Source organism: Orcinus orca, chromosome 9 (genome assembly GCF_937001465.1).
Source record: "Orcinus orca chromosome 9, mOrcOrc1.1, whole genome shotgun sequence".
NCBI lineage: Eukaryota > Metazoa > Chordata > Mammalia > Artiodactyla > Delphinidae > Orcinus > Orcinus orca.
The window spans coordinates 24,351,278-25,504,710 of record NC_064567.1 but is presented as its reverse complement, the minus strand read 5'-3'; the positions used below and the strand labels follow the sequence as shown (position 1 = coordinate 25,504,710).

At 38.4% G+C, this 1,153,433-nt stretch overlaps 2 protein-coding genes, 1 non-coding gene and 2 pseudogenes across 5 annotated transcripts; 2 read left to right on the top strand and 3 right to left on the bottom strand.

Moving 5' to 3' along the window:
- Nucleotides 1–329,314: 329,314 nt before the first annotated feature.
- Nucleotides 329,315–1,104,321, bottom strand: GRM8 (glutamate metabotropic receptor 8). 3 transcript variants are annotated; one of them, XM_049714479.1, is made up of 11 exons: nt 1,103,846–1,104,321; nt 1,093,242–1,094,064; nt 961,991–962,207; nt 762,350–762,485; nt 761,727–761,881; nt 760,519–760,656; nt 626,211–626,411; nt 490,863–490,999; nt 435,412–436,347; nt 336,384–336,685; nt 329,315–329,895 (listed from the first exon to the last, which is right to left on the bottom strand). In XM_049714479.1, exons 2-10 carry the CDS (start codon nt 1,093,749–1,093,751, stop codon nt 336,389–336,391), a joined length of 2,727 nt encoding a protein of 908 aa, XP_049570436.1. In that variant the 5' UTR covers nt 1,093,752–1,094,064; nt 1,103,846–1,104,321; the 3' UTR covers nt 329,315–329,895; nt 336,384–336,388. The 3 variants fall into 3 exon arrangements, with proteins under 3 accessions (XP_049570436.1, XP_004265530.1, XP_049570435.1); XM_004265482.3 differs by having other exon boundaries at nt 336,439–336,685; XM_049714478.1 differs by lacking the exon at nt 1,103,846–1,104,321 and adding an exon at nt 1,103,179–1,103,706 and having other exon boundaries at nt 336,439–336,685.
- On the bottom strand, nt 551,974–552,107 carry LOC117199796 (small nucleolar RNA SNORA43). The gene has a single exon (XR_004481134.1). It is a non-coding gene; the product is annotated as a small nucleolar RNA SNORA43 (small nucleolar RNA).
- On the top strand, nt 835,482–836,672 carry LOC105747773 (ATP synthase F(0) complex subunit C2, mitochondrial-like; annotated as a pseudogene).
- Nucleotides 875,257–877,434, bottom strand: LOC117199769 (translation machinery-associated protein 7-like). Its single transcript, XM_049714492.1, has one exon. The coding sequence runs from the start codon at nt 875,821–875,823 to the stop codon at nt 875,581–875,583; it is 243 nt and encodes an 80-aa protein (XP_049570449.1). The 5' UTR covers nt 875,824–877,434; the 3' UTR covers nt 875,257–875,580.
- On the top strand, nt 1,003,956–1,004,595 carry LOC101279622 (chromobox protein homolog 3-like; annotated as a pseudogene).
- Nucleotides 1,104,322–1,153,433: the final 49,112 nt, after the last annotated feature.

Genomic DNA, 1,153,433 nt, shown 5'->3' with positions numbered 1-1,153,433 from the left:
ATTTTTCTTATTTCTATTTTAGCTATATATTTTAAATTCTTAGATTATGATGTGAAATGTGTCTGATTTACTTTATATTTATTACAGCTTATGCCTTATATGTACTGAAGCTAAGTTATTAGGTGTATAAAGATGTTTGATGTTTAATTTATTCATGCCTTTTTAATTATAAAGCAATATTTTATAATGTAATATATTGTTAATAAGTTTGTTTTATCTAATAATACTAAGATATATGCGCCATATTTATCCTTTTCTTATATTCTCTCTTAAGATATCTAAATTTTCTGTTTCCAAAGAATTTAAACTCCCATGTAGATGACAATGGACATTCAAATTGGTTTTGAAATGTGAACACTGGTTTGATCAAAATTAAATATTCAGATGATGAAAATAACGTGCTTCAATACATATTTAATTTAAAATGCCCTTATATTTTTCTTTCATTTTCATGTGTAGCCATTTTCATATTTTTTAATCAAAACTGAAGATTATTTTCAAATTTGAGTTGCATTTTCTTTAGCCTCACCCCAATGATGAAGTATAGAAATGATTAAAACAAATGTCATTTATATATTTATTTTAAAACATCTATCACAGCAGAAACTCTGAATTTTAAAGTGGCATAAAGGTAAGACATCCATTACAAAAAAAGAAAAAAGATCTGTGTTCATTAGAAGCATGTTTTCTTAAATATACTCTTTTTAATTGGAGAAATATTAATTCACTGAGATTAGTAGAAAATAGGAGCAAATTGTCAGGATTCTTAAAATAAGGGTATTGTTATAGCTTTAAGACGACTTAACTATTAAAATATTTATATACTGCTTGTAAACAGTCTTCCTGCATTAAATATGTTTAATATCGCTTCTGCTTACATGCATACATAATTAAACACAGACACACACACACACTGTGTAGCTTACTAAAGAAAGTAACTAGAGGAGATTGGCTCAAGATGGCGGAGTAGAAGGACGTGTGCTCACTCCCTCTTGCAGGAGCACCAGAATCACAACTGACTGATGAACAGTCATCAACAGGAAGACACTGGAACTCACCCAAAAAGATACCCCACATCCAGGGGCTTCCCTGGTGGCACAGTGGTTGAGAGTCCGCCTACCAATGTAGGGGACACGGGTTCGTGCACCAGTCTGGGAAGATCCCACATGCCGCTGAGTGGCTAGGCCCATGAGCCATGGCCGCTGAGCCTGCGTGTCCGGAGCCTGTGCTTCGCAGTGGGAGAGACCACAACAGTGAGAGGCCCATGTACCATAAAAAAAAGAAAAAGAAAAAAGATACCCCACATCCAAAGACAAAGGAGAAGCTGCAGTGGGATGGTAGGAGGGGCGCAATCACAATAAAATCAAATCCCAGAACTGCTGGGTGGGTGACTCACAAACTGGAGAACAATTATACCACAGAAGTCCATGCACTGGAGTAAGGTTCTGAGCCCCACATCAGGCTTCCCAACCTGGGGGTCTGGCACCGGGAGGAGGAATTCCTAGAGAATCAGACTTTGAAGGCTAGCAGGATTTGATTGCAGTACTTTGACAGGACTGGGGGAAACAGAGACTCCACTCTTGGAGGGCACAGACAAAGTAGTGTGCCCATCAGGACCCAGGGCAAGGAGCAGTTACCCCATAGGAGACTGAACCAGACCTACCTGCTAGTGTTGGAAGGTCTCCTACAGAGGTGGGGGGTGGCAGTGGCTCACCACGGGGACAAGGACACTGGCAGCAGAAGTTCTGGGAAGTACTCCTTAGTGTGAGCCCTCCCAGAGTCTGCCATTAGCCCCACCAAAGAACTGGGTAGGCTCCAGTGCTGGGTCGCTTCAGGCCAAATAACCAACAAGGAGGGAACCCAGCCCCACCCATCAGCAGACAAGCAGATTAAAGTTTTATTGAGCTTTGCCTACCAGAGCAACACCCAGCTCTATCCTCCACAGGTCCCTCCCATCAGGAAGCTTGCACAAGCCTCTTAGATAGCCTCATCCACCAGAGAGCAGACAGAATAAGCAGGAAGAACAGTCCTACAGCTTGTGGAGTGAAAACCACATTCACAGAAAGATAGACAAAATGAAAAGGCAGAGGACTATGTACCAGATGAAGGAACAAGATAAAACCCCAGAAAAACAACTAAATGAAGTGGAGATAGACAACCTTCCAGGAGAAGAATTCAGAATAATGAGAGTGAAGATGATCCAGGACCTCAGAAAAAGAATGGAGGCAAAGATGGAGAAGATGCAAGAAATGTTTAACAAAGACCTAGGAGAATTAAAGAACAAACATGTAGAAGAATTAAAGAACAAACAAACAGAGATGAACAATACAATAACTGAAATGAAAAGTACACTAGAAGGAATCAATAGCAGAACAACTGAAGCAGAAGAACAGATAAGTGACCTGGAAGACAGAATGGTGGAATTCACAGCTGCAAAACAGAATAAAGAAAAAAGAATGAAAAGAAATGAAGACAGCCTAAGAGACCTCTGGGACAACATTAAACACAACAACATTTGCATTTTAGGGGCCCCAGAAGGAGAAGAGAGAGAAAGGACCCAAGAAAATATTTGAAGCGATTATAGTTGAAAACTTCCCTAACATGGAAAAAGAAATAGCCACCCAAGTCGAGGAAGTGCAGAGTCCCAGGTAGCATAAACCCAAGGAGAAACATGGCGAGACACATAGTAATCAAATTGACAAAAAGACAAAGGAAAATTATAAAAAGCAACAAGGGAAAAACAACAAATAACATACAAGGGAACTCCCATAAGTTTAATGGCTGATTTCTCAGCAGAAATTCTACAAGCCAGAGTGCGTGGCATGATATATTTAAAGTGATGAAAGGGAAGAAACTACAACCAAGGTTACTCTACCCGGCAAGGATTGCATTCAGATTTGATGGAAAAATCAAAAGCTTTACAGGCAAACAAAAGCTAAGAGAATTCAGCACCACCAAATCAGCTCTACAACAAATGTTAAAGGAACTTCTCTAAGTGGGAAACACAAGAGAAGAAAAGGACCTACAAAAACAAACCCATAACAATTAAGAAAATGGTAATAAGAACATAACATTATCAATAATTACCTTAAACGTGAATGGATTAAATGTTCCAACCAAAAGACACAGGCTTGCTGAATGGATGCAAAAACAAGACCCATATATATGCTGTCTAAAAGAGACCTACTTCAGACCTAGGGACACATACACACTGAAAGTGAGGGGATGGAAAAGGTTACTCCCTGCAAATGGATATCAAAAGAAACCTGGAGACCGCCTGGAGGGGTGGGATAGGGAGGGTGGGAGGGATGGAGATGCAAGAGGGAAGAGATATGGGAATATATGTATATGTATAACTGATTCACTTTGTTATAAAGCAGAAACTAACACACCATTGTAAAGCAATTATACCCCAATAAAGATGTTAAAAAAAAAAAAAGAAACCGGAGTAGCAATACTCATATCAGATAAAATAGACTTTAGAATAAAGACTGTTACAAGAGATAAGGAGGGACAGTACATAATGATCAAAGGATCAATCCAAGAATAAGGTATAACAATTATAAATGTTTATGCCCCCAACACAGGAGCACATCAATACATAAGGCAAATGCTAACAACCATGAAAGTAGAAACCGACAGTAACACAATAATAGTGGGGGACTTTAACACCTCACTTACACCAATGGACAGATCACCCAGACAGAAAATTAATAAGGAAATACAAGCTTTAAATGACACAAGAGACCAGATAGATTTAATTGATATTTATAGGACATTCCCTCCAGAAACAGTGGATTACACTTTCTTGTTAAGTGTACACAGAACATTCTTCAGGATAGAGCACATCTTGGGTCACAAATCAAGCCTTGTAAGAAATGTAAGAAAATTGTAAGAAAAAGTGTAAGAAAAATGTAAGAAAATTGAAAAATGTAAGAAAAAATGTAAGAAAATTGAAATCATATCAAGCATCTTTTCCGACCACAATGCTATGAGGTTAGAAATCAGTTACAGGGGAAAAAAACGTAAAAAACACAAACACATGGAGGCTAGACAATACATTACTAAATAGCCAAGAGATCACTGAAGAAATCAAAGAGGAAATCAAAAAATACCTAGAGACAAATTACAATGAAAACGCTACGATCTAAAAGTTATGGGATGCAGCAAAAGCTCTTCTAAGAGGGAACTTTATAGCAATACAAGCCTACCTCAAGAAACAAGAAAAATCTCAAATACACAATCTAACCTTACACCTAGAGGAAGTAGAGAAAGGAGAACAAACTAAACCCAAAGTTAGTAGAAGGAAAGAAATCATAAAGATCAGAGCAGAAATAAATGAAATAGAAATGAAGAAAACAATAGCAAAGATCAGTAAAACTAAAAGCTCGTTCTTTGAGAAGATAAACAGAATTGATAAACCTTGAGCCAGACTCATCAAGAAAAAGAGGGATTGGACTCCAATCAATGAAATTAGAAATGTAAAAGGAGAAGTGACAGTGGACACTGCAGAAATACAAAGCATCATTAAGAGCCTAGTACAAGCACCTCTGTGCCAATAAAATGGACAACCTGGAAGAAATGGACAATTGTTTGAAAGGTATAAACTTCCAAGACTGAACCAGGAAGAAATAGAAAATATGAACAGACCAATCACAAGTAATGAAATTGAAACTGTGATTAAAAATCTTCCAACAGGGTTTCCCTGGTGGCGCAGTGGTTGAGAGTCTCCCTGCCGATGCAGGGGACACGGGTTTGTGCCCCGGTCCAGGAAGATTCCACATCTTCCTGGAGCAGCTGGGCCTGTGAGCCATGGCCGCTGAGCCTGCGTGTCCAGAGCCTGTGCTCCACAACGGGAGAGGCCACAGCAGTGAGAGGCCCGCGTACTGCAAAAAAAAAAAAATCTTCCAACAAACAAAAGTCCAGGACCAGATGGCTTCACAGATGAATTCTACCAGACATTTAGAGAAGAGCTAACACCCATCCTTTCCAAACTCTTCCAAAAAATTGCAGAGGAAGGAACACTCCAAACTCATTCTGTGAGGCCATAGTCACCTTGATACCAAAACCAGACAAACATTTCACTAAAAAAGAAAATTATAGACCAATATCACTGATGAATATAGATTGAAAAATCCTCAACAGATACAAGCAAACAGAATCCAGCAACACATTAAAAGGATCATACACCATGATCAAATGGAATTTATCCCAGGGATGCAAGGATTCTTCAGTATATACAAATCACTCAGTGTGATACACCATATTAACAAATTGAAGAATAAAAACCATATGATCATCTCAATAGATGCAGAAAAAGCTTTTGACAGACTTCAACACCCATTTATGATAAAAACTCTTCAGAAAATGGGCGTGTAGGGAACCTGCCTCAACATAATAAAGGCCATATATGACAAACCCACAGAAAACATCATTCTCAGTGTTGAAAAACTGAATGCATTTCCTCTAAGGTCAGGAACAAGGCATGGATGTCTACTCTTGCCACTATTATTCAACATAGTTTTGGAATTTTTTGCCACGGCAATGAGAGAAGAAAAAGAAAAGGGATTCAAATTGGAAAAGAAAAAGTAAAACTGTCACTGTTTGCAGATGACATGATACTATACACAGAGAATCCTAAAGATGCCACCAGAAAACTACTGGACCTAATCAATGAATTTGGTAAAGTAGCAGGATACAAAATTAATGCACAGAAATCTCTTGCATTCCTATACACTAACAATGAAGGATCAGAAAGAGAAATTAAGGAAACACTCCCATACACCATTGCAACAAAAAGAATAAAATACCTAGGAATAATGCTGCTGAAGGAGGTAAAAGACCTGTATGCAGAAAACTATAAGACAGTGATGAAAGAAATCAAAGATGACACAGATGGAGAGATATACCACGTTCTTGGATTGGAAGAATCAATATTGTGAAAATGACTGTACTACCCAGAGCAATCTACAAATGCCATGCGATCCCTATCAAATTACCAGTGACATTTTTACAGAACTAGGACGAAAAATCTTAAAAGTTGTATGGAGACACAAAAGACCCCGAGTAGCCAAAGCAGTCTTCAGGGAAAAAAGATGGAGCTGGAGAATTCAGACTCCCTGACTTCAGACTACACTACAAAGCTACAGTAATCAAGACAATATGGTACTGGCACAAATACAGAAATACAGATCAATCGAACAGGATAGAAAGCCCAGAGATAATCACATGCACCAATGGTCAACTAATATATGACAAAGGAGGCAAGGATATACAATGGAGGAAAGAGAGTCTCTTCAATAATTGGTGCTGAGAAAACTGGACAGCTACATGTAAAAGAATGAAATTAGAACACTCCCTAACACCATACACAAAAATAAACTCAAAATCGATCAAAGACCTAAGTGTAAGACCAAACACTATAAAACTCTTCGAGGAAAACACAGGAAGAACACTCTTTGACATAAATCACAGCAAGATCTTTTTTGACCCACCTCCTAGGGTGACGGAACTAAAACCAAAAATAAACAAATGGGACCTAATGAAACTTAAAAGGTTTTGCCAAGCAAATGGAAACTATAAGCAAGATGAAAAGACAACCCTTAGAATGGGAGAAAATATTCTCAAATGGATCAGTGGACAAAGGATGAAATTCCAAAATATATAAATAGCTCTCATGAGCTATTAACTCAATGAGCTATTAACTCAATATTAAAAAAACAAACAACCCAATCAAAAAATGGGCAGAATACCTAAATAGAGATCTCTCCAAAGAAGACATACAGATGGCCAAGAGGCACATGAAAAGCTACTCAACATCACTAATTATTAGAGAAATGCAAATCAAAACTTCAATGAGGTATCACCTCACACCGGTTAGAATGGGCATCATCAGAAAATCTACAAACACAAATGCTGGACAGAGTGTGGAGGAAAGGGAACCCTCTTGCACTGTTGGTGGGAATGTAAATTGATGCAGCCACAATGGAGAACAGTATGGAGGTTCCTTAAAAAACTAAAAATAGAACTACCATACGACCCAGGAATCCCACAACTGGGCATATACCCAGAGAAAACCACAATTGAAAAAGACACATGCACCCCAACGTTCATTGCAACACTATTCACAATAGCCAGAACATGGAAGCAACCTAAATGCCCATCAACGGATGAATGGATAAAGAAGATGTGGTACATATATACAATGGAATATTACTCAGCCATAAAAAGGAACAGAATTGGGTCATTTGTAGAGACGTGGATGGACCTAGACACTGTCATACAGAGTGAAGTAGGTCAGAAAGAGAAAAATGTATGTGGAATCTTGAAAAATGGTATAGATGAACTGGTTTGCAAGGCAGAAATAGAGACACAGATGTAGAGAACAAATGTATGGACACCTAGGGGGGAGAGTGAGTGGGGGATGAATTGGAAATTGTGATTGACATATATACACTAATATGTATAAAATAGATAACTAATAACCTGCTGTATAAAAAATAAATAAAATTCAAAAATTCAAAAAAAATGTAACTAGAAAACATGTGAAACATCCCTAAATTTTTAACATCTCACAGTCACATGCTTTGATGCAGATTTAAATGAAGTATCAAGCTTCGTGGAACTCAGATCTAATCCTTGTTTCATTTGGCTACTGAGCCAGTATAAGAAAAAGAAAGGAAATAAAGGGAGAGAAAGGATATAGAAAGGAAAAGGAAAGGGAAGGAAAAGAAAGGAAAAGAAATGATAGGGTGGAAAAGCAATGATAGGGTAGAAAAGGAAATGAATTTGTAACGAATTTATGTAACTGAGGTTAGACTAAATATTTATAACATCTGAGGTTTATATGTATATACATATTGGTATATTTTGTGTTGCTATGTATTTTGCATTTTACTTATACTTAATATTTAATGATACATTATTTTTTGAGAATTATATTCGATAATAGGTTAAATATTTATTATTCACTGTATTTCTCATATCTACTGAAAATTAGTCACTGCAACTAAACACAACGTAGACTCGTACATCTACTACAGAAGTACAGTGATTACAAAAATGTTACCAGGATAATTCAGTCTCCAAAGTGTACTTCTTCCAAAGTCAAAAATAAGATGCAGTAGAAATGTGAAAATAAAGGAAAAGAGATAGATCATTTTCATATAGGAGATAAGAATACATATGTAATATAACCATTGTATGTTCTATAAAGAATCCTTTATCATTCAAGTCAAACTCCACTTAAGGATTATCTTTGTATCCTCCTGAAGTGAGAAATATAAAAATCCATATTCTGAAGGGAACAGAAGCTTCTAACTCAAATAGCTAGACTTGCTTCGGTAATTTTCTTTATATCTTTTGAACTTGCGGAAGTCAGTTTTGGTGCCCCTGAAGTAATCACACAAAGAAAAGTCTCATCTGTTGATAGTCAGCCACAATTCAGGGAGACTCTTTGTATAATCTTGTTTTAGGATGGCAGAGTTTCTACATAGTGTATTTCAGAAAATGTCCCAAAAGGCAGTTTAGCAATAGCCCCTGCAGCAAGTCAATACAGCAGTCGGCAAAGAAAGTACAAACTGTTGGGTAGAATTGTTTTCAAGAAGCTCTTTACTTGTTAGGTAAAGAGATTTGGAATGCTTTGGTTTGTTTTGCTTCTTTAGAGTAAACATGTTTATTTAGTTTCTGGCATTCAGTTGTCACAGGAAATGCCTTGGTAAACTTTCTCAATACCCTTTGAGGTAAGAGTGTATAATTTCAGAGAATACATAATTAAATTACATTCAATTATTGTGAGAATAATTATCTGGTTCAAAATCATAATTCTAAGTCATGTATCAGTATATGTGATTATACATTCTCAGCTTATTATACCCTCTTTAATCTAAATTAATTAAATGGAAACATTGAGTAAAATTAGTAACTCAGATGAAGCAGCCCTAGAAATAATCAGGTTCTTCAATAAGCTTGAGTTCCTAACATTTTGGAGAAAGACCCCGAACTTCTAAATAAATAATTATTTTAATCTTCTTGCATATAATTTTCTATATAATATATAATTGTCCTACTTATTATACTAAGTATAATTTACTTTTATTGTATAAAACTTATTGACAACCTCTTTTAATGGAAATAACTAAAGTTCTAGTTGATGTTTAATATACTCAGTGGACAAATTTAGAAAATGGAATGGAACTATTTTACAACACTTGGTAATGGATAGCACTTATATTTATATTAAAGGATGACAGTGTTACATTATTATATTTATATCCATGTGTATGCTTTTCTTATGTAATTTTTCTGGGTTTAGAATTTCTGCTCACACCATAATATGTTGTGCTAATCACAGACTTTATGATGAGCTTCTACTGTGTTTTGAATTCTAGGGTAAAATATTTTATCCATAATTAATAAGTAAATTCTTAAATGCTATTTGAATGTCAGTGGATTTTATGCACAGCTCTGTAATGTTTCTGTCATTCAAGACATGCATCATTGCCTATTCTTTCACTGCTCAGAATACTCTAAGATGTTAGGCTTTTGATTTATTTCATAATTTTACTGGTCTCAAATAGAGGTTTGTCCATTAATTTCCCTACTTCAGGTAAGTAGGGAAAATAGTATTTGTATTAATTGAAAATTATTTAACTACTGTGTTCTCAGATAGAGGAGAATTTTGTTGGAACAATTGAGATTTGTGTTTCTGTCTTAAGATCATGTGGCTCTAAGGAAGAGTGGAATCAATAGTATGGGTGTTGGATGGATGGGAGGGAAGAATGAAAATGACACAAAAGAAGTTTCCAGTTTAAGAGTGTATCAAATACAGTTATCCAGTTTGGAGTACAGAAAAATAAGCACTTGTATCTTTGTTTAAATGTCAGTGATTTACCACTGAATACATTAACCAGTCTTGAGCACATTTCAGGATTCTGGTGCCTTACAGTAATAAAGCAATAACATTTTCTCAAGGTGCAGCTGTGTTCCGTTGAATAACACAAACCAGATACTAGATTGTGGCACTTTCAGAGAAATCTGCATTGGCAGCTTTATGTTTGTTTTTTTTTTAATTCCACAATCTTGAATTTGCAGTAACATTTTAATCATACAATATGAAAACATTTGAAGATTTGGGTTTGCGACTATATGATGTGTATGTAAGGAGAGGGAGAGGCAATGTGAAAACAGTCTAAAGCATGAAAATACTCAGGGGATAGTGCAGTGTGTTGTATGATATGACTGAATAACCACTTAGGCAAGCTTGGAAGCTATCACCATGCATACCTTAATTTAAGTACTAAAGAAATCTTGTCATTTTAAATTCAATCTGGGATTCCAAATGTGAAAAAAAAAAAATCCCTAGGCACAGTTTTAAAAAATTACTGAAATGAATTTTGAGAGAATCCTATCTGTGATTTTTGAGGAATCATAAATCATAAATCATTCTTAGTTCTCTCACGGTGTTGATGTAATTTGTCCCTTGTAAATCACTTAGACCATGGACCGTCATTCATAGGGGTAAACAGCCACACTCTCAACAGTGATTCAGTGGTTTGTTTAAAATCAAGTTTCACCCATTGAATGCCACATTCTTAGCACTCTCCCCTCCCCATGCCACTTCATGAATATTCAGCTAAGTGAAGCAAAGTTAACACAGGAGTTATTTCACAGTCAGAAAATGGGAAAAAATTATTTCCTTCAACTTGTGAAATTTTAAAAGCTTAGGAGAGGAAAGGGGAATATTTAAGCATGTGAGGCAAAGGAAGGGTTTCTAAAGCAGACTACTTCCATTGTCACTGTTCTCAACATACACATTAACTATTACATTATTCTCCATAAAATCTGTATTTGGTATACTGTTTGATGTTTTACAAATGCTTTTTCCTGGTAAGGATATTCTTTTATGAATTAACAACAAACTTCCTAAAACGTCTAAAACTTTTACCATGGAAAATTAAGATATATACACAAGTAGTGAGTAAAGCAAAATAATCTCCCATGTAACTATCACCAGTTTAAACAATTATTGTGCAATAGCCAATCTTATTTCATTGATACCCCACCCAATAAATCCCTTGGAACACTGGAAGCAAAGGCCTGGTATTATTTAAATTTAACTCTACCTCAGTGTTTATTGCTAAAAGATAAGAATTATTTTTTCTTAAGTAATACCAAATTCCTAAGAAAATAAGAATAATCCTTTAATGTCATTAAGTATCCAGTCAGTGTTGGCATGTCCCCAGTTGTCCTAAAAAAGTTTTTTGTTCTGCTTTACTTTTGTATTTTTAGTGTTTTGAGGTTCATATATTATGTCTAACGTTTTTAACATTTAGGTACTCTCTCTACCATTTGAAAGTAAGTTAAAACATGATACTCCATTCCCACTTCATAGTTCAGTGTATATTTCCTTAGAGCTAAACACAGTGAAATTTTTTTAAAAAATAAGAAAAGGAACATTGAGAGAATGCTATGATGTAATGTACCAAGACTCAATATCACTAACAGTCTTTTCTTTATAGGAATACCAAAATTTGGGTCAGGGTCCAATCCAGTAGAACATATTACATTTAGTGGTCATGGCCTTCAGTCTCTTTTAATCTGGAGTACTCTTTCTTAGTCCATGATGAATTTGAAACTTGGAAAAGGACAAACCGGGCTTTACTCTTTTTTTTTTTGGTAAAAATCACTCAATTTTGGTTTGTGTCATGTTTCCTTATGAAGTGAAAAAACTCATGCATTCTAGTAGAAATACAAAGATGATGTTTTATGCTTCTTAGTACATTGGGAAACATGATTTTTGGATTGTCCCATGACTGATGATAATAACTTTGATCACTTGGTTAACACAGTGTCTGCCATTCTTTCCATTATAGCATTACTATTTTTCACTTTTTAATCAATAAAGAATCATAAGAAGGTACTTGAGACTATGCAAAATGCTGTTTCAGATCAAACATTCCTCACTAGATTTAGCATCATTAATGATTCTTGTGTGAATCAATTATTACTATGATGGTTTAAAAATGGTATTTTTCTAATTTCGTCAAGTGGAATTAGGGATGCTGGTAATCAATATCTTTGACATTGGTTGACATTTTATTATAAGGAAGAACTTGTATTTCCCCTCCCTCAATAATTTACAAACAATTTTTAGTTTTTTTTTAAATTTCCATTTTCTTTATACTGAAATAAACATCTCAGTATACTTAATTATTAATAGCCTTAAATACACAGAAAACTATCTCAAAGCTGCTAACTCACAGGACTCAAAATCAAAAACAACCTACTATTTAGAGTTCAATATTTGTTTATAGTTTTCTTTTTTCCTTTGGTCCAGAGGTGGTATACAGTCAAAATTCATTGTTCAAAAGTGATTTGGGTTGCTGAAGTCTATCATTTTTCACCTTGTTGAGGACTTTGCTCTTGCAGTTATACCTTTGTACCTGCATGTATCCATTTTACCTTGTCCATTTCTATCAGTATACAAGGGCACTTTATTTCTCTCATTTTAAAAATGAAAAACAGTGACAGTTTTGCTATTTCCCTTCCAACTTGGATGCCTTTTGTTTCTTTTTCTTGTCTGATTACTATGGCTAATATTCTATTCAATGCTGTGTTAAGTACAAGTGGAGAGAGTAGGCATCCCTATCTTGTTCCTGATTTTAGGGGAGAAACTTTCAGCTTTTCAACATTGAGTATGGTGTTAGCTGTGAATTTGTCTTACATGGCCTTTATTATGTTGAGATATGTTCCTTCTATACCAACTTTTATGAGAGTTTTTATTATAAGTGGATGTTGAATTTTGTCAAATGATTTTTCTGCGTTTATTGAGATGATCATGTGATTTTTATTCTTCCTTTTGTTAATATGGTGTATCACATTGATTGATTTGTGGATATTGAGCCATCCTTGTTGCATCCCTGGAATAAATCCCACTTGATCATGGTGTATGATCCTTTTTAACTACTGTTGAATTTAGTTTGCTAATATTTTGTTGAGGATTTTTACATTTATATTAATCAGAGATATTGGCCTTTAATTTCTTATTTTTGTAGTGTCTTTGTCTGGTTTTGGTATCAGGGTAATGATGACCTCATAGAATGAATTTGAGAGTGTTCCTTGATTCTTTTTTTTTAACCATATCATTATGACAGTTAAACATTTCTATATCTAAATGTTTCAGTGCTCACCTGAAAACCTTGAATACAATATTTTTTCCTATTTATGTGCTATTTTGCTCCTCATTTTAGAACTATAGGCTTTCATACATTCTTTGAATGATATAGGACTTTCTTCAAGTAAATTCTTAGGAATGAAATTTGAGAAATGTATGTGTAACCATTGTTCCTCCAAATTAATGGAGTCAGTTGGATTTGCAAGAAATTCCTCCATATCTTTCAATACTATAGTACTCTCTTAGGTAGGAGAATAATGTATGAATTCTTGGTGTCCTTCACCAATTTTATCCAATATATACAGTGTTTAGCAAATGTTTTTCTCAGTCATGGTTAGCACCATTTCTACTCATTTTATTTCAACACTAATTGAGGCCAATCCATGATCCCATCTCAATGCTGCTTCTCTTTAGTCATTTCAGTTAGCTTCTAATGTATAAGTTGGAAGCATACTTGACTCTACCTTATTTTCTAGAGATCGGTTTTTAAGTTATTTTTTTTCTAAGTTTCAATTAAAACTATATATGGATGTCTGTATTATGGTTATTCCATTTCCCATAAGCCCACAAACAGTGATATAGCCACAAATAGGCTGAATACAGATACCAAAGTGACCATGTAATTGAAATGAACACAAAATTTTATTAAAAAGAAAAAGTTTCTTGTTAGAAAAAAGTTAGTAGCGCTTCCCTGGTGGCGCAGTGGTTGAGAGTCTGCCTGCCGAGGCAGGGGACACGGGTTCGTGCCCCAGTCCGGGAAGATCCCACATGCCGCGGAGCAGCTGGGCCCGTGAGCCATGGCCACTGAGCCTGTGCGTCCGGAGCCTGTGCTCCACAATGGGAGAGGCCATAACAGTGAGAGGGCCGCGTACTGGGGAAAAAAAAGGTAGTAAAATATATGTATTTTTTGTTTCTTCAAAAAATCATTTTTTCAGCCTCACAGTGTTTTAATCTCAATTTAACTGAGATGATTAGTCTATATTGTGAATGGGCATGTCTTATTTTCTTTATACATCTGTATCCTTGTACTTTTATGTTTTTGGTTTTCTTTGTAGACTTATTTGTTCTAGGTCCATTATGAAGTTGTTTTGCTTTGCTTCACCATTATGAGGAAATACAACTACTCATCTCTGCAGTTAGTTCTTTTCTGTCTGACAGCACAGAGGCTCATATTCTTCAGGGAGCATTGTTAGAAGCAGATACATAATAAAAACCGTACCAACAGGCTCTTAAATATGTGAAGTTCCGAGATGATGTATGGCCAAGAATTCAGAGATCAAAGAAATGACCTCGAAGAAGATTCATTTGCAAATACTGACAGGTGTCCTTTCAAAGCCGATTTTTTAATTCATTCATAGAGATGAAGATAGGAGATACCCATGAGTAAGACAACAACATCAATATCCGAACCATTATACCCTAGAAAAAAAATAAGTTCTCCTGTGATATGGGTAAGCAGAAAACAGAAGTAGAAGGTACAGAGTCTGTGCCAAGAAAATATTTGAAGTCTGTTACCTCCTTTCTGTAATTAATGCATAGGTCAAAAATGAGGTAATGTGGAACTGTTCAACAAATACACATTAGACAGCTGATAAAATGCAGTCAGCAAACAAATATTTTGACTTAACTTTTAATCTTCAACACATCAAGCCTGGACCCAGGCACTATTTTGAACATTTCAGATTTGGGCACATTATAGACATTTGATAAAAATCTGGATGAATTGATGATAGGATATACTGATCCGTAAAGTTATATTAATTTTAGATAATCTTCAGTTTCTCCAATGAATGGTAGAGGATCTAATTTTGAGAATTTTGGAGAAAGGCAGAAGGAATAATTTTTAAAAAGCAGTGATTTAAACTTCCTGAAGAAATGTTATGAAAGAATCTTTATTTTTATGGATCTCAGTTGCCTTTCATATTTGAAATCGTTTGATGCTTTCATAAGCCTGTCTACTAAATACTTAAGCAAATCTGACCTTAGAAAGAAATGCTGTAAGATTGGAAAGAAGTGAATAGTTTCTAAGACATCAGTAGCATAGTGGAAAGATTTTAAGACATTTAAAATAACTGTATCCCATTGCTTTTAACTCTCAGATACTGTAGATGGCAGCTAGATATTCATTTAAAAGAATTCAAAGGTAAAAATATGGCTGAGTGAATGTCAGTCAGTAACTGACTGAATGCTACTGGACCTGCCGCATCTAATTCTAACAAAACGACCTTGCAGAGAGTGAATTGAGTATTGTAGAAATAGAGTCATAAGTGTTCATCGTTTGATATTTTCATTATGATATTGTATCGACTAAGAAATCATCCTATCAGGCCACAGGAGGGGAAGCGAGAGCTGCTGATTCTAGTCCAGGGCAACTGCATTTTTAAATGAAGCACCTAGGAGTCTGAGCCGAGAATTAATTTTAAATTCAAAACAAAACAAAATAAGATTAGAAAATGCCACTGTGTTTTTATGTTTTTCTTTGCCAGACATGTAAATTAGAGGAATTATTGTTAAAGTATCACTGTCTTTAACTGTGATCGTTATCCTTAATTCAGCAAAATAGCCTTTGCAAAAGAATTCCCACTTAGAAATTGAAGGGAAAAGTGTGGCTGCTTGCTACTGCAGAAGGAGTTGATAATTTCCAGTGGTCTTGCTACGTTCTATATAATAAAAATTGCTCAGTGTTAATAGAATCAGTAATTGGTTTGAATAATGAGAATTGAAATATCCATTTAAAAGAACATATCTTTACTACAAACATATCTCTAAAACTCTAAATTAGGTGTTCAAAAACACAATCAGGTGATGTAGCTAAACAGTATTTGACAGCCATTGTGACTTTTATTTCCACTGAATTTTCTGATTTAAATTGGTGGTTGTCATATGAGCATAATATTCTATTAATGATAAACTAAAGTTTCTGGAATTCCAATTCGTCTCTTAGCACAATAGTTCATTTAAAGCTGGCACTTTATAAACTTTTGTCGAATAGATGAATAACTGAACATAGTGAGTACGTGAATTGATCTTTCCTTGCATTGCTGTTCATCTTTCCTTGCCTATGTGACTTTATTATGAAGGAAAACTCAGATCATTATCTGGATGAGATACATAAATTTAAATTAGAGCCTTTTTAATTTACAGAAATAACCTCATCCTATTTTTTAAAAGGTGTATCCAAAGCTAACATGTATTACCCCGCAAAGTAGAGACTGTAGGTTTGTATGCTTGTAGGTGGGGAGGGAGTTTTATTGCCCTGGATAGTTTCATTGAACTAGACTCACACACGAATTAGAGATGGACAAGTGAAATGATAAAATGTGTCCAAAAAAGATGGGTACATGAAGGCTTGGAGAAGCTTTACTCATAGTAGCCAAAACCCAGAAGCAACTAGAATGTCCATCAATGGAAGTATGAATACACAGCATTAGTATATCCATACAGTGTTGTACTACTCAACGATAAAAGGCGCTTATCTTCCGATAACACACAACAATATAAATTCATGTCAAAAATATATTATTCTGAGCAAAAGAAGCCAAGCACTAAAAGTTTATATGATATGACTTTATTTATATGAATTCTAGAACAGACAAAATGTGTCTATAGTGATTAAAAATTAAAACAGTGTTTTCCTGTGAAAACAGGCGGGGATGACTGGAAAGAAACAAAAGGGAATTTTTGGCAGTGATGATAATGTTCTGTATCTTTAACGTGGGTGCCAGTTATGTGGGAATATACATTTGTCAAAAAGCATTGACCTGTGTGTACAGTTGGCATGTATGCATTTCACTTTATAGAACTAGAAATACAGATTAGAATCACCTGGCAATCTTGGAATAAAGAATGAATTACTGATATACACATCAATCCAGATGGATCTCAAAAAATATTGAGTGAAAGAAGCCAGGCACAAAAGAGTATATTATTTATGATTCTATTTATAATAGTTTCAAGAATATGAAAAACTAACCTGTGGTGATAGAACACTAGTTTATCAGTGGGAGTGAGGGGACCACTGACCAGAAAGAAACACTAGTGAACATTTTGGGAGGGTGAATATGTTTTATAACTTGGTTGGAGTGTTGATTTCATGGGTAGATACATTTGACAAAACATTTCATTGTACGTAAAAATTACCTTAAAAGTTAATAATAAAGAAATAAAGCAATGTATTGCAGAAAAATATGTATGATGGCTGATAGTGGGAGATTGATTTTCTCTCCCTCTTACTCTCCAGTTATGAACATGTCATATCCTTTACTGTGAGGATGCCCTCATCATATAGGTGAGGACTCCCAGCCACCATTCCCATTAACCAACAGCTCATTTCTACTCCAACTTTGGATTCATACAAGCTGTAGTTAGGATGTCACGAATTCTTGTTTTCATCAAGTAAACCACATCTACAAAAAAATATAGAAACATAAGGGATAGAATTGGCATTATTTTAGAGTAACTAGCCACGTAAAAATTGTACCAGAACAATGATCTGTTGAAAATATTTTCAAGAATAAATCCCCACATTCAGGCCCAAGAATGAACTAAATGAAGGCTAATTTAATATGAACTAATTTTTCTAAATTAAGAGTATATACTCAAGAATATGTTGAAAAATCATCTTTAAAAAAGAACAAACTATAAAATCTGTATTGTCTGATCTCTGTCTCTGTAGGATTTGTTTTATTTTTCTCCAGCTCTCTTGATATACTAGTAGATAGCAATCAAAAGCTCAGCTTAGGTTCAGTTAGTAACAGGACTGTAGCAAACACTACTTTCACTATTTTTTTCTTCCAGTCCTCCAGAGACCAACTGGCAACAGACCCAAAAATAATAATAATAGTAATGAAAACTTATAGATAATATTGAATGTATCCCTCTGTTAACGTATATTGTGGCTCTGGTGAAGCAAAAAATACCAATTTACAATCGACAGAAATGCCACAAAATGCCTAACTTGAAAATTAAATACACATTCCCCTAAACAAAACAGGAGAAACAAAACATGACAAACAAGCAAACAAAAAAATGTTTTCTGTTTATCACTGTGCAAAACCTAGCCCAGTACAATTCCTGAACTCAACTATTTTCTGCTCCCACACCTTCTCCACCCAGTCACTCATTGCTTGTTAGAGAGAGAGCGCGCGCATAACAGAAATAAGAGAGGCAGAAGGAGAAAAAAGGACAATGTATACGCGCTAGAAACAGGGGCATGTCATTGTAACAGAAGGAGAATCAAAAAGAGCAATGTTCTACTGCAGTCTGTTTGATATTGTTTCTTTTTGATAATTACTTCTTGGATTAGTGTATTTTCTTATATGTATATATGTACTAAAACTTAATACATGTTTATGTATTAAAAGCATTCTGTTCTGTTCAAAAGAAATATCAAAATAGGAAATTGGTTATTCTTAATTATTCACTGATGAAGCATAAAAATTTCTATTGCTAAAAAAACACCCAGTAGGATGATGGTTAATGGTTTCATCTCTGGGGGAAAAGATGAAAGGAGTGTTGTAGAACTCATTTACAAAAAAAGAAATAATAATGATTTCTCTCCAAGAATGACTGTATCAGGCAGAGTAACCAGGTTTCGTCATATATTTCATCCTTGTACAGAAATAGATTATGAAGAAAAACACAGCGTATTGTCAGGTTATGCATTTAAACTGACATGGGCTTAAAACAGCATATAATCTGTATTTAGATTATTTTTATTATTATTAAATAGTATAACTCATTATATTATTCTCTGCATAGCATGACATGACACCACAGATCTCCACCACAGTCTCTGGGCAGTTTCTATCATGAGAGCATGACTGACTGGAGCATTTCACCTTAGCCATGAGGTCTCAGTATAACTCAGAAGATGTTTATTTTCTGTTAATAATATTTTTCACTTGATTGTTGTACTTTATTCAAACATGTTCAAAGGTATAGAGATAAAAAGGGAGGGAGATGGTTTGAAACATCTACTTGACTTATTCAATACCTGACATCACATCACATAAACCCAGCACACTCCGTGTTATATCTATTTAGTATGAATCACAAGGCATGTTTTTTTTAAATCCTTTTAGTAATTACGTGTATCTTTCTGTTTCCAAATGCTTAGTCAAAATAATATGTTCTCCTAAAAGATATATTTTTTCTAGTTTTACTTGTTAATGTCACTGATGGCTTTATTAGAAAACCTCAGATCAACTTCTCTATCTTCAGTTTCTACAGACCTTGCCCACCATAAAACTTCTCCATAACTTTTGCCAGAAATCTCACCTGAGAGTTTTTATCATGAAAGGTCTTGATTTTTATCAAATGCTTCTGCCTCTATTGAAATGATTATGTGATTTTGAAACTTTTTTCTGTTACTGTGGTGTATCACATTAATTAATTTTTGTATTTTGAACTGTTTCTGCATCCCTGAGATAAATCCCACTTGGTCATGTATGTGATCCTTTTAATGTGCTGTTGAATTCAGTTTGCCGGTATTTTGTTGAGAATTTTTGTGTCTGTTCATCAGAGGTACTGACCTTTAGTTTTCCTTTCTTGTGGTGTCCTTGACTTTGGTATCAAGGTAAGGCTGATGTTATAAAATGAGTTTGGAAATGTTCCATCATCTTCAGATTTTTGGAAGAGTTTGAGAAGGGTTGGTATTAATTGTTCTTTAAATGTTTGATAGGATTCACAAGTGAAGTCCTTTGGTCCTGGATTTCTGTGTTTGGTTTTTGATTACTTACTCAATCTCCTCACTTCTCATTGGTCTGTTCATATTTTCTGTTTCTTCATGATTCAGTCTTGGCATGTTGTATTACTAGAAATTTTTCCATTTCTTCCAGGTTATTGATGTATAATTGTTCATAGTAGTCTCTTATGACCCTTTTTATTCCTGTGACATCACTGTTATGTCTCCTCTTTCACTTCTGATTCAATTTATTTGAATCTTCTTTTTTTCCTGTTCTAGCTAAAGGTTTGCCAGTTTTGTTTATCTTTTGAAAGAAAACAGCTCTTAGTTTCATTGTTGTTTCTATTGTTTTCCTACTTTCTGTTTCATTTATTTTGCTATAATATTCATTATTTCCTTCCTTCTGCTAGTTTCATGTTAGTTTGTTCTTTTACTTGATCCTTTAGGTATAAAGTTGGGTTAAGGACTTGAATAGATCTTTATCCAAAGAAGGAATATATCCAAAGAAGCCAACAGGTATATGTAAAGATGCTCAACATCACTAATCATCGGGGAAATGCCTATCAAAATCACAATGAAATATTGCCTTGCACCTGTTAGGATGACTTTTATATTAAAAAAAAAGATAATAACTGTTGGCAAGGAGAAATTGGACCCTTGTACACTGTTGGTAGGAATGCAAAATGGTGCAACTGCTATGGAAAACAGTGTGGAGGTTCTTCAAAAATTTAAAAATACAACTGCCATTTGATCCAGGAATCCCACTTCTGAGTATTTATCCAAAAGAACTGAAATCAGATCTTGAGAGCTGTTAGAACTCTCATGTTTATCTCAGCGGTATTCACAAAGTAAAAATGTGAAAACAACCTCAATGTTCTTCAATGGATGAATGGATAAAAAATGTGGTATATACATTACATACAATGGAATATTATTCAGCCTTAAAAAAAGGGAAAATCCTGCAATGAGTGGCAATATATATGAACCCTGAGGACCTTATGCTAAGTGGAATAAGCCAGTCACATAAATGTTGCAGGATTCCACTTACATGAGACGTCAAAAATAGTCAAACTCATAGAAGAGAAAACAAAACGGTGAATGCCAGAAGCTGGAAGGAGGGAGGAGTGGAGAGTTGCTAATCAGCAGGTATAAAATTTGAGTTATGCAAGATGAATAAGTTCTAGAGATCTACTGTACAACCTTCTGCCTATAGTCAAAAGTACTGCATTATACACTTAAAAATTTGTTAAGAGGGTAGATCTCATGTTAAGTATTACTCTTACAAGAAAAGAAAAGAAAGGAAATCTTAGCTGTTCTCTCTGTGTAGCCTGGTAATGGAGGGCGTGGAAGATGGGAAAGCCATAGTCAGTGCCCTGGTGTTAGTGGAAGAAGATACTGGTAACTTACTTAATTATTGTCAAAGATCCACCTTGCCTTCCAGTATCCAGCCACAAAATGAAGATACTTTAAAGGCAACTGTACCTTAAAATGCATAGCTATATTTGCTGTGTATCTAAAAATTTCCAAAATTTTTTTTCAAAGGGAAAATATATAACTATGTTGTAACGAAGATAAAAATTAAATAGTGTAAAGGTAGTGGTTATTGAAAATAATTGTGCAATTAACTGCTAACTTTTAATTCATTTGCCTGATTTTTAATTTATAACTGAAAAAAAGTAAATACTTGAAACAAAATCTAAGCAAACACAAAGCAAGGAAAAATATTGGTTGGCTAAAACAACTTATAGAAAGCATATCGACTTTGTCTCAAAGAATGGTGCTTAAATCCCTAGTCCAACTGGAGGGCTTGTCTTCCAATGTCTCCTGAGGTTTATAAGCCATGCAACTAGCATGCATGAGATGCAGTTTTGCAGGTAGTATGGGAAGGGGATTAAGTCTGGGCCAGTGACCTGGGAAGGTGGCAGGGCTTTGTATGCTGTGTGGGGTTGGGATGTGCTTACAGGATGGGTGTGCATGTTTGTCGCAGTGGCCTTGGGAAGACAATGACAACATGGTCACTAATGTACATTGTATATAAGTCATTAGGACACCTTGAATCTAGGAAAGACAGCAGACGCCCCCAGCCACTGGCTGCCATACTTTGGCCTTTAACAATGTCTCCATTTGTTTTTTATTATTATATTACATAAAGTGAAATCTGGAAACTTAAATGCTAGGTTTTACTTTATGTAAAATTTCTAAATTTTCCATTACAGCAATAAAATTAGATAAACCTAGCATGCCCATGTAAAATATATCTAAGCATTATTCAATGGAAACTCAGAATACACTCTTCTTTAAAAGCTTTATCAACTCTGCTTTTTTAGAAAGGAATTTAAGGTTCCTGAATTATTGGAATAGTTTGAGAGCAGCCTAAACATCACCTTGGATATTTCAACACCATTGTCATAGCAAGAAATGAAAAGTAGAGTGCTTAGTGGGGAGGCATAGTGGTGCCTTGTCAACTCAGAAAGTGCTTCTCCTGAAATACCACGCTTCAAGGTAGCATTTCCAAATGGGTTTGAGAAAAAAAAAAAAAAAAAAAAAAAAACTTCCTGAGAATGTACTTTGGTAAATAAGCAATGGCTGTTTTCAATCAAAATCTTCTCTGAGAAATGTTCCTCTTTTTTCCCTCTTAAAGAGATTTTTTTATGCACCTTGTCTATTTGCATTTTTAGATACAAGAAGGAAAATAGAAGTAAATTGACATACCTAGTTTGAAAAGAAATTGCAAACACATAGTGACATCTCAAGTTAGATTTTGAAAAAGAAAAATGCAGGTTTAATTGTTTACCATGGTCTTCCAAATTAGATGCTTTTATTTTAATTTGGAGAGTTCCAGAATGAATTTAATAGTCTCTTATCAAATTCAATTCCAGTGTGTAAAGATATGAAATACCTTTGTCCTAGTCAGTGATTAGCTTTCTTAATCTTTTTTTTTAAATTGATGGCTCATAAAGTAAAGCTTTTTGTTGATAAAATAAAACTGTGCTACCAATCTCCATGTTAATAATTTCATACGGCAGCTTTGTCTACCCATCTCTCAAGTCTACCATCCGCTCTGATAATCACCGTAATTCTGTTTTTGATTATCTGTGGCCCAAGTTTTCCAAAACAAATTTTATAAATGGGCCACCAAATTTCTGTATCTGAATCTGAATTTGAGATGTCCCTTTTTCTTCTGCATGATCCGGTGAGAGAAATAATATAAAACTCAAATGATGTTTTCAACGAATAAGGAAATAAAGAATGCCTCCACTCTATAATGTACCTAAAATTTGATTTGAATGAGCAGTTGGTTAGATAATAGAAATCAGTAATGTCATAGATAAATTTTGGATTCCAGACACCACTATGTTTTGTTCAAGATAGAGGAAAGTATTGTTACTAGGAAAATAGCTGCTGGCCTCAGTAACGAAAGACACTTAGAGCTACATTCTAACTTTTCTTGGTAATGGAGAATAGAAAACAATCACCTCTGCTACCTCAATTCATACCTATTATTTGTTGAACTTTGTTCTGGAGCAAAGTAAAAACAACGAGAGGATTATCGGGCTGATGGTATGAGCAGGCCACAGTGTTCTGGTTTGTGTCGTGTGCTTGCCCAGTGTGGATTGGGTACGGGAGGCAAGGGGGCCAGCCATGTGGAGGAAAGAAGAGAGGCTCAAACTTTTATTAAGCCAAACTCTACGCTGGACACTTTACATATGTTAGCTTACTTATTCCTCTCTATAACCTAGCAAAGTAAGTTTAACTCATGAACCTATATCATGTTTCACTCCCCACAGAAGATGGTAGATATCAGAACTGGAATGTCAACCCAAGACTGAATTCTGTCCATTAAATGCAACTGTCTCCCTGAGACAGCTCTGTCGTGAGCTACAGAAATGCACTAATGTCCTTTGATTGAAGAACTCTGAGTATCACTGCAGTGAACATGATAAGCAAATGAGTTAGACACATTAAATCACTTTATACTGAGATATTATAGCATGTGTATCCCCTGAGTTAGAAAAACTACAGGTCTTAAAGTCCGAAGACTAAGATTTGATCCCTGCTGTATCATTAATTGTGTGCACTTACACAAATCAACTTCTACTATCCCTTCTTTGACCTTCAACGTTCCCTTCTTGGCCCTGTTGTGAGGAACAAATGAGATATCATGCTAAATAGGATTTTTAAACCATAAAGCATTATGTACATCTTTATTATGAATAAAGAATTGTTATTGGAGCAGTAGTCTCATACTCAAATGCCTATAGCCGAGGTATTATAACGGTACCTTAAATATTATTATCTCAACAGTGGATGCTTTTAGCTTGAGTATTAATATGAAGGAATATTCTTCACTTACAAAGAGATACATGGTTTCCCTCAACTCTTTTGTAGAATCATGCTATGCTTTAGGTGTATTTTTACTTTACATTTCTTGATAGAGATGTGTTTGTCATGCAGGAAACATCTTTTTTCCCTCTTGTTTTTACTATGAGAAAAATGGCAGCATAGTATAAAAGATGAAAATCGGCAGCTGGGCGGCTTCCCTGGTGGCGCCGTGGTTGAGAGTCCACCTGCCGATGTAGGGGACACGGGTTCGTGCCCCGGTCCGGGAAGATCCCACATGCCGCGGAGCGGCTGGGCCCGTGAGCCATGGCCGCTGGGCCTGCACGTCCAGAGCCTGTGCTCTGCAACGGCAGAGGCCACAACAGTGAGAGGCCCGCGTACTGCAAAAAAAAAAAAAAAAAAAAAAAAGGCCTCATGATAAAAATTGGCCGCTGATACCTGTCCTCAGAGTTAGGACACCACAGGAATGGCTTGACACATGGGCAACCTAAAAATCACATGCCCTGTGGCTGTGTGGGAAGAAAGAGCCAATTTAGTCAGATTTCCCAATTTATAAAAAGGAGTCTCTGATTGAGAATTTTTGCAATAAAGTCTAAAAACTAAAGATTACCAACTAGTCATTTATATGTGTATATTTATGTAAATGTATGCATATATTTATATATAATCATTGTGAAATGACAGGCAGTGGCAGTGATGGGAATCTAGGCCCAAAACTCAGCAATAATCTCACAGAGAGGTGGTAAGTAACCCAGGCACTAAATTGAGAAGAGTAAAGAAAGGCTGAAGCACATGGATTTGAGATATTTTATTGCAGAAGTAGAACTAATACAACTAACTGATTAAATGCAGGGATGAAGGGGAAAAAGTCTTAAAAGTTGACTGTGAGGGTTTGGGCCTGAGCATCTGGATAGGTGGTACTTCATTTTACCAACATTGGGAACATTGAAGTGAAGCAGATTTAGAATAGTGAGAAACAACTAGTGTTTGTTGTGGCTGTGTTAAATTTAAATGCACATCCATTATACAGTTGCAGAGTGTAAATTTATATGAGTATGTGTGTGTGTGTATCTGTGTGTGTTTCTAGTAAATGCCAAAAATGTACGGAACTGCCTTTCCCTTAACAGCTAGTCTGATGAGGATAGAAATGGTCATTTAGTAACATAAAGGCTTGTGTCAGGTTACTCAGCCTTAATTTAAGATGGTTACAGAGCTGTGTATGGGTTTCAGAGGCTTGGTTGTGTGTTTCATGATTGTGGGAACAGGCCCATTTTTTGGCACTTTTCGGCCAGGCCAGCGGGAGCTCATCATGGGAACATGTTCTTTCCTACTTGCTGAATGGAAGGCTGTGTTTGAGTGTCCCATTGAGCAGTGTCTCCAGGAGCAAAATCAGAAACGACTTGGGCCAATGAAAATCTCCCTGCTTTGAATAAATGAAGCCCAAAGAGGATATTTAGCCAGGGGAGTGGCGACTTCCATGTATTTTATACCAAAAAATAACAATACAAGAAATTGGAAGCTGAAAAAAGTTGGATCTATTGACAGAAAAGGGGTCTGAGAGGCCACTGTACTATTCTTTAAAACAGGAAGTGCAGAAAGCATTGGAAACTGCTACCAGTGATCTCATCTGCCTGCAGCACCAGAGTAGCTACTTCACAAGGAGACGCTCTGAACCTGTGGGCAAGAGTTCTCCTTGGTTGTCCCCTGAAGCCTGTGTCCTGCCCACTTCTGCAGCAGAAGCAGTACTGGCTTCTGCTTCCCTTTTCCTTTCCACATATCAACAAGTGGCTGTTTTGGCAAAACCTAAGCTGGAACTCTGGCCGCAAAGGAGTTTGGGGAAGGATAGGCGTGGAGAAAAACAAAGAAGAGTTGGGGTGAACGTTATAAACAATATGCAGCATACTCACCTGTATGACCAACACCATGCTCTGGGAGAGTGAAACCCTCCCTTCCTTCACAGGCATTGCATTTTAGTGGGAGACTGTAGGCAATAAAATTATAAACAAATTAATGTGAAATATTAATAGCCAGGCAAAGGTGAGTGCTATAAACAAAATACAGCAGGATAAAGGATGTGAGAGGGTTGAGCTGGGGGTGTGGATGTGCTTCAGTAGTTAAGGTGTCAGAGAAGACTTTTCTGATTTGGCAGCTGGTATAGACTGAATTTGGGTGACCCCCCAAAATTCATTGAAAGTGAACACCCAATGTCATAGTATTTGGAGGTGGGACCTTTGGGGGTGATTAGATCACGAGGGTGGAATGCTTGTAAATATGATTAGTACCCTTAGAAAAGAGATCCCAGAGAGCTCCCTTGCTTACTGCTTCCATGTGAGGACACAGTGAAAAGACTACTCAATGAACCAGGAAGCAAGTTCTCACCAGTGGGGGCACATCCAATATATTATCACTCCACATACCATAGAGCAAGATGTTTCTTAATAAAGTTTAGCTATGATTTGAACTGAACAAGGCATTTAAATTTCTCTAAACGAGATGGATAGCACTTAACCTGTAGGAATACTATAAAAATAAGTGCAGTGGGTGCTTGAGAGACACTGTATATATACTTTCTGTAAACTACAGAAACGGTAAATTCTCCGCAGCACGTGTTCCATATAAAGCGATAATATTGACAAATTATTGTAAGATTGCTAGAGTTCTGTTTAATTACTCAACTTCTGTATTACAATGCGTATTTATTATACTTTTAAAACTGCAACCTGGGCTTTAATGCCTTTTAACCAAACTACAAAAGATGCAGACCACCATAGAAATCACATATCAATATAATACCATTTTAAGAAGCAAATGTCTTACTGATGCCTTGCTTGAGTAGACATTCATATAAATGTATATTTTGTACCGTAAGTAATTTAAAAATTTTCTTCGACTTAGAACTATCTGGACTTAGTATAGGGAATGAATTAGTGTGAAAGAATATAATTCTATATTCAAGAGGCACATGTATATAAGATCTTTGAACTATGACCATATCACCAGTAGCCCAGCACACATGTATTTTGAATCTGTTTTTTTTTGGTTTTGTTTTTGTTTTTTTGCGGTACGCGGGCCTCTCACTGTTGTGGCCTCTCCTGTTGCGGAGCACAGGCTCTGGACGTGCAGGTTCAGCGGCCATGGCTCACGGGCCCAGCCGCGCCGCTGCATGTGGGATCTTCCCGGACTGGGGCACGAACCCGTGTCCCATGCATCAGCAGGCGGCCTCTCAACCACTGCGCCACCAGGGGAGCCCTTGAGTCTGTTTTTTTTTTTTAGAGTTCAAATTACTTGCACTTTATTATTTATTTATTTATTAAAAATAATTTTTATTGGAGTATAGTCGATTTACAATGTTGTGTTAGTTTCAGGTATACAGTAAAGTGAATCTGTTATACATATATCTACTCTTTTTGAGATTCAGTTCCCATATAGGCCATTACAGAGTACTGAGCAGAGTTCCAGGTGTGCTATACAGTATGTCCTTATGTTTTGACCCAAACACCTCTTTCTCATGACTAATGGAACATATTGGCAAGTTCCCTAAGTTTGAATGTATAATCTGTGACCAAGGAAATAAGAATTAAAATGGCTTCAAATGAGATAGCCATTTACTATCTACTACCTTAGTTTGATTAGAACTATATTTAATCAATTTACGTAATCAGGAGAAGGATAAAATAAAATTTAAGTATAGCTCTGCAAGAAAAAAAAATACTACTGAATTTCTGCATTCCATTTTATGAGAATTGTGTAATTTCCCATAATTTGCATTATAAGAATCTGTATTGCTTAATACTCTAAATATCCAAGGTTCAGTAAATATTATATCTAAGTCTCTTCAATGTGAAATTAATAACAAAAATAATTCAAAAGAAATGCAATATCATTGTTCTGATATAGAAAGTTTTTACTATATTCCTACTTTTATATCGTGTTTTATGTCATTTTTAGTGTTATTTCAAATGTGAGTTTTTTTATGAAAGGAGTTCTCTAGAACCATTTTCAGTACAGTTGAAGAATTCTTATATTTTTATGTAATGCAATTTATTAGGGAAGTAAAAGGCATTAAAATTTTTCAATTTGAAGAAAAAATAGGGCCCAGCTTTATTTCAGAAGAATACATCATTTTGAAAATTTCCTTCTTTTACATCTTAATAAACTGAATTTTATACAGTTGGCCCTTTGTATCTGTGGGTTCCGCAGCTATGGTTTCCACCACCCACAGATCAAAAATATTTGAAAAAAAATTCCAGAAAGTTCCAAAAAGCAAAACTTGAATTTGCCTCATGCTAGCAACTATAGCATTTCCATTGTGATCGGTATTATAAGTAATCTAGAGATGATTTAAAGTATATGGGAGGGACTTCCCTGGTGGCGCATTGGTTAAGAATCCTCCTGCCAATGCAGGGGACGTGGGTTTAAGCCCTGGTCCGGGAAGATCCCGCATACCGCGGAGCAACTAAGCCCGCAATCCACAACTACTGAAGCCCGCCCGCCTAGAGCCCATGCTCCGCAACAAAGAGAAACCACTGCAATGAGAAGCCCATGCACCACAATGAAGAGTAGCCCCCTCTCACCGCAACTAGAGAAAGCCCGCGCGCAGCAACAAAGACCCAACGCAGCCAAAAATAAATTAATTAACTTAAAAAATACTTGAAAAAATAAAGTATATGGGAGGATGTGCATAGGTTATATGCAAATACTGTGCATTTTATATAAGGGAATTGAGCATCCGTGGATTTTATTATCTGCTGGGGGTCCTGGAATCTATCTCCCACAGATACCAAGGGACAACTGTATCTATCTCTTCCATAATTAACATATTTTAATCTGGTTCTAGGATTCTATAGATGTGAGGAACTCACTAGTAAAGCCAATAATTCTCACTCAGAACATAGATTGATAAAGGTCTTTGTTTAAATAAGCTTAGAAAATTTCTAATTATTTCAGTGTGGTTTTGACATTAACTTTTGTTCCCAAGAAAGATAAATACCAACTGAAATTGTGTGGAGGATTATCAACATTCTGTTGTCCAAGCTGGAATGATCACAGAGGATTTGTGAATAGGGCATTAGAAAAGAAAGATACAGAAAGTCTCTCATTGGTCACGAAGACAGCCTCAGGAAGGAAGACTATGTCTCAGCTTGAGTTTATTGGAAGGAAATAAGTACTGTTCCAATAGTGTATACTTTTTTAAAAATTAGTATCAATACTTAGTTTATCTTTAAAATGAAATTATCTCAACAAATCCCCTGTGTAACCCACTGACAGACTAAATTTTCGACCATTTCACTTTCAGTAGGCCAAGCCCTGACATAAGAATGTGTAATGTCTCCCAAATAAGCATTTTAACAAGTTGAACTGATATTTATATCTTCTATTTTTATTAGGTGAGATTCTTCACTGTCCACTAACAAACGTATTTCATTTAAGTAATATATTCCGAGTGAATAGTATGTTCCAGAAAGATACGAAGGGGCAGGTCTTGCAAAGTTATATTAACTATATTAAAGAATATGTACACTGTCCTAAGTGCACTGAGAATCTTGATTTTTTTTGAGGGAAGTAGGAAAATCAAAATATAGAATTCCCAACTAATATCTTAGTTGGAAAAAAAGACAGTCTTCATTTCATATTTGAAGAAGTTTCTATCTCTTTCAGCTTCAGGTCAAATAGGGCTGAGGATTGAGACCAAAATAGAATTCTACAGAGATATAAAAATAAGTGAAAAATGTTTTATGAACTGCTATGGAGTGATTTATAAAATGTATTTTTAATAGAATAAGCCATAATAAAAGAATATATACAATATACCATCATTCGCTTAAATAAAACTAAATAAGAATACGTATATATTTTCTTATTTTTGTAAAAATAAACGAAGAAGTAATGCACCAGAAACTAGTCACATTGATCGTGTATGGTGGATCGAACTGATATGAAACGGATAGGAGAGGAAATATGGCTTCTCTGCCTATACCTTTGTTTTACATATTCAGATAATAAACTTAATTCAATAAGGATTAAAAATAAGTTTTTAGATGTGATTATCCCAATGCAGTACAGCTGAGAAGAGAAAGAAGAATGGTAGCATGCAGAAAAATGTTTAATGGGCAGTCAGAAAGGAGTAGGAGGATGTCGGCAGAGTTCTGTGATAGAAATCAAGGGAGGGAGGGATATTTGCCGTTCAGTGCTACAGGGAGGGATAAATAATAAATGCTAGGATGATCCGCTGGATTTAACAATTAGGGGAAATGATTAGCCAAAAGCTCGAAAGGAATTGGGTGGGAAAAAGGGAAAGGGAAAACTGTAAATCAAAGAAGGAGCTCAAGATGTCTCTCGAAAGCACATATTTCTTCACCATTTTGCCCAAGGCTCACTCCAGAATTAATATATTTGATGTACTGGTTTAATTCAGTTCTTCAATGTTAATACAAATAAAGAAGGCCAGTGTAAAACAAAACCAACAAAACAAAAAAGGAAGAAAGCAAACAAGAAATCCCCAGATGATTGTTTAACTTAATCTCTTAACAGGGTTTGTTTTAGTTTTTCTTTGTTTCTGTGTGTTCAAATCTGAGTCTTTTGCAGGAAAGCATGTATAGGGCTAGAACAATTCTCCAAAGGCCCCGGCATTGGAAATCCTTTCAGGATGTTTTAGTCATTTTCCCGTGCATGGTGTTGTGCTTTGCCTCTGAGCCCATTGTTTGAAAAGCCTATTGCTTTTTAGGTCACAGAGGAGCAAATCTTTCAAAATGGCCATGCTGGCTTAGCCTGTGGAGAGGGAAGCCAATATACACGAAGTTCAATTACTGTGAATTTAAAACAGAAAAATGTTTTTCTAAAGTCACTGTTACATTCAACTAGAATGTATCCACAGCTCAAAAATGGCATTTTTTCTGTTTTAAATTTACAATCATTGCTATCCTGCTGCTCTCCCAGGGGCTGAGCCAGTGCTACCAATTGCATTGCTCTGCTCTGCTGTGAGCAGAATAGTCATGGTGACTTCACATGAGCTTGCCATAAGTAGAGCCAGATACGTTAAAAGAAAAAGCTCTTCATATATGAACCCCAACATAAAGCACTGATGAGGATATAAAGAAAATAGATAGAAAGATGGATACACACACACGCACATAGATGGACAGACAGAAGGAGAGGAAATTAATGCTATTTGAAGCCTTCATAGGAGTGGAAACTATGGGGTTTTTTTTCCGCCTCATAGAATTAGGAGTATCTCTTAATAGAGGAGGCAAAATCTAACCCTGAAAACAAAAAGCCACATTCCTTTTGGAGCTTAAGTATGGACCTTACACTCAGGACATTTTGAGAAGCAAAGAAATGTTTAGTTACTAATGGCATTGTCCATTAGTAACTAATTGTTACATTAGTAACATTGTCCATTGTCCAAACAAATTTTATAGCTCCAGGCCTAATCCTTAGCATTGCCAAAAATCCTACCAGAGCCTCAGCTATGTCCACAAAAGGAAAAGTAAGTACAAAAGACAAAACTTGGTTCAATCTTGCCTGAATGTCACTCATTCTATACTAGTTTTATATGGTTTGAATGCTCATGTAACTTTTCTACAAATTGAGCCACTTTTGAGAAAGAATAAACTGGAGGGAACAAATGCTAAAATATTGATTTTCTCTGTACTTTTCTCTCGAAACTGCCGAATTTCTTTCTCTTTGATTTATTTGTTCAGATCTACGAGAAATATTAATGAGTCTGCTTGCTGTAGAGTCACTATCCACAAAATTAAGAGATTATATCCCAATAGTTTCGTGGCTTCCCTCTCCTTCTTGAAGAGTAATATCAGGATGAGTCTAAGATATTATCTCTTTTCCTCTTTCAATTGTGTTCTGGCCTCTGCCATTGTATATAAGTCAGGACCACCATAGTAAATAATTATCAGACTCAAATTAGGATAATTTAATAATTAACAAGGGACTATCTACAATAGTTTGGACAACCTGTACCACAAGGGACAGTGCAGTACCCGGGACTAGTAATGATAGACAGTTACCACACTCAAACCTAAATGGAGGAGGAGACAGAGTGATAGATAGAATCTAGAAAGATAGAGTCGTGCTGCTAATACTCCAAAGCTCAAATGGATGATGGCCGGGAGCAGTTACCTAAACCCAGCAGAATCATATAGAGTGGGCCAACTTGAGAAGAGCTATGACCTTCATTGGAAAGATACAGCCAGGGACTTCCCCACTGGTCCAGCAGTAAAGAATCCGCCTTGCAATGCAGGGGATGCGGGTTTGATCCCTGGTCAGGGAACTAAAATCCCACATGCCGGGGGGCAACTAAGCCCACACGCCAAAACTACTGACCTTGCGCTCTGCAACCAGAGAGCCCGCGTGCCCTGGAGCCTGCGTGCCACAACTAGAGAAGGGAAAACCCGCACGCCACAACTAGAGAGAAGCCTGCATGCCACAATGAAAGATTCCACATGCCTCAATGATACTGCATGCCTCAACGAAGACCCAGTGCAGCCAAAAATTAATTAATTTTTTAAAATCCGCTAAAGGATGTTTAAAAAAGAAAGAAAGAAAGAAAGAAAGAAACGGTACAGCCAACCTAAGGAGAGCAAAAGAGAAAAGGTCAAGAATGGTATACATCCCAGTATCACTCAGTAATTATTCTTCCCTCTGATCTCCTCTCAGGGCTCACCATTGACTGAACGAAACTGAAACCAGACAACATGGGAGCCATTTCATATAGTCCATACAAGTCAGTTCCCTAAGACAAAGAGCAGGAGGGGAAAAAAGTGGAGAGAGGTTCTGAGGGATAAATGGAAGATAATTGCAACAGTCTATGTCTTTCACCCTTCAGCAGCCACTCTGTCCTTTGTGTAGTGAAGCATTTGTGTCTCGGTCACAGAAGGTCCACAAATTACCATCAAGATATGACATCATCTCAGGGTTATAGCAAATGTATTATACTCCAAAATTGAAATATGCAGCATTAGTCACACGTAAAATTTTATTCTATAAAAAAGCCCATCCTCTGGTTGAAGGCAGTATTATTGATATAGCAGATGCCATGGCTGTGTATTAAGCATTAACAGTACGGATAGAACCACTACAGAAGGGAAAGGCAAATCCATAGCTGGAATATACGTGTGTTCTGGTAACAGTAAACTGCCATGTCTCTGTGAGAGGAGGGGTCTAACATGGTGAACCTATCCCTGTGAAGCTAGTTGGTTTCCCCAGAGAACGGTGATATACTAGGGATCAGCCTTTGCCTCTGATCTTGGCAGGTTTGGGTACTCAAGCAATCTCTTCCTTCACATTAGGTGACCAAACAGTTTGACCACCAAAGTTGTGCCGAGTGAAAAGTGTTCCCTTCAGGGTGTAAGGATAAGGTCACTGCTAAGTGAGGCAGTAGTGTGAAAGCCATCAACCTCAGCCTGGGTCAGAACACCATGAAGGTTTTCCCATAACCTTGGCCATTGTTTTTTTTCTCTTAACTGACCATGGTTTGAAATAGAAGTAGTGAAGTAGTTAACTCTAGGAGAGTCTGTGCTCTGATTCCTCTTTGGGATTTTCCAGCATCTCCTACAGTATAATTATTTGCCTTAGGACTTCCTGTATGACCCTCTGTGGGGTCATATGATCCGAGTGGTAGGGTATCTTGTACACTCTAAAATCTGAGTGGTCTCACAGAGACTGTGTCTCCTGCTCTTGATGGGTGGTGTGAGGTGAAGCAAGGTTGCTCTTACTTTCATAGGAATATCCGTGAATGCTCCATACCACTGGATCCTTACAAACTTCACCAATAACGTAGGTCTTAAGTCTTTGAGGGTTTATTTACCACCTTCTCGGAAGCATATCTAATAGTAAGGCTTCTAGTATTCTTACTACTCTTACTAGATCCAGTTAACAATATTTTCAGCCTAATGAATCAGCAGGATATTATGAGGGATATCAAGATGACCAAAAGTGTTTTAAATAACATTATAACAGAAAGAAAGTGCGAGGCAGTAAAGGTGTACTCTTGTCCTCACTACATACATGCAAACTGCTTCTGATTTTCCGTACTTATGGGAACGTAGCCAGCAGCATTTGGCAGGCCTGCAGCTGTATACCAGGTGCCAGAGTTAAGATTATTTTCCCCAGTAAAATATTGTATCCAGTACGGCAGCTTCCATTGGCATTACCATCTCATTAAGTTTATGGAAACCTGCTATCAACTTCCCAAGTACATGAGACTTTGTACAGGCCAAGCAGGTGATATAAATGGGGATGTGACAGGATTCACCATCCCTGCATCTTTCAGATATTTGACGGTAGTTCTATACTCTGTATTTGCCCTAGTGAAGCTATATCGTTTTGATTTACTATTTTTATAGGGGTTGGTGGCATTTCCAGGACTTTTACTTTTCCCCTTCCTGCCATAATGAGTCTCACTTCACAAGCTAGGAAACAATACAAGGAATCTATCTGTTAACATCTATTTCCCCATTCAGTCCGGAATAACCACAGGTTGGGTACAGAATGATACTATCTCCTCTTGAAGCTAGACATTTTTTTCATTCCAGGTTACGGTAGGAACTGTGGTGAACCCAGCCAAAAGTGACCTCCAATGAGCCATGCCCTTATGTAATTCACTCCCCTTGAATGGTGGTGGACTCTGTAACTTGCTTCTAACCAATTGAATATGGCAAAGGTGATAGGATACTACTTTCATGGTTATCTCATGCTTTATGGTAAAGGAGAATGGATTTTACATATGTAATTAATGTCCCTAATCTTTTATTAACTTCAGTTACCCAAAAGAGAGATTATCCTGAGCGGGCTTGTTCTAACTGGGTGAGCCCTTTACAACAGAGCACAAGCCTTTTTGAAAGTTACAGACTTGAAGAAGATTGTGTGCATGTGTCTGTCTGTCTGTCTCTCCATTTTGGCCCTGGATTCTATAGCCACCATAAAACGAATTCTGCCACCAACCTAAGGGAGCTTGGAAGTGAACCCTTGTCCAGTTGAACATCCTCATGCCACCGAGCTGGCACCTTGATTTCAGCCCTATGAAATCTTGAGTAGAGAACTGAGAACCCAGCTAACCCAAAAATCTAATCTATAAAGGCTGTGAGATTATAAACAGATATTTTTTAAAGCCTCTGTTAGTGGTCATTTGTTTCACAGCATAGACAACATATATAAAAACTCATACTGTGGTCCTAAGCTCAGGATTTCTCAACTTCAGCGCTCTGAGATTTTTGGCCAGATAATTCTTTCTTGTCAGGGATTTTCCATGAAGGATGTGTAGAAGCATCTCTGACATGTACTCATACATGCCAGTAGCACCCGCCTTCCCAGTTATGACAACCAAGAATGTCTCTAGACACTGTCAGATTTCCCCTGGAGGGGACAAAAATTACCCAGGTTCAGAACTACTGCCATAGAGGCAACAAGGAGTAGCAGGGATTGGTCCATAACAGAATCAGCATGCTCTTGTTAGGTTGTGCAACAGTCATCAAAAGCGCAACCATTAAAAGCATTTTTTTGGTATGTAAGAGGATGGGTTCCCTCTATAACAAGTAAGTGTCAGGGAAATCGAAACTTTCAAATATGTTCATGTCACTCATATCTTTCCACAAGTCTCTATGCCTCGAAAACCCAACAATGCCCTTACTGCAGGCTTAGAAGACTTTTGGTCTTTCTATCCTATCAGACTTTATAGAGAATTTGGGAAAATTAAAAACAATGTTGCCACAATTGACATCTTTCTTGAATCTTTTTAAAATGCAAATTTCATATCAAGTTTCACTAAGTTCTGAAAAGATCACACTGATCAATCAGAAGCAGCTGCTTTTCCTACTTCCAAACTTAAACAAATATCACAAACACTTTACATTTTGACATGTAGCCTGCGGAGTGGATTATCTGGGAATGACCCAAGGAGAATACTCTATGTTACCTGAACAATGAGTCACCTGCAACCTGGGGCCCACTTTTCCATGGAAGTGTTTGTACCCAATCTCTGCTTTTCTAGTGTCTAGTGCCTTCCTTCTCCTTGCAGGAGGTGTTGTTCCTGAGCCCAACTTCCCATCGGTCCCAAAGTACTCCAGATAATGGGCAGATGTTTTTCCCAGGCAACAACTCTGAACAGCTGGAACTGCAAATCAGACTGCTTAGTGCCCAAGGTAAGAGTTGTAGAATACTTCCTTTTACTGTTAAAAATGAAACATGTCACTGCATATCCAGCAATTTCCTTGATCCTGCATGCTTCACATGAGATTAATGAAAGGATTGGGAGTGAAAAAAAAAAAGTACCTTCTCTTCTTATTGGACACCTGCCTTGTACATTTTCCCTGATAAAATCCATTCGTTAGTTCATGTCATGCGTTATGGAATTGGCCTGATGAATGACAGGTGGTGACCACAAAGGGATCTGCCTTACTTAGGTAAATGTCCAAAATAAATTCCAGTACTTTTGAACCAGATAGAAACAGATAAATCCCTCTTTATTCAAATTGGAAAATATGACTTCAGTTTAACAGGTCCTCTAAGTATATATTTTCAGTGATCAAACTTTCAAGCAAACTCTTCTTATGATTTATTACTCAGTTGAAAGCTCTCCAGTGCTAATATATAAAGCATTTACAAAGAAAAAAAGCATAGTATATTATACTGCTATATACTATATAGATGTATATGTCCTACATTATATAATACATTGCACTATGAAGATATTTTATGTAGATACTTTAATAGACTAAGCTATGGAGACATCTTTAATTTTGCTGGCATATTATTTACAAGTCAGAAATATAATTGCCTTTCTACAGTTTCTAACCTTAGCAACTTAAAAATAAGTTGTTCTTTATTCAGTGATGGCAAACAAGCTCTAATAAATGAATTGCACAGGCATTACAGATTGGAAAAAGCAAGTATGGGTTTTGCAGTGTCAATTCTATTCTGTGTCTGTTTGATAGCCAGAGGCAGGCTTGAATATCTTACTTGCATTTGAAATTGACCAGTGATTTCAGATTGATTCATTCCCTGGTGCCACCACCAGCAACGCTGCTACCACTACATTTATGCATATATAAATTTAAGCTCTTTAACCTAGTGGTGGAAGCAAGGTTCTCACAAACTATAGCAATGTTTCACAAGTTAATGTGTGGTTATCTCCATTTCAAGCATGAGTTATAAATAGAGAAAAAAGGAAAAAGAGATAAATCAGAACCACCCTGCAAAACAATTCCATAATTCCCATCTAAGCCCTTAAGCATAAGGTCTTGAAAATTCCAGTATGAAGTTCACTATCTGTTCTTTCTGTCTCTATCTATACCAAGTATTTCCCCCATTATCTACACAAGAGTCTTATTGCTTGTATACAGCTATTACTTCACATGGTCAGTGAGTGAAGGAATGAATGAACATCAATGACAATATGTTTATGAAAGTACTTTAGGTATCTGCTATTTTTTTTGTCTTCTCCATCTCTTGTCTTTGGGTACTGGCCTTCCTGAACAAGTACTGAAGTACTTGACTCATACCAGTCAATCAGAGAACTTTATCCTCCTGGACCAAAATTTTGCTGTAGGAGTATGCATATGGCTCAAGTAGAGTGAATTGGGGATCTTTTGAGGAGATTGATAAAAGAGATGGGAGATAGCCTGTCTCTTTCCTTTTGAGAGGGCAAACTATAAGGGTCATGTAAAGCCTGAGTGGCTGAAGAATTAATTCCAACCGTGAGCAAAGCTCTCACTGGGGAATGAAGCCAAATAACTGAAATCAGAGGTGAAAAGGTGAGTAAGAAACAAGTGACACCATTTGATAACAGTCAATATATTTTATTCTGTTTTTTTGTGGTTTTAAAAGTCATTTTGAGTTGTTTATGACGTTTGGAACTGAAAGATTTCTGATTAATATAATTGTCCTGTATAATTTAGTATAAATTTCATCCCTACAAATCAGAATTGCATTTTGGCCTAGTTCATTTTTTAAGAGATAAAGACTACAGTAGTTAGGCTTCTGGCAGGAAAAACATTTGGCATTCCCAATGGGTAAATTGAAAATAATTGTTGAAGAGACTATTCATAGAGGTGTGGCAGGGTCAGAGGAACCAGTAAAATATGATGAAGCTAAAATGAAAATGTCCTGAAGTTCATAATACCTTAAAAGTCAGCATATTCTTCATATATACAAGACATATTTGGATTTTTGGCCTTTTCCTCTCACTAGTAAAAATTTTATAGAAAGAACATAATGATAAGCTTTTTAATGCATTTTTGTAGACTCCTCCTAAAATTTCAGTTGCAGTACATTGAAATATTTATTGAAAAATAGTTTTCTACTCAAGAAAATGCATTTGCCAAATCTAGAAAAAGAAAAAATGAAACAATAGTCAAAAGGTTAACCAAATTAGAATCTTTCCAACATTATTGATTTCTCTTTTCACAGTATCTGCCCAGAAGGCATATGTGAATATTTAGAAAGTTTTTGTGAAGATATAGTACATATTTTTAGATAAGTTCCTTAGACAATGAAAGAATGGCCAAATTTTCCTTAAGCCTGCTAGAAATTTCTGTTGTAGCTTACATGAGAAAAGAACACTCCCAGGTAAATAATATTTATTTATTTTAAGGGTAGAATACACAAATGGTTGAATCATTCAATAAATATCTACTTAAATTTCAAAGGCCATTCTATAAATAAAATGATTTATTTTGTCATAAGTTATATTTACAACTTGATACTAGCTTGGACTGGAAATAGTCTCAGTTATCCTTAGGTAACTTTTAGGGATATATTTTTAGAAACAAGAAAAAACACAATTATATTACATATGTTTTCTAAACATGCAGGATCTATTAGATTCACATTTTAATCACTTTAGAGGCACAACCTTTGAATTATTAGAATATTTGATTGGCTTCATTTGCTTTTTTCTCTCAATTCTCTCAGTCTAATAGTAACAAAAGCTAATGAGTATCCAGAAATTTAGTTCAGTGTATTGGAGCATTGCTGTTTTATAGGCGCTGTTGTGTTAACATCAAAGTGGATTCTTCCTGCAAGCCACATGTATTCCTGGTATACACTTAGTGCTGAGTTCTATGTCAAGATTAGAATTGGATAATATTAGAGTTAAGTGAACACGAGGAGTCTGTCTTACTTTAATATTTATTAAAGTGAAGTTCAGATAACTTAAGGAACCTGTTTAAGAGCACATAGCTACAACAATAAACCCAGAACTATAAACCTAGATGTGAACTAGGAGTTTGTTTTTGGATGCTTGGTGGAGACGTTACAAAAAAAAATACAGCTATTACAGTGCAGCTATTATTATTATTATTATTGCTTGATTCCTATCATTAGCAATAGGCTAAGAATCATTAGGTTATTGTAGTTTCTCTTGTAAATTTTATCACTTGTATTAGCCTCAGTATGCTGGTTTTAAGAATGTGCCATGCGTGGTGCACATCTAGGGTTTCCCCAGTACTTGTGGTAGTGGCTTGTACTTCATAAATATTGAATAAGAAGCTATACTTTGCATCAGTGTAAGCCTTCCCCAAGCTCAGAAGTTATGGCTATAACTGTTGGGTCCATGTTTAGCATAGCTCTCATCACTAAATCACAGTTATTAAATCTCAAAATTGACTCTGCCCGGTGTCCTTTTCCCTAAACAAGGATACCATCACATGTTGGTAATAATTTATTTTGTTAAGACATTGATTACTAAATACTTTGAACCATGATTTCCTAACTGACAGTAGTGAATATATTCTTTAATGACAAGGAAAATGTAGCTATGTTTATGAGACAGAAATACTTCATTCATAGTGGTTATAAAATGATACTGTATATTTCAAAATGTAAGCTGCAAATTTTTGGTCAAGTCAGGGTGGAATTCAAATTGCTAAAAATTCTGAAATGATAACTAGAATGAAACTTCAGTTTTTCTTAAAAGCATTTTGGAAGTTGGAGAACTGAAAGTTTCCCATTAACACAGTGATATTTGTGCAGCAGGAAATTGGGTCAATAGCTTGAATTAAACTTTCTTCTTTCGTGAAAAGAGAATAGAAATTCGATTTATAGTTGTAAAATAGAGATGTACTTCCTACTTTTTGCTGGATTCTGGGGAGCAGAGGATTCCCTAGAGAAAATTCAATACGAAACTGTTTTCAGAAAAAGCTTCTCAGTCATGATGAGGAAATTGTTGAACTGTCATTTAAACTGCATAGGATTAAAGATGCAAAAGCAATAACAGATATGGTAATACACAAAAAGAGTTCAGTGAGTGTTGGGGCATCATGAAATGTTTCAAGCAAAGATAAGCCTGAAGCCGTTACTCGAGGAATAGTTATAATTTGAACTCAGTTTGGTTTAAGGTATCCTGGATGCAAAAATATTTACTGATGATCCTTTTAGTGCCCCTAGAACAAACATCCAATTTTTAGCTATCTTTTTTTTTTAATTTGAGGATTACTTAGTCATTATCAGTAGAAAATAAATTAAGCAACACTTATTTAAGCAATAAGCAGTTAAGTATATTTTCTTTTACAATTAAACATAGCTTGAAGGATTTTGACCCGAAGCACTTCCTAAGTCCTCAAAGCAATAATATGAAAGATTAGCTTCTGAACCAGTTGTATTTAATGAACTACTCCAGCAGGTATCATTTTTTGGCTCTTACATTAAAATTAGAATGATTTTATGTCACTGAACTAGAATATGATTTTAAGAGCCCATGGAACAGGCCCAAGGACATCTACTGTGTCATCTATTTCTGTCAAGTGGGGAAATCCACCTAACTGATTTATATTGCAGCATATTTAAAAATAAAAACTGAGTGAAATGACTAAACTATCTGGCTTCTGTGAGAGAAGCTAATGTAAGTCTTTAAATAAGGATTATATTTGCTTAGAGGATTGAAACCTTGTTTATCTCTCATGGCAACACTAAGCTAAGAATTACTCAGTGATGCCTCCCAGCTCCATTTTAGGAGGTGGATAGAGTTGTGACTGACGCATTTGTTTCTCTCCATAATGTTTCTAATAAATACAGCATACTCAAAAGCAGCTGAGCCTGAGCCTGCCGCTGAAGCTGGGGAATAAAGCATGTGATTCCATCATTCTTAAAAGGCATAGTAGCTTTCTGTAAAACCCCAGAGCCCTCAACAGGGTTTCATTTCACATTCTTTTCTGTAGGTACTGTTCTCACCACGAAGCAGTTCCAAACGATATTAGAACTGTGAGATTCAGGAAACCTTTGGATCCAATAGTTACCATTTCCTTCATTATATATTAATTCAGGATGGTTTCCCTTTTGTTTCTTAAGCATAAACGGTGCTGTATTTTTTTTTTTTTCTGAAACAGTTGAAATATGCGTCTATTCAAGGTGATCTGCAGCTGCTTCAGCGACCAATTCGTTTTTTTTTCCCTTGAGTAAATGCTGAAGGGCATTATTTGGGAGTGAGAAGACAGATAGGGGCGGGTGATTTCCAAATAGTCTTCTATTCAAGAATGTCATATATTATTTCAACATATTTCTAGAAAAGAGGTATTCAGTACTCCACTTTTCACATAATGTTTCCCACAAGGTCACAATAATATAATAAAACATATGTACACATACACACATTGTTCATGAGGAAAATAGAACAAAAACCCACATGATTGCAGGTCATGTTTTTTCATGGTAGTTTTTCACCAAAAATAAGATTTATAATTTAAGATTTAGGCAGTCAACCAACATGCCTGATTATATAGTATAACTTGTTATTGTACCTCTGTGTGAGGTAATTGGGAAAGGATATTAAGTAAAAAGGCACAATCCTTGCTCTTGAGCAGGATACAATCCAGTGTGTGAGAAAGATAAGCAGACACAATCATAACACAATGAGGTGAACGCTGTAGTGGAGGCACACGGGAGAGGAGAGTAGAACTGGCATTCCAAGAGGTAGTGGATTGTGGTTAAACTAAACCTTGAAGAATGTGTAAGGAATCGTTTATCCAACAAGGAGGAGAGACATTTTAGAGAAAGCTACCAGCACATGCACAATTCTATAGACCTGAGAAAAAAGGGCATGCAGGTAACAGAAGGACATTCCTTTAAAAAAAATACCAAACAGGTAGATCTCAGAGGGTGAAAAGTGAGGTCACTAAGCACTGATTAGAGAATAAGAAAGACAACTATGGCCGTTTTTTAAAACAAGAAAACCTGAAGGTTAGAATTTTAAAATGATGAAAACAAGTTTCAGTCCAGACCACAGAGATAAGTATCTGAACATTCAAGTAAGGAATTTTCTAAACTAGAACCAGAGTAGAAACCTTGTGACAGAGGTAGCTTAAATAATAGAATATTGAGGCATAAGATCTAGTAGTCTAAATTTGCTGGGCCTTTGCCTGGAATCAGCCAAATAAAATGTTTTATCATTTAGAATAAATATCCACGTGCATACCTAAATTTGCGTTTGTAATATATTTTTTAGAGAGGGCATCCAGATTGTATAAGCTTTGGGCCCCACAAATCCTGGATTCTCCCCTGCCTAGAGGGTAAGTCCATGAAAGTGCTGAAAAAGTCATAACCAGAAGTCAGGACGTCAAAGTAACTGACTTAATTTTGGAAACTAATTAAATTATAAAGAAGAATTATTGGTTCAGGTATACATGAAGGACAAAACATAGATATGTTTTTATCCTCACCTCCAAACAGGAAGTGTTTTTTTCTCACCAATGGGGATTTAAATGCTGCCTTCAACTACCCATCCCAGCCCCAACTTGGGGAGAAGTCTGCCACCGATCACACGACGTCTGTTCTCTGATGATTCCTCAGAGATGTGGTGTGCACAGGTTAGAGCCAGTGCACAGGAGTTCTGAAATGTGGTTGGTCCATGACAAAATTACACAGAGCATATAGGAAGGAAGCAAAATCAATACAATATCTATTCTACTATTTAAAAAACTGCATAAAGAAAGGATCATTTTAGTTAAAAAAAAAAATGTTCTGAGAAATGGAGAAATGGAAATACTAGTGCAGAATAGACCACATGAGATAATAATGATGAGAGCTCCACAGGAAGGGGAATAAGATCAGATGACCCCAAAAGGTTCAGGATCCACATGCCAAGGGATTGTATCAGTGACACTAAGCATACTAAGCATATTTTAAAGAATATTCTCTTTTATGTCCTGAATTTTCTATAATTGTGTTGCTTATTGGATTTAATTATTAGGATCAACTTATACAAAGCTGGGATGACCTTACCTATTGAATCTTGCATGTTAAACAAATGGGGGCACCTATCATCTAACAGGTCATAATTATAGCATACATACAGGTAACAGGCATATCTATATCTTCATATATGTAAACTCAGTTAATTTTCATAAAGTGTGTGCCCCTGTGTAATCAGCGCCCATCTTTTAAAAAGAATATTACTGACACCCCAAAAAGTCCCCCTCTGTTCCCTTCCAGGCACTATTCCTACCTAAAGTAACTATTATCCTAACCAGTCTTTGGGATAACTTGAGATATTAGTGTTGTCTGCTTTTGAATCATACAGTACTACTCTTTTGTATCTGATTTATTTGTTTAATTGAATATCAATATGATTTATCCCTGTTGTTGAATATCGTAGTGGTTTATTCATGTTTACTTCTATATTGAATTCCATAGTATAAGTAAATATTTAAAAATACATTAATCTTCTCCACTGTGGACTGACATCTGGGTTGTTTTCAATTTGGAGCTAGATGAAAGCTCTGCTATGAATATTCTTGCTTATGAATGTTAGTGAATATAACTAACACTTCCATTAGGTATATAGCTAGCAGTGGAATTGCTGGGTTGTAAAGTAGCCACATATTCAATTTTAGTAAATAATGCCAAACAGAATGCTGGTCAAATTTATACTCTCAGTGGCAGTGTATGAGAATTCTGGTTGCTTCATATATCTTTAATTATTGCCATTTTGGTTGTTTAGTAGTATCTCATTGTTGTGATTTTTATTCCCCTGGTAATTAATGAAGTTTAGTGCATGTCCAAATGTTTATTGGTCATTTGGATATCCTCTTTTTTGAAGTGCCTGTCATTAGTTCATTGTCCTATTGCAACATCTGTTTTCTTCTTTTTAATCTGAAGGAACTCTTTATACATTGCGGCTCAAAAACTTTGTCAGATAAAGGACACAAATACCTTCTCCCACTTGGAGGCTTGCATTCTGTTGTCTTAGAAATACCTTTGATGAGCAGATGTTCTTAATTTTAATACAGTGTACTTACGTTTCTCTGATTTTTGTGACCTTCAAACAAACCTTTTGGTTTAGGTAAAGAATATGTTGTCCTGAATGTATAATATATCAGTGAATTCTATTTAGAGAGTGACTCCTAAAGTTGAAACAAGTAACTCATGGTCAAGAGAAAATGTTTTAGTTACATATGGCAAAACAAGTAGATAAGTAAACGTATATTTTTAGATAATTTAAATTCTCCCTAAATAACATCATTGATTTTTGTTTACTCTGAAAGGAAGATTACACCTTGGAAACAAACTTTCTTTACCATGTATATCTCTGCATGCTCTATATTACTTTTATTTATTTGTTTTTGTATTGTGTATATCTATGCATATACATATAAAAGTATATTTGTTATTTGTGAGAGATATTTCTCTTCGATTCAATTCTGACTATATATAAAAAAATGGCAAAAATTCAAAGTAAATTTACAGTCATATTTATACCCGACTAAAACATTGAATTGGTTTATCTGTTGCTGTCTAAATGTTAACACAGAAAGAATAGAATTTTAAGAAAAGTAAGTTAATTCAACAGTATTTACTCTTTGGTGTATAACAATGGAAATACCAAAATGAAAAGGAGAAGGAGAAAGAAAGAAAGAAGAAAAACAAACAAATGAGGGGGAAAATATAGTTCTCTTGATTTGTGAGAACAGGGAAAATAGTGTTTGTACAATTATGATAACCCCCTTTCATAGTGATATAGTTCTTTTATCATAAAACACATATTCAGCCATCTGCTTGAAGATTAGAAATAAGTGCTTGAGCCACAGCTGCTGCAGTAAATGCTCTTTGTGAGTTGAGTTGGTCTGATCGTATTGTTCTCAGATTTAAAAATTCACTCTGGATGACACGCACCACTTTATGGACACACTGAAGCAATATTAAGTAATTACGTGGCAGAATGTTATCTCCAAGTTTTTCTCCCACCATTCATAAACACGGTGCCTTCATGTTTATACCTTCAATAATCAAGACCAATCCTGATAGAATTCTGGCTTTCATCTAATGTGAGAAGTATGCTTAGATTCTCTGTTCCATCCTTATAGTGACAGATATTGGGATATGTTAATTAGCTTGATTGTGGTGATCATTTCACAGTGTATATCAATTATATATATTTGTACACGTTAAATACATATATATATTTGTACACCTTAAAGATATATAATTTTCCTATGCCAGTAATATCACTCAATAAAGCTGTTTAGAAAAAAAATTAAAAACTCATCAAATCCCAACATTTTCCTTGAAGCAGGTGAAATGACTAAATTATCTAAGTCAGAGTTGTCATTCTCTGCTTAATGAACTCCAGGAATAAGTCCCCTCAAGCGCTCTCAGTAGAACTTCCAGGATTTTATTTCTCTTATCATCTAATATGGCTTTTCCTAATGTTTAACTGAATTGATTCTGGCTATAGTATGAAATTTCATAGTTGTAATTATATTTACATAAAATGTCTTATTTTACTTGTATCCACCAGTTAAGTCAGCCCATTGTATTTAAAACTTTTTACTTCCTTTAAGCTAGATAGATCTAAGTACTGTGCGCTTTCCACATAATATGTGAATTCCATTCACTTGGTGATTTTCCTTTTAGTGTTTGTGAATCATCATCATTATCTTTTCTGAATTAGCCACAATATTTTTATTCATTTCTGAAACCCGTTGGATTTCTCTAGAACTTTAAAAAACTCTCTTACACCAAGAGTTTAAAAAGTGTAATTCTAATAAAGAGAACACTACTCATACTCAATACTCCCTCTGTTATTTCCCATTGTGTGACTATGTTTTGTAGTCATCAGTGCTCAACTAGTCTTTCACCATTGTTTTCATTTTCAGTAGGGGTCAACCTTCAAACTCATCTAAATTGAGTTTAACGCTTCAAAATGATACATTTTGATAAGTGGGGTGTATATCTGAATACCAGTGTTTTATTTTCAAGTTTGATGACTTTGAACAAAGATACTAAAAATGATTATGCAAGGGTCAAGGAGTCAAAGTGCTCTGTGTGTGATCTGAAATTATCTTCACCAAATCTTATGCTCTTTATCAGTGTTTTTTAAAATAAGTTCCAAGTATTCTTCATTCCTGGATTCAAAAAGTCACACCACAACTCAGGTAGCTCTAGATAAGTTTCCCACTCACAGGCCTCTAGACATTTAAGTCAGTTCCTTCCATCTGAAAAATCTTCATACCTCCATGGCAAAAACCCTACACCTGCCCCTCCTTCTCTGACAAACTCAACTTCACAGCCACCAGCAATGCTTATGACACTAAGGACTGTTGTTATATGACCTTTATCTCTGTACACCCCAAGAAGACAAGAATTCCCACTATTCCTCCCTCATTCTCTGATTGTAATCTATATAAGACTGTGTTGGAAGTGAGCAAGTAACCTTTACACCATACCCCATCATGATTCCCTACTTTATTTCTGTAAATAGCACTATCATCTTGACATGTTATATGTTTTATTTATTTATTTTTTCTCCCATTACTTAAATGTAAGCTCTAGAAGGGCAGAGATTCTTGTCTGTTTTATTCACTGATATATCCCAAACAACTAGTACAGTGCCAGACACTTAGTAGGTAAATGTATGCTAAGTTAATATATAAATAGAAATAAATTTAAAATAATCATTTAAATATGTACAAATATATGAAAATTGTAAGTCTGAGTAACTAATTTATATTGCCAGTGCACATTATTTATTCACAAATAATCAGGTCTAGACAATTTTATATTGATTTGCTTGTATTAATGTGTTACACAGCAATAGAAGACCAGTACAACTATGAAGTCCTCAAGAACTATATTTATCTATCAGCCAAAAAAAAGTATGAATACATGTATGCCCAAAATATGTGAATATCAGAGTAGTTCTTTACCTAAAGGCAGATATATCACTATTTATTAATAGTAATTTTTTTTCCTTAGAATAAGCTGTCTCATCTTGTATTAGGAACAGTTAATCCTCTTGTTAACATTGTTTGCATTCTGTTTCTTGCTAAAAAAAAAAAATCCTGGCTTTATCACTGTCGAGAGTTCTGCCTTTTTTCTGGGAATTTTTTTCTTTTAAAATGCTTCCATAACTGGGAACATTTCTGCTTGAACCATACCAGATAATGGCACCATCCCAGAGTTGTCTTAGATCTTCATATTGAAAGAGAAAGAGTAGGAGGGGGAGAGGAGATGGAGAGGGAGGGAGGAAGAGAAAAGAAGAGGAGAGGAGAGGAGAAGGAAAAGAAGGAGGAAGGAGGAAGAGAAGGAAGGAGGAGGAGCAGAGAGGGATTTGGGGTGATTGGAACCAGATTATAGGAGAGGACAAAAGAGACCTGAAAAGTAAAATGAGTAAACATTGAAGAATGAATCATGATAGAAGAAATCCAGCAATTTTTACTGAAATGAGTAGTGTGCTCCATTTATCAGAAGAACACAAAGGGAAGCCTGGATTTGCTAGAGACCTAAAAGATGAAGGAGATGGTAGAGGAGATGGATGAAGGCGAATGGAAATGAGTAGGTAGAAAGTGAGGAAATGTGGAATATAAAGCTGGCTAGATGAACCATATGTAGAGGACCACATGATTCAGTATTCAGTAGTGAATACTACTGAATGGTGTAGTGAAAAATGTAAAACAATCTGATATGTGTTTTATGAAGATTATCCGACAGCAAGGGGATGATGGCTAGGAGAATAAAAGTGGATACCAGGAGACTAGTTTTGAGGTTTTGGAGATAAGGAGGCACATATGACTGTAACTTAACCTTATGTGATGGTGATGGTGATTGACAGATATAAACATTTTACATAATAATTTCCCAAATAATGGTCTTATCCTGTTCTATCATGATTTTGTCATGGTTTTATTGTTACTTTCATATACTAAAACTCAAGAATAAACTCTTCCTAAGTTATTATATTGTAAACATTTTTATTTTTAAGTTTGACTTTGTTGTCAGCTTTCCAACACCAGGGTATAAAAATACTAATTCCCAATTTCCAAACAAATCTCTCTGGCAGAGTAAAAGCATAGTACCTATGCCATAAATTCAATTGTCTGCCTTTATTTTCTCAAGAAGACAGTAAAAAATATCACTTTGAATATCTTTGGAATTATTATTCATTGTCTTCATTCAGGTGAATAATGACAGTTTTAAAAGCACACAGTACATATTTTATGATAGCATTTTATAAACTTCCACAGGGCAAAACTATTTTATTATTAGTTTTGTACACCCCTTCACAAATTCTAGATAGCATTATTCTCCACCTCTTTAAGTGCTACCCTTTTCCTATCTTCCCTCATGTGTCAAGGAAACAACAAGAAAAACAAACTCTTGCGTTCAATTCAATGACCATTTATGTAACTGGTCTCATGTGCAAGGGCACATGCAAGGGGATGTGATAAATTAGAAGCCTTGGTTTTTATGTGAACGATTAACTTTATTTAATCCTGGCTGAGTGTAACATACAGGCAAAGTGCCAGTGTGTAAGTTTTGGGTCCGAATGTGACAGGCGCTAGATTGGTGATGAAAAATGCTTTGAGATTACATAGAGAAGATGCGTGTTATATTTATTGTGAGGAATGTGATAAAACTTTCTGGAAGAGAGAGCATTTCCATTTGTCTTAAGAACCACATCAACTTGGGAAAGCCAAACTACTACATCATGAAAACAAACTGTCAGTCTAAGTGGAGAGGACAATAAGAAATAAGAATGAAGGCAAAAATAGGAAAATGTTAAGCATGGAGAGAAAACTGAAAGCAGCTCAGTGGGGCTAGAAAAAGAAAATCTGTGGGCTTTCATGCTACTATGATTTGAAAATATAAGATTTCCACATATGTTAGAAACCAGATTATGCAGTGCCTTCAAACTGAGGTCAACATGTTTGGGTGTTAATTTCTAGGATGTAAAATTTCCAAGTTCATTTTAATTTTACAAAAGCATCAAAACACATTTTTCAAGAAAAACGTGCAAATGTCAACAGTGAAACCAAGGAAAGTGAAGTTGCCCAATTTGTTATAGAATTGGAAGAAATGGGGATAGAATCACCAGAACTAAATCTGTGATTGGGTATAGCCATGAGGAAACAAGAGAAGGGTACAGATGAAATAAGTTTTAAGTTTTGAAACAGGCTATAGACTGCAATTTGGAAGGGCTGACTTTGTATGCATGGTGGGTATGTATGTGAAAAGAATGAATTTAACTTCAGTTGTGTTGTGTTTGAAGTTCTTAAGTGGGGACCTTTAATTCAGGAGAGATTTCTTGAGAGAGGTATGTAAAGAAATACTTATTACCAGCTAGCACTTGGTATTGTCAATTTTGTTCATTATAGCCATTCTACTAGGTGTAGAGTGGTATTGTTATCTCCTTCTGATTTCGATTTAAATTTTCTTATTGAATAGTTAGGTTGAACATTTTTCCTGAACATATTTGTCATCTGCATATCTTCTTTGGTGAAGTTACAGTTCAAATTTTTATCCATTTTTAAAATTGGGTGGTTTGTTTTCTTATTGTTTTATTAAAGTCCAGCTTTCCTTTAGTGGATTTTGCTTTTGCACACATATATAAGAACTTTTTGTGTAACTCAAGATCATTGAGGTTTGCTCCTATGTTTTATTTAATTGTTTAATAATTTTACATTACACCTTTAGATACATGACTCATTTTGAGTTAAGTTTTGTAAAGGTGTGAAGAACAAGTCAAGGTTCATTTTCAAGTGTATGTCCAGTTGTTCAAACATTCACTCAACACTGTTCATTCTCCATTGACTTTCCTTTGCCACTTTTCAAAAATCAACTGGCAATATTTGTGTGGATCTATTTCTAAACTCTGAATTCTTTCTCACTAATCTATGGGTCTATCTTTGCTATAATACCACAAAGTCTTTGTTATTGTAACTATAAAGTATTCCTTAAAATCATATAGTGTAAGCCCTCTCAACTTTGTTTTTCATTATCAACATAGATTTGACTATTATTTGCATTTTCTTATATATTTTAGAGCAGCTTCTTCATGTTTAGAAAAAATATACTGCTGAGATAATTTTGAGGGGATTATTTATTATTTATTTATTTGGTAGTATGGTAGTATATTTTAATAAAAAAATTTAGTTGCTCCCCATATATTTCTATTTTATGAAAATATTATGTATCATGAAAATTTTCTGTTCCTTAAAAATTTTTAGTAAGCCATTTGCCTTGAAGTCTTGCCCTGGAGGAAATGTTTTGGTTGCATTTCTACCCTTTTTTAATTGCATTAAATCTATACATAAATTAGAGGACTTTCATCAGAACTATGCTGTGTCTTCCAATTCATGAGCTTGGCATATCTTTTTTGATAGTAAATCTTTGATTCTTTTTATCTGCATTTTGTGTTTTTAGCATACAGATATTGCATATGTTTTATTAGAGTTATATACATTAGTATTGCAGTATTTTAGAGATATAGTAAATGGTATGAGAGATATATTGGCTTCCAATGGTTGATTTCCCAATATACAGAAATAAACTTGATTTTTGTATGTTGACTTTGCACTCTGCAACATTCTAAATGCACCTGATTTAAGGAGATTGCCTGTAGAATTCAGAGATTTTCTAATTTGTTGTAAACAATCATGTTGTCTGCATATTGACAGTTTTCTTACTTTAGTTCCAATATTTCTGATTTTTATTTTTCTTATTTCATTGGTTGGGACTTCTGGTATAATTCTGAATAGGAACAATGTCTCCAATTTTATGGGGAAGAATTCAGATATTCACAATTAAGAATAATGTTAGGTCTTGGTAGACGCCATTTATCAGGGACTTCAATGTGGCAGAGTTTTTAACATAAATTATGTTGAATTTTTTTCAACTGCATTTTGCACAATTGATGCGATGGTTTTTTTCCTGCTTTACTTTCTTACAAATGATGAATTACACCGATTTCTTTTTGAGTGATAAACCATCATCTGTTCATTACTGGGATAAATTCCAGTTGGTCATCATGCATTTTCTTTTTGTTTGTTTAGTTGTTTAACTAGTATACGTCGCAAATTCATTTTTTACTTATATGTATTTCTCTGTCCGGTCATTAGAATATAAGCGTTTGAAAGCATAAATTCTATATGACCTTTTCAAAACCATTTTATGTACTGTATTTATATCCCAATACTTGGCAAAGATTTGGTGGTTCACATATTTCTGAGAGAAGGGAAGAAAGGGTAAAAGAAAATAGAAATAGCAAGGAAATTTGTGTTTCAGTGACAATATATCTTCAGTCAGCTATGTGATTAATATTCTGTTCTCTAAATTGTGTGTAAATATCACCTGCCAGAAGCCAAGTTGAAGTTCAGTCAGTTTAAGCAATTAATTAAAATTGTGATATCTAATAATACAATAGTTGAATATCACAGATAACCATATTCTAAGACATCCAAAAAATTATCTTAGGAAACATCTTATACCCATTTTTGAGAACAATTCTCAATGTAGTAACAGTGAAAAATAAGTAAATAATATGAGATTAATAATCTTTCTTTTCTTTCCCAATTAGAAAAAAAGATATGGTAGAATGAATTGTTAATAAAATATAATGCATTATTAATTCCTCAGTGAAGTGTCATTTAACATTATTTTTAAAAAGTCTATGTCACATCAACTGATTCACACATACATACACACATATATTACATATATAGTGTTTGTGAACGTAACTGTGAAATTCAGACTATATAAATATTGATTATTAATCAGTTGTTAATTATTGTAAACATTATGTTGTATAAATCTATCTTATTAATCTTAGATTCATACTACCGCTCCCTTTATTTCATGATTACATAAAACTATAAAGTGTGGAAATATTCTGACAGTGAAAAAAAAGTCCCATCTTATATAATAATCATATGTACATTGCATCCAATTTTTCATATGATCTCCATTCCCACCTGATTAGCCTTTGTCATAAAACAAAAAACCTACTGTCTATTGTTGAAGAACAGTCTCTCCTTAATGCTAAATCACCATAATCAATTTAATGCATAAACACCAATGACATTTAATTAAATTATTTTGCATATGCTATAGAATAGAATCAACCTAATATCTTTAAAACTTTGAGCACTAGATCCATATAAGTAGGAATTTTGTATGGGAACGACACAGTTAGAATTTTGTTTCTTTGGTTATAGGCTCTATTTATCTACAAGTGAAAACACTCAGTAAAAAAAATGCATTAAATATTTTCTAACATTTATTTGACATAATAAATTAGTGTATAAAACCTTCAGCTGAAGGAAAGATTATCAAAATTGGAAGGGAGCAGAGAAGTTACTGCCATAAAATGGGTCTGGAACTTTCTAAGTTTAACTTTATGTTAAAATTTGGTCTTATCTAGGGTGGCAGGTAGCACAAATGTTTATAATGGGGGAATAACTGGAATTGACCATCACTAGCATCTTGTGGAATTTCTTTGTGAAGTGTTAAAATTCACTTTTAAAAATCCTGTCACTGCAATTTTTAGATGAAAAGTTGTGGGTGACTTTCATTTTTCCACTTGGGACCAGATGGAATGGTATGCACTTTTAAAAACCATCTGTCATGCAGCACCTTAATCTCCTTACATCAACTAGAGGAGAATAAGAACATCTGACTTTGTGGAGATAAAGTTAACATGACAAGATGTCAGCCAGATTCTCATATGGTGCTTCCAACATTTTGTCAAGTCACTTTGAGATCTTTTCAGTTAGCTGTGTTATGCGCTTAAGAAAACAGAGAACACAATGCCTATTTCAGAAGCTGGTAAATGTCATTGCTTTCTTGCCAGTATGTTTTTTGTTTTTTTTTTTTAATTCATCTAATTCTCCAGAAGGTCAACCTGAGCAGAATTTTCCCTCCTTGGAAGTGACATCGCATAAATTACGTTTATTTAAGCATCACCAACTATAAAGCTTACCATAAATAATATTGTATTGATATCAAGTACAGATGTTTTCTTTGAAAAGAAACTTGGGCAAGACTAAGTATTAAAGAGGTAGACTGTGATCATCTTTTCATCCTCTACTTATAACATTGTGTAATTTAGGGTCCCCAAAGAAAAAAGTTAGCACTAGAGTAAATGAGGGGACTTTAACGAAGGGACAACTTTATTTACAAAGATGAGAAGAAGATTTATGAGAAAACGTCAAAGGAAACAACCCAAAGGTAGCAAGAGCTGAGAGGGTTCAGTGCTCCTAGTCCCAAAGATACTAAGGGAGGGATAGGCTTCCAGAATGCAGCCAGAGCTAGAGCTAATTTTTTTACATGGGCCATTTGACCCTAAAAAGGAGCTGTGGCCTTAGGGAGAGAAAAGCAGCCACTTTCAGTTTAAGCCTATGAGGAAAGGAACTAGGGGCAAATATACTCTGACCTCGCCTTTCCCCTCTTTCTTATTTTGGCTAAAACTACACAGAAGCTATATGGCATGAAGCCTAATTGATGCAAGTCAAATAAGTCAGCTTCTTGAAGCATATTAAATTATAAGAAATGGTAGAGAGTGGTTTGTAGTGATAATTAGAAAATAATCTAACACAATAATCTATTGTAGGTGTCGACTAAAAAACTATTCACAACCTAAAAGTTGAGAGTTATGTTTTATTCGGCAGGGATTTTTAGGACTTCAAGCCCAGGTGGCAGCATCTCAAGTAACCCTGAGAGAACTGCTCCAAGGGGGCGGGGGTGGGGGTGGGGGGACCAGGTTACATAAAAGTTTTGCAACTTTTGTCTGAATGTCAAAAGATTATTGTTAGTTAAAGAAAACCAGATATCCCAAGTTAAGGAATTTAGTTCTTTTCTATATATAGGAAGATGCAAGAGTCTGGGCTTACTGAAATCCCTCCTGTGATGTGCACCTCAGCTGTCTGGGGCCAGTATCCTGTGTTTTCACATCCAGAGTTTCCTCAGGGCTCACTGTAGGGAGGGGCTGCAGTCTGCTGGCTGCTAGATGGGAGGTATTCTTTCCTTCCTGAGTTCCCTCAGGGCTCATCCGCTCACATTGGAGGGCTGCAATCGCTGATGACTGTGACATGCTTTGTTTACCGATATGGCAGGCAATATTCCATTTATCATAGGCATTGCACTCCCTGTCACCTTTACACTCACCATTGAGGACAGAGTCAGTATTGAGGACAGAGTCAATCAGTCACCCTATGTCTTTTGATGGGGGTATTTAGTCCACTGATACTTAAATTGATTATTGATAGATATGTACTTATTGCCATTTTGTTACTTGTTTTCTGGTTGTATTTGTGGATCTTCTCTGTTCTTTTCTTCATTTAGTTTCTTCCCTGTGGTTTGATGATGTTCTTTAGTGGCATACTTGTGTTCCTTTCTCTCTAGTTTTTGTGTATCTGTTGTAGGTTTCTGATTTGTGGTTACCATGGGGTTCAAATATGTTGACTTATAACTATATCTACTTGTTCTAAATTTATAGTCACTTAAGATTAAACACATTCCCAAAAATCCACATTTTTTTTACTCTTCACCACGTTTTGTGTTTTTGATGTCATCTGTTACATCTTCATATTTATTCCTTCACTGCTTATTGTAGTTATAGTTGATTTTACAATTTTTGTCCTTTAATCCTTGTGCTAGCTTATTTAAGTGGTTGATCCGTGGCCTTTACTATATAGTTGTCTTTACTAGTGAGATTTTTCCCTTCCTATAAATTCTTCTTATAGTAGCCTTTTCTTTTCCACTTAAAGAAGGCCCTTTAACACTTCTTTTTAGGATCAGTTTAGTATGGATGAACTCTTATAGGTTCTGCTTGTCTGTGAAGTTATCTCTACTTCAATTCTGAATGATAATCTTGCAGGACACAGGTTGTACGTTTTTCACTTTCAGCACTTTAAATATATCATGCAAATATCTTCTGGACTGCAAGTTTTCTTCAGAAAAATCAGCTGATAGTCTTATGGGGGTTCCCTTGTATGTAACTCTTTGCTTTTCTCTTGCTGCCATTAGAATTCTCCCTTTAACTTTTGCCATTTTAATTGTGATATGTCTTGGTTTGGATCTCTTTGGGTTCATCTTGTTTGGGACTCTCTGTGATTCCTGTACCTGGATATCTGTTTCCTGCTTCAGGTTTGGGAAGTTTTCAGCCATAATTTCATCAAATATAGTTTTGACCCTGTCTCTTCTTCTGGGACTCCTATAATGCAAATGTTAGTGTGCTTGATGTTGTCCCAGAGGTCCCTTAAAATGTTCTCAGTTTTTAAGTTGTTTTTCTTTTTTTTTTTTTTCTGTTTGAGCAGTTTGTATTGTTCTGTCTCCAGTTCTCTTATATGTTCTTCTGTATCACCTAGTCTGCTATTAATTTGTTCTAGTGTGTTTTTCATTTCAGTTATTATATTCTTCAGCACTGACTGGTTATTTTTAATATTTTCTAGTTTCTTGTTATAATTCTCACTATGTTCATCTATTTTTCCCTAGTTCCACTAGCATTCTTATTACTAATACTTTGAACTCTTTATCTGGTAAATTATTTATCCCTGTTTCATTAGTTGTTTTTTTCAGGGTATTTTTGTTGTTGGTCTTTCATTGAAACAAATTCCTCTGTGTTCTCTTTTTGCTTAACTTTCTCTATCTCCATGAAATTAGGAGAAACAGTTACCTATCTTGGTCTTGAAGGAGTGTCCTTTTGTGGAAGCATCGCTATGCAGCCTACATGTGCCCAGTGGCTTTGGTAAGAGAGCTGGATCTGAAGTGAGCACAGGATATGTCTTCCCCTGGGGTGTGTTGGCAGCTACCACCTTGGTGAGAGGTGGGGCCCAAAATGGGCGGCTAGGTCCAAAGCCAGGTGTGAGCTGGAGCTTCTCCGCTCCGTGGCCAACACTGCCCTATCAGAGATGCAGTCAGTCCCAAGGTGCTGGAGCCAAAGCCCTGAGAGTCAGGTCTGAGCTGGTTCTAATTCCTCTATGTGTGCATTCTCCCCCACTGCCAACATCAGTACCTTCACTCATGAGGGCAGCAGTGCTGGAGCAAGAGGGGCCAGAGTGGGTGCCCAGTGCAGGCCAAGGCACACACTGGTGCAGTCCCAGCTCACCAGTCACAGCTCCAGACCACTCCCAATTTGCTGACTATGTGAATGCCAGTAATGGCTGTCCTCACCGGTTCAGATGTAATGCTGGGTCTCTATAATAGTCTCCTACCTCGCTCCTGGTTGTAAGCAAGCATGTGTGTGCTCTTCACAAGTGGAGTCTAGGTTTCTTACAGGCCTCCTGTTAGTCCCACTAGTTTTCAAACAAGCTAAGGGGAGTCATCTTCCTGGTTTTGGACACCAGGGCTAGATTGCCCAGTTTGTGATTCAGACCACTCACTAGCCAGGGAGAATCTCTGAGCCCATGTAATTCCCCTCCTAGGAGCACAAGTCCCAACATAATTGCTCCTCCTCCCTTCCCACCTGACTCCACGTGGATCTTTCTTTATTGTCTTGGTTGTATAAGAGTCTTTCTGCCAGTCTCCGGTTTGTTTCCCTTGAGAATTGCTCCTCAGGTAGATTTTTTTTATGTATTCGTGGAGGGAGGTGAGCTCAGTGTCCTCCTACTCTGCAGTCTTGATCTCCTTCACTCTCTTTTCACGGTTTCTGATGAGAAATCAGTAAGGAGTGGAATTTTTGGTACCTGAGATGCAATGCGTCCTATTTCTCCAGCTGCTTTCAAATTTTTGTTTCTTTAATTTTGGTTTAATAGTTGATCATATGCTTCTAATTATGACTTTCTTCATATTTATCCTGCTTAGGTTCCCTGAAGTTCTTGAATTTGTAAGTTTCCATTTTTCACCAAATTTGGGAAATGTCTGCACATTCTGTTTTCAAACACTATCTTCCCTATTCTCTTTGTCCCCATTTTATTTGACTCCAGTCATACAAATGTTAAGATAGTTTCACGTTGCTCCACAAGAGCTCTGTTGCTCCAGAAGCTCTGTTCATATTTCTTTTAGTATTTTCCTCTCTATTCTTCAGATACAATATATTCTGTTGATCTAATTTCACATTTACTGACTTTCTGTCATCTACTTTTTCTAGTTAATCTCATGAAGATACTTTTATTTAAGATATTTTATTCAGTTCTAGATTTTATATTTGATTATTTTAAATTTCTATTTTCTGCTAATTTCCAACTTTTTCATTCATTGATAGCCTATTTTAATTTATTTTATTGACCATAGCTTTAATAGCTGCTCTAAATTCTTGCCTATTAATTCCAACATCTGGTAACCTTGGAGATAATCTTGACTTGATTGTCTTTTCTAAGTGTGTCATATTTGCCTGGATTTTCATGTGGATTGTATCCTGGACATTGTGGGTGATATTCTTGGAAATTTTGTGTCTGTTATGCTCCCCTGAGGAGTTTAGATATTTTTTGATGTAGCAGGCAATTAATTAGGTTAGACTCAAATGCCAACCTCTATCTCTAACTTCATAATCCAAATCACATTACCCTTACACAAACACAAATTACACAAATTGAATTTAACTGTGCTTCTTCGAGTCTCCCTATGCATGCATGAGTCATGGCTCAGCCAGTGACTAGGGCAAATTCACTGACAGCATATGAGTGAAAGGCTAACTGTGAGAACCAAAGGCTCTCTTTGGGAGCTTAAATAGAGTGGAAGAACAGATACAGCTGACCATCAGACAATATTTGATAGAGTCAAAAAGCTACAGAGATGCCGAAATGTGTCATCCAAGGATGATGTGCTCATCTAAGATAATAGTGTTGTGGTAAGATCAGAACCCTGATTGAGAAAACCTGGAAGCCTCAAACATGACTTGGGGACATCTAAGTGGATGCCGCTGATTATGTGACTCCTCTTAACTAACGGTTTTCAGAAGTAGCCCCGTCTTCCCTAGTAAGAGGTAATGCTTTCACCGTGTTAGGAAATGCTACAAAGCCCTCTCCTGAGCAATGCAACAGATGCCTTTCCAAAGTTCCTCCTGTTTCCTCTTTCGGGTGCTACAGTGATAATTAGGGTTAAATCCAAGCATATACTGGGTCTGGTAAGGGAAGAAAAGATATACACCAGAAGAGCCACAAGAATTAGCTACCAGATACTGTCAGGAACAAGGACATTATCCTTGGAGTTGGAATTGAGGACACTTGATCAAGGAGGTTGAACTATAATACTGAATAAGCAAGGATTCACTGTCTCTGGGCATTCTTTCAGGACACAGGGTGTAATAGCCTGGAAAGGACTGGAAAATGGAGCGGATTTGCTGGGTAGGGTGACTCTTAGAAGCCTGTAAACGTGGTGGCCCTGCTGAGGGAAGTGTAAATGCCTGAGCTTCCTGGAATATAGTAATGAGAAGAATAAAGTGGCTGTGAGCAGTATTCATACTTAAATAGGATGAAACCAGAAAAAACAGTAGAGGATTGTTTTTTACAGGAGGGTACAGAAAATATAATTCACCAAGGCTATCTGGGATTTTCTGGTCAAAGGGGAACCAGCATCATTGAGAACTTCAGTGGTAACTCCCCTCTGTAGTCTAAGGTAGGTAGTAGGAGAAATTGTTAACAGAGCAGGGCTGGTTAAAGACCAGTTAACACTTACAGAAGCAAAATAGTTGGGCAGGCAGCAAAAAAGGACCTACTTAACATACAAAACTAGAAAACTACTTAATATCCAAAACCAGAATAAAAGCAAGAATGGATAATAGGATGATGAAATGGTCACCTGAGGAAAAGGTCACAATCCTTTGCTCAGTTTACAGAGAGGAGCCACTTTTAAAATCACCAAAGAGGTGGCTGGATCATAGGAGAAAGGATGCTGCAATGTCACATCAAGTATATACTGTAGTGAACAAAATTTTATAAGCATAGATGCAGGACAAGACTAATTACTTTCAGAAGAACAAAATCTGTCTCAACTTGGGCTCTTTCTATGCAAATAAGTGATAGGTTATAAAAGTGGGTAAAATAAAATGCTTCCTTTCAAAACTTTTCTTCTGTGGCAAGATGTCTTTCATATGTGAATATGATGGGAAAATATCAGATAAGCAACGGCTCAGAATATATAGAACTGAGTTGTATTTCCTTATAAAATGAAGTGGATACAATATTAATGAGTCATGTCTCCAGCTGAAATCCTTTTTTACTGAAAGATTTTTTATAAGAAATCTGGAGGTTCAAAATTAAGGAAAACATTTATTTCATTTGTGTAAATCAATCAAGAATACATTATTAAGGAAGTTAGACCAGAATAGTTATACTTAAAGGAATATATGATTTCTGAATTTAAAACCAAGATGAACACAATAAACATGATGGATAGCTCAGAAAATCAAATTAACAAGTTAAATGGCTAATATGAGAAATTTATTCTAGAGCCCAAAGAAACGTTTGATACAATACAATGAACAGGGAAGTGAGATGAAGGAGAGATTGAGATGATTCACTTTATGCTTAATAGAATATTCATTAATTGTACAGAAATAGATTAGACAGGAACAGGATTTACCCTGTACTAAGCAAAATTAATAAGTTTTTAAAATGCAGATACTCAGACCTAATCTAGAGTATTTAAAAATGTCACGTATAATCAAATCATTTTAGGATATTCCAATTGGGAACAATAAGTTGTTACTAATAAATGAACAAAATGCATCCTAGCTTGAGGCCCTCCTCACATTAGTAAATGTATGATGGTAGAATTGTATTTACAAGGTCTTAATGAGAAAAAAAGATGATAACCCAAAATTTCTGTAAACAGTCACATAGCCATCACTCCTGAGGGCACCTCAATGATATCCCCATATATTTGAGACTTCAGAAATTGGAATAATACTTTATATGTTCCCCAAAACGTATTTTTTTCAAATATTTGTTCTAGAACACTGAAGATAAACCAAAATGAGGAACTAAAATTATAAATTAATAAAGAAAAAGGGTTGGCAGCAGAGAAAGTAGCTAAATTTAGTGCTAATCCTGAATGAATCTAATATTGTAGATTTTATTGGCAAGACTTGTGAATATGTGAGAAAGGTAAGGGGTGGCAAGTAATAATATGTGAATTTTCTTATCAGATCCATGTTATACAGAAAGATTACCAAAATACACCATTTTCACTTAATATCAGTAAAACACTAGAGAAAGATAAATATCAAAATATGTTTAAAATTAAAATTACTTGCACAAAATATAATATTTGAACATCCAAATAACTGTAGAAAAGAAAACAGCAGGTAAACAAAAAAACTATTAAAATACACACATAAGGTTGCCTGTATATGTATATACATACACACACACATTCACGTATGGAAGGAAATAAACAAAATTTTCAGATGTCATCTCTTTGAATGGATTGGAAGTGAGAAGTGATTGAAATGTTTTCATTATAATTTTTATATATGTACAGTATATTTTATCTTTTGCAGAAAGGTTATTTATTGCTTCTGTATTTTATAAAGAAAATAAGTATGATGAAAGAAAATATGAACTGAGGTCTGAAATAAGGCCTCGTAGACGGATGTAATCCTATTACTCTTTCCTTGATACACCCATGTTAACAGCTGGATGCTGAGCAGTCATGGACAGAGGCCCCCCCACCCCCCGCCTAAATCTCAATCTATAACCATGAATTTATATAGGCCTCCAGGTTAAAGGAGCTGAGACTCTCAACTCCTTTGCTTTGAATTTCGAAGTTATTAAAGTAACTTGGTTATTGGCCTAACCCAAGCCTAACAGACAATGCTGTAGGTAATAGTCAGCAAGCTCCCTATGGCAAAATTCACCAGGAAGTTAGAAGAACTGATCTGAAAGTGTGTCCTCCACACCGAGAACCAAGGATTTAGGGGGAATAATGTGGTTTCTAGTTTGCGAGGCAGCTCGTAGAGAACCTGCTATCATGGTGGAAGCTTTGTATTATAAAGGCGGTGACTATATGACGTAATCTAGAGCTGTAAGTGTAGGGACCTAAACAAATTTGAGCTATGGCTACACTTGGACGATTGTAAAGAGAGAAAATATATGTCCCCCCTCACAACTCGACCGATCACCGTGGCTGAAGTGAGCTCTGCATTGTAAATATTGGCAGAGCCTGAATCAGGTGGCTCAGCTGGAATCACACGTCTGCTGTAACTCGGGTGTTATATATAATAGCAATAACCAAAACACATATAAAATATCATGTGTCCGGTCCACTTCTGAGTTCTTTAAATACAAAGTTCATTTAATTCTCTAAACAACCCTATAAGGCAGTACTATTATCTCAATTTGATAACAGAGAAAACTGAGACACAAAATGATTACAGACTTTGATCAAGTGGTGGAGCAAAGCTCTGTATTAAAGCAGCATCATTCAAGAGTCTGTGGGTTCCGTCACTACACTATGTCGATGGCAGCAAAGGTTATAGATAAGCCTCTGGGGATTGCATTACCCATGTGTAAATGATAACATCAAAACTATCCTTAATCTCTAGTGTGTTGAAATTAAATTCATACTAAGATGGCAAGGTGTTCTATCAATAGACACGTACAGATCCATGGATTATAATGATGACACGCACATTCCCTTTAAAAAGAAGTGCCCAAATCTATCCCTGCCACGGGGCCCTTATTTTTCTTTCATTTTAGTGAGATTTAGTACCAATATAAGCCTCTGTGAAGACCCACAAGAAAGGACCCTCCAGTCTAGAAAGTGACTGTCAAGAGAAGCTGATATTTTGTGCTTCAAGTAATAGCTATTTATATTAGCCTTTATTATTTTCTGCTGCCTTACCGGAAGCATTTCTGACCAATCAGACAAATTTGTATTTGACTTGATTACCCAATCTGTGCATTAACCTATGAAAGCAGAGATCATCCAGCAGATCCTCAGCAGTAAAATAGTGGTTTTAAAATATTCAGAAGGGATGGAGATGTTTCATCCGGAGCATATATACTCATATACTCATATATATACTCATATACTCATATATATACTCATATACTCATATATATACTCATATACTCATATATACTCATATATTCATACTGCATCCAGAGCTGTATTCAAATTCTGATACCTAATTTTGTTAGGTATAATTATTTTATAATAATCAACAACAATTACACCTTTTCTTCTGGGAAAAGTAAGATTCAAGATTCAATTAGTGATATAGTTCTGAAATACTAATTAGACTCATAAGTTTCAAATAAACTGATCAAACAAATTTCAAAAAGTGAAAAGAGCTATTTCAATCCATAAGTTGTCAGGCACAGGGTAATTGATTAACGCAGATATTTACAGAAGCTACCAATTACTGCGCATTCCAGTTCCTCAGTGAAATGTATGAAGCCTGGAAGACTTTTCAAGAAGGTTTGCTTTTCTTTTATTATTTTTTTCTCCCATGTTTTCAGATAAAAATGTGTGATAGAGGGATAATAAATAAAAATTAATACAGAAATACCCTGGAAAGTAAGTCATGGGAGAGATCTCACAGGGTATATTCAAATATAATTAGGCTTCTAGCTTTAGTTTTAGTGGTGGAATTTTATGCATTATCTGAAATCCTGTTCTTGAGGAGATTGATAAAGGTTTAGATTGGAATAAGTAGGTGAATTCCATTAATAATGTATTTTTCCTCCAGTTGTTTCTCTTACTTTTTGTCTGTCATGATAATGATGCATTTGTTCCTCATTTTAGGGAGGAACAAATATAAATAAAAGTTTATAAAACTTTTATAAATAAAAGTTAAACGAAAACATTTCTGAACCTGAGGAGAATTTCCCAGTGGAATGTTTCATTGAGGAAAAGGATAATTTAATTATACAAATATTAATTGTATTCTGTGTTTTACTACTTTTAGGTTTTACAAGAAAAGGTTGTCTTGATACAAAAGAAAACGGTTAAGAAAACAAATATACAAAAAACTCCAAATGACAACAAAAATATCAATGTTACCCAGTGTTGATTTCACACACAAAAAGTCTAATCAATGATTTGTTTTACTCTCAGCAAAGGACTCTTCTTACATAGCATGTGTCTAATGATTTTAGGCTCATCTCTTGTTTAGTTTTGCTGCATAATTATGTAGCAGAGTCAGAAGTGCTATGAGGAATTGAACTCTGCTTCCCTGGTCTGCAATACATTTTCTGTGCACTTACCCTGCTGTTTCTTGCTCTGTCACATACGGTGGAAAATCATATCTGTTTAGAACTCCTAGGATAAAAGGTCTTCTGCAATAACCCAACAATAGTAATAAGACAGAAACACCAACATGAAATGGATAAACATTTTACTGATGAATCGTTGTGCATTGAAAGAGGGAGTGAGTTAACACTCAACCTGTTCCATTTCTAGACATTCAAGATGAGAATTCAACATCTGGACTACAGAGACCAGATGGTTACAGTGTGAAAATTTGGCAACTTAAAGCCTTCAGAAGACTAAGAGCTCCCCAGCAGAGGGAAAATGATAAAGATTGCTAGAGCTGAAATTCATCTAAAACTATAAAGTCACAATTTTCTTTTATGGGCACAAGTAGAATTATGGGTAACATCAAGAGGCGCATGAAGCACTTTATATGGAGACAGTTGGGCCATTTTAATTCCTCTTTTAGTAGTTTCAATATTGATAATAGATTACTAACCTGTAAACTCCATGAGGTTTGCAACCTTCTAAACGTAGTTTCCAGCAGAGTGTTTAGCATAAAGCAGCTTTTCAGTACATATTTGATGAATGTAAGAATGAATGAATGCATTGATGGAAGTACCTGCATTTACAGATTGTTAAGAGTACATATTGTTCACACAATTACTAAGTTCATGTTACAAGAGAAGCAAACTATTAAATCTTCCCTTTGCTAGATTTAGAGAAAATTTTGCTCACTCCATATTTCAGTAGAAACTTTAGATTATTTCTTCAGTTCTTCTGTATATTTATCTTCTTTTCAAAATCTATACATGTTCAAAAAATGTGTTGTCTACTTCTCAAGTTGTTCAAAGAATTCATTCCTCAGGTTGCCTATCTATTTTAGCCAGTCTACAAAAATAAAATGTGAGACCTGCATTAATGTCAGTGACATATTGTTCAATGTAGAGCAAAGTATAGAAGTAGTGGCATGACATTAATTATTGGACTATAACAAATGAACTTATTGACCAATAAGCATCACTTGTTTACAGACTCTGCACGCACATACACACACACCCGTCCCCTGCTGGAATCCTCAGAGCAGGAGGAGGACAGTCCCCAGGAGTTTTGCTGCATGCAGCCTCATTGCCAAATACCAGATAATCTATAAACAAAAATTTAACTTTATCACAAACTGGCTACCTAATGAGATCTTCCCAAAAAATCAAATTATTTTTGTATGTAAAAAGCCTTTCGTCAGTAGGCTTAAATTGAGAATCCCATAATAATGGATTTACAGTAATGCTTGCACAATCTCAGGCAACATAAAGCAAACTCAATGGAAAATGTAAACTTTTTTCTCATTCAAATAATATTATTAAATTCTTTTTAAAAATAAATTTATTTATTTATTTTTGGTTGCTTTGGGTCTTCGTTGCTGCGCACGGGCTTTCTCTAGTTGCGGTGAGCAGGGGCTACTCTTCGTTGCGGTGCGCAGGCTTCTCGTTGCGGTGGCTTCTCTTATTGCGGAGCACGGTCTCTAGGCACGCGGGCTTCAGCAGTTGTGGCTTGCGGGCTCTAGAGTGCAGGCTCAGTAGTTGTGGCACACGGGCTTAGTTGCTCTGCTGCATGGGGGATCTTCCTGGACCAGGGCGCAAACCCAGGTCCCCTGGTACCACTGTGCCACCAGGGAAGTCCTAAATTCTTATTTTAAAAATACACGATTTGTCTTTTGGTGACTAACATTTCACTTAGCATAATGTCCTCGAAGTTAATCCATGTTGTAGCATGTACAGTATTTCTTCTTTGTTCACTGAATAATATTCCACAGTATGTATATAACACATTTTGTTTATTCATTCATACATCAGTGGACACTTGGGCTGTTTCTACCTCTTGTCTATTGTGAATAATGCTGCTATGCCCGTAGGTATACAAATATCTCTTTGAGGTTCTGTCACACTTAAAAATGGCTAAGGTGGTAAATTTTATGTTATGTCATTTTTACCACAGTTTAAAGTTTAAAAAGATATGTAGTCCACATCAAAATGTATTCTCTAACTCTGTGTATGCTTTGTTCAAAGTATTCAAAAGTCTATTCATCGAAAAAGAAATTTATGAAAATAAAAATTTGTAAGCATAAGAAGTCAAACTCATCAATGAATTTTTCTATGTACTTAAAAATATTTAACAATTAAAATCTCAGAAATACTATTTTATACTTGTTCTTGGTATTTAATTCCAGGAACTCAATATTCTAGGACTATTCATGATATTTAAAATACCAAAGTCTGTGCATTAAAATATAATGTGATAGTCAAACAGTGTTGTAGCTATCTCTTCATAGGTACTATGACATGTTTGAGATAAGGACTTGAGAGAAATATTACTACTTTCTTGTTTTGTTTAGATATTTATAGATGACAACTTTTGAATGATGGAAGTGTCTAAAATTAAATAAGTTCAGTTATCCAAAGTGTTATTTATGAAAAGTGAAATACATACTGGTGGATGTAAGGTTTTATTTTCTTTTTTAAAGTTCTTTATTGAAGATTTTTTTTTTTTTTACTTGACACCATAGTAAGATTGAACCTAGATATGAGAATCAAGTTCACTTATCAGTATATATAAAACTGCAAAACCTGTGGGACATTAAAGAAATTTTAATAAAAAGATGATCCATTTCCCTAAGAAATCACGTCTCTGTGGAATAAATGTAAAAATCTCATTGGGTTAAGGCCCATGGAATCTGGGTCTTTACTTTTGTTTAGCCAACCATTAAAGTATATTGTGATGGATAGCAAATCACATACAGCCCCGAGCTTCAGTTTCACCTTTTGTTATCTTATTTCACTGAAAGCATAGATAATCAGAATAAGAAATCAAAAAGAATTTGAAAACTTAAAGTGTTAGAAATTATCATTAGGGAAAATGGGACATATATGATGTCTTATCTCATGATTCATTTGATCAAATTTTCCTTGCTGAGTAAGATATTCCATTAAGGAATGAGCCACTAAATTATTTAAGAGGGTTGTGAGTTAATTTTTCAAAATGTCTTATGATTCTGGTACTTCTACAGTTAAGTTGGACATTAACAAATTCTAAATTAGTCAAAGGCATAAAGCAGAACTACTGGAATTAGCGTAATGCTTGAACATTATGGACCCTCAGTAAGTGTTTGCTGGACCAATATTAATTGGAAATATGAAGCATTTATACTTGTACAGCATGCAAGTAACTGTCTTTGTGAGAACATATTTATACAGTTGTTTTGCTTTGATAGACATAGCAGTGATGTAAAACAGTGTTCTGGAAAAAGCACAGGATTCAGTGTCATACAGACTTATTTGAATCTATTTCTTTCCCCAAACATGTGGCAGGAGCAAATGATTTACTTCTAGAATTCTCACTTACTCATCTACTAAAAGAAATAATAACAATATAGTTTTTTTAAAAAAGAGATGTAGATGTAGTGTTATCAAAACTACAAATTGAAACCAGCCATACATTTTTTACATCAATTGAAGAAACAATTTTATGAAGATAAAGAGGCAGTGGATATATTAATTTGAATTATATTAGTGGACAGGATGTTCTCCAAAGGAGTTTTTTGGTAATACTAATAATCTGAGATTCTGTTATGTTAGAAATTAAATTTAATATGAATGGCAAATATGTTTCAAGTAAATTTTAGCCTACTAAAAAGTCCAAAACTAGAATAGATCTTCTTCCTATTTTAAAAATAATCTTTTTGGAACCACAAAAGACCCCCAGTAGACAAAGCAATCTTGAGAAAGAAGAACAAAGCTAGAGGCATCATGCTCTCTGATTTTAAACTATGTTACAAAGCTGTGGTAATAAAAACAGTACAATATTGGCATTAAAAACAGACACATGGAACAGAATAGCCCAGAAATACACCCACATATATATGGACAGTTAATTAACGACAAAGGAGCCAAAAATATACAATGGGGAAGGGACAGTTTCTCAAATAAATGGTGTTGGGAAAACTGAACACCCACATGCAAATGAATGAAACTGGACCACTAGCTTACATTATACCCCCCCAAGTAGCTCAGAATGAATTAAAGACATTGAACGTGAGACCTGAAACCATACAACTCCTAAAAATTGTTTCTTGTTTCTTGGTCATAGCCACGTTCACTTTTTCCTCTAGCCATTTGAATATATGTAGTACATGTATATATTGATAATAGTTCTTTTAAATGTCCTAATCTCCTAACTCCATCAAATCTGGCATTTTTACTGTGTTTTTCCTTCTGATTATTAACCATATTTTCCTATGCATTTGCATGTGCAGTGTGATAGAGATACTCTTGAGGTAGCCCTCACAATCACCACTTTCCAGTGTTCATGCTTTTGTGTGATCTCCTCCTTGTCCGTGTGGATGAGTCCTGTGGTTTGCTTCTAACCAGTAGAATACAGCCAAGGTAACAAGATATACATGACTATTTACATGGAATTATGTTACATAAAATGGTAGCTCTCTTGCTGAGTTCTCTCTTTTTGAGTTCTCTCTCTCTCTGAGTTTTCTCTGTCTCTCTGTCTCTCTTTCTGTCTGTGAGGAAGCATGTAGCATGTTAGGAAGCCCCACGTGGTGAGAAACTATGGTCAGACTGTAGAGATTGAGCATAACCTCCCACCAGTTGAGAAGACAGGAAAAAACCTGAAGCTATTAATATGACAACTGCAAGGAACTGAATGTTGCCATACACCACACAAGTGGGACAGTGACTCCTTCTCCAGTAGAGCCTCTGGATGAGAAACTAGCCCTCATTGACGCCTTGACAGGGGATCCAGATAAGCCAAGTCTGGACTCCTGACCCAGAGAAACAGTGAGAAGACACATGTGTTGTTTTAAACCACTAAGTTCATGGTAATATTGTTATGCAACAGTAGATATTATAGATGTTGGAGTTGGGGGGCAAAATGGAGACAGCAACCATTTGGTGGCACACTCATGTTGTTAGTGATCTGCTGACTCACACTGTTGGTGTAAAGCAGCAGCTGGGTCTTCAATGACTTTCCTTTCCTCCTGGATATTCCTTCAGTTTCTCTGACTCCTGAGTAACGGTGTGTAGCCAGCTCTGGGATAAATGGTCCTGGATTATACAAGATACCATTTTCCTTGTCTCTAGGGTCAGAGGCAATGAGAGTGGACATGAGTGTCATTCTGATCACATGGGACCCCAGACTGTTTGTAAGCTTCCCTTTCTGTCTGCTTGCCTGCCTATGGAATTTTGGGTTCCAGCATTATGAGTAGAGACAAATTTGAAGAAACTGCTTAGCCAGATTTCATAATTATATAATTTAATCCCTTGTGAAATATATTTATTATATATAACACTATATGTGAAGATATAAATAAATAAATTACATATATAATAGGTTGATTTCCTACTGGTTCTATCCTTTGGTGGAACACTGACTCACTGACTGATACACCTGGTAATTGGTGATTGAGTGCTGAACATTGTGAATCTTGAATCTGAGTCATGGATTTTGTTGTATTCCTCTAAATTGTGTTGGATTTAGCTTGGATGCAATTAAATTACTTGGATCAGTTGAATCCTTTTAAGGCTTGCTTTAAAATTTGTTAGAGTGAGTACACATCAGCTGTTACTGTGGACATAATTAAGCCCCATTATTAATTTAATAACTCTCAAACCTTGCATGATCTATGGGTTAGGTCTTTCTATTCTGGCTGATGGGAAGATAAATTCTTCCCAGCCCTGTGTGAGCTCCAGGAATTGATAATCCTACTATGTCAAGTAATTTTCTCCTGCCCTTGTGTAATTTATTTTTATATATAGCCATATTAATACTCAACTAAAACTTGAGGAGGCCCCTTTGAATATCTGTGTAACTCCTTTTTTTCCAATATTCTGCCCCCCCCAGTTCTGTCTGCATTAGGCTGCCTGAATTCTGATATTGATCTCTTCAACAGAATAAGATCTCTGGATTCTGTTTGCATTTCCCCTCCCTGCACAAGGCTTACTTCCTTTGTTTCCCTTCACTCAGAGATCACACAGACCTGTCTTACGTATTGTCACACGTATGAAAATCATAATTTCATACCTACTGTTCAGTTTTCTAGTATTTTAAAGCACTTGGGACAATCCAGTCTTTGTTAGTCCATCATGGTTGGAAGCAAAAGTCCTATTGAATCTGTTATGCATTTCCTCTTCTCTTCTTTTGTACCACCATTTATTATTGTAGGTAATTAGCTCTTTGTGATGATTACTATGCTGCCTAGCCTATTCATATTTACACCTATTCATATTTACCTGTTCATATTTACAGATAGATGTAAATAGATACAATCCTGATACTTTTTAAAAAATCTGTGGTAAAATCTTGAAATAGAAAGCAGAGATATTTACTGTCAAGTGAAACACTTCTTATGACTGTCTATATATTTGTAATCGGCTGTTATAAACTGACATAAGCCAGTTGTTCATTTTGTAAATGACAGGTTCTCTTGGTAAATATCAGGAGCCTTTGATGATTGGATGCAGCTGGGATCTGAATGTATTGTACATATCTCTGAATGCTGCTATTAGGTTGTGCATCACAATGAAAGCAAGTATGTATTTTGCAATTCTGCCAAGAGAGCAGGGAAACACAGTTTTGCATATTGTCTGTAGTTCAAGGTGATCTCTCTTTCTTTGACCTCCAAATCACAGACTAACACCTTGAACAATATGATAATGTTTTTATATTAGGAATAACCCTGTAGTTGAACTAGATGACAACGTCCTTCCATGAAGTGGAGGCATTATGGACCAATGTGGCCTAGATCCCAAGTGCTGAAATAATAGAACCCTGAGATTACCCACCAAGATACACCAGTCTGGGACCCCCTCAATCCCCACACGTGGCAGGGTCTGGAAGCTTGCAGGCCACTAGGATCTCCCATATTCTGCCGTGGGGTACATTCTGTCTGACGCTGAGAGAGTTACAGGAAGCTGCGACTTCGGTCTCCTTGACACCCAAAAGCAGTGTGGGTCTCAAGGACCATCATGGTCACTCCTGAGTGCAGAGAGGTCCCTCTGCATCCCTGGGGCAGGTATCCAGCTCTGCTGGGCCTCCACCCTTGGAAGAACACCTAGACTCTTGTGCCACATCCAGACCTTGTAAGGCCCTGGGGCAGTGGGAGACGGAGATGGAAGTTTGCCAAGGAATCTGTCCTTATTGAGAGCTGGGACTGTGAGAGCAGGAGCCCGGGCCATCCGAATTTAAGCCCTTGATGAGAAATGGGGTGGTTCCTTCCTTGTGCCTGGGCTGTGCCTCTGAACAGAAGCCTCTGCTCCTGGAGGGACACTGTCTGAGAGGATGAGGGGGAGCGTGATAGCCAGCTGTCCCTGTTTGCCAACTGCCTGCCTGCTGCAGGGCTAGCACCAGCAATGTCCAGATTCTCTGCTGGGAAGGAGGCAGAATTCCAGGCCTAGGGCCTTAACTCCAGTCCACAGCAACCCACCATTTTGCCCCTACAACACCCACCTGCTGGCTCCTCTGGCTTCTAGGAGTTGGGGCACAACAGCAACCTCTGGAGACTCAAGTCCCAACTGCTTTCACACAGCAGTGAGGTCACTGACCCCCACCAGGCCACCTCTACCACCTCCTACTCTCAGAACTGCCAACTCCCCAGACACCCAGAAAGTCAAGTATTTAAATCTATAATATATCCAGTGGAGATATAGCCTATAAAGAGAAAAAAGGAGGTGAGTCATGTGTATAGCTCTGTCAACGAAATTGTGTCCCAAAACAAAGTCCCCTGTGCCCATCATCAAGGAATTGCACTGTCTTCAGCATGTGTTCAGATGCTTCAAGTCTTTCTCAATCCTTTCATGGAAGGCAACTCATACTTTAACAGTTTAGTAAGTTAAAACGATACTATTTTATCTACTTAGATAAGGATTCCAAACATGATTCCAGACATTGCCAAATACCCGTGGAACTGGGGACAGATGACCCCTAATTGAGAGCCACTAGAACTACATATTAAAAAAAAAAAATTTAATAAAAGAAGATAACCTAGAATAGCCAAACCAAACTTGAAAAATAAAAACAAAATTGGAAGACTCACACTTCCTGTTCTCAAAACTGACTGCAAAGTCTCATTAATTAAAAGTGTGGTGGTGACATAAGGACAGACACAGACCAATAGACTAGATTGAGAATACAGAAATAAACCCTCCCAGTTACAGTCAGTTGATCTTTGACTAGAGTGCCAAGATAATTCAATGGGGAAGGAATATTCTCTTCAACAAATGTTGCTGGATTAATCACATGCAAAAGAATGAAGCTGGACCCCTGCCTCACACCACATACAAAAATTAACTCAATATGGATTAAAGACCTAAATGTAATAGCAAAACCTATAAAACTGTTAGAAGAAAACATAGGGGAAAATCATCATAAGCTTGGATTAGGTTATAGTTTTTTTTTAATTTTAATTCCTCATTTTACTTCAGAAAATAAAGATTCACTGGAAACAACTGCCTACCAGATTAACAGTACCTGTTTAGCCTTATGTTGTTTTGCACACCAAGATGACACAAAACATTCCGGGTTCGTGTCCATGCTTTTGAGGCTGGAAGCCACCCGAGATGCCTACTGCTGGTTTTTCATCCTCAGAAAGGAAAGGATGTTGAGGCTGGTAGCAGCTGTCTCCCGTGGCTTTGCCCTTTGATGACAAGATGCAAGTAGCCATCCATTGGGCATCTTGATGCTCCTGCAGCAGATATCAGAGGGCTGAGAAGTAAGTTCCAGTGCAGAGCCACGCTGCTGGAAATAGAGCGAGACTTGGGCTTGTTGTCTTCATTACAATAGGAAAGCTTCACCTTCCAAGCAAAGAAAGATACGAAGTGGCACATATTCTGAGTGGCTGTTAATCACCTAATCTTACACTCAACAATAGCTTTTGAGTCCTGTGTTGCATTTCCAGATGCTAAGGGGATAGAAGATAGGACGCATCAGCTCTTATAAATTCTACACAGGAAACTTTGTGTTTCAAGATGAATCAAAGACCCAAAAGAGCACAAACAATGAAAACCCAGACTACCAGAGAGACTTCTTTGATACATATTTCCATTTTCAGATCACATCTGATCTCTATGTCAAAAGAAAATGATGAAAAACTCATTAACTAATTTCCTGTTATTATTTCTATCCTGGCCTATCCTTAGCAAAGATACTAATTTTTTCCAGCTTTATTGATGTATGATTGACATACAAATGTATATATTTAAGGTGTAAAGTAATGTTGTCCTGCGTCTTTCTCTCTCTCCTCTCCTCTCCTTGGTTTCCCATTTCATGTATGTTTGTTCATGTGAAGGTGTTCCATAGGTTTAGAGTTTCTGTTCATCTTTCTTCATTCTATTCTGTCTAAATTTGGAAGCTGCCTTAGGCAGTAAGCTGAGGCAAACATGAAAGTATGAGACTCACCTTTCTTGTTCCCTTGTCCTTCAGAATTCACTAGCTGTTGCCCAATGACAGAAGACTATCATTTCATCATTTCATTTATATTGTCCTATTTTCTATGTGTGGATGGTGAGAGGATAATTCTCAAAGCAGTTAGTGATACTTAGGTCCATTTTTTACTATGTGAATATTACACATTTGTATCCCTGTTTCTCTATTCTAAAACATGGTACCTATATTATTTCAGTATGAATAAAAAATTGGGTTCTGCTGTATATGGATATAAGAAAAAAAAACTTCTGCATTTAAAACGAATGCATAACAATACAGTCACAGAAATAAGGATTTTCATATGTAATTTAAGCAAATTTTTACTTTATGGAAAATTAAGGGTCTAAATATTATATAAAGGCAAAATTGGCACCTGTGAAATACTGATTTAAATTTCATTTCAGTGCTTCAAGTGAAAAACATACATAAAGAATAACGGGTGCAAATGATGTGTTTTTTCCTAATGATTTGTCATCCCGTGGCCTCATTGACTTTCCTACCATGTGATGTTACCACTCTCTCATATAACCTACCTACCATAATAATGTGAGTAATAATTATATCCCACTGGCTTCCCTTGCAGTGCTTTCATGTGGCTAGTCTTTTATTGTTATTTCTTGCTGAGCTTTTCTTCCAGCCTTTTAAATTCCCCACTGCCTTAATTTAAAGTTACTGAAGCATATAAGGAAAAATATCACTTTCTTTGAAAATAACTTTTTGAGGCTAGTAAAAACTCCAAATCTCTTACTCATTTTTTGGGAAGAAAACCCAAACTAATTCAATATTATTAGCATAACTCTTCTAATAAAAGACTTGTTCTTAAAATATATAGCAGTTTGGAGGACTACCCAGAACTTTGTAAAACTAAGCTCTGGACAGGTATTATCTTACATTGTGAATGAAATATTACTGCATAGAGCATGCTAGAATGGCTTAAAATATTTGCACAGCAAGGAGAAAAATAGTATAGGTTTTATCACCATCCAATTGAAAACCAGCTTTGGGGATTTATATACTTTTATTCTTCCTAAAAAAACAAAAATAAATATTGTCTGTAAGGACAAATCACAAGTGGCCATAAGTCCTCTTGAAGACATTCCTTTGAAAAGGACAACTTACAAAAGAATTATATTCAAGATCCAGAGATTTTTTTTCCTGAAGAGTTATTTGGTGATAATACTGGAAAATCAGCAGACATATGTAATAATTACACTCATTCCTAAAATGTTATATTCAAACACTAGCAATCTTAAAGCATTCTTTCTTCGTAATAGCTTCATTGAGCTATAACTCACATACTATAAAGCTCACCTTTTGAAAGTATAGAATTCAGTGTTTTTTAATATAATCACAAAGTTGGGCATCATCACTGCCATCTAAATTTAGAATATTTACCCCCCAAAATCCCATACCTATTAGCAGTCACACTCCACTTTCCCCTCCCCCATGGCCACTGGAAATGACTAATCTAGTTTCCCTCCCTGTGGATTTTCCTATTCTGGACATTTCATATAAATGGAATCATACAGTATACGGCCTGTTGTATCTGAATTCTTCCAATCTGTCCCCATGTCACAAAACTTCAACCTCCAAAGTACTCCACCAGTATATTCTCCAATACTACTATTCTCTCCAATACTACTACTAAAGATTTATTCAAACTGTCATAATTTCTTATGTAATTTGTTGTATTCATCTACTGAATTGTTTATTATCTGTCCTTGTTTACAGTCAGTCTTTGGTACTTCTCAATAAGCTCAGTGAGAGAGAGGGAGGGGCAGAGAGAAAGGAGGATGAACAGAGAGAGAATGAATGCTTGTTTTGCTTTTATTGTACCTTCATCATGTGTTGCATTGAGCTACGCAATAAGAGGTAATAAATAGTCACTCATGCTTTGAATATATATATGAGTGAATGAATGAACGAAAGGTTGCATGCGTGACTGGAAGGCTTACACTCTGTTACCATAGTGATTTTTCTAAATGTAAATATAGCCACATCACTCTTAAGCTTAAAATCTTTCACTCCGTGACCTTAAATATGAAGCCCACGTGATGTGGAATCTAAGAATATCTGTTGCATCAGTTTTCACCAGTCTTTCACATACCAGTATTTAGCTTATATTCAACCCTTTGATTTTTTTTTTTGTCCTTCTCTGAAAACACCATTTTATCGATCTCCATGTCGTTATGCATAATAAAGACATCTATAGCACTTCTTTAGACATTCGCTTCCTGAAGGAAGTTGAGCACATTGCTTACCTCTATCACAGGGCTATTAAATTCCATTACGATTTTTGGTTTAGTATTTGCCATCTCTGCTTCCCTTTAGAAGGTGAAACTTACCAGGAAAGGATGGAGTCTTTGTATGCCCAGGGTCTTGTAGACTCTGCACTCAGTAGACACACAATATATACTATTAAATTTTTTTTTTTAATTAATGAGCTAAGACAACACAAAAAGTGTGCTGGTGCATTCAGGTACTTGCATAAGGTTTAATTTGGGCTAGACATCATTAGATTCAAAATCTTTTTTCTTCTTCTTTTTTTCATGTATCCAGAAAAATTGTAGACTTAAAGTAAGAGAGCTGATACTTTGAGACTTGAGGAAGCTGGAAATGAATATTTTTGCCTTGCTATGTATTGATAAGTAAAAATTATAGGAATTTCCACAAAGGGGGAAAACATGGCCACAGAATTTTCTAAAAAATGGTACTTATCGCCTATATATTTGAATATGCATATCTTACTTTACAAGTATTAACAGTTTTAGATACATATTCAAACATTATTATCTGTATCTTACACTCAAGGAAATTGAGGCTCTGAGATGTTAATTGACTTGTCCAATTTCATACAGAGAAAATAGCAGAGTTGCCAAATTCCTCTGTATCTTTCTAGACCCAGAATAATGGAGAACCCACTGTGTTAAACTTTGGTGGCCTCTACAGCACAAAGAAAAGTGAGATGTCTGGAGACTTACGCCAACAGTTTTATAGATGCTTTGCCTGGGAATAACTCATGTTACTTCCACTAACAGCTTATTGACTGGAATCAACCACGTGGCCACATTTAGATGCATATATTGTTTGTAACTGTTATGTTTTCCTAAAGACCCTTTTATCATTATAAGATCTCCTTTGTCTCTAGTAACACTTTTTGTCATAAAGACTGTGATATTAGTGAAGTCTGATATTAATATAGCCATACCAGCCCTCTTCTGGTTACAGATGGCATGGTATAACCTTATCCATCTTATTATACTCAATCTATATGTCTTTGAATCTAAAGTATGTCTCTGGAAGACAGTATATAGTTGTGTAATGGTTTTTAATCATTCTGCCATTCCCCAGCCTTTAATTGGAGTGTTTACTCCATTTACATTTAATTACTGAAAAGATTATATTTGTGTCATCCATTTGCTATATATTTTCTATGTGTATTATATCATTTATTTCTCTTTTCCTCCTTTACTGCTTTCCTTTGTGTTAAATAGATGTTGTATAGTACATTGTGTAAAAAAAATTAATTTTACCTAAAGAGAGATCTGGCCTCTGCCCTTAGTTCCTGGGATATAATATCTAAGCCCTTGGAATGTATGGTTTGATAATAGTGTATTTGTTTATGTGGGGACTTTGAGCCACAGAAGATAGTAACTATGTGATTTATTGTGAGGATTTTGGGTCATGAAGTATCAGCTTGACCTCTGAAGGGGCTGGAGGCAAAGATTAGCCACACGTAATCAGCCACATCTACGTGACAAAGCACCAATAAAAACTCAGGGCACCAAGACTCCAGTGAGCATTCCTGGTTGGCAGTGATGCATGCATATTGTCTGCCACACATTGTTGCTAGGAGTCAGTGCTCTCCATGACTCTGCTGGGAGAGGAGAACTGGAAGCTCTGTATTTGGAACTCTCCTAGACTCTTCCCCATGTGTCTCTTCCCATAGTTAATTTTGATCTATATCCTTGTACTGTAATAAACTGTAGCAGTGAGTGTAACTGCTTTTGGTGAGTTCTGTGAGGGCTTCTAGTGAATTATCAAGCTGGGAGTAGTCTTGTGGATCCCTGAATTTGCAACTGGCGTTAGAAGTGAGGTAGTCTTATGGCTGATTTCCTAACTTTACAGTGCCATTTTAATTCCATGTTTCCTTTATTATATTTAAAGTTACCTAATTACCTAAATGTAATCCCCATGGGGATTATAATTAACATCTTAATTTAAAGCAATCTAGTTTGAATTAACATCTACTTAATTTCCATAGTACACAAAATTTTGCTCCAATATAGCTCTGCTCCCCTCTTTTATAGTATTATTGCCATACAGGTTACATCTTTATACATGATAAAGCCATTAATACAGTTTTATATGTATTGCTTTATGTAGTTGTTTTCTATATCAGAGAAGAGAATTATAATGTCTATACTCTTTTTAATAGTTAACTATGTAGTTATCTTTACCAGTGCTCTTTTGATGTAGGTTTGAATCACGGTCTAGTGTTTCTTTTTTTTTTAATTCAGGCTGAAGGGCTCTCATTTTTTTTCTCTCATTATTTATTATAAAAAAAAATGTCTGCTAGTGACAGTTTCTCTCATTTGTTGATCTGATAATAGCTTAATTTATTGTTCATATATTAGGAATAGTTTTGCTGGATATAGAATTCTTAGTTGACAGTCTTTTTTTCCTTTAGCCATTTGACTCTGCCATACTATGCCTCTGGTCTTCATGATTTCTGGAAGGAATTCAACTGTTTTTCTCATTGAAGTTCCCTCATATTTGATGAGTCACTATCTCCTGTTACTTTCAAGATTCTATTTTTAGTTTTGACAGTTCAACTGTGATGCAACAAGGTGTATAATTCTTTGAATTTATTCCAATTGGAATTGATTAAGATTTGTAGATGGGCAGATTAATTATATTCACTAAATTTGTGACTTTATTGGCCATAACTTCTTCAAATAAACTTTCTGCCTCTTTCTCTCCACTCTTATGAGATTCCCATTGTACATTGGTTGGCATACTTGATGGTGTCTCTCAGGTCCCTGAAACTGTGTTCATTCATCTGTATCTTTCCTTATTTCTGTGTTCCACTAGATAACCTTAATAAATATATCTTCATGTTAGCTGATTCTTTTTTGTGTGTGTGTGGGTAGTTCAAGTGAAAGTACAGCTTTTTTATTTGTTTTTTTATACTGCAGGTTCTTATTAGTCATCAGTTTTATACACATCAGTGTATACATGTCAGTCCCAATCCCCTAGTTCAGCACACCACCATCCCCACCCCACTGCGGTTTTTCCCCACTTGGTGTCCATATGTTTGTTCTCTACATCTGTGTCTCAACTTCTGCCCTGCAAACCGGTTCATCTGTACCATTTTTCTAGGTTCCACATACATGCGTTAATATGTGATACTTATTTTTCTCTTTCTGACTTACTTCACTCTGTATGACAGTCTCTAGGTCTATCCACATCTCTACAAATGACCCAGTTTCGTTCCTTTCTATGGCTGAGTAATATTCCATTGTATATATGTACCACATCTTCTTTATCCATTCATCTGTCCATGGGCATTTAGGATGCTTCCATGACCTAGCTATTGTAAATAGTGCTGCAATGAACATTGGGGTGCATGTGTCTTTTTGAATTATGGTTTTCTCAGGGTATATGCCCAGTAGTGGGATTGCTGGATCATATGGTAATTCTATTTTTAGTTTTTTAAGGAACCTCCATACTGTTCTCCATAGTGGCTGTATCAATTTACATTCCCACCAACAGTGCAAGAGGGTTCCCTTTTATCCACACCCTCTCCAGCATTTGTTGTTTTTAGATTTTCTGATGATGCCCATTCTAACTGGTGTGAGGTGATACCTAACTGTAGTTTTGATTTGCATTTCTCTAATAATTAGTGATGTTGAGCAGCTTTTCATGTGCTTCTTGGCCATCTGTATGTCTTTTTTGGAGAAATGTCTACTTAGGTCTTCTGCCCATTTTTGGATTGGGTTGTTTGTTTCTTTAATATTGAGCTGCATGAGCTGTTTATATATTTTGGAGATTAATCCTTTGTAGCTGATTCTTTCTTCTGCCAAGTCAAATCTGCTGTTAAATTTCTCTAGTGATTTTTTCATTACTGTTATTGCACATTTAAACTCAAGAATTTCTGTATTATTCTTTTTTAAATTTTTATGTATTTATCGCTATTCTCTATTTGTTGAAGCATTATTCTCATACTCCTTTAATTTTCTAGATATGCTTTCTTTAGTTATTTGAGCATATTTATAATAGTTCACTTAAACTCTTTCTGTTATAAATTCTACATCTAGGATTCCTCAGAAACAGCTTTCTTTTTTTCCTTGTATATAGGCCACACTCTTGTTTCTTTGTGCATTTCAGGTTTTTTTTTGTTGAACATTGGATATTTTAAACAATAGAGTGGGACATCCATGGAAATCATATTTTACCTAATTCGTTTGGGTTTGTGATTATTATTGGCTGTTGTTGTCATTGAAGGGTTTATTCCTGATAATTATTTGTTTAACACTCTTCCTGGACTAATTCTTTATAGCCTCTATTCTTTGTCAAGTGCAGCCACTGACTTGCTTGATTACTTAGTGGTCAGACAGTGATTAGATAGGGATATCTTTAAATACTTTGAACCAGTAAGTCTCCCAGTCTTTGCCTGGGAGCTCTGCAGGCTGTGGGGAATGTTTTTAGTGCTCTAGTAGGAAGCGTACAACTCCAACGTAGCCTTCATCTTCTGCTTGCACAGACCCTCAAGGTCAGCCACAAGTGAAAATTTAGGCTCTTCTCAGTACTTTCCTGTACATGCACACAGCCTTGCACCTATATGTGACCGTGACAATCCCAAGACTATGTCAGAGCTTTAGCAAGCTACTTTTCAGTTAGTCCTCTTAAGACTTTTGGTCAGACTGTTGTTAGCCCCAGTAGGTAACATATCAGCTCAGAGTGATGTGAAACCACTGCTGCTGATTGTTTTCAACAAGTGTCCTAGAGAAAGGGCAGTTCAAACACAGTTCAAACAAAGGTGTTTCTAAGTCAGATGAAGTAAAACAAAATTCTGATAATGGAACTTGTCAAGGAATTGCCAGCCATGTCAAATGGTGAGAGTTCTCTCCAAACCTATCTTGCCATTTATGGTGACTGCTAGGTTCCTGTGTTTCATAGCTACCTTACTTACAAAACTGTTTTCAAGGCTACCACTGAGCTGAGAAGAAAAGTATGGGAATAGGATAAGTTAAAATGCCACAAAATTCTTTATTCCTTTTTTTTTTTTTTTTTAACCGAGATTTAGCCATTCTCTGGATTGTTACAAGCTTTTGGTTAATTTTCATAGTTCTGAAAAGTATTGATTTTGATCGTTGTTGTCAGTGTTGTCATTGTTTTTGTGGAGAAATGGACTTTCAGAGGTCCTATCTCCGCCATTTAACTAACTTTGCATATAACATAATTTGAGCTAAATATGAAACATGAGCTTTACATCCAGCACTATGAATGGTGCAGACTGGAAGAAATTAAAATAACAGGAAAAATAAGAGAAAAGTCAGATTTTGAGGGCTGATTTTTATTGCCAATTTCAAAATGAGTGAAATTTTAAAAATTAATCAGTTTTAAGTGTGGGGGGGGAGAGAGAAAGTGTGTGTGTGTGTGTGTGTGTGTGTATTTGATTCACCAGGCATTGGACTTTGTAAAACAGTTTCTGAAGAAAAATAAAATTAATATTTGTCATGATTTCATTATCCTGAACCTTTCAGAGGTTAATGGGATGTGTTTTATAAGAACCTATTTTATGTCATGTTTATATTATCTGCTAGTCTAATAGAAATACACAATGGCTGGTTCCCCTGTAGTCTCCCAACAGTCAGCAATGCAGTGGAATTTCAGTTAGTCAAGTGACAGTCAGCTGCAGCCCCAGAGGAATGAGATCAGATAATGTAAGGACAATGTCCTTATGTTGGTTGGAAAAGCTTAATTATGAACACCAGTTATTTATTTGGTCATTGTATTATTAATGTAGCTGCTGCTTTATCAGTGAATTCTGGAAATATTATTTTCACCCCTTGGATATGTCAGTGATCTTGCATCTCGGAGTGTGTTTCAAACAGCCCAGGATTCTATTGGAAATGAGAAAGAGAGAGCAACAGGCAAACTCTTATGCCAACAGTCCTGAGACTCTTCAGGAAAAGACATCTCCTTTCATTTCCTACATAATAACTGTGACTTTCATTTTATCACACATGGTATTTAATTCATCTGGTGGTTCCTGCTCTAATCCAGTCGGTGACTAGACTATCAACTTGATAAGACAAGGTGAAAGAGGTTAGGAAAAAACCTTATATTGCTATTATTTATGAATGTTTAATTGGAGAAATCTCAAAGAGAAACTTATTTTTCTTTTTCTTTAAGGAGAGGTATAGTTTATTATGGTGACTTTGATATTTTTTAAAAATAATGTGTTCTTTGCCCATGTTTGATACTAAATGAAGATAAATGTTCTATCTGTGTCTAATTATATTATGTTCTCTCTACTACACCCCAAGTAATTTTGATGAATTTACATTTATCATTGTATTATCTTAAGATAGAAATACATATGTGAAAATGTAACCAAGTAATTTAGATTTATAGAGATTGATTTGCAATGGCTCTGCTTCAAGAATCCTAATTTTCCTTACATGCCTAATTTAAATCAGACACATTTTTTAGATGCCATGTTTAACAGCAGTGGTGATGATAAAAATCTCAAAGTGCAAATCCAGAAATCCTTTATTTCACAATGGCTTGTTTTAGCCAGTTAAATGTAAAATGCCGTTGAAACGAGTAACACATGACATCTGCTAATAACCACGTTTGGGAGCTTTACCTCTACCACTGTTATCATTTACCAGATTCTTGCCCATGGTCTCTTCCTATTTTTTACTTGAATTCATGGTGTGGCTATAATGAACCTAAAAATATTGATCTAGCATAACAGCTCTGTAGAATAACTTTATACTTAAAATAATTTATTTCAACATAAAACCTGTAGTGGTACCTGAATTCACTGTTTTAGGATCCATTTAATGAAATGTCTTATGATTTTTTTTTCAAACACAAATCAATACGAGCCACATTCTTATACTATCAGCTAAAGAAATTGAGTTTTGAGTCAGCACAATATGTCCTTGCCTTAAGAGTACATATTACAATCCTTGAATTTGAACTCTAAACAGGACAATAATTCCTTTTGCTTTGTTCACTGCATTGCTTGTGCAGTGTATATATGTATGTTTATAGTTGTGTGTGTGTATATGTATTGCTAGATTTGGTGTTAGTTAATAATTTCCCAGACATTCTGTGATGATTTTTAGAGCTATACTTTTTCTCTAGATTAATTAGTAAATAAATTAGAGAAATATTTAAGAAATTCTAAAACGGTTACTTATTCACACACACACAAAAAAGAAAACAAAACAAAAACCCTAGTGAATTGGTTTGCTTGTCTCAGTGTATCTATATGAGGACTTATTTTTAATAATTATATGAAATATCTACATCATCCATAAATGATTTATATTTATATTCATAACTGTATATAATGGTGACTTAATTTATAGAAAAATTTGAACCTTAAGATGTTTAAAAATGTGACTAATACACCACGGATAATGTGTAAGACCAAAAACAACAGCTAAAAGTCCTCAGATAATATTTTATGACAGTGTTCTGTACTGGTAATGTATTTCTCTCCACCACACCAGAGCGAGAGAAATCGCTGACACACTGCACCAAATAATTGAATAATATCGTCCATGTGACTTCACCAGAAATACACATATAACTGTTTACGACTGTTTAATACACATTTAACTGTTAAATATTATAGCTAATATTTTAATATAAAGTGCCATTTTAAAAATCACTTAAATGAATTATAAAATATATTGGATTTCAATTTGCATGATTTTCTACAACCAGTAAAAAGATTGTCATATATCCTTTTTAGCTTTCTCAGTTATATATACATGTTTTTTGACCAAATTTCTTTGACTACTCCTTCAAGAAGCCATAATTAATCTTTCATGTTCTCTTGGTTCAGAGGACTATCATCCTCTATGAATTTTATTTTTTTGTCTCTTAATCAGTTGGTTTTCTCTTCTGTTGATTAAACTGAACATTTCCTCCCAGGGCAGCATGCTTATTAGTGATTTTATTTTCACATTCTCATATTAAATCCAGTATTTCTAAGGAACTGAAGCAGTTTTCAAAACCAAATCAGCTTTGTCTGTGTTTGAATTTTAAATGCATGAACGCTACTGTGTTTGGGTATGAGAGTGTATTAAATTACTGCTTATCTTGCTATTTAACAAATTTATATTTTTCATGGAAAACAACTTCTGACAACTTTAGCATTGATCTAAATTGATACCAGTGTTTGGAGAAAATATTCTCATTCATCCACACAACAATTTGCCAAAGTAGCACTTAACACTTGGTGGCACGGGACAGTTTCCCAAGTCTGTAGTATGATGACATCTTGAGTCTTGCAGAATTAAATTCTTTGGGGTTATACTTTAAAACCATAAGAAAATAGTAAGTTAATTTAGGTGTAAATTGTGACCCACACTGAAGGCTGAGGGTAAGTAAGAGGTAGTGAGAAGTATTTGAGCCCTGTTATGAATGAATTGGATGGCGATTCTACATTTTTTGTAATATAAATGAATTCGGTAAAATGAGTTAAATTCTGTGACAATTATCTAACCTGACCTGAAAGTTTTTATTATCATTGATTTTATTACAGCATTTAATTTAGTTTTAGTTAATTATTTATTAAATATTTTAATATTTTTGAGTGCCCGTTACCTACAAGGCCTGTGCTAGGCACTGGACATTCAAACGGGACCCTGAGCCAAAAAAAGAGAGCTCATCATAGAACTTGCAATCTAGTATCAGAGAAGGAAATTAATCACGTAAATATGTGAATAATTGTATACATATAAACCATGGTTGGTTCTGAATAAAATCTGATTTGAGATAGTGATGGAGAGGAGAAAAACCATAAATTATCTTCCTTCACTGGTAACATAAGGTATAGAAAAGTAAGGTTAGCCTCTGATTCAAAACAGCAGTTTCGTTGATCACAAAAAAAAATAACAAAACCCAAAACTCAAACTATATATAGAGTCTCAGTTATTTCCTAGGCTTCAGAAGCCAAATTACAAGAACATTCAGTAACTAACTAAATAATTCAGCGAAAGGAAGGAAGGAAGGAAGAGGGAGGGAGGGAAGAAACCTAAACTGTCCTGGTCAAACTATAAAAGGGAATTTTTAAGTAATTTTTTTTTGCAGTTATTACATCACTCAAGATTATATTTGTATTCACAGACTCACTTCTAATAAACTTCCATCTAATAAATTTCTATTTATGTCTAAGCATTATGTAGTGTGTAAAATCAAGTAGGAATCTGTAATTTGGAGATGATGATAATGAATAAATTATATTTTGTAAGACAATACTAATTGCAGACCTGCTAGATTCAGCAATTTCCTAATATCAATTAAAAACTGGACTATAATATTTACATAAACTGAAAACATAGTTTATGGACTTCTCATTCTGTGATCAGCATTCCAGGAATTATCTTTTCTATTTTCCCATTATTTTTCCCCCATTGTTCAAGAAGATCCTGTTAGAATTCAACTGTAAAGCCATCTTTTTTTTAATTACTGCAGAATGATTTATACATGTACTGTTTCCTTTTTAAATTACAATGATTATGAAATCAATACAATCAGATTGTCATCTTGCAGATTCTAATAATAATTGGTCAAATGACTTAAATATCAGAATATTACATTTCATCTACTTTCAGAAGGATAAGGCTCCATTTATTTTAGTATTCACTTGTTAGATTCATGGTCAGTTCTCAATATTCTGTTCTATAGCAGCAGTAATTTTGCAAAGATAAAAATGAAGACAAGATTCTAAGGATTTTTAAATGTATACTTCTGAATGTATTAGGCATTGATAACATGATACATTAATTCTAGGATACAAATTAGCTATCTGATTACACTGATGGTAATCAGAAGAAGAAAGCCATCTATGTACTTAACCCTTGCCCTACAAATGAAAAAGAGAGTATCTTCAAAGTATATGAGTTTATAAATTCTAGATACTCCAAAATAATATTAATAATAATGGTAACCTGGAAAGGATAAGTGCAATCAAATAGCATTTTCTAATGCTGCTCCCAGATTGCCTACAGGATTACTCTCTGAGGGATAAAAAGGAAAGTGCAAAAAAATGTTTGGCTTCACCTGTAATAGATTGTAATAGGTAGTTTCTGTCAATAAAAATAAATGGAATGGACTGAAATTAAACATATGAAAGGCAATACAGACCTGTAATTTGAATTTACATCCTTAAGAAATACAGGAGTTACACATATCAATTCACAACACAGGCAAAAATTGTTTAGTGTAAATGAATTCAGTAACAAGGTGGTTCTGGGAATTCTGCATTTTTCAAATAAGAATTTAGTTGACAAAAATATTTATCAACTATCTGTGTGTGAAAGATACCAAGCCATGGACTGTAAAAAGAAAACCATCACATTCAAGTATTTTTTCCCCAAGTAGCCTATAACCTGATACATTATACATGAATAAATGAAATTTCAATCTTTGGGTTAAATATGGACAGAAAAATTAGAATACGTGAATAAAAATTTGTCAGTGTTCAAGATTTTATTCCATGAAGTCAGGTAAAGTTGTCATTATAATGCATTGTTTTTATTGTCTACATATTTTCTCATTTCATAAGCAGTAACTGTGTGCTATATACAAATAAAAAAATAATTAGGGAAGTAAAAGAAAAATGTTATAAACATAATTGCACCATCTAACAATAAAAAAAAAGCTTTGGAATAAAAATACTTATTTACTTCTATTACTCATTAATACAAGTAATTCTGAGTTCTCCAGCAGAAGCTATGTTTAAGAAAGAATGAGTATAAATAGTGTAATATATGTCTGATAAACCATTCTATATATAAAAGATTGAGAACAGAGTATATAGGGGGTGTAGGAAAAGATTAATATCAAGAAATGGAATTAACTTGCTTACACTGGTTGTTCTGTATTCAACAAAATTATTCCCCCAAATAAATGATGGAATGGAAAAAAATCAGAGATGAAAAGAGAATGCAGAGATGAAGGGAATAAATTTAATTAGACAAGTTTCTAAAATGTTTATTTTACATTAAGAGAATTAGTTCAGGTTTCAGCTCTAACATGTAGAGATTGGAAGTCATCAACCTTATCCTTAAAATAAAAATCTGAATGAACTGAAGAGCAGTGATGTTTCTTGGATCCATCAGTGCACTGAGGTCACAAGGCAAGCTACCATGCAAAAAACTGGAGAGACAGGTGCAACCAGAGAGACACGGCGTAGACCTGTTTACATGGAGAAAACACCCCTAGAGCCACATACTAGTAGGAATGCTAGAATGGTCACTTTCATGAATCGCTGGAGATTGTGGACTACCATGAGTGAGAAACCTCTGGGGGTCTGTAGACTAAGGGGAATTCCCACATGGCATGGGTTTTTCTTCCAGGAATTCCAACAGGTTCCCACACTGAAGAACCTAGAAAAATCTCTTCAGAGTTCTGATAGGAGCAGGAAGGGAATTAAAACATGGTTAATAGGGCCCAAGGCTTCAAGGAAATTGAATGGGAATGCTGCAGCCAGGGAAGGGAGTAGGGGTGAGGGCAAAAGTATACACTAAAGGAACACTTGTGAAAGTTATACCCTTGAGACACAGGCTCACTAACCAACTGGATTTAATCATAAAATTATTGAATGTTTCTCCCCACGCCTGACTACCACATCAGCAAGAATTTAGTATAATGATAATGGATTACAGCTAAAAGAGCTTATAAGACACTGACTGTCTCTGACGAGTAGTATTTAGGGCAACAAACTCAAAAGGGGAGGCAAAAATAAGGACGCTAGGCACCCATAGCTACTGAAAACATTAAGCTGAAGTCCTAGCCAGGTTTAAATAAATCCTCACACCAGTGGTCTAGTTACCTTAATTACTATTGTCTAATAAAACATGTCTGGCTTTCAACAAAAAATTTACAAGGCAGGCGGAAAGAGAAGATAAAGCACAGTCTAAAGAGACAAAGCAAGCATCAGAATCAGACTCAGATACAACACAGGTGTTACAATTTACAGACAAAAAGTTAAAACAACTATGATTAATATGTTAAGGGTTCCAACGGAAAAAAGTCTACAGCATGCAAGAACAGATAAAATGATGTAAACAGAGAGATGGAAATTCTAAGAAAAGAAATGCTAGAAATCACACTGTAACAGAAAGGAAAAATGGCTTTGATGGCTTCATCAACAGATTATATCCAAAGAAAGAATTGATGACCTTGATGATAGGTCAGTAGAAACTTCCCAAATTGAAATGCAAAGAGAAAAAGGATGGAAAAACAAAACCCAGAAGACCAAAGAGAAAATTGTGGAAAACAGGAAAAAAAAAAAAATTAGCCATGCTAATTTCATAGTAAATAGAGTTCAGAGCAAGGACATTTGTAAGGAATAGAGGTCATAGCAGGATGATAAAGGAGTCAACTCTCCAAAAGACTTAACAATCTTAAGTGTGTATGTACCTAACAAAAGATTGTTAAAATATATAAGGCAAAAACTGGTAGAACAACAAGGAGAAATAGATAAATCTGCTGTTATGTTTGGAGACTTCAGCACCTTTCCATAGGTAACTGATAGATTGTAAAGGCAGATGATTCATAGGGACATAGATGACTTGAACAGCAGTATCAGTCAACTTAACCTATTTGACACCAAAACAATACTCCATCTAACAACAGGAGAATATCTGTTCTTCTCAATCGCACAAGAAACATTTCCTAAGATAGACCACATTCTAGGCTATAGAGTAAACCTTAACACATTTAAAATAATAGAAACTGTACAAAGTAGGTTCTTAGGAAATATTGGAATTAAACTAGAGATCATTAACAGAAAGATAGTTTGAAAATCCCCAAATATTTGAACATTGACATCCATCAATGCAGAAAAACATTGCACAATACAACACGCACTCATGGTAGAAACTCAGCAAACTAAGGATAGATAAGAACCTCCTCAGCTTGATAAAGAACATCTGCAAAAACTTTATAGCCAACATCATACTTAATGATGAGAAACTTGATATTCTTCCTCTCAGAGTTAGATTATGAGTATATTTTGAACGTAGAAATAACAAGGATATCCAGATGGACAGAGAAGCATCTTCTCAAAAAAGAAGCTTTTTTGAGAAGCATCAAAAAAGAATTCAGGATTTTTAATTTGGGCAACTAAAAACAGAGAGTTGCTCTGTATTGAGGGAACTGTCTACCACTGAACCCATCAGATGGCATAAATGGAGGCTTCAGTGCTTGCTTCATGTCTCAGTAGGCTCCTGTCATCTGTGTGTGGCTATACCTTCCAATTATTCTTCCTTTTTTGATTTACCTCTTACTCTTGAGGGTTCTGAAGAGATGCCAAGTAAATGTTTATGCTCACTTGCCATTTTGAACTGGAAACCTAGTTGTTTTTCTTTACAATGTAATTGATTGTGTTGGTAGATACACAAATATATAAACTTGTCCAAGCTCATAAAATTAAATACTTGAAGTATATGCAAGTATGTATATAGTATGTAAGTTATGTTTCAAGAAAGTTTATTAAAATAATCAGGTAAAATAGATGACAGGCTTAGTAGGACAATTATGATTAGGCTCTTGCAGTAATCAGTTCACCCATATGAATAAATTGGTTTGTAAATAAGTTGGATTACTTTTTTCTAGCTTCTCAAAAAGACTAGAGTGATGGGTAAAACAGAGTTCTCGCCTCTCAGAATTAATAAAGAGTTTTCTCTTTGAGATCTGCCCAAGAGTGGTAACTGATAGTTTAGGTGATGAATGGTACTCATCTATCACAGTACTCAGCTTTCAAGGCTCTGCCAACGTAACTCAGTAGGGAAACAGCAAAAGAAGTAAACCAGTTTGTTTTATTAAAGAAACATAATCCAACATGCAGTGCTCCAACTTCAAATAGGTAACTCTGAATTATTTCTTAAGAAGTATACTTTATTAAATTAAAATTCTGTACAACATATCATTAGAAAAAATGTTCATCCTTCAAAATGTATCATCTTTTCACAAAAATTGTAAAATCTTCTTCAAGTTTATTTTATAACAAAAACCCCTTCCTGTTTTCATCTGGCAACAGAACCCTTTTTTCTAATACATAACATGTTCAATATGCTTTGATTGGTGTTGATGCTTTTACTTACCAGGAGAGGTACATGACTCAGACCTGGCCAGTTACAGTACAGCACCTGAAAAGCCACCATTGTCACAGAGTTTTAAAAGGTGGAAAAGAGAACAGTTTTATGATAGCATCTGAACTCCTCAATTATCAGTACCTGAAAGCTCCCAGAACTTCCTGGTTAAATGAGTTAATACATCATCACCTCTTTAATCTACATTGAGTTGGGTTTCTTCCAATTACCAACAAAAACTAGTGTATAGATACAAATGGTTCATTTGTCAAATAACATTGCAAAGACTATATGTAACATAAGCATTTGGAACATTCAGAGAAACCCATTAGAAACTCTCAGCAATCCAGCTTCATTTTGTTTTATCCAAATGTATTTGACAAAAAATTACCCTTCTTTTTTTTCCTGCAAAAAAACCTGTTTGTATTTTACAGGGCTAGTTTTTGACATGACATTGTTATATAAATTATATGACAGCTTTTAAGTGGTGTTTTTTTAATTTAGCCAGTGATAAGAAAAATACATATAATGAATGTAAAAGAAAATATTACTTTGTTCTAATAGTTATTAATTGATAAGAGTGGAATGAAAAGTGAGGTGCTCTATCCCATATATAAAACCATGGAAATATTTATACTTCGGTGCCCTTTCTATCAGAGAGAAAATTAATCATCTTTAGCAGTAACCCAGAAGGCTACCGATAAATGAGAGGCTGAAGAATTCGTGGGCTATCTAAATCTCCATTTGAGATAATGTGAGCAACCTTATGAAAGCAGGAGTAAAATAGGATTGAATTCAATATAAGAGTATTTTGTTTAGTATGTCTATGTCCATATTCATGAAGGATATTGGTCTGTAGTTTCCTTTTCTTACAATGTCTTTGTCTAGTTTTAATGATGGCTTCATAAATTTTTTTTTGAAATATTCCCTCCTCTTCTGTTTTCTGAAACAGACTAAATAGAGATTGTATTATTTCTTTAAATATTTGGTAAAATTCTCTTGTTAAACCACGTAAGGACTGTTGATTTAATTTTCAGGAAGTTTTAAATTATGCATTCAATTTCTGTTATAGGTATAAGATTATCCAGGTTATCTATTACTTCCTGAGTAGGTTATGGTAGTTTTCTCAAGGAATTGGTCCATTTTGTCAAAGTTTCTGACAGTAGAGTTGTTACAGTATTCTCTTATTTTCCTTTTCATGTCTGTGTGGTCTGAAGTAACGTCCTCTTTCAATACTACTATTAGCCATTTTTGTTTAATCCTCTTTTTACTGGTCATCTCTCTAGAAGTTTACCAATGTCCATGATCTTTTTAAGAAGCCAGCTTTGAATTCATTGGTTTTCTGTATTATTTTCTTGTTCTTAGTTTTATTGATTTCTCCCCTTATCTTTGGTATTTCCTTCCTTTTATTTTTCTTTGCATTAAATTTGCTCTTAATATTCTAGGTTCTTAAGGTGAAGCTTAGATTATTTTGTTCTAATACAAGATTTTAATGCTATAAACGTTTTTATCTAAAAGCACTGCCTAATTGTATCATCGTGATTACATTTCCATTCAGTTCAAAGCATGTTTTGATTTCTCTTGAGAAATCCTCTTTGACCCATTTGTTATTTAGAAGTGTATGATTTAATTTCCAAATACATGGTGATTTTCCAGATAATTTTTCTTATTATTGATATTTTAGTTTAATTCAATTCTGACATGAGAACATATTTTATACGATTTCTACTCTTAAACATTTTAAGGTTTCTTTTATGGTCCCAAATATGATCTTGGTGAATGTTCCATGTGCACTTAAGAAGTATATGTATTCTTCTGTTGGGTGGAGGAGCTTCCTATAAATGCTAATTAGGTCATATTGAATGATAATGCTGTTTAGATCATCATACACTTACTGATTTCATAATTACTTGTTCTGTCAATTACTAGGAGATGGGTGTTGAAGTCTCCAAATATAATTGTAGATTTGTATATTTGTGCAATATGTCATGTCCCTCAATATCTCAGATAATATTCCTTGTCCTGAAGTCTGCTTTTTCTGAAAATAATGTAGCTACTACAGCTTTCTTTTGTTGCTATTTGTGTGATACATCTTTTTTGACCTCTTTACTTTTAATCTATCTAATTTAGTAAATCTAAATTTAATGTGTTTCTCGTAGGTGGCACATACTAGGGGCTTCAGTTTTTTTTTATGTAACCCTCCAATCTCTGCTGTTTAATTGATTTTAGAGTCTTTATATTTAAAGTTATTGTAGCAATTGAATTAAAAATTTAGCATTTTGCTAGCTACTTTTTGTATGTTCCATTTCTTTTTGTTTCTATTATCCTTTTTTCTGTCTTCTCTCAAGTTAATTTACTATTCTATGATTACATTTTATCTTCTATTTCTTATTTTTTACTGATAACTTAAAGTTTTTTAATATATATGCTAGGATTACTGGTAGACATCTTTATTTAATCATAGTATAGCATCAAATACTATTATGTGGATTCATGTGAGTTTCTCACTACAGTATATTCTCAGTTCCTTCCTCCCGTCTTGTAGGCTATTGTTGCTGTACATTTTAATTTATCGGTGCTATGTCCTATAGCACATTGCTATTTTTGTTTCAATAGATATTTTTACATCAAATAATACCTTTTATTTTACCTTCATTTATTTAATTTTTATGGTTTTTCATCTATGTGTGTGTGTGTGTGTGTGTGTGTGTGTGTAGATTCTAGTTTCTGTATAGTAACATAATCTTTGGCCAAAGGGGAAAAAAACTTCTTTAAAACTTTTATGGTGTTAAAAGTCTACTGGGAATTAGCATGATTTTTGTTTCATTAAGGAAGTCTATCTTTCAGCTTCATTTTTGAAATCATAGTTTTACTGGGTAAAGAACGTCGTGTTGGCTGAATTTTAATTCCTCTCAGCACTTTAAAGGGTTACTCCAATGTCTTCTAGCTTGCATGGTTTCTGACCAGAAGTCAGCCCTCTCAGCACATTGGCTTTTGAGACCACTTGGTGGAGTCTGTAACAGGATAGCCTGGGAGAATGTCCAAATTCTGCTGTATCTTTGGCTTCTAGTTCTTCCTTTATTTTGTACCAGTTCACAGTTGCCTCCACTAATTTGTTAACTACTGTGGCTGAATTCTTCTCATCAGTGTGCAGCTATGGTTCCCCAGTTAAGTGGCTCCAACCTGCCTTTCCCTGTAGGTGATTGTCTCCTTATATTTTGGGACAGTAGGTTGCCCTGTATCCTTCACTCTCAGAAAATATATACAAATTTGTGTTTTACAGTATGGGAAAGTCTATATAAACATAATGTGGGTTATCAAGCCATAAAACGGATTACTAATAGAATTCACTAACCACTTGTTAGGACTGCTAAATCATTGTGATTTCTCACTTAGCAGTCAGATTTTTAGCAAACAAGTTGTTAGATTGATAGGCACTCTTGGAAAAATGGGGCAAGGAGTTCTTTGCCAGCCCAGGATAAAATTATGATTTTTATTTGTCTGGGTTTTCTGCTGCTGTTATTGTGTGAGCAAAAAAAAAAAAAAAAAAAAAAAAAAATTGGGGGGCATTATTCTACATTCTAACTGGAAGTTAAAGTCCACATTTCTTTAAGAGGAGTACACAGAGGACTCAATAAAGTTAGATGGTTGGCAACTAAGTACTGAATTTACTTTTTCTGATTCCTTGAAAAGTGCTCTTTAGAGCTAAGCAAAAGTATCTGAGTGCTGTGTTTTTCAGAATTTTATATCTTACCTGTGTATAAAGAATCTAACTTATTAAGGGAGGACTCTATTATCTAAGAACTCAATTATCTAAGAACTCTTTGGCATGCTTACTGAGTTGTCACCTTAGTCTCACAATGAATAATGTTGTCAATCAAAACAGACTGTTTTCTAAATTGTCTCTTTAGATATTGCTAATAAAAGGAGGTATTGTAGAAAAGCAAGCTCTAGATATCAGATATCTTTACTCTTTTCTGAAAGAAAGCTTTCCAAATACCTGTCAAAAAGAACATATAGGTATATCTTTGATATTTAGCTCGTCATAATCTACTTGACAATTCAAGAAGGATGAACACAGAACTTGATGGAAATGAATTCTTTCAGCATTGCTCAGTTGGAAAACAATTTAGAATGTTATTACTGCTTCAATTAATTGATCTTTCACTTTAAAGGACAAAATAAATGCACAACTGATTAATAAAGCATTAGTGCTCTTAATAGTGTTTAGACAATGGCTCTCATCCACTTAGTGAATTCACTGATATAAAATGGAAACATGTTCTGTACTGAATGTACATAAAGAGAATTAGATTTGATTACAAGAGTAAAATAGAGGATGTTTTAGAAATGGATCTCTTTGTTTCTCACATTCTCAAATGAAAGAATAATTATTGCTTTAAAAGCATAAATTATTCAGGTTAAATATGCTGAGGGTGGAGAATTGGAAACAGTAAACTAGGCATTTTTAATTTGTGCTTATTCAAACTTTTTTAAAGAAAAAATTATTCAATCACCCTGGACACTATTCTGGAGTTTAGTGTTTTGGAAAAGAAATTAAGCAGTCAAGTTATGGGTTAGAACTCCATAATTTTTTTTATCATTTATTAGTTTTTACTTTACACTGGTCACTGTTTGTAGGGTTTTATATGCATTATCTCATTTATGTAAAAGACATGATATCAGTTAATTACTTTTGAAAGTGGATAGTGGCCTGGTAAAGGAAAAAGTTATTATGGCAATAGGGAGTTAACATAAACAATAAGTAGCTTTGAAGATAGGTTTTGAGAAGGTCAGTATTAAAATGCTTTAAAATTTTGCTTTTTTATATATAAAAATGTGGATTGTTAGAGAAAATTGTCACCATATAAAAGGAAAGATGCTTAAAAACAATTGCATAAAGGTAAAATAAATTCTCAAGCCTTTTTGAAAAAAATAAAGGCTGTATGTGGCTTTTACATAAATGGTATTTTAAACAATTAAGAACTTGATTTCAAATCCAGCATCTTCTTTTTAATGAAACAAATTAGGTGGAGAAAACATTATTTTGTGGTATGGGGAGATATTAAAGTACTCTAGCTCTTTTGAAACAAATTCATCACCTCATCACCTTTTTGAGAGGAATTTTGATGGGCTCTGAGAGATTACAAAATAGTGGTCTCAAGAAGTTTGTGTTTCAGTTGGGAGGACAGAGATTAATATGATGAATTTATGAAACATCCTATAACTACTCAAAATATGTCACAAGTGACAATGTAAGAAACTTCTAAACGCAAATGTCTGAGCAGAGAGTGCTGTGGATTCTGGACTAGCCAGCAGGTACTTCTATATTTTACATATAGATAAGAGGAGAAAGAAAAGAGATTCTTCTGTTGCAGGTGACCTGGCAAGGATATGTAGCAATGTATTTTGTTCTTCTCAAAGTTCTTAATTGTGGTAAACATATCTGAAACTTTGTAAGCTACTAAATTTATTTGAAAGTTAAGTTGACCTTTGTAAATTTACTGTGGCTATCATTTGATTTTAAATAAAGAAAATTTGTGTATATTCTCATATCTGATGGACTGTTTTGTAAAAACTAATTAGGGGAGAGCTCAATTTAGATTATACCAGTTTTCTTGTTTTAAAAGAAGTGTGATATTTATATACAAGGTACAGAGTTTGGCAGTTACCTTCAGTCTTTAATATGTATAATAGTGCATAAACTATCATCCACTACTTTTTTCCGTGACTGAATTTGTAAGATTTTTAGCTCTTCCTTTTTTTTGCTACTAACTTTAATATTCAAGAACTGCATAAAGACCAAAGTTTGAAATAATAGCTACACTAAGATAGGAAAATTTCTTTAGCTATAACATCTACATACTGGGTAAATAGAAGAGCAAAAGAATGTATTCAGGTTGATTTATGGACACAGTAGGCATGAATTGTCTAATTAGAGGAGGAATCTTGTATATTCACATTTTTTCTCTTTCACAATCCCTTGAACATTAGTACCCATCTATATAATATATAATTATTTTTCTGAGTCTTTTTCCCTTTTTTAATTGAGAATTGGTTGAGATTGAGAAAAACGCTTGTGTAGTTCATATCAGCAAGGAGAAAACAAATTTAAAAAATTGCAGTTTTCCAATAGAATCAATTAAATCATACTTGAATGCCAACCAAATTTCCATATTTGTAGATTAGCCAGTTAAATGATAAAAGTAAAAATAAAAGGTAATAATATGCATTCCAATTTTAATATCCCAGAGCTCAGAGACGATGCTATTATAATGGAAGAGTATTAGACCTGAAATCATAACACTTAAGTTTGTGGACTGGTTTTACCATTTCCTGGGTTTCCTTAGTCACTGAATGACTGTGAATTTGTTTTCTCATTTGTATAATTACACATCTCATCATTTGGTACATTCTTAATAATTTTTTGCATATATTAAATGAGGTAATAATATATGTAAAGTTAAAGATTCCTAGACAGAAGCTTCTTTAAGGCATTTGTGTAGATAAGTGAACATCATCTCTTTTGAACTTCACCTATTATTAAAATTCATTTTTGATTTCCAAAGTTGTTCTTATCTCAAGCCTTCAGCATTGGAATTATAGTATTTTGTTGTGTTTATCTTTTTCTCTTATTTTGTGTGACTTTTTTATTCATTATATTGCTTTCCTCTCAGAATATTTATAAACTCACCTAGTGTAAAGTTCAGTACATGTAATACATCTATAACAATTTATTTTTATACTGCAGTGGTAGGAAAATGTGACTTACCACCTCCTTTGTGAAAGATGATTATTTAGTGCCTCACACTTCTTCCATATTAATTATGAATGTACTCAGCAAATGAAATAAAAGTAGAAATAGTTTAATTTTTTTTATCTGGGAATGGGCCTGAGGATGGGAAGACATGAAATGAGTGTGTCTTGCTTTAAATTATAAGTTTTGCTTTTTAAAAAAATATCTTTTCATCTGCATTTGTTACTTTGACAAAAAGAAAATTTAGAAATAATATGAAAAAGGAAAAACTCCCTTTCCTATTAGAAAACATGACACCATTGATCAAGTGGCATAGACCCAGCACTTGAATTATTATGACATGAAACAGTCAGTATTCCAGGACATTTGGTGTGTATGGGGAGCAGTGAAAGCAGTTTTGTTTAGGGCATTTATTTACACAAAGACAAAAATTGTTGTGGAGCTTCACTGATCGGTCTTATCTGTTTTTATCCTTAATCTATTCAGAAATAGATGAAAGTGGAAGGATGTATAGAAATATTTAACTCAGTTCAACAAATCATTTATTTATCACCTACTGTATGTTGTCTGTTGTATTGTCCTGAGTATTGGAGATACAGAGATGAAAAGTCATGGTCCACAGCCCCTAGGCACTTAACAGAGAAAAATACGTGGAAGTGTGCAAGCTTCCATTTTATCATCTATATTTCATGTTACCTTCAGAATCCCACAGAAAATCTGAACTGCTGTGTGATGGAAAGGGAAGGGATGAGGGAAACTGTGATGGATGAGGTGGTCACGGAAGGGGGAGAACTGACGTTGGGGAGATGAGTAATCCCCAAAGAATGAGAAACTGCCAGCCATGTGAAGAACCAAGAGAAGACTGAGAACAGGAAAGTCAGAGACCCTCATTAATTAATACCTTTAACATTATCCAGAGAAATAATGAAGAGAAGCATAGCACGTGGAGAATCAACCGAGAGTGGTTTGAGAACAAGTCTGAGAGGCAGGCAGGGGCCAGACTCTGCAGGACCATGGAGGCCATGACAAAGAGTTTCTATACTGCTCTAGGGGAAAAGAAAAGACAGTGGGAAAGAAAGGGTTACGGCTTAGTGTTCATTCAAAAGATGACGCTAACTGTAGTAAGGGGAATTGGTGGTGGGAGACACGTGAAAGCAGGCATATCAGCTGAAGGCATATTGCCTTTAGTCGGCTACACTGGTCAGGACAGCACAGCCGATCCTGTGATAAACACCACCACCAACGGATTGTTGCTGGGAGTATCAGTGACTCCCAGCAACAAAGGTTTATTTTTCACTCACACAGCATTTCTGTTGTGGGTTGTTGAGGTTACTGTGTACATAGACACCCTCCCTGGGCTGGGATCCAGGTTGATGAAGCATGCATTCTCTGATAGATTGTCAATGACTGTTTCAAAAGGGAGAAAGACAGGGTAAAGCATAATTATCTCTTAAAACTTCTAGGGAGTGGCAAGTTTCACTTCTGCTTACATTTCATTTGCTAAAGCAACCATATGATCAAACCCGACTTCAATGGAGCAGGGAGGTATATTCTCCCCCAAGTTAGGGAAATTGATATTGATGAAAAGTATTATTGTCTGATATACCAAACAGGAGATGGTGGTGGCTTTTCTCAAGGTAATGACTATGTGATAGAAATAAGTGGAAATATTCAAGATATATATTTGAGGCTTGAGCTAACAGGACCTGATGACGAATAAGAGAAGGGAAGGAATGAGCTGACCCAAGAATGAATCTTTTGGCTTGAATACCTGTGAAGATAGTTATAGGTCCATTAACTGAGATGGGGAAGAGTGGGAGGCCAAGATTAGAGAATGAAGAAGATATGAGTTAGATTCCAGCATGTCTGTAACATATGTAACTGCAAAGATCATCTTATATCTATATCTATCTATCTATCTATCTCTTCAGTTCTGAGCTCCTCCCTGGCTCCATACTTAATATATTTCATTAGAATATCATTCGAATATGAGATTTAAGGCCATGGGACAGAATGAGATCAATGAAGAAGACAGTTCATATAGACAAGAAAAGAGGGCGCGGAAAAAATGCCTGAAGCATGCACAATTTACGGGACACAGGAAGAGCAACTAGAAAAGAAAACTAAGTTGTAGCCATCAGCTTAAAAGGCTGAAAGCCAAAAGAAAACCAGAAAAAAGTGTTTCAAAAATAACGGATAAGCCCAATGAGCGAAAATGCTACCGTGAGACCCAGAAAGATGAGAACAGAAAAGAAGTTGCTGCATTTGGCAACATAGAAGGTGTTAGCAACAGTGACAAAAGCAATTTCAGTGGTTTGAAGGGGGGAGGGGTTTGAGCTCGATAATGTGGATACGCAAGAAGTTAGAAGACATAAACAAACCCACAGGTGATATTTGAATCCATGAGATTGGATTAACTAATTCATAAAAACTATTTAGAGAGTGAGGGCCAATGGAGCCCAGTTTAGAAAGCTAAGAGGCACTAATATTTAAGAGGAAAGAAGAGGAAGATGAGACAAACAACATGAAAATAGAAGATAGAGAAAAATTAACAAAATGTAAATAATATACTATCAGAAACCGGAAGAGTAGAAAGTTTCAACAGAAAGAGAATAAACGAAAGTATCATAAGTGAAGCACAATCAGATAATAAAAGGAGCTGATGATCAATGGGATCTCAACTTAGAGTAGTTGCAGTTATGAGGCAGAGTTCAGCTTTGGCTGTGTCGGAGAGTAGGACTGGAGGGAGCTGTCAGCACAGATAAAAACCGGGAGGAGGAGGCCAGCAACGACTATCTTCATATTGCAGGGAGCTGGAATATAGGGGAGGGTGGAGGGTGGGACTAGCAGCAGGTGCCAACATAAGTTGTTTAAGAGAAAAAGCTATGATCTGGGTAGCAACGTTGAAGATGCCAAACCATGAATCAATTTTGAAGGGACAGATACGTTTGCACACAAAGATGCAAGGTTAGGGTAAGGTAACTGCCGATTCAGAGTAACTTCTTACGTTCTGAGTTTCTCTAGTACTTTTTGTCTTCCTACTGCTCAAAACTGATTCCTCCCACAGTACTCCGTTCCCTGCCTCCCTCTGCTCATCCTATAATGCATCTTTATCCTGCCTAAGGTGCATCTTATACATCTGATAGTCCACTGAATTCCATCTGGACTAGAGCATAAGGTTGCAGACGATTGGATTGTAATTGCAGATAGTAAATTGAGACCATATTGCAAAAATCATTGAAGAAATAAAAAATTATTAATTTTAGGTATTGAGTATGTCATAGGTGGGTAGCAGGAGGATGTCTTTGGCATCTCAGAAAAGATTTAAAAGTAGAGGTAACAGAGAAGGAATTAAATACTAACTATAATGAGAGAGAGGTAAAAGGCACGGATATAAGTTAAATATTAAAATTAAATTAAATTTTCGATCAGTTGAAATTGAGTGTAAATATTAAGGGATAGACCCTGAAACATGTATGTGTGAGATTAGATGTAGAAAATATATGAAGAAAGAATAGAACAGTATAAATACAGAAATCCAACAATTATAATGAAAAATTATTATACACTATGGTATAGTTTATAACCAATATAAAATGTTTTAGAATTTAAGTGGAAGGATGAGAAGAGTAGCAGAAAGCTTTAAGTCCCCTCCCCATGGGTTAAAACCCAGTGCAATTTATTTACATTATTCAAATTCACCAAATAGTTACCTAAGGGGAAAGGATTATGTATTATATAAATGTCCATAAAATAAAATATAAATAAACTGATATTTCAAACTTGTAATCAAAATCTAATCTTAAATTTCAGAGAAAGTATACATTACTGTCAAGGGGTATTTTTCTGATCATAAAACATACTTTAAAGACTTTAAATATGACAGTGCGTTTTGTTACTTCTGTCCCCTCTGGATCCTTTCATGATGCTAAATCCCATTTGCTAAAATTCCTTGATGTCAGTGAAATTAAACTTATACCAAAACAATACTAAAGCATTCAATGAACTTCTTTTGAGTTATATGTTGCTTTTTGTTACTGAAAGTTTTGATACTGGCACCAGAGTACGTTCCAAGTTTCCTCTCTTCCTTTCCAATAGAGAGGGTAGAATTGCACCATATTACCAATTCTCTCACTTCAGCTGTTTATTATGAAAAATAATTACTTTAAATGGTTAGTTCGTGAAAAGTCAAAGACCAGTGAATAGAACCAAACAAATTAGCTTTCATGGAGATGAAACTTGTGCTTGTTTCTCTCTTGGTATATTCTAACTAACTGAGCCACATAATGTAAGAACAGTCATAAATTATATAATCGAGATTGGTCTAGGTTCAAAAAGATGAAGCATAACTATGGAAGAGTGATTAATTCAGAATAATTTTTGATCCATTTACATAAAATATCATAGAAATAATGGCAATCTCATGAGTCATTGGGGTATACTATTTGAGCACACTAGGAAGACAGTAAATAGGATGTATTCTGAAACTTGGAGAACTAAATTCTTAGACCAAAGGGCCATATTATAGTTCCTCAGAATGACGAATCAAACCAACATCATTATTTAATTCCTCCAGCATTTTGCTTATATAAAAATTGAAAATTAAACCAATTGAAATTTCTTTTATTTGGTATGTATGGGAGAAAAGTAAATAGAGAAGAATAATCGTACTTGTTAAATAATAATAGAATGTAAACTTTCAATTTGAGATTTTTATTGCCGTTCAGCAGTGAGTCAATAAATATTAGTATTTTGGGTTCTGCACCCTATTCCAATGCATGGAGGGGTTTTTCCCCCAACACTATCAAGCAATGCTCAGGACACCAACTGAGTATCCTACAATTCAACTCAATTCTGACACTGTTAACCAGGAGATGGCATCAAATTCCAGAGGTAAAGGGCTCAGTCACACAAGACTGCCCTCCACTTCAGAGATCAATTGCAAGCCCAGGTTGTTAGCTGTGCTTCTAACCACCAGACTGTAGATTGGAGGTTCCCATGAGTCTCTCCTTGGGTTCAATTAATTTGCTAGAGAGGCTCATAGAACTCAGGGAACCCATCTACTCACTAGATTACCGGTTTATTGCAAGGATATTAAAGGATAAAAATCAACAGCCAGATGAAGAGATACATAGAGCGAGATCTCTAACAGAAGAGCTTCTGTCCTCATGGAGTTTGGGTCCCAGGACTGTAGTACGTGAAGGGTTCTGGTTCCCCAACGTGGAAACTCTTCGAACCCATCCTTTTGGAGTTTTATGGAGACTTCATTACATAGGCATGATTGATTAACTTATGGGTCATTGGTGATTGATTAAACCTCTAGCCTCCTGCTCCCCTCCTCAGAAATCAGGGGGTGGGACTGAAGGATTAGTTCTCTTGGCAACCGGCCTGAATCCTTAGGTGCTTTTCTCTTAGGTGCCAAGAGAACTAATCACCTTGTTAGTATAAACCCAGTTGTATGGAAGGGGGCTTATTATGAATAACAAGGAACCCATTTCACCTTCATGGGTCTGAAGCGTTGTCAAGAGACCAAATATTATAACTAAAGATGCTCCCATTGCTCTTATCACTCAGGAAATTCCAAAGTTTGAGGAGCTGTGAGCCAGGAACTGAGGATGAAGACCAAATATATATGAGAAATATGTATCTGAGTTATCTGAATGACCAAATATTATAGTTCATATAAATCACAATATGACAATTAGTAATTAGTTGTGTTGAATTAAGTTTTATTATAATAAATAAGTATAGATAAATATATATGATAAATATAGATACAGATAATATATATGATGTATTTATAACGCCCCCAGTTAGACTCAGAAGTTAGATGAGATTCTTGTTAAAGCTAAACTATGTACAAACGTTAGAACCTATCAAGTGTTTGATGCATATGACATCCATTAGACTATTTTGGTATTGCCTGAAGTCTGAGCTCATCTGATGCAACTAGGAAAAAGAAAACAGGTCAGCTGTATGGAAGGTGACTCCTGCCCATTTGTTTCAGCTCTTGTACTTTATCTAAAGTGGACCCTTAGCCTTCATTACTTTTACATACCTATAGTGCATAAATAGCCCGGAAGTATAAAACATGGCGCTAGTAATTAAGCAAAGTTTGAAATATTACTTTGATGAGACCATGGCTTGGGTGAATGGGTTCTAGTTTTTTAAATGAATTTATTTCCATATAATACAATACCTCTGTCATAGTGTCTTCCAGTATGTTGTCCAGTGTTTCAATTGCTGCTATTTCAGTGAAAAATGAGTACATTATCTGCACAAGAATTCTCATTTTCAAAGCAAGCAAAACCTCACCTAGCTAAAACCAATCCCTTCATTTACCAGAAACTGCCAGAGAATAAAAATAAAAACGGATGGAAAGGATGATTTGATATTTTGACATCCCACTTTACTCAAGATTCAAGATGGCTAAAGATCTGACAGGAAATAAAACAGTTTTGAAAAGTTGGATATGGTGACAAAATTGAATCAGATGATAACATTTATAGAAAGTAGCAACTTCTGTGAATGACCATTCATCAAAAGGGATTGACTCAGTTTAGTGAGCATGTCCAGGATATGAAACATTGAAATAGTAGCAAATGCGCAGAAAAAAAAAAATTCTCACAAAGAAAATTTGGGATAATTTTTGGAAATATTTTTAATACACTGTTTCAACATTTTGGGAAAGCAGTATTGGGAACAAACATCAACGGTTGTGACTACTTAAAAAAAAGCAATGATGGTTTTTTTAACTTGCCAGAATCTTCAGATCTTAGAAAATACTTTCCTTTTACACTTTATCTGCAACTGGTGAAAGTGTAGCCATCTGTTTCAAGTTTATAAAACTATGGCTTCAGTCAGTAGGTTCTTGTTATATGTGTACTGTGTGCCTAACACACACACACACACACACACACACACACAATTAAAACCTTAGTTAACTAGATTTTTTTATATTTCTTCCTCAATAAAAATGATCCCATAAAATATTTTAAATTTTCTTTAGTGAGTGAGATATATGTATTGCTAAAGGGTGACTTTTCTAAACACCAACGTTTACAATTCTAGAAATGTAAATATGTAAGTTGACTTATTAAATGGAGCTGATAATGACTGATCACATTGTTTTACATTACTTCTTTCTTTCTTACAAGTCAGGAAAAGAATAAAATTTGCTCTTCCCTATCCAAATCAAGTTAAGAAAATCATGGCAGTTCTTCAAGAAATTTGTAATTTGCACAGGTCAAAAATAAAACAAAACATGGACAATAGAAAAATTATATAGAAGCAGAAATGGTTTCACAGAAAAATGTGGAGTTGAAAATTATTCTTGGCTCTCCAGAACCTGCTGTGATAGCACCCATTTCCCTTTTCTTGATATGCTTCTCCTTTTTAATCAACAGAACTTGGACTGTTCATATTTTATTCTAAAACTGATTTTAGTTGACTATGATATAATGATAAGAGAAGGTAAGACTCCTTCTGAGTGTGTTTGCGTTAAATAAGAATGCCTCAAAAAGATTGAAAAGCTTCTGGAACCGTCACAATAAAACAACAAAATTGATGGAATGAAAGGATATGATAGAAATTCAGGTACAGGGAGTCCCACCTGTGATCTCTTCATATCACACTCAAATTACATCTGCTGTTAGGACAGATTGTATTAGGAAGGACTATTCATCAGGCTAGAAAGAATGTGAAGTAGTTGTTAAATGCAAGGAGAACTTAGAGAATAAATAAATCATATGTTTACAGTGTATAGGAAAAACTTAATAAATACTCAGAATATAAAGTATGTCAGGTGTATCTTCACCTCAACAAATCAAAATGTTGCCATCCTTGGGCATCTGAGATAGGGACGTTCTGAGCCCCTGAGAGAGAAGTAGCTCTGATCTCAATCTGCAATTCTGGAGAGTTTGACTTCAGACAGAGAGTACATGTGCTGCCTCTTGAGAGATTTTGAGAAACTGCAGGAGATCTTCTGTGGTTTTTAGAAGGATCTTGAAGAAATGTTTGAGTGGCTGTGAAAGACTTTAACGAAAATCAACAGAAAGCAATTGAAATACTGACAGTGACAAAGAAGGAATCTTTTCAGTAATTCCGTGAATGACAAATTTCAAACCCATTAGAGGAATTTCAATGTGCAGACAGTCTGCACATCCTTGATATCAGTGGCAGGAGGCAGAGCCAACACAAAGTGTAGCATAAACAGAGAACAAGCATATAAATGGCCTTCAGTTCCATGGCCTTCAGGTTCTGTTGGCCTGAGTCTGTGCCCCAAATAATTGGTGGTCTAATCAGCAAGCCATAGAAAAAGACTTGGTTCAGAGTTCACAAAAACCATGGTAAGTAAGTTGATACCTTCCACTGTCATCTTCTGAAGCTGGTCAGCTTAGGGGCCTTATTTATTATGAATTTTTTTTAGCATTGAGCTGTATGTCTCTAGGTGAAGTCAGGTCTCTACGTGTCATCCCTGTATTGGCCAGGATGATGTTAAGGAATTAAGGTGAAAAGAATGTGACCTGGTGGCTCATTATAGAACAAGAGGCACAGGACAATGGACAAGTAGTAGAACTTCATTACATATAAGATACTGTTTACATTAAACACTTCTGTAAATCCACTTTTATCAAAAAGATTTTTCGTCTCAAATGAGAGACAGAAAGCAGGCAAATTTTCCAAAAGCAAATTTTTGTTATTTGAGGATGGAGGTTGGGACTAATAATGCAATATCCAATATATAGCAGTATCAATAGGAAAGACTTTTAAAAAGCAATGTATAAAAGTCATTATGGAAAACATATTCAGTTGAGAGCTTTCCATTCTTTCATTAAAAAACTAGCTACTTAGAGAAGAACTTCAGTCAACAAAGCACTCTTGAAATCTGATTTTTACTCAGTATAATTAAATTAGAAGTACGCCTATAGACGTTCTTATGCCATACACAAAAATGAACACAAAATGGATTAAAGACTTAAATGTAAGACCTGAAACCAATAAGCTTTGAGAAGAAAACAGGTAGTATGCTCTTTGACAGTGGTCTTAGCAATAGTTTTTGGATATATCTCCTCAGGCAAGGGAAACAAAAGCAAAAATAAACAAATGAGACTACAGCAGACTAAAAAGTTTTGCAGGGCAAAAGAAACCATCAACAAAGCGAAAAGGCAACCTACTGAATGGAGAAGATATTTGCAAATGATATGTTTGATAAGGTTAATATCCAAAACATACAGAGAACTCAAACAACTCAATATCAACATCTTATCCAAGAATGTTCATAGCAGCCTTATTCATAGCCACAAACTGGAAACAACTGAATATTCATCAACAGGAGAATAATGTATCCTTGAAATGGAACACTACTCAACAATATGTAAAGGAACAAACTACTAATAAGTGCAGCCACAAGGATGAATCTTACAAACTTCATGCTTAGTAAAAGGAACTACACAAAAACTGTATAATATATAATTCTATTTATATGAATTTCAATAACAAGTAAAACTAATCTATGTTGATAGAAATCAGAAAAATGGTTCCCTGAGGTAGGAGAGACTGTGGGTTTTCAAAGGAACACAGACAACCTTCTGGGGTTAAATTAATATTTTTAAATCTTAATTGGGGTGTGGTTATATGAGTGCATGTTTTTATCAAAATTCATAAAAACATTCATTTAATGTCTGTATTTCACTGTCATTTATATATATATTTTTAAAATAAGGCAACTTTTAAGATTCACTTCATTTAGTTTAGGTAACTTCTAGAAACCAACAATAATATGGAATATATAGTATGAAATACAAGCTGTAAGGGGAGCTAGAGCAGCTGCTAGAGCAGCACCTCTGCATGTAATGATACTGTAACAAACACTGAATAATTACTTCAAAGTTTCTGCATGGCTCAGGACAGCCGGGAAATAGCATCTCCAGGCAGGGCACACAGATGTACAGTGATCAGAGGCAGGATAGCTCATTTCAAACATAGAACCGGAAAGTAAACTTCAGTAAAGTTTTTGCTCAACTGAAAAAGCTTTTTAAAGGACTATGAAGAGGAGAAGTAAAGCTATTAGCAGCTATACATTAAACAAAAACTTTTTTTCAGAAGACACATAAACCTTTTGGGTTTTCAGCTAACTTATGGTTAGTAATAATCACATCCAAATATTGTTGATCTTATTACTTTAACAAACATTCATTAACTCACCCGCAATAAATGTTTATCTAGTTAATATAGATGGATAAAATTCTGCACTGAATCGTGAAGAATTACACAGTTATAAGATGGCTTAATTGAGGGGAGAAATAGTACTGTATATTTTATTTTGTTTGGGACTGTTCTAATTCTATTTATCAACTTCTGAAAGTGGATAAACTTTCTAAAGTGCCCATACCTAGTTTCTTTACAGTATTATAAGGTTTAGACCCCACTTCCTTTTTGTAAATGGAATAAAAGGCATTGGAGCTTAGATTTCAAAGGGGCAAAGTCATTTCTGATACCTGAGTCTGCTTATTATTACCTCCCTATTTAGTCTCTTATGCTTTCCTATTATTTGCTTTTCTTCTTTTACTCTTAGAAAAAACAGCTGATTTTCTGATTTCTCTTAAAAATTTTCATTTCATGTGTGAAGTACTAAGGAATAAGTTCCCTAAGACACTTGCTATTCTGTCCAGCCAACACAAAGCATAACCTTTAGTACGTAGTGATAATTTTAGAAGATTATTAAAGGCATTCATATATGAATGACTTCAAATGAGCAAATTAATAAATAAAAGTTTAAATTGTACACAGTCATTTCTTTTTTGTGGAATAGTTTTTATTTATCTGAGAAAATAAAAGTCTTTTATTTTTACTTTCAGTCTAAATTAACTAGTTTTTCTTATTTTTAGTAAAAGTAGGGAAAAGCCAATTAACGGCATTGAATGAAGCAAAGTCCAGAATCATTTACTTATTCATTCAGTAAATATTTATTGAGAGCTTAGTATATGTAAAGTGCCAATCTATATGCCTAGGATATATTGGAGAACAATATGGATAAATATTTCTACCATTATGGATCTCACTGATGAGGAAATCAGCAAAAAAGTAGCCCCAACTTCTGTATCTTCTGTTGCCCACATCTAAAGTAAGATACAACGAAAAGTGAAAGTGAACATGCTGAATTGATGCAAGATATTTTGTGAAATAAAATTAAATACTGCACCTACAAGATAGGGAAATAAACAGATGCTTACAGAAATTTATAAACAATAAGGATTAAAACACATAGAAGTTTAGCTTAATCAGCAATATCCTTAACAAAAAATACATTATTACACATTTTAATTCATATATATTGCAGCTTTTCTCTTCTGATGGAGTAAAGTAACCATATTAGAGCCGTTGACTAAAAGTGAGAGTGGAATAAAAGAAAAAGAACTACAGAAATTTGTCATTAGATCTTAGATTTGACTGATACAAATCCAAGTGCTCATATCATAATCTAATTTATATTAGTCATGATCTAAAGAAAATTTTAGTATCATGCATGTTTAAAATGGTCTTATCTTTAATATATAGTAATATGTTAATTATTTTTAAATTTTGCTAAGTTATTTAGACTTCTAAGCTTACAATAATCCTGTTTTATGTCCACAGTCAAAATATCTAGGAGAAAATAAAAACAATGATAGTGATATCTCTTCATGGAGAAACTGTCAACTGAACTTGACTCATTATGTAATACTTATAAATAAAAATGGTATTATGCATGTGTCAATGAAATGAGCATCTATATGTTTAACAAAGATTGTCCTATATCCCCAATTTCTTATACCCCCGAGAGTTTGACCTGATTTTTATTCCTTATGTCAGCTTGCATTACTGGTCCTTCTCATCAACTGTAATGCCTGAAAAGGAAAGTCTAGAACGTATGTTCTAGTACCTGTTATAGGAACTCTCATTCATTGCTGGTAGAAATACAAAATTGTACAGCTACTTTGGAAGATACTTTTGCAATTTCTTATAAAGTTAAACATAGATTTACCATACAGTACAGCAATTGTATTCCAAAGAATTTACCCAGCTGATTTGAAAACCTATGTCCAAACAAAAACCTGCTCAAGAATGTTTATATCAGCTTTATTCATAATCAACAAAAAACAAAAGAAACCAAGGTATCTACGATAGGTCAATCTATAAATAGACTGTGGTATATCCACAAGATAACATACTATGAATTTATAAGGTATGAATTCAAGCAAAAATTAGGGAAGAATGTAAAATGCATTTTACTAAGTGAAAGAAACCAACCCCCCAAAGCTACATACTGTATAATTCCATTCATACCACATTTGGAAAAGGCAGAAATATAGGGATGGAAAACAGATCAGTGGTTCCTAAGTGATAGGGTAAGGGAAATTGTTTGACAAGGGGAAGCACAGGGAAATTGTTTGACAAGGGGAAGCACAGGGAACATTTTAGGGTAAATGTGATATGAATGGACAGTATACCTAGTTCTTTAAGTCATACAGACTAGAGCTTTTCCCTCAGGTACTCTATGTGCTCAGTAACTCCAGCATCCCTGACATCATTGTGTTCCTAAATGTAAAAATTATAGGTCGATTATGAAGATAATAAAAAAGCCTCAGACACAAGTTGCCAGGAATCACCAAGCAGTAGTGAGGTAATAGATCTAAGTAGAAATGAAACCTTCGCTCTCCAAGATAATTCACATTCAAGAAGAAAGAAACGTGATTTATGACATTCAACTTCAAGCAGAATGAGAATTTTTAAATATTTCTAAAAACCTTTGAAAGTGTGACACCTTTGACTCTACACATTTTTTAATAGACTTTTAAAAAATATATATTTATTTATTTATTTTTGGCTGCATCAGGTCTTCATTGCTGTGCACTGTCTTTTCTCTAGCTGCGGTGAGCCGGGGCTACTCTTCGTTGCGGAACACAGGCTCTAGGTGCGTGGGCTTCAGTAGTTGCAGCACACAGGCTCAGTAGTTGTGGCGCACAGGCTTAGTTGCTCTGCGGCATGTGGGATCTTCCTGGACCAGGACTTGGACCCGTGTCCCCTGCATTGGCAGACGGATTCTTAACCACTGCACCGCCAGGGAAGTCCAACTCTACACATTCTATTTCACTGTTTTAATCCAGAGGTGACTTACTTTTGTGATCTTTTCTTAGAAAAATGATACCAGTAAATAAGTAGTGAAATGAGAAACTAAATGAACCTATATCCTTAAAAGCTTCTTTTAGGTGAGAATAGAGCTCATAAATTTGTACATCTTATTTTACCACCTGCTTTTTAAGACAAATAGAATTAGGATATCACAACTTGCATCTGAAATTTATTAGCCTAATAATTTCCAGAAATCACTAAACTGAGTATGATGTAGCAAATGGAGTATTTTATCAAACCAGTGAATCTTCTAGTACTGTGGAAGATTCACTGGGTCTTTAAATGTAGCCTAAGAGAGTGTGTTTGGCCAAGAAAAGAACCACTAATTATCTGTAAACTCACAATGATCTTTAAACTTTCAAAGTAAATGGTTCTCAGGGGGACACTTGCCCTTCCAGCTCCAGGTGCTCTAAAAACTAACAAACTGCAAGTAGTCAGGTGACTCCTGAGAAGTATGTTAAATTTGGGTTCATATAAGTATAGGATAAATCTTGGAAGGAATATCTTCACTCCCCTCAGCTAGGTACAAATAATATTCAGTCAGTTATAAAATACTTAGAAAAATAAGACACCTTTTCTCTCTCCTTGGTACAGAAGATTGATTTTTCTGTGATAATATACCAAACGTATTGCCCATTATCCAGCCAGTATCCAGCTCTCAATAAATATTTTATGAATTAATCAAGGAATGCACAGCTGAATATATTGCTATCCCTATCTTACATAATCTTAATCTAAACTCAGCAGTTGAACAATAAACAGTTATAAGGTATTTAGCACATTCCAGGCACTGTGCTAAGCTCTAAGAACATGGAATTGAATGAGAGTTTTATTAGCCCATTTCAGAAAAGAAACTGCTTTTCATAAGAAATTCATAATATTTCATAATGGCTAATAGCTGATGGAAAATGAATATTTCATATGCCTGCTTTCAATAAGAGCTCAATGTATTTCTACTTACCTCAGAAAAGGACAATTGAGAAAATATTAGAAGTGCTTATGATAGATCTATTGCCAGTGTCAGTATTATATGCTGGTTAAAAGTAAGCCTCTGGGGCTTCCCTGGTGGCACAGTGGTTGAGAGTCCGCCTGCCGATGCAGGGGACACGGGTTCGTGCCCCGGTCTGGGAAGATGCCACCTGCTGCGGAGCGGCTAGGCCCTTGAGCCATGGCCGCTGAGCCTGCGCGTCCGGAGCCTGTGCTCCGCAACGGGAGAGGCCACAACAGTGAGAGGCCCGCGTACCACCAAAAAAAAAAAAAAGTAAGCCTCTGAGTTCAAATTCTGACTTCTTTGCTAGCTGTGTGGTTTAGATCAAGTGTCTTGGTATTTGTAAACTGCAACTTCCTAAGTTGTAAGGTGGGGAAATAATGATAGTGCCTGTCTCATCGAGTTGTTGTGACAATGAAATGGGATCATCTATATCTGAAACAATTAAACACTTAGTAAAAGCTACTACTATTGTATTCAGTGGTGGGGCCAGCTTTATGAAACAGGGAGACTCAAAGGTGGTGATTGCTTTGCAAGTATATAAAACCAGTTTGAGGCTGTGTTTGCAGAGCGATTTACATAAGATTGAGAAAATATCTTGGGTCTTTGTAAGTATCAAAGAATAGGAGACTTTTTATTTCCTTAAATTCCATATATATATATTAGCATACGGTACTTGTCTTTGTCTTTCTGACTTACTTCACTCTGCATGACAGACTCTAGGTCCATCCACCGCATTACAAATAGCTCAATTTCGTTTCTTTTTATGGCTGAGTAATATTCCATTGTATATATGTGCCACATCTTCTTTATCCATTCATCCGATGATGGGCACTTAGGTTGTTTCCATCTCCTGGCTATTGTAAATAGAGCTGCAATGAACATTTTGGTACATGACTCTTTTTGAATTATGGTTTTCTCAGGGTATGACACAGACCTACTAGAGAATGGACTTGAGGATATGGGGAGGGGGAAGGGTAAGCTGGGACAACGCGAGATAGTGGCATGGACATATATACACTACCAAACGTAAAATAGATAGCTAGTGGGAAGCAGCCGCATAGCACAGGGAGATCAGCTCGGTGCTTTGTGACCACCTAGAGGGGTGGGATAGGGAGGGTGGGAGGGAGGGAGACGCAAGAGGGAAGAGATATGGGAACATATGCATATGTATAACTGATTCACTTTGTTATAAAGCAGAAACTAACACACCATTGTAAAGCAATTATACTCCAATAAAGATGTTAAAAAAAAATAGGAGAAAAAATCGATGCATCTTATGGGTATCTAAAGTGCCACCAGAATCTTGGCTGCTGTCACCATTAGTATTTATTATTTTATGTTACCACTTTATGAGGAGTAAGGAAAGTATGTCACACTAAATTCTGTTAGTTGCCAAATTTTCCAATTTTTTAGTATTGTGGAAAGAGAACTGATAATTGAACATAAAAATTACTCCCTTCACACAGTGGATTTAAATGAAAATTCTAAGGAATGTGAGAAGCCTCAGTAGGAAATCTCACTGCTAGCACTCATTCATTCATTCATTCACTTACCCATGTATTCATTTGCATATAAAAGAGTAGTGATGTCTATGAGGAGCATTTTTTTTTTTTTTTTTTTGCGGTATGCGGGCCTCTCACTGTTGTGGCCTCTCCCATTGCGGAGCACAGGCTCCAGACGCGCAGGCTCAGCAGCCATGGCGCATGGGCCCAGCCGCTTCGCGGCATGTGGTATCTTCCCGGACCGGGACACGAACCAGTGTCCCCTGCATCGGCAGGCAGACTCTCAACCACTGCACCACCAGGGAAGCCCAGTGAGGAGCATTTTTTGAGAAGCACATATTTCTGTCTCACACCAGTGCTATTGTAATGATCAAATTAAAACTGAATTTATGAAAAACGAAGTTCTTTTTAAACCAACTGCTAGGACGGGAAAGAAAAGCAGGTTGCTGAGTAAGTTGTTTCCTGAGAAATAGAAAAAGACAATGATAAGTCTATGACAGTCAGCAGGTAATTCCGTCAATGACCTTGTGTGATTCGTGCAGTGGGGAGCAGTAACAGTGTAGAATTTTAAATTAAACATAGGTTGATTTTCTTGAATATTTTTAGAACATTCTTCGTAATTAAATATAAATGATGAGGAGGGTGGGAAGGGCAGAAATGGTTAGAAACTACAAATTGCAATTTAAAATTATTAACGACGTTGCAGGCTTAAATGTGGTCCATGTAAATGCCCTGTAGTATAGGGAAGTCTCTCATGAGGTCATATCACTGCAACAGTATCCCTCTTTTTACTCTATAATTGTATAATTATCATTTGCCAGTGTCCAAAATATATACATTGATTTAGTTTTAACCTGTCAGTGTTGCCTTGTCATTCATTTCTGAGCCCTATCACTCAGGCAGTAAATTACTAAGAATTACCAGCTTAGCCACCATCACCAACTACTAGTGTACCCTGAGCTTCCCAACCATTCTAAACTTAGTGTACTCTTCTGGGAACACATTAGCATTATGGGTCCCTACTTTGAAATGACAAAATCTGAGCACAGTCGGAGCAGCATTTGTAAACCTCTGCATTCTCCTGTGATTATTTTCCCCCGTTGTTGGTACATCTTGTTAGTGCTATGCTTGAATCCACACCATTAGAGCAGTAGCCCAGCTGCTGTCATTCTCAGTTATCTACAGCTCCTGCTAAGACAGACCAACTCTGAGAAAATGTCTCTTCCCCCTATTGTATCACCCAGAGACAAAACCTTGAAAACATACAACCAATTATTTGAAGTCTCCCCAAGGCTCATAGGATAGAGCGAACTGCCCTCCCAAACTGAGAAAAAGAGCTGAACTAAGGTGGATAGGACAGGTCAGGACTGATCAAAACTAACATTCAGACAGGAAGGACCAATTAAGACAACTGCCGGAACGGAATGCAAGATACCAAAGAAGCAAGTGTTTCATTCATTTTTTCTTTGTCATTTGACAGAATTTTAAGTAAACATTTCCATGATAATCCACAATTCAGTAAGTTTTGGTTATAATTTTAAACATATATCCCCTATATCATTTCAGGCAACAAAACAGATTACGCTCAAGGTGTGTGCAGTGAATTAAAGAGTGGTAAAATTTTCTTTGAATTAGCAAATAATACACTTTTGATTATAAGAGTTTTTCGCTAATTTGGAAGGTAGTTTCTTGCATTAGATTAGTTTTGAGATTAAAGATAATTTGAATGTTCAAAATTTGGGTAGGGGAGGACTTCAGCTTTTGACTCTAAACATTAGTTCTCAAACATGGCTATACTTCAGAATCATTGGGGAGCTTTAAAAATTATTTTATGCCGGTATAAGAGTAAAACACTAACAATTAAATGATCACTCATCATAAATTGTAAGTTGCAGCCCCACGTCAGAGAGATTACATATGGAAAAAAAGGGGGGTAGAACTGATAATGACTGTAAAGTTTCCTTTAGAGGTTATCAGCCAGGGGAATGATCTAATTAAACTTCTCCGAGCATTGGGAAAATAAGCACAGGAATAGTAAACATAAAGCCAAAATAACTGTGAAGATCTTATTTGTCTCTCAACTGTGAAGTTCTAAAGGAAAACACTGATGACTAGCTAAAGTTCAAGGGATTTTATGATACTAGTTGGAGAAATAACAATCATATAAACAATGTGATTATGATTACTTCTGTGATTTTTTCTTTTGAGGGAGTCTATAAATGATAACATTTTTCTTTAAAAACTATGCATAAATGATTTGAACTCTAAAGGCTAATATATTCCCACATATTGGGGGCAATTTTTACAGGCACATAAAATATGTGGGACAAAAATGTCAAGGATTTACATAATGTGTTACATTGTGATCCATTTCTGTTGGTATATATCTTTTTCTATCACTAATTCATCACATTTGTTGACATGGTATTTCTTCATTAAAGAAAATATTTGTACTGTGCCAAAACCTAGGAAGCTATCATTTGTAAACTTTCAAGATAAATATTTACCTATGCACTAAGTATACACGCATATTCGATTCTTAAAGCCATTCTAAGAATTAAAATATTGAAAGAAGGAAATATAATGTTTACTTTAAATTTTCTGTGCGCTTTGCTTCAAGACTTTCATGAGTAGAGTAGGAATTTATACATTCATGCATCACGTACTTGCTATGCACCAGATAACCTAGCCTAGTAAGTGCTAGGTATTTAGCAATGAAGAAAAACTAACTCCCTATTCTCAAGTTTTCCTGATCCTACACCTCACATAGTTAATCAAAGAATATGTCTTTGTTTTTATCTGTTAATAACAGAACACCCCACTCAAGCTGGTTTAAACAGAAAGGAAATGAACTTGCTCACATGACTGGAGATTCAGAGGTAGTGCAGGTGTCCTCGTTGAGATATCCTGTGGCTCCAGCTTGCGTTGTCTCTTGTCTAAGACCCCCTCCCTGTGAGGTTATAGCAGTCCTGAGCCTCATATCAATGATAGGAAAGTCCAAAGAAAAAGAGAAAGACGGACAGTGGTTTCTGGAAGTATCCCAGAGGATGTCAAAGAACTTTCTCAGGAAATTGCTCTTAGCATCTCTGCATGCCCAAATGGGTCCAGTGCTTAGCCAGTCACTACCAAAGTGATCAGGATTACTTTTAGACCAATTATATGCACTCAGGCTATGAATATAGTCGCCTTTAGCTGAGACAGAGGGTCTTAAAGGAGAGAAGTGGATTTCTGAACGTAATTATGATTCTCTTAGGAAGGCAGATGGAAGAATGGATGTTTGATGGGCAAAAAACAATGTTCACTACAAGGAACAATCAAGGCACTGGGGTTTGCAATAGGTAAACATTGCAAACAACTTACATGTCTGTCAGAGGAGGTTCTAAAAAGTATCTTATATCCAATACAGATAAACTCTCTGTACTAAGATGGAAGATAACTATTAGTTCCTAAATAAAAAACAACATTACTTTATGTTTTATATAAAACATGTAAACAGGATGTATATCTAAATATATCAAAATATATACATATGATATCTACAATACATCTATACAAATAGAGATATATTGGAATTTAGGGAAGTAGCAACAAATGTTATTTTTAAAATATAAGTATTCTGGACTATCTTAGAGTAAAAAAATCTAGGTAATTTATATGTTAAAATATATGAAATAATTGAGTTTAGTTGTACATTTAATATTGAAAAAGCAAAATGTTTCAATAGCTTAATAATTTTAAAAGCCGTTAATTTGTATAAAATGGTTGTTAATAACTAAAATAGTTAAATAATGAAATAGATTGACTGTTAGTATGAATAATACAAAAGCACCTGTACTAGGTAATTTTAGAAGGAACACAATATCCCTGTCAAGTCAATAAATCTATTTAAATTATTTCAATAATAATGCAATCCTGAAAAACAGGTATTAAATATCATAATTCTATTTTGTTGAAATGCTAAATGTGTTTACATCAATGCTATAATATGAAATATGTTAACACTTACAAACTGCATTTAATATCTAGTTGTTGAATTCAATTTAAGGTATTAGTTATAAGGAAGAAAATCTCCAAAATCATGAATACCAACATCATAATAACAGCAGTAATAATGTGAAGAGTTTTAAGAAAAGAAAACCAGTATTAGAAAAAAATAAAATTAACCCCACTCTACTAAAATCTTTCACTTGTACTAATATCTGGTAAAACTGAGCCTCTATTTTATTTTGTAAATGTATCAATAAGATATAAGGACCATGGGGTCACTCTTGTATAAAATAGTGCTGAGAATTTATTGTTCCAGCATTATAATTTCAAACATTTGAATGTATATAACTAAAATTTTTAGTAATAAAGTTAAAATAATTATCTTAAGTAAAATTTATTCTTGTGTTATAGAAGTTCACTCTACAGTGATGATATTTGGCTTTGGTCTTGGTTTTGGCTAAATACTTATGCCAATACTTGACTATCTTCCATGGGACCAAGTGGTACTTGGAGAGACGTCTGTTATGTGTGCATGCCTGTGTATGTATGCATGTACATATATATATATATGTATATCTTTACATATGATGTATATTTGTGTGTGTACATATATGTATATGTGTATATATGTGTGTAAGGAGAGAGAAGAAATTCTAGAAAGCTCTGTAAACTTTTAATGGTAAATATCTCTGCAGGGTGTCATCAGTGGAGCTCTTATTTCCGGAACATATATTTCTATTTTGAGTGTTTTATTTTTAACATTGATTACATCTCTAATAAGGAAAGTTAAATGTAGGGAAAGCACAGTAGACTTTTGTTTTAGGAAGTAAAGATTAAGTCCTTCTTAGGGAACTTATTAGATTATATTCACACTGGAGCAATCATCCAATGAAGACCGAGAGTAAGGTTAAATCCCATTAGGACAATTACTTAGTTAATTACTCTGGTGTGAGCATAGCCTTAGTTTAAGAAACATAGAACATGAGCCTGTATCTAAGGGGAAGGAGGTCAGGGCCATTTCCCCAGCAAACCAATTTAGAAGATTTAAGTGAGCTGTTCCGTAAGCCAAGAAAGAATCACTTTTTGAAAAATTAGCATTTAAGAGGGGAGTACCCTTAATTAGTACTGGACACAATCCCTCAACACAGACTTATCACCAGAGAGAGATGTCAAAAGTGGAGGATTTTTACAGTCAGATGGCCATTGGAACAGTTTAGCATCTTTGTCATGCCAAGCACAAATTATATGTAAAGTCATTCATTCACTTACTCTTTTCTTTATTCACTGTGTAAATATTTATTGGGTGTCTAATAACATAGATAAAAAGTGTCTGCAGTTTTAATGTGCTGGCCAGGCATGAGGGAAGGGTCAGAGAAGCCAAGAGATGGAATGGGTATTTTCTGCAGCAATGTGAATTGTAAGGATCCATAAATGCCGTTTGGAGTCGTGGATCCGCAATCAGTCTTGAGTAATGACCGCGATTGTTTCCTTTATTCCAAGGACTTTTATTTTACTGTGTTTGTATCTTCTTAGCTATTAAATGGCATCTTTGTGATGCCCACCTCTGGTCCCTTAATACGTAAAAACCGAAGCACTACTCAGTCATGGTGCAAAAACCCATATGCTCGTTCCGATATACCACATGCAGGATTACACAGTTCAGCTCCAGGAACATTTGCCTCGTCTCTGCAATGCCATTAAAATCCCAAACAAACCAAAGATACTAGTGTTGCATTATTTTCCCTCCTTCCCTTCCCCCATCCCTACCTTGTGAGTCTGGCGTTGGATTCGCAAGGATAAGCAGATGGGGTCTTTTTTTCATCTTTCTACATCGCTGAAAAGTTCATGGAATGAAATGGATCTGTTTCCCAAAAGGGGAAAATCAGAACTCTTTTGTTTTCTTGCACTTGCGAAGCTGCTCAAGCATGGGGCTCTTCTTATTGCATTAAAAAGAGTCTCGGTTTATTCTGGGTTCTCGAGATACAAAACGGGGAGAAACATGCTGTCTGTTAACGAAACTATGTGGGTGATTCATTTTTAGCCACTGTAATCATGGTCCCTATAGAGTGGAATTAAGTTTATTTCCAAATTTATATTATAAAATTTATAAGAATATTGGTCTGTTATAGCGTTAATTACAAATTTTAATCTCATGTTATTAGCTATTGTTATTAGCTAATAACATGTTATTATTAGCTAAGATATTGTGTTATTAGCTAACATAATCTCATGCTATTAACTTATGTTATTAGCAAAGATATTACTTTACTGAAGTTTTAGTATATTACTTACTAAAGTACTGAACACAGTTTAAGTCTTTCCTAGGATCCTGAAATAGAAAATAGCGCCATGCCTCTAAATCCCATGGAGTATTTAATCTTTCCCAGAATTTTGGCCCTGCCCCAAATGCTGTAAGCAATCCTGTTCCCAGACAGGAAGAGTATAAGACCCTTTCATCAGTAATCCACGAGATCAGAATTAAGTCCAAATTGCGTCTCCTACTCTGATGTTTTAACTTCTTTCTGAGTAATCTCCTGCCTCGTTCACCTGTATCAAAGGGAGTATTTGAACCTCACTTCCAATAATAGTCTTGTCTTTCTTATCTCCTTTTATCCAAGTAGATTGGAACATCATATATGCAATTAGTTCATGTAATTTTGATTATGTGTGTGATTTTAAAAAGTACCCTAACTTTTTTGCATATGTACTTTTATGTATATATTACATATAATGTTTATGCTGTACATTATTTTATATAGTATGTATTTATAGGTGAAGATTAATTTATAGGATCATATAAATCAGATTATGTTTACTATACTTTATGAGCCATATAAGATGTTGTCAAAGTCAGTGTTGACTTATTGAATTTTGCCTTGTGTGCTGAATTTAGGACCTAATTTCTAACATATATCTTCTGTATTAATTTTCTATTGTTGCTGTAATGAGTTACCACAATGTTGTTTTACCATATTTTTATAATGTTGAATTACCAACAATTGTTTTAATGGCTTAAAACAACACAAATTTTCTCTCTTACAATGCTGTAGGTCAAACGTATGACAAGGGTCTCATCTGGCTAATATAAAAGTGTTGGCAAGGCTACATTTCTTTCAGTATATTCTGGGTAGGATCTGTTTCTTCACTTTTTTTGGCTTTTAGAGATCGCCTGTATTCCTTGGCTAACAGCCTCCTTATATCTTCAAAGCCAGCATTGACAGTTCCAGGCTTTTTCACATTGCATCACTCTGACCTTCTCTCCTGCATTCTTCTCCCATTTTTAAGAACCCTTGTAATCACTCTGGGCTCACCCATATAATGAATGATCACCTCCCTATCTCAAGGTCTATACCTTTAGTCATATCTGCAAAGTTCTTTTTGCCATCTACGGTAACATTCTGGAAATTAGGATATAGGTCTCTATAGGAGTCATCACTCTGCCTACTACCTCCATTGTATGTTTCTAGCAATATAGTTACCATGGAAATTGAATTGTCTTGCCTTTCACAAGAACTTATAAGGGTCATTGCCCCTCAGCTAAAGACACATTTATGTCTCCTCCAGTTTCTGCTGAATTTCCTTGTTCACAAACCTGCACCATTTCCCAAGGTCTGCTACTTAGAATTCCTCAGATCACTGGTGCTGTCCCAGAGGGGTGACAGGACTTGACATCTCCAGCATAGTAACCAACCTCTACTGCACCCTCAATTTTCCCAGACACTTCTATAATGCGTATTTCATCCAGGTTTTCCGATTATCATCTTCCAAACCTTCTCCACCATGCTCAAGTCTCCACTCATATCACCTCTGTGATGGTCATTGTGATATGCTCCAATTCCTCTTCAACGTAGGACCTGCAACTCAACTGCTGGGAGTGTGGTTGGCAGCATCATTTAGTTGTCAGTCCCAATTCAGCTGCCTCTCCTTTGGGGGGCTGCCCCCTCATGTGGTGGCACTCATGTAATGATTGATTGACACGAGGTATAAAGCCTAGCTCAGAACAACCCTGACCGTCCATTCTAGTTCCAGAGCTCCCCATGGAGTAGGCTAAGTCTGTAATTGGACCTCCATCACACTTGGACTTCATCCTTTACTCTGTCCTGCTCCCTTCCTTTGCTTTCATAGGGTTTGATCCCAAGAGCACCCCATTAATAAACATTCTGCAAGCTAGTATCTGTTTTAGAGTTGGCTTTACAGAGAACCCAAATTGTAACACCCTCTCAGAAAATGAGTTGCCTTACACACATACATATTTTTATTTTCCTCATAAGTTTCAACCCAAATATTTTTCTCTTGAGATCTTTCATAACGCTTCTAGGCAAACTGAGTTATTCTTCACAAGCTCTCCCATAACCTAGAACATAAGACTTTTATCATAAGCGGTTAAATACTAAATTGGTAAATATTACTGTTCCTCTTTACCTACCACAATGTGTGTTCTCTGAGAACAGGCATTGTGTCTTTTTCTTGTTAGCTCTCTAATGTCTGATACACAGCTTGGCATTGAGATGTTTAATAGATATTTTTAATGACTGTATGAATAAGCAGTCTCTTCTGCATCCATTGAAATTCCAGTTTAGTTAGGGTTCATCATATTACTATTCATACGAGTTGGCACAGCATATCAAATCTTCTTTGCACTAAATACATACTCCACCCTTGTTCTATCCCCACACAATCATGCTCTACTACATAATTTAGAAAAATAAAAAGTTCATAGACCATGATAGGTCGATTAAATTTCTACCATTTAGAATGCTTTTTGCAATTCTTCTCCCCAATTGTTTTCTTATAGGTTGCTCCCTAGTTCTCAATCACATTGTCTTTCCTGCCTATCTATCTATGTAGGCTGCACCTAGCCAGGGTCCAATTATCAGGAGGTGGTCAAAATCTGTAATACGAAGTCGATCATAAAAAATAAAAATCGCGTGAGTATTACCTACCTATGAGTAGAACTGGAGTGCTTTATATTCTTAATGGGCCTGCTTCCTTGGAGAGGGATTTGTAGTCAATCAGAAAGAGTGGCATACCAGCGGAAGTTCATCTTGCCCACTTAAAAACGTTCTCAAGCCCCTAGTTCACTACAACTTTTCTCTTCATATCAATTGCTTAAGAATTAGGAATTACCTTCTATTTTAGGACATATATATGTCGTATATAACATATATATGCCATACATAACATATATAGTCATATATAACATATATGTCATATATAACATATATATATATAAATAAAACTTATTTCCTCTCCTTGGCATAGTTATGTTAGTCTCTGACTTTTGCAGCACTGTTGAGACTTTAATGCACTTACCCATTTATTTGTGATCTTTGCCTGTTTATTTGTGAGTATGCTGGGATCAGGGAGATGCAGAAACAGCTTTAAATCCCAGTGCCTGATATTTGTAAAATCCTGATATCCAGACTGTTTTCTTCATTCATGATCCCAGGTTGTGACTTCTTCTGCTGGTTGGGCTTTGATCATGCTTCTTTCCCAGTTTTACATATTTAATCTAGAACACCTAAAAATAAATGTCAGTACTAGACTCAGAAACAAGTCTGGGAGGTATATGGTACTTCATGGAGTCTTATGTCAATGGTCTCATGATAGAACTACCATCGTGTTGTCAACTTGATATTTACCTAGATTGTAGTGGTTATACTGAGTCTAAACTTCAATTCCAGCAAAAGTGATAGCATTTTTCCCTTCATATTATCCCCAAAGTTTAAGAATGCTGCTTTTAAATTTATCTGTTAATGGGCACATTTTGAAGTGTAAAATGTCAAACTAAGTAAAACCATACAAAAAATATGTGTTGGGTACTTCATATAGCATGAAAATAAGAACTGTAGTCCACAAATATTATGGAACTGTCTTATTTGTATATAACTTATTTATTAAATTGAAATATTACTCTATAAATAAAGTAACACTGAAGTCAGAACTAGAGGGGGATAAACAAGTATAAAATTCGATAAACAGACTTCCTAAGAATGGAATTGATTTAGACAGAAAACGCTGAATTATTAAGAGAAATGGCAATCAGAAGTAACTGACAAGACTGAGAACTCCTTCAGTTGTATGTTAAATTATTGCTGTAACATTCACAGAGTGTTTGGACAGAGAAATAATCTGTTGTGGAATGAGCTAGAGATAATGATGAGGCTGCTGATGAATGATACGGATAAATTATATCTTTTCTATGTAAAGACGGGGCTATAGATGGTATTACTGACTTCTGGATATAATAAGAATGATGGAAAATAAGCATTGGCGACCTAAAGTTCTTTCCATGCTGAGTACAAATCTGTCTTACTGATTCAGTCTGTTCATAAAGACCTTGCTGTTGGTAGCTTTCTCTTTTGGACTCAGAAGCTGCATGACACCTCACCAAAGCAGGCTTCTTATTTATGAAATGTGCATTTCAGAGTCACCCAATCATAACTGATCCTGAATTATTACATCAAGGACACTCAAGGATGTCCTCCTAACTATACTAAAGGAATTTTTCAAGATAAAGAAATTTAAAAAATAGAAATATAGCCTCATATTTGTTTTCAGATTCCTTATGTCATCTTCCACCTGAATTGAACACACATGCTTGGGTTTACTAGAACACTAGAACTTACTACTTATTTAAAATACATTAATTTTATATAACTAATCTTATTCGGTAAAGCTCTAATCAACTGTGTCTGTCTCAATCACTCAAGAACAACATCTTGGGGAAACAGTATTCACAGTAAGTTGTCTTGGGAAATCACAGCATTTAGAGATTTTAAAAAAAATTCAGGAATCACCTGAAAGATTTGCATCTTTTTATTATGTCATCTTATAATAATAACATAGCAGTGGAAATTTAAGGTCAACTGATATGTGAAATGTTTGGCATAGAGTAGCTGCTAAAAAAATAACAGTTTTCTTCCCTTTTAGGGTCCCAAAGCAGGTAACATTTGTAATTGAGGAGGTGCAAATTAGATCGTACTTGACAGCATCAGGGATTACTATAGTTTAATTGGAAAGTACTGGCCAGAACTGAGACATGAAATTGTCCTATTTGCTTGTGTAAGGGGATGAGGAGAAACCTCAAACCTGGTCTAGGACAGAGGCAGTGGGTAGAGAGCCAAGGATGATGGTCATTTGGATCAAGAGTGATTTCTAGATATCAGTTCTCCACACTTGTGGAGATTTTAAGAGATGTTCTCTTACAACTTCATTTTTAATATGGAAATTCGTTATGTTATTTTTTATTAATCTACTCATCAAATACTTATTGAAAATTACTAGGAAAAGGATTGGACATGATGATATAGTTACTCTCCTGCAGAAGCTTATAGTCCAGTAGGTGAAATGGCATGGATACACTGATAGAGAAAGAGAAATAAAAGGACACGAGACAGGATAGAAAGGATAAGCAGAGTTAAAGAAGTACTCCTGGAAGCTTCATGGCATTTGAACATATCCTTGAACAGTATGTATTATTTTAACATACAAGGATGAAGGTCGTGTCAACCAGAGGACACAGCACAGATCAAGGCATTTAGCATGTTCAGGGAAAACCAAGTAGTATAATTTTGGTACAGGAGACTTGAAATGTAGTCTTATAAGACGGTCCATTTTAACATCAGATTTTTCAACAACTTGATGAGTCTAGATAAATATTTTTGTAAAACAAAGAATTACTGATGATTTATAAAAGAAGATTGAGTACGTAATCAGAATGGTAACTTAAGAAAGAGTATTGTGGTCATTTCCTGAAGGTTGGACTAAACAGTGAAATGGACAGAAGACAAGAGACCAGTTAACAATAATCCAGGTGTCAGGAAATGAGAGACTTAAACTAGAATGAGAACAATAGGAATCACAAAGAGATTTCTGGCATAAATATTAAAAATGAATAAAACAAGACTTGCAACTCACTGGATTTAGGGGTTAGTGCTAAGGGTGAAGGAATAATGAATGAATAATTTGAATTTTCAAGGTCAAGAGTAATAACAAAATGCAGAAGCCACAGGAGGAGTTACTTTACAACTGAACTCTAAGTTTGAAATGTGTGGCTTGAGCTTGGGAGGGAGGTTGGGAATGAAAGTACCGATTAGGAATTTAAAGAGAGGTGGTAACTAAGCCTGTACAATTACAACATCAATAAAATGTCCACAGAGAGAAGGAAAATGACCTCAGTGGAGGTAAGAAACAGTGGCTTGGGAGGTAAAAAGGAGATGAAGAAATCAGAACAGTATAGAGAGAACCTAACTAAGCACTGCATCCAGCAAGAAGAGTGTTCTTAAGGGTGACTTGGTGAATAACAGGAAATGCTACAGAGATAAAGAAAGGTGCAGCTCCAGCAAAGGGCATAAGCTCAGCAACCCTGCTGTGCCTGTGTGCACTCAACCGTGACTCCAGGGATGCTTTCCTCTGTCCACTGTCCTCTGGTGTCAGCATTTCCCTTGTGTCCACTGCCAACCCCAGCCTCCATTACCAGATACAAAAAGTTTAGAGATTATGAGTCCAGGTTTTAAACTGGGCAAAAATACACAGGTGTACATTTTTTTTGCTTACTATGGAAATATCATCATACTATTCCAAAAATGAAGGGAATTATTTTCTATCTCTTATGCAAATGGTCTATGCAGGCTTTCTTACCCCAGCTCTGATATTGTAAGATCATCATAGGTTTATCTACTAAATAACAGAATACACCATGAAGGGCCACTCTGGTAATTTAAAGAGAGATTTTCAGGATAGAAAATAAAAGGTATAGATTTCTCAATAGATGGTAAACAACTTAGGGGTTAATTTTTTTTTTTTTTTTTGCAGGAGGCAGTCTTACAATATACTTAACTATAGTCAGAGTCGCCGTGAGCTGTACTAGACGTTATAAAGTACGCTGGCATCTTTAAGCATTTAAATATGCTCTTTTTATTCGAAAGAGCCAGCGTCAATTTGTCAATTTCTGTTGTTATGCAGTGCTAGTTGTGTCTAGGTGCATGCTTGAGAGGGGTGTGTGTGTGTGTGTGTGTGTGTGTGTGTGTGTGTGTGTGTGTGTGTGTGTGTGTGTGTGTGTGTGTGTGTGTGTGTGTGTGTGTTTGTGTGTGTGTGTGTGAGAGAGAGAGAGAGCGCAAGAGAGAGAAACAGAGACAGACTAAGAAGCAGCAAGAATAGGAGGTAGAGGAAGAGAGAGAAAAAGAGAAACAAAAGAGAAGAACGATTAAGGTACTCTGCTATTATCTCAATGTGCTTATTTCAAAATGGTATAATTCTAAGAATTAGGACTGTGATATCTTAAACAATCCTTATCTTCACAAATTCTCTATGCATGAAATGAAAAAGAAAACACACTTCTAACTGGGGCTGGTTGCCTGAATACACACAGAAGGGAGGCTATTCATTTTCAGTCATTTCTGTCCTACAACACATTTTGTAATGAAATAAGGCCAAGGAAGTGACTGGTCTCCGACACTCAATTGGCCCTCCTGGGTGCTCTTTCCTGTCTCACAATCTCACTTTTATTCCAGATCCGCTTCTCTGAGCCGCTGTTCTGCCCCCTCCCTCGTTTCCTTGGCCTTCACTGAGCAGTGACCAGTGATCAGATAGTAAGCCGCATTTCTTCCGGCTTGTGAAAAGATCATTTATTCACCCATTTAAGCACCACTTTTGTAAGTCATATAGTTGGACGAAGGCAAACAAAAGTGTGAATGAGCTACTTAGACTAGACCTCTGGATGTAATTATTTATGATTTCTTGATTACGGCTGTTTTTTTCCTGTCTGCATCCCTTCTTTTCTCTTGGCCTGACACACAAAAGAGATTAAATCACATTTCAGATAATTGATACCTCTACTTATCTTGGCAAAAGAAGGAGGACATTTTAGTTATCTCATTACAATGTGAAAAAGAAATACGATTGAGGATGTGGAAGCTATCTCAGCTCAGCCTTCTGTAACTCTTCAGATGATCTGAAAGCTGGTTATTAAAAGCATTCACTCATTCAAAATGCACACACATTCTTACTTTCAACGGTTTTATATCCTGTGCTATCTACCCCATCATCATAGGTACAGAACGTTAAAGTACATTGTTATTTTTACTTATCAGAATAATTCATTTTCTAATGGAAAAACTAAGACCTCAGTGTGAAATTAAATGACGCTGTGTAATACTCAGAGGACATATTTGGGGGCCTCATGAAGTATAAATCCTGGGATAAGATATCCGTGCTACAGAGAGGAAGATAACTTCATTCCTTGTTACCATTACGTGCCTTCCCTGACCTAATAGTAATGCATTAGGGGTTTGTTTTCCAACAGTGTCAGGTGTCTTCTTGTCTTATCTGAGTTTATATGCAGGAAGCATTGGATGGTTAATATGTGCATGTTTTGAGAAATATTGGTTTTTAAATGGAGATTTTAAAAATTAAAAAATTAAAAAGCTCCCTACAGTACGCGGAAGTTCTACCATTTCAGACTGTTCCCTTGGGATTAGAGTTTTCTGTAAATATAGACTAGAGGCATGGATAAATAGTGGATTCGGGCACAGGAGAAGTGGTTTCAAATTTCATCTTTACCAGGGCAGCTCACTATGTACCTTTAGACATATCCACTCTTACTACAAGTCCTTAATCCTTAAATGCCAAGTATCTTTTGAAGACACTTTCAATATTTTGCTGATTTTCCGTTTTGTTCATCCTACCTCAGCAAGGTAGAAGTCTGAATTTGCCTCTCCAGCCTTGCTTAGAGATACAATATAGGTTTGTGTGTGGCTTAGAATCCTTCAAAGCATCACTCAGAAGAACGTAACAGGAGGATGGTGGCCTTGAGCAGATTCAGTATGGCTGGAGAGGGTGGTGGTGTGCTATCAAAAAATTAAAAGCTCTCTGCAGTAGTGCCAGAAGCCCAGCGACACCACTGCAGGCCTCATGACACAGCGTCAGATGTGGAGCCCATGCAGAAGGAGGAGAACAGCTCCCATGATCAGCCTACAGGTATGATCTGGCTGTTGTTCTTGGTGGCATAGCTACCAAGCCAGATTTTTGGCTTCTCCTACAGTTTATGAAAACTATCTACTCTCTGTTATCAAATAGTTTTTGCTAAATTTGTTAGACTAGGTTCTGACGTTTATAAATCAGATCCCTAACTGAACTGAGCCCTAACATACTAAGGAACTTGCAGTTTCTCAGACCTGTAGGCTAGCATTCAAATCTCAAATGACAATGAGAGACAGATCTTTGAAGCAGAGCGGACCCAGTATAATCCGTTAGTGAGTGATGGGGAACTTAATGATTGGGGCTTTGCCATACCGCCTCTAGTGTACCCAGCTCTAGCTATTAGGTCATGCTGTTACACTGGCTGAGTCTTCTAGCTTATGAAAGAAACTGGAAATATATTTTATTACTTAAAATCTTCCAACTTTATATTGTCCGTTAATAAAAATGTTTTAAAGCATGGTGGGATCAGAGAAAACATATCTATATTCTGGATGGGGCCTGTGGGCTTCCAATTTATGAAACTAAAATGATTTTTCATGCTGCTACCTTCCTCTGGGATATTAAGCTGAAATGATTCCTTAAGTAGTTCCTGACCACCGCCCATGTATACATGCACACACACGTACATACATACATAACACATACATACATGCCAGGGGTAGGAAGCTGAACTTATTCTTCTAGGGTTAAAGATAGAAATTGGAGAAAAAAATAAATTTACCGCCTTCTTATACCTCAAATAGTACACTAATAAAGAAATAGAGTCCATATTTCTTGTTGACCACTGCATCCCTAGTGCCCCAGCTGACTAGAAACTCAATATTTGTTAAATCAATTATCATGTATTTATGGGTACACACTTCAGAATAAAATGTGCACGCTCTACTGGAAGAACTATGTGTTTAGTAGAATTATTGAACAATAGCCATGTAGAACCAGAGAAAATTTTAGACATAATCCAGTCCATCTGTATCAGTTTACCTATACGAAACAGAGACACAATGAAATAAGTCAGCTTGCCAAAATCATAAATGTTCCTGTGGCAGAGCTAGGACAAAGCCCCACAGACTCTAGATCACAGACCCAACATGGCTATAGAGCTGGAGTTTGTGATATGCCCTATAAAAACTAAGTTATTTTTAAACAAGTACATATTTGTATCTTGACTTTAAGGCCTTCTAATGGAGAATATACAAATCCAGACACTTTATATATGTACAAAAATTGAAATACAGACATGTATACCTTTATGCCTTGTGTTTGGTTTAGCTCCATTTTAAAAAGCTATTTTTCTACTGTTACTCTGTATATGATGTTTAAAATATTAGAGTTCATCTACATAAAGTTTGAAAATAGTTTTAAACAGGAAATATCCTGTTTAGTAAGAATGTTTCAGAGATTTTCTGGAATGTTCTTTAATTATGCCTCTGTGTTGCCATTTTCACATATTTTTGCCATGTGCTCTCCTGGTGATTGCTTCTCTTCCAGATAATGGGAAGCAGTTTCCAGCCATGCATTTGCTGCACAGTTGTATATGAGATGCCAATATACACAGCCAAGGGCTATGACTACTATGCTGGTGATTTCATTAAATGGAGTCCCCATGTTCATATTCCTCAGCCTCTCTAGGGACCATATACCACTCCCACACCCATTCTTTTCACATAAATTTTACAATTTTATTTTCAAATTATATATTTTCTATTTCTTCCCACATTGTTAAAATCTAGAAAAATACCTTAATTTCCAAATAAAACAAGATCATCTACGTGACAGTTAGACTCCTACATAACACCAGTTCTCTTCTAAAACTATAGTTGCTCGCATCATCAGCGTTCATTGTACTCTGGCTCCATTATACACCAGCCTGCATTGTGGAGGTATTGATCTTTCACAAGCTCCTGGGATTGAGACCTCACCCCTCCTTGACACGGTAGACTAGCTTAGGAAGAAACAAGTTGAGTTTTCTAGTTAAAGCCCTAGACTTTCATTTAGCAATTAGAGGAAGAGAGACTCTCTACTTCTGGATGTTTTTAACATTAGCCAAATCGAGGACAAAGCAAAAACATGGAAAAGAGCCTGTATAAGAGAAGTACAGAGAAATAATTTTAATATATTGTTGGTGAGCATTTTATATCAATGCGTAACACTGAATCAGGGCAACAGACTGCAAGTAATTTAATCATATTTATCTTATTCAGCATCTACACCATTTCCTAATTTTTATGCTTTTTTAAAAAGATACTGAAATATATATTTTTTTGCCTGTCTTTTTCTTGTTTCCTTGAGTTTGTTTCCCGGGAGTCAAATTATTGGGCTAAATAATATGAATGTGTTTACAGTCTTGTAACATATTTTCACAGTGCTTTCCCAAACTGTTGTGACCATTTATTCTTCTCTTTACTGATGTGTGAGAAAGCGTGTTTCTCTGCATTTTGTCCACCGTTAGGAATTATCTTTAAAAATCGTTTTACAGAATTGACAGGCAAGAAATGTTCCAAATCATATATTAATTTATGATTCCTTAAGAGTTGATTAGTTGAAATGTTTTCTTTAATATGCTTAATCATCATGGCATTCTTTCTTTCTTAAAAGGGTCTTTTCGAGATTTGAGAGCAGGATTTTTAAATAATGATAAATTAAAAAGGCAAAATTTTAAAAATGTGTATAACATGTAATTGCAACTAAGTAAAAATCAGCTAGTCATAGGAAAAATACTAAAAGCAAACAGAATTGGGTCCTGGTTTTTGTCCTTAAATTGCTGTACATTAAACTTCCTTAAACTGACTATGTTCCATTAATATAAGATTTTAAATTAATGAAATTACATGAAACTTTAAAAAATAAATGTTAATGAATATTGGATTTTACATTTTTCACAGGGCAATTATGAACTTCTTTGTAAACCACAAAATAACAATGCTAGTTTTTGTATCACTGTTACTACTACTACTGCTAATAATAATGTGATGACGATGATGACGCTAGACCATTTGCTAAACAATTATGACAAAAAACCTAAGATTGAAAACTTCCAGTCAAATACCTCACACAGTTTAAAGGAAAAAATTATTGCTTGAAGATTGCTTGGAAACGAACTCCATAAATATATAAATAGACAAGTGAATTAAGAGATAATTATATCTGAATAATCACTTAGTCTAATACTGTATATGAAGCATGCTTTAAGATGCTTGAAAAAGTAGCCAAAGAATAAATATCAAGATATTTTAGCACATTTTAATATTGAAGAATTAAATCTTTAGTCTCTCTAAAAATGCGCATGGCAATCATAAAATCGTATTTAAACTCTACACGATCCCAGCTGTTACCGCACAATGCCCACTCCTGTCTACAACCAAAGGTAACAAAACACATTTTCTCTTCATCTTAGGAATGTCATGTGAACAAATGAGTCATTCCCTCAAAATAAATCGAATGGAATGTAGGTACAATTCTAAAATTGATATTTCTGGGGTTTTATGAGGAAACTCTCACTCGCTCGCTCTCTTTGTCTTTGGCTCTTGCACTTGTTCTTTCTTTTCTAAAAAAAGAGTTTTTAAGAGAATTTAAGTTGCATGAATTCATATCTACCAAAATCCCCACAGCTGGGAGATGGGGAGATTTCTGGAAGGACAGAGAATAGAGATTCTGAGAAGGAAGGGTAATGAAATGTATTCTTTTTAGTGTTGATGATTGTGCATGGACGGATGATTTCAAAACTAAAGAGACAGCAGTCATTTTGAGAAAACCTGTGTGGAACCAGTTAGGACTATAATTTGAATTTTTTTTTTTTTATAAAGATCATGTTACTCTCTCCATGTTTTGACTGCTACCATGGCTCCCCCACTACTTCATAGATTAGCACACTGAGTGTCCTTTGTCTGTTTGAAGAGGATACAAGAGATCTAGCTGCTAGTCGAACTTGTCATATACAGTCTGGGAGACCTTAGTTTTTTAGTTTCCCATTATGCATAAGAAGCCCATATGTTCTGAACAAGAACACAATGAAAACTCAAAAAGATTAAAATATTCCACATTTTGCACCCTTGTTCTAAAGATAACATTTCCTTTGAATGAGTTGACAAATTTGAAATGATTGGGGTGGAGCTAGTCCAATTCTAATTAGCAACATAAACCTCCGGTAAGGTTTTATTTAATGGACTGTTTCTGATTCTTTATATGGTGCATTTCCTAGGTAATGTTAAAGAGAAATATGTAAGTGATGCACTTTTTAAAAACTTCTGGTGAATTAAATGAACAAATAATTTACAGACATGAGTCCAAAATCATAGATATATTTTTATATAAAAATAAAAGAAATTTTAAAGTGACTACTTGATCCCAGTTGACATAAGTCTAGTAATTACTAGACTTACCAAGTCTAATAATTTAGTAAATTTTATTGTAGTTTAGCTAGATCAGTTTTCCATTTTCAATCCATTTATTTAAAAAAAAGCAAAAATCTAAGTGGCTATTTTAGTTATGTAGGAAAATTCCTGTGGCTTGTTTCCATTGAAATTAAGAGTGGGTTATTAAAACATTCTTTATATAACTCATCATGATAAAAATTCTTCTGTAAGAGCTGAAAGGAGAGGAAACTTTCTTATTCTGTTTTATTGCAGGGTACATGTTACTTAATTCAAAATATATATCACATTAGCCATATTAAATCTGCTATATGATAAGAAATATGTTTATGTGTCTATACATAATTAATTTATGTAAATGTATATATAATTGACTTGCGCAATAACTACTTATATATGTCAAAGACTTAGCTACCATCAATCTAAATTATCTTATTTATTTAGTAATGCACATACATGCACACACACAGAGGTATGAAATTCAGACTGTCTTTCTGAATCCAGAATTTGGGAACTTCAAAAGCGAATTTACAAATGGTTGCACTTAGTGGAATACAAGAGAAAAAAATTTCCAGATTTGTGTGACATTCTAAATCTGTGATTATTAAAAACATCTCAGGGATATATTTACCATAATTAACTATAGTGCAGAACAAAATAAATTAAAATCGATAAACTCAGACACACAAAAATAACAATGAAACACTCTCAGACATAATTAACACCAAACCCTTTGGGATTGGTAATGTTGTTGTATCTTGGTCTATACAGTGATGAGAGAGAAAAGTAGCCTCTAACATCTGGAAGCTGTCTGGACACTCACAGACAGACTTTCATGTACTCCGAGTGAGGATAAACAACTTTATAAAACATCAACATCAGACAAGGCCACTCCGTGATCATGGAATTAGACAGAAACAAGACCCCTCAGAAGTCACATCTAAACACAGAAAAAAACCTGAGCAATTTTCATACGACAGAAAACAGCAATATCCTCCTATCTTGGCAAAGATGAGTGATTGCTACTTCTTTACCAGTTACAACTTTAGTCTCACTCTGTTCTTTCCTCCCTCTAGAAAAGATTTGTTAAAGTGATCAATCGTAGCATTACCCCTGCTTCCTGACATGATCCGATTCAGAGTAAAACCCCATTTCCTTAAAGCCTTCCCCAAATCACCAACACAGGCCCAAATCCTACAATAACTCCTCTTTAACACCCTCTTAATAAGATAACCAGTGGTTCCCCAAGGAATGTGTTCTCCCTCAATGCAGTGATTAATAAGCACTACCTGTTCAACCAGTAATCGTTAGCAAGAGAGCATTGACAGAGAAAAATCATCAGATAGGCATTTATAGACATGTTATACCTGACATCAATTGTATTATTTATTAATGTTCTTGCTATTTATTTTTATAATATATTCTCAGATGCTAAAAGTATTAAAGTATCCATAATTCGGCTCACCATTTTTGGTTGAGAAGGGTTTACATCATATTTATTTAGATAGATTGTTTTGAGTTGGATGCACAACAGGTTTAGGATGTAAGTATATAAAACCACACATGATAACTAAAGTTAACCATCTAAAGTTAGAAAAAATGAAATATTGTTTGTATATGACATGTCAACCTAAATACTTAGCATTATGAACAAATGTTTGGTGATATAATAGACTAACTGGAATCTATGAGAACTAATGAGATAATTCAAACATTCAAAAATCAACATTTTCTTACATATCTAGGAGACTAGAAAATAGAACAGTATCCCCATATGCAACATCAACAACAATAAATAAGTGGGAATAAGCTCAGTAAGAAATATTTGGAACATATTTGATGGAAATTTAAAAATTTTATACCCACATTTTTATAAAGATTGAATGGAGATGTGTGTAGGAGGGATGTTAGTTCCCCTTGTACTAATTTACAGGATCTATGCAATTCAAATTAAATATATAAAGAATGTTTCTTGAACTTAATTAGTTGTAAAACAGTTTCTAAAATAAATACATGAGAACATTTTGAGAAATAAAAGCTAAGATGATACACTAAGGCCTGCCAGATTAAAGTGTAATATAAATCATCAAAATTCAACATACTATGGCAGGAGTGGACATACCAGACCAGTAGAATAGAGTGAAAGCCTCAGCGATAGAACATGGTATGCAAAAAAAAAAAACTTACCAGAATGTAGTAAGCAAAATGATGCCCCCCCTCCCAAAAATGTCTGTGTACTTCTTCCTAGGATGGATGAACATGTTACCTTATGTTGCAGAAGAGATTTAGCAAGTGTAATTAAGATTATGAACCTTGAGATGGGGAAATTATCCTGGATTGTTCAGGTGGACTCCATCTAAACACAGGAGTCCTTAAAAGCACAGACGCTTTCCTGGCTCTGGGGAGAAAGAGAATCAGTGATGGAAGGGTCAGATCAATGCAACATGAGGAAGATTTGATTCAACCTTGTCTGCTTTGAAGATGGAGGAAAGGGGCCACGAATCAAGAAACGCAGGCATCCTCTAGAAGCCGGAAAAGGCAAGAAAACAGACTATTCTCAGAAATGAATGCAGCCTCGCAGATACTTTAGTGTTAGCCCAGTGAGACCTATATTGGACTTCTGATTCACAGAATCGTAAGATAATAAGTGTGCGTTAATTTAATCCACTAAATATGTGGTAATTTCCTATAGCAGCAAAAGAAAGCAAATGCACAGAAGATATTGTAGCTTCATAAATCCGTATGGCAAAAGTGTTATCGAATTAGTGGCAATGAGACAATAGGTTAAATTATGTTAGAAGAAGCAAAATTATAGATTTCCATCTCATACCTTACAATGACAAAATCCATATCAATTATGAAATCGAACAAAAAAGAAACCGTCCAATTAGAAGATGATGTAAGGGCCCATTTATTTACTCCTAGGATGGTTAGGATCTTTTAAAGCACAATAGCAATTGCAAAAGTAGTAAAAGAATAGAACAATACTCCATGAAAGTTATAATGGCTGGGTATCAAGAAACACGGTGAGAAAGTACTGAAAGGCAATGAAAACACTAGGGGACAATAACTTTAAAATAAATATAACAAAAGGTTAGCTTTCTTAATAGGCAAAGGGCTCATATAAATGAATGACGTCAATACAGTCTGCCCTCCACATCACCTAGATTTTGAACCTGAGGATAGGGAGGACCGACTAACTGTAAGGGATTTGAGCGTTCAAGGATTTTGGTTTCCTTGGGGGTCCTCAAATTATTACCCTGCAGATACAGAAGGATGACAGTATTCCCAATTTAACATGGTCAGACCCATAAATAATTTGGAAAAGAAGAAAAATATTATGAAAACTGGTTAATTATGACTTGTCAATTCCATATTTGTGAATTCACCTACTTGCTAAAATTTATTTGTAACCGTAAAGTCAATATTTGTGGCACTTTTGCAGTCTTTTTTTTTAATAAATTTATTTATTTTATTTTATTTATTTTGGCTGCCTTGGGTCTTCGTTGCTGTCCATGGGCTTTCTCTACTTGCGTCGAGTGGGGGCTACTCTTCGTTGTGGTGCGCGGGCTTCTCATTGCGGTGGCTTCTCTTGCTGCGGAGCACGGGCTCTAGGCACGCAAGCTTCAGTAGTTGGAGCACACGGGCTCAGTAGTTGTGGCTCGTGGGCTTAGTTGCTCCACGGCATGTGGGATCTTCCTAGACCAGGGCTTGAACCCGTGTCCCCTGCATTGGCAGGCGGATTCTTAGCCACTGTGCCACCAGGGAAGCCCCCTTTTGCAGTCTTTTATGGAATATGCAGAACAGTGAAAAATTTGAGTGACCGAATGCACACATTCCTAGCTGAGGTCAAACAGCTGACCTCTACCTTCTTGTTGCAGCTCTCATACTGTAAACAAGTATCCTTTCCGTGGTCTATTTAGTGCCACATTTTTCACATTTTTATGCTTTTTGTTGGTGATTTCACTATGTAAAATGGCTCCCAAGTGCTGAAATGCTATCTAGTGTTCCTAAGTACAGGAAGACCTGATGTGCCTTATACAGAGAGAATACATGTGTTAAATAAGCTTCATTCAGTCGTGAGTTACAGTGCTATTGGCCATTTTGAGTACAGTGTTAACGAACCAACAATATATATTTTAAAGAGTGTCTTTAAAGAGAAGCGTACATTACAAATATTGTATAATGATCAGTTGATGAAAATGTTTGGAACTCAGGCTTCCATGAACGTAATTCTGTATTCCCGCTGGGAGCAATGGTTCAGTATTCACTATTTCAGTGTTCACAACAACTTTGTAGAATTAATTACCATGAATAATAAAAATCAATTATAATTAATACCATGAAAAATATTCATTCTCACTAGTAAAGAAAAGATGCACTTAATAGAAGTAAAATATATTTAAAATTTCAAAATGAATGACATTATCTCTTTTTTAAACATTGTGTTAGTGTCAGGTGTACAGCATTGTAATTTGACACCTGTACACACTACAAAGCAATCATCACCACAAGTCTAATTACCTTACAGTTGACCTCCTTCACCCATTTCGTCCACCCCAGAAATTATCTCTTCTTAAATACTTAAACTTAATGTAAAAAAATAGTAGATAAGATATGCAAATATACACTGTGTGTGACAGTGGAAATTAGTAAAGTCTTTCCATCAAAAAAAGATGCCTTTAAAATCTCTGTGTACCTTAATATACAAATCCTATTTCTAGTAATTTATTCTAAAGGTGTAATCAAAGATGCAGATTCATATAAGTGCCTCTTTATTCCAACAATATTATAAAAGTAAAAAATTACATCTTAAATAAATGTTTCACAATAGGGTAGTATGGTACACCTATAAAATATAAAGTTTAGAGAGCAATAGAAAATGTCCAGTTTATTACCTTATTAGAAAAGTAAAATACAGAACTGTATATTCAACATTATCTAATTTTTTAAAAAAACATACATGTGATGTATGTATGTTTTGTATGTTTTCTATATATATTTTATATTTATAATAACCTAAAAATTATCACAAATAATATCTTAAGAATTAATATTATTTATTGCTAAAGTGACCGTGAGTGATTTTATATTCTTCTTTTTAAATGTATTTTCTAAATTTTCTTCAATATGCATATATTTTGGAAGACATTCCATAAGGCCTATTCAATCTTTAATAACCTGAAGAATCAGCTGTTATAACATCAATCTGAAGTTTTATTAAACTCCTGTGGCACTTCCCGAGTGAGACATCACTCTGAATCTATCACATTTTTGTCCTCTTACAAGAGCTGAAAAAGCATAAGTGATGGTATCTACACTATTTTTCCCATTTGAGTATTTTGGGTAAGATTCCATCTTTATACATTGCCATTATTGTTGTTTCAGTTGGTGCTTTTTTCTAACTTTCCATTTTCAATCTTTGGGAGTCACTTTGATCTGGGTATGTAAGCCACGTAGAATTGGTTTGCTTTGTTATCAACCTTGAGAATTATTTTTCTTTTAATAGGCAAGTTTAACACATACATTTATTAATATTACTGACAGTTTTCTTCTTATCACTAACATTTTTTGATGTTATGTTTTCCTTTTAAGTTTTTGTTTTGCATAAGTCTTCATATATATAAGAAATTTCGTATTTTTGTTCTAGTGGTTGTTTTAATATAATAGTTGAGCCCTTTCCTTTTAAACAATATCTATGTCTTGCCTATTCTATAAATAATTATTGATTTTGCCTTTTTCCTCCCTTTCCCCCTTTTCACATCCAATTTAATCAATAGTATTATTTTTCTTCATCTTTACCTTTGTACTGTTAATGTGCTTATATCTCTACGATGAGATTTGTGAGTTATCACATATGAGGCAATCAGCTAGATTATTCTACTGACCACCTTATTCCCCTGACTCCATCTGCCAACTCCCATTATTATTATTTATGCTATTTCTATACTTGCTGGATATATAACATCTACATTATATTCTGTTACCATTACATGCACCTTTGTTTCAGATTTGCAGTAAAATATATCTGGATCTTTTGCTGAGACTCCCCTCAGTAACTTTTTGCTTGAAGTTTATCATCTAGCTGTTTCCTAAGAAGAACTCATGTGAACAATACCCCGTGAGTTCTTACATGTTCAAAATTCTTTGGTTGTAGCTTTCATCTGGTAAGCACTACTTGACTTGATATAAAATGTGTGGCTTACACAGTCTTTCCTTGAGTATATCATAAGTGTTCTCTTCTGTTCTGATTGTTTATTCTTAAATGTAAGGGAGAGATTCTGATCTACATTGCCTACAGTCTCAACACAAGCTCTGTAGAGAAAATTTTAATTAAATACATTTCATTCTCAAAATAAGGAACTGTATCTGTTAGGAGAAAAGTCACAAAGAAAAGTATGTCTCTGATAAGACAATCACCCTAAAGCCTTTTCTTCTCTGAGGAATGGCTTCACACTGTGCTAATATACGTACAGCAGAAGCATTCACAAGCTGTTAACTAAAATCATGTTTGATTTTCCTATATTTAGATATTTAGCATGAAAAGCATTATCAAAAGAATCTCAGTTTACCATAAAGTGAAAATTCTGGCTGTATAATCACGTGAAATGTCTTTAATTTCATTTATAATACACTGGCAACCCCTATTTCCTCTGTAGCAAGTAAGCTGTTACGTTATTTCTGTGGCATCATACGTTCGAATAAAAAATTAAAGCCTCCTGTTAGGAATGTCTGTTTATGTAGATAAATTGACAGGCCGATTGACATTTACCCAAGAGTTTTGAAAGAACTCAAGGGTAAAATTAGGAAACCACTATCCAAGATGCACAAATTTTAATTATAAACAACTATATTATTGAGGAAAAAGATAAGTTTTTAATCAGATTTTCCATATACAGCAAAGATGTAAAAATCACCCTTATTTGCAGTGACTTTCTTACTGATCTCCCTCCTTTTAGATGATGTTCCTATAGTTCAGCCCATACACAACCACAGGAGTTCTAATCCTCAAATATTGTTTTGTGTATCAATCCCTGGCTCAGAAACCACTTACTGTATAAAAGTCAGACTCCTCCATATTTAACACCATACTCAGTATGATATCCATCTGTTCTTCCAATTATCTCTCTCATAAATTTCTCTTAGATTAGACCTCTTTGAAAGATCTAATCGTTGCTCATGGAACATATAAAACAGAGTTCTGTCTTTGCTTACATCCTTTGCTATTTTTTATCCCTAAATTACCCTTTAGGATTTCATGCCATCTTCTCCCCCCTTCTTTCTGTGAATATCCATCAATTCATTGAACAGCCAGTACAAATCGACAACTTCTGTGAAACTTTGTCCAAATGTTGCCACTGTTCCTTGAAATTCTATAACTCCTGTTGAAAGAGAGACAAATGGACACTAGATTTGGAAGAGAAATACGAAAAGGGGCTGCTTGGACTTGTATATCATGTTTTTAAATTTTAGAGGAAAATAAGCACATAATAAAATTTCTAAGGCTGTGTGCTTTTATTTAGCACCATATTCATCAGATAAGGACCAAATAGGGTTTAAGAACCAAAGGATGTTTAAATTAAGAAATCCATTATTATACTTTACAACTTCAGTAGGTCAAAGGATGAATTTGTCCTATCCAGAGGTACCAAAATAGTTGATAAACATATAATTTCTGATAATAGCTCTTAACAAACTAGGACTAGAAGGGTACTTTCTCAGCATGTATCTCAAAGTAACTGTAGATAAATGTCACAAAAGTCATCAGTGACTTTCTGAAGATATTTCTGTTAGGTGAGAGACAAGATAAGAATGCTGCTAGCACAACTTTTAAAACACTTTTCTGGAAGACCTAGACAATAATATAACAAGAATAAAGGTAAGAAACCAATGTATCTTAAAGGATATGATAAACACAACTATTTGCAGGTGATAGAATTTTCTGCCTAGGAATCCCAAAAATATTAGTAAAAATATAATGCATATTAAAAATGAATAAGCAAAATAAAACAAGTCTCCTTGGTATCAGTGAAAAAATAGTTCCAAAATATAGGTTAAAATTATAATGTATTAATTTAATGCAGTTGAAATAAAAATTAATAAGAAAACGTTAAATCAATATAAAAGGGTATAATGGCATGAAAAATACTCATTCACTCTTAAATAAAAAATATCAGTTTAATTAAATAAATACTATTGTTTTGTTTAGAGAGTAAAAATGAAAGTAATTGTACCGAGTGTGGAAATAAACAAAGATCGCACAAATTAGAACAGCAAAGTTTACTTATTCAGAGCTTTCTGTAACAAGGGAGTCAGCCACCATCACTTGATGGGTCCACATTAATGATACTGGGCCATGTCCATAAAATAGGATTCATTGGGACCATTCATGAAGATGATAGTTTTGATATAGAAAGATGATCAAGTGAAAATAGCATTATTACAGTATTATTCAATTTTTGTAATATACATATATGTATGTATGTGCATAGAAAAAGTCCGAAAGGCTATAAAACAAAGTATTACCAGTTGTTATCTCTGAATGATAGAATTACAAGATTTTTTTTAATGCTTTTTGGTAAACTATGGGCATTTTACAGAGAAAATATATGACTTTTGTAATCACAGAAGCACAGGTGAAACTGGTTAATAAAATATTAATCCAGAGAAACCCCTAAATCTACAAAAAAAAAAAAAAAAATCATGGTGTTAAGCTATTAGGCAACAGAGAGGTATTGAGAAATACAGCTTTATATGTACTTTAGCTTTTTTATTGCCCTAGCCAAATGGTTTTCAGTATGGGCAACACAAACTGATAGAATTTCGGTTAAGGAGGCACTTTGGATCTATAACTGGAGTAGAACTGTGACTTTGTTTTGTCTCCCCTATACTACTCAAACCCGCAGGGCAGTGGTCCTTCAATCTGGTTGGTTAGGTATACTTTGGAATTCACTGAAAAGGACGAAGGAAGGAAAGAAGGGAGGGAGAGAAGGAGGCACAAAGAAAAGAAAAGGGGAAGGAGGGAGGGAGGAAGGGATCCAGCCACTGCCACTTTCATTTGACAGAGCCTCAAAGGCAGGCAGAAGAGTGGGAGAGCTTTACAGTAGACAAAAGAGAAGACTTCAGGTATGCCCCGTTGGAGGTTATTAGCATGGGGAAATTGTGGGCAGGCTAACTAGAAGTGGGTCTTCCTACGTGATAGGCTATGGGTGGATATTTGGCTTTCTCTGGTTGGTTCTAAGTTCGAAGCAGGGACAAAAGTTAGAAAAGTTGTCGGTTATTCTTCAAGTCCCGGTCATTCAGGGCCAGTTGTTACAGGGCTGTTGTTTGGCTTCCTAGACTGGCTTTCAGAGCTAGAGGTCTGACTTTCTAACATGTCTGACTTACAGTTAGTAGATTGGCTTCCTAGGATGATTCCTGCAGGTTGTGGGTCAGCATTCTATTTTTATGTATGGTCTGGCCATTGTCTGATTATATATTCAGTTTCTCTCCAATGTCACAATATTCGACTAGCAGTAGGACGCACATACACTGTCAGTGGATGTACAAATCAGTAACATTCCAGGAAGACAATTTGGTATTTTACATTGAAAGCCTCAAATTTCAAACTATATTTGAAATGGTAGTTCCACATCAGAATTATGCTACAGAAGTATTGATGATTCATGTACAGAGGTACTTACTGCAGCATTGTTTAAAGTAATTAAAAATTAAGAGGAAAAGCTAATGTCCAACAATGGAATGAGGAGGAGGGGAGCTGAATAACTTAAGTTAATTAAGTTAATAAATTAAGTTATATTTAATCTATAATTAAAATATTACTCATTTACTAAAAATTAAAATCATGTAAAATTATTTGTTTGCAAGAGGATTTTTTAAAGAATGTATGTGAACTTTATATAAGCAGTCTGAAGAAAGCAAACTACAAAATATCATTATAGATAAAAGGTGAAGAGAGAGAGACCAAAAAGGAAAGAAGTTAGAGAAAAGGGAGGGAGGAAGGGCAAGAATTAAGATACATTTTAAAAGGAAAGTAATAATCTTTGGATCCTCGTAACTAAAATAGAATTTTACTGTTTACCAGGTATTCTTCTAAGCATTTTACCTGTGTTAACTCATTTATTTTTCATCTTCGGCCCAGAAAGACTAAAACCCTTGCCAAAATTACAGAGCAAGTAAATAGTTGGCTTGGAATTTGAACTATTATTGACTGACCCTGGATCCCAGCATATAATTTTCTCCTTTATGCTTTTTGATGTTGACCAAATGTTCCACAGCTATTTATTAGTTCCAACCCTCTTTAGAGATTTTTTTTTTTTTTTTTTTTACTGAATATAAAGCCTTTTCTCATTTCAAGTATATGGTGCTGTGCCCTTCTATTTATTTCCAGTGAATAGGGTCTCTCTAGAAGTACATTTTTTTATATTCCTGTAGTGCCTTTAGCATAAATAATAGCAGTAGAAATTAAAGTATTTATGGAAATTACAGTTAATTATTGTACATGTGTTTAAAATTAAAGGACATTGTCCCTAGGGCACAGTAAGGACTAAGATTGTAATAAATGATAAATAATGATTAAATAATAGATGAATAACTTTACGTATCTACTAGTCAATAATAGTAACTAATAGGAAAAAGGTTTCATAGGAACTCTCTACTTTTGGATAGCTGGGGAACCTCTCTATATACGTTCCTACTATTTATTCATATATTGAATAATGATTAAATAGCAGCTAAAAATACTCAGAAATTATAGAATCAGCCGTATTATATGTGTGAAACCTTGCTACTGTCCATGTAACTTGGAGCCACTTAAGCATATTACTGCTTGGTTTTTGTATATGTATGTTGGGAAAATATACCTATGCCAAGGGGGTAGTGATTTAGAAGATTAAATAACATTATATATGATTCCTACTGTAGTATTTGTGAATTAAATGAAGGATAACCTCCTCGTACTACTACTTATCACCATAATTATTATTATTCTCTTCATAATCATAAATATTATTATATATTTACATAATCAACATACATTTATTTTTTTTCATAATACATATCAGGAGCAATACTGGGTTAATACTAGTGGTTAAGGTGTGACTAAAATTCTGGGCTTCCCTGGTGGCACAGTGGTTGAGAGTCCGCCTGCCGATGCAGGCGACACGGGTTCGTGACCCGGTCTGGGAATATCCCACATGCCGCGGAGCAGCTGGGCCCATGAGCCATGGGCGCTGAGCCTGCGTGTCCGGAGCCTGTGCTCCGCAACGGGAGAGGCCACAACAGTGAGAGGCCTGCATACCGCAAAAAAAAAAAAAAAAAAAGATGTAACTAAATTTAAACCAAAGCCAAATCTACAACCACAAGTCGAAATATTGGTCTATCCAGGAAAGATAAACTATATTTCAGAATGCCTGAACAACACACTAACACTTAAATCAATTATTTAAATAATTTACTCTCAGGATCTAACCTCTCTTTGAAGAACTGGCCAGAAGCCTACATCAGATGATCCTGGAGAAAAAGAGCAGGCTTCCATGATAAAATAAGTTGGGAAACACTGTATTATGTCTCCTTTGGAAATTCGCAATGTGTAGTAGCATATTAACACCTCTGGGAAGTTTTTCAGAGAAACACTATTTAACTGTATTTATCCCCAGAGCATTAAAAAAAACATTAGACTTTGGAAACCTTTTTAAGTTACGACTTTTGACGTCCTTTGGAGCTACTTTATGTCAAGGTACCTAATTGTTACTCAATAAATTATTGGTAAAATTAATTAGACATATCTAAATAAGAACTATATAAACCTTCAAACGTCAAGTCCCTAAAAAAGTTTTACAATATAAATAATATCTGCGTGCATGTGTATATATGTATAAGTAAACACATATTTTAAACCTGTAAATCAGTTTTAAAGAGTGGGATTACTGGTGATTTCATTTTTTAAATACTTTTTCAGTAATCCATATTTTCTACATTGAATAAACATTTCTTAATCAGGAAAATTAACAAATAAGGTATAGACTTATTGTAATTTATCTGAATATTAAAAATTAAAATCTTAATAATTATTATACATGTCCTAGTATGAGGATTGTTAGAAGACACAAAATGAGTTTTATGAATGAGCTATAATTATCTAAATATTTAGTATTTATATAATTTAAAATTTATGCCTTCCATTGTCTATTACTCATATAAAGAGATCGGTGATTCTCTAATGATCCCCACATTCTAGACACTATGCAATTCAAAGGCAACTTAAAGTATTGATCCATGAGTCTCAGATAGTTACTTTTTAACTGTAACACTGCCTTAATAACATAGAATAAAGTTGCCAACTTAAATATGACACAACCATGAGGTACACATATGACAATAAAACAAACATATTGATTCCATTGATTACTGAAATTGAAGCACATACAGGTTTTTCATGTGCAAAAAAACATATAAAAAAACAAACAGGGAATCATTCACTTTTATACTAAGTTTTAATTCATTAAAAACCTTTTTGATTCAATTTTATTTTAATTAGCTTTGTGGTATTATTTATCTCTAGTGAAAATTAAATAGAGCTGGTTATTTTTCCCTGGAAAAAAATTATAGCCAAAAATTTATTTATAGCAAAACTTTGAGGTGCTTACAAAAAACAAAGCATTACATATAATAAAAAAGATTTAAATGTAATCTTTTTATATAGTTCGGTAAATCAAACGAGCTGGACTATGTTGCCAGGCACTGATAGAAATTCACTCTCTAGTCAGTCGACAATATTTACGGAATGCCCAAAATTTTGCAGTTCCCAGATATAGGACAATAGTATTGTTTATATTTATTTTCCTGTAATTCCTTCACATCTTCATTCTTTAAGGCATGTAATCACTCTAGGAAAGATACGAGATTTTTCGCAGCTATTCAATTCACACACATGTGATATCTAGAAGCAAAATTCATTTCTTCTACATAGGTGTAAAAAATATCTTACATATTTTAGGTCATCAAGATCTTGCACTGAAATTCTTGATCAGTGAGTACTTCTTAGCTCAGCAGTCTGTTAGATCTTTTCATAAGTGCCTTGCAACTGAAGGAAAAGCAAAGGAAAAACTGGCACTCTGCTCCTCTGATAATTTTTAGAATTGCCATTAATGAGGAAAAATATTTGAGAAGTTGTCTTCCACTACTCTTCTCCAATATTAAGGTTAAATGAGTCAAGAGTGTGTGTGTGTGTGTGTGTGTGTGTGTGTGTGTGTGTATGTATCACAGGCAGGGAAAGAAGTCAGGATGCATCATTTCTACAACACAAGGATTAGAATCAATCTTCTCTGTGAAGGACTTGAACTTTGGACTAAAGTGTAAATCAACATTGATTAAAAATAACTGAAATCCAAAAAAGCAAAGAAATTTTGCAAGACCACTTCCCTGCTATAAATGAGTTTAATTTTCACTGCCAAGGCAAATGTACTCCAAGGCATTGTGGTAAGACACAGATGAGGAGATGTCAGTTACTCTTAAGAAATCACAAACTTTCTCAAAGATATTGAGAAAATTTAAATTACAGAAGGAATAAGAAGATGGGGTGAAAAAAAGCTAATGAAATTTGGTGCTAATTTTGTATTTTTTTAATTTTATTTTTTATTGTGGTAAAAACACTTGAGAGATCTACCCTCTTAAAAATTTTTAAGTGCACAATACAGTATTATTAACTATACACAGAGTGTTGTACAGCAGTTCCTTAAGACTTACTCATCTTGTATAATTGAAACTAAGATTTTAAAGTGAATTAGTAAAACGATAGTTTGTGAGCACTTTGAATGCAGTAAAATTCATGAAGACCAAAGAATGTATTCACTAGGAACAAGTAACAAGAAGAGGTTTATTACCATTTTTTGCCAGAGTTTCTAGATTAATATATCAAAGAACTGTGGTAAAAACAGTTTATCTGAATTTCAGCAAAAGATTCCATATGATTATTTAAGTAAGGGAGAAGATTTGGTTGAATAACCCATTTCAGAGAGGTGGATTAACAGACTGATTTACTTAGAAAAGAGGCATCTTTTGGCATTATGTAAGAGCCCAGTCTCAGCCCTTTCTTGATTCCTTATTAAGCAAACATTTATCACGTGACAGCTATATGCCAGCCAATATACTAAACACCTAGATAAAACGGGCATACCATCAACTGGGGGAGATTTGCATGTAATCAGGAAATGACAGCATTGGGGGCACATGGAGGGGATTCAAGGAAAGTCTGTAGAAAGTCATATACTGAGCTGAGTTATTGAGTAAAATCAAAGTTAGGATTACTTGCAAACTAAGAAGAGTGTCACTGGGAGAACAATTAGCAAGTACAAATAAAATAATAGCAAAAGGATGTACAGTTCACAGGAGAAATTGCGCGTAAAGCATAAAGCAGGGGAGAAGGTGGAAAAAAATGTGAGCCTAGCATTATGATAAGAATTCAGAAGAAAAAATGGACATAAGTCATGCTGAGAAGTTCACACTTCATCTTGAAGGCGCTAGGAAAATGTTTAAAATATATAGATGGTATCTGTTAACTTGAAAGATTATTCTAATTGATGGGAGGGGACTCAAAGATGGGAAGCGGGAAAAGCAGTAGGAAGTCATTGCAGTCATTCAGGTAGGAGAACACGATGGCCTCAGACAAAGTCATTGAGGATGGAGGGACAGGGGCATCTTTTAAATATAGAGGTTGATGATTCATTGAACAAATTTATTGAGTATTTATTAGGTATATGCAGCTAGGCACTAGGACTTTAGTGCTAAATATCACTGATTCCATTTTTGCCCTCATGAACCAACAGCTGACAGGTAGTGAGTGTTTACCAGGTGCCAGGTACTGTGCTGAAAGCATATTCTCAAATTATCTAATTCTATTTTAATCCTCACACCAACCTGTGAGGCAGATATTACAATTCCCAGACACTGAGATGAGGAAAAATAGACTCCAAGAGTCTCCTCTGTCCAAGATCACTAATGATTATAAAGATGAGGAACATCTGGCTCTCAAGACGCCATATCCTTTTTAACCACTGAGATAAGTTTGAGAGATGCCCAAAGATTTTATCAAGCAGGTTTCAGTCCGTGAAAGGGCGTTCATTCCAGTTAGTTAAATTGAGGGATAACAAATTAATTCAAAAGGTGATTGAGGAGAGGAGAGGACAGAAAACAAATGGGATGTAGTCCAGAGATTAGCCATTGAAAGAAATCATTACTATCCTAGGGCTGGAGGTCCAATAAAGAGAGGAGGGACCCCTGCCACAGCAAAGTCAGGGCTATCACATTGGCAGCTGACACCACAAAGGAGTTGCAGTCATTTTAAAGACAAAAGAAGAGGTATTTCTCTCCTGACTTCTCCTCTTCTTCCAACGTGCCTCCAAGTCTTGCCCCTACCCCCCACCCCCCGCCCCCCAACCAGTGTCTCCCAATGACTGAGCCTAGCCAGAAGCAGAGGGAGCTGGTAAGAGAAACAGGAAAAGGGAGTGTCCAGTATTGCCCAGGTTGGACTTAATCCATAGATGTTTGAAAATGTCGTGATTTTCCTAAAGTAAGCGGTGGGTTAAGATTTGTGTTTTAGATGGATCACATTCCAATTGTAGTATAGGTAAAGGAATTGAAGAATGCAAAACAAACCAGAGAAGCCAATGGAAGACTTTTGCATTAGTGCAGGAAAGAGAAAGGATTCAAGGGCAGCGGGATACCATTAATTCAGAAAGAGAACGGGGGAGCAGCGGTAGATTAGGCTGAGGAGAGAAGGTGGTGGGTTTAGAAAAATACTAAGTTTAAGTTGCTCCAAAGGAGAAGTGCAGAATAGAGAGTCTGTAGCTTAAGCACTGTCAGAAAAGAACATTTTATTTTTGAAAGCCCTTGGTTAATATAGATAGTAGTTGAAGCCGTGGGTGTGGTGGAGACAATTTAGAGTGAAAAGAGAAATAAAATGTCAGGATGTCCCCAGAATGATATCATCAATTCTAACTAGTGTAAAGGAAAATCAAATAATAAACCTCTCCATAACATTTTGTAAAAATATAACTTATATGGATCAATGGGCAGAGAGCAATGGAGGTGAGCTAAGTGGTCTGTGAAGGGCACTCTTTGCCCATTTAGTGCCACTAATGTGCACTAAGTAAAGGCAGGAAGCAGAGGTGGATAAAATCTCAACCTTTTTAAATAGATAGAGGGTGGCTATCAAGTGTGAAGTGTGTGAAATATATATCCTAAAAAATAAATTCCCTTCTGAAATTTTAGATTTTAATATGATTCAATGGATTTGTATTTCTGTAAACTAGATAAAGCCTGTACTTTGTCCTATGGATAATGAACATGTTCATAGATACAAAGACGTTTTAATTCACATCTTGATAGAATCAGTTAATACAAATCAAGAATTTTAGCTATCAAAGGGATTATATACATATTAACCATGTGCAGCTGAATATACACCATTAAAGAAGTTTGCCTCGAACAATAAATTTCAGTGATATGAAATGTCCCACAATAACCTGAAGCAGATGCATGATATATGCCAAAAGTTATAAAGGGAACATTACTCAGTTCAAAACATTTAAAATGTCTCATATAAGTAACACCTGAAAATTAGTGAAAAAAATGTAGAAGGCTATATATTTATAATCATAATAGTGAAAACCAGAAATTTATCTTATTACTTGATGAATCACAGAATATTTTTAAAATAACTGGGAAATCACCAGGTGAAGAAAACACCCTTCCCATCAGAGCAGTTTTAAAAGACACTAATATGCAAGTTATTTATACACACTCACCAGATGTATATTTTAAGAACTACTCGATATCTTAATAGCAATCACAAAATCAGTCTTCAGCTTGTAACCTCATCTTCATTTTAATGATTTCAAAATATAGCCACGTTATTGGGCTTGAGGTTGCATATTGCTGCATTTCTCGTTTCATAGCATTGTGGCTTTCCATCGTGGTAGCAATAAATTCTAGTAAACAGAGCTATCGACAGCATTTTTATAGGGTCAGATGGAGCTCTGGCACTAGAAGTGTGGTGCTAAGTAAAATTTGAAGGCTACTATGTTATACTCAATTATTTATTAAGGCATTAAAATCAGGTCTTCCCAGGGATGTCTGAACGTTTTTCATGATCTTTTCTCCCCTTGACAGTTCTAGCTTTTATGTGGCGATTTGGAAAAAAAATGATTACCTAAGATTTCACAGAGTTTGAAGTTCTCATTAAAATAAAAGCTTTACAAAAGAATATTGCATTCTAAATAAAAGTAATTAAAACTAGGTGTTAAGTAAAAATGCTCATGATCATATTTAGAAATCTGTATGTTACATTAATAGTTTGAGTACTCATAATAATGATTTTGAATATACATAAAATATGGAGAATCTTTAATTAATAAAATTCATCAAAATTGGGATGCCCTAGTTCTCCAAGAATGTGTCAAGATAAGTTTTGTCTTAATAAATTGAAATACCAATATAATGTTACCCTATAAAACCATTCTTTATTTGGGAAAATTGTTCTTCACTCACCTAAGCATCTTTTCAGGTTGTAAAAAAAAGTGTGTAATAAAAAGTTTTATTGCACACATGTAATTTCATGTGAACATAAAAAACATATAAACTATTTTCTATTATGACTCTTATTTTGAACACATAAAAATAACTTATTCCTTGAAATAACAGACTACATAGTTAAATCTTAAATATCTTATAATATCAATTAGGTTTTAACGTAATTTGGAAAGATACTAGTGTTGAAACAAATTTCGTGCTGTATTACTAGTGATATGGGAGATTAGTTTGTTCATAGGCAAACATTTTATATACGCAAAATGTGTTTATTTTAATCCAAATTAGAAAAAAATACGAGTCAAATTTCATAGCTACTACTATTTGGGATGAGGATAAAGTTAGAATATAAGTTTTCGAAACTGTTGACAAAATAATATTCATTAAGTAATAGCAAAAATGGCACATAGATATGACGAAAATCTTGAAGATGATATGTGAATAACTGATATCAGAGAAACACAGATGTAGTCCATTCTTAGATGATTCACACAATTTAGCAAAACTCTTAACTACAAACGCAAGTCAAATTACCCACCTTCTAGTACAAGCCCTTCTGTTACAGGACGATAAACCACCTCCCCTCTGCTATCCCCTTCACAATTGCACTAACTGGAATAGAACTGAGTATAAAAGTTATGAGTGCACCCGTATAATAACTCTTTTAAGAAAAATTTTAAACACTGATTCAAGCAATCAACTAAAAGCAAACCTACCCATAGATACATACCCTGGCACTTTCTAGAAACAAAAGGAGTGACACATTGTCTTAAATCACCTATACAGTTTTTGCTATGAGAGTGGGCGGTCATATTTTACTAAATTTTGGTAAAATCATTTTTGTATTAATTCTCTTACTAAATTTAAAGTAAGCATTTGTTTAAAATCTGACTTTCCACCTCTTTACCTGTTTTGTTCTGGTACCTTTGTACGCCACTTCATACATAAATATTTCAAAAAATGGTCAACCCGAGTATAATTTACATACACTTATGCTTTATATGTATAAGACTTACTTTAAGCACAGTGATTTGGGTTATGCTTACATTATTGGTGTGTATTCACTACAAAACAAATGCAAGACTAAAAATTCAATAGGTGGCTAATAGCATTTGTACTGCATTTTCTATAAACTTTTCCCCATGGATCCTAAAGAAATTCTTTGTAAGATAATTTTAAAAGTGTTCTTCTCTTCTGGGGGATTATAATGAGCTATGCTTTCATTAAGATGTCTCTCAAGATGTGCAAGCCTTTAATACAATCATAAATTTTGGTAATCCATTCCCAACTAGTAGAACTTAGTAGATTTTAATGTAAAGAAAAATCTTCTTTTTAAAGTTCATAAAAAGAGAAACTTTTAGTGGGTGTTTGTTCTTTTATGTGTCTACCTATGAAGTCTTTTCTAAGATCTGTTCCCTAAGTATGTTCCCTCATTGTCAGGGAAAACTGTTCTTATTCGAGTAAGTTATATTTATATGTGTCATGTATATAAAGAAAATCTACAGTCCCTTTGACAACTTCCCGAATATTCAAAATCCAGTTATATAAGTTGTTTATTATGAAAGTCCCACCCTTTTTCTCCCCTTCTTCAGTGTGGTAACCATTTTATGTATGACACACCTATAGCAACAGAGAAGAAGATGGAATACAAACTTAATCCCAGTATTCGATCACTGATTAACATGGCATTTAACCAAACTTTCCAAAACTAAAATGAAAGATTTCAGTGTAAGAATTCCATATATGGACTACCCACAGCCTCTTTCAGGAAGCCAATTAAAATGTTATTGTAACTAATTAAATTCAGGAGACGCTACCACACACCTTTTAGAATGTCTTTAAAAATAAAGTGACCGTACCAAGTGCTAGTGACGATGCAGAGTAATTAGAACTCACATACATCATTGATGGGAAGATAAAGTGGTATAGTTACTTTGAATAATAGTTTCTCAGTCTTTTATGAGGTTAAACCTACACTTATCATCTGATCCAGAAATTCCATTCCTAGATCTTTACCCAAGTGAGAAGAAAAATTTCTTTACACAAAACATTACGTGAATGTTCCTAGTGTCGTACCTCAATTTAGGAATGGATAAACACTCAGTGATGAAATACTTCTCAGCAATAACACAGAATGCACTAATGTTATACCAGTAACATCGGTGAATATCAGATCTGCCGTGTTAAGTGAAAGAAGCCAGCTTCAAAAGGCTGTGTACTATATGGTTAGTGTATACAACATTCTAGAAAAGGTAAAACTGTAAGGACAGAAGACAGAGCAGCAGTTGCCATGGACTGGGAATGGAAAGCAGGATTGTATACAAAGGGCAGAGGGAAATTTGGAGACATGATGAAACTATTCTACATGTGGATTATAGTGCTGGGTACTTGAATGCATTAGTTTGTCAAAACTTAACAGAACCGTACACTAAAAAAAATGTACTGTATAAAAATTATACCTTAATAACAATATGGAAAATTTTCCCTGTAGAAGTGTTGGAAGTGGTGTAGTGGAATCAGAGCCATACTTGAAATAGTAAGTTCTGGCTTTGACACTGATTCAACTCTTTGATAGAAGTATGTCCTCAGAAAGTTACTTCAACTACTTGGGTCTCAGTTTTCTCATTACATGAGTGTAGGTTTTAACAACTTTAATAATATTAACACAGATGTCTATTATAAGGGTGAAAATGATATCACAGATGTGAAAGTACCTAAAATGAATTGGATTTCCTAAAATAATATTAGGGTGATGAAGCTTTACCGCTGTCCGCATCCATTAAATACTCCAGTGTTTCAACAAAAATGATGGTCTCATAATACATGGCAATAAAAGTAATGTTTTGGTGGAATCATCTACATTTTATCCATCAGCACTCAACTACGTGAACTTGAAGTAGAACTAAGCAAAGGAAATGAGAATGCAGTATATTTTAGGCTTAGACTAACACTAACTTACAGGATTTGAATTTTTTTTTGGAGAAAATAGTCTTGCTTTGTGTTCCCACGCAATGTGGTACATAATGTTTTAGAATAATTAGCATACTGTTCAGAAAGAAATGTCTTGTATTCTTACCTGCCACATGGAAATTTGCCCAATCTACTAAGTGATTTGTCATTAAATAAGTGAGTTAGACATTAATTTAAATTTTTAACTGCGCTATGGTGGCCTTTAAATCTCCATATTTACATCAATTCCTACATTTGTGAAGCTGTTGATTCCATCCTGCCATGCTTAAAGGGGAATTTAAAGTACCCTTTGAGTTTATTTTTCTGAACTTGCTACAACAAAACATTTTGCTGCTGTCCTGAAGCAGGGGAGTACATTTCACAATACCATGGGGTCTTCCCTTGAACTAAATACCATGTGATCCTTGCATTCTTGAATTTAATATTGAGCAAGTAAAACATTTTACAGCTGATATATCAAGTGAGATAATGTAGCCAAGGCAATATCCAGATTTTTCTGGACTTTTTAAAATTAGTTTAAATCCCACCCTGAGATAGTTAATACAATTATATAGCTTTTCATTACTGTTTCAAACCAGAGCATGGCCAAAGGAAATCAAAAAATTGTTTTTATTTTAAAAACATTTCGCCAAACTCCTCACACAATGGTCATTGTAAAATTGGGGGTTGTGCATATTATTTAAATGTCGCTTTTTGCATTCAGTTTTTCTGCACATTAATGTTATGAAACTAGTATTCAGTAAAATAGAGTAAGTTAAACTGGAATCCACACTTGTGAGGTGACATTTCTGTGCTTACCCTGGTCTCAGGAGGGCATAATGCTGTACATCCTCTATTATTGTTCGTTCATTTGTGACAGGCCCACGAGGCTTAGATGTGTACTCTCGCCGATGTACGCAATTGCCTTCAAATAGCCCCACTTAGATCTCTAATAAGCATTTAAAACTTACATGTACAAGGCCGAACTGTTGATTTGTTGCCCCCAAACCTACTTATCCCCCAGTGTCCTCCACCTCAAGTTAAAAAAAAAAAAAAAAAAAAAAGGGATTTAACTTTGACCTTCTACTTTCTCTGTTATCCTCCATCCAGTGCATCAGGAAATCCTTTCAGCCTTACCTTCACAATTATCCCGAATCTTACAACATCCACCATTATTATTAATTCAGGTTATCACTATCTCTCACCTGCAGCAACCGAATGATGTCCTCACCTCCCAGTAGCCTTTCTATAATCTGTTCTCCACAGAGTCCTGATTTTTAAATATAAATTAGATCATAGAATGCTAAGTACCTCCCCAAAATTTTCCATCTGAGGTGACGGTCAGATTGCAGCTCTCAGATCCCTGACTGCAGGGATCATGATGGACTGATGATGGCCCCAGCTTCTGCCTCTGAAATCCATCATCTCATTGAGACAGAAACTAGGTTTTTCACGGTCCACTCCCAGCCAGTGACTCAGCACCACAGAGATACTAATGCAGGCTCTTTCCCAGGCATCTGCAAAAACCAACACGGAAAGAATTATCCTCAGTGGTGAAGAACTAAAGCCTTTCCCCTAAGATCAGAAAAAAGGCAAGAGTGTTTACTCTCACCACCTCTTCAACATTGTGTTGAAGGTCCTGGCACTGGAAATAATACAAGAAAAAGGAATAAGACATTTAATTGGAAAAAGATACATAAACTGTCTTTGTGTACAGATGACATGAATGTCTATATAGAAAATCCTACGTCTATGAAATGTTACAAAATCTAAAAAAATGTACTTAACAATTTTATAGGATACAAGTTCAATATATGTATAAAATCTATTGAATTCCCATATTGCAGCAACAAAAAATTATAAATTAAAACATTTTAAGTATCATTTAAATGTCTTTAAAATAGAAAAATTTTAAAGGGGTAAATTTAACAAAATATATGCCTGACTTGTTCAATAAAATATACAAAGAAATCTTAAAAACCACAAATAAACATAGCAATAATAACAAACATGTATCTAAGACTCAATATTGTTAAAATGATAGTTGTTCCCAAAATTAATTATAGATTAAGTAAATTCCAATTAAGATAACTTTTTTGTAGGAACTCACAAACTAAGATTTTACATGTAAATGCAGTGGATCTAAAACGGACCAAGTGTGAAAAACAGCAACAAAGTTGGAAAATTTATACTCTGTGATTTTAAAGCTTATACTAAAAACTATAATAATCAAGACAATATAGTTTGATGTCAAGAAAACATGTAGATCAATGGAACCGAATAAAGAATCCATAAATAGACACACACATATATGACCGATTGATTTTCAACAAAAGGTGCTGAGGCAGTTCACTGGGGAAGAACAGTCTTTTCAAAAAGCCGTGGTGGAATAACTGAATAATGCAGAAACATAAATTCTCAGCCTTATCACACATAGTGTTTAAAAGTTAACGCTAAATGTGTCAAGGACCTAAACGTAACAGGGAAAACAACACAACTTCTGGAAGAGAACACTGAAGAAAGTCTAAGTGGCTTTGAGTGAGCAAAGATTTCCTGAGTAGGACACAAAAAGTAACTTAGGCTTCATCAAAATTTAAAACTTGTGTCCTTCTAAAGATACTGTTTAAAAAATGGAATAGACTGGGAGAAAGTATTTACAAACCATATATCCAGTGAAGGACTTACATCCAAAATATATAAATAACCCTGAAAACTCAAGAATGTCCAATAAAAATTTTGATTTATAGCGATATTTCACCAGAGCACAAAGAGAAATGGCAAATAAACACACGAAAAGATACTCAACATAATTAGTCATCAGGAAAATGTAAATTTGAAATTAAAAATGCTTTTAAATATACACTAAAATGACTAAAATGAAAAAGACTGACAAAACCAAGTGTTGGAGAAAGATGTTTTGAACTGAAGCTCATCCATTGCTAGTTAGAATGCAAAATGGTAAATCACTCTGGAAAACATTTTGGGAATTTCTTATAATGTTATGATTTCATTTACCATATGTCCCAGAAACTCCACTGTTAGGTTTTTTACCCAAAAGGAAAATACATATTCACACAAAGATGTGCACATGAATGCTTCTAGAAACTATAGTCTTAAGAGCCAAAAAACTAGAAAGAACTGAAATGTTCATCATCTGATATATGTGTAATCAGGCTATGTTATAGCTAAACAATAGTACATTACTCAGCAAGAAAAAGAAAACTACAAATAGATGCAACAACATGGATGAATTTCAAAAACATTCTAAGTGAAAGGAGCCAGATGCAAAGAGTGCAAAAGATATGGAATCCTAGAAAAGGCAAAACTATCTATCCTGTTACAGAGGAGATTAAGGAACTTCTGGGGGTGATGGAAATGTTCTGTGTTATGATTGTGGTGATAGTTACACAACAGTACACATTTGGCAAAATCACTGAATTATATGGCTAAAATTGATAAATTTTAGTTTTGTAAATTATATCTTAATAAAGCTGACAAAAAACAAAGCAAAACAAAAAATTATTGAGGATGCAAAATAGCTTTTGTTTTCATGGGTTATATCTGTTGATATTTTATTATGAATTAATACTGTAAAAAATTTAAATATATATTAATTTATTAGAAAACAGTTTTTTCTATAAACAGTGTTCTGAAATAGTTTATTAATTAAAATATACATAATGTACAGAGATTATGAACAGAAATAAAAATATATTTCACTGTCTTTCAAAAAATAAGTCTACTACCCTTTAACATAAAAAAAGATTTCATGAAAAAACTATATATTTCAAAACAAAATTCTATGAGAAGAATAGCATTATTTTACATTTTGCAAATCTTTTTAATGTCTGGCTTAATAGGTAGCTGGATTTTTATGTCTACTTCTGTATTTAATTTGTTGTTATATGCTTATGAAGAAAATCTAGTCTTACACACGCAAGTATTTTGAATTGTGAGGAATATTTTATAGCCTTTTCAAGGGATAGTTTCTTAAATGTGAGTTACATTGTAGAATATGAAACCCTATAAATCAACTTTCTGTATTGTTGCATTGCACTTTTAATGGATCTAGTATTATTACCCATGCATGCAATACCAAACATTGGCTAAGATATAAAGCTGTAAGACCTGGCAAGCATTCCTGGTGAGGGAAAAAATGCTATGTGCACACAGTGAAAGCAATTTGACATTATCTTTTAAAATGGAACAGGTATGGACCTTAGAAAAAACTTCCACACCTGTGCCCATACAGACAGGTATGAAGATATTCACAGTGGTATTGTTTGTAATATCAAAAACCTGGAAACCTCCTGAATACCCATCATAGAATAATGTATAAAATATAACATAGCATAGTCATACAATGGAATATAATTATATAGCACTGATGAAGATTGACCAAAAGCTGTTCAACAACATATACAGATTTTACAAAAGTACTGTTGGCTGAAGAAAAATAAATTGCTTAATAACATGTATAATGCCATGTTAAAATCAGGTTTAAAAATAGGTAAAACTGCACGAAATATTGTTTAGGGATATATGTATTGTGACAACTGATAATCACAGCAGTAAATAAGGAAACAATTCAAAATCATGAGTACCTCTGAGGGGAAAGCATGAGAATGGAATTAGGGAAGAAATCAGTATCTTCACCAAAGAGTAATGTTTTATTTCTAAAGTTGATGTTTGTTTTATCATTAGTCATGATTATGATTCATAACTTACATATAACTTGCACATGTTATGCATTTTATCTATGTACATGTGATTGGATTAGAGAATCCTTTAATCTTGAGGTAGGCCTAAGATACAACAATGGCCACTTCCATGATGTTATGTTTTCTGAAGATTTTTGAGAAGAGGACTTTGCATCTTCTTTATAGTCTACGGAGATCTCATATGGTTGCACTTATTTAAAGTGGGACGTAACATAAAGTAGTATCATATATGATAAGATTTTACAAATAGTGTGATCAAAGAAAAAAACATATTGGAACCATGTAGATTTTTTTTCAAAAATCTACGTAATATGCACACATGTAGACGTATACCACACAATTAATAGTCTTATGACTCTTAACACAGTTGAGACCAAATCAGTGACCCATATTCTTTCTTTCTATTGTTCCATTGATTTCTATTCTACACAAACACAAGCAGTGCCTTATATGAAATATGCCCAGGAATTGCCCCACAAACACCCATTCTTGTGAAAACAAATAAAAATCAGAAGCAAACCAAAGAGAATCTCTCATGCTATTCACTGCATTTCATTTTGGCTTCTGAGGGGTTCTTTTTAGACCCGTGCAAATTCATTTAAGCTCTGGTGATGCAATACAACATTTATTTTCATGACTTCCCTATCAGATTTAACAATCAGGCAGTAACAAGAGACTATATATTTTCATGGCATTCTTTCAGGATATTAAAATATAATAACTTTGAATTCTGACCTTATTTTCAAGGTCAGATATACGGTTCATGAAAATAATATTTATGGTTCTGTAATAGAATATTTGATGTTATGCAGAAAAAATTCTCTGCAGGATTTTATAGGGAACTATCATGAACATATTTTATTTAGTAAGATCCATTGTTGAAAGTGAAGTGATATAAAGAACAGGCTCTTACTTGATACACAGCCTCAGTGGAATGCTCACAATTGCTATTTGGGCAACGTTAGTAATGCTCTTTTTTTTCTGATTATCTAGCCCTTAATTTTACTTTGTATTGGCTTTAATGTCTTTCAGGTTTAAGACAGCTTTGTAAAAGAGTTAACGCACTCTACCCTCATTACAAAGGTGTCTTTAGGAGTCATATTTTGATCATAATAAGTAGGCTGTATTATGTTAAGGATAATTATCACTGATAAATTTACACATTTGGAAGCCAAAAATGAACCAGTAGTTTTATATAATTACAAATGCTCTGAAAGGAAAAGAATATGTGTTCTTTAATTGATAATACACCTTTCTTTCTTGAGTCTCAGTAATAAGAGAACACCAGAAGAATTATAATGTGTTGAACTATTTTTTCATTTTAAAAGATTTCCTTTTTATGTGCCATCAATAGAAGAAACCTATTTTGATAAATCGTTATTGCTATTTATGTTTTTATAATATATAAAATATTGATTTTATTATCAAAACACTATAATCCTACATCATTAAAAAGAATACCATTCTTAATTACAGGATATCCACCTATTTTATTTTATCTTGCATAGATATAGATAGTAATAACAAATGATGTATTACCTTTATGTTCTCCATACTCAAAATTTTCATTCAAATATATAAAATGTCTCAATACTAATTATTTAAGAGTTATTAAACTTCTGGCACCTTTGGACTTTATCCTCACAGGCCATACCCTAGAAGACTGGAGTCAGGGATGCCTGATTACCTTATATTCTCTGGTTCAAAGCGAAATGTTATAAAAAATAATTCATCCACATATATTGCAGTTACCTCAATTAGGGAAAGACAAAACACAACCACACTTAGATACTAAAACCCCTAAAATAGTAAAGAATAATGGATCTTCTTCTTACTAGTACAACAAATACTCAGTACTTTCAAGTTAGGGATGCTTGAAATATCTTCCCCAGTTCTTCCATAATTGTCTACACTTCTTCATTTGTAATCCCTGAGCTTGTTGTAATGCTGGATTTAACCCAATCACTAGTGTTCACCAGTCATATAGATGGCAATTTGGAAATTAGGCTGTGGAAACTGTATCCTGAACTTGCATAAACTAAAATGAAATTGAAGAAGGCTGGAGATATGAAAGTTGAAGAAGGTAACATAGCACCAGAAGTTTCAATCTTATACCTGTTACAACTACTCTATTCTAGATCTAACTGAAACAATTGACATTTTCCTCACTGGTATCTCAAAACCGCTATCTAAAACAATATAATTTCATCTCCTAACAAATATGCACATCATTAAAAATGAAAAATTGGGTTGTACATTTTTCTAACTGGTATTTCTAATTTGAAATAAATCAGAGGTTGGTGCATATAATGCCAAGTACAAAGGTTTTACCTAAGTCCATTTGAAAAATAAAAATGTTTTAGAATAAAAACACTGGCAAGACATTTGCCTGGATTTTTCAACTTCTTAATTATAACCTTTATTCCTCACCTTTCCCTGCACACCCTAACTCTTCACACTTGCCAAGTGACAGAAATAGACAACCATAAACTTTAAGATTTTCCTATGAGTATAGGATGGGGCCCAAAAGTGACATAAGGCTGGGGAAGGTACAGTCATCTCTGACTTGAAATATTTCTTACTGGCCAGTGGAACAGTCTCACATCAGGCATGCAGTCCCAATGCACACAGAAGATTATTTTCAAAGTAGCTTAGACTTCTTCCTAAATAAACGTTTGGAGGCTTGATCTCTGCAGAATTAAACTCTCTGAGAGGCACAATATGAAAGGTCCTAAATAAAAGCATGGCACAGGGAGAAAAAAAAATGACTTATGTCCAATTTCTCTCTCATTTTTTGATTCTCCATTTAAAAAAGTAAATACACTTCAAAAATTCTACTAAAAAATAAATGAGAATTCTAAATAATGTCAAAAGGTACTTTTTTTTTAAGTATTTCCTGAATTTGAAGACTTGTATTATGTTGTTTCATATACCTATTTTTATACAAATTTTTATCCTTTTGTAAGAGTACAGAGTTAGAATAGTCGAGTGCATCTTGTGAAAAAGTAAATAAGGTATATTTAGATTTTATAATAAATATATAATTGTGAATAAAAGAGTAAAAACATAGGCTGAATAACCATTTACCTAAAAGTCTTATTGGAAAAGTCATAATTGGTAAAAAACAAAACAAAACCAATCTGGATCTACTTGTCTTTTGCAAATGAACTAATCAAATTTATCTGATAATTTATACCATACCACAGTGTTTCTGGAAGAGTATATATAAAATTGGGCACAGAAAGATTTTCTTTATCTCAAGAGACATTAGAATAAAATTTAAGACATCAGTAGGACATATTTTTCATTGTACTTACTATATCTCCCTTAAGATAATGAACATTTTGGTAGCTTGAATCCAAAGGCTGGGATGAGATCCAGGGTGGGAGGCAAGATGTAGGACAAATGTCTTTGTAGGTTAACATCACGCCAAAACCCTGCAGAACTGGCTCGTGGGTTTTAGTGCATCAGAGCCAGTTCTCCTGAAGCTGACAGAAATCTCTGTATCTCCAATTGTTATATAATTGCAGAGAAATAATATCACCCTGTTTTGATTTAGCAAGTGGAATTTTTCCAGCAAACTCCATATCCAGGTTCAGTTGAAACAGCTGTGCAGCTCTTACATGAACCAAACAAAAGCAGACCTTTAAAGCATAGACAAAATTTCACACTTTCTAAGCTCCTTTGACATGGAAAAGAAGCCTTTTCTTCCCAATATGAATAATATGATATCCTCACAAGGTCATTTTCAATAAAATGAAAAATCAAGTTACAAGGGGATTTTTCCACTTTTCTCCTATGATGATCAAAATATATGACTAAAACTGAGCAGAGGGCAGGAGTCATCTGCAGTGTTTACACCACACCCACTTTGTCACAGTGTCTCCTGCATTATCAATTTATAAAGCCCTCAGTCATGCAGTTCAGACCATGGTGAAGAGGCTCTTTGTAAATATGTGTTGAATTATTCTTGGACTTCTTTTTTGAAAATCACTTTTGCTGAACTCATTTTTAGCATAAGTAAAAATTACTTTTGACTACATTAAAAATTTTTGGACAGTGTTGAACAATTCCTGATATAAAAGATGGAAAAAATTAGCACTCGTATGCCCTACCTAACATCTCCAAGCTTCTTGATTTTTAAATTATACTTTTCATATTAAAATGTCTCAGTTAAATAAGAACTCAATTAAGCCACAAGTTATACAGTTCTCTGGGTTACAAAAATGGGTGTAATGTAGCCCTTAAGATCAAAGAGCCTCATGTGGACAAGAACAAGTAAGTCACAGCCTAAGATGAGAGAGACTAGATGAGGTAGTGCAGGGCAGAGCAGCTTGTGGAATGTGTAAGACTTTCCACCAAGATACACAGAATGTTGTGCTGCCGTGGCAAGTAGGACCTCATAACCCTACTTGTTGGGAGAAAATGAGAACATGTCAATATTAACCTGTACTCTTTTTGTGGCTTTAACTCCCAACTTTAGCATTTCTATCCACTCTGTGAATCTTTTTGAGAAAAATGTCAAAGGACTTGGAAACTAATAGAGCAAGGTTTAACTGGAGACTAAACTTTGAATCAGTCATATCTATAGATGTGGAAACATATTTAAACAAATGAGGTTAATACAGAATGATAAAATCTATATTACTAAATATAACATTAATTAAATATAGTTAATCTAAGCAATTGTTTATATGCAACAAGTCATAAATAATACATAGTGAGAGGCCGATATAATTTACCACATTTCCATATTTACCACGTTATAAACTAGAGAAAATCTACCAAAGTATGACTAAGGAAAATATTTCTCTTCTTGTCTAGCTTTTATTTTCTTCTCCCTTCATCACCAATAACTCCAGCTTTCTTTTGATTTCCATTTGCATGGAATATCTTTTTCCATCCCCTCACTTTCAGTCTGTATGTGTCCCTAGGTCTGAAGGGGGTCTCTTGTAGACAGCATATATACGGGTCTTGTTTTTGTATCCATTCAGCTAGTCTGTATCTTTTGGTTGGAGCATTTAATCCATTTACATTCAAGGCAGTTACCAATATGTATGTTCCTATTACCATTTTCTTCATTGTTTTGGTTTGTTTTTGTAGGTCTTTGCCTTTTTTGGTGTGTTTCCTGCCTAAAGAAGTTCCTTTAGCATTTGTTGTAAAGCTGGTTTGGTGGTGCTGAATTCTCTTAGCTTTTGCTTGTCTGTAAAGGTTTTAATTTCTCTGTCTAATCTGAATGAGATCCTTGCTGGGTAGAGTAATCTTGGTTGTAGGTTTTTCCCTTCCATCACTTTAAATATGTCCTGCCACTTCCTTCTAGCTTGCAGAGTTTTTGCTGAAAGATCAGCTGTTAACCGTTTTGGGGATTCGCTTGTATGTTATTTGTCACTTTTCCCTTGCTGCTTTTAATATTTTTTCTTTGTATTTAATTTTTGATAGTTTAATATGTGTCTTGGCATGTTTCTCCTTGGATTTATCCTTTATGTGACTCTCTGCACTTCGTGGACTTGACTGACTGTTTCCTTTCCCATATTAGGGAAGTGTTCAACTATAATCTCTTCAAATATTTTCTCAGTCCCTTTCTTTTTCTCTTCTTCTTTCAGACCACTATAATTGGAATGTTGGTGCATTTAATGTTGTCCCAGAGGTCTCTGAGACTGTCCTCAATTCTTTTCATTCTTTTTTCTTGATTCCTCTCTGCGGTAGTTATTTCCACTATTTATCTTCCAGGTCACTTATCTGTTCTTCTGCCTCAGTTATTCTGCTATTCATTCCTTCTAGAGAATTTTTAATTTCATTTATTGTGTTGTTCATCATTGTTTGTTTGCTCTTCAGTTCTTCCAGGTCCTTGTTAAACATTTCTTCTATTTTCTCCACTCTATTTCCAAGATTTTGGATCATCTTTACTATCATTACTCTGAATTCTTTTTCAGGTAGACTGCCTATTTCATCTTCATTTGTTTGGTCTGGTGGGTTTTCACCTTGCTCCTTCATCTGCTGTGTATTTCTCTGTCTTCTCATTTAGCTTAACCTACTGTGTTTGGGGTCTCCTTTTTGCAGGCTGCAGGTTTGTAGTTTCCATAGTTTTTGGTGTCTGCCCCCAGTGGTAAGGTTGGTTCCATGGGTTGTGTAGGCTTCCTGCTGGAGGAGACCGGTGCCTGTGTTCTGGTAGATGAAGCTGGATCTTTTTTTTTTTTTGGGCAGGACCACGTCCGGTGGTGTGTTTTGGGGTGTCTGTGACCGTATTATGATTTTAGGCAGCCTCTCCGCTAATGAGTGGGCTTGTGTTCCTGTCTTGCTAGTTGTTTGGCATGGGATGTCCAGCACTGGAGCTTGCTGGTTGTTGAGTGGCACTGGCTCTTAGCATTGAGACAGATATCTTCTGGGAGACCTCTCGCCGATTGATACTACACGGGGCCAGGAAGTCTCTGGTGGTCCAATGTCCTGAACTTGGCTCTCCCACCTTAGAGGCTCAGGCCTGACACCCGGCCGGAGCACCAAGACCCTTTCAGCCACATGTCTTACCTGTAAATGGGTTAAATTCTCCAATCCAAAGGCACAGGGTGGCCGGCCTTCTTTGCTCTGCTTGGTCCTCCAGCCAGCTGTTGTCCTCCAGGCCTGGTTGTTATGGAGAGCCTGCTTTGGATCCAGGTCCAACTTCTTTCCCTAGTGTCTATAAGAAGCAGCTGAGCCCCCCATCCTTCCCTATCCCTGCTGCAACTCGTCACGATCCTGGAGTGCCCGAGGCTCCGCCCCTCGATAGATCATTCTTGACCATCATCTGTCTCTTCACTTAAAATTTACAAAAAAATGGGTAGAATCAAGGTTAAGGTATTTTTCATGTTTATCCAGATTTAAGAAAAAATTGTAACCATCGAACACAGCTGTGATTTCTATCATGATTTGTTATTTTTATATGCGATTCCAGAATTTGTAGGTTAGTCATGTTTGTAAGCTTATGAAGATTGCTTTTTGCATATTTGAGAAGTGCTTTGCAATCCATTTCTGTGTTACCATTTCTGTGAAAATGTCTACTAGGCTGCTGTCACTCTTCAGTCTGTTGCCAGAAAACATGCATTGCTCTGAGACATAAATCTCCATCTTCAGTGGTGTAATGGGTTATGGATGAGTAATCTAAATTTTTAAGCTGAGAAAGCAAGTAAAGACCTATTCCACAAAATGTCATAACATGCTGTATACCTGAGAAAGATCTCTTATGGAACCCCCTTCATCATTGTAGCAACTGTGATTGTAATCACAGTTTTAATTGATGTTTTCCACTGAAATGGATTGATCACACACTTTATGCAAAGTTAGAATACCCAAATATATCTCCTTGTTTTGTCATCAGATGAATGAAAGCTTATCTGCTGCTCTTCATGAAGTCTAAAAATATTCTATACACCTCATCAATGTAAAACAGTGTCTATCCTTGAGACCTAGTCCTCAATTACTCAGCTGTGATCCATATGTTTGATGCGTCCCTTAAAAGTAACAAACTATAAATACATGTAAATGACATGTAGCTTTAAAAAAATAATTCTAAAACTTCCTCATTAATTATGGCAATATTCCACTCTTCATAAACTTGAATCGATATGAGAAGGTAGTATTTTCTCTCTTAAAGTATTTCTAGAGAACTTCTAAATTTTCTCTATCTCTTTATCCATAAATTGGAATGCATTAAATTATTTCTCTTGGGTTGAGGATACTACTGTCTTGTCACTTTGAAAACTATAACGGGGCAATAAAGGTGATGTATCTACTACGTGTCTATTCTACAGAACTGGAGTGTATAACTTCAACAGAGAATATTCTTGCAGCATCCATAGAATCATGACTTTCTTCTGAAAGTGTTCACACATGTAACTATGAACTAGATCCACCCCTATAAGAATGGTCCACATCTTTGCCTAGAGAAAGTTAAGTGTGCCTACTTGAGATTCAGTACTTCCTGCACTCACCCTTCTTTTGACGCCAGCCACACAGGTTATAATGTGTCTATCTTTAACCACATTTCACAGGGTGTCTAATTCTCCTTGAAATTACCTTTGTCTTTACTTTTTATCATCCACCATAGCCTATTGGTTTAGAACCTGGAGTCACCACTAGCTTCTGTCATGTTCCTTCTCTGTAATTTGGATTCTGATTTAAATTTGCTTTCTATCTACTTCTGACCTTAGACTTACCATTGACAGAGAAATCCTCATGGGAAAATTTGTGTAAGATGATTACTATCCACAAAACTGTCAAATTTTCAGCTGTCACCCAGATTGCCTACTAAACCCTTCTTACCTACTTTTCATATCACAGCTCTCTGTGTGCTGAACTGCCTGTCTCTGCTCTTTTTTGGCTGTGTTTTTGAATTTGGGTTGGTTATTCCAGATCTGTTCCTAGAGGCAGATTTCCACCCTGGTTTCTGATCATCCCTTCTCCCTGATGGAGTTGCACTGATATGAATTTCTCCATACTTCATGCTTACACCTGTCTGGTGGCATGAACCACAGGAATAACCCACTGGGACTGGACTTGAAATTAATGATCTTAACATATATTTTATGCACAGAGACTGTGGGATGTTGCTAAGCATAAATCACATGTATTTATTATATTTTATTGCATTATTAAAAAACATAATTGATGCAAAGGCATGTTAATAAAGCAATGAATAGCTAAATTCCAAACTAAATAACATGGATGCTTACTGTTTTTGTTTATATAATACATAATAAACTTATTATGGCTGTTCTTATATTATCATTATTGAAATCTTTAAGTCCTTTATACACTAAGTCTGAGATTTTAGCAAGGCCTCCATCTAAGTAGCCTAATTTAGATGCAAATCCCATTTTGTTCTCTTTGAAACTAACTGCTTTTTATCATCTCTAACTTCTTTTAATATATTTCATTGTTTCTTGTAATTTTATTTTGTTAATTTGTAATGTAGATTGCCTATTATTAGAGTCATAAAATAACTATCACTAATTAAATATAATTTGGCAATAATATAATCCATTTTAATTTGCATACCTTTAGGAGATAAGTATTTTAAATGCTATTATGTAACGTAAAGAAACTGTAAGTTGGAGAGAGAAATTTCTTGTCCTAAGTTGCTAGGTCAGACTGCAAAATCCATGCTCTTTCCTCTCTTCTGTCGCCTTTTAAAACAAGCCTGGGCACCTTGTCCCTTTTTTATCCTCTTCTACACCTGTCGCCTTTATTCACAGGCTGATAATTGCTTCAATTCTACTTAAGAGCTTATCTAGTTATTTATATATGAGAGAGTATGGGGATGGTATTGCCAGAGCCAGACAATACAAACAAAGGCTTAATCTTGTGCTTTCCAAAGTATCATCCACCTTAATTGGAACCCCTTTCAAACATCAACATATTTGGGGGCCTTTACATTGTGCCAATACCTCCAATATTTACAGAATGAGGAAACATATGGCTAAAATCAAATTATGTATTCCATTACACCTTTTCCTGTTTTTATTATATTAATCTACCTAGTATATACACATTCTAAAAGTTTTTATAGATTAATATTTGAATTATGTACATTATAAACACTAGTGCTATACACATGAGAAATATATAGCACAAGTACATTATTATACACATTATACATATGTATATATAATTTCATGTAACAAATTATATATAACTAGTAGACATAAGTATATATTAACATATGTGTATATATTAAAGTGCTTTTTAAAATTCTGTTTCCAGTCTTGAATTTTCATGACACTCAGAATGATACTGTCCTTTCCTTTCTCCCACAAACCCATTTTCTCAACACACATACCTACAGGTACACACACATACACACACACACAAAAAAACAAGGGTGAGCCAGAAGTATGTTTTCTCTAAGGATTAACTAACTTGGTTAAGTTATAAGTGTATGTTCTTTAGTGATTCAAACATTTTTCTCTTCTAGAATCCACATTATTTATGCCCACTTGTTTATAGTAAATGCATAACATCAGCGAGAACCTATCACCTCTAAATAAAGAAAACTCCTATTTAAATTGTCTTAAAGAAATATTAAACTCATTGTGTCAGAAACAGTAACATACTCTTCAGAGAAAAAGAATTAAGAATCTCTACAATTTAACAGTAACAAACTAGATATAGAAGTAATCTTCCTCATCTTTATCTCTGTTAAATACTAACATATTCAACAATGAAAGACTAAATTCTTTCTACCTAACTTCAAGAACAAGGCAACAATGTCTATTCTTATTTACTCTATTTAATATCATAGCCAGTGCAATAAGGCAAGAAAATGAAATGAAATGAAAAATGATTGGGAAGAAAGAACTTAAACAGTCATTATTTTCAGATGACATGATCACGTATAGAAAACCCAAGAGGATCTACAAAAGGCCACAAATTACTGGAACTAATAAGTGAATTTAGTAAGGATACAGGATATAAGGTCAGCATAAAAATTAATTATATTTCTATACTAGCAATGGGCAATTAGAAGATGAATTGTTAAAACATCCTCATTTATATATAATAACATCAAAATATTTATGAATATATTTAATGATAGATGTGAATGGTCTGCTCACTACAAAAGATTGCAAAGGAAATTAAAGAAGATCTAAATATTGGGTTGGCTAAAGTTTGTTTGGGTTTTTCCGTAACATCTATGGAAAACCCGAATGAACTTTTTGGCCAACCCAGTAAATGGTGAGCTGTATTGTGTTTATGCATGGGAAGACTCAATATTGTTAAGATAGTGATGTTGCTAAGTCAAAGACATCACATACAAAAGAGTACATATTTCATGTGGAATTCTAGAAAAGGCAATACAATAGTGAGAGAAAAACACTAAAAATAGCATATTAGTTCTGGAGATTTGGAAGGAGCATCATGCTTGGAGAGGGAAAGGAGGCTCCCTATCCTTTCCCACATACCTTGCTTTATGCATCTCTTCCATCTGACTGTTGATTCATATCCTTTCATATCCTTTGTAATAAACTGTTAATCTAGTCAGTAAAATGGTTTCCTGAGTCCTGTGAGCTGCTCTAGCAAATTAATAGAACCCAAAGAAGAGGCTGTGGGAACCTCTGATTCATAGCCAGTTGGTTAGAAGCACAGGTATCACCCTGGACTTGGAATTGATATCTGAAGTGGAGGGTAATCTTGTAGAACTGAGCCCTTAACCTGTGGGTTCTGATGCTATGTCTGGGCAAATAGTGTAAGAATTGTGTTGAGTTGTAGGATACAAATCTGGTACCAGAAAAACTGCTTGATGGTGTGGGGAAGAACACACCTACACACATTGGAATTGGTGTCAGAATCTTTAGAAACCACGTGTGATTTTTACTTGAATCAATTGTTAATACAGAAGTTGCAAAATGGTGTTTTTCTCCCTCTGTTATTCCTTCTACATTTCTTATTTTGCATTTTACTGTAAGGAAGAGCTTTTCTTATTCCTCCACTTAAGTGTGTATATATGTGTATATGTGTACAGCATTTTTAAAGTAACACTATAGATTCCTGGATTGTATTTTAATTCAACATAGTTCAATCCATTATTGTACTACTCATTTTGATGTTCTTCCTCTCTTTGTATGTGTGTATATTTTTTTTTTAATTTTGCCAGTGTGAACTCCTACAGTTTGGCTCCTGTGTACTTCTGAAATGTCCCCATCATTTTGTGAGCAATATCTTACTTTATAGAACAAAAAGATCTCCCAGACCCTTCCCCTTCCCCTTCCCCTTCCCCTTCCCCAACCCTAGAATCATCCTGTAAGGGAATTATGTTGATAGAAACCAAGATTTGGGAACTAGCTGTGCTCATTGGCCTAGGGGTGTCATAGATTCTAGAAAACAGAGCTAGTATATGTATATTCAAATCACTAGTTCATCCTGATACCTCAAATTTCAGTCCAGTACAACAGGGTACGTTCTTTTCTTCCCTCTTTCCTTAGTTATATCCCCCTCCTCCCACAATGAAAACCCTGACTCTGAAGAGCAGCAATATATTTACTCATTTGCTGAATCCAGTGGTACACACACACACACACACACACATACACACACAGCTTTAGAATGCTGGATAACAGCAAAGACATTAAGTACACTTCAAGATGTTTTTCTACTTTTTTTTGTCTTTAGACTGAGCTTATACTGCAATTACTTGGAATAGGTTATTTTGTTCTGACATGTGGTTATGTTATCAAGTGGATATACAGTTAGTTTCATGTTTTATCTGTTTGTTTTAAATGTATATTTGTTACCATCCCTGTTGATTATGTTTATTTCTAAACTAAGTAAAACTTTAGCAAAATGGTGGCTTGAGAAGACATAACTATTCAGAAATATACACATATATACACAGTGTATTGTCACTCCTCCCTATGTCTGTTCCACACTCTTCCTGTGTTCCACTCTGTTGCCAACAAACTTTATTCGTTTATTCATCTTTTGTTTTTTCAAACACAAGCACATTTCTGCACACCTACACACTGGAAATAACATCAGTTTATTAATAGCTGTACTGTACTGTATTACATGAAAGTGAAATAGTTCAATCAGTTATTTTTATGTCTAGACATTTAGGTTATTTCCACTATTTTGCAATTATTTTAAAAATGCCTCAATAAATACCATCATGTATATGTGTGGATATATTTTGTATGATTGGATGTGTCAGTTATAACAAGTTCCTAAAAGTAAGGTTGGTGGTGTCTTAGTCTGCTCAGGCTGCCATAACAAAATACCACACACTGGGCAGCTTAAACAGCAGCAATTTATTTCTTACAGTTCTGCAGTCTGGGAAGTCCAAGATCAAGGTGCTAACCAAGTAGCTGTCATTCGGAGTTCTCTCCTCTTTGCTTGCAGGCAGCCACCATGACCTTTCGTACTCAGTGACCTCTTCTTTGTGCATGTGTGATGAGAGTGAGAGATATTAGACTCCCTGGTGTCTCTTCTTATAAGGACACTAATTGCATCAGATCAGGGGTCCACCCTTATGATCTTACTTTAGTTACTTCTTTATAGGCCTTGTCTCCAAATGCAATTTCATTGAGTGTTAGGGCTTCAACAAATGAATTTGGGGAGGACACATTTTAATACATAGCAAATGTGCCAAAGGGTGTTTTTTTTCCTGCCATTGTTTAGATTTTCTATCATTTTTTTCTTTCATCTTTCTTTTTGTAAAATGTATATATGATAAAATGTAAAAACCTTGATTATTAGTTCAATAAGTTTTAAATTATCCAATGCAGAATATAGACCATTTCCATCACTTTAGAGATTTCACTCATGCTCCTTTCTGGGACATTTACCCCCTTCCAGAGGCAACCACTTTCAGGCTTCACTTAGCATCATGTTTTTGAACTATAACTGTTAGTGTGTATATTCATATTCCACTCCTATTCATTCAAGATAGTGTTATTGAAATTCATCCATGTTGCTATGTGCATCTGTAATACATTCCTTTTCATTGCTAAGTATCATTTCATTGTATGAATATAACACAGTTTGTTGATTTAATTTCTAATTGATGGATATTTATGTTATGTCCAATTTGGGGCTACTATAAATAAGGCTAATATGACTTTTTGAGAACATATATTATCATTTCTCTTTAATAAATACATAGAAGTAGGTATGTAAGCGTTATATCATAGAAATGTGTTTCATTTATAAGAAATTTCCAGCTTTCCAAAATGATATACTGTCTTACGCTCCTAGCAATGTATGGGTATTCTAGCCATTCCATTTTTTACCAACATTTGTTATTGGCAGTCTTTAATTTTAGCCATACTTGTGTATTTTAATTTGCTTTCTCTAATTAATAATGATTAATATTTTTCACGTGCTTATTGCTTTTTATTTATCTTCTTTTTTGAAACATCTGTACAAGTCTTGTGCCTGTCTTTGAGGGTAGTTTTCCTTTTCAATGTTGTTCTGTAAGATTTCATTATATAGACTAAATACAAATCCTTTGTCAGATAAATGTAATGTGAATCTTTTTTCCAGTCTGTGGCTTGACTCATTTATTTTCTTTATGGTATATTTTAATTCAGTTGCTTGCTTTGTCTCTGAAAGCCTGGTTTAGATTTATCCCATTGAGTATTACATAGTGCAAACATCTTGGCAGCTTCTCAGAACAAAGAAGGGCAGGTAAGGGCAGCCGGAGCATGGGTTCACTCCTGATAGATCCTGGAGGTGTAGAATCACTTCCATTCAAGCTGCCTTGACCTTAAAGTAAGTGCTGACCTCCTAGTATTGCCCAAGACACCCTCATCATGACAGAGAATGTGTATACCTTTCTTCACTGTTGGATCACTAAAATAAATTTACTAGTCTTAAAGCGCCGTTTATGCAGTTATAATATTTACAGTTAATTGATTGTTATAACTATACACTGTATATTATCAAAATGAATAAAATGATGTGGAGGAGGTTTGTTTTCAGTAAGCCTCTTTTCTTTTGCGTAACCAAAAAGAATAAAGGAATGTGAGGTGTGTACTAGTAAATCTCTGGGTTTCTGTGGGATTAGGTTTAGACATAGGTTTAGACTTTTTTTTTTTTAATCACTAAACTTTTTCTTGTGTATAGCCCTGGTCACAGGTGAATTTGCCCTTTGTCCTCCAAGCTGGACAATGTGAAGAATTCTAATCAAGGGATTCTTGAAGAGCTTCTGTTAAGTTTCCCTAGCTGCAACCAGGGGAGAACACAGCATGGAGCTTGTTAACTGCCTCTGATTGCTAACAGTGTGTGCCCTGAGGGAACAGTGAGGAGCTCTGTCTCTGAATAATGCCTCCAGCTATGTAAACCTCCTAAGATGCTTCATTTGATATTAATGGCTGATTCAAAACTCTTATTTACTGTAAATCCTCTTTTAGCCACTTGAAGATGGAGAATTTAAAAACTTTTTTAAGAAGTCCCTACCATGTCTAGGGCTTTTCCATTTTCTGTCTTTATCCATTTCAATTTGAAAGTCAGGGTCAGGTCAGCCTGAAATGAAACGGTAAGCCTACATATTTCTCTCCTTCTTTCTTTTCTTTTTTTTTTTTTTTTAAGCTACAGTGACTGCTAAGTATCTTTGTTACTCTTAAGACCAAAAAAAAAAAGGAAAAACAAAGCAAAAAAAGCACCATATACTCTTAGAACAATTAACCTTACAGCTCCATTTCTTTGAAGTATATACGTATGAAGTATACACATATTTTTGTTTATGTATAATGCATAAATATATATTATCTTATGTACATGTAAATGGCAAAGATTTAACAGTCAAAATTATAGCCCCAATGGCAGAAATTAATGATGCTAGTTATGACACATTTTGGCATAGCTATCCCTTTGAAGCCATTTGATATCGTAGTACACAGACCATAAAGTTCAGTATTTATGGTCTATGCCTTTCTGAGCCCTCTCCTGAATGAGGAGAGGGTAAATGCAAAAGTAAAGCCTTTTCGCTAGCAAATAGTTTACAGAGTTGCTAACAAGAAGTCACATGCAGAATGGAGTTTTATCTCAGCTCACATCCCTCCCTCTTGCTTATACTCTGATGCTAATGAGCATGGCAGTGGCCAAAAGGTCAGAAGCAAGAGCCAGGAGAATGCGGAGTAGGGTCCTAGATGAGAAGATTTGAATAGATGGTTATTGAACACTCAAGTTTTTCCTTTAGGTTATCAAGTATGAACATACCCATATTCTGTCTGCAGCGAAGAAGGTAGCTCATGTTATCTAGGTAGTTTATTAATCCAAATGCACAGGGTTATTAATTTTGTTTGTGCTTTTGTAGCAAACAAAGCATTCTAGCCCACTGATAGGCTACTACCTAAACAGTACATCTTCGATACTTTATATTTGTAAAATACACTCACGTGTAGAATATCATTTAATGTGTTTTACAATACTTCTTTTCTTTCGTAACTGAGGAAACAGGCTTGGAGAAGTTCTGTAGTTCTTTATTTTATAAGACTAGTAGTATCAGGTTATTGATACAAATATGTCATTTAATCTGTATTTATAATAACTCTACAATATCCATATAATAAATAATGCTGAAAATTAGGTCTTCAGTAATTAAGATATAGGCAAAGGGAAAACATCTGATATCAGTGGGTTGTGGTTAAGGACACTGTCCCTACAATTACACTGGAAAGCCATGACAGATGGGCTTAAATTATTGGATCTGGTCTGGCAGACAGAGCCCCTAACTGGAATTTCTAAGAAAGGTGCATTTTTGAGGTATAGTGGATAGCAGCATCATGGAGCAGGGCTCATCAGAGGGGAGAGTGAAGGAGTGGAGAGATAGGTAGCTAGGAGTCTGGGCCTCATCAGAATGTTTTGGGTCTCAGGAGTTTTCAGTGTACATTGGTGTTAATTGAAAAAAAAAAAAAATCAGAAGCCAATTTGAATGAAAATAGACCATGGAGAGTTAGGAGAAGGTATACCACATACTTAGGTACAAATATTTGGAAAATAAGAGAGGTTGGAATTTCAGTTATTCTAATGTGGTAGAGACACATCATGTAAACAGTTGGTTCTCAATAGTTGACTCCTCAAAAAGGCTACCAGAGACATCTGTTTGTTTGTTTTTTTAAGAAATTTATTTTTATTTTTAAATTTTTTTATAATTTTTTTTATTTTTGGCTGCATTGGGTCTTCATTGCTGCGTGTGGGCTTTCTCTAGTTGCGGTGAGCGGGGGCTACTCTTCGTTGCAGTGTGCTTCTCATTGCGGTGGCTTCTCTTGTTGCAGAGCACAGGCTCTAGGCACGTGGGCTTCAGTAGTTGTGGCACGTGGGCTTCAGTAATTGTGGCACACGGGCTCAGTATTTGTGGCTCGCGGGCTCCAGAGCACAGGCTCAGTAGTTGTGGCACACAGGCTTAGTTGCTCCGCGGCATGTGGGATCTTCCCGAACCAGGGATCGCACCCGTATCCCCTGCATTTACAGGCGGATTCTTAACCACTGAACCACTGCGGAAGTCCTGAGAAATTGGTTGATCAAGTTAATTTTATTAGATTTACTACAGTAAGGGAGAACACAACCTTGACAGAGTCTTAATAGTCTCAAAAGGGAAATTAAGGCAAGGGATTTATAGAGTTCTAGGGACTGAACTGGGTGATCTTAAAGGGGTCTTGCAAAACTAGAAATTAGTTAGAATTTGGTAACATTTACGACTAACCTTGGATTGCTGGGCATATAGAGGCAAGTCTTGATCAGGAAGCTATTAGACTTGGTAAGTAATCCATTTAGTTGGTTCTTACTCTTATCTTCTAGAAGCAGGTATTCCCTGGAGCAATTGGCTAAATTATTTTTGCTTGGTTTCAGCATAATTTAATACAAGGAGAGGAAATTATCTTGGGTTCAATTCTCATAGCCTAGAAGAAGTGAATTCCAATGGCCCTGCGTGTGTGTGTGTGTGTGTGTGTGTGTGTGTATGAGAAAGAGACAGAGAGAAGCTGAGAGAAAATTATAATTTAATTAATGTGATAGTCGTCATCTCCCAGTTATACCTGAGAGTTCTGAGATGAAGAACATAACTCTGATATTCCTTCAGTTATCTCAGTATGTTGAACATACGATTCGCAAATCTAAGGTATTTTTCATAAATTAGGACTTATAAACATAAATAAGTTGATTGGCCTGGTACTCAAATGAAGAAATGGAACTATCTTTCAGTCTTTGAAGGTTTAGAGAATTTTCAAAGATCAATTTCCTATCAGTAACTTTCACTTTACCAGTTAACCATAGCATCCCATCCTGCATTACTTACCAGTTAACCATAGCATCCCATCCTGCATTACTTATCAGTTAACCATAGCATCCCATCCTGCATTACTTACCAGTTAACCGTAGCATCCCATCCTGCATTACTTACCAGTTAACCATAGCATCCCATCCTGCATTACTTACCAGTTAACCAAAGCATCCCATCCTGCATTACTTACCAGTTAACCATAGCATCCCATCCTGCATTACTTACCAGTTAACCATAGCATCCCATCCTGCATTACTTATCATTCACTCTACCAAAGTATATGGCACTTGGTTTCATTGTGATACCTACTGTGGTCAAGGGACACCCAGGTAGGTCCAGGGAGCTTATAGCTATCTACCTAGTCTTAGGAATTCCAGCTAATTAGCGATGGAGAAGGGGGAGCTGACCTTAGTTAATATTTATAACCATTACTAAGTCTTTTCAAGGAGGCAGACAGAGGTAAGGAAAAGAATGCTTCATAGACAGGCAAATTTAACTGCGTTTAAAACAGAGGTTTCAGGCACATTAAAACAGCAACATATTTTTATAGCCTGGCACATTTCTCTAGATGCCTTTGCTTTTTTGCCTAAAAATGTATGAAGGAAACTAAGGTGTAACGAACATCAGCAACTTACTTCACTGATGACTATGATGATTCCACATTTCTATCAAATATTTTGACACTTAGACTATGCTAATTGTTGGTGTTTCATATATTATCAAATATTAAAGCATTATAAAAGCTAGCGTTTATCCACAGTTGCTTCACATGCCCCTAAAATATCTATCACCAGATTATTTTTTGACAAAAATAAGCTTTACATATGCTCCCAAATTAAGAAAACTAGTATCTGGTAATATATTGATTTTATTCTGAAAATAGAAGCTCGGATTTCTTAACTACATTATTTTTGTCTAATTTCTCATGGAATAGTCAACTTAGAAGGTTCTAGTGAGAAGTCTTTGTATTACAATTAGAAAGCAATACTGAAATATTTTTTTAAAGTTAGAACCATGCAAAGATAGAATAACTGCTTTGTGAGATAATCACTTTAATTGTCAGAGCTGATAAAGAATTTTGTGAATGACTGACTCTCAGAGTCAACCAAGAAGGAATTCCTACACTGGGAGAAAATTTGGAGTAGATGACATCTGAAATTCTTAGCCTTTCCTAAAGAGAGTTTAGTGTAAGAACCAGCTCTAAAGCTTTGTTAGATAACTTGGTATGGTGTCACATTTCAAAATACTATTTTATACTGACCAAGGTAGACTTAACGTTTCCCTCAGCTTGACCAAGCTTTAGACGGCTTCTTCCTACTTCCAGGTCCCTGGCCTCCCTTTCCTTAGAGCATTTACTTTGGAAAACTGTACTTGTAAATTCTGCCCCTTTGAGATATAAGCTTTTTAAAGCCTCCTGTCAGTTTTACAACCCAGGACTGCCTTTCTCAAGGACATGGGAGTGATCCCTCTGAAACCTGATCATCAAGGAAGATGGTGCTCCATCACCCTGTCTCTTTGGGAGGATAGGACGAGCCTAACTCCAGTAGCAGCCAACTTCAGGAGGCACCTTGGTCCAAGTGGTGCAGTGTAACTAAAACAAGGTTTCCTGAAGGCAAGTAAAACCAGAAAATTAGGTTGAGCTAAGTCTTGGAGGGTCTTGATCACCAAGCCAAGGATTTTGGATTTTATTCTATGAATAATGAGAAGCTGTTGAAGTATTTTAAATTAGAGAGAAAAGTGGTCATATTTGCATGCCAAGAAGTACAGTTGGCAATGATGCAGTGGGTTTTTTGTTTTGTTTGGTTTGGTTTTTTGTTTGTTTGTTTTTGCAGTACACAGGCCTCTCACTGTTGTGGCCTCTACCGTTGCGGAGCACAGGCTCCGGACGCGCAGGCTCAGCGGCCATGACTCACGGGCCCAGCCGCTCTGCAGCATGTGGGATCTTCCCAGACCGGGGCACGAACCCCCGTCCCCTGCATCGGCAGGTGGACTCTCAACCACTGCACCACCAGGGAAGCCCGATGCAGTGGTTTTAAAACATTTTTGTGTAAATATTCCCTAAAAAATATTTTGAAAAAAATATGGCAGCTCATAAAGACCTTTTCTCAAGACCAACGTTTTGAATTGGCATCTTGTGAAGAGGACATGGGAAAGAAAAACCAGCATGATGCCTTGATCACAGGAGCATTCTCAGGCAGGTCAATTTTGGGAAGAGGAACCCATGGAATTAGAGGATGTGGAAAATGATTCCCTTAAAATTATCTGGCCTTTTTCTTGGTAAATCCTTGCCATTCCCATCAATACGAATACAGCATTTTGAAGACTGCTGAGGGACAATGCAATGGAGAATATGAAGACTAGAGACAGAGCAAGAGAATATTTTTATATTAGTCCAGACAAAAGTTGTTTAGTACAGAAAATTGGGCAGGGGAAGTGGGTTTTAGCTATTGCTAAATAAAAAAATCACTCCAAACTTATTGGCATAAAATAACAACCATTTGTAGTTGCTCATGAATCAGGTAAAGTGGATGGTGTTGGCTGATCGTGGCTTGACTTACTCATGCATCTGTAATGAGCTGACAGGCTGGGCTTCCCTGGTTTGAATGGCCTCATTCACAAATATTGGCTACCTGTCAGTTGGGAAGACAAGGGTAACTGGGGCATGTGTGTTTCCTTATCCATCAGGCTAGTCCAGATTTGATCATGTGGAGGTGGCAGAGTTGCAAGAGAGAGCAGAAACAAACAAGACATCTTGGAAGCCTAGGCTTGAAATTGGCACAACATCACATCCGCTACATTCTATAGACACAAATATGTGGCAAGACCAGCCCAGAATTAAGGGGTCAGGTTGTAGACACTAACCTCTTGCTGAGAATGATTACAAAGTCATATTTCAAGAAACGCGATCACAGAGAAGGGTTACTTTTGTGGTTCCTTTTGCAATCAGCTGCAATGGTAATATAGAGGGCCCTTCTGAGATTTTAGAATGGGACTACTTTAAAAATAATATTCTTGCGAGAACAGGTAGGTTTTATCAGTGGAAAGAGTCTAGAGTATGGAGATGAATGAAATAGCTGAAGTTTGGTTGGTCTAATGTCGTAAAACAGACTTGGTAAAGAAAGAGGATTGGGCAAATGGTTGGCTATAGGAAGACTAAAGTTCTTACTAAAATTCATTGTAGTTGAATTTTATTTAAATATGGATTTCATTAAATTCACTTTAATTGAAAAATCCTTAGTCAATTAATCTGTACTTAAATTTGGCCAAATTTATCATCGATTCAGAGAAAAATTGACTACTAGTCTTTGAAAAGACCTTCGAAGACATCTAATCCACTTTTCCTCACTTAACAGATGAAAAAATAGAATATATTATTCAATAATACATAGAAATGATATTATTTTAACCCCAAAATAAAGAGCATTTGATAACACAACTGAGTCCAAAACCAGTGGTAATAGAGACCAAGTAATTTTCAATTATGTGTTCCAAGAAGTATTGTCAAGGTATAACTAAAAGAAATATACAGTGAATGTAAAATTCAGTTTTCATCATTAACTGCAACCACTTTCCTTTTCAAGTGTTTAATAACTGTTCTGCATGTTATCCTGCATCATAATATTTAAGAATGAAAAAGACCTTGGGGAAAATCTAGTCTAGTTCTAAAATTATGTTTTTAGGGCTTTGCAGATGTACCTTATGTGCTGCTGAGAGGGCAGGACTCCAGACTTAGTCTAGAACCCAGAGCAGTTTTCCTGTTATCTGCCTTCCATTCAGTCATTGAGTGTAGTTTTTTCAGGTAAGGTTTTTTTAAGGATACAACTGCTTTTCAAGAAGTTAAACCACACAGTGGTCTAGTCCAACACACTTTCACATGAGGATATTGAAGTGTAAGTAAAGTATAAGGTAAAGTCACTTGCTGAAGGTAATAGAGCTAGTTGTTGGCAGAGCTGGGGCAAGGACTCCTTTTCCCAGCTGCCGGCCTCCTTCCTCTACTTTGAGGCAGGCAGAGGAGCAATGGCAGTGAAAGGAGGAAAATAATAAATGGTATTCAAAGGCAGAACATGAATCCCAGCTGATTGCCTGAGGAATATAGATATGACTGCAGCTAGAACACACATTTGTTATGTAAACAGAAGGAGTGTTCTCTCTCTCTCATAAGATGCAGATCTTTGGACTCACAGGTATATGAAAAGAATGCATCTGTGAATCTTGTATCATACCCATTTTTTTCCTCATTCTCTTCATCAGATATGATCAGTTGGTGGCTAATCAGTGTTCTGTTTAAGCAGGTCTCCCGATTAATAGTAACTGTACATATTTTGCAGATAATTAAATTTCCAAACACTAGAATTCAAGTAAATACCTTTGACATTAACCCAGTACCAAACAAAATATAATTTTTCTTTGTTGAATCAGCAACCCTAGTAGTTCAGGGTTATTATGATGAGCTTCATCATCACCTTACTGCTTAATTGCCAAAGGGTCTATCCACAGAGTTCCCGGAGCTCCGGAATACCACACAGTAGGCACATCGTGCGTAAAAGACGAGAGCAAAAGAGATTTCCCTTTTTCCACATCCTGCATAGAGTCTCCTGTTTCTGTTTATAAATTTTACACATTTGCAAGTGTTCATTTTAGATAGCAAATAAAGACTGAGGAAGAAGCCCGTTAGCATCCTGGTAGTTACAACAGATGGCATTAACCGTGTGGGGATGCTTGAAATACAGAAAAATAAATTGTTACATAGCGAGGGCTCAGTCTTACACAAATGCTTGGTATAATGCAAATCAATTAATTCTTATAGTATTTTAAAACAACATCTAGTGAAAAATTTAGTTACTAAGAATTAGGGAATAGTATTAAAATGGTAGGTATTGAGCAAGTAATTTAAATATTCATTCTGGATGCAAACAAAATAATAGAATCTGGTAATCCTCAGTCTTCACATATTTTCTGAAGCTAAATTTGAAAAGGCAATATGATCTCTGAAGCAGACAAGTTTTATTAAAACCATTCAGAATTTTCCTGTGACTAGAGAAGAAGAAACAGAATTTTCCTGTGACTAGAGTATAAGCTATTAGGAAAACCTCAAGGCAAAAATATTTTTCAAAACCAGTTTCTCCTACAAGGTAGATACAGGAACAATAAGAAGCTTTCAAGGTCGAAGAAAGAGTCATATATATAATTATTTTCAAAAATGAAAATCAGATTTCTGATGGGGTCTTTGTAAATTGCAAAATAAGCTTATGCCCAAGGATATGTGTGTTTGTGTGTGCATGTACAAGTTATTTTGTGTATGTCTTATTGTGGAGGAAAAAATTGTCGACTATCTTATCAATGTCCAGGATTACTTATTCATTCAAAAAACCTTCACTGCATGCCCGCACTGTGCCAAGCGCTGTACTAAGCGCTAGTATGTACCAGTGGTTTCCATGAATGGGTCAGTGTTGTTAATCAGATATCAGAGAGGCCTGGATTGACCTTGTCATTCTGGAGACCTTTGTGTCTCTATATGTTCTTTTTTCATTCACCAAACATTGCTATAGTTAAATATCTAAAATCAGTATAAAATTTTAGTGGTTTTAGGAACAGGATACCAAGATCAGATACTTTGCCAGTTATCCTTCCGGTCAAATGCCAATAGAAATACCAAATCTTCCCTACATGTAAACTCAGCTTACAAATTCCATAAATGGAGCCTGAGATCTTGCTAGTCATTGGTCTAGACCACTGGTCTTCAAACAGTTTGCTCATATACATTGTTAAAAAGATTCTTAAACTATGTATTCCCCAATGAATTTTAATTTTGAATCTCAGATTTTTGTCACATTTATTATAGCTGAAAAAAATGTAATTTCTTTAGAATTACAAATAAATATGGCCCCATCTACTCTGCAGAGAGTCGACACCCACAATCCAACTTTTTAAAATACACATGATCAGAGTTTCTCTAAATGGTCAGAAATATCATATCCTTTCTTTATTATGGGTGTGCTGAGAATGTATTGCTATATAGGCACCACTAACCTCATCCTTTCCAATATGTGCAAAGGCAGTGAGGATATGATTATGATGAAAATTAAGAAGAGACAACAGAACATTCCATAACAATAACACATTCCAAAATAGAACCACTCTGAAAGGCAAAGTACAAATCATTTAAGAAAATGACTGTACCTCGTTTAAAAATATCCAGGGGCAAAATGGATAAATTCTTCTTTAGTGATTTTTTAGAATTTATGAACAGTCTTTTGGAACCCAAACCACTATCAGGTAGAAAACCTTCTGTATTTACAAAAAGGCAATGGAAATAAGGAACGGTTCATTAATAACCAGTGCCCATTATTCCAAAGATCGGACTCTTCAGTAATCTGAACTAGAATAAATAGTTTAGACACTAGCTAATGGGCTTCTGCCATTTCTCAAACTTAAAGCCTTAACACTAACCGGTACCAGTAACTCCAAAGCACCTAACAACTTGTGTAAGAGAAGAGAGAAATAAGCTGATTTGGATTCAGCTTTCTCCATCTGCCTTGTGAGTGTGGAGAAAGACTCTGAGGTCACCATACTCATGTATGACATAATTTAATGTGGAATAATCTTGCCCATGTAAAATTATTCTAACAAAAGCTCAGAATATGACTAAATCATGTGAGTATTTCATCCTATTAAGTAAGAGTGAGGAGGTGTAGAGAGAATCCCCCCATAATGTAAGACAGTAGATCGACGTAAGTGCAAAGAATTACCAACTTCATCCATTCCAGGTAGTAGGTCTGGCTGTCCAATGTGGTAACTAATAGCCACATGTGACTATTTAAATTTAAATTAATTAAAAGTTAAAAAAAAATTAAATTTTAAGTTGTTCAATCATCCTAGCATGTCAAGTGGTTAATAGCTCCATGTGGCTAGTGGGAATCACATTACACAGGACAGATACAGAGCATGTCCATCATGGCAGGAATGTTGCATTAGGCTATCGTCAAACAGGTGGAAAACTGGTTTCGATTTTTTTTTTTTATAATACACACATGGCTTCTTTGTAATAAATATTAGAATATTTAAATGTTACAACATATAAAAGATGTATGCGTAATATTATATGGCTCACCCCAATAGAAAGGAATAAATGATTTATTTTAATAGACGTTAGCACCTTTAAAATCACACGAATATCATTTGATGTGTGAAAAGATGAGATTTTTGTACTAGCCTGCAGTTTAATAAATTTCCAAAATTGAGCAATTTATAGGAAAAGGTCAGGTCTCTAGTGTTTAAAGCAATCTCATTATGCAAAAATAATTTGTGCCAAGTCACTCGTCTAATACTGAGAAGTAGATAATTAACACAGGTAATTGAATAGTCATTTTAACTTGACTTTAAGCCTTTAAAATAGGCGTATGATTATTATATTGTGAATAGATGTAGGTGTGTGTATGCATGTATGTGCATTCACATGTGTCTGTGTACGTTAGGGTTTTTTTTTAAATCAAACTTTATACTTTACATACTGACCCATTTATGAATTTTGAAAAATGTATGGTTATGTAACTGTACCACAATCAGGTTATAAAATATTTCCATCATCCCCAAAGTTCCTGTGACCCGCTTTGCAACCCTTCTCTACACCAACACCAGTCCCTGGAGACCGATCTGCTTTATATCACTGTAGATTAAACTTACAGTATGTACGCTATCATGTCTGGCTTCTTTCATTCAGCATAATATTTTAAAGAATAATCCGCTTTGTTTTGTGTATTAATAAGCAATATTTTGATACTGAGTAGTTATTACATTGTGTACTGTACTTCATGTAATCATTTTTTTAACACCTTTATTGGAGTATAATTGCTTTACAATGTTGGGTTAGTTTCTGCTGTATAACAAAGTGAATCAGCTATATGTATACATCCCCATATCACCTCCCTCTTGTGTCTCCCTCCCACCTTCCCTATCTCACACCTCTAGGTGGACACAAAGCATCAAGGTGTTTCCGTGTGCCCTGCAGCTGCTGCCCACTAACTATCTATTTTACATTTGGTAGTGTATATATGTCAATGCTACTCTCTCATTTCGTCCCAGCTTACCCTTCCCCCTCCCCGTGTCCTCTTGTTCATTCTCTACGTCTGCGTCTTTATTCCCATCCTGCCCCAAGGTACATGAGAACCTTTTTTTTTAGATTCTATATATATGTGTTAGCATACGATATTTGTTTTTCTCTTTCTGACTTACTTCACTCTGTATGACAGACTCCAGGTCCATCCAGCTCACAAAAAAAAGTTCAATTTTGTTTCTTTTTATGGCTGAGTAATATTCCATTGCATATATGTGCCACATCTTCTTTATGCATTCATCTGTTGATGGAAACTTAGGTTGCTTCCATGTCCTGGCTATTGTAAATAGAGCTGCAATGAACACTGTGTTGCATGACTCTTTTTGAATTATGGTTTTCTCAGGGTATATGCCCAGTAATGGGATTGCTGGGTCATATAGTAGTTCTATTTTTACTTTTTTAAGGAAGCTCCATACTGTTCTCCACAGTGGTAGTATAGTCATTTTCACAATGTTGATTCTTCCAATCCAAGAACATGGTGTATCTCTCCATCTGTTGGTATCATCTTTAATTTCTTTCACCAGTGTCTTATAGTTTTCTGCATACAGGTATTTTGTCTACTTAGGTAGGTTTATTCCTAGGTATTTTATTCTTTTTGTTGCAGTGGTAAATGGGAGTGATTCCTTAATTTCTCTTTCAGGTTTTTCGTCATTAGTGTATAGGAATGCAAGAGATTTCTGTGCATTAATTTTGTATCCTGCTACTTTACTAAATTCATTGATTAGCTCTAGTAGGTTTCTTGTAGCACCTTTAGGATTCTCTATGTATAGGATCATGTCATCTGCAAACAGTGACAGTTTTACTTCTTTTTTTCCAATTTGGATTCCTTTTATTTCTTTTTCGTCTCAGATTGCTGTGGCTAAAACTTCCAAAACTATGTTGAATAATAGTGGTGAGAGTGGCACCCTTGTCTTGTTCCTGATCTTAGTGGAAATGGTTTCAGTGTTTCACCATTGAGAATGATGTTGGCTGTGGGTTTGTCATATATGGCCTTTATTATGTTGAGGTAAGTTCCCTCTATGCTCACTTTCTGAAGGGTTTTTGTCATGAATGGGTGTTGGATTATGTTGAAAGCGTTTTTCTGCAACTATTGAGATGATCATATGGTTTTTATCCTTCAACTTGTTAATATGGTGGATCACTTTGATTGATTTGTGTGTATTGAAGAATCCTTGCATTCCTGGGATGAACCCCACTTGATCATGGTGTGTGATCCTTCTAATGTGTTGTTAGATTCTGTTTGCTAGTATTTTGTTGAGGAGTTTTGCATCTATATTCATCAGTGATAGGGGTTTCTTTTTTTGCAATATCTTTCTCCGGTTTTGTATCAGGATGATGGTGGCTTCATAGAATGAGTTTGGGAGTGTTCCTTACTCTGCAATTTTTTGGAAGAGTTTGAGAAGGATGGGTGTTAGCTCTTCTCTAAATGTTTGATAGAATTCGCCCAGGAGGCCATCTGGTCCTGGGCTTTTGTTTGTTGGAAGATTTTTAATCACAGTTTCAATTTCAGTGCTTGTGATTGGTCTGTTCATATTTTCTATTTCTTCCTGGTTCAGTCTTGGAAGGTTATACTTTTCTAAGAATTTGTCCATTTCTTCCAGGTTGTCCATTTTATTAGCATATAGTTGCTTGTAGCAATCCCTCTTGATCCTTTGTATTTCTACAGTGTCTGTTGTTACTTCTCCTATTTCATTTCTAATTCTATTGATTTTGAGTCTTCTTGCTTTTTTCCTTAATGAGTCTGGTTAATGGTTTATCAATTTTGTTTATCTTCTCAAAGAACCAGGTTTTAGTTTTATTGATCTTTGCTATCATGTCTTTCTTTTCTTTTTCATTTATTACTGATCTGATCTTTATGATTTCTTTCCTTCTTCTAACTTTGGTTTTTTTTTTTTTTTTTTTTTGCTGTTCTTCTTTCTCTGATTGCTTTAATGTAAGGTTAGGTTGTTTATTTGAGATGTTCCTTCTTTCTTGAAGTAGGATTGTATTGCTATAAACTTCCTGCTTAGAACTGCTTTTGCTGCATCCCATAGGTTTTGGGTCATCATGTTTTCACTGTCATTTGTTTCTAGGTATTTTTAAATTTTCTCTTTGATTTCTTCAGTGATCTCTTTATTACTTAGGAGTGTATTGCTTAGCCTCCCTGTGTTTGTATATTTTACAGTTTTGGGTTTTTTTTCCTGTAATTGATATCTAGTCTCATAGCATTGTGGTCAGAAGAGATACTTGATACCATTTCAATTTTCTTAAATTTACCAAGGCTTGAGTTTTGACCCAAGATATGATCTTTCCTGGAGAATGTTCCATGTGCACTTGAGAAGAAAGTGTATTCTGTTGTTTTTGGATGGAATGTCCTATAAATATCAATTAAGTCCATCTTGTCTAATGTGTCATTTAAAGCTTGTGTTTGCTTATTTATTTTCATTTTGGATGATCTGTCCATTGGTGAAAGTGGGGTGTTAAAGTCCCCCACTATTATCATGTTCCTGTTAATCTCCGCTTTCATGGTTGTTAGCATTTGCCATTTATATTGAGGTGCTCCTGTGTTGGATGCATAATTATCTACAATTGTTATACATTCTTCTTGTATTGATCCCTTGATCATTATGTAGTGTCCTTCTTTGTCTCTTGTAATAGTTTTTATTTTAAAGTCTTTTTTGTCTGATATGATAATTGCTACTCCAGCTTTCTTTTGGTTTCCATTTGCATGCAATTTCTTTTTCCATCCCCTCACTTTCAGTCTGTATGTGTCCCTAGGTCTGAAGGGGGTCTCTTGTAGACAGCATATATACAGGTCTTGTTTTTGTATCCTTCAGCCAGTCTAGGTCTTTTGGTTGGAGCATTTTATCCATTTACATTTAAGGTAATTATCAATATGTTCCTATTACCATTTTCCTCATTGTTTTGCACTTGTTTTTGTAGGTCTTTTCCTTCTCTTGTGTTTGCTGAGAAGTTCCTTTAGCGTTTGTTGTAAAGCTGGTTTGGTGGTCCTGAATTCTCTTAGCTTTTGCTTGTCTGTAAAGGTTTTAATTTCTCCATCAAATCTGAATGAGATCCTTGCTGGGTAGAGTAATCTTGGTTGTAGCTTTTCCCCTTCCATCACTTTAAATATGTCCTGCCACTCCCTTCTGGCTTGCAGAGTTTCTGCTGAAAGATCAGCTGTTAACCTTTTGGGGATTCCCTTGTATGTTATTTGTTGCTTTTCTCTTGCTGCTTTTAACATTTTTTTCTTTGTATTTAATTTTTGATAGTTAGATTAATATGTGTCTTGGCATGTTTCTCCTTGGATTTATCCTGTATGGGACTCTCTGTGCTTCCTGGACTTGATTGTTTTTTTCTCTTCTTCTTCTGGGACCCCTATAATTCGAATATTGGTGTGTTTAATGTTGTCCCAGAGGTCTCTGACACTTTCCTCAATTCTTTTCATTCTTTTTTCTTTATTCTGCTCTGTGGTAGTTATTTCCACTATTTTATCTTCCAGGTCGCTTTTCTTTTCTTCTGCCTCAGTTATTCTGCTACTGATTCCTTCTAGAGAATGTTTAATTTCATTTTTTTGTGTTATTCATCATTGTTTGTTTGCTCTTTAGTTCTTCTAGGTTCTTGTTATACTTTTCTTGTATTTTCTCCATTCTATTTCCAAGATTTTGGGTCATCTTTACTATCATTACTCTGAATTCTTTTTCAGGTAGACTGCCTGTTTCCTCTTCATCTGTTTGGTCTGGTGGGTTTTTACCTTGCTCCTTCATCTGCTGCATATTTCTCTGTCTTCTCATTTTGTTTAACTTACTTTGTTTGCGGTCTCCTTTTCACAGACTGCAGGATTGTAGTTCCCGTTGATTTTGGTGTCTGCCCCCATTGCATAAGGTTGATTCAGTGGCTTGTTTAGGCTTCCTGGTGGAGGGGACTGGTGCCTGTGTTCTGGTGGATGGGCCTGGATCTTATCATTCTGGTGTGCAGGGCTGAGCCCAGTGGTGTGTTTTGGGGTGTCTGTGACTGTATTATGATTTTAGGCAGCCTCTCTGCTAATGAGTGGGCTTGTGTTCCTGTGTTGCTAGTTGTTTGGCATGGGGTGTCCAGCACTGGAGCTTGCTGGTCTTTGAGTGGAGCTGGGTCTTAGCGTTAAGACGGAGATCCCTGGGAGAGCTCTTGCCAGTTGGTATTACATGGGGCCAGGAGTTCTCTGGTGGTACAGTGTCCTGAACTCGGCTCTCCCACCTCCGAGGCTCAGTCCTGACACCCAGCTGGAGCATGAGGACTCTGTCAGCCACATGGCTCAGAAGAAAAGGGAGGAAAAGAAGAAAGAAAGAAAATAAATAAAATAAATTTATTAAATAAAACTATTATTAAAGTCAAAAAATTTAAAAAGTAATAAAAAAAGAGAGCAACGAAACCAATAAACAAATCCACCAGTGATAAGAAGCGCTAAAAACTGTACTAAGATAAACATAAAAATCAGAAACTAGTCTGTCATGTACAGCACACCCCAAGTCTACTGTTGCTCCAAGAGTCCATGGCCTCAATTTGGGATGATTCGTTGTGTATTCAGGTATTCTACAGGTGCAGGTACATCAAGGTGATTGTGGATATTTAATCTGCTGCTCCTGTGGCTGCATGGAGAGATTTCCCTTTCTCTTCTTTGTTCGCACAGCTCCTGGGGTTCAGCTCTGGATTTGGCCCCGCCTCTGCATGTAGGTCACTTGAGGATATCTGTTCTTTGCCCAGACAGGAGGGGGATAAAGGATCGGCGACTGGGGGCTCTGGCTCCCTCAGGCAGTGGGAGGGACAGGACGGTAGCTATAATTGGAATGCAGGCGAGCCTGTGGTGGCAGAGGCAGGCATGACATTGCCATAGCCTGAGGTATGCCGTGTGTTCTCCTGGGGGAGTTGTCCCTGGATCACGGGACCCTGGCAGCGGTGGGCTGCACAGGCTCCTGGGAGGGGAGGTGTGGATAGTGACCTGTGCTTGCACACAGGATTCTTGGTGGCTGAAGCAGCAGTCTTAGCATTTCATGCCCATCTCTGGTGTCCGCGCTGATAGCTGCGGCTCACGCCTGTCCCTCAAGCTCATTGAGGTGGTGTTCTGAATCTCCTCTCCTCACACACCCCGAAACAATCATCTCTTGCCTCTTATGCAGGTCCAGGCTTTTTCCTGGACTCCTTCCCGTCTAGCTGTGGCACACTAGCCCCCTTTGTGCTGTGTTCACACAGCCAACCCCAGTCCTCTCCCTGGAATCCAACCTCTGAAGCCCGAGCCTCAGCTCCCACCCTGCACCCGCCCTGATGGGTGAGCAGACAAGCTTCTCGGGCTGGTGAGTGCTGGTCGGCACCAATCCTCTGTGTGGGAATCTCTCTGCTTTGCCCTCTGCACCTGTGTTGCTGTGCTGTCCTCTGCGGCTCCGAAGCTTTCCCCCTCCACCAACCGCAGTCTCCGCTGCGAAGGGACTTCCTAGTGTGTGGAAACCTTTCCTCCTTCACAGCTCCCTCCCACTGGTGCAGGTCCCGTCCCTATTCTTTTGTCTCAGTTTTTTCTTTTGTCTTTTGCCCTACCCAGGTATGTGGCAGTTTCTTGCCTTTTGGGAAGTCTGAGGTCTTCTGCCAGCATTCATTAGGTGTTCTGTAGGAGTTGTTCCACATGAAGATGTATTTTTGATGTATTTGTGGGGAGGAAGGTGATCTCCACGTCTTATTCCTCTGCCATCTTGAAGGTTGTAATGCCTGTCTCTAGGGTTTTGCTTATTAACCATTTCACTGTGCTTGAATGAACTTAGAACTTCTTTTCCTCTAAGCTTAATATTACAAACCACAATTCTAGCATAGTGTATCATCATGCAATTACCTTTCTTCACAGCCTTACACTATAAGTGAGTGATATTTCAATGCAATTATCAGGAAATGTGAGAGAAAAAGAGTACTGTCTGATTGGGTATCTGTGTGGAACGGAAGGGGTCTCTTGGGATTGTGACTGATGAACTTTCTCTGAGATGCTGCTTTGCTCACATTTTGAAGGAAGTACAACTTTCTTCAGTGTTTTTAGAGCAGAAACGTGAAGAATTAGGACACCAAACTTCTGAAACAAACATTTTGACTTAAACCTCCCACTTAGGGGAAGAAATGAGTTAATTTTGCAAAGCACTGGAGTGTATTTTGGGGCATTTATTGAGATAAACACCTTTAATTAAAGCTTGAAATATAGAATACTATCTTAGTTGCCATAAATTAAAAGCAAATTGTCTGAAATTTCATTGTGATAAAATACTGAGCAAGTGCCAATCTTATGGAAGTGACCTCAGATTGTAATACAGTAAGCTTTTAATCACTATTCTAATTGTAAGAAAGAAATATAGTGTGTATAGATGATGCCAAAGAATATGTATTTGTTAAAGCTTAGGTTATAGAATGAAAAGCATATATCACTAAATACTTAATCACTAAAACTAGATACAAATATATCACTATACATAATTATTTAAACTTGGTGTAAGCAAGATGCTTAATAGCAAATATTGGTTTTATCAAAGTAGAGATCTTATTCCATCATGAATTCCACTTGCTTAGGTATTGGTAAGACTAACAGGCTCTTTAAGATGAGAATCCTTAAAGCTATTTTTTCTGGTTACGATAAGCAGATAAGCAAGTTTAGATGATAAAGTAGTATTAGGAGTAGCAACAATTAATATTTATTGAGCACTTACCAGGTGCCACTTTTCTAAGAATTTTATATATGCTAACTTATTTATTCCGTTTTGTTATTCTCATAACAACCACTTGAAGTATACATTATTATCCCTCTTCTGCAGAGAAAGAAACTGTCTTCTGATTTGCCCAAGGTCTTGTAGCAATTAGATAGCCTATTAACACAGAGTCAGACTCAAGAGCCTGGCCCTCTTAACCACTACACTGTACTTAATTATATCAGTGTATACATGTTTGAAATGGCCATGAGAAGCTAACTTATTATAGGCAAAGCTCACAAGAGAATAATTTCCTATCCAGGTGCTAATTCATTATTTGATAACTTGCAAGCTAACTTGGATAATTCCGTCCTCACACAGCTCTTTCTGATGGAGAATTTGATACAAACTCCAAATTAGGTTGGATTCTAATTGTTTTGTGAATATAGAATCAGAACAAGAGAGGCTAGATATTATTATGGGTGTTTCTGTCAAGTTTCAATAATATGAATAGGTCATTCATTTGGGGGTATTTTTAAGAGAAATAGAACTATTAATCTATGGTTATTTCTGGGTGACACTTTTTCTCTAGACATCATAATATTTTCTCCCTGACTGATTCATTTGTCACTTCTGACCGCTTTAAAATAAATGATTGAAGATTTTTTTTTCTTTTCTTGTTTAAAACTTTCCACTTTTGGCAACAGAATTTGAATTCATTTTTATTAGCAATAGTTTTAAGTATCATTATCCTTGACTCTCATTTTTATAGCACAAAAAACTTATTATGCTCCTTCATACCTTAGAAAGTCAATATAATTCTATAGATTGTGGATGAAATTCAGAAAATATTGAATCTGAAGAATAGAATGAAAATTATGCTGAAATACCAAGCTAAACATTTATTTGTGACTCAAAGTCTTCGAACTTATCTCAAAATTAACAAATTATGGAAAATTAAGAATTACTAGGATAATGAGAAAAGTAGACAATTGTATTTAGTAGAATAAATAAAATAATGTAAAAATCTGTATTACAGTTTGAAGTCCCATGCCAGATTCTGAATTACCTATGACAGAGGGCACATGTGATTTAGTAATAAGAATCGAAAAAACAACCAGAAAAGGGCAAAGTTAAGTAACATCAAGGAGATTACCATTAGTTTTTCTTCCTTCTAAATTTAGACGCACTTTTCAGAAGCCTATGGGCTTCTAGGAATATCTATTAATAATTTTAACTATTCTCTACAACAGTCTCAACTATGGCTTTCTATTTTAACCCACATTTTTCATGTTATAAACAATATATATCCGTTATATAAAACTGAAAATTTTGGAAATTTTTAAAGCAGAATCTCTAAAGCACTCATATTTCTTTAATCAACATAAATTCAAAGTTTTGATGTATTTCCTGTCTTTTATATTTAAGTTAATGCTTGGTTTGTACTTCATATGTTATTTTATAGTTTGCTATTTTTTATTTTAATATTATTTTCTAAGTAACTTTCTGTGATATAGATCTTCATAAAACAGTCTGCATAATGGCAGCATAAGGTTCTCATTGAATAGAAAGATTATTTTTTGAGGATTTTCTTATTGGATATTTTGATTCAGTAAAATTTTCATATCTATAACTAATAATGCAGTGATTGGTTTTTAACATTTGTAGTGATACACATTTCTGATTACCACTTTAGATTCTTAGAGATATAACTACTGGGATAAAGGATATGCCATTAAAAGATCATATTCTTTACTATTATATGAAAGATGTTTTATTTCACACTCCTTCCTGCAATGTATGAAAGTGCCCAATTCACTACATCTTCAGTAACATTGAATATTTGCATTAGTCATGTTTGTCTAGAGAAAGAGAGAGAGATAAAGATACATGAGGAGGAGAGAGAGAGAGAGAGAAAGAGAGAAAGGGGGAAATTTATCAGGAACTGGCCTGTGTGATTATGGAGGCTTTTATATTCCGTGATCTGCCACTTTGCAAACTGAAGACCCAGGAAAGTCCGTGGTGTAGCTCTAGTCCAAGTCTGAAAGTATAAATCTCAATCCCAAGCTGAGGGCAAGAGAATACTGATAGCCTAGCTCACACAGACAGAGAGAGAGTGAACTCTTCCTTCCTATTTTTTAATTTTGTTCAAGCCCTCAACAGATTGGATGATGCCCACCCACATTGGAGAGGGCAATTTGCTTTACTCAGTCTTATCGATTAAAATGCTAAACTCATCCATCTAGGAACACTCTTACAAACACACCCGGAAATTATGTTTAGCCAAATACCCCATGATTCAGTCAAGTTGACACATAAAATTAACCATCACAGCCTTATTTTTATTTTTCTCTTTTCTGACTTCATGGATGAAAACTGGTCTTCTATTTTTTTAGTTTGTTTCATTATCATATTTTAGAACTTATTAGCAAATTGTTTCTCTTCTTATTTCAGCCTAACACTTCTTTTTTTTTTTTTTTTTTTTTTTTTTTTTTTGCGGTACGCGGGCCTCTCACTGTTGTGGCCTCTCCCGCTGCGGAGCACAGGCTCTGGACGTGCAGGCCCAGCGGCCATGGCTCACGGGCCCAGCCGCTCCGCGGCATGTGGGATCTTCCCGGACCGGGGCACGAACCCGTGACCCCTGCATTGGCAGGTGGACTCTCAACCACTGCGCCAGCCACCAGGGAAGCCCAACACTTCTTTTCTATAGAGGTGTTAGTGTTCTTTTTATTTTTATTAATCCTTTACATTCTAAAGGTAACATATAGCTATGTATGTTCAAATATTACTTTCCATTTGTTTAACATTTCTAATAATTTTGTGTGTAATTTTAATTGATGATTATATTTTAAGCATGGTGCCCCCGGGGAAGAAGGCTATCTTCATTTCATCTTGACATTGTAGAATGAGTAATGTCTGGTAACTTTTGAGAGTAGTTAACTCTATTTATAGAGTGTGGCTCTGTGTAGTTTCGGCATTATGTTGTGGCACTTTTTGAAACTGTCTCTACACTTTTTTCATTAGCCCCTTGTTTGTGTTCTATGGAATCTATGCCACACAAGCTACTTTCAGTGTGGACATAGTCAATAAAGGCAAAGAAAATATTCACAAACAAAAGTGTGTAGAGTAAAAGGGATGCTCGTGGGTGGATGTGGATTAATGAAGCTTGACAATGGACCAGCTCATCTGAGGGCAGTTCAGCTTACCTCTGAGAAACGTTTTGTGGATAAACTCAGACCTCAAACTTGCGCTATACCACCATTATCCTGCCTTCTCTTTGCCCTGTTTCTTCTACTCAAGGAACAGTCAGAATTTGTCTCAAAATAACATGTGCCTTTATCTCATTGCAAATAATTTATGTAAAAGAAACCATAATAATATGTATTTTATGGAAGAAAATTTAAAGCTTGTGCCTGAGAGCACAAATGAAGTACTATAATAATACCCAAAGAAACAAAACACAGATCGGTCCTACTATTCCACCTGATTATGAGCTCTGAATTTCTCTTTGTGTAAATATGTTTGTAGCTTTCTGTTTCTTCCCACTTGTGTCTGTACACATAGGTATACTTTGTTGTTATGGCAGAGTTCCTGGCATGGATCAGCAAACTGTGTTTACTAAACTCAGTGTGCAGTCCATGAGACAGCACTGGAATTATTACAGAATCATCAGTGCTGCTCTGTGCTTATCCTGTTCATTTTCCACAGCTTTCACTGAACTCTCTGGAGTCACTGGAAAGAAGATATTTTTCACAGCAGAGCCTTAATGAAATCCAGGAAAGGAATGGTCTCTGCTGAGGTGACTTAGGATACCTCATCTCAGGGGACCTGTAGGCTTACCTGACAGGCTACTTGCAGAATTTCACCTTAGAGGAAAGGAAGAAAATCTTGAGAATGGGTTTTAATTTTTCTCTTTATTTTAAATATTTTCATTTTCTTAAAGAAAATTGTATAACATACTCCATGGTTGTTTAAAGCCATTACTCAAGCTCTTTAACAATTCACTCAGGCATAATCCTTCCCATGATATATCTGAAACACACAAGAAACCTTTTTATTTAGTAGATATTACCAAAAAGTCTTGTTTACCTTGATGTTTAAAATAATAAAGCCCATAGCTAAGCTGCCAGGCTTTAATGTTTAGATGTGGAAATAGATGAAGCTAGAGGAAAACCAGTGTTTGAAATGAGAAATAGTATATACGGCGTGGATTGATGTTATTAGGAAGTGATCCAGCCATAAAACCTCCCCCATCTTACTGATGCCTGACAGTTCACTGTTAGACCTCTGACTTTTTTTAAGTTTAGAAAAAGTAGAAGTTTCCCACTTCCTTCTGAGAAAGTTCAAATGCCTTGCTGTACCCATAATACAGTCCCTGCCTATCTCTTTAACCTCATCATCCATCTCTCTCACATCTTTTCTGTGCTCAAAGTGATCATATAATGTCCAAACTGAACATCCGTGACCAAAAGCGAGTATTGTTCATTATGCCAGAACAAGTATGAGCTAGGAGGGCCCCAGGAAATTTGAGACATTGTTACCATGTCACTTGCTCTAGACTTCATGTCACTTATAATTTCCCAAGTGGATCACTGTGCCCACTTCCATATCACTAATCATGCTACTCCTTCTGACTAAATTGTATCCCCCCTACCCCATTTCAACATACCCACAGGGCAAATCTACCTCAAGTTCATGTGAAGCCCCTTTCATAACACTACTGTGTCCAGTACGTGGCTCTCAATGCACACATGGTATAGCGAGTAGATTGTATAGCATTTGTCCCATTAGAGATGCCCACCTAATAAATAGATGGAAATACTCTGTGCATTTGTTAGAATTGTAACTCACGTATCTCAGAGTATTGATAAATTTACCTGTCGCCCTGAGAGAGTATTTCAATGAAGAGAAGAAGAAGAAATGTGGATGTTGGTTGCCTTGCAGAAAATAGGAAAAGGAGCATCATTTTTAAATGGAAAAGAGTTCAGTAAAACAACATTATGCATAGTGAGAAAACTTTGCCTTCTTCAGTTACACAAAGGTCCAGCCCCACGTGAAGCTAACTGTTAGGTTCCAGGAGTTGGTTTATTCGTAGAATGAAGTGTTTTGTTTTAAGTGTATGAGCCTAGTACTCATTGTGCATTTAGAACTGATTTCTAAATTAATTTTTTCATTCCCTCTTGTCATCTGAAAGCATCTAAGTTAATGCAATTTCCAACAATTAAAAACACATGGCTGCAATTCAACTGCCCTATATTTTATGCCTTTTAAAAAATTAACTGTTATCACAGCTCAATGTGCCAAATGTTGTCACCCTTATCAAATTTCTCAGTGCCCAAGAAAATGAATGTAATTGCTTCCTCTCTATGATATATTATACATAATTGGCTACCTATCACAAAACAGCTGGAAAATATTCACAAATTCTGAAAGAAGTCTGCATTTACATTTAGATCATAGGCTCAAATGTGTATTTTCACTGGAATGTAAGTTGTGACAAAAGCAAAAATAAAGTTTTCGTTGATATAAGGAAAGTAACTAAAACAAATAGAAAAATCATCAATACTTTTGAAGAGTATTTTTTAAAAATAAAGCTACTGAGGTCAACTCTATAATGTCTCTGACATTTTATAATCCTATTAATGTAATTGCAATTGCGTGTGACTTCAAATGTTCTAACATAAGTAAAAGTGTTAGTATTGAGATTTAGATATTTTCTGTACCACTTAGAAACCCATGTGGAACATTGATTACAATAGTGATGTTTATTCAGCTATCATTTATGGAGCACTTGTAGTTTGTCAGGTCTCCTGAATGAGAGCTCGTACCCCTTATTTGCTTGATTGTACCCCTATCATATTAACTACTAGCATGCTCCAGGTACCTCAGATAGTGACACCGGGGAACCGGCTGGACTCCCCTGTGTGAGATGCATTGCTTATCTGCTAAGGGAACATAGTTGGCTAATGGACCCAGCTGCTGTACTGTGGATCCATCGTTGTATTTATTCCAAGGTCATGCTTATCACTTGCTGCTTCCGGTCAATGTAAAAACATAGCAGGGGTACCAGAGAGGTCCATTCTTGCCCAACCTGGTCTGGCTAAATTTTCTTAGAATTCTGCTGCAGTTTGACACTCTTCATACACATTCTTCTTCCATTCTTCCCCCTCTCCTTCACAGGTATCAGACCTGCACAACTTCCAATAAGCTCTGTCTTTCTTCTCCTGGTCCGTCTCTTTTTCCTTTACCGGCACTTCTCCCAGTATCTTAAATGTCTAATTGCTTCTTGACATCTGTTCTCTAAAGCCCCTGAAAACACATTGTTTACCCTTGCCTTGAGGATTTATATCTCATATACTATCTGTTCTTGGGCCCTATTGAGTAGAACAGAACCAGGCACAAACCTTGGGAACCATACGAATCTGGTGGCCTAGATCCCCACCAGGTTTGAGCAAGTACAGGCCATGTACTCCTGCCTCTGGGCCCCATTCTGCCCCTCTGCCCCTACTTACTTCCCAGTGCAGTGGTCTATAAAATTTTTTTGAGGTTAGTGGCCTCTTTGGAAATCTGATGAAACATATAGACCCTTTCCCAGAGAAAAGTACACATGCACACAAATACAAAATATACATTTTCAGAGCTTTTATGTATTAAGGACCCATAACTAAATGTTACTCTTCTAAAGAAAGAAAAAGCAATTGTAATTATACTTAACTATAATTATAAATTGGCAGGACATTATTGAGATAACAGGTAAACTCTGAACAAGGTATATAAATGAGGTAATAGTATTATATCAGTGTTAGTTTCCTGTTTTTATAATTACACTGCAGTTATGTGAAAGAATATATTAGTTTATAGGAAGACACATTGAAGTATTTAAAGTTAGGGGGCATCATGTCTGCGACTTACTCTCAAATGGTTCAGAAAAAATTAGATTTACATAATAATAGAGAAGGATATGGCAAATATAAAATGTTAACATTTGAGAACTCTGAGTGAAGAGAATTCTTAGTTATCTTGCACATTTCTGTAAGTCTGATACCTCATAAAAAGTTTTGAAAAAATTAATCCCAAGTGATAACCAAAAGCATATTTTTTAGTATTTTATTTGAGGCATATGGGACCAATCACCGTTATTCATTATACTAGCTAAAAATACACATTGTAACATTGTTGCTGTTGTATTCTACATCTTAATCAGTGAGTTAATAGCTAATAACTCTAGATAAATAATTATAAGCTCTAAAAAAGTATAAACTAAAAATAATAATTAAAATGTTTTAATTAAAAATAAATAAGTCCACAAGTAAACATCTGCTATTGGTAATTATGTTTAGAGAAATCAAGATTCTAACTAACAGGCTAATCTTTGATCAGTAAGCATACATGGATGAGGGTGATTGTGTGTTCCTGTGTGTTGAGTGTAATAGAGACAGACTTTCTAACAAAAGTGTAGTGTTTATCTCTGTCTTCTCTTTCTGAGCTGTTGTTCTTCAAGCCTTCAACGATATCTCTTGGCACCATGGTGATATCACTGGGATCTTATCCAATATACAGCATCCACAAAATAGATGACTATCAAAATTACATACATTAAAACCAAAATATAAAAAGAGAGAAGCCTAAACTTTGTGTAAGAAAAGGAGATCACAAATTTTGATCAGCACACTACTTGGTAAATAACAGGACCAGATGTAGAACAGCATAGAAGAAGTGCACACAAAAGAAGATCTGACTCCAGATTTCTGCCTGTTCATTGGGGGGCTGGGGGGAAGGACTTCTTCAATTCTAATTGAGCCCATTCTCAAGTAGCCAAATGTGTCTGTACTTATAATTTCCATAGAGAAAATTGTACAACTTGCATACTGCTTCATGCTCCAAATATACCATCTGTTCTCAATACATATGCTCATATAGATGTGACTCTTCTCTGAAATTACGCATAGACTTGGGATAACTAAAGCAGGGGGAAATTTTTGGTTGTCTTCAGTGTAGAGGCTATATGGCAGTACATGAAAATAATACATAGTTTGTGATATGGAGATAGAAAGAAGGGCAGTCTTTATAGAAATAATAATCCAAGTTAAATAAGTTGATTGTAGATTTTCCACAGAAGCAGTATGGATCAGGTCCTAATGGATGCTGTGCACTGCCATCCAGATCCTTCTTCAAGCCTGAAGGAATTATTCCCCAGAGGCTGGATAATAGATCTCAGATATCAGTCCTCTCAGCTAATTGCCCTCTGCTGAGGAGTTACCTTCCCCAAAGAAACACACTCTTCCTGAAGGTGTGACTGGTTGATGTGAGAATGTAAAGGTCTAGACTTATTGCCCTATCATGGGACAACTCTAATGGGCCAATCCAGCTTTAAGGTTCCCACGGGTCAGCTGAGACCTTGTTGTGACTGCACTATGGCCCATCTTCTACTCTGTTCATTTCCACTCTCTTCCATTTCTACACAGGTATTATTTCCAAGAGCACTCATCAGTTAACTTCTTGCATGCTAATGTGTGTTTGGAATCTGTTTTCCTGGAAACCCAACCTGCTACAGTTGCTACTGAAAGTGGTTAAGGAAACAGATTCTAAGATGAAATTTTGGGTCTGGGTCACACACTGCCTGCCTAGCAATGAGGGTCCCTTCCTGGCAGCAAATGGAGTACTGACATACCATGATATACTGATATACAAGGTAGTTGTGTAGTCTTAAAATTATCATTAATGGCAAACTCGGATGGTATCCTGATGGAAGGAAATACACTGTTTCGTAAAATGTATCAGGTGGTTAAAAAATAATATAAGATGGCCAGAGATGAGCTGAATCTGCTAAAGGGGGAATGGGAGTAGATGCTGAAGGAGCTATAGGACCCAGCCAACTTGTGAGGGCAGGAATCATGAGAGTGTGTATGGGACTGGATTCTGAAAGCACTAGAGCAAGAGGGCAGGAAGGGCTTCCCTGGTGGCGCAGTGGTTGAGAGTCCGCCTGCCGATGCAGGGGACACGGGTTCGTGCCCCAGTCCGGGAAGATCCCACCATGCCGCCGAGCGGTTGGGCCTGTGAGCCATGGCCGCTGGGCCTGCGCATCCGGAGCCTGTGCTCCGCAACGGGAGAGGCCACAACAGTGAGGGGCCCGCATACCGCAAAAAAGAAAAAAAAAAAAAAAAAAGGCAGGAAGAAGATGAAGTTAGATGAGGGAGAGTTTATTAAGATGGAAACACTCTCCTGAGATCTGAATTTAACATCCTGATGTGGACCCTAGAAGACACCGCAAACTTGCTGTGAGAATGGCTCCTAAAAGCTTGAAGAAACTGATAGCCACACCCAGTGAAGGAGAAATGCCAGAACTGCCATGACAAGCAAGGGAAAGAACAGACCAATCTCTGACTTTTCTTCCTTTGGTTGCTTAAGTACACAAAGATGTCATGAATTCTGCAAAGACAATTGGGAGATAACTCAATTCAACCTCTTCCCAATGTAGGTACTTTATATACATCACAAACAATCATTACTGAGAATCTACTTGACACTAAAATTAGAAAGTGCTATTTATACTGAAATACGTAAGTTATAGTAAAACAGACTCCTTAAAAATAATATTTCTTTTGTACTTAGGGTATATATTAAGAATCCTTTGGTAAATCAGAAAACTAATCAACACCAGTCTTCTATTTAAATCAAGATTTACCATTAACACACACGCACACGCGCAAAGAGGGTGCTTCTCAACAGGTTAAACCAATTATTTTTCTGGAAAAAATACTATAGTGTTCCTGTGGCAAACTGCCTTTTTCTTGTAGTTTGCCAGCTAGAAAGTAACATGTATCACTCTCTTCTTACTGGAAAGATTAAAGTAAATACAAATAGAGCTGAGGAGTCTCCATTTCCTCCATACATTCATATATCTTATACCTGTGACATTTTGGAACCCTTCAGTAAGAGCGCTGAATGTGAAAGTGGAGGTGATGACTGAAGGGCCAAAGTACAATGCTACTGCCAGACATAAAGGAAAGCTAGAGTGTAAGATGATAAGGGATTCAGGGAGACTCATCTCTCACCTCTAACAGCCTACTGGACAGAAGTATAATCAATCATCAGCCTTAGGTCAGAGAGAAATTTGTTCAGGCCAAAGGCTGGAGAGATCTTATGAGAGTCACCAGTTCTGACTGGGTTTAAAGAAGTTCACAGCCAGCCCACTTCACCTCCAATAATCACACCCACAAACACACACATACACAGGCATGCACACACACCCATCACATCTCTCCAGCTATAGGAAGATGGATGGTTACTATTCAATAAATAATTCTCTCTCCTCTCTTGTCAAAGAGCTGATAAATTAGGATCTTCATCTTCCTTTATTTTCTTTGATGTTTTAAAATTTCTTTTAAGAAGTGTGTCCTTCTACATAAAAGATGCAATTATCTTTAAGTCTTAATGAGACAGATATGTGCTTAGCATCTTTCTAAATAAAATCCCTCACTTTTTTATATAAAAATTATTTGTGAATATTGAGATTAACTTCAGTAATTAATCATGTCCAAATCCAGACATGCAGGGAATTGGGGAGGAGCAGATCACAGTTAGAGTTCACTGACGTTTGGTAGTCTGGTGATCAACTCAGTTAGTGTTGTCAGCTGAACTAGGAATTTTTCATTTATCTCTTGAATTAACCTTCTCCTGTAGCCCATCAACAATACTCCATTGAAACACTGTCCGGGATAGGAATATTTTAACTAACTGCTTCAATATTTTGATGGAAATCTTTCCCTAAGATTTTATATAATGATGATTTGAAAGAAATGTTTAGATATGATGCTTTAGTAAAGAGATTTGTGGTCTAGTGGATAACAGCGCAGAAGAGATGGGAGAGCCAGATTCTAGCTGTCTGATTTTCAACTTCGGGCAAATTCCTGCAATTCTACATACCTCATTTTCCTTGACTATAAAAGAGAGATAATAATAGTTCCTAGTTTATAAATTTGTTACAAGAATGAAGCAGATTGTTGTATAAAAGCACTAAGACCAGTGCCTAGAACATAGTAAATTTTCAATGAACATTGTTATATTTTATTTCTCAGTTTAAATAATACGAAATTATTTCGAAATAATACGAAATAATACGAAATAATACGAAACCAATTTCATGATGAAAATGGTTTATGAAACTGCTCCATGCTCTGGAGGCTGGGTAGAGCACTAGAGTCAAATGCGCGTAGTCATACTCTCCTCTCCATACAGTGGAAATCGCTAGCTTGTCTAATCCTCCCTGCCCTGTGATACCCCAACCTTCTTCTCCGTAACCTGGATGTCCACATGGATAGATGGTTCTTGCTGTTCTCACATCCATCTGCCAGGAGTGAACGCTTTATACAGATTGGTTGAATAAATAAATAGTGAGTAAAATAATTGATGTATTTTTGTGAATGTACACACACACACACACATGCCTGCACTGAGAGCATAAAATAAGGTATATTTGTGTGTACATTTATAAAGATCACATCATTATGTCATTCTGAACTCTTTTTCTAAACATTACCAACTGGAATGGTATTAATACTTTGAAAAACTCTTTGTACATTGTTTGGGTTTCAGGTATAATGAAATATATCCCAAATGTAAAAACAAAATTAAAATTAGATTTCTGCCTGTCGTTTTCAGTTGTTGAATCAACTTGAAGCATTCAGATGAATAATCACCAAATTTGCATGGTGTGTTTATAGAATAGGACATGTATGAAACACAATTCTATTTCAAGTTTTCTTGGTGAACACCTCAGAGAAATAAGCAGTCATTTTTCAGAAGATGAAAAATATGCTACCAAGGTATGCCTTCTGACCCATAGTGACATCCGTATAAGTCATGACATCATGAACATGATGGTTACTGAAATGTGTGTATATTGAGAGCAAGCAAAGTGAGGACTGCCTTATTTAAGATGTCTTTTAGATAGCCCCATGTAGATGACAAGATAAGCAATTTTGAAATTCAGGGAAGAAATCTTGCAAGTGAAGAAAACCAAACCAAAATTTGGAGTTATTGAAAGCAGGAGGCAGACAAAAGTTCTGGAGCAACTTTAAGATTTTACTGTCATGTTTATAATGTATTCCAAATACATAGATTTGATGTTTTATTCCAAACATTATATGTCAGGGATCTTTACCTAACTTGAAAATTATGATGTCCAAGTTTATGTATTCTATAGAGCACTTAATGATTTCCAGCCACATTGTTAGTGATGAACCTCCCAGGCCTTGGATTTATACCTTCTAAATTTATACCTTCTAAATTGATTAGACCGTAGAGCACTGTATGATTGTCTAGGAGGATGCAAGTATGAATTAAGTAGTAACTTGTATCGGGTCACTTTATTCTTTGATATAATGCTTCATTTTAAGAAATTACATTGTTGGTGTAGTCAAAGAGAATTCAAGAACTTAACTAAAATGCTCCAAAAACATTTGTCCGAATGTGTCACAGAAGGGAAGAACCTTCAAATCTCCACAGCCTGTTAGTTCCGGGAAACACAAATCCAAGAAATGTGCCTGAGCTACCTCAGTGTGTGTAATAATTTTCATAGAGAGTATTTAGTGTAGCTTTAGGAAAAAGTAAAACCAGATGAAACAAACTATTTTGCCTTAATGACTACTTAAGAATGGCTACTTTTAAAACTCCCCATTTGTATTCTCATCCAAAAACTATAGATAAAACTTTTTTAGGCATGGTGATATTAATACATGTTGAAATGTAGCCTTATTCTTACACTAAGAAATTTGCTGTGTCTTGATCTCAATAACTCAGTATCAAGGATCAGAGTATCTAGAACATGCTCTGTAACACCTTGAATGAAAGGGGAACATATTCTGGGATTTTAGGCAATGAACTTTGTTCTTCTTCCTATCTGCCCACCCCCCTTATGGGGCATGTTGATTTGGGGCACCACTGTCCGACAAGTAATCCTCAGTATTCTCCTATGTCTGATTTTATCATGTTTCTTTCCTCCTCATGGTGCCTCTTTCCCTTCGATTCCTGAAGATCTTTATAAGCTACATCCTATCTGAGGTTCCTTCCCGTGAAGCTGCACCTTATCTTTCTCTACCAGGCAGACTTGCCATATTCTATATCGTCCCTCCTTCATTTGCTCCCTTCAAAATGTACTTGGCTTGTCCCAGTGCTTAAAAATTGATATAATAAATGGTTAATAGCTAATAATAGATTAATACCTCTATGAAGATTTGCATTGTAATCAGAAACCACTGTATATATAGTTCAATCAAAAGGAATTTTGCTCTAGTGGTGGTATTTCCACCACCATGGCTGACTACATGGGAAGATATACTGATTAATAACCTGAATCACTGTGCAGCTGGTTTCCTTAGCAACCACTGCAATAGGTTCTCCCTTTAAGTTTTTTTTATTTTGTTTTGTTTTTTTTATCCCTAGTCTAAAACTCTGAGAGAGATCTTGAAAAATTTCGCTTTTGTAAGGACATTGGTGGGACTTTCCCCTGAATTTGAAATCAGAAGTCTCAGAGCTTAAAGGCAACGTCAAGGTCATCTAGGCCTTGAGACCCAGATAGGATAGATGACTTACACAGGGCCCCCAGATTTCCTAATAGAACTATGTCTTAAACTCCTAGTCTCTCTGTCAGGCCTTTCTCAAATGTAGAAAATATGTAAAGCATGGTTTAAATACAGAGCTTTACACAGTGCCCCCATAGTTGCCAGTGGAATATTGAATGCTATAAACCCTCAATAGGTGAGGGCTGAGCTTCAGGGATGGACTACAGCTTCAGGGGTCGCTTGGGTTGGATTGTCATTGCTGTGGGGAGCTGCCATCACTCAGCATTCCTTTATGCTACACAACAAGGAAGAGACTTCAATCAGAGTTTGAATTTTAACAGTCAAGAGCCTGAGCTCTCTCTGTGACTAGGCAGTATAGGAGATGAGTAAACCAAGGTTAAGCTCCTGAAGAGTGAGAAAGGCACCGAAGACAGGTTGATATTGGGACCAAGGGCCCAGGACTTCCCTCTACACAAAATATGCAGTGAGCACCTAGACCAGGATTCTTTATTTTTCCTGATGTGCAAAAAATACTCAGGGTATTCTAGCATGTGAATATAATTCTGAATTGTTTAGGTTACAGCTCAACTCAGAGCACACCCCACAATTAATGAGGCCAAGGTCACAAGTTTATTCCTTTGAGGACAAATTTAATTCATTCTGTTCATGCCCTTTGACTGCAAACTGCCACAGATAACCGGAGACTATGTTCCCCCGTCAGAAAAAGCACGGGATCATTTATACATTGGCCTCGGGCTCATTTTTTTCCTGAATAATCATTTAATTTACACCCAAACTCAAGTGAATAGGATGGTTTTGTTGCACTTCATTTTAGACAATCAACCCAGTTGTATAAGGAGAACTATATGAAATAAGTAGAAGGAAAAGTCAAATTCTAGTTTTGAAGACTAAGCATATAAACAGGCATTTACAAATATGTTGCTTCTGACTTCTGTTGCTTCAGGATCACCTTAACACACGTATTTTGACTCATTGCAAATGCAGTGATGATCGACACTGCAACTGGATTGAGCAAGTGTTTTAGTTCTCTTTGTAAGTAGCCTAAATCAATTGCCAAAGAAGGAGGAAGAGAAACACAGTGAGGAGGAGAGGGAGAAGGAGAAAGAAGAGGTGGGAGTCCCAAGGACCTTTTTTTACCATTTTCTTCTATTACCTCCGTAGTTTCACCTTAAGATCACCTGTAGTTTATCTTGAAGTGTATTCAGTCTAGCGTCTCCTTATGTCACAGTGTTAGGGAGGAAGCCAGTGATGTTTAAGGAACCAGCTCCCCATCAACATCTAGTAAACTCTTCTGCTAAATTTTTAGTTAGCCGTTCATGTGCCTTTATTCCTCCCTGGATATTTTATGATAAGTTTATCGAATTTCACAAAACAACTTCACTGAAAATTTTACAAGTTAATTTTATGAAAACAGACATCGTTACAAAATTAAATTGTACCATCCAAGAGCATCATGACATATCTCTGCATTTATTCAGAGCATTTCCTACGTCCTTTACTATAATTATAAAGGTTTCCTCATTCTGTGTTAAAGTAATTCCTGTGGTTTGCTTTATACAAATATTGAGGCTTTAATATTTTAATAGGAAAATACATTGTCGGTCACCCTTAAATTGCTTTCCAAACTCCTGTACACTGTCGGTATAATTATTAAGCCAAACACACTGGGAACATTCCTTGAATAATTATTTTGAGGCCTTACTACAAAGATGGAGCCCCAGAGTTGGCTGTACTCTACTTGAGTACAACGGCTGAGACATAAACCCAGTACAGAATCTTGAAGCGTTCAGTGAGACTGCCAGTTTGCATTGCATCTGAGAGTTGCAACAAATCTCTGGTTTGGGTGGATGCTTTATCACCAAATGAAGAGCAAATGTAGTTCCTGATAAAATTAACATAATAGAAGCCTGCACGCATCTATAGAACTGATGTGATGGTTAGTTATCGTAGATTTGGATTGGGGAAAACATATGCATCTAAATGTATTAGAAAATATACGAATAAAGATAACCAAAGTATAAATCCAGTCAGAAAATTAAAAGATAACCAAAGTATAAATCCAGTCAGAAAATTAAAAGAAAATTAAAAAATTAAAAGGCACAGAAAATTAAAAGGCTTGATATAAGACCTGTGCTTCATACTTTAATATTTTAAAAAGTAAACTGACAAAAATTGCCTGTTAATTGTAATTGGGAGCAAAAAAGAAGGAAACTTTATAAAAATTAATGCTACTGAATCCCTGAGGCAGTAAGTCTCAAATGAGAGGGCCATGCATTTCAGTATTTCATAAAGTACTTGGTATTATTATAAGGTAAACAAAATAAGTGATTACTGAATTTCTTGAAATAAAGTACAATAATAAATTAAAAATACTAAAGATATGCTATGTAAGACAAATAAAGTAATTATAGAGATGTTAGCCTCAAAATCTCCAGGATCCTAAGATGCTTTCTTTTTACCTGCAATTTTCTTTTTTTGCCCCAGTTCTCCTTCCCTTAGTTTCCTAATTAACTCTTACTCCTTTATCAGATAACAGTTTAGATTTAACTCCAACTGAGAATCCTTATTAAAAACAGTTGCTTGATAGCCAAGCTTCGATTAATATTTGTTTAATGAATGAATGAATGAATGCCAAGAAGCGGAAAGCCCAGGAATTGACTCATACCTTCCTTTTTCTCCCCTTCCTTCTACATCCCCCTTATCAATCCTCAAATCAAATTATCTGGTACTATGATTGATCTTGTCCAGGTTATGTCAAGACTATTTTACAGAAATAACTGGCTAAACTAATATCATTTTAAAATCCCATTATGAAACATGGTAAAGCTATGGGTGCAATATACCCTTCACCTTTCAAAGGTATATCAGAGCTCAAAAGAAAGTGATACATATATCAAGATGAATGAAAAGTGAGTAGGAAGCAGAAAGTAAGCACGGTAAACTGGGAATGATATGTCAGTTGATTACTTGCTGACCTCAGTAATAAGGAGCTTTGGTTCTAACATGAATTAAGGGACAAGAGACAAGTTTTGGGCTGATCTGTGTTGGGAAGAGGGAATAGCTGCTCACACAAAGCCTGGATTCTCAAATGATAACAATCTCAATAAATGGATAGACTAGAAACAAACAGTTTAAAAATTTATTTGTGGAGCTGGGGGAAATGGAGAGATATTGGTCAAAGGGGATAAAGTTTCAGTTATACAGGATAAACAACTAATGGAGAACTAATGTACAGCATGATGACCATAGTTAATAATAACGTATTGTATACTTGAAATTTGCTAGAAGAATAGATTTTAAATGTTTTCATCACACACACATAGAGTAACTATGTGAGATGATGGAAGTGTTATCTCACAGTGTATATGTATATCAAACATCATGATGTACACTTTAAATATATACAATGTTTATTTGTCAATTATGCATAAATAAATCTAGGAAAAAATGAGAAACAATGAGCCTTCAAGAACAAAGAACTCCCCTTTCATCTTTAAGTTTCTAGGCTTCTGTGATTTCTTAGCAAGGTGTGAATGTACATTTTGCTACCTATGTCTTCGTTTTGTTTCTTTTTTCTTCTTCTTTTATTTTTTTTTAACATCTTTATTGGAGTATCATTGCTTTACAATGGTGTGTTAGTTTCTGCTGTATAACAAAGTGAGTCAGCTATACATATACATATATCCCCATATCTCCTCCCTCTTGTGTCTCCCTCCCACACTCCCTATCCCACCCCTCTAGGTGGTCACAAAGAGCCAAGCTGATCTCCCTGTGCTATGCGGCTGCTTCCCACTAGCTCTCTGTTTTACATTTGGTAGTGTATATATGCCCAAGCCACCCTCTCACTTCATCCCAGCTTACCCTTCCCCTACCCCGTGTCCTCAAGTCCATTCTCTACGTCTGCGTCTTTATTCCTGTCCTGCCCGTAGGTTCTTCAGAACCTTTTTTTTTTTTTTTAGATTCCATATATATTTGTTAGCATACAGTATTTGTTTTCCTCTTTCTACTTACTTCACTCTATATGACAGGCTCTAGGTCCATCCACGTCACTACAAATAACTGTTTCGTTTCTTTTTATGGCTGAGTAATATTGCATTGTATATATGTGCCACATCTTCTTTATCCGTTTGTCTGTCGATGGACACTTAGGTTGCTTCCATGTCCTTGCTATTGGAAATAGTGCTGCAGTGAACATTGTGGTACATGACTCTTTTTGATTTATGGTTTCCTCAGGGGATATGCCCAGTAGTGGGATTGCTGGGTCATATGGTGGTTCTATTTTTAGTTTTTTAAGGAACCTCCAGACTGTTCTCCATAGTGGCTGTACCAATTTATTTTCCCACCAACAGTGCAAGACGGTTCCCTTTTCTCCAAACCCTCTCCAGCATTTATTCTTTGTAGATTTTTTGATGACGGCCATTCTGACCGGTGTGAGGTGATACCTCATTGTAGTTTTGATTTGCATTTCTCTAATGATTAGTGATGTTGAGCATCCTTTCATGTGTTTGTTGGCAATCTGTATATCTTCTTTGGAGAAATGTCTATTTAAGTCTTCTGCCCATTTTTCAATTGGGTTGTTTGTCTTTTTGATATTGAGTTGCATGAGCTGCTTGTAGAATTTGGAGATTAATCCTTTATCAGTTGCTTCATTTGCAAATATTTTCTTGCATTCTGAGGGTTGTCTTTTCATATTCTTTATGGCTTCCTTTGCTGTGCAAAAGCTTTTATGTTTCATTAGGTCCCATTTGTTTATTTTTGTTCTTATTTAGATTTCTCTAGGAGGTGGGTCCAAAAGGATCTTACTGTGATTTATTTCATAGAGTGTTCTGCCTATGTTTTCCTCTAAGAGTTTTATAGTGTCTGGCCTTGCATTTGGGTCTTAATCCATTTTCAGTTTATTTTTGTGTATGGTGTTGGGAAGTGTTCTAATTTCATTCTTTTACATGTAGCTGTCCAGTTTTCCCAGCACCACTTATTGAAGAGGCTGTCTTTTCTCCATTGTATACTCTTGCTCCCTTTATCAAAAATAAGGTAGCCATACGTGCGTGAGTTTATCTCTGGGCTTTCTATCCTGTTCCATTGATCTATATTTCTCTTTTTGTGCCAGTACCATACTTTCTAGATTACTGTAGCTTTGTAGTATAGCCTGAAGTCAGGGAGCCTGATTCCTCCAGCTCCATTTTTCTTTCTCAAGATTGCTATCGCTATTCAGGGTCTTCTGTGTTTCCATATAAATTGTGAACTTTTTTGTTCTACTTCTGTAAAAACTGCCATTGTTAGTTTGATAGGGGTTGCATTTAATCTGTAGATTGCTTTGGATAGTATAGTCATTTTCAAAATGTTGATTCTTCCAATGCAAGAAAATGGTATATCTCTCCATCTGTTTATATCATCTTTATTTTCTTTCATTGGTGTCTTATAGTTTTCTGCATACAGGTCTTTTGTCTACTTAGGTAGGTTTATTCCTAGGTATATTATTCTTTTTGTTGCAGTGGTAAATGGGAGTGATTCCTTAATTTCTCTTTCAGATTTTCACCATTAGTGTATAGGAATGCAAGAGATTTCTCTGCATTAATTTTGTATCTTGCTACTTTACCAAATTCATTGATTAGCTCTAGTAGTTTTCTGATAGCATCTTAAGGATTCTCTATGTATAGTATCATATCATCTGCAAACAGTGACAGCTTTATTTCTTCTTTTCCAATTTGGATTCCTTTTATTTCTTTTCTTCTCTGATTGCAGTGGCTAGAACTTCCAAAACTATGTTGAATAATAGTGGTGACAGTGGGCATCCTTGTCTTGTTCCTGATCTTAAAGGAAATGGTTTCGGATTTTCACCATTGAGAACGATGTTGTTGGCTGTGGGTTTGTCACATATGGCCTTATTTTACTGAGGTAAGTTCTCTCTATGCCTACTTTCTGGAAGGTTTTTATCATAAATGGGTGTTGAATTTTGTCAAAAGCTTTTTCTGCATCTATTGAGATGATCATATGGTTTTTCTCCTTCAATTTGTTGATATGTTTTATCACGTTGATTGATTTACATATATTAAAGAATCCTTGCATTCCTGGGATAAACCCCACTTGATCATGATGTATGATCTTTTTAACGTGCTGTTGGATACTGTTTGCTACTATTTTGTTGAGGATTTTTGCATTTTATCCATCAGTGATATTGGCCTGTAGTTTTGTTTTTTTGTGACATCTTTGTCTGGTTTTGGTATCAGGGTGACAGTGGCCTCATAGTATGAGTTTGGGAGTGTTCCTCCCTCTGCTATATTTTGGAAGAATTTGAGAATGATAGGTGTTAGCTCTTCTCTAAATGTTTGATAGAATTCACTGTGAAGCCATCTGGTCCTGGGCTTTTGTTTGTTGGAAGATTTTTAATCACAGTTTGAATTTTAGTGCTTGTGATTGGTCTGTTTATATTTTCTATTTCTTCCTGGTTCAGTCTCAGAAGTTTATGCATTTCTAAGAATTTGTCCATTTCTTCCAGGTTGTCCATTTTATTGGCATAGAGTTGCTTGTAGTAATGTCTCGTGATCCTTTTGTGTTTCTGCAGTGTCAGTTGTTACTTCTCCTTTTTCATTTCTAATTCTATTGATTTGAGTCTTCTCCCTTTTTTTCTCAATGAGTCTGGCTAATGGTTTATCAATTTTGCTTATCTTCTTAAACAACCAGCTTTTAGTTTTATTGATCTTTGCTATTGTTTTCTTCATTTGTTTTTCATTTATTTCTGATCTGATCTTTATGATTTCTTTCCTTCTGCTAACTTTGGGGTTTTTTTGTTCTTCTTTCTCTGATTGCTTTAGGTGTAAGTTTAGGTTGTTTATTTGAGATGTTTCTTGTTTCTTAATATAGGATTGTATTGCTATAAACTTTTCTCTTAGAACTGCTTTTGCTGCATCCCATAAGTTTTGGGTCTCCATGTTTTCATTGTCATTTGTTTCTAGGTATTTTTTGATTTCCTCTTTGATTTCTTCAGTGGTCTCTTGGTTATTTAGTAGTGTATTGTTTAGCTTCCATGTGTTTGTACTGTTTTACAGATTTTTTTCTTGTCATTGATATCTAGTCTCACAGCGTTGTGGTCGGAAAAGGTACTTGGTATGATTTCAATTTTCTTAAATTTACTAAGGCTTGATTTGTGACCCAAGATATGATCTATCCTGGAGAATGTTCCATGAGCACTTGAGCAGAAAGTGTATTCTGTTGTTTTTGATGGAATATCCTGTAAATATCAATGAAGTCCATCTTGTCTAATGTGTCATTTAAAGCTTGTGTTTCCTTATTTATTTTCATTTTGGATGATCTGTCCATTGGTGAAAGTGGGGTGTTAAGGTCTCCTACAATGATTGTGTTATTGTCGATTTCCCCTTTTATGGCTGTTAGCATTTGCCTTATGTATTGAGGTGCTCCTATGTTGGGTGCATAAATATTCACAATTGTTATATCTTCTTCATGGATTCATCCCTTGGTCATTATGTAGTGTCCTTCTTTGTCTGTAGTCTTTATTTTAAAGTCTATTTTGTCTTATACGAGAATTGCTACTCCTGCTTTCTTTTGATTTCCATTTGCATGAAATATCTTTTTCCATCCCCTCACTTTCAGTCTATATGTGTCCCTAGGTCTGAAGTGTGTAGACAGCATATATACGGGTCTTGTTTTTGTATCCATTCAGCCTGTCTATGTCTTTTGGTTGGAGCATTTAATCCATTTACATTTAAGGTAGTTATTGAAATGTATGTTCCTATTACCATTTTCCTAATTGTTTTGGGTTTGTTATTGCAGATGTTTTCCTTCTCTGTGTTTCCTGCCTAGAGAACTTCCTTTAGCATTTGTTGTGAAGCTGGTTTAGTGGTGCTGAATTTTCTTAACTTTTAATGGGTGTAAAGGTTTTAATTTCTCTGTCGAATCTGAATGAGATCCTTGCCGGGTAGAGTAATCTTGGTTGTAGGTTTTTCCCTTTCATCACTTTAAATATGTCCTGACACTCCCTTCTGGCTTGCAGAGTTTCTGCTGCAAGATCAGCTCTTAACCTTATGGGGATTTCCTTGTATGTTATTTGTTGTTTTTCCCTTTGTGCTTTTAATATGTTTTCTTTGTGTTTAATTTTTGATAGTTTGATTAATATGTGTCTTGGCCTGCTTCTCCCTGGATTTATCCTTTATGGGACTCTCTGTGCTTCCTGGACTTGATTGACTCTTTCCTTTCCCATATTAGGGAAGTGTTCAACTATAATCTCTTCAAGTATTTTCTCAGTTCCTTTCTTTTTCTCTTCTTCTTCTGGGACCCCTATAATTCAAATGTTGGTGAGTTTAATGTTGTCCCAGAGGACTCTGGGACTGTCCTCAATTCCTTTCATTCTTTTTTCTTTATTCTGCTCTATGGTAATTATTTCCACTATTTTATCTTCCAGGTCACTTATCCGTTCTTCTGCCTCAGTTATTCTGCTATTGTTTCCTTCTAGAGAATTTTAAGTTTCATTTATTGTGTTGTTCATCATTGTTTGTTTGCTCTTTAGTTCTTCTAGGTCCTTGTTAAATGTTTCTTGTATTGTCTCCATTCTATTTCCAAGATTTTGGATCATCTTTACTATCATTATTCTGAATTCTTTCTCAGGTAGACTGCCTATTTCCTCTTCATTTGTTTGGTTTGGTGGGTTTTTACCTTGCTCCTTCAGCTTCTGTGTGTTTCTCTGTCTTCTCACTTAGCTTAACTTACTGTGTTTGGGGTCTCCTTTTTGTCAGCTACAGGTTTGTAGTTCCTGTTGTTTTTGGTGTCTTCCCCCAGTGGGTAAGGTTGTTTCAGTGGCTTGTGTAGGCTTCCTGGTGGAGGAGACCGGTGCCTGTGTTCTGGTGGGTGGGGCTGGATCTTGTCTTTCTGGTGGGCTGGACCATGTCCGGGGTGTGTTTTGGGGTGTCTGTGAACTTATTATGATTTTAGGAAGCCTCTATGCTAGTGGATGGCATTGTGTTCCTGTCTTGCCAGTTGTTTGGCATAAGATGTCCAGCACTGGACCTTGCTGGTCGTTGAGTGGAGCTGGGTCTTAGTGTTGAGATGGAGATGTCTGGGAGAGCTTTTTCCTTTTGATATTGCATGGGGCTGGGAGGTCTCTGGTGGACCAGTGTCCAGAACTCGGCTCTCCCTCTCAGAGGCATAGGCCTGACACCCGGCCAGAGCACGAAGATCCGGTGAGCCACACAGATTTTGGGAGGTCTGAGGTCTTCTGCCAGTGCTCAGTAGGTGTTCTGTAGGAGTTGTTCCACATGTAGATGTATTTCTGATGTATTTGTGGTGAGGAAGGTGACCTCCATGTGTTACCTCTCCGCCATCTTGAAGGTCTCTCCCTCACCAAGGTAATTCTGATGAAATGCAACAAAGTAGGAATGCTTGAAGAATTAGATATCAAAATTTATTATGTAACTGTTGTGAAGGCAGTGTGATGGAAACAGAGTACATCGTCCAGTGGATAAATAAAGATCTCAAGAATAGAGCCGTAGGTAAACTCTATATGTGATCAAGGTGACTATATCAATACCAATAGGGAAGGAACAAATTATTAAATAATGGCTTCTAGACAATTGGATGTTTATATGTAAAGTTTTAAAATTGAATCTCTGTCTTACAAAATATGTAAAAGTCATTTCCAAATAGATTAAAGCGTAATTTGGTCTTATTTAGTAATAGCAAGTAGTGAATATTAAAAGGCCCTAAAATACGACTGAAAATTATATATGGAAGGAGAAAATCTTACACATTACCGAACACAAGTTTGTGTGCCCAGTGCACGGTGAGGCCAAACGAACTGAAATATCGGAGTTTGGGGCAGTAAACGGCTTAACACAGGGCCATACAAGGAGACAGGTTGCTTGTGCCCCCAAAACCCCAAACTGCTTGAAGCGTTTCAACAAGGCTTTTTTAAGGCAAGGTAAGGAAGAGGCATGGTTAGTTTTTGCAAACTTCTTGGTGTAGGAATCCTTTATTCTTGCAGCTGTCCATGTAGGTCAGGTCACGATGCTCCTGTAAATCTCCAGCAAGACAAATGTTATTCTCTGTTCTACAACTTTTTATCTCTGTGTGAATGAATTCAAAGGTCAGATCCCTGAGAATAGGCTATCCTGTATATTTCAGGCTATAGGTAACATTCTTTAACAAAAGGTACAGAGCCAGCATGTAAGCACAGGCAACAAAGCACAAAGGTTTTAGGAAATGGAATAGATCTAATATGGAATCAGATTTGTTCTTCCCTATTACACACATAGTTATGCAGCTAGTTGTATAAGTTTGTTTATATTTATGTAATAATCAAAAACGGAAAAAAAAAATCCAGCAAAAGAAAACTGGACAAATAAGATTGCAATTTATTTAGACAATGAAATAATTTGCAGCAGTGAAAATGAACAAATCGGAACTACATGTAACATTTTGGATAATGCCAATAGATATAAATATGACCAAAAATAAAAACAAGTTTCAGGAAGAAAAATATGGTAAAACACAATTTATATAAAATATATTTGGGGAGGACATAAATGCACATGCATATATGCATGAGAAAGATAAACAGCAACATCAGGATATAAAATCATTATTTCTGTTCACCAATATTTCTGGTTTATATGCTTTTCAGGTATTGATACATGGCAGGTCTGTACTTTCTCATGCTTTTTGAGTTAATGGGACTACATGATCTGTTCCAGCCAATGATCTGTTAGTGGAAGTAACATAATTTCTTTTCAGGTTAAGCATTTGTTGTTGGTGTGAGACTCTACAGCAATCTCAATTTTCTTACTACTATGAAGGCTATCCAAGTTCAAAAGAGTAGGTACTCTGTTATTCTGGGTCCCTGACTGCCTGCCCACATGAACTTTTACCATGAGTAAGATATAAATGGTTGTTTTTTTTTACATTACTGTGGTTTGGGACATAGTTTATTATCTAGTCTATCCTCACTGATGTACAGGTATAGTTAGCTCTGATGTGACTGTAGAGAGATAGTGATATTCAACTATAATTTTAATGTTTTATTCCTTAAATGGAATTATGAAAACAGTTTCCATTATTTTTTCTCAGTTATATTTGGTTTGAAACATTTTTGACAAAATGGCAAAATGAAATATTTGATAGATTTAGCCTTAAAAAATGTTGATAAAAAGTAAGTTGTGTAGTGAAGTAAAGAATTCACGGAATGATTTTGGAATGAACATTTCTGATATACTTTAGAATAAAAGCATATACTTTAATTCTACTTTTCCCTTTCTTTTCATTTTCCTTTCTCTCTCCTTCAGTTTCTTCATTTTCCTCCCCACACCCTCTCCTAGACTAAAACAATTTAGAGTAAGCATCGTTCTGCATTACAAGGTGGCACATTCTGTCCACAGCTCCTTGTACAGGAGCATGTGTGGGTAGACTACTGAAATGGAATCCATACAGTTTTCAAAAAATTACAAGGTTGATAGTGATGATGCTGTTGATTCCCAAATAGTACCACACTAAAAGAAATTGCAAATGATGAAAATTTAGTGTACCTCAGAGAGACCCTGAGGAGGTATTAGTCTTTTCCTTGAATAACGTTTCATAACTCTTTCCCTCACTGTGGATAGAAAAATAACCAGTTAAAAGTGCTTCAAGAAATAACAAAAGCAAAAAAGAAAAAAACGTGTCAGTAACACAACTGCATTTCAGAAGATGAACTGATTTTAGAAACCGAGTTTTTGAGTCACAAAACACATTCCTTCACTCTGCAGAACACAGCTGAAATAATGTTAATTACTTGCCTTCTACTCAGAATATTTCAATTTATTTTTATAGTGTTATGTTATGGTGGTATATGAACTGAATAAATAATAGAATGTTAACTCCCCATGGTAAATTAAGAAAGAAATCAGTGTAATAGCCCTCTTCAAGGAGAAGTGATAGGAACAGTTATACAATCCATTAATGAATCATATTTATTAGCTTCTCAGGAGGGACTTCTATTTAAAAATCAATACTTTCTTCCCAGTATGCACAGTTACCTAGAAATTAGTTATACTACGCATGGAAGGTTTTGTCATAGGAAGTTTTGTCGTAATATAGTAGTCAAGTGGATAACTTTGGAATCTGTCTAACCTGTACTCTAATCCGATCACTTACAATAAAATCTTAAGTGGTTATCTTTTTATGCCACATAAGAAGACGATTATTCATTCAGGTGTTTGGAGAGTTAAACAGGTTACACCATGTGCTTATCATAGAAGCTGGCACATAGTAGTTGCTAAATAAATGACATAAATATCATCATCATCACTGACTTTGTGAATTAAATGTTATTATCATTAGTTGACACTCAAAGAAGTTGAGGATCTGAGAAGTTAATTAGCTGGTCCAATTTCATATAGATGTAAGGAGAAAACACTAGTGCTGCCAAATTCTTCTACATCCTTATGGAGCCAGATTATTCATTTGTAGCTTGAATATGCACCTAAAACTGTCAATAGTACTTTTTGAGTAAGACGTGCAAATTCAAATATATGCAAGTAAGCACAATAAATACCATTTTCTGAGAAAAATCCTGTGTCCATGTTATCCCAAACCTTGGTTAGAAATATCTCTAGTTTTTATTTATCAATCTAAATCAAGGTTGAAATATTAAATCTCAGCTTCCTCAAATCTCAGCTGTCAGCTTCCTTACTTTCAAACTACTACTTAAATAACTGGGTAGTGGAAAAGAGAAAAAGCGAACACTTCAGCCCAGTGATAGACGTCGACCCCAAATTAAACTTGATACAACTGCTTGAGGTCACCAGTGTACCTTTCGTGGTGGGTGTCATGGTTCATTCATTTTTTTTTCATTCAGTAAATATATATCAGACGTCTACTAAGCAGGGAAGTGTATAAGACTGTGCGCACACAGAAAGTCTACCCTTACCTTGGGAGGAACTCACTTTCCAAAGTGGGAGGACAGTAAGGAACCAAATTCACAATAGATTGAATAGTCCTGGGGCTTCCCTGGTGGCGCAGTGGTTGAGAGTCCGCCTGCCGATGCAGGGGACACGAGTTCATGCCCCGGTCCGGGAGGATCCCACATGCCGCGGAGTGGCTGGGCCCGTGAGCCATGGCAGCTGAGCCTGCGCGTCCGGAGCCTGTGCTCTGCAACGGGAGAGGCCACAACAGTGAGAGGCCTGCGTACCGCAAAAAAAAAAAAAAAAAAAAAATAGTCCTGTGATAGAGGTAGGTAGCATGCTCAACTTCCTTCATGAAGTCATTGTCTAAAAAAATGCTGTGAATGGATTTGAAAATAATATTATGCATGTAGACATGGAGATGAGAAACAAAATACTGTTTTCAGAGAAGGGCAAAAAATCAAATGGTTGAAAGTGGGATAGACACTAGTTACAGGAAAGAATGGTGAAAACTGACTTAAAAGATGTTCTTAAATTCCACATCAGGTAGGCTTCATATTTATGGCCACAGAGTAAATCAGAGTAAATCAAGGATGAGAGTGACATGTTTAGATTTATATTTCAAAAACTCACTATAACTGCAACCTACAGGATGGTAGGCTGAATACATCTACCCAGTCATGCACACAGCCCCTTATTCATTTATTCACATGCGTAGTGTTCAAGCATACGTTTTGCTCCTCTACTACACATCAAGCGATGTTACACATGCTGGAGATGCAGTGAAGAAGAGAACAAGCTTTTATTCTCTTTTCCCCCCTCCTCCTCTTTGTCTCCTTCCATCTCACTCTCTCACAAATCCTACTGACAAGTGCTAGAGACTAATAGTAAACAAAGATGGATAATGAACAGAATAATCTAGTAGATGAATATAGTAAATCACGTAAGAAATGCTGGGGGTTTGAAATAAATCTCTAGTAGTAGGATTGGAGAGGCATGAGGAGATTGGAGAAGCATTTAGGAGGTAGAATTTATGGGACACGGAGACTGATTGAAAGTAAGAGACAGAAGAGAGAAATGTTTAAAAGGACTCTAAGGTCTCAGTTCTGAAATTTTGATGAAGCCAAGCCACTGGCCTATTTTTTTCCTTTACCAAATAGGCAAAGTCAGATTGTTTGGTACAACTGAAGGCAGCCATTCCTAGTTTCAGGCATCTGTTTACAGGAAGCCTTTCACTCATTTGGCAGGATCATTAATTCACGCTTTATACCAGTGCTCACACAGATATATTTAGAGAAGAAATGGATACCTTTTTGAGTTTTCTGTACCAACTCTCTTAAGCTCACAGTCACCTACGAAACAGTGGACCCAGCACATAGTGTGCAAGTCTGAGACCACAGCCACCCCAGCTCAAGGTGGGATAACCAGATTGTTGTGCTGGCATTAGGCCTGTTGGGGAAAGAGGAGGTAGTAAGGAGAGTGGGAATTATAGAGCATTTAAAAACATCAAGTAAGTGAAGGAATCAACCTAACTGGAAGCCCAGGTCATGGTTTGTGAACACAGCCATGCGTCCAAGTGTGGGTTTCCATGGGGAAGATTTCTTCCTTAATGGGCACAGCCTAGAAGCAAAGGAATCTTCACATCAGCCCATGCACTCATCTATGTTAGTCAATATTTTAGTTACAAATGACACTCTTAAATATGGTGCCTCTGTGCAGTGTACACACCCTAGAACCAGATACAGCTTGTACCTTTCTAATTTCCTTTATAACTTGGACTGCAGTTTTTTTTTTTTAAGAAAAAGCATTTTTACTCAGCTAAAAAAAATCTTGGACAAACTCAAATTTTGGACAAATCCTTCATCCTTAAATAACTCTGTGGCTTTCACATTGGCCACTTACTCCAGAGCCAGAGAATCAGGGATGTACTGTTTTGCAGCCTGTTCACCACTCTGTTAGGGACAGAAGAGAGAGGAGTGAAAAGGTGCTTGAGTTCCTGTTGGGGGTCATTAATTACTACTTGGAATGGTCCACGCTGCTCTATTTATCCCAGTCTTCTCCTTTTGCTTCCATCCGCCGTTCCTTCTTCAGCCACTCCAGTGGTCTTCCACAAAGCCCTGTGGAGCAGACTGCCTTAGGGAGTTAATGGGGAGACCACACTGGTGCCCCACATATTGTGGGGTTCATTTTCTGTCCTCCTCTCTAAGGAAGATGAAATAGCCATCTGCCTCTCAGTTCTTTGCCATGTTGACGTTCAAGAGGACAAGTTACTTATAGCAGTAGCCAGAGCAGCATGTTCCGAGTTTGGCCACCATTTCTGAATTGTCAGGAAAAGTCCTTGAAAAGAATAATAATAATAATAATAAATCATAACAGAAATATCTGAGAATAAGATAGGACATTTCCCAGTTTTTGAACTTGAGAATTAAAGGAACATTTCTAGAGAAATGAATTGACTTTATACCTTAAATGAGGGATAGAAATACACAGAGATTATATATGCAAATATAAACATGAAATGTAACTATTATAGATGCAATCTAGCTCTGATAATTAATACCTTCAAGGTAAGTGGCAATGAATATGAGAACTGATTTCCTAAGTAGAATTTTAGAAGTAACTGACCTACACTTACCATAGAAATGCTTTATTAGTTCAGGTTCAACACATCACTTTTATATTTCTGTACCCTGTTTAATATGTGGTGAGAGATAGCCAAACTCTATAAAGCAAGGTGCCCAGATACTACTACAATGAGCACACCACCAGACAGAGTCTACAAGAGGTATTATTTCCATAAGGCATTACCTGCTCTATTCCAGACCTGACTAACACTTCAAGCAAGCCTGGGTTGCTTTGGGTCACAGTAATTAAGCTAATTAACAAAAGCTAATGCAAATATGTAAAAAAAAAAAAAAAAAGTATCACCTCACAGAACATTTTTATTCACCCTGGAAGCAGACAGAGAGCACATAAATAAAACAATTATACTGGTGGGCAATGATTCTTCACTTATCATCTACTTAATACCATTCTTTAGAGTGAACCTATAACACTTGGGAGTTTTCTGTTTCCCTTCAAAGCAAAGCTAAGGATAGTTATCTAAAAAGATTCCTGAATCACTAATTCATAGAACTTCTATTAGGATGTCCTATAATATCATGTGGGTATCTGTTATTTTAAAACTCATATGGAGGGGGTCTACTTGGTTAAAAGCACTATGCATTATAGTTACGTAAAGGAGAACAACAGAATGCTTAAATTCATTCAGTAAGCATTTCTTTCACATATACTAATAAATGTTTTTCACCGCCAGATAGTATATAAGCTAAAAGAAAGATAGTCACTTTATGAAAGTTAATAGTATAAAATAAAACTGAAAGAAATGTAATAAGGCACATGTTTAGATGGTGATATAGGAAATAAGTTCAGAGAAGGAAAGATTACAGCAGAAGGCAATCAAGAAGGCGTAAATTAACAAGTATATACTAAACTCTAACCATAGTGCATGTAAGGGATTATGCCAGATAACACTGATTGCAGAAAAATATACCAGTAGTTTAATTTTGTACAGGATGTAATCAATGTCAATGGACAAAAATACAATGTGTGATAAGTGCCTGAGCACAAGGGAAATAATTTCTACAAAAATTTAGAAGAGGCAAGTCACCTTTTATGATGATGGAAGATTTTATGTAGGAGGTAAGGTTTGGATCAAGCCTTGTATAATAGTTATAATTTTTAGAAATGGGGTATTTTAGTTAGAAGGGCTGTTTTCAGCAAAAGTCTGTTTCACCTAAATGAAAGTTAGCATTTGCCTTGGCAATGACACCGGAATCTAGGTCCTAGGATCGTTTCCATATGCTCAGAAATTTGATTTTGTCAGCATTCCAAGAATGCGTCCATTGCCAAGGATGAGATTCACATTAATCAAGTTTCCAGAGCCTGAAGTATAAATGAGAATATGAATTTATTAATTTACAACACAAGCAGAAGTACTTGGGGAGCCAACTTCTGATAAAAAGTTTGCCTGGTGAGCAAGAAACCAGAGGAAGAATGTCAGAGAATTTTGCTGTAAGTATTCGACGTTGGGTTATGTTAATCACTTACTTCCATCTCCAGAATAAATAAATTCCTGACAAAATTAAGCCCTTGAGTCTGCAGGCCAGTCATATGGAGGAGTTGCTTGGGCAATCACATGGATGGGTTATTTGTCTTGCTCGGTCCCATTTATCTGTGTCTTCACAACAGGTCTGCTCAACAGCCTACTGAAACACATTCTTTGTTGAGGAGGAAATGTGTCTAATTGTTATTTATTTTTTTTTTTTGCGGTACGCGGGCCTCTCACTGTTGTGGCCTCTCCCACTGTGGAGCACAGGCTCCAGATGCGCAGGCTCAGCGGCCATGGCTCACGGGCCCAGCCGCTCCGCGGCATGTGGGATCTTCCCGGACCGGGGCACGAACCCGCATCCCCTGCATCAGCAGGCGGACTCTCAACCACTGTGCCACCAGGGAAGCCCGTGAATGTGTCTAATTTTATCCCAAATTTGTATTGCTAGGAAATCCAGTTAGAACTATAGACTATTAGAGCATTTAACTCACTACTATACAGTAAGTAGTCTTTATTAAAAAGTAATATATGGTCATTATAAAAAATTTCGGAAAATACTAAAATAATAAAAATAAAAAATAAAAGTCTCCTTCCTATACCTACTGCTGCCTTAACTCCTCTCGTCAGCTGTGGTTATTGTTAGTAGTTTGGGGTGCATTTTTCTAGCGCTTCTTTGCATGCGTATGCAAATAAAAAAGCATGTGCATACGCTATTTTTAATGTAATCAAACTACATATACTGATCTCCACTTGCTTCTTTCACTTAGAAATAAAATTATGCATAATCTTCCTATAGCAAAACTCATAGCTATAACTCACTCTTCATTAATGGCTCCATAGTACTGCTTCTTAACTATGTAGCCCAGTTTATGCATCCAACCCAATATCATTCCTTTGCAATGAAAATCCTTGTACATTTAATGGGCACTTAGGTTTGTCACTCCCTATCAAAATGAAAATCCTTATACATTTAATGGGCACTTGTTTGAGTAAATCTTATCATAGACTACATTTCAAATGACATAAATAGTTTATATTTTGAAAAATTTCGAAGTTTCCCTACAAAAATTGTATGAAGCATCTATACACTTCTGGCAAAGGGTGTACTGACTTTCCCATGCTTTAAATAACATGGAATTTTATAAAGGTTTACAATATTTGCAAGTCTAGTTGGTAAAGAAGCAGCTAAATTTTGTTTTATTGGCATATTTTAATTAAGTGAGGTGAGCTTTTATGTATACTATTAGTCATTTATATGATGTACGTGTGTGTGTGTGTGTGTGTGAGAGAGTGAGAGAGGAGAGAAAAATTGGCATTCCAGACCCTTTGCCCATTTTATGCAGTTGTTCACTTAAAAAAATAAATCATTAATACTTATTTATAGATTAACAAAATTACGCCATATGTATTGTAAACACTTTTTTGGTTTGTTTTTCAAATTTTGTTGAAAGTGAATCATTTGGAGTTTATTTTGTTGAGAAAGGTAAGGGTCCAGCTCTTTTTTCTCAACACATAGCTAGTTATCCTAATCCAATCTGTTGAGTAATCTGTTTCTCCATCACTGAGTTTTGAAAACCTGTATTTATCATGTACTAAATATCCCATATAAACGGTTCTATTTTTGTCCTCTATTCTGTTCCATTGATTTGTCAGCCCATAAGCCATTATTGCATGGTTTTAATTAGTACAGCTTAGTGTATACTTGACAGGAGTAGTTCTCTACCATTAAAAAACCTTTTTTGGCTTTTTTCCTCATCCTTACACATTTATTTATACACACAAATGTTAGGAAGTTTCTTTTTCTCAGATTGAAATCAAGAAGTAGAATGAGGAAGAGGAGAGAGAGGAGGATAGAGAGTTACGATACCAATTTATTTAGATATGTTCAATTTATATTTGTATTTACAGTGAACTGATGGGACTATTTCTATGCAAGCAGAAAGTATCACACTCTAGTTATTAAATTTTTCTTTCATGTCTCAATGAACATTTAAATTATGTATGTATATATCCTGCAGATTTCTTGTTAGGTTTCTTCTTAGGTGTTTTGTGCTTTATTATCTTTTTAAAAGGCATCTTTTCTATATAAGAAAACTACTTTTGGGTTAATGTTTATTGTTCACATTTTTTAATTAATTAATTTTTTATAATATAGCTATTTGTTCTCTTTCTTTTTTTAACATGTTTATCGGAGTATCATTGTTTTACAATCGTGTGTTAGTTTCTGCTTTGTAACAAAGTGAAACAGGTATACATATACATATATCCCCATATCTCCTCCCTCTTGCGTCTCCCACCCATCCTCCCCGTCCCCCCCTCTAGTGGTCACAAAGCACCGAGCTGATCTCCCTGTGCTATGCGGCTGCTTCCCACTAGCTATCTGTTTTACATTTGATACTGTATATATGTCCATGCCACTCTCTCACTTTGTCCCAGCTTACCCTTCCCCCTCCCTTTGTCCTCAAGTACATTCTCTACATCTGAGTTTTTATTCCTGTCCTGCCCCTGGGTTCTTTGTAACCATTTTTATTTTATTTTTTTTTAGATTTCATATATATGTGTTAGCATATGGTATTTGTATTCCTCTTTCTGACTTACTTCACTCTGTATGACAGACTCTAGGTACATCCACCTCACTACAAATAACTCAATTTCATTTCTTTTTATGGCTGAGTAATATTCAATTGTATATATCTGCCACATCTTCTTTATCCATTCATCTGTTGATGGACACTTAGGTTGCTTCCATGTCCTGGCTATTGTAAATAGAGCTGCAGTGAACATTGTGGTTCATGATTCTTTTTGAATTATGGTTTTCTCAGGGTATATGCCCAGTAGTGGGATTGCTGAGTTGTATGGTAGTTCTGTTTTTAGTTTCTTAAGGAACCTTCTTACTGTTCTCCATAGTGGTTGTATCAATTTACATTCCCACCAACAATGCAAGACGGTTCCCTTTTCGCCACACCCTCTCCAGCATTTATTATTTATAGATTTTTTGATGATGACCATTCTGACTGGTGTGAGGTGATACCTCATTGTAGTTTTGATTTGCATTTTTCTAATGATTAGTGATGTTGAGCATCCTGTCATGTGTTTGTTGGCAATCTGTATATCTTCTTTTGAGAAATGGCTATTTAGGTGTTCTGCCCATTTTTGGACTGGGTTGTTTGGTTTTTTTTTTTTTTTTTTTTTTTTTTTTTGCTATGTGGCTGCTTCCCACTAGCTATCTACCTTACGTTTGGTAGTGTATATATGTCCATGCCTCTTTATCGCTTTGTCACCGTTTACCCTTCCCCCTCCCCATAGCCTCAAGTCCATTCTCTAGTAAGTCTGTGTCTTTATTCCTGTTTCACCCCTAGGTTTTTCATGACATTTTTTTTTTCTTAAATTCCATATATATGTGTTAGCATACGGTATTTGTCTCTCTCTTTCTGACTTACTTCACTCTGTATGACAGACTCTAGGTCTATCCACCTCATTACAGATAGCTCAATTTCGTCTCTTTTTATGGCTGAGTAATATTCCATTGTATATATGTGCCACATCTTCTTTATCCATTCATCCGATGATGGACACTTAGTTTGTTTCCATCTCTGGGCTATTGCAAATAGAGCTGCAATGAACATTTTGGTACATGACTCTTTCTGAATTATGGTTTTCTCAGGGTATATGCCCAGTAGTGGGATTGCTGGGTCATATGGTAGTTCTATTTGTAGCTTTTTAAGGAACCTCCATACTGTTCTCCACAGTGGCTGTATCAATTTACATTCCCACCAACAGTGTAAGAGGGTTCCCTTTTCTCCACACCCTCTCCAGCATTTATTGTTTCTAGATTTTTTGATGATGGCCATTCTGACTGGTGTGAGATGATATCTCATTGTAGTTTTGATTTGCATTTCTCTAATGATTAGTGATGTTGAGCGTTCTTTCATGTGTTTGTTGGCACTCTGTATATCTTCTTTGGAGAAATGTCTATTTAGGTCTTCTGCCCATTTTTGGATTGGGTTGTTTGTCTTTTTGTTATTAAGCTGCATGAGCTGCTTATAAATTTTGGAGATTAATCCTTTGTCAGTTGCTTCATTTGCAAATACTTTCTCCCATTCTGAGGGTTGTCTTTACATCTTCTTTATGGCTTCCCTTGCTGTGCAAAAGCTTTCAAGTTTCATTAGGTCCCATTTGTTTATTTTTGTTTTTATTTTGATTTCTCTAGGAGGTGGGTCAAAAAGGATCTTGCTGTGATTTATGTCATAGAGTGTTCTGCCTATGTTTTCCTCTAAGAGTTTTATAGTGTCTGACCTTACATTTAGGTCTTTAATCCATTTGGAGTTTATTTTTGTGTATGGTGTTAGGGAGTGCTCTAATTTCATTCTTTTACATGTAGCTGTCCAGTTTTCCCAGCACCACTTATTGAAGAGGCTGTCTTTTCTCCATTGTATATTCTTGCCTCCTTTATCAAAGATAAAGTGACCTTATGTGTGTGGGTTTATCTCTGGGCTTTCTATCCTGGTCTACTGATCTATATTTCTGTTTTTCTGCCAGTACCATGCTGTCTTGATTGATAACTGTAGCTTTGTAATACCGTCTGAAGTCAGGGAGTCTGATTCCTCCAGCTCTGTTTTTTTCCCTCAAGACTGCTTTGGCTATTCGGGGTCTTTTGTGTTTCCATACAAATTGTGCAATTTTTTGTTCTACTTCTGTAAAAAAATGCCATTGGTAGTTTGATAGGGATTGCACTGAATCTGTAGATTGCTTTGGGTACTATGGTCATTTTCACAATGTTGATTCTTCCAAACCAAGAACATGGTATATCTCTCCATCTGTTTGTATCATCTTTAATTTCTTTCATCAGTGTCTTATAGTTTTCTGCATACAGGTCTTTTGTCTCCATAGGTAGGTTTATTTCTAGGTATTCTATTCTTTTTGTTGCAGTAGTAAATGGGAGTGATTCCTTAATTTCTCTTTCATATTTTTCATCATTAGTGTATAGGAATGCAAGAGATTTCTGTGCGTTAATTTTGTATCCTGCTACTTTACCAAATTCATTGATTAGCTCTAATAGTTTTCTGGTAGCATCTTTAGGATTCTCTATGTATAGTATCATGTTTTCTGCAAGCAGTGACAGTTTTACTTCTTCTTTTCTGATTTGAATTCCTTTTATTTCTTTTCCTTCTCTGACTGCTGTGACTGAAACTTAAATTTGACCTGGTCACAGTACTGATTGCTTTTAGCTAATAGTCATCATCCATTTCACTCTTTCCCCTTATCTCCCAAATCCATGCATTTGCCAGTTCTCTCATTAATGCCTCCTAAGTACAAATAATGTTGAAATCTGTTTTGTTTTCTCTATTGCTATAAACCATGCCCCAATTCAAACTTGTTCTTTCCTAGACTACGTCATGCTCAATTTCATCCTTTACTAAAGTATGAATATATATATTTCACTTCCATACTTAAAATTCTTCAATGATTTCCATACATAAAAGGAAAAAGAAATTCTAGGTTTTTTACACTTGCAACACTGTCTCTCAGTCCCCTTCACTGCCTCTCCATAATGCTCATTTTATATCCCAGTCAGCACCTGATCAGGCTCCCTAAGGTCTGTGTCTCTGGACTTTGAACTTCCTAGAGCACACCCTCAGTTATCTCTCCTCTCACTGGAATAGCTCTGTCTACCCCTCTAGAGTAGGCATAGTATCTTCCTCAAAGTTTTTCCAGCCCCAGACAGAATTCTGCGTATTTCTTCAGTGCTCCCATAATACTCCGTGTACAAACCTATTTCATATTACACTTCATCTTATAATTATTTGTTTAAACATTTGTCAGCCAAATATATGGAATTTTTGAAAGCAGATTTTGTTTCTCATTTATCCCAGAATTCCTCCCATATGAACTTAAGTGAATGGATGAATGAAAGATCAAATATTATTGAAGGTCTCTTATGTGTCAGGCACTCAATTCTAGGTGCTGCATATACAACAGTGAACAAAACACAAAAATACCTGCCTTCATTGATGTTACATTGCAGTGGATTAAGAGTCCATCAAAAAATAATTAAGTAAATATGTATTATATTGGGGATTAGTAAAGCTTAAATAAATGGAGAATATAGCATGGCATGGGAAGTTTCAGTTTTGTAATGATAGAATTATCTCAAAACTGATCAAGGGATTCATTTCAATTAAAAATACAACTGTTTCATTTTCAAAATTGAGACATTGCTTCTCTGTATTTCATAATAAAAATAAAAATTTAATTGAAATTTCAGAAGATGGTAGCACTAATGAATTGTAGATACTTGTCAGGTTGAAAAATTATTTTAGTGAAGGTACTAGAGGGAATAATATGGAAAAGGGCATAAACATAAGTTCATTGTTTATTATTATTAGATTTAATGGATATTTAAAACAAACCTGTCAAATTGTTGCAAAAGTGTGTGAATGGCTACTCTCAATTTTTGCTCTGACCTCACCATGGATGAGCTACACGTGGCAGTGAGGAAGGATGATCAACTTATCCTGGTTTGCCTGGGATTTTCCCAGTGGTCCGAGAATGAGGTAATTACAGATATTGGTAACAACAAATTTTAGAATATCTTCAGAGACTTGGAAGTCTCAGGAAGAGTCAAGAACAAGATTATTATAGGTCAAATACCTAAGAGTCAAGGTTATTGGAAGAATCACCTACATGGATATTAAAATTGCCATGGCAGGAGCAATTTTGGAGAAAATAATAGAGAACCAGGAGGTAAAATCCTTAAAGGATGAGGAGGAATAATCTGGGGTTGTGTGAAAAAGTGTTCCTCAGAATGTGGTCCACAGTTTTTTGTTGCTCCTCCACAGTGAGGATCATTAAATCTAATGATACTTTTTAAATGAACTTATGTTTTATGCCCGTTTTATTTCATTGTCTATAATTTATTTTTTATTGTATTTATTGTTCCAAAATAGAATGGAGAGAAAAAAGGCTGATCCATCCCCACAGATAGTTTGATAAGGACTGGTATAGTTGACTGTAACAAGAAGGTTTGTGGGTAGTATCCTAGCAGTGGAGATTTGGTGAGACGTCTGTTCTGAATAGACAGAGTTGTCCAATGGAGGGAATATTTCTGGTAACTGATGATGAGGCCTTCTCCTCTGGATGGTGCTGAAGAGACATTGACAGATTCTACTTTCCAGCTTTTCATTTCTCTAGACTCCATGGGGACTATCAACTTTCAGTCTGCATTAGTTATTACAAGATCATTCATTCCACATTCCATTCAGATTACCTTTTAGGATGACTGCTCCATGATGACATATGGAGATGTACCTTAATATTAACTCTAAGTTGCTTAAAATGGCACCGTGGTATCAACTTCCTCTGAGAAGCTTTTCAGCAGGCAGAATTGAACCTCATGGATTGGCAGCTAAATTCCACACATGTGGTACACAAGCAGTCTTATAAACTCCTGTCATAGAGGGTAGCACCGTCTGCCTTATCCCAAAATTGAATGTCCTACCTTAATACCAGTATAATTACCTTTCTGTAAATAGTAAATTCCCATATATGCAATTCCTACTCCCAGTTCATCTTGTTAAATTGCAAATAAAGCTGTAACATTCTAGCTTAGGTGATGCCCTGCAGTACTTTATGGGCGATATTGGCAGTGCTTCTCAAACTTTAATCTATATGTGAATTATCTAGAGATCTTATTCAGAGTCATAAGATCTGTTATCATGCAGATTCAGCGGGATTGGTGTGGGCCCTGAGAGTGTACAGAACAAGCGTTGGAGATGCTGTCTGAAGACCACACTTAAGAGTAGCAAATGTTTAAGGGCTTTGTAACTAGCATCATCTCTAAGTAATGCTTTTTGAGGCTTCATAGTAACAATTGCTCCCACCAAAGGAATTCTACTATTGATAGTTCTCAGCAACTTAGTCTCTCTGCAGCAGACCCTGCTACAGAAATTTTCAGTCAGATTCTTGCTATCTTTTGCCCCTTAGTAAAGTTCCTTTGAGCAGATGGATAGCTCAGGGAAGCACAGTTGTTAAGAGCCTGGGCACTGCCATTTAAATGCAGAGTGACTTTAGGCAATTTTCTTAATTTGTATAAAGTCTCAGTTTCCTCAGTAATAAAATGGATGAAATAATAATAATGATGATAATAAATAAAATATCATATAACCCCTAGGCGTGTAATCAGGATGAGATGATGCATATGAAATTTCAAATATGTAGCACTCAATACATATACTTTATTATTACTATTATCTGATTTTGTGTTGTCTCATGGAATTAGTGTCATATCTGCCCCTCAATACTTTTCTAAATTCTGGGTTATCTTGTCCAGTTTAGCTTAAGGTGAGGTTTCATTCCGTCCCAAGGCTATACAAGAGACTTAGACTGTAGTATCGGTCAGTACCTCTTAGCATTATCTGAATTCAGACCTCAGTGAAGCTTGGAACAAGCTCCAGAATCTTCCTGATACTCTCAGCCCACTCAAAAGCTTAGAGTACCCATAAATACAAATTTTAGAAATTCCATAATTTTCCAAGGTACAGCTAATATACTTTAAGTTACTTAGGAAAAATACAATTTTTTGCTAAGAGCAGAATCCATCGTTCAAAGCACGTGTTTGACAGCTGCTAGGTGGTAGCTGGGTGTTAAGTGAGAGAGGTGAGTTAGCATGAGATAATTCTGTTTCTTAGACTGTTTGCCTATGATTAGGTTGATCTTTTTTTCTGTATTTAGCAACTAAAAAAGAACTTCCGGAATGGCTTAATTAATCCTTGAATCATGTCAGTTTTACCCTCCACTGGATAGGCACTAAGAATTTGTGTTTAATGAAATTCCTTTTCTCTTAAATCACCTACCGATTCCTGCAGAAGACCTACTTAGCCCAGTAATTTGTATTCCTATTTAAAATTATGTATAACCAACATTTAGGTGACTCCTCTTAATAGAAATCTCCAGGTGTAGGAACAGAGAGATTCCTTCCGTTTAGCTACAGTGTACACTTTTGCTCTCACTATCAGCAATTTGAAGTTCACAGATTTGCTTATCTGTACGTTTCCTGAAGAGTTTTGCCATTATCCTAGGAGAGGAATATCATCTGGGCGCCACAACGTTTTAGGTAGCATAATATTTTGTTTTTTGAAAAATCACTTCATTTTTGGGCACAGCTGTTCCTGGTAAGTACGGTGGACATTTTCCCCAGTAAGCAATAAATTATCAGAAACTCTGAGACATCCCACACTGTTTAATGTAATTACCTACCTCAAAGTTATTTACTTTCTAAGACAAATAGAAGAAATGAATACTATGAAACAAAAGACTTTGGAATTTATGGTGGGAGAGGTAAAATTGGCTTGATTCATAGAGAAATTAGGCAGTCCTGAAGCAAGTGGTTTAACTGTCACAAGTTCCACCTCAGACTTTCTGGGCAACTGATGAAATACAAAGAGCTGTCAACTCAATCATCTTGTTAAGAAGTCCAACAAATCACTTAGGTGTCAGATTAAGTACCTTTTATTCTGTCCTCACCTCCCAGCCAGATTTATACTGAAATCAGTCCAGTAAATGAACCCATGGAGAGGAATTTTACAGAGGTGAGACTGTGATCTGATATCCTAAAGGGGAGGTCTCACCCACTCTTTTTTTTAATAGTTTCAATTTATTATTATTGTTGTTATTATTAATTTTGGCCGCGCTGTGCGGCACACGGGATCTTAGTTCCCCAACCAGGGATCAAACCTGCACCCCCTGCATTGGAAGACGAAGTCTTAAACCACTGGACCACCAAGGAGGTCCCCCTCACCCACTCTTAGTATGCAGATATATACCTCGTTTTGGGATCTTATCCCATCTTGTGTCAGTGGCTGGGAAGACTAGAGGCTAATGCCAGTCCAAAATTGCTGTCATTGTATTTCCTCAATTCTGTGTCCATAGGCTCTAGCCAACTGACCTCCTCAGTGCTGCTTGGAACATTTCATTTACTAAGAAAATTTTGGAATCATTTTAGAACAACATACAACAGTTAGTACCACGTTTACCACGATTAGATACTCAAATATAAAAGAAAATGTTTTTAGAAACAAAATTATCTTAACTGAAATAGCCATTCATTGTAGATTTTCCAATAATTTAACTGACTGCATATTTTTACAGAAATTTATTATTAGGTTTTAGGATGTTTTGACCGGCATTTTTTAAGTCTACTATAAATATCGGTATTCTCTCCCAGAGAGATACGATCCTAGCATCACTAAAAAAATGTCAGTCACGCCTGTGACTGTGTAGGTACACGCAGAGTAGTTGAGTTTTTGACAGATTTGTCTATTGTAGGGATTCAAAATGATCCAGGTGCTGCAATTTTCAACATGGCCTATGTATCAAATGTCAGACTCAGTTGAAAATGAGTATACTTTCGTAGCATCACTAACAGCTATATTAATAAAGCTGCCAACATGGCCAAATATAGCTTGCTGGTATCTGAGAAATTGGAGACATGGAAGGACTTAGGGTACACATCTAGAAGCAATTAGAGAAATACCACATGGTATATTAATTGGATTTGCTGTTTTCTCATTTGACACTTGATAAATGAGTTGTGTTTTCAGTGCTTGTTCTACACTCAATAAACTAAAATTATGAGAAAGAAGTTTGTGATATCCCTGTAAGGGGTGAGAGTGTGTGTGTGTGTGTGTGCGCGCGCGCACAGCACTTTGAATTAAAGTTACACTTTCCTGAGTTCTTCCTGTGTGAGTTATATGATTCACATGTTTTCTTTTCTTCACAGTACACACACACACACTCACCCCTTAGTGTACTATAATTATAGTGTACTATAATTTACTTAACCATTTTCTTCTCATTGGTCATTATTTCCAGGTATTTTTGCTATTAGAAACAAAGTTATAGTGAAGATCCTTGAGCATATATCACGGCATAATTTTGCAAGTGTATCTACAGAGATAATTCCTATCCATAAAATTGCTGGCACAAAGAGTATGACCATTTTTCAATTTGATGAATATTGACTAGTTGCCCTTCACAACATTTATACTAATTTAAGTGTCTGTGGTGCATCTACACTCATACTGTTATTAACTGTAGCCCAACTGATCAATTAGAATAGTTAGGGAATTTCTTTCAATATATTTCTGGGTAGTTGAAATCAGGATTTGATAGAGAAACCCACAACCTAACTCTAGGTCCAAGATTCCTGGAAATTGTGTGTTTATGTGGGCAACTTCATCTTTCCCTATGGAAAAATTCCATAGCTTTAATCCAATTTTCAAAGGAGTTTTGTGATCCACCTACATTCACAAAAGTCTACCTATTTCCAGAAAAAGTTTAAAAAATACAATCATTTGACTTATTTGTCTTTACTAATTTAATATAGTTCTGAAAGTAATTTTTATTTTTTTTAATTTTTGACTTTTTTTTTTAAAATTTTTGACTTTTTAATCTTGCTTATAGGGGAAAAAAACACCCCCCCCCCCAAATAAAAGAATGTGATATCACTTTGGTCATTATTTAAGGCTTTTTTAAATCTTAGAAAAGGCCTTACTGATTGCAACAATACCTGAACCAAGACTGAATCTACAGCATCCTTCCCTCTTCCCTCCTTTCCTCTATCCGTAACACAGCCCCTCTTTCCAGCCACCATTTTATCCCTGCAGCCTTTGTAGATGATGCTGATTTGCTGTTTCCTGCCTACTCACTTGTTTTCATCCAAGGTTATGTTAGTATATAAAGCAGTCATCTCTGTGGTATGACTTTAGGGTAATCCTGAATTCGTCAGGATGGGTGAGTTTATGTGGCAGCAACGATAACCCCGAAATCTCAAAACACAATCTTCCTTCAGGCTGCTTGAGTTTCGTGGCTCTTCCATCTTAACATAGCCTTGTGATCTCTGTGGCAGGACAACAGAGAGCATGCAGAGTTGAATGATAGCTTTTTAGTTACAGCCCGTAGGTTAGAACTCATCCTATGTCCCTGCCTAACCGTAAAGGTACTGGGAAATTCAAGAAACCAATGTAATATGTGAGAATAGTGACTGCCTCTGCCACAAATATCCATCGAAGAATTTTTTTTTAGTTACAAATACTTAACAGTTATGATTATCATGTGTCAGATGCTGTTCTAAAAGACTTGCATGTATTATCTCATTTAATCTCATGAAAATCTTATCATAAACTTGAAAACTGAGTTACAGAGGGGTTATAAAACTTGCTCAATATCATCCAGAGATTAAGTGGAAGATATAGGAATCAAAACTTAGCAGGGCACCTCCAGAGCTCCTGATTTTACCCACTATGCACACTGCCTTTTTCATCTCTTCATGTATTCCATAAATTCTTACCGAGAACCTGTGGTATATATGATATGGCAGTATGTGCTGATGAAATACCAAATCCTGGTCCCAGGGAGCTTATAGCCTTATGAGGGTCATAGGTCAATGGGGAAGTTATTCAAGGTTAAGAGACTCGCATATGCAAAAGTAAAGAGATGTGAGCGTGTGTGGTGAGTTAGGAGAGACTGGAGTGTAGAACATGAGGGGAGGAGTGACAAGATATATGACTGGACAGATAGGCAGGAACCAGCACTGTAAGAGCTGCTGATGCCTGAAATTAGCTATGCAGTACCAACTGTGACATGATAAACGCTGTTCCCTTTTTGCATTGCTGTGTTAAAGTCCAGGTCCTCTAAAGGAGTAACCTCCTTTAGGAAAATAATGTTGACTTCTTCCACTGTGATGGGTCCCTCCCATGTTAGTCTACAGGCACTTTCCTTGAGGGAAACCCCTTCATTGTACTTACTTCTCAAGACTCATCACTGTCTTCCACTGGACTGTAATGATTGAAGGACATGTGTGGTCATGTTCATCTTGGATCCCCAGCAGGAAGGTCAAAGTGCCATGAAAGCATTTAGCTCTTCATTTTTACTCTCTCTGTTCTGTTGAATAACAGGATATTTCCCAAAGGCTTGGTTGTCTTAGTCCAATCATAAAATACTTCTTTATTAAAAAAAAAATCTTCTTTCTTGCTGCTAAAATTTGGTATCATAGACAATGAGTAAAAATATGCAATGTGTTAGCTATTCCCCAATCATGAAAAGAAAGACATAAGGGTAAATAGAGCCCCCCAAAATGCACACTGCCTGGAATACCTATCTCTCTGGATTTAACAATACTTTTTACTCTTTGAATATAAAGAAATATACACAGATTTATAACTTGCCAAGTTATAAATCAAATAAGTATCTTGTAACAGAACTGAGGTGGTAGCTGCTTCTCTAAAAGATCATGGCCTGGTACATCATTAACCAGTTTTACTACTTACCAATTTCTGAACTGAATACCTTGCCCCAAATAATTGGTGTAAGGAGAATAAGGTTCTTTCCTGGATTATCAGCATCTGTCATGTTGAGAAATATCAGTAAGGTCTCAGATAAATTCAAAGATGCAATTTGAATTTACTTAAACTTGTCTATAGACCAGAATGAGTGGTTACATTCTCAGGTTCTATGAACAAATGCAATTTTAACCATCTTCTTCTTTAACTTAAGGTTTAACTTAATTTTCTTCTCCAGTGTATTTATTTAAATCGTCAAAGACCTAAAACTAATTCTAGTGCATTGCCTTCTTGTACTTTCCTAACGCTTATTTTTAAAAACATACTGGTTGTCTGAACTTTCAGTGTTCCTGATGCTTTTCTCAATGGGCTTTGATGATAATGTTCCAAAGATGAGTCTGCACCATTTGTAGTCTGTACCAGTCTTCCCTGAACTTCCCGGCTCTGGAGACATCTCTGTGGAATAATGGAAACCTGAATTGTATTTAGCCAGTTACCTCCAGCTGATTTTTGTGTTGACTTGACATATCCTGCCTTTTATATTGTGTTATTTTCCCTGTTTCTGTTCAACTGTTTGTTAAGAGGGAAATCTAGTTCCCCTGGCGGGTTTTTTTTTTTTTTTTTCCCCTTCTCTTTCTCAGGAGCATAAACATAGCCACAGTGTTGGCACCTTTTCTCTCTGAGTCTCACTTCGGTTCATCTGATCAGTGTATATATGTCTGACCTTTACCATTTCTCATTGGTATTCTTCTATCTTTGTAATACCTAGTGAAGATATTCTGATTTATCTTACCCCTAAGGGATTTCTAAAAGAGTCATAAGTGATAAAATGCTACAAACAGGTGTGACTTGGTTTACTGATATATTTCTTTAGCTCTGAGATGCTGCCTGGAGAATCTTGGCACTGGAAAGGGCTAGCAAACGTGAAAACAACAGCCACATTTTCCAAATAAGTGAACGGTGGCCTGGAGAGTATAGCTGATTTATACCAATTTCAAGGCGGACGTGTGAACGAGAGCCCAGGGAGCCAGAGTCACTTCCACACCATACAGCTTCCCTCTTCTGGAATTCACTCTAGTGAATATTTGACTTTGGGGGTGACCAGAATTCATACTCAGGTGTGTGGGTATCCAGAGGAAGACAAGAAGCAGATACAGTGCCACATATGGAGGCTGAAAAGAGGGTAGATATTCCTTTCCCCTCAGCTTCTGTGTGACCTCAGCATAACCAGTTACATGACCTTGTCTTGATTCTTGAGGGAGTGAAGCAAAAGGAAGGGTCAGTGAAGAACTTTTTTGTGGTCCCTACAGTGGAGTGGAGAGCCCAATGTTGTGACAAGCGTTCAGAGTGCTGGAGTCTGGTAACCAAAGGATGACTAAAGGCGATGCCAGTTGCAGAAGTGGCAACCTGTCATCGGTGATGTTGGCTCTGATGTTGTCTTGGCCTTGCCTCGCTTGGTTTATGCCATAGCCTGTATCTGGCTGTCCTGCAGGGTCTGTGAGATGTCCCCCACAATTTCAGCACACTCATTTTCTACTTAAGTCACCCAGAGTCCATTTAGTTATTTGTGAGGAATAGAGTAGCTGTAATAAACACATGAGGGATGCTGCTGCTAATTTCCTTGACACAAAGCCAATTTCTCTTTCTTCTTATCTATTATCAGATCTCACTTTGTTTTCATTCAGATTAAGTCCCCTATCTGTTTCACAGCACCTGATACTATAGATGTGCTAGAACAGCAATTGTAGAAGGAGAGATGAAAGGGATAAAAAGGGAGGAAGGAAAGAAAGGGTGGGAGAGGGAAATGGAAGGAAGGAAATGGGAAGGAAGAGAGGAAGGAGGACAGAATCTTCCACATTTTCACATTTCTGAGGCTAATCCTTCAGTAAGAATCATCAGAGGGGTGACCTTCAAGATGGCGCAGGAGTAAGATGTGGAGATCACCTTCCTCTCCACAAATACATCAAAAATACAGCTACATGTGGAACAATTCCTACAGAACACCTACTGAATGCTGGAAGAAGACCTTAGACTTCCCAAAAGGCAAGAAAATCCCCACATACCTGGGTAGGGCAAAAGAAAAATACAGAGACAAAAGATTAGGGATGAGACCTGCAACTCTGGAAAGGAGCTGTGAAGGAGGAAAAGTTTCCACACGCTAGGAAGCCCCTTCACTGGTGGAGAAGGGGCGGTGGGCGGAGGGGAAACTTCGGAGCCATGGAGGAGAGCACAGCAACAGGGGTGCAGAGGGCAAAGCGGAGAGATTCCCGCACACAGGATTGGTGCCAACCAGCACTCAACAGCCTGAGAGGCTTGTCTGCTCACCTGCTGGTGGAGTGGGGGCTGGGAACTGAGGCTCAGGCTTCAGAGGTCAGATCCCAGGAAGAGGACTGGGGCTGGCTGCCTGAACACAGCCTGAAGGGGGCTAGTGTGCCCAGGCTAGCAAGGAGGGAGTCCAGGAAAAAGTCTGGACCTGCCTAAGAGGCAAGAGACCATTATTTCGGGTGCATGAGGAGAGGGCATTCCTTCCCTGTCTGCCCACAGAAGGCAGAGCACAGCCTAAACGAGCTCCAGAGGCAGGCGTGAGCCGTGGCTATCAGCTCGGACATCAGAGACGGGCATGAAACCCTAACACTGCTACTGCAGCCACCAAGAATCCTGTGTGCAAGCACAGGTCACTATCCACACTGCCCCCCTGGGAGCCTGTGCAGCCCGCCACTGCCAGGATCCCATGGTCCAGGGACAACACCACCGGGAGAACACACAGCGCACATCAGGCTGTTGCAACATCACCTCTGCCTCTGCCACCACAGGATAGCCCTGCATTCCATACCCCTCCCTCCCTCTGGCCTGAGTGAGCCATAACACCCTAATCAGCTGCTGCTTTAACCCCCTCCTGTCAGGGTGGAGAACAGGTGCCTGAGGATGACCTACACACAGAGGTAGGGCCAAAAGCAAAGCTGAACCCCAGGAGCTATGAGAACAAAGAAGAGAAAGGGAAATTTCTCTGTGCAACCTCAGGAGCAGCAGATTAAATCCCCACAATCAACTAGATGGACCCTGCATCTGTAGAATACCTGAATAGACAACAAATCATCCCAAAATTGAGGCGATGGAATATGGGAGCAAGTGTAGACTTGGGGTTTGCTGTCTGTGACTGACTTCTTTCTGATTTTTGTTTCTCTTAGTATAGATTTTAACCCTTGTTATCACTGGCGGATTTGTTTATTGGTTTAGTTGCTCTTTTTTTATTACTACTTTATTTTTTTATTTTAATCCTTTTTTAATTTTTTATTTTAATTATTTTAATTATTTTATTTTTTTAATTTTCAAAATTTATTATTATTTTTTCTTTCTTTTATTCTCACTTTTCCTCTGAGCCATGTGGCTGACAGGGTCTTGGTGCTCCAGCCTGGTATCAGGCCTGAGCCTCTGAGGTGGGAGAGCCGATTTCAGGACATTGGACCACTAGAGACCTCATGGCCCCACATAATATCAATCGGTGAGAGTTCTCCCAGAGATCTCCATCTCAATGCTAAGACCCAGCATCGCTCAAAGACCAGCAAGCTCCAGTACTGGACCCCCCATGCCAAACAACTAGCAAGACAGGAGCACAACCCCACCCATTAGGAGAGAGGGTGCCTAAAATCATGCTAAGTTCACAGACACCCTAAAACACACTGCTGACATGGCCCTGCCCACCAGAAAGACAAGATCCAGCCCCATGCACCTGAACACAGGCACCAGTCCCCTCCACCAGGAAGCCTACACAAGCCATTGAACCAAACTCACCCACTGGGGGAGACACCAAAAACAATGGGAACTGTGAACCTGCAGCCTGCAAAAAAGAGACCCCAAACAAAGTAAGTTAAACAAAATGAGAAGACAGAGAAATATGCAGCAGATGAAGGAGCAAGGTAAAAACCCACCAGACCAAACAAATGAAGAGGAAATAGGCAGTCTACCTGAAAAAGAATTCAGAGTAATGATAGTAAAAATGATCCAAAATCTTGGAAATAGAATGGAGAAAATACAAGAAATGTTTAACAAGAACCTAGAAGAACTAAAGAGGAAAAAAACAATGATGAACAGCACCATAATGAAATTAAAAATTCCCTAGAAGGAATCAATAGCAGAATAACTGAGGCAGAAGAATGGATAAGTGACCTGGAAGATAAAATAGTGGAAATAACTACTGCAGAGAGAAATCAAGAAAAAACAATGAAAAGAATTGAAGACAGTCTCAGAGACCTCTGGGACAAAATTAAAGGCACCAACATTCCAATTATAGGGGTCCCAGAAGAAGAAGAAAAAAAGATAAGTCCAGGAAGTGCAGAGTGTCCCATACAGGATAAATCCAAGGAGAAACACGCCAAGACACATATTACTCAAACTATCAAAAATTAAATACAAAGAAAAAATATTAAAAGGGAAAAGCAACAATTAATTTACAAGGGAATCCCCATAAGGTTAACAGCTGATCTTTCAGCAGAAAATCTGCAAGCCAAAAGGGAGTGCCAGGACATATTTAAAGTGATGAGAGGGAAAAACCTGCAACCAAGATTACTTTGTCCAGCAAGAAACTCATTCAGATTCAACGGAGAAATTAAAACCTTTACAGACAAGCAAAAGCTAAGAGAATTCAGCACCACCAAACCAGCTTTAAACAAATGCTAAAGGAACTACTCTAGGCAGGAAACACAAGAGAAGGAAAAGACCTACAAAAACAAACCCAAAACAATTAAGAAAATGGTAGTAGGAACATACATATCGATAATTACCTTAAATGTAAATGGATTGAATGCTCCAACCAAAAGACACAGACTGGCTGAGTGGATACAAAAACAAGAGGTGTATATATGCTGTCTACAAGAGACCCACTTCTGACCTAGGAACACATACAGACTGAAAGTGAGGGGATGGAAAAAGATAATCCATGCAAATGGAAATCAAAATTAAGCTGGAGTAGCAATTCTCATATCAGACAAAATAGACTTTAAAATAAAGACTATTACAAGAGACAAAGAAGGATACTACATAATGATGAAGGGATCAATCCAAGAAGGTATAACAGTTGTAAATAATCATGCACCCAACACAGGAATACCTCAGTACATAAGCCAAATGCTCACAGCCATAAAAGGGGAAATCGACAGGAACACAATAACCGTGGGGGACTTTAACATCCTACTTTCACCAGTGGACAGATAATCCAAAATGAAACTAAGGAAACACAAGCTTTAAATGACACATTAGACAAGATGGACTTAATTGATATTTATAGAACATTCCATCAAAAAACAACAGAATACAATTTCTTCTCAAGTGCTCTTGGAACATTCTCCAGGATAGATCATCATATCTTGGGTCAAAAATCAAGCCTTTGTTAAGTTAAGAAAATTGAAATTGTATCAAGTATCTTTTTCCAACCACAATGCTATGAGACTAGATACCAATTACAGGGAAAAAACTGTAAAAAATACAAACACATGGAGGCTAAACAATACACTACTAAATAACCAAGAGATCACTGAAGAAATCAAAGAGGAAATCAAAAAATACCTAGAAACAAATGACAATGAAATGCTGATGACCCAAAACCTATGGGATGCAGCAAAAGCAGTTCTAAGAGGGAGGTTTATAACAATACAATCCTACCTCAAGAAACAAGAAAAATCTCAAATAAACAACCTAACCTTACACCTAAAGCAATTAGAGAAAGAAGAACAAAAAAAAAACTCCTAAGTTAGCAGAAGGAAAGAAATCATAAAGATCAGATCAGAAATAAATGAAGGAAATGATAGCAAAGATCAATAAAACTAAAAGCTGGTTCTTTGAGAAGGTAAACAAAATTGATAAACCATTAGCCAGACTCATCAAGAAAAAAAGGAGGAAGATGAAATCAACAGAATTAGAAATGAAAAAGGAGAAGTAACAACTGAAACTGCAGAAATACAAGGATCATGAGAGGTTACTACAAGCAACTAGATGCCAATAAAATGGACAGCATAGAAGAAATGGACAAATTTTTAAAAAGCACAGCTGTCCGTGACTGAACCAGGAAGAAATACAATATATAAACAGACCAATAAGAAGCACTGAAATGGAAACTGTGATTAAAAATCTTCCAACAAACAAAAGCCCAGGACCAGATGGCTTCACAGGTGAACTCGATCAAACACTTAGAGAAGAGCTAACACCTAACTTTCTCAAAATCTTCCGAAATATAGCAGAGGAAGTAACACTCCCAAACTCATTCTACAAGAGCACCATCACCCTGATACCAAAACCAAAGATGTTACAAAAAAAAGAAAACTACAGGCCAATATCTCTGATGAACATAGTTGCAAAAATCCTCAACAAAATACTAGCAAACAGAATCCAACAGCACATTAAAAGGATCATACACCATGATCAAGTGGGGTTTATCCCAGGAATGCAAGGACTCTTCAATATACACAGATCAATCAATGTGATAAACCATATTAACAAATTGAAGGATAAAAACCATATGATCGTCTCAATAGATACAGAAAAAGCTTTTGACAAAATTCAACACCCATTTATGAAAAAAACTCTCCAGAAAATAGGCATAGAGGGAACTTACCTCAACATAGTAAAGGCCATATTTGATAAACACACAGCCAATATCATTCTCAATGGTGAAAAACTGAAACCATTTCCTCTAAGATCAGGAAGAAGACAAGGTTGCCCACTCTCACCACTATTATTCAACATAGTTCTGGAAGTTTTAGCCACAGCAGTCAGATAAGGAAAAGAAATAAAAGGTATCCAAATCAGTGAAGAAGAACTAAAGCTGTCACTTTTTGCATTTGACATGATGCTATATATATAGAATCCTAAAGATGCTACCAGAAAACTACTTGTGCTAATCAATAAATTTGGTAAAGTAGCAGGATACAAAATTAATGCACAGAAATCTCTTGCATTCCTATACACTAACAATGAAAAATTTGAAAGAGAAATTAAGGAAACACTCCTGTTTACCATTGCAACAAAAAAAATAAAATACCTAGGAATAAAGCTACAAAAGACCTATATGCAAAAAACTATAAGACATTGATGAACGAAGTTAAAGATGATACAAAAGATGAAAGATGATACAAACAGATGGAGAGATATACCATGTTCTTGGTTTGGAAGAATCAACATTTTTAAAATATCTATACTACCCAAAGCAATCTACAGATTCAATGCAATCCCTATCAAACTACCAATGGCATTTTTTACAGAAGTAGAACAAAAAATTTCACAATTTGTATAGAAACACAAAAGACACCAAATAGCCAAAGTAATCTTGAGAACGAAAAATGGAGCTGAAGGAATCCAGCCCCCTGGCTTCAGACTATACTACAAAGCTAGAGTAATCAAAACAGTATGGTACTGGCACAAAAACAGAAATATAGATCAATGGAACAGGGTAGAAAGCCCAGAGATAAACCCACGCACATATGGCCACCTAATCTTTGATAAAGGAGGCAAGAATATACACTGGAGAAAAGACAGCCTCTTCAATAATTGGTGCTGAGAAAACTGGACAGCTACATATAAAAGTATGAAATTAGAACACTTCCTAACACCATAGAGAAAAACAAACTCCAAATGGATTAAAAACCAAAATGTTAAGCCAGACACTGTAAAACTCAGAGGGAAACTTAGGCAGAACACTCTATGACATAAATCACAGCAAGATCCTTTTGGACACACCTTCTAGCCAAATGGAAATAAAAACAAAAATAAACAACTGGGACCTAATGAAACTTAAAAGCTTTTGCACAGCAAGGGAAGCCATAAAGAAGACGAAAAGACAACCCTCAAAATGGGAGAAAATATTCGCAAACGAAGCAACTGACAAAGGATTAATCTCCAAAATCTACAAGCAGCTCATGCAACTCAATATCAAAAAGGCAAACAACCCAATCGAAAAATGGGCAGAAGACCTAAATAGACATTTCTCCAAACAAGATATACAGATTGCCAACAAACATATTAAAGGATGCTCAACATCGCTAATCATTAGAGAAAGGAAAATCAAAACGACAATGAGGGGCTTCCCTGGTGGCGCAGTGGTTGAGAGTCCACCTGCCTATGGAGGGGACACAGGTTTGTGCCCCGGACCGGGAAGATCCCACATGCCGTGAATGGCTGGGCTCATGAGCCATGGCCGCTGAGCCTGCGCGTCTGGAGCCTGTGCTCCGCAACGGGAGAGGCCATAATAGTGAGAGGCCCACGTACCGCAAAAAAAAAAAAAGAGTCATGTACCACAATGTTCAATGCAGCACTATTTACAATAGCCAGGACATGGAAGCAACCTAAGTTTGCATCAACAGATGCATGGATAAAGAAGATGTGGCACATATATACAATGGAATATTACTCAGCCATAAAAAGAAACGAAATTGAGTTACTTGTAGTGAAGTGGATGGACCCAGAGTCTGTCATACAGAGTGAAGTAAGTCAGAAAGAGAAATACAAGTACCGCATGCTAACACATATATATGGAATCTACAAAAAAAAAAAAAATGGTTTTGAAGAACCTAGGGGCAGGACTGGAATAATGACACAGATGTAGAGAATGGACTTGAGGACATGGGGAGAGGGAAGGGTAAGCTGGGACGAGGTGAGAGAGTAACATTGACATATATATGGTACCAAATATAAAATAGATAGCTAGTGGGAAGCAGCTGCGTAGCATTGGGGGATCAACTTGGTGCTTTGTGACCACCTAGAGTGGTGGGATAGGGAGGGTGGGAGGACGACCCAGGAGGGAGGGGTTATGGGGATATATGTATATGTATAGTTGATGCACTTTGTTATAAAGCAGAAACTAACACAACATTGTAAAGCAATTATACCCAATAAAGATATTACATTAAAAAAATTAAGAAATAAAAAAAATTAAAAAATAATTCATTCAATAAATTAAAAAAATAATAAAAGAATCAGCAGCTCTGATCCAGTAGTTCCTGATTATCTTAGGATCATGTTTCATTGTTTATATTTTATTATCTTTAATCTCTTCCTTCATTGGTGCCTTCTCTATAAACTTCACACACATTTAGTTCTTTGTTAATCTTAAAAACCAACAAAGCTTTCTTTACCTTGCCTCCTTAAATTTCCACATTATTGTTTTCTTTTCTCCTTTTCAAATATGAAGTCTTGAAATATTAATATTTCTGACATAGCCATTAATCCTCTACAAACTGCCTTTTTTTCCTATTATTTATCCATCTTTCATTTATTCAACATATATTTATTGGGGATTTACTGTGCTTCACACATTGTTCTAGTCAGTGGCAACACAATATAATTGCTTTTAAAAAAATTTCTCTTGAAATATTGTTGATTTACAATGTTATGTTAGTTTCCAGTGTACAGCAAAGTGATTCAGTTTAATATATATATATATAAATTTATGTATATATGTGTATATATATATAAACTTATATATATATGTGTGTGTATATATATATATATACACACATATATTCTTTTTTTACATTCTCTTCCATTATAGGTTATTGCCATAACTGCTTTTTTATAAGTTACCCTGGGTGGAGAGAGTACATAATCAAAAGAAAAAATACTACTAATAAACAAAAAATACAGTGGGTATACAGAGTAACAAAAGTGGGTGGCCACTTCTGACAGAGTGGTCAGAAAAGATCTATGTGATGTGATGATTTATAAGCTGTGTGTATTGTACAGTGAGTGATGGGGAATTGCGTTGTGGGGAACTGCTTGTGGAAGGCGTGAAAGTATGTATAAGGTTGTTGAAGTCACCCATCGAAGATACTGTGGGGGGTTTTGGACAAGGAGGATAGTACTTGAGATGGTGAATAGTGGAGGAACTTACGATATATTTCAAATATAGAAGCCTCAGAACTTAATGTGGGATGTATTGGATGACATGGAGTGGGGAAGAATATAATCAAACTTACTTCTTGACTTTTGGCTTGAACAACTGGGTGGGTATTGGCTGGATGTTAAGCCCAGTTGGGAAGACTCTGGAGAAGAAGACTGTGTATGGCAGATGGAGCACAAACAAACCCAAACTAAGATTTGGATATGATAAGTGTGAGATGCCTGTTAGCCATCCAACTAGCTCTATCAAGTTCATAATTGGGCAACTTCTTATTATAGATACAGTTAAGAAGTCATTAGCACATAAATGACATTCTAAACCAAGGTACTAGGCAATATTATCTAAGGAGAAAGAATAAACAGAAATGGAAAAGTAGCCAAGACCGAATCCTGGATACACTCCTACGTTTATATTTCAGGTAGGGGAGGTAAGTCCCGTGAAGAAGACAGAAGGAACAGCCAGCGAGATAGGAGAAAGAAACAGAAGAGTGTGGGATCATAGACGCCAAGAGAGGAAAGGGGCAGTCAGCTGTGTTGAAGGTCAATGAGAGTTCACATAAGAGAGGGCAGAAAAGTAACCCCTGGATTTGGCAACACCCATATTATTGGTCACCTTCATCAGCACATATATTAATGGCCTTCATCAGTGTGCTTTCAGTGGAGTGGTGTAGAGGAAAGTCTGATCAGAGTGGATCAAGGAGAGATTTATAGATAAATTAATAGGAGTAGTAACTGCAGGCAGCTCTTTCAAGATACGCTTGTCTGTGAAGAGAAAAGGTAGGACAGTAAGCATAGAGAGGTGTGTCATTGTTAATGTTCCCCTTAGAGTGAGGTCTGTGTTGTCCTCCTAACCCTACCGAAGCCACCTTCTATCATCACTTTATTGTCAGTGCTCTCCAATATGTAATTTACAGGCTCTTCATGAACGATTTCATTCATTTGGATTGCTTTGACGAATTCATACACTTACTTCATACACTAAGTTCCAGCTGCCTCCTTTCTTCTAAACACAAAAGTCTTTCAAGCCTCTCAGATATAACAGCTTGTCTCAGGGCAGCCTCACGCTGGCTTTCTCTTTTGTGTGGTCCATATCCTGCCCACAGGAAACACTCACATCCTTTGTCCTGACAAATCCTACGTGTGGAATGATGACTCATTCTCAACTCAGCAATTTCTTCTTTGCTCTGCTGGTTACAGTTAACTTGCTTATCTCTTAGCTTTTATATATATATTTTATTATTTTGGTATATTTATAAACTTGTATTTATTTTATTATGTTTAACATACTGCCCTCTTTAGTGGTAGTGATGGGGGTAGGGTTAGGAATTATGACACATTTTAAAAATCATCCTCAAAAATGTTCCTTACCAACAATAGCTGAAGCTTTTATACTTAAGACATGGGGAATGTATTCAAAAGCCATGAAACCTGGTTTAGCTAAAGCCTTAGAAAATGTGTGACCTTTGCACCTTTTTTCGATGGTTCTCTTTATTATATCTTTTACCTCAACAAATACTTGCCTGTAACATCCTTCCATGTCCTATTTTGTAAAGCCAGGTTTCTCATTTCGTTGGAGTCCTGGGACTACTCTTGAGTCATTTTTGTGCTTACTGAGTGACAAGCAGCAGAAGCTAAGATAAGACTAGACAGTACCTAACCCAAAAGAGGAAGTCCAATTCAGTTAGAACTGTCCCTCCCTTTTAGACCCCATAACTGATTAGTTATGAAAGTTGATCATTTTTCCTGGAATACGTGTCTCAAATCTGCCCTCTCCTCTTTATCCAGTCACTGTTGTCCTTCATGCAGGCCCTCAGCTGTACCACTGAGGTCCTCTTGATTACTTCCTCCAGCCTCAACCCTCCAAGCCATGGTAATTAGCTTTCAAAGTCTCGTATCTGGACTTATCCCTTCCTTGCTTAAAAATCTTTCAAAGACATCCCATTGCCTACTGAAGAAACTCTAAACTCCGTCGCAAATTATTCTCTAATTCCTTCTCCAGAATTATGTCCTGCCAGCTCTTTTTCATACATACACATCTGCAGTGATACTGAACTATAGCCTGTACATAGGGGTGACGGCAGGGCACTTTTTAAATAGTTGGAAATAAAGGAAATAAAATTATCTTCTCATAACTAAATTATAAAATCATACCACAGTAGAAAAGAGCAGAGAAATAGAAATTCACTTTAAGGAGAGAGCATGATTTCCATTACAGTGGGTTTATTATGCCAGCAGACCAGAAGAGGAAGAACAGAATTACTGGTAGTAGTAATTGTCCCTGATTTTCACGAGGTGGCAGACTTGCTTCCTGTATGGAGTATAGAACTCAGGAATTGATTCCCTGGGGAGTTTCCTGGTGCTTTTTTAACTGGTGGTAACCATAACTGGCCAACTGCAGCAACAGATCCCCAAGGGCATGCTAATCAAGGGCTCAGACTCCTCAGGGATAAAGAGCTGAGGACTGGTGAAAAATGAGAGGAACTTACAATGACTGGCAGAGAAGGAAGATGATCAATATCAATTCCTCAGGAAAGACTGCAGCTGCAGGTATATCTTACCCTGCTACAGTTCCTTTTGTAAGTCTTTCTTTTCTTTTTTTTTTTTTTTTCTTTTATTTTCCCAGAAATTGTGAGTGACCACCAACTTTAAGTACCACTGACAGGACAGATTGAATCTAATATGGGTCAAAATTGGATCTGAGGGGGTACAAGGGGTTTATCTTCTCTGCCCTCAGTGCCTCAGCCATCACCACTATCCCAGGGCTCACAGAGTCTCTGACTAATGACATTTGATCTTACATAAGTTTGCCTTGGACCGAGGAACCCACTTTACATTCAACAATGGGCACATAACCAGAGAGAATCCACTGGTGCTACCGTACGTCCCAGAAACTTCCAGCCTAATAGAATATTGGAATGCCTTCTTAAAATACTTTGAAATGCTAGCTTGAGGATTGGATGTGATCACTCAAGGTGCAGTGTACACTTTGAACCAACCAGGATTTAAGAGGCGCCGTATTCCTTATAACTAGAAGACCTGGGTTTGGAACCAAAGGTAGATGTAGGAGGAAAGCTCATTGTCCCTCCTCGTGAATCTCTTGAGGACTTTGTGCTTTCCTTTCTTACAACTTTAGTTTTTATCAGACTAGAGGTCCAGGGATGGAAACGCTTCTACCAGAGAACCTGGTAAATGTTCGTTGGCACTTAAACTTAAGACTGCAGCCTGTTCAAACCACACCCATTCAATGTTCCCATCCCCAGTCTCAGGCCCTGAGGTTAGCAAAGACTAACCAGGGCTCCAAATTCAGACCTGTTTGAAAATTCCCTAATCTCACAATCTTATCTGAAACCTAAGTTTTAGCTCATTCTGCCCTCTGGTTATAAAATAAGAATACCTCTTTTAATGGTGCCCCAAACCCTCTGGATTTCACACCACGCCTTGAGTTGGTAGTTGAGTGACCTGAGCCTTTAATGGTGCCCAAAACCCTCTGGATTTCACACTATGCCTTGAGTTGGTAGTTGAGTCACATGTTTTCCCTTCAATGTTTCAGTGACACTTGACAACAACCTTCTGACTTCTCAAACCTTGAAATTGCCATTGCCCCAATATTTCACAAATACTAGAGGTATGTAAACAGTGCATCTCCTACCAATATCCCAACACAGTGCAGCATGGGTGAGCATCTTAATAATTGTGATACCACAGCATGCCCACTTAACATCGTCAATGCTGGCATCCCTTCCTGAGGATTTGAGTATGGGGAACTGGAGCTTAACCTAGCTGCAGGAACTCTGGGAACTAGTGTAGAACGTGCTCCTCAGGGTTGCCCCACTATACAGGCAAGGGAGCAGTACTAATTAAATACCAACTCCTAAGAGCGTTGGTTAAGCAATAAACTCAGGAAGCAGTAATTCCCCAACCTTTTCAGCCTGCTGTACTCACTGGCAAAGCAGGCTTCAGGGACAAAAGAGCCTTCCAACAAAGAAACACAGGTGCTGGCAGCTGGCATCCTTTCAGTAGACAGGACAGAGTAGAAAGGCAGGGCAACAAAAGCATTTGTTCTTAGATCAAAGGCCTGGAAATTTTGAAGTTTTCAAGATCTTTGGTCCTTGTCAGTTATCTCTCCTCCCAACAAACTCATGACTTGCACAAACCCTTTGTTTCAAACTCCAAAAGAACTATTGGAATTTTCCTGATGCTTCCAGGAAATGAACTGCTCCATGCCTTTATAAACTATACATGGAATGGATTAGAATGTCCTCCTCTGATTCCAGCCTAGACAACTATTCATCATTCCAGAGAGTTTAGACTTCCCCTCCTCTCAAAAATACTATGTTTCCCTGGTTATCCCTATTAATCTGCCTTTCTACTTCAATGGAACTTCCTGCTTTTCTTCACTATGGTTCTCATCATACTGCATTGCCACTAAGTGTGTCTTGCCAGCTGTGCCAGGAGGTTTTTCGTGGCCTTACTTATCATGGCTTAGCCTAATGTCTGGTATACAATAGACAGTTAAACAGTGGATGAGGGAAATTAAAGAACTCCATTAACCTTGAGAAGTATTTTCTCCTTTGGTTTAGGAATCTCCATGAAAAGATGAGAAGATAGGGATGATCCAGAAGCAAGCAAAAGTTAATTTCATTAGAAGCCAATTACTAAGTCATCATCATATATTACAGACACATTTTTGGAAAGGGTATATGAAATCAAATTACAACAAAATATGCAAGCAAAAAATATAATTGAGGGCTTGATCTTTTGAATAAAGACAATTAAATTACTAGATAGTAACTGCTACTATATTTCCTCCCATGCTCTACAGTCCTGTCTTCCTCTTTCATTTTATTTTTCTCTTTAGATCTTGTAACTCTAGCATCTGAGCCCCAACTAGAATATAAGCTCATTCAGGATAGGAGTTTTTTTTTTTTTTTTCATTAGTGAATTTCTCAGTGCATAGAAAAATCACCCAACTCACAGTAGAAGCTCAAGTACTTCTTATTAAAAAATTGAATAAATTTAACATTTTAAGCAACATCCATGTGATGTATTACTTTGATTAAAAACTTTTTAAAAAAGAAGAAACACAAAAATTAGAAGGTTTAAAAATGGTGTTGCTATAGACAACATATAATTTGTGTGTTCAAGGTAACAATTTGAGTTATTTTAAAATTAAAATATGTATCAATTCAATTTTTAAAATACAAATACTGGAGGAAGTATTTTGGGGGTGGTCTTTTTAAAGCAATAGGAAAATTTAATTGGAAATATTTGTACTATGGAATGTGATAAAGAATTACCATACACACACACGCACATAATAAAATCGAGCTATTATATAGCATCTATTTAATTCCTCATTATTACAGAATTGTTGAAATTTGTAACCAAAAGTGACTAGGGAACTGTATGTTTTTATTTGATTTCTCCTTCAGCTATGCACTGTATTGTTATTTATACCATTTAATCTATAGCGAGGTAGCTTCATTGAGTTAGAGCTTCCCATTTATTCATAGAAGTATCAGCCTTTTGTCTACCTTTGCTAAGAGTATATTTAAAGTATAATCTTGATCAGCTATATATTTGTCACTCCATCTCTGCTTGCTACTTTACTGCCGATTAATTGATACAATACTACTTAAAATATCATGACTCTTCAAAAAAGAAAAGAGAGATTTCACATAGGCACATGCTAGTAGAGGGAGAAGAATCTTTCTGGGCGGTAGCTCTTGTCTGTGCTTTGCTATCCCTGACCTGCTTGCTCCTCCTCCAAGCTGCAGCAGTGGGGTGGGGAATATAGGCTTCTCTGGATTGTGACACTACTAAGTGATTCCTACGTCTGAATCTCCCTGAAGTTATTGCCCTATAACGTTTCCTGTGTCACACCATGAAAGGCAGCCCTCTGTGTTACAACCCAAGATTTTGTGATTAATCACCAGCTCTGGATTCCATAATTGTTGCTTCATCTCTTGGTTGGAAAATAGTGAGGCAGGTTTTCCTTCCAGCCTTATATCCCTTTTATGAATGAAGAGGCTTGAGTCAACTGCTTGGTAACATCATGGGCTTCGAAGTAAATTTCCCGAACTGAAGCAGGAGTAAGAAATCTGGAAGGGGCTTCTGAATTCATCTTTTAGAAGGACAGGAACTATTAAACTCTGGAGAAAACAAATACCAGCTACCAAAGGTATGGAGGACTCCAGATTGGATTAGAGATGTCAGAAATAACTAAGGTGTTCATTTAAGGGCAACTAAAGGAAAATAAAAGGATTTGGGTCGTTTGTCTTAGCTGAAAGCACTTTAAATGGAGAAAGGCAGCTTCAGCACTTATTTATGAGCTTAGGTAAAGAAAACTTGAATTTCCTTGGGTTCTTTGATAGTTCTTTCCATGGACTTAGCCTGTATTTTATTGGATTTCATTCTAAGACTATCTTTTGACCAAATAAGCTTTTCCAGTTAAACTATTTTAAAGTGGCATCAGCCCTGCCTTTCTCTAAAAGATGTTTCTTCCCGTTCACTACCGTAATGAATAGGTACCCTTTTCATCTGCTCCTTTGAAACAGTCACATGCTTAGTTACATAAAAATAATAATTTTATTTATTGCATGTCCTTGTGCTATGCATTATATCATTTGATCTTCACAAACATTTGGGAAAGGGTCAATATTTTCTGTAGTTTATTAATGAGGGTCAGAAACGTTAAGGGACTTGAGGATAGAAAACTCTTCGTTGATAGCAAAACTAATACTTGAAGTCAGAACTAGTTGATTAGTGGTAATTAGCACTCAGGAACCAGACTTCACCAGGCGTATACATCAGAATCAAATGAGCGGCTTTCCAAACCCGTAGCTCAGGCTCCATCACAGACTTAGGACCAGGACTTTGAAAAAGCTGTCTGGGTAGCTAAAATCCATGGCTCTAGAGAAGAAACCCAAGTCTCGTCCCACCAATGTCCCTGTTTGCAAATAGTACTGAAGGCAGCACTCCAAGCCATGCATACTCACATAGGATAATGACAGGAACTTCTGGCCAGAGTTCTACTCGCCTTATCACCGTTCAGTGCCTAGTGAGTGTAAGCTGAGGGACTGTTTCCCTCACCACTGAGGAGTGAGCAGTGCCAAAGGGTTGGGGCCAAGTTTTATTTACTCCGTTGAGGAAGGGAAACAACAGATCCGGAAAAAGTCCCAAAAGAAGATGGAAAAATCCTTTTCTTGAATAAAGTTCTGGAAAATAAGAAAATTTTATTCTAGCCTTTCTTCCTGAAATCATGGCTCCTAATTAAAGAGATCCAGGATGGCTTGAACAACATGGCCCAGGATGGTCACTGGTACCCTAATCAGTGGAGAACAGACACAGCTAAAAGAAGGTACTGAATCATCACAGGGTAGAGCCATGTAGTGGAAATCTCCTGGGGTAGGGGGCCGGGGGGCACTGCTAGGAACAGAGAATGGTATAAAAAACTACTGAAGCAAAAGACAGTGAGTCGTCTCTGGTAGTTTCTCCCAGAGGAAATAATTCCAGCTAGGGGCTTTTTATGCATTTACTCATTTATTAAACCAACATTTACTGAGTATCTTTTCTGTACTTATGCTAAGTCCCTGGGATGCAGAGTTGATTAATCCGCCTAGATTTCAGGGAGGGAAAGAAAGCTTTCAAACCAATGGGTGTGCCCAGCTTTGAATTACAGATAATTCATCTTGTATTTTATTTTCTGTTATTTTAGAGAAGCTCTTCCGCCCATTCCTGGAAGTGGGAAATATATCAGGAAGTAAAAAAAATAATAATAATGCCTACCACCAACCAGGATGGGAGTAAAATCTTTCTGCATCTCAAACCTGGATGACTTAAGGTTTTGTGCTCTAAGAGCTGAGGTCTCTTTATGATGGTTGATCAAGCATTTTTGGATGATCATCAAGCCCAATTAAGGGAAGGGAAGTGAAGAAACAAAATTACAGAAGAAAGATGCTTTTTTTTTTTCTCCTGTGCCCTAATAATATACTGGGAGGAAGTGACAGGGAAAAGCAATTTGGGTCCTAGAGTTTAAATCCTTGGGTTCCATTCCTGTGATAGCTCTCAGTCTGAGAGTGGGTCCAGGAAGAGCTTGCCAGGAGGATGAATTACTCTCAGTTACTGAGCCAAGGTAAATCATATTTTGAACTCTGTGTCTGGAGTGATAAGATACCATGATTGTTAGTACAATCAGACCATGACCAGAATGGGGGAAAAGGAATGGTTTCCCAAAGAAAAGTCCGTAGGACAGATCTGGGCACTGGATAAATTGATGTTAGCTGGACAGTCAACCCAATTGGGGTCTACTGCATCTCTTGCCAAGACATATTACATTATCTGTCCATTCATAAAAATACAGAAAATATATTAGTCCTTTATAAGAGCTTAATAAATAGGAATACAATTAATGTAAATTGAGGTTAAAAACTTTTAGGTATATGCAATATGTCTGTTCTTAAACTTGAAAACGTTGGTTTTAAAGGAAATTATTTTTAAAAAGCATGTTAAGAGCAGATGTGGAATATTCAATAAATGGTGTTAGAACAACTAGGTAACCTTCTGGAAAAAGTAAAGTTCTTTCATAACTTGCAGCATAAGAAAATAGGTCAAAGATATGAATCCTGAAATCATAAAAATAGTAAATAATCCATGGAAGAGTAAAACTATATTAGTGAATATTTTCTAAATATGAAATAAAACCCTAAATTCAAAACAAAAAATTTGGTAAACTTTACATTAAAAAAAACATACATTAAAAAAAAAAAACTTACATTGACAAAGAAAAGCCAAAAGAAAAATAATTTGTTTCTTTAGAAGATATAAAACATTGATATATCAATGAGAAATTCTTCATCAACCCAGCATGAAGAAACATGAGCAAACAGTTGGGAGGAAGAAGGAAAGAAATAAGGAAGGAAAGACAGGGAAGAAAATTCACAGAATGAGAAATACAAATAACTTTTAAACATATGAAAAGATTCTCAATTTCACTTATCCCAAAAGATATATGAATTCAAACTAGGATTCCACTTATCTGCTATCAGGTAGATAACGTTCAGTAACATACTGTATTTACAAAGGTATGTTGAAACAGGACTTGCAGACATGGAATATAAATTGAAACAACTTCTATGGAGTCTAACTTAGAAATAGCAGTCATAATGTAAAACACACATTCCCATTGAATGGTTAATGCCATTTCTTAAGATTTGCCCCATATATTAACTGACGTGTGTGAAAATTGGCACTTATTCAAGGATATTCACTGTAGTCTTATTTGAAATAGCAGAAGCCTTCAAAATGTGTGATGATGGTTTAGTGATATAATGGGATATTATGCAGCTATGAAAAAAATTTTGAAACTGAGTAAGCTCTATGTACTGATATGAAATGATTTTATTTTTTAATGAGAAAAAGTAAAAATCAAGGTACATGTATTATGCTAGCTTTCTATAGCTGCTGTTGTGACAATTAAATGCAAATTTAGAGGCTTAAAACAACACGAATTTATTATCTTACAGTTCTTCAGGTCAGAAGATTGGCATGGGTCTCACCAGGGTAACTCAAGGTGTTGTCAGGGTTACAGTCCTTTCTGGAGGCCAAAGAGAGAATCTGTTTTTTTGCCAGCTTCTTCAGGTTCCCCACATTCCTTAGCTCATGGTTCCCTTCTTTCATCTTCAAAGCCAGCAACATCACACCACTCTGAATCCTTCTCTGTAGTCACACCTCTCTCTGATCACAGCTGGGAAAGATTCTCTGATTTTAAGCATTCATGCAATCAGAGTGGGCTCTTCTGAGTAATCCAAAATGATCTCCCCATCTCAAGTACATACCTTTAATCGCATCTATAAAGTCCCTTTCTCTATGTAAGGTAACATAGTCACAGGTTCAGGGATTAGGGATGGACATCTTTGGGGAACATTATACTCCTTCCATTATACACATTCATGTGAATAAAATGCTAATGCTTCTTTTTAAATGATAAAAAGAAATGGTCCTAGAATTTTATGAAAGATCATTAATAATGGTTGCCTGAGGGGAAGAAGAATGACATAGACCCGAGAGGGAGACTTCTCCTTGTGTTCTCTTCTGTACTGTTTGAATTTTGAATTATGTAAATTATTATCCTACAAAGCCTACATGCTTTTTAAAGGATAAAATCAAGCCTCTTTGCAAAATATATAAAATGAAGATACATGCCGATTGATTTCACCCCAGTCTGGGACTGTGAACCCTAGTATTTGATGAATAATAAATGTGCCTTAGAAACACCCCAGGGCACTTGTGAAGGGGAATCAGGGGTGAGGGGGTGAGGGGAAGAGCTAGAGTGTGGCCACCAAAACATGGCAGGAATAGCAGGGGCTGCTTCATTGACCTATTCCTGCTGTTAAAATCTCCCCGTATTATATGTCAGCAATTCCACAAGAGCCTGAAGAGAAACTTGCATCACAACCAGCCATAGGGGAGAAATTAAAAAAAGGGGAGGGAGATTCTGCTCCTTTTATTAGCATTATCCCTTTCAGACTCAGTGGTGGTGGATGTGCTGATTATAAAAGACAGATTACAGGGGGCAGAATGAGAAAAGTTGGCCCCTCTCTCAAGTTTTTAATACTTGAAATGGTGGCCTGGAAACAGCTTTTTTTTTTTTTTTTTTTTTTTTTTTTGCGGTACGCGGGCCTCTCACTGTTGTGGCCTCTCCCTGCGGAGCACAGGCTCTGGACGCGCAGGCTCTGTGGCCATGGCTCACGGGCCCAGCCACTCCGCGGCATGTGGGATCTTCCCAGACCGGGGCACGAACCCGTGTCCCCTGCATCGGCAGGCGGACTCTAAACCACTGCGCCACCAGGGAAGCCCTGGAAACAGCTTTTTATATAGGAGGTTAAATACCACTGATATGGTAGCAAAAGATCGCCTTATGGAAATTTAGTTAGTTAAAATTGACTAGAGATATTTTCTAATAAAGAATGAAGTCCCTTCCAAACAAGCATTAAGAAAGTGACAAATAATTGACTAGAAATTTAGGCAAAGATGCCAATGGGAAATTCAAACATGTGAAAACCTTTGAAGGTTAAAAAAAACACATGAAAAGTTTAGCCACAATGTTGGCGAAAATTATACACAAATCGAAGTAAAAAGAAATTCCATTTCACACTTAATAGATTGACAGTTTTTAAAATTTGGCAATGCTAAGTGTTGACAATGATGTGGTGAATCTTTAACTTTTCAGTGCAATTTGGCAAAAACTAGTAAAGGTTAACACACGCATACACTGTAACATGGAAACTCCACCACCAGCTATGTACTGATGAAACTGGCATTTGTCAACAAAACGATGTACAAGGTTGTTCATAACAGCTTCAATTTGTATATGAAAATAATAGAAACAATGTAAATAACCAGCAAAGTGAAAATAGATAAGGGAATATAATATAGTACCTAATGGAATACTGTATCAGAGTGAAAATGAATGCACAAAAGGAAAGAATATAATCATGGATTTATCTTTCAAACAATGATAATTAGAGAAAAGCAACTTCCAGAAGACTATATACAGTGTGGGTCCTGTCTTACTCTGCCTGGGCTGTTACGTCAAAACACCATAGACTGAGTGACTTAAACAGCAGACATTTATTTCTCATAGTTCTGGAGGCTGGGAAGTCCAGGATCAAGGTGCCGGCAGTTCTCACTGTATTTATATTCATGTGCTTTTTAAAATTATTATTTATTTATTTATTTTTGGCTGCGTTGGGTCTTTGTTGCTGCACGCGGGCTTTCTCTCTAGTTGCAGTGAGCAGGGGCTACTCTTCATTATGGTACATGGGTCTCTCATTGCAGTGGCTTCTCTTGTTGTGGAGCACAGCCTCTAGGCGTGCAGGCTTCAGTAGTTGTAGCACACAGGCTCAGTAGTTGTGGCTCGTGGGCTCTAGAGCACAGGCTCAGTAGTTGTGGCACATGGGCTTAGTTGCTCCGCAGCATGTGGGATCTTCCCAGACCAGGGCTTGAACACGTGTCCCCTGCATTGGCAGGCGATTCTTAACCACTGCTCCACCAGGGAAGTCCCTGTATTCTTGCGTTTTCTTTTTTTTTTTTTTAAAGAAGATGTTGCGGGTAGGAGTTTATTAATTTTTATTTATTTAGTTTTGCTGTGTTGCGTCTTCATTTCTGTGTGAGGGCTTTCTCTAGTTGTGGCAAGTGGGGGCCACTCTTCATCGCGGTGCACGGGCCTCTCACTATCGCGGCCCCTCTTGTTGCGGAGCACAGGCTCCAGACGCACAGGCTCAGTAGTTGTGATTCATGGGCCTAGTTGCTCCGTGCCATGTTGGATCCTCCCAGACCAGGGCTCGAACCCGTGTCCCCTGCATTAGCAGACAGATTCTCAACGACTGCGCCACCAGGGAAGCCCTCTTGTGCTTTTAATCTTGGTTCATATTTTGGTTGGCTGAAGTAAGTTTTTCCAAGGTCACCAAAGGCATGTATTTCTGAAATAGTTTATGTCTAGAATTGTTTTCTATTTCTATCTTACATGAAAACAGTCCTCAAGAATATAAAATTCTTTACTGGTGATCTTTTCATCTCAAATTTGTACTGATCTGTGGTTCTGAACATTTTTTGGTTTCAAACATCTTTAAGAATTTGATGAAAGGTGCAGGCCCCTACAGAGAAAACAAGCGTTTATCTATTCAAAATAGTAGCAAAATTTAACAAAGGCTTTTATAATTCAAGAGCTGCCTGAAGCGCATACCTTAATCTTCAAGTTAAGAATTTCTGAAAAGATGTTTCTACGGGACAATGAAACTAATCTTCCAGTCCTTTGTAGGCAACATGTTTTACCTACCTAAATATTTATTTGCAAGATTTTATCTTCATCATAAAAATCCATTACTTTTTCATTGTTTATGTTGGGTTAGAGTTGTCGTTTGGATTGTTTTTAATTACCCCTGCCCTGGGCCCTAGGAGTAGGACCTACTTTATAACACTGCATCAATGGCTCTCTTGCCCTCTGGCTTTAAGCTGGATTCTACTCTACATAAGCGAGCACCGGTAGGAGGAATGTACCCCACAGGCTCACTCCCTCCATTCTGGGTTGTTTGCTGTAGGTTGGGTGCCTCCGTCCACTACAGCCCACAGCTCTGGACAGTGGCCTCTCTCCAGACAGATACTTTCTTTGGGTTCAGATAGCCACTCTCTCACTTCCTTTCAAGCCTAAGGTGACTGCACCAGTGTTACCAACCAATTATCTATCTCTCATGATTTCTGTTGCTTTACGACCTCTGTTGATGCATGCTTTCTATTTACTGCATTTTCTCTATTTGTCTTTTAGCTTCTGCCCTTTCTTCTGTCGGCTTCCTTCTCTGTGTATTTCATAAAGGAGGATAAGAACTGCCAGTCAGTATCTACCACAGAGCAACCTCCTATCCCCTACCAGCTTTCAGTGGCTGATATGGGAGACAGGCAGCAATCACTGCCCCAGTCTCCTGAGAACAGGTAGGTGGAGTCACATGATAGAGTGAAACATTTAATAAGGAACCTCTCAGAGGTAGCCTAAAAGCAAGGTAGAAACACTGTAGATGAAGAGAATAGAGCTCCTATCATACAGCGTTCTTACTTTTCTAATACATCAACTTAAGTTACTCTTTTTTTGTTCATTATTGATCTAGAAACTCCTGGATTGGAGTTCTGATGTTGCACACCAATGTAACTTTTCGCATACTTCCAAGATTCTGACTACTCCTCCAGTCACATTCCCTACTGCAGATATGCACAAACACGTACACTAGAGTGCACACATTACCCCCAAACAGAAAGGCCTCCAGTCTTAATTTATTTCTGTGCCCTAAATTTAAAACTTTCTGTGCCTGTGTAAATTTACAGCTTTTCATTTAACCTGCTTTTTCCTGTGTCAGGGAACATAACATTTGGAGCAGGGGCAGGGGAATGTATCACTTTTTTCCATTGATTTTACATGGAAACCAGAGAGGAGTTTCTGAAGCATTTGAGTGATTTTTGTTCTTTTCCTTTTGTGATTCGCATTAGGATTTTTCCAACCATAATTTGATTATTGCTTCCATTCCAAATCTTTGGCTTTCTTTCTCCAGAAAATGGATTATTCTTGTTTTTATCCCTATTCTCTGTCTTCCAAAGTAAAAATGGTGTTTCTCATTATTTTCTTGTCTAATCCTTGACGACTTTCTTTGAGAATCAATTCTGCTGCTTACAGCTGCCAATGAAGATTTTAATTCCATCATCATGATTTCAATTCCTTTCAGACGTTCTCACTCCTTTTCTCATTTTATTCCCTTTTTATCTCAGTTTTGTTGCCCTTGCCTCTTACTTTGTGGATTTTTAAAAAGTTCCTCCCATTGTATTGTATCTCAGTAATTATTTTCCTGTGACTCTCTGCTCCAGCTTTATAGATAATTCATTTTCATTAACTTCCAGGTACCAGTTTCTGAAGTTTCTTCTACTCATCAACTTACTAATATTTTTTTAGAATTATGTTATTCCTTCTCACTGTGTAACTCTCTTCTGATACTTCACACATTTTGTTTAGTTTTTTGTTTAGTTTTCTTCAAAAGACAAGGGCTCTGGCCACGCTTGGAATCTGCCAACTGGGAGAAATTTGGATTGCCTGTGTCCCTCCTCCTTTTTCACTTGGGTGCTGTTCAAATCTTGTTCTTAGACTTACAGCTGGAGCAGTGGTATCACTTCCTTAACCAGTCTTAGTAGGCAGAACTCCTCATCTCCTCTCCTGCATATCTGCTGGCCCATAGTGGACTCTCTCTGGGAGCTTACAGTCTCTACCATGATGCAGGCAACTGGGGAAACAGGTTTGACAATCTTACAGCAGCAGAATGTTGAGAGGGAGTGACATAAAACTGGAAACAATAAAGGCAACATAGAAATATTTTCCGTGTAATAGAGGGAGGACTACCCATCTTTCTGACTGGTACAAATCGGTTCCTATGAATTAGTGGGCAGAAAGTAGGAGAAAGCTAAATTGTCTCTTCTATATTACTTATAGATGGTGGTTTGCTCTTTTCATGAGATGAAGCATAGGCAGGCCACAAATAGTTTTTCTCCAACAACTTGCATCATTTACAGTAAGTGAAATTCCTCTGAGATTTGGGCATTTTGTTGGTTTTCAGAGTTAGTTGATATTTGAATTTTCTTTTACTCATCTTGAGTTTCAAATGAAAATTTGAAGGTTTTCAAATGAAAGTTGAAGTCTGCTAACTATACACAACTTTCAAAGGAATTGAGCTGATATTCTTACAAAAAACAGTGTATTTGTGCTGGACAAGTTAGATAGATAGATAGATAGATGATAGATAGATGATATAGGTATAGGTATACATATAGATACTTTTCTTGCTACCAACTACTTTTATTTAAATTGTGTTTGGCTCATAAAAAGTTCATTATTTTTATGAGTAGATTTTGAATATTTCCTATGACATGTTATCATGCTGGAAGAGCTCGTGGTTTTTACAGTAGCATGGTGTACATCTAGACGTAGCCCACTAAAGTTGCTGCAGTAGGTTTTATATGTAAAAGTAACTTAAATAAGTATTATAAAAATTGCATGAGACTTGTGAGTAATCTAAAGATATATGTTTTCACTCTGCTTTTGTTGGCAACTAACTCTGTAAGCTTGAGAAGATTGTTTAATCTACAGACTTATCAACGTCTCTCCTCTGAAAAGTAAAAATATCTCCCGAAATTATTTTCCAGAATTGCGATCACACAAAACATAGGGAAAGTAAAGCGGTTGACAACTGCAAACTACAATAATTGACTCAATCGTCATTTATTTCAGATACCTCTAAGTGACATTATGTACCCATAATTTGTTTATTTACTTGTTTAATGCTTATCGCTCCTGATTAGAATCTAAACTCTATAAAGATAGCCTTTTTACTGTCATGGTCTCTTCTGTATCTCAAGACCTGATACTACTCACTGCCCCATAATGGGTACTGAGTAATTGTTGAATAAACAAATGAAGGAGCCAGCAGGGTATTGGTGAAATAAACATAAACAGTTTACAGTCCTTGACCTGCTGAGTCTCACATTAGCCATAATTATAAATTTAGAACATTCTGCATAAATGTGTCCAAATGGAAGCTCATAAACATAAAGTAAAATGTGCTCATTAAGAACTAATTCAAATTCTGAGAAATAATAGGCCCGAGGTACTTAGGCCAGCTCCTCTTTTTTTTCTTGGAATAATTTTACTTCGATTTCAGTTTCTTACTTAAATGTCCACTCAACTACTCTTTATTTAAAAGAAATACATTATCTGGTTCTTGCAAAATTTATTCACCATATATAAGCTACTGACTTCTTAATATGCATGATTCTTCTATGCTATAAACCCAAGAAAGACTTGAAGTTGAATATCAGACTTACTCATAATATCTCACTTTGAGTCCATTTTTCAGAAAGTATTTTTGATCTGAATCTAACTCTCCTGAAGTGTAAACAGCTCAGAATCTTTATTATGCTGGGAAGTTAACAACTGTCCTTCCCTCTTCAAATCGTGTCAGTTGTTTAAGAGATCTGTTTGTTACATATGTAAATGTTTAGCAGTTTGATATGGAAAAGCAATCTCAAATTTTAAAAAAATTCCAAATTAATTAAATAAGAATAATATGTCATCCAAATAAGTAATGTAAACCAACATGTCCTGCAGACAGATTGCTATGTTTCCAGACCCTGACGCTTACTTCACAGTTAATTATCCTCTCTAAGCCTCAATTTCCTTATCTGCAATTGAGAATAATGTTGATACTTAACCTCCTAGTGTTTTCAAAACTCAAATGAGAAAATGCAAGTAAAGAACTATAGTTCATAGTAATTGCATTTTTGAGTGCTTACTTCCTGCCAGGCACTCTTCTGTGTGTATATATATGTCATTGATTTAATCCTCAGAAGGATCATTTTAAGTAGGTGCCACTGCTATAATCCCCAGTTTACATGTGAAGAACTTGAAGTACAAAGGGTTAAAGTGTGTGTCCATAGCCAGATAGTCAGGTTAGGATGTAGGCATCTTTAGTGGAACATTATGCTGCCCACCACAGGCACTGAAGATAAAATGCAAAGTACTAGGTGACTGATTAGGTGAGAAAGGAGGAAGTAAAAGGCGTGGAGGATGATTTGTAGGTTTGTACCTGGTGGGAATAGATAAGTAGATTATTACAAGTGTCTAAAATGCTATATGTAGAGCAAGGAGCAAAGGGCTGTGTTATCTCGGAGTAAAAAACGACTCACTGCCTGTAAAAATTGGATCCATTTACCCAGAGGAAATGGAAATGTCCTGGATCTTCAAGGGTTACTGGAAGCTTACCAGGCAGAGAAGTATGGGAAGGGTGCGTTAGAAACCAACTGGGCAGTGCCAAGGAACATAATACAAGCTACCAATTCCCTGTGCAATTCTAATTTTCTGTTTAATCTAGTTATTCAAGAGCAATGTTAAAATAGAGTTTAGCTGGATCTTGAATTCAAACCCGAAGCAAATTGTGAGCTATTCCAGGGACACCAAGACCAACATTACATATTCCATATGCTCCATTTCACTACAAATGAACAGCTTTAGACTGGACTCCCTTGAGAGTCTTCAAATAGAGGTTTAATTAGAAGGCATTAGAGAAACTCATCCTGAAATAACAAAGGCAGTGGTAGCCCTAGAAAGACATGACCCTGGTGAGAACTTGGTGTACTCACTACAGATACTATTTACAAAAGAGGCAAATGAGAAGATTATCTCTGAGGACAGAATTTTGCAGTATCACAAGATGTATTGGTACATATAAATTTATTTTAGGATGATGAATGTTGCTAAATGTATTTCTTTTATTAAAACTTATTTTCTTAATGTCTGCATTATCTGTGGAAACCTATCAGAAAGACGGTTGTAGGAGATACAGCAAAACAGAAGAGAGCTCTCTGAAAATGATGATTGCTCTTTCTGTAATTATGAGTAATTTATTATAATTAAAAATCTGCCAGTGTTTATAATAAATATTTATAAATATGTTCTAAATTTTTTATTGATAAATGACTGATATACCTATTGATGATTTGATCTTAATACTGTTGATATAATTTTCTAAGTTTATATGATCTCTTCAGAGCCAAGTATTCATTATGTAAACAGTACTAAAATGCATATATGCATGAGGTTGCAATTGCTATCTATTCCAGAATCACAGATAAGCTCTATTTTAGGAATAACTGATTTTTGTCTAACAGTAGAAATGAGGGGTACTTAAATGTCTTAAATCACTTTTCCTCATATATAAGGTGGAACTAACTGTGGGCCATTGCATTTTGTAATCTTTGGTCTAAACAGCTCTTGCCTAGAGTTTTTTTGTTTTGTTTTGTTTTTGTTTTTGTTTTTTCTGTTCGCGGGCCTCTCACTGTTGTGGCCTCTCCCGTTGCGGAGCACAGGCTCTGGACATGCAGGCTCAGCGGCCATGGCTCACGGGCCCAGCCACTCCGCGGCATGTGGGATCTTCCCGGACCAGGGCACGAACCCATGTCCCCTGCATTGGCAGGCGGACTGTCAACCACTGCGCCACCAGGGAAGCCCTAGCCTAGAGTTTTTAATTCCTAGGCATGTAAATGTCTGAGTCTGATGAAGCCCATATTTGAAATGAAAAAGTTTTTCATCTACTGACTCATCAATGAAAATTAGGGTTTGGTAGAAGAGCTAATAGGGTGCATGGTAAGAAATAAGTTAGGGGGAAGTGGTTCTTAAGATGGATGATCATAATGAGAAATAAAGGAAAAAGAAGGAAGAGAAGGAAAAAAAAGAGTGGTAGCACACACACAGAGACGTACACACAGGACCTGTTAATAATTAGGAATTATACATGAGCTTTCATATTAAGCAAATATTTGAGCATTTCCTATGTGCCAGGCACTGAGGATAGATACAACAAGGAGCATGTGTCTCTGCATTCATAGTCTTATATTCTAGAGTGGAGAGACAGACAATAACAAGAGGAAATTAGTATTAAGAGAAAAATAAAGCCAATAAAGATCATAAAGAAGTGAGCAGGGAGTAGCACTTTTGGAAACTCTCACTGATAAGGGGTCATATCAGCAAAGATGTGAAGTAGTAATTGCAACCCATAAGGGTATTTGATGACAGAAATAATAGCTACTACAAAGGTCCTGAGATGCCTGCAGTGTTCCATAAAGAGTGGGAAAGCGAGAGGGCTAGAGTGGATGAAGTGAGGAAAAGGACTGTGAGAAATGAGGGCACAGGGTTTATAGGATGCTGGATCATGTAGGTCTTGTCGATTGTACTAAGGACCCAGGACCTGTGCCATGCAGTACTGTTGTCACTGACCAAATGTAGCTCTTGAGCACTTGAAATCTGGCTAGTGTGACCAAATATTAAATGAAATTAATTTAAGTTAAATTAATTTAAATTAAAAAATTTTAATTGATACTTGATTCAGTTATTGGGAAGCTTTTAAATATGTTTCAAACAGCTTGAATGTGTGGATATACTTTTTAATTGTAAATTTAATCACTTCTAAACATGAATCAAGTATTTTCAATTAAAATTCAGTGTCTTACTTGAGACGTGGTAGATATATAAAATACACACTGATGCAAATATTTCATACACAAAAAAGGCTTGAAAATATCTGAATTTTGATAACCATAGTAAATAGTCATGTTGATTATAGGTTGAAATGACCATATACATAATCTGATTATAAACCATCCTAATAGGCAGAGGAGTATTATTAACTGTGTGAAAAGTTAATACTGATACATTTCTATTGGGATTATATATTAGAGCACTTTCTGGGAAATATTTTGAGAAAATACAGCAAAAACTTTATTAAGCAATTTCACATGTAGAAATATGTCATACAGGAGTAAATATCACAGAAATAAACTATAAACATGCTACTTGCAATTTATTTTAAAAGGAACCAAACTAAATAGCCTCAAATAGGGGACAAATTAAATTAATAATGATATATTCATACAGTGAAATACTAGGAAGTTGTTTAAATTATAAATGTATGTGTATCAATATGTAAGGGTGGTCATAAATTATAAAGTTGGAGAAGCTGATTACCAGTCTGTACATACACATTTTTATAACATATTATAAAATTTCATAAAATACAAATTATAAATAATTTCATATTTAGTTTATCATATTTTAATTTAACTATATATTTTAGCTGAATTTCTATCTTTCTGAGGGCTACATGCGAAAATTTTAACAGTGTTTTTTTTTGTGAATTATAATAATATAGGTAATTTTTAATTGTTTTGGTTGTGCCGTGGGGCTTGTGGGACCTTAGTTCCCCAACCAGGGATCGAATCCGGGCCCACAGCAGTGAAGGCGCATAGCCCTAATCACTGGACCGCTAGGGAATTCCCTGTGGGTAATTTTTATTTTCTATACTCTAAACTTGCATACATTTTTGTAACATAAAGATGTTAAAACTGCAGTGATAATCAATAATGTGAAAAACTGTTCATTCTTATTTTTTTGCTGAGAGACTTTAAAAGTACAATTTGGAAAAAATGCATATATGTTTCAAAATCACAGATCGTTGCTGAAGTTTAATGGTCTCCTTTTAGTCACGGAGATGAAATTTTAATAGGTGACATCACTGGTAATGATCCCATTTTTTTATAGTTGAATGAGTTTTAAAACACATCTTGTTAAATAACTTTCGCCTATATGTCAATGAAGTACTAAGGAAACATTTCTAACACACTACTATGTAAGCTATTATTCTATAATTAATATAGGTTATATTAAAAAAGAAATTGAAAAAAACAGGAAAAAATCCGTTTCTAGTTCAGAAGAATTCCCTGGTGCCATGAGCTCCACCTTAAGTGAATCTAAATTCTGCTAGGCTTAAATAGACTGCTTTATTTTATTTTGTTTCCTGTTGCTGGCTGCGCAAAGTCCAATTTTAGATGAGTAAAATATCATTATGACTTTTTCAGGGGAAAAGAAAAGTTCATTCAAGGTGTGGAACATATTATTAAAGATTACAAGAGGCATAAATGAGCCTAGTACAAGGAAAGGACGTTGATGTGGCCTTGCCGACACAATTTAGAAATAAAAAGCGTGTGCAGGTAAAAAGTGGAAATGGTTGATGGAGATCCTCGAAGATCAGCACTGAGGCCTTATGAGACCTCAGTAAAAACCTGTGAAGGCTGCAGATCAGGGGAGGAGTCTTGACAGTCTCTTTGGAGATTGAAGCGATCACTACTAGAGTCATTGAAATTAGTACGACCTAAAGACCTCTCTTAGACCTTGGAGTCTGCATCTCTTTATGTGTCAACATACGTGCACGTGCTCATGCCCTGCTCAACTTCACAAGCCCAACAATTTTACAGTAGGATAAGCCAGCACTTAAATAAAATGCTACTTTTTATTTGCAGTAATGCCCTTCTAGTGTGCTGCTGATACAGGTCAAGGATCATAGTCAATCATAGGCCTCCCATGAAAGAAATACATACTTTATATATTCAAAGCTTGTGCAATTGACCCTCAGCTTGACCCAAACGATAGGACGGTGGGATTGCTTATACTAGGACGTATCTTTCTGATTTTCTTTAGGTAAACACTAATGTCCATCTTCTAGGGAAAATCCTTTCAGATTTTGCTTAAGCCCTTTTGATCTCCTTTACCGTAATGGTCTTTTAAGAGAAATCACTCTCTTTGAACCATTCTCAGTGAGTTATATAAACCATACTTACAGTGTAGGATCAGATACAGAATGTATAAATGGCACCAAGAACACATCTTAACTTCTCAATTTACTAAATTATTTTGAAGGTTAGTAAATGTGATAGCATAGATTCCACTCAAACCAGCAAAAGTGTTTAATTAAAAAGAGCACATAGTTTAAATTTTAGTCTTATTCCATGAACTATTTTTTACCTTTTTCTGTGAGAGAGAAGAGACAAAAAGAAAAAAAGAGGAAATGGGTCTTTCAATTCTGAATATGTTTGTGTCGTTTGCGTGTAAAATGCAGAATAAACTTGGGGTTTAAAAAGTAAAAGAAATAGTATTTGCCGTAGTTTTTGTTATGACATGAGGCATCACAATAAATGACTTTGCCTAAAGACTGAATGAGCCATAACACGATCCCCGCAAAAAAAAACACAGTAAATTGCTTAAATAATCAAAAGACTCAAGCACTGAAGATCACTGAAAAAAGACTCAGAGTTTTCAGAAAGGCCAAGGAAACGCTTCCATTTTCAGTCTCTAATATTAAAAATGATCTCTGTCCTTGTAAGCTTCAAAAAAGCTGTGACTCCAATTCTATGGCCCAATAACCTTGTTAGCTGCCTGAGAGAGTTGGGTCAGAATTCTCACCCAATCCACCATTAATTTTTGCTATCACCATGACAACTTAGTGCTGGTTAAAAGGGCTCCGAAGGCCTGTTAGCAGAAAATTAAAGTAATGAGTTCTTCATTTTCCTTGTTGAAGTAGTTCCTAATCAGTTCTCTCAGCTATGACCACTCAATCATAATATAGTTTTAAATAGATTGGATGTCTCACTTAGGAGCAAATAGGAGTTCAAATGAACTCTATTTCTGTTTGGGACATTAATAACAATAAATCCACTGCAATAGCAGGGACTTTATACAGATCCTTCTTGTGGAGAAGCGCAATGCATTTCACATTCCTTGAAAAATATATTGGCAAAAAGTTTGCTCAGAAGTAGCCAAGAGCTAATATTGAGCATTGTGTTGTTCAATATAATTATTTCATATATACCTCCTCTCTAGCTATTACTCATCTTATTTAGTGCTTTAAGCATGTCAAATATAGTCTCAATATCAACTTTATTCAACCTTTTCACACATGAAATTTTACTGAATATTATTTATCAATACATGTAGATTATTTTATTCGTCTCTCTCCCTCTCTGAGAAATAATGATACAGTCTATTAAAAGACTGTGCCTCTTATATAAGAATCAATTATACGTGGAATCTGAAAAACCTGAACTCATAGAAATAGAATAGTGGTTACTAGGGGCTGGGGGATGGAGGAATTAGGGAGATGTTGGCCAAAGGGTACAAACTTCCAGTTAGAAGATGACTAAGTTCCGGGGATCTGATGCACGACATTGTGATTATAGTTAACAGTACTGTGGTGTATACTTGAAAGTTGCCAAGAGAGTAGGTTTTAACTGTTCTTGCCACAAAAAAGAAATAGTATTTATATGATGTGATGGTGATAATCATATTGCAGTGTATCAGGGTTAGCAAATCAATAGGTTGTACATCTTACCCAATGTTATTTGTCAATTATACCTCAATAAAGCTGGAAGGGGTAAAAGAAGGAATCACTTCTGTATTGATTATCTCCATTCTTTTCCTCTAACTCAAGTTTGTCTGCCGAAGTCATTAATTATCTCTTCAAACAAAATTCTTCACTCTCATCTCCAATCCTTTGTTAGATTTCCCTCCCACTAGATTTGGTAAAGATTTCTCATTTACTTCATAAATGTTTTGGTCCTGAACATCACTTTTATCCTGCACCCAGTTCCTCCTTGTGGATTCTCTTCTGCACGTACTCTACACCTGCTTCCATCTCTCCTAAGAGCTGAATGTCCTCTGCAGTTCTCTTGTGGCTGGACCAGCACACAACCCCATTTAGAATATTCCATTGATTCTTAGTCATTTCAGCAGTTTCAGACTTGAAGTTTTCTGATTTTCAGTCAGGCAATAGTTTCTCTGAACAAAGTTTTGGGTACAGATTTCTAAGAAATAATAATTTAAAATATCTAAACTGCTTCACTGGTTTGCAGATAATTAGAAATATAATATGATCTCTAAACTTCTGGGAAACTACTTGCTCACTTTGAAATATCAACTTCCAAATACGTTCTTCTATCTCTATATCTAAATATTATCTTAGAAATTCATTCACAAATATAAAATCCCTTTCATAGCTATTTATTCGTTGACATAAACTGGGAGTACATAGAACTAAAAATGTCAAATATATTTAAAGGCAGGTAGTCTGATAAACCAACAATATTACATTCAAGGTGGATAATATGTTTGCTTATTTAAAAATAAATCAATACATCCATCACATACGTATGCTTGAATAAATTTGATCGACTATTCAGCCATCTTTCTGAGTATCTAAGCATTTTTTAAAAGCTTACTCTCAAGTATTCTCTAATATTCTCACTCATTTCCTAATTTCTAAGGATATGCAATTTATTGAGTCTAAGCCTCTTACAGATATGTGTGTTGCAAAGATATATGTCGAGGAAGCAGGGAAGAGTCTCCAAAATACAGATTTCTTTCTTATGGGAAAGAATGGAATCTATAAGATTAATTTTGGGGTGTTTTTTTTGTTACACAGTTTTGAGAGTAGTGTTGCACAGTTTTTCTATTGAATGGACTTCAATTACAGTTGGTATCTTTTTTGTTGTTGTTGTTGTACGCGGGCCTCTCACCACACTGTGGCCTCTCCTGTTGCGGAGCACAGGCTCCGGACTTGCAGGTTCAGCGGCATGGCTCACGGGCCAGCCGCTCCACGGCATGCGGGATCTTCCCGGACCGGGGCACGAACCCGCGCCCCCTGCATCGGCAGGCGGACTCTCAACCACTGTGCCACCAGGGAAGCCCTACAGTTGGTATCTTTATATGACACTTAAAGATGCTTATCAACTCACTACAGAACTGCCCTTGGTTTTTAGAATAACTGTTAAAATTTTAGAAGAGTTGAAGCTTGTTTTTAGCATGACCATTCCTCATAGTCTGTGTTTTTCTCTCTTCATGCTGACCGACCATTCTCTGTTTTTTCCCTTACTCCGTCCTTCCACAAATATTCTCAATCTATTCAGGACCCTGAGGTTTACACGTATTTATTTATTCAGAAAGTATAATTTGGAAAGTTTTAAATACCCTTTGACTTACTGATAACACTCATTGTATTACCTTCTACTATAGACTATTGAATTTAACAAATGACCCAAGACTTCACCTAAAATAACGTAGCTCGAAGAGAGAAATCTCATGTTTTAGTAAAGGGATTTGAGGATAGGGTGGGAAATAAAGGAACTCTACTATATATATATATATATATATGTAACTAAAGCTAATCTCAGCCCTACAGCTTGGAGCACACATGATTGCTTAAGGATAATACTTCAGGGAAAATATGTCACTCCAAGCACATTTTTCATATCTCATGAAAAGATATAGATCATTAAACCATGTGAAAGGATTTTAAATCTCTCAATTTAATATCATAGCAGTTTTTTTTTCATTTGTGAAATGAGGGTAAACATATAGGCTAAAGTATATATTATGGAGCTATGAACGTGTAATAAGTGACCTTAAAGTGCCATGTTGCATAAACAGTAACAAGGCATTAACCTATGTTAACCAAAATATTAACCTGAAGTTTGTTTGCTTAATTAAGAGAGCATTTGTCTTTTCAAGAGTCTTCTTCCTTTTCTTCACTTCCTTTTCTTGCCATAAGCCTAATCTCATAATGTCAAAGCATGTTCTCAGTAAAATAAAAGCAAATGGCCTATGATAGAAAATGGAAAATAATGAAATGAAAAGATTAATGACTTTGCGCTTCTCTGCTGACATAGCACGTTATATTTTACACGTGTCTGGGTAAATACTGCTAGCTCATTGCAGAATGCTTTCATGAGTGTGGAGGAGAAGCCCAGCGTGCCTCTTTCCAGCTTCGGTGGCTTCCAGCAGTCCTTGCTTATGACCACATCTCTGTCTCAGTCTTCACAGTGCCTTCTCCACTTTGTGTGTGTGTGTGCATGTGTGTGTATGTGTGTAGTCTCCATCTGCCCACATTTAGAACTCAGGGCATTTAGAGCACACCTGGATAACACAGTGTAATCTCCCTATCTCAAGATTCTTAACTTAAAATACCCTTTTCTGTTCTGAAATAGAAGGTTCCAGGGATTAGGTATAGATATCTTTTGCCCCTGGTGTGTGGGCGTGGGTGGAGGCAGAGAGGGAGTTCATTTTAAAGCTTGCCACAGAGATATATATTGTTTAGATTATTCCCCCCAGTTCCATGTGGAACCATAAGCCCTATGTTTCTGTAATAGAATCTTAGTTGTTTTCCTCCAATTTCTCCAGTTTTCCCCATCTCTCCTCAGCAGTCATTCTTATTTCCGCTAATAGGAGGAGAGAAGGGCTAAAGGTACCACCTTAGTCTTTTTCTCTAATTTAGAGAAAATAAGTGTGATAGACACAGAGTTACATACCTGACATACATCCCCTCTTCTTTGTTAAAAGAATTCATTTTGATTTTAAAGATGATGCACCTGGTCCCAGACAGAGAATCATGATTTGTTGAAACCAGCCACAGGGCTGCCGTCCTCACCCTTTCCCAGACTTCACGCACCCACATTCGACCAGTGGTATAAAGGAAATCAGCAACGGTCATTCCAGGAAAGGACTGTGCTTTCCTAGTAACAACTTCAAGCTCTGAAAATATGTATCCAGGGAGACAAGAGGTAGGCAAAGGGGAAGGATCTGAAGTCAAACCATTTTGACCCAAACTGCTGCTTTTCACTGGTTAACAATTTTGAAATGTATGGTTTAGAAGTGTTATGATCAGTTTACTGGCAATGAATTTCTTTTGCTTGTGTTTCTAATTGATATTAGTTTTATTAAGTATTTGCATTAAGAAATTTTTATGATCTTAGCTTTGCTCTTCCACATTTAGTTGAGATATTCTGCTTGATTTTATTTTTATTTTTATTTATTTATTTATTTATTTATTTTGCAGTACGCGGGCCTCTCACTGTTGTGGCCTCTCCCGTTGCGGAGCACAGGCTCTGGACGTGCAGGCTCAGCGGCCATGGCTCACGGGCCCAGCCGCTCCGCGGCATGTGGGATCTTCCCAGACCGGGGCACAAACCCGTGTCCCCTGCATCGGCAGGCGGACTCTCAACCACTGCGCCGCCAGGGAAGCCCTCCGCTTGCTTTTAAATGGATGTATTTGTTACTGCTTGTGTTGAGGTCAAAAAACCAAAAAGTGCATCTATGTGGTTTTATGCCTCACCCAGTTTTGGAAATATGCCATTATGAACAAGTATACCTTTGAGCTGTGATAAAGGAGATAAAGCAATTTTCTTTTGATGCTCAGAGTTTTAAAATATTGAATCCTACTAAAAAATCTAGAGATGGTGCTAAAAATTGAACTACTGTCCAAGCAGAAAGCTAAATTCCTGAATAATGGTATAGTGTTTTGATATTCATCAAGAAATGCCATCTGGGGAATTCCCTGGTGGTACAGTGGTTAGGACTCCGCCCTTCCACTGCAGGGGGCCCAGGTTCAATCCCTGGTGGGGGAACTAAGAACCCGCATGCTGTGCAGTGCAGCCAAAAAAAAATATTGGTATAAAAAAGAAATGTGGTCTGCATTGTCATTTTCAGAAGTAAAATCAAACAGTAAATAAAAGGTAAACACAACGTTAAATTCTATAATTTGGAGCAGTACAAGGACAACCTGAAGGGTGTGGTGTACATATAGTCTCTTCTCATGTTGCCCTCCCAAAACTGGATCAAAATTTGGATCAAAAAGGTTGGATCAATAATCCAATTATTTTATATTATCTGTCACGGCATAGTGAGGTCTTAGTGATCTAGATTGCTACTGTTGAAGTACAAGTGCTCTAGTTTGTATAATAGTGAATAGCCATATCTAATTGAACATGCCTATTTTATTTTCTATTCCCTTAAAACAATAAAAATCAATGAGAACTCTCTAATGGCAAAACGTCAAATGATGCTGATAAGGCAAAACTGGAGTGACTGGGGAAGTCCAGAAACTGTAAGTTAAATTCAAAAGGCTTTACGCTTGCTGTGTAAATTGGCTGATGTGGCAAATCACGTTTAATGCTGACAACTGTTAAAAATAATGGTAGGGCTTCCCTGGTGGCGCAGTGGTTGAGAGTCCGCCTGCCGATGCAGGGGACACGGGTTCGTACCCTAGTCCGGGAAGATCTCACATGCTGCGGAGTGGCTGGGCCCGTGAGCCATGGCTGCTGAGCCTGCGCGTCCGGAGCCTGTGCTCCGCAACGGGAGAGGCTACAACAATGAGAGGCCCAGGTACCCAAAAAAATAATAATAATGATAGAGACCAAAAATAAGCAGGTAAATGAAGCAAGCAAACCAGAGTCGCTGAGCTCCTAATAGATGACAAAAAGTTCTGACATGTGTTGAAATCCTTTGAATGGTAAGAAATGTGGGAGGGACGACGGAGAAAACTGATGTACTAATAGCATGAGTTTGAATCCTGAGTGTGTAGATTGTTTCCACATTAATATTTTATCCTTCTAATCTGCCCCAAGTTGCGTATGAAGTAGTATTAAGATACAGATTATATACTTTTTTAGATAAAGAAATACTCAAATTTATAAACTCCTAGACAAAAACTGGTTTGAAACGGAAATGGTTCAGCCTTATTTTTAAAAGCAAATTTTATAGAAAACATCCCAAAATAATTGACACACCTTAATGTTTTTCCCATTCCATCCTGAAACTGCCTAATATTTCCAAATACGGAAGTTAGAAGTCTTGTCTTATAGGTCTTGAGATTAAAAGAGCATCCCAAGCCCAATTCATACTGAGACAACTATTGTACCTGGTCCAAACACTGTCTTTCACATTCATGGCAAAAAGAAAGATATTTGTAGGAGCAAATGAACGGTTTTATGAGTCAATTCAGTATTGTAATAGGAATTAATGATAAACTTTCTCAATCAGTTCTAAGTAGGCTGTGTTGCAGGAGAGTGTATCAGATAACAGGTATACATGTGCATAATAACGATTTTAATCAGGTCTATTAAAAATAACTTCATTGGGGTGATTGCATATTTCTACCTGCTAGATCAAATGTCTGTGAAATGTCTGTGAATGCGCTTTGTAAGCTTCAAGTTGGTTTAGCAATATGAAAGAGCATGTGGCATGAAGGAGTCTGGACTGGTTTTCTCTGCCCAGAAACAGCCTTGCCCATTTGCTCTATGTTGCTACACAAATATTACTATTTTTTTTCTATATGTCATGACGTCAGAATTGGGGAAACAATAGAAAAGCTAACATAGGATTGCAGAATGGATCATAAACAGAACACTGAATAGCAAGTCCAGAATTTGGCTGAGAGGACAAGGTTGGTCATTGCTGCTAGTAGGTAGCAATATAATTTATTTTTGTATTTTGATCTTATATCCAACCATCTTGCCAAACGTATTAATTCTAATGATGTTCTGTAACTGAAATCTTTTTAATGAAAAGAATTCCATCATACAAGATAACGACAGTTTGGACTTGTTTTTTTCCCTTGACTAACCATGTATCTTTTTTTTCTGTCTATTTAACTTATATACTATTATTTGCTGATGCCACCAGTAAAATAGGAAGTAGATATGGTGATAGATGATATCTTTGCTTGTCACTGATTGAACGAGAAAGCTTTCAACAGTAAAGACATTTTTGCTATAGAATATTGGTAGATAATTTAACACATTTAAGAAGGTTCCTTTTCTCTCTAAATTACTAAGCATTTTAATCATGAATGCTTTTCCTGTATCTTTTGAGGTAAGATGATTTTCCTTTCGTCTGTTACTATAATGAATGTCATTTATAATTTTTTTTCATAACCACTTTTGTATTGCTGTAATGATATTTAAAGTTCCTAGATTTGTTGTTTTCATATTTTGCTAAAGAGTTTACAAATAATTTGATGTATATATTGTTTACCTTTCATATCATCCTTCCTCGCCTGTTTTTAAGGTTCTAAGCTAAGCCAGCTCACAGTTGAGTAATGTTTTCTTTATTGCCCATGCTCTGCAAGAGTCTTCAGGATACTCATCTCTGACATTTCTTGAGGCTTGCTTTATGACCACGTACATGCTCAGTTTTCACGTGTGTTTCTTGCGTGCTTGGGGAGAATGTGGGTTCTCTCATTGTTGCATGCAGGGCTCCATATAGGTGCATTAAATTAAACTTACTGACTTTCCTGTTCAGCGTTCAATTCCGTCACTAATATATGCTGTTGTTTTTAAAGTGATTCTCGGCATGACTACGGTAGTGAATTTGGCAACTTCTCTTTATGGTTCTATCAAGTTTGTCTTTACATATTTTGATTTCATTAGATGTATTCAAATTTAGAATTTTTATGTCACTCTGGTGAATCAAAAGTTTTATCACTATGTGGTATATCTCTTACTCATATAAAGTTTATTGTGGATTAGGCCTCATGCTTGGGTATAAGGTGTCTTGGAGATACAGATTGCTACAATATGGTGGTGACAACTCAATATACAGTTTCATTGTCATTTCTTTCTGTTTTCTTTTTCCAATATTTATTTATTTATTTATTGGCTGCATTGGGTCTTAGTTGCGGCACACAGGATCTCTTCGTTGAGACAGGAAGGATCTTTCGTTGCGGCGTGCCGGCTTCTCTCTAGTTGCAGTGTGCGGCTTTTTCTCTCTCTAGTTGTGGCGCACAGACTTAGTTGCCTCACAGCATGTGGGATCTTAATTCCCCTACCAGGGATCAAATCCATGTCCCTTGCATTGGAAGGCAGATTCTTTACCACTGGACCACCAGGCAAGTCTCCATTGTCATTTCTTGAAGGAACAGTAGAGAGGGAAAGAGGAGGCTCTCTAGTTTCAGCCTGGAAGGGACTCATGCCATTTCTGCTCATGTTTCATTGGTCAGAATGAGTCACAGGGCCACTGAGGGTCAACTAGGGCTCTGCCCCATGTCATTCTCCCTGTACCTGGCAGAGGGAAGCCCCATCTCTGAGCTTTCTTAACTATGAAGGTGTAAAAAGGAAAGATGGAACATTATATATTGACTTTTAAAGCTTTCACCTGGAAGCAACAGACATTATTTCCACTCACATTTTATGGGCCAAAGAAAGTCACATGGCTATGCCTAACTTCAAACGGAGTGGGCAAATACATTTTTAACAAGCCCCGGGAAGCAGACAGCTCAAAATACTTAGTGAGCATAAATATTGACTAGCATATTAGTTAAGAAATAATGATTATGTGGACTGAGAAAGTAGGAGAGATGGACATAAATGAATGAATTCCTTTTAATGTATTTGCATGTACAAGCAACTGAATTTGCTGAGTGATTAGGTAATGAAGTAAGTGACATTTTCAACATGCTGCCTGACTGGGTGGTACTGTCAATTAGAGTTATGTGGAAGAATGGGGAGAAACAGGTTGTATTCTCATTGAGGCAGCAGGGAAAATCAACTTTGTCTTTAATTATAGAAAGTAAAGCCAAAATAATGGGTTATATAAACACTATACATGTTTTTAGTTCACTGCTTCTCCTTTTCGTAGTTTGGATATGCAAAGCTCTCTAAGAAACTGTAAATAAGAGGAAAAAACCCTAGTTCCTGAAATAGACATATGAGAAAGGAGCTGTTTAGAAAAGGAAAATTTCCCCCCGTTATGCCCAAAGCCAAACCAGCGTCTATCGTTTGCACTCGCAGTTCAAAGTCCACTTTTTCGGTGACTCTTCTAAGAGGTTCTTGTCAGTTTAAATTTCTTGGCTGTCAGGTACAATGGTGATGTGTTTCATCTGGCTGTGTCAAGCACATCACTTTATTCCTGTTCATGATGAAGGGAGTTCAGCTGGAAAGTCATGCTTTGGGGAAGACTTCAAACCAGCTAAAATCCAACCTTACCATTTAAAAAGATTCAAATTAAGCTTGACGAGAAGCATGGCATCCTGGACCATTCAGATTGCAATTAACTGACAATGTTCAATTGATTACACCTTTTATTATCATTATACAGAGACTGTGTTGCATATTAAAATTTCCAGGATGTTAGCTATCCAAAATTTAGGTCTCCTTTATGTCCAACTGCAGAGGTATATAATTTGACATTTGTCATAAAAATATTTATTCTTCACATAAAAAATCATAGATGTCTCCACAATGCTTAGAAGAAAACTTTTAGTAAATTCAAAATTATTCATTTTTTTTTTAGCTCAAACCTTACTTTCTAGCCTTATTTTCTCCCACACTACTACATAAGTTGACACATGCCAATATCCACATGCTCTTAATTTCAATTTATCTAGGATTAAACAAAAAAATAAGTTGAGACTGTTAAGAGAGCTCCAGTTCTGTTTCTCTATCATCCTTTTGGCCACACCTTCTTCTAGGGCACTCCAACCAAGCTCCCTCGTGGTAGCTCTGCAACATTCCACCCAAACAGAAGCATCTCTTCCAGCAGCTCCTCCAGAAGAGAAATGAACCTCATAGAAGTCACATATCCAGAAAACACCTTCTGTAGTCTATTTTACCCAAACTGGGTCAAATTTTTATATGAGAACCATTCTCTGTGATTGGAATATGAGAGTTTGGCTTTATCCAGTTAACGTCACTGTCAGGAACACAGAGTGGGGGTGATTGAGGTCAGATCCAACCTAATGTCATGTCTGAGGAAGAGGAACAGGAGTTCCATCAAAGGTGATACAAGTACAGTAACTACATATTATTCATTTTTTTAATCTTGCTGTATAGTATTCATAGATATTCAACAAAAATTTAAAGGGTGAAGGGACTATAGTCCTTTACATTTTAAACTTTCATATTACACTAAATAGTAGGTTTAAATTATGCAAAGGAAGAAAAATGGATAAAGGCCATAACCACTGAAAGTATATTGAGCAAAACTGAAAACTTGTCTTCGTGATATTTTTTGCTCAGTGTACTCCTTCCCCTTTATTTTGCTGCCCATCGCTTTCTTCATAGCTTTCATAGCTATTCCCACGCAAAGCCTTCTTTCAGCTACATGTTTACTGTTGACTCACGAGGTGACTTCTGTGAATTAGGAAGTTTCCATTTTATCCAGTAGAATCCAACCCTACTCAAAAGATGCTGGGATGCATGGCTCAATAACTAGAGAATGTGCCAGATTTCAGCCCCCACTCTCCTGCAGCTCTCTTCCATGACCCTTGTGCAGTGAACATTCTATACAACCGTTACATTTAGGAAAAGTAAACAACTCCCTGACTTTTTTAGAACCTTATCCCTCACATAATAGTTGCATTTTAAAAGAGAAGAGGAGGTCAGATCAGTGCCCAGTGTGTGTACATACATATATATACATAGAGAGAGAGTGGGAGTCATACACATATTATATGCATTGTATATGGTATATATAATTGTATATATATACACATATGCATATATTAGTATATACATGATATCAGTGATAGCATATACAGTATTATATACATTGTATATATATATATATTGTGCACTATATATTATGTACTGGTATATAAAAATTATATCCTAAATTATATATAATGTATTATATCTAATTACATATTAGATATATATTATGCATTATATACATTATATATTATGTGTGTTATTATATAAAATTATATACATTTTATGCTATTATTAAACATATTTACTTATGGTTGAAAAGAAAGAAATAAAATACCTTTATTCAGAGACAATAAGATTGTGTAGGTAGAAAAGCCTAATGATTCTACCAATAAGCTACTAGAAATTATAAGTAGTTTATGAGCACAGTAGGTAAATATAGAAAAGTCAATCATATCTTTATAAACTAGGCAACAAATAAATTGAAAATGAAGTATAAATATATCATTTGTAATACCATTAAAAACAAAATTATTAAAAAGAATCTTAGTAGAGATATGCAAAGCCTCTACCCTAAAACCCACAAAACACTGTTGAAGGATATGTTTTATGTATGTAAATGGAGAGAGCTTACATGTGCATGGGTGAGAAGACTCAATATTATTAAAATAGTTATTATTCTAAAATTGTTCTATATTTTCATTGTAATCCTAAAAGGCTATTTTTGGCAAGGGGAGAATTGGCAAGTTGATTCTAAAAAGTATATGGAAATACAAAGGATATAGAATAGCCCAAAATATATATATATATATCTTGAAGAAGAGCAAAGTTTGGGGACTTAGATCAGCTCAATTCAGGACTTACTCTACATCTCTGATGGTCACAATAGTGTGGTACTGGTGTGAAGATAGACAAACAGATCAATGGAACAAGACAGAAAGTCTAGAAATAGACCCACACATACACTATCAATTAATTTTCGTCAAAGGTGCTCACCCAGTTAAATGGGAGAATAAAATATTTTCAACAGAATCTGCTATAACTAGTTAACCATATGGAATAAAGTTACTTTTCCCTATTTCACTCCATCCACATATCTTATTCCTATGTGAATATCAGCTCTAATCGTAGATGCCAGAGTTGTAAGTTTCCAGAATGATACACTGAAGGGAATATCAGAGAACGTCTTCACAACATTGGAATAGCACTAGATTTCTTGGAGGGTACACAGAAGCTCTAACTATAAAAGAAAAAATGAATATGTTGAAATTGACTAAAATGTAAAGTTCTGACCATCAAAAAACATGATTATCTTGCCTGTGTAAGGAGGAGGTTACAGCCTGACTGGGGCAACTCCATGCTTATATCCAGGATACCCGCAAGTCTGGTACTGACCCTTGGCCAAGATAAGGATGAGATGTGTTGATAAGTGAATTATACTGTGCTATTCAAAGTTTGAAACATCTCTGGAGACACGCAGTACTAGCGTGTCTATGTTGTATACTGAAGTATGGATTGATAGTTTTCCAATGACTTAATCAGTTATACCCTGGCTTTAGCTACCTGATGAGATGAGTGTGAAAGACTCTGCAGCAAACTCAGATTTGGGCTCCCATGAAACTGACATGCCTCATACATATATCTTGGGTTTCATAATCCAAAGAAGAACAAGAGCTGGGGACTTCTCCTGACAGTTTTCAGGGCTCTCTGTGGTTGCCTGTGTTTTCTTTCTCCTGTTATGCTTTATTGGATGGTAGGAAATAATGCTCAAAAGTAATTTTTACCAGTTATTAACCAGCACCATAGTTAACTGAATGTTACAGCACCTTTTGTTGCAGATACATTCCTTTACCATCCTTGAGTTTTATTTAATCCTTAGGTAAATACACCCTATAGAGTCTTTTGTAAAAATTTTTATTGAAATATAGTTGATTTACAATGTTGTTAGTTTCAGGTATACAGCAAAGTGATTCAAATATATATATATATATATATTCTTTTTTAGATTATTTTCTATTATAGGTTATTACAAGGTATTGAGTATAAGTTCCTTGTGCTATACAGTAGGTCCTTGTTGGTTATCTATTTTATATATAATAGTGAGTATATTTTAATCCCAAACTCCACCCTATAGAGTCTTGTGAGTCCTCGTTTTATTGTGCTTCACAGATGCTGAGTTTTTTACAAATTGAAGGTTTTATGACAACCCTGCATTGTCAGATGATGGTTAGCATTTCTAAGCAATAAAGTATTTTTTAAGCTATGTACTTTTTTTAGATGTAATGTGACTACACACTTAAAAGACTGCAGGATAGTGTAAACAAAATTGCTATATGCACTAGGAAACTGAAAAATTTGTGTGACTCACTTTATTGTGATATTTGATTTATCTAACCCACAATATCTCTGAGGTATGCCTGGATCTGATCCTGAGTAATAACTCCTCTCCTGTTGCTGCAACACTGAATATAGTACTTTGGATACGAGCATAGACTTGGCCTACAATTTCTGCTTTGAATCCTTGTTATTCCAGTTACTAGATGTGAGTTTAGAGACCAGTTGTTTACATTTCTAAGCTTTGTTTCCTCATCTCTATAATGAGTGTAATTTTAGTACCAACCTTCTGGGTTTGTTGTGAGAATTAAATGAATAATTACATGTAAGGTGTTTAAAATTGTGCTCAAATAGCTATTATTTTTATTTATTGCAGCCACCATCAACACTTCTGCTACTGATACAACTACAACTATTACTGTAATTATTATCTTATTATAGATTTGGGAATTGTTCACACTAGCCTTTTGTTGAATTTGATCCTCTATTGTCTATTCTAGTCTGACTCCAAATTATATTTAGAATATTTTGCCCCTGACTTTTTAAATTCAAAGTTACATTGTTAAAAGAAATTACCATTCAAACTCAATTACCCTAGCAAAATATCTGTCTTGGCTTTTGTCCTCTTAACTGTGGTACATAAAATTCTGTATCGAATATGCATGCAACTCATTCTAGGCTATCTTACCCGTATTTCCAGCATAGTTTACAACTCAACTCCATTTTCAGAGGAACAAAATAAATTCTGGATAGCTTAAAATGAAAAAGTGGGACCAGATGTGAACTAATTTTGGAGGATATGAGAAAACTTTCACTATCCTAACTCAGATAAAGGTTAGGAATGTGTCAAAAACAACCATGATCTAATTAAAAATAAAATAATGTTCCAGCATTTTCCCAGAAATGGATAATTTAAAATAAAGAGAAGATAAAAATATTCCTCATAGCAGCTTTAATATAGTTTAAATTAAGAGCAGAGAACCCAGTATTTCAGTTGCTGATGTATAATATTAATACCTAAAACAAAAGTCAAATCAGTGGTTAGTACATAGATTTGCATAATTTAAAAAAAATGTCTTAGGTATTTGTTTATAAATCATATGCTATTGTATTTATGATTTAATATATTATAAAATATGTAAAAATATAAATTAAAAAAGAAAGATAAAGTATTTCAAATTTTGTTTTATTTATTAATGATTTAAAAAACATTTCCCTCACAGATACTATGATAGAAAATGCTTTGGTAATTTTGAAAATCTAGTAAAGCTCTTTGAGTCCACAAATTCAAGGTTTGATTCTTAGTTCAGTTTATATAAATAACTGATTTTAATCACTGTTGCTGGTAAAAAAAGATGTCATAATGAGGTTATTTTCAAACTGAAGAAGTACTGTCAACTGTGCCTACCACATCATGATATTAATATTTCAGTCACACTCACAAATTCTGTCAACGTTTTTACTGAAATTGATTTGGTAAAATTTCATTTTCCCTAATACCCAGTACTTCTTTTAAGCTGATAAGAAAATGCTGCCTTTTAATATTGTTAACAAGTAGATTGAACAACCATGGAACCATTCATTTGGAAGATTTTTAAATATGTTAGAAAATTTTATTTCTGAGTTTGAAAAATCTGAATATTTTTATAGATGACACACATTTATTTTCAGCAACAAAATTGTGTAATGGAAATAATCACCGAGAAGCCATATCAAAAATGTTTACTCTATACCCCCAGTTTCTTTCAAAAACTCAAAAACTACCCATTCACTGTTAAAATTCTACTGCACTTTGAAGGGTCACATTTTCTCTTTAACATTTGCCTGAAACCATATGCGAAAACTTCCTCGTATTTGGAAAACTTTTTTTCTCTAAAATAAAAAATGTGTAGCTCAACTCTTAAGTTTTTGTGACAAAGCAGCCAGCACATTTCTAAGTAATACATGTGATCTTCAAGGTCACATCTCTTCTCATTATGAGCTATTTTAAAGAGTTTATTATGTATTAATTTTTTAAATGAATAATACTGACATAGTAAAGCATTTTGTGCACTGCTGCCGTTATTCTCCTTGCTTTAATAGCTTGGCTATAAATAATGTAATGAATGCATTTCATGCATGATGCAGCTTCCTCAACGTTGTCTTCCACTCATTTAAAAAAAACTGCAGTCAAGGTAATCAGCCTATGGTGGTTACATTTACATATTTTTTCTAATTAATTAAAAGAATTATTTACTGTTAATTAAAAGAATTATTTACTGTTGAAACATTATCCAATGCATATTCTTTTGACAGGTGCACAGACAACTATAATCTGAGTATTTTATCATCTATCAAATTTCCTAAGGTAAGACTTGTTAGAAATATGTTCTTCCATCCAACTATATAGCAAACTCCCACACTAAGTAATTTGATCTATTAGTTGCTTTTCTAAATCTTCAGCAATATTTTCTATGTATCTTTTAACAGTACTTTCTAATAAAAGAACACATTTTAGTTTAAGATCAGATTATTTTTCGTGTATTATTTACAACAAGTTTCACTGTGAAGGGAATAACAAGTGTTTCTCCAATTATATCTGATTATTCTTTTTCAATACTAAGAATTCTCAGAAAAGACATCTAAATATTTACCATTATGTTGACATTCAGTGATATTTTATAAAGTATTGTACTGAGCATTAATGTTTAAAAAACCACTGAAACTATTGTAGATATTTTTATTCCTATTTTGTATGCTTAGTTTTAAAATGTATCTTGTTATTCATGATGAATTCACATGATAATTAATATCTAAAAGTAAAATATTTACTTAAGGTATTGAACATTTTAAGAATAATGTTATAAATCCATGTTACAAATATTATCTTTAAATGTGAATGCAGAGAAAAAACGTCTGTTCACATCTGATTAGTTTATCATTGTTTTAATCTTGTGCTGTGACTAATGAAGTGACAGGCTAGATTCAGAAATGTCAGGTCTGCGAATTTGACATACAGACTGAGTGAGAATGCTAGTGACAATCTGTATCAAATATTAATAAAGAGAAAGGGGTAGAGTTATTTGAAGAAATTATGGTCAGAAACTTGTAAAAATTGATGAAAAACATTAATGTACACAACTTGGAAGCTCAACAAATTTTACGTAAACTCCAGGAGATCCACATGTATCATAATAAAACTGATAAAAGTCAATGACAAAGAGTCTTGAAAGAAGCAAGACTGAAGAAACTCATATACAGGGATCCTTAACAGAATTAACAGCTGGTTTCTCATTAGAAACCATGGTGGCCGGAAGGTAGTTGTCTTAGTTTGGGCTGCTATAACATAGTACCATAGCTGGGGTGGCTTACAAACAGCAGAAATTTATTTCTCACAGTTCTGAAGGTTGGAAAGTCCACAATCAAGGTGCCCAAATAGTTAGTGTCTGGAGAGGTTTTGCTTCCTGGATCATAGATGGCAATCTTCTCACTGTGTCTTCAAAGAGAGCTTTCTGGGGTCTCTGTTATAAGGGCCCTAATCCCAATCATGAGGACTCCATCCTTATGACCCCACAAAGACCCCACATCTTAACGCCATCATATTAGGGGTTAGGGTCTCAATATATGAATTTTGAGGGTCCATAACAGTAGTAAGATGACATATTCAAAGTTCTAATAGAAAAAAGCTGTCAACCATGAATTCTGTGTCCAGCAACTATCCTTCAAAATTAAAGGACAAAATAAGCATTGTCAGAAGAACAAAAAGGGAAAGAGATAAAAACTATAGGGCTATTAGACTTTCCCTACAAGAAATGCTAAAGGGAGTTTTCAGGCTGAAATGAAAAGATATAAGAGAATAAGTAGAACCCACAAGATATATAGGAAAACAAGTTTTGTATACTATTAAAATTAAATCAGTATTAATTCAAACTAGAGTGTTAATTTATTGTTGATTAAGATTCCCAAGGCAACCACTAAGAAAATAACGCAAAAATAAATAATATAAAAACAATAAGAGAATCTGATAGATAAGAAGATATCTATTTAATACTTATAAGGGGGAATTAAGGAACAGAAAAAGATATAGCATAGAGAAAACAAACAGCAAATTGGCAGAAGGAAGTTCTTTTCAGTAATTACTTTAACTGTAAATAGATTAAACTCTCAAGTTAATAGTTAGCAATTGTCAGAATACTGTTATTCCCCCTAAGATCAGGAATAACAAGAATGTCTGCTATTACCACTCCTGTTCAACATTGACCTAAAATTCATATGGAAATACAAGGGATCCTGAATAGCTAAAATGACCTTGAAAAAGAAGCAAGTTGGAGGACTCACACATGATTCCAAAACTTACTACAAAGCTATAGAAATTAAAAGCATGTGGGGACTTCCCCGGTGGTGCAGTGGTTAAGAATCCGCCTGCCAATGCAGGGGATACTGGTTTGATCCCTGGTCCGGGAAGATCCCACATGCTGCAGAGCAGCTAAACCCATGTTCCACAACTACTGAGCCCATGTGCCACAACTGCTGAAGCCTGCACACCCTAGAGCCTGTGCTCTGCAACAAGAGAAGCCACCACAATGAGAAGCCCGTGCACCGCAGCGAAGAGTAGCCCCCACTCACCTCAGCTAGAGAAAGCCCACACAGCAACAGAGACCCAACACGGCCAAAAATAAATAAATAATAAATAAATTTTTAAAAAAATTTAAATCCCATATTAAAAAACAAAAAAAGTATGTGTTACTGGCATGAGCACAAATGAATATATCAATGGAATAGAACTGAGATTACAGACATAAACCCACGTATCTATGTTCAGTTGATTTTAGACAAGGATGCCAAGACTATTCAATGGGGGAAAGAATAGTCTTTTCAACAAATGGCACGGGGACAATTGGATATCCACATTCAAAATAATAAATGTTATCCCCCTACCTCATGTTATATGCAAAAATTAACTCAGAATGGATCAAAGGCTAACTATAAGAACTAAAACTATAAAACAGAAAGAAAACATAGGTGTAAATCTTCATGACTTTGGATTAGGCAATACTTTCTTAAACATGACACCAAAACCACAAGAATATTAAAAGATAACTATTAGAATGGGAGAAACCCTTTGCAAATCACGTATCTGAGAAGGGCCTGAATATATAGAGAATATTTAGAGTGCCACAATAAAAAGATAAATAACCCAATTTAAAAATGGAAAAAGGATTTGAATAAATGTTTCTCCAAAGAAGATATACAATGACTAATAAGCACATGAAAAGACATTATTTTAAAAACATAAATAAAAAAATAACAAGTGTTGGTAGTGTCAGTAAGTATGTGGAAAAGTGGGACCATCATATATTGATGGGAATGTAAAACGGACAGCAACTATGGGGAAGTTAGGCAGCTTCTCAGTAAGTTAAATATAGAATTACTGTATGACCCAGTAATATCGCTCCTATGTATATACCCAGGAAAATTGGAAACATATGTTCACACAAAAACTCGTACATGAATGTTCATCGCAGCATTATTCATAATAGCCAAAAAGTGAAAACAATCGAAATGTCCATCAGATGATGAATAGATTAAAAATTGTATCTGCACAATGGAATATTATTCAGCCATAAAAATGAATGAAGAAAGTGCTGATACGTACTGCAGCATGGGTGAAGCTTGACGACATTCTGCTAAGTGAAAGGAGCCAGACACCAAAGGTCACCTACTGCATGATTCCATTTACATGAGATGTCCAGAATAGACAAATCCGTAGAGACGGAAGGTAGATTAGCGGTTGCCAGAGGTGAGGATGAATTGGGAGGTTTAGGGTTTCTTTTTGTGTCTAAAATTAGATAGTGGTGAGGGTTTCACAACATTGTGAATATACTAAAAATCACTGAATTTTATACTTTAAAATGGTTTAAAAAATAAAACTATCCTCATCATTACTATCCCATATCCCCCGAAGTACATTTTCACAATCTCACCTTTGGGAGATGACCCCTGTCCAGAAGGATCCTATTGCAATGAAAGATGCTCCTATGTATGCTGGTCCATTAAAACCCACCATTGCAAATGTAATTAATCCTCTGCCCAGAGTAAGGCAAGTGGACAACAGCAGCTGTGAGCATAGAGAAATGATGATGTGGTCAGCTCCTAGACACATTATCAGTTAACCTCTGCACAAGGAAAACGTAAAATAAGTGCAGGAATAGAGGGAATGTCAAAGTGCTGCAGGAAAAAGGCTTTACAATAGAAGCAGCGTTTTATAGGAAACTTGAAATTTAAGGGGAATGTAATATGAAGTAATACAAGGGATCCTGAGTGGACATCAAAAGTGGAGGCAACAGCGTGAGCAAACATCAAAAGTGGAGTGGACATCAAAAGTGGAGGCAACAGCGTGAGCAAACATGGAAGAGTGACTAAGAGGTATGATACAAAGAATACAGGTTTCCCCTGCTATCTGAAAGGAGAGTGTTCCTGTGAAAACTTTTGTAAGCTGAAATGGTGTAAAGTGAAGAAACAGTTACCTCAACACACATCTTGATAACGGATGCACATAATAAACTGAGATAAAGCACAGACGGTCACAGACACAGTTCAAAGCTATGGCGGCTTGATGCTGAGATGCTGAGTGTAGTTCCCAGGGAAGGAGCTTGGCGGGGCCACTCTCACTGCTTTGGGTGTGTGCTGCCTCTAGGATGGCTGGCTGCAAAACAAACGCGTAAAAACAAAAAGCCTCTTTGGATTTCTTTCAGTTAGTGAAAACAGGTACTAACGTAGGTCTTCCGTAAAAGCAAAGTGGCATAAACAGAACTTTTGAAAAGCAGGGAATACCCGTATATACTGATGCAGGATAGGTACAACTCATCAGAATGGACTATGAACTTATGGCAGCATAACAAATTCAAACCATAAATTTAGATTGGTCCTCATTACTATTATTGTTATTGTTACTACCATTATTATTGTTTTAAGCAAAGAATACAAAATTACAATAGCCTCATTTCTTTTGTAGAATGTCACTTGTGGGGTTGATACCCAGCCATCAATGACTCTGTACCAGAAAATTAGGAATATTTTAGATCTGGAAATCTTAAATTTTTGCCCTATCCCAGTATTTTTATAATTTGGATTCTCATCAGTTTTCAGGGGGAAAAAAAAAACATTCAATCAATTTATGCTTTCAATTGGAAAAATTACAGACACCTGGGCTTTCTTACCTTATGCTCACATTGACAAAATCATATTCTGTTTTAAGGAAAAAGCAGCTTCAGTGCCTGGCATCCCTTGTTCCCTTTCTCTACTCCCCAGCTGTCCAACCTTCCAGAAAACTATTTACTTTCAAAATCAGGATGAAACCAAATGACTGAATACCTTCAAAGTTACACTAAGAGGTTAAATTCCTTACATAATGATATTCAAGAAAATTAAAGAGGAAGGAAGTGCTATGATTATACAGGTGGATGATAAGAAAATTTAACAGTGTGAAAGGCTAGATTGTGGGGCAATATAGGAAATGGATAGGAGGGCATTGCATGGTCAATGTGAGCGTTGATGAGGGTATGAATTAAGGAACTGGCAGTACAACTGGAAAGGGGAAGTGGAAGTAGGGACCACTGCACAGGTGGTTTGGTAGATGATTGGCTGTAAGACAAGACAAGGAAGTCAAGTTTATAAGCCAGGGTGTTGGGAATAATGGAGGGACTATTACACAAAGGAGCGATGAGAGGAACAAAGGCATATTTCAAGAAGATAATGATTTTGATTCTGAAGCATGCATAGTTGAATTTTCACTGGGAATTCCAGTGGTAGGTACCCAGCAAATAATTGTTAATTGGCATCTGTTACTCAGAAAATGAATTAGAAAGATGATTTTGGATTTGAGACATATCAGTTTAGAAGCAATATTTGTCTATTATAGTGGAATAGAATATTTAGGAAAAGAATTCAGTAAAAAAAGTGTCCTCCTATCTCTAAACCACCATAATATGCTTATGTAACATAAACCCCTATAACCATAAAAATGAATCCCCGAAGTGCCTAAACTATTCCAAGCAAAAATCATAGACTATTCTGCTTCAACTTGTCTTCCTCTCATTCCTGTTCTGTTTTCCCATGGATCTGAGTTAGTGGACCCGTATGTCATTTACACAGCTTTACTTGGGGTGTGCCTTTCTAGATCTTCCAAATGGATAATACAACATGGAATTTCTCCCTGATTTCCTTCAAGAATTTAGCTCTCACTTTCCCTGATGGCAGGTCTTTCTTCAGTTTAATATTTGTTGCCACATTTCCCTCTCTCTCCTTTTTTTTTTCTTTTTTAACTGAAAATCTCCTTGAATGCTATTCATTACAACCCTGATCATTCTCTCTTGAACCTACACCAAGCAAGCTTTTGTTTCCAACATTTGAATAAAATTTTTCTTGTTAAGGTCATGAATGACTTCATATTGCAAATCCAAGGATACTTTCTAAGTGTTCATCTTCCTTGACTTTCTCAAAGCACCTGGCACGGTTCACTCTTGCAAACCTTTCCTTACTTGGCCTCTGGGAGGGACACATCATTGTCCTCTTGCTGTCTCCCTGTCTTCACTTTTTCAGTAGGCTTCATTGGATTCTTCTCACCAGTACTCCATTTGGGGACCTCTTCTCTCCTCTTCACTTTTCCTCTCTTCTCATCTACATTCAACCACTGGTTATTCCATTCAGACTCACACTTTTAAATACAATTTGGAAACTGATGACTCCCATTTTTACAATTCCAGACCCAACTTCTTCCATAACTCAAGACTTTTATCCAACTCGCTATTTAATATCTCCACTTACATGTCTAATAAACTCAAATGTATCTTAAACTGAACTCAATTCTCCCCTGCTCTGTTTCTGACTCAGTTTCTCTATGTGAATAGATGTCACCAACATTTACCCAGCTGCTCATGTCAAAAACATTGGAATTATCTCTGTTGCCTCTTTTTTTTTTTTCCCACATTCCTCATCTACTGCATTAAAGTCCTTCAGTTATACATTTAAACTATTTTCTGAAGTCAGATCTTCTTACCACATTTGCTGTTCCTCTCCTAAACTGGGTCCTCTTATCTAGTCTAGGCCATCATAATAAATAACTTGGATTACTGATATCATATTCTACCTGGTCTCCCAGCTTCTACTTTTGCCATACTCATTCCTCCACCACCACACACACACACACACACACACACACACACACACACACACACACACACACACACACACACACACACACACACACACACACACACACACACACACAGTTGACTCTCCATATAACAGCTGAAGCAACTGAAACGACTTCTTTTGATGATCATGCCTTTCCCTTCATGAAATCTTCCCATAGAATATACCATAAAAGCAAAGAATCTACTGTGGCTTTGAGGTCTTGTGTAATCCAACTCCTAGCTACCTTTTTGCTCTAATTTCCAGCCACTCTCCCTCCATCCAGCTAACTTTCCAAAAATGTCAATATACATTCTTCCTTTAAGCCTCTGTTTGTCCTGCTGCCTAAAAATACCTTTCCCCAAATATTCACCCCGTTTACTCCCTCACTTAATTCAGGTCCAAGATGATATTATAGCGCTGGAAAAAACCCTCATAGATACCGTTTAATCTTCTCCCCTTACTTTGCTTTATTTTTCCCTTTTCTTTTTCTTTTTAATAATTTTTTTCTTTTTTTTTTTTTTTGTCCGCTCCAAGTGGCATGCAGGATCTTAGTTCACTGACCAGGGATCGAACCCACACCCCCTGCAGTGGAAGCTCGGAGTCTTAACCACTAGACTGCCAGTGAAGTCTCTCTGCTTACTTTTCTTTACAGTACTTTTCAACATCTGATATTTTATTATGAATTAATTTTTCCTGTCTTCCAGACTTTAGCAGCATGAGGACAGAGAATCTCTTGTTTTGATCCCTACTTTATCCCTAATACCCAAAATCTTGTCTGCTACAGAGAGGGCTCTCAACTTTTGTTGAACAAATGGAGGAACAAGAGGATTATCGATAGTGTGAATTACTATAAAAAGTGTAATGAAAAGACTCCACTTCATTTGATAGACAAGAGGCCTTTTATGATTTTAGAGAGGGGAGTGGTAATAGGGGAAGAAATTAGAAGAAACTGAATGTATTTTTGTGAATGTTCCTAGAGTGCTTGGAGGAGGAGGTAATAATTTTGAGGGTGCTAAATATGCTATTTTAGATAGAATAATAGATAATTTTAGAAAAAAAATGCTTTCAGTAATTTAATTTAATTTATTTAAATTTATAATTCATTTCTTGTCATACTCGATTATTACATCTGTAACAAAACATTAAAACTTGAGGTAAGCAAACATTATTTTGAGTTTTTAACATCCAAGGCAATCCATGGGACAATTGTCAAAGGGATAATATCACTATAAGTCTCTCTTCAGTGTAAGTTTGGACATAATCCAAAATATAGAGCTTAAAGTATTAGGTTTTTATCAAGTTCTTAAATAGGAATTCTTGTTCTTGGAATGTGACAGAGATGTAAATTATTGTTTTTCTTCAAAGGGAGAGAATAGTCACTGATGAGACCGAGGGACTTCATGAACATGTCTTAGCTCAGAAGAGCAAAGTAAATCATAGAATTTGGTAAATTAGTTGTGCAAGAAATTTCATATACCCGGGAAGAGTACAGATTACCGGGAACATATAAACTGCCCTAATGTAAATAAATAAATGTATTAGGACTTAGACCTAAGCCTTTTGGCACTTTTTCTGGTCAGTGCTTTTTGACATTACAATGAGTCATGAACCCTTCCTGCTGTCATTCACAGTGAGCTTTTTCATAACCTGCAATTTCAGCCATTCTGGAACTTTTGCCGCTGCTACAGGGAGTGGTCATTGAGTTTATAAGTATCTATCTTGGGAGCAAAAATGACAGCGTTATGAGTGAAAGAGAAAGTTACTTATTATAGCAATGTTACTCCTCATCTATACATCCTCCCTCCCCCAAACACAAACACACACATATTAGCAAGAAATATCCAAAGGACTATAATTACACCGAGGCAAACAAATATTGACTTCAAAAACAGCTTTATCAATGCATGTTTCAAACAGAGTACAAGACCACGTGATGTTTGACTTTGCCCTGGTTTTGCCCCTCAGAATAAAATCATTATGATTAGGGCCTCTTTCTTTGGGCCTTTGATTCTCACTACCATTAACTGCTTGGGTGCTGGCACACTGGAAATATAGTTATAGCTAAGGCAACTTCATCAGCTGAAAGGCATTTTAATTTTCTTTTCAAGACAGAAATATTACTGCACTATTTTTGTATCTGCTCATTAAACAAATCAAATTTTGTTTGAACAGTACTTCAGATCACATTATTAAAAGATCATGTTACAGCACAAGCTGGTCATTTGGGGACAGAGGAAGCAAATTAGATTGTAATTCAATGCAGGCTGATAGGTTTTAGATCAAAGACTGGTTTCTGGCAATTTTTGGAATTATGAAACTATCTATAAACATGAGGCTGGCGATACTTAATTAGAATTCAGCATGGACCACTTTCTCCTGGTGTGTATAGAAATGTATCACTTACTTTTAAATGAATAAACATGACTTTAGTAATGAGTTCTTGCATTAAATATTATTCTGATTATTCTTTTAAAAATCACTTGTATTTCAATAAGTTCAGTTTGTTAGAGCATAGTGTTCATGGGAGTCAAGTCCCTAGTATGGACCAGTTAGTTTCCCTTTGCTCCATGGTTTTAGATAACATGCTAAGCCTGGCTTGTTAGTACAGATTATTATGACTTTTCCTAAGGAGGATCAGGCTAAGACTTTACATCTTTTAGGGTAAACTCAGCCCTTTGAAAGGGAAAGAAGAGCAAAGTTCACTATGGAAGATCAATGTGTCCCTAACCCAGATAAAGTTTTCCTATTGTCATGCCATGCTTTACACGTTTGGTATTCACATTGTATTGGAATGGAACTGTGACTAAGAGAACATTGTGAAATGGTTCACTGGGAAAGGAGTTTTTTCTTTGTTATATGTTCTGTAATCAGAACAAATACTTTGGAGGTAAGTTAGAGAAAGCCATGTCCCAGTTCCTATTTGTCTGGGAAATATAATATCAACACTTTCCTGAGATGCTGGTATTCAAACAAATTTTTATCCTCTTTTATAACACTTCCAAATGCCAAAGTGCCATACACAGTGTCAGTAATCATCCAAAGTAATTTTTATTGGACATCTAGTACACAGGGCTTTTGGCTCGTAGGAAGAAAGCATCTGTAATTGATCAATTTGTATTTATATTTTAAAAATCAAGATAATAGTCTATGACCTCAAGTGCCTGGTCTGTGATGCTGGGTTGAAGAATTAACTTATGGCAGGGGGTGGGGGCGGAATAGCAGTTTTAGATGATTTGGGGTTTAGAATAGAGGAGGGAATGGAGAAGTTGGGAAAATAAAAAGATGAGAGAGGTGAGGGAATCTGGAAAGAGCATGGCAACGGCGCTGCATACTTTGTGAGTCTCCCTAAAACGCTTTGTAAAAATGGGTAACCAAGCAGCAAAACCCCAAAACCAAGGTACAACACTTACAATTAACTAGGTGACATGATATCCTCCGTGAACTCCAAAATACGAGTGGGAGGGAAAACATCTCCCACGGACTCAAGATGCCCATGTGTGTTAGTATCTGTGTGGGAAGGAGCAGAAAGAGGCTGAGGTATGGGACAGATCTAAGAACAGAGTCCATAACAGCCAGCATGCCTGCACTGAAATGCATATCATGCCAAACTAAGAACAGCAGCTTCTACAAAGAGGGGTTTAGATAAATCCAGTAGCTGGTATGCCAGGGGCTTGCTGTAGAGTGTGAAAGCTGGAGCAGTCTAGATCCTATGATTTCAAATCTGACCAGCCCAAACTGCCTTCCTGGACAAGGCTAGGCAATGGGAGGAAAATTCTGGAACATGATTAGAATTAAGCACAAGGGGGACAACAGAAAGGAAGGAAGAGAGGACTCAGATAAAGATAGAGAAGGGAAAATCACAGGGAGCCATGAAATCTCAGAAAGCTGTTGTGAATACCACCTCTCTCTAAAACCTTAGGAGAACTACTTTACAAAAATATAAGCAACAAAAAGGGTTGTAGTCAAATTCCATACAATGTTACTATAAGAAAAAAGAAAATAGAAAACACATCCATGAAATTAAAACCATCTTAATATTTTTCAAAATGAGCTAAAAAATTAAAATTGATACAAAGTATAAAAGAATGACATAAATCAAAATTTTTAAACTCTTAAATAAGATAATGGAACTTAGAAAAGAATTACAAATAAAGGGAAAAAGTTCAGAAATGAGGAATAAATCAGAAAGAATGAGAGAGCAAATGAACACAAGAGATAATGACTTCAGAGAAAGAAAACTGTGAAAAGAAACAAGATATTAAAAAGTAAAATGAAATAAATAGATGAAAATGATTCAGGAGAAAAAAACGTATATTGAAAATACATGGAAAAAATTAGTATATGGATAATAGGAATATCTGAAGAAGAAAACCAAAGCAAGAGAAAACAAATACTAAAAATAATTAAACTTCCTTGAAATTAACAACAAAAAAATTGAAACTACATATTCTCTGCATACCAGAGAATATTGACTAACAACAAGCTATAACTGGTAAAATTACTGAGTTTTATAGAAAAGGCCAAAAAAAATACTTTAGGAATCTAGCTAAAAGAGTATGTGATGTTTAAGAGAAAGACAGTTAGGTATGTGGTAGATTGTTTGCAAAAATGGACCAATAATTCTCATCCCATTTCCCACTCTGAGGTGGTTCTCTCTCAGTGAACCTGGGTTTGCCCATGTGACTTGCTTTGGCTAATGAGACTTAAGAAACTTAATAAATACTTGCACATTGAAGTGTGCCGTCTCTTGTGGCTCTTTGGAACCCTACAGCCACTCTGATGATGTCTGGGTTAGCCTACTGGCTGAGGAGAGACACATAACCCAGTCATCCTCATCATCCCATTTGACAGCATCAAAAGCCAGACACATGAGTAAGTTTCCTGCAGGTCAAATGTAGGACGATTTGAACTCCAATAAGGATAGCAATAGCAATGAATTGAAATCCGTTTTTATGGACTGAACGTTTGTGTCCTCCCAAAATTCATATGCTGAAATCCTAACGCCCCTAATGTGATGGAGGTAGGGTCTTCGGGAGGTGATTAGGTCATGAGTATGGAGGCTCATGAATGGAATTCGTACTCTTAGAGACTCCAGAGAGCTATGTTACCCTTTCCACCATGTGAGGACACAACGAGAAGTCCTCAGTCTGTGAGCCAGAGGAGAGCTCTCACCAGAGCCTGACCATGCTGACCCCCTACTCTTGGACTTTCAGCATCCAGAATTGTGAGATATACATTTTTAGAAGCCATTCAGTCTATGGTATTTTGTTACAGCAGCCCAGTCGGACTGACACTCATAAAATATGTGTAAATCCATGAATTGATAATGGTGCAAAAAAAGGATAAAAGAACTAATTAGTTACTTTCAGAAGGTGTTTGGGGACAAATTCATCATTGTGGGAAATGGGAAATAGAAGGAAAAAAATAAAACATTTATCTCGCCTTACCAATATGATTGGGTACCAAAATAACAGTTGAGGGAGACCGTCTACGTATAGAATTATTCCATCCAGACAATGAAAAATAAATGGCAACAATGGAATATCACCATTTTATAACTCCCATCAAATTAATGCATCTAGTCATAGCATTCACAGCTGCTAATATCACAAAAAAGAACAACCGAATAGCATGTGCCTCCTAATGAAAGAACACAATAGAACTTGCGGTGTTGCCAAAGGGACTGAGTCTGAGTCTAATCAAACCTCTGCATCACCTGTCAAATTGTGGGAAATACAAAGGATGGGCATATTCAAAACTACAGGTCAGATGGACCTATGTTTTGAAAAAATAAATTGTAAGAAAATGTAAGGATGGAAGGAAAACATGTAGAATAATGGTGACTTAAGAGACATATCCCCAAATCACCCCAGCCCCCCAACCCCCCAAAAAAAACCCTAAAAACAGGAAAGATTAAACAGTTTCTAAGGATGTATACTTGAGGAATGCATCTTCAGTGACTTGTTTAGGAATTTATTGAGTACATGCAATTTGCAAAGCTCTGATCTAGTCCCTAGAATAACAATGTGATAAGACTATAAAGAAATGCAAAGAGATAATTACTATAAAAAAATTTTAAATGGCTACTTTTGTGGGCAGGGAAGTGATTATAATGAGATGGAGCACATAGAGGACCTTCTGGGGTTCTGGGCATACTTTAGTTTCTTGACATGAATAGTGTGTACTCGGGTGTTGGTCTTATGATAATTCATTAAGCTCTATGCTTGTATTGCATATTCTTCTGTATTTGTATCTTACTTACATTTTAAAAGTTAAAAAAAAATAAATTCTGTAGGTTACTAATTCCGTGGTGACACCTAGAAATAAAGCATGAAATTGCCATTTTTATTTTCTTGGCCCTTTCTATCCAGGGCGACATGGTGCCAGTGCAGGTACCCAGAGCTGAGCTCTTATTTCCAGATTGACTACCTGCTTTAGTTTTCCTTCTGTATCTCTAGGAATCAAAACAGAGACAGACTAGCACATATTAGGTGCTCCATAAGCATTTGTTGAATGATTAATATCTAGGTTCAAAGTTTTTAACACCTCTTAAAATAGTTAAATCTCTTTTAATGTTAGCTGAGGAAAAGCTGTTCTTTGCAAGATTTAAGAGGAGCTGGCCTCTTAAAGGCAGGCCTCTTTGGACTCTTCATCATAATAAGATATCCATTAAGATGCTTACATGAATGTGCAGTTCCTATTTTCCTGGTAAGTTTCCAGATCACCTTTATTATATTACCTTTTGCTTACATAAGTAAAAAAGACTAAATCATTGGTTTTGTAAAATTTAGGTGCGTCAAATGAATCATGGTACAAAATGTCCCTGATTCAAAGCTAAACAAATTACAGCTGAAATCTGGTGAGCATACACATCATAGGATCAGAAAACAACATTAAGCCAATGATCTGTAATTACTTAATTTTAAAAATGTAAAGTGGCTTACTTATTTTCAATTTAATGCTGGGAAGATTCACTATCAAATCATTATTTTTGTTATCAATTTCCAATATCATTTCATATATAAAATTTATACACAGATATGAGTTTTGTTATTCGGGTGCATTGGGATTACAGACACCATTCCCAGGCTCTTAAAAGCGAATAAAAACAAAGGGCAATATACACTGGTAAACTTTAACCTTTTCCCTTTCTATTCCCATACTGAGGCTGATAATACCCAGAACAAAATGATAAGAGGCTTCAACAGAAGTACATGCTTTTAATAGCCTTGATCATATCCAAAGTTTCAGTTTCCCACGTCCTAGAAATAATGGAGTAAGGGCATAAATGGAAATTAAATGGGGAAAAAAATCAAAGCAAATGTCAGAGGAACTTTTCATAAAAAATTAGAAACACTTTAAAATATAGAAAAAAAAAAAACCCTACAAGCAAGGTTGTTAAAATCACTAGAGCTATTCAAAAAACAATTAAATAGATGGCATCCTGAGGGGACCAGAGAACCTAAACACAAAAGGATAAACCTCTACAGGTTGAGTGATCCTCACATATTAAGCCTTTCCTTGTTCTCCCAAAGATTCATTTGTATTTAGATATTGGTTACTGTGTGTCAGTCCACGGATTAGGTAAATACATCTTGCTTCTACAGTTAGAATTACACAGCATAGGAAAATAATGGAAGCATTCATAAAAGCCTTAAAATGGCTCTGATTACTTGTAGTTACTAAAAGGCCAGGAAGGGGTGAAGCCAAGACCGTAACATCTTTGAGTCATTGCCAGCCTTTGATTTTTTTCATTCTAAGTGAACTTTCTCTTGCAATTTGTCTCTACCGTAAGTGTTGTAAAAATGAGAGGCTCACAAAATGACAGGACTGGGAAAAATCACTCAAGTCCCCTTCGGACGGCTGATCCATTTAGTAGGTTTCGGCTCCCTGTACAAGGTTATGCAATTTCTGAGGTAGAAAGACACCTCTCAGTTTCCCCGGATACTCAACCTGTGTTTCAAATCTATTAGAATCCCAATTTTTCTGATGTCTCATAGGCATGACTCCAGTACCAATGTAATCTGTGTTCATATATATCCTCCACGAGGACACTAACTTCTGATTGATGGCATTTAGAGATTCTACTAGGTTTTTGACACAGTTCAGTAAATACCAGCAATATTGTGTTAGGAATAGACCTCTCCCTAGTGATTTCTTCCTGGATTATTTGTTTACTTACAAAATAAATGTGATCAGAATTCTATTTTGAAAATTATGTGCTTTCTTTACTGCATTTCTTTCTCTTTGATGTTCATCTAAGGCATCCATCTTTCCAGGGTTTCATTAAGTTTCCCTAGGGATACTTAGAGTAAGAAATGAAGTAATATTTCGCTTTTGGCATTCAAGATAGGATTTTGTAGTGAAACAATGGCCCTCCTAGCAAGGGACATTTTCTTGAGAGGAGATTTTCCAGCTTCTTTGATAATATTCAGTACATTAAGGGTTAAATCTGGAGGACTCAGTTCACAGAGTTCTCCAGTAAGAATGAAGTGGTTGTCTGGGACCATGAGGTCACCAGGCTTCCTGATCAAAGGGAAAAGGAGGCTAAGATGTAGGTGAAAGGCTGAGAAAAAAAAAGAATAAAAACAGACTATATCTGGCCCTAAGGCATGGTACAGAGGGTGGTGAAAGAGGCAGATATGAGGGTCAAGGCTTATCACACACACTTGGCATTGTCTGGGGACAGGAAGAAGTAACAATTAAGTAACCAAGGGAAAAGGAGAAGTCTTGACCCCATTCCCTGTTTGGAACCTTCAAAGGAGGCTGTCCTCATTACTAGAGGTTCAGGTTGAAGTTTAACATACAATAAGTTCTTTGTCTCTTTCTCACCCTTCTAGAGCTAAGCTTCAGGTCAGGCAGACACCTTACAGCTGATTGTACTGGATCCAACAGCTTAGGGCAAGTATTTTAAGACCTCTGAGCTTCAACTTCTACATTAATAAAAAAAAAAAAGATATTGGGCAAAATCCTTTCTGATCTGCAGCTTTAAAATCTGATGATGGGTTTGCTTAAAAAAAAAAAAAAATCTGTGGTCTCAGTTTGCTTTTCAAAAAGATGTTTCTGCTAAACCTGTATTATTTCTTTTCTCTTGTATCTCCCTATTACTTATACTTATCTTTTAACGAACAATGAGAGTTAGCTGGATATATTGAACGATAGTTTTATTTTGTAAGAAAGAAAAAATGCATGAAAGCTATAGAATTACAATTTATAGTAATAAAGCAAACAACATTTCTTCAAGAATCTTATAAAGTACAGAAGTAGAGATGGGTCAACAAATCACGTAGACTGCAGAGAAAATAAAATAGGATCTGAGCAAAAAAATTATCTAGATTAAGAAAAGTTACAAATGCGAATGTCTAAACATATTTATGTTTTACCACCAGAAATAGTTTTCCTCTATAGACTACGTACTCTTTCCATTTGAGGAGAAATAGTTTTCCTCTATAGATTACATACTCTTTCCATTTGGGGAGAAATTTCTCTTACAAGAGTTTTATGACCCCAGAGGGGAGGGCAGGCAGGGGGTAGCATCCCTACCTTTTCTTTCTATTACTCTCACCATTTCCATGCAAACAAGAGAAAAAGGAAAATCAAATACTATTAGTATTGGATTATTTCTGCCCCCAGGCTAAAACATTTTCCTAACTACAGCAGTGACGCTTTTTCCTTAAATGTCTGCATGATTGAGTTGTCATATGTCTACCTTGTAATCTACTCAAAATAAGTGATATATTTCAACAAAACCTAAGGGGTTCCTCCATAAATATCTCCTGTTCATTTAATGCTACTTAAGCATTTGGCTTATCTTATTATCATTACAGCAACAAAAGACTTTTCCTAATGACCACATAATTGAACTTGAGGAGCATCTCTGGACCCTACCTCTGCTATGAAAGTACAACTCTCATTCTCATGACTTCATTTGTCCTTCTCTTGGTCCTTGGACTTTCAAGGAGGAGAAAAAGACATGACCTTCATGGGGCTGCAGTTATCTGACTCATACTTACTTAAAATAGCACTTTTATCCACCACTTGTCCTGGTCACAGCAAACATTGATGGAGATATACTTAATTGAAGGAACTGAAGGCTAATTAAGATAAATGTATAGGCAAAGAAAATGAAAATTTTATGGAGGAGATAAAGTGGGATTTAAGACAGGAAAATATGTAAGATTTTCATCGAAGAAGGGAAAAAACGTCAGATAACTGAAATGATACATATTTTATAGGAAAAGAACAATTTTTGGATGACCACCAGCAAAGACAGGACATATGGTAGAAAATCTTCAGAAATTAAATACCTAACCTACAGAGACAAAAATGAACTAATTCAAGAAAAGTCATTCACACAAGCAGAGTAAGATAGCGAATGCAATTATTTGAATGATTAAGAACAATTACAGACAAAAATACTTGCTGTTGAGAAAAATAAAAAGATTTTCCCCATAATATCCAGCTTGACTGGCTGCATTAATCTAATTCACAGGATTGATAAATCACTTGGCTTTGTTCTTATAAGCACAGCCCTGGTGTCCTAAAGCCTTAAGCTCTGTAGGGTATACTTTAGACTCATTCTCTTCAAACTGAATCTTTGAATCAATTAATCACAGAATGCTTACTTATTCCACTCCATGCATTTGTGTTCCACAAATAATATCATTTGTGATTAAAATGTATCTTTCATATGTCAGTATACCAAAACTCAACATGATTGTTTTTAAAAAAATTTTAGCTTAATAAATAATAACATATTTATTAAACATCAATTAACTATATACTAGCTCCTTTTTCACTTTAGTAATGAACTTTTTGGGGAAACAAACACTGCAGTTCATTTTCAATAATTTATCTTTTAGCTAGGTATTCCTACATAACCCATCTTCAACTTCTCCAGTCTTAAGAGATGATCCTTTAATACCCAAATTGCCTCTATCTTGATCAGAGGAAGCCAAGTCTTTGCCCCTATTTTTGAGTGCATTTGTGTTACATGCAGCCTGATGGCTTCTTATTTCCCCTCTTCCAGTAGTCCTCTATTCTGTCAAGTTCAGATATCGTCTCTCTCCCACACTATGTCATCCTAAAGGACATCATCAACCCTTCTCTTAGCTCTCCAAATAAACTGTCACACCTGGCTATCACTTGTAGTAAAAAATTCACCAAAATCTTGGGCATAACAGAAAGGTAAAGCAGTGCACAGAGTAGATTAAGAATAAAGAAATGGATATTCCTAATCATGGACCTTCACAGGTTCTCTTACTGGATGGATGTGGCTCTCAGCTCAAGCCTACCATGATTTCAAGAGGCCAGTTCACCGGCCACATAGGAGGCCCCCCCCTCTCTCAAGTCACACTGCCTGAAGATTAAACCCTTATATTTCTGAAATTCCTAGTGAGAAAACAGGCGTTCTTCTTCATGGTATTATGCTGTTTCATTGTTTTTATTTGCCTGAATGTAAACCGTGCCACAGATGCAACTTCATCTAAAAGAAAACAAACTTTTCATTATTATGCATATATTCATCAATATTCAGCTTATCCTTACCGCTGAATGTTCCCTTCCAGACTAGGATAGTGGCCTTTACATTGGAAAATCAAAAGACCTATGAAGGCCATTCCCTTCTTCCCCAAAGTTAAGGTAAAATCTGCTCTCAAAATTGAATTCAAAATGTCATATTCTAGAGAACATGAAAAAAAAAAAATGACAACTTTAGAGCTGCTGGGTTTTTCCCCACAACTATTTAGGTTTTAGTAAAATCTTGGATCTCATCCCTGCTATGGTACTCTTACTACATTAGAAATTATTTACTAGCTAGTTAGTACCCGGTTATTCCTAAAATTAATCGTTGTACAAATGAAATCAGTAGACAATTTCCCAACCAACTTGGCATGTGTAGTTCAGTAACATGTCTGAGTTTACGGATGTTTTGACAGTGTCCTTCCTTAGCCCCATATGTTGGAAACTTGAAAAACACAGGATGCATAATTGATTTTAGTTGAATATTGCTGGAATGTATGGAGCTGAGTCAGATAATTTGTTATCTAACTGAATCTCACCTTTAAACACCATGTGGGAATTGTGCAGAGCACCTTAATTATTTTAAAGCATAGAAAAAAGCCCTGTATACACCCGACATTGAATTGTTCACTTAATCTCCTTTCTTCCAAAAAAGAAAAAGAGAAACCATCCACAACTTTCACATAAGACAGTGAAGTGCAACTAATTTAAAATCTTAGATACTTTTGGAAAAGAGCCAAATATGTAGTCTTGTCATCTAGAACTAGCGCCCATCCCACATAATATTAAAATTTCCAATTTACATGAAAATGAAGTGGGGATTTACTCAGTGGCAGAATCTAATTGATTCTAATCCAAAATTTGGAAATAAATTTTGGTTGGAAATTCTTTTACAGTTAGCACAGAATGCGATGACCAAGTCCTCAAAGCCCCTGAATGTTATATCCACGATTTGTGAGAGCCTCAAATAGATTAGGCGCAAAGATAATAGGACAGTATTTGTAGAGTATTTGCTTTCTGTGTCACGATTATTAGAAATTTCTTATAAACCAGATCAGGAAAATGAAGAAACTATGATGTTAATAACAAGAGGGGAAATTGTACAAAGAACCATTTATTTTAACAATGAGGAGTTTAAAATGTTTAATTATTTACTATATGCTAGTATACTTCCCAAATATCCAGTTAATTTTTTAAATTGATTTTCTCAAACTAGTTTATGCTTACACATAGCCCAATTCAGGCTTTTCTTATCCAGCAATCTGTTGTAGATTTATGATGGATTTATAATTTTTCTCTCCATGGCTAGTTCCTTCATTTCCTCATACCCAAATTTCCCTAGAAAATAATTAGCCAATCTTGCCCAAACCCTGTACCATATTTAGTAGTTTATTATTCTATATAAGACATGCTGAGATTATAGCTAGCTTGTTGACAGGGAACAAACTCCTGCCACCACCATTTATTTTCTTCATGCATACATTTATGTATTCATTCAACAAAAGCTTAATGAATGGGAATGATGATTCTGGTGGGTTTATTTTCTGCACTTAGAAAATAAACATGAAAAGAACAAACCGTATCTGCTTAGATGAAGCTCATCATTTACCAAGGGATTCTTACTGGTTTAAGTACTGAAATTTTAATGTATTAATTATACAGAGAATATTGACATTTTATTATTAAAGGTGCTAGTAATGTAACTGGTTAATGGGACCAATTAAATCACTTTTCTTTGTTCTTTCTAGAAATTATGACTCATCATAACCGAAATAGGTTTGAAAAAGTAGATAGATAGACATGACTATTAGGTAGCTGTATTCTGTTAGGACAGGTTAAGAACTCAGTACTTGATTGAGATAATCAAACTGTCCTGAGCTGTGGGGACATTTTATTAACCCATTCATTGGGATGGTTTACATCTTCTATGATCTTTAGGTCTTCTAATGAAAATTCTCTCTTGGTCAACAAAGCATCCAGAGTTAAGCTGGAAATGGAGGTGATTTGTAATATCTGGTACTCTGGACTATGTGACATACACTTAAAGGGTATTTAGGATAACAATGTAAAACCCTTAATTTGGGAGTCATATCTAATTCTAATTAAAAGGATGAAAGGTGAAATAGTTACAGGGATGAAATCTACTCAGTGAAAAATGATCAGAATCACAAACCAGGGACATTTAACATGAAGATGATGCTGAGAGTGTCAGAGAGATGAGGATACTACAGGGCAGCTTTCCAGGAACCTGCAGCCCCCATGAAATAGGCCACTTTGTATGGAAAGGTAGACACCAAGGATTCTATCTTAAATGCCACCATATTGATAGGATAGTCTTTTGAATGAGCTCAGTTTTCTAAATTACAATCTAGTAAAGAAAAAAGAGTGAGGTAACAATTACAAGGTCATAAAATATTGAAAGTATGTAGTTAAGTGTGTGAACGAGGATGCTCTGAGGTCTGGCTGCAATATGAATCTGAGTCACTTAGCTGCCAAAAACATTATCCTAATCCAGAGACAGACAGTTACTAAGCCTTGGGAGTTGAGTTTGCATGGTGTAGGTAACAATCCATGAGCTCCTGAAATTAAATCTTCTCGTCCCATATTACACTCTCAGGTTAAAGAAAGAGAGAAGAAAACATAGTATATGTACCAGTATTACAAGTATTGGTATGATAATGGAATTCATTTAATTGTGCATTTCATTTTTTTCTGATTCATTTTATTAACCTCATGACCAGGAATGTTTTATTTAAGCTTTTTAAAATTTTGAAATAGTTATAGACCCAGACCCACAGGAAGTTGCAAAAATAGTGCAGAGAGGTTTTGTGTACCCATCACCCAGATGGTACCATCTTATATAGCTATAGAGCATTATCAAATGCAAGAAATTAACTGGAACAGTACAATAAACTGTGCTACAGACCTTACTCAGGTCTCATCATTGTTTGCATGCACTCATTTCTGTATGTCTTTTTAACTAATTCTATGACAATTGATCACATACATTTGCTTTGTATAACCATCATCGTAATGAAGATACAGAACTGTTCCATCACTACAAAGTGCTTCACTCATGCTACCCCTTTATAGTCACACCCTACCTCCTCTTGCCTATCCCCTGGCAACAGCGATGTTTATAATTTGCCGTTTCAAGAAGGCTGTATAAATGGAATCATACACTATGTGTGATTTGAGACTAGCTTTTGTTCTGGCAGCAGAATACCCTTAAGAGTGAACCAATTTGTCTCACATATCAGTAGTTCATTCCTTTTTATTTCCAAGTAGTATTCCATTGTCTGGATACACCACGGTTTGTTTAACAGTTCACACTGAAGGACATTTGAGTCATTTCCAGTTTGGGGCTATTACAAATAAAGCTGTTATGAATATTCATGTACAGATTTCTATATAAACATAAGTTTTCATTTTCTAGGATAAATGCCCAGAAGTAAAAGTGCTGGGTCATATAGTAAGTATATGTTTAACCTACAAAGAAACTGCCAGACTAATTTCCTGAGTGGCTGTATCATTTACATTTCCACCAGGAATATATGAGAGATCCAGTTTCTTCACACCCTCACTGGCATTTGACATTATCAGTATATATATTTTTTAATTTTAGCCATTCTGATATATATGTAGTGGTGTCTCATGGTAGTTTTGTTTTTTTGTTTTTTTTTGTTTTTTTTTTTTCGGTACGCAGGCCTCTCACTGCTGTGGCCTCTCCCGTTGCGGAGCGCAGGCTCAGCGGCCATGGCTCACGGGCCCAGCCACTCCGCGGCACGTGGGATCTGCCCGGACCCGGGCACGAACCCATGTCCCCTGCATCGGCAGGCGGACTCTCAACCACTGCGCCACCAGGGAAGCCCTCATGGTAGTTTTAATTTGCATTTACTGATGGCTAGTGTTGTTGAACATCTTTCCCTATGTTTATTTGCCATCTGTATATATTCTTTGATGACATGTCTGTTGGAATCTTCTGCTCATTTTCTAATTGGATTATTTGGTTTCTTACTGTGGAGTTTGGAGGGTTCTTTCTATATTCCGGATATGAGTCCTCTCTGATATGTGATTTGCAAACATTTTCTCTAAGTCAGTGGTTTGTCTTTTCATTTTCTTGACATACTTTTTTCACAGAGCAAAAGCATTTAATTTTAGGGAATCCAATAATTGAGGGTTTTTTTAATGGATCATGCCTTTGGTATCATATTGAAGAATTTGTTGCCTAACACTAGGTCATGAAGATTTTCTCCTATATTCTTTTCAAAACAGTTTTACAGTTTTACACTTTACATTTATATCTGTGGTTCATTTTGAGTGAAATTTTGGGTAGAGTGTGGGCTTAAGTCAAGGTTCATTTTGGGGGGGAAATTGATGCAATTGTTCCAACAGTGTTTGTTCAGAAGACTCTCTTTCATTGATTTTTTTTTTCCCTTTGTCAGAAAGTCACTTATCTCATGCTGGATCAGAGTAAATGCACTTGCGACTTTTCTTAAAGAATTTAAGAACAAAAGTTATTTAAGGGAGAATAAGATTTAAAGCCCTCAAAAGCACAACATTAACTACATAGCACCGTTTTTCTTCAAGAGACCTAGTTTTAGAACAAACCATATGTTGTTTTATTTTTGATAGAAATGAGTCTTTTCTAGAGCTGTTTAATTGTACTGGCAAAATTTGGCAACTCCATGGGATTTTGATTTCCATAGTAACATCTTAGTTTCCTGTTTAACATATATAAATAATCACTTTTATAAAGAATAAAAAACTCATGATATCACCATAGCTTTAATGTATTAATATAAGATTTGGCACACATTAATCATTGTTCCTTTTCATGAAAAATTTCAATGGCCCATTGAAGTGATCAAAATGATTGCCAGGAGATCCCTCTCTATCTATTGTTCTTGAACTGTACATGTATTTTGAAATGGGGTGAAAAATATAGAAGTTATTTCTCAGGTCTTATTATAATGTTTCAGTTTCTCCATATAGAATAAAAATTATCCAAAGACGTATCTCACTTCTGCTTGTCCTCTTGTCACATCTATTCTTCTCACTAATTTTTCCTTCTTTCTTTTTCCCTTGCCTCCCCATCGCTCACTTTCCGAATACAATAGGAAACAGAGAGCCAGGCACACCTGATTTACACAGTAATCAGAGGAGAAAACTTCATTGTCCTCTTATCTCAGTCCCCAAAAGCAGATATATATGTGGCTGTCGATCAAGTTTCATGCTTTGTAAACTATTCAACTATTTAACTTTTTATCTTAATATGTTGCCCAATGCAAAAACTATCTCCTGTAGTCATTTATTCATAATTAATTGACACAGCTATTTCTCCACTGATAGCTTCAAGAATCATACACTATTCCCAAAAGCAGTGTAACATTTTGCCTTTCACTAGCAAAGCAAAGCAGAATCTACTGAATTCACAATAATCTAATTCATAAATTCAGATACCTTTGATCCAAAACTTTTTTTTTTTCCTTCTGCTTGAACTATCTAGATTGGCTGTATCTGTAGCACCAAGATGCTAAGAAATTGGGCAGCCCTCTGCTTTGACGAATAAATATTGACAGTGTTAACATCACTGATAGTCAAAGATGTCTTATTCTGGCAGGGGGCAGGAATATTGGGGAAATCAGCGGAATCTGTAATCTGATGCTCATTCAGGTTGCCAGACTATTTTCACTGAAATCAGATAATTTAGTCTTAAACCAGTCACATCAATCTTCCTACGTATTCTCCTCTGCCATAGATCAACAAGGGAATAGGTTTATGTGTGTAGTTGACTCCATCAGGTCAGATTTTGTAGGTTATGGAAACAGAACTGCCTTCAGCATTTGAGGTTCCTTCCTTAATCTAGAAACCCATGTAGAAGGAAAAATGATAGGGTAACACACTGCTGTATTTTAACATTGACACGATTCTGCATAGCAATGATCACGTTTAGGTTGAAAATATTGTTATTATTCTGCTGCGATAGCCAAAGAGGAGTTTTGACCGAAATATTTGAGTGAGTACACCATCTTTGGCCAATCAGCCTCCTATGGCCCCTGCTCAGTTCAACCCAAGCCCAAGAAACAGGTGTCTTATTTGGTGGGTTCCTTGGCTGGATCTCAACTTTCTTAGCATCTGTGAGCCTTCAGTTAGGAGTTGATGATACATACATTTGAGTTTATCAGACTTATGCAATTGTGTGTGAATCTATATCATTTGAAAAACTAAAGCAAAAAAAAAATAGGCTTTAAAAATCTTTTTCCTTTTAGAAAACAAAGGAGCATAGCTTCAACAAGTAGTATTGGCAAGAGCTACTAATGTGAAGGGAACTATATAATCTCTTTTACTTGAGTTTATTTTGACCTTGCTATTTTGTGCAGTTTTTTCTTTTTTTTTTTTTTTTTTGGTCTTATGATATTTTCAAGAAACAGTTCATTTTCTTAAATGAAGAAAGAGATTGTGACAAGCAGTCATTCTAAACAGTCTTCAGAACACAATTTCAAGCTACTGGTCCAAAGTATTTGGCACGTTAGGTAATAGTTTATAATCCTTCATTAGACCCTGCCATTTGAAATCATCACAGTTTTGTTATTTTATCTTGAAAAGAAAAATGCAAATAAAACCAATCATTCTGTCATTCCCTGTTCTGCATCTTAGCGGAGATGATAGTGACAGATGAAAAATCTTTGAAAGAAGGATTGCCTGTGTGTATCAACCCAAACGTAACTTGTTTTGCATTGTCAGATAACAATGCTGACTGGAGCAATGAGAAAATAAACATGGACAGGGGCATCAGTGGAAAAGTCCATCACTCAGTTTCTACCAATAATAAATAAATGGAGAAAGAATACATATTCATTACATGGTTGAGAGACCCGAAGCCCATAACATTTAGAAATGCAATTTCCAAACGTCCTGTGAGCATTTTCAGAAGCTGTAGCTGAATATCAATAGGGTATTTGTTCATCCTCAAAGTCATGTTGTTATTATTTTTTCTTCCCCATGTTTCAGCATGTCGTACTTCCTTTGTTGATCCAGTTAAACATAAACATTGACAAGGAGTGGGTCAGAGCTACTATAAAATTGACAGGTCTGTTAGGGATGGAAGAAATTGGTGAAAGTAGGTATCTGTCATGGAGAGACACACATACTGAGGTTAAAGCATTTTTCAAATCTTCCCAATTAGAGAAGTTGTGCTGTTAATCAGCTGACATTGTTATTAAGTCAAGATTCCCAAAGTTTTGCAACCATCTTAACAAGACATGCTGAAGTGAACTGGAATGATGAATGTCCGATAAAAGGTCATAAAATTGCTGGAAACACTGTTTTACATTTTGAGGACTGTATTCTGGATCTAAATATATAAATTAACTGCATTTTTGGACTGATCTTACCAGGTTAGCCAGTCAGTAGTCAGACCAACAATCAAAACACAGAAGTCAGGCTTCGTGATTTGTGTCCAATCTTCTCCAAAATCTCGCAATTGAGTGACACATGAAAGCAGAATACTTAATAGACAGTGGGTATACTTTCAATTTTTACTTAAAATGAATTTATTTTCTCTACCTACTGTTTCATTTTCCTCAAAATGAAAACAGTCACCTGCCTCTCAGGATATACATTGAGTATATAACTTTTCCAATCTTAATGCTTACAGTATTATTCTCAGAATTTCTTTCTACTTCTTGCCTGTTTTATAACGTGGAGCAAAAGAAATTGTCTTAAGGTATAGAAGTTCCAGAGAAGTCAGCTGAGTCTTGAAATTAATCAGGATGCTTTTTTTCCAGCTCTCCAACTTTTGTTTGTTAAGTACCCCATGATATTGGGCAATGTAAGAACTAACCTTACTTCCCACTTGGTCATCTGTCATTATGATTTTTCACAGGAAATGTATGTTTAGGAGCATTCAACCTTGCCAACATCTGGCCGAAAGGTCCTTGGCTTCTCGCCTTGCTCTTGCCACAAACCATCTCTAGGTTAACAGCAAGACAATTGGAATTGTGAATATTGCAGAACTTTTTGTGTGTTATTTTCTTGAGTTATAAAATTAAAAGACCAATATGAAGGTTTTCAGATTAGATATAAAAGGAATCATTATCAAAGAAATTTCCAGTGTCTTCCGTGATAGAAAGCAAATCACAAGAATTTTGCTGTCTTTTAGGTTTGAAGAAATAACAACTCAGTCCAATAAGAAATAGGCTCTAATCTCTTCATTCCTCTAGATTAATGTCATATGTTGCGTATAAATTGCAAGGAAACTAAAACTGTGCATATAACAGCAGAGGTTAGAGAAGGAAGGGACCCTCAGAGATGATAGGATTGAAACCCCTTACTGGAGGTCAGAGAGGTTGTAAAACAGTCAGTTGAAGCAGAGCTGGGACTCTACCACCTGTCTTCTTTCTCAAGTATGCTTACTGGAGATGTTTATCCAAGAAGAGTGATATTAATTCAGATTCCATTAACTTGAAGTATGTTATCATTTGACCTTGTCTTTATGTAGTTCCGTTTTATGCTCTCTCTTAAAAAGTGAAACATAAAGAGTATTATAGAAAATATGTTTAACCCATTTGAAAGAACTATGTTTAATGACTTTATCACATTAATTAGTTTTGTATAACTAGATGTTGCTACTTACAGACCATAGAATCATAGGTCACGATCTGAAATGATCTTGAAAGTTCATCTGGTTTAGCCCTCTGTCTCCTAACTAATGAAATCCTCTTCTATCCTTTTTGCAGTAAAATCTGCTAATGAAAAGAGGTCAGTTGATACTTTGTAAGCAATTAGTCTTATTGTCATGATTATTGTTGTTTCTCCGGGTATAACAAGACTGCATTCTTAAAATATTCTATAATTCAGATTTTCTCTCAGATGTGATTATCCTGTCTCCCATTTAGTGCCATTTGGAGGAGTCTTACTATGTGTGTGTCTGCTTTTTCTCAGTTTTACGTACAGAATTATGCCCTAACTTGTCTAAGTCATCGTTGCTGTATTTTTGTCTATTACATTTAAAACCTGTAGTTGGCTTTGTTTTATAAGTGATCAAGGCATTTTTCTTTTTATTTTTATCTGATAAATTCCTGGACCATGCTGTTAAAATATGTTGTACTCTATATGAATGACAAGTAGCATAAAGCCAACATGGAAAATATATATAGCTATAAGTTAATGAGATTGATGGGGTGTGTGACTTGGGAACACAGTGTTGTAATTTTTATAACCCTTATATGATTATAGATTTATTTCCCCCCAAACAGTTAATATTTACAAGAAAAACTGCCCTTCAATCTTTTTGGAAACAGAGTTGCTGATAAGTAAATTCAGAAATATAGCACTGCATAATGCTTTGCAATCATCCTATTCCAGGAGTGGATCCTGTAAATTGGACTGGACTGGCTGAGCTCATAAAAGACCTTCAAGCCAAATAGGCAAAGAAAAAAACCTGCCAAGGCAGCTACTCGTACTTGCTAAATGATTTTCGCTCACTATTCTGCATATAAAGTTAACCCCCTTCTTCAGCCACCTGTCCTTCCTCCCGTGCACATCTGAAAGAAGGGTTGGAAGGAAACTTGGAAGATAGGCTGACCTTCCATGTCTGTTAGGCAAATGAGTCCTGCTTTACAAAGTGAATTGGTACAATGACCGGGAAAAGAGACAGTGGAATGAATACAATAAGCTAGAGTTAAATAGGCATTTAATACTATTTCTTAGTTATGTTTGTGTAATTGTGATTACCCATGATCAGGGTCTTGGATTACAAAGTAAAGGAAGGACCAGTGTAGAGAGTAGCATAGGGAGTAGCGCTGGTGACGAGAGAGAGTCAGTGGCTCTCTTGGGTGATGATACGGCAGAACCCTGCAGCATAGAGAAGTTGATCACGTAGGAGTCTGTGATTATAAAGCTGTGTCTCAAACACCTAAAGGCCTAGGGTGCAGGATGCCTTTTTCCATTGAATTGGCCTTCGACTCAGAAGCGTTTGTTCCGTATCTGAATACGCTACTTGGCATCTATATGTCACTGTGTCACTTCCCTAGGATGGGACTTATTCTCGTTAATATTAGATTATCTCCACACCCTTACCCCCTAACTGTCCCTCTAACACCTCCAGCTGTGCAATGATGTTCTGCACCTTCACTGTTCAGTATTGCAGCCACTAGCCACTTGTGGCTGCTGAGCACATTAAATGTAACTGGTACGACTGAAGAACTGAATTTTTAATTAATTTAAAATTGAACAGCCACCTGTGGCTATGGCTTGGGAATAGCATTGTTTTGGCAATGTTACAAGCTACATTAGTTTTGACTGCCTGAGAACATAAAAGGTGCCCACCTCTAGGGGGAGCTCGAGACCTTCGCTCATACATCTGACTTCTCACCAAGGATTAAAACAATTCCTAGTCAGAGCCTCCCTACCCAATGAGATCATGTGTTACTCAGGGTTGAGAATACAGATTTGAGCACTGAATGTGGAGAAAAAAGATCATGGTGACAGCATATATGTGTTAATATCCACACATGGATATTAACAGGAGGCAGTCAATGCCTGAGGCCCAGAAGGGAGAAGACTTGCTGGCTATCTCCCACAAGCCCCCTGAGTGCACTCTTTCTTTTCTTTCCTCTCACCTCTATTCTAAGACAAGAGTAAGATATTTAGAAGCCACACACACTTAGAGATTATGGTGTTTCATTCATGGATCACTGTAAAGGAAAACAAATTTAGAGAATAAACTGAATGTAAAGAAAGGGTAACAAAGTTTTTTCAAAAATGCTGTTGCGAAGAGCTTCAAGATGGTGGAAGAGTAAGACGTGGAGATCACCTTCCTCCCCACAAATACATCAGAAATACATTTACATGTGGAACAACTCCTACAGAACACCTACTGAATGCTGGCAGAAGACCTCAGACCTCCCAAAAGGCAAGAAAATCCCCACGTACCTGGGTAGGGCAAAAGAAAAAAGAAAAAAACACAGACAAAAGAATAGGGACGGCACCTGCACCAGTGGGAGGGAGCCGTGAAGGAGGAAAGGTTTCCACACACTAGGAAGCCCCTTCGTGGGCGGAGACTGCAGGTGGCAGAGGGGGGAAGCTTCAGAGCCACGGAGGAGAGTGCAGCCACAGGGGTGCGGAGGGCAAAGCGGAGAGATTCCCACACAGAATATCGGTGCCGACCAGCACTCACCAGCCCGAGAGGCTTGTCTACTCACCCGCCGGGGTGGGCGGAGCTGGGAGCTGAGGCTCAGGCTTTGGTCGGAGCGCCGGGAGAGGACTGGGGTTGGCGGAGTGAACACAGCTTGAAGGGGGCTAGTACGCCACGGCTAGCCGGGAGGGAGTCCGGGGAAAAGTCTGGAGCTGCCGAAGAGACAAGAGACTTTTTCTTGCCTCTTTGTTTCCTGGTGCTCAAGGAGAGGGGATTAAGAGCACTGATTAAAGGAGCTCCAGAGATGGGTGCGAGCCGCAGCCATCAGCGCAGACCCCAGAGACAGGCATGATATGCTAAGGCCACTGCTGCCACCACCAAGAAGCCTGTGTGCCAGCACAGGTCACTATCCACACCTCCCCTCCCGGGAGCCTGTGCAGCCCACCACTGCCAGGGTCCCATGATCCAGGGACAACTTCCCCTGGAGAACGCACGGCGCGCCTCAGGCTGGTGCAACGTCATGCTGACTTCTGCCGCCACAGGCTTGCCCCGCATCCGTACCCTTCTCTCCCCCCAGCCTGAGTGAGCCAGAGCCCCCAAAGCAGCTGCTCCTTTAACCCCATCCTATCTGAGCGAAGAACAGATGCCCTCAGGCGACCTACACACAGAGGCAGGGCCAAATCTAAAGCTGAACCCCAATAGCTGTGCGAACAAAGAAGAGAGGGAAATTTCTCCCAGCAGCCTCAGGAGCAGCGGAGTAAATCCCCACAATCACCTTGATGTGTCCTGCATCTGTGCAATACCTGAATAGACAACGAATCATCCCAAATTGAGGAGGTGGATTTTGCGAGCAACAATATATATATATTTTTCCCTTTTTCTCTTTTTGTGAGTGTCTATGTGTATGCTTCTGTGTGTTATTTTGTCTGTATAGCTTTGCTTTTACCATTTGTCCTAGTGTTTTGTCTGTCCATTTCTTTCGGGTTTTTTTTTGTTTGTTTGCTTTTTTTATAGTTTTTAGCGCTTGTTATCATTGGTGGATTTGTTTTTTGGTTTGGTTGCTCTCTTCTTTCGTTTTTTTTTATTATTAGTATTTAAAAACTTTTTTTAATATTTATTTTTTATTTCAATAGCAGTATTTTATTTTACTTTATTTTATTTTATCTTCTTCTTTCTTTCTTTCTTTTTTTTCTATCTTTTATTCTGAGCCGTGTGGATGACAGGCTATTGGTACCCCAGGCAGGCGTCAGGGCTGTGCCTCTGAGGTGGGAGAGCCAACTTCAGGACACTGGTCCACAAGAGACCTCCCAGCTCCACGTAATATCAAACGGCCAAAATCTCCCAGAGATCTCCATCTCAACGCCAAGACCCAGCTCCACTCAACGACCAGCAAGCTACAGTGTTGGACACCCTACGCCAAACAAGTAGCAAGACAGGAACACAACCCCATCCATTACCAGAGAGGCTGCCTAAAATCATAGTAAGTCCACAGACACCCCAAAACACACCACCATATGTGGACATGCCCACTAGAAAGACAAGATCCACCAGAACATAGGCACTAGTCCCCTCCACCAGGAAGCCAACACAACCCACTGAACCAACCTTAGCCACTAGGGACAGAAACCAAAAACAACAGGAACTACAAATCTGCAGCCTGCGAAAAGGAGACCCCAAACACAGTAAGTTAAGCAAAATGAGAAGACAGAGAAACAGCAGATGAAGGAGCAAGATAAAAACCCACCAGACCAAACAAATGAAGAGGAAATAGGCAGTCTACCTGAAAAAGAATTCAGAATAATGATAGTAAAGATGATCCAAAATCTTGGAAAGAGAATGGAGAAAATACAAGAAACGTTTAACAAGGACCTAGAAGAACTAAAGAGCAAACAAACAGTGATGAACAACACAATAAATGAAATTAAAAATTCTCTAGAAGGGATCAATAGCAGAATAACTGAGGCAGAAGAACGGATAAGTGACCTGGATGATAAAATAGTGGAAATAACTACTGCAGAGCAGAATAAAGAAAAAAGAATGAAAAGAATTAAGGACAGTCTCAGAGACCTCTGGGACAACATTAAACGGACCAACATTCAAATTATTGGTGGTCCCAGAAGAAGAAGAGAAAAAGAAAGATACTGAGAAAATATTTGAAGAGATTATAGTTGAAAACTTCCCTAATATGCGAAATGAAATTGTTAAGTACAGGAAGCACAGAGAGTCCCATACAGGATAAATCCAAGGAGAAACACGCCAAGACACATACTAATCAAACTATCAAAAATTAAATACAAACAACAAATATTAAAAGCAGTGAGGGAAAAACAACAAATAACACACAAGGGAATCCCCATAAAGGTAACAGCCAATCTTTCAGCAGAAACTCTGTAAGCCAGAAGGGAGTGGCAGGACATGTTTAAAGTGATGAAGGAGAAAAACCTACAACCAAGATCACTCTACCCAGCAAGGATCTCATTCAGATTTGATGGAGAAATTAAAACCTTTACAGAAAAGCAAAAGCTGAGAGAGTTCAGCACCACCAAACCAGCTTTACAACAAATGCTAAAGGAACTTCTCTAGGCAGGAAACACAAGAGAAGGAAAAGACCTACAATAACAAACCCAAAACAATTAAGAAAATGGTAATAGGAGCATACATATCTATAATTACCTTAAATGTAAATGGATTAAATGCTTCAACCAAAAGAGACAGGCTGAATGGATACAAAAAAAAAAAAGACCCATATATATGCTGAATACAAGAGACCCACTTCAGACCTAGGAAGAGAAAAATACCATATGCTAACACATATGTATGGAATCTTAAAAAATAAAAAATGGTCACGAAGAACCTAGGGGCAAGACGGGAATAAAGCCATAGACCTACTAGAGAATGGAGTTGAGGTTATGGGGAGGGGAAGGGTAAGCTGGGATAAAGTGAGAGAGTGACATGGACATATATGTACTACCAAACGTAAAATAGCTAGTGGAAGCAGCTGCATATCAGAGGGAGATCCACTGGGTGCTTTGTGACCACCTAGAGGGGTGGGATAGGGAGGGTGGGAGGGAGGGAGATGCAAGAGGGAAGAGATATGGGGTCATATGTATATGTATAACTGATTCACTTTGTTATAAAGCAGAAACTAACACCATTGTAAAGCAATTATACGCCAATAAAGGTGTTAAAAAAGAAAAAAATGCTGTTGCACTAAGCACAATTGTGGATCTGCTTTTAGATAACCAGGGACATCCATGTCTCCATCCCAAGCACTCTTCTGTCAATCCAATAGCTATTGCCCTGTTTTGGCAAGACCTCTTGGTGTTCTGGGCAGACAGCCCAAACCAACCCTCTAGCGTCCCTGAAGTAAATGCTTTCTCTTGTTCTGTCTCTCACTCCTTTTCCTCTAAGTGTGGGTCTGCCTCTTCCCCCATTCTGAATTAAAAACCAAGGACCAGGGATAGACTTTGGGGGAAAGTAGAGAAGGAAGAGCCAGTGACCATGGTTTATGTTGTTCCTTTAAGTCTGTGGTTCTTAAACTTGAACGGCACATCAGAATCACCCAGAGGGCTTGTTAAAATGCGGTCTGCTGGGCCCCATTCCAGAATGTCAGACTTAGTAGGTCTGGTGTGGGACCTGAGAACTTGCGTTTCTAAGAAGTTTCTGGGTGATGCCTACGATGCTGGTCTAAGGACCATACTTGGAAAACAACTGCATTAGTTCTTGCTTTAGAATTTAGGGTCCAAACTCCAGCTGGTAACAATAGGTTGTCTCAGCTTCTCCGCCGGCTCTGTCCTGTTTGTGTGTTTGTGTATATGTGTGTTTATATTCTCAGGGAACTCTTAGAGGAGCCGTTGTGGTTGAGGGCAAGATCCAGCTTTTCTGAATCCCCTGACCAATTGCAGCCTTTAAGATAATCTTTTAATGGTGCCCAAGAACGGGACCCAAATACTGCTTTTATTTTCTATTCTCTGTTCTTTTTCCCATGCTGCCATCTTTCATTAATTCTACTCTACATTGGCGATCCTATGACTTTTTATTTCCTGAACTGTAGTTCAGAGTCGAGGATATTGGTTAAAACAGAAACAAGCCAACCAGCCACTCCTATAAGAGATAAGAAATCAGAACCATCCCCCATGACACGACATTATCGTTTTTTCCCCGTGCCTATATGGGAGAGGCAGAGCCTGGGGTGGTGGTTGCAGTGTTGATGATAGGTCTGCAGGACCGAACTTTCTTCTTCGGCAGGGAGGAGTTAAGGTTGAACTGGAGGTCTTAGGAGGCAATGGAGAAAAGATATGAGGCTGCCTAAGAGCAATTCCTAAACAGAGAATTAATGCTGGGACCTTGGACATCACAGCTCCAGTGGAACACATCCGTGAATGGGCTGCTCATTGGTGTTCCCTGTGGGGCCTCCTCAAAATACAGCAGCCTGGACCTCACTCCTAGAGGGTCTGATTCCGTGGGTCTCATTTCGTAAATGAGACACCTGAGAAGATTTATTATCACACCTACTGGCATAGATGGATTTGAAATTCAGTTGCCTGAAACAACAAGTGCTGCTTCCCACATCTGCTGCCTCTTTTTAAATTAGGTGACACTAATGATTCTCCCCCAGAAGAGAAAGGTCTGTCTTCATCCCCTCACTTACAAATGGCAGCGTTGCTGGTGACTGACACTGCAAGGGAAAAGGAGTTTTATCCTTCTGACCCTAGCACAACGTTAAAAAGCTGTAGAGGGCTTCCCTGGTGGTGCAGTGGTTGAGGGTCCGCCTGCCGATGCAGGGGACACAGGTTCGTGCCCGGGTCCGGGCAGATCCCACGTGCCGAGGAGCGGCTGGGCCCGTGAGCCATGGCCGCTGAGCCTGCGCGTCCGGAGCCCGCGCTCCGCAACGGGAGAGGCCACAGCAGTGAGAGGCCCGCATACCACAAAAAAAAAAAAAAAAAAAAAGCTGTAGAAACAGGAGGAGTGTATCATGCTTACCTCTTCTATGAGATTAGTCCACTTTTGTAAATAGTCCACATATCTTAGGGCTCCAAAGACACACTTTATAAAAATCCAGATGTTCACAGACACTGCAATCCATTGCAACGCTGGATAATTGCACTCTTCCTATTCAAGGGCAGTTTCAACAGGATATGATATATTTTGTTTTTAGTTGCTAAAAACTGACCTCCAGGGAGCTCAAAACATTTTGTTATTTGTTTCTTACTAGTTATCAAAATGAAGGTCTTCTGGAGGAGATAGAAAGTCTTACTGCCTCCCTTTTACAGATAAAGCAGTCAAGGCCCAAAGGCTAAATGATTGTTTTGTAGCCTCACAGAAGCTGGAGCCCTTATGTTTCTGGGGTCAGGGGTCTAAGATCTAGAAATTAAAACAAAAACAAAGTCCTGCCGCATGAAATATTTGTCTTGTCATTTCCTAACGTAAAAGAGAGTAGAACTTTCTTTCTGGCAAACCTGTCATCATGTATACTTGACTCACGGAATAACAAAGCATTTTTCTTTCTCCTCTCATTTTTTGCTTTTTTAAAAAGTAGATTTAGGCCTGAGATATTAAAATATCAACTTTTGAAAAGCTGAACATGTGTTTCCTTTGTGTACAGAATCAGCTGTGTTCAGAAAAATCTCCCTGGATGTGAAGCTTTGTGAAAGCATAGATCGGACTTAGAAACTCTGTGCTTCTCCACAGGTTTCCTCTTTATTCTCTCCTGTCTTTGTGACAAGTGTGGCTGTGTGGAGACACTGACAGTCCAGAGGAGGAAGAAGCGACTGTAGGTTAGGTCCTCCTGTTTATCCCCAGAGATTCCCAGGCTTGCTTCTCACATAACACCCTCCAGCCCAGCTCACCAGTTTGAAGTTACCTCTTTACTTGTCTGAGTTCCTGGCAGGCAGAAACTGTTCCTTTATCTTTGTACCCCACGTACATAGAAGAGAGCCTTGTACATATGAGGTATGTGCGCCTGATCTATTCCATTTGCCTCGCTAGAAACCTTATCTTTAATACTCTGTCCTGTGCCTGGTAGGCTAACCCATATGGAAGCCAGCCAGGCACTGCCTTGGGTTTAGCCAGTAGGAGGCAACCGTAGGAGATTTGAGGACAGGAGTGTTAGGCCAAGGTATATTCTTCTGTCTCCCTCTTTCCTGGGTTGCCATGGGTAGTTCTAGCCGTCGTGATAAAAATAAAAGCCACGTGACAATGTCCAAAAACATTTCATGACACTTTGGACAGAAATGACAGACTTAAAAAATGAAAAGAGAATAGAAGAAAACAAAACCAAAAAAAGGCAAACTTTTTAAATGCTGTCCTTTCCAGAAACCTGAAATTTATACTAGGCTGAGTGTCAGACAACTAGTTAAGGTAATTAATATGGTTTGCTGTTAAAATACAGATGAATGAGACTTTCAGATAAGTTCTAACATGTTCATATTTGCATTTCACAATGCTTGTTTTTATTTATCAGTGAATTATACACATGTATACCTGGAAGAGACCTGCTTCAGGCTGATACATGATTAGTCATCCTGAGCAGATAATTTTTTTATTGCTTTTTAGAAACACCTACAACCACTCATAGTTACCAGTACCAGTCTCTGTGGTCAGGGTATACTTGCTAGAGTCATAGGGGACTTCTCTGCTATCCATGATGATTTGGTTCCAGGTTACTTAGAGTTGACAAATTTTGAATCCTTGTTTTATCTTACTCAATGCAATGTTAAAAACTGTACGATGATAAATCTCAAAAGGCACCCACAAATCAGAGATTATTAGAGATGAAATGTTTCCCAACTTTGAAACTCTGTAGGGATATTTTGCTTTTCTTCTAACATCTATCACAGTTGAGACCACAGATGGTGTCTTTATTTCTCTGTGTTCTTTGCAGCCCTTGGCCGGATGGCTGGCACATTGCAGGTACTCAGCCCATAATTGCCGGGGGGTCATCTAGTCGCACCTTATGATTTAAAGCAAGAAACTTCTGCACATCATTTCTTAGAGATGGTCATTTAACTCCCATCCGAAACCTTGTCATATTGCAAGGCAGTTTCAATCTGCCTTGATAATTTGACCAAATTCAATCCTAAGGACAGCCCATGAATCTGAAGTCAGTTATTTTGCATTTTCTCTTTACTTAAGTCTTCTCTTTTAACTTAACATACGTAATTCATTATTTTCTTTTCCAAAAATCCTACCGTATAATGATTTCAATTCATGTTCATTTAATTATAGTCTAATTTGTTACTATTTCTCTTCAACTATGACCCCAGATATAAACCTATAAGATTTGGTCTGATTAATATGGGATGTGACAAACTCTCCCTCTTATATTCTGAACACTATGCTTATTTTAATGCTGAATGAGATTCCGTTGCCTCCAAAAAGTGAGTTATTGCATTTTAGTCACCTAAGTGAAAAGACAACTGTTAGCATTTTTGAGAAGACAGTGGCATGCCAAACAACACACCATTATCCAATTAGTCAACTAGAAAAGAGATCCTTTTCAAGAGGGTTTTTGAGATCTGACTTCTCAACAGAGAAGTTGTTTAAACAGTTGTTTAGTCTTCATCCTGTGTCACAAAGAGGCAAGGTGCTGGAAAAAAGACATCATGAATACATAAGTTTTTTTTATTTGTGCAAAAATGCATTCCATAGACCATTAAAAACGACAATTTTGATAACACGAGGCAGTAATGTGGACCTATAAGAGATGACATTTTTAGAATTCTTAAAGAGTAATTAGTAATTTCCATAAAGTGGACTCACTGTCTATTACTGTTACAGCCAGTAGTCAAATTGAACAAATTTTGCATGCCGTATTTACTACTCCCTAGGAACCCATGGCATGATAAATTATATCTATTTAGTTTTTTACTCCTTGCTTAAGGTACAAGACCAAAACATTGGTGGGAGAATGACCCCTATTATTCATGTGCATGTTTATATGCAATTCTACTGATTGAATCGGGAGTGGTGAGTAGAGTAAGATTAGAGTGAAGTCTTTTCTAGGTTGCCAGACTGAGAAGTACATGTTATTGGCCCTTGAATTTATTAAATAGAAAAAAAGTAAATTTATTAAAGGTGCGTTAAAGACTTTTCATTTAGATCAAAGAAAAAGCCAAGGTAGATTCTTCATATCATATAGGAACTATATCTGGTCTTGGCCATTTAAAACTCTCTACTGTAATTTCATAGTCAGTTAAAACTTTCATATACTTATAAGTAATTATATTATGGTATGAAGAACCTATAGAATTGAGGCTAAATAATAGTAAAATTTGACAGGAAAAACTACCTGAAATGCACTGTGTATCACGGACCATTTATGGGAGAAAGTTTCTCCAACTCATCCCTCCAATCCAATGGTTCGCAAACATACTGAGCACAAGTACTCATTTAAAAATGCAGATTCTCAAGACCCATACCCTGAAATTCGAATTCGATAGGCCTCTAGCAGGGCTTCATAAACTACATTTTAAACCACATCCCTATGGACCCTGATACAAGTGGTGTTCAGCCCACTCTTGGAGAAACTTTGGATTAAACCTATCCTTAAAGAATTTTCATTTTAGTTGATTTCTGAAATAATTGTGTTCTATTGACCATCAAAGTAAATATCTAGCGTTAGTGGGTACTAATCAGAGAAGAGAGGTGAGGCAGATTTATGGATATTTAAATGACTTCTTTTAAACTAATTTTAGACTTACAGATTTATAGATTGTTTTTAAAGGCCAGCTCTTAAATGGTCCTTCTGTGATGCTGAGCATGATGAAATGGTAACATAAATGTGTGGTAGAAACACAAGGACTGAGCTCCCTGTTTGCTTCTTGCTTATCTTGTAAAATGATTTGCCCATGTATATTTATATAAGCTTTACATATTTTAATTTAGAAAATTGTCACCATTTACTGATATACAGTGTACACTCTTTTTTTGTATTTTTATGCTTCAAAATATGATGCCAGTCAGCTTAGTCGGTAGAGGGACCGTACCATATTCACAGTATTTAAATTAAGCCCTAAAACTATACAATTTTAGAACATACTCTGAATATTTACTGCTAAATTTTCCATTAGAAAAACTCTCTCTAGTCTAATAAATAATACATAAATTTTATCTAGCCATTCAAAAGTTCAAGAAAAATCTTTATCAGCATGTAGCTATGTTGGTGACCTGTGCACAACCTCTCAACAAAGTACCTCCATTAAATATTTCAGTTCCATAGTATGGCTGAATTGTGTCACGCTCGAAGTGATTTTAAATATTTATTTAGCTTAATTCAGCATGAGTCATTTCATCCTGGATTCTAATGCTAACCTCAGAACATACAATGATTGAAAGAAGGAATCATTATTATGTATTAATGGTGAAAATTAAGTTAAAATGTATTTTAACACACTTGTGAATTTCTAAAGCTGACAGCAATAAGGAATATACTAAGAAGACATTTTCTCTTTATTATTCATATTAAATATGCCACTTTTATATTCTGTAGGTAGAATGAGCCCCATAAGTACGGTAATTATATTTGAATACTATGCAGTCAATACACTCAGAAATTAAATATGTTGAAGCAGCCAGATTCTTCTCTTGTTGGTTATTAGTAAAGAGATAACTCCTCTGTGGGGGACAGCTGTCACTGTTAGTTAAAAATCCCTACTGTGTAAATTGGTATAGATACTTTCTGAAAAGTGAGGGTTTTTCTACAGTAGGCTATTATAGCTTCTTCATAAGCCAATCACATCAACCATCTATGTTCTGGTTCACTGACCTATTCCATAAAGCCATTATGGATGACTGTGTCTGTCCAGCAGCCCTAGGGCCCCATTAAAGATCTATTTCAGGTCTCAGATGCCTGCTGATAGACGACATATATTCTCAAACTCCAGTTACAAGGCATGAACAGGTGTAACAGTTTTTGAATTTAAAATTTCCATTTTACATAACACAAACTTGGTCTAGTTTTTGCTTCTTAGAAATCATCATAAATGTTGCTGTGTTGGGGGGAGGCGTGGGGGAAGTAGGGGAAAACTGGATAGGACTCAGACTATTACAGCTTTAAAACACCTGAAAAACCTTTGTCTTAAATTGCACCTTGGATCCAGTATAGTGCTAATAAAAGTGCTTGTCAACTGACTATCCAAACACTTTCTCCCTCGCCTCTGACCTAGAAGATTGGACCTGCCAGTGAAAATGCAGCAAGGTCTCTGCCAATTCCGCCTTTTGCTCTGCCAAGAGTTTCCACTGTAATAGACTCCAAGACTATAGACAACTTCTGCTAATGGCAATGCTAAGGTTGTGGGCCTAGTAAATAGCCATTAGGTAATAACACTGATAAAGACAGAAAGAGGATGGCTGGGCTCAGTTTGGCCTAAGGGGTGTTACCCCAGCATTGTGGATTGTACATTTCTATTCTTGGCTCAATTAGTGATGGGTGATTTGACACTGAACTTGAATAATCTTCAGCTTTGGTCTTTCTGTCTGTAAGACATTATCATAATAATGTCTATATCTTAGGAAGGAGATCATGCACTTATTACTAAAGCAACTGCTTGTGCATGAAAGAAACAATCATGGGTTGCCAACCTAAAAATATAATAAGAACACATTTACAAATGATTTGCATGAACTTCTGAATAAAATTACCCTGTATATAACAATTATAAAACTAGGTTGATTTGTGTGAACTTACCGGTAAGTTGTAAATACACCCCTCAAGTGGTCTTTTCATTTTTTTTTTAAATTTCTTTCATAGTATTTGAAAATTTTCAAATGAGATATAACAGATCATAAACCATGAAGAAAAAGGCCTACATTCTGTGTCTGGTCGTATGATGTACATGGATAACAGTAAAAATTGCACATTAGAGGCAACTCAGAATAAAAATTAAAACTCTAAAGCAAATTAAAAAGTTAGCACTAGCTTGAATTTATCCAATATCCCTCAACAGAAGACATTCCCCAGAGTTGGGAAGGATGGATAGCTCTCCAAGAACAGATATGACACACTAATATCAAATGCTAAATCAAAGGATTCCAGGAACAAGAATAGACTTGTGCCTAATATTCCAGCTGACCCCTGTAGTATTGTGTCCTCTCAGGTGACACATTCTCTCCAATACATAGCTCTGTACAAGCTCCACACCTAGGTGCTATATGATCTCCAGCAAGTTAGCTAATCAATCTTTGTCTGTTTCATCATCTACAAACAGGGGTAATGATAGTACCAAACCCACAAGGCTACTGCAAGATTTGTTCCACTGCAGCACTTAGAAAGCTGTCTGATATAAGGGTGTCATAATCTTAGTGATTATAATTTTTATTATAATTATTGTAGTTGCTATTATCATTAGGTGACTTATCATCTCTCCCAGATTGTAAGCTCTTTGCATCTCCACACAAGAAATAATATATGATTTTCACATTGTTCTTACTGAAAGAATAAGTGAATGATTGAATGAATTAAATAATGAATTTTTTAAAAAGCAAGCCCTTGAGAAACGGGGAGCTTGTATACTAGCAGAAAACATAACTAAAGTATTATACTCATGCAGCCCCTTAATATTGATTATGATCTCAGGCAATATTCCCTTTATTTACTTATTCTATATTTCAGGCACATAGATATGTTTCTTAAGAAGGAAATGGACCTCGGACAAAGAGTTTTGATTGGGATAAAAGATTGGGGGTAAAAAATAATATTCCTGGGGTAGACTCTGAGGAGCACTATTCACTTTAAAATAACTCAGAAGCCAAGGAAACAGAAAGTTAGAGATTAAAGTTGATCCAAAGACCCACAGGCCATTCCTGGGAAAACAACAACACAATATCAACAATGACTACAATAATCAAACAAAATTTAAAATACTGTAAAAGAACTGGGATAGACCTCAGGAGGTAGATAAATGCTATTGAGAGAAGCTGGAAAGAAAAAAAAAGTCAGCTCAGGGTTCAGCCTGGAAGAGGAAGTTTAGAGAAGAGAGAAGAATTTGGTGACATCAGGAGATGATCTGAGACCCTGCTGGAAATACTGCAGGGGGAACAAATGCTCATTTTCAAAGTATTTCCTGTCACCAAATTTATCCCAGGATTTCTAGAGTTATTCCGGTTAGTGATCCATGCATCTTTAAAAATGCAAATCAAGGAGCCTGAGTGGGAAGAAACATTGGACATTCATACTTTAGTATGAATTATATTTCCTTCAATTCATTCTTCTCACAGTCACTTCATCTCCATAAATAGCAACCATCCTTTCAGCTACTTAAGTAGAAAACCCTGGAATCACCCTTTTCTCTCAACCACCTCTATGCATCAGCAAATTAGTAAAATTTTCTGTTAAAATATTGAGAGAGTTTAACCACTTTTCATCACCTCCACTGCCTTACTCAGCCCACTCCATGGTCCTGTCTACTCTGGATCATCCAAGAGTGTGTAACCAGTGTCTGTATTTCTGCCATTGCCTCCTTGAGGCTAATCTCATCTCATTACAGAAGTCATAAAGATGCAGTTAAAATTAAGACCCATATGTCATTCATTTGCTCAAGACCCTGTGAGGGTCTCCCATCAGTCAGGGTAAAAGTTCCAGTTCTTTCAGTGATCTACAAGGCCCTTCAAGATCTTGTTCTCCACCCCACTCCTCCCCTTTACCTTACCCTGCTCTAGATATGCTCATGCCTCAGGATCTGTCTCCTTCCTGTTCCCTCTGCCTTAGAATTCTCTTCCCAAAGACATTGTATAGATCAATCCCTCCTTTTCTTCAGGCTCTTAATCAAATGTCATCTTCCCTAGTTACCCTACCTAAAATTTCAACCCTGTACTCTACAAATGTTACTTCTTAACCTATTTCTTATCCATTTTCTCTGATTTATTTATTTTTCTCATCACTATTTATCACTATCTTACATACTCTATATTTACCCATTTATCTTGTTTATTATTTATCTCTCACACAGAAATATAAATGCCTTGGGGACCAGGGTTGGTTTTTTTGTTGCTGTCGTTGTTTTTGTCCACTGTTATATTCTCAGCGCCTACAACATCTGCTACATAGCTGGTCCTCAGTAAATATTCTAAATAAAGTGAATAATTAAACTATCTTAAAATATGTTTTCTTACTTAAAATCCAACTGTAGTAGCTTCCCTAGGGACCTTTGATATGCCTATTTGATATCTGTATTGGGGATGGGGACAACTTTGACATCGAAAAGTAATTTGGGATTGAGGCATTGGAGCATGGCAAAGTACTAGTGGGTCCAAAAATGGAAAATGGGAAAAGAGGACCTCTGAATACCTAGAATGTATGTAGAGGCTATCAGTCAACTGGATGACATCTTCAGGAGGTACAGAGAAGTTCAAGAACATGATGAGAAAAACAATAAGTACAGAAACCATGTCTCCTCTATTTTATAATTTTGCTTCCTACAGGGTGCTTTTTCTTCCTTCTTCCAGATTAGTGAAGATTCTTATTGAGCTCCAATGCTACTAGTACGCCATTCAGAAAATTGAAGTGAGGGGGTACATGGGCGTTCATAAATTCTAGGATATTTGTAGAAAAGCAGAGCTCTATTCATCATACCTCTCCCCTTGCCAACTGCAGCCCTTTGACAGGGAAGAACTCATTCTTGATTCTCTTGCCTGGAAGATGCCAGTGGCAGGATCTGAGAAAAGGCCTTGTTGGGGTGGGCAAGGGTTAATAGCCAAGGACAACTAGAAGATATGCATGGATATGGGATAAATTATCCATGGTTTGTCATCTTTGGGGATGCTCTTGAAAAACTAATTTGCCCTTTTAGTGTAATATACTACAGAAAAAGGGAGACGAAATACCCCCTAGAGATGACAATACCTATGGGACAAAAGGAAGAAGTCAGGCTTTCACAGATTGTTTGTGGAACTGCCAGATAAGGAACTGTTAGCAGAAGGCAGCTACACACTTATTCACATCTGTCCTCCGTATCGTCTTATTCAGTCCAGCCTCTGAATTGCACACACAGTAAAGAATAAAGATAGGACAGAATAATTAAAATACAGTCCCATCCCAGAGCTCTTCCAGTACTAACTTGGATTATCTTAATATGATTTTAAGCACATTTGTGATGTTTATTATTCAGATACTGCCAATGCAGTGCTTGACATTAGGGGAAAGAAAACAATAAAATATAACTTAGAAAAATTATCCAAAACATGGAAATAGGCAAAAATGGTGATTTTTTTTTTTTTTCCAGCACAGTGCTACATTTGAATTTCTATCAACATGGTTATTTTATAGCTCTGTAGATACAGGGGTTAATTTGTCAAACTTTATCCAGTAGTTTCAAATAATGTCTGTCCAGTGGAAGAGATAACCTCTAAGTTTACTGTTTATTACACCTTAAGACACTAAACTAGTTTTATATCTAATCCTCTGATTTATCCCAATATTTATTTATATATTGAATATGTAATATACATCATTAGCTCCTCAAATGCTCTTTGTGCTAGTTTTAACATCTTACTGGTTCCCTAATTAATAAATGGATTGAATAAAATCCTTGACTTTTTCATTTTACCTCTTTATGAAAGTTGTATCAATATTTTTTTTGTATCAATATTTTTTACTCTTTTAGAATGATACTTTAACATTCTGATAATTTTCATTAGCTCTCAAGATCATCCTATGTTCTAGTGAACTTACCTAATGAAACTTAGTTCATTGGTAAATAATCTTATGTGCTTACTTCAAAATCTGATACATCACGTGGATGATTTGCCTTTCCTGTTTTCTATAACCACATCACCCCTACCTCCTATCCAAGTCATTACATGGCCGATTCTTATTTTTTAATAGGTCCCAATCCATGCTTGGCCTTCATGACTTTGTAACAAGTTATTTGTGAAAGTTAGCTTTGCTAAAACTACTTAATAAGGCATCACACAATTAGAGAAATATTTAATAGGTCAAATTTCTTTTCCTCTATCCTTATCACTCTGAAAGTAGCCAAAATATAGTACAAGGCTTTACATTTATAATACACTGAGTTCAACAGAGAGAAAAATATTCTGAATGTCCCAATGAAGGGTTAAATTAAATAAAAAATAATGGCACCCATAAGTCATAATATCATTAAGTTATGCTACAAAAAAATTTTTGTAAGAAAAAAACTGAAATAGAACATAGACAATAGTTTTTTTTTTTAAACAATAATTGTTCTTTTTTTTGCTACTATAATATGACACTTTCCAAGAATGACAGCAAGTTTCTGAACATTCATAGGCTTCATTTTTTCTTAAGGAAATCTTTTCTTCTAGCTAAAGCCAAGTGTTTCTTCATTATTCATATCTCCGTTAAAGGAGAACCATAATAAAAGAAAAAAGAAGCATTTCTAAACATTATTTTGTATGATTAGAATGTTCTATAATTTGGTATTATTTCTTATTCATCCTTTCATGCAACCTTATTGTTATTTTTAGCAATTTTATTGTAAAAGATAGATGAAACACTGACATTAAATAAATGAAATGAGAAAAATTGGTAAGGTTGCATAATAGAGTTTAAGAATGTCATTTCATCCACTTGCTGAATAAATAAAATATCAGCACACATTGCCAACAAACACATGAAAGGATGCTCAGCATCACTAGTCATTAGAGAAATGCAAATCACAACCACAATGAGGTCTCACCTCACACCAGTAAGAATGGCCATCATCAAAAAATCTACAAAGAATAAATGCTGGAGAGGGTGTGGAGAAAAGGGAACCCTCCTGCACTGTTGGTGGGAATATAAATTGATACAGCCACTATGGAGAACAGTGTGGAGGTTCCTTAAAAAACTAAAAATAGAACTACCATACAACCCAGCAATCCCACTACTGGGCATATACCCAGTAGTGGGATTTGAACCATATTATGAACCATATTATGAACCATTATGGTTCTTTTTGAACCATAATTCAAAAAGAGTCATGTACCACAATGTTCATTGCAGCCCTATTTACAATAGCCAGGACATGGAAGCAATCTAAGGGTCCATTGACAGACAAATGGGTAAAGAAGATGTGGCACATATATACAATGAAATATTATTCAGGCATAAAGAAACGAAACTGAGTTATTTGTAATGAGGTGGATGGACCTAGAGTCTGTCATACAAAGTGAAGTAAGTCAGAAAGAGAAAAGCAAATACCATATGGTAACACATATATATGGAATCTAAAAAAAAAAAAAAATTGGTTCAGATGAACCTAGGGGCAGGACAGGAATAAAGACGCAGACATAGATAATGGACTTGAGGACACGGGGAGGAGGAAGGGTAAGCTGGGACAAAGTGAGAGAGTAGCGTTGACATATATACACTACCAAATGTAAAATAGCTAGTAGGAAGCAGCCGCATAGCACAGGGATATCAGCTTGGTGCTTTGTGACCACTTAGAGGGGTGGGATAGGGAGGGTGGGAGGGAGACGCAAGAGGGAGGGAATATGGGGACATATGTATATATATAGCTGATTCAGTTTGTTATAAAGCAGAAACTAACACACCATTGTAAAGCAAGCATACTCCAATAAAAATGTAAAAGAAAAAAGATAGACTCAAAAAAATAAAAATAAATAATTAAAATATCAGTGTTGGCTAACATAATGTAGAAAATTGATGATATTCTTTCTTCACTGTCATTGGTAAATAATAGAGAATATAGAGTCAAAGGGGAAGGAAATAAGATGACACAAACTTCTGTTCTTAGTGAGATTTCCTGTAACATGGTATTTAATTTGAGTTAGAGAAGTAAAATCCTGTTCATCTGAAACGTTAAATTTTCTGTAAAAGTTTCTGATAAACACTAAAAATAAAGCTTAATCATTTAGTTCCTATTCATGTTCCAACGGTCTTCCCTGAAGCTTACATTTATGATTAGTTTTCCTTAAAAATAAAATGAGTTTGTGCCAGATCAACCATCGTGGATTTAGGTGCCTTTAGATATTAGCTAGCATAAGCTATTTTTTTTAAAAAATTGAGGTCAGATTTGGTTGGCCCAAGGTCACACTGATATATCGCTTATTGTCTACTAGTGGCATTTGCTGAACATTACCTTAGGCTACATTTTTAGTATTCCCTCTGGCATGCTGAGATTAGATGTGACATTTCTTGGCCAGAATAAAACACAAGGTCGATTCTAAAGACTATAATACTATATTTTTTCCCTGCAACTTCGCATTTGCTTATCTACAGTACACAGCAGTTAGTTTTAAAGCGTGGGACTTATGAACCACTACTGGCACATGCTAAATCCTTCTCCTTACAGGATGCCTCCCCACACTGTCCCAGCATGTATAACTATCTCCTGAACCCTCAGCAAAATCCCTGAGAAAATAACCACAGCGGAGGTCAGAATGCTCCAGCTCCTATTGTAAGAGGTTGAGGGAATTTATCCTCCCACTGCCTGGGGAAGGTGACAGTTTCATCAAGAAAATCTCCCACTGAGATAATGTTATAAAGGATGATTGGCATATGAAAATCTATGAGGACTATTATTCAACTCTATTATGAGTTAAAAAGATTTTGTAGAACACCAAATAATTATCAATTATTTATAAAAGTACTTAGGAAAGAAAACCCATTGGTAAGTTTGTAATAGGAAGAACAATTTTGAAACGTCATGAATTTTGCTTAATATTTTATTTTTCTTCTCTAAAGCCTTAGAAGAAAAAGTAATAATAATAAAAACCCACCTTTGGCCTGAAAGCCAGCTTTGCTCGCATAATCACCCTGTTGTATCCACTTACCCTGACTAAAGTCAATTAGTAAATGAAAATATTAATATGTACTTGAATTTCTCTCTGAATGAAATGCAAGGCTTGTAAAATTCAAGCATTTTTCTCAAGCAAACATGTATATACTTACTAGTTTAAAAAAAAATCTTTAAAATGACTAATAATCTCCAATACAAAGAGAACTGTCAGTTTAAAAATTAAAATACAATTATAGTTACTTTTCTTGGTATGGCTATTGGTACTGAGCTACATGGCACAATAAAATATACTAAATGTGCAGTTATGAGTTTCCTTCACTTTAAACTAGGTCTTATCTAGAAAGGCACACCTAGAGGTGGGTTTATGATCCTGATTACAGGATTGTATTTATCAGTAATTCAGATAATCTGAAAACTTGAAAACAATACTCTCACTCTTGATTTAAATATTATCTACGAACAACAAATAACTATTAGGAGAAACTCAACAAGAGGCCAATAAGTACCTATTTCCTTCTGTATGTAGCTCTCTGTCTGGGTTGGAATCTAGGAAATGCTGCTCTATGCTGAAGGAGCCTAAGCTATGCTACTTCAACTCTGTGTTAAATAAAGTGACTGTCAATATCTGGGTTGAAGCTACAGAGCACAGATAGCTCTTTGTATCTATAAGGGATGCAATGAGCTGTCCAAGCTAACTCAGCAGAGAGAACATTTACTAACAAAATGATTGTAGAGAACCACTGACTTGATGGATGTCGGGGACGGTGTAGAATGGAGGCGCCCAGGACGAAAATGGGAGCAGATTTGAAAGTCTTTAACAGGCTCCTCTTACCCATCCTAGTGTGGTTTATTAGCATGACACAGGCTCCCTGTTTTCTCTCTCTTTAATGATACTGTTCTGTGAACCAATGAATGTTTTCATTTGGAAAATAAGAAAGCTCTGACATGTTATCTGGACTGTGGTTTCTTTAGTGATGCAAAGGGAATAAATATGCTAATTCTGTGCTTTAAGGAATGTATTGGGTAAGGCCCGTTACTTCACTGCTTTCAGTGCATACTAGGCCCAGGTGAGAAAAAGTTAGTATTACACACCTTGGAATATTTCATTTTGCAAATGTTTAGCTTAGAAAATGGAGAATTTCAGTGACACTTGGATATACTTTTAGATGGTGATTTTCAGATTACATTCTCCCAAGTTTAACTCATCATTTGTTAATTACGATACCTGAAGCAATTGACCTCAAGCTACTGCTTGATTCTTCATAAAAGAAGCAATTACTCTGAAAAGCTACCACATAAATCTTGAAATATTCACAAAAATCTTACACAAATAATATTTTCATAGAGAAATGAAAGACCGTGTTCTTCACATACACGCAAACGTACAAAAAGACATTCCTCGAGGAAATAGTAGTTTCTTGGCACACCAGGGCTTTTACAGCAGCAGTTAAATAACAGCAGCAGTGCCAACTGGAAAGAGTTTTCCCTGGCTTTAAAACTGGAACGAAACAACTCTCAACATTTGCAAAACATTCCTTTATTATTAGAAATAAATTATTTGTATAAAAAATTGCATGCGTCAACCATTGCATTTATTTTTTAGCACAACCCAGGGCTTCAATCTGGTCAGCCATTACAAGAAACAGACTCATTGTCTTATACAGGTTGAACAATGTGGGACAGGAACGGGAGTTCTCACAATCACAGAAAAATACTTACAAGAATAACATCAGACATGGTTTATTTCAACAGCATTTTTTTTTTCACAAGCTAACATTAGTTATCCTTTTGTGATTTTTTTTTTTTAACTGCTCATGAGGAAGCAATACTTTAGCTTGACACTCATTGGTTGTATTATATAAAATGGGTTTCTTCACTCCCTGTTATTGATACTTTTGGCTTGTGGCTACTTTTTGTTCCTTACAAGATTGACTATTGATTTGATTGACTGTAGTCTACAGAGATCTCCAGGAGTGAGTGTTGGTGGTGTCACGTTCATTGTTTAAGATCGCATACCACATTTCTTCATATTGTATCATTTCCCTGTTTCAGATTGAATGATTGCTGTAGCTGATATATGTCGTCTTGGTAGAGGAAGCTGTTAAGACAAATTAAGACAAATTATAGTACAGAATAATAAATTAGTTCATTAAAATGATTTTAAAATTCAAATATTGCAGTGACTTTTTATGATATGTGGTCTTTACAACCTGTTACTTATTATTTTAAGCAGTATAGTAGGATTTTAACAATTGTAGAAATAAAAATGCAGCAGAATTTTTAATCTATAAAACCACTAGTCTCATTTATAGTGTAGACATTTGGCAGAAAACTAAAAATGTGAATGCTCTGGTCTTTAATATATTTAGGTGAAATTCAATTTAAATGTGCATATTGACTAACAGATTTACGGTATAAAAAATGAAAGAACAGATGAAATTCTCTATCCTGCAAAATGAAAAAAGAATTTTTTCTTACAACCCACGTTAAAGACCTCAATTCTTTGAGTCTGATTTGATGACCAAGAAAGGGTTAGTCATAATTAGTCATGCTTTGAGAATGAATATATCTTCCATTTAAAAATAGTACTTTTAGACTCTAGAAGTGAACACAGTACAATATCAATGTGTATTGCCAACACATATTTATGGTCTGGTTTCATCCAAAGGATACAAATGGAGATGTTTAAAAAATAAATAAAGACTCAAAGAAGGAACTTATCATGAACTAAACCCATTATTGTAAGATTATTAGAAAAGTATGAACAAGAAAATATCCTAAGTCTAAATATTCTAATTCTAAATATTTCTAAGTCTAAACTTAGAAAATATTCTACGTTTAAGTATATTCATACTTAAATTTCCAGAAATACAAATCTAAATCCAAATAATTACTTTGCATTTTTGAAAGATGTGATGGAATAAATCTGTTTTAAAATTCAAAAGTGATATCTTATTTTTTTCAGTGCAACTCTGGAATGAAAAATCATAAGAAGAAAGAAGAAAAAGTGCAAAATGTATGTATTTCACTATATAAATCCAATTCAGGGTGAAACAGATTTTTAGAGAATAATTTACTTTTGAACATTGAATAAGGAAATTGTAAAGTTTCTTCTCCGAAATAATTGGCAGTTAGACTCATTCCATTGTAGTGTACATGAATACTGGTAATTGACCAGGCAAGTTCTTACCAGAGACCAGGATCAGACAAAGTCCACAGTCACTAAAATTAATACAGGGAGCCCAGGAAGTGCTAGCTGTAGAGGTTTTTGCTGTTTTTTATTTCATTGAATATTATGAGCTTCATGCCAAAAACAGGTGGGTCATATCTGCTTATCTTTCTATGTTGCTCACATTAGGTTATTATTGAGGGACAGTGGAAAGGAAGTAGATCTTAGACTTTTTTTTTTAATAGATCTTTATTGGAGTACAATTGCTTCACACTACCGTGTTAGTTTCTGTTATACACCAATAGACTTGGTTTTAAATTGCATTCTCTTCTCTACAAAATGAGTGAAAAAAAGTCACTGAACCAGGTTATGGGGCCTCAGCTTCATCACTGGTCCACAATCCACAACATTGTGTTTTTGTGAGGACAGAGGCACAGTAGATTTGTGGGGAATGGCTGTTGTCTTAGAGAGTCCATATGGAATGCTACTTTTCTATTTATGCTTCTAAAAGGTAGGGTGTCTGTTACCTTTGGTTTGGTGTGAAGTGAAACACAGTGATTTTTATGGTCTTTATTTTTTAATTTTTTATTTCTAATTTATATGATGCTCTCATATGCCTCTAAATATATTCTAAGAAAATGAAATCTGTGCTTCAACTATGCTTTTGAAAGACTTTCATATGATCTTTGTAGACAAGATGGAGAAAAATTATGAGTTAGAAAAACGACCCTTTAAAAGATTGCTCAACTTCCTGCCCTATTCAGTATATTTAACAGCAACTAAAAATGTGAGAAATATCTACCAAATTTGCAGATAGCTAGAAAGAAAAATTATGGTTGTAACAGAGGAACAAGAGCCTAAAGACCTTAACGAAGATGATATTCAGATGTTAATCTTCAAGGATCATTCCAACATCAAGATTCTAAAGCTCTTTAGAAATTATTTCATTGTTTGAACTCTTAGAAGTAACCTCCAGGGAAAAAGATGTAGAATTCTACTGAGAACTAAGACTATAATTTACAAAAAGAAAGTAATCTTAATTTGTCTGATTAGAAAAAGGATGTAAGGCTTTGGAAACATAATTTAGTCAACACTGAAACGATGTGAATGGCAGATATCTTGCAAGAATCTTCCCTTTTCTTTTTTTCTTCCAAGAAGAAAGAAAGATGGATGCTAAAATAATAGAATTTTTGAATTTTAAGTCTTATCTTTTCTATTAATCACAGACCAATCTAGATTTTGTGGGTTAGGTTCCAGACCATTGCAATACAGTGAATATCACAATAAAGCAAGTCCCATGAAATTTTTTTGTTTCTCAGTGCATATAAAAGTTATGTCTACACTATCCAGTAGTCTAAGTGTGTGATAGCATTATGTCTAAAAACACAATGTACATACGTAAATTAGACAAAAATACTTTATTGCTAAAAAATGCTAACCATCATCTGACAATGCAGGGTTGCCAGAAATGCTCACTTTTGAAAAAAATGCAGTATCTGGGAAATGCAGTAGAGTGAAGCACAGTAGAACGAGGTATGTCTGCATATTTTCACGGCAGCAGTGATACTTTTATCTTTATCCCAGAAGTGTTACAGAACAAAAGGGATCAGAGATGTACATATACGCTAATGTAATACTTCTGCTGATGAATATGCTTATGTGAAAATCAGCCTTGAATACAGCAACAATGAATTTCCTCTGCACACCACACTATGTTCATAAGCTAGAGAAAGGAGATCTACCTCCAGAAGCAGCTGTTTTCATGAATTATGCATAAATAGAGCTTAAGGAATACCGTGTTACAGCATTCGTTAATTGGGTACCGTTGATAAAATTCATATATACCAACTTTGTTTCTAACTCTCTTTCCACACTTGTATGAAACAACACTTGACCTTTTTATGTGTGAAATGTAGTATTCTGCAAATTCAGTCATTAACATGGAGTCATTTGGTCTCCCTTCTAGCTTCACATTGCTTTTATTTATTCTGTGTACCATTAGAAGCTTTCCTTAAATATGTGATCAGAATTTCTGGCATTAACAAGTCATCTTTAAGATGAAATTTCTAAGAATGATGGACTTGTAGAACTCCATAGCTATGAAAGAAAAACATTGCATGCATATCATAAATACAGTTAATTGGTCAGGAAAAAAATCCTGAATGTAGCATAGGAGCCATAATTATCAAAATCCTCCACATATTAAAAAAAGGGAGGGACTTCCCTGGCGGTCCAGTGGTTAAGACTTCGCCTTCCAATGCGGGGAGTGTGGGTTCGATCTCTGGTCGGGGAGCTAAGATCCCGCATGCCTCGGGGCCAAAAAACCAAAACATAAAACAGAAGCAATATTGTAACAAATTCGATAAAGACTTTAAAAATAATGGTCCACATCAAAAAAAAAATCTTTAAAAAAGGGGATGCTAAAAAAATAGTTTTTGAATTTTGTCTTCTTTTTTGTTACTCACAAACCAATCTATATTTTCATGGGAGCAATGATACATTTACCTTTATATAGTGGTTTATAGTTTACAAAACACTGTCCTGTACGTCATTGTCAAGTCATTGTGGTAATGGTGATTTATCAAAAGTCTGGTAGCAGAAAGTATGAGGATGCGGCAACATGGACACTGTTCCAGTGGATTAACTAGTCCTGGTTTGATTGAGAATAGGCTCCACGGGTTTTGAAAGGAGGTATTTTAAATCTGAGGAGGCAAGGTACTAGTTACAGAGAGTTGAATGGCAAAAGCTTTCCAATATTCAATTATACTTCTAGAGACATAAGACACACTTTTAGAAGAAAAATATTGCATTTAAGCTCTTCAAGTTTTTGGTAGTTTTAGAGAGTTTGTGATTTTGGAAGACTTTTTACTTTTTCCATTCAAACCACTGGTGCATTTGGTAAAGGGAACAAGCACACAAGGGGTACATTGTAGCTACTCCTTAAGTGAACAAAGGTTAACAACTGTTACCAGGAGTGGGATTGCAGAAGGATGTGTGAGGATTTCCTACTCTGTCTCTCCTGAATGTGTAAACTGTAATCACTTTATCTGAGCCTAATTTATTCAACCCAAACCACTCCTGTAAAAGATGAATAGTACAGTAAAATCCCCGAAGTACAATGTAACCTTCTTTGAGGTCATAATTGACTTTATCTTGATTCACCTTCTTAACTTTCTTTTACCTTCCAAAGGTGAGCATTCAACTCCTCCAAAATATTACAGGCTTAGCCATCATACAGCCTTCACATTTGTAATCTTTCATTCTTATTTTCAGAGAAAAGAGGGAAACGTACACATGCTATGAAATTTCCATTTCAACAGCAACAGAAAATAATAAAAGGAAAACAAAATGTATAAGACTTATTTCTATAGCATGGGATTAGTCTTTGTCAATACAGCACATTTTCCCTTCAGGGAACTAACTTATTTTTTAAAGCGGTGGAAAACGTTTATTAATTTTTTTCCTTACCACATTTCAGAGGTGAGTCCAGGATAACTGGTATTTATTTCAGTGTACATTTGGTTGTTTCCACGTGCAACCATATTATATAAGGTTTTCTGGATTGCTGCTAAAAACCAAGTACAACTATAGACTCTGGTGAGTCATACTGAGAAGTACCAGTGTTCAAAGTGTATCACTGGCCAAAAGTAGTTTATTGGCATCCTACATTAGGTTTTAACTTCCTGCACTGATGATTTCAAGGCAGAAGAAACAAATAAAATTCTGCCCTGAAATCACAAGCATTCTACACTGATGCCTTTGAGAGTAGTTACAGCACAACCTTTGCTAGGAGCCCAGATAGCCCCACCATTAGTCAATTGCTTATCTATAATCAGAGATGATTGTAACCATTTGATACCAAAACCCATCCTTATTGTGCCTCCACTTGCACTTCCTCAAGATTTCATGTTTGCAGAAGAGTGACTATGTGGGGAATGTCTGTGAAATTCTTAAAAGACTTCTTTCTCTACAAGTAACTAAATTTGATATTTACGAGCTGAAGGTCATCTTCCTAGAGGACCTGGCCAGTCATTCCAAGAAGTCTGATAGTAATTGAAGCCAATAGGTTTAATTAATCAATACTTATCTTCTAAGGATAGTTCTGCATGTGGGGCATTAGAGTAGACAGTGTTCATCTGGAACTCTTGATGCAAGGGAAGGTTTGTGAATCTAGTGAAGACTATAAGTTGTTATAATAATTAAATCAGATAAAGTCATCTCAATCTTTCCTGTATTTCATGTCAAAAGTACAGAGAGGGGCTTCCCTGGTGGTGCAGTGGTTGGGGGTCCGCCTGCCGATGCAGGGGAAACGGGTTCGTGCCCCGGTCCGGGAGGATCCCACATGCCGCGGAGCGGCTGGGCCCGTGAGCCATGGCCGCTGAGCCTGCGCGTCCGGAGCCTGTACTCCGCAACAGGAGAGGTCACAACAGTGAGGGGCCCGCGTACAGCAAAAAAAAAAAAAAAAAAAAAAAAAGTACAGAGAAAAGGAGATACAGCCTCCTGGCAGAATCCGAGAGGAAGAGGGCATTTTTGCGTAGGGTTTTATCCTTAATGCCTGTGTTATATTGAACCATATACAGAATCTCGTAATGTATAGGTTATACACACACACACACACACACACACGCATATATATATATATAATTTTTTTCACTGTATTCAGCTTTCTGGTATTTTGCAATACATAACTTCAATCTATTTGCTACTCTTCCATAGAGTCCAAGATGGACTTGAACAGCTCAGTTAACTCTGCTGGCTTAGTTTGGTACCAGTATGTTGTTATGTGCTTCTTCAGGGATGAGTATAGAGAAGATAATAGGTGAGGAAAGGAAAAGTGGAGTGGTGGCTGTAGAAGGGGTCCTGTTTTCAGGGTCATGAGGCTTTCAGAGAAGAGCTCTAATTATCTTAATATATCCAAGAAGGGAAATCAAGGGAAACCAAAGAAGGGGACCACGTTGGGGAAACAAATATAGACTATGACTTAACCTAACATGTTAGCTAACTAGTTTTCTCATTTCCCTAAATATCTGAATAACGTATCATTTATTTGTGTAAGATCTTTGGTAGCATGCTTTATAAATACTAGTTAACTATCAATTCTGTAAAGAGCGACCAGTATTGAACTGAAAAAGATTGGAGAGTAGTTCCTAAGAGCTAAAGGATAATTTTATAAATGGAGCACAGTTCCAAGCTTCAAGCTCTGTAATGCCTCAAAAGAGAGACTCGAGCGTCACACTTTGTAAAAGAGATTTCGTGTTTATGTTCATGCTCTGGAGAGGAGCCACTTGCCTTGAAATCGTTTGGTTCTAACCAAATGGTTCTAACTGCTGTGATGGTCTCATGGTGTGCGAGTACCACCAGGCCCCTGGAACCACGTAGCACAGTCCCCAAGACCAGTAGAAGAATGTTCAACGTACATCTATCAGGAAGTGTTCCCACTCTTGACCATCGGAAAGTCTACGGATGACTTACTGTTGGTTTCAAGACTCTCACAGAGTTCGCTTTTCACCTCGCCATTTGGTCTGTCATTTCCTTTTTGGATCAGTTTGCTTTGCATGGTGGCAGCTGTCACCACAGCTTTGAAGCTCCTCTTGCGTTTTTGAACATTCTGCTCTGGATGAAAAATTATAATATAAACCTTGGGCATGTAGAGCATGCCCAGAGACACCGAAGCACTTAAACTCATGGAGACAGTAAGTGTTGTAGTCTGGATGTACATCTGAAGAAGGAAAAAAACATAGAATCAATGTTGGTAAGCCTGACCTAAGATAAAGCAAATAATATAACCGTTTTCTGAGATTATTCCAGCTTCTCTGCTAACAGTGCATTAGAAGGCACTTATTAAAACTGCCCTTAATTATAGTGAAACGTTCCTTTATCCCCACCTGCAAATGTGGGTAAAGTTGTATTGTTTATGAAGCCCAATTTTTTAAAACAAGCAAAAACAAACAAGTAAGCTGATGGAGCTTAGTTTCCTCTTTAGATTATAATTAAGCATATATAAGGAAGGGAACAAAATCAGTCTAGCAAAAGACTAATATTTTATGTCACACAAACCTTATTCAGGGAGGTATCACAAGGTCAAATGTTATTCTTTCAACAGGAAACCTAACCTAGAAGGTAAATTATATATAGTGGAAATAGAGTGGGAGTGAAATAGTCCAGATCATCACTATTGCACCCCATTGCTTGGATAATGTGAGTGTTTGCATCTTCACATAATTACTTAATTCCAGCTTCCAAATTGGATACATCACAAGCATGCCATAAGGGCTTGATATTTTTTAATAGCCCTCCTAAAGGATAATTCCAGAGGGTTTCTAGATGATTGCGTCAGATCAAAATAAATGTGGGTGCTTTTAGAAAATACGTATAAGACTTCCTCCTTCCAAGACTGAAATATGCCCTTTGGGGATTGGTCCTGACATCTGCATTTTGAAAAATTCTCCCCCTGTGCTCATTCCTTATCCTTATTTCACTGAAATTGACTGCTCTGGTACTTACAAAGAGAAGTCCCTCTGGAAGATTTTTCTTCCTGCAATCTAGAGGTTAATGAACTGAAAAAGTCAAACCTAAAATCACTGCTTTAGCTCTTTTCATTATGTTATGAAAACAAACATGACAGTATTTTAATCTTTTTTCTTCCCCAATGTTATTGCGGTATAATCAAACAATAGAAATTGTATATATTTAAGGTTTTATCAAAACTTGATGTTTTGATAAACATATATTATGAAATGATCATCTCAATCTAGTTAATTAACATATCCATCACATAGTAACCATTTTCTTTCTTTCATTCTTTTATTTTATTTTATTCTTTTGTGGTGAGAATGCTTAAGATCTCTCTTCACAAATTTCAAGTAAACAATACATTATTGTTAACTGTAGTCACATATTCATCTTGCATAACTGGAAGTTTGTACCTCTTGACCAATATCTCCCCAGTTCCCCTTTCCCCTGCCCCTGGTAACCACTATTCTGCTCTCGGCTTCTATGAGTCTATTTTAGATTCCACACATAAGTAAGATCATGCAGTATTTGTCTTTCTGTATCTGACTAATTTCACTTAGTATAATGTCCTCCAGGTTCATCCATGTTGTCACAAATGGCAGGATTTCCTTCTTTTTTTTTAAAGAGTCAATAATATTCCATTGTATGAATATTTCACCTCTTTAAAAATAAAACCTTTTATCTGTTTACATTTTTCATGTCCTGAGCTGAAAATGTAATTTCTCCCAAATAACTTGGAATACTGAGGTTACAAGGTAGCCATGTTTTAAGATGATGAAGAGAGCCCTTTATCATCTCCATGATTTTTTTTTTTTTCAGGCTTCTTTTGCTCAGCATAGTGTTTTTTTTTTTTTTTTAAACATCTTTATTGGAGTATAATTGCTTTACAATGGTGTGTTAGTTTCTGCTTTACAACAAAATGAATCAGTTATATATGTACATATGTTCCCATATCTCTTCCCTCTTGCGTCTCCCTCCCTCCCACCCTCCCTATCCCACCCCTCCAGGTGATCACAAAGCACCAAGCTGATCTCCCTGTGCTATGCAGCTGCTTCCCACTAGCTATCTACCTGACGTTTGGTAGTGTATATATGTCCATGCCACTCTCTCACTTTGTCACAGCTTACCCTTCCCCCTCCCCATATCCTCATGTCCATTCTCTAGTAGGTCTGTGTCTTTATTCCTGTCTTACCCCTAGGTTCTTCATGACATTTTTTTTCCTTAAATTCCATATATATGTGTTAGCATACGGTATTTGTCTCTCTCTTTCTGACTTACTTCACTGTGTATGACAAACTCTAGGTCTATCCACCTCATTACAAATAGCTGAATTTCGTTTCTTTTTATGGCTGGGTAATATTCCATTGTATATATGTGCCACATCTTCTTTATCCATTCATCCGATGATGGACACTTAGGTTGTTTCCATCTCTGGGCTATTGTAAATAGAGCTGCAATGAACATTTTGGTACATGACTCTTTTTGAATTATGGTTTTCTCAGGGTATATGCCCAGTAGTGGGATTGCTGGGTCATATGGTAGTTCTATTTGTAGTTTGTTAAGGAACCTCCATACTGTTCTCCACAGTGGCTGTATCAATTTACATTCCCACCAACAGTGCAAGAGGGTTCCCTTTTCTCCACACCCTCTCCAGCATTTATTGTTTCTACATTAATGTCTGTTCATTCTAATGATACCTCTGAAAATGTAAAGTTGTCAGATTGCATCCAGCAATCCCCAAATTAATTGTGTCCTTTTTAATAAAGACTCGAAATATATTTACCTTCAAGAGTAAATATCTGAATCAGCCTTATGGCTTCCTTTTCCTAGGGGAGACTGTTTCTCTTAACAGATGACAAAGCCTTGAGGTGAGAAACTGTCTGAAACATGAAGAGAACTTCAGGCACTAGTAAAAAGACTGTCCTTGTCTGAAAAATCATATCCTGTGGATTACTAAGTTTACTGTTCAATTTATCTACCACTAAGGCTGTCGTTTGCTTAAGACCCTATCGTGAGTATGGGAACACCCTTCAACAAGGTGATATTTAGGATCGATTTGTTTCAAAGTTCACCTCCTCCAGGAAGTCCTCCATGATAAATCCTGATTATAATGTCCTTATTTTACTTCTAAGCACTAGTGCATTAAAAAATAAATACAATGGAGCACTTGCTAATGTATAACTATGTGATTATAACAATTTATATGAACTTTGTAATAATTCATAAAAAATGCACAACCAGGGTATAAACTTCCCTAGCATCTGTAATCTACATTTCTTCTTATATACCTCTAAGAAATCACACAATAATTACTCAGATACCACTCATTATTTTTAAGTATATGAAGATCTTCAAGAAACCCTTAATTTACACAAATCATACAGAATATGCTTTCCATAATTTTCCACTCTGTCAAATGGACATCAGGGTTGATGACATTTTAAGTAAGAAACACAAAGAGATGAGGTATGAATCCAGATTCTAGGTTGGGCTCATGTGTACCATCCTCAGTAGAGATGTGATTCAGATACGTCCCTCGGCAGAGTGATAAATTACTACATGCCATGACCTCTCAGGCTACCTGTTACGTTAAATTTGAGAGAACTAATCTACTGCAATTAAGAAGGTCCTGATAAAATGTGAATATGTGCCTTTAAACCACACGAACCTCCCTAAGCTTTGCCACGTAGTTTTAAGCAACTTATTATTATGAATACTCATAAGCTTCTTATACAATAGTTAATCCTCTTTGAATTCCTACTTATTCTCCAGCTAGCATTGCTGCAGAAAGGCTATGCAGAAAGTGGGCTGCAGAGAAAGGATGTAATGATAAGGAAAGGATAGAGCCAAAATGCAAACCACACATAAATATTCCAAAGCCACTCAAATAGGGAACCATCAGTTTTGTCCCAGTCAGACCCAGCCAAGTCACTTTAACTTAAAAAACAAAAACCAAACAAGGGCTTCACTGGTGGCGCAGTGGTTGAGAGTCCGCCTGCCGATGCAGAGGACACGGGTTCATGCCCCTGTCCGGGAAGATCCCACATGCCGTGGAGCGGCTGTGCCCGTGAGCCACGGCCGCTGAGCCTGCGCGTCCGGAGCCTGTGCTCCGCAACGGGAGAGGCCACAGCAGTGAGAGGCCCGTGTACTGCAAAAAAAAAAAAAAAAAAGAAACCCCTCCAGAGGTATAGCCATGAAATGATGGGAACATCCACATTGATTAGCTGGGTTCTTTTTATATGTCTTAACCTGTTGGTCTTGCTAAAACATATAATACTAGTCCAAATAATTCATAAATACCTTTCTAGTTTGAAAATCTTATAAATTTTATCCACTACCATAAATGTAAGTGATAATTTTCTCCCCTTATTCAGAATAATTTCTGTAATATATAGTAAACTTGATTTTGTTAAATATTAAGCATGAAGAAGATTCTGGAATGCTAGTTTCCACGTTAAATATATTACTGTAGTCTATCCTCTTAGCAAGCCAACTCAAAAGAAGATATAATAAACATAGACATTAGGATTAAACAGTACTATGCTTAGTGTTCCAAGCCCTCCATTAGACACTGTGATTGCAAATTATAGATCTTATGTGCTCTCTTACAACAGCTTCTGAAAAATTTTAATGTGGGTTTAATATATAAAAAGCATCTATACAAAAATCATACCCTAAAATCTAAAACCTTACAGTGGCCAAGGCTTTGTTACAGGACTTCAGACTGTGAGTAGACTGAGTTTTTGAACTTCCTCTTTGAATATTTAATGAAATAAAAATTTCGTATATATTATAACCTCAATGAAAGCAGTAAGAGCAAAATAAGCAAAGAAATGAAATGCCACCTACTGTCCTTCTAGAGAAGTTAATTTCTTAGCATCATGGATTACAGGATTTTCAGTATCTCCCATATTTAAGAAGAAATGGAAAGATTATATTAAAAGATTGAAAATGAGCACTCGTTTCCAAAAAACTCATGGATTTTTTTATACCTGTTGAATATTCTAATTACTTGAACCATGTAAGGAAGAAACATGTTCAAGCAGACCTGAGCTTGAATTCCAGCACCGCCACTTCAAATTCTTTTTAAAGATAAAGAAGTTTACAGAGAAATTCTGGAGTTGCCTTGTGGATGGTAAAAGGCCCTAGTCGACCCACCAGGTGACAATCTGAACTCTAATAAAACTTCCCTGGCAATTGAACAGTTGTGAGATCTTATTTTCCTCTCTGACCTTTAATTTATTACCTATGGAATGGGGGAAAATAATACTTTTCTCATAGAAGGGTTATAGGTGGAATGACATAATCTTTATAAAATGTCTCAAAGGTGCAAAACAGTAGTAGCTCAACAAAGATTATTTTCCCTACAACTTTGAATCTAAAAGGCTGCCAACAAAGCATCCTTCCAGGTATATAGAATAAGAGAGGGGCCTATGAGCCAGTTATCCAAAGTTGACAGTTTAGTGAAGAGCTGACAGCCCTGCTCTCACTATATGATGTCAAGGAAAATGCTTTTGTAATCTTACTTCAAAGTAGGCAGAATAAGATTTTGCCCAAAAGTCAACTCCCATTTGCTGATAGGGAATAGAATAGTGCACTGGTTCTCTGTATCAAAGTTACAGTTCACCAGAATGCTGTAACTATATTAGGAGGAAACTATATTAACTCCCTGTAACCAACATAAATCCACTGAGAGATGCTGACAGTGGTACTGGATATATTAATGTAACCTTCTTTTTTCCATCCTTCTTTTATGCCTCACCCTCTGCCCCTTGTCACTCCAAAATATTAGTACCTAGAGGAAGAGGAGCGTCTTTTCTATTATGTCCATTGATAGCCTGTCACTTCCTCTGCCTCCACAGCCACTGGACATTTCGAGGCTGAAGCAGTCACATGCAGTGAAGCAGACGGAAATGATCTCTGGCTAAGCCAGGGAGGAGATGGCACGATGGAGCAATATTAACATGACATCTTTTCTGGGACCTATTACAGCTTCCTCTTCATTCTCTGCAGGAGGCATTTGTGCACATCCAGGGTCTACTGAACGTAGGTCCTGGCCTGGAATCACTAAAGACTCTAGGAAGGGTAAGGAGGGAGGAGATTATATTACTCCAGGAGAAAGGTCAGTCTTTTACTTTCAACCAGCTGCCTGCACACAGAACTCCACAGATATCCAAGCTGGTGAGTTTTCAACCCCTGTGTAACCAATGTAACCTGTTAAGAAACCTAACACCCCAGACGGATTTGTGCCATGTGATAAGAAACAGATGATTTATTCCTGTCGGCCTTGCCCTGGATGGTTTCATCTCACTTTTTGCTGCAGTCAGCCAGGTCCCGTTTGTCTGCTTCACATAGTCTGACCAGTGAGAAAGCTCCGTTTACACTTAAAGCCTGCCTTTGCCTTTCTCTGCTTCTGTTATCTATTCCCTCATCTGTGTGTCCGCCAAAGTGTCACCTGCCTCCACAAATGGACCTTCTGCTTTTCAGAAGGGCTTCAGCCAATGGATTTCAAAATCTCATTAATTACTAGAAGTGATTAAAACAATTTTTTTTTTAAGATGGAGAAGTTTACAAAGAAATTCTGGAGTTGCCCTGGGGGTAGTAAAAGCCTCAAATCAACCTATCATGAAACAATCCAAGCTAATAAAACTCCCCTTGCAATGGGACACCAGAGGGGATAACACACAGCACCCCCACCAGCTCTTTGGATGAGCCTGGATACTAATGAACCATCCCAAGTCCATATCAAACATTTTATTATTGTTTCTGTTTTGTCGAGTTCAAATACCTTGCTGGCTTCTCCTCAGTCAGTTCTGAGGGGTCCTCCTCATTCTCTCTAACATCTTTACCTTGAAGTATCCCAGACCTCAGTCCTTGGATATCTATCTGCCTATCTATCTATCTATCTATCTATCTGGCCACATTACTCTCTTGATGATAACATTCAGATTTATGGCCTTAAAGCAGGACCAGCTTTCTGGGCGCACTGCCTGTACACAGGCTCCTTCACTCAGAAAGGCCTCACGCTTGGTTTAATGTTCTTCTGTCAGGGTTTTGAAATTCTCAATAATTTTTGAATAAGGAAGCCTACATTTTCATTTTTCATTGGGCCTCACAAGTTATGTAGGTAGCCCTGCCTTAAAAACTATATGCTGACTAATTCCAGGCCTCCCTCAGGAAACTCAGTTGCCTTCTGGGTAGCTCCCCTTAGATGTCTGACATATACGATCCAAAACTAACAAGCATCTGAATCCCATCTTCATTCCTAAACTTCTTCTTCCAGTGGTCTTCCTTGTCTTCAGTCCATCTTTCCCGTTGTTGGGATGAAAACAAATAGAAATTGTCCTTGACTCTTCTCTTACGCTCTATCTGTGACTGAATCCTGTTGACTCTACTTCCTAAATTTGTTCATATATGTCATTTTCCACTTCTCCCACTGGTACTGCATTGGTCCTAGCCAACATCATCTCTTATTTGTATTTTCACTATAGATGTCCTGTTGACATCTGTACGTTTCTCCTCTTCCGCTCTTATTCTCTTCTCTCTGATCATCTGATTGATTTTTAACACAGGTAGCTAGAATTTAATCCCATTATTCATAAATTGGGTTCGGTCACCCCTACCCTCAAAACTCTACAGTGACTTCACATTGATGGTGTCCCTATAATGGCCTACAAGGTCCTCTGAACTGATCTGGCTTTACTCTTTCCCTCATTCATTCTCTTCTCATCACACTGGCCTCCTGGCTAATCTTAGAAGATACCAAGCATGCTTCTGCTTTGGGGCTTTTATATTTGATGAACTGACCCTTCACTTCGTTCAGGAAGTGTTCCTTTCTGAATGGTTCTTTCTCAATGAGACCCTTTCCTAAACATGAAATTAAACATTGTACCCCCCATCCCTCCACCTGCATTTATTTCCCCAGCTTTATTTCACTCCTCAGCATCTATTTTCTAGCATAAAAGTCTATATATTTTACTAATTTATATATTGTCTCTTTCCCTTAACTAGAATAAAAATTCCATGAGTCCAGGGATTTTTACCTGTTTTGTTCACTGCTATAAACTCAACACCTAGAACATTGCCTGAATATGTGAATTTTCTGGTCTTTGAGGCAGTGTGGATCCTTACTCTTGAATTTGACATTTAAAGGAAATAACCCATGTAGTTTCAAGAGGAAAACAATAAATCAGGTTCTAAAGCTAGACAGTCTATGAAAATTTGAGGGCCCCATACCCCTTCAAATCAATACCCAGGCTGGGACAGAAACTCCTGGATAGATAAACATGATGATCATTTTCTTTGGCCTTGCTGCACGGCATGTGGGATCTTGGTTCCCAGACCAGGGATCAAACCCACACCCCCTGCAGTGGAAGCGAGGAGTCTTAACCACTGGACCAACAGGGAGTTCCCAACATGATGACCTTTTAAACTATAAATATGACAATTAAAAGTCAGTGGCCTCCACTTGGGAACATGAGAGCTCTGGGCTCTGCCCTGCATCCCTCCCCCACTTAAGAAATGTACAACTGAGGATAAGGCACTCACACTATTTATAAACGTCCATAGACTTAACTAAATGAATTTAAGGAGGCAATGTATGTAAAATATTGGCACAGCACCTGGCATACAGTAATCAGTCAACAGCAGCTATTGCTGTTATTAATTAGCCTTGATTTTACTCTCTCTGAATCCTCCTCCATTCCTCACACAGTAAAGACGTAACGGTACTGCTCTCTCAAAATCAGCCACACCTTTTTTAGCCTTTCTGATAAGGAACATGCACACATAGAACTATAGGCACAAAATATTTGTTCATAAGGAAATATATTTTATGCTTGTAGGAAACACATTCAAAATGTCATAGTCTAGTATCATTCTGGAAAAAACTCACAATCCTGAGTGTCCCTTGTGTCAGGTAGAAATTGTAGGGTTGCTGACCCATCGGCAGGTCAGAGACATTACGTTGTGTTTTCATTAGTGGAGATGGAGACGGGTTTGCTCTGATCCATTTGCTGTCTCCCTTTTGGCCCCTTTTAGCCAGGACACATGTTAGCAAAATGAAGAGTCAAACCAAAGGGCGAAGACTATGGATGCAGAACTGGGCTGGTTCACATGTGAGGTCTGAATCCTTAACCTTGGACCTATTGAGAATGGTGGAAACCAGCTTCAGAGAATAATAAAGCATACACCAATAAGTGAGCTATCAGCTCTGCTGAGGGTAGCAAAGGACAAGTGTAAGGAAGCTCAAGATCCTCTAAATATGGCAGGACAGATATTAGATTTATAATGAGTATTTATAATTAAATATACATGATATTTAATATTTGGACCAGGAAATAAATTTTCTATTAAAGCCCCATAGACATTTCTTAAAGTAGATGTTTCAAAGTAGAGCATTATTAAATAAAATGTAGTCTTTAGTTTTCAATTATCCTCCATAAGTATTATTTATAGAAACATAATAAAAACAGTGTCTCACACAATGGTGCCATGTTTTCGACCGTGACGTATGCAAATGAATATGAAACATCTGCTGTTGACTGCTTATCAGTTCCTCCTTTACGTGTTATTTTTCCTCCATGTTTCCCTCCATGGATTCCTGCTTCCATGCCACCTTTTAGCCCTTTATCATTTTTCAACAGTATGGTCAAAACTAAGAATAAGAATAATGGAGATACCTTTAATTATTATAATTTTAAAAGTATTTATTTGAACAGATACAAAATATAATAAAGAGAATAGTTACATGAAGAGACCAAATAAAAGTTAAAAATTTTTTAGAAATAAAAAAAAGGAGAAGAAACAATTATTACAAGAACAAAATTTATCTAAGAACTGTGTAATTACACACACACACACACACACACAGACGGTCCCCAACTTAGGATGGTTTGTACACACACACACACACACACACAGACGGTCCCTAACTTAGGATGGTTTGATTTGGAATTTTTTGACTTCGTGATCGTGAAAAAGTGATACTCAATAAGTAGAAGCCATCCTTCAAATTTTGAAATTTGATCTTGCCCAGGGCTAGTGTTATGTGGTGTGGACACTCTCTTGTGATGCTGGGCAATGACCTTGCCACAGCTCCGGGTCATCCACGCAATGAGGAAGGTAAACAGCCAATACACTTACAGCCATTCTGTACCCACACAACCATTCTCTGTTTCACTTTCAGTACTGTATTCAATACATTACATAAGATATTTAACACTTTATTATAAAATAGGCTTTGTGTTAGAAGATTTTGCCCAACTGTGGGCTAATGTAGGTGTTATGATGTTTGGTAGGTTAGGTGTATTAAATGCATTTTGACTTACAATATTTTCAACTTATGATGGGTTTATACGTAACCCCATAGTTAGTTGAGGAAGATCTGTATATCTATCTATCTATCTATCTATCTATCTATCTATCTATCATCTATCTATAGTTATCCTATAGTTATCACTGTCTGAAGACAGAAGGTTTGCTGGAATTTAAATTTCAGGAGACAGTTATTATGTAGGTTGTGTTATTAAAGGAAATTGGTAACATTATGGAAATAGTTTCAACCATAGTTTTCGAAAAGGTACTAAATCATTGTTCAACTGGATACTTCCTATACAACACTTTCTAAAGCCAAAAGAATTAAAGCAGTACCTCAGTGCAGGTACTTTTGTGGAGGCATAAGATGTTGTATAAATACTAATTTTTTCCTGGTGATATTACTTAATGCAGGAAGAACCAAGAGTAATGGTATTATGGGCTGAATTCTGGTCCCTCCCTCCACCCCAATTCACACGTCCAATTTCTAGCCCTTAGTACCTCAGAATGTGACTGTATTTGGACATAGGGTCTTTAAGTAGATAATTAAGTTGAAATGAGGTCTTTAGGGTGGGCTCTAATCCAATCTAACTGTTGTCCTTATAAGAAGAGGAGGTTAGGACACACAAAGTCACACCAGAAATGTGTGTACACAAAAAAAGACCCTGTGAGGACCACACAGAGGGAACGTGGACATCTAAAAGCCAATGACAGAGGCCTCAGAAGAAACCAACACTGTCAATACCTTGATGTCAGATTTCTAGTGTCCAGAACTATGAAAAGATAGATTTATGTTATTGAGGATCAGGTATCATCATTACTGCCAAACATTTTATGGACATTAACCCTTCACAGTAATCCTGTAAGTTAGGAATGGGTTCATCCTGGAGAACTTAAACAATATTTTCAGAGTCACACAACTCATGAGGATAAAGTGGAGGTTTAAACTGAAGTTTGTCTGACTTAAAAGCTCATATCTTTAGCACACACCATATGGCTCCCATAGATATACAGAGATGTGAAAGAGCAGGGTTAATATGACTTGAATCCTTACCAAGTCAGAAAATCATCCTTTTCTAATAGAGTTGGGCCAGATTTCTTAAAAATAACAGAGTCTCAATTAAAACACCTGAATTAATGTTTAATTGAGAACTCAGAGGATTTTTTTAGATTGCTGTTATCCATCAGCTACTTTCCTCATTAAAAAAAAAAAAATCCAAAAAAGAAGAAAAGAAATCTCATTGTGGATCCTGGAGAAGCTCTTTCTTAGAACTATATATTGTTGAACTTAACAGAATCATCTAGCTGGAAATACAGACTTAAAGAGATGGATAAGTTCATCTTTTTAAATGAAGATACTTAGCACCAAGTTTGCACTGGCCAGAGGAGAGGAGTACCCAACAGAACCACTGACCACCAGAAGGGACAAGGATTCCCTACATTCAGAAGACAAATTGCTGGAACATTGTTCCTGCATAGGCACTGCTCCATTTCCACAGCCATGAGAGACAGGCTATTGACAACACAGTAGGCAAGCAAACTGGGATTCACAAATACAGATGAAAAGACACCAAGAATTAGCAAATACTCAGAGAAAACTGACACTGTAAAAGAGAAGCATCAAAAAGAAGGATAAAAATCCAAGAAGATAGGTCCACTAGAGTTAGTGGAAGACGTTAGAGATAAAAATAATTATCTTCGCAAACTTTTGAAAGAAAAAGTATCAAATAAATACCATAGAAACAATTTTTTATCATTAAAATTAAAATCTCTATAGATGAAGGATTTCTCATTCTGGCTATGCTGTCATCAAACCAATTCACCCACTGAGAATAGCTATAAAAGAATCATAAATTTAAAAAACGATTGCTTGGAGGCATCAGAGAAAAATCAAAGCAGCCAGGACTCAGGAGGGCCAAGATCTTAGGACACACACACACACACACACACACACACACACACACACACTCACACTCTGATGTGAGTCAGGCATTTTTCACTGCTTTTATCCATTGGGAGTGTGCTGATTCATCGCATGGGTGTTAGAGGGCAGAAATCTTTAGACATGCTTTTCAGCAGTCTCATGGGGCTGGGAAGACAAAAAATGGAATTCAGGGTTACCAGTGCAGCCAGGACTTGAGGACCCAAGATTCCAGGGTATTACAGACAAGTGAACCTGAGATTTACACCATTTTTTTTTTTTCTTTAGACTTTGGTGTACCTTAAGTGGGAGGGAGCAACAGACTAAAAAAAATCAAACATAATCCAGATTCAGAGGCTAAAAAGTTAAGCAGTGTCATTATGCTTGGGAAACAAAATTTGGAATTTGTGTCAATTAAGGAGGATGGGTAATTATAAACACCTTGGACTTTTAGCTGATATATCTGAAGGGATATCCTCCAAGATAAATGAAATATCAAATATGGACAAACCCACAGAAAGCCTAAACCTAGTCTCAAATTATCCCAATCCTGGATTACGTCAAGGTGAAATGCCTCTGCTTTAACTGTAGACAGGTAGAAAACTGCAGCTTCTCTGGAGGAAAATGGCAACATCTATAAATCTACATTTTTAAAATGTACAATGTCAGGTATTCAATAAAAGATTACCAGCTACCAGCAAAACATGGTCCAACATAAGAACAAATTACCAAAACCAAAGGGAAAGGGAAAAAAAAAAAAAAACCCAGTATATAAGATTGTGTCACAAATGATCAAGATACTGTACTTCTCAGACAGAAGTTTACAAAAGCTTGAACATAAATGTATTGAAGAAAATACATAATAAGATAATGAATTTAACTGAGGAACTGGAATATATATATATATATATATATACACACACACACACACACACACACATACATATATATTTAAAAGTTGAAACAAAAATTATAGGGCAGAAAAATATAATAATTGAATTCAATAGATGAGTTTAACAACAGATTAGATGATGTTCAGGACATGACTAACAAATTGAAAGATCTGTAGAAAATATCCATATTGAAGCCTGGAGATAATAAAGAATTTAAAAATACAGAACAAAATTATTAGAAATATATAAAACATAATAAAAATTTTGAATATGTATGAATTTGGAGTTTCAGAAACAGAAGCAATATATAGTAGACAAAAAGAAAAAAACTTAAAGAGATACTGGCCAAGAATTTTCAAAAACTGAATGAGCATAATCTATAAAATTGCACAGAGAAAAGGTATCAGATGACCTTATTCTGTGTAGTCTTAACAAATTTCAAAGGATTGAAATAACAGAGTATGTAATCTGACTAATGTGGAAGAAGGATAGAAAGTAGAGTTAGGATAGAAATAACAAAAGTAACACGAAAAGTATCAAAGATTTGAAAATTAAACAACACAGTCCAAAATCACTTATGAGTCAAGAAGAATTGACAGTGAAAATCAGAAATTATTCTGAACTGAATAAAATGAAGTGGCAACATATTAAAAGTCATGGGGTGCAGCTAAAACAGGCTTCATCTATATTAGAAAAGAAGAAATTGTGTTATAATTATCCATCTCACAAACTAAAGAGAGAGAGAGAGAGAGAGAGATTAAATCCAAAGAATATAGAAGGAAGGAAATAATAAGGATGAAAGATAAAAGTCAATAAAATAGAAAACAAATGCAAAATAGGGAAAAATCAACAAAGCCAAAAATTCCTTGAAAAGACTGTAAAATTAACAAACTGTTCACAAGGCTGACCAAAAATAAAAGGACAAGACATGGTATAAAGTCAACAAAATATACCAGTAAACTAGTTCTGGATGTCCTTAGCAAAAAAAAAAAAAAAAAAAAAGAAAGAAAGAAAATTAAAGTATATGCTTAAAATTTAAGGGCAACCTAAAAAAATTAAAATAAGACCTAAAATTTCTGAACTATCAAAATGGAAACAAAATGAAAATTTGATCAGTTAAAAAAATGGAAAGGAAAAGAACAGAAACACGAGAGTATAGTAAATAGAAAATAAACTGGCAAATACAAACCAGTGATTTTCATGATATAAATTAAATTCCCCATTTAAAAAATACACAGGTTATCAGATTGGATTTTAAATGTGATTCTAATAAGGAGAAAGTTATATGTAAAGGCTGAAAATAAAGTAACTGGAAAAGATGTACCAGAAAAATGTAAACACAAAGAAAGATGGAATAGTAATATTATTATGGGACAAAATAGAATTTAAGATAAAATCTTAAGTTATACAAAGAACACATCTATCTATGTAGATAGATCACTAACAATACATTATCACAATGTGTGATGCAACAAATCATAAAAATACAAGAAGAAATGGACAAATTCATAATCATTATGAGGGATTTTAATTCATCTTTTCAGGTTTAAATTTAAACATACAATATAAGATTAAGGTTAAAAATAGTTTAACTCAAATAACAAAATTGCCATTTTGATTGCATTATTTTAAGACCTAATGGACTCTTCACAGAAATCGATCATGCATTAGATTACCCAAAAACAAAAATGAATACAGGGAACTTACAGGCTACATTCTTTCCCCTCAAAAGGCAATCAAATTAGAATTAAAATTAACAAATAAATAAATATTGGTTTTTATTTGGAAACTAGATAGCACCCCTATAAGCAACTTGCATTTAAAAGGAAATGACAAACTATTTACAATCATGAGAACAATACCTGTGAAAAACGGTGGATGCAACCTAAATGCTTGAAGGAAAATTTAAATCTAAAACGGCAATGTTAGGAAACAGGTAAGTCTCAAAATTAACCATGAAACTACTCAAAGTAAAAAAAAATTAAATTCAGTAGATGTAGAAGAAAGGAAATATCTGAGATAAAAGAAGAAATGAATGAGACAGAAAGCTAAAGCCAGCAGATGTAACTAACAAAACCAAGTCACATTTGGTAATATTTGATTTAGAAAAGGAGATACAACATGACTAATTAACATAGAAAGTATAAAGAGGATATAAATATAGATACAAATTAGATTTTCAAATTATAAGAGCAAATTATGTATAACTTGATGTCACTAAATCTACACATCTAGAAAAAATGCATTATTGCCCTGTAAATAGATATAAAAGGTTAGGAAAAAAAAAATACTGGATAGACTGAGAACCTTGGGGGAAAAAAATCAGAAAGGTAGTACATTATTGACAGAAGGATGGTAACCCAGCACTGAGGAAAGAGCCAGTGTTGCTTGTACTATGCGCTTGGGTGAAGTGAGAATAAGGAAAGTGCCCACCCCAGTTCCCATTGTGTTCCCACCTCTCACCTAGTGACATATGTACATCTGCACTTCTTTGGTGCTTTTGCTCTTGTTTTAGGTAGGGCCTAAGACCTTGGAAAGTTTACAGTCCCTTTCAGAATTAGAGATTCAAGTGCTCATGAGATATACTGGCAGAAACAAATTTTCTCAGGTTCAATCTCCTCTAAATCTCCCGTCATGCCTCACTGCTATTTGAAAGAAAGAACACGGCCAAGAGCCTCCTTCTCCCAAGTGCTGAAAAGGATACAGTGGTGAAGCAGGATCTCCACTCACCCCCTTTATCTGTGCACTATCTCTGGGGAGCATGAATATTTATAATGAGTGACACCTTTACTAAGATCAGCCCTAAGATAAGGTGAGTTGGGGAGGATATAAATGTAACTCTATCCGAAAGGGTGACAAATCCACATTCAACTCAGCCTCAAAGACTCATAACCCTCTCTGTGTTCCAGACCCTAATGAATAGCATCTTCTGTAACTTAGGGACCATGACTTCTCTGCCCCATCAATATTTTTACCTACTCTTGTTATGTACCTGCTTGGCAGTTCTGGACTCATCACATCACCATTTCTGAGATAATCTATATAGGGACACCTTTGTTCCCAGGACTAGTGCTTCTAGAAAATACAGATGAAGGTCAAAGTAGCCAGGTTTCTATAGATGAAAAGCCTGAGACCTAATATTGCTTTACTTTGTGCAACTGTCCGCTACCATGTCTGATATTGACACATGGGTCTTCCTGGATGCCAGCTATGTCTGAAGCTTTCAGGAGAATTAAAATTTTACCTATACGTATGTTGACTTCCCCAGGTCATCATGCCTAGCCATGGTGAAGATGCTGCCCATATCAGACCAGTGATCTGCTACAGCAGTGTACTGATCACACATATGGGCACTAGTACCCGGTTCTAGTGCCCAGTTCTGTCACATTGGAGACCCAGTTCTATGTGGTAATGAGAGCTTTCAGGAAAAGACAATTATTTCAAATAGGTTCAAGACATTGAAACACCCACCAATCACAGACTAAAGAAGTCATGGGTGTCCCAACCAGTGAAAAGCGGAACGTGCTTTCAGCAGGTCACAGCTAAGAAGTCCTTTTCTAACAGGTATAAACTCTACAAAGTGAAAGAGAGCTTGGCTGTTCTGCCATCTCACCTGAAGCTGAAAAACCTCATCCATCTTTAGCAAAGGTACATACTCTGAATGAAGCATGTAGCAGCGATTTAAGATTACCACGGCTAGGCACCTGAAGAGGCTAAATGCAGAGAGTGAAGGTGAAGAACCTCTGTACAATCCTCTATGAGAGACCAACCCAAGGTCCCTCCCACAAAGTTTGATCCGGCCCCCAGGGCCGTTTCTTGACATTCACACTATGGTCCTGGTAGTCCTGCAAATGATACAAGTTCTCAGAACAAGAGACTTATGAAGCATAGGCTAGAACCAAGAAACTTTAAAGCATATTCTAGAGCCAAGAATCAATTAGAACTCCCCAGTATCTAACTCTCCTGGGATACTGAACCCAGAGCTTATTTTAGATTTCTCTCTTTCCAAAGAGCTTAGTGCCATAATAGGCTTCAGTGATAAACTGCATGCAGATGACCCATTTTGACCTCACACAGGTCAATTGGACCACTGCGTGGGTCTTGAATGGCCCGACCTGTTGGTATGTAACTGAGTCTTCTCCTGCTGGGGCCCATGTTGTTCCGTTGAGACTACAGCCACTAGATTATTCCTGTAATTATCAGTCCGCTTCCAAAGCAATGCAGCTCTGACATTAAATATTCTTTTTTTTAATTGAAGTATAGTTGTTTTACAGTGTTGTGTTAGTTTCTGGTGTGTAGAAAAGTGATTCAGTTATATATATAGATAGATAGATTCTTTTTCATATTCTTTTCCATTATGGTTTATTACAGGATATTGAATATAGTTCCCTGTGCTATACAATAGGGCCTTGTTGTGTATCCATTCTATATATTTAGAGCGGTTGTGATTCCTATTCCACATAAACTCCCCTGTATCCCCAGTCTCTTCTCCCGGCCTCCACCCTGTGGTCTCAATTGAAACTTCTCTCTTCCTAAAAGTATTATTTTCTCTGCAGTCTCTTAAGTGATGGTTGCTTTTATTCTCTGAATCCATATTCCTCATGGATGGTAATAAAGATGGGGAATTGCTTACTCCCGTTTGCTGCTTCTGGATCATTATAGACTCATCTTTTTCCTCAATGTCCTGACTTTTAAGCTATCACAGCCTTCAGCTGCACATCCTCCCATATCCTTGTCACTTGCTCTGCCATCATTTGCCCTCATGCATTGGACGTTCTGGTCCTGGCCCACAGTCGTGCTCTCTATCCCAAGTGATGTGGGTGTTTTGGATGAATTCTACATCCGTGTACATGATTGCTCCAGTCCCCTGATCTATCATTTCCTTAACCTCCTCATTTCCAATGATGTCCTTTACTCCATCTCAGCCACTCTCTTTCATGATTGCAGTGTGGATCTTAAAATACTGTTTTCACTTCTTGTTATAAATTCTGTAAAATACTTTTGGCTTAATATGTTATTTTTTTGGTAAGAGATTATTTACAGTATCTCATATTTTCCCCTAAGCCATTCCACTTTTCACTTATAATAAATAGAGAGTTATGTTCACAGGCCTTAGTGACGTCAACATTGTTGTTGCCCATGCACTCAAAAAGCTAAAATTGAGGAGGGATGGGTGTTTCTCATTTCACATAATGCAGGTTTCCATATGGAAAGAGTTTACCAGGCAGACTATTAAGGTACCAGAATTAATGTAAATGAATACAAGCATCTTTTGAAATAAAAGTCGTTATGACTTGTGCCAAGTATTTAAAAACTGGGGTTGTTAACTTTGACCATACTTCACTGTGATAGAATGTCAACTCTTCCAAATGTGAAAATACAAGTATTAAATAGTATAACTTGTATTTTCCTAAATAATAAAAAAATGAAGCCAGCTATTATCAAATAAAGTGCATGCAGTTATAACAATAGCTGTTTTATACATTATAGTGTCAACATTTTTAATTAAACATTTTATATTCAGAAAACAACTTTTCATTCCTAGGTTTTTATGTTAACTACCAACATCACAACAACAATATTTACTACAGTTTTTATAGCAAAGGTCCTGTATCTAAATTAGATGATAGGTTAAATAGGCTTTTAATGGATGGCATAAAGACAATCGCCATATGTAAGACTGCAAATTAATTTATAAACAGAATTTTAGAACATAAACCATTCTTAAGTTTGAGGACCATCTGGATGTTATTATTGAAACTTTTTTCCTAGGAGTAGGAGTAGAGAATTATGTGGATAAATTATTCCACTGGTAAATCTGATAGACTGAACTCCAAGTATGTTCAAACTATTGATGCTTTCAGTCTTCAGAATAATTACACCCAAGTGAAAACTTTAATTGCCATGGAGGAAATAGAATTCAGTGTACTTTCTTTTTTTTTTTTTTAACATCTTTATTGGAGTATAATTGCTTTACAATGATGTGTTAGTTTCTGCTTTATAACAAAGTGAGTCAGCTATACATATACATATATCCCCATATCTCCTCCCTCTTGCGTCTCCCTCCCACCCTCCCTATCCCACCCCTCTAGGTGGTTACAGAGCACCGAGCTGATCTCCCTGTGCTGTGCGGCTGCTTCCCACTAGCTATCTATTTTACATTTGGTAGTGTGTATATGTCCATGCCACTCTCTCACTTCGTCCCATCTTACCCTTCCCCCTCTGCATATCCTCAAATCCATTCTCTACACTTTCTTTTAATGTTATGGAAAAAAATAGTCCTGTACTTCTTTTTCTTTTACTATTTTTACCAAGCAACTTTAGGAGCAAAGTTATAACTAAAACAGCTTTTCAAGGAGAAGATTATGGGGAAAAAACAGACATTTTTATTGGAAAAATGGGTGTGGCAGGGGTATCAAAATGGGTGCCCCTCCTTCCATTGCATGGAATTGTTTCTGGGGAGTGCCTGACCGGCCAGTCCACTCTGACTAGAATGGGTGTGGCCATTTGGCTAGTCTTCAACCAATATCATGTGAACAAAAATGACCAATGTCAAAAAAAGTGTTTCACAAAATTTATTATAAGAAACTAAGAAATATTCCCCCTTGTTGTTGACTGGGTATTTATGATAATGAGGCTGATAAAGCTATAGGATACAAGAAATAGGGGTTCCTGAGTCACTGCATGGAAGGGAGCGGCCAATCAGAAAGTCTCACACTGTTGCTTGAGTGGGAAATAAAATTGTATACTCAGATCATATGCTTTGAATTATTTTTCTATGAATGGATTTGTATTGCACAGTACAAATGTTCCTCTGCCCCTCTGACTAATGTGTGATGGCGGAGCAGCGTGAAGGATAATGTTTACGGCTATGGCAGAAAAACGAAGTTACGATATCCTCAGATAGATTGTAACTACTGACCTGATTCGCATCACTACCATGTTCTGACAAAGTGTCTAATCTGTCAAATATAATCCCAAGCCATTAAATTTATTCCTAGGTTCAGTCACCTCGGTCTTTGGTTAGGGAAAGAATCAAGCTGGGTTTTCTGTTACATTTTCAAGAAAGAATCATTTCAGGCACTTTATATAGGTTTCAGTACCTGAAGGAGTTTACAGGAAAGGAAGCCTATGTAACTCAGCACTTACAAAAGGAGGTTGGGCTGTCAGATTAATAGTCTAAAATTCCTAAGTCAGCAGTTTAGCACTTGTGCCTGATGTACAGCTTTCTCCTTGGACCTCTTTCCCTCACATAGTTTATATCTGACACTGCCCCTAATCAACTTCTTTGTCACTGGAAACAACTATCTCTGAATACCTAAGAAAAACAAAATTAAACTACAGAATTATCCCTGAGAACTCTTCTCTCACATGGTAAACTCCTTCCAAAGTCTATTATTTTTAATTTTTCCTTTTTTTTTTCCCAATACTGTTATAATTTTTACATGTCACCTTTTGTTGATGAAAAATTGACATTTTTTAAACATCTTTATTGGAGTATAATTGCTTTACAATGGTGTGTTAGTTTCTGCTTTATAACAAAATGAATCAGTTATATATATATACATATGTTCCCATATCTCTTCCCTCTTGCTCTCCCTCCCTTCCACCCTCCCTATCCCACCCCTCCAGGTGATCACAAAGCACTGAGCTGATCTCCCTGTGCTATGCGGCTGCTTCCCACTAGCTATCTACCTGACGTTTGGTAGTGTATATATGTCCATGCCTCTCTCTCGCTTTGTCACAGCTCACCCTTCCCCCTCCCCATATCCTCAAGTCCATTCTCTAGTAGATCTGTGTCTTTATTCCTGTCTTACCACTAGGTTCTTCATGACATTTTTTTTTCTTAAATTCCATATATATGTGTTAGCATACGGTATTTGTCTCTCTCTTTCTGACTTACTTCACTCTGTATGACAGACTCTAGGTCTATCCACCTCATTACAAATAGCGCAATTTCGTTGCTTTTTAAGGCTGAGTAATATTCCATTATATATATGTGCCACATTTTCTTTATCCATTCATCCAAAGATGGGCACTTAGGATGTTTCCATCTCTGGGCTATTGTAAATAGACCTGCAATGAACATTTTGGTACATGACTCTTTCTGAATTATGGTTTTCTCAGGGTATATGCCCAGTAGTGGGATTGCTGGGTCATATGGTAGTTCTATTTGTAGTTTGTTAAGGAACCGCCATACTGTTCTCCACAGTGGTTGTATCAATTTACATTCCCACCAACAGTGCAAGAGGGTTCCCTTTTCTCCACACCCTCTCCAGCATTTATTGATTCTAGATTGTTTCAGGATGGCCATTCTGACTGGTGTGAGATGATATCTCATTGTAGTTTTGACTTGCATTTCTCTAATGATTAGTGATGTTGAGCATTCTTTCATGTGTTTGTTGGCAGTCTGTATATCTTCTTTGGAGAAATGTCTTTTAGGTCTTCTGCCCTGTTTTGGATTGGGTTGTTTGTTTTTTTATTAAGCTGCATGAGCTGCTTATAAATTTTGGAGATTAATCCTTTGTCAGTTGCTTCATTTGCAAATATTTTCTCCCATTCTGAGGGTTGTCTTTAGGTCTTGTTTATGGTTTCCTTTGCTGTGCAAAAGCTTTCAAGTTTCATTAGGTCCCATTTGTTTACTTTTCTTTTTATTTCCATTTCTCTAGGAGGTGGGTCAAAAAGGATCTTGCTGTGATTTCTGTGATAGAGTGTCCTGCCTATGTTTTCCTCGAAGAGTTTGATAGTTTCTGGCCTTACATTTAGGTCTTTAATCCATTTTCAGCTTATTTTTGTGTATGGTGTTAGGGAGTGCTCTAATCTCATACTTTTACATGTACCTGTCCAGTTTTCCCAGCACCACTTACTGAAGAAGCTATCCTTTCTCGACTGTACATTCCTGCCTCCTTTATCAAAGATAAGGTGACCATATGTGCGTGGGTTTATCTCTGGGCTTTCTGTCCTGTTCCATTGATCTATTTTTCTGTTTTTGTGCCAGTACCATACTGTCTTCATTACTGTAGCTTTGTAGTATAGTCTGAAGTCAGGGACCTGATTCCTCCAGCTCCATTTTTCATTCTCAAGATTGCTTTGACTATTTGGGGTCTTTTGTGTTTCCATATAAATTGTGAAATTTTTTGTTCTAGTTCTGTGAAAAATGCCAGTGGTAGTTTGATAGGGATTGCATTGAATCTGTAGATTGCTTTGGGTAGTAGAGTCATTTTCACAATGTTGATTCTTCCAATCCAAGAACATGGTATATCTCTCCATCTATTTGTATCATCTTTCATTTCTTTCATCAGTGTCTTATAATTTTCTGCATACATGTCTTTTGTCTCCTTAGGTAGGTTTAGTCCTAGATAGTTTATTCTTTTTGCTGCAATGGTAAATGGGAGTGTTTTCTTGATTTCACTTTCAGATTTTTCATCATTAATGTATACGAATGCCAGGGATTTCTGTGCATTAATTTTGTATCCTGCTACTTTACAAAATACATTGATTAGCTCTAGTAGTTTTCTGGTAGCATCTTTAGGATTCTCTATGTATAGTAACATGTCATCTGCAAACAGTGACAGCTTTCCTTCTTCTTTTCCAATTTGGATTCCTTTTATTTCCTTTTCTTCTCTGATTGCTGTGGCTAAAACTTCCAAAACTATGTTGAATAAGAGTGGTGAGAGTGGGCAACCTTGTCTTGTTCCTGATCTTAGTGGAAATGCTTTCAATTTTTCACCATTGAGGGCGATGTTGGCTGTGGGTTTGTCATATATGGCCTATATTATGTTGAGGAAAGTTCCCTCTATGCCTACTTTCTGCAGGGTTTTTATCATAAATGGGTGTTGAATTTTGTCGAAAGCTTTCTCTGCATCTATTGAGATGATCATATAGTTTTTCTCCTTCAATTTGTTAATATGGTGTATCACGTTGATTGATTTGCATATATTGAAGAATCCTTGCATTCCTGGGATAAACCCCAGTTGATCATGGTGTATGATCTGTTTAATGTGCTGTTGGATTCTGTTTGCTAGTATTCTGTAGAAGATTTTTGCATCTATGTTCATCAGTGATATTGGCCTGTAGTTTTCTTTCTTTGTGACATCCTTGTCTGGTTTTGGTATCAGGGTGATGGTGGCCTCATAGAATGAGTTTGGAGTGTTCCTCCCTCTGCTATATTTTGGAAGAGTTTGAGAAGGATAGGTGTTAGCTTTTCTCTAAATGTTTGATAAAATTCGCCTGTGAAGCCATCTGGTCCTGGGCTTTTGTTTGTTGGAAGATTTTTAATCACAGTTTCAATTTCAGTGCTTGTGATTGGTCTGTTCATATTTTCTATTTCTTCCTGATTCAGTCTTGGCAGGTTGTGCATTTCTAAGAATTTGTGCATTTCTTCCAGGTTGTCCATTTTATTGGCATAGAGTTGCTTGTAGTAATCTCTCATGATCTTTTGTATTTCTGCAGTGTCAGTTGTTACTTCTCCTTTTTCATTTCTACTTCTATTGATTTGAGTTTTCTCCCTTTTTATCTTGATGAGTCTGGCTAATGGTTTATCAACTTTGTTTATCTTCTCAAAGAACCAGCTTTTACTTTTATTGATCTTTGCTATCGTTTCCTTCATTTCTTTTTCATATATTTCTGATCTGATTTTATGATTTCTTTCCTTCTGCTAACTTTGGGATTTTTTTTGTTCTTATTTCTCTAATTGCTTTAGGTGCAAAGTTAGGTTGTTTATTTGAGATGTTTCCTGTTTCTTTTTTTTTTTAACATCTTTATTGGGTTATAATTGCTTTACAATGGTGTGTTAGTTTTTGCTTTATAACAAAGTGAATCAGTTATACATATACATATATTCCCATGTCTTTTCCCTGTTGCGTCTCCCTCCCTCCCACCCTCCCTATCCCACCCCTCCAGGTGGTCACAAAGCACCGAGCTGATCTCCCTGTGCTATGCAGCTGCTTCCCACTAGCTATCTACCTTATGTTTCGTAGTGTATATATGTCCATGCCTCTCTCGCGCTTTGTTACAGCTCACCCTTCCCCCTCCCCCTCCCCCTCCCCCTCCCCATATCCTCAAGTCCGTTCTCCAGTAGCTCTGTGTCTTTATTCCTGTGTTATCCCTAGGTTCTTCATGACATTTTTTTTCTTAAATTCCATATATATGTGTTAGCATACGGTATTTGTCTTTCTCTTTCTGATTTACTTCACTCTGTATGACAGACTCTACGTCTATCCACCTCATTACAAATAGCTCAATTTCGTTTCTTTTTATGGCTGAGTAATATTCCATTGTATATATGTGCCACATCTTCTTTATCCATTCATCTGAAGATGGGCACTTAGGGTGTTTCCATTTCCGGGCTATTGTGAATAGAGCTGCAATGAACATTTTGGTACATGACTCTTTTTGAATTATGGTTTTCTCAGGGTATATGCCCAGTAGTGGGATTGCTGGGTCATATGGTAGTTCTATTTGTAGTTTTTTAAGGAACCTCCATACAGTTCTCCATAGTGGCTGTACCAATTCACATTCCCACCAGCAGTGCAGGAGTGTTCCCTTTTCTCCACACCCTCTCCAGTATGTATTTTTTCTAGATTTTTTGATGATAACCATTCTGACTGGTGTGAGATGATATCTCATTGTAATTTTGATTTGCATTTCTCTAATGATTAATGATGTTGCACATTCTTTCATGTGTTTGTTGGCAGTCTGTATATCTTATTTGGAGAAATGTCTGTTTAGGTCTTCTGCCCATTTTTGGATTGGGTTGTTTTTTTGTTATTGAGCTGCATGAGCTGGTTGTAAATTTTGGAGATTAATCCTTTGTCAGTTGCTTCTTTTGCAAATATTTTCTCCCATTCTGAGGGTTGTCTTTTGGTCTTGTTTATGGATTCCTTTGCTGTGCAAAAGCTTTGAAGTTTCATTAGGTCCCATTTGTTTTTATTTTGATTTCTCTAGGAGGTGGGTCAAAAAGGATCTTGCTGTGATTTATGTCATAGAGTGTTCTGCCTATGTTTTCCTCTAAGAGTTCGATAGTTTCTGGCCTTACATTTAGGTCTTTAATCCATTTTAAGCTTATTTTTATGTATGGTGTTAGGGAATGATCTAATCTCATACTTTTACATGTACCTGTCCAGTTTTCCCAGCACCACTTATTGAAGAGGCTGTCCTTTCTCCACTGTATATTCCTGCCGCCTTTATCAAAGATAAGGTGACCATATGTGCGTGGGTTTATCTCTGGGTTTTCTATCCTGTTCCATTGATCTATCTTTCTGTTTTTGTGCCAGTACCATACTGTCTTGTTTACTGTAGCTTTGTAGTATAGTCTGAAGTCAGGGAGCCTGATTCCTCCAGCTCTGTTTTTCGTTCTCATGATTGCTTTGGCTATTCGGGGTCTTTTGTGTTTCCATACACATTGTGAAATTTTTTGTTCTAATTCTTTGAAAAATGCCAGTGCTAGTTTGACAGGGATTGCATTGAATCTGTAGATTGCTTTGGGCAGTAGAGTCATTTTCACAGTGTTGATTCTTCCAATCCAAGAACATGGTATATCTCTCCATCTATTTGTATCATCTTTCATTTCTTTCATCAGTGTCTTATAATTTTCTGCATACAGGTCTTTTGTCTCCTTAGGTAGGTTTAGTCCTAGATAGTTTATTCTTTTTGCTGAAATGGTAAATGGGAGTGTTTTCTTGATTTCACTTTAAGATTTTTCATCATTAATGTATACGAATGCCAGAGATTTCTGTGCATTAATTTTGTATCCTGCAACTTTACCAACTTCATTGATTAGCTCTAGTAGTTTTCTGTTAGCATCTTTAGGGTTCTCTATGTGTAGTATCATGTCATCTGCAAACAGTGACAGCTTTCCTTCTTCTTTTCCGATTTGGATTCCTTTTATTTCCTTTTCTTCTGATTGCTGTGGCTAAAACTTCCAAAACTATGTTGAATAAGAGCAGTGAGAGTGGGCAACCTTGTCTTGTTCCTGATCTTAGTGGAAATGCTTTCAGTTTTTCACCACTGAGGATGATGTTCGCTGTGGGTTTGTCATATATGGCCTTTATTATGTTGAGGAAAGTTCCCTCTATGCCTACTTTTTGCAAGGTTTTTTTTTTATCATAAATGGGTGTTCAATTTTGTCAAAAGCTTTCTCTGCATCTATTGAGATGATGATATGTTTTTTCTCCTTCAATTTGTTAATATGGTGTATCACATTGATTGATTTCAGTATATTGAAGAATCCTTGCATTCCTGGAATAAACCCCCTTTGATCATGGTGTATGATCCTTTTAATGTGCTGTTGGATTCTGTTTGCTTGTATTTTGTTGAGGAGTTTTTCATCTATGTTTATCAGTGATATTGGCCTGTAGTTTTTTTTCTTTGTGACATCCTTGTCTGGTTTTGATATCAAGGTGACAGTGGTCTCGTGGAATGAGTTTGGGAGTGTTCCTCCCTCTGCTATACTTTGGAAGAGTTTGAGAAGGATAGGTGTTAGCTCTTCTCTAAATGTTTGATAGAATTCGCCAGTGAAGCCATCTGGTCCTGGGCTTTTGTTTGTTGGAAGATTTTTAATCACAGTTTCAATTTCAGTGCTTGTGATTGGTCTGTTCATATTTTCTATTTCTTCCAGATTCAGTCTTGGCAGGGTGTGCATTTCTAAGAATTTGTGCATTTCTTCCAGGTTGTCCATTTTATTGGCATAGAGTTGCTTGTAGTAATCTCTCATGATCTTTTGTATTTCTGCAGTGTCAGTTGTTACTTCTTTCTTATTTCTACTTCTATTGATTTGAGTTTTCTCCCTTTTTATCTTGATGAGTCTGGCTAATGGTTTATCAACTTTGTTTATCTTCTCAAAGAACCAGCTTTTAGTTTTATTGATCTTTGCTATCGTTTCCTTCATTTCTTTTTCATATATTTCTGATCTGATTTTTATGATTTCTTTCCTTCTGCTAACTTTGGTTTTTTTTTGTTCTTTCTGTAATTGCTTTAGGTGAAAGGTTACGTTGTTTATTGGAGATGTTTCCTGTTTCTTAAGGTGGGCTTGTATTGCTATAAACTTCCCTCTTAGAACTGCTTTTGCTGCATCCCATAGGTTTTGGATCGTCGTGTCTCCATTGTCATTTGTTTCTAGGTATTTTTTTATTTCCTCTTTGATTTCTTCAGTGATCATTTCGTTATTAAGTAGTGTATTGTTTAGCCTCCATGTGTTTGTATTCTTTACAGATCTTTTCCTGTAATTGATATCTAGTCTCATAGCATTGTGGTCAGAAAAGATACTTGATACAATTTCAATTTTGTTAAATTTATCAAGGCTTGATTTGAACCCAAGATATGATCTATCTTGGAGAATGTTCCATGAGCACTAGAGAAAAATGTGTATTCTGTTGTTTTTGGAAGGAATGTCCTATAAATATCAATTAAGTCCATCTCGTTCAATGTATCATTTAAACCTTGTGTTTCCTTATTTATTTTCATTTTGGATGATCTGTCCATTGGTGAAAATGGAGTGTTAAAGTTCCCTACTATGAATGTGTTACTGTCGATTTCCCCTTTTATGGCTGTTAGTATTTGCCTTATGTATTGAGGTGCTCCTATGTTGGCTGCATAAATATTTACAATTGTTATATCTTCTTCTTGGATCGATCCCTTGATCATTATGTAGTGTCCTTCTTTGTCTCTTCTAATAGTCTTTATTTTAAAGTCTATTTTGTCTGATATGAGAATTGCTACTCCAGCTTTCTTTTGGTTTCCATTTGCATGAAATATCTTTTTCCATACCCTTACTTTCAGTCTGTATGTGTCTCTAGGTCTGAGGTGGGTCTCTTGTAGGCAGCAAATATATGAGTCTTGTTTTTGTATCCATTCAGCCAATCTGTGTCTTTTGGTGGGAGCATTTAGTCCATTTACATTTAAGGTAATTATCGATATGTATGTTCCTATTCCCATTTTCTTAGTTGTTTTGGGTTCGTTATTGTAGTTCTTTTACTTCTCTTGTGTTTCTTGCCTAGAGAAGTTCCTTTAGCAGCTGTTGTAGAGCTGGTCTGGTGGTGCTGAACTGTCTCAGCTTTTGCTTGTCTGTAAAGGTTTTAATTTCTGCATCAAATCTGAATGAGATCCTTGCTGGGTAGAGTAATCCTGGTTGCAGGTTTTTCTCCTTCATCACTTTAAATATGTCCTGCCAGTCCCTTCTGGCTTGCAGTGTTTCTGCTGAAAGATCAGCTGTTAACCTTATAGGGATTCCCTTGTGTGTTATTTGTTGTTTTTCCCTTGCTGCTTTTAATATGCTTTCTTTGTATTTAATTTTTGACAGTTTGATTGATATGTCTCTTGGCGTATTTCTCCTTGGATTTATCCTGTATGGGACTCTCTGTGCTTCCTGAACTTGATTAACTATTTCCTTTCCCATATTAGGGAAGTTTTCAACTATAATCTCTTCAAATATTTTCTCTGTCCCTTTCTTTTTCTCTTCTTCTGGAGCCCCTATAATTCAAACGTTGGTGCGTTTAATGTTGTCCCAGAGGTCTCTGAGACTGTCCTCAGTTCTTTTCATTCTTTGTTTTTATTCTGCTCTGCAGTAGTTATTTCCACTATTTTATCTTCCTGGTCACTTATCCGTTCTTCTGCCTCAGTTATTCTGCTATTGATCCCATCTAGAGTATTTTTCATTTCATTTATTGTGTTGTTCATCGTTGTTTGTTTTATCTTTAGTTCTTCTAGGTCCTTGTTAAATGTTTCTTGCATTTTGTCTATTCTATTTCCACGATTTTGGGTCATCTTTACTATCATTATTCTGAATTCTTTTTCAGGTAGACTGCCTATTTCCTCTTCATTTGTTAGGTCTGGTGCGTTTTTATCTTGCTCCTTCATCTGCTGTGTGTTTTTCTGTCTTCTCATTTTGCTTATCTTACTATGTTTGGGGTCTCCTTTTTGCAGGCTGCAGGTTTGTAGTTCCCATTGTTTTTGGTGTCTGTCCCCAGTGGCTAAGGTTGGTTCAGTGGGTTCTTTAGGCTTCCTGGTGGAGGGGACTAGTGCCTGTGTTCTGGTGGATGAGGCTGGATCTTGTGCTTCTGGTGGGCAGGTCCACATCTGGTGGTGTGTTTTGGGGTGTCTGTGGACTTATTATGATTTTAGGCAGCCTCTCTGCTAATGGGTAGGGTTGTGTTCCTGTCTTGCTAGTTGTTTGGCATAGGATGTCCAGCACTGTAGCTTGCTGGTCGTTGAGTGAAGGTGGGTGCTGGCGTTGAGATGGAGATCTCTGGGAGATTTTTGCCGTTTGATATTATGTGGAGCTGGGAGGTCTCTTGTGGACCAGTGTCCTGAAGTTGGCTCTCCCACCTCAGAGGCACAGCACTGACTCCTGGCTGCAGCACAAGAGCCTTTCATCCACACAGCTCCTTAATTTGGGATGATTCGTTGTCTATTCATGTATTCCACAGATGCAGGGTACATCAAATTGATTGTGGAGCTTTAATCTGCTGCTTCTGAGGCTGCTGGGAGAGATTTCCCTTTCTCTTCTTTGTTCTCACAGCTCCCCGGGGCTCAGCTTTGGATTTGGCCCTGCCTCTGTGTGTAGGTTGCCGGAGGGCGTCTGTTCTTTGCTCAGACAGGATGGGGTTAAAGGTGCAGCTGATTCGGGGGCTCTGGCTCACTCAGGCCGGGCGGGAGGGAGGGGCACGGAGTGCAGGGTGAGCCTGCGGCAGCAGAGGCTTGCATGACGTTGTACCAGCCTGAGGCGCAGTGTGTTCTCCCGGGGTAGTTGCCCCTGGATCCCGGGACCCTGGCAGTGGCAAGCTGCACAGGTTCCCCGGAACGGGGGATGGATAGTGACCTGTGCTCGCACACAGGCTTCTTGGTGGCGGCAGCAGCAGCCTTAGCGTCTCATGGCTGTCTCTGGGGTCCGCGCTTTTAGCCACGGCTCGCGCCCGTCTCTGGAGCTCCTTTAAACAGCGTTCTTAATCCCCTCTCCTCGCGCACCACGAAACAAAGAGGGAAGAAAAAATCTCTTGCCTCTTCGGCAGGTCCAGACTTTTCCCCGGACCCCCTCACGGCCAACCGTGGCGCACTAACCCCCTGCAGGCTGTGTTCACGCCGCCATCCCCACTCCTCTCCCTGCGTTCCGACCGAAGCCCGAGCCTCAGCTCTCATCCCCGCCCGCCCCGGCGGGGGAGCAGACAAGCCTCTTGGGCTGGTGAGTGCTGGTCGGCCCTGATCCTCTGTGCGGGAATCTCTCCGCTTTGCCCTCCACACCCCTGTTGCTGTGCTCTCCTCCGCGGCTCCGAAGCTTTCCCCCTCCACTACCTGCAGTCTCCGCCCGCGAAGGGGCTTCCTAGTGTGTGGAAACTTTTCCTCCTTCACAGCTCCCTCCCACTGGGGCAGGTCCCATCTCTATCCTTTTGTCTCTGTTTATTCTTTTTTCTTTTGCCCTACCCAGGTACGTGGGGGTTTTCTTGCCTTTTAGGAGGTCTGATGTCTTCTGCCAGCGTTCAGTAGGTGTTCTGTAGGAGTTGTTCCACGTGTAGATGTATTTACGGTGTATCCAATTTTTTCTTTTAATGTTTATACTTTGTTTCTACTGCAAAGACCTTCCCCTGTATCCTTTTCAATTCATGAATTTCTGTGGTATACTACATTATTGCCCTCGATTATTTACTCTGCCCTTCCTTATAATAGGATTACACATCTTTGCCCATTGTTGTATGATTTCCAGAACCACTTCTTGGGGAAGGGCTTTCTTCTCCATCCCATCCTTGCCAAGGTTCATCATGTGATATGTTTTAAACAATGAGTTGTCAACAGAAGTAATGTATACCATGCCTACGCAGAAGCATTAAGCATCATTGAGTGATTAGTCCTTGCTCTTTCTCTTGGCCAGTAGAATAGCATCTTTCGGATGGAGGCTGTCCATCAGCGATGCAACTGTAATCCCTGACATGTAATACAGGCAAGAAATAAAGCATTGTTTTGGCAAGCCACTGATTTTTATGCTGCTTATTACAGCAGCACACACTAGTAAAAGCTGACTAATATATTATGGACACTCAATTTCATGAACTTGAAAGGCCATTCTGTTGAGAGAGTCAGAAAACCAATGCTGAATGCTTGACTTTGTCACCCCTGGATATGGTAATATATTAACTTCTATGAGTCCCTTCCTCTCATATGGAAAACAGGAAACATTTTTTCCTGACCTGATAAACTAACAGGGTTGATTGTGAATAATGTATAAAAAAGTGTTTTGAAAGTACCATTGGGTGTTAATATTATTCAGGATTGATATCTTCCCTCAAGTATTTCTGCCTCCAGCTTGTCTGTCAAATATAAGGTGTTTGGGGACATATTGCTTTCATGAAGTGTTGATAATGGGCAAGAAGAATGAAACAACACAACCAAACCAAAGAGGTAATTAGAGAAAAAGATTTGGTCGTCCAGCTGAGACTATGATCCAGCTAGGAATTCAGAAAACCCTAGACAAGGTGGGGAAAGTAAGACTTTCCTGCCATAAAGACTGGAGAAAAGAAAAAAGACTGAGTACTAGAGAAGGGAGGAAACTTCCAAAAAACCTGAGATAATAAATAAAGTACATTTTTACAATAGTGTTTACTATGTACCAGGATCTTTGTAAGCACTTACAGGCCTTCTCACTTTATATGAATTCACACAACTCTTTAGGGGAGTACTATGTTTATTCCCACTTTACAGTTAAAGAAATGACGCACAGAAATGTTAGGCCACTTGCCCAAGGTCAGAGGGCTAGTGAGTGGCACAGCTGGAATTCCAAACCAGGTAATCTGGCTTCGGAGTCTGTGTACTTCCCTTTAACCAGATTCATGATTCCATGACTCTAAAAAGGAGAGGGTGCAAAGTTCCACAAATTTTGAAAACCTCATTGAACTCAAGGGAAGAATATAAAAGAAGATGGATAATTAATTAAAGTAAATCTACCCATTCCTTGCTAAGAAAACTTATTGCCATCGATGCTTAAAATATGAAGGAAAGTAGAAAATTTTAGTGAAACTGTTTATTGTTATTCAAGCCAGAAATGTCTCATTAGCAAAAAATATTCTATTTAAAATAAATAAAAAATCAGATATTTTGGACAGATTTATTCACAAAGATGTTCATTAGGAATTACTTATTAAAAATTAAAATTTAGCATAGCCCAGGGACCAAAAATATAATGAATACAGAAATCACAGCACAGCCACGATTGATATTTATGCAGAAATTTTAATGACATGGGAAACAATATAATTTAAAGAATAATATATGTTGAGACAGAACTGTATCTATACTATGATCTCTAAGGCCAAAGTTAGAAGGAAATAAACTAAAACATTAACCCTGATTGTTCATATGAGGAGGAATCATGAGTGATGTTTATTTCTTTCAGGATTTTTGGTCTACATGTTTAAAATTTTCTAAAATATGGACAAATTACTTTTATAATATGAAAAAAAATAGTGGCACTTAATCAAAGGAGACACAGTCTTCCTTTTATAGATGCGTGAATGTATATGTGTGTGTCATTAAAAACAAACCAACAACTAATGAAAGGATAGAAATGAGATCAATGAGATAGGAAGTGAGATGAAGTGAAGTGAACTAAGCAAACCATATTCACTCATTATCCCTTATTAACCAAATTCAGAGAAATATGAAGGATTTGTGTGACTCTTTGAACATGACAAAGAATGAAACAAATTGCCATCATAGAGAATTACTCCTGTCTTTGATAGAGGAATTAATGAATTATAAAACAAATTTTTTAAATCCATAATTTTTAACTTTAAGAATATAATAATTGAATAGCTCTGCAAATATATACCATAGACATATGTATTTATTTATTTACTGTTAATTTTGCAATCCATTTGAATGCTAGTTTGCATTTATCAATATATTTCTATAAGGTCAACAAAAATTTCTTTATAAAATGTATCTTACTTCAAAAGAACTATACATTATAAGCATTCAGTCCATTAATATGTATATAATCTACTTTCCATGCTTATTTACATTTACTGCAAGACTAGGCAATATGAACTCAGGCGTTCAGCAATGCCCAATTGTTGATGAATTTTGCTGAGCCACAAGATATACAATTTGTTACCAAATATTTTCCTTTTATTTTAGGAAATTATAATCTTTCCATGAGACTAATTTCTATTTTGGAACATTAACTCATTTTTAGCAAGAACATTCAGTTGGTACATTTAGTATAATAAATTGTATATTATTTTAAATGAATACATGTTTTCCATAATTAGAATGGTGTGAATATTAAGTGTTTGACCATAGACAGTTAAAAGTACCTCTTAGATATTTTCCAGATTTATTAATCTAATTTTAATAGCCACCTGATTTCAATTCTGTTGACAACATATATTAAAATAATATCCTGATGTTACATATTTAGATTTTTGTTTCTAATTTGGTGACATATTATCTAAAATTAAACTGTACTCTCTATCCTTACTTCAAAGCCTGAACTTTTAGCCCCTCATAACCTCCTGCTTACTGTATACCTTACATTTCCTCCACATATTTATGGATATCTTTTCTCAGGTATGTTTACTTCAAATATAACATTTCTTTAGAATTATTCTTGGAATGGATTTATTTAGTCCAAAATATTTATGGATTTATTAGTCAGGATTCAACCAGAGAAACGGAACCAACTCCTAAGATACAGGTAAATAGATGATAGCTAGCTAGATGGATAGCCTTCAATATTCTTGGTCCTTTACAATTCCATATCAATTTCCATACAAATACACCAATACACCTACATTCATACACACACATACTCACCCCTACCAGGATTTTGATTGGGATTGCATTAATGTATAGATCAATTTGGGGATGTGATATCTTTACAAAATCAAGTCTTTCCATCCAGGAATGTTTTATATATTTCCATTTATTTAGGTCCTCTTTAATATATTTCTATATTATTTTGTAGTTTCAGTGTAGACGTCATGTATTTATTTTGTTAGATTTATTTCTAGGTATTTAATATTTATGTTATTATAAATGGTTTATTATTAAAATTTCATTTTATATTTATTCATTGCTTCTGTATAGAAATACAGTTAATTTTATATTTTGATCTTGTATACAGTGACCTTGTTAAATTTACTTATTAATTCTAATATCACATCTGTAGTTTCTTTTGGAATACCTATGTCATCTGAAAATAATAGGTTTTTTTCCTTTCTTTCTAAACGTTATGCCTTTTATTTGTCTTTCTTCTTATCTTGCACTGGATAGGAACACCAGTACCATAGTTAATAACAGCAATAGTGGGCACTCTTGTTGTTTTCCCAAATTCAGAGAAATCATTTTGAATAATTCAACATTAAGTATATATTTGCTGCCTTTTCTGAACTACTCATTATCAGATTATGGTAGTTCTTTTCTATTCTTAGTTTGATAATTAAGTTATAAATGGATATAGATTTTAATGAATTTCAGTTAATTTAAGAATTGGCATTTTTGTACTCTTTCTTCCTGTCTACACACTTCATTTATTCAACTCTTGTTTTCAATCTTTCAATGAAGTCCTGTAGTTTTCTTAAAATAGGTACTATGCTTTCTTGTTAGAATTATTCTTGGGATTTTAAGGTCCCATTATAAATAGGGTATTTTTTATTCATTACATTTTCTAACTGGTTATTGTTAGGATACAAGAAAAATTGATTTTATTTTGCTATTCATGATGTGTCTAGTCATTGTATTGTGCTCTGAAATTTCTTATTAACATAAGATGCATTTATTTGATGTCTTTTGATATTCTAGGGATATGATAGGATGGTTGGGAAAAAAGATACTTTTCCTCTTAAAAGATACTTTTCCTCTTGCTTATCAAAAACTAGAACTCTTAATCCTGTTTGATGTCTAATTGCATTACCCTAAATTTCTGGAAAAATTATAAACAAAACGGATGTGTATTCCTTATTTTGTTGCTGATTTTGTAAAGAATGCGTCTAGAATCTCATCATTATGAATAATTCTAATTCTGTTTTAGATACATATGCTTCATTATAAAATGGGAGCATTTCTCTATTATCAGTTTTCTCAGACTTTTTTTTCTTTTAAAAAAGAAAAGATATTGAAAGTTTCATGGATTTTTTTCATAATCCATTGAGAGGATCATAAGGCAAGTGTTTTAATGTTCTGTTGAATAGTTGCTCCCTGTATTTTATTTGCTCTTATATACCTATATTCATAAGAATAGTTAGTCTAGCACCTTTTAAAAAACATGTACATTCTTAATAACATATTGCGTTACAATAACTGACATCTCAGGAATTACTAAATGTTCTTTAAAAATAAAAACACTTAGTGTTTAAGGACAGGAGAGAAACAATATGAAAGTATATTCTTTTTTTTTTTTTCATTTTAACATCTTTATTGGAGTATAATTGCTTTACAATGGTATGATAGTTTCAGCTTCACAACAAAATGAATCAGTTATATATATACAAATGTTCCCATATCTCTTCCCGCCTGCGTCTCCCTCCCTCCCACCCTCCCTATCCCACCCCTCCAGGAGGTCACAAAGCACCGAGCTGATCTCCCTATGCTATACGGCTGCTTCCCACTAGCTATCTACCTTACGTTTGGTAGTGTATATATGTCCATGCCTCTCTCTCGCTTTGTCACAGCTCACCCTTCCCCCTCCCCATATCCTCAAGTCCATTCTCTAGTAGGTCTGTGTCTTTATTCCTGTTTCACCCCTAGGTTTTTCATAACATTTTTTTTTCTTAAATTCCATATATATGTGTTAGCATACGGTATTTGTCTCTCTTTCTGACTTACTTCACTCTGTATGACAGACTCTAGGTCTATCCACCTCATTACAAATAGCTCAATTTCGTTTCTTTTTATGGCTGAGTAATATTCCATTGTATATATGTGCCACATCTTCTTTATCCATTCATCCGATGATGGGCACTTAGGTTGTTTCCATCTCTGGGCTATTGTAAATAGAGCTGCAATGAACATTTTGGTACATGACTCTTTTTGAATTTCGGTTTTCTCAGGGTATATGCCCAGTAGTGGGATTGCTGGGTCATATGGTAGTTCTATTTGTAGTTTTTTAAGGAACCTCCATACTGTTCTTCACAGTGGCTGTATCAATTTACATTCCCACCAACAGTGCAAGACGATTCCCTTTTCTCCACACCCTCTCCAGCATTTATTGTTTCTAGATTTTTTGATGATGGCCATTCTGACTGGTGTGAGATGATATCTCATTGTAGTTTTGATTTGCATTTCTCTAATGATTAGTGATGTTGAGCATTCTTTCATGTGTTTGTTGGCAGTCTGTATATCTTCTTTGGAGAAATGTCTATTTAGGTCTTCTGCCCATTTTTGGATTGGGTTGTTTGTTTTTTTGTTATTAAGCTGCATGAGCTGCTTATAAATTTTGGAGATTAATCCTTTGTCAGTTGCTTCATTTGCAAATATTTTCTCCCATTCTGAGGGTTGTCTTTTGGTCTTGTTTATGGTTTCCTTTGCTGCGCAAAAGCTTTCAAGTTTCATTAGGTCCCATTTGTTTACTTTTCTTTTTATTTCCATTTCTCTAGGAGGTGGGTCAAAAAGGATCTTGCTGTGATTTATGTCATAGAGTGTCCTGCCTATGTTTTCCTCTAAGAGTTTGATAGTTTCTGGCCTTACATTTAGGTCTTTAATCCATTTTGAGCTTATTTTTGTGTATGGTGTTAGGGAGTGATCTAATCTCATACTTTTACATGTACCTGTCCAGTTTTCCCAGCACCACTTATTGAAGAGGCTGTCCTTTCTCCACTGTACATTCCTGCCTCCTTTATCAAAGATAAGGTGGCCATATGTGCGTGGGTTTATCTCTGGGCTTTCTATCCTGTTCCATTGATCTATATTTCTGTTTTTGTGCCAGTACCATACTGTCTTGATTACTGTAGCTTTGTAGTATAGTCTGAAGTCAGGAAGCCTGATTCCTCCAGCTCCGTTTTTCGTTCTCAAGATTGCTTTGGCTATTCAGGGTCTTTTGTGTTTCCATACACATTGTGAAATTTTTTGTTCTAGTTCTGTGAAAAATGCCAGTGGTAGTTTGATAGGGATTGCATTGAATCTGTAGATTGCTTTGGGTAGTAGAGTCATTTTCACAATGTTGCTTCTTCCAATCCAAGAACATGGTATATCTCTCCATCTATTTGTATCATCTTTAATTTCTTTCATCAGTGTCTTATAATTTTCTGCATACAGGTCTTTTGTCTCCTTAGGTAGGTTTATTCCTAGATATTTTATTCTTTTTGTTGCAATGGTAAATGGGAGTGTTTTCTTGATTTCACTTTAAGATTTTTCATCATTAATGTATAGGAATGCCAGAGATTTCTGTGCATTCATTTTGTATCCTGCTACTTTGCTAAATTCATTGATTAGCTCTAGTAGTTTTCTGGTAGCATCTTTAGGATTCTCTATGTATAGTATCATGTTATCTGCAAAGAGTGACAGCTTTCCTTCTTCTTTTCCGATTTGGATTCCTTTTATTTCCTTTTCTTCTCTGATTGCTGTGGCTAAAACTTGCAAAACTATGTTGAATAAGAGCGGTGAGAGTGGGCAACCTTGTCTTGTTCCTGATCTTAGTGGAAATGCTTTCAGTTGTTCACCATTGAGGACGATGTTGGCTGTGGGTTTGTCATATATGGCCTTTATTATGTTGAGGAAAGTTCCCTCTATGCCTACTTTCTGGAGGGTTTTTATCATAAATGGGTGTTGAATTTTGTCAGAAGCTTTCTCTGCATCTATTTAGATGATCATATGGTTTTTCTCCTTCAGTTTGTTAATATGGTGTATCACGTTGATTGATTTGCGTATATTGAAGAATCCTTGCATTCCTGGAATAAACTCCACTTGATCATGGTGTATGATCCGTTTAATGTGCTGTTGGATTCCGTTTGCTAGTATTTTGTTGAGGATTTTTGCATCTATGTTCATCAGTGATACTGGCCTGTAGTTTTCTTTCTTTGCGACATCCTTCTCTGGTTTTGGTATCAGGGTGATGGTGGCCTCGTAGAATGAGTTTGGGAGTGTTCCTCCCTCTGCTATATTTTGGAAGAGTTTGAGAAGGATAGGTGTTAGCTCTTCTCTAAATGTTTGATAGAATTTGCCTGTGAAGCCATCTGGGCCTGGGCTTTTGTTTGTTGGAAGATTTTTAATCACAGTTTCAATTTCAGTGCTTGTGATTGGTCTGTTCATATTTTCTATTTCTTCCTGATTCAGTCTTGGCTGATTGTACCTTTCTAAGAATTTGTCCATTTCTTCCAGGTTGTCCATTTTATTGGCATAGAGTTGCTTGTAGTAATCTCTCATGATCTTTTGTATTTCTGCAGTGTCAGTTGTTACTTCTCCTTTTTCATTTCTAATTCTATTGATTTGAGTCTTCTCCCTTTTTTTCTTGATGAGTCTGGCTAATGGTTTATCAATTTTGTTTATCCTTTCAAAGAACCAGCTTTTAGTTTTATTGATCTTTGCTATCGTTTCCTGCATTTCTTTTTCATTTATTTCTGATCTGATTTTTATGATTTCTTTCCTTCTGCTAACTTTGGATTTTTTTGGTTCTTCTTTCTCTAATTGCTTTAGGTGCAAGGTTAGGTTGTTTATTCGAGATGTTTCCTGTTTCTTAAGGTAGGATTGTATTGCTATAAACTTCCCTCTTAGAACTGCCTTTGCTGCATCCCATAGATTTTGGGTCGTCGTGTCTCCATTGTCATTTGTTTCTAGGTATTTTTTTATTTCCTCTTTGATTTCTTCAGTGATCACTTCGTTATTAAGTAGTGTATTGTTTAGCCTCCATGTGTTTGTATTTTTTACAGATCTTTTCCTGTAATTGATATCTAGTCTCATAGCATTGTGGTCTGAAAAGATACTTGATACAATTTCAATTTTGTTAAATTTACCAAGGCTTGATTTGTGACCCAAGATATGATCTATCCTGGAGAATGTTCCATGAGCACTTGAGAAAAATGTGTGTTCTGTTGTTTTTGGATGGAATGTCCTATAAATATCAATTAAGTCCATCTCGTTCAATGTATCATTTAAAGCTTGTGTTTCCTTATTTATTTTCATTTTGGATGATCTGTCCATTGGTGAAAGTGGGGTGTTAAATTCCCCTACTATGAATGTGTTACTGTCGATTTCCCCTTTTATGGCTGTCAGTATTTGCCTTATGTATTGAGGTGCTCCTATATTGGGTGCATAAATATTTACAATTGTTATATCTTCTTCTTGGATCGATCCCTTGATCATTATGTAGTGTCCTTCTTTGTCTCTTCTAATAGTCTTTGTTTTAAAGTCTATTTTGTCTGATATGAGAATTGCTACTCCAGCTTTCTTTTGGTTTCCACTTGCATGAAATACCTTTTTCCATCCCCTTACTTCAGTCTGTATGTGTCTCTAGGTCTGAAGTGGGTCTCTTGTAGACAGCAAATATATGCGTCTTGTTTTTGTATCCATTCAGCCAATCTGTGTCTTTTGGTGGGAGCATTTAGTCCATTTACATTTAAGGTAATTATCGATATGTGTGTTCCCATTCCCATTTTCTGAATTGTTTTGGATTTGTTATTGTAGGTCTTTTCCTTCTTTTGTGTTTCTTGCCTAGAGAAGTTCCTTTAGCATTTGTTGTAGAGCTGGTTTGGTGGTGCTGAACTCTCTCAGCTTTTGCTTGTCTGAAAGGTTTTAATTTCTCCATCAAATCTGAATGAGATCCTTGCTGGGTAGAGTAATCTTGGTTGCAGGTTTTTCTCCTTCAACACTTTCAATATGTCCTGCCACTCCCTTCTGGCTTGCAGAGTTTCTGCTGAAAGATCAGCTGTTAACCTTATGGGGATTCCCTTGTGTGTTATTTGTTGTTTTTCCCTTGCTGCTTTTAATATGTTTTCTTTGTATTTAATTTTTGACAGTTTGATTAATATGTGTCTTGGCGTATTTCTCCTTGGATTTATCCTGTATGGGACTCTCTGTGCTTCCTGGACTCGATTAACTATTTCCTTTCCCATATTAGGGAAGTTTTCAACTATAATCTCTTCAAATATTTTCTCAGTCCCTTTCTTTTTCTCTTCTTCTTCTGGAGCCCCTATAATTCGAATGTTGGTGTGTTTAATGTTGTCCCAGAGGTCTCTGAGACTGTCCTCAGTTCTTTTCATTCTTTTTTCTTTATTCTGCTCTGCAGTAGTTATTTCCGCTATTTTATCTTCCAGGTCACTTATCCGTTCTTCTGCCATTGATGCCATCTAGAGTATTTTTCATTTCATTTATTGTGTTGGTTTCATCTTTAGGTCCTTGTTAACTGATTCTTGCATTTTGTCTATTCTATTTCCAAGAGTTTGGGTCATCTTTACTATCATTATTCTGAATTCTTTTTCAGGTAGACTGCCTATTTCCTCTTCATTTGTTAGGTCTGGTGGGTTTTTATCTTGCTCCTTCATCTGCTGTGTGTTTTTCTGTCTTTTCATTTTGCTTATCTTACTGTGTTTGGGGTCTCCTTTTTGTAGGCTGCAGGTTCGTAGTTCCTGTTGTTTTTGGTGTCTGTCCCCAGTGGCTGAGGTTGGTTCAGTGGGTTGTGTAGGCTTCCTGGTGGAGGGTACTAGTGCCTGTGTTCTGGTGGATGAGGCTGGATCTTGTCTTTCTGGTGGGCGGGTCCACATCTGGTGGTGTGTTTTGGGGTGACTGTAGACTTATTATGATTTGGGGCAGCCTCTCTGCTAATGGGTGGTGTTGTGTTCCTGTCTTGCTAGTTGTTTGGCATAGGATGTCCAGCACTGTAGCTTGCTGGTCGTTGAGTGAAGCTGGGTGCTGGCGTTGAGATGGAGATCTCTCGGAGATTTTTGCTGTTTGATATTATGTGCAGCTGGGAGGCCTCTTGTGGACCAGTGTCCTGAAGTTGGCTCTCCCACCTCAGAGGCAGAGCACTAACTCCTGGCTGCAGCACCAAGAGCCTTTCATCCACACCGCTCCTTAATTTGGGATGATTTGTTGTCTATTTATGTATTCCACAGATGCAGGGTACATCAAGTTGATTGTGGAGCTTTAATCCGCTGCTTCTGAGGCTGCTGGGAGAGATTTCCCTTTCTCTTCTTTGTTCTCACAGCTCCCAGGGGCTCAGCTTTGGATTTGGCCCCGCCTGTTCGTGTAGGTTGCCGGAGGGCGTCTGTTCTTTGCTCAGACAGGACGGGGTTAAAGGAGCAGCTGATTCGGAGGCTCTGGCTCACTCAGGCCGGGGGGTAGGGAGGGTCAGGGAGTGCGGGGCAGGCCTGCAGCGGCAGAGGCCAGTGTGACGTTGCTAGCCAGAGGCGTGCCGTGCGTTCTCCCGGGGGAGTTGTCCCTGGATCCCGGGACCCTGGCAGTGGCGCACCGCACAGGCTCCCCGGAAGGGGGTGTGGATAGTGAGCTGTGTTCGCACACAGGCTTCTTGGTGGCGGCAGCAGCGGCCTTAGCGTCTCATGTCTGTCTCTGGGCTCCGCACTTTTAGCCACGGCTCGTGCCCGTCTCTGGAGCTCTCTTAAGCAGTGTTCTTAATCCCCTCTCCTCGTGCACCAGGAAACTAAGAGGAAAGAAAAAGTCTCTTGCCTCTTCGGCAGGTCCAGACTTTTCCCCGGAGTCCCTCACGGCCAGCCGTGGTGCACTAACCTCCTGCAGGCTGTGTTCACTCCGCCAACCTCAGTCCTCTCCCGGCGCTCCGACAGAAGCCGGAGCCTCAGCTCCCAGCCCCGCCCTCCCCGTTGGGCGAGCAGACAAGCCTCTCGGCTGGTGAGTGCCGGTCGGCGCCGATCTTCTGCACTGGAATCTCTCCGCTTTGCCCTCCGCACCCCTGTTGCTGTGCTCTCCTCCGCGGCTCCGAAGCTCCCCCACTCCGCCACCCACAGTCTCCACCCGCGAAGGGGCTTCCTAGTGTGTGGACACTTTTCCTCCTTCACAGCTCCCTCCCGCTGGGGCAGGACCCGTCCCTATCCTTTTGTCTCTGTTTATTTTTTTCTTTTGCCCTAACCAGGTACGTGGGGGGTTCCTTGCCTTTTGGGAGGTCTGAGGTCTTCTGCCAGCGTTCAGTAGGTGCTCCGTAGGAGTTGTTCCACGCGTAGATGTATTTCTGGTGTATCTGTGGGGAGGAAGGTGATCTCCGAGTCTTACTCTTCCACCATCTTCCTGAAAGTATATTCTATAACTAAACTAAAATGTGTTACAAAATTTAAAAATAATTCATTTTTCTTATCATAAATTTCCATTGCATAAAAATGGTCACACAAAGAAAGACTTTTTTTTTTCTTTTTTCTTGCGGTACGCGGGCCTCTCACTGTTGTGGCCTCTCCCGTTGCGGAGCACAGGCTCCGGACATGGAGGCTCAGCGGCCATGGCTCACGGGACCGGCCGCTCTGCGGCATGTGGGATCCTCTCGGACCAGGGCACGAACCCGCGTCCCCCGCACCAGCAGGTGGACTCCCAACCACTGCGCCACCAGGGAAGCCTGTAAAGACTTTTATTAGAAACATCAAAGAATAGTTTTCATACTTAATAAATGTCTTCCATTTACCATTCTCAAACATATCCATGTGGAATATGTTCGCATGAAAAAACATTGTCATTTCCTAGCCATACCAACTTTGGCAAATGATTTAATAATATCAAACTTCAATTTCCACATCTATCAAACTGTTGTAACAATGCTATCTCTAATTGCCTCACTAGATAGCTATGAAAACAAAATGAGACAGTGCATGTGAAATTGCTTCGGAAACCATAAAGACTACATGTAAAGTGTTGTAGGACATTTCAGATATGTGGGGTTGACCATAAAATTTCAATATCTTCCCCTGTCACTTGCCTACAATCAAAGAGAGACAACTGATGCAAACAAAATTAAAATGCCAAATAATAAGAGAAAGGACAATGTATCATTCATATAATATTGGAGACTTATCAGACTGATTATTTCTCTCTGTATTCCAGGATTCTTGCTGATATCACCATCTACATTGATGGTCCAACCCATTCCATGGCCTCTCAATTTCTTGCATTCCTCACTTGCAGTAATCAAGCCCTGCATCTCAGTTGTTTTAACAATAACTGCACACCTGCCAGAGTTTCAACTTCAAGCATCCTAAGCTCTGTCTGATAAGCCTACTCTTTTAAGCCTATTCCTTTCAGTACCGATGTCAACAATTCTTCAACCTTACAATTTCCTCCAAAACACCAGTGCTGAAGTCCTCTCTTACTCCTCTCTTCCTTCCTTACCTGTCTTAGATATCACTATCATTAAGAGCATTGCTTTGAAAATATCCTCTACTTCCCTGTTCCTCTCTCCTGTCATTGCTTGTGTTCAGAAAATATAATTCCAACTCGGTTTAAGTATAACTCACTGCTGCTTCTGTGTCTGTACCGATTGGAAAGCTAAGAGTGAGCTTGTTGTAAATTAACCTCATTTTAAATTGTTAATAATAATACTCAACTGGGCCTCAGTTAGCCTTCAATTCTATTAGATTGTCCTCCTCAATTCACTATCCCATTTTTCAAAAACATGACTAATTCACATCTCTTTCCTCAAAACTGCAATACCCATTCTTCTCCTCACGTTCTTTTGGTAGCTAGCTTTTGTCTATTTTTTTTTTTTTTGGCCGTGTCACATGGCATGCGGGGTCTTAGTTCCCCAACCAGGGATCGATCCCGTGCCCCCTGCAGTGGAAGCGTGGAGTGCAAAGCTCTGGACCGCCAGGGAATTCCCTGATAACTAGTTCTTATTTCACTGAGAAAACAGAAAAGACAATTAGAGAACTTCCACACACTTCTGTACCACTTTGAGTAACCTACTGGCTTCTATAATAATCATTTCTGTCTTTTCTCTGGTTACTAAGGCCAGCTCACCACTTGTACACAAAATTCCATCTCTTTCGCCCCTTTCAGCACTTCTGATGATTTCCCCTCTCTCACCTACATTATCCATTTTCCCACTTCTACTAGATTATTCTAATAGAAACAGGCTCTCATATCCCATTTTATGACACTCCTTCTGTAATTCCCTCATTTCCAAACATTAAAAGATACTTGTTTTCATCATTTTACAGTAAAATTCAGTGCAACTGTTGTCTCCATTTGCTGAATCCACTTGCCTTCCGCTCAGTCTCTCCTGAACCCACTCCAGTCAGGTTTTATGAAAATTGTTTTTGCAAGTTTACATCCATGTTGCCAAATCGAAATGACCGTTTCTCACTTTTATCTTGATTTATCTCTCAGCAACATTTGACACATTTAATGAGCCCAATCAATTTCAGCTGCTGTCCTAGGACAATTTGGAATATTCTATTTTCCACATTCCAAAGTGAAATGTAGACCTCCAACTAAACAGAATTTGTAAAGGAGATGTTCAAAAATTGTATATATTTTTAATACTTAGCTGACCACCCATCTTCATTCTCAAAAGAAGTTTGAAGAGGTCGAGAGATGGACCAGAGGTTGGATAGACAATTTTCTTGGAGAATTGTCTTCCAGTTCTATAGCTTTGTCCCCTGCTGGCCTGCTAGGGGAGAGTTCCTACACCTCCTGTAAGACTAGTGTAAGAGACGACACAGAAAAATTGTTATGTTTCCCTTGCAATTTGAGAGACATAGAAGAGTGATGCCTGACACCTAATGGGCAAAAGCCTGACTGAATTGGCCTTTGACAACAGAGAAAACACTTAGAATTAAAGAAGTTATTAATTCCCACCAGAAGAAGTAAAGAATACATTTTCTTTTTCTTTTTTTTTGTAAGCCAGATGTGGGCAAAGAGAGAAAGAAGAAATAGGAGAGAGAAGGCAAGTTGCTCTGAAATCTCCTTAAAGGTATTTTATCCTAAACGGAAAAGGGAAGAAATGGGACTCCAAGAGAATGTCTCCACAGAGGACACCTGCCCACAGGTAAGCACCTACCAAGTAGTTATGGTAGTTGGCTGAAGAGGCAACTCGCATGACATGAAGTCAGGATGAGATGTTTCTAGTGATGGGGAACTCTGAAGATCCCACATAAATGCCCGATGAGAAATGAGTCAACTCAGAGTAGGAACAGCAGCTCATAACAGTACCAGCCAGGTAAGACCTCTCCTGCCCTCTCACCTCTCCTTCCTCCCATCCAATAACTTTTGGACCTGTGAGGTATCAGAAACCATGAGGCATCAAAAACAACCTGCGAGGGTGTGGGGAAGGAACTACATTTGTTTTAAGTATTCTCAGTGATGGTATCAATCACTAAAATACCCATTGAAAATTACTGGTTTTCTCCATTATCATACTCGAGTTGCATGTAGCTGTAAGAGCATGAACTCAGAGGAGACATGTAAATATCTGAATAACTAAGTAAGTGGAGGAGAAAGGACAGCTCTTCCTTAAAGAAGAATTCCAGCTAATAAATGGAGAAGGAATGAAGGAAATAGAAAATCATCTTTAGAACGTCACAGCAGTAATTGCTGCAGGCAACATTCAGTTGTGAAGGCTAAATATTTATTTGGGGGAGATACTTTGAGACTATGCAAATATGTGTTTAAGAAAACTAAGAAAAGCATCTCTTCCAAATAAAGATTTATTAATTACAGTGGGAAAAAAATGGGAACTTTATAGTGGGGAAAGCCAGAAGAAAACTCCTTAATCAAATTATCAAGGTTATTAATTCACTAGTAATAAGACATATTACTACACATCTCTACATATTACATAAGACATCATATCCCTGATATGATGCAATGATAAGGGCATATTACCTGTGTTAATTTCTTTCCAATGATGCATAAATTTAATATAGTCAAGAGAAAAGTAAGGGATATTTTACATAATGTCTACAAGTGCTACAAGTAACTGACAAGTACTGTTCAACATTCTGTGTCCTTAAAGTTGAAGAAAGCCTGAGGAAGTATCACAGATTTAAAGGGAACCCTTGTACACTGTTGGTGGGAATGTAAATTGGTGCAGCCACTGTGGAAAACAGTATGAAGGTTCCTCAAAAAACTAAAAATAGAACTGTCATATGATACAGCAATTCTCCTCCTGGGTGTATATCTGAAAGAAACGAAAACACTAATTCAAAAAGATACATGCACTGCAATGTTCATTGAAGCATTATTTACAACAGCCAAGATACAGAAGAAACCTGTATCCATCAATGAACAAATGGATAAAGAAGATGTGGTATGTATATACGATGGAATACTACTCAGCCGTAAAAGAGGATGAAATTGTGCCATTTGCAACAACATGGATGGACTTGGAGGGTATTACGCTTAGTGAAATAAGTCAGAGAAAGACAAACACTGTCTGACAGCACTTATATGTGGGATCTGAAAACTACAACCAACTAGAGAATATAACAAAAAGAAGCAAAGATATAGAGAACAAACTAGTGTTACCAGTGGAGAGAGGGAAGTGGGGTAGGTCAACATAGGAGTATTAGATTAAGAGGTACAAACTACTATGTATAAAATAAGCTATAAGAATACAGTATACAGCACAAGGAATATAGCTAATATTTTATAACAACTGTAAATAGAATATAACTTTTAAAATTGTGAATCACTATGTTGTACATTTGAAGCCTGTGTAATATTGTACAACTATACCTAAATACAAATTTTTAAAAAAATTTTAGAAAGAGATTAAGGAAGCATGACAGCTAAAGGCAAAGTGGGATCCTGGATTAGCTATTGGGCACAAAAATAGATATTGGTGGAAACGGTTGAGATCTGAATAAAGTTGGTAGCTTACTTAGTATGTTAATTTATTAGTTTCAGTAATTCTACCATAGTTATATAAGATGTTAACATTAGGAGAAGTTAGGGGAAGGGCATATGGGAACTCTCTGAACTAATTTTAGAACTCTTCTGTAAGTCTAAAATTATTTCAAATTAAAATATTGGGGGAAAAACAAACAAACAAACAAAAACCAAACAAACAACCTGATTCAAAAATGGGCAAAGGACTTGTATGAACAGTTGTCCAGAGAAGACATACAAATGGTCAATAAGCATGTGAAAGCATGCTTACCATCACTAATCATTAGGGGAATGCAAATCCAAACCAGAATGAGATACCACCTCATACCCAGTAGAATGGCTACTATCAAGACAACAGAAAAGGGGGCAGAGGGGAAGATGGCGGAAGAGTAAGACGCGGAGATCACCTTCCTACCCACAGATACACCAGAAATACATCTACAAGTGGAACAACTCCGACAGAACACCTACTGAATGCTGGCAGAAGACCTCAGACCTCCCAAAAGGCAAGAAACTCCCCATGTACCTGGGTAGGGCAAAAGTAAAAAAGAAAAAACAGAGACAAAAGGATAGGGGCGGGACCTGCACCAGTGGGAGGGAGCTGTGAAGGAGGAAAGGTTTCCACACACTAGGAGCCCCTTGGTGGGCGGAGACTGCGGGCGGTGGCGGGGGGAGCTTCGGAGCTGCGGAGGAGAGCACAGCAACGGGTGCGGAGGGCAAATCGGGGAGATTCCCGAACAGAGGGTCAGTGCTGACCAGCACTCACCAGCCCGAGAGGCTTGTCTGCTCATCCGCCGGGGCAGGCGGGGCTGAGGCTCCGGCTTTAGTCGGAGCGCAGGGAGAGGACTGGGGTTGGCTGCGTGAACACAACCTGAAGGGGTTAGTGCACCACGGCTAGCCGGGAGGGAGTCCGGGAAAAGGTCTGGAGCTGCCGAAGAGGCAAGAGACTTTTTCTTCACTCTTTGTTTCCTGGTGCTTCAGGAGAGGGGACTAAGAGCACCGCTTAAAGGAGCTCTAGAGACTGGCGCAAGCCGCAGCTAAAAGCGCAGACCCCAGAGACGGGCGGGAGATGCTAAGGCTGCCGTGACCAACAAGCCTGTGTGCGAGCACAGGTCACTCTCCACACCCCCCTTCTGGGGAGCCTGTGCAGCCCGCCACGGCCAGGGTCCCGTGATCCAGGGACAACTTCCCCGGGAGAACGCACGGTGGGCCTCAGGCTGGTGCAACGTCAGTCTGGCCTCTGCCACCGCAGGCTTGCCCCGCACTCCGTGCCCCTCGCTACCCCTGGCCTGAGTGAGCCAGAGCCCCCGAATCAGCGGCTCCTTTAACCCCGCCCTGTCTGAGCAAAAAACAGACACCCTCCAGCGATCTACACGCAGAGGCGGGGACAAATCCAAAGCTGAGCCCCTGGGAGCTGTGAGAACAAAGAAGAGAAAGGGAAATTCCTCCCAGCAGCCTCAGAAGCCACGGATTAAAGCTCCACAATCAACTTGATGTACCTGCATCTGTGGAATACCTGAATAGACAACGAAATTGAGTAGGTGGACTTTGAGAGCAAGATTTAGGATTTTTTTCCCCTTTTCCTCTTTTTGTGAGTGTGTATGTGTATGCTTCTGTGTGAGATTTTGTCTGTATAACTTTGCTTCCACCATTTGTCCTAAGGTTCTATCCGTCCGTTTTTTGTCTTAATAATTTTTTAATTTAATAACTATTATATTTTATTTTATTTTACTTCATCTTCTTTCTTTTTTCCTTCCTTCCTTCCTACTCGTACTAATTCTTTCTCTCTACTTTTTCTCCCTTTTACTCTGAACCGTGTGGATGAAAGGCTCTTGGTGCTGTACCCAGGAGTCAGTGCTGTGCCTCTGAGGTGGGAGAGCCAACTTCAGGACACTGGTCCTCAAGAGACCTCCCAGCTCCACATAATATCAAACGGCGAAAATCTCCCAGAGATCTCCATCTCACCACCAGCACCCACCTTCACTCAACGACCAGCAAGCTACAGTGCTGGGCACCCTATGCCAAACAACTAGCAAAACAGGAACACAACCCCACTGATTAGCAGAGAGGCTGCCTAAAATCATAATAAGTCAACAGACACCCCAAAACACACCACCAGACATGGACCTGCCCACCAGAAAGACAAGATCCAGCCTCATCCACCAGAACACAGCCACTAGCCCCCTCCACCAGGAAGCCTACACAACCCACTGAAACAGCCTTAGCCACTGGGGACAGACATCAAAAACAACGGGAACTACGAACCTGCAGCTTGCAAAAAGGAGACCCCAAACAGAGTAAGATAAGCAAAATGAGAAGACAGAAAAATACACAGCAGATGAAGGAGCAAGATAAAAACGCACCAGACCTAACAAATGAAGAGGAAATAGGCAGTCTACCTGAAAAAGAATTCAAACTAATGAGAGTAAAGATGATACAAAATCTTGGAAACAGAATAGGCAAAATGCAAGAAACATTTAACTAGAACCTAGAAGACCTAAAGATGACACAAACAATGATGAACAACACAATAAATGAAATGAAAAATACTCTAGATGGGATCAATAGCAGAATAACTGAGGCAGAAGAACGGATAAGTGACCTGGAAGATAAAATAGTGGAAATAACTACTGCAGAGCAGAATAAAGAAAAAAGAATGAAAAGAACTGAGGACAGTCTCAGAGACCTCTGGGACAACATTAAACGCACCAACATTCGAATTATAGGGGCTCCAGAAGAAGAAGAGAAAAAGAAAGGGACTGAGAAAATATTTGAAGAGATTATAGTTGAAAACTTCCCTAATATGGGAAAGGAAATAGTTAATCAACTTCAGGAAGCACAGAGAGTCCCATACAGGATAAATCCAAGGAGAAATATGCCAAGACACATATTAAACAAACTGTCAAAAATTAAATACAAAGAAAGCATATTAAAAGCAGCAAGGGAAAAACAACAAATAACATACAAGGGAATCCCCATAAGGTTAACAGCTGATCTCTCAGCAGAAACTCTGCAAGCCAGAAGGGAGTGGCAGGACATACTGAAAGTGATGAAGGAGAAAAACCTGCAACAAGATTACTCTACCCAGCAAGGATATCATGCAGATTTGATGGAGAAATTAAAACCTTTACAGACCACTAAAAACTGAGAGAGTTCAACACCACCAAACCAGCTTTACAACAAATGCTAAAGGAACTTCTCTTGGCAAGAAACACAGGAGAAGGAAAAGACCTACAATAACGAGCCCAAAACAATTTAGAAAATGGGAATAGGAACATACATATCAATAATTACCTTAAATGTAAAAGGACTAAATGCTCCCACCAAAAGACACAGATTGTCTGAATGGATACAAAAACAAGACCCATATATATGCTGTCTACAAGAGACCCACTTCAGACCTAGAGACACATACAGACTGAAAGTAAGGGGATGGAAAAAGATATTCCATGTAAATAGAAACCAAAAGAAAGCTGGAGTGGCAATTCTCATATCAGACAAAATAGACTTTAAAATAGAGACTATCAGAAGAGATAAAGGACACCACATAATGATCAAGAGTTCGATCCAAGAAGATATAACAATTGTAAATATTTATGCATCCAACATAGGAGCACCTCAATACATAAGGCAAATACTAACAGCCATAAAAGGGGAAATCGACAGTAACACATTCATAGTAGGGGACTTTAACACCCCACTTTCACCAATGGACAGATCATCCAAAATGAAAATAAATAAGGAAACACAAACTTTAAATGATACATTAAACAAGATGGACTTAATTGATATTTATAGGACACTCCATCCAAAAACAACAGAATACACATTTTTCTCAAGTGCTCATGGAACATTCTCCAGGATAGATATCTTGGGTCACCAATCAAGCCTTGGTAAATTTAAGAAAATTGAAATTGTATCAAGTATCTTTTCCAACCACAGCGCCATGATACTAGATATCAATTACAGGAAAAGATCTGTAAAAAATACAAACACATGGAGGCTAAACAATACACTACTTAATAACGAAGTGATCACTGAAGAAATCAAAGAGGAAATAAAAAAAATACCTAGAAACAAATGACAATGGAGACACGACGACCCAAAACCTATGGGATGCAGCAAAAGCAGTTCTAAGAGGGAAGTTTATAGCAATACAATCCTACCTTAAGAAACAGGAAACATCTCCAAAAACAACCTAACCTTGTACCTAAAGCAATTAGAGAAAGAAGAACAAAAAAACCCCAAAAAGCAGAAGGAAAGAACATAAAAATCAGATCAGAAATAAATGAAAAAGAAATGCAGGAAACGATAGCAAAGATCAATAAAACTAAAAACTGGTTCTTTGAGAAGATAAACAAAATTGATAAACCATTAGCCAGACTCACCAAGAAAAAAAGGGAGAAGACTCAGATCAATAGAATTAGAAATGAAAAAGGAGAAGTAACAACTGACGCTGCAGAAATACAAAAGATCATGAGAGATTACTACAAGCAACTCTATGCCAATAAAATGGACAACCTGGAAGAAATGGACAAATTCTTAGAAATGCACAACCTGCCACGACTGAATAAGGAAGAAATAGAAAACATGAACAGATCAATCACAAGCACTGAAATTGAAACTGATTAAAAATCTGCCAACAAACAAAAGCCCAGGACCAGATGGCTTCACTGGCGAATTCTATCAAACATTTAGAGGAGAGCTAATGCCTATCCTTCTCAAACTCTTCCAAAATGTAGCAGAGGGAGGAACACTCCCAAATTCATTCTACAAGTCCACCATCACCTTGATACCAAAGCCAGACAAGGATGTCACCAAGAAAGAAAACTACAGGCCAATATCACTGATGAACATAGATGCAAAAATCCTCAACAAAATATTAGCAAACAGAATCCAACAACACATTAAAAGGATCATACACCATGATCAAGTGGGGTTTATCACAGAAATGCAAGGATTCTTCAATATACGCAAATCAATCAATGTGATAAACCATATTAACAGATTGAAGGAGAAAAACCATAGGATCATCTCAATAGATGCAGAGAAAGCTTTTGACAAAATTCAACACCCATTTATGATAAAAACCCTGCAGAAAGTGGGCATAGAGGGAACTTTCCTCAACATAATAAAGGCCATATATAACAAACCCACAGCCAACATCATCCTCAATGGTGAAAAACTGAAAGCATTTCCACTAAGATCAGGAACAAGACAAGGTTGCCCACTCTCACCACTCTTATTCAATATAGTTCTGGAAGTTTTAGCCACAGTAATCAGAGAAGAAAAGGAAATAAAAGGCATCCAAATCGGAAAAGAAGAAGTAAAGCTGTCACTCTTTGCAGATAACATGATACTATACATAGAGAATCCTAAAGATGCTGCCAGAAAACTACTAGAGCTAATCAATGAATTTGGTAAAGTTGCAGGATACAAAATTAATGCACAGAAATCTCTGGCATTCCTATACACTAATGATGAAAAATCTGAAAGTGAAATCAAGAGAACACTCCCATGTACCACTGCAACAAAAAGAATAAACTATCTAGGAATAAACCTACCTAAGGAGACAAAAGACCTGTATGCAGAAAATTATAAGACAGTGAAGAAAGAAATTAAAGATGATACAAATAGATGGAGAGATATACCATGTTCTTGGATTGGAAGAATCAACATTGTGAAAATGACTCTACTGCCCAAAGCAATCTACAGATTCAATGCAATCCCTATCAAACTACCACTGGCATTTTTCAAAGAATTAGAACAAAAAATTTCACAATGTGTATGGAAACACAAAAGACCCCGAATAGCCAAAGCAATCTTGAGAAAGAAAAACGGAGCTGGAGGAATCAGGCTCCCTGACTTCAGACTATACTACAAAGCTACAGTAATCAAGACAGTATGGTACTGGCACAAAAACAGAAAGATAGATCAATGGAACAGGATAGAAAGCCCAGAGATAAACCCACGCACATATGGCCACCTTATCTTTGATAAAGGAGGCAGGAATGTACAGTGGAGAAAGGACAGCCTCTTCAATAAGTGGTGCTGGGAAAACTGGACAGCTACATGTAAAAGTATGAGATTAGATCACTCCCTAACACCATACACAAAAATAAGCTCAAAATGGATTAAAGACCTAAATGTAAGGCCAGAAACTATCGAACTCTTAGAGGAAAATTAGGCAGGACACGCTATGACATAAATCACAGCAAGATCCTTTTTGACCCACCTCCTAGAGAAATGGAAAGAAAAACAAAAATAAACAAATGGGATCTAATGAAACTTCAAAGCTTTTGCACAGCAAAGGAAACCATAAACAAGACCAAAAGACAACCCTCAGAATGGGAGAAAATATTTGCAAATGAAGCAACTGACAAAGGATTAATCTCCAAAATTTACAACCAGCTCATGCAGCTCAATAACAAAAAAACAACCAACCTAATCCAAAAATGGGCAGAAGACCTAAATAGACATTTTTCCAAAGAAGATATACAGACTGCCAACAAACACATGAAAGAATGCTCAACATCATTAATCATTAGAGAAATGCAAATCTAAACTATAATGAGATGTCATCTCACACCAGTCAGAATGGCCATCATCAAAAAATCTAGAAACAATAAATGCTGGAGAGGGTGTGGAGAAAAGGGAACACTCCTGCACTGCTGCTGGTGGGAATGTGAATTGGTACAGCCACTATGGAGAACAGTAGGGAGGTTCCTTAAAAAACTACAAATAGAACTACCATATGACCCAGCAATCCCACTACTGGGCATATACCCTGAGAAAACCATAATTCAAAAAGAGTCATGTACCAAAATGTTCATTGCAGCTCTATTTACAATAGCCCGGAGATGGAAACAACCTAAGTGCCCATCATCGGATGAATGGATAAAGAAGATGTGGCACATATATACAATGGAATATTACTCAGCCATAAAAAGAAACGAAATTGAGCTATTTGTAATGAGGTGGATAGACCTAGAGTCTGTCATACAGAGTGAAGTAAGTCAGAAAGAGAAAGACAGATACTGTATGGTAACACATATATATGGAATTTAAGAAAAAAAATGTCATGAAGAACCTAGGGATAAGACAGGAATAAAGACACAGACCTACTGGAGAACGGACTTGAGGATATGGGGAGGGGGAATGGTGAGCTGTGACAAAGCGAGAGAGAGGCATGGACATATACACACTACCAAACGTAAGGTAGATAGCTAGTGGGAAGCAGCCGCATAGCACAGGGATATCAGCTCGGTGCTTTGTGACCTCCTGGAAGGGTGGGATAGGGAGGGTGGGAGGGAGAGAGAGATATGGGAACATATGTATATGTATAACTGATTCACTGTGTTATAAAGCAGAAACTAACACACCATTGTAAAGCAATTATACCCCAATAAAGATGTTTCAAAAAAAAAAGGACAACAGAAAAAACACGTGTTAGCAAGGACGTAGAAAAATTGATTGTACACTGTTGGTGGGAAATGTTAAATGGTATAGCTGATGTGGAAGACAGAATAGGAGTTCCTCTAAAAATTAAAAATAAAATTACAATATAATTGACCAATTCTACTTCTGGGTATATATCCCAAAGAATTGAAAAACTCAAAGTGACATTTGTACATCCATGTACATAGCAGCCTTATTCACATTAGCTAAAACACGGCAGCAGCCCATGTGCCCATCAATAGATGAATTGATAAGCAAAATGTGGTATATTCATACAATGGACTATTATCCAGCATTAAAAAGGAAGGGAATTCTGATATAAGCTACAACACTGATGAAAGTTAGGACATTATGCCAAGAGAAATCAGCCAGTCACAAAAATATAAATATTATGATTCCACTTATATGAGGTACTTAGAGTAGTCAAAGTCATAGAAACAGAAAGTACAGTCATGATTGCTGGGGACTGGAGGGGAGATGGTGGAATGGAGAGTTATTGTTTAATGGGTAGAGAGTTTTAGTTTTGCAAGATGAAAAGAGCTCTGGAGATGGATGGTGGTGATGGTTGCACAACAATACGAATATACTTAATATAACTGAACTATACTCTTAAAATGATTAAAATGATAAATTTTACATTATGTGCATTTTATCACAGTAAGAAACATTTTCAAAGTTAGGGGAGAAAAACATGACTAAAGGCAGGTATTTGTGAGATGGCAAGTGTGTTTAGGAGTTTAATCTCAGAATAGAGGACTTTGGCAACTTCTATAAAAGTTTTATATGGCAATTTCAAGACTTTGCTCACAGTAAGAAAAATGTTTATATTTGATCCAGGATGTATAATATATACATAGAACTACAATTACAATTTCATGAAACAGAACTTACCCTTAGCACCTACTACACACTCTTTTACATTCTATTCCTGCTCTCTTTCCCCTTCCTTACTTTCTCCCCCCCTCCTCCCTCCCTTGGTTTCTCTCTATATATCTCTCTCAGTCTCTCTGTCTCTGTCTCTGTTTCTCTTTCTGTCTCTGTCTCTCTTTCCTTCTTTCTTTCTCTCAATTCTGGTCATGACTCAATAAAGAGATTTTGTGATCGACTGAAAGGATTACAACAACCACTAATGTGACCCTATCCAAAAGCTGAAAAACAAAATTTGGACCAGAGCATCGATAATGACAGTTCATTATCTGTTTATCAAATTTTCATTTTTCCAAAACCCTTTCATCCATACTTGAGCATCAGCCACCACAATGTGTATCTCAGGTACTTTAGAGGAGTGTTCTGCCTCAACTATAATTACCCTATCAGAAGGCCTCAATTTACAAAGCATTTAATTACTTAGTGCTTATGATGTAAATGTCACTACTGTTCAAGTACTTGATGGAGAAAAATATTAAGCGAAGTGCACTTGTTTTGAAGATGATTTCATTTAACGTCTCCAAAGTAGGGCATAATTAAGTTATTCTGTCATACAAAATGATGGAGGCTTTAAATAAGTAACAGCCCGTTACCCCAATGATGGAGCAACTGCAGGGCAGCCCTTGGCAAGAAAGCTGTGCAAACTCAACGGGGGCAGTATGCTAATAGACCTACATTAGGACTAAGGAAGTAGCTGAAATGGAAGGACACCTGGAAAAGCAATCAGAGAAGTCCCTGTAGCTCGGAACATGCATGTCAATAGAACTCGTGTAGAAATATTAGTAATAAGTTCTTATCTATCATTACTGTACTCAGATGGGTGTCTTATATCCAGAAACATTTAAAGTTGGTCATTGCAAGGCAATGAGCGCATTTGTTAAAAAGTGTCCTCATTTTTAAATGTAACTACTATTTAAAGACCATATTCAATCTAAACAAGAAATGAAATATAATTTATTCATTACTTTAATATTAGAATTTTTTAAATGTTATGATAACCTTATTCCAAACCAATCTGATTTTTATTTCTTTGAAAACTCTTGCACAGATTTTTATGAAACCATATTTGCAACAATGACCTTAAAAAGTTTAGAGTTGGCCTTCATAAAACAAATGTGATTAAAAATATTAAATAATCACCTCCCTTTCAGAAAAGCTGAGTAAAGCTGCAGTTGCATGGACCTACTGCTAAATTTTTTTTTCAAAACTTATTACTGTCATTTGATCTGTATGTCAACAAGGAGAAAAAATGAGTTTGATTTATGTACTTGTTTATTTGTTTGTTTACCAGAATTCTTAAGTTCTATCGTTGACCTTTTTGACTTGAAATCATTTTGAAAGCAGTTACCAGATTAACACTAATTAGTATTTTTATTATATAACTTATTAAATAAGAATTTACAGTACTATTATTTAGCAAGCAAATTTAAATAAACAAGCACTTTAAAGTGATAACCATGCATTAATTAGGTCCAAGGTCTCTATCCGCAAGAAGCTAACTAGTCATGAGATAAAACAGATACAGAAACAAGAAGTATCACAATAATATGCTAAATGCTTATGTTGAGATATAGGGGCATAAAGAATCAGCACAAGACCCAGACTGGGAGTTCAGTTACAGTTTCCTGAGGGAGATGTGCCCAATCTAGGTCTTGATAGAAAAGTCAGATATAGGCAGAAAAAAAAATATGCATGGTTTCCAGCCAAGGGAAACAGCAGGAGCAGAGGCATGAGCGTGTAACACAGCATGACAGGGTGTGTTTTATCCCCATGAGTAATAGGTAAAATGGCGAGTGGTGTCTGGGGAAAGAAAACGAAAGAATTTTCATATAGGTCTTCATATGAAATGTTGAAGAATGTTAAAGAGCCTGGTCTTTAGGGAGATTTAAAAAGGAGTTAGAAACAGAGCTTTATATTGGAGGGTAAAGGCTGTAAGGGAGACAAAATTGAAGACTCAGAAATCTTCTGTGATTACCCTTCTGCCAGCGTAGCAGATCTCACCCTTTTTGGTATTAACACCTCCTAAAAATTTTAGATTACTGAGGATACCTAAGTGCTTTTGTTTATGTGGGTTATATCTATCAATATTTATAATGTTTGAAATTAAAATAGAAATTTTAAAAATATCTATTTATGAATTCATTTTAAACAAAGATTTAACAAGATTTAGCCCAGTATTTGTTTTAAAAGTAACACATTTAAAAAACATATTTATTCATTTTATATTTATTTAATATATAATAAATATTTATTTAAAATATTATTAAGCAGTGACAGGGTGTTTTTTTTTTTTTGGCAAGTATTTTTAATTCTTGGTTTAATACACCTGGGTTCTTTTATTTTCTTCTGTATTCAATTTATGGTCCTATGTTGTGTTGGTTAAAATGTGTAAAGAAAACAGCCTCGTGCACTAATATAGTTGGAAAATGAGGTGTATTCTAATAACCTTTTCAGATAATTATAGATATTTTTCTTTGATACTACCCTATTACTCGACTGTAGTAGTTTCTTAAAGATTAGTGGTAATGTGGAAACCAAAGAAATATCACTGAACTTCCATATGCTACTACATTAAAATCCGTTGGTCTATTTTGCATTCTGAATGAATCTTTCATCCATTCATGATCTTGTAACATGATGTATTTATCATCGGGTAAATAGTGGTTCACTAAGCTATACAAGCCTTTCACGTTGACACATTTCATTATACAGTATTGAAATTTACATTTCTTAATATCACCGTTGGTCTCATCAGCTAAGTCTTTAAGAATTGAAAATCTATGAAGTTCACATTCATAGTAAAAGTGTTTTTTTGCTTGAAAGCTAAAACTTTATCATTGGCAACAAATATTGTCAGTTGTTCTCCTTGAAGTGACAAGCTCATTCTAGCCATTTCAAGGAAATATCTGCTGTGTACTTAAGTTTGCATAACCATAATTTTTGTCAGTCAGCCCTTGAAGGAAAAAGGGCAATGCATAAGAAAAGCAGCTAGTTCAGGTTCCCACTCAATCTCATGAGAGCTTTTCTTTGAGACAACAATCATACTTTGGTAAGTATTAGAAGTGCTCTTATTTCATCATATAGAAACCTGGTAGATTGGGATTCAATAAAATTAATAACTCTAGTGACTGCTCATCAATAGGTCTAACTGAAACTGTATTTTTCTTTTTTTCCCTAAATGTAAGTGCATAGTGGTGAAGAGTACAATGACCAATAACACAGTTTTGGTGTGGGTGTCTTGATTCATGTTAAGATGCTAGCAGTTGTAACAAGCACTTTTGTATCAACTGTACAGATATCAATCCAAACTTTTAAAACATGGTATCTTCGTATTATGATGAAAATAGTTTTTATGTCACAGACACCTAAGAAGTTTTGGGGGAATCCCCAAATGTCTTCAGGCCACATTTTGGAAAATGCAGTGCTAAAGCCTCAAGTCCAAACTCCTACGGCTAAAATCCATACATAATCGGGTTCCACTCTACTGTTGAATTGAACCAGTTTTACCATTTTGAAAACAACTCTTTTCCTCACCTCCTAATTTCATGTATTTTTCCAGTCTTCATCATGTATAAACCCTTTCTTCTTTCAAGATCTAGCCCAGTTCATTTCTATCTCACATGTTTCTGTAGTATCGGATTAGGCACACGATTATAGGCTGTGATGGATAATTTGATGTCAACTTTACTGTGCTAAAGAATGCCCCAGATCACTGTTAAAACATTATTTCTGAGTATGTCTGTGAGGGTATATCCAGAAGAGATTAGTATTTGAATCAATAGACCTCATGAGTAAAGAAGATCGCCTTCACCAATGCTGGTTAGCATCATCCAATCTGTCGAGGGGCTGGAGAGAACAAAAAGGCAGAGGAAGGATGAATTTGTTCTTTGTTTGTGCTGGTATCTCCATCTTCTCCTGTCCTTGGACATCAGCACGCTTAGTTCCCGGGCCTTCAGATTCAGACTAGGACTTATCTGATCCAATCCCCCACCCCAACCCATTCTCAGGGCTTCAGGCTAGGACTGGGCCTTTAGACTGAATTACACCACTGGCTTTCTTGGTTCTCCAGCCTGTAGATGGCAGATCATGGGACTTCTCGGCCTCCATAATTGTGTTAGCCAATTCCTATCATAAATCCCTCCTATCTATTATCTATCTATCTATCTAGCTATCTATTATCTATCTATCTATCTATCTGTCTATCTATCATCTGTCTCCTGTTGGTTCTATTTCTCTGGATAACCCTGAATAATACATATGCTATTTTTTTTTCTTGGGGAATTAGAATTACATCTCAAAGTAGACTGTAAAATCTCCAAGGTGAGTACTGTCTTATAGTTCGTCTGACTAGACTATAGTACTTTGCAGAGAGTTGAGCATATAATAACAATGATATTAATAATACCTTGAATTTTATAAATCAATCTTTTTAGAGTATGTCACAAATACACATGTGCCTCTGTATATGTAAATATTTTTATATAGAAAACATTTTAAAATTATTTTTGTAATATCTTCTATTTTAGGTCATCAATAATAACAAAGATATACTTAATATGGAACATCAATTTATGAAGTAATGTAAAACTCATAGTATACAAATATTATGATAATGTAGCTATGTATAGCGGGAAAAAAGCTGGACTAGTAGAAAGAAAATCTACGTTTAAGTGTCCACACAGTATGGACTTAGAAAACCATATGGACTTAGAGTAGCCACAAACCTTGTGTCCCAGTGTCTACAACATATCTATAACAGTGAAATGCTCCCCCTTACTGTGATATTTAAATGAGAAATTTTATGAGAAGGTGTTCTTTTGGTAAACAAAGTAGTATTCAAATGCAGTCTTTTGATGTCAGTATTACCCTAGGACTTGGACATTTACTGCAAACCAGTATCAGTTACGACTAGATGCACAGCACAACAATTAGGAGGACTTAAGACCTGTAACTGACACATCTTTGAGAATTAAATCCACAATACTCCACTTAGAGGATGACTTGAATATTAGTTGAGTACTAGGTGTGTACACATCTCATATGTAACCCATACAAAGCAAAGAAGCCTTATGGTCCAGTATTAACAGTTTAACTTTGAAAGCCTTGAAGCATAATAAGGCTCTGAAAAGAAGATATAAATGTATATTTGTATCTGCATCACTACAAAGAAAGGTTTCATAAAAAATTTTAGAGAGGACGAGGGGAAGATGGCAGAGGAGTAAGACGTGGAGATCACCTTCCTCCCCACAGATACACCAGAAATACATCTATACCTGGAACAACTCCTACAGAGCACCTACTAAACGCTGGCAGAAGACCTCAGACCTCCCAAAAGGCAAGAAACTCCCCACGTACCTGGGTAGGGCAAAAGAAAAAACAGAGACAAAAGAATAGGGATGGGACCTGCACTAGTGGAAGGGAGCTGTGAAGGAGGAAAGGTTTCCACACACTAGGAAGTACCTTAGCGGGCGGAGACTGTGGGTGGCAGAGGGGGAGAGCTTCGGTGCCCCGGAGGAGAGTGCAGCAACAGGGGTGCAGAGGGCAAAGCGGAGAGATTCCCGCACAGAGGATCGGCGCCGACCAGCACTCACCAGCCCGAGAGGCTTGTCTACTCACCCGCCGGGGCGGGCGGGGCTGCGAGCTGAGGCTCAGCCTTTGATCTGAGTGCAAGGAGAGGACTGGGGTTGGCTGCGTGCACACAGCCTACAGGGGGTTAGTGCACCACGACTAGCTGAGAGGGAGTCCGGGAAAAGGTCTGGAGCTGCCGAAGAGGCAAGAGACTTTTTCTTCCCTCTCTGTTTCCTGGTGCGCTAGGAGAGGGGATTAAGAGCGCTGCTTAAAGGAACTCCGGAGACGGGCGCGAGTCACGGCTAACAGCGCGGACCCCAGAGATGGGCAGGAGACGCTAAGGCTACTGCTGCCGCAAACAAGAAGCCTGTGTGTGAGCACAGGTCACTATCCACACACCCCTTCCGGGGAGCCTGTGCAGCCCACCACTGCCAGGGTCCCGGCATCCAGGGACAACTTTCCCGGGAAAACGCACGGTGGGCCTCAGGCTGGTGCAACATCATGCAGGCCTCGGCCGCCGCAGGCTCACCCTGCACTCCGTGCTTCTCCCTCCCCGCCCCGGCCTGAGTGACTCAGAGCTCCCGAATCAGCTGCTCCTTTAACCCCATCCTGTCTGAGCCAAGAACACACGCCCTCAGGCGACCTACATGCAGAGGCGGGGCCAAATCCAAAGCTGAGCCCCTGGGAGCTGTGAGAACAAAGAAGAGAAAGGGGAATCTCTCCCAGCAGCCTCAGAAGCAGCGGATTAAAGCTCCACAATCAACTTGATGTACCCTGCATCTGTGGAATACCTCAATAGACAACGAATCATCCCAAATTGGGGAGGTGGACTTTGGGAGCAAGATTTAGGATTTTTTCCCCTTTTCCTCTTTTTGTGAGTATGTGTATGCTTCTGTATGAGATTTTGTCTGTATAGTTTTGCTTCCACCATTTGTCCTAAGGTTCTTTCCATCCATTTTTTAAAAAATGTTTTTCTTAATAATTATTTTTTAATTTAATAACTATATTTTATTTTACTTTATCTTCTTTCTTTCTTTTTTCCTTCCTTCCCTCCTTCCTTCCTTCCTCCCACCATCCCTCCCTCCCTCCCTCCTTTCTTTCCTTCTTTCCTTCTTTCCTTCCTTCCTTCCTTTCATTACTTCTTTCTTTCTTCCTACTTCTACTAATTCCTTCTCTCTACTTTTTCTCCCTTTTATCGTGAGCCGTGTGGATGAAAGGCTCTTGGTGCTGTACCCAGGAGTCAGTGCTGTGACTCTGACGTGGGAGAGCCAACTTCAGGACACTGGTCCACAAGAGACCTCCCAGCTCCACATAATATCAAACAGCGAAAGTCTCCTAGAGATCTCCATCTCAACACCAGCACCCAGTTTCACTCAACGACCAGCAATCTACAATGCTGGACACCCTATGCGAAACACCTAGCAAGACAGGAACACAACGCCACCCATTAGCAGAGAGGCTGCTTAAAATCATAATAAGTCCAGACACCCCAAAACACACCAATAGACGTGGAACTGCCCACCAGAAAGACAGATCCAGCCTTATCCACCAGAACACAGGCACTAGTCCCCTCCACCAGGAAGATTACACAATCCACTGAACCAGCCTTAGCCACTGGGGACAGACACCAAAAACAACGGGAACTACGAGCCTGCAACCTGGAAAAAGGAGACCCCAAACACAGTAAGATAGGCAAAATGAGAAGACAGAAAAACACACAGCAGATGAAGGAGCAAGATAAAAACCAACCAGACCTAACAAATGAAGAGGAAATAGGCAGTCTACCTGAAAAAGAATTCAAAATAATGATAGTAAAGATGATCCAAAATCATGGAAATAGAATAGACAAAATGCAAGAAACATTCAACAAGGACCTAGAAAAACTAAAAACGAAACAAACGATGAACAACACAATAAATGAAATGAAAAATACTCTAGATGGGATCAATAGCAGAATAACTGAGGCAGAAGAACGGGTAAGTGACCAGGAAGATAAAATAGTGGAAATAACTACTGCAGAGCAGAATAAAGAAAAAAGAATGAAAAGAACTGAGGACAGTCTCAGAGACCTCTGGGACAACATTAAACGCACCAACATTCGAATTATAGGGGCTCCAGAAGAAGAAGAGAAAAAGAAAGGGACTGAGAAAATATTTGAAGAGATTATAGTTGAAAACTTCCCTAATATGGGAAAGGAAATAGTTAATCAAGTCCAGGAAGCACAGAGAGTCCCATACAGGATAAATCCAAGGAGAAATACGCCAAGAGACATATCAATCAAACTGTCAAAAATTAAATACAAAGAAAGCATATTAAAAGCAGCAAGGGAAAAACAACAAATAACACACAAGGGAATCCCCATAAGGTTAACAGCTGATCTTTCAGCAGAAACTCTGCAAGCCAGAAGGGAGTGGCAGGACATATTGAAAGTGATGAAGGAGAAGAACCTGCAACCAAGATTACTCTACCCAGCAAGGATCTCATTCAGATTTGATGCAGAAATTAAAACCTTTACAGACAAGCAAAAGGTGAGAGAGTTCAGCACCACCAAACCAGCTTTACAACAAATGCTAGAGGAACTTCTCTAGGCAAGAAACACAAAAGAAGGAAAAGACCTACAATAACGAACCCAAAACAATTTAGAAAATGGGAATACGAACATACATATCCATAATTACCTTAAATGTAAAAGGACTAAATGCTCCCACCAAAAGACACAGATTGTCTGAGTGGATACAAAAACAAGACCCATATATATGCTGTCTACAAGAGACCCACTTCAGACCTAGAGACACATACAGACTGAAAGTAAGGGGATGGAAAAAGATATTCCATGCAAATCGAAACCAAAAGAAAGCTGGAGTAGCAATTCTTATATCAGACAAAATAGACTTTAAAATAGAGACTATCAGAAGAGGGACACTACATAATGATCAAGGGATTGATCCAAGAAGAAGATATAACAATTGTAAATATTTATGCACCCAACATAGGAGCACCTCAATACATAAGGCAAATACTAACAGCCATAAAAGGGGAAACCAACAGTAACACATTCATAGTAGGGAAGTTTAACACCCCATTTTCACCAATGGACAGATCATCCAAAATGAAAATAAATAAGGAAACACAAGCTTTAAATGATACATTAAACAAGATGGACTTAATTGATATTTATAGGACACTCCATCCAAAAACAACAGAATACACGTTTTTCTCTAGTGCTCATGGAACATTCTCCAAGATAGATCATATCTTGGGTCACAAAACAAGCAGTTCTAAGAGGGAAGTTTATAGCAATCCAAGCCCACCTTAAGAAACAGGAAACATCTTGAATAAACAACCTAACCTTGCACCTAAAGCAACTAGAGAAAGAACCAAAAAAACCCAAAGTTAGCAGAAGGAAAGAAATCATAAAAATCAGATTAGAAATAAATGAAAAAGAAATGCAGGGAACGATAGCAAAGATCAATAAAACTAAAAACTGGTTCTTTGAGAAGATAAACAAAATAGATAAACCATTAACCAGACTCATCAAGAAAAAAAGGGAGAAGACTCAAATCAATAGAATTAGAAATGAAAAAGGAGAAGTAATAACTGACACTGCAGAAATACAAAAGATCATGAGAGATTACTACAAGCAACTCTATGCCAATAAAATGGAAAATGTGAAAGAAATGGACAAATTCTTAGAAATGCACGACATGCCAAGACTGAATCAGGAAGAAATAGAAAATATGAACAGACCAATCACAAGCACTGAAATTGAAACTGTGATTAAAAATCTTCCAACAAACAAAAGCCCAGGACAGATGGCTTCACAGGCGAATTCTATCAAACATTTAGAGAAGACCTAACACCTATCCTTCTGAAACTCTTCCAAAATATAGCAGAGGGAGGAATACTCCCAAATTCATTCTACGAGGCCACCATCACCTTGATACCAAAACCAGACAAGGATGTCACCAAGAAAGAAAACTACAGGTCAATATCACTGATGAACATAGATGCAAAAATCCTCAACAAAATACTAGCAAACAGAATCCAACAACACATTAAAAGGATCATACACCATGATCAAGTGGGGTTTATCCCAGGAATGCAAGGATTCTTCAATATATACAAATCAATCAACGTGATAAACCATATTAACAAATTGAAGGAGAAAAACCATATGATCATCTCAATAGATGCAGAGAAAGCTTTTGACAAAATTCAACACCCATTTATGATAAAAACCCTGCAGAAAGTGAGCATAGAGGGAACTTTCCTCAACATAATAAAGGCCATATATGACAAACCCACAGCCAACATCATCCTCAATGGTGAACAACTGAAAGCATTTCCACTAAGATCAGGAACAAGACAAGGTTGCCCACTCTCACAACTCTTATTCAACATAGTTTTAGCCACAGCAATCAGAGAAGAAAAGGAAATAAAAGGAATCCAAATCGGAATAGAAGAAATAAAGCTGTCACTGTTTGCAGATGACATGATATTATACATAGAGAATCCTAAAGATGCTACCAGAAAACTACTAGAGCTAATCAATGAGTTCAGTAAAGTTGCAGGATACAAAATTAATGCACAGAAATCTCTGGCATTCCTATACACTAAGGATGAAAAATCTGAAAGTGAAATCAAGAAAACACTCCCATGTACCACTGCAACAAAAAGAATAAAATGTCTAGGACTAAACCTACCTAAGGTGACAAAAGACGTGTATGCAGAAAATTATAAGACAGTGAAGAAAGAAATGAAAGATGATACAAATAGATGGAGAGATATACCATGTTCTTGGATTGGAAGAATCAACATTGTGAAAATGACTCTACTGCCCAAAGCAATCTACAGATTCAATGCAATCCCTATCAAACTACCACTGGCAGTTTTCACAGAACTAGAACAAAAAATTTCACAATGTGTATGGAAACACAAAAGACCCTGAATAGCCAAAGCAATCTTGAGAACGAAAACGGAGCTGGAGGAATCAGGCTTCCTGACTTCAGACTATACTACAAAGCTACAGTAATCAAGACAGTATGGTACTGGCACAAAAACAGAAACATAGATCAATGGAACAGGATAGAAAGCCCAGAGATAAACCCACGCACTTATGGCCACCTTATCTTTGACAAAGGAGGCAGGAATGTACAGTGGAGAAAGGACAGCCTCTTCAATAAGTGGTGCTGGGAAAACTGGACAGGTACATGTAAAAGTATGAGATTAGATCACTCCCTAACACCATACACTAAAATAAGCTGAAATGGATTAAAGACCTAAATGTAAGGCCAGAAACTATCAAAATCTTAGAGGAAAACATAGGCAGCACACTCTATCACAGAAATCACAGCAAGATCCTTTTTGACCCACCTCCTAGAGAAATGGAAAGAAAAACAAAAATAAACAAATGGGACCTAATGAAACTTCAAAACTTCTGCACAGCAAAGGAAACCATAAACAAGACCAAAAGACAACCCTCAGAATGGGAGAAAATATTTGCAAATGAAGCAACTGACAAAGGATTAATTTCCAAAATTTACAAGCAGCTCATGCAGTTCAATACCAAAAAAACAAATAACCCAATCCAAAAATGGGCAGAAGACCTAAATAGATATTTCTTCAAAGAAGATATACAGACTGCCAACAAACACATGAAAGAATGCTCAACATCATTAATCATTAGAGAAATGCAGATCAAAACTACAATGAGATGTCATCTCACACCAGTCAGAAGGCCATAATCAAAAAGTCTAGAAACAATAAATGCTGGAGAGGCTGTGGAGAAAAGGGAACACTCCTGCACTGCTGGTGGGAATGTGAATTGGTACAGCCACTATGGAGAACAGTATGGAGGTTCCTTAAAAAACTACAAATAGAACTACCATATGACCCAGCAATCCCACTACTGGGCATATACCCTGAGAAAACCATAATTCCAAAAGAGTCATGTACCAAAATGTTCACTGCAGCTCTATTTACAATAGCCCAGAGATGGAAACAACCTAAGTGCCCATCATCGGATGAATGGATAAAGAAGATGTGGCACATATATACAATGGAATATTACTCAGCCATAAATTGAAACGAAATTGAGCTATTTTTAATGAAGTGGATAGACCTAGAGTCTGTCATACAGAGTGAAGTAAGTCAGAATGAGAAAGACAAATACTGTATGCTCACACATATATATGGAATTTAAGAAAAAAAATGTCATGAAGAACCTAGGGATAAGACAGGAATAAAGACACAGACCTAGTAGAGAATGGACTTGAGGATATGGGGAGGGGGAAGGGTGAGCTGTGACAAGGCGAGAGAGAGGCATGGACATATATACCCTACCAAACGTACGGTAGATAGCTAGTGGGAAGCAACCGCATAACACAGGGAGATCAGCTCGGTGCTTTGTGACTGCCTGGAGGGGTGGGATAGGGAAGGTGGGAGGGAGGGAGAAGCAAGAGGGAAGAGATATGGGAACATATGTACATGTATAACTGATTCACTTTGTTATAAAGCAGAAACTCACACACCGCTGTAAAGCAATTATACCCCAATAAAGATGTTTAAAAAAAAAAACTTTAGAATTCTCTTTCTCCTTTTATAGTTTTACCCTCATCTTCTGCAACACTCGTCTCTCTGGAAGTTTGCCTTGACAGCATGCTGTGTCCTAGTCAATTACTCTTTCTCCTCCTACCCAGATTCTCTAATGTGACCACCCCCTTCACTTCAGCCAGACCCCTGATAAGAGCACTTTTCTCCCATGCTGAGTACTAGACTCTTGAAAATGGTAGCAGTGTTCTGCTGAATAGAGGCTTGCATCTTGTACATAAAATCCTGAAGCCTTAACAATGGAAACTCAAGCCTCAGAGAGCTTTTGCAGTCAATAATCACAGCACCTTGACCAAAAAGGGTATAAGTTGTGACGTTTCTTAACATGAAGTTGGAAAAGTAAATCCTTACAGAATAGGAGCTATGCCAGTGGACAAACGTTCTGGTCCCTCCTCTTATGAAGGTGGATAAATAGGGAAGGTAGTTGATGTTTTCAGAGGTCCCAGTGGGAATGGGGCCCTCATGGACTCCAAACATACTCTTCGCTACCATGCTCTCTCATTCCTCCTTGCTAGTATTTCTGCTCAAATAAACTGTCTGCGTTCAAGTCTCTGTCTCAGCCTTCTGCTTTCAGAGAAATCCAAACACACAAGATCATCATCTTTTATGGAAAATGCACTACATTCTAGACTCTTCATGTAGATACTCTCTAATCCTGGAAGAAGGCTGAGAAGGCTGGGAAGTCTCCACTTTAAAGATAAGGAAATGGTAATTCAGGGAGATTAAGTAATATGCCCAAGGCTGTACAGCTAATGTATAACAGAATCAAGATGTGAGTCTATCTTTGAACCATTTAACTCTAACGTTACACTATTTTTTCTATGCTATGGCGGTTTTCTCAATAATTGCAAACATGAGTTGAATAACTCCTATATGCAGTTTAAGTTCATTATTTACCTTATCCATCGTGAAGTCTGAGGTTATACGTCTCTAACCAAATTGGCTTATTTTGACTTTTCAAAAGAAAGCATTACTCTACAAGCACTAGTACCATCTTATGAATTTCATGAAATTATATACCATTTCACTAAATCGTAATTTCCCTCTCTATAGACTCCATTTCTCAATGGAGCCCATCTTCTTGTTTTATTTTAATGAAACTTAATTCAGCGCTATTGTAAATGTTCAAAAAGTAAGCAAGTTCTAAAATAGTGTGTTCCTATTAACTTCATTTTACAGACAAGAACAATGAAATGGATATTGTTTTTTGTCATTTAAGTTTTCATAAATACTTTATGTACTTCTTCAAGGAGTTTCAGCTTAAAGAAAGTATTACAAATTTAGAGCACTTGCATTTTATAAGTATGTAAATGTAAATGCAAGAACTTAACAACTTTCACAAAATTTCATACTGTGAGAGGTAATGAGGTGTCATACAAATGACAATGAACAAGAAATGAAAGGCATGTGGATTCTCCTTATTCTTGTCCTATAGCGTCCATGAACCTTTGGTCAATATATTTTATTTATCCTTAGCAACAGTTAGCCTTATTTGTAAAATAAGGCTAACAATCAGAAGGACTATTGAAAGGATAAGATAAGATAAAGGTTAAAAATAACTTTAGAAATATAAGAAAATAATAAATCAGTGGATGTGGAAAGATTCTGTTTCCAGTCTAGCCTTCAATAAATTTCAGATTATCTGACTCATCCATACGGATTATATATGTTTCCACAAGACCTGTTTCCTTGTTTGTTTGTCTTTTTGAATTGGCTTCTAAATAGGTAAGTTGACTTTAGAGAGAAATAATAAGACAAACTATCCTTTCTTTCACTGTATAGTTTTAATTATACAATAATTACATAATTCTCTTTAATGAAGCACTCTTTATGCGCCAGGGTCTGTGCTAAGAACTGTACATTCATTCTTCTTTTAATTTAAAGTAACACAGCCAATGAGTCAGATCTTATTATTCACTTTTCAATCATGAAGAAATTTGAGCTATGCAGGGGCTAAATGACAAGTGCCACACAGAGGACCTTACAGCCAGTGTCCATCCCAGGTTTACTGCCTCCTAAAGCCTTCTCCTGCTCTTCACCCCATACTAGTTCTTTATTAATATGGTTTGGTCTTAGCAACTATATGGTAATATTTAACAAACCAGAATTATTTTCATAAAAATTAGATTTAACTCATATATCGAACTTAGGTGGTTTTATTATGTGACAATCATTGATTTTATAGGTAAAGATGTAGACAGATTTATAGATAGGTGTTCCTTATATGCAAATCTCAAAGTTGAGTAATTCTGTCAGGTGGACACCTTTTCCTTGGGAAAGCTGATATACAAGCTAGAATTCTGAATATCTGTCTGTCAGAATAGGAACGCACGCAGAAATCACAAATGAATGCTTTTAGTGACCACTTGAATAGTGCCTGAGGTGCTTCTCAAAGTCCATAAAAATATCTGTGCTAGAAGAAATGTGAAACATATCAGAATAGGCACCAGTATGTATGGGGAAGGGAAGAGGGCATTGGGAATGTGTGTTAGTTGGTTTATTTTGCTGGAGAAGCTTTTTGAGGGTTTTGTTGTTTATGTTTTTATTAGAGTGGATGAAATATTTTCACCGAATGAAATTGTTCTACTGTGAAATCCCCTCTGCCTTGTTAAAAAAAAAAAGCTAATTATCTTAATATATTTAAGAAAGAAAATGGAGATGAAAAAGCATCTGACGTTAAGAAACCAGAGGCTATGTTACTAAATGCAATTGCATCTTGACTAACAGCAGGAGAGACAGGGAGCCCGTGATCAGATCCGGAGCACAGGCTATCTGCCATGTGGTGAGACGGGGCAGGAGTGGTACTGGAGGGGAGGACAGAGCAGAGAACAGTGACCGTAACACTAGGGTAACCCTGGCTCAGAGACATTGACTGAAGTTTCTGCCAGACAAGGAAGAGAGCAGCATGTACCAGAAGATTCATAAGAATATGCTAAGAGAGTAATGCTTATCTTTCCCCGAAGTACAGATTTTAGCAGAAGATGGGTTTGAGCTGTTAAAAAAAAATCCAAAACACAAAAACCCTATGGCAGCCTCCGTGTGAGAAGAAAATGAGCAGATGTTTGCATCAGCACCGTTTTATAGCTGTGCCGCTTTTGACAACGGCAGCCTCGCTGAATGGAACATCTAAAGCTTTGCTCCATCAGTTACTAGTTCCGTGACACTGACCGAGTCTCTAATCTCAGGCTGCTTTCTCGTTTTCTAAGTTGGAATAATAAAGGCCACCTTAAAGTTTTCCACCATCAACTCTATATGGAGGCCTCGCTAATCTCTCTCTAGTCCCGACACCTCCCCTATGGCTCCCTCTGGAAGAGGGAGTGATTTATCTGATGGATAAGATTAGGCAAAGGCACTAAGAACGCACAACTCAGCTACTTCCAGGCTCTCTTTTTGGAATCAGCTGGCTGTAGGAGGCACATTATTCTCTCTGCAACTGCTGTCATGAGGAACGGCTTCCCACGGCATGACTGACAGGGGAAGTCTCGGCGCTGCAGGCCCGCTTGCTCTCATAATGAGTCTCAAGGACATATATACACTACCAAATGTAAAATAGATAGCTAGTGGGAAGCAGCTGCATAGCACAGGGAGATCGGCTCGGTGCTTTGTGACCACCTGGAGGGGTGGGATAGGGAGGGTGGGAGGGAGACGCAAGAGGGAGGAGATATGGGGGTATATGTATACTTATAGCTGCTTCACTTTGTTATACAGCAGAAACTAACACACCACTGTAAAGCAATTATACTCCAATAAAGATGTTTAAAAAAAAAAAAAAGAACCAGACTTGATGGCCACTGGGGAAGGGCGGGGTGTTAGGAAGCCAGAGTTCAGCTCTCAGATCCCACCTGTATTTTCCAACCTAATTTACCAGTAAGAATACGATCATTTTCTTACTTATTTATAACTGTATTAATCTTGCAATTGGTTTAGAACCTAGAGAGAGGACGTGATTGTGATTCTCATACACTCACAAGTCTTTTGATGGAAAGTTCTGTTGTCATCACCTTTTAAAGAAGCAATCTAACCCTTAGCTCAAACAGATGGGCCTGCTGCTTAGTATTATGGAAACTGAACGTCATTTCAAACGATCTTAGAGAATTCTATCTGCAAATCACATGCAGCTGAATTGTCAATGTCTTACACTTGATTGTAATGATTTGGGGGGGCACCTTTAATAACCCCATTAATCTACCACATTATATTATATATTTATATGTTATATTTATATATTGTATATTATATATAAATACTTAAGTAAGTTTGTTCATAATTTACACTTTTATCTCTTTAAACAAATAAATATAAACCAGTAGTACAAGGAAGTAGCACAGTAATTGTTTGCAAACCCTTAGGTAAGTCCTCTTGAAGGAAATGTCTGGGGAAGACAAGAAAACTCATACTCTACTTTGTTTTCCTTTATTTCAAAGAGCCCCTTTTTTTGTGTGCATCACACACACACACACACAAATAATGAAAGAAGGAAGGAAAAACAACTCAAGAAGTCTTCAAAAATAGAATTTGAATGCCACTGCCACTGTTTGAAAATTCAGAATTTCAAACTGCACTTTTCTTGAAAACATGTTACTCCTCTGATGAGCTAGGTGACTAAAATCACAAAAGGTAAGGTTTAAGAATGTACAAAACACCGTCCCTTCAAAGAACGCTGAACACTGGGAAATACTATATGCTTGATTAAAATAGATGACTGCTGGTGAAAAGTGTGCTCAGTTCACAGCATAAATAATTTCCTGTGAGCATTTACTAATGGGCTTCTTAGAATAACAAAAACGTTCAATTAAAAATCAATTATAACCAACAAGGACCTCTGTGTATAGCACAGGGAACTATACTCAATATTTTGCAATAACCTATAAGGGAAAAGAATCTGAAAAAAATAGATATATATGTATGTATAACTGAATCACTTTGTTGTATGCCTGGAGCTAACACAACATTGTAAATCAGCTATACCTCAGTAAAAAATCAATTAAAACAAATGTGACCTATATATATATATTATATAATATATAAATTACATATATGATATATATATATTATATAACTGGGAATTCTTTCAAGTGGATATGGCCCATTAATAATAAAACATTTGCAAATTGCACTGCAGTCCTGGGGCAGAGACTGTGGCTCTAAGCCAAAGGTCAGGAAAGAAGTGAGAATATGATAATCCCACAAGCAGGACGCAGTGAGACATCTGAAAACTTGTGGCCTCGGAAGCAGAGGTCAGTCGGTGGAGGGCTTTAGAACCAAAAGCAAGCCAGAGGTGGCTCACACCTCAATGGCAAAGTCAGAGACCAGAAATGTAAGTAGGAATGAAGAAGATCCAAAGATCTTAACACTAAGTGGGGTGAGCAGATTAAAATCCATTAATTGGGGGATGCTACTAACACTGCAGCAGTGATCGTACAGCAACCAGAAGAGATCTGACACATCCAAAGGTCTTGATAATTTTTCAGTCGAAGTTTGATAATTAACTGTATGTGGAGTAGAAGCCAGCTAACCACACACTTAAAAGCAGAATAGTAACTGAGGTCCCCAAGCTGGAGAAAGGAGTGTATGAACAGACAGGACCTGCAGAGTAATACAAGTTTTAAGTGATTCTGTCATCCAGTCTTCTTCGTTAGGGCTCCTTAAAATGCCAAAAGCTGTGTTCCAAAAGAAATCAACCCTCAGTTAAATCATATGGAAAACTAACGTGTGGAGATCAGCCCAGCCCTTTCACGTGACAGCTGTTGACAAATGTCCTGATGATGCGTATCAGCAAACGTCCTCATAACTTTCTGCTTTGTAAGCCAATATTTAAATCTACATGTATGTGTTTCTATGTGTGTGTATCAATGAAAACTCACGCATGAGGTGACTAGTGGTTAAAATATCCCATTTCTGACCAGGCGTATGTGCACAGTGGCAACACTGTTTGCACAATAACTTTTGGTCAACTCAGTCATCCCTTTAGAGTCCAAGTCCAAAGCCAAAGGCTACAAAATTGAAGGGACTGAATTAGGTGGTCTTCTAACTGGCTTCCACAGGGCTGAGGAGTTCTAAGGTCCTTCATGATTACTGGGGTGGGGATAGCAAGCTGGAGTGGCCCTGTGGCCAGAGCCTTGCCTCGTCATCTTCAATGGTTACCTCACAAGAGATTTCATTTGTGAAGAGGAGTTTTGGTATTAAAAAAAGAAGGAAGGGAGGGAGGGAGGGAAGGAAAGGAGGAAGGAAGGGAGGGGAGGGAGGGAGGGAGGGAAGCAAGAAAGGAAGGAAAGGAAGGGAGGGAGGGAGGGAGGGAAGGGAGGGAGGGAAGGGAGGGAGGGAAAGAGAGAGAGAAAGGGAAAATCTACAGATTTTATAGATTAGGCACTTGAGGTCTAGGAAGGATAAGCGACATTTCACACCTTCGTGGCACAGACAGGACTAAACCCAGGCCTTCTGACTCTTCCACTACAAGAAGTATTGGTGGCTGCATTTGTGCTTTTATGAGAAGAGTTCTCTGAGGTTTTGACCCAAAAGTTTCAATAGTTCCACTGTTGTGAAACCAGGTCACACCTGCTGCTTCCGTTCAGGTGCTAGCAGACTTTTCTAAATTAGGAAATGTCCAGTGGGGCCAATTTTCTTGCAGTTGCTCTTTCTGTAATATCTGTAATTTGTCAGCCTCTCCCTCTGGGAAGTAAAATTGCCCAGAGATCTGTTTCACTTATATGCCTATCACTCACTAACTCTGTAGCCTTGGACAAGTCATTTCACCTCTGAGCTTTCTGTTATAGACCTAGTAGGATAGTTGCAGGAGAAATTGGGGTTCTGTAATTACATAGAGCAGTATCCTCTCACCTACTGGCCTCAAGGAGTCTTTTTAGACACTTTTTTCTAATCTTCACAATGAAATTTTAATACCCCAGATACACTGTGTATTTCTCTATGTGTTACATGCATATTAGTGCTTTATGCGTACAGAGAGTACTGCCCCCCAAACCGATTTACATACGCTTGGGACCAATATCGCCTCCATGGAGAATGCATGACATAGGGTAATATTAAACACCAGGTACCCAGAAGGAATTTAGTAAGTAATGAGAATGGTGATTATGGCCAATTTCAGCATGAAGAAGGAATCAAAGAGCAGCACAGTGTCAACATACCCCCAGAATAAAAGAAGGAGCAGAGTATGTGGATAGAAGATGGGGGCACACGGGAAATGTTACTGTTTGTTACATATTTACCTGTGTTTGAACTTTACATTTGCTATTTCATGCATTTTCATAACAGTCTTATGAAGGTCTTTAAAGATGAGGCAACTTGGGCGCAGCTAGTATTGTGTACATGAGCTGCTTAAGGTAAAACTGTGGCTGGAGGGGCCATCCTTCAAACCTGGGTACGTCTATCTTTCAAATCCAGGCCCTTTTCATTAGCACACTGTCCCCTAACTTGGCATTTTTAAGATACATCAGCCTGAATTTACTCATCTATAAAGAGAGATTAAGCATTAGGCAGGCGCAGCTAGAATCACCCATCCTGGGCAGTCTCCATGGCCTGTTGATGTCCTTACCCCAATTCAATCCTTGCAACAACTCAGGAACTAGTTTAACATCTTAAAATTATTGTGGGTGGAATGTTTGCTCTCCCTTCTGAAGAAATCACAATATTTCTGTATGCCAATATACAATACTGGTATCTGTGAAACTTTAGAGTTCCTACCAGAATGTGGGATTAAAGCTGTAGGTTCTGAAGTAGAAAGGTGAGTCTTAAATGATAAGCGACTGTAGGGAATGATGCTGAGTGCCCTGACACAAAAGGCAGGGAGGACTGGCAGTCAGATCTGCGACCAAGGAGGAGCATCAACGGGCCATGGTCAGTAGAGTGGCGGCGTGAACTTCCTGCTTCTTGAATGGAACACAAAGTTCAAGGGAATGATAACAGTATAAAGCAGAAGATTTCTTTGAGGCTAAGACAAAGCTAAAAATTGAGGCTAAGACAAAGATTTCCCTTGACCCTGAAATGTGTCCTAGAGAAGACAGAAGACCCATTCTGGAAGTTAAAATTAGGCACAGACCCCCCAAGGGTTAGAAGATTTCATAATGAGAGGAGAGCCCTGAGGCCGTAAACATTCTCAGGATTTACCACAAGACACCAGAGTGCTGTGTATTGGGAGGGATAGCTTTGCATATTGAAGCTGCAACTACTCATTTGTTTTGTTTTGTTTTTTGGCCTCGTTGCACGGCTTGTGGGATCTTAGTTCTTAGTTCCCCAAACAGGGATTGAACCCGGGCCCTCGGCAGTGAGAGTGCAGAGTCCTAACCACTGGACCGCCAGGGAATTCCCAAAACTCAGCTGTTGTGATGCTATATTTTTTCCTAGAATATTTTCTCTTATATTAACAACAGCAACTGCAAAACCTTGGCTGCCCATGCATACTGAATTGTGTTGGATGAAGTAAAAGGAAGATAGTATCCAGGGCCAAAGAGAAGCCTAGCTCCTGGGCAAGCCCACAAAAGCAGAGTTATTAGCATTTTGACCTCTGAGCATTGGTAGGGCCTCAGGAGATCTGCTTCCAGCAGGAGCGCCTAGTTTCCAGGACCCCATGGTATTAGACCTCATCTTGGGAAACCCCTTCTGGCACATCCCATGGGCAACTGAAAACTCTTCTGCAGGAAACACTCATCCACACAAGAGACGCTGTGTCTCCAGAGAAGTGGGGGGAAATGGCACTGCTGGCTGGCTCTAATATTTTTGTCTGATTAATGAGTTGGCAGTTAATATTAAATATTTTATAGGATAATTTACTTCCTCATTTTCCACCTTACTTCTGCCCTGTTCTATACCAACGCATACAAGCTTCAGTTTGGCAGTACATGTAAAAGATGAGCTCTGATGGCTATAATGTAGTTATGGTGTCCAATTAGGTAGTTTGGGGTCTAATACGAACACAGAGTTAGAAGAGTAGATGTTCAGATTTCAGATGGAGCAGCACTGAAGTCCCCTGGCCAGAAGAAGGACACAGATAAAACACTCCCGACACAATCACGAAGCCACCACAGCAGCACATATTTATCTATTGCTGCACGACCTGTTTGGCGGAAAGCAGAAGCCCTTCTACACTCTTTCCTAAGATATACAGAAGCACTTTCAAAGCAGGAAAAGACTATGCAAATGGATCAGCAGCAATACACTTAAAAAAGACATGGGTTCTAGTTGAAAATAAGCTCAATTTGATTCAAGAGTTGATACAGTTTCCAGATAAAAGCTGACGTGATCTGAGTATTCATTAAGAAATTCATGGAATAGAGCTCCCCATCATAAGTGACCTGTGCTATTCTGATCTCTCCTGGCATACTGTGTGTCATTCTTGTCAAAAGATTTTCAAAAGGGACTTACTGAACATGTGAAATTGGAAAAACCAGAGTATATGTGAAGGACTTTTGAAGGAAATAAACACATTTAAAATAAAACCAAAATTCAAAATAATGGTGGTGGCTGTCCTCCGATATGTAAAGGATTAATTGATTGCCAGGTGGAAGATGCAGAATTAGTCTTGAAGTTTTATAATCCCATCAGTATAAGTTAAATAGAGATAAATTTTAACTCAACCTAAGGAAAGGATTAGAGTCATCACTGACAACTGCTATAAATTAGCTTGAAAGATAAGGAGCTTTTAGTCACCGAAGGTGTCCAGACATCAGGTGGACATACATTGGTTGGCATCAATTCTTGATAGGCAATTGAATTCAGTGAGTTTTAAGATATCTCGCAATGCTGACACTGATTTGTACATACTCCTTCACTGTCCCCTTTTTCACATTGATACATATTTACGAAATATTTTGACCAAAGTTTGCAGCCAGTCTTTAGACATGACTACCTTGAGAATCTTCATTAGAGTCTAATCTGAGAGATTTAGCCTGTGGCCTTGGACTCATTAGTATCATATCCTCCAAACCTGAACCTCTTACATAGCTACGGTTGAAGAGTGTTGATGAAGGAAACAGGTAAAAAGCCATATAGAGATATTCTTAAAATTCATACATGTCAACATATTGAGAAAATTCCCCTTTTTTCCTATGGAGACACCCACAAGCAGTCCTCCTTGGTTAGGGCGTGGGGCATGGGAAGATCAACACTGCCCGTAGGAGCTGCCATGGTCTCCACGGATGTAGGGAGACTCAGGTGTCACTAAAGGCAAGCTCAGTGGAAAGCTTAGTATTTATTTCAGGGCTGTGCTGTCCATTCAAGTCTGCTACAATATGACCACCTACCACTTCCTGGTTTATCCAATGTTAAATTCCAGTAGTCAGTGATGTACACGATGAACTCTGACATGATGACGGGAAAGCGGATTTGAATTAAGTGGTCTTAGCAAGACTTCTCCTTGAGAATTTTAGAATGGACAAATCCATAGACGACCAGACAAATATTTGTGGAATCTGTCTTTCCTCCAAGTGGATTGTGATGAGAATGGCTCTATGTGGTATGCCTTTTATCCCGTTGAGGGTAAGTTCCCATAAGGCCACCACAGGAGTATCAAGATGAACAATAAATGCCTCAGTGGACAACTGTGTTAATTGTGCGTTATAGGATCAGATTCGAGGAAGAGTGGGAAATTAAATGTGGGCGAAGGCCAAGGAACGTACAAATGTGAATTTAGAAAACATTCAAAAGAATGTGGATAATTAATAAGAGAAATAATTTTCAGTCAATGTAGTAAAACTTTAAGTGTTTATGGAATGGGATATCCCAGTGGGAAATTTCTCAGCTTTGGCTGTGAGTTAAAAAAATACATAAGAATGCCAACAAGGCCAAGGAAGAAATAAATGGGAAAGAAATTGGTGGCAAGATCACATGTGGGGTTGGATCTAGAAGAAAGTTGAGCACATCGAAAAGACTGAGTTAAAACAAAAATTTGAGATCCTGAAAAGGGGAAAAAAAAGCCCGTATAAGAAGATAAATCTCTAGATTAAGGATCTTGATAATGCCACAGAAGTGAAAAGTTAAAGAAGGACTTTTCTCCATGTGGATTAATAACTAATACCGGAGGATGGGAGAAGCAAAGAATTGGGAGTCATTCATTTCTCTTCTCCAAAAGCAGAGAGGTAGAAAATGGGTCGTAATGGTCTCCAAGCCACTATACCCCTTCCCAGAATAAGTGAGAGAATAAGATGGGCCTGATCAACTGTATATGCAGCTGGAATAAGATAGCTCCTGGCCAATCACATTCTCATCTGTGGCTGGTGGCTACTTTGTGCAGGTGAACCTATAGGCTCAGTACAGATCTCCATATTATTCAGCTAACAGGTTGGGTCAAATAAAACCTAGTATTAACTGGCAGAAATGTAGGAGAACATGATTGACAGAGTGCTATCTGCCAATCTGGGCCATGCCCAGTCCCTCAACACTTGGCCTCAACTCATGACACTCCAGCCTCTTGTGCCTCCCTCTTAGTGCTTGTATTCATCAGGCCCACTACCGTGCAGAACTCTACCATCCAGTATCTGCTCTGGCTTATCAGGTTATGGCTCTGCCTGATGCCCAAAGCTCGTGATACAGCGCTGCAGACACCAGAATCTATAGCTGCAACACAGGCATAGGAAACCTTGGCCATTTCCATGCTGACCCTGCACTCTTTAGGAGCCAAATAAAAGAATGAGAAAACATTTATCCTGATCATGCAAACCACACATTCAAAGTTGATAAATGAATGTGAACTTGGGTGAAACCTGTTTCTAGGTTATGAAATAAAGATAAGTAGAAACATTGAGAAAGTGGGTAGCAAGCAGAGGGAGATTTAGAGACCTTGTTGGTCCACATTAAATCTCAATCGACCTAAATGCATTAAATACGTATGCTTGAACCCACTCAGGTAATCCAGGATAATCTACCTATTTTAAGGTCAGTTAATTAGCAACGTTAATTCCATCTGCTATCTTAACTCCCCTTTGCCATGTAATATAACATATTCACAGGTTCCCGTGATTAGAATGTTTGCATCTTTGAGAGGCCTTTATTCTGTTTACCACAATTATTAGCCATTGAACTTTTACGCCATATATCCAAGGCACATTGGCTTATTTTGATATATCTTTTCTTATCATTTAAATTTATATTTGCACTGTAAATTAAAGTTTTGTGCCTTAAATATATACGTAAAGTTGTATTAAATTCTTATAGCAAACAATTTGAAGATTTCAACCTTTTGTTTGTTATTTACATTCATCTCATAAATCTAGTCTTATCAACCTAGTATAGAGTTGCCTGACAAAATACAGGACACCTATTTAAATTTTAATTTGAGATAAACAACAAGTAATATTTTAGGATGTCACAAATATTGTACAGGACATAGTTATACAAAATAATTATTCACTGTTTATCTGAAATTCAAATTTAATTGAACATTTGTATTTTTATGTAATAAAGCTGGCAACCCTACCCTAATAACATTTTTTTAAAGTAACTTTGGGAAATGATGACTTATTATATACTGAGTTGAGATGTAAAATGGAATAGTTTTTGCTTATCAGCACTCCACACAGAAACAGAATATTTTAATATTATAAATATTAATAATTTTCCTTCTATACATATTAACAATTCCAAATTTGCTTTACTATTCTAGGGCACTGAGATTTCAGAATGTTATGATAAAATTATATTTTAAAATATAGAGCTCTTCTTTTGACATTATGATGCATGCGGCATTTCATTTCAATAATGGGAGAGATGACTTGAAGGGGACCAACTATTCCAGAATAAAGGCAAAATACTGGAGTTGTGGAAAAAGATATGAAAAAGGGAATGTAAGTTATCGAGAAAAATGAGCAATTGGGTTCATTGGTAAGTTGCGCTTCACTCAGATATACACTAATGGAGGAAACTCTGAACTAAAAGAGGAAATGGAATTATTTCTCTGGAGAACTGAAAGAGAATTTGTAGGATCATCTGGTAAGACCTCTTGCGGGAAACTAAAACCCAAATCGAATGCAATTAACGATGTCAGAATGGTTTCAAATAGAAGATGAAGTTTGTTCAGATTTTTAAATGACTGAAAATAAATATTTGGTTAACAGGATTAAGTAGGAAGCATGTTGTTATGGCACATGGGACTAAACTGAGCAAGCATCTACGTCTTCCTGATACAGAGTATGAAATCAGTAGTGGAGTGATGAGAATGAGAACCCTTTGGTAAAATACCAGATCATATAGCATAGCTTTAAATTATTGTAATATTCTGAGAAAGGACATGTGAAACAATGTGAAAAAGAGGCCATGCTTTAGGAATTTATAATATAAGGAGTTCAAACTGAAAAATGTCATGACTTACATATACTTAACTTTATCTAAGATATGTTTTAGAAATGATATTAAAGTGAATTTCACTATACATTTTCCCATTGATTAACATTAAATTGAGGCTGTTTTTCTTCAGAAAATATATTGTTCATGATTTTTAACCGTACATTACAAACATAGCAAGTTTTCAAGAATCACACAGTTTAAGAGTATTTTCTGATAGAACATATTATTAGAGTGTAGGGAATAGGAAAAAAAACTTATATGCAAGTGTTATAACTTCTCCTCCGCTTCTTAGAGTTGTATTACAGTCATAAAAATAGTCATAGGGCTTCCCTGGTGGCACAGTGGTTGAGAGTCCACCTGCCGATGCAGGGGACACGGGTTCGTGCCCCGGTCCGGGAAGATCCCACATGCCGCAGAGCAGCTGGGCCTGTGAGCCATAGCCGCTGATCCTGCGCGTCCGGAGCCTGTGCTCCGCAACGGGAGAGGCCACAACAGTGAGAGGCCCATGTACCGCAAAAAAAAAAAAAAAAAAAAGTCATAAAAATAATTTTACTTTTAATACAAAATCACATCATAATTGATATTAAATAATTAAGCTCTACTCTATTAAAGCAGCTGAAACTGTGAAACATTTAGTGTCTGTTTGGGGCTAGGTCTACACTTAAAGAATAGGGTGCTATAGTTAGGGTAGATTTGTATAACAAGAATATAAATTTAAAATGTCTCAAGTACCCAAATGCATCAGCACAGAAAGTAGGGAAGCTAGAAGATAGAGAACGTCAGAGCCATTCAGGTTGGTTGGCTGTAGGAAAGGAAGGATCCCTATCTCACCATCACCACCATCACCAACACTGGAATTATAGGAAGCAGTACTCTTATATAACAGTCTAATCTCGTCTGCTAAATACTGTTGGTATCCCCATTTTACAGAGAGCTGAGGCTTAGAGGACAACGTATGCTGCACATAGTACACATATGGAGCACAGAGCACTTGTCCGAACCAGTATTCGTCCACCAGATTTGTAACCACTACTCCATGCTGCCTCCATGCAATTAGACCGAACACAATTCAACTGCTCATGGTATTACTTAAAATAGTGTGCAATGTATAACTATTGCACCTCGTGGTCAGTTACCACTGATCCTAAAATGTTCTGCGTGTTAGAAATATGGCCCTTATTTTTCAAAATAAATATGTATTTCTCTTTTTGCCTTATAAGGTTCTCAACAGGAAAAGAACCTACATGGTTATCATGCTTGAATTAAGTTTTAAACTAGAATTAATTTCTTTTCAAGAAAATAACTTTTGTTTGCAGTTACAAAAGGACGTTAAAGCACCAGCTTTCTCTCAGGGTCCAGGATGAAATTAGGGGGAAAAAAATCAAATGAGAGAAAAATTCAAATGTATATAAGGGAACTTAACTGGTTCTTGCTACCAACATTCTATAATTTGTCATGAGAGGGCTGCTTAGTAGACGTAATTTCCTTCTCTCTTCATAAGGCATTGTGGCAGAGCAATTTATGATACTACACTGACTACAGGTACAAGGAAGATGTGGTAGAAGGGATAACGAACTCACTAATGTGAGGTGAAATCAAAATCAGTCTCTAACAAGAGATTACACATTAACTACTCTGGGGTCACATTAAAGTCTTCCAGCCAGTGGTTCGTGTATTTCTAGCAAGGGAAAAATAATCTGACAGATAAACTAGGAGTAAGGACGAGTAGACTGTGCCAAAGAAAAGCTAGCTAAACTAGCAAAATCCGATGAACTAGGAAATGTCTGTGGTCAGCTATACCTTATATATCTGTTTCTTTCAACCGGAGAGGAAAGAAATTTAGAAATTAATGTGGGGGATTGAGTACTGAGTGCCTTTCTCATTTTCCTGCCTAAGATATCTCAGTAAAACTGAAAGAAACATATGGTGTGAGGACATGCGCCACAGGGCTTTTTGGAAAAGTAATTTAGACTCTGGATCACACGTTTGTATCATGCTATGTTAGCGCACTTGATTATGGCTTATGAGACTGATGACTGCCTCAAGCACATTTATCTTCTAAAATGCTTCCTGCATTCATTTGCATCCTTCTCTACATATGCATAATAATTTTCATGTGCATTTGCTTAAAATTAGGTCATATCTCTGAGTGGTTGACCATTTCCTATGTAGCCGGCAATTTTCTCTACAAGAGCATCTTAGAATTAGACAAGGTCTTAGAGAAATTGTGAGGAAATCAAATATCCTGGAGGTAATTACATTCCCTAGGCTCTGACATTCCAAGTGAGGCTGGAAGACAGACCACCTAGTCAAGCCCTATTTTACAAGTGAGGAGGAGATAACTCGCTTTATCAAGGCCACAGAGACCTTAATGGGACAAGAACCATTTCATCCAAACTATTTTCCCCATTTTTGTTTAAACTCACTTTCTGGCACACATTGACTCAGAATTGCCTTGAAAATGTTTACCACTTTCCTGTTCATCTAATTCAACAAAAACCTTTTTAGCTGAGAACTATTTGCAATGTACTTTGTCAGGCATTGTGGGGCTAGCGAGCAGTAAGAGTCAGGAAGATCATAAAAGAATTATGATTATCTTTTCTGAATGTCCAGAGAGAGTATATCTCTGTTCAGAATCTGTAATGTTTTGTAAGTTAGAGGACAATTCACAGGTTGGTTGATTTGCTAAGAAAATTGGGTTCAGTTAAGTGAAGGGCTGTGAAAGACAAAGTTTAGGTTTGAGCTAATTGTCAATAAGAGATCATTTTAGTTTAAGAAACCTTCATAGCATCTTTGATAACACCTATAAGAATATTTATTGAGCAATTATTCTATAATTATCCGTTTAAAATCTACCAGAATTCAAGCTCCATGAGGCCACACTGAGCTCAAACAATGCTGTCAGCACTGAGCAGAGTGAAGGTGCTAAATAAAAATTGGTTGATTGAGAAAATATCTAAAAATCAACAAAGCAGAAGTGTGTGGACTAACTTTATGGCAGAAATCCAGAAGACATTCTTGAGGAGCAAAGAGCAAAGAGCATCATCACAGAAGCCCAGACTTAGACTAGGGAATTGACCTTGGAAGTGGGAAGGAAAGGATGGGTCCAAGAAAAGTTTCAAATGAATACTATAATTTGCTGACAAAGAAAAAATAAGAGTGAAAGGGAAGAGGAAGTCTATGTTAACTTGAAAGTTTGGATCTCTAAAGAACAGAGATACTGTTGATAGAAAGGAAGAATTAAAATAAAGATTAAGCAGATTAAGCATAATGGAGAAATATAAAGTAGCTGCTAAAAGTGTGAGATCTGTAGTCAAATGGGATAGGTTCATCCCAGGTCTACCTCATAGTAGCAGTATGAATGTAAGAATTATTGACTTAATTTCCCTGTCGCTGTAAAATTCATCTCTTAGAGATGAAAGATCGTTTCTACAAAAAAAGCTTAGCCTGGTTTTTGGCACACACGAGGCATTCAATAAATAATGTCTATTTCAAATATGATAAAGTTTGGTTTCAGATATCTTAATTTCACAATTTCGGTTCTGGATTGCTTAATTTCACATCTTTGTACACGTGAAAGAGCAGGGATTAAGAAAGCAGTGTGAAAAGCATGAGTGTAGCATTTATAGCAGAAGCCACTTGAACCATGACTACTTCAAGGGAGTGGTGCCTGGGAGAAAGGCCAAACTCACAGGTGAGCTGAGGAGAAGGAAGATGAGATCAAGGAGACAAGAAACAAAAAGAGATTGAAAGCAATATGGTTTCTCAGAGTATACGGGAGGGGAAAATAGCAGATGAGGGTGGAGGGGTGCAAAGCTACATGTATTAGCAATTACAAATGTATGCGTGTTCTGTATATAAAATACACTGTAAAATAATAAGCAAAGTAGAAATAAGTAATTTGAGGGCCTTCTTTGGAGACATGTATTTTATAGTCCTATGGTATTTTATAATCCTACGGTGCCTCTACTCATTGCCTCTTTTCTTGCTACCTTCTACACACATTTTTCTTTTTCATTCCAAATGTAATTATTTATTCCTTGCTTGTCATTGTCAGTTCTTAACAATAAGTAGGCAATATAACCAAATGTTCAATAAATTGTGGTGTGATTGGATGTTTTAGCATGGCGAGAGTGTTTTGTTGAAGAGAGGGCAGTGCTACCGTGATAAGCTGCCTGCTGATGTAAATACTTTATGGTTTTATGACAGGCTCACAATCTACCAACACTATTTTCAATTCAATTCGTGTGAATGAGGATTTTAGAGAAAACAGCTGGCAGGAGAAACACGTGACATTTAATCTTGCCTGAGAACATGAAATTCTTTACAAGGCTATATGTATAGGTGTGTGTGAAATGTGTATGCTTGTATCTACTCACAAAGGTTATATAGGGAGCTGTATTTTACAGAATCTGGGCCAACAGATAGCAGAAAACATCACATTCCTTGGCATTTTTCTGTAGATACACTTGACTGAGCAAATAACTCGGTGAGTCTAAAATTCCGATGAAAACATTCAACTGATTGCAATTTTTGAACTAAAAAGCTTTTTTTTCAAAATGAGAACCTGAAGTCATCCTTAAAACAAACAAAAAACCCTACAATTAATATTGTAAGTTTTGATGGATTCAAAACTACTACCTGTGAATAAGATACTGAACACTGATAAAATGCAGAACTTTGCAGCTTACCTTAAGAAATCAATACATGACTTTTTAAAAATGATTTTAAAGAGAAACAACAATATAACTGAAAATTGATTTATTCTAATTTTATATGAAAGGTGCCCAAAGTTGCACAAAACAAGATATATAATAAGGAAAAAAATATTGATTGAATTTGGTCACGACCATGACAAGCAGAGAAAATCAAGATTACCCTAAAATTTGCCCAGGATTACCAGAATATAAAATCTGTCTAATGTCCAAATGTATATAATGGCAATGGTGGTTACATATTTAAGTTGGAGTCGTAATCATTTAGAAATGATTTGCCTTTTATTAATAAAGAGCTTGCCTTTTTATTTCCACTATCAAAATTCATTTGAATATTAGTTAGCAGAGTTGCTGAAAATCATAGTCTACCAGATATTTCTTGTCCTTGTATTCTTACCTTTGCTTTTATCCACACACTGATTTTTACACAACTTTACTATTTTAGGACCCAATATCCTTCTCCATACTTGGCTACGGGCAGTCATCAGCAGTTTAAAAGAATTGCTTTCTCTCCATCAGCCCAGACCAGAGGGAAAGCTACAGGCTCTTTTTTTTTTTTTTTTTTTTTTTTTTTGCGGTACGCAGGCTTCCCACTGTTGTGGCCTCTACCGTTGCGGAGCAACAGGCTCCGGACGCGCAGGCTCAGCGGCCATGTACGGGCTCTTTCCTGAAGTCTGATTAGATAGAGTCCTTGTGGCAGCCACAGAGAAGATTCAAAATCACACAGAGACACAGACCACACAGTGCAAGCACCTCACCTCCCACTCTGTCTTCTGTTCCCAATTCAATTGGAAATGAGTCTCTTCTTTCCACTGCCACAAGTCAAGCCCCCATATTTCTCACCTGTATTTCTTCAATAATCTTATCATCGTCTTTTTGCTTATCCTTGCACACGACAACTCGGCTGACTCACCACTGGCAGAGAAATCTCACAAAATGGGACTGTGTTGAGAATCCAGCCATTCTCAGAAAGATTCAAATGTACTCAAGTCCCTCACAAATGAAGTACCAACTTGGCATAAGTTCCATGGCGAATGGCTGCCAGTTATCTGATGAGCCTTATTTTGTAGATAACCATATAATTTATTGCTCTCACTGGGAAATACATTTTCAGAGTAAAAGGAGTGCTATTAACAACGGGGCAAATCGGGACATATGGCCACCCAGCTCTCCCTGTGATGTGTCAAACTCAGAACTGCTCTTCAGTCACAGATTTTACACACAATGCCCTGACTTTCCCTTTTCTGAAAGTTTAAACCCACTGCTCCTTTTGCCTGGAAGATGGCTTCCATCTGTTTCTCTCTACCCTTTGAGGTCGATTTAATCCCCACGTCCTCATGGAGACTTTCTCAATCTCTCAAGAGGACAGGCTCCCTTCCTTCTTTCTCCATCCCTGGCCCCAAGACTTCATTCTAGGCACTTAGCCTGCATTATGTTCCTCTGCTTTGTACCTGAGCTCTATGTGCTTGGGTTGGCTCCGTACTTGACCCTAAACAACTTCTTACTCATCTTTGCATATTTCTAAACACCAAGCAAAAGTCCTTGTGTATAGCAAGCATTTCAAAATGCAATCACCAGCTGATAATTAAATTGTGACCCTTAAAAATTATTTATTTAGTAATGGCATTAACCCTAAAGAGGAGGAAATTCATAAACCATTTGTGACAACCAAAGATCTTGAGTCATTTAAACAAATTCAAAATCACTCACCCATTTCTGTATCTAAAAGATTTTCTCAAAGTACATATTACACACCCAAAGTCCCTTAGAGAAGGTATATTCATGTTGTCTTAGAAAATTTTTCCTGAGACTTTCACTTAAACCATTCTATATGCAATGATTTCTATTTTTATTATAGATTAGTTTATTAGAAAAATAAAACCTAAGTATTAAATAAAATTAAAACCCTGCATCACCAATCTCCCTATATCCTAATGCTATTCTATAGAGTTAACAAGTTTGAACAGGTTTTATTATTTATTTATCTATTTATCTATATATTTTATATATCTAGTTATTTATTTGCTGCTGTTTAAATAATGCACTTGTATCTCTTGAGTTACCAATTTTAGATTATATTTGTTGACTACTCACAGTAAAAGGTGAGTGATTGAGGTCCTTACACAACTCCCCTCTCTATTGCCCATCCTTAAGCACCTCTCAATTTTTAAAAAATTATATTAATACTATTTTTAATTTATCAAGTTTATAATATTTACATTCACTTCAGTGGATAAATTAACATTTCTGTGTTTTGTTCCTAGATTCCTTCTAAGTGTAAGACCAATACAGAAAGCAATTTCAGTATTATGGCTACTAAATATTATTCCCTTCAGATTCATCCAAGTATCATGACTGGACTCACAGAGAAGGGATAAATATAATTATTAAAATCCTGCCTTTTAAAGGGTAATTAGACACTAGGGTCTAATGTATCTTTTACAATTGCTTTTAAATTTTCTTTGTTTTTTTCTAGGTCATATGCGATTGCCAATGTTATCCATCTCATATCAGATATGCTTTTTTATTTTGTTGGATTATATCTAGAATAATTCATAGATAAGCTACGTAGGCACCAGGTTTTCTGAGCCACATTCATTTTTAGCCTCACGTTGATTGATAGTTTGGCTGGTTCTATAGTGTTACTTTTCCCTCAGAAAGTCTTGGCTCATTGCCTTCTAGAATCCAGGGAGGCACATGAGGTCCAGTTTTCATTCCTTATAGGAGTAGTCCCACCCCAACCCCCAACCAAAAAAAAAAAAACTCATAGAATGTTCTCTTGGTTAGTAAAATTTTACTAAGATGTGTGCCCCTTTCAGTTTTAAGAGCTGCCTGTCTTCAGTTTGTGAAACTTTTTTTTTTTTTTTTTAGATAATTTATTCCCCTTCTTGTTCCTCTTTCTTCTTCTCAGATGTTTTTTAGATATATGTTGGGATCCTGGGTCTAGCTTAATGTGTTCTAAATGTGCCTCATATTTTCTTTTTTTCACTTTTCTCTTTGGTTTTACCTTTTATTTTATCCTGCAGATCATCACTCTGGTCTTTAGCCCTCGCCACCCCATGTTTAAGATGTTCAGCTTTTTATTTTCACGTTCATAATTTTAATTACTAGGGTCATTTTCTTATTCTCTGATTGGTCTGTTCCGTGACCACCTATATATATGTGTGTGTATGTTCAATATTCTCTTGAATTTTTTCTTGAAGAGATGCTAATTAAAATTCTATTTAAAAAATTCTCTTACATTTTCTGAATCACCTCTGGCTTTGTTTTTATTGTGTGTGTGTATGTGTGTTTGTCTTTTTAAATTATGCTATTGGGCTTCTTCAGCTCTCATGACATCTTTGGTTGTTGATGTATAATTATGATTGAAGGGTCAGGTTGATTGATAAGGATTACTGGTGGGGTACATTTTCCTCGGATGGACCGGCAGACTATGGACCTGTGTAAATTAGTGAGTTTCATCTGACTGGCTTCTCTTAACGATGCATGGATACAGGCAAGCAAGCAGACTGGGGACCCACCCCTGGAGAAACTTATTCTAAGAGTGGAGAAATTTATTATAGTTCTATCTTGTATAGAAACTGCATTTCCTATTTCCCACCTGTCTATGGCTGTCTGAAATAAAATTACTTCAAATTCTGCTGTTTTCCTTCAAATGCCTTGTGCCCACACTAGGAGCATAAGATAATCTCACCATCAGATAAGTCCTCTTCTTTAGAGTAGAATTCTGTAATTTTAACCTAAACTCTCTCTACACGTAAGGTTAGAGCAGAAGGGAGAAGCGAGGGGACCAACTGGCCCAGCTATTTTGAAATTCAGCTCTTTAAATAATTTTCCTGATGGTTACTTCAAGGCCTGCTTCAAGTCTTCATGTTGACTTTAGGTTTAGGAATTATTTGGTATTTTCATAGTAAGAATCATTTATGTCTCTTGAGCTGTTCTCTCCCTCTTTTAATTTCTCTGTAAGTCAGGCCCATTCCACCTTTATTTTTCAGGATTTTCTCAAATTGTTTTACCTACTGTTGGCTCCAAAAATATACAGGTGTAACTTGTTTACTGCACTTTATTTTGTTGCAGTTTGCAGATATTGCATTTTTTACAAATTGAAGGTTTGTGGCAACCCTGCATCAAACAAGTCTGTTGGCACGGTTTTTTCAATAGTATTTGCTCACTTCATATCTCTGTGTCATATTTTGGTAATTCTTGCAATATTTCAAACCTTTTCACTATTATTTGTTATGATAATCTGTGATCAGTGATCTCTGATGTTACTATTGTAATTGTCTTGGGGTACCACGAACCACACCCATATAAGACAGAGAACTTATATCGATACATGTATGTGTTCTGACTGCTCCACCAAGCAGCCCAGCCATTCCCCTGACTCTCTCCCTCTCCTCAGGCCTCCCTATTCCCTGAGACACAACAATACTGAAATTAGGCCAGTTAATAACCCTACAATGGCCTGTAGGTGATCAAGTAAAAGGAAGAGTTGCAAGTCTCTTACTTTAAATCAAAAGCTAGAAGTGATGAAGCTTAGTGCAGATGCCATATCGAAAGCCAAGAGAGACCAAAAGCTAGATCTCTTGTGCCAAACAATTAGCCAAGTTGTGAATGCAAAAGAAAAGTTCTTGAAAGAAATTAAAAGTGCTACTCTAGTGAATACACAAATGATAAGAAAGTTAAACAGCCTAACTGCTGATATGGAGAAAGTTTTAGTGGTCCCCAAAAAAGATCAAACCAGCCACAACATGAAGCCAAGGCCTAACCCAGAGTGAGACCCTAACTGTCTTATATTCTATTAATGCTGAGAGAGGTGAGGAGGCTGCAGAAGGGAAGTTTGAAGCTAGCAGAGGTTGGCTCATGAGGTTTAAGGAGAATATTGGAAGAAGATGCCATCTAGGACTTTTCATAGCTACAGAAGAGAAGTCAATGCCTGGCTTCAAAGCTTCAAAGCACAGACTGACTCTCTTGTCAGGGACTAATGCAGCTGTTGACTTTACGTTGAAGCCAGTGCTCACTTACCATTCTAAAAACCCTAGGGCCCTTAAGAATGACGCTAAATCTACTCTGAAGCCGTGCTCTGTAAGTGGAACAACAGAGCCTGGATGACAGACAATCTGTTTACAACTTGGTTTACTGAATATCTTAAGCTGACTGTTGACGCCTACTGCTCAGAAAAAAAAGATTCCTTTCAAAATATTACTGCTCATTGACTATAAACCTGGTCACCCAAGAGCGCTGATGGAGATGTACAAGGAGATTAATGTTATTTTCTTACCTGCTAACACAACATCCATTCTGTAGCCCATGAATCAAGGAGTAATTTCGACTTTCAAGTCTTACTATTTAAGAAATATATTTCATAAGGCTATAGCTGCCATAGATAATGATTCCTCTGATGGATCTGGAAAAAGTAAATTGAAAACCTTCTGAAAAGGATTCACCATTCTAGATGCCATTGAGAACAGTCCTGATTCATGGGAATAGGTCAAAATATCAGCATTAACAGGAGTGTGGAAGAAGTGGATTCCAACTCTCATGGATGACTTGGGGTGGGAGTTCAAGACTGCAGTGGAGGAAGTAACTGAAGATGTGGTGGAAATGGCAAGAGCAGTAAAATTAGAAGTGGAGCCTGAAGAGATGAACGAATTGCTACAATCCTGTGTTAAAACTTTAATGGCCAAGGAGTTGCTTCTTATGGGTGAGCAAAGAAAGTGGTTTCTTGAGATGAAATCTATTCCTGGTGAAGATGCTATGAAGATTTTTGAAATGACAACAAAAGATTTAGAATACTGCATAAATCTAATTGATAAAGCAGCAGCAGGGTTTGAGAAGATTGACTCTGATTTTCAAATAAGTTCTACCCCGAGTTAAAAGCTATCAAACAGCATTGAAAGGAAGAGTGAATCAATGAGGCAAACTTCAGCGCTTTCTTATTTTAAGAAATTTCCACAGCTCCACCCCAACCTTCAGCAGCCGTCACCCTGCTCAGCCAGGAGCAATGAAAATCAAGGCAAGACCTTCTACCAGACAAAAGATATGATTCTCTGAAGGCTCCAGATAATAGCATTTTTTTAGCAATAAAGTATTTTAAATTAAATAATGTACATTTGTTTAGATACAATGCTATTGCACAGTTAATAGACTACAGTGTAGTATCAACATAAATTTTATTCACGCTGGGAAACCAAAAATAGCTCTGTGACTCGCGTTGTGTTATTTGCTTCATCATGGGGTTCTGGAACCAAACCTGCAATATCTCCGAGCTATGCCTATAATGACCCTCTCTCTCTGTCTCTCTCCTTCCCTCCCTCCCTTTCTCTCCCTCTCCCATCCCCCTTTGCTTCCCTTATTTTCTTTTCCTTTTCTTTCCTTCTTCTTTTCGCTTCATTATCACCTTAGAGGCAATCGATATATATGTTTGTGCCAGCCCGTATCTTGAACCAGAAGCCAGACTAAGTATTCTTTATATTTCTTTTAATGATGCAAATAAATCTGCTTTGCACTCATTTTAAATGGCCTGGAATTTATACTAATATTTGGTTAAATATTTCTCTACACTTTGGGATGGGTGGTACTAATCCATGTGATACTGTATTTAGAGATTTAAAAAAAAATTTCCCAACCTAAAAATGTATATATGGTTACAGCCAAAAGGAACTATTTGCTTGCAATCTGCTCTTCCTGGCACCCTGTGTGCTCCAAGAGATATAAGCAGCTACTGAATCATGGAAAATGCAATTTGAAGTTACATAAGTAAATTAGTCACTGTGTTCTGTACTATGAACAGTCTGGGATGTCATTCAAGTTCTGCCTATATAGAAAAAAAATAAGTCTATTTGTATGGTATTCCTGCTAAACATTTTGAAATAAAGTCATGGTCAGTATGTCTCAGAAGATATTCACATTTTGGTCTTAATCAAATCTAGTTCTACAGCATTTCAAAGATATTAAGAAGGCCAAACCATTTTAGTGAGATATGTGAACTCTAGGACTAAATTCCCAGGTTGACTATCTAAACTGTCTAATTGATTAATTTATTGTAACCTGGGTATAGAAAATTCAAACCCTTTGTAAATTCAATTTCAATTAAAGAGAGAGAGAGAAATGTGCAAATACCACAATCTCACCAAATGTTTCAATTAAGTATCCCCAGACCACACAGCTTCATCTGAACCCCCAAAAAGTGGGATCTTGGAATCTAAGCAAGGTTCATGGAGCAAACATTTCTTTGTGCTGTCCAGTTAGATAGGCATCCCCCCAAAGGGTTGCCCTAAATGTGTAAGTTGGTAATATTCTGCAGCAGTAATATGTAACACAAAGGGAAGAAAGTAATAAGCCTGGCTAAGGCAGCCTCCTCTAGAAGAGCTACTCAACAGATTTGCCTACACTGTGCCCTAGAATCTCCTTAATTTCATTTTTTTCTTCTATACCTTCACAAGCATATCATTTTTACTGAGTGCATAAATTAGATCCTATAAATGTTTTCTTTTCCAGTTTTTTTTTCTTTTTCCTTTTTTGTATTTGGTTTTTCCTTCCAGAGTTGATTGTAACAGGCTGGTATGATTAATCTTGCCTGGACACAATCCACCATAATACCTGAAATAGTTCTGTAACCTGAGATTCCTTTAAAGGAATCAGCTTCAAATGACTGTAAGTGAACAAGGAAAGAAAACGCTCTAAGGTTTACAACAATTACAGACACACAAGATGGTTACTGATCATTGTTTCCATTTCCCTCCTTTCCACAGAAATGGAGAAAAGTTAGGAGACAGTTATGGGTGGTCTGATCTCTTCTGAAAATTACTTCCATTGCTATCTAGGTTATATTGACACTCTTACCACAGGTTTTCAGGCTGTTCTTTTCTCATCCTTAAAGCAGGGATTTTATTATTGTTTTCAGAACTACCTCTCACAACTCTTGTTAGAGTTATTCAACTTTTCAGTTTTAACCCAAGTATTCCAGCAACTGCTTTCTGATGACACTTTCCTCTCCTCTAGTATTTTCTGCTAAGTATATGGAGGCAGTTACATTACTGCCTCAGGAACAACACTCTCTTCTCTTTCTACCTAGTCCTTCAGATTCTTGTCTCCATCTTTAACTTTTGTAATCTTGTGTACTCTACCCTCAGGCAAGCCCCTGTGTTTGCGAAAACATGTCTGGTTGGGATGCTCCGCAGACGGCTGGAGAAACTGATGCAATTATCTGGATAATTTTAAATGCATTCAACCATTAAACAAATATTTTTGGAGAACCCATTCCGGGCACGGTTTTATGCTAGGTGTCAAGGAGATGATGGTGAGCGAAATAAAATAAGATCCCTGCCCGCGTGAAACACAGCCTAATTGTAATAACAGACAGTATCTATTGATTGCCTATTATGTGCTAAACATGCCTCATGACTCATAGCCTATAACTCTCAGCAAAACTACCATGAGGTATCTATTAATACAAAAATACACCATAATGAGACGAGAGGATTTTTTAAGTCAATCATCTTCCTGCCCTTTCCTAAATGGTATGAACTCAAGTCTGCTTTAGTTTGTGAATAGGGCTGGGCACAGATGGCAGGCAAATGCTTTATGCTGCTTTATATCTGAGTTTGCATTCCCCAGGAAATGTATTTCTATCTGCACAAATTTAGCCTCTTAACTGAATTTTCTCAGCTAGTTTAGCAGAGCTGCAGGATTTGAACCCACATCCTCCCACTCCAGAGCTTATGCTCTTCCTTACTCCACTCATTCACCTTATAATCGACAGAGTAAAAGAATAAGGGAGAGGGCTTCCCTGGTGGCGCAGTGGTTGGGAATCTGCCTGCCAATGCAGGGGACATGGGTTCGAGCCCTGGTCTGGGAAGATCCCACATGCCGCGGAGCAACTAAGCCCGTGAGCCACAACTACTGAGCCTGCGCGTCTGGAGCCTGTGCTCCGCAACGGGAGAGGCCGCGACAGTGAGAGGCCTGCGCACCGTGATGAAGAGTGGCCCCCGCTCGCCGCAGCTGGAGAAAGCCCTCGCACAGAAACGAAGACCCAACACAGCCCAAAATAAATAAATAAATAAGTAAATAAATAAAAAGAATAAGGGAGATACTTTTGACATGGCAAAGCACCTGGAAAACAGCATCAATTCTCCTTTGTTTTGTATATTTTAGACAAAACTAAGGACAGCTATTAGAATTCCTTTTCATATTTCTCCTTAAATATTTAGCAGTCCTATATCAGAATAAGTGATACTGACAAAATTTTTAAAAAGAAATGTATTTGGCCCATCATTCAAAGGAGAAAACTTATTTTTTCAGAAAAAAAAAGTTGCAGTGGGGATCACAATATGATGACTATATAAGGTTACCATTATGCCATATTCTAACTTAAATAATAAGGATTTTTATTATTATAGTATGTCATTATTGTGCAAGGGACTCTATTTACTCATTCAATAGGTATTTATTGAGAATATATTGCATGAAAATCTCTATGTTAAGAGATGCATTCATTCAGATATATATCAGACAAACATGGCTTACCCTCCATGAACTGATACAGGATGACATTTGAAGGTGAGAGGAGGTGAGTGTGAGTACAGGGAGGGGTCTAAGATAACTCCAGGTTTTGTATTTAAGCTCCTACATAGGGGCTACACGACTTATCCAGAAGATGAAAGAAGAAAGGCTGGTTTAGCACATATGGGGTGCTTGACAGTTTGGAGTTTTATTTTCTTTTCCGTTTTGAGGGTGTTTTGTTTTGTTTCCATCCTATGCTCTGGTTGAAGCACTGTGCTCCTTGGAGCTTGGCAGTGTCATAACCTTTGTCTGATTATCTAGACTTTATGAACCCAATTAGGGATGGTAAGATACGTATTTAAGAGACTTCTGCCATCCTAACAGCCCCTAACCATCCCTGGGGATTCTCTTCCTATTACATTAATTATATTTTAACTTTTTGTCTTTTCAACCCAATTAGGAAAGTTTGAGTTGGTCCCTGTCTGTGCCGCAGTGTGTCTGCCCTTCCTTCACACCACCTTTTTATAGGAAAAAAGAAAGTGCATTTAAACTATGAGTTAGTAAAATGCTGTAGTAGATACAAAGCTAATAAATGATGTCATTAAAATCTATAGGAAAAAACATGATTCATCTTGATTTTGAAATCTGAAAAAAAAGAATGTGGGAAAATTAAGTGGTGTTTTATCATTGGATGGAGACATACTTTGGAGAGCTGTCTGTCCTCATGAATGCTACAAATGTCCCTTTATAACTTGATTTTACTCAGAGGTTTTCTAAAACATCTGTCTAAATTAGTCAACCAATTTTACTTTTTATTCCTACTTCTCTTGTAATTTCAAAGAGACCTGTGTGGCTAGATGGGTTTTTTTCCTGTAGACATGACTCCGTGAAACATAACTAAATGCATACTGGAAGAAATTTTGCTCTTCCGTGTTATAAATTCTATGTCACTGATGCATAGTTACAGGATGCACAGTTCTTTTCTTCGCTTTCTCGTCTCACATCTGACTCCTCACCATCTCCCCCTGCCCTTGAGCCTGATCTTCTCCTGCCCTGGAACCTGGTACTTGCTGGTGATGACAGGCATCAGGCAGCATCAGCTGGGAGACAGGCTGCGCCTTTGTACGAGGAAGGCTCGGGGATACTGACCGACATGGTTCAGTAATTAGCACAATGCTGGACACAGTGCTCAATACGGATCTGCTGAATTAATGGCTGTGTGTGCCTCCTCACTGTTGCACACACTTCGAGCTGATAACGTGGGGTTAACTGGCTGAGCATCATAAAGGACAATGTAGAACTGACCAGCTCTTTGGTCCTCCAAAGTCAATAAAACTTAGAGAAAGCCTGCCTTTAGAGATATAAAAGTTGTACTCACTTTTAATATCTGTGCCAATAATTTTAGCAACATGAAAAAATAAACACTCTCAAACATTCTGTGTATTGTTTTGAGTAATTAAAGATACTTTGACAGAGAATAGCAGGAAGCAAATTTTAACGTGAAGTGTTAGGATGACACATAAGTGTATTACACAAAATACTTCAGTAGCAAATCTTAGCTACTTATCAAATAATAGCTCTTGATGCAAAGCTTGTCTAAATTCAGCAACTCCAAGCCTAACTACATAATTTGAGCACTTTCCAATGTTCTGAAAATTCCTAGAATTAGTGTTCCTTCTTGATTTCTTCACTCATTTCCACATCAATCATATCATGAATACAAATAAATTCCAATTAACATATTTTATAAATCTGTCTTACAGTGTATTTCTCTGACTTACTTTGATTGCACAAAGCCAAAAAAGAAAAAAGAATTCTGGCTAGCATTCAGTCATCTCTCTGGAGGCATTGATAGATCCACACCGATAAGTATGTACATACACTCCAGGTTTTCAGATGGATGTACAGCTCCCACAGGCCCAGCACTGGGCAGCCTCCAGCCCTGGCTTATTCATGTGTCCATTGCATCCTGAAACTCTTACTGTCTCCATCACTGCTCCTCAGGGGACAGCTGCAGAGTTCTTATCTGAGAGACAATGGTCATTTGGTTTTTTTTCAGTTACCTTAAAAAAAACTTACTATGATGCATGTTTGCATTACTATGAAGGCGCCCAATAGCTTGATGTAGGACCACGATTTTATTCATTCTAAAAATTTCTTCTAAAAATTGAGTCACTGAAAGAGTTCCCTGAATAGAAATAACATCTTATTAGCATTTATATTTGCTCCCCCAGATCCTTGACGTCACAACATGAAAAGTAAGAGTAGACTGCCTTTTATAAAATGTAAAGGAAGAGAAAACAAAAGAAAAGGGAGTTAGATATCAGAACTCAGGAGATTTTGTTTGGCTAAATATTTGTTGTCCACAAGAAAACAAAATAAACTTCCTATGGCCCTCTCTAGATAAAACAATATGTTAAAAAAGACAGTTCTAGGTTCAAACACAAATACAAGTACCAGTTAGGTTGATGTTATCAATAATTCACATAATGTGGACATTTCTAGACACTGAAAAACAATATTTTTCCCTGACTAGTCCAACTAACCATGTCAAAACAGACCTAATAAACTTTGAGCGACACATCCCTTCCTATGTTAAATTTACAAGTTTGATCCTAATAAATTCCCATCTGTGTATGTCAAGATATAATGTTTTCTAGTGGTTAAGTTTCGTGTCCCAAACTGTCCTACTTTATTTTCCCGCCATGAGCATGGTCCTACGTAAAATATTCGTGGACTTTCATCAGGCCATTCAAGTCAAGAAAGGTCACAGGTCTGGAACCCATGGCAAATTTGCTCTATTCAGCAGCAGGTTTGCTGAAGTACGTTTTTGGCTTTCAAAGTTGAAGACCACATTGATCGAGTAAGGGATGAATGCTCATACTAATGAGCTCTCCATGCCCTTGTTGAGTATTTTTTCCTCTGAATTAGTTGGCATTTTAAGAGTCATGTGGGACCTTACTTGGAATGTTAGAACCTATGGAATATAATGCCCCCCCCCCCCGGATGTTTTGACTTCCTCACAACTTCTGATGATGGAGGATGGAATAATCTTTACATCCTCACTCTGAGAGAAGAACTTTCTCATATGCACATTAGGGCTGAAGAGCTATCCCTTTAGAATGGTAGCATTTGCCTTTGTTTTTCAAGCTGGTTGTCTCCATCACACCACCCAAACCTTGAAAGTCATGGTTAACGTTAGTTCTCTGCTTTTCTATACATAGAAACACATACATCCAGTTCAGCATGTATTTCCTTTCACACACAGATGTTCTTTACATGCAGTGTTTTGTGTGGTGAAGTTAATGGAAGATTAGTAACAAAAGAAAATTATTTCAGGAAATTCAATTGATCTTCAACTTCTAAAAAAATATAAACTGCATTATATAATCGCCCATTGCTTCTTCTTTCATCCCTCACCACCATCCTCCACATATGGAAAAATAATAAGAATGGGAGCTAAAGAGAAATAGTACGACGGTTCAGACTGAATTAAGCCACTTAGTTTTTGCTGTTGCAGTTTGCTTCTGTGACTAAAACCATCATAATTATTAAGGAATAGCTTTTTCTGAGAGTAACATTAGAACCGGCAAAGGAGGCATTTGTCACACACTGAGAAACCTCTGGAATAGCTCAGCCCTGTGAATCACGTCTGCCCTTTCTCCCTTCCTCTTTTAACGTTTGGAAAACAACAGTTATGTTAGTCGATAACAGAACTGGGAAAAGGGACCCAGAAAGTGATGTGAGCTCTGTCAATCTTCCACCTTGCCAAGGAGGACACATTAAAGTGTTTTTCATGGAAAATCAGCCTTAGTCAACACATATTCAGAGCAAAGTGACCTTGAATATATATATATAAACACTGAAGCTTCTTGAGAGAATATAAGTGAACGAAAAAGAAAGAAGGGAAAGCATCCTAGAGGAAGAAGTTAAATCCAGGAAAAGCGTTGGCAATGCATTTCTTGCCACTTACCTTTTCTGCTGACTGGGCTGTACCAAAAAAGATGGGGATGAAAGCTAACCAAATGATGCAGGTGGTATACATGGTAAATCCAATAGGTTTGGCTTCATTGAAAGTCTCTGGAACTCCTCTTGTTTTAATGGCATAAACAGTACAAGTTACCATCAAGAGGATACTGTACCCTAGTGAACAAATGAGCGAGAGATCAGAGATGTCACACTTGAGCACTCCCCTGGCGTTCTCCGGGTCTAGAGTCCGCTGTTCTCCATAGTCAATGATGATGTGCGGTGGGTCCACAACAAACCAGACACACACTCCCAGGAGCTGGATGGAGATCAGGCTGAAGGTGATCACCAGCTGGGATGCTGGACTGATAAACTTGGGCGCTGTGACAGATTTCTTCCCCTGCTCAAATATTCGGTGGATTCGGTTCGTTTTGGTAAGAAGGGCTGCATAGCTGAAACACATGCCGAGTCCTAGGAAGATCCGTCGGAAGGAGCAGATGACTGTATCTGGTGCTGCAATCATTAAAAAGGTGATTGAATAACAGAGAAAAATCCCCGTTAGGAGCACGTAACTAAGTTCGCGTCCCGAAGCCCTCACAATAGGTGTGTCGTTATAGCGGACAAAGGTCACGATCACAAAGGTGGTGGCGATGATTCCCAAGATGGCAACGAACACAGGCACCACGGCCCAGGGGGAATGCCACTCCAGTTTGATGATGGGGATGAGCTGACAGCCTGTGCGGTTGATGTTTGGTCTCTGGTCCAAAGGGCAGAGTTCACAGGAGAGCTCATCCACCTGGTAGTTGTAACCTTCACAGCGCTCGCAGTGCCAGCAGCAAGGAGCTCCTTTCACTGTTTTCTTCCTCTCCCCGGGCTTACAGGGCAGGCTGCAGACAGACGCCGGGTGAGTGTGTTCTCTGTTGGCCCACTGCATGTCTTCCACCTGTGGGTATAAAATATTAATGAGCCTTCCATTTGTCCCCCGTTTATAATATCCTAATCCTAGCCACAGGTTTGTAATAAGTCACTGAATGCTGACAGTACAGTTTACCATAATAAGAGCCCAGAGTTTCTTTCCCTAATATTGACTTTATGAAAGTGCTAAATGATTGGGTCCAATAAATCATTCACATCATCAACTTGATGAGTGTCATTACGTTCCATTTACCTCCTTGGTGTTGACCAATCTGACATCTGGAGAAAGATTTATTGGCCCAAACAGTTTTAAAACAGAAAAAAAAAAATAAGTCCCATGGAAAAACGTGTTAGAGCTAAGCTCAGATATAAATGCCAGAGTCCCTGAAACACTGGCTAGGCTATAAACACACATAGAAATGGTGATCCAAGTCTTTCCACCATATCTGGGGAAATTCAAATCTCACTGCGTCAATTTTGAAAGGAAATGGCAAAATTAGCTACTTTAATCTCTGACACTTCTCATATTAATGTTTTTGCCTGTTTAAGCTTAAAATTCACTTATTCCCTCACTCTTGCATTTTCACACTGTGGAAAAGACCGTGCTGAGTGAGATAGCTTAATGGTTATGTTTTCCATTGAACAAAAGTAGGCTTAAAGCAGTGAAATTGGCACAAATGAGCGAGTTCCCCTGCTGAGATCTCTCTCTGCTTCGGGGCCTTAAAGTTCCATCATACTCTTTTGAATTAGATCACAGAATACCTCTAGTAAAACAAACTTGTTATTTTAAGGGAATTTTGCCAACCATTGACCTCTTTCCTTAAATGTGTTTACTAAAGGTTCTGGACCCGATTCCAATGTGAGGGGGCAAGGGAAGTGGGGTTTCCCACACCACCAAGCAATCCTTGGACACCAGCTGGGTGTCCTACAAGTCAAATCAGTTCTGACAGTATCACCTGGAAATAGCATCAGATCCCACAGAATGCTAACAGGACAAACCAGAAATTATGGATCATAGGAGACAACTCATTATGAAAAGCTACTACTATATAAAAGGTAAGCTCTATGAATGGAAGGATTTTGTTCACTGATGTGAACAAACAGTGATCGACACACAATTTGTCCTCAAATATTTATTGAATTTGTGAGCAAGGAAGGACAGGAAGGGCACCCCTGAGGAAGAAGGAGTCAACTTGGAAGTACTGGCTTCTAGAAATAAAGTACAGCTCAAAGAGGCACAGAGAGGAGAGCTAAAGGAATGTTTAAAAAAATAAAACAAAAAACTTATTTTCCCAAGACCAGCTCTATAAAAACCCCAAAGAAAAATTACCATTTGCTGTGATAATCTGGCTTCAAGATGGCCCCCAATAACTTTACCTCCTGGAACCATGCACTCATGGAGTCCACTCCCACTTTAAATAGGGCTGAATTATGTAAACAATAATATATTCCAGAAATGACTGCATGTGGTTTCTGAGGCTAGGTCATAAATGACACTTTAGCCTGTGCCTTGTTCTCTCTTGGACTGCTCACTCCTGGGAGAGAACTAGACTGTCATGAGAGCTCTCAAGCAGCCCTATGGAAAGGAGCTGAGGCTTCTTGCCCACAGTCAGCACCCACTTGCCATGCATGTGAGGGAGCCACCTAGACAGTGAATCGTCTGGCTCCAGTCAAGCCTTTAGATGACTGCAGCCCCAGCTGACACCTTGACCGCAACCTCGTGCGAGACCCTGAGCCAGAACAACCCAGCTGAGCTGCTTCTGAATGTCCAATCTACAGGAACTGTGTGAGATGATAAGTGTTTTATTGTCGTAAGCTGCTAAATATGGAGTTATTTGTTACACAGCAATAGGAAACTAATGCAGCTCAAATTAAGCTTACTTACCCATTCTGTGACCACCACCAGTATAGTAGTCTACTGAGAATCTACTGAGAAGGTAGTGACAACTATCTTATACCAAAAACATGCCCCAAAGTGTCTAGTGTCAGCAATATTCTATCATCACTCTTAAGGTTGCCTCCCTTTGGGGAACTATGTGACTGAGCTTGTTCTCATAAATAGATCTATTGCTAAAGGATGCTTTCCTTTCTCGAATGTGGGGTGAATAGTGGAGGGCAGAGAATTGTAGCCCCGAAGTTCAACACTTGCTGAGGGCTATCAGATCTCCCCCAGGTGGAGTAGATAATTCATGCATGTTTAATTTCAAATATCCTCCCTTGAGAAAGTAGATGGTAATTCATGTGTCCTAAGGGCACTCAAGACTATTAGCTCTACCTTGTCTCTTCACCACAAAGGAAAAGCAATCTATCATAACCCTGTTAATTTTCTATTAGGTTTTAATGATTTAGAAAAGTTATTTTATTTATGTATAAGATTCCATTAGGTAAGAAAAAAAAGTTAAATTGAAAGTGGCTTCTCTCAAAAATATTGAGAAAAATGAAATGCTCCACTTGAGTGGCTAAAATATTGATTTTATGCCCTAATGGACTCTTACATAAGATAATAAAATACTCTCTGTGAAGGTTATGTTTCAAAGCTAATTATTGTAAAACCAAAATTGCATTTTGTTTGGGGCTTCTATAGATTTATAATGTTACCGTTAAAAAAAAAAAGGCAGTAAAAACAAAAAAATCTCAGAAACATTAAACTTCAAGTTTGCTAGAGACCTTAAAGGTCAGCTTGTCTACCCACATGTCTAATTCTTTAATTCTCAATACACTTTATTTTCTATAAGGAAATAAGACTTATTAACAAAGAAATATATCCAAATCTGATAGGCCTCATTACGGAGGATGAATATTCATCATTATAAGCTAAGTACTATATTTTCTTGATCAGTTTCCTGAATACTGAACTAGTGGAAAAATGTTTTTCATAAATAAAAATTAAAGTTATAAGATAATGAAAAATACCACAAGTTTTTAACAGTTGTAAATTTTCTTTAGTAAAAACGGTATAGTCAAGCCATATGTGTTACATTTCTTAATATAATGGAGAAAATTTACGTATGTTTCAGTAAACATGTTAAACATACATGACTACATTTTCATCAAGGAATCTATTTATGTATAACTGTACTGTGTTTTGATGTCATAGTTGAAGTCTGGGAACCAACCAATATCCACCCCAAGGAAGAACAAGTAGCGAACACTTGAGTCAGGATCTTATAAATACATTAGTATTTGAGACACATAATTTATTTTGGATATGTTGCTAAATTAAAAATACTACTACTCGGGCTCCCCTGGTGGCTCAGTGGTTGAGAGTCCGCCTGCCGATGCAGGGGACATGGGTTCGTGCCCCGGTCCGGGAAGATCCCACATGCCGCGGAGCGGCTGGGCCCGTGAGCCATGGCCGCTGAGCCTGCGCATCTGGAGCCTGTGCTCCGCAACGGGAGAGGCCACAACAGTGAGAGGCCCACGTAATGCAAAAAAAAAAAAAAAAAAAAAAATACTACTACTTGAGAGTACATTAAACGTCCTATTTTTCACAACTGTGCTACAAAGCATCAACAAATATCATTCAGCTCTCTTGCTTTGCTATATGAACAAATAATACCATCTTTCATAATGTGTAAAAAGAGAAGCCATATCTGTACATTTAAAACATGTGTCTTCCTCTCCTTTGGCATTATTCTGATATTAGGATGTTTTCTGTCTAAAACATGTGTTCTAACAAATGGATGATAGTTATATAGATAGACCTTCTAGGGATAAAACCATAGCCCATTCCTGTCTTGACAATGTTCACCAATAGTGATTCATTCTGTAGGCTCCAATCCAGTACATTTCATAGAATGTGAGCCATCAGCTGGCTTCTGCTGTCAAATTCTACTATTACTGCAGACAAATATACCAGCAACCACAAAACCAGAACTTTCTGGGTGAATGTGCTTACATTTTTTCATCTTTAATCTTCCCAGACCAATCAACCTAGAGTAATGCTTCATAAATTAAACACATTATGTTTTATAGAATAATTTTCTTCTGTGTAGTTTTAATAACTCCTGAAAAAAAAGGACTATAAGAATATTTCCCAATTAAATGCCCCACTATAATTAATCATTTCCAGTATTCACTACAAAATTCTCGCTCAATTTAATACCTCTATTACCGTGTTTTTCCCACATGTTAAGTGGTATGTTCAATGTTATGATTACTATACATGTGGGAAAATTTTAAATATAACATTTAAAGATAATTGATATCTAGTCATACTGTCCTTAACTAGCTCCTTTCATCTTGCTCTATAAATAAGCATAGTATTATAATCATTGTGGTGACTAGTTTGCCACTGCAGTATTCAAAAACCCAATGCTTCATCTGACTTATGTCACAGCAGATTGTACATGCAAACATTTCCAGTGAAACTGGGCATCTTTTCAAAGGTTTACTCGTTAATGTCCATATAGTCAATAGTTTTAACAAGTGCACTTAATTAGCATGAGTATTTAAAATGTCAAAATTTGGTATATTTTGTGAATCATACGATTCACATATGAATGACTACACATTGCACAATTAATTTGATAATGCAACTCAAAATACAGTTTCTCAATATATTAGTATACACATTCATATATATAGATATGTTTGTATACAGATATATATTGCCTCAGTAATATTCATCCTTTCCTTTGGGTCATGCAAAGCTTTCTACTTCTGTTCAAAGTGGTAAGTAGGTTTAGTGTCCTTTGAAAAGATAGTATGTGTGAGATGATTCTCAGATTGAAGTCCTAGTTTTATGTGATATTACAGACTACATAACCTTTACAAATGCAAAGACTACTCTTATTTAAAAATACAGTTTAAAATTTCATTTACAATAGCATCAAAATAAAATACTTAGGAATAAACTTAACAAGTAAAGTGCAAGAGTTTTTTTAACTAAAAACTACAAAATATCATTTCAAGAAAGTTAAAGAAATGAATAAATGAAAAGAAATTCCTAGTTCATGGATCAAAAGATTTAACATTGCCAAGATGGAAATACAAAACTGATCAACAGATTCGACATAATCCCTATTAAAATCTTATCTGGCTTCTTTGCAGAAATTGACAAGTTGATCCTAAAATTCATATGGGAGTATAAGGGACCCAGAATAGACAAAATGATCTTGAAAGTGAAGAGTGAAGTTCGAAGATTCACACTTCCTGATTTTAAAACTTACTACAAAGCTGTAGTAATCAAGCAGCATGATACTGGCATAAAGATAGACTAATTACTGAAATAAAATTGAGAGCCCAGAAATAACCTCTTATATGTATGGTCAATTGATTTTTGACAATGATGACAAGAAAATTCAATGGAGAAAAAACAGTCTTTTCAACAATGGTGCTGGGACAAGACATGACACCAAAAGAATAAGCAACAAAATAAAAATAAATAAATTAGACTTCATCAGTATTACTTTTGTGATTCAACAGATGCCGTTAGGAGAGTGAAAAGACAACCCACAGAGTGGACAAAAATATTTTCATGTCATGTATCTGATAAGGAACTTATATCCAGATTTTATTTTTTAAAACTCTTAGAATTAAACTGTTAAAAAGGCATACAATCCAATTAAAAATAAGCAAAAGAAATGAAGAGACATTTCTCAAAACAAGACATATGGGTAGTCAGTACGCACATGAAAAGATGTCTAACATCGTTAGTCGTAAGAGAAATGCAAATCAAAACCATAGTACCCACTAGAATGGTCATAATAAAAAACGCAGACAGTATCAAGTGTTATTGAAGATGTGGAGAAAGTAAAACCCTTTACATTGTCGGTGGCAATGTAAAATGGTGCAGTTATTTTGGACAACAGTTTGGCACTTCCTCAAAAAGTTAAGCACAGAATTGCCATATGACCTAGCAATTCCACTCCTAAGTAATTTTAACCTAAGAAAACTGGAGACATATGTTCTCACAAAAAATTTGTACATGAATGTTCATAGCATCATTAGAGCAAAAAAGCAGAAACAACCCAAATGTGCATAAACAAAATGTGCTTTATCTATTCAACCAAATATTAAAAAGAAATATTATATGCTATAAAATAGATGAACCTTGAAAATATGCTAAGTGAAAGAAATCGGTCACAAAGACCATATAGTGTGTGGTTTTTTTGTTCCTTTGTTTTTTTTGCGGTACGCGGGCATCTCACTGCTGTGGCCTCTCCCGTTGCGGAGCACAGGCTCCGGACGCGCAGGCTCAGCGGCCATGGCTCACGGGCCCAGCCGCCCCGCGGCATGTGGGATCTTCCCGGACCGGGCCACGAACCCGTGTCCCCTGCATCGGCAGGCGGACTCTCAACCACTGCGCCACCAGGGAAGCCCAGTGTGTGATTTTAATTTATATGAAATGTCCAGAATAGGCAAATCCATAGACAGACAGTAGATTGGTGACTGCTAGGGGTTAAGGAGGGAAGAGAATAGAGAGTTACTACTCAAGGGTACAGGATTTCTTGGGAGGTGATGAAAATGGTCTAAAATTAGTGGTAATGGATACACAAGTCTGTGAATATACTAAAAGCCACTGAATTATGTATTTTAAAATGGGCAAATTTTATGGCATTTGAATTATCTCAATAAAGCTGTTACTTTTTAAATATGCAAACTATGTTGATACAGTCAGGAAGTATTTATACTCAGTCCTTCATTTGCTGTATAAAAAGCCATATTGCATGTTCTGGACAAGGTTCGATGTGGGGATTCAACAGTGACCAAGACATGGTTGCTGGCCTCCAGTGACAGTGCAAGTGGGGAAAGAGATAAGCAGAGGGCCAGTCACAGTTCAGTATGAAACTCCCCAAAAAGAAAAGGGGTGAGGAAATGGTACTGCTAAAAGAGGATCCAGCAGGGCCACCAAGCATAGGCTTCAGGGATGTGTGAACAGCAGCCTGAAGGATGTATAGGAGGTGAACCAGGGAAGGGGATCTCAAGCCAAAAAAGAAAAAAAAAAAGACGTCAAGATTCACGGGTAAGAAGTCATAACAAACTGGAGAAACTAAAGGTATAAAGAATAGCAAAAGTATAAATAAAAGCACTGGGGGAATTGGTAAGAAGCAAGCTAGGGAACAGAGGTGATGCTAGATCGCGAAGAACCTTATAAGCCACTGAGAGTAGTTTGGGTATTATCTTGAAGGTGGTAGCTGGGATCTTCTGAAGGGTTATAACAAGGATAGGCATGATGAGCTTTATCGTTTAGAAGAATTGCTGCGCTGCAAGGTAGAAGACTGAAGGAACCCAAGACTAGATATGGGTCAATCACCAAACACGCTGAGGCTGTTAGAATTCCAGATGAAAGGCAATGGTGACAGGAATCCAAAGAACGGCAGTGAGCATGAAGGATGTTGTAAGCAGCACCAGGTTTTGGTTTTCAGATTTTATTCTCAAGGCCATAGAGGATGTTTAAAGGATTTTAACCAAATGCGTGATCACATGTAAAATATAAATATAAAACTTTATATAGGGCTTCCCTGGTGGCGCAGTGGTTGAGAATCTACCTGCTAATGCAGGGGACACGGGTTTGAGCCCTGGTCTGGGAGGATCCCACATGCCGCGGAGCAACTAGGCCTGTGAGCCACAACTACTGAGCCTGCGCGTCTGGAGCCTGTGCTCCGCAACCACAACTAAAGAAAGCCCTTGCACAGAAACGAAGACCCAACACAGCAAAAATACATAAATAAAAATTAATAAACTCCTACCCCCAACATCTAAAAAAAAAAAACTTTATATAAATATGTAAAAAATATATTTTTTTCTTTTGGAGATCACTGTGATGAGATATCAGGGAAAAGAGTGATACAGAGGCAACGATAAGAAATAGGGGAATAATGTCATGATTCCAGGCAAAACAAGAGCCTGTGAACCGTTAGAAGAGGTGGTGATGAAGAAGATGGTCTGGATTTAAGATATAGTGAAGAAAATAGAGATAAGGGTGGCAAGAGAAAAAAGAGGAACCAAACAATGTCATCCAAGCTTGTGTTTGAGAGTCATCCTTAGCATTACACTTACTTCAACCTCATGTCTGATGAATCACATGGCCAGGCACGGTCCTCCCCATGCCTAACTCCCAGGTAATTAGGTATCAACCCTCCTTAATCCCTTATTATACAACACACAGCACCTTGTAGTCTTCTTCAATGGCAATTTTACAGTATGTAATTATGCATTTATTTATTTGATTTTCTTTTTATTTGAATAAGAGATTTTCTGCATTTTAAATTATGTTCCTCAGAATCTCTTACAGGGTTTACACAAAATACATCTCACTGGGTCCCAGTTCTTAGATATTACAATTAAATAGGTCTGGAAAGGAACCTCAAGTTGGCACTTTTTTTAGTATCTTTATTGGAGTGTAATTGCTTTACAATTGTGTGTTAGTTTCTGCTGTATAACAAAGTGAATCAGCTATACATATACATATATCCCCATATGTCCTCCCACTTGCGTCTCCCACCCACCCTCCCTATCCTACCCCTCTAGGTGGACACAAAGCACCGAGCTGATCTCCCTGTGCTATGCAGCTTCTTCCCACTAGCTATCTATTTTACATTTGGTAGTGTATATATGTCCGTGCCACTCTCTCACTTTGTCCCAGCTTACCCTTCCCCCTCCCCATGTCCTCAAATCCATTCTCTACATCTGCGTCTTTATTCCTGTCCTGCCCCTAGGTTCTTCAGAACCTTTTTTTTTTTTTTTTTAGATTCCATATATATGTGTTAGCATATGGTATTTGTTTTTCTCTTTCTGACTTACTTCACTCTGTATGACAGACTCTAGGTCCATCCACTACAAAACTCAATTTCCTTTCTTTCTATGGCTGAGTAATATTCCATTGTATATATGTGCCACATCTTCTTTATCCATTCATCTGTCGATGGACACTTAAGTTGCTTCCATGTCCTGGCTATTGTAAATAGAGCTGCAATGAACATTGTGGTACATGACTCTTTTTGAATTATGGTTTTCTCAGGGTATATGCGCAGTAGTGGGATTTTGGGGTCGTATGGTAGTTCTATTTTCAGTTTTTAAGGAACCTCCATACTGTTGTCTATAGTGGCTGTATCAATTTACGTTCCCACCAACAGTGCAAGAGGGTTCCCTTTTCTCCACACCCTCTCCAGCATTTATTGTTTCTAGATTTTTTGATTACGGCCTTCTGACTGGTGTGAGATGATACCTCATTGTAGTTTGGATTTGCATTTCTCTAACGATTAATGATGTTGAGCATCCTTTCATGTGTTTGTTGGCAATCTGTGTATCTTATCTGGAGAAATGTCTAATTAGGTCTTCTGCCCATTTTTGGATTGGGTTCTTTGTTTTTTTTGATATTGAGCTGCATGAGCTGCTCGTAAATTTTGGAGATTAATCCTTTGTCAGTTTCTTCATTTGCAAATATTTTCTCCCATTCTGAGAGTTGTCTTTTTGTCTTGTTTTCCTTTGCTGTGCAAACGCTTTTAATTTTTATTAGGTCCCATTTGTTTATTTTTGTTTTTCTTTCCATTTCTCTAGGAGGTGGGTCCAAAAGGATCTTGTTGTGATTTATGTCATAGAGTGTTCTGCCTATGTTTTCCTCTAAGAGTTTGATAGTGTCTGGCCTTACATTTGGGTCTTTAAGCCATTTGGAGTTTATACTTGTGTATCATGTTAGGGAGTGTTCTAATTTCATTCTTTTACATGTAGCTTTCCAGTTGTCCCAGCACCACTTATTGAAGAGGCTGTCTTTTATCCATTGTATATTCTTGCCTCCTTTATCAAAGATAAGGTGACCACATGTGCGTGGGTTTATCTCTGGGCTTTCTATCTTGTCCCATTGATCTATGTTTCTGTTTTTGTGCCAGTACCATACTGCCTTGATTACTGTAGCTTTGTAGTATAGTCTGAAGTCTGGGAGCCTGATTCCTCCAGCTCCATTTTTCTTTCTCAAGATTGCTTTGGCTATTTGGGGTCTTTTGTGTTTCCATAAAAATTGTGAAATTTTTTGTTCTAGTTCTGTGAAAAATGCCATTGGTAGTTCAATAGGGATTGCATTGAATCTGTAGACTGCTTTGGGTAATATAGTAATTTTCACGATGTTGATTCTTCCAATCCAAGAACATGGTATATCTTTCCATCTATTTGTATCATTTTTAATTTCTTTCATCAGTGTCTTATAGTTTTCTGCATACAGGTCTTTTCTCTCCTTAGGTAGGTTTATTCCTCAGTATTTTATTCTTTTTTGTTGCAATGGTAAATGGGAGTGTTTCCTTAATTACTCTTTCAGATTTTTCATCATTAGTGTATAGGAATGCAAGAGACTTCTATACATTAATTTTGTATCCTGCTACCTTACCAAATTCATTGATTAGCTCTAGTAGTTTTCTGGTAGCATCTTTAGGATTCTCTATGTATAATATCATGTCATCTGCAAACAGTGACAGCTTTACTTCTTCTTTTCTGATTTGGATTCCGTTTCTTTCTTTTTCTTCTCTGATTGCTGTGGCTAGAACTTCCAAAACTATGTTGAATAATAGTGGTGAGAGTGGACAACTGTGTCTTGTTCCTGATCTTAGAGGAAATGGTTTCAGTTTTTCACATTGAGAATGATGTTGGCTGTGAGTTTGGCATATATGGTCATTATTATTTTGAGGTAAGTTCCCTCTATGCCTACTTTCTGGAGGGTTTTTTTCATAAATGGGTGTTGAATTTTGTCGAAAGCTTTTTCTGCATCTACTGAGATGATCATATGGTGTTTCTCCTTCAATTTGTTAATATGGTGTATCACATTGATTGATTTGCATATATTGACAAATCCTTGCATTCAAGTGGGATAAACCCCACTTGATCATGGTCTATGATCCTTTTAATGTGTTGTTGGATCCTGTTTGCTAATACTTTGTTGAGGATTTTTGCATCTATGTTTACCAGTGATATTGGCCTGTAGTTTCTTTCTTTGTGACATCTTTGTCTGGTTTTGGTATCAGGGTGATGGTGTCCATGTAGAATGAGTTTGGGAGTGTTCCTCCCTCTGCTATATTTTGGAAGAGTTTGAGAAGGATAGGTGTTAGCTCTTCTCTAAATGTTTGACAGATTGTTCCTGTGAAGCCATCTGGTCCTGGGCTTTTGTTTGCTGGAAGATTTTTAAGCACAGTCTCAATTTCAGTGATTGTGATTGGTCTGTTTATATTTTCTATTTCTTCTTGGTTCAGTCTAATAAGGTTGTGCTTTTCTAAGAATTTGTCCACTTCTTCCAGGTTGTCCATTTTATTGGCATAGAGTTGCTTGTAGTAATCTCTCATGATCCTTTGTATTTCTGCAGTGTCAGTTGTTACTTCTTTTTCATTTCTAATTCTATTGATTTGAGTCTTTTCCCTTTTTTTCCTGATAAGTGTGGCTAATGGCTTATCAATTTTTTTTTATCTTCTCAAAGAACCACCTTTTAGTTTTATTGATCTTTGCTATCGTTTCCTTCATTTCTTTTTCATTTATTTCTGATCTGATTTTTATGATTTCTTTCCTTCTGCTAACTTTGGGTTTTTTTTTTTCTTCTTCTCTGATTCCTTTAGGTATAAAGTTAGGTTAGTTATTTGAGATTTTTCTTCTTTCTTGAGGTAGGATTGTATTGCTAGAAACTTCCCTCTTAGAACTGCCTTTGCTGCATCCCACAGGTTTTGGGTCATTGTGTTTTCATTGTCATTTGCTTCTAGGTATTTTTTGATTTCCTCTTTGATTTCTTCAGTGATCTCGGTTATTTAGTAGTGTATTGTTTAGCCTCCATGTGTTTGTATTTTTTACAGTTTTTTTTCCTGTAATGGATATCTAGTCTCATAACGTTGTGGTCAGAAGAGATACTTGATACCATTTCAATTTTCTTAAATTTATCAAGGCTTGATTTGTGACCCCAAGATATGATCCATCCTGGAGAATGTTCCATGAGCACTTGAGAAGAATGTGTATTCTGTTGTTTTTGGATGGAACGTCCTATTAATATCAATTAAGTCCATCTTGTTTAATGTATCATTTAAAGCTTGGGTTTCCTTATTTATTTTCATTTTGGGTGATCTGTCCATTGGTGAAAGTGGGGTGTTAAAGTCCCCTACTATGACTGTGTTACTGTCGATTTCCCCTTTTATGGCTGTTAGCATTTGCCTTATGTATTGAGGTGCTCCTAGGTTGGATGCATAAATATTACAATTACTGTATCTTCTTCTTGGATTGATCCCTTGATCATTATGTAGTGTCCTCTTTGTCTCTTGTAATAGTCTTTATTTTAAAATCTATTTTGTCTGATATGAGAATTGCTATTCCAGCTTTCTTTCGATTTTCATTTGCATGGAATATCTTTGTCCATCCCCTCACTTTCAGTCTGTATGTGTCTCTAGGTCTGAAGCAGCTGATTAGGGGGCTCTTGCTCACTCAGGGGGAAGGGAGGGGTACAGAATGCGGGGCGAGCCTGCGGCGGCAGAGGCCAACATGACGTTGCAACAGCCTGAGGTGCGCCGCGTGTTCTTCTGGGGAAGTTGTCCCTGGATCCTGGGACCCTGGCAGTGGCAAGCTGTATGGGCTCCTGGGAGGGGCAGTGTGAATAGTGACCTGGGCTTGCACACAGGCTTCTTGGTGGTGGCAGCAGCAGCCTTAGCGTTCCATGACCATCTCTGGGGTCCACGCTGATAGCCACGGCTCGCGCCATCTCTGGAGCTCGTTTAGGCAGTGCTCTGAATCCCCTCTCCTGGCGCACCCTGAAACAATGGTCTCTTGCCTCTTAGGCAGGTCCAGACTTTTTCCCGGACTCCCTCCCGGCTAGCTGTGGCGCACTAGCCCCCCTCAGGCTGTGTTCACGCAGCCAACGCCAGTCCTCCGACTGAAGCCCGAGCCTCAGCTCCCAGCCCCGCCCGCCCTGGCGGGTGAGCAGACAAGCCTCTCGGGCTGGTGAGTGCCGGTCAGCACTGATCCTCTGTGCGGGAATCTCTCCGCTTTGTCTTCTGCACCCCTGTTGCTGTGCTCTCCTCCATGGCTCCGAAGCTTCCCCCCTCTGCCACCCGCAGTCTCCACCCCCAAAGGGGCTCATAGTGTGTGGAAACCTTTCCTCCTTCACAGCTCCCTCCCACTGGTGCAGGTCCCCTCCCTATTATTTTGCTTCTGCTTTTTCTTTTTATTTTTTGGCCCTACCCAGGTATGTGGGGAGTTTCTTGTCTTCTGGGAGGTCTGACGTCTTCTGCCAGCGTTCAGTAGGTGTTCTGTAGGAGTTGTTCCACTTGTAGATGTATTTCTGACGTATTTGTGGGGAGGATTTTGATGTGCACATATTACTCCTCCGCTGTCTTGAAGGTCTCTCAAGTTGGCATTTTTAAAAGAAGTCTTTCTTCTTCCAGTGATTCTGTCATGGAATTAGTGAACCACACTTTGCCAAGCACCAATTTAAATTTATTTTCCTCAGGAGAGTAAGAGCCTGGTGTGTGGCATCCCAGACCCTAATGTGATGACTACCCTGCAATGGCCATCAATAAATATTTGTTGAATGAATGAAGAAGGGATGGAAGAACAAGTGAACAGGTGATGGTGTCCTTCATTCAAAGCCCCAGCAAAGCTTCCAAGCCAGGAAGCTCATGAATCAGATGAACACATGATCTGTGTTCATGAGTTAAGTTTCCCTGGGCAAAGATTTCAAAGGCACAGTCATATGCAAGGCAGTTGAGATCATGAATATGTATTAGCAAATTCTCACCCACAGAAACAATGGAAAGTGTGAAGGGAAGATGACACAATGGAGGCATGGCAAGAGCAAAATTTAAGGAGCAGACACAGGAAGATTAGTAAAGGAGGATGAAAAAATACGGTCAGATGGAAACCAGGGAAGAAACTGGTCCAAGGTCCAAGAAGCCAAACAGATAATTTCAGGAAAGAGGAAGTGGTCAGTGGTGCCCAAAGACAGTCAAATTTCATGAGGATACAGTTTGAAAACTGAGAGTACCTGGTTGCCTTCATGACAAAAAAATTAATTTTTCTGTGAAGTCTTCTCTGACTGACCCTACACCAGTTGGGTAGGTATGTTCCTCCCCTGGATTGCATTATGTATTTTATTATAACTCTTTGGCATTATATTGTGACTATCTGTTCACATATCCATTTCTGCACCAGACCGAGAGCACAGTAATCTCAAGGACAGATAGTTTTACCTCCCATTACCTTTATTAAGACATAGGATTCAGTAGGAATTCAATGTTTGCAAAAAACATAAGTTGATTAATAAGTAGAATGTGTGGTAAGCACACCTATTACTACTCCAAATATATAACTACTCTCTATTTAGGGTTTTGAGTAGGATGGTAGTAAACTTATTCTTTCCTAAATCTGTGTGGTCTCTAGATTATTTTAACCATACCTTCCAAGAAGCTAATTTTGGGGAGGCTGTGTACTCTGACACACACCTTATAGGGATGTTGGAAAGATCTAGCAAGTTAACATCTGTGAAAGTGTTTTGTGAATGGAAAATGTAAAAGGTGCTCAGAAACTCTGCATATACCTTGATTTAGGACTGAGAGGCAGCACTAGAAAGAAGGTACCCACTCTCTACCTATAATAAATACAGCCGCTCTGCTAATAAAACTATGTCAGCAGCAACAAGCAAAACCACGGTCTTTGGATTTCATACAGATCTGTGGTTTCTTGCTTTAATTTTCCCACTCTCAGCTCTTAATGTCAGTTCCTGGTAATTGCCACATGAGATGCGCCTTCTCACATCACAGCTCTATGCAGAGAAAAGCATCTAGGCTAGTGCCTTCTGCCCTTGACTCTAAGGTTGGAGAGGGTGGCATCTGCCAGTGTGGATGTTGGGATGTGTGTTGTGGGACATTTGGTTTTGGGGCCTAGTATAGGAAGTCAGACCTACAATATTTTTGGTGAGTGGGATGCACTAACCCTATGTTAGGTTGCACCCCAACACACGGCATATGCAAATATCCAGGGAGCTCGGGGTATTTGTAGCCATAGTATTGAAACAGACTAATCTTTTTCCTTCATGTTAAATTTATCATAAAAGTTATAATTTGAATACTATAAAGAGTGGTCATGTGAACTCAAAAGGCATTGAGCTACAACTTGTGTTACTATGTTCATGATTATATTCTAAATGACCAAAATAATTTTTTTAGATAAAAGCTTTTTATTTAAGGGACTTTCCTGGTGGCGCAGTGGTTAAGAATCCGCCTGTTAATGCAGGGGACAGGGTTCGACCTCTGGTCTGGGAAGATCCCACATGCCTCGGAGCAACTAAGCCCGTGTGCCACAACTACTGAGCCTGCTCTCTAGGGCCTGTGAGCCACAACTACTGAGCCCTTGTGCCGCAACTACTGAAGCCTGCTCACTGCAACGAAGAGTAGCCCCTGCTCGCCGCAACTAAAGCCCACGCACAGCAATGAAGACCCAACACAGCCAAAACTAAATAAACTAATTAATTAATTTTTTTAAAAAAGCTTTTCATTTAAGATTAATTCATCTGAATGTTTACTATAAAAATAACTATTTTAACCTCTCAGGATGATTTGGTATGTCAGATCTTTTCCGAATATTATTTAAAAGCTTTCATATTTTAATTTTAAATCTTAAAATATGACAAAAATGTCATATATGATAGCTATATTATATATATTGTGTCAGTATTTTATGATGACTAAATTCAGTTAAGCAGATCCTTCATTGCTAATAAGTAGAAGTAAATAACATGAAAATCAGCTCAGGGGTAATACTCTCTACGGGCAATTTTGTTAACTCTTAGGATATCCCTTTAAATTATTCACATTTCCTATTTTTCCTACACTATGTTGATTTATAAGTGCATGCAGAAACTAAGATAATTCTTTACAAAGCATTTTGTGATATTTTGAACAATTTAATAGATGTTCAATACAAAACACTTGTCTATTTCAATCTTAGCTATATCACTCAGTGTATATTTAACTCAATCTATGGAAATTTATAGGAAGTAAATACCTTCAAAACGTGAGAAGATAGACAAAGGAGTTTGGAATGACTTATTTCCAGTGGAAAGCCACTTTATATTGCTAAGCAAACAGAACATAAAGAGTGATGATGCTGATGATAATAGCTAACATTTTCTGAGGGCATATTATGTGCCAGAATTGTTCTAAGTAATGAACATTAAATGCTTATAACAACCCTGTGGGTTAGGTACCCCTGACCCTACCCCATTTTGTCTAAGGAGTCACGGAGCAGTAGGTAACTTGCCCCATATCACATATTTACTCAGTGATGGAGGGGGCCTAAAGCCACACGCCCAATCACAGCATTTTATTGCCTGTACCTGCTGGTTCCCAGGGCAGTGCATGACATGATAGACGGTTGAAAAAAATTTTAAACTGACTGAAAGTCCAGAATAGGGAGCAGAGAAGATAGGAGACAGTGGAGTAGGCACAACGCATTTGAAATAATAGTCCAATGAAAGGAGTGTGGCCCCAAACAGGAGAGGCCCTAGACAAGAGCAGAAAAGCGAGTGAGACCAGGACAGTCAGTTTACTGGGAATGGAAAAGAATGGGTGAGTTTAAAACAGGTTTAGAAAGAAGAATCAAAAGAATTTGGTAATAATTTGCTTAAAGGATTTTTTCACTCCAGACCCAATGTAAAAACCGTAGGATAAGATAAACATTTATTTAATGGTTTCAGTATGCTTCATCCTAGGGATTCCTTTCCCTTTTTAGTTATTAGAGTGAAACCTTGTCTCCAGCTTAGATTCTTCTAGCTATTTCATTCCATATAAGAGCACCAAAAAGGTTATTGTATCAATTTAGCATGCTTTATTCACAGTAACCCTAAATGGCACTCTTCCTGCCTGAAAGGCATTTATAACTTAATCCTAAATGAATATATGCAAAAGTAAGATACCTTATTTGAACTAAAAAAACAAGACACCCAGTAAAAAAAAAAAATCTCAATTCTGTACTGAATTCCTAGGGATTGCATGACTCTGTATTCTACCCACATAAAGATAGACGGGAAACTGCTAAACACGAACAAAAAAAGCTCCTGCAGCCAGGGAGAAATAGAGCTATCACAACTGAGACATGTCATAAAAATAAATGACCTCTGAAAGAGGGAGAGAACCTGATGTCACTTTCCAGCCCCAAACCTAGAGACTAAAGGCTCTTCCCACAGACTGTGGTACAGAATAGAAAGATTGAGAGAGATTAAGAAGTTCCCTTGGATACAGCTGGAGCAAAGTGACCAGACAGAAAAGAACAGAGATGAATGAGAAATTGAATGGTACAAGAGGAGACCACAGCCGGCATTTTGGGGGAATATGCCTCACAAAGACACACAAATAGTCACCAGAATTATTTGTTTCTATGCATTGTTTAATAGGACAAATGGTAACCAAAGCTATTGAAATACAGTGTAAAGACTGTGATTAGAATGTGGAACTTTGAACAATAGCCGACATAAAAACTGTGAACTGTCTCAAACTTGTAGGGAAAGCCTACATGATATTAACACGTTTATGCTGACACAGAAGTGACAAAAGATATATCAGAACTAAGGCAACAATATAAGAAAAGGAGCTCTGATGTCAGAAGAGAAACATTTTCAATCAGCCATATCTGGCTAAGGATTTCCTCAATTTATAAAAAACTTATTTATTCATTTATTCGAAAACATGAATTGCAACAACAGTATAATCAACAGGGTAGATACTAGGAATATAAAAATGAATGAAGCAATGTTTGGGCACACTAAGAGCTTGGCAATTTAGAAGGGACTGGAATTCAAGACTAAAATTATGGGATCAAATACTTGACATTAGTGAAGTTGGGCCATTTTCTTTCCCCCAACCTGGCAGAAGACTAGAGATTTACTTTCTTGAGAAGGTAAAAACATACAGTGTTTTGGATGCAGGACACCTGGCACATTTGGGATCAGGGTACCACATTGACATCAGTTGTGGTAAGTAAAAATACAAAAGGTAAATTGTGTTTTCCAGTCCTCTTCCCCTACCTGGCTCAAAGAGTACTACCAGCCTTGCTTACACCCTCCAAGGAGAGGATTTGAAGATTCATCTTCGGGAGACTTTTAGATACATCAGCCTAAAAGAGAAGATCTAAACATTCTGATGTGAGGTGATTTCCCAGTGACATCTACTGTCAACAAACACACACATGTACAGAGAGCTGTTGATCAGATTTTCCCTGCACTCTTAGATGTGAGTGGAATCCAAGGGTCACTGGGCATGAAGAAAATATTTACCATGAACAATAGGCATTAAATCAAACAAGTAGAGGGAACATAGCAATTTAAGTAAATAAAGGCTATGCCTGGAGAGGAAAGCATTAAAAAATAATTAATACCTTCAGAGATTTTTTAAAAATGCATTCACTAAAGAAGATTCTGTGAAAAAAAAAAAAAAAGGAACGTTCATAGATCATGAAATAACTCTTACAAATTAATTCTAAATCATTATAATTAATAATATACTTACATTACATTAATTATAATTCTAGATAACTGAATTATTTATAATTCTGAATTATAATTTCAGAAACAGAAATCAGTAGAAGAATTAAAAGGTAAAGTTTGAAGTAATCTCCCAGAAAATAGACTAAAGAGACATAGAGAAAGAAATCAGCAAGAATTAAAGGATCAGTGCGGGATTTAAATAATAATTCCAGGAAAAGAAAATGGGGCATTTGGATTATTAAAGAAAAAAAATTTCTGGAAGAAAAGGATAAGACATTCTGGAGTAAAAGGTCCTACTGTCTAGTACAATCAAGAAAAAGTATACACATATTAGGGTATATCCCGTTGAGATTTCAGAATAATGAAGACAAATAGGGGATCTTAAAAGATTCTGGAGATCAAAAAAACAAAAAAAGTTACAAAGAATCAAGGATCAGCATAATCTGAGAGCCAGGGAATAATGAAATAGTGTCTTCAAATTCTAAAGTAAAATGATTTCCAACCTAGATTTTGGCAATCTTTTGTTAAAGCATAATATCAAAATGAAGACACTTTTAATTTTTTTTAAAATTTATTTTTGGCTGCATCAGGTCTTAGTTGTGGCACAAGGGATCTTCACTGAGGCATGCATGCGGGATCTTTCGTTTCGGCATGTGGGCTCTTCCTTGCAGCTCGCAGGCTCCAGGGCATGCAGGCTCTCTAATTGAGGCGTGCGAGCTCAGTAGTTATGGCATGTGGGCTTAGTTGCCCCATGGCATGTGGGATTTTGGTTCCCTGACCAGGGATCGAACCCGTGTCCTCTGCATTGTAAGGCAGATTTTTCAACACTGGACCACCAGGGAAGTCCCCCTGAAGACACTTCTATAAATGGAAGTTCTCCAAAAAATGTATCTTCCATTTTCAGTCTAAGGAAATTTTCAGTTAATATGTTGAACCTAAATAAAAGAATAAATGAAGGAAGAGGAAACTGGATTATAGGAAACAGAAGATGCAGCACAAAAGAAATGTGAAGAAATCCTCTGAATTATGGTAATGAAAGATGCTGGGATGTAGGATGTGGGATGCAAGCTTTGCCTTTATTTAGAGACGTACCAATCTAAATTGGAGAACCTGGAGAGATATCTCTAAGAACATAAATATAGTTAAACAGATGTCTTTTTTTTTTTTTTTTTTTTTTTTTTGCGGTACGCAGGCCTCTCACTCTTGTGGCCTCTCCCGTTGTGGAGCACAGGCTCCGGACGCACAGGCTCAGCGGCCATGGCTCATGGGCCCAGCCACTCCACGGCATGTGGGATCTTCCCGGATCGGGGCATGAACCCGTGTCCCCTGCATCAGCAGGCGGACTCTCAACCACTGCGCCACCAGGGAAGCCCTAAACAGATGTCTTTTGATGAAAAATTTGGCAGTGAATTGGTTTTAAGTATATAAAAAGCAAAACAAAATCAAAACAAAACACTAAGCAAGCAAACAATTTTGTAAATGATGATTATTAGCTACATGGAAATGTAAGTTATGGTTTATCTATACTGGGAGGATGATGGGACAGGAAATGTAATGGCAGAGGAGGACAGGTATAAAGGAGATAATTCCTCATATTCCATAGTGAGAAGCTAACACAAACTGACATAGCAGAAAAATAAGAAGTAGAAAGTAAGTGTAAGCAAGTTATTTAGAAATACAGAGTAAAACACATCAAGAAACAAGGAGTTGAATGTAGTCGCCTTTGGTCATCCGAAAACAAGGACAGATATATTGGGGGCTGACATTTTCAAACGAGCCTTGTGAGACCAATGTACTTCTTATAATCCTATGTACAAATAAATAAAAACAGATTGAAATGAAAAGTTAATAAGCTTGATAGTAAAGTAAGACAAATAAGAAACAGAGAAGTGCAGGAGAGCTAAAAATGAAATGCCCACTGGAAATCCACACAGGAAGCATTGAAGGGAAGGAAAGAGTTTGCAAAAATCACATTCTTGTACAGACACCAACTTCTAAAGCTTCTCAAACCATCGAGGAAAAAAAAATGCAGAGATGGAAACAGTAATAGAAAAAATGGAAGAAAACAGAAGGAGACTATGAGAATAATTATGGACAACTAACATTTCTAGAGAAATGAAAACAATTGTTATGGAAAAATATAACAAAAAATATATGGAAAGAAAACATTTCTCTGCTGAAGAAACATCTATGCAAATGGATTGAAGGGCAAACTTCGTGAAAGGGACTGATAAAACATAAGACTTTTGGTGGGAGGTATAAGATTAAAGAAAAGCTCAAAACAAATCAAGCAAGATAAAAAAAATCTGTAACAAAAAGTAAAACTAAGGATAGTCTCAAACATTTCCACCACAACACAAATGCAGAATAAAAAGAAGTATAACGTTTTTAGGAGAAACTCTCATGATCACATAATTAATAAACTGACAAGTTTTCTTTCACATTTGAGGACTAGACTTTGGAATGCCTTCACTGAGAAAACACAATTTTTTTTTAACATCTTTATTGGAGAGTAATTGCTTTACAATGTTGTGTTAGTTTCTGCTGTATAACAAGGTAAATCAGCTATACGTATTCAGTATTCATATATCCCCATATCCCCTCCCTCTTGCGTCTCCCTCCCACCCTCCCCATCCCACCCCTCTAGGTGGTCACAAAGCATGGAGCTGATCTCCCTGTGCTATGCGGCTGCTTCCCACTAGCTACCTATTTTACATTTGGTAGTGTATATATGTCAATGTCACTCTCTCACTTCATCCTAGCTTACCCTTCCCCCTCCCCGTGTCCTCAAGTCCATTCTCTATGTCTGCATCTTTATTCCTGTCCTGCCGCTAGGTTCTTCAAAACCTTTTTTTTTTTTTTAGATTCCATATATATGTGTTAGCATATGGTATTTGTTTTTCTCTTTCTGACTTACTTCACTCTGTATGACAGACTCTAGGTCCATCCACCTCACTACAAATAACTCAATTTCATTTCTTTTTATGGCTGAGTAACATTCCATTGTATATATGTGCCACATCTTCTTTATCCATTCAACTGTCAGTGGACACTTAGGTTGCAAAAAAGAAAACTACAGGCCAATATCACTGATGAATATAGATGCAAAATTCCTCAACAAAATGCCAGTAAACAGAATCCAACAGCACATTAAAAGGATCATACACCATGATCAAGTGGGGTTTATCCCAGGAATGCAAGGATTCTTCAATATATGCAAATCAATCAATGTGATACACCATATTAACAAACTGAAGGATAAAAATCATATGATCACCTGAATAGATGCAGAAAAAGCTTTCGACAAAATTCAATACCCATTGGGCTTCCCTGGTGGCACAGTGGTTGAGAATCTGCCTGCTAATGCAGGGGACACGGGTTCGAGCCCTGGTCTGGGAGGATCCCACATGCCGTGGAGCAACTGGGCCCGTGAGCCACAACTACTGAGCCTGTGCTCCACAAGAGGCTGCGATAGTGAGAGGCCTGCGCACCGCAATGAAGAGTGGCCCCCGCTTGCCACAACTAGAGAAAGCCCTCGTACAGAAACGAAGACCCAACACAGCAAAAATTAATTAATTAATTAATAAACTCCTATCCCCAACATCTTCTAAAAAAAAAAAAAATTCAATACCCATTTATCATAAAAACCCTCCAGAAAGTAGGCATAGAGGGAACTCACCTCAACATAATAAAGGCCATATATGACAAACCCACAGCCAACATCGTTCTCAGTGGTGAAAAACTGAAACCATTTCCACTAAGATCAGGAACAAGACAAGGGTGTCCACTCTCACCAGTCTTATTCAACATAGTTTTGGAAGTTTTAGCCCCAGCAATCAGAGAAGAAAAAGAAATAAAAGGAATCCAAATCGGAAAAGAAGTAAAACTGTCACTGTCTGCAGATGACATGGTACTATATACAGAGAATCCTAAAGATGCTACCAGAAAACTACTAGAGCTAATCAATGAATTTGGTAAAGTAGCAGGAAACAAAATTAATGCACAGAAATCTCTTGCATTCCTATACACTATGATGAAAAATCTGAAAGAGGAATTAAGGAAACACTACCATTTACTATTGCAACAAAAAGAATATTTTTAAAAGACTTTATCAGAAAAAATTTGCTTGAGTATGTAATCCAGTCAGCTGAAAATTACAGCAACTTGAGAAGTCCAGAAATGGAATCATAATATAAAAGTTGTGACCATGATCATTGAAATGTGTGCGAAATCTACCAAAATGGGAGTAAATCTAGTTTTAAAGCTGGGTATAATTAAAAAATAGTTTAAAATGATGTTTAATGTAAACCAAAAAATACAGTCACAATAATCTGGATCCAAAACCCCTAGGTTTCAATGAAAATAGAACTTGCATGTGCTTTTATGGGCAACAAAGCAAACAATGACAAGAAAAAAAAGAAGTTAGAGATATGATAAACTGGCAAATTCTAGAGCTCAGAGAAAATGTATTTAAAAATGGGTCATAAAGACATTCTTAACAGATTAAAGTAAAATAAACCAACCTTGTTTAGACCACATTTTCTGATGACAGTTTCTAGTAAAACTGGAAGTAAGTTAAAGTCATAAACAAAAATGCAACCACTTAGAAATTAAACAATAACTCTCTTCACAATGTCGAGTCAAAACCACAATTAGGGCCATTTAGAAATAAAAGATAATGAGAATGCTACATACAGCATTCTGTACTTAGAACAAAAATTTGTATTCTTCAATGCTTTTATTATAAAATAAGAAATAATAAAAATAAACAAAGTTAGTATTCAACTCTAGAAGCTAGGCAGAAATAACAACATAAAACTAAGAAAAGTAGAGGGGAAATTAAAAATAATAAAAGCACACATTCATGACTTAGGAGACAGAATAATGGTTAATTAGTTTAAAATAGCATCAAAGAACAGTTTTTATGGAATAGCCAATAAAATTTACAGATAGCTGGCAAGTCTAAATTGGAAAAAAAGGGTAAAACTCAAATATACAGCCTTAATTCTGAGATTATAGATATAACTATAGATGCCAAAAAAGGGGAGAGAAATAAGAAAGTCTTATTTAGTATGTAATAATATAGCATAAAATATAATGTAATATAGTACTCTATTGCTTTATAAATATACCCTGACTCCCAGACCTTGAAAATAGTCTGTGACAGTTGTATTCTTTAGCTGGTGTATTCTTCCTCTTCTTTCTCTCTTGACCAATCCTTTAGAAACAATGTTTTATGCCCTCTGCACCACGATCCCTGTGCAAACTAGCTTTTGCAATGTACTCAACTTAAATACTATGTGAGAAAAGCATCTGCATTCAAATCCAATGACCTCTCCTCAGTCCATCTCTTTTTTAAAACCCTCCTTTCTTGACATCTCGAACCCTATCACTATTCTTTCTCTCCTACTGTCATGAATGCTGGTTCTCTCTTCTTTGCTGGGATTAACTCTTTATCCTTAATGTTTTCTGACTTCATCAGACATCCCAACTATTCCCTGCCTTCAAACATCATTGCCCTACTTCAATCCTGATCTTATTAGCCGCCTGCTATTACAACATTTCCAATGACCTGCTGACCAAGCACCACGAGACAGAACCAAAGTATGAGAAATAAAGCTCATCATGTCTAAAAACGTATTTGTCATCTGACCTAAGGAGTTTTCTTCTTGATTCCTCTAATTTTGTTCAATCGAATTTCATAGCCAGCATCAGCCACTATATACATCTTTTTCTTTCATCCATCCAATGTTTTGTCCAGCCCTACTGCAGTCATTTATCATAATGCCATTCCTTGACCACCATAAAGGGCTTGCAACTGGCTGTTCTTTCTCTTCTAATCCATCTTTCACATACAAATCAGGGCTGGATAAAAATACTCTGAACATCCTCTTTTACTCGTTCCCTTCCCTGATAGAAAATTACAATTATTTCTCAGTGATACAAAGCAAAAAAAAAAAGCCAATAAAAATTGGTAACCTAACTTTAAGCCCTCAGACCCTCTGCCCCAATCTGCCTTTCAAGTGTTACATAAAATGCCCATTCAGGAATTATATGCCTTGCTCAGTTTTTGAACTCATTTTTCTGAAATATGTATTTTGGCTTTCTTTCTCTATTTACTCCTGTTTTGTCTCTGCCTAGAAAAACATGTTTTCATTTTTGGCTACCAAAATACTACTATTCAGCTTTGCATGTAAGGAGCTTGGAAGTTGCCACTCCATCCTAACAAGTAAAGAGGTGAACAGATTGAGAGATCAACAACAGTTCTAAGATCCCTAAAAGACGTGAGGACACAGGGAGTATCGCTTTGCCCAAGAACGGAGAGACAAAAAAGCGAATAGGGGGAGTCAGAGTTTGCAGGAGGAGATTCCCTAGCAGGAACCACTGTAGAAACCAGTAGTAGGGTAGGAAAACCTGAACTGTAGTTGTTGGAGGCTCAGTGTGGACAACTCTAAGAGTTAGAACTACAGTGGAACCTAGTCACAGGGGCCCTCACAACTTGTGACATTTATTCCCAGGAGCTCAACTAGGTTCTCAAAATAAATATCAGAGAAACACTTACGAATTCACAGTTCAGAGGCATAGCCTTGTTAAAAGACCGAGATCTAATCACGGAGTTACATATACAACACTTCCCCTCTCCCCACTTTACCACCACAATAATAATGCCTTTGTAGAGCAGTTATTTTACCCAACACACGTATCCAACTACCAAGAAAAAATCACTAGACACAGCAAAAGGCAAAAAACACAACTCGGAGAGACAGAGCAAATATAAGAACCAGCCGTGACAGGGATTTTCAAATTGTCAGATTCAACATTAGGTTTTGGAATCAGATCAGAGTTTAAACTCTGTTTTATAACTTACTAAAAGTATTTCTCTGAGTTTCAGTTTTCCCATCTGTGAAAATAGGTCAAATGATTTTTTGAGGACTCAGTGGATGAGTCCATGCAAATGTCCTAGAACAGGGTAAGTCTGATAGCACAGTAAGCATCGTACTCAACAGCCACCACCGACCCCCCTCCTCTTCACTTATCTACTTCCTCTACCTGTCATTGTGACTGCTGCTATTTCTCTTCCCAAAATACACCTGACATCTCCCCTACTTGCTGCTTGAATGAGATACTCTATTTTCTATTTCCTACTCTAAATTAACTATAAGAAACAACATATAAATTATTTAGGGAAAAAACCCAAATGTTCTATTCTCTGTATAAAATTTTTTTCCAGAAAAGGTATAGCTCTGGTATATCACTGCTGTAGTTTCATTACTGTGTGATTGACATATTCTATGTGCTGTTTTCTTTTTGGTGATATTAAATAAGCACAATGATATTTTTACTTAATACTGAATGGCTTCTATTATTCAGAGATCTCTGTATACCTGTTAAGCTGGTGATGTAGCTCTAAAAAATATCCTTTTTGTCATTTCATTCGTCAAAAATGGATGTGGAATATTAAAATGTTACCTTGTACTCCCTGAAACAATATTTCATTTGACCAAAACCAATTCTGAAATAGTGAATTTATCACATGAATGAATGAATGAATGAATGAATCTCAATGAAGTACTTTGCTTTCCACAGATAGACTGTGTCTTTCTCCCAAAGCCCGACATGAACTCTCTAATACATCCGCTCCAACCTAGTCATCCGGACTCAGACTCAAGAATACCCCAAAATTTTGAAGACAAAAATCAAAACATGTAAAGTTAAGTTTTGGAGAGACCACTAAAGAATAAATCATGGGAGAAAAGAATGAGAAAAAGACAAAGCACATTGGTATGACATAAGCTAAAAATAGTTTTCTGCTTTTAAAAGGAAATCAGAATAGAACATTTAATTAAAATTTTTTTAATGTGTTTCTTTTCTGATGTTTTCAGTCTTCCTCTTTATAGTCCTACGTGTTATTTTCCAAGGCACTAAACTATGTAACTTTGTTTATAATAGTTTAAGAACAACACAGTTAATATTTGACATTCCTAAACAATTCTCTATTTCTTGTTTGGAGAATAACAGAATAAATATAAGAAGAAAAGAATAAATTGAAACTTGAGATTTCAATTTGTGGACATAGATGGCTCTTATTTTCAGAAGAGCATCATGAAAATGAAGAATGTGTTGCCTACAACTCAAAATGAAGGGGTGAGAGCAGTTAGAATAAATTATGATCTCCAAACTGAAGGAAACACTTAAAAACAAAACATAAACAAAATTATTTAGAACAGAAACACCAGTAGAACAACACAGATGCAATTTATCTTCTTGATAGATTCATGGGAAGCTTAATCTGGTCCATGTGAATAGGGCAGACTAAGCTACAATTTACAGCCTAATCCCATGACACCATGCCACATTGCACACAGGGTATCCACAACTAGATGTGAAGAAGCAAAGTAGGCAAATGACGAAAGGAGCTCCAGATGAATTGCTCAGGCAAGAGATGCTCTTCATAGCTTGGATTAAGAGCTCGGCAGAATGCAGCAGGGTCTGTCTAGATTTCCCTTACTTTACCACTACCAGTTTACAAAATGCAGGGAACAGCTCTGAACCAGAATCCCTGTCTTGTCACACATAAACTACTCTGTAGGACTATAGCCATTAATTATTGGAATTAAGTTATCACAAACTTGCTCTATTCCATAATCTTGTCAGCTGTTCAAATGATTGATTCATTGTTTATATGTACCATTGTTTTTCTAAGTATTATAATTGATTATTGTACTAACTTCAAGGCAAATTATTCTGAGGGTTTCTGATATTTGATACTTCAGATTATTAAATGAAGGCTCTACTGGCATTTTGTTAATGTTGTTCAGCTTTTATAGCTTTGTTTTGTTTTTATGTTTGATGTTTGTTTATTTGTATGGCTGTAAATGCCCGGATATTTTTTTCCTCCAAGCATAAAATAAGGATAGAATACAAATGGTCTCAGAATGAATTCCACTTTGAACACTACGTTTGAATCCTCTCTGCTTAAAATTTGGTAATTCCCATGAAAAGTAATTTTATTTGCTGTAAAAGGACATGCAAAGGAAAAATCTATCTCAGAATACTAAAATAAAGTACAACGGCTCTGTCTACAAAACACCAAACACATCTGGTTGAAAAGTGAGCATACTCTCATCTCTGAAATACCAAAAAAAAAAACAGCTTGTGCTTTCTTGTCCTTACTTCCCCAAATAACAAATTATTTTGAGGTTAGATACATACAGTTGGAGAAATATTCCACTTTGTCTAAAGTTACTTGAGTGAGAGACAAAACACTTTGTATCCATGAAATAAAATTACTCAGGAAAGCAGAGACATGTTTCAATAATTTCAGTTTTCAAAGTCAGGCAAACAGTTAAAAATAAAGTTATTGTTTTGTGGTTTTCAGATTGGCACCTATATTGTAAAACTTCAAAATAGGGCTCTAGGATGACAATGCAGCTAAAGTTATAATGGAGAAGCAGTTCTCTTGAAAAACAATGGTACATGCTTTTACAAATTTTAGTTAGAAGCCTTTCCTCATTTTCAGAGGGAAACTCCAGCCTTGCAAGCATCAATCATGCTTGAGACTATTAAAAAAAAAAGATACAAAAAAAGACTATAAATGAAATGTGTTTTTTGTTCCAAAAAAATATTTTGTCTCTAAAGAGAGTGTTATTTCTGTTGCATTGTCCTTAGTTTCTTTCTCGAATCACACATAAATGCCAAGCCTTCTTCATTGGTATCTTTATTTATTATTTTTAAAAATTTATTTATCTTTGGCTGCATTGGGTCTTTGTTGTTGTGTGCGGGCTTTCTCTAGTTGCGGAGAGCGGGGGCTACTCTTTGTTGTGGTGCGCGGGCTTCTCATTGTGGTGGCTTCTCTTGTTGCGGAGCACAGGCTCTAGAGAGCAGGCTCAGTAGTTGTGGTACATGAGCTCAGTAGTTGTGGCTCACGGGCTTAGTTGCTCCACGGCATCTGGGATTTTCCCCAACCAGGGTTCAAACCCATGTCCCCTGCATTGGCAGGCAGATTCTTAACCACTGCATCACCAGGGGAGCCCCTTCATTGGTATCTTTAGTTTTATCTAGAAGCCGTAAAGACACATGAAAAAATATGGATATAATAATAAGTATTGGTTTGGAGAGAGGGGTTAGAGGACAGCATAAATTAGAAACACAAAGAAAAAGGCAAAATAGAGCTCTGCTCTTGCCCTGAAAAATGAGCTGCTTGCAGGTAGGCTGCTCCCCAAAATAGGGATCAAGTATCCTTTCCTGTGACATTCACTGGTCCACTATCTCTGGACGAACTGGCAGGCACAGCAGACCTCGCCAGTGCCTTGCTGATGATTTCCTTCTCTGTAGGATGTTTTAAAAATAAATTTACTTATTTTATTTATTATTTTTGGCTGCATTGCATCTTTGTTGCTGCCCACGGGCTTTCTCTAGTTGCAGCGAGTGGGGTCTACTCTTCGTTGCAGTGTGCGGGCTTCTCACTGCGGTGGCTTCTCTTGCTGTGGAGCACAGGCTCTAGGTGTGCGGGCTTCAGTAGTTGTGGCATGCGGGCTCAGTAGTTGTGGCTCATGGGCTCTAGAATGCAGGCTCAGTAGTGGCACATGGGCTTAATTGCTCTGCAGCATGTGGGATCTTCCTGGACCAGGGATTGAACCCGTGTCCCCTGCATCGGCAGGCAGATTCTTAACCACTGCGCAACCAGGGAGGTCCCTGTAGGATATTTTTAAGAAGAAAACTGCAATCTTAAGACAGGACCAAGGCAGCTGTACTAGAGTGAGACTGGGTAATATTCAGGATCCAGTGCTACAAGGACAGGAAATAAGTAGAAAAACTAACATTTGTGACAAAGCCAGGCTCAGATGCCCTATTGCCACTTAGTGAAGAGAGCCTAGTCCTGATGCAAGGCAGCCTTCTTTGTGTTTTGCCAGAGCAAATCATGGTGTGTACTTGCTGTGAGTAACTTGCACTGCGCACAAGGGAATGGGCCACAGATGGCTGGAAGAGCAAAATAAGTCCAGTGCTGATCTTGAAGGAAGTATCAGTTACAAGTAATTCCAACACTAATTGAAGAATTTCAACTTTAACAAGATTCAAACTCCATCTCAGTTACTGTTATGCTGGATAATTCTTGAATGGATCAAGTTGTCTTGTGACTCAGTTCCTTCTAAAATGCCATTTACATGGCCTAACAACGTATAATGAGACAAGGCGGGGTGGGGTGTGTGTGTTTAGAATCAGAACTAAAAAATGCTCAATTGATTTGGTGAATTCTCCCAACTGTACAGGATTATCTGAGGATAAATTGGGACTTGCAGGGCCCCACATGGTATGAATGTAAACCATTATTTTAAATTGGAACTGAAAATTCCAATCTTATTTTTCCCTGTTGTGTAGGCTCAGTGTAAGAGTAGTGAGTGTAATGCCTCTGGAAGTGACATGTGTGTCCATTTGCAACTGGATCTATTAGATTTTCTCTTTGAAATTCTCTTCAATCACTCTCCGATCTTGAATAGCAGCATCTGTAATTGTGTCAACAGACATGATCATTTTATGATCTGAGGAAGCTGGAGCAACAAATGCAATGCCACTTGAAATCTAACCCAAAGATAGAAAGCTGCATTGTCAGAGGAGAAGGCTAATCTCTACTTATGTATCAGCAGCAACACATATCCTACGTTGCCGTTACTTCATTTTATTTAAAGGCACCCCTGAACTTCTATTTCAGATGAAAGAACATAAAAGTGTTGGACAGTGAACTTTTCAAATCCATATAATTTTTAGTCTATATTAGTGATTATGTAAATCATTGATTTTTTAAAAAGATTTATTTATTATTTATTTTATTTATTTTTGGCTGCATCGGGTCTTAGTTGCTGCACGCAGGGTCTTTGTTGAGGCATGTGGGATCTTTTGTTGCAGTGTGCAGGCTTCTCTCTAGTTGTGACATGCGCGTTTTCTCTTCTCTAGTTGTGAGGCATGGGCTTCAGGGCGCGTGGGCTCTGTAGTTGTGGTGCGCAGGTTCCAGAGCACATGGGCTCCGTAGTTTGCAGCACACAGGCTCGCGAGCTCAGTAGTTGTGGCACACGGGCTTAGTTGCCCCGCAGCATGTGGGATTTTAGTTCCCTGACCAGGGATCAAACCCATGTCCCCTGCATTGTAAGGCAGATTCTTTACCACTGGACCACCAGGGAAGCCCCTAAATCATTGATTTTTAACTAGAAGTCAAGTTATTAACAAGGCTTCTAATTTAATGAATTGCTAATATTCCATCTGGTTTAAACAACCCAGAAATAACATCGACCTATTTGATGGAAAGGTAACAAGGAATAGAGAAAAATTATGTAAAAACTACTGTATTCTTGGTTCATAAATTTTAGAAAGATGTTTGTTTACATCTTGAGATTTTGAACAGCAGGAGGAAATACTTTTAGTCAGCCTTCCACTGTTACTTATAAATTAGTCAATAAATAAGTAGAAATCTCTGCATAGAAATGAAATGAACCAGCAAAATACCAAAGAGTACAATGTAAAAACAAAACAAAAACAAAAAACACCATGGATGAAATTTACCGGTCAATATATGTCCTTTTTGGATAAGAACACAGTGTGATGAGTAGTTAGATCTGATATGGTAAATAGATTACTTTCTATAACAGGCTTCTTCAAGAAGACCAAAAATACTCTAAAGAAGCAATAATTCTGCAAGTACCATTTTGAAGTATTAGCATTCCAGCTTTGGAGATAGGATTAAACAATTCTGGGATTGATGGCATTTAGGAATAGGATGAGGAAGGTACAGCTATTCAATGAAGATCAATAAAATGTGCATTTACTAAGCTGGCTAAACAGGAACATTAACAAAATACACTAATGAGTGACAATCGTGTGTTTAATTACAGTAGTAGTCTGTGAAGTTATGTGAGCTTCTCCAAGTCCTCTCCTTAATGTGAGTTGTAAGAAAATGGAGTTTCAATACTAAAACTCAACTTTATATAAAACTTTTGCTGGCTAACATTTTATATAGGAGTATTTGGGAATGAAACTTTTGATAAAGAGAAATGGGAAAAGATTACATTTATGTCAAAGGTATCACCAAGACTCAGTCATTTTCTTAAGGCAAAAGGAATGTGCTCACTTCCAATTTTTCTTGAACTGCCTACCATGGGTGACTAGTAATGACTGGTTAGCCTTCTAATCTGTTTTTTGAGTCTTAATGGACCAGGGTGTCCTGGTATGAGGGATATTTACTGTATTGAGTTAAATCCAAATAAATCTAATACCAAGTGTTTAATGTTGAAGAAATACTGTTAATGTAAACTACATACGCAGTTTCAATGTGGCACATAATTTAAGAATCTAAATTAGCAGTTGAAATTTAGGTATAACTTACCTTAAAAATAAACAAAAGCTTTAACTAAGTGAGATCTAAATGTCAAAAAGATGGCCAAAACAAAGAATTAATAAAGGAATGTATGGTTAAGTAAGTGGCTACCAATTATTACTCAAAATGTGTCAGTACAACAGACTCACAGACTTAGAGACTGAACTTAAGGTTACTGAGGGGAAGGAAGAGGGGAGGGATAGGTTGGGAGTTTGGGATTGAAATGTACACACCACTGTGTAAAACAGATAACCAACAAGGATGTACTGTAAAACAAATAAATAAATAAATAAATAAATTTTTAAGTAAAAAAAACCCTCTGTACTTCCCATTGTGCAGTATCTGGATATGATGTTTTTTAAGCTTTGAAGTCCATTATAAAGAATGTGGCAATCACTTAGCCCTATTGGTACTTGTATGTACTTCCCCTTGTTATACTGCAAGGCATTCAACCCTGAAGAATCCACAGGCGTTCGAATGTGATGAACCACAGGCATTATAATCCACCCTCAGTTAATTATGACATCAATGGCCTTTTAAAATTCTTGATATTTTGAACCATTCTTAAGTCCCCTGTTTATAATATCAGACCTGCCGCTTGCCCTATGAAGTTAAGACAAGCATATTTTGCCAGCAACTCTCATTGCTTCTCATGCTGCCCCTGAAAATACTAAGAAATCATAATGTAACAGAATGTTGAGTGGGACTTTTTCCTTGACCCTGAAATCTAAGTAGAAACCCAAAGCTGAAAGGTCTAAAGAAGAGCGGCCCCCAAACTGCTTGGATTTACATTCTAGCAAGGAGTCAGTGAGCTATCCTGATGGCCAAACAAGATGCATTAGAAGCTCCCCACTTCAAGGATGCATCCCCCCATCCCACCCTAACCCCCACGTCTCACCCACATATGGAGAAAATTGATGGGGAGGGCGTCCATCCAAAGGCACCCATCTGATGCTCACCAGCCTTATTAAAAGGGCAATATTCATGGTAGGCTACTGGTTTCCCTCCTCAGAATGAGGATTCTCCAACCAAACCACTAGCAGAGACCACTGATATCTGCACGAAAAGATGTTCTGGGTGGATGTTGGGGCTACCGTTAGAGAGAAGGATGGTGAGATAGTTGTTAAGAATCTTCTGATATATGTCCTCACATGTATGAGGCTGTCTGTCAACAAAGAGTGCTTATTGCTAGAGAGTTCTCAAACCTGGAGACTTGCTAGAGGAGCCTGAACCAATGGGACAAAAAATGATAACAGTGAAGTGCCTCATCCAGTCCAAAGTTAAAAGTGTGATGATTCTGGTTATATTTAGGGATAGTGGGTGGCTTCCAGGACCATGGAGATGGGAAAGAGGATTTAGTAGTAGTTCATGTGGCTCCACCTTTATGTGAAAAACACAGAAGTTAGGTAACAGGCAGGTACTGTATGTAGGCTTTTCTAGCAAGGGCCAAGGGATAGTATGGCTGCTGTTTTCTGAAGGGTTTCTCATCAAAGGAGATTGTGAGGATGAAGCTGAACTCAACTCAAAGAGATCAAACCAACTACTGATTTGGAAACCACCTGTCAGTCACGGTCACCAGCAGACGGAGCTAGACTGAACCAGAGTGAGGTCAGAGATACTTCCCCACTACTGACAAGCCTCCAGATGAACTTAGTCTCACCTATTGCTCCTCCCTGCCTGCCCCCCACCAGCTGGAGAGAGAGGGAAATAAGATGTTGAAAAAGAGAGCACCAGCCTTGGATACCTCCCCCCACCCATCCCTGCCCACAATCGCTCACTCACACCTCAGTTGGCCAAAATAACAGCTCTAGTCTACACTGGGGGTGTAAGGGGTAGAGCTTTGAATAGGATATGTGAGACTGCATCCCTAAATGATGCTGGATTCATTTCGATAGCCAAAAAATTATCAGAAAGCTATGGAATCTGCACTCAACTTTTCTAAAGAACAGGAAAAGAAGTAAGCAAGGTTTTATTTTTTATTTATCTATTTATTTACTTTAGGCAAGAAGTAGATTTATTAATATAGGACACTTGTAAGAGATGCATGTGGGCAGGCGAGGGAGCTCTGACTATACAATTTTATAGTCAAAGGAAAGGGGGAGGGGAAAAGATCGCCTTCCTCGGGTAGACATGAGGCTTACATCACTAGTTCCTCCTTCGTATCAGGCCGGAGAGTGTCTGACCCTATGAGGTCAAACTAGGATTATCAGTAGAAAGGTGGTGACATTTTTCTTCCACCTGATGGCCTTGGGCATATCTCGTGCTTTTATTTATGGCTTTATAGTTAAGCAAGGCTGCTTCCTTACACAATGTTCCAATAGCTTTCTTGAGTGATCATTAACTTACAGTGGTCTTCCAAAGTTTCCTAGGTTTCCCTCTCTATGTATAGTCCCCTATTGGGACTTCTACCTGTATAACTATCCTATTCTATCCCTAACAGGAAAGACATTATGTCTCACTAGGGAATGCTTCCCCTGTCTGGTAATATAAGACAGGGCACATAATTCTGCTGCTTAGGCAATATTAATTAAACATACTAAAGGAAACCAACAGGGTTACCTGAGCCCACACAGTATAAAATAAAAACTGGGGGCTAATATTCAGGGGCTAATAAAAGCAATAATGGAGGGTATTTTTTTTTTTCTTTTTTTGCCCCTAGGGTAAATTGCTAGGCCCACTCAGAAAGAGGGCCTTTGTTGTATGCCTTGTGCAAACTTTTGAAAGCATGATAAATTGAACCCTAAAGTTCTAAAACATACAACTCTTGATATCCAGTTTAGTTGGAAATTTTCTCTCTCGCTCTCTTTTTTTCTGATATAAAAAAAAAGCAAATTAAAGAAAATGTAGTTGGGACTTCCCTGGTGGTGCAGTGGTTTAGAATCTGCCTGCTGATGCAGGGGACACAGGTTCGATTCCTGGTCCAGGAAGATCCCACATGCCACAAAGCAACTAAGCCCATGCGCCACAACTACTGAGCCTGTGAGCCTAGAGCCCATGCTCCGCAACAAGAGAAGCCACCGCAATGAGAAGCCCACACACCACAAGGAAGAGTAGCCCCCACTCGCCACAACTACAGAAAGCCCACCTGCAGCAACGAAGACCCAACACAGCCAAAAAAAGAAAAAAAAAAATGATACTATCGCATCTGATTCTTACTAGAAAAAGATGAGAGCTGGAATAAGAAATGTTTTCTTTAGGGAGTTCCCTGGTAGCCTAGTGGTTGGGATTTGGTGCTTTCCGTGTGGAGGCCCGGGTTCGATCCCTGATCAGGGAACCATCCTGCATGCCGCACAGGATGGCCAAAATACAAAAACAAATAAATTAATACAAATTAAAAGAAAACAAGAAAAAAAATAGAAATTAAGGAAAAAACGGTTTAAAAAAGCTTTTTAAAAAAAAAGTTTCCTTTAGCATGGCAGGTCACCATATGCACAGTGGGGAGAAGCTCTTTTTTGCCTTTCAGCTGGGGAACAGCTCCTAGAGAATGCGAAAAGAGTTGCTCTTCCAGACCAAGAGAGTTTATTCCTATTTTTCAAAAGGTTTAACCTTAGAAAATCCTTGAGTAGTATTTAATACATTTATAGGTTAGAGGAGAAGAATATGCATCTCAAAAAAAAAAAAATAAACCCAGCGAAGACGTACATATTATCCAATATCCATTTCAAAGAGTAGATTGGAAGATAAAATACCGGACTTCTAAACTGCAATCAGTTGGACTTACTGCCTCCATTCCCTTATTTATTTATTCACGAATTTTTCTTCCAGTTTTGTTGAGATATCATTGACATACAGCACTGAAAAATTTTAAGGTGTACAGCATAATGATTTGACTTACATACATCATGAAGTGATTATCACAGTAAGTTTAGTGAAAGTCTATCATCTCATATAGATACAAAATTAAAGAGAAAAAATTTTTTTCCTGTGATGAGAACCTTTAGGATTTACTCCCTTAAAAACTAACATGTAGGGCAGAGTCAAGATGGCAGACTAGGAGGACGTGGAATTTGTGTCTCTGCACAACTAGGGCACCTACCAGGCACTGGAGGGTGACCACGGACACCTAAGGACACGGGAGGCACACCCAGCGACCGGGTAGGACGTGGGGCGTGGGGGGAGTGAAGGCGGAGGAGAAGTGGAGGCAGGACGGGACTGGCGTCCCTGAGGGGTGGCTGGGGGAGGAGAAGGGATCCCACGCGCGAAGGAGGAAATTGGGGAACCACTGGGCGGGCAGAGGATCAAAAGGGAGCGTGGCCAGGCTTCCCCTGCCCAGTTGGGCCCCCAGGAACCTGCTGAGATCCCTGGCCTGATCCTCTGCCCACCTAGGCCCCCTCCAGCCATGCAGGTCCTGAGGGAGCGGGAGGGAGAGAAGGGGGAGCAAAAATAAAGGCCGGACCTCCAGGACCGGCACCCCTGAGGGGTGGCTGGGGGAGGGGAGGTGTTCCGACACCCAGTGGGACCCACCCACGTTTAGGGGTCCAAAAGGGATGGGGGAGACCCTGGGGGAGCCCGTGGGGGGTGGCACGGAGGAATGGAAGTGAACGGCGGCCAACGCTTTCCCTGTCCACTTAGGCACCAGGGAGTCTGTTGGGCTCCCAGGCCTAATTCTCTGCCCTCGGAGCCTCCCTGCTGCCGCCCAGGGCCCGAGCCCTGCCCCTATACCCCACCCTGGGCCCTGCCTCTACACTCGGAGACCTCCTCGGAGACCCCCTCCAACCACGCTGGGCCTAAACCCCACCCACACACCCTCACCCAGGGCCCTACCTCCAAACTCCAGAACTCCACACTCCAAAGGCCCTCCTTTGGACGTGCTCGCAATGTTTTATTTATTCCCCCTATAAATTAAACATTTAATAAACCCAGTTATAATAGCAATAAAGGAAGAAATTTGGCTGTTGTTTTAGATGAGATTGAGGGTCTCAAAATTGGAACGAAGAACAGATCAGATACGAGTAGAAGGCAAAAAAGGAGGGAAGCTTCAAAACTTTGTGTCGTCTCTTGACTCAGACCTTTCCATGAATTTATTACTCTGTTTAAAGTTGTGTGAATTTCATGATATCAAATACATTCACATTTACATTGATAGTAAAGAAAAAAGGTATATTAAAAAATAGAGTATTTCTAGACGATTCATTTTTTAATTTTAAAATTCTTTTCTATTAACATAGGTGATTCAGAGCTGATGTCAATCTTAAAAAACAAACAATTTAGGGTTATCTGATTGGCCGACAAAATATATGTTTCTCTGGTTTACACTCCTCCACAAAAACTGCATGGCCTTCCCTCTCTGTCTCTTGTCTCACTGCAGACTATTATTTTAACTTCACGTAATTTCAAATTTTAGAAGACTCTAAAAACGGCAGAACTTGGGGTAAATTATTAGTCTCCTAAATTTATTTGCAGATCATCAATTTGCTGTCTGCTGTAAATTATTATTAAAATGTACAATGCTTTCCGTTATTTCAGTTAATAACGTCTACCCTAAAGTTAAAAATGTCAACCAGGTTAAAAAAAATACATGGAACTATTCTTCCATAGGATTTTTATAACATGAAAATTAAATTTTAAAAAGGGTGACACTGGAGTCTCCGGTGGCTTCAATATCAGGACAACTGTTTGTAGCTCTTTAATCAGTTGGAAATCATGACAAAAATCATGACTAGCTAGTATGAAGCAGGCTAGCTAGAATGAAACAGGCTAAGTAAATGTAAAATCACTATCAAGGCTGATAGTATTGAAAGGGAAATCAAGAAGTAAGAGCGAATCAAGGCTTGTAATCTCTGAAGAGAAACCAGAGAACAATGTCTTTGCAAATTCACTGCTAAACATTAATGATCCAGCCCCATACTCATGATTCTTCAAAACTTCACACTATCATACTTCTTAAAATCATTCTTTTAAAATTCATTTCCCCAAAGTCTAGCTGCTGCAAAAGAACACAGGAAAGAGTCACAAGTATCTAATAAGGAAAATGTTATTTCTTCTCTCAAAACAGTGGGCCATCAAAGACAGAGGAGTTTCTTAATCTAGTGTTGTTTTGTGTCTCTTTTTTTTAACATCTTTATTGGAGTATAATTGCTTTACAATGGTGTGTTAGTTTCTGCTTTATAACAAAGTGAATCAGCTATACATATACATATATCCCCATATCTCCTCTCTCTTGTGTCTCCCTCCCACCCTCCCTATCCCACCCCTCTAGGTGGTCACAGAGCACTGAGCTGATCTAGGGGTAGGACAGAAATAAAGACACAGACGTAGAGAATGGACTTGAGGACACGGGGAGGGGGAAGGGTAAGCTGGGACGAAGTGAAAGAGTGGCATGGACATGTATACACTACCAAATGTAAAATAGATAGCTAGTGGGAAGCAGCCACACAGCACAGGGAGATCAGCTCCGTGCTTTGCCTTGTGCCTTAACATAACATAGTCAAAAGTAAATGTTTCCCTGATTTGCTCCCTACAATGAAGCTGGCAAAAGTGCCAAGTAGATATTGTTTGCAAAGAGGTACTTTCCAACTTGGATATTTACAACCATGACAGGCTCCAAGTAGAGAAATTTCTGTTCCGAGATATACTGAACTTCCTCAAAAGGAAACAAAAATGCTGAAACAATTTTATTTTAAATTTTATTCTTCTTTCAAGAAGAAAGGGACACTTTGTATTCAGATCAGAGCTACCAATCAAATCCTGACAGACCAGTACTTCTCAGGTAGTATTAACATTTGTCACCAAAATTTCAATGAAATCAGGTGGAGAACTCATAAGGAGGAAGATTTTCTTAGCTAGTGTCGGTCAGCTCTGCTGTGACCGTGAGGATGGAAGGGGCCAAGTGGTTTCTCCTGGTAATGTGTATAAAGTGTGTCTTCCACACCCCCCAACAACATAAGTTATCCCAAAATGCAGTCTCTTCCATTTAGAAAGGAAAATCTACTCTATTATTGGCTGCAAAGTGTTAGGACTCTAAGCTGAATACAGAAAGGCAAATTACAGGCACTGCCAGTTTTTCAATCTAGACAATATCAATCTTACAAGTTATCCTTTTTCAAATTCCAGTCCTTAAATATACTTAGAGTTTTCAATCAGAGCTCCAAGAACAACCTACCCCCACAGGACAAAATTTTCTCTCTCTACAGTCACCTGAAGTGTGAGTGTATTGTGTATTCACTTGGATTTCAAGAGCAGAACATTCCGATTTTCCTCTTAACCCTTCCCTGGCTCTAGACTGCATCACGTTTTCCCAATATCCGTGGTTCCTAAAGTAACTTGATATTACTTTTGGTTGTTATTGGCTTTTTCTCCCTACCTGCTTCTTTCTCATCTCATTTCTTCTCAATTAGTACTTTGCTACATGTCACTTTTTTACATCATATATTCATATTTTCTGGCCTTCAGTCATTTTATATTTGATTTCAGTTCACCTGCACTCCCTCACTGGGACACAGTATAGAATAGTGTTGGACAAAAAATCCTTGCATCAGTAAGCATGGAGTCCTAGACATCTGTCAGATAGGATATTTCTTGAATTATAACTTCAGGGCTCAAAGCATTGAGCTACTGCAGCTGTAATAGCCAACTTCATTGTATGAATATAAAATAAACTAGAAATTAGAAATTCAAAGTATCTCCTACACTCCTAGGAAGCAACCTGCCCACTGACAAGGACTAGAAATCTCTGAAGAAGTTTTTGTAAGTGGTAACAATCATTAATTTAGTAGAGCTATGCCTATTACCCATATATTGGAAGGTTGAACAGCTCGTGAAAAATACCTTTCTTTACCACTGATGTTAAATTATAAAGCTATTAAAAACTTAAGATCTTGGGAGATTGGGATTGACATATATACACTAATATGTATAAAACAGATAACTAATAAGAGCCTGCTGTATAAAAAAAATAAATAAAATTTAAGAAAAAACCCAAAATGTAAGAAGCTTTCTCTGACATTCTCCCCAACAACTCCCACCCATAAGAGTTACCATGACAACACTTCCTTTTTACCAGGATGTGAAAAAGCAAAAACACAATCCAGAACTCTTCCTGGAAAGTCAGTGTCCAGTTAATTCCTATATTCATTCATAAATACCCCAACAAAATCTTGTCTTAAGAACATATATTTGGAATGTTGGCAGCATAAGTTATGGCCAGATTCTGTCTGCCGCTTCTTTTCTAAATCTAATAATCTACACAGTTAATAGGCAATTTCCCCCTTCACAAGTGAGATAACATTTCATGAGGTTACTTTCAAAACCACATTGACACTGCTGATCTAGGTTGGGAAGTGGGCTCATGAATTTGCTGGCCATCCCTTCAGAACCCCTCTGTAGGAAAAGTCTAGATGTGTAAGAAAGAATAAAGTCATTAGAGACCATGTAATTACACAAAATGCAAAGGGAGTTGTAACCAACAGACAAGATTTTTTTTTTTTTTGCAGTACGCAGGCCTCTCACTGCTGTGGCCTCTCCCGTTGCGGAGCGCAGGCTCCGGACGCGCAGGCTCAGCGGCCATGGCTCACGGGCCCAGCCACTCCGCAGCATGTGGGATCTTCCTGGACCGGGACACGAACTCGTGTCCCCTGCATCGGCAGGCGGACTCTCAACCACTGCGCCACCAGGGAAGCCCAACAGACAAGAATTTTAATAAATGCCAGAAAAATAGAAAACGGAGGCTCATAGGTTGATAGATAAAAATAAATGGAAAATTCATAACCTAAAATATATCGCTAGGGACTTCAAAGGAAACCAGTTTGCCCAAAGCGAACCCCATGGAGATGTAACACCCAGAGACAACAAGTAATTTGAATTTTATGAGCTTTAAATGATATGAAAACATTGTGCTGAAAGAGTAGATATGCAGGATCACTGAGGGATGGGACATCCATCCTGCTCAACTGTCATTTACCACCAGGCCTCCGTTCTGAATGGTCCCTCATTTCTTAAGATATTTGTTACCTTAGGAGGTAAGGTTAAAAAGCTAATTTCTAATCTGCAGTATGTAAAGGAATGTCCTACGCTGTCTCAATTTAGTGAATTCACTCAATACTAATTTTTTTTAAAAAGTAATACAAGCCAAATAGTAGATTATCCCAAACCATTATATTAATCTCAGAGTAGTAGCTAAAGCTTCCTTCCGGATCTGGTATAGTATTCCAGGGACAACCACAGAAAACATCTAGTCATCTAGAAATTTCTATAAAATTTCCACACTGTAAAACACTGAAATTTTCACTCTAACCTACATTCTAGGTGACGACGCACTCCAAAAAAACCCTAGGTATGACACTTTACACTGAAATACTATAACCACAGAAAACTCACTGCCTCATGACACTACAGCATAGTGACTAAATATCCAAATAATAATTTGGAAGCAACTTAAATATTCATTGAAGTTTCTCAGTAATTCCAAAGGATGAATCTCTATGTAACTCATCTAACCAAGCACAATTCCTTAAAATCATTTGCATCCCTCCTGAGCAAGCTTTCTTCCATGGATTGGTCTCTTCATCTCAAGCGTTCATTTCTCTCTCTCTTTCTCTGTAAATTTTGCAACTTGCAGCTACCTGAAAGACTCTCTCTTTCTTCTTTCTTCCCTCTCAAAATCTCCCACCAAACCAGCCCATGCTCCTTTCTCTATGCTCATTCTGACCTGCTAGATATATTCATTTCTTTCTCTGATCCTTTCAGTGTAAATCAGTCAAGCTTATTTCAATGATTCCTGATGCCCCCTTCATTCATAGACCTGATTATGGACAACAAAGATGTTTCTCTGTAAAGAGAAAACTAGACATACTGTTTCTGTTACATATAAACAGTAATATCATCATAAACGGTTGCTTTGAAGCTAAAAGAAATGATGTATTTGCATATATTCCTGACATAGGAAGAATTTTTCGGTTAAAGAAAGAAAAGTAGTGAGATGGGAAGGAGGACACAGTTCGGCCAGAATCCTGCATCCCTCTGGGTACAGCCTCTCAATCCCGCTACCACTTAGCATCCTGTAGAAAGAATGGGAATAAGAGAAAGGAGAAGGAGAAGGGATGGCAGAGAAGAGATGGGTGGTTAGTATGAGGAAGGAGCAACTGGTGTGGAGAGGAATACAGCTTGGCTTAGTGTGTCTGCTGCTCCATGGGTGAAGCTGTATGTGTGCCAGGTGGTGAGGAGGGCAGAGGAAGCCACAGAGCTCCAGAACATTGCTCATTTCTCTTCTTCAACACTTAGAGAATCCGATCAGTTTTGGGGCAGCCACTAGGGGGCAGTAGCAGATGACTGCCACGCTCTAGAGGTGCACTCTTGAATGGTGAGGGCTCCAGTTATCAAAAGGAGCTATCTTTTATATGCCAATAAATATAGCCTACTAAAAGGCTGCAAAAAGACACGTTCGTGGAAAGTTACCATTTTTAATTTGGAGCTTTAATTCAGTTATCTAATTTTTCTAGTATTTGATTTTATATATCAGCTGTAGGACAATTATTAAACTTAAAGAAAAAATACATATTATCCCTTCCCATCTCAAGTTACCCAGGAGACGAATGGTCAAGTGACAATTCTAGGAGAGGATTTTTCAGATTCAACCCACATTCACTGAGAACCTACTCTTTGTGCCAATTATAGTACCAGAATTTTCCATAGGCATTCTTATGTGAAGTGGGTATGAAAAGTTATTTTTTTGAAGGGAAGGTAAAAGATTTCACTTCACACACACACACACACACACACCACAAAAAAAAAAAAAAAGATGCAAAAATCAGAGGAAACTAAATACTAGAAGTTCAGTTCTCTAGTAATGTATGCAAATCCAATTCTGACTAATTTTATTCTTACCTCAATATATGTCAAAACTTCTCCCAAATGGGAAAATGACAAAGTTGAGATTTTTAAATTTTGTTCTGTGTTGTTTTTAAATGTGATTTTGTGTGGCTGTTATTCTCTATACAAAATGATTATGGCCCTCACAAATAATAGCTAGCTAACAATTCTATAGCATTTTGAAGCTTACAAAGTATTTTCACATACAACACTCTTGATCTTTAAGAAGATTCTGTAAAACAGGAGCCAGGATATAATAGGAAGCTTCAATTCCTAGCTGAGAAAACATTTCAGACCCGTAACTGTGCTGACTGGTGTCAGCCTCTATTCTGGAGCGGTGACACTTTAATAAGCTTATGGCAGGCAGTGGACATTATAACAAGGCTTCGCTCAGATACTGGTACAAAGTGTCACCACTGGCCAACTAGTTTTATAGAGTTTTTATGGGAATGGCAAAGTAGTTGGTATTCAAGGAAAAGAAATTTTTCTTGCCTGTCTTCTGGGGTACACCAAGAGTGTCTATAACTTGTCAGCTGAACTACAAGCTCAGCCCTGATAGCTTCTGAATTTGTTCACTAAATCATTCAAAGAGTCATCATGAGCTCCACCTTTCCTGGTTCCCATAACCAACCGTTCACCAACTTCTTCTTGATTCTACTTCTTTAGTATTCCTAAAAGCAGGCACACCGGAGTAGGATATATATGCCTGTGAATTTCATCTATGTTTCCACGAGCCAAGTGAACTTAAATAAGTAACTTATTGTTAACCTTAGTTTCCTCTTCTATAAAATGGCCACTCTAAGAGTGTCTAACTCACAGGGATATGACAAAGATTAAATGAGTTAATAAATGTAACTGAGGTGGAAGAGTCAACTTAAGCCAACATTTTTCACAGTAAGTTTCAAGGAATATTAGTTCTGTAAAATGTTCTTCAAATAAAAAAGGATTCATGGTTAAATCAATTTATTAAACATTACATTCAATGCCCATGTCTCAGTCAGCCATGGTGTACATTACTATATTAAAGGGCCTCCAAATTCTTGCAGGAAAACAAAACAAAAACAGTTGTCCTAACATTCCCTAAGCTTTTTTAACCAGAGGGCCTTTGTGTGCACATGTAGCAGCTATTTAAAATTCTGCAGAACCAGTGTTCTGAGGAAGGCATTTGAAAAAATGCTGACTTGGACAAGAGCCACAGTTATCATTTTGGAAGTTATTTCAGCCTCAGGTTTCCAACAGTTTTTGATTTTTTTTTTTTTTTTTTTTTTGTAAAAGAGACTACTATCTCCTAATGTTCAGAGTCATCATAAACTCGCAGAAAAATGAACCAAATTGTCCTGTGGGAAGCTGTGTCATAAGGGTAGTAGAATGGTATGAACTTCTCTCAGGAGAGAAGTTTTACATACAAATATGTAAAAATACGATAAAGAGTGGAAAGAACTCTGGGGAGATTCAGGAAGTGGATAAGCTCATGCCTGTGATGAAGGCGGACTTGAGATGAGATCACGGTGCCTGAGTTCCAATACCTCTACCTCTGACTATAAAACTATTGATTGTACATGAGGTAAGAGGGCAATAAATGCTGCAGCCTGATTGCCTCAATGTCACAGGCTGAATGCAACCCAGTTTTTGACGGCACAGCAGGAGTTCCCAAATCATCTTATTTTTCTCTTTTTATAGGAGAAAAAATAAGCCGAGCTCACGTTTATTGCTCATATGCGGCCTTTTCTTCTCTACCATGACATCCCCTAATTCTTCACAAACATAGGACTTATCCCTCCTTTTAGAGATAAACTAGCATTTCTCAAATCACGTTAGTCATTTCTACTTAGCCATGTTTGGATTCAGTCTAACTAACAGAATCAACTTAGCTCCCCTATAGCAGAGTCCTATTTTTCAAAGTATATTATAAAAACATGCAGCTGGGAGAGCAAAAGAAAACTAATATCATATCTATTTTGAACAATTTTTACATTTCTATTAAAACCAAGGTAGCAAAATACCTAAGTTGTCTTTATTAACCTCTCCCATTTTGGTTTTAGTTTTCATAGGGTATGAGTAGCCATGCTTCTTTAAAATAAATATCCCAAATTGAAAAAAAAAAAATCACATAAGGAAGCTCTCTGTTCAGTGAGGTTTACACCGTAGGATCACTTCTGTATAGTTGAATGATGGAGGGCTTAAACTTCTAAATCTAAAAAACAAGTAAACAAAAACAGAAAAATACATCCAACATAACTCTCACTATCTGAAGTATCCAATCTGAGAATAATAGATCTGGAAGAAATTTTAGTGAATAACTACATTAAATTCCTAATTTTATAAACATGGAACTTGAGGCTCCAAATGTTAAGTAATAAAGCACAAACCTATCTCAGGATGAATGAGAGGTCTGGGGAAAAGCAAGTTTCCTAGTTTCCACTGACACTTTCCACACCATGCAGAACCTCCTAGGGTCTGTCCTCCAAGTCCGTGTGTGCCCTGAACAACATGAAATCACACCCCTGTCAAATATTTTATGGAGACCATTTATAAAAATTGGCTGATTCCTTGATAAACTAGTTTAAGGATAGGATAATTAAGGGATTTAATTCACAGTTGCCAAGCTTAAAGTCGGTTCCTGCTAGGAGATTTATAGAGCATAGGCCAACTGCAGTGTCCCTGCCGGTTCCCTTTAAAAATTTTACAAATTTTAGATCAGTAGTCTCGAAGATCTTATACCGGCTTAATCTAGAAATCATGTCTGAATTTTGGAACCTTAAAAACATGGCCTGAATGCAGAAAAATGCATGTACCAACAGATCTGACGGCTACAAAAGCAGTCAAATGAGAGCTAGATACAGCAAAGCCTAGCAGAGTGTGAGAACAACTTAAGAAATACAGGACAGGGATGACTTTGAGGAAGTCTTGGAAACTCATTGAGAGTTGGGTTTTAGTGTCATAGACAGCAACATTAGTGTAATATTGACAGAGGGGATGGAAAAGTGAAGCACGATAAGAAGGAACATAGGTGTGGTTTCACAGACTATAACGTTAAGAGGACATAGATCCAGGTGGTATTACTTTTAAATGAGAACTTTTCTCTTAGGTACGTTTGCTGCGATTATAGTAATTAAGCACACTGCAGCCAAGGTGTCACTGCGCCAGTTATGAAGGATCTGAGGTGTATGTTGCAGCAAGTTATGAAGGATCTGAGGTGTATGTTGCAGCAAGAAAGTTTCCTTTTCTTATTTTCTAAAAATATTCTCTATTAAAGGGTTAAATGTAACTTCTAAAACTATCTTATAAAAATGATTTAGTTCAGTTCTGAGACGAGACATCACTCTTCCCTGCTGTTTCTCTCTACATACAATTCAACAAATGCTCATAGCAGGTCGATGCATAATTATTTCTCAGGAGTCCTTCGAAGAGTGAATAACTAAACACAGTTTGGTAACATCCATACCATGGACCTACGCATCAACTAAAAGGAACACAACAACATGGATAAATCTGGAGGGAACCATGCTGAGTGAAAAAAGCCAAACCCAATAGGTTACGTACAATATGATTGCATCCACGCAGCATTCTTGAAATGACAATTTTAGAGAAATAGAGGATATATTAGTTATTGCCAGGCACTGAAGGGAGGCATCTGGGTAGGATGTGGGTGTGGCTATTAAATGACAATTTGGGATCCTTGTGGTGATGGCAATGTCTTATATCTTGACTACAGTGGTAGATACATGGGCCTACACAGGTCAAAAATGCATAGAAACACCCATACACATGTATAAGTGAAAGAGGAGATATGAAAAAGATCGGTGGACTGTATAAACATCAAGATCCTGCTTGCGCTGTTACACCATAGTTTTTCACGATGTTATCATTGCGGGGAAAACGGAGTAAAGGAGACATGGAATCTTTATCATTTCTTACAACTACATGTGAATCTGCAATTATCGCAAAATAATGTTTTATTCCAAATGATTTTATAACTGATAAAAGCAATCAAATACTAGTCAAATTTAGTACCTTTCTGCGTCCTTGTTGTATCCTTCTGTCATTTATGTATGGATTTAAGAAAGAACACCATGTTACATCTCTACCCATGAGTTTATGCACAATTGCACATTTCTGCAACTTCACTTAAGATAAGGATCCATGACCTCAACAAAATGGAATAGGGACTTGGGAGGATTTCAGCTTCTGGCTCTATTTTCCTTCTTTAGACAGTGAAAGCTTTGAGGAAAGATGTCTGTTAAACTTTTGATTCAGTCAACAGACATATTAACGTTTTTCTTTCTAGTTTCATGCTCTTATCAACTACTGACCTCCATCTACAGCTGGAAGCGACATATTTTATTCATATGTAATACTTTTCAGTTCCTGTAATTCTCTTGTACGTTGTAGATTTTACATAACACTGATGTGTCCACTGAGCCTTTCAAACGTACCCTAGGATACAGGGTTCACATATATTTTAGTTTAGTAAATCTACCATAAGAAAATGATTTTTTCCCAGTTATTCCTCTATCCTACATTATCACTTTATGTTTGTAACCTTACTGATACTACGCATCATGTCAAAATTGCACTTATTTTTCTCCTCCCAAGGTTAAAGGATTAAAATACCATTTATCATTTTTATTGCTTTATTATCCCCATAAACGTCTAGAGTCACCATCTTCCTTTGCCCTTCTTTGGTGTTGGTATAAAGAGGCACTTTCCATTTTATGTTACGTCCTTCTTTAGTTGCATTGTATTTTTGATTTGCTTTTTCCAATTTGACCTCTATTATTTTTTTAGCTTTCTTTTCCCTGTCTGTGTCACTTTCATTATTTACCAAAATAACTAAGCACTTATGATTTTTCCTATTTTTCATGAATAATAATAGCTTTATTAGTGCCCCACCTGTATTTTCCCTGATGAACTACTAGATTCCTTGGATACTATTAGATTACCCCGGGAATCTGACTCCAACTAGATCCAGATAATTGAATCCAGCTTCTGAATTCTTAATCAGATTAAATCATTTTATATGGCATAATTTTGTATGTTCTTAAAATAGCAGCATGATTATTTCTGACTCTACTGAACAGCTAGATAAATCTATTGGCCATAATTATTGTCAAGAAAATCAAACTCGACAACTAAAATTTATCAACTCCCTTGATCCTTTCTTCCTAATTTACTGTTTGTTTGTTTTTCCTACTATGATAAGTGTATCTTAGTAAGTCCTTTTAAATATTTTGTAGAACAAAACACAAACCAAGTAGATGGACAGATAGGGCGGAAAGAACCTGCCAAACAATTAGGTAAAATAAGAAAGAAATTAATTCTTAATTATGGCTTCTGCTAAATAATGGAACGACCTCTTCTCCAGCCAATCTACACTTTGCTGCTCAAAATGTTTCCCTGAAGTGTAAAGCTGAGAATGTCTCTATCGAAAAGCTCACTGTAGCTTAAAGAATATCAACTTGTGTTCTAATAGTTTTTGAAACCCTATAAAATTTAGCTTTAAGCCATCTTTCTTCATTCTGCATGATATGCTCTGCTCAGATAGTCCTCTGTACTGGCAGCTCAGGATCACACGCAATTCCCTAAATAAACTGTGCCCCTTTCCACCTCCCTATGAAAACCTAGTCAACATTCCTCATCTCCATCAATGAACTTACAACTTACACTCTGTAGGCGGGATATGCCTGCACATCCAATAGATGTGCACTCCCAATTCAGGGATGGGGATTGAATCTGTAACACCTCTAAATCATTCCAGCACTGTGTAGAGCAATGGCACACGGGAGGCACCTTATTCTGGAATGAATAGATAGATAAATGGATGGAAGGATGTATGGATGGATGGATGCTTTTGCCGTGGCCTACACACTCTTCCATCCATTTCTAGCCACCAAAGTAATTGAAGATCCAGTTTGAATTCAACAAACTTTATCCAGTCCCTCTAGTTGGAGGTTATCATTACATATTTTAATTCATAGTTTGTTCTTTAATCTGTACCTTCTAAGTATGCTTTTATTATAATTATTCAGGTGTACTGTTACCTTTAATGGAGTAAAGCATTTGCTATCTGGGAGTTTATTTTATTGAACCTTGTACTCCTCAATGGCTTAGCATCCTGCCTAGCAGGGAGCAGTCACTGAATAAATAATCTGTGCACAAGTCAACTTCCTAATCAGTAATCTTGGATCAGTGCTCCACATGAAGTCAGTATTTAGAAAATGTCGGCATATCGTTCATGACATATTCAACAAGTCCTTACGGAGCCCCTACTCTGTACTAGCAAGAACGTAGTTAAACTTTAATTACCTTGGCTTTGCTTGATGTGTCAAAAACATGAATTTACCAAATGCTTATTTTCTCATAAACACAAATTAATTACTGACCCCAAAATGACTTATTTTGAAAAGAATAAATTTGCATCTAGTGAACAAAAATATAGTTTTGACAACTGATCATCTTGTTACAAGGAAAGGAAGCCAAAAAAGGCCTTGTCTGAATAGAATATAAAGGCAGGAGATAGAGTGGCATTTAAAGTCCTATTGGAACGTAGTAAAGGGTCTCGGAGAATTGACTTCACATTCATACTTTGTAGGATGGGAAAAGCTTTATATATTGCTTGTCTCATAGGGTGAATGATCTTTTTTATGCACTGACTATCATATGAAAGAGCATTTGCAAATGCAGGCAACTTTGCAATGGGGAAACAGGCAAAGAGGAAACGCATGGCTCCTAAGAGTCAAGGCAAATAAAGGCTCAAGCGTCCCCTCGAACATTGTTTCCACTCCATTCACTCCATCCTTTACTTCAAGGCTATTTCAATACCCTTCATCATAGAAAAGCTGTTCCTGTATGACATTAGGGAATCTAGTGGTTTTGGTTAAAAACTTTTGATGTTTATCCAAAGCAATATAACCATGAGGCAAATGAGGGGACTCAGAAACTTTCTCTTTCTGTATTTCAAGCAGGTTGAGGAACCCCTGGTATAGCATGTATCTGCCTGACCATTGGCAGGCAAAGACATATATTTACTTAAAATATCATGTTATAAATACTACACTAGAGGTACACAGAAAAGACGGATTTAATGCACTAAATCAGAAAGCTTGCTTGAGTTTCTGGTTGTCCCCAAAGCACTGACTCATGAAGCCCACTTTTTTTTCATACCAAAATAAACATTTGGGGTTTATTATATAGGGCACAGACGAGTTATCATAGTGTGACTCTTTTTACAGTTACTCCCTACTCAGAACATCAAGATAGAGGCAGAGAAGACTTTTCATAGATGGCATTTCAGATTGCAATACCCATTATAGGTCCTCTGCAATAGGCTGGTTTTCCTGGCAAAACAAAACAAAATTTTTATTGCCATATTCGTTTGACACTGAATATGTAGCAGGCAGTGTTCTAGGATCTTTGATATGCAATTTCCTTTAATTATCTCCATAACTCTATGAAGTAGTTATGATTGTTTCACGCAGATGAAGAATCTGAGACTAAAAGAGGTAAAATAACGTGCCCAAGGCTCAGGAATGGAAGGTTGGAACACAAAGCTCTTCTTTCTGACTTGGAGGTCTTGTTTTTGACCACTATGCATTGGAATACCAATGCATTTGATCTTCACAGTAAGCCTATTTATTATCCCACTTAACAGATGAGAAAACTGAGGGTCAGAATTCAGTACCTGGTCAAGAGTTACTTTCATCTATGGAGTGGCCCCACACAAAATTAAATGAAGCCCTTCTCCTTCAAATCACCCTTTCCAATTGACTCCATGCTGCTAACAATGAAACATTCTTATGAAGTCATTATCCTTTACTATCTTTATTTATCTTCAAATTACTTATTTGAATAAAAAAAGAATAAAACAAAACAAGCAAAAACTATGCCTCATCTTACAGTAATCTAGAAAGAGTAGCTCTGGTTGGAAGTACAGAAAAGTGAGCCCTCAGTTATTTTAGGCCCATCCGGTAGCCTCCATACACCTTCTCCCTGCGGACTCGAAGTAGCAGATGGCTGTTCTTCTTGCAGTTCAGGCTCCGCTGTTTTCTCTGAACCTCTAGGTTACAGTACGTTTTGTAATCACTAATAAGGACCACCTGCCTCTTGAGAGATTAAGCCTCACAAAACGGAGAAGCCTAATTGTTCAAATTCACTCTCAGGTAGACAATATGCCCTTCATGTGTGGACTGAGATTACTGAATAAAAAACCGAAATCAAAATAAACAGTTATACTAACTCATTGTAATTGCTAAGTTAAGAACATATGTTAGTGCCATAAAAAAGAAAAAAAATATTTAGAACAATGAAGACAATGCTTTTGAGGAAATAAAACACCTCATGATTTTCCAGGAAAAACAAAAAAAGAATAACCTACTTTTACAATTTCTTTCACTCCACTAAGATATATTCAGGGCAAATTTATTGCACTCATATATGCATAATCGTGCACCCTCTGTGCACAAACTTATCCTATGGTTGAATTCAGTCAGAAAAACTGGCTCTTTGAAAATAAGCCAAATTCAATCCAATAACTGGCTGATAAATGCTTACCATTGAGAGTGTGAAATCTATTGCAAATCTGGTTTAAGAGAATAAGAAGGGATGGAGTACATGGGGAAGAGCGCCCTCCGCTGCCATCATCACAACTCCCGCCAGCAGTCAGGCCAGATTCGGGGACTGTCTCTGGGCTGCAGGTGCAAAACCATGGACATAACTTCATCTGTGGCCTGCCCCACTGCACTAGAATTGTTGGTTTGAGTGTCCATCTATCCTTCCAGTCTGCGAGCGCCCTGAGAGCAGAGTTCACATTTTCACTCTAATCCCAGCACTTAGCATGCAGTGTGTGCACAGAATGAATTTATCCAATCCATTCAAAAATAACTACCTAGGTGACAATATCTAGCCACAGGCTACCACAGGAAAAGAAACTACATACTTATATTAAATAAAGTTTACTTTGTAAGTGCAGATAGATTTGCTAAAGTATTAAGGCCAATATTAAAGGCAGGCAATGGGCTATAGGGACAAATGGTCCCCATTTTAAGTGAACGTATTCTGAACTTGCTAAAGCAAGCTCAAGTGCCTCTTCTGACAGAACCTTCACTTCTCTACTCACCACACTCATTCTCAGATCTCCCACTGACCACACAGAATCATGAGACACTGGATTAATAATAGGTAATGTTTATGGATGTCATGTGGGCCAGGCCCTGGACTAACGGCTTTACTGTATTATTTCATTTAATTCTTATTACAACCATCTAAGGTAGGTGCTATTAATGTTTCTACTTTATAGACGACAAAACTGGGGCAAAGCATTTGTTTGGTGCCTTGCCTGAGATCTAAGCAGAACTTCAGTAAATCTGTCACTTTCCAAGGAACCCCTACTCCACCTCCAAACAGATGACTAATCCTGTTCCCAAGGAGAAACATTTTGTTTGTCCTGATAAAATTCAGAATTCAACCCTTGACGTATGACCTCTCTTCACAAACTAATTCACTCTTTTCTGAGAGTTGATTCTCTCTGTTTCAGTAAAGCTAGCATGGCTATGTAGTTATAAACGATCATAATCATGCATGAGAAATAATTCTTACAAATCGTTTTGATATATTTTATGAGCAATAACACAATAATAAACATAAAACTTTTCATGCACCGTAAATGTACATGAAAGAGCTTGAGATTCAACATAAAGTTTTATAATAAATATATATAGAGAGAGAGGTGTGTGTGTGTGTATATAATTATTTTAGGTATCTTCATATTATATATTAATGCACATATTTTTCAACCATTGAACTTTGTTATTTAAATCCTTAATCATAAGAATATAGTAAGCAGTCTGGCATTCATAAAAGTCAGATAAAAAGTAGCTTCCCTATTTTAACCCATATCAAATTTTCTTTGTTGTGTTTAATTATTTTATTTCACAGAGGTCCACTGTCAAAAGGGCTTTTGCCAAGAAGCAAATGATTTTCAGATTGGCATCAATAACCCACAGAGTTATCAAAGCTTTGTTTCCATAAGTTTGGGTTGCAGGACAAGGGATAGGGTTTCATCAGGCTGCTACATGTAGTAAGGTGTAGATACGTGGTCTTACGAAGTACAACCATAATTGCAAATATGAGCTGTCTTTGTGCATTACTGAAAGCGGAACTGTGACAATTACCAGGAAGTCATTATGGAGACAATAAATCATAAATATCCTAGTTTCCTTATTTCTCATTATCTGCTTCTTTTCTGAGAACTATGGTGACTGGTGCTGCATAAACATAGCACTTCAGGGGCTATATTTGGACATACAGAGGTGAAAAATGTATTAAAAACACCAAATTGATGTCTTTCGAATGGGTTCAAACACAAGAAAGCACATACACACGTGGCAAACACACACAGGCAAGAATAATCTCTCTCCCCACCCTCATGTATGTCATAAGAGTTTACCTTCCAGCTAGGATAAGCTGTAGCTAGGAAATGAAAGTATTCATTTACGAAATGAACTCAGCCCTCACAGTGTTATGGTAGCTTTGAGAATCAAGAAGAGGAGGTACTTTTACTAGAGGAAAGAGTGAAATACACATTAGAACAATATAACAGTAGAAGAGTATGTTTCTGGTTTATTAGACACATTTTAAAAGCACCTCACTGCCTACAGGGGAAACACTGCTGCTGTAGTGATTCCTCGGCCACTCAGTTCCTGTGAACAGTCCAATGTTACAGATGTATGAGAGAATGTATTATGAACATTAATGTTCATGTATGAAGGAACTCTGATCCTTAGCTGCGACCACAGAGCACACTCCTTGTCTGTCTAGACCAGAAGGAGCCGGCGTGCATAGATATAGCACCACAGGCTGTTAAATTTTGAAATGGTTCCTTACCCCGTGGTAGGCAGATGCTTCTCCAACCACTCCTGTGCCCTCCTCACGCAGCCACTGCCTGCCCTATGCCCTGTGACTTCCCGGGCCTCCCTATCCGTCAAGTTCAGGACGGGCTTCCTGCTCTGGAGCCCCTTATGCTTAGTGGGTGCTGGTAACAGACAGCGCCCCCCAGTGTCCCCAAAGACCCCTTCCCTCGGATAGCCCCTCTGGAGGGCTGCCTGCCAGCTAGACTCATCTGACAGAGCTTCTCCTCCTGCTGTTATCCCACGTGCCAGCCCCACCTGGTCCCAGCAGGAGGAGACAGAGCCCCGGGTGGCGGACACAGCATGACACTGGGCAGGCAGATGACCAACTGCCTTTGGCACCAGCCCCAGGCCCTGCGACCTCGCTGCCCCGCGACCTCGCTTCCAGTTGGGCTCTCTAAGTTCTCCTCACGTGGCCACTTGTAGGAACTGCAATATCTGTGGGCCTTGGGCCTTCATGGCTCTCCAGGGGGACAGGGACAGCTGGCAGCCCTAAGGGCTGTTAAAAAACTGAACATCTCTTTGGGGTACATTAACTTTCTCTGATGATGTGATTCAGAGAGGTAATGCAAGTACAGATCATGATTGACTTCCATCCAGCAGACAGAGCTGCAAGATCTCAACTTATGATGGAGCAAAGGTGAAGCACACTTATTAAGCACCGACTTTGTCATTCATGGCACAGGTTGTCACCCCTCCCCCCAAAACACACACATACACACACATACACACACACTGTACAAAGGTTTGAACAACTGAGCCTTTCAGAAAAGTATAAAGTTTCCCTAAATGTATATTTAGTCACTTAAAAGAAAATGAGATCTTTCATTAAATCCCTGCAGAGAGTAAATATCTCTACAGACATTTAAGACTTCTCATAACATTTTAAAGTTGAAGAAGGATCAAATCACACATTTTCTGAAAACTTATTTACAAGAAGATCAATTCTAACAAATGTTATATCACTTAAAAGTAAAGCGTCTCTCCTTGAGAACAATATACATAAAGTATATGTTTATATTGATACTTGCTTTTAGATGAAGCTGATTGGTCCAGTGCCCAATGATTTTGTATTCTGTACTTTTGTTGGTTATTTGATACTGGAAGATATCATAACGACCAGGAGCGTCTCCATTTTCATTAAAAGTGACCGGTGTCCCAGCACTACCTATAAATGTTTAGGAAACAATGTTAACTTTTCAGTGAGATAGACCACTGGGCTTATTTCTCTCTAAGAAAAGAATGGTAGATAAAAAAATATTGTGCATAGTAAGAGATATGCAGCTAGTAATCCATACAAGGTCATTCTTGGTAGCATAATATCTCTGACATGAAAAGAAGCCCAGACATACTTTCAGGAAGAAGACGTGCTTCGTTACGCACGTTAGAAAGTAAATGATGAGAATCCAAGTTAGGCGACAAACGTAACAGTTAAGTAAATAGAAGTTGATAGGCTGGACAGCCAATAGTGGCTACGGAGAATGGCAGTTAATAGAGAAGAGTGTAAACGCCTTGAAGCGTAACAGCTATAGTACAATATGAACTATGAACAGCAATTCAACATGTGGCAGGAGAACGTCGCAGCCAGATTCCCTAGAGTTTTACGTTATTCTGACTTGAACTCCACTCTGAAGCAATTGCCGTAATCAAAGCCTCTTCTAAGCCTCTGCTTTGGCTACCTCTGCCCAAGAGTCTATCCATGTGGGCTACGTTTAGGATCCTCTCAGTGGGTGAGGCAGTGGTCGCTGGGAAGTCCCAACTCCGCTCAGATCATAAAAGTTCCCTCAATTCACTGTGATAGTGCAGTACTGGAGGGGCAGCAGGATGCAAGAAATGTCATCTTTTCTAACCTTCCATTTCTCCCAGAAGCTTTCATCTTTTTCTCTTACCAGCTTCTGCTCACTTTTACTTTCTCTCTCATTAACTTTTACATAATCACAGGTTTTAAGAGTAGAAAGGGATCACTACCCGCAATGTTTTCTTGTTCCATCTATAGCCTCACTTTCTATATAGAATTTCCTTTTCTCTACTAGCCTTTGGAGGCTGCCCACAGCCCACACCTTCATCTTCTTGCCTTACTCTTTACTGTCTCGACAAATTCGCCTAACATCAATCCCTTTTCTTTGTGCCAATCTTCTCTCTGCAGGTTCCCTTCCCTGAATTTCTTCTCACCGTATACCGGATTTAATTTCTATACTATACTAGAAACTGTCCCCTTCTTGCTATCTCTTTTCTATATTTTACTCCCCCAAAATATATACTACTAATAGTTATACATGTCAGCTCTATATATTTCCATCTTATAATGAGTTCCTTATTCTACCTGCGGAGTTTTAAACTAAAACCAATAATCACAAAAGTCTAAAACATTCCTCTTTGGAATCTTCCTAAAATTTGAATGCAGTGTGAAGTCTCTGATGAGCTGCCTGGTATCTGCAAACAACTGCTAAGGACACAAGAGATAGCACAGCATGGAGAAAAGAGCACTGTTTTGAGAGTCAAGAGCTGCACATTCATGCTCACTTGGCTTCTGCATTTATTTTCACAACTTATGTACTCTCTTTACTTGTCACATAGGGACTTAAAAAATAAAGATGAACATATTTTTAAGTCTCAAAAGATCTATATGCATTTAAATTATTATTATTAGTTCACATGGGAAATGACTTTATATATAAGTCAAGAAAGAAATAGGGAATTAGAGAAAAAAATAGGAGCTCTCCAATCAACCACTATCTTAACTACTCCTTAGATACTCAAGTGGAAACCCACGTGCTATAACGGATCAAAACCTTTTCTAACTCCAAGTGAATGTGAGTAGGTTAACTTTTAAATCCTCAGATTCCTCATCTGCAAAATGGGAGTAATAATAACACTCACAGAGTTGCTATGAAAATTAAACAAATAGTTGCAAAGAACAATGCCGGTGGTAATTAAATATTATGATGATGATGATGATTATTCACCCCATATGTATTCTCAGTACATACCAATGTAGAGTAATAGACAGGATATTAAACATTCTTTTAAGTAATATCTAGACATAGGATTATGGAAATTCAATGGGTAAGAGATTACTGGATGGAAAAATACACATCAGTTATGAATTTCACATTAACATCATCAACAAGTCCTGACATTTACATACCATTTCAAAATTCTGATGTCATATACTCCATGAATAAAGTATTATTTACTTTTGTCTAACTAAATTCCCCAATATTGTCATACTCCTCACTGAATGGCTCCGTATCTCCTACGACAGCATCCCGATCTTTTTTACCATAATGATACCCAGGCTAGGAGAATGTCACTTGTGTAACACATTCTCATGAATGTACTCTGAGTTATATATAATTCGTAGTGTGCTAGCTGTTTCTATCTCTCTTTTCTCCAACTCAAGAAGGTATACTGGGAAGGAAGCTAATGAGAGCTGTATTACCACAAACATAATTGTCCAACTTGGATACTTCAATATAATTATTAATAGCAAGTTACACTAAATTTGGCATTGCACCAAGAGGCAATATACTAAAGCATACATACTATATAAAAGTATAATACACTAGAAATGTGGGTTTGGGGGCCAGGTCATCGCACTTCTTAGATGATCTCAGGTGAGGTACTTGATCTGTCTGTCCCTCACTTGGCTCATTTTTAAAATGGGCTAATTGTAATTCCCATCTCAGAGGGATATGAGGATTCAGTGAATCAACATACAGAAACCTTTCAGTAAACAGTAAGCATTATATAAATATTAACTCTTATTTCCCTTATTGTTTTATGGCAGTGCTGTGTTTGAGATCCAGGGTCTATATGAGAGCATAAGGACTTCTCAGTGAGCATGTATGGCTTTTCTGGAGTCACCCTTTCTAACCCTTGCTCTCCTCTACTAACACAAAGCCAAATATACCTAAAATCCAGTTCTTTAAATTCACCATGCACTTTCTCACGATCCTGTTTCGCATGTTATTTTCTATAAGTTCGCTTCCTCCTTTATCCTAACCTTTCTTCTCTATATAATTCCTTCAAGATGTGTCTTAAAGGCACACCTATAAGGATCCTTATCTTCTAAATCTGGAGCAGGGACCCAAGTGCCTCTTCGTGTCCTGTCCTTCTCTATCATGGCACTCACTGCTCTCTGTACACTTGTACTATCCATCCCCATTCCTGATCAAAACATTCATTCAACAGATATTTATTGAGAGCCTATTACGTGCTCAATACTGGTTGGACCCTCTGCCTTCCTCACAAGACCGTGGTCTCCTTAATAAAGGCAGAGTGCATTTCTTATCTTTGTGGGCACGGCACCAAAGACTGCTTGATATTGAGTGTGCCATCAATAAATTACAGTAGAGCATGAAAGAGGCACCCACGAACGATTCCAAGCAAATCCACATTCAGCTTCTTCATAGCATTATGAACTTCACTTCTATCAGCTCTCATCTTTTATGTTCACAAATGAAGGGACCAAATCAGTCCCTTTTACACTGTTATCAGTGTGATGTTAGAAACCACTCTTGCGACTTGTTTTAGTAATCTGATTTCTGATCTTGGGCTAGGCTTGCAGTTGAATTACTTCAACCCTTTCAGCAAAGAACTGATTCAATTGCATATTGGCTTATCTCAAATAATTGCCCTGGTACTGTGGTCTATGTAACAAAGAACACCCTTGAGTAACCATGAGAGGCTATGTCGTTTATTAATTTCAACAAGTAGAAATTTGAATGATCACCCTTTGTACTGAAACTGGGCACCCTGAAAAACAGAATTAAGTGGCATTTTGTCCAGAAAAAAAATTGAAATGACAAACGTCTCGATATATCCATCAATGTACTATGGTTTACTAACAACACAAGTAAGAAATATATTTTGTTAGGCTAAATTTATATATATATATATATATATATATATATATATATATATATATATATATATATAGTAAATTACGCTCCAGCAAGTTTTCTTGTGCTTCCTTCCATCCTAGACTTTAGTTATTTCAGAAATTTTGAAGTGCACTAATTTTTTACATACTCTTTAATCAATGTGGGTTAGTGGAGAAATGGAAACAAACAACACGGAGGTGGAGGTAACTTTTACTAGTCAGATACTGCTCTCAGAGTCCATATATCACTTTGGATATTTTCTGTTCGATATGAAATGCATGGAAAAAACTGTATTTTCGTTACTAGGCATGCCAAGCACTCCAACGTGCTTTTGTAGTAAAAATGACCTATTCAATGAAGATTTTATTTGAAAATATTGGCTCTGTTGAATATTGTTCTGGGGAAGATTATGAGCTTGGGATTCAGGGACTGGCATTTGCTTTCTGGCTCTGCCAGTTCCCTGTGTAATCTGGGCAAGTTACTCTCCAAAAACCTGTTTTGTCAACTGTCAAGAGAACATTATAACCCCAACCTCCCTGGGCTATTACAAGGGCTGCATGAGACGATGCACGTGAAGCACTTAGTATGTGACTGGCACACAACAGGTGTGCAATATGTGAAAACTATCGTCATCATTAGCCATTCTCTGCCTACACTTATGCTCCCTTGATCTACATGTTCTTGTTTCCACAATGCAAAAGGCAATGCAAGAGTAATTCATTCACCTTTATGTGCAAATATTAGATATAAATATATTTATAAGTATAAGCCACTCAGTGTATTGTCATGTTTATTACTTTCATTTCTCTTTCTTGCTACAAAACTATCCCTTTTCCTTCTCATAACCACCTGTGCTATTGGGTAAGCAGGAAAAAATAAGAAAGGTAAAAATACAATCAGTTAATTTAGTCATTTTTAGCACCCTTAAAAGCAGAATGAATATATGAGACTGAAGTCATTGACCAAATGCCATAGGAAATAGCAACTTTCATCAGAATCCACTTCCCCCACTTCTGGATGACTAACTGTTTCATGTCGCACACATCCAACATTTTCTTCCCCGTCGCTTCAGCTTGTCTCAGACTTTCTCACGGAGGAAAAGCAGCAATAGGACAAAGACCCCCTCCTCACTCCCCAACAAAACCTACAGCCTACCTGCATCTATGCTCATATGATCGCTTCCCTCCTGCTGAAACACACGTCCCTCATCCAGTCAAAGGCGTATTCCTCCTCTAGTGCTAGGACCCCCCTTCACTCTCACTCTCTGTGCACTTTGTCTCACAGTTATCTTCTTTCTTTACATCAGCAGATTTAGACTGTCTGCAGTGGTCCCTTCAGTTTACAACTGAGTTCTCATAGCTCTCATCTTAAAAAAAAAAAAAAAGCAAGCAAGCAAATCCCATTACTAACCTTACTGCCTCATTTATCTACTCTCCTTAGCAGTAAAATAAAACTTTTTGAGTGAGCTGTCCTCACTCTGTCTGTTTTCTTATTTCCCATTAACACATCAGACCATGTTAATTCGAAATGTAACTTCATACCTCCACTGATGAGTCTCAAATGTATACACCTAGCCCTGAGTGCAGACTTACCAATTAACTGTATCTCCACTTGGTTGTTTGATCACCATCTTACACTTTACATATCCAGACACAACAGTCCTCACTCAAAACACGTTCCCCACAGTCTTTTTCCTCTTAGTAAGGAGCTGAGGGCTGTCTATCCGTTCAATCAATTCAAAAACCTAAGTTAAAACCCCACATATAAGTGTAAAACACAGTGAACATAAACTATGGACTTTAGCTAATAGCAATGTATATCAATATTGGTTCATTAATTGTAACGAATGTACTACATTAATACAAAACATTAATAACTGGAGAAACTGTGTGTGTGGAAGTGTGGAACATGGGAACCTTCTGTACTATCTGCTCAATTTTTCTGTAAATATAAAGTTGTTCTTCAAAGAAGTTTTAAAAAGTAAAAGAAATAAGAAAATTATTTTCATTAAAGCATTTGTGTAACCCAATATATGCAAAGCATTATGACATCAAAATATAAACAATATACAAACATTAATGAGATACTTTATACTTTTTTATATATCACATCTTCAAACTCCTGTGTATACCTTAGATTCACAGATAATTGCTATTTGGACTAGCTGTATTTCAAAGCTCAATAGCCACATCCCTATTTAATAGTGCAGGCCTAAAAGACTAATGATTTCAGCAGTTATTGCTCTAACCCTCCAGTCACTGGGGAAGAAGTCCATGGCTGAGCCTTTCTGATCTGGCCTTCACTTCAATTTCAGCTGGACCGACTCCCCACCCCCGCCTTCAATAGTTTCTCCCCTAAAAAGGTGTGGATTCATCCAAGTCTGACCCATGGCTCAGTGGAGGCCAGAACTGGAGATAAGATCCTAAAATAAAATTCAAATTGCCCCAGTGGTAAAAACAAACAAACAGCCCACATCTAAGACATTAACGGGTCCTGTCGCCAAAACACATCCAGAATTTCCCCATTCTCTCCATTTCCTCTTCTCTGCACTGGTCCAAGCTACTGTGATCTCTCCCTGAACTCCTAGCCCATATCTATGTTCACAGTGGTAACAACAATCCACTCTCCGTCCTGCGGCCAGAGTGATACTGTGAAACGCACATCAAGTCAGACGGCTCCTCTCCCTAAAATCATGCAGTGGCTTCCCATTTCACTAAAATAAAACATGAAGTGTTTATCCACGGCCCTTAAGGCCTTGTTAATTCTCCAGTCACTTGTTTCTATACTTCATCCACCCTGGGATCCTTCCGTTCCTCAAACACATGACGTTTGCTCTATTTCAGTATTTTGGTGTTTCTTGTTCTCTCTCTCCTTCTCACTTTCTCCAATGCTCTTCCCACCTGGATCTTTGCATGGCCGGGCTCCTTCTCGTCATTTAACACACACACACTACTAAATATAAAATAGATAACGAACCTACTGCATAGAAATAGAAAGGACCTACTGCATAGCACAGGGAACTATACTCGATATTTTGTAATAACCTATAAGGGAAAAGAATCTGAAATGGTTTTCTTTATCTGATTATTTTAGTGTGTGAAACAAATAGGACAAGGAATGCAGCTGAATGGCATTTCTAATTCTCTCAGCCAACCCTCCTTCTTGATTTCTCCATCCAGAAACTGAACTGACGGGCTTCCCCGGTGGCGCAGTGGTTGAGAGTCCGCCTGCCGATGCAGGGGACACGGGTTCGTGCCCCGGTCCGGGAAGATCCCACATGCCGCGGAGCAGCTGGGCCCGTGAGCCATGGATGCTGAGAAGAAACTGAACTGACAATTGTACTTTCTCTTCCTGAAATGTCTTTATGATCTTGCCTTAAAGGTGTTTTAAGAATGAAAAGTGTCATTATCAGGAATGAATAGCACAATTTGAGAAGTAGAAATACAACCTTTAATTGTACTGATGGTACTCAAATAAGCTAATTGAATGTTTAAAATAAGAAAAAATCCATTATTTAGTGATGCACATTTCAGGGAAGCAGATGAATTAAGAGGTTTAAATAAAATCTCTTATAAGAAAAGTGACTGAAGAGATGATAAAAATATCAAATGTTTATTTAAAGGAAAGAAATGCGAAAGAATATGTAATAATTAGGCGATATTAAGTAATACATTTTAAGGGGAATTTGGGAACAAACCGAAATGTGTTGCAATCCTCGGATCTCAGTATATTTTCATTTCCTGACAGAAAACCTCTCTTTATCTAGAGCAAGTTAAGCCTTTTATTGTTTCCTTCGTGGGGGTATTTAATACCTAATAGATCTTTATTTGTATATATAACTTCCATTATAAGTTTTAATTAATCATTGTATTTCTAACAGTGCTACATTTATGAGTACATTTATGAAAGTGTGTGTGTGTGTGTGTGTGTGTGTGTGTGTGTGTGTACATATATTCTTGCGTTTTCAAATCTGCTGTGTACCAGGAGGAGGTCTCTGACTATCTAGTCCAATGTGTTGCTGGAAAAGAAAAAAAGATGCTTTTACCATCTAGATTTAAAATTGTCAAATTTATTAATTTTTATAATGAATGCTTACTAAGAAGTTTAAAATTTTGCTTTCAACATTCACATTTTTAATTTACCCACAGTTGACTTATGGTGTGAGGTCGGTATACAACTTCACCTTTTCCCTATATTATCATTTTATCAGCACTACTCCCCTTTTCTGAATGACTAGACAGATGCTTCTCTTTTATACCTGTTACATAGAGAATGTGTCTTTTTCTGGCCTTTCCCTCCTATTCCATTAATTCATTTGTCTCTCTTTGACCCAACATCATACTGTATAAATTACTAAAGTTCCATAATAAGACTGATAATGGTATGGCAAGTCCCCACTCCCTATTCTTCTTTCTCAGAAGTATTCTGACTTGTCTTTGCTTTAGACTCTTCTGTATACAATGTAGAAACATCTTTTTAAGTTCCCTGAACAATCCTATTTAGATTATGATTGGAAAAATATATAATATCTATAAATCAATTGGGGAAGATTTGATACCTTTATAATATCTTCCTATCCATGAGCATAAGTTGTCTCTTGGTTGTTTGGATCTTCTTCTGCAAGATCTAATGTAGTCTTATAATTTTCTTTCCACAGCACTTAACCATTTTTTGTAGACTTACTCCTAGGTAATTAATATTCTCTAATGCCATTGTAAATGGTGGCCTAAATTATATTATCTACTACTCTGCTGCTAGTATAGAGAATTCAGCTGAAGGTTGTTTTTTTGCTTGTTTGCTTTTGTTTTGTTTTGTTTTGTTTTACTCTTTTATCCAGTCCAGAGGTGATTCTATCACCCAGGGGTATTTAGAAATGTATGGAGACATTTTTGGATTTTGCCGCTGGGGGAGTGCAACTACTGGTGACTTGTGGAAGAGGCCGGGGTGCTACTAAACATTCTACAATGCACAGGACATCCACCTCCAATAAAGAATTATCTAGTTCAAAATGTCAGTAGTTTTAAGGTTGAAAAACCCTTGTGAAACTCTTTTTATTATACTTAAGAGTTTATCTCTATAAATTCTTAAAACTTCTTTAATTTCTATGTAAAGAATCATGTTAACTGCAAATAATTACAATTTCATTTTATCCTTAACAATTCTTATGCCTCCAATCTTTTTCTTTCTTCCTTTTTTATTGCACTATCTAGGACCTTCAATGCAATTTTGACATGAAGTGGCAATAGTGCACATTCTTATACTTCTTCTAACCTTTAAAGAATATTTCCCACATTCTTCATTTAGGATTATGTTTGACCTAGGCATTTTATAGGTGTTTCTTATCAATTTAAGAAAGTCCCTTTTATCCTACATGTACTAGATTTTTTTTATCATGAGTATATTTTGTGTTAGCAATGTATTTTATACATCTTTTGAGACAAAATATTGTTCTTTTAATCTGTTACTATGGTGAGTTACATTTATACATTTTTCAGTTATGTCATGGAAGCTTGGGATGGATTCAACTAGGTTTCAATATTTTTTGCACTGCTGGATTCCATCAGTTAATACTTTGTTTAGAATCTTTATATTCATACTCATAAGTGAGATGGAACTATAATTTTCTTTCTTATAATTTCCTTTTCGTTTTGGTTCCAGGGTTATACTGGCCACATAGAATAAATTGGAAAATAATCCTTTTTTTTTTCTTTTCTCTGCAAGAGTTTGTATAAAATTGTAATAATATCTTCCTTGAAAGTTTTATAGAACTCACCTGGAATTACCCCAGATACCATCAAGATACCATCAATTGAATAAATCAATTGTGGCATATGGAATATTTACACAATGGTATATTATACTGCAGTCAAAATGAATGAACTACAGAGACAGCCATAAATCTGGATGAATCTTAGCAATATAACATTAAGTGAAAAAAGAAAGTACCAAATATACATTTTACAAAGGTATAAATGATTAAAATTTAAAAAATTTGTGTGCTTTTTTGGGAATACATATGCGAGACAAATCTATTTTAAAAGGTAGGAATGTTGACTGTTTGGGAGTAATGTGAGAATGGGTTGGTGATGGAAATACATGTTTGGATACAGCTTTTTACCACAATTCTAGTTTTGAGGGACAGGGGAGTATTTTCATAGATGCTTATTACGTTCTTTGAAACAACCAAATAACTAAATAACTAATTAAATAGATGAAAATGGACCTTGCATAGAACAATTATGAGCATGTGTCACTAGCCAAGGAACCAAGAGGAGAAAAGAGAAAAAGAGAGACAGAGAGAAGGGAGAGAGGGAGGAAGAAAGGAAGTAAGGAAGCAGAATGAAGAAAAGGGAGGAAAAAATGAATAAAAAAAAGAAAAGAGAGCTATATTAAAAATTATAAAATAGCTCTGCTATTATGCCCTTGGAGAATACAAATACTCCCTGAGGGTCTATGAACCCAAACAAAATAGGTCACAAACAGAACAAGTCAAGCTTCTGTAAGAATTCCCAGTTTATAAAATATAATGTCTGGGATTAGAATTACATTATATTTTTAAGCCAAAAAGCTTAATTCACTTTTTATTATGAAGATTTCTCTGAAGAGTAAAATAAAGCTAAAAGTCACCTCTTACCAGTTGAGTTATTACTTCATTTCTTGCTCAATATCAGATTGTTCTTTTATCTTGGGTTATGCATGCCTTTGTAATAATTCATTGTTTGAAATATCATTAAACATACAGCCTTTCAATACGGTTTGGAATTAATATTTTGTTAATATTTGCAAAATTACAGTAAGCCAATCAAATACAGATAATTCTATAGGAACAAATGTCAAAGTGTCTAAAGAAATAAAATATCAAACTAGAGAGATCTACTCATTTCTGACAATAATTTATATATTGAATTAAAAAGGATACCAAATCATTTATTTATAATGGATCTGATTTTCTGTAATTACACAAACTGTCAATGTATATTATGCCACTGTGATAAATGTGACTTGTCTATGTTACCATGGTGGTTTGAGGTGTTTCTGTTCTACACTGCATGCATAACAATGTGGAGCATAATCAAAAGAAACACTGAAATATGTAAGTTAAAAAACCATCATAAATTTTTTTAAAAAGTGTAGTTTGACTTTCACATATCCCTTTTAGAGGCTGATCCATTAAATGGATTAAAACAATAACTGCTAAATAATATATTTTATTTCAAATATATATAAAATACTTACAAAAATTATTTTCTGCCAAAAATAAAATATGAATGATTACCATAAACTAGAACTCTCAATTCATATTCTCTGACCACTATTCAAGAATCTGAAATTTTTAACTAAAGCTTTAAAGAGAGTAAAATGTTAAAGCAAGACTAAGGAAGATAAACATCAAAAACTCCTAAAGATTTAGAAAAAACAATTAAGTACTCATGTTAATTAATCTTTGAGTCAAAGAGAAATAAAACTAAAATTATAGAGTACTATTTAACAGATACTAATATATTTCAAAACTAGAAGATATGGTCAAGCCTGTCCTCAGAGAGAAATTTAAAGAATTGAGGCTAAAAATCACATGAAAAGATGCTCAACATCACTAATTATTAAAGAAATGCAAATCAAAACTACAAGGAGGTATCACCTCACCGGTCAGAATGGCCATCATCAAAAAATCTACAAACAACAAATGCTGGAGAGGGTGTGGAGAAAAGAGAACCCTCCTACACTGTTGGTGGGAATGCAAACTGGTACAGCCACTATGGAGAACAGTATGGAGGTTCCTTTAAAAACTGAAAATAGAGCTACCATATGATCCAGCAATCCCACTCCTGGGCATATATCTGGAGAAAACCATAATTCAAAGAGATACATGCACCCCAGTGTTCATTGCAGCACTATTTATAATAGCCAGGACATGGAAGCAACCTAATGTCCATCAACAGAGGAATGTATAAAGATGTGGTACATATAAACAATGGAATATTACTCAGCCATAAAAAGAACAAAATAATGCCATTTGCAGCAACATGGATGGACCTAGAGATTCTCACACTGAGTGAAGTCAGACAGAGAAAGACAAATATCATATGATATCGCTTATATGTTGCATCTTAAAAAAGGCTACAAATGAACTTATCTACAAAACCAAAATAGAGTTACAGATGTAGAAAATAAACTATGGTTACCGGGGGGTAAGAGGGGGAGGGAGGGATAAACTGGAAGATTAGGATTGACACATACACACTACTATATATGAAATAGATAACTAATGAGAATCTGCTGTATAGCACAGGGAATGCTACTCAATACTCTGTAATGGCTTATGTGGGAAAAGAATCTAAAAAAGAGCAGATATATGTATCTGTATAACAAATTCTCCTTGCTGTACACCTGAAACTAACACAACATTGTAAATCAATTATACTCCAATAAAAATTTTTAAAAAAGAATTGACAGTTTTTATTGTTGCACACGACCTAGATGTATTTATAGAAAAAGATCTTTATAATCGTGAAATGATAAATGGCTTTTTAAGCATGACATCAAGTAAAAACTACTAAGGAAATAATCAATAATTTTAACAACATAAATTTTAAAGTTTCTGAATACCAAAAAAATTTATTTTTTTTAAATAAAAAATAGAAACAATGTAAACATATATCAATCAAGGCATGGATAAATAATGACACATCCATACAATGGAATATAATGATGTAGCCATTAAAATTATAATATAAATAGTTATTATTAATATGGAGAGATTCCATGGTATACTTTTACTTTAAGAAGGATTACACACACCCACTAGGATGGCTATATTTGTCAAAATGGAAATTAACAAGCGTTTTTGAGAATGTGGAGAAATTGGAACCTTCATATACTGCTGGTGGGAACGTAAAACAGTGTAGCCACTGTGGAAAAGGATTTGGTGATTCCTCAGAAAGTTTAACATAAAGTTACTGTATGATCCAGCAATTCCACTTCTTGGTATACACCCAAGAGAACTGAAAACATGTTCACATAAAAACTTGTACACACAGATTTATGGCAGCATTATTCGTAATAGCCAAATAGTGGAAACGATCCTAAAGACACTAAATGATGAATGGAAAAATGCAATATAATATATTCATACAATATTCAGCTTTAAGAAGAATCATATGTGCTACAATAGGCATGAACCTTGAAATCATTATGTTAAGTAAAGATGCCAGTCACAAAAGGTCATGTATGCTTCCATTTGTATGAAATATCCACAATAGCAAATCCATAGAGTCAGAAAGTAGATTAGTGCTTGTCAGGGGCTGGATGGGGGACAAAATGGGGAGGTTCTGTTAATAGGCATGGAGCTTCTTTCTGGGGTGATGAAAACATTCTGGAATTATAGTGATGATGGTTATACAACCCTATGGACAAGCTAAAAACTTCTAAATTGTATAATTTAAAATGATGAATTTTATGGTGTGTGAATTAGGTCTCAATTTTTTTTAAATTACAGGTTAACATATAACATTATCTCATTTTATACTATATATGTGTAATGTAGGTGGATGGATGGATAGATGGATGGATAATGGACATATGATAGATATAGATAGATAGATAGATAGATAGATAGATAGAAAGAATAGGATGTAAGTACATATTTTGAAAGATAAGCACCTAAAAAGTTATCTTTGGTCAGTGAAATGAAAACTGACCTACATTTTCTTCTTTATTATTTTCTCTATTTCCTGAAATAAATGTCTTATTTTTATTAAAAAACAAACAAAAACCAAAACCAAAAAACTGTGTTTTCTTTAAAATATAGTAAAGACCTGGAAGAAAAAAATAAGGTGTCTTTTGGTAAAATCTACACTTCATATCAATGGCTAAAACACACAGATATTAGCAGAGAGAGAAGTAGCTCTCAGAGTCTGTTGATAGCAATGTTCTCCCCTACACAACTGAGAAGTAATATGGGAGAGTCTGGTTAAGTTACTCTGATTCTGTAAAAAAAAAAAAATTGCAGTTCACCAACGAGTCCAGTGCAGGTCAGTCGGGTAGCTTATCTCTGAGAAGATCCCCAATAGTATTCCTGCATTTTTGTCTAAAAAATGTTAGCACCTGAAAAAAAAATGGAGGTGTATGTTGAATAATTAATGATAGCTAACACTGACGTTTCTGAAGATTTTGATGTTATACGCTTTGGGCCTGGGTCTGCAAATACTCGGAACTCTTGAATGACAAAATCTTTTTGGTTAAAATGAAAACAACTTTGTACTAAAACAAATGGTTGAGATAGTATTCATTACACTGATATTCTTGTATAATTTAATCTTAATTTTTGAAGACCTTTAAATAGCTAAAAACACATTTTTTTTCCTAAAAAGCATTAGGAATTCTTAAGCTCCATATCCAAAAAAATGTGTATTAAAATAATAACTTCCTTTTTAATAACTATGTGGTTCATAAGGAGTATCCATATTAACAAGGGATTTAAGTCTCCATTTTACAATTAGTTTAGTTTAGCCTTTACATCAATTACAAACGAACAATCAATTTCTCATATGTTCTAGTACATGTATCAAAAGTATAGGAAAGAATAACGCTATATGTTTTAAATCTATGTTTATAAAAATTTCCTGGTATAGTTATTGTAGTTTTGTATTGGAATGCTATATAGAAATTAGTTTTAATTAGGAAAAAACTTCTTGGTTCCATTTAAAAAGAGAAGTGGGTGTATTATTCATGATCATTAGAGAAACAATCTGTTGCCATTTTAAAGTTCTATTTTATGGAAACACACTGGGTTAAAAAACTAATTAAGGAATTAAGAGCAAATAGAAGTATTTTAAAGTGGTTCTAAATATGTCTGTGAACATAAAAAGTTAGTTCTCTGCCCAGGACATCAGCAGCTCTCTCTCTTTTTAACTGCTTCCCATTACCCAGGTCACAGCACCACAAAAAATATGTCCTAAGGAATATCTGACCCTACCTTGGGAATTTCTCTAGGCTTTGCCTATTTCCTCCTTTTCATTCATCAACTGAAGGGGTTTCCTAATTCCACAAGCTGTGAATGGTTTCTCATTTTCCTTGTTACCTTTGCATTTCAAAACTCAGCTCCAGACTATTTAATCTCAGTGTTGATTTAGACCCCTATAGGGATCTGCCTCTCATATTTGCTACTGACTACAAGCTCCAAATTAGTATCGCAGACTGCTTTCTAACCCAACCTAGTCCTTCTAGTCACCTAGAACCTGGCCCTCGTCAACTTTCTCCCCTTGGCCTTTCTGCCCTTCCAGGGCAATTGTACCTCATCGTTGTCTCCATTGACATCATCACCAACATCATCAACCAGCTTTGAGTCCTTAGTACTTGCTGAGCATTGTGGATATACACAAACATAAGGTTACCCTTTACTTAAGTTGATCCATGAGATCTTAGTGATTTTATCTTTCTTTAAAGCAGTGTTGTTAATGTTGACTTTTAATGATGGAATGTTAAATCATGAACATGAGCGGCAGGATCAGACATCTCTCCAAAGGGAGAAGGGTCTAGTGGTTGAAAGAGCAAAGCTTTGGAATCAATCATGCCATAGCTCATGGACCACTGAGAAAGTGTCACTGCGTATGTTCCCTCTTCTGCATGAGGTGAATATCACTTACATCATAAGGTAGCTGGAGGATTAAAAGATATAACATTTAAGAAAAAATCATATGTTAATAATTATCATAGACCCCATCCCTCAGTGCCATGTCTATAAAAAAGTAGAATAAATCAATAACTTTGTTCAACCAAAAAATTAATTAACTAAAAGTCTATTTCTCCCATTGATATAATCAATTAAGGGTGTAAAAAAATTAAACAAGGTGACATTTCATTTTTGTCAACATGAATTTCCATTTGAAAGGAGTTAATGCCTTATAGCTATTTATGTTCATAGTGGTGATTAATATCAAATTTCTGCATTTCACTCTATATTTAGCTAATTGAGAATTGATCTGTTGAATACCGCCAAAATTATGAAAATGTAATAATCAAAAACATTAAACCCAACTAACCCGTTACTCTGAGCTTTGAAGACCAAGCTTCATGGAGGTTTAATGTAATTATTTGTTTCTGTGCATGAAACTAAAATTTCAGTACAAAATATATTCTTTCAAAATTAAAATTTTACACCAGATAAACTCTGAGGAATATATTTTTTTATTTCCTGTTATGAATCTCACATTTAAAAAAATACTTTTACCTAAGAACTCTGGCATATCACTAGAATTAGCACAGTTAGTAAAGTAGCATGTCAACATGCATAATACATGTGATGTATGTGTTCATCACGTCACATACAGGGAGGAAAGTTGATCCCTTCATTGCACTGGATGACACTGGGATTACAGGGGCACCTTTCAGAGTTCTAAATTAATGTCATTCAGCTTAACCATGAGTTTTACTCACTCACTGTAATAATAACACGATTAAATCATTAATTTACTCCTCTACTCAAATAATATTAGACTTCCTAAATACAGACAAGCATTCACATATCATAAAGTCATAAAATCAGAGAGTCAAATAGTGGTTATTAGGGGTTAGGGGGATGGGGGAAATGGGGAGGTGTTGGTCAAAGAGTACAAAGTTTCAGTTATGCAAGATGAATAAGTTGTAGAAATCTAATGTATAACATATGGCATTTGGTTAACAATACTGCAAGAGTTGACTCTAATGTAAACTATGGACTTTAATTAATAATAATGTATCAATAATGGTTCATTAATTATAACACATATATCACATCAATGCAAAATGTTACTAATAGGCAAAACTGAGGGCCAGCAGGGAGAGGGGTAATAAATGGGGACTTCACTTTTTGCTCAATTTTCCTGTAAACCTAAAACTGCTCCAAAAAATAAAGTCTACAAAAATAGCATATAAAAAAAAAAAGAAGAAGTGGTACATATATACAATGGAATATTACTCAGTCATAAAAAAAAGAATGAAATAATGCCATTTGCAGCAACATGGATGGACCTAGATATTGTCATACTGAGTGAATAAGTCAGAGAAGGACAGATATCATGATATCACTTATATGTGGAATCTAAAAAAATCGTACATGTGAACTTATTTACAAAACAGAAATAGAGTTACAGATGTAGAAAACAATCTTATGGTTACCAGGAGGAAAGGGAGGGAGGGATAAATGGGAGATTGGAATCGACACATACACACTACTGTATATAAAATAGATAACTAATATGGACCAACTGTATAGCACAGGGAACTCTACTCAGTACTCTGTAATGACCTATATGGGAAAAGAATCTAAAAAAGAGTGGATATATGTATATGTATAACGGATTCACTTTGTTGTACAGCAGAAACTAACACAACATCGTAAATCAACTATACTTCAGTAACAATTTAAAAACAGTACTGCATTATATGCTTGAACATCTGCTCAGAGCGTAGCTCCTATAAATCCTCTTACCACACAAACAAAATAATTTTGCAAAAAGTATAAATAAATAAAAAGGGCAAGAGGAAACTTTTGGAGGTAATGAATAAATTTATGGCCTCGAGTGTGGTGTGGTTTCACTAGTATATACTTATCTCTAAACTCATTAAGCGGTATACATTAAATATGTACAGCTTTTTGTTTTGTATGTCAATCACACCTCAATAAAGTGGTTTTTAAAAATTCACTACCAAAACCATAAACATTCCTCTTTTAGAAAAGCTGGATATCCCAGATTAATGGTGATAGCTCTCCAAATTTTTTTTAATTCATAAGATGAAGTTCTAAATGTTCCCAAACAAATGTCTGAAAATAGTAATAACAAAAATATTATTTGGAATTTTCATGAAGCTCTGTTTTTCTTCCTTTGAAATTGCTGAATGTTTTATGCTTTCTTATTTAAATGTCTTCAGATACTGAACTCTCAGAAGTTTATAGAAGCACTACACTTTATGACTAAAAAACCCTCAGAAACTTATGTAAAATATATATTTTGTATTTTGTAGTCCTGAGAATAGCCTAGGAGAATACTGTATATAATAGATACTAGACAGCAAGACCCTGCAAGTCTCATATCTGAAGAAAAACAAAATCAGAAGCCATACTTCTGGTCTGGTTTTTCTTTTCAGTCATCTGAAAGCCTGTAGAAATTCTATCTATATCTGTTAGCTACCCCATAATTAATTAATTTGTTCTTATACCCTAATTAAGTTCAAATACAAAATGGGAAGTTAGAAAAAATAACAAAAGCACAATTGTGGAAAGTAGCTTTAAAAACTTGGATGCCTTTGTAATGACACATCTTTCTATTCATTTTTCATCACATTTAACTTTTGTCACACTAGTTTCTAAAGTTCCTCAGCTTCTCAGTGAAAATGAACTTATTGCAACAGTTATACCAGATCTAAAGGATAAGTTGTAATGTTACCTGGCAACAACGAATAATCAGATTGTCTCATTGAGGAAGGGGAAAAATTAGTGTTCACATTTTCTTGGTCCATAGTCTAGTCTGCTGAGTATACAGAAGGAAACTGTATCCAAGGGCCAACACCCAATAAGATATGCTCCATCTAGTCATTGCCTTTTCAAAACCAAGCTCATGTAATTGACCACCTTTATCATCGAAAATAGGAGGAAGCAGAATATTGTCAAATATCAGATGAAATGAGCTGAATATTAGTGTTGGAGAAAAATGCTGTTTCTATTTTTAACAAAATATTCATTATAGAGATATTCATATTTATTGTAAAAAATCTGGAAGTCAAGATAAGCAAAAGAAAGATAGAATAAAAAATGAATATTGGCCCATCATCCTACTATAATTTAGTGAAAATGGTTATTATTTGAACTACATTTTTTCCTATTATATCTACAGCTATCTATTAAAGAAACAATGATATAATACTATCTATGCAGTTTTAAATCCTTCCTTTTTCAATTAACAATAATTATGGAAAACTCTATATGTCAATATATAACGATCACTAATAATTTTATTGGCTATACATTTATTCTGTTTCTATATCTACCATATTTTACTTAACCAATTTCATAGTGGTGGATACTTATATCATTGCCAATTATTTGGTCATATAACAATATTGCCAAAAAAAATCTTATGCTTATTACTTTGTCTAATAGTCTGCTTTTAAAAAATTTCTTTATTTGGGCTTGCTGTGTCAAAGTGAACAAATATTTCAAATTCTGATGTGAGTAATCTCCTTCTAGGAATTTTACATCCAAATGGCAGTGCCTATGAATAATTGCTAATATTTATATAATATGAAAAAGCCTTAAGAATTATTCTAGGATGCAAACACACACACACACTTTTTTCTGTGGCCTATTTGTGTGCAGTGCTTAATGTTCACACAAATTACCCATGATATTTTTTCAAAAGCAGACGCTAATTTAGTGGGTCTGGGGTGGAGTCAAAATGTCTCCATCTGTAACATGTCTAACAAGCTCCCAGGTGATAACAGCCTTGCTGATCTGCATACCATGTTTTGAGTAGCAAAAGCTTACAGATTTAACAATGTATTGTTACAAGATAATCAGGAAAGTTTTCACCTCCACGTCTGCACATCACTGATGGTTAACCTAAATGCCACCGACTTCTAAGGGCTCTATAAAAGAGCTTTATGAAATGTTTATACCACCTGCAATAGTTAGTAAACAGGGTGCATGTGAAAATGCATTATTCTGGAGAGAACAAGTACTTTAATCTAAAATTCAAAGGGGTCATGACACCAAATAGCTTGTTGATGATTTTTTTATTCTGCCTTACGGACTGATAAAGGTGTGCTCCAAAATTCCATCTACGTGCCAGATCCCTCCTCCCAAGGTCTTTCCCAAAGAAACACCACGGCCGTTGACTAGTCCACAATCATTGCAGCCTTCTCTCTCAGTGCATTTGTGTAGCACAGCACAGATAATCTAAAAAAAGGTATTTATTGGCTTAAGGAATAAATGAATTTTCAAAACATTTGGGATAATTAAAACTGCTCTTAAAGCAGCCCCCTGTGAAGCTGCTGTGAAACATAAGGATGTCAGCTCAATACTGTTGACTCGGAATTGCCATAATTGTTAACTGGCTTCTGGTTAAAGCATTAGCAACACGGTGTTGGAGAAGCCAAGCATTCCTGTATTTTTCAAATTGAGATGTCAGTCCTTTTGAGAATAGTGGGATGTATGATTTATCTCCCTGAGAGAAACACATTGTGAATTGAAAACCTATTTTTGAAACAGTCACAAAATTTGGGGGGAAAGAGGCTGTGATAACCAAAGAAAAAGAAAAAGAAAAACACAGTTCTTTAAGTATACATAATCAAATAAACTAAAATCTCTATGGAACAAAAATAAATAAGGACTCTTCTGGAGATGGATGGTGGGGAGAGTTGCACAGCTCTGCCAATGCAGTTAATGCCACTGTTCACTTAAAAATGATTAAAATGATACACTTTGTTATGTATATTTCACAATTTTAAACAAACAAAAGAATAAACAAATAAATAAAGACTTCAGATATTTCCAGATACCAAAAAACCAAAAAGCAAATACAATAACGGCTTAGAAACTGTTGCTTTGCTCAAAAATGCCTGTCTTTCCTTGTACAGAAAACTACAACATAGAACATTAATGTCTCTCTGAAACATGTGGCTAGAAAAGAAGCATTAGCCTGTTGTTTAAGCCAAATGTAATTTGGGTAATTGTGTTCTAGCTGCCTCAAAGTCCCCTAAAGTCTCTCATAATCTGTGTCACTTCTATGCTTAATCTGTTTACAGCAGTCCACGCTCTTTCAAGAGGTCATTACCATCTGCCCCTAAGGTGGCTGCATTTCAGCAGGAGGGGACATTATTCCTATTACAGAAGTACCCAACGTGAACAATTATCCCCCGGAAGGTTGATGATGCAAATTTACCTGGAAGCACCTGGGAAAGAAATGGGAAGTCTCCATAAAGACAGGTCATTGTGAGAAGTGATCAAATTAGCCCCCTGTTCTTCCTAACTCCTGAAGTTTGGTTTAATCAATACTCTTTCAGGATGGAAGTACAGTTTGTAAAAAATTTTAAAAGAGCATTTTATGTAAGACTTTTCTGTAACATGAGTACGTTTACTATTATATTTTGAAAGAAATGATACATCTACCTTTTGAAAATAAACTTGTATTAGGTGCTAAAATATATTTTTTGTTTTGTCTTATAATCCTGGATTCCCTAAATATCACTGTTTAATTTTAATACTTTCCTTCCCCCCCGTTACAGCTCTGTATAGGGCCAACACCATCCAGAAGCAGAAGAAATACATCTTATGTGACCCAGACGCCTCCAGAAATCTTCTTACTGCTCCAGCACAAGGCAGCGAATTCCTACTATTAGCATAATTATTTAGATTAAGCAGAAGGTTATGTGTAAAATGCAACAGTATTGCTCTGGCAGGTTAACCTACTAACTTTTTTATACATCAGCACAGAAAACTGTATCTGTTAATTCGATCAGTGCAAGATTCTGATGGTTTGATGCATACGAACAAGCAGGTTTCTTCAGAAAGGTAATTCAGAGTATTGGAAGGCAGCCTGGGTGAGCATGTATGGACAGACATACAGAAGGCACTACAGAACCAGATGGAGAGTCATAAATACTGCCAGTGGGATCGAAGAGGAATTGTCAGGTATTGATCATTAGCACGTGCCTAGGATGACGTTTACCTGCTTCGTCACGTAGTCTGTCTTGCGTCTCTGCTATACTTCTAGGTGCTAGTCTCCTTAATAAGTCAGCAACAGCCCAGTCTAGACACTCTAGAGTTATTCTCATTCTTTCCCTGAATATTCATCTCAGTTTCTTCACAAAGTATGATCTTTGACTTCTGAAAAATTTCCCATGTATCTTTGTTTTTTTCCAGTCCCTTGAATGTACCCCCTTGAAACCTGATCTAGCCCATGAACTTTCGAAATGGTCTCTGTGGTCCTCCAACCAGCAGAGTGATGGCTCTGAAACACTATTCAAATCATGTTACTCAAAAACCTAGGATAGGACTTCCCTGGTGGTCCAGTGATTAAGACGCCGTGCTCCCAATGCAGTAGGTCCAGGTTTGATCCCTGGTCAGGGAACTAGATCCCGCCTGCTGCAACTAAGAGCTGGCGCGGCCAAATAAATAAATAAATATTAAACAACAACAACAAACCTAGAATGCCTCCTAACTGCCAAACAGATAAAGGTCAGTTTTCTTTAGCTGGCATTGGAAGCACCCCCATGCCCACCTTTGCACACTAATCTGGTCTCACTGCCTTTTCCATCTCACTTGCCACTGAATCCCACTGCACAATCTACTCTAGCCACTCAAGATACACACTAGATACCCCTGGCGCAGCATCCACTCTCCCAAAATGGCTGAAGTTTTTTGAACAACCCGAAATGCATGTCTGTCTTTTCTTCTGCTATCAAACTCCTAACCTTTTTCAAGTTCCTGTCCGAACGCCACCTCCTTGGTGCTTTCTTTTTTCCTGCCATTTGGAAATAACTTTAGCCCTTTGCTTGCCTCTCTCTTTATTAGATCTATTTAATTTTGCATGGAAGTGTAACTACTGACCATGTAGGACGTCTACTATCTCACATACTACGAACTGTATGAAGTAAGGATGTACCCTATCATCAGAAGCCATCGTGCCTTACACAAAGCAGATGCTTAAGAGACATTTATTGAATTTATTTCCAGCAGTGTAGGGTCCAAAGGCCAAGAGAAGAGTAATCCAAAAACAGTAGAGACAAATCGAAGGGACTTAGAGACAATGTGTCACGGATATTCCATAGGATTATATCCAGGCTTCATTGTACCTTCCATGACAGTTTTCTGAATAGTCTCATTACATTAGTAAGGAGTCAATAAACCTTCTGGAAGTCGGTCTCCAGAAGGACTAGGTCATTTTGGAGTTATAGTCAAGCAAGAGGAGGCACTGGCAGGAGGATATTCCTTTCCCTCCAAGCCTAGGAAGAGTGGCATTCCAAAAGCAAAAGGTAACAACAGATGAATGGATAAAAAAGATGTGGTACATATATACAATGGAATATTACTCACCCATTAAAAAGAATAAAATAATGGCATTTGCAGCAACATGGATGGAACTAGAGATTATCATACTAAGTGAAGTAAGTCAGAAAGAGAAAGACATATACCATATGATGTCACTTATATGTGGAATCTAAAATGTGACACAGATGAACTTATCTATGAAACAGACTCACAGATACAGATAACAGACTTGTGGATGCCAAGGAGGAGGGAGGGGTGAGGGAGGGATGAACTGGGAGTTTGGGATTAGCAGATGCAAACTATTATATATAGAATGGATACACAACAAGGCCCTACTACAGCACAGGGAAGTATATTCAAAATCCTGTGATAAACCATAATGGGGAAGAATATGAAAAAGAATATATATATATATGTATATATTCTGAATCGCTTTGCTACACAGCAGGAATTAACACAACATTGTAAATCAACTATACTTGAATAAAATAAATTAAAAAAATACAAAACAAAACAAAAGCAAAAGGTAAAACTGGGCTAAATTAAAGTAGCAAGACAAGGACACAAATAGGAGACAATATTAATACCAATCATGATAAAACAAATAATGTATAATAGCAACACCTAGATTTTCATTAGCCAGTTCCTACAGTAATAGCTTTGTGTCGAGCAGCCTCAGAAGCTATGATGTGAACACGACCTTCCGCCAGGAACCCAGGGCGCTCTGGTTGGATGATATCAGTGAAGGATCATTAACCACGTCTTGCTGAAGAACATTATGGGTTACAAAAATGTCACCTAGACCATGCCGACAAGCCCATCTGTATTTAAGGCTGAATCCCTATGAGAGGAAAGCACTCCATGTGGCTCAATGGGGCTGTGATTTCAGATGTCAGAAAACTATTAACACATAACCAGAGCATACAAGCTGTAAGAGAGTAGTTGAAGGAATGTGGGATATGAAATCTTTCCAATTGCCTCACTTAGAGCCTAAGTACTCTTCAGAAGAGTACATCTTAGGGAAAAACAAAAAACAAACACTTTTAAAAGAATTTTGTAACCTATCAATAAAATTAATTGGAACCTAAGATAGCCTTTTCTGCAATTGATGGCTGCGATTCTATTTGACAGGATGGTGAGGATGAGAGATAAAGACATTTATGATTGGCTCAGAATTCCATCTGTCATGGGGGCAAAAGTGTTTTGTGAGAATTAACCAGGATAATTAAGAAGAAAATATTATTTCAAATTGCGATAAAACCAAGCTAGTCTGTTTTCTAGAATCACATGAATGGGACGGATTGATGTCTGAAAGGAGATGAACTCTTCTAATATCGATGCATATTTATCGATTTTTGTATAAAGTTGTGTATTTGTATTTTGGGTCTGTCTCTCTGTGTATCTCTTTCTTTGTGTGGACCGATAAGAATATGTATTAAGATGTGCACACGTATGATTTCTGTAGTTTTTTGAGTTGAGTAAACCTCTCTGATTTGACTTCTCACCAATATGTCTACTCCCTCTTTTCACTCTCCTTACCATGCCTGTCATCTTTGAAACTGGAGAACTGTTCTAGAACAACATTCCTACACACCTTTCCTCCCTCCTTTTGCCCTTCTCCCTCTCTCCTGCTCCCACCTTCCTTATCTCAGGTGTATACAGGTGAGGAAGGCTCATGAAGAAGAGAGAGGCCCTGAGTTATATTTTAGTTCTTTTCATACCCATCATCATAATAATAACTAGAAGAATATCCTGCTGGGGAATGTGTCATCACAGAGTTTAATTACTTCTAACCAAGTGGGATTTTCATTTTCTAGTGTGGATCAATATATCCTATTATCACTGTTAGCAATTTTTAAAGAAAACTGGTGTAAATGCACCATAAAATGCCATATCGACTGACTTATTACTCATTACTGTAAAAAAACTGCATAGTCAACATCAATTTATAATTCATTTAGAATCATACTGTTATACTGCTCTGTTGGCAATGGAAATACTATATCAAAGTTTCTCTAGCTTAGATCTATCTACTTGATCTCTTTAAAAACTTTTAAACTGACCATCCACTATTCTGAGCCCCAAACAAAAAAAAAACATCTGCAAATCTATCAAATAAATTCGGGTTGGCTTAAGGTCTAAAGTCGTATACACACACACACACTCATATATATATATATATATATATATATATATACACACACACACACACACACACAATAGATACAAATGTATGTTTATATATGTATCTTCTGTGTCTATATATGTATACATATATACATATTACATATATAAGCATCCACAATTGGATACATTGTCACTATTACTATTTTGAACAAACTATCACTTAGATCAATTAAGCATAAGAAAAATAAAAGTTGTTATTTTACCTTCATTTATTCCTTCTTTGATGTCCTTCCTTTCTTTTTGTAGATTGTTTTTAACCTATATTATTTTTCTTCCTCTCTAACTTATTTTAACATTTCTTGCAAGACTGGTCTACTGGCAACACATTCCCTCAATTTGAGAAATTCTTTATTTCTCCACTTTGAAAGGATAATTTCTCAGAGTACAGAATTCTAGGTTGGAGGTATTTTTTTTCCCTCTCAAAACTTTAAATATTTCATTGCCCTCCCTTCTGGCTTGCATGGTTTCTGGGGATAAGACTTTTTATTTATCTGTAATTTTCTGTAGTTTGAAAATGATATGCCTAGAAATCGATTTTGGGGGCATTTTTCTTTCTTGGCGTTCTCTGAGCTTCCTGGATCTGTGATTTGTAGTCTGACATTAATTTGGGGAAATTCTCCAGCATTATTGTCAAATATTTCCTCTGTTCCTATCCCTCTTTCTTCTCTTTCTGGTATTCCCATTAAGCATATGTTATGCTTTTGTAGTTGTCCCACAGTCTCTGGCTATTCTGTTCTGTTTTTGTCAGTGTCTGTTCTCTTTGTGTTTCAGTTTTGCAAGTTTCTATTGATATATCCTCTATTCAAAGATTCTTTCCTCTGCCATCTCCAGTCTACTAAGGAGCCTGTCAAAGGCATTATTCATTAGTGTTTATTTTTGTTGTTATTTCTAGCATTTCCTTTTGATTATTTTTTAGGATTACCATATCTTTTATATGTTTCCCAACTGTTCTTGCACACTGTCTGCCTTATCCATTAGAGCACTAGCATATTAATCAGAGTTATTTTTAATTCCCTGCCTGGTAATTCCTATATTCATGCCATGTCTGGTCCTGATACTCTGTCTCTTCAAATTGTGTTCCTTGCCTTTTGGTATGCCTTGTGATTTTTTTTCTTGAGAGCTAGACACAATGTACTAGCTCTCCTGTACATGTAAAAGGAACTATTGTAAACAGGCCCTTAGTATTGTGGTGGTGAGGTGCAGGGGGAGGGGAAGCATTTTATAGTCCTATGATTAGGCTTCAGTTTTTTAGTGAGCCTGTGCCTCTGGACTGTGAACTTCACAAGTGTGTTTCCATTTTTTTTCTCTTTCCTTAGGTCGAACAGGATGGCTCCAGTGGGCTGGGGTTGTGTGTTTCCTTTCCCCAGGTCAGTCAGTCTCTGACAAAACCCCAGGAGGTTAGGTTTTGGTGAAGTAGTTTCCCTTGAGGGCAGGCCTTGTTAATAACGGAGTGTTCGGGCATATTTCAGAATCGTTTCTTTTCCCCTCCCTCTGCCAGAAGCACAAAGAAAATTTTCTCTCATATTTACTATGGAGACCTGATTGAGCCCCTGGAGGTAAATCTGACAAAATTGCCGGGCCTCCCCTATGTCTGGCTCCGGCAAGAATTTTTAACTCTCAGAGTTTTCCACACTGCATCTCCAGCAATTTATCGATTACAGTTCAGGCTTTCCTACCCTGGCCCTGGTTCCTGCAGTGGTTTCCATTCCTAAGCCTCTGATACTATAAGTCCTGCCTGCCTGCATTCCTGTATGTGCCTATTGGTGCCTCCGTTCTACCCTATAACCCCCTCTCTCTTATGGCTTGTAGAAGTAGTATTGCTTTTTCAGTCTGTTCAGCGTTTTACTTGTTCCTAGGGCAGAGTGCTGACTTCCAAGCTCCTTATATGCAGAACTGGAAACTGGAAGTCTCACAACATATATATACATATTTTCTTAACTTTTTATTTTATACTGGAGTAGAGTCGATTACCAATGTTGTGATAGTTTCAGGTGTACAGCAAAGTGATTCAGTTATACATATACATGTATCTGAGCTTCTTCAAATTCTTCTCCCATATAGTTTGTTACATAATATTGAGCAGAGTTCTCTGTGCTATACAAGGTCCTTGTTGGTTATCCATTTTAAATATAGCAGTGTGTACATGTCAATCCCAAACTCCCTAACTATCCCTCCCCCCGCAACCATAAATTCATTCTCTAAGTCTGTGAGTCTGTTTCTGTTTTATAAATAAGTTCATTTGTATCATTTCTCTTCTTATGCTGCACATAAGTGATATCATATGATGTTTCTTTCTCTGTCTGACTTACTTCACTCTGTATGACAACCTCTAGGTCCATCCATGTTGCTCACAACATATGTCTTTAGTTCAATAAAAACATAAATACTATAGGCAAGGGCGTGTGGCTTCAAGAAGCATCCTTTATTTGGTAATGAAGGCACAGATACTATTAATCAAAATACATAAAAAATAGTAAGAGACATGGGATAAGCATGGTACAGAGTAACTCTCAGGGGAGAAACAGCAAGATCATTTCTGCTGAGTGTATACATGAGAAAGTGTCTTTAAGAAGCTGCTGTTTTGTGCCAGGTGCCATGAGAGGCGGCTTTCATACATTATTCCATTTAATCCTCACATTCCTGACAAGTAGATGGTTTTAATTACTACTTTGTTGGGGAGAAAATAAATAAATAACGTTTAGCAAGATGATTGATTTGGTAAAAAAAAAAAAAAAAAAAAAGTAAAACACCCATGATCATTTGTTCACCAGGCCTCTTTCTGTAATCGGGAAGAACAAATCTGACTCCATATTGGATCTGTTTCTTTTACTTTAACCTTTGTATTCTATTGCTTTCGCTACAAGTTAAGAATGTTGCCTATAGCCTGAAATATACAGGATAGCCCATTCTCAAGGCTCTGACCTTTAAGGGTATAACACTTTCCCATTCATATAGAGATAAAAAGTTGCAGAACAGAATAACATGTGTCTTGTTGAGGTTTACCTGACCTACATGGACAGCTGCAAGAACAAAGGATTCCAACACCAAGAAGTTTGCAACAACTAACCGCACCCCCACCCCTTTTCAGTATAAAAGAAGCCTGAATTCTGACTTGGGTAGGATGGTTCTCTAAGATATTAGTCTGTCATCTTCTTGGACTCCTGGCTTTGCAAATAAAGTCATCATTCCTTGTCCCAACACTTGGTCTCCCAATTTACTGGTCTGTCATGCAAGAAGCAGAATGAGCTTAGATTCGGTAACATTTCCACCACAACCTGAAATTCTGCAGCTGAGGCAGAAAAGTAGGTGGGACTCGGGGAAGTGAAATGAACAGAGTTTACAACATGAGCTGAAGCACGAAGGCAAGACACGTTCAAGGAACTGGAATATATGTCTCTTGTGGCAAAAATGTTCCTTTTTATATGGAGGAAGAAAACCCCTCCCCAGACCTTAAGCTTCTGACTCCCAGCTGTACCTCCCTGGCCAGAATGGTCACAGGACCACCTCTAGTCTGAGGTTAGGTGAGCATATTGCTACCTCAAAGGCAAACTGGACTGTATTAAAATGGACGTGATGACTGGATATTGGGCAGGTACTAACATTATTGGCCACTCGCAGAAAGCAATGAATGAATTGTAGCTCTTAATTATTATTACTGCATTTTTTTGAGTCTAAGGCATACATTTCCCACATATTAACATTTGTTAAATCAGTATGTGTTCTACAATTACTATTAGGAGAAACTTGCACAAATACCTTTTGTTGAAGGTATTTGATGCTCATCCACGCGTCACCACAGTGAAGGTGTTTTCACTGGCAGCACTACACATGATTGAACTTTAAATTTTTTATTTCTAGTTTTGATTTAAAATGTCAACAAAAAGATGATGTCATGATATAGTAGTCAAGCAAAGGGTTGTTATACCAAACAAGACAAAAGTAGAGTTGAAGGAAGTAAATTTTCTTTTAGAGGCAGTATTGCTAATGGTCAAGAATACAGGTGCTAGAATCAGAAGCTTGTTCTGGTTCCATCACTTGGGAGCTATGTGACCTTGGAGAACTTACTCCATCCCCTGGGGCTCATCTATAAAATGGGGGTGACAAGGAGGTCAGTGTGAGGATTAAGTGAGTTAATGCTGCTGAGAATGCTAGAGATTATGCCTGGCACACAAGAAGTACTCCATAAATATTAGCTGTCATTATTATTAATATCGTTTGAGGCAATGTATCACTGTAGGGGAATAAATGTCTTCTCGTATTTTCTTTCGAGTCCAAAATCAAGTGCTTTCTAGTTTCTCAGAAAGAAAGATATACACAAGCAAATAAAACTGTATGTATATGTGTATATGTATATATGTACGTATGTGTATATGTATAGTTATTCAAATTTAAAAATCACTTAAAACGTATGAAGAAGGAGAACTAAAGACAATAAAAACTGTCACATATCTTCAGATGTATCATAGGATTTGAAAAACTAAGAGAAATTCCATACACCCATAGAGTTTCATTAGTGACTAAAACTCAGCAAATGTCAAAAGCTTCTGGTTGGTATTCAAAAGACACTGTTTAATATCCAGTAATACATACTTCTATTGTGGAACAATCAAAACTGTAAATCCAACCAAATCGGAAATGCAAACAAAAACTGGTGTTTTTAGATATGCTTCAAAATTATTTTGTCAGTCCTAAGGCAGGTAAAGAGGTCATGATTATAAGCACGGGTTTTGGAGAGCAGCTAGTCACTGTGCTGCCAAAGGTCAAAGTCATGTAAAATATGTAGACCATGAATATGAGGAAGGCTTAGACCCAAATGTTGGCTGTGATACAAAAGAAATTAGTCAAATGAAATCAACTGAATGAATTTATAGAAAAGTGAGATTGGTTGAGAAACATAATGCACATTTAATGTAGTGTTTCTTTTTTTCTTTTCCAGAAATACACTTATTAAGTCAGTTGTGAATCTTACATTAGGTGGTATCTTGGAACAATGTTACAATTCCAAAACTTGTCCATAAGGGCTGCTTGAGAATAAATCAGATTGAACTTTATTTTTAGAATAAATAATAATATTTTTAGAATAAAGTTCAATATGATATACATTTTGTCATGAAATTTAAATTTTTAATCATAAATCATTCCAATTATATTAATAGCAGCCTATTCCTCACCCAAAAAATGTTCTTTTTTTTTCATGATAATCTGGTTAAGTTTTGGAAGGAATGTGGGCAAAGTGTGAGAACTCACATCATCCCCTGGCTTTTCTAAAGATCTAATTTTTAAGAATAAAAAATGTCTGATGCCATGGCCATATGGCAGTGCTTCCCATGGACATAGATGATATATCCCTAAGCAGATAAGCCATGCCGCAAAGGAGGATAATTTTTCTCCTTCTGAAAATTAGCCTGTTCAATCAAAATCTCATGGAAATAACGACTGGTTTTCTGTGTATAGCTGGTACTTCACTTGGAGTTGTCTGTTGCCTGAATCTTCCTTATTCTGCAACACTGTATATACCATACAAGTGTGATATGTTACAGCCAATATCCAAATGCCTTCTAACTCCCACAGTGGGGAAAGAAAAATTGGTAACACAGTGAATTATTCCAGTTTAACATGCCGTTCTCAAGATAAACAGCTGGTTGTTAAAGAAAGCATTATGCCCTGATGATGATCCTTGGTAAATGAAAATGTGAACAGATTTCACAAGTAGTTTCAGTTTCACAGGTATTTTATAGGGATCGTTTTCTTATGCTAAATACTTAAATCAAGGCAAAATGTTTTGTTTAATTACCCTGGGGAACGGAAAAATAACACAATGGAAACATTTACTTATTTTTCTTACTCTTCTTCCTCTATGGATATTAGCTGGGACTATTTATTTAACCATATGTTTACATTACACTGAGTGCCAAATACTTAATGTACCTTCAAAAGATACCTCTATACATTTAAAGTAAATGAATTCCTCAAAGTGATGAGGGAACTAGCCTGGATGCTTGGCTAGTGAGTATATATGAGTATATATAGGATAAAGGAATTGAGGGAAGAAGTTCAGAAAGAAAGCTTACCCAGCCCTCTCTAGTGAGTCACATTTCATATACTGCACTATAATTACCTGTGTGTTTCTGTTTTTGCCTTTAACTGGGAGCATCTATTTCAGTGCGTGAACCATATGTTTTGTACAGTGATAGTCACGACCAGGGTCCACAGAATCACGCCCAGAAAAAGGCGCAACAGATAAGCATTTTCCCAAAGGAAAGAGTTATTCTCTATGAGGATGCTGATGTCTCTCTGCTACAAGGCTTATTCAGTCCTCAATCTATTATAGTTTTAAAATATCTTTCTGGGGGTGAGAGGGATAATGCAACTTATCTCCTTAGTATCACTTTAAATTCATGATCAGTAACATTCAAAAGACTTCAGCACTGCCTGCAAATCTCTCCACGTTTCTCTGTCAGCTGGCTCTCTCTTATTTGTCTTCAACAACTATTGCCTGTCTTCTCCCCTCTACTAAGTCTCGGGTTGTCCCCACCTTCCTCTTGCCTCTGCTGATGATCCTATCCTATACTTCACTAGAAAAACATAGAAGTCCTAAAGCATAGCCCCTGCTTTTAGTCCACAGCTGAATTTTCAAGGTCTCTTACCCACCCCTCCCTCTCCATCTCTCCAGCTAAAGTAGAGAAAGTGTCTGTTCCATTAAAGGTCAACCCCACTCCACACAATCCGGTGATTGCTCAGGACCCTGCCTTCATAGTTCGTCACATCTCTTACTGCTTCCTTAACCTCTTCTTTCTGACCGAGGCTTTACATGTACATTAGTTTACATTATGACCTCACTTCACCTCTTTAAAACAGAAGGGGTTTTCTGTATCAGGACCTTTACACATGCTGCTTCCTCTCTCTGCCAAGCCAGCATGACCTCATGCCAAACTTTGAGAAGAAGAGATGGTGAGAGGGAGGGAAAGAAGAAGGGGAAGGATGGAAGAAGGGAAAGAAGGAGGGGAGGGAGGGGGGAGGGAAGGGGAGAGAGAAGACATGGTATCTTCCTTTGATACCCTGATCTTCTTCAGCTACTACCTTATCTTTCCATTTCTCTTCTCAGTCAAAGTTCTTGAAAGTAACCTAAAAAGGCTCTTTCCACTCACTACCCCATCTTCAGCCCTCTAGTTTTCTCTCTCCCTTCATACTGAAGCTTCCCTTTCAAAGGTCACCAATTGTATCCACGTTGTCTAACCTGGAGACACTTATCAGTTCTTACTTTCCATGGCCTCTCAGTTGTATGCTAACACCTACCTTGCTTAAGAAAATGAACTCTAGGATCTTATGTGTGTTGGAATCCCAGTCCCACCACATACTAGATATGAGACCCTTTTAAACTTCCTTACCTATATATGGGGATAGCAATTATTTCCCTTTCATGGTTTTTTGTTGTTTTTTATTTTTTGGTGATGACATGATATAATCCACGCAAAATGTTTGACTTTATACCTATCTCACAGCAAGGATTTTACAATTGTTATTTTTATAATTGGTAATATTATTAACGTTAATTCTTCGTTATTCATTCTCTAATCTTGCATTTCATGAAACAACACTCTCCAAAGGAAGAGAGCCAGTTGCTCGATCCCCTGCATGCAGTGCACAGGCTGGTGCTATCTGTACTGTAAGCCACCATGACTTTGCCCAAGGGTAGGAGCATTGCTGTCTTTCTTAGCCGACCTCTGTGGGGTGAGTTTGCAAAGGGCCTATCCCCAATGGGTACTCCTGAAAAGTCTGTAAACTTACCTATATCCTTTAATAATTTTTTTGGGTGAATGAGTCAGATTTGGCTTTTATTGCTGAAACAAAAAATCCTGATAAAATAGTCAAATTCCTAACTCGGCTTGTTCCTGTCTTCGGATTCACATATTTGACTATGCCCTTGACATTCTCACTCAGATATTTCACAGCCATCTCAAACGTAACATGTGCAGAACTGAACTACTGATCCCCCTCTACTCTATCCCAAATGGCTTGCATCTAAGCATATGGCAACACCATCAACTGTTGCTTACATCAAGCACCTGCAAGCTATCATTGAATATTCTCTTTGTTACCCTCCACATTTTCCAAGTGGTCAGTTTTGCCTGCAAAGAACACCTTGAATTTGTCCACTCATGTATATCTCCATCTGCTACCGTCCCAAATCAAACCACCATGATCACACAAATGAACCAAAACACCTGATTCTAAAATTCCTCACACTTTTCCTACTTCACTCTCTTCCAAGGCATTCTCCTCATTGCAAAGTAAATTCCTCAAAACCAAGATCATGTTATTCCCTTTCTGAAAGTTTCTCAATACTGTCTCATTGCTTAGCCATGGGAAAAAAATTCAAGAGCCTTACTGTCACTTTCAAAGCCCTGAGTAATTTGGATTCTTCAGCTACATCATTTACCCCCTTTGCCATTTATTTCACCAGGATCCTACGTCTCTGACCTCACTTCACCTCTTTAAAACAGAAGGGGTTTTCTGTATCAGGACCTTTACACATGCTGCTTCCTCTCTCTGCCAAGCCAGCATGACCTCATGTCAAACTTTGAAAACACCTTCTTATCCTGCCAATGTCAGTGGAGAATTAGTTCTGACTACTCTCTCTGGAGTCATGCTCGACTTTTCCTTCATGTCACTTATCACACTTGGAAACTACCTATTTCTTGATGCGATTTTTAATTTTCTCTATTCCCTGTTTATCTGGTTTTCATAAGGATGATAACTAGTCTGATTTGTTTCTCTCTAATGCTTCATGCCTAGTGTAGCACCTGACACAGAGTCACTGTTCAAAAACATCTGTCCAATATTTGAATTAATCATTTCAAATGGTAATGCCCTCGATTGCTCTGCAGTCTGTGGGCCTTCCTTTATGTGGTTCCTGTCACAGCTTTAAATAGAAGGGCAGGAATGATGGGACTGTCAAACAGGACTAATGTGATAGCTGAAGACCCCAAACCAAAAGCCCAACCTGCCTATATTCTCAGATGACTACATGCATTTATGCTTCAGGACCAGGGATGGATTGGTAGATACTAACAAGTCAGGTATTTTGAAACTCTATTATCTCAAACATACAGATAACAAACAGAAAAAAATACTAGGATTTAAACAAACTTTTAAATGAACAAATGCTGAACAATGATTGTAATGTTCAAAGCGTGATTATTAGGATGACGTAATCCTTAGAAGGAAAATTCAGGGAAACACTGTATTCCCACCATAGTTACTGAAGCACTTTTCGTAGGTCTATATTATTCCTGGGTTATCCCTACAGTGACAATATAATCTGAGGACTTCAATGGCAAATTACTTTCAAAATGGTTGTGCGAAGATGGCCTCAGGCTTTTAGAAGCCACGTTAGCTTGGTGCATTTCATATTAAGTAAATCATACTATCTTCATCTGTGTATAAAGCTGTGGATCCCAAATGTGAACATCCAGATGTGATGACAGAAACAAAGGAGGAAGAACCACTTATGAGGGCTTACATTCTTTATTTTAGAGGTTGAGGAGCAATTCTATGTACCTCCCTCTTCCCAAGGTTGGGAGTCACTTTAGCTTTGACACACCTCCCTAGTGACACACGTGCCCCAGTTAGTGATTAGTCACAGCAACACTGACCTCACCTACAATTCAGTGGGGGGTCCTGAAGCATAATAAGGACTCCCTGAGGAATAGCGAGTTTTGAATTTTAAGGAGAATTCTCTAAAATATGTAAGAATCAAAAGGGTTCAAAAGTGGTCAAGAGAGACATGTGATATCAATGTGGTTTTATGACATTTGTCTCTACTGCAACCCCTTACAATCACCCCAGGAGCGGGCGTGTGTACCGGAGGTGGAGGGGTGAACTCAACCAAAGCAGGTAATTCAATCAGAGTGAAAGATACAAACCACCTATCATGAAATGGCCAAATAAGTTGACTTGTTAAATAAGAAAATCAAACTCTTCCAATGGTATGAGATAACGAATTTCATCTCAAATTTTATTAAATAAGGGAACCCCAACAGAAATAAGGAGACAATTACATTGGTTACGTAGATAAGAATTACAGTTCCTAAAAGCATAAAACCTTATCAGAGAATGTACTTACCCATATCAAAGCAGTCCACTTTTGAGCTGCCTCCATGGCTTACAATTTTAAAAAAAAGGATTATGTTGGGTATGAAAACCTCAATATAAACAAAACTAAGTAAAAATAATGTTCTAGGGCAATCTGTAACAAGAATACCCATGAATATGCTTGGTATTTATTTTAAGATAGTTCAGTTCAATAGGGTTGTTTGCTTTCTAATCAAAGAGCAATCTACATTTCCATTTATCAGAAGGAGTAACAGAGCTTATTTTGGTAATATCCATCGTGGGGAAGAAGGGGAAATAGCTGGACCCAGGACTATCTCAGATGATGCAAAACGTTCCCTTTGATGATTCTCAGTAGATCCTGTAACACTGACTATAAACAACTGCTGGATTTAAAAGTCACAATGGCATACATAGTCTTAGAGGTCATATAGCAGGATTGTAAGAGGGTTACAACTTTCCCTAGAATCAAGAGAAAGTACCATCCATCTGAACTAAAGTGAACTCTATAATCATTTCTAATAACAACCAGAGCCCTAAGCAGGTGTATGTGTATTCCAATACTTCCTCTACATCTGGACTTGAGTTGACATTAGGTGACAAGAATGGTTTTCAGACCAATTGATATGACAATACGGTTTATGGTTATAATGAATGTCCCTGGTAACCAGTGTGTAGCCAGACTCCAAAAACAGACAAATCCCTTGGTTCTGGTCTGGCTTTGCTACTATCCATTTCTGCACATTTAACCTCTCCTGGCTTCAGGTTCTAAAAATTGGAAACAAAAAATGGAATACTTCATCCTGAAGATCAACCTTCAGTTCTACCTTCTTCATCAGAAAAATTATGGCAGGTTTAAGAAAATCATCATCTACAGAATTAAAATCAAAGAGACTTGCTGAGGTAAGCAACGAAGTTTACAAAGGACAATATGAGGTTAATTTTCTTCTAGACTGAGTTTGTACCCAGTATTCATGTTGACTTGAAAACCGTGTTTTTGATAAATTAAACCTAAAATGAGGGCATTTAAAATTATTAGCCACTTATCAGCATGACACACAAAGAACACTGAAGTGTGAGATTCTTCCAGCGGAACTCATCATTAAACTTTCACTAACAATGCCATCATTTCTTTTCCCCTCTGTGATCACACCATCTCCCAGGCGCAATTTTAGATGTAATGGTCTTAAAACTAGGCAAGACTAGGAAAGCTGAGCAGGCAAATCAGATGATTAAGTTTCAGAAAGTTTTACAGGTATTTATGCCTTGGGTAAACTTAATCACACTTAATGAAGAATTTAAAGCAGTAGGAAACGTTCAAGAAAAAAATGACTATTCGGTTGAAAAAAAAAATCCGGGAAGAGCCACAGGGAACTGATGCTAATTATCACTGACAGGAGGAAAGGGCTCTGGCAAACACAGAAAGTGACCTGAAGAAACAGACTGAGAAAATGAGGGTAGAAAAGGAAAAGTAAGGGAGATATGTAAAAGGGAGGGTGCAACATGGCTTATGTTTTTCAGACAGAATATTGATTCTGCTTAAATATGCTTTTCCTAACTTTCATACTATCATAAAGACAATCAGAATATCCTCAGCTCTTAATATTCGTTCACTCATTCATTTAATATTATATTTGGAGCTCAGTCTATTAGAACATCTGGCTGACTTCTGTACCATGAAATTCACTAACCCCCTATCCTATGAGAAGAGATCCCAGTTGCATCCCATAATCCTATGAAATAAAATGCAAAATTTTAAACATCTCATCCTTCTTGGTCTCAGTTACTGGTTACTCATCTGGAGCCAGGGTTATCCCTGACTGATATACTATCCTTCAATGACCACATAATATAACATTTTCTGGAATATCTTACTGTGAATATATATTAGGCACTTGAATCTGTGGTGGTGTTTTGACTTATCAAATAATATCCAAAATGCACAGATAACAGAAACTAAATAGCTGGTCCAAACCTAAAGAAGTCACTTTCTTTTGCTCAATCACTATAGGATTTATCAATCTATCCACATGTGATTTAGCTGAATCCCGAGATGGATATATTTCCAAAGCACGGCACCAGAGAGTAACATAGCATTAAAATCACCTTCCAGGAAAACTATGTTTACAGAAATGCACAGAAATTGGGCTAACCTTGGTACTCTCTCATATTGCAGAAAATAAATATTGTGTTCAGCTATTTCTCCATTGTTGGCAATGTAATATAAATACTAAAATCTATCCTTAATAGTCTACCACATAGTTATCCAAGTCAGGGAACTGCCCACTGAACTTTTAGTGTTGGCTTTCCTTTTGGGAGGGAGGTAGGGGTAACAAAATATAAACTAGAAATAATAACCATAAAACAATGCCAAGGGGGATTAAATGCCAAAGTTTTGGGGATTTGGAGAGTGATATAAGGGCTAATGGTGGCCATGATAATCAGAATGAGTTGTGAGGGACTATGCCTCATTCCTGGTCCCCCCTCTGGCAGTCAAAACAGTGAGGGATGTGAAGGATGGGCATAGTCAAAGACCAGCCTTGATCTTCTCAGGCATCTAACGGCATGCCAGTTGGGAAGGGATCTAATAACTGTGACCCTTCCTCATGTCACCATCTTGGAGCAGCCATGAGAAGGGGTCATAGGTAACAGCTGGGACTGATGGGGGATCCCTTTAGTTGTTAGAGATGCTTGCTTTCACAGACAAGCTGTGTTTACTATTAAAATTTTTTTTTTCTAACGTCTTTATTGGAGTATAATTGCTTTACACTGGTGTGTGAGTTTCTGCTGTATAACAAAGTGAATCAGCTATACATATACATACATCCCCATATCTCCTCCCTCTTGCATCTCCCTCCCACCCTCCCTATCCCACCCCTCTAGGTGGTCATAAAGCACCGAGCTGACCTCCCTGTGCTATGCGGCTGCTTCCCACTAGCTATCTATTTTATATTTGGTAGCACTGCCTTTGAAGGCAATGTGTACTTAAAGAAACAAATTCATCCACATCTGATATTAGTTGCAGGGTCTAACCTTTGCCAACGGATTAATGCATTAGCAAGGAGCCCAAATGAAAAGTGCTCATGCACACAGTATGGCTAGGCAGCATGGCTGTGATTCAGTATGTTCACACTGCAATTTGTATTTACTGACTGCTACAATGATTTCCATTATTTATTCTTCAAGACAGATCCATGAGGTATTATCTCTAATTTTTTTAGATAAGGAAAATACGACATCAAGTAGTTAATATGGAATCATGTAGACTGAGTCAGACTGTGTCTATACAAACAAAAACAACCTTTTGGGAAATAAAAATGAGCCTAGGGCTTCCCTGGTGGCGCAGTGGTTGAGAGTCCGCCTGCCGATGCAGGGGACGCGGGTTCGTGCCCCGGTCTGGGAAGATCCCACATGCCGCGGAGCGGCTGGGCCCGTGAGCCATGGCCGCTGAGCCTGCGCGTCCGGAGCCTGTGTTCCGCAACGGGAGAGGCCACAACAGTGAGAGGCCCGCGTACCGCAAAAAAAAAAAAAAAAAAAAATGAGCCTAAAATGTTTTCCTGACATTAAATAGACCAGTGGCATTGAGATAATTTCTAAGCAGTAAAACTACTTTTTTTTTCAAAATAATGTTACACACAATTCCTTATAAACAAGATAACAACTGCACTGTATTAGTAGAATTTTACTAACATTTTCTAACATTTACTAATTATTAGGGCAATTAATGTTTTTATGAATATAAAAATTTGAATCAGAGAGCATGGATAATAGTACCAGGTATCTATCACCCTTAGCATCTGTGAATTTCAGAACTCGTGAACTCCACCGACCACAGGACCACTAGCTATAGGGGGGAAATACTCGCTTATCCTAACAGTGAGGAATTATACATTCAATAAAACTGATATGCATGTGTACACATAATGCAATAGTGTCTGAGCTGGGAATGTATCAGAACCCTTGAACGTAGTCATTTAATTAGTGAACCAACCATCCAGTCCAGAGCGGGGTGAGATGGGTAAAACCAGCAGAAGAAGCACCTACACAGGGTGACAGCAAGGGTGCTGGAAGGAAGGCCTGCAGCCAGCGGGAAAAACTTCTCCCTGATCTTTGTTATAGATCTGTCTACAGATCTTTCTCTCAGGCAGGAAACAACGACCTAAAATTAAGTCAAGAGGTGCTACTGGTTATATTAATTTTTTGAGAAGAAACAATAGCTTGATGACCTGGAGGCTAGTCTGCCTGCTGAGAAAGAATTGAATGGAACTAGAGCTTTTAAGGGTTGCATGAACTCAAAAGGAGAAAAAAAGGCAGGAAAGTAAAGAGAAGCCGGCAGGAAGCACAGGTGAGATTCAGCTCAATGGAGGTGAGGGCATAATACGGCCGAGACCACACAATGTTAGCAGGCAGTTCACAAGCCACGGGCTGAGTTAAGGCTCACTGAGCCACAGAAGGCCGTTCCCAGTGGAAGTTAAACGTGGTGAACCCAGATTCCAAAAAGGATAAGGCATGCCTTTCCAGGGACCAGAGAGAATATAAAGAGAATGGCCTGCTCTTGGACATGAGGGAGGAAGTAAAATGAATCACAAAGAAGGACAGGAACTAGCGACTGGAACCAATGATCACGACTGGATGAGCAGAGAACAGAACTGGAAACAGTCAGACCCAGGAGAGTGTCATCTAATCCCGGAAGTTTGGGGATGATACATTTGAAGCACATCTATCACCTGTTAGCTCTGCCCACAGTCTATCTGATGCTTCAGACCTGGGCACTGGGTTACTAGACTGCTTTGTACAATATGAAGGCTGCCTTCTAGATCAACTGTAGTAAAACACTTTGGTTCTTTACAAAAGGGGAGCCACGGATGATGTGCTCTAAAGAACTGGAGGGGAGGAATACATTTAAGTAAAGAAGGAAGGCCAGGAATTCCAATAATGAATTTTTTGGAAAATAATTATGGTATTCCCCAAATCTGTTGAATAGAAAATTAAGCTATTACAAGTGGTAGTGGGAACCTACCTGGGGTTGAGTTCCTGTTAAATGAGAAAGTGTATGTGATTGAGTTTTGTAAACTAAAGATAACTAGAAAAGGAAAATAATACTCTGAAGTGGCCCTGGATTTCAGTCCTTAGTTCACAAAGTATGTGTGTATATATATATTTTTCCTGAATATAAATATGACAGATATACATTACAGAATATTTGGAACATAGGGGAAACGATTAAAAAAAGAGAACTGTTCAACCTTAAACCCTCCACTTAGAGACGACCACTTTCAACAGTTTCGTTCATCACATACACGGCTTTATTCTTTTGTTACATCTGTGCCTTGTTTATGAACAAAACTGGGACCCTAAAACTTCCTTTTCACTTGTCAACACATTGTGTACTTTGCCATTTCATTATAATCTTAAAACATTATTTTAAAGGCTGCATGGAATTCTATTACTTTTAATAAATTTCCTGAAATCAAAAAGTTAGGCTTTCAAATTACCACTATTTCAAATAAAGTTATGAATTAATATCTTTGGTTGTACTTGCATTATTTGGTTACTGATGAGACTGATCATTTTTCATGTTTTGGACTATTTGCATTTTTTGTGTGTATTGCCTTCAAGTCTACGGTCCATTTTTTTCCCGGAGGCATTAAGCTTTGTAAAAGAGCTCTCTATATTAAATATATTAATCCATCCTCTGGAATACATATTTAAAGTTGATTTGTCTTATTTCATTTATGGTATTTTCTTATTGATTTGTCTTATTTCATTTATGGCATTATGTCATTTATGGTATTTCTGACATATAGGAGGCTTTAAATTTGTATGTAGTTAAATGTTTTCCTTCCTGGTTTTTGTTTTTGGTGTCAAGTTCTGAAAGATCTCCTCTATGCTAAAACCACACATACATATTCACCAGTGGTGTCTTGTAGTTCTTTCAAGGTGTAATGAGCTTGGGGCTTGGAGTTTTGAAGCTATGCCTAACCCTTACCTTAACCCTGTGCTCTAATCTGCCTCCACTGATCTGAGGGGTAATCTGATCTCTGCTTTAATTTCTTCGTAATAAAATATGATTAACAGTAGCATCTACCTGGTAGGACACTTAAAAGCAATAAGTGGGATCATCCACGTAATGTACATGGTCTAGTGCCTGGAATATAATAAACACCCAATGAACTCTAGAGATTATTTAACTCCCTACTACAAATGAACATTGCTTTGCAGAATACAATAAAAACTGAACTTAAATTTAAATGTTTCCAACTTCATCCCAACACTATATTTTGAATAATGCATGTTGTGTTCCACTAATTTGAAATGCCACCACTATTATATACTAAATGACTACAGGTGTTTGGATACGTTTCTAGACTTTTTATTGAAGTCCATTGATCTGCCTGAATAGTAAGGCAACACTGCTACAATATTAAAATCAGTATGGCTGACTAATGTTTTAATTACTTTTAGTGCAATTACCCCTCCATAATTATTCTTTTTTCAGAAAATGCCCTTGACTAACCAAGCTGCCAAAACTTCTGGTTAAGTCTCCAAGAGGAAATTAACAAAAGTATATGAAGATGCCATTCCTCTAAAGAACGCTTTTAGGGCTCCCTCTAATACTTGCAGGGAAAGTCCAAGGTGAACTTTTCTGTTTAAAATTTACCTGAACCCTCATCACCTCCTGGGTTCTGTCCAGTAGAGTATAAGTGTACAAAGGTCAGTATCAATTGTTTAAAAACAATCAGGCTTTAAAAGCGTCTTTGTAAAGACCAGATTGAAGGATACATTGAGCTTTCCCAAACCTAGCCCCAGGACCCACGGAATCCTGATTCATCACAGGACTGTGGTCAGCCAACCCAAGCTGCCGCTGCTCCAGCCATTACCTCAAGGAAGAAGAAATCAAACACCTGCAGAGCCTGAGAATGGGCAGTCCAAGTGCCAGCTCTTCCTGGTAATGTCTCTGCCCTGCAGTGGCTGGGTTGGTGGCTGTGAGTCTGACCCGCCTCACTATCTGATCAGTCATCATTCCTGTGGAGTAGCAAGCTAATGAAGTGGGAAGACCAGTGCCAGAAGTGTTACTGTCATACTACTCCTTCCAAGAGAGTAAACTTAAAATCCCCCCCCCCACAGAAATATAAGAACAAAAAAGGAGCTCCCTAGCAACTTGCTTCAAATCAATATGTGCCCTTTGAATGAGAGAAAGCTCCCAAGTCACAGCAGCCTGATTTCTGCCCCATCTCCTATTTTGGGGGTTCTGTGTGCAAAGCATACGTTTTGGTAGATCACTGTTGACTGTTAAAATGTCATGCCCACATACCTACTCTACTTGGTTTTTATGTCACAATAAATGCCTTAAGGTTTTCCAAATTACTCTAAATTTACATCTCATAATAGGTTCTTTGGGTACTTTTTACCTACTCCAGGGATTGGGAAGCTGAAAGGAAAAGAAAACTGAAAAGGGATCTTTTAATAGAAATGTATAAATTATGCTAAACATAGAATAAACGATGAGGAAAAGTTCTATTTTTTCAAATTAATTCTGGCCGTCAAGTAGATTGGGAGTGTGAAAATGACAAAAACCATAGGAAAAAGTGTCTATGACATCTTAAAGCCCCTGAGAGCTAGTGAGAGGAATGTTAAGTTTAGCCAGAGTATAAAAGTCAGGAAAGGAGCATTCCAAAGGTCCTGATAAAGGGAAGGATGAAACCATGGCTGAGATTCTGGAAGGGAAAAAAAAGCTCAGGAGGTTTATTAGGCTATACAAAAGGAAATTTCAGTTTTTCTTCTGCAAATAATTTTTAAAAAGGAAAAAGAAAAGGGCAGGAAGGCATATCTAAAAAGATCAATAGGAATCTGTGATGGCATCAAATTTCATGAGAATCTGTGCACTCGATAGAAGGGCAAAGAGTTAAGAAGAGAATATTTGTAAAATACAGAGTCGGAAATGCAAAAGCACATAATAAGCTGACTTGAAAAAATATATATATATATGGCAGAAAATATATTCTCCTTCTCATCTTCCTCCTCTTTTTTTTTTTTACCTGCCATTCAGATCCAGAAGGGCCAGAAAAAGGCAAATGTCTTTGTTCCTCCGAGAGGGAATGATTAGTGAATGTTTGGGGTAGAGAGTGGGGTGCTGCTCTACTTATTCTCTTCTGCAGTGGAAGACAAATGTTGATTAAAGATGGTTAGGGCCAATGCCGGCATGAAGCTTGCCAGGCGAGGAGACCGTAACAGGTGCTTTCTAATTATGAACGAATCAAAGACTCTCAGCCATGTTAACTTACTGGTGAACATCCTGGTTTGCCTAAGATAGTCCCAGTTTATGCCTGCCTTTCTGCCATACTTATTAATGGACCTTCCTTCTCTTTTAAAAATAGCTTTACTTGGATGATAAATGATATAGTCATCTTTAACATATATCAGAAAGGTATTTCACATTGAATTGTTTTCAGTCATCTTTGAGAATCTATGGAGAATGGAAGTGATGCCATGAAAGTTGAGATGAGCATATGTTCTGATTTTCAAAAGTGGAAAGAAGGAATATGTTATTATATCCTGACCAAAGACTATAGACTTGATAAGCAGAGGGACAGATTACCGTACAGATTTTGTGATGCCTTTGAGAGAGAACAAGCAACCACTAAGAGGGAACATGGTTTTATAAAGACTAAACTAGGTGAGATTCACCTTCATTCCTTCTGTTTTCAGGCTACTCTAGTACTTGCCATGGGATAGCTGTTGACAGATGGAATGTGGATTTTAACTAGACCTCAGAAAAGATCTTTTTGATATTCTTATAGACAAGGGTAGAAATACAAATTGTCATACAATTTGATGGATTTTAATTGGCTGAATGACTATTCCAAATAACGTTGACTAATGTTCACTAATGAGCAACATTAACTCTGCTCTTGGCACTGTCCTTTTCAATATTTTTCTCACCAAATTGGATTAAGACATGCTAATCAAAGTTACATCTGACGCATGGCAATATCAGATACTGAGATGTCAGAGTCAGGATCCAAAATTATCTCATCAGACTGAGAAAATGGGCCAAGACTTAAAAATTAAATTTCATGGGGAGAAACAATTTCACAGGGAGAAATTTATTTTCCAAAAACCAGCTGACAAAAACAACAAGAGAGGACGTGAGATTATATAGTAATACAAATGAAAAAGAAATAAAGGTTTTGTTGACTGAAAATCATAGTGTGGTGACTTGGCTACAAAAGCATTAATATCAACATCAAGAGGGTAATATATCAATTCTACTCTGAGCCCAGCATATCACACCCAAAGTAACAAGTTCTACCCAGGAACCTCAAGCTTAAGCAAGATAGTGGCAAACTGGGAGCCAGGCAGAGAATAATCAGGGTAGTAAACTGTAACAGTCTGTTATTCTTTTCAAAAAGAATAACAAATACAATAGCGATAATAATAACACAAAATTTCAGCTCTTTGCAGTTCCAAAATCCAAAAAGGTAGAAAACCAAAATACGTTTAACTCAGTTGTTGCCAAATCCTAACCTGAAATAAGGAGAGAGAGGCTGTCTTTATCTACTCCAACTTATGTGAGTATTCACATGATTATTTGCAAAAATATTAATGTACCTAATTATGAGATTCTGCCCTATGCCCCACTGGGGATATTACATAATATGTCCATATTGCCTTTTAAATAAAAATCCAATAAGACCTTCAAAAAACATCAGGCCTCAAGGGATTGAGGTAAAGGACTGTGAACAAATAATAATGGAAATAACAACAATCATAATTATTGATATAATAATTACATAAATATATTCATAATATAACAGTATTTATGATATAATATCACTAAAATAATAATGATAACAATAGTAATAATAGGTAACAGGTAAACAGCACTATGTACCACTGGGCTGTGATAGCATCCAGACCAGCAAGGGCATCACGGTGGCAGAGGTCAGGACCCATCCAAGAGCCACATGTGGCCACAAGAAGCAACAAGGGTAGACTGTTAGACTTCTGCCTCCCTATATACCTGCTGTTGGAAGCAGAGTTCATGCCCTTTGTGGACAGTTTAAGGAAAAGACCTCAAAGGGGAGATAATGAACTTGCAGGATATACAGGGCTGTCTTGCAAGGTACGTCTCTTCAAGGTAGCCATGATATGTAGCAGGACAGGGGACACATTCTACAATGTCACACAAAGAGTAGTTATCTTGAGTGCTTTAAACCGTCCAATTTCTAACGCTCAGAAGTGTGTCTTAAACATAAAAGTTTAAAGAGACATTAGCTGGAAAAGTAGACTGCATGACCTCTAAGATACTTTGCAACTCAGAGTGTCTTTGGTTTTATGAGATGCTCTGGAGAAGTATTACATATTATTAATATTTCCCCTAATCTTAGTTGGCATTCTATTAGCTTTCTTCCCTGATACTGCACAGTGAATAAAGAACTTCAATGTATCAATATAGACCTTTGTCCTCAAGTCTATTAACTGGTTCAGTGCATTATAAACTGCACTCCGGTTGAACATCATTTCTACCTAACTCAAACACTACAGTTCAGTCTCTTCTGATTCTTATTCCATCTTTCGACTTGCCGGCCTCTTCCCATTTACTTCCTTCTCCTACTCATGCTTCAGACTCAACAAAATCCATATTCCAGCTCTACTGTGCTGCTTACCAGAGATTTGATAAACCCCAAATATCAATAGCAACGGAGGGATTTATAGCTGTCTGTGTCATAATGACTGAAGGATATAAAAGGCAGTGTGTTTTTCCGTAGTCATAATCCTCAAATGCAGGTGACAGCATTTTCTGTAATCTCTTTGGGATTCTTTCTCATTTAAATAAGGAAGTACATTGTCTTCCTGCAGTGGGTGCTTATGTCCCCAAATCCGTAACTATAAGTTTGCATCTATATTCAAAGCATCTCAGTGGTACCAGCTTCACATCAGTTATGTTCAGTCAGACTGTTGAGTGAATCAAATGTAGGTTTCTAGGAAATCTACCAGGTGCTGTGCACTTTGAGGTACTGAGGAAATAATGAGATGTAGTTGCTGGTGCCCAAGAACTCACAATATGAAAAAAAAAAATAACTAGAATTTAATATAATAAATACAATAAAGGAAAGAGGTGCAACTGACAAGCTCAAGAGGGTCACATGACCCCCAGACAGGAGGAAACATCATTTGTTCTGAGCAAGTTACCATGGCAAAGAGAACAGTCGCTTAACATTTACCCAAATTACATAGGTGAAAGTCATCTAGCAATTGTCATTAGGTTAGTACATAGCTGAGTGCAAAACCTGGGTCAGGACAAATAACTGAAAAAGAAAAAAATAAATGAATCAGAGTTCTGGTCACATGGCTAGCCAGAGATCTAAAGTCACTGATGTGCTGTAAATGCATGGATGGATGTGGGTCAAGCTTTCAGGTCCATGCCCTGGTACGAGAAGAGGAAAGGAACTTCCAGGCCAATCCCCTCAGGCTCAAACAGCCTCTTCTTTTTGTCCCAGGGAGCCGTGTAAATGTCATCACTTTCTACGGGTGTCATGACATGAATGTGGGAAGTGGGACGCCCTGGAAGGATAAGCCTTGGAAATTTAGGGATGATTAAAATCAAACCAGTTAAGTGACTTACTGATTTATTTTTTCCTTGGTAAAGGTATTAGTGGGTGTCATTGGTTTGAAGCAGCAACACTGATGAAACCAAAACATGCACAACACCAAGATTTCATATTTAACATTGTGATTTGATCACTTCTCTTTGAAAACTGCTTCTGGGCCTAGGAGCTACATAGATCTAAAAAAAAGATATTGACTTCTGCTCTTCCTATTTGTTTTTTATATTTAAGCAGTATCTTTTACATGTTAATAATGATAAATAGATATAGACTGGTGTCCTGATTTCAAGGAAAATAATCAAATAATATCATGGAGGAATCTGATTTGGAAGTATCTTTGGTCCTATTAAAATTCTTGAGTAAATGCAGCTTTTCATCCCTAAAGAGCCATTGAGTGCTGCATTTGTGTGAAGTTGGGAGGAAAAATGTGTTGATTCTGAAAGATTCTCCAGGCAAGGGGAGGAAAAATAATAATATAGTGAGAAGGAAATATCTTTATTTGAGCTTCTTAAGGCACTTTTAAACCAGTGGGTCTCCTCTTTCTGATAAACCGAGAGCATTCCTTAGAAGTACACAACCCGAAAAAAGATTAAAAAAACCCGTCAACATTTATTTTGTAAGTGATCTTCCATTAAGAGGTACTCAGGCACCTGGAAAACTTTATGCCTCTTCAGTGTGCGTCTGCTGCCTTCTTTTTGACTGATACTCAGGTCCTGGCTACGGTTGCATCTAGCATCTCAATTTCAGGAATAGAAAGAGTTTTTCAAAATTGACTCACAGTGCGGGTGGAGAGGCCTCCCATCAAGCACTAGGTCTCCTCCACTGTCTTAAATGCAGGTGATAAAAAATACGATTGTAACTAACAATTTGAAAACTGATTTTAAAATCAGAAATGTCTGTGTCTGATACTCTGTAAATCATTCTCATGAATGCTTCCCACCTGAGTACGTTTATCTAGTCCTGTTTTTCCTTCAAATTCCTGAGACTTCTGCTTACAAAGCTCTCCATTACTTCGGTTGTTTCTTTCTATTTTCCTACTACTTTATTCACTCAACCTCCCTTATTAATTCAATAGAGATGCGTGCCAGGGTCTATGCTAGAAACTAGAATCAAAAAGATGAGTAAAGCGTGATCCCTCCCCTCAAGGGGCTTAGAGTCCAATGGAGAATACTCTGCTAGTCCATTTTTAAAAATTAGTTCACTAGCTAATTTTTATACCTCTAAAATTACCATATATAATGTGCATATTAGAGGAAATCTTTCCCTACTATTATTTTTGGATGCATGAACAAACAATTTATCATTAAAACCTAGAATTTCCTCTGATATAAAATTTTAAATGAGGATACATTAAAATAAAGTTAATCAAAGGATTTTAGGGTGAAAAGGGCTCTGCCGAGATCTTTTAGTATAATGTTCTCACCTTACTAATGAAAACACTGGTGCCTAGGGAGTGAAATAATTTTCTTTGCTCAGTAAATATAATGGGAGCATCAACCATATGCCAGGCACTGAGGTAGAAGCTGGAGAGAGTGATGAATGAGATCCACACTAGATTGTGTAATTAATATATAATTATACAAATAACTGAATTATAATTGTAATAATTCTATAAGCGAGAAGTAGGAGATGCTGAAAGAGTATAAAATAGGGTGATAAAACCCTGTCTATACAGCCAGGGGCTATTTTCCTCAGAGGGTCTAATTAAAGATGGGACTTACTGTATAGAAGGCTTGCCTCAGGTCACATAGCCAGTTAGAGGCACAACTGGAACGGGAACCAAAGTTTTTTATAGCATGAGTGGCACACCCTCTACTATACACTGGCAAGTTCCCTACTGGTGGTTATTTATTGCCCACTGACAATGAGATTGTCAGTAGAAGACTGTCTACTTAGTTTATAAGCTCACCTCTAGTCTTGCCTGGCCAGTTTGCTCGTCCTTCAACAAGAGTGCCAACAATATATATATAACACGCATTTCCTTGATCAAGAAACACTTATTGCCACATACTGAAGTTTCCAAATAACTGGAACTCGCTTTTTAGCTGTTATGTATCTTTAATACCTATTAGGTCCAGAAAAAAATGATTCTTAATCAAATGTATTTTGTAATAAATCATAATAGAATTGAGGAAATGCAATAAATATACATACATTAAATATTTGTGTGTATATTTTTCCAGTTATTTCTTTCTGATAGTGAGGTCTTGCTCTTCTGTGCCTTACGATACAATCTATTTAATAAGCTAATGAAGGAAGGGGTGTTTTAGATTTAGAACTCTTGTCAGTAAACTATTTGCCCCTAATATACCCATTTTATCATTGTCTATCTGCCCTGGTGTACTGCCAACTAACATTATTAGCAGTGTGCTTTGCTTAGGAAGATGCAAGGGGATAACCAATTCTGCAAATATTTGTTACTTCTAACTTTTTGTTAATATTCAGGTACCGTTCATGGTAATGAGCAACACCCTCAGTGCTTTTCAAAAGAGCACAGACATCTGACACCTGGAATGTTTGTTCCTCTTTATGTTATCAATTTACCCTTAGTAATTCCTACAAACCCTCACACAGACACACACACACACACACACACACAAAACAAACACGCATGCGTCTGAGTTACAGTACAATATTTTGCTTCTTTCGCTTCTATGGTTGCTTTGGGACAAGAAAAAAACTCACTTATCTTTAGAATTCACTGAGAAGTGATTCTGGAACTAATACATAAGTACTTTAGAAATATTTGAAGGAACAGTGAGCAGGTAGAGAGAAGAAAAGGTTAGGCAGCCGGTGTTTTGACTTCTTAACTCCTATGTTGATTATGCCTCATCTTCAGCACATCCTTGTGCAGAACAACCAGCCCCTGACAACATGCCCACACCATTATTTTAGGGTTCCCCATCAGATACGTCATTACTTAACCAAAGGTGATCTCTACTGCTCTGTGGCAGTAGGCTTGTCTTCTCCACCAGCTTTGCCCCCTTCAGACAGCTGTCCACCATCTATGTCCACAGCCCCTGAAAGTTGCTGCCCACTTGCAGTCATCTGCCCATCACGGGAGCTGAGTCCACCAGAGCTGCTCTCCCGATGACTGCACAGCTACAGATGCACCCCTCACAGTGACGCGTTCACATGAGATTACAAACTGGACGGAAAGTACTGTGCACGCATTTTATCTGAGCACCTATTCCTTACCAAGGAAAAGAAAAGCTTGGCTGGAATTCAAAGATTTGGAGATTTTAGGAGTTTCCTCCTGAACCAATCACTTATGAAGGAGCAGGGACTTTGCCTCTTTCCCAGGAACACAGATTTCCAGGCATCATGCTGACTTGTGTTTTACTTTCAATTGCTAGATACATGCATCTGCCTTCTTAGAGGCAGATACAGGAAGATCCCTCTCAGATGGTAAGTTCAGGGGCTCATTAGCTTGAATGATGACCCTTCCTCAAATCCATATTTCGAATCAAAAATGGTTTAGGAGCTTCCCTGGTGGCACAGTGGTTGGGAGTCCACCTGTCGATGGAGGGGACACGGGTTCGTGCCCTGGTCCGGGAGGATCCCACATGCTCCGGAGCGGCTGGGCCCGTGAGCCATGGCCGCTGGGCCTGTGCGTCCGGAGCCTGTGCTCCGCAATGGGAGAGGCCACAACAGTGAGAGGCCCGCGTACCACAAAAAAAAAAAAATGGTTTAGTATCCAGGCAGTTATTCCACAAAGACACATTTTTTTAACCTTGGAGATTATTTTTTCCCTTTCTCCTTCATTCCCTGCATTCACTATTTTTAGTCGATTCTCATGGGTAATCCTCCATTCTCCCCACTTTATGAATATGTTCTACTTAGATTTTATGAGCTATCCCAAACCCAATACAGAGAAATAAATTTTCAACGGCTCTAAGTGTAAAGAGCATCATTCAAAGCCAGGAAGCTTCACAGCTAAACTAGATGCACCCTTCCTAGTTTTCAAAGCATTTTTGAATTATGGTATCTTCCTTAGCACCGATCTTACACTATAAATGCTTATTCACATGTTCATTTTCCCTCCTATGTGAGTCCTTAGATTAGGGATAGACATTATTCTGGTATCCCAACCTTACCAAATATGTAACTCATGATAGGCACTCACTAAATGTCTGCGAACTCATGGAATGAATGAAGGGACAAATGAATTAGTGAGTGACTATTAAAGACACCTTCCCTTTACTGAAGACCTAATATGAATCAGGTACAGTGTTTGGACAGTTTTTATAAATGATTCGATTTAATTCTCTCGCTACCGTAAGGCAGGCATTACTATCCCCAATTAACAGATGAGCAAATAGCTACCGAGAGAGGTTGAGACTTGGTGAAGCTTATAAATGTCGTAAACGACAGCTTTAAGTGGGACTCAAGGCTGTCAGTCTTAGTCACTAGGACAGGGGTCAGCAAAGTATGGTCCACACTCCTCTTGCCTGCCACGGTTGGAGTAAATGACGTTTTGTTGCAACACAGCCTCACCCATTCATTTACATATTATCTCTGGCTGCTTCAGGGCTGCAATGAAAAAGCTGAGTAGTTGCAAAGAAAACTGTCTAGCCTGAAAGGCTGGGATATCTGGCCCTTTACTGAAAAAGAGTGTGATCCCTGCCCTAGGATATACTGAAGGATCAGACCACAGTGGTGAGAAGAATGGTGAAAAGAAAAGCAGGGACTCCTGCCCAGGGGAGAGATTGGATTTCCGTGTGTTTGCTTAATTCAGTTTTATCCGACTCTCCACTCCAACACAACTGGGTTATTGTGGGATTGAAAAACACCCAGGCAAGGTCCTAATTTAAATTCAACCAGCCTTAGGTCAACGTTGGTCTGGTCTGTGCTGCCGCCTTATCTCCTATTGGACCCTGTTTGGTGCTGTGGTTAACTCATCCCCAGTGAAGTCTCTGTTTGAGATGAGAGCAGCTGGAGAGCTGAAGCTTCTGTTAAACAATTAATTAGACTTTCAAAGGGCAGAGATAAAGTAATCACTATCTTCAGCTCTCAATATAAAGTGTGAAAACATTTCAGAATTTAGTAAGCCTTTCTCTTCTCTTCTTTAAGGTGTCATTTTCTCCCTTTTCTATTGATACTTCTCTCCCTCCACTCATATCTCTACTTAACTGTTCATCTGTAGAACTTATCAAATGTCAAGTATGTGTTGTATTTACTTTTTAAAAGTCAATGTTCCTTTCTTAATTAAGCCAAGCGTTTAAATATGTTACATATGATAGATGTTACACAAACAGGGTATTTCGGCCCAGGCAAGGGCCTAGACATTAGTCGCTTTTGTTGGAAAGACTTATGGTCTTTAGGTGATTGGGCGGGTCCTTCTCTTCCATTGCTCTTTTTACTATGAATTATGAGTTAATAGTAGACTAAAGTCCCCCTGGAAGAAAATAAATTTGTACTGCATTGCCTTTTCTGTGAGATAGTTATTCAAACATTTCTGAGGTTGTTAGATAATCCACACCAAGGCCAGGAGTCAGGAAATTGTGACCTTCATGAAAGAAGGAACGTGTTGCATTTTTTTGCTACCGTGTTCTACATTGCCTAGCACAGTGCCTGGCACGTAAGTATATGTGGATAAAGGGAAGGTGAGCAGAAGGGATGGGAGTGGGGCAATGATGGAGGGAAAGGAGATAAAGAGAAGATCAGAGAGAAAAAAAAAGGGAGTCCTTTTGAGCACACCCACCATAATGGAGTGGATGATCTAGGCTGAGATTATGGACTTAGCACCCGATTCTTGAAGGGAGAGTGGAGGTAGTGTCAGCAGACGGTGACGGATGCTGGAGTCCCTCCTGGCACATGGGCTCAGCTTGGGGAAATGGCCTGTTTTGTGTACTACCACTCGGCTCCCAGTGACTTTTGCTATGACTTGTTTCTTTCTGACACGATGCTATGGAAGAGAATATCCTCCTCCTCGCTTAGATAGATGAGGTTTAGGGAGAGGAGCAGAGCTCTGCACCTGGGGCAGAGGCATCCTCAAGCAACACACTGAAGGTGGCTTGGTGGTCCCCCTGTCTGTAGGCCTGTCAGACTTTAACTGCACCGCAACTCCATCCAGGGCATCAAAACCCACTAAGTAGGGGCTTCCCTGGTGGCACAGTGGTTGAGTCCGCCTGCCGATGCAGGGGACACGGGTTCGTGCCCTGGTCCGGGAGGATCCGACATGCCGCAGAGCGGCTGGGCGCGTGAGCCATGGCCGCTGAGCCTGCGCGTCCGGAGCCTGTGCTCCGCGACGGGAGAGGCCACAACAGTGGGAGGCCCGCGTACCGCAAAAAAAAAAAAAAAAACCACTAAGTGCCCTGTGCAGGGGCAGCGTCTGAAGAGTCTGACCTGGAGAGGTTCTGCTGCTTTCCAGAATATGGAACCAGATCCATGACAAGAGGGATGGATTCATGGTCAAATGTGACCAATATTGCAGGTTCTCAGGATTATGTGGATAAAGAATGTCTGGGAAAGCCTGTTTGGTTTTTTCTTTCTACTCATTTGAGAACTGGGAGCCCATGCACCTTATGTCCTGTGCATTCTTGTTAGCCTGACTGTGTTAGTCCCAGGTTGTTGAAATCTAAAAGCTCAGCACTTTCCTGTCACCCTTGATTGCCTTTCTCTACTGTGAGCTCAGTGGAAAACAATACATGACATCTGGACTAATGTGGTACTAATTCCTTCAGCCCCAAAGCATGTGACAAATGAGCCAGAAATCACTGGCTTGCCTCGTCCCTGTCAGGGTGCCTATCACCCTACAACCCCAGTAGCTCACTTCTACCTGTTTTCATCTTTATATATCTATAGATAGAGAGATTTTCACTATAAAATATAATACACATACAGAAAACTGAACAAAGCCTAATCATAGACTTTAATGAATTATTACTGGGTAATCACCACATGGGTCAGGAGATAGAGCACTGCTGGCAGTTTCAGACAACTGCTCTCCACCCCGCATACCATCATTGACCCTTCTGTACCTTCTCCCAATCACGAATCTATCCTCTTGTCTAAAGGTAACCACTTTGACGATATTTTCCTTGATTTACTTCTTATCATTTCCACCTAAATATGCGTGATGTGCACTTTTAAACCTGTTAGTTTAGTTTTGCCTGGTTTTTTTGGAACTTTATGTAAATAAAATCAAACATTCTTATTTCCCTATTTGAACTTTATATAATGGAATCAGTTTATCTACCTGGTTACTTTTGATTTTGCTTATGAGAATTACCTTCACTGTTATGGTTATGTGTAATTCATTTGCTTTCATTGCTGAATAGTATTTCACTATATAGAGACACTATCATTTGTGCATTTATGCTAGCATTGATGAACATTTGGGTTATTTCTGGTTTGGCTATTATGCACATTATGGTTATAAACATTCTTTTATATATGTCATGCTACAAATGGATGTGTATTTCCATTGAGTATATAACTAAGAATGGAACTGGTAGACTGGCCCGTATGAATGTCTTCAAACACAGGAGAAAATGCCTATCTGGTTTACAGAGTGGTTGAGCCAGTTATACTCCTGTCAGCAGTATATGATAATCCTTGTAGCTTTACATCCTTACCAATACTTGATAGTCTCAGTTTGTTCAAATTTAGCCATTCTCAAAAGGTAGATAAGGTAGATATCACTACCTTATTGTGGTTTTAGCTAGAATTTCCTAGATTATTAATGGAATTTAAAATCATTTTAACTTTTTTAATTTGTGAAGTATATATTCAAATTATGTGGTTGTTTTGTGGGTTTTTTTTCCTATTGGGTTGTCTGCCTTTTTCTCATTGCTTTGTAGGACTTTTTTTCTTAATAGGTATTCCAGACTATATACAAGCACTTTGATTGTTATGTATATTGTAAATGTCCCGTCCCATTCTGTAGCTTGCCTTTTAACTCTCTGCACTAAATCCAATAGGAGACATATATTAAAGTCCTTGTGGCAGGTTCTCTGATAGACATATATTCAGAGTACCGTTAGAGTACACAGGAAGAATTGCCAATTAAACCTATGAGGAGTGGGAACTCTAAAAATGTCATACGAAGGTAAATCTTGAAAATATACATTGATATTTTCCAGAAAATTAAAGGGGCCCTCATGAGTAGAAGGAAGTGAGAACAAAGCGAAAGAGAACACAATCTAAGGGTCACAGGTGATATTGATACTTTGGGAGTATATGGGATTGTGAAGAAAGAATGAGTAACAGGAAAGCAAAGGATCAAATCTTGGTAGCCAAAAAAAAAAAAAAAAAAAAAAAGGAACAATGAGACAAGAGTTGAAGAGTGGCCCTGAAGCAGGAAGAAAATCAAACCAGGAGAGTGTCATTAATAATCTCAAAGGCAGAACCATACCAAATACCAAATGGGGTATTAAATTTTCAGTGTCAACTTGAATAGTCTGTGGGATGGGGTCCAGCTGTTTGATCAAACACTGGTCTAGATGTTGTTGTGAGGTAATTTTTAGTTGTGATTAATGTATAAATCAGTAGACTGAGTAAAGCAGATTATGCTTCATGATGTGAGCAGGTCTTAGCCAATCAGTAAAAAGCCTTAGGAGGAAACACTGAGATTCCCCAGAGAAGAAAGGAATTCTGTCTCCAGTCTGGCTTTGGACTCCAGACTATAACTTCAACAGCCTGCCAGGTCTCTGCTCACTGGCCTGCCCTACAGATTTTGGACCTGCCGGCCCTTGAAATCATGTGAGCCAATTCCTTAAAATAAACCTCTCTCTGTATATACCATTGGTACTGTTTCCCTGCAGAACCCTAAAAAACACACCAGATAATACAGAGGTCCTAAATATACCCATGCCAATGTGTAGCTGAACAGGGTTGGAAGGAAAATTTATTAGGATTAAGAAAATCGTTGTAATATGATGCTTAGATTAATTTCAAAACTAATGAGGAGATAATGGGAGAAGTTATATGTTTAGCAATTGAAGTTATCAAGAAAAAATCAATATTTAAACTGGGAATAAATGATGCCAACAAGAATTGGGGGAGAGTGGCATTAATATATACGGACTGCATGGACTTTTAAAGAAGGGTAATTTTCTAGTGGTGGTAGAATGGGAGTCTCAAGGCAAACGAATACTATGATTCCTCTCTCGCCCTATAAATGCAAGAGAGAGCAGTACTTTTAGATGAAGAAACTTTCCCAAGAAAGGTCTATTCATCATCTATTCAGTGATCAATAGAACCCTAGGTATCATTGAGGAAAGGTAAAAGGAGTGTCTAAGATTTAGAAGGATATTTTCACTTAAAATAAATATTCCCTGTGGTTTTAAAAAAAGATTTAAGGGCAGATGTGTGGTTGTCCTGTGGCGAAGTAGAGCTGAGCGGGATGGCAACGAAAGAGAGTTTCAGAAGTTGTGGATAAAGAAGAAGAAAATAGAAGGTTGTTAAGTATTATAGGCAATGGATAGCATATCAGCTTTGGAGTCACAGAGATCTGGGTTTAAATTCTGCATTCATCTAATACACACTCACTTACAACCTGTGTGACTGGGGTATGAAGCAGAATTTTCAAAAAGTAACCCTAAATGCTCTTTCAATCACCTGAACAATAAAATAGCTCGAGTTGGAGCCTTCACTTTTCCCAAGGGTTAGGGTCACAGTGTTCTCAGAAGAGGGGCTACCACTTCGCCCTGGGTTCCAGGGTGCCCAGATTTGGAGCAGCTGGTTTTCTCACATTGCTGACGACTAAATGCAGATTGCCTGCCATCCAAAACAATGTATCTGCACTATCTTAACAAGAGGCTCATACCCTGGCCTCAGTTAGGGCAATGTTCTTCCACTAGAACATAAGCCCACTCTGTATCCAGCACGGGGTTGCCCCTTATCCACTGCTCTGTGGGATGTTGAGCCTCCAGGAGCATGTTCTTCTCTTACTGACATCGGCCTGTAAGATTCTCCAATAAAGCCTATTCCTCGACCATGTGGTTCTACAGAATTCTCCCTGAGCCCTGCTGCACAATAGCAACCTGAGACAGGTAACAACAACCATCCTTAGTTTTGATATCCTTACCTGTAAAATAGGAACTATGCCAACTACAGTAATGAGTTATTGTGATGACGGAACAAGATAATGTGTTTAAGATACTTAGCACAGGGTCTATTTTATATGACTAATAGAAGAAAATTTACTTATGGGTAGAATGAAACTAAATAGCCTCAGTTTCCCAACTGAATGATAAGTCATGGTTCTGGCCTCAATAAAATCACTCTCAAGATAATGAAATAGAGAATGACAATAGAGTGTGTGGGGAGTGTGACTGGGGGTAGTGTGGCTGGAAAGGATATTTACAAAAAGGGAGGGACTGGCCAGAAGTAGATCTACCTCTGCAAATTTATCCCACTAACAATTGTAGATCGTATTTTCACTTGTAGTAATAACTCAATACTTCTTTGTGTTTGTATATATACATACAATTTATGTATATACCAAATATATGAGAAGTCTCTGAATTATCAGGAGTAAAACTCTTGCTATATGACTGAACTCTGAGAGGATATATGTATCTATCGCCATTGTTGGACTGATTGAATATCATTTGGGGGGGTCTGTTTTAAGATGACAAGGACAGGGAACTGTGAGGTGGGAGGTTCTCTATAAAGTAGGTTATTATAAAGAAGCTGGCCAGAGGAAACAATAGAAGATAAGCTCTAATTGTGTAAATAAGGCAGTCAAAGCAAAGACAAATTCTTGTGTTGGAGCTGCTTCTGAATTTATTGCTACTGCTACTAGCGCTGGCCAGAAGGACCAAAACTTCAGTTATGGACAATATTGGAGAAATGAAATCCCACTTGGGCCCACTGAGATGCAGCCTGTGTACCTGTAGAGATGAGACTGGGAAGGGAGAAGGTGAGCATGGGAGCAGGAGAGTAAGAGTGGAGCTGATCAATTTCATTATGCGTCCTTGTTCAAGAAAAGAGCCAGCTGGATAGGAAGGGGCACCAATCCCCACAGGACTCTCCGGACAACTCAAGGAATTCTACTCTATCAGAATTTAATCCTGTAGACTACTCAGACCCTTGGGGCCTTTTGAATGCAAACGGAACCAAGAATGACAGAAATCTTACTATAAATGAACTAATATTTGGATCTGAGGGTAAAGGGATGTAGGAAGCTTTTCTCCATGGCAGTTGTGGGGTAGGATGGAGAGAAGACAAGAGCCCTGGTACTCTGAGGGAGGGAGAAACAGGCTGGGAGGAGATGGGGCCAGAAGTGAAAGGCGGGGATGGAAAAGACCATGTTGCCTAATCACAAGAGGACGTCAGGCTTTCCCTGGGAGGAGGGCCTTGACAGAGGAGTGGGAGGCCTAAACAACACTCTCTGTATCTTTAAAGTCAGAAGACACCCCTGAGAACCAGCATTTAAATTTTCACACTGCAATCTTTGAAGTTTTGCTATAATTGTATCAAACTCTGTAGTAATGACAGACACACAGACTTGCTGTAGAGGAAGAGGTAAACAGAATGGTGAGGAAATGCCTCATCGTTGAGTCCCAAAGGCCTCTACTTGTCACCCACCAAGGATAGTGACTGCTAAGGCCACTCTCTATGTCCTTGCTGGCAACACTGGGTGACCTGTGTTAAAAAAAAAAAAAAAAAAATGTTGGGAGGGGAGCTGTCTGTCTTCAGGACACAGTATAACTCTCCACTTGGAAGATGTGTTCAATATGCCATCCTGGGAAGGGTGAACTCTTCCAGCAGCACATAATGGAATAAATTGAGAATATTTCAGAATCTCAAAAACTACTTCCATTGCTTCTCCTAACTGCAGAATATAGGAGTTTACACTGTCCTAACAACAACAACAACAACAGCTGCGATTTTTCTCTTCCCTACCATGGAAGAGTTCCTTACTAACTCTGAATTTAGTTAAGGTTACTTTAAATGCATTATTCTTTCAGGAGTTGATTCCTAACAAATGTCAAATCCCACAAAAGTAAAATAATCGCCTTCCAAATATCAACCTTGTAAAACAGACGCAAGATCAGAAAATTAGTAGGTCATACTTTATGGGCAAATTCTTTTTGTAGCCTAATGATTGGTTTATTTAACCACCCCTCATGAAATTATCACAAAGAATGGTGTTCCCCTCCCCTTGCTCCACTACCCAAGCCCTCAACAGGGAAGAGTTGGCTGGAGAAGTAAATAACTTAATAATTGCCTTAAACTTCACTAATGTTAATTAGATATGGCATCTCCTGTAAAGATCACAGTAGTCACTGACTGGAATAACAAGTGACAAGACAAGAAACCAAACTGTCAACATGGGTACAAAGAATCTGCTAATTTACTGAAGGTTGGTAAATAATAGGAAGTGTTATATTAACATTATTCCCTTGTGATCCATTTTCAACCGAATCCTTTTATTAGCAATGTTTATTTTCCTGATTTTGAAAATAAAAAATGCCCCTTTTGGAAAATCAAGGCGATAGAGAAAGATACAAGAAAACAATAGTAATTAATAATAAAGCTACCAGCCATACACACTCATTTTAACAGACCAGCATTCTTCTTTCAGTCTTTTGGTATATGTATGTCTTATCCATCACACCATGTATAGGATTTGCATTTTATACTTAAAAGGATGTTCTCTTTTCATTAAACTACTGTAATATTAATGCCTATATTATATTCCATTTTACTGCCATTCGTGTATTTTTTCTAACAGTAAAAGCCTTAACAAAAATCTTCACACACAGATACTTTTTACTTCAGATTGTTAGCGTAAAACTCTTGGAAGAGGTATTTCTGAACCAAAGTGTAAGAAGAGAATAACTGGCAAGTTATTTTCCAGGAAGTTTTCTTTATTTTATAACCTATTTAATTCTTTGCCAGCCATATAAAAGAGCACTCTCATCTCTCTGCCCTCTCATCAACCCAAAATATTTCTCCTGCATATATATTCTAATTCAATAGGTGAAAAATGCTGCCTCAAGTTATGTTTAATCGATCACTTCTAAAGCTTAATTGTTTTCATAGTCAAGTGCAGTTTCTTGTGTGAATTGTTTGAATATGTTCTTTGTTGATTGATATTTTAGGATTTTGAGGGAGGTTGTTAGAAATTTGTATAACCATTATAAATATTCAATATATTAATGTTTTCTTTTATATTTGAAGCAAATCTTTCTCCCCACTATTTCTCAACTTTGTTCATAGTGTTTAAGCTTTTTATTTAGTTAAATCTATTATTTCCCTATGTGATTTTTTTTCCCTCAGTTCCTTTAAGTTTAGAAAAATTCCTCCTCTTCTACAGATTAGATATGCGTTATCTACATTTTTTAAATAATTGATTTATGGTTGGCTACTGCACATAAGACCCTGATCTCATCTCACTGTGATTATATTGGTGTACGGCTTGAGGTAAAAGTTAAACTTGTCTTTTTCAAATAGGAAAACACATTATTTTTTTCCAGAAATTCAATTCTACTATATTCTAGGATCTACTTTTGCATAGGCCAGTCTAATCTTATTTTAAAGGTTGTCTACGGATTTAAAAAAAAATTGTACTTGCTTTTTGTTATTGTTAAAATTAAATGAAACTAAAACTTGTTAATAAAATTAGCTAACAAAATTTTCCACTGCTGACCAGATATTATAAAAAACATTGAACCTATCATGCTTAATGATGCATAGATTTTCCCAAGCTGGAGAGCTGTGAAATAGAGTGTAACCAATGATCTGAGTGTAACTGTGATTAAACTTTCCAATGTTGGAAGACACTTTTAATGGAAGCTATTATCTATATTTATAGCAGTTTCATTTTTTACTTTAGCTGTTTCTTACTCATTTTTTTCTCCTTTTTCTGTAATTGATTTGCAAAGTATTCCATTAATTGCCTCGTAACTGTCATATCTATGGAAAATTCTTAGCATGCCTTAAAGTGATCAAGAAAGCTCTTGAGTGTTGAAATATACTATTTTATTTTTAGATCTTTGTGTCTCATCTGGATTCTGCTTAGGCAAACCTAGTTAGATTTAATGATGCTGTCACACATTTGCTGTTAAATTGTATTGATCTGGGTCAATCAGACCCTTGAGATATGTTTGCCCCTCTAGGTTCCTTGCCCAGACTAGATGTCCATGCAATTTCTGTCCAGCTCCTAAGCCAGAGGCATTTAAGCTGGCCAACAATGGTCTCTTGCTTTGATAAAGTCTTGTATCTGGAGGTCTAAGCTTAAGAATGAGAAACAGAATTTGTATGGTCCTGTCTGATGCTGAACTCTAGCTTTTGCCGGCACCCCTGGGCTTGCCTCATGGATCTCCTACGTAAAGTCATGATTTTTGTTTGTTTGTTTGCTTTGCAATGTCCGGCTACAAACCATTCTTAGTGCCCACTGTTCTGAGCACTGAGTGTAGAAATAGCTGTTCCCTCTCTGCCCCAGTGTCACAGGTGCAGCAGGGCAGCTGTAACCATGGTGCCGGCAGGTCCAGCATCTGCAGGGCAGCGTCCCCTCCCTCCCACCCAGAAAAAGTCATGATTTTTAAGGATCTCTGTTCCTACTAGGATTAGCCGGATGGGGTAACTTTTCCAGGAGCGTGTAGGGTAGGGAGGGGAGGGATTGAGGTGTCTATATTCAAGAATAACAAATTCTAGGCCAATACAACACATCATGAACTACCCCAATACAAGGTTAGTAATATATGAAAATGTTTTTAAAGGAAATATTGTTTATGTTATAAATAAAATAAGAAAAGAAAAATGATCACCAGACTGGTATCTTCTATAATTTGGGAAATACCCACTTTGTGCCAAGAACTGTATCATGCACTAGAGACAAAGGGTTAAAAGATATAGTCCCTGCCCCCAAGGAGCTCACGGCATGGCGCGCAGACTTACTAGTAAGTAGTATAAAAGCTATGAGAGGGAAGCACTAAATGATAGGGAGCAGACGGAATGGATGCCTAGCTCAGACTGTAAACAGCTGGAAGACTTCTTGGAGACGGTGACCTACGAACTGAATTTTAAAGGAAGAGAATTTCAGGCAGATGGAATAGCACACTAGAAGGCTCAAAGCTGTGAGGAAATAGCCCACTTACGGCCCTGCAAGTACTCCAGCAAAGGTCTTAATTGGTTAGTGGCAGAAGATGGAAATGAAGGGTTTAATAGAGCCAAATGATTAAGGCCCTTATATGTCTTGCTAAGGATTCTGGATTCTATCCTAGGCTGTGGAGAGGTACTGAAGGATTTTAAGTAGTCAAGGGGAATGACCAGATTTGCATTTTAGAACGATTTCTCTGGCTGCAACCATATAACTGGGGAAGGATGGGGGGACATAACGATACAAAACGAATAGAGGACGATTATAGCAATTCAGGAAAGAAATTATGAGGGTCTTATCTTACTCTGAAGAAAGATATTAAAGAGCTAAGGAGGCAAAATATGATTGTTGATTACATGGTTAAGGAGATGGGGATAAGGGAAAGAGTGAAGGCAGGTCCAGGATGCCCTAGATTTCTGGCTTTGGCAACCAGGTAAAACGTGATGACATTCACAGAAACGGAGAGCAACAGTGTGAGAGGAGACTTGACTCAAGGTAGATACAACTATCCTGAGTTACCGACCAAATGTCCTGGTGGAAACACAGGGCCACGACTAGGGTGAGGTGAGTGAGGCACTCAATTGGATGCAAATATTAAGGGGCAAAAAAACTCAGTAATCAGAATAAATACTACATTAATGAAAAAAAATTTAAACCAAAATTAAGGCAGAAATTCATGAACAAAATGTCAAAATATTAAAGGCAGCATCAGTACCAATGGCATGCCACCACATAGAGCCACCTTGGAGGAAAAGAAAAATCAGGAATACCTATCCTGGTACAGGATGCAGTGGCCACACCCGGAAGCCATGGCTCCTTAAAGGAAGCTGTGATTGAGAGAGATCGGATAGTCCTCAGCTGGGCAGGAGGTTTACAGAAGGTGTGTTTTGTGGGTTTCCCCCCAGCTTTATGGAGGTATAATTTAAAAATAAAATCGTAAGATATTTAAAGTGCACACTGTAGTAATCTGACATATGTATACATTGAAAAGAGCTCCTCCCACCTAGTTGTTTAACACAAGGGAGGTGTCCTTATTTCTTTTTACTCTTCTTTTATGAGAGAAGAAACTTGAACATATCTGCTTTCTGAGGTTAAAAAGGGCTGGCGATGGAAGGAAGGCTTTGGGAGCAGGAAGGCAGAGAAGCACAGGGAGAGATGGGGCTGAAGGGAAGGAGAGGAAGATGGGGACTGATGTAGGTAAGTTAGTAAAGGTCTTCAGAACTAAGGGAGTTTCCACTTAGGAACTGACAGTGAAGGAAAGAGCTTTTATTGTCTGGATAACACATCAGCATATCATCCCTCTGCAGATCATTCTTTTTATCTTTTGTAATGTTTATAACATTTCCTCACATCTTTCTGCATTTTTTCCCATCCCCAAATTTAGAGGAATTAGTATGCCATAGTTATCTCCCACAATCCCCCTCTCTTCTGAGCATCAATCAGCAGTTACTAATGTGAAGCTTCAACAACGGAAGAACAAAGAAGCATTAAAAACTGTTTGATGAAAATAATAGAAGCAGTGCTTAAGTGCTGCCCACATCGTTTCAAAAACGCTCTTACCCAACCTTCAAGGTGGAAATTATACTCAAGGCTGCAATGGCTGGATCCCCAAGTTCACCACAGTCTGCACCTTAGAGCAACTTTTCCCATAAAACAGTTCTTTTATTTTAGTAATAGAATATCTATTAAAAGGATGAAAAACAATGCAAGCAAATGCAGTAAATGTTTGTTATTCGGAGAAGCAAGTTATTTCTTTGTGCCCTACCGTTGTTTGAGCTAAGTTCCAGAGGTTGATACTAATGGAATGGATTGCAGAACTACTTCTCAAACATGCGAAGTATCCAGGCTGTCAAATTAAAGGAGTCTCCAAGGTTGGTGCTTCTCTGGTCATCTCTAATTAGGCAATACTCTGCTGGAACCCTCACAATTAATCTTAAGAGTTGTTTTTCTCCTCCAGTGAACGGAAGGGGAATTTTTAAAGTGTATGTAGTGACTTCCTCTTTGTTGTAATTTTATTTAGAGGAGTATGTTACAAAGATTGAGATATAATAAATCGTTCTATTTTCCCCCGTTGAAGGAAAACTAAACAAATAAACATAAATTTGCAAGAAAATTAACAAAAGGGATGCTTATCTTTTATATTATTTTATCAGTATTTAACTTATATTAAGATTATTTTTCAGTTGCATCCATGTCACAAAACACTCCAGGCATACCAGGGTATGTGCTACTCACTAAACGTTAAGTATATGTTTAGTAATGCTTTTCCACCTCTGGGATCTATTTGGGAAGGAAAAGTGTCATGTTATTTTTCTATACGTGGAATGACCCAGACTTATCTGCCTGTTAATACTTTATCCATCTGATGCCTCCTACAACATCCAGCCTTACCTGATAAGCTATTTTTTCTTTAATTTATCAAACAGTTATTGACTATCATAAATCAATGGATAAAACAATGAAGAAATGAATTAACTGATCAATGTGGTCAGATTCTATGGGCTACATATCTTTGTAACCCCAGTGGAGCCTACCACAGTGTCTGGAACATTAGCAAGTCAAATAAATATTTACCAAATTATTAATTACGTGTGTATCGCACAGATTGGAATACATTTTACTTCAAGGAATTCTCCCTAAATTATAATCATAGCTTCTGAGGAGAAAAGCATATATTTCCCATCAACCTGATCCTTAAAATCTTCAGAAGCACTTTTTCTGTAAAGGTAAATAAACTTTCTTTTAAATGCGGTGGGAGAAGCTGGTGGATGATTTCTGAATGTCTGGTTGCTGTCCTCAAGGCTTAGCAATCACCTGAACCTGAGGGACTTTTATCTAACCTTAACTCTGCACCTGACTGCCAAGCAGAGCTAATCACTTAAGTTCCAGTGAATTAATGGGTTCATCTGTAAAACACGATTGCCATCAAAGGACTTCAGAGGAAAAGACTAATGATAGAATAACCGAAATGACAGTAGATTTAAAGATTCAACAGTGCTATCAAAAGTCAGGGCAAAGCCATTTTCCATACTGTCCCTCAAGTGTAACTGTGCCGCTTTTATGAGGATCGAATTCAAGAAAAATAAGCTTATAAGAGCTCTGTCGTGCTGTTTTGTATCTGCTGGATTGATGCCAGATGTCAATCCTGTTACTTTCAAAATTTTAACACGGAAAGCAACTGGAAAATTCATGATATTTTCATTAGATGCCCAAGGACTCTAGACTTCAATGGACAAAACATACCCCCTATGACTTTGCAAAGATGGCTAACTAGAAAAGCAATTCATACATTTCTTTTTATCACCTTTTTCCTCTTCTATTTCCTTTCATTTTTCTACTACATTTTGAATTTGACTTTTATGTTTCTGCATCTGAAGCAGTTGGAAGGTTTTTGCAGACTCCAGGGTGCCGTTTTCAGTGTCTGATGAGGTTATCCCTTCGATGTGTGTCAAAAAATCACTTCCAGGCTCCAGATAAAGAGCCAGGGTGCCCCAGAAGTGCCCTAAGCCCTCTGGGGGCTTGATTGCCTGAGCTGCTTGTATCCTTCTAGCTGCAATGCATATGTTTCAGGGCAATGATAAATACTGGCTCAACGGAGAGCGATGCAAAGTATTCCTCAGAGAAATAAGATCTGCGTCTATTGGAAAACTGATTTTTTTTCCAGGCACTGTGACATCTGTTCAGGGTAACTAAGCATCGCTGCATAAGGGGATAGAGGACATTAACTGAACTGGTGTTGGGTCCACAATGAAATAGAAGAACATCAGAACCAAAGCACACTCTGTTCTGATAGTTCATAGTGTCCTTTTAATCACCCACTTGACTTTATAAATCGATTTAATATGTGGGAGGTTGGTATAGAGCAGACAGAACAACTGTAATTGCACGATATTGGGACCACTAATGAACATAAAAAGCCATTTCATGTTCAGTGTTTGAAAGAAATCATGTTGGACTTAAAGGAAATCAGGAATCCAAGAATTCAATTCAAAGAAAATAGAGCTGAAGACTGTATCAGAATCAAGTACCTCATACCTCTACATTCTAGCAATTAATGATTGATTCTTAAGAAAACCTATTTCTGCAAGAATGCCAAGTAATCTTTTTTAGAGCTCACTTTTAAATATTTCTTACCATGTTCTCATTCGTTAGCTCAACTGATTCTCTTAAGAATCCTATAATTTAAAAGTTATCATAACCTACATTTTAGAGTTTAAAAAGTTGAGAGAAATAAATTACATAATTTGATAAGCGTGGTAAAGGGGCCTCTAGAACTCCAGGCTCCCTCTCTCCATCCCTTCCTCCCTCCCTCCCTTCCTTCTTTTAATAAACATGTATGTATAACTAGTAATTATCAAGCGCTTGCAATGCACTGGGCAGTGCGCTAGGCTCTCCAAGGCAAACATTTTAAACTACAATAAGAGAAACAGGAAGCAATGCAATGAGTCAGCTAGTATGGGAATCAGTTTAGTCACAGTCGCTCCCAGCTGCAGGCTCAGAGTGTTGGGTTGGGCTGCCCTGAATTGCAACCACATGCAATGCAGCACCATAGGAGCACAGTGGACCTGTCAGTTCACACTGCAGGTCCATTTATAGCTCTTATCTTAGTTAATACCACTGCTTATATATGTAAAAGGCACTTATGAATTATCATACAAAATATGGAAGGGACCTCAAGATACTTCTCGTCTCCTGGTTCTCAAATCTAACCATGTACCAGAGGCACTGGTGGTTTTTATAAGGAACAGATTCTTGAGCTTCACCAAGGACTTCATTATTTCCAGGAAGGAATTAAAAAAATAAATCTGTGTTTCTAGTAAACTCTCCCAGTGACTTCTGAGTAGCCTGTTTAAAACGGTATTGGAAAACTTAAGACTACAGTCTTGCTTTTGATTTTTATTATTACACGATCTAGAATTGAGTTCAAATGGTCAGGTTTTGTGAGAAATGCTTCTGTTTAGTCTTGGAAATACCACCAGCAGCAGAAAATGGCTTATAGTCCACGTAATCCCAGCCATTGGAGATGACAGAAGCAAACAGAGTAACCAGGTAGGCTAGGGTACGGAATCTGGACCCCTCTGAGACAACCTAAGAAGTGAGTCTGCCAGAGGATAGTGATCATTATAAGTGGGCTGCCTGTATCTCCTGGTATGTTTTGGACAAGCCCATCTCCCATGCCCTGCTTGTGGCATGGTGACAGCAGTACAACCTGAAGCCAGAAGTTGGGACAGTGGTTTCCTGATTCCCCCACTTCCTGATGAGGCAGTGCTGGTGGACCAGTTCTGGGGTGGTGTTCTTGGGTTCACCCTTGAAGGTCCAATCTGGAGCTCTTCCCAAGCCTTCCCAAAAAACTGTAAGCACTAATCTATTGTGTGAGATTCCTTCCTGCTAAAAATGGAGTGGTTTCTGCTGTCTGTTGAAGAATAGCAAGTGATAAGGACACGAAGAATGAAAAGGAGGCAGGTGACAAACCAGGAAAAGAGAATTCTAGGCAGAGAGAACAGCAGGTGCAAAGGGTAGTGAGGCTGGAAAAGGGCTTGGCACGTTCAAGGAACAGAAAGGTCATTGGTGTTGGAACAAACAGGTGGGAATGGGAAGGATGAGATACAGCAGAAGGCAGATAAGGTCTATGCCAGTGAGATCAAGTTCAGATTTTTTTTCCCAAGTATACTGGAAAATCAATTAAGAGTTTCAATCAGGCATGATCTAGTTTTAAAAACTTACTCCGGATGCCTTGTAGAAAAAGAAAGCAGGAAGACTAGTTATGAGGCTGTTTCAGCAGTAGTGGTGGTGACAGTAGTAGGCGTAGTGATAGCAATGGTAGTAGTAGCAGCAGCAGGGAGGGAAAGGAGGAATTAAAGATGAGTCCTCAGGCTTCCGTGGTGGCACAGTGGTTAAGAATCCATCTGCCAATGCAGGAGACACGGGTTCGAGCCCTGCTCCGGGAAGATCCCACATGCTGCAGAGCAACTAAGCCCGTGTGCCACAACTACTGAGCCTGCACTCTAGAGCCCGTGAGCCACAACTACTGAGCCCTCGTACCACAACTACTGAAGCCCGCATGCCTAGAGCCTGTGCTCTGCAACAAGAGAAGCCACAGCAACGAGAAGCCCGTGCACCACAACAAAGAGTAGCCTCCACTCACCGCAACTAGAGAAAGCCCATGCACAGCAACGAAGACCCAACACAGCCAAAAATAAATAAAATAAATAAATTTTTTTAAAAAAGTGAGTCCTCAGCTTTTAGCTGAATCAAAGGATAGAGGTGGTACAATTCACTGAAATGGGAACTCTTGGGATAGAATAAGTTTGTGTTTAAGGCAACAAGAATTTTTTTGCACAACTTGAATTTGAGATGCTAACTGGACATCTAAGAGCCTATGTCAAGGAGAGGTTGTAAATAAGAGTCTATAAAAGAACAGTTTTCCATCTGGAGACCCTCATCTGAACCAGGTCAAATTTTTTTTACTACAAGAGTCAGGAAAAAACCCTCTGAGCACAGCACATCCAAGCGCCCATTTCTTATGTTGGCTATTTTCATAGACCATAGGCAGTTCCACTCTATTAACCCTACTACCACCTCCCCTGTGTTTTCTCTGAAATTCATGACCACTTCCTCAGATCCAGTAAGGTCTGGACCTCTCCTGCCTAGTTACCATCAACAAAAAACTAAATCAGGCTCTCTGGTCATCTACAAGCCTCTTACTGCATGTTTGCTTCATACTTCTAACACAGACCCTGAGACAGTAACCTCCAGTCTTCTCAATTTTCTCTGATAACTACCTAGAGAAGCTGACTTGCTCTTCTTTATAAATACACTCATGACATCATTAGCTATGATGTGCCACGATGCCAATCTCCTTGTTGTTGTGTAAACTTGCCCATCCCATATGCACGTTTTATCATCACAATCATCAACGTCATTGTGGTGGTAGTTGTTTTCATAATTATTAAATATTGAAAACTGGCTATATCAGTCATTCTTTGAAAGTATGCTTTATTTCCACCTAAGTGTATTTGCATGCATGAAATCTTTACAGGTGGAATACATACAGATATATGTGTTGACACACCTACGTTATGTATATATACATATGTATGTATACATGAATGTATGTGTATACGTATGTATGTATGTATACGTACATGTATATATATAAAACCAGCATTTTATCATCAATGTTATTTTAATTCACAGCCATTGAAACATACAAAACTTTTAGGATTTCACTATCTGAAAATATGGGAGAGCTCCAAAATGTTTAAGTGTTCAACCTTTAAGATGAAAGTATTCATCATAAAAAAAAAAGAAAAAAAAGATCTTGGCATATTTAGGGATGGCAGTAAGTAACCAAAGGACCGTTTCTTTTAGGAAATTTCACTATGTTAACTTCAAACTACTTATTATTTTACATGTTGTCTGGTTTGCTAAAACCTAATGCAAGTAAAGAAGATCCAAGCAATCATTAAATATATCACTAGGAAATGAATTTTAGATAAAAGTTCCATTATTTTAAGATAGGAGAGAACACAAAATTGCAAGGGTTGGTATTAATTTTAATGTCATTGACAGTGTATTTAGTAGAAAGAATATGCAAGTGATATCAAGTGTTGTTTCTTTTTGTTTTAATATCCATGTGAACCTGAGAGAAATCACCTATTACACTGGGAAAATGTATAAAGAAGGTGATTAGTTAGGGCCCTCCAGAGAAACAGAACCAATAGGATGTGTGTGTGTGTGTGTGTGTGTGTGTGTGTGTGTGTGTGCGCACGCGTGTGTGTGTATACATATATATATATATATGTATGTATGTATTTCAATATATATATTGAAAGAGGTTTATAAGGAATTGGCTCATGCACTTATGAGCCAACAATTATGGAGTTCAACAAGTCCCAAGTCAGCAAGCTGGAGACCCAAGACAGCCACTGGTGGAGTTCCAGTTTAAAGGCTGTCAGGCTCAAGATACAGGAAGAGTCAATATTTCAGTTCAAGTCTTAAGGCAGGTAAAAGCCAATGTCCCAGTTCAGAGGCATTCAGGCAGGAAAAATCCTCTCTTACTCATGGGAAGGTCAGACCTTCAACTGATCGGATATGGCTCATCAACATTGGGGAAGGCAATCTGCTTTACTCAGTCTACAAATTTAAGTGTAAGTCTAAAAATACCCTCATAGAAACACCAGGAATAATGTTTGACCAAATACCTTGACTCCTTGTGTGCCCCAGTCAAGTTAACACATAAAACTGATCATCACAGTAGGTCAACATTCTCTCAGGATACAGGATCTTTTGTCTTTTCTAAAACTCCATACTAAAGAAAAGACTAACATGAATATAACTGACAGAGAGAGTACAAACCACTCTAAGTCTGCTTGTAAAAAGTATTATGTGCATTTTCCTCAGATCCTTATTTCCAAAGACTCCCATTATTCAAGATGCTTCATCCATACCCAATACCTGCCGTATCAACTGCAAAAGTCAATAAAACGCTCACTAAGACCTTGGTCCTTGTTACCTCGTGCCTACCTGGCAGTCCTATCACCAGTCTTTCTTCATAACAATCCATTTCTACACAATTACTTGATAAATCTTCCCCAAACATTACTAACGTCACAACCCTCCCATAGTCAAGAACCTACAATGTCTCACCAGAGCAGCAAAGGCAGATTAACTTTCATCTCTCCAAAGAGGCTATGGCTATTATTATGTATTAGACATTACAAAAATTAAAAGTTAAAGTCCCTATATTCACCTTTAGAATTTCAAAGAGGAGTCAGAATTGTAAGCAAAGTGGAAACAAAATGAGTATTCTAATGGTACATGGGGTGTGCATTAGAAGCAAACTGTGACTGCCATCAGCTGTGTGTATTGGGGGACATGGAGTACCAGTAAATATGTCATCTTAGTGGTCTTTCCTTCCTTCAACAACCGTTTATTTAGTGTCTTCTACACCCTAGTCTACACTAGGACTGGGGTTTCAAACCGTTAAAGGCACAGCCCCTGACCTTATGGAACTCAGAAAACTAGCAAAAGTAATTCAATAATGACAGTATCCACTTATAGAAGGCTAACTTTAAGCCAGACATTTGCATTCTCTAGCATAGCTAGACACACAGTAGGTGTTTAATAATAATCTATGTGATACAATTGAATTAGATTAGGACACATTTAAATTTAGGCATTTGAATTTAATAAATGTATTTATTTTTCCTTTCGAAAAGGCTAGCCTGATCTCTTTCTTAAAACAGTTTTTTTTTCCTTCCTTATATATAGTCCGTCTTAGACTCCTGACTTTTCAGTCTAATTGGCCTAATTTAAAAATCATGTTGGCAGCAGTATTTTCCATAACTATGTGGAGTTATAAAGAAGTTACCCAGAGAAGTGTATTTGACAGCTAAGTTATTTCTCTACAGAAATGCACTGAAATTTAGAAAGAGATCAGTTAGGCTTGTAATAACCACAGTTTTTCTATACTATCTTTTACTCCCCTGTGGTGTCTGCCCACGTCATTCTCTCAGAGTCCCGAATGTGAGAGCTGCTAGAAAGTATGACTTCATGATGTGACCTACCCACTTTTGCAGTAACCCCTTCTTTTTTTTTTTTTTTACATCTTTATTGGAGTATAATTGCTTTACAATGGTGTGTTAGTTTCTGCTTTATAACAAAGTGAATCAGTTATACATATACATATGTTCCCATATCTCTTCCCTCTTGCGTCTCCCTCCCTCCCACCCTCCCTACCCCACCCCTCTAGGTGGTCACAAAGCACGGAGCTGATCTCCCTGTGCTATGCGGCTGCTTCCCACTAGCTATCTACCTGACGTTTGGTAGTGTATATATGTCCATGCCTCTCTCTTGTTTTGTCATAGCTCACCCTTCCCCCCCCCATATTCTCAAGTCCATTCTCTAGTACGTCTGTGTCTTTATTCCTGTCTTACCCCTAGGTTCTTCATGACATTTTTTTTTCTTAAATTCCATATATATGTGTTAGCATACGGTATTTGTCTTTCTCTTTCTGACTTACTTCACTCTGTATGACAGACTCTAGGTCCATTCACCTCACTACAAATAGCTCAATTTCGTTTCTTTTTATGGCTGAGTAATATTTCATTGTAAGCATACGGTATTTGTCTTTCTCTTTCTGACTTACTTCACTCTGTATGACAGACTCTAGGTCCATTCACCTCACTACAAATAGCTCAATTTCGTTTCTTTTTATGGCTGAGTAATATTTCATTGTATATATGTGCCACATCTTCTTTATCCATTCATCCGATGATGGACACTTAGGTTGTTTCCATCTCCTGGCTATTGTAAATAGAGCTGCAATGAACATTTTGGTACATGACTCTTTTTGAATTATGGTTTTCTCAGGGTATACACCCAGTAGTGGGATTGCTGTGTCATATGGTAGTTCTATCTATAGTTTTTTAAGGAACCTCCATACTGTTCTCCATAGTGGCTGTACCAATTCACATTCCCACCAGCAGTGCAAGAGAGTTCCCTTTTCTCCACACCCTCTCCAGCATTTATTGTTTCTGGGACCTAATGAAACTTCAAAGCTTTTGCACAGCAAACGAAACCATAAACAAGACCAAAAGACAACCCTCAGAATGGGAGAAAATATTTGCAAATGAAGCAACTGACAAAGGATTAATCTCCAAAATTTACAAGCAGCTCATGCAGCTCAATAACAAAAAAACAAACAACCCAATCCAGAAATGGGCAGAAGACCTAAATAGACATTTCTCCAAAGGAGATATACAGACTGCCAACAAATGCAAGAAAGAATGCTCAACATCATTAATCATTAGAGAAATGCAAATCAAAACTACAATAAGATATCATCTCACACCAGTCAGAATGACCATCATCAAAAAATCTAGATGCAGTAACCCCTTCTTAAATGCCCCTATGGAACGTTGGTTCTCACCTCCTCCCTCTGGTCCAAAACTTCTAATGCATCTTCTATTCCATCTGTGCCCAGAAACTTAAAAAGCCAAGAAACTTCATTCTCCCTGAGGGTGTTTTAAAGTATCACTCTACTCTCATGCACAGACAGAATATTTGAGAACATTTGTAGGCAGAAGACAAAGTATCAGTGAAGAGGGAGAGACTAAAGAAATGGCAGCAATTGAGAGAGGAAAGCATGAGAGAGAAGAGGAAGGATCATGAACATGAGTGCAGGGGTTATTCTCCAAACAAGGCCACTGAGCTCCTCCTCCATCAAAGAAGAACATGTCAAGGGGAGAAGGAAAAAGATAATAGTTTCTTTAAAAATTTTGTGAGGTGGAAAAAAGTAACTACAGGAGACCCTAGCGAGTCTACACATTCTCCTTAAAGAAGTAGGGCGTGAGATCATTCACTTGGGAAGTGCAGCTGATTACGAAAAAGACTTAAGGCCACTTCCAAGATGTCTTTGGGCATGTATAAAATGTTAATAATTGTGGTGAGAGCCCAAAGGAAAGTGGACGGCACAAATGTCTAATGGTGTAGTCACCAGAATCCTATAGCTCTCATCCAATTCTGGACAGGGAAGAGGTCAAAAGTGTGAACAACAGACCTGATTCTGGAGACAAATAATTCTAGGGACCGGAAATTGAACGCCTTAGCGTGACTGACAGGCCCAGGCTTAGGAAGCTGGTGGGACAAACAGGAGCCTGCATGTACCATTAGTGTGAGCCGTCCAGGGACATGAGTGGCAGGGGTAAAAGAGTTCATGGACACAGCCAACCGTCGCCCTCCTTTATGCTGGGAGAGGTCAAACTTGGCTGAGATACACAGCTGTGAACAGGTTTTCTCAAAAAGAGACAATTGAGAAAAATAAAGCAGGTCAATAACCATGCTGTCTCTACCTACAATTTTCTCTACATATTTTCAATATAGCCTTTACTTCTACTTCAAAGATTGTGACATCGAATATCTGAGAATTTTACCCCATATTATATATTATACCCCATAGTATATATTACCAACCTACATGTTTATAAAAATTAAAATTCACAAAGCAATTATTTAATCAAATTAATAATAGACCTTAAGTTAGCAGTTCTTTTGGTTAATATCTGAAGAATTTTATGGAAACATCTCTTTACATAGAAACCATGCTGAGAACAAAAATTTATGATTATCTAAAAACTGTTTTCTATTTCTAGAAATAACTCTTTCAAAAGAACATAGTTGAGTGGATCTCTTAATTTGAACAGTGATGCCTTTCAGAATTGCAGTGAGTTATTTCTATTTTCTCATTTTTCCAGAGGAAAGGCTAAACTTGCTCCATATAGGGAAGTTTAAAAAAATGCATTCTTCAGGGACCAAATGTGTTCATGCCTGACTATTTCAGAATCAGGTTCTGGAACAGGGGAAAAGATCTGATTCACAGAGGTTTTGGGTTTTGATTCAGAAATTCCACAACCTGCCATGAATCAGGTAAAAGAATTTGCAATGATGAGCTCTGCCTCTGCTGGTGAGCTCCTCTGCTGGTCAGAGGTGGAGGTCAGGACTTGTCAGGGTAGTCTCCATTGGCTACTTTGCAAGGGCATCATGGCCACTGAGAGTCAGATGTAGACGTAACCAGATGCTAACTTTAGATTTTCCATTTGCTTTCCATTTCCAATCTCTAGAATTGTTTGTCTCTGGAATCAGCTCTGTTGTTCATGTGTTCTACCTCTTCCCTGTCCAGACTTGACTGAGAGCTACAGGATTCTGGTGACTATACCATTATACATTTGTGCCATCTACTTTCCTTTGGGCTCTCACCACAATTATTAACTTTTTACAGATGCTCAAAGACATTTCTCATGGAGGTGGCCTTAAGTCTTTCATAATTTGCTGCACTTCCCAAGCAAAGGATCTTACTCCCTACTTCTTCAGGGAAAATGTTTAACTTTCTAGGGTCATCTTACTTTTCTCCACCTCAAAAGAAAATTAACATATAATCAATATTATATGCTGTGACAGAATGTAAATACCTGGCTTTTGGAGTCAAAAGATGTGAGTCCAATTCCTAGACTAGTCACTTAAAAGGTAGGAGGTTTTAGGAAGTTACTTAACCTCTGTGAACCTCAGATATTTTTTTACCCATAAAGTGGGTGATATGCACTTTACAAAGTTACTGTGAAAAATAAATCAATAAATGAGATAATATATTTGATCATTTTGCATAATTCTTGGCACATGGTCAATAAATGGTCACAGTAGGCATTACTCATTTTTAACTTATTGGTCCTTGCAACAAAGAGGCATATTTTGAAAGTAATTCTTTTAACATAAAGTAAATATAGATTTTATTTTCTAAACTTTATTAAGTGGTCAAAGTTGAAATGTTTATTCCATAAAGTATTCATCAGTATGAATGGTTTTAATCCCGTAGGAATTCTGCTGTGATCAAATACCAGTAACCCGGGAGGCACAGTTCAGGTATGGGACTAAAAGGAAAAGGAGGCATAAAGAAGGTTGTAAATGATTTCGTCAAGCCTTCAGTTCGTTCCCATGAAATTACACTACTACAGTCTGTGACAGTCACCATGTGTGAAAGATACAAGGGCCTTGGAGCCACTGAGAGAACTTACAGCGGCGTGTTACTGGGAAGGCCTTGTGATAGTTCAAGTTTACCCAGGCTGCGATGCACCATAGTACTTAGCTGGGCAATCTTCCTCTGGAAAAATGCACACACTTCACCAGCCTCCAGGGAGCTGGGAAATTACAAATAGAGACTTGAGGAGTGGGTGGATTTTTCTTTCCTTCAAAGCAGCAGCTGTTATGATAAAAGGCAATCTTGAGTCTTTAAAAAGGAAATCAAGAAATACAAGGTGTTTACTGAGTTCTTTAGCAAGTTCTATTTTTTCTCTTCCTTTACTTCTCTCTAAATTCCAACGTGATATTTTTTAAAGCCACATTCATAATTTTTACTTCTTCCTAATTTATAACACCTCTAGAAAAGGAGTGGATGTATCTCTACATCATAAACATACCCTTTCTTTCCTCATCCTCCTTCCCTCTTCCCCTCTCTCTCCCTTCTTTCCTGCCTTCTTTCTTTCTCTCTCTTTATGTCTTTTTTAAATTTATTATTATTTTTTATCCATCTCTCTAGTATTTAATACTAACAGGCAAGGATATACAGAATGTATACAAAGAAGGCTGCATCTCACCCAAACTTGGAAGCATATGTCAAAATAAAAAAAGATATCCTCATATATACCCTTTCTGAAAAATATTATTCACAGGTCTGTGTTAACTGAAAAAGAGTACAATAAAAATTAACAATTAAAATCTTTTTCATGTAATGGGGAAAGCAGTACTGATTTTTCCCTTAACTTTGATAATTTAAAAATATCTAGATCTCCTATTTGTTCAACAGTCAAATAATTTCATACCAATAAAATTTAGTACTCAATAGGAAAATAAAATTAAATATGATTCATGGGGCTTCCCTGGTGGTGCAGTGGTTAAGAATCCATCTACCAATGCAGGAGACACGGGTTCGAGCCCTGGTCTGGGAAGATCCCACATGCCGCGGAGCAACTAAGCCCGTGAGCCACAACTACTGAGCCTGCGCTCTAGAGCCTGCGAGCCACACCTACTGAGCCTCCGCGCCACAACTACTGAGCCCACACGCCACAACTACTTAAGCCTGCGCGCCTAGAGCCCAGGCTCCGCAACAAGAGAAGTCACAACAACGAGAAGCCCACACACCGCAATGAAGAGTAGCCCCCACTCGCTACAAATAGAGAAAGCCCGTTCACAGCAATGAAGACCCAACACAGCCAAAAATAAGAGCAAATAAATTAATTAATTTAAAAAATTATGATTCATATGAGAGAAATAAAGGAAATAAAAAACAAAAAAAAATGACAAAAATATAAAAAGATGTATAATAAACAAATAATACCAAACATATGTTAGGTCAATGAAACTATGTTTATCACTGAATTAAAAGTTACATATTATCAGATTGAGTTAAAAGGCAAAATTAAAATGCATTCTACTTGTATTAAAAGTACCTTTAAAGTAAGGATATATAGCATCATAAAGATAATAGTCATAAATCTGTATGAATTGAGAACCTATACAAGAAGCGAAAAATACAACAAAAATAAGGTATATATTAATATGTATAAATAACAAAGTTGCATAAAGAAATATCACTTTACTAAGAGATTACCATTTGTCTCTGATAAGCATATCTGATGAGCATGTTTATAAATGTTCACATATAGGTAGTTTTTACCGTAGAAAGAATAATTACTTTAAATTCCCTTAGAAAAAATGCAAGGTATGATCACAAACTAGGCTGCATATAAATTTGAAAAAAAGCAGACATCACTCGGGGACGTTCTTAGATTATGATGAAACAAAAAAATAAATATATAAAAGTACTCTAACCCTTTGGAGATGAAAGAGTTAGAATGCTTAAACTACTTAAACTACCTTAAACTACTATTGTTACATAGATTAGATAAAATTATATTTACAGACAATATTTTTGAGGACAAATTACATTATATATAAAAATAAACTTGTTATAATAAAATCTATACCTGGAGATAAATACATAGCTTTAAATGTGTTATACATTAAAGGATAAAGAAAGAAAATAAATGGACCAAACATCTAACCTCAGAAATTAGGAAAGGATTCAGTGTGTGTGTGTGTGTGCTTGTGTGTGTGTACGCAAGTGTATGCACGCACAGAAGGAAACAACAGATATAAAACAAAAGAAGGAAAAAATAAATATAGAGTTTATTGTTACCTAGCTAATTAACCAACCAATCAACAAATACAAAAAAAATTCAGAATTGATAATGAAATCTGAGATATTTAAGAATTATTGAGAAAACTGTTGAAGAAAATTAATCTGTCAATACAATCTTTGTTAAAATGGGAGTGGGTGGGTTTTGTTTTGAGTATTTTGAATTCAGCTGTTCACAGCATTGTTGCAGAGAGGGTTGAATATGAGACACTTTCATAGACCAGCTTCATCTTTTAAACAGGCAAATATATTAAAATCTATTTGTTACTGTATTTGCTCTAATGTTATTAATTTAAATTATAATTCTACTGCAGTCAACATTTGCCTAATGTTACCCATTAATGTTTTTACCATACCATATTACTATAGTTATAAAATAAAAATTTAGCACTTTGATATCTTTCCTCTTGTTACAGAATATGAGGTGTTTTTCTTCATAAAATGAAGCATCCATTCACCTCTGCCCTTACTAACAGTCTCTCATCTCGTCTATGTCTTTATTCTACCAACAGTAAACTTCTTTTCCTGCATCTTCAATCCTTCCCTTTCCCCTGCGTCCTCTATGGTACATCAAATATCCACTGTTCTTTAAAAACATTTTTAAAATCCTCTCACCCAGTCTCTTCTCTTTCACATTACTTATATACTCATTGCCTCCAATTTCTTATTCCCTATTACCTTTGAACTCTTTGTGATTTGAATGAGATAGATGAATAGATGGATGGAAGATGATAGATAGATAGATAGATAAATAGGTAGATAGACAGATGTCAAGAGCAGCCAGGGATGTAGGAGAATATGATGTGATGAGAGTCAAGAGATAAACATGTTGATTCTCTTGAGAAAATGAGTTCCCAGTAATTTTCATAAAATTAATTTCAGTTGAAATTCTTCATTTATTTATATGACTGTTTCAATCACTAGTCTCGTCTTTTTTGTATACCCAGTAAAACATATTAATGCAATGAATGTTACATAGTAGAAGCTCAATATGTGTTTATTGAATGAAAAATGCATTTGTTGAATAAATCATTGGTCAACTTAGTCAAATGCAGTTTAGATGTGAAATAAGATGACAAAAAATAATTCAATGAATTTTGTAGTATGGCGGTATCTTGTGATTATAACAAGTAGTGAGTGTGAAATTATGCAGTTTCCATATTTAATAGGAGATGAGTGTGAGGATACTGCATATGTAATCAATTCATTTGAGCAGTTTGACTATGAATTTGCAGCAAATAAATGGAGGCTACAGATGGGGTCAAATTACAACAGTGTATAAACTCAGACTGATGAGATAAAGAACAAATTTCTTAATCTTTCCCCCAAACATGTATCAAACTCTAACAGTGTTTTGCCTAGAATACTGCAAAAGCTATTTGTTAGTGATCTCTCCATAATATATTATTCCCTCAGGAATATGGACTCACATTTTTTTTCCAATTAAGCATAATTTTAATTGTACTTACAGTTATAGGGTAGCACATTAATATTTCACAATCATTTTCACCCTCCAAGAAGCCATCATCACTGATTAAAATCTTTTCAAATACTATGGAATCTTTCAAATTTTCTTAGAATTATAGTAACTATAAATTTGTGCTTATAATTCACCAAGCAAATTTCCCTAGAGTTCCTTCCATCATAAATTTCTGATAATGTAAAAATTATTTGAAAATTTTTACATTTCTCTTTTGTGACATCATCTTTATTGGAGTATAACTGCTTTACAATGGCGCGTTAGTTTCTGTTGTATAACAAAGTGAACCAGCTATACGCATACATATATCCCCACAACTCCTCCCTCTGGCGTCTCCCTCCCATCCTCCATATCCCACCCCTCTAGGTGGACACAGAGCACCGAGCTGATCTCCCTGTGCTATGCAGCTGCTTCCCACTAGAATCTATTTTACATTTTGGAGTGTATATATGTCCGGGCCACTCTTTCACTTCGTCCCAGCTTACCCTTGCCCCTCCCCGTGTCCTCAAGTCCATTCTCTACGTCTGTGTATTTATTCCTGTCCTGCCCCGATGTTATTCAGAACCGTTTGTTTCTTTTAGATTCCATATATGTGTGCTAGCATACGGTGTTTTTCTCTTTCCGACTTACTTCACTCTGTATGACAGACTCTAGGTCCACCCACCTCACTACAAATAATGCAGTTTTGTTTCTGTGTTATGACTATGGCTGAGTCATATTCCATTGTATATATGTGCCATATCTTCTTTATCCATTCATCTGTTTATGGACACTTAGGTTGATTCCATGTCCTGGCTATTGTAAATAGAGCCTGCAATGAACGTTGTGGTACATGACTCTTTTTGAATTATGGTTTTCTCAGGGTATATGCCCAGTAGTGGGATTGCTGGGTCATATGGTAATTCTATTTGTAGTTTTTTAAGGAACCTCCATGCTGTTCTCCATAGTGGCTGTATAAATTTACATTCCCACCAACAGTGCAAGAGGGTTCCCTTTTCTCCACACCCTCTCCAGGATTTAATGATTGTAGATTTTTTGATGATGGCCATTCTGACCGGTGTGAGGTGATACCTCATTGTAATTTTGATTTGCATTTCTCTAGTGATTACGGACGTTGAGTATCCTTTCATGTGTTTGTTGGCAATCTGTATATCTTCTTTGGAGAAACGTCTACTTAGGTTTCTGCCCATTTTTGGTTTGGGTTGTTTGTTTCTTTGATACTGACCTGAATGAGCTGCTTGTATATTTCGGAGACTAATCTTTTGTCAGTTGCTTCATTTGCAAATATTTTCTCCCATTCTGAAGGTTATCTTTTCATCTTGTTTATGGTTTCTTTTACTGTGCAAAAGCTTTTAAGTTTCTTTAGGTCCCATTTATTTATTTTTATTTTTATTTCCATTTTTCTAGGAGGTGGGTCAAAAAGGATCTTGCTGTGATTTATGTCATAGAGTGTTCTGCTTATGTTTTCCTCTAAGAGTTTTATAGTGTCTGGCCTTAACGTTTAGGTCTTTAATCCATTTTGACTTTAATTTTGTATATGCTGTTAGGGAGTGTTCTAATTTCATTCTTTTACATGTAGCTGTCCAGTTTCCCAGCACCACTTATTGAAGAGGCTGTCTTTTCTCCATTGTATATTCTTGCCTCCTTTATCAAAGAAAAGGTGACCATACATGCATGGGTTTATTTCTGGGCTTTCTATCCTGTTGCATTGATCTATATTTCTGTTTTTGTGCCAGTACCATACTGTCTTGATTACTGTAGCTTTGTAGTATAGTCTGAAGTCAGGAAGCCTGATTCCTCCAGCTCCATTCTTCTTCCTCAAGATTGCTTTGGCTATTCGGGATATTTTGTGTTTCCATACAAACTATGAAGTTTTTTGTTCTAGTTCTGTGAAAAATGCCATTGGTAGTTTGATAAGGATTACACTGAATCTGTAGATTGCTTTGGACAGTATAGTCATTTTCACAATGTTGATTCTTCCAATCCAAGAACATGGTATATCTCTCCATCTGTTTGTATCATCTTTAATTTCTTTCATCAGTGTCTTAAAGTTTTCTGCATACAGGTCTGTTGTCTCGTTAGGTAGGTTTATTCCTAGGTATTTTATTCTTTTTGTTGCAATGGTAAATGGGAGTGTTTTCTTAATTTCACTTTCAGATATTTCATCATTAGTGTATAGGAATGCAACAGATTTCTGCACATTAATTTTGTATCCTGCAACTTGACCAAATTCATTGATTAGCTCTACTAGTTTTCTGGTAGCATCTTTAGGATTCTCTATGTATAGTATCATGTCGTCTGCAAACAGTGACAGTTTTACTTCTTCTTTTCCAATTTGGATTCCTTCTATTTCTTTTTCTTCTCTGATGCTGTGGCTAAAACTTCCAAAACTATGTTGAATAACAGTGGTGATAGTGGGCAACCTTGTCTTGTTTCTGTTCTTAGTGGAAATGGTTTCAGCTTTTCACCATTGAGAATGATGTTGGCTATGGGTTTGTCATATATGGCTTTTATTATGTTGAGGTAAGCTCCCTCTATGCCTACTTTCTGGAGGGTTTTTATCATAAATGGGTGTTGAATTTTGTCAAAAGCTTTTTCTGCATCTATTGAGATTATCATATAGTTCTTCTCCTTGAATTTGTTAATATGGTGTATCACATTGACTGTTTTGCATATATTGAAGAATCCTTGCATTTCTGAGATAAACCCCACTTGATCAGGGTGTATAATCCCTAATGTGCTGTTGGATTCTGTTTCCTAGTATTTTGTTGAGAATTGTTGCATCTATGTTCATCAGTGATACTGGCCTGTAGTTTTCTTGTGACATCTTTGTCTGGCTTTGGTTTCAGGGTGATGGAGGCCTTGTACAATGAGTTTTGGAGTATTCCTTCCTCTGCTATATTTAGGAAGAGTTTGAGAAGGATAGGTGTTAGCTCTTCTCTAAATGTTTGATAGAATTTGCCTGTGAATACATCTGGTCCTGGGCTTTTGTTTATTGGAAGATTTTTAATCACAGTTTCAATTTCAGTGTTTGTGATTGGTCTCTTTATATTTTTATTTCTTCCTGGTTCAGTCTCAGAAAGTTGTGCTTTTCTAAGAATTTGACCATTTCTTCCAGGTTATCCATTTTACTGGCGTATAGTTGCTTGTAGGAATCCCTCATGATCCTTTGTATTTCTTCAGTTTCAGTTTTTACCCCTATTTTTTCATTTCTAATTCTATTGATTTGAGTTTTCTCCCTTTTTTCTTGATGAGTCTGGCTAATGGGTTATCAATTTTGTTTATCTTCTCAAAGAACCAGCTTTTAGTTTTATTGATCTTTGCTATCGTTTCCTGCATTTCTTTTCCATTTACTTCTGATCTGATCTTTATGATTTCTTTCCTTCTGCTAACCTTGGGTTTTTGTTGTTGTTGTTGTTCTATCTCTAATTGCTTTAGATGTAAGGTTAGGTTGTTTATTTGAGATGTTTCTTGTTTGTTAAGGTAGGATTGTATTGTTATAAACTTGAGGTAGGATGGTATTGCTATAAACTTTACTCTTAGAACTGCTTTTGCTGCATCCCATAGGTTTTGGGTCATTGTGTTCTCCTTGTCAATTGTTTCTAGGTATTTTTTGATTTCCTCTTTGATTTCTTCAGTGATCTCTTGGTTATTTAGTAGTAGTGTATTGTTTAGCCTCCATGTGTTTGTATTTTTTACAGATTTTTTCCTGTACTTGATATCTAGTCTCATAGCCTTGTGGTGAAAAAGATATTTGATACAATTTCAATTTTCTTAAATTTACCAATGCTTGTTTTGTGTTCCAAGATATGAGCTATCCTCGAGAATGTTCCATGAGCAATGGAGAAGAAAGTAATTCTGTTGTTTTTGGATGGAATGTCCTAGAAATATCAGTTAAGTCCATCTTGTTTAATGTATCATTTAAAGCTTGTGTTTCCTTATTTATTTTCATTTTGGATGATCTGTCTATTGGTGGATGTGGGGTATTAAGATCCCCTACTATTATTGTGTTACTGTCAATTTCCCCTTTTATGGCTGTTAGCATTTGCCTTATATATTGAAATGCTCCTAAGTTGTGTGCATAAATATTTACATTTGTTATATCCTCTTCTTGGATTGATCCCTTGATCATTATGTAGTATCCTTCTTTGTCTCTTGTAATAGTCTTTATTTTAAAGTCTATTTTGTCTGATATAAGAATTGGTACTCCAGCTTTCTTTTGATGTCCATTTCCATCAAATATCTTTTTCCATCCCCTCACTTTCAGTCTGTAGGTGTCCCTAGGTCTGATGTGGGTCTCTTCTAGACAGCATATATGGGTCTTGTTTTTGTATGCATTCAGCCAGTCTATGTCTTTTGTTTGGAGCATTTAATCCATTTACATTTAAGGTAATTATCGATATGTATATTCCTATTACCATTTTCTTAATAGTTTTGGTTTTGTTATTGTAGTTCTTTTCCTTCTTTTGTGTTTCCTGCCTAGAGAAGTTCCTTTAGCATTTGTTGTAAAGCTGCTTTGGTGGTGGTGAATTCTCTTAGCTTTCGCTTGTCTGTAAAAGTTTTAATTTCTTCGTCAAATCTGAATGAGATCCTTGCTGGGTAGAGTAATCTTGGTTGTAGGTTTTTCTCCTTCATCACTTTAAATATGTCCTGCCACACCCTTCTGGCTTGCAGAGTTTCTGCTGAGAGATCAGATGTTAACCTTATGGGGACTCCCTTGTATGTTATTTGTTGCTTTTCCCTTGCTGCTTTTAATATTTTTTCTTTGTATTTAATTTTTGATAGTTTAATATGTGTCTTGGCATGTTTCTCCTTGGATTTATCCTGTATGGGACTCTCTGCACTTCCTGGATTTGATTGACTCTTTCCTTTCCCATATTAGGAAAGTTTTCAACTATAATCTCTTCAAATATTTTCTCAGTCCCTTTCTTTTACTTTTCTTCTTCTGGGACCCCTATAATTCGAATGTTGGTGTGTTTAATGTTGTCCCAGAGACCTCTGAGACTGTCCTCAATTCCTTTCATTCTTTTTTCTTTATTCTGCTCTGTGGTAGTTATTTCCACTATTTTATCTTCCAGGTCACTTATCTGTTCTTCTGCCTCAGTTATTCTGCTATTGATTCCTTCTAGACAATTTTTAATTTCATTTATCGTGTTGTTCATCATTGTTTGTTTGCTGTTTAGCTCTTCGAGGTCCCTGTTAAACTTTTCTTGTATTTTCCCCATTCTATTAGCAAGATTTTGGACCATCTTTACCATCATTCTTTTTTGAATTATTTTTCTGGTAGACTGCCTGTTTCTTCATTTGTTTGCTCTGGTGAGTTTTTAACTTGCTGCTTCATCTGCTGCATATTTCTGTGTCTTCCCATTTTGCTTAACTTATTGCATTTGGGGTCTCCTTTTTGCAGGCTGCAGGTTCATAGTTCCTGTTGTTTTTGGTGTCTGCCCCCAGTGGGTAAGGTTGGTTCAGTGGGTTGTGTAGGCTTCCTGGTGGAGGGATCTGGTTCCTGTATTCTGGTGGATGAGGCTGGACCTTGTCTTCCTGGTGTGCAGGACACATCCGGTGTTGTGTTTTGGGGTGTCTGTGAACTTAGTATGATTTTAGGCAGCCTCTCTGCTAATGAGTGGTGGTGTGTTCCTCTCTTGCTAGTTGATTGCCATGCGGTGTCCAGCACTGTATCTTGCTGGTGGTTGAGTGGACCTGGGTCTTAGCATTGAGATGGTGATCTCTGGGAAGCTTTCACCGTTTGATATTACATAGAGCCGGGAGATCTCTGGTGGACCAATGTCTTGAACTCAGCTCTCCCACCTAAGAGGCTCAGGCCTGACACCCAGCTGGAGCACCAAGACCCTGTCCACCACATGCCTCAGAAGAAGAAAAGGGAGATTAAAAAATAAATAAAATAAAATTTAAAAAATTATTAAAAATAAAAAAATTAGTAAGTAATAAAAAAATAGAAAGAAAGAAGAGAGCAACCAAATCAATAAACAAATCCACCAGTGATAGCAAGCACTAAAAACTATGCAAAAAAACAACAAAAAAAACAACATACAGAACCCTAGGATAAATGGTAAAAGCAAAGCTATAGAGACAACATCACACAAAGAAGCATAAACATACACACTCAGAAAAAGAGAAAAAGGAAAAAATATATATATGTATTAAAAAAAGGATGAAAGCAACCAAATCAATAAACTAATCTACCAATGATAATAAGCTCTAAATACTAAAGTAAGATAAACATAAAACCAGAAACAAATTAGATGTAGAAAGCAAACCCCAAGTCTACAGTTGCTCCCAAAGTCCACCACCTCAATTTTGGGATGATTCATTGTGTATTCAGGTTGCAGAGATGCAGGGTACATCAAGTTGATTGTGGAGATTTAATCTGCTGCTCCTGAGGCTGCTGGGAAAGATTTCCCTTTCTTTTTTTTGCTCACACAGCTCCCTGGGTTCAGCTTTGGATTTGGCCCCGCCTCTGTGTGTAGGTCGCCTGAGGGCATCTGTTCTTCACTCAGACAGGAGGGGTTTAAAGGAGCAGCTGATTAGGGGGCTATGGCTCACTCAGGCTGGGGGGAAGGGAGGGGTATGGAATGTGGAGCGAGCCTGTGGCGGCAGAGGCCAGCATGACGTTGCAACAGCCTGAGGCATGCCCTGTGTTCTCCTGGCGAAGTTGTCTCTGGATCACGGGACCCTGGCAGGGGCGGCCTGCACAGGCACACGGGAGGGGAGGTGTGGATAGTGCCCTGTGCTTGCATACAGGGTTCTTGGTGGCTGCAGCAGCAGCCTTAGCATTTCATGCCCATCTCTGGTGTCCGTGCTGATAGCCACAGCTCGCGCCCATCTCTGGAGCTCTTTCAGGCGGTGCTCTGAATCCCCTCTCCTCGTGCACCCCGTAACAATGGTCTCTTGCCTCCGAAGGCTAAGCCTCAGCTCCTAGCTCCCACCTGCTCCAGTGGGTGAGCAGACAAGCCTCTCAGGCTGGTGAGTGCTGGTTGGCACCAATCCTCTGTGTGGGAATCTCTCCACTTTGTCCTCTGCAGCCCTGTTGCTGCGCTCTCCTCCATGGCTCTGAAGCTTCCTCCCCACTCACCCCTCGTCTCTGCCAGTGAAAGGGCTTTCTAGCGTATGGAAACTTTTCCTCCTTCACAGCTCCCTCCCAGAAGTTCAGGTCCCATCCCTATTCTTTTGTCTCTGTTTTTTCTTTTTTCTTTTGCCTTACCCAGGTACATTGGGATTTTCCTGCCTTTTGGGAATTCTGAGGTCTTTTGTCAGCACTTAGTAGGTGTTCTGTAGGAGTTGTTCCATATGTGGATGCATTTTTGATGTATCTGTGGGGAGGAAGGTGATCTCCATGTCTTACTCCTCTGCCATCTTGAAGGCCCTCCTTCTCTCTTCTTTTTCATCCTTCCTTACCTCCATTTAACTCACTTGATCCTCAAAAGTTATCTCTGACATAAGTAGCTGGAGAGTAGAGCCATTGTCATTCTTATGACAGATTACTTCCTGACAAGGGCACTATATGTGACTATAAAGAAAGCAAAATTTGATTTTTAACCCAAACTGTCACACTGTATGATTATTTAAAAGGGATGACACAGAAAGATAACTAAATGATTTTTAAGACATCCTACCACCTTTAAAATTATAAGATTTTGTAATTTTTGATTATAAGGAATATGCTGATAAAACATAAAACTATGGATGGTTACAATATAAATTAGGAAAAACATATCACTATCTTATATAAAACTGAATTTAATATATATAATATAGTAATACTGCCTTGACCAAAGGTATTTCTTTATTTTTATAAATGAAGGGAAACAACATTTTCACTGGATGTGGGTAGAATTTTCATCTCTAAGAAAAGTTTGAGGAGACTCCAAGCTTACAAATGGCTTTTTGGTAAACTGCTTTGTGAGTGTTTGTTTTGCTGCCCTCCTTCACTTTTTCCCTCTAGCAAACACAGGGATTAAAGATCAGCGTGTTGGTCATTCTACTGTCGTCCAAACATAAAATGTTTTCTGCTCTCTTGAGCCGCCACCTCATCAGCACTAACAGCTTCACCTTATACCCCGGTGGTATATAGGATATACCTGCCTTTAAAATGTGTGAACTGAATTTTATCTGCAGTGATTTTTCTTTTTATCCTTTGATCTGTCACTATTTCTTCACAATGTCAAAAGCCTCAGCTTGGCTTGGTGATCAAACTCAAAGGCATGCAATTTTGGGTCTGATCCCAAATCTATACAATCAAAAATCTTTTCAATTCTCATTCATACCCTGCGCTTTGCCTTAGAATAGTAAAGTGCAGCCAGCAGTAAAGCACTGCTTTCTCCTTTAAGCTTTTTAAAAATGAACATATTAAGGTTATAAAGAAATGAAACAGATTTTTGTACCAATTTTACTATAATGAATGCATCTAAAGAAACATGTCCTTTTGTGACCCCTTGGAAGTTTAAACACTTCCTTGGTGCTGTGGTCATTGGAATTCCTCTTTGGAATTTACTTCAAAGATAGTTTCCTAGGTCCATCAAAATATCAACATCATCAATTCACTTTCACAATCCATTCAATTGGCCTAATATATTTTCTTCCTCTCGTTCTTTTTCCGTCTCTCTCTACTTGGACTTGTCCTGTCATGCACTCCCCTTTGAATGATGATTCACTTTCATTTAATGAACATTCATTTAGAGATACGCTCGTGAACAAGACTTTTCTACACATTCATTAAACTCTACTGTCAAATATTTCCTCTTTTTGCCCTCTACCCCATTCTCCAACATTTAAAGAGAAAATATCGGTAATGGAGCTTCTTTTCTTTTCCACTTCTAATCCTCACCTCATTTTGTAGAGCTTATTGTTGTTTTGATTTTTTTGTTGTTTGCTTTTCTGAGGAATGGGCTAGGCCCAAACTTAATAATCATAGATTTGAAAGGCTAAATGGTACCCAAGCCCTCCTTAGGAGAAGCACCTTCGGACGGAGTGGGTAACCGATCCATGTGCATCTGACAACATTATGCCTCTGACTGGGTATCAGGAACCATCAGAAGGCACTGGACCATCAAATCTGCACTTAAACTATTTCCTTAAGTTTGCTCCTGAGCACCACACTTATTTATTTTATTTGCAACTGGACCTCTACCTGAATGCCCCATGGGAAATTCAATGCAACACATCTAAAAACAGACTTTCTCTCTACAGACCTGCTCCTCCTCTTATACTTATTTTAATTATTACACTTCCATCACCTTAAAAAATGAGCTATCCTAGATCCTATTTTCTTTCTCCTTCCTTTAGCCAAGAATTACCAAGTGCTGTAGAATCTATCCCTGTATTTTCTCGAATATGCCCCGGGCTCCGTCTCTACTGCCACGGCTCTCATCATCACGCTTGGATGTTTACCAGAGCATTTTAGATCTTCTTACTTCTAGGCTTATCTCTCTCCAATCAGTCCTCCATAGGGCTATGAGGATGATCTTTTTAAACTATTCCTGTCACCGTACAATCCGAAAAGCCTTTGTTGATTCTTAGGGCCTTCAAGATAATTTTCAAACTCTTTGCCACTGGTTGTATTTAGTTAATGCTACCTTTTCTCACTAAATCAACCAAGCTCAACTAATAATGCATCCATGACGATATCTTCTCTCCTCTTCAGTCTGTTTTGGGCAGTCTTCTAATGTATTATAATAATAATTTGTGATGTGTCTCTATCACAGCATCATTAATTATTCTCTCAAGTGGACTTTAAAATCCTTAGGAATAGAGCTATCACCCAACTTTTGGTACAGTGCTTTTTGGTACAGTGCTTTTTGTAGGCTGAATAATGTCCCCTCCCAAAGATGTCCACATCCTAATCCCAGAAACTGTGTATCTATTACATCACGTGGCAAAGGTCAGTTCAGGCAGAAGATGGAACTCAGGGCATGGGAACATTTACATACAAGGGAAGCTGGGAAATACAGTCTAGCCTGTGCCCATGATGAAGAAAGAATAAACTGATGGACAATGAGTGGTCCCTGATATAGCCTCACAGCATGAAGGAACAGGTTAAGGGCTGGGATTGGTGGGGGAGATGAGGGTCTAAGGAAATTAGAATGAGGGAGGAATTTCTGAAATTAGTTTTAGGAAGAATGAGGTATGACCGATGATCTCTGACATCTATCTGAAGATCCCTGGAACATTTAGGACCTGAACTTCCTTCATTTTCCAGCAAAAGTCTCTAGTAGCCTAAGTGTGTGAAGAGTCAGGCCTCCTTTTCACAAGGATGTGGAGATTGAAATTGGGATGATGTATGGATGAGTAAAGTTAGGTCAGGCTGCCCATCTTGTAGGCCCTCCTTTGGGCACACCTGCCGCCTTATTAAAAGAACTGCTTCCCTGTCTCCTCAGAAAGAGATAGAAATTGAAAGACTAGCTGTAAGAACCCTCCTTTCCCTATGCCCTTATCTAGGGCTAGGTAAGTGACAGATGAAAGCAGATCTAACACTTCTGGTGGTAGTCAAGGATACGGTGTGAAGGAGCATGGGAGAGATCTTCTTCACAATTATGCCTCCTTCATGAAACCATCTACATTTCTTCATTTAAAAAATTCTATCAGGAACTTCCCTGGTGGTCCAATGGTAAAGAATCCACCTTCCAATGCAGGGGACACAGGTTCGATCCCTGGTCAGGGAACTGAGATCCCACATGCCATGGGGCAACTAAGCCCACATGCCACAACTACTGAGCTCATGCGCCTCAACTAGAGAGAAGCCTGTGCACTGCAGCTAGAGGGAAGCCCACGTCCTTAACGAAGACCTGACACAGCCAAAAAATAAAGAAAATAAATCATTAATAAATATTTAAATTTCTATCAATTGATGACTCCCTTTTGTTGTTAACTACTGTCTTCAGTTGAAAAGTTACCCCAGCTCTGGGACTGGAAGCCACCAGAATAGACCAGGGGTGGGAAATGGATTTCCAAGAACCGATCTGGGTTAAAGAATAAGCCAAGCATTAAAGAGCCCCACAGATACTAGAAGTCAGAATGCCACCGAATCAGAACAATGGCCCAGGAATTTGCAGTTATTAATGCTCAGAGGGAAACCAAAAGAGCCTAATTTTAACAAGAGGATAACAACAGGTCAAAGAGATGAAGGGAACCAGTGTTTGTATTAACAGCAACACTTGGGCAACTTTGGACTCACAGGTGTGGGCCACTTCAAGTACAGTTACACTGAAAACAGTGGTCTAGGGGGCACTATAACATATCTGAATAAGGAGTAAGAATGAGAATGTCAGGTGGATTTTACATTTGGGAGTTAAAGAGAATTTTACAATTAACTATATCTCAGTGCAAATCATCTAATCAAATTGTTTTTCTCCTAACATCTACCAAAGTTCTGGGCGGTGGGCGAAAAGTGAGAGCATTGAAGAAACTGGGGTCAGGGTAAAAAACACAAGTAATCAGGAATGATAACAAGAAAGAAAAATAAAAACCAAAACAGTTAATTTTACTAAAGGAAGGGCCTATAGATAAGAGACCACCTCTGGCCTCCAGGAATTCACATTTACATGGAGGGTATACAGGTTTGAACAGGTGTGTGTGGGAGGGGATTTTGTGAATGTGTTCTTATGTTTACTCTGCTAGGAGCTACCCTTCATTCACTAGACCTACTCTCAGGTTAGAGGAAGGGATCCAACTCAGCCACTAGAGTGAGTTCTCTTTAATGAGACAAATCAGACTAGCTTGTTGTTCCCCAGACAGTATCTCTTTCCTCCTGGGTGGGCAACGACATTTCCCAGCATCCCTTGCAGTGAGGTGTGGCCATGACCACAGTTCTAGTCAATGAAATTTGCACAGAAGTGTTGCATGATCCTTCCAGGCTTGCCTCTGAAAGACCTCCTGCTGGATCTGCCATGCTTTCTCTCTTCCCTTATTGATTAGACAGGTACAAAGATCCAGAAGGGAACCGTGAGGCCCTAGGGAATGGCAAAGTCAATGTGTGAAAGGAATCTGAGTCCTTAAATGAATGCATGGAGCAGAGTGCCCTCCCTCAGCCTCACTAACCTGTACTGGACCACAGCATCGATAAAGAAATCAACCTTACATACACCCAGAGAAAACCATAATTCAAAAAGACATATGCACCCCAATGTTCACTGCAGCACTATTTACAATAGCCAGGTCATGGAAGCAACCTAAATGTCCATCGATAGACAAATGGATAAAGAATTTTTGGTACATATATACAATGGAATATTACTCAGCCATAAAAAGGAACGAAATTGGGTCATTTGTTGAGATGTGGATGGATCTAGAGACTGTCATACAGAGTGAAGTAAGTCAGAAAGAGAAAAACAAATATCGTATATTAACGCATGTATGTGGAACCTAGAAAAATGGTACAGATGAACCGGTTTGCAGGGCAGAAGTTGAGACACAGATGTAGAGAACAAACGTATGGATACCAAGGGGGGAAAGCTGCGGGGGGGTGGGGATGGTGGTGTGCTGAATTGGGCGATTGGGATTGACAACGTATACACTGATGTGTATAAAATTGATGACAAATAAGAAAAAAAAAAAAGAAATCAACCTTTATCATGTGAACCCACTGAGATTCTGGTGTTGCTTATTACAACAATTGGTTATCCTAACAAATATGTGTATCTCGGGGATGCTTCATGATGATTCATTTATTTTGCCTCCTTTTTGAATGTAAATGTGTATAACTTAAAGACACACTTGCTTAAAGCACATTTTAAAATATGTGCCTGTAAAGGGGAAGCTGGAAATATGCACACATGCATAATAAGCATCTGTTTTAGAAAAAAAATGATTGGGGATTTTGGTTGTTTTCATACAAGTCTCCTGTAACCATCTTCAAAATTTTAAGCAGCACTTTAAAAAGAAGTGAAAAATCAATGTCAGCATATAATGAGGCTTGGGGAAGAAAAGGAAATGAAATAAAAAGATATCCAAAGTTACTTAAACTGATGTACATTCTTACATGTAGCTAGAAACAGTACCTCATGTCAGCCTATAGTCTGTGGGTTCTCGCAGATGAGGTACAAGCTGTGAAAAAGAATTGTAAAGGAAGTAAGAGCAGATGTTCACTCATGACAACTGGAGTCTACAAGTTATCAACAGCCAGGCAGATCGAAGCGAGTCACAAACCCCCAGATTTACATCTTCAACAAAGTTGGCCTCTCTAAGAGTAATCTCATTATACTCAGTAGTCAAAGACAGCGATCTGCTGTCTGTGCCACCTTCAATTTAGACTGTCAATTATCACATGCATAAATACATATGACCCATGCATATTTCAATCCAGGGCATCTCTCTTTAAAACTTGGGGTGCAAAGTACATGCATTAGGCCCCTGACGGTGATGCTCAGGACCTCAGGAACAGCAGCAGGAGGCCCTGTCTGTCCCTTCCAAGCCTTACCCCACCCCTGTTAAAGGTCCGCAATCCCTATGTTGCTTAATAACGTGGCTAAGAGAAGGGGGAATACAGAAGAACTCAGTACGGCCCGCTCCTTGTTTAATGCACTGGCTGAGGCAGAAGGTTCACTGGTTTCTGAACAGAGACAGGGAACGACCTAGAGGTTCAGAATTTAAGCTGAGGAGGCAGACTCATCCAATTACCATGTTGGATATTTAAATGTACTTGTCTGTCACATCTCTGTGTCTGTGTAGATGAACAGTTCCCCGTTCTGGCCACCACCACTCTTTGAGTTGCAAGCCTTTTCCCATGAAGGGTGAACCCATTTCCCCACGGGACCAGTGTTTTCTGTCACTTATTCTCCCTCTGGCTCAAAACCAGGCTTAAAAAATACTGTCAAGCACTTAAAAAAATGCTCATTAAAAATACTGTCAAGCATTTAAAAATATAAATTTATATATTCTCCACACTTCATTTTTCTTCTTTAACAAAATAAGATTTCCCCAAAGCATTTCACAGTATTTTATTATGTTCCAATAACTGGATAATATAAAATCTATCAAATAGTATTTTAAGTACTATTTATACTATTAGTAAACATGTATATATATTTATATGTTAAATATTTTATTTAATAATACAACTATAGAAATATATACATACATATATAATTATCGAATCACAAAAATCAAGTAATTTTAGCTAGTACCTAAATGTATTCAAGTAAAATATTTAAATAGTTAAATACACAATGACATATATAAAATTAAATGTTAACGAGTATCAATACATAAGTTCAGTAAGACAGTATTTAAAATATTCTATAAAATTCTGTGGGTTGTATGAGGTATGAGGGTACATTAAGAACATACTTTTAAAAGAACTCTAACCGTTGCTATTCAGAAATTAATATACGAGAGCTATATAAATACAGAAACAATATCTGATTCAGAATTTTATTGCCTCAGAATAATATAGGTGTTTAAATATAGTTTTTGAATCTAAAGCAATTTAAATGAAAAATAAAACTTTATTAAATTGGTACAAGTTAAAACTCTGAAATAAATTGTCATCTAGGTAGATGTCTCTCATATACACTTTTCTAATCTCCCACTAAATTAACTATGAACACTAAGAAAAAGTGAAAAGCAAATATATCATCTAAAGAAAGTACTAACAATAAGGCTAATTCCAGGATCTGAAGCAAATTTTTAAATGGCTTAAAGTGGATTTAAGAGTATTCGCATTCCCAGTGGGGTGCCCAGGAAAGAGACTGCCTACTCACCTGAAATTATGCCAACGGACCAAAGGTCCCCCCTCTGATGTCTGCCTTCCTAGACTCCATAACCTTTAAGACATGGTAGATTTTTGACCACCTGAAACTGAGTAGCTGGGCGTTGAGACCAGCTGTGAGGTGTATAGAAAGTCGTTTCTTACCAATATTATTTTATAGACACTTGAACACAATTACACCTAAATTACATTAGCGCTTGCATTCCGACACAATTCACAAATTTGGAAAGAAAGGGTGAAGTCACCTCTAGCACATTAGAAATTGCACGAACCCCTGTAGACACACAGAAAAGTGGGTTGTGAATGTGAATATCATTTTAAGAAATGCCAGGAAGACAATAATTGTTGAGAAGCTGTCTACTGCAGAGCCACTGCTTTTTGAAGCAACAGGAACAATCTAAATCTGCCACTACTGCCCTGCACCCCACCCCACCCCCGCCATCAGGGATCCTCTTCACAGATCCAAAACCCTGCCAGAGAACTCCTGTCTGTGCCCTTGCCTGCAGTACCGCTCGGGATGCTGTTTGCCACTAATTTCCCTTTACTTCTGGAAGAAACATGCACCACAACTGGCTGGCTCACAGTGGGAGTAGAAGACGAGATCCCAGTGCAGAGCAGTAACGTTACAGAAAAGGAAAGCCTCCTTGCTACTAGGACAGGGCTTGGGCTTGGAGCTTTGTGCATTCCTCCACTGTCTTTTCTGTCTGTGAAAGACCAAGCAAAGGAGTAGAGAAAAGAATCACACAGAAGCAACACACCCACGCTGGCTCTGGAGAGGTTGCCCCTGTTACACAAATGCACAAACAAGTAGATAAAAATACACGGTGCCATTGGAGAACACTCCAAATCCACAAGGATAAAGAACCTGATTCTGAAAAGTCATAGGAAAAGACCTTTGAAAACCTTTCAGTAGAGGAACTTGATGAACATCTTAGAAAACTGATAGACTCAATAGGAGACAAGAAGCAATAGCATTAATGATACAGGAGCCGAAAGCACAGGAAGTCATACGTGGGCTTCTGGGCCCTACATGATATGGCCCTTGGATGCCTGTCATTCTTCCCTGCACTCACCCTGTTCCAGCCGCCCTGGTCTCCTTGCTGTACCTTAAACACTCCAGACACTTTCCAAGCTGGAAGGTTCTTTCCTAAGCTTATCCCTATGCTCACTTCCTCCTCACCTCATTCAGGTTTCTGTTCACAGGTGCCCTCTTCAGAAAGGCTTTTCCTGTGAAACGGCAACTTCCTTTACTCTTCATTACATTACCCTGCTTTAAAGTAGGTGGTCTTTGCAGCACTTGAGCACAAGGGCAGTCTACCCTAGTGATCAAGGGCCTGGGTTCAAATCCCAGAGCTACCACTTCCTGGCTGTGTGACTTACCCGCTCTTTGCTTCACCTTTGCTTCATCTTTCTCATTTGGTACTAACTGTAGCCAACGGTATTAGTGCTTCACTCCCTCAACACTTAGGATTCTTGTGCCCTCAGATGGCCTCCCATTGCAGCAACTACAGTCTTCAGCCAAAAAGCATCCTCTGGCCCAGAGAGGATGCCCGGTCTACATGTGGGGCAGGCCGGAAGTGCCAAGGGGTTAAAATGGGCTCCACGCTATGATGAATCAAAGTCTGAAGATAAATATCTCAGCTTCCTCACCTGTTTGGTGGAACAACGGAAGCCAGCTCTACACCAGAGTTCTGCAACCACAGCCCACACACCTGCTAATGACTTTCTTCTCCTCTTTTCCTTCCCTGTCTCAGTTCTCCACTCCCTTACCAGTCCTTCCCAAGATCCCTTCCCATCTAAATTAGTCCCACTCAAATGCTAGCCTAAGGGTTCGCCTCTGAGGGAACCCAACCTATGAAACCTACATGATAGGGTAATTGGGTAGGTTAAATGAGTTGATATAAGCAAATATTTAAAACGGTACCTGGAACAGAGCAAGCATTCAGCAAGTATTAATTGTATTATTCATTGTTGTATCTTGGTATCTAGAACGATGCCTGGTAAAAGATGCATGTTTAATGAATACTTTATGGAACAAATTTTTAAAGATGAATAAAAGGACAATAGTATGAGAGAAAAGGGAGATGAGATAAATAAAGAACCATAAAAATGTATATGTGGCCATTCTATTATAATTCAAAGCACCTGAAATGACATGAAGAAAAATCCTGTTAAGAATATCAAAGCAGACTTGAGAAGCTATTCCAGAATATAAAGAAAAGAGACAAGGAGGTGAAAGTGACCGGAATGAATATGATGAATATGGAGGACAAAGAACGAAAATCAAAGCTAAGAATTTTAGGAGTTCCTAAGGAAGAAATCCAAGGTTCTCTTTAGGAATGTAATAATGACCAATGGAAGAATAGGTTCAATATTAAATAAAAGGGGGGAGGGGACCTAAGCATGCAAAGGGTCATTTCCACTTTCTTCATCCACTTCATAGCTCTTCACAAAAAGGCAGGCACTCATCTGTTTGGAGGGAACCCAAGACATTCTTTTACTAATGGGAGAAGGGGGTTCCTGTGCCTTAAAAGTGAAGAAGCCTGCCCAAGTGCTCATTTCCCACTGCCATGTGGTAGGGGACTCCTGGAGCTTGGCGCTTTGGGGGATGCCATCATCCTTGTGGCTGGCTGGATATGTGGACTCAAGTAAGCAGATAACTTCACTAAGCCCCATCCAATAAGTTGTGCATTCCAGTTTAGAAATTCCACATTTGGGGGATACCGAATGCTGGACTAGCCCCAAAGAAAGTGATGCATCAGTTTTCATGTGATGACCTTGTTTCTTTTGTGATTTTTCCTCATCCAAGATCTCAGAGAGAAGAATTCGGGCCCTGAAATCCCACTGGACCCCTAACAACTCACACCTAAACGTGCTCTGGCCATTACTTTTGGAATTACAAGGATAAGGAAGTAAAAGTCTCTCAAGCTTTGAGGCAAAACACAAGACCTTCTAGAGAGTTAAGGTTAAGAAAATCTGATTGTTCTAAGATATTTCCACTACATTAAATGTCAGGAGACAATGTAACAAATATAAAGGTTCTGGAGTAGAAGTCCGAGACTCAAGGGTTTATACCCAGCTAAGCTAAGGGAAGAGAAATATAGTCTCAAATATGTAAGAGTTTAGGAAGACAATCTTTTTACTGAGAAAGTTCAGTAGGAAAAACAAAACGGAAGAGCTAGACCAAATGAGAGCTGAATCAAAAGTAAAAAGACTTACGAATAAGGAAGCAATAATGTAAGAGAAATGTCTGAGTCTCTTCTATTCAGTTCAGATCATGATCTAAGGCTTATGGAACTAGTTGAGAAGATTAGAAATAGATCCACACATAAACCATATATGTGTCAAAGAAATGGTATTGGCAAGCGCTGATTTAGAAGCAGAAAATATAGTGAAGGCTATAGAGCTTGAGCAGAGATTTGAAAAAAAGCTTAAGGCTTACATGGGTACAGAATACAAAATAAGAGCACTTTTGAAGTTGGAAAATGCCTAAGCCAAGGTCCAAATATGGGAAGTTATAAGGTCAATTTGTGCAACAGTAAATATACAGTTGGATTGGAAATACAAGAGTCGCTTTAGAGTTATTGGAAAGTAAATTTGGAAGTGAATTTGGGTAGATCATGAAGGATTCTGGATGTCAGTCCAGGAAATTTATGAATCTTTTTGTAAATAATGCAGAACTGTTGAAAACTTTTTTTTTTTTTTTTTGGTACGCGGGCCTCTTACTGCTGTGGCCTCTCCCATTGCGGAGCACAGGCTCCGGACGCGCAGGCTCAGCGGCCATGGCTCACGGGCCCAGCCGCTCCGCGGCATGTGGGATCCTCCCGGAACGGGGCACGAACCCGTGTCCCCTGCATCGGCAGGCGGACTCTCAACCACTGCGCCACCAGGGAAGCCCTGTTGAAAACTTTTGAGCATGAAAAATGGAGTAGCTAAGGGGCATTAACCTGTGTATCCATGCAAGAGGGAGACAGGATACAAAGTTACCACAAAAGTTTTAAAAGAGAAGAGAAAATGGAAGAAATAGTATGATGGTTGGTTCCTGCTTAAATATGAAGCTCGATATGGAGAAAGATACTATTCTAAAGTACCAAAAGTAGTATAATGTTCAGGTTATTAATTAAATTAGAAAATTAAGGAAACAGAGGTATTTTACGTACAGAGCACAAAAGGGATTAGGTTATCTATTAACTATGCACATTTGGGGGTAGTAGCTACATAGTTAATTTAGTTATCAAATTCACCTTTTGATAATGATGTACAATGTCTCTCCTCTTGTATATAATCATTTGATAAACACCACAATATTTTAGTAATGAACGTGGCTAAAAGTTATAAATTTAATTAAATTATAACTATTATTTTAAGAATATGTTTTCAAATACAATCATTTGTTTAAAGGGACCTCAAATAATGGAGGTTTTAGATTAATTTTTTATATTAAACTAACTTTGTCAATTGGAAAGAAATTTGTGAGGGTAAAAACGATGTGATCATTCTTTAACCATGTGCTCTCCTGAGGTACTAATGGTAAGGCTTAATATGGATTGATTAATTACACTGAGGTCACATTTGATTAGTCTGATACCTTGGCCATTATCAGCAAGATGTGAAAGAACCACTGGATATCCTGAGAACTTGCTGTGTAACTAGGTTAAGTATAGGCCTAAACTTGACCTAAATATTTACCCTGGGGTTTGAATCATCTCAGTAATTTGAAGAATGACTTTATGGGTTCCCCAACTTCTATTTCCACCAGCTACCTTTCCAATACTTCTTTAACCCTTAATTTTCTAAACTTGTTATAAGAAGAAACTGAGGGACTTTCCTGGTGGTCCAGTGGTTGAGTCTTCACCTTCCAATGCAGGGGTTGCAGGTTTGATCCCTGGTTGGGGAGCTAAGATCCCATGTGCTTCGGGGCCAAAAAACCAAAACATGAAACAGAAGCAAGATTGTAAGAAACTCAATAAAGACTTTAAAAATGGTCCACATCAAAAAATCTTAAAAAAAAAAAAAAAGAAATTGAAAGAACATTGCCTGGATATTCCCAATGGCAGTAAACAGGAGAGAAACAAAATCGATTCCAGAAATTTCTCATTTGAACTCAGGCATTCTCTGACATTTTATTATCAATATGGACTATTTCTAGGCATCCCAAAACTTCTACTTAAAATTTCTTCATTTAATATACTCTCATATTCCACAATTTCATACCAGTAATAAGTCAGTAGAAACAAACATTCAGCTTTGCATATTTCACTACGATACGTACCATCGTTATGATAATCATTGCACTGTGATAAATGCATATATATTCATGTAAATTATGAATACAAATACTTTCCCAGAGACAACGAGAATATATTATTTTCTCATTTTCTCTAATAAATATCTGAAAATAGAAAATAACTCTAGGTAATCAATTAGGTACATCGTTTGTACCTCAAGAATGGAATTTTTTGGTTTTGTTGTTTTAAATGAAGTTTTTATACTGCAGCGCTGTAAAAGCTTCCTCTAAATAAGACATAATATACATTTCCTACTTGGGAACTAACTTTATTTGATATGAGAAGAATTGCCATGGGGTATAAAGTCTAGGAAGCTACCATAATGACAATCCGTCAGAATAGAAGTACTACCAAAACCCTAATTAGTTTAAAGTGTCAGCAGTTATTCCTTTTATACAGTCATTAACCAAATTTAGTGTGTAGCCAGAACAAATATCATCATATGTTTTTTCACCACATTAGATGTTTAATATAATTTTAAATAAACTAATTTAAAATGTAACTGAAAAACTGCAGGCAGGTTATTAAGGATGATAAAAGACCAGGTGTAAAAGAACATCTGTTGTAAAAATTAAAAGACCCATTAAGAAATCTAAGAAATTATGTAATTAAGTCTTCTGTATCTATTCAGAGCAATAGCAACTATCTCTAAGTTATCTAAGAAAAATTCAAAGACTCCAGTGAACAAATTATTTTTATTCTCCTGAACTTTACATCTTGTATAAGTATCACTTTGAGTTAGTAGGAAAATCTACCCATACCCTAACTTAAAGGAAGAGATATTAGTGAAGTCATTCTCTCTAGCTAGTTACAGTGACGAATCACGAAAGAAGAAAACATATTTTTCTTCTGTTTCATAAAAAGTATTAATATAGCATAAAGAGAGCTTTATAAAATATATTTTAAAAATTGACTCATCCTACTTTATGCAGTTCATTTGAGTTAGTAATTTCTGCCTAGTTGAAAGCCTGGTCAAATATATTATAGCACACCCACACATGAAAAATAGTTGTATGAGGAAAGTACTTTCTTTTTGCTTTATCACCCTTAATTTTTTTTAAAATGAGGAATTATGCCTTTTCACATAGGAGCTTTCTAGTTTCCAATGAGTCACTCTCTTCTAAACCAAAATCTCAAGAAATGGAAAATAAAAGTTTTCTTAAGAATAAAGAGTGAAGAATAATCCAGTTTATTTTAAAGGCATACTACTCAGTCTAAATCAATTATGTTTAAATTATCTTAGTGATTGTCCTTTTTTTTTCTCCTTCACTAATTAACTTATAAAGGGCAATGTCTTTGTGATGAACAAAGTAAAATAAAAACATTAGAATTATTAAAGAATATTTCTAACACTCACTGAATTGTCCTAATGGGAGAAAAGAAAAGATCAATGGAGTACAGATATTTCTTGCTTTTACTTTGTTAAAGTATTTTCTTCACATTATTATATATAATACACATGAAATTGACATCATAATATATAACGTATTATGATGTCAGGCTATATCTTTGGCAATGAGCAGTGTTTCTTCCGATTTAAAAAAAGGACTTGCTAGGAAAAAGGTTTATTTTAAAAAGTCCTACAACTAAATCTCATTTATAAATATGAATGCAAAAATTCCTCAATAAAATACTAAAAATTAAATAATATTAGACCTAGTAATATATTAAAAGAATAATACATCATATATAAAGAGTATTTGATGCACAGATAAAAGCAGATTTTTATTAGATAAAAATCCTAATGTCTAATAAAGAACAAATATATATTTTCATGTCAGTGACAAAAAATGGCATCTGACAAAATACACATTGAATGAGCACCACTGAACCAGCTTTACAACAAATGTTAAAGGAACTTCTCTAGGCAGGAGACACAAGAGAAGGAAAAGACCTACAATAACAAACTCAAAACAGTTAAGAAGATGGTAATAGGAACATACATATTGATAATTACCTTAAAGGCAAATGGTTAAATGCTCCAACCAAAAGACATAGACTGGCTGATTGGATACAAAAACAAGACCTGTACATATGTTGTCTACAACAGACCCACTTCAGACCTAGGGACACATACAGACTGAAAGTGAGGGGATGGACAAAGATATTAAATGCAAATGGAAATCAAAAGAAAGCTGGAGTAGCAATTTTCATATCAGAAAAAATAGACTTTAAAATAAAGATAATTACAAGAGGCAGAGAAGGACACTACATAATGATCAAGAGATCAATCCAAGAAGAAGATATAACAATTGTAAATATTTATGCACCCAACATGGGAGTACTTCAATACCTAAGGCAAATGCTAACAGCCATAAAAGGAGAAATTGACAGTAACACAATAAAAGTAGGGGAATTTAACACCCCACTTTCACCATTGGACAGATCATCCAAAATGAAAATAAATAAGGAAACACAAGCTTTAAATGATACATTAAACAAGATGGACTTAATTGATAGTTATAGGACATTCCATCCAAAAACAACAGAATACACTTTCTTCTCAAGTGCTCATGGGACATTCTTAGGATAGATCATACCTTGGGTCACAAATCAAGCCTTGGTAAATTTAAGAAAATTGAAATCGTACCAAGTATGTTTTCTGACCACAATGCTATGAGACTAGATATCAATTACAGGAAAAAAACTGTAAAAACTACAAACACATGGAGGCTAAATAATACACTACTAAATAACTAAGAGATCACTGAAGAAATCAAAGAGGAAATCAAAAAGTACCTAGAAGCAAATGACAATGAAAACATGACAACCCAATACCTATGGGATGAAGCAAAAGCAGTTCTAAGATGGAAGTTTCTAGCAATATGATCCTACCTCAAGAAACAAGAAAAATCTCAAATAAGTAACCTAACCTTATACCTAAAGCAATTAGAGAAAGAAAACAAAAAAAACCCAAAGTTAGCAGAAGGAAAGAAATCATAAAGATCAGATCAGAAATAAATGAAAAAGAAATAAATAAAATAATAGCAAAGATCAATAAAACTAAAAGCTGGTTCTTTGACATGAAAAACAAAATTGATAAACCACTAGCCAAACTCATCAAGAAAAACAGGGAGATGACTCAAATCAACAGAATTAGATATGAAAAGGGAGAAGTAACAACTGACACTGCAGAAATACAAGGAATCATGAGGGATTACTACAAGCAACTCTATGCCAATAAAATGGACAACGTGGAGGAATGGACAAATTCTTAGAAAAGCACAACCTTCCGAGACTGAACCAGGAAGAAATAGAAAATATAAACAGACCAATCATAAACACTGAAATTGAAACTGTGATTAAAAATCTTCCAACAAACCAAAGCCCAGGACAAGATGTATTCACAGGCAAATTCTATCAAACATTTAGAGAAGAGTTAACACCTGTCCTTCTCAAACTCTTCCAAAATATAGCAGAGGGAGGAACACTCCCAAACTCATTCTACGAGGCCCCCATCACCCTGATACCAAAACCAGACAAAGCTGTCACAAAGAAAGAAAACTACAGGCCAATATCACTGATGAACACAGATGCAAAAATCGTCAAGAAAATACTAGCAAACAGAATCCTATGGCACATTAAAAAGATCATACACCATGATCAAGTGCAGTTTATCAAAAGAATGCAAGGATTCTTCAATAAATGCACATCAATCAACGTGATACACCATATTAACAAACTGAAGGATAAAAACCACATGATAATCTCAATAGATGCAGAAAAAGCTTTTGACAAAATTGAACACCCATTTATGAAGAAAGTTCTCCAGAAAGTAGGCATAGAGGGAACCTACCTCAACATAATAAAGGCCATATATGACAAACCCACACCCAACATCATTCTCAGTGGTGAAAAACTGAAACCATTTCCTCTAAAATCAGGAACAAGTCAAGGATGCCCACTCTCACCACTATTATTCAACATAGTTTTGGAAGTTTTAACCACAGCAATCAGAGAATAAAAAGAAATAAAAGGAATCCAAATCAGAAAAATAGAAGTAAAGCTGTCACTGTTTGCAGATGACATGATACTATACATAGAGAATCCTAAAGATGCTACGAGAAACCTACTAGAGCTAATCAATGAATGTGGTAAAGTAGCAGGATACAAAATTAATGCACAGAAATCTCTTGCATTCCTATACACTAATGATGAAAAATATGAAATAGAAATTAAGGAAACACTCCCATTTACCAATGCAACAGAAAGAATAAAATACCTAGGAATAAACCTACCTAAGGAGACAACAGACCTGTATGCAGAAAACTATAAGACACTGATGAAAGAAATTAAACATGATACAAACAGATGGAGAGATATACCATGTTCTTGGAATGGAAGTATCAACATTGTGAAAATGACTCTACTACTCTAAGCAATCTACATATTCAACTCAATCCCTATCAAACTACCCATGGCATTTTTCACAGAACTAGAACAAAAAATTTCACAGTTTGTACGGAAACACAGAAGACCCTGAATAGCCAAAGCAATCGTGAGAAAGAAAAACAGAGCTGGACGAATCAGGCTCCCTGACTTCAGACTATACTACAAAGCTACAGTAATCAAGACAGTATGGTACTGGCACAAAAACAGAAATATAGATCAATGGAACAGGATAGGAAGACCAGAAATAAAGCCACACACATATGGTCACCTTTTCTTTGATAAAGGAGGCAAGAAAATACAATGGGGAAAAGACAGCCTCTTCAATAAGTGGTGCTGGGAAAACTGGACAGCTACATGTAAAAGAGTGAAATTAGAACACTCCCTAACACCATACACAAAACTGAACTCAAAATGTATTAAAGAACTAAATGCAAGGCCAGACACTATAAAACTCTTAGAAGAAAACACAGGCAGAACACTCTACGACATAAATCACAGCAAGATACTTTTTGACCCACCTCCTAGAGAAATGGAAATAAAAACAAAAATAAACAAATGGGACCTAATGAAACAAAAGCTTCTGCATAGCAAAAAGAAACCATAAACAAGACGAAAAGACAACCCTCAGAATGGGAGAAAATTTTTGCAAACGAAGTAACTGACAAAGGATTAATCTCCAAAATATACAGGCAGCTCATGCAGCTCAATATCAAAAAAACAACCCAATCCAAAAATGGGCAGAAGATCTAAAAGACATTTCTCCAAAGAAAATATACAGATTACCAACAAACACATGAAAGGATGCTCAACATCACTAATCGTTAGAGAAATGCAAATCAAAACTACAATGAGGTATCACCTCACACCAGTCAGAATGGCCATCATCAAAAAATCTACAAAAAATAAATGCTGGAGAGGGTGTGGAGAAAAGGGAACCCTCTTGCACTGCTGGTGGGAATGTAAATTGATACAGCCACTATGGAGAACAGTATGGAGGTTCCTTAAAAACTAGAAAACTAAAAATACAACTACCAAATGACCCAGCAATCCCACTACTGGGCATATACCCTGAGAAAACCATAATTCAAAAAGAGTCATGTACCACAATGTTCACTGCAACTCTGTTTACAATAGTGAGGACATGGAAGCAACCTAAGTTCCCATCGACAGATGAATGGAGAAAGAAGTGTCACATATATACAATGGAATATGACTCAGCCATAAAAAGAAACGAAATTGAGTTTTTTGTAGTGAGGCGGACGGGCCTAGAGTCTGTCATACGAAGTGAAGTAACTCAGAAAGAGAAAAACAAATACCGTCTGCTAACACATATATATGGAATCTAAAGTAAAAAAAAAAAAAAAAAAAAAAAGGTTCTGATGAACCTAGGGGCAGGACAGGAATAAAGACTCAGATGTAGAGAATGGACTCTTGAGGACATGGGGAGGGGGAAGTGTAAGCTGGGAGAAGTGAGAGCGTAGCATTGACATATATACACTACCAAATGTAAAATAGATAGCTAGTGGGAAGCAGCTGCATTGCCTGGGGAGATCAGCTTGGTGCTTTGTGACCACCCAGAGGGGTGGGAGAGGGAGGGTGGGAGAGGGAGGGTGGGAGGGAGACGCAAAAGGGAGGGGATATGAGGATATATGTGTACGTATAGCTGATTCACTTTGTTATACAGCAGAAACTAACACACCACTGTAAAGCAATTATACTCCAATAAAGATGTTAAAAAATAAAATAAAAATAGAATAAATTTTACCTCTGGTATTGATAAAGATGAAAAAATTAATAATACCCAATTTTGGTGAATATATGGGAAGATAGGTAAATTTATCCACTACTACTGTCTGTATAACTATGAAGGGCAATTTGATAACATCTGTCAAGAATCTTAAGGGTAGCAATTATACATCTAAGAATTCTTCCTAAGAAAATAGTTGAGCAAGTAAACAGAGTGTTGTCATCTTCCTCATCTACAAAGGACACCGTGTTATTACAAAGATTCTGATGAATTATATATTTTTCAGAATAAAAAGCTGTTTAGTATTGTAAAGATCCCATCCTCACAGTATACCCAAATCAAGAAAATGCAAAGATTCATTTTTTAGATGGTACCCGTAATTCAAAAGCTCTAATCACAAGAAAAAAGAGAGACACTGAATAAAGAGACAGATGGAGACCATGTGAATCCCATTTGTGCACCTGAAGGGAATGGGTTCTCTCTCTCACTAAAAAACTGGAGGCAGAAACAGGGACACGTGGGCACTATCCTTCCTTCCCTGCATGTGAAAGAAGCCATGCCAATGCTAAATTCAATTCAAGAACCAGAAGAGCCCAGTATCTGAATATAATACATTAAACAGAAGTGCACAGATTGTTCATGTTAGGTTCTTCCAGCAGGCTGATGTAAGCTCTGGGTCCAAAGACTTGGAGTTCAGCACAAACTGAACATCTTCACATATCAAGCATTGCTCTACTCAGTATGGGTAACAGCAGCAGCAGTTCTGTGATCTATTTGGGAACCAGGGGCCAGGAAGGACTCCACCAAAATATGCTGGGTTAGATCGGAAACTTAACCTAATTTACAACATGTGTGAATGTATGGGAACATATTATGGGCTCTTCTCACTAACTGGAAATGTGCAACATCTTTACAACTATGCACCTATTGAAATTTTCAACTGCTTAAACTGTATAAACATAACCCTCTAAAATAGGGATCAGCAATGTTCTAGACTTTGTAAACATAACCTACTGAACCAAGCAAAAGCGTTTCCATTTCCACGTTTGATATGTTCGATCCATCCTGTAAGTGGACAAGGTCATTCATTCATTATGTGCATCAACGAGTCTATAACTGCAATCTGGATGATTTTGTGCTTCTCTCATTATTATTTAGGGAATAAAGTGTCTTAAGTATTTCTAACCTTTGCTACTATTTATCCTCTGAGGCTACATGATGCCAAAATATCTTGATAGAAATGAAAAAGTGTAGTCCGTCACTATTCTAAATAGCTTTCCTGTAAGAAACCAAACATGCTCATATTTCTAAATATCCAAAGATTTATCTGATTGGAAAATCTTGTCATTACAGCAATGCTGTCAAGTTTCTTAAAGGTTCAGAATTATGTTCCAACTTAGTACCACTTCAATAAAATATAGTCTTTCTCATTTTCCCTCTAATGATAACGCTCACATGCTAAATTTAACTCTAGACTAAATATTCACTGGTGTTCAATTTTTCCATTCCTTTCCTGACCAATAGCTAGACTTACAAAAGAGCCATTCCCAAGGCCCATTAATTTCTTCATTTATTCAGAAAATATTTATTGAACAGTACTTAACTCAGCACTGAACCAAGCCATGATAATATAAAATCAAATAAGTCATGACCCCTGCCCTCAAGAAAATTATAGTCTAGGTAGAGGCAGACAAGTAAATTAGCAATTCAACCACAGTTTAGTGAGTATTACCTACTGACTAAGGGACATGGAGGAGCATGGAAACCGATCTAATGCTTATGAGGATGGGCTCAAGTCAGGGAAGTCTTTCCAGAGGTGACCTTTGAACTGAGTTGGGAAATAGGATGAGGAAAAGGTGACACGTCAAAGACAGGAGGGAGAATTCTCCAGAAAATGGGAATGACATATGAGTCATCACAAAGATGTGACGTGGTATGATTCATTTACAGAATCACAAGTCCGGCATAGCCAGAGTAAAGGGCACATGTGGTAGAAAGAAAATAAAAACCTTTTCAGGAAGGATGTGATATGCTAAAGCCAAGGATTTTCCCTGATGCTGAAAGCCGCAGGGAGCCACTGCATGACTCAGAGAGAAATATCATGCGATAAGTGCTTTGAAAACAAGCCCTCTGGCTGTTCTATGGAGGACACACTGAAAGGAGAGACAACTACAGAGAGGGAAATGGGATGCCGTTGCAATAATCCAGGGAAGAAACCTTAACAGCTTCAATTAAGGTAGGAGAGATCTAAGGGGGAGAACAGATTTGGAATATATTTCAGTACTGGTGAAAAACTGTACATAGGGAAAGGAATCTAAACTGGCTCTGGATTTCTGATTTGGAGTACTAAGTGAATGCCATTTAACTCACTAAGATGAGAAATTCAAGTGAAGGAAGAAACTTGAAGTGAGAGATGGTAAGCTTCATTTTGAACTTAATGAGTTCAAAATCCAAGTGGATTCATGCAGAATATAGCTGGATAAGTGAAAGGTCTTGGTCAGAGATACAGGACTTAACTGTATAAAGAGGTAGTTGAAGTCATGGGAGTGGTCAAGGTTATGGGGGGCGGGGGCAGAAGGTGGGATGTTACTCAGAAAGAAGAACAGAGGTTCCAGCATAGAACCCTGGGAAACTCTAAACTGAGAGGAGAGCATTAAGCAAACTACAAATACTTAATTACTAGAGGAACAGATGAGGAGAAGAGAGCTAAACAGGTCGATGAAGAAGAACTCCAAGAAGGTCAAGTGTTTCAGATGCTTCAAAGAGGTCATTTAGTATGAAGAAGACAAATGTTCAGAGCCTTTAGCAATGTGGAAATCAGAGCTGAAGGAAACTGTGGTAGGAAGAAAAAGGAAGAGAGAAGTAACCAGACTCCAGAAGGCTATGGAGGGAAATGGGCAGTGGGGACCAATTTTCCTAATACTTTATCAAAGGAAGAAAAGAACGATGCAGACATACTCCACATCAACCACTGGTTTTAAAATAAATAATCATTATCACATCTAATTATTCCACAATGCATGTTTTGACAACGTCCTTTTCAAACAGACTTTTTTTTTTTTTTTTTTGCCGTACGCAGGCCTCTCACTGCTGTGGCCTCTCCCGCTGCGGAGCACAGGCTCCAGACGCGCAGGCTCAGCGGCCATGGCTCACGGGCCCAGCCGCTCCGCGGCACGTGGGATCCTCCCGGACCGGGGCACGAACCCGTGTCCCCTGCATCGGCAGGCGGACTCTCAACCACTGCGCCACCAGGGAAGCCCCCAGAAATTGTCTTTTGCAAACAGTTTTAATGGAACAGAAGATAAACTTTGTTTTTGTTTCTACTCTGATGTCAAATTTTAAAATAAATAGTGTCAACAGCAGGAGCAGCCGTTGGGAATTAGAGTGAATCACCTTGACGTTTCCTTCTGAAGTTATTCAAAATCATGTTGGTACAGATACATGCCATTCACACAAAGCAAAGTTTATCCTACCAGAGTGTAAATAAATAAGTAATACTCACTTCATTGCATCTTATATTTCCTTTAAGATCATGGTGTTCTGTTTAGTCACCTAACATTTAACACTAGTGTTTTAGATTAATTCTTCCAAAGAGCTTTACATTTTCAATTTTCCTCTCAGTTTTCCTAGTGAAATCTCCTCTCACTATTCCCTTTTTAGACTGGTAATTCTCCCATAACCCCTTTGTATAAATATTTTCAGTTCTTACTAATGTTTGTTTCTAACTCTAATTTAATATCAGCTATAAATATTTAATAATTATGGTGACTTACATTTATATAGCATTATTCACCCTGAGAGATCCCAAAGCACCTTTCCAAACTGCTCACATAAATAAATGCTAGGCAACATTAAGGATGATGAAACAGCCAGTCACACAATTAGCATGCTGTTTACTTAGCTCCCGAACACTAAAGATGCTTCATAAGACTTGAGCTAATATCAGTCACAGGAGATGCTCCACTGAACACCATGCCACAAGCTGATATGACCTGTGACTGTTAACATGGGCCATTTTTTATGCACTGGGATATAACTCTTATCGAGTCAAACAGAATTAGTTTTGCCAAAAAGATCAATGGCTGTTTAAAAACACTTGAATAATAAAAATGCTTGAATAAAATGCAGGTACTTTAAGCATACTTAAAAAAACCGTTTCTTTCTTCACCTAAGCTTTTACTGCTAAACAGGGAACTTTGTGTTAATGGTTGACACGAAATGTGGCTCCCAAGTTATAAATCTCGACTCAGAGAAGCACTCCTTGCATGACCTTGAACAAATTACTTACACTACCTCTTTGTTTCATAGGCTCAGAAGGAAAACTCTATTACTCCTGACTTGAACTCAGCAATTCTTCATTTGAAAGACCATGAAAATGTGCTGAAAGATTCCTCTAGCCACAGGTGATTTTGACAGAGGAGTCCTGTCACCTCATGTTGTTTCAGGCATGCACGTCAACTAGTCCTAATAGTGGGTAATGAAAATTTTTGCGAAAATACTGAAAAAAATTGTAAGGCTAAATATTTACCACCCGATTAACATCTTCCTCCAGTAAAGCACATAAGATCTTAATAACTTTTGCCATGAAAGCGAGAAGTTGAAAGTGGGGTAAGTTAAGAGTTAGTGATAAATAAAACCAATAAGGGTAATTGATTAATCCTTTATATAGAAAATGATAGCAAGTATAAAACATATTTGCCAAATGGTAAAACTTTACTTGTACAGATTAACTTGAGAAATTATTACTATTATTAATATTGACATAGCATATACTAGACAATATGTTAAATGTATTAGATTTTTTATCTCACATGATCCTCGTAACTACTTTATTAAGTAGTTACAGTAGAGTCTTATATTTGTTAGCAAAATATTCAATACTCTTGCAAATAGCTGAATTTTTAAATATGGACCTTTTTATGCAAGCTTCTGGTCTTTAAAACCACATTCATGTTTAATTCAATTATTTCCTGTTCATCTCTTCACAGTGTAACCTACATTTCAATTTGCATTAAAGCTTTTCTTGAAGTTGTTTTGCCAAGATGACAGCATTTACTAAAACAGTTTTAGGAAGCACTTTCTCTAGTTTCTGCCTTAGGGCAGAACTAGTCGTATCTTGGATCTGACTCAGTAGAGAATTTGACATTCTACCCTTTAGTATACCCCAACCTTCGATCTGCTAAGAAACATCACTTTATTAGATCTCCTCTCATTTATTTTCCTTTTCAGCATGGTCACCAGCAGCTGACTTTCTTTTCAGGCTCATTTCTTTATAAAGAAATAGAGATTTGTATAGCTTCAAGAGAAAATCTGCATAGTTGATTATGCTCACTCATTAGCTAAGGAATTCACTGCTCCGAAGCACATGGTTTGCTACCCATCATGGAACTTGGAAGTTGCTCTCAAATGTAGAAACATATGAGTGCTAGACCCGTGAATGGCAAGGGTCAATTTTACTGTAATCTGAATTCACAGAAAAGAGGAAGCCGAAGCTCAGTAAAACTAAGTAATACACCCCAGCCACACATCCAGTAAATGACAGAGCCTTTCAACTAAGGTCTGGAGAACTCCACAGCCGGTTTTTCTTTTGAACAACTCCCAGTCAGTCTGGCATAGTGAATGGTCTGAATTCTTGGAACTACTTTAATGAAAACTAGTTTTACTGTAGTTTGGACTGGAACAAAAGATTTCAAAATCTGACCCCTCGCCTTGATTTGGCAACTAACCAGGTGTGAGGTTTTTAGAAAGTCATCTTAACCTTTCTGGGATTCAATGTCTTTGTCCATAAAAAGGAACAATTCATCAGGGTTTAAGGAGCTCCAAGGTCCTAATGGTCTATGAAAGTGTTGCTAAACAGAGATTCACTGCCAGGAAAAGCTGTGTATGTGACTGTGTACAAATATATGCTGCGAGGTAATTAAGATTTGTCGTGTTGTTCATTTAATCAGGTCAAACGCCCCTCATGCAGTTGGATTACAATATTCATGTGCTTACTAAGCACTTGTGCTGTAAACATTTTAAGAATGAACTTCAGTGTATTCCATACATCTACATCACCCTGATTTTAATTTAATAGGTTTAAACTTATGCTGTTTCACTATAATATTTGAACAGTGCACACTGAATATAGGTGCGATCCACGATAGAATTGTCCTGGGTTTATTCAGTTATAATTATCCTGTTCTTCATAAAACTAGGGAAATAGTACCTTAGATTTATGGAATTTTCTCACCCATCTCTTGATATCTTTCTTCTAGACCAGTGTCTCTCAAACCAGATTGTACATAATAATCATAGTATATGGGGAACTCAAATAGAGATGATGAATTAAGGCACAGAAAGGCTACCTAACTTGCCAAAGCTTCATAGCTGGGAAAAAGCCAATGAGATCTGGCTCCGGAGACCCAGCCTTTTACCACTGCATTATGCTGCCTTAACCAAGAAGCTTTTCGAAAACGGTTGACTGAGTACCACCTGATACCTCATGAGTCAGAATTCCAGGAACATATTTGTTTTGTGTCTGTGTGTGTGTGTGTGTGTGTGTGTGTGTGTGTTCAGTATTCCCAAGGTGATTCTAACGGGGCTGCTAGACTACTTTCAAAAAAGAAAAAAAACACCCTCTACCTGTAAGTGGAAGAAGTCTGCATCCAAACATTTGGTCTTCTGTTGAGAGGACTGTCATACAATAGTTTTGCTTACTTCAGAGATGCACTTAATATGCCTGCAAGGGCACATAATTTTCTAAGCATCAGTCGCTTTCTTTCCGCTTACCCTAAGAACAGGCCAGGATTTTTTTTTCTTGCAAATCTAGTCCCAAATGTGAGAGAACTGAAATGTCCTTGGGAAATCAGACCAGTCCAACACAAGCTGACAGCATGATGTCATGAAAAGAACAAAGGCTTGGGGGGCACAGCAGATAGAAGCTAAAATCCCAGCTTGCCATTTGTGAAAGTAAATGAATACCGGCAAATTATTTAATCTCCCTGTGCTTTAGTTTCCTTATTTATAAATAAGGAATATAATAATAGGAGCCACTTCCACGAGATTGTGGGAAGCAGTACAGCTTGACAGTTAAGGGTAGATTCAAATCCCAACTCTGCCACCTTCTTCTCTTTAAGACTGAGTTCCTCATCCATAAATTGGGATTCTGAGACTCCTTAGAGAGGGGTGAGGAAGAGTAAATGAGGTAACGCATGCATTACTGCTATTCGTACTGGGACTGCTGCAAGGATTTAAGTTAAACCTCTGCAATGAAACTGGCCCAGTAAAGGATTTGTAAATGTTACTTTCTCATTTTTAAACCTCATCTGCAGGTTGAATGTCAGGAGAAACCATATACACTGAACGTGCTCAGAAACCCACACACCATCAGAAAGACTGAAAAAACAAGGAAGGAGGACAGTTTGAAGGGGGACTTTAAGAAGACCTAGGTGAAAAGTAGTACGGAGGTTCCTCAAAAAATTAAAAATAGAACTAGTAAGTGATCCAGCAATTCCATTTCTGGGTATATATCTGAAGGAAATGAAATCACTATCTCAAAGAGATGTCTGCACCCTCACGTTCATTGCAGCATTATTTGCAATAGCCAAGACATAGAAACAACCTAAGTGTCTACTGATGGATGACAGGATAGAAAAAATGTGGTATATACACACAATCGAATATTATTCAGCCTTAAAAACGAGATCCTGCCATACATGACAACATGGATGAAACCTGGTGCTAAGTGGAATAAGTCAGAAAGAGAAAGGCAAATAATGGAAGATCTTACTTATATGCGGAATCTAAAACAAACAAACAAACAAACAAACTCATGGAAACAGAAAGTAGATTGCTGGTTGCTGAGGGGAGGGGAGAAACAGGTGAAGGTGGTCAAAGGGTACAAACTTCCAGTTATAAAATGAGTAAGTTCTGGGGATGTAATGCGACTATAGTCAACAATGCTGTAGTGTATATTTGAAAGTTTTTTCTTAAAAGAGATTTTAAAGATCTCAACACACACACACAGATAAAACTATGTGAGGCAACAGATGTATTAACCTAACTGTGGTCATCATTTTGCAATATATACATATATCAAATGATCATGTTATACACCTTAAACTTATGCAATTTATCTCAATAAATCTGAGAAAAAGACCTAGGGTTAGCATTTCAAAGATGAACCTCTGCTTTTTAATCACAGCCTCCACCGAAACCACACATGCCACTACTTAAAAGACCACCCTTCCCAGCTACCTCTCCCACTGTGTCCTACTGCCAACTCGCCGTTAATCAAACACGCTGAGTATCTTGTTCCTCAGTGTCTACACTCTTGCCCTTCTTTCTGCCTGGAATGTAATCTACAAACCACATCATCACCCAGCAAAATATAACTCACTCACACAAGATCTGACCAAATACTATTTCTCCTTTCCCTAAGTTTCTCAGTCAGAATGCGTCTTTCCCTGTACTCCTACAAAACAATTACCTGTGTATACCTTCATTATTAATTCTAGTTACTAATTCATTCTGATAGATCTTAATAATTTAATTTATAAAACTTGACTCTCCACTAGATTTCAAGTTTTCTGATGGGAGTTTATCTTACATATCTTTATTTTTTCCCATAGAGGCTGAACTACTGTCTTGCATATAGTAGGTATTCAACACAAATTTGCTGGAATAATATGGGGCCACTGCAGATTGCCATGGCCATGGATGGAGCCCACAGCAAAACTTGTCTCAATCACGTGGTTCCTGCCATGATGCCTTTAATTCAGTGTATGGCAGACATTAAATGAAACAGTGCCCTGAAAATTAAAGCATGAAGTCTTTAATATCTGAAAAAAATAGACTAGGGCAAAACTGAGCCTGGGACATATGTAGTAAAATTTCAGTGAAAGGATGCAACTAACTGGCAGTTTAAAAAATCATTCTCCCGTATAGAGATATTATAGTTTAATGTACTGTAATGCAGATCCAATAAAACCTTTGCCATTTTCATTTTTAAATATTTGAATGTCAGGGTAATGTCCCAGGAACAGAAATTAATTTTCAGTGCATGTGCTATTAAAGTTATTCACTTTTCATATCAAAACCTACACTGACACTTTTGACAAGTTTTTAAAACTATACTAAATTAGATTTCAATCATAATCTTACAGAAAGTGAGAGAGGGAGAGAGAGAGAGGAAAGAAGGAAGGAAGGAAAGAAAGAAAGAAGGAAGGAAGGAAGGGAGAGAAAGAAAGAAAGAAAGAAATTTGGAGCATGGGGAAGGAGGAAGGAAGGAAGAAAGAATATATATACCTGGAGTGAAAATGGAGAGGAAATCCAGCCATGGCTAAACGTAACATTTTCTCTACCTTGGTATTCTTTAAAGAAATTATACCAAGTGAGGGTACTGACATTTTCAAATGAAATGTTATTTGAGCTGCTTCTGTAACAGTATAGTTTGCCTATACGTTTTTACAATAGTTTTTTCTTCCTCCTTCACACAACAGTACTTACGGGGAAATATTATTCAGAAGAGTGTCTCTCAGTGTAGCCTACGGGGCCCTGGTGTTCCCTTTCAGGTGATCCACCAGGTGAAAACTGTTTTCATAGTAATATTAAAATTGTATCTGTCTCTCCCGCCATGTTGATATTTGCCCTGATGATAACAAAAAGTGATGGTGGGTAAAACTGCTGACCTCTTACCATGAAGAAGGCACAGGAGCTAAACTATACTAGGTGTCAGTATATCTTCCACGGCTACACACTCGCAGTTAAAGAAAAATTGCTAGTTTCACTTGAGAATAGCCTTGATGAAGCAGTAAAATCTATTGATTTTTAAAATCCTGATTGGAGTAAAGATCTTCTTAATATCCTGTATGAAATGTAAAGTGTACGTAAAGCACTTCTGTTACAGACTGACAGAAGCACTTCTGTTACAGACTGACAGATGATGCTTGACTTGGGGAGGGGTCGGGGGTAGCATTAAACAATAATTTCAGTTGTGAGCCGAACTAGCCACCTTTTTGACGGCACGTGATTTTTACTTGAAAAGTCTACTGATAGATAAACTACGTTCATTAAGACTTGTGTGTGTGGAAGATTTTTTTCACAAAAATGAACAAAATAAACCTGTTAACTAAAGAAAAACTTAGAAATTTTGGCCAATGATCGAACTTGAGCTTTCGAGTGAAAATTAATATTTTGGAAAATTTAAATCTTCCACAAATCTAATCAGGCTTTTCTGATCACTTTTCTGATTATACTGGTGGTGATATTAGCAAACGTTATGTTTTGCTATTATATAATAAAATGTTCCAACATTTGAAACAGATATATAAACTCAATGAACCAATATTATCCAAAAATTTCAAAATCTTCCCTAGTTAAAAGATTCAATCAAACAACCACATAGACCAACGGATTTTAAGTTTATTGCTATACTCTCAGATTCTATATTGGAATCATCTTTTATGAAAAAATATTTGTCAAGTTTTGGTGTAGTATCAAAGATAATGTGAAAATACTATTAAAATAATCTTCCCTGCCACTATGTATCTGTGTGAAACCGAACTTTTTGATATTCTTCACCTAAAACTTCATATTGCAACAGATTTAGTGCAAAAGATATGAGACAGCAGGCTATGTTCTATTAATCCATAAAATTAAAGAGATTTGTAAACATGTAAAACAATGCTACTCTTCTCAGAAATTTTTTTCTTCTTTTATAATAGTTGTTTTCATCAAAATGTTATTTACATCAACATGTAATCGGTTTACTGTTATTTTTAAATGAATTAATAAATAAATGTTTTAAATTTTTAACTCTTTAAATTTCTAATATGGCTAATCAACAGATGCAATGCATATAAACAAAAGCTTTTGGGGGTTCTTAATAATTTTAAGTGTAAAAGATGCTGGGACCAAAGTGTTTGAGAACACTGCTGATTTAGAAAATACATTAGGAATCTACATAATTTGAAAGAAAAAAATACAAATTCTCTGGCAATGTTATTTTTCACTCTGTTGAGTTTGGAATTTTTCACTATACAGATTCAATGATCTTTATGTCATTTATTCAAAAACCATTTCTCAGTCCCTGCTATAGGTCAAGTGCAATGGGAAAAAACAAAAACATAAGACATGGGTCCTGTCATCAGAGCATTTACAGTTTCCATTGTTGTCCATATAGTGATATACTGATATATTTATTCCCATCTCTCTTCTGCATTGAAACTCGTGTGTATGTGTCTTTGTGTGCCTTTGTGTGGGTGTGTCCAGCTGCCTCATAAATATCTTCACTTGGATTTTCCACAAAGAGCTCTAAATGGTCCAAAACTGAAATCATTCACTAAACTGCATATACTCATTAATGGTAATTATTACCTTCGTATGCTTTGGGTTTTCTTCCCTAATATTAACACCAAGCATAAAATATGAAAAGCTACTTTTTTAACTTTTGTAATGGCAAACCATAGCTGTGAAATTTCATTCCTTTTTGATTCTATTCCATAGTACAACCTCTGCTTATAAACCTATTCTCCCTAACTCATGATTATTGAATTTCTTCCTGTAAACTGAATTTTCACAAGATTGTTCCTCTTATCCTGTGCTTTTCTCCTTCCAAAGAGTAAATTAAATGTCATCCTCAAAATAAAAAGCAATTCAGAATATATTTTATATATTCAGTATATATTCTACTTAATTCATTAGCAACTCAGAAATAGATAGTAAATTTACATCTTCTGAAAATTCTATTATTTGCACACATTCATTTCCCTAAAGAAAGCTGAGGAAGTGCTGCTTCTTGAAGTGGCAAAGAGGCCCTTATCATAAAATACTATGATATGAGTTTTAATGTGATTATTTAAAATAATCACCATGGAAAACATCAAAAGAAAAATGTAGAAGAATTGAGTCATATTTTTCAAAATATCCCAATCCCTGTGAATTAGAAAAAAATGATAAAAGCTAACCTTCAAAGTATGACTATACTTGATTACAAGAGGATAATCATATGTATTGATGTTACTTTTTCAGAGACAGATTACTTGTCTATAGTCAGCTGTTGTTATTGTTTTCACTGTTTTGCTTTGATAAAGATTTTTATAATCAAGACCAAATAATCCATTTGATGGTAACTTACTAGAAATAAAGGCTTAGTAACACAGCAAGAAACTACAATGTCTCCCTTTTGCCTACACTATCAAATCTAAATTATTCTATTCTATTTCACTAATATCCATATTCTGATGCCAACATATTAACCAATCATATTTTTCATTACCCACCAACAAAAATATTTACAGTATTCTTTCCAATTTCTTTATGATTACATTTCTCATGATGCTAAAGACCTATGAAGTTCTTCCTATTTCCTTCCTTTGTGTAAATATTACCTGTTCTTTTCTCTTTCCTTCAGTTTTATTTCAACTAATAAAACCACACAAATACAACTGAAGAATTATGAACTTTTCCCAACCCCTCTTCCTCTCCTCCTTGCTTTCCAGAGATAACCACTATCCCAGGTATTTATCATTCCTATGTATGTTTTTATTCATTTTATATACATGTTTGTGTCTTTAAAAGTATATAATATGTATTATTTATATAATATTATGTTTTATTGTATCATATGTTATACTCTTCTGCAGCTAGTTTATATCACTCATATTTTCTATGTTTATCCAGGTTGGCACACATCTAAATGGTAAAAGATGGACTTATTTCTGACTAAGACAGAGAAAAAGAGAAGGATGCTTGCTTTTACCACTTTTATTCAACATTGTACTGAAGGTCCTAGCTAATACTACAAAGCAGGAAGAAGAATTGAACACATACATATTGGCAAGAAAGAAGTAATACTGTTTTTGCAGACAACATGATTGTTTATGTAGAAAAGCCTAAGGAAACTACAAAAAATAGCTAAAATATGAGTTAATAAAGGTTGCTTTATAGAAAGTGAACATATAAAAATCAATTTTCTACTAGCAATAATTTAGAAATGGAAATTTAAAAATAACTGCACTTACAAGACTATCTAACATATGAAATAATTAGAGGCAAATTTAACAAAATATGTGCAATACCTTTACACTGAAAACTACAAATATTGTAGAGAGAAATTTAAAAATATCTAAATGAATGGAAAGAAAAACCATGTTCACAGATGGGAAGACAATGTAGTTAAGATGCCAGTTGTCTCCAAACTGACCTACAGATGCAATGCAATTCCAATCAAAATCAGAGTAGGAGATTTTTTTTTTTTTTAGAAATTGACAAATAGATTTTAAAATTGATATGTAGCTGCAAAAGGCATAGACTAGGGCTTCCCTGGTGGCGCAGTGGTTGAGAGTCCGCCTGCCGATGCAGGGGACGTGGATTCGTGCCCGGGTCCGGGAAGATCCCACATGCCGCAGAGCGGCTGGGCCCGTGAGCCATGGCCGCTGAGCCTGCGCGTCCAGAGCCTGTGCTAAACAACGGGAGAGGCCACAACAGTGAGAGGCCCGCGTACCGCAAAAAAAAAAAAAAAAAAAAAAAAAAAGGCAGTGAGCTACTGATAAATACAACATCATGGGTAAATTTCAAAAACTTTATGCTAAGTGGAAAAAATAGACACAAAAATTTCAAAATATATGATCCATTCATATTAATTTTTAAGAAAGCAAAAACATACTGACAGAAAGGAGACCACTGGCTTCCAGGGAATGATATTGTGGGGAAGGAGTTGACTGAAAAGAGGCAGGAAGAAGCATTTGAGGTGATGCAAATGTTCTAGACCATGACTGTGGTGGTGGTTATACAACTGTATATATTCATAAAAAACACATCAAATTGTACACTTAAAACTAGTTGGTTTTACTGTCTGTATATTTTACCTCAATGAAGCTCACTAAGTAAAAATTACTGGGCTGGCAGGAAGCTTAATGCCCACTTCCCAGCCTCAAGAAACCCATGGGTGTTAATATACAAGACTCATATATGACTGTAATGAGCTTTCAAAAGATTTACCTTGACTTCATATTTGTTATATTCATTGTGTTCCAACTCTTGGAAACAACTTTCTTTTGGTTTTTGCTGCTCAATTGCTATTTGCACTTTGTTTCACATTACCTGTGTAGTCACAGAGAACTAACTTGACTCTGTGAGTCCCAGTGTTCTATCAAAATTATAAAGGTTCTTTGTTTTCTCTTTTAGACACATGGTTTTTTCACTAACAAGTTTTCCCCTGCTTCTGCAATAGCACTTATCATCAGAGGTGGTATACCTTAATTAACATAGTAATTACCATAATCACAGTAATCACCATAGTAATTCGGTGTGCAACTCTGAGCTAAGGCTTCAAGGGCTCAAACCCTGGTGCCACCACTTGACTAGGTAAGTGAACTAAATATGTGTTTCAGTTTCCTCATCTGCAGGAACAGGGATAAAAACTGTTCCTACTTCTTCAGATTGTTTTGAGGATTAAACGAGATAGTACACAAACGATGCTTAGAAATATACCTGGAACATCATACAGACTCAATAAATGTTAGCATTTGTATCAGCCTCATATTTTCCACTGAAAATTCCAGAAAAAAGAAGTGAAACCAATGTGACTGAATAAAATGCCAAACTGGGATTTTAAACGCAAGAATTGCACTCAACTGTAATTTCAAAACTCAACAGAAAAGCCATCCTCTGCTTCTCAGTTTTGGGTGGCTTCTTTCTTTTTTCTTGTTATCATTGCATTCTTAATTTTCTGGTTTATATTACAATGGAGAGGGGTCAATTAAAGATTGTCCTATGATGATATTTCTTATACCTATTACAACCTTCTATATCAATGTATGTGTGTTTGCATTATAAATGTATGTATGTACTTTATTGTATCCTAAATTCAATTTGGGACTCTTTAAAGGACTTGCGTTGAATATATTATTTGGATAGAAAAACTAGGTATACCCAAGTCCTGTCTTGGTTTAACCAATCCTCCTATGGAGGCCTCCAAGGAAACATATGCATAAAGAAGGCAAAAGAAAGAACTTTATGATTTGATTTGATTTGCATCTTAGCTGTGACTCTGGCCTCAAACTCCGTGGTGGAACTTCATAAACCAGGGGAGAAAATGGAGAGTTCCTTGTCTCTACGTTAGTTAAGAAAATGAACCAGTTACACAAGCAGGGCGCAATTTTGAGACAAACTAAGTCAGCATGCCCCAGGCCTTCTCAGACTAAAACAGTGATCTTTGGACAGTGGCCACATGTGAGAAAGCACAGCCACAGTGCCAAAGCTAGATGGCCTGGCCTGTTTAGAGAGAGCACCCCAGCTCCTGTCTATCGCTCTTCCTTCAGGGACTGCTCCAATGATAGCCCTGTCCACTCATTCTTAGCCAGAAGATGACCCCTCTCAGGAGCACAGCAGGCAAACTTCACATCTGACCCATCCAAATCAACCTCCTCCTCGGGGGTTGGGGAACACTCGATGATACAGAGTGGAGAGTGTTTATTTTCCCTATAAGCCCACAGCAGTCATTAAAATCTTTGAAAATTAAAACGTGACTAGTTATTATCTGATGTAGTTTGCTGTGCTATATACTTCCCTGCTGCCGCTGTTATAATCTGGGAAGTATTTGCAAGACAAAATATTTCTTCAACGTTCAGTAGCATCATGTTCACAGCGTGAAGTTCAAAGAAAACCTTTTTAAAAACGTTGGTACTTCCCAACTACAGTGGGGTGTGGTGCAGGCTCACATGGAGGACATACCTTGACCATAAATCCTATGAGAATAGCTGCATGGGCTTCCATGGGTCTCTACAAAGTGTTTACAAGATAATGTGCCATTTCAAGAATTTCAGGAAATAGCATACTTTTCAGTAAAAAGGTCTGTGACTCCAGAGACAGAAGGGAGGCAGTTAGCATGATAGTGACACAAATCTCTATTCTGTCTTGAGGCTTTTGCACCAGTTTTTTCCTAGGCTCTTATCCTTCTCATAATTCAGGTCTCAGTTTAAATATCACCACCTTCGTGATGATTTCACCATCTTGCCTACAGCACCACTCTCCCTTTTCCACCATATTCTCTACTTTAGCATTGTAATACTTAACATTTTGTAGTTGTTTGGTACTTGACTGCTTGCCCTATTAAACTGCATCTTCCTGAGGGCAGCGACTGTCTTTTACTCACCATTGCGGGTCCAGTTCCTGATAAAGACTAGTACATAGTAGGCATGTAGTAATCTGTTGAACGAATAACTTGATGAATGTATGCAGATTTAGCAATTTTAATAGGCTACCTTCAAAGCAATATCCTATCTCAGCTCCTTTGAAACTTGGAGCACTAAACATAGAATTGAAAATTCTGGGTCTAGTCTCAATTCCTTGATTCAGTATCTCCAAGTCTTGAATATATTACTTAACTTTTATACATCTCTGTAGTCAAATGGCGTAATAACATCTACTTACTTGCCCTCCCACGTAAGGCTGTTAGGGCTAAAGAGAGAATATATATGAAAGTCCTTTAAAGTGAAAAGCGTTAAGATGCCTGGGATTGTTATTGTAATACGGTGGAATTCAAGGTAATTAGCACTAAAAAGACTTAATATGGATAAATTTATCATCAAAAGAAATCTTTCACTGAGATACAAAATAAGAAAACTTGGGGAATGATTATTAGAGCTTATCATCTTTACACATACACATTTGTTTGAATATAAATCCCAAATGAAAAGATTATTTTTTACCTAAAATTCTAATAGGATTTTGACAATTCAGAGTCTATGATGAGGACAGAAAACAATACACAGAAGTTTTCAGCAATTATTTTTTTTTCCTAAACAGCATAGAGCTAATTTTATTTGACCCTTCCTGCTGCACATTTTAAGTGAAGTGATCTGAACCCACCCTAGAATTATCTGTATTTGTGACATCATTGTCTTTGCCAGGAAACTATGAAGTCTTTTTAATCACAGTGATTAAGTAATCATATTCCCTTATCCACAGAGGGATGTATTTAAAACCTTAGAGAACTATCACTGAATAATGGCATTTAATATTTTATCACTAATTCAAATCAAATGATAGAGATGGATAGGCTAGTCAGGAATTATGTCAAAGAACTCTTGAAATACACAGGGTTAATTTTGTGTTAGGTTGAATCTCCTAGCACAGCCACTGGGCTATCAAACAGGACCACAGATCACCTAAACTCACAACAGGGCCTTTCCGGAGGGTCTAAAATCTGCAGTAGATCGCTAAGATTTTAAAATAGCATATTCCACTAATCTGCAACCACATCATGGCGAAATTATGGTGGTCTAAGAATGTAGTAAAGAAGATAGATGTTGATCACAGTACTCTGTACATTTCTGATTCTTGTTCTTATCAATTCTTAAGATTAAAAAATAATAAAATAATATAGGTAGTGAACTGACTCTGAAAACATTTTCAGTAAATGCCAGCCAAAGTCAACACAAGCTCAAATGTCATTTGGTTTATCCAAGTCCCTGTTCAGAGATATGAAGCGATTCAAAATTTCTACTCTTACTCAGTCTCCGTAAAGTTAGAAAATTTACCTAGACATTGGCAAGGAAACAAATCCTTTCTTTCCATCATATCATTTTACTATTTTTATTCCCTTCCTCTATTTCTATAGAAAGAGAGGGGTGTGTGTGTGTCTGTGTGTGTGTGTGCACTCATGCACTTAAAAGCTCTTGGTATTAGAAATTCACTTTCTACTTAGATCTGTTGCAGGACTTAAAGGTGCTCAGCTGAAACCATCCTTGAGTTTGCTAAATATGTTACTTTATTTCTATAATAAACATTTTGTGTGTGGAGGTTGCTAGAAAATTTATGAACTGGTTATTTTCTGCTTCAATACCAGTGAAGTAGATTGCTATCATGCTCAAGAGCCAAAAGGTGACTTCAAGTAATGCTGAAAAGAAAAAAAATCCAATATGAAATCGTATTTGTTTATTCATATATTAGCATGTAATTGCCCAAAGTAGTAGCATTTAAATTTTGCATTTACAGCCAACTTTAAAGGCTAAGATGGTTCAAACTGATGAAGCACACCCGTAAAGGTATAAAAAGAAAGTATTATGCAAACATTGCAATAAAAATCTCATTATTTTTTTTAACAATATCTGATAGTTTGTGCCTATGTAGATAGACCGTATTTAAGAAGAAAAGAAAAACTTTCTCACCCCAAACTACTAGTTAATTACAGTGTTTAACAATGGAAAAATGACTTCCCCCTCCTTCAACACAAGCTAGTTTCTGTGTATAAAAAGTATCAGTTCTCTCCTTGGCTTGGGTTAAAGCATATATAGTAGGATCAGAAAGATATACTCAACTAATTCTTGAAATGTCAGTCTGAAGCTTTTTTTTTTTTTTTTTTTAACAGAGGGCCAATATTATTTCAAAAGATAAACATGGGGATAGAAAAATCAGATGTCACTTATTTCCAGAAATGGATGCAACGTGCAATCTAGAACACTGCAGTTTTCTCAAATGCCTCTGAGCCCTCTAGAATTTATTGGCTCTAGAATGTGTGACAGCTCTGACATATTGTCATTGATAGCTAAGTAAGGAAAGCAAATGTGTTTTCTTTCCTGGTAAAAATAAAAGGATTACATGCTAAAATCCTTTTGCTAAGTTCTACACTGACGTTTTGGGTATTTGGGAATTATCCTAGACGACTAGCTGGAAGAGCCTAATTTCCTTCTCTTTAGTGCCTAGGACTGAGGCTGATGGAATTAGGAGTATTTTTTCATGATGTTGATTAAAATTGAAACAGTTATGAGAATGCTGTTTCCTGGAAGGTGAAATATATATATAATTGTACATTTGTCAGAACCCATAGAATGCACATCAAGAATCCTAATGTAAACTGTGGACTTCGGATGACAATGTTGTGTCAATGCAGGTTAATCAACTGTAACACATGTACCACTCTGATTCAGGATGTTGATAGTGGGAGAAGCTGTGTGTATGAGGTCAGGCGGTATATGGGAACTCTCTGTACTTTCCCCTCAACTTTGCTGTGGACCTAAAATGGCTCTAAAAGATACAGTCTATTATTTTTTTTAAATGATGGGAACATGACCAAGATGAGAATATTATTGGAAGTAATATTTTTTATCACTTTCTAAGAAATTATAGGTATTGTATTAAAATTTTTCATATATTTTAAACCTCATTAATAGATATTAAATGTTATTATTTCATAAAATAATTCATTAGGCTTTAAAAATTAAATTCTTAATATGTAATAAAGTAAATTACATAATTGAATCTTATGGTAATAGAGAGAGATAATGGTGGGAATGTGCTTTCCTTCCTCTTTATCAAAAATTACAGTGAAATGAAGCCAGGCATAAATGAGTACAGATTATGTAATTTCATTTATATGAGCACAAAAGCTGGCAACCCTAGTCTGTGTTGTTCAGAGCTAGGACAGTGACTTCCTAGAGAGACGTATACTGACTGGAAGAGCACAGTAAGGTTTTGAGGTGCCAGTTGGGGATTTGGGGGTTTGATTGGCTGTTCTGGATACTGAGTTAGGTGTTTTCAGTTTGTAAAAATTCATGGAGCTGTAGACTTATTGCACTTTTCTATATATATGTTATACTTTTTTAAAAGTCAAAAAAAGGCCATAAACATGGTTCTTCATTTCATGAAGTTTTGACTGAAGCAAAGAGGGAATTGAGATGAGGGCATATACATTCTTACATAAGCCTGTGGTTTATATAAGGACAGGGAAGAATGAAAAGGAAGTTAAGAGAGTTTAAAGGAGCTGGGAGGAATGGCCTTTTGGCTGTATTGTTAAACAGGTTAGAATTTCTCAGTGAGCTAATATAAATCATAGGGACGTCTATATAACCTAGACAGCCGGCAAAGAAAAACATAAGATCGGAGGAAAGTTAGAGCTTTCTTAAGCAGGATTAAGGATTACAAGTAAGGTAGGAATTGATAAATATCCTTCTGGGAGACTCGTACCACATCCCTTTTGCCTGCCAAAATGTGCATTGTCATTTTTATTTGAATTACTTTTTTAAATGATAGGGCTTACGGCTATTAAACAATTCTATCATGCAGAGTCCACTTTTCTCTGTTCTGTGGGCATGGACAACTCAAGTGGGCTGTGCACTGGTATAACAGTTTCCTCTAGTTCAGCCGGTTGCAAACAATGACCTTCAGCTAAATTTTTTGCACAAGTCATAGATGTCTCTTTTATAGCCCATGTCTAAGTGAGTTTCCAACAAGTTTCTTAACACAGTAGGTGTATTATATTCCCGTACACATTCCGTGAACACTATTTCAAGCAGCAGCCTCCATCTCTTTACCTATCAGGTCATTTTACTCAAGGCAAAATGGATTAGAATGGGCTTTACGTCCTCTTATTCCTATACCTCACCCTAAAGTGCTAATAAAAAATGAAGGGCTCAGAAGGTGATTAAAAGAGAAGAGAGAAAAAGTGGAAAAAAAAGCCTATTCAACCTTGAGAATAGATGAGTTAAGCCTTGAAGAAATAAGAAGTTAATTTCAGACAACACAATATTACTGATTTTAAGAAATTTATCAGATGCTTTGGAATCTAAGGTGTGTAAGGGAACGTATGTGAATGAGTGTGTATTTGGGGGGGTATTTATGTGTGTATGTTTGAAACCCAGTAAACATATGCAGAAGATTTACTCTTGTCATGGGGTAGAGGAAAAAATAATAGTTGTCATTCATTGATTATTCACAATTGCCAGGAGTTGTGAATTATCTCATTAAATGCTCATAATAACACTACAAGGTAGGTATGATTATTACTCCCATGCAAAGGTGAGAACATAGAGGTTTATAAAATTTAAGTGGCTTATCCAAGGTCTCTTCACCTAAGTGCGAGAGTTACAACTTTAGTTCATCTCTGTTTCAACTCAAAAGCTCATACTCTTACCCACTGCTGCTATCTTGATTACTGAATGATCACAAGAGCAAGTGGAGAAACACTGGGCAAGAAAAGAGGACAAAAGAAGAGGAAAAGAAGTTTAATATCTAAAGGAATATGAAGTAAGAAAAAGGAGAAGTGAGAACTGGAAGAGGGACAAAATACAAATAGCACAGTTCAGGTACATAACAAACGTTCAATAAATGTTTGTTGAATGGATGTATATGACATATACAAATAAATGCTATAAATACACTCTAAGTTTTTTTAAAAATTATATTTGATAATTTTCCCTTAACTTAGCTACCAAGGTGTTTATATGGTTCAAAAGAAAAGTTATTTTATAGTCATGTTTTTTTTAATACATTCAAAAGACCAAATTTAATACATTCAAAACCCAAATCCCCAAAGTGTAACAATTAGGCACCTGAATTAAAAATAATTTTCTCATTCATATCCTTCACTTTCAAACTAACTTGATTAAACTTTAATGTAATTATAAGAGTTAATAACCTTAAAGAGAATAATAATCAAGTCTCCATTATAATTTTCGGGTAGATTCTTTCTGAAGCAAAATATCACTAGAAAATAATTACCCTTAATAACACGGGAGCTATTCTAACAAATACTTTCTTTCATTAAAAAAGTACATAATTTTGAAGGAAACAGAAGAAACAGGGAGAGAATGAGCCCCATTTGATCTACACTAGACTCATCAGATGCCAATATGAGCAGTAATATACTCTGCCATGTACTTTGAGAAGGTTGTAAAAATATTCACATTTCTGTTCCTTTATCTAAGAAGCTGACACTGCTGGGGAAACCTTGTTGATTGGTGCCCTGGAAGAAGCATCTTTTCCAACTTGTGTCTTGTTTTCAGGCTCTCAGTCCCATCCCACTCATCTCATCACCTTTATAAGGTGATCCAAGTACTAACTTCATTAATTCTCTATTGATAAAATATCCTCCACATATAATACAGTACATCACTTATTAAGTACTTTCTATATATTATCACCTTATATTTAGATTTCACAGGAACTCTAAAATGTATATACTATTAACATCCCCATTGTACAGATGAGGAAACAAAGATTTAAAGAGGTTTTGTTACCTGACCAAGATCACAAAGTAGTGAGTGCTGAAACTGGATTCAAACTCTGAGTATAAAGTCTGGGTTTCTGATCACTATGATAAATACAAAACATTAAGTGTGAACTCCTGCAGAAACTCCCCACCACCTCAGATCCTCTCTGCTCCTTCATTTCTGTCCCCATCCTTCATCCAAGGCTCACTGCTGCATCCCCGGTTTGAACCCAATGCCCACACTTAACCCACAGTTAGTGAGCCTATGGCACCCCATCTGTTTCTGGGGTTTGCTTATCATTTATCCCTAATTTTTGGCACATGATGAAGTTCATGAATTACAAGAATAAAGAAGGAGTAAAAGAAACCCAGTGCAGTGGGTGAAGTTGAGTGGGATCCAAGGAAGAGCTAAGGCAACTCCACTGATTTGCCTGAAGCTTCAAAGGATGCTGGCTCCATCTTGGTCCACACATAAGTCTTTATATATTAAGGGAGGAAGTGAAAGCCCTTGTTCTTCATGACTATAAAAGAACTTAAACTTAGAACAGTATGGAGGTTCCTTAAAAAACTAAAAATAGAACTACCATATGACCCAGCAATCCCACAGCTGGGCATATACTCTGAGAAAAGCATAATTCAAAAAGAGTCATGTACCACAACGTTCATTGCAGGCTCTATTTACAATAGCCAGGACATGGAATCAACCTAAGTGTCCATCGACAGATGAATGGATGAAGAAGATGTGGCACATATATACAATGGAATATTACTCAGCCATAAAAAGAAAGGAAATTGAGTTATTTGTAGTGAGGTAGACTGACCTAGAGTCTGTCATACAGAGTGAAGTAAGTCAGAAAGAGAAAAACAAATACTGTATGCTAATACATACATATGGAATCTAAAAAACAAAGGTTCTAATGAACCTAGGGGCAGGACAGGAATAAAGATGCAGATGTAGAGAATGGACTTGAGGACAAGGGGAGGGGGAAGGGTAAGCTGGGATGAAGTGAGAGAGTAGCATTGACATATATACACTACCAAATGTAAAATAGATAGCTAGTGGGAAGCAGCCGCATAGCACAGGGAGATCAGCTCAGTGCTTTGTGTCCACCTAGAGGGGTGGGATAGGTTGGGGGGGAGGGATATGCAAGAGGGAGGGGATATGGGGATATATGTATACATATAGCTGATTCACTTTGTTATACAGCAGAAACTAACACAACATTGTAAAGCAATTATACTCCAATAAAGATTAAAAAAAAAAAACCTCCCACAGTTTATCAACTTACTCAGAAAACAAGAGGCCGGTATAATTATGCTGCTAAATTTCATGATGGCTTCATTTGTAGGATTGATATTTTATAAGCAGCCTGAAGTTTCCTTAATCAGAAACTGAAATATTACCTAATTCAAATCAGTCTGTTTATTTATCTCTACAAATTCAATATCGCTACACATGCCGTTCACTTTCTTTTAAATGTAAAAATATTTCCAGGAATTACTTCATGACTTGCAAACCTCTATCATCACGCATAAATTATATAATGTACTTCCAAATTGTTAATAATGATTTTCTAAATTTTATTTCACATACGGTAATTATCAAAAAGAATATTTATCTTTAAGGTTAACATAGAACCACTTCATCACATTTGACTTTGCTCCATCTCTATTTACCAAATAAGTAATATCTAGTCACAAGGATATTACGCATCATAAATTCTACAGTTGACATTTTATGTCAGTTTTTCCATATATTGGCATTTTATGTCTCATTTTCTACTTATAAAGGTGGATAAAACAAAATAGTGTCAAGCCAATTTCATCAATGGTATATATGCTAAAACATTCTCCTCAGGACTCTGTGGTGACCTAAGTGGGAAGGGAATCTAAAAAAGAGTAGATATATGTACATGTATCACTGATTCACTTTGCTGTACAGCAGAAACTAACACAACACTGCAAAGCAACTATACTCCAAAAAAAATTTAAAAAATGAAAACACTAAATAAAAATGATTTATGCACACACAAAAATAATGAATTAGCTCTAGTAATGGGATTGTCACAAACAGTTACAAAGAAAGATCATTTGGGGAAGTAAAGATATGTCTCAAAACCTTCCGGCTTCTAATCAAAGCACAGTGTCTAGAACAGAGCCAGCACTGAAATGATTCTTTGTTCCCTTCCTCCCTCTTTCACTTCTTTACATTCCATTTGTACTTTCATTTACCCATTTCAGGCACTCTTCTCTCCTGGAGATGATTGGAACCGTCTCTTAACTTGTCATCCCTGTCTTCAGTCTCTCCCTTCTGTCTGCAAATTGCTGCCATAGTTATTTTTCTAAAACACAAATCCTAGCACTTCACTGTCCTGCTCAGAAAGCTTCAGTTCCCTGTGTCACAGTCAAACATCAGAGTTTGGCAGGGATTTCTAACCAGGCCCAAGTTCACGTTGCTGGTCTCATCTCCAGGCTGCTCCCACGTCACTCCTTGGAATTCTTACACCGTGGATGCTCACTTTCTCAGAACGCGTACTCTTGCCTGTCTTCCATCTACTATTAAACTGTTTTGTCTGCCATGAATAGTTTTTCCCACCTTGTCCACCTAAAGAAATGTCACTTTCTATTTGTAATTTAAATCAGATGTCACCTGTTCTGTGTTGTATTCTTTGAGCCTCCCTTATGCAGTTTCCTAATCTCAGCCTTATGTTGGGTTTGTACATGCCATGCCCATGCCTCTATGATATCACTTATCAAATTGAATTATTGTTGGTAACATGTTTGTGTCTCTCCCCTGTTAAGCTATGACATTTGAAAACTCATAGAACCACATGTTATTAATCTTTGTATTTTTGATGCCTGGCAAAGAGCCCTTTTAGTAGATACTTTGTAAGATTCTCAATAAAATGTATGTGGGCTAAAGGAATGATTCATAAAAAATAAAAATAAACAACTAAAAAAACAACAACAGTAAGAACACGGATAGGCATCTATGTTTTAAAAATATACCTTTATCTTTAAAATAATCTGCAGTGAATATAGAGCTGGAAGAGACCTCAGTGTTTAGAATATTTTAGTATAATCCTTCCATCTAAAAGATGAACCATCTTCTATCTTCTATATTTTCTTTTTTTTTTTTTTTTTGCTTCTCCTTTTCACCTAACTCTAAAATAAATTCCAAGTGGATTATACTCTCTTATAGGGAGAAATCATGATCACTTGATTTTACTGTAAATTGATAATCAATGAATAAAATTCCTTTCCCACTGAGTTCTAACTCATCTTTATCACATCATAAGTTCATATGTGTGTATATACAAATACATGTACAAACTGATTTATTTATTATTATATATTGATATTTCTGGCTATTTCTATCTGGTTCTATTTACCATATGTCTGTTCTGGTAATAGTTCCATGCTGGATTGATTATTATAGATTAACGTTATGCTTAAATGTTAACTGTTTGGTAGGAATATTTTTTCTTCAAAATCATTTTAGTTATTTTTACTCATTTATTCTCACAATTAAAATTTTAAATATTATTTCAAATTCCAGAAAATACTCCTTTGTCATTTTGGTTGGAACTATACTAAGCCTGAATACAGATTAATTCAGAAAAGATTAACATGTTTCCTCTAATTAGTTTTTCTGTCTACAAACAAGGGATGTCTCTCAATAAAGTTGTCTTCATATGTCTTTAATATTTTTTGGCTCAATTTATTCAAAGATATTTTCTATATATTTTTGCAAAGAAAAGAGTCTCATTTCCCATAATTGTCAATGATTTCTAACATTGTATGTAGGAAAGTTCTTAATGTTTTAATATTAATTTTATATTTGATCATCTTAAAGTAAGTACTCTTAGTTTTCAATTTATTGTCTTGAGATCAAATCATTTGAAAATAACCATAATACTTTTTCCTTTTTAGTAGTAATCTCTTATTTTTGTTTGTTGTTTTATCACATTGGTTAAAATTTATAGAATATTAATAATAGTGCTAATAGGACTAATCCAGCTCTGTAATAGGAATAACTATAAATATATAACCAGTCATAGGCTGAGAGAGATGTGCTTATCACGTTAAACATTTATTCCATTTCTAGTTTGTTTTGTACTTGTAACAGAAATGAGGGTTATATTTTAATCAAATGCTTTTACAGAATCTTATATTTTTCATTGTCTTATTTGACTTCTTAGTGAATTTGTAATGCACTTCCTAATATTAAGCAGTATTTATTTCTTTTAGATAGCTTAAAGGTACTTTACGTGAAGAAATTTGCTTTAAAACCGTCTGCAGTGTTCAGAGACTCTCAAAATTGGATATTTGGAAAATTTGCAGTAAGTCCCTAAAATCAATAAGGTTTCTAAAGAAAAGGAAGTGCTGCTAAATTCCATCTCTATATCAGTCTCTGTAATCAGGCAAGTGTTTAGGTATGTTTCTTAGAATATTGAGCATTGAAATGGTTAGACCACTACACCTCACTGTGAGTTTAGGGAAGCTGCTTCATTCAGGGAATTCAATCACAGCATGAAGGTTTGTTTGCATTAAATAATTCCAAAACTGATTCCTCTCTCAGATTCCCACAAATTCTATATGATTTTAATTGTGCCCTCTAGCCTAACAAAAATTCACCCACCGAGAGAAGCAAAGAGATTCAGAGACCACGGCATCACCCCTTTCTCAGGTTTGCACCTCTCTGCTCACTTTGTTTAAACTTTCCCCCTAAGTCAATGATAGAAGCTTCCTAAATGTCCCTTTCACCCATGTCGCTTTCACCCGCTGGGAGTGCCTCATGACAAGTAAGTTTGTACTTACTTGATCCTTGCCACTGATAATTTGGAACAGGTCTGACATCCAACCTAAGTTTAGCTAATGAGATTCAAGTTTCCAAGAAGTTAGAACTGGGACCTAAAATACATATATGTTAATCTTAGCACATATCCTGAACAAACAGCAACTAAATTCTAGAAATGTAGATGGTCTCCTGCTACCTACCCTGTGGACCTAGACGTAGAGAAAACCAATATAAAGAGAGCCAAACAAAGCAGACAGAGGGATATTTGGATTTCTGAGAGGTTTTAGTACTTATAACCACTTCTTTTCTTAGACCTTTCTACAGTCTGCCATGAGGTTTCTTGACACACCCTCATAAATCGTTCCTTTTAGCTTAAAGCAAGCTTAAGTTGGTTTCTGTTACCTACAGTCAAACAACCCTGATTAGTATGCCGCTGTGCCTACACTGCCCTGCTCAACTATAGAGAAAGTAAGGAGACATCTCTGGAATTCTGTCCAAAACTTTTTCTTTATGATGCATAAGGTTCTCACGGCAACAGAAAAATCTTTGATTCTATACAAGATGTACAGTATTAATATTTTATTGCCTATAGAACACACCAGAGTAAGGAATTGACATTGTTGCTTAAGTACCTGAAAAATCCGAACTCTTTTTATTTTATGTTTTTCTTCTGATAAATCTTTGCATTTAAAAAATTTATAGAAATAGCATTTTGTTCAAATGGTAGCAATAAAAGTAATCCTAAAAGGCAGGCCTTTGTTTCCCTCCAGATTCCCAAGTAAAATTTTGTTAAATAACATTGCTTATTAGGCTGTAAGAAAATTCATTCTCTCCTTAGAAATAGGTAAGTTTGCTTCTCTCATGTAATGTAACATATATTCCATTGAATGTCCCCTTATATTTTAGCGCTTAGGAAGCTCAGAACTTAACGTAGTCCTTCATTCTGGTTACCAAATTTGTTTCTTCCCCCTTCAATGGTTTTGATGGTGTACTTCTACTTGAATAGCCCTATGTGCCTTTTTTTATCAGAAGCAGGCAAGGTATTAATAATAAATGAATACTAACAGTAAGCCAATAATGAAATCAAAAAATTGATAAACATCCTGAAAATTACTGAAAAGCAAATTATATATCCCATGATAATCTGCTTATGCTCAGGCCCCCTACCCTATTATTATAACCGTACTATTATTACCAGCTACTGGGACACAGAAAAATTTCAAGCTATTTGCAAAATAAATCTCCAAGGAGTTCAGAGAGATTCTCTTTTAAGTTCATACACTAAAATTCATGTATTTTCCATGGTCCTCATCCGGAGTACACTTACTCTTGTATCAGACACAGTTCTATTATGCTTCAGTGGGTTCCTACTGCTTTCAAGATGAAGAACAAATCTTAAGAATGACCTGTAAGACATCTCAGGATCTATCTCGTCCTGTCTAGTGCTTTACCCATGTCTCTGACCCTCATCTCCAGATTCCAGCTGTCTCTAACTCCCTAGAATAGGGACATATTTCCCTATTATAAACTTTTAGTCCAACACACCTCTTCTTTCAATACTCATTGCGGATTATATGATTACACCTTTGTGTGCTTATTTGATTGATATCTAAGTTCCCCAAGAAACATGTCTGTTTTGACTCTTTTTAACAGTAATATATCTTTAGTACCTATCATAATGCTTACCACATCCTATGTGCTCAATAAATATCTCTTGACTAAGTTAATGAAATTTTATGTGCGTTTCTGTGTCCGTGGTAGATTGAAAAAAGCAAATTATGGAAGGGATCAGTCCAAAAAACAATCACAGCAACAGTAGTCTGATAATGTAGAAGGGGAATATAACTATAAAAAGTGGTCAGAAGAACTCAAAAATCATTGGACTCTAGAGGCAAATTGTCTTAATAATCATGAGACAGTATGACTTTTTCAGTAGTCTTTAACAGCATCATTATATTACAGTATAGTATAATAATTAAAGTCATCAAGGAAGGGTTAGGTCTATGGTTAAGAGAGAAATTGATAATTCAACTTTAGAGTACTTTAATCCAGTGTTTCTTTAAAAGACTTCCCTGTCTTCTGGAGATGAGCTTCAGTTAATGAAAAAATATATTCATTTGCATTCCTCTTCCCACTTCTTAGCAATTTGGCTAAATAAAGTGCTCCCCAACGTCATGTTAGGGTAAATAACGTATTGTATTGTAACACTTGTATTGTAACACTCCTCTTTCGCTCCACTTAATAATTGTAAGAAAATTATTTTCAAATTCCCCTTACTATTTATATTCTTAACGAAAGGAACTATGTTATGTAATGTTTCACCAAAATTCTGGTGAAATTCAAGAGGATACGAATGTAAACCAAATTGTGTCTCATGTTGCCTGAACAAAGCAAAAGAAGAAGTTTCCACTTGAATTCTAAATTGAAGATGACCTTGTGTTTTGAGAAAGGCTGGCAGCTGAGGTCACTGGAGTGTATTATGATGGACAGTGCAGCGCCATGCGTCCTGCTTGGAGGCATGTCCATTGTGTGGATTACAGCCAAACAGAAAGAATTAGACAGCTCAGAGCATTCTATCATTTCATTTGAAAATAACGGTCAAAGTCATGGGCAGCAACCATTAGAGCTTTCATGAAAGAACAGCAGAATTCAATAGTTCCATCACTTGAGACAGGCAATTTGGCTATTCTCAGCCGAACACTATGAATCCAGCGTACTCTGTACCAATTTCTTGTGACGCTCACAGAAGCAGCATTTCTGCTTCTGCAGTAGGCAAATCTCATCTACACTTGATTGTATGTAGTTCTGCCTTACACGATGCAGCTCACTGCTTCAAACTGACCCAATCATTGAAAGAAATACAATGAAAAAGAAGATGCAGAAACTTAACACGGCACTCTTAGAATGTAAAAATATACAGCAACTCCAAATCATCCACTCTCCTCAAGTCATCTTACTGTTTAAAATGCTTAAAATAGGTTTCAAAACAAAATGTCTACAATTCCTTCTTTAATAACAGCATTAACAAAACATTTTCAAAGAAATCTAATCTGTTGTCAGTGGTTCCAAATGAGTCTCCTAAGTTACTTCTGAAATAGTGATATTTTGATTGATAGAGGCTTATTTTTAACTTCTGCTTCTTTCAGCAGATTAATGGTAGCACCAAAAAAAATATGGTTGAGATTTAAAAGCAGGTGGAAAAAACTCACACTTCCGATTAAAAGGGGAACAGCTTCTAATCCTGTACTTTCCACTCTGCTTGAGTATACTCTATATATAGGGGAAAAAAACACACCCTGTCCCTTCTAAAGTATTTAGATTTAAAAAAAAAAAGTTGTGACTTACCATTAAAATTTACAGCCCGGATATAACCGAGTAGTTCTTTCCCATCAATGGTACTCATTCGTGGGCAAAGGCCAATGTATCCAGGGCAGAGATCTTTGTGCATATTGTGCAGGGCGTAAGCCATGGAATACACAGCATCAATTACAAACTGGACCTTTCCTTCCTGTTCGTAAGATGAATCCCGAGCAATTCGCTCCAGGCCTGTGAAAGAAAAGGGAAACCATCAACTGGGGTTAGATTTCACTAAAAATTTGGCATGAGGGCTAAGATTTTCATCATTGGAGGCACACAGAAATGAGACAAAACTATTTGATTTTACTCCTGATTATTTTAGTCCTATACTTACTGAGTCAGGTTTTTAAACTGGGTATTGAATTTTTTATTGTGAAAGAATAGAAACTATTTTATTAGCAACAAAATGATATAAAGTAAATAAAAGACATATAGTTTCATTATCTTCATTTCTACCTTATGAGCTCTATTATACTGTACATGCTGGTAATTACCTAGCATTTTGGTAGTGCTTTGATCTTTTAAGTAAAATGTGTACACTGTTGTTCTTCTCATCCACCTTAGCTCCAACGGCATCACTTAATAAGTGGCCCAAAGTAAGATCTCCCCCTCCATCCCACGTCTGTCCTTGTTTAGAATGTGCTCTGTTTGGGAGCTCTTTTTGTAAATAGTAAATGACAGTATTTCCTTAAATGAACTGCTTATCTTTAGAAGAATCATTCAATTTATTTTCTTCTTGAACTCAACTTTTTACTTGTTTCTATTGTTTAATTTTTTCCAGCTTACTGATATATAATTGACATATAACACTGTAAGTTTAATAAATACAACACGATGATTTAATACACATACATATTGTGAAATGATTACCACCATAAGGTTAGTTAACATATCCTCCACCTCACATAGTTGCCTTTTTTATTCCTTGTGGTGAGAACTTTTAAGATCCAATCGCTTAGAAACTTTCAAGTATACAACACTGTGTTGTTACCTATAGTCATCTTGCTGTACATTAGATAAAAGATGTAGAGCTCTCAAAATGAATGTCATTCAGAATAATTGTACCTGTTTTTAGGTATATTTAGGGCTGAGAACTGGCATTGGAGATTACCCTTAGCTTGGCCTTTATCATTTAACATGTAACAGAAACATAGAATTAAAAATGGAAGATAAAATTGATGTTAAAAGTTAGATGGTGTATAATTAGTTATAATCCAACATTCTCATTTTGAGGATGAGGAAACTCAGTTTGTGGAGGTGAAATTCACTTAGGACACACAATGCAGACACAGGAACCACTGCCAGGTCTCAGATATTGAAATCCAATATTCTCTCAATCTCCAGGAAAATGGGGTAGATGGCAAGAATGTTGGACACGCAAGGAAAAAAAACGACAGCTAGGACATTGAGGACTTACTAAGGAGATCGAAAAGGATCTATCATTTCCACATTCCCACAAACTTTATACATCTGGTACCACTGGGAGAGACCAAAAGCAAGCACTTTAAATCTTCCCATAAATGTCAGTTAGTAAACTTTAATAAAAGTCTTTAAGTTCAACAAATATTTCCTTTCTTCACAAAAATGCATATTTCCTCTAAATTTAGAGATGTGAATTAAGATGGTTGTCTTATATTTGGGTTTTTACACTCTGACAAAACCAGTGACTTTCTTCTAGACAAATGTAGTGGTCAATTCATTCATTTTCATTAATCAGATCATTGAACCTTTTTTCCTCTGGTCTCAATCACTTGTTCCACTCAGACCCTTTAAATGCTGTTTGTTGGTGCTCTACTCCCTGCAGTCTTTTGTGATGCTAAATTCTGCTCCTCCCTTTTCAACACACCTTTTCAGACTTTTTTGATGACTCAACATTCCATTCCCCAAGATTGAGTCCTCTTTTATTTTTCCCAACCTCAGAATCCATTCATTCTCAACTATTACTATTGGTAGGGTCTAGAAATAGAAACTGGAATCCAAAATTTTAATTATAGAGTCCAAAACATTAGATCAACTTATAGCATCAATTTAATTCATTGTGGAATCTAGCTTTCTGGACTTTACTGTCACCTAACTTCCAACCCACATTTCCAGTTGCATGCCATATTTCTATTTAGTCTCCTTCCATATCAAACTCATAAGATCCAAAACGAGGCTATCATTGTAGGGAATTACATTATTATTTTCTTAAAACCTCCTACTGAGGATTTGGCAGGCTTAGGAACACAAAGAGAGAAGGCATTTCTAACAAAGAACCTCTTTGAGGTGCCAAAAGGTATACTGTCTCTTTCAACCTGCCTTAGTTGAGTGATCTAAGTAAGCTAAGATCCATGCGGATATGGGGATCCTAGGACAGTACTGTGTATGTGCAGAACATCACCAAGTAACCTATGGAAGCAGCACTTTCAGCTTTCCATAGTTTTAACCACAAAATAGACAATTCATAAATAAATACTGATGAATGGTCACAGAAACCAACAACATTCAGTTATATCTTTAAAGACCTTATCTGATGACAAATGGCTCTGGTTAGTCCAGGACTGAGGAGTTTTTCAGGATGTAGGATCACAACCTGGACAGTCCTGGGCAGACCAGCATGGTTTCTTATGAACAAGGAGGCAAATGGTGAGGGAAACTTAATGATAAAAGACTGAAATAACTACACTGAGGGTAGGTCCCTAGGTCTATATGGAGAGATCCTTGTGTTTCATTTATTTTGCATCACTGAACTTGATAACTGAAAAGGAAGACTAGGCATCCCAGAGCAGTTGTTCCCATCTTAGTTATCTTCTTAAGTACAGATTCTGCAGTGCCATCCAGACTTAATGAATCAGAATCTCCCAACTTGAGGACATGAATACTCTGTAATTTCAAAACATAGATATCTAACTGTCTTAGATATCTGTCTTAGATAGATACTGTCTTAGATAGAACTGTCATAGATATCTAACTGTCTTAGTCAGTTTGGGCCACTATAACAAAGTGCCACAGACTGGGTGGCAGGAATTTATTTCTCAGAGCTCTGAGTCTGGACTTCCAGGCTCAGGATGCCAGCATGGACAGGTTCTGGTGAAGGCTCTCTTCTGGGTTGCAGGTGGCTGTTTTCTTACATCCTCAATATGGCAGAACGCAGAGAGGAAGCAAGCTCTCTTATGACTCTTAGAAGGGCACTAATCTCATTCATGAGGGCTCTACCCTCAAGACAGTATCTGATCCTAGTTACCTCCCAAAGGCCCACCTCTAATACCATCATATTAGGGAGTAGGGTTTCAACATAGGAATATGGTGGTGGGGGGGAACACAAGCATTCAATCTATAGCACTCATATTCCAGGTTATGTTGATTGTATTGCTGCTCTGTAAACTCTTCTGCAGCATGCTCACATGCAAACACACACACACACACACACACACACACACACACACACACACACACACACACTTTAAAGAAAAAAGAGGAATTCCACGTCTCCATTACTAAAGGAGTATGGTCAGCAGGCATAGGATTGGCAGAAAATGCCAAAGCCAAATTGATTCAAAGAAAGTAATGACCATGAGAACTTAAGGCATTTGGAAATTTTCCACAATCCATGGGATATATGGACAAGCCAGATGTGTATGAATATTTTATATTTTTAAATTTACTCTATCCCCAAATGTCCTGAATTTGACATACCAGGATTTTATTTTAATGCTACTGCAACCTCCTAGAAGTCTGTAAGATATTTCTGACCATTCAATAACTGAGATAAAGTTATATACAACAATTTCCTGATATACTTTTAATATAGATACCCCAACTTAATAGACATACTCTTCCTTGGATTCCTCCCCAATATTTTTCCACCTTCATGTATAATGGATTTATATTAATTCTGAAACACCACACCATCTTATTAAAGGAAAATATGTAAATTTTCACTAGTCAAACTATTTATTTCCTTGCTAGTTATAAACTACAATTAGTTTGAGTAAAGGTTAAATACATACAACTTTGTTTTCTTTTAAAGTAAAAGTTCATAAGGCTCTCTAGTAACTATTGCCACACAAGTCAATGGACACTATAAGACATTTTTTCATAAATCAATGTATGTACGTGGTAACAAACTAAAAGACTGATCACTATTGCCATTTCTAAATTTAAAAGGAAATTATCTGATTTCTTTTCAGGCTGTTTAGACAAGGTATTTTTTCTATTTCCTAAAACTTCAAACATAATGACACTTAAGATTTTACAGGATCTAGAGTTTGCCCCTCACTTCCTATATCTGCTTCCCTTGATCATCTAAGAGAATAATTTAGGAAGCTGACAGTGAATCATCAACTTAATTGCCTGTAAAATTTCATTATGCTATCATTTCTAAAGTTAGCCTTACTGTATTGCTACAAAGTGCTAAACATTGTTAAAGCCTGTATGTCAGCCATCCATTTAAAACACTGATTGTAAAGTTGTGATGTGTTTTAGTGCATAGCTTAAAATTAACAACATATAGCTAAGAGTTTGTGTGGTAGGAGACGAAGTCAGCCTCATAAATCTTATAGCAAGATTGTTTTATGTTTTCATTAATGAAATCTAAAACCCTGACAGTATCTCTGTCCCTGGAACACACAGTAAATTCTTATTGGTCCGAGCAATACCACATGGACCTCAGTTAAGGTCTTCTGCACATCAGGGTGTATCTTTTTTGGTTTTGTTCCTTCTTAGCGAAAAGCAAATCTACTCAAGTTTGCAAAGTGCTGTATATTTTATAATGTGAGTTCCTAAGATGAACCTGACATGAATTTTAAATTCTTTGACTGACACATAGTTTTTGAGCTTTGCTTTCTAAGAATTTCTCATTTCTCAGAAGATAGCTTAGTTTTGGAAACTGAGATACTAGGGGCTATTTTCCTTTTCCTGAAATTATTATAAAACTCATAATGTTACTGCAGTGATGATCTAAAAAACAGTGGTCAATTAAGTGGGAAAAAAATGTAAGTCAAATTAGTCCTTTTATTCCCAGGAAAGCAAACATCCAATTGGTTGAATTTTTTACTACAGAGTTACCAGGTAGTAGAAATAATCCCACACTCTAAATTTGCAGGTTAAAAATGACTTCTTTATTTAGCTCCTCCCTGACTTTTTCTTAAGTATGTAGCAAGTATTTTAAATAATTCAATCATTTTCTTGCAGTTGCTGTGAGGAGGATGGTAAGAGGGAAGGAGAGAATTTGTCAGTTGCTATGAATAAACACATTTACGCATACAGGACCAAATAGAAAAGTCATTCTGAATTCCACAAAAACTCCATCTGCCTTACTCCTTGATACACCAGAGATGAGACTGTCACACTCTGCATTGAGCTTTCCCGATACCACATATGTATGTAGTGACGCAGAGTGGGTAAAATTCTTACACGCTTGAGAATGATGCCAAGAACTGCTCTTCACACTAAAAAGTAACCACTATCAGGTTAGCAAACGTAAGTCATCTTATACTGAATTTAAACTGGTTTGGTTTCAAGGACACAGTAGAGGGAGGATGGAAAAGAAAGATTAGCGTGTTCAGTAATTCAGGAATATCTCCTAGGCACTAGGATATGCAAAGGAAACGTGTGCACCTCCCAAACCGCAGAGGGATGAAAACATGGGCCCTGTAAGGCAGAAGGACAGACTGAGTAAAGGAGGCTGCCGGCACGGGAGAAGAGGACGGGCCAGTCAGACAGACCTGCATTCAAATCCCAGTAGCACAACTCAACAGGCCCGGGACACTTTCCTGAACCTCACCAAGCCTAGTTCTTCAACTGGAAAGGTTGCCCGCAGGGACTTCCAAGACAGGGTCCCCATCTCTCCAGCCTCAACTGCTGGTAGCACCCTACCTCTCTCTTCTCCACTTTCAGGTCCTTGAATATAACCTGAGATCTTCAAACCACGGGACTTCACTTAGATGTTCACTCTGTAACTTTCTTCACTGCTTCCCAGAGGTCTCCTTCTCAACCTCCAAGCTTCAGGTAAGATGTCAACTCAAATTCGGCTGCAGTAGTGATAGTTAATCATTTTATTTTCGATTTAACAGCTCAGATCAAGTCAAAGAGCATATTAAATGCTAGGTTTAAGTACTAAATATTGTTTGGTTGGAAACAGAGAGACAATACTGGTATTTAAAATTATTTCTGGGAATTATGTGTAAAGTAAATTGAAACAAACATAAGTTGAAGGTAGAGATACAGGTTGGGAGGCAGGGCAGCAATAGGTTGAAACAGTGGAAAAGAAAAAGAATGAGAGAAAATATATTTCAGATGTCAAATTAACAGTCTTTGGATACCTAATTAAATATGAGAGTAGGAGTTGGAGGCAATCAGCAACTCAGCAGTTTTGAGGATAGGTAGTAGAATATTGGCACCACTAACAGAATTTGGAAAATCAGGTGAACAGGAAGCCTCCATTTATGGCAGTTAAAAAGACTGATTTTTAAGATTCTATAGTATTGTATCCTCTAACAAAATATAAACTTTATATAAATTTGTTGAGTTATTTAAAGAATAAAGGTCCAAATGTTTAGAGTAATCATATAACAGTGATATGGTTGATTATTTATTTATAACACTGCAATAATTTATGCCACCTTGGAGTGAAATACCTTATGCGGTACTGCCTTAAGACCAGTGGTTTGAGAATTCAAAGACCTACGTTCCAGTTCTAACACGGTGACCAACTGAATTTTGTCCTCGGTCAAGTCATGATCTCTCTGGCATTTATTTACTTCTCAGTAGAAGTTAGAGGACTGAACACGATGATCAATCAGGGTCCCTTCAGTTCTAAAATTCTAGATTCTAGGGCAGCTTCTTTTATTTCTGTTTCCTTCTTACACTAAGATCACTTGAAGATTGCATTAGGGTGTGACTGAACAAATACCACTAAACTCAATTCTCCAAAATAGCTAGGACTATCCAGTAACCAAGACCTGGAAATTCTGCACTAAAAACAACAAAAAGGAAAACACAAACCAAATGTCAGCCTGGATTTTTCTTCTTGAATTCTCAGACTGATTAACTGCGTCACTACATTTTCATTATTCTTAGACTTGAGCTATATATCGAATCTGGTTCCTCACAAAGGAGAAATGTTTTTCATTTATCTTTTTATTTTTATCCAATGGTTAAAAGAATCATTTATGGAAAATCAATTATGAAGACATGAAAGGGAAGAGGGAGGACACAAATAATTAAAATGGGCAGGACTCTTCACAGATAGCTTCTCTTTGATCGTAAATTATTATTACTCCTTTCATCTTTTTTTTTTTTTTTTTTTTTAAAGATAACGGAACTAAGACTCAAAAAGTTGAATCATTTACCAAATATCACACAGTTATGGCAGAAACAGTCAAGTCAAGCCTGACCCCAAACCTCTGCCATTTACTGCTTCACTTCCTCTCCTCCTGAAGTTTTCTTTGATTCTTCCAGCTCGGGCTTAACTTTCACTTCTTCGAACTCCTGTTTAACGTTCAGTCATTGTATCCATGATTTGTTTGTCTCCTAGTTAAGTATAAAGATTGTGTGTTTGTGTGTGTGTGTGTGTGTGTATGTGTGAGTGTGTGTGTGTGTGAAACTTTAAAGAGGGCAGTGGAGCAGGGATTAAAGAATATTATAAAATAATACATATTTTTACAAAAATAGTAACTAATAAATACTAACAAATATTAACAAATGACAATATCTACATTGAAATGCTAAAAGGGGGGGAATACATTTCTATAACATTTTGAGCATTTTCCTGAACTACAGAGAAAATTTTTGTTTGTGAATTTCAACCACACACCTGAGATAAAACTGGCATAAAATGGCTGAAACTCATAAGCAAGATGATTGGATATTTGTAGTGAAATCCAAGCTAATAAGGCCTATAACTTTATATTTATAAAAATTAAAAAGGGTATTTTAGCATTGGAGAGTGAGAGTGTGTGTATATTTATATGTCTAGAGGATTTCTATAGGAAAATAACGTCAAGCTCAAAAGAGAATTCGACACCTAAGGTCCTGATTCATAGATTCTATAGTAGGCTTTCTCAAGGACCTGTAAATACATGTATTAGACTAACCAACTAGCTTGAGCCTTGGTTTTACCTATTTACACAGAACAGAGAAAATGAGAAGGGTCCTCCCGCTGAAAATCACCTGCTCTCCATCTTCTTCTGTAATTTAAATGTAGTCCCAAGAACTGAAGGCTCTTGGCTGCCTGAGGACACGTCAGGAGACACTTGTAAATCAACCAGTGAAGAGTGTTACAGTAGCCCACAATAACTTCTCTCCTTTGTGCCTGACAGGAAATGGAAAATGCTCCCGGCAGGTGCCAGGCGTCCCCTTCAGGAGTTACATTTTCCATGCAATGTCCTAGGGCTTTTAAAACACTGAAAAACCTAAGGTAAGTGGCAAATAAGATTAAGAGTGTATCTTCAGGCAAAACTACCAGTTTAAAAGAAAGATGTTCAGAAGAGAAAGTCATTTCATAGGTATATCCCTAGGTCCCCAAAGAAAACGCAGTTGATTAAATTCAAACAGTTGCATTTTTCTACATAACCATCTTAGATCATACACATTAGAGACAAATTTTGACAGAAAATAGTGTGTAAAACTCTTAATAGTAGAGTTCATAGTTAAGAGAACAGCTTTTCTCTTTAAAGCATATTAAAGTTCCTCCATTGAAGGAGGATTCAAATTTTCCCTTCATAATTCCCCCTTCAGTGGGTAGGATTTCTAATGCCCCACCTTCCATTCCAAAATATGTTATACTTGTCATTGCAGACCCTACGATACGGCTTAGGATTTGCCTTAAAAAAATTTCTTTTCCAGTTACAGAAGTAAATCACAGCCTTTGTAGAAATGTGAGGGGAAAAGTATTGGGTTGGCCAACAAGTTCCTTCGTTTTTTCCCTAAGATGGCTCTCTAGTAGTGCTTAGTTGTCTTTAACTTCATTCGAAACAATTTTGTTAGATTGTATGTGACAGCTGCCACATCAGCGTGCATTTAAAAAAAAAACCTTATCAAAATTGGTGAATTTTTGTGTAGCCACTTTAATAGTGAAAATGGAAGAAAAAAGAAATGTTTTCGGCATATTATGCTTTATTATTTCAAGGAAGGTAAAAATGCAACCGATCCATCCAAAAGACGTAATTTTTTTTTTAACGCCAGATACAGGCTTTTTGGTTAAAACCTTGCTTTTTACATTGCTTTAAGTATAAATAGTAATCTTGGAGTGGCTTCAGTTCATCATTTGGGCGGCTCATTCTTCCACAGAGGAAAAAGAAATTATATTGGTTTCCTCAGCCTTCCTTCATCCTGTAATATTTTCATCCCACGTTTGCCTTGTCTCACTCAAAAAAAGGTTTCTAATGTCAAAAAAAAAAAAAAAAAACCACCGAAACTCAAAAAAAGATTTGTGCAGTGTACGGAGAAGGTGCTATGACTGATCGAACATGTCAAAAGTGGTTTGCAAAGTTTTCTGCTGGACATTTGTCGCTGGACGATGCTCCACAATGTCAGGTAGACCAGCTGAAGTGGAAGCGATCAAATAGAGACATTAATTGAGAACAATCAACATTATACCACGCAGGAGATAGCCGATATACTCAAAATATCCAAATCAAGCACTGAAAATCATTTGCACCAGCTTGGTTATATTCATGTCGTTGATGTTTGGGTTCAACATAAGTTAATTGAAAAAAACCTTCTTGACCGTATTTCTGCATGCGATTCTCTACTTAAACATAATGAAAACACTCCGTTTTTGAAACAGATTTTGACGGGCGATGAAAAGTGGATACTGCACAATAATGTGGAACTTAAGAGATCGTGGGGCAAGTGAAATGAACCACCACCAACCAAACCAAAGGCCGGTCTTCATCCGAAGAAGGTGATGCTGTGTATATGGTGGGATTGGAAGGGAGTCCTCTATTAGGAGCTCCTTCCGGAAAACCAAACGGTTAATTCCAAGTACTGCTCCCAATGAGACCAACTAAAAGCAGCACTGGATGAAAACTGTACAGCATTAGTCAACAGAAAACGCATAATCTTCCATCAGGATAAAGCAAGACCGCACGTTTCTTTGATGACCAGGCAAAAAACTGTTACAGCTTGGTTGGGAAGTTCTGACTCATCCGCTGTAATCACCAGACATTGCACCTTCAGATTTCCATTTATTTCAGTCTTTATAAAATTCCCTTAATGGAAAAAATTTCAATTCCCTGGAAGACTGTAAAAGGCACCTGGAACAGTTCTTTGCTCAAAAAGATAAAAAGTTTTGGGAAGATGGAATTATGAAGTTGCCTGGAAAATGGCAGAAGGTATTAGAACAAAAGAGTGAACACATTGTTCAATAAAGTTCTTGGTGAAAATGAAAAATGTGTCTTTTATTTTTACTTAAAAGCCAAAGGAACTTTTTTGGCCAACCCAATATAAAGAAGAAAATAGAGAATATCTATTGGCCCACTGTGTTAACCACTACTTGCACGCTGGTCTATTGCCTTACAGCATTTCTTTCCCTATTTATAAAAATTAAGATAACTCTGTATATACTTTTAAAATATACAATATTCACTTCACCTATAGTGAGAATTTCCCCGTATTGTAGGAAAGCATGGTTTTTATAGCACTTGTATTATATATAGCTCAGTTAATGGATTCAGGATTTTGCATTTAACTCCTGATACCCAACATGATATTTGGTGCAAGGTAGGGATCTAACTTTATGAACCTATTCTCCCAGACTACTGAATGAACGTTCTTTTCCCCATTAATTTACATAAAGTCACTTTTAACACGTATCAGACGCATACATTATTAGATATATAAATGTGAAATTTCTGCTCTAGTCTGCTTGTCTCTTAACATGCCAATACTCCCTTTTTCACAAATATTGTAATTCTATAGGTTGTACCATCTGTTCACACAAATTCTATCAGTATTCTTATTTTTTAAAATTCTTGATTATTCTCACAAATAAACTTTAGAATTATTTAAACTAGTTTCAAAAATTGAAGCTTTTATTAGAATTGCATCAATTTTTAAAGTTAGTGGCAGAAGACTTGACATAGCTACAATATTCAGTGTTCCCATTTGGAGACATAGGATCTCCACTTATTCCAATCTTCTTCTGGAATCCTCAGAAATATATGTCACTTGCTCATTTCTTTTTAAGTAATACCTCAATATTTTGTGTTTTCAAGCTTTATAAAATAGAATTTTTTCATTCGATTTTTAATTGGTTATTCATGGTATACTTCCTAAATCTCAATTCACTTTTAATGCTCAACATTTTCTTCTCCCCTTATTTAAACTCTATGCATTCAAGAAGGCCCAGATTAAGTCCTCTGTCTTCTACAAAATAAGAAAAATGCAAAAAAGCATGGGCTCTGAGATCAGACAGATGAAAATTTGAGACCCTGCCTCTGCGTCTCTTATTCTTTACTCAGAAAATGGGAATTTATACCTATGTTGCATAGTTGTTTTGAGCATTGAGATAATGTAGAGCATCTGCGCATTACATAGTGAATAAATGGACACCATTTTTTGTTATGTAGGGCTATAAAATATTTAACCTTCTATAATGTGCAACACTTTTCCAATTACACAAACAAAAGAGATCACAATATAAATCCAGGATATATGTTCACATACTCATTCAATAAGCATGATAAAGGCAATGTACTTCAATGATTAGGAACAACCACCCTGCAGCCAATCTGCCTGGGTTCAAATCTCAGCACCACCATTTACTATTTATGGGACTTTGATTAAGTCCCCTAATATCTCATGCCTCAGTTTCCTCATCCATAAAATGAGGATAATAATAGTATCTCACCCCACTGGGGTTGTCATAATTAAATGAGTTAATATATATAAGGCAGAAGTCTGTTGAAATAGGAATATATAAGGGGATGTTGCTATTACCTTCTTTATTATCTATCATCATTCATCATTGTATGATATATTAAGCACTGAGCTGGATACAATGGCAAACCAAAACTCACCTAGTCCCCGATGTCATGGAATGACACTAGGACTAAGATCTAAAGGATAAACAGGAGTGAATTAGGTGAGAAAGGGAAGCAGGGGAAGCACAAAAGGCAGGGTGACAGTAATAGCGAAGGTCCAGTGATAGAAGAGACCTATAACTTGCAATTAATAAAAGAGGAATGCTCACGCTAAAGCAACCCTAAAAATCATCCTATCTGCTGTTTTTCAACTTCATGACATGACCTATTACTGGTTCTTCAAATCAATGTAGTAAGTCACAAACAGCATATCTTTAAAATAAAGAAAACAGAAATCAAGTGCATCACATATAGGAACAGGATGAATTATTTCTTGAAACTTTTGTTTCACTTGCAAGGCATGTGTCTACCGAGTTGCCATATACAACAAATTATTAATCTGCAGTGAAGTCAAAAAAAATTGAAACTCACTGACCTAGTCCAATCTTCTTATTTTACAAATGGTGAAACTAGGGTAGAGGAACACTGAGTGATTTTTCCAAGTCTGACAGCTCATGAAGAGGCAGAGCCAGGGATAGAACCTTAACCATCTAATTCCATGACTCTTCCCTTTATATCATGTTTCCTCTTTTCAGTTTCATGTTCTCTCCCTTTGTAATTGAGTTCCATTGAGGATAAGTAAAACTTGAGGGAATCACTCAATGCGTTTGCCCGTGAGGAACTAAAAGCCTTGAAAGAATTAGTTAAATGAATTATGGGAGGAAATGAATAACAAGAAGGTGTGAGTTATGGTAAGGCTCTCTCTCACGCCAACTTAATAGGAGTATCAGTGGAAACCAACAACATTCAGAGAACCATGTCTTTTGGTTGAAAATGCCAAAAATATAAAAGCAAAGGATTTTATAACAGAAACTTAAATTTAAAATTAAAAAAAAAAGAAAACCTGAAGTACTTTGAGTATAATATGCATACCCTTAAAATGGAAACTTTAGGGTATCTTTCTGTGGTACTGGACCACCCAGATGCAAAAGGAAAACAATCGTTGCCTCTGTACAATGTGGTCCATCCTCTGGGTGACTGACTGGGTTTTTCACTTCTCTTCCCAGCTTTGGGGGTCAGAGCACAGGCGTAGGTATAATGCCAGTGGCTGATTAAAACAGGTCGCAATCTGTCTGGGAGAGTTTCTATGCCATCCTTCATTGGGACAGGGACCAGACAAGATGACATCTCATGTTGCCTTCCAATTAATTCAATCAGCCTCTCCTTCCATCAGACACCTTCAGGGATGCAAACCAGCCACTCATTCCAAGTCCTCACCAGGAATCAGTAAACACAGAGGCTGCAGACTGTGTTTAATGAATAACCAAGATTCATCTTTCAGTCATCATCCTTGATTTACAGCCTGCTTCTAAATATTATTTTCTCTTCCAATAATCTAAAACCTCATGAAGGACGGTGGCCGGATCTTCCTCCTCTGAATACCCACTGGGCATAGTATGGTGCCTAAATACGTCTTGGGTGAGTATCAATGTTTGTTAAAACAACTCGCATCAAGTTTCTTTTTAAAGAAGGGTTTACATCAATAACATAATCCCAATTAGCTGTTCGTAAAGCGTCCATCCCCTTTGCTTTAATAGTCTATGAAGTGCCACTCTAGGAAACTATTATGGGATATAATAAAGTACAACTGGGAAGGCTCTTGTCAAATAAACTAAAGTTATACCTTTTATTTTTATGTTCAAGTAAATGTACACAAAAGATGGAATCGGTAGGGGTGTTTTGTTTCTCTCCACTCGGACTGGTAGGATAATTTCCATAATAGAGTCAACAGAATGTCTGAGACTAACTGCATTAGACAGTGTTGAAACAACAGATCCAAGATGAGGTAAGTGTTCATTTCAACCCCCTCATAATACGCCTGTGGCTGTATTTCTTCCCTTCCTAAACAATCAATAAAACATCAGTATTCATTAAGCCGAACTTATACACAGAGTTGCCCAAGATCAAAAATTGTGGCTTTTGACTAGGAATTTACAACAGAAAGTAGATTTGACATCTTAAAAAAAAAAAAAAAATCTTACTAGTATAAACTGGGGTTTCCTCCAACATTACATATAAACTAAATTATAGTGCATGATTTAGTGTGACTCTTATATGGACCTAGTAAACTTTCCAAGACAAAGGTGGAATTCTGGCCCTATAACCACCAAGGGTCTGTTCTGGCAACCACCTCTGATTTCAACTGGAAAGATGGAGCATGACCAGTTGGAATCTCCCATTAATTACCCCTGTATGCGAATGCGGAAAAAAAAATTGAAAATATTTTCATCTTTAAAGTTTCAATGCATGCAAATGCAAAAGAGAATTGAAAATATTTTCATCTTTAAACTTTCATCATACGCTTTAAATACCAAAACACATTTTGTAAGAAAATTATAAATAGAAATTTGATATATTTAGAACCAATGTGAAAATCATAGCCTGAGATGCACTTTAAATTTATTTCTAACAAATCTGCTTTTTGGAGTCTGTTCTCAGTGGTTTATTTTTACTCCCCATATTATGTTACTAGCATCAAGGACTTGAGTAGAAAACAGGGAGATATGATAAAGGAAACATGTAGACATAATGGCTCAAGTGTACAAATTTTCATAAACAGCCTTCTTTTTAGAAGCTAAGGGGAAGAAATAAGATTTACTGGGATCTACTGTGAGCCAACATCCATACTAGACAAGTCAGATGTGTTCTTACATAATCCCTGTAATAACTCCATGAAGCAGGTTTTATCATTCTTCCCATTTTTTTAGACGAGGATACTGAGTCCCAGACAGGTTAAAAATCTGCCTGTTATCACAGGCATAGTAAGCTGTAAAGCCAAGACTCCAAACTGTGTCTATTCAAACTGTCTTGTTTTTTCCTTATAACTCAAGTCTAAACAATAAAGAATGTGCCCAGGTACAGCAAATGGATTTAGATTAAGATATAAACCTGCTACCAGGCCCTTGAATAGACCTGTCTCACTTGCACTCTAAGTACCTGGTAAACATTTGGCCTTTGACTTCCTATGACAGTCTTGTGTGTTCAGCTTCTGTATGAGAAGCGATTTTTAATATATGAGTTTTCTTTTTTCAAAACATTTTTATTTGATTTATTTAAACTAAACAAAAACCTCACCCATTTTCCCATCTCCCACCCCTTGCCTTTTGCAATCACCAATCTGTTCTCTCTATATGTGACCTTGGTTTGTCGTTGTTGCTGTTTTGATTCCACATTTAAGAGAGATCATAACAGTATTTGCCTTTCTCTGTCTGACTTATTTCACTTAGCACAGTGCCCTTAAGGTCCATCCATGCTGTCCCAAGCAGCAAGATGTCACCCTTTTTTACGGCTGAATAATATTCTATAATCACTTTATCCATTTATCCACAGATGGACACTTAGATTGTTTCCATTTCTTGGCTATTGTAAATAATGCTGCAATAAACAAGGGGCTGCATATATCTTTTCAAATTACTGTTTTTGTTTCCTTTGGATAAATACCCAGGAATGGACGTGATAGATCATATGGTATTTCTGTTTTTAATTTTGAGGGGAGGCTACATACTGTTCTCCATTGTGGTTGTACCTATTTACATTCCCACCAACAGTGCACAAGGATTCCCTTTTCTCCACATCCTCACCAACACTTGTTATTGCTTGTCTTTTTGACAATACCCATTCTAACAGGTGTGAAGTATTATCTCATTGTGTTTGATTTGCATTTCCCTGATTAATGATGTTAAGCATCTTTTCACACACCTGTCGGCTATCTGTATGTCTTCTCTGGAAAAATGTCTATTCATATCTGCTCCTTTTTTAATCAGACTTTTTTTTTTTAGTATTGAGTTGTATGAGTTCTTTATATATTTTGGATATTAGCCCTTTAACAGATATATAATTTGCAATTATTTCCTCCTATTCAGTAGGTTGCCTTTTCATTTTATTGATGCTTTCCTTTGCTGTGCAGAAGGTTTTTAATTTGATGTAGTCCCACTTATTTACTTTTGCTTTTGTTGCTTTTGCTTTTGGTGTCAGATTCAAAACACCATTGCCAAAACCTATCTCAAGGAGTTTACTGCTGATGTTATTTTCTAGAAGTTTCATGGTTTCAGGTCTTATGTTCAAGTCTTTAATCCATTTTGAGTTAATTTTTGTTTGTGCTGTAAGATAGTGGTCCAGTTTCATTCTTTTGCATTTTGCAATTTTCCCAGCACCAAGAGACTGTCCTTTCGCCATTGTATATTCTTGGCCCCTTTGTCATAAATTAATTGACCATATATGCATGGATTTATTTCTGCTCACTAATGAGGTTTCTGATAGTCTTTCAATAAATGATTTTAGGAATAAGACAGACTCAGGTACGGGAGCCATCTGGTAAACCACCCTCTTTCAAAGCCAAGGCTCTTAAAAGAGTATTTATGCTCCCACTTCCTCATTTCCATTCACATCTTGACTCCTGCAAGTTGTCTCTCAGCCCAACCACACATCAAGGCTATCTGGGCAGAGACCGTTAGTTGTACCTCAATACTAGCTCACCACTTTTTCCATAGTATTAGAACTCATGATTTTTATCAGGGCACAGAGTTGACCAGAATAAAGACATGGACATCTGCCCTTTGTCCCTATCATTTTTCAAACTTTCCTCCATCCTGACACCTGAAAGGCAAATGTTATAATGGGAACTCCACCAGCCATCTGGAACCAGGAGGAATTAGAGCCACATCCTAGAGATGGCAGAGTAGCAAACTAGAAGCATTAGGTCCTCGAGTCCTGAGTAAAGCCGAGCCATTGCACCATTCCTGGACTGCCTCCTCCACATTTTACCAGACAGAAAAATAAAACTCTGGCCTCTTTAAACCAGTGTTATTTTCCCTGTCTGTTACTTATAGCTGGATATAATCCTAAATAATAAACACCCGTTGTCTCTTTGTGTCTAAACCCAAGGACAGTTTACCACATTTTGACTTTTAATTGTACCAGTCTTTTTACGAGGTAGCACGGAACAGTAGGAAAAATACAAAATTTATAATAAAAATTCCTCTACTTACTAGCTCTGTGATCTATGGCAAATGACTTAACCTCTCTTGGTCTCAGTGTCTTTATTGGTGAATGGGGGAAAATGACCACTTACCTCAAAGTGTTGTTACAAGTAGTCAATCAAATGGAAGCTACAATTTCTTGTGTCCTTTTTCACAGGGTGTAAGGACTTTAGAATTATAAATTTTATACCTTTAAGTTTAAAGTACCCTTCAACCGAAATACCCCTTTTCTAGTTTTACGTACCACTGAATTAATGGACATTCTGGTTTTCTTCAGGTAAGTCAATTGTTTGTAAAATAAACAAGGAAAAAGAAATCCGTTCAAGGCACTCTCCTTTTTGTTGCTTCTAAAATCATCTCTGTATCCTATCTTATTTTAAGATAGTGTCACTAATTGTCCACAAAGGCAGGGACCATGTTTATTTTCATGTGTCATTTTACTTCCATGCACATGGTAACATCTCAGTAAATGTACCCTATTTCCCATCCTGCCATGCTAGTAATCCCAGTATCAAAGGGTCCTTTCTTCTGCCACATAATGAAAAGTTATGAACAGATTTACGCCCTACCTCTACTGGCTACCTCTTGTGGCAACCTCTTATCCTTTACTTTCTAAGTATAATCCCATAGCCAATTATGTTCTACCCCACATTCTTATGGCTTAATAATAAATATGATAAGTAAAACAGACTCAAAAGCTCTCTAGTTATTATAATTAGCATGTATAGACTTTCTGTCAATCAACTGGATGTGCTGGTCTAATTGAGCAAAAATCAGATTAATGTGACAAAGTGTTTGTGAACTGCATGACTGTTTTTTTGTTTTGGTTTGGTTTTGTGGTATGCGGGCCTCTCACTGCTGCGGCCCCTCCCGCTGCGGAGCACAGGCTCCGGACGCGCAGGCACAGCAGCCATGGCTCACGGGCCCAGCCGCTCCGCTGCACGTGGGATCTTCCCGGCCCGGGTCACGAACCCGCGTCCCCTGCATCGGCAGGTGGACTCTCAACCACTGCGCCACCAGGGAAGCCGTGCATGACTGTTTTAAACTCTTTCTCAGTTGAGTTCACAGATGGAATAATTGTAAATCCTTCTCAATTTGCAAATGCTGTTTTGCTCACAGTATTGGCTCTCTTCTGCCCCCACAGTTAGGGGCTATGTCTAACCAAGTTATGAGGGAGACTAAGTTCATTTTCAATTCCTCTTGCTTCTGTAGTTCTTGATCATGTTTCTCCTTTAAATAGCCATGCTCCAGTCCCTTCATCCCTACCACAAGTGCCTGATACCAGCAAGATAAACTGATTCACAAAGAGATATTAATGGCTGATACTGTTCAAGGTGTCACCACCCCGAGTATATTCTGTTAACATGCCTTCACTTCTGGAATGTATGTTATCAGCATGTTGTGTGTAGGAAAGAATAGCCAATTGAGATGGCCATTTATTTCAACTACTATCCCAGGGATAATCCTCCTCCCAGATTTCCAGGAGTCAACAAAAAGAGGGGAGGAAGTAATAATAACTTCAGCCAGATCCTACAGTATTCCTTTTTTATTGGATACTAGTCAACTGAAATTAAATATGTAAACACATTTAGCTTTAAGAAACATTACCTTTGCATACTTTGTTAATAAAAATTCTACCTTTCTTCAAAGGTAAAAATTCACTCTTAAAAAACACAGAAAAGGGCTTCCCTGGTGGCGCAGTGGTTGAGAGTCTGCCTGCCGATGCAGGGGACGCGGGTTCGTGCCCCGGTTTGGGAGGATCCCACATGCCGCGGAGTGGCTGGGCCCGTGAGCCATGGCTGCTGAGCCTGCGCATCCGGGCCTGTGCTCCGCAGCGGGAGAGGCCACAGCAGTGAGAGGCCCAACACAGAAAAAATATTATCAAATCAAGTGCTATCTTTTCCTCTCAATCTAATTTAAAAAAACAGCCTATCAAAATCTTTTATTCCTGTTATATTTACAAATTGACAGAGAGAATTTTCTATTCACTTTGATCAATTTGCCAAGTGGTAGCTCATCTTCTTTATTAAATAATTCACTATTTATTATGTTTTGCTCTTTAACTTCTTCATAATCATCCCCAGCTTTTACTGGCTGTGGCACAGACCTGTGTGCTTTAATAATCTGGTAGGCCTTTTAGTTCTGTTTTGGGGTATTCGATTTCATCTCTTGCACCTATTTGTAGATCACCATACCTCAATTACGCAACTTCCTCAAATAAGGTAAATTCTACTGAAATATAATTCTTAGTAGCTTCACTAATTTTCAAAGAAATTCCTAAAACTTTTATAATCAATTTCATTCTCTTAGCTAAAAGATCTCAGCTGAGAGTCATATACAAATGACTAAAGATGAGGGGGAAATCCCCACCTAATTCTTTCTATTTCAAAGTATCATATTAGAAAATCTACTTGCTCCATTTACTTTCTTCAGGGAATCTTTGGTCAAAACCAACAAAAACAGCAAAAGTCATCTGAAGAATGTATGGCTAATCTATCATTCAAAAGTCTCTTTCAGATATCCTTTATATTTATCTTATTCCTTGTACTCCAAATTTTACATGCTTTTCAACATTTTCCATCCTACTGATACTACAATCTTCCTGAATATTCCCATTTCCCAGAGTCACTCAAATATCTCTTAGGCCTTAGAACGTGGGAAAATTTGGTTTCCCTATCTATTGCAACGGTAAAGTAAAATACAATTACATTAAAGGACATGAAGAATGAATTCTGTTTTACCCTTTAAATGGGCTTTAGCATAAGTATACAGTTAAACATGCAATTAGTAGCAAACCAAGAAAGCATTTAGACTAATCAGGCCTAGACTCTAGGAAATGAGTTCACAGATTATGCCTGTGAGACATCATTCAGGTCGATTTGGTCAATTTAAAACAAAAAGATAAATCAGCTCAGAGACAGAAGGAAAAAACTGTCGATAGCTCTGCTTTCCAGCTGATGTAAATGCAGCCTTAATGAAATATAAGCTACTCTTCACATGGAAATAGATTTCATGTTATCCCGATCATATTCAAAATCTTGTAACATATGGCATTCTAACTTTGAAACAGCCTTTTCTGAACCACCTACATGACAAGGAAGAAAGAGAAGTAGAAGAGCAAAGGGGAACAGCATCAAACATGGTACAAATGAATACAGACAGAAAAATAAGATGCTTTGTTTCTAGTAAACACTTAGTTTTTCCACAGTATGATTTATAACATACAGTAAGATAATCACTATAAACATCTTACATATTTTACACTTATTTTGCATTTCCTAGTTGCCAGAAGCCATACCGAAATCTAAGATAGCCTAATCATGTTCAAAAGACTAACAAGAACAACAAAAAATGGCAATGAAACACAATCACAGAGTAATTACTATTCAGTGAGGAGAACAATGGAAGCATCTTTTCTCTGGCTGTAATCAGTTTATAATTATGGCCCTGCAAACAAGGCAACACATAAAGAAACAGCAAGAAACTCCCAGTCAGCTTCCATGTTATAAATTTATGGTGCCTTGAAGCTTTTTATCTTCATTGCCCTGACAGATGATGGGGACTCCAAAGTTCTCCCTTCATCAGCACCAGCATCCAGACCAGATGTACAAGTTAATGTTCCAAAGAAGCTAATTTTTTTTTTAATGTTAAAACCTCATAGAGCATGACAAATAACACAGGTTGAAAATATAAATAATTAAAACTAAGCATCAGCAGAAAAGTAGCTTCTTATTTGTAACAAATAACAAGCCTAAAGAAACATGAAACATGCTCTTTCTAAAATATGTTGATATCATCTAATATTATGGCTTGCTAAAATTATTTTATCTTAGTGGAATAGAAAGTGTGAGTTGCCTTCTGCTAGTCTAACCATTTACATCTTTTATACAGTGACTTTCTAGAGAAGGTTTGCTATATAGATTATGTCATACAGACTCAGAGATCAACTTATCTGCAAAAGGAAGACCATAAACGCTCTCTTATTTAAAGAGTTGAATAATCTTTTTTCTAACTGGCATTTTGGAGTATGGAATTCACTACCTGTTTAATTCTAAAATCAGTCTGTGTAAGAGCATATCCTTAAAGGCATTGTCAATGAAACTCTACCTTTTTTTAAACAACAACAAAAATGCACATCGTTAGCATAATCAAAATATGTATTGAGATTTCTTTTCATTTAATAAATATGGAGATACTGTACTTCCTAAAGAGAAATCTTTTATGTAACTTCATAAGGATGCAAGAGATAATATACCTCACACCTACATTTTAAATTAAGTGTTGGGTACTGGGATTTGCATTAGTATTTATTCACACAGTTGTATTTGTCATTGTATTAAACCATAGTATCAGCATTTTATTTAAAAGATTGTTTCTTTTCATTAAAAACTACGGTTATAAGTCCTAGAGGTGAATTAGCTATGTGTTCAGATGCTTGTGCCAAGGCGATCAGAGCCAGGCCACCTCTGGAGCCAGGGCTGAACTAATGGAGAAAGGAACATATGGCGAGGATGGTTCAGAGTCCCAACAGGTGAAGGTGAATGGCGAAGAGCGGCAGTGAGGCCCCATAAACTGTAGATGCAGACAGGAAGACAGGAAAGAATGGAGACTCGGCGGGTGAGAACGGGGCTCTGAGTAGGAAGACTTGACCTGAATTCAGGGGGTGCCAGCTGCTTTGCTAGACTGCACAATGTGAGTCAGATGCCTCTCCTGCGGGGGAGCAAGTAGGAAGTTTGAGATTCTCATTAACTCTTTGAGATCACCAGGGTGCCATTTGATAAATGGCAGTGCCGGCGTTCTGGTGTTCTAAGTGGAGCCCAAGCATCTGTTGGAATAAACGTACATCCTGCAGCAGCCGGCTTATTAAAATAGTGTGACCCCACCCAAAGAATGCACCTGAGTGATAATGACTGGTACATGTCATACATGCAGTTACTAAAGAGAGAGAGAAGCCGAAAGAGATATTCAAGTCTAGCGCGCAGTTCTTAAACACTCCACTACTACATTCTTACTTTTTTAAAAAAGGACTTAATTTTTTTTTTTTTTTTTTTTTTTTGCGGTACACGGGCCTCTCACTGTTGTGGCCTCTCCCGTTGCGGAGCACAGGCTCCGGACACACAGGCTCAGCGGCCATGGCTCACGGGCCCAGCCGCTCCGCGGCATGTGGGATCCTCCCGGACAGGGACACAAACCCGCGTCCCCTGCATCGGCAGGCGGACCCTCAACCACTGCGCCACCAGGGAAGCCCAAAAGGACTTAATTTGAGATGTCAGGTTTAGATAACTGAATATCTTCATTGCTACCAGCTTTGTCTACATTTACTTGGACTTGCATTTGCTATTAGTGTTATTATTTTCTACCTTCTGTACTGTATTCATATTTTTAATGTAAAGCATTGTCTGTATTGTTTCATCTGAGGCAACTTTCCCAGACCAGGTTTTTTTGTTTAAGTCCTGCTGTAACCAGGGAGGCTGCCAACTCCAGGAGGTGACTCGCACGTCGAGCTCTGCATACATTCAAGTACAGAATCAAGCAGGAGGGCATTCCCTTTTCTCCTTGTGTAGGAGCCCTGAAGGAGAAACTGACCTGTAATGTCTACTGCCCATTCACAGGATTGTGTTCAAAAGCATAGCCCTTACACAATCTTTCAAAGTATTTTGCTGATAATTAGTATTTGTTGCCATCAGGTGAAAAACAGCCTCTTGGGTGCAGCTTGTGGGTAAAAGAACCATAAGAGTGGTTAACTGAATTCCATTAAAAAAAAAAAAACAACTCTGAAACAGATAAACGTCAATTTTAATCAGGCCATTAACCACTGTGCTGAAATTGAACATGTATTTGCAGGGAAACAGGTTTTTTTGAAAGATGGAGAGATGGAGACAGAGATACTGAATAGCACACCTGAGCATTCTATGATCTTCCTCAATGCAGTGTAAGGTGATGCTGAGTTGTCTTCAGAAATTAGGAGTGCCTGGTATTTGTCAACACCCTTTCAAAGAAAGCTCACAGATTATAAATGAAATGTTTCGAGAGGGGCGACTTAAAAGACTTGTGGCACGTGCAAAATGCTGCTGTAATTTCTAGTGTCTGGCAAGATGGTAGTCTGGAGGGCCAGGTTCATGGCCACAGTGTGTCCCTTAGGAACAGAGAACTGGGGGAGGCCGGCAGGGGAATTTCAGGTTGCTCCAGACACGGTGGCCTTTCCACATCTGAGCAGTATGTTTCCTTGATGAGAATTTTTAAAAACTTCACCGTGATTGGCTGTGTTCTCCTTTTACCAATATCCATTGCTGCTGGAAACCAAAGTAATCAAGGTGACGTCTAAAAATAGTGTGTGGACCCTGGACGGGCACCAGCATTAGTGCCTCTCAGGGAACTTGTTAGAAAATAAGTCTTCAGGTCTCACCCCAGTTCCATGGAATCAGAAACTTGGGACTGGGGCCCAGCAACCTGTGTTTTAACAAAGGGATTCTGATTCACTGCAAAGTTTAAACTGTGAGCAACTAGGTGTAGTTATTCTACCTTACTCTCAACTCTAATCCATAATTAATGTGAACCTGCTTGTCTCCCTGACTTGACTATCACAGGCCTTACATTTCGAAGAGTTTCAACCTAAAACACATCCATCATTCTAGAAAATAAAGCTATTTTTCTGATTTTTTGAAAAAGCCCTCCATGTAAGTTATCAGGTGAGTTTACCATTCCAGCCACGAACCGTACACTGACTCTGTCAAAGCTGTTTCGGTGACTGAGGGAAACAGAGCAGTATTTGCCAGCTGTCAACATGATGTCTGGCCACTGCCGGTGTGCCTACTTTTTCCGGGGCCCTCCTGCACTGCCTCTTGGTACAGGAGGTGCAAGTTCCTTCTTCATTCCTCACTCCCTCTCTCATCTTCCTCCTTGTTGAGGTCCACTCCATAGAATTTACAGCACATTCTTCCCTGCAATATAACTTGTACTGCAGAATACTCTTTGACTTTCATGCTAAACCCCTACACCTCCTTTCCCCTCCCGGAAGCAGAAGAAAGTTGGGAGGGGTGTGTCCTACATAATCAAGTTGCTGTGTGAAGTTTTTGCATGATAGTTCTACCAGCTAGCTTTCAAATCTTCACTCGGTTGTTTTATTTCTCTACTTGTAATAAAAAGTGCCCTCTTTATCGACTTCCTTTCTGATCCATACTTTAAAATTTAAAGTAATGGTTTCCTTGGTAACAGCTACCCTCCCACTGCACTTTTATCTTCTTTTGCCTGGTTGGTCTAATAAAAGATGGTTATGGTAGAGTGGAAAGGTCACTACAGGTCAGAAGGTCTGTGTTCAAGGGACATTTCTAGCACTTACAGACTGATCAGCACATGCCACTTAAAACTCTGAGCCATGGTCTCCTGATCTGGACAATGGAATTAATAATGACCCCTGCCTTGCATGATCCATACAACTCTTAAGACCAAATTTAAAAACGTATAGGATTGGGCTTCCCTGGTGGCGCAGTGGTTGGGAGTCCGCCTGACGATGCAGGGGACGCGGGTTCGTGCCCGGGTCCGGGAAAGTCCCACATGCCGCGGAGCGGCTGGGCCCGTGAGCCATGGCCGCTGAACCTGTGCGTCCGGAGCCTGTGCTCCGCAACGGGAGAGGCCACAACAGTGAGAGGCCCGCGTACCGCAAAAAAAAAAAAAAAAAAAACAAAAACGTATAGGGTTAACAGATACTACTATATACAAAATAGGTAAACAATAAGGACCTACCATATAGCACAGGGAACTATACTCAGTATCTTGTAATAACCTATAATGGAAAATAATCTGAAAAAGAATATATATGTGTGTGTATATATGTATAACTGAATCACTTTGCTGTACACTTGAAACTAACACATTGTAAATTAACTAGACTCCAATTTTAAAAAACATATTTAAAAAAAATGTTGAGCAACCAAATAAAACTTCCTATACATAAGGTGATTAACAACAAAATAAATGAATGTGAAGTCATTGTGGCCATAGCAAACCTGAGTTACCAGTATCAGTGACAGAGCTTACGGACTCAAAGTGAAAGCCGATAGAACTAGGACTTGAAAATCATAACATGTCTCTTCAGATTGGATGGCCTTTTAATCTACAGAGTCAGAATACCACAAACTATTCAGATATGTTGATCCAATTGATTAACTAGTAAATGTCTGTAATGAAAAGCAAATAGTAATTGTTCAGTTTTGCTGAAGCAGTTGTAAGTAGAGAAAGAAAGTATTGCCTAAGATACTTCCACATTTGGAGAAAAACTGGAACAAAAGGAGTCAACCTACCAAAGACCACACAACCTAAACAACCATGGAAAGGGATTTGGGGCCAATGATCCCACACAGAAATGTTTACTAATATAAAATAGGCTTTGTGATTAATCAGTAATGCATCAATAGCTATGGGGCAAATCACACCCATAAGAAATTACACTGGATCATTAACAGCAGTATAGATGTCCATCAATTTAAATGGATCTTGAAAATAAGGCATAATATTTATCTCCCTGTGTGTTTCTTTTTAAATCTTAGGAAAAAATATCGATTTGGAACTCAGAAATCACCAAAACAAAGAGGCTAACATAAGAATGTCTTTGCTCTCTTTATTACTGAAACCACATAAGAAATGGAAAAACAAAAACAAAAAACAGCCCTCAGCACTAGCAGTATTAATTATCTACATTATTTTTCCTAGTATATAACCTTGAAAAAAATCAGCCTATTAACCTTGTAGAGTGCATTCTCATAAACATTTTGCTCAGCATGAGTCAACCAATCCCAAATTGTTAGTGTCAATTCCCCAGGTTTAGTGCCTCCCTAAGGTCACTTTCTTTAGTTACCGAAGATCAGAGTCCTTTAGCAAAGCAGGGTCCTTAAAGTTAACATACAAAGTCATCGCAAAGACTTGCTTTCCAATTCAGAAGATAAATGTCTTTAACTTGTAACATAAGAAATGATAGCAAACAACAGAACACAATTCACATTGATTTTTCTTTTTCTTCTGGAAAACATCTTTCTAATCCATATCACTTATCCTAATATTTGAAAATAAAGTATTCATTCTTATCCAGCGTGTTATGCTATACCCTGTGATTTTATTATTCTGAGATTTTCTTTAAATAACATAAAAGCATAGGATTAATTTTTAAGAAACAGCAGTGCTTGTTAATATGCCCTAAAACAGAGTTTTCAATGTGTGGTCCACAAATCACCTGCAACAGAATTAACTAGGACACTTGTTTGGGTTCCTCAACTCCATCCAGGTGAATTAGACTTGGGAGAGGAGGAACTGAGAAGTTTCATCTTCACAAACCCTGCTGTTGAGTTCTATGCACACTACAGTTTGTGAAACACTGTTAATCTTAGCCAATAATTCCCAAGTCACTGCACATTATACACACCTGGGGAACTTATAAAAACACCAATGGCCAGAACTCAACCCAGACCAAAAAAAAAAAGCCCAATTAAAAAGTTGACAGAGGACCCAAGTAGACATTTTTCCAAAGAAGAAATAGAGATGGCCAACAGGCACATGAAAGGATGCTCAAAAACACTAATCATCACGGAAACGCAAATTGAAACTGCAATGGGATATCACCTCACACCTGTCAGGATGGCCATCATCAAAAAGACAAGAAATAACAAGTGTTGGTGAGGATATGGAAAAAAGGAACCCACATGCACTGTTGGTGAGAATGTAAATTGGTGCAGCCGCTATGGAAAAGTGTGAGGATTCTTCAAAAAATTAAAAATAAAACTACCACACGATCCAGCAATTCCACTCCTGGGTATTTATCCAAAGAAAATGGAAACACTAATTTGAAAAGATATATGCACCTCTTCATTCAATGCAACATAATTTACAACAGCCAAGATATGGAAGCACCCTAACTGTCCATCAATAGATAAATGGATAAAGAAGATGTAGTGTATACACACACACACACACGAATATTACTTGGCCATAAAAAAGAATGAAATATTGTCATCTGTGACGACATGAATAGACCTAGAGGGTATTACATTAAGTGAAATAAGTCAGAGAAAGACAAATACTAGATGGTTTCACTTATATGTGGGATCTGAAAGAAAAATGAACAAACATAACTAGACAGAGTCATAGATTCAGAGTACAAATAGGTGGTTGCCAGAGGGAAGGAAGGTAGGCAGAAGGGAGAAATAGGTGAGGGAGATTAAGAGGCACGAATTTTCAGTTACACAATAAATGAGTCACAAAATTACACACACACACACACATACTATAAATAAGGTTGCCAGATAAAATTCAGGACATGCTTATTTAACAAACTTATACTACAGAATTACTTGTTATTTATCTGAAATTTAAATTTAACTGGGAATCCTATATTTTTGTTCAATAAATCTGGCAATCTGAGTTATGGAGCCTCAGCACAAGATTTCTTCTCTTTGAGTCAACTGGGCAGTTGAGGTTGAAAACAACTAATTCTAAACCAAGGCTTTAAAGACATTGGAATATAAACTCTACAGAAACACGCAGGCAATACGGGTAGAATTGAGATAATATAGCTCAAAAGCAGGCTAAAAAAGACGAATATCTGTCCCATCCTTGACTACTTCATATACTCTTGTTTTCCCAAAAATTTCATAGGAGTTGACTAATTTTAAATTAGGTACATAAATATAAATAAAAGGCAAGACAGGTTTCACATGTGGAACAATCTATCTTTTTTACATTGAAATATTCTCTTAGAAGATACTACGTAAAAGGGGGGCCTCCAACAAGTTCGTTTCCATGGTTATTTAAACTCTTTCCTAATGGGTAAACTGGCTTCTACTGTCACAAACCCCTCTCTAGATCCCCAGGATTCCCAGCAAGAGAAAAGTCCTGGATAATAGCCACGTCTTTCAATGATATTCACTATCTGCTGTTTATAAAGCAGCTGAAAAGTAATGCCATTTCCCCTCAGAAAAAGGTTGGGAGCCTTTAGACATTACCCAATTGTCCAAATGGGGATCCTGATGGAATAAACACAGGTGCAAAATCATTCACAGGTTTACCCAGTGAAGGAGAAGATTAAGATTATTGAACATATGTTACTGTAGCTGGTGAAGTGGAAACAATAGAGTAAGATTGATAAATAACCCTAAAATTTCTGTAGAGTTCTCTCATTACCGTCACCCCAAATTTAAAACATTAACCTAAACTATAAATACCAATACTTTAAAATGATGAATATATTACCATTGAACCGATAGCATTATCTTTAAAAGAATTTCAGCTTGCAAGCTTTCTCAACGTGAATGAGTTAACATTTTAAAGATCGACATTTACATAAAGCTGAATTCTAATCAGATAAATGATTTCAGGGGCTAATAAATTTTAGTGAGAATGCACCTTTGTAAATTGAAGAAAGAGCACAGAAAAATCAATGCAGGAAAGGCACATGCCCATTTTAAGCTTTTTTCCTCAAATTTATCTCTATAAGATTGTCCACATATCAAATTCCATGAAAATGTCCTAAGAAGGTGTATGTCCAGGAAACACCTATCAGCCAGCATCTTAAAATGGAATTTTAAAGTTATCTTGCTGTCTATGAGTATAGCTCCAGATCTGGTAATTAATAATCCACCTCTTCAAAGTGTGGTGTTTATCAAAGAAGGAAACAAAAATGACCAGCAGATGATTGAAATGACCTTCACTGATCTGGGTCTGTGACAATAATGATACACTGGGCAAGCCGGTCATCACACCAACCGACATGTCTCGAAGGATTTGGTGGTATTTACAATGGCAGTGTTTAAGATGATCATTTAACAAAGCTCCTGGTAAGCGTTTCCCATTAATAATTATAACAAACTGGAATTTGCTGACTTTGTGTTGACACACCAAATTCCTTTAAGTTAAAAATAAACTGTGTGTAAGACGCCACCTCATCTGAGGTTCACAATGTGCCCATTTTTCCATTTTGCGTCTAGGAAGGCACTAGCAGGTTGATCTTTTTGAATGCATGGCATAGAATCAGTTTACTAGGATTCTCCTTTTAAAGGAAACTTCAAAAAGAATAACTCTCTTATCATAGATATTATATTCTTTATCAGAAATAAGTATTCATCATTCCAAGAAACATTTTTGGAGGATCAGTTAGGGTTCAGATGAATTCTAGACCCAGTCCTGCTCTAAGCTCACCGTCTTGCTTCTCTTCAAGACATGTCTTAAGGAAAGGGAGTGCTCTGTTCTTTCCCCTTGAGTGGGAGAATTAAATAGGACATTTAAAAATGCTCATTTGTTTACTGAGAAAAAAGTTCAAACTGCATTCTAGACCATAGAAATGGTCATTAAATCTGGAGGTTTCCTAGCCGCACCCTAGGAGTTATTATCAGAGTTGCACATCATTAATCCCTGAGATTTTCACAGTTTATAATTCCCCTAGCTTTTCTGTCAGTATAAAGGTTAGGATTTAATCAGTTATCACGCTAAACCTCTTAATTTTTATAAATACTTCATCTGTGTTGTGATTAGCATTAGTAAAGATGGCTTGAACTGAATGGCCTAAGAATATCATTTATGATTTATCATTTATTATTTACATTTTTTACACTTAACCTGGAATTAAAAGTACAGCCACACATATTCCTATTTATTTAAAATAGTCAATCATAAATAACATTCATGACTGAATTTAACTTTTTTCTTTTAATGACAATTTTATATTCCTCTAAATACCAAGCCCTGCTCTATGGTCCATGAATATATTCATTAGTCTGCAGCAAGTGGTGTGCAAGTAAGAGAGCTGAAAGGCGGCTCCAGTTTGAAGTCTACTGACAACTCTCTGAAGCTAAAACCTTTCAGTCTCTCAAGCATGGATTTATTCATGATTTTGACCTTAAGAGATTTAGGGGAAAAGTGTTGAAAAAGTGAATGTCTAATCATTGGATAAAAACTACTCCTAGAACATGAAATATTATTCCAAAATCCGTAAGTAGCACTAAGATAGTGTAAAACAACAATGGCATTCCAAATTTGCTGCCCCTCCTCTTCTACCTTAAATACCGATGTAAACTTGTGTCTGGTTTAAGCCTGATACTACCTAAAGATACATTTTTATATCCACATTAAAAGTAGGAATACGGAGATCAATATTGGGCAAGTCTAATGCATAGAAGTACAGCTAACCACCGACAGAGGCTTTGAAAGAGATTCAGGATTGTCGTCTTTGGGGATAAATTTACATCTCCAGCAAAAAAGTGCAAGAAGAAGACAGCTCTGTGGGAAGAACCAAGTGACATCACAATACTCCAAGTTCTGCACCACAGAATGTGTCAGAATTTCTTTCCAGATTTACACAGTGCCAAGTGCACTGTCTTCAACTTGCCATGCATTATATCAGGATTAATATTTTAGAGCATTTTCTCCCACTGTGTGGTGTTCATCACCTTCACAGACTCAAGGACAGATCTGAAGCGCATAACTAAGGATTAGGGGAGAGGCTTCGGTGTTTGCATCTTACCAAGATGGAATGAACACATCAAGGAATGTTCCGACGGGGAAAATACAGATCCACACAAGTTAGCCTGGAAGAGTAAGGCCAAGGAAAACTGAGTAAAAATATGAACATTTCCTCTCCTTTGGGGAGAGGGGCAGATGTGATTATGCCCACCTCATAGGGATGGGGGCACTTCAGTGGGCTCCCCCTGCCCACTGCTAGGATTAATTTGAATGATCAGCTCAAGTCAGAGGTAACTACAGGGATGGGTATCCTTTGCATCAAGCAGGGATGGTAAAGAGAGCTTTGGCTTTGAAAAAGGGCTGTGCTGGCTCTATGACAACCTTGACTCCTGCCTGATAGCAAGGGAAAATAAAGCAGCCTGGATGAACTTAACAGAGCTCCTCCTATATCCCAGAGTGAGGTCAGAGGGCTTACTGTCCCTGACACAATATCAAGGGCAGACGATTTATGTTCCCACAGAAGGTCAGGGGGCTTCGGAGGGCTGGAGCTGTTGGAAAGAGCCTTACCCGTGACCTAACCCGGAAAGGTCCTCCAAGAAAGATCTGTTTTTGCCGATGGGAATGAGAAAGAATGGCAGTGATGAAACCTTGGAGCAAAAGTTCAATCTATGTGGCTCTATTGGAGAACATTCCAGAGACTGCTTTGACTGCCTCAGAGATGCTAGGTAGGCGTCATCTGGAGAGCTGAAAAGAGGTCCAATGTATGGAAGGACTAGAATGCCAGAATAACTAGTGTAGACACTCTAGCCCTTTTCTACCCAAAGTGTGATCTGTAGACCAGCAGCACTAACACCCTGTGGAAGCTCAGAGAAATGTAGTTTCAGGACCCCCTCAGATCTCTTGGGTCAGAATCTGCATTTTGACAAGATCCTCGTACGATTCTTGCACACACGGATGCTAAAGAAGCACTGCTTTTGTATTTATTTGAATCACCCGGGGTACTAAAGCTAACGGTGAGCTCAGGAATCTCCAAAGTCAACAAACATCTGGGTTGAGACAAAGAAGAGGATGGCAACTACCAAGTAGTTGAGGAACATTAATCTGATACAGGTGGGCAGGACGGATATAAGGGTAAAGGGACAAGCAGCAATCATTCAAAGGATGGTAACAATAATGTATACATGATTGTGCCTATGCAGTAGGGTTAGCCAAACCAACTTAAAACTCCCTCTTTGATTCCTAGCTTGGTACATAAGAACATAGGATGGATAAAGTATCAAGGAGCCCTCTTTGTACTTAGGAAATTCATCCAAAGGTAGCACCTCCATCCTTTTATCTTCCTTCCCTGGACTGTAGGAGGCAGATGCCCCAGCTGGGAGACTCAGCTGCTAGTAGCTAGAACAGTGCTTCTGTAGAGTACAAGGAACATTGCCTGGCATACACTAGGTGTTCCATAAATGTGGTTACTGTTGTTGTTATAATAAGAAGAAGAATTATTACTAGTACCTTGGTTGTACCTCCTCATCTATCCAGCCTGCTCCATAAAGGTTGGGTTTACTTAGTTCCTTGATAGTTACTCAAGAACCTGAGTGAGACAGACCTGAATTTGAGGCAAACCAGCCCAAAGTTGCAGAATCGAGTCGTCTCCCCCTTCCCAACCCAAGGAAAGAGAAGCCAGGGAAAGGAAGAGATGAACTCTAATGTCTCTCCAAAAGACATGCCTGGAATTGGAAATCATCTCACATTACAAAATCAGAAAGCAGACATATTCTTTTCTCAGGTTCAATGACGTGATCATCCTCAAATACGAGCTCTAACTTTCAAACTGTTTCTGATTTTTTTTTTTTTTATAGATGATGGCCATGATGATAATTATAACTCATGCTGCTGACAAGAGTCTACCTTACCAAATTACTTTCTGGTACCTTAAAAACCATAAGCCTTACAAATCTTATCATATCTTAATGCATTGCTTTGTACAGACCCAGGAAGGAGACCAGCCTCTGTCATTCATCAAAGTGTCTTTCCTAATGCATTCTAGGTTCCCCTTAGAAATCCCTCATCTGCACACCAGGCAGCCTTCCTTCTCACTCCTCTTTCTATGAAATCACTGCCTTCAAGAGATTTTTTCCCCGTTTTTCTTATTTAAATATGTATAAGTGTAATGTAGCTATGCCCCAGTTCATCAATATTAATTCTTCTTATATTTAATGACAGAGAAATGCAGACCATTAAATACGAAGTTAATGCTTCTGTCTCTCTCACTACATGATGATTTGTTTCTTTAACTGGCCTCTGAGCTTGCTGTTCACATCATCCCAAGTCTGCCACCAGAGGATAGTCAGTACTTGAAGAGCGTGAAGTTTGTAGACTATCCAGCTCCCTGGGATCATTTAAGTGGTGTTCCAGTCAATGATTTAGGGGAAAAAAAAGTGTTAAATATTTGTCCTAAATGTACCTCAAAATAAATTCTAGATGAATTAACAAATTTAACGTAAAAATTAATAAATTGTTTAAAAGAAAACAGAGTGCAAATATGCCCTGACTTAAGGAAGAACTTTTAAAAGCATGATACCAAAGTCAGAAACCTTAAAAATATGATTAATATATTTAATGGAATAAAAATACAAAACTCGTTAAGTGCAAAAAAGCCATATTTTACCAGCAATATTAAAAGGCAAATAAGTCTCTGGGTAAATATTTGCAACATATGATGAACAAAAGATATAACATTGTAGGTATCAGGAAAAAAAACTGTTTGAAATAAATCAGATAAGAAAAAAATGAGAAATGCTTGAAATAAATAAAAACATTAATGGCAAAGGCTACAAAAAGGATATTTTAAAAAGCGAAATACAATCAGCCAATATGCATACAAAAATTGTTCAACCTCATTTGTGCCAAACAGATACCAATCAAAGTGACACTATAACACTATATTGTTCACCTATTAATATCCCATACACTGCTAGTGAAAGCATAAGTTGAGTCACATTTTCTAAAGACAAATGGCTAATATTTTTTTTAAACTTTAAAAATGTGTATATGCTTCACACAGCAATTCCACTTGTAGAAATAAATCTTAATTAGATGTAAGGCTGTTGCTTATTAAAGCCAACAATAGGGGACACGTATAATGAAATACTTTGTGATCATAAAAATTTGTTATCTAAATCTATAATTATTAATTTAAAGGTTGCTCATGATATATTGCTATATTAGCAAAAAAGCGGGTGACTACATGGTATTTTTTTCTTACAATTTATTTTGTGTAAAATGAAAAGAATGATATGCATATGTTTATATAGGACACCAAAATATTCAGCATTAATATCTAGGTGGTATTTAATGAGTTACTAATTAAATTGTTTCTTATCTGTATTATATAATTTTCTATAATATGCATGTGTTAGCTATTATAATACATATTGGCTAAAATTTAAAATAAATTAATGTTTACAATTTTAGGATGGGGAAAGAGCAGGACCCAGCATACAAACTACTCAGAAGAGGCTCCCTCTCGTTTTGTTAAGTAGAGAGGCCCATCCTTTCAGAGTGACTATTACAGAGGGAAGACAGGCACTGGTGGTGTTGTCTCCTTTGCTCTAATTCACATTCCATCACTTGGTCCACTGTCTCAACTATTCGAGGAAATATAGAGTTAAATGTCAACATGAGTTACAATGGGATTCTAGCAAGTAAGAGTCTCCTAATGGTTCATCTGGTTAATGTAAGCAATACGGACCAATATACTTAGTTATGTGAGATTTCAAAGGACTGTGATAGCTCTGATTTTCCCCTGTTATGGTAGAAGAACTATGAGTGGGCCCCCTCTACGACTTCTCTGGCCCATCTCTGCATCTGGCCTCCCATCTCTTCAGAACTCCTATTTAACTCCTCCAATGACAGCCTCTCCTAAACACGGCCCATGTTCCTCAAAATCTGGAGCAGAAATGACAATATCACTAAAAGCCATGCTGGAAACCAGGATAAAGTCATAACATCATTTTTTTTACTCAAAAAGAAAAACCTTTGTCATTTGAAATCACCAAGGTCAAAATGTGCAGGGAATGGTGACTATGACTACGCACGTGAAGGAAGAATGTTGCTTGCTGACATAATCAAACCATCATGTGAATTACACTTTTAGACTGGGGAACCTGAATTTAGTGTATGGGCACAAGTTTTCAGGTAGCTCTTGCTAGGATATACTAACCTTGAAAGTGAGATCCAGGCAGATATTAATAGAGGCAGGTCAAAGGGAAAGGTTTCCAAATGGTCAGTTCCCTACTACTAAATAAAAATCCTCTTTGAATAAGTTGGTGGTTCTCTTGGTGCTCATGAGGTCCAAAATTATTTTGACTTCTCATTGTAAATTTTTGGTGGTGTCATGATTCGTTTCCCTGTAGGACGCCAACCCTGAGGCTCCTACTAACCAGTAAGGGCCCTGGAACATTGTGCCTGCAGTTCAGAGAAGCTACCAGCAGATGGCAACATTGGTTAATTGAGCAGGTACCAGCCTCTAGGCACAAACCATTGGTAGTCCCTTAGATAGTCTCCCTAAAATGTTTAGTTTAATTCTTTCTAAATACAAAAAGTATTTGTGAAGATTCCAGCACTTAGAGAAAAGTAGGAACCTTTAGTAATCAATGTGTATAAGTACTATGGAAAGATTATAAGTGAGGTTTCATTTTCAAATTCAAAGTTGAAAAAAAAAAAGAAAACTACAGGAATTTTTTAGTCTCCCAGTTATCCAATAACTTTTAATCAATTTTTTGGTAAATTCCCTAACCGGAATTTATATTCTTCTACATTCTAAAACACAGCCTTAGTTGCGTTTCTTCCAGCCCTTCATATTCTAGTTCTTGAGATTTAAACATCACTCTATGACCACGGCCCCCACAACCAAGTAAACTGAGTCCTTAATTATCCCTAAGTAAGGATGCTGACCACTATGGTCAAGAGCTATGGCCCGGGGGTCAAAAAGCCATGGGTTTAAATTGTTCACCATTAACTTGGGCAGATTATTTAATCTTATTAAACCTCAGTATCCTCATCTGTAAAATGGTGTTAACAATACACCTGACTCCTAGGATTAAATGAGAGAATACGTGTTTAAACCCAATACAACAATGGGCAGAAGACCTAAATAGACATTTCTCCAAAGAAGATATACAGATTGCCAACAAACACATGAAAGGATGCTCAACATCACTAATCATTAGAGAAATGCAAAGCAAAACTACAATGAGATATCATCTCACACCAGTCAGAATGGCCATCATCAAAAAATCTACAAACAATAAATGCTGGAGAGGGTGTGGAGAAAAGGGAATCGTCTTGCACTGTTGGTGGGAATGTAAATTGACACAGTCACTATGAAGAACAGTATGGAGGTTCCTTAAAAAAAAACAGAACTACCATATGACCCAGCAATCCCACTACTGGGCATACACCCTGAGAAAACCATAATTCAAAAAGAGTCATGTACCAAAATGTTCACTGCAGCTCTATTTACAATAGCCAGGACATGGAAGCAACCTAAGTGTCCACTGACAAATGAATGGATAAAGAAGATGTGGCACATATATACAACGGAATATTACTCAGCCATAAAAAGAAACGAAATTGAGTTATTTGTAGTGAGGTGGATGGACCTAGAGTGTCATACTGAGCGAAGTAAGTCAGAAAGAGAGAAACAAATGCCATATTTTAACACATATATATGGAATCTAAAAAAAAAAAATGGTCATGAAGAACCTAGGGGCAAGACAGGAATAAAGACACAGACCTACTAGAGAATGGACTTGAGGATACAGGGAGGGGGAAAGGTAAGCTGGGACAAAGTGAAAGAGTGGCATGGACATATATACACTTCCAAACGTAAAATAGATAGCTACTGGGAGGCAGCCGCATAGCACAGGGAGATCAGCTCAGGTGCTTTGTGACCACCTAGAGGTGGGGGATAGGGAGGGTGGGAGGGAGGGAGACGCAAGAGGGAAGAGATATGGGGACATACGTATATGTATAACTGATTCACTTTGTTATAAAGCAGAAACTAACACACCATTGTAAAACAATTATATTCCAATAAAGATGTTTAAAAATAAGGAAATAAAACATAAAGTGCTACATTTAAAGCACCGTGCCTGAAGCATAGTGAGCCCTCACTAACGCTCTATTACCATTACTCACGATAAGTCCTTGACTGAGCACCGTTCCCTCTGTTTGAAAGTTCAGATGAAAACAGCAGCCACTGACCCACCTTGGCTTCTTCCCACCCTAATCACAAAGGACGCAGGACAAGGCTGCCACATTAGCAACGGTGTGCACGCTCCCTTTTAAAACTGATTTCAATCTCGTCTCCAACTTCCTCTCTGTCGCATTCTGCAATTACAGCTCTTATCAATGCTTTTTTCCCTTGGCCTGGTTTACCAGCTCCACGGCTTTTCCTGAAGCTGTCTGGCAGATAAGTGGGGTTATTTTCCCCCTTCCACTTCTAAACCTTTAACAAATTTCTCACTTAGCAGGGTCATTTCTTCTTTTAATCTTTTTAAACATATTCCAAACATGACCAAGACATACTGAAATGACTGTACACAAGCATTTTATTTTGTACAAATCCCCTCCAACTCTATTCCATTTCCATATCTCTTTCCTCAGTTTACTCTCCTGCCTTAGTCGGCCAGGTTAGTTAGCCAGTTCGAATAAATGTTATGTCATTAACCTACTGATCTCAGAACCTTCCCCTCCCCTTTTATCTACCGGTCACAGCTTAACTGTAATTCCAATTCACAATCCATTCAACAAAGACACCTGCATTTTATCCTCATTGTCAATGTACCGTTGTGTTTTACAATCCAAAAATATTGCAGCCTGAACTGGAAATAGTGACCCTCTCTTTAGGGCTGCATTATAGCAACTTGGTAGTGGTAGCTGAACTGCCTCTATGTGTTTATAACCAGGGAGAGGACATGGAATGGACTGAATCAAGTTTCTATCAAGATCTATCCTATTATGCTAAGGCTTATTAACAGTTTGTGGGTCTTTTAGAATCTTAGCCAGCTCTGTCCTGCTCTGCTAGAAAGTATTCTACAAGGAACATTTTCCACCCCCCCCCCAATCAATCAGTCAATCAAAGGTAGGAGTGAATTTTTGGCCTAGACTATGGTCCTCCCACCACTTGATAATCGACAGGAACCTATGCTGATACTCTCCTTCCATCTGAGAGCCTGAGTACACAGACAATGCCCAGACCGTAAATGACAACAGAACTCACACCCATAACCCCCGCAGTAATCAGCTTGGGAAGCCAGACCACAACCGCTGCACAAATTGGCCCAGAAAGATCAGAACTTGACCAAGTCAATGACTGGCCAGTTTCCTGTTTTTTGTTCCTGTTCTGCTTCCAAATCAGGACAAATTAGAGAAAGCCGAATATGCCCCCCAAACCAGTCACATAAGACGCCCCACCTCTAGATAGCCTATTTGCAGCTTCTCCGTGCCAGTAATGTCCAATCAGAGCAAACCTAAATTTTTTTTTTTTTTTTTTTTAGTATAAAGCTTTCTCATCCTCCTGCCTGTCTGAGTCTCTGACAAATGCAAATGATTACGGCTGACCCCCTTGCTAGAGCAAGCTCTGCAGAAATACCTCCATTTATTCTCATTTGGGTAGTCTTTGTCATTTCCACAGTATTCCTGAACTTTCCACTGAGGTACCGTCCACACTGCCTACTGCTGCTGATTCATCAGGGGCGGTGCTCACGGGTATCCCTCCTGTCTTGCTACCTGTGGCTTACTGAGCCCATACAGGTGCAGTAAATCAGTACCAGCTGAACTGTTTTTCATTGAGTTCCTCAGCTGTTTATTGTGTTTGGTACCTAAGTTTTACTATCAGCTCCCATTTGTTTGACATCCTCAGAAGGCAATTCCTTTTCATCCCTTTCTGCTTTCTTCTGTGCTTGTTTGTGCTGTGCTGTCTAAAAGTGTTGTTTATCATAACACCACTTAACAACCTAACAACACTGTGAAGGAGCATCACAGGCTAGAACACAGGCACAGACCCCAGAAGCCTGTTGTCAGAGCCAGTGTCACAGACCAGCGAGTCTGCGGGTTTTCAACAGACCAGCTTCCATTTGGAAAAACTTTGCTGTAAGTCGCCGATTAAAATGAATGACGTCTTGCTTCCATTTCAATTTTCTGTCCTGAGAGCTTGGCTTTGGTCTAGAGAGAGAGTTCTCTCCACTTTTCTGCCTGCCAGGAGGCAGAGATTGTCACGTCTGTTTTTTGTTTTATAGGCAACCAACTAGTTGGGGGTCTGATACATGAAGTACACAAGCGTCACCTTTGGCTGACCATTGTCAGATCTCACAGGGTCAAGTCTAAATCTTCTCCTCCAAGAAAAATCCCTGCTTCTTTTGTGTACTCTCAGTACACTCCTAATTCTCGGGCATCTCTCTAAATGGCGTAACTTCAAAGGTTATTTGAGCCTTCAGAGGCCACTATAGGGAAATTTTGACTTGAACAAAATTGTTCATTTCAGCAGTGACTTAGTGAAAAGGGGAACAAGATTTCTCAGGCCCAATGCGCAGCATTTCTTAATTGGTGTGCAGAGGACTTCAAGTGAAATTCTGCTCCAAAAATTCTTAAAAAGTATCTTTGGCCGGGCTTCCCTGGTGGCACAGTGGTTGAGAGTCCGCCTGCCGATGCAGGGAACATGGCTTCGTGCCCCGGTCCGGGAAGATCCCACATGCCGCGGAGCGGCTGGGACCGTGAGTCTAGGCCGCTGAGCCTGCGCGTCCAGAGCCTGTGCTCCGCAACGGGAGAGGCCACAACAGTGAGAGGCCCGCATACCGCAAAAAAGAAAAAAAAAAAAAAAAAAAAAAGAATCTTTGGCCAAGGCTAATGAGCAACTTGACAGACATAAGCAAAAAAAAAAAACAAGCTCGACTTATTTCCCTGGTAAATCCATGTCCTCCTTGTCCCCCACTGCCTCCCTGAATCCAGGGTCCCCTCTTCCCCCTCTCCAACTGCCCCTCTTCATCTCTTCCTTCCTCTTCCAGACCCCTCTGCTTTCCCAGTGCTTCTCCTAAGGTCCTAAATTGCTAGTTGCCTCCACAGATCGATCTCTTCCAAAGCCAGTTATGCAGGCAACTCTAAAATTGGTATCTCACATGTGAGCTGAATTACAAGCAATAATTAAGGATTTCCCTAAACCCAGGCAAGACTAGCAATTATTCCTAGAAGAATTTAGAATTCTTCTGAGTACATGTGAACCATGGATACCTGACTTATTTCAGCTTAAATACATGTTGGTCAGAACACCTCAGATGTTAAACCCTAAATGGCAATAGCTGATTGGACTCACCCAAGAAGGGACTGACAGGATCCCTCTTTCCACAATAAACCTGCGAGTCAAAAACGGATGAAGAAGTAGGGCAAGGTCTCATAAAAACCATAGCTGAACATTTCCAATAAAAATTGATTGGGCCATAATTCAGTCATGCAAACAGAAACGATGAAACGTTAGGACATTTTCAGAATAGACTAGAAAATATCTTCAGCAATACTGGGGAGTTAAAGGTGCTGATGTAACAGCCACCCTTCCATCTAATTTTGTCAGAATTACACCTGAAGTTGGGGAACCAATTTATAAATAGAAATTAGAAAATCTTTCTTTACCTGAATTACAACATCCTACAGAACATGTTGAAAGGGTTTGGAACAAAAATGAGACGGGATCCAAAATAAACTTATGGCCCTGCAGATCCAACAGCTAAGCAGCCCACTTTCCGACAGATCACCTACTGCTAAGGACACTTGTAGATACCGTAAACCACAAAAGAAGAAAGGACGCTGGGAAAAAGACTGTCCCATCTTACCAAAGAAACGCCAAGTTGAAGAAAAAAAATCCCTCAACTCAGGTACATAAGGATGCTCTGAGAAAGGAAAAAGTACCCAATACCCTGCCTTACCTTTAAACACTCAAGATGAATTACTGTAAATATAGATGGTCGACCTCCTGCTGGATCCAAGAGCTACTCTTTCTTCATTAACCCGTACACTTTCGCTCAACCTCTTCTTCAGAGTAAACATACCACACAGGTGGTAGGTATTTCAAATAATGTACAGGTTTCCCCTGGCTTTCAGCCTTTAAGTGAAACCCTTGGGCCCTGGAATGAAAAACATTTCTTCCCGCTCTGTGATCCTACTACCCTCCAAATTGAATAAGGAGAGACTTACTTTGAAAATGAAATTGTATGCAAACCAGAGGGACAATTTCTTGAGGTTCCAGAGGACTCCTCTCTTCATAATCAAGTCGTAAACGCTATAGACACATCTTTGTCTCCTTCATTATACTTGATAGAGGTCTTGATACACGGATTATTTCAATTTCCAACCGCTTTTGTAACACATTACCACAAACTTAGTGGCTTAAAACAGTATATGTTTATCATTTTACAGTTCTGGAGGCCATAAATCCAAAATGAGTCTTAGGAGACTAAAATCAAGGTATTTTAGAGAGGTGGAGCTGCATTTCTTCCAGAGACTCTAGACAAAAATTCATTACCTTACATTTCCCAGCTTTTAGAGGTCACCTAAATTCCCGGGCTCATGGCCGGCCGCTTCCTCCACCTTCAAAACGAGCAGTGTGGCGTCCTCAGATCTCTCAGGCTTTCTTCTTCTACTTATAAGGACGCTTGTGATTACATTGGGCTCACCTGGATAGTCTCGGCTAACTGCCTGTTGCTAGGCTACATGATTAGCAACCTTAATTCCACCTGCAAATTTAATTCCCCCTCATCATGCAGCCTAACATATTCACAAGTTCCAGAGATTAGGATATGGCCATCTTTGAGGGTTTATCATTCTGCCTATTACAACCTGGTACCTAACACTAACGGCTAAAATTGACATAGAAAAAAAATCACTGGAGGAGAACCTATTAAAGTTCGGATAGATCCAACCAGTTACCCAAACTTCCCCAATATCACTTGAAGCCAGAAGCAAAGGAAGGGCTCGAGTCTACAGGTAAAAGTTTTATATCCAAAGGCCTTTTCATTTCCTACACAAGCCTTCGTAATACTTGTCCTGCCAGCAAAAAAAAAACAAACAAGAGAAGATACTGATTTTTCAAGACCCCAGGGCCATCAACAAAATTATTATGCCTTGCTTCCCAGTAGTACCGAACCCAAACACCATCCTATCAACAATTCCAAATGAAGCCACTTGCTGCACTGGGGTGGATCTCTGATCGACCTGTTACAGTGTGCCTCTAGACCAGTACAGTCAATACTTTTATGCCTTCACCTGGAGAGGACAAGAATACCTGGACAGTCACGCCTTAAGGGTTCACGGAAAACCTCTCTATTTTCCCTGATTCTCAAATAAGACTTAAAAGATCTAAACTCCTCTTGTGATTTAGTTATGATGCAGTATGTAGATGGTCTACTTTTTCCAGAGGACAATAAAGCCTATACAAAGAATTCCTTTGACTTGCTCTAAGCCTTGGCAGAAAAGGACATAATGCATCACAAAATAAATTACTGTTTTGTCAAAACAGAGTCCATTATTTAGGATATGAGTTATCTATGAAGTGGAAAACACACTCCCCTGGTAGACTAAAGACTATCCTAACTTATCCTAGCCCCCTCACAACATGACAGTTTAGAGAGCATTTCTAGATTTAACTGACATTGCAGATAATAGGCACCAAATTTTCCTGGGATTGCAACATCTCTCCGTGAACTGGCTAAAGCCTCAGATAAAGAGATCCTCTCCTTGGAGAAGCCAAGCACAAGCCTTCTATAACCTGAAGAAGGCTCTTCAAAAGCCTCCTTTCCCTAGGCATCCTTTGCTAGAAAAAGCCCTTTTATCTATTTGTACATGAGTGATCTGGACAAGGTGAAGGGTTTTTGTTTTTTGGTTTTGGTTTTTTTTTTTTTGTGGTACGCAGGCCTCTCACTGTTGTGGCCTCTCCCGTTGCGGAGCACAGGCTCCGCACGCGCAGGCTCAGCGGCCATGGCTCACAGGCCCAGCCGCTCCGCAGCACATGGGATCTTCCCGGACCGGGGCACGAACCCGTGTCCCCTGCATCGGCAGGTGGACTCTCAACCACTGTGCCACCAGGGAAGCCCTAAGGTGAAGTTTTTAACTCAATCTCATGAGAGCATCAAAAACCCATTCCTAGTATGGCCTCACCCTTGACCTGGGTGCCAAGGCTTAACCTCCTTGTCCCAAGGCAATAGCTGTCCCTGCAAAACCTGTCAAGGCTTCTTCTGAATTAGTTCCAGGCTCCCTGCTTGATCTCATGGGTCCTCACACAGTACCGGCACTGCTACTGACTGAGAGCAAACGACATTCTTAGCCGGTCAATTAACTGCTCAGGAGACTCTGCTACTCCCTCTTTTCTCACGTTACTCTTCACCACTGCAGAATCCTAGTCCTGCCGCTGCCAGAAGGTGGGATTACATTATGATTATTTTATCTAAATTAGGAACTTTCTGTACCTCACTCAGATTCAGTAAAGGCTCCCATTGAGAACCTTGACCTAATGTTATTTGTTGATAGATTATATCTCAAAATTAAAACTGGGGGTTATCAAGCACGATGTGTTATCACTAATTTAAGTTCTCCTTTAGCATAGAGTCCTCTGGTCGGGCTAAAATAAGCTCAGGTGGCAGAATTTATTATGCTTATTAGAGCTTGTCATCCCACCAAAGACTGGAGAAGAAACATATACAGAGAGCAGGTATGCTTTTGGAATAGTACATGACTTTTGAATGCTTTAGATCCAAAGGGGTTTCTCACCTCTGCTGGAACTTCTATCAGAAATGGACAACAAGTTAAGGAACTTTTAGATGTTTCCTAGCTAGGTGGCTATTGTAAAGGTTGAGGTTGATGCAAAAAGAAATAAGGGAGATGCTAAAACAGATCATTCTACCAAACAGGCAGCCCTCATCAAAGTTATGATCCTAATTAAACCATGAAAAGATAAATCCCTTAAGGGATTCAAAGAGTCCATTAGGAAATAACAACTTTAAGTCCATGAAAAGGAAAAATGAAAAGAGTCTGGTTGTACCTTTTACTCAGATCATCTCTGGCACTCCCAACAAGGAGGCTTGGGGGCCACAAGATAATTTCAAGTGAATACCAGCTAAATTTCTCTATGAAGTTACTCATCATGGTACAGACAAATTGGTTACTAGCTTACATCAACATTTTGGGGAAATTTTATAAAGACAGCTGAGGCTATTTTCAGGTTATGTGTCACTTGTTAACAACACAATCCTGGAAAAACTATAAAGGTGAATATGGCCGGGAACTAAAGCCTCAAGGACCCCTTAAACACCTTCAGATGGTTTTATCCAACTTCCATCCTCCATCAGATTTGAATATATTTTAATGTGTGTTTATTTTTAGCATGGGTTGAAACACTTCCTTGTTGAAAAGCTACATCCTTCATAGTCACTAAAAAGCTCCTTGATTACATGTTTCTAACATGGGGCATATTAACTTTTATATCAAGTGACCAAGGCACATACTTTGTGGGAACCATTATAAAAGAAATCCACAAGGCATTACCCCCTTACTCAAAAACGGCCACAATCTTCTAGAATGACCGAAAAAACCAATGGCATCTTTAAACTAAAATTAACAAAAATTTCAGAAACCAATAAGCCAGCCTCCTTTGGGAAGCCAAAGTTACTTTCACTACCTGTCCCTCAGGAACATAACGGTTTTCTACCTAGGAACTGGTCATTTGAAGGCCCTTTCATTCAGGTGCCTCTGATACTAGACCTGCTGCACAAAGATATGACAAAATATGGCAAAGGACTCATGTAGTTATACCCAGTCTTATCACCAACAAGTTACGGCTGCCTTCCTACAACCTCTTCGTGATCTTCAACCATGAGATTCCAACCACTGGAACAGACATCAGAAAAAACAGCTCTGAATCCTCTTTCTAAAGGACCTCATCAGATACGCTTAACAAAAATACAGCAGAGGAACTCCAGGAAGCCAATCCTCGGGTCACCATTCACTCTTCCACACAATTAGGAGGCTACTTCAGTAGATGTTAAACTGAAGATTCTTGGAGATCTAACAGAAGCAAATGGTCTTCAGATATAGAGAGTGGACCCAAAACCTTCAGAAAAGGGATATAACCTCAGATAGTAGGCAGCTTCTGTCTAAGATATCAGATCAAGACCTCTATCTAATTCCTGTCTTGTTTTGTTTTATCTTCTTGCCTATAACCATTCTTCTCATTTTCTAAAGATCCCAGTTTGTCATCTACTCACAATGGCACTCTTCTCTGTTTTTCTCTCTCTTTATTATAATTGTTAAATCAGAACATAGTCATTCTAATATCATTATTAGATTCTCCTAAACAGTGGCCACTGCCTTCAATCTTACAGAGTACTGTATAGGCCATCCATAGCCAGATCTCCTGATAAAAACCTCTGAGCAATCCTGGTCTCATCAAATAAGATGATAAGGAATTATTCCAGTGACATTTCCACTTGCACCTACATGGACAAATGACCTTAAATTAATCAACCTGTGACTTTGCTACTGTCCCTCTATCCTAGAAAAAGAACCAATGATTACCATCTATTGATCAGACCTTAAATAATTTTAAATTTGAATTTCATAATCTTCCCTGAATGATGGGCCAATTACTTGATACCTGGAAGATAGTAATTGATATTTAAATACATAATCCAGCTAATGTAAGGCCTTGGTTCCAACCTCATGTCATGCATAACTCTATTTCTCATGGCTCTCCATGTGCCCCTACTGGTTATTAAATCCTGTGTGACCAGGATGCCTGGTTATGTTTGCCTCCAACTGACACCTCATATACTTTGGGAATAATATTCTGAGACTTTTCTGCACGTAGGAACCCTAACTCTATACATCATCAAGGCTTGAAATTCCAACTCAAACACAAGCTCCAAAAAAGAAGCCACCTTTGATTATTCAGGCACTCTACCTAGGAGAATCACTGACTCATTGTTTATATGAACAATCAGAGCAGTGTTCCCAACAGAAGGAGTCATACAAATAGAAAAGACTGTTAGAAACTTAACATTAATTCTAGCAGGAGTTATTAACAATATCATCTGTAACCTACATAAAATATACAACACTCTCAACTCATTGGAAGAATCAGTAATGGACAATCTCATTGCTCTAGATTTGTTTGCTGGTCCTGGTGGCCTCTGTGCCATTACTAATACTGCTTGCTGTACGTGGATCAATGAAGCAGACAAGGTAGGCAAACCTAGATTTTGCCTTAAGAAAAAGCTATTTGGATCTCTAATGTGACCCTCACGCTGTACAAAATTTGTTCTCGTTACCTGATTTGGGCAACTGGGGTTCCTGGTTCCAAAGTATCTTACAGGGACTATTAATTTTTCTTGTTGTAGTCAGAGTGATCATGATGCTGGTCTGTTGCACTTTATCTAGAGCCTTGAATACATCTGTATTTAAGCAAGTCTCTTATCAGGTGCTAGCCATAATGCTATAACAACATAAAGTCAAAGATCTTGGCCTACAGTGATTATGGAGACAACCAAACATTCCCTGAGTGGCGATGATCCGGATCTCTAGCTTCCCACGAATTGGCCAACCTCTCTCGAGTGAGAGAAATACCCAGTGAGAGACAGAATATACAAATGGATAATGAGCAGCCATATATGACAAGAGAACTCTGACCCGCAAGCTCTGTAGTAACCAGCCCGGGAACCAAAGCATAACCTCTACAGAAAGCTTCAGCCAGTTGCCCTATTCTTGTTCTCCCTTCCAGCACAGGACCAACCCAGAAAAGCCAAATACGCTCCTGAAACCAATCACGTAAGATGCCCCACTACATTGTCAACAATGTCCAATCAGAGATTACCTAGAGCCTTTGTTTTGTTTTGTTTTGTTTTTCAGTGTAAAGTTTTCCTCCTCTCTGTCTCTGACAAATACAAGTGGTGGTAGCAGGAGATATAGCAAGCCCAGTAGAAATAGCTTTGTTGTTCTCATTTGAGCTTCTTCATTTATTTTCACCTAGTTGTACACTGTCCATAGGCAGCACAGCACACCAAACTTTAGCAGGCATACCTATAGCATAAAAAGGAAATATAGCTTACTAATTATTAATTCTGCCATTCAGGCTATGTATATTATCGAAAGTTACTTAATATCTCTAAGCCTCAGTTTTCTCATCTGAAAACTAAGCATCAAAATATTACCTAAACGGATGTGGTGCGATGATTAAATCTGACAAAATATGGAACATATTTATCCTATTGTCTGGCCCATAGGTGGCCAATAAGCAGGGAGTACAGTGATAATGAAGATGATGGTTTCCCGTACTTGCTAAGTTCTGCAATCTGGATTGTCATCATCTCTTGCCGTTTGCTACCTCACAGTGATGTTAAGGAACTGCATATACAGTGGGTTATATACATATTATATATGCAGCATATACAGAAGTACACAGAACATATGATAAACCTCCACATATCCGTCACCCAGTTTCACCTATTATCAACTCGTGGACAATCTTTTCCATCCATAGTCCCCCAATTCTCCCTGTTATTTTATCTGAAGCAAATCCCAAACAACATATAATTTCATTCTTAATATTCCATTATGTATCTCTAAAAAATAAGGACTCACTCATAAACTATAACTGTAATACCATTATCACCCCTAAAAATTCCTTAACATTATCCAATACCAGTTGCTTGTACTTTGAATCTAATACGGTGAGAAGTTCAACATTGATTTATACACACTTTGGTTGTTTCCACACATTTAGGGCTCCTTTTTTCATTTTCACTTTTCTTTAAATGGTGTTCATAAAAATAAATGGTGAGTTACTGAATTACTCCTCTATTTTTGTCAAGATGGAAGATTTGGAATAGAACTGAATTTTGTCTCTATTAATACCTATTTTCACTACCTTAGGTGAGTTTCCTTTTCAATTTCTTGGTATTTTGACATCCAAACAACCCAAAGTAGGTTGTGTAATATTTACTATTTAGTTCATTTCAATACAGTAAGAGGAATTATAGCAAGATGATACCATGGGAAATATATATGACGATTCACTAAATCAATGCCATGAACATTCATTTAAATATTTTCAAAATATTTACCAGTTTCCTCAGAAATAATTTACCTGAGGGATGATGAGTTTTTGCTTGTCTGATTCATTTGTAAGGCTCAGTTTATTTACTGAAGATTATCGATGTACAGTTACCTATAAATTGAGAAAATATCCTGTAGGTTGCATATTTACGAAAAGTCCTTCCCGATCATTTATCATCCTCTACACACATCCTGACTACTTCTGCCATCATCAGTTTTGAGCAATTGATTTTCAGAAGTAAACATTTGAGGGGAGTGGATGAACAGGAGGTTGTTTGAGGGTTCCCATTTTTATGAGTCAATAACTTATTTTAATGAAAAAGATTTAATTTCACCAAGGTAAGTAAAGTATCCCTTTAAGAGGATAAAGAGAAAATATCTTAGATTCATTCTATATAGTATTTTATTAGATTCTTTTTATTTCCATTTCTCTTGACACACCTTTTTCCCCAAACTATAGTAAATACCACAGCATCCCAAAATTTTTACAAGCCTTATGGATAAAACACAGAATCAGAGGTAATTCAACTAGTGAATCATAGTCTTTAACTCTGTCTGGGAAACAGCAACAATGATGAAATTTTTTAAATCCTAAAGAGATTTTTTTTTCAAATTAGAAAAAAGGATGCTAAAGAAAGAAGAAACTTCTAAAAAACCTGACATTTTTAACTTAATATAAAATGTATTAGTCAATGTAATATTAACAGAAATGTCTTATTTTCAGCTGTCAAACAATAAAATTGGCTTCTAAATGAGATACCCCCCCAAAAAAATTTTAGGAGCTATAATTTGAGCTCCTTAGTATAAGTATGTTCTAAAATCAGTTAAATCTTAACTTAATTTTCTGTGGTATTGACTTAGGGCTTGATTATCTTAAGTGAATAACGTTAACTGTTCTGTTAAATATTTTCCAGGAAGAACAACCAGAAGATATAATTGAAGGATGCAAAGATAATCTCTTCCTGCTTGTTGTCATTAAACTAACTTTTAGGCCTTTAGTGCCAATAGAAAATATCAAATGTCAAATCTTTCAACTATAATAATTCCAGCCTTCTTGTCTTATTCAGTGTGCCTCAAATAAATTCTGTAAGAGGGAAGATGCTCTAAGCTATTCCTTTAAAATTTTTAAAGTTGTGAATTTTCACAGCTCTTACCAGAATTAATCTTGGCATTATGATGAACCAAGGTAAGTAAATTTTTCTCCAGCATTAAGATATTCACTCTTGGAAGCTAAATTCCAACTATACTCAAACTGAAGGAAATCACACCAAGTTAACTGAGAACTCTGACAAGGAAACGACAGTAATAAGGTGAATGGCATATGGCCTAATATTCAGCTTCCCCATGTCAGGAAACTGATTCGTTTTTGGCAGAACTGGAGGCATGCTTTACTCTAGTCTGCAGGTAGACCTTGGAATATCACTCAGTCAGCGATTCGCTCCACAACCAATTATTACCAACTCCTGTCACTTCTATCTCCTAAAAGTCTCTCTAATTCAGCCCACCGCTAATACCTTAGTTCTGGCCCTCCTTAGCTCTCGCCTGAATTATAACTAGACTGGTTATCTGAGGGGGCTCCCTGCTTCTGTGTCCACCCACAGAACAACTGGCTGAACAATCCAGAAGATCTATCCTCTTAGGGAACAAATCTTCAGATGGCTAATAAACTAGAGTGTCACACACAAACTATTTCACAATTTAGTTTCATACACTTTATCATGTTTCCTCTCCTTCCTCCTCCCTCCTTCCTCTTTCCCACTCCCCCTTCCTGTTCACACACATACATATCACATCACATTAACCCTCACCTCCTCACAACTCCCGAGACACATAGCCCACTTTAATCATCTTTGAAATAACACTGGACTTTCTCGTATTCCTATCAATAAACTCACATATATTATAAACATTTATTCTGTCTACTACCTCCTTGCTAAACTATAAATCATGTCTTAGTCTTTATTGTATTTATCTCCTTGATAAATATGCATTGAGGTGAAACTGATTCCAATGGACAAATCAAAGTAATATAATAGATGTTTAATAAATAAACTATGAATATTTAAGTATCCATTAAATGATTTCAGTATCCATTAAAAGATGTCATTTCAACTTCATTTAATGTTATTGGGATTGGTGGTAAAAAGTTTGAAGAGACTATGAGTCAGACTTTAGCTCATACAATACAAAAGCATATATTCCAGATACATTAAACAATGTAAATAGCTTTTAAAAAAAACTATAGAAATACTAGAAAAAAATAAAAATTAACATTTATATTATGTTGAAGGATGGAAAAGGCCTTCCTAGGTATGACTCCAAAGGCTGACATCAATCAGGAAAGCAGTGACGGCTTTTCCAATTAAAAAATAATTCTCTAGCGGTGCTGCCCAATGTAATTTTCAGCATTGATGGAAATGTCCCCTGGCTACACTTTCCAATGCAGTAGCCACTAGCCACGTAGATACGGGACACTACAAATTTAACTAGGGAGACTACAAGACTTAATTTTTAATTTTATTTCATTTTAATCAATTTAACTGCAATTCAAATTACTTTTAAATTTAATAGTCACTTATAGCTAATGGCTGCTCTTTTAGATGACATGGATTTACAGGTCCAAATAAAATCTTACAGAAAGAAAACAAAAATGCAAACCACAAAATTGAAAAAAATATGTGAAACATATCTGTTGGTTGAATAAAAATTCCCTTGTTGCTTATCTATTTTATATAGTAGTTTGTATCTGCTAATCCCAAATTCCTAATTTATCCCTCCCCCAACCCTTTTCCCCTTTGGTAACCATAAATTTGTTTTCTATGTCTGTGACTCTGTTTCTGTTTCATAAATAAGTTCTTTTGGGTCATATTTTAAATTCCACATATACGTGATATAATATGGTATTTGTCTTTCTCTTTCTGACTTATACTTAGTATGATAATCTCTAGGTCCAATCATGTTGCTGCAATGGCATTATTTCATCCTTTTTTATGGCTGAGTAGTATTCCACTGTGTATATATATACCACATCTTCTTTATCCATTCATACAACTGAATCACTTTGCTGTACACCAGCAACTAACACATTGTAAATCAACTATACTTCAATTAAAATAAATAAATAGCTGGAAAGGAAAAAAATTCCCTATTGGAAAAACAAAAGACAGTTACCGACAATATACAAAAAGGAGAAATAAAAATGGCCAATAAATATATGAAAAGCATTCACCAGTCACTAGTTATCAGAGAAATATGAACTGAAAAAATGCACTGACTGCTCTAACTCCTCCCTATCAGTCCCACCCTGTCTTCACCCCATTCCCATTAGTCAGATTTGAGTCTACCCATTTTACTCTTAACATCATTCTCTTCCTTGATCAATTATTTTTGTGGCACCGACCCTGCAAAAACTCCATCTTGGATAAACTCAACAGTCTGCAGCCTACAGAACACACCGGAGAAAGCTGTCCACCGCAGAGATGATGGAACCACGGGTATGTGGTCTCACCAGCTCCTTCTCAGCACACCCTGGCTACCCTGCATATACATTACCAGCTCCCTCCCCTTTTCTCTACACTGGCTCTCCTAAAACCCTTCTACTATTTCAAACTTCCAACCTCCCCTCCTACTTCACAAAGAAATTAAAATCCACTGAGAAGAACTTTCTCAGTCTCCGGCCAGTCATCTACACATTTCCTACCTTTCTACTTATTCTTTATCATAGTGTCCCCCCTTCGGGTCCAAGTCTATATTCCACTCATATTCTGAATTCCATCCTCTATCTTCTACTCCCTCTTTTTCTTGACTTGTCTCTGTCTCCCCATCTAACAAGCATTTAAGCACACCTAATTTCTCTCCAATTTCAAAGACAGTATTGAATGCAGTGACTTAAGAAATTAGCTTCAAATCCCAGCTCTGCCCCTTACTGCTTTGTGATCATGTTTAACCTTGTTCATGTCTCCTTTTCCTCATCTGAAAATGTAGGATCACAACAACAAAACAGCGCCGTTTCCTCCGGCGCATAGTTATGAACACTGAGTGAAAAAGTTCCACAAAGCTCTTAGAAAATATTGCCGATCATTTTCACAACTATTGCTAATTTTGAATCCTCCTCAGCCTCATATTCTTTCCAGCCATCATCCCCAACCCCCGTCCTTCCCTTCAGAGCAAAACTTAAAACTTTTCTTTTTCTGAACTAACTTTACACTTAGAGAAAAATTGCAAAAGTAGTACAGAAAGTTTCCACATACCCCTCACCTAGGTTCCTCTAATGTTCACTACATTGCATAACCATGGTACAGGGATCAAAACCAGGAAATTATCATTGGTGCAAGACTATTAAACTACAGACCTTATACAAGTTTTGCCAGTTTTTCCACTAACATCATTTTGCTGTTACAGGACCCAATCCGGATCCCACACTGCAACTAGTTGTTATTTCTTCTTGGTGCTCTGTAATCTTCCTTTGTCTACCCTAGTCATGACCTAACACTTCTGAAGAGAATTAATCAGTTATTTTGTAGACTGTCCATCAGTTGGGGGTTGTCTGTTATTTTCTCAGGGTTACAATTTGAAAATTTCTTGCATTTTTAGCAAGGAAACCACAGATCTCTTTACTGTGTCCTTCTCGGGACATCACATCAAGAGATTCATGATAGCAATATGTCAGAGCAAAACTTTTTGCAAGAATTAATCTCCTCTCTGTGACCTCACTTCATCTCTTTTCTCTTGCTTTGCGATCCCCTGTTCAGTGGCTTCACTCCCTGTCAGTGTAGTGAAACTGCTCTTATCAAGGACACCAAGAACTCTCTAGTTGTTTGATTTAAAAGAAACTTCTTGGACCACATGGCAGCCTCGACACCGCTGAGTACTCTCTCCTTCTCGACACGTGTGCTCAGCAGCAACGACGCCACAGTTGCCTGATTTATTACTAACCTTCCTGGATGCTTTTCTCAGTCCCCTCCCCTGGCTCCTTTTCTGATATCCTACCTGTACATGTCAGTGCTGATTTCTAACTATGCACTCTTCTGGCACAATTGCAGCTCCATCTCTGGTGTTACTGGCCATCCATTTACAGACAATTCCCACATCTACACCTTCAACACATTTCTCTCTCCTAATTTTTATAGCCATATATACAACTGCATTCTAAACATCTCCATAAAATAGCTTACAGGAGTCATACACTGAACATATCCTCCAAACAATCCTACCAGAGATCTAAAGTTTCGCCTTGTGAAGTAAGACTTATTTTACATTTCAGGAGGACCTCCCAAACCTACTAAGCCACTATAGCTATAAACTCAACAAAGTAAAGAGTAGGTCAAGAACGTCATCTGTTTTTTGGAAGAACAGATTTTGATTTTTATTAATGCAGTCTAAAATTGCATTCGATTTTGTGGTGGCCACATCCCATAATTGACACACATTGGTCCCCAAGTTTCTATATAAATATATTGCTGTAGCTGTTCTTCCCCAGTCCCGTAGTTGTACAGATAAAACTTAAGATACACTATGTCACTCTGTTGCATTTGGCCCATCACTCAAGACTGATATATTCTGGGATCCAAACACAGTAATTCAATTATTCGTGGAATCAACAAATACTGAGCAAGCACTAAACTTCTGTGAGACACGGAAGGTACTGTAGTGAGATAGAGGGCTAGTTGTCACCTCAATCCATTTTCTCTTCTTCTATAGTATTGCAGGTTCATCTGGGTTCCTGGCCATCAGCTAGATGCAACACTAGGCAGCAGAAATATTATAGGAGCCACGAACGTGCTTTTGGATTTTTTATTGGTCACATTAAATGAAATTTTTTAAAAAGAGGTGAAATTCACTTTAATAACATATCTTAATTAGCCCAATATATCCCAAATACGATCATGTCAACACGTAATTAATATAAAACATACTGAGATGGCATGCTTTCTTTTTTCACTCTAAGTTTTTGAAATCGACATGTATGTTACACTCAGAGCACATCTCAATCCAGACCAGCCACATTTCAAGGGCTCAGCAGCCTCACAGAGCCATGGCTACTGTATTTTATAGTGGAGAGGTGAAGAGACTGCATTTCCCTACAAGGTGTAGCCGTGTTCTTGCCAACGGAATGTGCATGGAAGTTACACTTGCAATTTAAGCTTCATTTGCTTAAAAGAAAACTGCTTGTATATTGGAGGCTCTAATATAGCAGCTTAAACCTTAACCTAAAGTATACAAGAATTAAAAAGCAACCGCATTCCAGGCCCTGAGTTTGCCATCCTGCCCATCTGCAAATTTGATGAGCATATCTTGTTTATCCTCATCTTAAACATGAGATCCAAATGCAGTGAGAAAAAACAAAAGAAAACAGGAAAAAGCAGAACAGAGGTCTGCCACACACAACTGGGGACTTACATACACAGGCTATAGCAATCCATTAGTCAGCAGCCCTCTGGTACGGCCATTGGAGAACTACAGGTTAGATGCAAACTCTCCTACCATTATGGCTGAGGAATTAGGAGACTTATTTGTTTGGTCCTGCAGCCTCTCCAGTACATCTCTCGACATTTCTGAGCTTATTCTGCTATCTCTCAAGGAGTCAATTCCCAGAAACTCCTCAATGGTGTTTTCTGTGTCACAATGTACCCCCATCCTCACCTAAGGAAAAGTGATAATGACTAAGGGATTGGGTCACTGCCAATGACCACTTACAGCACGGTGGATATTAACCAAGAGTGCTAGTGGTTGGTGGGTTTCCGGGATTTCTAGACAGAATATATTTATATCTTCTGTGTGTGTGTGTGTGTGTGTGTGTGTGTGTGTGTGTGTGTAGCAGGGGCTGGGGAATACAAAAGGGAACCTGTCTTAAATTTCTATTTGCATAAAAAGAACACCTTATTTGTTTAGATTGCACGTCACAAATAATCAAGCAGGATTTCGGGACTTCCCTGGTGATGCAATGGTTAAGAATCTGCCAGTCGATGCAGGGGACACGGGTTCGACCCCTGGTCCGGGAAGATCCCACATGCCGTGGAACAACTAAGCTTGTGCACCACAACTACTGAAGCCCGTGTCCCTAGAGCCCGAGCTCTGCAACAAGAGAAGCCACCGCAACGAGAAGCCCGCGCACCGCAACGAAGACCCAAGGCAGCCAAAAATAAATAAATAAATAAATGTATATATTAAAAAAAGGACTTCTAAAAATACTTCTATTCATTTTTCCATAAGACTAAGGAAGGTATTTCATGTTGAAATTCTCATCATCACTGCGACCGTTTTTCTTTCCCAGGCTGGGGTCACCAATGCCCATCCCTCAGTGAGTCACTGCATGTTCTCCAATGACAGACAGTCTGGGTGAATTAATAACAAGGGGATGTTGCACAGTTGGTTTCAATCATGGCTTTGGCATTGTGTTATGAATAAAAAATATATTTTATGTATAAATCACAGGCACATATGAGGAAAGAAAGGAGCCAAAGAACAAGTCGATCAATAAAACACCCTTGACTCCAAAAGTTCATTGATCTACTTCCCAGGAAGTTATTACTGTCCTATGATGCCAGCTCTCCCTCTCACTTCCCCATGTGGTTGACTGGGAGAAGGGTGCCTTGCCACATAAAGGGCTGTGCCTGTTGGCAGGCCAACACATCCCATTAAAGGGCTGCATCTGGCCACAGCCTGTGGCTCAGCCTCTGACGCCCTATTTGGCGTGTCACAATAAGCACTGCTAATGGCACCTGTCCCAAACCTATAGAATTATCTATGCAATATAGCTTGAGATACCAGTGCAAGTATCTTTTTTTAGAAAAAAATGGAATATAAGATATTTATTTACCTTCTTGGTTAGAGACTAAGAAATATTTTGAAATATTTCTGATTTCATGACTTAGCAGTCCCATCATATTGTATCCTCCCTCCTTAATCCATATGTAGTGAAATTACGGAAGACAACAAAGTGAGCTGAACGAGCATTAGGAATAGAGTCATAAAAACCTCTGTACTACATAACTCTCTCCAGGAGCCCCCTCCTTCTCATGAGACTAGTTTAAAAACAGCAGAACCTGGGAAGGCCACTTGGGCAGTCCTTCATGTCTGTTGCTGCATCAGAGTTTAGAAAGCAATTACACAACATGACCTTTAAAATGTACAACAAATTAATGAGGTATTATTATTTTCTTTATTACTATTTTGTTCTTCATTACTGTTTCTTTATTACTAAATAGGAAACCTAAGGTTTAGAGACATTAAACAACTTGTCCAGAGTCACACAGCTAATAAGTGGCAGATTACCAGATTTCTCAATTCAAGTCCAGAGGTCTCGCCACAAACGGCCTCAGAAGATGGCAGAAAGCCTATGCTTTTGGAAGTGTACTTAAATACTGTTACAAGATCTTGTAAAATGAGAGAACCAGGCCAAGAACAGACTCTGAATTTGTACCTTTAAATGAAAACTTACAAAATGGAAACTTAAACATTGATTTAAAAATCAAAACTTTGAAATAGTTACACACAAATGAAATGTCCATAGATAAAATAATCCCTTGTGTGTTATACTATATTTGAACAGTTGAACTTCTTTTCTATTTCGTTTTAAGAGTTTCCATCTCTGGAAGTTTAGTAGAGTAGTTGTCTTTTTCCTTGGCAGGGGAGAAAGCCATCTCAATAAGAAGTATAGGCTTTCATAACTGTATAAATCCACGTTCAAGCATTTGTCATGTACCTACTATGTGCCAAAAGCCCAAAGAACCTCAAGATTGGGGCAGAGTCATGACTAAACCTAGATCACTGCCTCTCTTTTGTCCAGGAGCTGGTACACACACACCATACTGTATTCCAAAATAATGCCATAGTGAGTGGATCAGACTCCTGTGCTCTGTCATGACAATGGTTCACACTGGAAGGGATAATTGCTGTAGCATATAATCTCATAAAGCAAGGAATGGGCATCCAAACACCTTCCACCTATCATAATTTGGAATGCATCTTGCTTGAATATATTTAGACTGTTCTTAAACTTATTTATGTATTCAGTATCTAAACTCAATCGCCATTCAGTTAAAGCAAGAAGAAACTTAATACAATCAAACATGATAAAGCTGAGTTGAGATAACAACTTATTTTTTTCCTAACTTATAATTAAATAATTTGTTTACCTACACTTTTCACTTTTTAACTTAGATTTATATGTTACACCATCAAGTATAGCCCTGATACTAACTAAGAAGCTATTGAGTATGAAACCTTTATTGTAAAAGAAGGAAGAGCAAAGTGGCTGCAGACTTCCAATTTTCCACACCATGTGACTATGATTCCCAACAAAACTTAGGAAGAAACATGTACTTTTGGTACTTCCATTTTATAGAAAATGCTCTTCTATTAGTTTGCTTTCTCAAGCATTTTGCACTGATTCCCTGGTTAATGATAATAACCAAGAATTAAAAGCTACAGCATATGTTGAATGGCCGCATCACCCCAGAAATCATATTTACTGCCATTTGTTAACATGCTGTTTTAATTTCAGAAAATTCAATGACAGTTCATGAATTTTGCAGAACCTCCAAAAAAAGGATATGATTTTGTGTTGAAGACTAAAGGGATGTTGTTAATTTTAATGCACACTGGGAGGTCACATGATAGTCTCAAATTTAATGGTAAAGCAAATTTAGTTAACTCTGCAGAAACATAAGGAGTCTTACACAATCTCTTGGCTAGCCAAGGGCAGGCTAGGAATCAGGACATTTAAGAGTTTAAATCCAACACCTGAGACATGCTTTGAAAACTTTTCTGCACTAAATGCAGCTTGTGGAAGGAGCAGTTTGAGGGGTAACAAAGGAGGGGTACAAAGACACCTGATAACAGACAATAGTCTCTACAGTAGAAAAATTGAGACAGCAACTCTATGCAAGAACTAATCTCCAAGTAACCATTCTTTGTACCCCAGGTCTTCATTCTCATCCTAAAAGATGGAACTACCTCTTACGTCTAGATATGGGAAGTTTTCCCTAGGACCCTGGCTGTCCTAGTCTGCTTGGGCTGCTGTAACAAAATACCATCAACTGGGTGACTTAAACAACAGACCTTTATTTCTCACAGTTCTGGAGACTGGGAAGTCTGAGATCAGGGTGCCAGCATGGGCTGAGTTCTGGTGAGGGCTTGCAGACGGCTGCCTTCTTGCTGTATCCTCACATGATGGAGACAGGAAGCTCTGGTGTCTGCCCCTCTTACCTGGGCACCAATCCCATTATGAGGGCTCTACCCTAATAACCTCATCTAAGCCTAATTACCTCCCCGATACCCCCTCTTAATACCATCACATTGCAGGCTATGGCTAGAACATATGAAACTGAGCAGGACACAAACACTCAATCCAATACTGGTCATCGAACTATAGTGTGTCCACAAACCACTTGGAGAGATATAGGAGGAATGCAGAGCACCAGTCCTGCAACACTTGAGATTCTGATTCATTCTGTCTGAGAGGTGGCCAGGAAATACTTTCAAAAGCGATCCAGGGAATTCTGCTGCAAAGGTCCACTGGCCACAGTGTGAGAGATCTGCCCTAGATTAGCTTCGGAAAGAAGGGATTGCTCACAGGTCCCTGTGCCATACCCGGAGGGGTGAAAGGAAGTACTCAGAGATCAGACTGTCCTATGAATGGTAAGAGCCAGAACCAGGAAGTGCCAACAGAGGCACATCTACATAAATGTCAGTAAAGTGGTGCTGAATAATGTATATCTGAGTAATGTAGACATACTCACTGCCCAATCCCCACTCACACTGCCATTTCCATGACCTTTGGAAAACTATTTCTGAGCAAAAGAGAAATAAAAAAGGGAAAACCTGGATAGTATCCTCATATCTAACCTACAGATGATTTTTAAGATGGATTTTGAGAGGGGCAGTAGAAGGCAACTGACTGCCAACTGGGGGAATACATCGGTATATAAGCCAATGGAAACAGTCTAGCCAAAGAGAGCTCACCCTGAGCAAGAAGGCATCTCCCTGACAGTGTGACACCAAGGAGAAGACTCTGGAAAAACAAACAGTAACAACAAAAACTTTTGAGGCTATTTTTAAATACATACAATATTTTTAAATTTATTGGTTCAATTTGTCTTCTCTGCTAAACATGAAAGGAAATCTATGGTCATAAATGGTTCAAACCAACAAACAAAAAATAACGTCCAGAAAAAAGTCATAGGAGAACTGATAACTCAGTTGTCCTATAGATAATGCAGGATGGTCAGCTAAAAAATCTTAATGGACAAGGCTTTGACAGAATTAACTGCTGGGGCTTAAATTTTAAAACACTGAAATCATAAGATTAACAGCTTCAAAGTATTTCGCAACACAGATATTATGATGATTTTTAAAACTATTATTGTTCATAAGCATAAGAGGGAAGAACAAAAAGAAACAGAATTATAATGCTGACAAAATCAAAATTACTTTTAGTGTGTAGTCTATTTCCCTATAAAAGTTCAAGTTGTCCTTCAAATATGAATATATGAAACTTATTGATGTTTCAAATAAAAGAAAAATGAATGCCTTCACAGTGCTGATTATTAGTAAATTATTTATATATTGGATTTACTCAAGCTATGCTTTAGTAAAAGAACAAGCCTGTAGAAAATGAAGTCTAATTCCTACAGGTCACTACTCTTTAAAAGTAAAGACCTTCTTGATACCAACTTAAATCTCCCCCATTTCACCAGGAATATTCCAGGTTAAAAGCAGGGCTCAGGAACTACAATAAAAATCTATTAGCCAAGTTCCAAATGCCTAGGAACTGTTATCACTGGTACATTGTGGAGTATTTTGATAACCATAAAAAATGTTTGTAATGATAAATTATTATTGAAATTAAATTGAATAGTTATCTTTAAAATATCTTTTTAATTTCTTTGAAAATGTGAAATTTTCCAAAGATTTAGATTTATTCTGGATTTGGTCTCAGGTGATTTGTAAGTACTGGTCTCAAAATGCCATTTGATACAGAAACAGATTCCCTCGGGAAAACAAAAATTATGCGGATGATTCCATCTATGTGTCCTAAATGCTTCTCTAAAATTTTAGTAAATTAATTCAAAAGACAGAAGCCTGGGTTGTTTTAAAGCAAACAACTTCAAAGTGAATACATTTCTCTGCTTTAAAACATACACACAAACTCACCTCTAAAAGGGTTAGGCCATCTTTAAAGCCAAAGACTTGTTCAACATCTAGATACAGGCTGTTAGGACTGATTAATGAGCATGGAGGCAAGAGAAAAAGATGACAGTCAAGGGCATTATCCCATGTCTTAAAAAATAATTCCCTCTTTGGTCAGCACATTCCATTTTGATCCAAAGCACTATGCAACCACTTGTTTAATACAATGAAGAGCTTATGTCAAAATCTAAGCTGAATTCCACATGACTGAAGTTCACAGAGATTTAAACACAGCCTTCTTAGAACCTGATATTAATCTCCTGGCCTGAATTATGTCTTTGCAAAAGTTAAAAAAAAAAAAAATGCAGGAGCCACAGGTTATGGCAACCAACAGATCAAACTCCCATATACAGATAGTCTATATGGAAAATAGTATATTTAGACACTAGGCAAATAAAGACAAGAGAATAAGAATTCTATGAGGGCACAACCGAAGAATGATGGTGTATGATGGAAATGGGCACTAAACTTGGAAGCAAAATACCTGTGGTTCCCCTACTTCCCGTGTAACTTACATGAAATTAAAATTCTGTGACATGACCAGCAATGCCCTGCACGTGCTTTCCGCTGTCTTTCTGTCCAGTCTCTAATATGTGTGGCCCCTCCCAACCTTGGCAACCATTGGCTCTCCCTCAATCACGTGACCCAGACCATACACGTCACTCCTCAAACTTCGTCCTTGCCTAACCCACACTCTTAATCAGGCACCCATTCTCTTTCAGAGCACACTTTACTTTCCCTTTGAAACATTTATCAACATGTGTGATTATAATACTTTTGTGTAATTATTCATTTAATTTCTCTCTCCCTCATTAGACCATAAGATTTCTGACCGTTTACATATGGTGACCAGCATATAGTAAATACTCAATAAATGATGTTAAATTGATGAAATCCCATTTCTGACACTTACTAATTATGTTATTTTAGACAAGTGATCTAACTCTCTGAGCTTCAGTTTTCTGATCTATAAATATGGGCAACAACTCCATAACCTCTATATATTTTATCTGGGTTATATTTACAAAAGCATTTTGCAAATTGGAAAGCGTCATTCAAACTCTAGGTATTATTATCTTTATGACATCAAGATTATAAACCAAAGAACTGTTTAAGTGACCATTATAGTCTTCATTTAGTTGCTATAACACTGTATAGATGTATCTAGAAAAGTCTCACATTTAATACTAATAAAGCTTGGTAGTTAAGGAATATTATAGACTGTGAATAACAAACAATGATGCTTTGTAATTTATAGCTAAAGCTGATGCCGCATTAGGTATATCAAAATCTCGATTAACACTATTTCCTTTAATACAGTTTATGCCAAGATGTCACATAAAAAGAAAACAATTGGTATTACTCAGTTGTTCTATTTATGTGAACCACTTCAGTGGTTTAGAAAACAATACAAGGTACATGCCACTTTATAATTCAAATATGCCTTATTTTATTTTATTATTATTATTTTTTTTTGCGTTTCGCGGGCCTCTCACTGTTGTGGCCTCTCCCGTTGCGGAGCACAGGCTCCGGACGCGCAGGCCCAGCGGCCATGGCTCACGGGCCCAGCCGCTCCACGGCACGTGGGATCTTCCCGGACCGGGGCACGAACCCGTGTCCCCTGCATCGGCAGGCGGACTCCCAACCACTGCGCCACCAGGGAAGCCCTGCCTTATTTTTTTAATAGAGCTTTACTGGAGTATCATTGCTTCACAATACTGTGTTAGTTTCTGTTGTACTAACTAAAGTGAATCAGCCATATGCATACACATGTCCCCATATTCCCTCCCTCTTGAGCCTCCCTCCCATCCTCCCTATCCCACCCCTCTAGGTCATCACAAAGCACTGAGCTGATCTCTCTGTGCTATGCTGCTGCTTCCCACTAGCTAACTATTTTACATTCGGTAGTGTATATATGTCGATGCTACTCTCACTTCGCCCCAGCTTCCCCCTCCCACCCCGTGCCCTCAAGTCCATTCTCTACGTCTACATTTTTATTGCTGCCCTGCAACTAGGTTCATCAGTACCTTTTTTTTTTTTTTTTAGATTCCATATATATGTGTTAGCATACGGTATTTGTTTTTCCCTTTCTGACATACTTCACTCTGTATGACAGACTCTAAGTCCATCCACGTCACTACAAAATATGCCTTTGAATGAACATGAAAATTGGAAACACACTTTATACACCAAAATGATATGACTTGCCAATGATATGACTTGCCAATCATGAGTGGACTTACTGTCTGAGCTATTTTTCCAAGAGTAGAGATCCATTTATGCTGATATATGCACTTTTTATCAGAAGGGAGCCAACCGGTGCCAGATGAAACATGACCATGGTCTCCTCTTTTATATACCTTAACCCGCTGGCCTAACGGTCCTGGACAACAGGTTTGTGATGCTAAAAGAATTTACTTCTGTCTGGATATTTTGGAGGATCTGACTCCTGTCAGGTACTGCAACAAAATTAAGTGATTTCAATTTACCAAGCAAGGACAAGAAATGGTTTCAGGAAAAACCAAGGTGATGAACTATTGAGCATTCAGTTCATTAGCTGTTATCCATCTTGACATCTTCATCTTTCAAGCGGTACTGCAGAAAATCAAAGACTTGTAGTGCTTCCCTTAAAAAAATCCAAGAAGGAAGCCATATCCTCTTGAAGTTAAAGGGACCATGAAGGCTATTTCAAATGGATTATGAAAGATAACCATTGCCACAGAAATGAAAATTTTGACAGATACTCAGTCGTCAATACTACCTGTGCCGTTAAACATATTAATCTTAAAAATAATATTAAAAATGTGTACTGAGTGAACTGCTGGAATATTTTTTAGCTTATTCTAATTTGATGAATTCTGCATTTTCATATGCAGTAGTAGTGATATGACAAATAATGACCTTTTAGAAATAGCATCTGAAACCGAAAAAAGACCCAAGAGAAAAAGTGTTTTCCTGAAAAATCAGCCAATAAAACATGGACAGTAAGACTCCAGTGACACAGCCAAGTATTGGTCATATCACCTTCCTTCTTTTGTTTCTCTATTCTGCTTGTTCAGCATCGAGGCAATTGTATGCAGAGTTTCCTGAAATTACAGAGTAGTGTAAGCAACCAGAGACAGTAAAGAAGTGGTTCATAACCTTTCCCAGCCACTATCTCTCACCAAGGGGAGAGAAACGGTTCCATCTTAAGTTCTTGGAGACCCCTTGAGATAAAGGTGCAATGAACATCATGCCGTACTTCTATTTCCCACATAGAATTTTATTAATGCTTAGAAGCATTGTAAAATTGCACTTGAGTTCTCCCTTTCCTGAAATACTCAGAGTTCTCCAGACCTGTAGATACTAACAAACAAAATAAAACAAAATCCCTCTCCCATGTCTCCCCCAACCCCTGAATTCTCCACTTAAAACATCTAAGTCAAGCTGTAAGAGAAAATGTTAATTCACAGCTAGTATCTTGTGGTGACTGGACCACAAAGCCTAGACATGATCTCTCAGAAGCCTCTGTGATCTTGAAAGTTATTGGAGGACAACTGTGGAACAATGCAGGTGCTGCTGGGTCCATCAGGGAAAGCTCTAGGTGCAGGTGGTTTGATGGGTTGCTTCTGAGGGCAGCGTTTGGTATCCAAGGAAGACTCTACACCTAAAACTTATTTCTAAAACCTTCAGCCTGAAATTCTCCAACGTATTATTAAAACTCTTATTATCATCATTACTACTACCACCACTACCATAGTGCATTAGATGATTCTTGGAGGGAACTGTACCAGGCACCTTGCATACGGCAACTCATACAACACCTGCAACAACTGTAGGAGGTTAGGCATTATTTTCAAGTAACAGGTGAGGAAACAGAGGCAGGTAACACAGTCAAGGTTTTTGCTACTTGGAGTACAGTCCACGGAATAGCAGCTACAGCGTCACCTATTAATTTGTTGGAAATGCAGACTCTCAGGCCCAACCCCAGATGACCGAATAAGAATCTACATTTTAATAAGATTTCCAGGTGATTTATATGCATATGAATATTGAGAAACACTGCTCTAAGGTAAACTGAATTACTGAGATTCAAGTTCAGTGTATCTAACTCGAAAATCCAGGTATTAAAATAGTCGGCTCTTCTTGATGATGCAATTATAGCTAAAAAGTGAAAACATTGAATATATTTACACTCAGACATGATTTTTCCATTAGCTGACAAAATCCGATACAGAGAATTATAAATTTTGGAGAAGGAAAGAGTGAGCTGGGAATCAGGAAGGCAGTAGATACCCTTGACAGAGGAGTAGGCAAGAACCACTGGGAAAGCTAATAGGTCTAAAAACACACTTTATTCATGTCACAGTTTGGCTAAGGACTGAGTCAGTTGGCAACTGACTCTGTTACTAACATGGTTCCAGTTAACCTGAAATGGTGCCTGACGTCGAATAACCTCATCGAGAAGCTCAAGCAGTCCTTTATTAAATGATGCACAGGATCACTTTCTCACGAACCATGACATTCCCTATCCTATGAATAAGGTTCCAGAAACATTCCTTTGCCAAATGTACATACTTATTCTTCAGGTTCTAATATCAGACAATCAGCCCAATATCGAGCTTTCTAGAGATATCAACTACTTCACTAAGTCTGACAGATGGAAATACCTATATGAGGTATATTGCATTTTTTAAAATGCAATTTTAGTTTTTTCCACCATAGATAATAAATCAAACTATATTAACCCATCAGGCATCCATCTGGGATCTGCTCTGATGGAATTCAAACCTAAGAAGGAATCAAAATACGTCATTTTCCTGTGAATTAGCATCTGATCTTGAAAACAATTTCCCTTAACCTTAAGTTAGTTAAGCATTTCTGCTACAGTCTTATTTATACTATCAACTTTTTTAAGCAAAACTTTCTGTTCCCCAGAATAGAAAGTTAAACTGCAGGTCATCCACAATTCAAGTTATCATAATTAATTAGGTTTAGTTCTATTGCTTTTTCATTAAAAACTAACTAGATCCCATTATATTTCCTTCCTCTTGTACTAGAATCTTTTAGTAAATGTCTTCACAATATCTAATTTTTTAACACTTTAATGAGACAGTATTTTCATCTTTTCTTGGAGGAGAATTTAGTGCTATTTTTAAGAGTATTTTTTCTTGTTCATTACAGTGTGTCATTGTAACCAGGTGACTCAAGGAGACACTCATGTTGTGTCAATATCTGTGACTTTGAGCTTCTTTATTTTAAAACGAATTTTTGGCCATATGGTTTTTCATTGTGAAAACTTTTCCAAATTCCACATCATAGCATGACTTGCTAATGAATACATTTCCACAGAGGGAAAAAAATGAGCTTTGTGTGCGTTTTTAATATGAATGAAAGGGAATACAAGGGCAACTCATTTTTGAAAGGAAGATTATAATTTTTCATTAAACTTTCATTTTAATAGTGAAAAGTATACACTAATTTTATGTCACAGATGAGATTAGACCTTCTGTTTTTATAGTCAATATTTGTTAGAGAACTCTAGCTCCTATCAGAGAAAGATGTGGAAATTTAATAAAGAAGATATATTTCATTTTGTGTAAGCAGCGGTGTATGTGAAGATTAAAGGTACTGGCAGGGTCTGAAAATGCAGTCCTTTTAATAGAATGATGCATGCATCGGCTCTCTGGCTGCTGTAAATTCTCATAGGATGAGCCTTAACACATACTGTGTGGTTCACTTTCAGACCTAGAAAGCTATTGGGTACCATCCTGGTCATCTCTTAAAACAACAACTGTTTTATCACTCATTATAATTTGATGGATCAAGAATTCAAGAAGAGGCTGTCTGAGCAATTCTTCTGTGCCATAAGGCATTGACAGAAGCCACTTGATGGTATTCAGCAGGTGGCTGGGCTGCTCCGGAGAGCCCAAGCCAGCTTCACTACATTTCTGGAATCTTGGTGGGAATGGCTAGAAGCATAGGCTCAGCTGGACAGCTGACTGCAGCACCTACATGTGGTCTCTGCAATAGGATGGTCTCAGAGTAGTCAGGTATCTTACTTAGCAGTCTAGGATTCCCAGAGAAAACGTCCTAAGAGTCCTGGACAGAAGGTATAAGGCTTCTTCTGATTTAGCCTCAGAAGTCCCAGAATGTCACTTGCAATGTGTATACTGATCATACAAGCCACAAAACCAGTCTAAATTCAAGGGGAATGAAATTAGACTCCATTTCTCAATGAGAGGGGTAACAAAACGTGTGCAGCCATCTTTGATCCATTATAGCTAACCACTTAGATCGCTATGCTTTTTTTTTTCTTTTTGCTCAACTAGTAAGTGGAGTTGTACTTGTACATAGATAGATAAAGAAAAATGAAGACATGTGTATATATGTATAACAGTAAATTTCCAACTTAGTATGATTTATAAAGGCCCCACTTTCCTAAATGTAATGTTCTCATTGAGTCCAGACCTGGAAAATAAGTGGAATAAATAATACAATGTAGAAAATTTGATTATCCCAGAACTAATTATCCACATTAAAGCATATACACCACCACCATCATTCTCTCTTCTCTTCTTTTGACCATTTATAGCTGCTTAGCACATCTTCCAGATGTGGCTAAGAGGACAACAATCAGATACTCTTACACACCTATCAGAATGGTTAAAATTAAAACAAAACTGACAGTACCAATTGCTGGCAAGAATGTGGAGCAACAGAAACTCTCATTCATTACTGGTGGGAATGCAAAATGGTATAGTCACTTTAGAGACAGTTTTGTACTTTATTATAAAACTAAAAATTGTCTTACTATATGACTCAGCAATTGCTGGATTTACCATGATGATATGACAACTTATGTACACAAAAGCATATGTGAATGTTTATAGCAGGTTTATTCATAATCACCAAAAACTGGACCCCAAAAACTGGTTACAGAGAAGCAAGAGGAGGAGGCTAGAATGATCCATGGAGTGACTGATTACAGTTTGAAACATCAGTATGAACTCACATTCAGTTTAATATAAATGCAGATGGATAAATAGAAATAATTATAGATATATGTATGTACGTCAGTTAGTATATACCCGTATATTTCCAAGCCCTGTGCACTGACTGCAAGGGTTTAGAACTAACAACACCCCAGTAGCAATGAGTACCCCTGGCACCCATCTCTTGGTTTCTAATTTCATTCTCCAATGAAAAGAACCAGAACTCCTTGGAGAAATGACTATTCTAGTGATGGCCAGGAAACATACCGGATAATCCTGGGATATCTTGTCATGCCAGAAAATAAGGAAGTGCGCAAAAACAAACTGATGTCAAAGGGACACAGGAGCCAACTTTAAGAACTTCTGTGGCCAAAGATGGAACAATTTGAGCAACAAAATCAATAATGTAGTATTGAGTTATAACTCAAAGTATAAAATAAATGTTCATGAGTCAATACTGATAAAAATAAATGACTAAATAAATAAATAAGTTGGAGGGAGGGGGGAAATCCCCTGCACAGAATTCCAAAGAATTTCTGTGACACTCTGCCCTCAAAGAGGGAGTGCACAGCTGCCTACTCGTTAAGTGTGGTCTGTGCACAGTGACTCCTTCCAAAGGGCACAGTATGGAAAGCAGGAAAGAGAGTAACTTTACTGTGGAGAAACCTGACATACCCCACATCAGCCAGCTCATCAGAGTTAACATCCACTGATAAGTCACGTTGATAGCATGCGCCCTTAATACACTGTGAAGAGCATGGCATTTAACCTCCATAGTCTCCTCCTCAAAAACCCACGACCCCGGTCTAATCATGAGGAAACATGATGCAAACTCAGACTGAAGGACTCTACCTTTACCAGTACTCATCAAATTGTCAAGGTCATCCAAAACAAGGGAAGTCTGAGAAGCTGTCACCAACTAGAGGAGCCTAAGGGGACACCATGACTAAATAGAATGTGGATCCGCAGACAGAAAACGTATTCTAGGTACAACCAAAGAAATTTGAACGAAGTGTGGTCTTTACTTTAAAAAAATTGTCGCTAGAAAGCATAAATAAGATAGTTCATATAAAAAGGAAGCTCACACACCTACGTGGACAGAAAAAAGTTAGATATGACCAACAAATGGCTTAGTCATTATACATTTTTGTGATTTATTGCTAAAAAGAGTGACCGCAATAATCTGGAGGAAAACTTTAAATGTAATTTTATCTGCCTACGTTGAAATGGAATAGAGAAAAGAATGCTCTCAGAAGAGAACAAAAGGTTCTACGTGGCAAAGGGAAACTACAAAGGCAGAGCAGCAGACCCAGGAGGAAAACCAGGACAGCCTTACATAGAAGAATACCAGGATAAATGAGGATGAGGGTTGCCAAAAAGATGTTTAAGAGGATATAGGTTACTGAAAACCACTATAGGCCTTTATAATCTGTTTATAGGACCATGAAGGCAAACAACTGATTTCTAAATCACAAATTGCTGAAAAGAAAAAGCACTCCCACCCAAAACGATGCAACAAAAGGAAAAAGACTGAGTAAATAACACTTAACCTCTGAAAGCAGAGAGAGAGAAAATATGTATTGTGGTAGGCAGAATAATGGCTCCCCAAATATGCCCACATCCTACTCCTTAGAACCCATGAATACGTTATGTTACATAGGGGTATTAAGGTTGCAGATGGAATTTAAATTGTTAATCAGCTAAATTTTAAAAAGGAGATTATCCTGGATTATCTAGGTGGACCCAATATCATCACAAGTGTCCTTAAGCGGGGAAGAGGGACACAGAAGAGCCAGGATCAGAGAGATGGTATACTGGTCTGCTCGGGCTAGCATAACAGAACACCACAGAGCGGGTGGCTTCAATAACACAAATTTATTTCTCACAGTTCTGGAGGCTGGAAGTTCAAGATCAAGATGCCAGCAGAGTTGGGGTCTGGTGAGACCTCTCCTCTGGGTTGCAGACAGACACCTTTCTGCTGTGTGCTCACATGAACTTTCCTCGATGCATTTGAGTAGAGAGAGAAAAAGGGGGAGCAAGCTCTCTCTGTCTTTTCTGGTAAGGACACTAATCCTACTAGATCAAGCCCTACCCTTATAACCTCATTTAACCTTTATTTCATTACAGGCCCAATTCTATAAATACAGTCACTTGGGCAGCTAGGACTTCAACATACGAATTGGGGGCAACACAAACATTCATGAGAAAGACTTGATTGGTCATTGCTGGCTTTGAAGAAGCAAGGGGGCCATAAGCCAAGGAACGTACACTAGCGGCCTCTAGAAACTGGAAAAGGCAAGAAAACAGATCCTCCCTTGAAACCTCCAGAAAGGAATGCAACCCTGCTGACACCTTGGTTCTAGCCCAATGAGACCCATTTCAGACTTCCGACCTACCTCCAGAACTGGAAGATAATGCATTTGTGTTGTTTTAAGGCATTAAGTATGTGGTAATGTATTACAGTAGCAATAGGAAACTAATGCAATTATGAAAAATGTACGGGGGACTTGGAAGAGAAACGTAAAAGCATTTACTTTACAAAGAGTTGCTCAAGGATGACAAAAATGATAGCGAGACTTACAGGTATATTATAAAGGAAGATAACTGTTTATAACACATAATGTTTGACATAACTCCATCAGATTCAAAACAAATAAGCTGTATGTATTGTTTGGAATATCAGTCCCCTTCCTGTTTTGTTTAACGTCAATTTTGGCAGCTCTGGACTTCAGTAACTAGCACATTGCCTGGTACACAGAAGCTCAGTAAGGAATAAATCCATTATTTAAACTAAATGGGGCTATAAAATAACAAAACTCACTATCACATATGGCTTGTGAGATTGGTTACATTTGCAAAGGAAGGAAGAGAGAAGAGAGCTAAAATTAACTGGAATAAAAATAGAAGTCCAACTGAGATTTAAGTGCAAATGCTAATACTTTCCTAGTGAGACATTTTTAACCATTGACAAAGCTTCTGAATTTTAGTTCGTTCTTTATAACGTCTTGCAAACACGCACGGCAAAGATGCAGCTGAACTCCCACCAGCTAAAGCTGGGCTATGGTAGTTCGGGCAAACACATAACCCAGAGTAAATATTGTCTTGCACGAAGATGTGAGGAGGTGGATTAGGCATTGTAACTTCCATTTGCTGGGCATCTGGCATTCCTTTTTAAAGATTTAACCATTTAGATGAGGCTCAGTGTCTCTAAAAAAGAAGTCAGTATTTCTGTGAGCCGGGGGAGAGAATAGCACTGATGTTTTCCTTTAGTTTGGCTGTTACCCGGGGCCTACAAGAGTCAGCTTCTACTAGTTATTTATTCGAGACAGCACAAGATAAAGAAATATGAGCACCACCTTCCTTTAGCTCATTTCCTCAAACACAATATGTTCTCATATATTATTGATCAAAAAGTGATATTTAAAGTGATGGCCATTTGTAAAATTACCCAGTAATCTTGTTATATTATCTTAATTAATTTTATGGCCAGCACTCAACCCCTGTCCTTTGTGGTAAATCTAAAAGATTCACGTGCAGATTAACAATAGCCAAGGCAGACTCTGATAGCAGCTTTCAGAATAAGACTTCTGTTAATCTTCTCCTCGTCGACTGGCATCTACTGACGTAAATTCATTTAGTCACAGTTCCTGGCAGTAAGCATTTATAGAACAACATTTAGAGACACTGATTGGCATACCATTCCTTTGAGGTAGTGTCCCTAAATTTAAGAGTACAGATCACCTGAACTGCTGGATTCCTGGGCCCTATCAGAGAGATTCTAATTATTTAGGTCTAATGTGGGGTCCAGGAACCTGTATTTTTAACAAGCATTCTGGGAGACTCTGATTCATAGGATAAGGTATATGTAACCAGATCTGCTTTGCAATCATAGAAAAATCTGGACAATGATACTGTTGCTCAAACTCCTTTGCTCCTTTCTTTAAATTTCCAAGCCCTTACATAAATTTCCAGCCCTTTACTCCTCACAATGGTCTTGTGATTTAGGTGTTACCATGATCCCTATTCTGATGAAGAGGCAAAAGTTTCAGTCACTTTCTGTATTAGTCTTCTCAGACTGCCATAATGAAATACCATAAATTGAGTAGCTTAAACAACAGAAATTTATTTTCTCATAGTTCTGGAGGACCGAAGGCTGAGATCAGGGTGCTGGCAGGGTCAGGTTCTGGTGAGGCTCTCTTCCTGGTGTGCAGATAGCCACCTTCTTGCTGTGTGCTCACATGGCCTTTCCTCCGTGTGCTCTGAGAGAGAGAAAAAGCTCTCTCTCTTCCTCTTCTTATAAAGCCCCCCAATCCTATCAAATTAGATACCTACCCTTACAACCTCATTTAACCTTAGTTATCTCCTAAAAGCCCCATCTCCAAATAAGCCATGTGAGGGTTAAGGCTTCAACAGATGAATCTGGTGGGGGGCACACAATTCAGTCTATCACACTTGCCTATTACAACTAATAAGTGGGATCCAGGCTTCACACCCAAGTTGGCCTGAACAGAACCCACACGACTACCTTACACTACCTTGCCAATTCTCCCCCTCCATTCTGGGCCATGGGCAAGGAATAGTGATTGGTCACTTACGGATAGGGGCATGGAGGTTGGCTAGGATGAATAATCAGTTTTCAATTAACTGAGAATTGACTTTAATATAAATCCAGATTACTTTATTAAGCTTTGAAGACCACATTGTACCTGTTGGCTACGACTATTTTATTCCTGCTAATTTGTCACTAGTGAAGTATCTGTTCTCATGGAGAACATTTAGACTTCAAAATGCCATGTAAGGGTAGGCGTCTGTTGGAGAGAGGTTTACGCCAAGGGTGAGACCCTTAGAATATTATAGGGAGGGAGATGGAAGAAAATGTAGGAGTGGATGGATGGGTTTGGGGGAGGGGAGACTATCATCACTACCTCTGCTACTCCTCCTAGGAAAAAAATGAACATAATCATTATTAATTGTACCCCCTATTATATGTCCAACATTATATAATATTTAAATATATACATTCTACATGTAAAATGTATTATTTATTTTATATGTATATACATATCTATCTCCTTCATAAAATTCTTGAATATTGTATAGATAATTAGGGCTCAGGAAGATCAATTAATTTGTCCAAGTCATATAGATATTAATGTGGTACCAGGAATTACAGCAAACTATGGAGTAGTAGGGCATAATATTTTAGGTTTAGGAATTTTTGAAGGAAACTTTGGATATCTATTAAAACTCAAATTCAACATGAAGCTCCTTCACTCAAAAACTTAATGACACAAAAGGTAATTCAGAGGCTTGCTTGTTTTCTTCCTTCCTTCCTTTATTTATTTATCTATGTGTAAAGCTTGTGTCAAAGGTTAGTTATGCAGGATGAACCACACATGAAAGAGGCTGGTCACCTTATAAGTTTTTCTAGGTCCAGAAAGAGTCCTAAAAATACACAAGTGAAGTCAGAAACTGTCTACCTGTCTCTAGAAGATGGGCCTCTATAAGTCTGGCCCACTAACCAGAGGCTTATCTTTTCTTACTGTGACCTGGGGCCTCTTAAAGTAAGTACAAATCAGGTAGCTAGAAATTTGCCACAGTAAAGGGAACAAAGAGTTTAAAAAAATCATCATCTGTTATTACATATTACAGGCAGATCAAACAAAACACAGGTAACTGATGATGAAGGGAAAAGCTGATGCCTAATCCAGCATGCACTGTCTGCAGTGATCTGATTCTTTCATGCTCTAAGGCCAGTCAAGTAACGTCACTGTTCATTTAACCTAAAACAGCGGAAAGAAACAGAGGAGGCAGGTAGTACTGCTACTACTCCAGGTGATTCATCCTTTTCCAAAAACCCGGGCTTCAGGTCTATATTTATAAAACATTCCATCTATCAGAAAATTGTCATCTCTGATGTCTTGACTTTGAAAAAACATGCAGACATTCGCAAAGTCAATCCGTTTGCTTGCAAACTATCTGGGGCAACATTAGGTCATCTGAACAGCAAATTAAAAATGTCGATCAATCATTATTAAGGTCAGCCCAAAACTTACAAAATACTCAAGAAGGTGGAATTTTATCTAGTCTTGTATAAATGTAAGTATTTAAATATATAAATGTATGAATATATACAAATAAATATAATATCGAAATATATAGAAGTATAATTCTGTAATGCCCAAATATCCCGGTTCAAAGATTAGTTATGCAAGCTGGACTGTGTGAGGGATAAGCCACGTGACACCAGATTTTGCAAACACAACAACTGAAAATTGTTTTAAGAAAACACTCTCAATACACTTTTAGATCTCTAAAAAGGTTTATTAAATGTCACAGTTTAGTACAAAAGCAAGGTCTAATCTTTCTGGTTCAGTTCTATAAATCGACTTACTGTAAGCTCTTTCTTTTCATTCTTTTCTTTTTATTAATGAGGAACTAGGATAATTTAATATGGGGAAAAGAATATGAGTAGTGCTTACTCCATGCCACCCTGCCCCTATCATCTGTGGCCCTTTAAGCTACTGACGGAAGAACTGCTACCATCTTAGACGTTTTTCCCTCAGTGGTACACTCTGCCATTTCCCTAGCTCAATTTCTGTCTAATGATATCTAAGAAAGGAGAAACAAAATGCCACGTACCAATGTCTATCTCAAACAAAGGCGTTGGGGGTCATCCCAGGCCTGGCTGCCTAGGATCTGTGATGCTTAGAAACAAGCACGTGGAATGGCCAGAGTGGGCCACTCCACAGGGCAGGGAGAGGAACTCAGAAGGATAGGGCTCCCCTGGCCTGAGCCCACGCCAGAGATAGTTAACTCCATCCACAAACAAGGATAAAAGCAGAAAGAGGATACGGTGCCACCCACAGTACCACACCTGAGAGTACTTAACATCAACACCTCCAGCCCATGGAGGGGTGAGGCGTGACCCAGACTGCTCTTCCAGGCTGCTACCCCCTCTGAGTCCCCCGTTGCCAGTGTCCACTGTCCCCAGCATGTCAATATACCATTCATACAACAAATTCTTACTGAGACTCTTTATACAGCAGCGAACAAAACAAACAAAAATCCTGCTCCTGTGGAAGTTATACTCCAGTGGGGAAAGAAACAACAAATAAAAACAGGTAAGTATAAAGTATACTAGACAGTAAAAAGTGCTAAGGAGAAAAAAATAAAGCAAGAAATGTGGAGAAGAAATGTCAGATGTGGGACATTAAGTTTAGAGAGAAAGGTCAGGAAGGAACACTCTAATATGACTTTGGAGTAAAACACTGTGGGAAATGAAGAAGTAATACACAGAGAGAGTAATACACAGAGATACACAGAGAACAGCATTCCGGGCAGAGGAGACAATGCAGAGGAACTGGGTGATTTTCTAGTGTGTTCAAAGGACAGCAAAGAAGCCAGTGTGGCTGACGCAGAGTGAGCAGGGGTGAGAGTAGCAGGAAGTGTGTTCAGAGAGAAGGTCCAGATCACGATGTCATAGCAAGAGCACTGGTGTTTACGCTGGGTGAGATGGGAAGCTAGTGAAGGGTTTTCCATAGATAAGTGACATGATCTGACTTACTTTTTAACAGGATCACTCTGGCTGACAAGTTGAGAACTGACTGAAGTGGAGAAAAGGCAGAAGCATGGAGAACAGTTAGGAGTTATTCCAAAAATCCAGGAGAGGGATGATGGTGACTCGGACAGAGGGTTAGCCCTGGAGAGGTGAGAAGTAGCCAGATTCTCGGTGAATTTTGCAAGTGCAGCCAATAGGATTTGCCAAATATCAGATTTGGGATATAAGAGAAATATAAGGTATGTAAGAGTCAAGGAAGGGAGCAGTTTGGGGTCTGAACAACTACAAAGGACAGAGTTGTCTAAACCATCATGGAGAAGTGTACCATGAGAAATAGACTTGGAGGAGACTTTCAGGACCCCAGATTCAGATATGCTCAGTTTAACAGCCTTCTAGACAAAGGCTACTGGGCTCTCATGTCAATATGTGGCTATAAGGGCTATGCATAAAATGTTTAGAATATTGAACATATTAATGGAATTTAAAGTCATGAGTTTAGATGAGATTACCCAATGAGTAAGAAAGAAAAAAGCAGCCCCTTATTTCCAGGAGCCAGCCCAATACTATCACCTAGGCCTTGATGTTCACTTGTTGACCATAAACAATTTCATAGAACACTGACATCAGACAAGGCCACTCTGTGACCATCATGGATCAAGACAGGAATACGACCATTCCATAATTATGTCTGAACAGAGACAAAACATCATTGTTCAAACCACAAAAAAAACCTAAATATCCTATCTAACATGAGCAAATTGCTTCTTTACCAGTTATACCTTTAGCCTTGCCTCAGTCTTCTGTCACTATAGGTAAGGTTTGTTAAGATACTCAGTCACAGAATTGTCTGACAGCACCCAATCCAGAGTGAACTACCACTTCTTTGGACCCTCCCCAAAGTCACCCAACAAAATCCCAAACCCTATAATAAATCCTTTCTAACACCATCTTACTAAACGCCTCACCGTTGTCCATGCTGTGGGTTCTCCTTGCTCTAGCAAGTAATAAACAAACCCAACTTGTTCAGCTATAAGTGTGTTCCAGGTGGTCTTTGGCTGGAGATCATTGACATGAGTAAATATACATACACAATTGAAGAACTCTAAGGACTGGGCCCTGGAGTATTCCAACATGTAAATGTTGCGAATAAAAAGGGACCGGTCAAGGACACTGAGAACAGCTAGGGGCACAGAATTTAAACCAGGAATGTGAGCTGTCCTGGAAGCCAAGGGGAGATAAGAACGATTAACTACGTTTGGTACTTTTGACCCGTCAAGTAAGATGAGTACTTAGAACTGATCATTGGATTTGCCAACTTGGAAGTTATTAGTGACCTTGATAAGGACAGCTGAATGGTGGAAATTATAATTGATGTAGATTCAGGAGAGAATAAGGAAGAGAAATGAGAAGTAGCATGTACAGCCAACTCTTTCAAGATATTTTGATGTCAAAATATTATCATTTCAAAAAATAACGTAAAACTTATTGAGATATTTTTACATCTTTTGTGCTTTCAAAATTCAGTGCGTACTTTATACTTATAGCACATCTCAGTTCGAACCAGCCACATTTCAAGTGCTCAGTAACCATATGTGGCCTTACTGGACAGTGCAACTCTAGACTCTCATTTTCAACTGCCCCATGGACACCCCTACCTCAATATCTGCAAGGATAATTGAAATTTTCCAAAACCAAATTAATGATATCCACTTATATCTTTTCCTTTTACTGTCTTTATTTAATTTCTATTTTACTTCCCTCTCTCCTTTGTTTTCCACTGAGAAAAGGGTCAGAACACCTTGGAGTCCATTTCTTTCCACCCCTGGCATCACAGTTCCACCATAATTAATTTCTACCTAGACGATTGCAATAATCTCCTACATGGTCCTTCCTCAGTGGACTCTCTGTTGGTAATCTCTTCTCCAGCCTATACTCTGATGCCAGAAGAATCGCTGAAATCAGGTTTGATGTCACTCTCCTACTCATCAGCCTTCAATGGATCCCCTCTGCCAACGGAATAAAGCCAGAACTCCAAAGCGTAACATGGAAATCCCTAATGTAGATTATACCAACCTACCTTTTTCTTTCATTATGGCCTCTCTTCTATCATAAAGCCCAGAAAAATAAAGATATCTTTTATCCCTGAAATGGCTTTATCTTTCCCACCTTCTTACTTTCACTTGACTAGTTTAATCCCATGGTTCTCAATTTTAGCATGCATCAGAATCGCCTGGAAGACTTATTAGAACGCAGATCACCGGAACCACTGAGTTTCTCATTCAGTAGGTCTGGGGTAGAGCTCAAGATTTTACACTTCTAACAAATTCCTAGGTGCTGCTGAGACGCTGGTCCCGGGGTCACACTTGGAGAATCACTGGTTGAATTTCTCAGGAATGCTCTTCTACTCATCTACACTTATGTGAATGCTACACTTACTGCATTCTTAAGTGCTGTGTCTTACCTGAAGTCTTCTTTAGTTGTTAATCCAAAACTAATTTATCTCTACTTTGGGCTTCTGTAGGTAGTTGGACTTCTCTTGGACTGTCACCTACCTTGCATTAGAGCTAATTTGTAAGTGAATATTCCTTAAGAGTAACGTTAGTAATTTGTATCTTCCATAGTGCATCAAAGATATTTAATAAATATTTCTAACTGAATTAAAAATGCAGACACTGACCTCAAGAAATTTAAAACATTTCAGAACAAGAGAACACAGAATCTTTCTTTAAAGGAGAAAAATGGCCTTAATGATTAAAAAGTATGACGTTTCTCCAGCTTTTTTTTCTCCCAAGTATTGCTAAAATCCACTTTTTTTTTTCCCAAAAGTAAATTCCCTCTCAGTTTTTGTTTTTTTGGGTTTTTTTTTTGCCTGAACTCAAATAATTAATGAAAGATCAGGCTAATAAACAGAATGTTATAGCTATGGACCTTACTAGTTTGAGTAATTACTTTAAGAAATATCATATATTAAAATATTTCCAGCCAGTATATCCTTTTTATTAGCACCCTACAAATTTGCTGTCAGTGTGATATCTGCAGGGAATGCCTATAAATTAAAAAATCAGATAACAAAAATAACATTGCCACAGTTTTTTTTTTAGCAATCCCTTCTGAAGGATCCGAGTAGATGCAGTTGAAATATGGACTTGGAGCTCAAGTGATTAAACTTACAGGAAAAACAGTGCTATTTCTACTTGCCTTTCATCTGCATCTACTTGTTATTCTCCTAATTTTTCAGGGGTAGCTTCAGGAATGAGTTCTGTTATATGGTGATATCTTCCTTTATACCACTAAGTTTAGAGGTCAGTAAGACCAGTGGATAAATTCATAATGATGTAGCTGAACCTGGGAATATTTTAGCTAACTCACTTGGGGGTGACTTCTTTATGCAAGGATTTGGAAATGGGAGAAAATATACAACAATGCTCATCACCACCTAAACCAGGCAATGAAGAAATTTCAAAGCCCTTAGATCGGGAAGAAGTTGCCAAGTTCTACACTGCTGTGTAATTCTTGTTATGAGGAATGCCCATCAAACATGACACACTACAAGATTCATGCATTCTTTCATTCTGCCCTTTACAAGGTAGTCTTCTCAGTTGCATCCATTAGCTCTTATCTCATGGTATTTGGAAAATAAGCATGCTTTTCTTCCCCTCCTTTGGGAAAGCTCTCTCCAACTGGATTCCGATGCACAGGTCTTAATGATAAGCAAGTTCTTTGTAATTGCATGGTACATTTGCTCTGTGACAAAAGCAAGGTACACTTTCTGTGAGCAGGGAGATCTTTACTCCAAGGATCATGAAAATTTACCTTAAAATTACTCATGGAACAGAAACCATGCCTTTTCTAGAAAAAGGGGCAGGGGAGAAATACAAATAATAGGAAAGTTTCTGTGGCTACCACAACTACACGAGACGGTATCTTTGCTTGTATCAGTGCCTACAGAACTCTGTCCAAGCCTTATGGTGTTATTGCCTGTGATTCTACAGACAGAGGTGGCAGCTACATTTACAAGCAATCATTTTCCACTTAGTTACCCGGCTAAAGGGAGTCAAGATGTGGGGTTTGTAAATACTCAGCATAAAAATAGATGATAGATAGACAGAGCAATGTGAGACCCATTGATAAAGGAAATGCCTCAATTCTGAAAACTGCAATGAGCCATCTTCTCATAGCACCATCATTTACTCCCTAAAAATCGATCATTTCCATTCACAAACAAGAATGTTCCAATACAGTTCATCTTAAAAAACAAACAAAAACAAAAACCTCCCAGGCTTGACTTACACCCACTTCTACCTACACTGTCATTTCCATGCTTTCCTTCAGAGCAAAACTCATCGGGTGAGAGGTACTAGCCAGCTCCTCTTTGCTTCTCTGCCTTGTTAAGTCCCATGGTTTAAATGCCACCGTAGACTATCAATTCTCAATATTCACCTCCAGGCTACATTTCCTCTGCATTTCAGACTCCTATATGCAATGCCATCACTACATGGATGTTCAGTAGGTTTAACAATATGTGCAAAACAGAATTTCCCACCCTCCACACGTTCAAATCAGAGCCTTCCTAATGTTTTCCATTAAAAACAAAATACTACCACTCACCCAGTTATTAAAGCCCAAAACTTGGTAATTAACCCCTTCGCTCAGACCCCAATGCCAAAGAGGCTGGATCTGTTATATATATGGTGGCGATAGAACTTACATAATAACTCAGTGGTTTGGATATGGGGACAGTCCCTGCATCCACTATTGGCTACTACAATCCATTTTCCACAGAGAGTCACAGGAGTCGTAATTTCCACACTTAAATCACTCTTCTACTCAGAATTCTTTAATTCATTCCTATTACTCTCCTAGCAAAACTCAAATTCCTAACCCTGGCCATATGTATTTGTATGATTGGACTAGCCTGCCCCTCAGTCCTGCCTCTTCCCTGTCTCCCTCTCACTCAGGATGCTTCAGCTGCACCAGCCCCTCCCTATTCTTTGAACATAGCATACATTTTCCCACTGGTCCAAGGCCTCTGCTGGGTCCACTCCCTTGGGTGCCCGTCCCCTGTTCTTTACATGGCCGATAGTCTAACATCTCCCTTAGAGAGAGGCCTTCCCCGCCCACCACGTCATAAAGGACCTCTCTCACAGCAGCTCAGTTGGTTTTCATCAGGGCCACACACCTCTCCCAGCACATTTCCACCTCCCACCAAACCCCCATCCCTGTGATTTAAAAATCTTCTTGTCAGGTTGTTTGCTTACTTCTCGTATTCACCACAGCAGCTCCAGTGCCTAGTATAGATTCTGGCACATAAAGCGTTTTCAATTGAAACTTACTATACAGATGAACAAAAGCTAGGCTTGTCCTGACCAAATCTGAAAAAGTGGAGCCAGCTCCACGTCATAAGCTCTTTATTACACCATCTTACACTCCCAGTGAACTAACTTACACTGAAGACTGACTGACCAAGATAAGTTGTACTTTCCCTAGGCTTCTTGCACTTTAATGGTAGGGAAGAGAAAGAGGCAGCTTTTTTTTTTTAATGTATGTGCAATTAACATTTTGGAATTGAAGGCTTAGTTTAATCCAATGTGAAAGGTATCACATTGGAGTAAATAGAATATCCTTCATAAAACAGATTGTATACCACACACTATTTTATGAAGGATATTCCACTCATGTTTAAGAGCCAGTGCATATTAATATTTTAGGAGGTCATGGGTACTTTTGAGAGTCACGGGTACTTTTGAGAGTCTGATGCCAAGGTTGGATCAAAACATCTGGAAAAAAGTTCACATATGCAAAAAAATTACATATAATTTGAAATGATACATGGGTCCCTTGAAGTCTATTCATTATGCACTCTGTGTGGAGAAAAGGGAACCCTCTTGCACTGTTGGTGAGAATGTAAATTGATACAGCCACTATGGAGAACAGTATGGAGGTTCCTTAAAAAACTAAAAGTAGAACTGCCATATGACACAGCAATCCCACTACTGGACATGTACACTGAGAAAACCATAATTCAAAAAGAGTCATGTACCAAAATGTTCATTGCAGCACTATTTACAATAGCCAGGACATAGAAGCAACCTAAGTGTCCATCGACAGATGAATGGATAAAGAAGATGTGGCACATACAATGGAATATTACTCAGCCATAAAAAGAAACGAAATTGAGTTATTTGTAGTGAGGTGGACCAACCTAGAGTCTGTCATACAGAGTGAAGTAAGTCAGAAAGAGAAAAACAAATACAATATGCTAGCACATATATATGGAACCTAAAAAAACAAAAAACAAAAAAACAACAAATTTCTGATGAACCCAGGGGCAAGACAGGAATAAAGATGCAGATGTAGAGAATAGACTTGAGGACATGGGGTGGGGGAAGGGTAACCTGGGACGAAGTGAGAGAGTGGCATGGACTTATATATACTACCAAATGTAAAATAGATAGCTAATGGGAAGCAGCCTCATAGCATAGGGAGATCAGCTCGGTGCTTTGTGACCACCTAGAGGGGTGGGATACCGAGGGTGGGAGGGAGATGCAAGAGGGAGGGGATATGGGGACATATGTATACGTATAGCTGATTCACTTTGTGATACAGCAGAAACTAACACAATATAGTAAATCAGTTACACTCCAATAAAGATATTAAAAAAAGAAATTTTAAAGAAAATGCTTATATCTGATTTACAGTTCTCTGAAAAATAAAGTTGTTAAGAATTTTAAAAAAATAATAATAATTCCTATATTTACTTGAAAAACAAGATTCCATTTCCCTCCACTGTAAATCTTAGGTCATTGTTGGTTTTGCTTAAAATTCTTCCTTAAGCAATTTGAACTGCCTCATTGCCCTTACAGACTGAAGAGAAAGAATCTATAAATTGGGGGAAGGAGTGAAAGGAAGGAATACTAACATTTACTGGGCACTAATATGTGTCCAGCACTCTGCAGTATACCTTCCACGGATTACTACATTTAATTCTCAAAACAACCCTGTAAGGTCAATAAGCCCCATTTTTGCAGAAGTCCAGAATGGAGCCTAGATTCATATCCAGATGGTAAATTCATTTTCTCTATGTTGTAGCATATATTTAAGCTTTTAAAATGGCTGACTTAGTCTTTCATTTAACTAATGATCTACACACTCGCGTTAACTCTCTGACTTCATCTTCTGTTACTATCACCTTTGCCCACTTGATCCGAGCCACATGGGCTTCCTTACAATTCCTTTTTTTTATATATACAGCTTTAAAGGTTACTTTTCATTTACAGTTATTACAAAATATTGGCTGTATTCACCGTGTTGTAAAATACGTCCTTGAGCCTATCGTACACCCAACAGTTTGTACCTCCCACTCCTCAATGCCTATATTGCCCCTCTCTGCCTCCCACTGGCAACCACTAGTTTGTTCTCTATATCTGAGAGTCTGCTTCTTTTATTTTATATTGACTAGTTTGTTGTATTTTTAGGTTCCACATAGAGCTATTCCTTAAACTAAGTTCCTTATTTTTTTATTCCACCACAGGTATATATCATCTTTTTTTCTATTATCTTTATTTATTTTTTATACAGCAGATTCTTATTAGATATCTATTTTATACGTATTAGTGTATATATGTTAATAACAACCTTCCAATTCATCCCACCACCCCCACCCCGCTTTTCCCCATTGGTGTCCATACGTTTGTTCTCTTCAGCTGTGTCTCTATTTCTGCCTTGCAAACCAGTTCATCTTTACCATTTTTCTACATTCCACATATATGAGTTAATATACAATATTTGTTTTGCTCTTTCTGACTTCCTTTACTCTGTATGACAGACTCTAGGTCCATCCATGTCTCTACAAATGAACCAATTTCATTCCTTTTTATGGCTGAGTAATATTCCATTGTATATATGTGACACATCTTCTTTATCCATTTGTCTGTCGATGGGCATTTAGGTTGCTTCCATGACCTGGCTACTGTAAATAGTGCTGCAATGAATATTGAGGTGCATGTGTCTTTTTGAATTATGGCTTTCTCTGGGCATAGGCCCAGGAGTGGGATTGCTGGGTCATATGGCAGTTCTATTTTTAGTTTTTTAAGAAACCTCCATACTGTTCTCCATAGTAGCTGTATCAATTTACATTCCCACCAACAGTGCAAGAGGGTTCCCTTTTCTCCACACCCTCTCCAGCATTTGTTGTTTGTAGATTTTCTGATGATGCCTATTCTAACTGGTATGAGGTGATACCTCACTGTACTTTTGATTTGCATTTCTCTAATAATTAGTGATGTTGAACAGCTTTTCACGTGCCTCTTGGCCATCTGTATGTCTTCTTTGGAGAAATGTCTATTTAGGTCGTCCGCCCATTTTTGGATTGGGTTGTTTTTCTTTTTTTAATATTGAGCTGCATGAGCTGTTTATATATTTTGGAGATTAATCCTTTGTTGATTCGTTTGCAAATATTTTCTCCCATTCTGAGGGTTGTCTTTTCGTCTTGTTTATAGTTTCCTTTGCTGTGCAAAAGCTTTGAAGTTTCATTAGGTCCCATTTGTTTAGTTTTCTTTTCAATTCCATTACTCTAAGAGATGGGTCAAAAAAGATCTTGCTGTGATTTATGTTAAAGAGTGTTCTTCCTATATTTTCCTCTAAGAGTTTTATAGTGTCCAGTCTTACATTTAGGTCTTCAATCCATTTTGAGTTTATTTTTGTGTATGTTGTTAGGGAATGTTCTAATTTCATTCTTTTACATGTAGCTGTCCAGTTTTCCCAGCACCACTTTTGAAGAGACTGTCTTTTCTCCATTGTATATCCTTGCCTCCGCTGTCATAGATTAGTTGATCATAGGTGCATGGATTTATCTCTGGGCTTTCTAACCTGTTCCATTGATCTATATTTCTGTTTTTGTGCCAGTACCATGTTGTCTTGATTACTATAGCCTTGTAGTATAGTCTCAAGTCAGGAAGCCTGATTCCTCCAGCTCTGTTTTACTTTCTCAAGATTGCTTTGGCTATTTGGGGTCTTTTGTGTTTCCATACAAATTGTAAAATTTTTTGTTCTACTTCTTGAAAAATACCAGTGGTAGTTTGATAGGGATTGCATTGAATCTGCAGATTGGGTAGTACAGTCATTTTCACAATATTGATTCTTCCAGTCCAAGAACATGGTATATCTCTCCATCTATTTGTGTCATCTTTGATTTCTTTCATCAGTGTCTTACAGTTTTCTGAGTACAGGTCTCTTACCTCCTTAGGTAGGTTTATTCCTAGGTATTTTATTATTTTTGTTGCAGTGGTGAATGGGATTGTTTCCTTAATTTCTCTTTCTTACTTTTGTTGTTAGTGTATAGGAATGCAAGAGATTTCTGTGCATAAATTTTGTATCCTGCAACTTTATCAAATTCATTGATGAGCTCTAGTAGTTTTCTGGTAGCATCTTTAGGATTTTCTATGTATAGTACCATATCATCTGCAAAGAGTGACAGTTTTACTTCTTTTTTTCCAATTTGGATTCCTTTTATTTCTTTTTCTTCTCTGATTGCTGTGGCTAGGACTTCCAAAACTATGTTGAAGAATAGTGGCAAGAGTGGACAATCTTGTCTTCTTCCTGATCTTAGAGGAAATGCTTTCAGTTTTTCACCATTGACAATGATGTGTGCTGTGGGTTTGTAGTATATGGCCTTTATTATGTTGAGGTAAGTTCCCTCTATGCCCACTTTCTGGGGAGTTTTTATCATAAATGGGTGTTGAATTTTGTCAAAAGCTTTTTCTGTATGTATCAAGATAATCATATGGTTTTTATTCTTCAGCTTGTTAATATGGTGTATCATATTGGTTGATTTGTGTATATTGAAGAATCCTTGCATCCCTTGAATAAATCCTGCTTGATCATGGTGTATGATCCTTTTAATGTGTTGTTGGATTCTGTTCGCTAGTATTTTGTTGAGGATTTTGGCATCTATATTCATCAGTGATATTGGCCTGTAATTTTCTTGTTTTGTAGTATCTTTGTCTGGTTTTGGTATCAGGGTGATGGTGGCCTCATAGAATGAGTTTGGGAGTGTTCCTTCCTCTGCAATTTTTTGGAAGAGTTTGAGAAGGATGGGTGTTAGCTCTTCTCTAAATGTTTGATAGAATTCACCTGTGAAGCCATCTGGTCCTGGACTTTTTTTCGTTGGAAGGTTTTTAATCACAGTTTCAATTTCATTACTTGTGATTGGTCTGTTCATATTTTCTGTTTCTTCCTGGTTCAGTCTTGGAAGGTTATACATTTCCAAGAATTTGACCATTTCTTCCAGGTTGTCCATATTATTGGCATATAGTTGCTTGTAGTAGTCCCTTATGATGCTTTGTATTTCTGTGGTGTCTGTTGTCACTTCTTTTTCATTTCTAATTTTATTGATTTGAGTCCTCTCCCTCTTTTTCTGGATGAGTCTGGCTAAAGGTTTATCAATTATGTTTATCTTCTCAAAGAACAAGCTTTTAGTTTTATTGATCTTTTTTATTGTCTTCTTTCTTTCTATTTCATTTATTTCTGCTCTGATCTTTATGATTTCTTTCCTGCTACTAACTTTGGGTTTTGTTTGTTCTTCTTTCTCTAGTTCCTTTAGGTGTAAGGTTAGATTGTTTGAGATTTTTCTTGTTTCTTGAGGTAGGCTTGTATTGTTATAAACTTCCCTCTTAGAACTGCTTTTGCTGCATCCCATAGGCTTTGGATCGTCATGTTTTCATTGTCATTTGTCTCTAGGTATTTTTCAATTTCCTCTTTGGTTTCTTCAGTGATCTCTTGGTTATTTAGTAACGTATTGTTTAGCCTCCATGTGTTTGTGTTTTTTATGTTTTTTTCCCTATAATTTATTTCTTAAACTAAGTTTCTTAAACAAAATTCAGCTATGACAGCAATTAATAGAGTCAGTAGTCCTACTGTGATATATAATGATTTCTAAAGAATCTATGCCTTTTTAAGAAATGTTTTTTGGTAATTTTATTTAGAAGATGATTGCCTCAAATAAGATACTAGCAATACAGATATATTTGTTAAATTAAAGAATATAATCAATTATGAAGAAACAACTACTAATTAAAATGACTACAGGACAAATAGTGTTATAATAAAAGCATAAACATAACCTCATAAAAAATGTATTAATATCTTACCCAGTTTGTAGACATTAACTCATTCTTTAAAGAATTAATAAAACCTCAACAGATATATTTATGGAAATTGCAAGCATATGAGTTCAGATATTCTACTCCATGTTATATAACATTTACTGGTCAAAACATGTATCTTAAGTTGGAAATATTGGGGTAATACTGCAGTTTTAGAAAAATCTGTGCTGTTTTGTTTTTTTAAATATATAATTTTATATATTGATATCCTTTTGCTTTTCTGAAAACAAAATCACTTTTAGTCCTCATGACCTGTGAAGATCAGCATAGAACTGAAAAGACAAAAATAATGAAGCATCCATTTGATATGGGAACATGTTAAGATTGTTCTATGGTTTGTGACTGCAGCAATTAATATAAATCTTTTATTGGTGAATTCTCCCTTTGTGGCCTTCAGCCATGCTCAAACATGTCTTTCTTATTCCACAGCAGCCAGCTATTCTCCCACTGTTTGATGTCAGCATCTCATAAGGACACCATGCTGGCTGGGACCTTTTTAATCTGAAATATTTCTAACATGCAAAAATACATAGAGAAGGTTATATGAAACACACACCCACCACCAAGAATTTATAATCCCCTTCCTCCCCAGACATAATCCCAATACTGAAGTTGCTGTGTATCCTTCCCCATCCATATTTTTGTTTTCCCTCATATGTATCTATTCATAAGGAATAAAAGTATCGTGCCATACTTTTATTTTTTCTATCCACCATTATGCTCTCAAGATTTGGCCAATGTGGATAATGAAGATCTAGTTTATTTATCTTAAGTCTTATATAATATACCGCAATTTACTTATCCTTTCCACTATAAATGGCCATTTATATTGTTTCCAATCTTTCACTATTAAAATCAACGCAGCAATGAATATTCATGGGCACATATGTGAGAATTACTATAGGGTATGCATAGAAGTGGAATTACTAGTATTGAATGTAAATTTTTGATATTACTGGATATTGCTAAAGTGCCCTGTAATGTGGTTTTACCAATGTATTCTCCCTGCAATATGCATAAGAGTGTGTAAGAGTTTCCAATTCCCTATAACCTCTCCTGTGTTTGATATTGCCAACATTTTTAAAAATTATTTTTCTTACCTGATGGGTATAAAATTATATGTCTTTGATTTTTTTTAATTTGTACTATCTGGATTACTGGTGAGCTTGAACATTCTCATGTTTATTTGGCTCTTTACTTATCCACTTTTATAAACTGCCTGTTCCTAATGTCTTATCCCACTCCATAAGTTGTTTTTCATTTTTCACTGATTTGTTGGAGTTATTTATATAGCCTGGAACATAATCTTTTTGTTTTTTGTCTTGTTTTCTTTTGTTTGTTGTATAGAAAGACTCAAATATATGTAACGCAATTATCATTTCTTGGTCTGTAGCTGGCCTTTTAACTTTTTCTTTTAATATATATATAGCCATTTTAAGTTGTTTTGTTGTAGTCAAGTTGATCAATTTTCCCCCTTTTGTTTCACATTTCACATTTTAAAACAAAAAATCCTGACAGATTTAGAGATATATGTGGAAAACAAAATTTATTTATTTTCTTTTTCCATTTCTATAGCAAATTACTTCAATACAATCAATAGCCTATTCTCTCCACAATGATTTTTAATACACCATTTATTTGACTTCCTATGTGGTCAGTTTCTGAGATGTCTGTTCTATTTTGCAATAAAGGTACAAAAAATAAATTAATAACTAGGTATCTTCCTGGAATCATTTTGAATTTTAAAACCTGTAATGACATTTCTGTTTGTTTCTGTAACATAAAAGGATTCTTAAATAATTCTTATATCCAACAAAATTATTACTTCTAAAATCTGTCTGGGGACTTCCCTGGTGGTCCAGTGGTTAAGACTATGCCTTCCAGTTCAGGGGGTGCAGGTTCAATCCCTGGTCAGGGAGCTAAGATCCCACATGCCTCACAGCCAAAAAAAACAAAACATAAAACAGAAACAATATTGTAACAAATTCAATAAAGACTTTAAAAATGGTCTACAGCAAAAAAAAATCTGTCTGTAATTTTCTTACAATAAACTTATATTCTTCAAACAATAATTTTGTTACTTATTTTCTAATCCCTATATGCTCTTTTTTATTCCAATCCCTATATGTTCCTCTTGTCTTATTGCATAGGCTAGGACCTAGCTACAATAAATAATAACTGATGGCATGCATCCTTGAGGAAGAGAGCAGCATTCTTACTATAAACTTAATATTTTAAATTGTTATTAGTAAATTCAGATTTTCTCTTTCTTCCTGTGTTGATATTGAAAATTTATATTTTCTTAAAAAACTGTTCAGTTAATCTAAGATAGCAAGTTACTTAAGTTATTTTGCATAACATGTTCCGAATAGTCTCTCAGGATTTTAAAATCTTCACTAGATCTGAAATTTTATCCGTTTTTATTCCTCTAATTGCCTATATGCGTCTATGCATGCCCTTTTTCAATGATCAATTTCACCATGGGCTTGCCTATTTTAACATCCTTTTCAAAAATGCATCCTTTGTATTTTATTAGTAATACTGCTATTGTTTTTGTTTGCCATTTTATTACTTTGTGCTCCTTTTCATACGATTTTCCTCCTCCCACTTCTTTGTAGGTTCTCTGCTGTTTATTTTCTAACTGCTTGTATTGAACCCTCATTCTCAAATGAATTATTTTCTAATGTATACATTTATAATTAGAAACTCCCTTTTAAGTGATTACTGCATCCCACAAGTTATTATATGTACTATATTCACTATCATTCAATTATAAATATTGTATGATATCTATTTTATGTTCTTCATTAACTCATTAATTATTTAGAGGCATATTTTTCAATTTCCAGCCCTATGGGAGAGTTTGGGCTATTTTTTATAGTTGCTGCCTAATTTTATTGAATTATTTCATAGAATTTTGTGCTACTTTTTTTGCAGCATCATATAATGATAATACCAACTCATGTTGGTTAAATGTTTACCATGTGTTACGCACTATTGTAAACAGTTTACATGTTTAACTTGTTAAAACTCACAAAAGTCATAAGTACTATTATTACCTATAATTTACAAATGAGGAATCTGGGGCATGGCAAGATAAAGTAACTTAACCATGTAGCACACCTAGTACATTGTGGTGCTAAGATTCAAACTTAGTCAGTGAAACTCCAGAGTGTGCACTTCTAACTCCATAAGAAACTGCCTTGAATTCCCATGCATAAAGAAAATAGACGTTCACATTTGTTGAGTGTGCGCTTATATATACAACTGTCAGACCAACTTTGTTAATTGAGTTATTTAAATCTTCTATATCCTTTCTAAATATTTTGGTCTGATTAATTTATTAATTTCTGAGAGATGTGTTAATAACATCTCCCATTTGGATTATAGTTTTGTTAATGTCACCTTACTGTGGTTTTTGTTCTGTAAGTTCATAATTGTCATATCTTTTGATGAATGATTTTTTATTAATTTAGATTTCTCTTTACATCTACTAATACTTTACAATAAAATTTATTTTTTTCTGATTTTAATTGACTATACCACCTTTCTTTTTTCTTTTTGCTCGAATTTGCCTGGATATCACTTTTTATTTTTAATTATATGACATATATAGAAGTACACATAGGCATACATACATATACAATCACATGTAAGTGTATTTCTGTGTGTAATCTGCCACTTTTTAGATGGATTTTAATCTGATATTTTTCTGTGTTTTAATTGTTGAGTTTTACTGTAACTATTGATATTTGACATCTATTTCCACCAATGTATTTTGCATTACCTATTTACCATCCTTTTGGTTGTTTCTATTTTTTCTCTTTTTCTCACCCCCATTGGATTGATCAACTTTTCAGTACCACACATCCTTTTATGCCTCTAGGGATTTCTAAGCTATAATTGCACTTTTATTCTTTTAATTATTAACCTTAAATTTTTAACATGCATAATTATAAAATGATGTGTTAGGATAATTAATATTTTTATATTTCTTCTGAACAATGCAAGGAGTTTGGGAAGGCTTAATTCCAGCCTCTCAAACACATCATTGTTGTTGAGAACTTTATTTCCAATGCTAGCCACTTTTTGAAAATCATTGCTTCTTATATTGCTTACTTGTAGAATCTATTTTCTTCTTTTAAGGTTAGTAGCTCCTTCAAGAAGAGTCTAAGAGGCAAATTCTCTAAGTCTTAAATGATATAAAATATCTTCATTTCCTTCTATTCTTGTATGATAGTTTGAGTATAGGTTTATAACTACTGTTATTCTTCCTTCAACATTTAAAAATATTTTTCTGCTGCTGTTAGTTTTATTGCTGAACTATTATGGATAATTTCTCTTCTCTTTGGCAGCTTTAAAGCTTTCCTTTTGTCTCTGCATTTCCCATTTTCACTCTGATGTGTCCAAGTGGGCCTGCTTATTCATTGAGCCCAAGGACCCGTTTCGTTCTTTATATCGGGGTTATTCTCTATCGTTACATATTTAGTTATTGCTTCTCCTTCATTCTTTCTATGCTCTACTTCTGGAACTCCTGCTTTAGAGTTTTATAGTTTTAGAGCTTACATTTAAGTCTTCAATCATTTTCAATTACTTTCTCATATGGTGTGAGCACAGTGGTATTTTTTAAGGTGACTACCACCTGGAAAGGTCTTCTCTAGGAATTAAAGATCTGACCAAAAATTGACATGATTTGGGGTCACTATGAATAATTATTATCACAGCAATATTAAATGATATGAGACACCAGCCTCTTTGATATTTTGATCTCTCTAAAAAGCATGGGATTATAAAGTCTTAGTTCAGAGAGATTGGTACTTTTACATATTTCCAGGTGTGTATGTTTTTCTATGGTTAACAGAACTAAAAGAAACCATCACTGCTGTACTTTTGATACACGATCAGGAGGCAGTACTGAAACACCAGGAACTAAACAGCTTTAACCAACTTGAGTCACTAGTATGAGGGGTTCTAAGGAAATAAAAAACTCATTTGCATAGGCTGATTTCTTACAACCTCCCGATGCAGCCATATTCCAAACTCTCACTGCTGTGATTTACAAGAAATGAAAGAAATAAATTGGGCACTTTCTCACCAAAACCACTAGAGGTTTATTTGAAATGTATATGTATTGACTAGAGACATTTATGAATATCTGGAAACTGATGTCAATATTTTCAAGTCATGAATCATTGGCAAAGGAGAAAGAACAGAAATTCTTTATAATATGATAAATCCCAGTATGTAATTCTTTGCATTTCTCTCTATATTTATTGCAATATCAGAAAGAGAGATTAAAAGGAGAAGTGAGGAAAAAAAAAGACCCTGTCAAAAAAGGGTCTGGGGGAACAAAGACTGTGGTAGGAATGCTAACACAGAAACGAGAGGAGTGAAAGCAAGAGAGGAAAGCCAGCGAACAGAGATGGGAGGACAGGAAAACCAAGGTGGTAAAAGGAGAGACAAAGACAAGCGGAGGGGGACAAAATACTGTATTAGAAAGGATGCAATCTGCAAACCAGGGATGCGATCTTAAATGGAATTCATGAGACATAATCAATCAACAACACATCTGTAGATAACTAATGAGACCCTACTGTATAGCACAGGGAACTCTACTCAGTGCTCTGTGGTGACCTAAATGGGAAAGATATCCAAAAATTAGGGGATATATGTATACATATAGCTGATTCATTTTGCTGTACAGTAGAAACTAACACAACATTGTAAAGCAACTATACTCCAATAAAAATTAATTTAAAAAAATACATCTAAAAGTATTTATAAAGTGTCTCCATCTTAGTAACAGTTTGCAGCAGAAAAATCATATAATCAGGACCTCTAGGATACTTATCCATCTTAAAATGTTAATCAGAAAAAGTGAAATGTGACAATAAAGGAGCTCCAGTCGAGAAGTGGTCATTAGTGGAGCGCCGCCTGGGGCCCTCTCGGCCTGAGTAAGCTGAGGGCCCAGAGCAGGGCGGCCAGGCCCAGGCCCAGGCCCTGAGGCAGCAGCAGCCCAGCCCTCCTGTGACCTCACCCCTGTAGAGCCCGCGGGTTTCCGGGCTCCGGCTCCAGCCCTGGGGCAGTCACTGAGCCCTCCACGCTCCAGGAAAGGGCACCGGTTGGGGGGGGGGGGGCGTGGCAGGCAGAGAAGAGAGGCAGCACCCAGACACCAGAAAGAACTTGAGCTCGGCCACCTCAGCCTCAAGCCACAGAGCCACGCAGGTCCTGGGCCTGGGGTGACCCCTCTGTCCCCTAGTGAGCAAGATGCTACCCCGTCCCACCCCTTAAGGGGCCAGAAGGAGCAGAAAGCGGAAATGGTTGGAGTCTGTTCCACCAGACCTTGACCCTGGAAGAGGGAAATGATAGAACAGCATCCCCCACTGGGCCCACACGAAGTGCCCATCACCCTCGGGCAAATTTTCTTGGCCACTTATAGAAGGCCGGCATATATAATATGAAGCAGGTGCTCTCAAGTTTCCCCCAACGTTTTAAAAGAAAACACTGTATTGTACAATGGAAATTTGCTAAGAGAAAAGAATTTGAAAGTTCTTGCCAAAATAAATAAATAAATGCATAAAAATAAAAATGTGGAGTGATGGATGTGCTAATTCACTCTATGGGGGGAATCCTTTCACAATGTATAGGAATACCAAATCATCACGATGTACACTTTAAATATCTTAATTTTATTTGTCAACTATACCTCCGTAAAGCTGAATTTTTTTAAGTCTTATTTTGCTACGTCTGGGCCTTCTAGATGTAAAGAAGTTCTGACATCTGATAGAAAATCCCACATCTTAAATGTGCCCTTTTGAAAGAAAAAGGAAGAAAACAATCTTAGGAAAGAAATGTTTTCTGAGAATGACTTTCGGAAATGGAATGTTTAGACCACCACTAGAAGAGACACTACGAATCACCCACATCCATGTCTGTTCATAGGTTAGAGGAGGTGGAGCCCAAGGCCATGAAGAGGAACAGGATGGTGGTTCACTATGCCAAACTGGTCAGACTTCGGAAATATTTTCATATGATGCCCGTCCTCCTGTGTGTGCATTTTATTACTCACAACTATATAGACAGTTAACCATGCTAAGTACTTTTTTGAAATATCTAATCTTTGTAGCTGCTATGAAGTGCCTGATTTATGTTTAGAGACAGTAAAATAACACATTTTGTAAATATCCTTTTGATAAAAATCATATGAAATTTGTCTTTTGGAAATGGACTGGCCAAACCACCTCTGAGAAGTACGCATTGTGCGTGTGAACCGGTTGGGGGGGGAGAAGGCAGTGCAGAGGGGTCCATGTCAGCAGTTTCACCATAAGACAAGATTAACCATTGTCCTGTATGTTCTGTGCATTTCATTTTACTTTGCTGAGTATCTAATGGACAAATGAGTCCTAAGATTACAACATCTAGACATTCTGATGTTACAGAGGTTGCCAGCACGTGACAAAAGTGGTTAGTAAACTATTTTGTGTATATTGCATTAAAACTTATAGGAATGACTGTCTTCAGAAAATGACTTGTAGAAGTAAAATTAAATTCATCTCTAAGCATTATAGATAATTATACTTGTCCACAGTAAACACCAGAATTACTAAATAAAAGGCGAAGTGTTAAATAGATAATTTTGTGGTTGATCATGATGAAATAGAGAGATCCCTGTGGGGCCTTCCTGGGGACAGACCCCCCTGTGTCCCCCACCTCTTGTTTGTAGGAAAGCTTTAACCTCCCTAGGCCTTCCCTGAGTTCCAAAGAACAAATTTAATCAGAGAAGAGAAAAAAAAAAAAGCAGAAACAAAGGAAAGGAGCCAAGCAGGACAAAATAATAATAGTTTAGCCATAAAATAAAGTCAAGGACTTTTAGCTCCTCCTCAAGGGCTACAGGTAGTATCCTGAGTCATATCCTTGAGTTATTTTGCAAATACTAAAACCCCTACCCAGGGGAAAAAGCTAACTGTATGCTGACCACCATCAAGTAGACCCCAGAGTAGTTGAAACCAGAAGGTTGATGACTGAGATTCCCCTAACATTACGCTGTTACCTCACCATCAACCAATCAGAGAATTGTGCACGAGCTGATCATGAACCCTGCGACTCTCTCTCCTCACACTGTCTTTAAAGACCCTTCCCCGAAAGCCATCAGGGAGTTCAGGTCTTTTGAGCATGAGATGCCTATTCTCCTCGCTTGGCCCTGCAATAAACTCTACACTTTCCTTCACCACAACCCAGTATCAGTAGATTGGCTTTGCTGCGTGTTAGGTGAGCAGACCCAAGTTTGGTTTGATAACAATGAAAAATTAAAATACTTCTAATACATATGATTCATAAGACATATTATGTTCATGGATCCAAATTATCCTTTATGCTTTATCCTTTGCATAAAGCATTTGTCAGCATTGCCAGCCCACAACAAATGACACTCAGAGAGTAAACCTGTCTATGCCTTTAAATGACCTGGGAGCTTGGCCTTTGGCTTGGCATGAAAAACTGCTTCTGCTCCTGGTCTTTGTGTTTGCATAGGATGGAGGGAAGGAAAGCAACTCTGCTATTCTTGGGGAACTTCTACTCTCTGCCTTTAGTTCTGAAGATGAGCAAACTCTTCTAAGGGTTGTTCTGCCCTCTTTTTTCCCTATTCTCCTGTTTTTTCCCTTTTTTCCTCTTCATTCTGAAATGCTGGTCAAGTGTGCTAAGCAAGAGATCACGTGATTAGGATCCTGGAGGAAGAAGGCCGTTCCCATCCCATAGCTTCTTCAGTCCAGACCTGCTTGTCATCCGTGGAGGCTACTTCCCAAAAGGAATATTAGGAGCATTAACTCTTTTCACTGCTAAGACTGTTTAGATCGACTCAAGTAGCAGTACTTTAAAGAGCCCTCTGTTTTAAAATTAGGTGATACTAGTTAGGGTTAGGGTTAGGATTAGGGTTAGTACCTGTTTAATACAGTGTAATTAAAGTTGTATGGAAAGGGGAAAAAAACTCTCACCTTCTTTTGGGACCATGTTAACTTTTTTGAAACTGTGCATTATTCTTTTCGGTGGGTAAAACATTTAAGGTCAGAGCTGTACTAGAACATCCAGATTCTCTGCAGTTGGTTTTCTGCTACTGAAACCTCAAAACCAGATATTCTCAGCAGTGTACCGCATATATTACACAGGTGCATCAAAGGTTTATCTACCGCATATATTACACAGCTGCATCAAAGGTTTATCTACCGCATATATTACACAGGTGCATCAAAGGTTTATCACTCTTCTTGGTCCACCTCCGTGGAGCATTTCATCATCGAAGAAAATAACTAAACTCATTTGAGCCCCTCTTTAATTTTTAAAGTGAAAATCTATATCCATCAGGCATATGTCAGAGTTTTCAGAGGGAGAAAACTGAGATAACTTTTGAGAAATTTCTTTTTTTCTTTAAACACAGTTATCAAGCATTCAGATTATAAAAAACTTAAAATTCATTTTGTATTAATGAAAAGAATCTACTAAATAGTTATCAAGTGTCTAGTATTATGCTAGATATTTAGGCTTTCTCCTACAGTTTAAAACACACACACACACACGCACGCATGCACACACATATAACTTTATAAAGTGTAGTTTTCCTCTTCTGCATGTATCACTATTGTTTCACCTTTGATAACTTTCACTGAGGAGTTTTGTTCTGTTTTGTTTTTTTCCGTTGAGGAGTTTTTAACCTAAATTGTATCTTCATAGTGCACTCTATCTGGCTTTTTGATGAAATTGACAAGTCAATTCAAAAGCAACCACACTCACTGCATTTTTTTTTTTTTATTCTGTACATGAGCAAATCTACTGAGCATAGTTGTTTTTTGTTTGTTTGTTTTTAAGATACAGAACTTTTTAAATTTGGGCTTGGTAAAAGCAAAACTTACTTTAATAACTGAGAAGGGAAAACCAACTGATGCTTATACACTGTATATTAGGTATTAGCCTAAGTGTTTTGTACATATTATTTAATTTAACTCTCACAAACCCTTATAAGGTGGGCACTATTATTATGTCCATGACCCACTTGGGGAAACTAACACTCAGATAGTGAAATAACTTTCCCAATGATACAGAGTTAGGACTTGAACCTAGGAAGTCTAGCTCAAGAGTTAAAAGCCCACCTCTACTCCATACCCAGACTCTAACTGTGTATAACACAGAGTATAAGCAGACAAATGCACTAATTCAAATTAACTAGATGTAACTGAGGACAAACAAACCAAAAATATGAATCTCTCTGTTCCTGATCTCAACATTTTCCGAAGTTGTCTCTGTCATGAGCAGAATTCTATGTCCAGGCTCTCTGACTGAGACATGCAAAATTCAACAATGTTCTCAAAACACAATTGGCCTCACCTATTACAGATATGTCAAACATTTGCTAACTATCATAACAAAAATTCAAGGGAATTCAAATTGTTTTCAAGTTTTTATATGCCTTCTAAGTAAAACTTTTGTAATTAATAATAAACAGTCTAGAGGGAAGGCTTCAAGATGGCGGAAGAGTAAGACGAGGAGATCATCCTCCTCCCCACAAATACATCAGAAATACATCTACACGTGGAACAACTCCTACAGAACACCTACTGAACGATGGCAGAAGACCTCAGACCTCCCAAAAGGCAAGAAACTCCCCACGAACCTGGGTAGGGCAAAAGAAAAAATAAAAAACAGAGACAAAAGAATACGGACGGGACCTGCACCAGAGGGAGGGAGCTGTGAAGGAGGAAATGTTTCCACACACTAGGAAGCCCCTTCGCGGGCGGAGACTGCGGGTGGCAAAGGGGGGAAGCTTCGGAGCCACGGAGGAGAGCACAGCAACCGGGGTGCGGAGGGTAAAGCGGAGACATTCCCGCACAGAGGATCGGTGCCGACAGGCACTCACCAGCCCGAGAGGCTTGTCTGCTCACCCACTGGGGTGGGCGGGGCTGGGAGCTGAGGCTCGGGCTTCGGTCGGAGCGCCGGGAGAGGACTGGGGCTGGCGGGGTGAACACAGCCTGAAGGGGTTAGTGCGCCACGGCTAGCCGGGAGGGAGTGCAAGGAAAAAGTCTGGACCTGCTGAAGAGGCAAGAGACTTTTTCTTGCCTCTTTGTTTCCTGGTGCGCGTGGAGAGGGGATTAAGGGCGCTGCTTAAAGGAGCTCCAGAGATGGGCGCGAGCCGCGGCTAACAGTGCGGACCCCAGAGACAGACTTGAGACGCTAAGGCTGCTGCTGCCGCCACCAAGAAGCCTGTGTGCGAGCACAGGTCACTATCCACACCTCCCTTCCAGGGAGTCTGTGCAGCCCGCCACTGCCAGGGTCCCGTGATCCAGGGACAACTTCCCCGGAAGAATGCAAGGCACGCCTCAGGCTGGTGCAATGTCACGCCGGCCTCTGCCTCCGCAGGCTCGCCCCGCATTCCGCGCCCCTCCCTCCCCCAGCCTGAGTGAGCCAGAGCCCCCGAATCAGCTGCTCCTTTAACCCCGTCCTGTCTGAGCAAAGAACAGATGCCCTCAGGCGACCTACACGCAGAGGCGGGGCCCAATCCAAAGCTGAACCCCGGGAGCTGTGCTAACAAAGAAGAGAAAGGGAAATCTCTCCCAGCAGCCTCAGGAGCAGCGGATTAAAGCTCCACAATCAACCTGATGTACCCTGCATCTGTGGAATACCTGAATTGAGGAGGTTTACTTTGGGAGCAACGATATATATATATTTTTTTCCCTTATTCTTTTTTTCCGTGTGAAGGACAGGCTCTTGGTGCTCCTGCCAGGCGTCAGTGCTGTGCCTCTGAAGTGGGAGAGCCAAGTTCAGGACACTGGTCCACATGAGACCTCCCAGCTCCACGTAATATCAAACGGTGAAAATCTCCCAGAGATCTCCATCTCAACGCCAAGACCCAGCTCCACTCAACGACCAGCAAGCTACAGTGCTCGACACCCTATGCCAAACAACTAGCAAGACAGGAACTTAACCCCATCCATTAGCACAGAGGCTTCCCAAACACATAATAAGGCCAAAGACACCCCAAAACACACCACCAGACGTGGACCTGCCCACCAGAAAGAAAGATCCAGCCTCATCCACCAGAACACAGGCACTAGTCCCCTCCACCAGAAAGCCTACACAATACACTGAACCAACCTTAGCCACTGGGGACAGACACCAAAAACAACGGGAACTACGAGTCTGCAGCCTGTGAAAAGGAGAACCCAAACACAGTAAGATAAGCAAAATGAAAAGACAGAGAAACACACAGCAGATGAAGGAGCAAGGGAAAAACCCACCAGACTTAACAAATGAAGAGGAAATAGGCAGCCTACCTGAAAAAGAATTCAGAATAATGATAGTAAAGATGATCCAAAATCTTGGAACTAGAATGGAGAAAATACAAGAAACGTTTAACAAGGACCTAGAAGAACTAAAGAGCAAAGAAACAGTGATAAACAACACAATAAATGAAATTGAAAATTCTCTAGAAGGAATCAATAGCAGAATATCTGAGGCAGAAGAACAGATAAGTGACCTGGAAGATAAAATAGTGGAAATAACTACTGCAGAGCAGAATAAAGAAAAAAGAATGAAAAGAAATGAGGACAGTCCCAGAGAACTCTGGTACAACATTAAACGTACCAACATTCAAATTATAGGGGTCCAAGAAGAAGAAGAGAAAAAGAAAGGGACTGAGAAAATATTGAAGAGATTATAGTTGAAAACTTCCCTAATATGGGAAAGGAAATAGTTAATCAAGTCCAAGAAGCACAGAGAGTCCCATACAGGATAAATCCAAGGAGAAACATGCCAAGAAACATATTAATCAAAATATCAAAAATTAAATACAAAGAACAAATATTAAACGGAGCAAGGGAAAAACAACAAATAAAACATAAGGGGATCCCCACACGGTTAACAGCTGATCTTTCAGCAGAAACTCTGCAAGCCAGAAGGGAGTGGGAGGACATATTTAATGTGATGAAGGAGAAAAACCTACAACCAAGATTACTCTACCCATCAAGGATCTCATTCAGATTTGATGGAGAGATTCAAACTTTTACAGACAAGCAAAAGCTAACAGAATTCAGCACCACCAAACCAGCTTTACAACAAATGCTAAAGGAACTTCTCTAGGCAGGAAACACAAGAGAAGGAAAAGACCTACAATAATAAACCCAAAACAATTAAGAAAATGGTAATAGGAACATACATATGGATAGTTACCTTAAATGTAAATGGATTAAATGCTCCAACAAAAACACATAGATTGGCTGAATGGATACAAAAACAAGACCTATGTATATGCTGTCTACAAGAGACCCACTTCAGATCTAGGGAGACATACAGACTGAAAGTGAGGGGATGGAAAAAGATATTCCATGCTAATGGAAATCAAAAGAAATCTAGAGTAGCAATTCTCAAATGAAACAAAATAGACTTTAAAATAAAGACTATTACAAGAGACAAAGAAGGACACTATGCAAGGATCAAGGGATCCATCCAAGAAGATATAACAATTGTAAATATTTATGCACCCAACATAGGAGCACCTCAATACATAAAGCAAATACTAACAGCCATAAACGGGGAAATCGACAGTAACACAATCACAGTAGGGGACCTTAACACCCCACTTTCACCAATGGACAGATTACCCAAAATGAAAATAAATAAGGAAACACAAGCTTTAAATGATATATTAAACAAGATGGACTTAATTGATATTTATAGGACATTCCATCCCAAAACAACAGAATACACATTCTTCTCAAGTGGTCAAGGAACATTCTCCAGGATAGATCATATCTTGGGTCACAAATCAAGCTTTGGTAAATTTAAGAAAATTGAAATCGTATCAGGTATCTTTTCCGACCACAACACTATGAGACTAGGTATCCATTACAGGAAAAAATCTGTAAGAAATAAAAACACATGGAGGCTAAACAAAATACTACTTAAAAACCAAGAGATCACTGAAGAAATCAAAGAGGAAATCAAAAAATACCTAGAAACAAATGACAATGAAAACACGACGACGCAAAATCTATGGGATGCAACAGAAGCAGTTCTACGAGGGAAGTTTATAGCAATACAATCCTACCTTAAGAAACAAGAAATACCTCAAATGGACAACCTAAACTTACACCTAAAGCAATTAAGAAAGAAGAACAAAAAAAACCCAAAGTTAGCAGAAGGAAAGAAATCATAAAGATCAGATCAGAAATAAATGAAAAAGAAATGAAGGACACGATACCAAAGATCAATAAAACTAAAAGCTGGTTCTTTGAGAAGATAAACAAAATTGATAAACCATTAGCCAGACTCATCAAGAAAAAAAGGGAGAAGACTCAAATCACTAGAATTAGAAATGAGAAAGGAGAAGTAAAAACTGACACTGCAAAAATACAAAGGATCATGAGAGATTACTACAAGCAACTCTATGCCAATAAAATGGACAACCTGGAAGAAATGGACAAATTCTTAGAAAGGCACAACCTTCCGAGACTGAACCAGAAAGAAATAGAAAATATGAACAGACCAATCACAAGCACTGAAATTGAAACTGTGATTAAAAATCTTCCAACAAACTAAAGCCCAGAACCAGATGGCCTCACAGGTGAATTCTATCAAACATTTAGAGAAGAGTTAACACCCATCTTTCTGAAACTCCTCCAAAATATAGCAGAGGGAGGAACACTCCCTAACTCATTCTATGAGGCCACCATCACTCTGATACCAAAACCAGACAAACATGTCATAAAGAAAGAAAACTACAAGCCAATATCACTGGTGAACATAGATGCAAAAATCCTCAACAAAATACTAGTAAACAGAATCCAAAAGCACATTAAAAGGATCATACACTATGATCCAAGTGGCGTTTATCCCAGGAATGCAAGGATTCTTCAATATATGCACATCAATCAAGGTGATAAACCATGTTAACAAATTGAAGGAGAAAACCCATAGGATCATCTCAATAGATGCAGAGAAAGCTTTTGACAAAATTCAACACCATTTATGATAAAAACTCTCCAGAAAGTAGGCATAGAGGGAAATTTCCTCAACATAATAAAGGCCATATATGACAAAACCACAGCCAACATCGTCCTCAATGGTGAAATACTGAAACCATTTCCACTAAGATCAGGAACAAGACAAGGTTGCCCACACTCACCACTATTATTCAACATAGTTTTGGAAGTTTTAGACACAGCAATCAGAGAAGAAGAAGAAAGAAAATGAATCCAAAATGGAAAAGAAGAAGTAAAGCTGTCACTGTTTGCAATGACATGATACTATACAAAGAGAATCCTAAAGATGCTACCAGAAAACTACTAGAGCTAATCAATGAATTTGTTAAAGTAGCAGGATACAAAATTAATGCACAGAAATCTCTAGCATTCCTATACACTAATGATGAAAAATCTGAAAGTGAAATTAAGAAAACATTCCCATTTACCATTGCAACAAAAAGAATAAAATATCTAGGAATAAACCTACCTAAGGAGACAAAAGACCTGTATGCAGAAAATTATAAGACACTGATGAAAGAAATTAAAGATGATACAAATAGATGGAGAGATATACCATCTTCTTGGATTTGAAGAATCAACATTGTGAAAATGACTCTACTACCCAAAGCAATCTGCAGATTCAATGCAATCCGTATCAAATTACCACTGGCATTTTTCACAGAACTAGAACAAAAATTTCACAATTTGTATGGAAACACAAAAGACCCCGAATAGCCAAAGAAATCTTGAGAAAGAAAAACAGAGCTGCAGGAATCAGGCTCCCTGACTTCAGACTATACTACAAATCTACAGTAATCAAGACAGTATGGTACTGGCACAGAAACAGAAATATAAATCAATGGAACAGGATAGAAAGCCCAGAGATAAACCCACGTACATATGGTCACCTTATCTTTGATAAAGGAGGCTAGAATATACAGTGGAGATAAGATAGCCTCTTCAATAAGTGGTGCTGGGAAAACTGGACAGCTACATGTTAAAGAATGAAATTAGAACACTCCCTAATACCATACACAAAAATTAACTCCAAATGGATTAAAGACCTAAATATAAGGCCAGACACCATCAAACTCTTAGAGGAAAACATAGGCAGAACACTCTATGACATAAATCACAGCAAGATCCTTTTTGACCCACCTCCTAGGGTAATGGAAATAATAATAAAATTAAACAAATGGGACCTAATGAAACTTCAAAGCTTTTGCACAGCAAAGGAAACCATAAACAAGACAAAAAGACAACCCTCAGAATGGGAGAAAATATTTGCAAGTGAATCAACAGACAAAGGATTAATCTCCAAAATTTACAAGCAGCTCATGCAGGTCAATATCAAAAAAACAAACAACCTAGTCCAAAAATGGGCAGAAGACCTAAATAGACATTTCTCCAAAGAAGATATACAGATTGCCAACAAACACATGAAAGAATGTTCAACATCATTAATCATTAGAGAAATGCAAATCAAAACTACAATGAGATATCATCTCACACCAGTCAGACTGGCCATCCTCGAAATATCCACAAACAATAAATGCTGGAGAGGGTGTGGAAGAAAGGGCACCCTCTTGCACTGTTGGTGGGAATGTAAATTGATACTGCCACTATGGAGAACAGTATGGAGGTTCCTTAAAGAACTAAAAATAGAACTACCATATGACCCAGCAATCCCACTACTGGGCATATACCCTTAGAAAACCATAATTCAAAAAGTCATGTACCAAAATGTTCACTGCAGCTCTATTTACAATAGCCAGGACATGGAAGCAACCTAAGTGTCCATCAACAGATGAATGGATAAAGAAGATGTGACACATATATATAATGGAATATTACTCAGCCATAAAAAGGAATGAAACTGAGTTGTTTGTAGTGAGGTGGATGGACTTAGAGAGTGTCATACTGAGTGAAGTAAGTCAGAAAGAGAAAAAGAAATACTGTATGTTAACACATAGATATGGAATCTAAAAAAAAAAAAAAAAAATGGTCATGAAGAACCTAGGGGCAGGACCGGAATAAAGATGCAGACGTAGAGAATGGACTTGAGGATACGGGGAGGCGGGAGGGTAAGCTGGGACAAAGTGAGAGAGTGGCATGGACATATGTACACTACCAAACGTAAGGTAGATAGCTAGTGGGAAGCAGCCGCATAGCACAGGGAGATCAGCTCGGTGCTTTGTGTCCACCTAAAGGGGTGGGGTAGGGATGGTGGGAGGGAGGGAGATGCAAGAGGGAAGAGATATGGGGACATATGTATATGTATAACTGATTCACTTTGTTGTAAAGCAGAAACTAACACACCATGGTAAAGCAATTATACTCCAATAAAAATGTTAAAAAAAAATTTAACAGTAAAAAATAAAAAAAATTTTTTTAAGTAAACAGTCTAGTTGAGCATTGATTTCTTAATGAGTTACCCCTGTTACAAATATTAGAAAATAAATGAATAAGTAAATATATATGTGAAATTTGCCTGCATACTTTTCCTTTGTTTATGTCTAAGGAGTTGTCAATCACTTTCATTCCTTCCATGTCATTTGCATTGTTAACTTCCATGTTTTTTTAAAGCTCTATCCTCCTCCTTGAGTTTTATCTCTGACTACCTCATGGAATTCTTCACTCGGATATCTAGCATGCTTTCAAAATCAACATGTCATCTTTCCTGAAGCTTCTAAATCTGCTTAGATCAAATATATTCTCAATACTAATGCAGGAGTGCATGACTCAGGGTAAAATAAAACTTCTTAAATGATACATTTTCTGACGGCAAAAATTCAGATGTGACTCATATTAGTCATCAAATCCTAACCCTGATCACCATATTTAGAACTCATCCAATCCACCTGCTTCGTTTTACTGATAAGGAGACTCAGACCCTGAGAGAAAACATGACTTGTCCCAGATAATCATGAATTAGTAGCTGAGCAGCAACTAGAATCTTGACTCCTCTTTTTTGGTAATTGCTATTATTTTTATACTGAGTGATGAAATAAAATTCATATTTTATGGCAAGATGAGAAAAATTTAAAAATAAAATTTTTCTTTGCCTGTTTGGGCCTCCTCTCTCCCTTTTAGTGTGTGTTGTACATCTGCATTAATCAGACCTCCTTAAGAGATAACAGTCTTAATCTCATAAAGGGTCACAACTCCTTAGAAGATAACCTTCCTCCCTAATCGTGTAAGGGGTCCCATGACCCATGACCTACTTGCTTTGTACGTGTAGACCTGAATTGTGTAAACTGTCAATAATATGCCACTTGACACAAGCCCTTGTCTCAAAAACCTATACAACTGTGCTTTGACCTCTAAAGTGCATCTCCAGGTTATAATCCTCAGATAGGCTTAAATAAAATTTTCCATTTGTTTCTTAGATAGACTACTAATTTTTTTGTTGACATGGGCATACTATGAGCCAGCCACACTACTGAGTGTTTTACTTGCATTATCTCATTTAATCCTCAAAATGACCCTGCTGTAAAGTAAGCAATATTATCCCACATTACAAATGAGGGAAGACAGGCTCATCCAGGTTCATACCCTGGAAGAGTCAGAATCCCAAATCTTGTCTGTTTCCCTGTAAATCCCTTGGCTTTAGTCAGCTTCTCTAGACCAGTGCTCCTGAGTAACCCACTTCCCTCCTGTGAATGCAAACTGTATAAACAGAAATACATTTGACCATAACCATTAGGGTAAGGCGTTCCAAAACAGAATCAATGTATTAAAATATGTTAACTGCCACACATTTTATGCAAATTCTATGACTCCTCAAATTGTTCCAGCTTGTGAAATATGTCTGCAAATGGTAAGGTAGCCAAGTATTTTATTATGCTTTGTGTTCTATTTGTCAGTAATTGGGTGTAGTCTATTTGAATTCTATTAAACTGTTTATTAAGATGTCCAGTGCCTGTTTTCCTGAGTCACCAAAGATATTATCACTATAAATCAGCACCTTAGTTTCACGACAACTCAAGATATATTAAAATATTTTAGTGAGTGTCAAAAAAATCTCAAAAATGAGTTATTTAGTTCACTTATATTTGAATACTTATATTTTGGAAATCTGCATATTCTTTATAGTAATTTAAACTTGGAATGGGTCAAGAAGAGATATAAAATACGTTTTAAAATAGTATTACCGCTGTAAGTAACCATAGAAGGAAAAACAAACAAGACAAATTATTAAAGGGCCAGCATACCAGGAAGAATTTAAATAGGTAGTAAACAACAAGCACTTTCTCACTTACATGAAGTCACAGAGTTTGAGATACTCATAGAGGCAACTGTGGAAACCTCTGTACCATCATTGGGGATGGTATAGTCCTAAACCAGTGGGATAATTTTGGAAACTTTGTCCAATAAAAGTCCAATTTAAGCAGTGACTATAGCTATGAACAAGCAATTGTATGTTCTCCATCATGGTGAAAATGCACCATGTGGGCCACCTACACAACAAATTGTTCAGCAATCCAGTTCATCCCATTAAGACAATCTTAATAGAAGAATCAAGTAAACTATCATCTGGTTGTGCCACGCATAATAAATGACCAACGATTTATCAAAAATGTCCTTTCCATTCTTCCTTTATGGGTATTGCCTTAGGTCAGACACCATCACCTCTCACCTGAGTTACTATACTAAACTTTTAATGGATCTCCCTATCTCCAATCTCACCGACCCTATATTATCCTTTAACGACTTCTCATCACTTTGAGATTAACTAGAAACTCCTTTTTGTGCTCTGGCCAATGGCTTTATTCTCTAGCCACACCAATCACTCTCTCATGGGAAACCTATTTTCCAGCCACATTAAATTCAGTGCTATTCCCAGACCCAACATACTCTTTCTCCTTCCTTTTAATGTGACATTTCCTGAGCAGAATTCTTCTCTTTCCATCACTTGACTGACGTCTCCTTTGACACCCTACTCAAGCTTTATCTTCCCCGAATAAGGCTTTCCATGACCTTCCCCAGGCTGAGATGCTCCTCCTGTATGCTCCCTTTGAACACCTACCAAACCATTTATTCCCCAATGGCATGTACTGTCTCCCCAGTCAGAATGATTTCTTGAGGCCAAAGACTACAGGTTTCCCCTGCTATCTGAAAGTAGAGCGTTCCTATGAACCCTTCATAAACCGAAATGGCATAAAGGGAAGAAGCAACTACCTTAGGACACATCTTGCTAATAGATGCACAAAATCAATCGAGATAAAGCACAGATGCTCACAGACACAGTTCAAAGCTATGGCAGCTTGATGCTGAGATGCTGAGATGCTGAGATGCTGAGATGCTGAGATGCTGAGTGAAGGGAAGGAGCTCAGTGGTGTCACTCTCGGTACTGGATGGTACCCTGTCTCTATAAGGCTACTGCAAAACAAACACTGAACACTATTTTAATTTTCACCTTTTTACATAAAATCGAAAATCCTCTTCCGATTTCTCTCATTTAGGGAAAACAGGTACTCATGTAGGTGTTTTGTAAAAGCAAAGTGGCATAAGCCAACTTCAGAAAAGTGGGGGATACCTGTGTATCCTATTTATGTTTCTGTCCTGTAACTAGCTGAGTGCCTAGAACATGGAAACTGCTCAAGTGATGTTTGTTGAAAAGGTGAATAAATGAAATAGATCAGAATGTCCCAAAATAGTCTGATCTTAAGAATCACTTGGATGCTAATTTAAAAATGCAGATCCCCAAACTAATCCTTTGGAGATTCATGTTGAGCATCTTGAATTAGGGCAAAAGATTATGTATGTTTATCAGGCGTTCCAAGTGATTTTCAGAAGGGCGAATGAGGAAAGGGGAGATTTACTATAGTCATTTAATCATGAGAGGTAAGAAAACCTATGTCTTTGTATAAAATATGTCTGCCCTTGGCTTGCCTTTGAGGTATCCACAGGACTCTTCACCCTTCCCCTCTACCTGGTACCTATCTGTGCTGTGCAAGTCAGAAAAAAACAGTTTTTCATCATATAAATATAAGGCCATGAGGATAATCTAGCCTTAGCTCAGAATATAAACTAGGCAAGGGGCCTGATTATGATTTCAACATTGTATTCTTTCAGCTAGTGTTTTCAATGTGGCCTAAAAATGTCATGACTTAGAGTAGTTATTTGTAGAATTGCTTCAAAATTTTATCTAAACCACTGTAATTTCATACCTGGCATTGAAACTACCTAGTTTGCCTGCAAGAACTCCACTTACTTGGCGATTATACGGTACTTACCGGAACTAATTTAGTGTGTAATGTTTTCTTCTTTAATTCTAGGAACACAAACTAGTTCAAAAGAAGACTGTGCTCCATGTTGCCACCTACTTGACATACCTCACTCCTTAACCCTTGTAGTAATCTTTTCACCTCCACGACTCAATGGAAACCTTTCTTTTGAAGATCACTAATAATCTCTGAATTGCCAAGTCCAACAAACTTCTTGGTATCTGCTGGCCTCTAAACTAACAGTGCAGGGCAAGCCTCTCTTCAACACCCATTCCTCAGCGGTTCCTGGTTTTCCAATTTCTCTCTCTGTTGCTTTTGCGTCTCCTTTGCTAATTAATTCTTTTGCTTCTCCAGCTTCTAAATATGTTCAGTTCCATTTTGAAATCTAAACATGTTGGTCTAGCAGTTAAGTTCTACCAGATTTGACAAAATGTTTTGGCCTCATCACACAAAACTCTTCTCCACGTACCCTATGGTCTAGACCAGCACTAGTCACATAGGGCCTTTAAATTAATTAAAATTAAATGAAATTAAAAATTCCTCAGTCACACCATCCACATGTCGAGTGCTCAATAGCTACATGTGGCTAGTGGCTACCATATTGTACAACACATTTCTAGACTAGTTAAACCATGGCAGAAGATTCTGTTGGGCAGTGCTAATCTAGACAGCTGGACTACTTGACTTCCTCACCTCTAAACTTCAATCCATTCCACTCCCTATACCTGGAATCCTCTCCATCAACGATACCTCTTCCTATTAAAATAGGACCCTTTCTTCAAGATTTATTCTAAATACTTACCTCTCCCAAAATCTTTTCTGTTCACTCTAACTGAAAGTGTTGCAGCCCTACTCTGGACTCCCGAAGTTCTTTGTACCACTCTTACCCTCTGTTCTGTCATTATTGGTGTGTGAATATCTGCTCTTCCTGATTAGATATTAAAGTGTCTGAAAAGCTGATATTTGTCAACTGTCAGTGAGCGCTTTCAATGTGCTAAGCTTCTCAGGTCTTTATAACTCCACTATGAAACATGTGGTGTTTTACCATATTAACATTAAGGAAGCCGGGATTTAAGATGATGAAGTGATTGGCCAAATGAAGGCCTCAAGACAGGGGGTGATTGCTGGGCATGAAGTGGTGAGCCCTGAGTCACCCTGGGTTGGTCTAATACTCATACCCTTAATCCCAGGGACACACTGTTTCCTCCATCTCATTCCATATTAATGTCCACCCCACATGCCTCATGATACTAGACATGGCTCCACTGGTGAATAAGTTAATAGTGAATAATGCCTTATATGTAACAGGTAATTCACAGTTCATAAAACTTGTTGACAGCCATAATTTATTTCCATACAATTTCCCCAACAGCTCTAAGGCAGCTCTGCAGGAAATGTTATCTCCATTTTCCAGAGGCTGAGAGAGTTCAGAGGCCTCCTGAAGTTCACATTGCTATTTAGTGAGAGCGATAGGACTTTAGCCCATGACTTTTGCCCCCAAGTTCCATCAGCTTTTCTTTCAAACCCCCTAAGGGAAACTCATCAATAATCAACAAAGACTTAAAGTGTTATATCTCAATATAATGCTTTCTATTGATACTTACCCTATTTATTCTTTAAAAAACATGAAAATGAGGCTTAATTCTAATGTCTATGGGAGGGGGAGAGGCAGTTTTGTGCTGGTTAAGTGCTGGTTAAATAGCTGCAAATTTAGATCTTCATCATATTGTTTTCGCCCTAACCCCATTAAAATAACTTGCTGATATTAAACACAATTCTGGGAACGGTAATTAGCAATTTAGCTATGAATATGCATGATTATTTTTAAGTCCACTAATAATATGCACAGGTCTTATCTGTAATTATATCTGCATGATTTTTTTTTTCTCTTTCTCTCTCCTTCAGGAAAGCCATTTAGAATGCATTTGGGAAATGTAATGTTCAAAACAATTAATTCTAGTACTCTTATTTTCTAGAATTTTCTTAAATGTTTTATGGCTATAATTATTTTTTCCTTCTCAAGGCAAAGCAATATATCACAACATACATTATCATATTTGTTGACAAAATGTGAGATTCAAGGAATTAATTTTATACCAGTTAAATAACAGAAGAAAAGTTATGCTGTATTTTCTTATTATATTAATTTTCTCATATACTTAAACAGTTTTGCATTTTGTCTTGTATCTGCAATTACACTTAAGAGTACTATACTTCCACTTACTTCATATTCATCTTTAAGCCTCGTGTATTTTTTTTTTTTTTTTTGCAGTACGCAGGCCTCTCACTGTTGTGGCCTCTCCCGTTGTGGAGCACAGGCTCCAGAAGCACAGGCTCCGGAAGCGCAGGCTCAGCGGCCATGGCTCAAGGGCCCAGCCTCTCCGCGGCATGGGGGATCTTCCCGGACCGGGGCACGAACCCGTGTCCCCTGCATCGGCAGGCGGACTCTCAACCACTGTGCCACAGGGAAGCCCAAGCCTCGTGTATTTTTGTGTATATTTGAGGTTAGTTGGGGGTGAGATATAGGAGGATTAAACTCACCTACTTTGAGTGTCTTTCTTCAGTCACACGCAGATTCTTTACAAAAATTATTTTATCTCATCTGAAAAGGAGCCTAAAAAATGATTTGCCCTGCCAGAAAGTGGCAAAGGTCAGTTTCAAACCCAGGCCTGCCTCATTCCTAACCTTGTGACCTTTTCACTATGAATGACCAAATGGTTGAATGGCTGAATATTAAATGAAAGACCTCTTGGGTAAAACATAAATGTGTCTGATAACTATTCCCTAAAATGTTTATTAGATGAATAAATAAACAAATGGGTAGATAGAGCTCAATACACATCAGCTCATTTACCTCCCCACCAAAAGAGAACATTTTCAAATAAACATTCAGGAATACACGATTAGGAAAATGTTTCAGCAATGACAGGGCTTTTACAGGATAACTCTTTCCAAGTTCAATAGTCTTAATGCACAAGCAATTTGCTTGAAGTCTATAATGCCCTTGGATTTCAAGTTGAGGAGTCTGATCAACTGGAAACAGAAAACTAAAAAATCTGAAATATTGTTAAATGAATAGATTGAACTGAAATTAGCCTCTTAGAACTTTAAGTGCTTCCACATAAAGTCCAAGAGATAGACACAGGAATGATATTCACTACAACCAACTGTTGCCTTAATTCCAAATTTAACTTCTGCAATTTGATCTAATGTTACATCAAGGCATATGGGGCCTCCACATGTGAAGAGCTTATACCAACTTAAAGGCAAATGCATCACACAAGCAAGAATGCAGTCATGTAGTAGTGATGTTTCCTTCGATATGTTTCATTCCATGTTTTTCATCATACCTGCAGTCACTATGCAAACCTGCCTCCCGTCACTTTACCACGGGCTTGTTTAAAAGCGTTGTAATTCTTCTCCCTGATGCAAACCTTTCTACTCACGTCCTCTCTTCCTACAAATGGCTGCTAGAAAAATCTTCCCCAAAGACAGCTTTTATCACAAGCTCAAAACCTATCACAGTTCTCTGAAACCTGGTATATAACAGACTCTTAAAGTCTTTACCCCTCACCATCCTAGTCTCTCATATCTCTCTGAGGCAGATGCACCATTAATTTAAAAAAAAAAAAACCTGCCATGCCCTGTATGAAATAAATTTATTTTCTTATCTGTGCTCTTTGGCATGTTAGTGATCCTAATTTAGAGCTTTTGAAATTGCTTTGCAAATTATCTATGACGTATTTTCATATGGGTGTACTATCAGTCTCTGTATCAGTCAGGGTCCCGTAAGGAAACAGAATTCATCCCAGATGGTTCAAATGAAGAGATTTTTTTTTTTTTTTTTTTTTTGTGGTACGCGGGCCTCTCACTGTTGTGGCCTCTCCCGTTGCGGAGCACAGGCTCCGGACGCGCAGGCTCAGCAGCCATGGCTCACGGGCCCAGCCGCTCCGCGGCACGTGGGATCTTCCCAGACCGGGGCACGAACCCGCGTCTCCTGCATGGGCAGGCGGACTCTCAACCACTGCGCCACCAGGGAAGCCCCAAATGAAGAGATTTTAATGAAGGAGTTATTTACCAAAGTGTAGACAGAGTTAAGGAGCAAACAAGACGGTGAGGCAACAGTGAGACTAACAGTGGTGAGAAGACAGTACTACCCGTAGAAATGAAGAGACAGGAGAAGGAGTAGCATTTCCACAGGAGCCCAGTTAAAGCTGGACGCATGGAAGAGGGCAGCCTGGAGGGAGTGAAAGCCCGAAAGGACACCACCACAGCCAGGGCACAGGGTCAAACAGGACATGGAGAGGAAACATTCCCACCTCTTTCTCCTCTCACCGTCCAATATCTTGCTAAGGTTTCCCATTGGCCAAGCCCAAGATGAAGACAGAGGGGAGGAGAGTCCTGGACATGCAATCTGTATGGAAGCTGTAAAGGCCAGCTTCCCAGGACGCAGGGAGGACACAGAACAGTGGAGAATGGATGGGGGCCCAGCAAGTGGAGAACAGCTTGCACAGTCCCCAGCTCACTGCAGCCTTCTAAAGGGTGGCAGTTTCTGTGATCACCGGCGTTTGGAGTGAGGAAACAGCTACAGAACTCCCTGAAGTCGCAGCTATGTGTTACTTTGAGCAACTGTACTTAGAGGCTCAGCTTCCTTACCTTTAAAATGACAGTAACACTCAGTTTATAGAATTATTTTGAATATTAAATGAAAAACAGTCTATAAACTCTCTAGCACAACAAGCTCTAAGTAAGTGCTAACTACTGTTACCCACAATGAAAATTAGTCTTAAAATAAATAAATGTGTATACATAATAAAATAAAATTTTAATGATATATTTATAAAATAAATAAATAAAATTTAAGTCCTATTTTCAGTCTTATAATAAACTGACTCTTATAAAACATCTTATAATAAAAGAATGAACCATCAAAAATAGGAATCCCTGGGCTTCCCTGGTGGCGCAGTGGTTGAGAGTCCGCCTGCCGATGTAGGGGACACGGGTTTGTGCCCCGGTCCGGGAAGATCCCACATGCCACGGAGCGGCTGGGCCCGTGAGCCATGGCCGCTGAGCCTGTGCGTCCGGAGCCTGTGCTCCGCAACGGGAGAGGCCACAACAGTGAGAGGCCCGCGTACCGCAAAAAAAAAAAAAAAAAAAAAGATAGGAATCCCTGAATGTTAGTGGTCACCTTTGTAGCTCGCCTCTACCCCACATCCCCTTGCCTTAAAAACTATGGCAGGACATCTTCAGGACTTGGCAGACAGACGACTTAATTTTACACTAGTGACTTGGATGCCATTTCTCTTCCTTCCCACTCAGTAACAGACGGTGCCCTGGACAGCAGTGACATCTGCAGCCCCAAGGGAGAAGGGTCAGCACAAATTTTAATTTTGCTTTTGATTTGGGGCTTTCAGTACACATTTTTTTTCTCCCTGTCAGTTTGCATCCAGCTTTGTATCTGACATTTTTTAGTGCTTTATGTAGTTGGACTAACCCCGAAATTTACAGCTCTGGGTTTTTGCTTATTTTGCTTTATATATTTAATTCAACCTCTTTGATTAAAAGAAAAAAGACAAGTGAAAATATGATAAAGTACTCTACCCGTCATTTCTGTATCACTAAGGATGTTAGATAGAGGGTAGTCTGCTCTTTTTGAGTTCCTCTCATTAAAATGTTAATATTTTAAATAATAAGAAACAAGAATACTAAGAGAGAGCTTATAAAAATATGTAGGCAATTCCACTCAACTAGAAAAAGGAACACAAAAGCTGAGAGAATTTACAAAAATTCCCTAGAAAGGAATAAGATTCTACACTGATCTCTGCTATGAGAATAAAAATAAATGAATAATAGATAGAAAGATAGATAGAAAGATAGATAGAAAGAGAGATAAAGGCTTTATTCTTAGGAGGTCAAGTGTCTGCACTGGGTGCACTTTGATCCTCCTGAGATCGAATGTTTCAGGGGAATTTCTGTAATAGGAGACTCTCCCCTGACGTTTGAATGTTGTGGCTACATTTGGAGCCATAAAAATTTCCTACTCAGGCATCCCACAGAGAAAAAGCATCTATTTCTAAGTATATAAAATGGCATCCTCATTACTGAGACCTCAATAGTATTTGTAATTTCCCTGTGCCCAGGTGCAGTCTCTAGAGGTCAAAGAGAACACCAAAGGCTATGTCTATGATATAATTAGATCAAAATAGAACTGAAGGCTGGCCTCAGGTAGCTATTTCTAATGGGAGTCATTCACAGGATAATAAAAATTACCGTTCTGCCCAAATGTTCTCCTTGGCCAAGGAGAGGCTGACTAGATAAAATCAGAACTCAAGGGTCATTTCTGATTGGCCTCAATCCAAAACACAGCAAAACTCAAGAAACTTCACATACAAATAATTACACAGCTAATTCAGGTGTTTGGATTAGATAGATGATTCAAAGTCCCCTTCATCTTCTCAGGCTCAACTGATTCTGAATTTACAACAGAATATTGAGCCTCACTTCAACTATGCAATGGGTAGAAGAAGAAGAAAACAAACTGGGCTTTCTTTTGTTTTGATGCCAGAAAGACAAATAGAATGGCATGCATAAATCACTCAGACTAGGCGATCACATCAACAGCAATTCATTGTAAGATAAAAAGATATATGGGATATCTGGTCCTGCTTCCTTTCTCTGGCCCTTAGACAAGTTATCCCAAATGATTCCAGTTTTCTAATCTGTAGAAACTAATCCAGGATAAATAGTCTCTTCACAATATAATCCAGGATAAATATTTCTTCCAACTCTACACACACAAAAAAAGCTGCTTTTTTTTATGTATCAAGAAGGGTAAAAATATAATTTTATGAATTGCACACCTATATTTCAATGAGGCTGCATTTCAGGTGGGTATGAAGCAACCAAATGTGTATTCAAAAACTTTAACGTCAGATAAAAGAAGGGCTCAGCCAGAATCATTCCAAGTTGAAGAATCCAAGTCACAGAGATGAAATAAATCCTTTCACCAAGAATAGCTCATATCTGAAGTCATATTGTTGATATATCCCACACCCACTTGTTAGATATGTTTCAAAAATTTTGGTTTAGAGATAGATACATTGATAGATAGCTAGATAGATAGATGATCAATAGAGAGATGGAAAACGACAGATATTTCTCAACCATGTTTTTTTAAAAAACAACAGTTGTAAAAAACATATGTATATCCAATGAAAAAATAAAAAATCAGAATAGAGATAATGCAGACAGTTTAGCAAAGAAAAGATCAAGGGTGAATAATAGTATTAAATATCTGTCACAAGATCCTGCATAGTAATAAAATGAGCTGTGATTTCTCCTTTTAGCTCCCTAGAATTTAAAAATCATCATCGTCAATGAGCACTAGTTAACAGTATAATATAAACCATTTACTGGCGCTATAAATTAAAAACAAACAGAAAAAAACTGTATTCAAAATGACTGAGCCATTTAGGAACATTTCCTTAAAAGATGGAGACATGGAAACATTTTCCACAACTAAAAGCTGAATGTCATTCAGCAGTGGATTAAACAAAGAAAATCAAAGTAAAAAAATCTGAGCATCCAGATTGATTGCATAAAACTTTGTCAAAGATAGAAATATAGGAGTTTTGCAACTAAACAAAAGGCAAACAACACAAATATCGATATTTCCAACCAACTACTGGATATCAGTAGCTTAAGAAGCCTCTCACTTTTGTCTCTTTTTTTCATTCGTATCATTCTTTTTTCATTCTTCTTCAATGAGAAAAAAAGAAAATGAAGCACATTCTTTCTTGAAGAGTTTATGCATATTGAGTCACAGCCCCATCTCTCAACTTCAAAGTCAATTTAGCAACTAGAAATGACATAGAGAAAATGGAGACCATGTTCTATTGGGGAGAAATGTCTTTCATTGTAGTGTAAACTTAATGAATGCCTCACCTACCACAGAAGTATTTTTTTACATCATTATTCACTCAACAAATACTTATCCAGTGCCTTCTAAGTGGCAGACAGAGTGAACACAAAGGTGAGCAACGAAAACACACTTCTTATGCTCTTGGAGCTTACAATTTAATAGGGAATCAACATCAATCAAACAATCCCATACAGAAATGTACAAGTGAGTGAATGATGTAAAAGTGAGTATAGTGCTCTATGGGCATATAGCAAGGAGATCTGCCCTAGACAGAGAGGCAAGACAAGTTGGAGGCTTTGTGTCTTATTCCTGGAGCTCTTTCATCAGCAACTAGGTGAGGGAAGTATTTCCAAGAAGAGAATTTCTTCTGGACACCCTAAAGTCCTGTCCTGAGGGCAGCCACTTACTATATACCTCTGTATCCAAAGCTGACCCTGCTTTTCAACTGGCCTTGCTGAGATTGAGCTCAACATGAGAGATGAAGCAACACTCTGGCACAAACCCCACATCATCCAACATCTTCAAACCAGAGCAGCTCAGTCTTGGTCCTTATCTATGAGGGATGCTTGCAGCATCATGGCTGGCTTTGCAGGGACCCCAGTAGGACCCACTGCCCTCTCCTCCACCATATTCCTACAGTGACACAGAATGTAGTTTAAGAGCCTCAGTAAATAAATCAAGGGAAGAACTAAATAAACTCAAACTTTCTACAGTTGAGAAGCACACATCCAACCACAAACTAAGTCCTAACTTCTAAAAATAGAGGTTCAACCTCAAAAGACTTAAAAAATCAACCCAAGATTAGTCCACGGTCCCACCTTGCTCCTTCCTGTTCCCTGTACCCTGAGAATAGTCAGAGGAGTACCCCAGCCATAATTGTCTTACTCAGTACTTAGAGGTCTATGATCAAAAGCTGGAAAAAGAGCCCACGTCTTTCACACCAGCAGGGAAATTGTTTTCTGTAGCAGGAAATCATGGGACATTTAAGCATATGAAACTTAAAACTTAAAAAATAGCCTATTAAGGCTATTTTCAGTAAACTTAAAATAGTCTTAATAGAGAAATTAGGTTTAGATGATTTCATACAACAAATCTGATTTTTTAATTTTTGAATACATTTACTAATTCAAGAATGGTTTTAAATCTTCAGGGAGCTGGGGGGTGCATTTCGAGCTAACTTCCACCTTCAAATGGAACATTTCTGAAATAAAATAAGGAAACCCAATTTGTAATCATAATAAAGATTCTTATCTGAATCCAAAAGCAAGCTTGTTTTTCTCCTTGGAAATGAAAGCTCCTGAAGGGCAGGGGCTGCATTTTCTTATTCTTTGTGGCACTTGGCACAGTATTATTTCAGTCATATAAAGAGCATGGAGTGATTATAATGATGTAGTTTTTATCTTTCTCTTTATAACTACAAAGTTATCCAGGTAATTCCGTGCAGGTACAGTGATGTTCTGCTCTACTCAATTGGTTTGTTCCAGAACAAGGGCACTCTCATGAACACATGCCAAAGCATGTTTTACAAGGCAGGGACTTTGATGATAGGATCATTCTGCATACTCACGTAACTTGCAAAATCAAATCTGAGCTTCCCCACATTATTGCCAGAACTTACATGGACCCTTGTCATACCTATTAACACAACTTGAGATCAACCAGTTAAGTACGTAAACCAACAAATTAAGAAAATAGAGCAGCAAAATTCCAGACACATTTTATACTTCTTACTTTTTATTTTGACTTCAGTTTTTTCCAAGAAAAGCATGCCTACTTCTGCACATTTTCAGTTTTCTCCTGTCCATTTTGTATTACAATTTCAAAATAATTTGACCAGAGATCCAGTACTATACAAGTCCCTAAATGTGTGATAATCATAAAAAAAACTGGCAAAGGCTGTAGCAGTGGGATGTGCAACATCTTTTATGATGTCAGCAGTGTTGCCAAGAAGACAAGAAGAGCTAAAAGGAGTGAATGAGAAAATCCATAGGATAAACAGGCTCCATTAATTTCTGAGCAGGCTGCGTGAATTCATTCATGCCAACAGATTAATAGCATGGCCATATAAATGAAAGGTCACTGAAATACATTTTTTCTGAAGAAAAGTCATAGTTAAGTCATCTTATAGAGTCAAAATTTCATTTTCCAAAATATATATGTGTGGAGACTTTCTTGAGTAATACCTCCCATCCCTAAGTTACTATAGTTTCTATGCAGCCAGATTCCCAGATAATAAAACATATAAAATGTGGAATTCAATCTTAGATATTTATCTAGTGTTTATTCTAAGTTGCAATGAATGAATGTACTAGAGAAGCAGAGTCAAAAGAGGGGAAGCCAAAAGAGGGGAAGGCTGCGTTCTGTAAGGACAGAGAAGCATTATTCTGGAAACGCGTCCAAACCAAGTAGACTCATTCAAGGGATCCAGATGATAAAAGCCCAGTGGACTAAGATGTGGTCCATCTGGGTGTCTCAAAAAAAGGAAGTTTTCAATCTGGAACCTAAAATGAGCATGAGATACACCTGAAAATCAAACGAGGAGAGACTTCTTTTTCAAGAACTAGCGTTAGATGAAAGAATCAACCGGAGATAGATAACTAAGCTCTAGGAAGTGAAACCTATGGCCAGATTATAAGATTCCGGAGGGACATACTGAGCGATGAGGTTGTGTGTAGTTTCCAAATGCATACGGTATTTAGAGATGTCCCTGAAGGAAATCTACTCTCAAATTATACTTGCCATGTTAAAGATAGTACTGAGCTTCCCAGAGAGCCATCAGCAGAAAGTTCCCTGACCACAGGGCTGTGGTCCTTGGGAAGCACTGGAGCGCTTGAATGGTTAGAAAGTCACCAGTGATTGAACATGTGTCTGTCTTTGAGAGGGAAAGGAGGGAGCTGGCAATGAGGAACTGTGTTGAGTTTGTCCGTCTTTTGACAAATGTTACTCGCTATTTATATCAAAATTATCAACATCATCACCACCTCATCTGCAAGGACTACCCAAGTATCTTGTTCACACTCTTCCCAACTCTCTCTACATTTACCCCAAATACACACCAAAGTTATTCAGAATTGGAAGAACAAATTGTTTGCCCAATCTCATAATAATCTGTCCTAAAAGGTCATTTAAACATTAAATCAAACCTGCAGCCCTCGGGGAAGATGTGAGTCGTGCAGCCAGCACAGCACACTGAAGTCGGGCTTTGTGTCAGCCGTAGGGATTATGCAGATGACCCCACAAAGAAATCAGTAACAGGGACATTTTCTGTCATGGGGCAGGGGAGAAAAAGCTAAACAGATTTCTGGGTTCTACTGAATTAAACCTTCATATCTATTAAGGAAACCCCTCTGGGATGCATTAAGCCACAATTCCCAGAACGTTGGCCATGTGCTGAGGTATGAATGAAGACTCCTGAAAAAGGGAGGGGTAGGTGGGCATCCTAAACCAATATGAATTATTTGTTTTTCTGCTTCTTTTGATCAGTTACACCACAGCTCCCTTTCACAGGTACAAATACAGAAAAGAAGGCTTCTGTCTCATAAAAGTAGCTCAGACAAATGATACTCCTCAGGGTGCTGGACCCAGACCCGGCAGCCGGCCCATTCTCTGGGCTCTGGTCTGCTGGTACTTTGCTCTTCCAAGCTATCAGCCTGCGTCAGACCTATGCCTTCACTCTGACTGGGGACAAAAAGAAGATCACGGTGGAAATCCTTCTGTGTGCTGCTAATAAGCCTATTTAGAGTCAATGAGAAAGCCTCATTTTGCACCAAATAAAGCCTTCACGAGTTCTACTGAATCAGTAAAACCAAAATGTGTCTGTGCCCTCCCTGTCCTCATTTTACATCAGGCTGAGAGGTGAAGCTCAGCAAAATGTTGGATGTGTTGACCTCTAAGCTTCCTTCCTCATCTGATGTCCTCTGATTCTCTGTGGGCTAGTGGGATTTGAATCTTATTTAAATGATCACATATTCTGATGGATACTTGAGACTTTCATCAGTTTTCATCTCTGTGCTCTGCTGAATCAGCATATTTGGAATCTTGGCTCTCTCTTGGCAAAGAACTGAATGTTGCTGCCATGTAACAGCTTAGCTAGCATTGCCTGTATTCTTTCTGGAAGAGATCTGGGTGGGAGACAGATGTAGAGCATATTCCGACCGCCCACAGAAAGACTTCTGAAGTGTTTCGGGAACCATGGTTTCCTTTACTGTGCAAAAGCTTTTAAGTTTAATTAGGTCTCATTTATTTATTTTTGTTTTTATTTTCATTACTCTAGGAGGTGGATTGAAAAAGATCTTGCTGTGACTTATGTCAAAGAGTATTCTGTTTATGTTTTCCTCTAAGAGTTTTATAGTATCCGGCCTTACATTTAGATCCTTAACCCATTTTGAGTTTATTTTTGTGTGTGGTGTTAAAGAGTGTTCTAATTTCATTCTTTTACGTGTTTTCCCAGCACCACTTATTGAAGAGACTGTCTTTTCTCCATTGTATATCCTTGTCTCTTTTGTCATAGATTAGTTGACCATAGGTGCGTGGGTTTATCGCTGGACTGTCTATCCTGTTCCATTGATCTATATTTCTGTTTTTGTGCCAGTACATACTGTTTTGATTACTGTAGCTTTGTAGTATAGTCCGAAGCCAGGGAGCCTCAGCTGATTCCTCCAGCTTTAATTTTCTTTCTCAAGATTGCTTTGGCTATTTGGGGTCTTTTGTGTTTCCATACAAATTGTAATACTTTTTGTCCTAATTCTGTAAAAAATGTCATTGGTAATTTGATAGGGATTGAATTGAGTCTGTAGATTGCTTTGGGTGGTACACTCATTTTTGCAATATTGATTCTTCCAATCCAAGAACATGGTATATCTCTCCATCTATTTGTGTCATCCTTTATTTCTATAATCAGTATATTATAGTTTTCTGAGTATAGGTTTTTTGTCTCCTTAGGCAGGTTTATTCCTAGGTATTTTATTCTTTTTTTAAATTTATTTATTTATTTATCTTTGGCTGTGTTGGGTCTTCGTTGCTGTGCGCGGGCTTTCTCTAGTTGCGGCGAGCAGGGGCTACTCTTCATTGTGGTGTGTGAGCTTATTGCAGTGGCTTCTCTTGTTGTGGAGCATGGGCTCTAGGCACATGGGCTTCAGTAGTTGTGGCACGTGGGCTCAGTAGTTGTGGCTGGCGGGCTCTAGAGCACAGGCTCAGTAGTTGTGGTGCATGGGCTTAGTTGCTCTGTGGCATGTGGGATCTTCCAAGACCAGGGATCGAACCTGTGTCCCCTGCATTGGCAGGAGGATTCTTAACCACTGCACCACCAGGGAAGCCCTGTTTCCTTGATTTCTCTTTCTGATCTTTTGTTGTTAGTGTATAGGAATGCAAGAGATTTCTGTGTATTAATTTTGTTTCCTACAACTTTACCAAATTCATTGATGAGCTCTAGTAGTTTTCTGGTAGCATCCTTAGGGTTTTCTACATATAGTATCATGTCGTCTACAAACAGTGACAGTTTTACTTCTTCTTTTGCAATTTAGATTCCTTTTGTTTCTTTTTCTTCTCTGATTGCCATGGCTAGGACTTCCAAAACTATGTTGAATAATAGTGGCGAGAATGGTCATCCTAAACCAGCATTGTAATGTCCTTAATGAAAGATATTAATCATTTTCCCAAATGAAACTACAGTTCTAAGCATTTGACCACAGTGATGTAAGCAAATAAACCTGCAGCTAATAGGTTCTGTGTGGGCCAATGGGCTAATGGAAGGTAACACAGGGGTGAAATGACATCACCTATTGGTCAGAATACTAATTCCTTTCCCAATGAATAGTCACATCCTAACTCAGCCCTGTGTTGGGATGTAGTGGGGAAGTGCATAAAGAAATAAGCACCACTTCTAAAAACAATATAAGTTCTACATTTAAGCTCAATGTTTTAGCCAGAGAGCATTTTGGTAACATAAGGGAGAAACAGAGCAACTGAATGGCCTTTGTGAAAAGTCTGTATACCAATAACAGCCACCACTGTCACCACCAAAATCTAGAGATAGGAAAAATTAACATTTAGCAAGAATTCTTAGAGGTTAAGTTACTTGCCCAAGATCACACAGCTAAGATGCAGTGTTGGAATGTCTACCAATGAGGCTGATAATTTTACTAGACACAGAAAGCATAATAAACACCTAGTTCCTCTTAGGTCTTATGATTTAGTTGATAAACTTACAAGCACTTTGAATAGGTTATCTCTTACACTGCAAAGAGAAATGCTTAGCTAAATTACTGTCTGTCTGGGTGGTAAGCAGCACACCACCACCATCTGTAAAATAACATTTTGGTAGGCTCTAGGGCATGTTGCTTAACAGAACCCAGAGGCGAATTAATTTTGACAAATTAAGGAGCATTCTGTAATACTTGTGTTTCATAATTCTGCAACTTATATAGAAACATGTCTCAGTAAAAGATTGCTGAAAAGCTGTATATCATTTTAATTTTAATAAATCAAATCACATTTTATATTCACTGACTGGGAAGTCAGTATTTAAGAAACCTGTGGCAAATCCATTTAATATAAACAATTTGTCTGTGTTGGAAACATTAAACTCCTGATTTATCTTAGAATTTTAATTTTTGTCATATCTTCTTAAAATGAGGCATGTTCATGTCATGTTAAATAAATCATTCCCACTCATTGATAATATATTGTATTAGTTAGTATGCTTTCAGTTGCAAATAGGAGAAAATCCAGTGCAAAATGGCTTTCAGATCGAGAGGGTTTATCATTATCTCATATTACAAGAATGGAAGGGGATTCCAGGGCTGGTTAATTCAGAGGTTCAAAGACATCAGCAGTGACTGAGGTTCCTTCTACTCTTCTATTGTGCTACCCTCAGCATGATTTCCCTGCTGCAGGTCCAGCCACCAATTACAAATTTAACAACAACCAAAAGAACAAAGACTCCCCACTCTCTAAAGGATCCTGGAAGTCTTTCCCATCTATCTCATTGACCAGAACTATATTACAAGTTACCCTTTTAACTAAACACTGGCAAAACAGGACCGGTCCACCATAAATGAACCAGACCAATCAGAATTAACTGTGTTGGGCTTCCCTGGTGGCGCAGTGGTTGAGTCCGCCTGCCGACGCAGGGGACACGGGTTCGTGCCCCGGTCCGGGAAGATCCCACATGCCGCGGAGCGGCTGCGCCCGTGAGCCATGGCCGCTGAGCCTGCGCATCCGGAGCCTGTGCTCCGCAACGGGAGAGGCCACAACAGTGAGAGCCCCGCGAATGGCAAAAAAAAAAAAAAAAAAAAAAAAAAAAAAGAATTAACTGTGTTACATGGGATGCACACTAAAATAAAATTCTTGTTCTGTAGGTCTGTCAGCCTAGACCTCTGCTGTCCAATATAATAGCCAGTAGCCACATGTAGCTATTCACGTGTAAATGTAAACTAATTAAATTTTAATTTTAAAATTCAGTTTCTCAGTTGCACTAGTTGCATTCAAGTGCCTAACAGCCACATGTTAGCCACATGTGGCTACTCCACTGGACAACACAGATACAGAAAACCGTCTTATCTCAGAAAATTCTATTGCATGACACCAGCCTAGCAGAAAGGGAAATTGCTGTTGGATAGGTTATAGTGCCTGCTGTACTCCCTATGTAGCAAGCAATAAACTTTATGTGTATTACCTCTTCTAATCTTCCTACGTATTATTATCATATGTTAGTCTGGTCTTTAGGTTGCTAGCTAAGGATGGGAAAATTTAATTAGAAGGGTCTTGAACTATCTCACATACCTGCAGGAAGGGCATGGTTAAGGTTTTGATCACAGTCAGAACTCTTTCCATTTGCCATCTCTGTTCTGGCTACATGTCAATATCATTATCCCAGGCCAACTTTCTCCTCACAGTAAAGAACTTGACAGTCTCCCCAGCCTTACCTCTCACAGCCTCACCACACACCCTCCCGCCCAAGGGAAAATGGTATTCCTCCTTTACTTCCAGGTCTAAATACCCTTTGGAGAGACTCTGGTGGTACAGGTTGGGTCAAGCACCCAGCCTTGGACTAGTCAGTTGTAGTTGCAGAGACATTAGGGAGGGAAGTAGGGTCTAGGGCTATAGATCAGCAATATGACCTTAGAGGGTCCACTCATGGTTACTGAAAACAATTCATAGAGAAACTAGAATTCCAGGGTCCTCTCCTTCAACACATTCCCTAAGGCTGAGTCCATCAAGCTCTGGCTCAGGCCCTCTGCAATTTGCTGTCCACATAATTTCTGGCAAACCTCTTTCCTCAGCTTCAGACTCACATAACCAACTAACTGCTTCCCAGACACCTGCAGCTGAATATCTCTCAGCTTCCTTAAATTCAACATATCCCAAACAGAATTCATCATCCTCTCCTTCCCCCTCTTCCCCAATCATTCGTATGTCAGGAACACTCTCTCAACCAATGACCCAATTTCCCAATCCAAGAATCAAGTTGTCATCCATGATTTTTCTACTCAGTAAATAATTAATTGCCAAATCCTAAATCTATCTCTTAAAATATATCCATCTACTTCTCTCCACACCCCAGTGCGGTACAGCCATCATAACCTGGGTCACTATCATCCCTGGGGGAATTACTGTAATATCCAACTGGTCTCCTTCCTCCAGCGTTACACCTTGCCAGTGTTATGCTACAGTCAGAATAATCTTTCTAAAATGGAAATCCGATCATGTCACTGATCTGTTTAAAACCTTTTAGTGCCTGTTCATTGCCTTTCAAAACAAATGTTAACTCCCTGGTATGGCATATAAAATCTTACATGGCCCATCCTTTTCCTAGGTCTCTATCCTTCTCTTTTACTATTCTACCCCCCTACTCTCTATCACAGCCCTACTGAACTCGTTCATTTCCTCAAACCGCCATCCTCTCTCTTGCCTACTGGCCTTTGTGCTTCCATCTATTTGAAATAATAATCCTACTGATCACCTCTTTGTCCTGTCTAAATGCTGCTTATGTTTTAGTCTCAACTTAAATGACACCACTCTTCTCCCCTACGCCACATTAGGTCCCCCTGATACGCGCTCCCACTCACCAGCCATAACACATTTCATTGCAGGGACGCAACTTAATTATTCATCTTCTCAAACTATAAGCCTCATGAGGGCAAAGACCATTTCTGTTTCGTTGGCTAATATGCCCCCAACATCTAATAGTACCTGAGGAAAATTAGGTAATAAATAAGCTGGATTCAATTCATTCATTCATTCAACATAATATGCCCCCAACATCTAATAGTACCTGAGGAAAATTAGGTAATAAATAAGCTGGATTCAATTCATTCATTCATTCAACAGGTATTTTGAGGAAGCCTATTTGTGCCAAATGGCTTCCTAAGCACTGGGATGCAACAGAGAACAAAACAAGGTCCCTGCTTCATGAAGCCTATGTTCTTGTGGGGAAAGAAAACCAATGATAGACAAACAAACAAATAAACGTGCTTAAATGGAAATTTTTTTAACATCTTTATTGGAGTACAATTGCCCCACAATGGTGCATTAGTTTCTACTGTATAACAAAGTAAATCAGCTGTACATATACACGTGTCCCCATATCTCCTCCCTCTTGTGTCTCCCACCCTTCCCATCCCACCCCTCTAGGTGGTCACAAAGCACCGAGCTGATCTCCCTGTGCCATGCGGCTGCTTCCCACCAACTATCTATTTTACATTGGGTAGTGTATATATGTCCATGTCACTCTCTCACTTTGTCCCAGCCCACCCTTTCCCCTCCCCGAGTCCCCAAGTCCACTCTCTACATCTGTGTCTTTATTCCTGTCCTGCCCTAGGTTCTTCAGAACCTTTTTTTTTTTTTTTGGTTCCATATATATGTGTTAGCACACGGCATTTGTTTCTCTCCTTCTGATCCACTTCACTCTGCATGACAGTCTCTAGGGCCATCCACCTCACAGCAAATAACTCAATTTCATTTTTTATGGCTGAGTACTATTCCTTAAATGGAATTATTAAACACATTCTTAACTGACATTTTCTATCATATTTTCCAAATTTTCTTTTTATTATTCTGTTACATTAGAGGTAGTATGGATATATAGTATGCTCTGCCCACATAGCATAAATATGATTAAAAAAAAATACAACACTACAGAGTCATGGCTTTTATAATCATGAAACCAAATATTCCAGTTAGATTTAACTGAAAGACACAGGCCTATATGTGTTTATAGAATTATATTCTCATCTCCATATTAGCAGTGCAGTCAGAAATTTAAAGACAAACTACCAGAAGAGTACATTTTATTCTTAAATTACAGTAAAGGCTCTTTTAATATGATCATTTGTATTAAGCTTTTCCTTTCATTGAAAATGCCATTCCAACAATTAAAATACTTGTCCAAGTTATGCCAAACTAGGCCCCATCATCATAGCTACACGATTCAAATGAAGAGCAAGTGGGCTATTGGCCATCATATTTTACCAATTAACAAACATATAATGAATGCTAAGCCTGCGCTAAGTCCTGAGGATACAGGTCCTGCCTACTAGAAGCTTACAGACTAGTATCTTCACTTTTCTAACTACTGTCTTTTTCATAAAATATAAGCTCCTTGAGGGGAAGGACTAGAGAAGTTTAGCATGTTATAGAGTTTTAACAAAAGCTACAAGTAACCAAAAAATAAGACTCTCCAGAAGGTTTTCTCAGTTAGCCTTAGTAAACTCTGATCACACCTCCTCTGATGTCTCCCTTGCCCTAATGTAACCAATTCCTTATTCAGTTGAATATGTAGCTCTTTTTGTTTGTATGTGTTCATCGGAATTTGTGTAAATCTCTTTTATTTCATCAAGTCATGGTGGTAGCCATAGAATTCCTTCAAATCTCATGGGTTTAAAGGAATCCCAAGATAAAATTTCTTAGAAAATAAATATTCCTTTTGTAATGTAAATAGTTGGGCCCTACATTTATCTGTCTTGTATGTTTTCTGAGGGAGAGGAAGAACATCAAATTTTCTTAATACTGGGCCATCTGTATTTTCTTTCTTTCTTTGTTTTGCTTTGTTTTAATGAAGTGGTTCCTTCAATTGAAGTTTAATAAGCCTTGAGGGAAAGATAATTTTTTCTAATGTTTCTATACTTTTCTAATCCCTCTCTCATCCTCACTGGCTCGAGCTTTATTATGGGTTTTCAAATAATTGGTTCTTAAAAATGCTTAGCTGTCACTTACTTGCTTTTATTCTCTTGTCCATTTCTAAGTCCTTCAGCCTAATATTCCAGAGATCATGTTTATCATGTTCTCCAGAGATAAGTGTGACTCCCTAATCAATCAAGCTAATGCCAGAGTCCACTGTATATTTTACAGGAATAGATTTCTAGACTCCTAAATTCATTTTGATTCTATAGAATGGATGTTCTTCTGTTTTAAGTTACTGTCTGAAAAATGTAAGAGTTTATGTACACTTAAAGTTCACTCTTCAAGGTCACTTCCTTACACTTCCACACTTCCAGCAGTATTAGTGCTTCTCAGACCAAGAGCATCAATGTGACCCCCTTAGAAGTCAGGGAGCTTCACACAGAGGGAATACTTAACCCTAGATGGGCTAAGTATGTATATGTATGAAAACATGCAGGCGGCTATGCCAGGGAAAAATAGTGGAACGGATCAATACAACTCAGCCCCTCACTGGGAAAGGCTTTCAGAGCAGGAAAGGATTAAGAAAAGAATCAAGTGTCAAGTCAGATTTCAGCCCTACCATCACCTTCAGGTAGCTATGGGGCTTTAGACAACTCACTTAGGCCAGATGGGCCTCAATTTCCTTTACTGAGAAATGAAAGAATTGAGCAAAATGATCTCTATGGACATTTCCAACTCCTTTACTCTATGTGTGTTTATGACTGACAGTGCAGTTTTTTTAAGTTTTCAGAATATTTTTGGATCCTGATATGGCAAGCTTTGCTATCTACTTTGCAGATTTTAGAGATACAGGTGAAACTGTGTACGTTTCTTTAAATTTAGTAATTAAGCTTCCCACTTTCAAATTTCCTAATGAGAAGACAAATACACACACACACACACACACACACACACACTGCAATATCTTTATACTTTACTAATTAAATACTTATTGAAGATAGTATACATAACATAGGCTAGTGATTGTAAATTTTTGTATTTGAAAATTTAAAGTCATTTAGATGATCTTCTTTAAGACATCTTGAGTTTATCAGTAATCTTTAGCACAGCTGCCTATCTATTATGCTAATTAAATGTCAGGTACTTTTGTTATCTCTATAAACTAACTCTAATGCCCACCTGTTACTCAGTTGTGTCCCAGGGCCCATGGACTTTGCATGACCTGGGACTGGTCAGAAATGTAGACTGCCTCACCCCAGACCTATGAAATCAAAATCTGCATTTTAACCAGGTTCGCAGGTGATTTACGTGCTCACTAAACTTCTAGAAGTGCTATTATACATTACAGTGCTTCCTGCACTGCTGTAAAATACATGGTGGGGGGGAGGTTCCTATAAGGGAATGAATAAATGGGCAAACTAACTGTAATTCAGCAAAGTGAATTCTACAATTCAATGCCACTGGACTTAAGAGTTATAGAAGCTTATGGTTGATAGTTTCTCCATTTCTTTTTAATATAGACCTAGGTCTACCCTTAGAAATGGCGGGGGGCCAGGGAACTGGAGGAAGAGCCTTATTCTGTTCAAGACCCACTCACAAATACTACATACACACTGAAAATCAACATGAAGGATATTAAAATATTAGACTCTTTTCTATAGGATTAGATAACAACCAATGTGCAATTTTTGTTTCACTTAATAGCTGGTGGTTTTAAATTTCATAATGCATTGCTGTCATACATAAAATATCATACAGAGAAAAAAAAACACTTTTCAACTATGTGGTTAAGAACTCTAAAATAAGTAAATAATAAAATAAATCAAGGATATAAAATTCAAGTGTAAGTTCAAATGAAACAGACAAGGATTCAAGCTGCAGCTCTAACACTGCGTGATTCTTCAGCCATACACTAAACTTCTCTGGGTTCCAGTTTCTTCATCTACAAAAGGAAAGAATGATCCTGATTTTATGCCCCAGCTCTAAAATTCTGAAATCCAGTATGTCTGAAATCAATGCCCATTTGTCATCTCAAATTCATGTATTGAAATTCAGTATGAAATCTCAGAAGTGGCCTAAATAAGTTAAGAACAGGAGCATATGAGCTAAATGGCCACTCTGTGGTGCAAATGTAAAGATATTGTCCCCCACAGACTTTTTCTCTATGCAAGGAGCAAATGGGTAGGACAGAACACATTTTCATGCTGGGAAAGTTATCTTAGTTTCCTTTCATTCTGAATCACCATTTCCAATGGTGCGATCCCTCCCCCAGTTCACTCATATGGACTCCATGAATCTGAGTGAATGGGTGAGAGCTTCCACCTTTCATAGGCACCCAAAACAGGGAAAGGCTGAGGGAGAGTCACACCTGAAAAGTGACATAGTTGCTCTGGCACCACAAGTAAACTGACAGGCCTTTTAGAAGCTAATTATTCAGGCTGCTATTTGGTTCACTGACAGAATTTCTTGTTTGTGGGAAGAAACATATCTGTGCACTGCTTTTTTCCATTACCACTATTTCTATCGTCATAAATAAGAATCAACAGGCCATTTCAAGTAGCATATGCTCACCACCATTTAGCGTCTGAGTGTCAGCCGTACACAAGCTAAGCAACAGCGCCCCAACCTCCTGGCTGAAAATTCAAACCCACGAGACAAGGAAAGCACTTCAAATTCATTAAGATGGTGTATATGTCTGTGTGAGCAACTTGAAGGCAAAGGTGATCTGCTCTTTGTCTGTGTCTCTAGCAATCTCTGGCACGAGGCTGGCTATCCAAAATGAATAAATAAGTGAATGAAGAATGAATGAATGAATGAACAAATGGTTGAATGAAGCAAAATGTTTTAAGATGCTATACCAACCGGATTTTGAGGGTTGGTCAGAGAATGTTGTTTTGGTAAGGGCAGAGCTATTTACAATTCATGATGGAGAAATGAAGGCCAAGACACAGTGTGACCCAAGAGAGAGACTGCCTTTGATTAGCAGTTGCTCTGCACGTGCTCAAGTTTCCCTGCAATATTCACTATCAGGCCTCACTAGGAAAGACAGGAAATCAGAATGATGGCCATTACAAAATTCAATTGAGACCTCCAGAGAAAAACTCTCTACTGTCAGTGAGGGTCTTGCTGGACAAAACAATGTCAGGTAAGGGACTGATCAGAGGAAAACCAGGAAAAAGAAAAAACAAGATGTTGAAGGGGAGCAGCGGAAGAGGAGTTCAGGCAGAGGTGTGAGTGGGAGAATAGGTGGATGAAAAAAAGGCACCATCAGCTTCCCTGGTGGCGCAGGGGTTGAGAGCCCGCCTGCCGATGCAGGGGACGCGGGTTCGTGCCCCGGTCCGGGAAGATCCCACATGCCGTGGAGCGGCTGGGCCCCTGAGCCATGGTCGCTGAGCCTGCGTGTCTGGAGCCTGTGCTCCGCAGCGGGAGAGGCCACAACAGTGAGAGGCCCGCGTACCAAAAAAAAAAAAAAAAAAAAAGTGCCAAAACAAGGAGAGCAGAGTTAGACCCACAGTCCTCAAGGGAGGGTGTGGGTGTTTGGGTCGAGAGGAGCAGAAAGGCATTAAGTCTGGGAGAAGACAGGGAGGGAGGAAAAGAGAAGAGGTCAGATAAATGTCTATGAAATAACACCCATCAACAATGATAACAAGTATGAAAGAATCTTTCTTCCTTTTTGAGAAAGACAAAGGGAATTTTAAGTAGGATTAAGTAGTAGTAGCTTTCAGAACTCAGCAGAAGCAATAATAACTACATAAATAGCTAAGTGGATGGCAGGAATTACTTCACTTTGGAATTCGGCCAGCATATCAAAGTTAACAGTAATATCACATCTTTTTGAAAGCTTTCCTGAGATTCTAGGGCGGAGATCATCTCAGAAAAACTGTACCAAGTTAATTTTAGGAAGAGGATGCTCCTCACTGCTTGAAGACATTCTATCTCCCGAAAATTGATAAGACAGCAGTTCTAGCCTGCTGGAAGCACTCTCTTATCCACGTAAATACATTGCCAGTATTGCCCCCAACGGATGTAATTATGTTTACAGATTACCATCGCCTAATCTAAAATTTGACTCAAAACATAACCCACAAAGGATGCTCTAAATGCCGCAGAAAGGACCTGAGGATATCCCACTTTCAGAGTTCTCGAACTTTTGGACTCATTGTGAATGGTTAAGATGTAAACCTTGTAAGGCTAGATTTTGAAACACGCACAACTGTACACATTCATTTCTGAATTAGGTGGAATTGGGCAAATTGGAAATATAATGTTCAAACCCTGGACACCTCAACTCATGAATATCCTGTAGGTTTTTCCTCTTACGTACATTTCCTCTTTGACCATTAACGTGCTGACCATCTTCTTTGCTTCCCAGAAATAGAGATAAAAACTGGGTGCTGATGGCAATTTGGGGTACAAGTATCTTCTCTCACCATCTGGAAACATTCATGTGTTACTGTTTCCCAAAAAAATAAGTTAGAATATTGCGTTCTTTATTTATTTTCTACCCAGGGACAAGTTATTTTAGTATCACTCACAATGGAATTTGCATGAAAATCTGTTTACTGACCCCATTCCATAAGGGTGCATTTGCCCTAGCACTTGGAGTAAACACCATTTTCATTGCACTAGAAATAGTTCTAATTGGGCAGATTGTTACAATTTTAGCAACACCCAAATAAATCAAAGGAATATGCAGCAGACATGCCACCAAGTCTGGATTATACAGCAACCCAGTTCAGTATGCCTGAAATAAGTATTCCTTATACACCATCAACAAATGCTAAAAGAACATCTGTAGACATCAAAATTTTTTGGAAAATATGAGTTTCGAGAAACTGATGATTCTGAAAACAGTATGTTAAAGAGTTATGTGATTAATTGCTAATTTTATCATATATATAGTATACATGTACATATATATCATATATACAAATATATATAAAGAATGGAATTCATTCATTTCACTAACTGGTAAATTTCCATTAATATGATCTAAACATGTGGATGATCAAACAATAACATTCAGAATTCAAAACTAAGCACCTTGGGGCTTCCCTGGTGGCGCAGTGGTTAAGAATCTGCCTGCCAATGCAGGGGACATGTGTTCAAGCCCTGGTGCGGGAAGATCCCACATGCCGCGGAGCAACTAAGCCCGTGTGCCACAACTACTGACCCTGCGCTCTAGAGCCCCCAAGCCACAACTACTGAGCCCGTGTGCCACAGCTACTGAAGCCCGCACTCCTAGAGCCCATGCTCCGCAACAAGAGAAGCCACCGCAATGAGAAGCCTGCACACCGCAACGAAGAGTAGCTCCCGCTCGCCACAACTAGAGAAAGCCCGCACGCAGCAACGAAGACCTAATGCAGCCAAAATAAATTAATTAATTAAATAAATTAAAAACAAAACATTAAAAAAAACACACACAAAAACTAAGCACCTTGTAACATATATCTGAATGAGAAACACATCAGGTACTCTGTGTATAACTTCTCCTTTCAAACCTTTCTATAAACTGCCTGCTCTTTAGATCCCATTATTCATTGACACGCAAACTCCTCTCTAATAAGCTGAACCTCTGTACTGTTCTTCACACACCTCCATGCCACTCTCTGCTGGCCCATCCTTGCCCTCATTTCGGATGCCTTCTCAAATCTTTCTTGTTATCAAACACTCGCCTCCTCCACGAAGCTTTGAATTTTACTTGAACTTACAGTCATACATTTTCTGAACTTCCTCAATATCTATATCCAAATTTAACACTTAATCGTAGGATTGTTTTGCTCTCTGCTTATGTACGTGTATGTGTATCTCTTTTTCCCAATTAAATCACATGATTGAAAGGTAACACCTCCCTCTTAAGCCTCTCCCTAAAGTTTCTGTCAAGATCCTACTCCACATTTAACTTCGCTTTCCCTTGATAGTTCTTCTGACTGTTACGTTTATCTGAACACATGCTTAGGGTTTCCCTGGTGGCGCAGTGGTTGAGAGTCCGCCTGCCGATGCAGGGGACACTGGTTCGTGCCCCGGGCTGGGAAGACCCCACATGCCGCGGAGCGGCTGGGCCCGTGAGCCATGGCCGCTGAGCCTGCGCGTCCGGAGCCTGTGCTCTGCAATGGGAGAGGCCACAACAGTGAGAGGCCCGCGTACCGCAAAAAAAAACAAAAAAAAAAAAACAAAAAACATGCTTAAATGTGCCCTCTCTTAAAGAAACTTCTGAAAGCCTGCTTCTTTCTCAAGCTCTCCCACCATATCTACTTTCTTTCTCTGTCAAACTTCTTCGAAAAGCATTCTTTCCTCTACTTCTATGCGCACTCTATCTCCAGCCCTCTCAACCTGAGTCTCCCCCTGCGCGCACCCCATCTTCTCTCCTGACTCCCAGTTCATCTCCTTCCCCAACCGCAATGCTCATTTCCTCTTCTGGCTCATCCCCTAGAGGCTCAAGTTGTCATCCATCACATCTGCACAATTTCCTTCAGCAACTGCCTCTCTGTCCTCGTCTTTAACTTCCCGGTCTCCACCTGCCACTCCCTAATCTGTATTTTTAGTGCAGCACACAATGTGGGGTGCCAGACCTTATGCTGCCACCTGCTGGGGAGTTCCATGAGGCGAGCTTAGAACCAAATTCAAGGTCGTCCCTCCACATCTACCATCCGTGCTGTCCTTTCTGCTAAGTAATTCTCCTAGACCTAGTTGTCAAAGATTTAACATTCAGAACCTCCATCACTTACCACCATCTCCCCTGCATTAATCACTCACTGTGTACTGTAAATACTACCTACTACAATCTCTGCACTCTGTGTTCCACCCCTAACTAGCACATCTCATTTAAGCTGTGACTGCCCATTACAGGGGCTACTGGATGGGCCCTGATTGACCTTTCTCCTTTCTCTCCCCTGATCTCCAACCCTCCCTACCCTTCTGCCAGAGGAATCTTTTTGAAACAGGTATCTGAGCAGTGCCTTAAATGAACAGCCTCATGTAATTCTACCCTACAGGTAGGATAAAGCCCCAACTCCTCAGCTCTGGAGCTTCTAGGAAGAACTCCAAGGTCCTGCATGAGCTGGCCTGTCTCTTTATCCTCTTCTTTCCTCACTTCCCCTCTCACTCCCTATCTTCACTCTCACTCACTCCAGCCTCCCTGACCTTTTTGTACCTGTACCTTGAACCAAAGAGGCTTGCCCTGGATCCTAGAATGGGCTGCCCTCATATCTTCACGTGGCTGACGACACCGGCCACTCAGGTCTGGTCTCAAATGTCACCTCTAAAGCATCCTGACCAAACGATCTACAGTAACTGCCACTGTCCCTCCCGAGACCACCTGGTCACTCTTTTCACATTTACTCTGTTGTATTTCTCCGAGGCACCTGGAAGTCTCTGTTCCTTGATACATTTACGTATTTAGTGTCTGTCTTTTCACACTCAGATGTAAGCCCTGTGAGCAGGAACTTTGCCTCACTTCACTTACCCCAGCTCCTGGAAGTCACATCCTCCACAGGGGGGCCCCTATTTTCACATCCCCATCCTTGCTCCATTTATATGGCTGCTCTAGCACTTATCAGATTACATCTCTTATTTGAACAGCTATTTCCAAAGGAAGTGAATCACGGGCAAGGAGGTCATATCAAAATGTCCGGGCCAGGGGGTAAGCAAGGGAGGGGTGTCTGGTTATAAGATGCTCATTCAGTGTAGAAGATTTTAGTGTAGAAGACTTATGCATCTTTGTTAAAATTACCCCTAACTTTTTATGTTCTTTTTAATCATGCTGTACATATTTCATTTTCTATGTGTTAGTTTCTAATATATATATAAATATATATATATAAATGGATTTAAAGGATGTTTATATTGACCTTGTATCTTGAATTGATCTCACTAAATGTACTACTTAGTTCTAAGTCATTTTTAAAACTCCATAGATGTTTCTACGTACATAATCATGTTTCTGCAAATAAAAAGTTTCATTCTAACCCTCAAAAAATGCACATTTAATATCACTATTATTTTTCAGCACAAGATATAGAAAGTAGAGCATCAAAAAAAATCATAGCTGATAGAGCTGTGCAAGATATGGGGAACATGGACTGAAATAGTTGAAAAACACTATCTTAGAGCAATTTGTTATGATCTGTCATCCTCACTACATTTTGAGCTCCTGGTGAGCAAAATCATGTCTTGCTTATTTGTAAGTATCCCACCAAACCTAATAAAGTACTTTGCCGAAAGTAGGCACTCAATAAATGTTTTTTTAAATAGAATTAAAATATCCCAGTGTTGGACACATGCCCCATGTTCAGTACATACTTGTCCGTTGACTGTAAGAACCAGTGAGCACACCTAAGTCTGTTGAACGATCAATGTAAGCTCAGCCCCGTTGAGAAACTATAACAAGAGACGTGAGGAAGTAGAAGATACCGTCATCATTATCCACATAGAAAAACTTCATTTCTCAGATAATGATAAAACAAATGCACCAAGGAAAACATTGAAGTGGCTACCTGTGCATTTCTTTACGTGACTGTTCCTTTTTCCATGTGATCCTAACTTGCATCCAAAATTCTCCTCCCAGAATTCCGCAAACCATACATTTCTTCGATTATTGGCAAGAGTTCGGCTTCTAAAGTATCGATCGAACCCTATTTTAAAGAAGAAAGGTATGATTTTAATATTCGTCCAAAATCAAATACCATCAGAGCTTTTGAATAGATATTATATTATGTTGTGATCATTGCATGAAAACATATGTATAACAGATGGGGGAGGGCAGCCAATAACCCAGCATTAAGGCTTCCCTTGTGGCAAGAGTCAATGGGGATCAGTGTACAATATCTCCACTCCCACCATTCACCATTCAGGCACCTGACTCTAGGGATGTACACAGCAGGTAAGCCTGTTGGGTGGCATCCGCACCACCTCTGTCTCTCCTCTGTGTCTCCCAGCGGCAGCAAGCAGTGACCTCGTGCTGAATATTCAAAACCAACTCAGACTTTTCTCATTCTCCTCTCTCTCCCCTAGCACGAGTCAGTGTTCCAGGCTTCCGTGCTTCTACTTGCCTCAAGGTTTATCTGTCCTGCATGTTCCATTTTCAGCTAATTCAATAAACTAATCACTACTAATGTAATCTTCTGGAGTCACGGGTAATGGGCTAGTGTCATTCTGCTCAGGTAGCCAACTCACTGAAGGGAGACCACCTGGAAATAGTGCCTTATTCCCAAGGATAATGGCAAAGGTAGGAATTTCAATCACTGTCGAGATCATTGGAAAAGATATTTGGGAGACAGACTGCCTTTCAGAGATGCTCCACATCTTTGCTGTTGCATTTATTTACCCATAGAGCCAGGCCAGCATCATGTCTTCATTTGCTATAAAGCAAGCACTCTCCTTCCAACAATGCTATAACCACTGTATACACCCATGGAAATATGCAAACTTAGAGGGCAACTACTAACATCACGGAGATATCCAAGGCCAACAGCAGTGCCCCCTAAAAAAATATCTAGTGGGTACTCTTTTCTAATTAAAAAAATATATATATATACAATATGTTGAGTTAAATAGTTACTGTCTTGACCATTCTGCCATCAGCCCTAAAAATTCTATCGAGTCATTAATAATGGATTCATCTCATCGTATGCTGATACCCTGATTTTGCTTTTGAGTTTAGATTCAGTTGGAACGAAGCAAATTCTCTACAGTACATCCTTACCATCAATTGACGCTCTTTTGGGCAAAATTGTCACAGCCCCTTCTGCAATCTCCTCCTGCTGATAAACAGGTGCTATTTTGGATCCCCAACTATCTGAGCCAATCCAGAGAAAATGCCCACTTTGGTTTAATTTTTTCGCTGCTTCCAATATCCTCCTATTGGAATAAAAAGAAATAAAACATACCACATTTACCAAGAAACTCTACACTTGTGAATGTTACAAGACCAGCTATATGAAGTCATAAACACTCAGTAGGTCACCATTAAACAACCAGTCAATCATTCTAACTGCCTGAGTCTTATCATCACCTAAAGGGAATATATTGGAGACTTTAACTCCAGCAGCTGATAATTAGCCTTATCCTTAACCTCATTCACATCATTCTGTTTATCATCGTTATTTGTCTCATTTCTTTCAGTCCCCAGGCTTTACTTGATAAACAGATTGGACTGAGAAACTAGAAGGCTGTTGTCTCTATGTAGCAGAAGGCAGTCTGTAATTGCATGAGAATGTTGCAATTCCTATGAAATCTCACAAGATTTTACATTGAACATGAAATATGTCAGAAAAAGGATGTGGGCTGCAAATCTGATCCTACATGAGGAAGAAAAGCAATCAGCACCTGATGTCATCTTCATTAGCAAACATAATCACTGCCCGAGCATTAGGTGTTTCTAGCAGACGCTTGATTATTTTTTCAAATTCTCCAGGTCTTGGTTCACGTGGGATTTTCTGTGATTGAGCAATGCAAACACCACCTATTTAAAAAAAAAAAAAGAAAGAAACAGAGAAAGTGATTAGGAAAAGACATTTACTTAACACACTTAATGAGGTTAGCTACTTTATAAAAACACGTGACTCAGTAAAGGATATTGTTTCTCAAAATATCTGTCATTCTCACCTACTAAAAGCAATCACTTTTTTGCATTATATGTATCAAATAAATGACATCAATAACTTAATCATACATCAGAGGTTTTTTCCAAGTTTAAACATTATTTTTGTGGATGTCTTTAAAAAAACCAAAGTGTACAAAATGTGGGACAAGAGAGAAAGAGTGGAAAGAAGGCTCTTTTAATTCATTTAACCTAACTCCAAGGATAAGAGTCTGGATTAATAAAAGGTATGAGTATGTCTTATAGGTGAGACCACCTGTGAGGAAGGAAGGTCCTTTTGCTAATTTTATTTATTAGTAGACTTCCTTTAAGGTTAATTTCCTTTTTTGAGCTCATAGTATTGCAGCAAGATTCTTATGCAGCACCATAATATGTTACGAGACAAGTGGTCTTCAAGACTGAGACACTAGCCAAGTTTCAAAGACACAAACCCTCAGTTGACATATATCTTCACCATGAAAATCAAAATGGCAGAAATCCCATCCCACTCACACGGAAAAAGACAAGAACTCTTCTTTTGGCCTCTCCTTTTAAAGCAACATGAAGCCAAAAAGAAAAGTTTAGAAAAGATCTCTGCCCCCTGCCGATGGGCTGGGCTAGGAGGAGAAGAAGGAGGTTTCCTTTGTTTCAGTGGTACAGTTATAGCATATTCTGATACTAGGAGAAAAAGCAATATTAGCAAGATGTTTCAATTGCATTATGGTTTAAGCAGGCTTTTTGAGTCGCTTGACAAGAAAATCATCATTTATTTATAGCATTGCTTCAGTAGGCAAAGGCATGTTTTCTTCTAAACAGTTCACAATGCATTCAGTCACCCAAACATTACTGGATGCCATTATATGCTATGCATTGGGCTGGACACTGGGAATGCGTAGTCTAATCCAGCAGTTACCAGCTAGTCTGGGAGAGGGGCATTCCAATAAATTATCATGGAACATGTAATAAATTTTAGAATGGAGAGAGTATACCACACTTTGGGAGCACAGAGGAGGGAGTAACTCAAGTGCTCGAGAGAGCTGGATTTTGAATGGCAAATATACATAAACATAGGGACAAAAATGGGACATTTCTGGTAGAAGCCAAGGTATGAAAGAACCTTGCTTGATCGTGACCTGTGGTTGAGACTGGCTGGGGCTGAGGTTGGAAAGAATGGACAGGTCCAGCTTGACAATGACTTTGTTATACACGCCAAAGAATTTGGATTTTATCTTGAAAAGGATGGGAACCCACTGAAAGTTCATGAGCAGGAGAATTACATGATGAGCAGTGCGCTTTAGGAAGAAACCTCAAGTAGGCAAACAAAGAAGAACCATGTGGTAGCCAGACAATGGGTGTCCAGTGTGCTGTGATCAGATTTAACATACGTGACAATACTGTATGAATAACAGTGCTAGAGTACTGAAGGTTATTTTTTGTATAAGTTAGAGCACTGCCAAAGTTATCCCTGCAATAGAAATATCCTCACTAACCCTACACTATGCTCTTCAGGGGTGGGAATTGCCCATAATCCACAGACAGAGCCTGTAGTTAGTTAGTCTACTGATATGCCATGAATAGTTGTGATGATTGATTCATTCCTTCAGTAAATATTTATGGCGTGCCCACTATCTGTCAGATACCATGTGGGGCATGTGGATTTACAATGGTGAATAAAATAGACACGGCCCTTGCCTTCACAGAGTTTAGAGATGTTATGGGTAAAACAGGCTTAATGCAAAACAAACCCGCAAAATAAGTATATAAGTTATGGCAAGTCCTAGGAGGAAGAGCAAGGACATTTAATTTAGATTGAGGAACGTTTGGGAAAAGTGTCCCTAAAGTTGGTATCACTTGGTTAAGGTCAGAAAGAAGAGAGAATGCGAGAGCATCACATGGGAAAGTGCAGGAAAGAGCCAGTGGAGTTAATGAGTGAAGGGGAGAGAAGTGTGAGACAAAAATGAGAGGTAATTTGGGGGCCAAATCATGCATGGCATGCAGAGCCTGCAGAAGATTATGTGTAATTAAAGTGCCTGACATTTAGTAGCCCATAGGAATACGTCTTGTCTAGGACCGCCGCATTTCATGGGAGAAAAATGAATGAGGACCATTGAATTACGTAAGAGGGCAACCTGGAGTGAAAAGAATAGGAGGCCATGAGCCCAGTTAGGAGGTTCTCAGAACAGGCAATGGGAAATGATGACTAGGGTAATGCTGCTGGTACTGAGGAGGGGCAGGTGGACCTGTAAGAATTTGAGTTAGAATCAGTAGGGCTTTGTAATATTTTTCTCACCTTTATTGAGACATGAATGACAAATAAAAATTGTATATATTTAGGTTGTACTGATTGGATCTAAGTAGTGAGGTAGTGGGAAACCATTAAGCATGACTCTAAGGTTTTGGCCTTGGTGATCAGTTTGTGTGATGACACTATTAAACAAGTAGGAAACACAGGAGGGTGAACAGGTTTGGAGAGGAGGAAAGAATGATTTTGATTTAGGATAAGTTGTTTTCAAAGTACCCATGGAACATCAAACTGAGAAAAAGTGAGTCTGGAGCTAAGGAGAGAGAAGGGAGTTGTAATCACAATGTTGCCTGATGCAGATACAGTAAGAAGTTGAAGTGTTGGGAACGAAGAGATCACTCAAAGAGAATATTGAAATCAACAACAGGAAAAGGTGAGTGACAGAGCTCTCAGAAAACCCACCAGCTAGGGGAAGGGAGCTAGTGAAAGAGACTGGACAAAAGTGATTACACATTTTGAGGAGAAAACTTTGGGGACAAAGTCTTAAGTTGAAGACTATGCATAATGTGTTTAAAAATCAAACAAACAAACAAAAAACTGTGGTGAGTGGAAGCATTAGGCAACCACAGAAATGCAAGACCCAAACTGTAACACTCTCTGGGGAACAATAGCTGTTTCAAAATATGACTGCTCTTTTAAGAAAATTCCTCTGATTACTTAAGGATCCTATTAAAGACATGTCATATCCAAAATATCATTCTGAGATTAATCCTGACTCCATTGCCAGAAGAAATGAAGGCCAGAAAATTTTTATTATGACTATTTCAGATGAGGCAAACAGGCAATGCCATCCAGACATATGGTTTAGTCTGAATTCATTGATGTATTCATTTACTACAGATCTAGTGAACATTTTTGTTTGTAAAAAGCTGAGTTGGGCTGGAATTTTACATAGTCTATTCATATGTTTTTATTCCTTTACCTCACCTTTTATTTGTCAGCCTGGTCAATCGGTATTTTCCTGGAAAGAGGGACTGCACAATTAATTTATTTCAGCTGAGTAAATCCTTATGAAGATCCTGCACCACATGGCATTGTGCTGTTTGGTGCCTTATAGATATTTTATTAAATTGTGGAGTGTGTTACTCTCAGGTAATTGGAGTTAGAAGATTAGGATTTTTTTTCTTAACCTTGAAACTCATTCACAATTTCTGTCTTCACATCAGTCAAGAAGCCACACTCATAAGCAATCATAAAAGCACATATCGTCTACTGCATTTCCGGAGCTATGGACATTGTCTCCCATTCTGTCCAAAAGAGTCTTATAATTGAATGACAAGATGTACACATAAGAAAAGCCAGATAAGAATGTAAAACGATGGACTGCTAAAAAATAATAGCAGAAGATCAACTGCAGTAATAAATGACAAGTCCCCCCCGCCCCCCACCAAATAGTCCAATGATTTCATAAGAACAAGAGGTCTTTATATACTGTTAGAGTTGAGGTAAAGTACCGATGAAATCTAGTCAAACATTCAGGCTTTATCAAAGACGTGCTTCCTTCAATACTCATTATATGTTGTTTCAATTTTTAAAGAGACTCTGGCTTGATTTAGACTCCTGGGGTGGGAGAAGGAAGAGGAGCTGCTCTCCATCAAAGCACATGTCTATTGCATCTGTTTCTTCATACCTCACTCTGGAAGAGTACTGATTGTGTGCAGTTCAAGGAACACTAACTTTCTTATTCTACAGCTGTCCCCAGTTCTGCAAGAAATAATTTTGAAAGCTTAGCGCTTAGGAATGTTGTACGGAGGAATTTATAATTGGCTGTTCTCTAGAATCTTCTGACTTCCTCATTTGTGTCAATGTTTTCCTTTTGATTATTTAGTGATAATTAAAAGATCATTTGTTGAACAAAACATTTTACATTCACTCTACAACACACGTGATCACTCCTTCCCAGTCTCATTCACTCTTACCTCCCTAGTCGTAGCGAAAGCGCTCTAAGATTGGCATTATCACCACATTTCTGATGAGGAAACTGAGAAACAAGGGGTGTCAACAGCTGGCAAGAGGTTGGAACCCAGGTTCAAAGTCAGATCGGACTCGAAGACTAGCCTTTTTTCTTCATCTTTTCCATCACTTACCCAATTGACCAGTGTCTCAAGTTGGTTCACAATTTCTGTCAAGTTCTAAGTAAATCAAATCGAGTCTCTGGTTATATAACTTGTTAGATCTGCATGACAGAATGGTTTTGATACATAAACAAATCAACAAAGTTACCATTTTATCAATGGTTAAGTTATTGGTAAAAAAGTGATTGGTCAAAATTGTTGGTTAACCGTAAGAGATTGTTTATAATTGACCCTAATAAGAATGTAATATAGTCAGTCAACTATTATTAAATTATTTCTTATGAATGCACTTGCAAATAATAGCAATGAGCAAAACCAAATAACCAGTTTTTTTGTTTCTCTCTTAAAGACAATAGAAACACATTAACTCTTCAAAGTTCCGGGATCCCAATTCCAATTCTTAGGGAGTGAGGAATTTCCCCACCATCATCAGGCAATCCTCTGACAAAAATTGGGTGCCCTACAATTCAACTCATTTCTGATACTATCTACCTGGATATTGTCAGATTCCACAAGTTAAGGGTTCAAGTCCTACAAGACTGTCTGCCCAGCCCCCGCCCCACTTCAGATGTCAGTCATAAGCTCTGCTTGTTACCTGTGCTTCTGACCAACTGGTTACAGATCAGAGGTTCCCAAAATCTCCTCCTTGGGTTCAATTAATTTGCTAGAGAGGCTAACAGAACTCAGAGAAACATTGTACTTACTAGATCACTGGTTTATTATAAAAGAATATAACTCAGGAACAGCCAAATAAGAGATGTACAGGGCAAGGCATGGGGAAAGGGCACAGAGCTTCCATGCTCTCTCTGAATCTCCAAGTGTTCACCAGCTCTGAAGCTCTCCAAACCCCATCCTTTCCAGTTTTGATGGAGGCTTCATTACATAGGCATGATTGAAATGGCCATTGGTGGTTGAACTCAATTTCCAGCCCCTCTCCCCTCCCTGCAGGTTGGGGGGTGAGAGTGAAAGTTCTAACCCTCTAATCCTGTGGCTGGTCTTCCTGACAACCAGCCCCAACCTTAGGTTACCTATAGGCTTTCCTAAAGTCATCCATTAACATAACAAAAGACACCTTTTTCACTCTCATCACTTAGGAAATTCCAAGGATTTTAGGATCTCTGTGCCAAAAACTGGATAAAGACCAAATACTATTTCTTATTATACGTCACAATATCACAATTCTATGCCCTACTCTTTCCTTTTTTTTTTTTTAACATCTTTATTGCAGCATAATTGCTTTACAACAAATGCTGGAGAGGGTGTGGAGAAAAGGGAACCCTCTTGCACTGTTGGTGAGAATGTAAATTGATACAGCCACTATGGAGAACAGTATGGAGGTTCCTTAAGAGACTAAAAATAGAACTACCAGACGGCCCAGCAATCCCACTACTGGGCATAGACCCTGAGAAAACCATAATTCAAAAAGAGTCATGTACCACAATGTTCACTGCAGCACTATTTACAATAGCCAGGACATGGAAGCAACCTAATTACTCTTGACGTCATTTCTTTCCACCTTTCTGGAGACATAAGTAAAATGACAATTTGGCCCTAATGTAATTGGTCCTTTAGTGATAGTTCAGTAAAATTTGTTCTAAGGTTTGAACAAGTGTAATCACGCCTTTTGTAACAGTACTTTCACCTCCTTATGTGGCGTACATCCGGGACTTAGCAGCAAAGTATACAGTGTGATGAAAGTTTGTCTCTTTGTCAGCTTCAAGTGCACTTTGTGAAAGAGATTTACCTCACACATCGCAGTGAAGTAAAAGTGTTATCTTGAACAACATGCATTAAAAGAGCAAAACTGCACTTAAATCTGTGCTCATTCCCCTCCCACCACCACCACCACCAAACCTGTTATGCTTTTTCCTCTATCAAATGCCAATTCACGCTTAAAGAGACTGAACAGCAATGAAATGAGGGAATGAAAGTCCTGGTACAGAAGGGGCATGAGCGCCTTGCTACTTCCCTCTTTGTCCCCTAAGAATTGCAATAGGGACGATCCAGTAGGGAGAGGACTGGCTCAGAGAGCCCCTTTCCTGCCAGTCTCCATGTGACTCAGAGATGCTCATGCTTGGAAGGCAGATTGGGCTGGAACAGGTTCACAGGGTCAGTTTCCTACATGCTAGGCTTTGTAACATGCCCTCATTTCATCACAGATCCACTCAGAGGCACAGAGCGGTATGGCGGTTATGAACGTTGTCTCTGGGGCTACACTTTCTAGCTCCAAATCCCGGCCCTTCTCTGACTAGCTGTGATGCTGGGGAAGTTGTGTGACTTCTCTGTGCCTCTGTCCCTCAATCTAAAGATTGAGAGGACGCTAGTACCTTCCAAATGGGTTATTGTGAAAAGATTAAATAATCACTCAACAGATTAATTTGTTTCCTCAGAAAACACATTCATTGTAAATTGTTTAAAATAAAAATTGACAAACCCCAAACAGAAACAGTAACTCACTTTCACCAAGCAATACTTACCTATAACATTAATTCTAGACTACTTAAATTTCATTCCCCAAATGTACACAGAATAACAACTCTTACTAGCAAGTCCAGTCAACGGGGATGCTAAGTACAAAAGGTTCTACATTAGAAGGGAAACTTGTGCCCATCACCACTTGAACTAAACGTCTAATGTGTTGCCTCTTCCCCTCTTGAAAACTGGAAATGTCTAAGGAGACATGGGTACAGTAGATGGGAAAAATTCAGGAAAAGAAAGGATGAGGAAGAAGAAGAAGAAGAAGAAGAAGAAGAAGAAGAAGAAGAAGGGGGTAGGGAGAGGGTGAGAAGGGAAATGACATGACTTGGGGGAAGAAATAGAAGAGGGAAAAGAACAAGAGTAGAGAGAGGAGAGACTAGAGGCAGACCATCCACACCAGAAGCATCTTCGGAGCTGGGCAAAAAATCCATTCTCTTTAGGGTCAAAACAGCAAACGTGGAGTTAGGAACATTTGGAGAAGGAGAACTTGACGAGGTTTAAATAAATTTTACTACTGTGTTGTGTGCATTTGTATTTACATGAATTATTTTCTGAGTACTATTTTTGGAGTGTTTTGGGATTTTTATTTTGTTTTGTCTGTTTGTTTTGTTTTGTTTTGTTTGCTATTTCAAAGTGGATTCCCAGATACTGGGGCCAAAAGTATGACCGGAAGGTTTTGAAAGATAAAACTAACTCCCTGTAAATGCTCAAATGCTCAATATGAATAAACTCTCTAAGAAAAGAGAAATTTCATATTTTGTAGCCCACTGCTTAGAAAAACCATCATGCCAATGACCACTAGAATCAAAGTGAGCACTGGTTAAATTTCTTACCCTTCTGGATTAGGAAAAACACAGTACTGGACTTACGATTAAGCTCGTTACAGTTACAGATGAGAAATTAGTAATTCAGTTACAGATGAGGAATTCATTACAGAATCATGCCAATTAAATTAGTGAGGGGGAGAGTAGACAATCGTGGCATCTGCCCTTCTTCAATCATTCAACAAATATTTATTGAGCACTGTTACAGGTCAGATACTTTTTAGACACAGAGTATACAAGAGTGAATAATATAGAGAAGGTCTCTGACTTCACAGAGCTCACATCTCAGTAAATCCCTAGGGTCTTGTGAAGCCTGATACCAGTGGGCATTCATTGGATGTGTGATAAATAAGTGAATAAACAAGAAATTCTTATTTCATGATGTAGTAGAATGATCTAATAAAGAGATACTAAGCATATCCATGTATTAAAAATACCATCATTCAGGTAAGGCTAAGCATCTCTGCATCTACGTTATATATGTATGTAACATAAAGTCATTTCCAAATACCTTCTGCAAATAGGACACTCTCAGTAGTATCTCAGCAGCAGCTATCAGAGCCTGCAAACTATGAACATTCTTCTACACAAGTAATATCTTCGTCTACTTACCAGCATTACCTGAATTCTGCTATATATTGGCTTTCAGTGCAGCATTTTAACAGATACTCAAAGGGGGCTGACATTCTTGATTTAAAGAAGGAACTAATAGCTGAAAGATCATTATTGCTTTAGCTGTATAACTCTTCAGAGCAAGGCTTGCACCACAACCAACGTACAACAGTGACTAAGCTAAGAAGTGGACTTCAGAGAACAAAAATAAAGCACGAAAAGCATTTAAAAACTCCATCTTTCAAGCAAATGCAAGTACTTGTAGTATTTCTGTAGGCAGTTCACAATAATTTTCCATGGCAAGATTTGATCTATGTGTTTGAGGCATATAAAAGTTAAAAATATAATTATATATTTAACTCTTTGGATTCAAAAAGAACTAAAATGAGAGGAGAGTAAAATGACATGTTTTTGATAGCAAGCCATTGTACAGTTAGTTAAAGAACTCTTTTTAAAAAAATTTTTAACAGTTTTACTGAAGTGTAATTGATATATCAAAAAAAACCTACATATGTTTAATGCATACAATTTGATGAGTCTGGACATATGCATACACCTATGATACTATCATCACAATCAAGGTAACAAACATATCCATCATTTCCAAGTTTCCTTGTGTCTCATGTCCCCTTTGTGTGTGTGTGTGTGTGGTAAGAACACTTAACATGAGATCTATCCTCTTAACAAAATTTTAAGTGAATACCATGCTGTTAACTATAGGCACTACTTTGTACAGCAGCTCTCTAGACTTTATTCCTCTTACATAACTGGAACTTTACCCCCATTGAATAACAACTTCCCATTTCCCCCTCCTCCCAGCCCCTGGTAACCACCATTCTCTCTGCTTCTATGGTTTGACTACTTCAGACTCCTCACATAAGTAGAACCATACGGCATCTGTTCTTCTGAGACTGGCATATTTTACTTCGCATAACATCCTCCAGGTCTGTCCATGTTGTCTCAAATAGTAGGATTTCCTTCTTTGTTAAGGCTGAATAATATTCCATTTTATGTGTATTCCACATTTTCTTTATCCATTCATCTGTCAATAGACATTTGGGTTGCTTCCATATCTTGCCTATTGTGAATAATGCTTCAAAGAACACAGGAATGCCAATAACTCCTCCAGATCCTGTTTCAATTCTTTTGGTTAAGTACCCAGTCATGAGATTGCTGGATTATATGGTAGTCCTCTTTTTAATTTTTTTGAGGAAGCTCTACTATTTGCCATAGTGGTTGTACCACTTTACATTCCCACTAACAGTGTACAAGGGCTCCATTTTCTCCACATCCTTGACAACAGTTGTTATATTTTGTTGTTTGTTTGATAATCATCATCTTAACATGTGCAAAGTGATATCTCATTGTAGTTTTGATTTGAATTTCCCTGATGATTAGTGATACTGAGTAACTTTTCATATACATAGTGGCCACTTGTATGTTTTCTTGGGAGAAATACCTAAGTCCTTTGACCATTTTTATTTATTTATTTTTAAATTTTATTAAAGTATAGTTTATTTACAATATAGTGTTTTTGACCATTTTTAAATTGAGTCACTTGAGCTTTTGCTATTGCACGGTAGGAGTTTAAGGACTCTTGTTAAAATAAATTTTAGACTAGATTTTACTCAAAATAGAAGGCAGTTAGTAACTTGAGATGCAAGACTCCCCATACACAAAAGAAATTAACTCTATTACCTTTTCCTTAACTAAAAACCCATTTAGAACAAATAGAAAATAATAATAATAATAATAGTGTATTGAATACTAGTTCACCATGCTTTAATATCTCATTTCACCCTCATAATATCTCAGTGCTACTGAATATGTAAGGTAAACATCATAAACTTGAGGAAACTGTCCCCGAGGTCACACAGCTAGGAAGGAGTCAAGTGCAGACCTTGTGACCCTTATCCTAGTAGCCAAGTATATTCATTGTACTTTGCTACTATCTCTCATAATTGTCCCCTTGATCATTAAAACTCCTCAATATAAATAATTAAACAGCATCAACAGGTAAGGTAGTATGACCAAAGTGCGAACTCCAAAGTGTTATACCATCAAGACCGAATAACTTAGGAAAATGGATTTTGTTCTGGTTCAGGTTGGACAAAAGTCTCATTCATTAACATCCTCTCAAAAGAGTGTCCCGCAGGCTTCTTCTCTACATGAACCCAGGCATGCCCACCAACACTCGTGGAGCATTCACTGTGTGCTTACTATATGCTGAGTGCTCTGTTGAAATCTGGAGATACAAAAATGAGTAAGAAGCCACAGTCTCTGGTCTTGAGGCACTCACAATAAATAACACAATATGTAAACAGTATTACAATTTCATATGAGAAATGCTACAATGCAGGGTAGCCTAGGGGTATGGGACCAAGAAAACAGAATCTAGTTAACTATGAATAAGATTCACCAGCTTCTGCCAGTGACCGTAGGAATACATGGTCAAAGAAGCGTAAAAAGTAGCTGTATGGTACATTCAGACACACCAGGATCAACAAAGTCAGAAAACATTGCAGAAGTAAGCTTATGATTGATTTAGCCATCCAGAAACCAGCAAAGTCTATTTCTAATGGAAACTACCAGTCATCAGATATATCCAGTATTTCCAGTGAAAATGTGATTGTCATTAATAATTTAAATACGATGTAATAAATACCTTGCGTTTATGTACAAGGGGGATTTAATTTTACTTTTCCACAATAAGAAACAGACCACACATCTTGAAGTGGAAGGAATACAGAGAAAAAAATTAAATAACCATTAAAATGGCCGTTTGAAAGGGTTAGAACAAAGCATCAGTTCTAAGAACCAAGGATTTTAGTTGGGTTCAATGCATTTTAATCACAACTAATCAAACAGTTTATACACGGCTTTGTTTATTTCAATGTTAAAACACGTCAGAACTTGCAAGAATAGTTTTTTAAAAGTTTATTCCTATTATTGCAAACTGTGAATGCACAAGCCAAGGCAAAATCTGAATCATCTAGAGATTCACTATCAAACATTCTTTCACTGAAACCAAGAAACGTCTATACCCGCGGTGTTACAGGAACAGAGCAGGTATGTTATAACATTTTGCATTAAATTATATCATTTATATAAGGGTGTTCTTAGGAAAGAACATTAAGCTTTCAATAATCCTAACATCATTCAAGCACAAAAATGAAAACTGCAGATCAGAACTGCAAATGACAAAAGGATAACCGTTTGTTACCTCATAAATTTCTATGGTATAATTTCTACAATATCCATTCATGCCGTGACTCCCAGAGAAAACTCATTCTCTTTACAAATGCATTATATCTTAACAATATACTATAGCAAGTGACTATCTATAAAATAAAAAGCAGTTCGGCTTGTGGGAAAAAATTCCTGAAATATGAATAGTATGACAGACGTACTGGCTCTACCATTCTAACAACAAGTTCACTCAAGCCATGATATAATTTTCTCATTCCTACATGGGATTATGCCCATGTCCCCTCTGTAGGACCCTCTCTGGCTATCAGTTTCGTCATTTGTACAAAGAAGGGTGCTTGATGGGACGACCTCAAGATTCCTTTGAACTTCAGCATTTTGTGTTTCTATGAATATACCACATATACTGCCTCCCATGAGTACTGTGAATTATGTAAGTAAGTTCTAATATGGAAATAGAAAGAATATCATGTAAAATACAATGAATCACTTGTTTAAAAGCCTAAAGGAGAAGAACTAGAAGAGACATAAGAAAATTTATTCAATTCAAAATTATTATGAAGCCTGGGCAGCTTAAAAACTAATTTTTATGAGGGTATTAGGGTCTCAGTCAGGTGCTTTGGGTCTGGAGACCAGTTTGTCGAAGCACTCTCACTCCTTCTCAGTTGATTGAAAAGGAAATGAGACAGGGGGTTCAGCATAGTCATGATGGAGACATCCATGCAGATTTGTCCATTAATAGCTTTCATTTCACTATTCCATAAGCCTCCCTTCTCCTCTCATCTTTTAATTTCCCTCTCATTTCTTTATCCTACTCCACTTCCCTTTTCTTCTTTTTCTTTGCTCCTCTCTTACTCCCCCCTCTCCCCTTTCAAAAACCAGAATATGGTGACAGGTCACCTGATGCAGCACCCTTCCAAGTCTGCCTGTCCCGCTGTTCCCTAATATTCACTAACAGGACAGAGCAGCAAAAAAGAACTGCTGTGTGGCCTGGAGTTTGGTTAAGCAAGGAAACGAGAACACATTCATTTATCTCCACTTCCTCCAAATATCCAGCTGAGTATCAAATGGAGGTGAGTATCACATGGAGAAAACAGGAAAGAAATGTAATCAATGTTTCCAAAGCTGAAAAGCAGATGATGATCTTGCCAGGCAGGAAAAAAAAAAAAAAAAAAACTGAAAGGAAAGCCCTCAGGGCATGGGGATGCAGCTGATATGAAGAGAAACAAAGCAGTCACTCCACCCAACATCAGGAAGGCTCTAGGAGGGGAGGCGCCAGAGACTCCAGAGGTGGGGGTGAAAACAGAATTGGGTGAAAATCTCTGTGTCTTCCTCCAACTACAGACCCTCTGCACAGAAGATCAGAGGGTCACTGTAGAGGATGAACTCAAGGACACCAGACCCAGCAAGGACTGAGCAGGTTTCTATAAAGTGAAAGCCTGTATGCTGAATGGGGATCCCCTGGTCCTGGTCCCCCTTCCCTGCTTAGCACCCAGACTCCAGCTGCCTAACTTTCATCTCCCAGGCAGGAAACTGGAAGAGTCTTCTCGGGAGAAACTGGCCAAAGGGTGACACCATACTGATACTCATTGATGGATGTCTCCCAATTAGATAATCATGTCTACTTGCTCATTTTAAAGTAAAGCCACAATCAGGGAACCTGACCCACAAGTCGCAAGCTTCCAAACAGCACCAGGACCACATTCTTAATGTCACACCAAACAGAGGAGAAGAACTCAGTGGACACAGAAACAAGACAGAAGCAGAAGATGACTTCAAGAATATTAATAACCTCAGACAGAAGACATTCTGTCCACGCAACAAGAACAGGAGGCTATAAACACAGGAGCATTCAGAGAACAAGGAAGAGCTCCTGGATATTAAAAAAGATAAGTGAGATAGAAATACCTCAATAGATAAGACATAAGAGAAAGTCAAGGGAATATTTCAGAAAGTAAAACAAATGAAAAATCGTCATGAAATTAGGGAATGTATCCAGGAGGTTCAACATTCAAACTCTGAAGTCTCAAAAAGAAGTAGAGAGGCCATTACCAAAGAAATAAAAGAATATTTCTGAGAACTGAAGAACATGAGTTTTTGACTTGAAAACACCTGTCAAATTTCTAGCAAAAAGAAAAGAGAAGGATGAGGAAGGGAAAGACCCACACGAAGGAACATTCACACAAGATTTTAAAATCACTTGAGAGTGAAAACAGATTATAGAAAAAGGGTTAGGGCTCAGAATGGCTTCTGGGTCCTGAACGGCAGAACCACCGGACAGAAGAAAACAGAGCAACACGTTCAAAATGATGAGAAAAGATGAGTTTTATTCCAGACAAACATAACCACCAAACTATAAATCAAATGTATGAGTAAAATAAAGTCTATTTTGGAGATGCAGAAATCTCAAAAAACGATTTGCCTTCCATGCGCCCTTTTTAGGAAGCCTCTGAAGGATGTACACCATCCAAACCAGGAAGGAAACAAGAAAGGAGAAGATTCCGAATCCAGGTAACAGGTAATCCAACACAGGGAAGGTAAAGGGATTTCTCCAAGTGATGATAAAGTGAGGTCAGAGTTAACAGGACGGAACTCGTCTAGAGATCACCCAGTCCAGGTTAGAGCAGGAAGATGGAAGACTCCAGAATATCTCTAAGAAAAAAAAAAAAAAGAACCAGAATTGATGGATTATTTGCTGTGTTTGGATGTACCGAAAGAATATGTATAGTTCTGCAAGAGTTTGAAGATGAATTCATAATAGATACATAGAAAAATGAAGCTTATGACAAAGCAAGGAATTAATTCCAGGAAAAACAAAATGTGTATAGAAGAGAAATGTTATTTTAGTACCCTATCTAGATCAATTGTAATGTCATGTGTAGAGTCATGATAATATAAACACTGAATATTAACTGGACCAAAATGGCGATACAATCCTGCTGGAAAGATTGGAGAAGTGTGCGTCTATGTGCACATGCACGTGCAATTTGTGTATGGTGTGTATTTGTGTATGAGTTGTCATCATCTTCCAGAGTAGGAAGACCAGAAAGATGAAAGTTAAAAAATCAAAATAGCAGGGCTTCCCTGGTGGCGCAGTGGTTGAGCGTCCGCCTGCCGATGCAGGGGACACGGGTTCGTGCCCCGGTCCGGGAAGATCCCACGTGCCGCGGAGCGGCTGGGCCCGTGAGCCATGGCCGCTGGGCCTGCGCGTCCGGAGCCTGTGCTCCGCAACGGGAGAGGCCACAACAGTGAGAGGCCCGCGTAGCACAAAAAAAAAAATCAAGATAGCAGCATAAACATGTTGTGTGGAAAAATGGAGACAAAAACCAGGGGAAAAAAAACAACTAAAGAAATTGAAAACAAATTTTCTTGATTCAAAAGTGGGAGGACTGAGGTGTGTGACTGTGTGATTGCTGTTTTCGTTAAGCCTGGTTGCACTATACAGGAAATCGCTCAGTTAAAGTGCGTGCTTAGGGCACTGCCTTTTATAGTCATAAAGTGGGAAGAAAAAAAAAGAGCTGAAAGATGGCTTTCTATCTGTTAAGAGAAGCCTCTCCTGTAACTGGGTTTCTCTTAAAGATGTTTCTGCATGTTTACACCTAGACCTGTGTTACCTTACCTAACTGGGGGTTTTGTTTGTTTGCTTTTTGGTGGCATTGCAGATGCTTGTTTAATCTTCTTGGGACCAAAACCCGGACAACAATGCATAATGACAAAAATAATAATTAATACAAACAACATGACAACCCACGTTGCCAGAGTTTCAAGCACCAGATTTCATCTCAGTCAAAGCTAACCTGTCCATAGGTGTTTCCTACCCAAACTCCAAAGATATATCAGTAACTGTTTTCAATGACATAAAAGACCTATCATTTAAACAAAACCACAACTGACACTTTATCTGGACACTATTTGCAATTTAAAATAATGTTTGTTGTTATGTTAAAGAAAATGAGTTCTCTCACAGAAGGATATAATTGTCACCCAGGTAATCTTATTTGAGTATTTCAAGGACCACAAGGGAATGAAGCTCTACGGGCAAAGTGGCTGCGGAGTAGAGGGGAGCACACGGGCACCCAGAGGTGGGTATGTGCAGACAAGGGCATTGGTGGAGGTGACTCTAGTGTTCTATCAGGCACATGAATTTATGGTAGCTTTGGTAGGTGCTCAATCATAGTTCTCAAGAGAAGGAGGTGGAAATGAGAAATATACCAGAGGCTGTCATCATCCAAACCCTTCCCGTTAGGCTTTGAAGCCTTGGCAAAGGTGGTTTCAGGAAGATATGAGGAGATATGAAGGAACTCCTTGGCCAAATTTTAGCTAATCCATCCGGAATTGAAACTTGATGAGTCCTAAGTGGGGGATAAATCACAGATTTCAATAATCTGTGATTTGAATACATCTACGTTTTTAATATATGTTGTACACGGAGGCACTGGAAACTAATCTGTATGTCATAGTTCTCCAGAAAAGATTTGCAGTGATTTCTTTTCCAACCACGAATGGACGGCCTCCCTTTAGACTATGTGAAAGACGAGGCCCCTACTCAACACTCACAGGAGACAAAGGTGAAGCAAACAGCAACAATGGGGACAAAGTCTCCTGCCAGCACTGCACCAGGCATGGGGGATGAGAGACCACACCTTGGTTTCCACAGAATGTGGGATCCAAGGGGTGAAAGAAAGAAAAGGAATTGGATCCATAAGTCATTCCTTCATTTTAATACCAAATAATAAACATTCATTTTAAATCTCATGGATTTTGTAACACCAACTGGGCATAAAATTGTGAACAATCATGCAACCTAACAATGTAACTCGCAAAGTGTTAAGTTCTTCTCCTGGGATCATCACTGTGCAACAGGGATTATACTGTCTAATCCCTCTGGGTGTCACAGGTGTCCCAGATGTGGTGATTTATGGGAAATCAGGTGATGACATTGTTTTCTGGTAACAGGTTTTTCTCACCCTCCACCAACTCATATCTATAACCCTCACAAGGGTGATATTACCTTTCTTTCCCTCTTTGTTTTTTGTCCTATTGAAATGACATCTGTGTGATTTATCTTTTTTTATTTTAGAAAAAAATATTCACTAATCTTCTTAGATGTCGATGGTGTCAATAGGAACCAGGTTCTTATCAGTCTCTAATTGGACATAGCTTTATGCAAAGGAAATTAATGGACATGGGAGCCTCTCAGAGCTGACATTTTTTTTGTTTTTGTTTTTTAGCAATACGCGGGCATCTCACCGCCGCGGCCTCTCCCATTGCGGAGCACAGGCTCCGGATGCGCAGGCCCAGCGGCCATGGCCCACGGGCCCAGCCGCTCCGCGGCACGCGGGATCCTCCCAGACGTGGGCACGAACCCGCATCCCCCGCACCGGCAGGCGGACCCTCAACCACTGCGCCACCAGGGAAGCCCTCAGAGCTGACATTTTACGTGAGAAGCTTAATGAGGAAACAGAGGGAGAAAGAGGTCAGTGCCTTTCATGAGGACCAAATCCAGAGGCAAATAAATGCTAGCTCACTGTCCTCCAGGAAACTAAGTCTCCAGTGAGTGTCTGTGGGGCTCAGGTAGGCAAGATCACAATTTACGTGAGAAAAGGCAAAAAGTGGCTAAGAGGAAAGAGAAGAAGGAAAGGGAAGGGGCTACAGCATCTGGATGAAAAGGAGATGTTTCTGAATAGCTTCAGGTGAGATGTGACATAAGAGAACATCAAGAACTCAAATGTTTCTTCCTGTTTTCCATTTATTACTATTAAGCCAACATAACACTTGGTTTGTCATTTTCAGAGCTCCGAGCATACATTTCCTCTATTTTCGGCAGCATGGTTAGCATTCAGTTTATTTTTCCATGGGTGCTATAGCACAACATGGGCATAAAACAGTGAAAAATTAAATCACTCCAAAGTGTAGGTGGGCTTCTGTGAAATTTGTGCTGAATGAATTTTTAGAAAGTAGAATGCGGTACTAGAATTGCTGCACATGTGTTCTATTATTAAATATCTAACTCTTCTAAATTGGGAAGGATAATAACAAGCAGTCTTGCGGGAAAGCTGAAGACCTAAACAATATGATTCTGAAACCAAAATAAAACTGTTTTGTTATTTTTTTATTTTTATAATTGTTAAAATATCACCGTGGCATCATAGCACAAAAACAGAAAGAACAACAGCTAAAGAAGAGCATGGAAAAGAATACTCCCCAGAAGCTTACTATCCTGGCGTTAACATTTTTTTTCAACATATTTCAGGCTTTATCCACATAAAACCATAATTATCAGTTTTTATTAATGTGCATATACTTTTTTGTGTTTGGTTTTCCACTGAGCATTGTACTGTTAGTATTCTTCCATGCTATTCCAAGAGAAGCAGCAGAAAGAACACTGGGTTACTAGCAAGATGTGCTTTAGGTCTTAGCACACATGAGTTCCTTGTACTGTCCAGAGAGTCATCGTTTTCGTAGCTATTCAATCTTCCTTGGAATTGATATAAGCAATTTTACTTACTCTGCTCCTTGTTCTCGGGCATGAGCAACAGTTCACAGGTCTAAGTATCACTGCAATACACACTTCCTTAACATAGCTTTTTTCTTCTTTTGAAGACTATCCTTGATATAATTTCATGGCAGGTGAACATATTTTTATATGCTTTATTCCTTTTGGTACATACTACCAAATTGTTTTCCAAAAGATTTATACCAAGTTATACTGTTACCAGCAATATAAATATGATTGTACACAACCTACAGGATGAGAGAAAATATTTGCAAATAAGGCGTTAATATCCAAAATATATCAACAGCTCATACAATTCAATATCCAGAAAAACCAACTAAAAATGGGCAGAAGATCTGAATAGACATTTCTCCAAAGAAGACATGCATATGACCAACAGGCACATGAAAAGATGCTCAACATTGCTAATCATCAGGGAAATGCAAATCAAACCTACAATGAGATATCACCTCACACCTGTCAGAATGGCTATCATCAAAAAGAACACAAATAACAAATGTTGGCAAGGATGTGGAGAAAAGGAAACCCTCACACACTATTGCTGAGAATGTATAAATTGGTACAGCCACTGTGGAAAACAGTATGCAAGTTTCTCAATAAACTAAAAATAGAACTACCATATGACCCAGCAATTCCACTCCAGGGTATATATATATGAAAAAAACAAAGACAGTAGTTAGAAAAGATACATGCACCCCAATGTTCACAGTAGAATTACTTATAACTGCTAAGATAAGGAAGCAACTTAAGTGTCCATAAACAGATGAATGGATAAAGAAGATGTGGTATATATATATATATATATATATATATACACACATACATACACACACAACAGAATACTACTCAGCCATAAAAAAAGAATGAAACTTTGCCATTTGCAGCAACATGGATGGACTTGGAGGGTATTATGCTAAGTGAAATAAGTCAGACAGAGAAAGACAAACACTGTCTGACATCACTTATATGTGGGATCTAAAAACTACAACCAACTAGTGAATATAACAGGAAAGAAACAGACTCAGATATAGAAAACAAACTAGTGGTTATCGGGCGGGAGAGGGAGGGGAGCAAGGTCACTGTAGGGGTAGGGGCTTAAGAGGTACAAATGAAACAGCAATATAGATCAATGGAACAGGATAGAAAGCCCAGAGATAAACCCACACACCTATGGTCAACTAATCTATGACAAAGGAGGCAAGGATATACAATGGAGAAAAGTCTCTTCAATAAGTGGTGCTGGGAAAACTGGGCAGCTACATGTAAAAGAATGAAATTACAACACTCCCCAACACCATACACAAAAATAAATTCAAAATCGATTAAAGATCTAAATGTAAGACCAGACACTATAAAACTCTTAGAGGAAAACATAGGAAAAACACTCTTTGACGTAAATCACAGCAAGAGCTTTTTTGACCCACCTTGTAGAGTAATGGAAATAAAAAAAAATAATAAACAAATGGGACCTAATGAAACTTAAAAGCTTTTGCACAGCAAAGGAAACCATAAACAAAACGAAAAGACAACCCCCAGAATGGGAGAAAATATTTGCAAACAAAGCAACGGACAAAGGATTAATCTCCAAAATATACAGACAGCTCATGCAGGTCAATATCAAAAAACAAACAACCCAGTCAAAAAATGGGCGGAAGACTAAATAGACGTTTCCCCAAAGAAGACATACAGATGGCCAACAAACACATGAAAAGCTGCTCAACATCACTAATTATTAGAGAAATGCAAATCAAAACTACAATGAGGTATCACCTCACACCAGTTAGAATGGGCATCATCAGAAAATCTACAAACAACAAATGCTGGAGAGGGTGTGGAGAAAAGGGAACCCTCTCGCACTGTTGGTGGGAATGTAAATTGATACAGCCACTATGGAGAACAGTATGGAGGTTCCTTAAAAAACTAAAAATAGAATTACCATAGGACCCAATAATCCCACTACGGGGCATATACCCAGAGAAAACCATAATTCAAAAAGACACATGCACCCCAGTGTTCACTGCAGCACTATTTACAATAGCCAGGTCATGGAAGCGACCTAAATGTCCATCGACAGATGAACGGATAAAGAAGGTGTGGTACACATATACAATGGAATATTACTCAGCCATAGAAAGGAATGAAATTGGGTCATTTGTAGAGACGTGGATGGACCTAGAGACTGTCATACAGAGTCAAGTAAGTCAGAAAGAGAAAAACAAATATCGTACATTAACGCATATATGTGGAATCTAGAAAAATGGTACAGATGAACCAGTTTGCAAGGCAGAAACAGAGACACAGATGTAGAGAACAAAGGTATGGACACCAATGGGAGAAAGCAGGGGTGGGATGAATTGGGAGATTGGGAATGACATATATACACTAATATGTATAAAAGAGATAACTAATGAGAACTTGCTGTATAGCACAGGGAACTCCACTTCGCTGTACAGTAGAAACTTACATAACATTATAAAACAACTATACCCCAATTAAAAAAAAAAGAGGTACAAACTATTATGTATAAAATAAGCTACAAGGATATATTTGTAGCTTATTGTACAACATAGGCAATATAGGCAATATTTTGTACAACATAGGGAATATAGCCAATATCTTATAAAAACTATAAATGGAGGATTACCTTTAAAAATTGTGAATCACTATATTATACCTGTAACTTATATAATATTGTACATCAACTATATTTCAATAAAAATAATACACTAAAAATATGATTATACAGCATCCTTGCCAATGTTGAGTGTTTGATGTTTAATGTTTTGCTAACATATCTGAAAAGGGAGGGATATACCACCATATTATGTAGACGTTAAGTGTTAACTTTATTATATTTTATGATAATTAGTGGAAGTTTTCGGGAGTCCTGAAAGTTAATAAAATTTTAAATTATGACCCACAGTCCTGTAAAGAACTACAGATATAATTTAACCTAGTCCTGCACCCACGGAGAAATTTTTGCAGCAATATCTATGATTGAAACCTGGCCATTAACCTAGACTCCTCACTGTGCTTAACTGCCCTCATTCAATGTTACTACGTCCTGCTGTTTCAAACCCAAAATCCCTCTTAAATCTGCCCGCTCTTCTCTGTCTCCCCTGCACGGCCTTAGTTCAAGCCCTCCTTAGCCCTCACCTGGATTACTACAATTACCTCTTCTCCAGTATTTCTGCCTCCAGTTCAATGGTTGGCATTGTGTGTGGTCTGAAATATTAATCCGATGGTGAGTGTTACTCCTTGCTTAAGTACTCCAACAGCACACCATTTTTTTTTTCAGGACAAAATCTGAATTTTGTGACATAGCATACAAGGCTCTTCATAATCTAGCTCAGCCTTTAGTCTCATTTCTCACCAATAACCCCACACCCATTCAACATCCACAAAGGCCATGCTCTTACAAGCCTTCACTTAGACAACTATTGTCTTGTAAGACTTGTCTCAGGGGTCCACTCCTCCAGAAGACTTTCCTAACTCCACATCCTCTCAGTGTTGGTTGGTCATTCATAATTCCATCAACACAGATTAGAAATCTCTAATCTAAGCATTTATTCCACTGTATTACAGTTGCTTATTTAGCTGCTGATTTTCCCAGCTAGCCTATTGGCTCCTTCAGGTTCAAGATGTGTCTTTAGCTCTGAATCCTCAGTGCCCTGCAAAGTGTGAGCTCTTAGTGATAGGGAACAAACGTCTGTTATTATTTATTAATTAATAAATGAGTGAATGATCCAGTCTCTGTTCAATGTCTTCCAGTGACAGTATCTAACAAACAGCCCATCCTGTTTGTTCTGACTTTTAAAAACTAGAGAGCTGCTACTAAATTTCTGCTACATATGACTGGGCCAGTGGTCTGTTGAAATGTGCAAGGCACTGTTAAAGTATGGGATGGCCAGAAAGATACATGAAATTGGTCATCCAGGGTGATTTACTAAATAGAATCCTGGATGCTCTTTGACATATGCATTAAAAGTGAGTTCTATCCTAATAATAAGCAAATATATAGTAGGGAAAATGCAAATAAATATATAGCGTATGAATGCCTTTTAAGGAAAAACTGAATTCAAGGGGGATGCAGAGCCTCAGGTCCAAGCTGGCTGTCTCAGAAGGTCCTCCTGCAGGTCAGGAAAGCTGTCTGAAGGGAGTGAGTCTGGAAGGAGGCTGCCCAGAGGCAAAGGTGTTGATGCATTTAATGGGCTCAGGCAGCTGCTTTCACACATTTTCAGTATGGAAGAATGAATTGAAGCAAGAGAATTAGAGAAAAAAAAAAAGAAACAGGACCAAGTGTATTTGTTTAAAGAGACAAGTAAACAAGAGGAGTGAGGGGAGGTGACATGGTATCCTATTCATTCTATAAGCATGAAGACAGTGATGAAAAAGTGAGATGCTCCAATACCAAAGTGATTCAATTACTATGTTGCTTCATTTGAAAGGAAATACTACCTTGTGTGATCTGTCTAGTGCTGCCCAATAGAACTTTTTACAGTGATGGACATGTCCTATTGCCACACTGTCCAGGACAGTAGGAGCCAGCAATGTGAGGCCACTGAGCGATATGCAAAGTGGCTGTATGACTGAGCAACTGCACTTTTCATTGTATTGGATTTAAGTTTAAATGTAAACAGCCATATGTGGCTAGTGCCCTTTGGGGCAGAGCAGAATTCTATAGCCCTACAAGCTTTAAAAAATAAGACAACTTTTCAATTTAAGAAGGAAGAGGACTTAAGGGGCAAGGTTACCTGTTTGGGAGAAAATGAAATCATATTTTTATTGGTCTTTGCAATTTATAACGTACTTTCATGTGTTTTATTTAACAGGAGTATAGAAGCTGAAGATGAAAGTGGAGTCTGAGTTGACAGAGGCAATGAGAAAGGAATCAGGGCCCCATGTCCTCACTTAATTGAATGAGGCTCCTGTGGAGTAAAGACCTTACTGAGCCACACTGGACAGGCAGGGAACAATAGTGACTAGGAATACAGACACTGGAGCCACACTGCCTGTGCCCAAACCCAGTTCTGTGTGACCTTAGTCAAATTACTTAGCTTCTCTCTGCCTCATTTTCCTCCACACCTTAATGGGAACAGTAGCAGTACTGACCTCATAGGATTGATACGAGTTAACGCATGCAAAACACTTAGAACAGAGCCTGACATACATAGTAAATTGCTCTTAATGGGTGAGCAATTAACCAAGGGCTCAGCAGTGCCCCCCGCCCCAGCTACACATGGTCTTTTGGAAGGACACACTGCTCTGGTCTTGGCTGGTCCTTCTTCTGACTCTGATACATCTTTGCCTCATGATTGTCAGATGGGGTCTCAGACGGGGTCCCAGACAGAGGAAAGCATAACATTAAACCAATAATAATAGACGGTGTACAACCAAGTTTTCCCTTCCTCCTGATAATCCAGTTCCAACACCCTATCAGCCTAATGGTTATTCTATTTCGTTTGCATGGCCACTTTTACTTTCAACTTCCTAACAGGTTACAAACTATAGGTAAGTTATGAGCTGATGATTCCTATCGACTATTAAATGTTTTCACGTGAACATAACATAGTAAATGATATTCACAGACAGAATTCTTGAAGGTCCCCTACTTTTCAGCTTGTAACTGGCAGGTACTTTGTATTCACAATCTTGCTCTTGGTCACACCCTAGCCTGTTTCTGAACTTGTTCTGCTTTTCGAAGCCTCCACCATCCTCTTCCAGCTGTCACTCATCCACCCCTCACCTCTCCTTCCTCCTCTCTCCAGCCAGCACACTGCTTGGTGCAGGTGGATAGAAGCTTTTAAAGTTTTATGGAAAGCTCTCAAGAGCAGTGAAATAATTTGTCTATAAGTAGAGCTGATGTTGAACATATTAGAATGGAGGTAAAATTTAGAATAGCTCAGAAGAAAAGCATTAGTTAAAATAGAGAATAATAAAAATAATAATAATAATTTCCAGGAGTGATGTGAAGACGTGAAATAAATTAAAGATTTTCAAGGTGTTACAGAGCTAACACGCCACAGCATATGACAAGGGCTCCTATAATTGCTAGGAAGGAAAATGCAAGAGTATTCGTTATTGTCCTCCAAATAAATTCAATGATGTGCTTTGAATCAGTAGAAGAACATACTCAGGTTGTGAAGATGCTATGAAAAATGGTCATCTCTAGGGCCTTTATGAATTAATCCTTACCTGAGGCATGCTTCTGAATGCTTAGTGTGAATTATTCTTTATAAAATTACACTGAGAAGAATAGAAAATGTAGTTTGTAACTAGCTTAACAAACAATAGATTAATAGCATTTCATGTCAGACACAGATCACTGAAAAGTCAAAAGTCCAAATATATATTTATCAAGAATTCAAAAAACATTTGTTTTAAATAGAAGTCATGCTCTGTCCTTCATTTCTTACACTTGGAAAACACTGGTGATTATCCCAATAATTTCAGAGGGTAGAAGTCTCACCAGGACACTTGACTAATGTAAATGTGTCTTTACAAATCTTCATTTTCTACTTAGAAATAGAAAAACTCATAAAAGGAAAACACAGTCTCCTGCAACAAGCTGAGTTACTAATAAACTCATAAGAAGGAAAACACAGTCTCCTCAACAATCTTTCTAATAAACTCATAAGAAGGAAAACACAGTCTCATGCAAAAATCTGAGTTACTAATGAGCCCATTGCTTTTCAGACAATCTCGTGCAATATCTAGACAAATGCTTCAGCCAGCACTGCTTGGTGTCATCAGCTCACACTGCAATATATTATTCCCTGATGTGTGAAATAAATTACAAATACTTAATAATTTATCGTGGTTGTTTTGAAAGCATCACAAGGCACTTAGCATCTAACTCAACAGAAAATAACTATTGACCTTCTCACAAAAATTCCCAAGTCCTCATTTTTATATTCACTTACTAACGTTCCTTTTAATCCTCTTCTTTAATTTTGCCTCTAAATTTTACAATAGCATCTTAGGTGGGGAGTGACTTCTGGGTTATCTAAGGGCAACCCTCACAATCTAAGAATTTTTGTAGCATCTCCAACGGATGGCTACAAATGATTTTTCTCTTTCCCTGAACATCTCTGAAACACTGTTTTGTTTGTCCATTGGCAGGTCGGCTACTTTGTTTGGTTTGGCTTTGTTGTTGGGCCTTTCTTTAAGAATCTATTGACAGGAGTTTCAAGATGGCGGAACAGTAAGAGGAAGAGATCACCTTCCTCCCCACATATACATCAGAAATACATCCACACGTGGAACAACTCCTACAGAACACCTACTGAACGCTGGCAGAAGACCTCAGACGTCCCAAAAGGCAAGAAACTTCCCACATACCTGGGTAGGGCAAAAGAAAAAAGAAACAAAAGAGACAAAAGAATAGGGATGGGACCCGCACCAGTGGGAGGGAGCTCTGAAGGAGGAACGGTTTCCCCACACTAGGAAGCCCCTTCGCGGGCGGAGACTGCAGGTGGCGGAGGCGGAAGCTTTGGAGCCGCGGAGGAGAGCACAGCAACAGGTGTGCAGAGGGCAAAGCGGAGAGATTCCCGCACAGAGGATCAGGGCCGACCGGCACTCACCAGCCCGAGAGGCTTGTCTGCTCACCCGCCGGGGCGGGCGGGGCTGGGAGCTGAGGCTCGGGCTTCGGTCGGAGCGCCGGGAGAGGACTGGGGTTGGCGGCATGAACACAGCCTAAAGGGGGTTAGTGCACCACGGCTAGCCGGGAGGGAGTCCGGGGAAAAGTCTGGACCTGCCGAAGAGGCAAGAGACTTTTTCTTACCTCTTTCTTTCCTGGTGCTCGAGGAGAGGGGATTCAGAGCGCCGCTTAAAGGAGCTCCAGAGACGGGCGCGAGCCGCGGATAACAGCACGGACCCCAGAGACCGGCATGAGACGCTAAGGCTGCTGCTGCCACCACTAAGAAGCCTGTGTGCGAGCACAGGTCACTATCCACACCCCCCTTCCGGGAGCCTGTGCGGCCCGCCACTGCCAGGGTCCCGGGATCCAGGGACAACTTTCCCGGGAGAACGCACAGCGCGCCTCAGGCTGGTGCAACGTCACGCTGGGCTCTGCCGCCGCAGGCCCGCCCCGCACTCCGTGCCCCTCCCTCCCCCGCGGCCTGATTGAGCCAGAGCTCCCGAATCAGCTGCTCCTTTAACCCCGTCCTGTCTGAGCAGGACGCCCGCGGGCGACCTACACGCAGAGGCGGGGCCAAATCCAAAGCTGAGCCCCTGGGAGCTGTGAGAACAAAGAAGAGAAAGGGAAACACCTCCCAGCAGCCTCAGGTGCAGCGGATTAAAGCTCCACAATCAACTTGATGTAACCTGCATCTGTGGAATACCTGAATAGACAACGAATCATCCCAAATTGAGGAGGTGGACTTTGGGAGCAACGATATATATATATTTTTTACCCTTTTTCTCTTTTTGTGAGTGTGTATGTGTATGCTTCTGTGTGTGATTTTGTCTGTATAGCTTTGCTTTTACCATTTGTCCCAGGGTTCCGTCTGTCCGTTTCTGTTTTTTTGTATAGTTTTTAGCACTTCTTATCATTGCTGGATTTGTTTTTTGGTTTCGTTGCTCTCTTCTTTGTTTCTTTCTTTCTTTTTTTTTTTCTATTACTTAAGAAACTTTTTAACAATTATTTTTTATTTTAATAAATTTATTTTACTTTATTTTATCTTCTTCTTTCTTTCTTTCTTTCTTTCTTTTTTACTCCCTCTTATTCTGAGCCGTGTGGAGGACAGGCTCTTGTTGCTCCAGGCAGGTGTCAGGGCTGTGCCCCTGGTGTGGGAGAGCCAAGTTCAGAACACTGGTCCACAAGAGACCTTCCAGCTCTATGTAATATCAAACACCGAGAATCTCCCAGAGATCTCCATCTCAATGCCAAGACCCAGGTCCACTCAACGACCAGCAAGCTACAGTGCTGGACACCCTACACCAAACAACTAGCAAGACAGGAACGAAACCCCATCCATTAGCACACAGGCTGCCTAAAATCATAATAAGGCAACAGACACCCCAAAACACACCACCAGACGTGGACCTGCCCACCAGAAAGAAAGATCCAGCCTCATCCACCAGAACACAGGCACCAGTCCCCTCCACCAGGAAGCCTACACAACCCACTGAACCAACCTTAGCCACTGGGGACAGACACCAAAAACAACGGGAACTACGAACCTGTAGCTTGCAAAAAGGAGACCCCAAACACAGTAAGTTAAGCAAAATGAGAAGACAGAGAATCATGCAGCAGATGAAGGAGCAAGGGAAAAACCCACCAGACCAAACAAATTAAGAGGAAATAGGCAGTCTACCTGAAAAGGAATTCAGAATAATGATAGTAAAGGCGATCCAAAATTTTGGAAACAGAATGGAGAAAATACAAGAAGCGTTTAACAAGGACCTAGAAGAACTAAAGAGCAAATAAACAGTGATGAACAACACAATAAATGAAATTAAAAATTCTCTAGAAGGGATCAATAGCAGAATAACTGAGGCAGAAGAACGGATAAGTGACCAAGAAGATAAAACAGTGGAAATAACTACTGCAGAAAAAAGATTGAAAAGAATTGAGAACAGTCTCAGAGACCTCTGGGACAACATTAAATGCACCCACATTCGAATTATAGGGGTCCCAGAAGAAGAAGAGAAAAAGAAAGGGACTGAGAAAATATTTGAAGAGATTATAGTTGAAAACTTCCCTAATATGGGAAAGGAAATAGTTAATCAAGTCCAGGAAGCACAGAGAGTCCCATACAGGATAAATCCAAGGAGAAACACGCCAAGACACATATTAATCCAACTATCAAAAATTAAATACAAAGAACAAATATTAAAAGCAGCAAGGGAAAAACAATAAATAACACATAAGGGAATCCCCATAAGGTTAACAGCTGATCTGTCAGCAGAAACTCTGCAAGCCAGAAGGGAGTGGCAGGACATATTTAAAGTGATGAAAGGGAAAAACCTACAACCAAGATTACTCTACCCAGCAAGGATCTCATTCAGATTTCACAGAGAAATTGAAACCTTTACAGACAAGCAACAGCTAAGAGAATTCAGCACCACCAAACCAGCTTTACAACAAACGCTAAAGGAACTTCTCTAGGCAGGAAACACAAGAGAAGGAAAAGACCTACAATAATAAACCCAAAACAATTAAGAAAATGGTAATAGGAACATACATATCGATAATTACCTTAACTGTAAATGGATTAAATGCTCCAACCAAAATACACAGATTGGCTGAATGGATACAAAACTAGACCCGTGTATATGCTGTCTACAAGAGACCCACTTCAGACCCAGGGACACATACAGACTGAAAGTGAGGGGATGGAAAAAGATATTCCATGCTAATGGAAATCAAAAGAAAGCTGGAATAGCAATTCTCATATCAGACAAAATACACTTTAAAACAAAGACTATTACAAGAGAGAAAGAAGGACACTACATAATGATCAAGGGTTCAATCCAAGAAGAAGATATAACAATTGTAAATATTTATGCACCCAACATAGGAGCACCTCAATACATAAGGCAAATACTAAGAGCCATAAAAGGGGAAATCAACAGTAACACAATCATAGTAGGGGACCTTAACACCCCAGTTTCACCAATGGACAGATTACCCAAAATGAAAATCAATAAGGAAACACAAGCTTTAAATGATACATTAAACAAGATAGACTTAATTGATATTTATAGGACATTCCATCCAAAAACAACAGAATACACATTCTTCTCAAGTGATCATGGAACATTCTCTAGGATAGATCATATCTTGGGTCACAAATCAAGACTTGGTAAATTTAAGAAAATTGAAATCATATCAAGTATCTTTTCCGACCACAACGCTATGAGACTAGGTATCCATTACAGGAAAAAATGTGTAAGAAATAAAAAAAAAAATAGAGGCTAAACAACACACTACTTAAAAACTAAGAGATCACTGAATAAATCAAAGAGGAAATCAAAAAATACCTAGAAACAAATGACAATGAAAACACGACGACCCAAAACCTATGGGATGCAGCAGAAGCAGTTCTACGAGGGAAGTTTATAGCAATACAACCCTACCTTAAGAAACAAGAAATATCTCAAATGGACAACCTAACCTTACACCTAAAGCAATTAGAGAAAGAAGAACAAAAAAGACCCAAAGTTAGCAGAAGGAAAGAAATCATGAAGATAAGATCAGAAATAAATGAAAAAGAAATGAAGGACATGATACCAAAGATCAATAAAACTAAAAGCTGGTTCTTTGAGAAAATAAACAAAATTGATAAACCATTAGCCAGACTCATCAAGAAAAAGAGGGAGAAGACTCAAATCACTAGAATTAGAAATGAAAAAGGAGAATAACAACTGACACTGCAGAAATACAGAGGATCATGAGAGATTACTACAAGCAACTCTATGCCAATAAAACGGACAACCTGGAAGAAATGGACAAATTCTTAGAAAAGCACAATCTTCTGAGACTGAACCCAGAAGAAACAGAAAATATGAACAGACCAATCACAAGCACTGAAATTGAAACTGTGATTAAAAATCTTCCAACAAAGAAAAGCCCAGGACCAGATGGCTTCACAGGCGAATTCTATCAAACATTTAGAGAAGAGCTAACACCTAACCTTCTCAAACTCTTCCAAAATATAGCAGAGGGAGGAACACTCCCAAACTCATTCTAGGAGGCCACCATCACCCTGATACCAAAACCAGACAAAGATGTCACAAAGAAAGACAACTACAGGCCAATATCACTGATGAACATAGATGCAAAAATCCTCCACAAAATACTAGCAAACAGAATCCAACAGCAAATTAAAAGGATCATACACTATGATCAAGTGGGGTTTATCCCAGTAATGGAAGGATTCTTCAATATACGGAAATCAATCAACGTGATACACCATATTAACAAACTGAAGAAGAAAAACCATATGATCATCTCAACAGACACAGAGAAAGCTTTTGACAAATTTCAACACCCATTTATTTTTTTTATTTTTTCAACACCCATTTATGATAAAAAGCCTCCAGAAAGTAGGCATAGAGGGAATTTTCCTCAACATACTTAAAGCCATATATGACAAACCCGCAGCCAACATCATCCTCAATGGTGAAAACTTGAAACCATTTTCACTAAGATCAGGAACAAGACAATGTTGCCCACTCTCACCACTATTATTCAACATAGTTTTGGAAGTTTTAGCCACAGCAATCAGAGAAGAAAAGGAAATAAAAGGAATCCAAATCGGAAAAGAAGAAGTAAAGCTGTCACTGTTTGCCGATGACATGATACTCTACATAGAGAATCCTACCAGATGCTACCAGAAAACTACTAGGGCTAATCAATGAATTTGGTAAAGTAGCAGGATACAAAATTAATGCACAGAAATCTTTGGCATTCCTATACACTAATGATGAAAAATCTGAAAGTGAAATTAAGAAAACACTCCCATTTACCACTGCAACAAAAAGAATAAAATATCTAGGAATAAACCTACCTAAGGAGACAAAAGACCTGTATGCAGAAAATTATAAGACACTGATGAAAGAAACTAAAGATGATGCAAACAGATGGAGAGATATACCATGTCCTTGGATTGGAAGAATCAACATTGTGAAAATTACTCTACTGCCCAAAGCAATCTACAGATTCAGTGCAATCCCTATCAAAGCACCACCGGTATTTTTCACAGAACTAGGACAAAAAATTTCACAATTTGTATGGAAACACAAAAGACCCCGAATAGCCAAAGCAATCTTGAGAAAGAAAAATGGAGCTGGAGGAATCAGGTTCCCTGACTTCAGACTATACTACAAAACTACAGTAATCAAGACAGTATGGTACTGGCACAGAAACAGAAATATAAATCAATGGAAGAGGATAGAAAGCCCAGAGATAAGCCCACGCACATATGGTCACCTTATCTTTGATAAAAGAGGCAAGAATATACAGTAGAGAAAAGACAGCCTCTTCAATAAGTGGTGCTGGGAAAACTGGACAGCTACATGTAAAAGAATTAAATTAGAACACTCCCTAACACCATACACAAAAATAAACTCAAAATGGATTAAAGACCTAAATGTAAGGCCAGACACCATCAAACTCTTAGAAGAAAACATAGGCAGAACACTCTATGACATAAATCACAGCAAGATCCTTTCTGACCCACCTCCTAGAGAAATGGAAATAATAACAAAAATAAACAAATGGGACCTAATGAAAATTAAAAGCTGTTACACAGCAAAGGAAACTATAAGCAAGATGAAAAGACAACCCTCAGAATGGGAGAAAATATTTGCCAATGAAGCAACTGACAAAGGATTAATCTCCAAAATTTACAAGCAGCTCATGCAGCTCAATATCAAAAAAACAAACAACCCAGTCCAAAAGCGGGCAGAAGACCTAAATAGACATTTCTCCAAAGAAGATATACAGGTTGCCAACAACCACACGAAACAATGCTCAACATCATTAATCATTAGAAAAATGCAAATCAAAACTACAATGAGGTATCATCTCACACCAGTCAGAATGGCCATCATCAAAATATCTACAAACAATAAATGCTGGAGAGGGTGTGGAGAAAAGGGAACCCTCTTGCACTGTTGGTGGGAATGTAAATTGATACAGCCACTATGAAGAACAGTATGGAGGTTCCTTAAAGAACTAAAAATAGAACTACCATATGACCCAGCAATCCCACTACTGTGCATATACCCTTAGAAAACCATAATTCAAAAAATCATGTACCAAAATGTTCACTGCAGCTCTATTTACAATAGCCAGGACATGGAAGCAACCTAAGTGTCCATCAACAGATGAATGGATAAAGAAGATGTGGCACATATATACAATGGAATATTCCTCAGCCATAAAAAGGAACGAAACTGAGTTATTTGTAATGAGGTGGGTGGACCTAGATACTGTCATTCAGAGTGAAGTAAGTCAGAAAGAGAAAAACAAATACCGTATGCTAACACATATATATGGAATCTAAGAAATGAAAAACAAAATGGTCATGAAGAACCTAGGGGCAAGACGGGAAAAAGATGCAGACCTACTAGAGAATGGACTTGAGGACACGGGGAGGGGAAAGGGTAAGCTGGGACAAAGTGAGAGCGTGGCATGGACATATATACACTTCCAAACGTAAAATAGATAGCTAGTGGGAAGCAGCCGCATAGCACAGAGAGAACAGCTTGGTTGTTCGTGACCACGTAGAGGGGTGGGATAGGGAGAGTGGGAGGGAGGGAGATGCAAGAGGGAAGAGATATGCGGACATATGTATATGTATAACTGATTCACTTTGTTGTAAAGCAGAAACTAACACACCATTGTAAAGCAATTATACTCCAATAATGATGTTAAAAAAAAAAGAATGTATTATGTTCATTTCATCATTTGGGCTTTTATTTTAAGGATAGTGGAAATCCAAAGTATGTGAAGGCTAACTCTTCTCCACGCCAACACTACAGACTGGAAGGTAAGAAAGTCAATCAACGAACACATTGTTTATCCATAGTTAATACCACATAAATGGCATATTTTCAGTTGGCAAACTAAAGTCAAGGTTGACACCACACAGAGCAAATCACAGACAACTAATAAAGAATTGATACTGAATTCCTTATTTAGGAAATCTTTTTGAGTATTCACAGTCAGCCAACACACAGGACTCTGTGGAAGAATTATAAAGAAAAGGCACTGTTCTCATCCTCGAAGAGTACACCATCTGGCTAGAGAACATAAGCAGGCATATGCATAAAGCTGTATTATTGAGTTCAAAGGATAGCATGTAAACAGCAGACAAAAATGCCTGGAGACAGGAATAACGTTTAATGAACTGAGTTAATCAAAGAAGACCTTCTCACCTTACAAATTAAAATACATTTTTTCAAAAAGAATGAGAATGCCCTATATTCAGGAAGGGGTGAACATTATCAGAAATGAATTTGTACAGTTCGGATTGGGGAGGCAAGAAGGAAAGGTAGATATGGATCCTTCAACGGTTTGACTAAGACTAGATTTGCTATGAAATGAAATAAAGAGTCCAGTTTCTAGAGTTGAACAATACGGAAAAGCAATAAGAGGTCTGTCAGGGTTCCAGGAGCCCCATTATCTATCCAGGAAAGGGTTAGAACCAGGATGATCATGATGCTGATGGTGAAAAGCTCAAGATACTTTCCCTTAGGAACTATGTCCCATGACCTCTTTTTTTTTTTTTTTTCTTTTTTTTGTGGCCATGGCTCACGGGCCCAGCCGCTCGGCGGCATGTGGGATCTTCCCAGACCGGGGCATGAACCCACATCCCCCGCATCGGCAGGCAGACTCTCAACCACTAGCGCCACCAGGGAAGCCCCCCGCCACGACCTCTTAGAAAGACCCATCCTCTCATGGTTGCTACAATGAAGCCCTCAGAATCACACCTGGACACCAAGCACAGCTGCAAGGTGAATTGGCCCCAATCAGGATGCAATTAATGGAAACATACTTCCCTACCTCTTCTCAAGAAAACACTGTAAAAAGGGCAGGATTCAAAAGCTTTTAAATGAAAGAAAGTAGCAGTTTCAATTAAGTTGTACACAATCATACAGGTGTTAAGGGCAATGCAAGCACATAGTGCATCTTGAAAACAGTTAAGAGCGTGGAGATTAATGATTGGACTGGGGTTATCTGGAAACTGACTCTAGCCAGGTAAAAGCCTAGCTGGACACACCAAGCTCTTTCGCTTGGCCCAGTCTCTCTTCTGTTCACACTTAACTGGCAACTTCATCATTCTTCATGTGTTCTTCTCTAACCCCACATCCCTTGCTGCTCCCAGTTAGCGTCTTGTACTCTTCTTTCTTAGCACTCATCACAGTTTACAGATTGATAAACCTGTACATACTGGTGGATTATGTAAGAGGGAGCTGTGGAAGCCAACACTCTGTGTTATGGAGATAGTTGCTAGGGTTCAAATCTTGGTTCCAACACATTAGTGTAAATATATCCCATGCCTCACGATGGTTACTGTAAAGATCACGAGTTAGTACATGTGAAGATGGCAGAACAGTGTCTGGCATATAATCACATTCCAATAAATATGTCATCATTCCCACTGGATCCATGAGAGCAGGGACCGTGTCTATTGCATCTACCACCTCCTCTGTAGGACATAGCACAGTGTTTGGGATGTAGGGGGAGCTTAGTGAGTATATATGGAGTGAATGAATAAATCATCACTCCATACTTTGTCACCCATCAAACCCTTGATATATATGTAGATACACATTCATTCTGTCCCCTTGCTCTCAAGGGACTAGGGACAAGACAGCATTCCTTTCGTATGCCCTTTTGTATGCCTTATGTATCAGACTTAAACTTAAGCCAGTACTTTCCCAATACTTAAGAAGCCAAATTTAGAAAAATGTGGGCAGAGGCAAAATCCCCTAGAGCTCTCAACTATGCTATCAAAATGATTTTACACTATAAATGTATAAAAATTCATAATTTTAGTATATATTTAAGAAAGGCAAAGAGAGAGTCAATTCCTCTAACTTACCAACTGTGAGTCTTTCAGCCACAAAATGTAATTATTTAGCCCTGCTCTAAATCATTCGTAAAAATGTTTAGGGATGGGTCTCCACAGCATGCTTGTAACTTTCTAAAATTGATTTTTTTTTTTTTTTTTTTTTTTTTTGCGGTACGCGGGCCTCTCACTGTTGTGGCCTCTCCCGTTGCGGAGCACAGGCTCCGGATGCACAGGCTCAGCGACCGTGGCTCACGGGCCCAGCCGCTCCGTGGCATGTGGGATCTTCCCGGACCCGGGCATGAACCCGTGTCCCCTGCATCGGCAGGCGGACTCTCAACCACTGAGCCACCAGGGAAGCCCTAAAATTGATTTTAATAATGGCATACACAAAGATTAAACCACAAGAGTTAAAAATGGACATACCAGTCATTCCTAGGCCAGAGAAAGGAGCAATATAAAAAAATTGTATCTTCAAATGACTAGAGATATTAAAGTCAACAGACCACTAAACAGTATGAGGTTCCCCTTGAGGGTCAAGGATAGAAATCCCAGCTCTTTGTGCCTGCAGTTAAGGTTATGAGGAAGGCAATTACACTTTTATGGGTCAAACAAGACATGGCAGGAGACTAGAACTGTTGGTTAGACCGGACCTATGACTCATCTTTTGTATAGTATTATTCCTAGGCTTCAGAGAGACCCTTTCCCTTCACAGTAGCCAAGAAACAACCTAAATTTCCATCAGTGGGTGAATGGATAAAGATACACATACACACACAAACACACACTCACACCCCACATGCACACACACAATACAGTATTATTCAGACTTAGAATAGAAGGAAATCCTGCAGTTTGCAAGAACATGGATAGATCTGGAGCACATCACACTAAGTGAAATAAGCCCGTCACAGAAAGACAAATACTGCACAATCTCACTTATGTGTAAAATCTAAAATAGGCAAACTCATAGAAACAGAGAGGAGAATGGTGGTTGCCAGGGGCTGGGGGCAGGCGGAAGGGGGCATTGGGGAGATGTTGGTCAAAAGGTACAAAGTTTCAGTTATGCAAGATAAACAAATTCTGGAGATCTAAAATACAGCACTGTGACTATAGTTAATAGCACAGCATTGTATACTCAAAATTTGCTAAGAGGATAGATCTAGTGTTCTCACTACAAAAAAAAGAAGAAAAAGAAAATGGTATATAAACAACAAAGATCTACTGTATAGCACAGGGAACTATATTCAATATTTTGTAATAACCTATAATGGAAAAGAATCTGAAAACTACATATATATATATATATATATATATACACACACATATACACACACATATATGAATATATCTTCATATATATATATATATATATATATGAATCACTCTGCTATAACCTGAAACTAGCACAACATTGCAAATCAACTATATTTCAATTTTTAAAAAAGACCAAAAGAAATGAAAATGGTAACTATGTGAGGTGATGGATATATTAATTAACTTGATTGTGGTAATTATTTTGCAATGTATATGTATTTCAAAACATCAAGTTGTATACCTTAAATATATAGAATTTTTATTTTTAATTTTATATTTAATTTTTATTTGTCAATTATCCTTCAGTGAAGCTGGAAAAATAAAAAGTAAAATAAAATAAAATAAAGGGATTTTTTTTTAATCCCTTAAACTTAAATTCCAATTTTAGAGCTCAATTTCTTTGACTAAGAAAATATGTATTTCTCAAACTAGAAAACTTTGACTCCCTGGAGGTTTGGAGCCAAGTGCCTAAAGGTTGTGCAAAGCCACAGATAAACATGGCTTATTTTCCTGCAAATTAAGTCTTACTTGAAGATTTGAGGCAGAGGGAGGCAAATGTTTTAACCCTCAATTTAAATCATTTGTTTATTTAAAAGAATGGATCAATTGTGCTGCAGAATCCAAGATTTGCACTCATTTTTAAAACATGGCATGGACATATATACACTACCAAATTAAAATAGACAGCTAGTGGGAAGCAGCTGCATAGCACAGGGAGATCAGCTCAGTGCTTTGTGACCACTTAGAGGGGTGGGATAGGGAGGGTGGGAGGGAGACGCAAGAGGGAGGGGATATGGGGATGTATGTATATGTATAGCTGATTCACTTTGTTATACAGCAGAAACTAACACACTATTGTAAAGCAATTATACTCCAATAAAGATGTTAAAAAAAAAACAAAACAGGAAACTGCAAAGAAGCATCATGCTTGTAGTAGATCATTTTAAGCTCCTGAGGAGTTTGTACTGAAGAGGGAGATGTCACTGAGAATGATTCAGAAAGAAGAGTGCATAAAGGCAAAGTTCACAATTTGGTTGAGACCAAGACCGGCTCAGGAGCAAGGGGGTCTGGGAAAGCCAGACATACCAAAACCAGAAAGTCTCAACACCCAAACAGGAAAGCAGCAACTAAAACTGACAAGACCCTAGCAAAGTAGATCATCAGGCCGAGGAGATGCTGTGTGGGAACGGAGAGGAGAAAAGCTTCAAGGTTGGGGTGAACAAGGGCCAGACTATCAGAACTGCAGCTACTTGTTGACTCAGCAAATGGAAAGGGAAGCAAAGACACACACGTGTACACTCATATGAACCCAGAAATTAATGTTGATAATTGTGTGTGTAGGGGAAGAAAACAGAGTTCAACAAGCATAAAGGGGGAACTGCTCACAGGTGCCCAGATGAACCTACCATATCAGAAAACAATACATGCGTGTAACCTCCAAACCGTATTTCCCAGCATCGTAACTTTTCCAGGTACAATGACTCTTCTGTATTTTCCTTTTCCTCTCACCTTAAATAAACCTCGTTCCCTAATATAAACTTGGGAAGCAGTTTTGCCTACAAGCTCAGTGCTATCAGAGGCAATAGACAATTAGACTGAGCTGAGGCAATGACACTCAGCTCATTATTTTTACATCTTCATACAACAGAACACAAGCGTGCTTGCTTTCATGCACATAGGACTCCTAACAAGCCTGAATTACTCCATCTGGGCTGGCAACGTTGTCAGTATTAAGAAAAGATGAAAATCACCTAAACCATGCTGCTTGCAATCAGTTATGGATATACCTTTTTAGACACACGAATAAGTTCCCTTGATGGAATTACGATGTGATTGGCTGAAAGGAACTCAACAAATGATGGCTATTTGAACTTCAAGCAGTTGATCATTTGTCCTATGTTTTTTTTCCCCTTAAAACTCAATTCACATTGTATTTGTAAGAACACAGGAAGAGAGCTAAATGATCAAAAAGAGTAGGAGGATGTTTTTTGTTCCTAGCATTTCCGTGGTGGATAGACTCCTTGTGAAGGAACAAGTTTCTAAGAAAATGCCAGAAGTCGCATCACATTTAACCTCATTCTGTTATTAGTCAGCAGGGTTGTGGTAGGAACTCTCTGACTTCCCAGTAACCATTCATCCCTCTTCCTTCAGGGGGATTGTAGAATCCCCTGAATTTTATTTAGAGAGATCTCATTCCAATTCCTCTTAGACCCAGATTTCCAACTTGTCTCCCATTTCTACATACCCCAGAGGCAGGCGTTTAAAACAAACAAACAAAAATCTCGATTCACCTCACGTAAAGGAGAGATTTAATCCTGGCCAGTGGCACCAAAACAGAGACTTAAAGTAAATTTCCTTTTATATAGTCGATAGCATTATATTATATATTGAAATTTGCTAAGAGAGTAGCACTTAGAAGTTCTCACAAAAAAATAAAGAGAGAGAGAGAGAGAAATAAGTGAGGTGATGGATGTGTTAATTAACTAGATGGGAGGGATCCTTTCACAGTGTATATGCATATCAAATTACCATGATGTACACTTTAAATATCTTACAATTTTACATGTCATTTATACCGCAATAAAGCTAAAACAATTTTTAAGTATATTTCATTTTATACATGGCATGGGTATGTATTCAAGGGAGCAGAAACCTTAACAAAAAAAAATCCAGAAAAGAAAAATAGTGGCTGCCCCACTAGAGTCCACTACCCCACCCTCCCTGTTCCCAGTATCCTTTGCATCTAGGTGTGGCTACAGAAGTATGTTTTCGGCCAGTGAGGTGTCACTGGGAAGGATGTGTAACTTCTGGTTCAGTTTCCATAAGGACATTATTTACCCTCCACTCTGTCTCCCACTCTCCTACCTCCCGCAATCTGGAATGTGGACGAGACGGTGTTCCAGCTTCAGTGCTAAGCTGAGGACAGCACCTCAGGACCAGGCAGAGTAACAAACAGAAGGAACCTGGTCTCCAATCGATGTAGCGCAGAAGTGTTGACCCATCCTGGACTACCTGCCTACATGGAGACCATCAGATGAAAGAGAAATAAACTCCTATCTTGTGTAAGCCAGTGTATTTTGGGTCTCTTTGTTATAGCAGCTTAGCTTGTCCTAGTATAGAGTTGCTACCTAGATGCAGGGTCAGTACATACCAAAACTGAAAATACCGGGCAGTGGCTTCGTGACCAGGTGGCAGGTGATAAGAACACAGATATTGCAGGCTGCAAAGCTCATGACCCCTGCTAGTGAAGCCAACTGCTTCTCCTCTCCAAGTAGCAGAAGATAAGCTAGTCACTCAGAGCCTACTTCAAGAACATCCTATGAGACATTATCCCGAGCCACACAATGGGAGCCAGCCCTGCTGCAAAGATTCAGATGACAAAGGTGTACCTTCCCCATACAAGCCCATGGCTCCAGAGCACATCAAGGTAGAAGCCCTTAAACTGAGAGAGAGAACTAGGGGTGGGCTGCGCACTGCAGCCAGTAAGTAAAAAGCCAGAATCTGCAAGCTTAAGAACTATAGCCAAAGGTTACTTCCATATGGAACAGACTGGAAGCACACAGACTGGAATTTTGAAGGAAATTGCGTTGTCAAAGAAAACAAAAGCCTAGCTGACAAAGTCAGTGATCCTACAATCACTAAAGCAAATCTCAGGTCCCCAAACCTGCAGCAGTAGAAAGCAGGCTGTCAAATGAGAGCAGCTCCCAAGGAGGGACAGTCTTCAATACTCACCACAGATGTGGCCACAAAAGACAGGGGCCGCCAAGATTAATGGCAAAAGGTCACCCCAGAGGGCAAATCTGGACGGCCAAGAAGGCCTGCCAAGGATGGCCAAGCATTTCCTGCCCAGCAAAATTTGCTAACTGCTGCTAATGAGACTCAGTTGGATACTTTCCATTCTCCTACTTTCCAACTGGGGTTATTGTAGCAGATAAGTCATGTTTTAGTGCAGAGGTCGCTGGAACCACATCTGACCTGATAGCAGCTGAACCCCTCCCAGGGATCCTGGGCTCTCAGCTGGGTGCAGTAACTTGGTTTGTCTCCTTTGGGAAGAAAGTAAGCATTTCCTCCACAAGGGAGGAAGGGTGAGAAGGGATACTGGATGCTAGAGGAGCAAACTGTGACGGAGGTTGTTAATTACCTCCAGTGTCTGTTCTCCTCGTGTCCTTTTAGGTCAAGAGAGCTGTGAACTCCCCCAGACCAAGCCTGCACTCCACAGCCCTTCTTGTAGCTGACTAGGCATGGATACATGACTAGATTTTGGCCAATGGGACGTAGATTTTGACGAATGGAGTACATGCTTATAAGGGGAAATTGCCTGTCCTCAACTTACTGTCTCTTCCCCCTTCCTGTGAGTTAGAATGCAGATGTGAAGGCGTGTGCCACCACTGGGCACACAGGTGGAAACAGTGCCATAGGGGGTGCAGAACAACAAGACAGAGAGAACCTGGGTCTCTGGGTGACCTCCTGGAGTCAAGCCTGCTACTGTCCTTGAACTGCCTTCCTAAACAATGTCTGTGTTGCATGAGGCACTATATTTTGCACTCATTTTTATAGCAACAAAGCCTGACCCTAAAATTAATACAGAAGAAAACCAGAACTAAAAGTGATTTGAGGACAAAGTATACACTGTATATCCGGAGACATGAGCTAAAAGTGAGGAAATGGAAACTCTGTCACTTTAAAAAGTAGAAGAGGTCATAAGATGAAGTAATGAGTGCACTGAAACCCAGTAGCCCTCATCAAAGTTCAGCTAAGAAAATTCATGTGAATAAGTGAAACCACGTTCAGTCAGAAAACACTCTTTTAAAAAAAAATTGTAAAGTCATTTATCTTTTATTTCAATAGTTTATAGGTAATAATAGGTCACTTGATCTAGTCAAGAAGAAATCCCATAAAGAAAGAGCAACTCACTTGAAAAATGAATGGTCACATGCCCAAATATTTAGTACCAAATATGAGAAAAGTAATCACATAGTATAGAGGAAGTAAATGTAAGTGGTTAAGAGCTCTGATCCTGCAGACAAATGGACTGGTCATGCATCCTAACTCCCCAATTCCTAGCTGTCTGACCTTGAACTCTTACCTAGACTGTCTAAGTCTCAGCTGCCCTTGTTTCAATTTCCTGTGGATTAAATGAGACGCACAAAGCACTCGGAGCAATACCCAGTTCATAGTAAGATTTCAATGAACCTTTCACCATCTCAAATTATTACCACCTGATTGTAAAAAGGTCACTATTAGAAGCCAGGCATCTTAACCTTCTGTCTTCTATGAGACTGAATTCTTTCTCAGGTCGGCAAGTCACAAAATGTTTAATGCCTTGGGTTTTAAGGAAAGGCGGCAGCTCAGTCAGGGAATTTATTTATATACCAGTGTGTTCATACCTTAGCATGAAATGAATGATTAATGTAATAAAATAAATACACTGATGAAAAATCAGATTCACAGATTTTGTTAAAAACAACTTCTAGGGCTTCCCTGGTGGCGCAGTGATTGGGAGTCCGCCTGCCGATGCAGGGGACACGGGTTCGTGCCCCGGTCCGGAAAGATCCCACATGCCCGTGAGCCATGGCCACTGAACCTGCACGTCCGGAGCCTGTGCTCCGCAACGGGACAGGCCACAACAGTGAGAGGCCCGTGAACCGCAAAAAAAAAAAAAAAAAAAAAAAAAACAACTTCTAGATTTAAGAACTCCCATTTTGGGGAGGGATAAATTGGAAGATTGGGATTAACATATACACACTGCTATATATAAAATAGATAACTAATATAAGGACCTACTGTATAGCACAGGGAACTCTACTCAATACTCTGTAATGGCCTATATGGGAAAAGAATCTAAAAAAGAGTGGATACATGTATATGTATAACTGATTCACTTTGTGTACACCTGAAACTAACGCAACATTGTAAATCAACTATTCCAATAAAAATTTAAATAAATAACAACAAAAGAACTCCCATTTCCCTGTGCTATGCTTACCTAAATAAGGAACACTAGGTCTCTGAATTATTATTTCCTAATTGTGTGATATTGGGCATGTCCCCAGACGTCTTTTTTTTTTTTTTTTTTTTTTTTGCGGTACGCGGGCCTCTCACTGTTGTGGCCTCTCCCGTTGCGGAGCACAGGCTCCGGATGCGCAGGCTCAGCGGCCATGGCTCACAGGCCCAGCCGCTCCGCGGCACGTGGGATCTTCCCGGACCGGGGCACGAACCCGTGTCCCCTGCATCGGCAGGCGGACTCTCAACCACTGCGCCACCAGGGAAGCCCTCCCCAGACATCTTTGAAACTAGGTTTCCTCATCTGTAACATGGAGACAATATCTAGTTCATTGATTGCTATGAGTATTAAATGAGATAATGCACACAAGATGCTTACTACAATGTCTAGCATACAGGAAGCATTCAGATAACAGACAATGAAAACTTTCTTTGGTATAGTTACCATTACACAAAATAGTAAAATGCTGTCCATATAAGACAATAACACCCTCACATGAGTTTGAGACCCACTGGTTGTCAGGCACACGCTCTGTGCTATTTTCCTCATCACGCTAATGTGTCCCACTGGCCACTCAAGCATGCTCTCTCCCAATTTTCATCGATACCAAAACATTATTTTTGCAAGGCTGTTGTCTGGGGATGAGATGCACTAATGAAACATACATTCTCCCCTCTGTCAAGCTAAATGCTTCACAAGAGATTGTATTCTCGATGTGGTTTCTTATTAGTGCCACATTCTATCCAACTAAGCTGACCATGCCAGCCTTGGCTAAGCAATAATTACAGCAGTGTGTGTCACGCAGCACCCTCCAAGACTTAATGATTTCACAGAACTAAAATTAAGTTTTAGTTAGAAAACTAAAATTTAGAAAATGCCCTCTTAGCTTTCAGGGAGCTGACTGGGACAATTAGTGTCATCAGCTAACTCAATATCTGGGGTGGAGCAGGGCCCTTTCTCTTTCACCCATAACATGTAGATAAGACTGGAGCTAAAAAAACATGCTTGAAACTGAAGGGAAAATAAGCCTTTTCTTTTCTGGATTAAAATAGAACCTTTTCTCCTCCACCTCAGATTCCAATTCTTCACCCCATTTCTATCAGGGCAGAAGATGTGTAGCATTGCTTCCTTTAAGCCATTGTTTCGTCTTTATTTTTAAAACAATCAATTTTGCCCAGGCTAACATGTTGATAGTGTTTCCTCCCGCAGGTTTCTGCTTATAGTCACCACCCTAGTCTGACCCAGTTTTCCAAGCTGATTTTTCTCAGCTGTGGAGGTGCTGGCTGCGTGGCTTCACGGTTCATCTGCTTCCATTCCTTTATGCCATAGTCCCTGGAACCTTCTCGGCTGCATCTGGTGGGCACTTCATGAAACGGTCACTACCGTTGCCCTTCTGCACACAGGCCCCAGGGGAGTATGTAGGCCCAGGCCACACTGCTTAATGGTGGCAAACCTAAGACCAGAATCCATGGTCTTTGTTGTCACCAAGCAGACAAGAGCCCTTGAACTTCTACAAATCAAAAAAGAGATGGAAAAGGAACTCCAACTGAAGTAGTCTACTGGGTGGCCTCATGTAGGCACAGTCTATGCCATAATATCTCCTTGTGAAGTCTGGCTCTTTTTTAATGATTGTCATTTGGGTCCATTTTTTTGTTCTTTCTCTCCCTGTGAGAATGTTTTTGACTTTGTCCAGTTGGATTGTTTGCTGCCTGGCTGGTTGTCCCAGCTAAGAGCCCAGCCTAGAGCCAGTGCCCACTGTGTAATCATTGCAGATTACATGACTGAATAGGGGGCTTTGTGTATCATTATTTGCTTGCTTGGCCAGTTTTCAGGCTATTTGTTTGCATCCACCTTGAGACAAAGGCAATGATAATGAGGCTCAGAGTTTTACACATTTTAGTTCATTATCTCCGCAGCAGGATTTACACAGGAATGTGATCCACGTTCAAATTCTACCCATCTATCCAAACCCAGTCCATTTATCCCTCCTGCACAGAGCCTTCCCTCACCCCCTCACTCCTGTTTCTTTCTCTGGATAACCACAGCACTTCTCTTTATATCTCCCGTGACAGCTATTTCCAACCACGCATTAAAATGGTTCACATAATTTTTTGTCTCCCCTACTCACTCACAAGCTCTTTGACAGCAATATGCATGCCTGCTTCACCCATGGAGCCTGCGCTACCCAGGACCCTGCACTACCTTTGCCATGTGCTCAGGAAACACTGAGCCAAAGAACACACAGCATAGCCAGTGGGTCTCTTCAACCTGAGCAGAAGCAATTCTAATTCTTCACCTTCTGGAACAGGATCTTGCTATAATCAAAGCAAGCAAATTAGAACCATTCCTAAGAATCGAATCTGTACTACAGCACGACAAGTTCACATAATTTTTTAAATATTAATTTTACGTCCAGAAAAATAGCAAACAAGATAACATTCAAATACAACAGTGGTGGCAAAAGCTATAAACTCTGAAGTTTGTTAGATTTACAAATAATCACTATTAAATGCAAACATTGGATCTACCTAGAAACATTTCTTTTGAAGAAAAAAAATCTGTTGTCAAGTTCCTCCAATCTTATATCAAATAGGGTATAAATAATCTCTTCTAAAAATGTAGGTCAAGTGAAAACTTTCCTTTTCTTTAAAAGTTTACATGTGATTTATAATTAAAATGCACTTTGGCATATCTTTCTGTAATACTTCTCATCTGGGTTGGAGTAAAAATTTGACAGAATTAGTAAAGCCTGTTGAACTCACAAATTGTTTTCTAGGTAGTGAAATTGAGGAGGTAATTCCTCTAATCTTGGAAAAAAAATGTTAAGTTAGAAAACTGCTTTCTGAATGGTTTGATTATGTAAGCAAAGAAACCTCCAAACACCCACATTCCCAACTGAAGAGAACAGCATGGAAGCCCTTTGTTACTATATTGAGAATGTGTCTATTTTTAAAAACCCAAAATCTCCTGGTAATGAAATAGTCACCATGTGGTCAAGACAACCACCCTGAAGGCCCCTATGCTATTATTTTTTTCATTCCACATGTCTTTTGTCCTTCCTTCCTTCCTTACATCATTTCCCCATTTCAGACTGCAAAAGTCGCTTGAGGGCTGAGACCATATTGCCAATAGTTCACTCTAATTGGAAGCAGTAGGTGCTTAAGCACTCATTACCTGATGGGGAACATCGCAATAACAAGCTCAGTATGTAGGTCAGTGCTAATAAGGCCAAGGTCCTGGACCTGACGTGAGTGGACGTTTGCTTTGCTCCGTAACAATAAGCCAAATGCCTTGGTCGGTGCTGTTGTTTACCCAGTGTGTTTGGGGGGAAGAAAGTGTGGACCATATGAGGAGTATGTGAATGAATGTTCTAGCTCAAGTCCCCAACACGACCAGGGCTGGGGAGGTACAATCAAACATTGTGAAGCCCAGAAGGATCGGGTTGTGGTCAAGGTCAGAAGCAGGTACAGTGGTTCTCACCTCTGTTTCTTTCTCTTAACACACCGAAGTGGGAGCCACACTTCCATCAGGAACACAGACTCATCAGCACTGATCATCAAACAGAGAGTACACTCATTGGGCAGGTGAAGAGGGCTATCTCCATCATTTGTGGGGCACATATTTTGAAAAACAGGACCCTGGTTGATAATGAAACCCAGCACTGAATTGAAATTCAGTCAAGTGGAGCAGTGCATACCAATCCCTTCAGGATCTGGTTAAAATAGTTTCTGATTCTGTAGGTCTGGGGTGGGACCTGAGATTCCACATCTGTAAATAAGCTGGCAAGTGGTGCCAAGCTGAAGGGTCCTTGGACCTCATTTTAAGTAGCAAGATTTGAGAGTTTCTCAGATTGGCACGTGTATAGGAATCCCGGACCTCAGGAGTCCAGACAGCCAGGAAAAGTTTTAAGAAACCGACAAATACTAGTGGTCAGGGTCACCAAGTTTTCAGGAATCCAAAGATCAGACCACTTGCAATCACTCAGGAGAGTCAGAATTAAGTCTCAGTGAGTGTTAAGGGCTCTGAGTCAGGTGCTCCCCTGTCTCTGCTATCCAGAGCGGGCGGCCAGTGACCGTGGGACACAGGACACGGGCCTGATCTTGAGGGCATTGGCAGAGAGCAGTTGCTGCAGCTGATGCTAAAGAGACAGGTGCGGAGGCACTAAGAGGAGGCTGGAAGCTGATGGGAGGCAAGGAATTTAAAAGACGTTCAAATCTCAGATCGCCGCTGTAAGGCTAAGGTCAGAGTTGTGCAGCTATTGGCCAAAGGTTGGCACAAGCCTTAAACAGATCATTATACACAAAAGTTGGAGGATGTCTGGGGCCTCGTGGGCCGTCTTCTCCACCTCAAATCCATTAAATCATGGTGCCAGAGTCCATTTGTGTGGAACAGGGTGGCATATCTCTTTGGCTAACCCAAGGTGAAACCCTATCCGTTTTTCCCTCTCTAGTTGAGGTCTCCTATGTAAAACGTGGTAAGGCAGCTGAAATTAGGCTTATAGAGTCATGTTCACAGAAGTGCTATAAATGAAAGTGAGTCAGCCATGAGTTCAATGGGGCATAAATAGACAAATTTAATACATTCATATATGGATTGATTTCGGCATTTGTCAAATATTTGCCAAAAGAGCTTTTCCCTTGTCTAAGGAAGGCATAGCCCTAATATTTTTCTTTGTAAAGGACTCATTTTACTGGTGAGTTTGACAAAAGTTAAACACTAAATGCTTAATCTGAAAATGTGCATTAATACCTTCTGTGTCTTCCCAGATAACTCAGCTGATCCCCTTCCTGGTCTAAATACTATTAGATGCAAATAAAACCGAGATCCTCGGGTTCGCTATTGTACCCAAGAGACACTGACAGCCCTCATCAGGATCATGAATGTAACCGTGGAGCCTTTCCAGCAACACGACAGAGAAAGCGGATACAGACCTTCTTCAAACTACGAACACATGGAAAGTTGGAGCAAATACAACTGAAATAAATATTATAATGTAATCTGAACTTGAAGGAAAGATCGAAGATTCTCAGGAGTCATAAGCAAATAGGAAAGTCAAAGTTGGGATGTAAGCAGGAACTGGGGCCGTGGTATCCCAAAGGGGTATTATGAGAATATGGGCTGTGAAGGCCAGGCCTTGGATCTTGGCGCAGTGGAGAACTGAACACCTGGCCCACTGGGGCTGCCCAGGCCTTGAAGAGAGGACAGGAAAATCCCTACCCCTGCCCCGAGAGCCTGAAGCAAAGCCTGAGCTCTACCCTAAATAGACTTAAAGGATTAAAGCTGTTAAACTAGTAATAAAAAGAAATTTAGAAGTGATATTTGCCATTACCCATCTTAAATTCAAACTGTTCCAGGAAATAGAAAAAAAAATTAGCCAAACTTTTTCTGACCTTGCTACCCATAGGATAACTAAACAAAGCTAAAAGACAAACTACAGACTGAAAGAAGATAAGTGAATGTACATAAAATACAGAGTTAGTATCAAGAATATATAAAGGATTTATAACAATCAGTAAGAGAAAGTCAAACAATCTCATGGAAAAACGAACAAAAGATACATATAGCTATTTCACCAAAAATAAGACCCCAAATTCCAATAAGCATACGAGAAGTTGCTCAATTCAATAATAATCAGAAAAAGGCAAAATGACTAATGACATGATGTTATTTCATATCTATCAAGATAGTATATGTATACATTATACATACATACATATAGGCCTGGGAAAATAGAGAACTTTTGATAGTGTTAACCTTGGGGAGAAAGTAGGATAGAAGAAAAATGTCAAGAGGGGATTTTCCCCTTTTACTCTACCTAATTCTGTATTGTTTTCATATTTATGAACATGTGCTCACATGCTGTAATATATTGATTGCACTGAGGCCCCGGTTAATGACCTTTCCCTCTATCTACAGCCTTCACCCTGTAACTTCATAATCTTCTTCCATCTGACTCTGGCTGGCCTTGTGACTTGCTTTGGCCTATAGAATGCAAATGAAATAATGGTGTGCCAAGTACACATTGGGTATCAAGAGGCTGGCAGGCTTCTCCTTGGTCCCTCTCTTCCACAACTGGGCTAACATTTCCTAGAGAAAGCCTTGACTAGCCTGCTGGAGAATAAAAAAACCAAGTGAAAGAGAGTCTAGTTATCCCAACCAAAGCTATTCTACACCTGCCAACAGATAGTTAACCCCCAAACATATAAAAGAACCCAGTCAAAATCAGCAAATCTGCCTACCTGACCCACAGTGACTGCAGAAGCCTAGCTGACACCAGAAGAAATGTCCAGCTGACCCATCAACTCATGAACAATAATAACTACTTAGTGTTTCAAGCCACTGAGTTTTGGAGTAGTTTTATCATGCCTTAATAGCTAACACATGCATTCGCCACATATGAGATTTTTAAGAGTAGAGAAAAGGTCCATCCATTCTAGCGAAGTTGACCTGCTGACTCATACCTAGACGCACCCATAACAACTCCGAGCCTCTATTATTAATGTCATCATTAGGGTCTGACTTCAAAACTTGCTCTATTCTTCCCACACACTGTCCAGTTTCTTATTTAGAAGATACTTTTTTCTTCCTTTATGAAGTGGGAACCCCAGCAAGCAAGTGGAATCTTTCATCATATGATCTAGCATGGTGTACCCTATGCCTTCATTTACCCTTCATGAACCTTCTTTAATCAATTCTGCAAAAAGAAAAAAGACAACAAACAGCAAATTGCTCATAAACATGTGCTCTATTTGGCAGTAGATTACAAGCCAATGTGAATAGAGAGAGAAATCAAAAGTTCTAAGCTTTCCCTAAGGCTGCCCCGAACTGAGTCAACTGTGACCCAAGAGCACATCTGAGCACAATGTCACCTGTATCTTGATTTACTGACACAGATCAAGTGCTTGGTGTGGCTGAGGGGTACACACCTGAGTGCTCTGACTCTGAGCAAGTGGCTTAAACTCTCCAGGCCTTCAGTTTTTTAATGAAACAAAGAGGTTGAATGACTTCTCTCTTAGATTCCTCCCAATCTGAACATTCCATGATCCTGTGACAGTGAGACAAGCCCCAAGGCGTTCCTATCATAAAAGCAACCTTTTCATTCCACTTCAGTCTCCACGGATTTTGATGTCCTTTCTCTCAGTCCAAATCACTCATTTGAAAAACTTGGACTGAAGTGAAGATTTCAGCCAAAAGTAAGCTGAAAATCAGAAGCTCCTTATGGCCTCGTTGCTAAACTGGCTACATTGTAAATGTCCTCCAAGGAAAAGACTTTGAAAATTATGGTCAATAACTTCATCTCACAGATGAGGAAACCAAGGCCCTGAAAGGTCCTATAATTTACCAATGCCATACAGTGTTTCGGTGGGCGGGGTAAGTTGTAATTTTATGCTTTCTAACTCCTTATCCACCCGTGAATGCATTCAAGCAAGACTTAGTGAACCTTTACCAGACATTGCTAGGCACTCAGGAAACACAGAGTACTAAGACAAATTTATTGCCCTCATGGAGATCACAGTCCAGTGGAAGTGAAGAAGGAAGGAACAGTTGCCAAACCCTAACACACATGCCAAGGCAGAGGTATTTGTGGGATCCTCTGAGAATCCAGAGGAAGGACTACCTCACTTTGCTTAAAGAGACGTGGAAAGTTTCATGTAGGAGGAGACAACCGAGCTGCATTTTGAAAAATAAGGAGTCCGTAAGGCATTTAGGGCATGGGAGGAAAAGGCAGAGAGCACAGCATATGCAAAGACATTTAAAACACACACATGGGGGCTTCCCTGGTGGTGCAGTGGTTGAGAGTCCGCCTGCCGATGCAGGGGACACGGGTTCGTGCCCCGGTCCGGGAAGATCCCACATGCTGCGGAGCGGCTGGGCCCGTGAGCCATGGCCGCTGAGCCTGCGCGTCCGGAGCCTGTGCTCCGCAGCGGGAGAGGCCGCAGCGGGAGAGGCCACAACAGTGAGAGGCCCGCGCACCGCAAAAAAAAAAAATAATAATAAAATAAAATAAAAAATAAATAAATAAAAATAAAAACACACACATGGGACTTCCCTGGCGGTCCAGTGGTTAAGACCTCCCCTTCCAATGCAGGGGTTGCGGGTTCGATCCCTGGTTGGGGAGTTAAGATGCCACATGCCTTGAGGCCAAAAAGCCAAAACATAAAACACAAGCAGTTTTGTGACAAATTCAATAAAGACCTTAAAAATGGCCCACGTCAAAATACATCAATAAATTAAATAAAACACACACATACACGTGTGTTTGGGAGACTGTAGGCAGTTGGATAAGCTTGAACCTAGGATGCAGGCTGGGAATGTAAGGAGACGTGAAAGAAGGAAAAGGCAAGAATAAATAAGGCAACAAAACGAGCTTTGACTTTTGCCTAGGAGATGAGGAATGAGCCACTAGAAGACCGTAAACAGGTAAAGGACATAGTTATCCTTGCTTTCAGTGAAGAGCATGCTCCCATAAAGGAGGAGACAAGAAAGCCCAGCTAATGACTTAGAGAAAAAAGTGATTATTAGCCCAGAAAGGAGAGCACTGGGAGGCTAATACATGTCTGCTGCTCTTTCCACTAGTTTCTGTTGGATTTCATTCCCTCCAGCCTAAAAGTGCCACTTGCCACATAAACCCTGGTCCCTTGGGGAAGGCTTTGGAGATGCTCAAGATTCCTGGAGGGGCCAGGCCTAGGACCAGAGCCCACTGCTGCTCACAGCTGTATCAGTGAGTAAAGGCTGAGAAGAAAACCATGGCCCCAGGGAATCCAGAGACCCGAAGACTCAATCACAGATGTCACTGAAGTAGGAGTCCACACATCTGGGTTAAGTCTCATCAGGTGGTTTACTAACTTACTTACTGTGTAACTTTGAGAAAGTTATTTCACTTCTCCAAGACTCAGGGTCCTCATCTACGAGATGCAGATGACAGGAACACCTGCCTTGTATCATGGATATATTAAATGAATGATACACGTGAGGCACTCAGCACACATCTAGCACATGGTAAGCACTCCACAATCCATGATTATGATTATTATCACTTAGCATCACGCACTCAAGCACCTTGACTATTCCTAAAGGAGTTTGTAACATGGCAGACGTTTCTAAAAACACTCTTCCTCAATATCTCATCCCTTTGCTTCCCCTCTAGAGATCCCACAGAGAAAACGTTACATTCAAAGGGCCTCTTCTCTGTTCCATACTAGCATTTCTTACATTCTTAAGGAAGCATATTTATGCTAAACTCCATAAAGGATCAGATCTACTCTTGGAGTACCTAATAAAATTTAAAAAAATTATTTTCTTCCTTCTACCACTGAGTAGACCCTCTTTTCAAAAAGAGCAAAGAATATTAGAATCAAAATATATATTACAGGTGTATAATTCATATAGAAAAAACCAGTATATCTACCGCTATTCCTCCTATCTCATGGTGGTTTTGTGAGATGAGCTGGGGTTAAGAATGTCCCTTTGGATGGGAAATTTGATGAATTTTCATCCACTCACTTCTTGCCTTCATGAATTAAAAAATGAAAATAAAGCTAAATCTTCTACACTGCTGGAAATTTTCATTAATCTCAGCACCATCTAAAATGTTGACAATATTAAGAGATCAGCAATAAATACTTCTTACATATTGAAGCCAGAGGAAGGTGGAAGGGTAGGAAAGAGGAAGGGGGCAAAGGAGACCTTTAAGGAGGCTTTGCCCAAATAATTCTTCAAAACTCTGAAACTTTACTGATGACTTTTACAAACTATAGTCATGATGGAAGTTCTTCCTTTAGAACTGCAGGCTGATAGGGAGTTTGGAGACTTCTGTCGAGCATTTTAGATCAAAATGGGTTTTTGTGGGTTTGAAGTTGAGGTTAATTCCCTCACTTTGTAATACCACTAAAACCAACATCATAAACAAAGGTTTAAGAAGCAAGGGATTGATTCCTTGAATTTAACTCTGTATTTTCCGGGTAAGTGTTTGGCAAATGTTACACTTACAAAAATATAGTTGGTTCAGTTGAGCACCCAGGTAATTCAAACACCCAAATTTATTGAGCTTTTTTTTGGTTCGTTTGTCCACCTGCTTTTTCAATTTTGTTTTACATTTGATTAATCAGACCTTAGACTGAAATGACCAAATGATCTGGTCGAGCCTTCTGGTAGGAAGAAAAGTACTGTGGAAAAAATGATAAATCTTCATAACAAAATGGACATAGGCTACAATGATGTATTGTACAACATGGGGAATATAGCCAATATTTTGTAATAACTATAAATGGAGTGTAAAATTAGGGGATAATTTTCATTTTCTTTTTATGTATTCTGTTTCTTTCTTTCTCTCCCCCCTTCTTGCTTTTTCTTGTGCTCTCTGTTAGCATCACCTTGATACAAAAACTGCTATTTTTTTAGCTGTTTTTATATCAAATGATGATCAATTATCTAGATAGATGGGAGAGAAAGAGGGCTCTTCCTTGCTATAGAATTCCAATTTATAAATGTTGAAGAAAGAGAAGAATAGAAAATCACTGTTAAGCAAATACCATAGTAACAACCGCTACAGAACTGAGATTCACTGACGTATGCTAAAAAGCAGTGGGTGAAAGTTGAAGAGAAACAGGATTTGCATCATCTCAAAGCATTTCCTCCACGATATTTGTTAACAGCAAGGGAAAAGATAGTAACTGTCAAGTGAAGAAATCCAGCAGAAACCATCTTAACCAAGTGATCAAGGTCAACATTACCAATGAAACATTTTGACATCATGAATCCCATGATATGATGCATTAAGAAGAACACAACATAATTTCTGTGGAATGCTTTCCAAAAATAGCTTCCTCAATCCAATCATGAGAAAAGACCAGACACACCCAACCTGAGGGACATTTGGCAAAATAACTGCCCTATACTCTTCAAAAATGGCAAAGTCATAATGGTTAAGGAAAGAAGAACTGTTACAGATTTCAGGAGGCTAAGGAGAAATAACAACAAAATGCAATGTGGGATCCTGAATAGAATCCCAGAAAAAACAAGACATTAATGAAAAAAACCAGTGACATTTGAATGAGGACTTAATTTAGTTATTGGTATGATACCAATGTTAATTGCTTGGTTCTACTCATTGCATTATTGTTAAGTAAGATTTTAACACTGGGGGAGGGGAGGGCAGGGATATATGGAAACTCTCTGTACTAGTTTTGCAAATTTTCTCTACATCTGAAATCAGTTCAAAATCAAAAGTGAAAAGAAAAGGTATTGTCTTTACTCCAACAGAATTGAAAATGCTTTTGAAGAAGTAAATCTCTTTCGAGGGTTAAGACCAAATTTGGCGGGGTGAGGGGGGAACTCTAACATGAAAACAATTTGGTTAAAAATTCCCACCTTTGGATAGTTATAACTTAAGAATCTGTATCAACATTTCTGTCCCTTGTATTCGACACACTTAGGAGTTTTTATTCTTCAACTAGAATCCATCTTAATTTTCCAGTTGCAGCAGAGGCATCTTTATTTTTCCCACAGACGGGACCTCAAACAGCTTTTTGTCATCTCTTAGCTGTTTACAACTCCAACTGTGAAAAGCCTCTAGTACATTTGATTTTCAGCCTAAAAGAACCCCATGGCTAAGATGGACAACTCAAGCAGTTTATTTCACTTCTGTCTGCTGAGGTGTTGTATTTATTTCCTTTCCCACATCATGAAAAGAGCCAGGTTATTTTTTTTTCTTTTTTCTACTCCTCTATCCCATTCTCCCCTATTTAAGTGTCTGTCAGAAGAAGAGCTATCAAGAGGCAGCTGTGCAAATTAATCAGTCAGGGCCTCAGCACCCAGGAGCTGTTTGTTACAACTGCAAAGGGCATGAAGCCTGTATAATGAAGCCTCCAACCAACAGACTAATTAATACCTCTCTCTTCTTTGAAGAAAATGACCCAATATTGAACTCCAGTGAAATATACAGCATTTTAATTTACTATCTGCTAAAAGGATGACTACTTCATAAGATGCATTCCTGTTTATTCATTCTCTGATAACAACAGTCGTCATTCAAATAGGACCCCCCTGGCCAAGGTCTTAAAAGAAACACTGCTAGGACAAGTAGCTATTTAATACGTGCCATCATACTCACGCCTCTTGTTTCTACCAAAGGAGACGCCATACGGAAAGGATGGTGTTGCGGGCACACAGGAGCAGTCAGGAACTTTGACTCGTTGCTTCCTCCTTCCTGGCCTCCACATCTCCTCATGTTGTTATCGGTAGAGTGTTTGCAAAGATTTGCTTTCCAGACAACAATTCAGAAAATAGGCAGGAGATAAATACCCTTAGAAATAACAGGGGAAATCTCACCTGGTGGTCAAATGGAAAACTGCTGAGGAATTAATCCAGCTGCAGCAATGGCAAAGCCCTAAGCCTTGCTTTGTTGCCAGTCATGGGAACATGACAATCTTAAGATTTCTGAGGCTTTCTTCATCTGTGTACTAAGACACTGGAGGTAGATGGGCTCCGGTGAAATTTCTGGCTAAAAATGATTCTGCCAGTAGTCAAGTGTTCTTAGTGTTGCCAGATCTAACAAATAAAAATACACGATGTCCACAACCCATGCAATATTTGGGACATACCTTAAAAATCATTTGTTGTTTAGTTGGAATTCAAATTTAACGGAGTGTCCTGTATTTTGTCCAGCATCTCCCCTTCCCCTTCTGAGAAATGGATAAATAATGCTACCATTTAACTTCCAGGTTCAGGTTTTTCTATAAATCCACCACTTCCTCACTGTGGGGCTCAGGTAATTTATTTAATGTCTGTATTTCCCCATCTGTAAAACGGGATAATAAAAATAATAACTTCCATCTCGGGTTGTTGTAAATCCAATAACCTGCCCAGTGCTTGGCACAGTAACGCTCGCTCTTATTATTGTAGTTACCTTATTATTATTGTTTGTACTGAATAAAATATTGTTGGGAGAGCAAACAGGTCAATAAGTTTAGATTTCATCCGAAAGGTAGAAAATGTCTTTGCTAAGCAAGGTAGAGGGAGAAGAAGAGTCTGTGAATAAACTGAGAATCACTCAATTACGTTGTAAGATTTTCCTGTAATCCCTTAATATTAATTACTGTCAAGCTTCAGAAAGAGGAACGCTTACCGAATATTCTTGCAATGTTTTATACATTTCATTTTTCACTTCGATTCAGAATAAAGGCAGAAGAATTGGAGTGAAACAACTGAGATAAACCCAAACAAAACTGAGGAAAAGCTGTATATGTAAATTAAGAACACACTTATTACAAACCCTTCCAAAAAAGAATTGGCAGTGACCTCTGCTAAAATATTTCTGTGTAGAGGCTGGTTGACAATCCCTTTCCAAGATTACCTATGCCTGGATAAGAGCCAATATTTAAGCCTTTCTCTTAGAAGTGTCCTATCTGCCTCTTCCACCTTCATTTCCTTAAGAAGTCGCCTAAGAACCCCTCAACACCAACACAAAGGCTGGAAGATAACATTTTCCTCTTGGCTGGATGCAAAAAAGCAGAAAGGTTCTCAATGAAAACTGTTTGTTTGAATCACTATCAACTCATTCTTTCTGCTGACTAGAGGGGTAAAAATTATATAAATAAAAGTGGTTCTCAGTCTCCAGTTACACCAGCAGTTTCCAAAGAGCATTTCCTCTTTCCCAAGAGCCAGGATCAACATAAATGATTCATTTTCTTTTTAACTAGTATTCATAGGTATTTGAGGGTGTTCCACAGACTCAGATGAGTCCTTTTTCTTTGTCTAGCCTCAAGAGATTAATTATTCCTGTCAATTCAAGTCTGTCTCCCTGTTAACAAATCCCAGTGGGGTTCTTTCCCTACTTAATCAGATAAACTCCAGATTCAAACATTTTAAGGAAAATTTTTTCTACATTACATTGCCACCACCTCTAAAGAATATGTAGATCTCTGTAACATTTTCCTTTTCTCCCCCTAATTTCCTTAATAAGAGACCAGTCTGACAACTTTGTCAATTTCATAAGCATACACTGATATTTTTTGTGGAGGATTTTCTCAATGATTATAAGAGCTCTCTTCTAGTCACCCCATTTCCATTTTCAACAGCAATTTTTGTTTGTTTGTTTGTTTTTTGCAGTACGCAGGCCTCTCACTGTTGTGGCCTCTCCCGTTGCAGAGCACAGGCTCCGGACGCGCAGGCTCAGCGGCCATGGCTCACGGGCCCAGCCGCTCCGCGGCATGTGGGATCTTCCTGGACCGGGGCACGAACCCGCGTCCCCTGCATCGGCAGGCAGACTCTCAACCACTGCGCCACTGGGGAAGCCCTTCAACAGCAATTTTAAAAATGAACTTGAGACGGTCAAGTTGAGAGCCGAGTACATTAAAAAGCAGCCTTTGCACATGTATGTGTGACTTCTCAGCACAGAGGGCCACACTCAGTCAATATGAGGATATTATCAATCACCTAAAAATAAATGGCACTTTAAAGCAATGGGAACAAAGATGTGCACATGAAAATATTTTATAAAATCTAAGTTCATCACTATAAAATTAGGGCTTTATTAGTATTATTTTGAGAAGAAATGGGAGAAAGATATAAATACCTCTGAGGTTCGAAAGTTTCCAAAGAGGAAACACGATGAAGGAAAAAATATATTGTGGAGTTAGAAGGACCCCACTCTATTACTTACTATTATTTTATAGTCTGAGCCTCCATTTCATCTATAAAAGACAAATAACCATGCCTAACTCAGTTTGTTGTTTGATTAAGCATAATAGTGTATGCAAGACCACCAAGCATAGTGTCTGACACTTAGTAGAAGTTCAACAAATGCTAATTCCCATCATGCTCTCTTCAGCATTCCCTTTCGAAATGACAATGTAACTGAAGAGGCCACAAATTGATTTCTTTATTACTTCCTAACATTTTCTTTATTAGCCTGGCAGGAACATGAACAGGGAAAAACAAGAAGCACATGGTAGGAAGGGATCAATAACTTGTGATGAGGAGAGATGAATCTTTTTGTCAGAATTCACCATAGAACACGAGGAGCAAAGTTTATTCTTAGGCCTAATTAAACTTGCAAAGTTTATCTTTTCTTCTCTCTCATAATGGAATTCTTCACCTAAAACAGAGCCTACTATAACTCTGAAAATGAATCATGAAGACAGATCTGGAAAAAGAAAAATAATCTTAGCAATGGAGGACCTTCTAATGAATGCATGCATCTTCCTCAGCCCTGGATGACAAATTACAGAATCAGAAGCACAGAGGTGGGACCTTGTGTGAACACTTCTTAAAGGTTCCACAGATGATTCTGGTGCCTGACGAGGTTAGACCACCGCACTGGTGCAGAGGGGCCTGTGCCTGGAAGGTAAGGAAGCTCTTAATCAGGGAGCTGAACAAAATTAGTTAAGTACTCAAACATTAGCTGAAAAGAAGTAGAACACCTATAATAGAAGAGTTCCTTCCACGTCCCCCAAAGGATTAGATAACCATGGGATCTCTTCCCTTAAAGAAAAAAATCTACATAAAAAGAGCCATGTCTATTGTATTAAGAGTTTTCTCCACCTGTCCCCATCCTCAACCCATGTACTGAAATAGCAAATAGTCAACACATGACCCAGTTTATTTCATGAAGAAGTACATTCAGTAAAGTCATCCAATGTCATCAAAACTATGAGGGAGTGACCTGCATGGAACATACATTTAGACTTGAAATTTACTTCACTGACTCCTTAATAAGCTTCTGAAACACAGTGAAATTTAATGTGGGCAGATGGAAGGAGAAAGCTGGAAAATGAAAGAAGAGGGCAGTGAGATTGTAACATTAACCCTGGGAAAAGACTTTGAAGGAAAGTGAAGGCTGTTAGCTCTAATACATAAGGTTCTGGGAATCCACAGAGCTCTAAGGGCTGGCTTGCTGTGATGTTTAATTGAGAGGAAAACGCCAGGATAAGAGGCAAGAAGGACAGACTACAGAAGGTGGTACCAAAGGCAGGAAGAAGGAAAACTACAATTGACCAGACCAGAGATGGAAAGTCCCCGAGCTAAAGCTCTGGCAGGGGCCTGGGAGAGAGGGAAAGATGGTGTGCTTACAGGCAAAATTTGACAAAAGTGAATTTAAAATCATTTAAAGACCTCTTTTGATTCCTTATTTGAGAGATGACAACATTGTCCTGGGATTGGGTGAAAGTCATAGAAACTTTGTCTTCGTTATATTCCAATGGAACCAATGGACATGGGACCCAAATTTTGGAGGAACACTTTGGAAAGGGTACACTTTCTGGTGTTGAAAAATTTCTAGCAAAACGGAAAATCCTAAAGTTCACTTGCTTACAATCATTATCAGTCCATGTCTTTTTCCTCTAAAGATCTCTAAACTTCTTGTGGTCTTTGCATCTTTCATGGTGCCTAGTGAAATGCCTGGCTCAAATATCTTAAACTTAACTCGATCATAAATCATAATTTTATCAGAAGCCATCTGGTCTGAGTTCTTAAGTCATATAAAACTAGGTCGAAATCAGCTTCATCACGTAGCGGAATGACATTGAATAAATTAAATATTCTCTACACTCAGCTTCTTCATCCTTAAGATCCAATTGTTGAGAAGATTAAAAGCGATAATGTGTATAAAGTACTTACCACAGTGACTAGCAAATTACAAGCATTTAACAAATGGTAGTGCTCATTATTTTTATTATTGAGCTCTTTTGTTTTTTTCTCACACACGCAATCCACGGTATCTGAAGCTCCACAAATATCAGTCAGCCAGAAACCCAAGTAAATCAATGAATAAGAAAAGAACACCAATCAATCTTCCAATTTTTCTATTCTGACAAGATCCTGGCAACGGGTAGTGAGGGGGAAACAAAATCTGCGGCAAAGATGCATCCTCTTTGATATCAAAACAGACTCAGATGATGTCACAGTTAGCAGAAGTCTTTACAAATGAAGAAAATTCTACTAATAATACAATGCTATGCTATTCCGCCTTCTTCAAAGATTCAAGCAAAAGAATAAGTAAATGGAAAATACTCCCCCTGAAAATAATTGAGATGTCTTGGCTTTTGAAGAAATGTAGAAAACAGAAAACATAGCTTTAGTTATCAAAAAAGAGACAATATTTTATTAGAACAAGAATGAAAATTAATAAACTAATTAATAACATTATTCTGGCCCAAAGACAACACTGTTCTTAGAATGTTTGCTTACAATTGAAAATGAAATTATTTTTAGTTTGTGAAGTTATACATGAAGAGAAGATGACTAACAGGGGAGAAGTCGAGGCAATCATCTTGATATATTTTGGGCAGACGCAAGGAAATATTGGAGTCTTAGACTGAGACCTAGGTTTGGCTGTGTTCTAAACCTAGAAAAATTATTTGTGCATGATATTTCTCAGATACATATTTTAAAAAAGGAATTGAATTGAACTGAAATATAGGAATGGCACTGGACTATGTCACTTCCAAGCAAGTAAATGTTAAAACCCAAACTATTCCTACATTGAAAACGGTACCATTTAATTTTGTTTTTTTCCTGCTACTCGCACTTTCTGTATGCATCGAGGGATATTCCAGATCCACCCCCCCCAAAACTGGTTTAGCAATACTTAAAATTCAGCAAACAACATTCCCACCTCCAGGAGATACCTCCTTCATCATTATGGATGACTGACATATAAAAAATGTGATGCCTAGAACTGGAGTCAGTTCTTCTCTTGCAAATATTCACACATCAAACAATGCTCTTTCTTCATTTTCATAAAGACAGTTCTGACCATATTATCATAGCTAAAGGACAAAGTATAACGCTCTCAAAGTTCAATTGATCTTAGTTATCTAAGTCTAACTCTAAATGAAGATAACAGAAATCCTTTCTCTATGTAAAAGGGTTAAGCTTAGGGGAAAAAAAGTGAAAGATGTTCTGGTTCGTTCCAAATAGGCTTTGGAGAAAGAATCGCTAAGTGTGAAACTCCTGACCTACTGCATTTCATTGAACAAAGCATTTTGTAAAACAAGCAAATGCAAAATTTTGAGAGGCATTTAAAGGGCTTGTCTTCTGGAAGTTAATTCCCTTTGCTTAATTTATCACTGATTCCCATTCTCTTTTCCCCTCTTACACCGTCACCACATATAAGAGAATATAACAAGATTCTAATTTGTCTAGAACTTAGCTTGAATTGTTCACAATGCAGATACTCATGGGGGCTGTAAAGTGCAGGATGTGTGCATTCATTCAGATCCTACCAACACCATGGCCTCCCTACTCTGTGCTGGGCTCTGGTTAAGCAAGCTGGTGCTGGCTCTGCCCCTGCCCCTGAACACCACACAGTGGGTGCTTTCTGACACGTCTCAGACTCTGCAGACCCCAAGATAGATGCTTTGGAATATTCTGACCACAAACTATCTATCAGGACCTACATTAATAGAGTCCAGGAGTCTGAAGGAAAGCACTGTCCCCCGGCTTGCACTTCCTTGTACACGTCCTTTATGCTTGGACATCTGCTAGTCAAGCACAGCTGAGCTCTTCTTCCCCATCAGAGGAGGATCACCCAGCTCTGCTATAGCTCCTCACTCATCTGTTCTTGTTTTAAAGATTCCTCCATATCCACGGTAGAGGAATTTAACTCCCCCATGGCCCCAACTATAAACAGGGAAGCTTTCTTGCTGATACCATGTACCCCCTCTCTCCCTTCCCCAATCCTTCTCCTCTGTACCCCCTCTCTCCCCCTTCCAAACTCTGTGGGCTAGAAGTAGTCATAACACAGTTCACATATAAAATACTAGTTTCCATCATAATTTTTGATTACACAAAAACTATCTGTCCTGCTCAGAATGCTTTTCAACCATATAATAAGAAGAATAACAATATTTAAAAGGCTTACCATATGCTTGGTAATGGATGTTACATTTCCTCCCCTAAATGGCCCTGCGAGGCAGGTATCAGGGTCAGGCAAATTGAGGCTTGTGTAGGTTAAGTGACTTGGCCAAGGTCAAACAGCAAGTGATGAGAGACAATATGCAAACAGGTCTGCTCAGATGCCAAAGCCCAGCTTTCAAAATGCCCTTATGCTGCTTCGTAAGGTCAAGGTGTGAGAAGCAAAGCAAAAATAAGATTACAGTAGCAGGTATTTGTTGAATACAAATTTGTTTCCTTTCAAGCTTATTGGAAACCAAAACAAAAAGAAGTATTTCATTTTATTCCAACGAAAGACAAACACTGTAGTATAAGTGAAAGTAGCCTAAACTTTTGATCTGTACTACTGGGAGTAGAACTTACAGTAGTTTATGTTTAAATGAATGCTGGTAATGGAACAGAATATAAGGTACCTTAATTGATTTATGGACACTGTGTCTCTTAATAACTCACAGTTAGCAATTTCCAATTTTAACCAATCCCCTTCAATAAGAGCTTGCTCAAAACACTTAACGTCGTTTTCTTTGAATACCTGTGGTTACAGCAAATGTTGCCCACCACGATAACCCAATCAGCTAAGCCTACAGTAAGTGTTTTACTCCTACCGTCCACGTATTTGCTGTGCCCAGTGGTTTGCCCTACACGTCAAATCGTTCCTGTGTACACTTCCCACAGACTGAGCTTCATGCTCAGTATTCAAGGTGCTTATGTTGTCTAATGATTTCAATCCTATAGTCATTTCTCCATTCATGAAAACCTTAGACATTTTTGACCTTGGCTTCTCTTTCAACATATCACTTTCCAACCTTTGTAAACATACATAAATAAACACATATGTCTATACGAATAACTTATTCATCTCTTCTGCATGCAAACCAAATAACTCACTTAGGGTTTGGTTTTGGTTTTGGTTTTTGTGTTAAGACCAGATAGACTCCAGTTTAAGAATATTTTTTCTTGGCCTATAGTACAATGGTAATGACAAAAATAACACTCTGTATTCTCAATTCCCCCTTATTCTAACCAGTTTCAAGGGACTATTTCATTTTCAGTAATGCTATTTCATTGTTACATACCTGATACCATTGACTGATTCACCAGTTATTTCCATTTATAACATGAGCATTACTGCTTTCTTAGCACAGTTATTTCTACAACTCATGCAATTAATGAATATTAATTGAATCTGAATTATTTTAAATATAGATCGTTATGAAGAGGAACTATTTGTACCAAATATGGTCCAAAACATGAACACTACCAATTAGTTTGCCAGAAGGCACTTATTAAGCTTTTATTTTGCTAATTAAACATCTCTGTCCCTTCCACGTAGAGACATCATCTAGATCAGTACTGCTCAATAGAAATACAATGCAAGTCACATATGTAATTTAAATTTTCTAGTAGCCACATTTAAAAAGGCAAAAAGAAACAAGTGAGATTAATTTCTATTATAACATTACTTAAAGCGTTAATATAAAGTACATGAATTTTATTTAACCCAGCATATCTGAAATATTATCAGTTCAATATGTAATCATATAAAAACCATTGAGATACGTTTTACATCATTTTGCATTAAGTCTTCAAAATCTGGTGTATATATTTACACTTACACTCAGTTCAGACTAGCACATTTCAAGTGTTTGGTGCCGCATGTGGCCAGTGGCTACTGCACTGGACAGCATGGGTCCAGATCAGTGGTTTTCAGCCTCACTGCTCACCTGGGGAGGGTCTATAAATTTTGATTCTTAGGTCACTCCCCAAACCAATTAACTCAGAATCTCTGGGAGTAAGACCCAAACATCAATATTTTTTAAAGCTCCCAGGCAATTGCAATGAGCAGCCAAAGTTGACAAGCACTTGTCAAAAACAGTATGGAGGAGGTTGAACATGAACTTTGTCATTTTGTTCATTTAAATGTCAGGGGGTGCGATGGTGCGTGACATCAAAAAGCTTATAACTTGTGTGAGACACACACACACACACACACACACACACACACACACCAACAAATATTCCCAATGCTGTGATAACCACGCAAATAAAAATGTAAAACAAAATATACAACAGGATAGTAGAGAGAGAATGAGCAATAATGCCTGATGAAAGGCTATTCCTCGTGTGTTGGCTGGTAGAGATTGGTAAATGTCATCACATTAGGAGTGGAGGGTATTTTTTTAATAGGGCGATAAGGAAGTTTCCGAAAGGCATTTTAGTTGGTGTCATAAAAGCCTCTTTCATCAGAACCTAACTAATTCAGATTTTATAATTTCTGAGAGACGTTGGGGCAGAATTACTTTTGCCCTACATCTGGGGAGAAAAAAAAAAAAAAGCTTTGCTGAGAAAAAGAAGATTTTAACAGATTATTTAAAACTCTCAATACATTATCTAAACAATTTTTAAAAACTGACATGTTCACAAGTGAAGCTCTCTGAATCTAAATTAGTTTACTGTGCTGTATTAAAACATCAAAGTTATTCAATTCTATTTTTAAAGAAAAGCATAGTATTTCAGATTTATTCCAATTGTATAAGCTTTTTGTGATATGAATACAAATGTTCTTGAATCTGTCCTTCCACTGTCGGATATGCTTCTTAGTAGGATACATTTTTGAGGTTTTCTACCGTATATTCTACTGTGGTTGCAAAATAAAAATATGCCTCCTGCACCCTACTTTAAGTTTTTTGTCTTTTTCTGACTAATATATCCTTATTTCTTTATCTGCTCAAAAATGAGCTCAGAATGTTTCTCCTTCCTGAAGCCCTCCCTGACTATACCCACATGACCCCTCCCTCTGTGTCATCTGATATGCTGTGGACAAGCTTCTCATTACACTTATGTATATCAACAAATAAGCACAAAACTGAGTGATTTTTTTCTTGAAAGATTGTGAGCTGCTTGAGGGCATTTCATGTCTTTTCAGTTTCTTATTTCCAGCCACCATCACTATGTGTGGCACTTAGCGCTCAAAAATATTGCTCAAGTTAGATTAAAACAGAGGAAATGGCACCTTGTGGAATCAAAGCAAGCGTCAAAATACTCAACATCTTTAGCCTCAACTTTTATATACATTACTATCTATAAAATAGATAACTAATAAGGACTTACTGTATAGCAGGGAACTCTACTCAATACTCTGTAATGACCTATATGGGAAAAGAATCTAAAAAAGTGTGGATATATGTATATGTATAACTAATTCACTTTGCTGTACAGCAGAAACTAACACAACATTTTAAATCAACTATACTCCAATAAAAATTTATAAGTAAATAAATAAATAAAATTAAAAAAAAGAATAATAGAAAAGATTTATGCACCAAGTAAGGAAGTACAGAGATTTCTTAAAGTTGTTTGTGATTATGTCACCTTAAAAGGAAAAGGAACCAACACAAGGTATCAGCTTGTGCCCTGAAAATTTTCCTACAAATAATATTATTACCTCCCCTTGAAAGAGAGAAACATATATCACGATTTCTACACTGAGGGTTTAGGGAGTGAACGTGTTTTGTTCTAATAGCGAAATAATTGGAGATACTATTGTACTGATCAGTATGACCCAGCCAGAATAGTTTTGATTTAGTAAACTTGTCTTCCTAAGTAAAACGAAGCTAATTGGACAGATAGAAATAATATTGCGCTGCCCAAGCCTCTCCCTAGACCTTCAGAAAAAAATAAGTCAATGAGAAATAGAATTACCTTTGAGAGCTACAACAAGAGTGACTCTGGTCTGCTCTGAAGGACAAGAGTCATGGGGCAGGGACAAGGGTGGGGACAGGGGGGAACACACATTGTTCAGACTGGGGCTGTTGGCTTTGCATTGTGATGTTCTAATGTCACTCGTACGGCCCAACCCTACCACCCCAATCTCCCCAGGGCAGAAAAAACTTACAGAGCCCTGGTCCCTAAGACTCCCTCACACTACATCTGCTTTTGGACTCACCTTATCCTGAGACACAGAAAACCTGGACCATCTTACATTGGGACCATGGTGAGATGAGTTTCTGGTAGTTATTAGCATTGCTTCATTTATTCACATATATTTATTTCATATATATGTGAAAAAATAACCCACATAATTCTGCAAATTCAGTGGATAACAGAATTTATCCACTGTGCCAGAATAAGAATTCCACAAGCTAAGGTTACCTGTGAACCTCTTAAATCCACCCTCCTTGGGAAAAAAACATACAGCAATTTCAGATGCATTACACAGGCCTTGCTTCTTCATTTTCATCTTTCTTTAGACTATCCTCTCCCTTTTGTCCCCAAATACAAATATGTCCCTAAAAATGCCTGAAAGCACTAAAATGTTCAATTACATAAAACAGAGAGCAGCCTTCACATTTTGAAACTTACAATATTTCATATACTATTTCTTTAATTCAATTTGTCAAATCTTAAATAGGTCCAAAATTCATATATTGTCCTAAAAAGCTGTGAGATAATAGTCTTCTCTTCAAAGAGAACAGTACTATTAATATACAACTGGTTAAGTTTAAACTAATAAATCATAATCAAGCAAAAGTAGGTCTTGAGGAATCTGCCTTAAGCCCCCATGACTTTAAATTTCCATATTCAGCACTTATAATAAATCCCATTTCAGGTGTGTGAAAATATAAATATTCATGCATAGTTAAATGTACACCTATAAATGCACAGGATACATATGCAGAAGTAAATGTGTTTTATGACTTCAGCTTATGAAGTGTCTTATAGACACATATTGGTCATGGAGAAACTACCACTTTAATATCCATTAGATGTAATCTATGAGTTTACCACTGTACCATCATCATAGTATAATGCCATAGTCTAAGATTTATCTATTAGGCAACTCAGAAGTGTGTAAATGCTCCAGAAATGAAAAGAAAATTGTGAAGCCATTAAATCATGGTCAATAAAGCATGTCTGTGTCAGTCATAGTCTGATCAATCCTCTAACTCCGTCAGGTTTTAGCTACAATGACTTCCAAACACATTTACCACTTTTGGGTCTTCCTTTGCATTCCTGTTATGAGTGACAAATCGCTTAGATTGGCTGACTGCTATTACAAGGCCAAGCAAACAGATACCAAAAAGGGGGCATTTCAGGATTTGGAACAAGACCCCGGACACTTTTGCCTTATTTATAAGGCACTAATCTGTGCTAATAAGTGTGTACAAGCCTATGCAGGCAGAGACAGGGCCTGCAGCTCACTGCAGCCAAACACCAGGTCTTCTCTGCTGAAGACCACTCATGCTTCTAAAATCTCCACTGCCAAGTTCCAAACGCTATGCTTTCCTCTTTTCCAATTATCCCTATCTTCATCCCCATACATGCCTATTAGAAAAAAACAATAAGACATCTACTTAGTTCAGTCATCTGGCAAATGCCACGGATAATACAGTACTGTGGGTCAAATAATGCATTCAAAAACAAATCAATTTAGTGGGAAAAGAACAATCAAATTGCTTATTTTGCAGCATACAGAGCAAAAACATTACAATTTGAATGTTGTGTTTTTCAAATAGCTGTACTGATGTTGGGTAGACATAAGCATATTCACCAGGCATCTCTGCACTTTGTCTCTTTGGTATATTATTTTTTAAACTGCCTTTTTTCCTTGGAATCAAATTTATTTATCCTTTTGGAATGCTTAATACCTTAATGTCAATCCATTTTTTTCACGAAAGCAAGTTCTTTGTTTTGCAGCTAAATTTTTTAGTCAGCTTTTGTTCAGAAACTGTTTATTTCTGACTGCATTACAAATGCTAGCTTTAACCAATCTATCAACCCAGGATAATATAAAGAGGGATCTTGTTAGTTCGTCCTTTCCTCTCAGGAACAAAGATACTGTATTCTGTAGTTTTGAAGAAAGGAAATAATAAGATTAGACTAAGATTTGAGAACAAGAGGAGGTCAGACCCAAGAAAGGTATGTGGTCCTTCTAAGAGCTTTCCCGTCTAATATGGGGAATTATAATCCATTCATGTTAAACGCTTTGACTACGCTCATTATGCAAAAAGCATTAGAGCCTAGTATATTTTGTTACCATAGTTCTGCCTACTGGGAACTATAATTAAAGCACATTTGAGCAAATGCAATTTTATTTGTTATTAAGCAACTAAAAGCTTAGTCAACCTTGCAAATATGGCACTATTTTAGGATTAAAATATGAGCCAGCCAGCTAGCTAATAAACTTTATTAGGTCCTGTCTTTATTAGCAATGGCTCCTATCCCTATTGTAGGAGACTCCTATGCTATATAACAATGTTTCTCAAACTTTAGGCTGCCTCAGAATAACCTGCAGGGCTTTTTAAAACACATTTCTGAGCTCCGCTTTCGGAGTTTCTTTACATCTGGGGTAGGGCCCTAAAATTTGCATTTCTAATATGCCCCTAGGGGATGCTGATGCTGCTGGTCTGCAGACCACACTTCAGGAACCACTGCTATATAATGTCATGGTTAGAGCTTTGGAGTCAGCCCACCTGGGCTCATATCCTGCTCTTCTACTCTTTATGTCCTTGGGCAGGTGACTTCATCTCTTAACCTCAGTTTCTTAATCCATTTAGTGGGGACAATAATACTTATCCAATAGGTTTGTTGTGGGAATAAAATGAGATGAAAATATGGACTGTGCTTAGCCCAGTGCCTGGCAGGGGAAAAATCAATGCATGGCAGTGATCAGTTTATTATTATTGTTAATTGGAGAAATAGGCCAAAGCTGGTACAGTGTATTTATAGCCAGCAGTGTGCATCGGACTCACCTGGAGAGCTTCTGTAAAATTAATGCAATACCTGCCCCCTCAAAGATTCTGATATAGTCCATATTTCATTAACTACTAAGATGCCATTGATTATAAGATGCACCATTATTTTAGAAAATTCTGCAATTATACCATGACTAAACTAATGAAAAGTGAGAGCAACCAGATTTCAGAAATGAGCAAACGTGAAAAAATGTGCATCTTGGAATTGATAAAATACAGTAGGTACAGATGTGAATTTAGGCTTGCTTCACAGATTATTGTGACGTGCAATTCTGGTTAAAAAACACTAACCTAGTCAGTGTGGCAGCTGCAAGGGGGACTCAAAGTTCAGATGCCTTGAAACTGAGAGCCCACAGGTTGGAAGCCCCATCCTTAGAACTACAACACAGCCTAATATCATAATCCACCACACAATTCCCTAGGCTGCTAATGAAACAAAAATATTTCATCTTGGTTTGATAGCATGCACCCTCTAAGCTTCTCCCACTGGATAGCATTTCCCCACATAATGAGAACAAATAAGTCCATTGATAGAGCCAATCAGATCAGGAAGTTGTCAGGCCAAGAGAGTTTTTCCTTCATAAACATGAACTCCAATGCTGAGATTTGAGGAGTACTTGGGGAGACTCTTAAGGGAAAAAACATGATTTACATTTGGGGGAGAAGGGAGGGTGGTGGAAGTCACATTACTGGGACTTGCCGTAGTAAATTTTTGTTTTCCATCTTGATTTTTAAACTGCAGTTTGTAAAGTGTTGCAAAAAAAAACTGATTTTGTATAACTGTTTTATCAATAGGTAATTGCAATTTCCCTTCACTCTAGGAATTTTGTGTGAAGGCAGGAGTAGCACATAACTTCCCTCAACTTTAATACTAATGCTCTCACCCACAGGAAGTGCATCTGTCTGTAATGCAACATAGAACAGGGCAATATCTTCTGACATTTTTATTTGGGAGCTCAAGATTTCTAATAACTTCAATAAACGGTCTCTGGTAGTCTCCATGCACATGAGTTAATTATAACGAGAAAATAAAATAATATTCATTTTAGCTTCTGAAAATTCTAAGAATGTAAATCTTCAATGAAATGTTGAAATAAAATCATAGCTGCATTTGCAATTTTCCAGCAATGAAAATTTCATTTGAACTCTTTCCTATCTTGTCACTACCCAGTTGCTCATTTAATGGATGGAATTGATAACAAATACTCAATGCAGATGGACAAACAAACATAAGATGTAAGTCAGAGTATCAAGAACATTTTTTGAAGGTTCAAATAGTGACAAACTATAGCAATGATAATTAAAATTTTAAAATACACTAGTATAGATGATTTTCTCATTTTCTCACTGTATTAGGCACACACACACACACACACACACAAACACAAACACAAACTACCAATGAAATCCATACTTCCGAAAAACTTTTTTTGTACCTTGGAAACCTCTTTTGTTCCTGGCTCATATTAAATTCCTTTCTATTGTTATATATTAAAGGTTTACAAAAATGATGTTTTTAAAACTGTGATGTTGAAAATTTTTCATGTTTCTAATTACAGAATAGGAAATACAAGATATCATGAAACTCTACAAAAATGTCTACATAATTTAAATGACTGCACATGTAGAATATAATTTAATATAAGACACAGTCACCTGAATAAGGACATCTTAGACACAGTCACACTGGTCATAGAGAATATCTGTCAACTTAAGTGAGGAGGAAGCAGCACTATCTTTATAGAAAATTCATTCCTATTTTACTATAGAGGACAGTATTTGTTCAATTGATTCTGTCTTTCACGGTTGGGTTGCACAATGAATGCAACCCCACCCCTATTTTCCAAAGAAAAAGACAAAGACTGGTCTTGTAATTCTTCAATCCCATCTATCACTGTAACATCCAACTCACTCATTTGCATACACCTTTCCACAAGGGTTTATCTTTATTAAAGAATTCTCTATGTACTTTATCTATTTTGACCAAAACATGCATAAACTTCCTAAATTTTCATGATATCAGTGTATATGATGATTTTAAGTATTTTCAGTTCTTTGGAAGACAAGAAAAATCTTAAGAAATAAGCATTAGCAGAGTTTTGAAGATTCTGATTTGTTTTAACAAAAACATCAATTAGTTCAAGTCCTTTGCTGATCAGAAAGTAGTGGATCTCACTTGACGGTCAAAGCATTTTGATCTTATGTTTTGCACTCCCATAAAATGCCTTGCCATTTCTAATAATAATCTGAATGTTCAACTTTTTCCAATATCCTTCTCTCAGTCTTGTATGTCTGCTAGGGAATCAAAAGGTTTTGCTTGCCTAAGAAGAAATGTGCTAAAGAGAGGATGACACAACAATTTCAGGAGGGAAGAATAACAGACAAATCCCTTTCCTTCTTTGGTATAAGTCTTGGGATTATAGAAAATGTAGAGACCAAGCACACATCACCTTCAGAGAGACCTTTAGAAGATCTTTCAACTTATCCTTGTGGACAAAATGGAGTAAGGAGAAGCTGAGTGCATGAATATTAGGGCAGATTAGTAACAGCTTCAACAGCTATACCCAGAGGGTGCTAATTAATAGAGTAACATCCACCTGGTTCTAGGTTTCCAACATCATAGGATTCTTTCCTGGGTTCCATTTGCTTCAACATTTTACATTCTCGTCAATGTCCTGGATGAGACTAGAGAGGATATCATAACATTTGTAGACCGGCCAGTGACCATGTTGGATGACTGAATCAGGATCAAGAAAGAAGCTGACATGTTAGAAACAAGGGCTAAATCCAATAAGATGAAAAGTAATAGACATAAATGTAAAATGAGGTGATTAAGTCCAAAGGGACAATTGTTTTGTACAGACTGGACAGTAGCAATGGCTTAGAAACAATCCATGCAGCTAAGGCTTAGAGATTTTAGTCTATAGAAAGGTTAATATGAATCAACAGTAAACAGAACGTTTGTTGAATGAATGAATAAGTGTAGTATAGAATAATAGGAGGGATGAAGAAAGAAGGGAAGAGGAGGGAAGGAGAAAGGAGAGGAGGAAAAGAGGGAGAAGAGAGAATCTATATGAAAAGAAGAAAAACTCCATTTGTCTCTGTGCAGTCCAGACCATCCTAGACGTACTGCAGTATAAGTATGGATGGACAAACTGGGTACACTCAGGAGTGATCCGCGATGGTGTCAAATCAGCACCATTCAAGGAATTCTTGAAGGAATCAGGCATCTTTAGCCTTGGAGACCTGATAATCATGCTTAAATGTCCTAAGGACTTTCATGGGAAAAAGAATTGGAGGTGTTGTTGTTTGGACCCAATAGTTACAAATAAGATAAAGAATGGAAGGCACAAAGCAGCAGAATTAGATTCTGTACTAATATCTCAGTGTCAAAGTTCTCCAAGGATGGAGCTACTGGCCACTCTCTCCAGGATGTACTGGAGCCCTGACTGGAAGATCCTTGGCAGAGCTTTTGCAAAATTAATTCAAGCATCAGATAGGTGATAGGACTAGATAATCTCTGGAAGTCCCTCCCAGCCCCAATATTCCAATATTCAAACATTTTCTTGTGGTGCAAATTAAGTTCTTGCAAAAGATTTTCTCCAATAAAAACAATGAAAACAAATGGTTAGCCTGGAGACGGGAACCAAGCCTTCAGGAAATCCTAAGAGAACCACGTGTTTGCTCTCTAGAGAACTGATTATCTCCTTCCCCAGGAATGTATTAATATCTCTTTGTCCTCTTCTATACCGGCTGACTCTGGGAATTTGCGCACAGCATGCTTTATCTTGCTAAATATAATAGTCCATCTAGCATTCTTTCTTTGTGCGAAATCCCTATTCACTTTCATAAATTACATGAATGGATGTGAAGTGTACTTTCCTTTATTCAATAGAGACTATTCCCAAAAGCAGCCCGAAACATGCCAAACATCTGCTCCTACACACAGTTCAATACATGATATTGATATGTATTATTACTGGGTGAATTCTGAATACAAGGCCAATTTAACACACTCCTGAACAACTCCCTCTTCCTCCCATGGCCCAGTCACAGAAAGCTCAAGGAAATCAGAATAATTCTAATATTTGCCCAAGCAAGCTACAACTAAGCAGGTAAATCTGCTAAAACAAAAACCACAGTAGACCATTCCAAAATCTAACATAAATTAGATAAGTATAAGTATGACAAATGTTTCTCTAATTTAATAAATATTTTTACATATATAAGTACTTTTTACTCTCTGCTATACTTTAATATTCAAAGATGTTGCTTTTCCAAACTGTGAGTTCCTGGGTGTTCGAGCGCTTGTTATGAGTTTTTCATATATGCCTAGTCCATGTTTTAATGATTGAATGCAATTATTGTTGATCGTGTTACAACGAAAGTGACCAAAATCCCTAAATCTTGAATTCATTCTAGTCATCTACAGAGATCTCTCTCACAGACAGTGAATTTCCTAACAGACATGTTCATAAAGACACTCAGAGTAAACACAACTTTATTACCACGGAGGGCTTTGGCCCCAAATACCTCTCTGGTCTCCTTTCCTGGTGAAGTGACCTGGGACCTCATGTGAGTTTGGCAGACTCTTTCTGTCCCTTGGGCTACAGATTAATTTTTAAAAATAGCCCTAGAAGCTGACCCTTGATTCCTTCACAAGTCCCAGTCTGATTCTAGTTCCTGACAAAGCCACTGCTCTCACACAGATTACATCTGCCCAGAGGAGGCAGGTTTTCCTAATGAGTGAAGTCTTTCTATACACCTGTGTTGTCCAATGCAGCCACTAGCCACATAGCGCTATTTAAATTTAATTTTAAGTAAATTAAAGTTAAAATTCAGTTCCTTGGTGTACTAGCCACATTTCAACTGCTGAATAGCCACATGTGGCCAGTGACTAGGATGCCATTTTGTTCTTGACTTTGGCCAACTTTCTTCTTGGAGTTGGACAGACTCATCCCCTGCTAAAGATCAGAGTGTGAAACTGTTTACTCATTTCTTCATTCAACACATATCTATCAGTTTCTTTTCTAGCTGCTGGATATATCACCATGAACAAAACAGATATGTACCTGCTCTCATGGAGCTGTCATTCTAGTGGAAAAACCAACAATAACAGGTAAACAGCTAATGGAAAAGATTATTTAAGTTAATGATTTTTTTCTTTCTTTTTTTGGCCACGCCCCACACAGCATGTTGGATCTTATTATGGTTCCCCAATCAGGGATCGAACCCCTGCAGTGGAAGCACGGAGTCTTAACCACTGGACCGCCAGTGAACTCCCTAAGTTTTGAATTTTAATGCTAGTGTATCTCCCTTTCAGCCCCATGGCAACAAGGAATTTTTGTTTCATTCAAGTGGGCCCATCCCTACAGTCGCCAGCCTGCTCTCCCTTGACAGTCTTCATAGGGCAAACACTGATGGTTTTAGGATTTCCTTGAATCTACTGTTTTTTTGTTCAGTCTCCTTTTTTCTTTAGAATTTCTACCGACAGCTTTTTTTTTTTTTTTTCATCTTAAGACTTCTGATTTCAAAGCTTTATTTAACTTTGTCCCTTCTTGAGGAAAAAGAGCTTGTTGTGTTCCCATCATGAATCAAGATTTTTTTCATAAAGAAAGATACCATTACAAAAATACTTGAAACTAATTATTTTAAATTATCAAAATAACCATTTTCCACAGTACTGTTTACTATTTTTTCTGCCTTTTTCTCATTTAACTGTCTACCCACAGTTAATTCTGTATGCTTTATTCCATCATCAAGGGTTCTCCAGGCTTTATAGTTTCAGTGATCACATTTTTAGGTGTGGCTAGTCTTAACTATTTCTATTCCCAAATAGTACAGCAAAAACTACTAGACATTCCCTCCTGGAAGACCTCCACCTCCAGCTTCTTCACCTTGTCATTAGATCTTCAGACTGCCTCTTGAACTAAAATCTTTATTCTATTCCCAGTGGGCTATACCATCTAGGCTGTCACTACTCACACCTGGATTACTAAAGCAACCTCCCCAAAAGGTTTAACGTCTCAATTTCTCTTCCTTCCAATTGATCATGTACACTAAATCATGGTTAATTTTAAAACAGTCTGTCATTGCCCCTCTCTGTCTTCTCTGCCCTGGGAGCAGCTCTTGCCACTTCCCCACCCCCAGAAAACATATGCTTGCCCCAACTTCATCTCCATCCCCTCACTGGTCAGGATCACGTCTCAGCTGCTGAGCCAACCACTCTCTGAGGTGGTGCTGACAGATGAGAGCCTCAGTAGCTTGGCAGCCCCATGCCCCCTGACCTTACTTATCCCTAGCAGCAGCTTCCAAAATGGCGCCATTGCAAGGAACATTGACACAGCAGCCAAGTTCATTGAGGTTGGAGCTGCCATGGTCAGAGGGGTTGGCTCTGGGGCTAGGATTAGGACTGTGTTTGGGAGCCTCATCATTGATTATGCCAGGAATCCTCTGAAGCAACAGTTCTGCTCTTAATGCCATTCTGGGCTTTGCCCTCTTGGAGACCATGGGGGTCTTTTGCCTGATGATGATCTTTCTCATCCTCTTTGCCATGTGAAAGAGCTATCTCCGTCTCCCAGCGTTCTTTCTTCCACATCTCATCTGCTCTGTATGTTCCTTTCCTTGTATCTTCCCAAGCAGGCCAGGAAAAGTGTTTGACTCAAGGTTTGACAGAGGGAAGACAAATAAATACTGTTTGAATAAGAAAAATTATAGCTTGTCATTACCCTACCTACGAACCCACCTTGGCACCCTAATATCCCTAATATCATAGAATCAGATTTCTTTTTCATGAACTTATTGCTTTGAAAAAATAATGCTAAAACTGAATAATTCTATTATTAAAGTGACCTTTTCAGTTACACATATTATAAATAACCTATTTGGTCTCTGAAAATGATTTTGGATTTTTCAGGCTGCTATACCACTGGCTCCTATGACTTATTATGTACCTGCATATGTCTCCTCATTTTATCTAGTTAAAACTTTTCTAATTATCTTCCTCCCAAGTTTCCACCAAACTCTTCTTCCACAGAGCACACGCGCGTGCGTGCACGCACACACACACACACACACGAGGGAAGGAAGAAAAAAAGCTTCTAGAGATAATTTACTGAGTTCACTGACATAAATGGGAGTTTTAAGAAGCACAAGCAAACTATTTCAGCCAATTGTATATACCTTTCCCATTTCCTTTACACGCATTTGAAGCCTACACTATGTCTTTTTCCATAGGATCCAAAGCTCAGTAGCTTGAATTAATTACAGACTGACATTCTACAGGCAACTTTTGGTTCAACATCCACAAACTAAAATCAGCCCAGCCTTTGAACACAGGATCTAGCAGTGATTAATAATTTCACCACTGGCCAGGAGGATAACAAATAAAAAGAGCAAACTCATTACTTTATTGTGATTTCAAACCTAAATGTTTATCTTCTATGTATTTTACATGCCCAAAGAACATGACTGCAATTTGAGTTTATTAGTAATTGAAGCAGAACTAATGAAAGATTCTTTATTGGAATGTTCTAGTTACCTTTTCAAAAATATCTATGTCCTTTTTCATGAAGATTAGATGTATAAAAGAAAGTTCAAGTCTCTTTTATTATTATCATAACTTGCTCTAGCAATCGAGGGAAAGGAAATTTATCTTTCTGTCATATTTTATTGCAGTTAAATTAATTCTTGTAGTTGTATTATGTCTCTAATACAGGTTAACTGATGCTTAAAGTAACTAAAGTCCAACATTTTTTCCTTCTTTTTCATAATTAGTTTCTACTATCATAAATATACTAGACTCTGAGAAACTCAGTAGACTTTTTTTTTACATTTTTTTGGATGCAAACCACTTTTAAAGTCTTTATTGAATTCATTACAATATTGCTTCTGTTTTAGGTTTTTTGGGTTTTTTTTTTTTTTTTTTGGCTGTGAGGCATGTGGGATCTTAGCTCCCCGACCAGGGATCGAACCCACACCCCCTGCATTGGAAGGCAAAGTCTTAACCACTGGACCACCAGGGAAGTCCATCTGTAGACTTTTATATTTGTTACTTTTATATTTTTCAAGATCCCTTGAAAAATATTCAAAATTATTAACATACATACATGTAATACAATATACATTAATATGCATAAGCAATTTCACTAGATGAGATCATAGCCAATCAATGTTTAACGCACTTCTCAATACCATTTTATAGGACCTTCAGGCTACCAGAATTAATTTCATTGACTTGGAAGAGTACAGAAGACATAGGTTATATCACAGGTCACAGGCAAATAATTGTGCTTAAACCCTTCCGTATTTCTATGGCAATATTTACTTAACAGACACATATGGTACTTGCTATGTTCGAAGCCTTTTATATATGTTAATCCATTTAATCCTCCTAACAACCTTATGAGTTAGGTAGTATCATGATCTCCATTTTACAGACAGAGAAACTGCAGCATAAACAGGTTAGGGCTCTTGCCCAAGTCCACAGAGCTAATAAATGGTAAATTCAGAATGCAAACCTAGAAATCTGGCTCCAGAGTCTGAGCTCTTCAGCACTCTGCTAGGCTGCCTCTCCATCTTCAAAACTATTTCCATATTTGGAATCTAATTTCAATATTAAGAATATTAAAGCTTTGAATTTTGTGAAAAAAGTATAACATTTTCGCTTTCATATCTGAAATCATTTTGTGGCTGCTCCCACACAGGCACCCAAGGTCTCCCTGCTCCCCAACACACCGGCCCAGGTGCCCTCTTGCTGTGCACCATCCAGCTCTGTGCCTTCTCCTATAGCAGATCCTAACACAATTTCTGCATATTAAATGCCAAGTTCTTTAAGGGCAGGGAGTACATCTTTTCACAGGTACATCTCGAACATGCACCTGTGCAGATAAAACATCGTTATAAATCGTCCAGCAGCCAAAGAGTTAAATAACCTTCTGATCAAGTTCTGACACCTGTCATAAATAGATTTCTTCTCTACCCACGGGAGTAGACACCCATTCCACTTTTTTAAATTAGAAGTGTGTGGAAATAGGCTTGGGATTTGAAGGAAATGATACTGCAGAAAAACAGGTAAATGAATGGTCCACTTTCCTCTTGGCATAGAGCTTTCAAAATGTGCTTGGCATAGAGCTTTCAAAATGTGAAAGACACTGAAGTCCCTAATTTGAAGAAGTGGCAGCCCAGCGGCACTGAGCTTTTCAAGCTGAAAGCCGAGGAATATATACCAAGCTACTATAACAAAACACTTCCATCAAAACCTCACAGCAAGCGAACAACCGCCAGCCAGCACATTGCTCTGCACAAGAAATGACGTTATGTCATTTTGTGCAAAGGACATCAAAACAACTTGTCAGTTTAACAGAGGATTTAGATACACCAGGAGAAGACTTTCGCATATCACTTTAAGCATTCCTAGGAAAACTGCTATAGAAGCTCTTAAGGCACAATAATTTGAACCTAACTAGACTTATTAACCAACACAAACCATAACTTTTCTAAAATGTCTATTTCTTTATAAGCGTAAGGATTTGTTAGAAGAGTCCTACTAACTCTTAGAAAATAAAGTTCTGCAGAGAAATGGTGATTTATTTGCTTTCATCCAGGAACATTCACTCGTCAAGTTGTTAATTATGTACCTATTAGTGCCAGGCACTCTATTGAGTGTACTTATAGGAATCATTTTTCTGCCAATAAAACCGTATTTTTAAATTGGGTTAGTAATTTCCAGATACTTTGTCAAATTTAACAACAGTAGATAGTGAGTTCTTCGTATTCATGGGACGAAAGCAGCATTTTAACTGACGTACATAAATCTACATTTTATCTTGAATGGCAGGAACATATGTAGGTATGCGTCAGCTCACACATGTAGCTGGACTGTTCTGATTAACTGTCCATTTTGCATTTTTGCCTAATTTGATCACTCAGTTCACTGAAACAGCCAAATTGCCTTTGGCATTTAAATAGGATTGGCTGTAGGTCCATAAAATAAGAGAGCTGAATGGGCATTGGAAGACCGGCCCCCCTGGACCACAAGCTCCTGAGTATAAGAATCGTGATTTCTATGGCTCTGGGGCTGGATGTATTTCCCAGCACAGACCAGACATTGATATATGATTTTTTAAATAAAGGACCCCACATAACCTCTTTCAAGCCTATAAAATTATATCCCATTAATAAAAATTTCCAGAGGTACCAGACATTAAGATGGTCACTTGGTCATTACCTTATAATATTAAACCTACCTAGATGCAGAGATCATACTTAGGCTCTTAAAGCAAAATGATTTGAAACTAACTAGATTAATTCACCAAGACAAGCTATAACTTTACTAACAGCTGCTCATTTCAGTGAGTTTTCCTTCATTCTCTTAACTTTTCATCCCTGATACCGTTTCATTTTGGGTTTTGGTTTTTTACTTTTTTGTTATCTTTTGGGGTACTCTAATTATTAAGTTAGAAGTTAACAAAATAATAAATTATAACTCTGCTTCTTGGTTACCAGCTTAAATTCTCTCAACAGTGCATGATTATTCAAGCTTATCTCCTTTTCATAACGTTGATAATATTATAATATGAAATGTGCACCTCTCATCATGGTGTCCTGTACCCTTTCTACTATAATGAATGTTTGCCTTATCTCCCAACTAAACCGTAAGCTAGAGCAGGGTCCAGGTTCGCGTCCCTCTTTCTTGCCATCCCCACACCCTGACAGGATACACATGACTGTATCCACTACAGGGGCATGTTGGGGAAAGATAATACAGTACTGCAAAAATGGGGCAAGGAGGTGGCAGAGAAGAGTATCCCAAAGCTCTCTGATGGAAAATTGAATGAAAACTTCTAAGAGAAGTGAAATATTCTCTTTCACTCTCCCTCTTTTAATCACCACTTTTAAAACTTACACATAATCAAATTCCACTACAACCTGACAGCAACGACATTATGAAATATTTATTGTGTCAGGCACTCTTTGGCCAACCAAAGAGCAATTTCCGGGCCCCAGTCACCTTTTGCTTACTTTCCCTGCTTTTCTTGCAGCCGAGGATGCCCATGTGACACAATTCTGGCTGGCACTGCCACTTCCCCATTCTTCCTGTCTTGGACATATGATGTCTGGGCCTGCATTGTGCATTTTGCATTTTGCAACCATGAAGCAAAAACATGTGAAAACGAAAAACCAACTTGTTGGGAACAGTGAAACCGAGGATAAAATAGCATTATTGAGCAATGCAAGCAAACCAATGCAAGTAATCTCCTTCTTTCAGAACACTCGATGTGAGGAAAAGACTTTTTGCTTGTGTAAGCCACTGCTACAGCCAAATGCCTTCCAACTCAGACATTGATTAAGACAGTTACGGTTTAAATCCTGATTTTACCTTTTACTAACTATGACTTTGGGCAAATTACTAAACGTCTCTAAGTTCAGTTTCTCATCCGTGAAATGGACATAAGTGTAATTGCCATTAGAGAATTTTTGTGAATTATTGTGAGAAATATGAAATAATCCACGTAAAGTAATTAGCAGAACTTTAATATTACTCTCAAATGTTAAAGGTACATACTAATATTAAAATATAAAGACACAGGAATGTTTTTAAAGTAAATGTGTCTTTTTTCCCAAAAAATTGCATATAAAAAAATTAAATATTTAGGGTGGTAGAGAATTCAATGTTTTATAAAATAATTCTCACTGTATCTTTTAGGTCAAGACATCTACAATTAGCATTAATACACTCATGTGTGATTACATTAGGTGGTACTATAATCACTATGATTAAAATGTTTTTGTTCTGGTTATTGCCACAGAAAAATAAACTACTTCCACAAGCATAAGGATAGACTGAAATGGCTCACAGTGACCCCCAACTTTTTTTTTCTTGAATTTTTGAATTTTATTTAACTGATTTTTTTATACTTCAGGTTCTTATTAGTCATCAATTTTATACACATCACTGTATACATGTCAATCCCAATCACCCAATTCATCACACCACCACCACCACCCCCCCACGGCTTTCCCCCCTTCATGTCCATACGTTTGTTCTCTACATCTGTGTCTCAACTTCTGCCCTGAAAACCAGTACATCTGTACCATTTTTCTAGGTTAAACATATATGCGTTACAATGTGATATTGTCTGTCTCTTTCTGACTTACTTCACTCTGTATGACAGTCTCTAGATCCATACACATCTCAACAAATGACCCAATTTCATTCCTTTTTATGGCTGAGTAATATTCCACTGTATATATGTACCACATCTTCTTTATCCATCTGTCTGTCGATGGGCATTTAGGTTGTTTCCATGACCTGGCTATTGTAAATAGTGATGCAATGAACACTGGGGTGCATGTGTCTTTTTGAATTATGGTATTCTCTGGGTATATGCCCAGTAGTTGGATTACTGGATCATAGGGTAGTTCTTTTTTTAGTTTTTTAAGGACCCTCCATAGTGTTCTCCATAATGGCTGTTATCAGTTTACATTCCCACCAACAGTGCAAGAGGGTTCCCTTTTCTCCACACCCTCTCTAGCATTAATTGTGTAGATTTTCTGATGATGCCCATTCTAACCGGTGTGAGGTGATACCTCATTGTAGTTTTGATTTTCATTTCTCTAATAATTAGTGAGGTTGAGCAGCCTTTCATGTGCTTCTAGGCCATCTGTATGTCTTCTTTGCAGAAATGTCTGTTTAGGTCTTCTGCCCATTTTTGGATTGGGTTGTTTGTTTTTTTGATATTGAGCTGCATGAGCTGTTTATATATTTTGGAGATTAATCCTTTGTCTGCTGATTCATTTGCAAATATTTTCTCCCATTCTGAGGGTTGCCTTTTCATCTTGTTTATGGTTTCCTTTGCTGTGCAAAAGCTTTGAAGTTTCATTAGGTCCCATTTGTTTATTTTTGTTTTTATTTCCATTACTCTACGAGGTGGATCAAAAAAGATCTTGCTGTGATTTATGTCAAAGAGTGTTCTTCCTATGTTTTCCTCTAAGACTTATAGAGTGTCCGGTCTTACATTCAGGTCTTTAATCCATTTTGAGTTTATTTTTGTGTTATGTTGTTAGGGAATGTTCTAATTTCATTCTTTTACATGTAGCTGTCCAGTTTTCCCAGCACCACTTATTGAAGAGACTGTCTTTTCTCCATTGTATATCCTTGCCTCCTTTGTCATAGATTAGGTGACCATAGGTGTGTGGGTTTATCTCTGGGCTTTCTATCCTATTCCATTGATCTGTGTTTCTGTTTTTGTGCCAGTACCATATTGTCTTGATTACTACAGCTTTGTAGTATAGTCTGAAGTCAGGGTGTCTGATTCCTCCAGCCCCGTTTTTTTTCCTCAATACTGCTTTGGCTATTCGGGGTCTTTTGTGCCTTCATAGAAATTTTAAGATTTTTTATTCTAGTTCTGTAAAAAATGCCATTGGTAATTTGATAGGGATTGCATTGAATCTGTAGATTGCTCTGGGTAGTATAGTCATTTTCACAATATTGATTCTTCCAATCCAAGAACATGGTATATCTCTCCATCTGTTGGTATCACCTTTAATTTCTTTCATCAGTGTCTTATAGTTTTCTGCATACAGGTCTTTTGTCTCCCTAGGTAGGTTTATTCCTAGGTATTTTATTCTTTTTGTTGCAATGGTAAATGGCAGTGTTTCCTTAATTTCTCTTTCAGATTTCTCATCATTAGTGTATAGCAATGCAAGAGATTTCTGTGCATTAATTTTGTATCCTGCTACTTTACCAGAGTCATTGATTAGCTCTAGTAGTTTTCTGGTGGCATCTTTAGGATTCTCTATGTATAGTATCATGTCATCCACAAACAGTGACAGTTTTACTTCTTCTTTTCCGATTTGTATGCCTTTTATTTCTTTTTCTTCTCTGATTGCCGTGGCTAGGACTTCCAAAACTATGTTGAATAATAGTGGTGAGAATGGACATCCTTGTCTCATTCCTGATCTTAGAGGAAATGCTTTCAGTTTTTCACCATTGAGAATGATGTTTGCTGTGGGTTTGTCGTATATAGCCTTTATTATGTTGAGGTAGGTTCCCTCTATGCCCACTTTCTGGAGAGTTTTTATAATAAGCTGGTGTTGAATTTTGTCAAAAGCTTTTTCTGCATCTATTGAGATGATCATATGGTTTTTATTCTTCAATTTGTTAATATGGTGTATCACATTGATTGATTTGAGTATACTGAAGAAACCTTGCATCCCTGGGATAAATCCCACTTCATCATGGTGTATGATCCCTTGAATGTGTTGTTGGATTCTGTTTGCTAGTATTTTGTTGAGGATTTTTGCATCTATATTCATCAGTGACATTTGTCTGTAATTTTCTTTTTTTGTAGTATCTTTGTCTGGTTTTGGTATCAGGGTGATGGTGGCCTCATAGAATGAGTTTGGGAGTGTTCCTTCCTCTGCAATTTTTTGGAAGAGTTTGAGAAGGAGGGGTGTTAGCTCTTCTCTAAATATTTGATAGAATTCACCTGTGAAGCCATCTGGTCCTGGACTTTTGTTTGTTGGAAGATTTTAAATCACAGTTTCAATTTCATTACTTGTGATTGGTTTGTTCATATTTTCTATTTCTTCCTGCTTCAGTCTTGGAAGGTTATACCTTTCTAAGAATTTGTCCATTTCTTCCAGGTTGTCCATTTTATTGGCAAAGAGTTGCTGGTAGTAGTCTCTTAGGATGCTTTGTATTTCTGCAGTGTCTGTTGTAACTTCTCCTTTTTCATTTCTGCTTTTATTGATTTGAGTCCTCTTCCTCTTTTTCTTGATGAGTCTGGCTAAGTGTTTATCAGTTTTGTTTATCTTCTCAAAGAACCAGCTTTTAGTTTTATTGGCCTTTGCTATTGTTTTCTTTGTTTCTATTTCATTTATTTCTGCTCTGATCTTTATGATTTCTTTCCTTCTGCTAACTTTGGTTTTTGTTTGTTCTTCTTTCTCTAGTTCCTTTAGGTGTAAGGTTAGATTGTTTATTTGAGATTTTTCTTGTTTCTTGAGGTAGGCTTGTATAGTTATAAACTTCCCTCTTAGAACTACTTTTGCTGCATCCCATAGGTTTTGGATCATCGTGTTTTCATTGTCATAGGTCTCTAGGTATTTTTTGATTTCCTCTTTGATTTCTTTAGTGATCTCTTGGTTATTTAGTAATGTATTATTTAGCTTCCAAGTGTTCGTGTTTTTTACGTTTTTTTCCCTGTAGTTCATTTCTAATCTCATAGTGTTATGGTGAGAAGAGATGCTTGATATGATTTCAGTTTTCTTAAATTTACTGAGGCTTGACTTATGACCCAAGATGTGATCTATCCTGGAGAATATCCCATGTGCACTTGAGAAGAAAATGTAATCTGCTGTTTTTGGATGGACTGTCCCATAAATATCAATTAAATCTATCTGGTCTACTGTGTCATTTAAAGCTTCTGTTTCCTTATTAATTTTCTGTTTGGATGATCTGTCCATTGGTGTAAGTGAAGTGTTAAAGTCCTCCACTATTATTGTGTTGCTGTTGATTTCCTCTTTTATAGCTGTTAGCAGTTGCCTTATGTATGGAGGTGCTCCTATGTTGGGTGCATATATATTTATAATTGTTATATCTTCTTCTTGGATTGATCCCTCGATCATTATGTAGTGTCCTTCCTTGTCTCTTGTAACATTCTTTATTTTAAAGTCTATTTTATCTGAGATGAGTATTGCTACTCCAGCTTTCTTTTGATTTCCATTTGCATGGAATATCTTTTTCCATCACCTCACTTTCAGTCTGTATGTGTCTCTAGGTCTGAAGTGGGTCTCTTGTAGACAGGATATATATGGGTCTTGTTTTTGTACTCACTCAGCAAGCCTGTGTCTTTTGGTTGGAGCATTTAATCAATTCACGTTTAAGGTAATTATCGATATGTATGTTCCTATGACCATTTTCTTAATTGTTTTGGGTTTGTTTTTGTAGCTCCTTTTCTTCTCTTGTGTTTCCCACTTAGAGAAGTTCCTTTAGCATTCATTGTAGAGCTGGTATGGTGGTGCTGAATTCTCTTAGCTTTTACTTGTCTGTAAAGCTTTTGATTTCTCCATCGAATCTGAAAGAGATCCTTGCTGGGTAGAGTAATCTTGGTTGTAGGTTCTTCCCTTTCATCACTTTAAGTATATCATGCCACTGCCTTCTGTCTTGTAGAGTTTCTGCTGAGAAATCAGCTGTTAACCTTATGGGAGTTCCCTTGTATGTTATTTGTCGTTCTTCCCTTGCTGCTTTCAATAATTTTTCTTTGTCTTTAATTTTTGCCAATTTGATTACTATGTGTCTCGGCGTGTTTCTCCTTGGGTTTATCCTGTATGGGACTCACTGCGCTTCCTGGACTTGGGTGGCTATTGCCTTTCCCATTTTAGGGGAGTTTTCAACTGTAATCTCTTCAAATATTTTCTCGGGTCCTTTTTCTCTCTCTTCTCCTTCTGGGACTCCTATAATGCGAATGTTTTTGCATTTAATGTTGTCCCAGAGGTCTCTTAGGCTGCCTTCATTTCTTTTCATTCTTTTCTCTTTATTCTGTTCCACAGCAGTGAATTCCACCATTCTGTCTTCCAGGTCACTTATTCGTTCTTCTGCTTCAGTTATTCTGCTATTGATTCCTTCTAGTGTAGTTTTCATTTCAGTTATTGTATTGTTCATCTCTGTTTGTTTGTTCTTTAATTCTTCTATGTCTTTGTTAAACATTTCTTGCATCTTCTCGATCTTTCCCTCCATTCTTTTTCCGAGGTCCTGGATCATCTTCACTATCATTATTCTGAATTCTTTTTCTGTAAGGTTGCCTATCTCCACTTCATTTAGTTGTTTTTCTGGGGTTTTCTCTTGTTCCTTCATCTGGTACATAGCTCTCTGCCTTTTCATCTTGTCTCTCTTTCTGTGAATGTGGTGTTTGTTCCACAGGCTGCAGGATGGTAGTTCTTCTTGCTTCTGCTGTCTGCCCTTTGGTGGATGAGGCTATCTAAGAGGCTTGTGCAAGTTTCCTGATGGGAGGGACTGGTGGTGGGTAGAGCTGGCTGTTGCTCTGGTGGGCAGAGCTCAGTAAAACTTTAATCTGCTTGACTGCTGATGGGTGGGGCTGGGTTGCCTCCCTGTTGGTTGTTTGTCCTTAGGCAACCCAACACTGGAACCTACCTGGGCTCTTTGGTGGAGCTAATGGCAGACTCCAGGAGGGCTCATGCCAAGGAGTACTTCCCAGAACTTCTTCTGCCAGTGTCCTTGTCCCCACGGTGAGCCACAGCCACCTCCTGCCTCTGCAGGAGACCCTCCAACACTAGCAGGTAGGTCTGGTTCGGTCTCCCCCAGGGTCACTGTTCCTTCCCCTGGCTCCAGATGCACACACTACTTTGTATGTGCCCTCCAAGAGTGGAGTCTCTGTTTCCCCCAGTCCTGTCAGAGTCATGCAATGAAATCCTACTAGCCTTCAAAGTCTGATTCTCTAGGAATTCCTCCTCCCATTGCCGGACCCCCAGGTCAGGAAGCCTGACATGGGGCTCAGAACCTTCACTCCAGTGGGCGGACTTCTGTGGTATAAGTGTTCTCCAGTCTGTGAGTCACCCACCCAGCAGTTATGGGATTTGATTTTACTGTGATTGTGCCCCTCCTACCATCTCCTTGTGGCTTCTCCTTTGTCTTTGGATGTGGGGTATCTTTTCTGGTGAGTTCCAGTGTCTTCCTGTTGATGACTGTCCAGTAGCTAGCTGTGATTCTGGTGTTCTCACAAGAGGGAGTGAGAGCACATCCTTCTACTGTGCCATCTTGGTTCAGGCACCCCCAACTTTCTTTTCCCACCTCACCCAGAAACCTGAGTCATTGTGAATCTTTAGTGTTTCATTTATTAGGTTATTTTCAGGATATTCAACCATTTCTCTTGGATCACTGAAGAAAACAACAGGTCTCTGGGTTTTGTTTTCCTTTGTTTTAGTCACAAGCATTTCAGTTTCACTTCAACGAGATCATCACTCCCAATGTTTCTCTTTGGAAGCTTATCTCACAAGGCTAATAAAAGATAGTGTTCCTAAGCCTAGAGACTTTCCATTTATAGCTTTCCATTAAGCTACTTAAAGGTAGATATTATTCCAATTAAATATTTAAAAGGTAGGTCCTTTTATGAAGTAGCTTTTTTATTAATTTAAAAAGAGATAATTATTTAAACTTCTAAATACTTTCTAATAGGATTTCAAATGACCTGCAACAAAAGACATAAATAGATTAAGATGAAAATAAATCAAAACATACCAAAGCACTGGAAAAGTGGGTGCAAATATAAAAGTCATCATTGATGTGATTATGCACAAAATTTAGCTCTGAGCTTCCATGAGACTAAGGGGAAAATGGAAATATAGTTGATTAAGCAATTTCTCATGACTATATATAGCAGATCTGTAATACTTTTATATACTAATTCCAAGTGTGGTCTTGGTACTAAATTCCATTAGGAATTTATCTTATGCACCCTACTTCAAGGAAAATCAAGTTTCATAGTACATAGTGTTTTCATCCATAGGGTTCAGTAGCTGCTTTGAACGTCAATAAAATTCAATAGGGGCTTCCCTGGTGGTGCAGTGGTTGAGAGTCCGCCTGCCAATGCAGGGGACACGGGTTCATGCCCTGGTCCGGGAAGATCCCACATGCCGCGGAGCGGCTGGGCCCGTGAGCCATGGCCGCTGGGCCTGCGCATCCGGAGCCTGTGCTCCGCAACAGGAGAGGCCACAACAGTGAGAGGCCTGCGTACCGCAAAAAAAAAAAAAAAGTCAATAGCATGACATTATGCCAGTAATTTTAAAATTATTTTTAGCCATGGAATCTGGAAAATAAAATGTTATACAGCAGCTATCATATGTAACATAGGTAAATAAGCACTGCTCTAACTGAAACACAATTAAAGGGCCTGAAGCTACCATCATCACTGACTACAGAATCTGGATAAGGCAAAAGCCTGTGTAGCCAATAAACTGATCATATTAGTTACAAATATTAAAATGGAATTAAATTTCCTACAGTTCATATCATACTTAATGGTAAAAGATTGCATGTCCTCTCCATATGACTGCAGACAAGGCAAGGATGTTTATCTATATCAGTGCCATTGAACCTTACACAGGAGGTTCCAGCCAGTGAAATAAAGCAAGGGCGGAGGGAGAGGAAATACCAGGCATACAGATAGGAAAAGAAAAGGCAAAACTATCTTTATTCACAGACAACCTGTTTGGGTATTGGGTATGTAGAAAATCTTAAGAATCTACCAAAAAAAAAAAAGCCACTAGACCTAAGCAAGGTTGCAGGATACAAGATCAGTAACAAAAATCACTTGTTCTTCTGCTTCAGTTATTCTGCTATTGATTCCTTCTAGTGTAGTTTTCATTTCAGTTATTGTATTGTTCATCTCTGTTTGTTTGTTCTTTAATTCTTCTACGTCTTTGTTAAACATTTCTTGCATCTTCTCGATCTTTCCCTCCATTCTTTTTCCGAGGTCCTGGATCATCTTCACTATCATTATTCTGAATTCTTTTTCTGTAAGGTTGCCTATCTCCACTTCATTTAGTTGTTTTTCTATATATATATATATATATATATATTCTATATATAAACAACAGAAAATTGGAAATGAAACAAATATACACTTGCAATAGCATCAAAAAACCATGAAATACTAAGAAATAAATTTAACAGAATGTGTGCACAAGCAGTATACTTAAAACTACAAAATATTACTGAGAAAAGTTAAAGTCTTAAATAAGGAAGTAGTTGAGGCACACCCCCACTTAAATTCATATGTTGGAGTCCTAATTCCCAATGTAATGGAATTTGGTAATGGGACCTTGGGGAGGTAATTGGGTTTAGATGAGATAATGAGGGTGAAGCCCTTATGATGAAATTAGTCTTATGTCCCTTACAGAAGGGACATGAGAGAATTTGTTTCTCTCTCTCTGCACACAAGAGATCATGCAAGCACACAGTAAGATGGCAGCTGTCTACAAGTCAAGAAAAAAGAAGCATCAGCATTACATCTACTTTACTGATTTGATGTTGGACTTCCCAGCCTACAGAACTGTAAGAAAATAAAACTGTTTTTTAAGCCACTCAGTCTATGGTATTTGGCTAAGCCAGCCCACACTATGACAGAGATATACCATGTTCATGGGTCAGTTGACTTAACATTGTTAAGATTAAGATATCAATTCACTCCAAATTGTTCTACAAATTCAGCACAATCTCAATTGAAAGCCAAGCAGGCCCATATGGCCCAGCAACTCCACTCCTAGATATATAGCTAAAATAATTGAAAACAGGTACTCAAACATACTTGCATGTCAGTGTTTACTACAGTAGATTTTTATAAAGTTCAACATACATCTGTCAAATGACCCAACCATCCCAAGACCAATTAAATTATATACCTACCCTACAAGAACGTCCATAGCAGATTTATTCATAATAGCCAAAAAACTGGAGAACAAGCCAACTATCCATCAATAAGTGAATATATAACCAAATTGTGATACATCCATTCAGTAGACTACTACTTAACATTAGAAAGAAATAGACTATTTTACTATTGTTACATGCAATGACATGGATAAATTTTTCTGTCATTTTTGAATACGTTTGCTTATTCTGAAATTCTAGATAAATGGAATGATATAGTATGCATGTCTTCTTTTGCTCAGTAAGATGTTTTTGGTACATACATACAATGGAATATTATTCAGCCATAAAAAGGAATGCAGTTCTGATGCATGCTACAATATGAATGAATCTTGAAAACATTATGTTAAGTGAAATAAGTCACAAAAGAACAAATACTATATGATTCCATTTATATGTGATGCCTAGAATAGACAAATTCATAGAGGCAGAAAGTAGATTAGAGATTACCAGGGGCTGGGGAGTACTGAGTGTTACTCCTTAATGGCTACCGAGTTTCTTTTTGGGATCATGAAAAATTTCAGAAGTAGTGGCAATGGTTGCATAATATCACGAATGTAATTAATGTCATTGAATTTTATACCTTAAAATGGTTAAAATGGCAAACTTTATGTTATATATGTATTATTACAGGAAAGAAAATTATTTACAAAAAAATCCTAGGAAGCTTTTTGTAGAAAACAAGTTGATTGTAAAATATACATGACTATGTGAAGGACTTAGAATAGTCAAGATCATTTTGAAAAGAATAACTAAGTTGGAGGACTTACATTACCTGATCTGAAGACTCACTATAATGCTACAATAATCAAGATAGTGTACTATTCGCAAAGGGTAGATATACAGATCAATGGAGGAGAACAGAGTCTCCTCCACTGAGTCTGGAAATAGATTCATATACAATCAATTAATTTTTGACAAAGTACCATGGTAATTCAATATGGAGAGTAGTATTTTCATTGAATGGTGGAGAACATCTGGATATGCACACGAATAAATGAACTTTGACCTTTCCTCAGATTATACACCAAATTAACTCAAACTGGATCATAGACCTACATGTAAAAACCCAAACGATAAATCTTCCAAAGGGAGAAAACTTTGCAAAAACCTGACATTAACCAATTGAATTTCACCAAAATTAAAATCTGATCTTCACAGACTCCATTAAGAAAATAAAAAGTTAAGCACCAAAATGGGAGGAACTGGGATGAAATGTTTATATATATGTGTATATATATATACACACGTATACATATACACATATATTTGTGTATATATGAGCATATATATGTGAATGTACATACACATTCATTTGTATGTATATATGTGTATATATATGAATGTGTGTATGTATATATATATGAATTCATATATATATATGAATTGTGTGTGCAGGTATATCTGACAAAGGACTTGTATTCAGAACTTAATAACAAGACAACAAAATCCCATTTTAAAAAATTTTCAAAAGGTTTGAACATGTTACAAAAGAAGATATACAAATGGCCTCTAAATACATCAAAAAATGCAATAACTACATCAGTCAAAAGAAAAATGCAAATTTAAACCACATTAAGATACCATCGCAAATCCATTAGAATGGCTAAAAATTAAAAGACTGGAGCAAATGGAAATCTCATGCAATCCTGGTGGGACAGTAAAGTGGTATAACTACTTTGTAAAGTTGTTTGGCAGATTCGTATAAAGTTCAACATACATCTGTCATTTGACCCAACCATCCCAAAACTGATTAAATTATATGCCTACCTTACAAGAGTAGCCATAGCAGATTTATTCATAGTAGCCCAAAAAGTGGAAAACAAGCCAACTATCCATCAATAAGTGAATGGATAACCAAATTGTGGTACATCCATTCAATGTTTTCCACATTCCAAAAAGTGGAAAACAAGCCAACTATCCATCAATAAGTGAATGGATAACCAAATTGTGGTACATCCATTCAATGGACTACCACTTAACATTAGAAAGAAATAGACTATTTTACTATTGTTACATGTAATGACATGGATAAATTTCAAAAACATTTTACTGAGCTAAAGAAGACATGCATACTATATCATTCCATTTATCTGGAATTTCAGTAAAGCAAAACTATTCAAAAATGACAGAAAACAGATCAGTGTTTGCCCAGGACTGTGGCTGGTAGGAGAGGGGGGTGACTGCAAAGTGGCATGAGGGAACGTTTTTGGGTGATAGAAATGTTCTGTAACTTGATTGTGATGGTGATTACAAAGTTGCATACATCTGTCAAAACTCATTGAACTTTATACTGAGAATGGGTGCATTTTATTGCATGTAAATTATGCTTTGATAAAGGTGTAAAAAATTGAAATAAATACCTGCACCCATTACTGAATCACATCATGTACTTGCTGAAGCTGTGATGAAATGGATTGTCAGAGCAATACAGCCAAGCTCACACACAGGTAAGCTAAAGTGTGGGTGTAAATTGAATTTCAGAATAAACAGACTCCCGAGTCACTGGCAGACTCAGGGGCGAGCTCTCCCTCATGCCCAGCTGGGAAATGTCCGCATTCTTTTCCACCAGCAGTGTACATATCCCAGGTCAACAGCTCGAGAGCCAGGAGAAAGACTATGGTGCATCTTCCTCCTAGAAGAAGACAGCTGCTCTTGGCAGTGGGTACTTGAGACAGGACTCAGGAAATCTTTGCTATGGCCAGCTCTCCAGAAGGTATATGCTTTAATAATTAAGCATTTTTTATCTGTGAACGATTAGATGTTTGTGCATTTTTGTCACTTCCACTGCTTCCCTAACCAGGAGAGCCCACTAATTCTCCATCCCCCACCTTGAAGATAGCTCAGAAATGATTTTAAAACATTGAAAGCATAACTAGAGTGGTGGCTTATATTTTCTTTGCACAGATAAAAATTCATCCTGTTCTCTAAATTTCTTAGTAAAGTTCATTTTCACTGATGATCATACAGGCAACTTCTAATACTAATATTAATACTAATACTATGGTTCTCAAACACTTCATGGTCTTAACCAAATCCTCAGAGGTCTATGATGGGCCTGGAATTAGGGTCCAAAGATATGCATTTTAACATCTCCCTGATGATTCTAGTGTAGATAGTCTTCAAACATAATTTAAGAAACACTGCTTTAATGGGTTCACTGTTTCATTGCTTTGCCACAGACACGACTTTTTATTCCTCCAATTAGGTTGGAGTGAGTTGACAGGCTAGATAATAACCAAAATACATAATCTAAGTCACTTTAGTCACTATATACTTTCTTCAAACAGTCCCTCATGAAGATACAACATGATTATTTTTGCATGGGGAAATATATATTTGATTGTTGACTTTGCTTCTGTTAAACAAATTTTAAATACAAATGGCACTGATCCTATAAACAATAACATCCTAGGAAAACAACCCATAAAGAATCTTTATACTTAACTCTTAGAGAATGGCAGCATGGATTGCTTAAAAAGACATGAAATAGCTTGCTGCTATCGATTAAATTTCTTCTGAGAAAAGGTGTGAACTCTTACAGGTGGTATCCAGATGGGGAATTAGTCCCTTCTCATCCACAGGCAGAAAGTCTATAAAATGTCTTCTACAACTGTGGAAGAAAGGGAAGACGTTTTGTGCCAAGAAATTTTGCAACTTGTGGATTGGAAGAGTGCTGCACCTCTTGGGAGCAATCCATATTACATGTAACTGTGTAGTGTCGAACAGAACAGATAACTAAACTACAGAAATTGAGTTCACGGAGAAGCAATATGTCAAAGTCTAACTTTGAACAAAGGTAGACAGACTGAAACATTTCCACGACTATGCCTGGTTTTGGTCTTGAAAATGACCAGTCCAACATGAGCCCACTTGGGTCAACATGCGATGCAGAAGACGATCAGTAAATGGAAGGGAACAAGGATGACAACAGGAGAGGATCAATCACAACAAGCCAGAGACCCTCCTAGCCTCTCGTGGTTAAGGGTTCATGAACACCTTAATGAGTCAAGCTGACAGTTAACCCCCGAACAATATGTAGTCAGGCTTATATATAATTTATTTATAGATTTTTCTTTATATATGCCTAAGGTAACGAACTATTTGTTTCAGTTTAAACAGTTTATTTTGCAGGGTGTGGCCTCCCATTCTCAGTAATTCCTTTTAAGGACTTTAAAACCACTTTCATTATTAAGAAAAGGTATTCAAACTAGGTGAATCCAATCAACAATTGTAATGATAAGAGCATCTCTTTTTATTAGTGGCTCTTAACTTCTAGGAAAGATTTTAAAGAAAATTCGTTGTGAGTGCTTTAATCTACAAAATAAATTATTTGAATATGAATTCAATTAAACAAGCTCAAAACCAGATGGTGGAACTCAAAATAAGTTTTAGAAAAAGGGATTGCACAAGTAAGGAAAGAAGTTGATGGTCGGTATAAATTAAATTAATAAAATAACAAACACATTAGTAGGATCAAAGAACTGAATAGACAAGGTTGAAAATTAAATTACTCACTAGAGGAAACACTTGAGAAAATCAAGTAAAGGCAGAGAAAAGATACAAAACCTAACACAATTATAAGAAAAGTAACATATATAGAAGGTAGATAACACAATAAATGTAACAGAGAAAGTATTCAAAGATATAGCGCAGCTAAGCTTCTCTGATAATTAAGGGGAAAATAAATGTGTATATTGAAAGGGCACATGCAATTCCAAGAAACATTGATAAGTGGTGATCATCTGCAAGAAAGACCTTGGCTACAAATTTTCCCCCAAGTTCAAGGATGAAGAACAACAACTTAGTTATCAGTTCTTGCTGTCTATTATTCTACCTACACGCATAAGCATAGAGAGATTTCTAGAATGATAATCGTCAAAATTATAATGATTATTTCTGGGAGGTAGAATTTGAGGTGGGCAATCACATTTTTCTTTGTACCTTCTTCTATTGTTTTTATATTTATAATGAACTTGGGCTACTTTAACAAAAGCAAAACTCATTATAGGAAGGAAGGAAGGAAGGAAGGGGGGGGAGGGAGGGAGGGAGGAAGGAAAGAGACTATGGATCTGCAAGACACTATTTTATCTCTTTTCTTGTTACCTAATCTTTACCAAAAAAGAAGAGGAAGAAGAAGAGAAGGAGGAAGAGAAAGAGAGAAAAATCATTCATTTTGTATTGATCACAAATCATATACGTGAATTCTTGGGAATATCTGCTTATACCTGATACATTAGAATTTCGCTCAGTGATTTTTTTCCTGATATTTGTCTCTAATTTGAAGTGTCTGAAGGAGAACTCCATATTTGTAGAGACCCAACTGTGCTACTGATTAAAAGATGTCTGTGTTCCATAAATATTTACATTCCAGTTTAGGAGAGCACAGAAACAACTTAGTGGGCCTGTTGCTTTCCCACTAAAACAGACTACTCAACAAAACCATTCTGTATCATTTTCTACATCGAATTATCTTTTCTACCAGATCTCTGGTAGAATGTCAATTCCCCGAAGACATGGACTGTGCTTTCTCTTCGTTACAGATAATGCAGGGCTTTGCATGGTGGAAGTACTAAAAATAAAAAATGAAAATTGTAAGCTAATTGACAGTCATGGTGATGATATTGTTTCGAACTCGCTAAGGCCAGGCTGTGAACTATCTTAACCAGATATATCTCCACTAAGTTTCAGATCTAAGAGACTTTGCCAAGCACAATTCTGTTTGCAATGAGTCTCTTACAATTATCTACTATCTCCCCAATCCCTCTCTTGGCATTTCACTTAGAATTTTAGCAACCGGCTCATTGGAAACCTCTCCTCCACTATGCCAGGCACTGTTTTTAGTAACTTGAATATGTCTTGTTCTATCTTTCTCTCTCTCTTTCTAATTCTAAAATTAGAATTTTACTCAGTGATTTTTGCCTGTCTCTAATTTGAAGTATCTGAGAGAAAACCAAAACCTATCTACCTAGCAAAAACCAAAACCTATCTGCTCCCCACTTGCACCCCAGTACCTGAAAGTGGCTGGAGAAAAACACACACTTGAGTTACCAGATCTCACATAAAGTTTTAAGAAATAATTTTAAGAAAACTATTCATTTTTTAAAAATAAATTTATGACCATAAACCTCAAGAAACACCCCATCAGCATCCTTCTATCTTTCATAGTAAATTCATTTTCCTACTCTACCAAAAATTTATTTTATGTATTTTTTCCTCTCACTTCAAACCCTCAATACTCTGCCCTCCCTCTGCCTCTCACTCTGGGCTGATGACCTTGATCTGTAGTTCACTGAAAAATGAAAAGCAATCAGAAAAAAAAGTCCTCATTTTCTTATCACTGAATCTTCCAACCTAATTGCATCGGACCCATCCACTCTGTCTTTCTTCCTGATACAATGGATGACCTCTCCTTGGTCCATTTAAACCAACCCTCCACAGTGCGCTGGATTCCATTCCTTCTCCCATATTGAGAAATTTTGTTACTGAAATTCTTCTACCCTCCTTTTCTGCTCCCTCCTCATTTTCCCTCTCTTAACTGGATCATTTCCATCAGCATGTAAACATGTTATAAAAAGTCTCTCACTTTGAAAGCAAACAAACCAAACTTCCTTGACCGTATATGTCCTCCAGCTTCTGCCCATTTCTCTGCTTCTCCTCTGGGAAAAAGTGTCTCCACTTACTCCCATTTGCTCTTTAATCGACTCCAATCACGCTCTGTCTCCACCACTCCCACGGAGCTGCTCAAATCAAGGTCATTAAAAACTTCTATCTTGCCACATCTGTCTCCAAATTACTCAGTCTCTCCAAAGTGTTAACTTAATGGATAATAGCTTTGTTCTTGAAACACTTGCTTCACTTGGCTTCCAGTGAAGGATGCTTTTACTGGTTTTCCTCTTAATTCTTTGGCATTTTTTCTCAGTTTCCATTGCTGGCTCCTCCTTCTCTCAATGTTAGCATTCTCCAGAGTTCAGTCCTTGGCTCTCTTTTCTTCTATATTTACTTCTTCCTAGATAATCTCATCTAGTTCCATGACATTATATAATTACCAATAGGCTAAATATTACCAGACCACACAGATATTATATAGTCCCCATACTCCATCTTCTAACCTTTGTATTCTACTTCCAGGTTCCTACCTGTGCCCTAAGCTCACAACTCTTGATGTCCTACTGCTTCCTCTTCAACATCTCCACTAGGAGGTCTAATAGACTCTTAAACTAATGGCCAAAGGAAAACTCTTCATTTCTATCTTCCGCAAATTTTGAACCTCCCCCCAATTATGTCCATCTCAGTTACCAGCACCATGACAAAAATCTAAGTGTAATCACTGATTACTCATAATTTTGATTATCAAATAATTTTAGTTATCCCTTTCCCTCCCCCCTGCTCCAAGCCATCAGCAAATTCTGTGGTCTTCATTTTCAAAATATCCCAAGTCCAACATTTATCATAACTTCCAATGCTATCACCTTTGTCCAAACTACATCATTTCTCACCTAGACAACTGCAGTGCTTAATAACTGATCTCCCTGTTTCCATTTTTACCTTCCTGTATCTATTCTCCATTTAATAGTCAAATTGAACTCTTAAAAACAGGGATTAGATTGTGTTATTCCCTTGTTGAAAACTATAATTGGTATCTATCCATTGATTCTTGATGAAATTTAACTCCTTACATAGCTCACAGGGTTCCACATAATCTGGCCTGTACCTACCACTTGGACTTCATCTCCAGATCACTCCATCCCAGCCACACCTGTCTTCTTGCCTCCAAAAACAAAATATCCATCTCTCTCAGGTCATTTACGCATGCTGTCTCCTAGAATTCTCTCCCCTAATATCTTCTCATGAATGGACCCTTTACATCACTCAGATATCCTCTCTAACTTCACTGTTACAAAGAGGTCTTGTCTGACCAGTCTGTGTAAGACACCCCCCACCTCACCTCCCCATCACTCAATGTTCTTTTATTCTGCTTTCTTTTCTTCATAACACTTTACAATGTTTATTAGATGTCTTCTCCACTAGAATGTAACCGCTTCAGGTGGGGACTCTGCTGTATTTGCTGCTGTATCCCCGCACCTGCCAAAACCAGTATTGGTTCCACAGAAAGCCTTCAAGAGATACTTCCTGAATAAATACATGAATGAATGTCCTTTGCCTGCTGAAACGACCTGGCTGATTTAGCTCACTGCTGGCTTGGGGAGGGCAGGTTTCTGACAGTGTTAAAGGACAATTACTCTGTCTTCCATGTGGCAACAGAGTAAACCAGGTGAAATTTCAATGTAGGCAATGCTCGACCTGAGAATTTTTGAACCACTGTCCTATTTTCTAATGTCCCTTCTCCCTCACCCACTGGCGTCCGGCACCTTCATGCTGCCTGATCGCTGTCTACATGCACACACAACCCTCATCAGGGCCCCTGTTACCTTTAGAGCTTCTCTGCCATGAGAACAGGCATATTTCAGTCACATCATGGAAAGATGTAGCAGTGCCCCAAACGTAGCAGTGCCCCAAACGTAGCTGCTTTTATGCCCTGTCATTTCAGCCTCCCCATTTCTCCCTTTGATGGAGACTTCCAGTGACTTCTAGGTGCTAAAAATCTTCATGAAAATTTTAAATAAGTGTTAAAGCATAACTGTGATGGTTAATTATATGTGTCAAGCTGAATAGGTTATAGGGAGTCCAGATATTTAATTGAACATTATTCTGGGTGTGACTATGCAGGTATTTCTGAGTGAGATTAACATCTGAATTGACAGACTAAGTAAAGCAGATTGCCCACCCCCACGTGGGTGGGCCACATCCGATGTGTTGAAGGCCTGAAGAGAACAAAAGTCTGAGTAAGAGAATTCACTCTCTCTGCCTGATAATCTTGAGCTGGGACATGGGTCTCCTCCTGTCTTCAAACCCAGGCTGACTTACACCATCAGCTTTCCTGGTGTTCAGGCCCTCAGACTCGAGCTGGAACTCACACCATGGACTTTCATGTTTCTCAGGCCCTCAGACTGCAGATCCTGGGATTTCTCAGCCTCTATAACCATCCTGTGAGCCAATTCCTCTAAACAAATATCTTGTTACAAGATGGATAGAGAGATAGATAGATAAATAGATAGATAGATAGACAGACAGACATGGATAAAGTCCATTTGTCTGTGTCTCTGAAGTACCCTGACTAATACAATAACCTTAGTTCTTTAAGAAGCTCTGGAATCAAATTTATTGTGGAGATGCCTCACCAGTGGCGAATCTTTCCTTCTTTCTTATTAAGAGACCTTCATGGTATTCAGCCAGCCTAAGGGTGTCACCTAGAGTAGGGTAGACACTGGGATCCTTGGTATGAAGTAAATCCCATCTTTCCCTAAAATTCTATCTCAGAGAGAAATAATTCCAACTCCTCCCTCTAGCAAAGATGGAGAGCTGCAAACTCTTCATTCTCTTCTTTCCAGGATCATCATTTTCCCCCAGATAATCTCAGAACTATTGGTACATGAAATTAATACAAATTGTGGGTTTGTATGGTAGATAGAGCAGTTGTTTTCACTTATGAGAATGGGTTGCATTTTTGTTTAATTTCTACTTACACTTTTTAAAAAATAGAGACTATATTGATCACTCATGACTATAGGAGAGATTTTATCTCAATACAGGTGGTAAAAATATAAGAGTTTCTAATACCATTATATGCTCTATTTCTTAAAATATGTTAATCCTCCCGTAAGAAAACATTTTACCCCTTAGGGAAGAATCCTTGGTTCTTCCCATCACTCTGCTTTACTTTATATTGATAACTTTTTTCATTAATTTTACTATTAACTTTTGACTTCTAGCCATGTTTTATCACTAGTGAATTCTTTCAGACAACCGTAGGGTGATATGGTAAGAATTAACATCTTAATAAAGGAGAATAACTTCTTGCATTCTTAGAAAGCTCAAGGCCAAGATAATTTTCTTATAATCATAGTTAAGAAAAGCTTTTTCATGGCTTTTATAAAGATGCCAAATGAAACTCTGTCTTAAAAAACTTGTTATCAAGTACCTCCTTAACATAAATCCATACACATAGCTATTGCTTAAGCAACTTCAACAAGATTACAGGACTCAGAAGTCAAAGATGCCCCAACGGAGAATTCATTATAACAAAGCTAAAGTCCTTAACTTCTAGTAGCTTCTGCAGATTTAACAAAGAATGTTCAGAGCATTGCCAGGCTCCTATATGGCTATAAAATGTTGTATTTATACCTGAAGGAGTCACTACGTCGATTTTTTTTTAATTTATAGGAATCACTCAGTTTTTGAAGATCACCCACACTCCTTGTCAGGATTAATTGTTTCTTTGGATTTGACCTGAAAGTATAAAGACAATGAAGCAAAGAAAGACAAGAAAAGAAAGAAAGTCAATCTAAGAGTTATGGTCCCTACCAGTCATCTCCATTTTTGATTTTTAGGCAGAGGTTTTAAAGACGTACTCGATTGTATGCAACAAAGAGTAAATGGCTTCTTTTTGGAATTCCTCATGTGGGCCCAAATATCTAGCTAAGACTGACTATAACCTTTTAACATTAACATGATACATAGGAAGGATTTTAACTGTAACCTTCATCTTGCTCCACCTTGCATCTGACTGATTCAAAGGAGGATTCTTCTAGAAAATCTTAGAAAAGCTTGGACCGAAAAAATGTGAAAGGAGAAGAAAAACGGGCCAAAATTTCAACCATCCACACTTTAAAGCAAATTCATCTTTATAAATACAGCACTATTAAAATTCTTCCTCATGCTTCAGGACATAGGTACTAAATTATCTGTGATGCATTTGTGAAAAGTATGTGCTGTTCTCTAAATTATTGAAAACTATTTATGTTTTATGTGGAAATCTAATCTCTCAGTGTTTGTTCAGATTGACTATTAAAAGTAAAACATTTACTAAACCTTGTTTTTGTTTGTAAAAGCATTTCTGCTTGATTTAATTTAAATATTATTTTAAAATCAATTAGTAGTTACAAAAACAATATTCAAAAATTTCAAGGCCACTTTAAAAACAGCCTCTGTTCCCAGCTATTATAAAGCATCAAGCATTTGTCACGAGAGTGTTTTCCATATATTTTTAAGTTGCCTTCTATGTGGCATAAATAAAGAACATATCCATTGCTCATCCAGAAAAAGCAGTTAAAAATCAACTGCTTTGATTTTTCAGTGTTTCAAGTGTATTTCTACCCATAACACTGGGATAGATCACTTCTGAAACTCTCATTAGAAAGTATTACATAACACATGTCACCATCATGGCTGAAATTTCTAAAGCCTATCTTTCATTTGCCTTCCTCCTTATTTAAATTTGCCAGGCTGAGTTTTGAGCCACATAGTTTTTCCTGAATTGACAGGGGAAACCAATGATGCGGAACTTACAAGTTTTCTTTCCCATCTCTGCACAAAATCATTCTGACTTTGATTAAAGTGACCAACCACCAGGGGTTTGACTGAATTGACAGACTATTACTTTACTTGTTAGAAAATCAATTCTTTCAATCAAGAGGGTCAATCTGATTGTGTGTCAGTTATGACCTGAAATGATCTTTACCGATGTTGAGATAACCAGCCCAAAGCAATCGCTAAAGAATGAAGTATTTCAAAACTTACATACTAAAACTCATTATCTATGACTACATTAATTTCGAATTTTGATCAAGTAGACCTATTCTCTGCTAAGTTAGTTCCGTGAGACACTAAAGTATTAATAAAGTTTACACATGCATGTTCGTAATTTCATGAACACTATCTAGAATGACATTCCCTATGAAACATTAATGGTATAAAAAGTATAAACCCGACTCAGCATATGGTACCTTCATAGAACACCCAAACATTGCTTATATGACCCATAGGGCAGGAAATAAATTCACGGAAGGAAAATGGAAGCTTCACTCTAAATTATATTCTTAATTTTGTATGTGTTAAATCAAACGTTTTAAACAAAGTTTAAGATAAAGAGAACTTTTTACTTTATCACAAAAACTATAGGGCCCTAAAATTTCACAAATTACAGCCCCACTAATTTGGAACCATAAAAAAAAATCTAGATTTTTTTTTTCTTGGTTGAAGTTTATATTTGACTCAGTGTAGAGATAAGTTATTCTTCTCTGGATTCTTTTTCAACCCTTATAACATGGCCAGAAAAAAAGGCTCAGTTTGGCATTTGTATGTCTTTTACTCTTCTCTAATGTTCGACAACCTCAAACATTTAAATCAGGCTCAGTCTTTCTCCCAACAGAAGCTGGCTAAAATTTAATAACGTCATTTTCATCACATTATATTTATTTTTATAGCTGCCTTCTGTTTTCAGGAGAGGATACTGGTTTTCTATTCACAGTACTAATATAAAGTTTTCTCTTTAAATAAATTTAGATTGCAAAGTGAATCAATTTAAGGAAAATGTGGAGTAATAACTGTACAGGTGGTAAGAAAGTATGTCTAAAAATCATGAAAGTGGTGAAAATGGTTAGATGTTAGGAAGTAAATATACGTAAAAGCAAATACATTAAAAAATTATGAACAAAACTATAAGAAGAAAACCATCTACTTGGGTGAACAAATTAATTTTAATCTCTTTCCCAGTATTTATTTGTAAACCATTGTGTTAATTCGAAATGACTCCTCTATTAAAGTGGGCCCACTGAAACCTTTATTCAACAACATTTTAATAGCTGCTTCTTCAGTACAGTACAAGCTCAAAAGTTATAAGACTGCACGCCTTAGAGAAAAAAAGTTTGTAGTTCAAAAACCTCATTCAACAAATGCTTATTGGGACTTCCCTGGTAGTCCAGTGGTTAAGACTTTGCCTTCCAACACAGGGGGTGCAGGTTCGATCCCTGGTCAGGGAGCTAAGATATCCCACATGCCTCAGGGCCAAAAACTAAAACATGAAACAGAAGCAGTATTGTAACAAATTCAATAAAGACTTTAAAAATGGCCCACATCAAAAAAAAAATAAAACGTCTTAAACAAAACAACTGCTTATCAATCACTCATTACCTCCGACATGGCAAGCCAGATTTGGGGAAGGATAAAAAGATTTATGTGTCCACTCATTATTCAAAAGCTATTTTTTTGAGTCACTATGAGTTTCAAAGTCACTTGCTGTATAGGATGTAATTAAAGGAAGAGAGCAAGGAAAATGCAGAGGAGGAGGAAGATGAGGAGGATCCTGAACTCAAGGAGATTAGCATCTCGTTCATCATTACTTATTACTGTCCTTGAATTTTACTTATTATCCTAGATACTATTTCATTTTCTCACATATTGCCTTTTTTTTTTTTTTTTTTTTGCGGTACGCAGGCCTCTCACTGTTGTGGCCTCTCCCATTGCGGAGCACAGGCTCCGGACGCGCAGGCTCAGCGGCCATGGCTCACGGGCCCAGCCGCTCCGCGGCACGTGGGATCTTCCCGGACCGGGGCACGAACCCACGTCCCCTGCATCGGCAGGCGGACTCTCAACCACTGCGCCACCAGGGAAGCCCCACATATTGCCTTTTTAAAAAAAAGTCAACGTATTATTCAGCCAGAGGTAATATTTAAGAGACATTTCCTTTGAGTGTCAGATTCTATGAAACTCAATAGCAAATTCATGGAATACAAAACAGCACGACCACAGCAATGTTTATAAAATACTGCAGACTTGGCCTTTCACACATTCTTTGTGAAAGAGGTGATGCTGCCCCAGAAAGGAAAAGACTCAAAATTTTTTAAAAAATAGTAAAATAAAGTCACAGTACTAACTTGAACATATGCATTTATTATGAAAACCCACATGTGATTTGAGGTTTAATTATATAAATTAAAATTGTTGGAAGGAAGCTGCTATCCTTCACAAACATGATGCTTCCAATTTTACTAGATTTATACATCTCACTTAGGATGAATGGAGTTGTGATGCTGTAATATATTTATTATACTACTTGAACTTATATCCTTTTCTTCCCCTTTACTCTGTGTCTGAAGCCTGTGAGGATTTCTCCTACAGGAAAAAAGCAAATCTACTGGGTTCTAAGGAAGGGTGATAGTTTTTTAATATGAAAATGGATTTTGATGTTTAATGCTTAAAGGACATTTTCATTTCTGATGCACTAAAGGCAGATTTCCAAAAAAAGTTCTGTACCATATGTACTCACACTTCACTATTTTAAAACAGAAAAATGTTAAAGAAAGATTACAAGACTTTCTTCATACCCTGCATTCTGTGTGACAGTATTTTCTGTACCATCATGGCATGGGATGCCTTCCCAATGCATTTTAAGCTGATGATGTAACTGGCATGAATACTGTGGATAATACAGCCTTACATCTGTATCAACTGCCCAACTTTCCCCAAAAGGATTATAAAACAACTAATCAAGCTATTCAATACAAATATCAGTCACCTGTGAATCCACTTTAACCATTTCATTACTTAATTTCACCCAATAGTATGGAAGGAGAGGTAATATTTGGTGTCAAAGAGATTGAGCCGGAAAGGTGGTCCTACAAGGGAATGAGGGCGCAGTGATCCAGCTCTGCAGGTCTCGGCCCTTGGCAGTCATTTCACCAGCTTCTGGGGCCAGTTCTGTTCCCGCTGCAGCAAATGAGGAAAACACCGGTCCAAACACTAGTAACCCTCAACTCCATCTGAAGCCTGTCCACTTCGGCTCCGATAACGTGCCTGGGCTCCTTCCTCCATGGCCAATCCCACACACCCCCCATCCCCCGTAGCACAATTCTATTATCTGAATCATTTCCTGTCCTTTCTTCTCAGTCAACACACACATGGTGTGTCAGGTACTGTGTTAGCAATGGGAAACAAAGAACAAGTCCCTCAGGACAGCGGTGCTCACTAATTCCTATGATTTCAGATATCCTATCTCCTGTGGCAGCTTCATTTAATTTTGCTTCCTACAAAAGTAAAAATATTGTTATTTTTTCCTTAATGTGAAAAATTTTGCAATATTCCATAACTGCAGCCATTTGGGTCTTCAATTCCACTTAAATAGCATTTTACTGCCTCAGATGCTACAATGAACGCTTTTGCTTTTTCTTCTTGGGATATTTTTCCTTTAGTTCTTCCTACAGCTTCTATGATGGTCTTGGGTTGCTGGTTTCCTTAATTAACTTCTCATCACATAGAATCACTGGAGAATCCTGCTAATTGGAAATGAATATCTCAAACTTATTTTTACCATAAAGGGCTTTTTTTAGTATTCCTTAAGATGCACCTTCCCTTTTATTCCTTAAACCTTCTATTTAAGGTTAGAGAATGTCTTTCCTTCAGGAAAAAAAAAAAAAACAGGAACTCCCTGGCATTAGGGCTCCATGCTTCCATTGCAGGAGGCATGGGTTCAATCCCTGGTCGGGGAACTAAAATCCCACATGCCATGCAGCACGGCCAAAAAGAGAGAGAGAGAGAGACAAACAAGGGTTTCCTATCACAAATCCAGGATATCCTTGAGGGTTTGGGTGGTGAATAAACTTCCTGCTGTTTAGAACTATTGATGCCTTCTTACAGCCAGAAGGGGAAATACCACTTACTCACACACTGAGGGTGACAGAGAGGGAAAAAGAAACAGCCTGGAATCATTGAGGCCATTGATAGGACAGTGAACTAACTCTGGGCCTCTTATTTCCAGGCTTTCTATTAAGTAAACAATAATGATTCCTGTGGTTTATACCACTTTAATCAGGAGTTCTTTTACCGGCAACCCAAACCATCCTGTTACAGGCTCTGAGATCCCTCCAAGCATAGCTTGACCAGCTTACTGGTTCAATCAAGAATGGGTGGAAAGAGACACAGATGGAACAGGAAAGGAGGCAGACTCCTGGTGATGCCATTTCCGGGCTTCCTGATCAAGTTTTCTCTGACGGTTTTCTGTAGTTGCTTTCTACAGTGAACATAAACTGTCATCTTCTGCTCAGAGCCTCAGGACAGCAAAGACATGGAGACTGACTCAGTGTTCTCATCTCTACCTTCTCCCCGGTGAAGACATTTGGGTCATGGCCATTAGCTAATTTACAAAGGATAAAGAAGAGCAGTTGTCTGTGGACCAAAGGAAAGTTTGTAAACAACGATGTCCTTGTAAACTGGCTCTCTGACAGTGGGAGTAGATGGAGGGTAGCCTTGCTACGTAGCCTTTGCCAATTTTCCTGCTATAAAATAATCCCACCACAGATTTCAAACTACCAATTTAATAACCAGCTAACAAAATTTCTGAATATTTGACAATCAGCTCTGGAAAGTCAGTGCTGGATATTAATGAGTTATCTTTTTTTTTTCCTGAGAAAACACTCTGTACCAACAGGAGGCATTGCTGAAGGAAAGTCAAGCACACCAAACTCATAATCAATTCTTCTCTCCATGGAGCTTATAGTTTAGCTGCAAGTTCAGCAACATTTGTAAGATAGAAGTAAAAATCACTTCTAAGGCAACATATTTATAAATGCAAATTAACTGAAAGCAAAGTGGTATCTAAGCACCTAAGATGTAAAGGAAATGAGTATAACAGTCCATCTCATAGGGTGGTTGAAAGGGTCAAGTGAGATCACAGATGAGAAGACCTTGGTGAGTTACAGGCCGCTACAGAAACGTAAAGGATCATTCCTCACAGAGTGGAGTGAGGCTCCAATCCGACAAGGCAACATCTGGGCTCTCAGAACACAGTAATTGATGATGACAAGGTCAAAGATGGAAAAGCAGGATGCCTAGGGATACTGGGAAGACAGAGCAGAAATCAAGCCCACTGACCTCACACAGTGGATGAATTGTGTTCACAGAGCCAGATTATTTCCTACCACATCACCACTGCCTTTTTCATCCCATTTATTATGCAACCATGACCAAGACATTAATTCCTCTAAGGCCTCAGAAATCTGCAAAATTGACCTCAAAGGGCTGTTTTTAGGGTATTCACGATAAAGACCTGAATGACCTTGAGAATAGTCTTCTCCAAATTCAAGGTCTGACTATGGATGGTTTCGTAGGGTAGAAGCATGGCCTTTGGGACAAAAATTCTGACTCTACCACTTACTAGTTGTGTGCCTTGTGCAAGCAACTTAAACTGCTGGTGCCTCGGCTTCCTCATCTGTACTTGGAGATGGTAGTTTTTACCTCATAATGTGGTTTTGCAGGTTAAATGAACTAAGGCACATAAAGTATCTGGTACAATGCTTAGCACATGGTAAGAACTCAATAGCTGATAGATGCTGTTATTATTGATTTTAAAAGCATCACATTCAAAATTTGGATGAAAAAAATTTTAAATAAAAAATAAATAATAGGCATTTAAATTAGTGTTACCACCAGTTTTTAAATGAGATGGTTTTAAATCATCGAGAAGGCTTTCTTTCTACCACTTAAGGTGTCAGCTTCACCTTACAACTGGCCTTCTTGTGACTGAAAGTTTGTTGTTCAGTAGCAAGAAAGCTGCTTAATACTTCCTGCACATCTGACATGGGAGGGAAGGAAGGGGGGGGAGAGGGAGAGAGAGAGAGAGAGAGAGAGAGAGAGAGAGAGAGAGAGAGAGAGAGAGAGAGAGACCCAAGGAAGAGAGAAGAGTCCTTCTGACTCTCCAACACCTGTCTCCTCCCATCAGGTCACATGATCATCCTGAGACCAATTCCTGTGCCAGAGGGTTACAAAATGTTGATTGGCTAGAACTGGAATGTTTGGGAAGTTAGTGGTCTAGGTGGGAAAAAGGAAGGAGGAAGGTGGATACTAGGCAGGTAACCTACAAAAGGTTCCTATGGTTTCAAAACCGTTTTCTTTACTCATCTATTGCCTTCAAACCATAAGATACAGGCCATTCAACAACAGACATGATTTGAACTTTGACCGCTTCTAGCTCTGGTTCATGTCATATTACAATGAAAACACGACGTTGGCCACTATCCACTCTAATAACCACAGGATTTTCTACCTCCACAAAAATGGTAGAGAAAGAAAAAGTTCCATATAAACAGAACTTACTAGCTCCAATATTGGTTGTTACTGTATCTTTTTGATAGAGCTGATTTTCCTATTTTCTTATAGTGACATATACCACAGTACCGAGGTTAGTTGGATATATAAAAACACACCAGCCCAAGCAGCTAAAAAAGGAAGAACTTACTCAGTTTTATCACGGAATAATGACAACCAATTTGAATCATGTTAGTCAAATTGATGAACTGAATTATAACCGCTTGTTTTAAGACATCCATGAAGGTGAAATCCAAAGAAAAAGATTAGGCACATTTGTTTTTTCTTTTTGTATCTCTTGCATGCCTTTTACTCACTGCTTTTATCATTAAAAACAAGCTTAGTTTTTTGTTTTTTTTTTTTTTTTTTTTTTTTTTTTTGCGGTACGCGGGCCTCTCACTGTTGTGGCCTCTCCCGTTGCGGAGCACAGGCTCCGGACGCGCAGGCTCAGCGGCCATGGCTCACAGGCCCAGCCGCTCCGCGGCATGTGGGATCTTCCCGGACCGGGGCACGAACCCGTGTCCCCTGCATCGGCAGGCGGACTCTCAACCACTGCGCCACCAGGGAAGCCCCCCAAGCTTAGATTTTTGACTTAACGCTGCACCAGCTCTAAAGCCTCAATTTTCTCCTTATGACAGTAGCTTTTTATTATTATGATGGATGAAAACCCAAATAATATTTATTCTATCCTATTGGGAGAAAACCATGAAAATGTCCAGAGGAGAAGAATCTCTAAAAGCGATAAATGAAATATATCCACCAATAAAGGGGAATAGAATCTTGATCTCTGGTCTCCTTTTCCAGCATTACTCTTCCTGTGGGAAAAAGACTATGGCAGAAATCTAAACATGCCTTAATTCCTACATCCCAATGCTAGATACATTAAAGGGACCAGAATTAGCTGAAATAAATTGGGAAGGAAAACATTGCTTCACAGATCCTGTCTATGACACATTTCTCTGTATGTAATCCCCATGATCAAATGAATACTTGAATGATAAAGCAAGGGAAAAGGTATAAAATCAGGGAAATTAAGAGTGATGTGAGCCCGTTATTGATAGCAGCTGTGCTGCTTTGCCTCTGTGTCCTATATATCTAAACATCTACCTATCAAAAGAACATATCCTAAAGAACAACATGGTGCAGAGATGAATTTCAATCTGACAAATGCTATGAACTAAAAAATGAACTATATCATAAACTTTCCTCCTTCTCAAACAAAGAATCCTAAATAACCTTACATTCTCTGTAGGAAATAACCAGGGTAATGTGGAAGTGCTCACTAAATTTCTGCATACTGCACGGCCAATCAACCTAAAGCGATGCAGAAATTATCCTTTCACAAAATGGTTTGAAAAGTTTCATGTTAAAATGTAACTTTCCTTGCCTGTAGTTTTTTCAAACACTAGGGGTTTTTTCAACAGCTAACAGAGTTTTAGACTGCAAATGCTAAACAGGAAGTATCAAAATTTGTCACTATTAAATCAATCATTCTGGCCTCATAGATACACTGCTGTATTCATTTATTCATACAATATATCCATATGATTTACTATCTTCCTGTAAAAGAAAAATGGCCATCTTGATTAATGGGATAATCTGTGAATCAACTGTGCTAACTTTTCTAAATTTCATACCTATTAATTTTAATAAATTTCCACTAATTTCTGCATTATGAAATTGAGTGGGAATATCTAATGTCTTTACAAAATGCTTTACTACTGCTACTATACTTCTGCAGTTTTTAATACCATTTTGTGATCTTTTTATAAATACTGCAAAAGTCATCCATACCTACCATCATAAAATGTCCCCCCCCCCCATTTTAAGTAGCTAAGTCCTCTCAAATTTTACTATACAGTAATCCCAGGTTATCAAATTGATTGTGCCACGAGTCATGAGCACCAGAACTGGTGTTTAAAAGAGTATACTGCAACATAAACTGGCAAAAGCCTCAGCTCTGCCTCATTCTTGATTGGGAGCATTTGGTCAGTTGACCCCTGTCACCTTTCATCTTGCCACCTCACACGTACCGGTACCCACAAACCCTGCACACTGTGTACTGGCGTGGCAGCAACAAGAATAGAGAACAGCTAGAGCTATTTGCCAAGGAAAATGCAACTTAATGATATAAATAAATGATCCCACAAACGACACCAAGTTTTCAAGCTAAAGTAACTAGAAGAAGGTGTCATCACTTTGAGACTAGAAAATTGAGATGTGTGTCTGATGAAGGTCATTTGGAACTTGTTGGGTGTAGGGTGTTGGAGAGGCATTCTGGTTAAAAAGTAGCAGGCAACTAGAAGTGGGATACAGATACCTGAGTAAGAGAATTGGTGTGGACATATAGAGTTTGAGTAAAGATAATACCTATCTGAGAGACAGGAAGAATAATCTAGAGAGAGAGACATGGACAGAAAAAAAAAAAAGAAATATAAATGAATGGATAAATATGTATGAGAGCACTTAGAGAATGTTTAAAGTTAGAATGGAAGAAGAGGACAAAAAATGATGCCTAAAGAAAAGAACGAACAGCAGGTGAGAGAAGAGCCTTGAAATTTATTCATTCATTGTTAATTCATTCAACAAATATTTATTGAGGGTCTACTCTGTCATAGGCACTGTGCTAGACACAGAAGGGAGGGAGAATATAGCCTAGGGGGAGTTTATAGTCTGGTGGAAAAGAAAGCAAGACATTGAACAAATAAAAAATCTGTACCCCAGCTCCCATAAGTAAGTATAATTGTGATAAGTGTTCCAAAAAGAAGGAAAAAAAAAACAGGTCCAGGTGCTGGGGGCATATATAAAAGGGAGCTGCCTAATCTTTCTGAAGTGTCAGGGATGATTACTCTAAGGAAATGACATTACCTGGCAAATGAGTAATTAGAAAAAGAGAGAGAGAGAAAGTGATCACCAAAGACAGAGTGAGCAAAGATAACCCAACACTAAGGAAGAGAAGAGTAAAACACACAGTGCATAGCTATAAAGAGGCCACTGGCGACCTTGAAGAAGCCTCCTTTTCTTCTTTCCTCTGCACTTTCTACTCTAATCCCAAAGCCACTTGGGACAGTTCAGGGCTGGCGTTGGTGTTGGGGTTAGCATGGACACAGCTGTTTTACCCCCAAACTACTCGCCAGTTCTGCCTTACTAATAGAACCCTAAGTTCTTTAGGGTGACAGTGAGCCCAGCTAAAATACTCATTTCTCCAGACTGCCTTGACGGTTGACTTCATGACAGTTCTGAGCAGTAAGACATAAGCAGAATGCTGCTGGGGATTTCCAGAAAGTTTTGCTTTTGCAAGAGCAACACAGGCCCTTCCTGAGTGACACCTGGTTTTCTTTTTCCTACCTTGAATGACACCATGAGTCTGGAAGTGAAGCAGCCATCATGCAATGTGAAGTAATTGTAAGAATGTAAGTTTCATACTAAGGATGACAGAACACTGGAACATAAAGGGTGGCTGGAATTTTGAGGGTATCCTGGAACCACTGGACCAATTCCAGACTCTCTACCTATGGGCTTTTTGTTATGTGAGAAAAGCTAACTCTTATTTGGTTAAGCCAAGGTAGACCACTTTCTGTTACCTGCAGTCAAATATAATTCCTAATTGACCCAGGGCTGTAGTGGGGTGGGAAAGGGTGTTATCTTGTTAAAAGCGATCAAAGTAGGGGCGTTATCTTCTTAAAGGTGATCAAAGTAGAGATGATGACCCGGACAGAAATAGGAATCAAAAACTATTCCCAGTCCCATTTTACAACATAGACATTGTTAGTGCCACAAATACATGGGATAACCAAGCTCTTCAATAACATAAATACTACCTTATTCAGGATAATGCTTTGGAACTGTAAAAGTTATCCCCTGGAAACTGTTTAGCTTATACAGAAAACTGATATATTTAAAGACATCTGGGCTTCCCTGGTGGCGCAGTGGTTGAGAGTCCGCCTACCGATGCAGGGGACACGGGTTCGTGCCCCGGTCCGGGAAGATCCCACGTGCCGCGGAGCGGCTGGGCCCGGGAGCCATGGCCGCTGAGCCTGCACGTCCGGAGCCTGTGCTTCGCAACAGGAGAGGCCACAACAGTGAGAGACCCGCGTACCGCAAAAAAAAAAAAAAAGACATCTAGTTGTCACATCATAACATTTTTTTTTTAATGTTGTGGGTAGGAGTTAATTAATTAATTAATTAATTTTTTTTTGCTGTGTTGGGTCTTCGTTTCTGTGCAAGGGCTTTCTCTAGTTGCGGCAAGCGGGGGCCACTCTTCATCGCGGTGCGCAGGCCTCTCACTATCACGGCCTCTCCTGTTGCGGAGCACAGGCTCCAGACGCGCAGGCTCAGCAGTTGTGGCTCATGGGCCCAGTCACTCCGGGGCATGTGGGATCTTCCCAGACCAGGGTTTGAACCCGCGTCCCCTGCATTAGCAGGCAGACTGTCAACCACTGCGCCACCAGGGAAGCCCCCCATAACATTTTCTAAAAAAAAAAAAAACTTTCTCCATCATTGTACATTAATCAAGACTATCTAAGGAAGAAATGAAAATGTTCTGAGAACTCAGCCATGTGCTGTAGCAGGTGGTGGACATTTAAATGGCATTATTTATCATAAGTAGCATTTAAGGAGTATCTTAGAGTCTCTGATTCCAAAAATGTATGTCAATTTGGCGAGAGACCGGTGCTTTTTTAGTTATTAAAGCATAAATAGGTTTCCAACACTTTCCTTTCCCTAACTAGACACATTGATTTGTCATGACGCTCCCACTTTGAAGGGTATTGTAAAGTCAGCTCTGGCCAGCCTGATCAAGAATCATTATACTGGCACATTCTACAATGTTGTTCACTGTAGCACAAATTTTACTGTAAAGTGTGCCCAATCTGATGCAGCTTTGAAGCCCAAACCCTTAGGATTTCAATCCTATCTCTAGAACATGCTGTTTTACCTGAAGCACGTTACCGAATCTACCTGAGTTTTGGTTTCCTGAATACCTACATTTTGTGAATATTAAATGAGATCCTTTAAAAAACAAACAGTCCACACAAAGGTCTACACGACTATAAGCCCTCTGCAAATATTATCTCCTTTCTCTTTTGCCCATTCCTATACTGCACTGCATTTGAAGAATTTTCATTAAGCTAGTAAAATCTGTTCCTACAGAACAGATCCCAACCTAATTAAGCATAACATGAAGAGAAGGTTTCTACTTAAATTCTGAAGCAAAGATACAACATACAGAACCTTAAATTCTGAAGCAAAAATTATCCACATACAGAGGGTGGTAAAAATCACTTGCACCCGTTTTTGGAATATCATGCAGACCATAAAAAGAATATTTTAAGGACCGTTTCCATTTTTGAAAGACTGAGTTAGTATTACGTAATGGCCAAATCATACATATGCCTCCTTGTCCTATAGACATGGGGTGGCGGATATGCCTGGGTACAGCCCTGAGCAGAAAGGGTTAAGAATGGAAGATGCTTCCTGATGAATATGTTTGCTCCCATCACCCTGTGACCCTTACATCCACAGCTGTCTGCCCCACAGCTGTCTGTCTCCCTCACCTTGGACCAGTCCAGAGATAAAGCAAATATCTCCTCAAGGAAAGCAGAGAGCCTCTCAGTTCTCCCTCTCTCCATCACCTCCCCGATGAGTCATCTCTCTGACTACTTCACTCCTTTAAGGGCAGTCTGGCAAGCAAGGGACAGTGAGAACAAAACATTTATAAGCAGGACCCTAGTGATAAAAACAGTAGCAATATTTATGGATACTGAGAATTAATTTCTTTTTCTTGCAGGAAATATGAGTGATCACGTTTCCTTGGCCAGTCTCAGAAATGTCAATTCATTTGTTTGTTAATACAAATGCATCGCCTCATTCGTTCTCTGACAGGAACGTTGAGAGGAGTGAGGCGGGGAGAGGAGAATCATTATGGTCACCCTATAATTATTCAGAGGATGTTTCACCTTATTTTATGTTAGAGTGGCCAAATTTGTATTATTTCTCTGTTGCCCTAATCATCATGATAAATCATGAAATAAGAATCTCAATGTCCAATTACCATTCAGAGTAGATACAGGAAAGGAATTAAAGCTTTCTTTCTAAGTGGAAGAAAGGGCAATTCCACAGAGCTTCCTCAGGGAATGTACACTGTGCTGAACAGTACATTATTGAAAAGAGATAAGCAATTGTGTGATGTACAATTGCCAACACTTTCTTGTCTTTCAACTCTAGTTCTAAGTGCTTACGAGGAATAATATCTTCACAGTTTTCAAAGGCTGCTACAGGAGAAAGCCACTTACACTCACATTCACAAGTATTGTAAATACAGCAGTTATTATTTAAAGAAGAGACACAGAGACAGAGACCAAGAGGGACAAAGAGACTGAAGTGTCTTTGAGTGACTGAAGTCTATTAGAGTGCCATGGCCAGGTTTCAACAAAACCCTGCCCTCAGCTCCAGGCTCAGGGCTCCCATACCTCACCAACTGCTTCTTTAAGGACCTCAAGCCGGAGAGCTACAGCAGAGGGAAATGTTTTTCTTCAAAGAAATGAACTTCTAAGAAATATAATAAGCCAAACCTAAACTCTTAAATTATTTTCTTTCTTTGGTAATTTTTCTTTTTCTGCTAATAAAGGTAGCAACTAAGTGATACTAACGTCCAGCAGGTCAACTGCATATGAGTCAATTTAGTCACTATAGCTGTAGGTGGTGTAAAAGAAACAAGGGAAGCAATCCGGTTGCTTGGACAGTTCAATCAATAAATCAAAGTGGTAACCCTGTGAAATTATACCTAAATTAAATATCCCAAAGTAGACTTTGTTTCGAAAAAGGCAACATCTATCTTATAATTTTTCTAGAAAATCTATTACCTGTCATGGTTTTTTTACAAAAGTTTATTCTTAAATGTACAATAGGTTCCAAGACAACATTTCATTCTAGCTATAGGTGGCAACAGATGTTATGGCAGGGAATCCAGATGTTTAACCCAGATGTTTAAACAGGAATGGAACTAAGGATCATCATTGCCTCAGGCACAAGGAACAGCTTAGTTTTTGCCAGATTTCTTAATTCCACCTGTGGCCAGGGGGCCTTTCCCCGCGGCCTTCGCTTTTAGCTCCTCAGGTTTCTTTTGCTCCTCCTTCTGTTTCTGCTTGAATGTCTTGTCTTCCTCGTCCATCTCCTTGGCATGCTTCTTGGGCTGCTTCAGGGACTTCTTCTTGCCACCTTTGCGGCCGACATGGCGTCTGCCGCCCCTTCCCCAGACCCTGCCACCGGATGTGGCTGTCATGGTATTTTAACACAGGGACGTCGGCTATTCACACAAAAACATTTTTAGAAAATAGATGAATTTAGCCCCACAGTTAATAATGTCTAGTTATTAAGTTTGATGGACTAAATCCCACCTTTTTTTTTTAAGGTAGGAAGTACAAGACTAGATTCAGATTAGAACAAATACTGCAAAATATAATGAAAAGATATGGACCATTTTTCTCTCCCCTGCTTTTGGAAGATTTTGTTGTTTCCTTCTATTCCAGCTTATAATTGAGTTCAATCTGATTAAAGTTTGTCCTCCAAACCTAAGTCCTATGTTTTAGGCAATTAATAATTGGCAACAAGCTTAAAACTGCACTTATGAGTTCTAACTCTTCTGTCTAGGAACTAGCTGGCTCACAGTCCAAATATGATAGTAATTAATAGTTAAAACTGTGTTTGGATCTTCTTAGAATAATACCACTTATTATCCTACTCTGCATTGATGTTTTTTCTTTTCTTTTTCCAACAGAAATTTTATTATGGATGCATAGACCACTGTATGGGAAATATCTGATTTCTAAGTAATCTTTGAAGGAGTAGTTCTTCAAGTATAGTTCCACTGTAACCTATAAGGATCTTCTAGATGTTTGGAGGATTAGTCCAAACTCTAATTCATTAAAAAATATTTAAAGTATAGCTGACTCACTTTGTTATAAAGCAGAAACTAACACACCACTGTAAAGCAATTATATTCCAAAAGAGATGTTAAAAAAATATATTTAAAGTATAGAATACAGTTTCTACTGCAAATGACACTTTCTAATATAAAATACAAAAATGAAAAAAAGAATACTATAATGACTCTTTACCCAACCCAAAGCACCCTCACCCACCTTTGGCATGGGAAAGAGAGAGGAAGAGGCTGGGGGGGAGGGGAGTCCTGGGGTCAGGGGAGAGCAAAGGATTTGGTCACTGGCAAAAAGGCAAGCAAGAATAGATCAAAATCAGTTTCCAAGATCATTTCTTCTAGGAAGCAGCATGTGAACCAGGAAAAAAGACATCAGCGACCGAGGCATTTTTACTAGTCAATAAAATCCCATTGATTTTATTGCAAGAATATTACACCTTTCTATACATTTTTATTTCACCAATCACCTAAATTTTACAGCTTTTTATAACACCTAAAAGGCAATGTAGTATAGTGACCTGAGTTCAAAACCTAACTCTCCCACTTAATTTCTCTAAGCCTCAGTTTCCCCACCTATAAAACGGGAATAATAATATCTATAATATGAAAACATGTTTTTAAGTGCCTTGCAAAAAGCCTGCCATGAGGTAGGCACTCAATTCATGGCAATAACATAATGTATTAGATATAAAAATATTAACTGATTTCTAGAAGCCCACCTGTGCCCTTATTTTTGCATGTGCTACCATTTGAGTAGTTGCACAATTTCACTTAAAGGATATTTTTTTCTAATACTCAGAAGGAATACTTCTTTTATGTTTCAGCCTTACTTTGGTTTTCCAAACTATTTTCTTCATAACAGGCTTTCTCTGCTTTCATCGTGAATTTTTTCTTTATTTAGAATAAAAAATAAATGTTTATGAATTATTTATAGTTTCTTATTATGGCAAAACATATATATATATATATATATATATATATATATTTTTTTTTTTTTTTTTTTTTGGCGGTACACGGGCCTCTCACTGTTGTGGCCTCTCCCGTTGCGGAGCACAGGCTCCAGACGCGCAGGCTCACCGGCCATGGCTCACGGGCCCAGCCACTCGGCGGCATGTGGGATCTTCCCGGACCAGGGCACGAACCCGTGTCCCCTGCACTGGCAGGCGGACTCTCAACCACTGCGCCACCAGGGAAGCCAGCAAAACATATTTTTAAGTCTTCGTTATCAGTTTGTGCCAACAACCCTCATGCTGTTTGGAGAATGGCATAGTATGTGCAAAGGGGACAAACACTGAGAATACTTTCTACCTATACCGAAAAAAGATAAGTTAATTTCTAAGCCTGGAAACGCGTTTTTAAATCAGAAATTTCTCTTTCCAAATATTCACAATAACTGGTCATCTTCTGAAATCTAAAACCATGATTATTTCTCCTTTAAGTTTTAAACTATTAATTTTACATTTCGAAGGAATGTTTGCTCAGAAGCAAAAGGCTTTGATCATTTCATCAAGTAAAACCTGTAAAATTGATTTCATGGAGACAGACCAAAACACTCTCCTTGGCTGACAAAAAATTTCCAATTTAAATCCGTGGTCATCCCTCATTCAACGTTTGCACAGCTCCACGGAATCTTGTTTGCTTATTGAAGCAAGGCCCTCCATAAAGAGTGGGTCCCAGTGTGTTTTTTCTCTATACCATAACATTTCAGCCTATTAAAACCCATAACATCTGAAGGGCATTTTAGAAAATGATTTGGTAATTTTTCTGAGATGTATTCCTGACAATGCCTGTGACTTCAAAATATCTCTGCAACTAGAGAAGAATATGTCAAGTGCTCCTTTTGATACGAAAGTCTGTAAATAAAGTAGTTGTTTACAAAGATGGAATTTAGTCAAATATGGAATTGGTTTTAAATCACTGCATGGCTGAACGTTTGCTTGACTAAGCTGATAGCTTGTCAAGTCTTATATTTGGTTATTAACAGCTGCCATTTCTTCTACAGTATTTCTGGTGCATATTCCTGTGAGGATTAAATAAGGTAAGAGTAATTAACATGCCCAGCACAGGGCGTGGCACAGAGTAAGCGCTCAATACATGGCAGCTGTTAATATTTTAATAGCAATTATTTTACAAGTGCTATTGAACTGAAAGAGAAAGAAAGTGACCTATCCAGCATTGGCCAGCAGGAGTTTCCAGTGTTTCCTTGATCTTTTCTCTAATCATCATTACTGATGACCCCAACAACTGAGATTTAATACTTTTTTGTCTCTTTCAACTGAGAAAATAGAGAGAGTTGCTGTTGAATTGGTCTCCCTGCTTCGACTCCTGCCCTCATTCTCCCTATTCTCCACACAGCACTCACGTCATCTCACATACATCAGACCACATCCCTCTCCTGAATGAACCCTCCAAAGACTTAACTTCACATGGAGAATAAAACCCAACTTTGTCCTGTGGGCATGACGCCTCCCAGGAACTAATCCATGGTCTTGTCTCATGCCATGTCTTCCCCACTTCCAGTCAAACTGTCCTTTTTTCTGTTCCTTGCCTTGTCCAAGCCTGTTCCCACCTCAGGGCCTTAGCACCTGCTGTTGCCTTTGCCTACAAAGCTCACTACCTGTTATCTCTTCCCACAAACTCTTCAGCTCAAAGCCTACATCCTCAGGGCAATGCCCCCCACCCCATGCCTAGAAAAGCATCTCAGTCCTGCCATCCCATTGCCCCCCCGTCTGGCTCTAGTACCCATTCAATTGTATTTCCTTCACTTCTCCTTATGACTCTTTTTTTATGTAACCAATTTCTGGAGAAATCTCCACTTACTGGGATATAAATACGAAAGAGCGTCCCTAACAGTGCCATGTCAACCCCCCTTTCTCGAGAAGAAATCGGTCCTTTATGGCATCTTGGCCAAAATCCATAGCTTCTCAGCCACCCGTGGTTGAGAGCTGTCTCACTTTGGTCTTTAAGACTTAAGCCTCTTCATTTGCAAATACTACTCATCTCAAAGCTAATTCAAAGCTACTCTCTTCCCCGCCCCCATCACAGGCTAGACCATAGGGTCTTATGGGAGAGACTGGAGTGAAATCCACTATGTTTACACACTTTTCTTTCTTTCAGTTCCCTCACTCTTCTGCTGCCAGACACTGGACTCTCAGAGAACCTCAGTCTCACCCACCACACCCAGGAGAAGGAAGTTAGTCTCTCTCTCTTTCTCTCTCCTATTTTGTTTGACTTTTGGAGTATGACAGCATTTTCCCCCATCCTCATCCCCACCAGAGCATGAGTTTTTAGTTCCACTATGTGCTACTTCAGGGATCAAGAGCTGCCTCCTCTTTAGGGACTTCCCTGGTGGTCCAGTGGTTAAGACTCTACCTTCCAATGCAGGGGATGCAGGTTCGATCCCTGGTCAGGGAGCTAAGGTCCCACATGCCATGCAGTGCAGCCAAAAATAATAATAATAATAAAATAAGAGTCCTCTTCAGTTCACCGGTCCATCTGTTCATTCATTCACATGAGCAACCATGTGTTAAGCATTTGGTATGTTCCCCAGGGCTGCGGCGGGCATACATGTAAACATTTCTCTGAGTCTCCTGTACCTTCAACATTTACCTCTTTTTTCTCTTGCAAGTCACGTACAGCTCAGTGGCAGTCAATATCCTTTCCAAAGACAGTCCACAAGATAGCTGCCCAGGAGCAAACTCTATTATCTCTGTTTAGCCAAATCTCTGTAATTCTGAAAAATAGAGGAGCTAGGATTGCCCTCAGTAGAAACGGCTATAGCTGCTTTCACTCAGCAATTAAAATCATATCAATTCTCGACAACTCTGAGAGACGGAGCCTCCTGTCAGATAAGCTATCATTTTTTTAATAGACTTTAATTTTCAGAGAAGTTTTAGGTCTACAGCAAAATTGAGCCGAAAGTACAGAGAGTTCTCATAGAGACACACAGACACAACCTCCGCCACTATCATCGAAGAGAACTTTTTATGTGCCTGGACATGCATTGGTGGTAAAGGTTTTCTCTGTCTTATTGTGATTCAGGATGGTTCTAATGAATCTGCTGAGATGAGAAGTGGGGTTTTCTGAGGGAAACACTCTTCCCCCTACCTTTCCAGGAGAGCAGCCACGGTACCTCTGCCTTTTCCCAAGTTAAGAGCCCCAAGACTTGGTCCAGTTCCTGTACCCAGCTACTCCCCAAATACTGCAAGTGGAGCCAACCTAACTACTGGAGGCTTCGTGCTCCCCATCTTATCAGCTGCCACTAACCAGCATGGCGTAAACATTGCCCCCTCTCCCCAGCCACACCACGCTCCCCTGTCCTGGATTCTTCCAGTGGACCTCTGGGCTCTGCCTTTAGACACATGTCCTTTCATCTTCAAGGGTACAGATCAAATACTCACTTCTTACTCTCTTTAGAGAGAAGTCAGGGATGCAGCCTCACTGCTAGGCTCCACGAATATTCTCCAAAACTTCTCCTGCTCTACTCCAGAGACAGCATCAAAAAAGACCTACAGATTCTACCAGGGAATGAGATGCTACTCCACCATTCTGGAGACAGCCCCAGGGTCGGTTCACTCTAAGCCCTACTCACCTAGCTCCAAGGAAGGGAAAGGCCCTCCTACCTCTCTGTCACAGGGAGGGAAGGGAATAGCCAAGCTCTGAATAGGCATCGCCAAAATGCTGACTCCTACCACTTTCAGCCTCCTTACATTGGCTGGTGAGAGTGGGTGTAGTGGTAAAGCTCATTCTTATTTGGTGCCTCTCAGAAGCACTGCAGGAGGGCTGTTCCCGGGGCTAGCAGCACCTTGAACACAGAGTCGCACTGAGTTCTTCAGGTCCTCAGCTTTGAGCTGAAGCTCCAATTCCAGGACTAAGGGGGAAAATACCACTGCCATGTAATGCTTTACTCTCTGTCGGTCTCAACTCGCTCCTTTGTTACTCTCCACCATCTCGGTCTACCCTCAGCACCCAGAAAAGCATTGGACACTTAGTAGGTGCTCATTAAAGATTTGTTAAGTGAATCCTGTTTTGAACGCTTCTAAAACAAGAAGTTACATCATAATGAAGCCCATTACATACTGAGGAGCCCTAGTGGTTTGAAATCAAGAGAATGTTTATCCATTTTATGTATCTCTGCCCAATACAACAATAGAATAACCCCTTTTTTTTCTTCATAGCATCCCTTTCAAATGTTCCCAGATAGAGATGACGACCCTGACTCCTTTTCTTCTCCAGGGTTCTCATGCCCCATGGTTTCCAGACCTGCACTGACCATCTTGGTTGCCTTTCTTTGAAGCACTAATAGCGTGTTTAAGAAGTGCTCTACCAGTGATAAGCAGTCGGACTAGCACTTCCTCAGAGTTGGACCCTCCTTTTCTGTTAACGCAGCTGCACTTGCATTAGGATTTGGGTATTTGCTGTGTGGGGTTAATTTTTTCAGCAGAGGATCTACATAGTTGGCTCACGTTAAATGTATGGTCAACAGACCTCAGATTCCTTTCTATGGATGGACAAATGTCACACCTTCCTCTCCTACACTGGCTTAAGTGACTTTTTCACATGTAAATGTTGAATCTTACATTTAGCTCTGTAACATTTCTCCCTTTTGTTTTTGCCCTTTTGTTCCAGTCTCCGGAGGTTTGTTTTTAATCTTGATATCCTACTGACGTATTCAAGTTGTTATTACCTGCAATATGACAAACACATTTGCAATGTCTTCACTTAGACAATTGTTTTCAGTGACCTGCAGAGAATGGAACCAAATCAGAGCCTTGGGGTGTTCTAGGGACATCCATTTGGACTGGCACTTTTTGCATATGGCCGCTCACCCAACTGCAAATCCACCTAAATCTGCCTAATGTTGCCCTCTTGCAGCCCACATTCTAATCCCTGCCACCACCTTTGTTTTTATAAAACTCTAGAGCTTTTAAGAAATACTCTGGAGGGCTTCCTTGGTGGTGCAGTGGTTAAGAATCTGCCTGCCAATGCAGGGGACATGGGTTCGAGCCCTGGTCCAGGTCCACATGCCGCAGAGCAACTGTGGCGCAGAGCTCGTGCGCCACAACTACTGAGCCTGCGAGCCACAACTACTGAAGCCCACGCGCCTAGAGCCTGTGCTCCACAACAAGAGCAGCCACCACAATAAGCCCATGCACTGCAACGAAGAGTAGCCCCCACTCGCCTCAACTAGAGAAAGCCCACGCACAGCAACAAAAACCCAACATAGCCAAAAATAAATAAATAAAATAAATTTATAAAAAAGAATACTCTGGAGAAATAAAAATATGACATCTACAACAGTCCCATGATCTATAGATAAGATCACCTTATTCTTGAAGGTATGTTTATGTTAGTATGATATATAGATAGTTTGCTTCCTTTCCTCATAAAAACAACTAGTGAATTATTTTATAAATTATCAGATTATCCTGATTAACATCGATATGGTTGTTCTAATTTTTCAAAATTCTTTATATCATTTTTGAAAATCTGGCTACCTATCCATCTTCAGGCTCCTCTTAAGCTCCATAAATGCCTGCAAAACATCCCCAACCTGCCCCCCCATTTCCAGTGTCAAATCTTCACATTCCTTTAGTATTGGGGAAGTCCTATGTCTGAGCCCAGAGCACTGACAATGCCTAGATTTTCTTCTATTACCTCCTCATCTCTTTTAGAAATTGTATCATCTCAGACTGCCATGACAAAATACCACAGCCTGGGTAGCTTAAACAACAGAAATTTATTTTTTTCACAGTTCTGGAGGCTGGAAGCCCCAGATCACGGTGCCAGCACAGTTGGGTTCTGGTGAGGACTCTCTTCCTAGCTTACAAATAGCATGTGTCCTCACATGGCAGAAAGAGATAGAAGCAGAGCAAGCTCTCTGGCATCTCTTCTTATAAGGGCACTAATCCCATCATGAGGGCCCCACCCTCATGACCTCATCTAAACCTAATTATCCCCCAAAGACCCCTCCTCCAAATACCATTACACTAAGAGTTAGGGTTTCAACCTATGGATCTTGGAGGGATATAATTCAGTGCATAGCAGGAATTAACTAGTTGGTCATATTATTATTTTTTTTCTTTTTTTTTTTTTTTTGCGGTATGCGGGCCTCTCACTGTTGTGGCCTCTCCCATTGCGAAGCACAGACTCCAGACGCACAGGCTCAGTGGCCATGGCTCACGGGCCCAGCCACTTCGCAGCATGTGGGATCTTCCCGGACCGGGGCACGAACCCGTGTCCCCTGCAACGGCAGGCAGACTCCCAACCACTGTGCCACTAGGGAAGCCCGGTCATATTATTTATACTACTTGTCCTGCCCTTTTCCAATTTGAAGATTATTTGTTCTGCTGGAAAGGATGAAATAGAAGAAAATTAAGATTGAGTTTTCTTCCTTTTCTCCATAATCTATCCTATAATACCATCCTCTCTAATTAGAGAGCCTAGTTTTTCATTATTTCTTATTCCAAATTTAAATCTTGAAAAAAAATTTTATAGTCCAGCATTTTCAGAGCTACAGTTTCAAGAGTCCAGAATTGTGAGCCCTTCTTGACATCACTGGGCTCCTGCTAGGAACTTAGTCCTCACAGACATGCTCTAACAGATCTCTCACACTTTTCCTTTGGCATTTCACCTAATCGTGCATCCCTACTTGCCCCAAGATTCCTGCCTGGCAAACCTATCACATTCAATTCATTTGCATTGTTGGTTTACTGGCCTCTAGCAGCATTTCAGAAAGGCATTGCTCCACCCCTGCTCATCACCCACTCAGGATGCACTCTCTGCAAGAGCTGAGTTCTGCAGGCCACCACCAAAGAACACTCTTCCTGCCATCTTTCTAGCAATGCTCCTTAAAGAAAATCGAAGCCCTGTACTTTGGAAAGGTTCATTTACAGCCTCAATTTGGGGTACTCAAAAAAAATCAATAGCAATCTTAATTCCCACTGGAGATAAATAGCTCAAATCTGTAACTATGCATGAACATGGGAAATTTAAGAAAATATAAAAAGACTGGTTAGCCCTCAAATCATCCATTCCCTTCTCAGAACTCCACTTTTCCCAAACTGGACGGCATCCAGATTTGGGTATGAGAGGGGATGAGAGAAATAGCTGTGGTTTTCTTCTATAAGGAGGATAAGAGTGTTCTATTTTTAAATTTTGCTTTTGCTTTTTGTTGTTTTATTTCTACCGAAGGCTGAAGTGAGGAAGATTTTTACTGTACAATCTGGAGAGCTTTTATCCAAAACTTCTCTCAAAGGCCATTCTAAATATCCCTAATCAGTGGGTCTTTAGAAATTGCCTTAAGGTCTTTCTTTTCTTGAGTTTTGACAATAGGGTAACTTGTTTTAATTATATTTTCTTGACCACAGTAAAAATAAATATTTTTTTACCTGTGAATTGTCTCTACACATGTTTGTGCTTTTATCTGTTAGTGTGATACCATCACACTAACTCTTAGTGTGATTGTATTTGAAGGAGGGGGCCTTTGGGAGATAATTAGGTTTAGCTGAGGTCATGAGGGCAGGACCCTCATGATGGGATTAGTGCCCTTATAAGAAGAGATACCAGAGAGCTTGCTCTGCTTCTATCTCTTTCTGCCATGTGAGGACACATGCTATTTGCATGTGTTTTTTAATTGATCATAAAGATTATTTATATTCACTAACTCTCTGTTTGGTATATGTATGTGATTTTTGTCTCCTAGCCTGTTCCTTGTCTTTTGACTTTTTTTAAACAATGTTTTCCCCACCTAAAAATTGTAAAAATATTCTTCTATGTCAACTTCAAATTATTTTAACCTATAGAACTGAGTAACATATGCTTTGATCCAATAGAAAAAGCAATATACTCTTTCTTCAGCCTCACCTTCTCTGGCCTAAGAATCTTAAACCTTTTATTTTTTTCCAGTTTTCTTCCCAGGGTTCTATATTTTAAGCCTTATATCATCCTGGAGACTTACTCCAAATAATCTCCATGGCCTTTGTATCAGATTTTAACACTTGTATCTCTAATAATATTAATTGTAACTGTAATAATAGCAATATCTAATCATCTACTGAACAGCTATTATGGACCATGGACTGATCTGGTTATTTTATCTGCACCACCTCATTGAAGCCTTATAAAAACTTCATTTTATATATGAAGAAACTCAAGATCAAAGAAGTGAAGTAGTTTGCCCAAGGTTGTACAAGCCATAAATGCTAGAACCAGAATTTAAACCTGGGAACTTGGGTTTTCTGTCTCTGAAACCCATGTGCATAATCATGGCATTTTAGTGAGTATGAAAAAAGCGTGCACATTTCTCCCACAAACCTCTGGCTAGAAGGGACTTTCCTAAACACTAAACCACAACTTCTAAGTTTTAGGAAGTATAGTACTGATGACCCACAGAATAATTCTCCCTCATATAAATTCTGGACACATACATTAAAAAGAATAGACTCCATTAATAATGAAAGCTAAAATCACATGTGTAAACACATTGCTTTTAATCTATTCAATTATTTCCCCATAAGTACTAACAGTGCATCACAAATTATGCTGTCTAGAAGACATACCACAAAACTTAAATCTTGGAAGATTCATTGCCATGGTTTAATGGAATAGTTTTCTGAGGGAATGAAAATTTTGAACCTCCGAGATGGAATGTCCCTATCCACTGTTTCCTCATTCTGTTAATCAAATCGGAGATGGACACAGAAGGCAAACTACACAGGGACATAGCTGTATAATTAATTTGCACGTCTCTTCAGCAGTTACATATAAATATAGTTTCTTCTCATGCACTTTAATTCAGTAGTTGCAAACTGGTAATGCTCAGTAGCCAAAATCAGCCTGCCCAAAAGCCTTAATTGTTCTACGCAAATGAGTGTACCTTCTCCAGTTTGCCACAAGCACTACTATTCCCTATTGTATCACAACTGGCCTGATGCGATACATTTACATACCTGGTCCCTCCTCCAGAGGCATTTGAGTTTATAGTCACTGAATTGATCACGTGATTGCAAAGATAGTGAGACAAAAGCCCATATTAGAGACCTTATAATCTGAGCCTACTACAGGCATACTGTCCCTGAAATAAACTTAACAGGTAAAGCCACTATCCCAACTGTACAATCGATCGTCACTCTGCTATCCTAACCCTAATTCTCCCTGCTCCTTCTCCTTTCTTTCTCCCTACCAAGCCCAAAATAGCAAGGTTTATAGGTGTACTTGCTGTTGACTCAAGCTCAGACCAGGAGGCTGCACAGTTAGATTACAAAATTTGTTACGCAATCTACATCACAAAGGTACATCCCTGACCTTCCATAAATCCAGTATTTTCACTGTGCGGTGCATAGTACTAGCTCCAGGGGATAAAAGCAAAATTGCACTCACTTCATCCCTCGAATAACCTTGAACACTGCTGTAGAGTGGATCATGGAGACAAAATTGGATTTTTGGAAAAGAACTGAATATCCTAAAATTAGCACTACTGTAAGAAAGCCCGTAAAACTCTGAACTTTCACTCCAGTCATTTTAAAAGTGCTTGGATAGGACGGGCATGGGGAAAAAAAATCTGCAGAGCTTTGAAAGCAGAACCTAGGTGGTTATGGTCATAAACTAAAGCAGCTTGGTTTAGATCAGTTTCCAGTGAAGAGCCAGGCAAAGAACTTCAGCCTTCAAAAAGAGATTTCAAATATATCTTTCTAAATCATAGAATTAATGTCAATGTTGGAAATATTTGCAGAGCTGTATTTTAGACAGTGAATAATAGTCCATAAAAAACAATTCTCTTCTCACCATGGGCAGAAAGTCAAAACAAGGCTAGAGACCACTAGGAGCTCAGATTCCTTGGCCAGTCCCATCAAATCATTTCAAAGCCAAGGGAGTATAATATTTACATTGTTAAGGTTGTGTCTATATGATGCCAGCAAACATTTGATTAGGTTGATCACTCAAGCAACCAGTTAATTCAGTGAAACATTTACTCAAGCCCTTGTTATTTGCCTACATTAACCGAGTGATTGGCATGTTTGATTGGCTGGTCACATTGCTGTATCCCGTCTGCTCTCCCACGTCTCCTTTGGCCACTTGGGGCAGTCACTCACAACTCTCACTTCCCATCTCTACAGTCTACAGGGCCATTACCTAGTTACAAGTCTACCTCCCTCACTAAACACTGAGCTCTTTGCTCAAAGGGCACAGGAGGCTTCCTCTCCATTTTCTACCACCCAGTTGAGTTATCAGGATCTGTATAGTGTGGGGAATGAGTCAATAGCACGGCTACTGGCAAGCTGCCTTGGGTGGCGGAGTGGGGGGGGGGGGCGGGGGGGAGGATGGTGATCGAATTTGTCCCATTTCTTAATCCCTAAACATTATTTGTCTCATCCTTTGTAGAGGGACCTATAAAAAAGGTTAGTTAAGTGTTTCCCCCAAAGACGCTGCACAGTTTCCCATCTCTACATGCCTACCTATCAGGTACCTTCTCTACCCTGTTCTCTCCACTTGAGCCTTTCCCTCTTCCAATTTCATAGGCCACGCTTTCCACGAAGCATTCCCTGACAATGTGACAGATGTTTCCCCCTTCTGACTTCCTCTACTGTTTACCCCAGATATCTGAGCATTCAATTACAATCTGCTGGCTTGCTCGGTATTCATCAGTATATGTTTTGTATCACCTACAACAAAGATTATTCAACTCTTTGAGATTTGGACCAGTACATCTTTTAAACTGTGTCCAGCTGTTGTAGGGTTTTTTGGTGATTAATTAAATAATAAATGACAACTAACAGTTGCCCAGTGTTCTATGCTTTATTTCACTCATAAAGACATTAACATATTAGAAAACTCAGGCCTGGAGAAGTTAAGGAGCATGGTTATGACGATACAGATAGGAAATCTCTCTTGGATCCTTCTTAGTGGAAGTGGGGTAGTTTTCTACTCAGGCATATATTCTAATCAAAGCTCCTCAGCTTTCCTAGGAAGATGTTTACCCTTTCCCTAGCATAACTGTTAAGGCATAAATATGAGTCTTAACATAGACTCTACAATCTTAATGCAAACATATAGCTACCCAATGTCTCACCAACTAGGTGGAAAGAATCCTTTATCTGACAGGATTGCTTGAGGCAATCCACATGCTGGAAACTCTACTGGCCACGTACAAGCAAGAGCAACAGAGAATCAGGCAGTTGTACCCTCACAGTATGAACCCATTAGAGCCACAGAGTTGTCTCTACTACTGACCAAGCCAAATGGCAACTTGACAGTCAGCCATCTCTTTGGGATTCGACTATGGGTCCACGATTAGGAGATTGTGAGGACACTGTTACACTGCAGAATCCCCTTCATTAAGATGCTTGGGAGACAGTCCTGTCTGGTTTCAGTACCAAGGACAGAACTTCTCCGAAGCAATTGTTCTTATCTTTTCTTATGGACCCTACGGCATTTTTAAACAACCAGTTTTCCCTTTTTGGTTAGAGCTGAATTTGTCACCATCCCAGGCAAGTAAACAGGTTTTATGGCCATCTTAATCTTGTCCCTGGTTCCATTTAATGACTCACATTTACTTTCCTTTTCCCCCTGCTTTTAATTTAAAATAAATAAACAGATGGAGAAAACTTCAGAGAGGAGATGGAATACTGCTTATCCCTCTGCTTCTCTCAACCTTCCCCAGTGCCAACTATTAGCGCTTCATGCCCTTCTCTATCTCTCCCCCAACATCATCAGCTCAAAAAACCAGATTTTTAGAAATTATTTTACAAGTTGGTGAAATGGTTTTTAACCATTTGTTGAGTCACAGACCCCTTTGCTAAAAGCACAGATCTTTCTCTCCAGAAAAGTATCCCGCGGAAAATGCTTGAACACATATCCAGGAGCTCTTGAATATCTGAAGTTGGGCCCTGGTCCATGGATTGCAGGGAATAAAGCCTTGCTTGAGTGAATGCACAAGACTTCAGAAGTCACCTCTCAGGACTTGCTGCAAGCCCCACAGAAGGGATTTTTCCAAGCCCCGTCACCAAGGCCTCCCACCCATCTGAGTCCCCCAAAGCCCCCACCTCCATTTCTGCCTTTTCTGCCCAAAGACTGTGAAATAATGGTCCCTTCAGAACCTCTTGCTATGTCCTTGCCCCACTTCGTGCCACAACCTTAACTGGCACCCCAGCGACCCACTTGCCTCCTTTTTCTCAAAGTATGACTTTCTGCTGGGTCTACTAGCCCAGGCCTCAGGTCCCAAAGTTTTGCTGCCGCACAAGTTCAGTGGTGGACAGAAGTAAGCAAGGAGCAGGGGTTATCGGAGCCTTGCGAATGAGAGGACAAGAGAGGCAGACTGAGGAGCTTTCGGAAGCAGAGACTGAAGAGTGTCTCAGCCCCACAGAGCACAAGACTCCCAAGGAAGCATGGCTGGACAGATGCTGAATTCCAGCTGGTGTACGTGTGTTTAAAATGACACTATATATAGTATCAGCAAAATCTGCCAACTCTGATGCTTTTAATATATACCTAAGAATTCATGAAGAGAAGAAAAACTGAAAACATGGTTTGACTCTGTAAAAGAAATGGCAATTACAGTTATATACGAAATATATTTACCATGTACAGCTAATTACCATATGCAAAATAACTAGGATGGCAGTATACATATATATCGTTAATTTTGTTATAAATGGCATTTGATTTGCATGCTAGAAGTCTTTTTCTGTCAATCAGGCCTCAAGATTTGCTGCTTACAATTTCCAACATTAAGGGGTACAGTGACAGGAACCATATCTTATAGTCCTTTGTTTTTCCCTTATCATCTAAGTAACACAGCAAGAGATGCCTGGAAATTGATAATCTCGCTACGGAGACTACAGCTTGCGTAGTGGTTGTACCTGAAACCACTGGAGAAAAATCCAAGACAACATGTGAGAGGGTTATAGTACCCATGATTTACAGAAAAATGGGGGTGATTTGCAACAATCAGGCAAAGTAAGGCTACATGAAGAAAGTGGGTTTGGAACTTAGTCTTAAAGAAAATCTAGGATAAGAATATGGTAGAAGGTCATTCCAGTCCAGGCAGGAAAGAATTGTTTTCTGTGATATAGAAAATCTTCAAGATTTTAAAGAACGCTTTAGTTCATATTAATGTTCCCACTGTATTATAATGAAGATAAGCTTTGAATGAACTCTTATAAAGAAGAACTTTAAAACATTATTTTTATTTATTTACCCATGGAAATATACATTCGTATCTTGGTTGTTCCTTATTTTAAAAGCCAATGAAAAATTCAATAGCCATAAAGCTGCCTATAAAGTTTAAATAATAAAATATAATTTATTATAAAAATGGAATAATAAAATCACCAGTGGTGGGTGACACAACCAAACTTTCTATTCCTTGCTTAAATAAAGTAGTAGGTTGAGGAAAGGTATTTCTTCGTCTTGGTTTAAGCCTACTAATGACTATACTTGGTCAGATAACAACTAAAATAAATGACAGTTGTTAGTAAATTCTTCTAATCATGATAATCAGAGCAAAACTTATTATATTGTGTATGGCAAAAATGAATGAAATGTTTGAAAGTCTAAGTTAATGCTGAAGACTTTGGGAACTCACCAAAACTTCTTGTGGGCAAGGAGAGCTCTCCCTCCACTTGCTGGAGGCTTCTCTGAACTCCGTGAGACCAGTGGGGAGGCTGGAAGTATTGATCCATGTCCTCCAAAAAGCAAACACCAAGACAGGATTAAATGTGAAAAATACTTATTAGGTGTTATGGGCCGAATTGTGTCCCCCCAACCCAAATTCACATGCTGAAGTCCTAACCCCTGATACCTCAGAATGTGACTGCGTTTGGAGATCTTTAAAGACAGAAAAGGATTTTAAAGAGGTTAAAGGGTCTCTAAGTTAAAATGAAATTATTAGGATGGGCCCTAGTCCAATAGGACTTGTGTCCTCATAGGAAGAAGAAATTAGGACACAGGCAGACACAGAAGGAAGACCACATGGAGATGCAGGGAGAAAATGTCATCTCCCAGCCAAGGAGAGGGGCCTCAGAAAGAAAGCAACACTTCCTACCCCCTGATCTTCAACTGTTAGCCACCAGAATTATGAGAAAATAAATAGTTTAAGCCCATCCAGACTGTAGTATTTGTATGGCAGCCCAAGCAAACGAATACTCCTATGAGAGGAAATGAGGAGGGAGCTGGTGGAGGCTGGGAGTAAAGCTGGTCTGACCTTGAGTGAAGGAGAAAGAGAAGGAAGAGTGAACGGAAGGTCTGAGGCTATAGTGCAGATCTAAGGCAAGCTTGGCAAAACCATAGAAGAGCCCAATATCTCCCGGGAATGGGCTGCTTTGGTACCCCTGCCATGCTCAGTCACTGGCTGAGAACTGCTTACAGGCAGCATCAGTGATGGATTTTAGAGCACAGCAATTGGATGTGTCAGTTTATTATACTCCCTACATCCAGAAATCTGAGTAGTGCATTCTCATGGCTGTCCACACTGGAAGGCCTCCACAGTTCTGGACATTTCAGGAAGGACTTTCCAATCAGACAACACAAATGCCCATAGACAGTTTTCCAATGTGGTTATCACACGAAGCTACAGAACATTCTCTTTTGCCTTCAGAAACAAATATTGTTCCAGGTTCTGTAGAGTAAAAAACTAGTGTAGTCAGACTCCATTGACTGAAGAATTCTGGCCACGTGGACGATAACTGTCCTGCAAATGATCTCTATATTATGTGTGAAAAGATAGGCTAGCTACCCGACTTAATAATGTTAATAAAGATAGTGATGACCCTGCCGAGGAGTTTCCAAAGCAGGGAACAACAGGTGGTACAGCCTAGCTTGGCTGACCCTGGAGTGGGAAGATCAAAGGTAGTGTTTGAGTTTTGGCTCCAAGATGCTACAGACTCCCTCAACCCCAGACCTTTTGATCCTGCCTTCTTTCCTTGGGATGGAAAAATCAAAATGCCTGTGTTTTTTTTTTTTAATGCTGTGAGCTGTCTAACAGGCTATGGGAGGAAAAGAACATAAAAAACAAGCTTGCATGAATGGAGAATTTGTCAGCTTCCAATCAAGTCCAAAATGCAACCAAGTTCATCTAACATGAAAATTCAATCATTTTATCTCCAATACCTAGCACAGGGGCTGAGAGTAGCTGTTCAATTCACGTTAGAGGAATAAATAATGACCCTCATATTGAATTATAGAGTTTTATGGTGATAATAATAAATGAAAGTAGTTCCTGTAAATGATCATAATTAGCATGTCTGTGGGCAGGTAAAGGAGGGGGTAAATCGCCCAGAGCAGAAAGTTACAAGGAGCCTCTTCTGAAATCCCCAGAATCCAGAGTCAACCCCAGAAGTGGGGAAACAAGATGAGGCTCAGACAGTAGGCTGGGATCAGCAGATTTTAGGGCAGGGCTGCAAACCTGTATCATCTCAGTTCAGATTTCTTCCTGATATGGATAAAACAGAAGTTTCTATTCATTCATTCATTCAGTACTCATGATCAGGCACTATGCTATGTGCCAGAGAAACACAAAGGAATAAAACGTATTCTCTACCATTAAAGAGGAACTTAAATGTATCAATAGCGTGAGATGTGGTAATAGAGTTTATGTATAAAGAGCTCCCAGAGCAGAGACAGGGAAGAATAAGTGGCTGCAGCGTAAGTAATGGGATCACAACAGGTCAACATCTGACCCTGGCGGAGTGGAGCGACAGAAAGCAAGGACACATATTCTATCTAGACAGGAGAGCTGAGAAATGGCAGATGCGAAGACACAGAGGCGCAATAGTTTTGATTGAGATAAAGTGGGAAGGTTTGAGGGGCGATAAGGTTGTGCGAAGGGAAAGAAAAAGGAATAATTTTTTTTCATTGAAGCACTGTTTATTATAGCACAGAACTGAAAACAACCTAAATGTTAATCAAAAAGGAACTAATCAAATAAAATACAGCATATCCACACAATGAAACATCATACAACCATGTTATAAAATGAGGTAGGTCTGGGCTTCCCTGGTGGCACAGTGGTTAAGAATCTGCCTGCCAATGCAGGGCACACGGGTTCAAGTCCTGGTTCAGGAAGATCCCATATGTCACGGAGGAACTAAGCCTGTGCACCACAGCTACTGAGCCCGCGTGCCATAACTACTGAAGCCCGCGCGCCTAGAGCGTGCTCCGCAACAAGAGAAGCCACCGCAACTAAGAAGCCCCAACTCACTGCAACTAGAGAAAGCCCACATGCAGCAACAAAGACCCAACACAGTCAAAAATAAAAACAAATAAATAAATAAACTTATTTAAAAAAATTTTTTTTAATTTCTTTTAAATTAAATGAGGTAGCTCTATATTTCTTCATACAAGTTGTACAAGATATGTTTTTTGTTTGTTCAATTTTTATTGGCGTATTGTTGATTTACAATGTTGTGTTAGTTTCAGGTGTACAGCAAAATGAACCAGTTATACATATAATATAGCCGCTCTTTTTTTTTAGATTCTTTTTCCATATAGGTCATTACAGAGTATTGAGTAGAGTTTCCTGTGTTATACAACAGGTTCCTATTTGTTATCTATTTTATATATAGTAGTGTGTATACGTCAGTCCCAATCTCCCAATTTATCCCTCCCCACCTTATCCCCTGGTAACCATAAGTTTGTTTTTTACATCCGTGATCCTACTTCTGTTTTGTAAATAAGTTCACTTGTACCCTTTTTTTTTTTCAGATTCCACATATAAGCGATATCATATGATACTTGTCTTTCTATGTCTGACTTCACTCAGTATGACAATCTCTAGGTCCATCCATGTTGCTGCAAATGGAAAAAGGAATAATTTTAAAGACAAAATCCATGACAGACAGGTGGCTCTGGACTCACCTGAAGGAAAAGCTAGGTAGCCAGGGCATGGTGAGGCACTGGGCTTCTAGAAGAGCAGTGGCCAAGAAGTTGCAGGAGATGAGGGGCACGGAGCCCTGAAAAGGGAGTTGGAGAATACCCAAAACAAGCTTGACTTCTGTTCTTTATCCTTTTCACATGCCATGTTAAGTTTATGCTTTTAAACTCTTCTTGGGACCTAACTTTCTTGAGCCATGCCCAAGCCCCTTGCTCAGAGTAGAGAGGCAAGCAGTAGCTCTGTCATACACACACACACACACACACACACACACACACACACACACACACACACACACACACACACACACACACACACACACACACACACACACACCTGTGAAGCTGAAGCAAGCTCACGAGCTGGAGAGTCCCCGTCCCCCAGTGAAGAGTGGGGAACCCACCGTCCCCCAACTCTACCTGCCTGCTGTAGGGAAGGAAGATCCACCTGGATGGCTAACATGCTTTGCCCTGGAGTGATCAAGCCTAAAAAGACATATCAACCTCTCCACGCGGACCTTCAAATGGAGTCTATTTAAAAGTCCTAGTACACTTCAGGTATTAAAAGTAATTAAAACAAATCCTTTACTAGCAATTTACCTAAATGATGCAGTGTCTCTCTGCAGGTGCTCTTGAGAACTAGAGTTTAGCCAAAAACAACAAAACAAAACAAAAAAACAAGCAAGTTTAATTTTAGTAACAAAGTTTAATTTAAGTAACAAAGTTTGGTTCAAAATGCCAAATTCCTTCCTGTCAAGTAGGGCAGTAGAGCTAATTCAGTGGCAAAGTCCAGCCAGGAATGGAGTCAGGTAGGTTGAGGGTTATGTAAGGCCACTGTGGGCAGAGAATTAAATAGGAACAATATCACAATAATAGCAGCAAAGTCTCACATTCACTGTCTGCTTCTGTGAGTTGGGCATTTTCTCATTCAATCACTTCTTTCAATATTCCAAAAAGCACAGGGAAAATACAGCCATACCTATGTATCCACCATCCAAAATTTAAAAATCACATTTTGTCATATTTGCTTCAGATTTTTTTTATTTAAAAAAGTTACAGATGAAGTAATTTATATTTCCTGAATCCCATTTTTCCCTCTCTCTCTCTGCATATTCAGTACTATTTTCATGTTTTACTCCATTTCTATGTACCTGTAAGTACTACAGGGGATTTTTTCAGATTTTTGTTTTATTTCCTGAAATCCTCTTTTATCAGTTCAAATGTATGACTTCAAAATCTATTACTATTGATTAATCTGGTCCATTGCACTTATCAACTTTGAACATGCTATTATATTTACTCATTCGTTTTGTTTATAGTACGTTGCCTTCTCACCATTAGACTGCAAAAGAAATAGAGGGATTTTTTTGTTTTATTCCATAATGTATCCTGAGCATATAAACAATGCCTTCAATATTTGTTGAATGAGTAACAGAAATTCAGTTAATTTAACTTCTAGAATAACCTATTTTATGCATACTTCAGAATTTATTTATCCATTTCTATGTTAAGGTTTATTGGAATTTTCCCTAAGTTTCTGATATTATAAACAATATTGCATGAAATCCTTGTATACATATGCAAAAGTCGCCCTAAAGCATTTACCTAGAGTAGAACTACTAGGTCATGGGATATGTGTACATTAAACCGTACGAGATATTATCAAATTTCTCTCCAAAGAGGTTGACCACCTTTCACTCTCACTGCTTTCCTACTTGCTCATTAGCACTTGGCATTATCAGGGTTTTTTTTCTTTTTCCTATCAGATAAGAGTAAAATGGTATCTCAGTTTTCTGTTAATTTACATTTCCCTGATTACTCACTAGTGTGACTGATCTTCATACATGTCCTGACTCTCTGGATTTCCTCTTCTATGTGGGACATATTCTTTGCCCATCTTTCTATTTGACTATTATTTGCCTTTTTAAAAATAACCTCTGGGAAGGAGTCTTTGGTCTGACATTTATGTCAATATCTTCTACCAGGATGTGGCCTACTTTTACACTTGTCATGGGGTCTTTAGTCATTCAGATCTCTAATTTCAAGTAGTCCAATCCATTGGTTTTTCCTTACTCTGATTTCATAAAGATATCCTCCAACATCTTTATCTATCATCTGTGTTACAGCTGTATTTCCTACACACAGTTATAAAGTTTTCTTTTTCACTTATGCTCCTGAATACATCTTAAGTAAAAATAAATGGTGTAAGGCAGTGACCTAGTTTAATTTCTTAACAACAACAACAAAAAACAATGAAGAATTCATTCTTTCTGTACTTATAGGCAATCCCACTTCCATCATATACCAAGGTCCCATATGTGTGTGAGCACCTTGTCAAGCTACATATTCTATTTGATATATTTGTCTATCCCTGTGCTAATTCCAAATTCCAAACTTTGCCATGTGCTAAAACCTTTTTATAGATCAATATACAAGCAAATCCTTGGTTTTTTTCCTTTTTACTTGTTTATTTCAGAATTGTCTGTCTATTCTTGCAATGTTACGTTTGCATCTGAGTTTTAGAATCTGTCAAATATCACACACACACACACACCATTAACACAACCTTGCAGTGTTGAAACATCGAATATGTGAATTTAAATAAACATAATGTTATCTCACTGATTATTCACGTCTTCTTCTTCATCTCTCAGTAATGTTTATATTTTCTCCATAATGATTCTACAGATTTTTCTTACGTTTATTCCAAAGGACCATATCGTTTTAGTTGATATCATGAAAAGTATTTATTCTATTACATTTTTAATGGGCTATTTCTCTATTTCTGGTGTATAAGAGGAAGAGAAGCATTATCACGAATTCTAGAGTCAGTTTACCCGGATTTCATCACATACCAACTGTCACCATGGACAAATTCTTTAAACTCTCTGTGACTCAGTTTTCTCAAATTTCAAATGGAAATAATAACAGTGCTACCTCATAAGGTGGTTGTGAGAAGTAAATAAGTTAACATATGCCTGGTGCATAATAATCCAATGTAAAGGTTAGCTTTTATTATTATAAGAATATTATTAATTTGCATAAATTGATGTTATATCTGGCAGCCTTGCAGACTCTCTTGTGAGTTCAAATAGTTTGTAGATAATCTTCGAATTCATTTTAATAATGATATAACCCACCAGAAATAACAAATTGAGTTTCTTCCTTCTTCCTGTAAATATTTCTCTTTCTTGTCTTAGTATGTTATCCAGGACTAACAGTATCATGATAAGTGGAGCAGGAAATAGGAACATTCCTGTCTTACTCTCTTTGACAGATATATTCTAAAGTTTCACCTTTAAGATTTATGTTGCCTTAATTTTTTGTCAGATACTCTTTTATCAGGGTAAGGAAGGCCCCTTGCATTCCTAGTTTGATGTGAGTTCTTATCATGACTGGGTCTTGATATAGATACTTAGATTTTCCTTCATTTAATCCCTACACTGCGGTTTATATTGAATATTTAGCAACAATATAAATTGGGCCAGAAGTCAGCAAACTAGACAACCTGCTTTGCAGAAAAATAAAACTAAAAAAAGAAAAAGCTTATTAGAACATAGCCACACCCATTTGCTTACATACATTGCTTGCAAACTATAATGGCAGAGTGGAGTAGTTGACAGAGACCAAATGGCCCACAAAGCTTGAAATATTTACCGTCTGGCCCTTTACAGAAGTCTGCCCACCCTGATATACACCATATTAAATCTTATAACTTTCACTCTACTTTGAGGGTCTGGGGAACAAGCAGGGAAGCAGGCCAAAGCAGCTTTTTTAGAAATCTCTTTTCTAGCTCCCTCATCTCTGATCCCTCTACCATCTCTCATGTCCATGGGTCTCTGTCCTCTTCTCTCTCCTTCCCCCTTTCCTTTTTCCCTTTTCCTTCTCTTATTCTTTTTTCTTAAATTGCTGTTAGATGTTCTTTAAAAGCAATGCAAAAATCTCATCCTCTCATTAAATCAAAAAGAAAACTGGCCAACATTTCTTCAATGTCTAGGATGTGCCAGATGCTGTACTAAATTACTTCATTCCGAATTCATTCATTCGCCCAATACCTACTGAACACTATACACCAGGTACTGTTCTGGGTGCTAGAAATATATCAGTGAACCAAACAAAGATTCCTGCTCTCATGAAGCTCACCATTTAACAGAGGGAAGCAAACAATAAAAAATAGAGCAAATAATACATGAGAGGAGAAGGGTAGATAGAGGAGGGCATGGGGGGTCGGAGAGTGGGCACGAGTCCAGTGCTGTACAAAGTGGTCAGCAGGTCCCCTTGAGAAGGTCCATGAGCAAAGCCTTGAAAGAGGTAGGGAGGGAGCACAAAGGCCCGTGGCCAGAGTGTTCCTGATGTGTTCAGGGAACAGCAAGGAGGCCAGTGTTTCTGCGACAGGTGAAGCAGAGAAAACAGGAGATGAGGTCAGAGAGCTTATAGGGGCCAGAGGGTGGAGGCCCTGGTAGGCCTTACTCTGATGGAAATGAGAAGCCACTGAAAGGTTTCGAGCAGAGGAGTTAAGTGATCTGGCTGATTTTAAAAAGAATCACTCTGGCTATCGTGGTGAGGACCATCGTAGAAGCTGCAAGGCCATCTCAGGGGCCATGATATTCTTCAGGGAGAGTTCACGTCATTTAATCCCCAACAGCTGGATGAGATGGCAACTATTATTATAGATGAGGAAACTAAGACTGCAAAAGGATAACCTGCCAGGTCACACAGCTACCAGAAGGCATAGCTGGTTCAAACCTGGAGTCTGTCCAAGGTCAAATGATGGTATCTGGAGTCAGACCGACTTGGACTTTGCTATGTGAAAGTGCTTCATAAATAACCTCTATATATTCAGTAATATATGACATTAGAGTTATTTCCATAGTTTCATGATTTTAGATTAATCATGTTATTTTTGACTCCTAAACTTTTATTTTATTTTATTTTATTGCGGTACGCAGACCTCTCACTGCCGTGGCCTCTCCCGTTGCAGAGCACAGGCTCTGGACGCACAGGCTCAGCAGCCATGGCTCACCGGCCCAGCCGCTCCGCGGCATGTGGGATCTTCCCGGACCGGGGCACGAACTCGTGTCCCCTGCATTGGCAGGCGGACTCTCAACCACTGCACCACCAGGGAAGCCCGATTCCTAACCTTTTAAATAAATCACATTTCTTTTTAAAAACTGCTTGGATGCTATAGGTCTAGATTCCTAGGTTTGTTCTTTGTTCTTATCAAAAAAAAAATTAAACCTAGATTTGCAAATATTAGTTTGCTTCCAATAAACTTCAGGACCTGGCGATTTTTACACTAGCCCTAGAAATGAGAAACTCAAGATTATGTTCCTACTCCCCTATAGAGTCTCAGGATGTATTCTTTAAAATTCACTTCACCACTTGAGTGCTGAGTCTTCTTTTTAAAATCTGCCAACTGACAGGTACCTTCCCAAGTTCAATTCCCATCTTGCACACCGGAAATGCTGTCTTCTGTAATATCACTGGTAAGAAAGATAGTCAGATAGAAGGATTTGCTAAATGAAATGTTTCTATTTATTCTTCAGTGACAAACTGGGTGGCTCTAGCCACTCAACACAAAACAAAAGCAACACAAAAATAGTTCATGCAAATTTGATCTCTAGACACTTGGTGAGTTTTTAAACCAGCCACACTGACCCAGGTTTACAGAAATGATGCTGAGAAGTTTAAATGTGTGTATGTGCGTGTGTGTGTGTGTACAATCAATACACAGAAATGCAGTCGGGGATTTAAATCAATCAGCCACAGACATGTATTACATTTACTGAGTGTTCCCTAGGCACCGTCTTAGGGCCTGGGGGTTCAGTGCTGAGAATAAAAAGTCCAGGACCCCTGCCCTCATTAAACTTATAGTCCTCAAGAGAAACCAAACAATACATACATAAATAAAAATATTAGGAGAGCCTTGAAGGAGGAGGGAGGGTGCAGGGCTGCTCTTAACATGGGCCAAAGCCAGCGTGATAGGAGAGGATGGCAGGGAAGCCTGCCCTGCGAAAGTGATGTTTCAGCTCCACTGAAGACAACTGAGTAAGGAGAAGTGCAAAGAGGTGAAGGAGGAAAGAACTTTTCAAGTAAAGAGAAGAACCTGTGCGAAGGGCTTGATACAGCAGTGAATCCAATGCCTTGGGGGAAAAAACAGCGAGAAGTCTGGTGTGCCTACTGGCCACCAGGACAGGGTGGGGACTGCATGAAGTGGAGCTTGAGACAGGCAGGGTCCCGGTCAAGTGAGGCTAAAAAGTGTAGATTTAACTCTAAGCGCAAAGAGAAGCCACTAGGGGGATTTTTAGCCATGGAGTGACATGTCTAGTTCTCATTTTTTAAAGGTCAGTCAGCCTACTCTGTGAAGAATAAATCAGAAAAGAACAAGAATAGAGAGCACTTTAGGAGGCTGTCGTAATCATCCAGACGAGAGGCTGCGGGGAGGTGGACGGAGCCGGAAGCAGGGCGGTGGGCAAAGGTGACAGATTCAAATCAGCAGGGACTGTGGAGGGGGGATGAGCGAGAAGAAAGAGGCAATGATGATCCCTCATTTTCCAGCTGCGTGGATGTAAGGGCGGTTCACTGAGATAGGGGACACGGTGGGAGCGCTGCTTTGGCCCAGGTGTGAGTCCGAGTCAAGTATCCCTTAGGGGTGGAGGGAGGTCGGGGTGAACATCAGCTTCAGCACCACTTCTCCCTACCAACCTGAATCATTGCTTGTGAAAGATTTTATTTCATTGGCCCCTTCTTACTGAAGGTATAAGAAGAGTGTCATTCTTGCAGAAGGAAAGAAACAGATGTCTTCTGAGAAGAGCAGGGGGAAAGTTCTGAAAAGACAAAAGTTCTGAAGGCAGAACCTTCCAGAGAAGCCTGAGCACTGAATGCAGTGCAGGAGGAGGAACAGTGTGAAACCGTGATTTATAATAAGAAATACATATTTGGTCCTCGTCCCATTTCTGGCGCAGCGCTCCTAAGACACTGATGAGAGCGATAAAGATGTCTTTTGTTATGTAAATGAGGTGGCTTTTGGGATGTACCTAAAGATGGGGGCTGGTTGCCAAGAGAGTCAACCAAGTGATTAAAGGGTTGGAACTTCCAGTCCCATCTCCTGACCACTGGGGAGGGAAGAGGGTCTGGAGACTGAGTTCAATCACCAATGGCCAATGAGTTGGTCAACCATGACTATGTACTGAAGCCGCCATAAAAACTCAAAAAGGATGGGGTTTGGAGAGCTTCCAGGGTGGCGAAGACATGGAGATTTGAGGAGCATGGTGCACCTGAAGACAGCATGGAAAGCTCCGTGCCCTTTCCCCATACCTCGCCCCATGCATCTCTTCCTGCACTCAGGCTGTTCCTGAGTTATATTCTTTTATATTATATTCTTTTATATTCTTTTATAATATATTATATTCTTTTATAATAAACCAAAAGTAAGTAAAAAAGTAAGTAAAATGTTTGCCTGAGTTCTGTGAGCCACTCTAGCAGATTAATCAAACCCAAGGAGAGAAGGGGTCGTGGGAATCTTTGATCTATAGCCAGTTGGTCAGAAGTACAGGTAACAACCTGGGCTTGCAACTGATGTCTGAAATTGTGGGTGGGTGGAGGGATTTAGTCTTGATGAAACTGAGCCCCTAACCTGTAGAATCAGAATCTATCTCCAGGTAGATAGTGTCAGATTTGAAGTGAACTGTAGGACACCCAGCTGGTGTCCTGAGAATCGCTTGGTACTGTGTACGAAACCCCCTCAACACCCACGTTGAAACTGGGTGCTCAGAATACCAGAAGAGACAGAAACCGGATGGACCTCAGGAGGGACGCGACTGAGCCAAAGAAGGTGCACAGAGAAGAACATTCTGATTACTTTACGTCTTTGCTGAGGGCTGACAATGTTCTCATCGTAACATTTCCCATTTTGCTTGGCTTCCTTGGCGATGGGTGATGTAGCTATTGATTACACCATAAAGATAATAGGAGAAGGAAGGGAGGACTGCTTTTCTCATTCAATTGTCTTTTTTTTTTTTTTTTTTTTTTTTTTTTGCGGTACGCGGGCCTCTCACTGTCGTGGCCTCTCCCGCTGCGGAGCACAGGCTCCGGACGCGCAGGCTCAGCGGCCATGGCTCACGGGCCCAGCCGCTCCGCGGCATGTGGGATCATCCCGGACCGGGGCACGAACCCGTGTCCCCTGCATCGGCAGGCGGACTCTCAACCACTGCGCCACCAGGGAAGCCCTCAATTGTCTTTTTAAAGCCTTCTTCCTGGTTCCAAACACCCAAAAGGGAATACAGAATTTACAGTTAAGGGGAAGTTGCTTCTGAGCATGATTAAATGCTCTTCATCATCCTTTCAGGCAAAAGCTTGCAAATACCAAGCTATTCGATTACAGAATCGTATCATTTCTATTTTTAACTTATATCCTAGATTATATAATATACTAATTACGATCAAACATTTTGCAATAATGCAAAGGCATTTGAATAATCAGTTGGAACTTCCTATTCACCTCCTAAATATATACCCTAGTGGCTCTCAAATGTGGTCCCCAGACCAAGAGCATTAATGTCACTTGGGATTTTGTTAGAATGCAAATACATGGGTCCCACTCTAAACCTACTGAATCAGAAACTCAGGAGTGGGAGGGGCCAGCAATCATTTTAACAAGGTCTCCAGGTGATTCTGATGCATGCTAATATTTAAGAGCCACTGCCTCAAAACGTTTCTTCCCAACCTTTGCACGTCTCAGGCAAACACAGAAAGAGATGGTATCTGCACAGCACCCCATGTTAAGAGGATGAAACTGCCAGAGGCCTGAAGCCACCAGTCCGAGCCCTGTTCAGTAGTGTGGCCTGAGCACCTCACTATCACCCTCTCACAGGCCCACCAGGAGGGAAACTCTGACATACAGAAACTCACGCCAATGCAAAAGGAGATATATATGAATGTTCACCATGGCTTTGTCTCTCATAACAAAAATCAGGACTCACCAGAACACCTATCAACAGAGAAGAATGGAGAAATTGTTGTACGTTTGTGCATTGGAATGCCACCTGAAGTTACAATGAATTAATGGGAGCTACGTTTTAGCACAGAGAAATCTCAAAAACATTATGTTGAGCCAGAAAAGCAGGTTCTAGAAAAATGCACAGAGCTTGATAATGTTTATGCAATGTTTATAACATGCTGAATAATATTGGGTATCATGTGTGGCACGTCTGCATGTAGTAAAGTCATAAAGACAAGCATAGGAATGACAAGCAGCCTGTTCGGGACAGGAGTTAGCTCTGGAGAAGGATGGTAAGAGGAAAGGGGACCAGGGATGTATACTAACAGGGCTTCATCAATTTTATTTCTTAAAAAAAAATCTAAAGAAAATGTAGCAGTAAGTTAAATTTGACGTGAGGGGGAATGGGTACACTGGTGTTTCTTATATTCCTTTTCATACTTTTTTGTATACATGAAATAGCTCATTAAAAATTTGATAAGAAAAAAAATCAGTTGGAATCTGCTATGAAATTACCTGAGTTTTAAGGCCAACTCTGATAACAGATCTTTGGCACTCGGCAGATTATATTTCTCTCTCGGGCCCTCAGTTTCCTCATTTTGCAAAATAGAGAAGGTTGAATTCATTCTCGATCTATTTTTGTTCTCAAAGGGAAAAATCCCCAGCCCCTTGCCGTTTTGGTCTCTATACATAGGCTGCAGCCTTCTCAGGCCTTAGTCATTGTCTGGATGTCTGCCCTAATAGCCCCGTTTACAATTGCCTCAGCAACTGGGATGGACACTAATAACATATCACAAAGCAGGAATCAGAGAACCTGTGTTCTAAGATATGTTTTTAAGGCAAAAAGAGTAAAAATAAAACCGGAAAACTTTGGCACACAGACAAGCTGTGTGGGATTCAGAAAATACCTCAAATTTGTAAGCAACCTTTCCTTGAAGGAGAATCTTATCCCTAAGCATGGATTTCACCAAGCTGAAGAGAATTTCGAATCAGCATTACGGTGACATTCACTATTTTATCCCTATTCTTTGGACATCACTTCCACATCCTCATCCACCATTTTGACATCAGATATGATTCAACACAACTAAGTAGTTGACTTTTTCCACAAAGGAAAGCTTAGCTTCTCATTTTCCATGGATTCTTTTGAGCTTCTCTCAAGTTTTGCCTTACAAGAGCAATTCCCTTTCCAAATAGGTTTGTTTGTTGATCCTTTAAATGTGATCAATATTCCAGTAACATGGACATCATAATATTGATGAACTATGCCTACAAAGAGTGATCAACTTTAACTAATTTATTATTTACTATAAAATATTTCAAATACACAAAAAAATATACCCACCCCCAAGATTTGTCATACCTTTTTAAGTTTTACTAGTTTGCATATTCAAATCAGCCGGGCAGGTTGAGATGGCATTTTCCGCTTCAGGGTTTGTGACACCAAATCACAAGTTTGAGGGTCCCAGGCCCCTTTTGAGGCATTTGTTCTGTGTGATATGGTAGGAAACATATCTAATGTTGACTGACTAGGATTCTGAGGCAAAAACAAGCAAATCTGGTTCTCACTCTAAGATGTAGTAGTCTCGGGAAATCATCTCTTGGCCTCATAATCTATGCTATGCACAGATTGGACTTTATTGTTTATAAAGTCCCTCCAATCTCTGAAATCCTTTGGTTCTATGGAATGACCAAATAAACCAATTGTTCTGGCCTTGTATATATAGTCTCAGTCTTAAGTTTTCAAACTTTTTGGCTAAAAAGTGAAAAAGTCATTAATGAATCATGTAGACTCCAGCTAGACCCAATGCAGTATGTGTGTATACATATTTACTTATTTATATATAATGTATATATTTCAACAGATAGGAAAAATACACACTGCTCAGTTATTGCACAAAAAATTGCCCAGTCACTATTACATAATAGCATATAGTTAATGCTTACTGAATTAATAGGATAAATTATTAAGCTCATACTATGCCAGGGACTATGTTAGGTACTTATGACAATTTCTCGTTATCCTTACAGCAACTCTGAGAGGCAGATACTCCCTACCTGGTATGGATCACAGTACTATTAAATACCAGTCAGAATTCTAAGTCTGTCTTAGCCCATTTCAGCAACAATACTAATACCCCAAAGATAGACTCCTGCTTTGTAAACAAGCTTTTTAAGAGCTTCACCTTGTATATCACTTTAACAACTTCCAGCCTCCATTCAACATTTACCTACAATTTAATACTTCTTACTCAGGTACTCCCCTGACATCTTCTATTATTCATTGTTATGAGGATATGCCTCTCTGGTGGTGAAAAACAAAGCTACAATAATGAAGCCTAGAATGAGAATTAGTCAGTGGGACCCACCCAGACCCTATTCTCACTTAGATAAATATAGTTGGCTTTTCCTACCTTGTGGGTGACTGACTTTGTGAATTACCTGTGGTACCTATTTTATCTTCACCAAACTTCTTAATATATTATGTTACATACCTTAACTTCATAATTTTCTTTGAGGGGACTAGTAGTCTGGTCAGAAAATGCAGCCAGTAATGTGCATTAGATTACAGCAAAACATCTGGCAGGCCCTTTCATACCCAAATGGAGTAAATGGAGAAATGTGGACTGGATGTTAGGACAACCAGTAATTAGATCAAGAGCTATACTCAAACGGCTAGTGATTGGGACTTCCCTGGTGTTAAGACTCTAAGCTCCCAATACAGGGGGCCTGGGTTTGATCCCTGGTCAGGGAACTAGATCCCACATGCATTCTGCCACCAAGAGTTCGCATGCCAGAACTAAGAAGCCTGCAAGCCACAACTAAGGTGCTTGCCTGCTGCAACTAAGATCTGCTGCAACCAAATAAATAAATATTTTTTAATGAAAAAAAAGAGAGAGAAAAATAAAGAGCTAGTGATTAAGAAAAGAATCTCAACCTGGACAGAGAATCATGCTGCAGGGTTCTGTCCTTGACCTTTTTCTGTTCTGAAATATTATCAGTGGTTTAGATGAACAGAGAGCAAGGTCCTAAAATGTGAAGATGACAAAAAATTGAGTGGGATAATAAATGGATTATATAAACCAAAATAGATTTGACAGGGTGATGCGATGAGTCAAGTCAAACAAATTGAAATTTAACAGAAATAAGTTGAAGATCCAAAAAATAAACTTCTTAAGTACAGGATGTTTAAAGAAAAATGGTTTGGCAGCTACCGTAAAAGAGACATAGGAACTTTGGTTGATAGTAAATTCAATATGAATCAACAATATGACTACCCGAAAGCTGGAGCCACCTGTAGCAATAATAGAAATAAGACATTTCTGCAATAACAGAAATAAGAAAAGTATCTCATAGAAGTGGAGCCATTGGCTTAATCTTCTTGGCTCTGGTAATTTACTTCCATATTGCATATGGATTGTGATGTTGAATCTTAAAGATATAGACAAAGTGGTGTTGAAACTTAAAGATGTGGACAAAATGGACATTCAGTTTCTCACACCAGAAGAGTCCCGTGTCAGATGAAGAGACATTAAAAAAAGTAATAATAAATTTTTTTCAAAGATCTGTTTAGTCTGAAGGAAAGAAGGATATGATAGCTATTTTTAAACACTCTGAAGGACCCAAAGAGGTCAAATGAGGATTAGTAGGTTCAAAGAAAACAGATTGTAACTTGGCATAGCGAGGAAATTATGTACAGGATGATGAGATTGCGAGTTTCCCCATGTTAGATAGATCAGTAACAAACTAAACAGTCTACTGGTGGGATGTTGTATAGGGGAACACATCAGAGGGAGTTTCATCTCAGTGAATTTTAGAGATCCCCATGCAAACCTGAAGGAAAATGAATTAACAATCTACAAGTTGCCCAGAAAAAAAGTGACTGTTAAAGACTTACTCACTTACTCTTGTTGCTAATAGTCTCCACAAAATATGGTCTGAAGTTAAATCTGCTACCCACCCACTTCCCAAATATGCATACACACATATATAAAGAAAATATGATTCTTGTCAAAGTGGAATAAACACCAAAGTCTCATAAGTCCAGATTCTACTATTTGGAATTTGTAATAATTCAGAGGGGAATAGGATCAAAGTTTGCCATCTCTAGGGGAAAACATGTTTGCGAAGTAAATTGTTAGTGTAAACAAGATTCTGGGAGGAAAGCTTGGCCTTACATCTAAAGTCAAGAAAACACACCATTAAAAATAATTAGTTTATGGGCTTCCCTGGTGGTGCAGTGGTTGTGAGTCTGCCTGCCGATGCAGGGGACACGGGTTCGTGCCCCGGTCCGGGAGGATCCCACATGCCACGGAGCGGCTGGGCCCGTGGGCCATGGCCACTGAACCGCCGCGTCCGCAACGGGAGAGACGACAACAGTGAGAGGCCCACGTACCGCAAAAAAAAACAAACAAAAAAAGAAATTGGAAAGATTTATTTGTACAGAAATCATAAACTAATTATTATTATTTTTTGCGGTACGCGGGCCTCTCACTGTTGTGGCCTCTCCCGCTGCGGAGCACAGGCTCTGGACGCGGAGGTTCAGCAGGAACCTGTTCAGCGGAGGTTCAGTGGCTTCGCCACTAGGGAAGCCCTCCAATTTCTTAATGACCCATTCTTCACCTTGAGTCAGGTAAGACTTACCAGTTGTAAGTACTTGTTAGCAGCACTTATTCTGAATACCGTACAAACTTGAAAATAATAAAGTTAATTTTCTCAATGCTAAGAAATTCAGCTTTCAGGTGAACTAGACCATACCCAAGTTTAAATTAAGCCCCATTACTTCAAGTTATTAAGGGACTTTTTTGATGATATGTTGCTTTGAGTTCTTCTTGGTTACAGATAAGCAAGAAATGAGGATAGATCATTATTAACCAAAACTAAGTAATTATAATCTAGAGAGAGATAAAATTGAGTATTATAAGCAGTCTGAAACTTACCTGAAAGAATCCAACCAAAGCTAGAGATCACACAAACTGGCCATAAATTATAGAAACTGTGAGTCAGCACATAGGACCCAGTGCTGTTCAAAAGCATGACTGGCAGGGTCACGTGGGCATGTGACCTACGCACTTGCACAAGGCCCCGCAGTTAAAATGGCCTTGTGCTCAGAATGGCTGTGCACTTGCTTTAATGCTCTACTCTCAATGTCTTGAAAGTCTTAATAGCTGCTTTACAATATTGTGTAAGTTTCAGGTGTAGAGCAAAGTGATTCAGTTATACATACATTTTTTTTTCAGATTCTTTTCCATTACAGGCTATTATAAGATGTCAAATATAGTTCCTGTGCTATACAGTAAAATCTTACTAATTTTTTAACACTGGGCCCTACAGACTACGTAGGTGGTCCTGAAGACTGGTACATCATGGGAAATACGAAAGGAAAGCAAATGAAATGCATATGCACTGGCAAGATTGAAAAATAGTTCCACTTATTAATGTGCACCAATATCCTGTAATCAAGACACAGCCTGCTGGTTAAAGTTATAAAGAATTACTTTGCTTGTTTAATGTGTAAACCAAAGCTAATTCACAAATTTGCTAAGTGTTTTTCTCTGCTGCAGATGTGAGCTGCCAACCAGTGGAGCTTGAGTATTCAAAAGTAATCAGCCACCATTTCAAACGCCATCAAAATGTCATGTATCCCTTTCAGAAGGCACATAATTTTGGTACATTTTTACTGGAGTTATAGAAGGAGTGAGGAAGCAAGTGTGAATTTTAAGACAACAAACAATCTCTTCACTTCACCACTGAAATTAGAATCAGCAAAGAACCCTTGTAGCACTTCAGCCTTTTTCAGTATTCTCTGGACTGTGAACTGCCAAAACTACGTGAGAATGGGGGAATTTTGAACCTTTGCTCAAATTATATTTTCCTTGATGTGGGTTGTAAAGCTCCTTCCACCAGTGAAAAACAAACACCTTGAATCCACACTTACGGGACAGAAAGAGTTACCAAAACGTTAAAGATCAGAAATAAATCTAATTCATTTCTGGACACATAAATCTATAAATGAATCAATCAGGAAAAAAGTTAAGATGAAATATCAAATATGAAACCCATCTTAGTTTGTACTTACCAAAATTTTCCCTAGTCGATTTCAAGTTCATAAGTATAATTTATGTATCCCAGGAGAAGGTATTTAATAGTGCCCTAGATTTATATAACAACATTTGTTCCAAAGAGTACCAAGAATATTCACATACAGTATATAACTTGTCCATATGATATCCCTATAAAAATCAGGAAAAAAGCATTATCCTCATTTTCTAAATGGTAGAACGGGGGCACAAAATAGCTAAAAGCTTGCTTATGATCACACACACACACACACAGAGTAAACTATATTTTGCAATTCATTTCTCCTTTTTAACACTTTCATATTATTAGAATCTCAGTGGAAGATTATTATTATGAAATGTATGCCTACAAAAGGTATTAGTTACAATGTAATTTCAATTTTAAATCATTTTATCAGGAGCACTATGAGGTACTAAATAATTTTTAACAAATATGCAAATTAAGAGATTATACTTTCTTAATCTCATTCTGAAATTATATTTAAATTTAGCACCAACTCATATTCCACAGACAAAAGAAAACTAATAGAGGTACAACCTCTGATAGGAGCAGTCTTTTAAATGAAATTATATTTTTATTTTAAACCTGCCTTGAAAGAACAGGGGTTACAATTTCTGGAAGAAGCCATATACAAAAAAGCGCCATAATTCATGCAAAAAAGCATTTTCTAAACTGTAATTTACAATTCGGTTGCCTCACTGCCTTATATCTCAAGCCCTTACTCAAATAATTGCAGATTTGTTGCTCAATTTAAAAACCTTCCTGGAGTCACGTCTTTAATTGGCGTTGTGACGTTTTACGTCATGATGTTGCGTCACCACGTGATGACGCTGTGCCATCACACACATCATCGCATACTGACACAATGTCATGGCATAATATCATCAAATTAAATTCATCAGCCTGGCCCCAGGAAGGGCAAAAGGGATTAAAAGATTTCCTTTGCTCTTGTCAACACTCGTGGTAAGTAGGAGAGAACAGCGGACTTCACAAATTACTTCCTGGTCTCCTAAAACTTCCTGGATCTCAAATTAGACATGTTTGAAAGTTACAAGAGAGAGTTTATGGGGATGGTTTTCATGGGTTGTTCCTTGCTTTGCCCCATAACCAATGACACCCAAATCCCATTTGAGAGAGAAATGTTTACATGTATTAGTCTCCCCTTTTTTCAGGTCATAAGATAGGATCGTATTTGGGCTGGTGGGAAAAAAAAAACAAAACCTAACTCTTTGGTTCCTCATTTCTTGTCCTCATCATCCACATTGTTCCAATTCTTTTTCCTCTTCCTCCACATTCTTCTATAATATTCTGAAATAGCAAGTCATGGGAGAGCAGGAGGCGGAGACAGTCAATAGTTTTGACTAGAAACATTTAAGGATGGAAGGAGTGCTGAAAACTGAGATAGGGGGCCTCTGGCCATCAGAGCCTTGATGAACAGGGTCTCCATGTCAGCATCCATTATAAACGTGGGACATCTGGATGAGACACATCTCATCCAGACATTATCCAAACGACACCTGAACATTTCTGAATTTACTTATAAACCCTTCCCGAAACATTGTAGTTACCAGTTCATTAAACATGACATTTGTTTGTGCATACTGTCAGGGCATGACCTCTCATTCATGAACTCAGTCACTATGTGCCTGGCACTGTTCTAGGTACAAGGGCTCACGTCAAGCAGAAGAAGCAGTGTCACCTTGAGGAGCTCACAGAGCAGTAAGGATGACAGGTGGGCAACAGATTTCAAGACAATCCGCTAAGGCCTCTAATAATGATAAGACAGGAAACGAATATCTGGAGTTGCCAGGAGGATCCTACAGGGAAGGTAGCATGTTTTTGAATCTTGAAAAATGAGTAGGCAGAGGAGAGAAAAATTCCAGACTCAAAATTTTTTAAATGGGCATGTGGGAGACCCCAAAGTATTAGACTAATTAATCCTTTTGTAGATATTTTCTCAACATGAGCCGTTCATGTAAATGCTATTTTGAGGGGCACTGACTCACACACTAAGATCACCATAATCCATCATAATTACAAATAGCTTCTAGATGATCCTGAAATATACTACATCAATTCAGCAGACTTATTCTGTAGGAGAGTTTTCTTCCATGAGGCTAAATATGTTATTCTCTCTTCCTAACCAAATAAAAACTGGAAATCCAAGTCACTTGTGTTTTCTTGAAAGCACTTGACTGGCCACAAAGATCTCCCTAACTTCATTTCTGATATGTACGTAAAGATGGATTAGAAAAATCCCTACTGATGGTTCACTTTTTTAAAATAGGCATTGAAGAATATTTGTTTTTTCATATACTATGGGAGAAACGACTCAGCCTAGTCAATGGTACGTGGTTATATATTCTGACATTCAGTCCCATATGAAAGCCACTGTTAGGTATTTTCTACTGCTGCCATAATCCTCAAGAGGTGTTTAAAAACTAGACATGACAAGAGAATAAAAACTCTAGGGGATTTCAACCCCAAAAGACTTGCCTTCATCGCTCTGAAAAGTACATGATCTTGAGAGGCAAGTTTTCAAACAAGTTTCTAAAATGTCATATCTAAGCTAGATATACACAAATCCTCTTGGAAGTCAGCAATTATTTCATTAAAACTTGATGAAACCCACTCACCTATGGTCACCTAATCTATGACAAAGGAGGCAAGAATATACAATGGAAAAAAGACAGTCTCTTCAATAAGTGGTGCTGGGAAAACTGGACAGCTACACGTAAAAGAATAAAATTAGAATACTCTTTAACACCATACACAAAAATAAACTCAAAATGGATTAAAGACCTAAATGTAAGGCCAGACACTATAAAACTCTTAGAGAAAAACATAGGAAGAATGCTCTTTGACATAAATCACAGCAAGATCTTTTTTGACCCACCTCCTAGAGTAATGAAAATAAAAATAAATAAACAAATGGGATCTGATTAAATTTAACAGCTTTCACACAGCAAAGGAAACCATAAATGAGATGAAAAGACAGCCCTCAGAATGGGAGAAAATATTTGCAAATGAAGCAACTGACAAGGGATTAATCTCCAGAATATACAAACAGCTCATGCAGCTCAATATCAAAAAGACAAACAACCCAATCAAACAATGGGCAGAAGACCTAAACAGACATGTCTCCAAAGAAGACACACTGATGGCCAAGAGGCACCTGAAAAGATGCTTGACATCACTAATTATTAGAGAAATGCAGATCAAAACTACAATGAGTTATCCCCTCACACGGGTCAGAATGGCCATCATCAAAAAATCTAGAAACAATAAATGCTGGAGAGGGTGTGGAGAAAAGGGAACCCTCTTGCACTGTTGGTGGGAATGTAAATTGGTTCAGCCACTATGGAGAACACTATGGAGGTCCCTTAAAAAACTAATAGTAGAACTACCATATGACCCAGCAATCCCACTACTGGGCATATACCCTGAGAAAACCGTAATTTAAAAAGACACATGCACCCCAATGTTCATTGCAGCACTATTTACAATAGCCCAGATATGGAAGCAACCTAAACTTCCATCAACAGAGGAATGGATAAAGAAGATGTGGTACATATATACAATGGAATATTACTCAGCCATGAAAAGGAATGAAATTGGGTCATTTGTAGAGACATGGATGGACCTAGAGTCTGTCATACAGAGTGAAGTAAGTCAGAAAGAGAAAAACAAATATTGTATATTAACTCATATATGTGGAATGTAGAAAAATGGTATAGAAGAACCTATTTGCAGGGCAGGAATAGAGACGTAGCTGTAGAGAATGGATGTGTGGACACGGAAAGAGGGAAGGGGGTGTGGGGTGAATTGAGAGATTGGGATTGACAAATCTACACTGCCATATGTAAAATAGATGGCTAGTGGGAACCTGCTGTATAATGCAGGGAGCTGCACTTGGTGCTCTGTGGTGACCTAGATGGGTGGGATTGGGGGTGGGGGAGGGAGGGAGGTCCAAGAGGGAGGGGATATATGTATACATATAGCTGATTCAGTTCATTGTATAGCAGAAACTAACACAACATTGTAAAGCAACTATACCCCAATAAAAAAAAAAAACCTTGATGAAATCTTTAAATGTGGTTTTTAACCTATGTCAAATATACACATACATACATATATATTAACATATCTACCTTAATAAAATAAATAATATAATAAAAAGCAGAGAATTAGCACATAGACTCCTGTGAAGACATGCAATAAGTAGTAATTGATGAGAGAGAAAAGAAAATTTCTAAATACCCACTCTTTCCTACATATAGAACATATAAAACTTTATCATGAATATGAGAGTAAATAAACAAAATGTAGTCAGAAATTTAACTTGAATAAGTGATACATTTTAGGAAATAAAATATAGAGAATATGAGGGGAAAGATCTGCAGAAGATAGGAACTCAAATGTATACAACAGTAGGCTATGGAGTTAATGAATTTCTCAAGACTTATTTCCTTGAGAATTTTAAGTATATCTTTTTAAAAAATTCCAACTCCAGAAGAAAAACAAAAATTCCTTGTCTTTGCAGATTTATTCAGATGGGTATTAATGTACCTTTCATCCAGATAGAATTTATTTTATGCAACAGATACATGTGGAAAAAACTTTTTACTTGATTTGTACCTTTTAGAGCAAAGAATTTTTGCAGTACAATAATCACCCATAACTTGCCTGTTTTACAAGTTCAATACTAGCTTTCTCAAACTGGAACCCATTTCTGCAAATATGTCTCAGTTATATAATGATGCATTGGGCCCTGGGAGTAGGGGCTTAGAAGTGTTCACATGAGCCTGTCTGCCTTCATATTCTATGCCTACCTGGAGAGGTATATCCTACCCCTATATCTGAGACAGGTGTAACAAACACCTGTACTCATTCTTCCTACCCCCAAATCTTTTCTTCAACTTCTTGAGGACTTTTCAGATTCCCATGAACTGGAGCGAAACAGCTCATAGGAAGATTTTAAATTTTATTTATCTACATGAATAATTTTCTTTAAATTACTGAATTCAGGGAAAGGGAAGGGTGAAAGCACTCCCATTTATTAAGGACCTGCTAGCTGCTAGAAACTGTGTTTGGAGCTTTACATATGCTATTTAATTCAATCACATCCTTAATGCTCTTGAAGAGGAACATGAGTACAAACTACAAACTTCAGCTGTTTGAATTAACACGATAGCTCAACAGTTTTTTTTTTACCAATAGACATATTAACATTTTTAAGTGCCTCTATGAGCTGGGTATTGTTATATTAAAATTATCCCAACTTACTATCATTTTACTGCAGTTTCTAGGTGAGTAGGCACAGATCGAGTTACCAATTTGTTGGGTTTTTTGTTTTCATTTTTTTTTAATTGGAGTATAATTGCTTTACAATATTGTGTTCGTTTCTGCTGTACAATGAAGTGAATCAGCTATATGTATACATATAAAAGAGGCACGAGTTGAAGTTGGGGGTTGGTGAACCTGTACTTTTGAAATACCTTCTTGCCCCACTCCTTCTGGCCTTTCCCAAGTTCCCTGCAGGGGAAAGGCTAATACCAAGTAATTTAGTTAATCAGAGCTGCAAGCAATAGGCAGGTGGCTGAACTGGTAAAGCCCAGGTGTGCAGGGGCAGAGGCCCAGCAAATCTGGTGAAACATCACATGACCAAAAAAACGCTCCACTGAGAGAGGAGTTGGGCTTGAAGCAGCACACACTAGAGAGCTACTGCTCTTTACACAGAAGTCATAACTAATATAATACTGTAGGTGAACAATACTTCAATTGAAAAATAAATTTAGATAAAAATAAATAGAAAGCATACAGTATTTGTTTTTCTCTTTCTGACTTACTTCACTCTGTATGACAGTCTCTATGCTAACACATATATATGGAATCTAAAAAAAAAAAAAAAAAAAGAATGGTTCTGAAGAACCTAGGGGCAGGACAGGAATAAAAACGCAGACGTAGAGAATGGACTTGAGGACACGGGGAGGGGGAAGGGGAAGCTGGGACAAAGTGAGAGAGTGGCGTGGACATATATACACTACCAAATGTAAAATAGATAGCTAGTGGGAAGCAGCTGCATAGCACAGGGAGATCAGCTCGTTGTTTTGTGTCCCCCTAGAGAGGGGGGATAGGGAGGGTGGGAGGGAGATGCAAGAGGGAGGAGATATGGGGATATATGTATACATATAACTGATTCACTTTGTTATACAGTAGAAACTAACACAACAATGTAAATCAATTATACTCCAATAAAGATGTTAAAAAATAAATAAATACATACATAAATAGGAAGGAAGGAAGGAAGAAAGGGAGGGAGGGAGGAAGAAGGAAAGAAAGAGAGAGAGAGTCTAATGAAAGAGGTATTATGGAAAGATTCAGGAGGAATTGGAGGAAGCCATCTGTTGGAGTCAGAGGTGCCATGACACTGCGAGCATGAAAGCTGGGGTTAGGCCGGTGGCAGGGAACGTGGGACTCCAACCAGAGATATTCTCAGCAGGATAAAAGTCAGGACTCACGAACATATTGGTTAAAAGAAATATTGGAGGGTACTGGAAGACAAATACAACTCCAAAAAGTTTCAGCAAGAGAAATGGGAAGAATGTTGGGCTACTGACAGAAATGGGAATGTCAGGTCGTTGTGGTGATGGAGGTGGTGAAGAAGGAAATTAGTTTCACTTTAGATGTTAAGAGTTTGAGATGACAACAGGGTACCCAAGTAGGATTCTCGTGTTCATCGTCACTGTCATGGTTCCGGAGCCACAGAGAGAGTGATGAGGGGGCAGGCATCTATTTCCCGAAAAGAGGCTCAACACAAAACTTTTCAACAGTTATTAAAATTCCTAACCAAAATTCACCAAACCCATTCATTTATTCATGTCACAACAACAAAAAATTAACGTATTTCCTTATGAAAAAGAAATAGGTTTTTCTCTTTTGTACTCAAAAAACTAATCTTCAGAAAATGGTTGAAATCATTCATCACTCTGAAACTTTTACTGAAAAACTTTGATTTGCTAAAAAAAAAAAACCACCTTCAAAAAGGGATAATTCCTTTAACATTCCAGACTATAACTTGATGACATTTTTTTCCACAGAGATTACATTAATTGGCTTTTCTTAATCTTTAATAGTAGCAAAGTCATCCCATTGAAGAAACCTTACGTCATTTATCAGCTTCCTCTCCAGAGCCCTGAGAACACCTGACAATTTTTTCAATCAGACTGATCATTCACTGAACACATAATCATGAATAATTTAGTAGAGCAACAGATCTATTACTTAATATAGTGCTAACCTTTTATAATGCTTCTACCCAGGGAGAGGACTAATATCTGTGTCACAGAACAACTTCTATCAGGCCCTAACTTTTGGAGGTAACGTTGTGACTCATGGATACCTAAACACATGCAATTATAAACCACATTATGGGAAAATAGTTAACCTTTGTGTAGCATTTAAGAGTTTACAAAGTACTTTCTCAGACAACATCTCATCTGATGCTCAAAACAATCCTGGGAGAGAGGTAATATTAACCCAGCCTATGTTATAGGTGAAGACAACCAGGCACAGAGAGGGGAAGCGATTTGCCTAAAGCTGCCGAGCTATTTAGTGGTGGCACTGAGATCCTCCCCCCAAAATATCTGCTCTGTCCTCAGCACCCACAATTCTCTAGCAGCGTGATCAATATCAATGCCAATGACTTTTTAAAACAGTCGCCGTGCTCTGCACGCAGCTCCCACACCCATCCATGCCATGGTTCAGCTCTTCTCTCCATGTTTCTTGGCCGCCTGCCACCAGTGGCCAGGGGTTCTCACGGGAGTCCCTGCTAAAGGAACATCGTAAGCTACCACTTCTAGAGGGAGAATGCTCATTGTCTCAGGAACCAAATCACCTGCAAGCATTTCTGCAATACATACCCATCCTCTCTGTGAGCCAAGGAAGCTGCACATCTAGTAATAACAGGTGCTGTATTTATTCTGCGTAAAATGATTCCTGCCATGTGACAGTTCATGTAAACAGCAAACAGATTTCTACCCAATCAAGAATTACTCTTTGGGCTTCCCTGGTGGCGTAGTGGTTGAGAGTCCGCCTGCCAATGCAGGAGACACAAGTTCGTGCCCCGGTCCGGGAGGATCCCACATGCCGCGGAGCGGCTGGGCCCGTGAGCCATGGTCACTGAGCCTGCGCACCCGGAGCCTGTGCTCCGCAGCGGGAGAGGCCACAACAGTGAGAGGCCCGCGTACGGCAAAAAAAAAAAAAAAAAGAATTACCCTTTATTTCAAATTCTTAAAGGAGACTCGCCTCACTGTAACCTAATTTCGTGAGAGTTCGTTTTGCCCATTCAGTATTTAGCTTGATTTGAGAAACTATCTGGAATATTCTCTTTAGCTTTCTCTCCTCCCCCCTCTCCTTCTCTCTCTCTCGCCAAGACTGCCTATGATGGATAAAAGCTATGCTTTAGTTCTATAATCTGCTCTTGAGAGTTCCTCATTATGCTTCAATGTCTCCCCTTTGCTTTAAAGGATATTATCCCACATTAGATGCAAGCAATTAAAAGTGTCATTAGAAAAAACTGACATTTCTTTTATAGCAAATGTAAACTCCATCCAATTTAGAACAATATGTCAGGTCCCTTCTTTACCAGCTCCATAGTAAATCATTTTGTTACAATAATTTTTATTTTCATCTCAATCGCTATTATTGTTTTACTTACAAATAACACTCTAAGGATCACATAAAACGTGCTTTTAGACAAAGCTCCAGCAAAGGTGACTTGTGATTTAGGGAGAACAACAGGGGGAGATATGAGTTATAATTGCACATAGTTAGATAACTGTACACATCTGATCCCTTTAGACCAATGAAAGCAAACAACAGAGCAGAATGCTTTCCCACTAAATAAAACATTTACCCTAATATAGTCAAACATGAGATTGCCCCACCCCTTCCTCCCCCCTCATATTAGTCAAGGATAACGTCCCAAAATACGTGGTATTAACAGTACTCTTTAATGAATTGAAATTTTAGTCACTTAGAATTCGTGCTCAAAAGATGTGGGTGCTTTGATAAGCAAAATCACATTCTTTAGGGGAACTTGCAGCCAGAATGCCACGTTCGGTTTATTAACGCACTCAGCAATAACTAAAGAGTATTGCAGCAATTTAGTCTGAGGCTTCAAACTGAACAAGAAACAAGAAACGTGCCAGGCCTTGTGCCATGGGGATGCTAGCCACATTACCCACGTGGGGGCTGGTAGGGTGACTGACCTTTCTGGAATGCCTAGGACTGCAAGATGTCCCAGGACATGGGACCTTTGGTGCTAAAACTGAGACTGCCCTGGACAAACCACGTTGGTTACCCTAGATTCAGGTTGAGGGAAAACCTCCCACTGGAACTGGAGCACATATGTAGGAGAACTCGCTCCTGGGAACAGGGCAAAAGCTGCATCCCTGGAGCCAGAACACAAGGTTGGAGCTGGACTAGACACCTTGATGCCATGCTTGGTTTAATACAAGAGTATGAAAGCTTTTAAGACCCACCCCACTGCCCCACTGAGGACACGATTGGCCCCAGAGCTGGAGACAGGCTGAGTCTGCAGTTGGGGCACAGATGGTCCCACACAACAGAGCTTGGAGCAACATGGGAAGAAGACATCCGGAAGCCCAGTCCCCGCACCCAGCTTCCCTTTGTGCTCCTCTGCTAGGCTGATGGGTCAGCTGTTCTTATGCCTTCATTTAAACCCAGAGGCACCGCTTCAGACTTGAATGTGGGTGGGCAGAATAGCCCTCCCCCTGAAGCACTGACATAAGGAGATAAGGACCGCACCAGAGTTATAGGGTGTCTGCACTCGGAGTTTCTATTATACTGAAGCGCTTTTCATTAAAAGGCAACCGGAGTTCTTTTCCACTCTCTCCACAGGCAGCCAGAGTACACTGCTGCACCTGTTATAACCAATATCAAGAAACCTCCCCCTCGTGCTTAGGAAATCCTGTTTTCTGCAAAGACCGGAACCTGAGAATATGACTTGGGGGTCTGGGTGTTGGTTGTGTAGTCAGAGGAGCAGATGATGAGAGAACCCCAAGGGGAAAGTATAACTGTCAACATTCAGTTCCTCCCACCAGAAGTTTCCTCTCTTGGAACTACACATTAGTGATACTCAAAACACTCATATATTTTCACTAAAGGAGACAACATTCCCTCACATGTGTCATGACTGGGGCACCCATTTACTCTACTTGCAAATACAGGATCTTGACTTGTTTCATAATCACCACGAGACAAACTTTCGTCATCTGGAAAATAGGCAGCATAGCTCACAATCGGCAGGGCTTTTGTGAGAATGACATAAGATGACAAATGGAGAATGCTACGTCTGACACTGGTAGATATTCAACAAATGTTAGTAATTTTCCTTTCTTTTTTCCCTGCCAATATCCTGTCTGCAAATGAACAAATAGGTCACTCAAATTTGGAAAAAAATGTTCATTATCACCATTTATTAACAATCTCAGCAGCAGCCTGATGGGAAGTAATTCAGGTCATTTTCTTTGTCTTTTACATTTATCTTAACCTTCAAAATTGAAATGTCTTATTAAAATACCATTTATCAGAATAAATGGATATCTGGTAGAGACAACCTGATATTTGTACTTGAAAAGTTCTAAAATGCACTTGGAGATCCAATTCATCTCCTCACTTATGTGTGTGTCTGTCTACAAGTAAGCTTGTTTCTACACAGGGATCATTCTAGACAACAAGCTCCATTCTGAACACCTCACTGGATTTGACTGTCCTCTAAGTAAAAGTCATGATTTTCAGGTAGGAGGATGAAGACTACATTTAAAAAGCTCTGAAGTTGATTTCTACTTATATCCCCAACACAAGTATCAAGTGGATGATAACAGAGTTCACCACCATTTTTGAACAATAATAAAAATGACAGAAATCGGGAGTCCTCTCCTAATAGTGTGTAAAAGTCAATACAGTCAATAATTCTTCTCATACCTTTTGTCATGTAAAGACTTTCCAAGTCACTGGAAACTAGGATCCATCCTAGGAGCTTGTTGGATAAAAGGAGCTAGCACAGGGATTATTTTCCTTAACTTTGATGTTTATTATTGCTGAAAATTAAGAACTGTTACCAAATGCCAGGACTAACCCAAGCACATTAGATAGGTAGGTAGATAGATATAGATACAGTTGAACACTCACAATAATTCTGGGCTGTAGAAACTATGACTATCCCCATGTCACAGATGAAGAAACTAAAACTTAGAAAATAGCCCAAGGTCCCAGAGTTGGTAACAGCAGGGATAAGGCTTGAACCTATGTCTATCTTTCTCCAAAGCCCACACTCTTTAGCCATTAAACTGTATAAGAAAAGGAAGTTTTCTCCTTTTGGGTAAGATTATAATCCTAACCAAAAAGATGTTGGACAAGTTAATTACTTCTTGAGGTTCCAATAGCATTCAATGATGTACCATAATAGGTACCTTGGTTTTACCCCCCAAAGTATCCATATACCAGGATCTGTAGACTGTGTTTCCTATGAGTTTCAGGCTCTGAATCACACTTACTATACTACAGAAAATAACATTACTGCCAAAGACGTTTTTTTCTCCAAACTAACTTCTTAGACTTGACGTAAGTAGTTTAAGCAAATGGCCTTTAATGTCCTCTTCATCATGGCTGGGGAAAAAATTTTTAAAGCTCTGAGTTTTACTCACTTCAAAAACTGAATCTAAAAAGATTTCAAAAAATGTTCTCATTTTCAACTCAACTTTCAAAGGTTTTCAATGGTTGATTTGATATCCGAGAGTATTCAGCGGTATCCCTTAATGAGCTTAAAACTGGACTTTTTTCTTACAGACTTGGCTTTCAGATAATGATTAGGCTCAGTCAAAGTCAAGCATGAAGGTGAACAGATATTAATTTAAGACCATTTAGAGCTACCTTCTCTGCATCACCCACAACAAGCCTCCTTTACCAGCCCCTGATGGGGCCTTCATTAGTCGGAACAGATCAAAAGCTAGATGGAAACAACCCAGCCTGGCAACTCAGAAGTCTTTCCTATTCCTCTTCATATTTGTAGAGGTCAGTTCAGAGATAATGCGAAACACTGTAACTTAAAAGAGAACACAAATTAGTAGATTAAAATATGGCCACAGTTGAGATTCATGGTTGACTTTTTCTATACCTTTTTTTCTTTGGGCAGAAATAAGTCACATTGGCCTTCTCTCTGTTCAAGATATTTCAAATTGAATATCAGACCCCACAATGGAAACTAAGCCTGGTAAAAATAGAAAATCCTTACTGTTGAGGGTTTTCCCTCTCTGTTCCCACATGCCCAGCTGTGGAATGCCATGGATACTGCTGATAAATATCTCCTGAATTCATCAGTTTTTCTCCATTCCCTTTGATGTCTCAGTTCTTAAGATGTCTTCAGTGCTGGCACTCTGGTCATCGAGATGTACTGAGGCTTATGCTCTGTTTTCCACGGCTTTCACCTGGCATCCCCCATTCTGTCTACAGTTTCTGTGCTCACCTGCTCAACACCTGGTCCCCTCAAACATCACCCTGTACGATCTATGTCTACCCAACCAACCCTCTGGGCTTCGGCAAGCGTTTTCCCTCCTTCGTTGTCACTTGATTTGAAAGTCTCAAAAGGCTCTCCCTGTCTGAACAGGCTTTTAATTTACATGTTATGGAACCACTTCCTTCACAGCCACAAAGAGTTCTTGCCTGCTCATCTCTTCCCACAAGATGCTTTGAGGATGCTCACATACTTCCAAAAAGTTTCCCACTTTTATAGAGTAAAGTACATCCCCTGAGCCCAGCATCTAAGACTCTCCAAGGTCTCCCTGTGTTTGCGGATTTTTTTTTTCCCACTCACTCCAGATTATACTGGTCTCCTTTACTCAGAAACATTTTAGCGTTTATATCTGTATCATTTGCTCTTGAACCAAATTAAATGCTTCCTTGTACTGTTTCAAAAGGATTTTATGTGTGTTTCTTGCCTGTCCTACCTACTAAATGCTGAATCCTCTTATCATATCTCTTTTTTAGCTCCTGGCTCAACACCACATGTATCACCACATGTATAGACACCCAACAAATGATTATTAATTCAGCAAGACTGAATGAATAAAACATACAGCTACCCTGAAACATAAAGAAACACAAAGAATGTTTCACAGAGAGGTAAAAAGTACAATTGAAGGTAGAAAGCTCTAGGTGTTTTTCCAGCCCACATGTTAAACCTTAAACATTATTTTTAGGCGGGTTTTGAAGAAGGGTGAGGTAAAGTCAGATGCTCTTCTAGCTTCTTTCTTTTATTTTGGCAGGGGACCAAGGGAGGTGAAGCTAGACCACCAATTGCTTCAAAAAGTAGTATTCTATAGAGAGAGCTCCAAGAGGAGGGGAGGGAAAGTAAAGGGGGAATAAGGAGAGAGAAGTCAGTCATTCATCACTGCCACAGCTGGAGGAAGGCAGCCTTCCTCTGCCCAAGAGGCAGGAACAAATATCACTGCCTTCCAGGCCACTGAGAAAACATTTGCAGAGGATAACACTTCTAGGGACTGGAGGGACCTATTGGGGGAGAAATCACTTAACAGCTGAAGAGCGTCAGCCACACAAAAGGCCTTCAGGGTGGAGGCCTGCCTCTGGGTCAGTCTGACCACATGAACAGGAAGAACAGAGTAATGGACCATGAATCCAAAGGGGGTAGATGAGTTAGCACAGAGCAAGACGGCCTGCATCCCACCCGTGAAACCCCGAGGATGGCTGCGCAGGGTGTTTACGATGGGAATGGGTTTTGAGCAGATGAACACTTTCAAAGGGCTTCGGAGTTTGCTGTTAGCTTAGAAGTTTCCACTTACTCTTTCAGGAGAGGCCAAAGTATGGGCCAAGGGAATTTATTTTGTCTGATGGCATAGGCGGGTTGGTTTGGTTTTCCCCAAGCCAAACGAAAGCTGATCAAGCAAAGACTGGTTTTGGTAGAAGCAGCATGAAAGCATTGAGTTCAAACTTTATGAACCACCCAGGCTCTCCGTGGTCATGGGGAAGGAGTAACCCACCAGATCAGGGACCCAACGAAAGACCCAGCCCAGATTCTGAAGCATGAAGTCTCCCTCACACATTTTTATGCACATGGTAAAACTGTGCTCCTCTAACTAGACAGAAAATCCTGTCAAGTATGAGTCACTAGCTCTTAAATAATTTGAAGTTTCTGTAACGAATCTTTGTCCTTGAAAAGAAAAGTCTTCTGCAGATAGGACTGTAACGTTAATAAAACCTTAAGTAAGCAAAGGCATATGCTTTAATTTAACTTGCACTTTCAGGACTATAGAAGTTTTAGTGATGCTGGAATGTTTCACGTACAAATTGCTGTAATGTGTTTGGTTCAATAAGACTTGGAAATGGAAGTCCAAGATGATAAGCCCAGATGGCAATACAATAGTATGCTGAATTCATCAGATATTCCAAATAATATTGGGCTTTTTAAATAATAGAAGGTAGAAATAAAATAATATTCTGATTAATTATGATCCAGAGTACAGGCGCCATTAGTGGGGTACAGGAAGGCTTTGGGGACTTCTATGTAAGACTCAGCCTTTTTGCCATTTATGAAAATTTAATTCCACATCGTCCATTTTTTACATTTCCAATTCTCATTCACGCATCGCATCTGAGCATGAAATTGTGCAATATAGGCAAAGGACAAGGACAGCAGAGGGTCACAGATGTGTGTGTTGAAAGGGAATGAAGTAGAGTATTGCTCCTCCTCTGGGGACACAGCTTCTGGGATGTCCCCACTTGCCCTGTTCCGAGCAATGATCCTCAGCTTTGTAGGTCCAGCAACTTTGACAAACACCTGGGAACTGGCTCACACTAATCAATGCTCACACACTTCACTATCACTTGAAATGAAAACATGACTTTGGGATATGCCTCTTGAGATAACGTAAAGCATCCTTTCCCATTACACAAGTTGCCTCGCCCATAGGGCCATAAGGTTCCATCCCACCTACTCGCCCTCTCTCCTAACACTGCTGGATATACACTAACCGCCTTCTACATGTTCTCCTCCCTCCTTTAAACATTACACTAATTCCATCATCTGTTGGCACCTTCCTCTCTTGAACGTTAGTACCTTCGAGCCTGCCATGGTTTTGAATCCACTGACACAGTCAAGCTCTGTCTAAGGCTATACCCTGATCTCTTCACTGGAAATTCTGGAATTCCGGATACTCTTCGGGTTCTCGTTAGTGTCCCATTTACTGATAGCACCCCTGCCCTGCCGGTGGGGTGTTCCAACAGAAAGCCAGCTTCCCCCTTCGTGTATTCTTGAAATTCATTGTACTCTCAGCATTACAGGCGTATTTCCTACCCCAGATAGCCACACCTAAAGTGAGGGTCCCTACTGATTTTGTATGAAGGCTTATTTTATTTTCCCGAGGTTGCTGGGGTAGGAAACACTGCCCACAGTCATGTTGCTGGGAAAGATCTAGTGGCAGAGGTGGGAAATGGAATGGTGACAGCCAGCTTCTTACATTTTCACCAGGTAAGACTGAAGTTCAATCTATAGGTTGCCCAGCTACAGATTGTGGACCCCTAAAATGAGAAATCATGGGCAACAAATATTGTTTTCCATAGTAAAATGCAGCATTACCTGGAGTTAAGCCTAAAATCCATTCGTATTAGATAGTCCCTACTATGACATAGCTAATGGACCACAGTGCACAAAATATGGCTGTACCAGTAGTCTAATAAAATGAAATGAATGGATTAAAATAAAATTGGTGGCGATGGGACTTTCCTGGTGGTTCAGTGGTTATGAATCCACCTGCCGAGGGGACACGGGTTCAAGCCCTGGCCCGGGAAGATCCCACATGCCGCGGAGCCACTAAGCCCGTGCACAACAACTACTGAGCCTGCGCTCTAGAGCCCGCGAGCCACAACTACTGAGCCCATGTGCCACAACTACTGAAGCCCACGCACCTAGAGCCCGTGCTCCGCAACGAGAGAAGCCACCACAATGAGAAGCCCACGCACCGCAACGAAGAGTAGTCCCCGCTCACCTCAACTAGAGAAGGCATGCATGTGGCAACAAAGACCTAATGCAACCAAAAATAAATAAATAATTTTATTTTAAATTGGTGGAAATACAATAATATATTTACTGGATAAATGCATTCATATATTGTTTTCATTGGAAAGCAGTGGGGGAAGTGGTATGACAAAAACAGAGAAACCAGAAATAAATAGGGTTATTTGTCCCATTGTCCATGATTTAAATCTACCTTCTTGGTTTTCAGATGGAGTAAGTGGAGGAGGGTAGCAGTGACCTACAGAGCCTGCCAAGAACTTGTTGAACCTAGTTTATGAACATAGTCCTATCCTGTTTTGTTTTGTTTTGTTTTTTGCGGTATGCGGGCCTCTCAACGCCGCGGCCTCTCCCGTTGCGGAGCACAGGCTCCAGACGCGCAGGCTCAGCGGCCACGGCTCACAGGCCCAGCCTCTCCGCGGCATGTGGGATCTTCCCGGACCGGGGCACGAACCCGTGTCCCCTGCATCGGCAGGCAGACTCCCAACCACTGCGCCACCAGGGAAGCCCCCTGTCCTGTTTTTGAAGCAACTGCCAAGGCGACTCTTCCCATTATTGGGGGAGGAGGAGCAGGCATGCAAAGAGCCAGCAGTTGGGCTGGAGGTATGATCCTGAAGAAGGGAGGCCCACTCACACTTACCTCTTAAGCTCCCACTGGAGTTCAAACTGAAAAGGGCAGCATAGCTTCTTGTCATCTTTATACAACCCAGAAGCACCTAGCAGAAGGCCTTCTGCAGAGAAAGTGCTAAGATATTTATTGAATCGAATTGTATGGTGGCAAATACATGCTTTAAAAGTGTTAAAAGACTGGTATGCTTAGTCTAGTCAAAAACATTGTATTTAAGAGACAGAAGCTTGGAAAAGGTGGTTCGTGGAAAGCCAGTTTGGCTAACAGACAGCTTGAGTGTCCAACAGCTGCATTAAAGCAGAAATTGGTAAACAACTTCCCACAGTGTGGTAAAAGATTCATTAAGACAGCTCTGAGTCTCAGAGAGGGATGGAAAAGCCGAAAGAAACCAAAAATAAAGGCAACTTGACTTTTTAAAAGTGAACTTCATTTTTTTAGAGCAGTTTTAGGCTCCCAGCAAAACTGAACAGAAATGACAGACATTTCCCATATATCCCTGGGAACAGAATGACAGACATTTCCCATATATCCCTGCCCTCAACGTGCACAGCCCCTGCATTATCAACAGCTCCCACCAGAGTGGTGCACTGGTTACACCTGATGACCTACACTGACACATCATCACCAGCAGCCCATAGCTTACATTAGGGTGCACTCTTGGTGTTGGACGTTCTTTGGGTTTGGACAAATGTATAATAACCTGCATGTACCGTTAAGACATCATACAGAGTAGTTTCACTGCCCTAAAAATCCTCTCTGCTCTGTGCACAAACAGACTTGTAATGCTTTAATATGCAACAGGAACACAAATCCTCTACTTCTGTTCCACGTTCAAACCCGTCTTGAAAGCACAGCCAACAGTCAGGCACTCAAGAGCAGAAGGCCACTTTTGAGTCATCATTATCAACAGTGAATAGATAGTAAAATGGCTGTGGCTCCAAGCCCAGGAAAACAGAGAGTGTCCACAAGGAGACGAGGCAGAAGCAGCTTTAGGAAGCTTCTAGGACACCCAGGCTACTGCATTCTCGTGTCCCTTCTGTTTCCTCCTACAACAGCACCCTGACTTTAACGCCCTTTAAGGAGTCCCTGAAGAGCAAGATGTGGCAGGGCTCCTCCAGAGGTCGGGTAGCTGATGGGAGCCTCAGGCTGTCATGGGGTCCTTCGCTCCAGGTCTGGCCCTCCAGGTCTGGCCCCTCCCAGATGTGGGTTTGACATTAGTTGAGCTGGTCTGGCTCAGGCACTATAAACAGATGTCCCGTCCAAGCGAACAACCGGAGTCACACCAGTTACACTTCGGGTTTTTTATGGATTCATAGGATGTTAGAACAGGAAGGGTCTATGGTTGGAACACTTAGTCCAACAAAGTCTTTAAAGAGGAAGAAACTATATGAGAGGGGGAATGATTCCTTAGGGTCACACGGAGAATTAGAGGGTGAACTGGGAGAAGCCCTGTTTCCTGACCCCCCATCGAGTGCTCCAACCACTATTCGCACGTTGTATGCATGTGCTGTTCTCCCTTTAGACAGCCTGTGCTTTTCTGCATTGTTCTCTGTCCATACTAGCTTCCCAGACCAGATCTTTAATGCAGCGTGCATATGTGTGTGTGTAAGTGTGTGTCTGTGCTGAGCAGGGCACCTGGGCTGCAACTAGAGCACGCAGATGTCTAGGAGTGCACACGTGCTCACTCTGGCCCTCTGGTGTTCTGGGCAAATGCTAGGGCTCTTCATAAGTAATATTCTTCTAACTGGTGCATTCTCCCCTATAAACCGGATCTCAACCAGAGGTGCTCCTCCCCCTTTGAGATCTCAACTGTATTAGCCTAAACCTCCATTTTATTCTCTGTGTACCTTCATGGACTGTGCCCAGATTGCTATGATTTCTGGAGCAGCTTCTAGCATTGTGGTTACCTATGATCCTAAATTCTCTTCTAACAAATAATTCCAGTTACAGATTAGCTACTGGGGCAAATGTGACCTTTCCTGTTCTACACTGTATGTGGAAGTCAAATCTATTTCAAAAACTCCCACCCAGGGCTTCCCTGGTGGTGCAGTGGTTGAGAGCCCGCCTGCCGATGCAGGGCACACGGGTTCGTGCCCCGGTCCGGGAAGATCCCACATGCCGTGGAGCGGCTGGGCCCGTGAGCCACGGCCGCTGGGCCTGCGCGTCCGGCACTTGTGCTCCGCAACGGGAGAGGCCACAACAGTGAGAGGTCCGTGTACCGCCAAAAAAAAAAAAAAAAAAAAAAGCCTCCCACCCAAAACAAAACCGCTCACAGAAGACCACCTTGTGTACGAGAAGCTTTGGGTGAGGCTGTTTCCTATGAAACAAGGCAAATCACTTCAAACTGGCCAGCAGACATGCCTGTTTTTCAAGTGCCTTCCTTCAGCGATCTTTTTACTGGCAAGGTAAGCTCCTCGGTAACCTAACTTCGTACCCTCTCCCTGACTCCTCTTTCCTCTTCTTTCCCATTTTCTTGTTATCCGTTCCTTCTCTTTTTAGGGTATTTGGGATTCTGTATTCTCAATCTACTGTCTAGAGCAGCGATCCCCAGCTGCAGTGATTCTCCCCCCCACCCAGGGGACATTCAACAATGTCTGGAGACATTTTGGGCTGTCATGAGTCGGGTGCTGCTGGTACCTAGAAGGTGGAGACCAGGGATGCTGCTAAACATCACAGTGCTCAGGACAGGCTTCCGCAACAGCCAGTTATCCAGCCCCAAACGTCATGGGGTTGAGGAACTCTTATCCAGAGAAACTTAGTTGTTGCAAGTTCTATTCTTTTCTTTTTTTTTCTTTGCGGTACGCGGGCCTCTCACTGTTGTGGCCTCTCTCGGTGAGGAGCACAGGCTCCGGACGCGCAGGCTCAGCGACCACGGCCCACGGGCGCAGCCGCTCCGCGGCATGTGGGATCTTCCCGGACCGGGGCACGAACCCGTGTCCCCTGAATCGGCAGGCGGACTCTCAACCACTGCGCCACCAGGGAAGCCCTCGCAAGTTCTATTCTTAAATGCAGTTCTAGGCTTATCCAAATTCCTTCGGCCCACCTTAGAAAGAGGCTTTTATTTAAAATAGCATGTTCTTAATCTGCTGCACTAACAAGATGCAGATGAAACATCATCTGCTCTTTGCAGACTTCCTTGATCCTTCTTTCCACTCCTCCATCTGTGCCTTCACGGCACTTCTGCACCACCGTCCTGTCGTTCATCCATTTTGTTAGACTACAGCTGCCCAGCGACATAGATCAAGGCCTTTTAGCCCCCGCACAGCACAGACCCTGGCATAGAACAGGCATTTAATACTGTTTGTGGAACTGAATTCAGTGTTCAGTGAGCAGCTTCCCCCATCTCAGTACCAAGCCTGACAGAATGGTGGAGACAATTGGCAGCAGAGGGCAATCATAACTCCTGATAGACAGAGAAGGCACGTGTGTCCCGGGAATGACTATATGATGATGCAAAGTCCAGCCTTAGTTGGAAAGACCACACGCTGGTCCTCTTAGTGAAGAGACCCAAGATGACTGAGCACAGCTCTCAGAAGCACCCGCTGTCAACACAGGATATCAACCAGACGAAGCTGTTGCCATTCCAATTTTTAGTGAGGGCATCACAGCTTGCAATTTGCATTGCAATCAGGACTATTTTAAAGGAAGAGATGTAACAGCCTATCTAAATATTGCAAAAGCATACAGAAATGCCCATTTTTCCTGACTGAGTAATGGTAAATGGTACAATTATTTTAGAATTAGCAGTAATTTTCCAAGGCTTTGTGAGCAGTTCACGAAGTAATGGAATTTCTAATGGTAACTTCTAGATAAACAATTGGTTAGTGAAAAAGAAAAAAAAATGATACCCATACAAAGAAAAGCATGTATGAAAGATATAGGAAATTTCATTATCACATTTCTAATCAACCATTTTGATCTCATCTTCCAAATGTTCTGACATCAAGCCGTCCAATGGTGACATATATAAGCACAACTGAAGTATTATGCAACATCATTTATATATTTTTTTAAAGCCAGTGGCAAACTTTGATGCTTTCTAAGGATAAGATACTGCATCATTTTGTTTATTTAAAGATAAAATAAAAGCAAATTTAAAAAAAAATCTGCCTCTGGAGAGGCAGAACAAACGGTGGCAGAAACCATCTGAATTTTTCATGGCTTCATCCCCACCAAAGTTAATGGCTCTCTGCCAGTTGTCCACTTACTGATCACCCTTTTTCTTGCCTCAGCTTCAGATCACTCCCTTGGAGCAGATCCTCCCTACCTGTAGACCCAACAGCCATTTCCCCTTCCCCCTTGCCAGTGGACTGTTCAGGTAGCACAGGCCACTTGCCTCGGGGCACAATGGCCCCTCCCGTGCCCCACTGGTAGATCTTGGTTTAATTAGTCTACCTCAGTATTTCTCAACCTTCTTTCTTTCACTGTCCCCTCATGAAGTCTTTGTAGACGTGTTTCTACTCAAATACTCCCCAAACTCCTCCCGTGATATTTTAATACCACAGATATACTGTACAGCTGTTTATGTAGCCCTTTGGAGGACCATGAACCGCTGTAACATCTAAGTCTTTTTGTCCCTGTGGCAGGCAGAATAATGGCCCCCTAAGCATTTCCACATGCTAATCTCTGGATTCTGTAAATATGTTTGGTTATACAGCAAAGGGGAAGTAGGGTTGCAGATGGAATTGAGGTTGCTATTCTGCTGAATTTCAGATGGGGAGATTATCCTGAATTATTCTGGCACATCCAGTGGAATCACAAAGTTCCTTAAATGGGGAAAAGGAGGCAGAAGATCAGAAAGAGAAAGGGCATCTTGAAAATGCTCAATTGGTCATTATTGGTTTTGAAGACGGAGGAAGGGGGCCATAAGCCAAGAAATGCAGGCAGCCTCCAAAAGAGGAAAAAAGCAAGGGTTTTCTCCTAGAGCCTCTAGAGGGATACAACCCTGCTGACACCTCAGTTCTGGCCCAGTGAGACACATTTTGAGCTTCTGCCATCCAGAATTATAAGATCATAAATCTGTGTTGTTTTTAAGCCCCTAAGTTGGTGGTACTTTCTAATAGCAGCATAAGAAACTAACCCTCCCCGCACCCCAAACCAATTCTTGTCCCTATGTGGCAATTCTGTCACCAGTGAGCATGCATAGTCTAACTCTCTCATTGTGCTTCCACTTCCCTACTGATTTAGGAATAGGCTTATGACAGAATTCTGGCCAAAAAAAACATGTTGCAGGGAGGGGGGTTTCTTCTGGAGGTTTCTGAAAAAGGATTATTGCTCTTAAAAAAATGGATATATTTGTAAAGGGAAATTTCCCTTTGTTTCTCTATAGATGTTGCCATCTGCATGTGATACCTGGACCTCCTACAATGAGGCAATGAGGGCAGAAGGATGACGAGAAACCCCACCTTCTAAGGACAGCAGAGCAGAAAGAAGTAAAACCCATGCTGCCTTAGTTGGACATTGACATAACCAACTGTGGAGTTGACATACCTCCAACCTTCTCGTGATGGAAGAAGAAAAATGCACTTATTATTTCAGCCAGTTTTGGATTGGGTCCAAGGCTTGCTAGCAAAAGCAGCCCTTCTTCCCTTTACCAGAAATGAACTCATTCTGTAAGCAAAACACCCACCACTAGGTATCCCCTCATTAGCTGAAATTTAATGTGGTGAACAGAAATATTTGAAGTAAAAGATCATTTCAGTCACAGAGATTATAACAATGAAATGCTAATTAGAGATGTTGAGCAGATAGTTTTAAAAAAACAACAAAACCCTAGAATAGCACAGAAGGTCCTTTCTGAGCTAGGCTTTGCCCATATTCCAAGCCTATTCCCTCTTACTTATTCCATCCCTACACTCCATGTAGCCTGTACTCCAGCCATTGCAAACGCGTGCCTCTCCATCCCTGTGCAACTGTGCAGGGTAGTCCCTAGAGCCCTTTCTCCTGGCTAACGCCTTCTCATTCTTCACAGTTCAACTCATACTGGCTTCACGGAACCAAGCCTGGCATCACCCCTACCCTGAGAGAATTAAGCATTTGTGATCTTACTTTACCTTTGCTCCCCCAGCATCTTACGCACATCTTCATCTGCACTTTTTTTTTTAAAATAAATTTATTTATTTATTTATTTTTGGCTGTGTTGGGTCTTCGTCACTGCACACGGGATTTCTTTAGTTGCGTCGAGCAGGGGCTACTCTCTGTTGTGGTGCACGGGCTTCTCATTGCCGCGGCTTCTCTTGTTGTGGAGCACGGGCTCTAGGCACGCGGGCTTCAGTAGTTGTGGCTCACGGGCTCTAGAGCGCAGGCTCAGTAGCTGTAGTGCACGGGCTTAGTTACTCCGCGGCATGTGGGATCTTCCCAGACCAGAGCTCGAACCCGTGTCCCCTGCATTGGCAGGCAGATTCCTAACCACTGCGCCATAAGGGAAGCCCTTCATCTGCACTTTCAAACTGTTAGAACTGCTGTGATTGTGTGAGTCAACACCCATCTCTCCCCTCCGCTAACCTGCGCTCTGAAGGCAAAACCTGTGGTCTTCATATGTAACCCCTCTACCTAGTTCTGTGCCTGGCCCAGACTGGGAGGGAGGAGGGGAAAGAAGAAAGAGAGTGAGGATGAATATGAATGAGATAGATTGAGTCTGGAGCTTCGATGAGACACCAGGACAAACATCTCATCTGGGGAGTCATCAACACACAGATGATGGTTCAAAGTGAAAACCTGGACGAGATTGCCAAGAACAGCTCCTTCAGAAACATTACCACTGGGGTGGGAGGAGATAAAGGTGCCAAGAGGGAAACATAGCAGAAGGAGCTCTGCCCGCTATTAAAAAAGACAGTTTCCAGAAGAAGATATCAGCCGCAGTGGAAGATGCAGAGGGTCAAGAAGGAAGAGGGCTGGTAAAGGCCTTGGACTTGGCCTCAGAGAGACAGCCTCCAAGAGAGTAATTTCACAAGAATGAGTAGAAAAGAGGCGGAATGACCGGGGATTGAGAGAGAGTAAACAAAGAATCAGTGTGTCCACACTGACCACACCTACATGTGCAAGTGGCTGGACCAGAAAAGAAAGAGAACAAAATATACGACTCTGTCTTCTTTTGTTCCATATTCACATAGGCTGATAAGCCTGAAAATATTTTTATTTTTTTAAAAATTCTAATGCCTTTACATGTTTTGGTCCATTTAGGAATAAGCCCTTTAAGGATTGGACCAAACCAGCTGCCAGATGACTATCCTATACTTTGCTACACAAAGAAGGGTATAACATAGTTTGCTCTGCAAGGGCTGACTTGGCAGCCTGGAGATGGGCCACACAGTGTGGTTTTGGGGGCAGATGTCCTTTGCTCCAAGAGAAGGGCACAAGAGCCAGAACATCTGAGTCCTGGTACTAGACTTTCTACTAACTCATTCTACGACCTTTACTAAGTCATGCATCTCTCTGGACCTGTTTCTCCCTTTCTAACCCACTGTGTTTCTCTGATCCCCCTCACTGGTACCAGGAAGTAATTCAACCGTTCAACGCATATTTACCTATTAGTTCAATGAGCAAAGCATTAAGCTAAGAGGCTAATTCTTCTAATGGAAAACTCTGATCCCCAATGTCACTAAATCCCTCCTGGGAAAGGTAACAATCTGAGCTGTCATTAGTCATTAACACTAATCTGTAAATGTTTCCTTGTTTATAATAATGGCGAACATTTATTAGGAGCTTACTGCCTGCTAGATCCTAAGCTTAAAACTTTACATGGATTTTCTCTTTTAATCATCACAAGAACAATAGAAGTGAAGAATATCGTTATTCTCAGTTTGCAAATGAGGCAAGTTGGGCTCCGAGAAGTCACTAATGTTGTCACATAGTGAGATCACTAGAACAGGATTCAGAGCCATGCAGGGTGACCCCAAAGCCTGTTGTATAGTCAGGGTTCTCCAAAGGAACAGAACCAGTAGGATGTAGAAACACATGGAAAGAGATTCATTTTTAGAAATTGGCTCATGCAGTATGGGAAGCTGGCAAATCCAAAATCTGCAGGGTGGACCGGCAGGCTGGGGATCCATGAAAGACCTCCCCCCACCCCCATAGTACAGTTCAAGTCTGAAGAATATCTGCTGCAGAATTACCCCTTGCTTGGGGAAAGTCGATCTTTTGTTCAATTCAGGCCTTCAACTGATTGGGTGAGGCCCACCCACATCAGGGTGAGCAACCTGCTTTACTCGAAGTCCACTGATTAAAATCTCAATCACATTAAAAAAAAAAAAAACTCACAGAAACATCTACAATAATGTTTGACCACGTATTTGAGTGCCACGGCCCAGCCAAGGTGACATATAAAATTGACCATCGTATCTGTGCACTCAACACAATGGGGTACTTAATAAATATTTTTTAAATTATTGGTTCACTGCCAAACACTTCCTTTTGTTTTTCTCATTTTGGTTAACAACAGAATTCTCTACCAAGGTGTCCAAACCAGGAGTTTGAGAGTTATCCCTGACTCTTCCTTTTTCCTCACTCTGTACATCCAATTGCTTGCAAAGATCTATTGATTCTACTTCCTAACAGCGCTCCTATTTATCACCTCACCTCCATCCTCACAACCACAGCTTTATTTAAGACCTTGTAACTTGTTGCCTGGACTATTGCAATAACCTGCTAACTCATCTTGCTGCCTACAGATAGATTGAGTCTCTCCATCCATTGTTCAACCTACTGTCAGAGGGCTCTTCCTAAAACACAAATCTGGTCATGCTGCTGCCTTATTTTAAATCCTTCAATAGGCCTATCTCCTTAGTTTGGTGAAAAGGTCCTTTACAATCCTGCCTTCATTTATTTTCCAGTCTCATCTCCTGTCATCCCTCCAATAAACCCCTACACTCACTGCAGCGCCCCCTTACAAAAATAATTGCACTCCCTTAAAACTGCCGTATCTTTTCTTGGCAAATGCTGCTTCCCCTCTGCCTCAAATGCCAGCTCCCTTTCTCCCCAAATCAGTTCAAAATCATCATTTTGTGAAAGTGTTTCCTGAGATCTGGGCAAAATAAAGTACTACATACCTGCCTTCCCAGAGCCTTAATAGAGAATTTGCCAACCACTGTAAGTAACTTCCCCCCTAGAATATAAATTCCTGGGAGACAGTGCTGTGTTCACGAACACTTAACAACATAGTACCTGGATATATAAGACCAGGTACTTTATAAATGTATTTAGCATAAACATGACCTTCTAGAGGTCACATTTGTGGTTTCCCCCTTAGTAAAAAAAAAAAAAGGGCTTATCATTTCATAATGTAACACAGGGCCTAGAAATCACCACAGGTACCAAGAAATAAAAAGCAGCCCCATTTTCCTTGCAAAAGATTATAGGATTTTTTTTGTTGCTGTTTTTCAAGAGTTAAAAAAATGTTTCCCAACTGCTAAGGAGAACTGGTAACCAAGGAAGAAATGATGGCTACAACAGTGAAAAAGAACAGAGGCAGACTGAGCTGCACTTCAAGATACTTGCAAACAAAAGGATCTTCAGACACAAGACAGATTAGGGGATGGATTCTTCTAAGGAGATAGGTTGAACTGTCATCTTCTTGTCCCCAGCAGCTGTGCACATGAGTACCGGAACCGTGAGAGGAGACTGGGGACTTCTGGGCGTACGCTAGTCTGTGTTTGTTATAATAAATAAGACATGAAACCACAAGGCACCAACATTACAGAGGAGACAAGCTTTACGGTTCTCAGTGAACACAAGACCACTGAAAATCTGGGGGAGATGAGGTTATTATAAACCTTATATCTTATAAGTCATTAAAACAAAGCCGTGCTATAATTGTGTCATATTAAAGATACACAAAGGGAAAGAAGGTAATTGTTGAGGGAGACAGAGGTTCCAAGCCTCAGTCGCCTTGGCCAGGTCTGAGGATATTAAGAAATGTTTCTGTCCGGTCACTCACTTACCCACCCATCCTGGCCCCTGTTTAGGAATCACTGTTACTGAAGGCCAGTGAAGGAGACACCACCGTTCCTATGACAATGACGTTCAGACCACTGAATGTTTCAGAGTAAGAACAGGGTGACAAATCTTTATCACCATGGACGTGGAAAAGGTATGGGACAAAACAATGCATACCAAGAACGTTGGGAACTCAGAAATATAAACCTCATCAACGGAGCAGATGACCTTCTCGGTCATAAAATTGAACTAAGGGAAAAATAAAGGCATGTATGCCACAGGAAGCAGGCAAACTTTTATTTTTATAATTGAGAATTTCAAAGCAATCTTGTGCCTTTATCAATGAAAATTTTTAGCTCTGTGAAACATACATTGTTTGAAATGCTAATGTCTGTCTCCCAGGTCTCCACCTACATGCATTGCCTCTTCCTTCACTACCTCGCCCAGTGCCTCCCCTTTTAAGGAAGGGGAATGCTCCTGGTTGGAACCGATCGTCTCATCCTCTACACTCACACAGCTCATGACCTGTACTTCTAGGGAGCAATTATTTTCGCTCATCTTGGCTCTAAGCGATGTGGTCACTGTCCCGTCACATCCTTCTTTACGTCCCTCCCCAGTGCCTATCACAGTGCCTTGTCTGTAGCCAACGTGCAGTACACCTAATCCAGTGTGACCTCCGGACAGCTCCTCTTGTAGCATAAATAAAAGAAACCAGAGCTCTGTTCCTGTTCCCCCGTCATTAATCAAGTCCTACCTCCAGCTTTTTATTTACAAGCAGGGGAGAGAAAAGCTGAACTCACAAGTTCATGCTGCTGAGATCAAGACCCGAAGCATATGTTGACCCAAATGGAGGGCCCAATGCCAAAAGCCAGGGAGGAAACCAAAGTTTCTCCAAGGAAAAATATAAGTGGGGAAAAGAGGAGAAAACACCCTCAATCAAGACTGGATACTGTAGCCAGCCCACACCAGGCATACCTGTGTCGGAGCTTTGGTAACTGCTGCAAGATGTTAAAGCAAGGCCAAGCAGCTGGGACGGGGGGGACAAAGGGGACAAAGGGGCAGAGGAGCAGCTGCCAGCCACAGCCCTACCCCTCCCCACTGCAGGGCTCCAGGCAAAAGCAGCTCCAAGCTGTGGGAGGGGAGAAACTTTCAGTTTGGCTGAAATTCAGTTTTATTCCACTGGGCTGGCCATTTTAATAACTAAAATGAGACTTTTCATATATTTAGAAGTGACTAAAGGACTAAGAGTCTGAAGCCAAGCTATCCTCCAGAGGAGGGTGTGGGGGGAGCTAGACCATCACAAATGAAGAATCAGTAGGAAGAAAAAAAATAATAAAGACGTTGCTTAAAGAATTTGCTTAAAATAAAGGAGCTGCATTTTAAAAATAAAGAAGTGGCACTATGGAGGACAGTCAACACACCAATGACATTTACACTTTTTAAGTCAGTTCTCAATGACGGGGCTTTCCCAGAGTGCCTTTCTCCCTTTAAGACGCATAGAACACAGACTTCCATGCTTCCTGACAGTCCTGCAGGGAATCCCTTTTTTTTTTTTTTTTTAATGGAGAAAAGAAAAACTCCTTGATTTAGAAACCATAAAAAGAACTAAAATATCTTCTTTGAAAATAGAGAATTCAGCCATGTTTAAAACAGCCAAACAAAATATACTAGTTCTTTCCTTAGGCTCTGGGATCCTCTGATGGTTGTCCAGTCAGCTAGTGGTCAGAACTGACCCATGGCTGGGAAGGCAGCTCCTTGGCCACTGTGTGATCTGTGCTATTTTCACAGAGGGGACTCCACTGGTGGGGGGGAGCGTGCATCTTGCCACAGATAACTGCTGGGGAGGCGGACGTGGCCACCCTCCAGGAGTGTGAAGCCCCTGGCTTCTTTCCTCTGGTTGCCAACACACTTGGCTAAAAGAGAGGCAGGACAGAAAGGAGAGCCTTTTCAAAGTAGAGGAGAACACTCAACAGAAGCCTTTTCTTGTCCTTGAAACTGCTTTGCTTGTTACCATTTAGATGGAGGCCAAAACTATTTTTGACAAATATTATGATTCATGGCTACATTTAAATCTTATTTTTCAGGGAAATTTTAGCTACTGTAACAATTTAACATATGTTGATAGAGCTCTCTCATGCCCCAGGCACTGATGAATAAGACCAGGTTGTGCCACCCTGAGAAGGTCACGGTCTAGGCGGGAGGCACAGAAGTCGACAGGCCGACAGCACACAATATGCACAGTGCCTGCCTGCCCGGCAGGCTTTTCTCCTTGTTCTAGACGAGCATCTTAATTTAGCATTGAGGCATGATCCCTCCCTGTGGCTTTGGCCATTTGTTTCAAGTGGGCCTCTCCCCACCTACCTCTCCTCAGCTCCAGAGGGCATGTGACCCATGTCTGGCCACTGTGAACCGTGCCTTCCTTAGGCCAAAGTGGTTGCTTGAGTCATGGACTGAAACCCAACTTGGTGGAGCCAAGTCTGGGCCTTTGCCGGAACCAATGGGAATGAAACACACCCTTCCCACTACGGTTGCCATAGTAGGTTGAAGGTATCCCCCCAGAAGAGATAACTGTCTGGAACTCAGAACGGGACCTAATTTGGAATAAAGGTCTTCGCAGCTTTAACAAAGGGAAGGAACTCAAAATGAGGTCACCTTGGATGAGAGTGGGCCCTAAATCCAAGTGTCCTCATAAGAGACAGAAAAAGAAAAGGCTCAGACACACAGAGAGGAAGGTGATGTGGCCGTGGAGACAGGGATCCGAGTTATGCAGCCACAAGCCAAGGGATGCCAAGAATTGCTGGCAGCCACCGAAAGCCAGGAGAGAGGCGTGGAACGCACTACCCCTCAGAGCCCCCAGAAGAAGTCAAGCCTGCTAACACCTTAATTTCAGACTTCCGCCTCCACAATGGCAGGAGAATAAGTTTTTGTTGTTTCAAGTCACACGGTGTGGTGATTTGTTAAAGCAGCTCTAGGAAAGGAATACAGTTGCTAAGCTGGCAGTACACAAGCCCACAGCTGCTGGCAGCCCTCTTCCCATCACGTGGAAGAAACCTGAGGATAAAGCCAACATGCAAGTAAGCAGAAGCCAGAGCTGGAACAGGATGCATTCCTGTCAACTTCATTTTAAAATGTGGAGCTAAGCCAACCTGAGGTCAGATTTACTCCTAGACTTTTTAAGTTTCTGAACCCCAAATTTTCTCGTTGGCTTAAGTCTGAGTCCTGACCAAGACAGTGAAATAAATGTTTTTGTAAAAAAGTTAATAAAAAGGAACCTCAGTTAAAGAGAGTTGGGAGACCAGAAGGGGGAGCTCTCAAGCCCTGTGAGGATAGCAGAGCCCAACAGGGAGAAGAAAGACTCCTCTTTTGGCAAGGACTCAGCCAATGAAAAGCCATGGACTCTGTTTACTAGCACCCTCCCAACTTCCTTTTCCCCTTTATAAAAGCTTGCTCCTTCCCTTGCCATGTGGGGACTTGACTGTGGCTCACCGTGATTGCAGACCCCAAATGGCAATTCCCTGCTGATCCCTAATAAACCCATCTTCGCTGGAAGAATGTCTATTTTTCTTCTAAGTGTTTCAGGTCAACACTTTCTTCACTAACGATGTGTACAAAGGGTCGCAATTGCAGAAAAGAGCTCGGCTAACCCCTTCTGGGTATCTAGGAAGGTTTCACTAAGGAGGTATCATTGATGCTGGGTCTTAAAGTATGAAAATAGCTCCAGGCAGACACTGGGGATGCTGCATTTCCAGAAAAGGGAAGAGGATCCACGCAGGTGCATTAGAAAATGCTCAGGTCGTAAGATGAGGCACAAAAGCACAACGAGTGAGGGGAGATGGAGGGAAAGGCAAGAAATCAGGCTGTTTAAAGAAAGAGGATGCTCTCTTTGTCCTCCCTACAGTTTCGCAGGACAAGGATGGGAAACATGACTGCAGAAACCAAAGTCTGTAACTTCAAAAGAGAAATAGCAAAAGGCAGTAAAAAGAACATGAACTTTGGAGCCACAGAACTCTGGGTTTATATTGCATGCTACCACTTACTAATTAATTAGGTTATCTTGGGCTGTTATGTACTTTTTTTGAGGCTTAGTTTTCCCATCTGTAAAACAGGTATAATATATGCCTCATAGCCTAATGAAAACTCAGTTATATGGTACATACAAAGTAAGCACTAATAGTTCCCTCTCCTTTCAATGAATTATCTTGGACTTGGGGACAATAAGACAGACAGACAGAGAGAGAGAGAGAGAAAGAGAGAGAGGGAGGGAGAGAGAGAGACTTTGGAAAGCAAACATTCACATTTAATAGAATATGGTGTATGTTGGAATTTACAAATCAAAAATAATTAGGTCAAATCACAGTTATACATACTTTAAATGAAAGTTGCACTAAACCTAATTTTTAGAGGCCAACGTGTCAAATCACCCATTTCTATGACCCTTGACTATGTGGACTCAGAAGTGTTTCCAGAATCACCATTGTATTATGAAAGCATAAAAATGTTCAGAAAACTGCATAATGATTAACGAGCCTTCAAATGAATCAGTAACACAAGAGTATAAAAGCAACAAGAAATATGAGTTAAGAGGAAAATATTTAGAACAATTAACAAGAAAACTCTAAACTTCAGGTCCTCCTAGAACACAGGAAAAAGAGCAATAAAGGTCTCTAGCGGACTTTGTTTAAAAAAAAAAAAAAAGTAACAAAAACCTGGGAGACACTTACCATTTTAACTCTTTTTCACTGAAGCATCAGTTGGAGTGAAATTTTGCCAGGAAATAATCCACTTGATCTCCCACCCCTGAATCATCCATTTAAGGGAACCATACTGTCACTTGGGACACACCCATTCCAGTCTAAGGGCTCTAGGACACACCCTGCTGTTGACCAACAAGTCTTAAACGAGTTTTGCTTCAATGGCTTAGGTCCCCATAGCATCAAGTCACCTCATTTTCCCAGGCCTGGGACTTTGATCCTATCTGTACCTAGGCCAAGTCACACACCTCCTTGCCTTTACCTCCACCCAAGTCCAAGTCAACCCCAAGAAGTTTCTAACTCATATTCTGGTTCCATCCCTACAATCCAGTTTTTGCACACGATCCCCTTAAAATCTGAATTGTACCATGTCACTCTCCAAACCCTCCAAAGACTTTCCATTGCTTGAGAATGAAATCCACACTTCCTGCCATGACCTATGACACTAGTCAATCACACCTTTGACTGCTTTTCACCTCCTGTGCTGCCGCCCCGCCCCTTGCTGGGTTCTAGCCACACTGGCTTCCTGGATATCTCTCAAATAAATCAAAAACACACATTTGTTCTTTTTTTTTTTTTTTTAACATCTTTATTGGAGTATAATTGCTTTACAATGGTATGTTAGTTTCAGCTTCACAACAAAATGAATCAGTTATATATACACATATATTCCCATATCTCTTCCCGCTTGCGTCTCCCTCCCTCCCACCCTCCCTATCCCACCCCTCCAGGCGGTCACAAAGCACCGAGCTGATCTCCCTGTGCTATGCGGCTGCTTCCCACTAGCTAACTGCCCTACGTTTGGTAGTGTATATATGTCCATGCCTCTTTATCGCTTTGTCACAGTTTACCCTTCCCCCTCCCCACAGCCTCAAGTCCATTCTCTAGTAAGTCTGTGTCTTTATTCCTGTTTCACCCCTAGGTTCTTCATGACATTTTTTTTTCTTAAATTCCATATATATGTGTTAGCATACGGTATTTGTCTCTCTCTTTCTGACTTACTTCACTCTGTATGACAGACTCTAGGTCCATCCACCTCATTACAAATAGCTCAATTTCGTCTCTTTTTATGGCTGAGTAATATTCCATTGTATATATGTGCCACATCTTCTTTATCCATTCATCCGATGATGGACACTTAGGTTGTTTCCACCTCTGGGCTATTGTAAATAGAGCTGCAATGAACATTTTGGTACATGACTCTTTTTGAATTATGGTTTTCTCAGGGTATATGCCCAGTAGTGGGATTGCTGGGTCATATGGTAGTTCTATTTGTAGCTTTTTAAGGAACCTCCATACTGTTCTCCACAGTGGCTGTATCAATTTACATTCCCACCAACAGTGTAAGAGGGTTCCCTTTTCTCCACACCCTCTCCAGCATTTATTGTTTCTAGATTTTTTGATGATGGCCATTCTGACTGGTGTGAGATGATATGTCATTGTAGTTTTGATTTGCATTTCTCTAATGATTAGTGATGTTGAGCATTCTTTCATGTGTTTGTTGGCACTCTGTATATCTTCTTTGGAGAAATGTCTATTTAGGTCTTCTGCCCATTTTTGGATTGGGTTGTTTGTTCTTTTGTTATTAAGCTGCATGAGCTGCTTATAAATTTGGGAGATTAATCCTTTGTCAGTTGCTTCATTTGCAAATATTTTCTCCCATTCTGAGGGTTGTCTTTTGGTCTTCTTTATGGTTTCCTTTGCTGCGCAAAAGCTTTTAAGTTTCATTAGGTCCCATTTGTTTACTTTTGTTTTTATTTCCATTTCTCTAGGAGGTGGGTCAAAAAGGACCTTGCTGTGATTTATGTCATAGAGTGTTCTGCCTATGTTTTCCTCTAAGAGTTTGATAGTTTCTGGCCTTACATTTAGGTCTTTAATCCATTTTGAGCTTATTTTTGTGTATGGTGTTAGGGAGTGATCTAATCTCATACTTTTACATGTAGCTGTCCAGTTTTCCCAGCACCACTTATTGAATAGGCTGTCCTTTCTCCACTGTACATTTCTGCCTCCTTTGTCAAAGAAAAGGTGACCATATGTGCGTGGGTTTATCTCTGGGCTTTCTATCCTGTTCCATTGATCTATCTTTCTGTTTTTGTGCCAGTACCATACCGTCTTGATAACTGTAGCTTTGTAGTATAGTCTGAAGTCTGGGAGCCTGATTCCTCCAGTTCCTTCTTTCGTTCTCAAGACTGCTTTGGCTATTCGGGGTCTTTTGTGTTTCCATACAAATTGTGAAATTTTTTGTTCTAGTTCTGTGAAAAATGCCAGTGGTAGTTTGATAGGGATTGCATTGAATCTATAGATTGCTTTGGGTAGTAGAGTCATTTTCACAATGTTGATTCTTCCAATCCAAGAACATGGTATATCTCTCCATCTATTTGTATCATCTTTAATTTCTTTCATCAGTGTCTTATAATTTTCTGCATACAGATCTTTTGTCTCCTTAGGTAGGTTTATTCCTAGATATTTTATTCTTTTTGTTGCAATGGTAAATGGGAGTGTTTTCTTGATTTCACTTTCAGATTTTTCATCATTAGTATATAGGAATGCCAGAGATTTCTGTGCATTAATTTTGTATCCTGCCACTTTACCAAATTCATTGATTAGCTCTAGTAGTTTTCTGGTAGCATCTTTAGGGTTCTCTATGTATAGGATCATGTCATCTGCAAACAGTGACAGCTTTACTTCTTCTTTTCCGATTTGGATTCCTTTTATTTCCTTTTCTTCTCTGATTGCTGTGGCTAAAACTTCCAAAACTATGTTGAATAAGAATGGTGAGAGTGGGCAACCTTGTCTTGTTCCTGATCTTAGTGGAAATGCTTTCAGTTTTTCACCATTGAGGATGATGTTTGCTGTGGGCTTGTCATATATGGCCTTTATTATGTTGAGGAAAGTTCCCTCTATGCCTACTTTCTGCAGGGTTTTTTATCATAAATGGGTGTTGAATTTTGTCAAAAGCTTTCTCTGCATCTATTGAGATGATCATATGGTTTTTCTCCTTCAGTTTGTTAATATGGTTTATTACATTGATAGATTTGCGTATATTGAAGAATCCTTGCATTCCTGGAATAAACCCCACTTGATCATGGTGTATGATCCTTTTAATGTGCTGTTGGATTCTGTTTGCTAGTATTTTGTTGAGGATTTTTGCATCTATGTTCATCAGTGATATTGGCCTGTAGTTTTCTTTCTTTGTGACATCCTTGTCTGGTTTTGGTATCAAGGTGATGGTGGCCTCATAGAAGGAGTTTGGGAGTGTTCCTCCCTCTGCTATATTTTGGAAGAGTTTGAGAAGGATAGGTGTTAGCTCTTCTCTAAATGTCTGATAGAATTCACCTGTGAAGCCATCTGGTCCTGGGCTTTTCTTTGTTGGAAGATTTTTAATCACAGTTTCAATTTCAGTGCTTGTGATTGGTCTGTTCATATTTTCTATTTCTTCCTGATTCAGTCTTGGCAGGTTGTGCATTTCTAAGAATTTGTCCATTTCTTCCAGATTGTCCATTTTATTGGCATAGAGTTGCTTGTAGTAATCTCTCATGATCTCTTTTATTTCTGCAGTGTCAGTTGTTACCTCTCCTTTTTCATTTCTAATTCTATTGATTTGAGTCTTCTCCCTTTTTTTCTTGATGAGTCTGGCTAGTGGTTTATCTATTTTGTTTATCTTCTCAAAGAACCAGCTTTTAGTTTTATTGATCTTTGCTATCATTTCCTTCATTTCTTTTTCATTTATTTCTGATCTGATTTTTATGATTTCTTTCCTTCTGCTAGCTTTGGGGTTTTTTTGTTCTTCTTTCTCTAATTGCTTGAGGTGCAAGGTTAGGTTGTTTATTTGAGATGTTTCCTGCTTCTTAAGGTTGGCTTGTATTGCTATAAACTTCCCCCTTAGAACTGCTTTTGCTGCATCCCACAGGTTTTGGGTCGTTGTGTCTCCATTGTCATTTGTTTCTAGGTATTTTTTGATTTCCTCTTTGATTTCTTCAGTGATCACTTCATTATTAAGTAGTGTATTGTTTAGCCTCCATGTGTTTGCATTTTTTACAGATCTTTTCCTGTAATTGATATCTAGTCTCATGGCGTTGTGGTCAGAAAAGATACTTGATACAATTTCAATTTTCTTAAATTTACCAAGGCTTGATTTGTGACCCAAGATATGATCTATCCTGGAGAATGTTCCATGAGCACTTGAGAAAAATGTGTATTCTGTTGTTTTTGGATGGAATGTCCTATAAATATCAATTAACTCCATCTCGCTTAATGTATCATTTAAAGCTTGTGTTTCCTTATTTATTTTCATTTTGGATGATCTGTCCATTGGTGAAAGTGGGGTGTTAAAGTCCCCTACTATGAATGTGTTACTGTCGATTTCCCCTTTTATGGTTGTCAGTATTTGCCTTATGTATTGAGGTGCACCTATGTTGGGTGCATAAATATTTACAATTGTTATATCTTCCTCTTGGATCGATCCCTTGATCATTATGTAGTGTCCTTCTTTGTCTCTTCTAATAGTCTTTGTTTTAAAGTCTATTTTGTCTGATATGAGAATTGCTACTCCAGCTTTCTTTTGGTTTCCATTTGCATGAAATACCTTTTTCCATCCCCTTACTTTCAGTCTGTATGTGTCTCTAGGTCTGAAGTGGGTCTCTTGTAGACAGCAAATATATGGGTCTTGTTTTTGTATCCATTCAGCCAATCTGTGTCTTTTGGTGGGAGCATTTAGTCCATTTACGTTTAAGGTAATTATCGATATGTGTGTTCCTATTCCCATTTTCTTAATTGTTTTGGGTTCGTTATTGTAGGTCCTTTCCTTCTTTTGTGTTTCTTGCCTAGAGAAGTTCCTTTAGCAGTTGTTGTAGAGCTGGTTTGGTGGTGCTGAACTCTCTCAGCTTTTGCTTGTCTGTAAAGGTTTTAATTTCTCCATCAAATCTGAATGAGATCCTTGCTGGGTAGAGTAATCTTGGTTGCAGGTTTTTCTCCTTCAACACTTTCAATATGTCCTGCCACTCCCTTCTGGCTTGCAGAGTTTCTGCTGAAAGATCAGCTGTTAACCTTATGGGGATTCCCTTGTGTGTTATTTGTTGTTTTCCCCTTGCTGCTTTTAATATGTTTTCTTTGTATTTAATTTTTGACAGTTTGATTAATATGTGTCTTGGCGTATTTCTCCTTGGATTTATCCTGTATGGGACTCTCTGTGCTTCCTGGACTTGATTAACTATTTCCTTTCCCATATTAGGGAAGTTTTCAACTATAATCTCTTCAAATATTTTCTCAGTCCCTTTCTTTTTCTCTTCTTCTTCTGGAACCCCTATAATTCGAATGTTGGTGCGTTTAATGTTGTCCCAGAGGTCTCTGAGACTGTCCTCAGTTCTTTTCATTCTTTTTTCTTTATTCTGCTCTGCAGTAGTTATTTCCACTATTTTATCTTCCAGGTCACTTATCCGTTCTTCTGCCTCAGTTATTCTGCTATTGATCCCATCTAGAGTACTTTTAATTTCATTTATTGTGTTGTTCATCGTTGCTTGTTTCATCTTTAGTTCTTCTAGGTCCTTGTTAACTGATTCTTGCAATTTGTCCATTCTATTGTCCATTCTATCTCCAAGATTTCGGATCAACCTTACTATCATTATTCTGAATTCTTTTTCAGGTAGACTGCCTATTTCCTCTTCATTTGTTAGGTCTGGTGGGTTTTTATCTTGCTCCTTCATCTGCTGTGTGTTTTTCTGTCTTTTCATTTTGCTTATCTTACTGTGTTTGGGGTCTCCTTTTTTGCATCTGAAGGTTCGTAGTTCCTGTTGTTTTTTGTGTCTGTCCCCAGTCGCTAAGGTTGGTTCGGTGGGTTGTGTAGGCTTCCTGGTGGAGGGTACTAGTGCCTGTGTTCTGGTGGATGAGGCTGGATCTTGTCTTTCTGGTGGGCAGGTCCACGTCTGGTGGTGTGTTTTGGGGCGTCTGTAGACTTATTATGATTTTGGGCAGCCTCTCTGCTAATGGGTGGGGTTGTGTTCCTGTCTTGCTAGTTGTTTGGCATAGGCTGTCCAGCACTGTAGCTTGCTGGTCGTTGAGTGAAGCTGGGTGCTGGCGTTGAGATGGAGATCTCTCGGAGATTTTTGCTGTTTGATATTATGTGCAGCTGGGAGGCCTCTTGTGGACCAGTGTCCTGAAGTTGGCTCTCCCACCTCAGAGGCACAGCACTGACTCCTGGCTGCAGCACCAAGAGCCTTTCATCCACAGGGCTCCTTAATTTGGGATGATTCGTTGTCTATTCAGGTATTCCACAGATGCAGGGTATATCAAGTTGATTGTGGAGCTTTAATCCGCTGCTTCTGAGGCTGCTGGGAGAGATTTCCCTTTCTCTTCTTTGTTCTCACAGTTCCCAGGGGCTCAGCTTTGGATTTGGCCCCGCCTGTGCGTGTAGGTTGCCGGAGGGCGTCTGTTCTTTGCTCAGATAGGACGGGGTTAAAGGAGCCGCTGATTCGGAGGCTCTGGCTCACCCAGGCCGGGGGGTAGGGAGGGGTAGGGAGGGGCACGGAGTGCGGGGCGGGCCTGCAGTGGCAGAGGCCGGCGTGACGCTGCAGCCTGAGGCGCGCCGTGCGCTCTCCCGGGGGAGCCGTCCCTGGATCCCGGGACCCTGGCAGTGGCGGGCTGCACAGGCTCCCCGGAAGGGCGTGTGGCTAGTGACCTGCGTTCGCACACAGGCCTCCTGGCGGCGGCAGCAGCGGCCTTAGCGTCTCATGTCCGTCTCTGGGCTCCGCACTCTTAGCCGCGGCTCGCGCCCGTCCCTGGAGCTCTCTCAAGCAGCGTTCTTAATCCCCTCTCCTCGTGCACCAGGAAACAAAGAGGGACGTAAAAGTCTCTTGCCTCTTCGGCAGGTCCAGACCCCTCCCCGGACTCTCTCCCGGCCAGCCGCGGCGCACCAACGCCCTGCAGGCTGTGTTCACGCCGCCAACCTCAGTCCTCTCCCGGCGCTCCGACAAAAGCCGGAGCCTCAGCTCCCAGCCCCGCCCGCCCCGGCGGGCGAGCAGACAAGCCTCTCGGCTGGTGAGTGCCGGTCGGCCCGATCCTCTGCGCTGGAATCTGGCCGCTTTGCCCTCCGCACCCCTGTTGCTGTGCTCTCCTCCGCGGCTCCCAAGCTCCCCCACTCCGCCTCCCGAAGTCTCCACCCGCGAAGGGGCTTCCTAGTGTGTGGACACTTTTCCTCCTTCACGGCTCTCTCCCGCTGGTGTAGGACCCGTCCCTATCCTTTTGTCTCTGTTTAGTTTTTTCTTTTGCCCTAACCAGGTACGTGGGGGGTTCCTTGCCTTTTGGGAGGTCTGAGGTCTTCTGCCAGCGTTCAGTAGGTGCTCCGTAGGAGTTGTTCCACGCGTAGATGTATTTCTGGTGTATCTGTGGAGAGGAAGGTGATCTCCGCGTCTTACTCTTCCGCCATCTTCCCGGAAGTCCTGTTCCTTTCTTAATAAGATACACTTTATAATTATTAGCTTGAATTTATAATCATTAGTTTGTTTACTTGTTTTCTTTTTAAATCGGTCTCCCCATCAGAATCTAAGCCCCTTAAGGCCAGAGACCAGAGCTGTGAATTCCCAGCACCTAGCACAGTCCAACTTCACATGGACATCAATCATTTGTCAAAAGGGTCATCAGTGAACAAGCTCCTCGGGGCCTGAAGTCATGAGTCTAAACATCAGAAACTCTATACCTTTAGGACATCTTGCAGTCATGAAACACATCACACACTTATATACCTGGAAGACTCAAAGCCAGTTGAAAGGAGAATAGTACATTCAGCATATTTACCTCCTTTCTGATTTTGCATCCCCCCTATTTGTCAGACCTAGCAAAGCTCTAGCCCTTAACTCTGCTTTGCCCCACCGGAAGTGCAGATCCGCCATCTGGTTCTGGTTCTGAGAATCAAGTTTAGCCATCTGGGCATCAAACTCGCTGTCACCTACTTAAGCTACTGCTTCTGTTTCCCAACTTAATCCTGGCCCTGAATTGGTTTCTTGGTTCTGTCTCCTTCCCATGCAACTTCCTGTTGTAGACCCAGCCATGCCCCCAGACCCCATGCCTCCCAAGTAACAGCAGGTATGTTGTGAATTCTTACCCTGGGCAGGGTTTTACCCTCTTCCACTGAGCACTTTCATGTGGACTGCTAGCCTGTCCATCTACCTACCTCCTCCTCCAAACTACCTGCTTCCTGGTGTCCTGTCGCCAATATTCACTCACCTGCTGTGTGTTCATTTACTCACTCATTCAACATTTTTAGAGCATCTTCTAGACCTTGCAACTACAGTACTATACAAAGACTAATAGGCTCTGATATCAATTCCAATGGTGGCGAGGGGCTCCCCACACCGACAAGCAGTTCTCAGGACACCAACAAGTTTCCTACAATTCAACTCAACTCTGACACTGTCCACCCAGAGAGAGTATCAGATTCCACAAGTTGAGGGCTCAGTCCTACAAGACTACCCCCCACCCCTGGCCCACACTGCAGATGCCAATTGCAAGCCCGAGTTATCACCTGTACTTCTGACCAACTGGTTATCGATTGGGGGTTCCAACGACCTCCTCCTTGGACTTGAGATAAATAAGGTATGCTCTCCACCTCCGAAGGAAGAGAGAAGTCATTAAAATCCACAGTGGTAAGATATCTTCATGGTTCCCTAGAAACGGACCAAGGGTTCACAGTTGCCCACTTCTCACCCGCTACTTTGTCTTGACACAAGTGTACTCGCTTCTCTCCTTCCTACATGCCCCTGAACTCTGTCTGCCCCCAAATCTGAGCAAGCACTGGAAAATGGACCATGTCCCCATTATCAGCTGCCTCTGGAAAGCGGCTGATCAGAGCAGGACACTTTCCTGGTCATTTCCCCTTTGCCTACCCAGACTTCCCTTAAAAGTTTCTATTAAGCTGTTGCTTACCGCTACCTACCATATAAAAGAAAACCCTTCTTCCCTTTGACTTTGCGATACTTGTGGATTTTTGAATTCAAGTCTTCTCTCTCTTGCAATCGTCTTAATTCTGAATAAAGCCTCTCCTTGTCTAAGTCTGGATTGGTTTTTTACTTGAGAGAACACACAGAAGAGAAACCTCACTTACGTTTGTCTGGGAGGATGAGAAGGTAGAGATCTGAGAAGGCTTCCTGGAAATAATCCAAGAACTGAAGGATAAGGAAATGTAAACCAGACCTATGTAGGGGGAGGACAGGAATTCCGGGCCGAGATGTGGCGTGAGCGGATCTCTTGCCACAGGGCAGTCGGTTCAGGTTATCACCCAGAACCATAATCTCTTGATCTATGCTCTGCAGGGCTAGATGCACTTCTTGTCCCATCCTGCATTTGGTGTTGCTCCCAAACATCTGTACCCAGTGAGCTTCCTAAGTCCAGATTTATTCCTCTGTGTGCCCACACAGGCACACTTTTCCTTCAACTATGTATTCTTTCACCCAGCATGCCATGGACATGGACTGAACTCTGGTATCTCCAGAACACCCAAGGGATCAAGTTGTTGATGTGACAGTTACAGACCCTCTCTCATTATTTTCATGGACTCTCGGTCTGAGGCATTTCACACTGTAGGCTTAGGTTGAGTTCCCATAGCCCAGAGGTAGGAGACTAAAAGAACACGAGAAATGTAAAGACCGTAAGCTTGACAGGAAAGCCTACAAGGGCGGGAATCGGGTTGGACTCACCCAGTGCCATATCCCCAACCTCCTAGAAGGGGGCCCAAACGTACAATACGTGCTCAAATATTTCTTGAATGAAGTATCACATCAACTCCCATGAATATTCCCATCCACCCTAGGATTCCTCCTGGCAGTCACATCAAACCCATTCTGAAGGGGAGCACAGTGGTTGCCCTCCACGATACTAAACACAAAAGGCTAACAATGTACTCTGCACTTGCCTCTTTCCCTTAATTGCCCATTATGTGGGTGCCAGCGGTGATTCATGATGCAACTGTGGCCCCTGAGTCACATGGCCCTGTGTACCACTGCTTCAGAAGTAGGTCTGAGCTGCTACAAGAGGCATTTTTTTTCTCACTAGTGGAACTGCCAGAGATATGTTTAAATCATTACTTAAAATTCCTTTCTCGACCAAACCTCTTCCCAGAGCTGTTAACAGGAAACAAAATGTGCTGACTCGAGTTTCACTTTGCCTCCTTTCCCCTGCCTTCCCCTTGTGGAGTCCCCAGTGAATCATGAAATGCCTCTGACCAGGCAGCATGGAAAGAAGCAAAGAAAGAAGCCCGGGATCTGTCAAACATGCAGATGTTAGAGCAGAAGGACCATGTGGCCCAGTTTTGCCAAGGGATGTGACCCTTGAAATAATTGGCGCCTTTTTCAATAAACTATTCATCTTATACCTTCCTGATTGCATTATTCTTGAGCCATTTCTTTTCAAGGAAACCATAATTATTGCTTAGTTGATAAGTTATGACGGAAAGCGGGAAAACACACTCATTCTCAGGCCAACTCTTTTAGCACCTACAAAAAAGTGACAGGAAGGGATTCTGATGTTGCTTCATTTCTGCAGAAAGATGTTTTTATATTATGTTCTATCAACACAGTAAAGTGCGGATGGCACGCTCATCTAGTGCTGGAGTTTCCAAACAGAAGAGCTTGAACAAGAAAATGACTTTGGAAAGGGAAATGAAAGAATGCAATTTCTTTGGGGCTAAGCGCAGGAGGAGAAGCACACGCCTGCCGTGACGCAGGCATTCAGCTCTGAGGCAGGCAGAGCCCAGCTGGCAAGGACAAGGGGAAACGGGGCTGGCTACCTTGGTTACGGAAGCTGAGGCCTCAGGAGACACAGGGGAGTCCAGGGCCCAAAATCCACCTAAAGAACCAGGACGCATGTGGGTTCAGTTCAGACAGAACTCCACGAATCAGGGTTCAATCCAGCAGTTAGGGTTGGTGTTATGGCTGAATTGTGCCCCCCCCCCAAAATTCACATGTTGAAGTCCTAACTCCCAGTACTTCAGAATGTGACCTTATTTTCATTGCAGATGTAATTAATGAAGGGTCATTACAGATATGATTAATGAAGATGAGGTCATACTTATATGAGATCATCTAATATGAGGTCATATTGGATTAGGGTGGGTCCCTCAGAAGGAACCACCCCTTCTGACACCTTGATCCCGGATTTCCAGCCTCCAGAACCATGACACAATAGATTTATGTGGGAATTCCCTGGCGGTCCAGTGGTTAGGATTCCACACTTTCACCACCTAGGGCCCAGGTTCCATCCCTGGTCAGGGAACTAAGATCCCACAAGCCACGGAGCCAGCCAAAAATATATGTGTGTGTGTGTGTGTGTGTGTGTGTGTGTGTGTGTGTGTGTGTGTGTGTGTCATTTAAGCCACCCAGTTTGTTGTACTTTGTTACAGAAACCCTAGGAAACTCATACAGTTGGCAATAAGAGTTAGGGAGCAGGAAAAGAATAACTCGAAACAGGGACAACCCTGTTGATGACATACCCTTCCTAAGCATTTAAATGGGAATTTCTGAGAGAGAAACTCAAACCATCCTCTGAGACTGAACCCCTTTTATTCTAGGGATACGACACTAAAAGGATGTGAGAAATATAAAGACAACAAGCTAGACAGGGTCAGGATCCCCGCACACACTAGGGACCCAATAGACAGGACTCTGTTCAATGGCTTCACGCATAGTCAGATCTCAACAAGTGCATGAGTCGTGCAGAGGACCAGATGCCTCCACACAGTCAGGGGAAAGAGTTGACAAGGAATAGGCAGTGTGTCGTGGTTCAGCCTCAGAGGTCAGAGTCTGGGGCAGAGTCCCACTGCTAGGGATCCAGAGTCAGGGTGAGACAGCTCTGTAAGTTTGCTGCAACCTAGAAGGGAGCTCAGGGCTCACCCTGGGACCACCAAGTACAGGGTCCGTCTTGGCAAAATCATTCCAAAGCCCAGAAACTTGTAAGCTAAGGTCAGGACAAACTATTGGCCCTGATTAAGACTCGGGAACTGAACAAAACTGAAACTGCTGCCTAGGGCATCGGTGATACTGGGTGGGAGTGACCGGGGGGGAACAGGGGCTAAAGCCGTAGAGCAAGTCAGACACCGATTATCTATGGACGGACACATCTGGGTATCCATCCATACATCAAGAAATGAGAATTGTCAAAACTATATGTTCACAAATACACACGTTACAAAGTTGGCATCATATTCTACATGCATTTTTTGTCTCTTTTTCTCAAGAACTTGTGTTGAACTTACCTAAATTCATTCCACTCACATCACACAGCATACTCCCTTTGAGCTTGGGGTCCATAAACTGTCACCCTCCACTGCCTCATGGCAGGTCTTTTCATTACGTGAACTGCAGGATGCCCTCTCTTGGGCACTGTGCTCTTGGCCAATGCCTCTGAATGATGCCTCCATGAAGGCAATGATCACATTCATTTGAAAGTGTTTGTTTACATCTCTGTATCCTCTGATACACAGTAACCAGCTAGGAAGCAGAGGCCGTGATTCAGCTCTAGATCCTGAAAGCCTAGAACAAGGATGCCCTGATCCATGGTGGGTACACAATAGATGCTGGCTGAGTCAGTTAATATATAGAAGGCTCAAAAGGAAGAGGAGAAAGCATATTTGGTGAGCCAACACTGACTGGCATTTAATTAATTCATGCATTCAACTAGGTGTCAACACTATTCTATGTAGTATATGAGTCATGCTAAGAAAAAATAATAATAGGATTGGTCTCTGCTAGGAGGTACAAAGCAAGTTTCAGGAATGAGGACGGGCTGCTTTTATTTGAGCTCTTATGTAGGCCTCACTCTGCTTTCTTATTCGCTCACTGAGCTAACAGGGCACAGGTTCTGGGCAATAAGACAACCCTGGATCACCCATCAGCGAGGATGCCTAACACAACATGAGTTGGCAGTTGTTGACCACTTACCTCGAGCTACACGTTGTTCTGTATGATTTCTTTTGATTCTTATACAATTGCTATCCCCATTGTACAGGTAAGAACATTGAGGCACAACAAGAGTAAGTAATTTACCCAAGGTCTTACAGCTAAGCTGTGACAGATCTGGAAGTCAAACCCAGCCGATAAGAAGCTCTTAGCCACTCCCCAGCACTGTTTGGCCTGAGGGAATCCAGGGTGGGCTGAACCTATAGATTACAGGCTTTGGTATTTTCCAGTAATAAAAAATTGAATTCTGAGTGGTTCAACAATGTGGAAGACCAAAGCTTCCCATATAGGTTACGTGTTAGCAAAGAAAATGCATAAGCCATTGTTGGGACCATCTCTGCCCTTCGGTTCCCAGAGCCTGAGGAAGCCTGACCACTAGGCTCACAGCGCCAACACAGCCATGAATTGGTGACAATGGTCATTCAACAGAAATTCATGAAACACCTGGCATATGCCAGGCACTACACTGGGTGTTGGGGTAGGGGAGTGTCCTTCCATTGAGAAAAACACATTCTGGAGGAAGAGGTATACAGAGAAATTGGCATTATGATCAGAGTGCCAAGTGAATCCACAGGGTTAAGCTCAGGGACTCATGAGAGCACATCACTAAGGATGAGGCAAGGTACCTCAAGCTTGTCCTGATATCTGAACAATGTGCTACCTGAACAATCAGACCCAAGCAAACACAACTGTTGGTGACACCATAAGCAATATTCAACAGCCAGGGGTGACAAGATTAAGACAGGGTAGAATATGTACCACAGCAGTTGTGGAGGGCTAGTAAAGAGAACGGAGAGGGTAGGCGGTCAGGAGCCACTCAAAATCTCCTCTCTGATCTTTCAGGCAGAATATGACTAAGTTTGAAGGTAATTAATGAATCAAGCAAAGCCTTCCCTGGCTATGTATCCTACACACTGGCAGCACATCCACCACCTTCATAATAATCTACAGCTTTGCCACACATTCTGGAAAAAAAATCTGTATTATCCCCATTCCTTTCACTAGTAATACCTGATATCAAATAGCACTTTAGAGTTTATAAAGAACATTTCACAAGTATTCTAGCACACGATGATCACTGAGCAGAGGGCCACCATTTTATAGACAAGGAAATTAATCTTCAGACAAAGTCTCATAATTGAAGAAGGGGGATTTAGACACGTTTTTGACTCCCAGGTGTGTTCCACCGCATCAAACTGCCATTGTTTACTAAATACTTAACTACGGCGTTAGAATCATAGGTTTAAAAGCATCTATGGAATGCTATTTGCCATTTCACATTAATAGCAGCTGTTGCTACTTAGCAGTTCCTAAGCCCTAAATATTAAGCAAGGCCAGAATGAAGAACGGCTTTGAAATGATGTTCCATTTGATCAAGTTCTGCAGTAATTGTCAAAATCGTATACACTTTCTTTGGATTCCTATAAAGCTTCCGCAGGATCGCTGCACCTGCAGTTCCAATTTGCAATTTCCTCAGCCCTCCTTTGAAGTTATTCTTGCCAATTACCTGGTGTTAATATTAATTAAACATGATTTGCAACTTGAAATGTGCTATCAGTGGAAGTCAGCTGTAGGAACATAAAGTAAAAATTTCAATTGAATTAAAATGTTTCCTTTCATTCACAGTATTTTACAACATTAATACTTTTGTCAAATTGATTTTTGCCTGCTGGAAGTCATTTTTCCAAAGCAATGAACATCTATGGGAAAAAGCTGCTTTTTATGTACTTTTTTATTTCTCTCACTTAAAATACTTTGTTTTATTCTTGAAGCAAATTCATTGCAGTTAATAGAAACTTGATTCTCGTTTATAACCCAAGAGGAAAAAACGCTTTATTTTAAAACTGTACTGAGATAGCTTAAAATGATCAGAGGACACTTTTCCATTGTAGAGGTGGAATGAAATTTTCCCTTACTTTATTTCTTGACCCACACCGAAAATAAATTACTATCAAATGTTTTGGCAAGTGTCGGTCATTTTATACACACAAAAATGAATTAATTAAATTGATTTATTGCATTAACATTTCAAACAGATTGTGCCAATCCAAAGACCTCTGTGATCCCTTCCAAGTCTGAGATTTTAAGATTCTGAACACGTCAGACAATAGTCAGAAGCTTCCAGCATTTGCAAATTAGAAGAAAAAGAGTCACGTATGGTAGATTTGACAGAATCAGGTCTGTTCTGCCCCTTGTAATGTGTGGGATGACGACTCGCAGGCCTGTCATCTTCAATAAGGCATTCATAAACACGATGACTGATTAAAGGAGGTGTGTTGCCATACTGTGCAAATCCACAGTGAAAAGATAAAATGCTATCACAGATTCCTTTTATCTTCAAAGATAAAGCTTTAGCTTCCTTGCCCCTTGGCAGCATTAACATTTATTATCCTGTCTTCTTTTTTAAATAATATAATAAGGTAAGACAAAGAAGGGAAAGAATCTGTCTAAAGCCTCAAGGAAGTCATTTATTGAGTCACAAACTACAAGTTCCAGAGCTTATGACAGAAAAGCATGGGTATGTATTATTAACCTTCTTATTATAATATCAATGAAAACATCATATCAAAGCATTAAAACAAGACAGACATAGAGGACTGTGGTGCTAACAACTGAGGATGTGTAACATAGGTGATGGAGAAGTCTTAACCACCAGCAGCAACTAAGCTATTCCCTTCCCTCAAGCCAAAAGAGACCAAAGGGGGAAATAAAAATAAATTAGGCCAGAAAAGACTCTAGATGTCCAAAATTTCCCAGGTGTCATTGAAAAGAACAATAGCTTGGAATTACACAAAGCAGGGAAGCTGAACAGCCGGTACACCACTGTAGAGGGAGTGTCCGCTGTGATCCTACTAGGAGGCTCCTGACCACTTAGAATCCTGGGAAAGCCAGACACAAGGATCCCACCACCCACCCCCGTCTGGAACCCTGACTTATCCACTAGGTCGCCTCATCTACCCAAGTAGTCAAGACTGGGAGAGTAAAACTCTGTAGCACTTCAAAAGGAACTTCTGAGCTGGTTATATTATGGTCTGCTCCGCTACCAAATTCTGTCTACAGAGCACCCCCCCTCACCTTTATTGCTAACTGTTTATCCTCTTGGTCGACCTCCCATCCCTGTCACTGGGAGTTATCTCCCTAAGTACACCCTTCATCACTACCACCCCCTGTTATGGGTATTAAATTGTGTCTCCCCAAAAAATACAGCAAGTACCTCAGAATGTGACCTCATTTGGAAATAGGGTTATTGCAGATATAATTAGCTAAGATGAGGTCATACTGGAGTAGGGTGGGGCCTTTAATCCAATATGACTGGCATTCTTATAAGAAGAGAAGACAGAGACAGAAACAAGAAGGGAAAAGACAGCAATGTGATGATGGACGCAGAGACTGGATTGACGGATGAAGCTAATGAACACAAATGATCACCAGCAAATACCAGAAGCTACCGAGGCAGGAAAGGATTCTCCCCTATAGGTTTCAGAATCAGCATGGCTCTGCCGACACCTTGATTTCAGATTTCTAGCCTCCAGAACTGTGAGACAGCATGTTTCTGTTGCTTTCAGCCACCCAGTTCGTGGTGTTTTGTTATGGCAGCCCTAATATACGCGCTCTCAGGGACATTCCTTGATTCTCTGCCACTGTACCACACACGTTCAGCTGTGCCCTCTGGCAAAGTTCCTGTTCTCTTATGAATATCTGCTCAATAACCTTGACTTTTTCCTCAAGAACTCCTACCATCGCCTATCATGGAAAACTTCAAAGAAGACTGAGAGCCCTCCCATGGCCACAAACCCATCAAGAGAAGAGAAAAGAGAACACTCTGCCCTATTCTTAGCTTTCCCTTACTAAATCTAGCCCATTATTCCCAAATCTTCATTTTTTTTCATTTATACTAATTTTATTTTTCAGCTTTTTTGAGGTATAATTGACAAATAAAACTTGTATATATTTAAGGTGTACAACATGATGTTCTGATATATGTACACACTGTGAAATAATTACCCACAATCAAGCTAATTCACATCTCCATCATCTCACATAGTTGTGTGTGTGTGTGTGTGCGTGTGTGTGTGTAGTGAGAACACTTGAGATCAACTCTTGGCAAATTTCAAGTATACAATACAGTATTACTAACTATAGTTACCATTCTGTACATTAGATCTTCAGAATTTATTCATCCTGTTTAACTGAAAGTTTATTTCCTTTGGCTAACGTCTTCCCATTTCTCCTACCACCCCCCACCAGCTCCTAGCATTCTACACTCTGCTTTCATGAGTTTGACTTTTTAAAATTCTACCTATAAGTGAGAGCACATATAAGTGACAGCATGCAGTATTTATCTTTCTGTGTCTGGTTTATTTCACTTAGCATAATGTCCTCCAGGTTCATCCATGTTGTCACAACAGGATTTCCTTCTTTTTTAAGGCTAAATAATATCCCATTTAACATATATTTCCTTTATCCATTCATCCATCAACGGACACTCAGTTTGTTTCCATATCTTGGTTATTGTAAATAATGCTACAATGAACACAAGAGTGCAGATATCTCTTCAAGATATTGATTTCATTTTCTTTGGACATATACTTAGAAGTGGAATCACTGGATCATGTGGTAGTTCAGTTTTTAATTTTTGAGGAAACTCCATATTATCTTCCATAATGACTGTACCAATTTACACTCCTATCAACTGTGTGCAAGGCTTCCCTTTCCTTTACATCCTCACCAATGCTTGTCATCCAACACCTTTATGTAAAGCTTCTCCCCAATGGTGTATCTTCCACCCCCTTTAATTCACACTCTACTACATGTTCTGCCTCAGCAATTACCCTTCCCACCTCAATTATCAATTTGAATGAGCTTCAGATCTATAGCTCAATTCCTGCCTTGGCTTTAGATCAATGTTCTTTGCTGCTCTTCTCCACAAAGGTATGTACCAGTACTGACAGTTTCTTGGGTTCATAACCAAACTATGCTTCCCACCCCAAACCAACCTTTCCACTTCACTGTCTCTTTTCTATTCATGGTACTTGCATTTTCCCAATTGCCCGGGTTCAGAATTTCAAGCTTCATTTTTTTCTTACCTTCGAGCTCTAATTCCAATCAATTGCTAAGTTCCAGAGACTCCACCTCCAAGTGCCTCTCAAGTCTGTTCCCTCTTCCACTTCTATTCACTACCCCATGTGAGGCTAAGACTGATACTACAGAGGCCTCTCAACTGGTCTCCCCATCTTTCGCTTCTCATTAGCAAAGTCTTAAATACATATCCTAGTAGACCCCTCTCTCCTCGGTAGTTTCCTCCATTGTCTAGAAAATAAAGGATAAAATTACTATCCTATGAGGTAAAGTGCTCACCTATGTGTCCTTGTCACAAGCCTTCCAGTTTTGTCTTCCATACCTCACTACACAAACTATGATCCAGTCAGATTGTGCTACTTGTTGATCCCAAATATTTTTCTTTTGACTTCTTCAATAAAAATGCTATAGTCAAGGGGCTGAGATTATAACAGCTAGGATATCAAGGGGCTATTTGTCTTATTTTATCAAATAACTCCTGTCCCTCTCTCCCTGAGAAGGATCGTGACCAGAGAAGAGACATCACGGGCATCTGTGTTCATGACCATCATTCACTCATAAACTTCGTTCTCCAAGACTCACGAAGGACACTTCCCCACGTCTCAGATTTTGTTAAAATGAAAAACGTTCTAAACAAACTGTACAGGCATTGTATCACTAAACAGATTTTCCTTTCACTATCATTCCATTATGATCTGTCAGAATTAATCAGAGACAAAACATAGGAAGCCTCAATTTACACTGAAATTTCTTGGCAATCAACGTTCTTGAAGAGAGAAATCCTGAACAGAGTACAGGAAAATTTAGAAGAGTCGGGGAAATATACAATTTCATTAATAGGCAGACACTCCAAAAAATGAATGTATACATCTCCTTCTCAGTCAAGAGACTAAGATTTCTAAAAACACTAGTAACACAGTGGCAGAGATGTCTTAACGTCGTAGTAAGAGGAGCAAATGTTATAGAACTAATGAATTTTCATTAGAGGCATCAGATCATTTCAGAATGGGTTAAGTTGCTACCCTATGCCATTCCCATTAATATCATTGTCATGTAAAAGGTTTCATTTTCAGCTATTTTTGTTCTGGATAAAATCTTTGTCATTAAAATGAGGGATGATTTTGATATTTAATATATTCCATGGCATACTCTAGTGTGGTACTAATTTGGCCTTTTCAGTATTCTGCATATTAATTGACAACCCAGCCCTCCTCCATTCCCCAGATAAGTGAGAACTGAAATAGAATGGAAAGCCAATCACGTCACAGAATACTGAAAGGATCAACACAGAAGAAACAGGTTGCTCTATCAAGAGCATCCTACACAAGGCACTAAAATTATTTTCTCCCGTACTAATAAGATAGAGACAGCAATAATTAATGGTATCGTCTGAATCCTTTTAGGTGAGTTACCTAAGAAGAGCAATGCTCCTTAAAAGTGAAAACAAAATATTTCTTTTTTAGTAAGAAGAGTAAAACTGCGATCTCACTTAACTTCTAGAACAATGCATTTTATCAGATGCTTCAACAACTGGCAAATCATGTCCTGTACTGAATTTTTCATAGTAATCTGTTTCGTGCACACAAAATGTGCCCTATAGTTGAGAATGTACAGGATCACTGCAGAAAACTTCGCATTTCAATACATGCTCTATTACTTTCCTTCTGTCGTTGAATTACCACTTTGGTGAGAACCGACATCAGCTGCTTAAATAATGCATTAACCCTGCTTTCAGAAGCTATTGTTTTCATTTGAGTGGGCATTTCTCCTAAGGATAAGCTTGGGATTCTTTTCCAAGAAGGTAATGTAATTTACCCTCATTTAAAGTTCAATTGAATGTTCTGAATCATCTTTATAGCAGTAGTGATACAAATTAAAATTCCAAACAGCACAGGTTATGGCATCGTGGATGCCACAACAGGAATGAATAGTTGTCCCTTAAATAAATTAAGCCAATCTTTCCAACAAAACCAGGTCTTTTCTACATTTTCTGTAACAGCATAGCACTGGAACAAATGTTAAACACACCAAATATTATGTATAATAAGTTTCCATGTTCTGTTATATGCAGAAGAACAGATCGCAGGCATCTTCAAGTGTTTCGAGAGAAAACCTTATTCCAATAACTTTGTCTTTGCTAATTAGGGAATAAGCCCAAATCACTCCCATGGTCTTTTCCTGCACTGAAGCTTCTAAGAAAAACAATAAATTATCAATATAATTTCCTGCAAGTTCAAAATTACTCAAAAACAGCTAAAGGGCACGTTAAATTTTCGACAAAACATTGTTATTACTTTTATAGAAAAATATGCAAATTTTATTCAGTAATTCTTAGTAAGAACAATAGCATTTGTTAAGTAATGGTAACATGTCTCCTTTCATCCACAAAGTTATAGTGCTGGCCAGTCAGCAATAATATTTATGCCCTAAGTTGTTTTTGGTTTCTGGTTTTTCCACGCAGTGTAAGCCTCATGGTTAAACATACACGTAGTAAAACACCTACAGAGATTTGGATGAGAACCTTGAAAAAACCCGGGACAGAGTTCACGAGCACCCTGTTTTAACCAAGTTTTCACATCTTGCCCTTTAATCCCCCTGTAAGCTTCAGAGTTTGAGGTAAGAATAAAAATTCAAAAAGTGAAACATGAGAATAAGAATATCGCTTATGTATAGCCTTGGGGGCTACTTCAGTACTGTTTTAAGATGATTACCAGTCTTAATTCCCTCTAGTGTTGGATGTTAAATTCCACTGCCTTTTTAAAAAAATTTAATGACTCGCTAATGTAAACCTCCATCTAGAACAATCAAATAGCATGTCATTTATTCAAATTTACAGTGGCTCTAATGTGCCAGCAAAGTCCCTCGTCAAAACAGACAGCTTTAAAAAATGTTCGCCTGAGTCAGGAGCTCTAATTCCTAAATTAGCACCAAAGTGTCACCTTGATAGACCAAGAACAACAAAATCATTTATAATAAACCCAGCTTCCCCCTAGAGTGGACAGCCTGGGTCACGTATCTCTACGAGCTCTAATTATCGCATACAGATCAGAGAGCTCTTGGGGGTGCTCAGACTTCTGCAACCTGTCATCTCCAAATGCGATAATCTGATAAATATACGCTTACCGATCTCCCGCGAGATCTGAGTGAAGGCCTCCACACCGCTCTCTCCGTAGTTGCCCTCAGAAGCCAGTGTTGACACATAGTTCCACCCCAGTGCCGTCACAATGTCCACCATGGCTTGCGCTTGGTAGGAGTCAGGGGGGACCACCCGAGAGAAGAAGTCATACCTGGTGTTATCACTTAGCTCTGGGGCTGTGGATGCATAGCTGATTTGAGGTATCTGCGAAACAAATGACAGGTCATTTCAACCCGTGAGGAATGCTGTCAAATGATGGATCGTCACACAAGAGACTAAATAGCCAAAGCTATACCAGAAACCTAGACAGATCAGCCTGCAGCCAAAATATGGTTTCATGACCACCAATTTAATTAGAACGTATTTTATAAGGGTCTGTGGACTCGCTTTCTTTCAAAGCACATTTCTAAACAGTAAGAAAGAATTTCGTTTGGGTTCAGGTCCCATTGTTTCAGAAGCCAAAGCAAAGCATTTGTGCTTTTTGTTTTTGTTGCTTTTTTATTCTGTACATGATAAGTTCTGGTGTGGAAATGAGGCAGAAATGAATGTGAAATGTACATACATGCTTCAGAAAAAGTCACCTCTGAAATCATCTTTGGCTTTAGGACATAAAGGCTACATAATAATGAACAGAGAATTTAACATGAGGCTATTTTTATGCTTGATACCATTTCAGCCTTAAGATTATATTTTTGGTAAAGTATTTTAAATATATAGTTGTGCAAGTCTAGCCACTGCTTATTGATATAATCACTACACACCACAATAAGATTTGGGAATAGCTAACCAGGTATCTTTTAATTATAACATCTTTCCAGCCTTCCCACCCTCAAAAAAGAAAAATCACAAAACAGGAATCCATACCACAATTGCTTTAGGAAAAGAGACTATTTTCTGACATAAAAAGGGTGAATTGCTAGAAGATATTCAAAATTAGAGATCGTATGTCATTTCTCCTACATAAATTCAAGCTGAGAAACAAATTAACTGCATGCCATAAATCTACCCCTAAAAATGTTTGAAATGCAATATTCACTCGTATAAACAAGTGAAGACTCTTACTCCACCAGTGAAAAGTGCTAGGATAGAAGAATACAGGGATGTTAAAGAAGTATGGCAGAAGGACATGCAGGCTAGACGGAGCACGGAAGATGCAGGAAATCTGGCATATAGGCCAGGAAGGACATTTCAGCCACACGAAACTGCATGTCCAAGGCCATAGAGTCAAGAAAGGGCATGGTGGGACTTCCCTGGCGGTCCAGTGGTTAAGACTTCGCCTTCCAATGCAGGGGGTGAGGGTTCAATCCCCGGTGGGAGAGCTAAGATCCCACATGCCTTGCAGCCAAAAAACCAAAACATAAAACAGAAGCAATATTGTAACAAATTCAATAAAGACTTTAAAAATGGTCCACATCAAAAAAAAAAAAAAAAAAAAGGGCATGGTATGGTATTGCAGCATTTCACATGGTGGGAATGCAGGATACCAAGGGAGGAATGTCAGGAAGGAAAACTGCAAAGCTGGACAGAAACCAGAGGATGAAGGGCTAGTCAGGTATGACAAGGAGTGTGGATTTTATTACCAAGGCCATGGGGAAGCACAGCATGATTGTAACCAAGGAAATGACATAATCAAATTTTTGTTTTAGAAAGATCACATTGGCAGCAGTGGGGAGAGTAGCAACCCTCAAATTTCAGTGTCCACCTGGGCAGCCCCATTCCCAAAGATTCTGACTTAGGATGTCTAGAGATCTAGGAATCTGCATTTTAATATGCCCTCCAGAAGAATCTGATGCAGGTGGACCCACACTATGCTTAGAGATAACCTGAATTAAAGGGAAACCATACTACATGCAGGACAACCAGTTAGAAAACTACTACAGAAATCTATGTAAGAAAGTATAAAAACTGAAATAAGGCAGGGGCAGGTGGAAAAAAGGAAGGGTGTAGAACCTGTAACTATCTAAAAGACAAGGAAATGTGTAAGAAGAATGTGTAATGACTCTCAGTTCAATGGCTTTGGTATCTGAGTAGACGATGTTTGCTATTTACCAAGACAGAAAAACAAGAGAGATTCTGGAAGACAAAAATGATGTGTTCAATTTTTGATTTGTTTCTTTTGAGGTTCCTGTGAGATGAATGAAAACAACTAAAAAGTGGGCAATAATACTGTGGGATCTGGAGTTTAAGAGATGTGCATCTCGTTACTCCTCTGCTGCCTTGCTGTGTTGTGAAAGTTCAGAGGTCAAAATGATTCCACGATGCACTAACTCAGGTTGCTTGGTTGAAGATGCAGGTTTGACTTGTACATAAAACCATTAATTCTGCTCTCCATCAGATCCTGCAGCTAATGTCAGTGCTCTGATGTCAAAGAAGCTACCGTTCTTTGCTCTGATGTCAAAGAAGCTACCATCTTCCTAAACAGGGCTACACACTCTGGGATCCAACCATCACTTATCACTCCCTGGCCAGATGATTCCCAAGCCACAAGGAGGTTTTGACTCTCCTCTTGACACCTTTATAAACCCTCAACATCTGTATCCAAACCTTTCTTAGGTCTAGAGAGTCCTAGTCCGTATTGGTAGCCAGTGAAGTGACATTGAACATCCTAAGACATGAAAGCCTCCTTGCCCCGGGAAGAGAAGTAAAAGAATGTGCTTGGAGCTCTCCAGGGTGCTGCAGGATTTGTTCCGCTTCTGTGTAACCTGTGTCTATCTATATTGCCTACAAAAAATGATTTAGCCTATTTCACACCCAATTCTTCCGATAGGACCAAAATAACTTGCCTGTTAACATTGTGGGATCATGAAAACTAGTCCTGACCTGCCTCCTTTTTGCCCTTTCGCTTTCTCTGCCAGATACACCAGCCATCTCTCGATAGACTGTCCCCTTGATTAGGCTTTGTGTCTTTGTAGCAGATAACTACTTAGCAAGGACACCCGTCCAAATCTCTAACCACACACCAAATCTTGAATTTTTTTTACCTTTTCTTGCTTGCTTCTAGAGGACCAGGGAAAGAGACAATGGATGATTCAGTGAGGTCTACACTTTACTGGGTAAAACTTTCCCAGAGATCAAGAGCATGTTCATTTCTATGTTCTAATGAAAAAGATCCATGAGCCTGACCTTCATTTTGTTTGTTTGGTTGGGTTTTTTTGCGGTACGTGGGCTTCTCACTGCTGTGGCCTCTCCCGTTGCAGAGCACAGGCTCCGGACGCGCAGGCCCAGCGGCCATGGCTCACGGGCCCAGCCGCTCTGCGGCATGTGGGATCTTCCCGGACCGGGGCACGAACCCGTGTCCCCTGCATCAGCAGGTGGACTCTCAACCACTGCGCCACCAGAGAAGCCCGTGACCTTCATTTTGGAAGGGATTCTGCGTGTGTGTGTGTGTGTGTGTGTGTGTGTGTGTGTGTGTGTGTGTGTGTGTAGGAAGGGATGGGGAGCATTCTCTAGCAAATTCTACAGCACTCTACCATTTCCTTGTCCTATTTGGATGTATAATAATCCTCCCACTTCCTCAGCTGCCCAGAGTCCAGCAGGAAAATGCCCTACACAGCCCCCACCCTGCCTATAATAATGAGTCACCCTTTTCTAAAAATGAGCACAAAGTGTGAAAATCTAGTGTTTGAAACCAAAACTAATTATCTCAAATTACTACCTTCAGTCAGTCACTTTCAGGGCTGTTTAATTAGCAGTCAGCATCATGTGTAGGATTAATTAAACAGGTGTAAAGTGTATATAAAATAAAAGTGCAGATAAGAAATGATTGTTTGAATAATTAGGTAAAGGACTTTCTCCGCAAAGTCTTGGAGAGTTTCTCTTTGCGGATCAATGTGCGGAAAAGTAACGTGAGAGTATGTGTTTGTATTTTCATTTGTTCAGTTCTTGCTATGTCTCAGCCCACAATAATAGACGCCAGGGTATACAGAGCCTATTTCAAGACTTTTCAAATTGTCATGGAGTCGCATCTCATTTTTAGTTTATTGTGGTCGACCACTAAGCAGTGGCTCATTCAGTATTTTAATTTCTGTGTTGGTATCCCCAATATTTCCACTACCCTCAAATTAAACTCCTACTGGCAACTAAAGTGGGAATTATTTTTAAACCTGGAATGTTTCTTTTTCTTTTCCCTACACTGAATCCATCCTAACTAATCCCTTCACCCTGGAGGTTTCAGCTACCAGAAACAAAAACAACAATAAAAAAAAAAAAAAAATGTGGTGGATGGGGCATAGAAGTAAAGAGGGAAATGAGAGGGAAAAGGAGAGTGTACCAAGAAAAGAGGTGTTAAGGAATGCATTCTGCATCAGCTCATCCTTTGTAAGATGTCACATTCTTTATAAGCTTCTGTTAAGTCCCACTTGCCCCTTCAAGGGATAATATCCCAACTCTTCAGTCTGGCTCCTGAAGCCCTGGTGTCGGATTCTGTCCCATCCTCCTTCCCAACTTCAAGCCTTTGCTGTCATACCCTGATGGCACCTTGCATCCCTGCCCACGCTGTTCTCTGTGTAGAGAGACCCCTCTCCTCCACCCGGTGATCTTCTGCACAAATGCAATATCCAGCTCAAAAGTCTGGGATTAACATATACACACTACTGTATATACAACAGATAACCAACAAGGACCTACTGTATAGCACAGGGAACTATATACTGTATATCTTGTAATAACCTATAAGGGAAAAGAATCTGAAAAAGAATAGATACATATATGTATAACTGAATCACTCTGCTGTACACCTGAAACTAACACAACATTGTAAATAGACTGTACTTCAATCCATCCATCCATCCATCCATCCATCCATCCATCCATCCATCCATCCACCCACCCCTTCCTCCCTGGGAAGCTTTCACTAACACTCTCAGGCAGAGCTGTCTTTTGTTGCCCCTTGTCCCGCAGCCTCCATCATCTGCCATTATAACCACAATTGTGTGCTGGCTTAGGAGCCCCTCAGGGACAAGGTCTCTGTTGATTTATTTGGTGTCACCAGCACCTAATAGAGCAAGTGCTCAATGAATGTTTGGAGGCAATTAATTACTCAAACTGCAGCAGGAATTTTGATACAGCCTCTTCACCATGGCCCCCTACCCTACATTCCACCAAAATGTCATGTGGGCTCTTCTCCATTTGTGCCTCTCGATGTTCTCCATCTTGCTGTATGTCCTAGGAGGTTGCTTTGTGACTGTCTCACCTGGGCTCCCTCACTTTAGGCTTTCAGTTGAATTTGGCCCGTGGGAGGCACCTACAGAAGATGTGAGGGCAGGAGAAGACAGAAGGGAGTAGTGAAGTCCCCATCTCCTTCCCCCGCCACAGCCCTCACTTCGTGTTTCTCTACCTGAGTCCTCATCCGCGGCTGAGGCCCTCACCAGGTTCCTATGATGAGTCACTGCCCGTGGCCCTTCAGGTCTTCCCACGGTTGCTAGTTCCCGAGTTCTCCCCATCTCAGGTTTGGGACTTTAACTGTGCCCACGCCTTATAAATGGTCCTTTTATTCACCTCTCTTCTATTATCCCATGAGTGTGCCGGAACCCTACCAGTCCACCCACTCTTCCAGGTCTCTGTAGAAGGGACATCGCTGCCCTGCCTCCCCACCCTCAGCCCTGCCCTAACCTCCTAGCTCTTCTCCATCCACCTTCCCTCCCAAGCCTCCTCCATCACTTGTACTTACAGGATGTTTTCCTTCCCTTTCCAAATTGCACCATTTGGAAACACCTGTCAATTTGCTTTTTTTTCCCATTTCTTCTTTTCCTTGTGCTGAGGTTTCATAAGAATATGATGTGTGCTTAAAATACGGCCAGTTTCCATTACCCAGATAAAGCATATCTGTGGCAATCAATTGCATGACTCAAGATACCCATCACCATACCCTGCTTTAAAAATTGCTTGAGCTTCCATTTTCTCATAATTGTTTGGGTTCAAAAAAAAACCCTGCTCCTTCTCCCACTATATTTTCACTTCAGCCTATAAAAGAAGAGATTCCTACCCTCAACCTCATCCCTCTTGGGGAGTTCCAGAATGCATGTTTCCTACCCAGACCTCCTCCTCTTATGTATTCTCCCAAAGGGGAGGAGAAACTGAACGAGAGGTCAGAGTTCTGTGCTTCCTGGGCAAGAGTGGATAATGCTCTGCCTTCATTCTCTGACCTGCCCACACACAGCCCAGGCTTGTTTCTTTTCCCTGTGTGGTAAGAAGAACAGGTAGGGTCTCCTTTCTTGGGGCAGAAGCCCACCGCTTTCCATATTCTACTGACAACAGGTGTGTGAGAGAGCATGAGGTCCATGCCACTGGTTGAATAAGAGACGTCAAGTCTTCTGTGCAGGCAGAAGCGGGTCCCAAGCTTGAGATGTGATGTAGGAGTAGGAGGCCCCATTTCGGCCTCAAGTCCACGCTGGATCCTTTCCAATCCAGCCATGTGTCTGGGAAGTTATCTGGTGTTTGCCCAGCTCTTAATAAAACTAATTACTTGATCTGCATTAGCTAGGTATTCTGTGAATCTTGGACTGACATACTCTAATATATTCCAAAAGTTTAACTTAGATCTCAACTTAGTTCTATTTCAAAAGAAATTCATGTACAGTTTCTTAGCTATTTTGTTAAAGATAAAAACAAACATATATATATATTTTTTCTTTTTAAATAGTAGTTAGCAGATATTATTGTCCTCCAGTGTCTGTTTTCTACTTCTTCCAGATAGAACCTCAGACTTTTACCTAGGACTTGGCCACTTAGAAGAAAACTACATTTCCCAGCCTTCTTTGCAGCTATGATCATTAGTATAGCGGTGAGTGTAACTTCTGAAAACATGTCCTTAAAGGGAGACAGCAGGCCTTTCTCATGCCCCTCCCCCTTTCCTACTGGCCAGAACTTAGACATAATCTAATATTCAGCAAGTCATCTCAGGCCATGCCGTAGGGATGGTAGAACAAAACAGCATGCCCTGACCTAGTCCAACCCACTGTGGTATCTGGATTCCTGAAACCACCTGATGGTCTTCCAGCTTCCATTCCTGTCCCTCTCAAATCCATTCTACACCAGCAACAAAACTGATCTTAAACAAAATAATAATAATCAGGTAATATCAAAATCTTGCTGAAAGCCCTTCAGTCATTTCCCCAATAATCTTAAAATAAAGCCTAAAACTCTTTCCACAGGACCCTGCAATTCAGCATCTGACCTCTTTTCCCCTTGCTAACCTGACTCAGTGGACTGGCTTCCTTTCTGTTCCCTGGCCCAGCCAAGCCCTATTTCTTCCCCAAGCCTCATGCCCATTGCTTCATACACTTTCTAGACAGAGCTGAGAGTGCTTACAGCTTCCTCAGGTAGACTGTGTCTCTCCCTGTTGAAGTCACTGAATCTAACTCCACGTGACTGACAGGGTGAGACGGGATGTTACTGAGATGCAAAGGGGCCGAGAGACTTTTACCACCCTAGATACTCTTTCATGGCCCAAGAAGATTACAATCCACCCCAGGTGCCTCTTTAAAGTTCCCTACTGTTTGCACACTAAAATACTACGTTAAGTTTGAAACTTTCCACATCTGCTTAAAACGACATGAATCCCATGTCCATTTTCCCCAGTTTCTGGTTTGCCAAGGATCCCATAGGAAGCCAAGACACCCCTGACAGGCAATGAGCCCTAAAGCACAGCTCAGAGGAAGCCCCTGAGGATCACAGGAAATGTAAGCCTTCCTGCAAGAAACTCACATACATCTGAGGACAGATTTGCAGACAGAAGACAATTTAAGACCTGAGCCACACACATCTTCACCATCAATTCCTACTAAAAAGGTTTTCGTGCTTTTTCATCTCTACAAAAACCTCATCCATTGATTGTCGACCTTAATGGTAGAAGAGGTTGGCGGGTTGGGTTCTTGGTGCCTTTCAATAGCATCATTGGTTTTCTCCAGTGAAAGATCAGCTTGAAGCCATGCTCTTCCTCAGGGGGTAGTGCTTGTCTGAGCACTTCTTCAGTGATGCTGGCCTTAGCAACAGCAGCCATCGCTATGATAGCTTCCTGCCACCTGGTCTTGGGATGGATTTGTTTTCACTGCAGAACCAGGTCCAGAAAAGCATAATGATTACAGCCATTAACTTTGTCTTTTCAAATCTGACTGCTCTCTGGTATTAAAACTACTAGTTGCTTGCGGCAAAAACGTGAGTATTTAATTAGAAATTGGATAAAAATGAGGAGTTGGGGCTAGAAGTCAACGTTCAGCACACACCTTCCCCGCCTCACACTACCCTGAGCTTTCATGCTCCTCTCAGATTCATGAAAATGGAATGAGGAGAGGGAAAAGGAGAAAGGAACGTAGGGCCAAAGCGTGAAGTAATAATAAGAGGGACGACTATCCTGAATTTGTTTCTGAAGTACTATTCCCCTCCCAAACCAGGACCTGCTCAAAGAAATACACACAGTGGACAGAGAGTAAATTTCCTGTTTGTACAAGTTAATGCCAAATGTGAAATTAGTCCATGACTCTCTTCTCAGTTGAATTCCCACCGTTGATTCAGAGAAGGACCCAAGTTTTTGTGTTTTGATGCACTGTGGGGTTTAGCAAAAGAAAAGGAGAGGTGGTCTATTGAAACGGGAAATTGTGGAGGCCACGGAGAGAGAGAATGATTTCATTGTACTGTAACGTTATCCTTCTCCGCAACATCAGCTCATCCAGAGAAAGCAACATCTAATTATACACGCGCAGTGAAAGGGCCTGTGGTCAGTTAACACAACTAAGTATAGAGCAATGGTTAGAACATTTAAGGTCATAAGTGTAATTCTGTTATGAGCCAGGATACAGACCTTACCTCTCACCAGAAACTTCCTTCTCACAAATGCACAGCACCCATAACAGAGCCAACCAGAGAAGGATGAGACAAGGTCAATCCATTCTCACTAGCAGATAAATAATTCAAAGAGGGTTTGCTGCTGATGGTGAATCTGAAATTTCAGAGGCAAATATGAAGAACACGAAGTCATAGGAGGTACACTTTCTTCAAAAGATGAATAATGCATTTTTGTACATATGTATGTATGCCTGAAAGTAGACATATATGTTACACTACAATGTCATCTCTGGGTTTCACATGATCCACTTGGTTGTATTCTACTGAGTTTTAAAAGGGTGCATTTATCACCACTTGTTCAAGGGTATTGTATGAGTCTGGGAAGCGAAGAAAACTCGGGAGAAAACTCCCCTGAGTTACCTGAATTCAAGGGCACTCTTGAATTCAGGTAACTCAGGGGAGTTAATAAGGGGTCTATTTTCAAGGCAGGGGTAGTATAGAGGGAGTGACAGTGGAATAGTCAAGTAGAATCAAAAGGGGTCAGTGGCCACCCCTGTGCCCTAAGAACCAGAGGAAGGAGGAGTTACAGAAACCAGAAGGAGTCACGGACAGAAACCATTTGAGAGAAGCAGCGACCACCCACCCCCGCAGAGGGAGGGACACAGCCACCCCCTGGCGACAGTACAGGGTGGGATCCAGGAAATTATATCCCAAACTCTGCCCTCCCTGACCCCCTGCTGGCTCTCCCCTTGACCAAATCCACAGGAAACCAAGGGGCCAAAGAACCTATTGACATTGTCTGGACAGAGTTGCCTCCCAGGAGAGTGAACAGACAGCGCAAGAGAGAAGGTAAACGGGAGGGGCGAGCAGAAGCTACCCATCCCCAGCCTCATTCATCACTGATCATTAGACACTTTAAATAAACCGACGGATGGCGGTGCAGATATCCAGTCTTCTATGTTATTTTGCTTTTTTTTCTTTTTATAATTTGATGCTTTCAAATACTTTTGGCAGAACATCTACACTAAGACATTTTGGTTTGGCTATTGGAAATTCCAACCCTAAAACTAGGCCAGTTAAGTTAGCGTTATCTTTTGATAAATAAAATAAGTCGTGGCCTGTTAAAAAAAAAAAGAATTGTAATGATTTTAATCAAATTGGTAATGACATTTGACTTCTAACCTGTTTATTTAAAATGAAAGACAAGCAATCCGTGAACGTGAAAGAATTTACATATAAACAGCCATAGTTATATCCTATAAGATTAATAAACCTTTCTTTACATCTGCTAATTACATTTTACAATGAGAAAGCACAGCAGCCCCTAGGGGAAAGAGTTGTTATAATCTATCAAATCACTGGCAATGTGGGAGTTTTTAAGCCTAACTACCCTGCATATATACATTCAAAAGTTCTAATAGCAAGTTGAATTTAAAACCTTTATTTTTTTACAATTTTTAAGGAAGGGACTTTAATATTCCAACTAGTTCTATAGTTCCTCTAGTTTATGGTTTCTCCTGATCTTCAATTTTCCCTTATAAAAAAAAGTGAACACCGTATTTTTTTCTAATTTCCACACACTTCAGTATGCTGTAATTTCTAGGAAATGATAACCAGTACCTATGCAGTATTACACACAGATGAAAAAGGTTAATTCAATATGCACACTTTTTCTGATTAGTGGCTACATTAAATTTAATGTCTTTTTAATGGTTACTTTTTGATTAGTTCATTCAACAAATTAGCTCACACTATGTGCCAGACACCATGACAGGCTCTGGGAATTGGGCCATAGACAACACATGGTTCCCCCCACCCTCACAGAGCATATGGTCAGATGGAAAAGATAGGCATTAAATAAACAATCACCCAAATAAACACTTAACAGCACTTGTGATGACTGCTGTGAAAAAGGAGCACAGGCTGCGGAGAGTAACTCATCTGGGGGGCGGGGGTGGGCACTGGGCAGGCTTCCCTGAGGAATGGCATTAAGCTGACACACGAAAAATGAGGGCGAACAGGAAATGGAATACCAGCCACAGATTGCCTCTCACTTCGGACTTCCTTCAAATGTGTAAACCACCCAATGTGTACAAGTGAGTAGGAGGGGCAGTCGACTGACAGGTACTTAATTTTAGAAACTTGCTAAAGGCGGAATAATATTAAAGCAAAGACCACTGCTCCCCTGCTTTTTACACATACTACTTTTAACTAGCGTATGCCTAACTGGGATTCTCATACCGGAACTATTTAAGAAAATAACTATGTAATTATCAGCAGGCAGCTGCATCATGTTCTCATAGATCCTGAGGTTTGTAGGGGTCCGGAATGAATGAACAAATAAATGGATAGGTGGACGATGAAAGAATGAATGAATCCAGCAGAAACTAAGCCCATAGAAGAGAAACAACTTGAACACAAGAACCCAGGAAAAAATAAATGTATACTTAATATTACTTATAAGCTCAAATATTTGTTTCCTTTAAAAAGTTAAAAAAAAAAGGTGATTGAAAACTAAAAAGAAACTCTCTCTTCATTTTTACGCAGACAGTGAAAGCTTTGAGATAGTATTTCAAAACACATGAGAAGCAGGTTAGAACTGACCCAGGAGAATAATCTAGCTTTTTTTCTTTTTTTTTTGCTTTCAAGATGATACACATTTTCGGCACTTCTCAGGAGGAGGAAAGAGAAATAAACGGATCTGTCCACCTCTAAAGACTGTGCTCAGTGACCCAGCATCCCAGAGAGACCTGGAGAATGTCACTCCCTGATTTCACTATTTCTAACCTCTACTGCCAGGATTCCACCGCATTTCAGAGTAAAAGATACTTCTCTGATAAGTTCTCAACAAAGTTTTCAAGCAGCTTGGGATTTCAAAGTGAAATCTATCTCTAAGTATTCTTTCAAACAAAAGGGAAGGAGAATTTTGCAATGAGTTGTTTAGGACAGCGAAGATTTTCTGTAACGAGGTTCTCTTACATGAATACAAAAAAAATGATCAATTATGATTTGTTATATTAGAAAAACCAATGATGGCATAGCACTTTCTTAGCATCACTTGCTAAATCACTTAAAAATTTAACTCTTCCCCCAACCCATTCCCTTCACTGCTGACTTCAAACCATCACCTAGCATTTAATTTTCCTCTTCTGCTGATTTCCTTGCTGTGCAATCACCACTGTGTTTCAACTTTCCCCCCAACCATGACAGCACTCAAACACTAAAGAATAAAAAGTTAGCAATTATAACCAATGAATCGAAGTCAATAAAACTTAATCTAGCAAATATTCCATTTAGACTGGCATTTTGCCACTCAATAATACATGATTCGAATCCCAGAAATAAGGCAGAATTTGATAGGGACATTTGTCTGTGCAAATAAGTTTCTCAGTTGACGATTTCTTGGACTTTCAGTGATTATCCACCTTGATTGATATCCTGGTCTCCAACTGACTATTTATCCACCAGCTGGCATCCTCCAGGTACTGATTCTGAATACTAAATACGACTGGAAATTTTCATTTCCTTGATGTTGTCTAAGCTGGTGAATTCCGTATGTTACAAGAGGGTACAGATGAGATTAAAGGTCTTACTTAGAGCTCCATTTTCACAGGAAAAAGAAAAACCACTCCTTATCCAAAAAACAAATAGCCAACTTCATAAATGGCCATCATTGGATAAGAGGAACAGTAGATGAAATAATGTAAATGACTCAGATTCCATTATTCCACTCCACACTGGAGAATGTGCCAAGCCCATGTTTGCCTGACAAACATCATCTCATCATCTTAGTATACAAAGGGCATCACATTAAGTTTCCCCAAAGTGGACTGATTAGCCTTTCTGCCCATCTTTGCCCCATCCACAATCTTTTTTTGAGAAGGTCAGCTTACTGCCCTTAACAAACCTCCTTTATGTGTCAGATCCCATCTGCACACCTAACTCATGAAACACTACGTGTGCCCATGTATGTGTGTTCATGTGTTTGGTTGGTTTTGTCAACATTTATTTAACATGTTGTATTGGCCAAGAACTGTGCTACATGCTCTGTCCCCATTATACAGATGAGAAAACTGAGATCTGAAGAAGTTAAGTAACTTTTCTGAGGCTGAATAATTTGTGAATGGCAGAATGGGATTCAAATCTAGGCAGTCTGACTCCTGACTCATCTCTTAAGCACCTCTGCCCTCCACTACCTCAAGTCCACTTTTAAATGTTCATTCTTCAGTAGGTTTGCCTTCCATGAGCGCTCACATTTCTGAGGAAGCAACCATAGTTCCCTGTCCTTACTTCCTCTGGTCCCATACACAACTCCCTCGGGGTCATAGTTCATGGTTCAGCTGGAGCTTGGACCCCACCAACTATACATCCAGACTAAATCTATACATCCAGACTAAATCTCTTTGCTGAGCTCCACACCCAAGTTCTACTTATTTGAAATCTCCTCTTGAGTGTCCAACTGGTATGTCAAAACCACACATCCAAAACTTGCCATCTCTCCCGCAGCATAAACTGGAAACCAACTGGTGCACCAAGGGTCTCAAAATACAGGAAACCCATCAGCCTGGCTCCAAATGTATGTGACTACTACATACTTTATTGTAACAGTTTCTGTCTATACAGTTTTGAGTGTGTTCCATCTACAGCACACAATGCATGACTTTGGTCTACCTTGTCTGGCCCTCATCTTTCTTATATCTTTCATTGGTCAGGTTAGCCACCACAAATGAAGATTTTTTCAAAAATTAAATTTAGGTACAAAATGCCTTGAAAGGAAAAAAAAGTATCCATGTGATTTGGTATAAAAGATATATTCACATTGCAAAAAAGTCAATTTATCAGCACTGACTACAGAAACGGGAGTCTCTACAAACTCGCTGCTCAGCATTGTCAACAAACCCACAGCATCAGCATCACCTGGGAGCTTCTTAGAAATGCAGAACCTCAGGCCCCACCCCAGACATACTGAATGAGAATCTGTATTTTAACAAGATCTCCAGGTAGTGCTCCAACAATAAAGTTGGAGAAGTACTGCTCTAGTCTAAAGCGTTGAATGTGTACTCAGCAGCCCTATATCTTCTCTTGAAATTTTTCCATATCATGCTCAGAGGGATTTAAATGCGTCAATTGCAAGGATGATTTTGGTAGATCTGATGTTGTCATCACGGGTAGATATACAAGCGCTTTCTAGGTTCACTTGATGAAGAAGGTGGTGCCTTGAACCGATGTTCCCGTTCCCTAAGGTGAACAACATCTCCTTACAGGTAGACATTTCTTTTCAAAAATATCCAACTACTCAAAAATTATATTTAAGAGTATTATGTTTCAATTCTTGCATGAAATTTTGGCATAAAGTTTATTTTTAGTGTCCTGGCAAATCTATAGACCAGTGAATACATTACGGCGGTATTGAGTCAGTAAGAGGTTTTTAAATATGTTTCTTACTTATTTGCAAATAAGTAATGAGTTTTGGAAAAATAAAAATTTGACAAAGGCTGCATGATTGAATGTCAAATATACGATGCAATGTACCTTGTTATCAATGTTTCCCATAGTATTCATATGCAGCATGACAATTTATTAAGACTTTTTAAATCTAATTATTGTTGTTTCAGAAGACCCATGAAAAAACTTTTTTCCTTTTTTTCCCTTTTGTGCCCTCCCCAAGAGCAATCAAGCCTGTATGCCCTAGAGAATAAACACGCCTTGTTTTCAGAAGCCTTCGTTTACAGAGACTTTACAGCTGAATTATCTAGAGAAAGAGGATCACGCAAGGTTTGAAGAGGAGGAAATGGAAATGGAGAGAGAGAGAGGTGCTTCATTTGGGACTCAGAATGATGGAGATCTCCATTTTGCTCCCTCCCAGTGCCCAGGAACCCAGAAACCTCATCAAAGAAGCCCCTTTCCTATTCTTGCCATGGGAGGATTGGAGTCACCACCTTTAAATAGCCCATGGGGACTACAGTGAGCGTCTCTACAGCAAACACCTCCACAGCACTGGACACTGAAGTACAGGCCCAAAATATGACAGTGATTGAATTTCTTAACATCCTAGTCAATGTGGCTCAGTGCCAGAGTTATCTGATACAGAAGAAAAAAGTTTCTTGCACTTGAGTTTTGAAGATCAAATGTATTCCTAATGCCTACTCCCTATCAGAGGGTTGGCTTGAGAGCTTAGGCTCGGCTTTACCCTGGTATCCTTTCACAGATGCTAGGAAAGTACTTGGTACATGGTAGATGATCCAGGTGTGCTGTGGATTAACTGCCTACTAGTCACAGTAAGACAACTCAGATTCCTAGCTTTTAATATCTGCAGCCTACCTGATAAAAGTACTTCTCAAAATCTTCCCACATTTTTGGTGCTTAAGTGAAAATATACTTTTCTCTTTTTATGAAGAGCTACATCCTTTTTCATAGACCATAATTTAGAGATATGAAGACGTTCACTGTTTTTCCAATTCTTTCTCCTTTTCTAAGTAATCTAAATGTGTAAATGTTTTCATAATGGTTTGCCAGACTATATGTAAATATCACTGGCCCCGCTTTTTAAAAAAGAAGCGAAAAACAAAACAAAAACATTTCAGGCACTTCTGTCTTTAAAAAAAAATACTATTTCAACCTCAAACTTGATGAGACTTACATACTGCTCTTTAGATGCCCTTTTTTTTTTCCATTCTAAGGAATAAAATTTGAGAAAATTTAAAGCAGCTCAGATGGCTTTTAAGAATATAATCAATCTCAAATTGAAACTGCATACTGAAAATGTAGACTTTTCTTTTGTAAACAAATATAGTGTGGGAGAACAAGTGGGACTCAAGGTGGCTACAAAAAAGAAAGCAAGAGGACAAACACACAAGAAGATAAGGATGTGGAAATGCTGAAATATGGGGGGGAAGTTTTCAATAAGTAATGAAGACACTATTTTCAGGAGAGGGATCAAGAAGAGTGAGAAGAATGTTAAGGATTGGATGAGAAACCAGAATTAGAAAAATAAAGCTAGAAATTGAGGAGAAGAGGATGGATAGACACAGCAGTGAGGCTTGAGAAATGAATGTCAGAAATAGGGAAAGAAAGCTGGAAAGAGGAGAGAAATGGGAGCCTCTAGCAGAGGATGGAACAGGCAAAGAAGCCACTGTTTTCTCTCCTTCCTTGCTCAGGGGCTACCATTGACATAATGATCTGGCAGGTATCTTTCTGGACTGGTGGAGACTTGGTTCAGGGTTGTCTTGTAACTGAGCAAGACCTTATGGGGCCTTCCTGGGACAGACCTCCCCTCCCCAACTCCCAAGTTCCAAAGAATAAATTTAATCAGAGAAGTAAGAAAATACAGAAACAAAGGAAAATAGTAAAGCAAGACAAAATAACAATAGTTTAGCCATTAAACAGAGTCAAGGACCTTTGGTTCCTCCTCAAGGGCTACAGATAATATTCTGAGCCATATCAGAATAGTTTTTAGCTGTCTTGTAGACACCGAAACCCCCACCAGGTGGAAGAAATTAACTACGTGATGACCAGACTGTAGCCATGACATAAGCTGCTCCATCTTGCACAATTCCAAGAACCCACCTCAAGGAAAAGGGAGCAAACCAACCCTGGAATTGAAGATTAACTGTACTTAAAACAATCAAGATGAAGCTGATCAGACCAACACATGACCAGTTTCAAGATGACTGTCAGAGCTAACTGTGCTGTTCTGCACATAGGACCCCCCAACCCACCTGTGCACCCCTGAAACTCCCCTTTAAAACCTCTTGCCCACTGAGCAGCAGTGGGGAGTTGGTTCTTTGGGACACAAGTCCACCTTCTCCCCAGGATTGCCAGCTTCCTCAATAAAGCTATCTTTCCTTTCACCCAACATTTGTCTCTCAGTATTGGATTCTTGAGCCATGAGCAGCTAAACCTGAATTCAGTAACAGTCTCATTCCATCCATTCTAGTCTTCTGGGTCACTGAGTCCCTTCATGACTAATCATCAGCCAGATGTCGTAATTAAAATGTCTGGGCCTACACAGACTTAACTGCATTATTCTGTCCATTGTTTCTGGTTAAACATTACCAAATTCTCTTCAAAAGTTCTTCAGATCTATGTCAATATGGGACACATATTTTTCAAACATTCTCCATAAGAAGTAGAAGCCATCAGTTAAAGATAGCTCTCAATTTCCCACCACCAAATCAACAAACCTGACTTCCTGTGCACCCATTTTCTCTCCTTTCCTTCTGTTGCGAGAAGATATATCACTTTTTCTATGTAATGTCAAGTCTCAACTCATGAATTGAACGTGCAGCAGCCTTTCTGCTCCTGATACTATAGATTATTGCCTCTCTCTCTAATCATTAACCTTATACTCTCAGCCAGGTCCTTCCCACCAGCATTTCTGTACACTCAATGCTCCCCTATTTAAAATGAAAACTTTTTTTAAAAAAGAAAAGAAATGAAACCATTTCTGATATTCTCATCCAGTTACAGCTCTCAAGCTAATTCTTGGCTTCCATTTACAACTCAACTTTTAAAAATGGTCTAAACTTAACCTCTCTACTGTCTTACCTCCCACTCTCTCCTCATCATTAAACCTGGTTTCTGTCCAGTGCTCTCCTGAAACTGCTCTGGGCAAGGCCACTCAAACTTTCCACGTCACAAAATCCAATGGCCAATTCTCAGTCCTCCTTTCACCTGAACCAGCATCATTAAAATCTTGACAATCATTATCATGAAAATCTTAACAATACCTTCCCTGGCTTCTGCAACAGGCTCTCCTGGTTTTCTCCTACCTCTCTAGAAGTTCCTTCTCTGTCATCCCTCTAGTTCATCTTTCTCTGCCTGGGACTTGAAAGTGAAGTTCCTTGAGGCCTGACCCAAAGCCCAGTTTTCTTCACATACTTTCATTCTCACAAGTGATAACATCCAATTATGCTTATGACTCTGATCACCATCCATACTACTACAATTCCCAAATTTTTCTCTTCAACCCAGATTTCTTCTCTAAAGTGCAAATCTAACACCAACTGGATAATGGACTTCCACTTAGAAATTTCAAACTTACCTTAAGTTCAACATGATCAAAACTGAATGCACAGACTCGAGCTTCTAGCCATGATAAAATAACTGGGACTATTCTTTCATGTGTTTGTAGTTTTGATTTGCATTTCTCTAATGATTAATGATGTTGAGCATTCTTTCATGTGTTTGTTGGCAATCTGTATATCTTCTTTGGAGAAATGTCTATTTAGGTCTTCTGCCCATTTTTGGATTGGGTTTTTTTTTTTTTTGTTATTGAGCTGCATGAGCTCCTTGTAAATTTTGGAGATTAATTCTTTGTCAGTTGCTTCATTTGCAAATATTTTCTCCCATTATGAGGGTTGTCTTTTGCTCTTGTTTATGGCTTCCTTTGCTGTGCAAAAGCTTTTAAGTTTCATTAGATCCCAACAAATACCGTATGCTAACACATATATATGGAATCTAAGAAAAAAAAAAAACGGCCATGAATAACCTAAGGGTAAGATGGGAATAAAGACACAGACCTACTAGAGAATGGACTTGAGGATATGGGGAGGGGGAAGGGTAAGCTGTGACAAAGTGAGAGAGTGGCATGGACATATATACACTACCAAATGTAAAATAGATAGCTAGTGGGAAGCAGCCGCATAGCATAGGGAGATCAGCTCAGTGCTTTGTGACCACCTAGAGGGGTAGGATAGGGAGAGTGGGAGGGAGGGAGACACAAGAGGGAAGAGATATGGGAACATATGTATATGTATAAATGATTCACTTTGTTATAAAGCAGAAACTAACACACCATTGTAAAGCAATTATACTCCAATAAAGTTGTTAAAAAATAAAAAAGAAAAGAGGCATTTCACAAATTTCTAGAAAATTCCCAGACGTAGTTAAAAAATTTCTGTAGCAAGAAATGAAAAATAGGATTCAATTACATCAAAATTATTATTCAACCATGTTGGTCGAATCTCTATTTTACACGTGTTTTATTTTGTGTTCTAATCACAGATCATTTAAACCAAGAAAAAATAAATAAATAACTGGGACTAGATGTACCCACACACACACTGTAAACAACTAGAAAACTGGACAAAATATATGAAATAACTACTTTAGACAAGAAGCAGTTCAGGACTGCTATCTCTGAGAAACGGAAACAAATGATGCGAGCCCTCTGACTGCCCTGGCTTTCTGCCAGAGGCACCTTCTGGACTGTGGAGTAGGGAGGGACATCTCAAACCAAACAAGGTGATCCCACTGAGTTGAGAAAACAGAGTTCAAAGAAACTGAAGTGACAGTAATTTGTAGGTCAAAGAACCAGAGAAGAGGAAGATAAGCAGAGAAAAAGCTCCAGAAATCTGTACAAGTTTCCCCTTGACTCTGTTGCTAAATACTAAGAACCTTGTTCGTTTTAAATATATTATAATTTTATTTGTCAATTATACATCGATAAAGCTGAAAAAAAAAAGAAATTCACTTTAATATGAAAGCACAGAGAAGTTCGAAGTAAGAAGATAAAATATATACCAGGGACTTCCCTGGTGGTCCAGTGGTAAAGAATCCGCCTTCCAATACAGGGGACACAGGTTCGATCCCTGATTGGGGAATTAAGATCCCCCATGCTCTGGGGCAACTAAGCCCGTGTGCCACAACTACTGAGCTCACACACCTCAACAAGAGAGAGCCTGCATGCCACAAACTGCACAGCCCACGAGCTCTGGAGCCTGTGCACCACAACTAGAGAAGAGAAAACCCGCACACCACAACTAGAGAGAAGCCCATGTGCTGCAAGGAAGAGCCCACGTGCCACAACGAAAGATCCCACATGCCTCAACAAAGATCCCGTGTGCCGCAACTAAGACCAACACAGCCAAAAATAAATAAATAAATAATAAATAAATAAAATATTAAATTATATATATATATATATATACCATAGACATACTAATCATATGAAAGCTAAAATAGCTATGACTAGACAAAGAAGACTTTAAAACAAGGAATACTTTCTGAAATAAAGACAGACATTTCTCACCTGGATCTCTGGTGGCATCTCTTGTGTGGACACTCTTGTGTCCTCCTAATGTATTTCCCACTCTCCAGCCAAATGCAGATCTGATTATGATAGCCCTCTATTTAAAAAACTGTACCATCGTTACCATGATCTAGAAGGCCTTGTGTGGCCTGCTCCCTACATGATCTCCAAACTGTTTCAATCATCCTTTAGGTCTCCACACTCCAGCCACAGTGGCCTTTCTTTCAGCCCTCAAAGGGTCTATGTTTCTTCTCTTTTTAAGGCCTTCTCACTTGCTATGTTCTGTGCTCATCTACGCCCTTCACCTAAATCCTTGCTCATCCTTCAGATCTCTGCTCAAACAGCAGTTCCTCAGGGAAACCTTCCCTGCCCCTTTCCTCCAACAGGTCAGAACCCCCGACACAGCTGCTTATAACACTCTTGAGTTTCTCCTCCACAGCAGCCACTTCTATTGGAATTGTGTTATTATTTGTGTAATTTATTGTTTAATGTCTGTATCTCCTGTAGGATTTCAGCTTCACAAGAACAGTAGCCCTGGGGAATTCCCTGGTGGTCCAGTGGTTAGGACTCCATGCTCTCACTGCCAAGGGCTTGGGTTCAATCCCAGGTCGTCAGGGAATTAAAATCCCACAAGCCACTTGGCATAGCCAAGAAAACAACAACAAAAAAATCAGTAGTGCTGTCCATCATATTCAGCATCATGTCCCCAGTACCTAATATTAAAAGAGTCAACAAACATGAATAAATGAATGAACATAGCCTACAACAAAGAACAAAGTAAGACCAAGGAAGCCTACAGAAACAATAAAATAAAGTGTCAATAATGACCTTCACTGAGAACAAGAAGTTTCCTTAATCACTACCATTTTGTTTCTCAAATGAGTCCAGAGGGACCCGGAACTCAGACTAAAATAAATAAGCCTATAAAGGGTGAATGTCATTTTATCTTTAATGGCTTATTCGTTGTCATCTCTATGTTCTAAAATCTAAAAGAAATGGATTCATTACCTGGCATGGGACAACATGCATCAAGAAGGAAAATAACTAAAATGAATGTAAGTACATAATGACGCACGAATTCATAATAATACTCAGAAATTCATTGGTCACCCCTGGAAGTTAGCTGGACACTGAATCATCACACTAAAAATTGATAACAAATGGGAAAAAAATCAATATTTAACTTGCCTTTCAGTAGTTCAGACTAATTAAGTAGTGAATGAGGGAAAGTTTTTTATTAGATAGAAAAAGTATATCTCATAAATGCAGAAGGAATACTTTCTATGATAGTAACACCCAAAGTTCTTTACTACTTTTACACCTAATTTGACTTGGTCTCTCCACAAGACATTTCAAAGAGCACAGCCCACATGGCAAAGTCAAAGGTAACTTTCCTACTTCCAAGGATCTTCCATGCCAATGGATCAACAGGTTGAAGCATGCTTTGTAGGATGAGACTCAACACAGAGGTAAGTTTGGGGATGTTTTGTGGAAAATGTTGAAGGCCAGTACAAAGAGTTTGTGCTTAATTTGGTAGGTGAGGGGCAGCCACAGGAGATTTCCTTTCTTAGTGATGGTGTGACATTATCAGAGCTGTGCTTTATAAAATTAAACCTGGCAGGATATATTAAAATACACTGGAGAATGAAGGGACTGGAGGTGGGGAGAGAGTTATGAAGTTACTGCAAAATCTAAGGAGGCTTTCATAATGGCCTGAAGTGGGGTGATAGCTGTGGGAATGGCAGATCCAGAAGCCAGAGGGGAAGTATAATTCGACAAAGGCTAACAGTTATGATTAAAAAAGAAAAGTAGAAATGTATGAAATGATACCCACAGTGTGATGATTAATAAATGAATTGTGGGATCTTCAAGATGGCAGAGGAGTAAGACGTGGAGATCACCTTCCTCCCAACAAATACATCAAAAATACATTTACATGCGGAACAACTCCTACAGAACACCTACTGAATGCTGGCAGAAGACCTCAGACTTCCCAAAAGGCAAGAAACCGCCCACATACCTGGCTGTGTGGCTGACAGGGTCTTGGTGCTCCAGCTGGGTGTCAGGCCTGAGCCTCTGAGGTGGGAGAGCCGAGTTCAGGACCCTGGACCACCAGAGACCTTCTGGCCCCACGTAATAACAATCAGCGAGAATCTCCCAGAGATCTCCATCTCAACGCTAAGACCCAGATCCACTCACCGACCAGCAAGCTCAAGTGCTGGACACCCCATGCCAAACAACTAGCAAGACAGGAACACAACCCCACCCATTAGCAGAGAGGCTGCCTAAAATCATAATAAGTTTACAGACACCTCAAAACACACCACCAGAAGCAGTCCTGCCCACCAGAAAGACAAGATCCAGCCTCATCCACCAGAACACAGGCACCACTCCCCTCCACCAGGAAGACTACATAACCCACTGAACCAACCTCATCTACTGGGGGAAGACAGCAAAAACAAAAGGAACTACAGACATGCAGCCTGCAAAAAGGAGACCCCCAAAACAGTAAGTTAAGAAAAACGAGAACACAGAGAAATACACAGCAGATGAAGGAGCAATGTAAAAACCCACCAGACCAAACAAATGAAAAGGAAATAGGCAGTCTACCTGAAAAAGAATTCAGAGTAATGATAGTAAAGATGATCCAAAATCTTGCAAATAGAATGGAGAAAATACAAGAAACATCGAACAAGGACCTCAAAGAACTAAAAAGCAAACGAACAATGATGAAAAACACAATAAATGAAATTAAAAATTCTCTAGAAGGGATCAATAGCAGAATAACTGAGGGAGAAGAACGGATAAATGACCTGGAAGATAAAATAGTGGAAATAACTACTCAGAGCAGAATAAAGAAAAAACAGTGAAAAGAATTGAGGACAGTCTCAGAGACCTCTGGGACAACATTAAACGCACCAACATTCGAATTATAGGGGTCCCAGAAGAAGAAGAGAAAAAGAAAGGGACTGAGAAAATATTTGAAGAGATTATAGTTGAAAACTTCCCTAATATGGGAAAATAAATAGTCAGTCAAGACCAAGAAGCACAGAGAGCCCCATAAAGGATAAATCCAAGGAGAAACACACCAAGACACATTAATTAAACTATCAAAAATTAAATATACAGAAAAAATACTAAAAGCAGCAAAGGAAAAGCAACAAATAACATACAAGGGAATCCCCATAAGGTTAACAGCTGATCTTTCAGCAGAACCTCTGCAAGTCAGAAGGGAGTGGCAGGACATACTGAAAGTGATGAAGGAGAAAAACCTGCAACCAAGATTACTCTACCCAGCAAGGATATCATTCAGATTTGATGGAGAAATTAAAACCTTTACAGACAACTAAAAGCTGAGAGAGTTCAACACCACCAAACCAGCTTTACAACAAATGATAAAGGAACTTCTCTAGGCAAGAAACACAAGAGAAGGAAAAGACCTACAATAATGAACCCAAAACAATTTAGAAAATGGGAATAGGAATGTGCATACTGATAATTACCTCAAGTGTAAATGGATTAAATGCTCCAACCAAAGACATACACTGGCTGAATGGATCCAGAAAAAACACCCGTATATATGCTGTCTACAAAAGACTACCTTCAGACCTAGGGAAACATACAGACTGAAAGTGAGGGGATGGAAAAAGATATTCCCTGCTAATGGAAATCAAAAGAAAGCTGGAGTAGCAATTCTCATAACAAACAAAATACACTTTAAAATAAAGACTATTACAAGAGACAAAGAAGGATACTATATAATTATCAAGGGATCAATCCAAGAAGAAGATATAACAATGGTAAATATTTATGAATCCAACATAGGAGCACCTCAATACATAGGCAAATGCTAACATCCATAAAAGGGGAAATCAACAGTAACACAATCACAGTAGGGAACTTTAACACCTCACTTTCACCAATGGACAGATCAACCAAAATGAAAATAAATAAGGAAACACAAGCTTTAAATGATACATTAAACAAGATGGACTCAATTGATATTTATAGGACATTCCATCCAAAAACAACAGAATACACTTTCTTCTCAAGTGCTCATGGACCATTCTCCAGGATAGATCATATCTTGGGTCACAAATCAAGCCTTGGTAAATTTAAGAAAATTGAAATCATATCAAGTTTCTCTTCCAACCACAATGCTATGAGACTAGATATCAATTACAGGAAATAAACTGTAAAAAGTACAAACACAGGGGGCTAAACAATATGCTGCTAAATCAAAGAGGGACTCAAAAATTACCTAGAAACAAATGACAATGAAAACACGACAACCCCAAACCTATGGGATGCAGCAAAAGCAGTTATAAGAGGGAAGTTTACAGCAGTACAATCCTACCTCAAGAAACAAGAAAAATCTCAAATGAACAACCTAACCTTATACCTAAAGCAATTAGAGAAAGAAGAACAAAAAACCTCAAAGTTGGGAGAATGAAAGAAATCACAAAAATCAGATCAGAAATAAATGAAAAAGAAATGAAGGACACAATAGCAAAGATCAATAAAACTAAAAGCTGGTTCTTTGAGAAGATAAACAAAATTGATAAACCATTAACGAGACTCATCAGGAAAAAAAGGGTGAAGACTCAAATCAACAGAATTAGACATGAAACAAGAGAAGTAACAACTGACATGGCAGAAATACAAAGGATCATGAGAGATTACTACAAGCAACTATATGCCAATAAAATGGACAACCTAGAAGAAATGGACAAATTCTTAGAAAAGCACAACCTTCCAAGACTGAACCACAAAGAAATAGAAAATATGAACAGACCAATCACAAGTAGTGAAATTGAAACTCTGATTTTAAATCTTCTAACAAACAAAAGCCCAGGACCAGATGGCTTCACAGGAAAATTCTATTGAACATTTAGAGAAGAGCTAACACCTATCATTCTCAAACTCTTCCAAAATATGGCAGAGAGAGGAACACTCCCAAACTCATTCTACGAGGCCACCATAACCCTGATACCAAAACCAGGCAAAGATGTTACAAAAAAATGAAAACTAAAGGCCAATATCACTGATGAATATAGATGCAAAAATCCTCAACAAAATACTAGCAAACAGAATCCAACCGGACATTAAAAGGATCATACACCATGATCAAGTGGAGTTTATCCCAGCAATGCAAGCATTTTTCAATATATGCAAATCAATCAAGTGTGATACGCCATATTAACAAACTGAAGGAGAAAAACCATATGAACATCCCAATAGTTACAGAAAAAGCTTTTGACAAAATTCAACACCCATTTATGATAAAAACTCTCCAAAAAGTAGGCATAGAGGGAACTTACCTCAATATAATAAAGGTCATATAGGACAAACCCACAGCCAACATCGTTCTCAATAGTGAAAACTTGAAACCATTTTCACTAAGATCAGGAACAAGACAAGGTTGCCCGCTCTCACTATTATTCAACATAGTTTTGGAAGTTTTAGCCAGAGCAATCAGAGAAGAAAAAGAAATAAAAGGAATACAAATCAGAAAGGAAGAAGTAAAGCTGTCACTATTTGCAGATGACATGATACTACATATAGAGAATCCTAAAGATGCTACGATAAAACTACTAGAGCTAATCAATGAATTTGGTAGAGCAGCAGAATACAAAATTAATGCCCAGAAATCTCTTGCATTCCTATACACTAATGATGAAAAATCTGCAAGTGTAATTAAGAAAACACTCCCATTTACCATTGCAACAAAAAGAATAAAATACCTAGGAATAAACCTACCTAAGGAGACAAAAGACCTGTATGAAGAAAACTATAAGACACTGATGAAAGAAATTAAAGATGGTACAAACAGATGGAGAGATACACCATGTTCTTGGATTGGAAGAATCAATGTTGTGAAAATGACTATACTACCCAAAGCAATATACAGATTCAATGCAATCCCTATGAAACTACCAGTGGCATTTTTTACCTAACTAGAACAAAAAATTTCACAATTTGTATGGAAACACAAAAGATCCCGAATAGCCAAAGCGATCTTGAGAACGAAAAACGGAGCTGGAGGAGCCAGGCTCCCTGACTTCAGACTATATTACAAAGCTACAGTAATCAAGACAGTATGGTACTGGCACAAAAACAGAAAGATAGATCAACAGAACAGGATAGAAAGCCCAGAGGTAACCCCATGCACCTATGGTCATCTTATCTTTGATAAAGGAGGCAAGAATATACAATGGAGAAAAGACAGCCTCTTCAATAAGTGGTGCTGGGAAAACTGGACAGCTACATGTAAAAGAATGAAATTAGAACACTCCCTAACACCATACACAAAACTGAACTCAAAATGGATTAAAGACCTAAATGTAAGGCCAAACACTCTTAGAGGAAAACATAGGCAAAACACTCTATGACATAAATCACAGCAAGATCCTTTTTGACCCACCTCCTAGAGAAAGGGCAATAAAAACAAAAATAAACAAATGGGACCTAATGAAACTTAAAAGCGCTTGCACAGCAAAGGAAGCCATAAAGAAGATGAAAAGACAACCCTCAGAATGGGAGAAAATATTTGCAAATGAAGCACCTGACAAAGGATTAATCTCCAAAATACACAAGCAGCTCATACAGCTCACTATCAAAAAAACAAACAACCCAATCCAATAATGGGCAGAAGACTTAAATAGACATTTCTCCAAAGAAGATATACAGGTTGCCAACAAACACATGAAAGGATGTTCAACATCACTAATCATTAGAGAAATGCAAACCAAAACTACAATGAGATATCACCTCACACCAGTCAGAATGGCCATCAACAAAAAAATCTACAAACAATAAATGCTGGAGAGGGTGTAGAGAAAAGCAAACCCTCTTGCATTGTTGGTGGAAATGTAAATTGATACAGCCACTATGGACAACAGTATGGAGGTTCCTTAAAAAACTAAAAATAGAACTACCATATGACCCAGCAATCCCACTGCTGGGCATATACCCTGAGAAAACCATAATTCAAAAAGAGTCATGTACCACAATGTTCATTGAAGCTGTATTTACAATGGCCAGGACATGGAAACAACCTAATTGTCCATTGAAAGATGAATGGATAAAGAAGATGTGGCACATATATACAATGGAATATTACTCAGCCATAGAAAGAAACAAAATTGAGTTATTTGTAGTGAGGTGGGTGGACCTAGAGACTGTCATACAAAGTGAAGTAAGTCAGAAAGAGAAAAACAAATACCGTATGCTAACACATATATATGGAACCTAAAAATAAGTGGTTCTGAAGAACGTAGGGGCAGGACAGGAATAAAGATGCAGACGTAGAGAATGGACTTGAGGACATGGGAGGTGGAAGGGTAAACTGAGACGAAGTGAGATTGTGGCATGGACATATATACACTACCAGATGTAAAATCAATAGCTAGTGGGAAGCAGCCGCATAGCACAGGGAGATCAGCTCAGTGCTCTGTAACCACCTAGAGGGGTGGGGTGGGAAGGGTGGGAGGGAGACGCAAGAGGGAGGGGATGTGGGGATATATGTATATGTATAGCTGATTCACTTTGTTATACAGCAGCAACTAACACAACAATGTAAAGCCATTACACTCCAATAAAGATGTTAATAAATTAATTAAGTAAGTAAATAAATGACTTGTGATAATGACAATAATGACTCTCAGGATTCAGTTTGCAAGCTCCAATCAGTCAAAAATTCATAAGACTTTGTTGGTAAAATAATATGTTCAATGATTAAGCAACATTATTATTAAGCATCAGAGTCCAACCATATAGTAGAAGCCACTTGAGTATTTAAAGCAGCACTACTATAATATACGGAATTCGTTACACAGGTGACAGGAGAGGTGAAAACCCAGAGGACAGTGATACAACCCGGAGCTTAGCACCAAGAGGAAGCCACTAGCATGTAGAGAGAAGGGGGAGCGAAGTGGTAGAACCAGAGCCAGGGGCCAGGGTCACCCAATGAAAGCTGAAACCTTGGCAAGCCAGTACCCATGGGAGTTGAGCCTTCAGAGGAGACATGGCCACTGCCACAGATGATTTTCAAAGCAAAGATGGAAGGGGAGAAATAATTTGAAACCTCTCCCCTTCTCATCTGCCAACTTCCTACCAGTGTTCCCCACTGACAAAGATACACCAGAAGCCAGCTGACAGGGGAGCCAAGGAAATGCAGACTGTAGGCGTCAGCCTCCTGTAATACAGGGCAAATCAGAGGATAGGTGAAGAAAGGATATAAGAGCAGGGACACTCAGGACCAGCACAGCTATACAGGTCAGGGTGAAAGCCTTCAAATTTCCAGCCCAAGACTAAAGAGATACAAATATAAAATCAAACAAATTAAGTAAATATTCTGTAACCTTAAATTTGAATTGGAAATGTCAATGCACACTGATGATTTCTTTTATTTTTAAACATGTATTTCCCAACTCTATCTACGGAAATTGCTAAATGCAATGACAATGCAGGAGTAATGAACTCTCCTGGCACTCAGATTGTGGTCTCTAAATACCATTCCCACTGAAATAAAGCATGGCTCCTTCTAGGAATCACTGATTCTAGACATACAGAAAGATGAACCTGGGACGTCTTATTGAGCCAGAAAGCAACAACGTTCTCAAGAGCTACTAGTGTTTTGGCAAAGGACACTGGAGCCAATGTGATGAAATTCCCACTGACCTAAGATGGGACAAATTTCATCAAAAAGAATAATGACTGCTGTGAATTGAACACATAAAAAATATATAACAAACTGAAAATAAATTGAACCTGAATCTAATCAAGCCTCTATATCAAATTACCAGTTTATAGTAAACACAGCAACAAGTTAAATACCATGAGAAGCAATCCATCAAATCCAAAAGGTGGAACACTCTAAAGTATAAATCACAGTGTCTCCAACAAATCAGTGATATAAAAAAAGAAGAAAGAGTTAACGGACGTATCAACCAAATGCAACATGTAGACCTTGTTTGGATATTGATTAAAACAAACCAAACATAAAAGATACTTTGGAGGGCTTCCCTGGTGGCGCAGTGGTTGGGAGTCCGCCTGCCGATGCAGGGGACACGGGTTCGTGTCCCGGTCTGGGAAGATCCCACATGCCGCGGAGCGGCTGGTCTCGTGAGCCATGGCCGCTGAGCCTGTGCTCCGCAACGGGAGAGGCAACAACAGTGAGAGGCCCACGTACCGAAAAAAAAAAAAAGATACTTTGGAGACGATTTGGGCAACTCAAACATGGACTGGATTTTAGATGATATTACATTAATTTTGTTCAGAGCAGAAAAGCATAACAGTTTTTTTTAAAAAGATAAAAGGTCTTAAGACTAATTTGTAGCTATTCACCCAATAATGCCCAAAGTTGGTCTGCAAGAGCTGGGTCTGAATGTTAAGAAGTGGTTCTCAAAGCTGACTCATGATCAGAATCACCTTAAACCACTTTTAAAAATTCATATTCACTGCTTTGGGGTGACATGAAACAGTTCTTCTAAATATCCTAAAAATCATCCAGGTTTGAATATCATATTATAAAGTCAGTGGGGCTATTTGGAGGAAAGTCCCATGTCAAGACCTTCAAGCTGAGTCATTTTTGTTTACACCACTATTTCTATACAGCCTGGAAACCTGCCCACCAAGTACAAGGTTTATCACTCGCTCTGACCAAAGTGATCTTTCTCTGAAAGTTCCTTTCAATGTAGTAAAGTAACAGTAATAATATTTACCATTTGTTGTAAGTCTCCTAGGCACTTTATGTATACTACCTCTAACTTTTGTAACAATCTTCTTAGGCGGATAGCATCTCTTTTATAGGTAAGAAAACTGAGGCATAGAAAGTTAAATAATTGTCCTTTGATTATAAACAGTTAATGATGAAGGGCTAAGGTTTAAGCTAGAATCTGTTGGATTTCAAAGACCACATTCTTTCCATGATACTATATAACTTCCCTAAGAATAGCAGGAAAAAATTTTCCTGCCATTTATATCCTTTATATCTACATTCCTTTATATTTTCATTGAGAATTTCTTCTTCCCCAGTCAGCTGGTGGATGGCAGCTGCCACAGCAGAAGACCCAGCAAAAGACTGAGCAATAGGGACTTCCCTGGTGGTCCAGTGTTTAACACTCTGCGCTTCCACTGCAGGGGGTGCAGGTTGGAACCCTGGTTGGGGAACTAAGATCCTGCATGCCACATGGTGCAACCAAACTAAGATTATTAAAAAAAAAAAAAAACAACAAAAGGCTGAGCACCAGCTAATATCTGAGTAAAACAAAGAAAAAACAAACAAGAAAAAACCTACGTGAATTAAAGTCCTATAATAACTGAACTGTTAACATTAATCATATGACTTCAAAACAACTCCTTCTTTACCATGTCTGACCTGATATATTGGAATTATTTCTTCCTAGAAATAAATGATGCATATGAAAACCATAAGTACGTCAGAATTCATGCATGATGTATTTCATAGCAGGAACCCAGGTAAAATCAACATTTTCAAGTCCTGACATCTCTGATAAATCTATAGAATCATAGGTATAAACCAAAAAAAATTATTACGCTTTCAGTCAAAGCATAAACGAGACAATGCTTTTATTTACCTTTCTCTGCTGCAGCTATTAGCTAACAGCCTTACTTTATGAAAAAGATATTCATTTCCTTTGAACTGCTTTCCCCCACATCAAAGCAAAAGTATTCAATATCCTTGAGAAACTAAATTGCTGGGCATAAAACCAAACTCCCTGTTCTTTAGTATAATTTGAACAATCAATTTATTATACACTGAAAAAAATATGCTCATTGTTGGTTCACAATACTCGGAGTTCCCCAGGTGAGATCTGAAACTGGCCTCCATACACGGAGAGCAAGGAGAGACCGAAGAAAGATGCAGGCTACTCCAGACTGGTAGGTGGTAGGTTTAGCAAGAAAGGGAACTTACATATGACGCTTGTCTTGAGCAGCTGCAAGACAAGTAGATATCTGCACCATGTTAGAATCTTAAAAGTTTATATGGAGGCCTTAATGGGGTTCAGACATGTCTTCAGTCCAGATGGTCTCAATAGCACATCAATCTCTCAAGGCTGCATCCTTGAAAGAGCTCCTAGTGTGGGAACAGCAGGCAGATGTCCATTACAAAGACAGAGGAGGAAGTGAAAAGCCTCCAACTGTCTGAGTCCAGCTCACAGGTCGACCAGTGGTCACATCCTCTCCATGACCTCCTCCAGCACTCATAAAATTAAGTATTCACAGTAACCAAAAATCAAATTCCCAAACACTTGTGCTAAACTGCCAAAGACTTCCTTTCTCATCCTTATCCAGACACACCAAGGAACAGCTTGCCAAGAGACTAAATTTCTCAGTAAGTGAAAATTGCACATAGTAGGGGGTTTAATTCCCCGGCCACAGGAAGCTAAACCAATGAGAGAATCAATCTAAGACTACCCTTGGCAGCCATAAATGAAGTTATTTTCCTCTGTGCCGGTATCTTCGTAGAGAGTTTATTTCTTCCTAAGCAACAGTGGACATTCACCAAGGTGACAGAGATCCTATGTCCCTCCCATAGAGCTCCTCAGTGCAGCATGGAACTTAAAAATACTTTTTAGAACCCATATACTTAGCACAAATCAGAATATTTTCAGACCAACACATGTGTTTGTGGGTATCATTATTATTACTGGTTTATTATTATTATTATCCCCCAAAAAGAGCCTGAGAGAAGAACATGTGTGCAGATAGTTTTTTCAGCTTGTTTCCAGAAAGCAAGAAGGAGTTGGGAATGTGAGATGGAAAAGTTAAAGGATGTATTATTACCTGGTTACCACAGTGGGGATCTGGATCTCTGTAGGGGACCCTCAGGAACTATAAAAAGTCTACCGTGGAATTGTCCTTCTAAATGACAGGAGTCTGGGGCATTTATTTGCCAACTTCTTACTCCATTGGTTGAGGGTTCTGCCCAATGCATTAATTCTCCCACTCTCTCTACACTAGAACATGCTCCCATGACTTTGGAGAAAGTCCTAAGCATTTAAATTCTTAATAAGTTCCCAGGTGATGCTAATGCGGCTGGTCCTGGCACCACACTCTGAGAAGTCCCCAAAGAAAAGTCTCATGGGTGCCCACAATTCAGTCTGTCTTTGAAGTGGCCCAAGGCAACTGCCCTGCCCTCCCTTCTGTACTGGCTCACACCTGTGAATATCCAGCTCCGCCCACAAAGCCATTAGAAGGATGCTCACCACTCATGCCCCTGTGGTGGTACCCACGTCAAGAAAGCCAATGTCTCTATTCTCCTGATACTCCTGAACCACTCTCTCAAGGTTCCAGGACCAACTCAGGGTCCTACTGTGTCAGCTGGGGTCCTAAGCAGATTCTAGATATACCTAGAATCTTACAAAGTTTTATAGAGCAACTTGCATTCTGTCAGGTCAAACCCAAGCAAGGGACCAAAAACAAAAGATATCATGCCACACCTTCATTAATTCTAGTCTCCTCTCTTCTCCAAAGCTCTATCCCTAACCAGAACCCCCTCCCATATTCAAGACAAGATTTCTCAAAAATAACAAAAAGTAGAAATTGGCTTGGGAACAAGATTGAAACTCTAACATCTGAGCTCCTGAACTCAGCCTGTGAAAATCCCCATGTTTGCTTCTGTCCCTTTGTTTCTATTTTGTTTTTTTAATTGAAGTATAAAAAGTATAGTTTTATAGTATAGTTGATCTACAATGTTGTGTTAATTTCTTCTGTACAGCAAAGTGATTCAGTTATATATATATAGACATTGTTTTTCAATATTCTTTTCCATTGTGGTTTATCATAGGATATTTAATATAGTTCTCTGTTCTATACAGCAGGACCTTGTTTTTTATCCATTCTATATATAATAGCTTACACCTGCTAACCACCTCTTCTTTATCCATTCCTCTGTCGATGGACACTTAGGTTGTTTCCATGTCTTGGATACTGTGAATAGTGCTCCTATGAACTAAGGGGTGCATGTATCTTTTTCAACTAGAGTTTTGTCTAGATATATGCCCAGGAGTGGGGTTGCTGGATCATATGGTAATCTTTTTTTTTTCTTTTTTTTGCTGTATGCGGGCCTCTCACTGTTGTGGCCTCTGCTGTTGCAGAGCACAGGCTCCGGACGCGCAGGCTCAGCCGCCATAGCTCATGGGCCCAGCCGCTCCACGGCATGCGGGATCTTCCCGGACCGGGGCACGAACCCGTGTGCCCTGCATCGGCAGGCGGACTCTCAACCACTGCACCAACAGGGAAGCCCTCATATGGTAATTTTATTTTTAGTTTTCTGCAGAACCTCCATACTGTTTTCCATAGTGGCTGCACCAACTTACATTCCCAGCAACAGTGTAGGAGGGTTCCTTTTTCTCCACATCCTCATCAGCATTTGTTATCTGTAGACTTTTTAATGATGGCCATTCTGACCAGTGTGAGGTGGTACCTCATTGTAGTTCTGATTTGCATTTCTCTAATGATTAGCGATGTTGAGCATCTTTTCATATGCCTATTGGCCATTTGTATTTCTTCTTTGGAGAAATGTGTATTTAGGTCTTCTGCGTATTTTTTGATTGGGTTGTTTGTTTTTTTGTTGTTGAGTTGTATGACCTGTTTGTATAGTTTGAAAATTAAGGCCTTGTCAGTCACACTGTTTGCAAATATTTTCTCCCATTCGGTAGGTTGTCTTTTCATTTTGTTTATGGTTTCCTTTGATGTGCAAAAGCTTTTAAGTTTCATTAGGCCCCATTTGTTTGTCTGTTTTTGTTTTTGTGGGAAAGTGTTGGATATTTCTATTACCTTAACTGTGGTGATGGTATCAGTTCACTTATGTCCAAACTCAACAAATTGTACACATTAGGGCTTCCCTGGTGGCACAGTGGTTAAAAATCTGCCTGCCATTGCAGTGGACACAGGTTCAAGCCCTGGTCCAGGAAGATCCCACGTGCTGCAGAGCAACTAAGCCCATGTGCCACAACTACTGAGACTGCACTCTAGAGCCCGTAAGCCACAACTACTGAGCCCACGTGCCACAACTACTGAAGCCCGCGCACCTAGAGCTTGTGCTCTGCAACAAGAGAAGCCCCCACAATGAGAAGCCCCCGCTCGCCACAACTAGAGAAAGCTTGTGTGCAACAACGAAGACCCAATGCAGCCAAAAATAAATAAATTTATTTAAAAAAAAATTTGTACACATTAAATACGTGCAATTCTTCATTTGTCAAGTATACCTCAATAAGGCTGTTCGTAAAATTTCCCTTATTTGTAATATATAGTAGCACAGAAACATTGATCCCTTTCCTCTAAACTTTGAGAAATCTCTGGAGCAAGCTTTTGCATGATCATGGTATCGGTTATCTATTGCTGTGTAACAAACCAGCCCAAAGCTCAGTGGCTTAAAACAACAAACATTCATCGTAGTCATGAATCATTACTGTACTTAACTACTTTTGAGTTGATTTTGAATTCTATAGGCACAGTCTTCATGTATCTAGTAAAAAAAAGTAGTGGATTATTATGGGCTGAATTGTGCTCTCCCAAAGAAGATATGTGGTATACTCCAATAAAGATATGTTGGATACTACCTAAGGAGACAAAAGACCTGTACTCTGAAAACTATAAGACGCTGATGAAAGAAATCAAAGAAGACAGAAACAGATAGAAAGCTATACCATGTTCTTGGACTGGAAGAATAAATACTGTCAAAATGACTATACTACCCAAGGCAATCTACAGATTCAATGACATCTCTATCAAATTACCAATGGCATTTTTCACAGAACTAGAACAAATAATATTAAAATTTGTATGAAGACACAAAAGACCCTGAATAGCCAAAGCAATCTTGAGAAAGAAAAAGAGAGCTGGAGGAATGAGGTTCCCTGACTTCAGACTATCCTACAAAGCTATAGTCATCAAAACAGTATGGTATTGGCACAAAAATAGAAATATAGATCAATGGAACAGGATAGAAAGCCCAGAAATAAACCCACACACCTCTGGTCAATTAATCTATGATAAAGGAGGCAAGAGTATACAATGGTGGAAAGACAGTCTCTTCAACAAATGGTGCTGGGAAAACTTGACAGCTACATGTAAGAAAATGAAATTAGATCATTCTTTAAGACCATACACAAAAATAAACTAAAAATGGATTAAAGACCTAAATGTGAGACCAGACACTATAAAACTCCTAGAGGAAAACAAAGGCAGAACACTCTCTGACATAAATCGCAGCAGTATCTTTTCTGACCCATCTACCAGAGTAATGGAAATAAAAACAAAAATAAGCAAATGGGACCTAACTAAACTCAAAAGCTTTTGTACAGCAAAGGAAACCATAAATGAAACGAAAAGACAACCCACAGATTGGGAGAAAATATTTGCAAATGATGTGACCGAAAAAGGATTAGTCTCCAAAATTTACAAATAGCTCATTCAGCTTAATAACACCAAAACAAACAATGCAGTCAAAAAATGGGCAGAAGACCTAAATAGACATTTTTCCAAGGAAGACATACAGATGGCCAAGAGGCACACAAAAAGATGTTCCACATCGCTAATGCTGAATGATTAGAGAAATGCAAATCAAAACGACAATAAGATATAACCTCACACCAGTCAAAAAGGTTATCATCCAAAATCCACAAACTATAAATGCTGGAGATGATGTGGAGAGAAGGAAACTTTCCTACACTATTGGTGGGAATGTAAATTGGTAGAGTCACTATGGAGAACAGTATGGAGGTTCCTTAAAAAACTAAAAAATAGAACTACCATATGACCCTGCAATCCCACTCCTGGGCTTATACCCAGAGAAGAATATGGTCCGAAAGGATACATGCACCCCAATGTTGATTGCAGCACTGTTTACAATAGCCAAGACATGGAAGCAACCTAAATGTCCATTGACAGAGGAATGGATAAAGAAGATGCGGTACACATATATAATGGAATATTACTCAGCCGTAAAAAAGAATGAAATAATACCATTTGCAGCAACATGGATGGACCTAGAGATTGTCATACTAAGTGAAGTAAGTCAGACAGAGAAAGAGAAATATGATATGATATCACTTATATGTGGCATCTAAGAAGAAATGATACAAATGAACGTATTTACAAAACAGAAACAGACTCACAGACTTAGAGAACGAACTTATGGTTACCAGGGGGGGAAGAGTGGGGGAAGGGATAGTTAGGGAGTTTGGGATTGTGGGATTGACATGTACGTACTTCTATATTTAAAAAGGATAACCAACAAGGACCTACTGTATAGCACAGGGAACTCTGCTCAATGTTACGCAGCAGCCTGGATGGGAGGGGAGTCTGCAGGAGAATGGATACATGTATATGTATGGCTCAGTCGTTTTGCTGTGCACCTGAAACTATCACAACATTGTTAATTGGCTAGACTCCAATATAAAATAAAAAGTTTAAAATATTCAAAAATCAATTAATTAATTAATTAATTTTCAAAAGAAGTTATGTTGGAGTCCTAGATCCAAGGTCCTAACTCCCAGTACCTAAGAATGTTATCTTATTTGGAGATAGGGCCTTTATGGAAGTTAAAGTTAAAATGAGGTCATTAGGGTTGGCCCTAATCCAACTTGATTGGTGTACTTATAAAAAAGGGGAAATTTGAACACAGAGACAGACAGGCCTAGAAGGAAGATGATATGAAGAGACACGCAGGCAGGGAAAAGATGACTATCTAGAAGGCTTTGGGAAAATCAAGAACTCACTGCTAAGTACATTTACTCACAGAAAGTTTCCTTTCTTGAGAAAAAAATGAGTGAGAAAATATCTACAATTTTGCAATAGATAAAGTTGTTCAACACTTCAAAGACCAATTTAAAACAATCACATCTTGCTACAGATCTCACCTCCATGAAATACCACCTCAACTTGACAAACTACCACTACATAAATTCCAATGGGCCTGATTTAGCCTTAAAACCTGCTGTGGGGCTCCCCTGGTGGCACAGTGGTTGAGAGTCCGCCTGCCGATGCAGGGGTCACGGGTTCGTGCCCCGGTCCGGGAAGATCCCACATACCGCGGAGCAGCTGGGCCCGTGAGCCATGGCCGCTGAGCCTGCGCGTCTGGAGCCTGTGCTCCGCAACGGGAGAAGCCACAACAGTGAGACGCCCGCGTACAGAAAAAAAAAAAAAAAAAAAAAAAAACCTGCTGTGATTCAATGAAGGAAGTGTGAGAACCAAGTGGGATTATTTCAAGAATAAAGTAAAACATTTGCTATCAAAGGTAAATGGAGCTGAAATAGAATTCGCATTATAAAAAAAGTCAAAACAATTTTAAGAAGAAAAAATAAAATGCAATATTATTCAGCTTGTTACCATAATATTTTGAAACTTTATAACTGTCAGAGCAACGCTCATGACATTTCCTGGTCTGTTAACTGATAAGCATTTTATTACCTATGGGGAAAAAAAAGAAACAACTTTAAGCTCTTAACTATAAAATGCAGGCAAAAGAATGGCAGGATGAGTAGACAGGGAAGAGCAGGGCAGCAGGCTGGGGTGGGGACAGTTTCCCAGGGAGGCGAAGCATCATGTGCAAAGCCTCACAACAGAGATTTCTTGAGCCTGTGTTTGTATTTTACATAAATGGAATCATACAATAGGTTAAAAAAAATGCAGGCAAGATATAAATCTTCTAGATATATAAAATATTTCAGCTAATTGAAGAGTCTATCCAAATTTCAGCTAGCTTTCCTCTGGGTCTGTTACACATAGGTCTGAACTTTCACAAAGACCTTGTAACAGGCTAACATTTCTTACAAACTTCAGGAAAAAAAAATTTTTTTTAATACTAAATGTATGACCAGTGAAGAAATATAATGTGATTAAAATTTAATAGGCAAGGGGATTTTTACATTTAACTCATCAGTGGTACTACCTGTTGTATTAAAGAAAATCACCGATTCAGATTAAGAAGATACTTGGTTGCGTTGGGGTTTATGAATTTGTCATCCGTTCTTTAATGGAGAAGTTTACTCAGTAAATTAATACGTTGGAACCATTTTTAGAAAACAGTATTTAACCCATTTAAAAGAGAAAAACTATTTTGAAAAATCTACGCATGCCCATTTCCATATAAATAAACGTGAACATTATGTAAAACTAATTATAAATCAATTTTTTAGCTGTTCATCAAAGCAGGTCCACAGAAATCTCTAACTGAAAAAATTCCAAGCAATTCCTTTTAGGCATTGTTTGAGCTATTACAGATGTCTGAAAATAACAAAACTAAATTTAAAATATTCATAATAATAAACAAGACAAAAAAGACAACCCTCGGGCTTCCCTGGTGGCGCAGTGGTTGAGAGTCCGCCTGCTGATGCAGGGGACACAGGTTCGTGCCCTGGTCTGGGAAAATCCCACATGCCGCAGAGTGGCTATGCCCGTGAGCCATGGCCACTGAGCCTGCGCATCTGGAGCCTGTGCTCCGCAACGGGAGAGGCCACAACAGTGAGAGGCCCGCGTACCGCAAAAAAAAAAAAAAAAAAGACAACCCTCAGAATGGGAAAAAATATTTGCAAATGAAGCAACTGATAAGCGATTCATCTCCAAAATATACAAATAGCTCATGAGCTCAATATCAAAAAAACAAACAACTCAATCCAAAAATGGGCAGAAGACCTAACTAGACATTTCTCCAAAGAAGTCACACAGATGGCCGACAGGCTCATGAAAAGATGCTCAACATCACTAATTATTAGAGAAATGCAAATCAAAACTACAATGAGGTATCACCTCACACCGGTCAGAATGGCCATCATCACAAAATCTACAAACAATAAAAGCTGGATAGGGTGTGGAGAAAAGGGGACCCTCTTGCACTGTTGGTGGGAATGTAAATTGATACAGTCATTATGGAGAACAGTATGGAGATTCCTTTAAAAACTAAAAGTAGAACTACCACGTGACCGAGCAATCCCACTACCGGGCATATACCCTGAGAAAACCGTAATTCAGAAGGACACATGTGCCCCAGTGTTCATTGCAGCACTATTTACAATAGCCAGGACATGGAAACAACCTGAATGTCCAAAGATAGATGAATGGATAAAGAACACATGGTACATATATACAATGGGATATTACTCAGCTGTACAAAGAAATGAAATTGGGTCATTTGTAGAGATGTGGATGGACCTAGAGACTGTGATACAGAGTGAAGCAAGTCAGAAAGAGAAAAACAAATATCGTATACTAACGCATATATGTGGAATCTAGAAAAATGGTACAGATGAACCTATTTTCAGAGCAGAAATAGAGACTCATAGTAGAGAGCAAACATATGGACACCATGGGGGGAAGGAGGGGGTGGGATGAATTGGGAGATTGGGATTGACATATATACACCACTATGTATAAAACAGATAACTAATGAGAACCTGCTGTATAGCACAGGGAACTCTCTACTCAGTGCTCTGTGGTGACCTAAATGGAAAGTAAATCCAAAAAGGAGGGGATATATGTATACTTATAGCAGATTCACTTCACTGTACAGCAGAAACTAACACAACATTGTAAAGCAACTATACTCCAATTTTTTTAAAAAAAGCATTCCTGCCCACAATAAAAAAATATTCGGGACTTCCCTGGTGGCACAGTGGTTAAGACTCCACACTCCCAATGCAGGGGGCCCATGTTCGATCCCTGGTCAGGGAACAAGATCCTACATGTCACAACTAAGAGTTCACCTGCCACAACTAAGGAGCCAGCAAGCCGCAACTAGGAGCCTGCCTGCCACAACTAAGACCCGGCACAACCAAATAAATTAAATAAATATTTTTTAAAAATATTCATAATGAAGGCTTTTTACTAATTCCAACTGAGCTTTCCCCACTCTTCCTTCCAGAAGTGACTTTGTTCTGCAGCTTTGGATGGGACTGGACTGAGGGAACAGATGAGAATTATCCACTTTGAAAGTCAGATTTGGGAGATAAAGAATGAATAGGTAATTTATTTTTCAAAAAATGAACCAAGTATAAGACTGTTAAGAAGTATTAGGCAAAGAGACTCTTTTACATTCATCTAGAATTGTTGTTCTTATTCCCAAGGAGAATTTAAATATGATAAGATAGGCCATTTTTCCCACCTGGCTAGCTCCAAGGAGGTTGCCCCTCTCTGACAAATAACAGGGGAAATATCCAACACAGAACCCTTGCCTGTTATTATCTCGGTAGACAGTAACTTCTAGAGAGTGAGGATTAGTTCTTTCTCCTATTCAAACTAACTACATCTTGCACAGTGCTGTGCACATCATAGGAATTCCTCAAAAGTTCGGTGAATTCCATTGAAAAACTAAGATTATTCACTAACCTTAGCTTCTTCAATGTCAAAGTATAAAGACAGAATCAGATAAGAGCACTGAATTCTAAATTAATTCAGTAAGAGTCATAAATTATGAAGTGCTTCCACCAATATATGGTTAAGTCAGGGGACCTACTTTCAAAATGACTTAGTTATTAAAAGACAAAAATAACACAAATGTCATAGAATTTTCAAAGGAGCTTTATCATTTGTATAACTTGCTAGAATTGGGGTTATCAAATTTAATATGAACAGCTTTCATCAAATTTGTATTTAATGAATGCAGCTGTGAAATGGGCAAATCCAATATACTGCAAACAGCCCAACTCTTACTTCGTTCCACAGATATGATTTACCCTTAACAGCCAGAAGCATCACTTCAAATAGTTTGTGTTATGGCAGAATGGATTATGTCATATTCATTCTACCTACAGGAAGGAAGCTAACATCCATAAGAGCAGCATTCAACTGTGTGTTACAAAGCACAGCCCAGCAGAACGTTTATAACATAAAATGTGAAGATATTTAAAACATAAACTTTGCAGGTTGTGGCAGACCAGAGCCTTCTCTCTTTCCACTAAAGGGATATATTTTTGATTCAAGTCTTTCAAATCCTAGGACCTGAGATCAGCTACAAAACTTACCCAGGACTGTGGAAAAATGTGTCAGCCTCTGCTTTGTACTCCTAAGACTCAACTCACCATCTCTATAAACATGTACATACACAAGCATGGACGTTTCTACAAAGAGCAAATTTATCATTCATTTAACGTGGAGGATGCGTCTGCAATTGAGAATGTAATGGACATTCACATTTCTTCCTCCAGATAAATGTGTACTACGCAGTAAAGCTCCAGTTGAGAGGGCTATGAGTTCTAGTTCTCCTTTTTAATATTTCACTCCTGAGAAAATTCTCCATCACATATAAGCCATTTCTAAAATATTCACAATCTAAGGAGGTTTCCAGATGTACCTGGAAAAATGAACAATTGCATACCAGTTTGACAGACGGTATACAAGAATTAGATCAGAGGGTAAAAGTCACAGCATTCCAATGCAAAGAGGTTTCAAGGTCATTCAGACGTCCAAGTTCAAATCTCAGTTCTGAAAAAAAAAACTAGCTGCCTGATCTTAAACAACTTAATCTTGCGAAACCTCGTTTCCCTCATGTGAAAAGTGGGGATAAAAATAGCACTGCTGTGGGAGTTGAAGTTTACACACACACCACACATGCCACGTCTCCAGCACAATCCCATGGATCAGACACTGCATGATATGTAGCTGTACATGCATAATAACACGTGGACGCTCTATAGCTGTCCCTACGTCCTATTTCCCACATTAAACAGGCATTACCTGCTCATGTTCTCTCCTCCTTTCTGCATTATGGACCATTACAGGCAGAAGCTGTGTCATATTCAATTCTGTAACTGCAGGATCTGACACATACCTGGCATATTGTGTAAACCAGTCAACGGCTACTTATGTTTGGCGAGAGCAGCTGGCTCCTCATATATGTTAACATATTTTATCAAGTAAGTCAAATGAAAAATGAAGTGCTCATTCTTAACCTATTAAACTTTCTCCCTCTGTTTTTGTTAAATTTACATAGGTGGACTCTTATTTAGCTGTAACAATCAGCTGCTGATTTTCTATTTAAAATGTGAAACTTGAAGTTCCCCCATTGTTTCACCATCGTGGGGTTCATCTGGGTACCATTCCAAAAATTTAATTTGCTTTGTTATTAAAAAAAAAAATACTAGCCCAGCCCTGTCCACCTTGATGTGGCTGGAGGCGCGCAGGGCCTGGGACACCACAGACCTGGGACCCAGAGCAGCTCAGAGGCAGTGAATAACAGTTCTTCAAGTCTGCAATAAAAAATGGCCTCCAATAAAACTACATTGCAAAAAATGGGAAAGAAACAGAATGCAAAGAGTAAAAAAGTCGAAGAGGCAGAACCTGAAGAATTTGTGGTAGAAAAAGTACTGGACTGACGTGTAGTGAATGGGAAGGTGGAGTGTTTCCTGAAGTGGAAGGGATTTACAGATGCAGACAATACTTGGGAACCCAAAGAAAATTGAGATTGTCCAGAGTTGACTGAAGCATTTCTTAATTCTCAAAACGCTGGTAAAGAAAAAGATGGAACAAAAAGAAAATCTTTATCTGACAGTGAATCTGATGATAGCAAATCAAAGAAGAAAAGAGATGCTGCTGATAAACTAAGAGGTTTAGCCAGAGGTCTCGACCCAGAGCGATAACTGGTGCCACAGACAGCAGTGGAGAATTCATGTTTCTCAGGAAATGGAAAGATTCAGATGAGGCGGACTTGGTGATGGCAAAGGAGGCAAATATGAAGTGTCCTCAAATTGTAATTGCTTTTTATGAAAAGAGACTAACTTGGCATTCTTGTCCAGAAGATGAAGCTCAATAATTGTCTGCATTGCTTTTTATATACATTTATATATATATATATATATATATATATATATATATATATATATATATATAAAATCTGGGTCTTGGTTTTTTGATTTATTAGTGTGAAGAAATAACTACATTCTAATGAAAATCAAATTTGATACGTTCGTTTTGAAGTAGTATTGGGGAAGTTGTTGGGTTTTGGGGTCTTTGGGGGGGGCTTTGTTTTTTTTTTTGCATCTGTACCACTGGTTACTTTGAACAAATAAAAGCTTTCTGTAGTTGCTTCCTTTAGCAGAAAAGAACATTTGATACCACGGTATATTATTTCCTCTGCATTAGAGAACAGCTTTTCTAAATGTTGGGGAAAATCTCCATAGTCATTACTCAATCAGAATTCAGAATTTGCATTTAACTCATATATGTCTAAGGACCTTTCTGGGTTTTTTTGTATGTGTATACATAAAATACATATGTAAATGGTTTGGGGGATTTTTGGTTACTGTTTAAATACATTTACCAAAACAAAAACAGCCTTTCACAGCCATGGATAAACCCATGTTTCTGGGATTCTATCATTTTAAGCAATATAAGAAATCACGTTCAACTTAAATTGAAAATTTAAGTCTTAACCTTTCAAATTAAATAATTTTGTAATTAATTAGGCAAATTAATGTAAGTAATTTAAATTGGATTTTTTTTTTTTTTTTTTTGGTACGTGGGCCTCTCACTGTTGTGGCCTCTCCCGTTGTGGAGCACAGGCTCCGGACGCGCAGGCTCAGCGGCCATGGCTCACGGGCCCAGCCGCTCTGCGGCATGTGGGATCTTCCCAGACCTGGGCACGAACCCATGTTGCCTGCATCGGCAGGCGGACTCTCAACCACTGCGCCACCAGGGAAGCCCCAAATTGGATAATTTTTTAAAGCAGCCCTATCAGAATTTGCATCCATATCTACCGTCATATAAATGCAGTTTTATATGCAAAACCCCTGAAAGGAAAATGTTATCACTGTCAACAAATGACACCCAAATGAAAAAATGAGGAAAATTCTGGTATGTTTTAATTAGCCAAGCAAGACTTAGTTAAATGGACATTTAAAGCTTCCTTTTGGCAAACCATTCCTTTATAAGAAGTTGAAATCCCTGTGCTGTATTTACTGAAAGACTGTGATACATGGAATGTCTCAGACTTGTTAATGGAAACCTAATCAGATGGTTAGAGACGCTGGCAATTTAGGATCTGCAGGAATAAATGAGTGAACAAACTTTTCTAATCTAAACTTGACCTGCATGTTTTTTCAAACTTTACCCCAACCCACTCCTTACACGTAGGCTCAATCTTCTCTGTATTTTGGGTTACTGGTTCAGCAGAAGCCAGGAAAAACCATAACTTTGTAGTAATCAGAATGTTATTCAACTGTATATTGTCTACTTTATGGTAAATAGTGGTGAACAGTGGTCAATAAATAGTTTTATATTCAAAAAAAAGATACTAATAGAATTGTACGTCTTGAACACAGGTGAGTTTCTTTTTGTGATTCAAAATGAAACAACCTTTCTGGGTAAAAACTTAAATAGCTGATTTCTGCCTAGTGGAAAGATTCCCTGTTTACAGTTCTTTGCTAAAAAGGAAAGAAATGAAAATATTTTTGCCAGATTGTAAGCCCATAGGAAAGTTACAGATTAGAGTTTGCACTAATTGCTCAAGCTCATTTCTTTTTCAAAAAGGAGATCCTAATTTTTAACAACTTGACAAGATTACAGCAACCTATTTGGTACAACTCAGATTATTTTCATATTTCCTCTTTTTCTTGCTCCAACTGGTGGCCAATCTCAGTCAGAAGTCTAAGCAGCACCTCCAGTCTCCTCTCCACAAAGTGTGCCAGAAACAAGTAGCACAGAAGAGGTACCACCACCCTTAATTTGAACCTTTGTGATACCCTCAGTCCACAACTGCAAAGCTCGTCTTCGATTTACCTTTTCCAAACAAATAAACCATGTAATCTAATTCCACCCCACACCCCCAACCTCACATCCATTCTCCTTTTGATACATTTTTCTCTTTGTTTTTTATTTGTTTGTTTGTTTTTAATACAATGAGCCCCATATACCCAGAGTCATCCCTCAGTATCCGTGGGGAATTTGTTCCAGGACCTCTGTGGATACCAAAATCCGTGGGTGCTCAAGTCCCTTATATAAATGGCACAGTACAGTCAGCCCTCCATATTCCTGGGTTCTGCATCTGCGGATTCAACCAAATGAATTGAACTGTGGTTGGTTGAACCGCCCGATGCAGAAGCAGTGGGGGCAGAGGGTCCACTGCTTTTCCTACTCACTGGATCTAGTAGAGCATCAAATAAGTAAGCAACCTGCGGAACCTTTATGTTCCCTGCAGGGAGCCTGAAACCTGTGTTTTCACAAGCCCTCCAGGTGGTCCTGACATGCGCCCAAGGTTGGAAACCTCTGCTCCAGCCTTTCGGGATGGGGCCCAGACTGGCAGATACTTTTCATGACTTTTTGTTCTTATAAACATACTGAAGATCCCCAATCACCTGACTGTTCCCAGGGCCAGGATTTGAGTGACTTAATGCTTAAGTACAATTCTGATAGAAGTCACAACATTTCCATTTCATAATAACTAATGTTTGGGTGAATAAAGTCTTTGTCTCTTGGAATTTGAACTACCTCACTACAGATTCTTAAATTTTATTTGTATCACACACATCCACATGCAACCAAAGCAATTTGAAGGAGAAACCCAAAGGAAAAAAGGCAAAACATCTGTCTTTAGTGGGGAAAGCATTGCAGAGGGTCCAAAAGCCCTACCTACCTGAAACCCAACTCTCAGCTCACTCTCTCTAACAATGAGAAAATCGGAATGGAGAATATGGACGGTTCAGTGCAAGTAGCAGTAACATATATGTTGTTAACAACATATATGTTGTTACATATATCAACATATATGTTGATAACAAAAACAACATTTATTTTGTCCTTACTGACATAGGCACTTTGTCAAATGAGCCACGTGTATTATTTAATCCTTACAACAACTTTTCCCATTTCACAGATAAGGAAACTGAGGCACAGAGATGTTAAGCAACCTGCCCAAGGTCTTAGAGATCTTAAGTGGCAGAGCTGGGACCCCACAATCTAGGTTTCTCTGACTTCAAGCTCCATAAACTCTTAACAACTTTGCTGTGCTGACTTCCAGCCCATCAGCCCAGATTTGGTGGACAATGGGAAAATAACTTGATGGTGCGTTATCTAGAAACCTCTCCCATGGACTGGACACTGCAGTTTGGATGCCCAGTCTGTCTCACAGACCTATTTAGGGGCTCATTTTCCTCCTTCCCCACGAGAAAGATTACAAAGTGTAACCTGAGTACATCAGGCCTTGAGGCAAACTCTACCATTCACTGTAACTCACAATAGTCACATCAACATGGTACCATCTTGAATATCAGAAAGGACATAGTATGAGCAAACTGCCTGATAATCAAGTCTAAATAGACTTACTGGTTGAGAAATAATCCTGGCATATATTCTTCAAGCAATATTTACTCACTGCAGAACAATGAATTTAAGTTTCAGCTTTGGAATCCATTGCTTGTTTTAAATGTACCAGACCGTCTTGAGATAATTATCAACCCCTCCTCAGTGCTCCCCACTGCAAGTGCTTCAACACTATTATCTTGCCTCATCTACACACTGAATCTCTGTAGCTCATGGAAAGCCTGTGTCAGAGTAGATCAAGACTGAGGCACTGGGCAGAAGTTCGTGGAAAAAAAGACACAAGTCCTGAACTTTAGGCTCTTTCCATCAGAAGTAAGAAAGAGGGCAGACCTTAAAGTGGCTGGCAAAGTCAAGTGACCTTTATAAACACACTACACAAGATCCCATAGACGCCAGCCCACAACTGGGACAGCTGGCCACTCGCGCTGTTAGAGCAGGTTCCCTCCCAGGTCCACAGAGAAACGTCCAGATGCTCTCTAGGCTGCCCCCACTCTGCTTGAATCTTGAGGGCAAAATACTCCTAGTATACTTCCTTTATACATACTTCCTCTCTGGTAGAGTCACAGTTTGCCAACAACAAAGGTAGAACTAATTTACGTACACACCGAAATACATTTCATTGCTCATACAAATTCAATATTCAATCAAGACAGTATAGCAGTAATCTTACTCTATTTCCAGTTTTCTCAGTCTGCACTAATGACATTTTGGACCAGATAATTCTTTGCTGTGAAGGGCTGTCCTGTGCATGGTAGGTTTAGCAGCATCCCTGGCCTCTACTCACTAGATGCCAATAGCAAACCCTTTCCCCAAGTTGTAACAACCAAAAAATATCTCTGGGAGAGCAAATCACCCCTAGCTAAGAATCACTGCTCTATTTGCTCAATTTGTCCCATTTGTCTCTAAAAGGCAAAAGTAATACTTCTGTACTACAATGCAGCTGTTTTAAAAGATATTTCATATACCCTGTGACTGCCAGTCTCTGTGATTCTCTGATGATTATTCAGACATCCAAGCGGCCTGCCTTTCTTATTCTGGCATTGTTACTGTATTAAAATTCCCTTGGCTCAAGTGCCAGACGCTGCCTGGTCTCCATCTCTCCACCTTCCTTTTCTGACAACCTGAGACCCCTGAATTCCACCCAACTTTGTCTCTCAAGGACTGATCTTTTTTTTTTTTTCTGAGTTATATAATAATATATTTATTGAGTATATACAGTGCACCAAGGAGGGTTTGTTTTGTTTTGTTTTGTTTTACATCTTTATTGGAGTATAATTGCTTTACAATGGTACGTTAGTTTCTGCTTTATAACAAAGTGAATCAGTTATACATATACATATGTTCCCATATCTCTTCCCTCTTGCGTCTCCCTCCCTCCCACCCTCCCTATCCCACCCCTCCAGGCGGTCACAAAGCACCGAGCTATCTCCCTGTGCTGTGCGGCTGCTTCCCACTAGCTGTCTACCTTACGTTTGGTAGTGTGTACATGTTCAAGGACTGATCTTGATTTGGCAAGGAGGGATACTAGCCTAATGTTCTCATAATCAATTTCCTGGTACTCCCACTATTTGTCATTAAACCACATCCTGGTGATCCAGTTTTGAAAACCAGGCATGTGCCTTGAACTGGAAACAAAGTCCCCACTCACCATTCAATGTTGATAATTCAAGTTGTGTCTTATACTTTTATAATTGGTCTCATGATGCCACGATCCTCTAGAACCAGGACCCTAAATTATTCTTGCAGTCCTGCCTCAGAATTTGTGACTATCTGTATGCTCATGGAATCGTTAGCCCAATATTATTTTGTCTGCTCCTTGGAATTTCAAATATCACCTGCTTTGATGTTGGCCATCACTGAGCTTCTACGACAATCAACACATGCTCATTTGACCTTGTTACACCTACAAGATGCCAATGACTGTACTAGGCTGCTACCATCCACGATTTCATCAGCTCTCTGGACACAATCCTCAGTCTGTCAGTCTCGTTCTGTAACCCTGTTGGCCCCTCCCCAGTGCCCATCCCACCCACACAATTGCGGGGGGTGTCCAGATCCAAGTCTTTGCTCATGAGATGGTTGTTACCCTAGCTAGGCTATGGCACTCAGACCAAGACTGGATACTGGAATTAATATCTGATTAGCTCTTCTAGGTAGTTCACTCAATTTTACTTAAACCTTAAGCCAGAATATTTGCTTTTCCAGTTACATCATCCAGAAAGGGGTGGAGCTTAGATAACGAACAGAAACAGGATCTCCAGTGCTCCCTCACAATGAACGTTACATTTGGGTACATAATCCTTTTTTTTTTTTTTTTTGTGGGGGTGGGGTACGCGGGCCTCTCACTGTTGTGGCCTCTCTCGTTGCGGAGCACAGGCTCCGGACGCGCAGGCTCAGTGGCCATGGCTCATGGGCCCAGCCGCTCCGCGGCATGTGGGATCCTCCCAGACCGGGGCACGAATCCGTGTCCCCTGCATCGGCAGGCGGACTCTCAACCACTGCGCCACCAGGGAAGCCCCATAATCCTTTTTACTCCCGCATATTTTCTCAGGAAAGGAAAGCCTTTTGCAATTCTCACTCCAATCAAAATGCTTAATTGCCTCAATTTCTTTACCTCATCTCCCACCTTCTTCATAACTACAGGAAGTATAAAACGTAAGCACAAATAACTCAGAAAGAAATGAGAAACAAAAATAAAAAGACTTTAAAAGTGTCGAAATCCTCCCACTAATTAATTTTCACTTAAATATCTTCAGGGACTAAAAGTCTGCTCATTATGAAGGGAAACAATGGGTCACTCCTTCCAATCTTCTGCCTTTATGGAGAGAGGCGTCCAAACCATTCAAGTCAGATGTTGACCCTGGCTAGGCAATAGCACTACCCACAGTTAAAAATTATGTTTTTATGAGCTTCACAAAGACAAGACCCATTAGAGTGCAGCAAATACTTTCAGAACTTCCCAGTAGCTGGGCCAGAATCCTCAATACTACTCGGCTTATTCTACCAGCCCGCGGCAAGCTAGTGCAGGGACTAGGGAAACACACAAGCTAAATGAAGGCACTATGACAGCAAGAAAGATAAGTCTCAGTGACACAAGCCTATTTACACATAAAGCCAATTGCTCCCAGTGACAAGCAGTGTTTTTCAAATTGCAGATCATAACCCAAAGCACTGGAAAGAATGACCTATTAAGGCTCTCTCCCCAGTGAATGCACTGAAATTAACTAATAGGTCTTGACTGCAATTTTTTTCTTTTTAGGAATGGAATAGAAAATTTCAGAATGCATTACAAGCAAATAGTAACGGTAAAAATGTTTCATGAAACTTTTTTCATAGATAGATGATAGATAGGTAGATAGACAGATAGATAGATAGAGACAGAAGTTCAACAGCTATTTACTGAGCACCTACAATGCACCACGTGCTTTTCTAGACAGATACACCAATGACTAAAACAGATAAAAATTCTTGTGATTCTTATACATAACATTTTAGATAGAGATGTAAGATGGATTTCTTAGTGTAAGTCATAGACTTTTTTTAAGTTTGAAAGACACTATTTATAATACAGAGGTACCCAAGCATCCTCCCTACCACTCCATCAAGACAGACCCACCCAGTAATTGCCCAGCCACTCTGGGAAGCCCCAGACAGGAATGAAGTGGGAGGAATAGCCCAAATCATCCCCCCTCCCCGCTTGCAAACCCGCCTTCAAGGTCAAGCCTGTCTTCTTGAAGCCATTCTCTGTTTGCTCTGTTTTGCATCTTCCCCTTTAATTTTGTTTCTTTCCCACAGTTCTGATAAGATAAGCCTCTTGAAAGGGAATGAAAACAGCTAAATGAACCAGTTCTCAGTGGATATCCCCTAGAAGTGTAACAGGTGGAGAAGTTCTGTTTATATTTTTATTAAATATTAACTACTAGTAACAGGCAAAGCATCGAAATTGTGATAGCAGATTCTCTTTAACCCATTAAACAACATATCTACATATATTCTCCCTAAATTTCTTCAGAAACATCCTAATAGGTATTAACTAGGGTCCAATCTGATACTTCTCAACATAATGATTTGCTTATTTAATCTGAAGCCGCTGTAGCTCACACTTAGTGGTTCTCCAGGATGAGCCCAACGTTGTGCTATGTGCCTCGTCTTTCATCTTCACAATGATCCGGTGAGGGCAGAATTATTATCTGCCTTCTGTAAGAGAAGATGTTAAAGCTTCTAGAAGTTAAGTAATTTGTCCAGGATCATTCAGCTAGGAAGTGGCAGAGCTCAAATTTTAACAAATGCCATATAGCTCCACAAAATGACTGACTGTATATCCATTAAGGGCAGAAGGTTTATTATGTATGAAAAAAATATAAACTCTGCTCAGAAAACTTACTCTACAAGCCTCTGCTTCCCCTGACTTGCTCTTAATCATTCTTTACTATTTTCATGATCATTAATAAAGTCTATAAATAAACAAACCATTAGGTTTAGAACTGAAGTGTCAGCACAAGTACTTTTTCCTTCCTTCAGTGCAGTAGGTTTAAATATGTGATTGCTCAAAATATTGTGACATTTCTCGCACTAACCCCTTTTAATCGCCATAAGGATAGTGGGAGGATAAGAGGACAGACTCTGGGTCCAGAATGTGTGGTCTCAACTACCAGCCCCACAATTTATATGAAGCTTATATACAGCTGTATAGCCTTGGGAAAACCGTGCCTCAGTTCCCTCATCTGTAAAATGAAAATAATAATAGTATTTACCTAGGAGGTTATTTTGAGGGTTAAATGAGATACCATAAGCAATGCACTTAGAACAGTGTGGACACTGAATAAACGCTATGTATTTGTTATCCTTACGATTATTACTTCCTAAGAAGCACTAGCTCATCTCATTCTACTAAGCATTAACGTCTTGGAGTTTATCAAGAAAAAACTAACTGATTCACTTTGTTATAAAGCAGAAACTAACACACCATTGTAAAGCAATTGTACTCCAATAAAGATGTTAAAAAAAATCCCAACAGGAATAAAAACAAAAAGAAAGAATGTGTATTTTGTTTTTGAGTGACGTGTATATTGTTTTTGAGTGAAGTATTATATAAACGTCAATTAGATCCAGCTGGTTGGTGGTGGAGTTCAGTTCTGTATCCTTGTTGACTTTCTGCCTACTACTATCAATTACTGAGAGTGGAATATTAAAGTCTTTGATTATAATTGTGAAAAAAAAAAGAGCAAGTTCTGGGTGGTGGGGAAAAGAAATCAATCATTAAACTTGAAACTCTGTCAAGACAGAGAATTATGTCTGTTCCATCATCTGTCCCTTCATTCCCCAGTTGCTTGAGTTGCTGAAAGGTGCACAGTAGATACTATTGCCTAATTTATGCTGTTTTTGGAAAGCATTACACTTCATAACTTATTTGAAAAGGAACCATTTTGTTTTAATGCTGATATATGAGATCTCTTCGCTTTGCAAAACACAACCAGCATGTTTCTTTACTGAACAAAGGTCAGTACCATAAGTTTGTATGAAAAGAGAAATCATAACCATTGTCAAAAGAAGATTCAAACCAATTTTGCAGCAAAGGTCTATATGTTGTTTTTAACAACTGTCTCAAATGTTGGTCAAATGAAAAGGTCAAGTGTACATCAATATAAAAGAATATAAAGGTCCTCACTATCCCTTAGCCTGTTCTCTTAGTGAGGCAAAAACACATTTAAAGTGCATCTCCTCATAATCAATTTCTTTACTTACAAATGTCATTCTGCATGGATATTTTACAGCTGATTAATTTTTGTCCCTTTTTCTCACATGCAAATACAAGACCAAAATGCATACTTCTGGTAGATTTCCTTCCTGCTGATTCAAGTGCTGATTTCCTACAGATCTGCTGTCTATAGCCCTGGCAGAAAAATGATCTTTCAATCTATGCTGCCATGTTGCTTAAATATATTCATCTCTTCTCTTCCAAAATATTTAAGTGAACAACTAAACATCTGATTGTAGAAGGTAGATAACATTGTCATTGCCTTCGTCAAAAAGTCAACGTATTAAATATGCTGCACATACAAATGTACTCAGTTAACATTTTAATTAAGGATAACAAACAATAATTAAACAGATGACATTTTAATTAATTTTCTCAACTGTAAATAGCCTGATGGAAATTATTGTTAAATCTAATTTAAATATGTCTCCTTGCAAAAACAGTGACCTCAAACTACCCATGATCAAAAACGTTTCCCTCTTATGTACTTATATGGTCACAATGTCGTAGCCGTAAATAAATTTCCAAGTAAAGTTTCTCAGTGTTATCAACCCTGTTCTCTTCACTTGGTATGCAACCAACAGTGTAGCTCTATATAATTATGTCTTTCAAGGCACTTGTTTATGTCTTGTGCAAAAACATAGCACTAAAGTACCTCAGGGTTGAATACTACAGTTACAGATTCATGCTTGGTCATCAAATCCAGATAAGCTGTTCTGCCAAGCTTGGCAACCCAAAGCCATGAAATCCAGTTTTCATATGGCCATAGATTCCTGAGACCTGTCCCTGGTTTTGCAACACAGAAGGGGTTGCTAATTGTCCCAAGTGGCATTATTAATTTCTCAAAGCAAAATGAGATTTAATTCATTTTGGTTTCGAAAATAAATGTGGGCCACTCAGCACTTTGTAGCAGAGTGGAACGACAGCATAGCAAATGATACCTAAGATATTAGATAGTGAACTGTCAAGAAAACAGAATAAGCCCTGCTAGCAAGGTCGCCAGACTGGCATTCATTCATTAATTAATTTTTGGTTTTGCTCTTTTGTCCCATATTGGAACATACTTATACTAAAAGATGGTCCATTATTTATCAGAAAGTCAAATTTAACTGGGGGTTCTGTATTTTATCTGGCAGCCCTCCTTTTTTAAAAATTTATTTTATTGAAGTATAGATGATTTACAATTTGTGTTAGCTTCTGCTGTATAGCAAAGTGATTCAGTTATACATATATATAATGGTTTGCATTGGCTAATCGCAAACTGCCAATCCATCCCACCGCACCCCCACCCTCCCCCTTAGCAGTCACAACTCTGTTCTCTATGTCTGTGAGTATGTTTCTGTTTCGTAATTTCATTTGTGTCATATTTTAGATTCCACACGTGCCTTGTTAATTTTCTTTTCTTTCCTTCTTTTTTTTTTTGGCCATGTCACATGGCTTATGGGATCTCAGTTCCCCAACCAGGGATTGAACCTGGGCCGTGGCCGTGAAAGCCCAGAATCCTAACCACTAGACCACCAGGGAAATCCCTGGTAACCCTACTTTTAAAAGAGCAGTATCTGTAAGATAAACTCACCTTGAGAAACATTTTCTTGGTCTCTGATATAGGGTGAGCTATGGCAAAAATGAGAAGAAATCTGATGCTAGATGATGCTCTGGGCCTCTCTGGGGCCCTGGGAAGGTGGAAGGATGGGTCCTTAGCCAGCATCAAGAAAGCATGTCCAGGAACTTAGTTTATTTACTAAGTTTATTTACTAAGTCATATCTGGAGTTTAAAAGTTATTGATCTATTGTTTAATCTGCTCTGCTTTAGTTGTTTTTTAATTGTAATAAATAGGTCTCAGAGGACAGCGAGCTGCAGCTTGGGGTCACTCTGTCACTGAAGGAGACACTTGGGGTCTATCACAGACTCTGCATGGTTTCCTGCAGGGGAATTCCTGGAAGACAACACAATTCCCAGAGATATGGCTGGAAGAGGCAGCTGCTCTCCAGTGCAAAGTGAGCCTCAGACAAAGAAGTGGGGTTCTCATGGCTCAGGGTAGAGAAGGACAGGGGGACAGAGAAGGACAGGGGGACAGAGACGTCCACAGGCTGAGAGGTCAAGAGAGGGGAGTTTTTCCCAAGAACTTCCAGCTTTGGGAAGTTCAAGTGTTTCTTCCTAGCTGTGAATGCTGAAGGGATATGATGATTAGGATAAATGGTCTCCTTGAAATCTGTATTTTTTCATCAATAAGATTAGAACTGAATATTTTAATTCAATTACCCAGATATTTCACCAAAGAGAAGTAGCAGTTCCAACAGGAGATATCTAGGGTTAGTAATCCCCTCTTTTCAAAAATATCCCCTCTTCACCTCCAGTTACTCAACAATCCCGTAATAATTTTGGAGTCACTCTTTGTACAGTAACTCTCTACCCCACCCAACCTCCGCAATCTCCACATCTCTTGAGAGAAACTTCCATAGCCTTAAAGAAGACCCTGGCTACTCTTCAACTCAAAGAAAGGGTCTCCAGCTTAAAAATGAGTTTGCTTGTGGAAATGAAAGGCAAACAGAAACTAATCACCTAACACCATTGTTTACCTGGAATGTAAGGCCTTCGGCAGGCATCTGTCTCTATGTTAGAGGCAATCTTTCTTAGTATGCAGTTGTTATTGTTGCTTTTAGCACAACCTTGACGTGAGGTTCAAGTATACTGAGCACTCAATTCAACAACATTGAATGTATGAATGGATGGACCAGTGAATGAAAGTTGGGCAGCCCACAGAAAACCTCAGAGAGAGCTAATCGATGCTTCCCAAGAGGTCTGAAGGTCCTCCCCTCCCTACCAGGCAAAGCTGGAAGTTCAAGTGTCCTGGCAGACGTGCAGAGAGTAAGGATACTGCCTTCCTACTGCTGTGGATGAAGGTCCTCTGACAGGCCCCACTAACAGAGGGTGTATTTTAAAGAGATCTTGTTTCCTAATACTTACTGTTAAGCTCTCTCCTATGGCCCTATGCAAGCTTGGCTGGCGACTTTTCTGTTAACTACAAATGAGCTGCAATTCTCTCTTGCTTTCAGCTTTAAACAAGTCCCCCTCCCCACTTTTCTTAACCTAGGGGTTAAGCCCACCCTCCGCCCCTTCCAAGTACACTGACAGCATATTTCCAATATCCTCCAGTCTTCAATTGCCGTATCTTTCAAACTGGGCTCAAAACACCTCTTTGTAGGAGCCTCTCCGAATTAACTCATGGAATCCAATTTTACTGTTTTCTCCGTTTATCTGAACCCTTACACACTTACATGTCAGGTCTTTACCATATATTTTTATGTTATTTACTCAGAGAAAGAATGTCAGAGCTTTGTATATTATTGGTGCTCCAAATGTAGCTTTAAAAAGTAAGTGAATGAAAACTGGTGCAGAGGAGCATAGAAAGCTCTGTTGTTCTAAGATATAATGTATCTACTCTTACCCATCTTTGAACTCAAGTGTTCAACACATGAATGTAGCCCTTCCACTTGATACTCAAAGTATGGTCCGTGAACCAGCATCACCTGGAAATTCATTGGAGATGCAGTCTCAGGCTCCACCCCAAACCCACCACATCGGAATCTGCATTTTAACAAGATTCCTCGGAGTGATTTGTACGCACAACAAACTTTGAGAAGCACTGACTTCCCCCATACCCAGCATGAAATAATCTACAAGGAATATTTCTTGAATGGCTGTAACATCACTGTCCATTCAAGCATCTCTAATTTTGCCCAATCAAACCTATCCATTAGGAAGCAACTTTTCTACCAAAGGAGTTTGAAATCCTCTTCACATTGCCTCAGTGAAACAGGAAAGAAGACAGGCCTAGAATACAGGACTCAGATTAGAAAGAACAAATCGCTTCCTAGAAACCAATTGATGAAGAACTGGTACTTAACACTGAAGGCATTGCAATAGCAGGGCTCACAGAGTCAGGCAGGCTCCTGAAGCCAGGGTGCGTCCTCAGACATTAGAACAGCTGCACATGGATACACAGGAGCACCCAGCAGAGGCTCAGGGTCATCAGAACCAGACCAGAAAAGAAGGCAAAGGTGCAGACTGTCCCGAGTCTCAATGGGGAAAAACAGGAAACTTACATCACAGCCCCACTGGCTCATTTGTGCCTAGTATTGATGTGCCAGGAGTTAGACGAACCACTCCACCTACATTACCTCATTCAACCACAACTATAATAGATAATGAATGTTATTATCCCATTCCACAGATTGCATAACTAAAAACCAGAAAGACTGTGAAATTAACCCAAGAAACATAACTGAAAGTGACCTCACAGGACTCAAAACCAATCTGGCTCCCAAGCCCTACTTCAGCCTCTGTTCTCCACCTCCTTCTACTCAAGGTGAGTAAAGAGTGTATGGTCTTCATTACATAGTGTGGACTCAGTCATTCTCAATTAACCCTTTGGTTGGCTTCCTAAATCCAGAATTCAAGAAGCCCTTTGGATATCACTACCCACTCATGTCTGAAGGAGGGAGACCCTACCTCAAAAACAAGATGGCCATCACAGTGAGCGTAGGAGGCTGGCATCATGAAATGCTGTCTTAACAAGGTGGTGTTTTCCCTTCCCAGTTGGTACCTGCTATATATTACAATGAGCATCAGGTTTTAGCAAAAACGAAACACTTTTCCTTCCTTGGAGAAGAGCATATGCCGGCAAGGCTAAGAGGTTGGCCACCTGGCCCTGTGGTACAGAGGACTTCGTGGGAGGTCAGGTCCCATTAGGGCAGCACTGGAAACCCTATAGATTGAAGGTCTCCCAGCCTGGCCCAGGGGGGTCGACTTTAGTCCTCAGAGTCTGTGCTCTCCCTGACCCTTCTCCAGCCTTGGCCTCTCTAGAGGAAATAACATTGTACACACTTCTATAATAAACGCAGTCACCCAAAGGCTATGGTCACCCTTAGTAGACAGACCAGACCAACCACCTGCAGAAAAATTCCCCACTCACAGCACCCTGCTAAGAATCTGCTTGTGTCATAAAAGAGAAAACACCCCAAAACCCAATTATGGGTGATGGTGAAAAGCCACATCACACTAACAAGTCATCAACAACATTTTCTAAATACATCAGGTGATTTTCTGAAAGGTGTTCAGTCACATTGCAACTTCTGCCCTTCATCCCCACTGCCACCCCATGTTCTTTGACTCTCTGAGTTTAGAGCTCTCTATTGGGCTTTTAAAGATACACGTAGAGGGCTTCCCTGGTGGCGCAGTGGTTGCGAGTCCGCCTGCTGATGCAGGGGACATGGGTTCGTGCCCTGGTCTGGGAAGATCCCACATGCCGCGGAGCGACTGGGCCCGTGAGCCATGGCCGCTGAGCCTGCGCGTCCGGAGCCTGTGCTCCGCAACGGGAGAGGCCACAACAGTGAGAGGCCCGTTTACGGCCAAAAAAAAAAAAAAAAAAAAGATACACGTAGAGACATAAAAAGTGCGATAGGAGGTATAGGAAACACATAGAGGGGAAAGCTGCTTCCATTTAGTTTATGTTGACAAACCTGAAGACAGGCTAATATAGACCTTGAGGGGTCTTTAGAAAGCTAGACACTACCCTTTTCTTCTCTTGGCAGTATTACATGTAAGTTGTATTTTATATTATGAATGTTTATCGGTTTCTTGTTTGCATTCCAAAGCCTTTTAATTCTGCAGATCAAAAAAGTTTTGCTATCAGATTTCCTAGGCCACTTTTAAATTACTCTTACTATTTCTCACTTGCTAATTACTGAATTTTCATGTTTATTTTTAATCTTGAAAATAGGGAAACTGCTAGCTTTCCTCCACCTCTCATCACCTTAGGGAAAAAGTGAATAAACATAGTGTAGAAACTACAAGAACAAGGAAGACTGGTAGGACACATGGACGCAATGGGAGGGGAACAAAGTAGATATTTTAAATCTTTCAGGCCCAAGTTCTCGTGTGGCTTTTACCACTTACTGCGTAAACCTGAACAAGTTCATCAATCTCTTTGAATCTTGTTTTCATCACTTGTTAAATAAGCATAATACCCACCTTGCCCGGCTGGTCTGAGGGTAAGAAGCAATGGAGGTAAAGCACTTGGCACAGTGTCGAAATTCAAATTATGACAAAGATGATGATGATAGTGGTAGTGATGGTGATGGTGATGATGAGGGTGGTAAGCAAAAGAAAGAGGGCGAGGGCAGCAAAGTAAGAAAACAACACTGGATACAGGTTACCCTAAAATCAAGAAATGGTCATCACTGGGCTTCCCTGGTGGCGCAGTGGTTGAGAGTCTGCCTGCCGATGCAGGGGACACGGGTTCGTGCCCCGGTCCAGGAAGATCCCACTGAGCCTGCGCGTCCGGAGCCTGTGCTCCCCACAACCGGAGAGACCACAACAGTGAGAGGCCCGCATACCGCAAAAAAAAAAAAAAAAAAAAGAAATGGTCATCACTGAATACCTAAAACAAAGGAAAGAGTCCACCAACCTGATTAACAACTTCATTCTGTTTTCAAAGACACTTGAGCTAGATTGAAAATTCCACTGGGGTCTACATACTGTCTAACCTGACTTCAGTTTATCTCTGTATTCAAACTCCAGAGTAATAAATTCCAGGGGAAAGTGGTCTAGAGTGTCCTTAGGTGGAACTTTCCTTTGCAAGTTTGTTTTTGAGTCTTTTTTATAAATGAACATAGGTATTATGAAACAGAAATTATTTCTTTAAATTGGAAGCACAGCTAATGACACTTGGAGAAAACAATTAAAAGATCCCTGAAGAAATTTTCCAAAGAGGAAAATCATGAATAAAATTATTTTTCAGACATGTTCAATAGAACTAGAGTTCAAATCCTGTATGATACTGATGTTCTTAACAATTTGGAACCATTTGTCAGTCAAAGTTAAATTATAGGCATTGCATTTGCAGAATAACAAATCAGTCAATCTTATTAGCATGAATTACAAAAATCTCCTAAAGCTCTTGGGTTTCTTAAGGAGTTTAACACCTTCCGTTTTCTCAATGTGAATATTAGGTCACATTAAATCACAAGACCATAACCCACTTACTTAAAGCATATATTACATAAAAGGTCGCACAACCTACTGTGAAATACTGTATCTTTAGCATTTGGATTGCTTGGGATATTGAAAGTCCCAAGTGTGGGACTCATTTTATTTATAGTCCATGGGAAAGGCATATTTCACGGCCACAGAAGCACTTCTGCCGACAAGGAATCACGGTTAATCCAAGCACCATGCCAAGCTAGTGCAATTCCAATCCCGGTGTCCCCGGCAACCAGACAAACAGTAAAGGAGAGAGAAATTCGTTTTTAAAAAATTGATAACCGAGGAACTATGAGAATGTGGTAGAAAGTCAAATCCAGACCATGAGTAGAACTTTCATGGGAAAGACAACTTTGCCACCAAAAGAGGAAGGAAAGAGCAAAGGTGGGTTTGGCTATAGGGCGGTTAAAAGATCTGGGGGACTTTGAGATGGTTGTAGGTGGATATCATCTGTTTTCTCTGTGAAGTAGTAGAAAGTCATTTGTTGAAAGATGAGAGGCGGAGAGAGTGTGATTGGAAATAGACACGGTGGAGGTGTTAGGGCACATTCACCGGGAAGCCGAGGACTGTCACTCTATTTGAAGGTACTGAGTATGAAGTAAGAGCAGCCTCAGACATCTCAAGTCACTTCTGTCCATTTCTCCTCCTAGACTGGACTCCTGAGGCTATAATTCATTTTGTGTCACCAGCACCTAGGACAGCTCCTGGCACAAAGCAGTTATTCGTAACTGTAATTTAATTTTAATTAGATATGACAGATACCTGAATTGTCTGACTATAAACAGACTAAATGCTAGACTTTTTTAACCTTTGCAAAATACAATTGGCTTGTTAGCGAAATCCAATGTATACACGAAGGAAAACCCGAGGCCTAGACTTTGTATTCAAGGTTAGTCAGTGGTCCAAGGGAGGCCAAGGGAGGAGAGGTCCAAGTGCAGGGGACCTGGTGAGCATGGGTGTGAAGGTTAGATGGCTGCCCAGTCACCTCTACCAAATGCCACCTTGAGGGCAGCGGGGTTCCAGAAACAGGGTCAAGGGAATCAGCAGAGGCACCACACGACCCTGATTCTCTAGGAAAATGATGCTTTGCAGGCTGGAATCTGGAGAAAAGCTTTGAAGGAAACCCATCATTCTGATAGTACAGCTTTCTAGGTTTGCAAAGAGCACTCTTCCCTGGAACTCAGAAAAATAATAGTGCAAACCTAGCTGTCTTTCTCAGGATCCAGCTCCTGCCCACACCTGCAGCCCTTCCAACTGCTTCTTGCTGCTTCCATCCTGGCACATTATGTTTCAGCTTTTCTGAATTATTTCCTGGTTTCTTCCAAAGTATTTCCATGTTGTTTTAAGATCCAAGCCTTGTACGGGACGTCCCCTCTCAGTGAAAGGTCTTTGTCTCTCTCCCCATCCCATCCATTATAAACTCCTCTCCCTTCTCAGGTGCCACCTCCTCCGCAAAGCTGTCTTTCCCAGAGTACTGAAGGCCACCCCTACTCAGTCCTTGTCCACACCTGTGGGCCTGGAAGAAACCACACTTTACTTAACCTTTGCTCCCAGTGACTTGAAAAGTGACTTGCACATAGTAAGATAATCAGTGAGTGAGTGTTAAATTTAGTCTTGCCATTCACCTACCTTGCAGACAAATGGCTATTTCTTAGCTATCTCCTTTTTCCAACCTATGGACTAAATCTTTTTTTCTTTTTAAACTGATTCCAGAACCTCTTATTATATATACACTATTGGGTTTTGAATAAAACTTCTGAAAGATAGATTTTAAAATGAATACTAGCGGCACTACTAATAGCCAAGACATGGAAGCAGCAACCTAAAAGTCCATTGAGAGATGCATGGATAAGGAAGATGTGGTGTGTATATATATATAATACACACACACACACACACATAATGGAATATTACCCAGCCATAAAAAATGAAATAATGCCATTTGCAGCAACATGGATGGACCTAGAGATTATCACACTAAGTGAAGTAAGCCAGACAGAGAAAGACAAATATCATATGATATTGCTTATATGTAGAATCTTTAAAAATGATACAAATGAACTCGTTTATGAAACAGAAATAGACTCACAGACATAGAAAACAAACTTATGGTTACCAGAGGGGAAAGGGGGAAAGAGATAAATTGGGAATTTGGAATTAACAGATACACACCACTATATATAAAATAGACAAACAACAAGTACCTACTGTATAGCACAGGGAACTACATTCAATATTTTGTAATGACGTATAATGGAAAAAAATCTAGAAAAGAATATTTATACGTATATATAATAAAGATGAAGAAAATGAATACTGATTACTTTGTTCTATCAGCTTTTGTTAACTCAAACAGTCTAGAAATGTGAAGGTTGGTATTGATAAAAAGATGCCTAACATACTACAAAAGACACGAGGGGTTACAGAAATAAGACTTTGCTCGTTCTCCAAATTCAATTCAGGAGTATTAGAATTAGAGGCACCCCTTGAAGGCTGAAGAACAAATAAAAGGGAATGCTACTTTACACAGCAGGAGGTAAACATGAAACTCTTTAATTGGTACAGACTTGAAAATATAAGTAGATTCCAAGAAGGACTTAGCTATAATCTAGGATGATGGTTCCAGCATGCTATTGAGTAGAAATTAGAGCTATTTACCTTGTCGGCAAGGTGCACCCACCCCTCACTTACCACAAAAGTGCCACCTGCATCCTTGCCACAGCCCTAGCACCGAGCAGGATACATCCAGTTTGGTTGGATCTAACCCAGCATGGCATTTCTGGTGCTTTTATACTCCAAAATCACAGCTCTTCTTTCTGTGATTCATCTTACATAACTGTCATCAATCATTGAAAATAAAATCTCTTCTAAAATAGTTCATTGAACAAGGACATGAGGGAGGTCAAAGAAGAGTATACCCCGGCCATGAGCTGAATGTCTTTCTAAGCCATCTGTCCTTGGGGAGGGAAAAACTGCCACTGAGTGCACTGGAGTAGATGTGTGGTGTGCTAATGCTGGCCCATGGAGGGAGGAAAAGGAAAAAGCGGAAAGAAGTTATCTAGAACCAAATGGCAAGTTTGGTTCACTGAAGTTTTATTCACAAATTTTGTCATGCAGAGTCCTCAAAATTCACTCAATAAACATAATTTTCAGCCAACGTGCACACAAATGGGCCGGAGTCGCATGTCAGGATTACTTAAGGAGGTAGAGAAACACAGTGAATTAATCCTTCTTGTGCTCATTTTAATTTAATGCACGACCTGTGCAACTGGAAGAAAGTCAAGGGGTCCCTGAGCTTGTAACATGGGGCTCAGCACAGGAGAGGAGGGTGGTGAAAACTGACGACTGAGGCACTCTTGATGGCTAACAGGCATTTAATAACCACCAGTGCCCACTGTTACAGGATGTGGTTAATTCTAGCAGGGATTAGCTATGTCTATAGGGTTGCCATGTCATCAGAAAGATTTCTGAGAAGAAGTAACCATGTACTAAGATCCTTCACCTCTCATCGACAAAATCATGTATTAGCCCACACAGTTCAGGAATTCTGTGAAATGACTGTTCCTCTATAATGACACCTATGTGTAAACTTTAAAGGTTTTACTTCCAGCATGCAAGAGCTACTGAATTCCTCCCTGGGCCCAACCCTAGAGAAGCCACAAAGGGAAAGAAAAGTGCGTGCGTCTGAAGACCGAACATAAAGACTCTGAAGAAACTCTGAGGAGAAAAAGACTGGTAGTAACCACATGTGGAAGAAAAATGTCAGCCCGTGTGCAGGAGGGAGGGGCCACGTACGGACAGATAGGCTGGGGGTATGCGTACGAGTTGTGTTCTTTTTATTCTGTAAGAGTTTACTTGCCCTTTACCAGAAGAACGGCGGCACCAGCCCACCCTGCAGCCATCCTGGGGTAACTCAGGGGAGAGCTGGGGTCTGGTTGCTGTTGGCAGAGGCTAAAAACAGGTGCAGGCTGAGTAGCCTGCCCCTGAAGGGTCCCTGCACGTGTCCCCTCCACAGCCTTAGCTTAGGACTAGACAACCAACATAGAGAAGATGTAAGAAGAGAAAAGACTCAGAGCAGAGGCACAGAGAGGTTCCCTTGGGCAGTTTCTTAGTAAGAGGGAGCAAATGTGACATTCAAGTCCTGACCTCAGTGCTATGAACTCTCTAAGCCAGGGCACACCACCAGCCTCCCCTCCTTAAACCCACCAGGTGTCACACAGGCTAGGATCTGTCTTTGGCCAGTACTATATGTTCTCCTTTACTAATGGATCACATAACCAGATTTAGTGGGAGGTCCAATAACTACTGTAATTTTAAACAGAACCACAGCCAAATCACAACAAGCATGTAGCATGAAATAAGAACACCTGTGCTGTTGCTGACACTGAAATTTAGGGAATTGGCTGTGGGTCGAGCTGAGTGATAAAAGTAGAAAACAGGCCAAGGTTTACAGTCTGATACCATTGATGGACATTAAGAACACATTCACTGCAAAACAACACTGCAGACTTAACAAGAAAACACACATATTTAAGATACATACATTTAAGACATAGATCAGACACCAGAGTGAATGCTAAAGGAGAGAAGGGAGTTGGAGCAGTGATTAGAGAAGATGAAAGAGAAAGAAAATAAAACAAGAAGAGGGCTTTGCACCCATCAATGATGACGATGCGTTATAAATTAAGGAGGATGATTAACTTAACTCTCTGGACCTGAGATCTGATTCAAACAAACAAATACCACAATGATAGATGATTGGAGGCTGAAAATAAAAGTAACTGGCATCGATTTGAATAGATAGAAAAAAGATAGCACCTAAAGAGTTTGCACAGATCAACAGAGACTTTGTCAGGTCGAACAGCCCTAAAACTGCTGTTTGCAGAGATGCCCTTACCCCGTCTCAAGAGAGTATGCCATTGAGGCCAGATCAGGGATAAGAGCCTGACAGGCTGGAGAGGACATGGGATGGCACCCAGAACAGGTTTCTGGAAGGCTCGACACAGATTGTCTTTTCCGGTTCAGATATATGACACTCGCCGCACCTATCCACTCTCTTGTCAGTGGGACCCAGGGAAGATTCAGGAATCCAGTGGTTGTCCAGACATTTGGCGAAGATGGGACATCCCATCCATACCCAAAGGATGGCTGAATACAGTCTTCTGATCTTTTTAGCACCCTCTAGCTGTAGGTAGCGGCAATACATAGCTAATTGGTGGTCCCCCTTCCGTCTCTGTATCTGTGACTCAGGCTCCCTGAAGGGCCCTAACCAAAACTAGGATGACAGCACACCAAACTCTCCAAACCAGTCATCTTGGTCCCCCAACAGGCCATAAAGCACACTTCACAATAGAAAGGTCGTGTGGAAATAATGCAGACACGTACTTTCCTGCATTCAAGTTTGGGAAGGGTAGACAGCAGAGGGGAGCAGGGCATATAGCTGCTTGGCTATAGCAGGACACAGAGACGGGAAATGAAGCCTTTGCTTTTGGCTGTGCTAGGTATTCCTCAAGTCATTTTTTTATGAACACATCTGATCCACAAGGTTCTCTTTTCTAAGATGACTTATCTAAGTTAAGCCTTTTAGTCACTGTTTGATAATAAGATGCAAGATAAAGTACTTGTGAACACAGAAAATTAATGGAAAGGAAACACTGTCTGAGTGTATGCTGAATTTAGCCTACAGCATCTATTTTTAAAGATGACCTAATTAATTGTTACAGAGAATATGGTGAGAAAAGAAACACAGGCAAAGCTTTTAGATAAACCACTACTGACTTTAAATGTATACCATTGCTGAAGCAATTTTACAAAAGCTTATAGCACGTTGCTAATACACTTGTCAAACATGCCAGGAAGAATACATAAGGGTAGAAAACCATTGAAGTCTCTGGGGAGAAAAAAAAGGATGGAGTTGAAAAGTGACCTTAAAAAATTCCGTAGTAATTATTAATCTGTGTGTGTCTCCTCAACATACTTCTCGTTTAGTAAATCAGAGTCTAGTCGTTTTGCCACAGGCATTTACCCCTACTGTACCTGTGTACAGAGCCATTGATTTTTATGTTGTTTTTTTTTTATGAGCGTTAATGTTATTTAAGTGGAAACTAGATCAAAGATAGAGAGGACTTGCCTCTTTATTAAATTAAAGCATTCTAAAATTTAAACAAAATCCAAATGCTGGATTTCCCCCTGAAGGACTGATATCGCACTTCAGTGCAAGAAAACACGCTTGAAAGGCTGAAGCATACTACTTTGTTATCTTTGCAAATAAAAGATGATTCTGAAAATTGGCTTTACTTCCACAGTCGGAAAGCAAAGCTAAACTAAAGAACAAATACACTAATGGAACATAAAAGAACATATTTAGGAGGGAGATTTTATAAAAGCCTTGGCTAAGCATGAGAAAACTAGAAAATGGTATCTTAAAGCCTATTAACATACATTAGTGTTTTTCAAGAAAACACTAATCTAATATCACAGCAAAGGAGAGGTAGCATGTATACACTTTCTGCTTAGGCAAAACGCCGGCCAGCGTTATAGCTCTCAGATACTTGCCCTTCATCCTTGAGAGAAGGGTAATCAGCGAGCTTTCCAAAGTCACACCAAACTGGACATGGGGACCTGCCAGTGGCGCTTCCGGGCTTGGATGATAGAATAAACTGGCTTATGTCTTTTCCCTCTCCCAAACTTAATGAAATAATAACTAGGGGGAAAAAAGGAAAACAAAAATTGACCAACACGTGGCAAACAAAGAAAAGTCTACAACCTAAGGCTATTACCTCAGAAAACAGTGAGTGAGGAAAGAGAAGATTCTGGAGTGCAGCAGAGGGGCACGGGGTAAGAAGGTTCAGGCACCCCTGCCAGACACACACACTCCCACACAGCCCTCACAAGTTCCCCTGGGGAGCTGTAAAATCCCGAGTCCTCACATTAGTGATAAATCTGCAGAGAGGCAAGCTGAATGGGCTGCCCTTTTTTTTTCTCCCTCCTCTGGAGAGCGATGGAAAGGCCGCTGGGAGAAAAATAGAAGTTCTCTGGCAAAAGAAAAGCCTCTGGGCTACAGGATGAATTGGGGGAGGATCTAAAGCATGCGGGGACCCCCTTCTGGGAATGGAGATCTCCTCACAAGCAGTTAGACATTTAGTATCACCTGGCTCGGAAGTGAAAATGGGATCCAGACAAGCTAGCAACTGCCCCACCTCTGCTGCACCTGCCTGCTCTCTGTCACGTCCTCAGCACTTAGAAAAGCGGATCAAACTCCCCCAAAAAGCCAAAGCCTGAGCTGTCTTTTCTTAGTAGAAACAAGTGGGTCTCGATCATGGGAGAAAGAGAGTCAAGTATGGTGGTTACTTCTGGATGATGGGATTGAGGGCATCATTTTTACTTTCTTCTCTACACTTTTCTGATTGGCTTAAGTAGTCTTTATAATGAACTTGAGATTTCTGTACAAAAGAAAAATAATTTTTTTCTTTAAAAAGTAATGAAAGCAAGAAATGTGACTGTGACATTTAGCTTACCACACAGATTTTTAAGAACCATGAACCTGAGGTAGGGTTATGACAAACCATACAACATTCCCATCGTCACCAAAAACACCCAACCCATTTGGTACTTTGGCCTTTGAGAGGAGAAAAGAAAAGGAAGAGGTGGGAAGTAGTAAGAAGAAAAACAAGAAGAGCAAAGGAGGAAACAGGTCTGTGAGACATGGAGAGGTAGACCCATCCTAGAACAGCTGGGGGAGACGGACTCTGTCTTCTGGTCCTAGTTTTTCCCTCCCCACACTCCTCCGAGTTGACTCTCCCATCACCCCAGTCATCACCAAGCCCTGACACCCAGTTTCGGTCATCTATAGTCAGGACAGCAATTGAAGGGGGCTGACGTGAGCATTGGGTTACGGGGAAATGCATGTGTGTCCCTGTGTCCGCATTGTGGGTGCGTGTTGTGGGTGTGCATGTGTTCATAGTAATGCTGCTTAAGCAGAACGGATAGATTTACTCCAAATGTGAACAGCTGATATCTGAAAGAAAACATACAGTCTTTACTTGAAGGTACTTTTTCTACCAATGAAAAACCTGTTAATTTAAATAATTAAATTAAATAACTAATCCCTATAAAATGTGAATAAACAAGACAATCATAATAATAATATTTAAGGAAATATATTTAAAGAAAGAAATATATTTAAATATTTAAAGAAAGCGCAGAAGAACGATGCATTCTCCTGTCACTCTTGACCATATTTCAGCGGATCTAAGGTATCACCTTAGATTAGACCATCATTTTATGTCATTATGAAAAAACAATGTTACCAAGTCAACTGGAACTCGGTACCTTCTTATCACATCAACTGTAGGACAGTTCTGGTCCCTGGGATGTTCCAATGTGGCTCTTTAAAGCAGATGGAATGCAATACCTATACCTCTCATCACTCACTCTCATCATTAGCTGTGTGATTCCTGACGGATCCCTTAACGTTCCTGGTCTGCTTCTTCAACTATAAAAGTGTTAGGCTTTTATATATATATATATATACACACACACACACACACACACACACATATATATATATATGTGTGTGTGTATATATATATATACATATATATATATATAATGTATAAGATTCCTTTATGTTGTAAAAATTCTGTAGCTTCAGATCTCTGTTTTTCTCCAAGAACTAAGATAGTCTGCGGCCCTGAAGCCTTTCACACTGTGACGAGCAGGAGGTCCGGGTGGGTTTTGCTACTTGAAGAGCCTCGGGGGGCTCCGAGCCTTGTTGGTACACCAACCTCAGCTCCAACAGGGAGGCATCCCCCGCCCCAAGTCACCACCCCTCTCTCACCAATACCTCCAATCAGGGCTGGTCCCCACTTGCTTTGTCCTATGTGCCTACTTCCTGGTCCTTTTTCTCCCAGACCAGAAGAGAAAGATACAGAAAGGAAGACCCCAGGTCTCTCATCCAATCAAGACTTTGGCTTTCTTCCAGTCTCGGAGTGGTTGCCTAGGTAACCAAGTATTAACTGAAAGTAATTCCTATTCTGTTTTTTAGACTAACCATTCTTCTGGTTCCTCCCTCCTGTCTTACTAGGGAGTTAACAGTAAAAGGATTTACTTAACTAGACTCTTCATTGTATAACCCCTGCTGGCTTCCAACAGTAAACTCCAAACTGCCTCTTACTGGAGGCTTATCTTAAATGAACCAGAACTACTTTTTCTCATCTAAATATTTTAAACCTAATTAGAACACAGCAAAGCAAAGCAAATTCGAAAAGCAGTTAGGGGAGTTTCCTTACGCTTTATCTTGATGATTTATCAATGTCTGAGGCTCGTATACTGAAATATAGCTCTTGTTTCATAGCATCAAGATCAGCTGAAAATAGGAATGGTTTGGAAAGAGAAAAAGGAAAGGTGTTCCTTTACCAAGATACCTAACTCCCAACTCTATCAGTGTTGACAGAGGAGATTATTTTCTTTAGCTGTGTAGGTAGTGGGTGGGGCCCAAAGTGATAGAGCCAGGGTCTGGGGTACAGTGCGGTGAAGGCAAGCCTCCAAGGCATCCTTAGAAGAAGGTGTGGCATAGAAACACATGGGTGGTGCTAGGTGAGAGGGAATTGCAGCTCCAAATCTACTCTGTCCTTCTCCATCCCACTGTGTGCTGTGTGCCTGGGCGGCTGACTTCTATGAACCATACCAGTTTAGTCAATGGAAAGGACTTGCCAAGGCTGAGAAGGTAGGAGGGAAGTAAAGTTGGGATACTTATAGCCCCCATTCTCTCCCTGCTGGGTTGGCAGTGCTTGTGTTTCTCTGCCCAAGGCTACAGCTCCTGCCAGGTAAACCTGTCCTCCAGCTCCAGGTCTCCGTGCGTTTCAGGAAACTCTTCAAGCCTGGGTAGAGGTCAAAGTAGCTTTTCATGTAGCTAACCCTTGGGTGCTTCACCAACCCGTGCTTAATTCCACCAACCCTTAACCCTTGGTAAATTTGCCCTGCAGTAGCAACTTTCTTCGGAAATACTCATTTCTTTGGGCATGATAATGATATTCGTGATTATTTTTGAAAGTGGTCTTTATCTGTTAGAGATACATCCGGAAATATGTAGGGATAAAATGATATTTAAATGAAGCCTGTTTGGCCATGAGTTGATAACTGTCAAAGCTAAGAGATTGGTAAATGAGTACTTGGGTCTCCTTTACAATTTTGTCTCTACTTTTGTACACGTTTACGTTTTTCCATCATAAAAAGATTTTAATGGGAAAAACCTCCTTTGAATCACCCCTTTGGGGTGTGCTATCTGTTTCCCATGGGGACCTGGACTGATACAGGGGTAGAGGAAGAGCTGATATACAACGGTCAGCAAGACGAATATGGCCCATTACATAATGTTGCCTGGAGCTATCACTAAAAAGGGCCCCAAGGGCTTCCCTGGTGGCGCAGTGGTTGAGAGTCCTCCTGCCGATGCAGGGGACACGGGTTCGTGCCCCGGTCTGGGAAGATCCCACATGCCGCGGAGAGGCTGGGCCCGCGAGCCATGGCCGCTGAGCCTGCGTGTCTGGAGCCTGTGCTCCGCAACGGGAGAGGCCACAACAGTGAGAGGCCCGTGTACTGCAAAAAATAAATAAATTAATTAATTAAAAGGGCCCCAAATAATCTGTTCGTGGTCATCTGAACTGGAACTAGACAGTAAAATCTCACTAATTCATCTTGATTAGGAGAACAATTCAATCAGACTCAGAAAAGATCTATGGATTACTTTTTATTTTTTTAAATTTTAATACTTGAACAAGTTATTTACCTTCAGCCTCAGACTGGCCTTCATGCACTCTCCAGTGTTATCTCACAATGTACCTTTTTGCAAATCTTGATGGAAATTTTCTTTTATAGCTGTCTTGGACATGCTTTTCCTCCTCATACTAACATAAAGTTCCTGGCCCTTTCCTCTCCATTTCAAAACTCACCCATCTCAAAACTCAGCTTAGTTTACCTCTTCTTTAAAGTCTGTCTTGACCCTATTGGCCCAAAATGAACTCTCCTTTTTAGGATTATTATCTCTGCTTCACCAGTTACTGGGTGACTTTGGACAAGTACTTACCCCCTCAGTGTCTCAGTTTTATCAGCTGTAAAATGGAGCTCATGACAGGATGTGTTTGCTGGGATTTGCATGACTATTAAGGGAGTCTATTTGAGATTGGCTGACCCTTAGCATTTAATCAATGTTAGCTACGGTAATGATCATGTATTCAACAAATATATATACTGAGCTTCCACTTTGTATCTGGTTTTTTAAGACCTGAGGATACAACAGTAAACAAAATTAAACCTTGCGCTCTTAAGCTTCCTTTTAGCAGAAGAGACAGATAATAAACACCTACACAGATAAATATTAAGGTTTCAAATAGTGCTACGTGCTATGAAGAAACTAAAACAGAGTAAAAACAATGGGATATATTATTTTTAGATAAGGTGGTCTGGAATGGCCTAAGAAGGTAACATTTTGATGAAAAGACACATATTGAAATTAGTTTTTAAACCAGTTTCACTGCCAGAGAAAAATCTCTTAGATAAATATCAAAAACACTGCAACGGTTTGGGAAGTCTGTGTTTTCCAACTAAGTAGTAATGATAATCCAGAATCCCACCCTGGATAAGTAGACCCATTAATGAACAAATTCACATTCTGGACCTAAGCAGCCTTTCCGAAGCTGTCTTCAACTGCCGTTTTACATGTGATCACCTTCCCATATTGTCTTTTTCATATTGACCTCATTTTTCAAACACAGTGCTTTCTCATCACAACTTCTTCACACTGTTAACAGATTCTTCTCTTGCCACTATTTCACAGACCCGGCCTTTTAATTTCTTCACCTTTAATTGTTTCCTAAGAAATCGTCTCCAGTCTGAATTACACCTTTAAACTGCTTTCAGGCTTCTGTTCACCTGTTTTATCCTTTTCTCTCAGAGTCACCGTCACTGAATTCTTTCACCTTCTTCCGCTTTTTTTTTAACTCTTTCTTCTTTGTCTCTTCACTCCCATTTATAGCCAGAAGGAGAGGCGATTCCAAAGGAAGCTGCCAGGCCCTGGGGATTGGTGTGAGTTTGGAGGGAGGGAGAGGAGGAAGGTTACACTGATAGGAGTGGAGGATTCAGAGAAGGGAACATACGTATAACTGATTCACTTTGTTATAAAGCAGGAACTAACACACCATTGTAAAGCAATTATACTCCAATAAAGACGTAAAAGAAGAAACCATAAGAATTGGACTTACCCTGTAGTACTTCCTGACTATGTGATCTCAAGTAAATTACACAGACACCCTTAATCTGCATTCTTATTCATAAACTATGGGTAGGAAATCTTGCCTCTCCGGATGTGAATTAAACTAACAATACATATGGAAAAAAAAAAAAGAAGTAACATGATCTAAGAGCCCCACTGTTATTTTTCTGACAATTTCAGCATCTGAGAATTAATAAAATAAGGATTTCTGTCAGGAAGTATCGGGAGATTCAGGAAGATAAACATTATGCTTATTTCCACCAAGGGGAAAAAAATTCTAGTAATGAAAATTGTCACCTTAGGAGACCTTTGTAAGTGAGTTAATGGATTGAATTTTTTTAATTCTACCTAATTAAAATAACAGTGGACAGTTTAATACTGAGTCCCCGGACTCTTCCCCTCATGAACCAATATACACAGGCAAATATCTGGGTATCTGAATATTCCTCTTTACCTTTTGCTCCTTTGCTGTGATTTTTTATTTCCTTCTCCTTCATACATGGGGCCCAAAGTCAGTCAAGAGAAGAAAACATAAAAAGCCAAGAAATTAAGGGCTTCCCTGGTGGCGCAGTGGTTGAGAGCCCGCCTGCCGATGCAGGGGACACGGGTTCGTGTCCCGGTCCGGGAAGATCCCACGTGCCGCGGAGCGGCTGGACCCGTGAGCCATGGCCGCTGACCCTGCGCGTCCGGAGCCTGTGCTCCGCAACGGGAGAGGCCACAACAGTGAGAGGCCCGCGTACTGCAAACAAACAAACAAACAAAAAGCCAAGAAATTAAATGCTTAAGATGAACTTCTAAGGAATTCACTTCAGACCACATAAATTTAGAGGCTTTCTTCACCAGGAACTCAGCAACTCGGATTAATGTTCCTGCTTTCTGAAGTTGTGACGAATGAGGGCCACACGGAATCGGCTTGGTTTTCATCCGGTTGCACATCCCACGTGAGCGCTGGGATGGAGCCACCGTCCAAAGATGGGCTGGTACACAAAACTTTCCCAGGTACCACATTACCGTCTGTGCAGGTGGTACTCTGGCGTGGGCAACACTGAATGTTCCAAATAGGAAAAAAGTTAACCTGAGAGAAAAGACTGCTTTCTTTTTAGCAATAATAAAAATAGTTTCATTATCTCACAAGTAAAAATATCACAGAGGAGAAAAAATGCATGAGAGTTCCAGCTTTTTGCTCTCTCACATCCTGATACAGAAATTTCCGTCATAAAAATATGCTTCATAAAAATATGCTGCATTATTCTAGTTTAAGGGGTTTTCTTTAACACAAGGATCTTGATATTTCCTCTTAAATGGCATGGTAAAATTAATATTGGTTCACCTTCAAGTAGCCTCTGGTGAGACTGACGCATTTTAATCTCCTAGACCATACTTTTTCCTGATCAAAGGATTTTTTTTTCTCCTTTTGTGTTTGGATTAAAAATTAAGATCTGCAGGGCCGAGTTGAATGAAATTGAAAGTTTACTTTATTAAAGGAGAAAATCACTAACTCTAAAACAACCTTTTGAAAATCTACAGACTGAGGGTTTAAAAAAAAGGTCTGGTGTTTCCAGGGCATGCCAAAGGTATTAGAAAAAAAGGTAGGAAATTTGACTAAGATGCAGGCCAAAAGGGGGTTGCTGTCTGCAGAAAACTTAAGAACAATAGTCAAACCAACTAAAAAAAAGCAGGTCTACCTTTGGATTATTACCACTCAGTTCTAACACAACTTTGCATCAAAATTGTGAGCTGGCCTAGTGTGGTAGATTCTAGGACAGCTAAAAGAAAATACCTCCTAGGAAGGTACAGAAAGAGGGAATAGGACAACTATGATGTGCATTCATTCATCCATGTATTCACTCCTCCATACATTCAATAGATAGCTAGTAAATATCCAGCATTGTGTTAAGTTCTCATCTAGGCACTAAGAATACAGTTGGGATAAGCTTCATGCCCCGTGGGCGCTTATGTTGTAATGGAAAGCACAAACATAATGAACAGGTAAATTATGTAGTATGTTAGAAAGCAATTAAGTGCCTTGGGGAAAATGATAAATGCACCATGTTATGGGGGATTGAGAGTGTCAGGAAGTTGTAGTTTTAAATAGGGTAGTTATTGGCCATTGGGAAGATGACTTTTGATCAAACACCTGAGGCGGTATGCCCTTTCCTGTCCCTGACCCTCTCCCACAGGAAAGGTGACTGAAGGATGCCTCTTGGTAGCTTAATTGGACCTCTTGGTCCCTGAACTCTGTTTTGTTAAGACTATTATTACGTTCATTCTGCTTAAATCTTCTGGCAGTAAAACTTCTAAACATTTCTTTGTCACAATGGAAGACCTTTAACTTCTCAACTATTTTTTAAGGTATCCTCCAAGGATAGCACTGTCAGAAGCAAGATGAAAAGCACCAAGCTGGGTACCAATTTTTACCCACCCTTCCCACTGAAAGTTGAATTTGAGGCTAGGAATGAACAAATATAAGAAACATTATTTCCTAGCAATGTAGAAAATGTGTTTTAAAAGTTTTCTCTGATGTTTGCTAACACCAAGTATCTTGCCAGTGCTCACAGCTCTGAGCTGGTAATTTCCCAGTGTCAACCCATACTTCAGAAGCCCAGATTTGAATGCTCAAATTACAAATGTCTTCTATCCCTTACGACAATCAGCTATGGGTGCACAGTGAGTTTTGTATCAAGAGTAATAGAACAGCCTCTTTTCCACACTTGACAGCTTCCATCCAAGCAAGACTCATGAAGATTAAACACAAATTCCCTATCTGATATAATTTGAAGACACTAGGAAGCTTATCCTGACTCTACCACCCACAAAGTTTCCCCACCAAACACTGCTGCCTTGACATCGTTAATATGGAGAAAAATTGTACAGTAAGGATTGACCCTTACAATATAAAGTTATTACACCCAGGGGGAAAATTAATAAATTTATACTAAGGTGTAAATGACTAGTGTCCTACCCCTCCCTTAAAGCAAGTTTGTATAGAATAGAGTAGAAAGAACCCAGAAGGAGATGCAGATTTCAAAAGGGAAGAAGAACATTGACAAGTAAGACCACAAGCCCTTGAGGATAATGGGGAGGGGGAAGGGTAAGCTGTGACAAAGCGAGAGAGTGGCATGGACATATATACACTATCAAACGTAAAACAGATAGCTAGTGGGAAGCAACCGCATAGCGCAGGGAGATCAGCTAGGTGGTTTGTGACCACCTAGAGGTGTGGGATAGGGAGGGTGGGAGGCAGGGAGACGCAAGAGGGAAGAAATATGGGAACATATGTATATGTATAACTGATTCACTTTGTTATAAAGCAGAAACTAACACACCATTGTAAAGCAATTATACTCCAATAAAGATGTAAAAAAAAATAAAAAGATCCAAAGGAATACATACTCACATTGAAAAAAAAGAAAAAAAATAAAAGACCACAAGCCCCGATAGCTTAAAACCCACTAGGAAAGGTAAAATGGACGGAACCCTCCTGAAGATATGTCCTGAGGGTGGCTTTTGTTACCACAATCAGCACTTAAATCCTAGAATACTCCCCTCCATCTCATCTCCATTCCTATTCAAACTTTCCAAAGGATGGGTTATTCTTACAGCACTAACTGTATTACAAATTTCTAAATATTACTAAAAAGAACAAAACCTGATTTTTATAATTTCCATCTTAAAATCAGAAATATAGCTCTATAGCAAAGAAAATTAAAAGAAGCGAAAAAAATTCCTTGAGAAAGAAGATAAGGCAGCGGACACCTTGTGCATATTCATCACTGCCTGGTGGGCAATGGAGGCCCCTCCAGTTTGCCTTGCTGACACTGCCATTAGCCCAACCTTCAACCCCAGGTTTTTGCCCTTTCAACTACCCAAGTATAAATCTGTAACTGTTCAAGGAGGCAAGGATACATTATAGAGATTCCTAAGCCTGTTTTTCAAGACCCTTTATAAATTGAGCCCTCAATCTACTCCAGCCATAACTTCCACTACTACCCTACTCTGCCCTACTATTCCTATTATTCCCTCATTTTAGCCAAACAGGATCATTTGGGAGTATTAAAATCTCCCTCTTTTTAAATTACTGAACTTTGTTATAATACTTTAGTCCAGATTATCCATTCCTAACTCCACATGTCAAAATCCTATGCACCATACAAAACTACCCGAATACTTCCTGATGTCTTTCCTGACCCATGTTTGGCTTTCAGCAAAAAAGTAGAAGGAATGCTAAAAGACAAGAAATAAATAGTCTGAAGACACAAAGCAAGCATCAGAACCAAATTCAGATATGGCACAGATTTTGGAATTATCGCATGGGAATTTTAAATAATTTATAATTAATATGTTAAAAGTTATAATACAAAAATCAGACAGCATTCAAGAACAGCTGGGTAATGTAAGCAAAGCTATGGACTCTGAGAAAGAATCAAAAGGGAATCTAGAAATCAGAAACACTAACAGAAATGAAGAATGCCTTTAACGGGCACATCAGTAGACTGGACACGGCCAGTGAAAGAACCAGTGAGCTTGAAGCTGCATCAATAGAAACTTTCCAAACTGATATGCAAAGAGGAAAAAGTATGGGGGGAAAAAAAGAACAGAATATCCAAGAACTGTGGAACAATTTCAAAAGGTGCAATATATATGGAATTGTAATACCAGAAGGAGAAGAAAAAAGGGAGTAGAAGAAATACTTGAAATGATAGTGACAGATTTTCCAAAATTAATGACAGACACCAAACCACATCCATGAGATTCAGAGAATACCAAGCAGAATAAACACCAAAACCTTCCACATCTAGGTATATCATATTCAAACTGCAGAAAACCAAATACAATGAGAAAATCTTGAAAGAAGCTAGAAAAAAAAAAGAAAGAAACAAACCTTACCTATTGAGGAACAAGATTAAGAAATACAGCACATTTCTCATCAGAAACCAGGGAAGCAAGAAGATAGTAGAATGAATGATGGATATGCTATGACAGCATAAAACAAAAAGAGCTCCGGATCAGACAAGTGAAGGGGATGATGTGGAGAACAGAGACGTGGAAATTGTATAAACGATGGCTAAAGAGATAACCAGGGAAGATATCTGGGCAAAGAAAACCAATTAGATAACTTATAAATCAGAAATACATTTCATTATTACTGTCTTGGAGGGAAGGGGGAAATGGCCCTATGTCTTAATTAGACATGTCCACATATGAAGTTTCTAACCAAGAAATGTACACTCTACCTCCTCCATGCTGCCCCAGGGGTCTCACTTTTATGGTCTGCATTAAAGGGTGCCATCACTATGACTTCCCATGAAAACCAAGTTGCAGGAGAGCAGAAGGCAGGAGGAGAGTGAGACGGGAGTAGTATTTTCTTAGCTTCCTCTCAGCTATGCTGTGGGTGGACAACGCCCACATTTCTCTAGCAGAGACCACAGCTCCTGGCAAACAGCCACCTCTCACAGCCCCTCCAGGGGTGCCTTCACTTATATGAGTGGCATCATTCTAGGCTCTGCACCAGCCCTTGTTAGTTTCCCTTCACCCTGCCCACATCTTTGAAACAGTCCATTTGTTTATTTCTCCCCATCTGTTACCTGCCTAGACCCTAATTGATACAGGTATAAAATACGTGTGGACACAAAGAGAGAATATGAAATATGTTAACTGCTGACAAGGACTTTTCAGTTTTAATAAAATAGATCTTCTAACTTATACAAAATAAGGGAAAATAGGATTTACCTCCTCTGTGGAAATACCGACCCCACAAGCTGGCTATGATTTCCTCTTTGTTCTTCTCGCTTTCTGTACATAGTGTATAATATCACGGGATTGTGGTGGGCATGAAAGAAGGTTAGACAAGGGGGCTTCATTTGGGAAAAGCTTCATGAAGTGAGGGAATCTGAGAAGTACAGGAATGCCTAGAGATCTGATCTGACAGTTGGACTGATGTCAACTCAAGAACTTGCAGTTGGCTTGCATAGTCACACACAACCAAGAGATAGCAAGTGATGCACAATTCAGTGAGGACCCTCTTAATACATCTGTCTTTCCCATCAGATAGTGAGATCAAGAGGAGAGTTTCCATCATCTCTTTATTCCCAGTTCTAGCCCATTGCTCAATACACATCTGCTGATGTCCTACTGTAGTTGAGAACACACAGTCAGGACACAATCCGCATTTATCAATGAGCTCAGAACTGCCTTCCAAGTCATGTTTCCTGACAAAGACAAGTACAAGCTATTTAAAAGAACACCATTCAATAGCAAAACGTCTAGGTTACAATAACCCCAACATCATGTACCCTGATATGTTATATATACGCACTTCTGTTTTTTCCATTGCCAAGACCAAACTATTTTGAGAGAGGATTTATTTTTAAAGGAAGAATGCTCATGTCAATGCAAGCAGGAGTGGCTCTTTTAAACTCAAAAAGGAACTGCAGGTCTATCTGTAAAATCAGAGTGAGTCTCCAACCCCAGAAGTCAGAACATTAAATTTATGGTGTTCCGTTCAAATAGCAAATGGCAGTGCACCCAGATGACCTCTGAAGCCATCAGCTAATGGGCCATAACTGGCACCAACTCCCTGGTCATAAATCTGCATTTGGTGTTCTTATCTTCCCCCTTCCGAATTGTGAACTCCTGGACCTTCCTCTGTGTGATTCTTGGGTATATTCTGCCTTCACAGCCCCTTCTGTGTCAGGTCTCCCTGCCACAGGCCAAGGAGCCCACAGTTTCTTCTCTCACTCCCTTCACTTCCTTGACTCCTTTCGTCTCTACACCCAAACCCCGTTTTTCTCCAATACATTATCTTCATATCATTTTCCTATCTGCCCCATCCAAATGGCCCAGGTTAACATGAATGGACTCAGACCTGTTTTCTCATCTGTAAAAATGATAATAGAATGGGACTAAGCAAAATCGACACGCTCTTTTAGCTCTGATGTTATTATTCCTCCACTGAACTCATCTGATCTTGGCCCCCTTGGTGTCAGCCATTCTTCTCACATCCGTCTAACATTTACCGAGTGCCTGCAATGGGAAGAGCATCGTGCTAGGTTCTAGGAATACAAAAAGCATCCCTGCTTTTGACATGTAAGAGCAGTTACCATGTCTGAGCACATCTACCTGGGTATTTAAACTGGGCTCTCTGTATCCTTATGAGAATCCTATGATGAGGCACCATTTTACAGATGAGAAAACTGAGACACAGATATTAATAGTATGTCCCAAGTCACACAACTAGTAAATGGCAGAGCCAAAAATCAAACCTAGGTAATTTGGTTTACCTAGGTAAACTAAATGACACTGCTTCTTAAATATAACAGTAGAAAGTTCCTATTTAAAGATAGGAATAAAACACTGGATAGAAGAGCTTAGCTCTGCTAAGATTTCCAGGACGAGGGGCTACTTGGGCTCAAGATGCTTTCCACCCCCCACCCCACGCCCATGACATGACCCCATCAGGAGTCCTCGTCATATACCCTCAGCCAAGTCACCTCCATCTCAAGCGTTGCTCAAAGGCCCACTCACCTCCAAAGAGCTATCTTCAATGAACTGACTCCTGTCTGTGCTTTATTATTTTGTGCCTGATACTATTGTTAATTTATACATATACTACAGCTGACATCATTTTTTTCTGACTTGGTCTCATTGCCGTGTTTAATCTCCCCAGCTAATCTACCAAGGGCACCTCCAGCCAAGCTTGGTACAGTGCTTATCAAATAGCAAGCAAACTTTGTTAATAAAGCAAATAATCACTTTATCCAGGGGGTCAAATCAAAACCATTCAGACCAATCTGAGGACACTCATTCACCTTGACCTGGCAGAGCCTCCTCTATCCATCTACCAGGGCTAAGTTGACAGTTCTCCAATCAGCACTCCACACTCTCATCCCCTTGATTTGTATCTTGTCTTAAATGATAATATAAACTCTAAGGCTCCAAAGTAGTGAAATAAACTTTTATTTTCTCATGGTTTCCATTGCCCAGGTTTTTATACTGTATTGTAAATCCAAAACTGCCATCAAAGTTAGAAACTTTGAAAGTGACTTTGTAAGAATTTGGATTGCAGTTAAACATCTACCCTCACCGTTCTCTCTCCAGTGGTGGAATGTCCTCCCCTAGTACCTAACGCGAGTACACTGGGTGCGTTAGGAAGACCTGCACACATAAGCAGGTTTGAGCTATTTTCCATCACTCCTCTTTGTAAATGTGTTTGTGTTCTAACTGGAGAGTATTCTTAAACCCTGCTGCTGGTGATGCTTTCTGTAAACAACGGTAATTCTCAAGGGCCTTATCATGAATGCAGTGATTCGTCTCCAGCGCAGAGAAATGGCTTTATTTAGAATTGGCCAGAGGGGGAGGGGCAACATCATATTCCATTTGACAGAGGATCTGCAGAATTCTGTCTCCTTTGCCCCGTGCGGCAGTTCCAGCTTATTCCTTTTTCTTTCTCCTGCTGTAAGAATTGCATGTAAATATTGGGAGATATTAAGCAAACAGCCCCAAATTGATGCTTTACCTAAATGATTTCTTCTTAATTGGTTCAAAGTGCACTTTGCACACCCTCCCTCAGTCTAGTCTCTGTTGCCCCACAATGACAGATAGGAGACAGTAAATAAATGTTTAATTAATATTTGCTGAGCAATAAAGGGAAAAAATAAAAGCAAGAAAGGGAGGGAGGTAAAGTATGTCATTGCAGTTGAAAAGAAGTCAAGGTTAAAGACTACATCTCTGTCTGGTTCATGAGCTACTGAACTTTACAGGACTTAGCATCTTTCTGTGACCTCACAGGCCAATCAATCTGCTCTTGAATTGTACTACTAGGAGAACCTTTAGAAAGACAGCAACCAGCTTAAAGAACTACATCCCCACTGCTAGAAATATACAAGCCAGCAAATTTTACCTCTGAAAATAAATCAGCATAAGTATTTTATCGGCTATCTACTGCCACAGTAGTACTGCATAACAAACAGCCACAAGAACCTCAGTAACATTCAGCAATAAACACTTATTGTTTATGCCTGGGTCAGCTGGGCGTTGGCTAGATGTCTCTGCTGGTCTCAGCTAGGCTTGCTCACATGTCTGTAGTCACTGGCTGTTGGCTGACATCAGCTGGCCATGCCTAGGACAACTGGGAATACTCAGCTCTGTTCCATATGTCTCTTCTCCACCAGCAGGGTCTCATGGCAACGGAGGAGGGGCTTGCCGTCAGAAATACACAGGATTCTTGAGGCCTAAACTCAGAGGTGACTGTGCCCTTCCCTCTACCTCATTCTATTGGTCAAAGCAAGTCATGTGGCAGAAACTAGGGACAGGGAATTATATACCCTCGGTGCAAATGGACTATAAGATTAAATGACAGAGAGAGAGATGCTACAGAGAGAGATGGAGAATTGAGGCCAACAATGCAGTGTATACCACATATATATTATTTATACCAATATATTTATAACAATAAATATATTTACATAAAAATTAAAACTACACTACACTATTTTTAATTACAAAGATGGAAACCAGGCATATTGGCAAGTCTTAAACTAGGAAACCAATCTGAAAGAGGGTGCCTATTTTTTCTAATAAATGCCTAGTTCAGACAGTGTTATTTTTAACTCCAGGCTTACTATTATTATAATTAGTTAAATATTAGCTTGAGGTAAGTAACGTTTATGCTGAGAATGAATTGATTTCTTTCCTCTCTGGTTGTTCTTTATTCAAGTGGCCTGGTAAAACATTTTTATGAGCCAATAAAAGCTTTAAGCATTTTTGTAAGTCTATGACAATGATAAATTTTTCAAATTTTGGAGAGAAAGAGAATTGAAATATCCTATCTGATATAACAAAGATTATGAATAAATTAGAAATTCATTTCAGTATTTTAAAGTTAGTAAATACTTTCACGTAACAGTTTTGACAAAACAAAGGCAGAAAGATATCTGATTCCTAGATTTGTAGTTCTCATCTGATTCAATTATGTAAGCTTATATTTTGGAAACATCAACTCATTCACATTAGAACCAAGACTCACTCTACAATATCAGAAGAAGTTTCAGATTAAAAGAAGGTCGAAATGAAATTACATCTCTGCAGAAATCAGAATCTCTATTTCTGGGTTCAATGCCTTTTACAGTCTAACTACCTACATTGTTTTCATCATATGAAAAAGGAGACTACTTTAATTTCACATCCCTTAACCTTCTAGCAATGAAATAGTCCTGGAGCATCTAATGAATATAAAGGAGGTCAGTATTCAAGTTACATTCGTTTATAGTTAATTGGAAAGTTTCTTTGGTTGTTGAAGACCGGGGATGCCTAAATCTTCAAGTGGTCATTGCCCTGATTCAATACAATTATGCTAACCCATAACTTAATGTAGTCCCGTAAGAGATACGCCATCATTACCCAGATTTATGGGCAGAACCACCTCCACAAAATTTAGATGATTGCCTGTGTACGGCCAGCCTATTTTGCCTGTTAATATAAATAATATTCTCAACGTTAGCTACCAAGAGGACCAATTTCTCATAACTGACTTTGTACTTCATTCTGTCAGATAATCTCCTCTGAAATTTGATGAATATACTGCGAGCAATCTCTGACAACCTTCGTTCCTCTAGTGTGTTTTGCTGAAGAGGCCCAATCTGTTTTTTGTTTGGGGGTGTTACCATATTAAATTGATTTAGGGACACCATTTTCCATTCTTCTTTCTTCCATGCTCTGTTAACTTATGTCACATTGATTAAAACTCATGGTTGTGCATGTATGTTTCAATTTGTGGTAGCAAACTGATAAAACGCGTTTCTTTCCCCTTTTTGTAAAATAGTATTTAACAACGGGTGCTACTATTATTGTATTGCCACATCACAAGTAAACTCAACATGAAAAGATCTGCACAATATTCTGATTAGGAAGTACTACCTGGGGCATCGAATACACGTGAAGTACCTTTTCAAATAAAAACCTGGAGGAAATAAATAGAACAAATGCATAAAAGAGGAACATATGTTTTATGTTACCAAATTACGCATCATTATTTTGAATAGCTAACCAAAATGTGTTATAGGTACTAAAGCTTCATTTAAATTTTAGTCCATTTGCAGTTTTTCTCAATTTCCCAAGGCAGGGTGGAGGTGGGGGGGTGGCTTTTCTACGGAGCTGAACTCTAAAATCTGTTTCTGAGAGATACTGCAAATCGTGGTCTCAGATTCCAGACTGTTCCAAACAAAGCTCTCTACGCTCCTGTTCGCTAATTTATGAGGTATCTGCTTTCACCTGCTAGGTTTGCACTTTATCACCAGTCTCAGGGAGCCCATCCCGGCTTACAAAGGCACGGAAATCTGAGAGACATAAAAACATTTGACACCGAGCCAGGGAGCCTTTCATATGATGCACAGCACAGGACGAACCCTTGGTACTGAGGTCATGGGCTGAACAAATATGGAGACTTTGTTGCAATCCTCACATTCTTCATGTTATTAAAACAACTTAAAGTTTCCCAAAGCCTTGTGTTGGAGAAGAGGTATCAGACTGGAGCACAGACAGTACACATCTCCCACTTTCCCTCCCAACTCCCCTTCTGAACACTCAATACTGTCCCTGCTCTGGCCAGACTAACCGACTGAATGCATTGCCTGAATGCATCCTGTACTTCCCACCTTCAAGCCTCTCACACTTAAATTTTACCCATATTTTAAGGTCCAACTCATTTCCTACCTCGTAGCCTTCCCTGAGTACTCCAATGCAAAGTTAGTCCTCTCCCTTTAGAGAAATTACAGCTTTCATTTTCTCTACCATCTATGTATCTACCATAAGACTTACGTAAATAGTCACTGTTTCCCTAATAGGCTATACATTTTACAAGGATGAAACCATGTCAGAATATTCAACAATGCCCCTAAATGGCTAACACTGTGCCTTATTCAAAGAAAATGCATAATACAAATGTCTTTTATGCTTTTAATATTTTTCTTCTTACAAAAATAATACAATGTTTTCATATATATAACCTTCAAACATAAATGATAATGTAAAAGCCATAACTCTTATCAATATCCATTCAGAAGTGTTAAGTTAATCAATAAGTTAATCAATTGAAGAGGAAGCATTTGCACCATTGACCCAGGCAGGTGTCTCAGGCTACAGTGAAGCTTGAAAGGTTCATATCATTTGTTGAAAGACCCAATTCAGTCAAAACCTACTCTCGCTTATCAGTGGATCCCTGAGTGGGTTAACTCCTCCGGACGAAATGTCAAAGTGAATGCTAGATAGAGTAAATCCCCAAGTCAACTCTAATTTGAAGCCACAATCCCAGGGCATTTCAAGAGGCTCTAAGTCTTCCTGAGGCTTAAAGAGTGAGATAGTGGCTTTTCCTGAGCGATTGTTAATACTATGGGTCAAGAACAGCGGTTATGAATCATATCCTCATAATCACCTTCTTAAATATTACAGCATCTTGCAACTTGCAGAGAAGATGGGGGTGGGAGGACACTATCATAGTTTAGGAAGTTGCTTCTATAAGCTTCTCCATCTCTAAAAGTTACAGCTCAGTCATCCAAAAAGCTCTTTCTGAAATACATTTTCAGAAAACATTTCCATCATTGATCCAAGCATCAGAAAACAGAAATGGAGAACGTATACAACTTAATTAGAACCCCAAGAGCATTAACAGCCCATCCCTGGCATAACATGAATTATACTTGAAGCATGAGCAAGCCACATGAGCCCCCACCTCAAAGGTGTGAGAGGGCAACCAGGGAGGAGTGAGACCAGCTCATACCACCACCTGACACACAAGTTCAGAGTTCCTCCAAGGACTCTTAAAGACATAGCTTCTACCCCCAACACTACAAGTGACTAGTCCTGTGCTTTCAGTAATGCAATTAGCTCTTCTCTGCCTCAGTTTCCTCCATGTATAATGTGGCAGTAGAGGATAATAGTGCAGGATGTGGGCTTTAAGTGAGAGTTCAACAAACCTAGGTTCAAACGTCATCTCTGACATCGACCTGCTGTATGACCTTGAACAAGTTAATCAATCTACGCTTTGGTTTCTTCATCACTAAAATGAGAGTAATGCTCATGGGATTATGATAAAAATTAAGTAAGTTGGTGTATGGATGGCAGTAAACTGTAGCTTTATCATCATTAATGTCTGCATTGTTATTATAAGGGAGTTGGATTAGGTTATCTTCTAAATATCTGTTCCACTCCTAAGAGTTTATGACATAATAGTAGAAAACTTTGAAGTAAGCCCCAGCCAACCTCTAACTTTCATTGCCATAGAGATTAATTTGCTCCTTCTGCACCATAATGAAAAGGTGAGGCACCCTTGTTGGCTTTCGGGCATCCCTGCTCAAGAATCAGACACATTCTATTTTTAAAATTAAGAACATAAGTAACACTTGGAAAATGGCCCCATTTCAACAAAGTCCTTGATGGTTAATCTATAACCAGTGATCCTAACTCCCTCATTTAACTAGCTTTCCTGATAGACTGATCATATGGGATATAGAAAATGTGAATACCAAGTAATGAGACTGATTTTGGCAAGACATCCAGGGAAATCAGCATGAATTACTCCTTATCACACTTACATAAGGAAAGTCATTTTAAGAGACTATGTCAAAAGGATTAATAAACACAAGTCAATTCACTTTTTCCAGGGACTTTCATGCAACTTGGTATGTATGCACAGGTGTCAAAATCTCCTTCCCTCCCAGATCCCAATTGAAATGATAAATGGAATATAAAAATGTCAAAATAAAGCTTTGCTTCTGACTTTCCTAATATTATTAGGCATTCTAGCTATTGGGATCAAAATGATATTGTAGATGGCTCCCAGTTTTGTCCTTAGCACATAACTCGCACGTCAGCCTTGGTCCTTCTTGCTGAAATCTCTTTGCTGCTCTTCTCACAATGAGTGCTTCAACCTCCACTCCATTCATTCATCTTTATCATTTTCCCTTTCTTCAGCTTTACTGAGGTATGTGTAATATAGAAAAAGTTTCACATATTTAATGTACACATTTTTATGAGTTTGGATACATGCATACATGGTGATACTATCGGCACAAACAAGGTAATAAACATATTTATCACCTCCAAAACATGGCTTGTGTCCCCTGGCAAGTGTGTATGTGTGTTGAGAACACTTAGCATGAGATTTGCTCTCTTAAATTTTTAAGTGCACAACACCTTATTGTTAACAATAGGCATATGTTGTACAGCAATCTCTATCATTTATTCACCTTGTGTAACTGTTGCTTTATACCATTGAACAACTCCCCATTTCACCCTTCCCCCACCCCCTGGAATCCACCATCTGTTCTCTGCTTCTATGAATTTGACTATTTTAGATACCTCATAGAAGTGGAATCATGGAGTATTTGTTCTTTTGTGACACATTTCACTTAGCATAATGTTTTCCAGGTCTAGCCACGTTGTCACAAATGGCAAGACTTCCTTCTTTTTAAAGGCTGAATAATATTCTATTGTATGTAGACAGCACTTTTTCTTTATCCATTTGTCTGCTGATGGACATTTGGATTGTTTCCAAATCTTGGCTACTGTGAGCAATGCTGCAATACACATGGGAGTGTAGCTGTCTCTTCCAGATCCTGACTGCAATTCTTTGGATATATACCCAGAAGTTGCACTGGGATCACATGGCAGTTCTATTTTTAATTTTTTGAAGAACCTCCATACGGTTTCCATAGTGACTGCACCATTTTACATTCTCACCAACAATGTACAAGAGTTCTAATTTCTCTGTATCCTCCGAACACATGCCATCTTTTGTTATTTTGATAACAGCCATCCTAACTGGTGCGAGTTGATATCTCATTGTGGAGTTTGATTTCAATTTCGCTGATGATTAGTCATGTTGAGCAATTTTTCATGTACCTGTTGGCTGTTTGTGTGTCTTCTCTGGAGAAATGTCTATTCAAGTCCTTTGCCCATTTTTTCAATTAAGTTATTTGGGGTTTTTGCTATTGAGTTGTAGAAGTTCCTTATACATTTTGGAGATTAGCCCTTTATCAGGTCTATGGTTTGCAAATATTTCACTCACTCCACAGGCTGCCTTTTCACTCTGTTGATTGATTCCTTTGCTTTGCATAAGTTTGTTTAGTTTGATGTAGTCCCATGTACCTATTTTTCCTTGTGTAGCCTGTGCTTTTGGTGTCATATCCATAAAATCATAACCAACACCAGTGTCATGAAGATTTTTCCCCTATGTTTTCTTCTAGGAGTTTTACAGTTTCAGGTCTTATGTTTAAGTCTTCAATCCAGTTTGAGTGGATTTTTGTGTATGGTGCAAGATCAGGGTCCAGATTCACCCTTTTGCATGTGGTTATCCACTTTTCTCAACACCATTTGTTGCAGAGATTATCTTTTGCCCACTGTATATCTTTGGCATTCTTCTTATACATACATGGATTTATTTCTGGGCTCTCTCTTCTGTTCCATTTATTTATACATCTGTCTTCATGCCAGTACCACACTGTTTTAATTATTGTAGTTTGTAATATATTTCAAAATCAGGAAATGTAATGTACTTTCTGATTTCAAAATACATCACTTTCCTTAAGAAGTAATTCAAGGCTTTCACCCTATGAAAAGCCTGATTCTGCCCACTTAGCCTTACTGTCCTGGAATATTGTCCCCCTGTATTCAAATTTCACAACAGTAAAATTTCATATATCAATGACTTTGTTCCTACAATGGAATTCATTTATCTTCTATTTCAGTGTGATTCCCCGCCCCCAACAGAACTAAACTTTCTACAGGATAAAAACTGTGTTTGCTTCTGCTTTTAAAGCTTCACAATGGTTCTGATGTTCCTTTGAGATCTTCCTGACTAGAGCTCTTAATTAATTAATTAATCAAAAAATAGATGAGAGGCTCTACATTTTTTCTTCTCAATAATGGGCAATTATGATGATGATGATAATGACACAATTCTCCGCAAGAAGATTAATTTTATAGTTCACATTATGTTAATTTTGCATGTCAAGCCCAAGAAACACCATTATTCTCAGCATATTATGGTGACAAAAATCAAAACTTCTGAAATAATTAAGACAAGCTTCAGGCAAATAAAGGCCTCTGGAAAAGAGTCAACAAAATCCCTTTATGAGGCTACTCCTGGGATTCAGAATCAACACCTGCTTTGTAGCAGAATAATGTTCAACTCAGTCCTATCATGTGTGGTTATTTCTGAGGAAAGATACATTCTGACCTGCGGTAGATCAGACTCCATGTAATAGTGAAAATTCCCAGAAGTGAGGTCAACTCTGTGGTCAATGGATCTACCATATATCACATCCCAACATCTGCATTAAGCATGACTGCCCTTGGGCCAAAGCCATCAGAGAGGGTATCTAGGGTTCTGAGATGTGGTGAGTCCTAAAACTATCACTAAAGACCATGTGGTATCCAAGGTGCTGGCCAAAAAAGAGATGAGCCGTTTAGAGATAGATGATGATTTTAATCTAATCTGGGGTGGGCAATCACCCCCAAAATTGAAATGGTCAATGCATTGAAATAGGAATGGAAGAAAATAGCTTCTAAACTAACATAATCTTTTAAAGGAAAAAAGTAAGGTCAATCAAATTTTAAAAAGAAAAAATAGCCTTGTTTAGATTTGCAAATGGGTAAAAAAGAAGGCAAACTGTTGCTTAAAATGGCATTTTACCTCATCCAAACTGGTAGTGTATAATTTCTCTATTAAGAATTGGGAAATAGTGACACTGATAAACAGCCCCTTAATAATGTACAGTTCAGGTTTTGTTTTTATAAATGCCTTAAGAGACAAAGTAGCAACTTTTTAATTAATATGTAAGGTACTAGAGCAGGGACATTGATTTATTTGTTTCATTGGTAAAATTAATTGTAAATAATGCAATCTGATCTACTATAGGTAATCAATGGAGTACTTCTCTTGAGAAGACAGGATTTCAAAAATATCTTCATAATATTATTCTTTGTCAGTATACGTATTAGTTTCCTATTCTGCTGTAACAGATTGTCACAAATTTAGTAGCTTAAAACAACACAAATTTATTATCTTACAGTTCTGGAGGTCTTACTGGGAGCAAAGCAAAGTGTTAGCAAGGCTGTGTTCCTCCCTGGAGCTGGGGGAGAATCTACTGCTTTGCCTTTTCCAGCTTCCAGAAGCCCACATCCTGTGGCTCATGTTCCCACTTCCTCCATCTTTACAGCTAGCAACACTACATGTCTCAGTCCATCTTCAAGCTCTCTCTGACCACAGCCGGGAAAAGTTCTCTGCTATTACGGACTCATGTGATTGCATTGGGCCCACCAGATAATCTCCCCACCTCAAGGTCCTTTAACTGAATTACATCTACAAAGTCCCTTTCACCATGTCAGGTAACATATTCACAGGCCCCAAGGATCAGGGCATGGATATCGTTGGGGCATTATTCTGCCTAGTACAGTATGCTCAGCAGAACATTATTGCTCATGAGTGCAAAATAAACTCAAAAAACAAATCTTTTAATAAAAATCAGAAATAAAAACTTAGGAAAGACTGAGCTCTGAGTAGGTAGAAAAACAGACACTTCGTAATAATGGCCCAGAAGCAAGAAGTAGGCAGCAAGTCAGAAGGAAAACACAGGCTGTAACACAAATATTCTCTTAACTACACTGGTGAAGTCTTATCACCAATATGTTAATGAGGAACTGGAAACCGATAGCAAAGCCTACTATATATTCCTTAAGTTTGATTCATCTTCTATTACTGTTTAAATATAGAGATAGATATAGATAATTGATAGATGATAGAAAAATAAAGCGTGTGTGTGTGTGTGCATGTGTGTAAGTTATTTTATATGCAGTCTACATATGTATAGGTAGTCTTCTTTATGGAGCTTAAGATCAGTGATGCGAAACAAATGATTTTGTCATCTTCAGAAATTCCAGAGTTATAGGTTCCTGGTATAGTATTTTGTATATGGTCCACATTTTTACACTTTCTTCATACTTAGCATCTTTAGTGTAACCTAATAACCTGCCTGTTAATTTACCATAATTTGAAGGCAATAAAGTGAGTGCTTAAGAGCACATCCTCGAGCAAGATTGCCTGGGTTTGAATGTTAACTGTATCATTTTGTAGCTGTTTGACCTTGGACAAGTCACTTAACTTCTCTGTGCCCCAGTTTCCTCATCTGCAAGATCATACCCATTTTATGAGGTTTTTGTTTAGACTAAATGAGTTAATGTGTGAAATAATTAAGAGTGCTTGACGTATCATAAATATTGTAAGTTTAGCTTTATAATAATTATTGTAATTAGGAATTCATGTGCTATTATTGATAATTTAGGTTGTTTCTAGATTGTTTATTTATATCACAATAGCATCTCTATGCATATGGATTTGAGGATGCTTATTTGATTAGTTGGTTGCTTTTACTTCCACAGGATTATTTCCTTAGAACAAATCCCCAGGACTTCCACCCATGTCCAAAAGGGCTTCTAATTCAATTTTTAAGGGCTCAAATGCAAAATTACTTAATTTTATATGTTTACTTGTAAACTAAAGATATTTTCACAAAAAGTCAACAACCTGTGCAGAGAGACAACTGACAAAGAAATCAGAAGGGCCCAAAACTTTGGTTTTCATTTCAAGCTTTTTATCTCAGAGGAATCATTAATTAACCGTCTCTACATACATCCTAGTGAGAGACAGAGGGTTGTGACCAAAGGAAGAATACTTTTTTCATAACTTGCTTCACAACTCAAAATTCATTGATTTATGTGTGTATTTTGTTTTGCTTTGTTAGGTTTTTTGTTTGTTCGTTTGTTTTTGCTGTCACTAAACAGAAATAGTTTCTTTCATCTCCCTCAATGAGAAAGGCAATATATCTGTCAGAAAAAGAGAAAGGAGAAAACAGTAGGACAGAAAACAATAAAACATGCCAGTTACGTCTTTGATATCACCCATCTACCGGTGGGAACCAAGCAGTGAGCACAGGGAGAGCTGAAGAGGGAGTCGGCATAAGACAAAGAGGACGATATCACTTGTCATTTTTCTTATTTCAGGTGCCTCTAGTATTAAAAGATTTGGGGCACAGAGAGTGGCCAAAGGAAAGGTTTGTGCTCTATAAATTTCTCTCTCCTGGGCAATAACACATGTAGACTCAGTACTATTTCTTTAGCAGAAAGCATTTGAAATCCAAACTCCAAATCATATGCATACTCTACATTTTTGCTTTCTAGAGGTGAAATCACCGAAAGAGATATTTTTGTTTATCTGAGCCTTATGAGGTTTTTCTTCATTCTTGACTATCAAATAGCTAATTTGTTAATGCAATATTTATGTTATTTCAGGCACTGATCCCAACCTGATGCGTGCAAACGGGACAAAAGTCAGCAGGTCTTTATGCCACGATGAGCATAAATGTGTGCAGCCAGACAGCACTGAACTGGAAACCCGTATCTGCTCTGTGGCCTTAGTCAAGTTACTGAACCAATCTGAGCAGCAATTTCCTGTGAAATGAAAAGGATAGCAATTGTGGTACATGTCCTTGTACAGCCAAAGGAGCTCATTCACGTAAAGCACCCGGCACACAGGTGCACAGTAAGCCCCTAATAAACGCGAGCTATTGTTGCTATGGCTTCTTTCATCGAGATGCTATGTGCATTTTTTTGTTGTTGTTGTTATCCTATTCTAGGATTTGACCTCTGGCTTATGCTGTCTGGCGCTCAAGAAATATGTTATCTTTCATTTCGTCCTCTCTGATGGATTTTCAACTTAACCCAGTTTAAAGATGATTGTTAATTTATCCAACTTACTTCACTTAGTATGATAATCTCTAGGTCCATCCATGTTGCTGCAAACCACATTATTTCATTCTTCTTTATGGCTGATTAATATTCCATTATGTATATGTACCACATCTTCTTTATCCATTCCTCTGTTGATGGACATTTAGGTTGCTTCCATGTCTTGGCTATTGTAAATAGTGCTGCAATGAACACTGAGGTGCATGAATCTTTTTGAATTATGGTTTTCTCCAGATATACACCCAGGAGTGGGATCTCTAGATCATCTGGTAACTCTATGTTTAGTTTTTTAAGAAACCTCCACAGTGTTCTCCATAGTGGCTGTACCAATTTACATTCCCACCAACTATGCAGGAGGATTTTCTTTTTTATTTTTTTAATAAATTTATTTATTGTATTGTTGGCTGCGTTGGGTGTTCATTGCTGCGCACGGGCTTTCTCTAGTTGCGGTGAGCGGCGGCTACTCTTCGTTGTGGTGCACGGGCTTCTCATTGCGGTGGCTTCTCTTGTTGCAGAGCACGGGCTCTAGGCGTGCGGGCTTCAGTAGTTATGGCTTGTGGGCTGTAGAGCGCAGGCTCAGTAGTTGTGAAGCACGGGTGTAGCTGCTCCGCGGCAGGTGGGATCTTCCCGGATCAGGGCTCAAACCCGTGTCCCCTGCACTGGCAGGCGGATTCTTAACCACTGAGCTACCAGGGAAGCCCGAGGAGGATTCTCTTTTCTCCACACCCTCTCCAGCATTTATTGTTTGTAGACTTTTTGATGATGGGATAAATCAGGAGTTTGGGATTAACATATACACACTACTATATACAAAATAGATAATAAACAAGGACCTACTGTATAGCACAGGGAACTCTACTCAATATTCTGTAATAACCTATATGGGAAAAGAATCTGAAAAAGAATATATGTATACGTATAACGGAATCACTTTGCTGTACACCTGTACACTTTGCTGTAACACAACATTGTAAATCAACTATACTCCAATATAAAATAAAAATTAAATTTAAAAAAAGATGATTGCTAGTGGACAGCCCGTTCAATGCTTATTAAGTAGAAATTAAAATTGCTTTCAAATAAAATGCAAACGTGTCATGGGTGAAGAAAGTCGGGCCTACTGCAAGTTTGTGACAAATTACCTTGAAACCACTGCTAGTAGTTAGCGAGTCCCTTCTTTGACAGATGTGTTCCTCTCTGTAATGTGCACAGATTGCATGCGATAAAAGTCAGATTCCACTTTTTTAGATGTAGCTCTGCCCTCCAGGATGACCAACACAGGCAGTTTCCGGCCTTGGATTTTAAAATGTCATGCCACATTAGGAGAAAACAGAGGCCCATGAGGATAGGACTTCTTTCCACTCTGTCCTGAAACCATCCCTCCACCTTTCAGCAGGCTTGTCTCAAACCAAGCTGCCTAGTCTTTCAAATGATGCAGAGTTGTGCTCCACGTAGAAAAACACAAGTCATTCCCGTTCGCCCAGGTCCCAGCGCTGCACAGGACCTTAATTAGCCAGAGGACCACGCTAAAAACGGCAGCACCTATTGTAAGCGGAAAGATCCTCTAAATGGAAGAACAAAAGCCTGCAGACAAAATACTATTCGGTTCATTATACTACTGATTTCTAGAATATTTCACTTCAGCTTTTGCTTCTCTGTAGGTATGGGTCAAATAACCAGGAGTGCTTTAAGTTACATGGGGGAGTACTATCGCATGTACATTTTTCCTAGAGAAGAGAAAGAAACAGCTTTCGTACTCACCACAGGCGCTGTGAGGCTGAGCCTGGGGAAACAAAGAAAGACTACACAGATTTAAACCTCACCGAACGCTATGTGTTTCTTTGGTCTTCTACAGTGAGTTAAAATGAAGCAGTAATTGAGATGTTCTGGATGTATGGTTCAATTCCCACAGGAAGTATCCATGCAATTCAGTTGCCCATTCTCTATATCCAACCACACACTGACTCAGCAAACGATAACCAGAGGCCTGGGGGAGACCTTACACTTGGTTTGGGGGTGTGGGGTCCACCAAGAAGAAAATAAAATCCCTTGGTGAAAATGCTAACACAATCATAGACTAAACCTGTCTGCCTTCTGCAGCCTACATGATGGCCCAAAATTGTCTGGGAAGTAAAATAGAACTCTCAGACCAGTTATGTGGCCATGCTCAAGACCCCAACATGATTTTAATCCTACAAGTGATAATTCCCTTATGAAAATCTCCCAAGTTTCATTAGGCTCCCCCTTCCCCACCCCATCCTCCCCTTTTCTGGTCTATGTACATTCACTTCTTTAGCAAATAGATAGGACTGACTCATGAGAAGTTCAAAGCTTTGCCCCAGCTCAGAGTTCATCCCAACTTCTTTGGTGGATTTCCAAAAATAATCAATACTTTGAGAGCTCTTAGATATAGATAATGTCAGATTTAATTTCCACACGCAGCAGGATTTGAATAAAGTTCTGAGACCTCTTACTAAGCTTTATTTTCAAGTTAAAGCAACACCTTTACATCATTTTACATTAGGCAAAATTCTAACCAATAAAAAAGAGCGAGGCATACGGTATTGACTTCCTAGGGCTGCTGTAACAAATATCACAAACCAAGTGGCTTGAAACAACAGAGATTTATTCTCTCACAGTTCTGGAGGCTGGAAGTCTCAAATCAAGGTGTCCATAGGGCCATGCTCTCTCTGAAGTTTCTAGGAAAGCATCCTTCCTTGCTCCTTCAGGCTCCTATTGGTTGCTGGCAATTCCTGGTACTCCTTGGCTCTCAGATGCATCCCTCCAATCTCTACCTCCTTATTCACATGGCCTTCTTCTCTGTGTGTGTCTGTACATATGTTTTCTCTTCTTATAAGAATCCAAGTCATTAGATTAGAGCCCATCCTAGTCTAGTATGACTTCACCTTAACTAATGACATCTCTAAAGACCCCTATTTCCAAATAAAGTCACATTCTGAGGTTCCAGGCAGACAAGAATTTGGGGGAACACTACTGGACCCAGAAGATATATGGCGCAAAAGCTACTCACCTCTCCATTACTAGTAACTTTCAAAGGTAGTCAAAGTTAATTTGGAATCTTCACCAACTTCTCAACATATGCACAGCTTTGTCATATCCTGGATCATAACATCGGTTGTCTCCATTGTTTATACTGATACTGTGCTTAAGTTTACAAAGTGCTTTCATGTTGTCTCATTCGATAGTCACAAATGCAAATACCCACCCTGAGACAGGCAGGCAGGGTGACTAGTCTCTTTCTAAAAATAAAATGAGGAAGAGGCGAAGGCAGTTTATCTTTTGTCAAATACCTACACTGTGCTGGACATATATTGTTCTCAGTGCTTCATGGACTGTCTCATCTGATCCATATAAAAACTTTAAGTGTAAGTGGTTGTATTCCCATTATAAAGATGCGTAAAATAGCACAAAATAAGTCACCCAAGGTCACATAGCTAGTAAGAGGCAGATCTTCTCAAGTGTATCTGTGTTCGAAGTCCATGCTTTTTCATGCTTCCCTCTCAATTAAACCTTCCTAATAAATCTTTAACCTTATTCAGGGTCAGAATTTGCTAAAATATGTTTAACCGTCTTATTCCATGACTCCCTTGACAGTCAAGGCAGAGATTCCATGATCTGATTAAAGGATTGACCCAGAGGGACCCAGAGTCACTTATCACAGCATATGTAGGGGACCGTGGTTTTATTGCTTGTTGTAGTTATTCTTTATATTGCAATAAAGTACATATATTTTCCCAACTGTGAAAATAGAGGAAGCATTATGGTAGTAAGAACAGTCAAAAGTATACCTAAACATGTTTTGAATAGCTTCAAACACAGTAACCCTCCGGGACCTCCATTCTTTCTTTTGTGTGAGTGCCAAGAAGATGAAATGGTGAAACAACTCCCTCATGCCTGGAAGAAAAGCATGGGAATTCTGAGGGCCCACCCAGGAACCCATTTTCCCTTTCTTCTTCTGCCCAGTGTGTGTGTGAATGAGGCTGTGGAGAAAAATTGCTCCAGGCTCATCTCTTCTTGTACCCCAACTCATAAGAAAAAAGGAAGGAAAAGAAATTGTCATAACCTTAAGAAAGAAAAAGTAGGAATAAACATTGTCCCAGATGTAGGCTATTTAGAAACATACTTTAACCTTTCAATACCTGTTAAGCACATTCTTTGTAACTGATGAGGCACTGGATAAAATGTACAATTCGGACCCTGCCATTAGATAGCTGTACCTTCACTGGGAAGCCAAAGGCAGAAAGGCTCAAAGATGCCTTCTCGAATCTGATGTCTCAGGAGCAAACTCTGGCTGAGAATGTGTGTGCGTGTACGTGTTTGTATATGTGTGTTGTGTGTGTGTGTTGTATTTACATCATCAGTTCTATCTCATAAATATTATAAACATTACCACAAAAACAGAACTTTCCAGATTCTTAATGCAGTCCATTTTACTTGTTTACAAATAGATATTGCTAATAGCTACCATCTATTAATGCCTACTGGGTGCCAGGCAACAAAGCGCTTTCTGTACATATTCCTAGTCTTATTATTAAATAATCCTACAAGGTACTTATTACTAAGCCCCATTTTACCAGTATAGACTCTGAAAAATTTAAGTAGCTAAAGTCATTCAAGAGCTAGTAAATGTTCATTGCAGCTCTACGTACAATAGCCCGGAGATGGAAACAACCTAAGTGCCCATCATCGGATGAATGGATAAAGAAGATGTGGCACATATATACAATGGAATATTACTCAGCCATAAAAAGAAACAAAATTGAGCTATTTGTAATGAGGTGGATAGACCTAGAGTCTGTCATACAGAGTGAAGTAAGTCAGAAAGAGAAAGACAAATACCGTATGCTAACACATATATATGGAATTTAAGGGGGAAAAAAATGTCATGAAGAACCTAGGGGTAAGACAGGAATAAAGACACAGACCTACTAGAGAATGGACTTGAGGATATGGGGAGGGGGAAGGGTGAGCTGTGACAAAGCGAGAGAGAGACATAGACATATATACACTACCAAACGTAAGGTAGATAGCTAGTGGGAAGCAGCCGCATAGCACAGGGAGATCAGCTCGGTGCTTTGTGACCACCTGGAGGGGTGGGATAGGGAGGGTGGGAGGGAGGGAGACGCAAGAGGGAAGAGATATGGGAACATGTATATATATAACTGATTCACTTTGTTATAAAGCAGAAACTAACACACCATTGTAAAGCAATTATACCCCAATAAAGATGTTTAAAAAAAGAAAAAAGAGCTAGTAAATGGATGAGCCAGAATTTGGACTCTAGTTCACATAACTCCAAAGCCTGTCTCTACTCAAATAAAATGTTCACTCATTCATTTATATAAGATCATGAACCTCTTCAAGTATGCCCTGTTTCATCCTAGACTCCTTAAAAATTACCCAGCCATTCTCTTCTTTTGAGATCCCTCTGACATAATGGTGATTCAAAGAGGTAGGATCAAGAATCCTCATCTTCAGACAGAGTTGTCTTTTAAGCTCAATGAAGCCACAGCTTTTAGGCCTATACTATTTAGAAGTCAGTTAGAAAACAGAGCTAACACTTGTCTTAGAGGCCAAATGCTCACATCAGATTTTCACCATAAATTATGTTTCATGAGACATGGTTTGATCCACATTATAACTGGACACCTAGTAGAGATCCATGTTATAAATGAAATTATATTTATTTTATAGACAGGTAAATATTATCAAGTATATTTCTGTATTTTTTATAACAAATTTTTAAGAAATCAGGTGATTAACTTTGGGATTTTAAAGGGTTGAACTAAGCATGAATTGGTTTAACAGAGAAAGGAAAACAGAGTAGGGGAGACAGAAGAGGGAGAGAAGGAAAAAGAAAGGAGAAACTCCTCATAGCTATAAAAGAAATGTCTGGATTGCAGAATTTTTTAAACTTTATTTTAATAAAACAGTTGAGGGCTTCCCTGGTGGCGCAGTGGTTGGGAGTCTGCCTCCCGATGCAGGGGACGCGGGTTCGTGCCCCGGTCCGGGAGGATCCCACATGCCACGGAGCGGCTGGGCCCGTGAGTCGTGGCCGCTGAGCCTGCACATTCGGAGCCTGTGCTCCGCAACGGGAGAGGCCACAGCAGTGAGAGGCCCGCGTACCGCCAAAAAAAAAAAAAAAAAACAGTTGAAATGTAAGTAATGCAAATAAAGAGGGATTAACTTAAATATTTTAAAAATAGAACATATGCTAAATATAAGAGTAGTGGTCAAAATGTACTGGCGTGCTAATTGATTATGGAGTTCATTAATTAAGTTACATTTCCATAGCACAAATAAATGCGGTAGCCGAGCTGTGCAGTTAATGTATGTCACATTCACTGAATTGTAGACAGAAAGAGCCCAAACACTAGAAAGCAGCTTTTACTACTCTGTAATATTCTATATCAAACTTTATGCAAGACTTTATGAAACCTAGAACATGACATCACAATCTCCAGTGCATTATTATACAGATTTGATGCTCTCATGTTTGCTTTCAAAGACTCCGGGCAAAGCACAATGGCTTCTCAGTTTTAGCGTCCAGAAGCTGTGTGGTCAGGAAAGCAGCTGCCCCATCCTGCAGCAAGACACCAGAAGAGCTTGGGTTCCGAGAGCCAAGGATTCCAGTGAGGTTTCCTAACGTGCAGCAGCTGCCATTAGAAACTTCCCAGCCCTCAGATGTGCATTTTACAGAGAGCATTCGGAGGGTGATAAACAGATCTTTTACTTGATTTGCCATCTGCGAATTTTAAAGCCATTGAGGCACTTTTCAGTCTTTATTTCCATGATGCTCCTGATCACATTTTGCTAGTTAGATGCACTCACTCTGTATTATCCAGTTCTATTGAGGAAACGGTACAGATGCATCCCTGATTTGGCATTAGGGCAGCGTTGCTCTTTCTTTTTTGATAATACATCAGGTAAAATAAACCAGCTTGAAACTCTGGCCTTCTGGAGTGCTTCAAATAATTCTTTTCATTTCTTCGTGGCTGATAGCTTACATTAGAGAGCTGTTAATACATTTGAGTAGAATTTGTGTTTTCAATTCAACCCAGACTGGGAATGAAAAGACATGGAAAAGAAACATGGGTTTCTTGGACAGCCTGAATCAATAAGTTGTTACTCTTTGCCAAATGTAGCTCCCATACAAATGGCTTCATTTCCATTCCCCTTTGCCGTGAGCCTAGATAACCACTGTCATAGAAGCCACAGGATTACACCGACAGCTGTCACACAGGCAGGACCCACTCGTTTTCAATAACCCTCGCCTTTTTTCATTTGTTGGTTTTCTGAAAGACAAAATTGTGCTGATCCTGATTGTATGAGACCCAAAAGAAAAAAGCCATTCTGTTTTCCCTGGTGGTTCTGCCTTGGTTTCTTTCATCAATGAGAATGCTGCACCATAGCACAGCTGGCCCTGTAAGTGATTTTTCCAGTGGTAGCGATGGAGTCATTCATTCAATCAATTCAATCCACATTTATGGAGCACTACTCGATGCCCAGGACTGTCCCAGAAGCCTCTATGATAATGAGCAAAACCCAGTTCCTGGCTTGGTAGAGCTTTCATTCAAGGGGGTGGAATGGGAGAAGACAGATGGAAAAACATGTAAACAAATAAGATTGTGGTACAATGTTAGAAAATCAAAGGTAAGGCAAAGGGTGAGAGCAGGGTTCTCAACTGTGGCACTAGTGACATTTTGGATGAGATAATTCCTTGTTGTGGAGAACTGTCTCGTGCATGATAAGATATTTAGCATCATCACTGACCACCACCCACTAGCACCCCCGAACCCCAGTCATGACAGTCAAAAATGTCTGCAGACTTCGGTAAATGTTTCTTAGGGGACAAAATTTGAGAGTCAGTGGGATAGAGATAGCCAGCCTGGGGAAGGGAGGGTGAGGAGTGACAGTTTCTCAAGAGAGGTGATTCTTGAGCTGAGACTTAAAAGATGAGAAGGAGACAGTTTTCGGACGATTTAGAGGAAGAGCATCTAAGGTAAAGGAAGTTGCCAGAGCAAGGCTCTGAGCTGGGAGTGGGCTGACTCATGTTCCCTCCCACAGGGAAACCAACCACCACTAAATTTCTCCCATAATAAAACCTACAGGGTGGGGACACCAAAGATACAGTGATCAAAGACACGATTCACATTGATACCTAACAGAACTGAAATTTCAGAACCTTTTTCTTAAATGTACACATGTACTGTTCACAGAACTAGAGGACTACTGATGGGTTTGGTACATAACTAATGTTAAAATGTGACTTTTTGGCATTCCAACTTGATGTAAAACCAAGTTGTCCGTCGTATGTTTTACTGATTTTTCTTTTCTATTTCACCCCTGCCTCTTCCTTTCTGTTCTAAAATGGTTAAGCCTAGGACCTGGGAGCTCTAGATACAGTCCTAACTGCCACCAACATGCCCGATATCACAGAGCTAAGTCGCTTCCTATTTTTGCTCTCTGATTCTAAATCATGGGGGTTGCAGTCGATTTTTCCTAAAGTTCCTTCCTGGGCAGAAAGTTCTGTGATTGATTTGTAAATTAGTGCTAAGCAATTTTTTGGCCTCACATGTGTGAATGCTATTAAACATACCATAATCACAGCCATTTTAGAAATAAAGGATTGTATATATTCCAAATATTGCAAGTTTCACCAGCCCATGGATACAGATGTAGTCACATTTCCATTCATGCCTGAATTACTAGGGCTCAGGCCTCCTTTGAAGTCTTCCTCGGTTATTTCAGGGGGACTATCAGATGCTGCTTCATCACCAACAAGCACAAAAACTAACCACTTCGGTTCCTCCACTCTGGCCTTTCTGCGAGGCCTCTCATCGGAGCCAGGTGGAGACCTGGCAGGCTGCCATGTCTTCAGGATCACCGACTTTCTGGAGTCATCCTCTCCCCTGCTGCTCTGCAGCTCTCCAGTGCACTCGGCCGGGGGCACAGGAGGATCCAGGGTGTCAATCTCCCCTGGGGTCCACAGCCAGTGAGGAGAGGAAGATGGAGGCTCAACCTGCTTTCTAATGTTACCTGGGCCCTGTAGTTCTTTCCTGCCCAAACTTTTATGTGGCCTTTCACAGACACTACTCCTTTCTCTTCTGGCCTTTACTTCTCTCCAGCTAGACTCCACGTGTTTCCCTCTCTTCTCACCTCTCTCCAGGCACCTATGAACAAAACAGATCCCTCTTTTTCCTTCTGAAACAGAAGAGTTGATGACCAGCATCTCAGGCGATTACATCCCCATAGGAGTGACGAGCCTGATGAGGCCCGATGCCAGGCTCCAAGAGGAAGCCCTGCCAGCTATGGGTGGATGAGAGCCATTGGCATATAGGACATCAGTACCAGAATCGGTTATTTGATTTGAAGAAAATCAAACAAAAGTTTAAGAACATGTGTACCTGGGAGAGACCAAGGACAATGGAGTGACTCCCAGAATCGGTCTTTAAACCACTCAATTTGACTTCCTGACAAATGTACTTCTCCACCCAACCGCTAAATCCTAGCGTCTTCCTCAACCTCTACCTACAGAGTTAGAATAATTGGCTCCTGTGGGTGATGTACAGTCATGCTGTCCCACCAATGTGCTTATGATTCCTTCTGAAGCTGGCTTTCCCTACCATTCTGGTACGCCTGCCCCAATGTGGTAAATATGCTTGCCCCAATGTGGTAAAGTCATCTCTTAGAACAGCTGAGTTGAGACTATTAATCCATTTAACTTGGGTTTTCCTAATCAATATAGAAACTTTTAGCCTCTGTATTCTGAAAGATCGATTCTACAGTCCTATATGATTCTCCCTGCCTAAGAACTGCCCTAAGCAGGGTAGCCTCAAGATACATGTGGGCTTTGCTAAATAAAGTTGGATTGAGTAAGTCATCTTTTTCTAATATACATAAAAATCTTTTGATGTTGGGATTTTCCACAGCTAGATCTTCTGTAATCCTGAGAAGTTTTATTTCCTTGGAATTAATATGCCTCCATGATAACAGCAAACGTCAGAAAAACTTCAAGGCATATGTACCTCAAATGCCTGTCCGACCAGCTTCAGCAACAGTCTTCCTGTGCATAATTCAGCAGGAGAGAAAGAAAGCACCTCAGCATTCTGCAAACCCATAGAAATCCAAGCTGAGAAATCCAACATTTTAAATCATCTCTAGATTACTTAAAATAACTGATACAATGTAAATACTATATAAATAGTTGCCTGCATCCAACAAATTTTCGAACTTTTTTTCTGAATATTTTCAATCCGAGGAACCCACAGATACAGAGGCTGACTGTCCTTTCCACTGGATGATCTTCAGCATCACCAGTAAACTCAATCTCATGACACCGGGAGGACATTGGCATTGGCTTTGAATAGTTCCCTTTGGCGTCATAGATAATAGGCACAAATAACAGGTTCAACATCTGATGGATATGCCTTCACATACCTTTTAAGATGATCAGCTTGATATAAGTTCTACATTAGACTGAGACTGTTTCATAAACTTGTGAAAGCCAACATAAGGAGTATCTCAAAGTTAGTAGAGTAGAACATTCTAGATCTCTATGTGCCAGTATTTGGGATAATTGGATTAAACTAATAATTTCACTGCTAGCCTCATAATCAAACATAATGGCAGCGCTTATTTGGCTGAGTCGGTCTCATACTTAGACCAAGGGAAAAAAGAAGAATTTTTTTCCATCATAAAGATCCCAACCTTACATAATGGTCTCCCTCACGTAATAGTCACACCCCTATTTTTGGACTGGCAGAGCCAGGCTAAAAAGTGTTATGATTACACAAATAAATACAGCACTTTAAGAGGTATTTTTAAGGACAAAAATACATTTTCAACTTTATAACTATTTTTTTTTAATTTTTATTTTATATTGGAGTATAGTTGATTAACAATGTTGTGTTAGTTTCAGGTGTACAGCAAAGTGATTCAGTTATATACATGTATCTATACTTTTTCAAATTCTTTTCCCATTTAGGTTATTACAGAGTATTGAGCAGAGTTCCCTGTGCTATACAGTTGGTCCTTGTTGGTTATCTATTTTAAATATAGCAGTGTTATTACTATTTTTCAAATAGCAGAGGCTAGACAGAGGTTCCAAGTTCCTTGCTTCACTGCTTTTGAAGCTGTTACAACAGTGACCCAACTGACTGCAGTCATGTATCTTACCCAAACATAGAATTTCCCAGGAAGTCTGAGGTTATTTGGGTCAAGTTCATAAGGTATTTGATTCAGAGCCTGATAACATAGCTTTTGTGTTATAGGAGCACACTAGGACCTGGTGCTCTCTTTTAACTGAGACATAAAAACCAAGGTAACAACCTACTTATATTCACTGTCAAGTTTTCATATCATTACAGCCAAAGAAATGAAAACCACTTCCAACCTGCCTGCTTCTATTAATAAACACAGTGAACTTTGATGTAAATGTCAGACATGCTCACTTTAGGCTGCTGGTCAAATTTGCATGAGGATAATTAAATTCTGAATTTCCAAATCACCTCTGTAAATTCAACAGATATGATATATTTCTCTTCTAGTACTAAACCATTTTTTACTATTGCTCTGAATGACTCAACAGCTGTAATTTTACAACTCACTGGATGTTGAAGGGCATAATAAGTGTACAGAGGGATATGAACGCATGTAAACCCAAAGCTTGATGCCACCACTGCGATGTTACACTAACCCACATTCCTCCCAACCTCCCAACACATCCTCCTGCTACAACTGGCTCACTTCTCCACGTACCTAGTGACCTTCAGTCAACTTCTCTTCCCTATACACCTTCATTGGTTAGATCTGCACTAATATGGTAGTCACTAGCCATGTATGGCTACAGAGCACGTGAAATGTGACTAGTCTAAATTAAGACAGTCTATAAGTGTAGGAGTACACACCAGATTTTGAAGACCTAGTATAAAAAAAAGAATGTGAAATATCATTCATAATTTTTATATTAATTACCTGCTGAAATAAAAATATTTTTTATATATTGGGTTAAATAAAACATATATAATAGAAATTTTAAATTTTCTACATGTGTGGCTCACATTATATATCTATTGGATAATGTTGAGTTAGATCATTTCAGGCTCTTTCTAACTCAATTCCACTGAGCCTTTTTCAATTAGACATACGTTGCATCTTCTAATTTTATACTTTATGTCTCGATTTCTCTCTTTCTCAATCCTCTTGTCTTTCTATGCTGCACCCTGGGTAATTTCTCATATTTATCTTCCAAATCACTGATTCTTTCTTCACTGGGTCTAATCTGTTAATCCATCCATTTCATTAGTATGTTTGTTTTGTTCTGACATTTTGAATACTGTTTTATTTGTTGTGTTTTTACACAAGATTTCGCCTAGATTAGAAAAAGTTGGGAATGGTTAGGCGGTTCTACTAATGCTGTCCACACGTGTACTCTAGGACCTAGCCATTCCACTCCTAGATATAAACCAACAGGAATGGATAAATAATAGCCAAAAGCTAGAAATTACCCAATGCCCATCGGCAATAAAGTGTGGTATATGTATCCAATGGAGTACTATATTAAATAACAAGAAGCGAACGACAAATAGAAAAATATAAATGAATTTCATGTTTTTTATTATTTTCATATGTTGAGAGATAAAGGTCATATGCAAAACAGTATATACTATATAAATCTATTTATAATTATTTTTTAAAAAACAGGCAACACTAAATATGGTATTAGAATTCAGGATATTTGTGATCACCTAGAGGGGTGGGATATGGAGGGTGGGAGGGAGACACAAGAGGGAGGGGATAGGGGGATATATGTATACATATAGCTGATTCACTTTGTCATACAGCAGAAACTAACACAACATTGTAAAGCAATTATACTCCAATAAGGATTTAAAAAAAAAAAAAAAAAAAGAATTCCAGATAGTGTTGCCCTTGGAGTGGGGAGCTTACCTAGAGGAGCACATGAAGGGGCTTCTAAGATGCTGATAACGTTCTGTTTCTTAAGCTGAATACTGGTTATGTCATACATTTCATTTGTGAAAATTCATAAGGTTTTACACTTAGGATTTTTATACTTTTCTATGTGTATTCCTTTAAGAATATTGTAAGCTCAAACTTTCTATCAGATTATCAAAACAAAATACTCGGTGGTTAAAATCCTTTTTTTCTCTTTTCTTCAATTTCAAATATAATAATCTTTATTTCCAGAATTTCATCTTGATTCTTTTTCAAATTCTGCCTAGTCATTTTTAATAGCTTATTGTCCCTTGTCCATGCTTTAAAAATTGTCTTTTATGTCTATAAACATTTTAAGGATACTTAGTTTATTTTCTGACTCTGATCATTCTTATGTTGAGGTCCTTGGAACATCTGATTCTACTGGTTTTTGTTTCTACTTAATGGCTTGTGTACTCTGTGTAATTGGTAACTTTTTATTGTGAACTCAGGGCTGATCACAATCTGTGGGGATTCTAAAGAGCTTCGGCTGTGCCTGCATTCCTCCAGAGAAGATCCTCATCTGATTCTGCCAGACATTCTGAGCCTCTTCCACGCTAGAATCATCTTAATTCACTTGAGGTTTCCTGGACAGCATATGTAGAAAATGTAAATTTAAACCCCAAATCCTCATGAGGTCCAAATTCTCAGGAGAGACTCTTTTTTAATTCCTCCATTCCCAGCCAAGGCTTGAACAAACAACTTTTCATAGCAACTTTCATTGCCAGATGGGTTATTCTGGTCCATCTTTTCATTGAGGGTACAGATCTTCAAGACTCCTGGCTTTTGCAGGGTCTTAATGAGTCCTAACTCCCCATCTTAAAGTGCCCAAGACCTTGTCTCCAATCCATAATGGGCAACACGCACTTACCCTCACTCACCCCCTGCTCTACAGCAGTTGAAAACCAAGGCTCCGGGTTTCTATAATCTTCAGGTACCCACAAGGCAGCCCATAGCTCATACTGCTCACTTACCACCGTGATGTCAGCTCTCTCCTCATTTTCAGCCCCTATGGATCTACCTTCAATTTTTATGAGCTTGGCTACACATATTTGTATGATATCCAGCATTTCTCAGTGTGCATAATTAGGAGAGTTTCTCAAAACTCTCAGTCTGTCATGATACCAGAGGCAGAAGTTCATCAGGCCTTCCCTATCTGATGCTTAAAGGCTAGTGAGACATTACGGCTATCACTTTGCCTCTCCAAAGCCCCTGCTCTGTTACCTCCCAGCTTAGCTATATCTGAATTTTATAGAACTAAAAAGTGCTTGAAGTGAACTGAAATAAGCTGGGATGTCAACCAATCCATTTTCAAAATACGCTACCACTTACCACTTAGTGGACTTGCTAAAAGGTCACCCAACAGAGAGAACCTTGCTACTTCTTTATTCCAAAGGACAAAATAATTCAGAAACCATTCATTTATACAACAAATATTCACCAAGAACCTACTCTTAGCCAGGCACAGTACAAAGTGTTAGACATACAAAAGTGATTGAAACATGAACTTGATCCTCAAAGAGTTTAGCAAGAGTGCCTAAAAGTTTTGTTTTTTTCCTTAAGTGCAAACTGATCAATAAGTAGAGATTGTCTAGAGTATTGTGTTAGGAATCTGAGCACAAGTCAAACTTCAGTAGACAAAAGTGATCTGTGAAAAATGTGAACGTTACCCTGCCACGTTCCTGCTTCAGCACCTCTACTAGCTTCCCATCATCCCTAGACTAGGATCCAGACTCCTTCATGGTCTCCAAGGCCATACAAGATGCAGCCCTGCCTGTCTCCTAGTCTTCGTCTCACACCCTCTTCTTCTTACTCTCGTCTCTTCATACTGGCTCCCTTCTGTTCTCCAAAGATGCTGAGTTCATTCTCATTTTAGCTTATTGGCACATACTCTTCCTTTCGTCTAGAAGACTCTTCTCTCAGATCTTTATATGGATCCCACGTCTCATCATCTGGGTCTCAGCTCAAATGAGAGACCCTTTGAGAGGCCCTCCCCTGACCACCCAGTCGAAAGAAGCCCCACCACTATTTCATTTATCTATCACATCACCCTTTTTCTATCTTCTTCACATTACATATCAGTCACTTACATTATCTAGTTTTTTCTAATGGATTTCCTCATTAAATCCATACTTTGCTTTCCCTGTATTCTCTAAATGTACTTGGTGTATATAGTGGGTGTTCCATTCACATATGAGAATAAATGAATAAGTGGTTAACGATGTCTGCAAGTATGGAAAATGAGAGCGGATTTCACTTGTGCCCCCTAATTGCGTATCAGGAAATAAGACAAGTAGCAAAACAAATCCCCATTAAGTGCAGTAAATGCCCTAAGGTTCAGTACTGGCCAAAGGGGGAGTAATGAATTCTGGTGGCAGCAACTGTGGGAGACAGGCAGAGAGACTGTCCCAGCAGCTTACAAAAGACCCTGAAGAATGAGTAGGCAGCTACTGGCTGCATGTGGTGGAGAAAAGCATCCAGACAGAAAAGGCACGAATGGCAGGCAGGTAAGAGACTCCTGCTTCCTTTATGCTGTCACCCTAAATTCAGGGAATGCAGAACCTCCAAAAGAGTTCAAGGTTTGGCTCCCTGTCCAGAGGTAGCCCAGGTATCCAAACATCAAAGTCCTATCGTAGACTTTGCCGCAATTAATTGTGTGATTTTTAAGCAAGTTGTTTCCCCCTCTGGTCCTCCAGTTGCAGCACCTCTAGAACCAGCTCTAAAAGTCTGTTATTTTCTCCTATGTTTGCTCCAGCGCACGTTCTAAAATTGCCAATACAGAAATTATAAATTCATTTTGATGGTTGTTTTTGTTGATTTGTTTTTTAATGATTAAGAGAGTGTCTACAGAATGTCTGTGCGCCACTCTATTGCTTGACTAAATCAATTGCGAAATGCTGCTCTGGATCTGGGTAAATTTCAAGCCTTATGCATACCATCTGGCCAGTCAGCCCGGCCAGGATAAGAACAGGGCAGTTCTGTGACTGCCACACCATTGAGCTTCTCAATGTGGGCTCCGTGGACCAGCCATTCCATATCACCTAAAGTCCTTGCTAAAAATAAAGGTTTCTGGGTCCAATTATCCACCACTCCTCCAGACCCTACCGAATTAGAATCTCTCATGAGAGGGGCCCAGAAATCTGCACTGTTAATAAGAACGTCAAGGTAATTCTTTCTTACGCACCCTCAGGTAGAAAGCTTCCACCTCTTAGCTTCACTCTGTTCTCCGGCAAAATGAAAACAATAAACAAAATGCTAACAACAAGGGCGGCTAGCATTTATTGAGCGCGTATTCTGTGCCGCGATCTGTAGCAGGCTTCTCTGGCTGACTTCTTTTCTTGCCCCAACAATGTTAAATAACTCATTCAAGTTCATAACACTGTCAGTGGGGGGAGTCAGGATTTGAGTGCATGTTTCTCTGACTCCAGAGTCTATGTTCCCAGCTGCTAACTAGACCGCAGCAGGATATAGTGCTTAAGGGCTGCAGCCTCAGCATCTGCCTCAGTGAGCTCAAATCCCAGCTGCACCATTTACTAGCTGTGTGCCATGGGCAAGTTCTTTAGCCTCAGTTTCCCCATTTGTAAGGTGGGACTAATAAGCATTCCTGCCTCCTAACGTGGTTGGTTGTGAAGAATAACTAAGGTGATTCACGTAGTGTTTAAAAGGGAACCCAGCACATCACAAGCACTCAGTAAGCGCTAGCCATTACAATCCAGCCTCCCCTTTCTCCCGCCTTCAGGCTCCTTGGTGGCTGTCACTGGTCCCTAAGGAGGTCTCTGGCAAGCATGAGAAGGCAGATCTGAATAAAATCTATCCCCTCTGCTGGAAAACAGCCCATAGCACATGCTCTACCAACAGTGGGTCAGTAATGTGGTCTTTGGAGATAAAGGACTGCACGTTATTTGAACTTAAATGTTCAAAGGGCATCAACTCCTTTCTACACAGAACACTTTCAGCCCTGCTGCTGCTTTTTCTTTCATGCTTCCTAATGGTTCTGTCTGTCATTATGAACCTTTCAGTTCTGCTTCAACAAAGCACAAAGGGATTCCATCCTTTAATCCTCAAAATAGTTTGTCTTTATAGTTCGGCAGGTAAGAGAAGGTTGCAGAAGTAACTCCTGAAACCCGGCTCTCATTATGTCAAGAATGGCAATGTGTTGCTTCATCAAAGCATGCGTGATAACAAGTGCTTTCAGGCGGTGAGAACTGCTCTCTATAACCTGCCTTCCAAGTGCCCTCTTGACACGGAAGAACTTTTTTGACTACCATCAATCATCATTAGTAGTGAATGGTGCTACCTGTCTGGGTGACATCTCAGCCAGGGAAGGAAGTCTCATCTTTAGAATGTCAGCTACTGCAAGACTGAAAGTACAGTGAAGTACAGTGAAGGCTTTTCTTCTTCCGTGGCAAAAATTATTCCGTAAGTCATGTTTTTACTAAATCTCCTAAGGAGGTACTTAAAATTATTCATTTTTCTTTCTAAATGAAACTATTTTTACAGTCACGCATAGAATTTTAAATAAGCCACTATTTATGACCACAGATATTTCAAGAGCCCAGAGAAAGGAGAGTCAGCAGAAAAAGTAGCATTGCCACACTATCCTCATGCAGATCCAGTGATGTGCCTGTGAGCTTCCACGTCCATCCCCAAAGCTCCACCCAGAGGAGATGACGCATGTGAGGTGCACAAGGCACAAGCCCCGCAGACCATGGATCTGCTGACCACACAGCAAATTGTCTCCTCCTTTGGAAAAGCCAATCCACTAAGCAACACCCAAACATGGCAGGACCTACACAAACAGGCAGCTCACTCCTGGACAGGATGCCTTTTGCTGTACCAAGCTGAGACCTTCCTCCCTCTGAAGGGGACTGCAGCTTTCTCAGATGCAGAATGCTTTAAACAAATGGGGAAAAGACACTGGTCCCATAAGAATCTGGTCTTTTTATCAGTAAATTAATCAAGCTTGAAAACTTCTCAGAAACATCCAACTCCAGACAGTAAATGCTTGGCTCAAGCTTTCCTCCATAACCTGCCGTGAAGCCAGTTGATTTGACCTGAGATCCAACTCTACAGTGATGATGTTTTCTAGCCTGGGAGGGTGTCCAGTATGAGCTAAAGTGTGAGTGGTAAAAGCTTTGTAATCAAAAGATCTGCATGAAAGAAGGGACCTCCTCAGAAGTTTATTTTGATGGACAGTGACCTATAATTTTCTGAAACCCAAACAAGTTTCAGGGACCAACACTGAATCTATGCAACTATTTCAACAAGAGCAGCTGAGCAAAATATGATGCATGTCATATAACAACAAAATGTTCTCATTAGAAACCTCCATCCTAGAGAAGGAAACTGTCTGAATTAGACGTTTTTTCTGCACAAACCAGTTACAAAGTTCAGAAGTGTTTCTTGTGCTTTAATACTCAGCTTTTAACTTTGTAAACCACATCCAAGAGGCTTGCCACTTCTGCATTACTATGTTTAACTTTTTTTCTATTTTGGTTAAAAGGACCGTAGGAAAAGATTTTTCTGGCATTCTTGTTCACTTGGTTACATTTGTATAAAGTTCTGATTGCCAGTTGCTCAGATAACAAGTGACAAGGCAGAATTCTTTAAAGCATTAAAGTTCCTTAAATCTAAGGCTAAATCTTGAATACATTATTGAATTCTTTAATATCCTGATGCCTAGCAGATTGACAGCTACACATTTGGCATGCTTTTTTGTTTTTTGTTTTTGGAGGGGTTTTTGGACCTTATTTTTCATTGCAGATTCACTTGGCAATGGACAGTAAATGTTGTAAACTTGCATCAAGTTTATGAATAAGGAACCATTTAAATTTTTTTTAATTGTTTAAATTAGAATTAGAATTATAAGGAGGAACTTCACTATCCTGAGAGCCCCAGGACCAACGCGGCTGAGGCTTCACTGTCCTCCACCTTCACCTGCTCCAGCTGCTCCTGGAGCTGTCCAGTTTCTGCACATGAAACATACGAAAATACAGAAACAGCTGCCTCTGCCCCTGACCAGGGCACAAACTGCAATAATGAGTCAAAGAATTATTGCAAAATATTATGAATAACGCAATCCTATTACAAAAAGGGCTCTTATGAGATGGATGGAATTAAAATCAAGAAAAAGGTTTACAGAACTGAAGGAACTGAAGTCCAGATGCTGAACACATTTATCCAAACGTCTAACTAGAGTAGATTCCCACTGCAACCACTTAGACAAGGAGCAAAGACCCTTGGTACCTCCTAGAATCTTCTATCTAGACTAAGTCCCTGATGTGGACCTTCTTGCCGTCCCCTCGGTCACCAAGCCATGCAGCCCTTCTGCCCCAGCCCTAGGCCTATGTGGGTCTAATTCTAGTCCTCAGCCCCCAAGGGAAGGAAGCCACTGGGCTTCAGGCCACATGACAATGACCTCGCGGTTGCCTTCTTTGCTCTTGTTGGAGGTCTCTGTGGGCCATAGGCCAGGAGGCCCAGGTCTTACTAGACCCAGCGTTCTCAAGCAACTCACCTGAGTCAATCAGGCCTTAAGCGTCCATCTGTGCCAATCCTTTTTTTTTTTTTTTTTTTTTTTTGCATGGAAGGCAGACAGATTGAATGACTTGCTCAAGGTCATGGCAACTTAGCCAGGCCTTCTGTTACCCAAGCCAGTGGTTTTCACTTGGTGCCACTGATGAAGCCTGGGGCTATAGACCCTGTTGAACCCTGCTCGTGTTCCCAGGGATCCCTATTCTAGCTGCTGACAGTGCTACTCCTAACCTCACACCTATAACCTTCTCCAGAGAACTGGCCTTGGGTGATAGAGCCACCTTGACCAAAGGTGCCTGGGAATTATCCCTAACTTAGGACTAGGCTGTCCCTAGCTCAGGACTGATTGGTACAAGGATACAAAATCCCCACTTCCTTGCCTTGAGACAGAACAGACTCTAATTCAGTGGATGCTACAGAGCACCCCATGGGATCAAGCTGACACTAGGCTTCACCTGAAACTACATTCTTTCTCCTGAGGTTGCTCTTTAATAAGTCACTTGCATAAGAATCCCCATCTACATCTAGGGAACCTGATGCTGTGCTTCTCCATGAGTGTTCCAAGCTGGCATCCTGGTTCAGACCCCACAGTGGTCCAAAGGCCTCCATGGGCTGTCTTTATCCAGAGCCCATCAATATGAAATCCAGTGCTCAGACAGCCAGGAAGAGCTCCCTTGTCCCCTTCAGCTTAGAAGTCCACCCTTCCCCAGGGAATAGCACCAAGCCCCTCCTTCCTGCCATCCTAGATCTCACCTGACTTGTAAACAGAAGCTGAAAGACATATTCTGAAGTCAGTAAACAACCAAGCTGCAGTTATCAGCAGCGGAACATCGCCTAAAATACAATCAATGAGTCATTCTTCCGGTTCTCTTTAAGGAGGAGAGAAGCCTCCCCCAAGGTCCCTTAACTTGCTTCCTGCAGTGCGAAATCTTTTAAACAGAGAATGGGGGTCTCATCACAGCATTAACAAGCTACCCATTGCCCCTGAAATGACTCTACTCCACTTCCTTAGACGAATCACTGTGCTTGCTCCGTGTTCTAACTGATGCTCTCATCCGGATGCAGTATTGGGGATGGGAAGACATCATTTCTGGGGCTTCTTACTCAACTATGACTTGTTTAGAAAAAACAGCATCCTCACTGAGTTTGGACATGTTTCCTTCCTGGCAAAGGTCAGATTATTGACAAAATATCTGGAGAATTTATAACCTTCTTTGTAACGATAATAGCTGTTCTTTTACAGGACCTAGTATGTGCCAGAGGCACTAGGAATATGCTACTTCTAATCCTCATAACAGGTAGGGAAAATGAGGCTCAGGGAAGCTCAATAATACGTCAATGTTATGTAACAATTACAAGGTAGAAACAGGATTTGAACCCAGGTTCAGCTAACCACAGAACGTGTGATTGGGCCACCTCCCCGAACTGTGCTTGCCATTGCTCCAATATTTGAGGCTGGTTCTACCCTGCAGTAATGCCTGTTCCAAGCTAAGCTTCCTATAGAATTATTTATGTTCTTGAAACTGTACCAGCAACTGTGAAGCAATATAAAGGGTGACTGGGGTGGATAAAGATGAGGATCAAAGGGGGCTCTGACGGGAAGATGCAGTAAATATACTCTTCCGTCTTCCTCCTATGGGTATAACTAAAAATGGGGACATTTCATCTAAAACAAACACAGCAAAACTCCAAAAGGTAAGAGAAGTCAAGAAAGTTAAGGACCTCAGGACCCAAGGAATGACATGGTGGTGAGTTCCTAGATGTTCTTTTTTCTTCATATATTCCAGACTAGATGCTGGAGAAGCCAGCAACCTGGAAATGCCAACAGTCATAGACAAAAATAAAGAACTCCTGTCTCTAACCCAAGAGCCAAGAAAGAGGCAGCCTAGTCCCTTCCAGATAGAAAACTTTTAGATAATAATCACTCTACTCCAGCTAAATACTACAGGAAAAACCTGCAGTCCCACCGCCACCCCACCAGCAAAGGCCTAGACAGGAGCATAGACTCTACCGAGGTGTCCCAACACCCCCTCCAGGATGATGTCAGAGACGCCTGAGTGAGGAGAGTGGACTTTCATCTCCTCCAGGTGCAATCCCAGCTGAGGAGCTGTCAGAGGAACCTAGTGGAGATTCAGGACTTTACCACCCACACTCAGCAGTAACCATGCCCAGGAGTGTCGGGGAAGCTCATGTAGGGAGCAGTGTCCAAGCACCCCTCCTTCTCGCAGCCAGAGTGCTGTAGCTTCAATGAGCAATTACTTTCTTGAAACAAATGAAAAATTGGAACGATATGACAAAGAAGTAGGAATTCTCAGCAAAGGGAAGATAGAAAGAAGAACCAAATGGAAATTTTGGAACTAAAATATACCATAACTGAAACTAAAAAAAAAAGCTCTCACTCCATTTTGCCATTGAGATGGGCTCAACAGCAAAATGGAGCAGAGAGAGGAAAGAATCCATAAATTTGAGGATAGAAGAATAGAAATTAAACAGAAAGTAGACTGAAAAAAATGAGCAAAGCCTCAGAGACCTGTGGGATTATAATGAAAGATCTAAAATATAGGTCTTCTGGCTCCCAGGAGAGGGAAAAGAGGGTGGACCCAAAAAAGTATTTGAAGAAATAACGGCTGAAAACTTCCCAAACTCGGCAAAAGACAAATTCAAGAATTTCAGTGAACACCAAACAGGGCAAACCAAAGAAATTCATATCAAGACACATCATGGTCACACTTCTGAAAACTAAAAACAAAGACAAAAAAAAAAGTAGCCAGAGAGAAATGATGCATTAACTATAAGGGAAAAGCAATTTGAATAATACAGGACTTGTAATAAGAGGCCAGGAGGAAGTAGCCCAACATTTTTCAAGCGCTAAAAGATAAAACTGTCAACCCAGGACTCTATATCCAGAGAAAATGTTCTTCAGAGACGACACTCTCAGAAGAAGGAAAACTAAGACAATCCATTGCCAGCAGACCTACCCTGAAAGAATGGCTAAAGGAAGCTCTCTAAACAGAAAGGAAAAGATAAAAGGAGTCTTGGGACACTGGGAAGGAAGAAAGAACAGACAGAGCAAAAACATGGGTAAAAAACAACAGACTTGACTGCTCTTTTGTTTTCTAAATTTAGTTTATGATTAAAGCAAAAATCATAGCACTGTCTATTGTGGTTTTCAAGGTATGCAGAGGAAATATTTAAAACAATCATAAAAGGAGGAGGGTAAAGGGAGGTAAGTTTCTACATTTCAGTGGAACTGGTAAAATGTCAGCCCTAGGAGACTGTGATAAATCATCTGTATATAAATGTAATACACAGAACAACCAATAAAAAAAGCTACATAAAGAGATACACCCTAAACCAATGCAGGGGACACGGGTTCGAGCCCTGCTCCAGGAAGATCCCACATGCCGTGGAGCAACTAAGCCCGTGGGCCACAACTACTGAGCCTGTGCTCTAGAGTCTGCGAGCCACAGCTACTGAGCCCGTGTACCACAACTACTGAAGCCTGTTAGCCCAGAGCCTGTGCTCCGCAACAAGAGAAGCCACCGCAATGAGAAGCCCGCGCACCACAACAAAGAGTAGCCCCCGCTCACCGCAACTAGAGAAAGCCCGTGTGCAACAACGAAGACCCAATGCAGCCGAACATAAAGATAAATTAATTTTTAAAAAAAACCACACAACCGATAAATCAAAATGGAATTCTATAAAATGTTCAAGCAGCCCACAGGGAAGCAGGAAGAGGGCAAAGGAGAGACTGAGGAGGAGGGAGTGGGGGTGGGTAGAGGCACCTCCACCTCCTATGCCAGGGTTACTCCCAAGCTAACTAGACCCTTTTCATGGAGGAGAGCAGTCTCCCTGCTGCTCAGGGGTGTACCTTTGGGGCAGGGCCAAGGGGAGGAACCCTCCAGGCAATTCCACAGAGCTTTGCCTCAGGAATTACAGTGGGTTGGGGATGTTCATACTGACAATCATGGAAGGCCCTTGTCAAAGTCATCAGGCTGACCTGCCAGCACACCCAAAGGGGCTCCTTGCCTGGGGCTGGGTCTCCGCTAACCTTCAGCACAGTGGAGGCCCCCTGCAGGGGGAGTATGGTATATTTACATGCCAGTTACAAAAGCCAAAAGCCCCACTCTACAACCTATACTGCTGGAAAAAATTAATTCAGGTGGCTTTGATGAAGGTTGGATGCAGCTTGGACAGAGGAAAGAAACAAGTGTGTGTCGTGTGGAGCCGCGCCCCAAATGCTTAAAGAAATGAGCTGAGTTCAGAATCAGGCAGCCTTGGTAAACTCTCCCTACCAGATATAAAGACTTACTTTCACAGGCATCTTCAGTCTTAGAAATACTAAAAAGAAAATGAATCCTGAGTTCCAGTGCAGTTCAACCTCCCTTTCATTGTATTAGAGGCAGGACTCCCGAATCCTTCCAGGCAGGTGGGGAGCCCCCAGTGCTACAGTAAACCACTTCATAGGACCTGCCGGCCCTGTGTCTCTTAGAAGAATGCTTCTGAAAACCTTCCATTACAGTTGTTTATGATTTTTAAGCTTTAAAAAAAGAAAAATGTACAAATATCCTGGGGATGATATTTGTACATTTCATGTCATTCATTATTGCAAATGTAATTTTAATCAGTTCAGCATAAAAGTATCTTAATATTCTCGATGACGGCACCGGTAATTTTAAATATTAAAATCCACGTTAGGAAAAAAAAGGGGCTCTGATTCATCCTCTCCTTCCAAATAAGCACAATCAGCTTGGCACACACCTCCAATCTTCCTTTCTCCTCTCCCCTCGTCTTTCCTTCCTTTTGTCTTTTCTCTTTCCTCTTGCTTTTCTCCCTTAGGAGGTAGATAACAAAGAGCAGGGTTGTAGGGGCAGAGTCGAAGTTGACCCCAAAAAATCTAATTATTCCTTCTCCTTCCACAAACTCAGAAACCTAAGGCTTTTCATAAAAGTAGTAGTTCTATTTTCCCCCCCAAAATCTCTGCTGTTTATGTTTGCCTTGTCTTTAGCGAACTCTAATAGATTTTTCTATTGAGTTCTGGTCTGTATCCCAGGTTCCTAAAAGGTGTATTTGAAGACAATACCAGGTAGATTCCCTTGAGTTTCTGGATACAATCTTCCTTTCACCGAAAGGCAAACAGCTCAAGGAAGGCTCTCCTACACCTACATCCTCCTTTGACTTCCCAAGAGCAGGCCTGGCAACTTGGAAAATTCTGGAAGGTTGCTGAAAATTCAGAAACAGGGTTTCACGGCTTTTTAAATACTGTTAAATTTGAAATCAGTGCCTCAAGTTAATTTGGCTCTTTCCGCCTTGAGCTGATTAGTGAACACTAAATTTCAATGCTAACGCTCCCAAGCCATTTGCCTGCAATGCGGGAGTCACTTTCCAAATTCTGCTGATTGCAGTAAAAATATATATGGTCACATCATCTCTTGACCGTGGTTCTACGGTATTTCTCTCCTCATACAGGTGGGTTGGTGTTTACTGTATTAGACCATCACGCTCCAACTTCCCACTGGCACATGAAGTTAGTGGTTTTCTAAAGTAGTCCTGGAATCCATTACCATGGAAACAAAAGGTACAAAGAGCTATTTTTATCTCACAGGAAAACCTACAGGAACTCTAAAAAGATCAAAAGTGTTTTCAAAGCAAAGGTTTGTAGGGCTAAATCCATTCTAGCTTGGGTTAAAAAAGCCTTGGGGTGAAATAACAAGGCAGGTTAACAGAGGAAAAATGAGGGTGGTAGGATGACAGCAAACACACAGCAGCTGGGAGGCTCTGCAGCTGGACAACCGGTGGACACCTGGGGCTGCTCACCAAGTCTACCCCCCAAAAGTGGCTTTAAAAACCCAACTCTCATCCTCTGCCAAGGTACACGAAATAGGATTAGAACTCTGGTCTCTCCTCACGTATGTGAAAATGAGTCGTCTGCTTTTCCGACATTGATAATATCATACAAACTTTGGTCCCAACATCTCCACCCGACCATTCTAGACTAGACTCAGTGGAAATGAGGACGAAAGGAAGGAACCTTAACACAAATATGTTCATTGTATCATCTCTCCATCTGATCTAGAAATTGATCCCGTGTGTTGAGGAAACGCTGTCATGGGTCATATTTTAGTTTGGGAAGGGAGTAGGTACAAACCACATGCATTTGTTTTAGTGTCTCTGTGTTTTCCCGAGGTCCAAGTAGTTTCACCACATCCTGCCATTAACTTCAAAGAACAATTTTGGATGTGTTAGTCCTTCCATGGAAAACTTCCTGATACATAAACTGCTCCGGCCATCTGTAAAAATACAAATTCTTCCCATCCAGCCTCCTCCTCGAAAAACATCTGGTGCAGTAGGAAGCTCCCATCCACAGTGCTGAAGGAGAACACGTTTCCTAACATTTCCCAGGAGCAGGAAAGGCACACGGGGTCATGGCGGTCAGACTCCATTCTTATATCCAGGCCACTGCCCACTGAGGATGTGCTGGGCCAGGCCACCTGCCATCCTGGCCACTTCCACTCTGAGAGTATGAGGCTTAGAGAGTTGAAGCCCTCCACGTTAACTTCCCTGCTCAAAGGCAATCTTTTAGAATGGCAAGGAAAAACGAATTTCACTTAGAGTAGGGTTAAACTAACAGCAGGAGTATATTCAGGGGAAGGAAACCATAACAGAAAGGATTTGAAATCATACTGTATGAAAGACTGTGCAAAGCAGTGGTTGAAAGCATGAGCTTTTGCATCTGTCAGACCAAGGTATGACTATGGCTTGACTATGACTTTCTAAGTTATGTAAGGAAGCTTAGGGAAGCCTCATTTCCTCATCTGAAAACCATACTTATCTGATGGATTTGTACCTGGGATCAAATAAGATCAGGCATGCTAAGTGTTTAGCACAATGCCTGGCATTTAAGAAGCTCTCAGTAAATGTTAGCTCTTATGCTGTTACTGTCAGGAGCAGATTAAACAGTAGAAACTTTTAGCCTGGAGAACTCAAGACTCAGGACAACCAGGACCTTCAAACATCTAAAGAACTGTCCCATAAAAAAAAGAGACGCATCAGAAGACAGGAGCAGGGCCAATGGGGAGAAGTGATTGACCATGACCTCTGTTCCCACCTTGAGCATCAGGATTGCCTCACCCTCCAAATGACCGGGTGGGCTTCCACATCCCTTATGGAATTAAAGCCATTCCTAAAACTGCTCAAGGGGGAAGAAGATTTCAAGTCAGAAGAGAGAAAAAAAAAAGAATGCCATTACAAAACGGAGTGGGCCAGTTTGTGAGATTATTAGCATCAAGTGTTTAAATGCATCGTCAGGATGCATTCTTTTCGTACCTCTCTGCGCCAAGGACCATGCCAGGTACTCTCAGAGACATAAAGATGAGTAAGACATGTTTCCTGCCCTCAAGAGCATTATTCTCTACAGGGGGATTGAGTGGAGATGGATGTTTAACATGGTACAAAAGGCAGCACTGAATCACTAAGTATTAAGGAGCTTAATAGATGAGATTCTGCTTTGGATGAAAGGCTTTAATAGACGATCTCAGAAATGCCTTCCATCCCTGAGGTTCCACAAAGCCAAGTATTTGGGGAACTAGGGAAAACAACTGTAAAATAATAAATAAATTACTCTGCGCCAAGCTTCCCAAAACATTTTTTAAATGTTTATTAGTGGATACGATATCTTAAAATGGTGTTAAGTCTTCTACTGAATTTAACTGAGTTATATAAAACAAAGTACAATGCAAAACTGTGTACTTTTCCTTCATAAGATCAGTTTTCTAACTGGGCATAGCTTTTTAAGGGTAATTCTCATCATGTAGACGTGATCAGCATTATTTATAGGTTTTACATTTCTTTCACGTCAAATCCTAAAGTTGTACCACTTTACTAGAATGAAATATTGATGCTATTAAACACCATGAAATGTTTTAAATAAGATGTTAAAATAATATTTATTCATCAACCTTGGACTACTATAGTATTTTAGATCACTGATTTAACAACTAAATTTCTTCTTATCACATTCTATGCCTGACACTGATCAGGAGAGGCTGAAATTTAACTGTAATTACAGTCCAAAAAGACAGGTTTTCATTTTAGTTCCTCATAGTTCAGAGAAACACTTAAGGGTAAATACAAGTTTGAAGCTTAAAATCCTGATTCTCCCAGCATGTGCTTAAACTCACCCTGCTTCACATGCAGACCCTCGGCCAGGCACTGCTCTCAGGACCGTGTTGGCTCAGATCAGCATGGAGGTGACAGACGGGGCATTCATTTAAGGAGTGGTGCTGGGTTATCTTATTTTTGTTAGAGAAGGATACTGTGGGGAAAATATTCTCCACTTAATCTATTTTACTTGCATCAAGGTGTTACCTGTAAATATTAAGTTACACACACGCAAAACTCACCAGGTACTTTAGCTGTATGCATATAAATGAAACGAGGTAATCCAAACGAAAAAATGGAATTTCCGGTATCTTTTCTCCTCAGGCAGAGGGGAAAAAAAAATCCAAGGATTTAAAATTCCAACCCAGTGGTTTCAAAGACAACAAAACATCTCCCATCGAGCTCCCATTTAAATCGGTGGGGTAACGAGAGTAGAAATTACAAGTTAAAGTACCACAGCATGAAGAAAAAAAATAAGCAGTTATGCCATTTTCAATACAGAACCTACTTCCAAGTCACTCAAAATGCTTTACACTTCGAATATTGTAAATTCTCCAAATTTTTTTTACCTTACTGAGATCTATTACCACTTTGTGAAACGGAGAAAGTGCAGATATGATTACTCCCAGTTTCCTCAAGGCTCAAGAAGACAGCAAGGAGAAGCTGTGACCCTCTCGAGAACGGTGGCTTTCCTTATTGGATTGAGGCAAATAAAATCGATTCACTGATAATGCGTTTAATTTCTCTCTCAGCAATTAATTGTGTATCTATGCTTAATGAGAACAGTATAAACAGTCAAGATAGGCAGGTGGCAGATGAAAAAACTTTTTTGTGATCTTAAGCTACATGGATTTCCAAAGTGCAAAAATGGGGGCTGGGGGCAGGAATTCTCTGGGGTCCACTAGCTCCTTGCTTGAATCGCACAGCAATTCACCTCCTGTATCTACTCCTACCCTGAACTAGAGGGCTTAGGTTTCTGGCCTCTGGATGCCCACTTGCTTGGATTTTAACTGAGGTCCCGACTTTCACATTCAGTGGGAGCTGGGGACATACATAACCCTCCAACCCTCCCCGTTTTCAGTCCTCCTAGAAGACTCTTAAAGGGGCCCTTTGAAGTTTTGCCATAGCAGAGAGATGCTAAGCAGAAGAAATAAGGTTTCCACTTACTTCCGTCTTCACGGAGCTGAAGGCATCAGGTCAAAGGTTCTGGGATTCCCCACACCTGGAAGAGCCCTTCTCCTCGCCTGGCCTCTGGTTTATACACTCCTACCCATCCCTCTAGGCCCAGGCCGATCCCACATTACCACGGGTAACTCGACTCATAGCTGCAGCTTCCTCAGGTGAAGTTGGCCTCTCTTCTAATCCCTGGCACCATATCACAGCCTTATCACATCGTTTTATACTGTTCGTTGCTATTGTATACATGTTAGTGATTTCTCCCCAACAAGATTCTAAGCGATGTAAAAGCTTTGAATCTTCTATTTCTTTCTTAGTTATCCCCAGGAGTGTCAAACACCATATACTTCCAGGATGCTGAATAAACCCAAACACCTGCTGGGGATTGGCTAGTACCTAGTTCACCTGTTAAGTTAAAGAACGAGAATAAGTGGGTAATATATTGGTATTTCTTCACCGTATTCTGCTTGTCTTGGTGGGAAAAAAAGAGCTTTCACACTTACTGAGTTTAAAGAACAATACCAAGAACTATTTGCTTTTGCAAATATGTTCCTATAAAAGGGTTTCATCTTCAAGGAATTCATGGAAAAGACTCTGACAAGTACAGGTTTCTGGTAACTGTACTGCTGAACTGAATGAATAAGCATTTTCAGAACTCTAATGGAAAACTGATAAACTCATAAAAGTGCTAACAAAAGATCAAGATAAAAAAATTAATTACATGGGACTGAGTGAACTGATGAGGCTGATTATAATTTTGGTGACTTTGTTTGAATAAAAAAATAAATAAAATTAAAAAAAAATAAATACCACTTCTTTCCCTGAGGAGTCTTTTCACATTTCAGTAAACTATCCATGTTTGATTAAAATGAAAATGTACCAGGCCATAATTGATGTGTGACTGAATTATTTATATTTTCAACAGGTGGAACATGAGAGGTCCTAGTGTTAGTCAAAGTTTTATATGTTTAGTCCCACTATTTTTCTGGTTGTCCAAAAATGAATGTGACTTCTAGAGAAAGTACTTCTGAATCTTTTTAGTGCTTCCATTTCTGACATTTGTATCAGAAGGTAATGGGTATAAGTATTATGTAGTCCATAAAAGTATTCCCTCAATAAAAGGATAGTGTTCTTTGCCCACAGTGGGCCTATGTTTCCATCTACGTTGGATCATTGTACCAAACATGGCAAAGAAAGGGAATTTCACTAACAAAAGATCAAGATGAAAAAAAAAAATTAATTACATGGGACTGAGTGAACTGATGAGGATGATTATTTTTGTGACTTTCTGTTTGAATAAAAAAAAAAATCCCACAAGGATTCAGAGGCAAAAAATATACAAATCAATTTTCACTGCAAAGTAAAGGAGCTGTTACAGTGGAAGATTCCTGGACTGAATGTCAATATTATGACGTAGCGTGAGTGTGTTTCGTGTTTGGTCATCGCAATCACTGTTGCTTTTGTTGTGGTCATCCATTTACAATGCTTGCTGTCAGTTTATTTATCTCTTGTAAAAATAAAATACAGTGTGTGTGTGTGTGTGTGAAAAAAAAAAAAGAAAGAAAGGGAATTCCAACCCAAAAGACAGACTTAAACACTGCCTGCAGCCTTGAGGGTTAGTCAGCCGCTCGTCCACAACCACGGCTCCACCTCTTAACCATCAAACCAGGGGTACTGGGAAAGAGTCCAAAGGAGCCAGAATTTGTTGTTGTTTTCATTGTTTTCCACAACTGAACCCCAGTGGCACTTTTGCGTGCTGATATAACCTTAAAATTTAGCACAGCTTGTCTCTGGGTCATCCAGTCTTTCCCTTGGCTGTTTGTTCATTGAACAAAACTGACTCTTACCACCTAAGACATGGATTTGGAAAGAACAGAAGCCCACTGCTTCCTTAGCTCAACTGGTTGGAGCATGAGGTTGGTGAGGTCCCAGTCTCATGCTTGGCCTTCAGGCAAACGAGACAGCTTAGCTCCATGCCAGAGCCTATTTGGACCTATTGATTGCATTGTTTCTTGGTCAGTGACAGCATCTTTAATGCTAACCTGCCATTGTTCACAAAATAAGGCAAATCAGTACGGACGCTCGAGTACTGAAGTAGAGGTCTAACTCAAGATGAATATCCTACTAACGTGGACGTCAACATCTCCCTCCTCACTATCATCATCACAACTATGTATCAGGGATCCTACTTAGGACTTCACGCACTTTACCTTATCTTCATTTAAGACCTTATGAAGGAGGTACTATCATTATCTACTCTTCAGATGTAAGAAAGCTAACGTTTAGATCACTTTGCTGTACACCTGAAAGTAACACAACATTGTAAATCAACTGTACTCCAATAAAAAATTTTTTAATTTAAACACACACACACACACACAAAGAAAGCTAAGATTTAGAGAGATTAACTAGTGTACTTAAGGTAATATAGCTAATAAGTGTTACATCAGAATTTGAACCCAGAAGTCTGACTACAAAGCCTGACCTATTTCATATAATTCACATTAATCTGTTCTACTCCAAAGAGTATCAAGCACCACTAGATAAGTATTACAATAATCTATAATTTGAAAAGACAGCTCCTGAGGATGAATATCTATAGGACACAAATATCTCTACAACATATCTGCATAGGAATGATATGCCATTTGTTCTCTAAACAATATAAATGCAAACAGTCTCAGAGCTGAGATGACAAATCACTTTGAGAACTCTACTACATAGAACTGTCACAATATTAAATACTTAAAGTTAAAATGTAAGAAATAGCACAAACACTAATAAAAGTTAGAATTCACTCTCGATTCATGTAAAGGGAAGCAAGGGTGAGCTGGAGCAAGAATACATCACCATCCTCACATCCCACGGGAGCCCAGGGTGGCACTTTATGACTTTGAAGGTGGGCCTAACCAGTAGATCTGGGGCTACATTGTACCAAGGAACCCAGCCTCCCCAAGCACAGAGGGAGCCTGGGAGAGTCTTGGAAGGAGACAAATGGCCAACATTGAAAACACATGTCTATCAGCTTGCTGGGCCAAATGAAATAAAGCAGCAGAGATTGGCCTCGTTCTGGAAACAGATAAAGGTGGCTTTGGACAATGCTATACCTGGACCCCTTCCCACCCCACCAGCCTGGTGCTCATTATGTATTTAAAATACATAAAGATTACATGTATATTTTTATGTTATTAACGGTGCTTAGAAATAGGGAAAGTCCCTGTTACAGCTGAAAGAGATGTCTCTGTCTTTTGCCAGAGAATGTGTTTTACCAATTAAATGGGTAAATAGGCCCTTTTCCCCCACTGTGGGTAAAGGGCCTCTTGTGACCCTCTGTTGATTAAGACTGCTGTGGAATGTTATTTGCAATCTCATTGCATAATGGAAATCAGGAGGTAGCTGTCATGGTTTCTGAAGACAAATCGCTGGTAGCTGAGACAAATCGCAGCCTCTTTCGTCACTTACTCTTCTCAATCCCCTGTCAATGTGTATCTTAAGTCCAGGGTTCTTAAATCGGTCTGCTCCACTGTCACAGGTAATAAAAATGAGGCAAAGTGACCCTGCTTTAGGAACCCTGTTCAAGTGACCATTCTGCTGACCATCACTCCTGAGCCACACATTATTTAATAAGGAACACAACTTCCAAAAGAGCACACAATTAAAAACAGACCCATACAGCAGCTGCTGTGATTATGACCAATAAGAACAGAAATTCAACCAGGCATGAATCAAAAGAAAAAAGGCCGCTGCCAGACAGAACATTGTTCAACCTCATTTTTGTCTTGTGTACTTTGACTTGCTAAGTCAGCCAGCGGACGATTTGCACGGAGCAGAGTTTCTCAAAGTGTGGTCTGCGAAACGGCAGCATCAGCATCACCTGGTTACCGTTAGCAGTGCCAGGTCTCAGACCCCAACCCAGACTTACCGACTCAGAAGCTCTGCCGGCGGGGGTGGGGTGGGGACTCAGCTTCCACGCTTCACAAAGCCTCTGGGTGATTTGGATGCATGCTAGAGTTTGAGAGCTACTGGGCAGGAGCCAGGGGCAGCCCTCGGATGCTAAGTCTTCCCGCAGAAAGTACAGCTGTTGGTTGTAAAAAGTTATCTTCTGAAGAGTCTGGGAAGAAACCAGTCCTGAAACCAAATAAAACCACTGCCGTCTTCAATTGTGCTGTAAGCTAAAACTTCTCTTTTAAAAAAAAAAATCAAGTCTTGGGCTTCTCTGATGGCACAGTGGTTGAGAGTCCGCCTGCCGATGCAGGGGACACGGCTTCGTGCCCCGGTCTGGGAAGATCCCACATGCCGCGGAGCGGCTGGGCCCGTGAGCCGTGGCCGCTGAGCCTGCGCGTCCGGAGCCTGTGCTCCGCAATGGGAGAGGCCACAATAGTGAGACGCCCGCGTACCGCAAAAAAAAAAAAAAAAAAAAAATGTATAGCACTGTTACAAGCCATTCTCTTGGAAAGACTCCTCACTACTTTCAAAACAACCTCGTTATTATTTATTTATTTATTTAAATTGGATCAAAGATTCTTTAAATTCTATAGTGCTTTACGACTTTCAAAAGTTTCACACACATGATTTCATATAATCCCATAATAACCCTTTTTTCCCCTCCCCCTTTATTGCCTCTCCCCTCTTCCCTCTCCTCACTCATAGCCGCTAGTTAAAACAAACTTATTATTTAAAACACTCAAAAGATAGGCATTAATCACTACGTAACGTCTTAAGAGGTCTTCAGTATTCACTGTAGGATGTCAGACCTTTCGAGGCTAGGAAAAGGGAAAGTAAGAAATACTTAAATTCACCAAGTTTAAAATCTGCTCCACCCAACAAGTCACGATGCTCCTTTAATGGTCTGAGCACATGACCACTACACTGGTTCTAAGTTACTGCATGTCATAAAGAGCCACCACCTGTGAGGTGGGCCTGTATCACGTGCGTCTGCCTTATAGCAAGGTGCTTTTGGTAATTCATTAATTCAGCCCCTTTGTTGGTCCAAGAAGGGGCTCTATGAGACCAAAATTCACTCTAGAGCTAATAGTGCTTGGAATGCCTCTAGCATTGTTTTCACTTTTTTTTCAAATGACAAATGACCTTAAGAAATCAAAGTCAAGTAACCTATCAGTAAGGGATTTATTAAATAAATGATGCTCTCTTCATATAGTTAAAAACCAAGCAGCTAAAGTTTTACAGTTCTCAGCCCTGGACAAATAACAGAATCATCTAATGATCATTTAAAATATACCAATGCCAGGGCTCCACCCCAGTTTCATTGGTCTTGGGTAGGGTTTGGGCTTTTTTAAAACCTATCCAGGTGATGCTAACAGGCAGCTAGGGTTGAGAATTACTGAGGTGAATCTATATTAGCCAACATGGAAATCTCTCCCAGGCATATTGTTATATGAAAAAGAAAGCCATAAGACATATCTATTAATAAAATTCTGTGTATGTATGTGACGTCACGAATAGATATGTGTTTGGATGTGGTCTCTTTCCATTTTACACTATTTACTTATTCATTGCTTAGACTTTTCAAAATGAGAATGTGCTCGTGTCTTTTACTTATTTAATTTTTAATCTTAAAAATCTGTTTAGAGAAAATGTGAATTGGTAGGAAAATGAGGCAGCACATGAAAATATAGGAACTCCCAAAATATACCACCTGTCCTTTCTCCCCTTCTCCTTCCTTCTGTTCCTTTTTGTCAATGAGTACAAAAGTAAAATACACAAAATCCCATTTCTGTTCTATTTACCCAACACCTACTATTTCCAATATCTGGGATTGGGGTGAGGGAGGTGGAGGAAGTGGAAGGGGTAGAGAGATATGGTTCATTCATTCATTTATTCAGCAAACATTTATTGGGTTCCCAGATAGGCCCTTACTAGGTGCTGGAAATAACAGCAACAAACAAGATATATACGCCCTCATGGTTATCATGGATATCATCCTGCCCTCGTGGAGCTCTGTTACATGTAACAAAGAAACTTAATGTAGTGGAGAGAAGTAAGAAAAGACTTCCCGAAGTGGAGGTAGACCTTCATCTTGGGAGAAATAGCGGCCACTAGAACTTTAAGAAGAGGAGTGGCATGACCATGTCTGCATATTTACGTGTCCCTATGGCTTCGAGTTGTGTCAGTGACCATGGGCCATGCCCATTTCCCCCTCTACCCCAACTTAAGGCCACTAAGAGAGAACATCCATCGTCTCTCATCCGAGGTGAATAGGCTCTTTACAAAACTAAATTAGAGCTTGCTACAGGAGCAGAGCATTGACTAAAGGAATCTATCTTTCAATTTTCCATTATCTGTTTGCCATCAAATAAGATTAAACGTGAAATGTTACCTCTTGCTGAGTTTATTGATTGGGCTCATTTTTCTGCCCATGTAACTAGATGAGCCTGAATACGGCAGATACACCTGTTCAGAGTTTACAGTTAAGAAAGCCCATTGTATGCAATAAATAACTCGCAAAATGCTTGGCTTTGTGGGAATGGTTACTGCAACTAGGAGAGTCTCTTGGAAGAAAATATATCTTTGTAAACATAGCGGGGTAGGCAAGCACATCCAGGGTAATGGGATGCTTCACTGTACTTCACTTACTTAACATGAAGGTCAGTTTTAGCCACTTATAACCAGGACACTTCCGCATGGTGAGAAATTATCTAGAAGTAATTCTAGATAATTATAGAATAATCCACACGTGGATTTCTATTTGATTGCTTTGGGAAGTATACACCACAGACTATCTAAACCCCATCCTTCAAGAGTTGAAAATTAATTCTCTAGGTAAAGTTCACCAGAAAAACATGAGAAAGAGAAATTATATCTGACACTGTCCTTTTCTAACCCCAATGCATCTATGTGGACATCAATATGTGTTACCTCCTACTATCAATGTGCTATTTTTAACTTATAATGTTCAATCTTTGCTCAAAGTAAGACATATGATTAGTGTTTTGAGGAACAGATTTGCTCTAATTTAAAAGAGAGGGGTGGAAATGTTCTAGAAAGGGGAAAAAATCCGAGCGCTTTATAAAACATATGCAAATTCCTTGAAACTGCTTTATAAAACAAATTTAAATTATGGGCTTCCCAGTCAACATTTCCAAAAGGCCCTCTCATTCTTTTTTAATTCTTTTCAAACTAAGCAGTCTCCATCTGAGAGCTGGACCCCTCTTTTCTTTGGTCTGTCTGCAACACAGGAGCCACTGAAATGGCATATTAACCTTCATGTAGGTTGGAGCAGTTCTGGGTTCTCTGGGTTTGCTACTCTGCAGTTATGGGTCACATTATCCTAATCGATTCTACTGTTATCTAAAACCATTAACTTGGTATAGGGATTAAACAGTCACCTAGGTGACCACTCTGCCGCCATGTTAACCCATATATGACACGTGTGTGTGTACGTGTGTGTGTGTCAAGGCTGCGTGTAGTGCTTCTAAAAAGTTCAGATCATTGAAGTCTTGTTCTGTGACTCTCAAACTTGTTTTCACTCCCAACACACCTGACAAATGAGATACTTCAATCAGTAAAAATGGTTCTAGGGAGGGGGTTGGGAGACACACACTCACTCACTGTGTCTGTCACATGAAAAGCCTCTGAGGTAGTTTTGATAGCCTACACCCCCCCCAGGGCATGAGGAGAGAGGGTGTAAGCCCCGCCCACACTCAGGGTTGACAATCACTGGTTTAGTATGGCATTCAGTGCCCCAAGGGCGAGGCCACAGGCCAGCTTCCGCCCCACACCCACCCCACAATGAAGTCTGGCTCCACCCCCTGCCGAATTCTCCGCTGAAGTTAAAGGGCTGATTTTACCATTTGCCCCTGAGCTTTGATAGGAAGAGAAACAAAGATAGGGCAACATTCCTTCCCTCTAGAGAAAAGCAGGACCAGCTATACACCACAGCAGAGGAGTTGCCCCTCACGCCGACAAGGTGCAGGATCTGGGGGGCTAAATGAACCTCCCCCCAATGCCTGAATCCCCTTAACAAAGACAAATCATTTCATTGCACCACAATTAGCGATCCCATGGAAAACAGAATCCTCCTCTGACTTAAACACAGACATGTTATATGCAGATGACTGACAACACATGCATAGCTCCTTTCCTGAAACAAGGCTTCAATCAGGAGAATGGAGAGGGATACGAGGCCAGGACAGGCTGCCACAGGAGGGCCAGACTGAAGGAAGAGGAAGATGGGCATGCCTGGGGGACTCTGTCTCCTTCACAATGTAGCCCAGGCAGATAACACACGGCTTTAACAGGACTGTCCAGAAAAAGAGAACTGGGACCTTTGGAGACTACTTCTGATTTCAGCCCAAATATTTTCCATACAATTTTAAACAGATTCCAGCTACATTCTAAAAACCCCAATTAATGCTTATTGTTGAGCAGGACAATAAGTAAATTCATTAATCAAGACCTTGTTTACATCCCTCATGGTCAAGGTAATTGTGTTTTTCCAAACCAAGATGCTCGACCTTCTGTGACTCCATTAATCCAGGAATAAGTGGCGCTATACTGATATCCAGGCATCGTTTTAGATACTATGGGTCATATGCTGTCCTGGAGGGGCCCAAGCGCCATAAAACTGTCCTAAATGTTTAATTTTATTCAGGTCATAGCATTTGTTTAATCAAATTATTATCTTTCAAAATGGAACGGTAAGCGAATCCCCAAAGCATTAATTTGCTAATCATTCCTTTGATAACTATTCTAATATTTCATGTCAGTCCTAGCATATGTGTTTAAACAGAATATATATTCACACATAAAGTGAAACATTTTCTATTCCAAGAGTGACCATCACCATTTCATAATTAATATCAGTGTGGAGTGCTGGCTGGAGGTCTCATATGAATCGTCAAAGTAAACTAAAGTAGCACAACAACGATTAAGTTGTAATTATCAATTCACAGTCATGTGATTCCAGGTTCAGCTGGAAGATGGGCTGACCACTTACATTTTCTCACTTACTTGTAAAAGACAGATTTTTCAAGCCCCGCTTATTTGGTTCATAAATATATCTGCTTCCATATATTCAATGCTCATTCCAGGCCAGCATACCGGTCTTAGTCATGACATCTACCATAACAAACATCTCCTCCTGGCTAAAAGTCACCCAGTCCCTGTGCTTTGGTAAAGGGTGGCAGCCCCATTCATGTGCAGACCACAGTCTTGAGACTTGACCTATAGCCCTGGACTCTGCCCAGAGTCAATGGTATTGTAATTCTCCCACATGATCAAATAAGGTCCCTCCAGAGTTACCCAAGAATTGGCCAGTCAGTGAGAGAAGAACAAAGTAAAGAGAAGCCAGGTCTAGAATGCATAAAAACAAAACCTACCCTTCAGTTGGCCCGAGGTCCCCTTTGGCAGCCCAAGCAGACGAAGGACACGGTCAGGTCCTGGTGGAATCCTTCACCTGCATTATCTCATTAAATCATCCAACAACCTAACACAGTGTTAACATCCCCATTTTACAGATAAGCTGATTCTGTAGCAAAATTAATGTAAACAAGTTTTGAAAACCTCAACTGAGCAATTATCGCCTCCATCCCACTCCTCAAATCCTTGCCCACTTTTGGCACCAGACTCCAGGAAAGAGACAGGATTCACGGGAATTACGATGGGATTGATGGGAACCAGAATTAGTTTATAAGGGGAGAGTAACAGGAGGGAGATGATCCTCACGAAAGTTTCCCCTTCCCTAAAAGTGGGTGTTGATGAGTTAAGAACAGAAAAGAGATGCTTTGGAGCATCAGGGGAGGGAGATCAAGTCAGAGAGGAGAAGAGAACTGGGAAACTGGCTGGAGCTGGACATCACCCCAGAGCCGAAAATGCCATGCGGCTCAGAATCAGGATGCTGGGAGAAATCCAAGATCCCAAGATGTTGGGATAAACCTGGAGCTTCTGGTTCTGAATCTTGCCTCCAGGCAAGGGGTCAATTAGCCCAAGAGAAATCACTAACAACTTTCCAGTTTCCCTTGAAAGTTTCCAGAGATGGACCATTAGAGCACCCTTGGCTGCCTATTTTAATCTTGTGTCCTCCTCCTTGCCAAGGGGCTCTTCCTAACGTCTGGCTCAGATATCTCAGGCATTCCCTGAGCCTGTGTGTGACTCCTCGGCACTCCTTAGACACAGAGAGCTTCTGCTCAGCAGTCTCCTCATCTGAGAAAATTTCATCCATCTGAAAATAGTCACTAAGGGGCCTCTTACCATTCTCTCCTCCAAACTTAGGGAATTCATACAGAAGCTGGGAGGATGTTACAGACGTGAACCAGACTAGATGGTCCCCCAAGACAGCTTCCAAAGCGGAAAGCTTTTGATTCGAACCCTTCTATTTTCTGAAGTAAGTTTTCCATCACTTTGTTCATTGTTGTCACTATATCTGTCATCTGTCCAACTTCTCCATATTCTTTTAATATTTTTAAATCTAATATGCACAGAAACAGCTTCTTACAATATTAAACGAAGACTCATTAATTCAGAGTAAGCTGGAAAAGTCACGTCCCACTGAGTAAAAAATAAGAGTGAAAAGTATTTTCAATTTTTAAAATTATGTCTATTACAAAGGACTACATAACGGATGTTAATAAATAAAATGAGAAAGTTAATGAAAGATGAATTACAATAACTTTATGTTTATGGGACTTTATGCTTTCAAAATATTGTTCCATGTGTTGTTTTATTTTGCCAATTTTATTCAAAATGTAATCTATAGATAATAGATCATCCAACCTAAACCAAAAAGTCTCGAATTATCCTGCTAAATCTGAACTTTTAATTCAACAAGAATTACCTATAATTATTCTAAGTCTGCCTCAGAGCAGTCTGAATTAATGAGGTTCTGCTCTACTGTAGCAATCACAAACCAGACAACTTTATGGCCATCTTCTAGCCCAGAGTGTCACTCCCATCTACCCATTAGTAATAAATACTATTTCTCCACACAGGAACTTTTGTCATAACACAGCATCCCACGTTAAAGAAATTTCACCAAGTAAATTATCTTAAATCTCAAATACTATAGAAATGTCTGATCTGATAAATGAGCTAAGAGTTCATCAGACCCTCGAAAAACACTTGCTTTGCTTTAAAATAAGCCTCAATAAACAGCATATCCCAAGATACTGAGGACCCAACATGTCATAGAAATTATCACCTTTCTGTTTGTTCAGAAAAAAAAGTCACAATTAATCCAATTCATTCTTTTAAAAAATGGAACTAAATCAACACTTGTAGAAACCTAGACACAAACCCCTCTCTGTGAGGAAACTGTGGCCCTGAGACGGTCTACGAGCATCTTCACCACATTCGCTTTCCTCTTAAACCTGCAGTTGGAGTCAGGACAATTTATTGTCTTTCCACAACGGTCAGAATTGCCTAGTGCCTTTACCTACCTTAAAAAGTCTTAAAATGTTAGCCACCATGATGGACACGGAGCTCGCAGCAGCACCTATGACGCCAGAAATCTTGTCGGGCTTGGTGAAAATGGGTGGATCTCCATTAGCACACTTCACGTCAGAAGCATCTTTCTCTATCAAAGCCTGCACGAACGTTAGTGACTGCTCCAAAGCGTAGGTGTCCCTGGAGCAGGTGTCGAGGATCCGGACACCCAGAGTGATATTGGAGAGGAGATCAGGGTCCTTATTAATCTGGTCAATTGCATAAAGCATGGCCTCCAATCTGTGGATCCCTTTTTCCTTCTTCAGCTCCCCACAAGGCACCCCCCTCTCTCCCTTTGCGTGGACAGGAAAGAGACCTCCCAAAATGATGTCCCCGTCCACTCGTATGGAATGCGCATGCTCTTGACTGTGAGCTCTTTGCGTCATCGTGAGGATCCAGTAGAACTTGGCAGTCAGGAGGAAGAAACAAGGACAAGAGGCTGATCGCTTTCCCTCGAGTACCATTTTCTCCACAGGTGGTGTTGCAATCCAAGACCCAAAGTTTATTCTTGCCACAGAAGAAGGGGGACCACCTGAGGCTGTACCTTCTGGAGGCTACCATCAGGGCCCATGGGGAAAAGGCTCTGTGGGTTTCAGCAGGTGTTCTTTATTTGAATGTCACAGTGAATTTCCATCAGACCCCAAGGTTCAATTTTATTTCCGTATAAAGTCAACTTGCCTGGAATGATGCAAAAATTAGAGGAACAGCTGAGGTTCTGATGTTGGGATGAGGTCACCAATTCACATCCTTAAAGTCAGCCGTGTAGCAGAATTATTCCTGGGAGGCCGGAAGCAAAAAAAAGAAAGGGTTCAGTTCAAAGGGTCTACATTTTTCATATTTTAAGCCCTGTTTGCACCGACCTCTTTTTTATTGTTTAATTTTCCCTATTCAGTAAGAAACTAATTCTTTTTGTCCCCTTATGATTCTGAACACCTGGCTGCACTGCAGCTAAACAGAGAGATTGATGACACTTGTGGAGCAAGGGAAACAGAAACGTATCAGAAACTAGGTTGATTCTCCCAAATCAGAAAGCATTTTTATGTACAATTTCATTTCAATAAATCCAATTTCTGTGAAGGTAAAAATCCCGAGATTGATGGCATGAGTTCTTTTCAAATCTGTTTTTACTTTTTACAGCTGTCTGAATTTAGCATTTAAATTTCGTCCACAAAATCAGAAAGAAAGGCTGTTTTCTGTGATGTATTCAACAAGCCAGTCATTCGTTAATGACATTTTTGGTGCCTCAGATTTCCCAATGGGAAAAAGTGATTACTCAATCACACACAAAAAAAGAGAAAGGAATCCACCCAAGGAGCCCAAAATGTATAAGTTTTAGAGCTTGTGAAAAGATCAAACATAGAATGTCGGCTATTTTGTGTAAATTATCTTATTGTTCTCTGATAACAAAAGAATGACTTGAAAATTAAACACATAGGGTAGGTTATGTGTGAAAATACTCCTATTACCATTGTCAGAGTTTCCCATTAATTTGTCGGAGTGGAAGCAATGGGTATGATTACAGTTCTGAAGCAAACGCTTCTTGATCCTAGAATCACTAGAGAAAATCAGAGCTAGAGGTCTATTGAAGAGCTTCTTAATTTTGTCAGACTCAGTGGGGAAAACAGTTATTTCATCAAGACTAGAAATAACCTAGAGTGAAAACATCTACAAGCAAATCTATAGGAAAATTTTATTCTAGGACCTTCACTGTTAAAGAATGCCATGAGATTCTTTCAAAGGACTTTTGTGGAGGTTTAACTGAAAACAAGAACTGACTTCACATAAGGGAATCTGATGTTTGAAATGCACATGCGGTTAAGAGAATAAACAGCACCAGCGTATTTTGGTAGGATAGTTAATCTAATGTTCATTGCTCACCTATTTATACATATGGGTTTGAAACCTGAAATTTGGACAACTCTCCTCTACCCTAGCCAACCAACATCTGGTTGTGCTTTCCATTCACTTGTTCAATTTCCAGTTCATAAAATTTTCGTTCCTCCCCAACCCAAAGGAAAGGATGGTGCCTCTCTAGAGGCCAACTGAACATATATCCAAAAGCCTTCAGAGAAAGCTGCACTTTTTTCACTTTTAGATGAGGAAAGGGGGCTTGTTGTAGCCCACTGCCTGGGATTTCTGAGTATACACCTGGAGCACACTCAGAAATACAGTCCATGGCCCAGTCTGCTGGGACAGTCCTCATCTGCCTATGACAAGCATTTCCTGCCTCCTGGCACATGCTAAGCCCTGGATTTCCCATATTCGGCCTCAAAATACTTCGTCCTTTTCTGATTTTTCTCATGATTTGACTAATATTCCGTCACACGTGATTCTCTTAGCAGCTGCTTCTCCCTCAGAAAATCTGTGATTTGGCAACAGCCTGACCTCAGGCATTCCACAAAAGGAAACACTTAGAAAGTTAACTTGACTTTCTGTATGAAACCATTTAAGTGATGGACCATGGATTACACCAACCACCCATTAAGAGAAGGAGGACTGTGCTTTACAGTTTCACGAGGAAGACCAGTTAGAAGACAGTAAAATCTCATTAACTCTGATGACTAATTCAGGGCTTGTGACCAAGTCCACAGGGCTGGGCTGACCCTGAGCGTATCCTTTCTGGCAGAGCACAGAATGAATGGATACTCGAAGGAGAAATGATGAAGGGGAAAAGGAAGGGGACATGCCGTTCTTCAAGCCACCTCCCAAGTACTTAACACACTTCAGAGAATAAATGGTTTTCAATTATAGACGACCATAAACTCAGTCTATCTGTTAATTACAAATCATCCTTACCTATGCTACTCATGTGGCATTAACCTAGTTCCACTTGTTGTACAGCCCTGGAGGTAGTAAAATTGAGTTTCTTTTAAAGGTATTCATGTCTGCAATACTTTTTAGTCTCTTTAGCATCTCATAGGTCTGTTTAGAGCTTTAAGTTAGGGAAAGATTGGGGAGTAAATAACAGAGAGACAGGAGTTAGTCTTGTTTAGGGGATGAATGCACTTAAATGGAAAACAAGAGGTACCATTTTGGTTGGGATTTACTGGGCAGTTTACTTGGATTTTTGCTTAAATTTCCTCCTTTGCAACACAGAATTAAAGGCACATAACCGCTCTGAAGCTCGGTTTTCTTGTCTGTAAAGGGATGCCACAAGGCACACACGGAAAGCGCGGTAGCTGGCACAGGGTAAGTGCTCGGTAAACAGGAGCGATCATTGCTAAGCTAGTCTGCAACTCATTTTCCACTAAAGCACAGCAACTTTTTCCGTATTTGCCCAGTTGGTGAGATTGTTACTGAAAACTTTTGTCACTTTGAAAGTAAAATCAGAGCTACTTACAAAATGTCGAAATACAGCAGTTATTTCAAACTCTGATACACTGTCATACAAATCAGACTCTTGATGACCGGAAGGCTTAGTTTCCCTTTAAAATTCTAAGGAAACGTATATTTGAAAGTTTGTAGAAAACTACATAAATCTGGTGGCATCGCATAATCTTGCAGGGCCTAATCTTGCTCTTGGGCAATTCTTGTGAGCTTTAATCTGAACTCATCCTAGTGGGCGTCAATGAATTTTAACAAAATGACCTTTTTGTGCTATCGAGCCAGACAGCTCTACTTCATGTTCTGTGCTTGATTTAAAATCAGTTTTTCTCTCAAACGGACCTTCCTCTGGGCTTTGATAGAAACCTCACCTGAGATGATGGACTTCTTCAAGGAGACGTGAGGTCCACACTCCTGAAAGCGACCTCTGAGGGGAGAAGACACCTTCCACTATTTCTGAGCCCTCAGGAGGAGGGCTTCCAGGAGGCTTAACCATTAAATGCTCTCGCTCAGCCCTTCCTGTTCATTCATTCCCTCCCAGCTGGTCCTAAGTACACGGTAAATGGGTACCTTGTAGATCATTAGCACTTCCATTACCCACCTCCGTGGCCTGGGTCTGCTGGGGAGCAGGCCCCCCCCAGCTGGGACATGAGTCTGTGGCTCCCTCACAGGCTCTAGCTATTTCCTGAAAGGCCAGGAATATGGACAGCTCCTCAAGGACCAGGGCCCTGAATTCTGCTGCTTTTTACCTTCTAGGTACCTTCTCTGAACCAAAGTCTCAAGCACCTAACAGAGTATCTCACTGAATTTTCATACACCAATCATTAGGTCTTGTAAATGAGAAAAAAAGGCTCCAAGAGGTTGAGTATGGCCCAAAGCCCTCAGCTAGTAAACGGCACCACGGTCGAAGTCCTCAGGACCTCCAGGCGGGTCCTGCCCTTTGAGAAAGCCCCCAGTCTCTGCAGAGGCTGATTGGGACAGCACAAGCAAGGGGGAAGGCCCTGCCCCTCCACTGAAATCTTTCAGAAATGTGCATATCTTTGAGCGTTAGCTCTTTAAGAAAAATAATGAACTAATTAGGAGGGGACAATCTGGGGGCATTTCCAGGGCAGGGTGATTTCTGAAGGTTTCAACGAGTTGAGAATATCAAATGTAGTTTGTCCAAACCCCTCTGCTTCAAATCCGGTTTCCCAGACAGCCTGACACCAGTGAGAACAAACCCACCACGCCATGTGGGATCTATCTGGGTCTGTCACCAGGTCTTCCTCCAGCAACCTGGCAAGTGCTTTTAAGACACGGTGTGGTAAAATCCTTACAGGGATAGCAATAGCCAAGAACTGTAATCGTTTTCTCAGAAAAAGGCCAAACAGCCTCCCTCTGCTGTGTTCCATTCAGCTCTTTAACAAATAGGTTAAGCTCGATATCGTCATCAATTCACAAAATTGCAAATCCGGCAGTTTTTCTTGAAACAGCCCACGTTTGCAGCTCTTTTTGGTTGTTTTAGAAAATGCATCCTATTTGTTTATCATCTCCTGTGCCACCACAGGTATGCACAGCCCTGGAATCTTGGTGGGGACAGAATGAGGATGGGCTAGACAGAGACTCCCCTGGCAACAGAGGCCTGGAATTGGATCCTTGTCTGACAGTCGCTGGCTGGTGACACTGAGCACATCACTTCACCTCTGTGTGCTTCCATTTCCTCATCTGTGAAATGAGTGAGATGGACCATATAATCTCTAAGGTGTCTTCCAGCTTCCTGTTCTGAGGTTCTATTATTTAATGATAAGGAAATATGAGATTATGCTCAAAACACCAGAGCAAGGCTTTGCCAACTGAACACAATAAATGATTTCGTTTGCAAGCTGAGTGGCTTTTCCCCATCGGTGAGAGAGGGCTGTAAAAGCTCTTCTCTACAAGCAGGCCCCATATTAAGAAAATCTGATACACGAGAGGCTCAATTTACTAAACAGATAAATTAGAAGGTGATTATTTGCATTACAAAAGAATTCACCACAGGTTTCCTTTAAATAGCTAAATCCCCCGTGCATTTAAAATGCAATCTGAGATATTTTTTTTAAAAAAAGAGGCAAAAAAATGCAATTTGATTTAGAATTCAATTTGCACCATTTTTTTCAATAACACAGCTATTGCATAAAAAGACCACATTTAAAGTAATGAGAAGCGACTTTTATAGTATGTATCATATAAGAAGAGGGAAAGGGGCTGAAACAAACATTTACTGAACGCTACAGCGTGCCTGGAGCACGTTACCTCATTTGCATTACAAAATACACCAATGAGGTTGGTATCACGGCCCCCATTTGGTATATAAGGAACCTAAAAACAGAAAGATTATATGAATGTGTCTAAAATCTTGGGCCGGAACTCAAATGCAGGACTGTGATATGTTCTTTCCCTTACCCCACACCCCTTGGGTGCAGCAGACCATGAAGAATGTCAAGCTGACCCTGATTTGATGATGTGGGCTGTGAGTGTGGCATCCTAGGTTCTGAGAAGTACCCCCCAGTACTCACTCCATGGCACTGGGCAAGTCACTTAACCTGGGATCAGTTTCTTTGTTTCTAAACTGAGGAATGATTTCTGGCCACCTCCTACGGTTGCGATGAAATGATATATGTCAAAGTACTTTATAAACTGGCAAGTGCTATAAGAATGTACAGGGAAACTATCGTTTAACAATCAGTCCCGCTGGGACTTCCCTAGTGGTGCAGTGGTTAAGAATCCGCCTGCCAATACAGAGGACACGGGTTCAGTCCCTGGTCTGGGAAGATCCCACATGCCGTGGAGAGACTAAGCCCATGCACCACAACTACTAAGCCTGCGTTCTAGAGCCCGAGAACCACAACTACTGAGCCCACGTGCCACAACTACTGAAGCCCGCACACCTAGAGCCCGTGCTCCGCAACAAGAGAAGCCACCGCAATGAGAAGCCCGAGCACCGCAATGAAGAGTAGTCCCCACTCGCTGCAACTAGAGAAAGCCAGGGCGCAGCAACGAAGACCCAACTCAGCCAAAAACAAATAAATAAATAAAAAATAAATTTATTTAAAAAAAAATCAGTCCTACAATTCAAATATTTTACTGGTGTACTGTGCTTAGAAGACCCTAAAAAAACACTTTCCCATCATACACAGGGCTGGTCAGACCTTAACAAGTCATGCATCCAAGAAATCAAAGGGAAAACTGGAAAGAAGGACACAAGAGGAAAAGTCAATGGAAATCAACATCTGGCTGGAAAGCTGAAGTTCATGGACACTTGGAGCACCCAAAGTGCTGTTCTGAAGAAAGTGGTGACAAGATATTCTTCTGTAGTGAGAAGAGGACAATAGGATGCCTTCCTAAGTTGTATGCAGGACAAGATGCAGAGCTTCTACCACTACGGCTCATTACCACTAGAAAAGTTAGCCAGTAAACAGCCAGAAGATTTCTATCTGCAGGGATACCCTTGCCTGGAAAAGTATGTGCTCAATAATTTGCACATACTCCTCTTCAGCCTCTCCTACATCTTCCCACTTCTGTGCACCTGCTCCCTCCTCCCCTAGACCTGGATCTCCCCCCTCCCTCACGGCTGATGTGTCCTACAGGTCACAACCTTAAGAGCTGGTTTCCTGTTACCGTGGCCCTCCCCAGGGAGTGAGTAAATTCATCAACAGGTATCACAACCTGAAGATGCATTACTGTCATCCCCCAACTGGAACATCTGCATTTATAAGACCATTTCCAGGAGATCCATAATTTCTTTACCAAAGAAATGTCTCTAATAGTGGTTAAGACTGGCACTGTAACAAACCAAAGCCGGGAGTTATCATAAGTCAGGAGCCTCTCAAATCCATCCCATGGCAATGCCCACCACTCAGAAGGCAGGTCCTGGGAGAAAAATGCATCATGCTCAAGGTCCTCAGTCAGTGGGTGAGTTCATCACAAGTTGTCCAAGTACCAAGTAGAAATAACAATCAAACCAAAGAACTCTCTGAGGGAAGGAAGGAAGGAAAGAAGAAGGGAGGGAGGGAGAGAGGGAGGGAGGGAGGGAGGGGGGAAGGAAGGGAGGAAGATAGTTCAAATATAAATTTCTAGCAGACAGAAGACCCCCCTTGGGATGGAAACATTATAATCCAGCTGGCTCTCCGTTCATATCCTTTTCTCCCACACAACATGGGGTGGCTGTCCCCCCTGAGCAAACTACATGAGTGAGTCTGGTCATGTCCAATCAGGTTCTATCAAGAAAACAGCAACAGTTTCCTGAACCTTCAAAAGCCAGCCTATTTGACAAGCATCGAGATATGGCCAGATCTTTGCTGTGGGTCCAGCTAAGAGATTACTCCAGGCAACCATTTCTTTTTAAGACACTGCGACAGGGCAACCCCATTCCCTGGACTAAAGCAAAGTCCTCTTTCTGTTGAGTATTCTAACTACAGGAGGAAGACCGTGAGAAAAGAACTTGGAAGGAAAAAAGCATTGCTACCACGAGCACATGTATACAGTGTTCTGTGCCTCATGCCCTGAAGACAGCGAAACGCTCTTACACAATGATTGGCACTAGATGTTGCCAAAGTGAACGTCTACAGGTTGTTTGCTGCATAAATACCAATTAAACAAGCCCTGCAGCAGCTTCAACCTGCCCAGCCAACTTTGAAAAGAGCACATCTCTCCAGACCTCTAACTTTCTCCTGCACTCATTAGAGCTCAACTCTTCCTTTTATCTATTCCTTTTGGATTTAGATGTTTTTAGCATTATTAAGTAGTAATAATTAGCAAAAGGAGCAGGAGGGCAGAACTAGCTAGCACAAACCAAGTAGAACAAATGGAGCCTAAGTAACAGTACAGAGCTGTGTTCTCAGCATCTTTTTCTTTATTCTGGATAAATCCTCTCCTGGGGAGCCTCCCCTCACCTATTTCTCCCCATATCCCTGATTTAAAAGCAAGAATTCTTTGTCTTTATCTCAAGTATGATACAACCTGTAGTTGACTTTGAAATGGGAAAATTGCATTTAAAAAGCTTACTTCATCTTCCCCGATGGGTAAGGCTTTTCAAAATTATCAAACCACATATTTTCAAGAAACAGGCAATGAACTCCACACAGCTGGTTCTGTCTCCGACAGAGATCTTTGAGGACATTATTCACAAGCAAGGGACCAAGGTACACTAAAGTGGTTTCTGTAGCCATTTGCAATTACTGACAATTTCATAACGGAAAATGGAAATTATAGTCAAGTGCAATAAACTGTTTATCCAAGATCTACCTGCTGGTGGCTCTTTTTTCTCTTTTTATTTTTTCTTTCAAGCAAAATACCAGCTATCATCGGAATGCATTTCTCCCGTTTATGATTTTCCTTATCGATACCTCCACCGCCAACCCTGTTTTCCAGTTCTGATGTTGGCAGGATTTGTATTCAATCGCGATCGTGGCCGAGACGGTAGTGTATTCTTGGATGTTTGCGAGACTCCCACGCCGTCAGGTCTGTGGGAAAGGATCACCCCCAAATGGCAAATAGGGCATTTCCTCCTCGGGCGGGACTCGCTCCGGGGACTGAGGGTTTGGGGCTTCTGCAGCTGGCGGGTGGGTCTATTTTCACCCCTGCCCTCCCGGGCGCGCAGACACCCTCTGCTTCCGGGCCCCGGGGAAAACAATTCTTCAGGGAAGCGTCGAGGGCGCCGTCTTGCGCAGTTGGCTGACTCGCACACCCCTCCGCATTTCATGTGCACCGAGGAAGCGTGTCAGACGGGGTTTTGGGGGGCGGGGGACTCTGTTACATTTTCACCAACTGTACGAACCTCAGAGGATCTCCGAGCTGCTTGGCAGAGCCCCTGGGCTCGCTCTCAGCGCGGCTCAGAGGGTTCTCCGCCTCTGCCTCTTTCTCAGCCCGCAGCCACTCACCCCGCCCCCGCTCCCCTCTTCCCTGCCGCATCTTCCTTTTTCTTCTCTGTTCCTTCGTCTGTTGAACCCCGGCTCCGGGTAGAGCCAGGGCCTTAGAAGTACCCGGTTCCTCTTGCCTTTCCCGCGCCGCCGGGGTATTCCGGCGCCGCCCCAGTCCCCCGGCGCGCCCGGGGATCCGGGCTCCGCGCGCTGCAGGGCAGGGAGCGCCTCCGCCCCCGCCGCACCTGGCCGCCGCGAGCGCCCACACCCCGCGCGGGTCCCAGCCAAACTGGGGCCACGCTGGCCGTAGGTGCTTCGGAGGCGCTGTCGGGGGCATTGCCTTTGTCGTTTAAACTCAAGATCCCCGAGACCATTACTCCTCCTCCCACCCCCAGCAGGACACGGAACTCCAGTGTTTTCCTGAAAGCCGCAAAAGGGGGGCGCGGAAACCCCAACCTCGCCGGGCTAACTCGGGGAACGCAAGCTCAGGCATACCACACGTACGCTGTGTGGGGATGTGGGGTCTCGAGAATCCCCAAACCACCCGGCTTCCCCCGCGACCCCCATCTTCCCTAGATCCTGCTTAGACATTCATCCAGCCCCACGCTCAGGAAGGCGGGGGTTACCCCAACTCATCCCGGAAGCCTCTAACTTCGGAAATCCCTCCCGTTAGTTCGCGGAACGGAGGTACCTCGTCATCTCGGCGGGGCAAGTCCGGATTCCGCCAGGGCAGATCCAGGAGGTCACACGGGGCAGGCAATCCGCGGAAGGAGCGCTTTACAATCCTGCCGCCGCACGCCCCATCCGAGCACCCTAGGCGCGCCTGCCCCTTCCCGTCACCCTTCAGTCTCCCATTCGCCGACTAAACTTTTGGGGACCACATCTCCAAGCCCTGGGAGTTCCATGCTAAGCCTGCCTCTTTTCTGAACCTCCTCACTGGAATGTAATCATGGGAAGATAAGAGGGGTGGCTGCCTTGTTCTTTGCAACGTAAAATCAACAGACACCCAATCAAGCTCCGATGCCCGGCCAGCCCCTCGCCCCCTGGTGCCCACTCTCCCTCGCCTCTCATTCCCGTCACCTCCGCCCACCAGTTCTCTCCCGGACCCGGGTGTGCAAGGCCATCTACTTGTGCCCAGGAAAAGCAAATCACTAAAGTGAACTGGGAAGGAACGGTGCACCTGGCTGTCCACTGAACGGTTTTAGGGAAGAAAACGAAAAGGGGAATCAAAACGGGGGAATTCTCTTTTTTTTCTCAAGCACAGCCTTTGGGGAGAGTTCGGGGGTGGGGGCTTTTTTTGCCTGTGGTTCGGCACTTGCTCTTCTCTTTTCCTCTCTCCGCTGCTCGGCGAGCCTTACCCTGCTCCCCACAGAAGGCGCGGTGAGGAAGCCCGCGGGGGGCCCGCAGCTCCATGTCAGCGCCGCCAACGCCGCCGCCGCCGCTCTAGGAGAGCACCGCGGCCGCACTTGTGGCTGGTCTCGGGGCTGAGGGGGCTGAGCTGGCCCAGCAGGCGCCAGGTCTCTTCCATGTGAATAACAAATACTCCCACCGGCGGCCGCGATTGGCCTGCGCCCGGCGCCTCCAGATCCTCCGCCCGCGGCCATTCACCCGGCGCGGTGCGGGGAGCCGCGGCCGGGATCGCGCCCGGGATCGCCAATCGCTTTGCGCCAACCAGTCACTTCGGGAAGCAGGTGGAGGAACCCCGAGGGGTGGGAGCCCCTGGATTTCGGATTTCGGTGTCTCGGTTCTGCCCGGATACGGGCAGGGAGAGGGACACTCGACCGGCGGCGGATTCCCCTCCGCGCTACATCAGCCCTCAGCGATGCGGGGACCAGAAATGTCAATAGTTCTGATTTTAAAAATCACTGCATCCGCCCCGCCCCGACAAAAAAAGGGAGGACCCAAAGACTGGGGGTGGGGCGGGGAGGGTAGGAAGAAGTACGGGTGGCTGTAAGTAGGAGTAAGGCTGTGAAGGAGAGGAGCGCCTCCGACTGCCAGACGAGCCCGGGACACGCGCGGGAAGCGCAGCACGAAGGCCACCCGGAGCACGTAGTCGGGACCACGAGCCCGGGGCTTGCCTTCGTGAGCAATGGGTCACGAAAAGGGTCACCGTGAAGAATACACGGTAGACGGCATGTGTCCCGCCCCACGCTTTCTTGTTGGGGATGCTCAGAGTAAAGCCTTCAGCTGCGCGCTTCCCCTGCAAAGTTTGCTCGCGCCGCGCTACCGCTCAGCCATTTATCCTGCCCCGCGGCACCGGGCGATCGTCTCCCCGCCCCCAGCCCGCGGCTCTCGGGGCGCAGTCTACAGAACCCCCGCAGCCCGAGCATGGACGGAAGATCGGGCCGCTGCGGGCCCTGCGCAGAAGGGGGCGTGGGCCGGCACGGTGACCGGCATCTTATTGAGCTGATTCAAGCAGCTGCAGATACGGGGCGGGAAAATCCTGGGGACCCACGCCACGCAGCTCCTGGGTTCCCGAGGGGTAACTCCACCGATGGAAGCCCGCCGGACTCGACGGGCACGGTCCAGAGGCACTCTCCACGAGTTACTGCCCAGGCACCCCGCACCTGCCCGGGGCGAAGGAAAGGAGCCGCTCGCCGCCCAGCGCCCGGGAAGCTGCGGCCCGCCCGACCTTGTGTTGGTGAGAAAGTTCCATCTAGAGGCGGCCGCGCGCAACTGCAGCCGGCGCCCCAGGCCTGACCTCCTGCCTTGGCCGCCCGGTGAGCCAGGTAGGGAGTGCCGCCTCTCCCCACCTCCCAGACAGCGCGGGAACGCTGGGGCAGAGGGGGACAGCCACCAGGAGATGGGGAGGATGGAGGAGGGGAGGACAGGCCCGGTGCATGGCAGGCCCTCTACCCCCGGTCTCATCTCTGCAATGAATTCCAACTTCCTAAGCATCATGAACTTCATAAGCATCATGACAGGTACCTTGCGTTATTCTGTATATTGCTTATCCGGCGTGGGCTTCTTTCATTCTCACACCAACTCTGAGGTGATCAAAATTATTAAGTCCACTCTACAGATGAAGAAGGAAACCGAGGCTTAGAGACACAGCTAGAAAGCACTAGAGCCAGAAATCAGAGCACCCTGGCTTCCAAGCCCCATACACACTTTCTCTCTGGGGCTGTTGCTTTTCCCAAGGCTGGTGTTAGGGTACTAAGTTTCCTCTTTCATAAAGCCACCCTCGCCCTTTGTCACTTAGGAAAAAAATCTACAGGTTTCCAGCCCAGGAGATCTCTTCTCCTTTCATTTCCATGTCTTCGCATTCCTTTCCCTTCCCTCTCTCATCACCACATGAGGAGCTAGCTATTCGATTGTAGAATCATGATTTTATGGCTGCAACCGCCTGGAGGGAGGATGGATAGTTTGGAGAGATAAAATAGGCTGCATCCCCTGTCCTCAAGTTTCTATACCGGGATCCTCAATTCACTGTGAACGCACAGCACAGCCTTGAGGGAGTGACCAGGGGGCAGTGCAGCCTGGGGCAGGGAAGGTGCAAACAGAGAAGGCGGCTTCATTGATACAGAGATGGAGCTGGGAGGGCTCATGGGTCACATGCCTGCCCATGAAGTTTGGGGAACTTTCTTATGTACTGGAAGGGCTCCGTCTTCCCCCAGAAGTGTGAAGGTAAGCTGAGCAGCCTGATGTCCGTAGTAGACAGCCCACCCCCGCCACACACTGCAGACTGGCGCCATCTGGCTCAGCAGAGCAATGCAGGTGTGTGAATAAGTCCCTCTGTAAACCCTTTTCTATGTATGCCTTAATACATTTGGGGGGAGGGACTTCCCTGGTGGTCCAGTGGTTAAGAATCCGTCTTGCAATGCAGGCAACTCCGGTGGTTCGATCCCCGGTCAGAGAACAAAGATCCCATATGCCGTGGGGCAACTAAGCCCACGCCACAACTAGAGAGCCCAAATGCCACAACTAAGACCCGACGCAGCCAAAAATAAATAAATATTGAAAGAAAGAAAGGAGGAAGGGAAGAAGGAAACATATGTCTCTTCTTTAAAAAAAAAAAAAAAAAATTGGGGGGGAAAAGGACATGAAGGAGAGGGCAGGCAGAGCAAACCCAAAGGTACCCTGTACCCACAGAGCTGCTGACAGCACCGTAGTCTTCAGCGTCTGCTAGAGGCCCCAGGAGTATTGTCACCCAGGTGAGCATGGAGGGCAGCACCCTGGCACTCTGGTGGGCCCATCTCAGGAACAAGGACAGCACAGCCGGTTGTGGCTTTGGAGGCCTGACAAGACTGAGTGAGCTGCTCAGGAGAGAAATGCCTAATGAGCCTGCTCTTCCCCTTCCCCTACTGATCGCTACCTGCAGAGAACTGGGGTCCTGCGTGCACATCGTGGCCTTTTCTGGTGCAGCCCTCTGAGAGATGAGCAGAATTGGTCTCTCCTAGGGAAAGTATAATTCTGACATTCGGTTTTACATCACCTTTAACTCTTGAAAGTGAGAACGGGGCCATCATCCCAATCTGACATGGAATCTGGTCAATACGGAATAAATTCATTCTACATATTCCAGAGTGTTTCCAATGACTTTATCTGGTGGCCCCTGAGCAAGTGACAAGCTCATATACAGGTCAGAATCCAGCCAGACTGATAGCCACATCAGGGCACAGGAAGTGAGACTGTCTCCACAAGTCATTGGTCCCTGCCAGGAACACTCACATGGTTACACTAGGCAGTCCAGCCCGGACTCATCAGGCTCAGACCCCAGGGCTCCACTCACCCTCTGCTGCACCTGTGTCAGCAGCTGATTCCAGAGTCACCAGCCTGCTCTCACCTCGGGCTACCCCACCACGATATGAAATGTGTCTTTGGAAAGTGTCTGACCTCATTATCCATCCCACCCCCAAATATTTATGCACACCGAATCTATTTCCAGACAGTTAATCCTCAAAGGAGATTTGCCTATAATCTCATTTTTCCATTGATTTCCAATGATTTCCATTGATTTCCATGTGAAAAACTGCCCGTGTGTTAGATAATGCAAAAAACAATGCCATATGTTTGGGGTCCATTTAACTCAAGCTGTGATGTGTATTTCACACATGGAGACTTATGCCACAATTGCTGCTTTGGGGTAATCATTGAGACTCAAACTTTTGCAGGCTACTCACACAGGAGGCATACTGACAGCATGAAGCTCCCACATGGAGCACAGCTAACAGGGCAAAGTGGGAATACAATTTGTTTCTTCTGGAAACTCAGACAATCCATATATGTTTTTTACTAGACCATCTGCAAGTGGTGGTGAGTGTACCATGTGGATTTCGCTCAGTTTATGAAAGCCCTGGCTCCTGGAAGCAAGATCAGACGTGTGAGACCTATCGACAGGGCCAGTGAGGGGCATGACAGCAGAGCACCCCTCCCTGCACCGTCAGCTCACCCCTGCATGCAGAAGCCACGGGGAGGGATTTCCTGAGAGGGGAATCTATGGCACAGTGTACATGCATCCTGCTGGCTTCAGCTGGGCTCCCCCAGAAGCACAACCTGAGACAAGGATTTAAGGGCAGGTAGGTTATTTAAGAGGTGAAGGAGGGCCCAGTAGTGGAGTGGGCAACAGAGCCAAGAAAGAATGTGTTATCAAGCCAGCTGCCCCTGTGGGGCCTGGGGATCTGCATGTTTTGCAAACATTCCAGGTGATTCTGATGCCATTCACTGAAATGTGAAACCCACTGCTTTCAGGAAATCATTCTCACAGGCAATCAGCAGGTGGCACATTTAAATATATAAAAACTTACTTGCAAAGCCTAGGGAGGCAGACCTTAGAAATAGGAGTCCAGGGAGGGGAGGCCCATGCTGCCCATGTCTGTGGTCACAGAAGCTCCTATCCTCTCTTTTCCACTCTTTTCATTTTTTTTTTATGCTTTTATAATGCCTGTCTCTCTCTTTTTTTTTAACATCTTTATTGGAGTATAATTGCTTTACAATTGTGTGTTAGTTTCTGCTGTATAACAAGGTGAATCAGCTATACATATACATATATCCCCATATCCCCTCCCTCTTGCATCTCCCTCCCACCCTCCCTATCCCACCCCTCTAGGTGGACACAAAGCACCGAGCTGATCTTCCTGTGCTATGCGGCTGCTTCCCTCTAGCTATCTATTTTACATTTGGTAGTGTATATATGTCCACACCATTCTCTCACTTTGTCCCAGCTTACCCTTCCCCCTCCCCATGTCCTCAAGTCCATTCTCCACTTCTGCGTCTTTATTCCTGTCCTGCCCCTAGGTTCTTCAGCACCATTTTTTTTTTTTAGATTCCATATATATGTGTTAGCATATGGTATTTGTTTTTCTCTTTCTGACTTACTTCACTCTGTATGACAGACTCTAGGTCCACCCACCTCACTACAAATAACTCAATTTCATTTCTTTTTATGGCTGTCCACTGTTTTTATACCCAGGAATTTCCACCCTGTTTTCTGAGGGAGAAAAAAGAGGCTGAGTTCCAGCCCTAACTTTGCCATTAACAAGTCATATCATCTTGAACTTTTAACATTTATGCACCTCAATATTTTACCTGTAATGTGCGTCTGCCAAAGACAGCCACCTGTCCAACCTAGATTCATGTTCCCCTATCAATAGTATAGACTTGTCACCAGAAAGTGGTGCGCGCGCGCACACACACACACACACACACACACACACACACACACACACAGGGGCTGCATTTCCCTACCTTCCTTGCATCTAGGATCTAGGTGGGGTCATGTATGTACTTCTTGTAGAATGAACAGAAATGATCAGGTCACTTGTGGGCCAAGGAAATTAAGAAGAAAACGCTTCCTCACCCTCTCTTTCCCCTTCTTCCAGCCAGAAGCAGAGATCTCCATGGTCCTGAGATTGGCAGCTCAAGATGGATGGGCCCTGGGTCCTCAAATGGCCAAGCTGAGGAAAGCTCCCCACCTACAAGAACATCCACGCTGCATTGTTAGGTGAGTGAGAAACTTTCATGTGCTGTCACTGAAATTTAAGGATTCAATTGTTACAGTACCTAGTTGTTACTTTATTAAGGTGGTGTTGGAGGAGGTCATCAAAAGGACATGACTGCTTGACCGGCAAGCTGACCCCGGGCGATCAGAGATCCCTCACCCGCCTCCCCTGTCCTTGGGATGTATAGCTGCCTCCTATTCCCATTCTAGCAGCCGTTTCAAGAATGTAGCTGTGAGAGGGTAAAGTGCTGCTGAGCCTGTTGGACTAAATACGTAACCGAACCCAGTTAAGGCTTCTATATAAACTTTTAAGATTCTGGCGAGTGGATGCTGAGACGTACTCCTCTCACAGCTGCCTAAGACAAGCCTCGGATGTTCCCTTGCTTATTAAACCTGCCACCTACCAATCTGGAGTGGGCCTCCTCTTTCTTCGGTCTCTCCTTGCCCTCCGTGTATAGGTCCAGTTTCAGATCTCACCCAGGGAGCTCCCAGGGTTGTGAGTCAGCAAGTGGACATGGTGACGGTTGTTCCCACTCACCTAGGAGACACACAGGGGAAACGTTCCTGCTTCTCTAAAGACCACCTGAGGTCAAGCTGAGCACAGTCACATGCCCTTCCTCAGCAACATTTATGCACCCAGAGGCATGAGGCCACGTTGACATCCTTCGCAAGCCCAATCCTCCCTACCCCTCCCATAGCCTGGCCGGAGAGAAGGAAAAGATAACTAATGCAGCTCCTCTGCGTCACTGGTGTTTGCCTCGTGCTAGAATAGTCACTCCCTAGGACACCTTCAAGCCAAGGGGACTGCACTCATGAGAGAGAAATTGCTTTTCACTTCTTCTTATATAACCTCCTTCAAGCATCAAAAAAAAATATTCTTTTGAACTACCTGGGAAAGGAAAACTGTGTTTCCCAGTACTGAAACACGCTCATTATTTCTTCTCTACCCGTCCTTCCCTGACCAACTCAGTCCTATCTTTCGCAAAAATCTTCCCAACCTTCTGGAGCAACCCAGTGTCACCCACGCAGTTCAACTTCTTTATATGCTCATGCTTTCTTTTGGCACATCTGTCAGGCTGACTGTATTGTCTTATGGTGGAGTAACAGACTTCATTTGGGTCCCTGGGAATACGGTAAGTAATCATGAATTACCTGACTGTTAACCTTGGAAAGGATGAAATAGCCACACCACCACGAGCATCACCACCGCCACCATCACCACCACCGTTACTACCACTCACACATGCAATTTAGCTCCCTCTAAAGCTAATATATTACACTAGAGACAGCTTACTATATATCATATTTTTAAAATCACTTTGTAAAAATTGCTGGGCATAACCCAACCCCTAACATGATTTGATTTATATATTTCAGCTCCTTAGGTTTAAAAATTATTTGAACCTTATTCTTCAATTATTCACTAGATTTTTCATCTGAATCTCAGAAACCTGGGTTCTTACAAGAAAAACACTTAAGACGATGTTGGGCAAACAGAAAGAATAGAAATGTTAGCTACTGGTTGCTATTGTCCAGAAAACAATTTGTATTACATTTCACATGGGTTTCAATTCATTAAAAAAAAACAACTTCTTGTTATAATCTTGACATTAGAAATGAGCATTAGTTTCACGAGACTTCCAGTGAGAGGACGTTTTGGCTTGTTTTGAAACTTGTCATCAACTGACCAGGCAGGAATAAGCAAACACAAGTATACAGACGAGCACGAACTCAATAAGGAGTCCACATAAACTACTCGATTTTTTTCCAAGGTTAATAATCAAGTAACTCATAATTACCTGCTTGGTCCAGGGAACTAAATGAAATCACAGTCACTACATCATAAAACAATACAATCCAGCCTGACGGATGTGTAGTCATACAGAGAACATGTAATAACAAATTATATAGGTCAGAATAGGGTGTTCTACAAGTCTGGGAATGTTGTGAAGAGACAGGACCAAGCTGGTCTAGCCAGGATGGGTAGAGAAGGAATAATGACTGTGTTCTAGTGCTTGTAGGAAACACAGCTTTCCCTTCCCAGGTACTTCAAAAGAATCTTACTAAAATATTATTTTCTAGGTGCAAAATGTGGCTTATGGTAAGCAAATAATGAGACCCACCTAGGTATATTGAGATACCAAGAGGACCCCGTTAAAGGAAACGTTAACTTAGAAGGTAGCACACTAGGTGTTTATTGCTGTGTAACAAATTACCCCCAAACTTAGCAACTTTAAATAGCACACATATGTTATCTTGCAGTTTCTATTGGTCAGAAATCCAGGCCTGGCTCACCTAAGTCTCCAGCTCAGGTTCTCTCACAAGGCTGCAGTCAAAGTGTTGACTGGGGTCTCAGCCAACTCAAGACTTGACTGGGGCAGGATCTGCTTCCAAGCTTACTCAGGGGTCACTGGTGGAATTTAGTTCCTTGGGGGATGTTGGACTGACAGCTTCAGTTCCTTGCTGACTGTTGGCCACAGGCCAACCCTAGTTCCTTGGCCAATGGGCTTCTCTGTAAGGCAGCTGACAACATGGCACCTGGCTTCCTCAGAGTAAGCAAGTGAGAGAGAACGCAGGAGAGTGCAGCCAGATGATGTCACAGTCTTTATAACCTCATCTTGGAAGTGACATCCCATCATATTTGTCATATTCATCAGAGGTGAGTCACTAGGTCTAACCCCCACTCAAGGGAGAGGGAGAGATTACACAAGGGCATGAACTCCAGGATGCAGGGATCTTTGGGGGCCATCTTAGAAATCCACCTCCTACAGGTGGGTCTGCGGTTGTTGCTTTAAAGATCCTAATACAAGGGAGCTTGCAGAGATTTAAACATGCATTCTATACCTCGTCAGACACTCAGAGCAGTTGTTTTTTTTGTTTTTTGTTTTTCTGTTCCTTTTTAAACTGAAGTGTAGCTGATTTACAATGCTGTGTTCATTTCTACTGTACAGCAAAGTGATTCAGTTATACATATATGTATACATTCTTTTTTAATATTCTTTTCCATTATCATAGGATATTGAATATAGTTCTTTGTTCTATACAGTAGGACTTTGTCATTTATCCATTCTATATATAATCGTTTGCATCTGCTAATCCCAAACTCCCAATCCATCCCTCCCCCACCAACACACCCCCTTGGCAACCACAAGTCTGTTCTCTATTTCTGTGAGTCTGTTTCTCTTTTGTAGATAAATTCATTGTGTCTTACTTTAGATTCCATATATAAGTGATATCATATGGTATTTGTCTTTCTCTGTCTGACCACTCCTGGGCATACAGCTGGAGAAAACTATAATTCAAAATGGTACATGCACACCTATGTTCATAGCAGCACTATTCACAGTAGCCAAGATACGGAACCTAAATAATGAAAGGATAAAAAAGATGTGGTATATATATATATATATATATATATATATATATACCACATGTGTGTGAGGTAGAGAAACAACAGTGGGCAGGGATTCCATTGCTTTTTAACAGCTTTTTTTAAAAATTGAAGTATAGTTGATATACAGTGTTATATAAGTTACAGGTATACAATATAGTGAGTCACAATTTTTAAAGGTTATGTTCCACTTATAATTATTATAAAATATTAGCTATATTCTCCATGTTGTACAATATATCATTATACCTTATTTTACATATAATAGTTTGTACCTCTTAATCCTCTACCCCTACATTGCCCCTCTCTGCTTCCCTCTCCCCACTGGTAACCACTAGTTTGTTCTCTATATCTGTAAGTCTGCTGCTTTTTTGTTATATTCACTACCATATGACCAGCAATTCCACTCCTGAGTATATATCTGAAAAAACCAAAAACACTAATTTGAAACAATATATGCATCCCAATGTTCATATCCACATTATTTACAATTGCCAAGATATGGAAGCAATCTATCCATAAACAGATGGATAAAGAAGATGTGGTATATATATACAATGGAATACTACTCAGCCATAAAAAAGAATGAAATTGTGCCATTTGCAGCAGCATGGATGGACCTGGAGGGCATTATGCTAAATGAAATAAGTCAGACAGAGAAAGACAAATACTGTATGATATCACTTATATGTGGAATCTAAAAAATACAACAAACTAGTGAATATAACAAAAAAGCAGCAGATTCATGATATAGAGAACAAACTAGTGATTGACAGCTTTAATTTGATTCTTTTATTTCTTGATGATCACACAGCACGCTAAAGGTTTTCTCCTGCCTATACCGGACAGCAGTCTGATTTTCCCCTTTTTCCTCCTTTTCCTCTCTTCTTCTTCCATATTCAGATACTTAGTGGTGAGTTTATTGGAAGGAAGAAGAGTGAAAAAGATGATCATTGTTTAGAAGCATTATTGTACTTCTTAATATTTTTTTTTCCAATTTCAAGCTGAGAGAAGGGAGAAAGAAAAGCAGAAAAGGAATCAAAGAAGGAAGGAGAGAAGGAGAGAGGAGAGAAGATGAAGGTTCCAGGAAAGACTCTAGCCATCTGGGGTTTTATTGTTTTAAATTAGAAGTGAGGGAGGAATTCCCAGCTCACCTTTCTGAGAAACAGAATCCGAGAGAACGTCCAGGGGCAAGTTGTGGGAGCAGTTTTCCTAGTGGGAAAGTAAATACTGATAGAGGCAGGTGTGCAGGCTGGTGGGAACACTTAGGCTGCAGACAGGAGGGCAGCACACAGCTATGAGGAGTGGTGAGACCTCGCAGAGAAGGGAATGGTGCCCAGAACAGCAGCTGGTGGGAAGGTCCAGGTCCAGAAAAGGGGATGTGAAAAGTGAGAACTTAAACAAGAGATGGAGGAGTAATCTTTCCCCAAGGACATGTTAATGGTTGCTCAGAACTGAGAGGGCGTTTAAACAGGCCCATGGAAAGTCCGTATCCCTAACTCCTGGACCTGCTCACTTCTCTCTCCTTTCCTTCCCCTGACTCGTCTACCTTTGTCTCCTAACACTACCCTTTCTCTGTCCACCTTCCTTCCTTCCCATCTCTCTTTCAATCCTTACTTCTTAAGTGACGTTATTACTGAACAGAAGGATATTCATTACGTTACACTTCCAGAATAGAATATCCTGTTCTCTGTTTTATGTTTAGAACATTAAGAAATGGTTATTTGTTTAAAAAAAAACTGAGTTTTAACTGCACTGTTTTTATTTTTGTGTGTGTGAATTTATTTATTTATTTAACATCTTTATTAGAGTATAATTGTTTTATAATGGTGTGTTAGTTTCTACTTTATAACAAAGTGAATCAGTTATACATATACATATGTCCCCACATCTCTTCCCTCTTGCATCTCCCTCCCTCCCACCCTCCCTATCTCACCCCTCTAGGTGGTCACAAAGCACTGAGCTGATCTCCCTGTGCTATGCGGCTGCTTCCCACTAGCTTTCCATTTTACGTTTGCTGGTGTATATATGTCCATGTCACTCTCTCACTTTGTCCCTGCTTACACTTCCCCTTCCCAGTAACCTCAAGTCCATTCTCTAGTAGGTTTGTGTCTTTATTCCCGTCTTGCCCCTAGGTTCTTCATGACCATTTTTTTTTTTTAGATTCCATATATATGTGTTAGCATACGGTATTTGTTTTTTTCGTTCTGACTTACTTCACTCTGTATGACAGACTCTAGGTCCATCCAACTCACTGAAAATAATTCAATTTCATTTCTTTTTATGGCTGAGTAATATTCCATTGTATATATGTGCCACATCTTCTTTATCCATTCATCTTTCGATGGACACTTAGGTTGTTTCCATCTCCGGGCTATTGTAAATAGAGCTGCAATGAATATTTTGACACATGACTCATTTTGAATTATGGTTTTCTCAGGTTATATGCCCAGTAGTGGGATTGCTGGGTCGTATGGTAGTTCTATTTTTAGTTTTTTAAGGAACCTCCATACTGTTCTCCATAGTGGCTGTATCAATTTACATTCCCACCAACAGTGTGAGCGGGTCCCCTTTTCTCCACACTCTCTCCAGCATTTATTGTTTCTAGATTTTTTGATGATGGCCATTCTAACCGGTGTGAGGTGATACCTCATTGTAGTTTTGATTTGCATTTCTCTAATGATTAATGGTGCTGAGCATTCTTTCATTTGTTTGTTGGCAATCTGTATATCTTCTTTGGAGAAATGTCTATTTAGGTCTTCTGCCCATTTTTGGATTGGGTTGTTTCTTTTTTTGATAGTGAGCTGTATGAGCTGCTTGTAAATTTTGGAGATTAATCCTTTGTCAGTTGCTTCATTTGCAAATATTTTCTCCCATTCTGAGGGTTGTCTTTTTGCCTTGTTTATGGTTTCCTCTGTTGTGCAAAAGCTTTTAAGTTTCATTAGGTCGCATTTGTTTATTTTTGCTTTATTTCTCTAGGAGGTGGATCAAAAAGGATCTTGCTGTGATTTATGTCATAGACTGTTCTGCCTGTTTTCCTCTAAGAGTTTGAAAGTGTCCGGCCTTACATTCAGGTCTTTAATCCATTTTGAGTTTATTTTTGTGTATGGTGTTAGGAAGTGTTCTAATTTCATTCTTTTACATGTACCTGTCCAGTTTTCCTAGCACCACTTATTGAAGAGGCTGTCTTTTCTCCACTGTATATTCTTGCCTCCTTTATCAGAGATAAGGTGACCATATGTGTGTGGGTTTATCTCTGGGCTTTCTATCCTGTTCTATTGATCTGTCTTTCTGTTTTTGTGCCAGTTCCATACTGTCTTGATTACTGTAGCTTTGTAGTATAGTCTGAAGTCAGGGAGCCTGATTCCTGCAGCTCTGTTTTTCATTCTCAAGATTGCTTTGGCTATTTGGGATCTTTTGTGTTTCCATACAAATTGTGAAATTTTTTGTTCTAGCTCTGTGAAAAATGCCAGTAGTAGTTTCATAGGGATTGCATTGACTCTGTGGATTGCTGTGGGTAGTAGAGTCATTTTCACAGTATTGATTCTTCCAATCCAAGAAGATGGTATACCTCTCCATCTATTTGTATCATCTTTAATTTCTTTCATCAGTGCCTTATACTTTTCTGCATACAGGTCTTCTGTCTCCTAAGGTAGGTTTATTCCTAAATATTCTATTTTTTTGTTTGTTTGTTTATTTTGTTTTTTCTTTGTGGTACATGGCCTCTCACTATTGTGGCCTCTCCCGTTGCGGAGCACTGGCTCCAGACGCGCAGGCTCAGCGGCCATGGCTCATGGGCCTAGCCGCTCTGCGGTACATGGGATCCTCCCAGACCAGGTCACGAACCTGCGTCCTCTGCATCGGCAGGCGGATTCTCAACCACTGCGCCACCAGGGAAGTCCTCTATTGTTTTTGTCGCAATGGTAAATGGGAGTGTTTTCTTAATTACACTTTCAGATTTTTCATCATTAGTGTATAGGAATGCAAGAGATTTCTGTGCATTAATTTTGTATCCTGCTACTTTACCAAATTCATTGATTAGCTCTAGTAGTTTTCTGGTAGCATCTTTAGGATTTTCTATGTAGAGTATCATGTCATCGGCAAACAGTGACGGCTTTACTTCTTCTTTTCCAATTTGGATTCCTTTTATTTCTTTTTCTTCTCTGATTGCTGTGGCTAAAATTTCCAAGACTACGTTTAATAATAGTGGTAAGAGTGGGCAACCTTGTCTTGTTCCTGATATTAATGGAAATGGTTTCAGTTTTTCACCATTAAGGACGATGTTGGCTGTGGGCTTGTCATATATGGCCTTTATTATGTTGAGGTAAGTTCCCTCTATGCCTACTTTCTGGAGGGTTTTTATCATAAATCGGTGTTGAATTTTGTCGAAAGCTTTCTCTGCATCTATTGTGACAATCATATGGTTTTTCTCCTTCATTTTGTTAATGTGGTGTATCACATTGATTGCTTTGCATATATTGAAGAATCCTTGCATCCCTGGGATAAACCCCACTTGATCATGGTGTATGATACTTTTAATGTGCTGTTGGATTCTGTTTGCTAGTATTTTGTTGAGGATTTTTGCATCTATGTTCACCAGTGATACTGAACTGTAGTTGTCTTTCTTTGTGACATCTTTGTCTGGTTTTGATATCAGGGTGATGGTGGCCTCATAGAATGAGTTTGGGAGTGGTCCTCCCTCTGCTATATTTTGGAAGAGTTTGAGAAGGATAGATGTTAGCTCTTCGCTAAATGTTTGATAGAATTTGCCTGTGAAGCCATCTGGTCCTGGGCTTTTGTTTGTTGGAAGATTTTTAATCACAGTTTCAATTTCAGTCCTTGTGATTGGTCTGTTCATATTTTCTATTTCTTCCTGGTTCAGTCTTGGAACATTGTGCATTTCCAAGAATTTGTCCATTTCTTCCAGGTTGTCCATTTTATTGGCATAGAGTTTCTTGTAGTAATCTCTCATGATCCTTTATATTTCTGCAGCGTCAGTTGTTACTTCTCCTTTTTCATTTCTAATTCTATTGATTTGAGTCTTCTCCCTTTTTTCTTGATGTCTGGCTAATGGTTTATCAATTTTCTTTATCTTCTCAAAGAACCATCTTTTAGTTTTATTGATCTTTGCTATCATTTCCTTCATTTCTTTTTCATTTATTTCTGATCTGATCTTTATGATTTCTTTTCTTCTGCTAACTTTGGGGTTTTTTGGTTCTCTTTCTCTAATTGCTTTAGGTGGAAGGTTAGGTTGTTTGAGATGTTTCTTGTTTCTTTTTTTTTTTGCGGTACGTGGGCCTCTCACTGTTGTGGCCTCTCCCATTGCGGAGCACAGGCTCCGGACATGCAGGCTCAGCAGCCATGACTCATGGGCCCAGCTGCTCCGCGGCATGTGGGATCTTCCCAGACTGGGGCACGAACCCATGTGCCCTGCATCGGCAGGCAGACTCTCAACCACTGCACCACCAGGGAATCCCTCTTGTTTCTTAAGGTAGGATTGTATTGCTATAAACTTCCCTCTTAGAACAGCTTTTGCTGCATCCCATAGGCTTTGGGTCATTGTGTTTTCATTGTCATTTGTTTCTAGGTATTTTTTTATTTCCTCTTTGATTTCTTCAGTGACCTCTTGGTTATTAAGTAGTTTATTGTTTAGCCTCCATGTGTTTGTATTTTTTACAGATTTTTTCCTGTAATTGATATCTAGTCTCATAGTGTTGTGGTCAGAAAAGATACTTGATACAATTTCAATTTTCTTAAATTTACCAAGGCTTGATTTGTGACTCAAGATATGATCTATCCTGGAGAATGGTCCATGATCACTTGAGAAGAATGTGTATTCTGTTGTTTTTGGATGGAATGTCCTATAAATATCAATTAAGTCCATCTTGTTTAATGTATCATTTAAAACTTGTGTTTCCTTATTTATTTGCATTTTGGATGATTTGTCCATTGGTGAAAGTGGGGTGTTAAAGTCCCCTACTATGATTGTGTTACTGTCGATTTTCCCTTTTATGGCTGTTAGTATTTGCCTTATGTATTGAGGTGCTCCTATGTTGGGTGCATAAATATTTACAATTGTTATATCTTCTTCTTGGATTAATCCCTTGATCATTATGTAGTGTCCTTCTTTCTCTCTTGTAATAGTCTTTGCTTTAAAGTCTATTTTGTCTGATATGAGAATTGCTACTCCAGCTTTCTTTTGATTTCCATTTGCATGGAATATCTTTTGCTATCCCCTCACTTTCAGTCTTTATGTGTCCCTAGGTCTGAAATAGGTCTCTTGCAGACAGCATATATATGGGTCTTGTTTTTGTATCCATTCAGCCAGTCTATGTCTTTTGGTTGGAGCATTTAATCCATTTACATTTAAGGTAATTATCAATTTGTATGTTCCTATTACCATTTTCTTAATTGTTTTGGGTTTGTTATTGTAGGTTTTTTACTTCTCTTGTGTTTCCTGCCTAGAGAGGTTCCTTTAACATTTGTTGTAAAGCTGGTTTGGTGGTGTTGAATTCTCTTAGCTTTTGTTTGTCTGTAAAGGTTTTAACTTCTCCATCCAATCTGAATGAGATCCTTGCTGGGTAGAGTGATCTTGGTTGTAGGTTTTTCTCCTTCATCACTTTAAATATGTCCTGCCACTCGCTTCTGGCTTGCTGAGTTTCTGCTGAAAGATCAGCTGTTAACCTTATGGGGCTTGCCTTGTATGTTATTTGTTGTTTTTCCCTTGCTTCTTTTAGTATTTTTTCTTTGTATTTAATTTTTTATAGTTTGATTAATATGTGTCTTGGCGTGTTTCTCCTTGGATTTATCCTGTATGGGACTCTCTGTGCTTCCTGGACTTGATTAACTATTTCCTTTCCCATATTAGGGAAGTTTTCAACTATAATCTCTTCAAATATTTTCTCAGTCCCTTTCTTTTTCTCTTCTTCTTCTGGGACCCCTATAATTCGAATGTTGGTGCATTTAATGTTGTCCCAGAGGTCTCTGAGACTGTCCTCAATTCTTTTCATTCTTTTTTCTTTATTCGGCTCTGCAGTAGTTATTTCCACTATTTTATTTTCCAGGTCACTTATCCATTCTTCTGCCTCAGTTATTCTGCTACTGATTCCTTCTAGAGAATTTTTAATTTCATTTATTGTGTTGTTCATGACTGTTTGTTTGCTCTTCAGTTTTTCTAGGTCCTTCTTAAACGTTTCTTGTATATTCTCCATTCTATTTCCAAGATTTTGGATTATCTTTACTATCATTATTCTGAATTCTTTTCCAGGTAGACTGCCTATTTCCTCTTCATTTGTTTGGTCTGGTGAGTTTTTCCCTTGCTCCTTCATCTGCTGCATGATTCTCTGTCTTCTCATTTTGCTTAACTTACTGTCTTTGGGGTCTCCTTTTTGCAGCCTGCAGGTTCGTAGTTCCCGTTGTTTTTGGTGTCTGTCCCCAGTGGCTAAGGTTGGTTCAGTGGGTTGTGCAGACTTCCTGGTGGAGGGCACTAGTGCCTGTGTTCTGGTGGATGAGGCTGGATCTTTCTTTCTCGTGGGCAGGTCCACATCTGGTGGTGTGTTTTGGGGTGTCTGTGGCCTTATTACGATTTTAGGCAGCCTCTGTGCTAATGGATGGGGTTGTGTTCCTGTCTTGCTAGTTGTTTGGCGTAGGGTGTCCAGCACTGTAGCTTGCTGGTCGTTGAGTGGAGCTGGGTCTTGGCGTTGAGATGGAGATCTCTGGGAGATTTTGGCCGTTTGATATTATGTGGAGCGGGGAGGTCTCTTGTGGACCAGTGTCCTGAACTTGGCTCTCTCACCTCAGAGGCACAGCCCTGACAGCTGGCTGGAGCACCAAGAGCCTGTCATCTACACAGCTCAGAATATAAGGGAGAAAAAAAGAAAGAAAGAAAGAAGAATATAAAATAAAATAAAAAATAATTGTGAAAAATTTTTTTTTAAGTAATAAAAGAAAGAAAGAAGAGAGCAACCAAACCAAAAAACAAATCCACCAGTGATAACAAGTGCTAAAAACTATACAAAAAAAAAACCCCAAACGGACAGACAGAACCCTAGGACAAATGGTAAAAGCAAAGCTATACAGACAAAATCACACACAGAAGCAAACACATACACACTCACAAAAAGAGGAAAAAGGGGGGGGAAAAAAATATATATATATATATAGTTGCTCCCGAAGTCCACCTCCTCAATTTGGGATGATTCGTTTTCTATTCAGGTATTCCACAGATGCAGGTACATCAAGTTGATTGTGGAGCTTTAATCCGCTGCTCCTGAGGCTGCTGGGAGAGATTTCCCTTTCTCTTCTTTGTTCGCACAGCTCCCGGGGTTCAGCTTTGGATTTGGACCCGCCTCTGCGTGTAGGTCACCTGAGGGCGCCTGTTCTTCGCTCAGACAGGACGGGGTTAGAGGAGCCGCTGATTCGGGGGCTCTGGCTCCCTTAGGCCGGGGGGAGGGAGGGGCACGGAGTGCGGGGCGAGCCTGCGGCGGCAGAGGCCAGCGTGACGTTGCACCAGCCTGAGGCGCGCCGTGCGTTCTCCCGGGGAAGTTGTCCCTGGATCACGGGACCCTGGCAGTGGCGGGCTGCACAGGCTCCCGGGAGGGGAGGTGTGGAGAGTGACCTGGCCTTGCACACAGGCTTCTTGGTCGCGGCAGCACCAAGAAGATTACTGGTTTCAGTAATCTATATTGTGAATATATTGCTACATCCTGACAAAAGACAGTAAAGAGTTTTATTGGCAGCATTGGGGCACTGGATGGGAGGGGAAGGTGATAAGCAACAACAGACTTGAAAAAAAAAAACCCTAGCTCTCAAAGCCTAAAATTAAACCTTTTACCTCAGTTCTGATACTATTTTAGATGCATGTATAAAGGCCTCCAGCTGCTACACTCTGAGGTGTGATCCTGTCACTGTCACAGTTTAAGGAGGACTGTGTCACAGTCGTGCCTTGACTAAAAGGACTCTCAGATATACTTGGGTGTCACTGGATGGTGTTCCAGCTGCCACAAGTGAGGAGAGGTCTCACCTGTCCCCCCCCGCCCCCCACCAGGCAAGGCCAAAACATCCCCTCAAGCCAGCAAACCTTCCAGGCACACCCAGCGTCCTACCATAAAGACATCCGGATAGTTCGCTGTGCTCAAGTTCAAATTAATCAGGTGAGGATTTTGTAAACTCCCTACGAAACAGACAGACAATACTAGCATGTCTTCGCGTCCAACCAGAAGCGTGTAGAGGTGGTCATTTTACCGTCTGACAGGACCAGCCATCTTGCCAGGGTGGCTCCTTCTGAGGAATTGTTGTCAGACAAATATATTCTCACACATTCATCTCAGAAGCTAAAATTAATTATGTAAGGTCTAAGATTTTCTTTTGTAAAAGTTCACAGGTGTAGGGGGAGGAGATTTGGGTCTTTCTTCTATCAGCAAGGACCACCACTCTCACCTGGGCTTTGAGAGCGGGCAAAGGAGTTAAGAAAACAAAAAAGCGAACAGGAAGAAGAGAGGAGGGGGAGAAGGTAGGAAGGGAAGCCAAAAGTTTGCTTCAGAATGAAGGAAGAGAATTAAATCACCCCAAAACCAGGACCATTGTTCCTAAGGAACTCAAATTTTGGCCAAACCTAGAATCACTGAGCTGGAAAAACTGTTGCGATGATCTTGTCCAAATCTTTCAAAAACATGGTGAGGAAACTGATGCCCAGAACAGGGCAGGGACTTGCCCAAAGTCCCTGGTGGGTTAGAGGAGGAGATGGGAGTAGAAGCTGGCCTGCTGATGCCGGGTCCAGTCGTTGGCACACCACCCAGCACTCGGACAGGAGTGTTTAGGGTTACATATTTGGATACGCATATATGGTATATACGTTTACAGTATTACAGATTTTTTTTTCTCCGTGTTTGTAGATTATTCTATTCAATATATTTTTCAGATTAAGATAATATGTTTTCTACTAAATAATGCTCTAACATTTACTGGGTATTTCAATTTCTCTCACCAAACATCTTAAACTCATTCAAATGAAGTATATTCAAATGACGGAAACAAAGAAAGTGAATATTGCCGTTTATTTACATTTCCCAAAAGCGTGAATTAAGGATTACCTACTCTTGAGCACAGCATTATCTTAGCTACAGCTTTCTACAGTCAGTTTCATTTTCAAGACCTATGAATAAAAGATGTGGCATCTATAACAGTTTAGACTCCTCCCTGGGAATGGGATGAATTCCAGGCGATGTCAACACATTGGCAAAGATGGCTAACTCTCATCTTCCCAAGTGAACCTGACCTTAGTCCCCAGCCTTCTTCCTCCCAGCCCACCACACCCTCTCCTTCAGGAGCAAAATTATGAACATTTTAACAAAGGGACAATAGTGGAAACTCTTAATGCTTGGCATAAGCAGGCTATTTCTTCATTACGAGGACTATTCAGATCACTAAACTGTGTCAGGACAAATAAGGCAGTGCTGAAAGCAGCTGTATGTTAATCGAGAAGACAAGGAAATAGGATTTCCTAGATTTTGCCCTCAGCTAGGGTTAAGCTACCTGGCTTCTCAAACATGGCTCCTAAGTGACTTATTTTGCAACCTCTGTGGCATGTTTAGGCTAGTGCCTATTTATATTGAGACAATGAGACCCTCTGCATTTCTAGCACTGGTTTCCTTTCCCCAATCAGGACCCAGATAGCTATGGAAAGGTATGGGGAAATTTCTGTAATGTCCTTCCCTCCCTTCTATTCCTCTCTCTCTCTCCTTAACCAACCAACCAACAAATAACTAAGCAATCCTCTTCTCTCCAAACAACAACCTATAACTAATTCCCTCAAAACCACCCCCCATTCTTAAGAATGACTGAAATTCCATCATCCATTTTCTTCATTCTGTTGTTTTAAGGTGAGCTCCTCTTTGTGTTTCTCGGGTACTCAAATACCCTCACATTCTCTATCTCAGTCAAAGAGTACACTACACTAAAACTGAAATGACTACCAGCAGCTAAAAAAGATATATCTCCCAGGAAAGGATTTGCCTTTTAGCAAAGTTCTATGAAGATGTATGCCCAGTGCCCATACAGTTCCCAGGGACTAACAGACTCTCCAAATTTTTGTTGAATTGACAGTTAGCTCAATGGGCAAAATTAAAGATTTCCAAATCAAACTGTTTCAAAATCAAATTCCTTTCAGAGTGGTAACTGTTTCTATTGATAATAGTTCATATAGAAGGGTGCTAGAGTCTTGGATAACGAGGTAGGCATTTGGAAAAATCTTTGATTGAAATATTTGAGTCTAGGCAAACAGAATAACTCTTGTAATATAATTTTCATGGATGACTTGTCTCACCGACTAGTTAATAAACTCGAATTCAAAGAAGACATGGATATGATATCTTATTTTCCACAGCTCCTACCATATGCCTCACCTGTAATTAGAATTCAGCAGTACTTGCTGAATAAATGTGAAGACAAGTGAATAAAAATGGGATAGAAAAATGGATGGATGGAAGGGTGGATATAAGGATGGATGGTTGGATGGATGGATGGATGATTAGACGGATGAAAGAAAAGAGGAGAGTATCAACGGACTAGAAGGGAAGTCACAAATTAAATGCCACAGTTCACTTTCACTCAAGACAAAACTTTAGTAGAGTTTCAATTAAAAGGAAATATATATATTGGAGACAGTAAAGGGGGAAGAAAAGGAGGAATAAAGGATCAGTGGAAGAAGCAGCCTAGGCAGTAAGAAAGTGGTGATGGTAAGAAAACCTAAACATACCAGGGTATCATAAAGCTATCTAAAACTTGGAAATAGGCAAAAAGAGAATACTGAGAACACTTTCAGTGCAATGCTGGGCTTAGCTTTTTATTGTCTGGGCCAGTTTACAACATTGCAGAATGGAGGTTAACTTGTAGATTTTTGTTTGGTGGAATAGATAACCAGAGAGGTTAAGGCTCAGTTGGATATTAACCAACTTATCTTAGTATTGCCTATAAATGCATAGCTACTCAAATGTTCTTTGAACCAGTTTTAACATCTTATTGGTTCCCTCATTAATTAATGATTTAAATAAAACCTTTGATACAAACGTTCATTTTATATTTCTGTGAGAGTCATGATTTCCTTTTACAAAAATTATCAAAGATCTTCATGACACATCATTAGAGAAAGATTAGGTGATTTAGATCCCACATGCCATGGAGCAACTAAGCCCATGCTCCACAACTACTGAGCCTGCACTCTAGAGCCCATGAGCCACAACTACTGAGCCCACGTGCCACAACTACTGAAGCCCATGCACCTAGAGCCCGTGCTCTGCAACAAGAGAAGCCACCACAATGAGAAGGCCGCACACCGCAACAAAGAGTAGCCCCGGGTCACCGCAGCTAGAGAAAGCCCGCGCGCAGCAAATAAATTTATTTTTTAAATAAATAAATAAATAAATACAAATAAAAATGAGGATCTCACCCTGAACTAAAGTAATATAACTCTAAAACTGAAACCCATGAGGTTCTACCTGAAACAGGTAGCCAGCCATACCCTTAGCTGCAACGGGAGTACATGTGTGGGACTTGAAGCAGAATTTAGCTGTAAACCGGGAAATACTATTAGCAAACTCATGGATTAGGCTTCATTTTAGTCATATATTCACTGAGGCACAGCTCCCACCTATGTGGTAACAACAAAGAGATTTCAAGAAAAAGTAGGATTTTTCTATATCGTGAAAGGCATTGATTCAATGCCCCAGCCTCTCTAGACTCTTCATAGGTCATGGGGCTTGGGAGATCAGCCTAGGGATATAGATGCTTAAGACGTTAGCATTTAAACTTAACTACAGTAGTGAGAATAACTGTTACATTTCATTATAGAGAGCTCTCCCAGAAAGGCTATAGAGCACTTGCATTTCACATCAATGAATATTTTCAGAAGGCACGTTGCACCCAAGAACAGTGCATTTCAATCGCCACCCTGTCAGTAGGCTCCAATCACTAACCAGCCAAATGGCAAAGGCTCCTTAAGGGAGCAACTGTTAAGCCCATTCGCATGTCTTAATATGACAGACTCCTCCGTTTTTTAGAGGAAAGAGATTAAAACTGAGATATTGAATATTTTAGGGACTTGACAAGTCTCTATAAGGTCATTTTTTTCACTTATAAACCTTAGGGACAGATTTCTGGCTGTGATCTCCGAGTCACCTGTTTTGAAATCGCAGAAGAACTTGCTGAGAATGCAGATTTGGGTCCACAGATTGACAAAATGCCAGAAGCGGTGGAGCCTAGGAATCTGCATTTTTACATACTCCCCAGGAAGTTTCTCAGCACACTCAAGTTTGACAGACACTATCTTAAGAGATGTTGGGTGAATAGGAACCTAAAAATAAAACCCAAACTGAACACATATTGCTCACAACAGATCCTTTCTGACCTACATCTACTTACCCTCTCTCCCTTCTTCTCTAGGTTAGTTTATTTCACATATAAATTCAAGGATGTTGTCATTCAGCTTTCTGGGATCATCCCCTCTCTCTCTGATTCTCAACCTCACTCCACCCCAAAGACCTTAAAACTACATAAAAGGTTATGTCTAAGCCTAGAATCACAAGAAAACACAAGCTTCTCTTGCTTTGTCTGGGGTTACCTCCATCATATCATGACAAACTATAATTCAGTCTGCTTTTATCAACTATAATTCCATTTCAGAAGATGTGATGCTGGCGCTGAAGAAAGCACATGGCTCTGATGGCAGGCAGACCCATCGCACATCCTGTCACCGGCCCTTGGTAACTCCTTTTATTTGGACAAGATACTTCATCTGTCTGAGCTACGGTTTCCTCATCTAGAAAACAGGAATCATAGTGCTTGGGATTGTGAAGAGGACTAAAGATAGTTTCTGTGATGCGGTGGTTCAGTGAGGACAATTGTGCATTCAACGTTTACTGAGCACCCACAGTCTGCCGAATACTCCTTCTAGGCCCTTGGGACCCATCAGAGAGGAACAAGGATCCCTGTCCTCATGGAGCTTGCAATTTTAGAAAGAGGTTAAGCTAAACAATAAATAAAATAAATAGAGTAGAAGTGCTAAATATAACGGAAAAAAAGGAAAAGTAAGGGCAGTGTAAGTGGGGTCAGGATAGCAGAGGTGAGGAAGAAATTCATGTCAGCCTTCGTCAGGAAAGTGAGATTTGAGCTGACTTGATGGAGGTGACAGAGGGAGCCAGCAGAAGAATGTTCCAGGCAGGGGACAGCTGGAGCAAAGGCCCTAAGACAAGGGGGAAGGAGGGGTGCCTTGTGGGCCTCCATGAGGACTTTGGCTTCAACTCGGAGTGAAATGGCGAGTAGCTGCAGGGTTTTGAACAGAGGGGTGACAAGAGCATCATGATTCCTTACCTATCATGAGAGGTGATGCACTTCAATTATACATCCTAAGACAGTACCTTAAGTCCAACATGTATTAACAGATGAGTCCTTTCCAAGAGGAATAGATTCTGCCTGGGCTTACAGTAATTCTTCTTTCTAACAGAACTATAAAACAGGACAAAATTTACCAACTTGCTCTCCTACGTTTGCATAACCATCTTTAAACATGATGTCTCTGGAGAGCATCGTATGTGTGTGTGTATATGTGAGTTGTGTATGTGTACATGTGTGTGGATGGGTGCACGTGCACACTCTCAAGCTAATCCCTAAATGCTGCTGCCAACTCTACCTGGATCGCAGGCCAAATCCCACCCTACTCTGGCACTGAGGTGCAAACCTGTGTTCCTGGGTGTGGAGCAGGGTCTGAGGAAGACGCAATAGGCCTTGACCTCTAGTCGTGAGCCATTACACTGCTGCAAGAGATCAGAGTTCAGCTCTACACACACACAACTCAGGCCACTTGACACCCTAGTGAAAGATTTTATAAGTGATGCATTTTCCCAGCTCTGCATAGTTAAGTGAGAGATGGTATACGTTAGACCTGTGCTTGAAGGAAATGGGCAGGCATTTAGGAGGAACCACACACTCTTCAATAGGTTTGGAAACAGGTAACAGGGCAAAAGGGTATCCTTTCCCATTTTATTTTTCCACGAAAGCCCTGTCAGGAAGCATCATGTAGTTCAAAGAAATTTTACTATTAGAACTTTGTGGTACATTTTAGAGATCCTAGCAGCAAGAGTATGACCTTCCCATATTTCACTTCATTGCTCATATCTTTATTGAAAGTTAATTTTTCTTTCCAGGCCACTGTACTCGCTAATAGTGCCTGAATAAAGTGTAACGGCACAATAAGGTAAAATGCGTCCCACGGAACGAATAAACCCCTGGCTGCTGAATGGGCACCTCGAGCTCTCCACCTTTTGCTTGCTCTTCCCTGAGGACTGTATGGTGAACTTCATGGGTGTTTTTACTATTAAAACTTCATGCCCAAAAGGGACAAAATTGCACTACATTAACATGTTTACCTAATAAGAAATGAGTTCAACCAATTATTACCCTGTGTTCATTTCCTTTTTGGGATTCATCTGGAAAATTTAATTAAGCCAGGTCAAATCTTCTGATTGAACGTACAAGCTAATAAACTTCCTTCTCTATCTCCCGTATAACTGTAATGTAATCTAAACGCCGGCACTCGCTATCGTCAAATTATTTTTCTAAGGGTGTTTGCATCAATATTCAAATTGAATGGAAATCCTTTGAGATGGAAAGGATTTTATGTTTAATGTTTAAATGTATTCCTTTGCCAATATACTCAATAAGGGCAGGACTCTGGAGCCTAAGTGCCTGGGTTAGAAACCCAGCTCTGTACCCACCAGCTATGTGATGACGGCAGGTTGTCTAAACTCTGTGACTGTTTCATTGTCAATGAAGTGGGACTAGCAGCAAAGATGTTAAGAGGATAAAATGAATTAATAACTGAAAGCATTTAGAACAGTACCTGACATGTTATGATAAGTTGTTAAATAAACAGAAAAAAAAATCAAATGACTCTCTTATGACTTACTGTAAAGAAAAAAAAATAATAGGTCTTCCCTGGTGGCGCAGTGGTTGAGAGTCCGCCTGCCGATGCAGGGGACACGGGTTCGTGTCCCGGTCTGGGAAGATCCCACATGCCGCGGAGCGGCTGGGCCTGTGAGCCATGGCCGCTGGGCCTGCGTGTCTGGAGCCTGTGCTCTGCAATGGGAGAGGCCACAACAGTGAGAGGCCCGCGTACCACAAAAAAAAAAAAAATAATAATAATAATAATAATGATGGGGGGACAAGAAAATCACTACCTTGAGCGTTATTTTACCAGCTACTTTCATAGTTCACCTGGTCTCACTGCATCTCTCCAAAATCCTCCTATGTGGGGGAACCACACCCTCCCCCTGCAAAGGTAGCATCCATACAGGTGATTCTGGGCATGAGGCCAAAACTCTCATCTCTTCTCTTCCTTTTTGACAGTCTCTCTGATTCTGGGGGAGAAATACCTCAGGCTTGCCTCTGTGAGAGGAACTTAATGCGCCCCTTCCAAGCGTTATCTGTGGTACTTACGGGGGCTCCACGGAACAGCAAACCCTGGGGCCGTGAAAAAATAGAATCCAGAAATGGTTTCACAGGTCCACAGCTCTCTGGCATCTTGGTGAAATGCTGACCCTGCCATCCACAGGGATGGGGGTCAGTGATGAAGTGGACCAAAGGCAGAGGGATGTGCATATATACACAAGTGCCTATAAATACACACACAGTGGCCACTCACCCAAAATAGTTTGTCCTTCCACCCTTTCCTCCCTGAAGGTGCTGCACATACTCCCATTGCCTGGCACAGTCTGGTCCAGCTCACAAGTTCCCTCCTCAGAAAGACTGTCTGTGATCAAACTAATGCCCACAACAGTGGCTAGCACATGATAGATAACTAAAACAGTTACACAGAGATGAAAGAATGATCTGTTTCTTCACAAAGCCAAAAAGACAGTCTCATCATCTTTTTTTTGAGGGGAGGTAACACACTTACATGGTTCAAAATTCAGTAATACAAAAGGATTTACAGTGAAAAATCTCCTGTATCCTTAAACCCCATTTGTCCTCTTCTCCTCCCAGAAGCAACTGATATTCTCAGTTTCTTGTGTATCCTACAGAGATATTTGCATTTGCCGACCAGTATGTATATAGTCTGTTCTCCCTGCCTCATCTGTGACCCTTTTAAACAATCTTCTGTTGTCTTGCTCTGTTTTCCCAGAGCTCTTATAACTTTGCTTTGTGTTTTGCCTACTTTTAAAACCGAGTATAGTTGAGCTTACAGAATTACCAAATCAAAGAATTATTACTTGAGTTCTTATAAGTTGAAAGTTCCTCTGGTGTTTTTCAAAAATGTTTCTATTTATAAAAATTTATTTTGCAACTCATTTTTCAGAAAAGTCTTTGTTGCATAAAGCAAATAAATGTAAAATCTGCAGGTAAGTTTATGAGCACATAACCTTTCTATGGTCTAGGATATTTTAAGGAAAGGCTCAGAAACACACCAGTGTTGAGCTAAGGGGTATTTTTATATTTAAGATCAATGTGAAAGTGAATTTTAAGCACAGAGGGCTTCTTGTAGCAATTAACCACTTTTAACCTTTGGTTGTTTTCTGGAACTACTGACATGGGTTAAAAATCTCAATGTCCTGTGTGATTCAGATCTAATTATGCTGTTTGGGCCTCTAATGCCAACATTCTTTTATTTTCTACCCACTCAACTACAGGAAGCCCTGACTTCTCCGTTTCCTCGTTCTCAGAGCACTTTCTTTTACTTGTCCAGTTCCCCTCCCAGTGGTATACCAATCTCTACCCTGTTTCTTTACCCCATTTTCAGATTTTCAAAATTTCTTTGAGGTATACCCACGCTTTAAAGTGATGAACTACATGAGGCCCGAGAGGAGACCGAGAATCTATCACTTATAAAATTCAAGTCTTATGTAGGGGTCAGCAAACTATGGTCCGTGGCTGTAAGTAAGGCATTTTTTTACATTTTAAAAGCATTATTAATTCAGAATGAAGTGCTCTTACAAAACAGAGTATTTGAAAAGTGAAGGCAAACTTCTAAAACATGATAGCAAAAGTGTTTTGTACCATTAAATTTTAAAAATTAAAACCATTTAAAACTAAAAAAAATAAAAAATAAAATAAAAGTGATGAACCACAGAACAGGTTAAAACCAGTGCTGTGTCTTGGAAATAGGAATCATTTCTAAATTAATTGACTTAAAGTCAGTACTTTCCCACCATGGAAGCCTATTATGGAAATGAATAAAACTGTAGAGTAATGAATTAAAAGATAATTTTGTATTTTATACCATTTGCCATATTTGACTCACAAATTTCACATTTAAATAAAAGAAGTTGGGGTTGAAATAGAAAACCATTACATGAGGGAAAAAGAAAAGTACTTAATAGAAATTTAATTATCAAGGGCAGGTATATTTCTCTTAAAAGGAAAATAACTTACTTTTGACAAAAGTATTCAAACAAGTGACTTATGAAAATATTAGTTATGCATTAAAATATGAGTGGGGTTTTTTTGCTCAATTGCCTTGGAAAACTTGAGGTTTTTTCCCAACCTGTGGCCAACCAAACTGTATTCTTTGTACTTTGTCTCCTACTGCAGGGAGCCTATGTTCCAGACAAACTGGATAGCAGAATCAGAAAGTGTTAACTGTGGAGTTTTGAAATTTTTATTCAATATTATATTTTTATATTATAGAAATTGTGATTATATCATTCAAATATAAATATATACGTGTGTGTATATTTTTTATAATAGAAACTACAGAAAGCAAACCAATGCTTGGCAACATTTCCTTGGCTGGAAGAAATATGCAGAATACCCAGTGATTCTCAAATAGAGGTTCACCCCTAGGGGCGTGCTGGAACTTCAGACAAAAGGGAGAGGAAGATGTAAATTTTTTATATCAACTGTAGGCAAGAATGTTAAAGAGCTGCAAAACATTGGTGTCTGGGGGATATAATGAGGGTAAGTGAGCATCAGGGCTGTTTGGGCTAAAGGGACCAGTCTCTGGGCTCCTGTCCTGAGCTCATGATTGTAACATCAACATTTGACCATCACTCTGTGCCAGGCCCTGGGCTGAGCGCTTTGGCACCATCTCATTTAATCCTCCCCTGACCCTCAATGTACATAATATTAAAACCTCATTTTACGGATGAAGGAATGGATGCTTCAGGGGCTCAGATAACTTACCCAAGATCACACAGGGAGGAAACTCAAAGCCAAAATTTGAGAAAAGACATCCATGTTCTTAATCATCTTACTCTATTCTACTCTACTGGAAAGGGTTGATTTCTGCCTTTCATTAAAACATTCCCGGACTTCCCTGGTGGCACAGTGGTTAAGAATCCACCTGCCAATGCAGGGGACACGGGTTCGAGCCCTGGCCCGGGAAGATCCCACATGCCACAGAGCAACTAAGTCCGTGCACCACAACTACTGAGCCTGCGCTCTAGAGCCCGTGAGCCACAACTACTGAGCCTGCGTGCCACAACTACTGAAGCCCGTGCATCTAGAGCCCATGCTCCGCAACAAGAGAAGCCACCGCAATGAGAAGCCCGTGTACTGCAATGAAGACCGAACGCAGGCAAAAATAAATAAATAAATTTTAAAAATTAAAAAAACAAAAACAAAAGCACATTCCCATTAATCCTGTTGCTATATTTGACTGGAATTACTTTATATAGTCTCTTCTCTTAAACCGTATCATTTCTTAAGAGCTATATTCCAAAATTATTTTGGTATTCAGTGTAAACTAGTAGTCATGGGTTACATTAGGATTCAAATTGTGAAAGTACTGGCTCCCTATAAATTAGTTTCGTCATGAGGTATATAATGAAAGCTCTTTTGTCTAATAGGAAAATAATACTAACTAATCATATTGACTATGATGTTCTAGGTGTGTTCTGAGAGCTTTAAGTTTATTAATTGAAATTGACTTGATCTCATTAACAGCCGTATGAGGCAGGTGCTATTATTATATGCAATTTATGGATGAGAAACTGAAAATGCTTTTTGAAGACCTACGAACATACGTAATCCCTAAAAATATATGAATAAAATGCTGCAAAATAAAAACAAATGCTTAATAAAATGTCTAGCATGTATAGCCTTACATAGGTTCTATTAATTATTGAATCTAACATACTTAAAATCCTTATTGTACCTGAAAACAATTTGTAGGATAGATTTTTCTCACTTGCGGGAATCCCTGAGCATATTCATGGTGCTTGCTAAGACATCACTGCCAACTTTTACATTAAATGAGTTACTCATAGCCAAATAACTCAAAAACAAAATTATAGAAATCTCTCAAAATTCTCACAGAAAAAAAAATGAAAACAATGAGAAAGGTGTTGGGGCATTTCCCAAAGAAAAGGAAAGGGGCTAAAACCATCACGGCTGGTGATGCGACAAATTACGGAGCCTGGAAGAGCTAAGGACTTTACGTTCACCTTGTTCAAGTTCACTCTAAGTTTAAGATCCACCAAAGGACCATGAAATAAGATTTGAAAGCTGATGATCCTGCTCTGTTCCCTGCTGGCTTTGTGACCTTAACAAAGCCCTTGGCTGGCCTGTGCCTCATCATAAGACAGGGCTGTTGTCAAGGTTAAACAAGATGGTGTATTGGAAAGCGCTTTGCCAACTATAATTTCTGTGGATGTTACAATACAGCTGTCAAGTCCAGCAATACCATTTTTCTCTTACTGAGGGAAGGACAATAAAAATTCTAAGATGCTTTTAGAAGAAATTTTGTTTTCTTACCATTTAGTAAATACGATGCTCCACCAAAATGCTGCCAAGTAGATACCTTCCCTTGGGAGTCTTTGTATAAATGGCTAAGAATAATGCGCCTATCGACCTTCCACAAATGAGCATTTCTTTGATGCCAGAGAAGTTCATCTATTTAAACAGTTTCAACATACTCTCTGAGATATTATTTGTACCTGCCAGATCTCATCAAGGTGTTTTGGACACTGTGGTAGCCACCGGCCTCTGGGGAAGGTCCGGCCAAAGACCTAAAGGCAATTGTCCGCTCTGTTTTTCTCAAAAGCCCAAGTTCGGGAGCTGCTTGTTGGGCGGCCCTGAACTGTGTGAGCCTCAGAGGTGCCCCCGTCATTCAAGGCTTGGGTCTGAGCAGAAGAGACACAGACCTGCTTTCCTCGGGTCTAGTGAGGAGACGGCCCAATCTGCCAGCCAGAGACTTTCCCTGGTTTCCCTCGGCTTCAAAACTTTAAGGGAACCAAAGCAAGGGGTACCTGCAGGCCCATCCTAACACAGAGGTCACTGGAGATTAAATAAGGAGAAGCAGAGAGAGAGGAGGTGGAGGATAGAATCTAGTGATTCTCCATCTATGTGCCTATTAATTTTGACAATATTCTCACCTGGCCGAGTGGAGCCTCCAACACAGAGTGCAGCCAAACCTCAACTCTCCCTCCTCTTAGTTAAACCGTCGGTCTTCCCAGCCCAAGATTTGTTTCTGCCATATGTACGCATTATGCATAGCATTTATATTTTCCACCTGGAAGAGACTTGGGATGATGAGACGGGAGGAGGATGAAGAAGAGAAAAGAAGAGGAAAGAGCAAAGGGTAAAAGGTGTTTGTTCTGTCTCTGCCTCCTGCTCTTCCTCCCCATTCTCGGAGGGAGAAAGGGCCAGAAACTAGTGGAAGAGTTCAAGAGAGAGCTGGTGTAGCTCCAGACCAGCAGAGCTGCTACCCGGCTCAGGGGGCAACATTCAGAGCTGTGGAGGCCATTCTCCCAGCCCCTTTAAGAAGGCAGGACCGGGCTTCCCTGGTGGCGCAGTGGTTGAGAGTCCGCCTGCAGATGCAGGGGACATGGGTTCGTGCCCCGGTCCGGGAAGATCCCATATGCCGTGGAGCGGCTGGGCCTGTGAGCCATGGCCGCTGAGCCTGCGCGTCTGGAGCCTGTGCTCCGCAACGGGAGAGGCCACAACAGTGAGAGGCCCACGTACCGAAAAAAAAAAAAAAGAAGGCAGGAACTCCTGAACCCCAGAAGCAGTGGAAACATATGGGAGATAGAATAGAGACGATCCAAATGGAAGGTGCAGTGACCACCACTGCCAGGCTAGTCCAAAGACATGCATAAAACCCCAGAAATAACACAAGTGACCTCAAGAGGCCACCAGAGTCAGGCAGGTGGGGTCTCCAGCTACCATAGCTTATCCCCTAATGAAAAACATAGCCTGAGACACCTTGGTGACATTGATGACATTACTCCCCTCACGAATCAATATCTGTGTCTTACAGCCCTGGTCCACATCACAGCTCCCTTTCTCAAGGGGGGGAGCCTTCTGCTCCCACTGGAGGTTCACTTGTGGCGCCACAAAACCCTTTCCTGTATGTGATATAAAAGTCAGTTCAACTAGGTTCCCGGCTCTTCATCAGAAATTCAAAACAAGGGAATAAGTTAAGAACGTTTTTTATCTTTCTAATGAGAAAAAGAGGATAGAAATTAGGCACAAAAACTAACTCACCTCATCCAACTCTGGCTCCCACGTGAGCTGTGTAACAAGGACTCTGAGCCTGCCGTATAGCATGTCTTTGGAAAGACAAGCATAGGTACAAACTCACCAATGCACCTAATTAGCTGCCCTGGTGATCTCCTTAAGCTTGAAACATCTAATTCCTTCTTTCCAGGGCTGAAATTGTTACGAATCACTGTTTCTATATTTAAACGTTTGGTTTTCTTATGATATTAAAACATAAACATTACTGCTTTTAGCTTCTCACAGATTTAGAAAGGCGTGGATAAATACCTAAAATGTGTGGCTGTGTTAGATACAATATCCTTTCACAAAATCTTGGCTATCAAATTACTTGCAAAAAGAGACCTTTTTCCAGTTGTATGGCAGAGAGTGGGAGGAAATATCACTTGGTATTAAAATGTCAACTTTTGATGGAACGAAAACTGAAAATGGAGAGACCATCACTCAAGTGAAAGCAGATAATATTGTCCACATGTCACCTGAATGATTTTCACTGTTTCCTTTTCTTTCTTTTTTTTTTTTTTTGAAATGGGAAGAAATGAAAAAACAAGTCAACTTAAGCACCAAAAAAAAAAAAAAAAAAAAAGGCTCTTATCTTATTCTGATTCCTATCCACCTTTGTCCAGGACCCAAATTATTCTACGGGAAACTGTTCTAAGTGATAACAGAAAGAGTTGAAAGAGGGAAAAAGCGGAGAAGATGGATAAAATTGTCCTCCAAGAATCTCAGAAGACACTAAACGTTAAGGAAAATGATTCAGACCCTCAAATGAAATGTCAGAATAGAATCCCATCCTGGTCCAACTCCGATTAATATGCTCACTCATATTAATATAAGATGTTATTTAATGAACCTTTGCCTGCCATTTGAACTCCTTTTAAGAAAGTTGCTCTTTCCTGGTTTTATAGATTTTAATTATTGTTTTCACCATTACTTCTCAATCTGAGGCAGCTTCAAAAAGGGTGGTATTTAAAACCTCAAAAATAATAGAAATGTTACTCTGATTGGTCATTTAGTCTAAATCCTACACATGGTCCATTTGGTTCAGTTACAGATTTGCAGCTAATAGCTGCATCCTGATGTTTTAGTATTAAGTGTAGGTTATTTAATGGAACAAAGAAGGTGACTATTTCAAGCTATTTTATCTCAGAAGTGGCATCTAAGACCCGGTCCAAGAGAGCTTGCTTCTTTCTTGCATTGTATCAGGGGAATCTAGAATCCCCATTCCTGGGCACACTCGTAGGTGCATATGCGAAGGATTCAAGGGCTGGAATCCCACATCCTTGAGGTTGTTTTCATTTGTCTTTTTTGTTGAACTGCAGAGCAGAGGGTTTAATTAATCATACCCCATAGCTGATGGCACATTGTTTTCCTTGACTCCAAGAAACGGTCTCTCTTTTATTTTACTTGTGAATTTAGTTCCTGTCCCCATCCCTGTCTCCATCTCCCTCTCCCACCACTGGCCACGTTTCTAACGTGTTTGAAGTCTGTTTCTTTCATTGGACCACACTTGCTCTGCACCCATGCCTCCTCCCAATCTTGGCACTCCGTATGCAGGGTCTTCTCCCCATCCTCACATTTGATCACATCTTGCTGTCAGCGTTAGCTCCCCAGTTTACCTGCCCCTCTGCCTCCTCACTCGCCATTCCGTTTCCTTCACCCCTTGCTGGCTGATGTCGCCATGACTGACTGCTTAGTAACGCGCCTCCTAGGCTCAGGGCTGGAGCTCTCCAACAAGGGCAACCCAGGCAGGAGGAATGGCCTGGACCTTCCAGGAGGGACTTTGGCCTCCCAGAGTCTACTGTCAGGGAATTTCCACCTAACACTAACCCCAAATGTACCTCTTTCTTGGAACTCTGATGATGTGTCAGATGACATACGCCTACTTAGGGAGTAAAAATATCTTCACTGATGACGTTGGGCTTTACTTGAGGGGAAACTGGAAGAGTCAAAGGAAGCTTGTGCCTACTTTTTATCAATGGTGGTGTGTGCTTCGGGATTTACTAGGTAACCATAACATTCAGGTATTGGTTAGCTCCCCAGAATGCAGATAATGTGTACCCCCAACTCTTAAGAAAAACAATGGAGAAAATATTATTGTGTTTATAACCCCAAAAAGGGATTGAGAATGAGCCATGGTTTGGCAAACTTACAATGTTCAGATCTGTGCTACCTTTGGGGGCCTGTTACAGGTCTGGGACTACAGTGGTCGCTGCTGTAGACTGAAGGCATCCTTACATGTCCAGGAAACCTCTGCTCACCTACTGTTCTTTTGGGAGGATCTTCCATATCAGGCATGGCATAGAGGTGGCTTGTCAAAATAGACTGTTAATAAATGTGTCTTTTATGAAAAAGGATATGCAATGCCATGGAAATTCTTGGAAACTCATTTTTAAATCTTCAATCTGGCAGTGTTAAGCAGACAAAATGTGGAGTAGCATGTTTTACTTTTTTTTTATAATTTTAAACTTGCTTTTATTATTTTCATTTATCAGTTCCTAATGTCTAAATTCAAATTCTTTTTTTAACATCTTTATTAGAGTATAATTGCTTAACAATGGTGTGCTAGTTTCTGCATTATAACAAAGTGAATCAGTTATGCATATACATATATCCCCATATCTCTTCCCTCTTGCGTCTCCCTCCCTCTCACCCTCCCTATCCCACCCCTCCAGGCTGTCACAAAGCACCGAGCTGATCTCCCTGTGCTATGCGGCTGCTTCCCACTAGCTATCTACCTTACGTTTGGTAGTGTATATATGTCCATGCCACTCTCTCACTTTGTCCCAGTTTACCCTTCCCCTTCCCTGTATCCTCAAGTCCATTCTCTAGTAGGTCTGCATCTTTATTCCCGTCTTGCCCCTAGGTTCTTCATGACCATTTTTTTTTCTTTTTTTAGATTCCATACATATGTTAGCATACGGTATTTGTTTTTTTCGTTCTGACTTATTTCACTGTGTATGACAGACTCTAGATCCATCCACCTCACTACAAATAACTCAGTTCCGTTCATTTTTATGGCTGAGTAATATTCCAGTGTATATATGTGCCACATCTTCTTTATCCATTCATCTGTTGATGGACACTTAGGTTGCTTCCATGTCCTGGCTATTGTAAATAGAGCTGCAATGAACATTTTGATACATGACTCTTTTTGAATTTTGCTTTTCTCAGGGTATATGCCCAGTAGTGGGATTGCTGAGTCATATAGTAATTCTATTTTTAGTTTTTTAAGGAACCTCCACACTGTTCTCCATAGTGGCTGTATCAATTTACATTCCCACCAGCAGTGCAAGAGTGTTCCCTTTCTTCCACACCCTCTCCAGCATTTATTGTTGTAGATTTTTTGATGATGACCGGTGTGAGATGATATCGCATTGTAGTTTTGATTTGCATTTCTCTAATGATTAATCATGAGCATTCTTTCACGTGTTTGTTGGCAATCTGTATATCTTCTTTGGAGAAATGTCTATTTAGGTCTTCTGCCCATTTTTGGATTGGGCTGTTTGTTTTTTTGATATTGAGCTGCATGAGTTGCTTTTATGTTCTGGAGATTAATCCTTTGTCAGTTGCTTCATTTGCAAATATTTTAAGCAGCATATGTTTTTAAGTATCTCACAGCTGTCGTCTTAAGAGCTGTAGACAGCTTTCCTTCAGCCAACATACTCATTTCCTGTAGATAAAGGGTGGAACAGACAAATACCCATATCTCCACATACAAAATGCATGTATTTGAGTATTAGTCTTCACTTAAATGTGCCTTATATTTGCCAAGGGCTTCGCTTTTTATTTGCACAGGGCTTTGCGATCACCCTGGTTACTCACTCCATATGGCAATCCTGTGAATTACCTTTTCTAAATTGACAGAGAAGTAAAACACTGCGATTATGTCACAGGCTGAGAGCCTGCACCTCCTGGATCCTGCAGCTTCAAGCGTTAGGAAGAGGAGACGGTAAAAAATGGGAGCTATGTTCAGAGCCCTGTGAATCACCACTTCCTGTCCTAAGTGGATGTTCCCAGGGAGGCCTGTTAGGTGATGAAATCTCTCCTAGTTGGCAGTGTGCAAGTAATGCTGGCCTACACTTTATGATTCTTTTCTCCTAAGATGCTTAAAGTACTTTTCAGGTAATAACTCACAAATTACCCTAACATCTCTCTGATATGTGTCTGTGGCAGAGATCATCTCCATTTTAGCAAAATGAGGAGGAAACTGAAGCACAGAATCACAGAACAACTTGGAGCCTCCCCTTGCTTCCAGGCAGCAGGCTGACTTAGCAAAGGACCGGGCACCTAAGTTCCATGAAGAGCATTTTGACAGAAAAGACTTCAAATGCACTTATTTACTAGCAACAAAACTAAGACGTAATTATGTGTTAAACCCCAAACAGAGCTATTTGCACTGATGAGTCTCAATAAATATCAAATGACCGCAGCAGTGATAAGAGTCTGGTTGTTCTGTGCTTAGGAGCTCATCTCAAACCCTCTTTGGCCATTTAAACTTCTTTTCAAGGCCGATCAGTTCTTATGGAGGTACTTTGTTCACCTCTATTCAGAAAATGCAAGCCTCTTTTGTTTCTCTGACAAAAATTCAACTCCCCACCCCACCCCCCCAAAAAAAAAAAACTTAGGAGAGAAACAGAAAAAAGTCAGGGAGCATGGCTAGCTCCTGCAACACATAATTAACCAGGTAGCTCTTTGCATGCTTGTGCATTTATTCATTTGATTTTCCAGCTCTTTCAGGGATCCAGATGTAAAGTAGAGCCCTTGGGAAAAGCTCATAGATTTACAAGGCCCTCTAGAGGATACAAGTCTATAAACTGACGCATTGGCCTCATCCATAGATGGGGTGCAAAGTACTTTTACTGCCACAATATGGACCACAGTGTTTCTAATCCAGAAATAATTTGGTATCGGTAACCAATATAACACTGGCACCGAAACGTCCTTCATTTCCCTTAACTGCTTCCGACCCACGGAAAAGTAGATGCAGTTGAGTGGAATTGCTTTTCAAGGAGCTGTGTCTGCACTAGAAATGTGAAATGAGGGATCGGAGAGTCCTTCTCTTCTACCCAGGCCCAAGACGGAGCACTTTCTATTTGAAAACATGACGAAAAGTTCATGAGGTGGCTTCCTGTGTTGAATGTACATGATTTCAGTAGAAGGACATACTGAATACAGTTTTACAAGCCAATAAGCAAGGGTGCAAAACATAGCCTTTACGTTTCCTATAATTGAATTTAACTTCAATCTCAAGCTCGTGCTCTTCTCCGTAGCAGAAAAGTTAATCTCCCTAATTTAATTCAAGTTAGTGATTCTTCAATCATTTCATGGATAAAATCAAGCAATTTCAGGTGTTTCACCCTTTCCCTTTCATTCTCTTGAGATGGCAGTGAATGTCTGTGGGTTTGCACATGTCATGGCACTGGAGAGTGAGGCAGCTTCTCCACTGGCACCCAGTGAAGGCAACTCCGCCTGCTGGTCTCTTTCTCTCTCCACAGCATGCCCTGCCCTTGTGCACGGGTCCACTATGGCCTCTGGCTTTTCCGTGCTGCTCGTGTTGACAGTGTCCACACTGTCCACAGCTATGTCCACAGTCCTCTTAGGGACAATAAAAATTCCTGTGGGCTCTCCTCTGGGATGCAGGAGACTCAAAACTGTCAGATCCCTGCTAGCCTAGATTGGCCCAGCCACTGTCTCTGCTTTGCTGCTGTTCCAAAGTGCTCATGAGGTTTGCTGCACACTCAGGTTTCACCCAGGAACGGCAAAGGTCTTCCCTGCTCTTGGAACCCTCCAAACAAAGCTGAGCTTTCTATCATCCTCAACCAGGGTTTTGTCACTGCTAAACAAGGACTCTAAAGCCATACTGCCTATGTACAAACACTGGCTGTACCACTTACTGTGTGACTTTGGGCCCATCACTTGCCCCTCTGTGCCTGTTTTCTCATCTGCAAAATGGGATCTCATAACGTTGTTGAGATGGGTAAATGAATCAAAATATGTAATGCACTTAGAATAATGCTTGGCACATAGGAAGTACTAGGTGTGTTGGTTAGTGTTATTGCTACTAGTCTATGATGGAGACTGGGATGGGGCATCCCCTCTCCTAGAATCATATCAGCATCTCCCACCCATCCTTTTAGGAGAAGAACCAGCAATCACCCTCATGCTGTCTTTCCAAGTCTATTGTCTATTATATGAACTTTGTGCTCTGAATCCTTCAGTCTCTTAGCTTTCTGGAACTCAAAATACCTTTTCTCTTTCAAAAACCTGGACTTCTGCAATTTAAATCCTTGACTCTGCCATCAACATCAAGAAATTATTGAACTACTGGACGTCCAAAGTCAAGAACTTAGAATCTAAAAAAAAAAGGTTCTGAAGAACTAGGGGCAGGACAGGAATAAAGACGCAGACGTAGAGAATGGACTTGAGGACACAGGGAGGGGGAAGAGTAAGCTGGGACAAAGTGAGAGAGCGGCATGGACTTATATATACTAACAAAATAGCACAGGGAGATCAGCTCGGTGCTTTGTGACCACCTAGAGGGGTGGGATAGGGAGGGTGGGAGGGAGATGCAAGAGGGAGGAGATATGGGGATATATGTATATGTATAGCTGATTCACTTTGTTATAAAGCAGAAACTAACACACCATTGTAAAGCAATTATACTCCAATAAAGATGTTAAAAAAAAAAGTGCCAGTCTCTCCTTACAAGTTGAAGAATATTAAGAAACTGAGTGGATTTCTTTTCTGTTTGCTTTAACAGATATTCTCAAAATCTTTGGACTGACTTAGTCCAACATCTTTTACAAATCTTTGTGGCTATAAAGACGCAAAGTCTGATGGTACTAGGTCTGAACCAGATCGCTAAGTATAAACATCGTAATCTCTCGCTAGAACAACAGAGGTAGCCAACAAAAAGCCTAAATTATATCACTCGCATTTTATTAATCATGTAACTTTTAATTTAAAATAAACCATTTTATGTTAAAAAAAAAAAAAGAATTTGTCTTCGACACTAGTCTCTCCCCTAAGGTAATAGCCCTGAGCCCTGTGATCAGGTATATGTAATGGAAAAATTGTGAGTTAAAAAGTTAGCATTCCTCTTAACTGACCTGCAAGTCTGAGCACTCTGTAGGGAGAAGGATAACAAGGTGGCTAGGCTGGCCATGCCTGTCCCATGCTTCAAATATTTCCAGGAATCACGAGGGCAGTTAAACGCTGGCCCACGCAACAGCCTGCTAAACTAATTACTTGAGGCAACTCATGGAAAAATGCAGAAATACATTAAAACACGTGTAACAACAACACAAAACAACGCGTTTTTGCAACAACACAAAAACAACGCGTACCACGAGGACTGGACTGCTACCGCTGTGGCTGCTTGACTGCTGTAGGAGTCAAGATGTTAATGCTTTTCCCGAGATGTTAATGCCGTTCATGAAAAATTAAAATCAGTAATAATTTTGTCCCCACAAGAGCTTTGTTCTGAGCACAAGTGGCATCAACACCTCGGGAGGTGACGGTTAGCCAATTTGAGGAGGATCCTCTAGAAATGTATTTCAGTCGTGGATTTCCCACTGGGATCTTTATTTTAAGCTCTAAATATGTTTTTGCTTACTGAACCAGATCCTCTGGCATTAAAGTATATCCCCTGTGCATACTCAGAGATATATTGCCTCTTCCAGGCCACTAGAGCAATATTTGATGAGTTATGACCCCAGCTACAGGAGGGCATTACTCACACCGAGTCCCCGAAAGCGTCAGTTTGGCTACAGGCTCTAAAGTTACAGCTTAAAGTCAAGTCCTCAAAAGCCTTTTTAAGAAACAGCTAAATGATGCCACTAGGCATTTTAAATCGACCCACATCCATTTGAACTTCAAGTGATCAAACTTTGTGTGAGAAAAGGTAACACCGCTTTCTCAGTGGTTCTATCCTACCTCAGTATGACATCCTTCTATCCTTTGAGCATCTTCAGACACGTGTTTTATATGTCAGCTTTTCAGGCACTAATGATTCCACAGATTCAGCACAGTGGTCACCGCTGAGTTCCTTATGATCTATGAGGGGCAGGATCCTTGAGAATGCCCCAGGCACGGAGCCTTCAAAACCTCAGATTCATTTGTATATGTAAATGGAACCTGTTCACATTTCTGTAAAGCCACAAAAGCATTGATCACTTTCATTGGCATCACTTCCATTCTAATCGTCTTAGGCTGATATTAAATGTATAATTAAATGACTGCCCAATTGTTTGGTCTCAGGTAATGGTAATAGCTCATACTTACAGAGGGTTCATTATGGCCCACTCACCGTGCTAAGCTATTTATGAGTATTATCCAATTTGGTGCCACAAACATTGTCATTTTACATAAGCCTCCTGAAGGGTCGGGAGTTTGTCTGAGGTCACACAGCTCAGGAGTGTGGAACTGGGACTAAACTCAGGTCTGCTTGATCTCAGAGCCTCAGCTCAACCCCACCAGGCCACACCACCGCATGTACTACATAATCCAATCAAAATGAGACGGCATTCTCAACTTTCAGCCCTGAGAGACTCAAATATGACTTCGACCCTGAATAGATATTAAATTTACCTCCATGAAATGTCTTTCCCTCTTTTCCTCCTTCCCCTCTTAGCATATCTCTTTGTTTCCATTCACTTTACAAAACCTCTGGCCCCTTTAAATGCCGAGAGTCTCAAGCTCTCCCCTCACAGACCGCCTCTACAGTAATACAGCATATTCATTAAGGTCTATAAAGCACTTGAATAACTAAAGCAAGTCTTTACGGAATATGAATACTCTTATAGAGAAAGAATTTATTATTGCAATCCTTCTCAACTCTTAAAAAAAATTTGTTTTAAAAAGTGAGCCCCACAAAAACAGAAAGATAGATCAATGGAACAGGATAGAAAGCCCAGAGATAAACCCACGCACATATGCTCACCTTATCTTTGATAAAGGAGGCAGGAATGTACAGTGGAGAAAGGACAGCCTCTTCAATAAGTGGCGCTGGGAAAACTGGACAGGTACATATAAAAGTATGAAATTAGATCACTCCCTAACACCATACACAAAAATAAGCTCAAAATGGATTAAAGACCTAAATGTAAGGCCAGAAACTATCAAACCCTTAGAGGAAAACATAGGAAGAATACTCTATGACATAAATCACAGCAAGATCCTTTTTGACCCACCTCCTAGAGAAATGGAAATAAAAACAAAAATAAACAAATGGGACCTAATGAAACTTCAAAACTTTTGCACAGCAAAGGAAACCATAAACAAGATGGAAAGACAGCCCTCAGAATGGGAGAAAATATTTGCAAATGAAGCAACTGACAAAGGATTAATTTCCAAAATTTACAAGCAGCTCATGCAGCTCAATAACAAAAAAACAAACAACCCAATCCAAAAATGGGCAGAAGACCTAAATAGACATTTCTCCAAAGAAAATATACAGATTGCCAACAAACACATGAAAGGATGCTCAACATCATTAATCATTAGAGAAATGCAAATCAAAACTACAATGAGATATCATCTCACACCAGTTAGAATGGCCATCATCAAAAAAATCTAGAAACAATAAATGCTGGAGAGGGTGTGGAGAAAAGGGAACACTCTTACACTGCTGGTGGGAATGTGAATTGGTTCAGCCACTATGGAGAACAGTATGGAGGTTCCTTAAAAAACTACAAATAGAACTACCATATGACCCAGCAATCCCACTACTGGGCATATACCCTGAGAAAACCAAAATTCAGAAAGAGTCATGTACCAAAATGTTCATTGCAGCTCTATTTACAATAGCCCGGAGATGGAAACAACCTAAGAGCCCATCATCGGATGAATGGATAAAGAAGATGTGGCACATATATACAATGGAATATTACTCAGCCATAAAAAGAAACGAAATTGAGCTATTTGTAATGAGGTGGATAGACCTAGAGTCTGTCATACAGAGTGAAGTAAGTCAGAAAGAGAAAGACAAATACCGTATGCTAACACATATATATGGAATTTAAGAAAAAAAATGTCATGAAGACCTAGGGGTAAGACAGGAATAAAGACACAGACTTGAGGATATGGGGAGGGGGAAGGGTGAGCTGTGACAAAGCGAGAGAGAGGCATGGACATATATACACTAACAAACATAAGGTAGATAGCTAGTGGGAAGCAGCCGCATAGCACAGGGATATCAGCTCCGTGCTTTGTGACCACCTAGAGGGGTGGGATAGGGAGGGTGGGAGGGAGGGAGACGCAAGAGGGAAGAGATATGGGAACATATGTATATGTATAACTGATTCACTTTGTTATAAAGCAGAAACTAACACACCATTGTAAAGCAATTATACCCCAATAAAGATGTTAAAAAAATAAAATAAAAAGTGAGCCCCAATAAATAAATAATGAAAAATTAAAAGTAGTTAAATTGAACAAAATATTTTATCATAAAAACTAGTAAATTTGTATTGATATTTGCTTCTTAATAAGCCATGCTTGAAATAATCTAATTTAAAATTCCCCAAAACTTAATTTGGGCTGGGTAATTTTTCACTGTACAATGTACTTAGATTAATTGTACTTACTGTCACTTTCATCCATTTTTCACTCTTTCATAATATTATGCTTGAGTAGTTGTTCATTTTTATACCATTAAAATGTAGAAATACTCTAAATCAATATAGAATATCACATGTAATATTGTTAAAACTTTCATAGCTTAAGTCTCGTGAGGTACTTGTAATCATTTCCTCATGAGGCAACTTTTAATATTCTTTAAAATTATTACAGGAATATATCTAAATGATAGGGTTGCATTGGCGATCTGCTGTAAAAGCAGAGCATGGACACTACATGACGTAAGTACAAAATAAGGTTTTTAAGAAAAACCTACAGGCAAAGAAGCAGCAGAGGTCATGAGCCCCATCCTCTTGCCATCCTGCAAGGAGACAGTCTTGGGTCATGCAGAGTCAGACACACCATGGAAAGTGCACCAAATGAAGGACACCCCTGTGTCTGTGCCCCTTTACCTAGTTATAGAAGCATTGAAAGGGGCCAGGAAAGCTCTAGACACCTATAAAATCATGGGAACTGCATGGTAGGTGTGATGGCCTTCTTAGAAAGGGGGACTCTCCTGACATCAGCCTCTGGGATGGCCTGCTCCTCTGTGGAGCTGTCTTGGATCCTAGAAGCAACTTCTTTCTAAGCTATTAAAAGAGGACAGGAAAGACCCTCCAGAAGTCTCCAGATTTGTATCTTTTCAGGATCTTAGTGAATATTTTTAGGTAATGGGGGAATCATTATCAGTGCTGCACTGAAGAAATAAAATATGTTCAAGAGGTATTGTTGTGTAATAGGTATTATTGTATAATAGGTATTATTGTGTAAGAGGTATTATTGAAGGAAGTCTAGCCATTAATATAGAAACATCAGTGACCTAATTAAAAAACAAACCTAAAAAGAAGTGTTACAGGACTTCCCTGGTGGCACAGTGGTTAAGACTCTGCGCTCCCAATGCAGGGGCCCCAGGTTCAATCCCTGGTCAGGGAACTAGATCTCACATGCACGCCACAACTAAGGAGCCCTCCTGCTGCAACTAAGGAGCCCATGTGCCGCAACTAAGGAGCTGGCGAGCCGCAACTAAGACCCAGCACAACCAAATAAATAAATACATACATACATAAATAAAAATAAAAAGAAGTGTTACTAGCTTTCTTTGGTGACATTTATAGATAATCCCATAGACCTGTGTGATGTGACACCGTGTATGCTGTAAATGGAGGCTTAGGTTAGTCTTTAAAAGATAAGAGTTGGCGAGGTTTAGTAGGATGAGTGGGCAGTACCACTAATAGAACAGAGAGCTAACATGAATTCTGTGAATCAAGTAGAAATGGGGAAACTGATGTTTTTCCAAAGTTGTGCTAAAGTATCACTATACACTGGAATAAGTTTGGCCCATTTGGGGAAGCCAAGGCCACAGGTGTCTTTGGAATCAGACAGTCCTGGATTCAAACCCTACTTACTGGTTGTGTTACCTTGATCCAGTCATGTAAGTTCCCAGAGCCTCCTTTTCCTCATGTATAAAATGGCATAGTAACATAGACTTGTCAAAACTGTTGGGGATAATAAATGAGATAATAAACATGAGCACAGCAGCTCACACATATTAGGAACTCAACGCATATTAGTTCTCTTCCCTTCTCTCCTCCCCATGGAAACAAATACAGTTACCAGAATAATAAAATTAGGCCCACATGAGGGCATCTCACCAGAAAGGGACTCCACTGACATGAACTCAGAGGACAGCAATATATGGAAGTTGTACTTGCAGAGATTCATGACATACTTGGCATTCCTAAATAAGATAGAAGAGGTTAACCTTAACCTTCTAGCTATAACTTTAAAGTCTTATTATTGTTTGTTTCCATAGATTATAGAAGTAAAAATTGCAAAGAACAATAGTTAAAATATTATAGGTTTTCTGCCGTTTTTTTTTTTTTTTTTTAAATCTTATCTTCTTAAAAAGGCTGTTATGGTCCTAGAGCAAACCTTAGTGGCGGCACAGCAGGGTTTCTGTAGTTCTTTGGGATTATAGATAATAATGAAGCTCTCAAAGTTCACTTCCCTCCCAGGCTGGCGCGGAGGTGGTGTGGCCAGAAAGTGCAGCTCAGCTGTGCGCATTGTGGTTCAGCAGGAACAAAGCAGAGAAAACAAAGATAAAGGAAGCAGGACTACGCTGTTCACAAACCTACGTGGCAAGCTGAGCAGCGCTGGGGCTGGGCTCTTACAGAGAGGTGATTATGTCTTGTCTTAACCTGATCCAGAGGAAGAAACTTCTGGCGATGTGGTTTCCGAAAGGCAAGAAGGAGATCAAAGGTCACAAGTAGCCTGCTGCCTGTCTATCCTGCGTGCAGATTTAACGCATCCCTCAGTGAGCCTCGGAAGCTGTAACAAGCTCCGTTTCTGTTCATAGCTGTTCCTCCCCGTGTCTCAAACTGCTCAGACCTGTGCTGAGAAAGAGCCTGCTTCTATGGCCATGTCCATACAGGGCTGTTTCCCAGAAGCCAGTGGTCATGTGTCAAGGTCTGATGGGTGTAAACAGAGCTTGAACTGAGCTGGGATCGTTGTGGTGGCCCTCGATTCTTGGTCCAGATCTGCCCTGCTCTGAATGAACTCTTGTGAGACATAGCACAAAGGACGCCCCTGCCACCCCACCAGCCGAAGGCACCTTGCCTCTATTACTGGTCAATGGCTCTCTCAGTCCCCCTCACAGCTTTGTTAGCTCAAGTGTGGAGAATGGGTTCCTTCGGTCTTTTTTTTTTTTAATTTATTTTATTGAAGTCTAGTTGATTTACAATGTTGTGTTAATTTCTGCTGTACAGCAAAGTGATTCAGTTATACACATATATATGTGCATATATATTCTTTATGATATTCTTTTCCATTATGGTTTATTACAGGATATTGGGTATAGTTCCCTGTGCTATAACAGTAGGACCTTGCTGTTTATATCAGAATGGGTTCTTTATCTATCTCCCCTGGGCCAAGAACTGTGGTTCCCCATCTTTTCACCACCAAGAACCGTTTCTCTTTTATCCATCATCAAGTCCAGCATGAACAGAGTCAAATCCCCAGTTTTAATCCCTTGGAGATCCCTTGGATCCCTTGCAGATCCCTTGGAGATCACAGCCAGGGGAGAAGAGGAGGAAGGAGGACTCTATTTAACAGTGATGACGTTACCTTGAATTGGCAAGATTACCTTTCCCCTATTCATTTTGTTCTAAAGACGGCTATATATTTTTTTTGACCACTTGAATTTTGTAACTGTGTGAATATCATGCCTGCCACAAATGAAACACTCATTAAGCATTTCTCAGATGTCTCCTTCTCCCTGCTTCTCACCTCTCTTGTAGCTGCAGCCTGGGGATTTGAATTTCATAGCCTCAAAGGAGACATTTAGCCTTGTAAAACTTCAGACTTTTGCTTTTTAACGGTAGACTTTCCCCATTTCTTTTATCCTGTCTGTTCTCATAGAGTAACTTGTGGTAAAATATTTAGAGAAACCTAATCACACAAAGTTATTTAGGAAACTAGAATACAGTAAAGGGGATTAGTAACCAAGTTGTGTTCCAGATTTGTGGTAGACAACAGAGGACCTGTTCCCAGCCACATGTATCCAATGTGACAGTGAAGGAATGACCAGTGTTCCAGGGAGAGCTTCTTCATCACGACAGTCCTGGGGCTTGAACCAAGTTCTCCACTGAAGAACCAAGTTCTTCTCCTTTCCCAAGATGAGAGTGATCAGGTAAAGTGTGGAGTCTATGGTGTGTACTATCTAACTTGAGGAATACAATATGAAACAACTGCAAAATGTAGATTATTTCTGAAAAGGAGTAGTTTAACTGCCTTCTATACCCAGGCAGTGGCTTTAACACAATTCAGGACCTTTCATGTCATCTTCTTTCACATAATCTAGCGCTAGCCTAATGTGCTGTGGGATTGTTTTATAATAATTGTGAAAATTTATTGAGCATTTATGTCAAGGAACTAGTCTAATACCTCTGAATAAATTAGCTCATTTAATTCTTGCAACTCTATGAGACAACTACCATAATTAGTCCCATTTTATAGATGGGAAAACTGAGGCATAGAGAGGTTAAATAAGGTCACACAGCTAGTAAGTGAGTTTAGAGCCCATCTGTGAACCACACTAGTTTCATATTTAAGCCTGGTCTTTAATAAGCTTTAAAATTCTTTGAAGTTAGGGACTGTCTTATCTTCCCTACTACCTAGCCTAATGGGCAGAAGGTAACAAATAAGTGATTATTGACTTAACTGGTGTACACAAAATTATGTTAATTAAAACTGCCCAACAGGGAGCTCCCTGGTGGTCTAGTGGTTAAGATTTGGCGCTTTCACTGCCGTGGTCCAGGTTCAGTCCCTGGTCGGGGAATTGAGATCCCGCAGGACACGCGGCGTGGTGGTGGGTGTGAGGAGGAACCAAAAACACTGCCTAACATTTTCTTAACTAAAAGAAAACAAAAACAAAAAACCAAAAAGCATTAGATCCTGATTTTTTTTTAGAAATTCAATAAAATTAATAGTATAAACATACACAAAATAATAAATTGTATCCTACTTAATGGTGAAACGTAAGCATTCTGATAAAAGTCTCAAATAGTATAAACATGCCAAACAATAAAATAACTTTACAAAAGTAAAATAAAAGGCATTAATATTCTTAACAAAAAACAAGATTGACTGGATTTAGCATTTAGAAATAATATGGGAATTCTGCTGTCACCAGTCCTCTTTGTGGATCTAACACAAACCCTCTCATTTTATAACTGGTTCAACAAAAGAATCTTACTATTGGTCACCTCATTCTGATTCCTGGTGATCTATGTCTCTAGGAAAATTAGTCTAGATATTGTATCTGTGATTGGAACCTAAGTTTTGATTTGACTTCTCTGAAACGCATAAGTCTTACCTTTTGATTTACTGGTAGGTTTTTTTCACCAAGACCTAAAGTATGTTTCCATAACAGTGTCTCATAGGAATAATTCTCGTCATATGTGATATACATTTATTCCTGAAAAGCTGAATGTAAAATGATTCAACTGCACTTGGGAAGTTTGTTTCTTAAAGATACTCTACACTGAATCTTTTATAAAAGAAAAAAATCTCATATTTGTTACTTTTATAAATCTATATAAGTTACACTTATGTCAGCCTGCTCAGAAAACATGCTGATGTTACCAATCTGATGCCTTAGCGATAGAAGTAACATACTAGGTGGCCATTTTTAGCCTTATAACGCTGATTGAAGATCGCCTTCTCAGACTGATTGTCAGAGAAGTTCTGCATTTTCTTCTGAGGCTCTTCTTGGGGTCCTTTTAGAATACTGCCACCATTGCTCTCAAGTTCCTGGGGGAGCAACGAAAATGAAAAAAAAAAGCAAAGAGGTTGTTGGGATGGAATTGTCCCTGCTTCACTTTTTCTGTTGCCCCTTTCCAAGCAGATTCACTGAGAGTCTTCACCTGTAAGCTCAGGAGGTGTCCAGAGCTGTATTAATAATAGCATTAGTTGCAATCCTTCTCCCTCAGTGGGCCATGGGATTAGGTCTCACTCAGGATCCAGCAGCCTAGCTACAGCTACGGGGCTCTTGGGTACCATCTTTATCTCCACTCCCTGCCCCATGTTTCCTTTATTCCCAATTGGATCTAGTGAACTGGGGGAAACTTGGGGTCTGGGTAACTCCCAAGATGAAATGCAACCTCCCTCCTAGCCAGGGAACTTCCGTGCAAACCTGACAAGGCCTAGCAAGGAGTCCAGGGGCCGGCTTGCTCTAACCAGCCTTGCCTTGCTATTTTGGTGAGGCCTGAGACTTAGAAATGAGCTTAAGAGAAGGAGTAGTCTTTCAGCCTGCTTGGTACTAGATGCATAGCTGCCTCTTGTGGCAGCCAAATGAATCCTGCACTCTAAGATTTTACATCAGGGTTTCGCGCAGAAGTGGTAACAGGTATACATTTGGCAGACTTTTGTCTCCTGTGCCCGTATTTCCCACAAGTTCCTTGAAGATGTGGCAGATTGCTTTAAGACAAAGATTATATATATCACGGACTTCTGATTAAACACTACTATCTTATTTTCACTCATTTATTCTAGGTCCCTAGCTTTCTGGAAAAATTATTATTAATTATAAATATGATTCATCTTTTGGGTTAAAAGTTGTACTCTCTGGCTTCTAAAAGTTCTAGTTACATGTTTCTGATTAGTATAGAATATTGGATAGCTAAAAGCAGTTCATGCTTTATGCTAGAATTATTTTTTAATTGCATTTATCTAACTAGATTAATATTCTCAGTTGTTGGGGATTTTTAAGAGAGAAAAGTGAAAGGCCCAGAGATCCCACGAGCTGAAGCTGACAGGTACCTCCCTGTATTTCCGTGGATTGATTCCGGTGGGGACAGATGTTCATCAGCAACAGCCTGAGGTGATGGCTTAGTTTATGGCGAGGAACGAATGATATCGCCGATGGTTCCACTGATCTGCTCAGGCCATCCTCGCACTATTCTTTACTTGTTTTTTTTTCTTTTTTTTGCGGTACGCGGGCCTCTCAGTGCCGTGGCCTCTCCCATTGTGGAGCACAGGCTCCGGACGCGCAGGCTCAGCGGCCATGGCTCACGGGCCCAGCCGCTCCGTGGCATGTGGGATCTTCCCGGACCGGGTCACGAACCCGTGTCCCCCGCATCGGCAAGCGAACTCTCAACCACTGCGCCACCAGGGAAGCCCCTCTTTACTTCTTAATAATAGCTCTTTCTCTCCCTTCTTAGGAAGAACTGGTTTTTCAGTTTAGTCCTTATGATTCAGAGAAGAAAGAATATGAAGATTTTTGTCTTTAGAAGATGAAAGATCAGGAAGAGAATGTAGAATTAAAATGGATCCTTATTTTCAACAGGATATCCTTTCTGAAAAATCAATATCACTAAAAAATAAAAGGGCGCACCCCCTAAAGTTACTGCAAATATATCTGGAAAATCTAAGTCGGAGAGAAAATAGTTAAGCTAACATTAAGTTGAAAAAAACAAAATAACGGTAAAATTCGAAGAAAAAAAAAGAAACATAAAGCCTTTGGAGGACTTTTACAGCTAAATATATTTGTGGTAGCTTTCCAGTCCACGCTGGTGTTGAAAGAGGAGGAGGAGCAGTAGAGGGAGTAGTAACAGTAGTAGTGACAGTGGTAGCAGCTAACATTGGACTGCTTGCTATGTGCCGACACCTGTGCAAGGTCTCTATATGCTTTATGTAACTTAATCCTTAAGGAAGTCTCTAAGAGATAAATAATTGTTGTTATTATTATTCCCATTTTGCAGATAAGAAAACTAAAGTTTCAAAAAATATAAGTAACTTGCCTAAAGCCACATAATTAGTAAGCAGCAAGGCAGGATTTGAGCCCAGTCATTGATCTAAATACCTGGACTCAGAATTTTAGGACTGAAGCCATCTTTACACAGTGTCTAATCCAATCCCTCATTTTACGGATTAAGGGACTGAGGCCAAAAATGATTCATTCAGAGTTGTATGGGCAGAGTTAGAAGAAAAAGCAGAGCGAGAAGTCAGGTAG

Bases quoted from the DNA above. Each gene is read 5' to 3' on its own strand.
- GRM8 (XM_049714479.1), bottom strand. From the start codon at position 1,093,751: ATGGTACTCGAGGGAAAGCGATCAGCCTCTTGTCCTTGTTTCTTCCTC. The intron at 491,000-626,210 runs GTAAGTCACAAC...AAACATTTATAG, and splicing joins CCGGGCTGTAAATTTTAATG to GTAGTGCTGGGACACCGGTC. The intron at 436,348-490,862 runs GCAAGTATCAAT...TTATACCCACAG, and splicing joins CCAATCAGCTTCATCTAAAA to GTGGAAGACATGCAGTGGGC.
- LOC117199769 (XM_049714492.1), bottom strand. From the start codon at position 875,823: ATGACAGCCACATCCGGTGGCAGGGTCTGGGGAAGGGGCGGCAGACGC.